General features: G+C 44.6%; 2 protein-coding genes across 5 annotated transcripts; both read right to left on the reverse strand.

Moving 5' to 3' along the window:
* Nucleotides 1–57,284: 57,284 nt before the first annotated feature.
* LOC147707857 (uncharacterized) lies at nucleotides 57,285–967,613 on the reverse strand. Its single transcript, XM_086925682.1, has 48 exons — nucleotides 967,508–967,613; nucleotides 932,735–932,894; nucleotides 921,590–921,662; nucleotides 878,011–878,121; nucleotides 851,714–851,827; nucleotides 815,645–815,839; nucleotides 797,340–797,517; nucleotides 770,028–770,185; nucleotides 767,616–767,768; nucleotides 762,777–762,878; nucleotides 749,964–750,107; nucleotides 737,963–738,063; nucleotides 720,211–720,346; nucleotides 702,442–702,648; nucleotides 697,952–698,144; nucleotides 657,352–657,482; nucleotides 654,588–654,788; nucleotides 645,990–646,111; nucleotides 644,011–644,239; nucleotides 642,603–642,805; nucleotides 628,711–628,866; nucleotides 627,467–627,560; nucleotides 601,266–601,406; nucleotides 591,959–592,104; nucleotides 585,487–585,598; nucleotides 560,313–560,362; nucleotides 509,602–509,778; nucleotides 492,469–492,586; nucleotides 473,692–473,854; nucleotides 465,204–465,342; nucleotides 449,039–449,192; nucleotides 444,492–444,587; nucleotides 403,887–404,051; nucleotides 377,529–377,767; nucleotides 365,783–365,921; nucleotides 338,456–338,576; nucleotides 327,524–327,633; nucleotides 316,823–316,972; nucleotides 311,343–311,396; nucleotides 296,081–296,248; nucleotides 251,305–251,457; nucleotides 241,838–241,972; nucleotides 218,787–218,939; nucleotides 171,102–171,311; nucleotides 119,985–120,105; nucleotides 81,651–81,716; nucleotides 79,218–79,360; nucleotides 57,285–58,259 (listed from the first exon to the last, which is right to left on the reverse strand). Exons 2-48 carry the CDS (start codon nucleotides 932,878–932,880, stop codon nucleotides 58,161–58,163), a joined length of 6,669 nt encoding a protein of 2,222 aa, XP_086781808.1. The 5' UTR covers nucleotides 932,881–932,894; nucleotides 967,508–967,613; the 3' UTR covers nucleotides 57,285–58,160.
* A 24,941-nt stretch (nucleotides 967,614–992,554) lies between these two features.
* CEP57L1 (centrosomal protein 57 like 1) lies at nucleotides 992,555–1,132,431 on the reverse strand. Of its 4 annotated transcripts, none has more exons than XM_086926676.1 (12): nucleotides 1,132,227–1,132,370; nucleotides 1,096,676–1,096,718; nucleotides 1,095,819–1,095,996; nucleotides 1,084,936–1,085,112; nucleotides 1,065,385–1,065,509; nucleotides 1,061,337–1,061,453; nucleotides 1,054,909–1,054,986; nucleotides 1,037,207–1,037,305; nucleotides 1,032,296–1,032,373; nucleotides 1,027,928–1,028,157; nucleotides 1,017,436–1,017,580; nucleotides 992,555–992,992 (listed from the first exon to the last, which is right to left on the reverse strand). In XM_086926676.1, the coding sequence occupies exons 3-12, from the start codon at nucleotides 1,095,994–1,095,996 to the stop codon at nucleotides 992,762–992,764; spliced, it is 1,458 nt and encodes a 485-aa protein (XP_086782802.1). In that variant the 5' UTR covers nucleotides 1,096,676–1,096,718; nucleotides 1,132,227–1,132,370; the 3' UTR covers nucleotides 992,555–992,761. The 4 variants fall into 4 exon arrangements, with proteins under 4 accessions (XP_086782802.1, XP_086782801.1, XP_086782803.1 ...); XM_086926675.1 differs by having other exon boundaries at nucleotides 1,096,676–1,096,721; nucleotides 1,132,231–1,132,315; XM_086926677.1 differs by lacking the exon at nucleotides 1,096,676–1,096,718 and having other exon boundaries at nucleotides 1,032,296–1,032,370; nucleotides 1,132,227–1,132,431.
* Between the last annotated feature and the right edge of the window lie 21,002 nt (nucleotides 1,132,432–1,153,433).

The following is a 1,153,433-nucleotide window of genomic DNA, read 5'->3' on the forward strand; positions in this document are numbered from 1 at the left end:
TCATGATTTTAAACTTTATATCATAATTTTTCTCATTATAATTTAACACAGGGTTAGCACATACCTACACAATTTTCTTTTTTTAAGTAGTCCCATGAGTCAGATGCATTATGGGTGTAGTTACCAAGTTGGCTAAATGAACCGCAGGTAATTAAACAGCGGAGCCACTTGGTGAGGGTTGGAAACTCATTATGAAATCCCGAGAGATTGTTTTCAGGTAGTTGGTTCAATTTTATGACATGAATATAAAACCTACGTATATATATTTTTTAAATGCCTGTTTTTGTTGCAAATCATATTAGTGCAGAACTTTTTGCTTCTGCTTCTGTACGAGTTATAATAATAGTTGAGAATACAAATCGAGATAACACAATTATTTTAAAAAAAAATTGTATATATAAAAGAGATTTTTCATAGTTGTGGTTTTAATCATTTGTATTTATGAATTTATAGTTGTATAATAATACATATATTTATGACGAAGGTTTATTTAAATGTTTATCTATTTTTATATATTCATATATTTATTTATTTATATATGTATATATATTTATATGGGTGTATTTAAACTTGTACTGTATATGACCCGGAGATATTATATACCCTAACACAACATTTTCACACGCAGGCTTTTAATTCTCATATATGAATTTCTAGCATATATTTTGCACAGATCTGTATTTGACAGAGAGTCTAAGCATTGATGCAGTTATAAAAACCTAGTTATTTTTCTATATCTATGACTCAGATGGGGAAGTACTTACTTGCACTTGCACTTTAAAAAGGTGGCGACCCCTCGCATATGTCATGTGATCAAGGCCCCACATGGGCTGAAACGCGTCGTGGCGGTGGTGTTGTTGGACATAACGTAAATAAAATGCACCATCCATCTGGGTTTGCCTCGTCTGTTTGTCCATCCCTGGAGCGTGGTTGGAGGACGACTTCTGATGATATATATATATATATATATTCACTGAAAAAACCATAGGTTATAGACCATATATAGTTAGGGATTAGCATTTACAAAACCTTATTTTACTCGCACAAAACCATTGAAATTCGCATATATAGTTAGTTGCACTAACTATATATCGCGCACCCGTATGGCTGAGATACCCGCCACCCCCTCTCAACACAATCCCCAAAGGAGGGAAACCGGAAACAGTTCTTGAAGTTTTTGGAAGAGGGAGGGAGTAACCCTCCCGGCCGTATTTATTAAAACAAAATTAAAACATTAAATCAACATTTTATATTATGTACAATTTCATTACCACATTGCGATGTTTGGCTAACCTTAACAGATTCTCTAATACAGAGGTTCTCCTAGCCGAACTAACATCCTACACACATTTACTTGAAATTATGAAATTGTACATCCTAACGTTTAAGGGCCAACGGCAAGGTCGTAACCGGTGTCAAGATCCCTAACCAGAAATACCCCCCCCACTTGTGAGGGGCGACAGCACTGAGGCGTACCTCAAGTGCAACTACCAATTTCCCTTTGACTTGACGGGGGCACCAATAAACTCGACGCCACTTAAAGGTCGTTCGAGGACTCGTGTGAGGTATCTAGAAGGTAGCGTAGACCCCCCCCCAAACCCCGCACAACTTACCACATCTGCCGTCGCAGACGTCACTGGCCCCGGGAAATTCCCCAGGAGGGGGCTGTAACCCCTCCTACACAGGAAGGGGCCTTGACCGCCTTTCCTTTTCTTTCGGCGACCCATCCTTAGAAGGGACCGCCTCCCCGTTGAGGGGCCAATGGCCACCTCTCCCGAGCGCTCCCATCCGTGTTGGGTGACGCCCACTCATAGGGATCTTCCAATTAGTGCTCACCGATCATGACCTTACCGCCCGACCAAAATAAATACGACAATGCTAACTAAATGACTAAACTAAAAATACAGTAGCAACTATACTTTCATTAAAAGCATGCTTACCAATGAACACTAAAGCAGAATTTCTTTATTTGCAAAACGTAACACAAATCGACATTCTTTATTACATACTCAAAATCATCACGATAATACCACAACCTGTAAACGAAAATCAGAGTTATCCATCAACTTTATTCAAAACCACTTGCTGTCATCAGGGGCTGGTGGGTGGGTCAAAATTGGCTCTTCGTTCCGTCTCGAGCTCACGTGCAGCGAGGAGGTGCAGCTTCAGAGCACAGGAACAAGAGGATGCCTTCCGGTCTTGCGTCCCCTTTTATCCGTCTTCAGGGCGGGCGTAAACCCGCCCCTGCCTGCCCCGAGGGCGTGGCCAGCCGCGTCAGTGTCTAGGCCAGCCCACTCTAGGGCGGGAAAAAGCGCGCCCCGGCTACGCCGCTTCGGGCATACCAGCCGAGACACGCCTCCCGCCCAAGATGGCTTCCCGGGGGGATCGTGGTACTCTGCCATACGTGCGGGGGGACCGAGTGGTCGCCCCTTTCCATATGGCTGAGATACCCGCCACCCCCTCTCAACACAATCCCCAAAGGAGGGAAACCGGAAACAGTTCTTGAAGTTTTTGGAAGAGGGAGGGAGTAACCCTCCCGGCCGTATTTATTAAAACAAAATTAAAACATTAAATCAACATTTTATATTATGTACAATTTCATTACCACATTGCGATGTTTGGCTACCCTTAACAGATTCTCTAATACAGAGGTTCTCCTAGCCGAACTAACATCCTACACACATTTACTTGAAATTATGAAATTGTACATCCTAACGTTTAAGGGCCAACGGCAAGGTCGTAACCGGTGTCAAGATCCCTAACCAGAAATACCCCCCCCACTTGTGAGGGGCGACAGCACTGAGGCGTACCTCAAGTGCAACTACCAATTTCCCTTTGACTTGACGGGGGCACCAATAAAACTCGACGCCACTTAAAGGTCGTTCGAGGACTCGTGTGAGGTATCTAGAAGGTAGCGTAGACCCCCCCCCAAACCCCGCACAACTTACCACATCTGCCGTCGCAGACGTCACTGGCCCCGGGAAATTCCCCAGGAGGGGGCTGTAACCCCTCCTACACAGGAAGGGGCCTTGACCGCCTTTCCTTTTCTTTCGGCGACCCATCCTTAGAAGGGACCGCCTCCCCGTTGAGGGGCCAATGGCCACCTCTCCCGAGCGCTCCCATCCGTGTTGGGTGACGCCCACTCATAGGGATCTTCCAATTAGTGCTCACCGATCATGACCTTACCGCCACAGGCCGGATAGTTGACCGGCTATCCGGACCCCCCACAAAGCTCCTACCTAAAGGTCATGTTTTAACGTTTTTAACCATGCTAAGAAGTCTCCTATGAGTAACTCATTCCCCACCCGAGACAAATGCACACCATCCCCCAAATACATACTGTCATCATTAATACAGCCATGCGAAATAGAATGCAATGTCCTGGAACGGAACAACCTACTCACTTTGTTATTAAGCTTCCTCACAGAGTGATTCAAAGCAGGAACAGAAATAGCCCCTCGCCAAACCTTTCGTGGGATCATATGGGACCACGCAATTGTGCACCCCGGAACTCTCCTCGCCAACCAACTTACAGTGGAAAGCATTGCCTCCAGGAGAAGTCGTCTACCGGTGGTGACCAAATCGTTGCCCCCTAGATGCACTATGATTATAGACGGCGGTGACCTCGTCCGCCCTAACAAACCCTCGAAAAATGCTTGAAACTGGTCAATACAGAGCCCGCCTCTTCTGTAGAAGGACACCCTGTACCCGTATTCCCCAGCTACGTGAATCATGTCACCTGCTTTGAATACGTCCGCGGCACGCCTCACGTATGAGTGGCCCACGACCCACACCTCCTTCTTCACAGCCGGTGATGTCTGACCGCTGGCCCGGTGTTGGGTCGACTGCATAGTCCGCCCCGCCTCGTAGGCTTGCGCAACTGAAAACCAAACAAAGACAAGAAGCGTGAGTACATCATTACAGCTTCACAACATGTGCAACCGCACATACCTCTTATAACACTTGGAGGACCAACGCCCCACTCGTTTCACTTGTTCAACATTAAGACCCCTGGCTGTAGCTTCCGTAGCAGCCCCTATCCGAAAGGAGTGGGTCCCAAACTCGCCCGGGTTCAAGCCCGCAGCGGCAATTGACATCGCAAGCACCCGCTGAAACTGAAATCCCGTCAGTGGGGTGGCGTCCGCGTGTCTCAACAAGGTCCCCCCCCATGATGCCACCCTTCGTGCTAGGTAGTTTTCTAAACACTTTACTGGACACATGGAGGACCCGGGAATCCTGGGTATGATTATGCAGTCACCCATCCCATCTTGATCGGTCTTGGACCTGACAAAGGAGACAGTCATTGTCTCTCCTCTGACCTGAACGTGTTCCCGGCACAAACCCCCTGTCACATCCCGTTTGTTCCTCGCCACCAGTTCGCTTACCCGCATCGCTCCATGAAATGCCAGCGTAAAAGCGGCTCGGAACAACACCGTCTCAAACTGAGATGAACATGTGGCAGGGAGTGTGGCCAACAATTGGGCCAACCTATCCAAACCTATCGGGCGCCTCTCATCTACTCTGCGACCCTCAAGGCGTTGCCACCCACGCAGCGCTTTCTGTACAACGAAAGACGCTGTCGGGTCCTGGATACCATGAGCCCTGGCAACAAAGGAAATGGCAGCACGATGCCTCTGGGCCGTAGCCACCGATTTCCCAGCCCTACGTAAGGACATCAAAAAATTCACTACCCATTCCTCGTGGCCCCAAAGCCCCTCTCCATCAGTCCCCAAAAAGGCTAAATAGGACCGAAACGCCCCTTCATATGCCTTCCTTGTCCTTGGTGCTAGGCTCTCTCCCACGAGGTGACGAAGTTCGGGGCACCGAGAGACCAGAGAGCTTCGGGAAAGGGTGCCGGCTCTGGGTCCGCTGTGGGAAGGAAACCCGAGAAAGCCTGCATATGAAAACGAGACAGTGCATCAGCTGCCTGATTCAGTACCCCCGGGACATGTTTAGCTCTGAATAGCACATTCAGTTGCATACACAGTAAAACAATTTCTTTGAGCAGTCTTAAAATCAGTTTACATCGTGCTGCCTGGCTATTGATGCACTCGACCACGGTCATATTGTCAGACCAAAATACCACAGAGTGATCTTTGAACCCTTCGGGCCAGGTTCTTAGGGCCACCAAAATGGGGAAAAGTTCCAAGAAAGCAATATTACTTGTCAGTCCATTGTCATGCCACCATGCCGGCCATCTTTGTGCCGACCACTTTGTGCCGAAGATGGCACCAAAACCTATGCTACCTGCCGAATCTGTCCATAGCCCCAGCTCTTCAGAGGACACGGCCGGTTTGTTCCAGACGACTCGACCATTAAAATCCGCCAGGAATGCTAACCAAATGCGCATGTCCTGGCGGACCTCAGCCGATAGTCTCGTGCGATGATGACCCTCCTTTAGGCCGACCATAGCTTGGGCAATTGAACGGGAAAAGGGGCGGGCCATCGGTATAACCCTCAGGGCAAAGTTCAACTGTCCCACCAACTGCTGTAACTGATGCAGCGTAACTTTAGATCCATTTATACACATTTGCAGGGCTGCCCTGAACTTCCCCACTTTGTCAGCTGGTAAACGAAAACAACCCTCACTGGAGTCTAACTCGATCCCCAGAAACTCGAGGCAAGTCGCAGGACCCACCGTCTTACCCGGTGCCAATGGCACACCAAACTGCTTCATTAATACACAAAATTCGGCCAAGGCCTGGCCACATTCGAGATCCCCGGCTGCCCCAAGGAACAGAAAGTCATCAAGGTAATGCATTACATGTTGGAAACCCGTCCTCTTTGTGAAGACCCATTGTAGAAAACTACTGAATTTCTCGAAATAGGCACAAGATATAGAGCACCCCATCGGCATACACCTATCCATGTAATAATGACCCTGAAACGTGAAACCTAGGAGACGCTGATCGTCTGGGTGTACCGGGAGCAACCGGAACGCTGACTCGATATCCGACTTCGCCATCAGCGCCCCGGGCCCCAGGCGATTCAAAATGGCTACGGCCTCATCGAAAGATGCGTACCGCACCGAACACAATTCTGGGTCTATTGCATCGTTTACAGAAAGACCACGTGGAGCTGATAAATTATGAATCAGTCGGAACTCACTAGGGTCCTTCTTGGGGACCACCCCTAAAGGAGAACAAACAAAACTCTGCACCGGGGTACACTAAACGGGCCGGCAACCCGACCTCGAGTAACCTCTTTCCGGATTTTCTCCTGTACCACGGTCGTATGCTGTAGGACCGAAAGTTGATTTTTACACTTCTCCACACCCTGAAAGTCCCCTACTGGGATGCGGAAACCATACGAGAACCCGTTCCGCAGCACCCCAGCAGAAGTACGATCCGGGTATTCACTGAGCCAGGGAATCATCGCCAAGGTATCAATCGGGGTAGGTAAAGGCGCCCCTCGGACTATGTTAGACCTGTTTGGCGCCTCCTCTACCCCCGTTATCACCCGTTTTGGCTCTGCACGTGGACTCAGGATGGGACGACCCGCACCCACTACATTCATGTCTAAATTTACACGATCCCTGGGGCCTAGTACATTTACCTCTGTTGAAATTCCAGCAGAACCCCCTTTTCCCTGTATTGCTGGCAGGTCTCGAGTGATCGTCGGTACCCGTACCTGATCGAAAGGGCGTCCCCGCATATTGCCGGGAGGATTCGCCAACATTACCCCCTACCAATGGCATTTTCAACATACCTGTCTCCTTCATTTTATCCCATGTCAAAGAATCGTAACAATCCCAGGTTAAGTTTTTATTATGCTCTTTAGCCTTTCTAAAAAGATTATCGTAGCAGAACCAATGGTTACCCTGGTGTGATGTCGAGTACCCCATGATTCGCGACTGATAGGTCGGCAACTCGGAAAGTAACTCGGGCCTACGTTCCCCTAAGATCGACGTAAAAATACCCCAAGCTTTGCCCCAATTGCCAATATTCTCATTCACTTTAAAGGCGGCCATTTTTGCGCGCCAAACACTCGGATGCATGAGGTCTTTCTGGCCCTTAACATGCTCCACCTCATAATGATCAACAAGCAACGAGAAGATGTTCACATATTCCCCCGCCCAAATCTTCTCTTTAATTGCCAAAGGCACATGTTGACCCAACCTTTCTCTACGAGAGGGTGCTGACTCATCCCTCGCAATCGGCAATGGCCGCTTACCTGCACCGGACGCTGCCTCTGCGGTCGTAATCGTCCCTTGTGGCTCGTCAACTACTGCAGCCGGCGCGGACACCTTGGCTGCCTCCCGTTTCTCACGCAGTTGCTTCATCAGCGCCTGCGCGTCGACAGCCATGGCGCCCTCACTACCTTCGCCCAACCACGCTGCAAGTTGTGCTGCCAGCTCGGGCGGCATATCCTCATTGGACACCGGGGTGACCACCACAGGAATCGGATTCCCCTCCACGGGTCCTGGGGTTGGCGCTTCAAGCGGGGTACGGGGAACCGGGACGTCTCCTCCAGCTGGTCCCCTCCTTGGCCTCTTGGCTCTCCCTCCTGGGGCTGCTCCAGCCGAAGGACGTTCCGGCCCCCCTTCCCCCTCTCTCTCCGCCACCCGCTTCTTCAGCTCGGTCATCTCCTTCATGAGGACCCGAAGCATCTGTTCAGTCGTCATTCTCTTTCCGCCTTTCTTGGGCATTTCTCCGACAGAGACAAAGACAAAAAGAAGGATTACAACGCTCAAAATTGGCTCTTCGTTCCGTCTCGAGCTCACGTGCAGCGAGGAGGTGCAGCTTCAGAGCACAGGAACAAGAGGATGCCTTCCGGTCTTGCGTCCCCTTTTATCCGTCTTCAGGGCGGGCGTAAACCCGCCCCTGCCTGCCCCGAGGGCGTGGCCAGCCGCGTCAGTGTCTAGGCCAGCCCACTCTAGGGCGGGAAAAAGCGCGCCCCGGCTACGCCGCTTCGGGCATACCAGCCGAGACACGCCTCCCGCCCAAGATGGCTTCCCGGGGGGATCGTGGTACTCTGCCATACGTGCGGGGGGACCGAGTGGTCGCCCCTTTCCACAATCCACTGCTGATGATGTCACATATTACATCATTCATGACATGGTCAGTGACATCACTGATGACATCACTGATGACATCTCAAATGACATCACTGATGACATCACTGATAACATCTCAAATGACATCACTGATGACATCTCATTTGACATTACTGATCACATCACTGATGATATCATTTATGTGATAATACGATGAACCTCTTCAGACTCTAATATAACCTTAGATACAATCAGTGTAAACAGACACTCACAGACTGTCACTCATCCGTGGAGTGACTCACACACCTAGTCAGTCATGCAAAGAATCAATCACACCTCCATTTCCTCAACTATACAGTTATACACACCTCACTTATTCAAACATATACTAACACATATTTACTCTCTTATACAATCCCTGATACAAGCTCACAATGATCCATACAGCCACTCACACATTCACTGGCTCTTATGCACAGTTATTTATATATGTCAACTCTCACATGTACTGTGTTTTACATATGTACTTACTTTGACATGTAGCACTGAGATATCCATTCACTCACCAATACACTCATGCACACAGTCAACTGTCCATACAGCTGTTTCCACCTGCACTTTTGAACCCATACATCTAGTGAATCAACTGCTCACACATCTATGCACAGAGTCATACACCTCCCAGCCACCCACACACATACTAAGTCTCCCATACAAATACTTGGGCAACCCATCAATAACCCATATAGTTACTCATATAGTTACTGATTTAAACATGTAGCAGTTTACAGAACAACAGACATAATGATGCACAAATTAAGACAGTTTAGTCACTAACCCATGCACTCAGTGAGACACATTTAATCATTCTCTCATACAGTCAGTCATGCACCTACTAAATTCTTATATATCCACTCATTCTTCAATATGTAAGACATAATTTAACTTTACAGAAACATACAGTCACTGGATGATGTCATCAGTGATGTCATCAGTAATGTCATTTGAGATGTCATCAGTGATGTCACTGACCATGTCATGAATGATGTAATATGTGACATCATCAGCAGTGGATTGCGGGTGCGCGATATATAGTTAGTGCAACTAACTATATATGCGAATTTCAATGGTTTTGTGCGAGTAAAATAAGGTTTGGTAAATGCTAATCCCTAACTATATATGGTCTATAACCTATGGTTTTTTCAGTGAATTTTCAAGGTTTTGTAAATGCTTATTCCTAACTATATATGGTCTATAACCTATGGTTTTTTCAGTGAATGTCAATGGTTTTTTAATAGCAAATATCAAAAGATGTAAAATTTATTCTTTTTTTTTTCTTCACCAAAGTACGCTCCCCGGTTAGCTTACCGGTGCGCGTACCGAGCGCTCCCCCCGCGAAATTTTGAAATTTTTTTTTTCTTAATTTTTGCATGTATCAGCATCCTAATCCTCCCTCCTAAAACCTAGAGGGTCACAAAGTGTCTACCGTGCCCCCTTCTACCCATTCCGTACATTGTTTGTTCTCCATCTTATGTCTCAATTCTACCAATACACAAAATGGAGGACTCCCGTAACGCTGCCGGTTCGCGTACCGGGGAGCGCACCGGTAAGCGCTCGATAAAAATAGGTGGGAAAGTAATTTACAGAAAAACCACTACAGACACTTTCATCAAATATAGAATAGCCCCTACTACATAGCAGTCCCTACCATTTCCCCAAATTTGATGGAATTTCATTGTGAAAATTATGCTGTAAGCCTGATTAAATATCCTGAGGTAAATTACCTAACCAAAACACTTATGAAGTGTTAGAATTGACAACCAATCAAAATGCTACTTTCAATATCTTCTATTATTTCATGACATTTGATTGGTTATGTACCTGAATATATATAAAGAAAGAGAGAGAAACACAGCCATTTTGACTACTACTTCTTGAAGTACATATCAAGTACATTTCAACTGATAACTTGAAGTTCTATTTGAAAGGTAAGATGTTATTTTAAAAACTGAAGTATGTTCTGTACTGTAAGCTAATTAGGAAAACATTTTCTGATAGTTATATACTATCCCTCTGTAATACTTATAGAATAAAATAGACTTCTCTGTTTTAGTTATGGATGGAGTTAGACTTGTCTTGTATAATTAAGAATTGACTTAGAGTTTATTTCATAAATTTTTTGATATTTCTACTTCCAGTTTGATACCATACACTGCCTAACGAAAAAAATCACTGTTTAAAAAACCAAACTACCTGTCTGTACTTAAACCCAACAGTGCCCTATCTGTACTGATATATTTTTTTAAAATTCATTTTACAGCATACAAAATGGAAGGAGAGCAGAAAAATAACATGGAAATTGCAGAATGCAACCAAGACAAAGAAAATGATTCAGAATTCTTTGATGAATCAATGGACATAGAACTTCTGCAATGTGTTGAAGCTGTGGATTTTTTAATTGAAAATGAGTCAAAATCTGACCAAGAGTTATTAGAAGTTCTTTTTAATTTTGAAAATAAATCAGAATAATAAATTTATATATAATAATTCAAAAATTGTTTGAGACATTATTCATTTTTATATGTATTTTTTAAACTAGTAGCAAATTAATTTTAATGTAAAATCAGACTTTAAATATACTGTGCAACTTTAAGTTTGCTCATAGTTACTTCCTTTCTTCCACTATATCATCTCCAATGTGTATTTAACATCTCTTTATCATCTCCTGCCTCCATGGTGTTTCTGCTTTCCTGACAGACTACACTATGAATTCCATATACCTCAATAACTTCTGAAACAACCTGCAAGATATCTACAAAGGAAACAATGTATTTTTATTTTTAGACTCTGCATTGGTACCTACATGTTGGTACTTAAATAAAATAAATAAAAAACACACAAAAATAACAATCAATAAACATACAATATTTGAACATTCTTTCATCCTATTTTCCCAATATTACGCTTCCGGGACAGCTTCCCGGTGCTCGTACCGAGCGCTCCCCCCGTAAAAAAAAGATATAAAAATTATTAATTTTTAACCCCGCGAGGCCCTTTTAAAGCCCCCTCATCAAACCTAGGGGGTCAGGGAGGATGTACTCTGCCCCCTTATGCTCATTTCCCACTTTGCTTTTCCCACCTCTTGTGTCTCGATCCTACCGACACACAAGATGGCGGCCGCTCTTGACTGTTTAGAATGTTTACAGACACCGGAAAGCCAATCAGCTTCGCTTCGCGAAGTTCCGTTACGCGTCAGGTACGCGAACCGGAGCGCTAACCGGAGCGCTGTCACAGATATATCTGTTTTTTAAAAAGTTAATTTCTCAAAATCCACTGGAGCACATATATTGAGACATAGCAAAGGCACGTCGGGCAAACCATATCTACAATTTTGCCAAGTTTCGTGTAAATCCATTCAGCCGTTCGAGCTAAAAGTGAGTCCAACCGCCCTATGGAAAACTCAATGTTAAAAACGCGTTTTGGGACCCCCCTTTTTTCTCGGCCCCCCCTTTACGAAACCCCCCCAAATTTTCAAGGGCTGCTCAGAAACAAAATGTGCCATTTTCCTGAAAATTTCAGCCAATTCCGTCCACAAACGCCAAAGTTATTCGACATAGAATTTTCAAAAATCCCATAGGACAAAAAATCCTAACTATATATACCTACTGGCGACTGCCAGTAGGTAATATATATATATATATATATATATATATAATTCTTAAACTTTATCGAAACACTCAGTCACTGGATGATGTCATCAGTGATGTCATTTGAGATTTTAAACATTCAAAACCACTGAACTTCACCAGTTATAGTTATCTTTGGTAATTATAACTCGTGCCCTAAGGTAACTATATATCATGCCCTTGCCATGCACTGCTAATCACCCCACATATTCACTCATAACATCTTCTATGAAATCATTATTAATATTACTGCAACATTTCACCAAACGACTTGGTAGTCCCCAGCAGACTGGGAATATCTACTGAAAGTGGTAAAAGAAGGCTTCAGGTACCTAGTGGTGTACATAATTCTAGATCCAGTTGAATTCATGTGACAAAACCTGGTAAGAATCCTTGAGGAATATAAAAGAGATGTGGGACACAGAAGAAAACTCCTGATTACTCTACTATGGAGAGCTGCCCTGAAAAAATAAAAATCACATTTGCTAAATTCTTATAGATGCTTCAAAATACTATGTATGTGGTTCCGGATAGTGTGACATGACTTTTACTGTGTGATGGTGGGATCTGCAGGATTGTAATGATGATCTTGAGAAGGGCCTTGTACAAGGGTGGAATCACTGTGCCGGACTTGAAACTATACTACTGGATGACCCGGCTATTGGTGGTGAATGGATGGACAAGGTGATACCCAAGGCCACTGTATGGCAGAAGATCAGGTTTGAAGGCCAGTGCGACAGCAACAGTGATTATGATATTACAGAGAGCCGAATAAAAGACAGGAGCAGGTGGAAAGTTAACCTTAGAAACATCCCTGTGGAACTTTAGCATACTCACCGACTAGAGTGAAATAGGGAAGCATCAAGAAATGGGAGGATTTGGGAATCTCCAAATGAGGGACTATATATAAAACACAGGGGTTCTTATCATTTGAGGAATTACATTAACAGTTTGAGTTGGTGGACAATCTCATACACAAGTACATGCATGTCAAACAGGCACTGATTAAATACAAATTCCAACTCCAGGATGTCCAGGACGATTTGCCACTGGAGTACAGATCCTTGAACGCACCCATATATAAACATGCTATCTTGCAAATACACAGCATACTTATAATATAACAGTCAAAACACTTTTAGAGGCCCTCAAAAACAAGTGGGAACAGGACAGAACTTTAGAAGAGGAAGACTGAGATTAGGGGTTAAAATATCCAAAAGAACTGCTAATTGGAGAGGGGTTTCACTCTTAAAATATTCCACCACTCATATTATAAAAGGACTTAATTCTCAAAAATAAGAAGGGGAGAAAAGTATAGATACCTTCTTCAGGATGTAATCAAGCATGCATGCTGGTTCACATACTGTGGGGCTGCCTGCAAATATGGCAGTTTTGTCAAGAGTCGGCTAACCGATCTTGAGTGTAAAAGGAGAGAAATTAGACCTAAACACACATAGTGCTCTAAAGGATATGGAGAGACCAAATACAACCAAGATATACTGAGTTGTAATGTAGTATAAGTGGTGGCAAGAAAGGACATTGAGAGACTTGGGAAGAACAGGTCTACCCTATCCCTTGAACAATGAGTCATGAACATAGACTTGGCACATAGGCTGAATAAAATGTGGAAAGTGTGGTAATTCCCCCAGAAATTTGCCAACATTTGGCCGCCATGTACTAGAGACACTCCAGAGCAGGAAGGGGGAAGGACACACCAGTGAATTTGATTATGATGAAATGGCAGCCCAACTTGATGTGGGGGTGGTGGTCAGACTGAGTGTGAGTTCACAAAGGGTATTGAAAATGTACTTCAATATCTGCCGCCAAAAGGCAATTGCAATATTTTAATAATCATACTTGTGTACCTTTGAGATGTTATGTTTTTTTATTTTGTTTAAAAGTTAACAAAAATGTTTTTAAAAAAAGAAAGGAATTTTCTAAACCCATGATATCTTACCTAACCCACAATGAGTAAAGAAAGCAGGAACAACTTCAGATATTTCAGGTTAACCTTTGTCAAGCGTGAGTAGTTAATGTAATCTTGTTTTCCCCAACAATTGTACTTTTAGTTCTCATTACTTATAAACACAGAATTGTAGGTATGAAAAAGCAAAGAATAAAACAAGAGTGATATTTTCTACTCTGTATCAGTTTTCTTTTCCCACTGGTTGCAATCAAATATCACCTGAAAGGTTCACACAACAAGCATGTAAATGTCACCCGTGGGCACATTTTAAACATAGAAATGTTACACATATGCATAATATTAACTTGCCAGCTATGCAGTTTCTGTGAAGTGACTCACCCAGATCAACTCTGGCTGGCTTGTCAATGGGGCAACTGTGGGATTCAAAATCCTGCAAAGACCTTAGATGGACGCTCTGTGCCTCACTCAAGATGCTGAGAAACAAGGAAGATGCTGGGAATGCCATCACCTTTAGAGTGCTCGGTTCTGGTGTTGGGGAGTTTTATTTTTTATCATTCTGTGCTGATTTATTTCCTGACTTGTAAGTGAGTCCGTCTCAAAGATGATAACTTGGTTGAGGAAGAGGGATTAAGAAGAGTGTAATATTGTGTTTTTGAGGCCACCCTTTGCCTGAGTGACAGTGTATAGGTTGCGCTGAGCCTAATGTAGGTTCAAACAGCACATATGTCTTTAGAATACTTGTTTGACATCTTTTTTGTAAGGCCTTTTTCATTATACTTTGCCTATACTTTCATTTAATTTGCAGTACACTTGTAATTTCCCTCCCTTGATTCCAAGAGCACCGTATTTATTATAATGCATCTGTTCATAGACGCTTTGGTACCTTGAGAATATTTGTTTGACAAAATAATCTAATCACAGAAAATGCAATAGAAATTTTTAATTGATTTACATGCAAAATAATATTTTCGCTGAAGTTAATTACGTGCTATTTGTTATTCTAATTTGATTTTTACTGTGAATTAAGAGGACTAATGGCACCACTGCTGGGAAGAGGCATGTTTCAGTGAGTTTTCTTCCTTATGCTTAAATATGTGCACAGCCTCTGAAGTTAGCGTGACGTCAGTTACATACATTAAATGGCTAGGCGCTATAGATACATACCAATTTACTGACTTTCATTAATTTAGTTTGTTAAAATGAAAAAGAAAATATCACAAATACAATTGTAGATCACGGAAGACCCGTAGGAACAAAATATATATATGGAACGCTACAGGTAGATTTTAGGGGCCGCACTTTTTGCATGACCTCACAAGCTAGAGTTGAAAACAAAAGTAAGGCAATCTGACTCGACGGAGTATCTACACACGGCAAGCTGCACCAGTTGAGTCTGGCAAACCAAGGGCGGCTCTAGGCTCATGGCGGCCCTGGGCAGGGAGCGTAAGTAGGGGGCCCTGGAAGAGTGGGTCCAGGCAGGGCGGAGTGGGAGGCCAGTGAAGAGGGGGGGTCAGGGTGTTTGGAAGTGGAACAGAGCCGAAGGCCGCCAAATCCCTGCCAGGGGCTGCCACGCAAATATGTAGCCATCCTCAGAGGATTAATATATTAAGGATATATATTGGCTTGGTGGCCCTGTGCAGGAGCACAGCTTGCACATGCCTAAGACCACCCCTGGGCAAACTGCTACTCCACTGACTCGCTCCTTTCCTTTATCCACTGAGACGTATTCACAATGTGTGAAACTCCGGGATGGCACAATCTTCTGTGGCACTGGGGCGTGCTCCCCTGGCACATAGGGGCACAGACTGGAAAAGATTGGAAATTTTGACTCACGCTCAATGTGAATCATCTTGCTTTTAATAGGACCATGCACCCTGTGCCCCTACGTTTTGTTTCTGTTTTTTCTTTCTTGTATTTGTGGAAATGTAGCAATGTTCGGAGGGTTGAACGTCTATTACGCCAAAGACTCTTTGCAGCATCAAAGCTGCACATATACTGCATGGCCGTGTCCTATTTGGAGACACGAACAAGCTTTCCTCTCCATGCAGCACAACATCATTTTGGGCCTCATTTATAGTTTTTTTCCCGTAGGACAGCCGTACGGCAAAGGAAAAGGGCAGGAATGCACCATATCTATTAGATTCAGCGCATTCCTGTCCTTTTACCCTACGCCGGCGCACAATCAGCTGCAGTGCATCAATGCAGGCACCTTTGCACCATGGTGCAAGGGTGCCTGCGTTGCGGGGCTGCCTTCCTGCACAAAAACCATCACAAGAGGCTTTTTCCGCTTTCTATGCGTGCCTCCCTTACGCCTCCCCTGGGGAGGCGTATGTTTTTGGCGCTGCCTCAGACTTACGATTTCTCGTAAATCTGGGGCAGTGTCAAAAAGCCATGGATATTGCAGGGAACGCCCCCAGCAACCTCCATGGAATTCCTCTTTTAAACAGTTTTCTGCATGAAAGGGGCACATATTTATAAGGCCATGAAATCCAAGTGTGGCTTTACTTGGCCTTATAAATATGCCAGTGGCACATTGCGCCACCGGAATGTAAAAAAAGTGACGTTCCAGTGGCGCAAAAGTCCCAGTAGGGCCTCATAAATAAGGCCGTGTATCTGGGAGGAATACATTTGTTGTGGAAGCAGAAAAAAGATGAATTCTGTTGCTCCGGATCAAACTGAACTCACTTAAAATGGGTTGAACATTAAGGGCCAGATGTAGGTCGGCAAATACCGGTCGGTAACGGACGATTTTGGCCGTTACCGACCGGTATTTACAAATGGAGATGTAGGGGCCTTAAAATGTACAGAATCTGTATATTTACCGAATCGGTAAAGTTACCGATTCAGTAAAATACCGATTCTGTAAATTTACCGAATCGGTAAATCAATATGTAGGTGGCACAGAAAACAGTGCCACAGGCCCTTACAGATTCGCTATTTACCATGTAATACTATTACATGGTAAATAACGAATTCCAGTGTACATGCACATCTGTGCATGTACACCTGTGCCATGTGGCACACAGACATGCCCTAAGGGCATGTATGTGTGTCACATGGCACACAAGCCAGTAACAGGGGGTCAAAGTGACACCCTATCCCCCCTGTAAAATCGGTAATTTTACCGATTCGGTAATTACCGAATCGGTATTTGCTATTGAATCCTATGGGCTTTAAGGCCCATAGGAATCAATGGCAAATTCCGAATCGGTAATTACCGAATCGGTAATTACCCAATCTTACCGATTCGGTATTTTTACCGAATTTTTTACCTACATAGTAATTACCGAATAGTAAATACCGAATCGGTAAAATTCGGTATTTACCATTTGGTAATTTGCTATTACCTACATCTAGGCCTAAGTGATGTACCTGTGCTCAGGCACCATTCAGAGTAGATGGGCCCAATTTATCAGGGACTAGCAAATTTCCATTACCTGGGCCCAGTTCGTTACCCAACAAGCCCCTTCACGCTGGGTGAGTGAAGTATCAAACTTACCAAATTTCAATTAGTATATCATCCTCACATATACTTTGTGGTGATGCGATCTTTATTTATGTAATCAGGGTTTGGCAAACTAATACCTGGAACTAGTAAAACTCATTATAAACTAAATTCAATAACTCTAATAAAGACAAACTCACTAGTATATTTATAATGCTTTTATCTAAATAATTTAATTGCTCATCGTATACAACACAGCTCGAACCATCGATTACCACACAAGAAACAATAAATGAAAATGACGGAAGTACATCTCAACATCAATGCAATGTATGAGTGGATAGGCGTAGAGAGAAAAGATTAAAGATAAAAGACCTTTGCAAAATGATTATGCAAATTCAGATATTATACTAACCCACAAAGAAAATTAGGGAAACTACTCTCTGGCCATGAGAGCAACAAGGCCCCTTCAAGAAGAGGTTGCAGGCAAAGACTAAGTCAGGATTCCGCAAACAGGAACAGCCAGCCAAAATAACAGCAATGCAGCTCTCTCCTCTCACAAATAAGGAAAACACGCAACCTCCTAACCCCTCCCACCGGGTACCTAATATTATACTCTAAAATCCAAAAAAGACCAACCCACAATGTATCATAAGACACAATTCCTCTTCATTCTATTGTTTAAGGAAGGCGGTGTACTGCCACACCACTCTTGTCATGATGCTTCTGTAAGACTGTCCATTGTCCTCTTCACGCATTTTATCAACTTCCAGCCCTGGAAATCCAAATTCGAGCTGCCGTCATAGTACACATTTCCTCTATCTCGGTCATGTAAAAACTTTTGTGCCTCGATTGTTCAATTGCGCTGCCCTCTAAGGAAGGGTTCCGCTTCGGAAGATTATTTTGTTTCTCCACACAAACTTGAGCAGGCACACAGGACCCGTGAAGGACGAACAGTTTTCCACCTTCCCTTTCTTTCTCAGATTAAACTTGCATCTATTTTCTAAAATGACTCTTGGGCCTTTTCTGCAAAGCAGAAAATAAGACTTCTACGAAAAACAAACACATTCATTATATAATGCTATACCATAGCGCAACACCCTATGTATTGCAAATACCCATGCTCATCCCAGTTTATTGTTATTTCCAACACATATTAGTATAGAACAATCAAGCTGCATTCTGCATAAGATTCTTGAGTCACACCTCAAAGGCCATCTTACTGCCTTCCTGGACTCATCTGGGTATCTTGACAGCTCCCAGCATGGGTTCCGAAAGGCGCATAGTACTGAGACAGCTCTGACTATGGTGGCAAATAACATCCGTAGGAAGGTGGACGCTGGCCAAACTACAGTGTTGGTGCTACTGGACCTCACAGCGGCGTTTGACACCCTGTCTCCCTCAACGCTTACATCTCGGTTGAGGGAGGCAGGGATCTCCGGCATGGCTCTGAACCTTCTGCACTCCTTTTTACAGCACAGGGAGCAAAGAGTCAAGCTTGGTGAATTCCATTCCCCTGCTATGTCCTTGCAATGTGGGGTGCCACAAGGGTCGGCTCTCAGCCCGACCCTATTTAACATTTATGTCGCCCCCCTTGCAAGGCTAGTAAAATCTCAGGGGATGGAATTGGTGTCATACGCCGATGACACTCAAATTATGGTATCACTTGCCCACTCAGTTTCAACATCTGCCACCAACTGCAGGATCTGTATGCAGACAGTCTCTGACTGGATGCTTCAGAATTCCCTGAAGTTGAATGGCGACAAAACTGAGATCCTGGTCTTTGGCAAAGACCAGGATATCTGGTCGGTTGAGTGGTGGCCAGCCTCACTGGGAACATGTCCATCTCCCTCCCAGTTTGCAAGAAATCTTGGGGTAATCTTTGACACCTCCTTATCCATGACTCTGCAGGTCAACCGTACTGTGGCTACCTGCTGGAGGGTGTTAAAGATTCTCAGGAGGATCCTTCACTATCTCTCTCCCTCAGCACGTAAGCAGGTGGCAGTGGCATTGATAAGTTCAAGGTTGGACTTTTGTAATGCGCTTTATGTAGACTCCAACAAGGGGCTCATTCAGCGATTACAGGTCATTCAAAATGCGGCTGCTCGTTTTGTCTTAGCACTTCCCAACGCCTCATCTGCTACGATGGCTAGAAAGAGCCTTCATTGGCTCCCTATTCATCTCAGGATCTCGTTTAAGATCCTATGTCTTGTCTATCGAGCTTTGGCAGAGGGTTTTTCTGATCCCCTTGGTGCCTTGCTGACCCGTTACCAGCCTTGTAGATCTTTGAGATCTTCAGAGATGAATTTGTTGGTTGTCCCACGTGCCAAAAGGGTACGCTAGGGAAACAGAGCTTTTTCCATTGCTGCCCCAACTATGGAACCTGTTACCTCTTGAGATTAAGATGCAACCCTCTCTGTCTTCTTTTAAAAAAGCGTTCAAGACCTGGTGTTTTGTCAGGGCATATCCGTAATTAGGACTATTCTCTGATAGCTGGTATTATTTGGTTATGCGCCTTGACGCCCACCTGGGCTTAGTTGCGCGATAAAAATTGTTTTTCATTTCATTTTCATTTCATTAGTCCTTTTATTCTCCATTAGTCATAAGCATTTGCGGCCTACTCCAGTATTTTAGTTTGCGCAGTTTTCATTATCCCTTTTCGCATGCAGTTTGCACATCACACGGTTAATAATTTAACACTATGGGAGTTCAATCCGACCAGGTTTTATTTTGTGAAAACCCTGCTCCATCAAAGGGTTAAATATCTATTACGCCAAAGACTCTTTGCAGCACCAAAGCTGCACAGATACTGCATGACCTATTTTGGGACACGAACAAGCTTTCCTCTCCATGCAGCACAAGAACATTGTGGGACTCATTTATGGGGTTTTTCTCTCCTTGGGGAAGTCCTACCTCAAAGAAAAAGGTCAGGAATGCGCCATATCTATTAGATACAGCGCATTGCTGTCCTTTTACCCTTCGCCTGTGCACAATGGGCTGCCGTGCACCAATGCAGGCACCTTTCCACCATGGTGCAAGGGTGCCTGCGTTGCAGGGATGACTCTTTTTGTGCAAGAAGGCAAACCTTCCTGCACAAAAACAATCACAAGAGGCTTTCTCCTCTTTCTATGTGTGCCTCCCTTACACCTCCACTGGGAGGCATATGTTTTTGGTGCTGCCTCAGACTTACGATTTCTCGTAAATCTGAGGCAATGTCAAAAAGTCATGGATGTTGAGGGGAACGCCCCCAGCAACACCCAAAGAATTCCCCTTTTTATACAGTTTTCTGCATGAAAGGGGCACATATCCAAGTAATGTGGCTTTACGTGGCCTTATAAATATGCCAGTGACACAATGTGCCACCGGAATGTCAAAAAAGTGACGTTCCGGCGGAGCAAAAGTGCCTGTAGGGCCTCATAAATAAGGCCCTGTATCTCGGAGGAATACATTTGTTGCTGAGACAGAGAAGAGATGAATCCTGTTGCCCCATATAAAACTGAACTTACTTTAAATGGGTAGAACATTGAGTGGTGTGTCTGTGCTCAGGCACTGTTCAGAGTAGATGGGCCCGATTTATCAAAGTGTTGTGTTGCCCTTCAATCAATCAATCAATATATTTGTATAGCGCGCTACTTACCCTGAAGGGTCTCAAGGCGCGGGGGAGAGGGGTCCGTTACTGCTCGAAAAGCCAGGTCTTGAGTTGCTTCCTGAAGGAGAGATGGTCCTGGGTTAGTCAAAGGTGTATGGGGAGGGAGTTCCATGTCTTGGCTGCCAGGTAGGAGAAGGATCTTCCTCCGGCGGTGGCTCTGCGGATGCGTGGAACGGCAGCGAGGGCGAGGCTGGTCGACCGTAGCTAGCGGGGGGCGTGTAGAAGGTCAGGCGGTTGTTGAGGTACTTGGGGCCTAAGTCATGGAGAGCCTTGTGTGCGTGGGTGAGGAGTCTGAACGTGATCCTCTTGCTGACGGGGAGCCAGTGCAGGTCTCTCAGGTGGCCGGAGATGTGGCTGTGTCGGGAATGTCCAGGATGAGTCGTGCGGAGGAGTTCTGGATGCGTTGGAGTCTTTTCTGAAGTTTGGCTGTGGTTCCGGCATAGAGGGTGTTTCCGTATTCCAGTCGGCTGGTGACGAGTGCCTGGGTGACCGTCTTCCTGGTTTCGGTGGGGATCCATTGGAAGATCTTTCGGAGCATGCACAGGGAGTTGAAGCACGATGATGAGACGGCGTTGACTTGTCTGGTCATCGAGAGGGAGGAGTCCAGGATGAAGCCAAGGTTACGTGAGTGGTCCGTTGGCTTGGGAGTGGTGCCCAGGGCAGGGGGCCACCAGGAGTCGTCCCAGGCAGAGGGCGATGATCCCAGGATGAGGACTTCCGTCTTGTCTGAGTTCAGTTTCAGGCGGCTGTTCTTCATCCACTCGGCGACGTCTTTCATCCCTTCGTGTAGGCTGGTTCTGGCGGTGGCTGGGTCGTTGGTGTGGGAGAGGATCAGCTGGGTGTCGTCGGCGTAGGAGATGATGTTGAGGTTGTGTTGGCGTGCGATGGCTGCGAGGGGACTCATGTAGACGTTGAAGAGGGTGGGGCTGAGCAATGATCCCTGTGGTACGCCGCAGATGACTTCGGTGGCCTTGGATCTGAACGGGGGGAGGCGGACTCTCTGGGTTCTTCCGGTGAGGAACGAGATGATCCACTCCAGTGCCTTCTCTTAGATTCCGGTGTTGCTGAGGCGCTGCACTAGGGTGCGGTGGCAGACAGTGTCGAATGCTGCGGAGAGGTCCAGGAGGATAAGGGCCGCTGTTTCCCCGTTGTCGAGCAGGGATCTGATGTCGTCAGTGGCTGCGATGAGGGCGGTCTCGGTGCTGTGGTTGGCTCGGAAGCCGGACTGCGAGTGGTCGAGGGAACCGTTCGTCTCAAGGAAGGCGGCAAGCTGTCTGTTGACGGTCTTCTAGATGACTTTGGCAGGAAAAGGGAGGAGCGAGATGGGGTGGAAGTTCTTGAGGTCTGAGGGGTCCGCTGTTGGTTTCTTCAGGAGGGCGCTGATATCAGCGTGCTTCCAGCTTTCCGGGAAGGTGGCGGTGTTGAGGGAGGCGTTGATGATGTCCCGGAGTTGGGGGGCGATGATGGAGTTGGCCTTGTTGAAGACGTGGTGGGGGCAGGGGTCGGTTGGGGATCCGGAATGGATGGTGTTCATCGTGCGGGTGGTGTCTTCGGTGCTGACCGGGGTCCAGGCGCAGAGGGTGGCGGTCGGGGGCGTTGGTTCGGTAGTTGGGTGCGAGGTTGGTGTGCAGAAGCTGTTGTGTATTTCGGCGATCTTGCGGTGGAAGAACGAGGCGAGTGAGTCGCAGAGGTCTTGCGAGGGAGTGATGTCATTGTTTCCGGCGCTTGGGTTGGAGAGCTCTTTGATGATGCTGAAGAGTTCCTTGCTGTTGTGGGCGTTGTTGTCCATTCGTTCTTTTAATGCTGTTTTCTTGGTGATGCGGATCAGCTGGTGATGTTTGTGGGTGGCGTGCTTGAGGGCAGTCATGTTGTCTGTGGTCTGTTCGTTGCGCCAGGCTTTCTCGGGGGTGCGGCAGTTCTTCTTGGAGTTCTTAAATTAGTCGGTGAACCAGGAGGCTTTCTTGCTGCCGTGTCTGCTGGGAGGGGTCTTCAGTGGTGCGAGGTCATCTGCGCAGTTGGTGATCCACTGTGTGAGGTTGCTGGCTGCTTCGTAGGGGTCCGTTGTGCTGGCGGGAGGGAGGTGGTGAGCTGGTCGGCGGTGATCTTGTTCCAGTTCCTGTGAGGGACCTGTTGCGGGTGGTGGTGGGTCGTGGTTCTTCTGAAGCTGAAGTGGACGCAGCTGTGGTCAGTCCAATGAAGTCCGTGGAGTGGCTGAAGGAGATGTATTTGCTGGAGGAGAAGACTGGGTGAAGCGTGTGGCCGGCGTAGTGGGTGGGGGTGTTCACCAGTTGCTTGAGTCCGAGGGTGGCGAGGTTGTCCTGCAGGGTGGTGGTGTTGCTGTCCTTGTTGTTCTCCAGGTGGAAGTTGAGGTCCCCTAGGAGGATGTAGTCAGCGGAGGGGAGGGCGTGCGGGCTGATGAAGTCTGTGATGTCTTCTCTGAATTGTGTGCGTGGTCCCGGGGGTCTGTACATGAGGGTGCCTCTGAGTGTGGTCTTGGGGTTGGTGTGTATCTGGAAGTGGAGGTGTTCGGCGGCGGTGAAGGTGTCTTTGGAGCTGGTCGTCGTGATGCGGATGGTCTTCTTGTGTATGATGGCGATGCCTCCACCGGTCTGGTTGACGAAGTCCCTCCGGGTGATCTTGTATCCGTCCGGGATGGCAATGATGATGTCGGGCGCTGAGGAGGCGTTCATTCAGGTTTCCATCAGGAAGGCGACGTCTGGTGATGTTGTGTCGAGCAGGTTCCAGAGTTCGACGGCGTGTCTGTGGACGGAGCGGGTGTTGAGCAGGATGCACTTGAGGTGGTTGCTGCTGGAGTTCGGCTTGGCGGGTGCGGTGCAGGTCCGTAGGCAGGTGAATTTGCAGGCTTGGCAGGTGAAGGGTCTGTGGGTGCGTTTCGGGGTGGCTTGGTAGCAGGTGGGGGTTCGGCCGGCGTTGAGGGTGGCGGTGTCGTAGGTCCGTTGTGTGGTCGGGCGTCGGCAGGGGCCAGGGGTCCTGGCACTGGGCGCGGTCAAGGCGCGGACGGGCGCGGACGGGCGCAGACAGGCTTGCCTTTGGCGCGCCCGCTGCGCGTACGCGCAGACTCCGCCATATGTGGTGCGGTGGGAGGGAGGAGCAGCTGGGAGGCGGGAGTGGGGTGGCGCAGGGATCGGGGTACAGAGGAAGAAGGGGGCGGGCCGCAGTAGCAGCGGCAGGGAGCGGGGAGGGGGTACTGGCGGGAAAGCGGTCACGAGAGGGCAAAGAGCACAGAACAGGGGCACAAGGAAGCAAAAAACGGCACAACAATCACAGGGAACAACAAATTAAGCAAAAATTCAGATCAAGGCACAGGGCAGAGAAAGACAAACCTATGCCACAGGGGCAGCAGCGATCGAGCTGGGCAGGCAGGGAGACTGGGCGCACTCAGGGGGAGCCGGGCGGCGGTGGAGCAACCTTCACAGACCAGGGTCAGGTCAGGTCACGCTCACCGTCGCGCGGGCTAGCCCTAAATAGCCGGTAGGAGGGAGGAGGGAGGAGCAGCTTGGAGGCTGGAGAGGGGTGGCGCGGGGATCGGGGTACAGAGGCAAGTCTCTTGCGCAAGGACAACTCAAAACTGAAGTCAGATTTATCAAGCCATGCAATGCAACCTTGCGACATCAGTTGTATGTGAATCTGATCCTTCTGCATAAAAAGCAAATAAATACTGGGAATAAAGATTCTGCATTCAATACAAGAACCATCGTCCACAGTATAGGTATATACCTGGTTCTGTATACTGATGCGCATATCCAAAATGATTATGGCACAGAACGCATCACAAATTTACTGTTACAGACTTGATGACTTCCTTCAGCCATGCTCAGTACGCTCACTTGATGGAGGGAACAACCGAGAGTCTGACACGTCTCAACAAACAGGATACTTTGCAACCCTTGGAAAGAAACTTTCGAGTAATTTTGATCAAATCTTGTGTTTTTAGCAAAAAGCTGGTCAGGTTTGCAGTGATCCGCACCTCACCTTGTGTTGTTTTATGGTTCTTCTCTGTGTGTTAATGTATGCTACCTAAATTTTATATTTTACAAACTAAATACTCTTTGTTGAAATATTAGTTTTATTTGTGTGGCTAACACCAGAAGGTGAAGGATGAAATGCTGTGGATGGATCGGTTGGTCGGCATCTTATTTTCAGTATTTGGCATGTCCGCTGTCACCTTCTGTCTTGGCCTAGATCGCTTGAACAACCAATAGAGTAAAGATGCAGAGATGCGTTACAGGTAGGAACAACTTGGGGTGCCAATTTTCATGGGTGTATGTGCCTGTCTTGCAAATTGTAGTTCATTTGGCAAGCTGACAAAGTTTATGTCTGCGGTAAGTTTTGACTCGCTTGTTATGTTTTCCTGACATTTCTGCTGTAGAATGCCTCATTTAGTCCCTTATTTTCAGAAATTTGCAATACATATATGCTGTTAAATCCACCATTAAAATTTATTTTTTTCCAAACTGTTCTTGCAGTGTGTGACCCCTCATTCGCTCATTATACTCAAGTCTAAAATTCACGCCTCACCACTTTTAAAATCCACCCGCCACCACTGGTATGTCCTTAGACACCCTCATGCTGACCTATTCTCTCAGAAAGCCTACAGTCAACTAAAAGGTGGCATAAGGTAGCAAAGCAACCACTCAAAAAGTGCAATTGCAAAATCTAATTCTAAAGCTCCTCATAAGTTGTTACTGCCTTTCCTTCATCCAGCCCTCTGGTAATCTTAAGAGCATCCACAACGTCCTCCCAGAGACAACTGGACGCATTGTTTGTGTCCCTGAATATACCAATATGAAGGAGATTCTCCTCAGTCACAGAATCTCCATCATATTGTTGTTTGAGCACCAGAGGTATCAAGTTTAAGTATGATATTGTTCCAATGAGCAAGAAGTCCCCCCCCCCAATACCTGCCTTCCTCCCCCCACCCAAGTTCCTCTTCTACTTGGTGACTAGAACATGCTACTTCACGGTCCATCTTGTGCCTGCTCTGATTGTGATCCAGTGCTGCTTTGCGTTCTTCGAAAGCCAGCTTCCTTTACTGTAAAGTGAGCCTCCTTTAATCTCTGATGGCTTCTCAGGTTATCTGCAGCTGAAAGTTGGTTAGCCTTCTTGTCCTCCAGGTCAAGATTTACCAGGTTCCAGCTCACTAGTTGGCATACGGAGTCCTGCAACACTGTTCCCAGCGCCATAAGGAGCAGGAGGACACGCTCCTTCCTCCTCTCCACGCTATTACGCCTGGTCTCCCTACACTGAAGTGATTTTGTCTTTATTGCATACTTCCATGCCCTGTGGGCTTTCATTAGCTCTGGACTGCTGGCACTCTTGCCCAGGGAAAGCTATCTTTCTCTATGCACAAGGGCCCAGATGTACTAAATTATCACACAATCCAGCAGCTGCAAATGCTGCACTGCGTGAAAAGGAGGGAGTAGGAGAGCTCCATATTTTCAGAAATGTGGCAATCTTCTCCCATATCCATTGCGGTGGTGCAGAAATGTGAATCTGTGCGCCACTCACACACCTTTGCATCAGAGTGCAAGGGTTTCTGTGTGAGTCTATCATAGGTTTTGTACTGGAAGGACACCCTTCCAGTAAAAGACACTGGGGCTTCTTTACAAGTCCCTTGCACCACTTTTGAGTCATTTTTAACATGGGGAAAGTGACGCAAAAGAGGAGCATGGGGCTTGTAAATCTGCCCCACTGTGCTTAGACTGTTCCCAACTTGTATGCGTGCTTGACAGTGCAGCACACATACAAAGTTGTAAAAGACAGGCGAAATAAAAGCATCTTTCCATGATAGTGCCTGGTTGAAGTGGGTGCTATTTTTTGAAGCAAAACCATGTCTACATTTTTTAGTAAATAGGGTCTTGTGTCAGAAACCTTGGGTTGTCGAATGGGAACCCCCCCTTGGTACTAAGTAATACAAAGGAGCGATATGTGCTGCTTTGCACTACTTTCAAGTGATTTTCCAGGACTGGGAAGCAGATTTGTAAAAAAAAGATTTTGCGTTGATTTGCATCACTTTTGTGATGCAAAAATAGCGCTAAATCTTAGTAAATAATAATAATAATAATCCACATTTGTAAAGCGCGAACCATCACCCGTTAGGGTCTCTAGGTGCTGGGGGCCATCGGGAAGATTAAGCAAGCTATTGCCCAGAGTCACATGGTGCTGGGCTAATCTGCAGCCGGCCCCTGGGATCGAACTGTGATCCCCAGGTACCCGAGTCAGTCACACTGGCCGCGGCACCACAAATATGCCCCACCGTCTTCATGCCTATCACAGGCATGTCTTTCAGGGAAAACAGCTCAGTCTCCATGACTTCTTCCCTCCCTCAACCACCCCACCCAAAAAAAAAGATAAACATTAATCAGAATTACAAAATTAAAAAATTATCTAATCAAGAATTAAAAATGTAACGAATTACAATGAAAACAATTCGTACCTAATATAGTATGAGAATTTACATTTTTATCTCCTAATGCTGTAAGGTGCTAGGCATTCAAGTCATATCCATCTTCTCACAGGGAAGCCTACCAAGGCAAGCTACAGATTCCTCTCAGAAATTTCGGGGCTTATTTACAAGCCCCAGGCGCTGCTGGCGCGTCACTTTTAATGTGGGAAGCTAGACCCCTGGTTTGACCGTTTAGGCACCTGACTGTTAAACTTTGTGGGAGCTCGGCCACGGCTCATATCAAGACTGAGGATTTTCGATCCTCGTTCAGTCCAGTTTCCTACATCTCATGATGCCCCTTACACCTAAGTTTTGTATGCACTCTCCGGCTGCATGCATTATTTTTCTGCCTGCCATCCCATACCTCTTACCTGCACAAGGAGGAATGGAGCTTGCTACCAATAACCCAGGTTCTCTCGCACCAGATTGCCCACCCATGTGACATCTGATGGCAGGAAAAACTGGCAAGATCACTGACGATTCTCAACACCGAGTGAAGTAGGTCACTTCATTTAAATGTGCTCCAAAGTTTTAGCATAGATTAGAATTTTCACAAGAGGAAGGTAAATCAATGTGGAAATAATATTTTGTTGTACCCATGCCCCTTGGATGTAGCCAAACAATGGTAAAAAATCCTCAGTTGAATCTGGGATTATGAGGGTTTAAGTGAAATGTCCATAGGATGCACTACATCTGTTATTCTTGCAAAGATTCACAGATTATATAATTGTTTTACCATAGATTTCAGAGAACCGTCTGCCAGCAAAGCCATAGAGTCTTCACCATCCACGGATAAGCAACCCATGTCTTCGACTGGAGAACATGTCAAGCTGACAGAGAGTCCTGGAGTTGAGTCTTCGATGAGCAGCACAGGCGCTACCACTGAGATCACTACTCATATTGAGCAATTTACAATTGATGGGCGGGCTACTGAAGAGAACGAACTCAATAGAGTGTTGGTGGAATTGGAACTTGTTGATCGACAAACAGAGCAGGCCAAAAGGCTCAAAGAACTGCAGAAGGAGGTCAGCCTCATCAACAACAATTTAAAGGGCGTGGTTCAACAAATGGAGGAGGAAAGCAGGTTGCTGAACATCCTGGCCCACGACCAGGCTACCCTACAACAGAAAATACATCGCCAAAACCGACACATAAGGAAAAGTCAAAAACGCATGAAAATGTACGGTAAACGTCTTGAGAACCTCATCAGTAAACAGCTCACAACAAAGGAAGAGACCTCAACGAAAACTATTTTGACGTCCTCTGTGGGAAGCGCGAGCGCCGCATCCAATGCAGATCAAGATGCAGAGACGACCATTGAGGAGCTTCTTCTGTGAAACAGCACTGTGGATAGTACTGAAGCTGCAAACACCAGAAAAGGAAATAAACTCATTTTAATATCAAATTTAAGTCCACGTAATGTTCATCGTTCTGTTTCCTTTGTAGTTCAAAAATGCGCCCTCCATACTTTATTCAACCATATTTTACTGTACATTTTGTTATGAAAGTGTACAAAAAGGTGCGTTGTCTTATTTTAAGAGTTTATCTGCATGGCTTTCTAAAGAAATGTTATTTAAAAATAGAATTTGATGGAGTGACAATGTTGCCAAACCGGGATCTACCTTTGAAAAACGAATAAAACTTTGAAAATAGATTTAAAAAAAGTACATTCAAACCACAGACCAAAATTAGTTGCGAAAATGGGAACACATATCCACCCCGCGAACTAAAATGACTGAACAAAGTTGCAAGTATTAACTGATTATCCTAATGTTAAAAAAAATATTTTGTGCATTGCGGCAGAGATGAAGGGGCATATTTATAAGCCCCTATTGTCACCACAATGTCACTTTTAGTGACGTTGTGGTGATGATAGGGGCTTCGCCTAATTTACAAGGCAGCGTTAAGCCGCACTGCCTTGTAAATAAGACACCCTTTTAAGGTGTACTTAGCGTGAAAGGGGAGAACAATGGGTGTTGTGGTGGGAATTCCACCGCAACACTCATTGATTTTAATGCTGTACCCTTTTTACAAGGGCGGCGTAAATAGGAGGCAGTACCAAAATTAAAACGAGGGAAAACCTGGTTTTAAACAGGAAAAACGAGGAGAAATGCTTTATTTCTCCTCGTTTTTGCTGTTTCCATGTGTGCTGGTTGTTCAGCACACATAGAAACAGCAAATTGCCATTGATTGTTAACGTGCAGGAAGGTGACCGGCCCTGCACATAAACAGTTAAAAAAGAAATGAATTTTTGCAACTGCGTTGGCGCTGGGCTGCTAAGTTTAGAGCCAGCGCCGGGGGAAATGCAGGGCTGCACCTTATTGTTTTAAATATGGTACAGCCCTGTGTTTCTGAAGTGGTGGAGTGCGGCATTAAGTCAAGAAGGCTAAAGCCACACTCTGTCACTTCGTTGTAAATATGCCCCAAAATGTCTTTTGCAATATGTGCCACAAGGCTGTAAGAAATGAGTCGAATTCCCGAATCAATGTGAGGCTGTGCTCAAGTAAGGGCACAGCCAGTGCCCTATCCCCTACTGGAGCAAGAGTTGAGACGAAGGACATGATATAGAGTTTGGGAGACTGGTTACTCCAGCACAACATGACGTTTAATCTGTCCCCCTTTTTAGGAGTGCATTAGGAAATCATATGTAGCACTTGTAATAGCGGTACTTCCTTAAAGTTTGGATGGAGTAACCAGTCTGCCAAACAATAATTCAGGGCATAAATCCGCAGACTATTGTTTCCCATTTGTGTACAAGTGTCATCAAATCATCATAGAAGCATCTAAAAAACACAAATACAAGTTCCTTCCAAACCTTTAAATAGCTATGCTCTAAATCTGCATGTCTTCTAAGTTCAGTTGCAACTTACAAGTGTCCCCCAAAACCGAGTGCATCATACAGCTATCCAACAAATCTGCATACAGGTGTTCTCCAAACAGCTGTCCTTGAAATTGCCTTGAATGTGCCCTCCTAAAATGCACACAGCTGTCGCTCTAGTCTGCATGCAAGTGCCTTCTAACTCTGCTCACAAGTGTCTTCATAATGAGCATAAACTACTCCTCCAAATCTGCATACAGGTGTCCTTCAAATTAGCATATAGCCATACTCTTATTGAACATAAATCTGCCCTCTAAATCAACATATATTTATCATTTCAATTAGTAGCTTTCCATCACCATCCTGAGACTGAAATTACATTACTAACAAGGGCTCAGGGTTCCAAATGTGCTGGAGCAAATAGTAACAGAGGGGCCTATTTACTAGGAATTGGCAGAGTGCAGCATTAGGCACCTTGGCTTAGCTCCACCACTTCCAAAACGTAGGGCTGCACCGTATTTATAAGGATACAGTGCAGCCTGGCATTTCATCCTGTGCTGGTGCTAATTTTAGCTGCCTAGCGCCAACGCAGACACCCTTGCGCCTTAGTGCAAGGGTGCCTGCGTTGAAGGGGTAGATTGTTTATGTGCAGGAAGGGGTTCTTTCCTGCACATAAACAAACTTTACATGGTGTATGTAACTTCTATGTGTGCTGTTTAATGCAGCTCACATAGAAGTTGCAAAACGTAATTTTTTTAAAATGTATTGTTTATTTGCAGAAAGGGTTACCTTCCTGCACCTAAACAATCCATGGCCTTGTGCTGTTTCTATGTGTGCTGCAGAATGCAGCGCACATAGAAACAGCAACAACGAGGAGAAATTAAACATTTCTCCTCATTGAACCTGTTTAAAACCAGGTTTTCCTTTGTCTTAATTTTGGTGCTACCCTTGTAAATATGGGGCACCTTAAACATCAATGGGTGTTGCAGTGGAATGCCCACCGCAACCCCCATTGCCCTCCCCTTTCACGCTAAGTATAGCATAAAAGGGGGCCTTATTTACATGGTAGCGTTAAGGCATGTTAAGTGGCTTAACGCTGCCTTGTAAATAAGAGGAAGCCCATATTACCACAGGAAGGTCAATAAAAGTGAAGTTCCTGTGGCAATAGGGTCTTGCAAATACTCCTCAGAGTCTGATGAACACACTAGAAAGATACTGGATGTACACTCTCGCCTCGTGGATGGATTAAGTGTTCTAGGATCCTTTCTGTTGTAATCTAATGCCAGGCAAGAATGCTATAGGAAAAGCTAGTTTTAAATATCTTGCTACAAATACATGATAGCCAGAATATCGACTACACAGAAATCAAAAGTGTATTTAGGTCAGTGTAGGTTTTCTTCACTTGACGACACATAGATGCCTCAATGACCTATATATCATTAAAGTATGTGAATGTGGGTGTGTGCCCCATGCAAATGATAGAATCCCTTTGCCTCTGCACCCACGCCGTATTACCGACAAGAGGCAAAGAAGCCCTCACGAGGCACACTGACATTGCCCCACCTAAACGGTGGAGCACTGTCAGTGCGCCTCCTAAGAGCAGCCCTCTGCAGGGGGTAAAGGGGTTCCCATAGAACCCCAGGCATCCCCTTCAAGGTGATCTCTATTCCCCTTTAAAAGTGCAAGCGGGTTGCCGCCAGCAGAGTGAAAGGCGGAGCGGCTGTATTTCACGTGAATGCATTGCCTCAAGAGCTGCACAAGTTCACTGCTGCCCTGTGGGCAGCGCATTCCCCTTAATGCGGCGCACTTTCCTTCATTGCGCCGGGTGCACCTTTTTAAAGGTGTGCCAGGAACAATGAAGGAAAGTGCGCTGCATGTGTACTACGGTCCCAGGTGCCCTAGGTGTATGGCATGATAAGGCTGCAATTGGCGCCCAGTCTTCAATCCTGAACTCTCTTCCGTCCTGGGTGGAGAATTATTTAATAGCTATATACTCCCTCTCTGGACCAGTCTCTTGTATATAGTCTAAGAGGGATTAAAGCTACATGAACCTTTCCTTTCCTTTCACGGTTTAGAGTTAGACCTTAGTGTCATTGGCTGGACCCAAAGACTAATGTCTACTTTAAACATAATCTGATCTGCTCAATCTCGTCTGTATATGAGTGACGAAACCTACATACGCCCATATCATTGGATTCATAGCCATCTTTGATGTATAACCTCATCTAGCTTTCAGTTGAACTCATGACCCTTTGAGACTAAGGACCACATGCATCAAGCATTTGTGGAGTCGCAAACGGTGCGATTCCTTAAAATCGGCCGTTTGCGATTCCAAAAATGCTTTTTGAGATGCATCAAGCAATTTTAGAAATCGCAACATTTTTGCGATTTCTAAAATTGCGATTGCTTTTAAGAAATCGCAAATTTGCGATTTCTTAAAAGCAATGCATGAATACTTTTTAAATTGCGAATTCGCAATTAGAGGGATAAATTTACCGAGTAGTTGAACTACTCGGTAAATTTGCAAAAAGTGAAAATAACGCTGAAAATGCATTTTTTTAACATTCATGTTACGGACACACATGTCCTTAGGACATGTGTGTGTGCAACATGATGCGAAAACAGCATTTCATGGGTGAAGGGGGGGGGGGTTCATTTGAACCCCCCTCACCACCCTTGAAATGCAATCAGGATTTGCGATTTTCAAATTGCGAATTCGCAATTCCCATTCATTCCTATGGGCCTTTTGGCTTTGGCCCATAGGAATGAATGGGAATTGCGAATTCGCAATTTGAAAATCGCACTTTTTATGCGATTCGGTAAAAATAGCGATTTCTACCGAATTGCATAAAAATTAAAAAAATAATCATGCATAGCCTTTTGCAATTTCTAAATTGCGAATCGCTATTTATCGCAATTTAGAAATCGCAAAAGACGACATTGATGCATGTGGGCCTATGTGTTAGACTAACTAGAGTATTAAGAGCTGCTCTTAGAAAAATGTAATTGATGGCCAGTGGATGTACATGTGATATGGTTTCTATATCCCTCATAATCTTCTAAGGCATAAGCGCAGCACCTATATACAAAGCTCGGCTGTTGCATGTGTGAGGTTACAAGAACTGGTCAACCACTTGCCACATTAGCCATTCAGTCTCAAATGCATATTTCACCTTGTAACCAGGCACAATGTGAGCATGAATGGACAGCACAGAAGTGGTAAATGTGCAGTATACAAAGTTCAAGCAACAATTGCATTTGTCATGTGTACTGCCTTTTATGTATAACAACAAAAGCTACCTAACCACTGTAATCAGCACTCTAAAAACTTGAAAGGTGTGTCAAAATGCAATACAGAAAACTCCAGGGGGCATGAAAGGTGAGTGTATACACTGGAGATTAATTAAGGTACAGCCATATTGGCCAGGTTTGCTCCCCTGAGGATTTTCATTGCCTTTAGCTGGCATTGACCAGGGTTGTGCTCCTGATAGCAGGCTTCATGAGTATGCTTCAAGTCTAACAGGAAAGCCAGCGACAACAACCTCAACTACGCAAACCTGGGGAACCTAAAAAAGGCGGACACCAAAGAGCTGGAAATAGACAGGAGCACAGTCCGACAACGGAAAAAATGTCAGAAAGTCAAAAGGACTCTTTGATGGCAGCGGCGGAGCTGACTGAGCATGACACGACCTCCATTGCCGAAACAGTGGACTCCTCTGAAGACCCTGACGCCTACTCGGACTCTGAAGGCAGCCAAGCACTGTTTCCGGTGGTGACCCCACAGACTGCAAATGATTTCTGAGGCTGGGCTATACGATCCTTGCACAAAAGACTTTTTGATGTACCAGATGAATATGATTGCCTTACATGTGCTATGGGAGAATTCTCCTGCCCCCAATATTGGTAAAGTAATGGGTTAGGCCGGTGCTTTCTGAAGGTTTTTTGTGGTGCATCCATAGATGTGCGGTGGGAGCAATGCGGTTACCACGCCCCTCAGTGGCGGCTGCACTATGTCATAGCTTATATAGTTTTTTTGTTGTACTCTTGTTCATTGTTTGGTCCTCTAATGTTCTGCGGGGAAACCTAGTATTTGGAGTTCTAATGGGTATTTAGACACGTACTCAGATGCAGACTCTTCTTTGTCAAAACAGCAGGGCAGGGCACTGACTCAAGAAATGTTACATTATGCAGCGAAGAATGACACAATCAAGTAAGTATGTATTCACATCCTGGAATGTGAGGGGATTGGGCTCCATCCATAAGAGACATAGAATTCTTGCACAACTCGATCGCAGGAAAGCACACATCGCTTTACTGCAGGAATCTCACCTAATGCATACATAAACCATTAAACTGCAAAAGAAATGGAGGGGACAGTTGTTTTATACATCTTACTCCGCATTCGCTATAGGGGCGGGGATATGGCTACGCAGCGGCTCCCCTTTCACACTATTAGATCAAAAAGAATATGTACACGGTAGGTATGTGTTCCTACTCGGTATGCTCGATGGGAAACACATTGTGATAGGGCCCGTTTATGCTCCAAATTCTGAGCAGGAAAAGTTTTTAGATGTAATCTCTACGGCACTGGTTGGCTGGGAGAACTACCCTTGGGTCATCGGGGGCGACCTTAATGCAGTGTTAGATATGGAACTTGATAGATCCCACTCACCGTTACAAAGCACGAGCTGCAAAAAACAGGCAGAGGCATGAAGGGTTGGGCAGCCGGCTGGAACATAGGTGATGCATGGTTTATGATCCAGCCTGATAGCAGAGAGTACTCCTTCTACTCACCACCACATGGATTACATACACGCATAGACAGGATCTTTTGCTCAATAGGGCTAGTTGCCAGCGTAATAGGCACCACATACTTGGGCAAAACCCTATCTGATCACAATCCTCTGGAAGCTACACTCATATGGGGAAAAACGCCCACATCGATCCAGTCATGGAAAATGCAGCCTTTATTACTGGAAGACTCAGTATTTCACAGCACCCTATCTACAGCAATTATCAATTACTTCACAGAAAATACAAATACTGCAAGCTCCCGTCAGGTGGAATGGGATGCTTTCAAGACTGTAGTGTGAGGGGTTGCTATTAGCACGAGAGTTGGGGCTCACGCAGCTTTAATTGAGAGTCTCACAGAAGCTGAGAACAAACTAGGGAGGCTGAAGAGGGAGGCAGTGTCCGGGGACACACATACTGAAGACTTACAAGAAGTACATATAAGACATGCAGAACTATTGGAAGAGCTTAGAGTGGCGGATTACCGTTTATACACACAGAAACAGCATACAGAGGTGATAGAGCAGGCCCACTCCTTGCCAGGATTATTAGAAATGTACAGGTGATGACCCGACCCTAGAAATTACCACCCCGGAGGGCACTACAGTTAATACCCTTTCAGAAATAAATATGGCCTCTAAAACATACAACGAGGCACTATATGCAGTGCCACCAGAACTTAGTGATACAAATTTTTAGGCATTTTTTGAGGAACTGCAGCTTCAACAATTACTGGGGAAGCATAAAGAGAAGCTAGAAAAACCAATAACGGAAGTAGAAATAAAAGCGATTAAGGCACTGCCCAGAAACAAACCACTTGGGAAGGACGGACTGCCAGTTGAATTTTATGCTACATATGCGTCATTACTGGCCCCTCATCTAAAAAAGATGCACCAGGCATCAATGGACTTTGGCTCCCTGCCACATACTACACTTCAGGCACTAGTGGTTTCACTGCCAAAACCAGGTACAGATAGCAAGGACTTGACGGGATATCGTCCCCTATCATTATTAAATACAGACATTTTAAGAAAACTCTTAGCAAACAGAATTCAGCAACTCATACCACAGTTAATACATATAGATCAATGTGGGTTTGTACCGGGTAGGACCACAGCTTAAACATTCTCAGGCTACACCAATTAATGACACAACCACATTCAAAGAAGTAAACACAGGGATGTATATCACTGGATCTGCACCAGGCCTCTTACTCCCTACAGTGGAGATATATGTTTCACACTCTTCCGAAATGTGAGATACCCGATAACTTTACGAAGTGGCTTGCCCTCCTCTACACTAATCCCACAGCACGAGCCCGCACAGGGATTTATGTTTCTGAACAGTGTAAGGTGGAACGAGGGACGAGGCAGGTATGTCCGCTCTCACCTTTAATATTTATCCTAGCCCTAGAGCTGCTCCTTGTCAAAATACACATCTTAGCGGAAATTCAGGGTATATGCATGGGAAAGGAGACGCATATTATATAAAAAGGGGATAAGGGAGAAGCTTAGGATCAGAATAACCTAGTCTACCTCCTCACTACCTGAGCTGATACCCTTATAGTCTTTACACCTTTTCGAGCATAAATCCAGTCTCTAACTGTGAGACAAACAAGCCCCCTCCCTAAAACAGTCAGAAGGAACCATCTCCGGCTATTCACTGCTGATTATAGACTAGAAAAATGTATTGCGCCTGATTACCTTGCTAACCAGGGTGTCTTGGAAAAAGGGTAAAACAGGAGACCATCTCTGTATATTAATGAATAACAAATCACTCCCATTATCTGATTTCTCATATTAGAAGAAGTGACAGCGGGAGTGGAGAGAGAGAGAAGGGCTCTTGCCTTACCTGTCCGTCGTTGCCTCGAAGCTTCCAACAGAGCTTGGAGGGAGGCAACGAGGGCAGGATTCTCGGTGTCAGTGAGAGTTACGAAGTGGGCCGGGCTTACCGCGAAGCAAGCGCTACCTGTTGCCCACGTTAGACTACAGTCTAAGAAGGTAAAACATATTAGTGGTCAATAATAACTTTGTTTGTACCTCACCTCGGAAGCGCGGATGCAGTTAGCACGTATCCGAACAGTGATCTCCGTCGGTTCCGGCTGAGCATGCTCTCTCGCGAGAGCGACACAAAGAACTACAAAAACGCGTCATTACGCAGCGAATGTAGTTCATGATCCATTCCTTAGTCCAGCGCCTAGACACGTCGAAAAAGAATACGAAAAGGTGAATGATAGACATGCTCAATCCCTTCATTCATGATAGACATTTTCTGTGTGGCCAATCTATAGTAATTTAACTTAGCACACGTCTTACTGTCGCAAGAAATGGCTCGTGTACTGATCGGACCAGGTGATCCCAGCAGAAGCGAACCTAAGGCGTTATTATTACGAGACATGAAAGGCTAGTTTCAAAAACTATCAACATCATGGCAAAGAGGCAGCCTCTGTACCGTGATGAGGCTGTAACTATAATGCTATATTAGACAACACAGACAGATCGGACTGTGATGGTGTATGTAACCTAATCCTTAGTTTCAAGTGCAGTCACACCTGTTAAAGGGCAGTGGGTATATAGACTACTTGATGCAATGTAATACACGATACATGGGCTATCTCGTGGAGTTGATGATGTCAGGTGCATAACTTTCTGTGTAACACTCTATGAGGCTGTGACTGTGAAACTATTTGAGCAACCCAGTCAGATTGGATGTGATGGTGTATGTAACTTTCTCCTTAGTTCAAAATACAGTCAAGCTTATTGAGGAGCAGTGGATATATAAACTGCTTAAAAAAGTGCAAACCACGATGCGTATGTGGGCTATCTCGTGGAGTTGAGGATATCAACTGCATACCTCTCGGTAGCCCTAAGGAGTAGGCATCCTGTCGCGTGCGGAGAAACAGAACAAGAAAATATTAACCCCTTAGCTCAAGGCTGTCCAGGGTATCTCATCATTCAATCCACTAACATCAGTGGTCAATATGTAGGCCCATTTCTGTTCTTTGAGGAAAAGAAATCTAGAAATGTCAGCAACATGTGGTGCAACATAAGGTTTCTCTAAAACTGTCCAGGTGAAATCAGTCTCTTGGTGATTACACTCTAAGAAATGTTTTGATAATTTGGATACAGTTTTTTTTACACCTAAACACACTTTTGTGCCCGAGTATTCTGGTGCGTACCTTCCTGGTGGTTATTTTTCACAATTTTTGATACGCAGTAGCAAACGTTAAGGACTGTGGCCCTGAAGAAAGCCATGGGATTTGATTCCCCTTAGGCTGAAACATGTTGGCCGAATATATTCAGTTATATGCTTAGACTGTATCTTTGCACTGTTCTTGTTTTTATTAAGGGAGTGATCAAGTTATATTAAAGTTTCGTATTGATCTACTATCCTTTTTCAACTTCACTACACTTTAATTTTCTTGCACTGCACCGGACTCCATCACAATCCCTCTGCTCACATGGTCTTCACTACATCTGGATATAAGACCCAGACAAACCTAGGTTATGGATCAGTCCCAATGATCATGGGACACACCATTCCTATTTGGATGACCAAATGAGAATATATGATCTACATCTGACGTTGATGGACATCCAACTTTTCTCTGTAAGGGTCTAGTCTATATTTGAAGTGAATCCCAATGCATAGGTCGCTGGTTGTGGCACCCCATGAGTAAACTTTATGTTGCATAGTATCGGCAAACGTTCACTGACTTGGTTAGCAGTGTGTATCTTTGTCGTTTTGTCGTCTGGAGCATACTAGGCCCAGCTTTAGACCCCCAGTGTGTGTTTTTTGTTTCTTACATTAACTGGTTGGGGGACTTCACCCTGGGTAGGTCTTTAAATATTTTCCCTCTGACCCTTCTTCCCTGTTGTGTTTAGCAGAGTACACCGTGCTTATCTTACCCCCCACAGACAAAGTGCTATGTTTCCAGACACAGCAGATACATGCAGACGGTGCCAAGAATCCGATGCTAATTCATTGCACATACTGTGGACCTGTCCGAGACTGATACCTTACTGGGCTACGATCCATACAATATTAAAGGCAATAGCCCCGGGGCACAGGGGAGTTTCACTAGAACACTATATATTGGGTCTCGGTCCTAAATCCAAAATTGGAAATCCCACATATAGATTTGTCAACCTGGCGTTGATATTAGCGAAACAAACAATAACCATGAGATGGAAAGCAAAAAAAGCACCTGCGGTGTTGGTCTGGTATACTGAGATGGTCAGATGGGGCAGGGCTGAAAGTACAGAGTTACAGAGAGAGGAACGCAGAGGTTTGCGTAAAAAACCCATATTGTTAGAATGGAATGTGATGCTGGAGGAATTTATAGCAACGGTGGTACCAACAGTATAATAAGGGTAACAATAACCTGTTACTGCCATTTGTCACTGCAACACAAGTTGTGCGGGAAGTCCAGGATGTGATAGTGTTATATCATGTCTTTGTTATTTACTGTTGGTGATGTGTTCATAATTGCCCTGGAGAAAGAAAGAAGAGATATCTGCTACAACCATTGTCCAGAAGTAGATCTGAGTACGTGAGGGAGTGGGAGGGGGGAGTTATGTCAGAATAGGGTCAGATTCACGGGCAGGACAGAGCCGTGAAATACAGTAAGACGATTATAGTAAGTTATTTATACAAACAGAGATGGCCCGGAAGTTATTGTAATGTTTTGGTTTGCATATGTAAATGTATACAAATGTGTAAATAAGGTTATATTCTCATAGTTATCTCTGTACATTAACCAGTGTCCTATATATGTGTCATACTACCAAAGGCGTATACATGTAACGATAAGCTCAGAGAAATTGTAATGACCAGAAAACCAATAAAATGTGTTTAAAAAAAAGAGTATGCTTCAAGTCAAGTAGTTGGCGAATACCACTGAGAGATTGCAGCGAAAAAACACAATAAGGTAGTTCATCTGCTGCTCTCCGACGGTCTCTCTGACCCTTACAAGGTGTCCTGTAGAACACTATTATTGTGGGTGCAGTCACTGAGTGTGCCCTTCCTCATTGAAACATTAAAGATTAAGCAAGGCAAGAACCTACAAAGCATAGAGCCTATCAAGCATCAAATTTGCCCATGCAAAAAAAAAATATATATATATATATCTATACTACTGTTATAAAGAGAGAAGTGTGTCCTTTGAGCCAGGTAAACTCGAAAACTACACCACCAATCCAAACACCCAATACATCTTTGAAAACGTCAGGGCAAGCAGATGGACATAGGCTATATTAAAAAAACAAATATACGGTATTTAAAAAATTTAATATAAAAAAAAAGTAGTCCCTTGGAAGAAGCGCCGGCCACGACATGCGTGCTGACATCAGGAGCGCGGGGAGGAGCGGCGTACAGGAGCAAGAGAAAGAGCGGGGGACGTGAGCGCGGGGAGGAGCGGTGAGGAGTGGCGGACAAGCGGGGAGGAGCGGTGACGACCGGCGAGGAGCGGAAGAGCGGGGAACTCAGGAGCAGGTAAGAAAGACTCCCACTGCTCATGCCTCTTTGCGGGTACTGCAGCAGTGAAAGCCTTGCATGCTATGTTGAGTACATCCGGCTACCGAGTGATGCAATTCAGTGGCCTGACTTCCACCCACATCCTGAGGATACGCTACACTTTCTGTTGCCAAAGCAGCTCAGGAGCCATGTCTAAGCTACCGACAGAGCACCAGGAGGAAGCGAGCACCCACGGGTGCGCAACGGGAGACACAATGACAACGTCGGGGCGGGCAGGGGCCCTGAAGCACCCTTAACGTCGGGGCGGGCGTGTTGGGCGGGCGGGGGACCTGAAGCAGCCTTAACGTCGGGGTGGGCGGGGGCACTGAAGCAGCCTTAACGGCAGGGCGGGCGGCGGCCCAGAAGCAGCCTTTTGCTCCCGGACAACGTCGGGTCCGGCTGCTAGTACATGTATATATATAAATATATATATATCTATACACATATATATATGCACACATATACATATATATATATATATATATATATATATATATATTTATGCAAAAACCTTTGTTTCCTTTGCGTTGCAACTCCACTGCCAGCCACGACCAGGAACCAAGCACGGACCCACAAATTCAGTACTTCAAATTATTATATTATATTATATTATTATATTATTATAGTCAAGAGCCTTGGTGTGTGGATTGAGAAGGACATGAGTTTTAAAACCCAGGCTAAAAGAACTGCAGGGACATGTTTCGGGCTACTCAGAGCCTGCAGGAAGATCTTCCCCCTACTTCCCGATACCGCAAGGAGGCTCCTCATTCAGGGTCTAATCCTGGCAAGATTAGACTACTGTAACGCCATATACTTGGGAGCCCCTGAAGCCACCCTGAACTCACTGCAGAAAGTCCAAAACGCCGCCGCCCGTCTACTCACGGGCACACCAGGAAGATCCTCAGCCAGGCCGGCCCTCAAATCTCTCCACTGGCTCCCAGTCAGAGAAAGGGTCGTTTTCAAGGCCCTCTGTCTGGCCCACAAAACCCTCAACAACAACGCCCCCCCCCTTTTGAAAGAACTTTTAATCCCATACAAAGCAGAGAGAGATCTCCGGTCTAATGTAGAAAATCTTATTGTAGTCCCTAGAGTCAGAAAAGCCAAGACCGGTGGCCGTCGCTTTTCGGTGCACACGGCCAAACGCTGGAATCATTTACCACGAAAACTCAGGACAGAACCGAACTACCTCCAGTTCAGAAAAATCTTAAAGACCTTCCTTTTCCCGCAGATATAATTTCATTAGTTGGCTGAAACCCTTGGAGAAGCAGGTCAGCGCTGGGATGCTCTTTGAGTTACTACGCGCTTTACAAAACCATTAAATAAATAAATAAATAAATATTTTATTGCTGTCGCCATATTAACGTTTCGGCTCGCTTGAGCCTTGATCACATGATCATATATATATAACGCCAATGTCTCCGTACTTCCGAATCAGCCAGTCAGCTTCACGGCGAACAGAAACACGAACCCAGCATTGAGAGGCAAGTTAATTTATTTCAGCCAAAACCTCAAACTTGATGCGTTTCGAGTACCATGTACCCTTGGTCACAAGTATATATACATATATATATATATATAAATATATATATACACACATCTCCAACAGGCCACTCCTCAAAGTAAACCACAAGGACACAGCGGGCAATACTTTGGAAGCTCTTTATTCACCGGTACAGCAGTGCACAATGCATTTCGCCTTCCTCAGGTGCTGCTAATACCCTGCAATCACCAAGCATACAATTTGCCTATGCAAACAAATGATTATATATATATATATATATATATATATATATATATATATATATATATATATAAACATACATATATATCTCACACAATGGTGGTCACAGCTTTGTAGTTATTTAGATGATTAGACATTCCATAAGAAAGACATTGCTTTTTTCTTTAATAACTTTGCCACTATTTGACGAACCTGCATGAATCTTTCCTCAAAGCAAATCACTCACTTTGGTTCGGTCATGGGAAGTTTCGCACTGATCCCTCAAGTGGGGCTAAGAAATAGGGGGTTGCAACAGTGTGATTTCCCACGTTACCTTCTACATGAGAGTTTGTGCTCCGATCCAGACAAAACAACTAAATGGAATTACATCCACTTTGGGAAAAAGTTAGAACTTTACTCAGAAAGCAAGCTTTTTGTTATTTGATGTGAATCTGTTTTGCCGTTTTTGAGACAGTAACAGCATTAAAAAGGTATTCAGGTGGACATGAAGGGTTTAATGCTGGTAAGAAGTTGAGATATATAAGGATTGGTGTCCAGATTCGCTGTCATTGGCTCATTCAAAGTGGATGGGCAGATCCTGATTGGCTGGCCCTAACATAAAGAATATATTGTGGTAGCAATTGTGAGTCTTGGAAATAAATTATGATAGGCCACATAAGGGGACCATGTGGACACTTCCTAAATCAAAATGTAAAAAACAAACATATTCGAGTCATGGGTACTGCAGTACTCAGAATAGCATCCCATTCTAGTACCACAATACTGGTATTGCAGTCCAATAAACATTTACAAAAACAATTAGTTGGTCGGGCCACAGACCAGACCCTGCGGACAACCACCATTATGCAGGTTGACTCGATTTAATATTCTACATTACACTTATATGTTCTCCGTAATCTTGCACAACATTATCCCGAATGCGAGGGGCCCTAAGGCCTTTCTTTCATGCCCTCTGTTATTGCTCCAATAACAGTTTTGGGGAAGTAGATGCAGACTATCTTAAACAGTACTGGTGTTTGGAACGCACTCTGATTCCAAAGGTGTGGTTATTGTTTGGGACTACATTGGCCTAGAGGGATAAAGAAAAAAGAAGGGCACACCCTTACAAGTACTTGGCTTCAAAATGTCGGCACACATTAACTCCTTTTTCAAAATTATTTTCTTCTATCTATGGCCTACTTCCACATTTTCACTTGTACCCTTTTCAGTTCCTTAAACTCTCAGGGTATTCCAAAGCAAGTACCTTCTTGCAGTGGATTCATGAAGACTTCTATCACTGAGCCGTACGCTAGGGTTTCATATCTTACACGTCCTCAACCATAATGGCTTCCTTCTCACTGCCTTGAGCATCTTAATAAATAACCACCTGGTCGTGTTGCCTATTCTTCTAGTGCCTGTATGTTCAAGTTCTCCCCCTTCTCTTAAACCAAAATTTCACCCATTCTGTCACAAACCGGATTGCGCTATCCTGATTCTCAAATGTGCAAATCAAGTTTCATTATAGTTCTATAAAGCACTGAATGGCTATGATTTTTCAAGCTTTGCGTTGGTGCAGTGTCACAAAAAGTGAGACAAACTGATGTGTAATGTATTCAGGCTTGAAATCATATGTACATGCCTGCAGCACCGTGTTCATAACGGAATATATGATTGCCACTTACTCTAGGGATTGAGTCGCACACGCTGTTGTATTTTTCTGAATTCCCCACCATTCGTGTTAATGCTTTGACTGTTAGAGCTATCCCCCAGCACTGGACAATCTTCTAATGCACTGTTCAGAATTTAACATTTCAACACTAAGAGTAGGTGCTATGCACTCTTGACAGCACTAAGAACTTTCTCCAAAGTGGCACTTTAGTACTGGTTAGCAGGGGTACACAGAGTTCTACAGCCAGCAAGAACAGGTAGGCAGGGCCGGACTGGGAACAGAAACCGGCCCTGGCACACTGCTCAGCCAGCCCCCCCTGGGGTGAGGGGGAGTGCAACAAATCAGTGTGCGAGGGCCGGTTTCGGCCGATTTTGTTACTGGGGGCCGATATTGCCGACCCCCGGTAACAAAAAAACGGCCCCCAGGGGTCCAAAATCGGCCCCCACCCTAGCGGCCCACCGGGGAAACGCCCGGTGCCCGCTATGGCCAGTCCGGCCCTGCAGGTAGGGCAACAATTTGGTGAAACAACACTCAAAAGACGGTAATTTCCTACTCTTTCGAAAAGGATCTTTGGGGGCATACTAAATGTGGGCCACCAACTTTGGGGGTGAAAGTTATTGTATCCCCTCCAGGGCCATACTGTCCTCTAACATAGCAGTCATACTCGGGAAAGCATCCCCTCATCCGCTTAGGGCCACGCTCCAATGCAAATGAAGAAAAAACTACTTAACTTACTCCACCAGTCTTACTACAAATGCAAAGGCTTCAAAATGCAACCTAAACATTGTTAAATTACATCTACATTCAGTGCTAAATTTACCCTTGCGTAACAGAAGGGGCTGCACAAATGTCTCCAGCCTATTCATCAGTACCTAAGTGCGCAGAAAGTCCTAAATACTGGTGCAAACGGCCACTGCGCTCACAGATCAATTATATAATATAACCCATTAGCTATTAAACATGCAGGCAATGTATGTTTTGTTCCAGAAGTCTCTGTGATAATCTGTTACATACTAGAATGAGAATAAAACAGAAGGGGTGCAAAGTGCAAGAAAATGGGGCACAATAGTTCAGTCCTCCCCATGTAATATCATGAAAACCTCAAAACCTTGGAATTACATCAGCAGCAGTGCTTGGAGTCCAAAGGTAATAGGTGCAAGGACCACCATGCCAAAGGGTCTGCTTCCCAATGGCAACTGCCATACAAGTGCTAATAATGAGCATTCAGAAATGCTGAATTGGGCCTCCATTGTGGTTGGCCCAATTACTTGCACTACATGTGGTAACACCTGCCACCACACATATTTGCATTACATTACATGCCATTACGCAATTACAAGAGTGTGATAAGCATCTCGCCCTCACTACCCTGTATTCTCCCCCGGTCATGGGTTCCAAAATTTACCAGTGAAAAAATTCCAGATAACTAACAAGACATGCAGATTTTGGTGTAGTAAGCAGCAAAGCCCACGTGTTTACATCCAGCACCCTTACAGCAGATACTCCTGCTGGTAACTTTAACTGACGTGCATTTAGAGCGATCGTCTCTATCTGGCTTAGAAAGTCAAGAATTTTTATTCAAGAAAGTAAGCAGTTTTTCGCATGTGAGGCCTCCTGAATAATGCGTTTTAAGATTATAAACAAAAGGAGATGGTCAACTAAAGCATGAGCAGTTGAATTCCTGGGTCTGCAAACAATTATTCTGAACCAATGAGATAGAACATCACCCACTCCCCAATGGGGTCTTCAGCACAGTTTTATCTAGCCAGGCCAAGCTGATGAATGTGTTGACCGAGTACCTTGGACCAGAGTTTGTGATAAGAGATAATACCACAGTCAAAAGAAATCAGAGAAGCAACAGTTAATTCATGATTTTCAATAACTTGAAATAAATGGACAACTAACAAATATGTGAATAGAATATCTCAGTTAAGCGTGACATTTTTTGTTCTGTGTTTAAAATGAACTAAGGGCCACTTATGATCGCCATCCTTTTGGAAGTTCCTAATTTTGACTTTTTGCGGCTCGCAATTAGGAAGTCTCAAAATGCGATGTACAACAGTGTGTTTGACACTGTTTGCAATTCCCAGTGAGCCGTAGATGGACCTGGCTCATCCATATTCATGAGGCAAGTCACAATTTGGGACCCATTGTAAATGGCCAAATTAACAGGGATGGTAGCATGCTGAAGTCAGCAGACCACCATGTCTGTGCCTCCTTTTTCAATAAAGCAATTTTCTTTTGGGAAATGAAGCCCGTTTTCTCTGAAGGAAAACAGGATGCATTTTAAAATAAAAAAAGAAACGATTTCTCTGGATTTTGTAAGAGCAGGCAGTGATCCCTGCTCTTAAAAAATGTTTGTGTCCACATTTCAAAGGGGAAGGGATCCCTAGGGGAGCCTTTCTCATTTACAATGGGGTTACTGCCAACTTGAAGTTGGTGGTAAACTGCAAATGTTTTGAGATCACATTCCGGTCGCAAAACATTAATACATCCCCATCTCTTTCCTAATATCGACTCACAAACCCTATTTTGCAATTCGGTAATAGGTTACTGACTCCCAAAATAGGCTATTTTGGGGTTGCAAATGGCCCGATTCTCCTTTTGTGACCGCTAAAACCTTTCGTACATGTGGCCGTTTATATGTTATTCTCAATTAATGATATGTTTACATTCACTTCAAGCCCAATGGCATAAGTGCACCAGAGAGCTTAAAAACTCACAAAGCTCCCAAGTGGATGCAAGACAGATAGCAGAAGCTCAACTCCATATCGAAACACTTCAAGCCCTCTTTTTGTGTTCTTTGATAATTCATCATTATCTCTATTTTGTTTACATAAACGTTATTGCATTTTGTTGAGATACGAGCAAAGCATACATGTTATGATAAGGTGTGCATCTTCGGGGTGAAAAGCTATACATTTGATAGAAATATTAGGCATTCTTTAGTGCTACATACACCCCAGAGTAGAGAAAGGTAAAAACTGTTTACCAACATGGTTAGAGTAACGACATGTAGAACAGTTGGAAGTATGGGAGTCTCCTGGAGCGGAGTATAGGACCATCTTATCACATGGATGACACGAAATCAAGCAAATGTAACATGAAACCCCCCACCCTCCCCAAACTGTCATCATAACACTATGCCTTGCAGGTGTTTGTGTAACTGAATAAAGACACTTCTGTCTGAGTGGAACATAAACTATCAAACAACACAAGGAGCATAGTTTGGATGCTGTGACGTTGTACAAAAATGCAACAAACCAAAGGCGAGTAAGAGAGTAAAGCAGAGAACATAATTTGATACTCGTGATTGCTAATGGGCGAGAACTACATAACAGCATTGTTGGAAATTGCCCTTTTTTCAGGGTTATCCCCAAACTTTTTGCTTCTTCCTCCTATTTTTTTCTGACCTGTGTTTGTTGGCTATAGGACTCTGGTCACTTTACCACTGTTGATCAGTGCTAAAGTGCATATGCTCTCTGTGTAAATTGTTATTGTGATTGGTTACGCAGGATTGGCACATTTGTTTTACCAGTAGGTCCCTAGTAAAGTGCACTGAGTGTGCCAGGGCTGGTAAATCAAATGGTACGAGTGGGCCTGCAGCACTGATTGTGCCACCCACATGAGCAGCCCTGAAAATATGTCTCAGGCCTGCCACCGCGGTACCTGCGTGCAAGTTTGTTTACTGCCATGTTGATTTGGCAAGTGCATCCACTTGCCAGGCCCTGACCTTCACTTTTCTTACAGATAGGGCCTATCATAGGCCCAAGGAACCCCCTGAGCAGGGTGCAGTGTATGTGAAAGGTAGGTCATGTACTGGTGTGTGGAACATGTCCTGATAGTGAAATACTGCAAATTTCGTTTTTCGCTATTGAAAGACTATCTTGCCCCGTAGGACAGAATGGGGAATACGTTGTAACATTTTACAAGCATATCTTCCCATAGGGATAAGAAAGGAAAATGGAGTTTGGTATCCCTGACCTCAGGATTTAATAACACATCTTTTAGTAAAGATGGTTTTTAAATTGTGTGTATGAAATACCACTTTTATAAAGTGGCTATTTTCTTTTTCACCCATCCTGTGCGCCTCTGCCTGTTTGTGGATTAACTGTCTGGCTTGGGAGTGACAGGGGTTGGGGAGGTGCAGTGGCTCAAGGTCTGGATGAGTCAGCACTAGGCTGAATAGGCCTGATTTGCATTAGGAGTGGTGGGAGGAGTAGCACCTGTACCTGAATAGGGCTGTGTCTGCCTGTGGAAGAGGTGTGGCCTAGCAGCAAGGGTTCCAGACTCCGGACCACAGGGTTCACGGTTCGATCCCTGTGGCAGGTTAGCCGAGCACCTTGTGACTCTGGGCAATAGCTCGCTTAATCTTCCCGATGGCCCCAGTGCTGGGACTCCTCTCCGGAGGTACCTCTGTGCTTTACAAATGCTGGTATTTCATTTCATTTTATTTCCACAATGCTGGCTCCGCCCCCTGTGGTGTGTCTGGAGCCAAGGCTCACACTAACTAGGGATGTTGTTGTGCACTTGCAGAGTGCCACCCAGAACTGGTTGGAACTGGGCTCAGAGCCCCTCGCACAAAGAGAACAAAGACATTTTGGGGTATAAGTATCAGACCCAAAGCCTCAGACTTTAGATCATTCCTGGAATTCAAGAGGAACCTTTGACAAGGAGAAGAGCTGGAGAGACTGAGGAGAAGTATTGCTCTTGCTGTGTGTCTGGGGTTGGTGGCAGTTGCTGTTTCTGCCAAGGAAAGGAGAAGGACTTTGTTGTGTGCTTTGTCCCCTGCTTGAAGGAGATCTCCAAGGGCCTGAAGTGTGCTGGCCTCCTGTTCTGAAGTCTCAGGGAAACAAAGACTTTACCCCCAGCTCCCCTGAACTCTGCTGCTGTTAGTTCTAGCCTGCCAAGTCATGCCTTTGCCAGTTTTGGGCCTCTGGAGGTTGTTGCTGCTGTGTGGGAGCTGGAAGAAACAAAAAACGTGAAGAATTGCTAAAATCAACGCATTGAGGGATCGCGGCTGAAGAGGACAGACCAGGGCCGGACTGGGAACCAAAACCGGCCCTGGCAAAGTGCTCGGCCTGTCCGCAGGGGGGTTGGAGGTGCAGCCGAGCAGTTTGCCAGGGCCGGTTTCGCACAATTTTGCTACAGGGGGCAATATTGCAGCTATGCTGCAAAAACGGCCCTGTAACAAAAACGGCCACCCAGGGGCCCATAACTGGACCCCGCCCTGGCAGCCCACCGGGGAAATTCCCGGTGCATGCTATGGCCATTTTGGTCCTGGGACCGACGCAGCGCCGCTCGATGCCGCTGCATTGATGGCCAACGCATCCTGGATTTCCACGCATCGTACCTTTGCTGCACGCTTTCCCAACGCATCACTTGCAAACCGGAACCGACACAAAGAATCGACGCATACTGCCCCATACATACCGGATTCTACACAACTTGTCCTGTCGCATTGTCTCCCCAAGGTCTCAGGAGTGTTGCATCTCTTTGTTTTCCGACTTTGCAGCTGTTTGGCTTTTGGAACTTTGACGCATCTACATGCACTTTGGTGAAAAGTCACGCATCCATTGTTTTCTATGGTACAAGTTCTTGAAACCTTTTTATTGTCATATTTGTAACTGTGTATGTTGGATATTTGTCATTTTGGTCATGTTTAGTTTAGATAAATATATTTTATTTTTCTAAACTGGTATGGTGTAAATTTGTGGTGTTATCACTGTTTTACTGTGAGTGTTGGTACAAATACTTTACACATTGCCTTTGGGATAAGCCTGTCTGCTCGTGCCAAGCTACCAAGGGGGTGAGCGGATTATCCAAAGTCTGTGTCCTGCTTACCCTAACTAGAAGCAAGGGTCCCTATTTGGACAAAGGTACCTAGCTCTGCCAACTAGAGACCCCCATTTCTAACAAGCACAAAGAAAGCAGTCCCAGGGCGTTGTGCAAGTAGAACAGGTTGATTAGCACTTGCAGTGAAATAGAGAGGAGTCTATCCAGCGCTCTACTCCTGAGACTTAAAGGTTTCAAGAATATCACCCCACACCATAGCATTGGGGCATTTACGCAGACCACAGTGTTCTTCCCTACGCAGGGCATAACTCTCTGCCATGCTCTGTTGCACCACATCCTCCCGCCATTGAAAGACACAGGGTGCCATGGGGAACTGCCACCGTTTCGTCAATAGGCGTTTGGCTAATAAAAGTGCTTGATCAACACAATGTGCCATAACCTTGGAGACTTTAGGCGAAGGGTATATACCCAGTAGACAGTGTTCAGTGGTGCCCCAGTGGTCAGACCCAGTGAGGTCCACTAAAGCACTTTGAATGCCTGCCCAGTATGAAGACAGTGTGTGACAGGCCCATAGCAAGTGTAATAAATCTACGTCTTGTGCTTGGCAACAGGGGCAATTTGAGTAGGCAGTTGGAAACATGGAATGGATTTTTTGTAGTGTGAGGTAAGCTCTATGTAGAATTGAGAATTGTATAAATTTAAAGCTGGAGTTGCGGGAAATCCAACTAGGGAATTTAATGATTAAGTTCCATTCTTTGTCATGTAAACTCACTTGGTGCACAGGGAGGACAGAGTGGTATCAAGATTGTATTTTATTGTATATAGTTCTTGTATAGCGTAACTGCCACCCTATGGGTATCCTGGCGCTTTTTGAGAGAACCTAATCAGATGGAGCTGGTCGATGGCAGGGCTGAATAGTGGGTACTGAAATCTCAGATTTTGGCAAATAGCCAGGTCTTTAGGCTCCTTCTAAAACCTATCAGGGAGTCGGCTTGCCTGATGTTCTGGGGCAGCTCATTCCACAGCCGGGACGCTGCTGTGCAAAAAGCCCTACCTCCCATCCTGGCTCTCTTGAATCTGGTAGTTGTTGCTAGACTCAGACTAGAGGAACGAAGAGGCCTAGTGGGCTTGGACCATGTAAATTTCTCCTGCATTGGTAGGGGGCCCGTACTGTGCAGTGCTCTATAGACAAAACACAGTGATTTAAATGTGACTCTGTCCCTCACGGGCAGCCAATGGAGGTCTCTCAGAGCCATTATGGTATTAAGTGCCAGCTTGGCCGCAAAGGTCTGGACTCTCTGCAGTCCCTGCAAGATATATGAGGGGGCACCTAAATATAGAGAATTGCAGTAATCCAGTCTGCATAAGATTATACTCCTTACCACCAGGGGCCTGGTCTCAACTGGGAGAAGAGGGAGAATCTGTCTAAGTGCTTTTAGCAGACCAAAGCAGACGCTGATAGTTTTGTTAGTTTGCGATACCATTTGAAGATCTTCATCAAACAGTACTCCCAGGTTACGCACTGTCTTAACTGGGACACATAAATCAGCCCCCGGAAGAGCCTAAGCTGACACTGTGGCTGCTGATTCAATTTCGCAGTCGAACAGTAGACTATCTCCGTTTTCCCCTCGTTAAATTGTAGGGAATTTGCATTGAGCCAACCAGAAACCCGACACATGCATTCCTGGAATGTGTCCATAGACACTGCATGTTTCCCTTCAAGGGAAAACAGCAATTGGGTGTCGTCAGCGTAATTGATCAGGTCGATGCCATAAGATTTTATAATGGGGATCAAAGGCCTCAAATATATGTTAAAAAGGATAGGGCTGATCGCCGTGCCCTGTGGCACTCCATGGTGAACCAGGGATTTAGGAGAAGCATACGGAGTCATGGTCACTACCTGTTGTCTACCTGACAGGTATGATTGTAGCCATGTCAGAGCTTTGCCCTTCACCCCAAGTTTCTCCAGTCTGCCTAGCAGGACTGCGTGGCTTACCGTGTCGAATGCGGCTGACATATCCAACAACACTAGTATTGATGAATTACCATTGTCGGCTCGCATTCACAGTGTGTCCAGCATGGTAGCCAACGCAGTCTCTGTCCCATGGCCTGGGCGGAACCCAATCTGATCCTTATCCTTGCTTGTTTCTTCACTCGATCATTGTTGCGCTTTCAAGACACATTGTCTCAGTCATTAATTAACCTCTGTGCCCCAGCCTGTCTCTAGTTTCGTTTTCGCTGCCATTTTAGTTGTTGTTGTGCCTCGGAGCCCGTCCTCTACAGCCCGCCCCGCCTCCCAGCTGACCCTCCCTCGCCCCTCCCCCTCCACTTTCCATATATGACAGATGCTTTTGCGCGCAGCGGTCGCGCCCTATACGCGCCGAAGGTGTGCCAAAGGTAAGCCCGTCTGCGCCCGTCAGCGCCTGGACCGTGCCAAGTGCCAGACCCCCTGGCACCCCGCAAAATCCAGCCCACCCGCATAACGTATTCCGCCGCTACTCTCCTTGCCCTTAACCCCGGTCGCACCCCACAATGCTGCGTAGCTACCCCAGGACACACCCACGGTCCTTTCTCCTGCCACTCCTGCAAGTTCGCCTGCATCAAGACCCATACCAAATCCTCCACCTCCAAACACAGCTCCGATCCTAACCAGCTGAAATGCATCCTGCTGAACAGCCGCTCAGTCCACAAACACGCCACTGAACTCTGGGACCTACTCGACACTACATCACCGGACGACGCCTTCCTTACAGAAACCTGGATGAACACCTCTTCAGCGCCCGACATCGCCATAGCCATCCCGGACTCCTACAAGATCATCCGAAAAGATCGCACAAACCAAACAGGAGGAGGCATCGCCATCGCCCATAAGAACACCATCCGAATCACGACCAGCTCTGACGACAACCTCGCGACCGCCGACACCTTCACTTCCAGATCCACACCGACCCCAGAACCACACTTAGAGGCACCCTCATCTACAGACCACCAGGATCCCGATCACAATTTAACGAAGACATCACTGACTTCATCAGCCCACATGCCCTCACCTCCGAGAACTACATTCTACTAGGAGACCTCAACTTCCACCTGGAAAAGAAAAATGACAGCAACACCACCACCCTTCTGGACAACCTGGCCAATCTCGGACTCAAACAACTTGTTGACACCCCAACCCACTTAGCCGGACACACGCTCGACCCCATCTTCACCTCCAGCAAACACATCTCCTTCGATCACACCACAGCCCTTCACTGGACGGACCACAGCTGCGTCCACTTCAGCTACAAAAAGACCACGACTCACATCCCACCAAAACCCATTTCTCGAAGAAACTGGAACAAAATCACCACTGACCATCTCTTCACATCGCTCAACCAAAACCCCCCCACCATACCTTCGGACCCAAACCAAGCTGCCACTAATCTCACACAATGGATCACCCACAGCGCTGATGAATTAGCACCCTTTAAAAACCACCAGATCAAACAAGGAAACAAAAAGGCCCCTTGGTTCAACGAGGACCTTATGAAATCCAAGAAGCTACGTCGTACCCTCGAGAAAACATGGAGAAAAAACCCAACCACTGACAACCTAGCCACCATCAAGGACGCCACCCGCAAACACCACCAATTGATCCAATCCACCAAGAAATCAGCTTTCAAGGATCGACTCGACAACAACACCCACAACAGCAAGGAACTATTCAACATCGTCAAAGAATTTACCAACCCCACCACCGGCACCAACGACATCACTCCCTCCCAGGACCTCTGCGACTCTCTATACTCCTTCTTCCACAACAAAATTGCCGACATTCATAACAGCTTGGTAAACCTGTCTGAAGAACAACCCACTCCACCCACCTCCGAACCAAAACAACACCCTCACAACCTTTGCGCCTGAAACCCAATCACGACTGAAGACACCATCCGCTTAATGAACTCCATCCACTCGGGATCGCCAACTGACCCTTGTCCCCACCACATTTTCAACAAAGCAGACTTCATCATCGCACCCCATCTCCGCGATGTCATCAACTGCTCCTTCATCTCCGCTACCTTCCCAGAAAGTTGGAAACATGCCGAACTCAGCGCCCTTCTGAAGAAACCCACAGCGGACCCCTCTGAACTTAAGAACTACCACCCCATCTCACTTCTCCCCTTCCCGGCCAAAGTCATCGAGAAAGCCGTCAATAGTCAGCTCGCCGCCTTCCTTGAATCCAACAACTCTCTTGACCCCTCACAGTCTGGCTTCCGAGCCAAACACAGCACCGAAACCGCCCTCATCGCCGCTACGGACGACATCCGAACGCTACTGGACAACGGAGAAACAGTTGCCCTCATCCTACTCGACCTCTCCGCCGCATTCGACACAGTCTGTCATAACACACTCATTAAACGCCTCAACAACGTCGGAGTACAAGGAAAAGCCTTGGACTGGATCATCTCGTTCCTCGCCGGAAGAACCCAGAAAGTCCGCCTCCCCCCTTTCAAATCAGAGGCCACCGAAGTCATCTGCGGAGTACCACAAGGATCCTCACTCAGTCCCACCCTCTTCAACGTATACATGAGTCCCCTCGCAGCCATCGCGCGACAACACAACCTCAACATCATCTCCTACGCTGACGACACCCAGCTGATCCTCTCCCTCACCAAAGACCCTAACACCGCCATAACCAACCTACACGAAGGAATGAAAGAAGTAGCCGAGTGGATGAAGAACAGCCGTTTAAAACGGAACTCGGACAAAACGGAAATCCTCATCTTAGGCTCATCCCCCTCTTCCTGGGATGACTCATGGTGGCCACTGGCCCTGGGAACCGCACCCATTCCTACGGACCATGCACGCAACCTGGGCTTCATCCTTGACTCCTCCCTATCGATGACCAGACAAGTCAACGCCGTCTCATCATCATGCTTCAACATCCTGCGCATCCTTAAAAAAATCTTCCGCTGGATCCCCACCGAAACAAGAAAGACAGTCACCCACGCACTAGTCACTAGCCGACTAGATTACGGAAACACCCTCTACGCCGGAACCACAGCCAAACTACAGGAAAAACTCCAACGCATCCAAAACGCCTCAGCCAGACTTATACTGGACATCCCCTGTCAAGAGCACATCTCCGGCCACCTGAAAGACCTCCACTGGCTCCCCGTCAACAAGAGAATAAAGTTTCGTCTCCTCACCCACGCACACAAGGCCCTCTACGACCTAGGACCCGAATGCCTCAACAAACGACTATCCTTCTACTCACCCACCCGCCAATTACGTTCATCCAATCAAGCCCTCGCCGCAATTCCACGCATTAATAGATCCACCATGGGAGGAAGATCCTTTTCCTACTTAGCGGCCAAGACCTGGAACTCTCTCCCCAATCACCTCTGCCTCACACAGAACCACCTCTCTTTCAGAAAGCAGCTAAAAACCTGGCTATTTGACAAATAACGCATCCACCCTTCCCCAAGCGCCTTGAGACCCTCCGGGTGAGTAGTGCGCTATACAAATTACTGAACTTGAACTTGAACTATCCAGTAGGCGGTTATCTTCAAGATAGCTCGACAAAGATCTACTAACAGCCTTTTCCAGGATTTGTATAGGGTAGGGCATAAGGGATATAGGCCTAAAATGAGCTGGGATAGCTGGGTCCAGTGAGGGTTTCTTAAGTAGGGGAGTTACTGTTGCCTGCTTCCATATCTCCGGCACTACTCCTTCCTTCAGTGACTGGCAACAGATCAGTCGCATCCAGGGAAATAGCTCTGGCCCATACTCCTTCCAGATCTTATGAGGAAAGGGGTCTAAGGGGGGCCAGAAGATACACTAAGAGCAAGGCTATTAAAAAGCTCTTCTGTGAAAACTCTCAATAGATGATACTGCCCATGGTTCCTCCTCGACAGTCAAAAGGAGAGTGTCTTGACTGCTGGCTTTATACTGAACAAGTCACCCCACGATTTTGGCAATCTTTTCTTCAAAGAAGATAGAGATTTCGTCACAGAGCTTTTGTGTTGAAACCACCCTGTTGCTATTGCAGTCCGGGTTGGAGAGGTCCCTTATAATATTAAAGAGAGTTTTTGTGCTGTTCGGTGATTGAAGTATAGAAGTGGCATAAAAAAGAGCTTTTGATTTGACGATGGCCCCATTATATTTATTCTGCGCTATCTTTAGCAGTCTCTTATCTGACTTTAGATAGAGCCTTCGCCACTTCCTTTCTGCCTGTCTACACTGATTACGTAGTTAAACCCTAGTCTAACTATTTAACTAGGCTCCGACCATGGCCCATAATATGTATTGCTTGTATAAGTTTGTGAGTAGCAGATCAGAACTGAGCGGCGCCCAGTGTTCCCACCAGCATGACCCTGGCCTGCTCCCAGAGCAATAATCTATTTGCTGTTAACGTACCTAGGGAGGTGGGTAGACCTCTGAGTGGGATACTCAGGTATAGTGTGGGAGTGAGTCAGTGTAACGTAGAGCATCCTTCCAATATGTAAGAGCTATGTCGCACAGAAGGGGTTGTGGAGAGGGTCACCTTATCTCTGGGAAGATCAAGCAGTGGGGTTTACCTACTGTAAGCATGTGTGGTGTATAGTCAATTTCAGTTAGGTTAAGGCCTGCTTGTCAATAGTACAGCAAGCTGCAGTTGCCCCACCAAGCAATAGGCATTGATGCCCAGGACGTTAGTACAACCATCACCAAGTGGTAACTGCTCCTTGGTTAGGCCAACTCTGTGCCTCCCGGAGCCCCACATCAGGTCAATTAGTAAGGAGTTAGTTGCTTGAAGACTGGTGTGGGAACAACCATAGGGAAACTGACAAAATGATACAACATGCAGGGCAACATGACCATTTTGACTAGAGTTAGCCATCCTGCGAATGATAGGGGCAGGTTGACCCAGAAGTCAATTTGAGAATTCTGCGAGGTGATAGTTTTCATGAGGTTACCGTCCGACAAATCCTTAGTGTCTCGATATATCTGTATGCCTAAGTAACAAAATGTTTGGTGGGCCAGCTGTATACTGTCAGGACCGAAGGGAAGAATGGTGTCTATGGTGGTATCTGTGATTTAAAAGGAATGGGACTTAACATAATTTACTTGGAGGCCAGACAAGTTGCCAAACGAATAATGCACCCTGGACACAGGTCCGTTTGAAGATTGTGGATGTATAAGATGGTGGGTCGCTGTGGGATCCCCCCTTCAGTACAGATCGTCTGGTGTGTTGTGCCAGGAGCTTCAATGCCAATACAAATAATAGTGGTGAGAGTGGGCAGCCCTGTCTGGTGCCATGGGACACTGGGTATGAAGAGGAAATATGCCTGTCTTGGCAAGAGCAGTGGGGGTAGTGTATAGCAGTTTAACTCAGTGTATGTAGATGGGGTGGATGTTGAACCTTGCGAGGGCAGTTAACTTAAAATCCCACCCTAGCTTGCCAAATGCTTGTTGTAGGTCCAGGGGGAGACAGCCGCCCGGCGGATACTGACCACAAGCGGCGTCCATGATCTGAAAGAAGCAGCATATGTTAAGTGAGCTGTTACCACATTTTATTAATCATGCATAATAAACGTACTTACGTACTTAAGTACTAACCTACTTATGGTCTGCATTTATTACTCGTTATCTCCGTTTTATCAACCTTTACCCATTGATGATAATGGCTGGAATGTTAGCAAGTGACATGCCCAGTTTGCAGGAGCTGAATTGACTGTCCTGTCTGCCTAGTCAAAACCTTGTTGTAAACATAATACAAGGAAATAAACTGCAAATCATGATAGGGCGTACAGTAAACAATAAAAAGACAGAGGCAGCCATCTGACATATTTAGAGTTTATTTGAGTGCTCAGTCAGTTTGCTTCCAGACTAAAACTTTAAATCCACCACCTGTGCTTGTGCTGGTTTTCTTCATCTTTCGAGAAGGAAATACACAGCGAACCCTTCCAAAACGCCATATCACCCAGCAGTGTATGACTGCCCCAAGAGGAATGTTTCTTCTTTTAATGATAATGGCTTCCTATCATAAAGTGCAAAGTACAGTAACCACACACAAAACAAGCATTTGTAATGCAATAGGCTTCGCATTTACGCGAGACCTATTGCATTGCATCGCAGACAATGGGAGGGGGGAGGCACAGACAATGGGAGTGCAGGCGGATGGGGGGTGAGAAGGCATGGAAAAATATAGTGCTCACGTGGTAACACTCGAAGTAAAGGGGCCAGTAGCCATGGGAGGGTACAGATGACGACATGGCCATAATAAGGAGGGACTAACAAGCCTCATAATCAATCAGAAGCCAGCATTTACGAAGGACAAACACCCAAGCCAATGGAAAATATGGGCGGGGTAGTGGGTGTGGCTGCTCGAGGCTTATCTCCTGTACTGAACTACAACAGATCAACCCCAGAGCAGCGATTGCGCGTTGACTCCGAGCTCGACCCAAAAACAAAACCACCAATCTAAGCAAACACTGGCAAGCAAAAGATACCAGCCTCGGGCGCTGCCTCATTTACTTATCTCAGGATTATTCTCAATGTAGTCCTTTTGCAATCTGTAAATACTGATTATTCCTACAAAGGCAGACAAAGATCGAAGCAGTTAACCCTTTCATTGATTGGTGTCTGAAACAGGGTCTGAGCAGATGAAGCTGCCATCTTCGACAGTAGGCCATTTTAGCTGAGCAAATCCTGAGTTTTATTTTATGTTCAGCCTGAGCTCTTGCAACTGTCGGAGGATCGAGTGATGAGCGGTTCCGGGTAGATCTCCCGCTCTGTTGCGGCATCTGCTGGGGACCTGTGGACAGAAGTCAAATCAGTTAATAGCAGCTCCAACAATACATCTTCACTACATGTCGTTTAACAAGATGGAAGTTCAATACCACCCGGGAAAATGCAACAGAACAGTGCGCAGAATGAGGGCAGGGCCCGACAGGACTGTTACTCCCCTGGGCAGGGCCCAACAGGACTGTTACTCCCCTGGGCAATTCGGCAGTGGGGTGGACACAATGGAATCCAGTTTTTAAGGCATGGGCCGCTCCTGGTGCCTATGCCACTTTCCCCGGCTCCCGAATGTTATTTGCAGCAGGCAGGTGAGCCTTCAAGTTAGACAAAGGAAAAAGGGAGGGATGAAGGGCGAAGGTAGAGAGAAAGTGATCAGTGAGGTAGATGAGAGAGAGAGAATGGATGGATTGAAAGAGCTATGGAGCGAGTAGATGAAGGGAGCTGTTAAAAATGGAGGTCTCTAGTTGGCAGTGGTATGCACCCTGTAAAAGTAGGGACCCTTCCGTCTAGTCAGGGTAAAAGAAGCGGTCCGGTTTTAGCATTTTTGCCAAAGCTGCTTTAGTTCCTCAGTCTGGCCGTGAACGTGGAGAAATCAGGCCCAAAACAAACATGCTAGGACAATTCTCTATCATAGCACGTGCTCGAAGAGGTAATCTATCTCACGTGCTATGTTTGGGTGTGATTTACAAAACACTTGGAAGTTCAAGCAGGTGTACGCATGCTATGGTCATGATCTGGGTAATTTTTTTTTTTTGTGATCAACTTGAAAGTTTGATCAGGTGCTCTGACACCAGAAAACTTGTAATGTAGTAGCCAGTCAAAAACTAAGGATCCTACCGATTCCCACCATGCAAATGCTCGAGGTTTTACTCCAGCAAAAGTTTGGAATAACTTCCCTTTAGAAGTGGAAGCATAGCAGATCATCCCTAAAGTTGGATGCAATGTATTGGAAGTACATCCTCCACTGGGAAAAATATTTCATGCATGGAGAAAAAAACTGGAAAAAAAACTGAATTCCAGGTTGGGCTGCGTACAGTGTGTAATTGTGCACTATTTACAATTATGCACCAGGGACATGGGAACTCGGGGAATATGTTACATGACAATTCCAATAGTACGATTGGAAAACTGTGTGTGGTGTAGTTATGCAGACATAAAATTGGGAATATGTGTGAATTACAAGTTCAAGGGTAGGTGTAAATCTTTGGGCGTACTTCTACACTTTTTTGGGGGGGAACAGGTCTTAACATTTTCATGGTTTCTCTGGCATATATCTATACCTGGGGATCATTCGTGTAATAAAGGATGAGTATATTTATAAGTGCAATTGCATATAGAGTTCTTACTTTCATGAGCCATGATCATTTCACGCAAACTGCATTAAAGGGGAGTGCGGTCGAAATTATGCATGCCTATAAACATGTAATAGAGTATGGCTAGACCACAGGGGCTACACTGCACGGCGCAACCACGCCTAGCAGGTAGTAGTAAACTCCTTGGAATGGGCATTTCACAAGCTACAGAAATCAATGGTGCTTCTTGACCTATGGCCCCTCCTAAAGGTGACGGGTGTAAACTACCACCTACCATCGCCTGTGAAGCAATGACATTTAGCGATAAAAAGGCTAATTGACTGGACAGGGCACAGTTCACCTGTTGTGAGAAGAGTATTTTTATTACCGAATTGTACATCGCATGATCACGTTTGACAAGAATGTTGACTGTTCTCACAGCATCTGATATTGAAGGTGAAGTTCCTAGTCTACTGCCTTAAAGCCATGCAGGCTGGTAAAAACACACTAAAAAATGTAATCTGGGACGTGATAAACAACCCACTGGCAAGCTGGCATAAGTACCTAAACCTCTCATGTACTGGAGGCCTGAGAGATTTGGTCACGCGGCCTCCCAGCGTCTCTAGTCTCAAAACTGTTGACCAAGCAAGCAAAACTAAATTTGAGGGAACAAGATACACAGACTTTGAAGAAACTGGCACACAGTACCTGTGTCACAACACTGTATGAACCAGGGGTCCTACACCTCTATCTTTCATCGTCTTCTGGCAAGGTCATGAAATAACAGTTGACCAGTCTTTGTTTTGGACTAATTCTTCTGAAAACCTACTGGAATGGCCAGGGGAACCTCGTTGATTTCAATGCAGTGTAAGTGCAAAAGGAGAAGAATCATTCTCTGCTTCTGCAAAAAAGCTGCTCCCATTACGAAAATTCTTGATAGTGGCCAATATGGTGCATCCATAACATCAGGATCTGCTCAGAGGCCATGCAAGTCTGCCTGAGATGCGAGTCATCTCAGCTAGCGGTTCAATTCGTGACATTTTTTTAAATGGAGCAAGCTCGTCTCGTCATTGTGCTAGACTCTGGGGGCCTAATTTATGAAAAGTGACGCATCGCTGCGTGAAAACAGAGATGCGTCACTTTTCATTGCACCCTACTTGCAACATGCTAGATGTGTCATATTTACAGTATAGCGCATCATGCTGTAAGGAGGTACAGATACGTCAGTAATTCTGACGTGTCTATAGGTGCAAAAATGACGCATTGCTGAAGTGTGCCACAAAATTGACGCAACTCCAGCAATGGGTCATTTCAGATGGGCAAGTCCCATTTCAAATGGGCCTGTGTCAGTCTTACGCCTGCTGTGAGGCAGGCGTAAGATATTGACGCATTTGCCTCCTAGAAGTGGTTGAGTGAAATCTAATAGATTTTACTGCGTCACTTCTATGAGGCTTACTTGCGTCGGAACGCCCACCCTGCATACATTATACCTGGCTCAGGTATAATGTGGCGCAGAGGTTTACAAAGTGCCCCATCTATCTAGATTCGTCACTTTGTAAATATGACACAACACTGCACATCTTTTACACTGCTGGTGCGTCACAAAAAGTGATGCACTGCCACCGCAAAAGTGGCGCAAGGGCTCATAAATAAGCCCCTGAATCTTTAACATGCTGCTAAAAACTAAAGACTGAAAGCATTGCACTTTATATGGGCCTCAAGAGATGACTTTGCACATTAGACAAGCTAGCACCTTGGGTTTTGGGGACACAGGCGAATTGAGTAACCCAGGCTCCTCAAGGTCCTCATGACCATGTGGCCTTTCTCATTGTAAGCTTTTATAGCCATTACACATAATAGTCGAGACGCCATTTCAAATTAGGGCCTCATAAAACTATGCACATTAATTAGGCCTGAGTCTTTGTCCTTCAACAAGGGGCAAATAGAACAATATAGCCCGTGGAGGTTAGAAACTACCATCCTCACAGCAGGCCCTTCTATTGAACAGGACGTCAACACTTAAACATTTTAAACATGTTACACTTTTCCCAGGCTTCCGCTTTGGAATTCACAATTTATATATAACAGAGGCATCCAGAGCATCCATCACCCCGGGAGGTCAGGAAACTCCATGCTTTGTTAGGTTCTCTAATTCTGCAAGCACTCAAAAAACACTGTATTTGCAAACACTTTTAGCACCTTAGGCATTAAAAGCACAGAAATGCAACGCACTTTAACCAAGGCCCCAGTATTGGAATGTGTACTGGCGGTAAAACCAGCATTTCAGGTGCTGAATGGAGAGGGCTTTTTTCTTTCAACTGTATTTTTTAACTGCCATTGTGATGATGTATGGCCTTTTAGCATTTACTTGTCAGCAGCCAAACTACACATTGTTTCTTCCATGAATATGGGGCCTCTATTGTAATGTTTTGAATTAATTGTACAATAAAGTATCCATCTATCTGTTTTTGGGGGAAACATCATGTAAACATAGCCACTGGCATAGATATTCCTAAAAAAGGAGGGTGCTTTCATAGACTTATTGCACCACTTGCATCTACTTGAAGAAACTTACAACCTTGTGTTTGATCCCCATATTTACGACACCAACTCGCAAGGCACCCAAGGGAGCCCTTTTCCCTGTAATTTGCGAATCTTAAAACTCGTATGTGTAATATATACATGAACAGATACACTGATTGTTATATTGTGAATCAGCATATGTTATTTGTTATTTCTGAGTGCACATGACAATTTTTGCTGATGTAGTTGTGCAATAATGTAGTTTTGTAATAAGGGAAGCACACGTTTTGTGATCTGGCCCATGTGTGGCTGGCAGAACACTACCAATATAACTATAGCAGGCCAGTAGCACTTTAGTATTGCATGGACCTGCGTAAAATCAGCACGCATACCATAGTGTGTATCATGACAGCCCTTGAACCCAACCCACCCTTTAAATTCAAATGGGGAATGGAATGAAAAGTGTGACCAAAACCAGAGGTCTTGTAGCCACCTCATCTAAAACATTTACAAATAACATTGCTATATTCTACCAGGCATTCCATCTACATTATTTCTAATATGTGTCAAAACAACTGTTTGGTGTGAAGTAAGACATTTTGAAGAAGAGACAGTACAAATCTCCTGTTAATTTTTTTTCTATTTTTTTTTTTATCATGATTATCCTGATACCCACACCAGATCATGAGGTATGCTTGCTTCATCTAGGCACGAATGCAAAGATAAAGTGTAATGTGATTTTGGCGTGTAAGCTCAGTTGTCTCATATGCCTCCCATGCAGGGAATGCAGGGAAAGTGGCAAAGTGTGGTGATGATGCATATGCAATGGGGTGTGCATGAGTGATGACTAGAATGTGTCGGCGGTTCTAAGAAGGCAGGATGATACTGGATTCCTCCAATTACAGGATTTTACTTATTGAAAAGCCTCATCATCTTCTTTTACCAGCTTCCTAAAGTGGCCAGTAAGAGCTAGTGTGGAGCGATTTGAGCAAATATTAGCCATCTATGTAGTTCAGTGGCTAGCTAGTATCAGCTCAAATTCCCACTTGGAAGAATAGCAATACCTTGACTGAGTGAGCCGTTGTATATCTTACTTAGTGGGTGTGTGGGGGATTTTGCACACATCTAAGCTTGAGCTTCTTCAGTGACTTGTTCTTCTTCAGTCACTTTTCAGCTGCAAGTGCATACAGTGGTGTGTTTCTGCCTGTGTTAGAGTTTCCTTATTCAACAGCATTTGCACTTGCTGAAATAGAAATTTGATCAGCTTTCCTGTGTATCAGAAACTGTTTGTCTTCAGTTGTAGGAACATGCATCAGACCTGTGACGTGTGTGGTCTGGACTTGCTAATGGTGAGCAGAGCCAGCAGGTGTGAGCATGAATGGTCACTTACCATAAACTCTGCCTGTGACCAGGATTTGCTGAGTATGTGACAGGAAGGGCTTCATATGTCAGCATAGGAATGTAGTTAAAGGGAAAAATGCTGAAGTGCTTTACCCTGGGAGGATTGCTTTTTTACATATGAAGTGTTAATTTACACATGGTTGTGGGAGATAATCAACATAACCAAGAATCCTTGTGATAATTCTAATCCTCAAATACGAGTTTCAACTTGCAGAAACGTGTTACTTATCTTTTCAAACAGTTGCCGAAATTCTTTGGAAGATGCATCTATGAATGTTTGTGCATACAGACTACAGTGACTACTGTCTATTTTAACTAATTGTTTTACAGTTCATGCTTTATCGTTTATTGCATTTATTTAAAATGTTTAGCTCCATCCGTCGTCACTATTTCTTTCAGAAAAAGGGAATCCGCCAGTAGAAGGGGAGCTACGGTTGGGCTTGGTCAAAGCCCATGTAGAGTTTTTGGAAGAAGAGGGGGAGTGTACGACACAGAGGCAGCACTCTTTAATAAAACATTGCTTGTGGGCATTTGGTTTTAAACAACAAACAAATGTGTACCTTTGGAAGACATAGAAAATTGGGATGTTTTTAAAATAGTCAAACTACAACCAACAAGAAAGTTAACACAGTACTGGAAAAATGTAGGTCTTGTTCCAGGACTCTGGAAGAAGGAAATATATTAGGCTTACATGATGCCATATTAACAGCAATAGTAGTAACTTGTGACTTTAAACACATAACTTACGAACAAGAGCTTCATGATCAAACATTAAAGGAAAACAAATGCAAGAACGTACAGAAAACGGTATGGTTTTTGAGCTGACTGAAAGTTTGAATTCATTTTTTCCGATTGTTACATTTGTGAAAAGTTCTGGTAAGCTCTGGCTTAGTGAGTATTGATTTACATAATTTGAATGAGACAATTGATATTGAAACATTTTATTTGTCTAATCTGCAAATATGCTTGCCACTCTGTCGAGGGCACCCATATTTTCGACCACAGTTTTAATCAGGGCATATCTCCAACTTGAATTTGCTGCTGAGTCTAACCATCTCATTGTATTTACTACTCCTGACTGGGTGTTTTTTGTACCGCTTTTGGCCGCCATAAGTGTGGCAGGGTATGCTCAGACGTGAGTCCCTTGCTCACTTTGCCACTGGATTCAAGCAAGCCGGGCTGAAGACGGCTGGAATGCCAGAAAACGGTCCTCGGAAGCTTGTTTCCGGTCCATGGAAGACATGGCTTGGCAGTTCGGGCTGGACTGTTCCCATGAGGCACAGGGTCAGACTGATTTGCATATAGCCATGTCTGAACTGGGGTGGCAGAGTGGGCTAAAGAACGGTGATGGATTAAACGCAGATCTTTTGACTGGGGGTGAGTGTTTGATTGATTCAGATGCTCTGTCCATCACCACCCCCTTTTGTACCGCTTGTGGGTGTTTTTTTGGACTTGGCCCTTTCTGCAGGGTCATCATAAAACTTTTTTGCCTTCACCCTCCTGTTTACTGAACCCGTTTGAGTTGGCCTTTAGGACTCTGTGCACTTTAACATTGTTAATCAGTGTTAACGTGCTTCTGCTATCTCCTTTAAACATGCTTACTCCCAATGAGCCTATTTAATTTGCTTGTAAGTCCATAGTAAAGTGACTGCCAGCAACATAGGATAGAAATGAGAAGGATTGTGTGGAGGAGCCAGAACAGGAAGTGGATACTAGCCCAGGGATGCAGTCATCAGGGGAGGAATATGACTCATCACTTGAGTTGGAACTCCCTGCCTGTGCAGAAAGCAGTGGACACCAAGGTAGAGAGGGAGTCTCAGTTAAAAATGGTCCAGCTCAAGATGGAGGAAAATAAGCTGGCATTGGAGGAGAAAGGAATGGCTCATGAGAGGAGCCTCAGAGAGCTGGACCTTAAACCCAAACAAGCAGAGTCCAGCAGCAATGGTGGCATACTTACAGTGTCAGGAGAAGACAAGAAGGTCAGCATCCCTGATGACCTGTTGCACAACTATGTGGTAAAGGATGACTTAGATAAGTAGTTTGCCGTATATGAGGTAGCTCTAAAGGTACAAAAGATTTCAGAGGAGTACTGGGGTGTAGCTTGTGGAAACATATGCCAACAGTTGGGAAGGACACCTTACTAGCACTGAAGGTAGAAAACCAGACAAGAATTGCCCTCACGAAAGCCATCCTAGTCACAAAATTTGGATTCACTCCAGTGAAATACTGCATCAGGTTCAGGGATAGTCAAAAGATGCAGGTGTAGATTTCTTGGATTACTCAAGGAAGGCACTGAATGTCTGGTAAAGGGTCAGCGGAGTTAATTATTATAATGGGCTGTACAATTTGATTCTAAGGGAGCACATGCTCTAGCTTTGTTTTACAGAGCTGTGTCAGCACCTATTAGACAGCAAGTTGACTGACCTCAGGAAGCTTGCTGAGGAGGCGGGCCTCTGGGTCAGTACTAGATTGTCCAAGAGAGTACTTTGAAGTGACCCCAAGAAGGGTGGTTCAGGCCACTCCCAGCAGAGTGAGGGGAAGGTTAAAGATGGCCCAGACAAGTCCCAGAGTAAGGTGAGGGAAAGGGTTCCAAGTCCCTCCTGAGCAACAGGGGGCGGTTTAGGTGAGCAGTGGCTCTAGGCACCCCATTTCCAACGCACTGCTTTGAGTGCACTCAGTTAGGAGACAAGCAGGGGGACTCAGTCTGTCCAAAGAAACCACCCACTAGTGGGACTTCTACAGAGGCGGAGCATGTGGCCCTAGGGAGAAGTAGCCCCCAGGGCCAGGTAGTAGACCATTCCATGATCTCTCTCAGCAGGAAGATAGAATCAGAGGGTAAGCTTGTGATCCTTGAGAGTGGAAGTCCTCACTTCCACCAGGTGATAGTGAAAAGGGATCTCTGTCACTGCTCTGAGCAACACATACACACGCGAACACACAGTAACACAATGAAAACACCACAAAAACACTCCACACAGGTTTAGAAAAATTTACAATAATTTTATAAATAAATCGAGACTAAAACGACAAAAACTCAATAAGTAGAAGTTGTATTATGAATTTTAAAGAATAAAAAGAGTTCTAGCACTTAGAAGTAATAAGTGCCTATGGCGGTTGTCTTACCATTCTGGACCGGGGCAAAGTAAATGTCTTTGTACTTGTATAGCGCACAGCTACCCGCAGTGGGTCTCCCGGCGCTTGTACGAATACCGCAAGGGAACCCTTCCTGGTTTTCCGTGTGAAGTGTCCACTCCTGGGCACCCCCATGGTGAAACCAGGCATCCCTGGCGCTGTGGGGGCCGTTGTGGAGACTAAGCAAGCTATTGCCCAGAGTTGCAGCGTGGGACCCATGATTAGAATAGGCACTGAGGTGAGAATATCCTGTCAGAGGAATTTATGAGCCCAAGACCTGCTGAGGCAGGAATCAAACCCTGGTCCCTGGCCGGAGCTCTGCATCAAGGTCTGCCTGCTCTAACCATTGAGCCACACTTCTCCTCATGGTCAACAGTTCAAGTTGACCATGATGGAGACAGGAGCCATGCTGGCCCAGTGAACAGAGTACCTTGATCCAGGTCACAACAGCGAGATGCAGGTTGCCGATGAGCGATACGTCGTGTCAAGTTTGCAGTTCAGGTGATGCATCGATTTTCTTCACACAGTAGTGCCGATGCATTGGGTCCATTGAGCAAAGCACCAGTTACAAGTGCAGCAGTTCCAAAGGCAATACACTGGGTTAATCAACGCTCTAGGGGCAAAGCATTAATCTCTTCCACGCAGTGGTGGTGATGTGTTGAGTCTGAAGTGGCTATTCCGGATCCAATGAAAGGGTTTATATGCCGATTCTACTCCTGCAACAGGGTTGATGTGCCGGTTCTGCTACACGTGGTTGTATGTCGGAACAATGCATTTCTTTACCATGTATGCTGTTACTCCGCAGTCTTTACAACAAATGTGTCTTTACCATGCATATCATTACAACAACATGAATTAGAGAAAACGCTAGACTTTGGAGCGGTATAATTTACTATTCCAACTTCAGTCTGCTCAAGAACTGGGAAAGAGTTGGACTTTAAAGTCCAACAACGCTTTCCCTAAGGCATGTAGTTTAATGACGTGTGGTACAGGAATGCATGGTAAAGACTTGTTTGTTGTAACAGCTTCATTGAAGCTGCAGCGTATGGTTCGGCCATTGTGGTAAAGGCTGTTTCCTGCTACACACTGATGTTGATTTCTCTGGTGCAATTATCTAAGTCCACGTCCAGTGAACCAGGCACAGGAGCAGGGCAGGGGTAGGGATAACCCTGAGTCTCAGCAACAGGAGGCAAGCCAACAACTGTTTGGGAATTAACCTATTTTTAAACTGAAAGAGTCTTTATCATAAGTTTATATAACATTTACTGCAGCATTTTTCAAACCATGGGACTAATTAATATATTGAAGGGTGGCCCATTAAATTACTCCATTGGCCTAACGGAGGTGGCGTCTGCCTAAGTTAGAAATGACCACCAAGATGGTTGTCATTTCAAAAGCACTGTCAATGCTGTTTACAGTCTGATGCATATTGACGGAGCTCTGCGCCAAACTGTTTACTTTTTTATATTAAAAAAGAAAAATCTCACAGTTGGATCTTGAAAATTAAAAAGAAAATGCTCCCCTCAACATGGGAGCCCTCTCCCACTGCCCTTTACTAACAGGGTTTCCTGGCGGTTATGGGCAGTGAAAACTAACCTCTAATTCCACCCATCTAAATTAAATGGGTGGAAATGTAAGTCTGCCTACTATGGCCCTCACTCTGCAAGGCTGTGGAGGGGTTTAATCTTTGTGGAGACAGATTAAATCTCCATTGTGAAGGAGTATACATACCACCAAGATATAAATCAGGCCCCAAATCTTTTGATGGGTCGGCTTCAGCATTTGCTTTTGGAGACAACTCATACCAATGATTTGGCTCTGGCTCATCACTCCCTTGGAATTTCCTGTCTTGCCCACCGCTTCCCTCCACCAAGATCACAGTTACATTGAGTTGGACAAGTGCAAAGGGTCTTTCATAGAATTACTGCAAAATAAAGAAAAAATGCACACCAACAGTGCATCAATGAAAGGTCAGGATCACTGTCAGTAGGCTCTTTCTGTTGGTAGGAGGTCCAGCTGAGCTCAGGGCTGCTGTGGTGGCCTGCTCCCTGCAAGGCTTACAGTACTTGGCCTTGCGCTCCTACCACTGTCAGGCGGAAACAGCAGCAACAGAACAATGGGTCCTTCTTACTGTCCTCACCACTGTTGTGGGATCCTCTTACTCTTTTACATCCGTGGCACAGACTGAACTCTATTGCAATTGGAGGCATGTTATTGCCCTGTGGGCACTTGGGAAAGGGGGAGGAACATCCCTTGACTTTGGTGGTGCGTGGAGCGCCCAAGGTCATCCAAGAGAATTCTGAGAAAACTATTCCTGGATTTCCAATGTCAGCATGCACCTACACATAGTCAACCAGGAGTGTGCCATGTTTTACACAGCAGGTTACAATATTCTGCGCTGTGAAACATACTGCCCCCACAGCTTGCTGTCTGCCCATAAGTCTCTTCACTTGAGTTGCTGACTGGACTTGGGGCCCATTGCTGGTGGTGTTACTGCAACCAAGGGTGGTGGCCACAAGCAGGGATCAGGATGACTGAAGATGGGGCTTTGGTCCTGCATGCTCCATCAGGGCCGGACTGGGAACCACAACCGGCCATGGCAAAGTGCTCGGCCCCCCTTCCCCACTCGGGGGGGGGGGGGGGTTGGAGGTGCCACAGAGCTCTGTGCCGTAGCCGGTTTTCGGCCGATTTTGGTACAGGCCCGATTTTGCAGTTATGCTGCAAAAATTGCCCTGTAACAAGAAAGGCCCCTAGGGGCCCAAAACCAGCCCCCACCCGTGCGACGCACCAGGGGATTGCCCGGTGTCCGCTATGGCCAGCCCGGACCTGTGCCCCATTCCCAAACGATGCTACTATCAGAGTGAACTGTAGTGAAGCAAAACATAAAACTAATGGTGGATGAAGCGTGTTTGTTAGTTGATTTCCCAACACTGGCGCCATATCAAACATTTATACCGATCTGTGACTCAGTATCTCCAGATTTCTTACACTTGAATTTCTGTCATAGACAGTGAGTTGTAGTGTTTTTACCGAACTTGAAATCCGTGTCGAGTGGGGGAGCGAAGCGGGTAGGGGGTGTAATGGAGGTCACATGTCCTGGCTAAAATTACCACCATCTAGGTCTGACAAAACAAATCGACACTGTGAGCTTTCTGGAAATAGACTACAATATTGAATGCATGCATTGTTCGCTTGCCCAGCAGTGAAGGCTATTTGCTCACAATATCATAAGACCTGCTGGACTGGCTTTCAGTTATATATCAACTGTCCTTAAATACAATCAATGTGCGCTAAAGGATTTGTATCTTTTTAAACTAAGTAATTTGTTGTAAATTGATGGTCTAAAAGATGAATAGGGGGTCGAGTCACCCCCTTTGTGAAAGTGGACTTGTGTTAAAAAACAAATATTTGATCATTTTTTAGCAATAGCATTTCCTCCAGTTTGTGGTCTGGTTGCTCTTTACTGGGTGGAGCATTTAGTCTTCCTAGTGGGTTAGCATGCATAAGTAAGCTTATAGGGGGTGTTCGACTTAACCAGAAAAAGTCAAATGAGAGGCATTTTCTTCAATCTGCCTGTCTTTCAGATGATCCAGAAGTGGATAAATATTAACTGGTCTAATCCGAATTAAAGTGAGTCATAGTTCTTACTGACTGTCTCTTGCTACATTAGACATTAGACAGATAGGAATTATGTTACTCCAGCAGACAAAATGAACAAGGCAGGACGGGTCTTTCTTCCACCAGGCATTTTCCCGGTGGGCCTGGATGCTACTTTTATGGCAGGGGATGCTCCTGGGGCGTCTGTCACCTTTCCCAGCTCCTCAGGAGGCTTCAAGAGAGAAAGAGTGAGGGGGAAGTTAGAGAGATAGCGGTCAAAGAGAGAGAGGAGAGAAGGCGAAAGGGAGAATGGACGGAAGAAAGGAGAGAGATGGTGGGAAGAGTTGAAATGAGCAGGGATGGTTTCAGCATTTTTTCCAGGGTGCTTTGATTCCAGACTCCAGCCCTGAAAGTGAAATCTCCTAGGAGGCATAATCTCAAAGGAATTCTGGAGTAGGTGAGTATAACTTTTGAAGCACTATTTTATGTACTCCTACAAGTCTTCCTGAATTGATCCCAAAATTACTAAAATGGGAATACTCAGGGAATATTCATGTATAATTAGTAAAAATAGAAGGACAGGGCCCTATCTGCAATTTTACTAGGAAAGTTGTGTGTTTCAGGGCCTATTCACTAATCCCGGGTGGGTACAGGGCCGTTTCTAGGTGTTTTACAGCCCTAGGTGAGAATTTAGAAATGCCACCCTCTCACTTTTACTACAATCACTCTCCCCCGTCATCCAGGCTACTTACACCCATTCAAAAACAACCACTACTAAATACCACAACAAGTAGAAAAATACCACAGAAAGTAGAAAAATACATGAGTTTCAATATCGTTAATTAACAATTATCATTTAGAATCACACACACACACACACATATATATATATATATATATATATATATATATATATATATATACATATCAACAACACATATACATATGCTAAATAGCGGTGAAAGCATATTCAAGTACCACTGAGTTGGCCTGTCCAAAGTCATGCTTCTACTATTTTTTGTCTCCAAGTCACCATGCCTTGGGTTAACAATATATAGGGACCACCAGGCGCAGAGTCACATACACCAGTGATCTGTCTGGTAGCACTGCAGAACTGTGCGTAACTCATGTGAAGGGAAGGGAAGGGGGGCTCTTCTTCTCCAAGGCACGAGGGCTGTGATGAAATGCTGAGTCGCTGCTACGCTTTTGACACAAGGCCCAGTTATGCACCAAAGGTCTGGAAGAGCTGCTGGACTGTGCGCAGCTCAAGTGAAGCCAGACTCCATCCTCAATTCAGCCTAAGTCTTATGGATATTTATGGGATATGGGAGTTTCAGTGGTGGCCTCCACCATATTCGGCTGGAGGGCCCCATTATTTTGACGTATGCCCTGTAAATTACCACCTGACCAAGTTTGTGGGGAGGCTGATGCAAAGTCACCCGCGTACATGCGGGCCAAGGATAGGTCCCTTGTGATGCAGGGACTTGTATAAATAAATTAGGGGCAGGGCTGCAAGGCAGTCACATGACTCACCCTGAGACATCCCTTTCATTCCTAGGCCCATGACCCCTTTATTAGTGCCCACTCTAACATAGGGCCAGCCCATAGGTGCTGGAAGTAGGGGTTCTGCAGCACGCCTAACCATTCTGGGGTTCAACATAAATGAGCAGCTAAGATGCCTATACATTTTTTTTTCTATCTCATCACAGGCTGTATACCAGTGGTCTGGCAGTGTGAGGCCCATTACAGGCCTGCAGTAGATAATGATTGAAGATCTGCTGACATGACACATTTAGTTTTCAGAATGAAATGCTTCAGGGAGAATCAGGCATTATCGGGAACCGAACGTCTCGAAAAACATTGCAGCCTGTTCCAGAAGCCTGGGAAATCAAATTAGCCATTATTTATACCAATGTTATGCGCTATTGCCAGGGACTCGACAGCCACCGAGCAATAGTACTTAAATCATATGGGCCTCAAAAGATTTTTACTGAAACCATAAAAGCAAAGAAAAGGCATTGCATGCGCCGTATCTCATGGACGTGTAATGGCTCACAGAGGTGAGGTGGCCTACTGTGAGAGCCTGCTGATATTCACAGCAAGCACCCCAAGAGTCCTGAGTCCTTAGTCGACCTCGTAAACATCTGTACGAAGCCAATGCGCTCTTGTGGGACACCAGAGGTGCCCAGCGCTGGGAGCGCAGATAAAAGGTACAACGGTGGCGCTGAGGAGAAACAAATCATTGGTGGAGTCTCTAGAAGTGACTTAGAGGGGGACCCAAAGTGGACCACAGATAAATCTGGTAGGGCTACCTGCAAAGCTTAATTGTAATGGGGGGGGGGGGGGGTGTGCCTGCAAATATATCTGAATGTTTGTATGTATATTTTCTTACACTGTTTTAATCCGACTTTGTAGGGATGTTTATATATCTTTAGCTCTATGTGAAGGCTTGTGCATTGCCTCGAACACTACTTTGCAGTGAAGGGTAGATGGACAAAAAATGTGTGTGTTTTTTTCTGTGTTGCTTTACAGTACATTCAACAGCTACGGGGGTACATTACCAGGGGTGGCTAGGACAAATATGGCTGGGGCACAGGCCACATTTGTTCACCCTCTAGCAGTGCCTCTGGCAAAACGCCACTCAGAATCACTCACCTTCCTACATCTCTTCTACTCAACATGCCTGGGGCAGTGCAGACTTATATTTTCCCTGCCTGGGGGAAGGGAAGGGCCCAGGGGGCCTCTTCTTCACCAGGGTACGGGGGCTGGCTGTGGTGAAATACTGCAGCGCTCTAGTTTTGACACCAGGCCCAGTTCCACGCACTGCTGGACTGCGCGCAGCTCTTCTTTAACCCCTTGCGTGCTGATGACAGAACGGTTCCGTCATCAGCATCGGTTGAGCTGTGCTGATGACGGAACCGTTCCGTCATGACTCCGCCCGCGCAAGGCGGAGTCAGCACAGGCGGAAAATACGCCCCGCACGCAAGGGGTTAAGGCACACACTCTCCGTGGCCTTCCTTGACCTCCTCTCTTGTGTTCTCCAGCCTCGCCTACATACACAGTGGGATTCCATCATTTCACCGGCAGGAGACCTGGACATGGGGCCCTGGCTGCCATCTTATGATCTTTAGACAGACAGGGCCTGCTGCAACAAACAAACCCGATATTTGATTTCTCTGGGAAGTGAGGGCCGGCAAGTTTACCCTTTAGTGCCCACTCTGTTGTGCGCACGTCTCTGGTGGCGTGAGGACGAGCTGGGAGACTCACAGGCCTCTTTTACAAGCAACATTACATCTGAAATATTTTACACACGTTCATAACATAGCTTCGCCCATTGTTGTCAGCCACTGCGGTGACTCACCTGTGCTCTGGTGAAAGCCACGTCCACGAGTCCACACGCTCCTCTATGTGGGATGCAGAACAGACCCCGGATCATGGATGGGCTGTTTGCAGACTCGTGCTGCCTGGCCTCAATCCGTCCCCTGCGCGCTTAGAGAGAGAGAGTGGTGCGCGTCACTGTCACTGGCTGCTGAAGCACCAATCAGGGATTGGCTAGAAATGAGTCCCAGGGCCTTCATTGGTAGCGCTATCCCTCCCTACAAGATTGACAGCCCTGTGGACCCACACATACACTGGTAGTGTGTACTGCCGGCCCGCTCCACACACCACTAGCTAGGATGCGCGCAGCATGTACAAGCAGGTGCGCTTGCACTTAACTCAGGTGCTGCTGCTTGCTTTTTTGCACGCTTATTTTTTGCCGCCCTCCCCCGTTTGCCGCCCTAGGCGGCTGCCTAGTCTTGCCTAGTGGCAGAAACGGCCCTGGGTGGGTAACTATGCTCCGCCAGTGGAGTTTACATAGTTTTGCCTACTCTGCGTTCGTTACGAACGCTGAGTTCAGGCAAAACTATGACTCTGTCGCAGAGCGTAGTTAGCCGGTCCCTCCACCCTCCCAAAGTAATTTAAAAGGCACTTACCTGCCCCATGGCTGCCTCATCCTCGACATGGCCGCTCTCCTGCCTCCTCCTTGGCATAACAGAAGACCTCAGATAGCACCTGGATTCAGGAGGCACTGCTGCGCTCATTCTGCTTGATTTGAGCGCAGCTTTCGACACAGTGTCTCATACTAACCTAGATGGCTGACTAGAGTCTGTAGGCCTCGAAAGTTCAGCCTTGAGGTGGCTTGTCTCTTTCCTAAAAGACCGCGACCTTCAGATCTTTTCGGCTAATGTGAGATCCAAGACTCTCGCACTGACTTCTGGTGTTTCACAGGGTTCCATTTTGATCCCCTTGCTTTTTAGCATCTATGTCTGCCCATTGGAGGATTTAATAGAGAATTGTGGGCTTACCCTTTTTTATTACGCCGATGACACACAGATTTTCTTCTCTTGGTCATCGGCTCAGAACCATGACCCGTCTTTGCTGAACCTGGGCCTGAGGAAAATTTCCTTGTGGGTTAATAAAAATGCACTCTGGCTTAATGGTGAGAAGACTGAGGTCATGGTCCGGGGTAAAACGCTTCAATTTGGGACCCGAGAAACTGGACGAAATTCATAGGGCCACTGCCCACCCCGGCTACTAATGTTAAAATTCTGGGCTTTATTATCGGCGTTAAACTCTCCTTGAAACCACTGTTGGCTAAGGTTACTGCCACCTGTTAAGTGGCTGAAAAAGATTATTTGGTCAATTCCCTTAGTGGCTCAAAATACTGTTATTCAGGCATTAGTCAGGATAATTTGTCCTCAGTCAGCAACCATTTTCAAATGAATCACTGCTGCATATTAAATATGCATGCACTGAAATTTCTACAAGAGCCTAACTGTTCAAACTAGAATTTCAAAATAAAATAATTGCTATGGTAGAAAGCATGTGCAGCCAATGGCTAACATCATATGTGCATGCCAAATGAGGTGCACACTGGTGAACAGTGTAAACAGTCTCCAGACTAAATGCAAATACATGAAGTATTATGTTCAGAAACAATGCCAGCATTATTTATTTGCACGTAGGATTAAATAAACCTTCCTACAAGTCATGCACCTGACTTCTGCCTAAGAAATTAAGATGGATATGGAATTCTATGAAAGACATCGTTGTACCTGTGGTCAGGCCGCAAGAAGAGCAGTGACTATATGGGACTTCCAGTATTTGCATTCAATGTGTGTGAGGCAGCCTCAGGCTTTATTCAGGTGATTTGATCCTTCGAGGCCCCATAAACTGGCCTATCACAGCACCCCCTGATCCTAAGGGAGGAAAGATCCAAGAGAGAGGAACTTGGGAAAGATGGAATTTGAATCTCTGCATGAAAAGAATCATTCCTTTGCGCACAACCAGATGCCACCTGAATTGTTTGAATGTTTATTGTTTAGGGTTTCAGCATGTTTCCAAAAGCAGTGTCCTAAAACACAGCACTCTACACAAAGGCTTCTCCAATTTGTATTCTTTCAGGGGAGAGGATCTCACTCTCTGGCATATCAGGATCACTTAGGCATTCAAAACAAATGTTTCTACCATACCCAAGAGATCTCGTCAACTTTGTAAAGGAACTCTCTCCTCTTCAACTTAATCAAAGATATGCATTTGCCAGGCATTGCGCACTTTCTCAGGGAATGTAACCCCCATTGCTTTTTTTGCATGACTAGTGAACACACTGAGAGGGACAACACACGTTTGGGCAATTTCTAAGGCTTATTTTCTTTCTATTTTTTTGTGGCACACCTACCCATCTGGAATGGTTTGGACTCTAGTACATTTGCCACTTGTCATAACAATCTGCATGGTTTGTTATGTTATGTTGATTTTTATAGCACCCTATCACTCATAAGAGTATCCTGGCACTATACGGGTCTGTGCAGCTTGTCTTGAGAGGCCTTACTGGAATAGCCAGGTCTTCCACTGCTTATGGAATTTGTGATGCAATATAGTGCAGGAGATTGTTCCATGCTTTAGGAACAATATATGAGAATGCACAGCCTGCTGATCTATTCTTAAGTATGTGTGGTACAAGCACCATTGAGAATCCGGCTAAGGTGAGGTGCTTTGAGGGTTACTGAAATGCACGCAGTCGTTCAGGTAGGCTGGGCCGCTGTTGTGTAGTGCTTTGTATGCAGTAGCGGCCCGTGGATGGAGAACTGCTGGGCTGCGTGGCGGTGGGGAGGGGCAGTGTGGGGTGTAGTAAACTCTGACTCACGGCGGACCGGAGTAATGTAAGTAAAAAAATAAATAAAAATGAATTTCATTACGCACGCTGAAATGCCAAATGCATTTCAGTGCGCGAAATGAAATTCGTTTCGGTTCGGCTGGATCCACAGAGGCTGGTAAAGCACCAGAAGCTCTACTCTAAGGGTCCAGGACTAGCGTGACACCACTTAGTAGGGTAAACTCACAGATGGCAGAGTCCATATGCAGATGCAAGATTTCTGGAAGACTGTTATGTCCCTGAGGCTTCATATCATGAGGCCAGCCATAAGCCCTTGGGGTCACTCTGGGATAACTGACAAAATATCGGAAACAAAACTATTGTGTAGACTGAATATCTCGTCAAAAATATTGAGTACCAAAACATCAAGAACGTAAGTGCAAATAGCTAAGTATACATTTATTATTCTGAACTCTACATCTACGTATCTTGGATATATATATATATATATATATATATCGATCGATCATCAAGGTACATATATGTAAAGCTATGTATAGTAAAACTTTGCTTACCTATAGAAACTTCACTTCATGACATTTTCGTGCTCAATATTCTAGACATAATATTTTGCCCCACAATATTTTTGTCTCCAATATTTTGTCTAAATACCGTCACTCTGGGTACAGGTTCCAGGGATGCAGGTCCAATCCTCTCACCCAGGCAAGAGGACAGCAGGTCAGCACAGCAAAGTGAAAGTCCAGCAGAGTGCAGTCCAGGAGAGAAGCAATCCTTCAGCAGCAACGCAGTCCTTCTTCAAGGCAGAGTATCAACATGTCCAGAAGTGCACTGAAGCGGTGATGTCAGTGGTCTGTCTTTTATACACAGTTGTGTGTTTAAAGTGTGGAGAAACTGAGGGAAGCATGCTTTGAAGTGCACAGATGCCCTGCCTCCCATATCCTGGCTCCACAATAACTGCACAGAGTATGCATCCCATTGTGTGGAGACAGGCCAAAGCCTATTCAGATGGAAGTGAGGCTGAACTCAGCTCCTCCCTCCTATCCTGCCGGTGATGGCTCATCCAGTCACACCTAAGCTCCCAATGTGTGTGGATGTCTAGGAGAAATACACAGAGCCCAACTGTCAACAAATCCCAGTCATTTGACCAGACACAAGCTGGGCGCACCAAATGGCTAATGTAAGAAAATGCCAACTTTCTGAAAAATGGCATTTTCAGAATTGTGATTTAAATCCCGACTTCACCATAACACCAAGAGACCAGAGACATCAAACATTAACCAGTTATCTCTTCCCATTTGGAAATTACATATAAAATGTAATAAGGCAACTCCAATACCAGGACATGTAAAACTTGAAAGTAAATGTCCAACTTTTTAAATACAGTGCAACAAGAGGCACAAACTCACATTATCCTGAAGAGACCAGGCCACATAAAAGAGACGAATAATACCTTCACTTTGAGCTGAGTGCCTTCATAATGGGGGAACTGCTGTTTAAGATCCAGACCATATTTCAGCAGGTCAAAAACGCTGGCACATCATATCCAGTATAAAAAGGTGCCCACTACGAACTCTTGACCTCACAACAGTACCCTTGAAATCAATAAGTTTTCTGCTGCGATGTTAGTTCATTTCTGCGATGTTAGTACAATGTGAATGTTGATCACTCTATGACAGCAATTGGACATTAAATACTGAAGTCACAACTGCCAGGAGGCTAGAAAATAGGCATGTGGCATAGGGTCCTTAAAAGACTCTAATGCCATGCTACCTCTTAGGCAGAACATTACCTTGTCATTGTTTGGTTTAGGAATGAGACTTTTACAATCATTGGGTGCCGTGGTTAATTTGTAAAAAGAATGAGTGCCAGTGCCAAAAGCTCTGCTCAGAAGCCTGTGGCTGGTGTGACTAAATATTATTGCACAGAATACCAAGGCAGCTAGTCTTAAATACACCTCAGGTCTCTTTGATCCACCACCAGACACTCCCTGCCCCATTATCACACTCTTGCAGGTTCCTGCGTTCTTCCTTTATAATAGTTTTTCAGTTTTTTTCTTCGCCGTCTTTTCATTTTGTGTGTTTTTCCCTCTCTTGAGCTCTATAATTGTCTGATGCAAAAAAAAAATATGCCGGTCCCCAAATTTGAATGCCGGTGGCCCCCACCGGCACAAATTAGGCACTGATTGCCTGCATGCTAAAACAAAATCCAACTTGGATACACAGATTAAAAACTATTATACTATATATGACACCCCCCTTTCTTTGCTTCCCCTGAGAGAGCTGGAGGTTAAATAAGAGAGCTCAATGCACAGGATACAATTCTGTCACTCATCATATGGTCTTGAGTTACAGACATCTGGGGCATGGCTTTTCTTCCCACACTTCAATGGTACTATTCAATGATACCCTGTGGTCGTTAGCCACCCATAATCTCCATGTCGTCATATCACTCCTTCCGTTGAAATAGTAGCAGATCATAGCTAAAAGGTTACTGAAAGCCCACAGTTGAATACACCCTGGCACAAATTATTCTCTCTTCAACCCTGCCCAGACTATGTCGAAAGATGGCATTTTAAAGTATCTTTACAATGGTCTGATGCCACACTCTTTCCTTGGTTAAAATCTCATCCCACATTCGAAATCAAAACATTCCCAATCCTTAATAATGTGCTTCACTGTGAGTACTTAGCGGCAGAAAGCAGAGTGAGGAATATTTTGGAGCAGCAGGTACTTCTTGTGTGATTATTTGTCTGCAAGGAGTATTGCTCACACTGAGAATGTCATGACTCAATCCCACTCCACACACACATAAACCCCACCTCTGCTCCACTTAATATCTTCTGTTTGACCGAAATGCTTATGTTTCTCACCGTTTTTGGCCTCTGAATCCTTCCTTCTGTCCCACCCTCTGTCAGTCCACTCCCTCTTAAGTCTATCGATGCGGAGTATTGTTGGTACTCTCTTAACACGCTTGGAGCTGAATAAGCCGACAGCGCAGCATACATAGCTGGACCTATGGCAAATAAAAGGAAGTTTAGTAGCAACAACGTTCAGGTCAACAACCACGTTTTACTGGCTGAACAATAAATATTAAACAGGCAGTTAATTTTTAACCTATTGAAATGCCTTCTATATTTTGCCATTGGCAGTATAGCTTTGCCATATACAGTGTCAGATACATATCAAATTCATCTTTTTTCTACAGCTTCACAGTCCATGCCACTCCTAACTGGTAGATATCTTACCTTTATCTCCCAAATTATGGAAAAAATAGAAGTCGTGTTGCTAGAATTCTTACTTCAGATACATCATAGCTTGAAACCTTCACAATCCTTACAATGCAAAGCTCAACCAGTTGAAGTGTGTCTATTATGCCCTCAGATTTAAAATTCTCCTGCTCTAGACACAGCTAAAACATTTTTAGAAACTAACAAGTTTGAATTCAGTATCTGAATCCTGGAAGCAACTGAAACAACAATGTATGAACCCTGAGATTTCCCCTTTATTTAAATTACTTGAGTGCAATTTCTCACATGGGGTCATGGGGGTACAATTGTCTGTTTTCCAAGGCACACCTTATTGCCTTTGAGAGCTATCTATCTGATTTCACATGCTCGGACACTTTGATCCACTCAAGATAAATTTACCCCAGTCAGTTCATTTAATATATTTACTGGCTGAAGTGTGTGAGGATAAAAGGAGTGACGTACTAGCAATCTACTTCATAATTTTACAAGATGTATTGTAGAGCTAGGCGCTGCACCTCTGTGACACATGGACCTCTTTTTACTTAGTAGCATTAAGGCTTTCTTACATCCAGTGACATTCTCATAACAAATCTAGTGCCAATTCGGTGAAGCATATGGGGAGCTGCTAAACCACGTGTCCGTGTGACCAATAGCATTAACATGTGGATAAGGGATCACATTTCTAAGTAGATTTTGCCCCATTATATTTTATGCATTTCATGAGGGTACAAATGAACTCTTCCCCTAAATCCACCCAAGGAATTTGAAGGAATAGCTCTGCTGTCTCAGACCTGACATTGTGAAATTTGTGTAACTTTTCATTTTCCAATCTTGCCCCTTCAAAGGAGATGGCTCAATTTTATTTCAGCATTTTTCCAGACAGCTGTCCCTCTTAGCCTCAAATCCACAGAGGGAGGTTCTCGGGTTAACTTGCTGTGTTTTGGGTGGAGTTTTATACACGCTAGTTTTTAAGTTTTCTACCTGCTTTTGGACTGTGAATGTGTTCATGGACAGACATAGTGCTGTAAGATTGTAAACTCGATGCAGCAAATATCAGAAAGGTTTTTCAGAGAAAAACCAGTGTTAAAATTAATGAGTTTCATTATATATATATATATATATATATATATATATATATATATGTATATATATATATATATATATATATATATAGAGAGAGAGAGAGAGAGAGAGAGATAGATAGATAGATCATAGTATAGTAGAGATAATGTATTTGATAAGGCTTTAATATTCTGGAACTTGACAACATCACACAAGTGTTCTGTCGTGACCAGCCACCGTGTGACCTTCAATGTATAAAACGATCCCTACTGTAAACTAATTGGTTATTATTTCCATGCATCTGTGCTGTGTTGTTCAAGAGTATAGGTGATCTGCTGTGTATTGGCAGGTGGAGGGTGGACAGACAGGCCCCTTTTCTCATAATGAATTTTTGATATGCTGTGTATATTAGTATTGTAAGTCTTGTATCTTGCCAATGTTATTGATTTATTTAACAGCATATCCATTGCAGAAATGTATCACTAATCAATTGTCGTTGCTGTCTGGTAAATGTCCATGGTAAGCTTTTGTGTCAAAGAAAAGTTAGATGCTTCAAAACAGAGGTACAGAGCTGGCATTATTGACAATCACTCCGCAACATCTTCTGTCTCATCCCCACTTGACAAACTAAGTAGATTTCCATGGGGATGAACTCCATCTTTATACATCAGGACTAAGGACCTTAGTTAAAGTTTGGCAGATGAGATACTCTGTCACAAACGTGGCAGCTGTCCCATTCGCCCCCCTGAAATCACATTATTGCCTGTACAGCGGACTGGATATCTGCCACCATTTTACCTAGTAACTAATCCGTCAAACTCTAAATCCCTGCAGGTGTGCAGTGGTATAGCAGCTTTCTGTTATCTTTCCAGAAATAGTATACTATTTAATAATGCCTCTCACCAGTGCTGTGATGCAGGGGTAGGTAGGACCATAGGGAGCAATACTTGAGAATTAGGTACTGGAGAGAATTGCTGCATTTAATATGCTTACCTGCAGAGTGAGTCCGGGAGGTCCCAGCGCTGTACGACAGCACTGAGGGTGACTTCCTTCTCATGCCTTCAAATGCAAACAGAAAAGGGAAGCCGGTAAGACAAAGTCAAATGTTAATGTTCTGCTAGCTGGCCTGTGCTGGCTTCAACAAACATTTAAACTCAAACCGCCTTTGAAGATTTGGGGACCTCAACCTTGACATTTGGGAAATGACTGAACCAAAAAAAACATTCTAAACAGACAAATCACATTTTAGTATATTGGGGATATATAGATATGTCGATCTGAACTGGGATGTTTTTTCACCAAAAGGTTCTGAGTGACAACAAATAGAACAAGCATTTGCAATGCATAAGGTCTCGCATTAGGAAAGTTTGAGCTATTGGTATTGTAAATGACACATTTTTTATTTATGTGTTGGTTTTGAAAATAGCAAAAATAATAGCTTTGTCATTTACAATGCCAATAGTTATAACTTGTGACACCTATAGCATTTGTAATGCAATATGTGTTGTATTCACGTGATTTAGATGTATTGATATTACAAATAATAATGGCTTTTATTTTTTTTAAGAATTAATACTTAAATAAAAGTTATTGTAATTTAAAATGGCAATAGCTTAATCTTTTGTAAATAACGTTTGTGAAGAATATGTTCAGTGTATTTTATTGTGACGAAAATCCAAGAACAGAAGTGAAAGACTAACCTCTTTTTGTGACATTTGTAATAAAGCTTGAAACATTGAGAGAACATATTTGACCCAGTTGTTGTTGAATGGTTGCACAGATTGATGCTGTGGTGGCGCTGAGTGATGTTGTGGTGGCGACTAGTGATGCTGTGGCATTCAATGATCCTGTGGTAGCGCATAGTGATGTTGTTGTGCCCCTTAGTGATGCTGCGGTGGTGCTGAGTGATGCTGTGGTGATGCGATAGATAGAGTGAGGGCGATAGATAGAGTGAGGGTGATAGATAGAGGGAGGGCGATAGATAGATAGAGTGAGGGCGATAGAGAGATAGATAGAAAGATAGAAAGATAGATAGAGTGAGAGCGATAGATAGCTAGACAGATAGAGTGATGGCGATCAGTATCTAGATAAATAGATAGAGTGATGGCGATCAGTATCTAGATAAATAGATAGAGTGATGGGGATCAGTATCTAGATAAATAGATAGAGTGATGGCAATCAGTATCTAGATAAATAGATAGAGTGATGGCGATCAGTATCTAGATAAATAGATAGAGTGAGGGCGATAGGTTGAGTGAGGCCGATAGGTTGAGTGAGGGCGATAGGTTGAGTGAGGGCGATAGGTTGAGTGAGGGCGATAGGTTAAGTGAGGGTGATAGGTTGAGTGAGGGCGATAGGTTGAGTGAGGGCGATAGGTTGAGTGAGGGCGATAGGTTGAGTGAGGGCGATAGGTTGAGTGAGGGTGATAGGTTGAGTGAGGGCGATAGGTTGAGTGAGGGCGATAGGTTGAGTGAAGGCAATAGGTTGAGTGAGGGCGATAGGTTGAGTGAGGGCGATAGATAGAGTGAGGGCAATAGATAGATAGATAGAGTGAGGGCAATAGGTAGATAGATAGATAGATAGATAGATAAATAGATAGATAGATAGATAGATAGATAGATAGATAGATAGATAGATAGATAGATAGATAGATAGATAGATAGATGGAGTGAGGGCGATTAGATAGATAGAGTGAGGGCGATAGATAGAGTGAGGGCGATAGATAGAGTGAAGGCGATAGATAGAGTGAAGGCGATAGAGTGAAGGCGATAGATAGATAGATGGAATAAGGGCGATTAGATAGATAGATAGAGTGAGGGCGATTAGATAGATAGAGTGAGGGCGACAGATAGAGTAAGGCCAATAAGAAGATAGAGTGAGGGCGATAGATAGATAGCGTGAGGGCAATAGATAGAGTGAGGGCGATAGAGAGAGGGCGATAGATAGATAGATAGATAGATAGATAGATAGATAGATAGATAGATAGATAGAGTGAGGGTGATAGACAGATAGTGAGGGCAATAGATAGATAGTGAGGTCGATAGCAAGATAGTGTGAGGGCGATAGATAGATAGAGTGAGGGCGATAGATAGAGTGAGGGCGATAGATAGATAGAGTGAGGGCGATAGATAGAGTGAGGGCAAAAGATAGATAGATTGATAGAGTGAGGGCAAAAGATAGATAGAGTGAGGGCGATAGATAGAGTGAAGGTGTTAGATAGATCGATAGATAGATAGATAGATAGATAGATAGATAGATAGATAGAGCGAGGGAGATAGATAGATAGAGTGAGGGCGATAGATAGATAGTGAGGGCAATAGATAGATAGATAGTTGTCTGTGTGGTTGTGTGTGGTTGTGGTTGTGTGTGCGTGGTTGTGTGTGAGTGGTTGTGTGTGCGTGTGTGGTTGTGTGTGTTATGCTTTGTTTTGCTATGCTATGTTTTGTTATGCTATGCTATGTTTTGTTGTGTTTGGTATGCTATGCTATGTTTTGCTAGGCTATGATATGTTTTGTTATGCTATCTTTTGTTGTGTTTTGTTAAGCTATGCTATGTTTTGTTGTGTTTTGCTATGTTTTGTTATGCTATGTGTTGTTGTGTTTTGTTATGCTATGTTTTGTTATGTTATGCTATGTTTTGTTATGCTATGCAATGTTTTGTTTTGCTATTCTATGCTTTGTTTTGTTATGCTATGCTATGTTTTTTTGCTATCTTATGCTTTGTTTTGTTATGCTTTGCAATGCTTTGTTAAGCTATGCTATGTTTTGTTGTGTTTTGCTATGTTTTGTTATGCTATGTGTTGTTGTGTTTTGTTTTGCTATGCTATGTTTTGTTATGTTATGCTATGTTTTGTTATGCTATGCAATGTTTTGTTATGCTTTATTTTATTATGCTATGCTATGTTTTGCTAGCCTATGCTTTGTTTTGTTATGCTATGCTATGTTTTGTTGTGTTTTGCTATGTTTTGTTATGCTATGTGTTGTTGTGTTTTGTTTTGCTATGCTATGTTTTGTTATGTTATGTTTTGTTATGTTATGTTATGTTTTGTTATGTTATGCTATGTTTTGTTATGCTATGCAATGTTTTGTTATGCTTTGTTTTATTATGCTATGCTATGTTTTGCTATCCTATGCTTTGTTTTGTTATGCTATGCTATGTTTTGTTGTGTTTGTTATGCTATGCTATGCTTTGTTTATGCTATGCTATGTTTTGTTGTGTTTTGCTATGCTATGCTATGTTTTGTTATGGTATGTTTTGTTATGCTATGCTATGTTTTGTTATGCTATGCTATGTTTTGTTATGCTATGCTATGCTTTGCTATGCTATGCTATGTTTTGCTATGCTATGCTTTGTTATGCTATGTTTTGATATGCTATGCTATATGTTGTGTTTCATTATGCTATGCTTTGTTAGGTTTTGTTATGCTATGCTTTATTATGTTTGATATGCTATGTTTTGCTATGCTATTATGTTTTGTTTTGTTGTGCTATGTTTTGTTTTGTTTTATTAAGCTATGCTATGTTTTGTTGTGTTTTGCTATGTTTTGTTATGCTATGTGTTGTTGTGTTTTGTTATGCTATGTTTTGTCATGGTATGCAATGTTTTGTTATGCTATGTTTTGTTTTGCTATCCTATGCTTTGTTTTGTTATGCCATGCTCTGTTTAGTTTTGCTATCCTATGTTGTGGTTTGTTATGCTATGCTGTTTTGTTGTGTTTTATTATGCTATGCTATGTTTTGTTGTGTTTTGATATGCTATGCTTTGTTATGCTATTTTTTGTTATGTTATGCTATGTTTTGTTGTGTTTTAATGTGCTATGCTTTGTTTTGCTATGCTGTTTTGTTATGCTATGCTTTGTTATGCTATGCTTTGTTATGCTATGTTTTGTTATGCTATGCTATTTTTTGTTGTGTTTTGTTATGCTATGCTAGGTTTTGCTATGCTTTGCAATGCGATGTTTTGTTATGTATGCTATGTTTTGTTGTGTGTTATGCTATGTTTTGTTGTGTTTTGCTGTTTTGTTATGCTATGCTTTGTTTTAAGTTATGTTAGGCTATGTTTTGTTCTGCTATGTGTTGTTGTGTTTTGTTATGCTATGTTTTGTTATCACCTTAGCTGCTTCGCAAATATCCCTCCCCAGTGCTGCGCTGTCCATTGGAACTAGTGCTGAATGGACGTCCAATGGTCGTGCGCAGCACTGGGGAGGTAGCGCTCGTGACGACCGTTGGCCATCAGCAGCGCTTAAGAGGTTAAGTTATGCTATGTTTTGTTATGCTATGCTATGTTTTGTTTTGCTATCCTATGCTTTGTTTTGTTATGTTATGCTATGCTATGTTTAGTTTTGCTATCCTATGCTATTTGTTATGCTATGATTTGTTGTGTTTTGCTATGATTTGTTATGCAATGTTTTGTTGTTTTATTATGCTATGCTATGTTTTGCTGTGCTATGTTTTGTTATGCTATGTTTTGTTATGCTTTGCTATGCTTTGTTATGCTATGCTTTGTTATACTATGTTTTGTTATGCTAAGCTTTGTTTTGTTGTGTTTTCTTATGCTATGCTATGTTTTGCTATGCTTTGCAATGCTGTGTTTTGTTATGTATGCTATGTTTTGTTGTGTTCAGTTATGCTATGCTATATTTTGTTGTGTTTTGCTATGTTTTGTTATGCTATGCTATGTTTTATGTTATGTTATGCTATGTTTTGTTATGTTCTGCTGTTTTGTTCTGCTGTTTTGTTGTTATGTTATGCTATGTTTTGTTTTACTATTCTTTGTTATGCTATGGTTTGTTTTGTTATGCTATGCTATGTTTTGCTGTGTTTTGCTATGTTTTGTTATGCTATGTTTTGTTATGCTATGCTTTGTTTTATGTTATGTTATGTTTTGTTCTGCTATGTTTTGTTCTGCTATGTTTTGTTGTTATGTTATGCTCTGCTATGTTTTGTTTTACTATGATATGTTTTGTTTTGCTATGCTTTATGTTATGCTTTGTTTTGTTATGCTATGTTTTGTTATGCTATGCTATGTTTTGTTGTGTTTTGTTATACTATGCTATGCTTTGTTGTGTTTTGCTATGCTATGTTTTGTTTTGTTATGCTATGTTTTGTTTTGCTATCCTATGCTTTGTTTTGTTATGCTGTGCTTTTGCTATCCTATGCTTTTGTTTGTTATGCTATGCTATGTTTCGTTATGCTATGTTTTGTTATGCTATGCTGGTGAGGGTATGTGAGGGTATGTGAGGGTGTGTGAGTGTGTGTGAGTGTGAGGGTGAGGGGGGTGAGGGTTTTTGAGGGTGATGGTGTGTGAGGGTGGGAGGGTGAGGGTGTGAGAGTGAGAGTGAGTGAGGGTGTGTGAGGGTGTGTGAGGGTGAGGGGGGTGAGGGTGTGTGAGAGTGAGGGGTGAGGGGGTGTGAGGGTGAGAGGGTGAGGGGGTGTGAGGGTGAGTGAGGGGGTGTGAGGGCGAGTGAGGGGGTGTGAGGGCGAGTGAGGGCATGTGAGGGGTGTGAGGGTGAGAGTGTGTGAGGGTGAGAGTGTGTGAGGGTGAGGGGGTGTGAGGGTGTGTGAGGGTGAGGGGGGGTGAGGGAGTGTGAGGGTGAGGGGGTGTGAGGGTGAGGGGATGTGAGGGTGGTTGAGGGGTAGTGAGGGGGTGAGGGGTGTGAGGGTGAGGGGTGTGAGGGTGTGAGGGTGAGGGTGTGAGGGTGTGAGGGGGTGTGAGGGTGAGGCGGTGTGAGGGTGAGGGGGTGTGAGGGTGAGGGGGTGTGAGGGTGAGGGGGTGAGAGGGTGAGGGTGTGTGAAGGTGAGGGGGTGAGAGGGTGTGTGTGGGTGGGAGGGTGAGTGAGGGTGAGGGTGTGTGAGAGTGAGGGGGTGTGTAAGGTGAGGAGGTGTGTGAGGGGTCAGGGGGTGTGAGGGGGTGAGGGGGGTGAGGGCATGAGGGTGGGTGAGGGGGTCTGAGGATGAGGGTGAGGGGGTGTGAGGGTGGTTGAGGGTTAGTGAGGGTGAGGGGTGTGAGGGTGAGGCGGTGTGAGGCGGTGAGAGGGTGAGTGAGGGTGTGGGGGTGTGAGGGTGAGGGGGTGTGAAGGTGAGGGGGTGAGAGGGTGTGTGAGGGTGAGGGGGTGTGAAGGTGAGGGGGTGAGAGGGTGTGTGAGGGTGAGAGGGTGAGTGAGGGTGTGTGAGAGTGAGGGGGTGTGAGGGTGAGGAGGGGTGTGAGGGGTCATGGGGTGTGAGGGGATGAGGGGGGTAAGGGCGTGAGGGTGAGTGTCTCCTATGAATGTCGCTGCTTTGCCTTCTTTGGAAATGTTTAGTGCTGCAAATAGAGCATGCCGCCCTAATTATCACAGCATGAGGCCCCAAAGTGATAATTATCACAGCATGCAGAGAGGCGCCCCATGCTGCTGGAGCACTCAACTGCACATTAATTATATTATAGTTGAGTGCTCCAGCAGCATGGGGCGCCTGTTAACATGCTGTGATAAGTGGGGTCTCATGCTGTGATAATTGTTACTTGCAGCGCACAAGCTGTTCCACTGTGAAGCGCGTCCACAGACCTGAATCGGCTTGTGCCCATAGTAGAATCGGCTCGTGCACAGGTCTGTAGCTAGCTCTGGCTCCCTTGGAGGCACAGACAGCAGCTATAAGACTCGTGGCGGCAGTGCTTCGCACTGCAACACCACGAGACCTAAAAAAGAAAAGTTCAAGATCCATATTATGTCACTAAAAATCCTGAGGTGAAAAAGTTCCCCGTTATTCACCTTTTTCCCTATCTATAATTTCATGGTATGTAAGGTGCCCCAAATCACTTGTTCCTGCTTTCAACTGCTACAAAGGGGTAGAAGAGTAATGGGAGAACCCCATGTAGCATTGCCTCTCTTCCAAATCCCAAATGTAAACAAAACTGCCCACCTGCCACTTAACCTCAACTAAAGCCATGCAAGAGCCAGCAATGCACTGATAGGCTCCCAGAAAGTTGTCAGAGCAGCCTGAAATTGGTTTATGAGTTAGCAACAGTGGGAAACAATGTGTGTGCCTTACTGTTGCTACGTCATTACAGTGAATCACCAGATTTAGAATCTGGAATTCAGGATAGAGACTTCCAAAAGGAACCATACATAAAAAAGTATCAAAATACTCATGGACTCTGATGTAGTTTAGATTTAATTATTGCAACACAGATGCTGACACCGAGAACATTACACTTCCAAACTCGCCCAATTGACCAATGCTTGATTTCTGAATAGAACAATAAAATGCACTCTTAAATAATCATAATTAAACATTCAGTGCTCTACAGGGGCTGCATTACGGAAAGTGCTCTGGGAGTGCAATGGACGTTTGAGCCCGCTTTGCGCACCCCCGGGGCACTTTGGTATTACAGAAGGGGCCACAGACACTTCTGTAATACATATAGCGCTGGCACATATGAAGTGCCAGCGCTATCTGCAGGGGGTGTTCCCTCATTTGCATGGGGCCATGCCCCATACCAATGACGCAATCACTTTGCCTCTGTGCCCGCGCCGTATTACAGACAAGGGCGCAGAGGCAAAAAGGTCCTCGGAAAGCGCCCTGACAGAGCGCCATCTAAAAGGTGGTGCACTTTCAGTGCGTCCCCTGATGGCAGCCCTCTGGAAGGGAGAAAGGGGGTCATGTGGACCTCTTAGGCATTCCCTTGACGGCGGGTGCAGTCACTGACTGCACCCACCAGCGAAGGGGATCTCTAATCCCCTTCAAAAGTGCAGGCGTGTTGCCGCCACCACTGTGAAAACACAGAATGGCTGCAAAGCAGTCGTTCCGTTTTTCACCTGAATGCATAGCCGTGGGGGCAGTGCAAGTTTGAGGCAGCCCTGGGGGCAGCGCATTCATCATAATAGGGCACACTTTTATTGTTTGCACCTTTTTAAAGGTGCGCCGGCACAAACAATGAAAATGCGCATATTGTGTAATGTGGCCCCAGAAGTCCATTAGATATTTGGCAAAGTCCAAAATATCTACCATGAAATCGCATGTATTGGCGAACAACCAAAAAATGACCTTCCTGTTATTTAATCTATCACTTTCATGAGGACTTCCCTTTCCACTTCGACTATTCTGGGAGATGGTATTGAAAGTAAGCTGTCAGGGTCTGCTCAGCACAGCTCCAACATTTGCTCACAGAAGGCATTTGCTGAGGAAGATCCCATCATATTTAATATTGTCAATATTTATTTAGGTATTAGAGCATTTCTACCCTCTTTTGAATATATTGATGTAATGATCATGTCTTCCAGTGCAGGGACCCCTTTTTGATTTCAGTCTGAAGACTTGTTATTAAACATCTAACAAGTGATGAAATGTGGTTTCATCAAAGGCAAGAATTTGCTTTAATTCTGTAAATGTAATGAATATCTCTGGAAGACATGAGCAATCAAAACGCATTCATGATAATTCAGTGACTATTTAGCTTAGAAATTATTCACGTAAAGTCATAAATCGTATGATTGTTTTTCTCATAATTCTATTATTTTATCTGTTTTAACCACTTTCTTCAGGCTTATTTCTTTTAGTTGTAGGTTCTTACACACATACAGGACAGGTTTCATTTTAGTTAGCCTGTGGAACTTGTTTATACCTCTGGTATACACACTACATCATCTCCTCATCTTTCTTATTACACCTAGAACCGAGAGAGTGTCAAGTCATTCAGATGACCTGCAACAACCAGTATGGGACAAGTGCTCACTTATCATAATGTCAAGACCATCAAAAGAACATCCATAGATAAATCATCAAAAGGGTGTAGTCTAAATTGACATCCCTTCATCTCCCATTTTATTAAATATGTGTCTAAAACACTTCTTCCAGTGTGTGTAATCTGTACACAACATACCTAAAACTATGTCAGAGGTTTTCATCCCTAAAAATAATGTTCCTACTTAGGTGGAGAGAAACGTCACCCAGGTCAATGACGCAGGTCCAGATGAGCACAGCACCACAGTCCATCTCGACAGAAGAAGCCTCCAGCAAGTCTCCCTGATGTTCTGTGAAGAATTCCATTCTGCCTTAATGGACTGGTGCCAAGATTGTGTTCTCGTACAGACGCAATCTCCTAGCTCTTGGCCATTTGCTTGAAATAGCTGAAAAGCTATTCCAAACAGACAACAACCCCTGATGTTCAAGTATCCATACCTCCTCTGAAACTCAGGCTTATTATTTATCCAGCTGCAAGAACTAGCATAGTGCTTAGAGATAGCACAGCAAGGGTGCAAGGGCTATAAATCATGATGTTACAATTTCGTCCCTGTTTTCACTGTTATTGAAAAGCTTAGCTAATTTTTTATTATCTTCTGTGATGTAACTAATATCATGTGCACTAGCTCTCGTCATTTTAAAAGAACTATTTTTAAATAAATTTGTCAAAATACATATTGCGTTTCTAGTTATCTTGAGTAAGTAAATCATTAATGAATGATGGTTTGGATTAACACTGCTCCTTGTTAGTAACCCAAAAGCATTGACTCCCCCTCAATCATGTACTGGGTGGGATTCTGCTGGGTTACAATAACCTGTTTATCACATTCAGTACTGGTGCACTGAACTAACAGCCTGATTCATGAAGCTAAATTGCGCTCGCAATAGCTGCGAAAATGCTATTGCGGGCGCAATTCCCATAATCGGAATTCACCATGAAAAATGCGAATTCGCAAACACAGAATTGCGAAATCGCTAAAAGATTCGCAGAATCCCGTCAGTAGACCATTTGCGAATCGGAAATAGCGAGAAATCACGGATTCTGCGAAAATAATAGCGAATTCGCAAATTCCTCGCAATCGGGATTCATGACAAATCGCAATTAGCGAAAAAACCCAAAATCACATTTTGCGAGGCGCAATTTAAGGACAACCCAAAGCAGGTGGTAACCATCAAACCCATAGTAAAAATTTTTTTGAAAAACCGTTGGCCTATCAGCAACTGGTGCTGGCCTGACCAAACACACTTAAGCAGAAGCTGCATCAGCATAAGGAGCGTCACAATGCCAGGAATGTACATGGTGGTCAGGCGGCGAAGGCTACAGCGAGCAGCACGGAGGAGACGCAGAATCCAGGCCAGGATCTTCCGCCAGCGGGTCACCCTGCTGGGCCAAACCAGAGAGCAAATTTACGCAAAGTACCGCCTGAATGGGGCAATGATCATCAAGCTAATTCAGGACCTTGACCCCCTGATGCAGCACCCAACAAGGCGCACCAATGCCGTGCCAACACATGTCCAGGTATTGTGTAGCCTGCACCTCCTGGCCTCCGGGAGCTTCCAGGGGATAGTTGCGGCTGCTGGGGGGATATCCCAGCCCACCATGTCCCGCTACCTAGGGAGTTTCCTTGACGCAATCCTGACCCAGCTACACCACCACATCAAATTTCCAACAAGCCAACAGGAATTGGATGAGACCAAGCTTCAATTCTACAATGTTGCGCATTTCCCACACGTGATAGGATGCATTGACTGTACCCACATCCACATCTGCCCACCAGCTGCAACGGAGTACATGACCGCAATCGCAAGTCCTACCACTCCCTCAACATCCAGATGGTCTGCAATGCAAAGACATACATCACGGACATAGTGGCACAGTACCCGGGGAGTACAACTGACTCATTCATATTACGGCACAGCGACCTCCACACACGACTGGCCAGGGGAGACTTTGGGGAAGGACACCTACTTGGTAAGTACACTTTGCCCACAATGTCACAGTGCGATGAAGTAGCTGCGCTGCACAGGCACTCACCCTCTGCTCCTCTCATTCAGGTGACAGTGGCTACGCCCTGCGTGAATACCTCCTCACCCCATACCTCAACCCTGCTACACCACAGCAACGGCGTTACAACGTAGCACACATACGCACAAGGAATTGCATAGAGAGAACTTTTGGGCTACTGAAGAGCAGATTCCGCATACTTCACAAGACAGGTGGGGCCATGTACTACAGTCCTGAAGTGTGCTGCCGCATTGTGGCTGTGTGTGCTATACTACACAATATTGCTACCAAGCGCCGGATACCTGTCGACATCTCTGGCAGTGAATCGGAAGGGGACGACCGGCCACCTGCACATGCGCGCCATGCACGCGGGGAGAACCCAGCTGAAGGCCACAGACGTCGCAACCACATCACAATGAACAGTTTCTAGTGCACCCTCTCCCCTCACCCAACAAATCACAATTGCATGAAAAATTTAAAAATGACACAACGCCAATGTGTGATGCTAAATTAAATATTATTGTTTGAATCACAATTATGGTTCCATTTGCCATCCTTCCATTGCAAACAGTATTTCAGCATACTGCTGCGTCCAATACACAGGGCAGGCTTATGTTCAGCCTGTGCCTGTACAAGTACTATTCAGTCAGGTGCGCCTCCGGCGCGAAGCACCCGATCGCCTCTCTAGCTCCTCCTCAGCCACCGCACGTGTCCCTGCAGTGGGCCTGGTGCTGCGTCTCAGCGCCCCTACGTGTGAGGCAAGAGTGGCTGCTCACACTTGATGTCCCCTCACTGGCATCATCACCCCCGACAGTGGCAGGTAGAGCAGGGTGAAGTGCCGTCACGGCAGTGGTCAGGTGCTCAAGTACCCTGGCCACATCCTCGCAGCACTGAATGAGCTGCTGCTGCTGCGCCAGGGACCGGCGCGATAGCTGCGAGGTGGCATTGCCAATAACATAATTTGACCGGGTGTAAGCCGTCAGCCGGGTCAGTAGCTGACGGTGGCGGCGGCGGGCTGTGTTGCGCTGCGAAATCATTGCAGCTGTGTTGGCCTCCATGGCTGCAGTCATGCGGGCCATCCCCTCCCCCACACCTGCCATGGCTGCCGTCATGCGGTCCATCCGGCCCCCCACACCTGCCACATTGCGGCCAATGTTATAAAGCTGAAGCTGTATGGCCCCTTGTCGGCGTGCCTGCAGCTGGTGAATCCGGAGCATGCGACGTTCCACACTCATGCTCGGCAGCCGCTGTCCATTCCCCCTCCTGGTGCTAGGAGCATTGGTCTGCAGGCGAGCCCTGCCACGCCTGCTCTGCTGGCCTGACACAGTGGGTGGCCGCTGTCGCGGGACCTGATGTTGATGCGCCAGCTGCTGGTGGAGTGAAGCTAGGCATTGCTGGAGGCACACTGGTAGTGGGCCGGGTTGCAGGGGTTGGCGCTGCGGCAGAGGCTGGAGGCACACTGGTAGTGGGCCGGGCTGCAGGGGTTGGCGCTGCGGCAGAGGCAAGAGGCTGTGTTTGTGACGGCACCTCCTCGTCATCCTGTGCTTCCTCATCTATGTGCAGCCTCTCGCTGTCGCTGCTGTCTGCGCCACCTGTGAGGGGAAGTGGACGTTCATTAGTTGCATGTATCTGTCACACGTGCAGTTGCTACATGCATGCTGGGTGACATTCCCTGACTGCCTATGGCATTGCGTACTTTTGAACCTGTCTGGCTGCATTGGGGTACTTCTACATTGTGGCCACACTACATGTCCCACAATGCTTTAGGGCATTACCTGATGTGCACCGATGGCATTACTTTGGAACATTATGGGAGGCTATAGGGTCATGGCCATTCATAGGGGACAGGGTCGCAGTCGCATGCCACTTACCTTGGCTCTCTTGGGTGGGGCGGGATGAGTCCAATTGGGTGACTCCGATGCATGCCTCAGCCTCCAGCGTGTCTTCAACTCGATCCTCCATGGGGGTGTTTGGAGGGACTGTAGGTCCTCCCCCTCCAGTGGAGAGGGACTCTCCAAGCCTCTCGGCTACCTTCTCCTTGGCACGACCTCGGAGGTCATACCACCGTTTCTTCAGTTCATCGAGTGACCTGTCGGCCACACCCACAGAGTTCACAGCCGCCGCTATCCCCACCCAGATCCTGCGCTTCTCCTGCTCGGGCACCCTCCTTGACTCCCTCCCGAACAGTTTGGAGTGGTTCTCCACCACCCCTTCAATTAAGTGCTCCAACTCCTGCTCGGAGAACTTTAATTTTCTCTTGCGCCCGGTGGTGTTGCTGGGCCCAGGTACTGCCTCCTCAGCCATAGCTGCAGTGTAGTTGGAAGTGGTAATCCAAGGTGTCCTTGCAGGAGCTGTCTCTGTGGCTGCCTCGAGGTCTGCCTCACTGTGGTGAATGGGGGTGGGAACTGGCTGCTTCCTGGTTGTGATGTCATCACTGTGCTCGAAATGCGACTTCCCGTTTTCCCGATCTCGCGATTTTGCGATCTCGCTTTTTGCAATATCGCTATTTGCGATATCGCAAATCCGACACGGATGTAGCCGGAAATTGCGATTTTTCTGCGATTTACGATAATCGCAAACGGTTTTTGCGGCCGCGTGCGATTCGCTTTATTTTCTCGCTAAACATCATGAATACCGTTCTGCGATTTCTCAATTGCGATTTGCAGTTAATCGCTAATTGAGAATCGTAGATTCCGGTTTTCATGAATCAGGCTGCAAGTACTCTTGTGTCACCAGTGGGTGGGAAAGCAAAGGTTGTAGAGCTGAGCCAAAGACAAAGTTTCAGCAACAATGTCTTTGCCATACCTTTCTGCAAATGGGTGACATGTACCTCACCACCGTTCCCTAATGCTGCTTCAGCTGAGCTATGGTGTTAAATTTACATTTAAAGATCACTTATTTGTTAGGGTTAAGACTTTTAGTTTTTTCCTCTGTTTTGAAGTTGGACTCTGTGTGGTATTGACAATGAGTAATACATTCTACTGCTTAAAACCATATTTCTAACAATGTAACATACAGCACAAATTAATGGAATAAAATGCATAGGCCAATATTTAGGTAGCCTAATACCGGTCGGTAACGGCCGAAAATCGATAAATTTCCCGTTACCGACCGGTATTTAGCTTTTTCTAATGTAGGTGGTTGGATTTATGGATTCGGTAATTCACTGAATGGGTAATTTAAGGAATCAGTAAATTACCGAATTCTTAAAATACTGAATCGGTAAATTACAGAATCCTTAAATCCTATGTAGGGAGCACTCAAGTGAGTTCATTTTTGATTTAAGGATTTGTTATTTACCACCAACTACAAGTTGGTGGTAAATATCGAATACCTTTAAAAAAGCAATTCTGTGCTTTTTTAAAAGTGCCATGTGGCAGACATACATGCCCTTAGGGCATGTATGTGCGCCACATGTGCACACATGCAATATTCAGGGGTGCAACAGGGTGTCAATGTGACACCATGCCACCCTTGAATATGCTCTCCCTATTACCGATTCGGTATTTACCGAATCGGTAATAGTTAATGGCTTCCCATTCATTCCTATGGGCCTCCAGGCTCATAGGAATGAATGGGAACTACAGAATCTGTTATTACCGAATCGGTAATACTGAATATTACCGAATCGGTAAAACTTACCGAATTTTTACCTGCATACTATTTACAGATTCTTAAATGCCGAATCGGTAAAATTCGGTAATTAAGAATCGGTAAATAGAAATTACCTACATATGGCCCTTAGTCTCCATCAGTCCAGAAGAGGGACTGGATCTGCCTAAATATAAACGAATACTATGGGGCCCATTACGATGTCGGCGGATTGCCTCCGCAAGGCTGGCGGTAGCCACTGCCCGCCTGGTGGAGGTAATCCGCCCGACATCCATTCCCGTTTCCCCCCCCCCCCGCCATATTAGTATGTCGGGGAGGACCGCGGTGGACGGAAAGACCGTCCGCCGCTTTCCCGCCCGGTCGCCTTGCGGCTGGGGCGGAAAATGTTTAATATGGTGGTGGTGTCTCATTGACACCGCCAGACATATTAGTATGGCCTGTCAGTCATGCCTTTCCGTGGCGGCAATGCCGCCACGTAAAGGCATGCAGTCTTCACTCTGGGGGCCCCCTTCAGGCCCCCAGAGTGAAGGAGGGGTGAGGGCTGCACACGGGGGGTACCTGTGGTACCCCCCACATTTGCATGAACAAAGTGGCAGGCACCGCGCGGTGCCTTCTGCTTTGTTTATGCAAATGCTGAAATGCATTTCTAGCATTGTGGCGGGCGGTGCTGAGAGCACCGCCTGCCACAATGCTAGAAATGCAGGATGTGCCCGCCAATGTGGCGGGCACATCCTAATGCCCCCCACGGGACCCCTGCCCTTATGGCGGGCGGTCCCAATCCCCGCTAGGATGGTGGGCGGACAAAGTCTGCCCGTCATCCTAATGGACCCCTATGTTCCTTAGGACTGTTGCTGAATAGAAGAGACATCACAAATAATTAGGGCAACAAAATATCCCTGTTGGAACTTGTTCACTCTGCCTGCGTTTGAGGTCCTGGGGATGACCGATGAAGGTACCCAAACCTGAGCACCACTTATAACCTTTTGTCACTTAACTCTCACGGTAGTGAGGTGAGCAGTCCAAGACGTACATATGCAGGATGTGTGGGTTAGAGACTAACGGCTAGAGTGCTCAACCTCGAAGCTGGGGAACTTGTTTCGAGTCTCGGCAGGGACGCTCAACATCCTGTGATTCTGGGAAAATCACCTAATGTCCACGTGCCTAACAAAAAACGAATGTGTCCGTCTGCAATGCAATTGGTGCTCATGTAAGGTTCTCTTATACCTTTAGGTTTAGTTTGCGCAATATAAAATAAAAATAAATACTTGTAATAAAATGGTTGTCCAGACAATACTCTATCTGGAATGAGAAAAAAGTACTTAACTCTTGATCTCCATGGCCAGATAGGGGCATTCAGGGACAAGCATGCAGAGAGCAAGAGCACAGGGGTGCACTACAGTTCCTTGAAGCACCAATCTCTCCCAGTGCCTTGTAGTGCAGGTGTAGCTTGTTGAAAGTCTCCCGACTATTCTCTGGTAAGATCCTCTTTTACTACGCAGCTGTGCTACACTCCCTCTTAGTCAGTCTCTTAATGCAGAAAACCTCCAGTCTTTTTCTCTCAGCATCAAGTGGAGGCTCCTCTTTTCAGGAGAGATCAGCAGCACTTCCAGCAGGACGCTGTCTATTAGATATCTTGTATCACAGACGTTTTCGAACACACTGTAAAGGTAGGGTGACCAGGCATCTCGGATTTGCCCGGACAGTCCAGGTTTCTCACCAGTTGTCCCTGCAGATTTCAGGAAATTAAGCTCATGACCCGGTTTTTAGAGAGGGTCGACTGAAAACGGTGGGAGTTATATTTTTTATGTTTTGCCAAGCAGAGATAGTCAGCAGATGTTATAAGAAAGCAATTTAATTAACAGGCAAGCTACTGGCTATAAAAATGGCATTTTATGTATGTTCTTACTGCCTGTTCTGTAATTTTCTGCTAAGAAGCACTGTCGTTCTGTGCGCTGGGTGGAAGAAAAATTGTAGTTCTTCCTCTATTTTTGGGAAATTTCCCGGTTTTTGGCTTTAAAATTCTGGTCACCCTATGTAAAGGTGATGCCTAGGCACGAGTCAGTGAGGAGGCCTAGCACAATTTATTTGGGCTTGAATCCCCATTTTATACTTAAATATGTTTCTAGACAGAGTATGTGGATTCTACAGCCAGATTTCTTGGAAGGGTTCCAGATGGTTCTGCTCCCTTTGCTGCTTAGTCTTTCCAGAGGGGCCAACCACAGACCTTGTCTTAGAGTCAGCAGATAAATGAAACATTTAAATAACATACCCACATATAACCAATCTATAAGTAAAGCACGATCACATAAAACAATAAAAGCCTTTCTTCTTCATTGGTTGTTGTCCATGCGAGCGATATAGCCCTAAATATTCTAGGAAATAGTTTTGGAACTTATTCAGAGAAATGCTTACCTGCCTGGGTAATTATTGATCTTGGTTATTGTTTCTTCCTGAACTTATCTGATAACTAATGCCTTTTTTTTAACTGTTCTTTATTGACATTTTTACATTTTTAAGGCACGTTTCCTGCATGTGGCGAGCATATGGGTTATATCTACTTCAGGCAGCACACATCTTGGACATTGCGTCCCCTTACCCGTGCTCCATTTGGCTATTCTTTTAGGTGTATAATATAGCTGAAAGAAGGTTTTATAGAATTGAGCTTGTAGTTTGGTTGATATTAATAGCGATTGGGAAAGTTCGAATGCCTTCTGGACTGAGGTTTCTGGTATTTCTAGTTGGTTCTGCCATTTAAGGATATGTTTGTCCAAATCATCGGGTAGACTAGGTATTAAATTATTATAGATTTCGCCAATCTTAACTCTTTTATTTTGAGCTATTGTTTCAATTATCTGGATTTTCTGGAAAGCAGCGTGCCGCCCCCCTTTTTCATTATAAAATCTCTAATTTGCAGGTTTTTAAAGAAATCTCGGTATTCTATACCAAATTTATTTTGTAAGATTTCAAATGAGCTAAAACCTGTTGAGTTGTAGAATGTACCAAATTTAGTGATACCCGACCTGACCCACCGCTTCATACATGTGTCCGTAAAGATCTCTGGGAGGTTGTTATTTCTATGGATGGTCGTATAATACGAGAACCTTCCAATCCCGAGAAGTTTGCGTTTATGGCTCCAAGCAGTATAGATTCCTTTAAGGGTTTTAAAGCGAATTTTTTTAAAATGACAATCGTAGGTCAATCGCCAAAGATGTTCTCCTGTTTCTTTACCGAGAATATGTTCCTGTGGGGTAGGGACCCCCCTCTCTTGGTCTGAATCCAAGTTTGGAGTTAAAAGTGCTCTGCTGTATTTGAGTATTGTAGCCAACCAGTAAATTTTAAAATTAGGTAAGGCAAGACCTCCTCTATCTTTTGGTAGAGTGCTGAATTTCATGGCTCTAAGTGATCTGCTATACGCCCAGATAAAGCGAGAAAAAACACTATCAATTTCTTTGAAGATCTGTTGGTCAAAGTTTAAGCAAATAGTTCGGAAAAAATATAAGAATTTAGGGAAAAATAACATCTTGATCAGATTACATCTTCCAATGATGGTTAAGTGTAGATTATGCAATCTCTTCAGTGTTTTTTCCGTTTTCAAGAGTGGTTTCAAATTAAGTTTAACCAAATTATTTAGATTTGAGCTGATGTTAACTCCTAAATATACAGCGCTTTCAACTACCCTACCTTCACAATAGCTGCTTTTGCTATTGGTTATGATCTGGGTTTTGTTTTGGTTTAATTTGTACCTGAGATTTCTCCAAAGTTATTTGCTTCTTCTTCCATTAGATTCACTGCTTCATTTGGGTTGGTTGTAACTATTGCGATGTCATCCGCATATGCCAGTGTTTTAATTTCTCCATTGGGGGTACTCATTGGTGTTATGGCTAGGTTGGTTTCTAGCCTACGAATGAACGGGCCTATGAAAATGGCGAATAGTAGAGGGGAGCAGGGACAGCCCTGCCTTGTCCCTCTCGTCACTTTGATGTTGTCTGATATCACCCCATTTATCATGACCACCGTTTCCGGGTTGACATACATCATGCGAACAGCTTTGATGAATTGTTCCCCGATCCCACTCTTTGACATAGCGGTCCATAGATACTGCCAGGAGACCCTATTGAATGCTTTTTCAGCATCTAGCAATATCAGTGCCATAGGGTCTCCTGTTACTTCGCTATGTCAAAGAGTGTTATAACCCTCTGAATGTGATCAGTGGTTGATCTGCCTGGGACAAATCCATGTTGCCTGACTGAGATGATTTTATGTATTACTGGAGCGAGTCTGCTAGCTAGCAATTTAGAGTAAATTTTGGAGTCATTATTTATTAACGTAATTGGGCGGTAGGCCCCTAGCTCAGTGGGGTCTTTATTCTTCTTGGGAAATACAATAATTTTCGCCCGAGCCCAGGATTCGGGTGGCCGCCCTCCCTGGAAAACTTGGGTTATCAACTTGTTTAAGATTTCTTTCAATTGTTTGCGAAATCTAGCATACAATTCCGACGGGATTCCATCTAGCCCGGCTGCCTTACCCGATGCAAGGCTATTTATTGAGAGAAGTATTTCGACCCATTGTGGTACCTCAGCCAGTCTGTCTTGGTCAATTTGAGGTAGCTGAGTCCCCGTAACTAAATCTAAATATTCCTCAATTTTGGATTGACTTTTGCATGTCTCAGTGTATAGATCCGCGTAGTATTTCTTGAATGCTTCCCTAATCTCTTTGGGATCCTGTGTAGGGCCATTGATGGGGTCTCTAATCTCTTTGATCATATTTTCCGTGTTCTCCTGTCTTGTTCAAACTGCTAATTGATGTCCTACCTGTTCGCCAAGTTCATAAATCTTTTCCTTATTCAGGGTGGCTTTACAGATGGCTTTTAAGGTGAAGGTTTCTACAATTATGTTTTTTGCGATAGCAACATCTCTTACAGCCCCTTCGATATTGGTGCCTCCCTGAATTGCGCTCACCAAATCTTCCTCCTTTCTTGCTAGTTTGTCTTGTAGGTTTTTTAAATTTAGTTTTGCCTCTTGGTTGCTTTTAATTGAGAATCTAAGAGTTTCTACCCTAATTCCCGTCTTAAGTGTGTCCCAAACTACTTCCAACGGGGCCCTACCGAGATTATGTTCTAAAAATTCTGGAATCCAGTTTTCTATAAGCTGGAAGTATTTTTAATTAAATAATAAAGCCCTTTTGAAAGTCCATCTGCTGTGATCAGATTGCATCTTCCCCGGTATCAATACTTATAATTAGGGGATTATGGTCAGACAGCACCCTCTGTAATCGATCTATGGTGCAATTGGTGATGATAGAATGTGAGGCAAATATATAATCCAGTCTAGCGAATTTATAATGTGGGTGGGAGAAAAAGGCATAGCCAGGATTATTTGGGAATTTCATCTGCCAGCAGTCAGAGATCCCGTGTGGTCTGCAGAGTTATTCAAGGTCTCTAAATACTTTCGGTTTCCTACCTTGGTAGGTGACATTGTTATGCCCGTCGACCAGTCTGATGGAAGATTTAGATTAAAGTCGCCACATACAATCATTGGTAATGACCAGTGTGCAAGTTCATTGAACAAAAATTTCAAGAGATCTGGATCATCAGTAACACACCCATACACCGAGCAGACAGTTAGTTTTTTCCCCATACCATATTGGCACTCGGTGATGGCCCATCGTCCCAATTTATCTGCAGCTGATTTCATGAATTGAAAACCCCCACCACTTCCTAAAATAGCCACACCCATGTTTTGTTTGCCTGAGTTGTAGCCGTGACCACTCTATATTCAAGAGTTTTTAGAATGTGTGTTTGGGACCCTTCCACATGGGTTTCTTGGAGACAAACGATTTCTGCCCCGATTGAGTTAAGACCTATTGCCGTTCTTTGCCTTTTTTTCGGGCCGTTAAGGTCACAAATATTGATGGTCAAAATGTTTAATTTAGCCATTCATGCAAATAAATTCTGCCTTGTCTACATTTAAACCTTTGCTCATTCCAATAAAACCCTTTGCTTTCCCCACCTTCCGAACTGGTTCCATGCCTGTATGCCCCCCTCCTCCCCCTTCCCCTTTTGCCCCTTTACGAGAACCCATCCCCCCACCCCAAGGACCCACCCGCACCCCTCTACCCTCCAGTGAGGCTTCCTGGTTCTGGGAGAACCAGGGTGTGGGCATCCGGGTAATCAGCGAGCTTCGAGCGGCTCCTAACAATGCCTTGTTTACCATGTGAATATCCATGCTGACTATTGCTTCTCTGTTGCCATACTTTTCGTTTCAACACATTCCGGGTTCAGTATAGCCTGTTACACTTATATAGCTATTGCATTGACCATTTGTTACAAGTTTATGTTACAGTGCATCGGAATTCATTTTGTTTATTAAAATACATAACACACATAGACTGACAGATAGACTTAACAAGTCTCCTCAGTTCCTGGTTCTTTTGGCCTATGGCATACTAAGATTTATGAGCACACGGTATGCGTTTATAGCTACTGTACGAATTCTATGTAATTATAGCAGTTTATAAACGCCTCTATAATTTGCGTAGTTATCTTCTCATAGTGACATATATTCACTTTATTAGAATAGTATCCCTATTGTTTATGTTCATCTCATCTAAAAAATTGCCACACGTCTTCTTGTGTAGTCCTTTATATATCTTATATTTATGTGTTTTGTTTTTCTCTTATTCCTCTTCCATAATTACATTTGATAATATACTAGAGCGTCGTTCTACTGGTAACATGGCCACTGCGCTTTGCCTATTCCTTCAGGCAGGTTTCGAGTATAGCTCTATGCTCCATGGTTTTAGGCATTTAAGCTCTGTCTGTCCTCCCGCATTTTCTGCTAAGAGTTGTGTGTGGCTACCAAGGCCTCCTTTTCTGGGGGAACATTCCAAATTGATGAGTATTCCTATTCTGTGTTATACCAGTTAAGGTTGTATATATTTTTGTGTTTATAAGAGAGGTTCTTTAATATTACTTCCTTTCTTAGATGCTTTAGATTGACACTATTGGCGCTTACTTACTACGGATCTGTATGAACCAGCATTACATTGACTTCTTTATACGTTTTTTTTAAGTTATGTCTTCACTCGAGAGTGATGTGCCTTGGCCACTTCTATTTGTAATATTTGCAACTCATCTATGGATTTATTCACTTTGGACTCACTGTTGCTGTCAGCACACTCTTCCTGTGGGATATACACCAGTGCTGCACTTTGGAGTGTGAGTTCACAGATGTGATTTATATTTTATTTGAGATGTTCTAGGCGTACACTTGTTTATATTCGTTTATTTAAAAAGTCGGCTTGGCAATTGCAATTTCATTTTGTATGACAACATATGGTCCTGAGGATGGTCTTTCTCATTCATTAGCTAAGAGACTGAAACATCAATGCAATCTCAAAATTACACATGTCAAAATCACAAAAATGCAGGTAAAATGGTGGCTAATTCGTAAGGACCGTACGACATGCAAGAATGGCTTAGCACAAATGAACTTTTCATACTGCATATTGAAACACTTCTTTAACATATTGACATATATGTGGTTTTGCTAGAACTGAACCCTTCAGACTGGAAGTATGACATATTCTTCATTTAATTCATTTATTTTTACCTGTACGCCTGTTATTATAATAATATGGTGAGATTGTTTCCATGTTTTTCCTAAAGGATTTATTCTAATTATTAGATCAAACAAAGTCTGTAAACGATCAACTCAGTAGCACCAGATTTTTTTGTTGTTGACCCTGTACAGTGCTCCCCTGTCTTTTTGGCTTGGCTCACTCTATACAAGTACCACCTACATACATAAAAGTATGAAAATTTCTCAAGTTGGACTGTGCAGTTTATAATTTTGATAAGGAAAGTTTTTGAGCTGTCTATTCATAAGCAGGTAACCAGGCTAGCAAATTAGTTGAAAGCATCGCACATTTGTATGTTGACTAATTAAATATAATTTGCTTCAAGTCAACCACCTCCACGTGTTTGCTGGTGAAAATACATTTCCGTCTAAACATCTGTGGTAATTTACTCCCTAACCACGTTAATTTGGTTTGGGAACAGTTTTCTCCAATCGCCTATATTTCGGTACGACTGGGGCATATTGTACAGAAACAGTAAAATACACATTTATATCAGTGATATTCATATTAAATGGTAGCCATACCTATTTGCCTAATTCTAAGAGACAGTAATGTACACAATGCATACATCAGTTTTGGACAGGGTTGGGATCATTGGTGAAAAATGTACTGTTTTGTCCCTTCATACAATTATTTTTTGTACACAAGGAACTAAACTTCTTCCCAAAATGAATTGCTTGATGCATTCCCCACATTTTATGAACCAATTATGGCCCATGCACTGAGGGAAGGGTAAATGCACAGATAAGTCTAGCATATTTGTAAAATGCCCCAAAAGTTACTACTCTCTTTTCTCTAGTCACCACTTTCTTTGACACTCAGCTATAAACATTACCAATCCTACTCAGTAGCAATTTAAATTTAGGTTTGCATAGGGTGCACACATACCACAACCTTAAACATAAAATAAATAAGATCCAAGATTTGTAAAGCGCAGCATATCACCTGTAAGGGTCTCCCAAGCGCTGAATTGTAGGCAGATAGGGAGATTAAGTGATTAAGATAAGGTGATTAAGTGATTTGCCCAGAATCACACGAAGTTTAAGCCAAGACTTGAATCTGGTTCCCACCTGCTCCGAAGTCGGAAGCTCAGGCCGTTATGCTACATCCTCTCCCCTGTAGATGAAACGTCCATTTACTCTATGATTTACAGTTCACCCATTTGTAGTTATCGCCTTTTATGAACCTACAATAACAGCTGATGTTATTATGGTTCAGTTAAGGGTTGACGTCAAGGTAGGAATCCGAACTCACGGACAGGCACATTGGTGGTGATGTTATACAGTTTTTTTTAATTTTTAAGAAAACACTTAATTCGACAAATTGCTCAGCATAATATGGGTGTACATCTTTATGCAACGGAAAGTGATTTAGAGAAATTCGAAAGAAGCGACCATGCAATAGCATACTACGTGGCAGCAGATGTTGAGTAGCTAAATGAGTGAACATGAAGAGGAATCAAGGGGCTTATAACCCTGCAAAACTATCACCAGGCACATGCACAGGACAGTGAAGGCATCTTCACAGTGGTTGTGCATTGCTGTTAAGTTGGGTTGGAATATTCTTTCTAAGACTCATCTGAAACTGACCCATATATGCCTCAAATTTCACAAGCGTGGCTTAGCGACAGCACTGTCGAGGCCTTTGAGACCATGAGATGGCTGGATCTCTTGCAAGCAACCATTCCTGTTCAATCATTATTACCGATTGTTTCTTTTTTGGTTGTATTTTTAATAAAGCCACTATAAGAGCAATTTATTTTGCCACGTTTGGGCAATATATTATTGGCAAAACTGAAAACAGCAAGGCACATTTTCTTTATATAAAAAAAACACTCTTGGTGATAACTCCCTGAGCAGCCAATAGTGGTAACAGATCTTTCTTCTTGGAACTCTCCGACCATAGGTTCCTGAAGTGCTGCAATTGTACGACACCCCTAAAGAAACTACACCTGCCTGTTCATTGGATGCCTTTAACACTTCAATTTATGATCAAAATGAATAAAACACATTGAAAGATCATTGCAAAAATGAAATATGTTATTACAGATTTGAGATCAGAGAATCAGCTGGTATTGGATGTTCATTAGCCAGCTCACTTTACTGCCCTGTGCTATTGAAGACCTTTTGACAAACGTGCATTAGGGCTCTGGTTCTGAGAGGCCAGCTGGTAAACTGGGCAACACAGTCAGAAAATGTGTCTTAATAACAGTGCCAACAGCAAAATGAGATACCTTTTTAATGTGAAAGGTGGGCAAGCAAGCGTACCCAACATGAACCCTGTCACTTTCCAAAAGAGGGTGGGAATCAAATTAACAAGCATCGGCACAGAAAATAGACCTTGCCTCAGCAAACTGGCGCGTTTGTTATTTTTAATTTGAAAGGATTTGTAATAGACATAAAATTACCAAAAACAGAAAGGATGCGTCCCTGCATAAACGTGACAGCCATTTGCTTGCAAAAGAACTTAAAAAAATATATATATGGGACTTTAAAAGAACATGTTGGGTGTTTTATAAGAGGCGGATGTACGTAGAGCAGGCATACAAACCCTTTGCAGTTTTATTCAAATCACAGAAAAATATGATTTTCATTTATGCAAAGAAAGGTTCATCATATAGGCTGTAAATAACTCTAACCCGAAGAGGCAGTTTAACCACAAACGGATCTCAAAAAATTAAAAATTCAAAGGATGGAAAGAAAAAGTCAGTGGCAGCGTTAAGTAATGCTTCACTCCCCCTTGTACAAAAGCACACTTCAATTTTGGGGGATATGGACATGTAAAAAGGGCAAAATGCCACCCTTCACATTGCAAGAAAGTTAATGGCTGAAATGGGCTGACCCTCTGAACCATGCTGTATAATGTTAGGGTGAAATAGAAATGAGAATGTCAGTTGATCAGACTAATGGGTGAAGAGGGCTGACCCAACCCCGTTCTATGTATTAATCTATCTATGTATTCTCTCTGTACTTGTTTCACTAGCCCACCCCTCTATCTGTTTTTCACTTTGCCTCTGTTTCTCTCTAACTCTCCTGTCTTTCTTCCTTAGCCTTCAGTGCACCCCAACCCTCTCCCCCTTTGGGTCCTTTTTTGTTTGTTCTTTCTTCTTTACTCCCAAACCTTAGTCTCTCTACATCTACATCTTACTCTTTCTATCTCTCTGTATCTTTCTGTTATATTTCATTACTTAGAGTCTCTCCCTATCTAACCTATTTATTTACATGTGCCTCCCTTCCCTCACTAATTTCGCCTTGTTTGCTATATCATTCTCTTTAACATTCTGTCCTTGTACTGTCCCCCACCTCCTCCATTTTCTCTTACTCAGCAGGGTTAGAGATCACGGTTTGGCCAACAAGCAAGTTTACACATAGACAGCAGGGATGAGGGCCTAGTCAGGGGTAGGAATTTAAGGTGAAAGTGATCAGATATCACCCAATTGAATGGTGAAAATCTTAAAACAGTGTTTGGATTATTACAGTTGCAGCGTGAATTTGAGTTGCAAAGGGGAGATTAATTTCTGATTACGAATATCCAGCAATTAAAGCTACGATTTCAAATGCTACATGCATATACATCTTAATGTAATATTATGTTAATATAATGCACTGTGGGAATCGCAGAAATTACCGTTAGCATAAGCTAAAGCCATTTTGTTTCTGGCAGCCATTTTAGTTAGCCATGTGCTCGCCATGTGCTTCTCCCCTCTTCACTGTTGCCTGCTTTTGTGTTCTGCTTGAGTCTTCAGTTACAGTTAACTCCTTCAGCACTGAGCTAGAGCAATGTATGATCAGAATGCATCTGTCTAAGTATATAACTGTCAGGCTATTCCAACTGATGTAAGGGTACCACCTCTTTTTGAAACTCCATGCTTACACTGCAACTATCACAGTATATAAGCACCATGGTTTCTGTACTCCTTGGACTACTTCACACAGTGGCCTGAGGGTACCGTATTGACGTAGTCTCCCTCATGAGAAGGTAATAAATGTATTCTCTTTAATATTACAGCTTCTGTGCCAATTTCTTCTTTGTTGGTTTAAGGACCGGTGCATCAGTGAGCCCCTAAAAAGGCTTTTTATTTCACAGCACTAGCAAATTATTATCACTGAGTCACTGATACCATGTCTTTCCTACAATCTGAAGATTGGGATAAGGTATAGTATTCAATTTTAAAACTCGATAAGACCCAAGGAGATTTAGCGCTCCACAGTTTACCAGGCAGCATTGCTGGATTTTTTAGCACAACTGATTGATTGCAAAGAGGTACTGGAAACTTTTTTGTTGATAAAGATTGCCCAGGAATCTGCATTAAATATCCCAGCTTTTATTGAAAAAAAGGCAAAATTACCTAAGAAAACTCGATATATGTCCATTCAGGAGGTAGGCTGTAGGATGGATCTCTTTTTTAGAACTCACCTGATGGCAGCGGGAAATAGCTTTCTTAAATTGCATGAGTGTAACTTTTTGGGGTTAAACCGATCTAGTTTGTAACAAGGGATACTATATTACATGGGAAGAGATCTTGCTGTGGTACAAGGGGCAGTGTAGCCAGCTTTTCTGGAGTTATGGAGAGATCATTCACTTTCTAAATACTAACCTACAATTAACAATTTTAGAAGAACATCCGGCCTGGTGTGCTTTACTCAGGAGTAAACTTAGTTGACAGGTAATTGGTTTAGGCTGTTCTGCAATCACCCAGCTCAGGAATTGATTGCTGATCTTAAGGGATTTCTTTTTTACAAAACGCAATGTAGGTTGTTGAAAGAGGATTGGCAGTTAATTGCTGAATTGGGGCATAAATCATTAAGAGCAGCAAACTATAAAAGGATGTCCTTTCTGTCCTTCTGGATGGCATATTACACGCCCCAAGCCCTGCATAAAATGTTTCATGGATCAGTGATTTTGTTGTCATCAGAAAGGGGGGTGGGAAGGGGGAATTGGCTTCATACATTTTAGGAGTGCCCAAACTGGCTAAATTTTGGGGGGAGTTAGTTACAGCTATAAATAGAAGTCGCAAGGCCAGGATTGAAATAGAGGCAAGTGTAGTACTATTTGGGACTTCTAAAGAGACGTGTGAGTTAAGTAAATACGGATAGCACTTTATCTCAATCTCATTCACAAAAGCTCGCTCCTTATTATTGCAAACTTGGAGAACACAGTTGGTTCCAACACTCCAGAGTTGGTGGACGGAAATGTTAAGGATTAAACAGTTTGAAAAAGCATATGCGTAGAGCAGGGAGTGTTAGGAGGTATACAGCTTTCTGGAAGCATTTTGGAACCCCTTGAACTAGGCTGTGGCGTAACATCGTTCAAGTGTATAGGGTTGTGCATACAAGGGTACAATGGATCATATGTTTATGAATGTATTTGCATTTATGAATCAGAGCTCAATTAAAAGCAACATTTTCTTTTAACAAGATGGTAGAATCAACCATTGGTTACAGTTGCACACATATCTGGGCCTAGGCGGCTGGAAACATACGCACCAGCGCTTTTTTGTAGAATTGTAGTATTTTAGGTATAAGTTTGATGTCTTATCGTTAACTAATTGTATTGTCAAGCACTAGCACTTTTTCGATTTTATTTCTATAGTATATTTATTCTAATCTGTGTTATGAATTACTCCTATGCATTATTATGCTGATTATACATGCACAATAAAAAATAAATAAAAAAAAGATTAGGCTAGTTTGACTTAGAAATTCACAAAAATATTGTTGTTGCAATCCAAAAATGTCCAAATCCGAGCACAAAAAAAATAAATGGCTTTACCAAAGCTTTTTCAAACTTTTTTTTACTACTTTATGTTTTGCCAATCCCAGGCGGTCTGAGCTTTTAGGATTTTTTATCTTGTCTCTTTTCTGAAAGAGTAACATATAACATTATTGTTTAGGATCACAAGTTAGCTCACAATGGGTAATAATTTCAAAGTTGTCCCAGACAGAGGACGCCAAAATATGCCTTGCCAATGGCCCATTAAATCCTTAAGCTGCACTTGCTCCTGGCTGGTTGACATACTCCCTTTACTCCATTATAATAAACCTTATTTCTGTTAAAACCATAACAGTACAAATAAAACCTATGAAATTTAAAAATGCCACACATAATACATTAGAAGCAGAAAAGAATTTGATGGTCAGGGTACACCTTGCAGCACATTATGAGACTTATTAAGATTACATAATGCACACAGAATGGGAGTACCAGGACCATAAAGTGCTTCAAAAGGGATTGAAATTTTCCCTAACTGGTTATCTTTCCGACAGCCCAAATACATTTGGATGCAGTCATAGAAATATCTATAGATGCAAAAAAATAAAATGTACCTCACACCGTGTCCTACAAAAACAATTGTATCCTTTGCTGGATTTAATCCAAGAGACCAGAAGACCTATATAGGTATATTTACAGGGTAGATCACAACACAAGTCAGCGCGGCGCAGTTGCTCATAGCCCGGGCAAAAGAAGAAGAAACGTGTAAGTGATTTTATCAGATTTAAGGCAGACTGGGCTTGCAATACTTAAATCAGTAGTATCCTTCCACGTTTTGCTGAAGCTCTTGACAGGAAGAGTGCCGTAGCAAAACGTAATATAAAGTCCATAAAGTCAGAGGTCTTCGAACTTCCAAATCCCAAGTATGTTCCCAATGGACTTCCCTCATATGTGCTCTGGTTAAGTGGATCGGTTGGGTTTCGGTGCCCCAGTACTCCTCAAGTCCCAGAGAGGCATTTAGGTTCGCTACCCACTTGATTTTCCTACCCTTGTCCAAATCTACAATTTCTTTAAATGCACAAAGTTTCCCAGTGCTGAAGTATTCCTTAGCCTCCACTAATGGGGTGCATCTTGACCTTACCCATAAATGGGTTCATGCATATATCTGACAGAAAAGGCAGCATGGGGGTACTCTGGGGTCTAAAGATCATACACATTTATTTTCAGAAGTTGCCAATGATGTTATCTCAGCATGGCCCCACAGCTCAGCTCCATATAAGGCACTTACTACTGCCTTCATCTGGTAAATATTAAGGGCCAAGGCTATATATCTTGTTTCTGAGGCATTAAACAACCATGACACACCAGATGCGTAATGGCACAGGTTTAGGCCACTCTATCTGATTTGGGGCAGGACATATTAGGGGTCAGCCTGATGCACAGATAATCAAAGTCATAAACCCTCTCCAAATAATGGGCACTAAGTTAGATGGATTCTCTAACTGTTTTATGTGGGTTTGTGCACATACATTTTTGTTTTCCCCAAAGTTTTTTCCAGACTTTGGGCAAAATTATCCATCAGGGTCTGAAGGCCTGACATAGTGTCTTGGACACCAGCAAGGAGTAATCCGCAATGAGGATCATCAGTATTTTGCAGCCTGCGATCATTTGAGCATCACCACTACACTGTTCCATCTGAGTCACTGCATCATTTAAGTACAGGAAACAGATGATAGGGGCTAGCACACACCCCTATCGCACCCCTCTCTCAACTCTAATGTGATCTTTGAGCTCGCTTTGCATGCCCCATCACACTTGTGCATATGTGTCAGAATGTCAAGAAATTAAACTATCAAGTAATGGAAAGATGATCCTCATCTGCCTTAGAGTCTCCTTAAGCTTACGACTTGGTACTAAGTCGAAAGCAGTTTTGAAGTCTACAAAAATTACATATAAATGGACTTTCCGGACTATAGTCCGAAGTCTGAACACCTGACCTATGGTGGTGACACTTTTTCTAAATCCAGACTGCAGGTCGAACAAAGCTGCTGCATCTAAGATCCAGGACTCAAGGGCACTCAGGATCTGCCTGCAAAATATATTTTGGGATACGTCTATTAGACTGTTCAGTCTGTAGTTCAGTGGTAAATCCTTAGGCCCTTTTTTGTGGATAGGCACCGTATCTGCTGCTTTCCAGGAAGGGGGAGGGGCTGAGACCCTCCTACTATTGCATTTGCAAGGTTATTGAAACATAACGTTCAGGTCACTATATCAACTTTACAAAGATCCCCTGGAACCCCATCGGCTCCTGCTGCTATGCCTTGCATGATACTATTAATAGTCCTCCTAGTAGCTTTGAGCTCTATGGATAGTTCAGGTTTGGTTGTAGAGCACCTTGTCTCAGACCAGTCATAAATAACTGAAGAATCCTCTCCTGCTGTGTCATACAAGTCAGAGAAGTGCTCCTACCATACCGGGGGGTAAATAAAGTTATTTAAAATTAAGCTTCTACACTGGCCCCCGTTGGCCACTAATTCCCAGACTTTGTTCCAGTCCTTAGACTTTGTGGCATCAAATATCTGATACCATAGTTTGGAATCCCAGGCTCATCAATCCTCCACCTGGATGTTTTTTTATATTGTGCTCTCTTGATCCTTATAAGATCACCTCTATTAGCTTTCAGTGTGTGTAGCAGTTCAGTTCCTGCAACCCTGCAGCCTTTACTGAACCAGGAGGAGCTTTGTTTAGAATGAGCGTGGGTCTTCCTGTCATCTTGGCGAAAACAATGGCCCACTTTATAATAAAGATCCCTTTGAATATCGGAGCTTACAAGGCTCCTGGCCTCTGTAGTGTCTAATCTGTCTATATCCTCTAGGGCAATGTTAAGCACCCTTTTTATAGAAGCCAGGGTCTCAGGCTTAATAGACACTCTAGCCCATTCCAAAGATCGCCCTGTTATTAGCTGGCCTTATATCCATAGATAGTGATTTCAGAGCATCCTCCAAGCTCATTATAAAGTCCTCCCTTATACAATGTAAGGCATTATGATCGCTATCTTGACTGTCAACCATAGTCAAATATTTTACAAACCTGAAAAGGGGCAGGAAAACAATGACATCATCAATTTTACTGGAGTGGTCTAGGCGGTTAAATGTATGCAGGGCTTGAGGGTCAGAGTTTGTGCACCCATTACAAGCCCGGAGGCCGTAAAGCAAAGCCAAAGACATCAGGTGATGAGCGGCGTCTGTACGTCGCTTCACTGGAGGGATCACTAAAGTGGGGATACCCCATCCGCGACCTCAGTAGGGGACTCGCCATTGATGTGTAATGGCTCAAACATTGTATTAAAATCCCCTGTAACAATCAGGAGGTCGGGCATATCAAAGTCCCCCCCGTATGACATACACTGCTTCAAAGTAGGAGTTTCCCTAGAGCCTGTAATCCCTCTATTGTAAATATTATACAAGTGGGTTGACTGGCCGTCCTTGTTCGTGAGGGGGATGCCCAAAATATCAACAAGCATTGCTAATCTGACCCATATGGTAAGGTGGCCAGAGTGCCAGCCAGTCCCTAAGTGGTATGCAGGGATGCAAATATTTAAGTTGCCTGACCTGTGAACGGGATCCAAGCACCATGTCTCCTGAAATAAACAGATGTCAAAATAATCTATAAACATACCCCTGTCCAGGTCACCGAACTTTTGTTTCAAGCCAGCAACTGTGATGCTGGAAATTGGCTAGGGAGGACACCACTGCTGCTGGTCCAGATGGGGCACAACCCTACCCCTTGATAAATTAGGGTAAGCCTTCTCTCCGGACTGTATAGCACAGGCCCTTCTAGGTGGATCATAGGAGGTTATGTCAATCGTCCATCAATGTCCCCAGTTCATCTCTAGGGAAGGGCTTTGCAGGGTGAAAATACAGAGCGTTAGGATTTAGACATGGAGGCTTCAGTTTAAACTGCATCTGAGAGTTTACAGGTTTTTTCCCGCAAACCAAGTCCTACCAGTCTCTCAGCCAGATATGTATGTCTTAATTTCAGTTCATTGTAATCCCCATTTGACCCTAATAGATCATGGAATCTATTTGCGAGGATAATATCCAAGCAAATTAGTGAATAGAAGTTATAAACAGGTGTGTGCATTTGTTTTTAAGTGACTCCTCAGACTTTCTTGCCCCAACACCTAATTTAGGCACATTTGTCAAATAGACACCGCCTATATGCCTTACTTCTTCACTTTACCTTTCTCGAATGGAAGTCCTATTTGCAGTCTGTGCGAGTTGCCTCAATGTGGGCTGTGTGACGGAGCCTATTGTGTATGTTGTGCTACTAAAAATGTGATCTTTCCCCCTGCAGGGTCATCCCTCATGACCCTAGTTGCTAAAGGTAAATACACCTGGATATTTGAGGCTAAAGGTGAGTGGGTGTAAGACATTCGTTCTCAGCCCAGGATCAACATGCCTCTCACAGCCTTGTGCTTATTGTGGTAATTAACTAAGGTGGTTGACGTGTTATTGGGGAAGTTGGTGAGAGCCCTGCCCCTCCCTGAGTTTTCAGAGGGGTTACATTGTTTTAATGTCTCAACTTCTCCCAACAATGCTACTACTTGCTATTTCAGATTAGAGATTTTGTTCTGAAAGCTCCTGAAAAGAGCCACTATGTGACCAGTTTCAGTCTTTCCCCTACCCCCACCTAAGTATGGGCGAATTTTGCGAATCTCGCGTTCGCGAATTTTGCGGATTTGCGAACTCGCACTCCGCAAAATCCGCGAATTCTCGCGAATTTGCGGATTTTTTTTTTATGTTCGCACGGGTTTCTGCAAGTTCGCGAGGGTTTTGTACAATTTCACAAATTGCGAAATTGTACAAAACGCGTGCGAACTTGCAGAAACCCGTGCGAACACAATGTGCCCAGTAGGGTATGTGCCTCTTGTGTGAATAAAAGGTCAGAGAAAGATCAGTTCAGCAGATGAAGAGAAAGAAGCTCCTGGTCACAGGAACAGCACGGGTATTGCGCTCGTGAAAGTCAAGGATGCAAAGCCTATCCAGCATCACAGCTGATTTTCCACGGTAGATTTGGGAAGAAGGCACACCTGTCCAGCCTCGACGACGCTCACGATTGTTTTTGGGCTAATGAATGAGTCACTGAATTTGAGCATCAACTAGTTCGAGCGACCATGTGTGTGTTACTATGCAATCGCCCCGAAGGGCGCAGGGGTCCCTTGAGTGAGCTGCAGACCTGTGCCCAGCCATGCAACTGTTTTACAATGGCGTCAGCAAGCTGCCAGCGCCGTTGTAAAATAGTTACAAAGTTAGCTTGCACAGGAAGCACTTAGATAAAATAAAGCAGCACCTGCTTCGTTTTATCTAGTGGTTCCTGTGCAAGCTAACTTTGTAACTATTTTACAACGCCGCTGGCAGCTTGCTGGCGCCATTGTAAAATAGTTGCATGAGTGGGGGTTCAACTTTTGAACCCGTTACGTTCGCGGATTTTTTTTTGCGGATTTTGTGGGAAATCCGCAAAATTCGCGGATTGCGGATTTCCCAAAAATCCGCAAAATCCGCGAGCGTAACGGATTTCCTGCTCACACTTACCCCCACCCCCAGCTCCACAGGATCACCTACAGGACAGTCTAAAGTCACTCCTAAGCCATTACTTGGCTGGGGATCAGCTAAAACTGAAAATCTATTAGAACATAATATCTCAGGTTCAAGTGGTATAGAAACACGTTCTTCAGACACAGCAGTTTCAGGGTTCGTTGCATTGTCCCCCAGAGGGGAGTCTAGCTCAGTTAGTTCGGTTTGGATCTGGCTGCATTGCTTTTTTGATTTGGCGCCATATATGGGAGCAATCCTATTTGCCACTTGCTTTATCTCCCTACAAATGAGACTCGATCTCCTCGAGCAGAGTGTCAATGTCGTCGAGTGTCATGTTACATTGGGTCACCCCCCACTAGATCTACATTTGTTATCTTGGACCTTTTTGTCTTTTAGTGGGCAAAGCTTTGGTAGCTTTTCTCTTGCTCATTGTGGTGCAGTCCTGTATAAGCCACAGAATTAATATTTAGAAAAAAGGGGACCCCCTATATACTACTGTTGCACCTGCTATACATAGGGAACAAACTGAGTTAAGGAAGGTCTATAGCCAAGTGACAAAAAATGAAAATATGTTTATGTGGAGATCATGGTTGATATAGCTTACATATGAGATTGAGAATGGAAAGTCCAACTATATATAGATAATGTCAAACAATGAAATATTCTCATTTGATTTTATTGGTATATATTATATATATTTATCAATTCTTTTAAGATTTACATATTTTATATTCTTTTTGTGTTTTTCTCTTCTGTTTTCTTTTCTTTTCTTATAGTTGTTTTTCAATATAACAAAAGTCAGTTAAAAGCATACTAGAAAAAATATACATAACCAATAGACATGAGACTGAACAAAATGTTGAAGGCAAAGCGAGGCTAGCCATTTGAAGAGCGATCTGTCCGTCATTGCTGGAGCAGATTCGTGGGCGTTCCCATGATTTTTACTCATCCTGCCCCTTTGCGATCGTCAGGCGGCAGTGGGCGGTGTTTTTTTTTTTTTTAAACCTTTGTTTTCGCCACACTTCCAAAATGTCGTTTTCAGGGGTGGGTTGCGCGATGTCCCGCTGTCCGTTCCCGCCCCCCCTCTGCTGTCCGTGTGCCCGTTCCTGCCCCCCCTCCCGCTGTCCGTGTGCCCGTTCCCGCCCCTCCTCCCGCTGTCCATTCCCGCCCCCCCTCCCGCTGTCCGTGTGCCCGTAGGTGCTTGTTCTTATTCTTATCCTGGCCTCTTCTCGTTTCCCTTTTGCATTTTCTAATACTCCTCCTCTCCTCGAGTGCAGTCCTGTGAATTATTTCTTCCTTTCCTCGCCCGCTACATTTTCAACTTGTAATTATTACTTTTTCCTCCGTGTTTTAAAAAAAATATTTTCTTTGTTTTTAATTCGCTGTATTTGTTTGCCTTAGAATAATGTTCCACCAGTCTACTATATATTTCTTTGTCGCTCATCCCCTGGTCTGTTATCTCCTTGGCTGTTCCTTGCCCCTTTCCCTGGTTTTGCTAACCGGTGTTGCTAACTCCCCCCCCCCCTAGTACCCCCCCTTTGTGTTTAGCACGTTTCTTTGACCATTGCTTAGTTTGTTTGTTGTGTCGCGCGTGCCAATCAAGAGCCCTCCTTCTTTCTGCCCCTCACCACCCTCCCCTTAGCCCCTCGACCCGGGGCCATTCACAAGCCGGCTGCCCCTGCGCAGCCTTATTGCATGAAGTCTGTCTGAGGAGGCAAGAGGCTGCTGGCGAGCTGCCCGGAGCGGCGGCGGAGAGCGAGCCTAGCTCATGTCTGTCGAGGGCCCGGCCCGGCATGCTCCCACACAGGCCTAGCACCGACTCTCTGACGCGGAGTTGAGGCCTGGTCCGGCAGCTGCGCACCGGGTGCCTGTGGGTTTAAAAGGGGACCGAGGGGTGCAAGCGGTAGAGCCTGGGGTGAGCCGCACAGGCATCGTGGCTCTCAGGCCGGCTCTCTGAGGCAGACTTGAGGCCTGCTCCGGTAGCTGCACCTCGGGCGTCTTCGGTTTAAAAAGTGTCAGGAAGGTGCAAGCGGTGGTGTCTGCTGGCCCGGGGTGTGAGAGGAGTTTGACCTGTCTTGAGACGTCAGGTTGCACTTGGTCCCCTCTCCTCAATCCGCTCCGCTTCCGGGCTTAGCTGTTGGTGGGAAGATTAGTTTGTGAGGATGTGATGAAGGTAGAATTAACAACCCTCCGCCGAGCGTCAGAGATCAGCTCTGACCTCGGAGCCGATGGTATCAGAAGACGAAGGGTTCTCTTGTGGGGTCTTCTCTCCAGAACGTGGAAGATTTGAGGGGTCAGATGGGGTCAGCAGTCGCACCCAAGATGAGCATTGGAATAGACACCTCGCTGTCTGTGTGCCCGTTAACCCGCCACCCTCCCGCTGTCCGTGTGCCTGTCCCCCTCCCGCTGTCCGTGTGCCCGTCCCCCCTCCCGTCAGCACCGTGTCCCGAGACAGACTGCGCAGCTTCCAGCACACCAAGCGGGTGGGCAGCTACCTCATCGGCCGCAAGCTGGGCGAGGGCTCCTTCGCCAAGGTGCGCGAGGGCCTGCACGTGGTCACCGGGGAGAAGGTAAGGGCCCGCGTTTGGTGGTAGCCGGGAGGGGTGGCGGGCAATGAGGGGTCTGTCGGTGCTGTCCAGATAAGTAGCATAGAGTTGTTGGGAGAGTGTAGTTGGGGGGGGTTGTCTCGCACCAAAATGCTTTATTTTGAGCCCCTGACTTAGTGTGAAATGGTGTGGAAAAGACGAGGACACGGTTTTTGGTCTCAGTCCTGAGTTTTGCCAAAAGGATAGCTTCTCGGGTTAGTGCCTGGGCGAAACTATGCAGACATTAGTTTAGTGATGAGGATAAGGGTGCCCAAAACGCTGCCCAAACCTTTTGTGCATGTTATTTTGACGGCCATGCAGGTTGAGCCACGTGCAAAAAGCTGCCCCATACTGTGCGCACTTTTGGATTGAACCGGTTGTTTAACATAAAACAGGAGATTGGACGACACAATGCAGATAGGAAGAATACAATACAGAGGATAAAAAAATAGTAATGGGGACATCTCCTCTGCCCATCGCGACGCCCAGAGGGTTGGGGCCTCTGCTGCTTCGAGGCGAGTCCAGGGAGCTGGTCAGCCAGAGGACATGCCGGGAGACTCACACTGCTCTCCCGCTGTTGTGCTGGGTGTCTGTAGGGCATGGCGGGGCGCTGCCAGTGTCACCGTGTTGACAGCAGCGCACAGACTGGTAACATGTTCACCAATGCTTCACCCAGTGAGAACAGCTGATTGCCTGCCTTCTAGGCGCCCTTTCTTCGTCTGTTCAGCAGACAGCATCCAGTAGAGGTGTTCTGCGAGCTGCAGGATATTGCACTGGTTTGTTAGATGAACTCACAGGAAGCAACTCGTGCCCTAGTGACAGATCACCTGGTCACCGTTTGCAAGCTTTTGAGTTACTGCGGCAGCAGCTGGTAACTGTTACCAGTCGCCAGTAGTATACTGTAACATTATGTTGTAGCTTAATGTACAGCAATGAATATAGGGCATTGCTGGCATGCACACAGCGCGAGCAGAAACACGTCCGTTATCTGTGTTCCGTCCGGCATCGTAATGTTATATTGTTGCATGCTGTGTAGCGCAGAGTTTTTTTTTTGCGATGCTTGCATGCTTGCATGCAGACAGCGCAAACAAACACATCCATTTTGCGTAATCAGTAGCATAGTTTGGCTTATTGGTACTGCTTTTATTGGTATGTTCCGATGCTGTAGTTTGTCTTCACGTATAGCGCCTTGGGTAGTTATGCAGGTGACGCTAGTACAGCCAATGCTCGTGCACTCTGGGGATCGCAGCCATGTTCAGAGCTGAAGTGCGTGAGCAAATGTCACTTTCAGACGTTGTAGAGCAAAGCTTTGAACGTGCATAGTAGTCTCACTGCAGAGGCAAACAACTACGCAGCACATGCAGAGTCCCTTGGCAGCGCTGCTGCAGAAAGCTACTGGCATTGTAAATGACAATGCCATTTATTTATCTGTTTTCAAAACCAACACATAAATAAAAAGTTTGTCATTTACAATGCCAATAGCTCTAACTTTTCCAAAGGCGAAACCATTGCATTGTAAATGCTTGTTTCTACTCGAGTGGCAGCAAACTCAAATTAAATGACCACCTGCTCTTGTGCACCGCATGGTGCTTTTCACGCTGATTTTTCAGCGCTGCTTGTGCTAAGGACACTAAATTGCAGTGAGAGCAGCGCAAAATGCATATTTTCCGCCTGTTAATGGAACTCCGTGGAGTCTCACAGAGTTTTTATGTAACTTTGTGAAATTCTGTGGAGTGAAGCTCTACACATTCCGCCCACCCCTAGTTCTCTAACGCATGTCTGAAACAAGCTCTGATGGCCTAATGGAGGCAACTGTGTAATTCTACGTATTCAAGACACTCATCTGAGCATCCGACCAGCAGCACCCTACACAGAGGGAACTCCACCGCCAAACACAATCAGCCCTAATCATGGACTTAGAAAATATTTCATTTCTTTCCACTTGGAGACTGCTTTGGGATTTTAGAAAGTGCCTGTTTTTTTCTGTTTCATCACTCAGATGGTGGGAAAAGTAAAAAGTTGGGGTCAATAGATATTATAAAACAAATACACAGCACCTTAACAGAGGGGCAAAAACATTAAGTAAATTGAAAAGCAGTTGATGGGTTATCATAAAAGAGCAATGAAAGTTCACAACAATATTCTTCTGACATCATAAACGCTGCACAATCTCAGATGGAAACATTTGAAAACAGAATTCAATTACAATGAAAGATAAATTGTGGCAAATAGATAGTTTAATTCACAAAAAACCCAATGAAGTTAGTTATATACTTAAAAACCTGGACATTCATGAACATAAATATTATTATCTTTATATTGAAATTTAGGTCCTACATTGTCAGCAATTGGGTACCTATGTTGCCTCGGTGAGAGGCGATGAGTTGCAAGCCACTGTAATGAAAACATTGAGACTCACCCTTTAGGTACCACTCTGGAACCCATCAACCCGTACTTACCTGCGGAAGAGTTCCTCTGAGATGTTGTTGTTTCTAAATCATACACCTGAGTCTGCAACTCATCCACACGATGGAAAGCATCCAGCTTCAAACTGCGCTCCTGAGACAGCTGGCTTCTTATCTAAGGAAAGAAACAAATCAGTTCACAGAAGACTTGATATTCAAATTATGTTTTTTCTGGGTTTAAGCAATCGACTAAAGCAATGACAACATGTATACGTATACAATAAGTGAAATACTACAATAAATGTAATTTTGGGGTCAGAGGCTCTTAATGAACATCAAATGCAAAAAGAACAAATGATGGACAGAATGCTGAACAATGTCAAACACTCACTCCCACTACAAACATTTGGCCTAAATACATTGTTTTGTTGCTCACCATGCCATTCCAGTTAGGACCCAGCCATATGAAAATCAGTTTTCATCCTGCTCCCTACAGGAACAGTCCAGACAGACCTGCCAGGACATGTCCCCCCTGGACTGGAAACAGGCATCCTAGGATCAGTTTCTGGGAATCATCCCTCATCAGCCAGGATAACTTGACTCCGTGGCATGGTGATAAATGCAGAAAGAACAAATGATGGACAGATTGCTGAACTACATCAAACACACAATACCCTACAGAGATTATGGCCTAATTCCATTAATTTCTTCTCACCACACCATTCCAGTTTGAACCAGTCATATGCAAATCAGTCTTGATCCCACTACCATGGGAACAGTCCAGCCCAAACTGCCAGGCCAGGTCCTCCCGGACCAGAAACAAGCATCCTAGGCCCGGGTTCAGAGTATCACCCCTCATCTACCAGGGTAGCTTGATTCCAGTGGCATGGTGAGAACAGGGCCCACTTCTGGGCATACCCGTCCCACTGAGGGTGACAAATGTAAAAAGAACAAATTATGTATGGAATGCTGAACAATTTCAAACACTCACCCCCAAAACAGAGATCTGGGCCTAAATCCATAATGTATTTGCTAACGATGCCATTTAAGTTTGGACACAACCATGTGCAAATCAGCCTTGACACTGCTCCCCATGGGAACATCAAAGCAAAGCCAGTCAATTCTAAAAAGTGTTAATGTAGTATCAATGTATCATCATCATCATTATTTAGAAACTCTTGAAAAAGTCAGATTATGGATACTTATGGTAGAAACTAATTTTAACATTCCATCATGCAGTAGTGATGACATCACACAAAACAAATAATTAGATCTCTACAATACTGTTAGTGGCCATTGACTTTCAATTTTCTGTGTATATTTAATATAAGATGAGGGCTTTTCAATTAAAGATAGACACAGAAAAAGTACTCAATTAATTTGACAACAGGTGCCAGTCTACAGCAGATGCACAAAATAATTTTACCATCGATGGAAGTCGATTGGGGCAGTAAAATACACTGCAGAGGCAATCCTTCAGTACAGATTTAATAGACTATGTTAAACCTCAAGGGGGTTGCAGCAGTGCTTAGTTTGTAAAAAAAAAATAAGTGCCAGGGCCCTCAGAAGGAGACCACTGCAGCTTGCACAACCCATTGCCCCTGCCAGCGCTGCTAATGACAGCACCATCCCAACAACTAACCACCACACTCCTACAAGTGTGAGAATTCGGAGTATTATCCTGGACCCCAAAGCTATAAGATTGATTGGGGGCAGGTATTAGTTCTTTTTTAATGTATATCGAATTAATAAACTACTGTTGTTGTGCTAATATCTACATTAGACAAACATGGGCACCCTGTTGCAGACTCCCATAATTGCCTGTGTCGACAATTAAGTGCTAGTGCCGAGCACTGGAAACCACGAGTTGAAATTAAGCCCTGAGGTGCAGACCACTGTTTGATGAACATCTGTAATCTATTTACTTACCTTGTGTTTTTTACCAAAACAAGGCTTCTGTCAGGCACACAGTGACATGTGAAAATAGTGGTTTAAGATACTTATTTTGTATGTTTCGTTAGCGCATAACTATTGAAGTTTGTTTAGCCTTGCACTAAGTTTCATTAATGTTTTTCTTGTTTGCAACTTTGCCCAAAAATACTCAAGAAATAATGTTGATAATTGACAAAGCATTGAATGTATCTGAAGTGCATGCACAGTAGAGGAAACAGGATATTTCACTGGATGAATACTGGTCACAGGTAGTTTTTTCTCATAAGTGGCCCCATGGGTACTCTGATTTTGGATCTCACACCGATTTGAACACAATAAAAAGAAAATGAGTGCATAGACTTTGGAGAGCTGATCTTAAGTGACCATTATATAGCTATTTGTATGAAATATTATAGCTTTCCTAAGGAGAAATACAAATCATTTAATACAAAGCCTAAAGTATATTTGTGTGCTAATATCCTATAAGATATTTTTCCAAATGGCAGGTTGTCAACGGATTTCTTGGATACCGCATGTCCTTGCCTCAGTGTTTTAATTTGAGCTGGGGGTTCCCTGTGCTTGGCACCGGCACTTAATGTCAACTCTGGCACTTATCACTGCCTGCCACATGGTGGGGCTGTTTGTCTAATTTAGAGATAACACAACAGTCATTTATCAATTCAATACAATATACATTAGAAATTACTATTACCTGCCGCCAATGCCTTTCTTAAAATTTTGGGGGCCTGGAATGGTCTGAACTGTCAAATTTGTAGGAGTGCGATGGTTAGTAGCTGTGTCGGTACTGTTCTTGGCAGTGCTGGCAGGGGGCAATCTGTGGTGCAAGCTACAATGGCCTTCTGACTTAAGCACTGCTTCGCCTGCTCATATTACTAGCGCAAAAGTCTACCTTGTTATTGGCATGAATCCTAGAACTGTGTGATAAGAATCCTAACTGGTTTAATACTATGCATCTGAGAAACACCAGTTTTATAACTCGAGGACTCTCATACATACCTGTCATCAGAAAATAGCCAAATAATTAAGGAATAATAGTAATAAAATCGAAGGTTTTCCTCGAGACCCAGTTTCAAGACTGGCTCTCAGTTTGCTTTAATGTTAATATCTACAAAGCAAAACTTTGGTTTCTAAATTATTCAGAGCAGTGATTTATCACCGCCACATCAAATAGCAATATCCACCAAGCACTGCATTGCATCATAGGCAAAATAAACCCTAACACTTCACCCCACAACAAGGTGGTAAACCTATAACTTTACACAGCATTAGCATGAAACAAAACCCAACACTGCACTGCAGCTAAAGGACACTAACCTGGCATGCTGCAACAACACTGCCTCCTATGGACACCACCACCCACCCTCACACTGTAAAGCACCCTAGGGACAGTAACCCACCGCTTGTGCATAAAACACATGGCAGAGAAAGAGGCAGGTTTCACAGATATACAGCACAGTCTGTCCTCCTTTGGGCATGCCTGTGTTTGTATCTGTTAGTACATTAAACGGAAATTACTGGTATTGCCATTTCTTGTTCTTAAATAACATGTGGGCGTCTCCATAAAGGTACTAAAAGGTTGTGCATACAACTCAGGAAAGTGTGCACACACACGTCACTGCAGCACAGAAATAAATCTAGTTAAAGGAAACTGCTAGGGACTGGCTTCAGTTCATCTCCCAACAGCTACTGTTGCTATGTACTGCTACTTTCTATAATAAAACATTTCTGTTTGAAACGTTGTATCGTTAAATAAATAAGTAGTGCTTTAAAAATACATAGCCTAATAAAATATGATGTACAGTTTCACCACAAATGCCACAGTATCTACTCAATCTTTCATTCTGTATGTAACATGCCCACATCCAACAACTGCTCCCACTTGAAGTTCTGCCTCAATAGGTACTTCAGCCCGGTTTCAAGTTGTCTTGAAAGGAGACAGTAAGAAATTGGGTTATTGATAGAGGGGGTTGGAAGCCCCACTCAGGCAGCAACCACAATTCTCACAATGAACCACAAATCTTACTAAATTAACTTGTGCTTAACCATCTGGTAGATTGGCACAAATGCAGTCAGGTTCAATTTAAAGTGAAAAACACAACACAAGTAAATTCCCAAACCAATTTAGAAAAATAGAGTACATTTTAATAAATAAAATGATACCGTAACAACAAAAATGTAATCAATAAAACCAGATCTATGCAATTTCAAGGTTAGGTAGACATAGCGCCTAAAAGCACAAAGTTCATCTTGAAGTCACCTGGGGGAAAGCACAGGTTCAGGCCCAATGCGATGGAGTGTGGATCAAATAAAGGGACCATGTTTGCCCCACTGAAAAAGTGACCTTCTCAAAGAGACCTGTTCACAGTGAAAGAAGCCACAAGGAGCAGGGAGAGCATTGAGGATGGTCATTGCTATAGTCAATCAATCAATCAAGGACATTTGTATAGCACGCTACTCACCCGGAAGGGTCTCAAGGCACTGGGGGGGGAGGGGTCCGCTACTACTCGAAGAGCCAGGTCTTGAGGAGCTTCCTGAAGGAGAGATGATCCTGGGTCAGCCGGAGGTGGATCGGGAGGGAGTTCCATGTCTTTGCTGCCAGGTAGGAGAAGGATCTTCCCCCGGCGATGGCTCTGCGGATGCGTGGTACGGCGGTGAGGGCGAGGCAGGTTGATCGTAGCTGGCGGGAGGGCGCGTAGAAGGTCAGGCGGTTGTTGAGGTACTTGGGGCCCCGGTCGTAGAGGGCCTTGTGTGCGTGGGTGAGGAGCCTGAACATGATCCCAGGATGAGGACTTCCGTCTTGTCTGAGTTCAGTTTCAGGTGGCTGTTCTTCATCCATTCGACGACGTCTTTCATCCCTTTGTGTAGGCTGGTTCTGGCGGTGGCGGGGTCATTGGTGAGGGAGAGGATTAGCTGGGTGTCGTCGGTGTGGGAGATGATGTTGAGGTTGTGTTTGCGTGCGATGGCTGCGAGAGGGCTCATGTAGACGTTGAACAGGGTTGGGCTGAGTGATGATACTTGTGGTACGCCGCAGATGACTTCGGTGGCCTCGGATCTGAAAGGGGGGAGGCGGACTCTCTGGGTTCTCCCGGCTAGGAACGAGATGATCCACTCCAGTGCCTTCTCTTGGATTCCGATGTTGCTGAGGCGCTGTACTAGGGTGTGGTGGCAGACAATGCCGAATGCTGCGGAGAGGTCCAGGAGGATGAGGGCTGCTGTTTCCCCGTTGTCGAGCAGGGATCTGATGTCGTCAGTGGCTGCGATGAGGGCGGTCTCGGTGCTGTGGTTGGCTCGGAAACCGGACTGCGAGAGGTCGAGGGATCCGTTCGTCTCGAGGAAGGCGGCGAGCTGTCTGTTGACAGTCTTCTCAATGACTTTGGCAGGAAAAGAGAGGAGCGAGATGGGGCGGTCGTTCTTGAGGTCGGTGGGGTCCGCTGTTGGTTTCTTCAGGAGGGCGCTGAGTTCGGCGTACTTTCAGATCTCCGGGAAGGTGGCGGTGTTGAAGGAGGTGTTGATGATGTCCTGGAGATGGGGTGCGATGATGGAGTCGGCATTGTTGAAGACGTGGTGGGGGCAGGGGTCGGTTGCCGATCCGGAGTGGATGGTGTTCATCGTGCGGGTGATGTCTTCGGTGCTGACTGGGGTCCAGGCGCAGAGGGTGGTGGTGGGGGGGGGTTGGTTCGGTGGTTGGGTGCGTGGTTGGTGCGCCGAAGCTGTTGTGTATATCGGCGATCTTGCGGTGGAAGAACGAGGCGAGTGAGTCGCAGAGGTCTTGCGAGGGAGTGATGTCGTTGTTTCCGGGGTTGGGGAAATCTTTGACGATGCTGAAGAGTTCCTTGCTGTTGTGGGTGTTGTTGTCCAGTCGTTCTTTGAATGCTGTCTTCTTGGTGGTGCGGATCAGCTGGTGGTGTTTGCGGGTGGCGTGCTTGAGGGCCGTCATGTTGTCCGTGGTCTGGTCGTGGCGCCAGGCTTTCTAGAGGGTGCGGCAGTTCTTCTTGGAGATCTTGAGTTCATCGGTGAACCAGGGGACTTTCTTGCTGCCGGGTCTGCTGGGAGGGTTCTTCAGTGGTGTGAGGTTAGTAGTGCAACGAGCAAGTCAAGAGGCGGGCTGTCATGCTGTAGCGTGACGAGCCAGTCAGGCGTTGTGGATGGTCGTTCCTGGAGCTTAATGTTGGCGGTCATGTCGGGCTGTCACACTGTAGCGTGGAATGCATATCTGTAGAGTGAAGAGTAGGGTTCACAGGAGCTTTGCATTGGCAATCGTTATAGATGGCAGTGTCTTGGCATGAAGGTGCCTGTTTGCAGTAGTGAAGAGCCCTAACTTTATGATTTCAACTTTTTTTTTTAGGAGGAGCTGAAACTGATACCAGCCAAGGGTCGAGGACCTGGGGAAGCACGTCTTGAGTACCAGGAACTCACTCCAGTAGAGGCCAGCAAGCTCAGACGCGTCCAGTTGCAGGTCGAGGCAGATCCAGTGCAGTAGGTGAGCTGGGAAGTTGCAGGAAGGCTTCTGGAGATTATTATATACCTGTAGCTCACACAAAAGGTCAGTCAAAGGACCGTTGGAGTAACTCAGGATAGCCTGGAATGAAGGTAAGCAGGCCCACTCAACCTTCTCACACAGCAACGCAGTCCTCAGCCGGAAGGAGTGCTCTGATGAGCGCCGTGACTCGCTCTTCGCTTCCGAGCTGAGTGGTCGCTCCCCTGTGGCTTCGGTATCGTTGTGCAGCGCATCTGATCTGATCTAGAATCTGATTAATATCTATTGCCTGCTGTGTGCTTTGATTGCCGCTGCGTGCTTTGATTGCCGCTTTGCTCATTTGCATTGTTAAATTGCCAGCGTGACTTTGTTGCAGAATTTGCGCTCAGATTGCCGCTTTGCTCATTTGCATTATTAAATTGCCAGCGTGACTTTGTTGCAGAATTTGCGCTCAGATTGCCGCTTTGCTCATTTGCATTTTTAATTTGCCAGCGTGACTTTGTTGCTGAATTTGCGTTTTCCCCCAAGCGCTCTTGCCGTTCTGACCCCTCCGCCTCCATTTTGTTGTTGTTGTCCTCCTCCTTAGCCCGCCCCGCCTCCCAGCTGAGCCGCCCTCGCCCCTCCCCCTCTACTATCCATATATGACAGTTGCTTCTGCGCGCAGCGTTCACGCGCAGCGATCGCGCCCCATTCGCGCCGAAGGTGCGCCAAAGGACCGCGCCCAGCGCCAGACCCCCTGGCCCCCACACTGCCCAACCATCCCGCATTACATACGATGCCACCACCCTCCTAGCCCTTAACCCCGGCCGCTCCCCCAACTGCGTCCAAGCCGCTCCTGGACACACCCATGGACCTTTCTCATGCTACTCCTGCAAATTCATCGGCACCGTCAATAACCCCGCTACGATCACACCTCTGATTCCCGACCCCAAACACCTACAATGCATCTTGCTCAACACCCGATCGGTCCACAGGCACGCCATCGACCTATGGAATCTACTAGATACCTTCTCTCCAGACATCGCCTTCCTCACAGAAACATGGATGAACGCCTCCTCCGCCCCTGACATCACCATTGCCATCCCAGAAGATTATAAGATCATACGCAAAGACCGTACCGGCCACACAGGAGGAGGAATCGCTATCGTCCATAAGAAATCTATCCACATCTCAACCAGCTCTGACATCAATCTCGCCAACTCTGAACACCTTCACTTCCAGATCCACATCGACCCCAAGACCACACTCAGAGGCACCCTCCTTTACAGACCACCAGGACCCCGCGCACAATTTAGTGAGGACATCACGGACTTCATCACTCCACACGCACTCCCTTCCAAAGATTACATCCTCTTGGGAGACCTCAACTTTCACCTTGAAAAGATCAACGACCGCAACTCCACCACCCTTCTGGACAACCTCGCCAACCTCGGACTTAGACAACTGGTCACTTCCCCCACCCACATCGCTGGTCACACTCTCGACCCTATCTTCACCTCCAGCAATCATGTCTCCTTCAGCCACACTACGGCTCTCCTCTGGACTGACCACAGCTGCGTTCACTTTACCTACAACAAGTCCAAACCCAACAACCACCCCCAACCAACTCTGCAAAGAAACTGGAACAAAATCACCATCGACCAGATCTCCTCATCGCTTCTTCGAAACCCCCCAGCCCACCCCTCAAACCCCGACCAAGCCGCCTCCAACCTCTCCCTTTGGCTATCCAACAGCGCCGACATCCTAGCACCACTGAAAAAGCGACAAAGCAAACTTGGCAGCAAGAAGGCCTCATGGTTCAACGATGATCTTAAGAAATCCAAGAAACTCTGCCGCTCCCTTGAGAAGGCTTGGAAAAAAGACCCAACCACCAGCACCAAGGACGCCTTCAAAAACGCCACCCGCATACACCACCAACTGATCCGAAAGGCCAAGAAAACCGCCTTCAAGGAACGACTAGATAACAACGCCCACAACAGCAAGGAACTTTTCAACATCGTCAAGGAATTTACCAATCCCTCGGCCAACTCTAACGACATCACCCCCTCTCAAGCACTCTGCGACTCACTAACCTCATTCTTCCACAACAAAATTGCAGACATCCACGACAGCTTCGACAACCAACTCGGAGAACAACCCTACCAACCATCTACCGGACCTGCACCCCCCTCGAACACCCTTAATGACTGGAACCCTATCTCCACTGAGGACACCATCCGCCTGATGAACTCCATCCACTCAGGATCCCCCACAGACCCTTGCCCTCACCACATCTTCAACAAAGCAGACTCCATCATAGCACCGCACCTCCGAGACGTCATCAACTGCTCCCTCAACTCCGCCACCTTCCCGGAAAGCTGGAAACACGCAGAACTTAGCGCCCTTCTGAAAAAACCCACAGCGGACCCCACCGAACTCAAAAACTACCGCCCCATCCAGCTTGCCGCCTTCCTCGAAGCCAACAAATCCCTCGACTCCTCACAGTCCGGCTTCCGAGCAAAACACAGCACTGAAACCGCCCTCATCGCAGCAACAGACGACATTCGAACTCTACTGGACAATGGAGACACAGTCGCCCTCATCCTCCTCGACCTCTCCGAAGCCTTCGACACAGTCTGCCATAGCACCCTTCTACATCGCCTCAGAAACATCGGAATCCAAGGAAAAGCACTGGAATTGATCACCTCGTTCCTCACCGGAAGGATTCAGAGGGTCCGCCTCCCACCATTCAAGTCAGAGGCCACTGAAGTCATCTGCGGCGTACCACAAGGATCCTCACTCAGCCCTACCCTCTTCAACGTATACATGAGCCCCCTCGCGACCATCGCACGCCAACACAACCTCAACATCATCTCCTACGCTGATGACACTCAACTGATCCTCTCACTCACCAAAGACCCGAACACCGCCAAAACCAACCTGCATGAAGGAATGAAAGAAGTAGCCGAATGGATGAAACACAGCCGTCTGAAACTGAACTCAGATAAAACAGAAGTCCTCATTTTAGGTACCTCCCCCTCCGCATGGGACGACTCTTGGTGGCCAGAAGCCCTTGGAAAAGCACCCATCCCGACAGACCACGCACGGAACCTGGGCGTCATCCTAGATTCCTCACTTTCGATGAACAGACAAGTCAACGCCGTCTCTTCATCTTGCTTCAACATTCTTCGCATGCTCAAAAAAACATTCCGTTGGATCCCCACCGAAACTAGGAAAACGGTCACCCACGCTCTGGTCACGAGCCGACTGGACTATGGAAACACCCTCTACGCCGGTACTACAGCTAAACTCCAGAAAAAACTCCAACGAATCCAAAACGCCTCAGCCAGGATCATATTAGACATCCCGCGTTAAGAACATATCTCCGATCACCTGAAAAACCTCCACTGGCTTCCCGTCAATAAGAGGATCACTTTCCGGCTCCTAACCCACGCACACAAAGCACTCTACGAAATCGGACCAGAATGCCTCAACACACGACTGTCCTTCTACACCCCCTCCCGCCAGCTACGATCAGCCAACCAGGCCCTTGCCACTGTACCCCGCATCAACAAAACCACCATGGGAGGTAGATCCTTCTCCTACCTGGCAGCTAAAACCTGGAATTCACTTCCCACTTACCTTCGCCTTACCCAGAACCACCTAGCATTCAGAAAGCAACTTAAAACGTGGATATTTGACAAGTAATTCCCCACCCCTCCTCAAGCGCCTTGAGACCCTCTGGGTATGTAGTGCGCTATATAAATTCTTTGACTTGACTTGACTTGACTATCAGAAGGTCCAATATTTATCATGTTGCCTGTCTTCGTGCTGGTGGAACACCCTATCCTACCCTCACATCTGGTTCTGGAAAGTTCTTCCCTTCCCCCGTCAAGGCTCCAAACTGCCTGGGGAGACAATAGGCTAGTGTCAGGGTCCATTGTGTGTGTTGGAGGCGACCCCTTTGAAGTGTAAGTGTGGCAGGGCAAGGCACAGCTCTGCCCCCAGCTACCCTAGCAGGATGGCCCATCCTGTTCACAACTAGCCCCTTTGTGTCACTGCCAGGAGGGAACACAAAAATCCAACAGCAGAGCAATTCACAGTAATGTGACCCAAGACACTGCCAAAAGGTACAAATGGTTAGGATAAGAAGATGCCAACTTTCTAAAAGTAGAAAAGCAAAACAAGAGCTGGGTTGCACTCTGAGTAAACAAAAGTATGATACAATATAAACTGAAAAAACGAAATAGTTTTCTAAAGTGTGCACCCTCTGGAGAGGCTCCGCACAGCCGCCCAATTCAAAGTGAAAGAAAAAAACTAACATTGATGTCCTAGACACAAGGTGCACTACTGTTATTCACTGAAATAGTGTAACCCATTTACATTGGATAAGCAAACGAATTTCAATACTATATATCCAAAAACTTAATCCAAGAGCAACAATCACAGTGTGAAAAAGGCCATCATCCAATCATCACTGAAGTGCTGAATGTAGCTCGTTGATTTTTATTGTGCAAACATAGGCACATCATAGGACAAAATTGTTTTGCATGGGCTAGATGGTGATTAAACAGTTCCCACGATGAATAAACAATTCTCAATGCATTTCCGCCATGAACAGTTGCCCTTCGTCAGGGGAATCTACAAACAAGTCATTGTTACAATGAATATTCAAAGTTCAATGCTTAAGAAAACAAAAATTCAAGAAAGGCCAATCAATTCCATGAGTTGGACATCGGAAGAGTAAACCAGAGAAAATAAAGACTTATCACTGGAAACAATTAAGTAAGAATTGCCGAAATGTTAGCCCTCAGTGAAAAACAAAATGTGAAAACAAATGTTTGTTTTTCACGGAGGGCTGACATTTCGGCAAGTCTGCCTTCATTGTTTCCAGTGATAAGTCTTTATTTTCTCTGGTTTAGTCTTCTGATGTCCACTTTACTGGGGACTTACATGTAAACTAAATGTGACAATTATGCATAGTCCAGTTGGATCATTTTTGAGGGAGAAAGCACAAGCTCTCAGCACTGTTTAGTAGGGGTAAAGTGAACAGCTTCCTAATGCCAACTAAAAAAACTCAGCGGATTCATAAATCCAACCAACCAATGAAATGTCACCACCTGAAAAATCTTGATTGATCGGCAACCTCAACAAACAATCTGTCATACTATTCTTAGATCTCTGAACAAATTGAACTCTGACGAACCATCCGTCCATTGGTTTATTCTGTGGGATACATTTTCCACTTCTCTGCAAGTGAATATCTGAGACAGTAGTCGATGGTAGGACCTATTTACAAATGGTATCCCACATAAGTAAAATTTAAAATGAAGAATAGTCCAGTACACAGCCAACGCTTTCCGTTCTATCACTGAGTACCTTTCCTCAGCAACTTTCAACAAGTGAGAAGCACTTGCCACCACATTCACCTCGCCATCCACCACGTGCGACAACACTGTACCCAATCCCTTGATGCTAGAATTGGTAGATACTGTTGTTCTCCTACAAGCATCGAAATAGCTTCCCAATATTTGACAATGTGTTCATATTAGCTTTCCCCTTTTTTTAAAATAAGAGTCAATCTGGTCGTGGAGATCCTTTCATCATCTATAATCTCCCCCTTATTCAGATGCATTTTGTATGGAGTCTGTGTGAGTCTGAATGTGTTTGATTGGTTTGTGTGAAACTGATGCATTTATGTGTTTTCCAGGGTTCTGTTTTGTCAAGTAATTTTATACATGTAAATATGTACTACAGAAGAAAGTGGGGGGGGAGCTACGTCAGCAAGCAAGATGGCTGCTTAAGCTCCCGGCTCCGCCGACCTCCGTAACCCGCCACGATATCCTGTACGCTATCCTGATTTTACGCCCAGTCTCTGTGTGTCTGAACTGATCCACACTCCGATGGTGAAATCCGGACATTTTTATCGGCTTGTTTGACAAATTTCCACCGAGTGGAAGTTTGCGGCCTACACCAGCGGTGAAGCCGGGGCCTGGAGTACTTTCACAGCCGGGCTGTAGTGCAACAACATCGGCCAGGAGGATTGGGCTGGGTCCGGTCAACCGGAGTGGAGGCCTTAATTCGGCCCGCAATTGACTGCAATCGTTTCCATCGCTCAGCATCGACCGAGGGGTGAGTCAGCTTGCTGCCGGCTGCGAGTGGGGGCCCCGTCCCGCGGCCCCGTCTCTTGGTCTTCGGGGCCCGGCGGTTCGGGGTCTCTGATCTGCGGCCTTCACCGGTGTGTACCACTGTCGCGGACAAAGACTGGTCACCCTTCGCACACTGCACTTTCGTGGTCTTGCCTGTTCCCCCGAAGATGCCAGATCCACCCGGGGAGGTAATTGCGTCAGATGTCGGGCATGAAACTATGAACCCGACGGTGCATGAACTATCAATGAGGTCGATATTAACTGAACTTTGGGCACTTCACTCACATGTGGACACTTTGGTGAGCAAATTGGATACGCGCCTATCCGCGATGCTCCGGACGGATCCGGGCCTGGCCCTATCGTTGGAACCGGACTCTACCGCCATTCATACCGCAGCCATTTTGATTCCCCTGAGAGCCCTGTGAGGAAACAGGCACTGGAACCATCAGATCATCCCATGGGAGATTGTGTTCTCGAGGATCTCAAGATCTTGCTCAACCCTCCGCCACCACCGGCTTTGGAGATGACATCGGGCGCGCCCCCCCCGGAGACTTTTGTTTGTGACTCTCTATCTTCTTTGTGGTCGTCTTCTCCTTTCCTGGCGACGCTGCGACTCCTGCGCAAGATACAATGGATCGGTTCAACTAGGAGGGAGAGTCCGTCTACGTCTACAGTCCCGCTGGACTCACTGCCTGTCGGTAGCCATGGACTGCTATCTGATGACTTTCTGTCTCTTTATTGCTTCTTTTTGGGACTTTGGGTCTTGTTGGGAGGGGCTCGCGTTCTGGTTCGGAGGGGCCAAGGTTGATACCGACTGGATCGGTAATGGTTGGCATGGCGTTTATACATGTTGGACTCGTAATTGTTTGCTCTAAGAGGCTGGGCGGTGTTACACGGTACCTTCTACTTTTATTTATATTGTCGTTTTACATCTGTCTTTATAATGATACGGGGTGGCTGTCTCAGGCGGGGGTCTAAAGGGGCCGGGAACCTGCACGGAAATGCCCACCTCTGTTTCTTCTCCTACCTTTGGGGTTTTAGTTATTAGGGGCGACAGGCACGCTGCTAGTGGGGTTAGGCTATAGCCATTTGCAGGGGTGCAGGGTGGGGGGTTGGATGGGGGGGTGTTTATTTTGCCTTTTTTAGGGCTCGCCTTTCCTATTCCGTAGGAATAGGAAAAGAGCCCTAATGCAGCCAACCCATACTTCAGGCCAAGCAAGGGCTCTCCAGAGGATTTTGGGAAGTGCACGCCTCGTGCACGAGCTTGCCTGAGCCTTCTGCCTATCAGCCTGCCAGTTCTCCTCCCCTAATTATTCACTTCACTGACTCTGGCTCTTCAAAGGCTCTGCTACCTGCCCCCCCCCCTACCCCCCACCCCTGCCTGCACTTCCCGGCCGCTTGCCTTCTGTCCCTTAATCTCCCCGTGACTCCCCCCTCACCTCTCCCACCCCATGACTCCCCCCTCACCTCTCCCACCCCACTGCTTCAGGCCCCCACCATTTGCTCAGGACATTGCTTGTTGTCAGTGACCTCTTACAATGCTATGCCATCCCTACGTGCCTATACTCCCCTCCCTCCGTGTTCCAGCCGCTGTGCCTCAACTCCCTGCTGGGGAGTGCCAGCAAACCCTACACTTGTTTGCAATTCGAGTTTGTTCCGATGCTTGGAGGGAGTTCTTGCTTTTAGAATAAATTGACGTGCATTTTGAAGTCGCCTTTCACGCGCGTCCTTCAGTTTGAAATTGGGGAGAAAAACTTTTTTATGTACTGGGCTTTTAAGGGGAAGCGTGATAGTCATTTCATTGATGTTAAAGAGTAATGACGTACTTTCAACTAGTTCTTTTTTCAATCTTCCAGTTAATGTTTACTTAACCGGAAAACTGTCAAGGGTCATCAAAAATAATGGAGTCTGACAGTAAATATACCTGAAAAACGAGCTAGAGTTTCCATGCCGCGGCACCAAACCGTAGCAAGTACCTAACTTCCCTTTTAAAACACCCGCAGACACCAGAGAAGATCACCTGACATTTTTCTCTCTAAAACTGTTCAAAACAAAAAGTCCATACAATGAGGACTTTGTTAAAGTGCCCATAAAAGTCCGGAAATGTATTCCCATTAAAATCAGCTGGGAAATGGCATTGTGGCGATTTAATATCCATCCACGCAGAGTGAGATTATTACAGGTCTTGAAAAAACATTTTTATAGACACCCTCCTTTGAGCGAGATGTTTATTATCCACACTGTTAAGTGTTTGTCTTACCTGAAATGGAGGTGTTTTACCATAGGCAGTTTACTAGAGTCAAACACTGTTCGGGTTCCTCTGTACAATGAGCCACGAGGAGCGCGGGAAGTGGATGGTGGGTGGCAATTGGACTCAAAGCGGCCGGTCGCTTTGATGTTCGGATAAGCATCAGATAAGGATCTGTCTGGCCTCGAACACCTTTAAGCAGCGGCAGCCTGCCCTTCACACGCCGGACTCCCAGCCAGCCTGTCTCCGAGTGCCAGCACCAAAGAGGGGGGTTTGAAGCCCTAAATGAGTATTCCTTAGAATTTTTATGGGCGCCCCTTGCAGCTCGCCTGAAGAGCAGAGTGTGTGCTGGGTGACTGGCAAGCGAGCAGCAAATCCAACAGGCTGCTGCAGTGAACTGAAGGGACGAAGGAATACGATAAATCATATTTATAATAACAAGACGACAAACTGTTTTATGACAGGTGGGGAAGACACCGGAGCTGTCGTGAAAGTTAAAAAAGAAACTTAAAGATAATCACACAACGCCGAGAGGAACATATCTTCAAATATTCGTGCCTCATTTAGACGATATTCAACAATTGTACCCAAGACAGGATTCCTCTTTCCATTTTTTATCTTGCAATATTATACTTTTTGGTAGAAGCCGGGTTGCTTCGAATCTGGAGCGGATTCACTTATTTTTCAGCTCGAAAAGTGCTGCGCATCAGGCACTTTAGTGTAAATTCTCTTTTCCAAACCCCACACAAATACAATTTTATGTATGTATGTGGATAGATTTGTATAATGCTCGCAGACAGTCGTACATTACAGATCGTGTCATTCCCACACCCCTTTGCCTCCAGAAACCCCAAATGCACCCTGCTCCTGCCAACATATTTTGATTTGTAGAAGGTATATCTGTTTTAGAGGTAACTCCAAATTCAGGTCTACAGCGTAAAGCACTGGCAAGGCAGAACAAGCAGACCGCCCACCACAAACCCCCACCTCCAGTGTCCATAGAAGGGCAGCAAAACCACAGCTGATTATTCGGCAATCACCAGTTCTTTTTTGCAATTCGAGTTTGTTCTGATGCTCGCACTCACTCTACCGCCCTCACTCTACCGCCCTCACTCTACCACTCTAACGCCCTCACGCTGTCACTCTGCCGCCATCACTCTACCACTCTACCGCCCTCACGTCCTCACTCTACTGCCCTCACTCTACCACTCTGCCACCCACACGCCCTCACTCTACTGCCCTCACTCTACCACTCTACTGCCCTCACGCCCTCACTCTACTGCCCTCACGCCCTCACTCTACCACCCTCACGCCTTCACTCTACCGCACTCACTCTACCACTCAACCGCCCTCACTCTACTGCCCTCACTCTACCGCACTCACTCTACCGCCCTCACTCTACCACTCTACCACCCTCACTCCCTCACTCTACCGCCCTCACCCTACCACTCTACCGCCCTCACTCTACTGTCCTCACGCCCTCGCTCTACCACCCTCACTCTACCGTCCTCACGCCTTCACTCTACCGCCCTCACTCTACCACTCTACCGCCCTCACTCTACCGCTCTACCACCATCACTCTAACACTCTACCGCCCTCACGCCCTCACTCTACCGCCCTCACGCCCTCACTCTACCGCCCTCACTTTACCACCCTCACTCTACCACTCTAACACCATCACGCCTTCACTCTACCGCCCTAACTCTACCACTCTACCATCCTCACGTCCTCACTTTACCGCCCTCAATCTACCACTCTACTGCTCTCACGCCCTCACTCTACCGCCCTCACTCTACCACTCTACCGCCCTCACTCTATCACTTTACTACCCTCGCTCTACTGTCCTCACTCTACCGCTCTACCGCCCTCACTCTACCGCCCTCACTCTACCACTCTATCGCCCTCACTCTACCACTCTACCACCCTCACTCTACTGCCTTCACTCTACTACTCTACCGCCCTCACTCTACCACTCTACCGCCCTCACTCTACCACCCTCACACCCTCACTCTACTGCCTTCACTCTACTACTCTACCGCCCTCATGCCCTCACTCTACCACCCTCACGCCCTCACTCTACCGCCTTCACTCTACCACTCTACTGCCCTCACGCCCTCACTCTACCACTCTACCGCACTCACTCTACCGCCCTCACTCTACCACTCTACTGCCCTCATTCTACCACTTTACCACCCTCCATCTGCTGCCCTCACTCTACCACTCTACCGCCCTCATGCCCTCACTCTACAGCGCTCACTCTACCGCCCTCACTCTACCGCCCTCTCTCTACCACTCTACTGCGCTCGCACCCTCACTCTACTGCCCTCACGCCCTCACTCTACCACCCTCACTCTACTGCCCTCACTCTACCGGCCTCACTCTACCACTCTTCCGCCTTCACTCTACCGCCCTCACTCACTCTATCACCCTCACTCACTCTATCGCCCTCACTCACTCTATCTGCTGCCCTCACTCTACCACTCTACCGCCCTCATGCCCTCACTCTACAGCGCTCACTCTACCACTCTACTGCCTTCACGCCCTCACTCTACCGCCCTCACTCTACCGCCCTCACTCTACCGTCCTCACTCTACCACTCTACTGCCCTCGCACCCTCACTCTACTGCCCTCACGCCCTCACTCTACCACCCTCACTCTACTGCCCTCACTCTACCGGACTCACTCTACCACTCTTCCGCCTTCACTCTACTGCCCTCACTCACTCTATCATCCTCACTCACTCTATCGCCCTCACTCACTCTATCGCCCTCACTCTATCTATCTATCGCCCTCCCTCACTCTATCTATCACCCTCCCTTTATCTATTGCCCTCCCTCTATCTATCTATCCCCCTCCCTCTGTCTATCTATCGCCCTCACTCTATCGCCCTCCCTCCCTCTATCTATTGCCCTCCCTCTCTTCCACCCACCTCCTTCTCTAACTCCCTGTTCTCTTCTCTTCTCCCATGCTGATCTGCTGCTCTCTTCCACCCTGCCTCCTTCTCTAACTCCCTATTCTCTTCTCTTCTCCTGTGCCGATCTGCTGTTCTCTTCCACCCCACCTCCTTCTTTAACTCCCTGTTCTCTTCTCATGTGCTGATCTGCTGCTCTCTTCCACCCCTCCTCCTTCTTTAACTCCCTGTTCTTTTCTCCCATGCTGATCTGCTGCTCTCTTCCACCTGCCCCCTTCTCCAACTCCCTGTTTTCTTCTCCCATGCTGATCTGCTGCTCTCTTCCACCCACCTCTTTCTATAACTCCCTGTTCTCTATCTATCTATCGCCCTCAATCTATCTATCTATCTATCTATCTATCTATCTATCTATCTATCTATCTATCTATCTATCTATTATCTATCACCCTCACTCTATCTATCGCCCTCACTCTATCTATTTATCGACCTCACTCTATCTATCTATCGCCCTCACTCTATCTATCTATTGCCCTCACTCTATCTAACTATCGTCCTCACTCTATCTATCTATCTATCTATCTATCTATCTATCTATCTATCTATCTATCTATCTATCTATCTATCTATCTATATATCTATCTATCTATCTTTCTATCGCCCTCACTCTATCTATCTATCTATCTATCTATCTATCTATCTATCTATCTATCTATCTATCTATCTATCGCCCTCACTCTATCTATCTATCTATCTATCGCCCTCACTCTATCTATCTATCTATCTATCTATCTATCTATCTATCTATCTATCTATCTATCTATCTATCTATCTATCTATCTATCGCCCTCACTCTATCTATCTATCTATCTATCTATCTATCTATCTATCTATCTATCTATCTATCTATCTCCCTCACTCTATCTATCTATCTATCTATCTATCTATCTATCTATCTATCTATCTATCTATCTATGTATCGCCCTCACTCTATCTATCTATCTATCTATCTATCTATCTATCTATCTATCTATCTATCTATCTATCGCCCTCACTCTATCTATCTATCTATCTATCTATCTATCTATCTATCTATCTATCTATCTATCTATCTATCTATCTATCTATCTATCTCCCTCACTCTATCTATCTATCTATCTATCTATCTATCTATCTATCTATCTATCTATCTATCTATCTATCTATCTATCTATCTATCTATCGCCCTCACTCTATCTATTGCACCACCACAGCATCACTCAGGGGCACCATAACATCACTCAGGGGCACCACAACATCACTCAGGGGCATCACAAAATCACTATGCGCTACTACAGCATCACTGAACGCCACAGCATCACTCGTTGCCACCACAACATCACTCAGAGCCACCACAGCATCAATCTGTGCAACTATTCAACAACAACTGGTTCAAATATGTTCTCAATGTGTCAAGCTTTATTACAAATGTCACAAAAATATGTTAATATTTCACTTCTGTTCTTGGATTTTCGCCACAATAAAATACACTGAACATAATCTTGACAAAAGTTATTTACTGAAGTTTAAGCTATTGCCATTATAAATTACAATAACTTTTATTTAAGTATTAATTATTTTTTTTTAAAAAGCATTTGTTATTTGTAATATCAATACATCAAAGTCACGTAAATACAAAACATGTTGCATTACAAATGCTATAGGTGTCACATTTGCAAAAGTTAAAAGTATTGGGATTGTAAATGACAAAGCTATTAATTTCCTTATTTTCAAAACCAACACATAAATAAAAAAATTGTCATTTACAAGACCAATAGCTCGAACTTTCCTAATGCAAGACCTATTGCATTGCAAATGCTTGTTATTTTCTATGGCCTTTCTTTCTTTTTTCCTTTCCCCCCTCTTTAAGGATCAGTATAGCTATGAATCATCTAGACTCTTACTGTGTGCTCGTATTTTGTGCTGACGTTTTATGATATCCTGACTTTTAGGTGGGGGGGCTTGGAGTGCCGGAGCAATATGGAATATGACTTTTGTTGCCTTTCGTACAGGTCTTGATGCTCTGGTGCCACCATTTATCGTAGTGTTTCTTTCATGCAAATCCTGTTTTTACCCTGTCCCCCGTATTCTGTTTGATTTTATAGCACCTGATCCTCCCATATAAAATGTAAAATGAAACCTTTATCTCATCCTGTAACCCGCCTGTGCGTTCTTAAATACAACTCTTATCCTGTATCGCTGCCGGACCCCGGGACTGTCGGCCGATGAGCCGTTTTGTACATTAATATTGGAAATTTTAAGTTTCTTAGCGGCCGGCCCCCGTGGTTGTAGGCCCGTACTTGTATTTTTATTGAATGCTACAATAAAGGTTTAAAAAAAAAAATATGTACTACATATATGTGATGTACTAACAGGAGTGATGTTGATTTCTGTTATGTATTCATTTTTGGAGAAAAAAAATGAAAAAAGAAAGGGAAAAATATTACATTTTATAAAGTATATGAAGAAATGAAATAATAAAAGAAATGAGAATTGAATTTCAATTGTTGAGTGTCAATGATATGATTTATTGTGTTATTGAGCCCATTGGTGATTAAATCCTTAATGGAATTAATGGATAGGCCATTAGGGAGTGCTTCTAGTACCTTTAGCTTCCCAATACTGTTCTTCATCTCAGTAAACGCTACCCAACATTCCTTCATACACTCAAATTATTGATTCTTTTTCAATAACAAATTCATGGTAGACCTGGATGGAGCTCATGGAGTGATTCGGCGGAGGTATCGAAAAACTCAGCCGAAATCCGCTGAGTTCTGTGAGTGGGCAGAGTAGAATTTGCTTTACTCTGCTTATGCCTGACAATCTGAACAGTGCCACAACTAGTTGCCCAAACCTCAAATACATGGTTAAATTAATGTTCAGATCAGAAGGGTCTGAGCAATACTCTCCTATCTGGTGACGTCTGCTGAGGAACTTCTCACCCCGTGACACCAGCAGTTCAGCCTCATGTTGACCCCCAGATGGAAAAGTGGGCTTGCTGCACCCGTGGACAGGAACTCGGCCGCAAAGAGAGATGACTGAATTGGAAAGGGGCTCATTGTGGGCTAACAACTAGCAGACAGGGAATATCACCCGATTTGGTATACACACAAACACTAAAAGGGGGCAGAGCACTTCTTGAGCGGGGCTAGTAAGATGAGGTGAGGGTCACAGAACGAACAGAAGGGAATAAAATAGGCTTACCTGATAGGTTATAAGGTCCTGGCTCCTGGTCCTGGGTGCACCAGACTCTGTCCTTGCTCGCCATAATTTATGAGGCAGGGAACTTGTACACTTCTCTGAGAAGATAGGATCTGGTGGGTCACCCGGCTATACCCCGACCGCCTGTCCAAGCCATACTGGTGTATTGGTTGACCAGAGGTGACTAAACCCCGCTCCTCAGCAGCTTCTGCTGCACCATTCGCCCCCAAGAACCACCCAGTCTGAACCATCATTCTCGCAACTTCTTCTACTTAGACCGGCCTCATAAAAAAATCGTGCCTTGTTGGTGGAGTGCTGTGGCACATATCCATGTCATGCCCCTAGACTCGTGCACAATTTGTTGGGTAAACCCAAGTGCATGTGCCGGTCTACGCATTAAAGAAGACTGGGCTTGGGTGACCAAATTTATATTATCTAGTATGCAAGATACAGTGTATGGAGACATTTAGAAGACATTTGTTTTTGGAGATTGGGGAGCAGTAAACTCCGCTATGCTGCGGTAGTGGAGTTTTTGCTGAAGTCTGCTCTCTAAGTCGAGCGCGGAGTGGGCAAAACTCTATGAGCTCCACCCGAGGAGAGAAGTTCACTGCCCACCCCTATTTCATAGGCTGTGAAAAGCTAGCAAAGTATGCTAACCCCATGAATGAACACACCTGATCCTTGCTCTCTGGTGTTGCTGCTACCACAATACTGTTAGCCAGTTTGGAACTCATCCCTTCTCCCAAAATAGTGTGACCTAAATAGGTTACCGAAGTTATCCATAATATACCCTTCTCTTTCTTAATGACCAGTCTAGCCTCTTGTAACCACTCTAACAATTGCCACAACTGCCTTTCATGCTCATTTTTATCTTCACCATAGACAAACATATTGTCTTGGAAAAATAACACCTTTTGAAGTCCCTCCAGGATTTTCTTCCTTACTCTTACAAATGATGTTAGGTGTTGAGAGAGCTCAAACTGAACAAATTGTATCAGTACATCAGAATTGCAAGTAGTACACACAAATCATAAGAGAAATGCTATGAGTGCTGAAAATATATTCACCTATACTTCGAAATGTGTAGTTAATCTAGAGATTTTATATAAAAGTGGAACTAATGCAGAAATGTGTGAAAATGTGTACCTTTATTATACGTGATTAATCATGATCCATGTTATGTAGCTGCTAATGGAAGAATGTCATGCTGCAAGGCATAGAAAGGAACGGGCCTTATGGCTAGGCCAGAGGGGTAGAAACGTATCCATCTTTGCATAGACATGGATTGCACTAATGTTATAATTATTTTGTTTATTCGTTAGATTTATATTCCATAGATGTGTTTATTATTTCTTTAATAATAAGATGCTAACATGTTATTTTAGTTGACCGTTGCGAGGATTGTTGTAGGCCTGAAGTGATAAAAGGGTTTTTGATTTGCACGTACTGGTACAGGCCGAGCTGTGTCAGGAAAATGTTGTCAACTTCTGTTAGAAGTCTATGGGAATGGAGATTCAGCTACGGATGTCTGTCTGCATATGTGAGGGGGATCCAATAATAATTGGATGAATAGAGTTCTGTTCAAGAGACTGGTGCAGACACGGAGGAGGGTTCAGGAATGTTTTAGGGGGTATTGGCGGGCTGGAGAAGAGTCTGAGAAGCAAGGTCAATGCTAACGCACGAGGCCCAGAGGAAGATCATCATGGAAAAAGCCAGAATCGACACCACGTGAGGGGCGTCTCACGAGGGGCGTCTCAAATGTTATTGTGTTTTTGTATTAGGGTCAGTACCCCGGGGTGGAGTTAGAGCAGTTGCCTGAGGACCCTTTAGAGAGCGGATGGGTAGGCAGAGAGGGGTCATGACTGGAGATCATAGGTTTTCACCTAGAGACTAAGAGTGGGTGATCTTCTTAGGAAGTCATTCACAGCTGACACCTTTTGGTAGGTTGGGACTCTGTTAAGTAGGGATACCATCTAGAGCAGGGTAGGGACAGCCTAACCTGAAACCTTCCCTCCTCTTATAAATGACGGAGAGATCACAATATGTGTCGATGCTTGCAGCCCTTTTAATTTTGGAATTAGTCCTAGTTGTGTTCTTTGCTCGCCTAAGGGCTTTCCGAGAGCACATGTATGTAGTGGTGCCTGTATACCTTTTGAATCTCATTTTGAGATGCCTGTACTTGCAGTTAACCTTGACATTATAATAAATCTTTAAAAGCTAGAAGTAGTTTGTGGTTTTTCTGAGTCGAGTCCATCATTAGCGAAGTTGACCTGGTATAGGATGCACTTTCTTTCCTCAACGACAGGCAATAAAGGTTCAGTTGACCAGAACGGGGTTTAGATCTAGAGTGATAAGAACGAGATCTACAATCTCGTCCTTGCAGTTGGTAGCTATAGAGGATGGTTGCCTTCTTGAGGAAGGTGATCTAGGCCAGTTAGATTACCCCAAGGCCCCTAGAGATCGATGACCGGAAGAACCGCCCGCCGAAGAAGGTCCGGATGACGTGAGACAGAAAAGCAGCAGTATCGGTCGAGAGTGAGTATAAAGGGTCATGCGTGTTAGATTGCGGTGTTTTTGTGTTGCATCTATGTTGTAATGTCTGGCGGAGTTGAATGCCTGTAGAGTGACTGCGGAACTGGTTGTGAGCGCGCGCAACCGGTGCAAATCTTAAGTTCAAGGAGAGCTTAAGTGGTTCGGGTGTATCGGACATCCAGAGTAACTGTCAACCAGTGTGAAGGGGGTCATGAGGTACCATTGATCGCCCGCAGGACTGAGATAGGGGGAACGTAAGTGTGAGTGCGTGAGTAACAGACGCTGGTCGGAAGTTACTGTGTGTAAGCAACCTATCAGAAAGACGGAAGACATTTCGTCAGTTGTGGTGACAATTACAGATAGACTGTGGACGTACAGTCAAGAGAAGTGACGGCTTGGTCGGAAGTAGTCATTTTTCGGTGCATGAATGGGACGCATGTGTGACCGGGAGACGAGCTGAGAAAGGAGGGGTGCTGCTGCGAAGCGGAGACGAGTGACGTCAGAAAGTGCCGCGCTGGGATTGGCCGGCCGGAGCAAGACCGCGCTGTGATAGGCCAGCTAGCAAAGCCGCGCTAGGATTGGTGGATTGCCATCAGGAAGTAAACAGAATAGCGAGGCTGGAAATTGTACGTTAATCATGAAATGTTTTAAATGGTTAAGAGCGGCGTTTAAAAGAGAGAGGCGGAGATCTTATGATGGGGAAGAAGCCCCGCCGGAGGGTACGCCGGCTTATTATATGGCGACAAATGTTGGGTTACACACTATAATGTGGATTTCAGAGTGGAGTAAGATTACAGAAGGAAATGAGGAACTGACGTTTCCAAAGTACGGGACGTTCAGATTAGAGGTGCTACACCGATTAAAAGCAGTCATGACCTCAATGAGACCTATGCCTAGACCGACCCAGTTTGAAGCTCTCAATGCATGGATTAGGGCAGCGCACGAGAGGAACCTGAATAGACGACAAGAAAGGGTGAAACTATCGGTAAGAGCAGTGCAGGATGCCAAATGGGATGCGGATGCTAAAAGATGGAGAGTGCATAACCTTGAAGTAAACAAACTGTACCCAGTATTAGAGGTGGCAGGAAACAAGAGCCCATTCGAAGAGGATGAAGAGAGCGAGACAGAAGATAGCCTGATAAATAGGTTACTAACAGATAGGCCACCCCCGTACAATAAAGAGACAGGAAATGTCGAGCCAAGCAGAGAAGGGGGGCCTGGCATAGGGGAGTATGGACCGCTTCCCACTACAGATTGGGATCCCACAGCAAGTAAAGAATTGTCTAAACCTAGTCCAGTGCAGAAGGTAGTCGGAAGGTTTGTGGTACAGAGGGTGCCAGAAACGGAGTGTGCCACTACCTACGCACTGCCAGATGCCCTGCAAGTACCTGTTACTATAGGTCCTATAGTATCGATTTATGACCCAGAGAGAGCAAGAGGGGAGGAACAGGTACGACTGGACAGGGAGAGAGCAGAAATGACAAGGAGGAATGATACAATCAATTCCCCAAGTCAGTTGACAAGACCGAGAGATTGGAGCACCCCAGTACATACAGCAGTAGATCCAATAGGAGATCCGGGGGGCCCTAGATGGCCGGAGGATCTGAGGGGATCAGGACGGAAATCCTTCCAGGAGCTAAGCGAATATATGAAGAAATGGGATGAGGCAGTAGAGGCTCACAAGAGCATCATAGCAGTGGAAGCTGGATGGGAAAGTCAGGATAGCAGGACCCGGACTCACTGTGGGGCTGACGAAAGCAGTCCGGAGTGGGACGGGAAGGGTCAGGACGGTAGCGGAGACACTCGTCCTACCCGGAGTGGAGGTAGACCAGACCTAGAAAACAGGAGCCCTGAATGTGGGGGGGTGTCTCGCCCAATTCACAGCAAAGGAGATAGGAGAACGCAGGAGTACAGGAACAGCTTTAAGTGCACCCACTATGCGTCTGGCAATAGCGGACAGAACAAGAGTTGCGAGAGGCCTCGCCATAACCCCTGTGACTACGGACATGAACGCAGTTCTGGGGAGATGGGGAGCTGAGAAGGAACTTACCGAATCCTGAGTGACACTAGACAACGAGAGGATAGCGACAGGAGGGAGAACAGCAGGGAATCATACCAGGGAGCGAGGGAGGACAGAAAGAGTGGACAAAATGAGATGGGGGGAAACAGGCCCGTGTTTCATCACCTTCCAAGGCAGGATGGCCGAGCATGGGACTTAGAAAGATGGGAACAAGGGAGGACTCTCCTTAACTCCCCCGAGCCCAAGCGTAGGACTCGGAGCTGGGACGGAAGGGAGACCGATGAGCACCCTAAGAAAGACATATTGAGAGCAGAGATAAAAGCCAAGAGACTTGATGTTGCCAGCTTAAATTCAGACCTAGATGACATAGTAGATGGTACCTTGCCCTTAGAGAGAATGGACATGTATGAGCAGGATGAGATACTGTTCATGGCAAAGGACATCACTCGGAAAGCGAGAGCGGCACATGAGAAATTAGTCAAACTGGCAGGAAAATATATGGTAGACCTGTCAAGGACCAAAGCATTACAGGGTAACCATAGGCTACATTATTCTGATCAGGACCTGGATGAGAGAAGAACAATAGGATTAAAAACACACATAAGGGAACTGATCACAGGAATAAGGACATGGAGAGCGCTGGATAAATGGGAAGAAAGGTGGTCCAAGAAAGGGACCGTTAGGAGAAGCATGCTTGGGATGACCCCCGAGGGAGGACTGCAGAGAGTAGAGGCATACCCTTTGCGTGAGGTTGCAAACGGGAACTATGTGCATGTGCCATGGAGTAGGGGGGACTTAGCAGCCTTTACCAACTCCTTCCCTAAATTGAGGGAGAACCCAGTTGAGTGGTACAAACAGGTGGAGAGGTTCGTAAAAATCTCCAAAGTACTATGGATAGATCTGAACACACTGTTTGACATTGTGGTACCAGGAGACTTGTGGACAGCATGTAAGGTTAGTGCTGAGTGGCCCACAACGGAACCAGAGAGAGATGCACGGACCAATGGACCGTCCGAGACAGTAATGGTAAAATACGAGAGGGTGATAACTTGGCTGAAAGACAAGGTGCCAATGCAGGACATAGATTGGGTCAAAATAGATCGAACTAGGCAGGAACCCAAAGAGACAGTTCATGAATATTATGAGAGACTGCTGAAGGCGTTTAAACAATATAGCGGGTTGGATGTAATGGACCCGAAAGACATAGGGCAGTTTGTGTCTAAGTTTGTTTTGGGGTTGAGACCGGATATTAGTTTAATGATTCAGCAACACTTGATTTGTTGGCAAAATAAACCTTTGGATGAAATTCTGAGATATGCTAGGTACTGCTGTGATGAGATAGACTCAAAGGCAAAGAAGCTAAAAGAAAAACTGATGGTGGTGCAGATGCAGTCAGCTGGTAAGGGTGGACAACAGCAACAGCAACAGGGAACAGGAACTGGGGGTAAGAAACAGTATAGTCAGAACAAGGGCAATGAGGAGAACTCCACCTTTAGACCTAGGGTGGACATTGCGGCATTGAAAAAGACGACCCGGTGCCACCAGTGTAACGAGGTGGGGCATTGGAAACGCGAGTGTCCCTGCAACGTTGAAATTGGAGAACAAGAAGTAGAGGAGGAAGAGGTTCAAAGCACTCCAGGAAGAGGGGTAACGCCGTACCAAGGAAAGGTGGTCAAAGGGGGGACCCCAGCTCCGCGAGCCCAGTTCCCTCAACCACCCAGAATAGGGACAACGGGAAAGACCTATAGACAGATGCCTCTGTTTGTAGGAGGAGAGGAGTGCTATTACGTTGATCCCTTAACAGGACAGAGAGTAGAGAGAGAAGACTGTACCCTCAGGGCAGCCTTAGATGTGGACCAAAGGGGACCCTACGTTGAGGCCGAAGTGGCAGGGTGCCCCACGACATTCTTAGTAGACACAGGAGCCACCCAATCCACGATAAGATCAGCCGCAGTTCCAGGCCTGCCCATGTCTGGAGAGACCATTCAAGTGGTGGGGGTCGCAAACAGGAGAATAACAAGCTCATTGACAGAACCGGTACAGGTGAAAATAGGGAAGTACAGCGATGAGCATCAGTTTGTGGTTTGCGACTCTAGTCCTGTATGTTTATTGGGAAGAACCTCTTGTGTAAATTAAATTGTACAATATATTGCACCCCGCAGGGAGTGGAGGTATTAACCAATGATGATGACGCTGACTTCAAAGTCGCAAACTCAAGAATATGTGTGGAGCTGTATCCCACTTTGACAGTGGATGAGCTCCCCTGGGATCTAAGGGAGACAGTGGCACCAGAAGTGTGGGATTTCACTGGGGAAGAGATTGGACTGGTCAAAGGAGTAGACGCAGTGAAAATAATAGTGAAACCGCATGCTGAGTTTCCAAGAACACCCCAAAATAAATTGACTCCAGAAACGATTGCAGGAATAAAGCCCGTGATCGAGTCCATGATTAAGCAGGGAATACTGAAAGAAATCGTGGGTAGTCCGTGTAACTCCCCGATTATGGGTTTGCAGAAGCCCAATGGGAAATTCAGGATAGTGCAGGATCTTCGAAAGATTAATAACATAGTTGTCTCATGTTGTCCAGTGGTACCGAATCCATCAGTGATATTGTTTCAGATACCGTTCCAAGCTGAATGGTTCACTGTGATAGATCTTTGCCAGGCTTTCTTTTCGATCCCTCTGGATGAGGAGAGCCATTTCCTTTTCGCTTTTAAGCTGGAAGGTCGCGTATTAACATGGTGTCGTATCCCCCAGGGGTATACAGAGAGCCCATCGATCTTTAACCAGCTGTTGAAGAAAAATCTTGAAAGTCTAGTGCTGCCCCAGAAGTCAGTTCTGGTCCAGTACATAGACGACCTCCTGGTGGCGTCAGAAACTGAAGAGGCTTGCAGGGAGGACTCCATTGCTTTGCTAAACCACTTAGCTGAAAATGGGCACAAGGTGTCCCCGGGAAAATTGCAGTACTGCCTGACAGAAGTGCAGTACTTGGGGCACAGAATAGAGAAGGGGAAACGGAAGGTGTCCCCAGACAGAATAGAGGCGATCATGAAGATGAATGCGCCCAAAACACAGAGAGAGGTCAGGATGTTTCTAGGGATGGTGGGGTATTGCCGACAGTGGATAGCGAACTTTTCACTGAAAGCAAAACCCTTGCAAAAACTGACGCACAAGGAGGTGAGTGATCCGGTACCATGGGACAAGGACTGTTTGATGGCGTTCCTGCAGCTGAGAGAGGACTTGTGTCGTGCTCCGGCTCTGGGAATGCCAGATTACGATAAACCATTCTTGCTTTATTGTTGTGAAAGAGAGGGTTGTGCTTTGTCTGTGTTGGTCCAAATCCATGGGAATGCCCGTAGACCAGTTGCTTACTTTTCGGCTACCTTAGACCCAGTAGCCGCAGCGTTGCCCGGGTGTCTCAAATCCGTTGCTGCAACAGGTGTCAGTATCGAACGTTGCGAAAACATCGTTATGGGGCACCCGTTAGAGGTGTATGTGCCGCATTCTGTTGAACTGTTAATGACCAGGACCAAAACACAGCATCTGACCAATAGCAGGCTCATGCGCTATGAGCAAGTCATTCTTGCTGCAGAGAACGTGACCCTCAAGAGATGCTCTGTTTTGAACCCTGCAACATTGATGCCACTCCCAGGTGACATTGACGATGATGTATGTACAGACCATGATTGCCTTGATGTGACTGAACTATGCACCAAACCGAGACCCGACATCGTGGATGAGCCACTGACTGACCCCGATGAAGTTTTCTTTGTCGATGGCTCATGTGTAAGAGACGAAGTTGGGCAGTTGAGAGCAGCTTATGCTGTTTGTACAATTACTGGAGTTGTGGAAGCAGGATGCCTGGAAGGAGTACACTCCGCTCAGGTAGCTGAAATTATTGCATTGACGCGTGCCTGCCTGGCAAGCAACCAAATTCGAGTCACCATATACACCGACAGCCAATATGGTTACGGGGTAGTTCATGATTACGGGCAATTATGGTCTCAAAGAGGTTATATGACTTCTTCAGGTTCACCCATTCGCAATGGAGAGTTCATACGTTTGCTGTTAGAAGCTTTGCAATGTCCAGCAGGTATTGCAGTTGTAAAATGTACCGCCCACACCAGGAATATGGACTTCGTGTCACAAGGCAATAGATATGCCGACGAAGTCGCGAGATATTGTGCAGAACAAGGGTACTCTTTCACGGAGGTGGAAGTGGGCGGAATAAATGTAAGAACTGAATTAGCCATGATATTGGAAACTGTAGACACGTGGGACGAGTTAAAAGGTATGCAAGAAAATGCACCCGATTGTGAAAAACAAACCTGGGAGACTGCAGGATGTGTGATAGGTGAAGCGCAGCTCTGGGTTTCAGCAGATGGAAGAGCAGTGTTGCCCAATGAGATGGTGAGCCCAATGGCCAGACAGATACACGGTCCAGTACATCTAGGGAGAGATGCTATGTTGAGAGTATTCAGACAAACCTGGTACAACCCTAAGTTCAGAATAGCAGCAGAAGCCGTGTGCCAGCGTTGTGTGACCTGTCAGCAGTTGAATGTAGGAAAAAGAACACCAGTTACATTGAGTCACATAGGGAGGTCTGGAGGTCCATTCGATAGGATGCAAATCGACTTTATTGAAATGCCAAGGTGCAACCGCCTTCGTTATGTCCTGGTGGTTGTTTGCATATTTTCCAGATGGGTCGAGGCATACCCTACACGCAGGTGTGACACCCTCACAGTAGCCAAATTACTGCTTAGGGAACTCATCCCGCGATTCGGGGTACCGGCCTCTTTGGAATCAGATAGGGGAACACATTTCAACAGCGAGCTTGTGAAGATGATTTGTGCGGCCCTGAACATAGACCAGAAATTGCATTGTAGTTATCGACCAGAAGCATCAGGAATTGTGGAGCAGATAAACAGCACCATCAAGTCCCGAATTGCCAAAATGTGTTCATCAACGTCCCTGAGTTGGCCCGATGCTTTGCCACTGGTCCTTATGAGTATCCGTAGTACCCCAGACAGGAAAACGGGACTATCACCGCACGAGGTGTTAATGGGGAGGGCAATGAGATTGCCATCAGTACCAACTGCTGCATTGTTAAACATCACAGATGATATGATCCTGGACTATTGTAAGGGGCTGTCTGACGCCATTCATTCTGTGTCCCTTCAGGTGCAGGCTGCCGAGGTTCCGTCGTGCCAGGACCTGTGCCATGACCTGTGCCCTGGCGACTGGGTGCTTGTGAAAAAGCACGTAAGAAGAAGCTGCCTAGATGTTCATTGGCGTGGGCCCTACCAGATCATTCTGATCACGAACACGGCTGTGAAGGTGGGAGGCCTGCCCAACTGGATCCACGCGTCTCATACGCGGAGGGTTCCAGCACCTCTGGAAGAAACAGCTCCTCTCTCGGACGGAAGTCCAGCAGCGGACCGAGAAGCCATAGAGGGGGCCAGCCAAGCTGTAGAGGTGCAAGAAGAAGCTGGGAACGTGTCTGACCAAGCTGAGGACGGTCAGTACAACAGCGAAACGGACAACGCTACAGAAGGAGGAAGCAGCTGGGAGTACGAATCAGACACCGACCAGTCTGAAAGAGAGCGCGAGCAGACCAGAAGGAGAAGGAGCAGAAGGGTAAGGCGTGGAGAAGCCAGTTGGCCGCAAAGAAGGAGTTCTAGCCTGAGGTCAACTGCAGAGAGAACCCTTGCTCCAATATCTGAAGACTCAGACCCGGAGGAAGGTGCTCAGGGCTCTGAAGCACCAGATCTAAGAAGGTCAAGAAGAGTACGTGTGCCTAGCAGAAGATACGCCACTCCTGAGTGGACATATCTGGCGACAAATGTCTTTGGAGCGAGAGACAGGGAGGATACGAGCGGTGCTGGTGACCAGCTCTGAACCCATCATCACTGTGGAAGTACAGCTGTTAGTGCCCGGAGTTGAAGCAGAAGGGTCACTAACGTTCACACTCCCCAACCCTCCCCGCCTAAGCAAGTTATAGCACATGTTTTTCACCGAGTTGCAATTCCCCGACTTTGGAACAAAGATAACAAGCCATGAAGAGCACATTCTTCGTCTGGAAATATTGAACTATGCTATCCAAGCCGCAGGCCCAAGCCTCGTGGTAGATGCTTAAAGACCTTGTAAATTAAGCAAGAAAAAGAAGATTACCTAGCGCCTAGGAAGCAGAGAATCTTAGGGACCTTCCTATAAGTTGACGGAGAAGGGCTAGGGTTGTCTGTGTTAAAACTTTAAAGGACTTTGCAAAAGGGATTGCCAGCTTCCAATTGTGTGGTTCTAAAGACTGAAAGATTAAAAGAAACTGTAAAGGAACAAAGAAGAAAAGAATTTTGAAGTTGAAATAGAAGGAAAGAACCATACTGTCTGAAGAAATGGAGGCTGGTAGCCCGAATCGTAGAGCTAAATGTATAATAGGCACACTAATAGTAGGAGTGATACTTCTAATAGCTTTAGTAGTTACTGTATCATATGTAAAGGGACATGAGAGTGAGGCAAGGGTTGTAGACGAGAAGTCTGTAGTGACACCGAAACCCACTGTTGCTGGTAAGAAAGGGGAAAACATACAGGAGAAAGCGTTATTAGCAGCAGAAGCCCGTAGGTTACACATGGATGAATCCCAAGGAGACTATAGGTCAAACGCTTATGCCAAACTTTTGTATGAATGCGTGGATGCCATGGATGTCAAAGATTGCTACGTCTGCATGCAACTGCCGGCGTCTGTAGATGAAGGCATTAGATACCATCACCTCCCGTTGACATATGGCATTACATGTAGCTTATTGCTTAGCATATTTTACGGAAGAGATAGTTTTGAGTATTATTTCTCTAACTATGATTCCGTGTTACCAGAAGTCCCAAATTATAAGCAGATGAATAAATGGGACTACTGGAAGAGTGAAGACAGATTGGCCAAGTTCTTCATTCCTTGGGATACCTTAGATACTTCACATGCCCGCAGAAATAACTTGACATGCAAGGTGTCAGAAGTCGAAAAGAAGTTTATAGGGCAGGTGGATGATCGATATAGAAGGCAAAGGATTTTGAAGAAATCAGGACAATGGAAAACAGATTGGACCGAGGAAGAGAAGGCACATAAGAGAAAGGGTAGTAGTGGTCCAATAGCTTTAGATAAGACGCAGAAAGGGAAGTTATGTCTTCACAGAAGCAAAACGTATTACGAAAATGTATTCGTAGGAGAAGTCAGTTGTGAACATGCTTTCAGATTAGAATATTACACAAAGGATTTCTTGAAAGGAATGCAAGTGATTCCAAATGTATATTTTGTATGTGGAAGAAATGCTTACGTGAGATTACCTGACAATTGGTATGGATCATGTTACTTGGCGATTGTTTTTCCCAAAATATACCATGCTCAAGATTTAGAGATCATCGAGGGCAAAGCCTCGCCAAGAGGGAGAAGAGATCTAGGAGATGCAGAATTAGTTGGAGATGTATTTGGAGCTGCATTTCCTCTCTTAGGACTGATCCTCAATGATGTCAAAATTAGGCGACTGGCAACAGTCGTAGACAGGTTGTCTGCCAGCACTGCTAGATCCTTAATGCTGGTGGAAGGAGAGATGCAATCGATAAGGGCCATGGTGCTTCAGAATCGTCTTGCATTAGATGTCCTGCTAGCAAAAGAAGGCGGAGTCTGTAAGGCTTTGAAGGTCCAGGAATGTTGCACTTACATTCCAGACAATTCAAAACCTCTCGAGAAGGTCATTATGAATATAACTAATATTCACAAAGAGATCGAAGACCTAACTAAAGTAAATGTTTGGGAAAAGGTGGGTCATGGAATGGGCGAAGTTGGAGGTTGGTTCGCCAACCTAGGGAAGAGTTTTGTATGGTATGTGCTGAAACCTATCATCATAATAGTGATCTGTGTGATCCTGTTGTGGGGATTGGTGAGGTCATACCAATGGTATAGATCAAATAGATTGGAGAGATCCAGGAAAGAGCAGTTACAGAGATTGGCTGCAATGCAAGACAATCAGTACCGGAGTCTGAGGGCTCTAGAAACACAGAAACGAGGGGCATTAGCAATTAGTTCAGTTTAAATGTTGGTGATGACCCCTAGAGGTCATCAAAGGGGGGAACTGAGAGAGCGCAAACTGAACAAATTGTATGAGTACATCAGAATTGCAAGTAGTACGCACAAATCATAAGAGAAATGCTATGAGTGCTGAAAATATATTCACCTATACTTCGAAATGTGTAGTTAATCTAGAGATTTTATATAGAAGTGGAACTAATGCAGAAATGTGTGAAAATGTGTACCTTTATTATACGTGATTAATCATGATCCATGTTATGTAGCTGCTAATGGAAGAATGTCATGCTGCAAGGCATAGAAAGGAACGGGCCTTATGGCTAGGCCAGAGGGGTAGAAACGTTTCCATCTTTGCAAAGACATGGATTGCACTAATGTTATAATTATTTTGTTTATTTGTTAGATTTATATTCCATAGATGTGTTTATTATTTCTTTAATAATAAGATGCTAACATGTTATTTTAGTTGACCGTTGCGAGGATTGTTGTAGGCCTGAAGTGATAAAAGGGTTTTTGATTTGCACGTACTGGTACAGGCCGAGCTGTGTCAGGAAAATGTTGCGAACTTCTGTTAGAAGTCTATGGGAATGGAGATTCAGCTACGGATGTCTGTCTGCATATGTGAGGGGGATCCAATTAATAATTGGATGAATAGAGTTCTGTTCAAGAGACTGGTGCAGACACGGAGGAGGGTTCAGGAATGTTTTAGGGGGTATCGGCGGGCCGGAGAAGAGTCTGAGAAGCAAGGTCAATGCTAACGCACGAGGCCCAGAGGAAGATCATCATGGAAAAAGCCAGAATCGACACCACGTGAGGGGCGTCTCACGAGGGGCGTCTCAAATGTTATTGTGTTTTTGTATTAGGGTCAGTACCCCGGGGTGGAGTTAGAGCAGTTGCCTGAGGAACCTTTAGAGAGCTGATGGGTAGGCAGAGAGGGGTCATGACTGGAGATCATAGGTTTTCACCTAGAGACTAAGAGTGGGTGATCTTCTTAGGAAGTCATTCACAGCTGACACCTTTTGGTAGGTTGGGACTCTGTTAAGTAGGGATACCATCTAGAGCAGGGTAGGGACAGCCTAACCTGAAACCTTCCCTCCTCTTGTAAATGACTGAGAGAGATCACAATATGTGTTGATGCTTGCAGCCCTTTTAATTTTGGAATTAGTCCTAGTTGTGTTCTTTGCTCGCCTAAGGGCTTTCCGAGAGCACATGTATGTAGTGGTGCCTGTATACCTTTTGAATCTCATTTTGAGATGCCTGTACTTGCAGTTAACCTTGACATTATAATAAATCTTTAAAAGCTAGAAGTAGTTTGTGGTTTTTCTGAGTCGAGTCCATCATTAGCAAAGTTGACCTGGTATTGGATGCACTTTCTTTCCTCAACGACAGGCAATAAAGGTTCAGTTGACCAGAACGGGGTTTAGATCTAGAGTGATAAGAACGAGATCTACAATCTCGTCCTTGCAGTGTTTTCACTCAGGATGGAGCATTATCTGGTGGTAAGCAGAGGACAAGTACATACCTCTAAAAATGGTGGTATCTTTTATCAGAGCTACTGTTTCTAAAATGTTGGGCAAGGGTTGCCTGTCCACTCATATATGTTTGTTCAGCCCTCACAAGTCCACCCACATCCTAATTTCTTTTCCTCTATCCCTTGGGGCCAAAACCACTGGGGCTAGCCATTCTGCACATTCTATCACCCCAACTCCAATATTTTTTTCAATTCATGCTCAAAGGAATTCATCATTAAAAGTGGGACTTTCTTCACTTTGCTCACAGAGGGTATAGCTCCATCTCTCAGAATAATTTCATGCTTAAATTTTCTCAACTGCCCCAAGTCACTACCAAAGACTTTGGGAAACTTATTACACACATCCTCAGGCAGCGCATCCATAGAGAGAGTCAACACTTTCTCTGGAGTATTGGGATTTAAAGTTATGTTACGAGTTTGATTGAGCGCGACAGCTGCCCCAGCAACGAGGCGTCCCGGCGCTAAGAAACCATAGAATAACCAACTGAGTGGAAGGGGAGGAAGAGACAGAAGGCTCAAGACATTGGGAACAGATGGGTTTTAATTGCCTTCCGGAAGGCGGACAGGTTGTCCAGGCAGCGAATGTTCGGTGGCAGGGAATTCCAGAGTTTCGCTCCCAAAACTCTGAAGGAGCGGCCCCCGACACGGCAGAATTTCGTTCGAGGAACAACTACCAGATGTTGACCTAGGGAACGCAGAATGCGTTGAGGAGTGTAGGGTACTAAAAGCGGGCGTAGGAGTTCCGGGCCTTCAGTTTGGAGAATTTTAAAAGCAGTGGTGAGGGTCTTGAATTGGATTCTAGATTCAACCGGGAGCCAGTGAAGTCTCTGTATGGTGGCTCTAGCGGAGCACCTCCTGGGAAGACCCACTATAGCCCTAGCCGCTGAATTCTGTACCCGTTGTAGCCTTGCCATCTCTGCTTTATTGGTGCCTAAAAGTAGGACGCTAGCGTAATCCAAACGAGAGAGGATAATGGATTGGATTATAAGCTGGCGTGTTTTGGGATCAAAGAAGCCAAGTATAGGGTTGAGGCTTCTCAGCAGGCCCACACAGGTAGCGGCCACTTTTTTTGTGTGGGTTTGTTAACTCAAAGAGGAGTCCAACCAAACGCCCAGGTTTTTTACCAAGGTTTTTGGTGATGGGATGGGGCCCAGCAAGGAAGGCCACCAGTGGTCGCTCCAACAACTGGAGTTTTTTCCGAGGAGCAGCACCTCCGTTTTCCCTGCGTTCAGCTGTAAGCAGTTGCCCGTCATCCACTGGGCAACTGCAGCCAGGCCATCCCTAAATCTCGTGGCTGAAATTGAGGGGCCCTCAGTGAGGGTGATGACCAGCTGAGTGTCGTCAGCATACAACACCAGCGTGAGGTCCCACTCTCTGGCCACAGCCGAGAGAGGCTGTACATAAAGGTTAAAGAGGGATGGACTGAGTGCAGACCCCTGAGGGACTCCTTGGTCCATGGAGTGGGACCGGGAAATAAACGGAGGAGCTGAGTCCCGGAAGGATCTGTCCATCAAGAAGGAGCGGAACCAGTCAAGGGCCAGGTCACTAATCCCTATAGCTTCTAGGCGTTTAAGCAGGATGGTATGGGAAACCGTGTCAAAGGCTGCGCTGAGATCAAGCAGAATCAGCGCAGCGCTCTGACCGGCATCCAGTATCTTCCGGAGATGTTCAGTGGTGGACAGAAGGGCAGACTCAGTGCTGTGACCTGGCCTGAACCCATTCTGAGATGGGTCCAAGATGTTGTTTTGGGCCATGTGGTGTGACAGGACATTATTTGCGTGAGCTTCTGCTAGCTTAGACACCCAGGGGAGCAACGAGATGGGCCTAAAGTTTTCCGACTTTGTGGGGTCTAAGGTCGGCTTTTTAATAATGGGGGTGACCCATGCTTGTTTCCAACAAGTTGGGACCACTGCCGAAGAGATAGAGAGATTGAGAAGCGTGGCCGGGGGGGAGGAAAAAGTCCAAAGACTCAATAAATTGAGCCGGTCTCATGGGATCTGACGGGGAGCCGGACTTAACCTTTCTACAGAGTTTAGCTAGATCACCATGGGAGATTTCGGGTAAGAGTGATAGCCTGGTACCTTTGATAGAAGGATTAGAGGAGTTAGTGAAATCGGAGGGGTCCTGTGGGAAGGCACTGTAGATTTTCCTCACCTTTTCTATAAAAAAAGTGGCGAGATCCTCGCATTGTTGTGAGGAGGTAATGCAGGAGGCAGGATTGCCGCAGTTTTGAAGTTTTTGCACCAGTTTAAAGATGGTTTTAGTAGGGTTGGAGCTGGAGTTGATTTCTTTAGCGTAGAAAGACGCGCGAGCCGCGCGTATGGCTTTGTGGTATAATTTTAATTTCGATAGGTAGCGAGCCTTGTCCCTGTCTTTATACTCCTTTCTCCAATTACGTTCGGCTACTTTACATTCCTTTCGCATGAGTTTCAGGTTTTCATTATACCATGGGTTAGAGGGGGAGCTACGTCCTCTAGTCCATTTAGCTGGTATGAGGGTGTCAAGTCCTTTAATGATCCAGTCCTGAAAAGCTGCATAGGACGTGTTGATATCATTAGTGGTTTCGTGATCGAATTCTCCTAGGGTTGTGAAGAGATCATCAGTTTGTAGTTTATGCCAAGGTCTCTTAAGACAAGAGGGAGGCATTTCTTTATTGGGTAGTTTATTCACCAAAATCGTGAATTTGATGAGAAAGTGGTCAGTCCAACCCATAGGTTTGGGTGGGTCAGCTCTGGCCTCCGGGATGTTGGTAAAAACGGGGTCAAGTAAATGACCCGCAGAGTGCGTAGTGGTATGAATAAGAGGAGTCAGCTGTAAAGCTGTGAGATCCGCCAGAAGGTTTCTGATGGTGGGGTCCGAAGTGGAGTCAAAGTGGAGGTTAAGATCTCCCAATATAGTGAAGTTGGCCGAGGTCACTACCAGGGCATGAGCTGCCTCTAGGAGTTCCTCAATAAACTTAGAGGCGGGACCCGGAGGTCGGTAAATATAAACGCCAGAAAGGGAGAAGTGGGGGCCTGTAGTGATTTTAAAGCGGGCACCTTCACACCCCTTAATGTCTTCCTTCAGAAAAGAACAGGAATATAGCGTTCGGTATATGACGGCTATGCCACCTCCCCTAGTGTCTCTATTAATAGATTTCATAGAGAAGCCCTCCGGCAGCGTGAGACTCGGAATGCTGGTCAACTCTTCCTGGAGCCAGGTTTCGCATAGGAATAGAGTATCTGGGTTCTCATCAGTTAAGAGAGTATTAACCTCAGGGTGGTGCTTTACCAGGGACCTGACATTAAGTTGGAGGACCGTGTGAGGGGTGTGTTTTGGCATACTGGCTTTATGTCCAGATAGGCAGGGTTTGGGTGTGACAAAGTTACAGGACTTACATTGTAGGCCAGTCTGTCCGAGGCAGCCAACTAGCTTGTGGCATCTCTGGCCCGAGTTGAGTGCGTGGAGACATTCTCTATCATAACTATAAACAATCTGTGAATTTTGAGCAGGGGGACAGGCGAGAGGCGATGTCTTGGCGATGACGGGCGTAGACGGGCTTGCCTTAGGCGCGCCTTCGGCGTGCAAACGGCGCGCCCGCTGCGCGTACGATGAATGGCCATAATATAAAGGGGGAAGGGAAGGCGGGGGGCGTGGCCTCCAAGGGGGCATGGCTTCGCGGCTCGCCGGCAATGGCGGCGTGATTTGTTGGTATTCGAAGTCCGCAGACAGCGTAGAATCAGCTGTGCGGTGAGCTCAGGAGCCGAGTCCTGTAGTGCCAGGGAAGGGTAAGTGCTATTAAAATCAGCAAAGTACAAGTGACACACAAGTTTTAAAAATAATACAAATGACTCCCGGCTTCCGCCTCAGGAGGATACGAGGTTCTGGCAGAGAACGCTAGTGATCAGCGTTTTATACCGAGCAGGGCGGGGGGCGGGGCCTTCAAGGGGGCGTGGCTTCGCGGCTCGCCGGCAATGGCGGCGTGATTTGTTTGGTATTCGAAGTCCGCAGACAGCATAGAATCAGCTGTGCGGTGAGCTCAGGAGCCGAGTCCTGTAGTGCCAGGGAAGGGTAAGTGCTATTAAAATCAGCAAAGTACAAGTGACACACAAGTTTTAAAAATAATACAAATGACTCCCGGCTTCCGCCTCAGGAGGATACGAGGTTCTGGCAGAGAACGCTAGTGATCAGTGTTTTATACCGAGCAGGGCGGGGGCGTGGCCTCCAAGGGGGCGTGGCTTCGCGGCTCGCCGGCAATGGCCCCATGTCGCTCTGTTGCCTCCACCCTAAAAGAGTGTTGCCCCTTCTGGCAACATACACCTTTTTAACAATTGAATTGCCATGACTGCATATACCAGGACATCAATTCTTACTCCATCGTATCTCACAGGGTTGATGTCAGACGGAAACAGCTTAATTTTATCCATAAAAAACACCACATCCCAGTTTTAGTCACCCACCATGGTGTGCGGTAACCCTGAATCAGCCAACATAGTCAATTTCTTTCCCTCCACTGTAATCTCACACTCCAGCATCTCCAACAGGTCTACCCAGTCATTCCTCACATTCAAAGCATACTTCTCTTCATCTTCTACCCAGTATACTCCTTGTGTCTTTTTTCCCAGACACGATCTAGCACAATGTCCCTTCTTCCTACATTTTGTGCATGTGACAAACCTTGCAAAACATCCAAGACTTGTACAGACATGTCCTTCACTGCAGCACCTGAAACACCTAATTTCACTACTATTCCTGTAGATATTCACATTATCTTTACTGGGATACTTCTTGGGTTTTTCCCTGCTGCTGACACTTTAAATCCTCATTCTTGCCCAACCCATTCTTCATCTCATGAGCAACATATTCTGCCACATGACCATTTACCTTTAGCATCCCTCATCTCACATACCCACACACTAGTATTTTACATCCTTTCCACCATAGCAATGGCCACTCTTAGGTCAGGATTCTTTGTTAGAAGATTCTCCTGTAGCTTAATATTCCCAACATCTTCAGGGATGCCACATAGTTACCAATCTTTTTTTGTTTTCCTTGTACACATATAACATATGCCTCTCAAGTACAATGTTGATTTGAAAACCAAAATAGTTCTCTAGCAGCAATACTGTTATGCCCTAAAGATTATCTGGTTCACCTTCTCCATCCTCAATAGTAATCTCATCCAAGCTCTCATAAACATTTCTGCCCTCAATGCCAAAACGATACAATAATATAGCCTGTTTCCTAACAGCAGAGCATTTCTTTCCACCCAGTGCAACTAAATAGGAATCAAAAAGTTATTTCCACCTCTTCCAAGGCAGAATTGGGTACCCCTTATCAGACAGAAACTGTGGTGGTGGGGACATATTCACAACAGCCATGAATACTGTTTAACGTTGTCCAAACGCAGACATAAAGAAAATAAACAGGTATACATGAGAAACGATATCTGAATCCAATACTATACATCACCTGAAAATAAAAATAGGTTAAGCAACTCTATGAATACTTGCTATAATGTTGTCTATTAAGATTTACTGTACTCCTGAAATGTTGATGTGCTAATACTCTCCACATATAATGCATTTTCTATAAATGCGATCCCACACAAAGAAAGCTGCACAGTTCCACACAATCCACAATCCTGTTGCGTTTTCCTGGGGTTGACTGTGCTTCTAGAATTGTGCACAACGCATAGGGTCACAATTTAGTGCCAATCAGAGAATGCGAGACATCTAAATCAGATGTGTCAACCATTTCATTAAAAAGAATTGGGTGCGTGAATGAAGCAAAAAGTGTTCCATAAACTGCACTTCGGTGTTCCTTATGCTGTTCAAAGATGCCCGCCAATAGTGTAAGGTATGACGTCACAACTATCAAATGCCAACTGTTCCAAAATAGCCATCAAAAGCTTAACGCTAAGTATGTAGCGTACAGCTGTCGAAATCCACACGCTCTTCTCGTGAAACACATACACTGATGCATATCACAGTATCGCATGGTGCAAACATTGCCTCACAGAATTCTGTCATAGAGGAAAATGACTATACCTCTTGGATGACATCACCATTCAGCCTTAAGTCTTGCCGCTGCTGATGCTCCTTTTACCCTCAATCCAGTAGTTACAGTGGTAAGTGACCTCCTTGACACTGTGGAGTAGTCCCCAATATGTCTGCACAATTCTTCAATAAATTCCATTATAAACAGTAAACTAATAATCCACATAGGTTCTTGGGGAAGCTGGTGGTCATATGCCTGTCTCCAGCAGGTGCTCGTCACCAATGTTAAGTTCTCTCTGTCCAAATAAATCCACGACTTTTCTGGTAACTTCTCAAGTAGTTTTATTCAGAGTACAAGACATTGACCACCAACCCATTAAGGCAGCTGGATCCAACTAACAACAATCAAACCCCTGCTTAGTGTTGGACTACAGATCATTGTGATGTCATCACTGACCTAAGCATGGTTCTAGTTTCCTAAGCTACGAGTGTAAAATTCTAAACACAGAATGCAGCAAAACATCAAGCCACAACAAGATCTTTTTGAAATACAAAATGGCCAGACAAAATATTAAAAGGAATAAAAGGTTATGGGACTCATTTAGAGTTTACGGTGCACTGAGAAGCCTCCAATTTGTGGAAGAATCTCTAAATACCGTGTAGAAATCATCAGCTGAATTTTCTATGAAGTAAGAAAGTTAGCCCATGTATTGTACTCCAATTCAGTTCCCCCCCTAGAAACTGGAGGAATTTTAGTTTCCTCCAGAATTTCTTTGAGTCCCTATTTTGTTTATGTTGTCATTAATTGGGAACCACTCAACACCCTTTACTGAGTTGTCCCTTATTATATATGTGTTGACAAAAGTAATTTGCGATGCTGTTTTTGTCTTCATGCATACATACTGTAAGGTTTTATTTCAAGGACAAACCCAGCACAGTGTGAGGTGTTGTTGTCAGACGTCTAACCTAATGATGCTATCAAATCCATTGTGTAATCAAATAAATGTTTTTTGAGTCCAACACATTTTATTGGTGTTTCAGTGTTTCAAGTGGATTCCACCAGTCGATAGGATCAATGAGATACTGTTTCATTTGAATTTATCTTATATTCGTATTTATTTCTCAGTTGAGGTAAATAATATTTTGTAAACATTAATACATAATACATGAATGAAAGGATTACAAAATATTTAATAATAAATCCCATCTTCTTGTTTAAGATAACTACCTATATTAGATCAATACTCTAATTGCTATCATTCCATGAGGTGCCCTAATTGTGTTTCGTACTCGTGTACCTCCAGCTTCGGATTTGCAAATACACGCCACACCAGTCAACCCAGTCACATTTACACTTAAAAACCTACTCCTACGGAACAACTAATATCCAATATAATATTAGACCATCCTGCATTCGTATCCTTTGCCCAATTAAAATAATAGCACACACGTGTAACGTTACACACATACTTTTATATGTATGTATTCTTGTAAAGCGCACTGCTGCCCTGAGGCGTCGTGGCGCTGTAGACCGCTGGGGAACCTGTCCTGGCTATCCCTGTGAGATGGTCCCTACTGGGTATCTCCAAGGTGAAACCAGGCATCCCCGGCGAATGTGGGGGGCCGTTGTAGAGATGAGGCAAGCTAATGCCCAGAGTTGCCGAGTGTGATCCCTGGTTAGAGTAGGCACCTAGGCGAGAATTATCAAGTCCGCTGACCCTGGTCCACGACCCTGCCGCGTCGGGAATTGAACCCTGGTCTCGGGCCGTTCTCTGCTTTCGGGTCTGCCACCTCTAACCAGTGAGCCACACCACTCCACTGGTTATGGAAAGGCATTGAGAATTGTTTGCGGACTCACTATTGTTCCATTTGCCAAAACATCATGCAACAACAACACACTGCATTTCAAAGAATTAGACATTCAGTGGAAGCTAGGCAGTCGCCCATTTGCCTTGTACCCCACTGTGCGGCATTAAAACCAAACATTTCCTCATACGCATGCCTGAAAAGAAACAAAATAAATACAAGTAAATAAATGCCATGCCAACCTAAAAGAATTTAAGGTCACTCTGGATGCTGATCCCCTTAAGGACTAAATAACTCTGAATCACGAGAGCCTGTTAGGCAGACCGCAAATACCAAATGGAATTGTGTGTTATGCTTCTAATGGCTACATTTATAAAGATAAGGACTTTTCAATTTGTGTATGCGATGTTTATCGAGTCTTCTGCCACAGAAATTCGGTATAGCTCACAACAAAAACAACACACACAACCTTTCAACAGAAAAAAGCAGACAGAACACAATAAGGCAAAGATCTGCCATGAAGTTTGGCATCGCCCCCAAGCCGCTTAGGCCACGCCCCCAAGCCGACCACTACAAAGGCGTCGATTTTGGGCGCCAGGCAGATTTCAGAGTTGTGCTCCTGAGGCGGAAAGCCGGGAGCGAGGCATCCTTTTTTAAAACTTTGAGTGTCACAGATTGAATTGTGTTTTAAACTTTAAACTGTCACAGAACACTTGTGTAGTTTTTAAAATTTCACTCACTTGTTGCTAGCAAGCAGTCACAGCGTAGCAGTGCTCCCTCGCCACGAGCGGACGCCACGCACCCTGCTTAGGCCACGCCCCCAAGCCGCTTAGGCCACGCCCCCAAGCCGACCACTACAAAGGCATCAATTTTGGGCGCCAGGCAGATTTCAGAGTTGTGCTCCTGAGGCGGAAAGCCGGGAGCGAGGCATCCTTTTTTAAAACTTTGAGTGTCACAGATTGAATTGTGTTTTAAACTTTAAACTGTCACAGAACACTTGTGTAGTTTTTTAAAATTTCACTCACTTGTTGCTAGCAAGCAGTCACAGCGTAGCAGCGCTCCCTCGCGCCCTCGCTACGAGCGGAGGCCACGCCCCCTGCTTAGGCCACGCCCCAAGCCGCTTAGGCCACGCCCCCAAGCCGACCCCTCCCCCACCTGCAACGGTACAAATTATGTGCATATCTCGGTCGCGCAGCGGGCGAGCGCAGCGGGCGCGCCTAAGGCAAGCCCGTCTGCGCCCGTCCGCGTCCAGAACGCGGCCAGGGCCGGACACGCTGATGGTAAGAGTGCTCAAATAGATAGAGTTGTCTGGTCGAGGGATAACCTATGGTCTCTCAATACTTTGGCGGAAACCTGTGCACACAGCATCGATCTTGGGTCCTCCACGCTCCCTTATACCTGTGGGACATGTGGGCTACAACTAGGCCTACCGGCCAGCACTAATGGTGGAGGATCTACTAAATCCAAGCCACCAATTAGTAAAAACCTTAGCGCAGGACTTGTGAACTGTAGATCCCTTGCAAAGCATGCAGATGATATATGGCTGCTGTTGGAAGGTCATCAATGGGACATATTGTTTCTAACAGAAACCTGGCTTAACGATGATAACATGACTGCCATTGCACTGGCTATCCCCTCTGGATATAAAATTTGTTTCTCCAATCGACTAGGTGATAAAAGAGGGGGGGGGAGTGGCAGTTATATTTAAAGAACAGCTCACACTCACCTCCTCCGCCCCCATATACACCCAGGGTCTAGAGGGACTACACTTCTGCTTCCAGGTGGGATCTCAGCTATCCCTAGCAGGACTAGCTATCTACAGGCCTCCAGGGGGGAAAGAATCCAACCTCACTACTCTGATGGATATGATCATACAAAGCTCCCTCCTTCACCCTCAGTTTCTTGTTGTCGGTGACTTCAACGTTCACATGGACAGGGCAGATTGTCCTTCAGCAAATTTATTGAGATCTACATTGATCTCAGCTAACCTCAGACTCGTTAATAAGGCCCCCACACACAGAGCGGGCCACACGCTTGACCTAATAATAACCAACATTCCAAACGTGTCGGCAAATATACCGCTACCTCTAATTTGGTCAGATCATTTTCTGATACCATTCCTAATCAAAGTAACAGTTGATAAACCGGCGCAAAGCAAGTGCTCTTTTATGAAAAGACAGTGGAGCAAACTAGTCCCCGATATCATGGGTCCAGTTCTTGCCCAGAACCCTCCGACCCTCACCTCTAATGTGGAGACGGATGCCCGACTACTCAATGACTGGATTGGCAATATGGTAACAGATATTGCCCCGGCGACGGCCGCTATATCTAAACGAGACTCTCCATCTGCTCCCTGGTTCTCTCAGGAGCTTAGACTACAAAAATCAGATTGCAAAAAACTGGAACGCTTATGGAGGAAAAACTACGAACCTCTACAGAAGACTTACTATAAGGAAGCATCCAAAAAATTGCATAGAGCTATTAGAAAAGCAAAAAAACTGTTCTATGCGAACTATATTCAGCAAGCTGAACACCCAAGTAGGGAAACTTTCAAAATAGTACAGTCTTTCTTTAAACCTATGAGTGTTGAGAGGGATGTCCTCCCATCGGTCTCATTCTGTAACAGCATCTCTGACTTCCTTGATTCTAAAATAAAGAAAGTCTATGAGTCCTTTGGCCCAGAGAAGATCACGGAAAAAAACGATCTAGCTGGCACTACATCGGACCGCGTTATCTTGACACAATTTGCTCCGATAGACCTGAGCACAGTTAAGCTGGAACTCAGCCGATGCAAATCGGGCTCGCCGGACGACCCATGCCCTCCCAAACTTTGGAGTCGCATAGCCAACTTCGTGGCCCCCACTATTCAGCATATATGGAATTCATCCATCTCTTCGGGGACATTCCCGAATATCTGGAAACATGCTACTTTACTCCCCCTAAAGAAGAAACCAAATGGGGACCCCAAGGACCTCAACAATCTCCGCCCGATCTCCCTCCTGGCAGCGCCAGGCAAAATGCTTGAGAAAGTTATCCAGCGCCAATTGAATCAATTTATTGAGCAAAACAATATATTACACGAGACACAATCAGGCTTTAGACCCGGTTTTAGCACTGAAACAGCACTAATTGAGGTGGCCGAGTCAGTGAGGTGGTCGATGGATTCGGGAGACTCAGCTATATTGGTGCTCCTGGATCTGTCGGCCGCCTTTGATACGGTCGACCACAATATTCTGCTGTTGCGACTGGCGAAGCTAGGCATCCAGAGCCAGGCTTTGGAGTGGATACAATCATACCTGACTCAAAGGACTCAGAAGGTGGCTCTAAAGAATGTCTCCTCTTCTCCAAAAGCCCTCAGCTGTGGTGTCCCCCAGGGTTCGGCCCTGAGCCCACTCCTATTTATTGTTTACCTTGCTCCACTCTTCACGCTAATTGCCAACTGGGGGATCAAGGCAATTTCATACGCCGATGACACCCAGCTGGTGTTTCCATATTCAGAGGTGTCAGAGACATCCTTTCTGAGTCTGAAGGGGTGCCTACAAGACGTGGCCTGCTGGATGAACACCAATAAACTAAAACTTAATGCCAGCAAGACAGAGGTGATCTTTTTCGGAAAAAGCCCCCCTCCACCATCTGAACTATGGTGGCCGGCAGAGATGGGACACGCCCCCTCTCCCAGCCACTCAGCAAGAAACCTTGGAGTCCGGTGGGACGACAAGCTGTCCTTTGCTTCACACATCCAGCAAGTGGCAGGTTGCTGCATGAGCAAATTGAGAAATCTTCGCAAGATTCTCCGACTTTTACCAACTAGCTGCCGAAAAACTGTAATCCATGCCACAGTTACTTCAAGGCTGGATTACGCCAATGGCTTGTATCTGGGCTTACCAAAGTATCTTATACGACAACTCCAAATGGTCCAAAATGCGGCTGCAAGACTTTTAATGAGGATTCCTTACAAACACTCTATCTCTCCGCATCTCCTTTCTCTTCACTGGTTACCAGTGGCAAGCAGAATAAAATGTAAAGCACTCACCCTGGCTTTTAGATCTCTGTTCGGCAACTGCCCAAATTACCTGAAAGCTAGACTACCAAGATACACCCAAGCCCGGTCCCTTAGATCAGTGTTCGCTTCAGCTGTAAAAATTGTAACTGGACGACCACTAATTATCCAGCCTCCATATCCACTCCCCTATCGCACACCAAGGCCACACCAACGCTCTTTAAAGGAGGTCTGATTAACGCACGCTCTATGTGCAAGCATAATCAAGACATCCACGACCTCATCTGCGACTCAGACCTGGACTGCCTACTGATAACCGAAACTTGGTTAACCGAAGATAGCAATCCTGACATCGCCGTTTCCCTACCTCAAGGCTACTCATTCTTTAGGCAGGACAGACCAAAAGGCAGAGGAGGAGGTGTCGCCATAATACTTAGGAACACCTTCCCATGCCACACCTTCAACCTAGAACCCCTAAAAAACACGGAAGGGCTAGGTTTCTCAATCAAATTGAACGAGCAAACCTCCTTCTCTGGTGGCCTCATTTACCGCCCACCCGGTAACGCCACCGAATTTCTTGATTCACTGTGCGACTCCCTGGGCCACTTTCTTCTCCGATATCCCCACTTCACCTTACTCGGGGATTTCAACCTACATCTCGATTCCAAATCTGATACCCAAGCCATCAATTTCCTCCAAACACTAGAAATGTTTAATCTCCAACAACTAATCTCACAGCCCACCCACCTGCTTGGTCATACCCTAGATGCTGTATGCACCAATCTCTCTTCCCTCATCACCCTACCCCCACTCCCTCAGATCTGGACTGACCACAGCTTGATCTTGTTTCATATCCACAGTGTGCGTTCCCCCTCTCGTAACAACACTAACTCACGCGCCCCCAATTCCATCAACTGGAAAAAAGTCCAAGAAAGCTTGACTCTTAAACCTATGGATCAATCCCATACCCCTACTCTGTCCGGAGATGTAGAAATCGACGCCGACCTCTTTTACAATTGGCTCACACAGGAAATGACAACAAGAAACCCCCCCAAACGTCAAGGCACTTCTCATAAAAAATTCAAAAGCAATGCCCCCTGGTTCACTCCCGAACTGGCCACCTCTCACCTACTCTGTAGGAAAGCAGAGCGGAAATGGCGTAAGTCCTATGACTTTGACGATCGTCTCTTATACACTCAAACAAGAAAATCTTATCTTTCGAGTATTAAATCAGCCAAGAAGTCCTACTATGTGAACGCCATCAAAGAATCCCACCAAAAACAAAAGACCCTGTTTTCCATAGTAAAGTCATTCACCCATCCCAAAACTCTGCAACCTGAAATACCTCCATCACAGGACTTATGCGATAAAATTTCCGACTATTTTGAAGAGAAAATTGTCTCCATTCAAAGCAATTTTTCTCCTTTCTGTACCTCCCCACTCCCCCCTCCCTCGGACTCCCTTCCCGGAAACTTGAGCAGTTTCTCCCCTGTAACTCTTGCGCAAACTAGAGAAGTCATCCTGGCCTGTAAATCAGGCTCCCCCTCCGATCCCTGTCCCCCCAAAATCCTTCACCAAATCATCGACGTGATCAACCCAGTAATTAACGACATAGTCAATTCGTCGCTTAACACAGGAATTGTCCCCCCCCGGTGGAAGAAAGGAATTGTCAAGCCTCTGATGAAAAAGGCTAATAAACCACCGTCTGACTTGACCAATCTTCGCCCGATTTCACTACTCCCAGCTTTAGGAAAAATAACCGAGCAATTGGTCTACAGAGAACTCAGACACTACCTGGAAGTAAATAATATACTCCATCCGCAGCAGTCTGGTTTCCGGCCCAAACATTCGACGGAAACAGCACTGATAGAACTATCAGACACGATCAAACTGCTACAAGATCAGCGAAAAAATTCAATCCTCATCCTTCTTGACCTGACCGCGGCGTTCGACACCATTTCCCATTCCATCCTCATCAGTAGACTGAGGAACATAGGGATCTCAGATCAGGCTCTAGCCTGGTTAAAATCATTCCTGGCTGACCGATCTCAGACTGTCGCTCTGGGCCCTTTTCACTCAAAAGAGAAAACGATTTTCTCAGGTGTCCCGCAGGGTTCGATCCTAAGTCCCCTCCTTTTCAACATCTACCTCATTCCCCTCCTGTCCCTGATTGAATCCTTTGGAATTCCTGTAACCTCCTACGCCGATGACACCCAGCTCATCGTGCCTCTGGATGGTAGTTCCACCAGCGCAGAACTCAACCTTAAGAACTGCCTAACGAAAGTCTTCCATTGGATGAATGCAAATCATTTGAAGTGTAACTCAAATAAAACGGAGATTCTCCCTATCGGCAAGAATACCCCCTTCCGCCCAGCCCTCTGGTGGCCTGACGACTCAATCGCCCCCCCCCAAACTGTAACCACAGCCAGGAATCTAGGCGTCATTTTCGACTCAGATCTCTCATTTGACCACCATGCTAAGACTGTAGCCGGCAAATGCTTCGGGACAATAAGATCCCTAAGAAAGTTCTTTAACTTCCTCCCTCTCGACGCCAGAAAGAGCGTAACAGTTGCCCTTATAATCTCCCGATTAGATTACTGCAACGGCTTACTGGCAGGGACAAAAAAGAGCACTCTCGCTAAACTCCAGAGCGTGCTAAATACAGCTGCTCGACTTGTACTCAAACTGCCCCGAAGAGCTTCCACCTCCGCAGCCCTTCTTTCCTTACACTGGCTACCTCTCCACAAGAGAATTCTATTTAAGATTCTAATCACCGCTTTCAGAGCTTTCAACAAATCCGGGCCAAAATACCTCCACAAACGTTTTCCCCACTACACCCCCAGACGATCTCTCCGTTCGTCACAGGACAACCTCATCCTGCCTGCAAAGTACAATCTGAAGACGAAAGGAGGTAAAACCTTAAGCCACCTAGCCACCAAGGCATGGAACAATTTGCCCAAACACCTCAGGCAAATAACACAAGAAAAACCATTTAGAAAGGCTCTGAAGACTTGGATCTTCAGCTTTCCCGATGATCTCACTAGAGCAGCCATCTAATCCTGCTCTGTTTCCCAGACCGGCCATCAAGAACACTTAGCGCCAAGATGCTCCTTCCGGAGCGAACGCCGCGCTTTACAAATACCCCCACAAATACAAATTCGCATTACAGCCCCTAGAGCAAAAAGAGCCAGGTTAGGTGGACGCACCTTCTCGGCCAATGTGGCGGTACTATGGAATTCGCTACCCCCTGCTCTCCAACAGGCTCCATCCGAAGCATGTTCTAAGCGATTACTGAAAACCTGGCTGTTTGCCCAACCACGCTAGGCACCACGTTAGACTCCAGCTCTTCGACCTAAACGGGCACAACACTGTTGCTATAGCGCCGGGACACCTCCTCGTGAGGTAGCTGTTCGCGCTTTATAAAACTCTGTACTATTATTATTATCATATGCTTAAAACAACTTTCCCAAAGTATAATGCCACTCACTAGCAGCACCCAAGATAATACACTGGGCAGAATAAAGAAACATACATACACCAGATATGCTACAAAGTTAGATATCAAGTTACCCAATAGCAATTACCCCCAAGAAACACCACACACATATCTACATCGGCATTGGGCATGCTTTTTGACTCAGAAGATATATTTTCAATTGGCAAATATCTTTACCCTTGACCCTTTAAAACCAAAATCTTGCGCTCTAAGTTCAGTTCAAGGAATAAAGTATAGCCACCTACAAATTGTTTCAGACTTTGTTTTGCAACAGTTACCAAGGAAAAGAAATTGAGAAAAGCCACCATATTGGCAAAAACATTACGAGGCAATATCAAAAGGAAAATGCATACTCTCTGAAGGTGTCAAAATACAGTGGAACATCAAGCTATCACAGCACTAATGAAAACTATACAGTAAAGCAGTGAAGTGGAGGAACCATGAGTAGATCATATACCTGGATCTATTACGAATGTTTGGAGCAGCAATTGGCACTCCAAAGCATCTTATCAAACATAATATGGGAAGAGGGAAAACATACTGCAACAATTCGAAAGTTGCAAAAACGATGCACGCCCATTCGCATGCATCCATGCACTATATTGATGTCATGAAAAAGAACCCAAAAGCCTGTGTAATGTTCCACATTCATAATGATGGAAAAAGGCTAGATTATACAATAAAGGAAGTGGTCAACGAGTAGAGTTCACTCTGGTACTAATATTATTTTAAATAAATTGATACATATATATGATTTAAAAAAACTGCCGAAGAAACAGACCTGCTTGATTTCCTTTTTTACTTTATTTTGCTGGAGATGGTTAAATTTGGAGGATTTCTCTGCCTCATCTGCCAGAGACTGCAGTCTCTGTTCCTTATCACCTATGTCTTCCAGGAGCTTCTCCATGCTGGCTGCCTTCATGTGGTCCAAGTGCTGTCGGCTCCGATGCTCCTGAGACAGCCTGTGTTCCGTCTCTGTCAGCAGCTGCTTCTGCAATACACCATTAATGGTTCAATCAGCAAACTCAAAAAAAGATTTTCCTATCTCAACCCAGTCTTCTTCTAACAAATAGCGAGACACTTTTACAGATCGTGTAACACCCAAAGATCCATCAAAGCAGAATTGGAGAAGCGTCTGTATTGATTACCGATGATTGATATTGCCTGGTTTAGTGGAACATGGAACATATTCAATTCATGTTCGCATCTTTAAGAAAAACATAAGTTTGTTAAGGATCAATTTATAAGACAGTAAATATATTGTCCCGCTGTTGCCATTGACTCCATTCCTACAGCAAAACGATCAAGGCACCAGGTGCTTGTTGCACTCCGGATGAGTACTTGAGTCAACTTTTCTCCACAGTCATCTCCTCTGCAGGTGATGGTCCAAAGAGAGTTAAGCATCCGGAGTTTGACCTTGACCAGTTAAGTAATGTCTGTACCTCCAAGGAATTTTGTACATAGTTGTGCCGATGTGTGTGTGTGTGTGTGTGTGCCTCCGCAGAGTATCTTGGGAACTGTGAGCAGAAGGTGGAAATCATGGGCAGGCAATAAATGTGTAGGTTGTTCAAATACTGCCTTGCTCTAACACCAACCACTTAACAAAAATACAATCACTGCTATAAAGTAGGCCTGGGCAGAGTTCGTGGGGTTACGCTATGTGGAACTCTGTGAAGTAACCAAAAAATGCTGCTGCACAGAGTTCCGCAAGCGGCGGAGTGTATTACATTGCGCCATTCACACTGATTTTTAGCATTGGGTGTTTGTCCCGCGCTGTAAAATCAGTGCACATGGCACCACGCCTAGTGTAACCGGCCGTTGCTTCTGTCTTCCACTCGAGTGGATGTTCTACATTCTACTCGAGTGGCAGCTTCCTCAAAGCGAACAAAAGGTTTCTCAACCCGAGCGCTAGCGACCATCCGCGACCGTCCACGTAGAGAAATCTCACTGAGAGGCAGCCTGGAGGAAAATGTGGGTAGCGTAACGTTGGTGAGTGTGAACGAGGAAAAAACTCAGCTCCGCTGAGTTTTTCAGAACTCAGTGCACTAAGAAGAGTGCAGAATTTCATGCCCAGGCCTACTATAAAAAAGCATTGGCACAGCCAATAGATCTCGCTTTTGGGACATTATCTGTTTATTTTTAAGTTTTGGCTATGTTGTAGAGTATTGTGGCTGATGTGTTATATGTGGTACTTAGTGGTAATATGTGGAGTTTATGTTGCATTTAGTAGTGTTTCATTCTGTGGTGTGATTATGTGATTTTGAGTGATGTTATGTGGAGTGTATTTATATTGTATTGCGTAAAGTGTAACTATGTGGTGTGTTATTATGTGACACTGATTGATATTATGTGGTTTGTATTTATGTTGTATTGAGTAGAGTGTAAGTATGTGGCATGTAATTATGTGGTATTGAGTGGTATTATGTGGGGTGTATGTGGCATTCAGTAGATTGTAATTATGTGGAGTAATTATGTGATTTTGAGTTTTGTTGTGTGGAGTGTATTTATATTGTATTGAGTAGAGTGTAATTATGTGGCTTGGTAATATGTGGCACTGAGTGATATTATGTGGATTGTATCGATGCTGTATTGAGTAGAGAAGGGTAGAGAATACTCACATAATTACACTCTATTCAATACAGCATCAATACAATCCACATAATATCACTCAGTGCCACAGGTGTGGATGTCTGGCTAAAATTAGACCAGGGAGCCCACGAACCCAACAGTCTGGAAACAATCATCGTGACAGACGAAGGACTTAAGAAGAGCTTCAAACATGCCTTAACAGGCCGCAGCTTCAAATAATTACTCGCCTTGGAAAAGCTTCCGATTGGCGTTAAAACATCCCCGTTTAAAACTTCTACCCAATCAAGATTATATTTGAAGTTGACATTATTTGTAGCAGTTGGCAGCTGCTACTGGATGCACATGAACCTTGGTAAACAAACTTTTTTTTTTAACTTAAATTAATTCTGCTTTGAGTCGGAGAACAGGGCTCCGGAGGCAGAGCAGCGCCTTCTCCCCACCAGCAGCTCAAGTCAAAACACATCTGCAAAATGTTTATGGGTGGTTGGAGGTCCCAAGGAAATCTATGAGAGGGAGAGACAGCAAGAGAGAGCAAGTGTTCGCAAAGGAGAGAGCCTGAAACAGAGCAAAGTAGAGAGAGAGAGTGAGAGAAAGGGGAATGTAAGAAAAAGAGGGAGAAAGAAAGAAGAGAGGGTGGAGGAAAAGAGAAAGTAGAGAGAGGGAAAAGAAGGTGACACAAGAGAAAGGAGAAGAAACGAAAATAGGGGAAGACAGAACAAGAAAGGGAACGGGAGAGAGGCAGCGAAAAAGAAATGGAAAAGGGAAGCAAAAGTAAAGTGCACAGCAAAACACTTTCAGGTTTCCATGGTGTTAGAGTGCTCTGAGAGTCTGAATACGCATGCCGACAATGAACACATCTCTGCGGAGTGTTCACATAATGGGCATGTTGCGGTACATTATTTCATGTTCTTTCAGAAATGTTGAGAATCCAGCGCATACTCCAGGCTGGAACTGAATAAATCTTGCCGCTTGCAGCTTTTCTGGTGTAATCATTATATTTTTTTAAAACAACTTGAATTGTACTCGAGCCCGCAAAGAAGGCGCAATGCAGAGAAGTAAGCTGCGGCAGGCTTTTTTTATATGTCAAAAATCTAAACAAGCATTTACAATGCAATAGGTCTCGCAGTTGTTAGAGTTTGAGCTATTGGCATTGTAAATGGCAATGTCTTTTATTTATGTGTTGGTTTTTAAAACATAAATAAAAGGCATTGTCATTTACAATGCCAATAGGTTAAACTCTCGCAAATGCGAGACCTATTGCATTGCAAATGCTTTTTTTTTATGTAGTTGTCTGTGAACTTCCACTTGCAAGTCATGGAGCACGCCCAGGTCAAGCAGAATCTGTGGTGTTTCTAGACAACTGAAACAGCCAATTGTTTTATGGCCATTTCTTGCAGGGGCTTCACAAAAAACAACCACGAGGACTGACAGGGGAGACCCCTCAGCAATCCTGCATATTAATGTTTTAGGAGAAAAGATAGTTGCAAAAAAATACTAGGTGTGACCGTCTGGACAAGATTGGACAAAACCAAAGAAAAACAGCAGTCTTTTCCACGTTTGGGGTGTCTTTAAAGCCCTAGCCTAGCAACATTTTAACTGCACTCTGCATCTGCACTCTAAATCTGCACTCTGCACTCTGAATCTTGAATCTGCACTCTGCACTCTGAATCTGCACTCTGCACTCTGAATCTTGAATCTGCACTCTGCACTCTGAATCTTGAATCTGCACTCTGAATCTGCACTCTGAATCTGCACTCTGAATCTGCACTCACAATCTGCACTCTGCACTCACAATCTGCACTCTGCACTCACAATCTGCACTCTGCACTCACAATCTGCACTCTGCACTTGCACTCTGCACTCGCAATCTGCAATCTGCACTCTGCAATCTGCACTCTGCAATCTGCAATCTGCACTCACAATCTGCACTCACAATCTGCACTCACAATCTGCACTCACAATCTGCACTCACAATCTGCACTCACAATCTGCACTCTGCACTCACAATCTGCACTCTGCACTCACAATCTGCACTTGCACTTGCACTCTGCACTCGCAATCTGCAATCTGCACTCTGCACTCTGCACTCACAATCTGCACTCACAATCTGCACTCACAATCTGCACTCTGAATCTGCACTCTGCACTCTGAATCTGCACTCTGTATCTGCACTCTGAATCTGCACTCTGCACACTGAATCTGCACACTGAATCTGCACTCTGCACACTGAATCTGCACTCTGCACTCACAATCTGCACTCCGCACTCACAATCTGCACTCTGCACTCGCAATCTGCACTCTGCACTCGCAATCTGCACTCACAATCTGCACTCGCAATCTGCACTCTGCACTCACAATCTGCACTCTGCACTCACAATCTGCACTCTGCACTTGCACTCTGCACTTGCAATCTGCAATCTGCACTCTGCACTCTGCACTCACAATCTGCACTCTGCACTTGCACTCTGCACTCACAATCTGCACTCTGCACTCTGAATCTGCACTCTGCATTCTGAATCTGCACTCTGCACTCTGAATCTGCACTCTGAATCTGCACTCTGAATCTGCACTCTGCACTCACAATCTGCACTCTGCACTCACAATCTGCACTCTGAATCTGCACTCTGCACTCCGAATCTGCACTCTGCATCTGCACTCTGCACCTGCACTCTGCACTCTGAATCTGTACTCACAATCTGCACTCTGTACTCACAATCTGCACTCTGCACTCACAATCTGCACTCACAATCTGCACTCAGCACTCTGAATCTGCACTCTGAATCTGCACTCTGCACTCTGAATCTGCACTCTGAATCTGCACTCTGAATCTGCACTCTGAATCTGCACTCTGTACTCACAATCTGCACTCTGTACTCACAATCTGCACTCTGCACTCACAATCTGCACTCACAATCTGCACTCACAATCTGCACTCACAATCTGCACTCACAATCTGCAGTCTGCACTCTGAATCTGCAGTCTGCACTCTGAATCTGCACTCTGAATCTGCACTCTGCACTCTGAATCAGCACTCTGCACTCTGAATCTGCACTCTGCACTCTGAATCTGCACTCTGCACTCACAATCTGCACTCTGCACTCACAATCTGCACTCTGCACTCACAATCTGCACTCTGAATCTGCACTCTGTACTCACAATCTGCACTCTGAATCTGCAACTGCAAAGCTGTGGGGCGTAGGGCAAGGCTGAGTGTGTTTTTTTGTGTTTTTACATTGGCACACAAACACTACTCTGTGTTTGGGAAACGTTGCTGCTATTGGTACAACCAAACCACATTCGTGATAAACCTGTACGTGTTTGCATTCCGGAGGAAGCCTGGACCACGCAATGAGCTTATGAATTGTTTGTGATTGGCATGCTGCATTCCTTATTCTGTAATATGAGCTCTTGGGCCACTCGTCCCCCTGAGTTTATGTGACCTTTGCGTTCTCTACGGGAAAAGGACTGAAATGATTACAATAGATCGCTTTGCGACAGCAGGCGCGACCTAAAAAGGAGTGAGATGTTAGGAAGCACTGTAGCAAAAACTAACAAGCAAAGAGCGCCCGAGGCCGTCAGTGTGGCAGAAGGTAAACTATTTTAAAGCGGGGGAAGTGTGCCTAAAGAAACTAACGAGCAAAAAAAACCAAAAAACAAGCATTGGAAATGCAATAGGGCTCGCATTAGGAAAGTTTGAGCTATTGGTCTTATAAATCAAAGATTTTTATGTATGTGTTATTCTTTAAAATAGCTAAATTAATAGCTTTGTCATTTGCTATGTTTTGTTATATATGCTATGTTTTGTTGGGTTTTGTTATGCTATACTATATTTTGTTTTGTTATGTTTTGTTTTGCTATGTTTTGTTTTGCTATGTTTTGGTTTGCTATGTTTTGTTTTGCTATGTTTTGTTATGCTATGTTTTGTTATGCTATGCTTTGTTATGCTATGTTTTGTTGTGTTTTGTTATGCTATGCTATGTTTTGTTGTGTTTTGGTATGCTATGCTATGTTGTGTTTTGCTTTGCTATGTTTTGTTTTGTTATGCTATGTTTTGCTATCCTATGCTTTGTTTTGTTATGCTATGGTATGTTTTGCTATCCTATGCTTTTTTTGTTATGCTATGCGGTGTTTTCTTATGCTATGCTATGTTGTGTTTTGTTATGCTATGCTATGTTTTGTTATGCTATGCTGGTGAGGGTAAGGGGTGTGAGGGTGAGAGGGTTGTGAGGGTGAGGGGGTGTGAGGGTGAGAGGGTTGTGAGGCTGAGGGGGTGTGAGGGTGAGGGTGAGTGAGGGGTGTGAGGGTGAGTGAGGGGGTGTGAGGGTGAGTGAGGGGGGTGAGGGGTGTGAGGGTGAGTGAGGGTGGGTGAGGGGGTGTGAGGGTGAGGGTGTGTGAGAGGGGGTGTGGTTGAGGGTGAGGGTGTGTGAGGGTGAGGGTGGGTGAGGGTGGGTGAGGGTGTGTGAGGGGATGTGTGAGGGTGAGGGTGTGTGAGGGAGCAGGGTTGAGGGTGAGTGTGAGTGAGGGTGTGTTAGGGTGAGGGTGTGTGAGGGTGAGTGAGGAGGTGTGAGGGTGAGAGGGTTGTGAGGGGATGTGCGGGTGAGAGGGTTGTGAGGGGGTGTGAGTGTGAGGGGGTTGTGATGGTGTGTGATGGTGAGTGAGGGGGTGTGAGGGTGAGTGGGATAGGCGAGACCTAAAAATCTATCCAACAGCCGTACTGAATGAGTAAAGTGAAGTGCAAAAACCAATCAAATGTCAGAAGTGATCCTTCTGGTGTTAATAATCTTTATGAATTCCATAGTTCTTGAACATGCTGGAGAGCACCTTCAAAGCACAAACAACGTTTTTAACAGCTTAATCGTTGTGATTGGGTGGGTTTTTGCTGGTCAAAAGGACAGCATTCAGGCTGGTTTTCTCAACATGCACAAAGGCATTAAAGGGCTTTACCTGCAGAGCGGTGTGAACTGCAGTGGTAGATCAGCTGCTGCAGGGGAGGAGGAGAGGTGGGCTGATCACCGTGGCCCCTGCGGCTATAGAGGTGATCCGGGAGAGGCTGACCCGGGGGGCCGATGACGAAGGGCACTCTACTTAACCTGGAAGTGGGGGTGGGAGGAGTGTAGATTTTGGTGTTAAGAGGGAGGGCACCAAACGGGGAGAAATGTTAAAGGTCAATGTGATTAAAAAACATGTAGGTAGTTAAGCTGCACATACGGACCAAAATGTCATATTAAGCTGAAAATAAAGTGCAGCTAAAGTATTCACACTGAATAAGGTCCGTGACCTGGAGCCCCCGCTCGGAGTAGTTTTTCCTAACTTGAAGGCGGGTGCCGGGCTGAAACAAAGCGCAGCGCCCATGCACTTGAAACTAGTTTCATCACATAATCGTGTTGCCACATGGAAGAGAAATGTACGCATTCCACCGCTCAGTGTTTAAACAGATTTACAGAGAAGGCCGCGCAGAGAGGCACAGGTTAACGCAGCTCGACGCTCCCATTCAGCCTCTTAAAGTAACTGCACAAATGAGTCTGGATCGAGCATTAAAGAGCAACAAGCAGTGTTGTGGGAGTGGCATCGAGGGTGGCACAGGGAGATTACGTGCCGCTCTGTGAAATGGGCGCCAACACTCAAGCCTGAAGCATACCTCAAAGAAACAAGTTAAACAAGTTTTTAAAAAAAGTACACTGGGGGGAGGAGAATCACCAAAATGTGCACTAACCCTCTATGAACTTCACGAGCCTGCATTCTGGCGTCATGATGTAACACGGCGTCCCTGCCAAAAGACCCCATATTCCGCTCCCCCCAAATGATTCTGCATTTGCTAATGTTTTGTGACATAAAACCGGGAGATTATTATTTTTTTCCCTGCCTTAATTGAAGGAAGCATTTAGTGGAGATTTATCCATTATTGGCGGCGCGCTCGCGCACTCTGGAGCAGGTTTGGACGAGCTTGTAGGATTTATGCGAATGGGCCTGTGGGGAGAGGCAATTTGTAGCCGAGACGGACAATTATAGATGGCCCATGAGTGCAAGAATGACTGCGCCAGGCGGCTAATGGGTAATAAGGCTGCGCCGGCAGCCATGAGCCGCACAGCGGTGTGACGGCGGCTCCAGAGAGCGCCGAGAAGGGGTGCTGCGAGGCACTGGCCGCAGCCAAAGAGAAGGCTCGCGGGGAACTTTAAAGTGGGAGAGGGGCTGGGGTAGAGAGAAGCCAGAGGGTGAGGAGAAAACAGGAGAGGGATACAAAAAGAGTGTGTGGGGAGTTAATTCAATAGATTAGAGTACAGGTGCGTGGGTGTGGGAAGGAAGTGAGAAGGCAAAAGAGCATTAGAGATTTTAAGAGACTGCGAAAAGAAAGTGAGAGTGGGAGAGACGATGGGGGACAGAGAGGCAGTGCTGTAGTGAGGAGAGTGAGAGATGAGTTTGTATGAGAGAAAGTGATAATGAGAACGAAGATAGGTGGGAGGAGAATTAGTTGGGGTGAAGGGTTAGCAGTAAGGATGAACTGGGAGAGGAAGGAGGAAAATTGGAGGGGAAAATGAAAAGAGGGAGGAAAACAATGAAATGTTGAGATAAGCGGAAAGGATGAAGAGAGGGAAATAAAATGGACAGGTATGAAAATGAGTGAGGGAACGAGAGTGACGACAAGAGAAGAATACGGGAACAGCGGAAGCCAGAGAGAAAGGTGGAGAGAAAGACTGAAAACCTGAAATAGAGGGAGGGGGAAGAATCACAGAGAAGAGAGAGACGGACTGAGGCTAGTGAAGTGATTTAGAGAGGCACCGAGAGAGGAGCACTGAAAAACAGGTCCAGGGCTCGAAAAGAGAGACATATATGGTCGAGGTGGGAAATGCAGAAGTCAGAGACAAACGAGCCAAAGTGAGGGAGGAAGATAGCGAGACGATGGGAGAGAAAGCTGGCCAGTGAGAGAGGCAGTAAGAAAGAGAAAATCAGAGAGAGAGAACATAGCATGTAACTGGGTAATGTGGCCCGATATTGCCATGAGGGGGTTCTAGTAATATCATGAACCACAAGGTGACGAGGCAGAGTGGTTTATAAATGTCACAGGAACCCTAAGATGGCAATGTAGGGCCATATTATGTACGCATGGTACCCATTGTGTATTTTAAATGGTATACATTAAGTTTGGGAAAGTTAGCTTGAAAAAGCAGTTTTCTAAAAAGTGAAGTTGGCACTGGGATTTGATTGGAATTATATATAATGTTTAGGCTTCTTTTAACTCTCCTTTAATAAATTGGTAATTGAAAAATGGTGAGGGTCATTGGATTTAGAAGATTCTGTGAATGCTGTGTTTACCGCACAATTATGGACTTACACTGACATTGAGAGAGAAAGCTGGACAGTGAGAGAGGCTGCAAGAAAAAGAAAAGCAGAGAGAGAGACAGAGAGAAAGAGGAGAACATAAAGGCACAGCGAAATGGAGAATCAGAGACAGAAAAAAGACGAAGAGAAAAGCATAAAAGGAGACACGGCCTGGCGGCCGTGAAACTGAAAGTACGGCCGACCGGCCGTGAATAATTAGGGGGTGAGAAATGCGCTCGGAGGGCTGCCTTTGATGTGGTAATCCCAGGCAGGCAGGCAGGCAGCTGGTGGCATTGTGCACACGCTTTTTAGGGCTTGCGCTTGCGCAATGACCTAAAAAGCACATGCACTGCATGGAATCGCCAGTGGAATCGCCAGTGGTGGTTAAACACTGGATAAGCCACAATAGAGCTTCGCCAGCTATGCGCAGAAGCGCATCAGCAGGCGAGCCCTAAAAAAGACCCAAAAAGAGTTTCCCTTGAGGGAGCGAGCAGAAAGTTAATTACAAACAGATGGTTTCAATCAATCAATCAATCAATCAGAGGACTTGTATAGCGCGCTACCTACCCGTGAGGGTCTCAAGGCGCTGGAGGGGGGTTGGCGCCGTTACTGCTTGAAAAGCCAGGTCTTGAGGCGTTTTCTGAAGGCGAGTAGGTCTTCAGTCTGACGTAGGTGGGTAGGTAGGGTGTTCCAGGTTTTGGCGGCGAGGTGGGAGAAGGATCTGCCACCGGAGTTAGTACGCTGGATGCGGGGGACGGTGGCGAGGGCGAGGCTGGCGGAGCTGGCGGGAGGGTGTGTGGAAGCTGAGTCTGCTGTTCAGGTAGGCTGGTCCGGCGTTGTGGAGTGCTTTGTGTGCGTGGGTGAGAAGTTTGAAGGTGATCCTCTTTTCGACGGAGAGCCAGTGGAGGTCTCGCAGGTGGGGGGTGATGTGGCAGCGGCGGGGTACGTTGACGATCAGTCGGGCGGAGGCGTTTTGGATGCGCAGGAGACGACGCAGGTGTTTGGCTGGGATTCCGGCATAGAGTGCATTGCCGTAGTCCAGCCTGCTGCTTACAAGGGCCAGCGTTACCGTTCTTCTTGTCTCGGTCGGGATCCATTTGTAGACTCTGCGGAGTGTGCAGAGGGTGTTGTAGCAGGAGGAGGATACGGCGTTTCAAAGCTCGCTCCCGCAAGGGAATCGCCATACGTGCACATGTTGCCATTGAAAGCAATGCAAAACGTGCACTTTTTTGCCCGAAAAAGTGAATCGATTCCTAACGGTCTCCTCCTATGCGTAGGCGAGAACTAACAAAAAATACAACTGTGGAACATGGCAACATGTTTCTTGGCACTTGGAAGGGTAGCTGGGTGTTCTTCGAGAACATAAAAATGAGTTGTGTGAGAGTCAATTAAAGCTATGCTTGCACTCTGCCCCCACTCCAACCCCTCCCCCCCTTTAAATTCCCTATTGTTTTCCGAGCATTTAGCTGCACGGTGTCCCTCAAGGCAGGAAATCCACGTGGTGAAACGGCCGACAGAAATATTCACTGATTAGCCTTGATTTTAGCATGCTATTGAATTTTCCAGTTCTTCAGGGCACTGCGTTTAATACATTTTGGATTTATTTTAAGAGCCTACTAGGGTGCTTAAGGCGCCTACTGCAGAAAGCCAAGTGCCTAAACTCAACAGGCTTCAATTCTAGTCTGAAAGCTCAAGAGGTTAACATGTCAGCTGTAAAGTTTATCTTAACATGTCACAGGCCCCAGTCCCATAAGGGGGTAAGTCACTTGGTTAAGGCGCATGCTGCGTAGCTGTGAGTGTTACCTGCACATAAACGGCCCAGTTGTGAATGGGTCCCCCGCTTTGCACCACACCACTCAGCTTCCACCTGGGGCGATAACAAAGAGGCATTGAGTGCTGAATTGAAGCAGGCTTGTGGTACCAGGCTGATGAGAACATATTATTTTCTAGTGCCTGTCGTGGCAGGATGATATCTGTGTAAAATGGTTTCAGCACTCAAGCTTATCGCGTGGTGTCCCTGGTGAGAACTGTAGGAGAGTAGGGTCTGCAATCCTATGATCACCCCAGATATTTGCTTTTTGCTTCACTGGTTTACGACTTCCCTGGCTGTGGGCCTGCTAATCAGACCCACAGCCTAGCTGTTCTCTCTCTAAATTGACTCACATGTACCTTAGGTGCATTTACCAATTGGTACTGGGCCACCTTATCAGTCCCTGTACAGTATACCTTAGGTATCCAGGGCATAGGTGTACCCAGGGCCTACCAGGGGCTGCAGCATGTATTATGCCAACCCTGGCTGGCCATCTAAATCTGACACAACTGGCTGCACGACAGCTGGGGCAAGGTGGTGTAATCACCCTTTGCTTTAGATATAGTATACCTATATCTAACCCTAAAATGGACACATGTATTCCTATCAGTCACTCCTATGGCTGGCCTTAACAATCCTGAAGGCAGAGTGCTTGGAATCATGTGAGATGGTGCTCTGGCATGAGCTGAGCCCGTTTGCAGCTTGCGGAACCAAGTCCTAATAGCTGTTCCATGATAACGCGTACCATATACTCTTAAGTGCATTATAATCCTCGCGGTTATTTGCCAACTCTGGTATCGCTTTATCAAAACATGTCAAGTAAGGTGTCATACGAATTGGAATACTAACCCCTCGCCAATTCTGGCGACGGGGTTAGCTTTCCACCCTTCTAGAGGGACACGACATGTATGTAACTGTGGAGAAGTGTGGCTCAATGGTTAGAGCGGCAGACCCTGATGCAGAGGTCTAGCCCGGGACCAGGGTTCAATTCCCCGCCTCGGCGGGTCTTGGGCTCAAAAATTCCACGGACCTGATAATTCTCACCTCGGTGCCTATTCCAATCATGGAGTCCCACTCTGCAACTCTGGGCAATAGCTTGCTTAATCTCCACAACGGCCCCCACAACGCTAAGGATGCCTGGCCTCCATCTTGGGGGTGCCCAGGAGTGGACGCCTCACAGGGAAAGCCAGGATGGGTTCCACAGCGGTATTCGTACAAGCGCCTTGAGACCCTTGTGGGTGAGTAGTGCGCTATACAAGTATCAATTCAATTCAACCCCGGTTAAAGTTAACTCGAGCCTCAGCATCACAAAATGGATGCTGCCACCACAGACACAAGTCTGACCTCCTGCTGCTGGGAGTCCTTCCAGCGAGGAGAGCTTGGACAAAGGGTTTCCTGTCAGGGGCGGTGCTAGCACCATCCCAGACAGGGTTTTGTGTATCCCAGGTAGGCAGGGCTTTGAGGAAGGTGACTGCAAGTGGCACCCGGGTGCTCACTGTGCATATGTCGGCTTGAACCAGTTCCAGGGGCACACCAGCCCCTGAGCTGGGGAAAGTCCGGACAGGGCAGAGGGGTGTAACCACCCCCCTTCCTGGTCCCACCCATGGGCAGGACCTAGTCGCGTGCCAGCCCCTTTCTTTAGTATAAAGGTAGGAGCGGGGCCCCTTCCCAAATTAGATAATTCTGAATCTTGACTACTTTCCACGAAAGAACTCTTGAACATTTCTGAAGACTCTCCCTTGTGGCTAAGGAGTAGCCACCCTGCACCAGCGGGCACCATCTAAGCGCATGCAGTTTGCTGCAAGTCCATCCTCCGGATCCAGACTGCCCAGCTCGACGAGACCCAGATTCCCTGGCACCTCTGACCTCTACCTACATCATCAGCCCAGCTGAGATTCGTGGGTGTGACGAGACCTGAAGGGACCGGCCATCTTCAAAACTGCACAACGCTTATCCAGCACGACCGCCGAGGGATCCTCGAGTGAGTGCTTTGGGGTTTGAGAAGCCCTAACCCTGAGCAGCTCCAGCACCGAAGTCCAGCCCCCCAGCCTCCACGAGATCTGCGTGGGGCCCTTCTGCTCTTTGCTGCTCACCGCGTTGTCCAGCCACTTGCCTGCTGGCTTGTAGCCCTCCTGACGACGAACCACGACACTTCCATCACTGGTCTGGTTGCTCCAGACTGGCCCTAGCTCCCCTCCAACAGAGGAGCACCCCGGACCCTCCTGGTCCACTCCAGACGCCATCTTGACTTCACCGCGTGGGCTTGCCTTTGCCAAGGCTTGTTGCCCCAATCCTGGTCTCAGCAGCGCCGACAGCAGGCACCTTCGTGGGACAGCTCGCACCTCCATCCTGGTCGCCGACAACGCCTCCTGGTCCGAGAGACTGCAGAGTCCAGCGTCGCCCACTCACCTGGTCGAGGTGACTTCATCCAGTGCCGTCCTGGTGCCCACCTAATCACTGGCTAGTGATTAAGAACTGAGTCCCCTCTGCTTTCAGGTCGTCTCCATCATCAATCTAGGCTTGGATCACATCGAACATCATCACTGGTCGCCTGCCAGCAAATTCTTCTTTCAGGCTCCATAGACTGTAACGAGGATTCCCGACGTCTTTTGAACCCTATGCAGCCGCAGCCCCTGTGCTAGGTAACCCGAGCATTTCGGTGCTCCAACGTAGGTTCACTATCTAAGTGTCCAGATCCTTTTTTGTTTTCAGCCTAACTAGTCGGATTCGTCCGATAACTGTAACTTTACGAGATACTAGTATCCATAGACTTTGTCCCGCATCCCGCGTGAGAGTGCACACTCTGCACCCGATCTCCCTAGGCCTCCTGCTCCTAACCTGAAGGTTCAGTAGTGTATTCCTAGCGACCCTGAAGCCTCTGGATCTAGTTACTTACCTGCTAGTATTTCGCATTCCACTTTTGTAGTATATGGTTTTTCGTGCCCCTCGAGCATTTGTGTAAATTGTGCAACTTAAAGTATTTTCTTAAGAGTTTTGTTATGTGCTTAGCTCCCTGACTTATAAAGAGATCAGGGTAGACTTGTTATAAATAAATATCCTTTTATTTTCATAACAACTTGTGTGGTGTCCTTTCACTTGGTGTTCAAGGGGTATATGTGATGGTATAACAGCTGGCTTAACACGCCCTCTAGAGTTTAGCCTAAAGACTGCTCTTGTCCATGCTACTAGGATAGCTGGTCTATAAGGTTGACTTACAACCAATCATCAATAAGGGTCGTTTGGAATGATACACAGTGATCACTAGAATAGTGAGCACTACATATCAGGCCAACTTCTCACATTGGTGAGCAGCGGTTGGGATTTGAGCTTGCTGTTGTTTTACCACACGTATCCTAAGAATATCATTTGAAAGATCACATAAGTACCAAGGTACATATAACTTAGCTTAGAATACTCTGAGTTCTACTGAACCAGCTGTTGTAGTTTAACAGGGCTTAGCACACCCTGACTACAACTCTTAGCAAGAGATCCGTAGGCAAACAAATAGTGTAGGTAAGTGCACCACTTACACCTCACTAGAAAAGCATGTCAGACAAAGGAGAGAACTCAGAGGCTCCCCTTATGTCAGTTGACCCTCCACAGGTCATATCAAGATATGCAGCTCTTAGCTTCCAGGAGATGAGACAAGTGTGTACCTCCAGGAAGCTAAAACAGGGTTCTAACCCTACCATCCCATTTCTGATAGGTCTCTTAGAGACTTATGATGCAAGGAGGGCTTCTAACACAGGCCCTTCTAATCCAGATGGGAACATGCCCCCCTTAGAGGGAACCCTTGGGGACCCTGACCTCAACCTCAATGGAACAGTTAGTGAAGGAGAGGAAGAGGATCAGGAGTTGTCAGGGGATGAGGCAGACAAGGGTCAGGTAGAAGTCAGTAGACTCACCAGGACCAACTTAAGCAGGCATGAGAATGGACTTGGGGGACCCCCAGGCCCACTCTCAGGCAGGCTTAACATTGGGAGTGGACGAGTTAGGTCTCATTCCAGAGGCTCTAACAGATCCATTCGAACCAATGGCTCTCAGGCCTCTTCTCACAGAGGGATGACATCCCCTCAGAGAAGAGAGCATGAAGCTAAGATGAGGGAAGTCAATCTGAGGATTGAAAGGGAAGAACTTGCCCTGGCCAAAGAGAGACTTGCCTTTGCTAGAGAGCAGAAATTGAGTGGGACAGACCCCACTGGTGGCAGCATTCTCCCAAGAGAAAAAGACAGGAGTTTAGACACTAGACACCTGAGTAAGATAGTGCCCCCCTTTAAGCAAGGGGATGACATCCACAAATGGATGACTGCTTTGGAGAGGGCCTGCACTGTCCAGTGCGTCACCCAGAGTCAGTGGGCAGCTATCTTGCGGCTCTCCTTTGAAGGCAAAGGTAGAGATAAGCTCCTCACTACTAGAGCTGAGGATGCTAACAATTACCAAGTCCTGAAGAATACACTGATTGATGGGTTTGGCTTAACAACTGAGCAGTACAGGTTGCTGTTCAGAGACACCCAGAAAATTCAGTCTCAGGATTGGTCTGACTTTGTGGATTGTGCCACTAAGGCTTTGGAAGGCTGGTTGCTGGGTAGTAAGGTTACTGATTACACAGGGTTGTAGAATCTGATCATGAGAGAACAGATTTTAAATAACTGTCAGAACCAGTTGTTGCATCAGCACCTTGTTGACTCGGATCTGACCTCTCCCCAAGAATTGGGAAAGAAGGCAGACAGATGGGTCAGAACAAGGGTCAAGCAGAACCAGGCTCAGAACCAGGGTGGTCAAAAGAAAGCAGACCAAAAGGGTAGTAATAAGAGTGAACAAAATGACCAGAAGTCTTCGACAGGTTCCCAACATACCAAAGAGGGTGGGGTCAGGCTTCACAGCAGAAAAAGAAGACTCAAGAAGGCCAGTCAAAAAGGTGGTGCCAATACTGTAAAAGTAAAACTCACTGGTTTAGTGAGTGCACCAAGAAAGGAGGGCAAACTCCTACCACTACAGCCCCTAAGGCAACTGCACCCCCTAGTACAGTCAGTAGTGGTAGTGCACCTCCCAAGGGATTAGTTGGGTTAACCTTGGGATCTGAGGGGTATGACAACCTTGTTGGCACACTCACTCAGGCTGTCCTTGTCTGTACAGGGGATGTGGATATATCCTCTGATGCAAGTCCCAATACTTTGGGCAAATACAGGCAGACACCTTTTATTAATGGAAAAATGGCTCAGGCCTACAGGGACACTTGTGCCAGGGTCACAATGGTGACACCTAACTTTGTGGACCCCGGACAGATCATGCTAGGTACAGACTACCTAGTGACCAATGCCAGCAATGTCACTACCCACCATAGTATGGCAATTGTTGATTTCTCCTGGGGAGGGGTAAGTGGCCAAAAGAAAGTTGTGGTTAGTTCAGACCTCCCAGTTGAATGTCTGTTGGGCAATGATTTGGAAACATCACTATGGTCAGAAGTGGAGCAGAGGACTCACATGGAAATGTTAGGCTTGCCAGCACATGTCCTTGCTGTGACTAGGTCACAGGCCAAAAGATGCCCCACTGAACAGGTGCTGTATCCTGGAACAATGGACCAGACACCTTCCAAGAGAAGGAGCAGTAGGGTTAAGGCATTGCCTTCCCCCTTGCCCACGGTTGTGGATCAAGTCTCAGAGGAGGCTGACCTCAAAGAACTGAGGGAAACTGAGCCTAAAGAACTTGAACCTGATCAGGTTGAGTTTCTGGGCTCAGGGGGACCCTCCAGGGAAGACCTGGGGAAGGCACAGTTAGACTGCCCTTCACTTGAACCCCTCAGACAGCAGGATGCTGCTGAGGCTGCAGGGAACGCCACAGGTGCCCACAGGGTATACTGGGATGATGGACTCCTGTACTCTGAGTCAAGAGACCCCAAGCCTGGTGCAACCAGGAGGCTGGCCATCCCCTTGTCTCAGAGAGGTTTCCTTCTTACCTTGGCCCATGAGATTCCCCTTGCAGGACACTTAGGCCAGAATAAGACTTGGGACAGACTTGTCTCACACTTTCACTGGCCTCACATGAATGAAGATACCAAGGAGTTTTGTCGCTCCTGTGTCACTTGCCAAGCCAGTGGTAAGTCAGGTGGCACAACAAAGGCCTCCCTTATACCACTACCTGTGGTGGGGGTACCCTTTGAAAGAGTGGGGATTGACATTGTTGGTCCAATGGAACCCCAGACAGGATCAGGGCACAAGTTTATACTGGTGGTGGTGGACCATGCCACCAGGTATCCTGAAGCTATTCCCCTTAGGACCACTACAGCACCTGTTGTGGCAAGAGCCCTAGTTGGAGTGTTCTCCAGAGTGGGCTTCCCTAAGGAGGTTGTCTCTGACAGAGGTGCAAACTTCATGTCAGAATATCTGACTGCAATGTGGAAGGAATGTGGTGTCAACTACAAGTTCACCACACCCTATCATCCACAGTGCAATGGGCTTGTTGAGAGATTCAACAGGACCCTCAAAGGGATGATTCATGGACTACCTGAAAAGCTCAGGCGTAGATGGGATGTCCTGATACCCTGCCTCTTGTTTGCTTACAGAGAGGTCCCACAGAAGGGGGTTGGCTACAGCCCTTTTGAGCTTCTGTATGGGCATCCTGTAAGAGGACCCCTTTGTTTGGTGAAGGAAGGATGGGAGAGACCTCTCAAAAAGCCTGCAACCAACATTGTGGACTATGTACTTGGTCTCCGCTCCAGGATGGCTGAGTACATGGAAAAGGCATCTAAAAACCTTGAGGCAAGCCAAGAACTCCAAAAAGCTTGGCATGACCAAAAGGCTGTCCTGACTGTGTACAAGCCTGGACAGAAGGTGTGGGTGTTGGAGCCAGTGGCCCCAGCAGCACTCAAAGACAAATGTTCTGGGCCCCACACAATCATTGAGCAAAAGGGAGAGGTCACCTACCTGGTGGACCTTGGAACTCCCAGGAGCCCCCTCAGGGTGCTCCATGTGAATAGGCTCAAGGCATATGTCGACAGGAAGGACATGAGCTTGCTCATGGCCACAGATGAGGGACAGGAGGAGGAGAGTGACCCTCTCCCAGACCTGCTTACTCAGAACCCTGATGATGGGTCAGTAGATGGTGTTGTCTTTTGTGGCAGCCTCTCTGAGCATCAGCAAACAAGTTCTTCAATCCTTTAGACATATGTTCTCTCTGACACCCAGTCAGACCAATTGGTGTACCCATGAGGTTGACAATGGGGACAGTCTGCAAGTTAAGAGTAAAATCTACAGACAGCCTGATCATGTCAGAGACTGCATCAAGACAGAGGTGCAGAAAATGTTGGAGCTGGGAGTCATTGAGCCCTCAGATAGCCCTTGGGCTAGTCCAGTAGTTCTAGTGCCAAAGCCTCACACCCAGGGTGGTAAGAAAGAGATGAGGTTTTGCGTAGACTACAGAGGCCTCAATGCAGTCACTAAGACTGATGCCCACCCAATACCAAGAGCAGATGAACTTATAGACAGATTGGCTTCTGCCAACTACTTAAGTACATTTGACCTGACAGCTGGGTATTGGCAAATCAGGTTAGCTGAGAAGGCCAAGCCCAAAACAGCATTTTCTACCCCTGGTGGGCATTATCAGTTTGTGGTAATGCCCTTTGGTTTGAAAAATGCACCTGCCACCTTCCAAAGGCTGGTGAATCAAGTTCTCACTGGGTTGGATGACTTCTGTGCAGCATATCTTGATGATATAGCTGTCTTTAGCTCCACCTGGGAGGATCACCTGGTCCACCTGAGGAAAGTGTTAGAGGCACTGCAGAAAGCAGGTCTCACTATCAAGGCCACTAAGTGCCAGATAGGGCAGACACAGGTTGTATACCTGGGCCACCTTGTAGGTGGAGGCCAGGTTCAGCCACTGGAGAGCAAGATACAGGCCATCAAGGACTGGGCTCCTCCAACCACCCAGAATCAGGTTCGATCTTTCTTGGGCCTGACTGGTTATTACAGGAAATTTGACAGAAATTATGGATCTATTGTGACTCCACTTAATGACCTGACAAGTAAAAAGATGCCAAAGAAAGTTCAGTGGACAGCAAGCTGTCAAAAAGCATTAGATGACCTAAAGCAGGCCAGGTGCACAGCACCTATCCTAAAGAGTCCAGACTACTCCAAAACATTCATTGTCCAAACAGATGCTTCTGAGTTGGGTGTGGGAGCTGTTCTATCTCAGCTGAATTTTGATGGTCATGACCAGCCCATTGCTTTTATTAGCAGAAGGCTGACCCCCAGAGAGAAAAATTGGTCAGCTATTGAGAGGGAGGCCTTTGCTGTGGTTTGGGCCCTGAAGAAATTGAGGCCATACTTGTTTGGCACTCATTTCAAGATTCAGACCGACCATAAGCCCCTCTTGTGGCTAAATCAGATGAAGGGTGAAAACCCCAAACTACCTAGGTGGTCCATTTCCCTACAGGGGATGGATTTTACAGTGGAGCATAGACCTGGCACTGATCATGGCAATGCCGATGGGCTCTCCAGGTATTTCCACTTAGAGCAAGAAGACTCACCTGGTCAAGGTTAGTTTATTGTCCCAAAGTTTGGGGGGGGGGTCCTATGATCACCCCAGATTTTTGCTTTTTGCTTCACTGGTTTACGACTTCCCTGGCTGTGGGCCTGCTAATCAGACCCACAGCCTAGCTGTTCTCTCTCTAAATTGACTCACATGTACCTTAGGTGCATTTAGCAATTGGTACTGGGCCACCTTATCAGTCCCTGTACAGTATACCTTAGGTATCCAGGGCATAGGTGTACCAAGGGCCTACCAGGGGCTGCAGCATGTATTATGCCACCCCTGGCTGGTCATCTAAATCTGACACAACTGGCTTCACGACAGCTGGGGCAAGGTGGTGTAATCACCCTTTGCTTTAGATATAGTATACCTATATCTAACCCTAAAATGGACACATGTATTCCTATCAGTCACTCCTATGGCTGGCCTTAACAATCCTGAAGGCAGAGTGCTTGGAATCATGTGAGATGGTGCTCTGGCATGAGCTGAGCCCGTTTGCAGCTTGCGGAACCAAGTCCTAATAGCTGTTCCATGGTAACGCGTACCATATACTCTTAAGTGCATTATAATCCTCGCAGTTATTTGCCAACTCTGGTATCGCTTTATCAAAACATGTCGAGTAAGGTGTCATACGAATTGGAATACTAACCCCTCGCCAATTCTGGCGACGGGGTTAGCATTCCACCCTTCTAGAGGGACACGACATGTATGTAACTGTGAACCCCGGTTAAAGTTAACTCAAGCCTCAGCATCACAAAATGGATGCTGCCACCACAGACACAAGTCTGACCTCCTGCTGCTGGGAGTCCTTCCAGCGAGGAGAGCTTGGACAAAGGGTTTCCTGTCAGGGGCGGTGCTAGCACCATCCCAGACAGGGTTTTGTGTATCCCAGGTAGGCAGGGCTAAGAGGAAGGTGACTGCAAGTGGCACCCCGGTGCTCACTGTGCATATGCCGGCTTGAACCAGTTCCAGGGGCACACCAGCCCCTGAGCTGGGGAAAGTCCGGACAGGGGAGAGGGGTGTAACCACCCCCCTTCCTGGTCCCACCCATGGGCAGGACCTAGTCGCGTGCCAGCCCCTTTCTTTAGTATAAAGGTAGGAGCGGGCCCCCTTCCCATATTAGATAATTCTGAATCTTGACTACTTTCCACGAAAGAACTCTTGAACATTTCTGAAGACTCTCCCTTGTGGCTAAGGAGTAGCCACCCTGCACCAGCGGGCACCATCTAAGCGCATGCGGTTTGCTGCAAGTCCATCCTCCGGATCCAGACTGCCCAGCTCGACGAGACCCGGATTCCCTGGCACCTCTGACCTCTACCTACATCATCAGCCCAGCTGAGATTCGTGGGTATGACGAGACCTGAAGGGACCAGCCATCTTCAAAACTGCACGACGCTTATCCAGCACGACCGCCGCGGGATCCTCGAGTGAGTGCTTTGGGGTTTGAGAAGCCCTAACCCTGAGCAGCTCCAGCACCGAAGTCCAGCCCCCCAGCCTCCATGAGATCTGCGTGGGGCCCTTCTGCTCTTTGCTGCTCACCGCGTTGTCCGGCCACTTGCCTGCTGGCTTGTAACCCTCCTGACGACGAACCACAACACTTCCATCGCTGGTCTGGTTGCTCCAGACTGGCCCTAGCTCCCCTCCAACAGAGGAGCACCCCGGACCTTCCTGATCCACTCCAGACGCCATCTTGACTTCACCGCGTGGGCTTGCCTTTGCCAAGGCTTGTTGCCCCAATCCTGGTCTCAGCAGCGCCGACAGCAGACACCTTCGTGGGACAGCTCGCACCTCCATCCTGGTCGCCGACAACGCCTCCGGGTCCGAGAGACTGCAGAGTCCAGCGTCGCCCCTCACCTGGTCGAGGTGACTTCATCCGGTGCCGTCCTGGTGCCCACCTAATCACTGGCTAGTGATTAAGAACTGAGTCCCCTCTGCTTTCAGGTCATCTCCATCATCGATCCAGGCTTGGATCACATCGAACATCATCACTGGTCGCCTGCCAGCAACTTCTTCTTTCAGGCTCCATAGACTGTAACGAGGATTCCCGACGTCTTTTGAACCCTATGCAGCCGCAGCCCCTGGGCTAGGTAACCCGAGCATTTCGGTGCTCCAACGTAGGTTCACTATCTAAGTGTCCAGATCCTTTTTAGTTTTCAGCCTAACTAGTCGGATTCGTCCGATAACTGTAACTTTGCGAGATACTAGTATCCATAGACTTTGTCCCGCATCCCGCGTGAGAGTGCACACTCTGCACCCGATCTCCCTAGGCCTCCTGCTCCTAACCTGAAAGTTCAGTAGTGTAGTCCTAGCGACCCTGAAGCCTCTGGATCTAGTTACTTACCTGCTAGTATTTCGCATTCCACTTTTGTAGTATATGGTTTTTCGTGCCCCTCTGGCATTTGTGTAAATTGTGCAACTTAAAGTATTTTCTTAAGAGTTTTGTTATGTGCTTAGCTCCCTGACTCATAAAGAGATCAGGGTAGACTTGTTATAAATGAATATCCTTTTATTTTCATAACAACTTGTGTGGTGTCCTTTCACTTGGTGTTCAAGGGGTATATGTGATGGTATAACAGCTGGCTTAACACGCCCTCTAGAGTTTAGCCTAAAGACTGCTCTTGTCCATGCTACTAGGATAGCTGGTCTATAAGGTTGACTTACAACCAATCATCAATAAGGGTCGTTTGGAATGATACACAGTGATCACTAGAATAGTGAGCACTACATATCAGGCCAACTTCTCACAAGAACATCATCCGAAAAAAAGCCTGTTATAACCCCGGGTTTAAGCGACCAAATTGTGTTCCCCCAAATGGTATGAAAGACCGTCTTTTCAAGAGTTTTTGTTGTCATGCAAAGATGTGCACGCCCTCCGCCGCTCTACCAGTGGCACGCACCCTCCCACTGCCCCTTGCTCCTCTGTCTCTACATGCAATCCGTCTGCCTCTGTCCCTTGCTGGAGCGAGCAGGGGTTCCATCTGTGCTGGCCTTAATATGGGCCTCAGGCACACCACAGAGCATACTTTGTGGCTTTTGAAGAAAAGTTTGCAAGTACACATGATCTATTGGAAGACTGTAAGAGGTGTCATGCAGGCAGCTCTCCATCCTCTTCACCACTCATTCCTGTTTTTTAGGCCAACAAGACAGAGTAACTGACACAACTGCTGAACAGATGAATACATTCAATAGAATGAAATGAAGGTTTACTGTAATCACCAAAAACTTAACATAACTCCATCACTAAGCACGGTGGCCCAACACAAGAGCACCATTCAGTAACTCATGAACAAATCGCTTGACAAATCGCTTAGCAATGGTCTTCCAAGGAAACACCATCACATAGTTCGATAGCGTGCTTCCTTGCCCTTAACGGAGCGCTTTCTAAATGCAGATGCAATGGAATACCTAGAATCTGGCTGTGAAGGGCCGGGGAGAGCGCAGGGCGTAATTGGAAACATCCCAAAGTAGATGCTCCCTGGTGACCTCTGAGCACATATTCTGTGACGCACGAGTCTCTTGGTTGTTTTGTTACTGTGCTTTCAGTTTCTGCATTGATAGATGATCTGAGGGTCTCTGGAGGGCATTGGTGCTGTAGAACACCTTCAATGTCTGATGGCTGCGAGACACACTAGCATTACTGCCGTCAATCAGCGTCTTTCAAGAAAGTTAATGGGCAGCTGTGTGCTCACTCTTTGAAAGTGTGTGTGTGCGCGGTTTTTGTAAACATGATACCCATGCACTAGCATTACTGCCGTCAATTGGCGTCTTTCAAGAAAGTTAAAGGGATTAATGTTAAGTAGCCATCTCAGGCAGACTTAGAGTACGACGCGACTTGCTGCAACATGGTGAGTGGGATGGGTGGGGGTAGTCCGTCCGAGAGCACTCACAGCATTTCCCTTGCGGGAGCGAGCAGGGGCACCATCTGTTTGAAAGTTAATTACAAACAGATGTTGCTAAAGCTTGCTCCCGTAAGGGAATCGCTAAATGTGCACACGTCGCCACTGAAAGCAATGCAAAGCATGCATGTTTTTGGGTGAAAAAGCAAATCGATTCCTAAAGGTCTCCTCCTATGTAGCGCATGCGTGCTGCGTAGGTGAGACCTAAAAATGATCCTGCAACTAAATACAGTGGCGCATCTGATGCAGCATTGGAGCAACCTCTTGAATGTTACTTGCCAGGAGTGCAGTATTGTCTTTAAAGAAACAGGCATGAGATGATTTGCCTGTTGTAGTTCAGACGTTTGGCCTGAATCCCATGTATTCTGCATCTTCAATCTTTTAGTTTTGATAACCATCTGGTAAGTTGACCTCTACCATGGCTGAAGATTGCAAAATTGACTGAGCTAAATGCTGAGTTTAAAAGATAGGCGTTTCCTTTAGCTAAATTGCACAACTATTCCTCTTGTTGATAGCCTTTGTTTTCCGAGGTGCCACGAGTCCAAATGGGCAATGAAGGAACAATTTATCTCACCTATTTTTAATTATAACAGGTAGTTTTATGCTGCATGTTTTCCTGGCATCTGTTGCTGCAGTTAATATAAACACCACTGCGATGTAAAATGTATGTGGCATTTAATGTGTAACTTTAATGATTGGAATATGAGAACGGAGACTGATTCACAGCGTAGAAGTAGCCCAGAGTGAAAAGATCAGTTAAATTGCAGATACCTTGTGTGTTCATAATACGTGGAAATATTCGGCCTGCACTAAGCTACAGTACTTTTAATTGAAACACTGTTTCTGGCTCACAGCACTTACATTTCACAGATCAACACTGCTCAGTTTTCCAGCAACTACTACAAAGGAGCTCTGACATTATAATGCAAAGAATGAGAGAAGCGACTCCTGAGGACTGCCTGTCAAGAGTCCATTTGCTACTGAATATGCTCTGTCAACACTTTTTCTTGTAGAGAAAAAGGCCAAGGAGACTTGCTGTGCTCTTTCACTGTGGGAGACCTAGGAAAGTTGTTGGATATGAGAGTGGTTTTCCTAGCGGTCGCCACCCTGCTGCCAGCGCATCAAAAGTAAAAAATAAAACGGTAACAAAATTAATTACCGTTTCATTTTTTCACTGCTCCCAGCCTGAGCCGTGTAAGTGGGCAGACTGCTGCTGACTGGCAAAAGGAGAGTGGCGCACACTCCACCAGTTTACAAGTCACTGTAATGATGTGTGCATTCTAGTAGCTGGGCGAGAGCGGAGCTAGGGGGTGAAAGGAAGAGGAGGAGCGAGGACAGCAAGGGGTTAGTTAGAGTAGGGACTGAGACAAAGCAACAAGCAGAGAATAAAGCTCCTTGATAAAGATATATAGTGTCTGTCATCATTCCTATCAAGACACTACAGCTGGCGACGAGGGAGGGATGGTGCAGTCTGCCACCCATAAAACCCCAAGAAGAAGCGTACCGTCCCGTGCAGCACAAAAGGATAAAACGCTGCTGTAACACATGTTTTGCATTGAGTCCGCCGCCTAGACCAAGAGGCCAGTGGTATTTGCCCCTGCTCCGTGATCGGCTGGTCGCGTAGAGTCTTGAGGGAGAAGAGTCATCGAGCGCTGAAAGCGTTTGAAGTGAAACGCCGGTGTGCGCCAAAATTGCTCACCCCCGATGCGTGTAAAATGGCACGCGCTCAGTGATAAGAAATCGGGAGCCTACCCCGATCCTGCCTGCTGCTCCGGTGACCGAGGAGCGTATGAGGCATGGCTAAAGCCTCGTGGAAGTGCCCCGAAGAAGAGCGCTGGTACGCGCCAAAAGTGAAAGCTCATCCCCGATGCGTGAGGAATAGCACGCGAACAAAGTAACAAAATCGGGGGCCTACCCCTATCTTACCTGGACGCTCCTCGGACCAAAGAGCGTGTGAGGTGTTGATGAAACACTGCTGCCTGCAAACGACCGGCTTCTGGTGAGTGCCGAGTGAATCCCTGTGAGCCTGCAGTTTGAATGAGGCTGAAATCTCGAGAGGAATGAGATTTCCAGGCGAGCGGCCATCTTTGAGTCAGGCAGCCTTGAGAGAGATCTCCTTTGTGACCCATGAGCGGCCATCTTGGAGTCAGGCAGAGTTAAATTCAACAAGCATTGATTGAGCCAAGAGGGTTAATGCAACAAGCACTGGCTAATACAAGTGGAGTCACAAACAAGCACAAGTAAATACAACGGTGAATCAGTAATCAAGCACAAGCAAACAAGAGTGAATTAACAAACCAGCACAAGCAAACTCAAGAGTGAAATAATAAACAAGCACGAGTGAATGCAGAGGGTGAACAAGAAAACAAGCAGTGATAAATGTAAGTGAACAGCAAGGACAAGCATTGGCAAATCTAAAGGAACAATCATTGGCAAGTGCACGGAACCAAGCACTAGCAAAGGCAAATGACCGAACATTGACAAACGTGAAGGAACCAAGCCTTGACAAATGCAAGAAGTAAATCAAACAAGCAAACAAGCACAAGCGAACACAAGAGTCAACACAGACAAGTACATGCAAATGCAAGTGATGCAAGAAAACAAGGACTGGCTGATGTAAGAAGTGTGATGAAAAGAGCATAAACAGAAGAGTGCAGTCCTGCAGAAGACCCCGAAGAGGGCAGAATCTCTGAAGACCCCGAAGAGGGCAGAAGTGCAGAAGACCCAGAAGAGGGCAGTCCTGCAGAAGACCCCGAAGAGGGCAGAATTGCGGAAGACCTCGAGAAGTGCAGAAGACCAGAAGAGGGCAGTCCTGCAGAAGACCCCGAAGCGGGCAGAATTGCTGAAGACCCCGAAGAGGGCAGAAGTGCAGAACTGCAGAAGACAGTACCAGAAGCCAAGAAAATAAATGATCCAGAAGCATAAGGAGATGAATGTCGAGGAAGCCTTCTCTCATCAACGAAGTGATTGGAGGACCCGTACTAGTCCAGAGGAGATGCATGAATGAACAAGATGTCAAATGTGTCAGGCATCATCGCTGAAGAGCCAAAACACCTGCAGCTTGCATGCGACTCTAAAGCAAGGGAGTCACTTGTCACGCACAGTGTAGCTGAGTGGTGGCCAGTCTGAACTCAAGAAATCCAAGTTTCAATCACTGGCGCATGTTGAGGTAGTTGCAAAGCTTACCAACCTCAAAGCAAACGACCAGACCGAGGATCTTGGCTGAAGAGAGTCAGCAAAGAAGACGGAAAGCAAAGTGAACAGTCCTGTGACTGTAACAGATCAGAATCTTCCTCTCTCATGGCGGTGGGAGAAGTAACACAACGGTCCAATCCCGGCAGTGAAGTGCCGCCCCCAGCGACACAGACCGACACTCAGAGTTTGGGTCCCAAACGGAACCGGTGGCTGGAATCACTGGATGATTTCCTGGAAGCAACCGGTGAGCAAAGAGATAGAAAAAGTCTGATACTACTCCTCCAGCTGGTGGGTCATGAGGGCCAACGCTTAATCAGAACATTTTCCGAAGAGGACACAGAGACCTATGAAAAACTCCAAGAGAAGCTACGTGCCCATTTCAACGCACAACCAGATGTGGATCATGATCGCATCGTTTTCAAAACAGCACAGCAGGAACCCGGTTGCAAAGTCTGGTACAATGCTGCCATTTCAACACATTTACAAATGAGGAAGCAGTTCGGCTCCGGATAATCGAAGGCTGTTCAAATTCTAACACGAAGCGCAAGATCCTTCGAGGGCATTGGTCGCTAAAGGAAATTATCAGGAAGGCTGAAGTTGGGATGCGGGTCAAAGCAAGAGACAGATCAAAGGAATCGCACCCGAATACAAAACACCAAGATACCCGGAAAGAGACATCACTCATGTCCTGGAATAAAGCTCAGGAAATAAACAAAACTAGAAAGACCAGAGATAAGACCAGATCAGAGATAAGACAGCGGGAGAGATAAAGTGACATGGAATACTCTGAGTCAGCAATACAAAAGACGAGCGCAAGGAGTTATTCACCCTCAAGGAGTCATTCAAAGTATGGCACAAATTATTCTGAAGAGGATGAAGTGTTAAGTGGGTCAGATCGCATCAATAGACCAGATGACAGCCTGCCCAACAAAGGTGTAAGAAAAGCAAACTATAGAAGAATGGGCCAGTCACGTCAACACTGGAACTCGGGACACAACCACACCGAGTACCTCCCTGCTTGTCACATTCTGGGGACGAGTCCGAGGAAGTATCAAGCAGGAGAACATATCACACCCGTAGCACAGATGTCAGTGCACCAAACAAGCGAGAAGAAGAAATAGATCGCATAAGACGGACTGATTCACTCAGACACCGAAAAAGGGAAGACAAACGCATCCATGACATCCGAGATAATGAGGAAATTGAGAGGAGGTCGTTACCATCATGCGAGAAAGGCAAAGATGAAATACCCTGGGATCAAACACGAGAAACAAGCACGTGGTTATCAAACAACCTCTCCAATGAAATGACACTGAAGACACTTCGAGAAAGGTACCCGGAGAAACGTCCCAAAGATAACTCCAACTTGAAGAACAATTCGTCACGGCCTACCTATTTCAGAACTCTACCATTCAAGACACTCTCAAAGGAACGTTCTCAACGGAAAACGCCAAAGGACTCCTCCGATTCTGAAAGCATGTCTATCCGATCCTGGAAGTTGACAAAAGACTCCTCTGATTCCGAAAACATGTCTGTCCAATCCTTTGAGTCGACTGAGTCGGGGTCCCGACAGTGGCCATGGCATCAACCACCCGAACACACCATAGAACCAAAGGACATTCGTCCCATCAAGAGCAACCTATCTCACACCAATGTCTCCGAAGACTCAATCACCCCACAAGACAATCTGTCATGCCAGTCGCAGGTATATCACGACATAAGGAATATACTGTCACCCCTGATGGGGTCAGCGAGGCTGACTCAAAGGACATACCAAATGAAAACAGATATAAGGGACATTACACACCAGATGAGAAAGGACTATCCGGTCACTCTGCACGGAAGGCAAGACGTGTTGACAGAGACGGATCATCATCGGATGAGAATAGAACATGCACCTGTCCAGATAGTCAAAGGGTTCATCAGTCTTAAACGCGAGTGGGAGTGGGTGAGACAGCCAGAGGCCGCAAATCAACCAGAGGCCGCAAATGAGTTCCCGAACCAAACGAGGATGACTATTTCAGACATTGACGTGCCGTCTGGCATGCATGACTTTGAACAGGAGGACAGTGTTACCCTTGACTGGACAAGACTTAGAGACGCCAAATCACACGTGGGTGCTCGGAAGAGAACCAGAACAATATCGACTCAAGAAAGAAATCGAGCGTCAATCGAACAAGAGCCACAAAGGAAGACAGACTGCCGCCATCACGCTGAGCCATTCACTGTCACCTCACAAGGAGCAATCATAATCGGCTCGGAGACTGAAGATCGGTGGATAACCCAGAAGCCTATTGGAAACCGCCATGAATCTGGGAACAAGAAGATCACACGAGACATTTCGCAAGTTCAAAGAGGCACTCCTGTAGTCACAGGGACTCTTGTCAAGGCAGGAGAAAGCAACATCACGGAACTGGATAGGCGTCTCCATAGCTTAAACGGGCGGTCTGCAGACCTGTGTTGTTGATTGAAGAACTCTGATCAAGTCAGTTGTTTCATTTGTTAACAAAGGGGGAGATGTAATGATGTGTGCATTCTAGTAGTTGGGCGTGGGCGGAGCTAGGGGGTGAGAGGAAGAGGAGGAGCGAGGACAGCAAGGGGTTAGTTAGAGTAAGGACTGGGACGAAGCAACAAGCAGAGAATAAAGCTCCTTGATAAAGATATATAGTGTCTGTCATCATTCCTATCAAGACACTACAGTCACTTTAGCCGGCTGTCTTGCGACGGCCAGCCTGACATGCTCAGTGTAAAACTCTCCACCCAGCTGTCTTAGACAGCTGGGTGGAGAGCAGGCACAGGCCTCCTGTGCCTGCTGGAGCACTGAGGCAGCACGCTCCAGCCAATCCTGGCGCTGCTATGCTGCTGCTTATCTGCAGAATGAGAGCAGCATCGAGATTTGTAGTAGGGAGTTGCCTGAGGCTCCACCAGGTGCCATCAGACTGAGAAAGAAGAAGAAAAAAGAAGAAAAAGGCAGTGGAGAGCGGGAAACGGGAAAGCATTTTTTTGATCCTTTTGGCACCCACTAGGTTTAACTCTTGGTCCCCTCAACCCCCCTTCAGCGTTGTGGGTCACTGCCCACCACTGGGGTTTCCTCTCTAGTTCAGGGGCCCGGACTGTGCAGGTAAAGGGAGTTTAGGGGGGGAAAAGGGCCCAGCACACAAAAAACATAGTGTTAATAGCTTGATTTTGAGTTACACATACCTCAGAAACATTTTGATTCCACAAAGCACATTGCTGGATCAGAAAGTGTAACATGTTATGAGAAAGGTAGGAGCGGGAAGTACAGTTGTTTTATTAGGTTTAGGTAGATAGATAACCACAAATTGTAAATAATTTAGACCTGTCTACCGAGAAGGCCTAAATCTTGAATGTTGAAGCAATGCACTCCAAGAAGGTTGGGTGTTGTGGAGTTGAGAGAGCCTGACTGCTGTTAGATGCTGCCTTGCACAGGAGAAGCCTGTCCTGAGGAGGTGTATGGAAAGGGAGATGAGAACAGGGGCGGCTGGTGACATTTGAAAGTGGTGGGCGTAAACTAATTTGCATATTGCACCGCAGCGAGCGAGCGCAGCAAACGAGCCCGAACCACCTTGCATCCATCCATACATCACTCATGCATCCACCCACCCACCCATCCTGCATCCATACATCATTCATTCAGGCATCCGCCCATCCATCCATCCATCCATCATGCATCATGCATGCATCCATCCATACATCATTCATGCATCCACCCATCCATCCACCCACCCATTCGGCATCCATACATCATTCATTCATGCATCCACCCATCCATCCATCCACCCACCCATCCAACCTGCATCCATCATTCATGCATCCATCCACCCCTCATGCATGCATCCATCCATGCACCCACTCTCCCTGTTCAATTTCCTTTGCTGCGGCTCTTAGAAACTGGCCAATCACGTTTAAGCTGGGTCCCCCAACTCCACCATCTAAAATATTCACATTCATTTTACCCTTACTGTAAACATCCGTGGTCTCTTTGGAGGAAAACTGACCTGACAGGAGTCTGCGAGAAACTGGCTATAAGTTTGTGATTTACATCCCCACTGAAGATGACCGGTTCAGTCGGTATACAATCCTTCCCGACTGAACCGGTCACCTTCTAGCTCCTACGCGATCAAAATATTTGACACGTGTCTCCAGCTCCCGATCCTGGGAAGCACGGTCATCTACCCCTTCCTCCAGCTCGCCTTGCCGAGCGTGCTAGGGTCCCCCCTAGGCAATAGAGGCTTATACCAATTAGGCATTAATTAATGTCCTGATGATGATCCCCATGATTACTTAGTGGGATCAAAACGCCGTTGACCTTTATGTGCGCCTTATACAGAACTTATACCATGTGTTATGTATGTGTAAAGGTGCCTTTTGAAATTTCTGTTTCATTGGAAATCACAGAATCCTGAAGCTTTTGCCTAAAAGCCCTGTTTTGTTCCTTGTTTCTTCACTGTACTAATTAGTATGTGTTAGGGTACAGGCTTGTGCCCCACTACGTTGAATTGTTGAAGGAATTCTTTTCTCCTATTCCTGATTAAGTAAACATTGAGACCGCTGTCCGGCTGGACATGTCATATTAATATAGAATCGACTGTGTCTATATTTATTGTGCTTGAAATTTTATTTTGCATGGGACCACTTCAGAAACATAAGGCTAAGAAAAAAGACACCAAGGAGCTTGAGTGGAAGAATCTGAAATGAACTCATTGGCAACAGGAGGAGAGAAGGATGGACAGATAGGAAGAGTGAGGGTAACAAGAGTAGGAAAGAGAGCAAAGGGAGAGGGAAAAAAGGCAGGGTGGGAAAAAGGGAAAGAAGGATAAGGATAGAGAAAGGCAAAAAAGGAAAAGGATAGGGAATTGAAGAGAGAGTGGATAGTGCTCGCAATAGAAAAGCACAGGATTGCTTCAGAAAGGTTTAGCACTGGGAAAGCTGATTCCACCTCAACATCCACAGAACTACCAGCCAAGGTTCCAAATGTGCTTGCAGACATGGATGTGTGAAGTTCTGATATTTTGGTTTGGTTTGTGAGTTATGAAGTTGATTGCAAAACTCTTGGATTGAATGAGAAGTTCAAAGTGAAGAATCCACTGAGCGGGCTTCCCAATGAGAGGGTTAAAGTCACTGGTAGATTGCCTGAGGATGAGAATCAGAATTATGAGTGATTAATAGAAGCATTGATCAGACAGTTTGGGCTGAAGCCAGCTAAGTACCTTAAGGGGTTTCCCGAGATAAAGAAAGCAGATAGTGTTCCATTTGAGAACTCCAAGGGTGAAAGGATGGAAGTGAAGCATTTTCAAACTATGAACCAGTTGAAGGTGGCTTAGCGACTCAGGAACGAGTACTCTGCCCAGTAAGGCAATACTTGTTTGATGCGACAGAGAGGAGTCGAGAGAAACTTGCAGTTTTGTTAAAGTGATGGCTTGATATGGTAAACATGAATCTGAACCAGCATGGATCCCAGTTCAAGGAGGAGATGAACTCCGACAAGAATGGTTCCACATTGGAAGAGAAGGGTTGGAGTGGTTCACAAGGGTCTAGGCAAGGAATGACACTTGAGGAAAAGAGGTTTCTTAATGAGAACCAGAAGGAGAAAGAAGGGAAGTATTTTCCTACTCACCCAAAGTGGTGACTGATTTGAACTACCACAAGGAGGAGTGTTGTACAATTAATGATCCTGTAGAATCTTTACACCTGAACAACAGTATGCCATCTACGGCAAATGGAATCAGAGAGGGCCCAGAATCAATCATCCTAGCAACAATTGATATCAGGGAGAGAGATGCACATGCCCTCAAGGAACATTCACAAAAACACCATGGGGTTTGCATTGGAGGCAGGTTTCAATGGCAGGAAGGTTCCTGAGCTGAAGGATACTGGCACTTACAGAAGAATGGCTGGCTAATGATTAAACGTTGATCTGCAGTGTTTTTTAAACATAGAAGGACAGCTCCCTCTTCCCACTCTATTTGGAAATCACTGCATTGCATATCCCTCAGCGTGGTTACATACTCTGCAGTAATAACTTCAGAGTATGTAAGAGTGTCGAGGGGTATGCACTGCTGTGCAGTGGTTTCCAAACAGGGCAGGAAAAGGGAGTGAGTAGCCCCTCAGTGTTTAATCTGCAATGGTTTTTAAACATAGAGGGACTGTTCCCTCTTCCGGCACTGTTTAGAAAGCAAACCACTGCAGATAAGTTCTGATGGTGGAGCAGCACAATTTCTCAGTAATTCTGCATTACAAGAGTAACGTATAATTACCAAATTCCTCCAATTCCACTGGGGGAATTAAATGTTTCACCCAGGTCTTGATGTGCTCTTAAACAGTTTTCGGAAGATTATCAGGTTATATTGCTTGCCAAGGTCCACAGGAAGTGTGCCCTAGGTGACCTGGGCAAGGCAGTAGAGAATTTGATTTCCTGCAGTGGATTTTGAGAAGCAGATGATGTGTGGAAATTCTGAAACGTGGCGCAATGGTTGGTTTGCGTAGGTGGAAAAATGTTTTAAGTATTGTGGTGCAGAGCCACTGACTCAACTGTATTTGGCATATAATAGAGAAGTGTTAAGAAACAGCTTGACTTCGGACAGTTGTTAGAAATGGGAATCCTGGTTGGCTGAAGTAGGAAACCAGGCCAGGCGGGAACCGCCACTCTAGGCAGAGTAAGCTAGATACACAATTAGATAACCTTTGCACATCCTCTGGTAGCTTGGAACAGAGCAGTCAGGCTCATCTACAAAGGCACTGTGTAAAGTATTTTTGCAACACACACACATAGCAACACAATGAATACACCACAAACAGACTTCACACAAGTTTACAAAAAAATATAGAGCATATTTATCTGAGCACAATGAGACCAAAATGATAAAAATCCAATCACTGGAAATCGAGATATGATTTTTCATCATGTTTAGGGGAGAATCACATGCACTTGAGCACATGTTATCAGTGGTAAGGTGCTGAAGGTATAAGGCCAACTCAAAAGATCAGCAAAACATGGAGACAAAATGCAAAACGTCCAAGGGATGAGCACCCTAAGGGTGTCTGGTCTAACAACAGTGTAAAATACAGCTGCACTACCTCTGCCCTTCATTATCCTTGTCCTGCAATTTTGATTTTTGGCAACAGTGTGGGAGCCCCTGAGTTTGCAGGATGCCTCAACCCCCAATCTACAGTGCCTCAGAGCCACTTTCAATGTGCCCTGAGATTGGTGAGCCCCTACATTGGTCAACCAGCACTGTAGTTTTGAAGGTAGCACCCTTTATCACCCACTGCACAGGCCTTTGCTTGGCATTTATAGGGTTTTGGGAGTCTTAGCTACTCCCAGGATAAATTTGCTACTGGTCTCTCTGTGTAAAAAATGCCAATGACCTGAGGTAGATGGGAACTCCTTTATGTGTACTGTTTTGCATGAATATTATGTAGACATGTTTAACAGTCATTGATCATGAGAAGTTAAATGTGGACACACGTGACATAATATGTGAGTACTAGTACATTCACCATTAGGATTTCCTTTAGCGAACTGTGAAGACCCTCATGTTTGGGAGAACAACATCTCCACTCTTGTTCCTTTGTCTCCAGGACTGGACTGGACGAAAACATAAGGTTCACAAGTAGATCTGGGCCCTGTAGGGTGTCCCTGGTCAGCAGCAAGCAGACAATTGCCACTGAAATTTATTTGTGGAAAATGCAAGGGGAACTTTCACATAAACCACTCTGGGGTGGAAATCTCTGCTCTCATTTGGTAGGGTGGATTTGAAAACTGTAAAGGAGGCACATACTCTAGTTGACAGTGGATTAATATCCAAGAACAGGACTTTAGATTGTATTAGAACATTGGTATGTTGGGAGCTCCATTGATGACAATGGAGTGCTCCATGCTTTTACGGGCCGGTAAAGGCCCCCAAACAACATTCCAATGTTGTTTTCAAAGGCCTCTTGGAGTCCGAGGGAATTTACAGTCCTCAAACTCCGAGAGGCCTTTGTTTTATTTGTTGGAAGATTCTGCCCTCTAGTGGCAGAATGTTCTAATAGCCTTATAGCCCTTTGTAGCTGGGCTATACCGGCTAATAAAGTTCAGCTCCCTTGTTAAAGTCCCTCGCCTTTGCCTTGGGCCTTTAACACTGGAGCGGGCCTTTAATAGCTGGTCTAGCCTCTACGACGGGCTGCAAGGCTACATTCAAGAACCCCATTGCAGCTAACTTAATGCCAGCTTGGACACAGGTGCTGTGGTCTTTCCAGAATCTTTGCTGAGTGCTGTCTGTTTGCTTTAGGCTGGGAATACGCTCTACAGTCCTGTTGACTGCCCTGCTGATTATCTTCTGTGTAGGGTTGTCCCTTAGCCCACGGATTCCAGAGTCAAGGACACAACACCAAGAATCTCTCTCCACTCCTCACCAGAGGTTGAAGCAGGGCTGCTTCAAGAACCAACTGTTACAAGCACAGGTGAACTGAATGCTGTCACTGTGTGGTGGCCACACTCTCTCTTTGTACCACCAGTTGTTGTTTCTGTCACTCTTCGAACTTTCTTAGTGTACAGAGGTCCACCACAGATGTTCTGCACAGATGCTGGATCTAGAAACACTTGAGTGAACTCTTGAGTGTGTCCACTGGTCTGGTGGGCTTACACTTTGGTGTCTTTGTGGGCAGACTATGACTCCCTCTTCAAGGCCAGTGTTGCTGGCCCTAATGGTGGAGCCAGAGCTTAGAGGCTCCAGGGCACCCTAGTTGACAGATATCCTCATTGTAAGGGACCAACACTACCAAAAACATTAGCAATGAGGCCCGACATATAAAAACAGAGCATCTTTTCGCCAGAGATCCTCATTGTAAGGGGCCAACATACCCAACACCAGTGGTGGTTGGTGTCCCTCGAAAATGGTGCGGCATACAGAGGATACATTTTTCCCTGGTATTTGCATAGCGCGATATCGATCTCTCACAGTATAGGAGTGCATAACATGAGCGAGCACTAGTTCTAACTAGTGCTCATGTTACGCGCTCCCATACTGTGAGAAATCGAGTTAGTGCTATGTAAATACTGGCGGAAAAACAATAAGTGTGTAGCAGCAACATGATGCTTCTAATGCCTTGTGACATCAAAATGGGACATGTTTGATATCACAAGGCCATTAGCAGCATGCGGCTGCTACACATGTCTATTGTTTCCCCTCTGTATTTACATAGCACAAACTCAACCCCTCACAGTATGGGAGCCTTATACTATTTCTGTTTTTAATAGCCATCTTTGTGGCGTTGGTTCTATCTGTTATAGTAATCATGGCAATATTGGTTCTGCCTATAGTGGGTGTCCTAGTGATCATGGCGCTGCCTTTAATGCCCTCCATTTTAGTATTGTTTCAGTCTGCAAAGGTTACTGGCCTGATATTACTTCTGCCTATCATAATTATCAGGGTAATAAGCGCTCTGTAAAGCAATCATTGCCGGACTTATGGTCTAACGTGTTCCTTGGCCTCTTTGCCTGAGAAGCGCCACACAACTGGCACATTCCTGGTCTAATGGTCCTCTGCCAAACTATCGCACGTAATGACATCTCGTTATCCCTCCTTGAGGCTTAACACAGAGAGGCCTGTTGGCAGCAGTAGGTTACATTTATGCTAGCATTTACTATGACCCAGTGGGAATTTGTCTGAGTAAAAGTTGCTTTATTTGTCCTCTGATCGCATGGAATACAACAAAATCCGCCTAGTGACAGAGCTGCAGGAGGATGGAGCCAGCCAATGAGACAATACTGGTCAGAGTACCATGGTGCGTAGGCAGTCACCCCTCCTTCCAGCTGTAGCTGCTAGAAGTCAATGGCGCAGAGTGTGAGCAAAGGCTGGGCAGACGTTAGGGCACAGTGCCGCTGTCAGGGGTGTAGGTAGGCTTAATACCAGTCTGCAAACAGGCCCGATAAGAACTATTAGGCAGGAATATGTATATATGAGGGGCAGCAAGAATGGAAAGATTAAGAAGAAAGACACTTCAAGGTTCAACAGTTGCTGTGGCCCCTTGTGTGTCTGCCATTTTTGTCAGGGCGCCACTCACTAGACTTTGAATCCTTCGCCCAACGAGCCTTTGTGGAACAACTCCTCAACAATGATTAATCAGCGCATACAGCTATGTTTTTCAATTTTGGCAGTGCAATGCAGCTCATTGGGGGATGAAACTTTAGCCTCGTTTTATTTTACACGTTTATATATTATTCCTTAATTCCTTAATATATTAACATGAGCACTAGTTACATTTACATTATGCAGGACACAAGGAAATCAACTTACCATATCTTCTTTACACACCATGGGCTGACTCTTTCCAATCCACCGCTGTTAGTCTGCTGCACTGAAGAGCTCTGCCTGCTGATGGGAAACTAGCACCACACACTTCAGCCAATGAAAGCAGTGCTCTTATGCTATTTGTAATAGTTAAAGCATCAAATAACTGCGAGGATTGGCTGAGATATACAAACACAGTGCTCCATCCGAGGCCGAAGGGGCTGTGTGTTTGGTTCCCCATGTCTCAGACACCAATGACTGGGAAAACCTGAACTGTGCATGTCAAGCCGGCCATGAGCAAAAGGCCGGCCAACCTTACCTGCAGTTCAGATACACAGCTACAGATGGTCACAGCAGTAAAACACGCCCCAGCAGTACGGGAAACATCCTTTACCACGCAACCATTACAATGCAGTATGGTTACATTGTGGTTTTGACAACGCAAGTCGTTACATCGACTTGCACTGGAGGGCGCTCTAGACTAAGGAATAGTGTGAATTACTATTTCAACACCTTCCCTACTGTATGTAGACTGGAGTTGGAATAGTAATTCACACTATTCCTAAGTCCAGCGCCCTCCGGCGCAAGTCGATGTAACAACTTGTGTTGTCAAGACCGTGATGTAAAGCGGTGTATCATCATACATTCCCCCTATAGAGAAACCGCGCCTGACCAAACACATTAGCAATGAGGATAGATGTAGGAGAACAGAATGTCAGCAACTTCCCATATCATTAACAAAGTAACTGTTAGATGGTTTATCTTTGATACAGTTTCTCTTTTGTTTAATCGATGTTCTGTACTAGAATGGTACACTGCAATGTTTGCAAATGTGCGACAAAAGTTGTGACGAAAATTTGGCATTTTTAGAACTTTTGCAGACTGAAGGCCCAGTGTCATGATTTGTATGAGGTCACAAGCCCCCTAACCTTGGATAAGCTTGGCTATGCATAAGACTGCAAGGATGGGGGAAAGTCTGCCAGTAATCAAAGATGGTAGCTGTAGGAGAGTAGGGTCTGCTATCCTATGGTCACCCCAAATTTTTTCTTCACTGGTTTTCGACTTACTGAGGCTGTGGGCCTGCTAATCAGACACCCAGCCTGCTGTTCTCTCTCTAAATTCACAGACATGTACTATAGGTACATAACCCAATTGGAAATGGACTCCTTGTCAGCCCCTGTACTATGCACTATAGGTGCTCAGGGCATAGGTGCCACCAAGGCCTACCAGGGGCTGAAGCATAGCTTTTGCCACCCATGGCTGGTTCTTAAATTGACACAACTGGCCGATCACTCAGCTGGGGCAAGTGGGTGTAATCACCCCTTGCTTAGATATAGTATACCTATATCTAAACCTATATCTGGACACATATAAACCTGTGAGCCACTCCTATGGAAGGCCTTATCAATCCTGGAGGCAGAGTGCGTGGTTTATTGTGAGATGGAGCTCTGGCATGAGCTGAGCCTGTCTGCAGCTGTCAGGAACAACTCCCTAAGCTGATCCGGGATAATGCCATACCATATACTATTAAGTGCATTATAATCCTCGCGGTTATATAGCATCTTTGGTTTGGCTTTATCAAAACATGTCGTGTAAGGTGTTATACGATTTGGAATACTATCCCCTCGACAGTTCTGTCGACGGGGATAGCATTCCACCCCTCTAGAGGGAGAAGACATGTTACTTTACTGAAACGCGGTTGATTTTTAAAAGAGCCTCAGATCCACAAAATGGATGCTTCTGCCACAGACACAAGTCTGACCTCCTGCTGCTGACCGAAACTCCGCAGAGGAGGCCTGGACAAAGGCTTTCCTGTCACAGGGAGATGTTACACTACCCCAGACAGGAGATAGTGGATTGTAGCAGGGAGGTTTGAAAGAAACCAGACACTGCCTGGGGAGCACAAGGCTGCCCCTTGCATAATCCGGTCAAACCGGTTCTGGGGCACACCAGCCCCTGTCCCAGCGCGGCCTGGATCAAAGGAAAGGGGTGTATCCACCCCCTTCCTGGGTCCCACCCATAGGAGGGGACCTAGCAGGTAATCCAGCCCCCTAGATTGGTATAAGAATGGGAGCAGTGCCAACGCACTCAGATTATCCTGATGAAACATAAGAAACGAAACTCTGGACCCTTCGACATCCTACTCGACGTAGAAGACTGAAGAAACTCCCTTGTGGTCAAGGAGTGACCACAATTAACAAGGAAGGGAGGTAGAGTACAAAAATAGGATTCCTACTCCACGGGCACTGATAAATTAACAAGAAGAATCCTACTACCAGTGTGTACCACAGGGAAGGGGAACACTCAGTGTTGTGTAAAATACCCCTCACACACCAACAGGCCCCTTGGTGTCATGCTTCATCATCGGGGTCTTCGCATCCCGCTAAGGGGATGCGGCACGCTGCGACCTGCGACTACGCGGGAGCGTTGACAAATTGGACTATGTGTGGTGTGTGTTGAGTGCAAGTGAAGGGATTAATGTGAGTGAAGGGTGTGGTGAAAAGTTAAAAAGTACCTGGCTAGTTGGTGATGTGAAAAAAACTTTATTTCGTACCCCTAGCTGGTGCTATTAAAAAGGTGTGCAAAAGAGCGAGGTTAATTGTCTTAATTAGGGACAGAACCTCTGGTGTGCGTCGACATGTTTCGGTACTGGTGTACCTTCTTCAGGACGGGGCACAACTTCCCAACCCTACTCACGTTTTTCTATGAAAAGTGTTATCTTAATTCTCTAAAAAGTGATAACAATTTAAAGAAGGCTACAGTGTGCCTACAGCGGTTCTTTTGGATCATGCAATTGCATGCCTCATGGTCTTTGTAGTATATTGGCTCATGAGCAAATCCTGGGCATCAAGGTAGGGTGGTGGAACCACAATGAAATGTATTTACAGCGGAGCAGCACAGGGTGGTAGAAGGAGGCCAATTTAGGCGGATTTCATTGTGGATCCACCTACCTACCTTGATGCCCAGGATTTGCTCATGAGGCAATATACTACAAAGACCATGAGGCATGCAATTGCATGATCCAAAAGAACCGCTGTAGGCACACTGTAGCCTTCTTTAAATTGTTATCACTTTTTAGAGAATTAAGATAACACTTTTCATAGAAAAACGTGAGTAGGGTTGGGAAGTTGTGCCCCGTCCTGAAGAAGGTACACCAGTACCGAAACATGTAGACGCACACCAGAGGTTCTGTCCCTAATTAAGACAATTAACCTCGCTCTTTTGCACACCTTTTTAATAGCACCAGCTAGGGGTACGAAATAAAGTTTTTTTCACATCACCCACTAGCCAGGTACTTTTTAACTTTTCACCACACCCTTCACTCACATTAATCCCTTCACTTGCACTCAACACACACCACACATAGTCCAATTTGTCAACGCTCCCGCGTAGTCGCAGGTCGCAGCGTGCCGCATCCCCTTAGCGGGATGCGAAGACCCTGATGATGAAGCATGACACCAAGGGGCCTGTTGGTGTGTGAGGGGTATTTTACACAACACTGAGTGTTCCCCTTCCCTGTGGTACACACTGGTAGTAGGATTCTTCTTGTTTATTTGTCAAGGAGTGACCACCCTGTGCAAACAGGCACCATCCAGCACCTCGACGTCTGCTTTGTTGCAGTCCCCGCCGGAACTCGAGCAACAGAGATCAACGAGATCAAGTTTGCCTGCCTTCTTACAGCCCGATCCACAGTCTCTGCAGAGCTGAGACCCGTGGAGGCGACCGGAAGCGTGGGGCACGCCATCTTGAAAAGACCAAGAGACGCTGACCGTGCAGCCCACAAGTGTTCCTCGAAGCTGTACACCGGGGTTTGAGAAGCCCCAACCCTGAGCCACTCTTGCACCGAAGCTCACCCCTCCACACTCGACGAGTGCTGCGTGGGGCCCTTCTGCTTTCTTTGGCTCGACGCGTTGGCCCGGTCACTTGCCAGCTGGTTTGTGGCCCCTGTGCCGGCAAAAACCTAAAACCGACTTGTGATTCTGGTTGCTCCAGACTTGCTCCAGCTCCTCTAAAAAGGAGCCCCCGCTCTGACCCTCCTGGACCGAGTGAGAAGCAATCTTCCAGTCCTGCGTGGATTGCTCTTGCCAAGTGTTGTTGACTCCTATCTTGAAGCCGACAGCGCCAACGGTGAGAGCCTGCGTGGGGCAGCTCGTGGTCCGCTCCTGGACGTCGCAGATGCCCCAGAGCCCAGGTGGCAGCGGAGAGAAGCTCCTCAACAACCACCTGATTGCGCCCGACATTGCCTGGTTCCGTCCTGGTTCCACCCTGTTCACTGCTGAGTTACCCAGACTCTGTCCCCTCTGCTTTCAGGTACTTTTCTACTCTGATCCACCCTTGGATCACACCGGACACTTCTCCTTCACATCGCCTGCAGCATCTTCAGCTTCAAGCACCAAGAACCTGCGTGACGAAACCCGACGCCACTTCGACCCTATGCACCCGCTTCCTGTGGGTGAGGTAACATTGCAACGCCGGTGTTCCCACACTGGTACACACCTCTAGGGCCTGTGTCTAAAGTTTTGTCCTTCTAGGTTCAGCGGAAGTGTCCTTAAACTCTATTTGTGTAACTTTTACGCACCATTGACTTAACATTGGTGCATGCGTGTGCTTTAAGCGCTGCACCCGAATTCCGCGGGCTTTTCCCGACTTCAGCATTGCTTGTCCCGACTGCTCCCAGCGATTCCCTAGGCCCTAGGCCTAACCACTGTTCGATTGGTATCTCTTATACCACTTTCTTAATATATGGTTTGAGTGGCCACCTGCCCTCATCCATAATTGTGCAACTTTGTATGTTATACTGTGCTTTTGATTTAACGCTTGTGCCCCTTTGCTCATAAAGAGTACTGGGGATTGTTTTTAGTAATAAACACATATATTTTTATAATATATACTTGTGTGGTGTCCTTTCATTTGATATTACAGGATTGTGATTGGTAAAACAGCTCGCTTAACACGACCTCTTGAGTTTAGCCTTTAAGGCTGCTTAGTCTATGCTACCATTAAGATAGCTTGTCTATAAGGTTGACTTACAACCAGACACCATAAGGGATTGTTTGGACTGATACAAGGTGGTTCCAGAATTGGAAACATCATATATCAGGACAACTTCTCACAGTAGCGAAAGTCTTCATTACAATACAGAAAATAAGAAAAGTGATCATTACAATACAGAACATAGGAAGCTGGGCACATAGTTAGAATGGGAGCCTACAGCACAGGTGATATCTTCAGAAAGTCCTGACATATTCAAAGAAGTGATTATATTACAGCTGGATCACATTGGTGTAATAGTGGGAAATATGTGTACTTTGAATACGAATGGTGGCTCAGTGGGCTAATGCGTCTACTGCAGGGGCCTGTGTTTGACCTCGTGGTCACAGGTTCAAATCCCGGTGGGCCCACTCAGCCTTTCATCCATCTGAGGTCGATAAATTTAGTACCATTGAGTTGGGTAACAATAAACATCTGTTATTCAGCGCCAAGAAACCTCTGTGTGAACGTGAGCTTTACAAATACATGTTATGTTAGGTTATGTCCTTCGCACCGAGGTCACTTAGAACATTAAGCAATGGACAAAATGAGGTTATGCTGAAAGACTGCAAGAAGGAAGCAGTGATGTTTTTCAACACACCACTGAAGGAACACTCACCACGTGGCAGCTGTAAAATTCACAAATGATTAAACACAAAGCAAGCAAAAAGCCGGATTCTAAATTAAACTATGACTCATGAGCTAACAATAAATTAACACTCTTCCTTGTGTAAAGATGCAACACAAGGACAAAAGGGAGCAGGCGAGGGAGCGCGCTCGGAATTTGTCAAACTGAAATGGAGAGGAAGAAAAGCATAGAAAATCTTATTAAAAATGAAGTAGATTACGTACTGGACCTTTGAGTTGCATTATGTTTTTTACTCCCTATGTTTTTTGGCCGTGGTGAGCATTCACCATCTGACCAATTGAAAGGGCTAGATCACATGTGAGCATGCATAGGTGATCAGTGTTTTATTCTGTCATACTCTTGGTCAGAAAATATAATACAGTAGTTCTTCACTTAAAGGGCTTATTAGTACGTGGCATATTGCTGTGATCTGTAATTGTAGGAGCAAAAAATTATTTATAAAAAACAATTCCACCAGTTGATCGCAATTTTTTCAGAGACTGTTTTTCTGATGGGGAGGGGGAGTGAATAGGAAGTGACATGCAAAATGCTTAACAGTCTAAGTTTATTAAATACAACTTAAATCTAGAAATATTAACTTCCTTATACATACAAACCTACTATGTTCTTCTGTATCTTTATATTTATTACTTCCCTCCAAATTCAGCATCTCCATTGCACTATCCCAAACCTCATTCTACTACTCTCTTCATTGCACTATCCTCTTTCTCACCCTATACATCTCTCATTATATCCTTTATCTCCACTCTCTGACTCATCCCAAACCCCATTTTACTACAATGTTCGTCAAAATAAACCTTTCTAGACTCTTCCCTCCTCTACTGCTCCTTTAATCATCTCAAACCTCTTTTACTATTCAGACCTCTCAAACAACCCTTTCTAAACCCTTACCTCGTGTATCATCCGTTACCTTATTTTTCTCCCTAACCCACTTCTACAGACTCTTCCCCCTCCATCTCTCCTTTACTGATCTCAAACCTCTTCCTAATTCTATACTCTTCAAATAAACTCTTTCTATACCCTTCCCTCATTTTTCCTTCCATTATCCTTTTCAATCCAACTAACAGACTCACATGTCCACCGTTCAAATTAATTTCATATTTTCCGATACTAATTCTCCACTAACCCTTTTTGGGTTGCGCACTTCGACACCTCGTCAGGGGAAGTAAATGCTACATGAATGCAATTACAATTGCAATAAACATTCTTTCCACCTGTTAAGTGTACCTTACTACAAGAGAAAGCCTTAGGGCTTAAAGGCGGGTGTGTGCTGCAAGTAGTCAGCACAGGCTCCAAATTAAGGAAGAAATTAAAACCGATTTTACAGGGCCCTATTTTCAGGTACTTAGCATTACAAGCAAAAAAGGAGATGTACTTCTCAACAATGTGTACATGAACCCTTATTAACCAGTCAGCAGATGCAGTCCCCATTACATTTCACGTTTTGCTTCATGTTACATGGTATAAGCGTCCCTTTTCCCCAAGAGTATTTCATTTTCCCAGATGTGCATCAGTCGTTTCTTTTTCATGTAACATATGCATAGTGCAAACCGAGTTGCCGCTCGGTGTTTGGGTGAGTTCAGGATTTAGACGGGGGTTCACGACAGGGCATGATAGAGAGCTCTGGAGTTGAGGCTGATATCAATATGGTTTTTTCCCTGTGCCTTTTACTGTGCCATACAGGTGCATGCTCATGCAATCCCTGGCCTCTCTGTTGAGTGCAAAGAGCAACAGTCACAGGGGTGCCACTGGTAATTACGACTCTATGGGAAGGTGTGTGAGGGGGTACACAGATATCAAATAATGACAGCGTCAAAGGTAAAGAAAATACAGGTAGAGAGAGACTGTGTGTACAAGATGAATGGAAGTTAATGCAGGCGGAAAGAGTGAAAACTAAGTGATGAGAGGAAGGAGATGAAGTGTAAGATAAACAAATGAAGGGACTAAAGAGTGATGTGGAGAAAAAGGGTATAAGCAACTAAATCAGAAAAGACTGCAGAGTAAAGTAATGTGGAGGGAAGAATGGAGGTTGTAAGTCATTAACTTAATACTGATTTAATACAAGCATTGGTAAAGTCAATGGGTCTTTACAGCATGCCCAAGGTGGTGCACCATTATTTAAATAAGAAAAATAAGCCTTTGATGTGGCCATTTGTTTTCGCTATATTTGCCAATTTGAGTTGGATCAGCAAATAAAAAAAAAGCAATGTGTGAAAGCTTTTTTATTTAATATGCGGGTGTCGTGAAAGTGAGCAACATGGAAGTTGCTTGTGGGAAAGAGCAAGATGGAGGGCATCGGTGGGGCAACAAGGAGGTTGCGAGTGGGGAAGTGGCATGGGGTGGGGAGAAAAAGCAACAGGCGACAGAGAAGGAGTGTGCAGGTGGGTAAAGCTATTGGCATGGCTCAACTGCTACCGGACAGAAATTGCAACTTTGCAGGTGCCGAACAGAGCATTGCTCTGTGAAATGGCCCGAACGCCTAAAACGATGTAGATGCCCCAGAAATGAAAAATAAAATGGTAATAAAGGTAATTTACTGCAATTTTATTTATCAGTACTCCAAATCGAGCCAAGTGTCAGGGTGGAGAGCAGCCCTTGCTGCTGATTGGCAGCAATACAAAATGGGGTGGTGATGGATGGAGCATCTGAATCAATCAAACACTCACACCCAGTCAAAAGATCTGTGTTTGATCCATCATCATTCTTTAGCCCACTCTGCCACCAGCAGATTGGCAGCAGCAGGGAGGAGAGGTGGGCTGAGCACTTAAGTTTAAACTGTGCATGTTACTTTGCCCGACTGCCTTGCGACTGCCATCCAGACATGCACACTTCAAACCTCTCCAGCCCAGCTGTGTAGAGAGCAAGCGCAGGCCTCCAGTGCCTTTGTGAGCGCAGAGAGAGCCCTCTCCATCCAATCCTGGTGTTTCTCTCATGCTGGGTGGCGCAGTTTGTCGAATTTTCACGATATTTCCCCCAAAAGTGTGTGGTGATTCCATTAAGTGGGGCCTATATAAAGGGGGAGTCAGAAAAAGTGTTTTTCCAATGTTAATTTCCATAGGGATTTTTAGACACAACTACAGCCAGAACAGCTGGATGGAATTACACCAGAAAGGTAGCTCTTGCTCCAGAAAAGAACCCTTTTTGTTATTTATTGTAAATCCAATGGATGGGGAGGTGGGACACATGACCCCCCCTTCTCGGGGTCGGTTTTGCCCCAGAGACCACATCCCCGGGCCCCAGCCTCCAAATCCTGGGTGCCCTGGAGCCCACCCAGAGCACCCAGTCACCAGCGTGGGGCACTAAGGGGGGAGCCTGTATGCCCCCATGGTCCTTGCTGGCTCTCTGCTTCCTGTGGGAGCTACCATTGCTCTTACACGCATGCAGCTCTGTTTCCTTGCACACAAGACAACAGGCAGGGAAACAGACAAAAAACTCCACTCTCAGCAAGCTGGAACAGTTTCACAGCTCTCGCTTGCTGGGAGTGGATTTTGTGTTTGCTCTGACTTGACGGGAGCTGTCAAAGCTTTCACCAAGTCAGAGCAATAAACTAAGTTTAGTCAGTTAGGAATGCTGCTCCTCTTTTATAATTAACCATCACTACCAAAAGAAACACAACATGAACACATTTCAAACAGATTTCAGATTTACTCAAAGACATAGCAAAACACATGATAGATTTCCGCAGACACTTTTCTTCAAAACATAGCAACAAAATCAAGCATGTAGTGATGCCAAATTGGTGAGATATCAGCATTCATCCATGGAACTTGGTAGAGTGCTGGAACACTTTGGCCCCCATTAGGATGGCGGGCGGACTTTGCCCGCCCGCCATCCTTGCGGAAAACAGGACCGCCCCCGAGGTGAGCGGAGGTCCCGCACTGGACAGTAGGATGCGCCCGCCACAGTGGCAGGCGCATCATGCATTCTTAACATTGTGGCAGGTGGTGCTCTCAGCACCGCACGCCACAATGCTAAGAATGCATGTATGCATTTGCATACGCAATTCGGCAGGCACCGCCCGTTGCCTTCCGCAATGCGTATGCAAATGCAGGGGGGGTACCCCAGGTACCCCCCATGTGCACCTCCCCTTCACCAAGGGGGCCCACATTGCCACCACGGAAAGGCATCAGATCGGGCCCATTGTAATATGGCTGGCGGTGTCAAACTGACACCGCCACCATATTGAACCTTTTCCGCCCCGGCCGCAAGGCGACCGGGGAGGAAAAACGGCGGGCGGTCTTTCCGTCCGCCGCGGTCCCCCCGCCATACTAATATGGCGGTGGGGGCATTGAGGAGAGGATGTCGGGCGGATTTCCCCCACCAGGCCGGCGGTGGCTACCGCCAGCTTGGCGAGGGCAATATGCCCGACATCCTAATGGGCCCCTTAATGTTGGACATGTCAACCCTTGCTCAAAATCGTTTAGGCGACTCAAACTGCCTTTAGAATTTCCGTCCTAACACATGACTGCCTTTCATTAGCAAAATAATGGACAAATGTGTTGCCCCTTTAATACTTTTTTCAGCATGTGATACAGGGGACAATAACATCTACTGCTATATCCTCAAAGAAAGGCTCATAATGAGTAAAGGAGTACTATGCTGGCAGAATTCCTGTCTGTATAACAGGTATAATTAAGTAGAAATTGGTGACACTCTCTCCAGTCCCTTCCCAGGAACCTGTTGTTTAACCCAAGGGTAAATATTGGTGTCTTTGCAATTCTTTATCTATGTTGAACTTCTTCAGACAAAAGTAGGAATTAAAAATTCAGTATCATCTCTATGCAGACAGACCCTGTTATATGTCAGAGTAGCTTCAAACTCTAACTAATCAATCATGTTCTCCTGCTTAAGCAACCTGAATAAACTTAAACTAAAATACTATTCATACTTAATCATGGCTTCCATATGAATGAAAATTGCTTACATGTGAACCCTTTTACTCCTTTTAAAAATAATTCCGCTGTTGATCTCTATTTGTGCTATAAAAACACAATGGATGGGTCTTCCTACTTAATACTACCTGATATTGGGCAGGCATGAACAGCCACTTGGTTATACATTCCAACTGCAATCAAGATAGCACTTCAGGGCAGACATTTTATCCAGAAGCATTTCTGACAAAGAAGTCTGACCACTTTAGCTTTCTTTAAGGAAATACCTGTTTGTCCAGCTGTTTCTTCACCTTCTCATTCTCAGCCTCTGACTTGACTAGAGCTTTTTGGACTGCTCGGAGCTGCTCGCGCAATAATGCCACCTCCTGTTCCACAACCATCTTCACCTTCAAACTGTCCTTCTTGTTCTGAATGGACTCCTGCAAATACAACTTAAAATTGCTGATATTGCTTCATCTTATCACCTAATCATAAAAGAATGATTATATTTTTAAGCATTATCATATTCATAAGATACCAGTCCTCAAAAAAGCCAAGTACTTTTTTGCTCTGTACTGTACATGAGAATTTATTTCAGACATTTATTCAGTGCATACCCAGCACAAAGGCTGTAGAGAATTTTACAATAACCTAACACAACAGGGTCTGGAGCCTACTAATAACTACAAAACCACAAATAACTATCTGCCTGGGTACGGGGAATGACACAATAAAGGAAGGAGGGGTGACGAAATAAGGGAACCCTACCTGTTTAAGGACAGGAGGCCAATCCCCCAAACCCCCCAACATTTTATTATGGGTAGTAGCTTGCATCTACTTCTACTCCACTGGAGTGGTACTAGGTGGGGCCTCATGATGAAGCAAGCCACCTATTGTATGAGTGAGGGGTTCTGTCCTTAAACAGGGAGGGTTCACTTATTTAGTTACCCCTCTTTCCAATGTTTGTGTCTTTCTGCATACACATGCAGATAGTTATTTTGTGGTTTTGAAGTTTTACAAGAAACCAGACGAGAAACATAACAATCAAGAGCATGGGTGCATAAATTAAAAGGGCAATGCCCCATTTGACAGTATTAGCTTCAAACATGGATATTAAAGAGGTGGGTTTTCAATTTTTTGCAAGGAGCATTGGGTCTCCTGTGATCCTTTCTTGAACTGAGTTTCAAAGTTTGTGTGCAAGGCAGAATGCACCATTAAAATGCTTCTCCTTTTTGCTTAGTAACATGTCTCCAGCCAATCTAGTGGCGTTCTTTGTGAAGCATGAATATTGTTAACATATTGGCAGCCTGTTTCTCATTAAAGAAACACACACATATTAAGGAAGAACTGGTTTATAGAAGTGTGCAAAGAGAAATTGAGTTAGGTGGGTTGAAAAATGTCTGCTTGAACCAAAAGTGCAAATAACTGCTAATTTTGGATTTCCTGATACAAGGGGAAAATCCTTTGTACAAACTATACTAATCTACCAATATTTGTGCCTAGAATTGGCAATAAATCTGACGCAAAATACACTTAGTTAACAATATAAAGACATTAGTTGATTTTGCACTCAAAATGTACTTCACAAAAACCTTTCGGCAATGAAACTGCGTACGACAACACCAATGAAAAAATGTGTTGCTTGATGCACGCATGTGGCAAGTGTAAAGACAGGAAGGGGGAATTACCTTTGTTTGTGATATCATTCAACTATTGCACATGCAATATCAGCACTTCTAACACTGCCGAAGAGGCTACAGATGTTATTCCCTTGGAGCTGTGCTTTGTGATCACATCCCTATGCAATGAACTAAGAAATTCATGCTGTACTATGCTGATTACAGGCGGTATCAAGCTCATTTTCATGTTTGCATGCTACAGCTATGGTATAGCACTTATTTAAACCTAAGAAGCTGCAGGGCACTCTATGGATAATATGTTTGAAGTAGCATTTGTAGATGATACTGTACATAGCATATATCATGGAACAATAGGTCACATTTGAAGAAAGGAAGTGCTTACATTAACCTTGCAAGACCTCAAGGCCACAGATATTAAGCTCAATTAACTTGAATATTGTTAACTGTAATCAAAACATGATTCATCTTATTTTACAGATCCCAGATACAACAGGGTATGCATTTCAATTTATATTGTGTTCTGGTTGTCTCCTTCCTAGAAGCATGTATGACCTCTAGAGCTAGATTTTCTTCAGTGATGTTAAAGAATGTGCCAGGTAGTTTTTCAGAAATACAATTTTGAGATTAAAGGTGTAGAGATCTGCCACCTACAACTGAACACCTGAGGGAGGATAAGTAAGATATTCTGCGACAGAAACAGAATGAACAAGCACCGAAATTGATGAGTCCTTGCTTGTGATATGAGAATCCAAGATACATTGCTTCTATCAATTTTCATCTATGCTCTATTCTGGATGATTGATGCGGGAGGAAAGGCATAAGTTGTCTTCACTGAGCAATCTATGTGGAAGACATTCTCTAGTGAGACTTGACATCTTCCTGTTTGGGAGGCCTGCACAGAAAACAAAAGCCCTGATTATGAGTGGATTGAACGAATGGTGAAATTTAATAGACCCAAAAGAATCTGACTACCCAGAGTTCGGAGTCTATCAGATGTGAGAAATTGTACTTATTCAGAGTTTTGGGGGAATAACATGCAGATTTTGCTATTTACGGCACCAAAATCTGCTTGTGGCAGTAAATACAGTACTCATTACTCCTTTAGAATTCCAGCGGGATTGACCTGCCAAAATTCAACAAAAGACTAAGGGGCAGATTTACAATAACTGGCACATCCCTGCATATCTGCAGGGATGCACCAGTTATTGTGCGCCATGCCTTCGCCACCATGGATGCGCCGCATTTACAATGCATAGGGAGAGCTGAGTAACCCAATAAACCCTTTTAGGCTTGGGAAGTTAATATTACAAAGTGAAAGTTTTCTACAAGGTATTTTATTTATAGTCAATAATAGAGTTATTTCTTGACTTGAATCACTGAATTTGTTGTATACGATCAAACTAGAAAGTGTCCATAGAACAACAACAATAAATATGAATTGCGAGTCAGAAGACAAGAAGAAGAAGCACAAGGAAAATCCTATTTATATGAAAATATATTCTATATTTTGTATATCACAAGTTGATTCAAGGGGATACAACAAGTACAATAGCATAGGCAAACAATGTCATGAAGAGATGTATAAATTAATTAAACAAATCAAATCACAACAGACATCAGCTCTAACATTTGAAAAAAGAGCAACTGAAACCAAAAGTTGACAAATGTCACTCTTAAGAACATACATTTCTTGGGAGATGATGTAGAGGTCGACGTTTCGGTCTTTGAAGCAGTAGTCTATAAGACCATCATCAGGACAAATTGATATTGCAGAGGAAGCGTCTTAGGTATCAAGATAGAAGCAGAGCTGCTAGGTTGATATGGATTAAAATAAAATGGCGTGACGGCAAAATCTGTCGGTGTCAACAGAGAAATTTGTACTCTGCAATATCCCAGGTGCGCCATGTTGTAAGTACCCTGCACCATGGCGCATCTTTTGTGCCGCCGATGCGTCACAAAAGTGTACAAGGGGCGCAAGGGGCTAGTAAATCTGCCCCAAGGGACTTTATCACTTCCTCTAATTTCCAGCTGCAGTACATTCCATAAAACTCAGAATTCCAATTTAGGCATAGGTGTTTGCAGAGGGGTCCAGAACCAACGCCTTTAAAGCCATTCTATGGCAGAAATGGGTTTAATTGGGGTATCACTACCTTTTATGAATGAGTTCCCATTTGTATGGACCAAGTTAAAACCTAATAAGCTTGTTGGTGTCTGCGTTTTTAACTCTCTGGACCGATTTAACAAAGGTTATATCAATCATAATGGAATAATCCCACAATCACACTAAAAGATGTTGGAGATGATGAAATTAGGTTCTTCCATGCCGTTGAGGGAGAATATGGCTGTGGTGCTATAAGGACATTTTTAAACCACTTTTTCTTTGTTGATTTATTTTTCCAATCTTCCCTCTCTTGTTACATCCAACCCTTACCCCATGACCTGGTCTTACCATTTGCTAGTTCCTTTGCGCTGAACCTCCTTGACTGGATCAGTTATTGATATAGGAATTTGGCACAAAATTTCGGACACTTATCTGACAAACATCCTATAGCCTACTGACTCCACGATGGGTTACCGTTAGGATGATGTCGTTGGTGCTTTCAACTTCTTTTCTATTGCAGGCTTAGACCACCTGGTGCCTATAAAAAGGGGTCCAGCAAAATGGAATTATCCCTCCGCAGCTTGCTTCCCACTGCACCAACAGGTGAAACAATGCCAATCTGAACACTTAGAACAGAAAGAGGAATATGTATGATTCTGAAGACAAGGCGACCTACAAACCAGCGCTTAGCGGTTTCTGGTAAAAGATCAGGAAGGCTCAAGCTGATGCCTACTCTGAGCAAATGGACAATGCAGATAATTCTGCTAAAGTGATCTTTCGGATAGTAAAGTAACTTCTTACCCCTGATGGGGGAAAACAAAATATAAAGGCTTTGTGTGATAATCTCTCTAATTATTCTTAGGACAAAATGGAGAGTATCTACTCCAATATGATCAAGGTCAAGGACAGTGCAGCATCTACCCTTTGTCCTAATGACCCCCCCACCAAAAAAAAGTGGGAGACAAACTAGCAGTTTTGAAGGAAATCTCTCTTGCCTATTCAGAAGCGAACAGAAGCTAGCTTAGGTTCACCGCTAGACCCCTGCCCACCTAGTATTCTTAAGTGCTATTTCACCCATAAACAATCAGATTAATTCCTCGTTTAATTGTTTTCTGAAATTAGGTACACATCCTTCCACTAGGAAAAAAACTCTAGTGCTCCCACTATTAAAAAAGCTCAACGCAGATCCTCGGTGTTTGAGTAACCTCAGACCCACCTCCTTTTTTCAGTCCTGGGGAAAATGTTGGAGCTGCTGGTATATAAACAGTTTGCCAAACTCATAGATAGGATTCTGCTTTACACCCAATATGTATATCAACAAGGTTTCAGTACTGACATTGCTCTTCTTCAGGTAGCTGACTAAATCAAAACGTACCTAGACTTTGGAAAAAAAGCAGTGGTCATTCTCCTGGATCTCTCAGGTGTTTTTCAATATGGCCTCCTATGAGATCTTATTGGAGCGGTTGATGAGGTAAGGACAGTAGGTACAGACAAGCTCTATTTTTAGTCTTTTCCATCCGAGAGGGAGCAGGCGGTATATATCCCTCCGTTCATATCAAGTTTCAAGGAACTGAGATATAGTGTCCCACAGGGCTCTGCTTTACCTCTGTATTTAACATCAAAATGGCTCCTCTGGCAAAGGAAGTGAAACAATGGGACTTGAATTTAGTCTCCTACATAGATGATACCCAATTGGTGGTGGCATTTTAGCGGATAGGAAACTTGGTTGTGGAACAATTCTGCAGCTGTCTGTTGTCGGTTGCAAATTGGATGTAACGTAGTTGTCTTAAACTTATTAAGACAAATCCAAAGTTCTGATTTTTGGTGACTCCATCTCCTTGGATAACAGAACATTGTGGATTAAAAACCTTGGAGAATCTCAGACTCCTAAATCTGAAGCAAGAATCCTAGATATCAAATTTGATATGGATCTTTCCTTTAAACTACAAGTATGAGAAATTACGTACATATTTTGCGCTTCTCAAGTAGCTAAAAAAGACACTGAAATTTCTACCCGGCCACACTAGGAAAGTTGTTGTGCATGCCTTGTAACCACTAGACTTGATTACACAAATATGCTCTATTTAGGGCCATTGGCAGGGCTTTTAAACAATTTACATTTTGTTCAGAACACTGCTGCTGGCCTGATCCTGAACTGCCCCAATAGGCAATCAACAATCAACTCAGGGTTATCTGAAGCAGTTGCATTGGCTTCCCATTAATCAAAGGATTTCATTTAATGATAGGTTAATCACTTTAGAGCACAGCACAAAAAGAGTAACTATATACTTGCAGAGAAGATTTAAGAAATACCCTCCAAGCAGTGAACTTGACTCTTCCATTCAACGTTGGTTATGTATCCCAAGAGATCGTTAGCAAAGATCTGGTGGCCGTTTTTTCCTACAAATCAGAATTAAAAACTTTTCTTTTTAGGGAGGTCTAACCATATCTGTTTGCCGGCTGCCTGCTGGCTTTTAGGGCCGGGACACTTTTTTTGGAAGCAGGCGCTGCACTTTATAAATGTTTTTTATTTATTGAGGGAGGAAAGAATTTTTGGCAAATTAAAAGTGACTGCAGTTCTTCGCAACTGATGACTGATAAGCAGCCCACTGTATTCATGAGCTCAGAATAAATACATGTGTCTTATTTGTAGTGGTTTCCTCATTTATACCAGATAAAATCTGTGGTAACAGAAAGCTGGGATGAGAGATTCTGTGAAAGTAAACCTGATAGTGCAATACTCTACTGAGTTCACCAAGATGGGGCTACTACATATCTGAGAATAGATGTCTAGTAAATTTCTGAGGAGAGAGGTTTATTATTTTTTGTATCAGATATTAAACCCAGTATTCAGGAAAGTAAAGCTGAAGTTTGAAAATCCTTAATGTAGCAAAGAGCGGTATTGGTACGGAGCTTTACAGATGACATCAAGTTGTACTTGTGTTGATTGCATTCAATTCGAATATCAGAATTTTGAAAAAAAAGCAGTTCAGTTGCTATAGTCAGTAGAACATTTGTAAATATTCTGTTTGAGTTCAGCCCAAAGGGAAGGCATATGTGAGGATAAGGGTGTTCACGTACAGGAAGATGGAGGCACTTCCTAAGACATATGCTTCTTGAATGTCAATGATGCAAATCCATTCTCATTTTTGAATTACCACCAGCATCTGATTTACAACATAGAAGCATTTCAGAATATGAGATTGGATCAAATCATAGAGGTACATAATATACCGAACCTTCGATATCTGTGAGGGACAGTGGCGTAGTAGAAATAAAATCCCCGACCCTCTGGTGTCCAGGAACAAACTCTGTTGATACTAATAGAAGATACATTTGAAGTTCTTTAGGTGTTTCTAGTCAACCCTTGTTAAAATGTGGTAGCAAGCTAGATGAAAGTGCTAGTACGGTTATGGCAAAGCTCTCCTTCCACGCTTTCAGAACGAACTAGTCTCAAGTGATAAGTCTCTACTGATTTTAAAACACTTTGCGCTGCAGCAGATTATTTGACTTTTTGTGTAGAGGAAAGAAGTGACTAGGGCTTGGTGTGAAATGCTCAATTTTTATCAAGAGACACATATTTTGACATGGTATTACATCTGACTCATACTGCCTCAATGGCTTGAAGTATCTGAAAACATGAAAGATGTAAAATAATCATATATACTGCTCTATGGACTTTGTAGCCTTTTGTGCAAGGCACTTTTCGCCCATATCATAAGATCCCAAGCCTCAGTATTGTATCTTACACCAATGAGACTCAACTTATCCTCTCCCTCACTGACATGAACAACACTACCAGGATCAATTTCACATCCTTCATGTCCAACATTGTCACCTGGATGCAGGACAACTGCCTTAGACTCAACACAGACATAACAGAGCTCCTGATTTTCAGTACACCCCCTGGTGGTTACCAGACTTAGTTTTCCCGCACACTCCTACAGACTATGCCAGAAAACTCTGCACCATGCTTCACCACAAATACATGCTGAACAAACAGGCCAATGCTGTGATTGCATCCTGTTGCCTCATCCTCAGAATTCTTCAGAAGATTTTCAGTGTGCACCTCACGCACACAAAATGCATGGCCACCCAGGCTCTCATATCCAGTAGGTTCAACTATGGCAAAGGACTCTACATCAGCATCTCCAACCAGCTCACACAAAGACTCCAGACCATACAAAATACTACCACCAGACTCATCCTAGATGTATCCGGAAGAGCTCACAGCACTCCTATCTCACTGAACTGCACTGACCACCCATCCAGAAAAGTTTCAAATTCAAATTGCTAATCCATGCCTACAAAACCCTCCACAACACTGGACCAGCAAACCTCAATGACCGACTTCAACTGTACCAACCTTTCAGACAGCTACGCTCCACCTCTCTCACAATCGCACAAGTCCACCACACCCTTAGAAGCAAGTTAGGAGGTCACGCCTTCTCCTTCATTGCCACCAAGAACCGGAACAAAGTTCCTGAACATATCATAACTGCTACTCCATTTATCAATCTTTGCAAGAAACTGAAGACCTGGCCTGTTCAATTAGGATCATCGCTGGGCCTACGTTCCTCCTCCAGTGCCCGGATACCCTCACATGTGATAAGTTGTGCCATACAAATCAACATAGCACAATGTAGTGACTGGCACCAATTTGTACTTCCGTATTACTTTACCTACAGAAAGTAAAAAAAGGTCTCATGTAGAGTTTGGCAGGGGGTTTGCAGAGTGCTTAGCTTTTGGCAGAGTACCCTGTCTACCAAATGCTACGTAAGCTCCAATGTCTTCGCTCTACAAGGGCCATGCTCTGATCCATGATTTAATGATAAATAAGAGGCCCTCAGGCAAGCAAGCATGCTAGAACAACAACACCCACAAGTGTCATGGTAAGTACAACTGTGTCAGTGGGTGTTATGCTAATCAGCAGTTGCTGTTTTGACATCTCTTTACCTTCCTTGCTCTAAATGGAAAAGACATCTGGCTATTTCCAGAGGAACATAGCCGAAAAACTCTAGTGCATCCCTGTGCAAGTGTGGTTTGTTGTGCTTTTCGACTCTTTGTGAGTTGCTTGCTTTTGTGTTTAGCTTGCATGTCTCTATCCATGCAGAGCTGTTGATGTTCCTTGTGCACTCCAGTTCAGAATAAAGGTTTAAAACAGACAAACCAGAGTTATAAAGATATTGATCAACTGAGGAAGAGCAAGTATCACAATCAAAACGACACTGTTAAACATGAAGAAAAAAAATAGTACTCTTTTCTATTTCATGATTTAAAGTCACAATAAATCACACTTTTATGTCTGTTTTGCAATCAACATGTTTATTGTCAACTCAGGGTCCTGTGCTTCATTTGAGCAGTTATACATGAAGAAAGAAAAATAGTACTCTTTTCTATTTCATGATGTAAATTCACAATAAATCACACTTTTATGTATGTTTTGCCATCAACATGTTTACTGTCAACTCAGGGTCCTGTGCTTAATTTGAGCCGGTGATTGTCAGCGCACGGTACTGGCACTTAATACACAACGCTGACATTAATGACTGTCCATGACATTGTGCAGTTTGTCTAATTTTGAGAGGAACACAGAAACAAAGTATTTGATGACACAATGTGCAATAAAGTTTAAAAATACCTGCTACACAGGCCATTCTTATAGCTATGGGTGGCTTGTAGTATTCTACATTGTCTCTCTTGTAGGAGTGTGATGGTTATAATTGTGCTGGTACTGGCATTGGCAGTACAAGCAGGGGCAATTGGTGGTGTAAGCTGCAGTGGCATCCTGAGTATTACTGTGCACTTACCATTTTACAAATTAAGCCCTGCCAGTATCCCCAGTAAAAGGATGATTATCATAGTTCCAGGTTGGAAAAAGTATTTGGGAGAGGGAGCATGATCTATTTATGTCACTATATTGCAAACAGTGCCACTGATTCAATGCTTCATAGACAATTTAAACAATATCATGGAATGCAAAATGAGAACAAGAAAGTTGACTTTGACATAAGGAACGGGCAATATCATGAAATACACAATTATATCCCAGAGATAAGGCAAATACCTAAAAAAGTTGTGGTATCTGCATACATAGGTCTAGCCCTATGCCCTCTAGACACAGCTACATGCTTAATTAAGCACAGCAGCAGGTGACAGGATAACAGCACCACTATGTTCATCATGCACACCAGGAGCACTGGCAAAACCTAAAGGTTTGGGGCTAAAGTGCTAACACACGCAGCTCTAGCACATAACAGAGAGACAGTGGAGAGAGCCAGAAGGTAGAAATATAGCTGTAAAGTAGCCCCCCCCATAGAGTAGAGGTGGAAAGATACACCCGTTAAGTCAATAACAATAGGTAAGAGATGAACACCCCCTGAGTCTGAGCAAGGATGCGATTGACAAATCCTCAACTAATACCTGAAAAACGTTGGTAAAAGAAAGCCAATGGTTGAAAGGAGTGACCTAAAGCCCACTGACATTGACTCTGGAGCAGTTGTCTTCTATCTCTGGATCTATTAGATTGGCTGCCCAATGGGCCAGATCCCTCCAAAATTCTGGAGCATGGCTACATCAGCTCCCCTACAGTCTCTGTTGGAGGTTTGTAATGGCTCCTTCACTAATTATAGGGTTCCCATTGAGTGGAAACAGTCACATAATGTTCCTTTGCTGAAGAAACAAAATACTGATCATGCTATTCTTTCAAACTATTGGAAAATACCTATTTTACCTTTTACAAATAAAATTCTAGAGATATAGGTTAACCATCTGCACTCCAGTTTTCGACTGGCCAACAGCACTAAAACTGCCCAGCTGTCGGTCCTGGACAATCTAAGAATGCAAGCCGACAAGGCAACTCCAGCTAACTTACTACATCTCAATTTGCCCGCTGCATCCAATACTGTATTTCATTCAATCCTATTAACCAGACTAGTGGAGGCTGGGATTGTGGGATCAGCACTTAAGTGGCATAAATCCCATCACAAGAAGCATCAAGCTGTGTGCCTCTCTCCATTTGTGTCAGCTTACAAGGCATTAGCATTAAGCCGCGGCACCACGCAGGTTTTTGCCCCTGTTTAAACTCCACATCTGTGCATTGACCTTATTGGTCAGATCCTTCGGTGTCACTTTTACATGAACTATGCTGATGACATCCCGCATGTCATAGGTTTAGATAAAAAAAGGCCATCCTCTATGGATAAATTCCATCCGTGTATAACCTCTGTTAATTCCTGGCTGAGACTTAATGCCTTGAAGATTAACTCTGACAAGACAGAGATACTTTGATTTTCTCATTCCACCCGGTCAGATCTTTTCCCTCTTTTTTCTGGCCTACATCCTGGGCTGACCCTCCATATCCTGTAAAGTCTGTAAAGAATATAGTGTTTTTTATGGAGAAAAATCTGTCCTTGGTAAAATAGGTTAACCATCTTAACTTCACTTTTTTCATTCTCTTAAGGGTGTTCAGAGAAACAATTCCACTTCTCCACTCTCAGTCCTGGCAGATTGACGTTCAATCTACAAATCTTAGTTGCCTTGACTTCTGTAATTTGTGTTATTGTAAGTTTCTAGGAGCTCCATCTAGCTTGCTAATGAAGCTTCAGCGGATCCAAAACACAGCGACTGAATTAGCCCTTGGTTTGCCTATATCCTCCTCCTCTTCCACTGCTCTTGATTTACTGCTTTGGCTTCCAGTGGTTAAAGAGATCTCTTTTAAAACCCTCTGCTTGGTCCACAAGGCTTTCCATCAAAATGAACAAAGTTACCTAAGAAACATATTTCATTTGTATGTCCCCACACCCATCTTCGTTCTCCGGATGCCTTCTTCTCTCTATCCCCAGATTTACCCAAGTGGAGTCCGGAGGCAAATTATGCAACTCACTGCCTTTATCCCAGTGTAGGATGTCTGTATTGGTACAGCTTAGTAAAGTCTTGAAGACTTGGCTATACACATGTTAATACTACTCTGACTTATCCTGGGTCCTTTTGTCTTATGCTGTTATTGTTCTTGCATTCACCGCTGCCTTAGGACAAATGGGTGTAATCTCTTAGCACCAGGACACCTTCCAGTATTTGTGCGCTCAACAAATTCCTAGACATGACATAAGATAACATGACAATATATTAATATTGTTAGCAATAGGCCTGTCTGACAGCTGCGTTATCAACTTCCAGACATAAAATAGTGCCACAAAGGTGACATTGCAAGTCATCATTCTTTTACCCAAGCACGCCGCAAAGTGTAGCCTGCTATCCACCTGCTACTGAGCTTTGGGCCTCATCCAGAGTATGAAATAGTGTATAAATGCAACTACAATATGAAACAGTAGATTGTACGTTCAAAAGACGAGGATCACAAAACTAGGTGTACGCGGGGAGTGAGTAAGAGTGAGCAGGGATATGTGATGCTAAATAACTCACTTCAAAAAGCTGGATACCTACAGAAATTTCAAAAACATGAAGGGAAACATGCCTCATACTTTTCTATGCACCTAACATACATTTACATTGATGAGGCATAAGTTGTGGTGAAAGTGTGGTATGAACCTTAGTCTGTTCTGGAGCTAGAGGAAGTATGCAACGGGGAGTCCCACTCATGGCAAAACTTAACCTTATACAGAAAACTTATTTATGTAAAAAAGTCTATACACAGCACTTTTTTTAGATTTTGTAAAATAGGTGTATGTTGCAAATGTGCATGAATACTATGTAAATATTTTTAGACAGTGAGAAATGCTGGAGTCTCAGCTGAAACACGTTGTCTTTGAGGTAGACTGGCACTTTGCAGTCCTTAATTTGTGGACGAGTGAGTGCTGGTGTCTAATTCTCTACTCAGAAGAATATGGCTAGTGTTATTAAATGTTGGCATGCCAAATGTGAAGTCTTGAATCCACCACATGCCTCTTTAATCCACTACGAGACATACCCTGCCCTTTTATGTCTCTCTTGAGGTTTCCTGCTTTCAACCTTTGTGTGAGAAATTGGGTTGCTGGTTAAGAAGGGGCGGTGGGGGGGGGGGGGGGGGCGTTAGCCCTTTTCAAGCAACAGGCCAAATCCTTGTCAGGGTGAACCACAAAAAGTCACTAAATTAAACCTGTGCTTAATACTCTGGTAGCTTTGCGCAAAAGCAGTAAGGCTTAACTAAGAGGTAATATTTTACATATAAATGCAGCACTCAGACAGCAATAACGTGAAAACACAACACAAGAAAAATTCCACACCAATTTAGAAAAACAGAGTACATTTTAATGAATTATGTGACACCCAAAATGTCAAAAACCTAATTAGTAGAATTGGTGTTATAAATGTTTAAACAACGGATATAGAATTGAGCGAGACCAGGGCAAAATTGAAAGATATGGCGAACGCAATGCAGTGCGATTTGGAGACAAAAAGTAGCCTATGTACACTTTCGGACCTTGAAGGCATTCTGAAGAAAAATAACTGAGAAGGCAAAACCCAGCGGAGCAAGACAGATGGCAGTGTCTGAGAGGGGGCATCATCAGCTGGGAGCTGCAGGACAAAGTTGTGGTAAAGATTTCTAAGTTCAGACTTAGCCTCTTTTATGGAAATCAAAAATCCTCAGCGAGACAAAGCTACAGGCTGTAACCGACAAGGGTTCCATGAAGTCAGAAGATACCCCTTCTGCTAGGAACTGATGAACAGGATGTTTGCTACTGCAGAGAAGAGCATAGCAGGAGCAACTGCAATGTCAGGCTGACCGACGATGCACCTTGGGCAGATCCGCAACCAGGTTGGCCCAGGTCTCCTCTTGGTTCTCAAAGCACTTTTTGGCTGAACTTTTGCCCAAGTTTTGTATTTAGTCTATCTGGTTACCACTTGGAGGGTCTGGACTCACTCAGCTGCGAGTCCAGATGTGGGTTCAAGAGAGTTGAAGCCTTTTCTGTCCCGGAAGCTTGGATCAGGAGGCCAGCCAATTCGCCCTTGGAGTCATTCTGGAAGTTCTGGGTTCATGCAGAAAAGCAGCAGGGCAGTCTTCTAAGGGACCAAGGCAGGCTTCAGGCAGCAGAGAAGTCCTCTTGATGCAGCAGGGTTGTCCACTGTAGGCCACTGACAGCAGGGCAGTCCTCAGTGAATCCTCTACAGGTTTTGAAGTGGATCTGAGTGTCTACCATTATTTATACGTGGTGTCAACTTTGTAATTGAAGAAACGTTTGGAGTTTCCCCCACAGAAGTGTCTTGAATTTCCTGTCTGTTACATCTGAGAGCATTAGGTTCGTCTTCCCTTCAAATGCTTTACTTGCTTGCCTCCAATGTTACTTCTGCTGGCCACAGGACTCTGCACACTTTACCACTGCTGAACAGTGCTTAAGTGGTTAAGCTCACTCCCCTTAATATGGTTTGATTGTCATACCCAGAATAGGCATGTTTAATTTATCTATAAGTCCCTGTAAATTAAATGTTAATAGTGGGCCTGCAGCACTGATTGTGCCAACTACATAAGTAGCCCACTAAACATGCTTTCAAGTCTGACATTGCAGAGCATGTGTGTGTAGTTTTAAACTGCCATACCGATATGGCAAGTTAAACCTCTTGCCAGGTTCAAACCTATTCTTTAATGCATATAAGTCGACTCTAGGGTAGGCCGTGGACAGCCCAGAGGGCAGGGTTAAATGTATTTAAAAAACAGGGCATGGTTTTCGAAGTCTTACATGTTCTAGTAGTAAGAAACTCTTAAATTCCTTTTTCATTACTGCAAGGCCTTTATCTACTGTAGGTTAACATTGGAATTACCTTATTACATTTTATAAGTGTAATTTCCAAATTGGAAGATATGACTAGATCATGTTTGGTGTTCCTGGAATCCGAAATTTAAAATCCTAATTTATGGGGAAATCAGATTTTAAATAACAATTCTGAAAATGCCATTTTTAGAAAGTTGGGATTTGGTGTCTGCAGCCTGTCTCTGGTCACATGAGTGGGTGTAGTTGGCAGTTGGGATTTGTGTATTTCACCAAGACAGCCACACACAATGGGAGCTTAGGTGTAACTGAGTGGGCTATCCTGACAGGATGGGAGGGAGAAGCTGGACCCAGCCTTACTTACACCTGAATAGGCTGTGCCCTGTCCCCACACAAAGGGCTCCTTAACCCCCTTTAGTTAGTCTGGAACCATGGCTGACAGTGCAGGACATCTGTTCACTTCTAAGGCTTGTCTTCAAAGTTTCCAAGACTTCAAAGGCACTACTGCATATAGTTACTGGACCTCAGACACCACCACTTGAGTACACTTCGGGACCTGTGGATACTCTGCTAGGAGGAAGGATTTCTGTGCTGCTGAAAGACTGCCACTCTGCTGGACTGCTGTTCTGGAAGAACTGTTGTTCTGCCGCGCTACAGTGCTTAACTGCTGCCTGCTGCCCTCCTTGCCTGTGTGAGAAGGGCTTCATCTGCATTTCTTGAACCCAGAGTGACTCCGAGGGCTAGTTGGCTGGCCTGCTGAACTGAAGCCTCAAGGACCTAGGGAGGACTCATCTGATTTCCGACCCAGGTCCACATCAACAGTAGCTCAATGACGGCGTCTGCATCGCAGCCTCGCAGCTCATTGAAACTGACGCATTGCCTCGGCTGCACACTGCATCCTTGACGCCAGCACTTCACATCACAAGACCCATTAGCTGGATTCTATATGACACCACAAGACCTCACAAAGCAGCTTCACCGTATCTTGGAACCAACACCTTGTTTTGGTTGCACAAATATTCTTAGCCTCAGATCCATGCAACGAGTTGCAACCAGGATTTAAGGTACTTTGTTCAGCAAGCCTAACCTGGTCCCTGTAACCAGACCGCACTCCATTGTGGTTGGCCTGAACTTGTGACTTTGCCCTGGTGTGCAACAAACATATATCCATGGTTGGCGCTTTGTGTTTTTGTGCTATTTTACCCTAGAAATTTAAAATGCATTATCCCCAGTGTCCCTTGTTAGATTTATGTTGTTTTGGTCTTGTTTTATTTATTAAAGTCTACTCTATTTTTCTACACCTGGTGTGGGATAATTTTGTGTGGTGCTTTCACTCTTTTACTGTTTGAAATGTTGCACAACCACTTTACACATTGCCTGAAAGTTTAGCCTGACTATTCTGTATCATGTTACCAGAGGGTGAGAACATTTTAATTTAGGGTTGCATGCCTCTTAGTGTAACTGCAACAAATGATTGACGGAATGCTGAATGATTCAAACATTCTACCCCAGTCAAGAGATCTGGGTTAAATCCATAGATCTTTTGCCCACTACACCACCACAGGTTGGACACAGCCATATGCAAATCATTCTTGACCCTATTCCTCATGGGTACAGTCCAGCCTAAACTGCCAAGCCAGGTCCTCCCTGGACCGGACACAAACATCATGGGACCGGTTTCGGGGCATGACACCCCTCATTACCCAGGCTAGCTTCAATCCAGTGGCACAGTGAGCAAGGGACCAACGTCTGAACATACCTATCCCACTTTGGGCAAAAAGTGTAACTGCAACAAATGATGGACGGAATGCTGAATGATTCAAACAGTCTCCCCCAGTCAAGAGATCTGTGTTAAATCCATTGTTTTTTTGCAACCCTTGACCCTGTTCCAGGCAGGTAGCTCCCCATGCCGCGCAGTTCCACCTGTCTGTGCCTGTGTCTGGAGACCAGCTGCTGCTGTGTGTTCGAGGCCCGCCTCCACCCGCAGGCTACCACCTGTGCCTCATCCCTGGGGCCAGTGGTAGGCCTTAGGTTTGCTTTTTGCCTGCTCTTTACTGTTGCTGCCGCTTTTGTAACTGTAATATTTTGTGTGTGTTTTCTCCTTCTCCCTTCATTTCCCCCTGCTTCTTGTGCCCGTTTTGCCTTCTGTCCCATCTCCGGTCCAGTTTTGCCGCTGCTGCTGCATTACCTGTGACCCCGCACACCCGCTCCCATTCGTCCACTCACCCCCTCCCAGCTGATCCTAAATCCCACCTCCCCTTCTTATGGCGGCCACTGGGCGGCCACGCCGGCGACGAGCCTAAGGCAAGCCCGTCTGCGCCCATCCACGCCTGGACCGCACCCAGCATCAGAACCCCTGCCCCCGCGAACACCATTACACACAACTCTGCTACGATGCCAACACCCTCCACGCACTCACACCGGACGAGCACACTCCTGCTTCCAGGCAGCCCCGAAATGCACCCATGGACTTTCTCCTGCCAGAACTGCAACTTCACCAGCAACAGACCCTCCAATCCTCCCACCAGGACAGGACACGACCACCTCAGATGCATACTCCTTAACACCCGCTCCGCACGCAAACACGCCGTCGAACTCTGGGACCTGCTCGACACGTCCTCCCCGGACGTCGCCTTCCTGACAGAGACCTGGATGAACAACTCCTCAGCACCCGACATAGCCATCCCGGAAGGCTACAAGATCACCTGCAGAAACCGCACCAACGGAGTAGGAGGTGGAATTGCCATCATCCACAAGTCCACCCTCAAGGTCTCAACCAACTCCTGGTGACACCCTAAACACCGCCGAACACTTTCACTTCCAGATCCTCACTGATCCCAACACCACCCTCCGAGGAATTCTAATCTACAGGCCCCCGGACCCCGGCCAGAGTTCAGCGACTCCATCGCCGACTTTGTCAGCACACACGCCCTCGTGTCCACGGACTACATCTTCCTCGGGGACCTGACCTTACACCTCGAGAAAAACAATACCACCAACTCCACCACCCTGCTCGCCAACCTCGGACTCAAACAGCTTGTCACGACTCCCACCCACTCCACCGGACACACGCTCGATCCCATCTTCTCCGCAAGCTCCCACATCTCCTTCAGCCACACCACCGAATGCCACTGGACTGACCATCTCTGCGTCCACTTCATCTTCAAGAAGCCCACCCCGCACCACTGCACCCAACAGATTCCCCGCCGCTGCTGGAGTAAAATCACTGAAGACCAACTATACACCGCCCTCGCCCAAAGCCCACCCACAGACCCCACCAATCTGCCGCCGCCACCCGCAACCTCAGACGCTGGATGGAAGACTGCGCCAACACCCTCGCCCCGATCAAGAATCCCTCCAACAGCCACACCAAGACTGCTGGCTGGTTCACCGCAGACCTCCGGACCTCCAGGCAAAACTGCCGAAAGCTGGAGAAGAAATGGCACCACAAACAGACACCAAAGAACCAAGCAGCCCACAAGAACGCCATGTGCCAACATCATCACCTCATCAGTGCCGCCAAAAAGACCTCCTTCAAGGACTGCCTCGACAACAACGCACACAACAGCAAAGAGCTCTTGAACATTGTTAAGGAACTCTCCAACCCCAGCGCCAGCACCAACGACATCCCACCCTCGCAAGACCTGTGCAACTCTCTGGCCTCCTTCTTCCACCGCAAAATCGCACTGACATCCACGACAGCTTCGACAACCAGGCCTCCACCACAGCCAACAACACCTCTGACCCCACGACCTCCACCCACGGCAACCCCCTTCTCACCTGGACCAACATCAACGATGAGGACACCATCAAAATCATGAGCACCATCCACTCCGGCCTCCATCAGACCCGTGCCCCCATCACACCCCACCTCCGCAGCCATCAACATCTCCATCTCCCTGCTCCCGTTGAAGATCATCGAAAAAACTGTCAACAAACAGCTAACCCGCTACCTAGAGGAAAACAACATCCTGTACCCGTTCCAGTCCAGTTTCCGCAGCAACCACAGCACTGAAGCGGCCCTTATCGCCGCCACCAATGACATCAGGGCCCTGCTGGACAACGGCGAGACCGTGGCCCTCATCCTCCTGGACCTGTCAGCCGCCTTTGACACTGTCTGCCACCGCACCCTATGCAACCGCCTCCACGACGCAGGAATCCGAGGCAAAGCACTGGACTGGACCACCTCCTTCCTCTCTGGCAGAACACAGAGCGTCCGCCTCCCTCCCTTCCGATCCAAAGCTACCAAGATCATCTGCGGCGTACCCCAAGGATCCTCCCTCAGCCCAATGTTTTTCAACATCTACATGACCCCACTCGCCCACGTTGCCAGACTGCAAGACCTCAACATCATCTCCTGCGCTGACGACACACAACTGATCCTCTCACTCACCAAGGACCATCTCACCGCCAAAACCAACCTCCACGAAGGTATGAAAGCCGTCGCCGAATGGATGAAGAACAGCCGTCTGAAGCTGAACTCGGACAAGACGGAGGTCCTCATCCTCAGCACCATGCCTTCGGCCTGGGACGACTCCTGGTGGCCGACCGCCCTAGGAGCAGCTCCAACACCCACCGACCATGCACACAACCTGGGATTCATCCTCGACTCTACACTCTCCATGGACAAGCAAGTCAACGCTATCTCATCCTCCTGTTTCAACACCCTCTGAATGCTCCGAAAGATCTACAAGTGGATCCCCACTGACACCAGAAGAATGGTCACCCAGGCCCTCGTCAGCAGCAGACTGGACTACGGAAACACCCTCTGAGCGGGAACCCCGGCCAAGCTGCTAAAACGACTGTAATGCATTCAGAACGCCTCCGCCAGCCAGATCCTCGACATCCCTCACCGCAACCACATCACACCCCACCTGAGAGACCTGCACTGACTTACCGTCAACAAGAGGATCACCTTCAAGCTCCTCACCCACACACACAAAGCTCTCCACAACACCGTACCAGCATACCTCAACAAACGGATCAGCTTCTACATTCCGAACCACCAGCTCTGCTCCGCCGACCTCGTCCTTGCCTCCGTCCCCCGAATCACGAGAGCGACCACCAGCGGCATATCAATCTCCTACCTCTCCGCCAAGTCCTGAAACACCCTCCCCATCCTCCTACGGCAAACCGAAGACCTACTAACCTTCAGGAGCCTACTCAAGACCTGGCTGTTGGAGCAGTAGCAGCACCCCCCGCCCCCTCCCCCCGCCCCCAGCACCTTGAGACCCTCACGGGTGAGTAGCGCGCCTTACAAATGTATTGATTGATTGATTGATTGATTTGCCCACGACGCCACCTAAGTTTGGACCCAGCCATACGCCAATCAATCTTGATCAAGCATCCTAGGACCAGTTTCGGGGTATGTCACCCCTCATCAGCCAGGCTAGGTTGAATCCATTGGTACAGTGAGCAAGGGGCCCCCGTCTCTACATACCCATCCCACTTAAGGTGAAAAGTGTAATTGTAACCAATGATAGAAAGAATGCTGAATGATTCAAACATTCTCCCCCTGTTAAGAGATCTGGGTTAAATCCATCGTTCTTTTGCGAGGGAGGACCTGGCCTGGCAGACGTGGGTCCAGTGCTCTCCAGGCCACTGGAGTCCAGCTAGCCTGGCTGATGACGGGTGAAACCCTGAAACCAGTCCCAGGATGCTTGTTTCCAGTCCAGGGAGGACCTGGCCCGGCAGTTTGGGCTTAACTGTTCCCATAGGAAGCATGGTCAAGACTGATTTGCATATGGCTGGGTTCAAACTGGATTGGCATGGGGAACAAAAAAACTATGGATTGAGGCCCAGATCTTTGTACTGGGGGGAATGTATGACATTGTTCTGCATTGTGTCCATCAATTGTTCTTTTTGTACTTGCATTCCTCTTACCCTGACTAGGATTGTGGTTGCTGCCTGATCAAGGCTCATATCCCAGTCAACCAGTAGCCCAATTTCTAACACTGTCTCTCTGTCCTGGTCCCAGCATGTCAGGGCCCACAAAAGACTAATGTGATGTTCTTTGCTTGTAGTCTGAGGTAGATGCTTTGAAGTGCAAATGGGGCTCTGCACAGCTCCATTCCCATCCTGCCAGGATGGCCCATTCTGCTAAAACTTTATTGTTTGGCTGTCTGTGACGAATACACAAAGGCCAACTGTTAACTATATGTAGTCACGTGACAGAGGAACATGTTGCAGACACCAAATAGTTAGGATGAAAAAAATGCCGACTTTCTAAAGCTTTTTGTGATGGGGAGTGATCCCATTGCGGTAATAGGGGCCGAGAATCAGACTTATGTATTAAAATATGTATACCCCTACATCATAAATTAATCTTCCTTTACGGTACAAGAGACCACGTTATTACTACGTGTCTCATTCATCCATGACGATTTCTTATTATTTCATGTACTTTTACCTGCTTACCCTCACACACCAGTAACATTAAACAATGAGTCATAACCATGCATGTTTAAGAAAAAAGGTATGTATATAACCCAAACACACAAATGTAATAGTTCCACGTGTCTCTTTCTAAGGGTATCTTTACTTCAGAACCCACCACAAATCAAATGTATAATGTGAGACAATACAAACAACGTACAGGAATACATTTACATAAACATCACATGAAGTACATGACATACATTCAATGCAACAGTACTACATGCTACAACATACTGACTTGTTTTTTAACATATACAAGTGTCAACATATATATTCACATGTAGTGGTCCTTTAGAAAGGGACCAACAGAAACCACTGGATGATAAGTTCATACTGATGGGGACCTCTTGTTACCCTCAGCGTTCAGGTCCTAAATTACCATATGGGCTTAGGTGTTCGGAGTTGAAATCTTTGATTTTTGGAGGTGCCAATACTTTCCAGGACCTGCCCATGTCTCTACTTGTCTTTGGGAATAAATCCCTCCCGGGCACTTATGTATATACACCAACGTGAACTTTTTAAGGAGGTCTTCCTCAGGGCAGGTTATGTACATATGCGGGACACATGCATGAGCTTCCTGGAATCTCCACCATAAGGGTTGTTGGGTGCGGAAAAGGATCATCTCTTTGAGGAATAATTATTGAATTTAATAAGGTAACCCAATGTGATCCTAAGAGAGCGATAGGCCTCACAGTGGTGAAAAACAAATGTGTTAATTTGTTACTACCAGGACCTAAAAAACATTATCGTACATGTCCATATTTTTGAATCCAGTGGACCCTACCCTAAAGGCTGTTTAGGGCCTACCTGAGAGGTGATTTATATGTATTAAAAAGGGAGTTATAGAAGTGGCAAAAAGTGTATTTTGCCAGGTCGAATTGACAGTTTAAAACTGGACACAGGCTGTAATTACAAGCCGGAGACATGTTTTAAGGGGCTACTTAAGTGGGTGGCACAATAAATGCTACAGGCCCACTAGCAGCATTGCATTTACCAGCCCTGGGTATATGGTATACTACACTACTAGGGACGTATAAGTAAATTAAATATACCAATCAGGTGTAAGCCAATTTTACCATGCTTTAGGGAGTGAGCACAAGCATTATAGCACTGGTTAACAGTGATACAGTGCAGAGAGTCCAGAGGGTTTAAAAAACAGGAGGGTTGAAGGCAAAATGTTTGGGGGTGACAATGAAGAGAAAGCCAAGTCCAAAACATTGTCACTGTTTTATGGCTTTCTCTTCTACTGTATTTCTTTTTATGCTCGTGTTCAAAGTTAATGTCTGATGATGAACAAAAAGTGCTTATACCCAAATATGAGTTCCTTCCAAGGAGTGCCACCAGCAACCACGGCCTCATATTAAGCACTGGTGCTCTGTATCAAAATATTTGTCATATGAACTCCTGGTGGGCTGACGTATTTGCTGCAAATGTATTAGTGAGGAGAACTTATTTTGGAAACGTTGGCTCGGCAGACCCATTCTACGAGCAGCAACAGTGCTTGGGTTGCACCTCGGAAAGCTGCCCTATGTACTTGAACTATATTGATATATATGTGTGTGTATCTGTGTGTGTATATATATATATATATATATATATTTTTTTTTTTTTACACACACACACACACGTGTTTCATGCTGTATGGATTATTCAGCACAAATGCTGACATATTAGGCTCATGCAAATTCATAACAGTGCAACTTAGAATACACTTCTATATTAATAATTTTCTGTATGTTCAACATAGACAGAGGTAAACGCTTGTGGCTTTGCACCTTGAAACTATGAGCAACTTTACACCCATTAGGTATCCTCAGTGGCGTAGAAAGGTCAGGTGGTACCTGGTGCGGAACATTTCTTGTCACCCCTGGCTTGACAAAATGGCAAAAAATATGTGTTTAAAACACATATATTTGCCATTTAGTCAAGCCAGGGGTGACAAGTGTGATCACTGAGGGGGTGACAAAATGGCAAAAATATGTGTTTAAAACACGTATTTGTGCCATTTTGTCACCCCCCTCAGTGATCACACTTTACACCCCTGGCTTGACAAAATGGCACCCGGGGCGGCCGACACCACCTGGACCCCCTTCCTACGCCCTTGGGTATCCTCAGACGGGTCTGAAAGTTCTTGTGCGCTGTCAACTCATACTGTTTAGTGAAACATATGCACTTCAGTCTCCTTTATACAGTACAACTACACGTATAAAAGGACACATGATGTATAAAATTATTAAAATTCAATAAAATATATGAAATTATTTTTCACATATTTGTTGCACAAGTGAGGACAAAAACGAGAGGACATTAAATGATCTTCAGGGGGTTCGCATAAGCTATGAACATAGAAGACTGCTGTATTTGGAGGTGGGTGAAAGAAGTGGTTTTAAAATGTATTTCTTTAGTTCACACCTGCGAATCTGTCTGTGAAAAAGAAATTAGATTCTGCTCACCGCTTCCACGTTCCTGAGCTGGGATCGGAGTTTCCCCTGCTTGATAGTTTCTCTCCAGGTTCCAAGTGCTTTCAGCTTGCAAAGCAGCTCCTCCAGCCTACAGTTCTCGTCTCGCAGGGTCTGGAGCTCTTTGTGCTAGCAAGAAGAGATGGGCGTCAGAACACAGATACATTCATAGTACAAAGGACAGAAAGACATCTTGGAAGTGTCCCTTCCTATTGACTCCTCTCCCATCTTCCTTCTCACACGTCATGTGATTGACGTCCTTATACAGATGGGAATTACTTACCTTAGCTCTAAATTGAACTTAAAAAAACAAATATATATACCCATTCCCTAACTTAGTTTCCACCACCTCACTGGGGGTCATAAAGAGAGACTCCTCCTAACGTACTTCCTGAAAAACCAAGCACTGCGGTGGCCCTGTGGTCAAAACCAACCGGATAGTAGGGGCAGGTATCTAGGACTGTGACGAGGAAGACTGGGACTTAGAGTAATGAAGATAACTGGTAAGTAATCGAGGCACTGCTTCTGTCAAGTTGTAATGTTTGTAATGCCAACACTTGCTCCTTGCCAGTTTAAGATCACCCCCCCTTGCCTGTCTGACTATGCTTAATACCATGACTAGAGATACTGCATTTAACACAATATCAGACCTTTAACAGGTGTGATGTCATTTGTGAGACATTTGAAAATTCTGCCATCCTCAGCTGGAATTTACTGAACGCTGCAGTGTCTGGGATCCAGTGTTAAGGAGCAGCAATTCTCCCAATTCAATACTCTAGTAAACATCCTCCTTATGAGGTGTATTCTCCATTTCTATTGTAGTTTTCCAGAACAACCTTAGCTAATATTTTATATCCCATTATTCAGTTAAGCCCCTAGTATTGAGCACAGACTCCCTAACACAAACTTCAGTTGTTGGTGATAAAGAGGTGTACCTTATAAACACCTGCAGGTCCAATATCTGTTTGGCTTGCCTGCTCGCTGGATGTCTGTGTGCGCCCTTCATCTAATTGGACTCACAGTGCCAACAAAAAAATAGTATTTGCTCATTTCTTCAATATGTTTAAAAGCAAAGGAAACATTTTGCATTTCTTAGATCAATATGACAGGAATATGCATTTGATAGCGATTCACTGTGGATTAAGCATAATGCTGCTCAGTGAGGCCACACCTATGTCAATAATTGCTATTCTATTTTGTACGAAGCATATTAATGGGAAAAAACTGTATACCAGCTAGAAAAGGCTTTCCTGCAAGGAATCTCATGCATATTACCCAGGAAATAAAACAATGGTGCCACCTCCTTAATAATGAACAATAAAAGAAAATGGATTTTCTAGGTTTAACAATTGTAAGAAGAAATACTAATAATCCAAGAATGGGCAAAGGATCATGATTGTATCTCACTGGACAAAGGGTATAGCTCAGGTCGCAACTGCACCAGCAAGTAGATTCCCTAGTTAAACCACTCTCAGAAAAGAGAATAATCACATGGTCAACTCCTACTTACCTCATCATCCCTTCGCATTCCAGCACCTTTGATACTGTAATGCAAGCTCCATCCCTTTTAGATAAGCATCCCATTATTCAAGCTTTTTCCCTTTTTATAGTATCCTACCAATTTTGCCTACTGAAAGGGTTCCTATGCACTTTTCACATCCTGTTCTTTTGGTGCTCTGGACTTTTTATTTTAGGTTTGTCCAATTCAAGCTGCGAGGGTGCGACTCGTTCAAGAGGAGTGTGAGAAGTTAGCCTGGCATATGCTGTCCACTATTCTAGTGGGCACCCTGCACCAGTCCAAATGACCCTTATTAATGGTAGGTTAAAAGACAACCTATATAGAAAGCTATCCTAGTGGTAGCTGTGGAGAGCAGCATTCAGGCTAAGTCTTGAAGGAATGTAAAGCAGCTTGTTTTACCAGTCTATAATCCCATGAATGACCAAATGAAAGGAGAACCACACCAGGTATATATATAAAATATATGTATTCATTCTAAACACATTCCTCTATTCTCTTTATGAGGATAGAAGCAAAAGTACATACAGTAAACTTATTTAGCACACAGTAAATTAGCACAATATATGGTTAGCCCTAGGGGCGTACCAAACCATATACTAAGAAAGTGGTATAAGAACCATGATAGACATAAAGACCATGCCTAGGGCCTGTAGAACCGCTGGGGCAACCAGGAACCACCCAAGGTAGTGACACAGGGAACCCACGGGGATGCATGCAGTGTCTAAACACAGCAGCGAATCACCATCGACTTCAATGGAGAAAGTTGCAATTCGAATTTTAAAGATTAGAGACACTTAGAAGTGGACTTGGAGCAAACCCCTTTTGAACTAGGCAGTTCTAGATTCTGTACCCACGGGAGCACCGGAGTACTCGAGTTACCTCACCCAGGGAAGCCGGGTGCACAAGTGTATTTTCGTGTCGGGTTTCATTGCCGTTTTATATAGCGAGCTGCTGAAAAATGCTGCAGTAGCAGACCTGTGGTGCCATTTTGGAAGGATTCCCAGGGGTGTCATAATACATGTTTCAGCCACTGGTAGGCCTCTGGGGTTACTATGCCCTAAGATACCATATACTAGGGACTCACAAGGGTAATCCAGTAACCAATCTGGAGTGTTCCCTAAAGTACATGCAATCAATTTTAGAGAGGAAAGATGATAGGCTGGGGCCCTCAATAGCAGGATAACAGCCAAACCAAGTCAAAAACCATCAAAACACCAAAAAAGTGGGGGCAACCATGTAGTCAGATTCCACCTTCCTACAAGGAGTATCACATAAGTATGTGGGGATTAAACTTGTTTTCTTTTACTTCTGTTTTTTTAGTCCCCGGTGTGTGGGCCATTAATAATGTGTACCACACAATTGTTATTAGTAACATTTGGTGTAAGGGCCGCGTATAGAGTTAATCTTTTAACCGTGCAGTGCATTATTTTAGTGGTGATGTGGCCTTTGAAGCAATTGTAAATATGACAAAAGATTTTTGTGGAACAAGGCCCGTATAATAGAATGTTTTAAAAGTGTGGAGAGATTGGCTTCAGTTCATGGCGACCACAAAAGAAGGCTTATTTTCTGTCTTATGCTGATATAAGATGGCTGGAGCATGGGGTTGTAATTAGGAACATAATTTCATTATCAGTCTTATTTTCCCTGAAAAAGTAGACAAAGGATGAACTTCTTTCTTATTAAAGACCTAAAGCACACTAGACAGCCATCGTTTTGGTGGTGGAATTTAGTAGAGCAGAGATTGGCTATGTTAGTAAATAAAAACATTGTACGTAGTTGGTAATAAATAAAAGGAAACTGTGTAAGGAATCTTTCCTTTGCTTTTTGAAAGTGTCAGTGTTTTTTAGAATGCTTACAAAGGACACAGAATAAGACAATAGGAAGGAAAGTTCCTTTATTTGTTTTCAGGTATATTTCTGGGACTCCTAATGAGGGACTTTATGAGGTATTTAGGGAGCTGGATCTCAAATGTTTTTGTCATTACTTGGGAAGCAACACACACAAGCAATAGTATACTTTGTCTCCTTATTCTAGAGAGGAGCAGAAACATGGAGAAATAAAACATGTTCCCAGAGGCAGGCAGTTACTACCTGTTTTCAGAGACACATTCAGGAGTTGGTCAAATCTATTTCTAATTCTTGGAATACTGAGTAGGTTCTCTTGCTTCTAACCATGACTCTCCAAGTTCCTCTTTGGATTCACCATTTTCAGTGTCTTCCACAGAGTTTAATTGTTGATCTATTCCTGGCAAACATAGTCAAAAAGCGGTAATTATTGAGGATGCATTGGCATCTAACCCAGCTGATATAAAAACTGATCTCTTTTAGAAGACCATATGCTATATTTAAACTTTTAATGAGGGCTGAGATATACCCTGTGTGTGCTTTTCTATCTTTAGTAAAAGATTTTTAGTCGATCCATGAGGGTGAAGATTGTTCTTCTTCCCTTCTGATAGAATGTTTGATGGTTTCAAGAGGTGTGATTCCAACAAAACATCATTTATGGTTGAGAGGCTTGCAGGAGGATATCAACATAATGCATGTTTGATGAGGATGCCTTTGACGTGGAACACATTTTTTGATGAGGAACTAGAAGCAGTTTTATATAGATCTTTTAAGAATCAAAAGGACACTCAACGCTTCTAGTATCATCCCAAATATTGTGATTTTGATGAAAACATATGAATGATCATGTCGCTAGCAATATGATCAAATGGCAAATCATATTTATTTTCAAGCTGGAAGAGGCCAGCTACCACAGTTAATGAGAAGTACAGATAGTTGTCTTAACTCTGCCGGGATTCTCTAGCAGTCAGATCCAGGAGGACGCAGCCTGTTTTTTTTTAAAGATATTTGTAGAAATTCAGTAATCTACAACTCAGTTATAGATGTAGTGTCAGAAGGGTATACAATACATTGTACATGAATAAGTCATGATTCAAGTGCTATTAGAATTTGAGGACTATGGGATAAGAGAAATTCTCTGACATTTTGAAAAAACAAAGTCACTGATTTGAATGAAATCCATAATTGCAGTACCCTATCAAGATTGAAGATCCGGACGGTCCCCAATAGTGTGTTTTTGCTCACCAAAAGTTCAGGAATGTTCATACTGTAAATAGACTTAACTGTTGTAAATCATTCAAATAATTGTGTGACTTAAATCCACTTCAAAATGAAAACCCTACTTCAAATTCTGCCATTGTTGTATCACACAGATCATTTTTAATGTCAACAGATCTTCAGGATGCAGATCTTCACATTCCATTCGCTGCAGGCGGGATGTGACTTTGGGTTAGCTGCCTCTACTTTGAAATTACACTCAACAGCAGTTTTAGATTCCTTTGAAATGATTTGTTATCAATAGAATACATAATCCTGTCTATTGAATGGAATTTCATTTTTGAAGCCAAAGGTAAAAGATCTTGCTCCAGCTTTTGATCTTCCAGTTGATGTTTGAGCCTCATTGTGGGTATTCTCATCAGGTGCAATAACAATTGCTTACATGTTTGAAAAATTAGGCTCCTTTAAATGACTTCACATTCCAATCAGAAGAATTATCAAACGTTCCTGAGGTTTTGTACAGGAGACAACATTGGTAGTTTCAGGTTCTCCCATTTGGTCTGTAAGCATCACTTTGAGCAGTCCCAAAGCCTATCTTACCAGCAGATGGAATTCAAGACCAGCTATACTTAGACAATATGCTGGTTCACTTGCCTTCTAGTGATCAGGCTCTCAAGGATTTTTAAAGGACGCTTCTACTTCTCCAGAATCATGTTTTTTGATCAACCAGAAAAAGTTCATATATAATCTACTCAGAATCTACATTAGATGGAGGTGTGGATTTAGATGGATGTTGGAATGGTGTTCATTCATCATGACAGGGCGTGCAGACTTCACCAGAGATTCTTCCAGCTGCTCCAAAACAAATTGGCTAAGGCCAAGGAATGACGTCAAGTACAGTAAGGTATTTTGAGCAATATTCTGGAGGTTCAAGTATTTCTTTATTTTATGCACAGAGGATATTACAACTATTTTAACTTGTTATATTTGTGTACTTTTCTTCTTTGTGGTAGGTTAGGCAGATCTGCTCTCTGGTAATGCATATCCTACGGTTTTGGGTTCCAGTATAAGAAAATCTTAACAAAAGGACTTCTGGTTACTCGGAAAATTAACTGTTTTCTGCTTCGGTGGTTGAGCATGAACAATATTGCAGAAGGGATTTCACTTTTATCTAAGGGTCCAGTGATAATGAGCACGGATGCCAGAGCAGGATAGAATGGGAGGACACACTACAGACAATCGCAACTGTAGGCATGTAATCATGTGCTTAGAGAAGACATTCCCCCAACTGGAGGGAAAAGAGAGCAGCCTGGGAAGCTATTTGGGCTTTATACCTTCGGATTCAGCAAGTCTATTTGGTTATACAAACAGACAATTATAACAACCAAGCCGTGTTTAAAGTTTCAGTTTAGGAAGGGATTCTGGTCCAGTTAATGTTTTAGACCCTGTAATGGAGTAAGCATCATCTACAATCTTTCAGAGCAGTTCATATCATGGAGATAGACAATTTAAAGGAAGGCAGCTTGAGTTGAGTGTTTCCTTTGTCTTAGAATTTCCTTCTGGTGTTCCCAGTATTCAGCAAAATGTGTCAAAAGGTTCATATTCCTAACAGTAGTACTGTTTGACAGTCATCACAACAATCCAATCCTTTGGTTTTTTCAAGGTTGCTAGAGCTACAGGTAATTGGGATGGATGCTCTACTGAGTCCATGATCAGAGAAACAACTGTATGTATTTCCCCGGATTCCTTTTGCTCCAAAAATGATGGCAAAGCTCTAGAAGGACAGGGCTCAAGTAGTAGCAGTCCTCTTTATTGCCCAAGGAGGGTGTGGTGTCGCTTTCTCCAGAGCTTGACAGCAGCAGAGGAATGGTTGATTCCAATGATCCCTTGCCCTCTACATCTGGAGGTGTTGGTATGTATGGTGAGAGGAGAGGGATTATGAATGTAGATTTACAATTAATCGGTACCACAAACGTCTATGACCATCTTTGGACCTTTTTCTGCAAATCGTACACACCAAGAGAACTAGTTGTCAGTCACTGTACTCTAGAGTTAATCTTACAATATTTGCAGGAGGGATTTTATTTTGGTTTAGATGGCTCTCCCTTGAAATTACAATTAACAGCAATATTAGATGCTCTTGAAATGATATAGCATCAATAGAATATAAAATCTAATTTAATTTCAATGTTATGGCCAAAGTAAAAGATCTTGTTCCAGCTTGGGATCTTTCACTTGACTTTCTTCATCTTTTAAGGTTTTAAAAAAAGTATCAGAAAAATATCTACCATCAAAGGTATTCTTTTTAGCAGTAATGAAGATTGCTCACCAGGAAGGAGAATTAGGCTCCTTTAACTTTCCTCCTTCTTACTTTAGAATCTTTGAAGACCGTTAGGTTTTGCAGTTGGGTGCCAGGAAAGTTAAATTCTCTTTTCAGAAGGGAACATGAAGTCATTCTCGAAACCTTGTGTCCAATCCAGGATTTGATCATGAAAAGCAATTAAAATCCCTAGATATAGCAAGAGCAGTAAAGATTTACTGGAACAGGTCTTTTGAATATGGACAAATGTACAATATTTTTGGTAATTTTGGCACACCAACAACAAGTCCTCAATTTCTACTTTGGGCCATAAAATGAAAACAGCAATTTCTTTGGCTTATGCTAAGGCTGGTTTGGAGTTTCTAGGTTCCATCCAGTTATGATCTGCTCTGAACTTAGCAGCATATTGAGAAGAATTGTGAGGTCCCACGATGTCAGAGATCTGCAAGACTGCCAAATGGGCTAACTCTGCCACCTTTATTACACATTATAGAATAGGTGAAGCCCAAAGTTCCGAGATGATTTTTGGTACTAGCATATTGACAGAAACCGAACATGTAGATCCATAACTATCCTTTGTCTTTTTTGTCATTGATTTTCTCAACAGTAGTAATGTAAAAGTAAAGATAAAAGGAGTTCTTTGCTTGTAATGTGTAGCGTGTCTTATATTGTCCTTGTTTAGTTTCAATGTTTTTTATTAGAATTATTTGAACATCAAAAATGTAGGTGGGCAAATCCACCAGACATATGTAGAAATAAGCAATCCCCCTCGCCTTCACACCTCCTTGAGTCATCTCCTGTTTTGCACTCTATTCAAGCCAATGGCATTTTACTCCTCCATATCTCATGATTCTAGTCTGGGTCCAATGGCGATTGACCTCGTCCAAAAGTCACAGGGCCTGTAGCATACATTCCAACATTTTAGAAGAAGAAAGTGGGAAATCTAAAAAAAAATATTGGGAGAATGTATTTCCTTCATTGACTTCTATCGAAGCAGAGACAGTTTCAGGCGGGAGACAGCCAAAATAAGGCCCCTTTTATACTTTAAAAATCCGGAGTCTCCTGCCTGAATCAGGTCAATTAGCACGTATACTGTAGCCTACTCGGTAATGTTAGGTCTCTACTACCATAATTGAAGAATGAAAGAACTGGTTCTACATTTTTAGTAAATATGATTGTTTCATTTTTAAGTCCTATGCTATTTTTTCATTAGCAAGCAATTGTCACAGTCTCTGAAGCCAAAGTTCCACAGTATGAATCATACCTTTGTCCCATAGTCCCAAGATTGTTTGTTTGGCTGCCAATAGTAAGTGAAAGGCTCATTTTCCCCTAGTTGAAGGAAGGGGATATGCACCCTCTATCGAGGATACCAGGATGACAGAATCTGTGCTCTTGTCAAGGTCCATGTTCTTTATTTCTGTTATGATGGGTAGTATTGACCGCCTGAAGCCTTCAAATTTGGGACATATAATATAGTGCCTGGGTCTCTGCATTGTCTCATTTTTTCCATAGTATTTAGACTTGTGGAAGTGTAGTTCCCTCTAATTTTATAAAGTGTTTCTCTAACCTGCATATGGTGTGTGAAATTATTAGTAGAGGTAAAAATAGCCTCCCATTGTTTCTGATCTAGTTGAGCAGCCAAATCTCTTTCCCAGCAGGTTCGATATGAAAGTGTTGAGTTAGGACTTTGAAGTAACTTCTCCAAAGTAGGGAGTAGGCATATTGCCGTCTCTCTAACTTATGGTTGGGAGACCCAGTGTCTCAGTTGTAGGAAATAATATCTTTATCTAGCACCCAGGTGGCGGTTTTAATTTCCTCAAATGGAAATATTATTATCTTGTGTTAGAGCCAAACAGCATTCCCTGGCTATCCAATCTTAGAGGTACTGCCTGTCAAGTCCCAGGGTGAAATCTGCTATGCTGACCACTAGGCTTATAAGTGAGTGGTGTGTGGTGTAAACCTTGTGTCAAGTTAAGCAGTCCCAGGTTTTTACAAGTGACTGTGTAGGTTACGGCATCTTTTTAGCTTTGAAATACATAGGATTTCCGCCAGAGGGCCTGAAGTAAGTCTATGCTCTAATATTTACCATACTTTATTTGTCTTTCCCTTGAGCCTATCTATTACATATTACATCTTAGCTGCTTCATAATAGCAACACAGGTTTGGTATGCCCAGGTCTCCCTGCTCTGGCTTAGCTCAACAGATGTACTTATGCAATCATGTTTTTATCCCTTCCCATCTAAAGCTGTTCCAGACCTCTTGTTTGTTGAGTGTAAGTGAAAGATTTTGGAATATATAAAGAATTTTGGGAGGATGTTAATTTTAAATAATACAATTCTGTCTAGCTATGAGAAAGATGCGTAATTACTAAAATTACTTCAGACATTTTTTGCCTAGTATTGATGTTTTATTGTGGTGAAATTCATCTGTGAACATAAGATTTTCATACATGTGTTGTGTACCTTTTATGCACATTGTACTGGTTGAACTACTTCTTATTTTGATCTCATTTGTCAAGGAACAACCACTATGCAGTTATTGAAAGTGGTAAATAACTTACAGTGGCCAAATTTTCTTTCAATGTGTTGTCATCTTTAGTGGCACCAAATTTCTTCTTTAAGTCAATAATGTTGTCCAAACTCTCTTTCCGCACATCACTGATGAGCTCACACACCTTCTTGTGCATGTCGATGTGGTATTCATCCAATCTTGACTGAAAAAAACAAAAATACCAAGGAATACTTAATACATGAGAACTACATTTATAATGGACAGTAGAGAAGATAGTTCAATTCATTTGATGACTACCACTGAATTCTGTCTTTTTGCAGTTATCCTAATTTTACATTTTGAATCTAAATAAACGGATTAATAACAAATAAAACCATTTATCAATATTTTCTCACCTGATTTAAGCAAGGATGTTATAGCGATCCCAGAGAGAAAGCCATGTTAGATATATATCTCATATAATTGTTATAAGAAATCACAATCATAGGTCACTGTGAACCCAGACCAGGCAACTCACCCGCTTCTGAAGCCAAACAACTGACATTTTAAGAAAGGATGCCCTTAGAAATGGAAGAGCTCTGCAGAGATTACAAAAAAACTCACATGTTGCCCTTAGACATGTTAAATAATAAAAGGGGGTGTGTAAGGGAAATATTTATTGACCTGGCATTGCTACAGTCCCTAGATATAGTGAAACAACAATTAGTGGCAATGGGTCAGGGATAACACAAGCTATCTGAAAAAAATGTACATTTATATTAGGATACAATCCAAGAATCCCAGGTATTCATGGTGAAAAATTGTGTTCCCATCAGATACCCATCCTGTCCGCCCTACATCATTTGGGATCCTTCACCCGAAGGAAGTGGAAACATGTCCACTATGGATTAGGTAGATTGTAGCCTAATCTTGTGGGAGGATACAGAGATGTGATGAAGGAAGAGTAGTATCAGGGGGTAAACTGACTAGCAGTGCAAAGAAATGTGCTATGTGCAAAAAAATATATGTGAATAAGTTAATATTGGGTTGCAGGAATAGAAAAAGAACTTTAATAGGATCCTACCCACACCCAAAGTTAAAAAACATGGCGAAGTAGTGTAACAAATAACTACTTAGGTGTTACCGAGGTCGACATGTTTCTGCAGTATAGTAGGGTCTAGGGATCCCTTTCTGCTTCTTCAGGACCTTTACAAAAAAATTGCTACTGCTGGTGTGCAAGACGTAGTGATTTATAGTATAAAATCATATCACCTAAAATCGCCCATGGAGATAATCCAGATGGTCAGGGTATCCTATTGGACAAACAAACACACAAAAAACATACAGTTAATGACGATAGCTTGTGAGGAAAAACGAATTTCTCGTGAGAAATTTATCATGCCAAATAATACTGGTCGATAGTTGCTAAATAATCAACTTAATCATTCAAATCAAAATGATGATGTGAAAAGGATAACACTGTACCCACTCGCCCATGATATGGGGAATGAACTCTCCACCTCACCCGGCTACAGCTCAGGTAGAAATGAAGCACCGCTCTATTGAAAAGAGAAAAGAAGAAACACTATAGAACGAGGAAGAGCTAAGGAGCTAATAGCTAGACACGCCCTGTCTCAGCAGGATCATTCATTTCTGTAAGGTATGCCATGATATTCTGCAGCAATCATCAGCGCCTACCCTGCGCTATTTAAAAATTAATAAGGAAGGTTGCATTTGTCGGCTATTTTGTAAAGTACCAACACGAAAATGCTATTAGCGTTACATGCACCTTCGTTATGCTGATATTCTGAAACATATGCATTTGAAGAGTTGGCCGTGAGAAAAGTTACCTATAAAACCCAGATTGTTTGTAGACCAAACAGAGCGTTGCCTGATTCAAAGGACATTGCATCCGCACAGACGCAATGCTGCCGCCGTGTCAATGCAAGTCGGTTAAGGCTGCAGTGCCTGCAGAATGAACGCTATGAGCACATCTGACTAGGGACGTGGTTGATATCCCGTCTCCTCTAAAAGCGCTTACCTGGCCGTCGGTACTCCTGACATCCGTCTAGGCTGTCAAGTGGGAGGTACCGAGACGGACAGGAAGCGTACTTTTAAACTCTATTGGCGAACAGCGGTATTGATCATGTGACCGCCGATTCTTCGTGCTAAAATACCGCTAAGTTGCTGGGAACTATAGTCTGTCTCTATACTCTAGTTCTCACAACAGAAATGGAAGAAACACTTCGATAATTCTGTCCGTGAGTCAACAATATTATTTATAGGAGAAAGACTAGCGCCAAAACTTAGTCTGGTTATGTAAAGAAAATTAAAGAGAAAGCATTAGTCTTTAAGGCTCAACAGCTAGCTGCAGTCCGATCGTGTAATTATACATATTTCGCGCTGCAATGCTGCTGGGAGAGGTAGTTTCTCTGTATGCTCAATACCACCATGTCTAGAGTAAACACTGGAGAATTTATATGCCAACCTTAGATCTTAGTCTATGGAGACGGGATTATTCGCAATAGCCAGCATGCTCTCTGGTTAAGAATTTTCCTTTAAAGAAACAACAATAATGCAAAGCATTTGAAAGTATGGAAGACACAGTGCCCTGCATTTAACACCAAGTGTGATGCAATCACAATGAGCTTCGCATTGCGATTTGTGTGGGACTACACAACGTGGTGGTTTTGTGTGTATGTTATTAACCCCACTGTGACTGAAATAGGAAGCCCTTAGGAAGGATGTTCTGCCCGCTAAGTATCTATTGTTATGACTAATACATTGTTGGGGACTAGAAAGAGCATACTCAGTACAAATGTATGGCCCAGACTGGACTACAGACTCCAACAGTCGCTTGCAGCTTTCCAGAGGTAATCTTAAATACTAGATCACGATATTTACTGTTGTGCACAGACTGGGGATACCCATTCAATGAACGAATTATAATGACATCCACGTTGTAGCAAGCAGGCTACGAGATTGACGAACCATTTCCTAGCAGCCCACCACTCTCCAACTGATCTACACTGGACTGTGTTAGAACAACCATTGATACCCAAACACATCTCTGACATCAGCACCTTTCTACACAATAGAGAACAGAAGTGGGTGTACAAATTACAAACCGACAAAACGGGTTTGAATGAAGACATCCTGTGGATGTCGTTATAATTCGTTCATTGAATGGGTATCCCCAGTCTGTGCACAACAGTAAATATCGTGATCTAGTATTTAAGATTACCTCTGGAAAGCTGCAAGCGACTGTTGGAGTCTGTAGTCCAGTCTGGGCCATACATTTGTACTGAGTATGCTCTTTCTAGTCCCCAACAATGTATTAGTCATAACAATAGATACTTAGCGGGCCAAACATCCTTCCTAAGGGCTTCCTATTTCAGTCACAGTGGCGTTAATAACATACACATAAAACCACCACGTTGTGTAGTCCCACACAAATCGCAATGCGAAGCTCCTGGTGATTGCATCACACTTGGTGTTAAATGCAGGGCACTGTGTCTTCCATACTTTCAAATGCTTTCCATTATTGTTGTTTCTTTAAAGGAAAATTCTTAACCAGAGAGCATGCTGGCTATTGCGAATAATCCCATCTCCATAGACTAAGATCTAAGGTTGGCATATAAATTCTCCAGTGTTTACTCTAGACATGGTGGTATTGAGCAAACAGAGAAACTACCTCTCCCAGCAGCATTGCAGCGCGAAATATGTATAATTACACGATCGGACTGCAGCTAGCTGTTGAGCCTTAAAGACTAATGCTTTCTCTTTAATTTTCTTTACATTACCAGACTAAGTTTTTGCGCTAGTCTTTCTCCTATAAATAATATTGTTGACTCACGGACAGAATTATCGAAGTGTTTCTTCCATTTCTGTTGTGAGAACTAGAGTATAGAGACAGACTATAGTTCCCAGCAACTTAGCGGTATTTTAGCGCGAAGAATCGGCGGTCACATGATCAATACCGCTGTTCGCCAATAGAGTTTAAAAGTACGCTTCCTGTCCGTCTTGGTACCTCCCACTTGACAGCCTAGACGGATGTCAGGAGTACCGACGGACAGGTAAGCGCTTTTAGAGGAGACGGGATATCAACCACGTCCCTAGTCAGATGTGCTCATAGCGCTCATTCTGCAGGCACTGCAGCCTTAACCGGCTTGATTTTACACGGCGGCAGCATTCCGTCTGTGCGGATGCAATGTCCTTTGAACCAGGCAACGCTCTGTTTGGTCTACAAACAATCTGGGTTTTATAGGTAACTTTTCTCATGGCCAACTCTTGAAATGCATATGTTTCAGAATATCAGCATAACGAAGGTGCATGTAACGCTAATAGCATTTTCGTGTTGGTACTTTACAAAATAGCTGACAAATGCAACCTTCCTTATTAATTTTTAAATAGTGCAGGGTAGGCGCTGATGATTGCTGCAGAATATCATGGCATACCTTACAGAAATGAATGATCCTGCTGAGACAGGGCATGTCTAGCTATTAGCTCCTTAGCTCTTCCTCGTTCTGTAGTGTTTCTTCTTCTCTCTTTTCAATAGAGCGGTGCTTCATTTCTACCTGAGCTGTAGCCGGGTGAGGTGGAGAGTTCATTCCCCATATCATGGGTGAGTGGGTACAGTGTTATCCTTTTCACATCATCATCTTGATTTGAATGATTAAGTTGATTATTTAGCAACTATCGACTAGTATTATTTGGCATGATAAATTTCTCACGAGAAATTCGTTTTTCCTCACAAGCTATCGTCATTAACTGTATGTTTTTTGTGTGTTTGTCCAATACGATACCCTGACCATCTGGATTATCTCCATGGGCGATTTCAGGTTATATGATTTTATACTATAAATCACTACGTCTTGCACACCAGCAGTAGCAATTTTTTTGTAAAGGTCCTGAAGAAGCAAAAAGGGATCCCTAGACCCTACTATACTGCAGAAACATGTCGCCCTCGGTAACACCTAAGTAGTTATTTGTTACACTACTTCGCACTGTTTTTTTAACTTTGGGTGTGGGTAGGATCCTATTAAAGTTCTTTTTCCATTCCTGCAACCCAATATTAACTTATTCACATATATTTTTTTGCACATAGCACATTTCTTTGCACTGCTAGTCAGTTTACCCCCTGATACTACTCTTCCTTCATCACATCTCTGTATCCTCCCACAAGATTAGGCTACAATCTACCTAATCCATAGTGGACATGTTTCCACTTCCTTCGGGTGAAGGATCCCAAATGATGTAGGGCGGCACAGGATGGGTATCTGATGGGAACACAATTTTTCACCATGAATACCTGGGATTCTTGGATTGTATCCTAATATAAATGTACGTTTTTTCCAGATAGCTTGTGTTATCCCTGACCCATTGCCCTTAGACATGACCAAATTCTGCAATTCTGATCCAGAATTTGAAAACAAAACAGGTCATGCATAGATGTACTCAAAATATGACTTGTTACCTTTGCCACACATTCTCATCTTGAGGTAAAGGAATATAACAGCATTTATGTTTCAGGATCTACAGTGCAAATGAAAGATTGGATGGGTGGGAAAGCCTGGGTTCAGGTTGCTCTTGTCCAATGAGTGAGATAATTATATGGATAACACAACAAAAGCAGGGCCCAGGCCAAGCAGGAAAAATTCAGAGAGTAGAATTTACACAGGACTTGCAGAAAGACTAAAGTATTTTCGCTCCTGCAGGCCGCAGTGCCAGCACAAGCCGATGAGTGAGCACAGAGTGGTCAGAATGAGGCCTGGAGAACCCTTCACCTTGGCACAATGCAGGATTCACAGAGTTACTTATTACAGAATCAATTTTCCTCAAACGGCCTTTAGTGAATAAGATGATAGATTTAGAGAACAACCGGCTGAAAAGAGAGAAACAGGAGTTAATTTATCTAAGCAAGAAGAAAGGGTACGTACCTTCAACCAGCTATTTCATGCCTAGTACCTGGACAGCTAGGAATTCAGCGCCTACAAAATTTAAGTGGCTACTCGTGCTGCAAACCTGGTCACATCCTCCTATCTCTTGGCGAAATATATTTCACATGTTACTAAGGACTTTTGTTCCCCTTTACGAAATGAACAGTTATAATGATCTCTATGCCGCACATGTATTAGAAGAGATATGTCAAATCTGTGATACCAAAATACACATAGTTCTTAGTTCCCTTCACTTTTTGGATATTTTACAAACTTTCGGTCAACATTTCGAGGCAGAGCAAGAGTGTGTAGACACATCAAAATGAAAGGGAGAAGGCACAGCTGCATTGCTATCTTTTAACACAGACTAGAAACACCACAGGAGCTGACTGAGGTACCCATTATTTTAACAGCAGCTCGGCTGATTGCAGGTTGGCTGTGCAGTGGACAGCTGCAAAGTAAGTCCTTGCATGGATGTTGCAGGGCGCTCAGCCACCAAGTGACTTATAGCCCCCTACTGCAAGCACCTTTGTGAGGTTTGGTACAATTGAGGGAAAGCTGTCTGAGAAAATAGGAACTATGGTATCCGACATGGAAAGGCTAATAATATATGTGCGGGGAAGACAAGTGTGACGGAAACAGAAACACTGACATTAGGAATTGCAAAGCTGAATTGAGAATGTGCCACGGTGGAGAGAGGAACAAAGAGGGGGCGGGGGTGGGGGGCGGGGTGTCAGAGGTGAGCCTACGCTTTTCAATAAAAAAGTTTTAAACATTCAAGAATGTTGAAAATAAACACAGAGTTCAGTTCAATTAACTTTTCTCAATATTATTTTAGGCACTGCTTCATCAGGACTATTAGTAGTCTTTGGTATGGTTGACTAGGCAAGAAATTGTTTTCATTTTAGGGGTGGATTTATTTTCAGTCTTCTTTGCCATACAACTGAGACTCAGTACTCATACATACATCCTACTGACAAGACTGTGAGCTACCAGGCAACTGAAGTCACTGCACATCCAGACAACCATATAATGAGGCAAAAGCTATACTGATATTGAATAGTTAGTTTATACAGCGCGCAAAAGTACAAGGGCTTCTTGGTAGTGGTATCAGCCAGAAACCATGGATATTGAAGCAGGAGCTTATATAAGAGGATATCGTTGGGAGAGAGAAAACAGCAAAGTCTTAAGAGAGTTCCTGAAACTGAACAGGTTAGCTTGAACTCTAAGATGTGCCAAAAGATTGTTCCAAAGGTGGCATTTGATATAGACAAAACGTTTGACATTTTCTTCATTTTTGGAACATTAATGGTTCTTGAGGTGACAGAGCGCAGGGTTCTCCTGTGAGTGTACCAGGAGAAGCTCCTCTTAAGATCATCAGCACCTCTGCCATGCAGAGTCTTGTGTGCTGAACAGAGTGCCCTGAAAGCGATTCTATTCTTGACAGGAAGCCAATGAAGCGCCACCATAACCTTTGAAACCGACTAAAACTTGGGGACCCCGTCCTAAGGAGACGAGCTGCAGCATTCTGCAGAGTTTGAGGTCAATGAACGCCTAAATATAAGGCATTACAGTAGTACAGCCTGGCCAGGACCAAAGCTGTAACCACTGATTTCTTTAATTCACATGGTAAGAAGTGGAGAACTTTCTTAAGGTGATTAGTAGGAAACAACATGATTAGGTGAGTGTATTTATCTGGGCATTAACCAGGCCCGGACTGGTGAGTCTGGGCACCGGGCAATCCCCCGGTAGACTGGAGGGGTTGGGGGCCGATTTTCGAAAAGGGAGCCGGATTTGTGGCTGGGGGCCAATTTTCAGTCCGACCGTCACAGCCTGTGACGGTCGGACGGAAAATCGGCCCCCCAGGCCCCAGCCACAACAACGTCACTCACTTAGTTTAGGGACGTCAACAGTCTGAGAGACTTCCAAGTTACGAGGCAGTTCCTAAGCTGAATGATGTTATGTTATGTATAGTGCAAGTGCAACCTAACCCCAACGACGGAGGAGGAGGTGCCTGTGCGCTCTGCGCGCCTCCAGGGTGCGGCCGGGGGGGGGGGGCTGTAATTCCCACATGCGCATTGCAATTACGGTGCGCGTGACTTGCCCGCATAACATAATTGTGTAGGCTAGCGCCGCCTAGCCCGACCCCTTCTGTGTCTGTAGTAGTCACTACTAGTCAGCAGGCCTGAGGTGAGTCCGTTTTTCCGCCCCCGACTCTGTAAGCAAGCAGCGCGGGACCGCAACGAGAAAGCTGTCAACAACCAGCTCGCCGCCTTCCTCGAAGCCAACAAATCCCTCGACTCCTCATAGTCCGGCTTCCGAGCCAAACACAGTACTGAGACCGCACTCATCGCAGCAACAGACGACATCCGAACTCTACTGGACAATGGAGACACAGTCGCCCTCATCCTCCTCGACCTCTCCGCAGCCTTCGACACAGTCTGTCATAACACCCTGTTACAACGACTTAGAAACATCGGAATCCAAGGAAAAGCACTGGAATGGATCACTTCTTTCCTTGCCGGAAGAACTCAGAGAGTACGCCTCCCACCATTCAAGTCAGAGGCCACTGAAGTCATCTGCGGCGTGCCACAAGGATCTTCACTCAGCCCCACCCTCTTCAACGTATACATGAGCCCCCTCGCGACCATCGCACGCCAACACAACCTCAACATCATCTCCTACGCTGATGACACTCAACTGATCCTCTCACTCACCAAAGACCCAAACATCGCCAAAACCAACATACATAAAGGAATGAAAGAGGTAGCCGAATGGATGAAGCATAGCCGTCTGAAACTGAATTCAGACAAAACAGAAGTCCTTATCTTAGGTACCTCCCCCTCCGCCTGGGACGACTCTTGGTGGCCAGAAGCCCTTGGAAAAGCACCCATCCCAACGGATCACGCACGGAACCTAGGCGTCATCCTGGATTCCTCACTCTCGATGACCAGACAAGTCAACGCCGTCTCCTCATCTTGCTTCAACATTCTTCGCATGCTCAAAAAAACATTTCGCTGGATCCACAGCGAAATTAGGAAAAAGGTCACCCACGCACTGATTACAAGCCGCCTTGACTACGGAAACACCCTTTACGCCGGTACCACCGCAAAACTTCAGAAAAAACTCCAACGCATCAGCCAGACTCATATTAGACATCCCGCGTAAAGAGCACATTTCTGGTCACCTGAAAAACCTCCACTGGCTCCCCGTCAATAAGAGAATAACTTTCCGCCTCCTCACCCACGCACACAAAGCTCTCTATGAACTTGGACCCGAATGCCTCAATTCACGTCTTTCCTTGTACACCCCCTCCCGCCAGCTGCGCTCTTCCAACCAAGCCCTCGCTACTGTTCCCCGCGTCAACAAAACCACCATGGGAGGAAGATCATTCTCCTACCTAGCGGCCAAAACCTGGAACTCACTTCCCATGCACCTTCGCCTCACTCAAAACCACCTAGCATTCAGAAAGCAGCTTAAAACCTGGATATTCGAGAAGTAATTCCCCACCCCTCCTCAAGCGCCTTGAGACCCTCTGGGTATGTAGCGCGCTATATAAATTTATTGACTTGACTTGACTTGACTGATAAGTTATAACCTGACCAGGCCTGGTTAAAAAGCTCCCGGCCCGAGAGGTTATAACTTATCATCAGGTATAGTCAGCTGAGCTGAATGATGTTATGTGCAAGTGCAACCTAACCCGTCCCCAACGACGGAGGAGGAGTAGCCCGACCCCCCCTGTGTCTAGTAGTCTCTACTAGTCAGCAGGCCCGCCTGAGAAGGTAGTCGTGCACAGTCAGTTACCGTAGCTCCAAGAAGATACGGGTGTGCATCTAACTGCACTTAGACATTAGGCAGCAGGAGGCGGTCCCTTGATGTGCTGCCCCTGGAGCTGGGGGAGACACCGAGCGAGGGCAGGGACCGGCTGTTTGTTGAATGGGGAAAACGGTTTGCGATGCTAGAGCGATTGCAGTCATGTTACTACAGGGCTTATATAGCAAGGGCTCACGTGGAGAGGGCTAAGTCGGGGAGCATGTTAGCCTGGCGTCTCCAGGACAAAACGAGGGGGCACACTGTTTTTCATATTGGTGATTCAGTTGGCCAGGACATGTTCACACAGGAGGAATTTAATATTACATTTATGCACTACTATTGTTGCCAGTTCTACTCTGTGGGCACTGAAGTTAGTGAGTTAAACGTACTGCGTTTCATCACATGTTCCTCCCTGTCGGTCCTAGATCCCTCTGTAGCAAAGCAACTGGGTGCTGATATTACTGTGCAGGACGTGTGATGAGTGTTTAAGGATATGTCTTGGGGCAAGGTCCCCGGTTTCGATGGGTTGCTCACAGGAATTCTACTCCACTTTCTCTGCTGCCGTTGTCCCTAAGCTTTTGTACTTTTTTAATGGAGCTCAGCAGCAAGGACTTCTGCCCTCTGTGTAAGATGCAAAAAAGAACAATTTATGGACAGAATGCAGAACAATGTCATACATTCACCCCAGTACAGAGATCTGGCCATAAATCCATTGTTTTTTTGCTCACCATGCCATTCCAGGTTGGACCCAGTAATATGCAAATCAGTCTTGACCCTGCGCCCAATGGGAACAGTCCAGCCCGAACTGCCAGGCAAGTTCAGTCCATCAGTTGTGTGTCTTTTGCACTCTGTGTAAGGCCACAATTGTGTCACTGCCCAAGAAGAGCAATGCCCTGGTGTTAATTGATTCCTACTGCCCCCTCTCTATGATTAACCTAGATTATAAAATCCTGAGTAAAAATCTGGCAAACATGGTTTTGACTCATATGAACAATTTGATTCACCCCAACCAGACAGGTTTCATACCTACCTGTAGTACCTTGCCTAATATCCACCAGCGGAGTCATATCTTGGGCATGCAGGAAGCCTCCCATCGGACTCACTAGCATTATCTGTTGATCTACGGAAAGCATTTGTCTCCCATCGCTGGGAGTTCTTGTATGCCACCCTTCTTGGGATGCAGGAGAGTCTCCCACCAGACTCGCTAGCATTATCTGTTGATATCCGTAAAGCATTTTATTCCCTTTGCTGGGAGTTCTTGTATGCCACCCTTCTCAGGATGATGTTTGGGGTAGCCTCCGTCAAATAGACCCAGGCGTTGTATACCAACTGGTGGCAAGGGTTAGGATTGGGTCTGTAATATCAGATGCATGCGAGGTGGGGTGGGGCCCCTTGTCCCCTCTATTGTTTGCTCTAGCTTAAGAGACCTTTGTCCTTACTATATGGCAGGGTGGGCACTATCGCGCACTGCAGTTATTGGGAGGCTGCCTATATATTTCTTTGTATGCGGACAACATGCTGCTGTATATGCGTGACAAGCCCTCTGACTTGGAGGGAGTGGTGGTGGCTTTGTCAGCTTTCAGGCAACTGCCTGGCCTGGAGGTTAACTGGCACAAGTCCTGCACCTACCTACTTCGACCTGCTCAGGGCCGTGTCGGCGCTGTGCTGGGAGTCAGTTACCATTCTCTACTTGGGGGTAGATGTCTATAAATCTGCAGAGCTGCTCTTTGAAGGTAAATTTGCCCGGGCCCTGTCTGCCATCAACAGTTGGTGTCCTTTTCAAGTACCTTGCCTATATCAGTCAGTGGTTGGATAGTAATTTCTAATATGATATTTATATTGCAGATTCCCTATCTGTATGCAGCTTTGCTGGTGGAACTAGCTAAAGCGTTCTACCAGAAACCGGATAGCATCCTTCTTACATTATATTAGGGTACCTCGAGGCGCAGGGTGGCTTTTCAGAAATTTCTATTAATGGTGGACGAGGATGGTGTGGCTGCTCTGAATATTGAGATTTATTATCTCATCGCCCAGTTATTGTGGGTGGCATGGTAGTGTTCGGTGCTTTGGGATACTGAGTCAGTTTTTCCGCCCCCCCTCCCCCGAGACTCTGTAAGAAGCAAGCAGCGGCAGCGCGGCCGCGACGTGACTATGTACCCCTGATAAGTTATAACCTGACTAGGCCTGGTTAAAAACCTCCCGGCTTGAGAGGTTATAACTTATCATCAGGTACATAGTCAGCGCTGCTTGCTTGCTTCTTTGAAATAGAACTGTGCAATTAGGTTCGCACTCGTCTCGCAACTCGCAAGCTGCCTATGTTTTAACCTGACCAGGCCTGGTTAAAAAACCTCCTGTCGGTTACACTGTGTCCTGCCGCGGCGTGACTATAGATTAGTCTCTAGGTCTAGGAGGATATATGCAAAAATGGGTTTCTGGTTATGGTAATTGCTGTGACAGAAGTTAAATGAAATGGACGTCAAAGTGTTGCTGTGTGGAGGTTCTGATGTGTTTTAAGAAGCTCGTGTTTGGTATAAACCATTTAAGTTGGATTGAATTAATGTAACTACTTTGTATGATGGTCATTATTATTGTGTGTTTCTTAAAAAATATCCTAAACAGTAAATGTAGGAACATTAGGTCTTAAGTACTGGAAATGGAACTGAGGTGGGGGTAGGGGGGAGGGGGTGGCAGCGACAGAGCGGGAAAGCCAGTCCTGAAAGGTGGATGCAGTCTCAGCCTATGGTGTCCCAGGACATATGGATTCTTTTTTTTTACAAACTCTGCCCTCATGTCAATTCACAAGGAGAAATGCTATGCTAGCGGTAAAGGTGTTCATGATTAGCTATATTGGTCACAAACAGACCACATTATCGGATGTCCTGGAGGGTTGAAGCACATGGACTGTATCTATGTGTATGCTGCAAGTTTGAGTGTATAATAGGATAGGTCAGATGGTTAATGCACTTATTGTGGCGATCGCTGTGCTAACTCCTCGCTCTGAATTAGAACCGATATAAATAGCTTAGAGAGTTTATATACCTACCTCGTACACCCTACAGGTCAAATGTTCAGATCCTAATTGTTTGCGGGTGCCAAACATGCAAGACACGGGTTAGAATCCAGGTAAAAACACTCAGTGTAAACAATCATTTCTTCTACGCTGATGAAATGTATACCTGTTATTAATTGCCAAGACCAACTAATATTATGGTATGCTGTATATATGATTATGTTAGTGTAATATCACACATGGCCTGCATGCTCTATGTGCCTACGTTACATACTACACGTAAGCAGATCCTTCTTTTGAAGTGGCATGCGGACAGTGCACCTATGTACCCTCTGATGGGCTGCTGAGCATGGAGGAAAGGTGTGCCAGTGCGTACTTTGAACCCTAACACCTCTCCAAGTGTTATTGTTTGTTACTATACTTTTTGGCTATGCACTCTCCTCAGATCATCACTCTGAATAGCTCCTATTTCTTTGCACTGTATTATTTAGCATTCTCCTTCAAGCTTCTCAATAAGGCCCGAACAGTGAATCTCCATGTTGGGATCTTAGTTCTGTCTTGTGCCCGATTTTACCATACCTGTGGTCTGGAATGTGACAGCAGGGAGTTTGGGCTAATATGCAGACTCTTCATATTTAAATAGCAAGTCCTTCGTAATAATGATGTATTCCAGGTAATTAGGAGTGCCATCTATTCACAAATATTAACAGGTTCTCCAGAAGTGTATCACACTTATTTTATCCATATTCTGCTACGAAGAACTCGCCACCCCTGGCTTAGCGCCGTCTCTTGGTGGAATCCAGGCCCTGTCCAGAACAAAACTTGTATTTGCCACCTACTCCAGTTTTGCTATATAAAACAGTATAATCTAGAATTGATTCCGATAAAGGCTAGCATCTACATTCAGCACATACAATTTAATGAGATATATTTCCTGACCTCCTAGCGTCCCAGTAGATATCTCCCCTTTGTGTCTACCTTACCCTCTCTCATCTGCAGCGAAACTAGGGCAGCCACAAGTAAGTACACCATATGCTTAACTAGAGACAGCCCCAACATGCACTAAATGTTCCCATTCTTTGCGCACTTTATCTATTTCTGCTAGATGTATGTTCTTCTCTTGTAACACTGGGATTACGATTCCTTTAGTTTTCTGGTAATAGTGCACCCTTGTGTCTGGAATGCATTTTGTCCCATAGGTGGCTGTAGCGGAGCCAGTCGGGGGTGTAGAGATGAAAGGTAGAAGAAAAGACATATGCGGACAGAAAAGGGAACCGTTTGAGATAAAAGAGGCCTGAGCTATTGAGCAACTACAGAAGCTAGCAACACCTTAGAAGGTGAAACATTGGATCATGGGAATTTTTTGGAACTTCTTCAATATCTCAAAAAATTTGATCCATTATTGAAAAGCCATCTTGAGGATGTCATTAAAAAGAGTAAAAAACATCATGAGATTGCAAAGAGTGGTAAAGGACGTGGCAGTTTGGTTACCCTGATTTCAAAAACAACTGTAAACTCTCTCATAGATATTATTTCCTCATTAATAAAACAGGGTATTGCTGAAGAAATAAGGGAAGCAGAAATGTTCTCAATACAGCTGGATACAACACAGGACATAAATGTTGTAGACTAGTGCTCTATTATAGTCAGATATGTCACCGATGTTGTCCACGAACGTCTTGTGGCTGTTGTTAATTGCACAACGACAACTGGAAAGGCATTGTGTCAGCTAGTTTGCACTGTACTTGAATCCATGAACATTAGCGTTGCAAATTGTGTTGGTAACTCAACAGATGGAGCCTCCAATATGCAAGGACAGTATAATGGGTTCACAGCATGGCTGAGTAAAGAAGCACCTGGTCAGATTCATGTGTGGTGCTACGCACATGTACTTAACCTTGTTATAACTGATGTCACTAAAACCTCAGTATCTGCAATTTCAGTGTTTAGGCTGTTAAATTCTTGTGCCGTATTTCTCAGAGATTCATACCACGAATGAATGTGTGGCGAGACAAAAGTATTGAAGCACGGTTTCGCTCCATCTCTATAATTAGAGAAACAAGATGGTGGGCAAAAGATGTACCACTCAAAAAAATCTTTGGTCTATACAATGACCCAAGCAAATCTATGTACATTGAGATTCTTCAAACTATGGAAGAGATATCCACATCAGATAACTTCAATGATGAGATACAAAGCCATTTCATTACTAAAGTCACTAGTTACATTTGATACCATTTTGACTGCACAGATGTATCTATTTATTTTTCATAACACCACTCCTTTATCGCTGTACTTGCAAACACAAGGTCTGGACGTACTGCAGGCATAACGAATGGTGACTAAAACAATTGACTCCCTACAGCAACATGGTCAGGATTTCAGCAGCATAATGGATGCTACAAATACATTCATCAATTGGGCAAAAGAAAAATTGGTTCAGTGTGATAGCGAAATTTTGATTCAAGTTGACTTCCCAGAGGTTCGAGTACGCCGGCAGAAGATGATGCCCGGCGAAACTGCGACTGATGAACCCATCAGGTCAGCTACTGATAAATACAGGATAGAAGTTTATAATGCTGCAATGGACAAAGTAGTTACCAGCCTGCAAAGTCGATTCACAACTCATGGACAGTTGTTTGCAGATTTGGCATGCCTGGACCCCAGAAACTTTAGAGACATCCTCCAGAACTTTCCACAAAATGCTCTTCAACGACTAAGTGGCTTGTTAACTAGATTTGATCCAGAAGCATCTGTTGAAAAACTGCAGCATGAGTTGCTTGATTTTGCATCTAAGTGGAGCAGACTAAAACTCAGTCTTGAAGAAGAGTACAGTATTATCCAAGAAGTTGAAGATGAGCAAGACTTAGACACACATTATCTCAACTTTGATGATGAGATAGTACAGTCCGCAAATGTTGGGCAAAAAAAGTATAAGTGTAAGACTTGCAGGGACTGTATTGCTTACTGCTATAGTTTATTATTGCGTTATAACCTGTACCTTAAAGCCTACCCTTCTCTCTTTAATGCCTATAAGTTGGCATTGACTCTTTCCTCCTCTCAGGTGGCTTGTGAAAGATCTTTTTCTAAGCTCAAGTACATCTTGAATAGGCTGCGTAATTCTCTCTCTCAGTCACGTTTGGAAGCCTGCTTATGTCGGTGGAAAAAGATGCTTTAATGCGAATAAGCAATGAGAAAATAATTGATCTTTTTGTTTCCAAAAGCAAATTGATGCAAGGGATGTTAACACTTTAAAATGTGAGCTCAAGTTACCACATTTCTAAGCTGAGCACTTCTAATAAAATATTTTCTTTGATGGTTGCACTCTTGACATGAAAAGCATTTGACTTTTGCACGTTACCGTCAATATTTTGAGGGCCATTTATAAATATCAAACAATACAGTGCAATAACAAGAGTTGACCTCCTTGCGTTGGCTCTCTTTGAGCCTGCTTTACACCACGCACACACCTTTGTACCATAGTGAAAGCCTGTGATGACCATTATGTCTACTGTCTAGCATAGGCTTTGCACTGAAACAACAAGTAATATCCATCCAATACAAAATCCTATGCTTAGGAACACTTTAAAATGTTTACTGAACTGTATTTATGCTGTACTTTACAGCATACATGCATTCTTAGAAAACCTCAAGAAGGCGTCAGCTTTTGTTTTAAATCCAGGTCTACCTTTGTTAGTAGGTAGGACTTTACATCAAAACCCATGGGTGGTTGCTTGGGGACTTGCTTCGACATCTCATCTGCGAAACACCCTCTTGACACAAATGAATGCAAAGTGCAATTGAATATAACACTTGTTTGAGAAGAAGTATGTTGTTATGTTTTATAGTATATAATATCATACTAAGGATGTGCTACTACAGGCAGGTCATGTTAGCTGTTTACAATTTCAATATACCTGGTCATAATGTGTGCACTGTTGCACTTTATATGAGATCCTTTATTTAAGCACTGTTTACAAAACTCAGGATATAAAAGTCATTTAATGTTTGCACATTGTCTTGTACACTTTTTACTCTGAACCTTTGCACACTTGTTTGAAGTTCAGTGTGTTTTTAAATGTCTTTATGCTATTTTATATAAAGAATAAATTGGTTATATTTAAATTCATGTTTCATGCTTGACATTTCATTTTTTAGTGTTCACTGTAGCAATGTCTGATTTATGATTGGGTATCCTGGTGCTCTATAAGGTAATCATTTACTGTGCTTTAAAAGTTAATACAATCTAATATGTAATGAAAAATGTGTTAAACAATGCTTTGTTTTGGCCTTTCTGTCTCCCAAATTTTCTTGGGGGTAGAAGTTCAACCCCCAAACTCCCCCTAGTCGTTGCTCACAGCGCTTGCTCGCTACACACCATGTGGGGGTTGGTCTCACTTTTACTTTGTTCTCTCTGATTCACTACTTGTGTCTATTTTTGGTGCTCTCTGAAAGAATGCCTATGAATACATATGACTGGGTGGGTAACCTGATGTTCTTTAAGGTCATCATCTACTGTTTACTGTGCTTTGAAAGTTGATACAATTTGAATATGTAATGAAAAATGTGCTGTAAAATTCACCATTTTGGTCTGTCGCTTTTCAAAATTTTCTTGGGGGGAGAACCCTCCCACACTCCCCTATTGGCCGTCGGGCTCGCTCGCTCGCTACTCACTGGACGGGGACTGGTTCGCTACGCGACGGACGGGGGCTGGTCTGGAAAAATTTGCCAGGGCTGCTTTCAGTTCCCAGTCCGGCCCTGGCATTAACCCCTTCGATGCTTGTGACGGAACCATTCCGTCATCAGTCACGGTGGAGCTGTGCTGATGACGGAATGGTTCCGTCACAACCACACCCAGTTAAGGAATGTCCAGCATGGGAGGGAAATCGGGGCAGCATCCATGTGGTTAAAAGAAAGTTTAGAATAAAAAATCATCCCCAAATTCCTAACTGAGGATATTTGAGTAGGAGGGGAGCCCAAAGTATGAGGCCAACACGATTGGCCCCAGAAGGTGGCATCCCTGCCAAAAAGAAGTACTGAACTTGAGCTTGTTTTTATTCATTCACTCAAACACTGCGCCCATGCAGCTGTTAAAGCTGTGTGCAGTGCCAGTTACATTGCTAGAGATTGACACTACAATTTGAGTGTTATCCATGTATGCAACTGCTGAAATGGCAAATGTACAGATTAGTCTGGTCAGGGGGAGGGGGCACATATATAGTAAAAAGCGTGGGGCTGAGTGACGAACCCTGAGGGATGGCACACGGCAATGTGAAAGGTTTAGACCCAAAATTCTCCAGGGAAACTGATTGCTCTCTGTCGGAGAGAAAGGAGCATAGAAGGGTTAAAGCTGAGCCTCTGATTTTAATCTCAGCAAGGCATTCAAGTAGGACAGAGAGGCTCAATGAGTAAAGGCTGCAGATAGGTACAGCACAATCATTGTAGCCTTTCCCCCGTTATCCAGGATGCTCCTCAGCTCTTCAGCTGCCACTACCAGAGCCAGCTCAGTCCTATGGTATGGCCTAAAGCCAAATTGTGCAACATTCATTACCTCATTTGCCTCCAAAAAGTCAGAAAGTACAGTGTTCATGTGTTTCTCAAGTATTTTGCAGAAAAAGGGAGGGGAGATATGGGCCAGTGGTTCTTTACCTCACTTGGGACCAGAGCAGGCTTTTTCAAAAACGAAGAGATTGAGGCCTTTTTCCATTCAAGAGGAAAGTGGCCTGAATTAATATGGGTATTCAGAAGTATAGTTAAAGGAGGACCTACCGTCTCAGCTATGCTCTGTACAATTTTAGGGGGGCAAGGGAAGCTCCAGATTTGGTTTGTCTAATGAGATCTGCTACTCCTTCTGTGGTGAGAGAGGAGAAATTGCCAAAAATGACTCTATAGGGAACTCTCCCACTAGCTTTCAAGGCCTGACTTGTGGGTGGGATACTGGAGCTCAGTTTTCGGAGTATTTCCTCAAATTTGTTTCTAAAGAAATCTGCTACATTATCACAGAGTTCGGGCCAGGAGCCAGAGTGGGGAGGGACTGCAGGGGAAAACAATGGGTGGATGAGGGGCCTAGCTGACAGGCATTTTACCAACCCTGGGTCAATACCCAGCTGCCGCTAGCGCAGTGGATCAAAAAGAAAGGAAGATCTTCTCTCATATGTATTGAATTGCTTTGAATAATAGACTTACCTGAAACAATAACAAAGCACTAAGAACTGCCATTAACAAGCTTGAAAGCTTTGAGCAAGCCCTGTTTTAGATGACCATGTAAAGGCGAAACACGTGTCGGCTGCTGAAATGTTTAAAATTGAATCCTGAAACACCTTGGAAAAATCATGAAAACTCCAAACCAAGGAATAAAAGCGAAATCAATTTTTTTTCATTTACTAATATCTAACAAGGAGAAGGATGCACTCAAACATTCTCAACTATTTGCAATTGAGGCATAACTAGGTCCAAAACCTCAAGATACTATCATCCCAACAAAAGAAAAACGGCAACACTACCCGGGAAGAGAACCTTTGGACCTTTTTTCTCAAATAGATCATTATCACAGCGTGATTGACTAGAGGGTAGTATTCAGCTGATAGTTGGATTAGAGAGGAACAGAACAATTTTAAACTGTTCTCTCGCAGAATTACAGGTGGAGTGAATTTTCTCTGAGAAAAACTTAGTTTTTTTTTATTTATAATCATTTTTTTTTATTCCTGGATATATTTATTATATCTAATCTTTTCTTCAGTGAGATAGTTCATTCTCCATTTTTTCTCCTTTCTTCGACATTTCTGTTTTAATTCCCGAAGTTCAGACGAGAACCATGGAGCTGAAGGACTACTTCTGTGAATGTTAACGGTTTTAGGGGGAGCTATCTTAACAACTGCCACCATGATCCATTCAGCGTAATTATCAGCTGCTTTAGCTATGTTATTAGTAGCTTATACAGCTAAATAGCTAAAATGCTAATGATATGCAAACATGATATACTGTTTTGTGAAGCCAATGATAGATAACGGTTATTTAGAGTGGTTGGAATTAAAGGGCAATTGTAGTGGCCTCTTGTATGGTACATATTGTAGATAATAAACTAAATTAAAATATGAGTTAGCAATGGCTTTGTGAGTGATGGCATGTTGATGGAGCGGTTGTTTCAGTATCCCAAGGGAGCCACTATTGTTAGTAATGTATCGGAATTTTCCATTAAGTAAGCTTAGGCCTGTTGGCTTTTTGTGTATAAACGCGCATGGATGGTAAAGCAAAAAATCAAACATCAGACATGAGAGTAAATATAATTGAGATATATTTTAATCAAACAAAGGGGTGTTTGGGAAGTGTGGAAAAACTGTTTGATAAATCAATGAGCCTTCATCAACCCTTCCCAGAATAGATAAATCTGTCTTTGCTGATTACACTCCTCAGGTAGTGTCAGGCCTATCCTGGATGTATTGACCAGATAAAGAAACTTAAACAACTAGAGGGCTTGTTAAAATTTTGGGGGCACATCTGATGGCCCACCAGGACAGGGAAGGGATTTACTCCACTACCCTTGAGGAAAACTGACCACCATAGAGGTCTCTGAAAGGCAGGAGCACTTTCCACTTTCAGAGCTGCCACCATCACAACTCCTCTGATGGTTTTCGTTACTCAAAATAGAATGAATGAACTCGTAGTTTGGTGGGAAGGGTTCTCTGTCACAATTCTGCGGTGAACTCTGTCTATCAAACTCTGAAAAAGCCATATATTCTGTTTGGGGTGTTTTAAAATATGATTCTCATTAGGTTTGCTCCTGAAGGAGTTCTTTCACAGCAGCTGAAAATTGTGCCATCATTTTTTTCTAGAAAATAGACTCCATTTAGGGCTCCTATTTTAATAAGTCCTGGTTCATTCTTTCCTGTGTGTTTCACATGGCTTTGGGACTTAAACCATTGTGAATGTTAGTATAATAATATTTTGAGCAGTCAATAGCGGGTGGGCTCATCTTCACATCATCCCATTAGGGACATTTTCTTTTTTTATAATATTCCTAAACAACAGTTGAGGGGTGACAGTTTAAGATTGATGGTTTACTTAAAAGCCACTGACCTCAGGGGATTACCAAATCCAAGCTCATTATTTGCATCTGTGGCATTTTTAGAAGTCATGGGTTTATGGAGAGAAAATAAAACAAGTATCAACATTTTAAGTTGGAACTGTGGGTTTTCAACTGAGTTGGCTGAGCTGGCTCCCAGTGTTTAGTTTTTAGACTGTGGGTAGTGGAGTTTGTCTGAGCAGTCTGCTTTGAGAGACTTGCTTGTTAATTTTGAAGATTCTGTCAGCTCTTGATACAATGACCTTGCTAAATCGTTTGTACAAGTGCTTGGGACTGTGCCGCCCATATTCTGAGTGAATTGCCCTTTTTTCCTATGATGCTAGGTGTGTCTGGTGTAAAGGAAACAATACCTGATCTCCTTAAAGATCTTCTTCCTTTATTTCTACTTTTTTTGAGAGGCAGTTCAGCCCGTTTGTTTGCTCTTTCCAGGACAGAAGTAAAGAAGACGACTGAAGAAGGTTGGGATAAGAAAAAAGAGCAGTGAATGGAAAAAATAGCTCCTGTTTTGATGGGATTTATGAGATTCATCGCAGGGAGGGATATGACACCCAAGGCTGGATAGAAGAGAGAGCACAAGAAATGTTGTCACTGATGGATGAGTTGTAAGCTGGAACAAAGACATTTCTCCATTTCAAATACTCTTTCATTTAAATGCTGATAAGTCTTAGGACTATGCAACAGCAGCAAAGTTGTGTAGAGAGATAAAAGAAGAGGCCAAAAGAAAGAAACCTTCATCAATAAGAGAAGAGATGAATAATTAGACTGTTGGCAATGCCAGGATGCAGGAGAAGAGCATCCAGAAAAAAGGAGAACACCAGCAGAGTGTTGAGCCAAAATACCAAAAGTGCAGGGAATAGAAACAATTATCAGGTGACCCACCCTGGCAAAGCTGAAGAAAGAGTTAGAAAACTTAGGAGAAAAAATAGCCTAGCAAGATGGATAGAAGTTGGGCAGTTGATCACAGACCAAAGGGCTGTTGTTGGCTGGGTATGCTGCACTGAGCCTGTAGTAGAGATGGGGAAAAAAATTATGATCAAGCTAGTGTGTAAGATGGTTAATGATAGACTTGAAAGAAAAATCAGACATAAAACAGAGGCTGAATTAAAATAATTCCTTTTAAAAATAAGTAGGGTGGTAAATAGAACATGACACTGGACTCAGAGTCATTGCAAGAAAGATGTGAGGAATGGATTGAGAGGGAGGAACAGAGGAGAGAATCAGGCTTTGGGCAACAAAAGAAGGAAGCAAAGTCAGAAGCAGTTAGAGTTGAAAGTGATACCAGATCAGGAGAACCAGTGAGAGAGAAGCTTGTCTAGAAGTTAGAGAAGTGAGGGAGGATGTGGAGAGAGAGAGATGATGAGATTTTTTGGTATTTCTGTTTGGCCTAATTAAGACTATTATCAGAGGTAGAACGGAGACATGGAATAGTTTCAAGATCCGTCAGTAAATGAGTGAACTTGCATCTGTATTTTGACTTGCTCTAGGAAAATTAGTAAAGGTAGCAGAGGTGGCTGAGTCCAAAGATTAATGTGTAAGGTGATGGTGTAATCCAGAGGAGTGTGAAGCATCAATTTGAGTTAAACAGCTAGGTGACAAAATACAAAAAAGGATGATGAAGTATGAGTGGTCTGAAGGTGGAGGTTAAAGTGCCTAAGAAGTAAGTAAAGGGATTTCTTTTGTCTCAAAAGGGTTGCCCATGTCACTTCCACACTAAAAGAGGTACACTGGTTTTTAAGCATACTTTATGATATATCATATCTTTTAAAAGCAGGGTCCCTATTTTAGAAAGTGAAATGTATAAAACACTCTGCCCAGGGATATCAATGCTCATCTTCCAAACTGCTCTTGAAGATCCCAAAATTAAATAAAGCAATCTGAATTAGGGGTATTTTAAAGTCAGCTAGCAAAATTAGGGAACAATCTCTCTTAACCATTAACATATGAACTGAGTGAATTCAACTTTCACAAAGGTCTTAAAACCTAGTTTTATTCGAAAGAACCATGTTTGAAAGGTGACTAGGCGCACTTTAATTGTATAGACTCTTTAATCCATCCTTATTTGCATCACCGAGTGTCCCTTTTCATGGATTTGTTCTGTGCCTGAAAAGCAGCCATAACTAATGACAGATACAGAGCTTGGGGCCAGATGTAGGAGCCCTAATACCGGTCGGAAATGGCCGATTTCGGCCATTTCCGACCGGTATTAGGGTTTTCCGATGTAGGGGCATGTTATTTTAAGAATCGATAATTTTACTGATTCAGTAAATATACCGATTCTGTAAAATACCGAATCGGTATATTTACCGAATCGGTAAATCCACATGTAGGTGGCGTGCCACAGGCCCTTAAGAGTCGGTATTTTACCACACAATCCTATTGTGTGGTAAAATACCGAATTCAGGTGTGCATGCACATCTGTGCATGCACACCTGTGCCATGTGACACACAGACATGCCCTTAGGGCATGTATGTGTGCCACATGGCACACATGCCTGTATTTGGGGTGCTAGAGGGTGTCAAAGTGACACCCCCTGCACCCTTGCTGGATTCGGTATTTACCGAATCGGTAAATACCGATTCGGTAATGCCCATTGATTCCTATGGGCTTCAATGCCCATATGAACCAATGGGCATTACCGAATCGGTATTTACAGAATTGGTAAATACCGAATCTCAACGATTCAGAATTTACCGATTCTGTAATACCTACATCCCCCCCTCTATTTTACCACTTCTTAAATACCGAATCGGTAAAATTCGGTATTTAAGAAGTGGTAAAATAAAATTACCTACATCTATGCCTAAGTGAGGACAACGAGTCAGGATCATTGCACAAGGAGTGAAGCCGCCCTGGTTGATAATAGATATTCAGAAAGGAAAGAGTAATTGTTTCAGAAAAGAAGATAAAGCGAAACTGAAAGGAAGTGTAGTTTGGGAGAGGAGGCATGACAGGGAATCAGAGTGATATTGAAGACCAGTGCTTCCACTAGTACTAGCATGGTCAGGAGCATGAGAAAAGTATAAGAGAGATGGAGCAGGAGAGGCTGTTTTGGTAGGACTGAATAGTGGAATCTGGGAGCCAGTAAAGCTTTAAGGAAGAGTTTAAGGAAGTTTTGAAGTATCAGATAATGAGTGGGTGCTCCAAGGAGGAAATGAGACAGGAAGGAGGATGGTGGCAGAAGGGAATAGGTGAAATCCTGGGCATTTCATGTTCAGTAATGTAGGTCGGAAATATGCTAAATAAAGTGAAATAAAATTAAAATCTGAGTGTACTCATCATGCTTCAGGCAGGACAGTTTTGGAATAGTGGAACAGTGAGCAAAAAGATTGATGGATAGGAATGATGTTGAGAATATTTACTAGAGGTTTAGATTATTTCAACCATTCCACCCATCACCTCTTTGTTTTTTTCAGTCTGGACGAATGTGAAAGGTGGCTACACCTGGCATGATCCAAGATCAAGACAGGGCTATACAGGTGATGTTTTTAACTCACATACACATGCCATGGAGTATGAAGAAGATATTGTCCTGCCCTCTCCGCATGTATGTGCGGATGGTTGGGGCACTAGGGTCAATGATGCAAGTCGAGCACTGCAAGATTCACGAAAGGATGAACAGTCATGAAGGTCAATAGGCCAAACGGCATATATGTTAATTCAGGTACACTTCATAGCCCCTCATAAAAATACTAAATGAGCAGTTAGCACAATGAACCACACTTCCCCTTTGTCTCACAGTAATTTCCAAAGAAGCGTTGTGAACTCAATGTAACCACCTGCTGCTCAAGGATGCAACCTGAGGCCACAATATAGAAAAGTACTTATAGTGGTGCACCAACAGTACATAATAATGTGAAAGAGTCCAAATCAAAATGTAGAATGTTCCAGATCTTCTTTATTGTGCTTGTACTGTAGACATATAGATACAAGTGTTACAGCAAAACAACACCCAATGTGTTTCGTTCACCACTTTAACCTTCTTCATGGTGTTTTGCTTTTGTACAGCCAATTCACCATGATGTGCGTCTTGTGAAACTGTAGTTCCCCCATATGAAAACGTAGCATATAGCCGCGGGGTCCCGTTTGATTACACACCCTAGTAAGAGGTGTTTTATTTTTCCACTTACGCTGTGCGAATTGCACTTTGCCCACTATCCTAGAACTGGACTAAGTGTCAAGTACGGGGAGGCCTGGCCTGATATTATGAGGATCCAGGGTGTGTAATCTAATGGGACGCCATACTTGTATGGTATAGTTCCATGTAGTAAAAGTGAAGAGAATCTTGCAGGAAAAATGTACTTCAGCTTTAGTGTCCTGCTAGGCAATGGTCGCACAAATGTAGGTTTGTCACAAGTTCTGATATGGAGGCAGATTTTGGGTCTGACAGTGCATATTAATAGAATACAATTCATTATGAGCTAAAAGTTGCCCCTACAAATGGACATCTTTGCCTTGGTAGAGTAGAAAATTAGTTTAAGTTTCAGAATGCGAAGGAGAATACGTCTTCATATGAGTTGACTCCAAGATTAACAGACCCAACCACAGGTAAATCAGTTCTACTGAGATAATGTCTTTAAAGTGGTTAAAGAGAGCATTAAGTGTGGCAAATGGTTCATTTTTTAGTGGTGCCCATGTGAGTGTACTTGAAGAAAAAGACGCACATACACAAGTAGTATTTGATGAAATATAACAAGCTAAGTCATGAACTAGGAGAAAGGGGAAAATACATGCTGTTTTGATCAAAAGTCCTGACTTTTTAAATATTTTTAGACCTCATGGGATGGCATTCTTAGAGGGGAAAGGAGCTGTAGGGGTTATAAGTAGGAGTTTGTTAGACCTGGCATCCTTGGCGTGGTTTTCCCTGACTTTTTGCCTCTACCTCCTATGTTTTAGATGCTGTGCTGGATTTCGTTTTTGTTGGCTTAGATGCTTTGAGAACTTTGCCACTGCTGATCAGTGTCAAAGTGCAAGTGCTCCCTGTGTAAATGTATACTGTGATTAGTTCTCCCTGATTGGCATATTAGTTTTACCAGTAGGTCCCTAGTAAAGTACACTTAGTGTGCCAGGGTTGGTAAATTAAATGCTACTAGTCGGCTTGCAGCGCTTATTGTGCCACCCACATGAGTAGCTCGGTAAAAAGGTCTCAGGCCTGCCAACGCGGTGCCTGTGCGCAGTTTGATAACTGCCATGTCGACTTGGCAAGTGCACCCACTTACCAGGCCCTACCCTTCCCTTTTTTTACACATAGAATACCCCTATGGTAGGACCAAGGTACCCCCCTGGGCCGGGTGCAGTGAATGTACTGGTGTGTGTACAAAATGTCCTGATAGTGAAATACTGCCAATTTTGTTTTTCACTATTGAAGGGCTATCTTGCCCACAGGACAGAATGGGGAATGCTTTGTAACGTTTTACAAGCAAATCTTCCCATAGGTATAAGATGGAAAAATGGAATTTAGTATCCCTGAACTCAGGATTTAATAACACATCTGTTAGTAAAGGGGATTTTTAAATTTTGTGTTTGATAATACCACTTTTTGAAAGTGGCTATTTTCTTGTTCAACCATCCTGTGTGCCTCTGCCTGGTTGTGGATTGACTATCTGGCTTTTGAGTGACAGGGGCTGGGAAGGTGCAGTGGCTCCAGGAGTCTGGATAAGTTAGCACTAGGCTTAATAGGCCTGATCTGCATTTGGAGTGGTGGGAGGAGTAGCACCTGTACCTGAATAGGGCAGAGCCTGGCTTCCACAATGCTGGCTCCGGCCCCTGGGGTGTGTCTGGACCCAAGGCTCACACTGACAATGGATGTTGCTGTCCACTTGCAGAGTGCCACCAGAACTGGTTTGAACTAGGCTTAGAGCCCCTTGCACAAAGAGAACAAAGATATTTTGGAATAAAAGTATCACACCCAAAACCCCAAACTTTAGATCATTCCTGCAAATCAAGAGGAGCCTTTGCCAAGGAGGAGAGCTGGAGAGACCAATGAGGAATACTGCCCTTGCTGTGTGGCTGGGGTTAGCTGCCAAGGAAAGGAGAAGGACGTTACTGTGTGCTGTGTCCCTTGCTTGAAGGAGATCTCCAAGGGCCTGAATTGAGCTGGCCTCCTGTTCAGAAGTCTCCGGGACACAAAGAGTTCATCCCACCAGATCCTCTGAACTCTGCTGCTGTGAGTTATAGCCTGCCAAGAAGTGCCTGTACCAGTTTTGGGCCTCCGGAGGTTGTTGCTGCTGTTTCGGAGCTGTAAGAAAGAAGAAACATGAAGAACTGCTCAAATTAAAGCATTGTTCTTCTTGCAACTGTTTTCTCGATGCATCTCCACGGCACATGAAGAAATTCCACGCATCGCTGTGCCGCTGCGAAAACCCTCGCAGCATCTGTCGCCGCTGCAAGAATTGACTCATCGAGGAATTGCGGCTGAAGAGGACCAACGCACCACCGCTCGAAGTGGCGGCATCAATTGCCGCTGTATACCTGAGTTCCACGCATCATATCTGTGCGGCTCACTTTCCTGACATACCACCTGCGAACCGAAACCATCACGAAGAAACGACGCATCACTTCCCATACAGACTGGATTCGACGCAACTCATCCTCTGCATGTTGCAGGACTGTTGCATCGCCTCCACGAGGTCTCAGGAGTGTTGCATCTCTTTGTTTTCCGATTCTGCGGCTATTTAGCTTTTGGAACTTGGACGTATTTACAGGTACGTTGGTGAAAAGTCACGCATCCATAATTTTCATTGGTACAAATTCTTGAAACCTTTTGAAAGTCATGTTGGATTTTTGTCATTTTGGTCTTGTTTAGTTTAGCTACAGATACTTTTTTAACTGGTGTGCTGTCCATTTGTGGTGTTTTCACTGTGTTACTGTGAGTGTTGGTACAAATACTTTACACATTGCCTTTGGGATAAGCCTGTCTGCTCGTGCCAAGCTACTGAGGGGGTGATCAGGACTTATCTAAAGAGTGTATCCCCCTTACCCGGACTAGAAGCAAGGGTCAATATTTGAACAAAGGTACCTTCCTCTGCCAACTAGAGACCCCCATTTATAGCATTGGTGGTCACTGGTGGGGATTTTAACCTGTATTTGTACTTGACCCATAGTGATTGGTGTACATCACTAGTTTAGAACAGACCACAATGCAACCACATACTGTGTTTTGTTTTTCGCTCTATTTTTGAGTGACCATTAAGGTAACCATGCACATTGTCTCAGAAGAGTAAACCAGCAAGTGAGAGGGCCGAATTGGAGTTTGATATTGAGGTTTTGCATACCTACAGAATAGATCAGCTCAAGCAATTTTGCAAAGATTGTGGATGTCTTATGAAGAGCAGCTCCAGAAATGAGGAGCTACAGAAGGGCACAAGGGCCTGGTGGGAGGCCAAAGAGGCTGGGGAGACAGGTGATGCAGAGGTGGATGAGGATGCACATGGGAATGGTTTCAGGTCACAGGTTCAGCCTCTGTCAAGACCAGCCTCCAGGGCTGGCAGCCACCATTCGGCTAGGAGCTTTTCCCCAGAGGAACTGGAAGAACACCAAAGGCTCAGAGATCATGAAGCTCTTAAGTTTAAAGATGAAGCAATTAGAAATGGAGAACCAAAAGGCTGCCATAGAGAGAGAGAGAAGATGGCAGAGGAGAAAAAAAATGCTCTCACTTTGGAGGAAAAGAAATTGCTTTTGGCTAATGAGTTGAGCATGAGAGAACTGGACATTAAGGCCAAACAAGTGGAGTCCAGTTCAAATGGTGGCAGCGTACAACCAGTGCAAGGGGGTAAGGTTTACTTACCCAAGGATCTAGTGCAGAATTACCAGATGGGTGATGATATTTATGCATGGTTTATGGCATATGAGATAGCCTTGAGAATGAATGAGATTTCTGAAAAGAATTGGGGGGTGGGCCTGTGAAAACATTTTGAGGCCTCTGGTAGGGACACCCTACCACCTTTAGAGCAGACGGGTACCCTGCCCTATGCCCATGTGAAGGAGGCTTTATGCCTCAGGTATGGGCTCACCCCAGGGAGAAGTTCAGGAACTTTAAGAAGCTTGAGATACATTCTTGGGTTGAATGTGTGAACATGTATAACTGTGCACTGGAAGGTTGGATTAATGGCAGCAAGGTAATTGATTGCCAGGGGTTGTGTAACTTAATTAGTTGGGAGCACTTGAGTAGTCTGTGTGTTCCAGAGCTGCACCAGCATCTATTGGATAGTAAGCTAACTGATTCCAGGGAGCTTGCTAAGGAGGCGGAACGCTGGACTAGCACCAGGGTCCACAAGGGGAATGTGGGTAACCCAGCCAAGGGTGGGCAAGGTCCCCCAGCAGAAGAGTGTGGGGGACAAGGGTAACCAAATGGAGTTTTCTAATGGTCCAAAACCGTTCCCAGGGTAAGGAGTCCCAGTCCCCTAAGCCTATAGTGTCCTAGCCCCCTAAAGGCAAGCATAACAACCGGAGTTACCCCTAGGTGTTATTCATGTAATCAGGTGGGCCACATTGCAAGAGATCCCAAGTGCCCCAACCCACCCCCAGCAACCATGGGTGCACTGTCACCGGGATTAGTGAGTGTAGGGCTGGGGGAGTAATTTGTTCCTAGTGAAGGGGGAGAACAAGCAGTTATGACCCTTGTCTCATTAGGAGACAGGGAGATGGTCCAGGGATCCTATCTGCCTGAGAACACTAAGAAATACAGGCAGTGGGTGACAATCAATGGGAGGAGGCTCTGAGAGACACAGGAGCCAGTGTGACATCTGTCAGTTTTCAATGGGTGTCTGAAGAGCAGGTTATTCCCAATGTACTTCACCCTGTAGTTGCAGCAGACAACTCTGAGCGCTTATTTAAGTTGGTGCTGGTTCCCTTTGAGTGGGCGGTCTCAGTTTCCTTGAAGGTCGTTGTTAGTCCATCCATACCTGTAGACTGTCTTCTTGGAAATGACCTGGAGAGTTCCCCATGGAAGGAGGTGGAACGCCAGGCTCATTTGGAGATGTTTGGTCTGCATGAGTGGGTTTGTGTGACCACTCAGTCAATGGCTGCCAGTAGGAGTAATCAAGAGGATCTGGAGCCTGAAACAGTGGCCCAGGTGCCTGCCAGGAAGAGGAGGGGTAGGGGCATGGGAAACCAGCACCACGAGTTCCCACGGTCCAGGAAGAAGCAGATCCTGAGGGGGATGCCCTCGAGCCCACAGGGGAGCAGGTAGCCAAACTGGGAGACCAACTGGAGCTGACCCATCGGCAGCAGGAAGGGGGTCTCTCCAGGGAGGAGTTCAATTTGAATAACTTTATTTGGTTATTTATTTAAAACCAACAACATATACAAATACAAGTCCAAGCAAGACTTAAGTTTTAAGACAATTAAACAAGATAAAAAGTCATCAGACATATCTAAAATAGATTAAAACAAGCATTGGCATAGCCAATAGGTCTCGCCTTTGGGACCTTAAAGTGTTTAGCCATGCAACAGTTTATGTTGTTGCACCAAGGATATTGTGCTGGATAACTAAACACTTATAAGATCCCATAGGTCAGACCTATTGGCTATTGGTACAAATTCTTGAAACCTTTTGAAAGTCATGTTGGATTTTTGTCATTTTGGTCTTGTTTAGTTTAGCTACAGATACTTTTTTAACTGGTGTGCTGTCCATTTGTGGTGTTTTCACTGTGTTACTGTGAGTGTTGGTACAAATACTTTACACATTGCCTTTGGGATAAGCCTGTCTGCTCGTGCCAAGCTACTGAGGGGGTGATCAGGACTTCTCTAAAGAGTGTATCCCCCTTACCCGGACTAGAAGCAAGGGTCAATATTTGAACAAAGGTACCTTCCTCTGCCAACTAGAGACCCCCATTTATAGCATTGGTGGTCACTGGTGGGGATTTTAACCTGTATGTGTACTTGACCCATAGTGATTGGTGTACATCACTAGTTTAGAACAGACCACAATGCAACTACATACTGTGTTTTGTTTTTCGCTCTATTTTTGAGTGACCATTAAGGTAACCATGCACATTGTCTCAGAAGAGTAAACCAGCAAGTGAGATGGCCGAATTGGAGTTTGATATTGAGGTTTTGCATACCTACAGAATAGATCAGCTCAAGCAATTTTGCAAAGATTGTGGATGTCTTATGAAGAGCAGCTCCAGAAATGAGGAGCTACAGAAGGGCACAAGGGCCTGGTGGGAGGCCAAAGAGGCTGGGGAGACAGGTGATGCAGAGGTGGATGAGGATGCACATGGGAATGGTTTCAGGTCACAGGTTCAGCCTCTGTCAAGACCAGCCTCCAGGGCTGGCAGCCACCATTCAGCTAGGAGCTTTTCCCCAGAGGAACTGGAAGAACACCAAAGGCTCAGAGATCATGAAGCTCTTAAGTTTAAAGATGAAGCAATTAGAAATGGAGAACCAAAAGGCTGCCATATAGAGAGAGAGAAGATGGCAGAGGAGAAAAAAAATGCTCTCGCTTTGGAGGAAAAGAAATTGCTTTTGGCTCATGAGTTGAGCATGAGGGAACTGGACATTAATGCCAAACAAGTGGAGTCCAGTTCAAATGGTGGCAGCGTACAACCAGTGCAAGGGGGTACGGTTTACTTACCCAAGGATCTAGTGCAGAATTACCAGATGGGTGATGATATTTATGCATGGTTTATGGCATATGAGATAGCCTTGAGAATGAATGAGATTTCTGAAAAGAATTGGGGGGTGGGCCTGTGAAAACATTTTGAGGCCTCTGGTAGGGACACCCTACCACCTTTAGAGCAGACGGGTACCCTGCCCTATGCCCATGTGAAGGAGGCTTTATGCCTCAGGTATGGGCTCACCCCAGGGAGAAGTTCAAGAACTTTAAGAAGCTTGAGATACATTCTTGGGTTGAATGTGTGAACATGTATAACTGTGCACTGGAAGGTTGGATTAATGGCAGCAAGGTAATTGATTGCCAGGGGTTGTGTAACTTAATTAGTTCGGAGCACTTGAGTAGTCTGTGTGTTCCAGAGCTGCACCAGCATCTATTGGATAGTAAGCTAACTGATTCTAGGGAGCTTGCTAAGGAGGCGGAACGCTGGACTAGCACCAGGGTCCACAAGGGGAATGTGGGTAACCCAGCCAAGGGTGGGCAAGGTCCCCCAGCAGAAGAGTGTGGGGGACAAGGGTAACCAAATGGAGTTTTCTAATGGTCCAAAACAGTTCCCAGGGTAAGGAGTCCCAGTCCCCTAAGCCTATAGTGTCCTAGCTCCCTAAAGGCAAGCATAACAACCGGAGTTCCCCCTAGGTGTTATTCATGTAATCAGGTGGGCCACATTGCAAGAGATCCCAAGTGCCCCAACCCACCCCCAGCAACCATGGGTGCACTGTCACCGGGATTAGTGAGTGTAGGGCTGGGGGAGTAATTCGTTCCTAGTGAAGGGGGAGAACAAGCAGTTATGACCCTTGTCTCATTAGGAGACAGGGAGATGGTCCAGGGTTCCTATCTGCCTGAGAACACTAAGAAATACAGGCAGTGGGTGACAATCAATGGGAGGAGGCTCTGAGAGACACAGGAGCCAGTGTGACATCTGTCAGTTTTCAATGGGTGTCTGAAGAGCAGGTTATTCCCAATGTACTTCACCCTGTAGTTGCAGCAGACAACTCTGAGCGCTTATTTAAGTTGGTGCTGGTTCCCTTTGAGTGGGCGGTCTCAGTTTCCTTGAAGGTCGTTGTTAGTCTATCCATACCTGTAGACTGTCTTCTTGGAAATGACCTGGAGAGTACCCCATGGAAGGAGGTGGAACGCCAGGCTCATTTGGAGATGTTTGGTCTGCATGAGTGGGTTTGTGTGACCACTCAGTCAATGGCTGCCAGTAGGAGTAATCAAGAGGATCTGGAGCCTGAAACAGTGGCCCAGGTGCCTGCCAGGAAGAGGAGGGGTAGGGGCATGGGAAACCAGCACCAGGAGTTCCCACGGTCCAGGAAGAAGCAGATCCTGAGGGGGATGCCCTCGAGCCCACAGGGGAGCAGGTAGCAAAACTGGGAGACCAACTGGAGCTGACCCATCAGCAGCAGGAAGGGGGTCTCTCCAGGGAGGAGTTCAATTTGAATAACTTTATTTGGTTATTTATTTAAAACCAACAACATATACAAATACAAGTCCAAGCAAGACTTAAGTTTTAAGACAATTAAACAAGATAAAAAGTCATCAGACATATCTAAAATAGATTAAAACAAGCATTGGCATAGCCAATAGGTCTCGCCTTTGGGACCTTAAAAGTGTTTAGCCATGCAACAGTTTATGTTGTTGCACCAAGGATATTGTGCTGGATAACTAAACACTTATAAGATCCCATAGGTCAGACCTATTGGTTATGCAAATTCTTGTTGGCTAATGCCCTCATCACAAATGGCCCATTCACTCCGCGGAGGCCAGTAAACACTGTTACCGGGGCCTGAACCACGCATATGCCGGAGCCCTGCACATGATTGGTTAAGGCAGACACAGGATGGGTGGGGAGAGGAACAGGATATCGGGAGTGGAAGGAGCGGGATGTGGCTTGGTAGGTAGGTCTGGGGGTAGTTTTCAGTGTAGAGTAGTTTTCATGGGGCAAGGGGGTAGCTTTAAGGCTCAGGGCAGTGGGAGAGGCAGTTTTCAGGGATGAGGGCCATTTTAGGACTCTCATGGATTGGGGTAGTTTTTTGGCCTGGGGCTATTTTAGGGCTCATAGTGGGGGTCGAGGGTTGGAGTTGTTTCTTTGACTGGGGTGGGGTGCTTTGCAAGGCTAGGGTTTGGTTTTAGGGTTCAAGGGCGGGGGTCAGGGTAGTGTTTAGGGATGGGGGATTGTAGTTCTTTGGGCCTGTTTTTAGGGCTCAGGGCAGGATGGCTGTGGTGTGATCTTTACCACGTATGCCTTTACCAATCAAGCCATTACAATGAAATTCGTTGTAAAGGCATGCGTGGTAAAGACATGGGGTAGAGATCGTGGTTGAAACGTGTTGTTGAAGCATACGTTGTTCCATCCTACAACCTACTGCAGCAGCTAACTTAGTGGAGCCATCAAAGACCCAGTGTGGCCATTAGGATGTGCTGCGTACTGTGTACTGTTGCATTGAGTTTATCTCCCTATGCACAGCTTTGGACAGTAAACTCCTCTGGAAAAGAGGGCATTACAAATAAGCCTCCTATAACATTTTGTGATTCAAAACAGCAAGCACTGAAGTTGCTCAGTTTCACTGTAAAGGACAAGTGGAGTTTCAAGATTTAAACCAGGTTCATGCAGCTCCTGTCCTTGTCCAAGCATCAGAAGATTAGACACAGAGTGTGCTGAGAGTTTTTCAAGACACTCATGGCCTTTGCCCCACAGTAAACAGGATGCTGGGTCTGTTTGCTTCTGTTGTGGCCAGGATCAAGCTTTGCAGCACATTTCACGTTCATTTTGCAAAACTCAGAATCAAGAAAAGCTGAAGGGTCTGATTTGGAAGAAGAATACTTGAAATTCAATGCCTCCATTTTGGAACTTTTGGAAATCTAATAATATTATAGTGGCATTGATATAGGCTTCATATGAATGCACACATGTAGCTTCACCACAGAGGTATAACTACCTGCAGTGTGGTTTATGTGGGCGGGGCCTGGTGCGTGTGTCAGTGCCCAGGAGGGTGCTCTCACCTGGGCTGGTCTGTGGTCTCAGCACTGAAGCGTGTAACGGCAGTAACACGCTTGAGGGAACTCTTGCAGTTTACGTTCATTGACTGATGCTAATGATTTCCAGGAACTCTCTAAGGTCCGCCCAGGAGCGACAGAAGCAGAGCTCACAAGCGCACTAGGCACAGGCTAATGGGGGATGCTTTCTATAGTCTCTGGGAGCTGCAGGTGAGTGCCCTACATGCTGGCACTGGGTACAGCCAGCCAGGGTGAACTATCTCAAGAGCGTTCAGGCCTACAAACTTAGGAGTAAATGACTTGTATGACAGAGTGGAACAAAGGAGTGAAAGGAGGAGCAGCAGGAAAGAGGAACAGGGACAGCCTTTTTTCTTCCCCTGAAGTGTCATTACATTCTTCATTGTACAGCCAGTATTCAGAGGCACATTGGCAGGGCTTTAAATGCGATGAAATGGGGAGGGGTGCGCAAAGGGGGTGTGGTCTACATAATTAAGGGCATGGCTTAAACATATAAACTAAAATCCCCCATAGAGTGCCATCCTACCCACACTTTTGTATACAATCGCACTGTCTTTAAACACAACTCAATCGTGCCCGTTATAAACACCTGATGGGACTTATTTCAAAGTAGGCCTACACTACAATAAAAAATGTATACAGAAACACTGCCTAAATCACACGATGGCGGAGAAAACGAGCTGAAAACCACTATAGAGAGTCGATTTTAGCTAGTTTGCGGAGGCTGTCAGCAGTCTATGTCCATCCACGAAGGGGTGTGAAAACACCCCAGGATATCTGCGAGCCTCATGACCCCTTGTGCAGCCGCGGTGGGTAGTGGGAGTACCTGCCGGGTGGTAACGTGGGGAGAGGGAGGGGCAGGGTGGGGGTTAGTAATCTATGGATTACGGTGCTTCACAGGTAAGTAAACATATAAATAAACAAAACACATTTTGTTGCGCGCACTGCATCGCATTTGGGGATGCAGTGCGCGCAACAAAATTTATTTGATTTATTTATAGATTTACTTACCTGTAAAGCTCCGTAATCCATAGATTACTACCCCCCACCCTGCCCATCCCTCTCCCCACGTCACCACCCGGCAGGTACTCAGACTACCGACTGCGGCTGCTGTTCTTGTGTTTGGTGAGGGGCAGAGTGCCTCTTAGAAGCTCTCACACCTATCACCGCCTCTTCCCCACACAGTGAAGTGATTTTGTGAGTTTGCAGGTATGGTAAAGAGTCAGTACATAAGGCGAAAGCACAGAAAGGGTGGTAAGGTATTTTAAAGTATGATTCAGAGACATTAGTAACTGCATAGTTAAGCACGTCATAAACCTGAAGCGCCTATGTGCTTTCGGTGTACGAGCAGCGCCGTATTCCCTCGGAATGGATTGTCAACGTAAACTGGGTTGAACGATGACTTTGATTTTCTACCCAGGCGGAGAAAAAAAAAAGCCCTTCGGGGGCCTCCTTGGCCAGGGACTGCATGCAACGACTATTGAAAATGTTCGTGTAGTTGCGTCCTATATCACTGCCTTAAAAGTATGGAAATCAAGTAGAGCAAAGGTGAGCGGATGTGGTTTGACGGATAGTGCAGGCGACTTTGAAGCGGGGGAGCTAGATTCGAGTCTGCAGAGATTCAAACGCCCTGTGATTCGGCGCAAATCACTTAATTACCCGGTGCTTACATGAATGTGTCCGTCTGTAATGCAACGGGCGCTCACGTAAAGCGCGCTGATACCTTCGGGTCGAGTTTGTGCTACATAAACTGCGAAACAAAAAGTGCTCGCTGCATCGCGCAAACCTGACAACAAAACGTAGAATGCAAACTTGCTCAAATAACATGCTGTGATAAAGCAGCGAGACACCGTTTAAAGAGCAACGTCTACAATCAACCCCGGCCCCTCCCTGTTACTTTCTTTCTCGGGGCGTTGAATGTGGACGAGCCTTAGTAAAAGAAAAGTTACAACTAACAAGTGTCAACTGGCCCCATGTCATAAGAGAACGTGCAGTCAATTTGTGTTTCTTTAAGAAAAGGCACTACAGTGCATGTTGGTATTTGTAGTCCCAAACTATTACTGTGACAGTTAAACGTCAAGCCTCGGCGTGCTCGGACGGTATTGTTGGCTGAAAACACATTATTCCAATGAGTTTGGTGTGGCGTACGTATGAAGAGATGCTCACATGCCTGCTGGTCAGACCTCATATTTACAGGGGCACTGTCTGCTGGAGAAGACAATTAGATAACCATCATGTGCATTAAAACCAGGTGGTTTGCTATTTTAAATAAATAATACTTTCAGAAGAAGGTTCAATATAAAAGGCAGTAATCATTGCCGGGGAGAGCATTCTATGGGAAATTTTGTGAGAGGCGAGTGTGATGGTACATTGACCATCATTACCCCTGGTTGTTGTGAAGGAAGGTCTACTAGTAACTAGATTCTAGTTTAAAGCACCTTCACAGGGTATGTTCTATACTTCTTTTAAAAGGCAATAGTGCCCCCAAGCGGTCATGTAGAATATGGCGCCAACAATACTAACATGCGTGCGACCCTAAGAAAGTGTCGGCAAAAGTGAAAGCGTTTTCCTTGCGGGAGCGAGCCAGGGGCACCATGTGTTTGTAAGTTAATTACAAACATATGGTATTGAGCTCGCTCTCGCAAGGGAATCGCCAAACGTGCACGCATTGCCATTGAGGGCAATGGAAGGCGTGCACATTTTTAAGACAAAAACCGAAGCGATTACTAAAGGTCTTTTGCCTTGCAGCGCATGCGCCCTGCTAGGCGAGACCTAAAAAGGGCATAGCTAAATTTCTAAAAACAGTTGCCATCTAATAACATGTAAATCATGTAAATCAACATCCATTTAAAAAGCAGAACCCTAAGGTAACAATGATAAACAGTTTCAATTAATTTATGCTAATAAATCAATTTTCAGAATCACAAGTGTTTAATTTTGATATTAACGATTGGCTCCAGTTATGTGCAGAAGCTTTTCTCATTTGATCCAGAATGAGAATAGGAAACAAATGAACACATAAACTATTAGTCCTGCGGTATCAGTTTTCAGGATTGCCTGCCTCCAATGTTAAAGCAGGCCGGTAGTAACCATCTCCTACGGATCTTTTGATATTTTATGCAGAAGAGGATGTGCTCTTCTGTCTCCAAAGTTTTGGTACATGTGGGACAGAGTAAGATAGTCCTGCGGTCCGGTTGCTGGGAAACCGTAATAGGAGGTTACCATACCTAGATCTAACATATAAACATTTTGCAAGTGGGTGGTGTGATTTGGTCCAGGAAGGGATCAAAGGAAGGGCATGGCTTAGCACAAAAACATTTTTAAGTTCATTGGCCATTTGCTGACCGAGTGGCATAACGTTCTTCCACGGCCGCCCAATACCTAATCTTCAACTTTGATCAATCTTCTTTATTTGCCTTCTCTGGGTGTTCCAATGATTCTGTCATACCGAGAGTTGTAAACCAACTCGCAACATGCTTATACCAAGGGAGGCTTTTAGCACCACTCATCTGCAAGACCTCCTTTAGGGAGTTGCAATAATCAGAAAGTTGCAGTGTTGTCCACATGTGCAGCCAGTACAGTAAAGGTTTCAGTGACACCATATCGCTGATTCTTTTCGTCCTAAGGTCGAAAAACAGTGGAATTAGGGGAGTGGTAATAGGTACTGAGATGAGTGATCTAGCAAAGATATTTTCAGATATCTTCAGTTTGTTTGTGTTGCTATACCCCCATATCTCTGCTCCATACAGAGCACCACTCTGAGCTTTTGCTTGATACACTTCAACAGCTGGAGTCAGTGTTCGAGTATAAGACTGCCTATAGTGTCTCAGTATGGAGTTTGACCTATAAACGAGAGTTAAATGGTATTTTTCCAGTTGTTGCTGTAAGCCTAATATTTCGCTCAATCTTATCCTCAAATAGTCAAAGCTTTTCACCCGCTCTAAAGGTTCCAGTGCGAATCTAACATCTCTTGATTTTTCCCTTGGTTTTCCCGAATACCATAAATTTGGTTTTGGCAACATTTAGTTCCAAACTCCAGCTCCTGCAGAAGTCTAAAAACGTATCCACTAGGATTTGCAAGCCCATTGGGGTTGTGGAAATAAGTAAGGAATCATTTGCAAAGAGCAGGATTGGGATGTAGTGCCATTCATGACAGGGGAGTCGTTCCAGCAGTCCAGTAAGATACTGGCCACATCATTAATAAACAAGGAAAATAGTGTAGGAGCAAGCATGCATCCCTGGCGCACCCCAGGCTGTCTGGGTATTTTATCACTTAATTTGCCTCATGTTCCCCATCTGACCTTTGCATACTTATTCTCGTGGAGTCTGGCTATCAATGTCACCAGGTCAATTGGGGTCCCTATGTCAAGCATTACTTTCCACAACAGTTTGCGTGGCACTAAGTCGAATACAGCTCTTAAGTTGACAAATACAATGAAAAACTTTTGTCTTCTCAATAGCACATACTTCCTGGTCAGCAGAGTAAATCTTAAAGCCGGGTCACAGGTGCCAATTTTGGAGCGGAAGCCCGTTTGGTAGGAGGACAGCAACATCTTCTCCTCCATCCCGCTCTGGAGTTTATTCAGAACTTGGCGGGTGAAGATTTTTTGCAAATTATCTATTAAACTTATTGGCCTATAGTTGGGACAGAAGTGTCAGCCTTCTTATGTATGGTGATTATGTTGGAGGAATAGTCCCACCAGCCGATATGCAGTTTGTTAAGGTGTTTATGTAGGTGGCCATACCATAGGCTCTGATGTATAAAGGTCGCCCGGTATTTGGTCAGGGCCAGAGGTCTTTCCTGCCTTAAGTCTATTTATTGCTAGCACAGTCTCATCCAAACTAAAAACTAGTACTGTGTTGGTTGTGGGCATAGTGGGGAGAATGTTCAAAATAGTTTGTTCAGTGCTTGTGCTGTGTATGCAATCAGCTTCTGGATTCTTTGAATATAATGTGGTAAAGTGCTCGACCCAAACATTCATCTGAATGTGGTAACTAGAAGTGTTTGAGATATCCGTATTACCCCTTGCAAGGATATGCCAGAACAGGTGGGTATCTTTACAATTGGCTGCTAGTACCAAGTCCTGCCAGTTTCTATCCACAAATTCTCGTTTTGCTTTTGTTATTACAGTTTTGTAATTATTACGTGCCTGGACAACCCCTGGCTGGTTGTGATCCTTAATAGCTACCTGAAGGGCCCTCTTAGCTGCTTTATATTCAAGTTGAACCAACTATTAATTATTTTGCTAGCAGATCTACCACCTGAGCTTCCTTTTGTAAACACTGCTTGCAATGCTTAAAAAAAATCATTGTGTACGCGGAGCATCGAGGCTAGTCCACCTAGATGTTCACAGTCCAGGCTACTGGAGAAACCAGATATAAAATGTACAAATAGTTCATAGATCCTGGTGTATAAAAGTGGGTCAGCGAGTACGTTAGGCCAAGTAACTCTTCTGCTATTATTGGTTACAAGAGGTTCATCCACCCCGGACAGAAAGCCAGATGGCTGTCTGTCCAGTGCGGAGCCCCTCATTTTTAACAGCAAGGGATTGTGGTCGCTGTCTGACCCTGGGGAAATCAGCATATCCTCAACTAGTGACCAAATTCTAAAATCAACAAGGATCTAATCAATGACACTTGTGCTGGTGCCACGTTTGAAGGTGGTTTTCATGCTCCTGTCAGATAGGGTCCTTCCATTACAATCCCTCAGACTCCTGCCTGCAACCAGTGATGCAATCTGCAGGGACACAGCCGTTGCTCTATAGCAATTTTTAACCGGTGCTAAACTCGCTGTGCCCCATATCTCATTCTCCTCCTCCAATAGAATACTCAATATGGGGGAGGGTTCAAAGGTGGTATTAAAGTCCCCTGCAACTATGATCTTAGAGTTGAGTTGGTATACCCCCAGAAGCTCATCTAGCTGTGATAATATGGCAGATTCATTATTATAAGTTTCAGACCTAGCATAGATATTAAGTATAGTTAGGTTAAGATTTGTTGGAAAAGTGAGCTGAATCCTTAGTATATCTTGAGATTGTATTATCACCTGTTTATATTTACACGCTATAGTATTCTTCACGAATATTATCAGTCCCCCACTCGCTCTGCCCATTTGTTTGGGTGGTTTTGCTTCCACACTGTAGATCGTATGGCCATTTATGTGCAACTTAGCCACTGCCCAAGTTTCCTGGAAAATGCAAATGTCATTAGATCCAACAAACAGGTTCCATTCTGGGTCTTGCAAATTAGAATGTATTCCCACCAGATTCCAGGATATTATATTTAAGCCTTTGTTGGCCTCATTTTTAGATATAGTTGGTCCGCTGCAGGATTCTATGCTTGGTGAAATGCCCATTGTCAATGGTTGGATTAGGCAAACCAATGGAAGAGGAATTTAGTAAAGGGTACGCAACCTCAGTTACACCAGAAATACTAAAGGAGGATACATCATTACTTGCCCAGGATGTAGAATTGCTACGGGAGACTCCCTATTATTATCAGCCTCTGAGAGTATTGTGCATGAGGGTACATATGTAAGGCAGGTAAGATTATTGGTGTTACTGAGGTAATCTACATCTCGTACTGGAGATGGAAGCCCTACCCTAGATGTATGACCCTGCCTTAAATCGTATCCCATTCTGCAATACTTGAATTTGATGTGGGAATTGTTTAAAGGATCTGTCCTAAAGTGTAGTGCCACTAAATCAACCACCATCCTAGCTTCTTTTAAACCTTTAGAGATACTTCAATCAAATCAAACATAGTATTCATGGTGGAAGACCTGTGGGTGTGGAGAATATCTTCTCTAATGATCGAGCGGCACCCTCTGGTATGTCTTATCCAGTAAATGGTCTTATTTATAAGACAGTCTTCGGGTTCGAACTTCACAGGTGAAGGTAGTTTTGGTACATTTATCATAATTACTTTATTTCTCTGAGTAAAGGGCCTATTTCTGATGTAGGAACGAGTTTTCGGGTTCAGTCCTCCATTAGGGGTAACTGGGGTAAAGGAGGGTTGTAGGTGATGAAGGTTAGGCATTCTGGAATTATTTAAGTAACATTGGTTATACTGAGTATTCAAAGGGTACTGGGGTTTGGGCTTGATAGGCAGAGCTCTCCTTGTCTGTGTTCCCTATCTTTTTTGGGCTCAGGGCCCCCTGTTGGTCATGAGCAAAAGGTTGGGATACAGATTAATGCGTACTTAACTGTTGAATAGACTGGGCAGGTTGGGTGGTCTGTGTGCACCGGCTGTTCAGTGTAATAGAAGTATCAATGTTATTTACACACTTTAACTTATTTATAATGAGGACCAAATTAGATATGGCAGTTTTTAATCCCTCCACTTCAATCCTTAATTCATTAACTAGAATTGTACATTCCCAGCTTATTTCTAATTCGGGATCAGATGGTACAGTCCCCTGAGAGGGTTTGGGAGAGTACGATACAGGGGAAGCAGGGGTTGCTATACCCTCTACAGTCCCATCTATAGACCCATCGGGCAAGTCCAGCAATGGCAAAAATCAGTTCTTACAGTGGACAACTACTGCTGGTATTGATGGATGAGATAATCCCGATGCCTCCGGACTAGAAGAATTCCCCATCATTACCATCTTGTCCAAAGGCTATTTAGCTGCCTTTCGAAACATATTAGGTATGCGAGGTTGTAAGATAGATTTGGAAGTGCCCACTTGAGTGGGGTCCGGGATGGTTATAGTGTTCTGAAGTGCCAGTGGTTCAGATTGTAACTGGTACTCGCATTTGGTGATTACATTATCAATGCGATCAATTACACAGTTCCCACCTGAAGATTTAACTGTTCTTTTTTTGTTTAGTGGGAACTATAAGCCCATCGGTAGCCTTCGTCTTTCACATTATGGATGTGGTGGTCGATAATACAGGAAAAGGGAAGAAGAGCACGGTGCAAAGTGGCAGTTGAGTATACTTGAAACAGGGCAAAGTGGCAGTTGAGTATACTTGAAACAATGGCAACATGCAAGGTGTATACACGCCTATTGGTGCAACCCAACCCCTAGGACTATATTCGTCAGAGAGTCGAAGGTAGGCTCCATGAGGAGAGGGCCCGGTATCAATAATAGAAACAGTGAGTGTTAACGATACAAAAGAACAAAGTCTTATTTCCAAGCTTCCTGGATCAAAGACGTTATGAGGGTCGCCCAGCCCAGCCTTCTACGGGCAAGCCTGAACATGTCCCGAGCTGCGGGAGCCCACGGTCAGCTTAGAGGTGCCTCCAGGCGCTGGCAAAATTACGTTAGCGGCGACAACCACATAGGGGGCTGGGACCAGTAGTCCTGGTCCTCCTCTCCCCCAAGGCTGCAGGCGACGGTGGCAAAACGGGCTTCCTGCGCTGCTGGAGCCCTCGGTCAGCTTTGAGGCGCCCCCAGGTGCAGGCACAATGAGGTTGGCAGTGACGGCTGAGTAGGAGGCTGAGACCGGTAGTCCTGGTCCTCCTCTCCCCCAAGACTGAAGGCGACGGAGGCCAAATGGGATTCCTGAGCTGCAGGAGCCCGCAGGCAGCTTTGAGACGCCACCAGGCGCAGGCAAAAAGACGTTGGCTGCGACGGCTGCGTAGGGGGCTGGGACCAGTAGTCCTGTTCCTCCTCTCCCCAAGGCTGCATGCGACAGTGGCAAACAGGCCAGGGAGGAGTTCTGCAGAGCGCAGATGGCGTGCCCTACTCATGTTGGTTTGCGGCACCATGCTACAAACCAGGCAGCCGGTGAACAGTTTGGATCCCATCTGATTTACTGGGAGGATGGATTGTTCTATAGTGAGCCTAAGGTCGCTGAGCCCGGTGCAGCCCATGTGCTGGTAGTACTCGAGCGCTTTAGGGCCTTCCTATTGGGTCTGCCTCATGACGTGCCTCTAGCCAGACATTTGGGATGTGACAAGACCTTTCAGAAACTTGTAACCCACTTTTTCTGGCCCCAAATCAGAAGGCACGTTGGCACAGACTGTAGATCTTGCCCAACCTGCCAGGCAAGTGGCAAGAGTGGAGGAAAGTGTAAGGCTCCCCTCCAGCCCTTTCCTGTGTTGAGCACCCCTTTTGAGAGGGTGGGAATTGACATTGTAGGGCTACTGGAACCCAAGACAGCTTTAGGCAACAAGTTTATCTTTGTCTTCATGGACCATGCCACCTGGTACCCAGAAGCTGTCCCTCTCCGGACAATCACAGCCCCTTGGTATGCCGTGCATTGATGGGGCTCTTTTCCCATGTGGCGTTCCCTAGACAGGTAGCCTCTAACCACGGTACAAAATTTCATTTTGAAATACATGACATCTTTGTGGGAGGAGTGCGGTGTGGCATACAAGTTCACCACTCCTTATCATCCTCAAGGGAATGGGTTGGTTGAGAGATTCAACCGAACCCTGAGGGGCATGATCAAGGGTCTAAAGAGTGTATCCCCCTTACCCTGTTTAGAAGCAAGGGTCCCTATTTGGAAAGGTACCTACCTCTGCCAACTAGAGACCCCCATTTCTAACAGAGATCAACGTAGTTATTCATTTAGTTGTGATGAACTAGGGGAAAATTTGAAGCACAGATGTGATTGTTGTAGTTAGGACAAAAAAGAAGATGAAATAAGTAGAAAAATACCGATTCAGACGCTTAGAAGAAACTAAATAAATTACTTACCTAATACTGCAGTTATCCCGCGTTAGTGTCTTCCATGCTTTCTTGGGTCATTTTTTACATTTAGTAAAGGGGACCAGTTTGTAGAGGTTATGTTGTTTAATAAATGCAGGGCCAATGGAATTTTGTGATTTTGCGGCTGGGGCATTTTTCACATAATTATGGATTTGCCACATAATCCATCTTCAACTGCATAAGCTACAGATTTTAACAAAAACATATAGCTCAAACCGATAAAAACTTACTAAAAGCACAGTGCCACCTGCTGTAGAACAGTAAAAGGCCCTTTGCAAAGGTTGTCTGGCCCCCTTTCTGTTGCTTATTGTTGCATATAGGCGATACAATTAGTAATAATGAGGTGAAGACTTTGACCAGTGTTACATTGTTAGCTTCTGTGGTGCAGAAGGGGGACAGGCTGTAATGATGCTCTGATCCTCTGATCCTGCAGCAGCAAAGAAATGTCCTTGACTTCAGGCCCAAAATATTTAGGTCAGGAGTTTGTGGACCCGCAGGTTCAATACCACAACTTGTGATACGGCAATAAAAGTTTAAATGCTATCTGCAGCTGTCCTCGCATCACTTTTTATACCTTCAACTATGGTGTATATTTTTATCTCAGCAATGACGGTGCTACTTTATTTTTCCATACTTTGAGTAAATTGAAAGGGACCCCAAAGAATTCATGAATTTTAATAACACATTTAAATGTTACCAGATTTACACTTACTTTCAGATTTATGCAAATCCCAAACAGTGTCCTCACTAATGTTTCATATTCGTCTTGCACTTCTTTCTTCACCCTTTCTTTGAGGTGGAGATGTTCTTCCTCCACATCAGAAAGCTTGGTGCGCAAGGCTGTGACTTCCAGGACCAGTTCGTGGCTAAGTTCTGCAGTCTACCCCAAGAAGCGGAAAAACACAAAGTAGATCACATGAAAACACCATCAAGGGACAGCAGCACCACATGACCATGATAAACAACACTTGATCACCAAGAGGAACACAACATAAGTACAAGTGGGCACTGTAAACCAAACAAGCCTACAAAGCCTAGTCTTGACGAGCACGCACAAATACTCTCAGGCACCAATATGGACGCAGGTCTCAAAGGGCGCGATATTGCCCTTGTCCAGAATACAATTCTGGTCAGATGTGCCAAGAGGCCCAGCACTAATGGACTATACCCAGTCCTAGATTGAAAAGAAGATGATCAAGGAGTTCCAGGACTAGACTACATCTTTTGAACAAGTCTCCAGTCCTGCCTCCCAACCAGCTCGATTTGTATATCATACAGCATATCTTGCCTCCCATCAGAGATAAGATATAGGCAAACCTTGATATCTAGACTGCCTTAGTAAATTACTTAGAGGACTGTATTTGTGTTTTGTGACTGGCTTTTTCGTTGCATAGTGTATTAATTAACAAGCCCACACCTTCAAAACCACTGCCCTACGTCATGCTGATGAATACAATTGATGAGCCTTGTATTTTGTTTATGTATTGCAGTGGTCCAAAGAGTAGCGGCTGCCAACTTCGGTGAGTGGAGGGGTGGGCAATTGGCTAGTGGGTGGGTGGTTTCATAAAATAAAAACATTTACGTAGATAAAATAATATTCTTACCGTGGTTGCTGCTGCATCCTCACTCCGGTCTTTTTCCTTGTGACTCTAGGGCCCCAGCTAACTCTCTTAACTAATCCTGGCACTGTCCTCACAGCATTAGAGCAGCGCTAGGATTGGTGGTAGCGCCCTGTATCAGCACTCACAAGAGCACTGGAGGCTTTTGCTTTCAAGACAGATGGGTTAGAGAGGTTTAAAGTGAGCGTGTGTGGCTGGCCGTCACAAGACAGCTGATCAAAGAGACATGTACTTTAAATAAGTGCAAAAGCAGACCAACCTTCTCCCTGCTGCTACCATTCAGCAGGCCCCGCCCTGTCCTGACACTCCATTTGGAATGAGATGACAAAAAAATGGTAATGAATTAACTTTATTACCATTTTATTTTTCATCTCTGGGGGCATTTCAGTGCGGCAACGCTCCTCGCCTATAACTGAGGAGCCTCCCCTGGTCCCAGCTGTTGTTGCGCACATTGCCCTAGTCCATCCAAGGGCCAGTGAGTAGTGTCCCATAAATGGAAAATGCAGCACATTGTCAATATACAGATTATCAGTGCCCTGTCCATTATTCAGATTCCTGTGTTCCAGTCATGACCTTGTGATCTTTAGAAATAGCTGCATTCTGCACACCATGGAGACTCTTCACCTGGTAGGACATGACTGCTTGCTCAGTATACCTCTGCATATTAAAATTACCATTATTAAAGAAAATTATTTTGCTAATTATCATGCAATGCAAGCCTTTTAGGAAAAGCACCGCTGAAAATTTCACAAAGATGTAATGAACATCTTAGAATGATGTGGGTGAAATATCTGCATCCATGTCTCATGGACTGAGCTGAGGGCTGCCCCCACATATGACATCACAAGTGGGTAAGCACTGCCATTATCAATGTTTACATGCACCATGTATGTGAGCATCCTCTGTAGGCAGCTTCGGATACCCTTTGATGTCATGTTTCAGGACAGACCTCTCTAAAAGCACCAGAAAATAATGAGGAGCGTGCGCATAACATGGCACATAACACAACATGCAACTTGGCACACTATGTTTGAGGTGTTGAAGGCCTCTTTCAGATGTCTGTTGGTGGGGGAGCTCTAATGTTAAAACCAAATAAAGTGTGTTTCATAACACTTATGTGTTTCTTGGAACAGAACATTGCAGTTGGGCCATGTGCACGGAAGCCTTAAGATAAACCAAGATAAGGAGGATGATGATGATGATGAACCCGAACGGCGCATACTCTATATCGTCAAGATGCTAAAGCCACGGTCACACCACTATATGGCAAATTATTTCCTAACTTTCTTCTATAGCAATAATACAACTTACTTGAAAGTAAAACATTACGAAATGATCTTGATTTCAAATTTAAATCTAAAACATTGAACAATTAACCTGTGGCCTGGTAGTACCATCTGACTTTCACCCTAACTTCAACTGGTCCACCCTCAGGGTGTGTAAGCAATCTTCAACTTTAACCCAGCTCCTTCTGTGACTGACAGTTCCATTCTACACTCATCATTATTCCAACTGACCCATTTCACTGCTGCACAGAACTATACCGAACCCCAGCTCTCCGTGTAGTTCCAATGGATTGTATTGTAATCATTAATCAGTTTTGGGTGCTTAATCGTGAACAGATTAATGACCGGTTCCTATATTCACCTCTGTTAGAAAAATCTTGTACTTTGGGAAATCCTATGTTAATCCCAGATTGCACTATTTTTTTTCCTTTTCATTACGGGGAGATGCCCAGTTTTTCCACTTTCGCCCCCTTCACTACAGTACTCCACTTTTACCTCAATATATATATATCTTATTTCTAAACTCCTGCAACACTGCCAGCATCATCTACTTCTCTTACTACTTATCAGTACCATGTTTTATTTACCGTTCCCTTTATGTTATTTTCTTATTCTGATATTTGAGATACGTTCATTTCATTCTCTGAGATTCTTGCATCTTCAATTAATTAAATTGGGGTAAACACTATGCCTGGGGTGAAATTCCATTCCGCTTCCCGCTTCCCGCTCCCCACTCTGCCTAGAGTGTGGAGTTCCAAAAACTATGCATAGCAGCACGGAGTGGAGATTTTCCACTACCGTAGCTCGTCAATGGTAAAATGGCAAGCGCAAGCGAGGAATATCGTACTCCAGACCACCTCCCTGCAAGATTTCTCAATGCTGAAACATTCAGCTCAAGTTCAAGAAGCTGCCGCTCGCGTCGAACCTGAACTCGAGCGGCAGAAAGAAGCAGCGCCATCTTGCGATGTGCGTATTTCCATGTGTGCTGATTTTGCAGCACAAGACAAACCCTGGCACCAAAAATCAGCGCAAGCAGAGTGACATATCACACTCTGCCGCTTACGGAACTCCAGGTAGCGCTGTGGAGTTTTTTGGTCACTTCGCTTAGCAGAGTTCTGCATATCGGAACGCTGCGAACTCTGCCCAGGTCTAGTAAACACATCACCTTCCTTCCCCAACACCAAGGCAACACTACCCTATGCCCTCTCTAATCTCTACTGGCCCACTTACTTGATAAACAATCTACCACCACTCGATACCTAATTTAAAAAAACAGTAATAACCACATTCCATTCGGAGCCATGCCACAGCACACAATTATAATTGCTAGGTTGGTGGTCTGCCTTGTGTGCTTAGGAGTTGGGCACCATGTGCTGATCACCTCCTCAGTCGGATTGACAATATCTGGGAATGACAGTGAGGAAAAGATGCAGGATACAGGGGATGGTGTTATGCGGTCTCTTTTAAAGAACCCTGGTCATCTCCGCCTCTCCAGCAGCATTGTCTGACACTCGAAATCTGCATCTCTTCAATTTGCCGGTTGGTGATCAAAATAGTAGCTGTGGGGCTGATAATACAGAGAATAGTGCTTATTTTTCTTGTACATTCGTTCAAATATGTGGTGCTGAGTAAGCATGGCCTTTTCTCTGGGAATCTCTCAGATATATTTCTGCATGGTGGCAGTGTTGTTGGCAATTTCTGTGGTAATGGCAGCGTTGGAGTCAAAAGATGCATGTTGCAAAGTGACCCCTTTTTGGGGCTCAACAGCTGGGAAGTTTGAACTTTAACACAGGGATACTGCTATCCAGTGCCCAGTGTATGTGGTGTGATTCCTAAAACAAAGTAAAATTGACTTACAACCCATTTGGCACATTACATTTTACCATAAGGCCTTTGTATATGGTGTAAAAAACTGCATTTATGCCATGTAGAATTAAAAGGCACATGTGGACTCTAGCGCTGCATTGTGCCTTCAATTTTGTGAGTCTTAAAACTTGACACAGGTTTATACTGGGGTCTGGTCCGCCTTCTGCTCCAAGCTCATATGGTTCTAGATTCTAGAGGTGGTTAAACAACGCCGCGACATGGATCCCAGTAAACAAAGATTAGAGGCAGAATTCTTTTGGATTAAGAAGCTTAACTCCCTCCAACCAGTTGGGATGAATGACAGGATTGAATATACCTGCTTCTTATAAAACTATGGATTATGTATGGCATTGGCAGATGGACTGCTCTTTACCCAGGGTCCCTTATTGAGCATGATGATAATGTGACTTGTTGATTTTATTCACTGCAATGTGAATTGTGCAACTTAAAATTGTTTGCGATGTGCACAAATTTTGGGCAACATATTGATGGTATACTTGATCTTGCAATGTTTTTGACAACGAGTGTTCGTGATGAAAATGTATAATCTTGGTATTCTCCGCTTTATTCATTTTATTTATGTCATTATTTTGATGTTGGTTTCACTGTGATTACGACACATTTCGCGCTGTTTGCATGCATATGTTTATTCATTCTCTATTTGGTATGATGTTGTTATGGCAGCCGTACTTTGAACTTTATTCAAACCCAAGTTGTTCACACTCCGGCTAGTTTGATTTCCGTGAAGCCGATGTACTCATGTCATGTGACCAGCGTCACATGCAAGTTCCTGGTACGCTATTGGTTAAATGTTCAGTGAGTTAGTTTGACATGGCTCCAGAGGCGTTCACGGAGACGCTGTGTTCCCAGTCTTTAAGTAAGTTTAAAAGTATGCTTTTAGGCTGCGGCATGTTTTCGAGTGCATTTCATTTCTAACTGGTATTTTCTGTTGCGTCATACTGATGTCTGGTGTTTGCACGGAGTAGTGCGGTGAACTCACAGTGTATTTTGGTGATTACTGACTCTATCACAGCCACTTTATATCCCGATTTTCATGCTGTCAGACAATCATAAGCTTTCTTTTGGTGGTTTAATGGTCTTACACTGAGGATGTAACTGTCAATGTTCATACTTGTACTCTTCCTACACTGAGGGTATAACTTTCACCTTTCATACTGTTACTTTCCTGTTGCAGAGAAATCACAATTTTTTTGCATGACATCACTTAGTTCATACATGTTATTGTGAACATGCAAGTTATACCGCAGGTAACTAACCTGGTCCTGTATGATTTCCTTATAGACCCCTGAGGAAGGGTCCTTTTGGTTAGACCCGAAATGCATTGGGTTTTCGGAAGATTGGGAAAATGATGAAAACATCATAAGATGAATATTTTGAATGTTTGGAATATGAAAATAAACATTTGAAGTACTACAAAAAGTGGATTATTGTTGGGATTATAACCAGTTTTGAAACTTAAAGGAACGATCGGTTCCACACGTCATTGAGCGCACATCTTCGTGAGGGGAGCTTCTTCTCACTCTACGTTACCCAAGCTCATATGGTGGCAGACAGGCGTGCAAAAATAAACTATTATAGGCCTAAAATCCTCTTCTAAGAGTAAAATAGGTCACCCCTAAAATTACCGTATTATCATAAGGTAGGGTGCATAGTGCCTAGACGTGGTACATGACAATATTAATATTAGCATTTGTCTACAGTCAATAAACCCCCAAAAGATATTGTACTGTATTGGGTTTAGCTCTTCTTTTGTTGGTAGAGTTAAATGATTTCTAACAAGGTAGGAAATATAACTATTGGAACATATATATTTACTTGCCTGAGCCACTGTAGGCTAATTAGCCTTGTGGCCTGACAGACGTAGTATAGATTGCACTCCTTCAGGGCAAATGAGTAAAATACTCTATTCCCTGTCAGAGTACCTGCCAACCAAATTTAGACTTGTGAAAGTTTACCGAGCAGATTGAACATGCTGCACTTGACATCTTTGAACCCGAGAAGGTTGGACCCTCTTCACATTAAATCCAAGGACAGAAAGTTCTCCAAGTATCATAAGGCTGATCCCCTGGGTGGCACCAGGAACCTAACAGGCTGAAGAAGACATATCTGTGAGGAGCCACAGTGGACCAGTGGCAACTGCACTGGGGCAGACTTTGCTGTTGTCGTCTGCCTGACACACATGAGAGGGTCCATGCGCCTTCATCTGAAGTCCTTGTGATGTTAAAAGTGTCCTCCTGTGCTTTGTTAGGCACCATTGGGTATAGGTTTTACGGACTATGGAACCTCTACAGTATACCACTTTTCATACTGCTTTTGCTACAGATATTCATGCAGGCGAAACCTAGAGGTATATGCTTTGGCAAAACCACTGGTAGAGATGCAAGTTGTACATCTCTTGGTATATGAATTTCTCCAGGAACCTTAAGTGGGCTCAATTTCAACATCACCATGAAATTCACAATGAGGCCAGCCATTATCGTGTGACATCTACAGTATGAGATAATCATGCAAATGGAAAACACACATTATTTACTGCAGCTGCTGGCCCTAGACGTCATGTTACTTTGAAGAGTCAAGAGAGTTGCAGTGTGAACATGACACTATCATCAGCACCCCACTGCTTCACCGCAAAGCCTCCGTGAGAACACCTCCCATATAATGACTTTTCTAGTCATTGGTGGGTGATGGCGTTCCCAGGGCGATGCCTATAAAATAGCCATGGCAAGGGGATCGTCAAAAACAGTTCTAACACGACATGGACTGAAAAGTTCATGCCGTGCTGGAATTGCTGTGAATGCACACAGGCGGGCACATACTGTGCCCCTCTGTGTCTATCCACAGGGCGTGAACAACAAGGGGGCCCTGTAGGGCCTCCTTTGTTTCCTATCTGCCAGAGTTTTCATGGAGGAGGAACCGCCATGAAAACCCTGGCGGGGAGGAAGTTCCTAATATGCATGGCTGGAACACGACGGTCCCGCCAAGCATATAGATGCCTCTGGACTGCCCCGCTACCACCAGGGAATGTCGGTTCCCTGGCAGTGTCGGCAGGCCCAGGGCGGTGACTGCCACCACCGCCCACCACAAGTCTGGCAGTAACCGCCAGACTCGTAATCGGCCCCTAAATGGGAAGGGTTTAGAGTAAAGTTTGGGTTTGTTAAGGGAGTGATTAGGAGGGGCTTATGGAGGGACACGCACCTACCCACAAAAGAGTAAGCTCATTCATATTCATAAACTGCACTTCGAAACTTACTACAGCCCAAAAGGACCCAAAACAGTAGTAGCTTAGACCTGGAGTAAGTCCAGCACCACACCTGGACAACACTTAATGAGAAATAATGTTAAACTAAGGTAATTTATTTAAACTTCTTAAAAAATATGCAAAAATGTAATTAAGTGTGTGTGTGTGTATGTATGTGCGTGTGTGTATATATATATATATATATATATATATATATATATATATATATATATGTCTGTGTGTGTGTTTAGAAATATAGAAAATATTATAACACATTTTAATACCTTTTTCATTTAAAATTACATTTAACTTATATTTATTTAAACAAATTATGAAAGGAAATTATTTCTATATTTAATTATCAGTAACCTTTATTGCATAATAAATATCAACATTTTACTTTACTTCATTTTCAATATATATTAAAAAAAATGAATTTAGTTTTATATCAGTAAATTAATTAAATATTTATTTCAAAAGTAAGTTAATAGTTCAGTATGTTTTTTTAATTTTGGTCTAAATTTTAAATAAATATATATAAATCATTCACATGAATTCGAAACATAAAAATATTTTAGTAATTCGTTTTTTTAAGTTTAATAAACTTTTTGTACTTTTCCCTATGCTTTACGATAGGGAGATCTCCGCCCTGGTGGTGAAGATCTGTGCCAACATGTGAAAATCTACTATTATTAACTTAAACCTGAATTCAGGGGTGGAGAGGTAACTCTACACAAAGTGAAAGAGTACATTTACACATGTGTAAGTTTACCTTTATGAACAGGCCCGATGTTATTTTCATATGCAGTAAAAGCAAACATAATTGTTGCTTGCACTAATACACACCAGTATGATATGACGTTTCCATGCAATGTCATGTTTCACGTGGTATTACTGAGAGAGCGCAAATTTGAATAGAAATTATGTATAGGCCGTATTTACAAGCACATTGTATAAACGTAGGAATGAAACGTATATCGTAATGTGAAGTGACACTTATAGCATATAGAAAACTGAGATAATCCAAAGTAATATAGGAAATGTAACTGTATTCACTTTAGAACATGTATTAGATTTAGAAGGCCCGTATACGTAGTGGGCTGATGTAGAGATGATATGTAGAAATGCTTACGAAATGTAGAACGTGCAAAGTAGAATTCATGTACGTGTGAAAACGTTAAATGAAGAAGCGGCGAGAAATGTAACGTGGAGAAGTGCGCAGAAAGTATACATACGACGATGTAACGAATAAGCATATAACCTCGTACTCTATGTAGTTATATTCTATGTAAAATGTATTCGAGTATAATCAAGACTTTAGCTAAATACGAATATATAAATGTGTGTTAAAGGTTGTACTGTGTAGAAGGTTTTTTTTTGTAGAAATGTTAGAAAGGTTTAGGTCATTTGTGATTCTAACCTGACTGACCAAGGGTTAGCAGGAACACAGTCCGATGTATGTAATTTAGCGGACTTACAGGAGTCGTAAATAGCTTGATGTGGACGTGAGAGCCAAGAAGTCTAGCACTTGTTAGATTTAAGGTGACAACGCTGGACAAGGTTTATGGCCTGAACGTGATGAGAAGCGCTAAGAATTTGGAACTTGTTTTTGAATGACCATTCACAGGACCTAGAAGGTCAAAGAATAGCAGTTGTAAGTTAAAGTCTTGTTTAAGTTCATATGACTTCTGATCTGAAAGTGTCAATTGAAATTGCCAATAAGAAGATGAAGATGACATCTAAAGAAGAAAGGTCAACTTAACGGACGACGAAAGAGATGAAGCAATGGAAGAAGCCAGAAGCTGACATCATCGGGGAAAGTCCGTGGTGGGCGTCAAGGGGCGTTCCACCCACACTGTGATTGTGTATTTTAGGGACAGCACCCCGGGAAGAAGATAGCGATTAGCCATAGCGAATAGCCCAGCAGGGAGCTCAGGGAGAGAGAGAAGGGCGAAGCATAGATGACTTGAGCAGATGTGCTGAGAGAGATCAGAGCGCAAGAGAGCAGTAGGCCGAGGACCCTTAAGAAGAGCGGATGGGTAGGCAGAAAGGGTACTGCTTCTTAAACTTAAGTTACCTTTAGAGGCTAAGAGAGTTTGAACTTCTTTGGGAGTCAAACTGCTGACACCTTTTTAGGTTAGGAACTTGCGAAGTAGGGATGTCACATAGCATAGAGTAGGGACAGATTTAACGTGATATTTTTTCTCTTTCTGCAGACGACGCCAAGGAACCACTTCACATCGAAGCTTTAAATTGCTGAATGTGGAATTGATTTTGTATTCTTTTGTATACTTTGATCCCGAGAGGATTGTATTTGCATTTAACTTTGACTTTATATAAAACTTTTAAACTTTATCAGTTGTAAGTGGTTCTTCAGAGTGGCGTCCGTTAATGGGGTTTGTCTAAACCTATACAGGGGTTGTCTTTTACTCAATGACAGATACTAGCGGTCCAAAATAGATGAATGAGATACGTTATTAAATTAATCATAAATTGATATCAAAATCTCATTCCCCGCAGTTGGTAGCAGAGAAATGATGGTTATCTTCTTGAGGAAGACGACCTAGGCCAGGTTTAGTTTACCCCAAGGTCCCTAGTCATCGACGACCAGAAGAAGAATTGCAGCCGAAGACGGTGCTGACGGTGTGTTGAGGGAAAAGCAGCAGAGTCGGTCGAGAGTGAGTATAAGGGTCATGCGTTGTAAGATTGCGGTGTTTTATGTTGTTCCAGTGTTGTAATGTCAAGCGGAGTTGAATGCCTGTAGTGTGATTGGGGGAAGGTTGTGAGCGCGCGCAACCGGATGAAATCTTATGTCCAGAGGACTTAAGTGGTTCGGGTGTATCGAACACCCAGAGTAATTTGTCTACCATTGAAAGGGGGTCATGAGGTACCATTGATTTCCCGACAGACCGATGATAGGGGGAGCGTATGAGTGAGCGAATGAGTAACGGACGCTGGTCGTACGTTTACTGTGTGTAAGTAACCTATCAGTGAGGCGATCGTCTGACCGTAAGAGGGAAGACGTTTCGTCAGTTGAGGTGACAATTACAGTTAGACTGTGGCCGTACAGTCAGAGAAAAGTGATCGCTTGGACGGAAGTAGTCATTTTTCAATGTATGAATGAAAACGCATGAGAAATCGTGAGACAAATTGAGAAAGAAGGAGAATTGCTGCAAGAAGAAACGAGTGACGTCAGCATAGAACCGCGCTGAGATTGGTTAGTTTGTCAGACGTCAGCGAAGAGTCGCACTGAGATAGGCCGATTAGCGAGAGCCGCGTAGGGATTGGTTGTTGGTTGTCATCGGGACGTAAACAAGGAAGAATAAGGGGAAAAGTTGTAAGGTATCGAAAATGAAGTGTTTTAAGAGTTTAAGAGCACTCTTTAGGAGGAATAGAAGAAATTTATATGCCGGAGAGGAAGCTCCACCAGAAGGCACACCAGCTTATTATATGGCAGTAAATGTAGGCTTACACTCGATACTATGGATCTCCGAGTGGAATAAGCTAACTGAAGGGAACAAGGAACTGGCGTTTCCGAGATTTGGAACATTTAAGCTAGATGTGTTGAACGAACTAAAAGCGGTAATGCTCGCAACAAGACCTCTACCGAGGCCAACACAGTTTGAAGCACTTAGTGTATGGTTTAGAACAGCACACGAAAAGAGCGTAAAGAGGCGCCAAGAAAGAGTGAGAAGATCGGTAAAGGCAGTACAGGATGCCAAATGGGATGAGGAAGCTAAGAAATGGAGAGTACAAAAGATAGAAGCAGATAAACTGTACCCGATGCTAGAAGTTACGGGAGAGAGGAAACCTCTAGAAGAAGAAGAGGAAAGCGAGACAGAAGAGGAACTGATAGAGAGGCTATTGACAGATAGACCACCTCCGTACAGCGGAGGGGCCGCAAGTCCTATATTACCACAAGAGGACGGAGCTAGATGGGGAGAATATAAATCGATCCCAGTATCAGAGTGGGATGCCAAGAAAGAGGAGGAGGTACCTCAATCTAGTTCCGAACAGAGAGTAGTGGGAAGATTTGTGGTCCAGAAAATGCCAGAAACACAACATGCAAGGTCTTACCAAATGCCAGATGCTCTACAAGTACCGGTTACCATAGGCCCTATTGTGTCAATCTACAACCCAGAAGGGGTCCAGCAGGAGGAACAGGCACGATGGGACAGGGACAGGGCAGAGATGGACAATAGGGATCAGAGGCAGATATTAGCACCGATGAGTCGGAGTACCCCATTAGATGCGGCAACAGGTCCTTGGGTAGAACAAGGGCGTCAAAGAGGGCCAATGGACTTAATGGGACCAAAACCGAAGACCTTTAAGGAATTAAGGGAATACCTGAAGGATTGGGATACTGCCGAGGAGATTAGGAATAAAAGTGTAGAAACAGGAGCTGAATGGAGAGACCAAGATAACCGGGTTCTCTCTCATTGTGGAGCTGGCGAAAGCAGCCCGGAGTGGGAGAGAGGGAGTCAAGAAAGCAGAGGAATTAATTGTCCTACTATCAGCGGCAATAGGCAAATGTGCGATGACAGGAGCACAGGGTGTGGCGAAGTGCCTCGCGTCACCTTTAGTGAAGGAGAACAAAGGACGCAGGAGTACCGTAATACTTTCAGATGCACACACCATGCCCCGGGTGAAACAGTGCAACATTGGAATCACGGAAACATGGAGAGTCGCGAAGCGTCTCGACATGCATCCGGCGATAGTAGACAAATTCATGACAACGTAGGGAGTCGCGAAACGTCCCGCCATACTTCTGGTGATCAGGATCGAGATCGCGGGAGCATGGGGAGCCATGAAGGACCTTATCGTTTATTGAGCGACACCAGACAGCAAGCGAGTTACAGTGATGTTGAACAAAACGGTGGATCCTATCTCGTATCTGGAGAAACCGAGCCGAAACGACGCAGTGTAGGGATGGGGGATGGAGTAATGTTCCACCACACCCCACGGGAAGATGGAAAGGCTTGGGATCTAGAGAGGTGGGAACAAAGAGATGGAAGGAAAACTCCTCATAACTCACCTGTGTTCAGGCGTAGGGCGCATAGTGGAGGTGAGAGAGGTATGAACGAACCACCTAGGACTGACATACTGAGAGCTGAAATAAAAGCAAAACGGCTCGATGTAATGAGTTTAAAGTCAGACCTAGATGAAATAATTGACGGCCCAGTGAAAATAGAGAGATTAGAATTGTACGCACCAGATGAAATATTGTTTTTATCCAAGGATGTTACTCGGAGAGCGAGGTCAGCTCATGAAAATTTATCGAATTTAGCAAATAGATATATGATAGACCTATCACGAACTAAAGCTTTACAGGGTAACCATAGGCTAACTTGCTCGGATCAGGATCTGGATGAGCGTAGAACGATCGCGCTGAAGGTACACATAAGGGAATTGATTCAGAGTATTAGAATATGGAGAGATCTGGATAGATGGGAGGAAAGATGGTCTAAGAAGGGATCCGTAAGAAGGAGTTCACTTACAAGGTCCCCGGATACAGACCTAATGCGAATGGAAGCATTTCCTTTGCGAGAAATCGCGAACGGAAATTACGTTCATGTACCCTGGAGTAGGGGGGATTGCTAGCAAAAGAAGGCGGAGTTTGTAAGGCTTTGAAGGTCCAGGAATGTTGTACTTATATTCCTGACAATTCAAAACCACTTGAGAAAGTCATACGGAACATTACACAGATTCATCAAGAGATCGAAGATTTATCAAAAACAAATGTTTGGGAAAAAGTTGGTCATGGAGTAGGAAAGGTTGGGAGTTGGTTTGCCAACCTTGGGAAAAGCATAGTATGGTACATAATAAAGCCTATATTGATAGTATTAATTTGTATAATCACATTGTTAGGTTTAGTAAAGTTCTATAAATGGTATAGATCGAACCGGTTACAACGAACAATGAGAGAGCAAGAAAGGAGATTAGCTGCTTTACAAGATCAACAGTACAAAAGCTTAAGAGCTCTCGAGACGATGAAGAGAGGGAATATTGTAACTAGTTCTGTTTAGAGATGTTATTCAAATTGCATTTAGTGATGACTCCTAGAAGTCATCAAAGGGGGGACTGAGAGAGCGCAAATTTGAATAGAAATTATGTATAGGCCGTATTTACAAGCACATTGTATAAACGTAGGAATGAAACGTATATCGTAATGTGAAGTGACACTTATAGCATATAGAAAACTGAGATAATCCAAAGTAATATAGGAAATGTAACTGTATTCACTTTAGAACATGTATTAGATTTAGAAGGCCCGTATACGTAGTGGGCTGATGTAGAGATGATATGTAGAAATGCTTACGAAATGTAGAACGTGCAAAGTAGAATTCATGTACGTGTGAAAACGTTAAATGAAGAAGCGGCGAGAAATGTAACGTGGAGAAGTGCGCAGAAAGTATACATACGACGATGTAACGAATAAGCATATAACCTCGTACTCTATGTAGTTATATTCTATGTAAAATGTATTCGAGTATAATCAAGACTTTAGCTAAATACGAATATATAAATGTGTGTTAAAGGTTGTACTGTGTAGAAGGTTTTTTTTTGTAGAAATGTTAGAAAGGTTTAGGTCATTTGTGATTCTAACCTGACTGACCAAGGGTTAGCAGGAACACAGTCCGATGTATGTAATTTAGCGGACTTACAGGAGTCGTAAATAGCTTGATGTGGACGTGAGAGCCAAGAAGTCTAGCACTTGTTAGATTTAAGGTGACAACGCTGGACAAGGTTTATGGCCTGAACGTGATGAGAAGCGCTAAGAATTTGGAACTTGTTTTTGAATGACCATTCACAGGACCTAGAAGGTCAAAGAATAGCAGTTGTAAGTTAAAGTCTTGTTTAAGTTCATATGACTTCTGATCTGAAAGTGTCAATTGAAATTGCCAATAAGAAGATGAAGATGACATCTAAAGAAGAAAGGTCAACTTAACGGACGACGAAAGAGATGAAGCAATGGAAGAAGCCAGAAGCTGACATCATCGGGGAAAGTCCGTGGTGGGCGTCAAGGGGCGTTCCACCCACACTGTGATTGTGTATTTTAGGGACAGCACCCCGGGAAGAAGATAGCGATTAGCCATAGCGAATAGCCCAGCAGGGAGCTCAGGGAGAGAGAGAAGGGCGAAGCATAGATGACTTGAGCAGATGTGCTGAGAGAGATCAGAGCGCAAGAGAGCAGTAGGCCGAGGACCCTTAAGAAGAGCGGATGGGTAGGCAGAAAGGGTACTGCTTCTTAAACTTAAGTTACCTTTAGAGGCTAAGAGAGTTTGAACTTCTTTGGGAGTCAAACTGCTGACACCTTTTTAGGTTAGGAACTTGCGAAGTAGGGATGTCACATAGCATAGAGTAGGGACAGATTTAACGTGATATTTTTTCTCTTTCTGCAGACGACGCCAAGGAACCACTTCACATCGAAGCTTTAAATTGCTGAATGTGGAATTGATTTTGTATTCTTTTGTATACTTTGATCCCGAGAGGATTGTATTTGCATTTAACTTTGACTTTATATAAAACTTTTAAACTTTATCAGTTGTAAGTGGTTCTTCAGAGTGGCGTCCGTTAATGGGGTTTGTCTAAACCTATACAGGGGTTGTCTTTTACTCAATGACAGATACTAGCGGTCCAAAATAGATGAATGAGATACGTTATTAAATTAATCATAAATTGATATCAAAATCTCATTCCCCGCATTACCAAAAGGTATAGCTATTTATGGTTGCAGTAGTTTTAAATGGTTTTATCATTCATCTTGGAGTGATGTTGCAATGTATTATCTAGTAGTATTTTGTGCTATCAAATGTTAAAAAGACATTGAGAGCAGTTGTATGTGGCGTCAACTGGAAGACAATGTGTAGTTTAAAATCAGTAAATGCCAGCACAACTAAAGCACAGGCGATTAAAAAACAAAGATCATTTTCAAAAACAAACCTGAATAGTGCTTGAATCAACCTGCTCCTGACCACTTTCAAATGCTTGTAGTTCCTACAATCAAAAGTGCATTATCAGAAAATTGTAGTTGAAAATTTCTCAGTTGATATTTATTGCAAAAGCAGTACATAAAAAGACACATTTAAAAAAACGATGGTTGGCGGCTGTCAGAATACATAATATTTGGTATCTGGAACATTTAATCTTGCACAGTTCCTTGTAATTTTAATTCAATTGTTAGATCCCTTAAACATGTAACTTATACCCATGTTTGCTCTGCAGCTCTTTTTATGAATCTCTTATTGTTATCATTTAGGGAAGCATTTTTTAACTGTGTTCCTTAACCTACTCTAGCTGCTTATCCTTAAACTTGGGGCGTATTTTAACAGCCTCCTAGAATTGGTGGTTGCCCAGAATACATAAACAGTTTAGCCCACGGAAATCATGCACTTAGTGCCCAAATCAGAACAAAACAATCTACAAAACCAAGAATAACGCACAGGCAATCTGCAGCAGTGGAAACACAAGTGGGCACATCCAGTCGGCCAGCTTAAGAGCAACTCAAGAGCAAATGGTTCATCTCTGTTGTATGCGGTCATTGCCATAGCTTGATATGAATGGGGTCTTCTGCTCCAAGGAAGTCCCCTTTCATCCAAGCTAGGAAGGATGTGTGTTATATTTCCAAACCAAAGATTGAAGATAGTGCTTGTAGGGAAGTATTTTTTTTTAAATTGGTCACTGTGCTTGTTCCTGATTGGATGAATTGGCGTATTTGACTCTGAACACCAGCAGGTTGCCAAACATCGTGTAGTGGATATGCTCTGTTCTAAAATAAGGATAACAGCAGTTAAATCGAATTGTCATATCTGATTCTTTGGTAAAGTCACAGTAACATGGATCAACTTGGAGCAGTTGGATAAAAGTCAGGTGTGAAACGTTGGCTGTGTTGTCTTACACCAGATGATGGGTGACTCTAAAAGCATGGCTTCTGAACTGCCATTGGTGGCCTCAATTGCTGTCATCAAATTCTGCAGCCAACACATGTCAAAGTAAACTATTTTGTACTTGTAGAAAAAGCCTACATTTACATTAGCTAAGCTACCTATCAATAAATGCTTGGCGTCTACAAGGCCTGGGTGCATAATATGCAAAAGGGATTCATGCTAAATATGGAATTAACATGTTTCTACAGTGACAGGGTTCAACCTTGTATCTCACTGTATAGACTGCAGTAGCCCTTTCTCATTGGCTACGTAGTGATAAAAGTCATATCCTCCATAAGTCAGCACTGTAAGTTTAAAAGAACAACATGTGCACAATTAAATATTTACCCCAATTTTTTTTTATTAGTGAAGAAGGATTGTTACTAAATATGCTACAAATGTAGTTTAGGGGAAAGTTGTTCATCTCTGTCTAAACCCTGCATTGGCACCTAAGCTGTACTGGCAGGTCCCATCCCATGGATTGACTGTAATTAAATACCCCTGCCCCTTTGAATAGGTGAAAAATGACAATAAATGCTATACCCCGAATACTATACATCAGGTCATAAACAGTTTGGTTGGTAACAGATAGATGATAGTGCGCAAAATGCATATTGAATGTAGGCTTAGAGACACTATTCACTACTACCATACTTACAGTAGACATGTTAAACAGTTAACATTCATAATTGCATTGTAGGGAATAAGAGGAAGCGAGTCCATTGATGAGAATTATTTGTGTTCACTTTCAAGCATATGCAGATGAGACTTTAGTGCAATTCTGAAAGCATGAAGAGAGGAGATACAGCAAAGAGTGGATTCTAGAGGTAGAGACAAATGAGCTTGAAAGAGCAGAGTCATGAAGCTGCTGTAAAGGTTTGGCCAAGATGAGAAGGTTTGAGTTGGATGGACTATGGTAGGGGTACAACAAGTATCTAGTAAGCATTTAAGATAATCAGGTAGGAGATGGACCATTGATGGCTTTAAAGATCAGGATCAGCCGCTTGAAAATTGCCCTTTGTTTTGTTGATAACCAGTCAATTTGATGATGATAGTTGGAAGTAAGCATGAGTTTATAAAGCTCATCAAGGGTTTTATAGAAAGATTTAGGACTATTTCTTGTGGAAGGGTTGAAGCATCAACACTTGCAGAGATACTATGGACATATTTAATTTGCTATATTTAATCTGCTTACTGTCTGAGTGCCCCGGTTGGAGCCCTGCTGCACAAAGCAATTATTGATGTCCTGTACTTTACTGTATAAACAATTGTATGTTGTTTTCACTTGCACACCTCTTTGTGGCCATTTGGAGCACTGAATACTTACTGCGTTTAATAGCTATACAAAACTATATTGGTTAGATATTCTGCACCAAGATTAACTATTTATTTACTACTACCATACTACACAAAGTGATTTTGTTAGGATAACAGAAACAACTTTGTCCAACTATCTTGATATTTCTTGATAGTACACATTGGACTAATATACTATAGTTTACGATTTTTAAACATAATTAACTTGAAATGACACAGTCAGGATCCAGTGTCCTGTATGAAGCGAGTCACCCAAATTACCACAACGTTATTTTGGGTAGCCCTAGCTGTTAATATAAGATTTTATACAAGGTCTGTCCTGTATGAACTGTTCACATATGACCGTCCTGGTGCCTTTAGCCATGTTGAATTCCTAGAGATCTTTCCCATATACCAGAATAATGTCTTGATGGTTCCTCATAAGGGTTAGATGTTGTTTTGCAGATTTAAAAATATTCTCAATTGTAACCAGCAGATTCAATTTAGGTTTCTTTCTTTTCAGTTCGGTATTTGTAGTCTAAAAGAGAGTATAAAAAGGGAAAGAAAAACCTGAGCTGGAAGAGTTAGTCACACATGGATCCGGGAAACTTGGCAGGGCTGTCTCCTGACTGATGGGGGTCACCACTTGGGAACGTAAAGTGTGGGTGAATGAAACAAAATGGCATATTCAGAAATACTGGAAGAGAGAAAATGGAATTGACATTATGGAATGCAGGTGGCAGTGTGCAGGAGATAGAAGTATACACTTGGATACAGACTAGAATACTCTAGGATTGGAATTGTAAATCAAATGAGCTGGGAGGTTAAAGGGAAGTAGGAGTTAGAGTAAAATAGGAAGGTGTATACATGTACAAATGTTACACCAGGTACAGTAGTTATTGAAGTTGGAGAGTGACACTGTGGACCCATTATTTAGATATTTGCAAGGTCAAATCCTGCCTGCTAAAAGCATAATCCTTCCATGGATGTATGACGGTACGACACGGGCTATTACCACGCGTACCGTTACAACGCGTGTTTTACAACGCAAGTCGTTACCACGACTTGCGCTGTAGGGTGCGGACTTAGGAATAGTTTAATTTACTATTCCAACACCAGTCCCCGTGGATAGTAGGGAAGGTGTTGGAATAGTAAATTAACTATTCCTTATCCTTGAGCGCCCTCCAGCGCAAGTCGTGGTTGCGACTTGCGTTGTAAGAGACGCGTCGTAATGGTAGCGCAGGGTAACATTCGTGTCGTAAAGGATGTTCGCCTCCTTCCATAAACTGTGCCCTTGTAGCATGTGGTGGAGTGGTGGATTTTAGTGGAAGGGGAAGTTAACCTTCTATACTTAATGTCAAGAAACTGTACCATCAATTAACTCCGATGTTTTTCAGTGTGTCCACAGTGTGCTACATTTGTGCATGAGGTGTGGATTTATTTTATTCAGAAATGGTGGAGCTTCAAGGACAGGATTACACTTCAGTTTCAAAATGAATGAACTTCTAGTAGTGGTATATGATGCTGCAACGGCCTTCATAGTTTCTTGTTTCATTATCAGTCAAGGCACAAGTATAATAAAGCACTTGCATCCCACAAAAATATTTTATTAATCTTCTTCCTACCCAACATTATCTTTGAAACCAGGTGGTATCCTCTTCTAAGGGACTGTTAATTAGGGATTTCCTTTCACCCATAAAGGCAATGCTCAGCAGTTAATTCAACACATTTTCAAACTTAGGGGCCGATTATGATGGCGGACGGACCTGAGTCCGTCCGCCACCATAGAGTAGGAGGGACCGTCCGCAGGGGCTGTGGAGGTCCCTCCGTGCAGATTAGGATGTGACCGCCAGGGTGGCGGTCACATCCTCAATCTTTAACATTGCGGCGGGTGCAGCTTCAAGCTGCACGCGCCGCAATGTTAAAAAAGCATGCACGGCATTTGCATGCACAAAGCAGCAGGAACTGCGCGGTGCCCGCCGCTTTGTCCACGCAAATGCAGGGGGTTACCATAGGTACCCCCCATGTGCACCCCCCACCCCCGTCACCAAGGGGGCCCGCAACGGGCCCCCGAAGGCAATCTCCGTATGCTTTTCCACAGCGGAAAAGCCGCAGTGGAAAACCATATGTTTTCTGCTATCCTAATATGGCTGGTGGTGTCTGACAGACACCGCCAGCCATGTTAGAGCTTTTCCGCCACGGTCGGAAGGCGACAGCGGCGGAAAAGCAGCGGACGGATTTTGAGACCCACCGCCATCCTAATTTGGCGATGGGACTTCTGTGCCTCCGCAGCGGTTTTCCCGCATCCTCCGGGCCGGCGGTGGTTTCCGCCGGCCCGGAGGATGCGGGAAAACCGCAATCCTAATCAGGCCCTAAGTTTTAAAGCTACACATATGAAAAGACAATTCACTCATTTTTTTACTTTCCTTTTGTTTCATGCTCCCCATAAAAGTTATTTAATTTGCAAAGACATGGAATCATCTTCTTATCACCACAATTTAGAGACGACAGAATAAACACAGCAAGGTTTCTCACACTGGCCAGCAATGTGCATTACTCTTCCTGGAAAGGACTAGAGAGTAAACTGTTATCCATTCACTTGTAAATGTAAATTGATACTTGTATAGCGCACTACTCACCCGCAAAGGGTCTCAAGGCGCTTGTACGAATACCACTGTGGAACCCATCCTGGCTTTCCCTGTGAGGTGTCCACTCCTGGGCACCCCCAAGGTGGAGGCCAGGCATCCTTAGCGTTGTGGGGGCCGTTGTGGAGATTAAGCAAGCTATTGCCCAGAGTTGCAGAGTGGGACTACATGATTGGAATAGGCACCGAGGCGAGAATGATCAGGTCCGTGGAATTTTGAGCCCAAGACCCGCCGAGGCGGGGAATTTAACCCTGGTCCCGGGCCAGACTTCTGCATCAGGGTCTGCCGCTCTAACCATTGAGCCACACTTCTCCACACTTCACATTCTGACAGAGGTGACTGAGACAACGGTCTTTTGGGAAATTGGGCAATCACTATTCTATTTCATAAGAGCCAAAGCACAAGCTACTAGATTATGGATGGGGAGGTGTGAGGGAAGTCTAGTCAGTACTTGCCTTAACACATTTGATCATAACGTTAGAAGCTTAAGAATCTGTACGTGCTTAGTATTCATTCCCTTCCGGTCTATTGCCTTCAGTGAAGATGGCACAATTACCTGCTCCTTCTGATACAGCAGCTGATGTTCTTGCTGCAGCACATTCTCATAAAACATGGAGTATGTTTCAAAATTGCTACGCTCTCTTGCCATTATGTCACAGCCAAGGGTGGTGAGGCACCTCTGCAAATGATCTTTGCCAAAAGTAACCTGTGAAAAAACAAAATAGTTAACTTTTAGCACAAAGCAGTGAAGTGATTGACAGGTAAAATACTCATAAGGGACAGAAGCTGTGTTGCTGGGTTGGAGACAGCAGGTACAGGCCACCAGTCTCCCTTGGAGCGCAAATCCTCAGTGCTCAGGCCAATCCTGACACTGCTCTCATGACATGAAAGCAGCATCTGGATTGGCCACAGCGGAGTCTTGGAGCCTGTGCCTGCAAGAAGGGGAGCAGAAGAGTGCAACATGGCAGGCTGCAGGTAAGTTTTTTTATTTTTTATTGATTTTATTTATTGTGTTCTCCTCCACCTTGCCCGCCACTCTTCCACAGCACCAACCACTACTAAACAGGACCAATTGTTTTTCAATTAATGGGTGTGTCTTCATCCAGACCTACGTGTGGCTTTCTCATGTATTTCCATAATTAGACACATTTGATAAGTTGCAAGCTTCCTACCATTCAGAGTATGATATTAATTTGGCGACCCTAAGAAATCTGTGTTACAGTGTGCTCCCAGAAGAAGGCAGCATGAGCACCCCGTACTAGGGACATGCTATCCGTGAACGTTTATGGGTGTGCATGCTTAACATCACATAGAGGAATGGGCTAGCTGGAGCTATCACAGTCATGACAAACAGTTATCCGTGTTATCATTTTTTATTAATGATATACATTTTATGCCATGCTGTTGAATGTTGAATGTATAGCAGGTGAAGCTACTTGAGTTGAAGGAGCCCAAACAACTCTTTTTAAAAATTATTTGAAGAAAGAAGCTGTATTGGTTAGTTGGGAATGTCCTAATGCATTTTCTGAACTTATTGATTTAGTACTATTAATTGAACAGACATTACAAAAAAGACAATAAGAAAGAAGGTGGCTGTGGGAAGATGCTGATTAACAGAACAGACTGGAGCAGTGCAGTTAAAGTGAAGTAACATTTCTTTATTACAGCAAAGGAGCCAACGTCCTGCAGATTCTTCTTCTAGTAGTTCTCAACTTCAACTGATGAAGCTGGAGTTGGAAACCATGGAGAAAGAACTCGGAACCATGGACCCAGTACCAACACAAACATGTTACGGGCTGTCATTTGGTACACTGGAACCATATATTTGTCATCACTATCATGGCATGATTTTTGATATGCTTCGGAAAGTTACTGGTCAACAAGTTATGATATGAAGGCCTACAAATCTAATTTAAATGTAGCTAATCTGTTTTTCAATGCTATAGCAGCATCGTGCTTTCTCTCCAGTTTTTGCCACGTCCAAGATCTGCTCAGTTTCTCCTCCTAAGGAATATGACTGCACCATACCAAGTGAAGTTGGCACTATTGTTCCTTTTGAGTGTAGTTAATCCTTATTTGAAAAAAAGAGAAGGAGCTTCTAAAGACTTATTTGCAGAGAAATTCGCAAAATATTGCACCTACTTATCTACATGCTGAGGACTTTTGTTGTTTTATATTAAAGATTACACATTTAAATCAAATTATGATTAAGGATTGACATCCTTTGCCTCTTGCAAAGAATACTTTGGAGTCAGTTCAAGGAGCACAAGCTTTCGCCAAACTAGTCTTGAGAGGTGCTCATACAGCTAGATTCATCAAGCATTTCTGCGAGCGCAAACGGTGCGAATCGCTAAATTCGGCCGCTTGCGCCCGCAAAAATGGCATTTGGAATTCATCAATAGGTCATGAACTCTCAATTTGAAAAATCGCAAATAATTGCGATTTTTCAAATTGCAATCACATTTAAGGAATCTCAATTTGAGATTCCTTAAATGCTATTGATGAACCTTAGAAAAATTGCGAATTCGCTATTTTTTGCCGCTATTTACCGCGAAGTCTGACTTCGTGGTAAATAGCGAAAACGGAGAAAAAATCACTTTTGTGCATTTTTCTAAGTTGTATGTTACACACACACATGTCCTTTGGACATGTGTGTGCGCAACATCAGTCTACATTTTCATTTCAGGGGTGCTACAGGGTGTCCTTTGGACACCCCTGGCACCCTTGAAATCACATCCTTATTTGCGATTAGCAAATTGCTAATCGCAAATAAGGAATAACTCCCCATTCATTCCTATGGGCCTAAAGGCCCGTAGGAATGAATGGGGAGTTATTCCTTATTTGCGATTAGCAATTTGCTAATTGCAAATAAGGAAGCTGTAGGAATCGCTATTTATTTCGCGATTCCTACATGAATCCCGTTTTGCAAGTCCTTAATGGCGATTCCTTAATAATCGCTATTAAGGACTCACAAAACGGGACAATGATAAATCTGGCTGATAATCTTTATAATGGAGGTCAACCAAGTGGAAAATGGTTTTCCGCACACCATGCAGATTTCAAATATCTTGTAATGTCTCTTGGGTAGTGCAATGTCCTTGACATTTTTCTGTGTCTCATGGATTCACTACTTTCTGATTTTTTTGAATCAGTTTATATTGCCCTGTTTAGATGATATCCCGATGTTTTCTATGACTTTAATGGAACATCAAGAACATGTGAGTTTGTTTACAGGGCTGCAGCAACCTCATGTGTCTTACAAACCAGTAAAGTGTGATTTAGAGAAGATGTTGAGTATCTTGGATGCAGTTGAATGCGGCAGGCCTTTCTATGAATCAAAGAAGGTCTCAGCTAACCAGGAATGCCATTTACAGACTAGTATTAAAGAGGCGCAAAGTGTCCTTGTATTATCAAATTGATATTCTTAGTTGATTAAGAATTGTGTTGAAATAACCAATGACATCACCTGCGCTTTGAAAAACGAAAATATGAAAGGGTTTTTCGCTGAGATGACCAAACTGAAAGAGCGTTTAAGGCACTCCTTGAGATGTTCATTCAAGCATCACTTCTGTGTGATCCTCATACTTTTAAGAAGTTGACTGCAGCAACAGATGCATCGGAAAGAGCGATTGGGGAAGTGTAATTGTGTTACAAAGTCAAGAGGGTGAAGGACAAGAACATCCTGACTTTCATTTACCTCATGTCTTATCAGAGTCTGAGAAACTGAAAGAGGATATTTAGCTTTGAATTTGACTTGTACTAAATGGAAACATCTTTTGATGGGCACTAGAGAATAATTTGAGATTGTAACTAATCATAAAAATGAGCAATGCAAGCATAGTTAACTAGCTGGGTGGGTAGTGTTCCAATTACATCATTCTTTACATTCTCAGCTACTTAGAGAGAGGAATAGTTAAAAGTTAGGAAAGAAGTGTTTGGTGGCAACATCAACACCATTATTCAGGCAAGGGCAAGGACAGGAGATAGTTTGAAAGAAACTACATCCCTGTTTAAGTACAGTGATTTTCTATGTGGGTATTGTCATACTGAAAGACTGTGGAACACCAATGATGAGTTAAATAAGGGGGGCCGTAAATTTTAAAATGGGTCGTTGGTGATTCTGAGAGGCTTTCTCAGTCTATGCTTCCCTTTTTTCTTCCTTCTTCCTCTTTCTCTTCCTCGTGTGTACTTCTGAATGAAAGCAATTGGTGCTTACAGTCAATATTCACATATTTGTTATCACCTGGTAAAGAGAAGTAACTGTTTTACCGATAAGAGTCTCCTATAAAAAAAATTCTGTGCACTTCTTTTGTTGATGGATTACATGGGTAACCATTAGACCCACAGTGATTATCACCAAACAGAACACATGATGAGGAAAATAATACAATCACTTATCACAAAAGATGAGCCATTACAATGACAGAAAACTACCAACATCAGCTAGGACGCACATGAAAAGGCCAGAGTTATTCTCAAAGTAGATCAGAATATAGCCCAATGCTTCACAGAGAGATCCATGGAATAGCTTAAGATCAAAGAGCTATACTTAGTAATGTATCATCTATATATATATAAAAACAAAAGTATGTCTGTTTGTCCTTTATGCATTACTACACCATTCATCCGATCGCCATGAAACTTTGGGAAGTTGTTGAGTACACTACCGCAAAGGTTTCTGGCAAAACAAAATGTTTTTAAATGTTAAAAGTTGTTGAGTACACTCCCACGAATGTTTCTGGCAAAAAAAAATAACAATTTGTTAAATATCGGCCCCCCGGCCCCCCAGGGCCCTCATAATCTTTCCAATACTGAACATTTACAGTTTACGGTGCGACTCGCTTTTGCAATGACAATCAACAAAGCACAAGGACAATCGCTGCAAGTGTGTGGACTAGATTTGGAGAATCCGTGCTTCTCACATGGACAACTGTATGTGGCCAGCTCACGCGTCGGAAAACCTTCTGATTTATTTGTGTACGCACCAGACGGAAAAACAAAAAATACTGTGTATCCACAAGCACTCGAATAAATAAACAGAATTAAAACAACACTTTAAAATGTTTTCCATATTAAAATGAATAAGTTTCAATAAAAATGACACAATGTAAATTGTCAGGACTCTTAGCCACTCTGTCAGTTGCATGACTTTAAAACGACCAATAGACTGTTTAGTTTAATTGTGAAAACTCCTACATTTTGGGTGAGGGATAAAAATATTAGTATTTGTGCGTCTGGGAATTAACTACGGTATGAAGGAAGGTTTATTGGTGCTGTAACGAATGAGCATGATGTGGATATCTGTACAGCTGTGCTGTTATATTACAACAAACATTATTGTATCCATTAAATAATGGCCAGATACTTAAGAATGTAAGCTAAACTTTGTGACTTTAAGGGAAAAACATGCTACACTGCCCACTGTAGCCTAGAATGTTTTTCTGTGCATTATGTCTTTTTTGAAACCTAGTGATATATAAATAGTTCTGCCCTTGGCTTGTTGTTTGTCTTCGTTCTTTTCAGAGAAAGAAGTTCCTGAAGTGGCTCTGCTACTGCAGACCTACTTTGGAGGAGTAAGTGATATTACATTTGACGATGAACTACACTTAAGAGCCAGTAAAACAAACGACTGGTAGACCCACTGCAGAGGGAAGAAAGCAGAATGTTTGATAGATCGGAAGGGATGTATTTTGTGACCAATGGTTTGAATGTCACTGTCACATGGTTAATCATGCTGTTCCTCTGTAGTACCAAATTATATTTGCCTATTGTGCAAACCTAATCATGTATTTCTAATTGAGAAATACACATTTATTGTAAAGCATTTTGGTATTGTCACTTTTTCATATATTGCCAAGAATGTATTGATATTTTATAATCAAATATAGATTATATATTGCATTGGTTTAAAACACCCAGTAGCTCCGAGTATAATTAAAGGAGGCCCAGAAGCCATGTTATTCAAGGGTATGTATTTGCACATTTCCAACAAGCAGAATCACAACCTTGCTTTCCAATCTGGCAAATGGAAGCAGGATTCCAATTCTAAATTAGTAGTTTCTTCAGCACAGGACTCTGCGCAAGTGATCAAACTCATAGGGAGTCATTTAGGAACACAGCCTATTAGGCAGAATGCTAAGATCTATATATTAACAGGTGTCAGTCCACATGGTGAGCACACCACATTTCCGAGGATTCCCAGTAAACCGAGCAAAAAGGTTGTCAGTGCTTCCGCTGAACTATTTGGGGCAATTGGGGAGGGAGGGGCAATTGCGTTCAGTTTGCTACAATATGTAAAAAAAAATTATCAAAGTTAGGGTCCCCACAGTTGATTGTTCATATCATTCATGTTGGATTGATGCAGTGACATCTGTAGTTAAATTGCATTTGTGTTCTGAGCAGATCCAAGCAATGGGACGTAAGAAACCCACTATTCCGAACGATGCTATGGCCACCCACATCTTGCCTAGGACTTTGCAGACAAGGGGTAAGTTACATCAGGATCAGAAGGGGGTGCTGGATTATTAATATTTACCGATTTCTACAAAAGTGGCAGTATCGAGCGGTCCATTAATGGTGTGGTGAAGTGGGCACTCATTCATCTGTAGGCCAGTATAAAGACTCCTCAGTCCAAAATAGAGGAACGCAGTACATTCTCTGGGCTTTGCACACCACTGATTGGGTTTTGGTTGGTTGGTTCTTTGGAAACAACACCACTTCGTGGAACAACACCTAGAGGCCACCCGAACTCAGTCACACACCCACACCCACACTTATTTTTTATTTTATTTAATGCGATTTTATATAGCGCGAACTTTACCCGAAGGTGTCAGAGCGCTTTACATAAGAACCAGTTGAAAAACATAAGGATTTAGGATTACATGCGTTACATAAAAGATACACACAGAAAAAATTGCAAAAGTACAAGATGTAAAGTCACACAAGGAGGAGATACAAATAGAAAGAAAAATTGTAAATGTACAATTAGTAAAGTCACTCAAGGAAGAGATACAAATGGATATACTCTAAGAGTCACATAGGAATGGTAGAAAGTACAAAGGTCTACTGCATATACTAGTGATTAGAGTTATCTCTAAATACATAGGGCAGGGATATGACTGGATATACTCTAAGAATCACATAGGAATGGTAGATAGTACAAAGGTCTACTGCATATACTAGTGATTAGAGTTATCTCTATATACATAGGGCAGGGATATGACTGGATATACTCTAAGAGTCACATAGGAATGGTACATAGTACACAGGTCTACTGCATATACTAGTGAGTTATCTCTATAAACATAAAGGGATACCAATGGATATACTCTAAGAGTCACATAAGAATGGTAGAGTACAAAGGTCTACTGCATATACCAGTGATTAGAGTTATCCCTATATACATATACACATAGTAGATTTTCTCAGGTCAAGACCAGGAAAAAAAAAAAAGCAGGAGAGCAGAGTTCCATTAAGTGGGGTCGGGAGATCGTCAAGGGGGAAACGAGGGAAAGGGGTAAAGGACGAGGGAATGGACAAGATGGCGGGTCAGAGTTCAGAAAATAGTGGCCAAGAGCAGCAGCAAAATGGCGGCCAGGCAAAAGAAAAAGTAAAGAGGTCCATGAGAGTCCTTGCCGGTTTGTTGACTGTCAGTCACTGACGCTTTTCGTTAGGCCGCTTTAAAAATCAAGAGTTGGATGTCCCGCGGTTCCCCTGCCTCGAGCTGCAGCTTGAAGGAGGCTTTCCCACTGTTGCCACGCCGCACTCTCTACCATGGCTGGAGAGCTCACCGGTCCGTCCAGCCATGAACCGCACACACTCCCTGCTTGCCCGGGAGCCCCCGTTACCTGCAGAACGTTGGGGTGCCTCAGCCGCTGCAGCAGTACCATCTCCCTGACGATCTTGTAGGAGGCCAGCCGGCAGTAGTCCCGGGCCGACCCGTACTGCCGCATGCAGCTTTCCATGTCGTGCCCGCCCAGGTCCACAGTCTTGAGCGCCGCTGTCATTTCGCCCTCGGATCCGGGGACGTTAGCCATGTCGGTGCAGGCAGTGCGTCTGGCAGGTCCACGAGCAGCAGCTCTGAGTCGCTGAAGTCGGAGTAGCCTCCTTTGCTCTCCTCAGTGTCGGCCAGCTCCTTCGTGTCCGCCATTGCATGACCACACTTACTCCAGCAGAGCAGCGGGACGGACATTCGCTGGCTTGTTTAACATGCGCATCTCCTGAGTCTGAGTGCCTTCAGTAAGTTAGTCAGCTGCTTCTGAGACCCACCAGCACCCCCGTATGTCACATGCGTTTCTCTCGGTAGTCCCAAGCCTCGCTGCCTGACATGTATGGCTCGCCCAGTCCCTTCGGCCTGGGCGCACTCCCAGCAACAGCCGTAGCGGTCCCGCACCCTGCCAGCCGGGCACGAGGGGGGCAAGGCAGGGCAACATTTAAAGTTGGGGAAAAGCGCGGGCAACAGGGCCAGGGGTCTCGGAGCTGGGCACTTGGACGGGGCACCAGGGTGACAGTGCCCTGCAGCTGGGCACAAAGATGGGACAAGTCCCTTCAAGTGTGGCCGCAGAGGGGGAACCAGGGAGGAAGGCCCTGCACCTGGGCGCACAGAGAGGGCCCTGCAACTTGAGTTATCGAGGGGTATCAGGGGGCCGTGGAGCAGGTCACAAGGCTGAGGGGACCCTGCAGCTGGAGTCGGAGAGGAGCCACACGTGGCAGGGGGCCTTTGAGCGGGTCACAAGGCTGAGAAGACCCCCACAGCTGCAGGAGCGGAGGTTCTGGATCAGGGGGGAGCTAAGCCCTACCTCAGTAAAGGGGAGCTGGCGCACATATACCCGAGGCCTCCCAGACCATGCCTGCAATCTCAGTATCTTCCTGGAGAGCAAACTCACTATGAAAGGCCACATCAACACTGTCGTATTTGACTGCTTCCACACCCATTGCAATCTCCGAAAAATCTTCAGATTGATTCCCTTCTACTCCGGGAAAACAATCACTGAAGCCTTAGTCACCAGCTGACTTGACTACGGTAATGCGCTCTACGCAGGAATCACCTCCCAACTCCTGAAGAGACTCCAGACCATACAGAATTCAGCCGCCAGATTCATTCTCAACCTCCCCAAATGGAACCACATCAACCCCACGTCAAGAACCTCCCCAGGCTCCCCGTCCATAAGAGATGCCAATTCAAGCTGGTGATACACGCCTACAAGGCCCTCCATGACCTAGGACCACCATACATCAACCACTGCCTGAACTACCATTAACCCTCCAGACACCTCCCTAGGCTTGGCTCACATGCTCCGTATCTGCTGAAGCTACTGCAGAGAACACTACTTCTTCTAATTGCCGCCAAGTCCTGAAACAACCTTCTCCTCCACCTCTGAACAGCATCCTCACACACGGACTTCAGAAATGTCTTTTGGTTTGATCGCAGCAGAATCCTAGCACCAAAAGTACCCTCAGTGGTGATTAGCTGCACTATACAAATCCGAGTGATTGATTAAATGATTGATTGTAGCATCACACTCTTTGCAACTCACCTACAATGTGAGACTGCAACAAAAGCAGCATCTATGCAAAATGGCTTTTTCATTCTCAATGACTTGAAAACTAAAATAATAACGTGCTGCATCTTGAAAACTAAACAGTTATTACCACAGTCAGCTCTGGTACATCTGGTGCTAGTATGTACAGGTGTGGTGGATATGTGGTTTATTTTACCCTCCCAATACCACATCAATTGCACGCAAGTCGCATCATCTTTTTAAGCTGCCCAAACCATGCAAACTGCCTGAAAATCACTGTTCTGCTCCAATCCCCATTCTGGTGGATGTTCAAGGAAGCATGGGTGGAGGAGGCTGTTGTGACATTTCTAACTAAAATCAAAATGGACGAATGTCCAGTGTCAAATCTGGGGACGTTTCCTCTCTGAATGATCTCTCGGACACCTGAGGCTCTCACTACAATGGACATCTGTTGCCACTACTAAGAAGATATTCTTCATTTATTACAGTTGATTAATAGAGACAATAGGTTTGGGAAATTGATATAACAATCATATTATAGTATAGGTCAAATTGAAAAAGATTTGGGGTATGTCATATGAATTGCGATAGGTTTCTAAATTTTACAGTGTTCTTGCTGAGTACAGGTTTAATTACGTCCGTAGTACTGCTACCATGCAAGTGTTGCCATTTCATGCCACATTTTCAGGGACTCATTTTAGGGATTGTCTTTAGTTTTCAATACTTCCCTACGTTTATCCAAAACTCACTACTTAAAGGGACACTGCTGCTTCGGCACGTTTGATATCCAATTACCTTCCCCACAATGTAGTCTCTTTTAATGCACTCTGAAAGAATCTCTAACATGGCTATTGTCAGACTGTCACAGCCTCTTCTACTAACCCTTCTCTAAAAACCGTGGCCGACAGGTGGGTAGGTAATGGTATCACCACCCAAATTCTAAATAAAACCATATATACCAGCGGTACCTAGATAACATCACAAATGCTATTCCCTCTCTCTATATCCGCCCTTACCCCCACATCCCCAGCCCATTCGTTACTTTCTCTTCTTGCCCACACCACTCTTAAATTGAACTTTCATTCTTCTTCAGCAGACACGGGTTAGACAATCCTCGAGAGACCTTCCTACCATCTATGATGAAATACAGAAAACGTGCTTTGTATACAGGGCCGGGGATCCGAATGATAAGATATTAGCCAGGAAGTCGTTGTGATATCGTAGTCAGTGACAGTTATTAATGTTATGTTATGTTATGTTAATAAAGCTTCTAGAGCGCAACTATTACCTAAGGGTGTCCTGGCGGTGAGCACTGCATAAAATGGTTGCCATGATGACGTAGTTATTCAGAGAAAAAATGTCACCGCGTTGCTTGATATTTTTCATGGGAATAGACGTTTCTCGTTCACAGCTAAATTTGCCAGGTACAGTCAACTTGCTGCTTTGATTTGAACTGTATTGGGGTGTCATCCCATTTCCTGATAAAGAAGTGCTTCAAAAAATAGAATTGGAAGTGAGAAACTGTTCCCGCGAGGTGTCCCAGTGTGATTCCATGTACAACTGACAACGTGCTGACAGAGAGCAGATTTCATGCGTCATGCTGTATGCATATTAGACAAACGGCCATGTTTGTTATTCAGCTTCGCATATGGTGCTGGCTTCCGAAAAGCAAATGAAAGGAGATTAAGCTAAGTAAACATAGTCAAGCTCTGTGGTGAAATGAATGGCGCGCTTACCTCAGCGCCTGTGGCCTGGCAGCTCTCCATCAGCCTCTGAACGAATTCCTCCAGAATGTGCGGCCTTGTGGCTGAGAAGTTCTCTTTCATGACGGGATGTTTCCAGAGCTCTGCGACAACAAAAGAAAGCATAACAGTACAACTTAAACCTCAAACGGTCCAGGGGTTATCAAATATTATCTTTAGTTTACAAGTGTACTGAGAATGTCATGCTGACCGTACCCGATTTGCACACTGTAAACGTAAGTAAATATAATCATGGTTACTGGAGATTTACAGAAATACAGGAAGCACAATTACACCGATGGTTCTCTGTATTGTAGTTTGTCAATGGACTGTGGATGTATGTGTGTACAGCGGGTGTTCTCCACCAATGAAGCTTTTAGAAACATATCTGCCCAAACAGTGCAAATTGAAGCACAGTTATTCAATATATTAGCAACCACCTTGCAGTCCAATGGGAAAATCTCAAAGTTCTCAAGTAGCCAGTCCAGCACTACACTTTGGACAGGTTATTTTAAGAGCTAATTAAGTGAAAATAAGATTAAATATTTGATCTTTCCCTCTTAAAAGTCTTTCTGTCTCAAAAATGAAATACAGTCACCATCAACTTTTCCAGTGGAGCAAATGGGCTATATTTTCTCCACTGGAGTTCCTGCTTTATATATGGGGGTGTTTGCTAGACAGTTGCGCACCATGGGCTTTGGAAGTGGTACAGCAATACACAGTGATGTTCCACAGGATTGCAGCCCTTTCAGACAGATCACCATGCCATTTGAAAATGATTTGCACCTTTCCAAACCTTTGATGTTTACCAAAGGTAGGATTGTGTCATTTTGGCATGTGGAGGTGGACCTGTCTGTGACTGCCCTTAATCCACACATGCGCTAGCCCTAACAGCGTGGTATGTGAATGACCAGGGCCCTCATTTTGTACTTTAAACAATGTTTAGTGGAGACCTAGGCCCTTTAACGAGAACCTACTTGTTTGCAGCCATGTCTATGTACGGGAGGATGTGACAGAGGTTTACTATTAGTACACATAAAACTAGCACAAAAACATTCTCTTACTCACAAAATATGATACAATTTCCATTACAAGATTTCCATTATAGAAGCAAAATATGTTACATGAGGCAAATGGAAATATGAAAGCGCTCTGCAAGGAAATTAGTAACTACAGAGGGTTGTATACGCATGCTACTCCACATACCGTTGTGAACCTGCATGGACAATACGCCTTTACAGAGCTAGCTCATTGCAGCTTGACTAGCATTAAGAGGCAGATCTATAGTTTCCAATGCATAACATATATTTAGAGCAGGGTTTCAGTCAGCCCCATTCTAATGCTTTATTAGATTTGTTGTCTAACTCAACAGAATGCTTTTGATTCAATAGCTTTCTTCCATGCTGCTGCTCGCTCCCGCCAGGGAAACACTGTGTGTGTCTGGTCCCTGTAAGCAAACCTTATATAAGCGCTTTTCTTTCCCTGTGCTGGACTCTCCCCTATACCGCCTCCCAACACCATCTTCTCCGTAGACACTCCGACCCAAGCCAACCTACTATTTTATTTTATTTTATTTGTTCTTTGTAAGAGGAGCAGAAGGGCTCAGGCGGGGTGCAGGCCGTGTTAGTAGGTGTTAGCGCCCTGTTAGTCCGGTCTAGTTCAGTCCAAATACTCTGAGCGTCAGTTAATATGCCGAGGAAGGTCACATCTCCTTCAAGAGGACCCGTGGGCGCAATGATGAGATGGGTTAATCTTCTCCATTTGAGCCTAGAGAAATCTCCTCCAGAACGAATACATGCCTGCGTCGCTTCCTCCTCAGCCTGAATTAATACAGACATCCTGTGGCTGATTAGCGCTTAATATGAAGCGTGTTAAATCGTGTGCTCTCCCTCCTTACCTTTCAACTGGTACACCAATATTCGAGAAGCATTAAAGAGTGAGGGTTGCACAAGGCAGCAAGGTTTGCCAAACTATATGGCAGTGACTATCTGACTTCTATCCCACAGATCTTTGGATCCAAGATTGAAAGGGCCATGGGTCTATGGGGCTGAGGTATGGAAACTCCACCAACCAGGTCAACAATAAGGTAGGGTGCCAAGAAATCAAGAAAATTCTGGAAATCCCTACCTCAACTCTCCCTTGTGACAATGCTGTCACAAATGAAAAAACATAGAAAGTAAATCTACAGGAGCAAGAACTACATACTTGCAAAGAAAAAGCTTGGAAAAGACAAAACACAAACAACCGCATATAACCGAATTCTTGAACAATGAATAGAATTTGCAGCAAGGGAGGTTACAACATCCTAGACCTACAAGTTTGACGAAGCTGCTAGGTGCAAGGGAAACCAAAAGTATGTGGATGCAGGTGTGGGAAAGAAGAGACCCTTTACCTAATTTTCTACTTCTGCAAAGGTATAAGACGCTATGAAAAATGAATCTTTAGAAAGTTACAAGGACACAGGCATCAAGAGCAACAAGAGATGAACCTACCAAGGAATTTTTCAACTAAAACCTCGACCAGAGTGGGGTTCCTCATAAACTACATGATGAAAGAGAGAAAAAAAGTATCTGACATCAATAAATACAAGCAACCTAAAGGAGCTACAGTGCAAGAAGACAGGGACAATCAGAAACACCTACAATGAACTTTTGAAGAGCAAAGAATGATTGTGCACAAAGGCCATGGAAATCTTTACCAACACCCCCAATAGAACTTACGGGGCCCAAGAATTCTGCCCTGCCTAAAATCTAGGGAACCCATGGGAAAGCTATGTCTAGACACTACATGCTTACCCCGCCTTGACTTACCGTCACGCGGCACACATTTTTGCTTTTGCCACACTCTTAGTTCTTTCTCCTGTTTTATGACATCTCCTTTCCCACCTTTGCTAAGTAATTCGCTTTGCTCTACATCTGAATGGTTTCTAACCATTGTACGCAATGGCTCTATAACTCTATAATGACCAAATGCTATAAATAAATGCATATGAATAAAATTAATTTGTGAACAAGGTTTTAACTGCCCTTCTGAAGCTCAATAACAAGTATTTATTTTTCTCCTTTTTAGAGGTAAATCAGTCCACATTTTGGGACCAAGCACTCAAAATAAACACTATCTTTGTCATCGTTGCAGTGTTTGAAGTGCTGTCAATAGCCCAAGATTTGCTGATGTATGGCTCAAATGGAGTGGTACCTCTTCAGTTTTTCCTTTAACTATATATGTGCTATTCTACTTAGGGACTTGCAGAGCATGCATTTTACTTTGAAAGTTACCAGGTGTGTCCACAATATATGTATTTTTTGCCAGAGAGGTACTTTCAGTTCTTTTACTCCTCTGGAGCAATGAAACTCGTAGTAATTGGGCCTCCAAACCTTTGTTTTTTTCCCCGGGTTAGGCCCATGTAGCGAAGCAGCTTATTTCTTACATGGTCCTCACAATAACATTTCAGTGGTGAACATATGCATATATTTGCGTGTGTTACATTGTTGGATTAGTTTCCCTTAAACTAAACTTGTTTACAGATCTAGCTTCGCACAACATTATCATATTGACCTGAACAACATGTACAAAGTCTCTTTTCACACTACGTACAAATGTCATCTCTATCTTCCTCCACCGGGCGACAGAGCTATCTACATATCCATAACATCACTAATCTATACGCACATCGCAAGGCTGCTTTCTATTATATAAGATAAGCTTCCCAATAGATTGGTAGGGGAGGCACTTCAGCTGACACAGGGAGTCCCTGTATGCTGAGACTTCACCATACAGTGGTCTGACATCTCCTGAGGAGTGTCCAGTTCATGACCAAGACGGCGTCCTTCATTATCTTCCATCAGGAAATGGGACTGGATCGTCCTTTGGGGGGATTCTTGGCTCCACACCTACACACACTCCAGGGGAAACATGGTTTACAACGAATGCGCTACAACGCATTCCATCACAATGTGGTTGTTACAACGACTGCATGGTTACATCGCAACCCATCACAACGCAAGTCATTACAACGACTTGCTGTAGGGGGCAGAAGGTGTTGGATTTAAAATCCAAAACCTTCCCTACTGTTGCACTGACTGGAGTTCCCTATTGTTGCACAGCCAGCGCACCCTACAGTAAGTCGGTTTAACAACTTGCATTGTAATGGTTTGCGATGTAAGAACACGGTCGTTGTAAAGCCCGCGTTGAAATGAAATACGTTTATAGCGCATTTGTTGTAACATCGTATATTCACTCCAGGTACACTAAGAGTAGGAGTTGCATAGTAGGAGTATGCCAGGTTACTGCCTTGGTATGTGCCTGCATATATACACTGTTTTCGCACCATGGTAGAATTATATCTCCTATTTACACTTTTGGTGCTCGTAATTACTTTAATCCACTTCTATCTATTAATCATTGCAGTACATGTATTTTATACAAGAATAACATTGGTTCAATAAACCTATTGAAAACGCCCGAAACCATATCAGGGAGCAAATGGTTTCCGGCAAACCATTTGCTCCCTGATAAGGTTAGGGGGGCTTACGGTAGCAATGTGAGCTCGCTGGTCTATAGGCCAACAAACCCTGTGGGGGTGTCCAGAATCAGTCTATGCACCAAGCCTCTAGTTTATATTGTCGAACAAATGCACAGATCCTACAGATTAGTAGGAACTACACAACACCTTCCCACAACACTAGTCTGTTACCATCTGCATATTCTTCCCACACAACCACCCCGTATCTTCTAGCATTCTCCTATCTGAAACCAATCATGCTAAAATGTTATAATGTAAATGTCTTAACTATGTCAATCTTTTTCTAAACTAAGTGCTTCTCAAATTTCTATAAAGAAATTTATTTTTTCAAACTTAAATAATTGTTTTTTAAATATTTAATTAAAACGTATGACATTACAATGAGTTGAACATTTGCAAAGCCTGCATGTAAAATGAACACTGCCTGTTCTGAGAGCCTATGCTTATGAATATAAACTTTGCATAATTAGCATGATAATAGTTCATTGTAAAAATATAAACAAATATTCCATCAGATGATCATTAGCATGATACTTTCAATTATCCCAGTGCTTTGCTACCAAAGGGCTATGGGAATCATGGCAGTATGAGCCAATCTTTTGTTTGTTTGTTTGTTTCACTCTCGCTCTGTCTCTCTCTCGGGCACACATTCACAACAGTTGGAAAAGGAAGGAAACATGGAGGCATCGATGATTTTTGCAAAAATTGCTAAAAGCAGTCTGTTTTCAAAATGGATTACGAAAAAAGCACTATATTACATTGATTGTACATGTAACCTGTATAAACCTGGGCACAATTGTGCCCGCGAAAGAAATGAACAGTCAAAGTGACAATTGAACACAGTGAGAGGCGGCGCAAGAAAGCAGTGATGTCAATATTTACAATAGAACATTCTTGGTGGTTCATCGCTCTTCAACATCCAACGTTGAGCGACTTTCCCCGAGCCAGCACAGATTCACACTGTTGCTAAGGAGGCTCACAGAGGATCCAGCCGCCCTGGCGGTCCTCATTTGCTTACAATTGATATCTGATTGACCGTTCCCTAAGACACCACCACGTTGCTTGAGCTCCTATGCATCACTGACAGCACTACTATCCTTTAGCGTCCTGACTGACCCAGTGACTGCTGTGTCGCAATGGCGCACATGGTATGTCGGCTGAATAACTATTTCTGTGCACCGCGGGAAACAGATGGCACAGTGAAAAGACCACTTCTCTTACATTTCAGAGGTGAGAGATTTATCAGCTCTTTGAAACCCTGGATGGAAGAGGGGCTAATCAGGACTATGACACAGCAGTTCTGGCCCTATACACATAGTTTGACCCCCGCTAACTCCTGATTTTGAGAGGTTCAAACTGTGTTATGCCCAACTGCCGGAGGACAAAAAAAATCAACGTTTTTCACACCTTGCTGCACACTTCATCAGCATGTGAGACGACGAGGATCAGGCCAAGGGTTGCATGTCCTTGTCCCTTGAGCACCCAATCCTTCACCGATCTCCAATGACTCCAAATGCAATCCTCATATTGGTTCACTCTCACACACCTTTGAACAGCTGAGCAGGAGAAATGGAGCTAGCAATCACCAGAACTCGAGACTGGCAGTGTCAGGCAACACAAGATCCACTTGGATCAAGAAAGAGAGAGTAGACACTGTCTACAGATGATCAGTGCAGGAACTGTGGCCTGGAACCTACCCAAGGGGACACCTGCCCAGCCAAAAGCAAATGTGCCCTCAGTGTGGAAAAAGGAACTATTTTGCTTGTGTCTGTTCAAGTGTGGAATAAAGGGACACAAACCAAGCCAGGATCGCATGTCTCGCTGAAATGTCTGGAAGAGAACACCTCAGAAAACAGGAGATCAAGAAAAAGCATCCCAAACAGTGAAGAAGATGACATCTTCACCATTTTATGTGACACAGCCAGCGGACATGAAAAGGTAGGTGTTTCCAATGATACAAGAGGTGCCCATCCGAGCCCTGATAGACACAGGGGTCTCTGTGAATGTTATGGGTATTCGTCAATCTGAAAGACTGCAACACTGTCCCCGACTGGAAACCACAAAGGCCAAGATATTGGCATATTGGAAGGTGTCAGCTGTCATTGTTGAGGGTCCTTGAACAAGTAGTAGCGAACAGCAACCGGAGGGTGTATACACACTTCATTGTCTCATTAGAAGGGAAACACACTCATCTCTTCTTCCACACAGTTGAGGACCTGCGGCTTGTGCTCTTTGCTCAGCACATCCACAACACATGACAAATAAATGTAAATGTAAATGTATTTGAGCTTATATAGCACACAGCTACCCGCAGTGGGTTTCCCAGCGCTTGCTTAGGGAACCCGTCCTGGTATTCCCCTGTGAGATAACCCCGGCAGGGTATCCACAAGGTGAAAGCCAGGCATCCCGCCGCGAGGGGCCTTTGTGGAGATTAAGCAAGCTATTGCCCAGAGTCGCAGAGTGTGAACCCGTGAGTCAAGAAGGCACCGGAGCGAGAATTATCGAGTCCGTGGAATTTTTAGCCCAAGACCCGCCAAGGCGGGGAATTGAACCCTGGTCCAGGGCCGATCTCAGCTTCCGGGTCTGCCGTCTCTAACCCCTGAGCCACACTTCTCCACTCAATAAGCAGGCACCACTCTAAAGAACTTTCTGGGGCTATTCCACGGCCCTTGCTGCCAAAATGGCACACAGGTAAAGCTTCATATCCACCAGAAAGTACGTTCAGTAGCCTTACGCCACCAAAGAGTTCCCTTCCTTGTGCAGCACCTAGTTGAGGAGAAATTTCAAAAGCTGGAGCCACTAGATGTAATAGAGAAGGTGTCTGGGCCAAGTCCGTGGATGTCCCCATTGGTAGCAGCACTCAAGCCAAGACAGCAGGAGCTGTCCGCCGCTATGTGGACATGTGCCTTCTGAACTCTGCAATCCACTGAAAACTTCATATCACGCCCACCACGGATGACATCATATCGGATCTGAATGGTGCACAGTGGTTCTCGAAGCTGGACTTCAATGAGTAATAACACTGACTAAAGCTGGATCCCACCTCCCGCTACATAAAAACCCTTTCCACTTACCATGGTCTGAGGCAGTACAAGTGCCTCAAATTTAATATTTCCTCATCAGCCAAGGTCTTTTAGAACACAATCAGAGAAATATTGACTAGCCTAGATGGGGTCCTTAACATCAGCTACAATATATTGATATACTCCCGCACTCTGGAGGAACACCACAGACGACTCAGTGCAACATTGGCTCGTCACACATAAAATGGCTTAACATTGCATCATGAGAAATGATCTTTTTTTGAGTAGTCCAAAGAGTTTTTGGCTATATCTTCTCCAAAGATGGCCTACAGGTGGACCCGTAGAAGCCAGAAGCCATCAGAAATGAATTGGTGCAGAGGATCATGGCAGAGGTGTGTACTTTCCTGGGAATGGATATGTACTGTGGGTGGCTGATCCAAAACCTGGGTATCTTGTGAAAGCCTCGGTGGGCCCTCACAAAGGTAGATGCCATGTGGTATTGGGATGCCAAGGCAGAAGAAGCATTCCTGAAAGTGAAGGAAGCACTACCGAGTGAAGAAACAATTATGTACTATGACCTCAACTGCAACAAAGAACTGGTGGTAGATGTCAGTCCTTTTGGACTTGGAGCCGTTTTGCTGAAGGAGAAGAGCAATAACATGGGTCCCTGTCACATGAGCCAGTAGGGCTCTTATAGGTATAGAGCCAAGATAAGCTCAAATCGAAAGGGAGGGCCTGGCAATTTGATAGGGCTGCCTCCAATTTCACCTCTACATATGCGGAAGACGGTTTATGGTTGTTACGGACAACAGGCCACTAGTCCCGCTTTTCATGCGCATCTCCAGGAACCCACCACAAAGGAGAGAGGTAGACTTTCCAACTGCAGATATTCGAATTTGAAGTCACCTACCTGCCAGATCACTGGAGAAATGAGAGCGCCAGCGCCCGTCGTAAAAGAAGAGTTCCATCCCTAGCTGTGGTTCAATCTGAGCATGGACTTTGGCAGCTTCCCCAATGGAAAGTCCACTGTTGCCATTATTGATGACCACTCTAAATACCAAGTGTTTGAGGTGGTACACTCCACAGCATTGCCACCATTGATGGAAAAGATGTTCGCCCTCTTCAGATTGCTGGAGGAAGTCAAGACTGACAACGGACCCACATTCCAGGGTTGGGAACTATCTCAAAATTATATGGGTGCCACAAAGAAAGATTGTGCCACAATGGCCCCAAGCAAATGGGGAGGCAGAGCCATTCATAAGTACCCTCAACAAAGTACTGAGAATTGGGGTCAACAATGGAGAAGACCTTGAGGAAAGTCTCCATCGATTCTGGATCACACACCAGCAAACACCCAATAGCACAACTGGTTGTGCTGCCCCCGTAGACCTCCTGCTGAAGGTGCTCATCAGGGACAGCATCGCAGCCAGGCGTCGATGGCAGCATAATGCCTTGGACGCAGAGGTCATGCAAGAAAAGTGAAGAACTACCAACAACAGGGCCAGTAGAAACCAACGGCCCATGGCCCTACGCTTTGAGTGGGTAACGTAGTCTTCATCAGGGACCAACAACCCGCAGCAAATTCTGGACTCTATTCAAGAGAGAGCCCTGGTGGGTCAATGAGATCGAAGTGACCCAGGGCACTGCAGCCTCCACATGAGAAACCAAGACCCCCAATGTACCCTGGTCCAAGGGGCCGAGAGACACATGGAACTTGAACTGCCAAACCCGCCAGAACAGCAAGTAGGGCATGAGGTGATAACTGCTTCAATGCCCTGCCACAAGTGGAGGGTAAAGATAGAGACAACCAGGAGAGAGAGAGAGTAATGTGCCAAGTGGTTTAGGACACACCCCAACCAAGCCCGGAACCCAGCCGAGTCCTAAGAGACTATGTATGGTATCTGGGGGATACCAGTGCATCCACTCGGAGGAGGGCAATCTGATTTGGGAAGGGATGGAGTGTGCCACCCGGCCTGTACATCCCTCCACGCACCCCAGAGGCAGGGCTCGGACCGCTTGTGGTCACACCCAAGTAGTATACATCTGAGTCATGTATGTTGATGTTTCGCAGGGTTCTAGGCAGTAACCAAGTGGCCTGCACACAATTCCATGACTGTTACATGTTGGCTCTAAATTAGCATGGTTTTTACAGACGCAGCACTCAACCAATAAATACAGTGGCTCACACAAACGCACTCTTTATATATAATTTATGCAAACATTGTAAGCTATAATGAATCCATGCATACAAGGCTCTCGCACTGACCTGTGCTCCATTCTACAGCCAGAATGTTCCTTAAAATTCACGTTTTCTACTGCGACTAACCTTAGCAGGTTTTATTTCTTTAATGTACTGTAATTAAAAATCATGCCTTGGTCTTGCCTTGCCTCGTTTGCAACCAATAAGAATAAAAAGACAGACTGTAACTGAGAACGTGGTGCCTGCCAACAGGGAGCAATCCAACAACTGCGTTGGAATTGCAACTGTTAACAGAAAGTACAACTTGTTCTTTGTCATAGCCTCTACATGCAGCTATCACCAAACGCAGACTCAATATTGGCAAATTTGCAACCTTTGTTCCAGTTCCACAGAATCTGAGAGGGCAGTGAGCCACAGGGGCGTACAGAAGATCCCAAATGTACACATAGGAACTTGGGATCCTGGCTGTGGAGGGTAGGGGCTCACGGTGACCAGGCATCTTTGCATGAATATCTGTCTGGGGAGGGGGCCCTTCTCAGGTTTCATAACGCTACTGCTGAACCACTGTACATAGTTATAGATTAAGAGTATAATTAAATAGCTGTGACCTGCCAAGCATACTAGATGTCATAGGTCTACACTGATAATAATAGAGGGAAATTAAACTACAAATCCTAGAATGCCTGGTGATATTGTCAGTGAAATCAAGATTGGCAAAAAGTAACATGACATGGGGACGATTAACAACTTCTGTTGAACTATTTCTCCAAGTATGGTGGTTATGTAATGTGATCAGGGTGGAGTGTCATTAATCCACTATGTTTGAGTTGTCAGCGGGATGCTAGAATAGTAGGGGCGCACCAACATAAGATTCATCAAACGTGGCCACTTGCACAGTGGGATATCAGTCTGATGCCATGATCTGAATGCTAATGAAACAGCGCTAGAAAATAAAATAAAAGTAAGGCAGTCATATCATAATAATGCAGCAAATTCTATTGAAACAAATTCCACCTCACGAAGAGTTTGAGAAGCCCAAAAGACAGTTGAAGACTGTGGCATCCTAAATGCAACCTTTACAGTGTTAAAGTACAACCATGGGTAGAAAGCACTTGCCTGCCCAGTAAGAATGATAAGATTAGCACCTTTCTGTGAAATGCATCACGGCTATGGGGTCCTACCTGTAGGCAGACCTCGGTCTTCTCTTGCTCTTTCGGATATAACCATAGTTATTTCTTTGTTAATTTTCTTTTGGACTTCGTGGATCATGTGGATTTCAAGGCCTTCAAGAATTCTTTGAAGCTACAGTCAAAAGAGAGAAGGTGGGTATCAGTGCAGCACTTTCTCCTGCTTGTAGATTAATACAGCTTAAACTATTGCTTCCGGTAACAGACGAGTTGTAATTAGTATAATGTGACATCATAAGAAATTGCAGCACATGAACTTTGACATGATATGAAATCACATGTTATGGCAGCAAGTGAAGTGTAACCCTGTGGAAAGCTGGTGGAAGAGGGAGAAATAAAAGGTAAGTCAAACTTTACAACCTACAATTTACACAGCATTTATAGGGACTTGCAAGGCTCCATGTTGTCTCCCACTAATGTTTATAAAAATAATTGTTTGCATTAGTATGAATACACCATTAATGTTCTCAATAAACATGATTTGCCTCACAAAGAATTGAATATCAATACATTTATAGTTATTTGTAGCACTTTAATGCAAAGGGATTGCAATTGTAAAGTTTAAGAGAACCCTTGAAATGTTGCCTCTTCTGTGTGAGTTAAATGCAGGGTCTTTCTCCTGCATTAGTGATCAGTAATAAAACAATGATTTTGCTAAATTTATAACCAATTGGCAATAATGGACATGGAAAAGTGGCACACATCTAACCAGTTGCACTCACATTGTTAATTGCTGCTGCACTGGCCTCCCCATGTACTCCATGTGAAGACGTTGGCCTGTGCAGGCTAAGAAGGTATGAAAAAGTCACTCACTACTGTTAAAATAATGTAGCAGGCAGTTGTGTATCCAGCAAAGTAGAAGTAGGGTGAGTAGGAATAGTCCTAGAGCTCCGGGGTCTGTCTCTTGGAAATTTTATAGGCAGAGAGCATCTGTGGGTCATGAAGGCACACATAAGAATCATGCACTGCCTTACCTGCATCTGGCTGACACATATACCCAACTTTCAGGAACCAAATATAGGTAGATTTTGTCAGGTTTCAAAGTTAGCAATTAGCATATTAATGACATCAAAGGCAACATCTTGAAGATTTAGGAATCAGTGCTAACCCCAGATTTACATAGATGGTACAGCCAGAACGCAAGAGGCGATGATACACCCTGGCATCTTACAGCCTTCAGTTTTAGACCACAAAGTTACCCAGAAAATTAGAAAGATTTTAAAAGTTCAGACCACCAGCAGCAGAGCTGTGACCTTCTCTCCCCTTATCTTGTTTCATACTGCAATCCCTCAGGTTGCTGAGTGCTAAAGTGCTAATAGGCTCAGTCAGCAGGACTATTTCCCAGTTTACAAACTGTATAGACTCAGATTTCAGACAAAAGACCGTGCCAGGAGCCATGCAGACCGTATAGGCTTACAGTCATGCTTACAGTCATGCTGGCCTTAGGGATAGGCTTCTCTGGGCACTTTGGTGTGCAATGTATCATCCTCATTGATGTTCCGTTAATTTATCTGTAAATTAATACATGTTAACCAATTAATCCTATACCCATAGAACTTTCCAAATTCCAAGAACAATCCAGCAAATTTGAATCATGACAAATGGATCTGCTGCATATGAAAAATACCATCTGCATAAAGCATGACTTTGTACTCAGTATCTTTCCTGAGCTCAAACCCACAACCCTCTGGTATGCTTTTCGGAGGGTTATGGCAGACCGGTCAAGCCCAGCGTTGTTTTTGAAGTCAGCCTTGCTCTTAGTCCAAGAGGACAGTAGCCACTTTCTGATCCCTAAGCACCCATGCGATAAGGCATCACTTTGTCCTTACTTGTTTAGTCTGTGCTATGACTGTCAGCAGGAGGGGGCAGAGCCAAATATAATCCTTGCCAAGTATTCTAATGAAGATGTGGGGAATTACAGTGTTTGGGACAAAGAATTCATCTAGTCTGAATAGTGACCTGTGTACTCCCGAAAAGTAGGACTAGCATGTTTTAGTCTACATAAATCTGAGAGTACTATAGCTTGTGGGAATTGTGTGGTGATATCTGTGACACGTGAATCTGTCCATATCTTTCAACATAACATCTTTGAGGGTTTCTCCTAATATGTGTATGCACAGTGGTGCTTAAGGGGCATATCTCCTCTACTGTAATTTTCAGGAGAGTGGTTTAGTATATGCATTGAATATGGTACATGTTTTCTGCCCCATATCTCAAAGACCCTAGCATAGCTGCCTCTGGATCTAGCCAGGTACTGAATACTGTGAATGGAGGGATATTTTTCACTAGTTTAGCCACATCATTTCTAAACTTAGCATGCGCGAGGGTAATATGTTTTTCTTGCTCCAAAAATCTAAACTCTGAGCTCACAAGGTGTGCTTCTTGTAAAAGAATCAAACCTGGATTTTGCCTCCAGAAGTATTGTAACATGATTCCTCTTTTGTTCTTATCTCCGAGACTCTTGGCATAGCAAGTCAGGATGTTTAGACACATGCCCTCCTACACTTGCCAGTTTCACATTTGTCTTGTTTCCTACTTATCTACAACATCATTTTCCCTGGTGCTCTGAGTCTATGTTGGGGAGAAATATGTACGGTCAATCGTACCTCCTATGCCTGTTAGCCATTGCCACACCTTGTATTGTATGGCTCTGACATCAAACCAAATAACGAAACAGAAAGCGCTAAATAAGCTTGAACATTCCAACACTGCCACTCTTTTATACTTTTGATTTTCAACTACCCACCTACTTACTTTATAAAAGTTTGGCTGCCCTCCCCCATTATTAACTAGTAATGCTCCACCACTCGCTCTATAGTTACCTAGGAGGATTTAAATTTAACAAAGCTAAAATGTCGAAGTATCGTTTGTAGTGACCTGGGGCAAGGCACTAGGATCCTGTAGTGGACCGTGGGGACACCCCGGGAACCAGACACCACATCCGGTCAAGGGTGTGGGAGGGGGATTGCAAGGGGACGAGGAAACGTGGGTAGACGTGAGTGTGGGCAGCACAGCACATATTATAATAATAAAGAATCAGAGATCCTTACCTGTCTCCCGTGTATCTTGGGGCTGAGGACACGACAACTGGCGAACGAAGGTGGGATCATCCATCACCCACAGAAGAGTAGAAGTGGATCGGACCGTTGTGCCCCGAAAACAGCGACAGAACCAGGAGCCCACCCTGGTCCACTGGCCAACAGAAGGAACATCGCGGCGATCGGCGTGACGTTGGGGGAGAAGAAACGGAGCCAGGAACCCACCCTGGTTGGAGTCGAGCAGCCAAAGAAGCAGCGACGCGGTACCCTACCCCGGCCGCCGAGGAAGAGGTAAGAGTACTGAGGCTAGCTGAGGATACCGCAAAAGAAAAGGAAAATAAGGCATCTGCCGGCGAGGTGAAGAGCAGGCAAGCGTCAGCACCTGAGAGGGCCCGCAGAGATTTAAAGAATAAAGACGTGCATAGTTCAAATGAACTATCGCGAGAGCAGCGGCCATTTTGAGGGCAGGCAGATCGGGCCTATCAGGAGCAAGAAACAAGCGGCGGCCATCTTAAGAGGTCATGCAAAACTCGAGGGATAAAGAAACCTTGCAAGACTACGGCGGACATTTTGAAGTCAGGCAGCCATTGAAACAGATAGGAAAACAGAGAAATAGAGTGAAAAGACACCATAAGAAGAGGAAAACAGTGGAAATAAAGAGCCATTGAAACAGATAGGAAAACAGAGAAATAGAGTGAAAAGACACCAAAAGAAGAGGAAAACTGTGGAAATAAAACAAGATACAGAGGAAACAAAGGGACAAATAAAGAACTAAAGAAAGAAAAAGGAAAAAGGGTAGGAGAGTGTCAAAGAAGGAAAATGAGCGACAATGATGAGAAGCAGAGCACGCAAGCAGTGTTCCGCAGGCCTTTACCATTTAGCCTATCGGAGCCGCAAGCAGGCATCAGGTGGGAAAGACGGATCAGAAAATTTGAGCGCTACATGAGTGACACGGACGTCCCGAATAGCAAACAACTGCACCTGCTTCTGAATCTCGCAGGAGATGAAGTAGAAGATCTGCTTTTAACATTCCCCGCTGATCAAACAGCAGATTACAAGGGAGATATACAGTGTCTCACACAGAAATTTGACCCTCAACGAAACGTCGACTTTGAGAGGTACACATTCAACACTGCATGTCAGCATAGAGAAGAGAGCCTAGATGATTTTCCAAGACTGAGAAAACTTGTCACATACTGCAAGTTTGACATATTTGACAATGAGCAAGCAATAAGACTGCGAATTATTGAAGGTTGTCAATCAGTGGAGTTCCAAGCATGCATTCTGAAGGAACCAACGACGCTGGAAAAGATATTGACGATGGCTCGCACGGAAGCAGGGGCCACAGCGCATGCTGAGCAGATGGAGATGGGAAAAGAGAAGAAAGTGGTGCTAGCACATCGCGTCACTGGGAATTAAAAAAAAAAAAGAATTCCAGACGCCGGTCTTACCAAAGAAGAGCGAACAAACATGCTACCGATGATGTCCTCGAATTCACACACGTCGGTGCCTGCCCAGCAATGTGCAGGTGGTGCAACAGGGACAATCACTTTTCAAGCACGTGCATGACCAGACAATTCAGAAGTGAGAGAGGCAGAACAATGAAACCAAGGATGACCAGCAACAGGTACGCACAACACATGAAAATGGCAAATCGCAGCTCCTCCGACAAGTCAGAAGAAACGGCAACACCTGTGAGGGAGGCGAGACTATATCTAATATCAGACACGCCCAAATAAGCTAAAAGGACAGAGCATGTTCACCTTGTGGAGAAGCAGCAAATAAAGAAAACCACCACCATGGACATCGGAGCAGGGAGCCACCAAGCTAAATTTGTGCTTGACAGTGGAGCCACATGCAACATCATTTGCATGTTAGAATACAAGAAAATGAGAGTGAAACCACAGCTATCACCGTTGACTGTGGATGTGTTCACGTGGGGCTCCAAAAGCCCAGTAGAAAATATGGGAACATTTACGGAGACTTTAAAATACAAAGGCAGGTCCTACCAAGAAGAAATACATGTGCTCAGGGGTGACATCCCAGCACCACGCCTGCTAAGCAATGTGACGGCACAGGTGATGGGGCTACTAGCAATGACATACCATATGTCAGAAACGGAGAACATTCTACAAGAATACCCAGCTATACTGAAAGGTCTTGGTAAGCTGAAAGGAAAACAGATAACATTACATATCAATGAAGCAATCAAGCTGGTGGCCCAACATCATAGACGAGTACCAATCCACCTACAACCACAAGTTGAAGAGGAAATAACTAGCTTACTGGCACAAGATATAATTGAACCTGCTGAAGTGCCAACGCTTTGGGTGCCTCCGATTGTGGCAGTTCCAAAGAAGAACACCTCAAAGAAACCGCATCTGCGTAGACATGAGGATCCCAAATACCGCAATCGCAAGGGAACGTCACCCGAGGCCACACCTAAACGACATGATCAGCTGTCTCACTGGCCTTCCGATTCTTGAAGCTAGACTTGTGCAATGGATACCATCAATTAGAACTGGATCACCAGTCCAGGTACATCATGACATTCTCCACACACCTGGGTCTGTTTAGATACAAGCGAATAAGCTTCGGAATCTCATCGGCAGCGGAGATATTCCAGGGGACAATAAGGCAGGTGAATAGGCAGGTACAGAACAGCCTAATCTATAGTGATGACATTTGGTATTTTGGAAAACAGATAAAGAACATGACACAGCTTTGCGTCAAGTGTGCACACAACTGGAGCAAGCGGGCCTAACATTGAATGGAGAGCTCCTAGTTATTTTTGCCAACGGACTCTGCTTGCATTACCTGGGACCCATTAGCCGCCGCTACCACTCTGTCAGTGTCCCCGTGGTTGCTGCAAGGTCACGAGGAGCGCGAGCAAACATCTAGCAGTTATCTGCCGGTCACCCCAGCCGCCTCTGCACTCTGACATCCGTGCGCGGTCGCCGAGGGGATAGACCACAATCCCCAGCACTCCCCGCGGCTGACCCCGCCCACTAAAGGATTTTGCGCCAGGCGGCGCATCAAAAGGAGGACAGAGTTGCTGTGGAGCGGGTGCTCCTTGTTATTTTTACCAACGGCCTCTGCTGACATTACCTGGGACCCTTTAGCCGCAGCTACGACTCTGTCAGTGCCCCCGTGGTTGCTGCAAGGTCACGAGGGGCGCGAGCAAACATCTAGCAGTTATCTGCCGGTCTCCCCCGCCGCCGCTGCACTCTGACATCCGTCCGCGGCCGCCGAGGGGGGAGACCACAATCCCCAGCGCTCCCCGTGGCTGACCCCGCCCACTAAAGGATTTCACGCCAGGCGGCGCATCAAAAGGAGGACAGAGTTCCCGTGTCGCGGGATGCGCGCAGGTGCTGCCCGGGCAAAGGGCGGGCCCTCTGTGGCCCTTCGAGGCCAAAGGAGGTCGGGTTGGTCCAGGTCCTTTGATTCTACCGTTCAGAACTGTCTGGAAACGGACTTCTTGTCTACAACCCCTGGTAACTTTCATCTAGACTTTGTTTGCTGATCCTGGCCACATGTTCAGTCCGCCCTTTATTTTTATTATTAAATAACAATTGTTCTCAGGGCTGTTTTATCTGTCCTGTCCTGCTCGATCTGTTCTACCCATCTTTGAGGGGGTTTATCTTTGGCCTTCTACATTCATTTTTCACTTAATTTATTTCTGGCTTGTTACTGCTGATTATGATGGACTTTACCCAGCCTTGATTGTAACCTTTGGAGGGCCACCTAGTTTTAAACGAGGTGGTGAACTCTCTGACTTATCTGGGTTAAGCGGATCTCCCTCTTGGTTCAATCCATGTTTTTCCGTTTTTCTCCGTTAATCCACATATCTGTTTCCTAGCTGTAATTGGTGTCTGGTGCTTGTTAGCTTTATCCAACTCATTGTAGTTAATCTTGTTTTGTTATCATGGAGAAAAGGAAGCACACAAGCCCTAAACCACCTAAGGTTAAGGGAGTTATTACTAACTCCCAACAGACCCTATTGAATTATTTAACAGGGGCGGTGGGAGTACTGGATAAACAGATTCTCTCGGTTGAGGAGTCAATCGAGGGAACAACCTCACGACTAACCCAGGATTCCTCCACCCCATCTAGATAGGGACGATTCAGAACTAAGGAATATATATTAGATCAACCCCATAATACTGGCTGCATACAATCTTGTCCGGATGAAATCATTTCTCTAGTAAATGATTCTCCGTCACAACCCCCTAAAAAACGTTAAAAAAACCCTAGTGAATCTAAAGGTACCACCATTGAGCCTGGCAATAATACAATTCTAGCTATTGTACATTCCCATTCCGACCATAAAATAGCCGGTAAACTCACACTAAAAATGAAAAAGCGAACAGGCCAGAGAAAAATTCAACCGACCAGAAAGCTCTTACATAGAAAAAATGATAGTTCGCAAATGGAAATGAAAAGCCTGGTCAATCTGGTTGAACGTTTGGATCTCTTTATAAAGGTTAGGCTAGATCAATTAACATCAAGGATAGCTAACATCGAGGAACTCCTTACCAAAAAGCCAATCGAATCTCTTAAGGCCGCTGATAATCTGAAGGGTAATTCTATTCCCACGCTCTCTAAGGCTTCTAGTATAGAAACCCCACAATCCCTTTCAAAGAAAAATCTATTCACTCGGGATGCCACAATTAAGAGCAGTTGCCCCAACAGAAAGAGCCCAAGAAAAATTTCTCACAATCGGGCGTATCAACAGCCCGAACCCCAAGTAAATGTCTCTGATAGTAGACTACCAGGTACTCAGGTTGGTCCGTCCCAAAAGAATATAATTGCTCCAGGCCAAGACCGTCCTTTTTCTCAGCGTATTTTTCCAACATCTAGACAGGCCTCCAGAAACTACTCCTTACATCATAGTATTGGCCAATGCCCCCCAATCATCTAGCCCACAAGATGAAAGCTGGACTGCGCTAAAAAATAAATCTTTATATTGGCTATGCACAAGGGTAGGATTGACTAAGCATTTATTTAAGGAAGTTAAGATGGTCAGGAGAGTCATGTGAGTTGGCTCCACGGAGAAAATGCTTAGAGGTGATTGCATAGTCATGACTTTTGCTTCTTCTCTCCTAGTCAATGAGATCTTGAGAGTAGGTACAAACCTCTCCCTAGACCCGCTTGGGATCAATATCCTGCCACTAGGTTTCTTCTATCCCCCACCTATGAAAAGTCTGAATATTTTTCACTGGAGAAATCAACTTGGTGCCCCAAACCAGACCCAACTGAATTTTACCCAGAATAGATTCAATGCATTATCAGGGTTAGACGAAAATGAATGACTACAAGCTACGGATATTCGGTCAGGGTGTTCTCTCTATTCCTCCAGTAGTAAGGTTATTACCCAGTTCCAAATGGTAATTCCAGATAAAACTACTCGCAACACTAATCTACCCACGAACTCTCAAACTCTAATACCAGACGGATCCCCAGCTGACGGTGGCTCTCCTCCATCCTTGGCAGAGCTGCCTATATCCGTATCTAACCCCAACCCTGATTTAAACTTTAGTGCATCCCATGACAATCCAAAACTAGAATCTCCAAAAGATCTTAATCTTTATCTCACAATGATATTTTGGAATGTAGCAGGGCTCCGCTCAAAAATGGATATCAATCCTTGGGTAAAACTGATTAGGAAACACAATATAGTCTGCCTTCAAGAGACATGGTCAACTTCCCCCATCCACTTACAGGGATATAAGTCTTACAATGCATATGCTCAACCATCTATTTCAGGAAGGGCCAAAGGAGGTCTGACAATATATATTGCAAATGAGTTCGTAGTTAAAGAAATAGTTGAGATGAAACAGGAAGCTAATTATCAAATTCTTAAAATAGTGGTGAACAAATCGTCCACCTATTTTTCGGTAAATGTTTATAACAATTTGCCTTATCAGGATGCAATTCACGTTTTAAACAATATTTCTTATTTCCTAATGGAAATGCGGAATAAATATATGAATAGAACATTTAATTTGATTTGGGGCAGAGATTTTAATTTGACACTCTATAAAGATAATAACACCAACAAATGCGGTCTCCAGGATGATAGTGGGAGCAACTTAACCCATTTCCCACACACCAAGATTGGGAATCGCCTCAATGAGCTTATGTTCACCCTAGAGCTGGGTTTTGTGAATGAATTGGCAGACCCCGCTGTCGACTGTTCCCCCACTTTTAATGGAAGGGGTTTTTCTAGTCTAATTGACTTTATATTCATATCTCAAAATTTCAAAGTTCACTTATGCAATTTTATCACAGGAGATAATTCCAGTAGTGATCATTTTCCAAATAGCATCACCCAGTCAGTGCCAAATGCTTTCAAAAAGTCTAGCCCTTCTAGCTTATTAAACCAGCAAGCACTGACCCTGGACAGGTTAAATGGGTATACCATAAAGTGGGCAAAAGTAGATGCTGCTAAGACTACTACCAAAGTGGTGAGCCGAGCACTCCCCTTATTGGAAACTTGCCTTAATCTAGAATCCCCGCATGAGCTGATCCTATCCAGCTTTCTGGATATTACCAAAATTATAACGGAAGAGCTATTTCGTAAACAGAAAGCTAACAATAGACAAAAAAAGGGTTGGTTTAATTCAGAATGCACGAAGGCCTACTCACGATTAAAAGCTGCTCTACGCAAGACCACAAGAGAGAAAGATGAAATAAGTAAATTAAGAAAGGACTACAATTTGGCGATAAAAAAGCCCAAGATGGAAATAAAAAACGGTTTATGGGAACAACTTAATATAAGCTGCCGCATGAACGATAGTTCTACCTTCTGGCGAGTAGTAAAAACTCCCTTCCTTTCAGTTTCTAACTCTGCCCCAAGAATAGAAGTAGCGGTGGACGCAAACGCCTGGGTTAACCATTTTTCAACCAACAAATTTATACAATGCAACTAGTGTTTGACCATGATGAAGGGATCAATGCCTTGACAGCATCTAAAGCGGGGAAAGCTCCGGGCCCTGATGGGGTACCGGTGGATATTTTTACCCATAACTTGGAATTATGGTCACCAATTCTTACCCGAGTACTTGAAGCTGCGACAATGATAGGCTTAGTTAATTCATGGTCTACTTCAACACTGCTCCCCATTTTTAAAAAGGGTGACCGAAATAACCCAGCTTGCTACAGGCCCATTTCCCTCTTGGATTCCCTTGGTAAAGTGGCTGGCCGAATAGTTCTTGAACTAATACAGGACTGGGCCAATGACAACCAAATAATATCAGACTTACAATATGGGTTCCGGGAGGGACTGGGAACTGTAGAGCAAGCATTAAATCTCTCCTTTTTAATGGGCAAATATGTTGGTGCAAAGAGTGGTCATTTACATCTGGCCTATGTAGACTTGACTGCAGCATTTGACTGTGTCACCAACTCAAAGCTGTGGTCAATACTTTCGAAAATGGGTGTGGACCCCCGTTGGTCGTCTTTCTACGAGAACTCTACTCTGGGGCATCAGCCAGAGTCAGATATGGCCTTGGTGGGGAACTCACCGACTCGTTTTCCGTGACAAAGGGGGTCAGACAGGGCTGTGTCCTGGCCCCCTTTCTCTTTAATCTTTATACAAATGGTTTGGAACTTGCAATGCTGGAAGGGAGCCAGGACCTTATTGCAATTGATCATCGCTCAAAACCCAGGCTATTATACGTGGACAACGCGGTGAATATGGCATGGACATCACTGCAATTACAATACCTTCTTGATAGATATTGTAAATTTATGGCATCCCTAGACCTTATGGCAAACATAATGAAAAATTTTGTAATGCACGCAGGTAACAGCATAAAAAAGCAAAAGGCCATTTTTATTGACAACTCCAAATTGGAATGTACAAAGGTTTATCCATGTTTGGGTATTTTAATTGATAATAAGTCTCATTGGCAACAGGCCATTACTGCAAGAAAGCTACTATTCCTTAGAGCTACGAGTGCATTGGTAGCATTCGCACAAAAGCTAGGGAAGCGGTCCCCCCAAGAAATGATCAAAATATACCAGGCAAAATGCCTCAGTGTAGCAACATATGGTGCTAGGGTGTGGGGTCACGTTGTTGTAGATCCCCTAAAGAAGGTAGAGAATGGTTTTATTAGATATTTGTTGGCAGTCCCGCAGAGCTCTCCGACCTACGGTTGCCATATTGAATTAGGTTCGGATTTTATAACAGATAACATCAGAATCCAGCCAATCCTCCTATGGCACCGTGTTTGGACAACGGATCATTGTACATTGATGCGTTCCCTTATCACTGACTGTCTTAGGTTGGCAAACTGGAAGAAGATCTCTTGGTTGGCCTATGTATGTAACTTTTTTAAAGATTTAAATTTAGCAACTTACTTTTCCCAACCACAAACTATTTCACAAACATCAAGTAAAAATCTAAAAGCTATATGCCTATCCCACCTACGGGAGCTACGACTAACCCAGGAAATCAGTAAAATCTCCATTCGCCATATCCTAACCATCCAGATCGCTCCCGGGGTGCAACCGTATCTATTGTATAACTTGAATAACTACGAGGAATATCTATTGACACGGTTCCGCTTTAACATCTATCACCGCCTCATAACCTTTCCGAAGAAGAATGATTGGTCAAAAACCCTTATAGTGTGTCCGTGCGATGGAATCTCAGCGCAATCTACAATCCATACAGTTTTATTTTGCAGATACTATTAGTTTCCACGCAAGAGGTGGATTAATCCTGTACTGAGACACCTGGGCCTGCGATGTTGTCGCCCTGCTTTTCTTGCACTACAATTCTTAGATATAGAACCCCGTACTAAATCTATTGCTTGCTTTTTGAAGGCCTGTATTAAATATCGTCATAATTATGAATAATTCCTGATGCACAAGCACTTTTATCAGATCTGTGTTTTCGAAATCCCACTACTGTTATAATGATTGTATGTATAAATAATTCCACTCTCATTTTATACATGTTTTTAAATATTATCTATATTACGGAATGTTTTATTTATGTACTTTTATGGTTTTCTAAAAAACTACGGCAACCGAATAAAGAATATTTTGAATTTGAATTTGAATGGAGACAAATGCAAGCTGGGGAGAGGGGAACTGGTGTTCTTCGGACACATTTTCTCCAAACAAGGGATGAGGCCAGACCCCAGCAAAGTTGAAACACTGAAGAACGCAAATCCCCCAACGGATGTCGCAGAAGTAAGATCATTTCTAGGCCTTGCCAGCTACTGTGCTCGATACATACAGGATTTCGCCACAGTGAGCACACCACTAAGAGAACAGACCAAACAAGTACAGAAGTTCATCTGGTCTCAGGAATGCACCAAGGCATTTGAGGAAATAAGACAATCAGTGGAACATCTAGCCTACTTTGACCCCCTGCTCTGCACTGAACTGACTGTCGATGCCAGCCCAGTAGGACAAGGGGCAATACTAGCGCAGCCTCTGCCAGGGAGATATTCACAAAGGAAAATTGTCGCATATGCAAGTAAGAGCTTAACAGACATTGAAAGAGCATACTCGCAACCAGAAAAGGTGAGCCTAGCAGCGGTATGGGCGTGTGAACACTATCACATGTTCATCTACGGGAATTCATTCACCATCATAACTGACCACCAGGCGCTGGTGACGATCTATGGCAGTCCGTCAGCCAAAATGCCACCAAGGATTGAACGCTGGGGCATAAGGCTGATAGAATATGACTTCATGATTGTGCACAAGCCAAGGAAAGAACACAACCCAACAGACTACATTTTCTCTTTATTTGCAGAGTTTTATATAGCGCTGACCTGACCGGTGGGTATCAGAGCGTTTTACATCAATTACAGGGCATGTTAAACATAAATATAATGATGCAGACAATCCCGAAATACAAAAACTGAGAAGACACAGTGCCAGAGAACAGGATAGATGGCTAGCTGGCGTAGAGTCAAGGCAGAGTGAGGTGTCGATTTTCAGCACTTGAACAGCTCCTATCGGTTCACTAGGGATCGATCGAGGAACAGGATTTTGAGCTGGCTTTTGAAATTCATAAAGGAGGGATTCGTTCTGATGTGGGTAGCAATAGAGTTCCATATTTTGGGCGCATTTCCTACAAATGATATGGCCGCTGTTTTTTGTTTACGAGCTTTCAGTGGAATGAGTAGAAGGGTGTTTGAGCTTCAGAGGATGCTGTTCTGTCCTCCTTTTTTGGGTTCGGCCGCCAGGTATTCGGGTTTGCCGGTGTGTAAGGCTTTGTGAGTAAGACAAGCTGTTCTGAAATTAGCCCTTATTTCGACTGGGAGCCATTTGAGTTCTCTGAGTGCCGGTGAGATGTGCTTGTATTTCTTGAATCCAGTGACCATTCTGGCAGCCGCGTTGAGGGTGGTTTTGAGGGGAGCAAGATGTGCTTTTGGAATTCCTGTGAGGGCTGCATTACCGTAGTCTAGTCTTGACAGCACCAATGATTGAGTGGCATGTTTGAGATCTTTGGGTGGGATGAAAGGTTTAATTTTGTTCAATAACTTTAGGTTGAGGAAGGCGCTCTTAGCTGAGTTCTTTATATGTTTGGTCATGTCCAGTTTCGGGTCTAGCGTGATGCCTAGTGATTTAACAGAGTCTGCCAGGGTGAGGTTTCCATTGAGCGCATCAATAGTTTTTAGCCAATCTACCATTTGGGGGGTTTCTGCTTTGTTTGATAGGAGGAGTAATTCAGTTTTGTCAGGATTCAGTTTTAGGTGATTGCTTGTCAACCAGAGTTGAACTTTCTTCAGTATGCTGTTGAGTCTTTGAAGGTCCTTCGCAGATGAGATTTCCAAGTAGATCTGCGAATCGTCGGCATACAGATGGAAGGGTATGTTGGCTTTTTTGAGTAGGGTGGTGAGGGGTTGCATGTAGATGTTGAATAGTTGAGGGGAGAGCACTGACCCTTGAGGAACTCCCCTGTTGATTGGGTGCAGGTCCGATTCAAAGTTATTGATTTTGATTCTCTGGGAGCGGTTGTGTAGGAAGGAGGAGAACCATTTGAGGACTATCTCATCAAGCCCCGCCCTTTCATGCAGAGCTTTGATGAGAAGTTTGTGATCTACCGTATAAAATGCAGCCGATAGGTCGAGGAGAATGAGGAGGCAGCATTGATCTGAGTCCAGGGATTTGTTGATGTCATCGATGATGTTGAGGATCGCGGTTTCTGTGCTGCAGCCTTTTCTGAAGCCACATTGAGGGGAGTCAAGAAAGTTGATACTCTCCATGTGTTGCGTTAGTTGTTGTAGTACACATCTTTCTAAGATTTTGGATAGAAGAGGGAGGTTGGAGATGGGTCTGAAGTTGTTCAGATCTGACGTATCTAGGCCAGGTTTTTTCAGCAGTGGGGTGACTTGACCCACTTTGAGGCAGTCTGGGACAATTCCGCTTTTTAGGGAACTGTTTATAATCGTGCACCAAAGTGGGGCTAGGGCGCATTTCAGTTTTTTGGTCATTTGCGTAGGTAAAGGGTCTTAGACGTGTGTGGAGGGCTTGGAGTTGGAGATCAAGTTGATTATCTCGGCTTCAGGAATGTGGTGGAAGAGTAACCAGGGTTTGGTGTGGGGTGAGAGAATGGTGCCCTGTGATCCAGACGTGCAGCTATTGCGAAGGGAGGGCTGTTATGGACCAGAGAGAGCTCGATCTTGGAGATCCTATCATTGAAGAAGTTGGCGAAGTTATAGCAAAGATCTTTGGATGCCTGAACAGTGGACGTGGCTGGTTTGGATGTTTGTTGTCTGATGATTTTGAAGAGCTCCTTGGGTCTATTCTTTGCATTGTCCAGTGCGGAGCGGAAGAACGTGGAATTTTTTCTCTTGAGGTGGTTGTTGTACTTCTTCCCGACTAATCTGAGTTGATCGCAATTGATATTAGTAGGATTATTCCTACAGCGTCTTTCAGAGGCTCCTAATTGACTCCTTTCTTTGTTTATGTCTGAGTCAAACCATGATCTGGAAGGGATGGCTCTGCTTTTTTTTTTCTTCAAGGGAGCTAGTTGATCCAGCAGGCCCCCCATGTTCGAATTGTAGAGCGAGGTGAGATCTGTTGTAGAGAGAAGCTCATTGCCACTGGGGAGTAGCGTACTTAGCCTCTCTTCCATGTCCTCCAGAGGAATCTTGGAGAGATTTCTAGACCATTTGGGTGGGTCTTGTGTGGGAGGCTGGAATAGCACTTTTTGGTTGATGTGGAATAGGATCATGTGGTGGTCCGACCAGTCCACAGGAAGAATGTAGTCCATCATGATTGCATCGCGATGATGGCATCCAAGGTAGCTCCTTTGTTGTGAGTTTCCTTTGTACAATGTTGGAATAGATTATTGTCACATGAAAGATTGCTTAAGGTTTGAATGAGCTTGTTGCTTGATTAGTTTCCATCGTAGGTTCAGATCACCCAGGATTAGGTTGTTGGCGTCTCCGACTGCGCAATGCGAAATCAGGTCGGAGAAATGTTCCCCGAATGTGGGAGTGTTACCTGGAGGGTGGTAGAGAAGGTGACAGATTATTGGATTGTTGGCCTTAGTTTTGATGTTAACAGTAAGGCATTCAAAGGAGTTGTATTTACATACGTCCATTTCCATGATGTCAATGTGGTCCTTGTGAATGATGGCTACACCTCCACTACATGTCGAGACACCCATTACCGCAGGCTCAAGAGACGACATCGATGGCAGAAGAATACCTCAATTTCGTAGTAAAGCAAAACACCCCAGCACCGATAACACTAGCGGAGCTAGCAAGGGAGACTAAGGAAGATGCCACGCTGCAAATGGCCATGGAGACAACGAGAAGGCAGAGATGGAGACACATCAACAATAACTGCACCTGGGGAGCAGGAGTATGCAAGGAAGAAGTGCTAGCTCTAAAGAAGATACATGAAGAACTGTCCGAGACAGACACGGGAATAATGATGAGAGGGACAAGAATAGTGATACCAAGTTCACTCAGGAGGCAATTGGTCAATCTGGCTCATGAGTCACACCGAGGCGTAGTAGCAACGAAGACACTGCTAAGAGAGAAAGTATGGTTCCCTGGCCTAGACTGCATGGTAGAAGACACCATAACGACATGCCACCTCTGTCAAGTGACAGGATCACCAGCTAGGCATGAACCACTACAAATGTCAGAACTCCCAAGAGCGGTGTGGACATCTTTAGCAGCTGATTTCTTTGGGCCACTGGACATAGGCATCTATCTGCTTGTGGTCATCGATGAATACTCGCGATTTCCAATAGTATGACATGTCCCATCGACATCAGCAACAGCAACCTTACTGATATTAGATTACATATTTGCAGCATGGGACTCACCAAAAACGCTAAAAACAGACAATGGTCCTCCATTCTCAGGAAAAGTCTTCCGCAGATTCATGGACTATCTAGGGATAAACCACAGGAAGATAACTCCGCTGTGGCCTCAAGCGAATGGAATGGTGGAGAGGTTCATGGGGAACATAAAAAGGCAGTTCAAAGGGTAAAGCTGGCGCAGATATCACTTGGCCAAGCTCTGTGCCAGGTACTACGTGACTACAGAAGCACACCCCACAACTCCACTGTGAGGTGCCCAGCAGAGCTAGTACTGGAAGGAACAAGTAGGATCAGGCTACCGCAAATAGAAGTAACTATGGCACCAGATCATAGCAGCATTGCAGCATAAGACAGAGAGGTGAAAGAAAAAATGAAAAGATACGCAGATGCCAAGCGACACGCCACCTCGGCAGACCTCAAGGAAGGAAACACAGTGGTAGTGCATCAAAGACAACAAAGGAAATCTGACAGCATGTTCTCCAAAGACCCGCTAACAGTAACAAAAGTGAAGGGCCCAATGATCAGAGCAGAGTCAGAACACCAGAAGATAACACGGAACAGCTCACACTTCAAAGAACTGATGGAGAAGAAAGGGGAAGACCAAGACAAGGAAACAGCAGAACAAGAAGAGCAGGAGCACAACAGGTAGGAAACGGAAAATGGTGAGGGACCAGCAGAAGAGAAACAGACGGAGGCCAGCCCGAGAAGAACATGAAGACGGCCCAAAAGACTAATAGTAGAAATGTAATGATGGGAAGCACACCGACCTGTGCTCTAGCAGACTTTCATCTATCTCTATCTACACATCACTGTGTTTCACTCTTCTCGTCATTTCTTTTTTGACAAAAGAGGGAGATGTAATGACCTGGGGCAGGGCACTAGGACCCTGCAGTGGACCATGGGGACACCCAGGGAACCGGACACCACATCCGGTCAAGGGTGTGGGAAAGGGATTGGGGAAGGGGACGAGGAAACGTGGGTAGACGCGAGTGTGGGAAGCACAGCACATATGTAATAATAAAGAATCAGAGACCATTACCTGTCTCCCTTGCATCTGTGGGGCTGAGGACAAAACATTGCTGTTTCATTGTGAAAGTTTAATCATTATTTTGGTGGGAACGCTGACAGTTCCATACCTCATAGATATTCATCAGTATATCATAGAAATACGTTGAGATCATGTATGCCATGAGCCTCTGTTTCTGGGGTGAAGGGCACAATATCATACAAACGAACTCAATGTATGTATCTGATGCACTGGTGATATTTTACATAGCTCACCTTCCCACCAAAATATATATTCTTATTGCGTGTTGAAAATATTGAAATGTATGACAACGATGACACAAACCAAAAGCAAATACAGAACGAGGCAAATAATTATCACTATTAAACCAAGTGAAAAATAAATTTATACCACATGTTATCTGGGATAAAATGAGATAAAGAAAATTAAAGTAATGAAAGAAAATACAACTGTGCTACCACTGTATTAAATTAACTGCAACAACAGAAGTCATCTGTCAGACTAATGTATACATAAATTTATATAACATTTTACCTCATAGTCTATAGAAGAGTAGCTACATAAGCATCAACAAGTGTCCAAGCCAATTGACGAGCAAGCAGTGGCTCGTAGCTGCAGAGGAGTCAAGACTGCTGACTTGTGCCCTTTGGAGCTGAATCGCAGGGAAACTTTAACCGGAGCCTTCCCGGGCGGACGCTGTCTGAGGCTTGGGTCATTTTGTGGAGCTGCTGCCTTGCTATGGGAGCGGGACTGCGAGGACCAGGTGCCTGAGCGGCAGGACATCGCCCGCACCTGGGTCCTCTTCCCGCCCCCTTCCTCTGACCACTTCCTATAAGACCACGCCCCAATACGCGCATCGCGGGACGCGCGCGGGACAAAGCCCGGGGCGAAGCCCGGGCAAAGGGCGGGCCGTTTGAGGCCGTTAGAGAACGGTAGAGACCGGACCGGGCTACCCCGCTAACGCCCTAACACCCGATTCTCTGGTTTACTTACAGACCCGTCTGGCTGCTGAGATACTTGGAGCTAGTAAAATGGCCACTAGTGAAACAAGAAGTAAGGCCAATATCATGGCCTCAGGTACTCTGGATAACTTTCTAGCTAAGGCAAACAAAGTCGTCAACAAGGGTCTTACTGTGTTGGAGAAGCAAATTGCGGAAGGTTTAGAGCATTCACATTTGGCTCCACCGGGGTCATCATCTAATGTTAGGTCATCAATATCACTTGACGCCACGCATTTATCACTCATGGACAGCATTGACCAAACCATAGTGTCTGTCCTACAACAGCTAAGGACACCATCTAACTCCCATAGGGATAGAGATTCACTACGTAGCACTGAAGAGGTGGAATCTTCGCCTATTGCGGAGTTAATACCATCTAGGGCTCAGGGGGATGGTCTCACATCAACTGAACACATGGGTAATAGAGAAGACGCAGCCCCGAAAAGAAAAAGATCTAGAAAGTCCAAAGGCGCTAAAAGGGCCAAATTTGATCCCCTAGTGAACACTGTTGAGGACAGCCTGGTTATCCCTGGAACATCTGCAACGGGGAACGATCTGGAAACGGCAAGCACCCCTCCCCCCACACTTATTCCCACTCACACTGGCCCTTTTGTTTTTGGTGGAGTAGCTCCCAATACCTCAGAGCACATTATAGGCTCACTCACTGGCATCTTTAAAAGTCTCCTAGATCCTCTTTTCCCTAAATTAGACTCTATAGAGGCTAGACTTCTAGCTATAGAAAGACTAGGTGGTAGTGGTGGTGACCAGATAGGGCCAAGAGTAAGCTCACATGAAGGACATGTGGATAATGCTGGGACTTCTCATTCCCCTATTGTTACAACTATTATGGTCCCTATTCCATCAATAGCTCCCACTGGGGAAAACATGAGTACAGCCCCGGTGCCACAGTCTGTCCCTGTACCCATTCCTAGGCAACTGCCTCCGCTACCAACTGTAAGGAGGTCGAAGCTACCTGCTTCGGCCAGCTCACTTGGCCAGGAGAGATCAACAAATGAAACAGCTAGCTGCCCAATTCAGTCAGCTAGTTCCAATAACCGGCGTAAAGCAGTTAACCTGCCACCAGAGGCGGCAGCCTACACTGTGATTCTGATGGGGGTACCAGAACTTCCCAGTGACGCAGTAGAATCTTATGATTCTCTACGCATTAAGGTTATCAGCTGGTTAAATATCCAAAGGCCCTTACTACCTAATCTCAGAGGAGAGGTTCTTATGGTTAGAAGGGTCCCGTGGGTTGGGTACACCGCCAAGAAAAGTGTGGGGGACTGTATAATTGTAAGCTTCAAGAGTCCCCAGGTTGCTACCTATATCTGTAATTGGCTAGGGGGTTCAGGAAATACCTCTATAGAATTGGTCCCACTGTCATACTTTTACCCGAATGTACGTGATATGACCGTGAGGAGGAACGATGGTTGGACAAGGGTCGGCTTTGCTGTTGATGGGTCAAGATACAGGCATGCCCATAATGCCATTTCTGCCCATGGCACCTATGTACACCCGAATAGATTCAGCTGCCTTGATCAGGTGGATTGACTCCGAAAGGATGCACCCTAAGATGTACCCGAAATATCGCCAGTGTATCTGTAGGCGATACAGATGTCATCATTCGAGAAATTGACCTAACCCCTGAGGCAAACTTAACTCCTTCCTGCTCCCCGGGCCGAGCAAGCAACCTACCATGTAATCCACCTGGACATAGCCGATCATCTGTAGTTCCGTCTGGTCCTAACCTAACACCTGCTGCCTCATCCCTCTTAGAAACAACATTGCAAGGGCCCGCAGTTCCTTTACTAGATATCGAACCAGAGAAAACTGGGGGGCTGGGAATAAAACCTACAACCGAAACCCTAAAGGTCCTCTCCTGGAATGTGGCGGGTATTGTTAACAAATTACACACAAATGACTGGGATTCTTTAGTTGGCGGTAGTGATATTTGTCTTTTCCAAGAGACATGGGCCAGGGAACCCCTGTGTAGAGTAGGGTACGCAGTCTTTGAAATTAAAGCCAGATGGAGTGGCAAAGGGAGGCCCTCGGGTGGTTTGGCGATTTGGGTAGCTAGTCACATTGGGTGTAATGCGGAGAATGTACCGACATCTTCGCAAGACATACAGTGTGTTCTACTTAGGTGGCCTAATGTGCTAAATCTGGCAATCATTAATGTTTACTCTCGCCCAGTCAGTGTGACCGCGGAGTCACCAACTTTAGAAGAACTATCGTCATTCCTGGGCCAACTTCCCACTGATTGTAAGATAGTGATGGGCGGCGATTTTAACTGCCACTTTGAACCACTGGAAGGTCTAAGGGAGGGTGCTCTTACTGCTGAAGATGACTTCTGGGGTGTACCGCCATGTCAATCCCCTTACCCCAAATCTTGGTCCCCTCTTGCAGTGCAACTCATGTCCCTAACATTAAATTTTGCACTAAGGGCTTGTAATGGACGTACCCCGTCTGACATCCCTTCATTGTGTACCTTCAATAGGAAGGACCATGAATCGAGGCTGGACTATATCTTTGTGGATATTGGTCTGTGGTCTAAGGTTCAAGATTTTAAGGTAATCGTAAGAATAGACAGCGACCATAACGCACTTCTATTAGATATGGTGCATCCTATACCTGCTGGTGTATTACTACCCGAAAATCCCAGTGACGATCCAGGGAATCTGATTCTTAGCTCTAATAGGCGTAGGGTAAAATGGGGGAAATTGGTTAATTCAGAAGAGAGTATAACTAAAATCTATGAATTAGCACTCCCTAAGTTAAATGATCTGGACGCATTAATTAATCAGCCCAGACCACCAAACTATAATGAGAAATTAGCCCAAATTCATGTAGATCTAGTGGGAGATCTTGGTGAGGTTTTTTATCCAGTGGTAGTCCCACGGAAGAAAAAGACCCGAACTTCAAACTGGTACAATTCTTCCTGTAGAAAAATTAAGACAGAGCTAATAGCCACAATAAAAGTAGGCTCTGATAAGGGTAAGGTCGCTGAGCTTAGGCGGAATTATAGGGTAGCCATGGCAGAGGCAAGGTCGGATTGGGATTGGAACAGATGACAGGATCTCTCCCTAGCGCTAGAAGCGAGGGTCTCTAGAAAATTCTGGTCTCTAGTTAACACAGGCACAGGAGAACCAAAGGCTGCAGTGGAGCCGAACATTGCATCTTCCGTTTGGGAAGACCACTTTGGCAAATTGTACCAAGATGCCACTGAATTTGCCAATGATGTGGACCCGGATGTTATATCCAATCCTGTAGCTGGACTAGAATTTACCCTCTGCGAGGTGGTTAGTGCAATAGAGAGATTTGCGAAGGGGAAGGCCCCGGGACTAGACAGATTGCCTGGTGACCTTTTTAGACATCATCCAGAGATATGGGGCCCGTACTTCTTCATTTTGTTTAATTCCATCGCGGGAGGTATGGAGATCCCTAGTACTTGGCTGGGGGCGGAGATAGTGCCCATCTTCAAAAAGGGCTCTCCTCTTCTCCCAGCCAACTACAGGCCGATCAGCCTCATAGATGTCCCCCAAAAATTATTTTCCCGCCTTCTCCTGGACCAGCTTCTGGACTGGATAGAGGAAAATGATATTCTGAGTCGCCTCCAGGCTGGCTTCAGGAAAAACACGTCCACCATGGATCAGATTTTCCGGCTCGTTCTCCTCTACTGGAAAACTGTAAGGATCGAGGGGGGGAGGCTGTACATGGTGTTCATGGACCTGAGGTTAGCCTTTGACCTGGTCCCCCGCAAGAAATTGTGGGAGGTCCTAAAGGAGCTGGGTGTTCCCACCCATTTACTACACGCTATAGTCAGGCTACACACTAATAATTTTGCACAGGTCAGGTGTGGGAGGGGTGGAGCGCTGTCATCCAGGTTCCCAGTCTTTAGAGGGGTAAGACAGGGTTGCGTTTTGGCGCCGACCCTGTTCTGCCTCTACGTTAACAGTGTCATATCCCACCTCGACAGTGTTAGAGACAATGACGCTCCCTCTTTGGCAGGCAGGAGGGTACCGGCTATCATGTTTGCCGATGATACCCTCCTGCTTTCCAAATCACCGATGGGGATCCAGCGGATCCTAGATGGTTTTGGTCTTTTCTGTAGACAATATGGTCTAGAGATCAATACAGAGAAGACCAAATTCATGATATTTAATCCCTACTATAAACCAGACCTAATCCATCCCTGGGCTCAGCGAAACTGGAAAGGGTAAAAACCTTCCAGTATTTGGGTGTAACCCTACATGAGAACCTATCCTGGGAGCCACAAATAGCAAGATCCCGGCTCAAGCTTAGTCAATTGTCCGGTGCAATTTTGAAGGTTGCAAATACTTCTACTTATAAATCCATTAGCCCGGCAATAGAAATGTACAAAACTCAAGTCAAAGCGGCCGCTTCTTATGGTAGTGAGTTATGGGGGCACAAAGCTGGGGCAGAACTTCTCGGTGTAGAAAAAAATTCCTTAGACGCCTCCTAGCCCTCCCCCATGGCACACCCCTGCTTCCCTTGAGATTTAATGTGGGTCTTCCCTCTATAGCTGAGGATCTCGAATTAAAGCCTTTAAGATTCTGGCACAGGCTCTGGACCACTAGCGAGCTTGCTCACTACAGGCAAGACCTCATACATGTAATGAATTTGAATAAGCGAGACAGAATTCCTTGGTTGGTTTTTATTAAGAAAGAACTGTATCGCCTGAGATTCCAGGAGTTATGGGATGTCCCTGAACAAGGCTGCCAAAGGGTCTCTCGCAAAAGACTGGTGGAAATACATAAGGAAAAAAGTTTATCTACTCAGGTATCTGCACCCAATAACGGCACCTTAACAGATCGATTTTTGGATTCCAAAAATTCTTATAATATTGAAGGTTTTATGGACATTATTTTCCCCATTTTAGCATGGAAACTGTTCATTCAATGGAGGTTAAGCACCCTTCCTATCAAAACTTTTACCTGTAAATGGACAAAGAGTGATGGTAAAATCTGTCCGGGGTGCCCTAATCACGATGAGGAGGAAATTCATGTTCTGTTCTTCTGCCCAGCCTACAATAGACCTAGAAAATATTGGCTTGTGCCACTATGTAGGAACTTGGGCATTAGGAACCATTTGCATTCTTACAGAATACTGAAAACCAGCACTCTGCCCCACATAGTCTTTGCAGTTGCCAAATACATACTGGCCATGTGGCAGATAAGAATGAAACTCCTAAAAGACTGATCACAGATATGAACTGTAATGTACTCCCTCCCATGAACAGATTTCCAAGGAATTTAATTTTCATGTAATGTTTTTTATACAAGGGAACGTTCTTTTTAATGCCGAATGTTTTAAATGTTGAAAGTTTTAATTGTATCTTTTATGGTCTAAATGACCGAAATAAAGAATTTTTGGATTGGATTGGATTGGTTTAGAAAGTTTACATATTGAAACTGTATCATTTTATCTTGTGAAAGTACTCCAGGTCCACAAACTATGGATAGACAGTAACCTGGCATCTTTCCAATTAGAAGTAATCTATTTCACCATATATAAAAATTTGAAAATCAAATATTCTATTTGAGGAAACTGAAAGCGAGCAAGAAAGTGCACTAGATTTACAAATCAAGGGGCAGATTTACGAGAAAGTGACTCAGTGCTTTCCGCAAGCCATTTGGCTGCGTCGCACTGAGTCACTTTCAGACCACAGGAATGTGACATATTTACAATGATATGTTGTATTCCTGTGTTCTCCCCTGCACAGACTCACAAACAGCTGCCATGCGCCGGCACAGGCACCCTTGCACCATGGTGCAAGGATGCCTGCGTCATGGGTAGAGTGTGTTTGTGCAGGGAGGGGCACCTTCCTGCACGAAAACAATCACTACAGGCATTTTCCTCTTTCAATGCGTGCTGTAGAATGCAGCACACATTGAAAGAGTAAAAAAAGCATTGGCATAGCCAATAGGTCTCGCCTTTGGAACCTTGTAAATGTTTAGTTATCCAGCACAATATCCTTGGTGCAACATCAACTGTTGAATGGCTAAACACTTACAAGGTCCCAAAGGCGAGACCTATTGGCTATGCCAATGCTTGTTTAAAGGGGGCCTCGAAACTGGTCTCTATCGGGCTCTGTTTTGGGCTCTGAAACAGGTGGTCTGTTGTTTTCGGGACTTCAGTGAAAGCAGGCACATTGATGTGTGCATACTCCTACTGTTCACTTCTCACTAGAGTTCGCGTGCTCACACTGCTCACGTCTCACTAGTGGAGAAGTTACGTCATGACGTCATGCCAGGTGAGCGTTGTAGGGGAAGGGAAATCCTTTAAAGAGAGTCATTTTCTCTCTGGATTTCCCTTCTCTTTTTGAAACTCAGGAGCAGCAACATTGTTGTGGTGTCACCAGGGCTTTAAGTGGAAGCATTTTCAAAATTATATACATGACATAGTTGCTGCTCATTTCTCTTATGCATCTAACAACCATTGACAAAGCCAATAGTCCTGACTTGTTGTACATACAATGTTCCTTGTATCATATCTGGATGCAAAGACAGAAACAGCAAAATACCGCTGGGGTGGTACACTATGATAAACTCAGATTTTTAGCTTGCATGCTTTAAGCCACGCCCTCAATTACATTGGCCACGCCCTTTTGAGAGACCCCCCAGTTTTTTCATCCCACTAAAAGACTTGATTGGAAGGGGATCTTTGCCAATAAATATCTCAATTTTACAATTATAAACAAAATGCATATTGATCTAAGGCTGTGAGGCACTCTACTGTTGTAGCGAATCAGAGAGTCTTAAACACCATTTAGGTTACACTGTTCTTTTTGGTGATTTGTTAAGCGCGACACTACGAATACGGCTCCATTTCTACGGCGACATAGGGAGATAGAAAAGTCTGAGATAGTTTATCTACTTGGTGAACATATAATGCGCGTTCTGAAAATGAGAAACACATGAAATACTTCAAAACACTGCCAGGGAAATGCACTTAAACGCACTGTTCTTCTAAGCGCCAAGAACAGGTTTGAGAAATGCTACATTTGATGAGTGTGTACATAGTAGCGGTAATGTAATGCCTTAAACAATCTAAAAGAGGGGTGTTGATTGATAGGATAAAGTCAAATAAAAGCAGTAAAAGGGAGAGAAGGTGCCTGCAGGCCACAAGTACTATGGACCCGGTGGGGCCGCAGCAGGAGTTAAACATTTCTGTTTCATTAAGATGTTTGATGATCAATGGATCGGCCCCTCAGGGAAAGCCAATTGGGTGCGGGACTCGCATACCATTTATTACACCATAAAATATTCATCTAACAGGGCTTCGGCATAAAAAGCGCGCGCTGTATGTTCACGCGCAGCATATTCACGCGCAGCGCAACCCGCCCCTGCAACGCGATCTGTAGCCACGAGCCCGTTCCGAAGGAGCACACGCCGCGGAGAAGAAACTGCACGAACTTAAAGGCTACAAGGGACTAACGGGGAGACTGTGTGTGACAGATGGGGAAGAGGGCAGAAGTGTGCACTTCTTCACGTGCATCCTAGCCACCAGAGGCCTGGGCTAGATGATGAGTTACTCGCTTACAAGTTCTAACAGAATACTGGAAAAGCTGGGAATCTTAGAAGCAAGACTAATAAAACAACAAGTGGGAGGGGTGAGGGGAATGCACAGAATGGAAGAGATGCCTTGGGAATGCCTCCGAACATGCGCACGTGTGAAATAAACAAGTGTGCTTAATGACTGTGAATAACTAATGCTGAAACAAGCAGCAGCTGTTTTCAAGTACACTTGTGCTTGTGGCAGCATCCGCCATGCGAGAGCGAGCAGTGGCCAATTAGAACGCGTGCCGCTGCTCGCTCCCGCAAGGTGGATGCCGCCACATGCACGAGTGTGCTTCAAAAGGAGTAGACCGATGGCTAAAGGCCCTCCTAGAGCAGCGCATGCATGCTGCATATGCGAGACCTAACAAGCCCGGGAGTGGTGGGTGCCTGCGCGCACAGTCTTCACTTTTCAAGCACTGCACTCGTGCTTGAGGCGCGCCGCTGCTCATTCCCACAAGGTGGATGTCGCAACAAGCATAAGTGCAGTGCCTGAAAAGTGAAGACCGATGGCTAAAGGCCCTCCTAGAGCAACGCATGCGCGCTGCCTAGGCAAGACGTAAAAATGAGGACAAATGAAAGCATTTCTCTTTGTTGCGCCTCCCTACACACTTATGCATTTCCAGGTTTTAGAATCCTCGTAAATCTGGAAATGTGTCTGTTCCAGGGGATTTGCGTGGGAACACCCACAGCAACTCCTATGGAATGCCCCTTTCTCGCAAAGTGCTGCGAGTAAAGGGGTTCTATTCAAAAGGACAGGAAAAGCCACGCAGGGTGGCTTTTCCTGTCCTTGTAAATATGAAGCAGTGAAATACGCCAACAGTACATCACAAAAAGTGACTTACTAGTGGTGCAGGGGGCTTCTAAATCTGCCCCAATGAGTTTATATGAAATATAGCTTTGTATATTAAGAAGGAAAGATTATTGGACATTCATATAACAGATGTTTCATCGTATCAAACTCAGTAACACAATGCCAACATATCTAAAATTTTCAACTTTCAAATGAACAGACCTTCCAACTCACATCGGGTTGGCCCATGCCACATAAGGCTCACCTGATGACTAAGTGTATTCACACAGTGAAAAGTAAGGTGCACTGGAGTCACTTGCAGATAGTCATGTTTCCAGTTTGTTTGTAGAGAGTCTGGACTACCAGAGCCCATGTCGTCTATTACCCGGTAAAAGTGCCCCCAAGTTGTTTTGCTGCAGATGGTTATGTGTCCTTCCTATGCCATGCAGCTGCTCTCTCTTCAGAAAACCATTCTCTCTCTAAGGTTACGCCCTCTGAACAGCACTTGTCCTCCACGGACATATTAGATAGTGGAAATAGTTCCTAGGTTGGCAGACCTACAGAAACTCTCCTTACCTGGCGGGTTCTTATAGCAACTTCCGAGGCTCCTTTCGGCGGATGTATTGTCTGTGTGCTGGTCAACAGTGCTTCAAACTCATCTTCTTTTCCCATCTGCCTGGCTAGGGCTTTGAGGCTAGGGTACAGAATATCAACTCTAAAGATGGACATAGAGAGCAGAAAGAACAGGGATTATTAAAATAGTATACACAGAAATAATCTCTTCTCCACAGTTAGCTTGCAATTCTATAATATATATAATCTGTCATTGGTGTGGTGGAGGTGTGGTGTAGGTGGTTGTGTATGTGCTTGAGATATATATATTACCTACTGGCAGTCGCCAGTAGGTAGTTATAGTTAGGACCTATTATGCATAGGAAATCCGCAACATTCTATTGACAATAACTTTGGCGCCGATTGATGAATCTGCGCAAAATTTCCCAAACTTTTGGCCAGTTCCTCTCCTTCCCTGAAAGTTTGGGGTTGATTGGTCAAGCGGGGGCCGAGAAAAAAGGGGGTTCCCAAAATGTGTTTTTCCTATGCACTTTCCCATAGGACCTTTAGCCACTGCTACAGCCCGAACGGCAGAACGGAATTACACCAAATTTGGCAAAGAGGTAGTCCTCAGTTCAGACTCGTGCCTTTTGCTTATTTGGTGTAAATCTGATCAGTAGTTTCTGAGAAAATGACATTTAAAAGTACATATATATCTATGGGCTCGAAGGGTCCACGCACCCTATGCGGAGCCTGTACGCACCCTCCCGTGCACGAGCTGCTTTTTAATTGGCTGTCAACACTCCAAATCAGGAAGTTTTGGCAGCCATTTTGTGCCTCTATAAAACTGAGGCACAAGAAACCAAACAAAAAACACAAAAAACGCGAAAAGGGGGCAGGGTAGACACACCCTGACCCCCTAGGCCTGCTCAGGGGGTCCCACAAGGACCAAAAATAGGGTGGGGGGGTCCCAATCACCCCCACACTGTCCCGGGGACCACCACCCTCCGGGGCTCTAACTTAATATATGCGGGGGCTCACGGGCCCCATCGCAGCCTGGGGACCACCACCACCCTGGGCTTCTTCAAAATGGGTGGGGGGGCTCGCAGGCCCACCAGCACCAGGGACCGCCACCCCCGGGGCTCGATTTTAATGTTTGCGGGGGGCTCACCGGGCCCCCCGCAGTCCAGGGGACCGCCACCCCCGAGGCTATTTTTAAATGGGTGGGGCTCTCAGGCCCCCCCAGCCCTGGGGACCGCCACCCCCGGGGCTTCAAACAAATGGGTGGGGGGGCTCTGAGGCCACCACAGCCCGGGGACCGCCACCCCCTGGGGCTTCTCAAAAATGTGGGAGGGGGCCCCTCCTGGAGCCCTCGATGGCCCTGGGGACCTCCACCCCCAGGGCCGGCTCCTGCAGTGTCCCGGGGTGCCCACTCACGGGACACTGCTGTTAGCAATGGCAGGGAGGGAGCCTTGTGGCTCCCACCCTGCCATTGCAAACTGCTTTCCTATTTGGAAGAGAGAGCAGATTGCTTTTCCATATGGGCAGCAGCATGTTAGCTGCTCCCCATATGGAAAAGCAATGCCGGCTCCCCAGGATGCGGGGAGCCGGCGGGGACCGTGGGGGGATTGGGGAACCCCCGCGCTCCACAACGGAGTGGGCCAGCCCCGGGGGATGGGGTCCCTGGGGCTATTAGTGGCCCGGGAGGGGGGGCCACACTATCCCCCTCCCCCCAAATTAAAAAATAAATAAAATAAAAATAAAAAAGGGCCGGCCCCGGGGGATGGGGTCCCCGGGGCCAAAAGTGGCCACCGGAGGGGGGCAAGGCAGCCCCCCTCCTAATAATTTTGTTTTTTTAAAAAGGCCCATGCCCCGGGGGATGGGGTCTCCTGGGCAGACTATGGCCGCAGGAGGTGGGCCAAATAGTTTAATTAAAAAGAAAAAAAATTGGGGGCAGGCACTGTGGGATAGGGTCCCCAGGGCCAAAAAAATTTGAAAAAGAAGGGGGGCTACACAGCCCCCCTTCTTAAAAAAAAATATTTTTAAAAAAAGGGATCCCGGCCAGAGGCCATGCCCCCTTATTGCACCCGTCTGCAAATGCTCCCCCTGGCGTGTTTGCAGAGGGGGGAACAAATTCCCCTTGAATACTGGGAGTCCCTGGGGGCCAACTAGCCCACCAGGTACCTCCAGTATGTGCCAGCGGGCTGAGTTGCAGAGAGGTGTTCTGAGGCCACGCCCCTTTTTACACCTCTCTGCAACGCAGCTCTGTGGCGCTTACTGGAGGTAGGTGGTGGGCTAGTTGCACCCCAGGGACCCTCAAGATTCAAGGGGAGTTAATCCACTTTAAAACGCGCCACGGGGCACGTTTGCACAGTGGTGAAGGGAGGGGGTGGGGCCTGAGTTCACATGTGTGCAAACACGTCAATAGCCTACCAGCTATCTCCAGTAAGCGCCATTGGAGCTGCGTTGCATAGTGTTGTAAAAAGGGGCATGGCCTCAGAACACCTCTCTACCACGCAGCCCCCTAGCGCATACTAGAGGAACCTGGTGGGCTAGTTAGTGCCCAGGGGACCTCAGTATTCAAGGGCACTTAATCCTTCAACTTAAAACGTGCCACAGGGCGTGTTTGCACACATGTCACCTCAGGCCCCGCCCCCTTCCTTCACCATTGTACAAATATTCCTGTAAATCAGCCTAACTACGAATTCCGAGTAACTCACCTGTTATCAGGAGAGAACCCAGTGCGGCATTATTTAGCCCAGCACTGACCCTGAAAAGTAATTCTAAGCGTACTTACAGTAACTTGTATTTCCTTCCATAGGAATCCATTGTGCGGTTTTCAGCAGAAAAGTTCCAAAGTGTTGATTGATTTTGGAAACGTACAAATATTCCTGTAAAATCAGCCGAACTACGAATTCCGATTTACTCACCTGTCATCAGGAGAGAACCCAGTGCGGCATCTTTTAGCACAGCACCTACCCTGAAAAGTAATTCTAAGCGTACTTACCAGTAACTTGTATTTCCTTCCATTGGAATCCATTGTGTGGTTTTCAGCAGAAAAGTTTCTAAGGGTTGATTTTTGAAACATACAAATATTCCTCTAAAATCAGCTTAACTACAAATTCAGTTTACTCATCTGTTATCAGGAGAGAACCCAGTGCGGCATCTTTTAGCCCAGCACTGACCCTGAAAAGTATTTCTAAGTGTATTTACAGTAACTTGTATTTCCTTCCATAGGAATCCATTGTCTGGTTTTCAGCAGAAAAGTTTCAAAGTGTTGGTTGATTTTTGAAACGTACAAATATTCCTCTAAAATCAGCCAAACTACGAATTCCGATTTACTCACCTGTTATCGGAAGGGAACCCAGTGCGGCATCCTTTAGCCCAGCACTGACCCTGAAAAGTAATTCTAAGCGTACTTACCAGTAACTTGTATTTCCTTCCATAGGAATCCATTGTGTGGTTTTCAGCAGAAAAGTTTCTAAGTGTTGATTTTTAAAACGTACAAATATTCCTGTAAAATCAGCCAAACAACGAATTCCGATTTATTCACCTGTTATCAGGAGAGAACCCACTGCTGCATCTTTTAGCCCAGCAATGATCATGAAAAGTAATTCTAACCGTACTTACCCGTTACTTGAATTTCCTTCCATAGGCGAACATTGACTGGTTTCACTTGGAAATTCTTCTGTGTGGAGTTTTTTAACTATAACTTGTATTTCCTTCCATAGGAATCCATTGTATGGTTTTCAGCAGAAAAGTTTTTAAGTGTTGATTTTTGAAATGTACAAATATTCCTGTAAAATCAGAAGAACTACGAATTCCGATTTACTCACCTGTTATCAGGTGTGACCTCAGTGCTGCTTCTTTGAGCCCAGTACTGATCCTTAAAAGTAATTCTAACCATACTTACCAGTAACTTGTATTTCCTTCCATAAGAATCCATTGTGTGCTTTTCATCAGAAAAGTTTCAGTCTATTTTCACAAACTAAAAATATTCCTTAAAAATTGCCTGTATGACTTAAACGCATTCATTCGATTGTTTACAGAATATTGTACGTTTCAAAAATCAACACTTCGAAACTTTACAGGAGATGCACCCGTGCTGGAACCAGGATCCACCACTGAGTAAGAAAAAGTAACGTTAACACTACTTACCTGATAAGTGAACTTCCTCCCATAGGATAACATTGGTGATTCTATGTGAAAAAGTTTTTAAGTGTGATCTTTTAAAATACAATAAAATTCCTTAAAAATTACTACTGTAACCAAAACACTTTTACTCAACTGTTTACAGGCGATGTCTCAGGACTGAATTTAGGATCCAGTCCTGTGGTTAGAAAAGTAATCCAAAAAAGTAATTAATTACATGTAACTAGAAATTCACATTGACCTGAATGTTGCATTGTGTTTGAAATTGAGTTGCCCATTGCAACAACTGTAACTATTGTACTTAAAAGTCTATTGCCTATTTGCAAAGTATTTAAACTAAAGTAATTCATTCTGAGAAAGTATACTTTGTAATGTACAATGTAATTTAAAAAATAAACTATCTAAAAATAAACTGTTTAAAAAAATGTAGAAAATCAGTATAAAAAAAATAAAAATAATAATAAATACATTTAAAAATTGTCATTTACAAAACCTTTGAAATTCACTGCAAAAACCATAGGTTTCAGACATGTTATAGTTAGGAATTAGCATTTAAAAAACCTTAGAAATTCACTGAAAAAAAACATAGGTTTGAGGCCTGTTATACTTAGGAATTAGCATTTAAAAAACGTTTGAAATTCACTGAAAAAAACCATAGGTTTCAAACATGTTATAGTTAGGAATTAGCATTTAAAAAACCTTAGAAATTCACTGAAAAAAACCATAGGTTTTAGGGGTGTATAACGCGCGCGCCCGCAATCCACTGCTGATGATGTCACATATTACATCATTCATGACATGGTCAGTGACATCACTGATGACATCTCAAATGACATCACTGATGGCATCACTGATAACATCATCCACGTGACAATCTGATACATCTTATCATACACTAGTATAACCTTTCAGCACTCATTATAAAATATGGAGTACCATATTTGAAACCATTGACACACCAATACAAGTTTCTAAAAACCCACTCAGTTGTTCCCAAACTGTTTCGACCTGCGGCTCCCTTGACCCAATGGTCATTGCTTGTGGCTCCCCACTGTTATTTTTTGGGAGGGTGGGGGGATGTAAGTCCGGCCTCGGGAGTACTTGCGTTTTTCTCCCTGAAAATAATTGGGATGAAGCAGATGAAGGTATTATAATCATATATGCAGGGTGTTTCATATAACTGAGGCAGGGCGCATCTAATAAAATATTCCTTACTTTTGTATTATTTTGTATTATGCCAATACTTTTTTTAGAGTACCCTCTCAAACTTTTGTTATCCCACTTACAGTGCTAGAGGGCACCCCTATGCATGTAGGCCCCATTGCCAAAGTGTTTCTGAACTTGAAGAATATTTGCATGCACTTCCATTTCTACTCATGTCATACGTGCCAACACACCTGTCTCAGCACGGTGACTCATGATTTTGTAAAACACATACAACTCTATGTTTGCTGTCTGCTCCCTACAATTGCCTCCAAATCAATGCAAGTAAAATAAATTCCTCAGATTTTTTTTATACGTCCCTCTTACTTGCTTCCAAATGTTGGCATTATGCCATATATGGTGTTTTACTTCTCTGTGCTCAAGGAGAGAGCAAGCCTGTCTCGAAATGTGTGTGAACTGAAAGAAATGTGTACTGGAAGTACCTATGATTCAAGTACAAATTTCAATACTTAATAATACTTAGTGTGTTTAATAGACAGGACAACTGTACTTTCCTGATAACTTGCATTGGTGTAAAATGCATTTGGGAAAAAAACTATTAACAAGTCTAACAAAACAAATCAGGCATCTTCCGTTTACTTTGGGAGTGTTGGAACGTGGGGATCCAGTGAAATATGGAGGTCATCTCCCTCGACCTGCCATCAACTAAGCACTAAGTTAACCGCTTTAGGCATGTCACTTACAAATCATCAACATCATGAGTTTAAGTCTAATTAGTTTAACTGAAGCCAATAGACCCTTCAACACTAAATGTGTTCAAGTGCTTCGTGAGCGTCTCCCCTGGCTAGGTTTGGTGGCTCCCCAGCTAGCCACGGCGCACAGTTTGGGAACCACTGCACTCAGTGATTCCTACATCTACACACACATCTAAACACTTACCTATAGATTCACTCATACATGCTAACAAAGATAAGCAGAACACTTTTAAATATACTTAAACACCTACATCGACATTACATACTAGCACACATCCTATTCACTTATGCAGTCATCCTACTCACTTATGCAAACAATTGATCATACTTACATTTACTAAGCTACACACTTACACAAACACCATTTTATTTATTCACTATTTAGTAACTCATACTTAGTGTGTTATAAAATCATTATTACAAGTATACAGTTATCCATACGTCACTCATACAATCACTGAGTCTTATGTATACTTATTTATATTAAGTATGGGCGAATTTTGCGGATTTAGGGGCCGCAAATTTGTGCAAAATTGCAAACAAATCTGCGAGTTCTCAAAAAAATTAGCAAACTCGCGGATTTGCACAAATAGACTGTTTCCCACTGTCTACTGGCTAATCAGTAAGTACCACCTCATTGAGTAAATGTATAGTATGTATGTATTTGTATTTGATATTTGTTAGGCGCATGTATCACCCTCTCCAACCCCAACGCCGGAAACAACGACATCACCCCTTCGCAAGACCTCTGCAACTCCCTCGCCTCCCACTTCCACAACAAGATCGCGGACATACACAACAGCTTCAGCACTCAACCGACGCACGCCACGACCGAACCACCGCCCCCCACCACCACCCTCCACGCCTGGACTCCGATCAGCACCGAAGACACCGTCCACACGATGAACTCCATCCACTCCGGATCTCCAACCGACCCCTGCCCTCACCACGTCTTCAACAAGGCCGACGCTATCATCGCACCCCACCTGCGGGACATCATCAACACCTCCTTCGACACCGCTACCTTCCCGGAGAGCTGGAAGCACGCCGAACTCAGCGCTCTACTCAAGAAGCCATCGGCTGACCCCACCGACCTCAAGAACTACCGCCCCATCTCGCTGCTCCCGTTTCCTGCAAAAGTCATCGAAAAGACCGTCAACAAGCAGCTGGCCGCCTTCCTCGAGACGAACGGCTCCCTCGACCCCTCGCAGTCTGGCTTCCGGGCCAACCACAGCACCGAGACCGCCCTGATCGCAGTCACCGATGACATCCGAGCGCTGCTCGACAACGGAGAAACAGCGGCCCTCATCCTCCTGGACCTCTCCGCGGCCTTCGACACTGTCTGCCATCGTACCCTAGTACAACGCCTCAGCAACGTCGGAGTCCAGGAGAAGGCACTGGAGTGGATCATCTCCTTCCTCGCCGGTAGGACACAGAGAGTCCGCCTCCCCCGTTCAGATCTGAAGCCATCAAAGTCATCTGCGGCGTCCCTCAAGGCTCCTTGCTCAGTCCAACCCTCTTCAACATCTACATGAGCCCCCTCGCAGACATCGCACGCCAGCACAACCTCAACATCATCTCCTACGCCGACGACACCCAGCTGATCCTCTCCCTTACCAACGACCCCGCCACCGCCAGAGCCAAACTTCACGAAGGGATGAAAGAGGTAGCCGAATGGATGAAGAACAGCCGCCTGAAACTGAACTCGGACAAGACAGAAGTCCTCATCCTGGGATCCTCACCCTCCGCCTGGGACGACTCCTGGTGGCCCCCGCCCTAGGCAGCGCACCCAAACCAACAGACCACGCACGCAACCTGGGCTTCATCCTGGACTCCTCCCTCTCCATGACCAGACAAGTCAACGCCGTCTCCTCGTCGTGCTTCAATATCCTGCGCATGCTACGTAAGATCTTCCGGTGGATCCCCACCGAGACCAGGAAGACGGTCACCCAGGCCCTCGTCACCAGCCGTCTGGACTACGGCAACACCCTCTACGCCGGAACCACCGCCAAACTCCAGAAGAGACTCCAGCGGATCCAGAACGCCTCAGCACGACTCATCCTGGACATCCCCCGTCGCAGCCACATCTCCGGACACCTGAGAGATCTGCATTGGCTCCCGGTCAACAAGAGAATCACCTTCCGTCTCCTCACCCACGCACACAAAGCCCTACACAGCCAAGGCCCAGGATACCTCAACAGCCGCCTCAACTTCTACGCGCCCAAACGCCAGCTTCGCTCGACCAGCCATGCCCTCGCCGCCGTCCCCCGCATCCGCAGAGCCACCACAGGGGGAGGGTCCTTCTCCTACCTCGCCGCCAAGACATGGAACTCCCTCCCCACCCACCTCCGCCTGACCCAGGACCACCTCGCCTTCAGGAAGCAACTCAAGACCTGGCTGTTCGAGCAGTAGCGGATCCCCCCCCCCCAGCGCCTTGAGACCCTCTGGGTAAGTAGTGCGCTATATAAATACGATGATTGATTGATTGATTGATTGATTGATTGGTAGGTCTCACAGCGCCATCAGGTGTAAGAGAGGGATTCACAGTAGAGGACTCACTCGTTTCGGAAAAGCCACATCTTCAGGAGTTTGCGAAAGCTTTTGTGATTAGTTACATCACGTAGCTGGATTGGAAGGGAGTTCCATGTTTTAGGGCCAAGTTTGGAGAATGCTCCCCTGTTCTGACAGTTCGCACTTTGGGTACAGTTAAAGATGCTTACTGGATGAGCGGAGAGATCGAGCTGGTGCGTATCGTCTCAGCTTGTTTGCTAGGTACATAGGGCCTTTGCCATTAAGAGTTTTGTGAATTATGCAGCAAGTTTTAAAGATGATCCTTTTTTTCACGGGCAGCCAGTGTAGGGCCTTCAAGGCGGGGATCGAATGAGAGCGAGGGGGGAGATTAAGGACCACTCTTGCTGCCGTGTTCTGCAATACCTGAAGTTTGTCTAGGTGTTCCTCATTGCTGCCTGTGAGTAGTGCATTGCGGTAATCTAAACAGCTAATGATAAGGCCTTGGACAAGAGGCATCCGAGAAGAAAGCGGAATCCACTTGAAGATTTTTTTTTAGGGATGCCGAAGCTGGTGCGTACAGTGGTGTTTATGTGCTCGGCCATAGACAGCTTTTCATCGATGAGGAATCCTAAGTTACGTGCTGACTTTTTTTTTTTTTTTTTTAGTTAGTTAACAATGGTCCTTTAGCTTGAAAAAATAGAACAAGAATAACCACAGGCTAAAAATGAAGACTGTGTGCTTTCTTCAGTGTCCAGCCGGACATAGAAGCATTTATTTTGAAGAATTAGAAAATTCTCACATTTGAGGTGAAACAAGTCACACAGAAATAACTGGGCACAAGCCTGTACCAAGTCAAGAAAGGACTATACATGGGGGAGAAAGTAACAGGCAAACAAACAGGAGAAATGACTGCTTACAATGCAATAAATTTATAAGTAAGCTCTATCCCACAGTTACTGCAACATAAATCATAAATCGAAAAAAGCAGCAGTACTATGTTTAAACAGTCGACGAACGTTTCGATCCCTATCTCCTGGGGTTATACTGGGATCATCATCAGGACTAAATTAAATGAGCTTTGCCCGATTAGTTGTGTTTAGTAGGCCTGTGGGGTTAAACAGGGGGAAAAAAGGGGGAAAAACTTTTTGGGGGGGGACATGGATCTAGGACCGATGGCCACCAGTCGTTGGTCCAAACTCTATGCGCATTGCCGAAGAGCAGGATCTCCGATTTGCTGGCATTCAGTAACAGGTGGTTGTTAGTCATCCAATCATTAACTGAGGCCATACAGTTGGAGAATCTGATTTTGGTGTCACCAGGGTCTGTTCCGATCTTGATTACCAATTGTATGTCGTCAGCGTACATCACTGTGTCAAACTCATAGTTTCGGATGATTTTTGCTAAGGGGGACACGTAAATATTAAAAAGCACCAGGCTCAATATAGACCTCTGGGAGACACCTTTGTCAATATTCTGTTTTTTGGAGGTGAAAGGTCCAATTTGGACCTTGGAATACCTCTCAGACAGGTAGCTCCTGATCCACCCCAGGGCCGGGCCTCCGACACCAATCTCCGACAATAAAATAAGGAATAAATAAAATATCTGTCACTTCCAACCCACATTTCATTAATTTTCTATGACAGCATTTAAGACGCGAGGTTTCATCATAAACATATTCTGAGGCTAGGGTGCAAAGGGTACATTGATATACCTTTCCGCCAGGGGGAGAAAATGATTAGAGATACTTGGAGGAGAACCAGAACAGCTATATTTACCAGATTCCAAATGCATTCTTTGATTGTTAAATGTATCCTGGATGTGTTACTCCATTTGAGATGTAAGAATCTGCTAAACAATTTAAATGATTGGAGTTCTCCTGGAGGGCTGATTTATTACATGTGTGTAATGCACAGGAACTTGGAACAATCTCTCCAGGAATATATAACTGACTTAATTCTTCTTAAGTTTATCCCACCCCATTACCTTTAATGGTATAATGAGAAGCACACTACAACCAGCTTTAGATCATAACTTGGAGTGTTATACAATGTGTATTGTGCATGCCATTGACCCACTCAATACACTCCTACATATATATTAGCCAAAATGTAGATAAATTCAATTTATTGAATGATCTCATCTGAACTGTACATTCCAAGAATATTGCATGTCACTAAGGAGTTATAGGACCATATGCAGTCATTATACAGTCTGCCTGGTACCTCTATAAAGTCATGTAACTCCTTGGTTAATATTATGCCACTACTCACCTGTAGTAAATAAAGAAGTAAATATAGATAGATAATATAGATACATATGAAATAAAAGTGAAAATTAAGTGGGTCCCAACCCATTCACTTGAGATATGGTCTGCCTGTTTGCCAGGTGTACTTTTTATGATGATAAAAATAGTGGTACTTTCACTGTTTTGAAGTGCTGTAAACAGCAGGTGTTTTCCTATATAACCCTTTCGTTGCTGCCGTCGGCCAATGGCCGACGGCAGCACTACCTCCCCGGCCACCCGCGCACGGAAACGCCCGGTTAACGGGTTAACAGAGGTCAATTTACTGAAATTATAAGTAGGTCTTGCCAAAATACACAATCATGGCCTGCAGATCTTCTCGTATTCCTTTCAAGCTCATTTTACATCCCGAGCCATCGTGCTGACTTACAGCAGGGAGAAACAACTAGGCATGTTTCTATGAGCATGACAAGGCTGCTTTATTTTTCCATGGGGTGGTGCCCTATTACACTGACTCTCCTATTTCACCTTTCCTCTCTGTAAAAGGCTGTGCGTGGAGGCAAAGGAGTCCAGTATGCTTAGCCCCTCCCAATGTCAGCACTTCTCCTATCACTGAAAGCCTGAAGGTGGTGTGGCTTACGCTGCACTGTGTGCAATCAACACTTTTCAAAGAGAAAAGGATGTACATGGCTTTCAACTCCCACAAATGAGTTCAGACAAGAGGGGAAGGGGAACAGTTAAATCAGCAGTGAGTCATGACTGTGCCTGGAATTCACTTCTTGCTTGTAGTACGTTGTTAACATTTATTTATAATGTATTTAAATATACTGAAAAACAAAAAGTTTAGAACAAAGTGAGGGAGGGCCTTATTTAAATACTATAGACATGACAAGCATAAGAGTTTTTTCTCCCTTTATATCGCACATGTATTCTCAGTTGAACTTACCTATAGAGCTCAGAAAACTGCTTGTAAAGAGGTACACTGTTGATCTCCTCTACTCTGAGCTTCAGCCGCCCCCACATATCCTTAAATAATTCAAGTTGCTTCCATAGTTTTAGGAAGGATCTCAGCAAAGAATAGGCGTTGATGGGATTATGAAGATCTAGAAGTTCTTCGGCTGTCTTCCAAACAGTCTGGAGCTGGTTGGCATTCAGTTGATTTGTCTCTGCTGTTACTTGTTGAATCTGAAAAAGAAAAGTTTGTTTTTGAAACACAATAAAGAGTAGAGCTATCTAGGTACTGGAGCATTGTTAGACAATTCATATGGTCCAAGTAAAGTGCCTTGGATAGCAGTATTCTGAGACCAAAAAAGGTGAAAACAGATGGTTGAATGGAAAAACAATATCATAAAATATGTATGTGTCTTTGACTTGCAATGTATTAATTTATGTAACGGGTCAAGAATTGGAACATGTTGCTTAAAGGTAAGTTGCTAACTGTGTCCGATTAATAAGCTGACCAGCTCAAATATCGTCAATACACGAAAGTCAAAGAATATGGAAACATAAACATGAACGATATGGTACTGGCCACCATCCTGAAATATGATTTTGGCCAAAAATGGATGCAATATTAGGACCTTGGGCACTTATTGTGAGACCCATACTGTCAAAAGCTGCAATGTAGCCTTGGATATGTAGATTAGATAACATTTTCTGGACCATATGAAAGGTTTTAGGTGTTAGAGGGGTAAGAGAAGTCTCAGATATTATCATAAACACTTCCACAATAGACAGAATGAAGGATCACAGACAGTTTACAAAAATAACAGATGTCTGAAATAGATTTTTTGTACAATATTTGGCAGTACTTTAGTCAGTATGTAAGTATGATACTCAAAATGCCCCATCTCTGTTCCTCAACGTCCTGAGATCTCCTTCTGTCTCATGCCTTTTTTTTTTTTTAAAATCTTTATTAACATGAAGGCATATGATGCATATATTATAATACAATCAAGCTTTTAGTCTTGTTTTTGTATATCCACATATCTGTAGGCCACAACATGTATTACGTATTCTTAATTTGTGACTTAATCTACCCCAACTATAACTTATGTATTCGTTCCCATATGTCCATATAGCAGTCACTGGAGTATATCAAATTTTCTTTCGCTGTGTGCTGTCTAGCTTTGATCCCCCATCATATAAATTCTAAGAAAAAAAACAAACATGAGTCATCACTCTCAAGTAAGTTTTCCACACTTAATTCTCCCCATCAGCAATTCTCCATGCCCCTAAGTTACCGTTCAGTAAAGTTGTCGCAGAACGTCACTCCACTTGGTCCGTTGAGGTAGCCACCCTCCGCCCATATCCTTACTCATCCTCCCCCTCGGAGTCCAGGTCTTCTCCTTCCGGCAAAGGTTCACATATTTCTCCATTCCATGCCGCCCACACGTTGTTCCATTTGCGGGGGCAGGCCCGAAGTACATACACCGCCCTTTCCGTAACCATCAGTATGTCCATGTTTTTAGCCCATCTGTTCGCTGTGGGCAGTTCTGGAGCTCCCCACTTCTGCGCAATATCTCGCTTAGCCACTGTCATGGCCAGTGTAGCCCAAATTAGTCCATATCTATCTAAGTCGTTGGGGTCCCAGATGTTCAAGAGGCATTTGCGTGGCTCTGGCAAAATGGAGATCTTAAGCGTTTGTGAGATTGTACGCATTATTTGCCTCCAGAATTCCTGTACCTGTGGGCAGTCCCATAGTGTATGAAACAATGTTCCCTCCATCCCGCAACCCCTCAAGCAAAAGGGATGTGGTGCCCTATGTATTTTGTGAAGCAGTGTCCTAGTGTAGTAGATGCGGTGTAGAATTTTGAGTTGCACTAGTCTGAACTTTGCCGAAATGCCCACCTCTCTCGGGGAGGCTAGTGCCTCATTCCATTCCGATTCATCTGCCTCACCTATCTCACCCATCCATTTTTCTTTGAGTTTCAGTGTAGGGTCCTCCAAGTTGTTGACCAGTTTTTTGTATGTGAGGGAAGTCGCGCTTTGTTGCATAAAGTCTGTCAGTAGTCTATCCTCCAGTGGTGAGGATTCTGGTATGTCAGTGCCCGCTGGAATCGCCCGGAGCAGTGCGTGTCTAATTTAGACGTATCTAAACGTTTCAGTAGGTCTGAGGCCATATTGCTGCTGGAGCTGTGGAAACGCTATTACCGTGTCCTTGTCCCACAGGTCTCCCACTGTGGAGATTCCTATGCAGTCCCATTGCGTAAAACCTTTACATGATCTAAGGTTCCCCAGTGACCTTGTGTCCCACAGTGGCGTCATTTTGGTGATTCTACCTTTCCAGCCCAGTCGTGCCTGCGCTATGTGCCACAAGGCTGCCTTGTGTTGTGTTGGACCGATCAAATTTTTAAGTTGCGATTTATTATATAGTACTGAGAGCATGCAGTCCGTCCCCAACTGTGACCAGTCTGCCCGATATGCTGGATCGTCTCTCGGGGTATGGATCCATTGGTTAATTATTTTAAGTTGAGCTGCCCAGTAATACAGCTGAACGTTGGGCAGCGCAATCCCTCCCTCATACCAACTTTTTACCAGTTTGTCGTAGGCTATACGTGCCGGGCCATTATTCCAGAGTAGGTTGGAAACTAACGCAGCAATTTGTTTGAAATATCGCGGTGGGACAAGATGCGGGGTGTTTTCCAGTACATATAGGAACCTGGGAAGTGCCATCATTTTATATAGAGCCGCCCTCCCGAGGAGGGTCAGGGGCAAGGTTGCCCAGTGCTTAACGTCTGCACGTAGGCGATCCATAGGCGGCTTTAAGTTATTGGCAAAGAAGTCCGCTTCATTATTTGTGACGACGATGCCCAGGTATTTAAAGGAGGTCGTCGGCGATGCCAGAGGGCAATCTTCCTGTAGCCTCGATTCCGGTCCCTTCAGTGTGTATATTACCGACTTTGACCAGTTCAGGGTATAGCCTGATGACTTCCCGTGCGTGTTGCAGAGATTCAGCAAGGCTGGGATCCCGTGGTCAGGTTCAACCATGTAAATGAGCATGTCGTCCGCGTACAGGGAGATTTTATCCTCCCATCCTTCCTCCCATTTAATACCCTTGAATAAGGGCATTGTCCTAATCAGGATTGCTAAGGGTTCTAGCACTAAGGCAAAAAGTAAGGGTGACAAGGGGCACCCCTGCCTAGTCCCCCTGCCCAGCGGGAACGTCGGCGAGATGTGGCCGTTGGCTACCACCTGCGCAACCGGTTTCGTGTGGAGTAGTCGTATCCAAGCTATATATTTCGGCCCAAAGCCCATACGTGCAAGCACCACAAAAAGATATTCCCACTCCACTAGATCAAAAGCCATTTTGGCGTCAAGGGAGAGAATCACAGCCTTCTCCGAGAGGAGGTGCGAACGAGCCAGCACCCCATGAACCCTCCGGAGATTCAGTGCTGTACTTCTGTGGGGGATAAAGCCTGACTGGTCAGGGTGGATCAGGGTGTGTAGGTGTGGCATCAAACGGTTGGCCAGAAGTTTAGCCAGCACCTTGGCCTCTACATTAAGCAGGGATATTGGGCGATATGAGGTACATTCAGTTGGAGGTTTTCCCGGCTTTGGTATTGCTACAATCGTGGCTGTACGCTGATCAAGCGGCAATTCCGCCCTCTCCAGGCTCTGCATATACATGTCTAGTAGAGGTCTACTGAGCTCTGAGGCCATCGATTTATACCATTCCACGGGCAGTCCATTGGGACCCAGCGCTTTGCCTGACTGTAGTGCCTGAATCGCCAACTGAATTTCATCCTCTGTCGGGTCCACCTCTAGGTCTCGCATAGTATCTTGTGTTATACTGGGAATGGCAATGTCTTCAAGCGAGGCCGATGCTGTCTGTGTAGTGACGACATGTTCTGGGGTGTATATCTCCTGAAAATGGTCTGCCAGGGTGCGCACAATCTCCTCTGGATGTGTCAGTAACTGGCCGTCTTTGGAGTGGAGCCTCTGAATACCCCTCGCACCTCCCCCTCTCCTATCCAGCCACGCCAGCATTCTCCCCGCTTTGTCGCCCACATCATAAATTCTATGTGCAATGTTTGCGATGTAGCCCTGTACTGTCGTTTTGAGGTGGGCCTGGTATTGTTGCTGCCGCAACTGCAGTGTGTGTGCTGTGTCTGGGGTGGGATCCGCCATATGGGCAGTGTTCGCGTCGTTGAGTGCCAGTTCTAGCTCTGTGAGGTCTCACCGGGAATCCCGTTTGTGTCCCGCTATTGCTGCTATTGCTGCTCCCCGGAGGACCGTTTTATACGCTTCCCACAGGACTGATGGCGAGGCCACCGTTCCAGCGTTTTCATCAAAGTAATGTGTTGTTGCTAGTTTAAGCTTCTTCCTGATCTTAGGGACCTTTAAATAATTCGGGTATATTGGGTAGATCCTAGCGCATTTCTTTTCTCTGGTGGTAAGAGATAGAGAAATTGGTGAATGGTCAGATATGCCTCTAGGCAGGATGTCTATTTTGTCCACAGATCCCAGCCCAATCCCTAGGAATAAAAAGTAGTCTATGCGCGATAGGCTATTGTGTGCGGCGGAGTAAAAAGTGTATTGAGTTGCCGCGGGGTGTAGGTGTCGCCACACGTCTGTATTGCCCAGTGCTTCTAGAAAGTCAGGAAGTGATGCAGTTCCCCTTGACCGGTCTCTGGTGGGGAAGGTATCCAGCGTAGGGTCTATTATCGCATTCAGGTCCCCCCCTATGATCGTGTCACCTTCAGGGAGGTCTCGGCGGAACTTACCCAGGGCAGGTAGTGCTACGGAGTGGAGTGCCGGGGGGATGTATACGGAGACTACATTGAGTGGCCTTCCCTCCCACTGGCCATGTATGGCTGCGAAACGACCCTGGTCGTCCGTCCTGGGGTGTGTTACTATAAAGGGCGATGTCTTTTTTATTAGGATCCCTGTCCCCATGGAGCCTGTAGTGAATTCCACATGTATCGCCATCGTATAGCCGCGCCTATCAAGCGCGTTACACGTTGTCCCTGCAAGGTGTGTCTCTTGGAGCAGTACTAAATCTGGGCTCTGGCGTTTAATGGCTTGTAGAACCAAGCCCCTTTTTATTTTATCCCCTAATCCTCTGACGTTCCAGGTTAGCAGGCGCAGTGGAGGCACTTCTATAGTCGTAGGGGTTCCCTCAGTGGGTGTAGCATGAAGTGGTCGGGCCATTGAGTCGTTGGGACATTACCATGTGTAACGTGTCGCTGGTCTCAATGCAGACGTTGTGTTTCGTGACGGTGCATAGGAGTATGCTGGTATTTGGAGTGTCAGTATATTGTGTGGTTTGAGTGATGACTACGAACAGAAATGTGAACAATAAAACTTTCCCCCATCCCCCCTCCCTGCTCCCCTGCTCCACGGACAAACCCCCACCCGTTTCCCCAACATTACAGAGTGCTTTAGTCCTTCCCCAACTATCTTACTTGCTCGTGGGGTTGGTGAGTCCCCTACAGGCACCGGCTTTTCCCACCCTACTCAGCTGCACCAGGCCCAAGGTCCATCGTGTCGCACTCAATCCTTCCCATATGTAATCGATCTTCAGACCGGGGCTGGCTGTCCGGAGTCGATCAGATCTTGCGCTACGTCAGACTCTGTTTCTTCCATGCCGTCTTGATGTGCCGAATGGCCGGTCTGTCTGTCCATTTGCTTGCCGTTACGATGATTAGGTCGATCCCTGTGTGGACGGTGAGGTTGCCCCACTTGCCACCAACCATCAAGCCAGTCTTGTGCCACTTCCGGCTTGTCGAAGAACCATGCCTTTCCATCGGCAACAATCCGTAATTTGGCAGGAAACAGCATAGAGTATGGCAATTCTCTGTCCCGTAGTGCCTTTTTCACCTCCGTAAAGGATTTCCGGCGTCTGGCCACCTCCGCTGTGTAGTCCGGGAAGAAAGCCAGGGTTGAGTTTTGAATCTTAACAGGGGGTGAGACTCTTGCTGCTTGTAGGATTGCATCCCTGTCTCTAAAATTGAAGAGTCTGGCCAACACAGGCCGTGGCGTGGCTCCTGGTTTGGGTGTTCCGCCAGGGACCCTGTGCGCCCTTTCTACTGAAAAGAAGTGAGACAGACCTTTGGGTTGCAGTTTGTTTTTTATGAGATCTTCGACGTAGAGGTCCATTGCTCCCTTCCCCTCTGTCTCCGGAAGTCCAAGGATGCGTACATTATTTCTTCGAGAACGCCCTTCTTGGTCGTCCAGCTTATCTTGTAGAAGCCTGGTGACTTTTTCCATACGCTCCATGGCTATTTGCAGTTCCGATGTGTCTTCTACAAGAGATTTCGTGACCACCTCTACCTGGGATACTCTTTCAGTCATTTTTTGGAAGTCCGCTCGTAGCAGAGTAACTTCAGAAGAGATTGAGCCTACTGTAGTTTTGACTTCTGAGAGGGTTCTCATAATGTCCTCTAGTGTTACTTTCTTGGTCCCTTCCGTTTCTTGGGCAGTGCCCGTGGAGTTTCGCCCATTGCTTTGCGATTGTCCGTGCTGGCTGTAGGCAAACTTATCTAGCTTGGCCTGTGTTGATCCACTCCTAGTTCCTTTGCCCGCCATGGCTCGGGGTGTGCGGAGACTGGTTCTGTTCCTATCCGCACCGCGGTCAGTGTTTTGCGACGACCTTTGTCCCGTGTGCGTGGGCCAGGGAATAGCGGACCGACGTGGGCCCCGTGACCTTGTGGGCCTGGAAGAGCTGTCCTCTCCGGGTATTGTATCTTTTGGTGGCAGGGGCGTCCAGCACGTCTTGGACAATCCGGATATTTAATAGCCTTCCGTTGCGCACCTGTCGATGTACCACAGATCTCTCTCCAGTCTCGCCAATCACCTGTGGTATGTATCCTCCGGGCTGCTTCTGTCTGGTAGGTCGCTAAACTGGTTGTAGTGACTGCGGTTCTGCACGCCGCTATTCTCTGTGTCTAGTGCGCAGCGTCGCAACCCGTCTTTAATTGCGCCCCGAGCAGGGACGGCTTCGGTAACCCTTTTGCTGGGCTGTCTGGGCTGGGTCAAGTCAGTTGCTGCATAGCCAGGCGGAGTGCCGTGCAGGGTATTAGTAGCACCGCTGGCGGGTTACACACGGTTCCAGTGCCACTGGCCCGGCTGGAGTCTCCCCAGGGTTTCTCCCACTTGGCGTCCCCCCTGCTGCTCCCCTCCTGGGTCAGGACTGCCGTTGCCACCGGGTCAGGACGAGCGTTCCTAGCTCCTCCGGTGCTTAGCCTTGTGCGATCACTGTGACCTGCGGGACCCCGGGGGCATCTGCACTCACCGCTGCAGACCAGCTCCACGTGTGGTCGGCCGTGCCGCTGTAGAGGGCGAATGGGGCTCTCCTCTCCCGTCGTGGCCGCGCTCTTTCAGCCGCAGCTACTCCGATCAGATCGCATCCTCACCGGGGCGCCGTACAGTCGTGTGGAGTGCCGCCGGCCGCTCGGTCTCCCGCCTGTATCTGCAAGCGCCGTCTCCCTTTGGTAGCGGTCTTCAGGTGGCGGTAGGCGTACCAGTTGGTTTACTCCTCGTCAGTGTCCCAGAAGGACCCCCTAGTGTTTCCGTCTCCTGGGCGAATGTTTCTGTGCTCCGGTCAGGGCGTAGGGGAGCGTCACCAAAATCAAGCCGGCCCGGCCTCACTTCCGCCGGGGCTGGAGAATCACGCAAGGCAGATGCTCTCTTCCGGTCACAGGCCCAAGTACGCCAGTGCGTGGTTAGGCAGTTCCCAGCCTCCGTTTCTCGCCAGGGTTGGGTCGGATGATGCCGCTTCGGACCCGGACCCGGTTACTGCCGCTTCGGGTGAGTAGTTTCACGGATTAGTGTGCTGGATTATTGATTAGGCCGCAGTGCCCTCGGGAGCTCTCACACTATGCTGCCGCCATGCTTGGCTGCTAGCCACGCCCCCCTGTCTCATGCCTTTTTGCGTATGATCACATGCATAACTTAATCTTTTATCATTCCATTTTTCCCTGAAAAGGTGAGAAAATTGTCCCATTGGACCCCACAGCAGGACAGAAAATGACAAACCTGCATTCCTTAAGTGGTGTTGTACATTTAGCCCTGGACCCCTGTGCCTGCGTTTGAGGGAGGCAGGAGCAGCTCCCTGCCCCACTGTCCCTGCCTCTGCCGGCCTTCCAAAAGCTGCATATGCCAGGTCCCTCGTACAGGGGGCAAAGGCATCCAGCATGAGAAAGCAAATGCATTGTGAGGTCGCTAGGAACTGAACAGGCACTGTCTTAGTCCGCAACAACGCTCCTCAATTAGTATTCACACTGCTAGGCATAGGAGTGCCCTATCAAGGCCTGCACAAATCTGAATATTGGCTTTTGTGCTGCCCCAAGAGGAGGCAGGGGCTTCACCAACAATGTTAAATGCCATTTGGGGGCTGCAGAATGTGCAGCAGCCACAATTTTAGGAATTGGGTTTCTGGTTGGCATAGGTATGCACCGGGTCCAAGAAAGAACCACAATCCTAGTCAGGGTAAGTCACAAACACACCCAAATTTGTCCTGTGCTCACCCTCTGATAGCTTGGCACAGAGCAGTCAAGCTTAACTTAAGAGGCGATGTGTAAAGTATTTGTGCAACACTTTAAACAGTAACACAGTGAAAACACCACAAAAAGACTCCACACCAGGTTAGGAAAATGGAGCTTAATTATTTAACTAAAACAAGACCGAAACAACAAAAATCAAATAAGTATAACTTGAGAAATGAATTTTGAAAGAATAAACTTTTAAAAAGTGCTTGAAAGCAGTAAGCGCTTAAATGGGATAACTGGTCTCACGCATCAACAGTTCTGGCAGACCATGATGGACTATGGGTGGGACAGAGTGCGGCTCACAAACAAAAACACTGTGCACCGGGTTGTGTCAACGATGATACGGATTGCAGCAGATCGATGCTTCGGTGTTCCCCACGCATTTGGGATGGTGCGTTGACTTTCTCCACGCAACGGCGGCAATGCATTGGTTCGGAAGGTGATGCACAAGTTCCGAGATGCAGCACTTCTGAATGCAATGCGCCGGGTTCCTCCAGACAGTAGTGGTGATGTGTCGATCTTTTCCAGACAGTGGTGGCGATGCGGTGGTTCTGATGCGGTGGTTCTGAAAATGCGCTGGTTCCGAGTGCAATGCATCAATTCTGTTCCCGAATCAGCTATGAAGCGTCAATTCTGCTCTTGATGCTGTGTTTCCATTGGAGCAAACATCGTAGGCCCACTTCCAAGGGTCCAGGACTGGAGTGGCACCACTTAGTAGGGCAGACTCACAGTTTGTAGTCCAATTGTTGGAGCAGGCTGGTTGGAAGTCTTTTACGTCCCTCAGACTTCAGATCAGGAGGCAAGTCAGCTATCCCTTGGAGTCACTCTGGGTTCAAGTAATGCAGGTCCAGTCATTCTCACCCAGGTCAGAGACAGCAGCAGGGCAACACAGCAAGGCAGGAGTCCAGCAAAGTGGCAGTACTTTAACACCACAGTAGTTCTTCTTCCCGACAGGGGTCACAGGTCCAGACATGTACTGAAATCATGGTGTCAGAGGTCCAGTACTTATACCCAGTTGTTCCTTTGAAATGGGGGGGAGCCTTCAAATGATGGTCTTTGAAGTGCACAGTGGTTGGCACTTTCTGTCTGGGCTCCTAACTCACTACAGTGTGAGCCCTTTGTGTCTGGACAGGATACAGACTATTCAGGTGTAAGTGTGAGGCTGTTCCCAGCTCCTCCCTCCCATCTCCCAGGATAGCCCATCAAGTCAAATCTAAGCTCCCTTTGTGTGTGAATGGCTAGACAGAATACACAAAGCCCAGCTGTCACCCAATCCGGGAAGAGACAGGTAGCAGGTACCATATGGCTAAAGTAAGAAAATGCCAGCTTTCTAAAAGTTCAGAACACAAAACTTTCATCGAACTATACTCCAAAATAGAGCTAACTGATCAAGACCCCTCAGCTATGTTATCTAGTTTTAATCGAGTCTTAACGGAAACGCTGGACAATGAGATCCCACAAAAAAAGGCAAACATGTCATTAAGGGGACCTTCTGCTCCCTGGTACTCAGACACATTAAAATCTTTAAAAGCCACATGCAAAGTACTGGAAAGGAAATGGAGGAAACAAAAATCACCTGAAGATAGGAAAACATATAAAGTAGCACTATCTCATTATCATCATGAAATAAAAAACGCTTGTTGCTCCTATCTACAAACTCAAATTGAAAAGGCGAAAAACTCCATGAAAGCTTTGTTTGACATCGTTAAAGACTTCTCCTCCCCCTCAGTATGCAAACTAACACCACCAGAATCCCAGGAATTATGCGATTCTATAGGACAATTCTTCCATGACAATATTGCTAAAATTTATGCGAATTTTCCAGTCACGGATATCAACAAGACCCATACAAATATTAAGCTGGAATATCTCCTCTCGCCTACCATGGGAGCACTTAATCAGTTCAAGCACATTTCACTTGCCGACACAAGTAAACTACTACAAGCAGCTAAATCCGGGTCTCCACAGGACTTATGTCCACCCAGTACGATGGCCCTTGTGTCGGTAACATGTGCCCCCATGGTCCAACGCATTTTTAATGCTTCGCTTGCGACTGGTCTCATTCTGAGTGCTTGGAAAGAGGCCTCTGTGCGACCTATCCTAAAAAAGCCATCTGCAGACCCCCAGGAGCTAAGTAAATATAGGCCTATATCCCTACTGGGGAAAATGCTAGAATCCAAAGTAAATACCCAACTTAGTCAGTATCTTGAAGCTAATGACCTACTTGACCCCTCCCAGTCGGGTTTCCGACTTGGGTTCAGCACAGAAACAGCAACGCTCACGGTCACTGACTCGTTGAGACGTACCCTCGATGCCGGAGGCTCCTCGATCCTGATCCTCTTAGATCTCTCCCCTGCTTTTGACATGATATCTCATCGGCGGCTAGCGGAGAGACTGAGTGAGTGCTGCATCGGGGGTTCAGCTCTGCAGTGGCTAAGAAATTTCTTAAGAGACAGATGGCAAACTACCTCACTTGGACCATATGTCTCAAAAAACAAATTTCTACTGGACAAAGGGGTGCCACAGGACCCTTGTCTCAAACCTACCCTCTTTAATATATACCTGGCCCCTCTGGCTAAGTTAATTCAATCTTTCGGCTTTGAGATTATTTTGTATGCCGACGATAAGCAGCTACCGTTCCCAATAGGTAACAACATCTCTGATGAGAAACAATGTTTCATGAGCGGTATGCTGGCGATCGCAAATTGGATGAGGGTGCAGTGTTTACAACTCAACCCAGGAAAAACTGAGCTAATGCTCTTGGGGAAGTCTGCTCACCTTTGGACTTCGGACTGGTGACCCCCCCAATTGGGTGAGGCACCAAAGCCATCAGCCTCAGTAAAAAGCTTGGGAATCCAATTGGATGTCAAGCTTAACATGAAGGACAATGTGAAAAGCATCGCAGGATCATGCTACCATAACCTGCGTCTACTGCGTAGGATTATTCCTTACCTACCGCTGGAGCATCGCAGAACCGTAGTACAGGCAATGGTAGGGAGTAGGCTAGACTATGGCAACTCCTTGTTGGCTGAGGTAGGAGTCACCACTCTGGCAAAGTTGCAGGTGATACAGAACACCGCGGCCAGAATGGTCTTGAACTGCCCTCCTGGAACTCCATCCCTCCCTTTGCTTAGACACCTACATTGGTTGCCGATACAAAAACGGTCCCTGTTCAAAATATGCTGCCTGTCCATCAAAGCTATTAGAGGAGAAGGCCCATCTTATCTCCAGAACAAACTCTCCAAACATTTGAGCAAATGTAATCTAAGATCTAATGCTTTAGCACTCCTAAATATTCCCCTTATACGGCTAACTCGCACGGGGGGTAGAGCATTTTCGTTCATAACCCCCAAATACTGGAATTCACTTCCAGCAACACTGCGAAAATCCAACACCTATCTGTCCTTTAGGAAACAACTAAAAACTTGGCTGTTTTGAGAGAGTCAGCATAACTACACTCTGTTCTTGTCTTCCGATCTCTGTATCCCTCTGGTAAGCGCTGAGATGCCCCTGGGTGAGTCACGCGCTATACAAAAGCCCCTAACATAACATAATATAGCATAACATAACAAAACAATAACGAAAGGAATTTTTATTAGACCATTCCGGTTTCTTTAAAAGTTAATCAGAACAATTTTTTGGGGACTGAAAAAGAAACACATACTTATCAAATTCACACATGAACTTACACATATGTGGTTCATAACATTGGCTATTTTCATGTTTGTTACTAAATTTTGTATATGATGTAAATTTTTCTAAAAACGTGTTTTGCATCAGATTAATGTATGAATTCATATGCTGATTTTGTCATGTTGCAAGCTATTGCTAATAATTTTTTCACAGTGTCTAAGTCAATCTTTTGTCTTTAAGTGTATGCTATTGTGAATTGTATATACGTGTAAGTTAATGTGTGAATTTGATAAGTATGTGTTTCTTTATCAGTCCCCAAAAAATTGTTTTTTGATTAACTTTTAAAGAAACAGAATTGGTCTTATAAAAACTCCATTCGGACAGATAAAAGAGTTGACTGTTCGTTACTCCATGAGTAGTAGGAGTGTATGGTAGTACAGAGCCAGGTTCATTGTTTTGTGTTCTGAATTTTGAATAGCCCTACCGGTCCTTTGGGCTTAACCCCTACAGGTTCTTTCTAAAAGTGGCATTTTCAGAATTGCAATTTAAAATCTGACTTCACCATAAGTTGTGGTTTAAAATTGAAATTCCAGAGACACCAGACTTGGGGGTCTTATCTCATCTCAATTTGAGATTACAATTATAAATTACAATTATTATATGTGCTAAGGTAATCCCAATGTTATCCTATCAGAGAGACAGACCTTGCAGTAGTGAAAAACGACTCTGGGAGTTTTTCACTACCAAGGCAAGTAAAACTTAAAAGCCTTTTAAATATATTACACCCTGGCTGTGGGTTTTACAGGGCCCACCTTAGGGATGACTTATATGTATATAAAAGGATGGTCTAGGCCTGGCAAATGTGTTGTTTTGCCAGGTTGACATGGCAATATAAACTTCACACACAGTCTCTGCAGTGGTAGGCCTAAGATATGGTTCAAGGGCTACTTAAATGGTAGGTACAATCAGTGCTGCAAGTCCACTATGTAGCATTTAATTTACAGGCCCTGGGTACAAGGTGTAGCACTTCACTAGGGATTTATAAGTAAATTGAATATGCCAGTTGAGGATGAACCTATACTACCATGTTTAGGGGAGCGAGCACAAGCATTTTAGCACTGGTTAGCAGTGGTAAAGTGCACAGTCCTAAGACCTTCAAAAACGAGATCAGAAAGGGGAAGCGGTAGGCAAAAAGTTGAGCGGAAGACCGCCCTAAGGCTATCAGGTCCAACATGTGTCCTCCCCAGCTGAAAGCATCTGGGGAGACCATTAGCATTGGTGTGGTCTGTCTGCGGGCGGTTTTCCATCGTAAAGTCCATTCCCTGTAGGGAGACAGCGATCTCAACAATTTGGGATATGCACCTCTGATCTGCATGAGCCATCTGAGGGGCCTGTGGTCTGTCTAAACCAGGAAGTGAATCCCAAACAGGTATTGTCTTAACTTCTGCAGTGCCCAGACCACAGCAAATGCTTCTCTTTCAATTGCACTCCGCCGCTGATCCAGTGGGAGTAACCTACTGATAATGAAGGCTACCAGTTGGTCTAGGCCCTCCTCATTCAGCTATGCTTACTAACTCTGAAGCCATGCTCTGAAGCATCCATTTGTGCTACAAATTTCTTGGTGATGAACACATGGCTTCCTTGAAAGAATCAAAGGCTTTCTGACCCGCCTCTGTCTAGTTCAATAATCTGAACTGCTTTTTAGAAGTCCGCTGAGTTGAGGGGGCAACAATGGTGCCATAACCCTTAACAAATCTTCAGTAGTTGCCTAGGAGGCCCAAGAAGGCTCTCACTTCTGTTTGGGTTTTAGGTGTTTGCCATGCCATGATGTTTCAATCTTTGCCTGGACAGCAGCACCTTGCCTCTAGTTACCAGGTCTACCAGATACACCATGGAACACTGCCCAATCTGGTACTTACTGGCCTTGATGGTTATGCCTGCCTGTTGCAGGGCCTGAAGCAACTTGTGAAGGTGATTCAGCTGTTCCTTCCAGCTGGAACCGAATAAAGCAATGCTGTCTAAGTAGGCAGCATATAAAGCCTCCTTAACAGCCAGGATCCTGTTAACCAACCATTGGAAGGTAGCAGGAGCATTTTTCAAGCCAAAGGTCATCATCCAAAATTGGTATTGGTCCTCTGGGTTGCAAAATCTAGACCTCTCTTTAGCCCCCTCAGTCAGAGCGATTTTCCAGTACCCTGACCTCAAAACGGAGTTACTGAGGAATTTGGCAGCACCCAGGTTGTCAATTAGCTCATCAACTCTGGGGATGGGGTGTGCATCAGTCCTGGTTAGTGAGTTGAGTCCTCGGTAGTCCATGCAGAACCTGAGTTCTAGTGTGGTGCCCAGTGGGGCAGCTTTGGTACCACCACCATAGGGCTGGACCAGGGACTATTAGAGGGCTCAATCATCCCTAATGCCAACATTTTAGAGACTTCCTCCTTGATGCTGGCTCTCACCTTGACTGACAATCTGTACACTTTGATCATAACAGATGGATTGTCTCCAGTGTTAACATCATGGACGCACAGATGTGTGAGTCCAGGGATGAGTGTGGATACTGAGGCAAACAGTCCAGCAACTGGCAACAGTCACGGTGCCGTTTTGGGGTCAGGGTGGAAGAGAGGTTGACACTCTTCACCGACCCATTGTATTCCTGTGTAAAGCAGAGGCCAGGTAGAGGATCACTTTCCTCTTTCACCCTCTCATCTGTCACGAGCAGCATGCTCTCTTCAGAACTCTCAAAGTGAGGCTTAAGTCAGTTTACATGGAGCACAATTAGAGAATTTTTTTCGGATCTGGAGGTCCACCAGGTAGGTGGCCTTCCCCTTGCACTCCTCGATTTCGTATGGGCCATCCCAGCGATCCTGAAAAGCCCTGGGTTCTACTGGCTCCATGACCCACACTTTCTGGCTAGCTGAAACTTCACCAGAAAGGCCTTCTGGTCATACCAGAGTTTCAGGACTTCTTAACTGGCCTCTAGATTGTTCTTCGAATTCTTCCAGAAGCAGTGCATATGGTTGGAGAGGGCAAAACATGTAGCTGACTACATCCTGGTGGGGTTTCTTGGGAGCTTGCTCCCACTCCTCCTTTACAAGGCTCAGAGGTCCTCTAACAGGCTGGCCATGGAGGAGTCCAAAGGAGCTGAACCCTACTCCTTTCTGTGGCACCTCCCTGCAGGCAAAGAGAAGGCATGGCAAGAGGACGTCCCACTTACGCCTCATGGGCTCAGGAAGGCCAATAATCATGCCTTCAAGGTCTAGTTGAATCTTTCTACAAGACCATTGCTCTGGGGGTGATCGGCTGTGGTGAACTTGGCCCCCTTCCCCCACAAAGCAGGCGAGGAACCTGGGAATTTTGCTTGACATTAAATTATCGCTTGAAGACTATGTGGAGGCACTCTCGAGCACTTGTTTCGGGACTCTGCAAATGCTAAGAAAGGTCTTTCCTTGGATGCCCCTGGACGTAAGAAAAACCCTTATCCAGGCACTTTTTGTGAGTAGGCTAGATTACGGCAATGCCCCACTTGTAGGAGCCAGAGAAGATCTTTCCTCCAGGCTTCAGGTGCTGCAAAATACTGCAGCAAGGATGGCACTAAACAAGCCAAGACGTTCCCCGTCTCGACCCCTACTGCAAACCTTACACTGGCTACCCATCAGAAAGAGAGCTGTGTTTAAACTCTTGACACTTGTGTTCAAGGCAAGGCAAGGTTTGGGGCCAGTATACTTAAGGAAGAAGGTAATTCCATATGTCCCGGGTCGCCAGCTTAGATCAAGCAATCAGAATCTACTATTCCTGTGCAAGATTAATAAATCAAGAATGGGAGGGCTTGTATTCTCCTATCTTGCACCCTTTCATTGGAACAGGTTACCGGAAGAGATCCGATGCTGCACCTCCTTAGAGCATTTTAAAAAATGTCTAAAAACCTGGATGTTTTAGAGGGTATGAGTGGGTGAGGGTCCTGCAATGTGCTGCCAAGCGCCAAGAGATCCCCCTGGGGATGATTCGATGCGCCATATAAGTGTCCATGAATGAATGAATGAATGAACTTGTAAGTTATACCACACTCATTCCAGATTAATTTCATGTACGCAGACATGAAATAAGTGCTTCTATCAGACACTACTTCCTTGGGGTACCCACAATGGGTAAGGATCCCCATCAGAGCTCTATTCACCATGGTTGCAGTCTATGACTTCAAACGGAAGGCCTCTAGTTAGCAGGTGGCATGGCCCACCAAGACAAGGACAAGCCTGTTGCCTAAGGCTGCCTTGGGTCCTGAAGGTCCAATTACGTTTATGCCCACCTTTTCAAAGGGGGTGCCAATGACTGATAATGGGATCAGGGGACCTTTGTGCTTTTTATCTGATTTCCCACTGGCCTAGCAGGTGGGACAGGACCTGCAGAATACATCTGAGGTGGTCTTCTTTCTGGGCCAATAGAAGTGGGAGACAAGCCTGGGGAAGGTCTTGTATTGCTCTAAATGTCCCGCCAGAGACATGTCACAAGCAAACCCAGTAGAAAGGTCCTGTAACACTGGAAGGTCCTATAACACCGGGGGACCACCAGCACAACAGCTGCCCCAGCACCAGGAGCCTTAGGCTCACTATAAAGGAGATTGTTCTCCCAATAGATCATGTGATCCTCAGAGGCTTTACATGCTGCATGGGCTGAGGCCTGGCACCTCAAGCCCTCAAGAGTGGGACACTCTTTCTGTGTTTGGTAGAATTCTTCCCTGGTGGGCCCACCATCAACCTGGCAGCTGGCAAGCTCCGTTAGGTCACCTAGAGGGGCAATATCTTTTCCTTGGTTGGCTCTGGGACCTCTTCCTCAGGGACCTGCCAACCTCCACTGTGGGGGGAAATTCAGGGGCTGGCTTCCCAAGCCACTTGCCCCTCTCATTGCCAGCTGTCAGGCCCATTGTTACAGGATCCAGACACCCTTGACTGCCTTTCTGGGCAGTCATGGACCGTGTGTTCATACAGACCTACTCAGGCAATTGCATCATCTCCAAGTGAGACCTGAGCTCTACCTCCCTCCAGGCAGTGTGCTTCAGGTTGCTGCCTAGCAAACAATCAACAGGCATTGCAGGGCTCACAGCAATTATTAGAGAACCTGAGACCCCCCTACTCAGAGGGAACCAGAGACACTGGTTGATGGCTCCCTCGGTTGTTGGCAACTATGACTTGATGGAATGTGTTAAATAGGACCTGCTCTGCAGACACCAGCTGACCCTTGACAGTAGCCATGCTGGCTCCTGCGTCTCGCAGAACTTCCACCCGTTGCCTATTAATGGTGACCCACTGCTTATACTTTGAAGTATTTAAACGCATGTGGGCTTTAGGCACCATTTCCTAATCTCCAAGGGAAACTAAGGTCACCTCTATCTGTTCCCCCAAAACTAACTGGGACTACCTCCTCCCCGAGTGCTACAGTCACCAAACCTGGTGTCTGTCTACTGGGGACTTTTGGAGTCTCCCTTGTTGTGCTAATAGTTTTAGCACTCTGTAAATTGGGGTACAACCCCCCCTGTCTTTTGATCAAAGAACCCCTTCCTTTAAGATCAGACAATGACTGGTTACCACTACTCCCTTGTTAATGATTTTGGAGGCCTTTTGAGAACTCCGATCTTTTAAGTTTTTCTCCCCCTTCTTTGTTTTCTTGAGAACCCTGCCCATCATTGTGCGAGTCCCCCCAGATACCCAGATCTCTTCTTGGACACAGAGCTGCTAGCCCGGAGAACCATGCGTCCTGGGGTCAGTTAGCTTGCTGGTGACTAGGCGCTGGTGCAACTCAGGAAAACAGATATTGAGCATATGCTCTCTCACGATTAAATGGTACAACCTATTAAAATCACTAACCTTGCTGCCCCCCACCCAGCCATTTAGTGCCTTATTGGAGTAATCTACACAACCTACCCAGGATTGGTTGGGGAGTTTCTGGTGTCCCTGAATCTTTTTGATACTTTTAGGGAGTCACCCAAAATCTGGCCATTAAAATGCCTTTCATAGGGGTATACTTTGTTTGGTTCCCAAACTTTAATGTTATAAGTATGTCCCTCCCAAGTGTTGCCATGTCTTCCGCAGACCACCCACATTATTCCTCAGTGTTTGTCTGCTTCTTACCATGACTTGGATTGGCTAGGCTATCTAAGTTGTGATTCTGACTTTGGTAGATACCGTACAATTTTTGTCGCCATCTGAATATTGGCATTTTGCAGTCAATTGTATGCATAATGCAATGTCCCCAAGCCAGTGATGCCTGGCTCATGATTTAATCTTCCCCAGTCTCCTTGAACGTTTGAACTAACAATATATATATTCTGAACAATTTCTCCAAGATTTGCATTATACAAGGGAAGACTCAGCCGTGTGGTATGAATACCGTGTACTACATCAGTGACAAACATCCTAAAGGTGTTTACATCGTTGGAGTAAAGGGGATGTACTGGAGACCTCTTACTACATGCCAAATAGATAGACTGGGCAATTCTGGTCTGCTCTACTTCAGGTCTGATTTAAAGTTTGCTGGTACAAATAAAATTCATTTAAGGAGGAAGCACTAAATCTGGAGGAAAATACACTGCTGTAATTTCTCGTATTGTGGGGAAAGTATGAATCAGAACTCCCACTGGTGGATGCTGGTGGATAATGACCACAATTTAGAACTTAATCTAGGATTTGTGTGCCCACCCAACTCTAAATTAGGCCCGACTTTGGCTTAGAAGATAGTATCTCTACATATGGCGTAAATTGATTAAGATACTTACACAGCTACTGTTTAGTGATTGTACACAACATATATTTTGGAAAAAAGGTTTTTATTCCGTTTCATTTCCCCCTCGCCGACGAGGACGTAGACGACATCACAGAGGCACGACTCCGCTCGGGACCCCGCTGACATCGCTGCATCCATAATAGAGCCTCGTCAGCATGATGGCGTCAGTTCCACCCTTATTTCCGTGCCCCTGAAGCACACAGACGGACCGACATAAATACATACAGTATACACAGTACACAGTATTCAAACTAACACACAGAGTGTGAAATCAATTTAAAAACAATCAAACATTTCTATAGAAAGACACAATCATAAAATAATCACTTAATAGGTATAGAAGAGTGGACAATGGGGAGGCGGGTAGGCCAGTGAGGAATCCACAGGCAGATACTGTGACCACCAAAAAAAGCGTTACCGAAGGTAAGTAACTTGTTCTTCTGATGGATACATCTGCCAGTGGATTCCTCACCTTGTGAATAGAATCCCACAGCAGTCCCCACTCCCGGAGAAGGGTGTCCACTCCTCTATACCAAGAAATCCTGAAGGACAGAATGTGCAAAATGGCCATCCCTCCTCACTTTGGAATCCAAACAGTAATGCTTCGCGAAAGTGTGGAGGGAGGCCCAAGTTGCCGCTCTACAAATGTCCTTGACAGGAACACCTCAAGATAAGGCAGATGTAGAAGACTTTGCCCTAGTAGAATGAGCTCTTAAAACCTCTGGAGGTTCCTTACAAGCCAAAGAGTAACGCATTTTGATGCACAAGACAATCCATCTGGAAAGTGTGCACTTGTGCACCGCTCTGCCTTTTCTGCAGCCAGTAAAGCCCACAAAGAGCTGCTCATCCGCACGATAGTCCTTAGTTCTGTCAAGGTAGAAGCTCACCGCCCTCTTTGGGTCCAAGCGGTGAAGCCGCTCCTCCTCCTTGGAAGGGTGAGGGGGACAAAAGAAGGAAGGAAGGGTAATGGATTGCCCCAGATGGAAGGGAGTTACCACCTTAGGCAGAAAAGCAGCCCTGGTCCGGAGTACCATTCTTCCAGCATGAATGGTCAAAAATGGGGGTTTGGAACTCAGAGCTTGAAGCTCACTTACCCTCCATGCCGAGGTAATAGCAACTAGAAAGACCGTTTTAAAAGACAACAGTCTCAAGGGACACTTGTGCAAGGGCTCAAAGGGAGAACCCATCAAGTAGGTTAAGTAGAGATTTAAGACCCATCAAGTACGTTAAGACAAGATTTAAGTCCCATTATGGCACAATAAATGGAGTGGGCGGAAATTTGTTGGTAAGGCCCTTAATAAAACGTAACACAATAGGAGATTTAAATAATGATGGTTGATCCGGGAAACAAAGGAATGCCGACAAAGCCGACAAATAGCCCTTCACAGTAGCCACTGCAAAGTCCTGCTGGGCTAAAGAAAGAGCAAACTGAAGGATGTTGGATAAACGGGCCCTTAAGGGCTCAATAGACTTCTCTCCACACCATGAAACTAATTTGGACCACCTATAGGAATAAATCGACTTGGTGGAATGCCATCTGGCCGAAAGAATAACATCCACCACATCAGGCGGGAGAGAGAAAGAATTCAAATTGCCCCGTTCATGACACCATAAAGACCTTATATATGGGCCATGGTTAAGCTTGAGCCGTCTTCTTCACCAGTGACAATTGATTAACCCTTCATCTATGTTTAAACTATACACACAGCGTTTTCCTTACCTGACCCCTATTTTTGCTGTATTTTCCTTCCCCCTTCCATAGGCAATTGAGGCTACCCTTAGGCATAAATATTATGTCTTGATGATGAGCCGCGCACCCCGAAAAGCGTATCGAAATACCGTTGACACCCTGCATACACCTTATACCAATTAATATGTTTACCAAATGTGTAAAGGTGTTGTGGTTTATTTTTGTTGTACTTTGATATTATCCAAATTATAAGTGCAACTAACCCTAAGCTTTTGCCTAAAAAGCCCTGTTTTTTTCCCCATGTATGTATGTCATTGTGTGTTGAGTGGGGTACAGGCTTGTGTCCTACCTTGTGTATTATTGTGAAATATTTTTTGCTATTTGATTTAAAAGTAAATATCAGACTTCTGTCCGACTGGACAGGTCGAAACAAATATAGCTACAATTCTGTCTATATTTTATTACTCCTCAAATCTCTCCATTCCAAAGGACCACTGTTGTTTATAAATAGCCGTTCAATCTCCAGGCATGAAGGTGTAAGCTCTGGAGGTGAGGGTGTAGAACCTGCCCCTGCGACTGTGAGAGGAGATCTGCCCTGAAAGGGAGATGGAGTGGAGGGCAAGAGGAGGGGTGGAGAAGATCTGTGTACCACACCCTTCTTGGCCAATCCGGGGTGATCAATATGACTTGGGCCCGGTCTTAACGAATCTTCCTCAGAACCGGAGGAATCAAGGGTATGGGAGGAAATGCATAAAGGAGTTGAGAGCCCCAACTCAACTGAAACGCGTCCCCCAGCGCTCCCTGCATCGGATACTGAAGACTGCAGAATGACGGGCAGTGAGCATTCGTGTGAGTGGCAAACAGGTCCACACGTCCGGAATACGTGACGAACCACCTCCGGATGAAGCCTCTACTCGTAGTCGGCTGAGAACTGCCGACTGAGACTGTCTGCACATACGTTTAGAACTCCAGCCAGATGATTTGCCATCAGACAAATCTGATAATCCCGAAACCAGGCCAAGAGGCCTAGAGCCTCTCTGCAGAGACAATACAACCCTCCTCCCCCCTGTTTGTTGACATACCACATCGCGTAGTGTTGTCCGTTAGGACTTGAACCGACTGACCTCGTAGGGAAGGGAGAAAGGCCTTGAGCGTCAAACGTATTGCCCGTAATTCCAGAAGGTTGATGTGAAGCAACCTTTCCTCTGGAGATCAAAGACATTTGATCTCCAGATCCCCCAGATGAGCACCCCACCCTAGAGTGGATGCATCCGTTATCACTGTGGCCACATATGGAGTGAGATGGAAGGACTTTCCCTGAGTCAAATTGCCCTCCACGCTCCACCAAGACAGATCCGCTGCAGCTTCTCTGGAGATCCTCACAGACTCCCTGAGATCTCCTTTGTGCTGATACCACTGCCTGCGGAGGCAGCTCTGGAGCGCCCTCATATGCCTGCATGCATGGTTGACCAACAGAATGCAGGAAGCAAACAGACCGAGCAGACGAAGGACCTTCAGGACTTTAACGACCGCTCCATTGTAAAACAAGGGAATCATTTTCTGAATGTCGAGAATCCTTTGAGGAGGAGGGAATGCTCGACAGACAATAGTGTGCAGTACCGCCCCTATAAACAGGTTGCACTGTGAGGGCACCAGGTGAGACTTGGGTACGTTTATCGAAAAACCTAATTTGTACAACAGCTGGGTTGACACTTGCAGATGATGACACTTCTCTGGTGATTCTGCTTTGATCAACCAGTCGCCCAGGTAGGTGAAAACTGAAATCCCCGATCTCCTGAGATGGGCTGCCACCACCGCCATCACCTTGGTGAAGACTCGAGGGGCAGTAGTAAGTCCAAACGGGGGAACCCCAAAATGATAATGTTGCGACCTCACCGTGAAACAGAGATACTTCCTGTGCGACTTCAGGATCGAAATATGAAAATATGTATCCTGCAAGTCGATCGAAACAATCCAGTCCTCTTGCTGCAGCGCTTGAAGAACCTGTGCTAGGGTGAGCATCATGAACTTTTCTTGCTTCAGAAAAAGATTCAAGGCCCTGAGATTCAGGATTGGACGTAACCTGCCATCCTTCTTGGGTATCAGGAAATACCGGGAGTAGCATCCTTGACTCCTTTCCTGCTCTGGAACCACCTCTATCACACCTTTTTTTTAGTAAGGTTAGAACTTCCTCCTGCAGGAGAAGAAGATGGTCTTCGGAGCAAGCTCCTTGGCAAGGAGGGTAATTTGAAGGGAATTCCCGAAAGGGAAGAGCATACCCATTTTCTACAAGATTGAGAACCCAACGGTCTGTAGTGTCCAATTCCCAATCTTGTAGACAATGAGTAAGCCGACCCCCCACAGGACCAACATGATCCAGAATACATTATCTAGGTCTGCTTTGCTGTGGTAAGAGGGGGAGAGGTAGAGGAAGAGGAAGATGAGGAGGAGGGCTGTCGAGCTCGTGGGCAACCTCTGTTCCTGCCCCTATATGACTTATATAGGGTGTTCTGCTGCTGCTGCTGAGGTTGTCTGTATGTCCGAAAGGACGACCTTCCAAAGCCCCTGAACTTCCTATAAGAAGACCCCCTGGGCTGTGTCTGCAGATCCAGGGACTTGGCTGTAGTCTTGCTTTCTTTAAACCTTTCCAAATCTGCATCTGCCTTTTTCCCAAAAAGTCCAGAACCATCAAATGGGAGGTCCAAAAGAGTTGCCAGGACATCCTGAGAAAATTCTGAGGACTTAAGCCAGGCACTCCTCCTAGATGCAACCAACGACCCCATTATCCTGGCTACAGAGTCCGCTGTATCAAGGCCACTCTGGATCACCTGTTTTGCAGCTGCCTGAGTGTCAGACAAGACCTCATCAAAGTTCTTTCTGTCCTCCTCCGATAACTTTGAGGCAGTTGTTTAGCAGAATCCATTAAAGCATGGATATACCTGCCCAAAAGGCAAGTGGCATTGGTGGACTTAAGAGCCAAAGAAGCTGATGAAAACACCTTTTTAGCAGCCTGATCCAGCCTCTTAGACTCTCTGTTACCTGGAGTCTGTGGAAAAACTCCAGCCGGTTTCTTTCTCAGGTGCAGGATGTGAAGATAAAAATCCCAGATCTCTTGAAGCCGTCCTATATCTTTTTGCAACTGACCTCAAAACTGCAGGAGCCAAAAAGTGTTTTTGACAAACTTCCATAATTGGCTCAGTGATAGCTTAGTTAAATGGAAGTAAAGGTTCAATTACTGTAGAAGGAGAATGAAGCACATCTGTCAGAATATTACATTTAAATTCCATTGTCGGGAGTTGCAAATCCAAAAGATCAGCAGCCTTACCAATCACAGTGTGGTAAGGAACCACATCTTTGGAGGGAACCTCTGAATGAGGAGAGAGTTGCCACTCTCTGGTGATAGTTCCAAACCACTTGCCTCTCTTAGGTCTTCAAAAAAGTCCTCTGACTCTTCAAGTTCTCCTTCCTCCATCTCATCCTCTCTATAATGCTGCTCCTCCAGCAATCTTTGTGCCTCCCATCTGGAACTTATCTTCGGGGCCAACGGAGTCACACACTGATCCAACTGAGTCGGAACTGGCGTCGAACTCGGATCCAGGGGCACATTCGAAGTCGACCGAGGCCGAGCTGACGCGCCAGAGATGGAGGAATGGACGTCGGCGTCGACGTCCTCGGTGCCGGGAAATGCCAAGATAGAGCCGCAGGCAGAAGTGGCATGAAGGGAGCTGGAGCATATGCTTGAGGTACTCCCAAATTCAATGCCATAGGACCCGAAGGTGCACCAGAGGGGTACATTGCCCTCACAAAGACACCCTACATCACATTAAGCGAATGCGCCAGGTCTTGCCCTGGACCAGGAAAAGGAGGGTACTCGCCTGGAATGCGCTCAGGCATAGGCATCACGGGACTCGGGCCTGTCGACGGTGGATCCACCGGAGGTGATGACCTTTGAGGTACTGGTACCTCTTCTTCCGGAGCCGGAGAGTTCCCCTGAAGATGGAGAAGGATTACACGCCGGTGACTGCGCCGGTGAAGCAACAGGAGAAGAAACTCTCACCAGGGAAGGAGAAGGAGATGCATAGTCCTTTCTATGTCGATGTGCTTTCGACTGAGCCTCCTCTTTATCCGAACGGCGACGAGAGCCATGCCTCTTCCTTTTCTTATTCTTCTTAGATTTTGAAGCATGACCCGACATCGACTTTGAGCCCGATCTCGACCTGGAACTGGTCTTCGATCTCCTCCAACCTCTCTTTTATTTACGCATCTTCGCCATAAACAGCTTGGTTTCCCTTTCTTTCAGAGCCTTCAGGTTCATTTTCCTGCAGGAAGGACAATCCTCAACATCATGGTCCGATGATAAACACCATACGCAAACGTCGTGAGGATCTGTTATGGACATGTGTCCACCGCACTGCCTGCATGGCTTAAATCCTGATTTTCTCGACGACATTCTTGAAAAGAGTGAAAGAGAGAACAGGATACAAACTGGAAAACACGAAGTACCAAGCTACGGAGAGTCCCAAAAACTGTTGGCGCGACGCCGCGGAAAAAAGGGAACTGACGTCATCCCGCCAACGAGGCTCTATTATGGATCCAGTGACGTCAGCGAGGTCGCGAGCGGAGTCGTGCCTCTGTGGCGTCGTCTACGTTCTCGTCAGCGTGGAGAGCTACAAATGTTTCCGAATGTTGCTGGCGCAGGGGATAATGACAAGGTGAGGAATCCACTGGCAGATGTATCGATCAGAAACCAAAATTCTCCTCTGGCATTAGAGCCACTGAGTTGCAGAGCTTCTGCTGCCACAGCAAAAGTAATGAAGGAGGACACCTGAGCAATAAGTGGATACTTTATCAAGACAACCACAAAGCATAGCAAACTTGTGAACATGCAGGGGATTAGTAGTAGCTCCTACTTTTGGGCTCCCTGGGGATGAGTAAAGGTACCAAAGCAGAAGGATGCCAACCCTTTGCTTTGGTCAGTCGCAATGAAGACCACATTATAACAAAGTGTAGCTATCCTGGCAGGCGTTAGGGACAGTGAAGTACAGTTGCCGGCAGGTTCAGCAGGCCCCAATACTTGGCTCATGTCATTCTGTACCTTGCTCCTAGATCTAATGGCTGGAGTTGAATTCAGAAGAATAGCAGGCCAGTTTGTTCATCACTGCAGTGGTTGGGAAAATCCATTTTTCACCCTAACCTCTATATATAAATGCAAGCCACAATGATGTATATGTATGTGTCAAACATGTGAGTTGAAAGCTTACGTGTGAGTGTGGAGGAATGGTTACCCTTTTGTTTGCCCATATTCATCTGGAATAGTTACAGAGGATACTTCAACCAAGACTCAAATCATTCGGACCACATGTTCTGGTATTCTGAATACTTTTCGATTATCATAGCATATAAACAAATCTTGGTTTAATGTTTATTGACTAGGTACTTATGGACAGCGGATATGCACTGAGTGCCCATTAATGTGATGGAAAGACATACCTAACCGTTCAGGTACATTCTGTTAGTTTGAAATTGTTTCCTCTCCTGCTTCCCCCTATCCTTGCACCCCAACAGCAATAAGGTAAGGAGGCATTTGCCTTTCCTGGAAACACAGGAAGTACAGACGTAGGAAAAATCAGAGGCAATTTTTTTTATTTCATTACAACGTTTACATGTGTCTAACAGCAGCTGTAGAAATACTGTTCAATATGAAAAAAAAGACTACCTGCTTCTCATTGAGATCAGGAGCTTCCTTTTCTTCTGACACTTCTGAGTTCAATTTGGTGGATTCATAGTTAGTCTGAAGGACATCTTCCATAAGCAGCTGTGCTCCCACCATTTCTCCATGAGCCACAGTTCGGTCTTTGTCACTTAAGCCACACAGACATAACTACAGGGACACACAAATTAGCAAGGTTTAGTTCTGGTTTGTTGATGGATGTTTGCCAATACCTCCAACTCATCCTACTTTGAGTGACCAGTAACTTCACCCTGTCCTTACCTGGTCAGCTTAATTGTGAATTCTAACAAATGAGCCCTTTACTCAAAGAGTAAACCTAATGAATGCAATAACCATTGAAGCAAGATTCCATTACAACTGCAAAGAGTATTCTCATAGTTACCTTTCTGGGGGGACTTTGCTGGGCTCCTACTGAAATGCGGATAAAGATGAATTGAGCTGGGTAGGAGTTGGGGGGCTAAGGGGGGTAGTATTTGCAGTGGGTAGCACACGTAATATTGTCCCTCACTGCAGATGGCAATGTTCATCTATACGCTGTAAACTTTAATAGAAATATACTGAAACGAAATGTGGATCTCGTTTGACACTTGGGCTATGTGGATCTCATTTGAAACTTTATAGAAAAATACTATGGGTTTGGGCAATTTGAATGGCCAATCAGGCCAAATAATGCTCATCAAGGTTGCGATGCTAGAGGTAATGGGGATGTACCATGGTGAGAAATTGGAAACCTGTGCAAATACTGTGAAGAGTACAGAACGCAGCTCATTGTCAGGTGTAACCTAAGGCCAAATCCACAAATAAAGTTACCTATCCTGTCTCTAGGTGATACAATTCAACTAAAAGAGAGAATGGTGGGTCTCTTGCATTGCTGCACCCTGGAGCCGCTGCACTATTGAGATCTATGCCCATGCATAAGCATCCTACAAATAAATAAAAGATACTGTTTTCTTATTCACATATTCCTCTTACCAAGAGCACATACTTCAACCTAGAGCTGGCATGCAAAAAAAAAAAAACAGTCTTGCACCAATGAATCAAATCGAGACATTTGTCTTCTGGAACAGTGAAATTTTTTGAAGCATCTTTTCAAGTCGTTCCCCCATGCCTCCCATCCCGATTTCAATCCTGCTTCTACTGTGTTCATTTTGAATTTAATACAGGCAGCTGCCAAGTGCTGATGTGTAACTCACACCCCATTCACACTTAGCTCTTTCTTTATATATTTTATTTACTGTTGTACCATGGCCATCTGCCTTGTTAGAATAGTAATTTAAACTAAGTGCTATTTGTCACGAGGCAGGCATGCACACGAGTCATGGTGTACATGTGCATCATGACAAGTGCAAGCATCATGACAGCAATCTTGGAATGAGTTTCCTTTAACTAGTAACCCATTGCGGGAGTGTGGCCCATGTAAACACATGTCAATCAATCAGTCAATCAGGGGGTTTATAAAGCGCGCTACTCACCCGTGAGGGTCTCAAGGTGCTGGGGGGAGGGGGGTGCAGCTCCGGATCAGTCGAAGAGCCAGGTCTTGAGGTCCTTCCTGAAGGTGTGTCTCAAATCTTGCATTTGCATGCCAGTAGCAACAAGCATTAGCAAAGCCATTGAGCCAATAGCTCAGCCATTTAAAGCTGAGACCTATTGGCTTTGCCAACAGTTGTTTTTTTCTCTTTTATACACACAGACCCCATTCCATCCCTTGCCATCTAGGGTATCCTTTCCATCGTGCAAAACCTTTAACCTTATTGCTCTGCTCAACAAAGAGGATTAGTATGGTGGGAGACATGGACGTCATTTAGGGGTCACAGGTGTGACCCCTGGCTTGCCCCTTGTGACCTCTGGCACAACCTTTGCGACCCCTGGCCTCAGAGGTCACAAAATCAGTGCAGCTCTGAATTCCTTACTTTCTGTCACTGTCAGTTTTTCATTCTGCTAATAATGAATAACATTATGTAATACAATACAAATTGAGCATACTTAACTGGTACGAGCCCTTTGGTAATAGCTTTTATAAGTAAAATGGTTTGAAATATTGCTGGAAATGGCTCTTTTTGTGAGGTAATTACAAACATTTTGCCTTCCTACTCCTCTCTTTCTAACCTTGCTTTTGTTGGCTTTAGGACCAGAGCATTTTATCACTGCTAACCAGTGCTAATGTAGATGTGTTCCTTCCTTAAACATGCTGGTAATTGGTGACACCTGATTGACATATTAAATTTACTTGTAAGTCCCTTGTAAAGTGGTATACTATATACCCAGGGCCTGTAAGTTAAATGTTACTAGGGGGCTGCAGCACTAATTGTGCCGCTCACAGAAGTAGCCTTTCAAACCTGTCTGAGGCCTGCCACTGCAGTGCCTGTGTGTGCAGTTTACTGTCACTTCTACTTGCCATTTAAAACTAGTTGCCAAACCTTAAACTCCCCTTTCATTACATGTAAGTTACCCAAAGGTAGGCCACAGGTAGCACTAATGGCAGGGTGCTATGCGAGTAAAAGGTAGGACATGTACTTTTAGGTTTTGCATGTTCTGGTAGTGACAAACAGCCTATTTCATTTTTCACTACTGAGAGCCCTACTCCTCTCATAGGTTAACATTTGGAATTCCTTGGTACACTTTTAACTTGTAATTCCTGATTAGAAAGGAGTGACTTTTTAATGTTTCATATGTTTGCAACAGTTTTGAGAAATCCTCCTTACTAGCGAAGTTGGATTTAACGTTACTGTTTTTGAAATGCCACTTTTATAAAGTGGACATTTCTCTGTACTCACTGCTCTGTGTGCCTTGCAACCTGTCTGCAATGCACTTCTGGGCGACAGCTACACTTTGTGCATTCCCTTCTGACAGCCACATACACAGGCAAGCTAGGTCTGTCTGAGTACCCATCTACATACATCTGTGCTTTGATGGTCCTACCTGGGCAGGATGGAAGGGAGGGGCTAACACTTCAGTTACATAGGCAGTGCCCTGTCCCCACACAAATGGCTGATTCAGCTCCCCCCCAAGATAGCCTGGCAGATTGGACTGGGCTGAAAGGGGATATTGTGCACCTCAGAGAGCTGCTTTGAAGTCTACCCCCCCCGCCCCCCACAGCAAAACACTTTTGGATCTACAACTGAAGCTTTGCCAGAGGAACTGCTGTGCTGTTTGAAGGACTCAACTGGACTGCTGATCTGAAAGGCCTACTTTTCTGTGTGTTGTCCTGCTGCTCCCTGAACCTTCTGAATGAGAAATGGGTGTTCTCCAAGGGCTGGCTTTCTGAAGTCTCAGATTTCCCTGTAATATGTTCTTCCCAAAATTCACAAAAGTGAAACTCACCCACCTGACCGAACTATTGGGTCCGGCTGTGGATCAATATTGGAGCCTATATCCAAATATGTTGATTTCTTTCTAAAGCCCTTCCACGAAAAGGTGCCTTCTTACCTTCAGGAAACCACTGATTTCATAAACAAAATGGAAACTCAAGATTTTTCATACAGTAATCAACTTATGGTTACTCTTTACGTGGTGTCCTTATACACCCTGATACCCCAAGAAGACAGACTAAGTGCAATTGAAACTTTCCTGGAGCAAACACCAAGACCAGTTAGGGTCCTCAGTGAATTTATAAAGCAATTGGCTAGCTTTACACTTAAAAATAAGTATTTCAAGTTTGACAATGATTACTATCTACAGATCAAATGGACCACCATGGGCTGTCCCTTTGCGCCGGAATTGGCCGTGTTATACATGGCAAAATTTGAGGAGAGAGCAACCCGGTTTCTGTCCAAATTTTAAACTGGGTACATTACATCGAAGATGTCTTCTTAATATGGGATAGGGCGGCAACTGACCTAATGGCATTTCACGCTTAGTTAAACGAACGCACAATAGACATCAAATTCAGTTTAAATTACAGTTCCAGCAGGATGACATTTTTGTATGTGGAGATTTACGCTTCCAATGGCAAGCTCATCACAACATTTCATAAAAAACAGATGGATAGAAACAAGCTCTTCATTATACAAGTCATCACCCACACAGTTTGCATGATAACCACCCCTTTGGACAGTTCCTCAGGGTCAAGCGCAATTGCACATTAAAAACGGAATATATGCACCACGCAAATAATTTGTTGGAGGAACTAAAGATGCGAGGATACCCTAAGAAACTTTTAAAACATGCAATGAAACGTGCATGGTGGACGCCAAGAGAAGCTTTTTTACAGAGAAAAGAAAAAAATAACACAGAACGCCTTGTATGTGTGACGACCTTTTGCTCGCGCACAAATTTCCTAAAGAAGGTGATTAACCAAAATGGCCATTTGGTCCAAAAGGTACATACATATTCCAGCAGACCTTTGTTTGCCCTTAAAAAGGACAAAAGCGTAGGCAACCAAATCATTTGTGCAGCTGTACCAATACCATTGAACAGGAGCACATTATCGTCATAACGTCGCCTACCACCAATTATTGGACATCATAAATGCGGCACCTGTGTGTGCTGCCCTCAAAAAATTGAAGGAGCACTTTTTTCCTTTAAAAATATCAAATGGAAACATGATGTTTTCACTAATTGTTAAACAAAGAACATAGTCTATGGTATTTTGTGCCCATGTCCAAAACATTACACTGGTAAAACAAACCAGGAAGCCATCAGTGAATAATGCAACACATGTCTAGGATTTGTAAAAAAAACAGCAAACACACCTTTGGTTAGCCCTCAGATACTCAACAAGCATACTGTACATGAGTTGAAATGGACTGCCTTATCAGAAATTGAGAAGGACCAACCAGGCGGACCTTTCTCATACGAGGATGTTTTATTCGCTCTAGAAAAACGCAACAATACAAACAATAAGGCCTCTGACCTCCGACTCTGTTGTATACACAAGAGGCGTCCCCCGGGACAGAAACCGTCCTTCATAGGTACGGTGATACTACCTTTTACGCCAGTAATCAAAATCTAATTGGCTCAGGACAGGCCATTCATGACCCTTTTCTCCTTGATTCCTTTCTCTTCCATTCCCTTAAGACAATCATCTTAAAAGCGCCATCTCTACCAGTAAAAACATGACATTAAAGTTGTTGTGATGCGAGCCACTGCCCCGCATCTTGAATTACAGCAATCAATCAATCAATCAGGGAATTTCTAAAGCATGCTACTCACCCGTTAGGGTCTCAAGGCGCTGGGGGAGGGGTCGCTACTGCTCGAACAGCCAGGTCTTGAGTTGTTTCCTGAAGGCGAGGTGGTCCTGGGTCAGCCAGAGGTGGGTGGGGAGGGAGTTCCAAGTCTTGGCTGCCAGGTAGGAGAAGGATCTTCCTCCGGCGGTGGCTTTGCGAATTCGTGGGACGGTGGCGAGGGCGAGGCTGGCGGAGCGGAGCTGGCGGGTTGGTGTGTAGAATGAGAGGCGGGTGTTGAGGTACGTGGGGCCCGCATTGTGGAGAGCCTTGTGTGCGTGGGTGAGGAGTCGGAATGTGATTATCTTGCTGACGGGGAGCCAGTGCAGATTCTTTGGATGGGCAGAGATGTGGCAGTGGCGGGGGATGTCCAGGATGAGTCTTTCAGAGGCGTTCTGTATGCGCTGTAGTCTTTTCTGGAGCTTGGCTGTGGTTCCGGTGTAGAGGGTGTTTCCGTAGTCCAGGCGGCTGGTGTCAAGGGCCTGGGTGACCGTCTTCCTGGTAGCGGTGGGGATCCATCGGAAGATTTTTCGGAGCATGCGCAGGGTGTTGAAACAGGATGATGAGACATCATTGACTTGCTTGGTCATCGTGAGGGTGGAGTCCAGGATGAAGCCCAGGTTGCGTGCGTGGTTTGTGGGTTCGGGGCGGTGCCCAGGGCAGGTGGCCACCAGGAGTCGTTCCAGGCCGAGGGGGAAGGTCCCAGGATGAGGACTTCCGTCTTGTCTGAGTTCAGTTTCAGACGGCTGAGCTTCATCCATTCCGCAACGTCCTTCATTCCTTCCTGGAGGCTAGCTCTGGCGGTGTCCGGGTCGTTGGTGAGGGAGAGGATCAGCTGCGTGTCGTCGGCGTAGGAGATGATGTTGAGGTTGTGTTTGCGTGCGATGGCTGCAAGGGGGCTCATGTAGACATTGAAGAGGGTGGGGCTGAGCGAGGATCCTTGTGGGACACCGCAGATGACTTCGGTAGCCGCAGACCGGAACGGGGGGAGGCGGACTCTCTGGGTTCTACCGGCGAGGAAAGAGACGATCCACTCCAAGGCCTTTCCTTGGATTCCGATGTTGCTGAGGCGCTGTATCAGGGTGTGGTGACATACCGTGTCGAAGGCTGCTGAAAGATCCAGGAGGATGAGTGCGGTTCTTTCCCCGTTGTCGAGCATAGACCTGATGTCGTCGGTAGCTGCGATGAGGGCGGTCTCTGTGCTGTGGTTTGCTCGGAAACCAGACTGTGACGGGTCGAGGGATCCGTTTGTCTCGAGGAAGGCGGAGAGTTGTTGGTTGACCGTCTTCTCAATGACTTTGGCAGGAAACGGGAGGAGCGAGATGGGTCGGAAGTTCTTGAGGACCGTGGGGTCCGCTGTGGGTTTTTTCAGGAGGGGGCGGAGTTCGGCGTGCTTCCTGTTCTCCAGGAAGGTGGCTGATGCGGAGGAGCTGTTGATGACGTCCCGGAGATGGGGTGCGATGATGGAGTCGGTTTTGTTAAAGATGTGGTGAGGGCATGGGTCGGTGGGGGAGCCGGAGTGGATGGTGCTCATAGTTCGGGCGGTGTCTTCGGTGCTGATCGGGCTCCAGGTGCAGAGGGTGGCGGTTGAGTGCGCTGGTTGGGTGGTTGGTCTGTGCGTCAAAGCTGTCGTGTATGTCGGCTATCTTGCGGTGAAAGAACGAGGCGAGTGAGTTGCAGAGGTCTTGCGAGGGTGTAATGTCGTTGTGGCCGGCGCTTGGGTTGGAGAGCTCTTTAATGATGCTGAAGAGTTCCTTGCTGTTGTGGGTGTTGTTGTCCAAACGTTGTTTGTAGGTAGTTCTCTTGGTGGTGCGGATCAGTTGGTGGTGCTTGCGGGTGGCGTTCTTGAGGGCTGTCATGTTCTCGGTTGTCTGGTCCTGGCGCCAGGTTTTCTCCAGGGAGCGGCAGGTTTTCTTCGAGTTTATGTGGCCGTCCGTGAACCATAAGGCTTTCTTGCCGTGGGGTCTGCTGGGAGGTTTCTTCAGCGGTGCGAGTTCGTCGGCGTAGTTGGTGAGCCATTGTGCGAGGTTGTTCGCTGCTTCGTTGGGGTCCGTCGTGATGGTGGTAGGGTTCTGGCTGAGGGAGGTGGTGAGCTGGTCAGCGGTGATCTTACTCCAGCTTCTGCAGGGGTCCTGTTGCGGGTGGTGGTGGGTCGTGGTTTTCTTGAAGGAGAAGTGGACGCAGCTGTGGTCTGTCCAGGGGAGTCCGGTGGAGTTGCTGAAGGAGATGTGCTTGCTGGAGAAGACGGGGTCAAGCGTGTGGCCGGCGTAGTGGGTGGGGGTGTTCACTAGTTGCTTGAGTCCGAGGTTGGCGAGGTTGTCCAGCAGGGTGGTGGTGTTGCTGTCATTGTTGTTCTCCAGGTGGAAGTTGAGGTCTCCCAGGAGGATGTAGTCTGGGGAGTTGAGGGCGTGCGGGCTTACGAAGTCTGCGATGGCTTCGCTGAATTGAGTGCGTGGTCCCGGGGGTCTGTAGATTAGGGTGCCTCTGATGGTAGTCCTGGGGTCGGTGTGTATCTGGAAGTGCAGGTATTCAGCGGCTGTGAGGGTGTCTTCCGAGTTGGTCGTTATGCGGACGGTGTTTCTGTGGACGATGGCGATGCCTACTCCGGTTTGGTTGGCGCAGTCCCTCTGGGTGATCTTGTAGCTGTCCGGGATGGCTATGGAGATGTCGGGAGCCGAGGAGGTGTTCATCCAGGTTTCTGTGAGGAAGGCGACGTCTGGTGCTGTTGTGTCTAGGAGGTTCCAGAGTTCAACTGCGTGTCTGTGGACGGAGCGGGTGTTGAGCAGAATGCACTTGAGGTGATTCTTGCTGGTGGTAGGCTTGGTGGGTGCTGGCTCGGTATGGGTGCCGGTGAATTTGCACTCTTGGCAGGTGAAGGGTCCGTGGGTGCACTTCGGGGTGGCCAGGTAGCAGGCGGGGTTCATGCCGGTGTTGAGTGCACGGAGGGTGGCGGCATCGTATGTTCGCCGGGTGCGTTGGCACCGTCGAGATCCAGGGTTCCTGGCGTTGGGCGTGGTCCAGGCGTGGACGGGCTTGCCTTTGGCACGCCTATGGCGTGCAATCGGCGAGCCCGCTGCACGTGACCGCTGCGCGTACGCGTGGACTCCGCCATAAGTGGCGAAGTGGGAGGCGGGAGCAGGGTGGCGAATGGGAAGGGGAGAGGGTTACCGAAGCGAGAAGGGGGCGGGGCCGCAGGGGAGCAGCGGCAGGGAGCGGGGTTAGGACAGTGGGGAAAGCAAGGCAGCAGAGTGAGCAAAAACAGGGGCACAACACAGTAAAGATGTGGCAAGGACTGGCACAAGGGAACAATCAGAAGTGGAGAAAAAGGAGCCTCAGCCTCGAGGGCAGCGGTGAGCAGGCAGAGTCAGCGAGGGAGACCGGCACACTCGGGGGGAGCCGCGAGGCAGGTGGAGTGACCGTCTCTGGCCAAAGTAAGTGTTTTAAACCACCTAACAATATTCTCCACCTTCCCTTTTATGAGAACATTTATATCATTGACAGCATCCTCCCCCTCCCTTTCTTTTATTCACATGTACAGCTCTATCTATTACAGTCATCTGAAGTGGCACAGACAGTGCAGTGAAAAGAAAGTTTACACAAGGTAAATCAGAAATGGAGGAGTTTAAGGTTTGGAGTGCTTGGTGAATTGATTGGATAAGTGGTAACACGAGCACCTCTTCTTTTTGTTTCTTTTAGCTCTTTTGCATTCCAGGTCCTGAGGAGAACCCTGCCTAAGGTTCATCAGAGGTTTGAAACGCGTAAACCTTTTTTCTGTTTGACCAAACAAGTGAACCTTCAAACTGGGTATCGGGTTAACCTTCGCTTAATGAATTGCTTGACTAAATCGTAAAATACATAAGTATATGTTTATATTTGGTTACCTGAATACTACACAGTTTGGCAAGTGTCCCTAACTGTGTTGTTCTTTAAAAATCTGAAGACTGTTTTTTCTAAACAATTTCTCAACCTTCCCCTGGGGTCTTTTCTTCTTTTTTCTTTCTATTCATTTGTGCTATTTTTTCATGTGTCTTGAAAATTTGGAACCTGAGCTTGTTCATGTATTAGGCATTTTTGTCAAATGTGATGTTTAATGTTGCGTCATATATGTGACAAAGGATTAATGTTATATATGTGTGAATTGTTCATTGAAAAAACAACATGAACATTTAAAGTTTTGATGAAATTGAATCTTTAAAAAATCTTTTAAGAAATAAAAAAAATTCTTTATTCAGTCACTATGAATGTCACGTGTGATTGGGTAAAGGAATCAGTATAGGAAGCATCAGTATTGGCAATTGTGTTGTTTTTAGAACTTTTAGAAAGTGGACATTTCTCTGTACTTACTGCTCTGTGTGACCTGCAGCCAGTCTGCAATGCATGTCTGGGTGACAGCTACACTTTGTGCATTCCCTTCAGGCAGTCACAAACACAGGAAAGCTAGGTCTGTCTGAGTACCGATCTACATACATCTGTCTCTGATGATCTAGAAGGGAGGGGCTAATACTTCAGTTACATAGGTAGTGCCCTGTCCCCACACAAATGGCTGATTCCCTCCCAATAGACTGCCTGGCAGACTGGACTGGGCTGAAAGGGGAGCTGCTTTGAAGTCGACCCCCCTGCCCCCCCCCCCAGCAAAAACACTTTTGGATCTACACTGAAGCTCTGCCAGCTGGACTTCTGATCTGGAAGACATACTTTTCTGTTTGTTGGCCTGCTGCTTCCTGGACCTGCTGAAGGAGAAATGGACTCTGCCTTCTCCTGAGTGTTCTCCAAGGGGTTGCTTGTTTGCCTTCTGTTTTTCTGAAGTCTCAGGTATACAAAAGATTTCCAACTCATCACCTACAGATCCTGGGCCTTCTTCAACTCGCTCATGATCCCCAAGAGGCACCTCTGCAGTCCTGGGCCCTTGGAAGTTGTTTTTGGGCCCCTGAAATCAAGCTGTTGGCCTATTTGTGACTCACTCAAAGGATCAGTGCAAGCCACTTTAAGATCATCTTATCGCACAGCAAGCATCTCCGCCCATGACCAAGAGGCCCGTCTGTCACCCGTGACGCTTCGCTGACTTTGGGCCTGCAGGACTATAACTAGCAGCGCTCTATGTGCTCCTGGCGAGTGTCTCCCCCGCGAACACTGCTCTTGGCTCAACTTGAGAAGGTAAAACTTCAGTGGGACCTGTTTAGAACTGTATACAAAACGCGCTCCATCATGAACGGCCCAAACTTTGGATTTGCTCCAATCTAGCACGACCGCAAGTAACCTTTTAGAGCTATGACTTCTAAGCACTTTTTTGGTTTATTCTGTAAGAAGTCATAACTCCGGTTCTACCTATTGGATTTTTGACATTTTGGTCTTATTTTATTCATAAAAATATTTGGTCTAGGGTACATTTCTGACACTCTCCTTATGGCCCCAATTTTGTTATGGATAAGGACCTGGACCAACACCAATCTAGGCCTGAACCATAACATTTTGGTGGACTCTCTAAAATTGGACAATTTCAATAAAATAGTTTGGCTTTCTTATATTCAGAAGTGTTCTTTGGTCCTTGGACGTCCCGATATTTTTTCGGCCCCTCAAGGCCTAAGGAAATCTGATTTGGATTGGGTTAAGCTCAACTTTATTCAAATTAAAAATATGGAGAGGGAGGAACGTCAACTGACCAAAACCACGGTCAGAGCTCATTATCTGACCATCACTTCCCTCTCTATACAACCATACCTTACCATTGTCAACATCCCCTTTCACAGGTGGCTTCTGGTTAAACTCCGGTTTAATCAGATCTATATGGTGCTCTGTGATAGTCAATGCTGGTATAGGGAGGAGGACGCCCCTGTTTGTAACTGTGATAACTTTTCAGTACAAGATAATATGCACTTTATGTTGTTTTGTCATTTCTTTACTGTGCCCAGGCAGAAATACCTGGTTCCATTATTGAAGGATAAAACCTTCCAACAGGCAAAACCAGCCCTCCTGTATCTTCAACTTTTGGATTCTGCTTTGGCTATGTTTAGCGTGGCCAATTACCTTGTTGCTGCAGTTAGGATCAGGAGGAAAAGACTTAAAATTTAATACATGGGTTTTTGCATGGAAGGCTAAATTGGATAATGTTTTGTGTATTTGTAATTTTTTAAAAGCGTAATATGTACTCCTACTTTTAGCTGTATTTTTTTTAAGTATGAATCATATGATTTTTACTGATGCTCTTTAACTTTTTAATAGTGTGATTCTGTAAATAGTACTGACTAAATGAATTTGTATTTTCTCAAGTTGTTATACTGTCACCTCTATATGAATGTAGAATGCTTTTATGATTTTTAACTAAATCGAATAAAGTGGTTTTGACTTGACTTGACTTGACTCATAAAAATATAAACTATATTTTTAACCCTTTGTGTAATACTTTTGTGGTGTATTCACTATGTTACTGAGTGTGTGTGCTGCACAAATACTTTATACATTGCCTCTTTAGGTAAGCCTGACTGCTCTGTGAAAAGCTACCAGAGGGTGAGCATAGGCTATCTTTTAGTGTGTACTTACCAAGACTACAGTGGCAGTTCCTGCCTGGCCTGGGTGCATACCTCAGCCAAGCAGGAGTCCTATTTCTAAAATTGGTGATCAGCAGTGAGGATAAGGCTTGTGTTTGTACAATACTATATAGTAACTCATTGTTCACTAAAACTCTGCAAAAGCATTTCGTTTTTCAATTTTCCCTGTTTTGGCCTTTAAAATTTTGTGCTCAAATATGTTTGACTCTGGGGAAGTAGTCACGGTACCTGCACTTACAGTAAGTAGCCAATTTTATTTGTGCATAGTTAATTAAAACAAGTGCAATACAACCAACTTAAAAAAATAGCATAAAGTACAGCAAATACATGAAACCACACAATAAATAAAACGTATTGAGCAGCAGTTACATTGCAAGTGTGTTGATTTGTCCGTGTTCTGACTTTTCATTGCATCATGGAAGGTGCAAAAGTGTGGTGCATTTATAAGAACAAGTTAAAGATTTCCCTTTGTCCTGCCCTTTGAGGGATTTAAATTTAGAGGTTGGTCCGAGCCCAGATGTAGATTGTAGATAATTTTTATATTTTTTAAAATGTTTTTATTGAGTTCTTGGCAAAGATTAAACAACATAAAGTTTGGAAAATATCCCAAAAATTCATAATCCCACAACTGAGTCTGAACATGATCAACAACGATGTACTTGAATCCCCCAAATAGGTACATAAAACAGAGAATTAAATTTCAACATAAACCTTATATTCCAAATATCCAGCTCCGACCAATATCTCAGTTAAAATAATCTTTCCAGATTTTAGTAAATTTACGCAATGCTCCCATCCTTTTTACATACAAATATTCGCTGCTCCTAACTCTCTTAATTTTTTGAAAGCACTCATCTACCGTTGGAATTATTTCTGTTTTCCAGTATTTAAGAATCAAAGATCTGGCAATTGCAACAATAATATACAAGAGCTTCACTAAGGAATCGTCCAAATTAAGCTCTGGATCAACCCCAAGTATAATTATATTATTATAACTAACAATCGTAAAATGTAAATATTGAGACAGTATAGAAAACATATTTTCCCAGAATACCTTAATTTTAGGGCAAGAGGCAATGATATGGGACCAGTTAGCCACATCCGGTTGAGTGCATCTAAAGCAAGTAGGCGACGTATAGCTATACATTTTTGACATGACTGCAGGCGTGTAATACAAAAGCCACTTGCTAAAGAAAAGCATACGTCTCCAATTGGCGCCTCTAAGAACCGTGAAATTCAATTTATTTAGCGTTTTCCAGGATGTATCCTTTAAATTAAAGCTTTCATGCTTTTGCCACTTTTTAATCGCTTTGGCACTTATATCCTCCTCCCTACTTTGCGCCAAACTTTTCCTCCATACTCCCGCCCTCTTAAATACTGGGGACCAAAAAAGATCATTCGTTAAATTAGAGATTTGACTTATTTGTGTTATGTCTATATAACCCAATAACCTGTAAAGTGCCACGTATGAGCCCATAAGAAGAAAATTTCCACGTATTAACGTAGACATCTCATCGAGAGTCAACCAAACTCCATCTTTAATAAAATTAGATAAATTAGTGAACCCAAATCTAGCCCAATTGCGTATAGTATCTGATTCTATTCTGGTTCCCATTCCAAAGGCAGCCTCTCTTAATGGAGTTGCTAAGGTCAGGAGAGATAGTGAGTACCTTTTCAGCATAACATCTCGCTTTTTGAGAAGCCAGCTCAAAGTCTTGTATCTGACTAATTTGGGTGATTTAAAGATCGAGAGTGGAGAAGGAATCTTTGTTTCTTTACAAATTAAATCAAAGAAATTAATAAATAATACATCTCTGGGTGCTGGATATTTAAATCTGGAGAGATACTGTGCAAAATATGCATAGTAATAATTTTCAAATTTGGTAAACCCAGTCCCCCTTGTTCCTTATCTGCATACAGGGTTTCTATAGCTATTCGTGGGGTCTTTTTAGCCCAAACAAAGGCTGAAAAAAGGGATTCAACTCTTGAGAAAAAATAGCTAGGAAGGGAGCAAGAGATGGTGGAGAACAAAAAATTGAATAAAGGGAGTACTGACATTTTGATTAATGCCACTCGGCCTAGAATGGATAAAGGCAGTGCTTCCCATCTTAAAAACATACCGCGCACTTTCCGAATTAAGGGCTCAAAATTCAACATATATAATTCACGTACCGAGGATGTAAAATATGCCCCCAGATATCTTTTGGGTCTATTGTTAATACATCTCTGAATATCTGGATGCAGAACCGGGTTTGAATTACCGCAGACTATAATCTCGGTTTTCCTTTTATTAATACAGTACCCCAAGGCCTCAAATTGTGTGAAAATAGAAAAAACTTGTACTTGCCACTGCATCTCAGGTTTCAATATTAGCATGATATCATCCGCGTACAGTTTGATCTTGTCCATACCATCTATGGGCGGAGATATATCTTTACTTTTTCTTATCGCAGCTGCTAGAGGCTCAATAAAAAAAGCAAAAAGGGTGGGGGAAAGTGGGCAACCTTGCCTCGTCCCTCTTTGAACTGGGATCAACCCTACCATCGATTTATTGATAAGAATATGAGCTTTTGCTCCCTGATACAGATTTTTAATTAAAGTAATAACTTGAGAAGGAATGCTAAAACGGTATAAAATGAAAAAAAGAGTGTCCCAGACTACTAAATCAAAAGCTTTTTCTGCGTCTAAAAGAAGGACTAAAGCCGACACCTTACGTGTTTCAAAAAAATTGAATGCCTCTACTAAATAATGCGTGTTGGTGAGTAATTGACGGCCTGTGATAAACCCATTCTGGTCTGCATGAATTAAATGTGGCGCGACATCATTAAAGCGAATAGAAAGCAATTTTGTAGTCCGAATTCAATAATGTTATAGGCCTATAAGAATTTGGATCTTTTGCTTCTTTTCCTTTTTTCAAAAAACTGACCACTGTTCCATCATAGAAGGAGGTCGGAATCGCACCCCCCTCAAGCATCGAATTTACTAATAAGAGAAGTGCTTCAGAAAGACAACTAAAAAATGGGATAAAAAATTCGTCCGGAAGTCCATCTGGACCACAGGCCTTACCACGTGGCAGATTTTTCACTACCAGCTCCAATTCGCTAATAGAGAAAAATGAAGCCCTTACTTCATGATCAGTATTGGAAAGGAAGGGAAGGGAATATTTGTCTAGAAACTCATTTAAACTGACTTGATCCATAATATGAGAGGAAGAATAAATGTTCTCATAATGGGACAACATGATTGCCCCTATTTCAGCCTCATCTGAAGTATCTACTCCATTAATTGGGGATTTTAAAGATCGAATCACATTAGCTGCGGCTTGTTCTTTTACTTGCCATGCCAAGAATTTGCCAGTGAAGTTACTGTGTTCATATGTTTTTGTGCTTGCCTGCAAAAGATTTCCTCACTTCTTATAAAGTAGTGTGCACTCAGTTCACGTTTTGTGGCACTTAATAGATTCTGTATCTCAGCAGATGGATTGTGATATTTTTGTTGAACTAAAGCCTGTATTTTTTGCTGTAGTTGATTTTTTGTATCTCGAAATATAGCTGCTTCCCTAGCATCCCTACTTATGGCGATGCCCCGAATAAACGCTTTTAGAGAGTCCCATATAATATGGACGGGGGCTGTCCCCATATTTCGTTCTAAAAACTCCTTGATCCCAACCTGAACAGACGTAACCCATGGTTCTTCATACAAATAGGACTTGTTAAAAACCCATCGTTTCACAACATTGATCTTTTCATTCAGCACAACTTCAAAGACAAGCATCGCATGATCGGAGAAGCCATTGTGTAAAAAACGATGGTACCGACTTTTAAGTATTGAGGAAATGAGAAAGAAATCTATACGAGAAAATGACTTGTGCCTCCCCGACCAGCACGTGTATTCCCTTTTGTGAGGATTTATTAAACACCAACACTCTGCTAGATCAAAAGTCTGAATATTGTTCAATATTGTCCGAAAAGATTTGGGTTTAGACTGCTTTTTCCCACCCAGGGTTGAATCAAGGTGTGGCTTCATCAAGTTATTGAAGTCCCCTCCAATAACCAGATCTCCGTTAACCATAAGAAGAGACTGAAACATTTCATCATAAACTGCAGGGCTATCATTAATAGGAGCATAAAAACTCACAAAGGTAATAGGTGATAGTCTGTTCTTAATTTTACATTTAGCCCAGCACCAACGACCCAGATTATCTGCTTCAGTTTCAATTATTTCCGCCTCAAGTTTTTTACTGAAAAAGAGTGCGACCCCCCCGCTGCGACTCAGAAAAGAAGGAGAACCCTCGATAGGCAGCCCATCCTTTAAACATAGAAAATTTATCAGCTTTAATGTAAATGTAAATGTGGCGTATTTGTATAGCGCGAACAGTGACCCGGAGGCATCCCGGCGCTTGTACTCCTACCACAAGGGAACCCCTCCTGGCTTTTCCTTGTGGAGTGTCCACTCCTGGGCATCCCATGGTGAAACCAGGCATCCCTTGTGTATCAGGGGGCCTTTGTGGAGACTAAGCAAGCTATTGCCCAGAGTTGCAGCGTGGGACCCATGCTTAGAATCGGCACTGAGGCGAGAATATCCGGTCAGAGGAATTTAAGCCCGAAACCCACCGAGGCAGGAATCGAACCCTGGTCCCTGGCCAGCGTTCTGCATCAAGGTCTGCCGCTCTAAGCATTGAGCCACACTTCTCCACTTTAGAGATTGCGATATGAGTTTCTTGTATCATAATAATTGCAGGATTCTCCGTCAAAATCCATGACTCTATTGCCCACATTTTCTTCTTGTTATTAAGGCCATTGACATTAAAAGAAATAATTTTCAAACCAAACTTAGACATAATTCAAACATATAATTGGAACCAATGACATAATTTTCTTCCCTTATTTCCCCAAACTTCTCAGAACTATCTGCTCCCTTATCGAAAAGCATATTAATCCTCAGCCAGAAACAGAATAATAAAAAGGTCTTCGCCAGGAACACATTTTTGATTTTACCCTCCCCCCTACCTGTGGCACCCTACTGACTCTATCCTCTCCCCACACGCTTGTCACAGCAACCCTTCCCTTAACCTTGGGGTGTAGTGGTGAAACACCCCCTAACCACCAGGACCGTGCTACTCCCTCACCCCCCGAAACCACAAACAGTATCAGTGACGGCGCTAAGAAAAGCTCATATGTGAATACTGCAAATTATTACAGGAATAAATAGCCCAGTCTATCACCATTTATACATTTTGTATTTCTTGAAGCAGTTCCTGTGCTTCCTCAATGTCGGATAGCAGATAGAATTTTCCTTTAATCAAAACTCTAAGTTTAGACTGTTGTGCTATCATCGCCTGAGTACCTTGGGCCTTAGATAACTGAAGCATCTTTACAAACTCTTTCCTACGTCTAGCCGCAGTAGCAGACATATCTGAGAATATTCGGCATTTCACCATAGCATTCACGGGGAATTGCCTTTGTTGGATTGCCCAAGACAATATTTGTTCCTTTACCCTTACGTCTGCAAAATTTAGCACAATAGTACGCGGAAGGGTAGAGTTCGGAAATGGTCTGGCAGGAACCCGATGAGCTCTTGTAAGATTGAGGTCTCCTTTATGTTCCGGTATGACCCCCTGTTGGGGAAAAGAGGTCACCCATGCCAACGTATCTGATCCCTCAATTCCCTCAGGAACTCCTATGATACGTAAATTGGACCTCCTATTCTAGTTCTCCAACTCATCTAACTTTAACTCTAGAGCCTTTGTAGTTTTAGTAGTAACTTTGGAATCTTTTTTAACTTCGACCAATTGGTCCTCCAAGGTAGAGATCCGCTCTTCTGCTTCCACTAAGCGAACTGGAAAGGTAGACACTAATTCCTCAATTTTGTCCATTTGATCTAGTCTCTGGTGGATTGCCATAAGTTCCGCATTTTGCGACCTCCTTATTTCTCTGACTTCGCCCAGAATCAGGTTGAACATGTCTTTCACGGACATCCTCATCTCTCCCTCTGTTTCCGTGCTCATCTCTAACAGGGGCCCAAGGGGGTCTGCCACTCCCCCACCTGACCCCCCCGTCGGTGACTTCAGGTGGCACCACTGCCGCACTTATTAAATCTTTCTTTTTGGTATCTAAAGTGTCCGATGTCTGCTTTAAGTCACATATGGAGCTAGTGAGTTGTACCGAGCTCGAAGGAATAATAACAACTGTGCTCGAATCATTTGTGCCAATTGTGCCATTCAATTGATTCTGAGCCAATCCCAGGTTCAGAGGATTCTTTGAGGGAACAAGATTAGGCGAGAGAGGCAATACTTTTTTTGCAAACAGGGGGAAATGAGGTGACTCAAGAGTATGGGATAAATCTTCGAGGCGTGATTCATTCAAATTATCTCCCATCTGCAGCTGAACCAAATTATCTGCCGGCAAGTCCTCAGCCTCGGAATTTTCAGATGAGTGTGCGGAGTCATCATCCTTCAAGGAGCCTTCCTCTGTTAATTTAACTGCAGCCTCCTTTGCCTGCTGCCGCCGCTGTTTGGCTTTAAGACGGGCATTGAGTAGTTTCCCCATTGTGCCCAGACTAGTGGCTTTCTATGATGTTATGTAACCGAGTCTTTAGTTAGTTAGTTGGATTATTTATAGAGGATGAGAAAGATAGGGTGCAAAAAACCCTGAATCCCCAATCAACTCAACACTGCACTGCAAGTTCGTATCCTTCACTGCCAGTAGCCACAATGTAACACTGACCAAAAAAAAAAAAAAAGAGAAAAACCCAAGCTTACTATTTTGTGTGTCCAAACTCGGCTGAATCATGGAGTAGGAGTGGCTCAATTCTTACCACCTCCGAGCATGTAGTAAAATACGGGTGCGTTTTCCTACTAAAGCGGCAAATACACTGGTCTCCTCTTGCTTGCTTACAGGCAAAACCACGGACCAAGTCAAAGGGTCAAAGGGTGAATCAAAGTCCAGCTAGTAATTAGTAGCAGAGAGCAGCCGCCAGCCACTTCTTCAGCAAGGTCTCAGAAATCTCGGCAAGAGTGAGCATTCAGCAGAGCGCGAAAAGATGTACAAGACAGTGAGCCCACACTGGCACTAAGCGAGGGTAGAAAAGCAATCTGAGTGACAGCACGGCACCCGGTGGAGCGTTCAAAACGCTCGAAGCAGAAAGTTACACCAGCAGCTGCACTCCATCTAGCGCCATTCTTGCCAATCTTTTCCAGCCGATTTTCAAGTCGCAGTAGCAAGGAACGACTTCAGCGCAAACATGAAAGTGAGCGGGGGATACAAACGCCGGTCAGAAAAAACTCAGAGCAGCAAACTCCTTGCGTCCGCCGCCATCGTCAGCCTCGTGGGGGGGAGGGGCAACAGCACGGCTCTCAGGTGCTACGTGGAGGCATGGAACTCCACCGTAGCGCAGCCCTCCCTGTCCCGCAGCCGTAGATTGTAGATTAGAGGTCACTTGCTTCTGTCGCTGCTGCCCCCGCTGCTGGTGAAGTGTATTTGCTTGCTCTTGGCAATTTCTTTTCTATCAGCGCAAGGAATTTTACCAGCCTGCAGTTGAGCTGTGGATCCTCTGTGTTGAAGCGGACCAACACCGCCTGTCTCCAAGTGGGGATCCATCTTGAGTTGAACTGAGTTTTGAGCCGTGAGATCCATTCATCCTTCATTTCACTACAGATGCAGAGCAGGTGCGGGAGGTCTTTCATGGCTAAGCCGCTTAGTTAAATGCAGTTAGAAAACTGAACCCTTTGCCATGGTGGGAGATGCAGAGTTGAAGGGAGTATGCCCAAAAGACATTTTAAGAACTTTTTTTACATTTCTTGGGTAGCCTAGACTGAAGTATTTTTGAGGGGTAAGTGATTTATAGCTGTTGATTGTCATCCAGGCATGGCTGCGGCCTGATAATGTGGCCTTGTCTTCTACCAGTAAGAGACTTTTTATTGATTTCCAAACAAGTTTTTGGAAGACAGCATGACTGGTTGGAATGTCCCAGGCTTGAGACAGCCCACTATTTGAGAGGGATTCTTGAAGAAAGTTCTTGGCAGGCGATGAACTTCGATGCTGCATCTTGTTGCCATAAGAAGTGATTCAGGGTGTTGGCAGCTGCATTCCTGATCTTGTGCCAGCAAACAATGAATGCACCTTGCCAAGGACTGTTTCATTTAGGTCAAACTTTATCCGAATCTGTGCCGCCAAAGAGTAGTTTGGAATGCTGAATAGGAGTATGTAAGCCTTAACTAGTAAATTGTCTAGAGTCTAAGCATTCTCTGCTTCTTAGGACTTCACTTCCATAGGTAGAATTTCTGATCAAGCTACCTGGAGGAGAGGTGTCAGCAACGGGCCTGTCAGCTTCAATTTGCGGTTCCTCAGCGTCACTGCCTGTGCCATCTCTTTTCTTTTGATCACCTCCTTCTGCATGGTGAACTGGCATCCTCTCTCAATTTCAAGTGTACAAGAAAGGCATCAAGAGAAAGGTGGAGCTTAAGAAGGCTTTGACAGCATTGATAGAGGACCAGGTTGCAGGAGATTGGGCCTTAAGAGGAGGAGGAGCCCAACATTTCTGAGGAGGACCGTGACCTTATTCTGGAGTCTAAAATGGCTCTAGAAATGCCTGTAGGGGGACCCACGACTTGCCAGGAGCAGAAGGGGTTCCCAGAGCAGGGAGCAGTGTGTCCTCCATGAACCTGTCACCAGAAGATTTGGCAGACAGGAGGGAGGAAAGAAAGTGAAAACTGGAGTTTGCAGAGTTAAAATTGGAGTAACAGCAAGCTCAAGAGAAATGGAGGATGGCTCTGAAAGAGAGGAAGCCTATCCATGAACTCAGCCTTGGAGAACTGGATCTTAAAGCCCTACAAGTGGGGTCCAGAAAAAGTACTGGTGGCAGCATACCTGGAGTGTCTTTAAAAGAGTCAAGCTTCAGAGTACCTAAGAATTTGGTACCTAGTTATGAGGTGGGGGATGATGTGGACAAGTGGTTTGCTGCCTGGGAAGTGGCTCTAAGAGTGCACACGGTCCCCGAGGAGTACTAGGGTGGTAATCTATGGCGGTACATGCCTACAATGGGGAGGGACACTCTTCTTACACTAGAGGTGGAGGACCAGACATGTTACACTGTTATGAAGATGATCTTGATGAGTAAGGGGCTCATTACAATGTCGGGCAGATCACCCCCAATAGGCCGTTGGTGGCGGTCCACCCGGCATTCAGGGATTTGGATTTGGTCCGGCTTTTGGTCCAGCATTTGGAACAGAAACTGTGTGGGGAAAGACCACCACCTCCGGCAAGATGTACGATCCAGATGGGGCAGCGGTCATAATCATATTCCCTTAATGGCAGAGGTGCCAAGCAGGAACCGCAATTGGGATTTTGATTACTATTTTCCACAGCCTTTTCATGGCGGTCCCACTGCCATGGAAAAGCTGTCGGAAATGGCAATTGGGGGCCCCAAACAGGGGCCCCTTCATTGTGGGCTAGGGGGCACATGTAGTGCCCCCACACACATCCATGCGCTGTGTGGATGTGCACATATTGCCTTTTTTCATTGCGAATTGTGCTGCAGCCCTTTACCTGGGACGCAGCACAAGCCGCAAAGGAAAAGGACAGAATCTGACTGCCACACCGGCGGTCCTATCATATTTTGGTTGTCGTAATGACCACCTGCATGTCGGCCAGTCTTAAGACTGCCGTGACCTCCGCCCAGCATCGTAATCAGGACCTAAATTTGCCTTCACCACTCTTGTTTTGCTGTATTCGTTTTTGTTGGCTTTACAACTCTGCACACTTCACCAGTGCTAAAGTGCTTGTGCTCTCTCTTCTACACATGGTAAAACTAGCTTACACCCAATTGGCCTATTAAATTCACTTGGAAGACCCTAGAAAGTGGTACTCCAGGTACCCAGGGCCTGTAAATTAAATGGTATGAGTAGGCTGCAGCACTTATTTTTCCAGCCACTTAACTAGCCTTATTAAACATGTATCGGGCCTGCCACTGCAGCCTGTGTGATAAGCGATCAGAAGCCTAAGACAACTCTCATATATTTATATTAACCAAGGTTCAAAAATACAGTCATAACAAACGTAAAACGGCAACAAGAAATATAAGAAAAACAATGTTATTTATGCTAATGTCAATGAGAAATATGATATTGAAATCCAAAGCAACAGGATACAATCTCATAGTTTCACATCACATCCACAATTACACTAATTTCATCCAACATCTAAAAGCAAGGCACACACAATGACATAATTATTTATAGGTTGCACCGTAAAATCTGGTAACTAAAAAATGTGTTATCTTCGGATTGAAGATAACTAATTGTTAATACAGATGTGATTTTCCTCCAAGGAATGTTATTGTACCTAATGCTCAGAAGTACCAGATTTTATGGAGCAACCTTTAAATAATTATGTTTTTTTGTGTACCTTGCTTTTAAATGTTTGATTAAATTAGTGAGATTGTGGCCGCAAATGTAGTGTGGATGTGAAACTATGAGATTATATTCAGTTTTTTTAAATTTCATTATCATATTTTTCCAAAACATCATTGTTTTTTGGTAATATTTCTTTTGTTGCCCTGTCACGATTGTTATAACTGTATTTTTGAATCATGGTGAATATATATATGAGAATTGCCTTAGGTTTCTGTTCGCTTATTGGATTTCCCTGCCTAGAGGAACTCACACCCAGTTGCAGGGGGGCCTTTTCTTAACATTGCAGTCTTTGTGTGCATTTTTAAACTGCCATGCCAACCTGGCAAATAAAATCTTTTGCCAGGCCTAAACCTCCTTTTTTATTACATATAGGTGCAGGCCATAAACATCCCACAGGGCTGGGTGTGTTTTATTTAAAAAGTTGGACATGTATTTTTCAGTTTTACATGTCCTGGTAGTGAAAAACTCTCAAATTAGTTTTTCACTATTGCAAGGCCACCTCTCCATAGGATAAGAGAGGGTTACAAGGTGAACGTAGTCCTAGAACGGCACAAGTTTTTTACTCGGGTTCAGGGCAAACAGGAGTCGGTCACTAATTATATCGCTGCACTCCGAGGCCTAACTCGTTTATGTGAGTTTGGCGAGTTAAATGACTCACTCATCAGGGATCAATTGGTAAGATGTACTCACAACCCCGATATAAAAGAGAAAGTTCTATCTAAAAACCCCTCATTAAGGGAAGCCATCAGTATGGTCCAGTCTATTGAACACACTGCTAAGTGCATTTTGGAGATGAATCCACCTAAAGAACCAGTCTGTAGTGTAAACAATGCTAAAGGTACCTTTGAGGATAACAGTGTCACTTAAGTTCTTAAGATGAGGTCGAAAGAAATTAAGGGGGAAAATCCAGTTAGCGTCACTGAAGGGTTAAAATGTTTTAGGTGTGGTAGTAGCAACCACCTTGCGAACAGTCGAATATGATGTGATTATAATCATCTCAGATTTTTAAATAAAATCACGTCACAGAAGATTTTAGCTAGAAACAATGATATACCTTAATGGGTTTTAAAATAATTGATACGAGTATATTGACAATAATATAACTGTTATTGAATTTCTATTCTGAATACTAGTGAATCAATTTAAAAACGATGTTTATTTAACGTTTCCCTTCAATTATTTTTCCCCCGTCTTGATAATCTCCCGGTATCAACTAACAAGGCCACCACAGATATGAAAATAGTGGGCGAGTACCCTTTCAGGATTTATATTTATAAGGGAAATTAATTACTCTATGTGAGTGAGCTGATTGTATCTATTTCATTATTCCCTGGCCAGTTAGGATAAAGATCTAGCCTGAGGTAAGACTGCTTTATGAATTAGATGGAGACACGAAGTACTAGAGACTTGACGTTTTTCTTTTTCTTTGAACTTCATAAAATATTACTCTTTTTTATGCAGACCGTCTAAAAATTACTGAAATATTCCATTATCTGCAGAATTGTGAGATATGCCATAATAAAAGGTGATGACCTGGTAGGTTGATTCACGGGGAAAATTCAAGCAGGCGTTTAGACGTTATATTGTGAGAATATTACTGATTTAGATCTTTTGCTGCATGTTTCCGTTACCATGTGTGCAGCTAGGAGCAGAATATAATCCATAATTCATATTACCGTTGGTGCATTGATTAATGAGAAGAGACAAATATATAAAAAAACTTTGGTGAGTTAAGATAATTAACATCTTTAACGTGGATAATAAAGTTGGGTATTGCAGTTCAGCTAGAAGAATTATTGATTATATTTATTTTAATTTAGAGGACATGATGACCGTTTTAAAAGTCTAGAAGATGAGATGAATCTTCTGTGACGCGATTTTATTGAAAAATCTGAGGTGATTATAATCACATCATATTCGAGTCTTGGATAATACGATGTGCACAAGGGTGACCCTATGACCTTGGAAGCGTTATATACTTTCTTTTACATTCCTCTCAATACACTGGTACTCATTAGGTGGATGCTTACTATCCCTACATACTTTCGGTTAGTATGCTAAAAATGATAGTACATTGATGTATATTTATTTGATTTCCATAATACAGCCCTGATGAAGTCATTGGCCGTAGTATCGGGCCAGACGAAACACGTGTTGGCTGTACTCACTGTATTGGATTTTGATACACCAAGCAACAAAATTTAAGAATAAAGAAGAACATCACGACCAAACATACAATTATGGACATTAACTTCATATTTTGATATTGGATACGTTGAAGTGTCAGACCAGGATTGGAGGAATGATTACTGCTCGCTCTTGACCAGCTAATTATGGTCATAACGAAATTGTGATATAATTGTGATTGATTAGAATTTCACGTTTGAAACTTCATTTGTCAATTTGAACCCATACTTGGTTTACTAAATTTAGATATTTGGGAGCGCAGGAGAGATCCCCCATTGTAGCAGTTTTAACTCCACACTAGATGTGGTTCTTGAGGGTAGTCTGGTAACCACCCTCCTTTTCGCCTAGCAGCACCACTGAATATTCACACATTACTAATCCCTGGTGATATAGAGAGCGCCCCCTTACCAGCAAGGTTACCAGCTGTATATTTTCTTACCTTGCGAACAGTGTTCATTGTACAGCCCGTAATTCTACTTGCATGAAGTGTAATAAAAAGGGCCATTTTGCAAGAGTGTGCAGAGAAGGGGAGATGAATCAAGTTAAAATGATATGCCGTGAAGAAGAGCAGTCTCCTAAGTACATATTTTAAGGAAAAGGTATGGGGAAATTCTTCTTCGATTTATCCTTTACAACATGAGTATATGGAATTTTCTATTTCTTCATACATAGAGATTTAACCTGCCTTAACAGAATGTATTTAGGTATTGGTCTTCTATGGGAGTATATATAATATGCATCCTTTATTAAGTGTATCCACTCTGTTATCACGGGTAATATTGTGATGATTACTTCTATTGAAACATCAGAGTTCATAGGAAATTTTCCATCCTACTTGAAGGAACCTGCATTGTGTGCCTCCTTATCCAATTATATGTTATCACCTAGTATGTTCAAACTTTCTATTGTTATTCATATACCTTGACAGCAAACTGTTGTGGAAGTCATAGAGATGGTTTCGGGTCCTTCCCTCATCTCTTATTGAATAGTGAATATCTCCTGGGAGAGGGAGTCTATTATTCGTCTCCCACCCATTTCCCTCAATGTTACTTTCGGGCAGTTTCCCGTGGCACTTTTGGGTTGCATTGTCACTGTTAGCTTTAAGATGGTATTAACATGTTGCATACTGTCCTAAATCCTCGCTTGTATTGTAAACTGGGAATGTCTTCTCCAACTTCTTGTTCTTCCTTCCTCCTCTTTCCTCTTCTCTTTCTATTTCCCATGGCTTTTCTCCTTTGTTGGCAGAGGGGAGATGTGTTGTATTTTGTCCTTCTTTCCTTCCTCTTTCCTTTTGGTACGTTCTGCCACCTTTCCTCCCCCCTCCCTGTTGGTACGTTTTGCCAGAGCTTGCCTTGGAATGTTGGCATCCCTCTGGCAGTCTCGGAGAGTGGGTGACAGAATAAAGACTACTCCTACCTTCACTTGCATCAGCGTGTTCTTTTTTACAACAGTTACCTTATCACATTTAATAAGTGATGACCTTTGTGTGGCAGGGGGTAGGAATATCATGTTTGGTGTATAATGAATTATAAGTGAAAGTTCGCTTGAATGATAAAGTTGCATTTTACGTCAGGATTCTGAAAATACCAATTTTATAAAGTTGGCATTTTGTTTTGCTAACCATTTTGTGCCTGCAGCATGTTCCTAGGTCACATGACTAATTGTACTTGGCTTTTGTGTATTCTTCCCACATATTATCACAATGGAGGGCCTTGAAGTTGTTAGGACGGCCATCTATCACACTTGCACTTCAAAGGCACTGGCCCAACTCACACACTAAGGACTTCACAGTAGCCTATTGTTCCCCCAGACAGACTGGGATCAGGGTAAGGAGGCTGGACATTTCAGACACTTCTACAGAGGAAAAACACCAGATTTTGTTTCCACTTCAAAGTAGGCATCAGGTATAACAAGCATTTGCCATGCAATAGGTCTCACATTTACGCAAGTTTAAGCTATTGGCATTCTAAATGACCATGCCTTTTATTTATGTTTTAAAAATGAAAAAAAGAAATAAAAGGCATTATTATTTGCAATGTCAGGAGCTCAAACTCGCGTATTTGCGAGACATCTTACATTGCAAATGCTTGTTAACCGAAGTATATCGGAATTGTGACACTGGATCTATGAAATAAAAACAGATGGGAAATATTGAAGGGTAAAACTAAAAATAATGTTTCCTGTTCAGTTCAACCTGTTAAGATCTGTCTACAGATATGTGAGGACCATTGGCGTGTGATTGTGGGAAACTCTCCTGAAGGGGTGAACTCACAAATGGGCAGGACACCAGCTTCTAAATATGTTACACTTCTGAGAATCTAGCAGTGTCGGCTGGCAACTGTTACTCAATCAACACACAGAATACCAAGCTTTGCCAGATGCTGGAACATGACCAACAGCGACAAAACTGAAATCCATCTCTGGGTGTACATTTTATGTTTATTGAAAACCCCTCCCGTCACAAGAGGATAGTGGTCAAAATAAACGAGATTAAGAAAAAGCAAGGGCTTGGTTTGTATCATTATGATCGCTACACTCAGCATACAAGAGCCCCGACCTCTGGTGCCTTGCCACCTGAAATAGCACTGACTGTCATGCAATCGGGATTCATTCATTCCACAGCAGCCTGGATGCGACATGCCTTTCTGGTGGAAGTCAGACAGACTGGGCGACACATCCACACTTGTAGCCACTCCCTAGATAGGGTTCCGCTAGCTTATGTAAACCCTACCAGAGTGCTACTTGGTTATCCATTGGCCAACGGGACCCCAGAAAATCCCATTAACTTCAATCCAGGCCAGGGCTGCATTAGTAGGTGGCGCCTGGCTGCAGCCTCTTTTTTCACCTTGAAAATGCAGCACTCATATTTCCTTTGCAACTTAGCTGTGTTAGGGATCTGTCATTCAAATCTGCATAGACCAGATTCTCTCTTACCCCCATTTTAAACCAAGTATCTGAAACCTGTCAAATCTGGCTTAATGCTCTTCAAGTCCCAATAAAAACACAGAAATCACAACAGCAGAAACCCAATGCTTGGAGTGCCAGTGCGTCGTCCAGCTGTGCTTGTTTCCATGGAGTCCCTGTGATCGGTGTGCAACGCTCGGGTGCCAGTATGCGCAGCAAGGCTGGGGGTGTAAGGGAGATGGATGTGGCTTGCTTACCGCCATGCTGACTGTCTGTGGGGCGCTGGAGCTGCCGCTACGCTCTGGTCTGCCTCCCTCGATATGCTCGGCTTGGCTCCGGCTCCAGCTCTGTCACCGACAGGCCTCCCGGCCGCCAGGTGCCGTGCGCTGCTACCCTGCAGGAAGGGGCACATCCCAGGAGCAGGTGGGTTACAAGAGCAGATGGTGCTTCCTCCAAAGCACTGCTTCCAGTTCCTGCGTTTGGGAGAGCTGGAGTCTTGGTAACAGTGCAAGCTGGTGCTCCCAGCCTATTTAGGGGAGGTGCGGAGCGTGGACAGAAAGACTGAGCCACAGCTAGTGGGGTCGGGGCTGACGGGGGTCTGCAACGGTGCCCAGTTAACAACAAGCATTTGCAATGCAATAGGACTCGCATTTACGCGAGACCTATTGCATTGCAAACGGGAGTGCAGGCAGGCGAGAAGCACGAAGAGCGGGAGTGCGAGAAGGCATGGACTGCGGGAGGGGGGAAGTATGGGAAGAAAGTAGTGCTCACAATCTAAAAAACATACTATGCAACACTCGAAGTAAGGGGGCCAGTAACTATGGAAGGAAACAAATGACGACATTAGCAATCATAAGGAGGGTTTAACAAGCCTAAAACCAATTGGAAGGCAGCCTTTAAGACACAAGCCAATGAAAAAGATGGGCGGAGAGTGGGCTGGGCTTCCACTGAGCTTCCACTCCATACTGAATACTGCATGCCTCCCCTATTTAGGGGAGGTGCGGAGTGTGGACAGAAAGACTGAGCCGCAGCTAGTGGGGGTCGGGGCTGACGGGGGTCTGCAACGGTGCCCAGCTAACAACAAGCATTTGCAATCCAATAGGACTCGCATTTACGCGAGACCTATTGCATTGCAAACGGGAGTGCAGGCAGGCGAGAAGCACGAAGAGCGGGATTGCGAGAAGGCATGGACTGCGGGAGGGGGGAGGTATGGGAAGAAAGTAGCGCTCACAATCTAAAAAACATACTATGCAACACTCGAAGTAAGGGGGCCAGTAACTATGGAAGGATACAAATGACGACATTAGCAATCATAAGGAGGGTTTAACAAGCCTAAAACCAATTGGAAGGCAGCATTTAAGACACAAGCCAATGAAAAAGATGGGCGGAGAGTGGGCGGAGCTTCCACTGAGCTTCCACTCCATACTGAATACTGCATGCCTCCCAAAGTGAGCAGCGCATGCGCGCTGCCGCTTTAGGCTCGACCTAAAAAAGGGAAACTCGGACACACTCTTCAGTATACTCTTGTACCTGTGGATACTAAATAACAAGGACTGCCCGGCTGCCAGAGTTCTACCCTGTTGCTTGAGGCCTGTCATGCTGCCTGAGGAGGAAAACTGGGCCTGCACCCTTCATCCCAGGCTGAAGTGACTACAAGGGTCTGCTGACTGACCTCCTGTTATGAGCTACAGGGACACAGCAGGTTTGAGTGGCCTCTCTGCAGCTGACCTGCTTGAGCCTTACTGGCCTCTGCTTGAATGAGGTCCTAATTCTGAGATGTCGCCTTAGGTCCCGGATACTTGATGTGATGTGGCATCATTTGAGCTCTACTACAAGAAAAGTAGAAATCCCGAGGTTTTGGGCTCTTCACGACCATGAACTGGCATGCTCCCATCAAGATCTTGCAAGCTACACGGCCTGCCAACGTGAAGCTCTGGGGACCCCGACTCTTCAAGCAACAGTGACGACCGGCAACATGAGAACTGTGCTTTGCGCCACACATTGACCAACAAAGTGAAGCTCCAGCAGGGACCATCCACAACCCCCAACAGGATCTTTGCGCTACAGCGACAACTGCCCACGACACCCGTCTGCTCTTCGCACTACAGCGACGGTCATCCCTGATGCTCTTCCTGCTCCACACAGCCTCCTCCACTGCAATCAAAACTTTTTGCTCTCAACTTAAGAAGGTAACGTTTTCTACTGGACTAACCTGTATCTGGCCTGAACTTCATTGCGATCAGCATGAACATGTGACTTTCACCTGGTCCAGCACAACCAGATAACTTTGAGTGCTACTTTGAGCTTTTAAGCGCTATATTTACCTTAAATCTATTAACTGCATATCTCCGGTTCTTCTGATTGGATTTTTGGAGTCAAATAATTTATTAAAATGTACTCTAATTTTTTGATTGGTGTGGGATTTTTCTTGTGTTGTGTTTTCACCTTATTCTTATTTGAGAGCTCCATAAATACTTAACACATTGCCTCTAAATTAATCCTGACTATTTTAGTGGCAAGCTACCAATGGGTTATGCACAGCTAAATTTGATGACGTTTTGTGGCTCATCCTGACAAGGATTATGGCTGTTGCTTAAGAAGGGCTCACACACCCTCAAGAAACAACACAATTTCTTAAAGTGATCATTTAAAAATTTAAATTCAACACTTTCCAGCCAAGCCAAGTGCTGGAGTAACTCCCCTTCCAGGATGGGATGGGGAACTGATTACTACCAAATTTGGAGCAGGTGTATGGGAAGTGTTAAAGGTGTATGGAAAGGGATTTCTCAATGGAGATTTATCTTTTTCCAGCAGATTAAAAAACAATGAAAGAAATATGCATTTGCCCCTTGGGCTTCATTTCTTGTATGCACTTGTAGACTGTGTACACTATGTACAATTATAAGCAAGGCAAATGGGAGCCCGGTGAATATGTTACATTACTTGCTCAGTAGCATGTTCCAAAACCAACCATAATGCTGAAAATGTTTTGTGAATTTCAAAAAGTAGTAAATCTGCACTTGTTCGTAGGAGTGCTTTTATAGGCAAATGTTTACTACTTGTGAACTGGATCCAATGTATTTTAAGAACATTTCTTTGGGTGGAGTGCTGCAAAACGCACTGTTTAGCACCATTTTCATACTTTTTTCTAAGTATGCCAGAATTTTATTTTTACTATTTGATGAGTTCCCTCTTCAGATATACTTGCCAAGAATTTCTGAAGAAGTAACTCATCAAATAGTCAAAATAAAATTCTGGCATACTTAGAAAAAAGTATGAAAATGGAGCTAAACAGTGCGTTTAGTCAAAGTCTTTGAAAACCTTTTCTCTAACACAGACTATCTTACCACATTTTCTCTGAAATTTTCAGGGGGCAAAACTTATACTTATACTTAAACTTATAAATAAAATTCTGGCATACTTAGAAAAAAGTATGAAAATGGAGCTAAACAGTGCGTTTAGTCAAAGTCTTTGAAAACCTTTTCTCTAAAACAGACTATCTTACCACATTTTCTCTGAAATTTTCAGGGGGCAAAACTTATACTTATACTTAAACTTATAAATAAAATTCTGGAATACTTAGAAAAAAGTATGAAAATGGAGCTAAACAGTGCGTTTAGTCAAGGTCTTTGAAAATCTTTTCTCTAAAACACTCTATCTTACCACATTTCCTCAGAAATTTTCAGGGGCAAAACTTTCCCCAAACCTTCTTTAATGGACCAAGGCTTGTTCACTTTTTGGGATTACGAATGTTATCCAGGCAGCAGGTTAGAAAAACTCACTAGTTGTCACAGAACCAACACCAGGAAAACAATGCAGGTTCTGATTTTGCACACTTAATGGAATTTAATGAAGGATGACACACTAAGGACCTTATTAAGAGTGCGGCCATCCATAGGACCATTGTACTCGTGGTGGTGATCCAACCACCGACCACTGCAGTCGAACTGACACAGGACCGCTGAGTTTGCCGGGGATCCAGGATCCTGCAGCAGTCGTGCAGCAGTCAGGTAGCTGCAATATGTTGGCAGTGCCGCTGAGGCACCGCCGAGCATATTACAAGTTGGTTGTCCACAGCCCTTTTCATGGCAGAGAGGCAAGAAAGGGGCCCCTAATAGGGCCCCCTACCACTCCTGGGCCTTGGGCTACATACGGGGGGCACATGTAGTGCCCCCCTGGATTTGCACCACCAGTTCCTGCACAGAGTGGCATGTATGCCACACCATGCAGGAAGGTGCAGCCGGTGCTCTGACAGCGGCAGTCTGCATGTTAGACTCTTCTATGAGCCTAACAGACTGCTGCCGTCAGATTGCAGCAGCACCGCCCTACAGACCAGGAATGCGCTCCTAATCTGGTGTGCGAGTGCACCACAACTTTGGAGATCCTACAATGGATGGCGCTGCCGCGTTAGGCCCGCCGAAGTCATAATAAGGCCCTCAGTCTCTTCTCAGAAATGTCTTCAGTTTACTGACATTAAAGAGCTAAACGCTTACCATGCACTAGTCGAAACTCAGGCCATCTGTGCAGCTGTAAACTTCAACATCAATAAATCATTAGATTTGTAGAGAACTTCTTGTCACCCGTGAGGTATCCATGCCCCGGTGCTCTAAGTTACATATCTCAGCTAGGTTATTAGAAATATCCTTTAACTCTAACTTCTAGTCCGCCCATTCCATCAGACAGACCAGTCAGTGCTACCAATGCAGGTTACTTACTAGAGTGTTTCATCCTGTGATTGTAGGACAGGCGGAACACAGGATTTGGACTAAAAGGATTGAACAGTGTTACTGATTACTTGAGTTATTCTGGTTTTCCTTTCTAAATAGCTGAGTGGAGACATCATAATCTGCATCTCAAGTCACTGCAACACCACCAGGTTTCAGAGAGATGAGTGGTATGGTTTATGCCATAAGCATATAAAGTAAACATACACCATTATAAAACCAGCAGCAAAACTTGTGTTTGGGCCTAATATAGAGTTTGGTGGACGGGTAGTCTGTCACAAAAGATGGCAAAGATCCCATATGCTTTTTTACACGGGCCCTAGGGTATGCACTTGTTAATACGGTGGATGGGCTACCTGTCTCGTTTGTGATTGAGTAATCTGTCCACCAAATTTTAAATTAGGTCTTTTGTTTAAAGTTGACACATATATATATATATATATATATATATATATATTCACTGAAAAACCATAGGTTTCAGGCCTTATATAGTTAGGAATTAGAATTTAAAAAACCTTTAAAATTCACTGAAAAAACTATATGTTTTAGGGGTGTTCTAGTTAGCTGGGCATTTCACTCATTCAAAACCATTGAAATTGCTCCTATATAGTTAGTTGTACTAACTATATTTCGCGCACCCGCAATCCACTGCTGATGATGTCACATATTACATCATTCATGACATGGTCAGTGACATCACTGATGACATCTCCAATGACATCACTGATGACATCATTCACGTGACAATCACATACACCTTTTCATACACTAGTAAAATCTTTCATCACTCTTTGTAAAATACAGAGTATCATATTTGAATCCATTGTCACAGCAATACAAGTATCTAAAAACCCACTCAGTGATTCATAGATGTATACACACATCTAATCACTTACCTGTAGATTCACTCATACATGCTGTCAATGAACAATAGAACACTATCAAAAATACTTATACACCTATATCGACATTACCCACCAGCACACATCCTATTCACATATGAAATCATCCTACTCACTTATGCAAACAATGGATCATACTTACATATTTACTTAGCTACACACTTATACAAACACAACTTCATCTATTCATTTAGATAGTAAGTCATGCTTAGTGAATTATAAAATCATTATTACAAGTATACAGTTATCCATACAGTCACTCACACAATCATCTTATGTATACTTCAATCAATCAATCATAACACTTGTATAGCGCGCTACTCACCCGGAAGGGTCTCAAGGCGCTTGGGGAAGGGGGGCCGCTACTGCTCGAACAACCAGGTCTTGAGTTGTCTCCTGAAGGCGAGGTGGTCCTGGGTCAGCCGAAGGTGGATGGGGAGGGAGTTCCATGTCTTGGCCGCCAGGTAGGAGAAGGATCTGCCTCAGGTTTTTTAAATGCTAATTCCTAACTATACAAGGCCTGAAACCTATGGTTTTTTCAGTGAATTTCAAAGGTTTTTTAAATGCTAATTCCTAACTATATAAGGCCTGAAACCTATGGTTTTTTCAGTGAATTTGCAAGGTTTTTTTAATGCTAATTCCTAACTATATAAGACCTGAAAGCCCACCAGGAATCACCAGTAAACGCCAGGGGACTGCATTGCAGAGAGGTGTAATGAAGCCACGCCCCTTTTTACACCTCTCTGCAACGCAGCCCCCGGGCGTGTTTGCAGAGGGGGAACTAATTCCCCTTGCATACTGTGGGTCCCTGGGGGCCAACTAGCCCACCTTGAACCTGCAGTATGCACCAGAAGGCTGCATTGCAGAGGTGTAATAAGGCCACAACCTTTTTTACACCTCTCTGCAACGCAGCCCCAGTTCATGTTTGAAGAGGGGGAACTAATTCCCCTTGCATACTGGGGGCCCCTGGGGGCCAACTAGCCCACCTGGAACCTCCAGTATGCGCCAGGGGGCTGCATTGCACAGAGGTGTAATGAGGCTATGCCCCATGTTACACCTCTCTGCAACGCAGCCCCCTGGCACGTTTGCAGAGAGGGAACTAATTCCCCTTGCATACTGGGGGTCCCTGGGGGCCAACTAGCCCACCAGGAGACTCAAGTATGCGCCAGGGGGCTGTGTTGCTTTGCCTTGGAGGGCGGCAGTCCCCGGGGTAGTGTGGGGGGGATTGGGCACCCCCACACTTCTTTATCACTATGCCCCCGCGATTTGGTCCCCCTGGGGGTAATTTTTAAAAAAAAATACTGGGTTAAAAAAAATAAAAAATTGCCTTGGGGGTCCTTGTTGGACCACCTTAACAGGCCTAGGGGGTCAGGGTGTTTCTACCCTGCCCCCTTTTTGTGTTCTGCATGTTTGTTTTTCTGCTTTCTTGTGCCTCAGTCTAATGAGCACAAGATGGCTGCCAACACTTCCTGGTTTGGAGTGATGACAGCCAATAAGCATGCAGCTTTCTCGGAAAGGTACGCGCACCGTCCGCGTAACGTACGCATACGTACGCGGACCCGTGCACGCACGGTACGCGCACCCCGTGATTTTTAAAAAAATATATATTTTTTTGCCTTGGGGGGTCCTAGTAGGACCCCCTGAGCAGGCCTAGGGGGTCAAGGTGCTTCTACTCTGCCCCCTTTTTGAGTTCTACACGTTTGTTTTTCTGCTTTCTTGTGCCTCAGTCTACCGAGGCACAAGTTGGCTGCCAACAATTTCTGTTTTGGAGTGTTGACAGACAATGGCAGCCAATCAGCATGCAGCTCGCGCACGCGAAGGTCCGCGCACGTATATATAAATATATATATATTATAGTTAGCTGGACATTTTACTCATACAAAACCATTGAACTTCCCCTGGTATAGTTAGTTGTACTCACTATAACTTGTGCGCCCGCAATCCACTGCTGATGATGTCACATATTAAATCATTCATGACATGATCAGTGACATCACTGATGGCATCATCCAGTGAATGTGGTTTGCTTTGATATTTAAATATGTATTATAAATACACTACTTTGCATTGAAGAATGAGTGGATATATAAATATAAATGCGTGGATGGTGGTTTTAGTAACAGTGTCATTGATTGTTTCCTTGACTAATTTGTAGAGTCTCATTATATATAATGTGTAGTTACCAAACTGTGTGAAAGTCTTTATTGTTTTGTCTTAATTGCTATGTGAAAGACTATATTTGTTATTGGTTTCTTAACTGAGTATTTGTATGGGTAAATGAATGTTTATGTGGTTTGGTGGGGGGTGTGTGATTGCCAAAAAATGTGTGAATAGTTCATTCAGTAGGTATATGAGGTTAAGACTACATTTTATAACAGTTGTTTCAGTGAGTGTATATGTTTATGGGTGTGGTGGTGATGAAATATTTCTCTCAATGGTACATCTCCATTAAACTTGAAAAAAAAGGCAGTGTATGTGACAGTTATATCTAATTAATTGTGCCTAAGACTTAGTGATTGTATGAGTCACTATATGGATAACTGTATACTTGTAATAGTGATTTTATAACACACTAAGCGTGAGTTACTATCTATATAAATAGATGAAGTGGTGTTTGTAAAAGTGTGTAGGTGAGTAAATGTAACTATAATCAATTGTTTGCATAAGTCAGAAGGATGTCTTTATAAGTGAATACAATGGGTGCTGGTGTGTAATGTTGAAATAGGCATATAAGTATATTTGATAGTGTTCTGTTGATTATTCACTGCATATAACACTGAATCTATAGGTAAGTGATTAGATGTGTGTATAGTTCTATGAATAACTGAGTGGGTGTTTAGAAATTTATATTGGTGTGTCAATGGTTTCAAATGTGGCACTTTCTATTTTACAGTGAGTGATGAAAGATTATACTAGTGTGTGATGCGGTGTATTTGATTGTCACATGGATGATGTCATCAGTGATGTAATTTGAGATGTCATCAGTGATGTCATCAGTGATGTCACTGACCATGTCATGAATGATGCACTTTTTGTGACGTTCCGGTGGCACAGAAGACTGAGTGATATTTATCAGGCAGGACTAAGCCACTTTTTGTGGCATAATCCTGCCTGATAAATATCAGTCCCTTTAACGCAGTGTCCTGCGTTAAAGGGACGTGCAATGGGTGTTGCTGGGGGCGTTCCCAGCAGCATCCATGGACTTGAGTAATTTATAGCATCCTCAAAGTCAGTCTTTCAAAAATTCCAAAGTATAGGACATGATAATCCAAATCCAAATGTTTCTCAAGAAAAGTCATAAACCATGTCCTTGGGTCATATCTGCCCAAACGCCGATATTCCGAACGATTGAAAATGACTTTTTTTGAGAAACATTTGGATTTGGATTTGGATTATCATGTCCTATACTTTGGAATTTCTGAAAGACTGACTTTGAGGATGCTATAAATTACTCAAGTCTGCCCGAATTGTGTGGGTCAAATTGATACCTAGTCACTTTGAATAAGAATGTACTTACGTCTCGTCTAACATTTGGAAGAAATATCTAGTTATATGACAACAGGATACCAACATAACTTGAAGGAAATAAGAACGCCCTGAAGAAGTTCTGTTGTACAGAACGAAACGCATCGGCTGGATGTGGTACATAAACTTAAGGAAAATAAAAGCATTTGAATATACGCCAAGATTCAGCGCTTCAATAAGGACTCTAAGTGATATGATTTGATTGGACATGCTGTTGTGCAAGTGGTGCTGTGCCAAACTTTGGAATATTCTCCACTACTCTCTACTACTCACTCTCTACTACTCCACTACTCTCTAATACTCACTCTCTACTACTCATTCTCTACTACTCTACTACTCTCTACTACTCTCTCTCTCTACTACTCACTCCCTACTACTCACTATCTACTACTCTCTACTACTCACTCTCTACTACTCTCTACTACTCTCTCTCTACTACTCTCTACTACTCACTCTCTACTACTCACTCTCTACTACACTCTACTACTCACTCTCTACTACTCTCTACTACTCACTCTCTACTACTCACTCTCTACTACTCACTCCCTACTACTCACTCTCTACTACTCACTCTCTACTACTCACTCTACTACTCACTCTACTACTCACTCTCTACTACTCACTCTCTACTACTCTCTACTACTCACTCTCTACTACTCTCTACTTTTCTCTCTCTCTGCTACTCACTCTCTACTACTCACTCTCTACTACTCTCTACTACTCACTGTCTACTACTCACTCTCTACTACTCTCTACTACTCACTCTTTACTACTCTCGTCTACTCATTCTCTACTGCTCTCTACTACTCACTCTACTACTTACTATCTACTTCTCTCTACTACTCACTCTCTACTACTTACTTTAATACTCTCTACTACTCACTCTCTGCTACTCTCTCTACTGCTCTCTACTACTCACTCTCTACTCTCTATTACTCACTCTCTACTCTCTACCTCTCTCTATTAGTCTCTACCTCTCTCTACACGCACACATATACACGTATATATATATGCATTTATATATATGTATGTGTGTATATATATATATATATATAGATACATATATAAACATATATAATCTGCATATCTATATAAATACAAATATAAATGCATGCATACATATACATATATGCATAGATATGCATGTTATTTACATGAAAGTTTGAAAAACACGAATAAAAGCAAAGCTAAAAAGCCACCTAATTACAAACAGAATGGCTTTAACTTAAACGAGGGCGAGATCTATTGCATTTTCAATGCTTGTTTACTTTGGTTCCATCAAGAAGGCATTCAGATGTGTCACACATTTGCCATAAATTCTGAATGTTAGCACTCTAGTTGCTCATTAGATCACTGTAGAAAAGCTACTGCTCACCAGGGAAGTCTGCTGCTGGTATTCAAAGTGCATGTTTCAGTCTGCATGTCAGAATTTCTTTAACCCCTTCGATGTTCATGACAAGCTCAGCTCGTCATGAGGCACAGTGGAGCTGTGCTCATGACGAGCTGAGCTCGTCATGATCATCGGGATTTCCAACAAGACCAGCACCGGAGGAAAATACCATCAGCATCGATGGTGTTAATGAAATAGAAGAGGATTTGAGAAGTCACTCAAAATGTGCCCTAATTTTTCTTTCTGAAGCACTAATCATACTTTCTATGGCAAAATGAACCCCCTCGTTTTTGTTCCTTTTTACATTAAATGTTTTCAGACTTACCACTTCATTCCAATCAAGATGGCTTCTGGTGTGCCATACTTTTGTCATGAGTAAAACTGTTAGCGCTCTAGTTGTTCTTTAAAACACTCTGGGACATTCTGTCATTGGGCTATACTTGGGCTACATCTGGGTGATATTTGGGCTACACTTGGGCTCTTTTGTCTCTGGTGGCCATCTTGGGAGACTGCATGTCAGAATTTTTTAATGAAATAGAAGAGGATTTGAGAAGTCACTCAAAATGTGCCCTAATTTTTCTTTCTGCAGCACTAATCATACTTTCTATGGCAAAGTATACCCCCTCATTTTGTTCCTTTTTAAATTAAATGTTTTCAGACTTACCACTTCATTCCAATCAAGATGGCTTCAGGTGTGCCATACCTTTGTAATAAGTAGGACTGTTAGCGCTCCAGTTGTTCTTTAGAACACTCTAGGAGGCTGCAGTAGAACACAAAGGAATCAACTTGACTATGGCAACATCATTTACAATGGCGCCCCAGCCTACGCCATTCACCGTCTGCAGCTAGTGCAGAACCAGGCCGCCCGCCTGATTCACGGCCTGCCCAAATTCCACCGAGCTACTCCCTTACTGCAGGCACTGCAATGGCTGCCGGTGAAAGAGCGAGCCCTGTTCAAGCTTGGCTGTACCACCTTTCAGGCCAAAATGGGCACCGCCCCGGAGTTCATCTGCTCCGTCATCAAGCCCTACACGCCGGGTAGAGAGCTTCGATCCACCCATCAGGCCCTGCTAACTACCCCCCGTTTCAGAAAGAAAAAGGCGGGCGGAACAAAATTTGCAGTTCTCGCTCCTGCGTTCTGGAACTCCCTTCCGACCGAACTCCGCATGACATCCTCTTACATCGAGTTCCGGAAAGGTCTTAAAACTCTGCTCTTCTCCCGATCCTATAAGGTCTAGATTCCCTCCGCTCCTGTTGTCTCCTCGCAATCCGAAAGCGCCAAGAAACCGCGTGGTAGAAGCGCGCTATACAAATGTTTTTTAAATTCAACTGACAGTCTCTGTCCTTGTTGGATGTACATGTTTTACTGAGAATGTCAGACTTCATTCTCACATGACTGAGAAAGATAATGTGAATTTACTGAAAATATGCTTTCAGTTTAGCTTATAGATCCCCTTCCAAACCACCTTGGGAAAAGCATGAGATAATAGTTTTCTTTCAAACATGATTCATGATATCCCAGCAGAAGGCTTTTTCACATGGTAAAATCACCTCAGAACACACCACAATTCCTAAAATGAGTATGGTACCATCAACAAATGATTTATAATGTAACTAAAGTCCTAAAACCTTCTATTAACTGCAATGCTTTTTAATGAGGTGCTATCATGTATATTGGTCCCAAAATGGCTGCCAACACTTCTTGGATGAAGTGCTGACAGCGAATCAGATCTCACGATGAGATGTGCGGTTAGGCTCCGCCCAGATATATATATTTTTTTCCTTTTGATTTTCTCAGGAACTACTGGAGGGATTTACACCATTTAAGCAAAAGGCCGATCTGCGAACCAAACTCTACCTCTCTGCCAAATTTGGTGTAATTCCGTTCAGCCGTTCGGGCTGTAGCCGTGTCTAATCATCCTATGGAAAATATCATGGGGAAAACACGTTTTGGGACCCCCCTTTTTTCTCAGCCCCCACTTTACGAATCCCCCCAAAACTTTCAGGGAAGGAGCGGAGCGGGCCATCTTCTTTGAGAAATTCGCGAAGATTCATCAACCAGCGCCAAAGTTATTCCGAATAGAATGTTGCGGATTTCCTATGGAAACTAGGTCCTAACTATATATACCTACTGGCGACCGCCAGTAGGTAATATATATATATATAAATATGTTTTTGTAGACATATCTATACAGCCTTCATTCTGACATAAGAATGCGGTCGCAGCTCCATCAGATTTTGGTAACCTATCATCCTGATTTTGAGGATTCCAATGCTGACGAGAGACTGGGTGGGTTTAGGTACTGTAGCATCAGCAGTGGATTTGTGGGTCTGTTGTTTAAAATGAGTGTGCTAGAACAATTACCATATGCGCAGCCGATCGAGTTCATTGGGCGTCGCTGAAGCCTTGGCAAAGGCATTCAGTTGTTGTCTGGGTGAAGTGGCAGTGGTATTGTTCGGCATGTTGATATGTGGGTGCATTAACTGTACTTAGTTGGAGTATTTCAAGTGTTATGTAGTTCTATTGAACATGTTCTGTTAATTGTGGATCATGATGTATTTGTTCTACCGGTTTAGGACATATTTCGGTATACTAATAATTTCCTTTTACTTTTACATTTACAAAGTAGAGCACATGCAGCACACCTTTGTGTCTCCCCAAATGGATGCAGTGGTGATTTTAAGTAAACCAGTTCCAAAGACCAAACAGCATTAGGTAGAGTCCAGAGTAAACTAAGTAAAATGCACAGTAAAGGAGGCAACCGATTCAATTAATATCACACTAAGTAAGTGTCAACATCAAATAAATCCAGAATAAAAGTTGTCGTCTCTCCACGTACCTGCATATTATACTCTGTGTTGCAAGGGTTGCTAATTAAAACGGGGAACAGTCCCCCGTCTGATAGAAATGTTCTCCAGGGAAACATCATAAATGTCTGAAAAAGATAGAGAAACGTAAAAAAGTCAAAATTACAAAAGTAAATGTACTCTGTAATATCAAACAGTTTGATGACATGTCTACTATTCATTGTTCTCTAGATAGGTAATGTGTGGTATGCACAGGCAGTACACCTGTCTCTTTGGATGTTAACAGATCAGTCAAACAGGGGACATGTAAGAAAGGGACGTCATGTATTTCAAAAACAAATATATTGAAATAGTTCCTCTAGGAAAATGGATTGTCTCTTGAGCAACGTAACAGACTGCAGCGGGCACTGAACAGCTATAACTCTCAGTGAAGAGAACTGATATCCGAGCATCACTCCCTGGGTGCAGGACCTACACGCAACAATAGCTGCCTGCAGGAGCTCACGTGAGGCTCTTAAATATAAAGGGGGCATTTTTGAGTAACCCTATTCATCCATTGGTTGCTTTGGGTCTGCACCCTTCAGTAACTGCTTGATGATATTATCATTGATATATTGGGCCCATCAACAGGAGCATTTTCTCTTTAACAATGTGATATTTGGTAGTTGGTGTATTTGCCTGCCTATAAGTGCCCTCCCCAAGAATGTTCTAAACAAACTCCTGATTATCCAACATATGGCTGTGAGAGTCATGCTATACTTACCACAGAAGATTTCTGTTGCCCATCATCTCGACCATCTACACTAGCTGCCAGTCGAGAAGAGCTCAAAGTACTTACTACTTACCACAAAGCTATCTATGGACCGTGTTTGGAATTTGTTAAGGACAAGATCGTTATCAATACACCAGCTCACACGTTTGCTTTCTCTTCTGTCCAAGTATCTTCTAACTAGGCAAGAAGGACGTTCCTTTCATATGTGACACATCTTGGTTATAGAATGCAGTTCCTTCACACTTACACATCAGGAATCACTTAGCTTTTAGAGAATCAATCAAAATGCACCTCTACAAATTAACTAACCAAAAAGAAGGCATACCCAGCGACAGTATACCTGGTTTAGTAGTTATGCACACACCAAAAAAAGCACAAAGAGCTAAAGTTCCAGATCTTTGTCCTAACACTTTGAATCTGCGATCTTCGTTCCACTGGAGTTGAGATTTGAGTATATATTGGAGTCTTTTCTCCAGGAGATCAACTGGAGTGGTACTACTAATGCAATTACTAACTTTTCACACAATTTTAAATGCCATGCTCTTAAGCCAATGGCTATCAGCGGAGAAGATTTAAGGCTGGTGAAAGCCAATTGTTTTCCCTAAATTAAGTCTCAATCTTGGCTCCAGGATTTTATTAGTGGGGTTGTTGTGCAGTTTGGCACTTCGGGAGACCATCCAACAATGCATTTGCATAATACAATTTGCATTGTGTTAAAGATGCCGCTCATCATTTGTGGAGCTTCTTATCAATGTACAGAGGTGTTTGCGCCACTGACCTAATGTGTGCCTCAACAATGAGACCGACATTTCGGATGATGCTGAGTATTCTTGCAAAAGGTGATGGAATCCAAAGAGTTTGGAAGGATGACTAAGCCCATCACTTGCTTGGAATTTCTGAATGGAGTTTATAATGGGCACCTCATTTTTCTGTTCTATTTAGATTCATTTTGTATCTGTCCAGAAGGTGACTTCTTCCAAACCTCTTTTGAGTTCAGGGAAGTCATCTTGCTGGTCCCTGACACACAGAGAAATGTATGCATCATCTGGGAAAAAAGAGGAAAAAGCATAACAGTGGGCTGATGATGAAAATAATGGCTTAATGAAGATATTAATAGTGATGATAGATGTGAACATTTGCTTCTAGTTTATGGTCCCAGATGAAGGGCGATTCAGCCCGAAATGCATTGGACTGAAAATCATGTTGTTTTGATTGAATATCACTAATCATGGAAATGAACAGTTTGGAATAAATATGAACTTATGATTAAAAAAATAAGACTATTCCAACATAAAGACTTTCATGAACTTATGTTTAAAAATAACTGATCTGGACTATTCCAGTCACACAAGAGTGGAGCGCCAGGGGATGCTTCCAACATCTGTTGGGATCACTTTCTTGATATTTTAATTGACGTCCACGACAAGAGACACCACCCGGGCAGCACCCTCAAAAATGGAAGACATTGGTGAATCATTCCTATAAAACTTCTAGCACACTAGAGCTGTGCAACTCTCCAACACTTTGGTCTAACATTTGGTGCCTCTCATATTCCACACTAGATTCTGCAAACAGAAAGGGACTCAGGCCACCACACTTGTTTGACCCGTTACAAATAATTAAACCATTTTAAAGCTGTCTTTGGCATACAGCTGTCCAATCTGAGCCAATGAATTAAAGGCTGAAATTCAAAGTCTTGAATGCATTAGACAAATTAAGAAGGATTAACACTGACAATTCACCTTTGGCAGCTTTAGTTAAAACATAACGTAGTGGGGCAATCACTGTCTCAGTACCATGGTGTGTCCAGAAGGCACACTGGTAGACCAGCAGTTGATGGTCTAGGAATTCCTGAAACTGAGAAGCAGTGACCCTCTCCGCGTTTTTGACACTGTGAACACCAGCAATTGGGTAGACATTTTGAAACACACTGGGATCTAAATATCTTTTTAATTAGCAGATCTACTGCTTATTTTTCTATTGCAGGTCACGCCTGTCTTGAATGATTTATTCACCAGTTTGGTAACTCATGGGGCAGTAATCAGAGGCACGTAACTGGATGCCAGTCCACCCAGCCCATCATCTTCATAAAATGTTGACTTGATTTTTCTCTGGAGTCCTTCAGTTTTTTGGATCGTCAACTCGTAAAAACGAAAAAAGAGAAGATTTTACATCCTCAACCGAACCTCCTTCATTTACTACAACCTCTTCTAAAATAGTATATGTATCGACCTTTGGCCAGTTCTAGTAAATTCATTTGAACAAAACGGGACATATTAGATTATTTTACAGTTCCTCTACATGTTGGTGAGTGAAGAGGTAGACATCTTGGATTCATGACTTACTGTACTCATTTTGTCCAGAGTTGAGAGGTGTTGATAGTTCGACTTGTGTGTGTGAGAACAGAGAAGCACGATTCACGGCCCATGGTTCCCCAGGTTTTTCTTTTAAGAAAAAGAAACAGGACTGGTCTTTAGGAGTCCTTGAAGTCAGGAAAATTTGGAATCCATGAAAGTTGGAACTCATGCCTAGATTTACATCTTTCGAAAGGATTGTTTTTGAATCAGTTCAAAGTAGCCAGACATATATGCACATAACCAGGGGTGACTGGCTCTTTTTTTCAGAGCAGGAACTGCAACTGGTTCGTTATTATAAAAGTGATCCAATAAGCACTTACAATGAGGAGTAGTGAGAAATACCTGCGAGTTGGATATCATGCCTAGCTTTGAACATCCCAAAAAGACTGATCTTGAATCAGATCCTCAACTGTATTTTCTTCTAACTAGATCTTCACACGCCCCTTCCATGCACGTTTACCCACACCCATACATCCTATCTCCCTCTAAGCATCCACCACCAACCCACACCCAAGTACCCAAGTATATATCTATCCACCCACAACCAAGCATTCGTCCATCCACCTACCCTTGCGGCCATCCAGCTACCCAACCACATCAATCAATTTTCTGTGTGCTCTCACAGTCATCCAACCATCTAGTCATTGCTGTACACAATGCAACAGTCATCAATCCATCCATGCAAACAATCAAATGAACATGTGTGTTCTTATCAGGGTCCTGCCTGTGTGCTATATGTGCCTATATGTTTGATGTTTGTGCATCCAACCATATCATACCCTAACCTCCAGCCAGTAAAACAGAACTACTAGCAATGGTAGACCTTGTTTTGATAAGGCAATCATCATTACTAGGCTCCGGTGTAGAGCTTCTTGAGCATATATTTACGATTTGGACATAGAATTAATGTAATGAACATTGCTAGTGAGTAATAGAGTCATGCACCACCACTGTATGATGGTGGGTCATGGATTTGGGGTGTGGCTATTATCATATCCTGTATGTCCTGATTCAAAGGAAATTTACAGAGCAGACACTAATGGCTTACTGATCTATTCTTTTTTATTCAAACCCTCTTTGGCATTGTGTTTTCTGCTTCTGGGGGAGGGTGTCTATGCTGTCCTTGCTGTCTTCTAACCTAGAATACCCTCCTCCTTTACGTCTTGCCCCAATCCCGTCCCAGGGCAGGAAAAGTTGTCCATTGTAGTGGCTCTGTCCTGCAGGGCCTAATGTCATCACAACACAACAGCTATATACATAGTTGTCGATCAACGTTTGCCCTTTAAGACTAATGCATGCTGTTGGGCGTCCTAAATTATGCATCTTAGAAGCAAAACTGCGAACAGAATAGCATGTCCAGGATGTGCTCTTGCCTTACATTTCTGACATACTGTGTATTGATATACCATAGACATCAGTATTTGTTTATTATTAAGGTACCTCTACTCACCCTGTGCTTCCGAGGATCCAGCGGCTGAGGCAGAGGTAGTTGTGAAGCAAAGGCACTCTTGACTACAGAGTTACTCAGTGGAGGCAGTCCATGGAACATGTTTTCTGTAGTAGCAGAGTGGGCCGAAAGATTCCCGACAGAAAGAAATGCCTCTCTAAAAGGATATAGTAATAAAATTGAGGTTATAAGAACAACAAACACATCCTGTAGCTGTCCTGATATTCTATATTTGAGCATCACTGCACATGTCATAACAGTTGCCCTTGCTCTGAGGTGATGAGCATGACTAAAAAGTGGCAATCACAACATGTTTAAAACATACAAGAGCTTATAGGCTCTGCCAGGTCCTACAGCGTCATTGTCTCTTACTCTTCTCTCACAGCTGCCCTTCAAAGCATTTACAGTGAGCACTCTCAGGTGGCGATATAGTCAGAATAAGTAATGCAATAGAAGTGGATGGTTTTATCAATTAAAGGTATGGCTCTGTTTAGCATGTCCCAATCTGTTTCCACTAATATATAGCTTAGTTCCTTTCCCTAGCAGGCTAGAGTGTGTGTTAGACCTGGCATCTTTTGGTGTGATTTCCCCTGACATTTTGCCTTCTGACTCCTGTTTTGACTGTGTGCTGAACTTAATTTTTGCTGGCCTTAGGACTCTGGACACTCTTTCACTGCTAACTAGTGCTAAAGTGCATGTGCCCTGTGTCTAAAATGTAATGGCATTTGGTTTCTCCATGGTTGGCATATTTGATTTACTGATAAATCCCTAGTACAGTGCACTATATGTGCACATGAGCTGTAAATATAATGCTACTAGTGGGCCTGCAGCACCGATAGTGCCACCCAGATGAGTAGTCCTTTAAACACGTCCCAGGCCTGCCACTGCAGAGCCTGTGTATGCAGGTTTAAACTGCCATTTCGACCTGGCAAGTTCACCTACTTGCCAGGCCCACACCTTCCCTCTTCGTACGACGCACCCCCCTCTGACTTCCCTAAATCCAAAATCCAAGTGATCACAGACCTCCGGAAAGGCCTTCCCTGCACAAAACTCCCGAGACTGCCCATCCTTACCACCATACCTAGGGTGCCCAAAGAAAGGACCGCCAGCAACAAAGAGCTTTTCGCCAACTGCTTACTGATCAACTGCAGATCGGCCTCACTACACGCAACTGTACTAGCAGAGACTATCCTCTCGCATGACATTGACATTGCGTTCCTCACAGAGACGTTGCTCAATGAGATATCCCCACAATGCTTAGACATGTTTGTACCCTCAGGCTTCTCCCTCATCAACAAAGACAGGATAGACAAGCGAGGAGGAGGGGTTGCTATTATCCATAAGGACAACATGGTCATCACGGAAAATAACTCTTTTGATTACAATACATTTGAATGTCTCTCATTCAACATCAAGACCAAAGATGGTGGTTCTTTACTTTGTCACCTGCTCTATCACCCCCCAGGTAAAAACGCTGCATTCAGAGAACAACTATCCGACCTGATAGCACAGGGTGCACTCGGTGATACCAATAATCTAATTCTTGGTGACCTGAACCTACGGTGGAACGAGACCAATAACCCTCTAATCCAATCTCTATCCAGTCTCCTCTGTGATAACAATTTAATCCAGTACTGCACAGAGGAGACACACTACAAAGGAGCCACACTGGATGCCATCATTGCGCAAAGAAACACAATCACTATCAACTATATCCAGTTGACTGGTCAGACAACCACATGATCCTATTTCATATCAATCACACCACTCTCTCCCAATCACCTCCACAAGATCCCCCCAAATGGCTGAAAAACTTCTCTCAAGTTCCCTTGGGAATCCTGGAAGATCAGATAAGCTCACTTCTCCCCAACACCAATGACTACCTCTCCACTAATGACCTCACCAATTGTTACAATGCTAAGCTAGTGTCCTTACTTGACAAAATAGCTCCTTTAAAGCTCAAAAAGGGCAGAGCCATCCCATCCAGATCATGGTTCAACTCTGACCTCAACTCCGAAAGGAGGAATTTAGGAGCCAAAGGTGACCTGAACCTACGGTGGAACGAGACCAATAACCCTCTAATCCAATCTCTATCCAGTCTCCTCTGTGATAACAATTTAATCCAGTACTGCACAGAGGAGACACACTACAAAGGAGCCACACTGGATGCCATCATTGCGCAAAGAAACACAATCACTATCAACTACATCCTGTTGACTGGTCAGACCACCACATGATCCTATTTCATATCAATCACCCCACTCTCTCCCAATCACCTCCACAAGATCCCCCCAAATGGCTGAACAACTTCTCTCAAGTTCCCTTGGGAATCCTGGAAGATCAGATAAGCTCACTTCTCCCCAACACCAATGACTACCTCTCCACTAATGACCTCACCAATTGTTACAATGCTAAGCTAGTGTCCTTACTTGACAAAATAGCTCCTTTAAAGCTCAAAAAGGGCAGAGCCATCCCATCCAGATCATGGTTCAACTCTGACCTCAACTCCGAAAGGAGGAATTTAAGAGCCAAAGAAAGAAAGAAAGTGGAGAAACAACCCGACCTCCATACTCTGTGATCAACTCAAATCAGCCCGTAGGAAGTACAGCAACCACACCAAAAACAAGAAATTCAGCTTTTTCCGCGCGGCATTGGATAGTGCCACAAACAGACCTAAGGAGCTCTATAGCATCAATAGACAACAAACCTCCAAGCCAGTGTCCTCATCTGTACAGGTGTCCAAAGAACTCTGTGACAACTTTGCCCATTTCTTCAACGACAAGATCTCAAAAATCGAACTATCATTGGACATCAACAACTTGCACCTCATGAAGAGCATCACAGCTGTGCCACACGATCTCTCTACTGGCTCCTCTCCCAATTCCTGGCTCAGCTTCCGTCCCGTTTCAGAAAATGAGATAATCACGATGATCTCCACCTCCAAACCCTCAGCTCACGTCCTAGACCCCATGCCTCCCCTACTGATCAAAAACATGAAGCACGCCTTTGCACCGCTCTGGAGCACAATCATAAATAGCTCCCTAAAAAACGGAGTGGTTCCTGATTTTCTTAAAATGGGGCAAGTCACCCCCCTGTTGAAAAAACCCGGCCTAGATCTGACAGATCTGAACAATTTTAGACCTGTGCCAAACCTTCCCTTGCTCTCAAAAACACTAGAAATATGCGTACTACATCAACTAACACAGCACCTGGACAACATCAACCTCTTGGACCCCCACCAGTCTGGCTTCAGAAGAGGCTGCAACACAGAAACCGCGATTCTCAACATCATGGACGATATTCATGGATTACTAGACTCTGACCAATGCTGCCTCCTCATTCTCGTTGACCTTTCGGCAGCATTTGATACTGTTGATCACAAACTCCTCATAAGGGCTCTCCAAGAATGAGCTGGTCTTGGTGAGGTAGTCCTCAAATGGTTCTCCTCCTTTATCCACAATCGCAGGCAAAAAATAAAAGTCTAATACTTCACCTCCGAACTTCAGCAACTCAACAAGGGCGTCCCTCAAGGCTTGGTGCTCTCACCACAACTCTTTAACATCTACATGGAACTTTTCTCCAAACTACTCAGAAAAGCCAAAATCCACTTCCACCTCTATGCTGATGATACGCAGATCTATCTGGAAACTACCTCTCTCAGGACATTCAAAGACTAAATGATGTCCTGAAAGATGTACAACACTGGCTGACAAGTAACCACTTGAAACTAAATTCTGACAAGACTGAGACACTCCTCATCTCGAACAAGGATGATAACCTCCAAATCACCGAATGGTTAAAGGCTATGGATGCGCTCAAGGGGAATCTCACTCTAGCAGATTCTGTCAAATCTCTAGGCATCACCTTAGACCCAAAACTGAACATGATGAGACACATTAAGAACTTGGCCAAAAGTGCGTTCCTTAACCTCAGACTACTGAACAAAATCAAACCCTACATTCCAACCAATGATCTCAAACAGGCCACCCAATCTCTGGTACTGTCAAGACTGGACTATGGGAACGCAGTCCTAACAGGAATCCCTAAATCGCACTTGGCCCCCATTAAAACAACGTGCAGCTGCCAGAATGATCACTGGCATCAAGAAATTTGATCATATCTCTCCTGCACTCAATGAACTCAAATGGCTTCCAGTAGAAATGCGAAGTAGCTTCAAAACAGTCTGCCTAACCCATGAAGCCCTTCACACCGGCAAACCCGAGTACCTGGCGAAAAAACTCACAAAAGCCAGCCAATCCTGGAATCTGAGAAGCTCAAACTCCCTCCTACTCATCCCACCTAAAACCAGAAGAAAGCGCCCCCAAAATTTGGAATTCCATTCCCCCGCACATTAGAACCATTCCCTCCTCGGGGGCAAGATGGCCGCGGGTCTGACTCAGGAGTAGGTCGCTTCTACCTCCCTCTCCCGCTGTATGAAGAAAGGAAGAAACACATCGGGAGAAGTATGAGAAGAATGAGAAACAAAGAATGACGAGCAAAGGATGGCTTAAGAACACCCTACAAAGTGTGCTGCCATTTATGCGGACAAAGGCACTCAGCAACATTTTATATATTACGCTTGTCGAGCTTAAGGACAGTGTGATACGTCCAATAGCTGAGACCCTGAGGCTGAATTGGAGCTTCAGGATGCCACTACGAGTTAAAACTAAAGACTCTAAGAATTGCGCAAGTGAGGTGGACACCGGTATTCCGACGGACACTCATGCCATTACGAGAATGCAGGCAGCAAAAATGAGCAGTGCCTATTCTACTACAGCCCACCAGATTAACAAACCAAAAGAAAAGACAAAAGACAAGGCTCGGGACGCTGAGCTGAAAGCGGAACTTAGAGCTGAAAGGGCGGAGAGAAAAGCGGCGGAGTGCGCCTTGAAAGTAAAACAGACGAAAGTAACCCCAAAAGCTGGAGAGAACAAAACTCCTAAAGCGGGTAACATGCGGCAACCTACCCTACAGGAAGTCTTCACGGGATCCACAGCATCTGCAGCGGGTAAAGGAATGGGAACCAGAACCGGGGCCGGAGATCTTGTGGTCCATGGCGGCGATGCGCAAATGTTGTACAGCGTAACTACGGAGTCATCTCTACCTGCATCTCCCCCCGAAGCAGAGGTGCGCGCGCAGGGAGTACTGCGCAGACCTCTCACGGACGTGTCGACCTCAGAGCAAGACGAGCAGGGCACAGAGAAACTACCGATTCCTGGAGATGGGAGAGAAGCAGTGAGTACGGCTGGAGAGACTGGTAAAGTGCCAGGAGAGTCGGGAGAGCCAAAAGATACAGAGCTTAAAGATGCAGAGCCATTAGAGTCATCGGAGGTAAGCTACGCAAGGGGCATGGTGCAAACAATGGGGACACCAAAAACATTGTTAGATGCACAAAATAATCAGTTGACTGAAACATTATTGGAGGGGGATAGTACTGGCAAACGCAGGCAGCGGCGCTATCAGTATAGACTCCCCAGGGCCCGCCTTGATTGGGGATACTGAGGAAGGAGATCAAGCTGATCCGGTAGTCCACATAGTGCCAGCAAATGCAGAGGGGGGGCAGCAGGCCCCTGGATCCCCAAATGAGGTCTGCTTCTTCTCAGTAAACGACGAGACAGGTGCTTCAGAAACTTCAGAAGGGGCTTTAACAGGAAGTGAGACAGGGAGTGAGTCTGCTGAAAGCTCAGAAGTAAGCCGAGCTGTAAGAAGGGATACAGAACTGGAGACATCGGATTCAGGGTAGGAGGAATCAATCCAGCAGATTTCCATAACGCAAAAAAAGAAACAGCAGCAGCAGCAGAGGAGTCGAGGACGCCCTAAGAGGCAGGTGCCCGTTAGCCCAACACAAACTGAGGTGACAAAGAAGCTAGTATGGGACTGTTCGGCCACCTCGAGCCTTTACCAAGAAGATGACCTAGCTCAGGGGAGCTCTAGAGACCAGCATAGTAATCAGCATAGCGACACCCCCACTTTGAATTTGCTATACTCTACCCTAAAGCAGATGCAGGGAGAAGCGAGGGCGGAAAGTTAAAGGACAAAGCAAGTGAATAAGAAAATTCAAAGCTCGCTCAGTAAAATGAACAAGCTATATGCTGAGATGGCAGGAAGTATCACAGAGGTGGAGAAAAGAACTGGGAAATTGGAGGATGAGATTTCTAGCTGGCAGGAGTTCAAGGAGGCGCAAGTAAAGGCTACTGAGGATATGAACTGGAAGCTTGAGGATTTTGAAAACAGGCAGAGGAGAAATAACATCAGACTTTTGGGAATTCCAGAGGGGGCAGAAAAGCAAGACCCCAGATTCTTTGTAATTATGCTTCTCAAGGGGGCGTTCCCTGAGATGGATAGATGGAACTGGGATACAGAGGTGCAGAAGGCACACATGTTCCCTTTAACGCAAAAGAAAACATATAGCGGCTCTCAGAAAGACAAACCAAGAGCCATGCTAGTGTTTATGGGGAATTTCTTGGCCAGGCAAGAGATTATGGACAGAGCAAAACCTCAGGATCGCTGCACGTTTAATGGAATAACCTTTTTCACACACCCTGACTTTTGTCATGTCACTGTCGAAAGAAGATGGCGGTTACGTCAGATGATTGACCCATTCCAGAAACTAGGATGTGAGGCTTATCTGCTATTTCCGGCAAGACTCGAAATAATATTAGACGGACAGACAAGGATGCTCTTCTCCGAGATTAAGGCACAGGCCTTTCTGGAGGAACTGAAGGAGAAAAAGAGACACAGAGATATTTGAACTTGGACAATAAGTTGGACATAAAGGGGCACAAAATGTGTTTGATCAGTTGGGGTGAGGGTGGTTCTCTTTGCCGATTTTGGGATTTATTGGATGATAGAAAAAACATACTTTAAAAATGCGGTAAGGCTTTGTAAACGGGAGGGGGGATGTGACACCCTGAGGGTCTGGGAAGCAGCCATGCATAGGTCAGGACTGACCTATTTGCCTGTAAGGGAGGGAGGGTGGGATCAGGGGAGCACAGGACGAGGGACAATGGTAGATTTAATCAGGGGTAAGTGGACACATTTGATTGCCATGGGGAATTTTAATAGAGCTGTTAATAGAGTAAGTCAGTAGCAGGAAGGAAAGGTAAGACCGGTGTGATTGTATCTAGCTGGAATGTGCGCTAACACTAACACTAATGTCAATATTAAGACACTGACACTCAATGTCTGTGGCCTTAATGATAAGGACAAAAGGCAGAAAGTTGCACTGATGCTTAAGGATAGGCGGGCAGATTACATTTTTTTGCAGGAGACTCATATAGAGGGGAATAAGCCGTTTCTGCTAGAACAACTAGGGTTCCGACTGTTAGCCTACTCCAAGCAGGGCGCTTAGAATATGGGGGCGGCCATTTTAACTAAGAGGTTTGACACAATGACAAGGAAAAAGCTAGAAGACCAATGGGGGAGATGGGCCCTGATAGAATGCTGGATCGGAGAGGAGTGGGTTACACTAGGCTCAATATATGGATCTACACAGGATGATCCAGAAGTAATAGACTTTCTGGACATAGAGTTAGCAACTTGGGCGCCAAAAATAATTTTAGCTGGCGACTTCAACATAAACGGAGCTATGGGGCTAGGACTGGATATGAACGGACAGTACATGGGCAGGAAAAGAAGAGTCTGTCGGGCAATTCAGAGGATGGCCAGTAATAGCTCCTTAAGCAATGCATGGTGGAAGTTAAAGCCAGCGGAATCTGGATATAACTATTATTCTGCACCACACAAGATCGGTGTTAGGTTAGATTACTATTTTACATCTGGTTTCCCTTTTTCTAAACTACACATAGAGAGACTTCCACGTATAGTATCAGACCACAACCCACTTATCCTCACAATTAGCGGAGAAGGATCTAGGAGACAGGAAAGGAGCTCTTGGTAGATCCAAGTTATGTTAATCACATGAACAAATGGATAAAAGAATTTTGGGACAATAATAGGGGTAGTACCACGCATGGAAATGCCTGGGACGCTTTTAAGGCAGGGGTCCAAGGCGAGATGCTGAGCTATAGCCTGGCTAAGCAGAAAAAGGAAAGGGATATAGCGGAGCAGTTGAAGAGAGCAGTGGTGGAGGCAGAGCGGGAGCTGGAGCAGGCTATTATAGATAGACTGGACATAGAGCAACAGGTTCTAAGGGTGATGGTAGTAAAGATGGCGGCAGAAGAAAGAATAGCAAAAAAGGCAGCTAAAATCTTTGATATGAGACGGGAGAACTGCTATGAGTATAATGAAAAAGTGGGCCATACTCTCGCAGTAAGAACTAGACAGAGAGTAGCTAAGGGAGTAATTAGGGAAAAACGGGATACAGGAGGAAATATTGTTTCGGATGAGCAGGAGATTCTGGAGGTCTTTAGACAGTTTTATCAGAAACTATATACAGCGGACCAGGACATACTACCAGAGGGGATAAATAGATATCTACAGGATATATTAATCAAAGAAATAGTGGAGGAAGATAGGGATGAGATGGGGGCACCGCTGAGCGAAGACGAAGTTCAGGAGGCCATGCTGAGTCTGCCTTCTGGTAAAGCTTCAGGGCCAGATATGATACCAGGGGAATTCTACAAAGTGTTCTTTAAGACAATGAAATCTGAATGAATGAATACAATACATGAGGCACAGAAAGGAGCATCAACCTCGGCTAGTTGGGCGGGGGCTGATATAATAGTAATCCTTAAGAAAGGTAAGCCACAGACTGATCCGGCTTCATATCGACCAATCACCCTAATAAATGCAGATGTTAAAATATTCTCTAAATCCTTAGCAACTAGACTCTCTGGGGTAATTGAAGGATTGGTCAGTCAGATTCAACACGGATTTATTCCAAATAGGGATACTACACAACATATCAGAAAAGTAATCACTCTATTTGATGCCCAGGGGATTGCACAGGGGGTGCGGGGGTCCCATGCCAGTTCTTCTTTTAGACGCCGAAAAGGCTTTCGACCGTGTGGCTTGGGAGTTCTTATGGGCAGTAATGAGAGAATCAGGGTGCGGGGAAAGTTTTGTGAAAGCAGTACAATCACTATACAGGGCTCCAACGGCACGCATAAGGGTGAACGCGGGACGCTCAAGCCCAATTGAAATCTCGTGTGGCACAAGGCAGGGCTGCCCGTGTTCACCCGTATTGTTTGCAATGTATATAGATCCACTAATTGCTAAATTAGAACAAAATGAGTGCATACGGCCAATAATAACAAAGATGGGCCCAAGCAAAGTCTTAGCGTACGCTGACGACGTGGCAGTTATTACACCTACACCCACTGAGGCTATAAGAGAAATAGAAGCAGACCACTTTGGCCAGGTGGCAGGGTATGCTCTGAATAAAGCCAAAACACAAATCATACACAATGCACATACAGAATGCACAGATTCACGGGTGGTGGCAGATGGGGTATATCTGGGAGTCTCTATCACTGCAGACCTGGATAAATTGGTGGAACTAAACATAAAGCCAATAATAACCAAGTCTAAACGAGACTTAGACAGGGTACATAATATCCATATGTCTATAGTGGGACGAGTGAATTTTGTGAAAATGAATCTTCTTCCAAAGTTTTTATACTTATTCAGATCAATCCCCTTACTTTTTAATGCTGGCTGGTTTAATATAATAGAACAAATATTTAATCGCTTTATCTGGTCCCAAGGTAAAACTAGAAGAGCTCTTAGATTCATGTCGTTACCACGGGAACGGGGGGGCTGTGCCATGCCCGATTTAAAACTATATTATTGGGCAGCAATGCTGCAACAAATGTCAGGCCTCTTGGGGGGGGGGGCAGAAATGGAGGAAGAACATCACACGGGCTCCATGGAAATCTATGGACTGGTTTTAGGAGTGGAAGCAGCGAATGTGCTTTTGAGACATACTAAAGCAAGCTTCTTTAATAAAACCAAATCTAAAACAGTCGAGGCAGCCTATAAGATCTGGAGGGCCTTCAAGAAGTGCTTCGGCCTGAATAGATTTAATGCTCATACTAGATTGTCTAACAACCCTACAATACTGCTGGATATCTTCGGGGATGTAATTTTTGGGGAATGGGAAAGATTGGGGGTTAAGAAGGTGGGGGATCTCATAGGTCCAGAGGGTATACGCCAATTCTCTGTAATTCAAGAGGAATTTGGAATTAATTCAAGAAGCTTTTTTAAATATCTACAGGCAAGAAGTTTTTTGTCGGGCAAGATAGGGGGTGCACGTGGATTTGAAATTAACACGATACTGCAGGTCATTGAAGAGGGGCAAGGCTGCACAATTAGAATGTTGTACGCAGATCTAATTAAGAACAGAGAAGATGATTTAGAAAAGGCTGAATTGAAATGGATGAACAGATTAGATATACCATGGGGGATATTCGGTAGGTCACTACAGCTGGGGCATGATATCCTCTGCTCATCAGCCTTGCAAGCACAACATTATAAAACCTTGTATACACTGTATTATACACCGGCTAAAATAGCTCAATGGGGGGAACACAGGGGATATTATGCCCTAGATGTGACAGCACGGAGGGTGATACAACCCATATGTTTGCTAGTTGCCCAGCTTTGCTGCCCCTTCTAGAATCTATGGAGGTATTTATGGACAGAGCGTTTAATGTGAAAATTAAGCTAACGGCAGAGCTGATTATGCTGGGGGTCTCAAGTGAGATTTCTTGCCGCAATCAGGAATATTTTTTATTTGTAGCGATGGCAGTACTTCGTCTGTGTATTGCTACAGCCTGGAAGGATAGAACACCCCCTACACTGCAACAATGGTTAGCCAGGTTGCTACACAGCTGTAATTTAGAAAACTCAATTTATGCCAGGAGAGGAAAAAAAGGCAGAGTAAAGGGGCAGCAAATCTGGTCTCCAATAAATAAATGGCGGGAAGGGGTGGGGTAGTGTCTGTAATACATATATATATTTTTTATCGTTTCTTGACCCTTTTTATCCGGTTCATCAACGACATAATACGCCTATCTTTTTTTTTCTTCTCTCCATTACTTCTAGACATCTTACATCTATTTTTATAGTAATTGACTTTGCTAAATGCAGTGGGATTGTAATGAATTTTTTTTTTTTTTTGCTTACTTCTGACACGAGGTTTAATGGATTTGTCCTGTGGGGGAGGGGGTGGGGAGGGTTAAAAAATTGTTGTAAAAACTTCAATAAAAATATATTTTTTTAAAACGAACCATTCCCTCCTTTGTAGAATTCAAAAGACAACTCAAAACCCTATTCCTCAACCGCTCCCTAGGAAGTGGATAGCTTGGGACAGACAGCAATCATCGAGCTCTGCTCCAAACCCAAGAATCCGAAGACTCTCGAAGCCAAAAATGTCCTGCACTACAATATGCTGCTCTTTACTTTGACACTCGTCGGTTGTTATGTCGCTCCTATGTCTTGTATCTGATGATTATATGCTATGCACCTACTGTAAAGAGCTCCGATACCCCTGGGTCTGGACAGCGCTATTGAAAACTGCTTAAATAAATAAATAAATAAAATTAATACATATAAGTCACCCCTCTAGTAGGCCCTTGGTAGCTCCATGGGCAAGGTGCAGTGTATTTAGAAGGCAGGACATGTATTTAGGCGTTTTACATGTTCTGGTAGTGAAAGACTGCTAGATTCGTTTTTCACTACAGGAGGGCGTATCTCTCCCATAGGTTAGCATTGGAGCTGGTTTGTAACACTTTACAAGTGTAACTTCCAATTAGGAAATGAATAGAAGAATGAGTTTGGTGTCTCTGGACTCACAATTTTATAACACATCTTTTAGTGAAGTTGTTTTTTAATTAGCCTGTCTGAAAATGCCACATTTAGAAAGTTATCATTTTCTTAATGTAACTATTCTACACCTTTGCTAGCCTCTAGAATACATGTCTGGGCTAGGTGACAGCTGTATTTGTGCATTCCTTTAGACAGGCACACTCAAAGGGAGTTAAGGGAGCCCTGCAAATCCTGATGGCCCATCGCCAGGCTGATGGGTCTTCCTGAGCTAGAGTGAAAGAGAGTAGCGGACACTTGCACCTGAATAGGGTTGTGCCTGTCCCCAGTCAAAGAGTTGCATACTCTCCTGTAGTGTGTCTGGAGCCAGGGCAAGGAAGGGCAGGGTCATGTGCACTACAAAGACCTTTCTTTGCAGTCTCTCTATTTCAAAGGCTAAAATGGGTATACGTACTGGATTTCTGATAACATATAATCAGAGCACTTCTGGAACTGAGGACATTCTACCAGGATGAAGAGCTGTTGTGCTGCCAGGAAGGACTGCCACTTTGCTGCATGCTGGTTATGGGTCCCCTACGCCCCTGAAGGCTGACTGTGATATAGGGTGGTGGAGGGTGCCTTACGGAGAAGAACCTCTCCTTTCTCCACAGACAGGACCAAATACCCGAGCTGCGCTCCTTTCCACCAATCCACTTTTCAAGGACAATACTCCTTTAACAAGGAGCCGAGACCCGAGGACCACACCCCCGGGTGCCACGCCATAGAGCTGAAGGAGACTAACTCAATGCCGATCCTACAACAGCGGACTCCGGAAAATGTGAGGGAAGTGCCAGAGCAGCATGCATTCTGGAGACGCTGACTCCCGTGGAAGAAGCACCGCTACTGACAAGGACCGGGCTAGAGGCCAGGACACCTGCAGAGCCAGGATGCCAACGTTCCCGTGCTATGCCCAGCCACTCTCCTGGAGGAGCGTGGTTCAGCCAGGTATATGAGCGCTTCAGCTGGTGGGCTGGGAGGAGGGAGAAAACCGGGGAGTAGTAGGCCGACTCTTGTGTCTCCTACCTCGCAAACTTCCCCTCCCTCACATTTTCCGTTTGGACTCACCTGAGTGTTCCTTCACTCCCTTTTCCCTACGTGACCAACAAGAGCAACACATTTATAATTCCCCTTCAGCAACACATCCCCTCCCTTTTTTCAATGCATTGACCCGAGCTTCGATGTATCCATAGTACTGTCAACGGGTCTGTGTGACTCCTGTATCTGGCCTGTGCTCCATTGCGGTCATACTGAACATTTGGATTTGCCCCGGTCAAGCTCGATCAGGTAGCTCCATTTGGAGCTATTGATTTCCAAGCACTGCATTTCGATGTAATCTTGCAAAATTCAGAACTTGACTTTTCTATGTTGTATTTTGTCGTTTTGGTCTTGTTTTGCTCATATAAATATTGGCCATTTTTCTAAACTGGTGAGGAGTACGTTTGTGCTGTTACCACTGTGTTAGTGTGTGTGCGCACACAAATACTTTACACATTGCCAATTTAGTTTAGCCTGACTGCTCTATGCCAAGCTACTAGAGGGTTGGCAGAAGGTAAACTTTTAGTGTGTACTACACTTACCCTGAATAGGATTGGGGTTCCTGCTTGGAGAGGGGGCATACCTCCACCAACCAGAAACCCAAAGTCTAACAGTGTGCCATTCCTTGAGGCAGGAAATCGCTGGAGACAACTCAATGTAGATAGTCAAAGATGCTAGCATAATTGAGATATATATCAAACCTATTTCAAAAGAGAACAAGAACTATGGAGGTGTAAGTTTTAACCTATGATTTAGATACAACTAACTGTGTGAAAGAAAAATCCAGGAAGAAGATTCAGGGGGGCGCTTCTGCCACGATTTGTGTGACCTGCAGAAACTAAGTCTGAATACTGGCAAGACTACCTCATGGAGTCATTTAGAATGTTAGTAATTTATCGCTCTGCTGTATTGCAACATGGCAGATAATACCACAAGACCAAATTGTAGTTATAGGCAGCCGTCTTCATTGCTTTACTCCTGCCTGGGCAAAGCACTATTTTTCTACGCTCCCACCGAGCAAGAACAAAGCTGTGTTCTTTGTCCAGGAGAGTGCGGGCAGGGAATTACATTTTTATGCTGTGCCCGCCCTCTCCTGGGCAGGGAACAGCAGTGTATTGGGGATGGGGTCCCTGGGACACTACTTTGTTCATTCAGACTCTGGGGCCGGTCTATGGCTCGGGGAGGAGGGGACATGACACCCTTCTCTCCAAAAAAGAAAACAATGGCCCTAAGGGATGGTGTCCCCTGGACCTCTCAGAGGCGCAGAAAGGATAGATGTACACGCCTGCTGCCTCTAAAAAATTAATAGATAATTTGGCCCCAGAGGATGCGATTCATGGGGAATCAAAGAGGCTCGGGGCCCACACACTGGTCTTCCCCTTAGAAAAGACTGCCAGTGCCCGGGCCCACCCTCAGGACTTTTTTTCTTAAAAGGCAGGAGCCTCCTATTTTTTTTTTAACTGCGTTGTGGATCCACAGTACTGTTAAAAAAAATATGTGTTTGGCCCATGTGTGTGGGGAGGGGGATCCCTCAGTGCCCCCACCAGGTCTATGGAGTCAGGGAATCCCTTCCTGCCACATGTTTTTATACTTGTTGTAGGACAGGTGACTGAGTCCAAGAGCCAATAAATGGCTGCCACCTCATCTTTGTTGATGGGGTGGCAGCCAATCAAATCTGATCTTTCGATTTCTTGGATTCACGGATGCTCTGCATCTCTACAGATACATAAATTGTAAACCTTAATTTCTCAAAAACCGTCAAATGGATTGAAACCAAATCACTAAATACTCGCTTTCTGGACTACGATCTAGCTTTCTGCCAAATTTGGTGTTATTCTGCTCAGATGATTTGGCTGTACCTGTGCCTAATTTTCCTATGGAGAATTGTATGTGGACAAAAATGCTTTGAGGCATCCCTCTCTTTTTTCTCAGTCTTTGAAAACTGTTGTAAAGATTTGTCAAACTGTGCATTATTGGCAACTCAGATATTATTTTCCTATGAAACGTGGTCCTAACTATTGCTATCAAGTGCCGATCACTACTGAGATGTGTATGTATGTATATGCATGTATATTAGTAGCTAACTACTTTGGAAATGGATCACAGAAATTGCATTACCATAATATTTCATCCTTCTGAAGTCAATGAATAGGGAACTGTTATACATCAAAGGGTCACTTCATGTGTTTCTTAGTTGCTTTTGAAAATAAAGCTGGCTTCATTTTTACAGTTACATGTTCATCAAATGTAGGTGAGTCTAGTAGACTCACACCTTCAGTTGGTCCGTATTGTGGTACTCATATATAACTGGCTTGGGTATTACCTCACTACATCTGTCAAAAATACATCATGAGCCACTGCGTTACTCGGCCCCGCGTCTAACACTCCACGGGCTGCATTATTTAAAGGCAACACTACTGCTGGTCACCCGTATGGCGCAAACAGGAACAGTGCACCCTATTACAGAAAATGTGCTGCCTCTGGGCATAGGTGGACTCACAGCTGACCTGGGGTCCGCGAATAATTGAAAGGCAGAACAGTTGTATGAAACAGCCACTCAGTCTTTCACAGTGCATGCGGCACCTGACCCGCACTGCAAAGGGGGCTGTCTGCGAGCAGTGCACTAACAGTGTATCTCCTCTTTTTGCTGCCTAGTTAGTGTGCCTACTAATGGTCTCTTTGCCTCCATATCAACATCCATTATATGGCACAGGCGCAGTGGCAAAGGGTTCCTCACATTTGTATTGGGCCAGAGTCCCATGCCAATGAGGAAATGCCCCCTGAGAATCATGCTGGTGCTATCTGTGCGCTGCACAATCTGTGTGAGCAGAATGAGAAGCGTTAGCATCTGCGGCCCCTTCTATAATACCAAAGTGCCCCCGGTCACATAAGGAGAGCGTACATGCTCATCATGCCTTTGGTTCACTTTACGTAAGATGGCCCCTTGGACCATATCATGGTCGCATTGGCCATATCATGATAGAGTTTTCTCTGCTGCACCATCGCAGGCGTCGTCTGTATGCCTCTTTTTGGATTCTCCAGTGCATACATTCAACTCATTGCTGATCTATTGCACGTTTATGTCAGAAAAGCTCGAAAACACAGTTGCATTTACCATCCTATGATTTCGAGCTCTGCTGTCAACAGAATATACACTGGCTCGGAGATGCTTTGAGTTGATGTAGGTGTTCCAATGCCAAATATAAGTGCACAGACACCTTCTGCGCCAGGGCAGAGCAGCCAAGAAAACATCATGATACGGTTCCCTGGTCTTTGACCAATAAAGGGATAAGCCCTCAGCAAACACAAGGCTCAGTGACTGATCCGCTGATGTGCTCAACCCGCTCTCCGCCACTACCTCTCTCACCGGATTAAATGCCTCACAGCCGCATCGAACTGCATGTACATAACATCTCTTCGAACAGTTAACAACTGAGCCACAGCTTTTGGATCCTGCGGGCTTGGGAGGCTGTCAATCAATCTCTGCAGCTCCTGAAGCTCACTGCCTGCATGAAATAAAACAGGGAAGGATGAAAACGTTACCATAAGTAAGGCAACACAACATTTCCTATGCAGGTCAACAATATCTTGTATGAGCTGCGGCAAGTGTTTAATGATGGACCGCTTTTAATAGACCTGGCGCTGAGGCTGAAGGCAGTGCCAGTTTCTCACAGTTCATGTCAGTGGGTTGCCCTCTCATCAGAGCACACAGAGCAATAGTCACTTCTTCCTGTTGCAATTGAAATTCTATGTGAATGTGTGTGTGTGGTACACAGTTGTCAGGTGACAAGGAGAAAGTAAAAGAAAATAAAGTGCTAACATGTGAGTGAGTGCATTGTACATTTGGAGTGAAAAGAGGGTGCTGAAGAGAAAAGCGATGAAGTTTAAGATACGCAGATGAACAAGATGTGGACAGAAAAAGGACATACATGTCTAACATAAATTGAACATAACTGAAGAACAATACTCCTTTTCCACAAGCTTTAATAATATTTAATTCACAGTCTCACAATTTCAGAATTCAAACATTTTCAATTTTAAATATTTACAGCAAAATCATTGTTGTTACTGATTTATCTGTAACAGCTAACAACCATTGACAGAGCCAATACTCCTGGCAGGTTTTAGGTATATGCCTGTTGTGGTGTTACATATCTGGATACAGCACAATAAATATCTGAGATAAACCAAAATACCAGTAGGGTGGCACATAATGGGAATCACAGAAGTTTAGTTTACATGTTTAAGCCACGCCCCTTTTAGAACCCCCACTTTTTTCATCCTAATTGTCTGCACATATTTCCATATGACTCATTGCAGCCACCCACTGTGGGTGCTTCTTCAAGCCTGGTTGGTGTATGTTCTTCCAAAGTCAATGATGCATGCAGAACAAGACACTGGGCAAGCATACAATTTATAGAGCCTGAAGTTGTCGCACTGTACTATTTGCACACCACTGTAACTTTTGAACATATTAATGCAGTAAGAAAGTTATGGGCAGCTTTTAATGTATTTAAATATTTCAAGACTACATATTCACAATCAGGGCCGGCTCTAGGGCAGTGCGATCGGTGCCACCACACTGGGTGCTGACTTGGGGTGGGGGCGTTATTTTTGCGAGGATATTAACATTTTAAAAGCACCTGCTGCTGCGTTCCTGGCCTCCAGCAATTTTCAGGCATCAACTAAAATGTCAAGATAAAGCCGATGATTAATCGTCTTCCTGGAAAGAGACCGGAGGTTTGCCTAGTAGAAGTTTTGACTCCTGGAAAGGCAGCGCAGAGGGTTAAAATGCCTGCTGGTAAGAACGTGTACTGTGCAGATTACAAAGTTCATATAATATAAATAGGTCAGTGGGTTACTGCTTCTGTAAAAGAGCTCTTTTTGTGAGTTGTAGTTTATAAGTCAAAATCCTAAAATAACATTGAGCTATTAACTGTCATCAAGGAGTTGCATGCAAACTGCAAGGTATATTTATTTATTTTATTTTAGGAGTTTTATATAGCGCTCACCTGACCCGAGGGTATCGGAGCGCCTTACAACAGTGAGACTTAAGAAATTACAATAGAAGAAGAGTCTTGAACATAGAGATTTCGGATTCGGCGAGTGTTGAGGGTTCCCGAGGTAGTAGATGGGTCGTGAGGTAGCTTTGTTGAGTGCATTCTTGAGGTAGTGCGAGAGATTAGCAGCAGCCTCGCCTTCCAGACCTATTTGTGTGTTAGTGTGGATCCTTATGATGCAGAGACTGAAATCTACAGGATCATGGTTGGCGCGGAGGTGGCAGCTATCCATTTGGAAGGGCGCGGTTGAGGAGGAGGGCTTTTAGGAGCTTTTTTTAAATTTTGTGAAGGACCGGGTGGTTCTGATATCTACTGGGATGGAGTTCCAGATTTTGGGCGCGTTTCCGGCGAATGATCTGGTTGCGGTTTTTTGTTTGCGTGCTTTAATGGGGAGGAGAAGGAGGGAGTTGGAGCTCTTTAGTTTGGCGGGCAGGTAGTCCTGTTTTCCTGTGTGTAGGGCTTTGTGCGTGAGGCAGGCAGTTTTGAAATTGGCCCGCTGTTCCACCGGGATCCATTTTAGTTCTCTTAGGGCTGGTGAGATGTGATCATACTTCCTGATTCCGGTGACCATTCTGGCTGCCGAATTTAGGGTTGTTTTGAGGGGGGCTAGTTGGACTTTACCAGTGCCGGTTAAGGTTGTGTTACCATAGAGAATGAGTAGGCAGCAGTGATCGGTATCCAGTGACTTGTGGATGTCATCTGTGATGCTGAGGATCGCCGTTTCAGTGCTGTAGCCTTTTCTGAAACCTGATTGGTGAGGGTCAAGAAGTCTGATATTGTCCATTTGCTGAGTCAGTTGAGAGAGTGTGCATTTTTCGAGGATTTTGGATAGGAGGGGAATATTGGAGACGGTCTGAAGTTGTTTAGGTCTGTGCAGTCAAGGCCTGGTTTCTTAGTTATTGGTGTTACTTGGCCAACTTTAAGGCAGTCAGGTATGCTTCCAGTTCTCAGGGAGCTGTTGATGATTCTGTACCAGAACTGGGCTATGGAGAGTTTGAGTTCTTTGGTCAGTAGGTAGGGTGTAGGGTCGAGGGTGTGGGAGGCAGGATTGGTGGTGGAGATTAGCTTGATAATCTCGGTTTCTGAGATGGGATTGAAGGATTTCCACGCCTTAGTGTGTAGCCAGCCACTGTTATCTATTGCGACAGGGGGCGAGCGTGTGGGAGGCAGGATTGGTGGTGGAGATTAGCTTGATAATCTCGGTTTCTGAGATGGGATTGAAGGATTTCCACGCCTTAGTGTGTAGCCAGCCACTGTTATCTATTGCGACTGGGGGCGAGCTGACGGATGCTGAGTTGGCGTAGGAGTCTGTGTCTAGTGAGAGCTCAATCGTGGACATTCTTTCTTCAAAGAAGGTGGTGAAATTTTCACACAGTTCTTTGTAGGGCTGGGTGGAGGATGCGAGGGGTTTGCAGGTTTGCTGCTTGATGATTTTGAACAGTTTGTTGGGCCTGTTTTTAGCATTGTCCAGGGCACAGCAGAAGTTGGACTTAGTGCTATGAATGTGTTTTTTTATTTTTTTCTAGCTGCTTTGGGTTGTTCAAATAGGCACCTGGAGGTTTTTTTCTCCTGAGTCTTTCTGTGGCTCTAAGTTGTCTCCTCTCATTGTTGATGTCCGTGTTGAACCAGGATCTGGATGGGATGTTTCTGGGTTTTTTTAGTTTCAGGGGGCCATCTGATCTAGAATGGCTGTCATGGATGTGTTGTAGTGATCCGTGAGTTCTGTCGTGGTTAGACCATCCGTGGGGATGCTGAGTTGTGCATTGACTTTACCCTTCAAGTCAGTCATGTTGACCTGGGTGAGGTTTCTGGTCCACTTTGACTGTTCGCAGGTGGGTGGTTGTAGGGTAACTGGTTGGGTGAGGTGGAAGAGGATTAAGTGGTGGTCAGACCAGTCCACGGGCAAGGTGTGAGTTATCGACACTGAGTCTCGTTTGGCTATGATGGCATCAAGGGTTTATCCTTTGTTATGGGTCTCTTCTGTGCAGTGTTGCGAGAGGTTGTTGTTGAGAAGTAGGTCATTCAGGTTGTGTACTGGCGGATTGTTACCGTCATTCCAGTGAAGGTTGAAGTCACCTAGAATTAGGTTGTTCGTTTCTTGAAGTGAACAATGGGCAATCAGGTCAGACAGGTGGTCAGTGAAGGCAGCTGAGTTGCCTGGGGGTGGCAGGTTAATGAATCTTTGTTGCTTGTACCAGTGGTGGCAGATTCTTTGTTGCTTGTACCAATGGTGACAGTTAGGCATTCAAAGGTGTTATAGTTGAAGGAGTCTGTTTCCAACATGGAGATATTGTCTCTGTGGATGATTGCTATGCCTCCTCCTCTTTGGTCTTTACGATCTTTGCGAGTGACCGAGAAGCCTGGGGGGGCGAGAGTGTCCAGGAGAGGTAGGGAGGAGTCCTTGAGCCAGGTTTCCGTGATGAAAGCTATCTCAATGTCATGGGTGAGGATGGATTCTGCAAGTTCGGTGGCATGTTTGATGGCTGATCTGCAGTTAATGAGCAAGCAGCTTGTGGGAGTCGTCTCTGTTATGGGAGTCATTTTAAGGGGAGCACTAGGGATGACCATGCGGGTGGTTGGCGGTCTAGGTGATTTTGGCGAGTCTTGCTCTCTTCCTAGTCCGGTGATCACCTGTATTTTGGATTGTGGGGTGATAGTTCTGAGCTTGTCGTTCGGGTAGGCAAGGACCACTGCCTCACTCTCGGACAGAGGCTCACTAGTTCTTTTGGGCCTCTGAGACATCCTGGGGAGGGGGATTGTGACCACTTTCTGAGGGGAGACTATATGCGCTCTCTGTTGTGAGCTGGTGGTGTAGGCGTGGGTGCGTTGCTGTTGTTTGTTAGCCGTGAGGTTGGCTATTATTTCTCTTAAACCCCGGGTTATGGTTGCTATCTGGGTTTCCAGGAGGGAGAGTCTCTGTTCTGTTTCATATTCTTTGGTCCTATGTGATTGGTCCTGAGGGGATGAGTTGGCCCTGGGGGGGGGGGGGTGTTTCTCGGGGTGTTGGGTAGCATAGTGGTGGCTGTGTTTCCCGAGTAGGGTCTTGGGGGAAAAGAGCCTCGGAGAGTTGGGGGACCTGTACTTTCTGGGGGTGTAGTCACCTGACGGGGGGTCAGTGGGGGGTGAAGTGGCGGATGGTAAGTGGGGGTGTAGTTACGAGGCGGGGGTAATTGGGGTTGTTCGAGCGTGTCGGCCCGTTGTGTGTCTGGAGGTGGGGAAAGCTAGCGGTGGGATGAGGGGGGGTCCTATTCTCCTTGGTGGATGTGGGGAGGGTGTCACATGGAGGTGTGCGTTTGCGGTAGTTGGGGAGTACCGCTGAGGTAGTAGTCAGTGGGGTGTGGGTGCCGGGTAAGGAACGTGGAGAGGCCGTGCTCTTCCAGAGGGCGTTGTGCGGGGTGTCACGTAGCTAGAGGATTGCGTGGTGTCCAGAGGGTACTAGGGCGATATGTGAGTTCAGGGGGCAGGAGTGGTTCTTCTGGCGAGGGTGAAAGGTAGGGAGGGGAAGCATGGGAGGGAGCATTCCGGAGAGTGGGGAAGAGGGTGTGAAAGGACTCTAGATTGTCATTGTTGGCTTGTATTAGGACAGTGCCATTGTAGTATATGGTCACCGTGGTGTTGCTTGTACGCCCTGCGCGGTCTGGGAGTGAAATTGACAGTTTGCAGCTATGTGAGGTGTTAGTGGTTTTGAAGATGTTGAGTTGCGATCGTAAGATGGATTTCCATGCTTCATGTCCATCAGTGTAGAAGATAAAGTCCATTTTTATCTTTCCTTTGGTGGAACAGTGATAGATGTCTGCGAAAAGGGATTCTGGATGTTGCCTGATCCCTTTTTGTTTGAAATTCTTCTTCGCTTTGGGAGAAAGGCCAGGGGGAAGTTAATCGAGAAGGAGCTCAGGCCGTGAGGGATTACATGGTTCGAAGAGAGGGGGGCGATATGGGTTGCCAAGGCGGGGGGCATATTGTGAGAGGGGACGGGTCTGTTTTTTTGGGAGTGGGAGGGATGCTCCCGGAGGGCGTTCAGTGAGTAATGGGCGGGTGGTGTGGAGATTCGGGTTTCTCGGATTAGTGGGTCGGACGATTGCTTCAGAGGAGGAGGATTCGGGTGCGGACGGAGAAGAGCTGGGGGTCGCCGCTATCTGGAGTTTCTTTCCTGTGCACTGCTCTGGGGGATTGGGTGTGGATTGGTGACGCTGGTGTGTCGTTTCTTTTAGGCCTCTACTTGTTCCGGGGGGAGGGGTTCTCATTCGTGTTGAAGGTGGCAGAGCTCTGTCCGTGGCAGAGTTATTGCTTCACGATGGGCTGAAGTTACAGAGTGAGGAAAGATATAGACAGGGTCAAGCCCTGTACAGCGTGTCGCTTGCACAGTCTTTCTTTATCCTAATTTTCCCAAAACGGATAGAAAACAGTTCTTATTATTAAAGAGAACCCCTAACAATGGTGTTACCTTTTCAATTCTGAATTTGCGCTTCTCCAGAATAAGGATTCTTAAACTATATTGTCTACCAGTGCAATGTCACTCCCACACTACACCTTGTAGTCCTGTCTGGTGTAACGTTTCCCGTACACTGATTTACACACATGATTGTCTGTGTAATGTGTGTGTGATGTAAAGCGCTCTGACACCTTACACTGGTATGTGGCGCAATAAAACTAAATGAACCTGAGAGACAACGGTTATAGAGACTTGAGGGGCACTGTTAAAGGGTGCTAGTGAGGAGTCCGTGGCAGAGGTGGCCATTGGGGGGGTGCCAACAAACATTGTCGCACAGGGCGCCATGAGACCCTACGGGTATGTAGCGCGCTCTATAAGTGTCACTGATTGATTGATTGATTGATTGACAGCTGGCCCGGTTCACAATTACTTCATAAAACGTCTTGCTTTCTCACTAAATTCTTTATTAAAATTAGCTTGAAAATGCACCCTCCGAAACCCACTTTCGCTCGCGTCGCTGGAATTCATACCCAGCTTTTACTCCTCATCACTTTCAAATGCCACAAACTGCCACTGCATGTTGCAACATAGCATGGGCATATTGGAAACTTCCACGGACAGAATATATTTTGAAAGCAGTATACGTATCTATTTTCCAACCCTTTCCAACCATTTTCCAATACTGTCTTAAGACTTTTGTGTTAAGACAATATATTCCAAAGCAAATGTTAAAGTGTCATTGTTTGTACACTTTGGGCGTTGCTCTTTGCAAATTCAAATAAACTCACCTCTTCTGACTAGGCATCGTTCCCAATACGACCGTGCCACCCTGATTCTGGGTGCTATAAAACGTTTTAATTTTTGTATAAATATTGTGATTTTTGTTATACCTGGTTTGCATTAAGTACATTGTTATTAGAGTTAGGTATATGGAAGCTGTGTTAAAAGTTTATAAAAGTAAATGCATTTCTATAGCCTCATATGGTGCAGCATTGTGGGGTTATACCAACCTGGACAGTATGCAGAGGGTAGAGAATAAGCTTATTAGAAGAATCTTGTCGGTTCCAAACTCCACACCTACCTACTCCATACATGAAGAAGTTGGCCTACCCTATATTATAGACGGATTGAAATTGGCCCCTTTACTTTTTTGGGCCAATACCTGGTTAAATACTGAGTTATCCTTAAACCACACAATTCTTAAAGATGTGACTGCAAGGGAGGGGGCAATGAATATACCCTGGTTGAGATACATAAAGTCATCATTCACTGCCCTCAGGAGACCTGACCTTTATACAACACCGTCAATAATTAGGAAAGCAGATATTGCATGGATCAAGAAGGAATTCCAGGGGAGGACACGCTTAGAGAGAGAGGAGTCTGAAGTTAACAAACCACTAGTAAGAGCACACTTGGTTTTGTCCTCTTCCCCCTCGATGGAACCATACCTGCAATATGTTTCTAAACCCTTGCACAGATTTTTGCTAACCAGATTTAGAATGAATCTGATCCACTATTCACTAGGCACCTTCCCTATGTGGGGTAAACCGGAGCATGCACCACCCTGTGAGTGTGACCAGTTTTCTAATCAGGACACTCTCCATTTTCTGTTTTTTTGTGCATTTCATAACACAGAGAGGAGAAAATATCTAATTCCCCTCCTGAAAATTCTTGGCTTCATACAAGTGAGACCAGCCTTGCTTTATCTTCAAAGATTACCGGATGCACACGTCACTTTTTGTGTAGCAAGTTTTTTAACAGCTGCATACAGAGGAAGAAACAAAAGAATCCCTAGAACTGTACTGTTTTAAACTAAAAACCAATATATTAATTGTAACTTCATTTTATATATCATGGTGATTAATTAAGTGACTCTTTTACGGACACTGTGTAAAAACAAAATGATTTGTGGGTATTTTTAAAATGTTTTTAATGTATGTATTTCCCTTGTCTTTCATGATTTTAACAAAAATCGAATAAAGTGTATTTTGACTGACTTGAGTTAGGTATATTTGTAATAACTTCCTTCACAGCTGGTGTACTTCTATTTTTCCTTGTTATTAAAACACTTCCTTTCTCCTTGGCATGGAAAAAGACCTGAGATCAAAACATTGTGGATAATAACCTTATGTGCCCATACAGCTTCGAGCGCAGGAAGTAGGAAAAAATGAAGAAGGAGAAGAAGTCACCCCTGGGGTGTAGACATATCCAAGACTTTGCCAAAATATGCTTAGTCTGAAAAATCTTCCACATATACACTGCTGTCAGGGCATTTCCAAGGCAATCATTCACAGGCTCCATCAAAGAACTGCAAAAGGGTAGGAATAATTTGTCTGACAAAATAATGGGTGTCTGTATCTCACCTATTCCTTCCAGTCCACCCCAATCCGCCATCAGAGATTGCGCCTTTTGAGAACTGGAGCTGCCAGGGGGGTTTCCAAGTTGGGCGAAACTGAGAATGTAGGATACAATATCATGAAGAGCTGCAACAATCTGCAACATCTGGGAGAGGGCTTTAAATGCAGCCTGCAAGCAACAAAAGAATGGAGGACATGAAAGAAAAACATATATGGTCATGGAATTACCTTGTTCTTAAACTTGCATTACCCTACTAAAATGGTTTAATCGAACGCACCTTAATAGTCTCTCATACTGACATAATTTAAGATTCAATGAGTTGACAGATATTCAGTGTATTTATTTTAAACACCATGGCCAAGTGGAAAATAAAGGCACTTTACCGTTCAACTTAATATTTGAAAACTGGATACAACTATTATCATAGCCTTAGAGCCCGCCGCAGTGGGCTCTAACGGCCATTAAAGGCCCGCTCCAGCATTAAAAGCCAGAGCCAAAGTCCTTTAATGGCCGGTAGAGCCAGCTGCAGAGGGCCTTAGGGCTATTAGAACATTCCGCCCCTAGAGGGCAGAATATTCTAATTTAAAAAAACAAAGGCCCCAAGGAGCCAATGGGGTTAAAATCCCCACGGACTCCTAGGCCTTTGTTCACTGTGAACAAACATTGGAATGTTGATGCTCTGGGCTTCTACCAGCCATTGGAAGCCTGGAGTATTGTTTTCAATAGAGCGCTTAACATTCCAATGTTCTAGTTAGCCAAAACGTTACTTGCTTGGCTTACACTCATCACTTTTATATAAATCTGTGTAACCCCCATTTTGGCATATTTGTGATCGAACAATGTACAGTATGGGAATGTAGAAAATGTGTCCAGCATATTCTGGAAATAAGAATTCCCAAGCACGATGTGCGCCATATTTGACCTTGCACACTCTCAAAGGGAAATAACCCATGCGAGGCAAACACTTTTCACTAAAGATAAATGTTGCCCCCATTTAGTAGCGTAGCCTCAGCCGAAAGACAATCTTCAGAGAAAATGAGTGAGGTGCTAGAAGTATGAAACCAGACAAACAATAAGTCACTATTGATAATTTTCAATCACATTGGGTAAAAATATAAATATGTTGCTGATAAGAATTTATATAAAAACCTGCGGGCATGGTAAAGGAAGATTAAGCACACTGATACACTAAATTCTGATACTGTCTGATATTTTCAGGGCAAGTATTGATTGTAGGTCATACTTGCCACTTAAGAACCCTTCCTGATTTCATCATGATATTGATCCTTTATGCATTAAACAGGTTCATCCATTGGGAAGATTTTTTTTTACCCACCTAAAGTTCAATGTAAGGCTGTCAAGTGAAGCTTCCAGGCATTTAAAATATTGACTTGGGCCATAAAATATAATGTTTTGGAACCGATATAAGGGTTATGTACCACATTCATTTTTACTGCATTAATTCTGCTGATTATTGTTAAAGTGGGTTTCTTATTCCAGCACAGTCCTCTTTCAAACTTTTTCAATACTTTCAGGTGATTTGCTTCAAAATTCCTGTGATATACTAAATTCTAAGTATTTAAAATATTTTTCAAGCTTGTTGATTTTCTATATAAATACATGTGTCTTCTCTTGATTACATTGGTATATATAAAGAATAAAAATCGCCAGTGACACCTTACTTGCATCCTTTTGCATCTATCATAGTAGAAGCATTTGTATGAAAATCACCAGCATTTAAAAATAACTATTTGTTACGTCATACTCAAAGATACAGCCTTTCACTTTTAAGATGTCCCCTGATTAGATTCTAATCGTTCCAAATATAGACCACAAATGAAAGGGCTAGATTAGTCACCTTGCCTTATGCCACAAGCAATTGGGAAAACGAAACTGCGGTGTACCTTTATGGCTGACTGTGAATTACTTTATCAACTTTTATCATTGCTATAAACATTGTACTTAAAACAAACAGTGCAACTGTTTGCTATCAACATGGCAAGTTGTACAGAGCAAACACGTGTTCTTCAGCATCTTTCATGGTATTCCTTTTCATTTATGTTGTGTTTCACCAGCTGTGGCCCAAGCACACGATATTTATATCTACCTATTGAATACACTGAAATAGACACTTGTGCGGAAATCACTTTAGAAAACATCTTTCAATCACAGCATTGGCGTGAGATCAGTTTATTTACACCATTTGCCTCCTTGGAAAATGTAATGATGCTGCCACGGGATAATTTTTGCCATGTATTTTTGCCTGAAAAACAAATGTGCGATAAGATCTTTTCCACAAATTCCATAATTACCATAAGCAGAAGCTACCCAAATCAGAAGCCTTTAAGTTTTTCGTATCTTTCAATTCTCAGTCAACCCCTCCCCCCAGTTATAGAAAATCCTGTGCCCATTATGACAGATGAGGTTGTTTTTGAGTTTCCATAAAATCAAATAGATGCCAGTGATCTGTAGCAGAAGTATCCAAACAGGGTTCACATCAGTATCTGATAAGGACGGTGCTGGTTCCTCCTTTAGGGCGGAGGAGCGTCGCCCCGCTTGCTGCGAGCGCAGCAGCTGCAGCAAACGTAAAATTGATAAAATGGTCAACGGACAAGAGCATTTTACAAGTGCTCTGCCTATCATCTCATGAATGTGGCCAATCCTCCTGCTGATTGGCAACAGGAATGACTTGCCTAAAGAGCGCATTTAGGATTGGCTGGGTGTCTTGTGATGGCCAGCCCGACATGAACACTTCAGCCCGCACTAATCCTAACTGTTTAACAGCAGGGGGTACTGCAGGTGCAGGCTCCTAGTCTGAAAAGGAGCTCTGTGTTAGCCTGCTCCAACCAATCATGGCGTTACTGTCATGTTGAAAACAGCATGAGAGAAGATCCAGGATTGGTTAGGTTCGCTGGCATTTCACTTCACTGTCTGCCCTGTGAGGGAAGAGCTCAGGAGAGGGCCTGCAGTCCCTGAAGGTTAAAGCCCTACAATATAGGTGAGTTAGGGCCCTGTTCTACTACCGAAAAGTAGAAGCTCGAAACTTTGCTAGTGAATTCTCTGTTGCGAATTTCCAATTTAATAAACTAAATATGGTGTCAGCACCGCTCCCTTAGCTCAATGCCCGTTTTTTTGCTATGTTGGTGCTTTGATTATATTTAATTATTGCTGCGTAATACACTGGGGCCTGATGATTCCACTCGAAAGGGCGCTGTTTGCTCGCTATCCTTAAGATCACAGCGGATGGGCTCAGGGTGTTTACATGCCTCGGCCAACAGGAGTGAAGAGAACAGGTAATTGTCACTGACACTAATCGTTATGCGTGATGGTGCCACTATGCTTGAGATGTGACTACCGCAGGCCAGGGAACGAGAGGGGCTAGGCAAGTGAAGAATGTCCCCATGCATGCTGTGCTCTCCCCAGGTAAGCTCACTTTATGTATTAAGGTCAGATCATATAAGGATTTACGCCACTTAGCAAAGAAAGTCGTGAAATGTTTAGATTTAAGTGAAACAGCCAGCGACCTGGTGTGACATTAGTCTTTGAAAGACCTTTAAAAAGGGAAACCCCCTTTATGCATGTGCAGATCAGTGTTCAGCAGTGCTTGGTGGGTGAATGCACCAGTAGCTCTCTGCTCCTGATAAGTGCCAAAGTGCCCCCATTAAGAGAAATGGCTAGTGACATTTGAAAGTGGTAATTGCACTGATTTGAGAGGGGTACAGGGCTATTATTAGGCTATTCCCATTAGCCATCTGGGAGCCCCCATACCTGCTGCTCTTGATCCGCCTCACCACTTTCAAATGTCACTAGCCGCTCCCTGATAAGGATTTCAGTCATTTCATCCCAGGTGGGCACTGTCCTTCCAGTGGCTATAGCCTAGACATTGAAAATCATATTTCTTAATATACATATTTTGTGGTCGCTTACCTTGGCAAGCTTCTGCTACTAGGCACCTAGGACTTCCGGAATCTCGGGATGTCATGCTGCTTAGGTGCCAAGGTTCCAAAAGGGACAGTTGGAATAGAAGCTGCCGGAACAATGGTTGGTGGTCTGTGCACCTTTACCCCTTCTGTTAAATGAAGCTCACCAAGGTGCTGTCAAGATCTCTCTGGTGATCCTTGGAAGCGGCTTTAAAACTGGAGACAAGTGTGCTTTTTGGGGACAAGTGACGACCACCAACTCTCCCATTTTTTAGTGGCATCGAACCCACGATCATTTGACGTCTGTAGCCATTAAATTAAAATGTCACCTCTTTGAGGGGAAGGTAGGTGCCTTCATCGACACAAAAGTAGTAGGAAAGGAGCTATGAAGTTATCCATGTTAATTTTAGTGACTGGGACATCGCACCACCAGAGCTGCCTCCGGCATGTGTATCTGTTCTTCAATCTCACATGTGCACTCTCCACACATTCATCTCTGATCAGCATAAAGCTGTGTCAGTTACTCCAGACATCTCGTTTCAATGCAGTCTTGAATTGAGACAGTGCAGTGTAGGCACACAGAGGTGCATTTGCTCTTTAAAAGAACTATAAGATAATTAGTGCCACCATTTTCAGAAAGACAAGCGAGAGAAGGCCAGTGCTGTTAATGTCCATGGAAATGTCCTAATTTTACAAATTCTAACTTAGGGCCTTTCTCTCATTTGGCGTCTTGCATCTAGAACCAGGAGATACACATTTACATTACCTAACTTGTGTTCTCCCGTAGCATATATCCTTAATTTAAAGAACACTTTGGTGCTTCTCTATTATGTTTCCAACACTATTTTAAACAATGGCAGGTACAAATATGTCACAACCACTTATTTTTCTTATCGGAGAAAGGAGGCTCTTTTTCTCTCAAAACAACTAAAAAAAGCTTTTGATTCTTATCTCAAAGCTATAAGAGGGGAGACATTCTCCCAAGCATGGAAGCAATGCTTTCTGTATCAGTTCAGTTCAAGAAGTCTTTATTCGATTAGTTCATCATAAAAGACATAAAATACAGTTTATACATATAAAAGCAGTTAAAACAAGTATTAAATCATTGACAAGCTAATCAGCTTCCTGTACATATTTACAAAAATTTACAGTGACGCTCGAATGCAACCATGATACAGCAGAATGCAGGCCTAGATGTAGAACAATCACATATTTTAAGTCCCCGTTAGATTACTTTTAATGAGCCTGCTTCTAAGCAACCAGGCCCACCCCAAAAATGTTGCAACCCCCACAACAATTAAAGGGTCCAAATTGGTCTTTAACATTCTACTTGCTTCCCCAGCCGAACTGGTACCTAGATTTCTACATACCGGCCTAAGCCATTTGGCTCTTGGGGCAGAGTATAGTGGACACACATACAAAAAGTGATTCAAGCTTTCCCCAATACCTTGGCACTTGGGACAGTGCCCCGTCCGATCAGCTCCCCACTTTTTGGTAAAATCCCCAAGAGGAAGTGAGCCGCATCTGAATTGAAAAAATAATTTGCGGTCCATGGGTTTTGTTATAATATCCCAATACCTTTCCAACTTGGGCGTATCCTTATATACAATGAACAGACCAGTAAGGCTACTCGAGCTCATTTTTGAATACCTGTTATGTGTCACCCATTCCCAATAACATTGTTTGAAAACCTTTTTAGAAGGGAAATTGGCTGACTCGGGGGAGGACCACAGGTCTCCATACCCCAGAGCTAATAGGGTGGCCTTAAGGTCTCTGAACCAGCCAATGTTTGTGGCACCAAAGCTGTTTCTAACCTCCAAACAGGCTTTTGCATAGTGATGGAGTTCCGGCGTTGTCCATAGACGACGCCAGAATGTTAGAGGACGAAGTCTTGCTTGGTCCTCCACCGGTTGGCACCCTAAATCATAAAGAAGGGGAATTAGTGGGGTTGACTGAGGCAGACCTGTTGCCATTCTTAAGAATTTATTTTGGGCATATCTTAGCGGGTCCAAATTGCTACCACCCCAGAGTTCTGCTCCATAAAGGACTGCTGATAAAACCTTACCACCATATATCTTAATAAGCGGGGACATTGGCCTTGTAAATGAACCTTTATGTTCCTTAATCAGTGCCCCACCCAACTGCTGATGCTTCATGGTCATGAGCTCGACCTGATGGGACCAGCTCAAGGTCTCACTAAAGGTAACTCCCAGGTAGGTGAAATGCTTTGTTTGCTCCAGGGGGATGTCCCCCATGGAGACCCTGGCATTTATTTGTTTATGCCCTCTTAAAACCATGAATTTGGTTTTGGACACGTTCACCTCTAGCTCATGTTCGCTGCAGAATCTCTCGAACCTCGACAGGGCTTTCTGCAAACCCTGTCTGGTTCGTGAGATCAAGAGAGTATCGTCAGCGAACATGAGCAAGGGGATTTTAATTCCAGCCAAACTTGGGGCATCCGTGGAAAAATTGTCATAATACTTGGTAACTCTATTAATATATAGAGAGAACAAGGTGGGTACCAGCACACAACCTTGCCTGACACCTTTGGCCACAGGAAAATTCTTTGTCACCTCACCCGGTTTACCCCATCTCACAAAAGCAAAGGTATGTGCATGAAGGTTCACTATGAGTCGTACCAAGATAGGGGGCATGCCCATATCTAATAGGCATTTCCATAACCCGGCCCTCGGGACAAGGTCAAATGCTGACCTTAAATCCACGAAGGCCGCGTATAGGTTGCCTTTGCCCAAGGTGACCGTCTTCCAATGCAAAAGCATGAAACGGAACGCCTGATCCAGGGTACTCACGTGGGGTCTAAACCCAGCTTGAAGGGGAGTAAGGATGTCATGCTCCTCTATCCATGCCTGAATCCTGGAGAGAACAAGACGGGTTATGATCTTCTGTACCGCGTCAATTAGACTGATCGGCCGGTAGTTGGATGGAACCGACCGATCACCCTTCTTAAAAATAGGCAATATTTCTGCACCAGCCCAGGAATCAGGTACCCTAGCACCCATGGCCAGTGCATTTACCAATCGCACTAGGTATGGTACCCATAGATCAAGGTCCTGTTGGAATAAGTCCGCTGGTATACATTCGGGACCAGGGGCTTTTCCCCTAGGGATAGCTTTCAGGACTGTTTCGACTTCTCTAGCCGAAAACACAAGTGTATCTAGCGATAGTGGCCAACTAATGGAATCTTGCGCATTACTGCGGCATCTAAATTGTTCCTCAAAGTGGGACACCCATTTCTGTTGTTCAACAGATGCGGGGCTTGGGCGATCATCCTGTGACTGACCCCATCTGAGAAGGTGCCAAAACTGCTGTAGGTTCCTAAAGCCACAGGCCTCAGCTAGTGATGTCCAACGCTCGTCATCCCAAGCGGCTTTGGCAGAGCGTTTAGCATCGTTGAAAGCCTTCCTACTTGCTTTGATTAGGGCTGAGTTCTTTGATTTTAAGGCTTTAAACAGATCTGCATGGGTCTGTCGGCAAACGTCGTTATACCAATTAGCGGGTTTCCTAACCTTCCCTCTACCCTTATTGGCAACATACTTAATAAACAGTGGTTTTAAAGACAGAAACAAGCTAGCATGAATGTCTGTGATATTTGTGATGATCATTTCCTGATTTTCACACTGATCAATTTCTATCAGTGAGTTGGAAACCAGGGCTCTGATCTTTTTACGTGCTTCCACATCCACAGAAACCTTTGGCCAACGAACCCTCCTCATGTCATTTGTAAGTACGACAGCCTCCTGTACAGGATTAGGCTGTCGTTCAACCGGCCCTGCAAAACTAAAATCCTTCAGTTCCGCTATCAGAGGTTCGTGGTCACTTTCTGGACGTGGCTTAACTACCATATCCGATACCACAGGCCACATTTTGATATCTACTAGGATGTAGTCAATACGACTGCTATGTCTACCATTAAAAAATGTGTGATTACCCATCCTGTCCGAGCTTACTCGTCCGTTAAGGGCACGTAACCCCCAGTTCAGACAGAGACCTTTAATATATGTGGCTGCTTGAGACCATTTATTGATCGGGGGTATATCAAGTTGGGGGACCCCCCAAATCAGATCCTCTGCTTCAGTTAATAAACCATCATCTTTGCTTAGAGGTTCAAAACAAGTATTTAGGTCACCCATAACAACCACATGACCAACTTTTGAGGTAGAACTTAGGAAGTCATCCAAACAGAGAAGGGTGGTTGAAACTCTGCCACCCGTGATTCCTCTAGCATATACATTGATCAGCAGTATATCCATCCCACTTTTTGTTTTAATACTAACAATCAATATATCTGGACAGTCAATAAATATTTCCTTAACAGACACACCTTCAAATTGGCGAACCCAGATTGTGAGGCCACCCATAGCCCGACCTCTATGACCTCTAATGGCTGGTTTGTTAAAGTTCAAGAAACCTGAAAGAAACACTGGTGTGGTTGCCCAGGTCTCCTGAAAAGACCAAACATCGCCTTGACAAATGAAATCAACCCAATCAGGAATGCATATACGAGATTCAATTCCCGCAACGTTCCAACATCCCAAAATAGTACCCTTTATACATACTCGATCACACGATTTAGTTACGTCTAGAGGGTGGGATTCGTTGGACTGGGGGAGGGGGTTCTTCATGCACGGGGGCAACTGTATTCGTACCTTCCATTAGCATACATATTGACCCAACCTGGGTGGTTGGCTCAGGATTAGCGCCCACAGAGGTGACGTCCATGGGAGACAATGAGGTGGGTACCATAGCCAATATATCAGGCTTTCCTGAGTAAACCATACACCCTTCCACACAGTAATGAGGTTGGTCTTCAAAACTTTTAACAGTGCTTAATGAGTTACTCAGGACAGTTCCAACATCCATACAATCAGAATTAGACTCATCATCCCTTGTTGAAAATGCTGGTCAGTCGTTAGTCGACAGCCCTGATAGTGGGTCATAGAGGTTTCTCAACGGGATATTCCAATACTCATTGGGCTGAGTGGACCTATTTGGATAATGATGTGCTGGGTAAAAACTTAGGGGCTGTTGAATCTGTGGGAAAACAGGGGTGGGGGGAACCAAAGGGTACAGAGACTTATTATGGATTGGGAAGTCAAATAAGGCTGGGGGACCAAGAGGCTGGGGCTTAACCTTAGCCCAACCCGGTGTTTGTAGGGAACAATTGTAGCTAGATTGTGTGTAGGAGCGGTATCGTGCCTCAGGATTAAATTGGGGTCCATAAAAACTAGGTGTAAAGTTGGACCATTTGAGGGAACTTTTAGTGTTTTTAGCAGGAGGTTGATCTGTTGGATTAATCAGGGTCTCAGGATAAAAATAGCTGAGGTTCCTCGTGGAGATCCCTCCCTCATTTCTTCCCACATACCAATCTGAGAGATGGGATACTACTCTGTGGTCCCTAAAGTTGATGATCACTATATCCCCCTCTATATCCTTGGGGCGTACCCCCACCCACTGACATCTTCTGACCGAAACAATATCCCCATTAAGATGAACAGGAAGGGGTCTATTTAATTTCAGCCAGAAGATGACTTTGGTTTTTAGGCTTTCGTTATTTTCCCGATCCCCCTCCGAAACTGGTGGCACACCCGTCATTACAATAACATAGTTCATAGAATCCGGGGGCAAGTCTACATTGTTCCTCCGTGGTAGGGATTTGTGGTATTTAATGTTAGTGTTTGCGGATTTGCCCACCCCATTCTTTACCTGAGGCACTACTCCCTTGGTAGGTGGTTTGTTAGCGACCACCCCGGGATTCGCTTTGGCAGTGCTAGCTGCTCTGGAGGATTTAACATCCAAAGCCGATGCTTTATTTGAGATAGTGCCTACATTAGTTGTACTTTTAGGTTGTTGGCTAGAGATAGTATTTGTATTGCCAGCAACATAGGTTATACCATGTGGTTTAATGGATGGTCTCGAGTCCTTATCAGAGCTAGAGGGATGTGTTAGCTCAATGGTCGCCAGTAGGCGATCCATTTTGTCGCCCATTGTCCTAACACGCTCCAGCAAGGGTAACATGTATGATTTGATAAGCTTCTCTATGATGGCATAGGACACCTTATTAAACCCTTCGATAGCTGTCTCAGGGGTAACCAAATCGTGTAGGTCAGGCAACGGTAACTCAGCATTGAGTGGGATCGGTAACTCAGAGTTTGGTTTGGGTAGAGACGGGGGAGGTGATTGACAACTTTGGCCTTTCCTTTTTACCCCGCCCTTTCTCATTTTTTTCCTAGGTGGGGAACGCACAACCCTCTTAGCCTTGTCAGGCTTGGTTCCAGCGTCACACACACTCTTTGGAAACAGATTCTCGCCAGGATCTATGCAAACCAATGGCTGATTGGACAACATAGGACGAGATTCGGATTCCGTAATCTGGATATCAGGGATGTTTAAATCAATGAGGCTAGAATGGTCAATCGGGGGACAATCTAAATGACCTCCGCTGGTAGCACTAGCACACGGTGGGGAAATAATTGGAAACCTAAATATACTGGGGATTTGATTAATATCAGTAACATCATCTTCAATGGAACTCAACCCATGGGCAGCCGTTTCTTGGGTGAAGTTTGGGTCTGATAGGGTGGGCAGCGGAATTTTCTTTAGTTGCTCAATTGAGCGTCGGCGCTCAGCTCTTCTCTCGGCAAGGAGTAGGTCCATATCTACTTCCTTGGTAGATTTCTTAAAAAATTTATCGAGTGGGCCGAGAACAGAAACACCCACACCTGGGGGTGCTGAATGGCTCATATCCAGACAGTGCACACTATACTATCTGGCCCAAATTACACACTTAGTACACTACTGACAAACTGTAGAACAGTGGACATAAAAAGAAAATACAAATAACAATAACCTGGCCCAGCCCGGCCTCCTACGGCCCCGGACGGCCACAGACGGTCCCGCCCTTGTCCCGGGCTTCTCCCGGGACGCTCCCGCTTAGCGGGTAATGGCCTCACCTTAAGTAGGTAGACCGTTAGTTTGTAGGCGGGCGTGGTGGACAGGGAGAGCGGCCAGGTGACGATAGGCGCGGTGTGCAGAGGCTTCTGGTCTTGGAAGTCCTGCTCCGCACGCTCGCAGCCCTGGTCCAACCCACGCAGCACAGTCAGGCTTCCCAGTGACACAGGAGCGCAGCGGGACCCGCGAAGCGGGTTCCGCAAGTTGTAATGCAAATTAAGGGTCCAGGAAAGCCCTCGATCATCAGCAGCAGACAGTCAGGTTTCAATGGCTTTCTGTATCATACTCTGGTGCTGGCTGGAGAAACATTTATGAGAGCTATTGGCAGTGCAGAAGGTTAACCCGGCAATGTGTATGCCTTGTCTGTGTTGATGCCAGAAAAGACACTTTGAAACTCAGATTAATGTAGTCTTGATACGAAATACAGTTTTTGCTAGAACTCAAGCCAAGGCTGAGAAAGTGGATGGTTATGTAGTATGCCTAAAGACTTTAGCACAAACATGTGACTTTGGGACTCCCTGGTAAGAGAACAACTGGTGGGATGCAGCAAGAGCCAGACAGAATGGTCAATCGGGGGACAATCTAAATGACCTCCGCTGGTAGCACTAGCACACGGTGGGGAAATAATTGGAAACCTAAATATACTGGGGATTTGGTTAATATCAGTAACATCATCTTCGATGGAACTCAACCCATGGGCAGCCGTTTCTTGGGTGAAGTTTGGGTCTGATAGGGTGGGCAGCGGAATTTTCTTTAGTTGCTCAATTGAGCGTAGGCGCTCAGCTCTTCTCTCGGCAAGGAGTAGGTCCATATCTACTTCCTTGGTAGATTTCTTAAAAAATTTATCGAGTGGGCCGAGAACAGAAACACCCACACCTGGGGGTGCTGAATGGCTCATATCCAGACAGTGCACACTATACTATCTGGCCCAAATTACACACTTAGTACACTACTGACAAACTGTAGAACAGTGGACATAAAAAGAAAATACAAATAACAATAACCTGGCCCAGCCCGGCCTCCTACGGCCCCGGACGGCCACAGACGGTCCCGCCCTTGTCCCGGGCTTCTCCCGGGACGCTCCCGCTTAGCGGGTAATGGCCTCACCTTAAGTAGGTAGACCGTTAGTTTGTAGGCGGGCGTGGTGGACAGGGAGAGCGGCCAGGTGACGATAGGCGTGGTGTGCAGAGGCTTCTGGTCTTGGAAGTCCTGCTCCGCACGCTCGCAGCCCTGGTCCAACCCACGCAGCACAGTCAGGCTTCCCAGTGACACAGGAGCGCAGCGGGACCCGCGAAGCGGGTTCCGCAAGTTGTAATGCAAATTAAGGGTCCAGGAAAGCCCTCGATCATCAGCAGCAGACAGTCAGGTTTCAATGGCTTTCTGTATCATACTCTGGTGCTGGCTGGAGAAACATTTATGAGAGCTATTGGCAGTGCAGAAGGTTAACCCGGCAATGTGTATGCCTTGTCTGTGTTGATGCCAGAAAAGACACTTTGAAACTCAGATTAATGTAGTCTTGATACGAAATACAGTTTTTGCTAGAACTCAAGCCAAGGCTGAGAAAGTGGATGGTTATGTAGTATGCCTGAAGACTTTAGCACAAACATGTGACTTTGGGACTCCCTGGTAAGAGAACAACTGGTGGGATGCAGCAAGAGCCAGACAGACCAGGAAAAACTTTTAATTAAGAAATCACCTGTCAAGAAGTATTCGCAATTGTAGAGGGGATGGAAAACACAAATAATCGGATTCATGAAATGAGAGATAATCAGAGTGATAAAGTGAGGTTGTCAGTGGATGAGATTAAAGAGTGTGCTTGTCAAGTTGGTTGTGTGGATGTGGTACAGAGGTTTGGTTCCAACAATGCAAGCTCTCCCTTTTGGAAGGAACTTCGAGAGACACCGAATTGTTTTTACCGGTGTGGCAGTCAACGACACATGTCAGACTGTCCAGATTGTTTTGCAAAAAAATCTACGTGGAGCCTTTGTTGTAAAAAGCCTCTAACTCCCGAAGCAAATTTTTTACAATTGCGAAATCCCTCCTTATGCCTCCTGCGGCCCCTTTGCCATCTTTTAACACCTTAGGACATTGTAATAATTTGGTAAACTTCTTTTATAAGAAAATTGAAGACATCTACCCTACCTTTGCCCCTCCATCAGTTCCCGTAAATACCCTCCCTGCAGATGACCAACCTCGATTATTAGATCCTCTCATTGAGCCAATCCCCCCGATGGATATGACATTTTTAAAAATATACCTCGACTGTCTCAAATCCGGCTCCCCAAGTGATGTTGTACCTCCCACCACTCTAAACCAGGTTTTCAATTCTGTTGCTCCAGTTATTCTGGACCTCATCAACATCTCATTTTCTTCTGGGCTCGTTCCCTCCCCATGGAAACGGGCCATGGTCATAGCTCTTCTAAAGAAACCCACCCTAGACCCTGAAGTTTTTGCCAACTATCAGCTGATCTTGCTCCTGCCTGGGATTGCGAAAATAAGTGGAAATTCAACTCCGTTCTCTCTGCTTTTTTGGGGGAGAATAAACGCCACCACCCTACTCAAACTGGTTTTAGACCTCAACAAGGCATGGAGACAGCCATATTACTGGTGGTTGAAGAAGCTAGAAAAATTCTGGATGTTGGTGGGTCCACGGCTATTGTATAGCTTGACCTTAGCGCGGCCTTCGGCACAGTCAATCACCAACTATTGATTGCAAGACTCAGAGAGATAGGAGTCACAGGAACTCTACGTAAATGGCTGGAGTCTTTCCAGGTAGATAGGTAATTTCAGGCTTTTGAGGACAATTTCATCTCTGAAAGGATGCCTTTGAGATGTGGGGTGCCTCAGGGCTCCTCACTGAGCCCCACGCTCTTCCATGTTGATCTGCACCAGCTGGCGGAGGTGGTTAAGCCCTTTGGTTTTCGTATCGTCTCATACGCTGATGACACTCAGCTGATTGTGTCTCTAAATCATTTGGACAACACTAGGAGCAATCTGGCCAATTGCTTGGAAAGGGTCTCCACATGGATGGATGGCTCTTTCCTAAAGCTGCAATGCAGCCAAAACCAGGATGATGTTTTTGGGTAAGACCACCAACATTAATATCAGCGTTCTCTGTCCAAATTGTCTGGGTGTTATGCCCCCACCCAAAGATCAAATAAAAAGTCTCGAGGTGTGGCTGGATCACAATCCTGAAAATTATTAGGAAAATTCTACCCCTTCTGCCCTTTAATGCTAGGAAATTATTGATGCAAGCCCTGACTCTCTCTCGGCTCGACTATGCCAATGTGCTTTACTTAGGCTCTCCTTGTTCTAACATTAAAAAATAAATTACAAAAGGTCCAAAATTGTGCTGCACGACTCCTTATGCAAGCTCATAATTGGGAATCTGCTAAACCTCATATCATCTCTCTTCAATGGCTTCCGGTCGCCGAAAGAATTCAGTTTAAGGCTTTGTGCACTGCACATAAGTCGCTCTCTGCTAAGGCCCCACCGATTCTTCTATCAATCATTTCCCCCTACCTCCCAAAAAGATCACTGCCCTCCGAGAAGAAACATCTAGCAGCCGTCCCCAGAGTAAACCGTGTTTGGAGTGGTGGATGTCTGATCTCCTTCATTACGGCAAAATGCTGGAATCAGCTGCCAGACCATATTCGGTTTGAGGCCAATTATCTTTCCTTCCGCAAGCTCCTGAAGACTCTGCTGTTCCACTTAATCTTCGGCTCCATCTCGATTGAGGACTCTGTCTCTAGCGCTGGGAGGCCTTTGGTAGCCATGCACTCTATAAGTGTAAATTCATTCATTCATCCATTCATTGCGAGAAGTTCATGGTGTTGGCAGACTCAGGATCAACACAGCATGGTAGGAGACAAAAATTTTGTTGAAACCAAGCTAGATCTATCACCACCGAATGTGAACCCAATAGGTTATGGAGGAACAAAAGTAGATGCTCTGGGACACATTGTCACACAGCGACAGTTAGCAACGTTTACGTGGCCAGGAAAGGGGGGGGGGGATGTTTTTGGGATGGAGACACCAAGGTGACTTTGGCATTCACTTTGAATCCCAATGACCCTGAACTGGTAGTTCTAGTGGTGTAGCTATTTTTGCTAAATTTCCAGAGATTTTTTTAAGAAAGAGGTAGTGTTATTAAAGTATTTTGAGCACAAAATTGTGCTTAAGGGTGTGCCTGTTCTAACTGTGCATAAGGTAAGGAAGCGTCAAGATATGTGTTCTGAAATCTAAACAAATTAAGGTGGACCATCAAAAACTATTGAACGTTTTAGAGTATTTGGCTGTGCTTGATGGTGCAAAATATTCAGTCTGATGGACCTAACATCAGTGTACCATCAAGTCATGCTGCATAAATGTTCCTGTTTTCTTACTTCCTGTGTCACTCCATTGGGAGCCTTTCGGTTTGTTTGCATGTCATTTGGTTTAACACACACTTCCAGAGAGTGATGTCGGTCATGCTTTGAAGGTATTGTTCTTTCAGGAATACTTTTTTTTCCATGCAGGGATAGGAAAGATCATGACAGTGTACTTGGTAAGGTATCGAAGACATTAGCAGATGCATGTCTTCCTTTGAAAAGGAAGGTTTCGGGTAAATGCAGTAACATACTTAGGTCGTACTATTTCGGGAAAGGGTACAAGTCAAAATGGGTTGGCAGAGAACATTTTGAAGGCCCCGGTCAGTGAAGACATTGATCTAGTAAGATCTTTTCTAGGCCTCCCTGTGTTTTATTCAACATTAATTTAAATGTTGCTAGTGTAGAAAAACTACTGAGATTTTTACTTAAAAAAAACGCTTATCTTGTGGGCTCACAAGAGTGTCAGGAGACATGCAATCTTGTAAGAGCAAATAGCAGGCAAAAGCCTCTCCTTGGACACTTCGATGTCAGTAAAATACATTGCTGACCAGTGATGCGAGTCTTCGCAGTTTGGAGGCTGCTGGTCACAGAACCCTGAATGGGAAGAGATGTCTGTATCGTACTCACTCAAGGGTGCTGAGCGTCATTAATCATTCATTGAAAGAGGGCATCTGCTTATTCTTGGGCTATGCAGCATTTACATTTTTTCCAGTGGGGTCTTACTTTTACTGTTAGGTCTGATCATAGACCTGAGGTACAGATTATTTCATGTAAAGAAGTGAAAAGCTCACTCGTAGAAATCATGCAATGGATGGAGGGTCTGTGTGAGTATAATTTTCAAATGGGCTATTCGCTGGGAATTAACAATTGTGTAGCAGACTGTTTGTTTCACATTCACACTGACGATGTAGAAAGTGACAGTCCAGTAATGCCATTTACTGGGTATAAGGAGATGCTATTGGAGAAGATGAATGATAGGATGCTAAGGGAAAAGAGAAGTTTCATTCGGTCAAGAAATATATATTGTAAGAGGTTGGCCAGAAGGTACATAACTACCTGAATAGCTGAGAAATGTTTGGAACGTACAATGTAAGTTAAGTTTAGTGGATGGAAACTTATTCAGAGAGTCCAAGGTAGTACCACTTGTATACGTGAAAGGGACGATTGTTAATCTAGAGTACAAAGTCCACATGGGAGGAATTTGACCAATGCTAGATTTAGAGAATTATAATGGTGGTAAGGTGTGGATCGTGTGGTTGAACAGGGGGCCAAGGGATGTATTTTTGTGCAGAGATTGATACAAAATGGGGTGCTTTGCTCCTATTTTCCCGGTGGAGATGTCAGATGAATCCTGGGCTAAGCTGTGGTTGGATATTATGGAAACATTTGAATTGTTGTGGCCCAGGTGAGCGCTATATGTTGTTGCTGGCTGATTACACCTCAAAGGGGGTGGTAACCAAGTGTGTCAGATTTGTGAATAGTTGACCTGTAATTAAGTTCTTAAAAGAGAAGTTTGGTCAAGAAATGGTACTTTGGCACATTATAACAGACAATGGAGTTCATTTTGTGTGAATTGTTTAAGGGCCTGTCTATAAGTTACCAAAGCAGGGATCTTTATTCTTCCCAAATCAACGGGTTGGAGGAACGCATGAATAGAGTTGTCAAGACATGAATGCAAAGGACAATGTATTCAAGATATTCACTACTCAAGTCAAGTGCTTCAAGAAAACTGGTGAGCACATCATAACACTCCTAACTGTATTACACATAAGTGGCTTTTTTCCTGCCTGAAAGGGAAAATTGTTCACACTAAACTCAATCATGCTCTGGTTAGGAAATAATAGTTGCCTGTAAGCATGCCAGGAAAGCAATAAAAAAGTTATTTTAACAAAATGGAGAAAAGAAATCTGAAGAATTACAAGTCCTGTTGTGGTAGTAGGAATTGTTAAAAGATTGCCATGAAAGGTGGGAGACTCTGTATTGGTGAGGAAATCTGGAATTGTCATAAAGGGAATGTATATGTTTATGAGGCTTTTCATTATTAAAAAAAAATGAAAAGGCATGTGGCAGTGTTTGATTGTGGAAATGTATAGAGTATGTCAAATGCTACAAACTCCTCACCTTTCACAAAAATTCCGATGACAACGTTCCTGCAACAGAGACCGTAGATGTAACAAGGAGATTCAACATGCTGCCTTCTGTGGAGCTTGGGGTATTGCCACAGAGCTGTGTTGAAACCTGTGTGATGGGGGGACTATGTGATAGACTGATTTTGGTTCAATCTGTTGTGTGTGTAGACCTTTGATGTGTTTTCTGTGTCATTTGCATGCCTATTCCCATTATATAACACTGTGTAGTTGCTTCTCTGGTTTAAGATTATTATGAACATTATTCTATTGATGTACGATTAGTAATGGAAGGGGATATGTTATGGTCACTTGCCATAGCAACCTCCTGCTACTGTGCACCAAATGAAGTCACACTGCTAATGTGCCTATGTTTTAAGAGGGATAGTTGGACTGGGAGCTTCCTGATGAACAATCGATGGTTTGTGTACCTCTACTCTTTTTATAAATAAGTCTCACCTTGGTTCACTCAAGATCTTTGTGGTGATCCTTCTTTTGATAATCAAGTTAGCTTTTTTTTCTTTCCCCCCCAAATCATATATGTCGGCTGTACTTATGATAAAGATTAGTTGTGTAGTTGGCAATATGTACATGATTTAGCTTATGTTGTACTACTCTTTTATTTCAAATTTTTTTATAATTTATCACTGATGCTAATATCGATGTGTCAGTGTATTCCAGGCAGTTTATCTCAACCCTACACTATTAAAGGAGGTGAATATGGATAAATACTGAGGTTTTGCGAAAAATAAGGGCTGAGGTCACAGGTGCATAATCATTAATGAAAGGTCTAATAACAATCTAGTATTGATTCGAAGTGATCAAAGTTGATTCATAAATGTGATGACGATAAGGAAAGGTTATGAGGGGCAAGATGACAATGAGGGCAATGTAAAAAGGACATTGATCAATATGTTAGTCTTTTAGGTTTATCCCTCAGGAGTAGGTGCTTGGTGCCTTTGAGTTTAAGCCAAGAATGATGATTGTCTATAGGTTTCAGCAACCACCTCGGCAACATCAAGAGTCTTTCCAGTTCTCACCCGCTTTAAAAACAAATATTCAATTTGCATAACAGACAATCTTTAGTCGCTGTGAATGAGCTTTGTTCATGCTTATCACTATTATATACCAGTTTCAAACACTTGGAAGGAAGCATTCACTAATTCTTCTAAGTGAATCATTTTTTGCTTTTGAACTGTCTCCGAATATTTGAGTAGACAGTCTCTGTATTCAATTAAATCTACTAATTTGATCAATCTTTGAGGATGACGACCTGAGTCAGAATTCTTTAGATTTTCAACTATATGTTTCACTGCATCGGTGCACACCAATGAGCTATGTTGAGGTGTACTCCAAGAACAGAAAAAAAATATTCTTTTGAGGTGGAAAATACATACCCTTTCAGGCAGTGTTTTAAACATGATCAACACCTCTGAAGGGTGAGGGATGAACCACACGTTGAGAACAGCTCGCCCATCAGTCGATATTAAGCAACGTGGGCGCTCCTGAAATATCCTGTATGACGAAAAAGTGAAATATTATTAGTTATTTTGCATAAAAGATGTTTACAGGTACTAACCTAAACAGGTGGCATAACATTAACAAAACAGAAATCATAATAAAAAAAGGTGAGCAATTGCTTGACAAAGATTAACCTATCAATAAAAGGTTGGGCTGGCAAGATGACTTGCTCATGCAATATTATTCTCAGCCATTTATGCAGTGCAAAATTCAAATTGAATTGTGGAGAACAAGTGTTACCATTACCCAATGTAATGATAGTCATGTTGTCAAACTCACTATAGAGGTGTGGTGGCGGACAGGGACTGCCGCACCAGTGGTCCGACTGCCGTATTAGGAGTACGTAGGTCGGACCTCCAGAAAATTGCCGCAAGCAGCAGGAATCCATGATCCCTGGCAGTGGCGCGGCAGTCTTGAGAGTGCAGCATGCTTGGTGGTGCAGCTGCAGCACTGCCAAGCATATTACGAGTTTCCTCACCGCCAGCGGTCTCATGGCCATTCTCACAACATGAAACTGCTGTCAATGAGGAAACATTGCCCCTGTGCATGGGGTTGCATGCAGGTGGGCACACATTGTGACCCACTGTATATATGAACCCATGCTCCTGCACGGCATGGACTGCAAGCCGTGCAGGAACATGGATTGGCAGTCCCGGGCGGGGCAGTTCTAAGGCTTATATATGACCAGGTTAGTCATAATCGGGCGGGCGGGCGGGCGGGTGGCCGTCCTGTTTGGCGGTGTGAGAGCGGGGCGGTGGCACCCGTGCACACCGCCAAACTCATAATCAGGCCCTGAGTCTTCCCACTAAATCTACTCCTCCTTCTGTCCTTCACCTAGACCACATTTATTTTCTGAATATAGAACGTTCCATCAGAGTCAGAATGCCTATGGAATTTACTCCCACCTGCGATAACAAGTGTTTCAGTGAAATATTTCACGGCATTGGTGTGATGGCTTTGCAAATAATACAGACCATTTTGCAAGATAACTCTTGCTTCAATAAGGAAATGGTTGAGCCACATGAAGCATTCTACTCCAAATAACAATCTATCTGAAGGATGAAGACCTTCATTAAAAGGTCAAGATGGATCTTCGGTGTACCTGTGAGTGCAACATTTCCATAGTACAATCATGACAGGATCAGAGTGTGGAAATTATCATCTTCTGTGTGGTATTCAAACAGATTTTTACATTCATTACCCAATTTTCTGCTGAACCTGTTTTTGTTGGAATTAGGACTCTGTGCACTTTAGTTCTGCTGACCGGTAGTAAAGTGTTTATGCTCTGCGTTCCAAACATGGTACAATTGGTGTACCTTAATTGACATATTTAATGTATTAACAAATCTCTAGTATATGGTACTTCATGTAACTAGGGTCTGTAAATTGAATTCTACAAGTGAGCTGCAGCACTCTTTGTGCCTCCCACTAAAGTAGCCCCTAAAAACCCCTGCCCCAGGCATGCCACTGCAGCCTGTAGTGCAGTTTTAAACTACTATTTTTCGACCTGGCAAAATAAATATTTTGCTAGGCCTAAGGTATCATTTTCAATACCTAGGAGGGAGGCACAATATTCAAAAAGTAGGTCCTGGGTAGTTAAGTCCTAAAGTTGTTTTTCACTGTATCAAGGCTAACTCTCCCAATGACTAACACTGGGTTATCTTATTGCACCTAATAGATGATAATATCAGTTTGGAAGGAAATAGTTAAATCCATCTTTACTCATTTGAACTGTAATTTAAAATCCTTTACATTTCAATTCACAAAACACTGTGAGCAAAACATGTATAAAATTAAAGAGCGACATTCAAAAAATGTAAACAAAGAACAAAACGTTAACACAAATTACACCAGCAGAATATTCAAACAGTTGATCGTACAGTGCAATTCCTAAACAGCCCTATAACTTGACCTGTGTTAGGGAACTGCTGCCAGTGAGGGGAAAGGTTTTGTGTCGATCCACCGTTTGTTTCAATCAACAATTACTTTATTTACAAGGCGCTGATACTGCGTTAATGAATTAAATGAGCGACCGTAGGCACTGATACCACGATCTAGCGTTTCTCAAAGAAGCGGGCCATCGATTTGGTGCTGTCCTGTCACCTGTGTGTGAAAACTCTGTGTGAGAAATTCCAACCGCCGCCTGAGTCCAACCGCCGCCATAGTGTTTTGTGAATTGAAATGTAGTTCACTCAGACATGATTGAAAATGTCATTGCAAATGTTCTATAAATGTTTAAAAGAATGTGATTATGGACATTCAGATCTTAAGAAATGTTTAGTCTTAGCTCGGGTCCGGATTAATAAACAGCGGCACACAAACTGACAGCCAGGTTGCTTCTGTTTTTTCTCATCTTTTAGAAAGTTGACATTTTTCTGCCTAAACCAAATGTGCCTTTTAGCCATTGTCCTGGGTCACATAATTGTTAATGGCTCGCCTGAGGTGAGTGAGGTCTGTTCCTTCCACACAAGGGACAAACGATCTTAGGTGTGGGAAAGAGTATTTCGCTCCTGAGCAGGATAGGCTGGGGGTTTTACTCAGCCCTTCCTGAGCTTCAAAGGGTAGCCCAAGTGCTGTGCCTTCCCCTTCCCAACTTCTGAAGCTGCCCGCTCTGTAACTGGCAAATGCAGCACACACCTGGACCTGCCTCCCCTTTACTACCCTAAACAGATTGAAGCCAGATCTAGGGCAAGGGAAGGAACTGACCAGAACCAGTTGGAGTTAGACTTTGGGGGTATAAAAGCAGCACTCTCAGAGCCTTTCATCAGAACACTTCTGGACTCCAGGTGAAAATATAGAGATTGTGTGCTCTTTTCATCAGAAACTCCCACCGGCATCTCCTGCCAATGCAAAGTTCCAATGGAGACCTGCTCTTTGGGTCAGCAAGGACTGCCTGTGTCTCCCACCAATGTAAAGATCTGATGGCAACTTGCAATTCCATCAACAACAATCTCTTTGCGGCCCTCACCAACGTGAAGCCCTGACTGAGGTTCCTTGCGTGGAACTGGACTGACTGAGTAGTAAACTCTCCAGCGGAACAAACCTGGTCACTGTATCTGACCCTCAGTCCATTGTGATCGACCTGAACTTGTGAAATTACTCTGGTCCAGCGCAACCAGATAACCTCAATTGGTGCTTTTTGGTGCTATATTTACTTGAAACTTTAAAAATTCATAGCTTTGGTTCTATGTATTGAATTTTTATTTTTTGGTGCCATTTTACCTATTAAAATGTACTCTATTGTCCTAAATTGGTTTTGAATTTTTCTTCAGTTGTATTTTCACTTCATTACTGATTGAGAGCTGCAGAAATACTATACGCATTGTCTCTATGTTGTGTCATTCTACCAGAGGCTTAAGAACAAATCTTTCTAGTGACTTTTGTGGTACACCCTGACAAAAAAATGTATTTATTATTTGAGTGGGGCTCTCAACCCGATCAACTAGTAACTCAATTTCTTACATAGAGACTGTACCATCATTTAAAAAAAAAAAAACTAAAAAACAATCCAAGGATGCAGGGTTACACCCTCAAAAAACACTGTGTTGATATTGGACACCCTTGGTTAAGGACTTTTTGTAAGCATGTGAACTTAGATTTCTATCTAGTGTGAAGTCCAACAATATCATGCATCCAATAAGGGAAGGTTAATATTCTAATAATATCATATTAATGAATTCAGTTAATAAGGGGTTGAGTTTTAGGTCGCCGCAGATGTAATAACCTCATGATCTCTCTTACCAACATCGCCTGTGCTTTAAAGGAGTATGAAAAGAACAACATGTGGCCTAAATGTTCAATGTAATGACAATTATTCGAACAAAACCAGAGTTTCAAAGACTTACGTTTTCCTACATTTGCATTTATGAAAGTAAAAAGAAGTAAGTTTACTGGAATGGGGAGAAAATCTTAGGGATGCTTTCTAATGGCAATTGCATTTACAAGTAGAGAAGGCTTACAGTTTCCCACAAGCACTAAAAACTGATGGGAGCGTCAATCTCTGTGAGCCATTATGATGTCTCCTTTGTTCTGGTGTTTCAGTTCTATTACCTTTCTCTTCAACATCTGATTGGAAGAGCACAATATTCAAGTACTGTACTAAGTTTGGATATCCAGAGGAGAGCCTGTGAGCAGCACTCTTTTAGACTCTGATTGTGTTTAAATGGTTTGAAGTGTTGCTTTTACACAAATTATTGTATCTGTGTAACAAGTTTCCTATCTATAGCTGTAGATTGGTTGAATGGCTGCCAAATGCCATGTTCCAACATTACATCAGCATGGGCTTAAAAGGAACATTATCTTTTTGTAGAGTATCAACATTAACCCCACTTTCACAACTAGAATAAAATAATCAATACTGCTCATAGCTTTCAAAAGCATGGTGTTTTGCTTTCGTTCTGCAGATGTCCACATCATAAAAGTCCTTCATCCACCAATGTCCACATCTTGATTAATGCCTATAATCCAAAGTCAGAATTGAGGAACAGAAGCTTGTTGACGTATCTTCCCAAAAATTCTCATCTAAAGCTCAGACATTGTAAGCTCTAATGTAGTATTAGACTATTACATATGTAGAAATGTATTCTACTCACGTTTTGTCAATATGGTGCATTCCTTTTTCCCAGGAAAATACAAATGTTGTCTGGAATGTTATCCTCTATTGTTCAGCATATCATAATTACAGCAAATGCACCTGCTCTACATGGTCACCCTAAATTTTTCTGAACTCTGTTTTCGCTTGCTTTAGAACTCCGCACATTTTACCTGAGAAGTGCCTTTTTACCCTCTTAAACCTTTTATGTACATTGGACCTACCTATTTGGCATAATCGATTTCCCTTGAACTACATTGTGAATGGTACCTAAAGGGCATCTATTTAATGGTATGTTAAGTGTCGTAAAGGGCTGTAGTGTCACCACCCACATATCTGACAAGTATATATGTCTGCCAGGAACACCAATGTTTTCCAGCTAGGGTTCAGTTTAAATTCTCTGCAGTGACACGTCAGATAAAAATGCCTTTGCTATATAGAAAGAACCTATTTTTAAATGGTCATGAGTCATCCATAAAATGTCTTTTCTAAGGCCGTAGGCTAGTGTGCTAATATATAAAAATAGAGTGAACAGTATATAGAGAGCAGTGTGGCGTCACAATGAAATAAAAGCCAAAAGCTATTTTGTAGACTTTCCCTAAATATATTTATATGTGATTAATATATATAATATTAATAATAATAATAATAATAATAATAATAATAATAATAATGTTCTCTCTCCACTTAGGATGAGGTTACAAAAATGTGCTAAAATTATATTCTGCTTATGACTTAAGCAGAAAAATTAATGTATAAGAATGTACCTTAGGTTCCTTGACCAGACTGTCTTCAGAGCTGGGATACACATCTTTGACTGGGAGAGTAAGCAACCCTAGCTAATAGGACAATGGAACCCAGGAAGGAGAAATGAATAGAAGATGCTGGCAAATTAGCAGAGATAAGCTCTGTGGGAGGGGCCAGGACATTGAAACTGGTCTGATTAAATTTAATAAAGCGCTCTTGGAGGCAGTGGACTCATTAGCACCTTTGAAACTTTCTAAACAACATCCTAAATCAAAACAGGAAGTATGGTATACGGAAGATCTGAGAATAGAAAAGCGGCAATGTAGAAAACTGGAAAAAGTATGGAGAAAAGCACATACACCCTGCAGTAAAAAAAGTTTATTTGGAGGCCTTATCCAAGTATCACAAAAATATAAAACTGGCTAGGAGAAATATTCTAGTGCTACAAATAACGGAAGCAGGTAATCCCACTAGAGAACTCTATAAAATTCTCAAACTATTTACCAAACCTACTGCCTGGGAAAGCCCTGATGACTTTACTCAAACCTTATGCGACGATATTTCCGCATTCTTTGAGAGCAAGATTGAATTAATCTATGAGAAAATCACCAGGGCATCACATACTAAGAGTAGTATAGCTGATCTTCCTCTCCCTCGGATCTCTAAGAGTGAAAGTTGCTGTTTCACTACGATTCCAGAAATTAGTTTATCCAAAGTCACCGTCCTTTACAATCAAATTAAATCAGGATCACCTACAGACCTTCTGCCTGCAAAATTGATGGCTTCTTTGGGTAGCTTGCTGGCCCCAAGTTTTCATACTCTGATTAACCTTTCCTTTAAGGAAGGGCTGGTACCTAGTGTCTGGAAAAGGGCAGTTGTGAACCCTATTCGCAAAAACACGGCGTTACCATGGTCAGACCTTAACAACCTCCGTCCGATTTCTCTTTTGCCCCATCTGAGTAAGACCTGGGATCCCGGCTCCGTGCTCCTCCCCCCCACGAGGCTGATGGCGGCGGAAGGTAGTTGGCGTCTTGCTGCCTGAGCTCTGCTCCTCTGACCTACGAAAACCGACGGAACAACAGCGATTTTCTTCCAGCGATATTTTTCTGCAGGTCACAGCACAGCACAGCCCTGGAGTGCTTTTGAATATAAATTTTCCAACATAATTCAGGATTTTCACTCACTGCATTGGCTCTCTTGTATGTAGCCGAGGATCTAGTGCTTAGGAGTCGGAGTTAGTCTGACAGGCACTTGTATAGAACCCTGCACTGAGCCCACGGACTCCGGAGTTTCTTTTGATTTCTTTTCAGCAGCAGCGGCTGGGACGGTGCTCGGTGAGTTTTTTGCTTTGTGGCCAGCACTGTGTACAGACTGTGCAGACGCTCTGAGGGTCTTGCGAGGAGGCGGGATGTAAAAATACAAACAGTACAGCACGCCTTTCCCTGCACCATTCAGGCTCAACAACCAGGGGGACTTGATCTTTTCAAAAACTAAAAGGGCTACGGTTGTTACCAAATCTCTTATTTGTGGCGCAAGTGAACTTCTATTTACAATAAGAACTGCCTTAAGAACCGCCGTAGTTGTTTTTGCTGACATCTGTTCGCTAAGCACTTCAAAAATTTGGAAGTCCCAGTTTCTTAATATAGAGGAAAGCTCTCCGCCTGCAAGCAAGAGAGGCAAAAAAACGCCGGAGTACCGGGAACATACCTGGGGCGAATTCGGAGCAGTAGAAGGTGCTGCTGGTCCTGCATGAAATACACCAAAGGCTACTGACAACTCACGGGTGTTTGGCATCCCCCCTCCCGCCGCCGCAGCCAAGACCTTCGCGGCCGCAGTGCGGAGGAGGGGACTACACCCCCCACAACCCTCAGCGCCGGCAGCGGAAGCCGCGCACAGCCATCGGCGCCCGGAGGCGCATAAAGCCCCACCTCCGCGTCGCGGGCCGCGCGCGGGCGTCGCCAGGCTGAGCCCGGGCAGAGGGCGGGCCGTCTGTGGCCGTCCGTGGACGACTGGGAACGGGACGGGCCACAAATTCATGGCTTTCTTGAAAAAACAAGCTCAGGTACTGACAAAGCGATTAACAGAGGGCGGAAAAACAGCAAGCGGTTAGTGAAACACCGATCAGACCATTGTAACAGAAAGGCGCATACAATAGCAACAGAATCCACCATGGCTACAAAGCCCAAAACCCGTTCCACTAAAAACAAACTAGGCACACCTGCGAGACCCAAGAAGGTAGGGGTGGAAAATGCTACCGCGGCACCCCTCAAGGGTACCCCAACTGTAATAGACTTAATGCTAAAAAAGGTGGCGGGGGAGATAGAGCGAACGGAAAGACGCATATCCATGTCATTAATAACAGTGCCGCTCTCACCCACGCAGTCGAGGGATGGGAACTACAGCCAGATTTCTAATAGGGACACACAAAATGATCCAAGTGACGAGATCCCATGTGCCCAGTTACCCAGGGAGGACGTATCACTGCAAAGCACAGGGGAAATCTTATCAACAAGGAAGGATGCTAGAAAAGGGGGGACGAGAAAAAGATACAAAGTCGATGCTGGAAGCTCCCTGCCAGGAGCAGCAAAGTAAGAGTTAGGGAGGATGTGCCCTCTACTCCAGAACCTAGTGCCCACTTTGTTCCACCAGGCTGGATGAACGATATAGTTCTAGATTTGCAAAAGCACCTAGAAACCTTCATAGTTAATCAAATCAAACCTTTGATTAGTAGACTGGATAAAATAACACATGAAATCCAGAAGCAGGGAAAGGCTAAGGACACACAAACCGCTAATCAACCAGTCAATTTCAGATTAGACTCCACTGCCCCACCACAACAATCCCGACAGATAAATAATTGCGTGGGCAATGCCCAATGCAGCATCGCACAGGTACATACTGAACCGAATACATCACCAAATGGGGGTCAAAAGGAAGCAAGGAAAGTGCAGGATACTGGGGGTAATGACATAACACCAAGCCAGGGAAACCCTGTGTCTAGGCCACAAGGACCCCTCCCTACAGTAAACCATGACTTTGAACACTACGATAGACAACAAGCCCATCTTCCATATGTCAACTTCCCGCCGGAAGCTAGCCCGTTTGCAGTTATATTCACAGGGGTCCCTGAACTCAGGATAGGGCAAAGAGAATCCCAGATGGAACTGAAGGGGACAATTGCTAATTGGTTAAACTTCCATAGACCATTGCAGGCTGAAGAGGAGGGGGAAATCCTACATGTCAGAAGGGTAAGCTGGGTGGGCAGTAGACGAAAAGATAGAGAAGGCAACTGCGTTATTGCAAATTTTAAGAATCCAAACCTAGTACAGTATATACTGGAGAATCACAATAGAAACACCACGAGTACAATCAGGACAATGCCATTAGGTTTTTTCTACCCTAGAAAACTGGTTGCCTATCCCCCTAACCCCAAACAGGGGACTAGAGGAAGGATTGTGGACGACCACTGGGTAAGGCATAGAGATAGCAGTGCACAGTACCTCTCACACCCAGTAGGCCCCCAGTGGACCAATAGATTTACCCCCCTTTACACGCTAGATGGAAATGAATGACTAGGGCTGACATGCAGGGCTGAAGTGGGCATAGACAATAGGGGGAGGACCAAGGACCTGGCACTTATGGAGCCAAGAAATGCCCTAAGAATGCAAGTTTCAGTGGGCTCTGAACCTAATACTAGAAGGGAGGGGATTGGGTCACAGGCTAGTCCACCGCACCAGGGTCCAATTGAAAGTGATGCTCGGGATGGCAATATAAGAGTTATTTCTTGGAATATAGCAGGGATAGCGGGTACATTTGAAGACCCAGATTGGAGAAAAGAACTTCAGGGCTATAGTATATTAGCCTTCCAAGAGACCTGGGCAGTGGACCCGGAACTGTACCAACTAGAAGGTTTCAAGTGCTTTGCTATCCCAGCACAGGAAAGCAGAGCAGGGAGAGCGAGAGGAGGGTTATCCATTTATGTTGACATAACTCTAGAAGGTAAATGGACAGTCACATCATGGACGTCGCATACCCTGCAGGCACTCAGTTACAAAAGTAGAGGGCAGAAAATACAGTTGTTCAACTTTTACAACCCAGGGCCCTCACAAGGGGAACACATAGCACTACTGGAATTAAGCAATAGATTAAGGGAAGAGACGGAACAGAGAAGTAAGGGGGGAGTTCAATCATTGTATTATTGGGTGACTTTAATTGTCACCTTTGTCCAAACATCTCCACTACACAAGTGGATTGGGATGCTTGACCTCTACGAAAGGGGTCGCATTTTGAGCACACACAGGAGGGCACGTTACTATCCACTATGCTAGATACCTACTCACTAGCCCACACTCTGGACATAGTAGCCCAGGAGAGGGAGGATTTATATGTTCCTACATTCAAAGGTAGAGGTTGCTCCTCAACGATTGACTACATAATCATCTCTTCTTTTGCTCTGTCCAAAGTCAAGAAGGTAATAACAAAATGGAGCCCCTTTAGTGACCACAACCCACTAACCATAGATCTAAACCACGGGGGCCGTAGAACTAATAGCAACAAAAGGGAGGGCAGGTTGCACCCTGTAGCCCAAGGAAGGCGCCTTAAGTGGACAAAAATAAAACCGCAGGAATTCTATAAAACACTAATAGTGGAAGGCGGGAAATATGCGGAGGAGTGTTTAGCTCTCCAAGTAAAAGGCTCAGACCTATTAGCCTCTTTTGAATCCCTAACAAAACTAGCGGATAAATTGCTGGAAACAAAAGGCCCCATTAAGAAATCAACTCACCCACGTTGGTTCGATACAAGTTGTTCCAAAGCACTAAGGAACCTAAAAAAAGCCCTCAAATGCAAACCAAGGGACACGGTACTAGTGGCCAATTGTAGTCAGATTTACAAAGCCAAAACAAAGGAGAGGACACTGGTACTACAGGCAGAGGTATGGGCAGACCTGAGAGAGGCAGGTGAAAACAGGGATTATTCTGAATTCTGGAGAATTGTGAATAGGCCCTGTTTTCAGGATAACACTACCCCAGTTATTAGTGCTAATATCCTCCCTGACCAGTGGGTTAGACACTTTGAGGGCCTGTATAATAACACCAAGGGGCCCACACAAGAGGGATTGTGGGAAGGTGACAGGAGTGTAGACCTAGCCTTTACACTTGAAGAACTCAAACTAGCGATACAAGGGCTCACACCCAATAAAGCACCAGGCCCCGATGGAACACCACCGGATCTGTATAGAAGCAACATAGACCTATGGGCACCTATCCTAACAAGGGTCCTAAATGCGGCGGTTAGGTCTGGCCTCCCACGCTCCTGGTCTACCGCACTGATAGTACCCATTTTTAAGAAAGGGAGCCGAGAAGATCCTAAATGCTACAGGCCGATTTCTCTAATCGATGTTTCAGCAAAAATTCTAGGGAGGGTGATATTAAATCGGCTAACAGAGTGGACCGAGGAACACCACACCCTAGTGGACACTCAGTATGGCTTTAGATGTGGTAGATCAACTAGCGACCAGTGTTTAAACCTATATCTGCTAACTGCTAAATATACCAAAGCCAGCAAGGGCACTGTTTATATGGGGTTTATGGACCTGGCAGCCGCATTCGACAATGTCAACAGAAGTAAACTATGGGCGATGATGGTCACGATGGGCATGGAAGTGGAGCTCATCAACATCCTAAAAGAGCTCCATTGGAACACTACGGCTAAAGTGAGATTTAGCCCAGAGGGGGGACGCACGGAAGCTTTCCCTTGCTTAGGAGGAGTAAGGCAAGGTTGCATCCTTGCTCCGTTTCTTTTTTCGTTATATATCAATGGACTAGAAAGCTCCCTCATCTCCCTTGCCCAGGATTGCCCAAGAGTAGGATCGCGGCAAATCCCAGTACTTTTGTACGCGGACGACGCGGTGTTGCTGGCCCGCACACCGAGGAGTCTACAACACCTGGTAAACGGCTTCGTGGAGTTTATGGCAAACCTGGACCTTGCAGTGAATCTAAAAAAGTCTTTTGTCATGGTGGCCGGCAAAAAACCAGCCAAGAAACCAGTGTTCAAGATAGGGACACATACTCTTGAAACGGTTAACACCTTTCCCTATTTGGGCCTTTTGTTGGATAGTGACATGCACTTTAAAGCGCTAGTGGAAGAACATTGCTCAAAGCTTATATCCTCCAATGGGGCAATTTTAAGTTTTGCGAATAGACTTGACCGGTGGTGTCCTGAACAAATAATGACCCTCTATGGTTCGATCACCACGTCAAAAGCAGTATATGGAGCTGAGTTGTGGGGATTCAAGGACCCGACAAAACTACAAATTGAAGAAGACAAGTTCTTCCGTAGAATCCTCAAAATTCCACAATCTACCCCCTCAGTCATTGTACACCAAGAATTGGGGATGGGATACATCTCGGACGAGGTGAAGATTAGGCCTATCACTGCTTGGATTAGAATATGGACCAACCCAGAGGCTGAATTAACCAGGGAAATTGCAAAAGACTGTCTGCTAAGGGACAATGCACTCCAAATCCCCTGGTTGAAATATGTTAATGTTACTCTGACAACTATTCACCAGCCTCATTTGTTTCTTGATCACGCGCTGATTACAAACAATTGTAAACTGACAGTGAAGAAACTGTTATTAGAAAGCTTTGCAGCTGCCAGACTAAAAGCGGGGATACTTAAGAGATCAGTAACAGCGCATAGCCTAGTAGACAACGGGGTGGGCATGGAACCCTATCTGTTTTTAATGTATAATCAACAGGACAGATTTTTAATATGTCGTTTTAGGCTCAATCTTTTACCTAATATTTTAGCCTATCCTTCGGGGTTTACTGTAACGATTGAGCAGAAGGGTGCCTGCGGCTGCGACAATAGGTCTCCGCAGGACACCCTTCATTTTGTACTTTTATGTCCATTTTATCAATTGCCTAGGCGTCGATTTCTGGTCCACATACTTAAAAGCCAGAAAATACGACATGCGAAAGCAGCCCTGTTGTTTCTACAAAAAGCAAATGATACGTATACCCTGTGCGCCATTTCAAGTTTTCTAAAAATAGCTGTTAGATTAAGAAACACAAGAAATTACCTTAGCACAAACTTTGCTGTTGAATCATGATCCATGTACAATGTGCCCAGTCAATGTTTTAATCTTTCTCAAATACGCGTAATGTTCAGAAATGTAATTTAATTTAATAACATTTTATGCACTGTTTACCATGTATTTTTATGATGATTTTTAATTATCGAAATAAAAAACGAACTGAACTGAACTGAGTAAGATGGCTGAGAAATATGTCAACACCTGTGTATCTAAATTCATCGAGGCAGCGGATGGTCTGGACCCTTCTCAATCTGGGTTCAGGCCTAATCACAGCACCGAATCAGCTCTCCTCTCCGTGACCGATACCATCCGGATGACACAGGATAGAGGAGGCTCTATGATTCTGGTGCTGTTAGATTTATCCGCTGCCTTTGACACGGTGTCACATGACATTCTGATCAGTCGCCTGAAGAGGGCAGGGATAGGCGGAATGGCTCTGGCATGGTTAAAGAGTTTTATTACTGGCCGCTCACAGAGTGTTCGACTGGGCTCCCACATGTCCATCTCTAGGGAGCTCACCAAGGGGGTTCCACAGGGCTCATGCCTAAGCCCCACAATGTTTAATGTGTATGTGGCCCCTTTGGCTGAAATTGTGAGGGAATATAGGTTCACACCTATATCCTATGCTGATGACACCCAGCTCCTTTTACCTTTCCAAACCATGACGCCGGCAGTAAAAAGATCTTTTGCTGCAGGAATGAAAGCCATATCCAACTGGATGACCTCCAATTGCCTACTGTGTAATGTGGGCAAGACGGAGGTCATGCTTTTCGGAGATGCCCCGCTCCTTTGGTCACCTGAGTGGTGGCCTCCGGATTTAGGCTCTGCTCCCTGCCCCAAGGAGACAGTGAAAAACCTGGGGGTCAAGCTAGATCGATCTTTGATACTCAAGGACCATGCCACCCAGGTAACAGGTTCCTGTATGAAAGTCATCGGACTATTGAGGAGAGTGTTCCCATACCTAGCGGATAGTCACAGGAAAACCTTAGTGCAGGCATTAGTGATTAGCAGGTTGGATTACTGTAATGGGCTCCTAATCTCTGCTAATGAAGAACAGTTAAGTAGGCTACAAGTAGCCCAGAACACAGCAGCGAGACTAATTCTGAATGTACCAGCCAGGTCTTCATCTCGTCCTCTGTTGAGCAAGTTGCATTGGTTGCCTGTTCGTCAGAGGGTGAAGTTCAAGATCTGTTGTATTATTCATAAATGCTTGTTTGGTGTCGGTCCTAAATACCTATCTGAAATATTCAGACCGTATGAACCAGGCCGCTCCTTACGCTCTAAAGATCAAGCCCTACTCCAGATACCTAGGATCAAAAAAGAGAGACAGGGAGGTCGAGCCTTGTCATATAAAGGCCCCGCTCTCTGGAATTCCCTGCCCCTTGCCCTCAGGTTAATTCCCAATCTGACTGCATTTAGGAAAAGCCTAAAAACCCATCTGTTTCTGACCTGGTAATGTCCCACCATTCCTGCCTGAGCTGTCTTTATGCCTATCAGTCTTTTTGTAAGAACATAAGCGCGGAGATACCCCTTCGGGGGTCGAATTCCTGCGCTATACAAGACCATAAATAAATAAAAGTTGGCAGACCAAAGGGCAATTTTAGCACTAACTCTTTTGACTTGGAGATGCCAAGGAAGGTTTTTCTATTCTTTTTCAGGGTCCTCCCAGACAGCCAGACTTCAGTCATAGTAGGAGGGAATATCAGACCTGACCCTGCCAGGTAGAAGAAGAGTTCATCTGAATAGAGTAGTGGCTGATGGCAGCTACGTTTTGACATCTTGTAACAGAGGCTCCTGGGTATTTTGCAGTAAGCAAAGATGAAGTGCTGGAAAAGTAAGTGGGGGTACTGCAAGAAAATAGGATTGGAGGTATAATTTCAGCAATCATTAACTAGTGCACAGGATAAATCTGGCACCTCTACCATCACCTCCTTAGAACATTCCCCAAACTGGGAAGATTCCACCTGAAATCGAAAGCCTTTCCGGAAGACGACTCCTGACTCTTGATGGAAAAAGAGAACTCACAAAAGGACGCAAGGACTCCTAACAACCAGAGACTGAAACTGGCCCCAAATGGTAACCACCAGTTTTCCTTCTTCAGGGACACAAACAGTGGAATGAAGACAGATACCAAGAAGGCCCAGCAGACTACTGAAACTGGATCCTGCAGAGGAAGTGGCCGGAGGGAGACCTGGTATCAAGAAGCCTACCCTGAGGAGCTGGGGAGTAGGGTTGACCAGGATGAATTTTTTCACAACTATGAAAAAGATGGGAATTAGTAATTTTTTCAATCTTTGGAAGACCGGGGCAACTTGCTGAAGTGTGCCGAGGAAGGTTACACCCAAGGCGGCAGCACATCCAGGATTGTCCTGCTTGGAGTTTTCTGCTGCTCTGAAAACTGTTTCAGAGGGACCTCATATTGAAGGTACATAACCTCATGGAGCCCATCACACATAAAACTTCCAGGCTTGCCGTGAGGATTTTGACCTCGCAGACGATGAAATCCAGGTTTGTCCTAATAGAGCTTTTGGTGCCTAAATCAACCATTTCAGTGGGAGCTTGATGACAATGTATTTGACTTTAAGGGACCCACGCCGACCTCAACTTTAGACCTTACTACACTGGAAGATTTCAACTTCCATAAAAAAGACTAAGTTAGATGGTAAAAACTTTGAAAGGGATAATCCCGCTTGGTGTATCCAACCTCCGCTTGTTCCTGGTCAACCTAAAATTGCTCCTAGAGCCCAGTCATTTGTGAATAGCATATCTGCTTCCCTTATCATGTTAATAAGATCTTTACATCTTTTACTCACTAATAGTTTTTCCATGTTTCAAAATGAGTTTGGACATTTTAGTGTGTTGAGTTCTTGATTTTAGAATTGTTAGTATGGCTTAGGCTTGGCTAACACTTCTCTGGTAATTGCCTTCTGCTTGTGCGATAGCCATCAGGGGTTGAGCAGATATTCTTTCAGAACTGTGTTTCAACATAACCAGAGGACATTTATTGAATTGGTACGGTTACCCCTTCCCAAATTAATAACCCCATTTCTGACATTTTCTTCAGTGGCTGAGCCTTGTTATGGCCGCTCCTTTACTATTTTCATCTGATATCTTAGAAAAGGATGACTCTGATCTGAAGCACTTTTCTAGCAAGCACTGCAAAAGGTGCAATGCTAAAAAGTGTTCTCAGATAGGAGTTAAACAGCTGGACACAAATTCCAAGTATGTAATAAAACATCCAGAAAACATTTAACTAAGGTTTGCAGTCACACAAAAAAGTACAATCAGAACTGACAACTGTATTGCTGAAGCACGACGATTTTAGTAGTAAAAAAGGGATAAAAGTGACAAGGACAAAAATGCTAAGCAAGAGTAGGAATGAAGCATCGCAACACTATATCCTTACAACACAGATGCAATATAGTGGAGGAAATGTAAGGTGAAATGCGACCCAGGAAACGTAGGTCACCCATCTTGAAATGGTATAACAGGAATTATAAACAATACCATAGTGGTTAGGGAAATACAAAATTTGCTGCATATGTAAGTAGTCAACAAATTCTCTCCTACATAATTTCATAAATTTTCATCACTGTACTGCCTTCCCAAGAGAGACTGAATCTGCTGCTGCTTCCCACCACCACCTACAGGCCCCACCTCCGACAGAGGGAACACAAACAGCCAGGATTTGGGACTGTCCCAGCTCCACCTCTCATGGGCTGACATGAAAACACCCAGCAATCACACGAAGCAGCTCCACGACTCCCAACACTACATATATGTGCTCACCAACAAAACACCAGGAACTGCCTTGGGGGCAGTTGTGGTGAAAATCAGGCTGCAACAATATTCCATGATCCCCACTCTCTGTGTTGTAGGGTATTGATATATCTAATTGCCTGTTTTATTGAAACAATTTCTTAGTTGATGGTATACAAGGCCCTTCACAACACCGAACTCACATACCTGAACAGCACCTCTCCTTCCACGCACCTAAGACACACCTCCGATCAGCCCAGCCTTCTCTGGCCACCATCCCACGCATCATCAAGACCAGAACAGGAGGAAAGCCCTTCTCCCACCTCGCAGCAAAATCCTGGAACACCCTCCCCCTCTACCTCCGGAAATCTCCCACATTACCCCAGTTCAGAAAGGACCTCAAGACCTTGCTCTTCGGATGACCCCAGCACTCAAATGAGCTCCCCCACCAAGCACCTTGAGACCCTCACGGGTGAGTATTTCTGCTTTACCAACCATGATTATTTGAGCAGCTAAAACACTGTATGGCTAGACATGAAAAGTATCCTCCCTCTCATGTTTAACAAATGGCTTTTCAAAGCAGAAAACAGAGGCACTTTGATTGAAAATTGTGAGGAAATCTGCATTGTCATTACCCATGATGTACATGTTCTGTTGTTAAATGTCAGTATCCAGATGCCAGCTGTCTAAACAGGTCGTCTTTCACAAGCATATGATACAATTCACACGCATTCCTTTGATGTGAATGTAGCGGGCTTTGCTGCCCTATACGTCTTATACCTCTTGATTAAGAAGTCATTTCTGAACACCCACCTGGGATTTGCCTGGAGCCCTTCTTTGGATTCAATTTCTCCTCTCTTCTCTTGGGGCTGCCCAATCATGAAATTGGTGTTTCTGATAGTGGGGAAGTCCTCCAGCAGAGCCTTCAAGCTATTGCAGTATGCAATAATTTGCCCTCTTGTGGCGTAGTGGGACATACGATGGCTAAAACTACACAGAAAAAGACATGTGGTCATATACAATGGAAATGTGTTCCACATTATCACACTTAGAGTTGCTCATTGGTTCCCAGAGTTTGCCTGAAAGGATTATCTGCTTTGCTTTTCAGATTGTGGCCTACTGTTGGCTGAAGGAAAGAAAACATGTTGTGCAAAATCTCACTTAAAAAGACACAAGTCTACTTAGTTCACACTGATCAAAGGGAAATTAAATCAATACCTTGTTTTTATAGCACTTCATTCAGTAGTTTTTGCAGTATCCGAGCAGTATGAATAAAAAATGTTCATGAATTTCCAATTTAACAGTATCAAAATACACTTTGCGGAAGATCTCAGTAACAGAGACTTGCAGACAAGAATTTTCACCTGAGAGTAACAAAGACATGTCCAACACAAACAAAAATCATAATGAAACAAGCTTAAATAACGTGCCAAAGCTTTTATTTCTAAACAATCTAAATTTGACTGAACAGATTATTTTTAGTGGGAGGAGGATTAGATAAAAATATCAAAAACATAAATCCTAAAATAAAGTAAGGCAATCTTAAAATGAAGCCCTCGGAATAGATCTTGATAGTACAAACCTCCCTTAAGTAAACAATTAAGAAGAAGGTGCTCCTGGGGTACTTCTTTGTGTATTATCAACAGGAGGATATTGGTGTATGGCTGATAAGGCTTCCTTTTACAACACTGTCTGGCTGCCTATGTCCAGTGGTTCAGCTTTACTAAAGGAAGGTTTCAGTTTAGATTCCTAATCTGACGGGGGAACTAGAACTTCCACAAACCCAAAACATGCCTATTGGGGCTCATGCCAAGACAAATAAATCTTATGACAAGGTCATAGATTTGGAAAATGGTCTTTGCGAAAATTGTAATAGCCATCAAATGAAATCCATGCCTGCCCAGGATATGCATCAGAATGGAAGTTCGAACTCTAAAAGTGGGAGCAGGCCAAAGAAGAAACAAGCTGGCTACTCACATAGAACACACAAAGAGTTGCCCTGAAATCCGAGGAAAACTCACTCTAGAAGCAAACCTTGATGAACTATATTCGTGCGACTAGAAGCGGCACAGCAATTGCGGCCTCCTAGCATGAGTCTGTGTCTGGTGGGCAAAAGCTCTGCAAGTGTGCAATCAATATTATGATATTTCAAAATCTGAGTTCACTACCTCCCTAAGTTTGTTTTTCTACTTGGTAAATTAATTTGTATTTTTAGAACCTTAATGTTGCACACAAGACCATGTACAGCTTGTTGCAAATGTCCTCTATGACATATGTGCACTGTATAGTGACAAAAAAAACACAACAAAATATTTTAAAGAAACGTTCTACATTACTCTATGTTATTAATATCACTTGGTGTTTCTATCGTTATACATAGACTGCCAAATAATCTCTATCTAGAGTACACGAAAATGTACACCAGTGTCCTGCCCGAGCAGATACATTTCACAAACTGTTAATAAGTGGAGGCTTATGATGTGCATGGATTCCATAAAAGAAAGAACATTCAAACATTAATTTTTGGAATCCCTTCTTGGACCTCCCAATCATATGAAATAACTTTCAGAAGATGCACAGGTGTTCATGTACAAAATCGGTGCTGTTTGGTCTTCGAAAATTTCTACTTTTGCAATCACAGAAATATCATATTTCTCTTCTTAAATAAATATTTGGACAAAAGATACTCGGTCTGTCAAATCTTGGTTGATAAGGTTAAAAATATTGCCTCTTTTACAAGTCAGTTCTCTTCTGTGCCATGTCTTAAAGAACAAACATTTGCAATTCCCATGGATTTCGATTGCTTTTCGTTTAGAAGGTAGACCTATTGGCTTTGTCAAAGCTGGTCGGCAAACTGAAATTGTACTTCAGTAGCCACTCGGTGGCAAGAGTAGGGTGCTGCCAGGCGCTCTGAACGGATACAGCAGCACTGCAGCTGAAATAGTAGGGACGCTAAAGTTGTGTTTCTCTAACGGAAACCATTCATAGTCAAATGAATCTTACAAGCTCTGAAAATGTGGCTGCCCATTTGCAAGGAGATGCTGTCTCTCGCACACATCCAGTCGTATTTTCATGAATCTAACCCATTATGCCCAAATTGAAAAAAGAGAAAAAAAAGTGTATAGGTAGATGCGCCTGTGCAGTTGCAAACTTTTGCTAATTCACATATATTCCAGGGCAATTCATGTGTAATGTACACATTTTGGAAATTAGTTGCTGGGCCGCATGGTACTGGCGTACATTTATGACCTATGCCTATTTTCTGTGATTTACACTATGCTTAAAATACACATGTTAGGTTTATGGTACAACATTAATGTCTCTGCTTACTTTCCACATTTCCCTTACAAATGACTATTGTCTACACACATTTTTTAATACTGGATCAATTGGTGCATTTCACGATACTTCATAACCTATAACACCTCAATGTAGGCCTTAGGTAGGTGAGTGACACAGAAAGATATTGCGAGGGTATTCCACAAACTTTTGTGGATACTCAAAAATTCAGTAACACCTACTTGACATAAGTCTTTGTAAACAAAGAACTGGGTTGGGCTCTAGTGCTCCTGGGTAATTTCTTCAATGGATAATTTCTTATCGTTAGGGGAGGGTGGAGGCCTTTGCTCATCAACATTAAGTAATTTATCAAAAAGGAGAATCGATAAATGGCATTTGCAAGGGCATTAGATGTGGTACTTTTCAGTGATGCCAGATTTGCTGTTCACAGGGCTCCCATGGACAGTCATCTCCAATACAATATGGAAGAAGGCCACAGTGAATCATTTCCTCACTGCGAAAGCACCCATTCTTACTTTGTACTATTGTTTGCAGGTGCCCAACACTTTTTTTTCAGCTTTAGCCCTGGTCAACCCCAATTGGAAGAGAACAGGTACACATCTTACCGCTTGTTGTTGCAACCTGGGCTGCTCTACCTAGCAGAGCTTGACTGTTGTTTCCCTTGACTTCTATGAGGGAGGCTGACAGGGGAGTAGGGGATAGGCAATCTGAATCCTCACCTTCCTTCCAATGACACAAAATTTTCAAACATTTGTAAACAGTTTTGGCTCTACTGCTGGGATACAAATGCTAGAAGCGTTGCCCGTCCTAGACCTGATCAACCTGCCCCCTTCCAAAAGAAGAGGTACCATGGGGTTGGCCTTCCTTACTTAAATGATGCAAGAATGATCAGGCAGATGTGCAAGCACACTATCCTTCCTTCCCTGCTTTGAAGGAAGTCAGTGACCCTAAGCATTAGGCAGTCTGGCACACATCAGTGCAGTTCATTAGGAGCAGACTGAGGAATCTGGACCCCTCAGTCAGTTAGGCATGTCTCACGGTGGAGGCTCAAGGGCAGGGTCTGCTGTGGTTGTTTCAAATGGAAGCAACTTGCTGATAGGAATGCCCTTCCAAACCAGAATAGATGTTCCATAGAGCATCAGAGGGTGAGGGACAGAAGGTGGAGTGGCAGCACACAGGTAGGAGTCTTCGTTCCTAGAGGACAGTCTGCTGGATGAATATATGCCCCAAAAAGCCACACACCTGACATATGAAAAATATGTCAACCTGATGCCCTTTTGCTTTTAACCCCTTAAGTGCTGCTGACGGCCAATGGTCGTCAGCAGCGCTACCTCCCCAGTGCTGCTCACGACCATTGGACGTCCATTCAGCACTGGTTCCAATGGACAGCGCAGCACTGGGGAGGAATGTTTACACGCAGCTAAGGTGTTAAGGAAGCAGTGGGCCCAGGACTTAGACAGCCAAGAAATCAACAAGAGGACAGAGGTCCTGTTCCACTTAGTTTAGCTTAAGGTACTTCAACGATCCTATTATGCTCAAAACACAATGTTCAAGATGGGTACGTCGATCAATGAGTGTTGTAGGCATGGCTGTGGGCAAATCCGCACATTCTATCATATTGTGTGGAAACCTGAATCTACTAAACAAAAAAAATGTCATAAAGCCTGGCCAACCACAGAGGATTGGACGGCCTGGCCCTGCAGGCAACTTCCCCTGTGCCAGCACTGAAGGTGTTGGCCACCCGTCACAGAATTTAGCATGGCCTTTCTGAAGGCCAAGACCTGAGGTGACCCCTTACACACAATAGGGACCTTAGACCAACCCCACTGTGCACTGCCAAAGGCCTTGCACAGAGGGGGTTGGCAAGCCCTGGCTGGTTGAGCAAAGTGCCTTGTTGTTCACCATGTCCCGCAGCCAACCCCTTTGGCCCAACGGGGTAGGATGTACTTTCATACCAGTCAGATGTAAGATACAACAACAAAAAAACTACAAATTCACTGAAAAACAAAAGGTTGAAGGGAAATGATAGTTACGTTTGGTTGTAACAGCTAAAGGTGTATTTATTTAATAGTTTTGTGCAAAAATTATGAATCAATAAGAGCACCCTTCCCTTGGAAAAGAACGTACATTTTATTTTCATCTGCCCTTGAGTAGAATTCCTGAAAGGAAAGCCTTTCAAGATGCCAGCAAAAAGGCTACAGCCCCAAAGGTTTAAACGGGTTTCCTAACCGTAGCCATATTTAAGATTGACCAGCAACCTGGTATAAGACAACAGAGCTCAGCAGAAAAAGCCATGAGCATTTTAAACGAATTAAAAAAAGAAGCACAAATCTTCCATGAGATTTGGTTATCTCTCTGAAAACAACATAAGGAGTCTGGACTGTCTAATAAGATATTGCATTACTGCGTATTTCTTATTAGGCATCTCGAAAATCGAATTCAGTGTTATTAATAATGCTAACTTCGTTAAATTAAACAGGAAAACATATTTCGTTTTTTTCAATATCACTTATTGCTTTTGGCTCTACTGGGGGATGGAAGGGATCTCCGATTTCCTAGGGAGTTATTTGCACTTCCAGTCCAGAACGTCTCGCCTTTTTACCGACCTTAAGAGCACGTAATTCATTATGAACTTTTGAATACTTTCGCTGTTGCAGGTAACATGTAAGGCTATACTGTTTATAGTGTGTCGTCACCAGCGCAGAGGCACCAAAGTCCTTTCTGAACTGGGCTCGTATTCTGTTCTCGGTAATGCACGTGACCCCATCAAACACAGAGTCAAAAGACAACGATAAAGGTCAAATACGCAGGATCTTGGAGACTAAGGCGTACTGCAGCTACGTTCTGCGGACGGACATCAGAAACAGCATCGGCTGGTGAAAAAAAAAACAATGCCTGCTTGTTGCCCACCATGTAGCCTACTCTTCTGAACCTTATCGGAATATGCGTGCTCTCGTTGTGGTGTAGGTGTGACACATCATAGGCACCAAGGCTTAAACACAAACATTGGCATTCAGTGAATATCAGCCCTAAAATGGTAAACACAACTCATGCCACATTTACAAATGGCAAGCACTAAAGGAGGCCTGGAAACTATTCGGCAACTTTTGTAGGGACTGTAGAGTTTAGGGAAACGCCAGCCACCGCATGCAGGTCATAGGAGGCTAGCACTGCACAGGTGTATAAAGCACACAGACGCTTGGCTTGCTGGTCTGGACCGGAAGTCTCGAGCGACCCGGCCCCTTTATTTATGCTCTGTCGCCACGCCTGGCCAGAGAGTGCTACATTGTGTGTGGGTGCATCTGGGGATTCACCCCGGTAGAGTGAATGACTAGACCGCTACATCCCATCCCAAGTTAGTCTTTCAAACAGAGCATTAGAAAATGTCTCTAAAATGCAATATCAGCTAGTCTCCAGCTAGGCCGTGGATTCGGCCTGAGATTGTACGGATGCCGGCGGTTCTCCTGCTCCCGTCGCGGACTCCCAAGCTCTCTGTCGCTAGTAATGCTCCCGTGACAGAGAATCCCAGATGGTAATGGCCTCGAGGGACTTTGAGGTGGAATTTCACCAGGACTATCTTCAACTGATTCCGATTGTAATCCTGCAGTTCCCGACTTCTCGGTGTTTTGCTGTGTTCTGACTGGTGATGGGACTTTCTTGAACCATGAGATGTTCCTTGTTATCACTTCTCCGTCCCGTTCTCCAGTGACAGCTGTTCTGTTGGTTGACTTTACAGTCCACAGCCCTGGCTCATAGGGATTTTTGAACTTTCCTTCGCTGCACCGATTTCATATCAACACAGAGCACCCAGGCGTTACCATGCAGACTCGCGCCCTTCGTCGACAACTTGCCTTGTCGTTGGTTTGCTGTCTCCGCGCTTGGGTGCCCATTGGGTCATATGGTTCTTGCTTCCAGTTGTCGGTCATGGGTAGCATGTCCCACCGAGGTCCTGTCAGCATGAGCGACCATGGAGACCGTTGTGTTGTACAGTGGGGCGTGCTGCGGTATTCTCTCAGGAACTGTTGCAGAGCAACTTCCGGGTCAGTGATTTCGGCCATTGCTATGCACAAGATTTTGTTGATGGTGTGCATAAATCTTTCGACTTAACCATTGGCTTGTGGCCACTGAGGTGCAATTCAGTGATGTCTAACTCCTAGTCGTGTCAGGAATTCTTTGAACTCACTGCCTTGGAATGGGGGCCCATTGTCTGTCTTGATGGTGTGTGGCAGATCAAATAGGGCAAACGACTTCTTTAAGACAGGTTGCAGATTGGAAAATGCTGTCGACGGCAGGACTTCAACGATTGGATACTTAGTGTAGCTGTCGATCAGAACGGCTGTGACTCTCCCGTCAGGGAAACTTCCAAAGTGAAGGCTCACCCACGACCATGGCGATGGGGCCGGATTTTGGTGATCACAGGTGCCGGGGTTTCAGAGTTACTCATTAGTTGACAGGTTCTGCAGTTGCAAACAATGGTGTCCACACTGTCTTCTAGATCCGGGAACCAAACCTTTTCCCTCATCCTCGACTTCATTCTTCCGACGCGTTGATGACCTTCATGTGCGAGTAGTGTCGCTCTTTTTTGCAGGCTTTGTGGTATGACGATGCGTGAACCCCTAAGTATGATTCCGTTCTCCACGGAGTTCATTTTGAACTTTCCAAAATTTCCCCAGGCGGGTCCTATCGGGCTCACTCCACCCCTGGATGTTTTTGAGGAATCCTTCCCATGAGCCATCCTTCAGCGCATCAGCCACTTGATTGATGATCATGTCTGTGCCCATGTGTGTCTTTATCTCTTCTATTGAGAGAGCTCGCGGACACGACCACTGTGAGACCATTTTGACAAACTCTTCTGTCTTCGTCTCTTGATCATCCACTGTCTCCGCTGTGGAAAGGGGGTTACATGATAAGAAGTTGGCGGGGTTTTTGGCACCCGGTCGATATGTTAGCTCCATCTGGTAGTGGTGCAGTTGGATCGCCCACCTTTCGATCCTAGGAGGTGGGTGAGGTGCAGTTCCTTTGAAGAGCGGGAGAAGAGGTTGGGGGTCGGTTACTGCCCTGAATGGGTGATCACTTACATATAAATGAAAATGATTGCACGCCCATTTAATGGCTAACGCTTCCCATTCTATTTGTGAGTATCGGGCTTTCGTTGCTGTTAGTGCTTTACTCGCGAAAGCTAAAGAGACCCAGGCTCCTGGTTCAGTCTTTTGGGTGAGTAAGGCTCCTAGGCCTACCGGGCTGGCATCTACCAGCAGTTCTGTTGGGCGAGTTGTGACGAAGAATGCCATAGTTGTGCTATCTAATAAGGCTGACTTCACTTGTTTGAATGCTTTGTCTTCTTCTTCAGTCCACCGCAAGGGGTTTCTTTCTTTGTTAGGTGTCGCAATGGCTCTGCAATAGTGGCAAGGTTTGGAATAAATCGTCCGCAATATGTTGCCATCCCCAGAAAACTTCCCACTTCGGAGGCGTTTGTTGGTGCGGTGGCGAGTTGGATTGCCTGTAATTTTCTGGGGTCTACCTTGACACCCTCTGAGCTGAAGACATACCCGAAGAAGTCGATTGTCTTGCGGAAGAACTGGCATTTCTCCTTGTGAAGTGTCACGCGGTGCTTTGTCAATTGCTGAAGAGTGGCTCGGAGTCGACGGTGGTGTTCCTCAATTGTCGCTGAGTGGATGAGGATGTTGTCGCTTACATTGAGTACGCCCTGAAGCCCTGATAGAACCTCTCTCACGGTATTTTGGAATCCCAAAATTCAGTCTTTTGTATCGATGAAGTCCAAGGTGAGTCAAAAATGTGGTAATATGCCTGCTTTCCTCCGCAAGTTTCAGCTGTTGATAGCCATTTAGGTCTAATTTTGAGAACCATTGTGAGCCATTAAGGTCAGCTAATATGTCGTCGACCGTTGATGTAAGGTGTCTTTCTCTTTTTATGGCTTAGTTAGGCATTCTCATATCAATGCAGATTCGGATCTTCCCTGGCTGCTTTGGCTTCTCCGCGATTACCATGGGGGATACCCAGGGGGTTGGCCCTGTAACTTTCTCGATCACCCCTTGTTGGTCTAGTTTTTTTAGTTCTTGTTCCACCAATGGTCAAAGATGGAAAGGTGAGTCTTAGCGTAAGAAGGTTGTACTGTTTTATCGATATGCAGCTTTATTGGAGGTCTCTTTATGTTTCCTAGACCTTTGAACAGTTGAGGAAAAAGGTCCAGGATGTCGTCGGTTTGGAGAAGCTTCACTGCGTTTGCGAAAGCGATCAAGTTTAAGTCTTCGGCAGTGTGACTCCCGACTAGTATATCAGCCTCTCTGTCAACTACGTGAAATGTTGTTGTGACTTCTTGAGTTTCTGACTTAACGTCGACCAACATTTTTCCTTTCAGGGGAAGTGGCTTCTGGCTTCCATAAGTGGGAATTCTGATCTTGGATGGGGTAAGTGGCAGTCTTGGATTCAATCTCTTGTAGTGTTGTGACCCCATAACATTGACTGTTGCTCCTGTGTCAATCAGGCCGGTTACTGGTGACCCATCGATCTCAATATTGCATTTGGGTTGTGGACGATGTCTCCGCTTGAGATCGCTTGCGAACAATACGAAGTAGCATTCTTCATCTTCTTCTGTGGAGGAATCTTCCAGGCATTGTTTGTGACAAGTGGTTACTCCTGCTGATCTCGAGGTGGTAGGTTCTTCCAGTGTGAGATGTCTCACGGCTCTCGTTGGTGGGCTCCTCCCCTGGTTTCCTCAGCCTCGTGTGCCTCCTCTGCATACACTTGCAAAATGGTTGGGATGCCGCATTTGGTGCAGGTTTTTCCTCTCGCTGGGCAATTATATGGCGGGTGTTCCTCTTTCCCGCAGTACCCACACTGTGTTTGTCGCATTGTCCTGGTGGGCCATCTACCTCGCTCGCTACGGGACGATGTGCGGGTGGCGTCGGCTCGCTCAGACTTGACATTGGCTGTTTGTTCTGTTTGTTGGTTGAGAGCAGCTTCCATTGCTGTTGCTCTGATGTCAGACAGTTCATGTGAGCGAGCTAGGATTAATATATCTTCTAACAAGATGCAGGGTTGTTGGAGGAGTGTTCTCAACGTTTGTTTGCGGCAGCCTTGGATGAGTTGTGCTCTCACTTCTTTGGTATGATCATCCCCAGTACACGTGCTTGCTAGCTCTCCAAGGCGGGCATGGTACGTGTCCATGGATTCTCCTTCTCTTTGCCGGGCCTGTCTGAGTTGGAAACGTTCATAATCTTGGTTGAGCTGAGGGTCAAAGTGGGCGTTTAGGGCTGCAGCATCGTAGTCGGTGGGTGCTCCAGTGTTTGGCAGGTGAGCAAAGAGTTTGTATATTTTGTCTCCCGCGAAGTGTAAGAGCAGTATATCTCTTGACGGCTGCGTCGGTCTCACTCGTTGCTATGAAGTAGTTGTCAAGGCGGCCAATCCACACCTTCCATCTTGGTGACGTGGTGGCAGGGTCAATTAGTTCACTTAACGGAGGGAGTGCGGTAATTTGGGAGTGTACTGGATGTAGTGGCGCAGGTGGGGCCACGGGCTGTTGAACGGCTGGTGCTGCTGGGGCTGACATGGTGTACTCTTGTTCAGCAGCAGTACATGCGTTTTGTCATGTGCCCGTGATTTTCCTAGTGTTAAGTGGCTGTGTCCCTATGTATCTCGTGGAAGGTTTTGTTGGTTTTAACAATGCTTGTTATTACTCCTTCGTCTTGGGGAAATGTGTTCCTGCTGCCGTGTGTTTTGTGCAACAATTGCTTTGTCTTTGCCAAGGTTTGTTATACTCTTTATATCGTTTTGTGCAAAATTTGTGTTGCTCCTATCAATGCTTGTTGTGTGATCCTCTTTGGATGTGGCCAGTATTGTTGCTAGGTGCCTGGTTGTTCGCGTGGTATTCACTGCCCCCTCAATGAACTTCTCAGTGTATCAACAGCTGTTGTGTAGCTCCGTGCGTCTTCCTTCGCGCTTGATCGGCCTTAGCGGGCTGCAGTTGCTTTTGCGCATGCGCACGCTGTGTCTTGACGAGATGGAGCTCCCAGGCAGCGTTGTGACGCTCCCGGGTGATGCGTGCGGGTCTTCCTTCTTTTTTTTTTAATTGGGGCACTAGTGAGCGCTGGCTGCCAGGCGCTTTGCTCACTGCAGGGTCTTTCAATCTCGTCAATCCTCTTCCTCAGGCTCTTCCGCTGCTTGCCTCGGTTGGGATCTGCATTTGCCGGCGCCACTTCCGATCACAAGGTGGGTTTTCCTCCTTCGGCGTGGATGTTGTGCGTGTCTTCTCATGATCTTGTTATCCCATCCTCGTCACCAGTGTGGGGTTTAGGGAAACGCCAGCCACCGCAAGCAGGCCATAGGAGGCTAGCACTGCGCAGGTGAATAAAGCACACAGATGCTTGGCTTGCTGGTCTGGACCGGAAGTCTCGAGCAACCCCGCCCCCTTTATTTATGCTCTCTCGCCACGCCTGGCCAGAGAGTGCTACATTGTGTGTGGGTGCTTCCGGGGATTCCCCCCGGTAGGGTGAATGACTAGACCGCTACATCGACAACACTACAGGCACACACTGCAAGAAGAGGGGAAACATTTCAATTACAATATGAGGGCTGGGTTTCCCCTAAAGCACCGCTTCCACTTTTTGATGGGTCACTCATGGGGGTATTTTGGCCTGGATGCAAGGATGGCTTACTGAGTTAAAAGTTTCCAGTTGACTTATGCATTCACCTATAACTCACAAGTTCGAATCTTGGCAAGGCCCGCTGTCGTTCCAATGAAAATAAACTGAGGGCCTAATTTGTGAGGCCCCTTGCGCCTCCGTAACACTTTTTCTTTTGCCGAATGGCAGCGCAGCATGAAGGCCTTCGGCAGTGCCCTAAGGCAAAACCTCATAAATGAAGCCCCCAAGTATCAATACATTGGGTAATATTAACACCTGTTATGAATAGAAATTACAAACTGTGATGAATTGCTAATAGTAATCAAGTTCTTGGAGTGGATATGCACCCCCAACTTCCAAAGGTGTGCGATCTTTGCTTCATTCTACTCACAGTCAGGTTGCTTCAGCTATATGAATGTGGATCTTTTTAGACACTGGATAGAAAAGGAGTAAAACTAAATCCTTGATGTTTTAATATTTGCTGGCACAATTCTGCCAGCTTCCAGGTTATGGAGGTGCTGGAATGGAATTGTTATATGCATAGTACAAGGGAGCCTTTAACCGCTTTATAAAAACACGCTGCTAATTTCTTATTACAGTCGAGTTGTGATTTCTCTACTTAACTATAATAACGAAATGACCTATCCTTTCAACTGTAATACGTTTGTACATGTAAGCTTTATCGTCATACTGCTTGCTTCTAGCACCCAATGTGAAACACTGGTCACTGAGAGTAACTAAAGCTGCAGTGTAAACAAAGTACTGGCTTTTCCATCTTCTATTCTTCTAAAATGAGCTGTGATCAGCAAAAAGGAGAGCATTATGGTGCCAGGTTTATTCTTGGAATACTATAGGTCATTATAGGAAAGTAAATCTCTCTGCATGTTTCTGCATATTCTGAGCTACAGCATTGTTTTCATACTTACTTTAAATTGATACAAATATTTTTACAACAAATTGTTAAATGCTTTTTGGTGTGTTTAATTTCAAACTACAGATTCTACTTTTATTGTTCATATCGGCAACCATACGATCTCTTCATCATGAAAGAGCAAGTCAGCAAGGATTTAAACGGTTTGTGAAAAGGATGATGCTGTGAGCATGTATTATAAGGAATACAATCCTCTATGCAAAATGTTAAAAGAAGGTTGAAAATCACCTCTGAGTTCGATGCCCTAATAAAAGAACTAAGTCTTCGGCCTTGTTCCTCTATCTGGTTACATAACTCCTCAAGGGCTGCCAATGTCCTTATAATGTACAGCAGGAGGAATTGTTATCTCGTACATAATAGAGTGCTATAATTATTTAGGTTCATGAATGTTTAGAAGGGTTTTAACTTGAAGGTGTGATATTAGATGCTTGATAAGAGGACTTTGTTCAGCGTTTCAAATCGTGTCTCACAAGTTGTCAAATTATAGTTACCATGTGGATTGCGATTGCAGAAGAATCAATATCTCATCTAAAATGTAATCACCCTAAGTGTATGTGCCATGTATTCCAGAAGCAGTGTCCCTTAAGGTTTACAATGAGCATAAACTCAAATCTGCGCAGACACACACGGCAATCTGTGGGAAAAGTGGGACTAATCTTTAGGAATTCTGAATAATTGTCTAGCAGTATTATTAAATGTATTTATTTATTAGTTTTAATAACCGGTGAAGTGTCATTGTGCTGTACATTAGAAAAACAAGACTTACCAATGAAGGCAACAGACTGTAAGATAACAATGGTTCAGACACAGTGTCAGCGAAGTGCATAGAGGGACGAAACCTGATTTAAAAGAACCTAGCAGAATATAAAATGCATATAGAGGAAGAGGGAAACAGCAGGCGCTGATGGAGGATAATCGGAGAAGAGAGAATTTGTTTGAGCCAATTAGCTTGTGTAAAGATTGATGGTAGAGACAAGACAAGGGGAAGGGGGAGGGGGGCATAAATGGGGAACTAGAGAGAGTTTATAAACTTTGGTTGAAAGTCCTCAGTAGAAATTTACCAAGAGTTTACATGGAGAAAATGAGCTAAAATAGAGTACAACTGCAAGACGGAAATACACAGAAGAAGGTAATGGAGGACCGTGGAAACATTGAACTCAGAGAAATACGGGCTAGGCCGGAGAAATGCAGTTATTTTCAGGCTAGCATTTGAGTCACTTTCAGAGGGCTTGTTGCGCGGCTGGATACTGCATATTGCTAGCTATTGATATTAAACTGCTAATAACGCTTCTAACTTTGAATACAAGGTTGCTAATTATGGTCTTTTAAACTTCTCAGTGCACTTTATTATTATTTTTTTTTTAATTTTTTAAAACCTTTATTTAGAAAAGTGCACACAGCTATTCAGCCTAAAATCCCGGAGGCAAGGCAGCATAAAAGGACAGGAGAGCAATAGTGCAAGATTAATGGCACAGTACAATGAAGGTTGATTTTATTATTTTGTTGCATAAGGAACATATAGAAAGAAAAGAGGAAGACGCCAGAAAGGCGCATAAAGAGTGGCAATGGAATAGAGGAAACCAGTGAAGCGTTGGCAGTGAGGCAGGGGGAGCAGCAGGGAACACAAGCACAATTACCGGAGGATAGAACAGGGTAGAAGGGGGGGAGAAGAGGAAACAGGATACAACAGTACAGCGTGTCACAGTTGGTGTCACAGGTTATGGTGACAGATGTTCCTCCAAAGAGACAGGTTCCGGGGGCACACAAATATCTCCCCTGTAAGCATTCCAGGCCCCCCACATTTTCAACCACTTTTTGGGCTTACCCCTGGCAACATAGACCGTCTTTTCCCTGAACATACACCAATCCATGTTGGCTTTCCATTGTACCACCATGGGAGCCGCCGAAGCTCCCCACTTCTGCGCGATATCGCGTTTGGCCACCATGTTGCCGAGGGTCACCCACTGCGTCTGAGCCACATTGTGATCTGTTGGACCCCAAATGTTGAGGAGGCACCTCCTTGCTTCCGCCGTCGCCACCACCCCAGTCACTTCATCCATAATTCGATGCACACGTCTCCAGTAGGAGGCTATGGCGGGGCACTCCCATAGAATGTGCATGAAAGTGGCAAGAGCGCCGCAGCCGCGGCGGCAAAGCCCATCGGTCGAGTAGCCCATATGCACAAGCCGGGGGCCAGTTACGTACACCCTGTGGAGGATTTTGAGCTGCACCAGCCGGAGACGAGAGGAAATGGCCACTTCCTTAGGGGAAGAAACTGCACTCTGCCAATCCTCATCATCAATCTCCAAACCGTCACGCACCCACTGATCCCGCACACCCAGGAGGAGGTCAGTGCGAACATTGATAAGTTTCTTATAAGACAGCGAGATGGCACTGTCAGGCATATGGCCATCCAGCACCCTATCCTCCAACGGGGAGCTTTCGGGAATCGCCCCCTCAGCTGGTTTAGCAGAGAGCAGTGCATGTCGCAACTGGGCATATCGGAAGGACTCTGAGTTACCCAGCTGGTATTCAGCCTGCAGCTGGGAGAAGGTCTTGATCTCACCCTTCGATATCATATCATCCACCCTGGAGATACCTATGAGGTCCCATTTATCAAATCCCTTGGTGTGCCATAACTTGCCCAAAATATCTGAATCGTACAATGGGGTGAACCTAGTCAACCTGCCCTGCCAACCTTGTGCCTTGGTGATTGACCTCCAAATATGGACCGCAGTTTTCGTTGGGCCCGACATCCGCCTGTCCAGAGACCTCGAATACAGTGCCCTGTAGTAATTGCCGCCACTCAAGAGCCACTTATCCATCGCATATCCAGGGTTATTTTCCGGACCATAGAGACCATGATTGATAGCCGCCAGTTGGGAGGCCCAATAGTATCTGCGTACATCCGGCAATGCTATACCCCCGTCGTACCACGGAAGCATGAGCTTCGTGATAGCGACGCGGGGTCGGCCGTCCCAGAGTAGGGCACGTTGAAGGCCTTCAATCACTCGAAAGTATCGGGCGGGGACCGGATCTTGGGTGTTCTGCAAGGCGTACAGAAACCTGGGCAAAGACATCATCTTAAATAATGCCGCGCGCCCGAGTAAAGAAAGCGGAAGTTTGCGCCAACCCTCCACGTCACGCCGGAGGCGCTGAAGAGGGGGAAGCAAATTGTGCTCATAGCGCGCCTTCACATTACCAGAGATATAAATCCCCAAGTATCTAGATCCCTGGCTGGCCACCTGGATGTTGCAGCCTCTGGGGAGGCGCGGTGTGTCCCCTTTCAGGACGTATAGGGAAGACTTAGCCCAGTTGATAACAAGGCCAGAATACCGGCCAAAAAGTCTAAGTACGTCACATGCCACAATAAGTGACTTGCAGGGGGAAGTGAGGTAAAGCAGAATGTCATCTGCATAAAGAGAGACTCTGTCCTCAAAGCCAGGGGCCCAGCTTATACCATGCAGATCCGGGTGTGTACGTAACAGGGCCGCAAGCGGCTCAAGAGCGAGCGCAAACAAAAGTGGTGACAGGGGGCAACCCTGCCTGGTGCCTCTATGAAGGGCCAAAGTCGCCGAGGTGCGGCCATTGACGGCAACGTTAGCCAGTGGGTCAGCATACAAAAGCTTCACCCATCCCACAAACACCGGGCCAAAACCAAGCTTTGCCAACACCGCCCATAGGTAGCTCCACTCGAGAGAGTCAAAAGCCATCGTGGCGTCCAAGGATGCAAGGACTGCCGGCTCCTCCAGGGTGTGGGCCCTGGCCAGGGCGCCATGGAGTCTACGCAAGTTAAGGGCAATGTTACGGTGTGGAATAAAGCCTGACTGGTCCGGATGCACTAAGTCGCCGATAACTCCAATCAATCGATTAGCGATTATCTTGGCGAGAATCTTAGGCTCAGCATTCAGGAGAGAAATGGGACGGTAGGAACGGCACAAGTCTCTCGGCTTCCCTGCCTTGTGGATGACCACAATTGTGGCCAACCTCTGGTCCAGGGGAAGTAGGCCAGTTTCCCGCGCTTCTAGAAACATGCTACGCAGGTGGGGGGAAACCACATCCGGCCTGATCTTATATAGTTCAACCGGGATACCATTGGGACCAGGTGCCTTGCCTGATCGCAGTGAGCGGATCGCAAGGGCGACCTCATCCACCGAAAGGTCTCTATCCAGGTCGTCGCGCTCCTCGTCCGAAAGGCACGGGAGATCGACAACTGAAAGAAACTCTGTCGACTCGGTCTCAGACCGGTCTGAAGCAGAGGTATAGACGCCTCGAAAGTAGTCAGCGAAGGACTCAGCAATGACGCTCGGATCAGTGACGGCAACTCCGTCCTCCCCCATTATCTCAGGCACAACCCGGTTAGCCATCTCTCTTCTGTCCAGCCAAGCCAGCAACTTCCCGGCTTTGTCGCCGACGTCGTATATTCGACCTTGCTGTTCTTTAGCTAAAGCAAGGGCGGCGTTTGTGGCAAGGTCGCGATATTCCGACTGTTTGAGGGAGAGGTCGTGCAGAAGAGCGGGATCGGGCCCTGTCTCCAACTGGGAGTCAAGCTCCATGATCTCCTCCTCGATGCGTACTAGATCAGAATCTCTGTCTCTACGGGCCTCCGCTATAAGGGCGAAAGCCTCACCCCTCAGAACCGTCTTAAACACCTCCCATAGAGTCGCGGCCGACGCAACCGAACCCTCATTTTCAGCAAAATAGAGGTCGATGGCCTTGGCTAGGAGATTACGAGTCTTGGGATTACGGAAGTACCACGGGTTAACAACCGCCGGTCGGTCCGACACGGCGATGTCGAAGTCAAAGGAGACCCACAGCGGGGAGTGGTCAGAAATACCCCGTGCCAAAAAACGGGCCTCCGAAACAGCAGGCGCATGTGCAGCCAACGTAAGAACATAGTCGATCCTAGAAAGACTACCATGGGCGCCTGAGTGGACGGAATAATGACAGAGCGTAGGATGCAAAAGCCGCCAGCTATCTATCAGTCCCATGGTCTCGAGGAAAGATGGCAACCACAATTGGGAGCTACGGAGGTCTCTAGGCGGATGGCGGTCCAAGGAGCCAGAGCAAACCGAGTTGAAATCACCCCCCACTATCAGCAATCCCGCAGGCAAATTCAAAATGGCACCCCCAAGGTCCTGGAAGGTGCTAGATTGCAGACCCGGGGGAACGTAAACTGAAAGTAATGTCAGGGCACGCCCCTCCCATCGACCCGCCACAGCGGCGTACCGCCCCTTATCATCGATCACAGTGACATCGACCTCAAGCGGAAGGGACGTACGAACAGGAACTCCCGCCCCCCGAGATCCCGAGGAGAACCCCGAGTGAGCCACCATTTTGTACCCTTTACGGTTAAGCGCTTTGCACGTGTTTCCAACCAGATGCGTCTCCTGAAGGAGGACGACGTCAGGCATATGACGTTTAATCAGTTGAATCACAACCCCTCTCTTGATACGGTCACCCAACCCGTTAACATTCCAACTGAGGACTCGTAGTTTCCTACCCCCCATCATCATGTCCCCGGCCCGCCCAACCCCAACAAGCCTCAACAACAAATGAAACTGAGCAGTATATACATCCCATTGCCTAAGGAATAGAAAGAGAGAAAAGAGAATAATCAAACAAACTTCCCCACCACCACCCCCCACCCTGCACCCCTGCAGCAGACTAAAAAGCCCCCCCAACCAGCAGTGTGCCTGTCGCCCCATAAACTAATCTACAAAAAGTCCCTAGAGGAGTAAGGAATCTCTGCAAACCCCTCCCGCCACCCTCCATGTACAAACAGGAAAACCATCAAAATCGGAATAGCATTGGTTTAGGCAGTCACAGACAATAGGGACACCAACCGCCATAATCAGCACAGCAAAACCAAGTCCTAGAGATCAGAACCGCCAGTTGCTCCACCGGAATGTTCGTCGTGTTCCTCTCGGCGTTGTGGCAAAGTGTCCAGCCAATCGCTCGCATTCTCCGGCACATCGAAGAACATAGCTCGGCCCTCGTACTCAATCCGCAGTTTAGCCGGGAATAGCATAGAGTATTTAAAACCCATGTCTCTCAGGCGTCGTTTCACCCCTGCAAAACTCTGACGTTGCCTCTGAACGGCCCTGGTGAAGTCCGGGTAAAAGTGCACCTCAGAGTTCTGAAACTTGAGCGGCCCATGTCTCCTGGAGGCTTGAAGGATTACATCCCGGTCTCTAAAGTTGAAGAGCCGGGCAATGATGGGTCTAGGCGCAACACCCGACTTCGGAGGGCCGCCAGGTATCCGATGGGCACGCTCCACAGAGAAAAAGTTGCTCAGGCCAGAAGGTGCGAGATGCGTCTGTACCAAGTCCTCCACAAAAAGGTCCACTGCCGCCTCCTCCGCTCCCTCCGGAATACCAATATTGCGGACGTTCTGCCGCCTTGCACGCCCTTCAAAATCCTCCAACCTTCTGGAAAATTGATCGTTGACTGATCTTAAGGTCCGGACCTCCGCCTGAAGGTCCGAAACGTCAGTAGTTAGGCTGGAGGTCTTGAGATCAAGGGATTTCACCCGATCATTGGTCTAACCCAGGTCGGCCCTGATCAGGTTGAGATCCACGGCCAAAGTGTCCATCTTGTGAGTCAGGACCTCGTGTTGCTTCTGCATTTCAGACCGAATGCCCGCGATGGCCCCCATAATGTCACTCAGGGTGGGCTCGGAACCTTCGGGCGAGCCCGAACATTGCATGTCTTTAGAGGAGGCCACCACCGTGGGCGAGGTCCGCTGCTGAGCGTAGCGATCAATCTTATTGAGCTGCGTGTGAGTCGTCCTACGGACACCTCTGTTCGACGTCTTGTCGGGGTCCCCTCTGCCGGCCATGATGGACCCACGGCGCCCGGGCAAAGAAGCAGATGTGTAGGACAGAGTCGAAATCAGCAAACAAGCCAGGCCGGTAGCAGGCGACTCCGCAGCTACGCTCCCTCCGCCAGCAGGGACCAAAATTGTCCACTTCGCATTCCAATCATGCGGAGCGTCGGTACAATCAACAGCCACCCATGAGACAATGGCGCATCACTGGCACGAAGCTCAGTTCGATGTAACTTCGCCATGGAACTACGGATTTAAAGGCGGAAAGCAGTTCCCGCATCTGCGACCTCTCACCAAGCAGAATCCACTAACATGGATCAGGATTTTCAGCAGGATATTTGCGGAGGGTCGGAGGGTCCGCGGAGCTCCGAGCTTACGCGGCCATCTTGGTCGCCCGCGAAGCTCCTCCTCCCTCAGTGCACTTTATTAATTGTTTGCATTATTTTACTGTTATCACTGGTTATTTTACTTTTCAATTAATTAGATATCATTGAAACACATGCTCACACTTATTATAAAAAAGAGTTCCGTTTACTCCCGTTTAGCAACTCGTTTTTATTATAAATGAATACAAACATTTTATTAGTACCCTTTTCGTATTGTTTATGTTAAAACAGTTAGTTGTTATATATTTTACACTCACTATACTTTGTTGGTTCCTTTTTAGATTTCCACTTTACTGGCAGCTTATGTTATACAATAAATGTTATATTTTGCTATTTGTTTATGTGTTCGTTACCATTTTCTCATATTTTGTCAACCTTTCAATTGTCATCACTGGCCAATGTTTATGATGCACTTCAATTTGCATTGTGGAACATAACCAGGCTAAATTCCAGCAGGTCACTGAATATGCCTTCTGATGCCTTCGCATAGGACTTAGGAGAATAAAAAAAACAATCCGAAGGATAGAGAATCATTGCAGAGTTCGCTGAACTGGATACATAGAGAACTCAAGGTTGTATTCAGAAGTCCCGTCCATGCGTCTCATACAAGCTACGGAGAATACGAAAAGGAATGCTTTAATGTCTTCGAATGGGGATCTCCATGTTTTAGATCACACACTAGTTGACTTAACCATGAAGTTTGCCAAAGGCAGTGAGATGTTATTATATGGAAACTGAATACATCTATACTAAGTTACATATAAATTAATAGAGAAAGTTAATTCAGGAAAATATTATTTCTTTTATCAACCAATGCCTATTTAATTGATTACTGTGTTGTTTTCTATGCCAGGGTAAACAATTTACCTAAGAGGGTTCTGCACTGGGGATGCCACTAAAAGAAAAGGGAAAAAAACTGGCTGTACAAGAGAAACACCCATTGACTCGAAGAGAATCAAATGCAGTCTATTGTAGGAAGCCATCTTCACAACCTAAGAAAATTGAGGCACCAACAGACTGGCAAGAACTTGACGGGGACCATTTGAAAGTGGACTTTCCATACTGAGCAGGCTGGACATCGTTTTTTTGACAAGGGTGGTCCTGGCATGTCCACATCTCATCTGACCGATTCTCAGGCTCAAACAGACACATTAGAATTGACAACATACAAACTCTAGTCAAAACCAAACCTTATTGAGAAAACGAAATTGAGACCTCCCTTACAGAAAGTAACTAGGTCAGACAGGTCAGGTATATAGGGCAAGTTGGACAGAGCGGTCCACATGCAGCAGAGCATACTAGATGCATCAATATTACATGTATGCCCAAATAAAAACTGCTCATCCTATAACAGGTGAATATATGCATTTGAAATATTATTTCTCGTTCTAGGACATAAATTAAGAAGACTCCCTGAAAGAATCACCCTTGTTCTTGGGCAAAACATTAAGAAGACTCTCCGGGTATATGCAATGATCTTGAATTTTTCCAGAAGGATGGCACAAAATGCTAAAGCAATGGAGAGTCAAGGGCATACTGATGGCCATAAATGTCTCCGGAAACTGGAAGTTAGTTTCAATATGAGAGCAGAAAACTGCCTGTCTAGAACGTTCGGGCTATAATGCTGGAACAAATTACCTTCTATCTTAAGGGCCAACAGGGGATTTGTTTTTATTCTGAAGTCAATGTTGAAAATGAACGTTTACAATGCTTGTTTACTGTAAGTTGAATATTCTGAAAAGTCTTTTGTTACACTCTTTACCTTTGATTTTTTCTCCCATCTTGGTGTATTCCTTGTTTTATCCATGGATAATGGCATATTTATTGAGTTTGTTGGATTTTATCACTTTTCTCTGAAGGGCTATGCATTTATTTATACAATAAAAAACAACCAACTAATATGAATAAACAAGCATCAACAAAGCCAAAAGGCCTGTTTTTTAAGGTATATCTGTTAGAATTCACTCCACTTACAGAAAACATGCACATAGACACCCAAGCCAAATACAGACAATACCAAGAGGCTCGTGTACATGAATAACATACTGTCTGACAACACACAGACATGCCTACTCATACCGACCTATGTGTTGGATGGATGATTGATTGGTGGGCATATTTGGGGATGAATACATGGTTTGGTGGCTGAGGGGGCATACAGTGTGGTATGAGTTGGTAGAGAGAAGTGTTTGGTTGCATAGATGAGTAGAGTAAAGGTGACTGCTTAGAAGAATACTTAGATCTGGATATTTCCCATAGCTCCACCAGACCAATGGTGACAGTGGAAGTTCCTTTCATACCACCTTGTCTCCGTATATCACAGGTTGGGGTGGAGTCAGATTTGCATCCTACATCTAAGTCAGAGGTAAGATGAGAAAGGCTGGAGTTAGACACTTTTGCAACTCCACCCGTCCTCATCTTAGCAAAGTCTGTAAGAGGGACCGTGGCAATGTGACCTCACTCAAGCCTGTGATATAGAAGAAAGGTTTGAGTAAAAGGCAGGTTTGAACTATGGTCCCTCATCCCAGACCTGAAAGTGCTGGTAAACCCTGCTCATGGTGGATTCAAAATGATGTGATTATGGGTTGCTTGCACTGGTTCTTTTCACAGGGGATCAGAGGGCTGAAAAAGCTTCATCCCTAGCTTTGTCCACCCATATGCAATGGCGCTGGACTAACAGCACTGAGTGAGTTTCCATAGACAGTGTAGCAGTTCATTCAGGGCTATACAATGTTCAAACGTTTAATAAATAAAATTATACCAGAACAACAAAAATCCAAGCAGTAGAACCGGAGATATTAAATGTTAAAGTTTTAAGTGAAAATAGCAAGTCATATTCACGCTAAAGCACCATTGTGGCGCAATGCAGCCATCACGGTCAGTGGGAAGAAATTCATTGGCCTATCTTGATTACTCGACTGCCTTCAACACTGTCTCCCACCGCACACTCACCGGCAGACTCCACAACGCCGGCATTCAGGGAACTGCCCTAGACTGGATCCGCTCATTTCACACAGGCCGAACCCAAACAATCAGGCTCACACCCTACCTCCCTGAACCCACAGAGATCACCTGCGGAGTATCCCAAGGATCATTGCTCAGCCCCACGCTCTTCAGCATCTACATGGCCCCCCTCACCACCATCATCCGAAAGCATGGACTCAACATAGTATCCTACACCAATGACACCCAACTCATCCCCTCCCTCACCAAGGAACCCGACACCACCAGTCACAGCTTCCAAAAAGGAGTGTAAGTCGTTGCTTCCTGGGTGAGCAGCAGCTGCCGAAACCCAACTTGGAGAAAACAGAAGTCCTCGTCCTCGGATCCACCTCCTCTGCAAGGGATAACACCTGGTGGTCCAACTCACTTAGCAAACCCCCCACACCCACGGACAACGCCCGCAACCTCGCCATCATATTCAACTCCTCCCTCAACATGACCTGACAGATCAACACCATCTCCCCAACGTGCTTCAACACGTTCTGCAAGACCTTCGAATGGATCCTCCCCAAATCCAGAAAGACCGTCACCCACGCCACCCACGCACTCATAACCAGCAGACTGGACTACGAAAATGCCCTCTACGACGGGATCAAAAATCCCTACTCCACAAACTCCAGACCATCCCGAACACCGCCGCCAGACTCGTCCTCAGCATCCCACGTCAAGACCACATCACCCAGCACCTACGAGACCTCCATTGTCTCCCCAAAGAAAAGAGCTGATGGTGATGCTGTGTCTTTGGAAGTCGACTCTAATGCCCACACTACATACCTGGTTGGACAAGGTGTATGATATGGCTTGCTTTGAGTACCTTATTTATAAGTTGAATGACAAATTGCAGATATTTGATGAGAACTATTCATTTAAGGTGTCTACATTGAACACGTTTTGCTTCATATTTCATACCGATCCCTATACATTGCTCCTTGGCCCCTTCCTCTTGAGGTTTTCCAGTCTTTGACGCCTATTGTCAGATATGTTGTTTTTTAATTAGAAGAAAATGTGGATAGACTGCCATCTTATTTTATTTCTTCCCATATTGGTGTTAACCAATATCATCTGTCCTCTTTACTGAGAGTGTGTGTTTCCTTTTCCTTCTCCTTTTCTTCTTTGCAGGTTGTGTTCTTGTTTTATCCTCATTTCATTTGATATCAGTTCTCAATTATTAATTGTTTTAAAATAGATATGGTCTATAATTGGACTTTGGATTAGCATTTAACTCTCTTGATTTTCCCACCCTGGTGGTTATTGTTTAGAGATTTTTTATTGTACAACTCTTGTTACAGTAATGAGAAAAAGTCAATGAAGAATTGAAATATCGAAAAAGCGCCTAAAAATACAAAGCACGACTCACAGTCATCTGGTTGCGCTAGACTGTGGGAAAGACAAGTTTGGGCCAACAGCGATGGAGTCCTGGCCGGATATAGGTATCAGGCTAGTCCCACTGAAAGGCAACCTGTGAAGCCCCGTGTGAAGAGTTCTGCTTGCGTTGGAGAAGTCAGCGAGGAGGAGGCTAAGCATTATGGACAGTTGTCGCACTAGCGCGAAGAACAGGTCGGGTGTCGTAGATGGTCGTCGCTGTTGCATGAAGAGCCGGTTGCGCGTTGCAAACGGTTGTTTCTGTAGCTTTGTGTCGGCAGTCATTGCGGGCTGCCATTGCTGTAGTTTGAAGTGCAGGTCTCACGTCACAGGTCGCTGTGGACAGTTTTCATCGGATTTCACTGGTGTTTTGTGTTGCAGTTCGTGATTGGCAGACTTTGGTGGTCACGAGGAGCCCAAACTTCAGGATTTTCACCTTCAGTTTACGAGGAATACAGTCTGGGGAGCACCTCCTGGGGATCTGTACTCACTCCAGTAGAGGCCATCAGCAAGGCGCAGGCAGGCCTAGTTGCAGCAGGTCAGCTGGGCAGGTGCAGGGAGGTCTTTGAAGATTGATGTGTGTCCATGATGGTCTCCCAGGAGGTCAGCCACATCACCCTTTGAGTCAATCTGGGTAGCCTGGGATGAAGGCAAGTAGGTCCAAGGTTGCTTCTCAGATAGCAGGTTAGTTCTCTGGCAGCGGGATAGACCTTCTTCTGTAACTTCCACAGGCCCAGGAGTATTCTAATGAGTAGCTCTATAGATCCAATATTTATATCTGGTGCCAACCTATGTGTGTGTGTGGGGCTCCCTGTCCTTCCCCCACTTTTGGTTCTGAAAGTTCTTCCCCTTCCTCTCTCCAGGCTTGAAACTGTCTGAGGGTGACAGCAAAAGACCAGGCAGGCCTGGTGTCAGATTCCTTTGTTTGTTCAGAAGGCAAAGCCCTGTGCAATGTAAGCAGGGCTGGGCACAGCCCTTCCCCAGTAATCCTGTCAGGAGGGCTGATTCTCTCCAGACCAAAGTCCGGTTTGTTTCACTGTCTGGAATGAATACAAAAACCCAATAACAGAGCCATTCACAGTCATGTGATCCAGGCAGAAGGTACATATGATTGCCTTCCGACTTTCTGCATGGGGCATTTTCAGAATTGTAACCCAAATTCCAAGTTTACCATTCAAGAGGATTTTAGATTACAATTTATTCAGTGTAAACAGCATATTTTTCTCCACCCAAAATCCAAAGTTAGCACTTATTAAATTGGTAACCCAGTGTTGCTCGATGGAAAAAATCATCCTTACAACAGTGAACAAGCATTGGCCAAGCCAATAGGTCTCGCCTTTGGGACCTTATAAGTCTTTAGCCATGAAACACTTGATGTTGTTGACCAAGGATATTGTGCTGGATAACTAAACACTTATAAGATCCCAAAGGCAAGACCTAATGGCTATGCCAATGCTTGTTTTTATACCTGCGCCTGAATGCAAATAATTCTAATTCATAGCCTTCATCACTGGATAGTAATCCCTTCTAGCAAGCAACATCTGGCTCCGATTTTGAGAGAGCTTCCCACTTGCCACATGGCCTGTTCCTATAAATTCGGAGGATTGATATTTCAACAAGGGAGATTCCGGACAATGCAGTGTGTGCATGTATCTTGGCATTTGTATAGCACAAAACCTAGCTAGAAAGCAACAATTGCGTGCGCATAGCAATAGGTTAAATAAACGTAGGAATGACTACCAGCATTTGTAACATACTCACTCACCACTTTAAAAAGGTCTCTGGGACGTGGGGAGCGTTGAGAGAACCATTTTTTAGTGTCCCCTAAGTGTAAAAGTCTGCCTCCAGGCTCCGACGCGTTTGCCTCCGTTCCCTCGAGGTACAAATACAAAAATAAAACTGACATTTTTATACGCAGAAGGAATTCCAAGCCTGCGAGGCTGGGCAGTTGTACAGTCGTGGATCGACGAGCTTCTATATTGAAATAATAAAGCACATTAATAAAGCCAGCCAATGGCGGAACGGAAAGCCACTTATCATCTATTAGCTTTGATGTTGCTCACCATATCACTGTCGCGCTCCGAGGCACAATCGTAACGCTAGAGTGGCAAGGGCGTGTGGCCTGCGTGTGAAGCGGGAAAGAGATTAGCAAGGGATCGCGAAAGCTGCTCGGGCTCACCTGTTGATGTAGCATTCGTTCCAGATGTCCGTCCGCGGCCCGTGGAGGGAGTTCGGTGGGGCAGGGAGGCGGTGCGGGTGAGGGGCAGGGTGGCGGGTGGTAAACAATGGAATATGTATAATTTGAGGTACGTAAACAATTTAATAAATAAAACTAATTTCGTAGCGGACCCTGCATCGCAAAATGCGATGCAGCTCGTGCTACGAAATTCGTTTTATTTATCAAATTGTTTACTTACCTCCAATTATCCATATTCCGTTGTTTACCACCCCCTACCATGCCCCTCCCCCACACCGCCTCCCTGCCCCACCAAACTCCCTCCACGGGCCGCGGCTGCAGTTGTCCACACATCAATTGTTGCGCATGTTGTTGCAATTCAGTCCAGGTGGCCATGCGGGCGTAAAAAAAGTAATACAGCGCAGCAATAAAAAACAAGCACCGGCGTTGCCAATAGGTTTCGCATTTGGAAAGTTGGAGCTATTGGTTTTGTAAATGACATTTTATATTTATATATTGTTATTGACAATGCCAATAACAATATATAAATATAAAATGTCATTTACAAAACCAATAGCTCCAACTTTCCAAATGTGAAACCTATTGGCAACGGCAGTGCTTGTTTTGCTTAAGGCCTTTTTGGATTCCCACAGAAATCTAAGTGGCCCAGAGACTGGCGTAATAGCACATCTCAGTATAGAACGGTGTGGTAAGTATTTCTGTTGACTAGAAATGCCCTCTCCCTCCCCAGCCCAGAGCGTTTTATCTGCATTATTTTTGGTGGGTACGTACAGTTTTGGTGGAGTGCATCGGGTTGTGTTGATTAGGCATCAGGCTTCGCCCTCCTTGGAAGACGAGGTGGAAGGGGGCATGGCTCAAGGGAAAACAAACAGGGTGGCTGCCATGTTTTGCAACAAACACTACGACTGCCAAGACGCTGGTTGCGACCGAAGCCTGTTCTAAAAAGCGCATGCAAGCCCTGAAACAAACCACCCGAGCAGCTGCTATTTACGATTTTTAATGTCCTATTTTTGCTTAGCAGTCACTTTTAGTTTAGACTCGTCTACATACCTGGTGCGACATGTCCCTTTCTAGGGCGCTGAGCGCGTGGAGCATGATTTGTTGGCGTTCGAAAACCGGATCAGAAGTGTTTGCTGAATGTCAGCCTGTTCGTCAAGGCGCTCGCAGCGGTTAGAAGCCCCGTTTGTTACAAACCAGACGCTGTTAATCTGATTTTAACCGATGCTCCGCCGGTGCTTGCCAGGGTCGTGTCTGTTCTTCCCGTCCAGCTTGTATGGCTTGAGTGGTAGTTACTGATCTTGCATTGCCTCTGGTTCTTGAGGCAGAACAGTGTTTTGCGCAGGATTACACGTTTTGCACATGGGGAGGCTAGGATTCAGTGCATCGGCGTAATAGCACATCTCAGTATAGAATGGTGTGGTAAGTATTTCTGTTGACTAGAAATGCCCTCTCCCTCCCCAGCCCAGAGCGTTTTATCTGCATTATTTTTGGTGGGTACGTACAGTTTTGGTGGAGTGCATCGGGTTGTGTTGATTAGGCATCAGGCTTCGCCCTCCTTGGAAGACATTGCATTGGCCCAACCACCACCCCTGCATAGGACACCATATGCAGCATGCTGCTTGGGGGCGGGTCTCCTTGACAGGTGTTGACCAAGTTCGGTCTTTAATCTGCAGTGCGCCCCCCCACACACATGGATGCCCCCTACCCACAGAGGTGTGTGATGTTTGCCTCGAACACAGAATGTACTGGCACTCGCTGGCTGCCTTAGCACCCGGGGGGATGGGGGGAGAATCCATTGGCATGGCAACCAGGGAGGTGGAAGGGGGCATGACTCAAGGGAAAACAAACAGGGTGGCTGCCAAGTTTTGCAACAAACACTATGACTGCCAAGACGCTGGTTGCGACCGAAGCCTGTTCTAAAAAGCGCATGCAAGCCCTGAAACAAACCACCCGAGCAGCTGCTATTTACGATTTTTAATGTCCTATTTTTGCTTAGCAGTCACTTTTAGTTTAGACTCGTCTACATACCTGGTGCGACATGTCCCTTTCTAGGGCGCTGCGCGCGTGGAGCATGATTTGTTGGGGTCCGAAAACCGGATCAGAAGTGTTTGCTGAATGTCAGCCTGTTCGTCAAGGCGCTCGCAGCGGTTAGAAGCCCCGTTTGTTACAAACCAGACGCTGTTAATCTGATTTTAACCGATGCTCCGCCGGTGCTTGCCAGGGTCGTGTCTGTTCTTCCCGTCCAGCTTGTATTGCTTGAGTGGTAGTTACTGATCTTGCATTGCCTCTGGTTCTTGAGGCAGAACAGTGTTTTGTGCAGGATTACACGTTTTGCACATGGGGAGGCTGGGATTCAGTGCATCGGTGTAATAGCACATCTCAGTATAGAACGGTGTGGTAAGTATTTCTGTTGACTAGAAATGCCCTCTCCCTCCCCAGCCCAGAGCGTTTTATCTGCATTATTTTTGGTGGGTACGTACAGTTTTGGTGGAGTGCATCGGGTTGTGTTGATTAGGCATCAGGCTTCGCCCTCCTTGGAAGACATTGCATTGGCCCAACCACCACCCCTGCATAGGACACCATATGCAGCATGCTGCGTGGGGGCAGGTCTCCTTGACAGGTGTTGACCAAGTTCGGTCTTTAATCTGCAGTGTGCCCCCCCCACACACACGGATGCCCCCTACCCACAGAGGTGTGTGATGTTTGCCTCGAACACAGAATGTACTGGCACTCGCTGGCTGCCTTAGCACCCGGGGGGATGGGGGGAGAATCCATTGGCATGGCAACCAGGGAGGTGGAAGGGGGCATGACTCAAGGGAAAACAAACAGGGTGGCTGCCATGTTTTGCAACAAACACTACGACTGCCAAGACGCTGGTTGCGACCGAAGCCTGTTCTAAAAAGTGCATGCAAGCCCTGAAACAAACCACCCGAGCAGCTGCTATTTACGATTTTTAATGTCCTATTATTGCTTAGCAGTCACTTTTAGTTGAGACTCGTCTACATACCTGGTGTGACATGTCCCTTTCTAGGGCGCTGCACGCGTGGAGCATGATTTGTTGGGGTCCGAAAACCGGATCAGAAGTGTTTGCTGAATGTCAGCCTGTTAGTCAAGGCGCTTGCGGCGGTTAGAAGCCCCGTTTGTTACAAACCAGACGCTGTTAATCTGATTTTAACCGATGCTCCGCCGGTGCTTGCCAGGGTTGTGTCTGTTCTTTTGTTGCAAGAGCTGAAGAGCATCTTAAAACTGTTCGGTTACTGAGTTCTGTCGTTCACAGTGAGAACATCTCTGAAATTGTGTTTCCGTAACTCTGCAAGAAGTGAACTTTGTTTGCCAAGAGAAAATCGAAAAGTGCCGAAAACCGGATCAGAAGTGTTTGCTGAATGTCAGCCTGTTCGTCAAGACGCTCGCAGTGGTTAGAAGCCCCGTTTGTTACAAACCAGACACTGTTAATATGATTTTAACCGATGCTCTGCCGGTGCTTGCCAGGGTTGTGTCTGTTCTTTTGTTGCAAGAGCTGAAGAGCATCTTAAAACTATTCGGTTACTGAGTTCTGTCGGTCACAGTGAGAACATCTCTGAAATTGTGTTTCCGTAACTATGCAAGAAGTGAACTTTGTTTGCCGAGAGAAAATCGAAAAGTGCCATGGAGTAGCAACTATGGACGGCGAGCCTAAACTAACAAGGAGGCCTTGCGCCGAAAGAAACTTGAAATTTATGGAGGGAAGCGCCGAAAGACACTTGGAATTTACGGAGGGAAGCCGGATGGGGGCGGGAGAGCCTGGTGGGGGGCAGGAATGCGAGCGAGGGGAGGAGAAGTGTGGCAGTCGGATTAGGGAGATGCGTGTGCTTGTGTGGTCACGTGACCCGCTTTTTTGGTCACGTGACTCACATGCACTGTAAGAAAACCGCAGTGGTTTCACTAGTCAATTGAGCACTTGAATTTTCGCCAATTACATTCGCAAGCGAATGATAATAGGCGAAACCTAAAAACGTGCGTGGTGCGCACGCGTTCGCGATGGGAAAAAGTGCTGTGAACGTCGCGCGCGCCTCTGCGCGTTCTAGCAAGCTAGTGGCCGGCCTGGTGCAGTTTTCAAAGCAGCTACAAAATTTCTTGCAAAAGCAGCGCATGAGAGCTGACTCTAGCAAGACCTAAAAATGACTTTAGGAGCTTTCACTACTAGGGCATATACAACCTAAGTACACATGTCCTACTTTTTAAAAATCAATGTGCCCTGCCTTATTAGCCTTTAGGGCCTACCTCAGGGGTGACTTATAAGTACTGAAACGGAAAGTTTAGGCCTGACAAAAGGTTTATTTTGCCAAGTCGAAATGGCAGTTTAACCTGCACTACAGGCTGCAGTGGCAGCTATGGGACAAGTTTTTAAAGTGTTACTTTAGTGGGTGGCACAAGGGGTGCTGCAGGTTCACTAGTGGTATTTATTTTACAGGCCCTTTGTGCTGGTAGAAGATTTATTAGGGATGTACAAGTACATTAAAAGTACCTTTTAGATGTGGTCCAATTTTCCATGTTTGAAGGAGAGAGCACATTCACTTTAGCACTAGTTAGCAGTTGTAAAGAGTCCTAAAGCCAACAAAAACGAAGTAAGCAAAACAGGAGGGAACAAAGCAAAATGTTCCAGGGAATACCACCCCAAGGGAGTCAGGGTTAACATGTGCCCCCACCCACCAGCTGAAAGCAGGGAAAACTACCCACCTTCATTGGACTTCTCATTGTTTAGACGGAAAAAGCTGTAAAGACTATCAGCATTAGCGTGGTCAGTCCCAGGGCGATGTTCTACTGTAAAGCCCAATCCCTGTAGGGAGATGGACCACATTAACAGTTTGGGATTTCCACTCTCATCTAGTTTTTAATGTTTAAAGAAATTATGCTATAGATAACATAAACAATTGAATACAATTTGTTGCAATTTCTGATGAGTTTGTAGAATAATGGTGGATGTATTGGCATGTTAGAACCTATTCAGGGCACATGAAAATTAATACAGGTCGGAACAGAGGTATATTGCACTAGGGAGCAGACAACATGGTTGGACCAAGGGCTGTTGGCAGTGTTCAATCACTATTAACCCCAGCATTTTGGATACTTGATCCTTAATACTGGCCCTCACTTTGTCAGACAGCCTGTAAATTTTGTTGGTGTCAATAATTGGGTGCACTAAGTGGTGAGCCGTGGGGTAAGTGACAATAGTGAGGCGAACTGTCTCAGTAAATGGTGACATTCCTCTGTTGCTCAGGAGTTATGGTAGAAGAGAGGCCAGCTCCGTCTACTGACCCATCTTGCTCCTGGGCATATAGGTGGTCGGGAGAGGTTCATTCCCCTCTTCCACCCCATCATCTCTCACCAGGAGCATTTTTACTTTAGACCTCTCGAAGTAGGGCTTGAGGTGGTTTACATGCAGGGCCCTTAAGGGGTTCATTATTGTCTTAAGGCTAACCAAGCAGGTGACCACACCCTTCTGCTCCTTGACCTCACAGGGTCAGGTCCACCAGTCCATTTAGGCTCGAGCCTCCACAGACTCCAGAACCCACATCTTTTGGCCGGGTTGGTACTCCACCAGATCCTTCTGGTTGTACTAGTACTTGATCACTTCCTAGCTGACTTCCAGGTTCTCAGTGACTTCCTTCCAGAAGTGCTTCATCCAGGACCTCAGTGCCAACATGTAGCTTGCTACATCTTGAGGGGTTTCTTGGGAGCTTGCTCCCACCCTTTCTTGACAGGACTCAGGGTGACCAAACAGAAGTTCAAAGGGACTGAAACCCACCCCCATTTTGGGAACTTCCCTGTAAGCCAAAAAGAAGGCACAGAAAGAGGATGTCCCGCTTGGGTTCTGTTTGGCCCATAACCATGCTCTTCAGGGTCTTGTTGAACCTTTCAACAAGCCCATTTGTCTAGGGGTTATATAGTGTGGAGAACCTGGAGGTTACCCCACAATCATTCCTCATGGTCTTCATATAGGCAGGTATGAATCTGGTACCTCGGTATGAAACAACCTCCTTGGGGAAGCTCATTCCGGTAAATATATCCCCATCAGCGCACTTGCCACCCTCTTCAGATAAATGGAATCTGGGTACCATGTGGCAACGTCATTCTCCCAATACATCAGGTGATTGCCAGAGGTGTCACCAGCTGCCTGTTCCTCAGCCAGTCATCATAGGCCCTCAGAGCAGGGCATTTTCTATGTGCATTGCAGGCCTCTGCCTCGGGTAGAACCCTTCAGATTACCAGTCGGCTAACTTGGGTAGGTCCCTTAGGACAGCCTTGTCCTCCCCTGTAGGGTTTGGGGCGTCACACTAGTAATCAGTCTCCTCCTGGACCATGGGAGTCTCAAGGGCGACTTACCCAGGTCCCACACATCTGCCCTTTTTCTTTTTGGTAGACTCCTGGGCCATTTTCCCAGGCTCAAGGCCTTTTTGACTTCCCTCTGGGACAGCCATGGACTGTGTGGTCAGGCACATCTCCAGGTGGGACCGGAGCTCTACCTCTTTACAGATTATGTGCTCCATATCATTACAAAGCAGACAATCCAAAGGCATTGCTAGACTCACAGTTAGTCTAAAGGAGCTGGAGACCCCCACCACTTCTTAAAGGGAAACAGAGCCACAGGATAGTCACTCTTGTGAATGTCAGCTACCACAACTTGGTAGAATGTGTTTGGGATTACCTGCTCTAAAGGTTTAAGTGAAAGTAGCACCTAAAAGTACAAAGTGCTACTCACGGTCATCAGGTCATACTAGACCAGGGGAAAGTCACAGGTTCAGGCCGACTGCTATGTAGTGTGGGCCGAATACACGGACCGGGTTGGTCCCGCTGAAACATTACCTTCTAAGTCCGATACAAAGAATTCCGTTCACATTGAAGGAGGCTGCGAGAGGAGACTAAGCATCGTGAATGGTCGTTACTGTAGCATGAAGAGTAGGTCAGACATCACGTCGGAGGTTGTGGCAGAGTGTCATTGCTGTAGAGCGAAGTGCAGGTCTCCCTTTGCCAGTCACCACGTACAGTCATCACTTGAAGAGCAGGTTTCCCCAGAGCTGTGCATTGGCAGTTGTCACATGTGGCACAGTTCCTGCACGAACGGGCCCATTCAAAGCTGCGAGGAGACCAAACTTCAGGATTTTCACCTTCACTTCAGGAGGAATACATGCTGATGCTAGACAAGGATACAGAACCTGCGAGCCACTTTTTAGGAATCAAGTCTCACTCCAGCAGAGTTCAGCAGAACTACTTAAGCAGGTCTAGTTGCAGGTCCAGTCAAGTTCAGTTGCAGCTGGTCAGTTGAAAGGAGGCCTCTGAAGCTTGCTGTGTCCCTGTAGCTCACAAAGGCGGTTAGCCAACTGACATTTGGATCCCTCTGGGTTTCCTAGGATGAATGCGAGCAGGGTTGATCTTTCTCAGACACCAAGGCAGCCATTCAAGCAGCAGGGCAGTCCCTTTGACAGCAGGATAGTCCTTCTTCTGTAACTTCCACAAGTTCAGGACTTTTCTGATGGGTGGCTCTGGAAGTCTAATATTTATACCTGATGCCGGCCAGTGCATGGGGGGACTCCCTTTTCTACCCACGCATCTGGTTTTGGAAAGTTCTTCCCCTGTCAAGGATTGAAACTGTATGGGGTGGAAAAAGGCAGGGCAGGCCTGGTGTCAGGTTCCTTTGTGTGTGCGGGGGCAAAGGACTTTGAAGTGTAAGTGGGGTTTGTTACAGCATTTGCCCAATCATCCTATCAGATTAGCCCATCGTTGGACACGAGAGCATGCGAAAACCAAATGGCCGCCTCCCAGTGAGTTCTGTGACAGAGGGAGCATTTTTATCTCCGTACTTCGCATTTCCAGTCAGAATCTACTGGAAATTAATGTGGCAGCCTTATGAAGCCTTACCTTTTGCTGTGGTGCTGTTGGTTTGGGGTTTGAGACGTCGGAAAGTCGTTTTTTTTCCCTCCTGCTCCAGACTCGAGCTCTACATTAAGGTACTGCCCAGATTTCCTGTCAGGGGGCGGAGCTTCTACTCAGGAAAGGGCCTGGCTTTGTCTAACCACCCCCACAGTCTGTTTTAGCTGCTGCCCCTGCATTTTCAGTCAAGCAATTTCTGCACCTATCTTTTTTATTTGTACATTATACTTAATTACTCCTATTCACATTTATTATATGAAAATGGAGAATAAAAAAGTACAAAATCCCAAAAATAAGAGGAGTGAGACATTCTTGGTTTAAATTCTTGACGAGCTTCATGCATTGCGTGCAAATACTGACACCATTGCGTCAGAGATTAAAAACTAACGCAAGGTTATGGCCAGCATGTCGGTGAAAATCTCAGATAATTCAATTAAAATACAAGACAATAAAGTGAAGATTGACGCTTTTACACCCCTTGTGGCAAAGATTTTCCCGATGTCTACTCTTCTTCTGGATATCGAACATCATAACAGAAAATACAATTTGCGTATTTTTAATTTACCAGAGGAGGTTGTAGGCTCTAAATGCAGATTATACTTGGAAAACTTGGCCTTTTAAACATCAAATTTCAGTTGAAATGTGAAATTGATAATGTGCATAGGATTCCATCCCATCGCAATCCTCAGCCTGCTAAGCCAAGGCAAATGATTTTTAAGGTACTGGGTCACCATCATTTGGTCATGATAAGGAAAGCAGCAAGGGAAATTACATCTTTAACAGTTAATAGCAACAGAATCTTTATTCACCAAGATTTTGCCAAGGAGACTGTCAAGATTCGTAAAGAATTTACTGATTGTCGCTCTCAATTGAGAAGCGTTAGTTTTAAATATGGCCTAGTTGATCCTTCAACAATGCTTATTTGGAAAGATAATTTTTCAAATTCCTTCCAACGTCCGGAGGATTTAACATTATTCCTGGAACAACATGCACAGCTCTCACAACATTCTATGGATACACATGACTGTGCTACTTGAATACTGTCTTAACATGTATTTCTGACTTATTTTCTAGCTGTTTCCATGCTGGGCTCTAACGGGTTGGTCATGCTTGTAAAGCGCATGCGCATCTCAAAATTCTAAATAATGTTTATGTATGGTCGTCTTTTTTATGGTTGTCTGTTTTTTTTCTTTTTTCCCCCCTGTTCCTTCTACATTTCTTTAGAACTGCTACTCCCTATAGTTTTCTTCAACGTTTTCTCCTCTTTTTAAACATTATTTCCTCTTCCTCTCTATTTCACTACGGCTAATATTCATAATGTTAAAATAATTCTTTAAATGTTAAGGGTTTAAGACATCCAGTAAAATGTACAAAGATTTTGGACTATTTAGGAAGCTGTAAAGCAGATATTTGTTTTATTCAGGAAACGCATATTGAAGACAAAATATTGGATTATATGAAAAAAAAGTGGGTGGATACTATCGTCTCTTCTCCTGCCAAAGGGAGAAAAAATTGTGTTGCTATTCTTTTTGCTAAAGAACTACATTGTCAAATTTTAAGTAAATCATCAGATTTAGAAGGTAGATATGTCATAGTTAAAGTTAAAATGTATGATTCTGTTATAATTTTAATTAATGTTTATGGTCCAACTGCTGATGATCCTTAGTTTTGGTCTAATTTAACTACTGAAGTACTAAAGTTAGGTAATGTTCCGCTTATAGTTGGAGGAGACTTTAACCTTATTCCTGATCCTTTATTAGATAGATCATCCTTCACTAAATTTAGACCTCCAAAAGCTTTTCTAACTTTTAAATCTTCCTTAAAGTTACGAAATTAATTGATATTTGGCGATTGCATTTCCCTACGGAAAAAAAGTGTTTACCTTGTTCTCTAACCCTCATAATTCACATTCTAGACTTAATTATCAATTAATTACCAGGCAACTCCTTAATTCTGTGGTTTCTCCTAACATTGGTAATATTGATTATATCGGATCATGCTCTAATATCTTTTGTTTTACAATTTAATACAAATTTTAAAACACCATCTAGATGGCGAATGAATACTGATATTGTTCTTTAATGAACAAAACAAAATGCTATACAGGATTACTTTCAGCTTAACCCAAAAGGTTCTACTTCCCTGGTGAATAGATGGGACGCCTTTAAACTTATATTAGAGGTGGTTCTATCTCTCTCATGTTATATGAAAATAAAACCTTTAATGTAAGAATTAAAGAATTGTATAAGCAAATTGCAAAATTCAAGAGGCTTTTTATTACTTCTAATGATCCTCAATATAAATTCAAATTACAAAAACTCAGATATGAATTTAATTCCATTCTTAGTATCCAACTTTCAAAATCCAAAGCAAAATTTTGTTTTAATGCTAACAGATCCGGACAGCTTTTAGCTAATTATCTATGTATCAAAAAAGATAAAGCCCAAATAAATTCAATTCATGGTACCAATGGGAAAATTACCATATCACAGAATGATATTGTTAATGAATTTGTAAATTATTACACTAATTTATATAATCAACCTAGTTCTATTGATTCTTCTTTAATTGATTCTTTTTTATCTACATGTGGATTACCCGAAATGTCTCATTTAGCTAAAAATAAATTAGAACTGCCTATTACTGAAGATGAAATTCGATTAGCTATCAAATCTTTTAAGCAAAAAAAATCCCCTTGACCTGATGGCATCCCAGCTGAATTTTATAAAGAATTTCAAACACATCTTACTTCTCATTGATTTAAATTATTTACCTCTTTTAGCGCTACAGGGACTATTACAAGTTCTTTTACTGAAGCGTTAATTGTTGTATTGCCTAAGCCCAATAAAGATCCTACACTAGTTTCAAATGATCGCCCTATTTCTTTATTAAATCAAGATTGTAAGCTATATGCCAAAATACTTGCTACCAGATTAACCTCTGTTTTAGATTCTATTATTCATCCAGATCAATCTGGGTTTATGAAAAATAGATATTCAGCCATTAATACAAGAACAATATTACATGTTATAGAATAAGGATTTAATTTATCTATATCTATACCAGCAGGAGTGTTAGCACTGGATGCTGAAAAAGTCTTTGATAAAGTTCATTGGCAGTTTTTATTCCGTACTTTATTTGCATTTATTTTGGTGATATATTTATTTGTATGATATCTGCTCTGTATTCTACTCCTACAACCCGATTATTTATTAATGGCCAAATTTTTAACAAATTTTCTCTTTTCAGAGGTACCAGACAAGGTTGCCTCCTCTCCCCGCTTCTATTTCTTCTTGTGATTGAACCTCTGCTTGTGTCAACTAGGAAATGTAATGATATTAATGGTATTAATATTAAGCAGGTCAATGTTAAAATGCTAGCAAACACAGATCATGTACTTTTATTTATTAGTAATTCTATCTCTTCACTCCCTCCTTTATTTGAGATAATCTCATCCTATTCCATACTTTCTGGTTATAAGCTAAACACTAATAAAACTGTTTTTTTCCTATAAATATTCATTGCAGCACTGATATGTTACCCATGAAAGATATAATTTGGCAAAGAGAAAATTTTAAATACTTAGGTATTCCATTCTCATCTACTATAAAATCTACGATTTCATTAAATTGTGAGTCTATTCTAAGTTATATTTAGGAAAAAATATCTAAATTGTCTCCACTTCATCTTTCGTGGTGGGGGAGAATGGATTCCATAAAAATGACTATAGCACCAAAACTTTCCTATTCACTATCCATGATTCCTACCCAATTTCCTATGAAGTTTTATAAAGATATAGATCGACTTCTCATTAAATTTGTTTGGTGCAAACAGGCACCTTGTATTAGTTATACAATTTTTAAATTGCCTAAATGTAATGGAGGTTTTGGGATACACAATTTTTTTGTTATCATAAAGCTTTTATTTTAAAGCAAGGTTCTCTTTGGTTCAATCATTCTCAATTAATTAACCCCCTTACATGGCTTTCGATAGAAAGGAGTTTAATAGATCGGTTTCCCTTACCTTCTTTATTAACTATGTCCAATAGGTCAATATTTTTTAATAGATCTGTTATTCTGAAATCTACTTGTTAATATTACATGATTTTGATTTAATTTTTCAATCACCCACGCCAATTACTGAAGACATGTCGTCATGGTATAATTCAAACATAAAACTTACTAAAAATGTTACATTTTGGCACTCATGGATTAAGAGTGGTATTTTTTACCTCAAAGATATTTAGTATAATAATACTTTTATAACTTTTGATGTTCTAATGGAGAACTGTAATTTACCTTTCTCTGATTTACTCAAGTATGAATATTTATGCAATTCAATTTTAGATTAATTTCCTCATTCTATACCTCTTAGCACTAAATCCCATTTATTGGTTTATATTCAAACCCTTTTCACCTTGCCGCATGATGTTTCTAGTCTGTATAAAAAGATGATTACATTTAAAGGTGACAATATTAACAAACTCATATATTTTATATAATTGTCTATAGTCTCCATTAAGATTGTTTAAGGCTAAACTCATCCCGTCTTCTAAATGTTGGCATTGTAATTTACATACTGGTTTGTTAAAACATATGCTTTTTGAATTTCCTCTTATATTCAAATTTTGAACTGAAGTCTGGGATGTTATAAAAAAGATACTTAATATTCAAGACGATTTAACATTTAATTCGTTCAGTTGTAAATCTGCTGTTCTTTCTCATAAACTAATTGACTTACAACGTAAACTTTTTGATTTTCTATTATCAGCTGCCTTAAAATCTATTTCCTCATGCTGGAAAGACATTTCATCACTATCTGTTCATGCTTGGTGATCTTGGGTTATTTTAACAAGAAGGGGAGCACATTTAAACTTGAATGATGTTATTCATAATTGTAAATCTTTTAATTTATTCTGAAAACCTATTGATAATTATTTATCTTCTTAAAATGTTTTCTTTATAAGTTCAGTATTTATCAATATTCTTGCATATTTTTATCTGGTAGTAGTTCAATTTTATGATTATCAATTACTTATGTAAATTGTTATGTTCTCCCCTCCTCCCCTTTTTAATTTACTAAAATAATACATTATATTATATTGTACCTGTTATAACGTTATTAAGGCTGTTAATTGTCACATATTCATATTAGGTAATTGTATTGTACTATTTTTTGTATTGTCTTTTTCTTAACTTAAAATTCAATAAAATATTTTGAACACAAGAATAGCCCATCCTTTCCACTCCTAGTCACCTTTAAGTTACTGTCTGGAAGTAAGGCACAAACCCCAACTGCAGAGCCATTCACAGTCAATGGCAGAAGGCACAGATGGTTGGTACAAGACAATGCTCGTTTTCTAAAAGTGGCACTTTCAGAATTATGACCTAAAATCCGACTTAACCTTTAAAGAGGATTTTAAATTACAAATTCATTTGAGTGTAAACAGCCTATCTCTTATGGCTCTCAATTCAAAGTTAGAACGTATTAAATGCAATAAGGTAAACAAGTGTTAGTAAATGGGAGAGATAGGCCTTACAACAATAAAAAACAACTTTAGAGTTGTTCACTGTTTTTCACTGCTAGAGCACATATAACGTAAGTACACATATCCTATTTTTTTAATACAATGCACCCTGTCCTATGAGCTTTAGGACTTGCCTTAGGGGAGACTTATAGGCCTTAAAAAGGAAGATGTAATCCTGGCAAAAGGATTATTTTGCCGGGTCGAAATGGCAGTTTAAAAATGTGCTACAGGCTGCAGCGGCAGGCCTGAGACATGTTTTAACGTCATATTTTAGTGTGTGGCACAAGAAGTGCTGCAGACCCACTATTGGTATTAAATTATTGGTACCTATTAGGTGTAGTACTATTTTACAATGTTTGAAGGAAAGAGCACAAATACATAGCACTGATTTGCATTGATAAAGTGAACAGTGTCCTAAAGCTAATAAAAGCAAATTCTGATAAAACAGGAGTGAAGGCAAAACGTTTCGGAGCATATCACGCCATGTAAGTCAGTTCTAAGAAAGCCTCTGCACTGTGTAATGATAATATATGACGGAGGATATGTGGGTGTAGCCCAAATCTCACCGATATCCTCAAAAATGATAACCTCTAGGAGCAGAAACAGTTCAAAGTCGCGCAAGAGGGGAATTTTGCAGAAACATCTAATCCAGTACTGTATGAGGCTGTATACATATTTATAAATAGGTGTGCCTTGCTTTAAAAGATTGTATCTCAAAATGCATCCATATTCATGTATATTCTGATAAAGATCAATGGGGCATTTGCATTCACAAAAAGTAACACAGTTGGTGGTAGCAAATTTGAAGATGGTGACTTGTTAAATGAAGTTGGCAATAATACCAAATAGGAATCAATTAAATAAACTTCCAATAATAGGTCACATAAAGCTCCATAGGGTCTGAGTTGGCACTATGAGATTTTTGGGGAATCATGAGGCAAGGTTGCATCTTTTGGATTGAGAGGGCAACTTTAGCTTAGGTTCAGTTTTTTACTCAGAATTCAAGCGCTATTGATGTTTGCAATTTTCTGAAGTGAACTAATGAAGGATATCTTGAAATGCTGCATTGATGTATAAAAAAACCTTCATAAAATTGCAGTCTACATATGAAGGAGTTTTAATTTCACCAGTGAAAAGCCTGAGTTTGTCCACTTTTGGACATCAGGATTTTGAACCTCTTCTGTGACATCGGACCTCTGAATGGAGTCTCAGCCACTGTAATGCTCTGTTTATAATGGTTTCAAACTACAATCTCCACTGCCCCTCTTTTAAAATAAGATAAGCTATTGAAAAACTGGGATAAGAGGCTCTGAGCACACTGCGCTACATGTGTCACAAACATGTACACACAACCTACAGTGTTGGTTTAACCACGACTGTACTGTGGTTTATCAGGATTTAAGATTGGGCCATGCAAAGACACCCAGAGACTGATTGCCCTGCGGAAAAAATACAAAGCAATGACTTCCAAACGCTGGCAGGAGGTGATATCTTAACAGTGGGAGTTATTAGCGCAGGTAGCTTTTCAGAAACATAGTAAGCGCTTCTGGATAACTGTTTTGGATATGAATCGCAAGAATCAGCCCATTTCCTCAATTTCTCGTCACATTACTAGAGAGGTATGGGAGGCACATTTTGGGAAAGTCTCCGCTACCCCTTCATCTGCGTGTGATTTTGTAATAAACCCCAGTTTGTTGAAGTCCATTAAGATAATTCTGTTTGAATTGAAATTGGCTATCAATCAAAGTATCAGGGAAAAGGCTTCAGGGCTCGATGGCGTTCCAATTGATTTAATAAAACACAATACAGCTTTTTGCCCCCCCCGCCCCCTTTGACCAATGAATTTAATAACCTTGCATATTCTGAATTGCCTGCTTCATGGTGTACATCGATTATTGTCCCTATATTTAGTGGTAATCGTACAGACCACAGTTATATACCCATACCATTGATCGATACCACAGTCAAAATCATGTCATGTAGTTTATTACAGAGTCAAGGTGTGGGTTAAAGCAGAGTCTGTATTATACCCATCACAATATGGGTTTAGAATAAGGTAGAGGCAATTGAGCAATGCCTAAACTTCAACTTGGTGCTTGGTAAATGTACTGTTGCTAAGCAGACACCTGTTTACCTGGCTTTTATGAATTTGTCTGCCACATTTGATTGTGTCAGTCGTTCCAAACTTTTATCATGCTACGGTTATCATGCTATGCAAATCCTGCCACACATTTGCTTACATATCGATTTGCCACTGTACTGCTGACTGGTGAATACAGACTCTTTTCCGATGCTGCTCAATAGATAAGAAGTTCTCATGCCCGTTAATTTGGAGCCCTGAGAAATCCTGTGCATTACACCTAAAGGAAGGTGTATTGTATTGTTACACAGAGCACATGACCAATATTTAATATTATGAGATACCCTTCTGTATATACCACACATTGAGGCTTACCTAATGCCCTATGTGATTGGATTTTCGTAACATACACACCCCAATGGGTATTTTCCCAATAGAACAGATAGGAGCCCTGACAAAGTTCCCTCTGGCAAAGAATCAGGAACGAAACGCGTTGGCTGTGTGCCAGTTTAAAAAAATCTATTGAATAAAGGGAAACAATCAATGTTCCCTCTAATGTTTTACCTCTGTGAGCGGCAGTGTAAGGTCTATGTGCGCTGCAACCAAGGCTATGTGCGTCAGTAACCAGGCAGACGTGTGGGTGCAGCGCCAAATATCACTCCAAACTTTTGCTTAAAAAAGTGAAAAGATGGTGCATTTTCTCACATACAGATCCATGTGAACGGTGTTAAGGCAGGTTTGAAACCATCCCACAGAGCTTTTTGAAACCTTAGCAGCTATGTTGTTGCATTTCTTTTCTTGATAGAGCTGGGCTGCGTGGTGATTGTGTGCATTTGTTCAAGTTGTCATGCTAATTTCAGCTCATGATGGGAGCTGCGATTAAATGAAAACTCTAACAAATGCTATCTTTGAGCAGGAAAAATAAAATTATAATAACGTTATTAACATTTTACTTTTCGCAGTTTCAGGGCTGGGTTAAGGTAGGGCTGCATCAGGCTTTCGACTAACACATTTAAATGCTAGTGTCTGCATTAAAATGCATTAGTCACGTATCCTAACACCTCTCTGACAATACTGCAATTGAGGCACACTGTCAATAAGGCAGCATCACATGCTAAAATTGTCTAACATATGAGAGCATGCAACTGTGCCTTCAAATTTTAAATGCTATGCGTCAGAGATAGAATATTCATGAACACCGCTGAGCAGGCAGGCCAGAATTTAACAGATCAATTAGCCGTGCCACAAACAGCCTTCCTAGAGTCTACTCTGGGGGTACCAGCCAACATGAGGGTGATCCACGGAGCGGGTCTTGCCTGCTGTTTGAGCCCGTGTTGTTTGTCACAAAAAAGTGTCAGTTCCGCAGTTGCCAATAGTCACAATATTGAAACAGGTGCGGCCTCCTTGATTAGGGCTAAGATCGGTGGTTCTGAAAGGGCAGTCTGCCTGGATGTGTCCCGATCCACTTTTTTGTGACGAACAACACGGGCTCAACAGAACTGGCTCGCACCACGCGCATCACAGGACACAGCTGTAGGCAGGCCCGGACTGGCCGTTGCGGGCACCGGGCAATGCCCCGGTCGGCCGCAAGGGTGGGGGCCGTTTTTGCTACAGGGCCGTTTTAAGCAGCATAGCTGCAAAAACGGCCCTGTAACAGAATCGACGGAAAACCGGCCCTGGCAAAGAGCACGGTCGCACCCCAATCCCCCCCCCTGGGGGGGAAGGGGAGGCCGGCCGAGCACTTTGCCAGGGCCGGTTTCGGTTCCCAGTCCGGCCCTGGCTGTAGGACGAACCACTCTCCTCTCCATCCCATTAACCACGATCGCCCTGAAGAAGTTCATTGCTAAATGAACAAAATGCATTGGCTGGAACTTTGTATTGTCGGATGACATTGAAAAATAAAGGATGATTTTGATACAACCCAAACAAGTGAACATATGTATTGACCTGACCACCTGGGTAGTGCACCACTCCAAATTTTGGTGTAGCAGGAAGGATTGTTTTAGAATGCTTGCAAACATGGGCTGAAGATAATAATATTTTAAGTGATGTACAATACGGTTTTAGAGTGGGCCTAGGTGTAAATGAGCAAGTCCTAAACCTCAGTATCTTAATAGGAAAACATACTCAGGCTAAACCAGGAACGTTTTACCTGCCATTTGTCGACCTCATACTGCTTTCAACTGTGTGGTCTATAGTAAATTATGGAACATTTTAGCCAATCTAAAGGTAGACACAGTCCTGGTTCAGTTCCTACGACAATTATATACTGGGGCAACTGCAAAGGGTCGATATGGAACCAAAGGAGAATGCTCATCATCATTTAACTTAGAGAGGGGGGTGAGACAGGGATGTGCCTTAGCCCCATTCCTGTTCCTTCTGTACACCAATGCACTGGAGCAGAGAGCCACTTAGTTTTTTAAAATTTATTTATAAAGTTTTATATAGCGCAAACTTGATCCCGAAGGATATCAGAGCGCTTTACAATTTGAGGCAAAGGTAACAAATCAGAACATTAGTCTAACATTGGGAATCTAATGGGCATTGCCTAGGCTCGACCTAAAAAGTAGTGCCTGAAAAGGGAGCAGTGGAAGGACACAACCAATGGCTCACTGCTCCAGAGGAGGGACAAACAACACAAGAGGTAAGGATAGCATACGGAATCTGACAAGTTGGAACCAAGCAAATGTGAGTGACAACCAAACCAACCAATGGCAAGAAATGGGGAGCCTCCAATCCCACTATAGGCCCACCACATGTCTCAGAACAGACAGCGCATGCGCTTTTAGGCAAGACCTAATAATCTGTAAGGCCAGAGGTGTTTTCACTCCACCCATTTATAGATCTTCTTTACAGTCATTCGATATGTTGTGCTCTCTCTCCCTCTTCTTCCTGTGTGCTTCGACCCGGCACGCTTCCGTTGCTCTCTTGCCCATTTACTTCCACCCTGCTCCACATTGCTCTCTATCACCTTTTATTTGATTCCCTCCTTGAACACTATGTGTTGATTCCCTCACCCAAACCCCCAAATGTCGATTCCGCCTAACCCTCTATGTTGCTCCCTCTGTGTAGCTTTCATCCCATCGAGCTCCACAGCCTCAGCCCCAGAGCTCTCAATCATGCTCCATTATAAACATCCTCCCACAACCAGAACTCACCCAGAAACCTACATGCAACTATTCTCACATGTAACGTACAAGCATTAGAAACCCCAATAATTCATCTTTATTGGAGCCAAGACGTCTTGACTTTGCCTATACTTGGAAAAGTCAACACCAATTACAATATAAAATTGCACTAAAACAAAGAGAGTTTATAAATGTTAGCAAATACAAGTCAGATTTAAAATTCACCCAATCACACAACACAAACAATACACATAGGGCCCGATTTAGAGTTTGGTAGACACCATACTCCGTTGAAAATGCATCTGAGTAGTGTCTGTTTTTTTGAACATTTAAAAATAAATATAGAGAAACAGGTGTTTCTTGTATTTATCTGGACTGTATCTGTATATGTAAGAATTGTATATGGTGTAAGGTAGGCCAAATATTTTGAATATTTTTTTTCTAAATTTTGCTAAGAGTTAAAAGCAACAGCAGGCCTCAGGTCCCTAACATATGTGTGGCATTTGCCATTTTATGTTATATTACCTTCTGTCAGTACAATGCTTACTCATTACATTGTGTCCACCGCAAAAGCCAGCATTCCATCACTGAGGGAACCCCACTCTTCAGTCTTTCTTATAATTTAATTTATTTAATAAACTCTCTTTTAATCTATTAATTGATTAAGCCATATCCTCAGCTCTCTCACCCGGAACTATTTAATGCCTTAGGATGCATAGGAGAGGTTATAGTGGTCAGTTGTAGTGTGGGCAATGTGTTGGAGATATACCGCGTGCAGACATGTAATTTTCTGATTTTTAGTCATGCTCAGGTGGCAACTATCGCAGCACTGCTGTAGTATAGCAGGTGTTATCACTACAGGCACTGTTCACAATTCCAAGTCATACCTGCAGAGGGAAACTACGCTGCTTCATGCACGGAGCAACTACGCGATTCGCTCTGCTGGTTGGCGCGGGCCAGCAACCCAACCCGTGGTTATGGGGAGGAGGTAGAACCACACAGTAATGGGATGCTCACCTAAAAGGGACTCTGACGGGTGCAGAGCGAGTAAGGAAAGACAAGGGAGGTGTGCAACACATGTGACAACTTAATCGCAATGACAGAGACAGTAAGGGGCCAAAGACAGAGGGAGAAAATATAAAGTGAGACAACAGAAAAAGGCTGTGCAAAAAAAAGTGAAGGCGTTAGGTGAGCAAAAGAAGAGTGAATTAAGGGCCTGGCTAAGAGAATAAAATGGAGCGAGAAGAACTTAGGGGGAAAAAAAGTAGGTGAAGTATTGAAGAGAAGTTTAAAAGTCCAAGGGGAGGAAAATCTGAGAGTAAAATGGTAAATGTATTAACACCGGTACATATAAATTACGACAAGCAAGAAATCATTACCTGCTGTCACTCCTCTTGTTGGCTAATTGTTAGTCTGTAAAATGTACATGTAGTTGAGAGGGTTAGATAGGAAAGACTTGAGGTGCAGTAATATGAAACCAACTAATTGATAAGGTGACACAAAGGCCATATGCGGATTGGTTGTTACTGTCCTCGGAATAGAAAACTACATTGGGCAATTAGTTAGTTTATGATTGTTGTGCAATTATATTAATAGCTCAGTCAATATCTTTGTAGAAATTCTAAGTGGCTGTCTGCCGAAATGTAAATCAGGACCCTCGTATTCCATCTGATCAAAGTGGCCTGTCCCTGTGCCTTCATGGTTCAGACACACGACTTCTCGGGCTGGCTTCAGCATAGATCTCTGGCCCGTTCACACTTAGCAGCATTTGAGTCTTGGCAGCTGTGAAAAGCCCCTGCCAATAGCTCTCGATGGCCACGCAGTGTGACTGTTTAGGTTTGCAGGAAACGTCCAATTAAAGTTGAAAGCAGTAATGAAATATTTGCACCATATTCCTTTAGCGAAAGGTATTTCTAGTCTTCTTATAGCTAGAATCTCAGCAGCTTGCTGGTGAGGTTTTAACTTTAAACGTGGGACTAATAGCTGCCCATAGGGATGTTTTGACGCCTACTGTTTCCAATCCCCCCCACCTCTGCCTCTTTTTGTTGTAGCCCCGACAAAGTTCATTTACATGCAAATGGTCTTTTAAAGACCCGTGAAGTCCTCGGTGCTGCTGTTGTGTGCCGGGAAGCTGTCTCAGCCGGGCTGACACACGACGGGGGTGTGGGAGGCTGAAGCAGAGGCTCTTTCAGCACAATGGGCTTTGCACGCCTGCAGGCACCATGTCCCTCCTCTGCCTCACGCCTAGATTTTGTGCCGCTCGCGTTTAAAAAGCAGAGGTGCGAACGGTCTTGTAGGGATGTCTCACAGTGTGCGCGCTAAATCCAGGACACTGCGTGCTCCGTGTGACCATGGTGCGTGCGCGCGCAGGTTAGTGGGAACAGTGAAAACAATCATGGAATAATTCATTACGTTGCCTGTATTGACTTCGGAACGAGTGCACCTTCCAACTTTCTTTTTGAACTTACATTTGACTTGGGCATACAGCCAGATGTAATGCCGCAATTAATTTGATACCTTAAAGTATGCATCTCAGTAGTCCCATTCAGGATTTTGTCGAACTGTGTGGTCAGCTAATAACTCAGTGTTAGCCAATGGGGCTACTGACTCTCCCACAGCAAAACAACAATTTGGAAGTGTTGCTGCCAAGACCTGTATATAAAATATATGTCCTACTTAATCATATACAGCACCCTGCCTTAGGGCTCGATAGGAATTCCTTAGGGGAGAATTACATATATTGTCTAAGGAAGTGGGGGCTTTGCCATTGGTTTCAATGACAAAATCGAGCTAGCAGTGCTACAACTGCCCTTCCAGTCTACAGTGGCAGGGTGGGAGCAATTTTTTATTTTGTCACACAAAGGGTTGCACAATCAGTGCTGCAGTCCTGGGTGGACACTCTGGCTACAAGCCCTGGGTACCATACACTAGGGAAATATAAGTATTGCAGTCTCTGGTAACTGGGGATATTCAGTTCGACATACACTTTGTAAGGGGTTAACACACTGCCACTGAAGTCTGATGAGCAGCCTCGGTGCATTCTCAGAGTTGAAATGCCACCTGCATCAGTCCAAAAATGGAGGGGGGGGGGGGGGGGGTGAACATGCAAAAATACACATTTCCTCACAACTAGCCCTCAAAGAAATTCACTCCTTGAACTGCTTGGTGGAGAAATTGTATTTCTGTGCTCAACCAACTGCCAGAACAAAGGCTCCAGCAGGCAAAAGGGTAATTTGAGGGAGGTTAAAGATCTCTGCTTGAGGACGGAAAGTTGATACGAACTGCCTGTAAATGAAACAAGAGAAAGCTGTTGGAGGGACAGATGCCATTTTGAATTCTTACTAGAATGTTGTATGGGTGCTGGGGCCTTGGGGCTTAGACAGCAAAGGCACATCAACGGAAATTGGAGAGCTTTGACTCAATCCATACTCATAACTGTCCAAAAACGTGTACACTCTATGAGTGATTTCTCTCTGTGAAATATACAGGATAAGAACTTTAATATTAGATACCCCATTGAAATTCTGGGTAATACGGGATTCCTTTCTTAGAACAACAATGAGGACAAGGGGCAAATGAATGTAGGTCAAAAAGATGGTGGAGTGCGGGCAATGACGTATTACTATGTCCAGGTGGGGAGGCTGGTGTGCAGTCTGTGGTCTGTCCTGCCCAGGTAGGCTACAACTCTCAGCGGATGTACTCATTGTGATCATCTTGAAATCATTTGTTTACAATTCAATAAACAAAGTTGACTTAACCCATGCGCAGCAGGCTATCCCGTGTTTTTACCTGCTTATAGTGGTAAAACGGGGCAAGCAGTGCTTTTTATTTTTCAATGAAAGCCTAGACAATGTGACCTTGATGTGGTAGCTCTTTGTTGACTCAGCCAGCCTCAATGGACATTTGATATCTGTATTAATGACTATTACACATTGTGATATAATAAACTACTTTATCACAAGAACCTGCTATAAAGATTGGTGGTCACAAGATGTAAACACAAGTGGCCATCGAATTATCAATTAAAAAACTAAGGGTCAAGTTCCATGAGTAGATGTTAAGTTGGAGTCAAATTCAGGTAGTATTAACTAAAGTCGTTAAAAAAACGTGCTCTTAAGGACCCTTGAGAATTTTTTTTTTCTGAATTAGCTAAGCTGGGATAGTGTGGCCTAAAGGGAGAGCCTTTCTAATTGTCACCCCTTATTGCCACTAATGCAGCTGTAATTCACAGGGCAAAAAGCCACAAACCTGAATAATAAAGTGCAAAATAGCCAGGACGGGTTTGATTGATCCAGAAAAGCAATACAATTCTGCTCATTATGCTGAGAGGGATTCACTATCAGTTCAGAAAAAGCATTATGGCTCTCTTATTATCCTGACTGGACTACTGCTTCATAGCCTATGCATGAGTACTGAGCATACAGATATAGAAGTTCCAGAAATGCCATAATCAAGCAGTTAGATCCACTTCTGAGCCTTGGTTCTCTCAAAAACGTAGACTTCAAAAACAATTTTGCAGTAGACAAGAATGTAGGTGGAGGATAATTATGATATCACAGAAAAAGAGAACTATAAATGCACTATCACCACGTAGAAAGAATTGATATATAAGGAAAGAAACTCTATTTTACCCATAAAATTGAGGAATCTAAAAACTCCTTAAAGAGCTAATTGCTACAGTAAAACAATTGGCCAACCTCCTTGAAAAAAGAACATAGCCAACTAATCCTCCTGTAATTCACTAGCCTCTTTTTTCCAAGTCAAGGTAAAAGATGTGTATGATATATTTTCTGCCAATAATAGGCAACCATCTATTATTCTGGATGTAGTCGTCCCTCCCAGTGTCCCTGACCCAACTGATCCTTTCTGGTGTCCTTACAATGGCTCCACGAGTTTTAAAAGTTCAATGATACTATCATCTTTTTCCCGAATAACATTTGATCAGCTCCAGAGCGTACTTAATATCATCAAATCTGTCTTCCTACAGAATCCATGTCCTACATGACACTGGTCCTGACTATCTTAAATGCAGGTTCCAGTGGTTTGCCCCTTCAAGATCCCTACACTCATCCATGGCCAACCATGAGTACTCCCCAGATTTAGATGAGTAAACAGGGTTGGCAGAAGTTTCGCTACCTGCACATCTAAACTCTGGAACACACTTCCTCCTCACCTAAAGAATTAGACAGGCCACCTTGCTTTTAGAAAAGCACTTAAAACATGGCTTATATCCCACACATAAGCTCAGGTTTCTCTTTGTTTCTTTTTCTTTGCCACCTCCTTCAGTAGGTTTTTAATGCCTATATTAGCACGCTTTACAAATGTAATTTTCATTTAATTGTCATTTAATTTCATTAGACCCGCCCCTGGTAAAATTGCTCAAATCAGCCCGCTTCCTTCATCCTCTCACGCAATCTCTCTCTTTCCATACATTCTCTGTCTCTCCTTCTCTCATCTCCCTCTTCTCCATCTCTATTTTCCGGCTCCCTCCCCATCTTTCTCTCAAAGCCTACTTGTGCTTGCTGCAATTAATCTTGGGAGCTGGGGAGCTTGACAGAAGCACCAAGAGCAGCCCTGGATTTTTAAAACTGGCCTCCAAGAGCTCTAGCTCACTGGAGAAATCCCAAGGTGTGCCCTTGGCCTGTAGTCTAAAGATGTTAGACAATTTTCCTCCATGTCTGAAACCACTGCACTGACTCTCAGAATCTACAAAGCTTTAGAGGAAGCTGTTCATTATGCCCCTTACTTTTTATGGGTTTTCCTCTCTGTTTCTTGATGTTGAAATTTGATTGGATCAAGGTGATGCCCCTTATTGGGATACTCAGCACCTGAATCAACTACCCGGATTGTGGGCCCCAAAGACATCCACAAATACTACTCATTTCATGAATGACATTTACATCCAATCTATCATCACTCGGAACCCAGCCTCTGTTGCCTCCTAAAGAAGCTATCTGTCTCCAACAGCTGAAATAGGAACTGACAAAACTCATGTAAGTCTAGACCAGATGCGGCACACCTCCATGAAAGTGATCCACAGGAGGCCAACTACTGAGATGAAGTGACTGTCTCTTATGTTCCATGAGGATGACATACGCTAACATGTAGATGCTTTACAAAACTAACAAATGAAGAAAAAAAACAATATGCAAGTTAATAACCAACATAAAATAGCTCAATTCACTCACTTCTGAAAGTTCATGTATCCAAATTTGGATGTGCAAGACTCACCTCTGGCAGTAATCAATGACAAGCTTCCTTTTGACCTTTTCAACTTCATCCTTTAAAAGCCAACAGAGTCATGGATTAATACTTGTGAACATCTTGTTTAATAAATGAGAATGATCGTGTCAGCTTTTTGATTTTGAATTATTATGGCCACCATTTTTGGTTTTTAAGCATGCCTTGTTGGTATATTTCTACGAGTAACTACACTGTCAAGGAATTGTAACATGACCATTAGAAGTCTGAATCAATATGGCCAAAATGTCCCCCAACTTTATGTGCAATTACTATAATTAATTGATGGTGTAATTAGTTTAATGAAAGCATCTGGTAAAATGAATCCCACGACATAAATATTTGCAATTGCCTATGAATGCTGGAAAATACTTTGTCTCTCTGTGCCATTGTACCTTCTATGAGCTGAAGTATTGTCTACCAAAAATGTCAAAAATTACAACTGAGTAAACAAAATAAGAAGTTCGAGAATACATTATAGAAACAGCAGAAAAGAAGAGTTCATAAGGAAGTGTGAAGAAGGCCCAGAGAATTGTAATTTAAATTAGCCCACCATCCACAAAGTATGACCATATTAAGGGTATTCACAAAAAATTTGCACGAATAAATATTCACAAACATATTTGGCACATAAAATACACTCAGCGTGCAGCACCGGAATGTGTATTAATATGCCAGTTTTTACGAAATGTGTGCACGGGAGAGATCTATGCGTAGTAAAAAAAAAAAATTAGCAAACAAAAATAAAATACATGAACACGTTCGAAAAGATAACTTTATCAACTTTTTTATTCCATTATGCAGCTGTAGCTCTAAGAAAAACTGGAAAATTTAAAGTATGCGAGTAGCATACCTTCTTGAGACTAACTTTTGGAATGTTTTTTAAAACCACTCATTTTAAAATTTTCCTTATTATATTTCGATTCATACTTTGGATCACTGTTCAACAACATCCTATTACACATCACTATTTGCATAAGTTTAAGTTGTTCTTTAGAGTTGTCATACCCTTTAAAACGTCAGAACCATCCTATAAACTTTGGTGTCTCAGAGTGGCGGATGCTACCTGATCTTCAACTCGGTAGGAGTCTGCTCTAGTTGTACCTTTCACCAGGAGGAGGGGGAAGAGGGAAATGACGCAGCCTCAACAACTTTGGTTGCCAAAGTGTTCGCCATTTCTATGTCAAGTATGCTGAATTCTCCATGGCGGCTCATGTGTTTTCTGAGAGTTCTACCATCAGTGTGTCCTATCTTACCACACCCACTGCCTTTCAAGGACCCCTTGCCCTTTGTGAATTTTTGATTCAGAAAAGGGGGTGGTGATGGACAGAGTTTCTGAATTAAGCAGAATACTCCTACCCAGTCAACAGATCAGGGCTTGATCCATCACCGCCCCCTTTTCTGAATCGTTTTTGGCCACTATAGGTGTGGCAGGGTATACTCAGACATGAGTCCCTTGCTCACTGCACCATCAGGATTCAAGCAAGCCGGGCCGACGACGGCTGAAATGCCAGAAACCGGTCCCGGGAAGCTTGTCTCCTTTCTGGTGAAGAATTGGCTTGGTAGTTTGGTCTGCCCTGTTCCCATGATGCACTGGGCCAGGGACAGACTAATTTGCATATAGCCAGGTTCTGAGCTGGGATGGTGCAGTGAGCTAAATAACGGTGATGGACCAAGCCCTGATCTTTGGACTGGGTAAGAGTGGTCTGCTTAATTCAGACACTCTGTTCATCACCACCCCCTTTTCTGAATCGTTTTTGGCCACTATAGGTGTGGCAGGGTATACTCAGACATGAGTCCCTTGCTCACTGCACCATCAGGATTCAAGCAAGCCGGGCCGACGACGGCTGAAATGCCAGAAACCGGTCCCCGGAAGCTTGTCTCCTTTCTGGTGAAGAATTGGCTTGGTAGTTTGGTCTGCCCTGTTCCCATGATGCACTGGGCCAGGGACAGACTAATTTGCATATAGCCAGGTTCTGAGCTGGGATGGTGCAGTGAGCTAAATAACGGTGATGGATCAAGCCCTGATCTTTGGACTGGGTAAGAGTGGTCTGCTTAATTCAGACACTCTGTTCATCACCACCCCCTTTTCTGAATCGTTTTTGGCCACTATAGGTGTGGCAGGGTATACTCAGACATGAGTCCCTTGCTCACTGCACCATCAGGATTCAAGCAAGCCGGGCCGATGACGGCTGAAATGCCAGAAACCGGTCCCCGGAAGCTTGTCTCCTTTCTGGTGAAGAATTGGCTTGGTAGTTTGGCCTGCCCTGTTCCCATGATGCACTGGGCCAGGGACAGACTAATTTGCATATAGCCAGGTTCTGAGCTGGGATGGTGCAGTGAGCTAAATAACGGTGATGGATCAAGACCTGATCTTTGGACTGGGTAAGAATGGTCTGCGTAATTCAGACACTCTGTTCATCACCACCCCCTTTTCTGAATCGTTTTTGGCCACTATAGGTGTGGCAGGGTATACTCAGACATGAGTCCCTTGCTCACTGCACCATCAGGATTCAAGCAAGCCGGGCCGACGACGGCTGAAATGCCAGAAACCGGTCCCCGGAAGCTTGCCTCCTTTCTGGTGAAGAATTGGCTTGGTGGTTTGGTCTGCCCTGTTTCCATGATGCACTGGGCCAGGGACAGACTAATTTGCATATAGCCAGGTTCTGAGCTGGGATGGTGCAGTGAGCTAAATAACGGTGATAGATCAAGCCCTGATCTTTGGACTGGGTAAGAGTGGTCTGCTTAATTCAGACACTCTGTTCATCACCACCCCCTTTTCTGAATACTTTGTGAATTTTTGGCCAAACATTTTTTAAGAGTAGGCAATGGTCCTATGGACCACTGCCTACTCTTAAAAACTGAAACTTACACTTTTCATTTTTTTTAACACATCCTGTTACCCTTACAGGAAAATGGAATGCATTTTTAAAAAAATGCTTTATTTAAAAGCCATCACAGACATGGTGATCTGCTGATCTCAGCAGGCCACCATCCATGTGATGGCTGTCATTCCTAATGGGTAGCAAAATATGACTTAACTAATTAATATCCGTGAGGTAGATTGATGTACTACACACTTGGAATCGCTAATTAAAACATGCAATTTTAATTCATTAGGAATAGCGATTAAGAAAAAGTCACTACTTGGAAATCGCTATTCTTAACGTCTGTACATCTGGGGGCACATGCATCAAGCTTTTTACTGGTATCAAACGGGCTGATTCACAGAATCAGCCCATTTGCAACCAGTAAAAAGCCATTTCCGATGCATCAACCCAAAATGCATTCGCAAAATAGGTAATCGCAATATTCATTTCATTTCAAGAAGCATTTTCGAAATGCAACTTAGCAATTAAGGAATCACAAATAACATCAACTTTAAATTGATGGTAATTTGCAAATCATTAGAAAAATGCACAAAATTGCATTTTTCTACGTGCCACGTGGCGCATACACATGTGCACACTTACCTTTTTTGGTGGTGCATCAGGGTTAACTTGTATGGGTGGGTATTATGGGCGCATATTCTGAAGGACCGGGGTTCTTTTATTCCCTCCTGCAGTTGGTGGTCGTCCACAGCATTGCCAAGCCCGTTAAATGTTTCCTGGACCGGCCTGAGTAGCCGTCTGCACTTCCAAGCCCTTGGAAGCCGTGGATTCTTGCAACGCTTTGTCTAGTCCATGGGTCAGGTGACATCAGTGATAACGTCACTTAAAATCTGGGGATGGTCTGTTGCCATCCATGCTGTCTGACTGACTGCTTACTGTTTACCCACTGACGTATGTGGTATTGGGATAGACTTCACCCACACATTCTATGCTATTGACAGTGGAGCAAAAGCCATCTCAGCCGAGTCCAGCATCTGCCTTGCATTTCTCACTGCTGGCCCGTTGACTAGGGTCTGCCATCAGTGGTCTTCCAGCGAGCTGGTTGAGTCTTCTAAGCAAGAGAGGAAAGCCCTGCCTCTCCTGTCACAGCAACTCAAGCCTTTAATAGGTCAGAGCCGCTCACATACAGGAGTGAGGTAGACACTTATAAGGTCCCAAAGGCGAGACCTATTGGCTATGCCAATGCTTGTTTAAATAAGCTGGAAGCAGAATCTAACATTAAGCCAGCTATGGTCAACAATATTAGCTATAAATCACTGGCATATTCCGATGATATTGCGATCTTCACAAGTAATCTAAGGTTAGCTTGTCTAGTAGTGGAAGATCTGGCGAAACAGTATGGTGCAGTATCCGGCTACAAATTAAACGTGGACAAGACTCACTGCTTACATTCAGACATCTCCCCTCCGGCAGACATTCCAATTGTATCAAATGCTACCTATTTGGGAGTCAGATTAACAGCAGCAGTGGAACGTATCCCGGAACTTAATATCTTACCGGTGATTCATACAGTTAGCAAGTCTTTAGAGAGACTAGATCACTTACATTTAACACTACATGGCGGCTGCAATGTTATCAAAATATCTATTTTTCCAAAATCTCTTATATTTTTTTCGGACAATTCCATTGGCACTCCCAACACTCTGTATTACAAAAATTGAAAGGGACTATTTCAGGTTTCTATGGGGTTATCAGCTGCCCAGAAGGGCAATTAAGTGGATGACTCTTCCGAGATTAAGGGGTGGATGGGGGATGCCAAATTCTCTATGATATCAGTGAGCAGCACTATTGCAGCATATGGAAATACTAGTGAATGGAAACATGGCTAGGTCAGAGGCTACCATATAGGAGTTGCTTTTAGGAGACGAAGCTCGTCAAAGGTTAGTTAAAATTCTGGAACCAAGTTACTATAAGAAGACAAAATTCAAAATAGTACAATCAGCTTATTCGGGCTGGAGGAAGATTCGACGTAGATTTATGATACCCAACATTAATGCATATACCCCCCTTTTCAGCGAGTGGTCTTCTACCAACTATATTTTAGGATAGAATTACATTCAGCAGAGGCAATGTAGGAATTACTGTCCTAGGGGACCTATGTCATGAAGGACAATTAGCCTCATTTAGGTTTTTACAAGAGAAGTTCAGTCTCTCCAGAGGGGACGTTTTCAAGTTTTTACAGATTCAGAGTTTCCTAGGCTCTCGCTTGCAAGGGGCAAAGGGTAACTTGGCACCATTGGTCTAATAGAACTGCTGCGTAAACAGTCACGGATTGGGGTAATTTATCAGGCGTTATTGCCAGAGTTCCCTGATGATCTAATATCCCAAAATGCTAGCTGGGAGAGGAGGCTAAGAAAAACAGGGATAAATATGGAGACATTGTTGGAACTTGCTAATTGTGTGCTTATATCTGGAAGCCTAAAAAGTCAGCATTTTATGTCTGCTTTCGATTTATACTATACCCCTGCAAAGACTTCTAAGTGGGCTAGCTCTCGGGGAAGTTCATGTAGTAGATGCGGGCTTTGGGGAGCAGACACTCTACACATGTTTTCTACTTGTCCTGGGCTGGCACTTTTCTTGAAGGATATAAATCACTTTTTTGATTTGATTCTTTACTTCCGAATTGATAATCCTGGGGGTAGAAAGGGAAGAGGTGGGAAATTCCTGAGACTTGCTTCCTTTTCATTGCTATGGCCCTCCTAAGACTATGCATAACATCTCAGTGGATTAGTCCAGATGCTCCGACATTCATCAACTGGAGATCTAGGATGCTAGCGCTATACAATATGGAATCCTCTGATTATAAAATGCGGGGGCTAAGGAGAAGAGTATGGGGGCTAAAAATCTTGTCTCCTATCACTAGCTGGTTAGAGAAGACTGTTTAGCTTGCAAAGGCATACTTTATTATTTATCTATTGCCTCCGCTTTCTCTGGCAAAAAATTTATTTTGTTTTTTTTCTCTTTTCTTTTTGATTACTGCCAAATAATGATTTGTAAATTATTATTTTTACTAAAGTCTAATGTATATTGCAGATATGTTAATGAAGCTGTATTCACTGTGACAATCTATTTTTGAAAAATTAAATAATAAAAAAAATGATCCTTTTATCATACTCTAGCCACAGGTCTTTTGGCAGTGAGGGAACCACCCTACAATAATGAACGCCATATTCCTGAATGTAAATAGCCTGTTGTCGATGTTCCTCTCCTTTCTCACCCTCATCCTTCTTGTCACACATGGCTAGGTCCAATCCCTCTGCTTGTGTCTCTAATAGGGTGAAAACTGTAATACATTATTTGCGCCAAATGTGCTCATTCACTGCCAATGGTATTAAGGTCACCAAGCCAGTGGCCCTGGTAAGCATATATATCCTAGCTTGCCCCTTATGAATGCCTCCAGTGCCAGACCTACTAAGGCTTGGTTCCCGGATCTCTATCACACAGAGCCACACCCCACACTTCCGTGGGTACTGGTGTCATCTTGGCCACTGCCGGTTTCTCTGCACCATTCATCACAGTTGGACTGCCACTTCTGGTGCCTACGATGGAGGTGAGAATGAGCTGCTGCCATGGGCCCCCGGGTTAGAAACCCGCCCCCCCCAAATCCACAGCCTCTCTTCCTCCTGTCTTGCCTGCCCTACCTTTGTTGTCAAACAGTATAGGCACAAATTACTTTTAGCAGTCTTGTACTATCATGCTGAGTTGGTCACCATTCGTAGCCTTGGCTTGTTTGCTGGGGGTCCCAGCTGTTGCTGCTGGCTTCTTGCTGTCCTTCTGATCCCCTTTCTTGCTGCTTCTGCTGGCATTGCGTTGGCGCTTCCTGGATTCTTCCCTCGCATCGCCCTTTTCACTGGCCACCGCATTGTCCCTGTTGTCAATGGGCATGTGGGGAGCTGGCTGCCTCCCTGATTCTTATCCTTTCAGCTTTCTCAGAAGCCACTCCTTGCCATGTGTGGCCACCGCTTCCTTTGCAGCTCTCAGTATTTCGTCCAAGACACATTGCTGTCTGGTCTTCTGTGCTGTTCAATGTCAATGCTTTACTGACCCATGTCTGCCTGGTGATCCTTTGTTGGGGGGCAGGGGGGACTCCCCTCCTTGTGGCACCTTGCACCAGTGTCACCTGTTCTTGAGCACCCTTCTGCTTTTCACATGCACCTGTGCAGCTGGGTTGCTTCACCCCTTTGGGCCGTCCCCAACTGATCTCTTGACTGCTTTTGATATGTCCTGCAGCTGGGTCACATCGCCCTTGTGGGCTGTCCCTGACCTCTTTCTTTGCTTGCTTTGCAGCCGGGTCATGTTGCCATTTGGGTTGTTCCTTGCTCCCTCTTACTTGCTTACGTCCTTCTTGATTCAATCCTGGTTGTTGGGGCACCCTTGCTTGTGTGGTAGCCTGACCCAGTTTATCTTGGTTCCCTTGTCCTTGGTTTGTGTTGCCAGAAGATTTTTAAACTGTTCTTGTTTGCCTCCGTTGTTATATTTACCTTGGGGGCTGTAGGTTATGGCAAAGCAGCGCTCACACACTCTCCTGCCTGTCCCCTGTCCTGCTTCTTCTGGCATTTACTTGCAGTAGTTACTGAACTCTTTCTCCCCATTTGTAAAGTGTTGCTCAGTCTCAGCCTTATTTCGTGTACCCCCCCCTCACTGACTGTCTACCCTGCCATAAGGCATCCCAAGGTAAACAGCCTGGTCTGCCATGTCAGGTGTAGGCTATCTATCATCTATATGCTTATCTCCTTTGACAGCCCCGCCTTCACTGCGACATAAGCCTTTGAATGCCTTGAATTCATAATTGACACATAGGTTTTAATGTTTTTATTATCTATGAGCTGTATTTTTAGGATTTGCTTTACAGGATCTAGTGCATCCAAATTTGTAGCAGTTAACGATGATTACTGTAGCAAGCAAGTTTTGTGGATATTTTATAGGGCACATTTTGTAACAATTTTTGTTAATTGATACAATAAAATATATTCATTCATAAGCTGCTTTCTTGCTAGCTAGTTAGGTGTGGGTGGGTGGGTCTTTAATGTTCTACCCAGTCGCCATGCTGCATAGATCGGGGCTTAGCCACAGCAGTTTCCTTTGAACCCTTTGTCACCCTAGCCTCCCATTTGCCGTTTGAGTCTTGCACCATTTATCTGCAGCGCCGTTGCACCTCCCCCTCGGCTGGGGGTGCCACTTCCAGTCTTCTTTACTCTTGTGCGCTTTCAGGGCCGGGATCCTTTGAACCTTTGTGGGGTTGCTGCTCCGGCCCCTTCATGCCCCCTGTGGCCCTTTGCTTTTTTAACCCTTTCCGTACTAAGGAAGGAACAGTTCGATCCTCAGCTACAGTAGACATGTGCTGAGGATGTAACAGTTCCATCCTCGCACACACCCACGGAGGAAGCACTGGTGCCCCCGTGGGCTGCCCTTCTAAACCTCGCTACCAGGCATGGCAGCGGAAGTGCTTACGCTGCCACCTCCATGGCATCTGATGACATAGGCGCACACAACATGCATCAACTTCATCAAAACAGTTTGGACGCACTGGAAGCTATTCCAGCAGGTTGGAGAGAAACAGGTTTCTCCTCAGGGGAGGGCAGAGAGGTACCAGGCAAAAGGAAAGAGTTTTTCCTAACCCCCGGTGTCTCTCTGCAGTGCATTCCTGCTGCACGGACATGAGTAGGGCCCCGATCTCGCAGCAGGAATTCACCCATAAGGAATATATCTGGAGCATTTTTCAATGTAGTTTGCACAAGGGAGCAGCCACTTGGGCAAGGATCGCTCCCAATAAGTTAGACATTGTTATGGCTTTTTTCTGCCCCTCTCCCCCAGGGAAGATTGGCCATATTTTTAGGCCGATCTGCACCCAAGGGGGCCAGAAAGTCACTAGACACCAGGGATAATACGTTTTCTGGCATGTCAGGGAGTGTCCCCTTAGGCAAGGGTCACTCCCTTTCTATTCTGGCACACATTTTGGCAGTTTTTGCCGAATTAGGGGCAGATAAGCCATATTTTTAGACTGATCTGCCCCCAAGGGGGCAGCTACCCACTGGACATGAGGGATAATTGTCTGCGCAATACGAGGAGCGGCCCATTTGGCAAGGGTTACTCCTCTTTTATTTGGCCACACATTTTGCCAGTTTCAGCCACCTTTGGGGGCGGAGTGGGCATATTTTAAGGTTGATCAGCGTACAGGGGGGCAGCATCCCACAAGACAACAGGGATCATTGTTTTCACAATTCGGGGAGCCTCCCCGTTGGCAAGTGTTGTTCCCCTTTAATTTTGCAATGTTTTGGCAGAGTGTCCAAGTTTTTAGGCCCATCTGCCGCCAAGGGGGACAGAAAGCCACTAGATACCAGGGAGTTTTATATTGCTATGTCAAGGAGTGGCCTCTTGAGCAAGGGTAGCTCCCCTTTATTGGGGTAATATTTTGGCTGTATTATGCCCCCTGGGGGTGGATTAGACCTATTTATAGGCCCATCCACTCCCAAAGGGGACAAAAACCACTAGATTCCAGGGAAAGTGTTTGTGTGGGGGAACTGGAGTTCAGCTGATGGTCTACATGTACTGATGTTTAGCTGATGGTGTGTGTAGACTGGTGCTTGGCTGGCGGTGCAGGTGGACTAGACCTTGGATAGCGGTCCGTGTGAATTGCCATTTGGCTGGTGGTGTGTGTGGACTGGTGCTTGGCTGGAGGTGCTTGTGGACTGGCGTCTGGCTGGAGGAGCATGTGGACTGGTGCTTTTCTGGAGGTGCGTGTGGACTGGCACAAGTCTGGTGGTGCGTATGGACTACCACTTGGCTGGTGGTGCTTGTACACCTCTGTCTGGCTGGTGTTGCATGTAGACTGTCCCTTGGCTGGCAGGAAGTTGTGGACTGGTGTTTGCCTGGCGGTGAAAGTGGACTAGCGCTTGGCTAGCGGTGCGCATGGACTTGCGTTTGGCTGGCGGTGCATGAATGAATGAATGAATGATTTGTAAAGCGCATGGCTGCCCTTAGGCTTTCCAGCGCTGCGCAACCAGATACTGAAATTAGACAGTAGACCCTATGGGTATTGCATGAACAGCCATGTTTTTACCTTTTTGCTGAATTGTAGCTCCCCCTCTATTAGTCTCAATTCCAGTGGGAGGGAGTTTCATAGTTTAGGGGCCAAATGGGAAAAGGTTCTTCCTCCCCATTTGCCCTACATACCCTGGTTTGAACTAACCTCTCTTCTGCGCTAGAGCGCAGTTGTCTCTGTGGGATGTAGGACGAAATCAGATTTCGTATTTGTTTGGGGCCTTTCCTATGTCGTGCTCTGTGGACAATGACTAAGGTTTTAAACTTTATTCTAACTTCTACTGGAAGCCAGTGAAGTTTCCTCAGATGCTTTTCGCTGATTCCCACAACGGGAATTTGCACAGCAGTCTTGCAGCTGCATTTTGGGCTATCTGCAGCTTCTGGAAGACATATTTGGGTGCCCCTAGAAAGAGTGAGTTTCCGTAATCCAGTTGTGAGGTGAACAGCGAGTGGATCACTGTCTTCCTTAGTTGAGTGGGTATTCTGTCTAGAATTTTTCGTAGGCTTCTAAGAAGCCCGAAACAAATTGCACAACTTTTTTGGCTGGTGTGGTCATGGAAAGGTTTGTATCTAGCCAGAATCCCACATTTTTCACTGTATCTGCTGGGATGGGTGGTTTGCCCAGACAGGCTGGTCAGTTTATTATTGATCTTGGTATTGCCTTATTTCCGATAAGTAGCAGCTCTGTTTTTTCACCATTTAACTTTAGACAGCTTGCTGTCATCCATTCCTTGACTTTAGTCAGGCATGAGGACAGCCTCTCCCCATCCCTACTGTTTTTTGGATCCAGGGAAATGACCAGCTGCGTGTTGTCAGCATACGAGGTCATGGAGATATTGAATTCCTGTTCAATCTTGGCAAGTGGCTCCACATAAACATTAAAAAGTGTAGGGCTCAGGGATGAGCCCTGAGGAACTCCACACTTAAGTGACATAGTTTTGGAGCAGATATTATTTTCCTGTACGTGGAATGAGCGTCCGTTCAGGAATGAGGATAGCCACTTAAGTGCTACACCTTTTACTCCCTTATGACAGCCTTCTACACAATATGCGGTGATTCTCCGTGTTGAAGGCTGCGCTTAAGTTTAATATTAGCAGTGCCGCCGGTTTTCCTGTGTCTAGTGACTGTTTTAGCCCTTCAACCACTAACAACAGTGTGAATTCGGTGCTGTGTTGTATCCTGAAACCCATCTGTGAGGGGTGGAGGCAGTGGTTGGTCTCCAGGAAATCTGTCAAGTTCTTGTTGACATGTTTTTCCAGTAACTTGCCCGCATATGGTAGTAAGGAGATAGGACGGTAATTTTCTGGTAGTGATTGGTCCGCATTGGCTTTTTTTAGTAAGGGTTTTATCACAGCGTGTTTCCACACCCTTGGGACTATACCAGTGTCAAGAGATTGATTCATAATCTTTCTAAGAGTGGGTGCCACAATTGGTGATACAGTTTTTAGGATATGGGGTGGTGCTGGGTCCAAAGGTGAACCCGACTTCACTATGTCTAGTTGGGATTCAAGGCCCTTTTGTTCCAAGTTGGGAAAGTTAGTAATGACCTGTTGTGAAGGTACCCCTTCACGTTTTTCCTCCTTCTGTAATCGGTGGTCATTGTCTGATTCAAAACCACTGTAGATATCTGTCACCTTCGAGAGGAAGTATGAGGCTAGGGTATTACACCTGTCCTCTGATGATTCGGGAGGGCCACTGTCGTGGGATGGATTGGTCAAGGACTTAATTATTGCAAACAGTTCTCTAGTAGAGTTCTGTGCCTCCCTGATTTTCTCTTCAAAAAACTTTGGCTTGTTCGTCTTAATGTTGTCATGATACTTCCTAATGGCTACTTTATATTTTGTTTTGAGTTTGGAATCATAAAACTTTCTCCACTCTCTTTCGATCTTTTTACATTCCTTTTTTTGTTCCAATAGTTGGGAGTTAAACCATCCTTCTACTCTATGTCTGATTCTATGTTTGTGAATGGTCTTGGGTGCTACTATATCTAGTGATTGTGTGATCCAGGATTCCCATTGAGAGTAGACTTCTTCGACTGACCCTGGTGTTTCTAATTGTGGCTTTACTGCCTCTGTCAGAATATCCCCCCAATTGCCTGTGTTAATCCTATCCCAGCGTCTTTTCAGCACCTCATTATTCCGTGTAATATTTCTGTGTTCGTTTCCAGTCTTTTGTAGCCTAAAAGGTACAAAATAGTGGTCTGACCAAGGCACTGGAACGGGGGAGGCAACTGTTAAATCAGAGACAATGGAGATTACTACGTCCAAGATGTGATCTTTAATGTGTGTAGCTGTTTCTATCAGTTGAGCCAAGTGTAAGCTCTCTAGATCTGATAATAGTCATGTCATGTAGACAGTCACTTGGCTGGTGGTGCGTGTAGACTGGCGGAGTATGTAGAATGGCAATTAGCTGGTGGTGCTTTTGGACTGGCGCTTGGCTTTGGGTGTGCATGGAGTAGCACTTGCCAGGCAGTGTGTGTGGACTGGCATTTGGCTGGTGATATACATAGACTGGTGCTTAGTTGGTGGTGTGTGTACACTCACACTTGGCTGGCTGTGTGCGTGGACTGGTGGTGTGTTGATGGCTGGTAGCCGGTGTGTGTATTGACTTACTTGAGGTGTGTATGTCAGTTGTCTGATGTTTGGGTGCTTTTTGGTGTGATTGGTGTGTTAGTCCTGTTGGCAAATTAAAGTGATGGGCCCTTTAATGATGCTGTTTGTAAATGTAAGTGTTGTATTGTGCTGGGCCTGCAGCTGGCAATGTGAATGGTTTTCGGTGTCTGATGCGTGAAAGGCGTGTGAATGAACTATAAAGAGTTTGGTGCCTTGACGTGGCTTTACAGCTCACCAGCTGTAAGTCAGTTGTTCTTTGATGTAATGTTAATATTATTAATAATGACTTTTGTGGATTTTATTTTGTATAGTCATTGGTAAATAAAGTTTTCTTTATGAATCATTAACCTAGCCTTGTGCCAAATCCAACCAGTATGCCTGTGATTGACTGGTGGATGGGTATGCAATTGTGTTTTTTTGTTTTTTTACATCAATGCATACCCTCTTTGAAGTGAACATCTTCTGCCCTCACATCTTTTTGGAAACTGGTCACTGAGGGAATAATATGTAGTATGTTTTATGTGGATCCCTCAAGGTTTACTTAGCTAGAAGCCCTTGTAAAATTTGTCTCATAGATAAAAACATTGTTTCCTCGTATTTCTGTGCAGGAAAGTTGGGGGATCACCAAGCTCGGACAAATTTTCCAACACCCAGCATTTCCCCAAGTCTTTTGATAAAAATAGTACCTCACTTGTGTGGGTACGCCTTATTGTCCATGGCAGGGAAGGGTCCAAAATGTATTGTAGAGCTATCAAAATGATCCCTCACAAAACGACCTGGTTTTGCAAGGGGGGCACCTGTGTTTTTGGTCCTGGGCTCTGCGGCCATCTAGGGAAACCTAGCAAACCCAGACATTTCTTAAAAACTAGACACACAGGGGAGTCCACGGAGGTTTGGTAGCATGTTTCCCCAAAGTTTTTGTACACAGAATCCACTGCAAACCTTAAATTTAGCTGCAAAAATCCAATTTTCCTCATATTTCTCTAAGGGAAAGTTGGGAGATTACCGGGCCGGAACAAATTCCCTACCACCTAGCATTCTTCCAGGTCTTCTGATAATAATGGTACCTCACTTGTGGGAAAGTTGTGGGATCATTGGGCTGGTGGAAGGAAGTTTAGGACTCCCTCAAATGTCAGCTCTTTTCATCACAGAAATGTGAGGAAAATGCTTTTTTAGACAAATGTTGATGCTTGCAAGGGATTATAACCTGGTGGGAGCCACACAAGTCAACACATCCTGGATTCCCCTGGGTGTCTAGTTTTAAAAAAGGTACAGGTTTGCTAGGTTCCCTAGGTGCTGGCTGTGCTAGGGTTTGAAATCCACACCTAGGCACATTGCAAAAAAAGGATCAGTTTTCAGTGGAAAAATATCATGTGTCCATGTTGCATTTTGGGCCATTTCCTGTCGCGGACAATAGGCCTACTGACACAAGTGAGGGACCATTTTTATCAGAAAACTTGGGAAATGCTGGGTGGAAGGACGCTTGTGGCTCCCCTCAGAATCCAGAACTTTCCATTACGGAAATATGAGAAAAATGTGTTTTTTAGACAAATGTTGAGGTTTGCATGGGATTCTGGGTAACAGAACCTGGTGAGAGCTACAAAAGTCACCCTATCCTGGATTCACCTGGGTGTCTAGTTTTGAAAAATGTACACGTTTGCTAGGTGTCCTAGGTGCTGCTGAGTGAGGGCCCAAAATCCACAGCTAGGCACATAGCCAAAAATGGTCTATTTTCAGTTGAAAATGTGATGTGTCCACATTGCGTTTTAGGCAGTTTGCTGTTGTAGGTACTATTATTATTATTATTATTATTCTGAGTTTTGTATAGCGCCTGGTTACCCGTAGGCATCCCAGCGCTCACCAGAAAATAACACTACCAAAAGAATGCAGAGATTAAGCAGAAAACAGAAAAGTTTTTAAAAGTTTGCGGAACCGAAGAAGACTGGCTTCCGAGCGCAGTTGTAGGGGCAGTGAGTTCCACAAGGTGGCCACATTTATCGAAAACCTTCTGCCGCCCGTTCTGGCCTTCTTCACCCTCCCGACCTGAAGAAGATGTTGATGGTCAGAGCGAAGAGAGCGTGGGGCTTTGTAGGGCTGGACCATCTCCCCCAGAATAGGTGGACCTACCCCATGCAGAACTTTGTGGGCAATACAGAGTGACTTGAATTTCACCCTGTCCCTAACAGGGAGCCAGTGCAATGCCCTCAACGCCGGGCGAGCAGATTGACGCCTGGGGAGACCTGTCAGGAGCCTGGCGGCCGTGTTCTGCACTTGCTGCAGTTTGTTCAGGGTGGATTCGGTTGCGCCCAAGAATAACGCGTTGCTGAAATCCAGCCGCGAGATGATAAGTCCCTGGATAAGAAGCCTCCTAGTGGCCGCTGGGAGCAGAGGAAGAATCTTCCGGGCTGAACGGAGCAGGCCAAAACACACGCCAGCGGTCTTTTTAGCATGAGTTTTAAACGAAAGGCCCTGCTCCAGCCACAACCCCAGGCTCTTGATCTCCTGCTTGGGGGTGGGAACCGGTCCCAGACAGTCAGGCCAGCTGCTGTGGGGCAAGGATGGAACAGAGTTCCCCAGCAGCATCAGTTCCGTCTTGGAGCCGTTTAGCTTTAGTGCTGAGCTGCACATCCACGTGTAGATCTTCTCAAGACACGTGTGCAGCCGGTCGGGATGGTGCGCCGACTGGGAAAGGCCTACCACCAGCTGAGTATCATCAGCATAACTGATGATTTTAATACCCAGCGGCAGTACCACACTCTCCAGGGGGGCCATATAAACGTTGAATAAGGTAGGGCTCAATGAAGAGCCCTGAGGCACACCGCACTGGAGAGGGATTGAAGATGATTTTTCATGGCCTTCCCACACCTCAAATGTACGACCTTCCAAGAAGGAAGCAAACCATTTGAGAGCCAGACCAGTGACCCCCACCCCTGACAGCCGTTGGAGAAGCACCTGATGGTCCACGGTGTCAAAAGCAGCACTGAGGTCCAGGAGGATCACTGCCACTGATCCCCCCGAATCCAGAATGCTCCTCGCATTCTCCACGACCGCCAGCAGGGCTGTGTCAGTCCCCTGACCGGGACGAAAACCCGTTTGGGAGTCGCCCAGGAGGGAGTTAGCTTCCAAGAAGTCCGAGAGGCGACTGTTCACCAGCTTCTCAGCCACCTTACTAATACCCGGCAGCAGGGAGATGGGCCGAAAGTTGGCGAGGTCAGCGGGATCCAGGTTAGGCTTTTTCAAAAGAGCCTTAACCACCGCCCCTTTCCACCTAGGGGGAACTACCCCTTGAGTGAGGGACAAGTTTATAAGGTCCGTCACTGGGCCGCCAATGGTAGAGGCCACCTGTTTGAGATATTTAATAGGTGCTGGGTCTTTCGGGGAGCCACTCTTCATGGACCTCAAAACCGAAAGAGCTTCCTCCCTAGTGACCGGACCAAGAGAGGCCAGCTCCACCAGTTGCATCTTAAGTTGAGAGCTGGAATTATCATCCAAGGAAGAGGCCTCACCTTGCCGGGGAAGGGAAGCCAGTATGTTGTCGATTTTAGTTTTGAAAAAAGAGGCCAAATCTGTACATTTTTTGCGAGGCCTACCCACGCAAGTGAGGTACCATTTTCATTGTGCAAGTTAAGGGAACACAGAAGAGGAGAACAAGTGTTGATACCAATTGTCTTTCTCTGCATTTGCGCCTTGCAAATGTAAGAAGGTGCGTAAGAAAGCAGACATTTTGAGAAATGCCCTCTAATTCACATGCTAGTATGGGTGCCCATAAATTCAGAGATGTGCAAATAACCTCTGCTTCTAAACTCAATATCTTGTTCATATTTTGGAAAAACATAGGTTTCCTTAATACCTATTTTTCATTCTTTATATTTTACCAAATGAATTGTTGTATACCCGTTAAACAATGACAAACCATTTCAAGGTGCAGCTCAGTTATTGGCTCTGGGCACCTCGTGTTTTTAATAACCTAAAATCCATATATATCGGACATAATGGTATATTACTTTTGAAAATCTGTCATAGTTGGAAGAAGTTAAAGATGAAAATGTAGATACAAATAGCTGTTTTTTAACTCAATATCAATCATTTTTACTGTTGCATTTTATAGGAAAACCTTGAAAGATCTACACAAATGACCCCTTGCTGAATTCCGAATTGTGTCTACTTTTCAGAATTGTATAGCTTTCTGGGATCCACCTTGGGTTGCATACTCATTTCCACCACTAACTGGAAAAAGGTTGAAAGCACAAAAAAAGGGAAATTGTACTATTTCCCAGTGAAATAACAAAACTGTGTTAAAAAATGTGATTTTCTGATTCAAATACGCCTGTTATTGAAAGGTGGGAAGATCGTGATTTTAGCACTGCAACCCCTTCATTAATGTCATTTGAAGGGGAAAAAAACCAGATACTTTTTCCCCATTTCCCTCCCAAAAAACTAAATGTAGCTGTATTTTGGCAGATTTCTCAGTCCTCTCCTGGGGAATCCATAAGCCCTGGGTACCTTTAGAATCTCCAGGATGCTAAATAAAAAGGTCACAAATCCAGTGTGGATATCTTATGTGGAAAAATGTTATGGGGGCCAAAGCTTACCCCAAATAGCCTTAGCCTAGCAGAAAAGGGGTTAAGATGCTCCAGTGGACAGTACCTGCAATGATTGATGCTTTAAAGCCCAGCTAAAATTATATATATCTATATATATGATTCTGTTTGAACAATAAAAGTTTCTTATTTTAAGGTCAACTTTATCAAGAAAAACAGAGGACAGCCATGGGCACGTGCTTCGCCCCCAGTTATGCAAATGTATTTGTGGGATGGAGGTAGAAGTACAAGGCCTGGGCAGAAGGACAAGAACACTGTTTGGATAGTGTGGCCCTTCGGGCCCTCTGCATAGATGATTTTTCCATCATGTGGCAGGGTACACAAACAGCAAACAAAGAATATATTGCTGCTTTGAATCAAATTGATTTGAATATAGGATTTACCAGTAACATTAGTACTACTAGTGTCTTCTATCTAGATTTAGAGGTATATAAAGAAGATAAAAAGCTATTAACCAGACAATACCGCAAACAGACTGCTGGCAAATCGGTACTGCATGCAGGAAGCCATCACTCAAGAAGTCTAATAAAAATATCCCATTGGGGGAACTTCTATGTATTAACCATAACTGTTCCAAAGATACAGATTATGAAAAAGAAAAAAGAATTGCTTTAGAGAGATACAAGAAAAGAGGCTACACAAGAGGCATCCTCCATGTGGCAGAGAGGAAGACAAATCAGACAGGAAGGCAACAATTGCTTATCACTAAGAACACATAGAAAAATAAAAGGGATACGAGGATGGACAAATTAGAATGACCACTGAATATACCACAAGTTCCCCCGAAAGCTGTTCAGATTTTTCCTAAAAATTGGCATATTTCAAAAATGGATAACATCATAGGAGGAGAACTTACATCTTGCCCCCAGATAACATATAGGAAAGGCCACTCACTGAATGACCATTTGGTGCACAGTCACTATAAACAAGTAACAGAAAGAAAATATCTAGAAGTGGGTTTTTCCCTTGCCCTAAATATAAGGCCTGTAAATATAGTTGGAGATTCCTTGACGACAGGATTGAAGGACAGAACAAATGTAAAAAAATCTAGAAATGACTGAATTGTAATTTAGAATTTAAGATTTACTGTCTGGTATGCCCCTGAGGCAAATATTACATAGGGAGCGCAATACATCCCGTCAAAAAGAGGGTGCTTGAAGACACATGAGTGATTATAAATAGAGCCCAAAGCTATCCCGTAGCACATCATTTTGAACTAAAACATAACAGCAATCGTGATCTTCTTAGTTTTTTTGTTTAAGATTAGGTTAAAAAAATGAAAGGGGGATAGGGTGAAGAAGCTCTACATTCTTGAGTCCCGTTGCATATTAGAACAACAAACTAAGACCCTCAAGGGAGTAAACAACGAGGAAGAGCTAAGGGTTCATCTGGGTTAAAATATGCGTGTCACTCACTGCAGGACAGACATACTGAATGATCTCGTTTAGGGAATTCTCCTGTTTGGTACAACTTAAGGAAGTTTGCATAGGCAACATTCTACATAAAGCAGAAATGTAGTTTTCTCTGGAAGATGTTCTTGACTGATGCCCAGAGAAACATATTGACAATCATGAATAGGTTGATGTATATATGTTTTGAAAAAAGATTATATATTTTTTCCTCTTGATTTACTTTAGAGATTATAACTTTGTTTATGCACCGATTGACAATGTAACCAAATGATGGAGTGGAAATGTGCTTCCTCACTTTAATGCACATTGATGTAGTATATATGAAATTGTTTTTTATTGCAATATAAAATGATGACACAGGGAAGGCCCATTCAGGGCAGTATAATGAGCTAGATAACAATGGAAATTGTACACAGGGAGTGTGTTAAACCATTGATTAGCGTAAGCCCATTTAGGGCATTTTTAGGAAAAGCAATAGAGACCTATTGAGCTAATAATGAATTAAAGTTTAATTAAATTGTAAATTATTTTTTTGTGCTCCCTTGCAAATACTTCCCTGATGATGAACCATATATAAGATTATTATTCTTTGTATATACATTTGCCAGTGTCAAGATGGTCTGCAACTATGAGATAATGGTGCAATTGAAAAGCATTCCTTTTATTTATTTCTATGCACATTACTGCAGAATGAATGAATTCCCTTTGTCTTTAAATATGAAATGGTATTCGGACGTGCTGACACTGAGAGAGGCGTTGTGCCGAAACGCATCTGTCAGTGCTGCTGTGTGGCTTTTTGAATAAACTTTAAAATCATTAAGTTCCTGTGTGTGTGCTTCATTGGGCAATGGCGAAAAGGTCGCAGATAGCGATATATATATATATATATATATATATATATATATATATATATATATATATATATATATATATATATATAAACAACTCACATCCACCATCTGCCGCTCCGCTTTACCCCGGGTGCCTCCTTAACGCACGGTGGAGTGCGTAACACATCTCCAAACCCACAGCTCAATTCGTGAACTGTTCCACAAATAAGGACACTCCAGCCAAATTTCTTAGTCTCTGCGCTTGATTTATTTCAGCACGAACACTCAGTCAACAAACAAACGCGTTTCGGCGTTGCCGCCTTCGTCAGTGCGTTTGTTTGTTGACTGAGTGTTCGCGCTGAAATAAATCAAGCGCAGAGACTAAGAAATTTGGCTGGAGTGTCCTTATTTGTGGAACAGTTCACGAATTGAGCTGTGGGTTTGGAGATATATATATATTGGATTTTGGGAGAGTCGAGCGTAATATATATATATATATATATATATATATATTTAGAGTTAAAGAAAATTCATGCTGTGAGTAGCTGATCACGATTGCCTCTGAAGAAATGCGCTATGCGCATGAAACGCGTCAGGCTCTGTTATTTTGGTGAATGCCTCTTCACAGCGTTTTGTAGCTCTCTTCCATTAAACACATATTGAACCTTCCTGATGTGGCTTCTCTGAATGGGGGCAATACAGTTTTGGATGTACTAACGGCCGGTCCCGGTCGTAGGGAAGCCCCACCATGGTTGCATGGACCCGTGCAGCGTCAGGTGATGCAGCACAGCAAAGGGCAGGAAGATCGTGTTGGAGAAAAGCATTATGATACAAACCACTGCTTTTTGAAATCATCCCAACCCACTGTGGCTTTATTTGGATCCATTTCGCTACCACGAGCAACTCACTGGAGTTAAAGAACAAAGAACGACTGTTACCAGAATGCCTGGGGGCGCGCCCACGCCCTTTAAGACACGAGGTCAGAGTTAAAGACAATTCATGCTGTGAGTAGCTGTTCACGATTGCCTCTGAAGAAATGCGCTATGCGCATGAAACGCGTCAGGCTCTGTTATTTTGGTGAATGCCTCTTCACAACGTTTTGTAGCTCTCTTCGATTAAACACATATACAATATATATATTTTGCTCCACTGCCAAATAAATGACCGGACCAGCACTCACGTTAGTTTAAACCCCACTTGGGTTTATTGCGCAAACAATATAAACAGACGCGTTTCAGCCTTTGCCTTCGTCATATATATATATATATACATATATATATATATATATATATATATATATACAAAAAAGAAGGAGAGAACTCTGGGCAGTTCTCAAGTTAAGGTGGAAAGCAGCCCCTGTTAGAGCACTCTCAACACCAGCGACACTCTAGATCTGCTCACCTCAAATGTCTGTTTTTCTATCAAAGTTTTTAAGCATAGGATTAGCACAGTGCTATCCAAGCCGAGATAGAAAATGACAAAGTCTTTTGCAATGTATACAGCAAAGTCTTTAAGCATAGGACTAGTACAGTGCTGTCCTTGCCAAGCCGTAAAATTACAAAAGCCATTTATCACTCTAGGCACAATATTATAACTTTGAATTAGTGAAATACCAACTCAAGCCAACCTGAAATGAGTAAAAGCAACACCTGACAGTGTTTCGCTCTAATTAGAGCTCTTCAGAGAGGTATACTCAGTGCTTAATTTGTAAAATATGAAGTGCAGGTGCTCAATTTTTTTTAGTAGGCCACACCCACTTCCCCGGCTCCGCCCACAACCTACAGTGTCTTACGACGGACAGCCTGACATGCACACTTTGCAACTCTCAACTCAGCTGTATTAGACATCTCGGTGGAGAGCAAGCATAGGCCTCCAGGCCCTGAAGCAGTGTTGGTGCAACCCACTCCATCCAATCCTAACGCTTCTCTCATGCTGGTTAATAGCATGAGAGCAGCATGTCGATAGGTTAGTGAAGCTCAAGACCTGGCTGTTCAAAAAAGCCTCCGGAATCTGCAAGCGCCTGGATACCCCATCGGATGATTAGCCACGCTTTATAAATCCTGATGGATCATTGAATCTGAACACAGCCATTTCATTGATGCGGCAGTCAGATTAGTCCACAAAGAGAGGGGCATTAATTTTGTTTCTGTTTTGAGTTCTATTGCAATGTACGTGGGATGAAATATTCTATTGCTATAGGCGCAAGATAGTCACAAACATTATGCAAATGGCCTCAAACTTAAAGTTGTAGCCAGAGCATTGACTGGCACACGGGGTGAAGCTGGAGCTCTCAAGCTGCCCCATGGTAGGTGTGAGTAGCTCATCCAGTCGTGGTGCTCACTTTCACACATGTGAAACTAGTTTTGCAGATTTTAAAATGAGGAAAAGGTTCAGAGGAAAAAACGGGACTTCAGACAAATGCAGAGGTAAAAGGTGACCGGAGGAAGACACTGAAGCAGGCTCACTTCTTCCAAGGAACTATTAAGGTGCAGCAGCCCCATGAATTGGAAAGTGTCCGCGCCACTGCAACACCATCGCTACCACATTGTAGAGGGTTTTTAACCCTCACTGCTTTAAGGATTTCTGACGTTTGGCCGGGCAGAACTGGGCCCATATTACAGATCTGATGCACTATCCCTTATCCCTGCCCGAGCTGCACCCCACCTTAGCTACATCTTTCTGGTGCAAGACAGGGACAGCCCACATGATTACAGAAGAAAATATGCTCTCCCCAGCGCAAGGTGTTCTGTTATTTGCATGGAACCACACCTTTGAGATTGTGCCATCCCCTTTTTTGCACTGTTCGGCCACAACTGCACAACAAATAGCCACTGTGACTGCCCATGCATGCCCACTGCAGTGCACCCACTACTTCCAACAAAACATGATCGTGATTATCAAACCAGGGGATCAAAAACAACCTCATGATCAGAGTGACGTAACCATCAACATAAAAAATTAAACCAGTAGGCCTCACCTGCGCAGATTTATTTTTTAATGCATGATTTGGCCGCCGGCATACGCCGCCTATCCCAGGCCATCATGATCAAACAACCAGTCACCAATCAACAATTATGATAAAGAAAAACATTAATCCTGCGCCTGCGGCCTGCCAGGCCCTGCCCTGCCCTCCCTCACCTGCACAGCTTGATTTATTTAAATCATGATGATTAGGGCGCTGGCCTACCCGTCCCCAGGCCATCGTGACCAGACGCTGGTAGACCAATCTAGATAATAATGATTTTAAAAAAACCTGACCAGTAATCACCGTCACGGCGCCTGCAGCCTGCCAGGCCCTGCATCGCTCGCCCTCACCTGCTGAGCAGTCCAGAGCTATAATGCACCGCAGTCTGCAGCAGTAGCCAACCTCAACCGACGTCCCCAAGCAGCTCCCGACTCCCGTTACTTTGAAAGGCGGCGTGCGTTGGTTGAGTAGTTACACCACCACTGGGTACTCGGTGGCTGGTGAGGAGAGGTGCGGGTATGCTTGGGCGGGCAGCGAAAATGCACGTGCATTCATTTTGCATAATCTGCGCACGCATCGCTGCCTCTGCCATGCACAGCCCCAATGGTCCACCCCCACAGAAGAAGACCAACCCAGGGCAGCAAAGCCCTGCCCAAGTGCCCAACAACAACTACTACTACAGTGTGCAGTGTCCCGCCCACCGGGCCTGATCCGCGGCCGGAACTAAGTCTTGAAGAGAGTGAGGAAGAGGAAAGTCACGTCACGTCACCGACCGTTGGTGTTTACAATTTACTGCATGCATCGAGATTCGAGTCAACAACATCCAGTACGACACGTCAGTAACTTTCTTAAACTAAGTGACAGGAAGCATCACAGCACTTACGGCACCACAGCAGTAGCACAGCACACGCTCTCTGTGTGTGCCAGTGCCACGCACAACAATTACTGACGGCAGGAAGGGTGCACCTAATGCAGCGTGACTCACTGGGTAAGACCCGGCCCTCATAATTAGGTGCCGGTGCTAAGCACCGGCAAGCTCCGGCTCAAATTAAGCCCTGGGTATACTTTGTCCAGACACAAGGGAGCACCCAGTAGTAAGTCAAAACAAAACCCTTTCAGGCATAGAGTGACACATAAATTATGCAAAAAAGAAGGAGAGAACTCTGGGTAGTATATATATATATGTGTGTGTGTATACATATATTCACAGAAAAAAACAAGGGTTAAAGGGGATGTTATAGTTAGGCTCAGTTTTTACACATACAAAACCATAGAAATTCAGCAATTATAGTTACCTCAGCTAACTATAACTTACACCCCTTCAATGTACTGTTTATAGCCTCACATATTACATCACTCATGACATGATCAGTGACGACTTCATCCACAGAACCACTCACATACCAATTCACAACCCCCATACAACCAATCATACACACACTCAAACATCCACACAACCACTCACATACCAATTCGCAGACCCATACAACAGCTCACACACCCACTCACTCATCCATAGAGCCACTCATATACTACTTAGTCATTAATGCAGCCATTCATATAACCGCTCACTCGCCCATACAGCTACTCACACAACCAATCACTCAACCATATACTCACTCACATAGCTACTCACTCACTCATACAGCCACTCACACATCAATTCACTTACCAATATAGCAACTCACACAACCAGTCACCCACCCATACAGCTACTCATAGAACCAGTCACTCAACCATGCAGCCACTTTAACAGCCACACACTTGCCCATACAGCTGCTCACACAACCACTTGTTCACCCATAAAGTCTCTCACACATCCACTCACTCACCCATACAACCACTGACATACTCACATACCCATTCACACATCCATATAACCAGTCACACAACTCACTTAACTAAACACCCACTGAAATAGCCACTCACTCACCCATACAACCATTTACACATCCAGTCACTCACTCATACAGCCACTCACACAGCCACACAGGCACCCATATAACCACTCACACACCCACTCATATAAAAATACAGCCACTCACCCAGTCACTCACCCATACAGCCACTCACACATCAACTCACTCACAATACAGCCACTCATTCACCCATATAGCTACTTACACACCCCCCCACATAAACATGCAGCCACTCAGACACCCACTCACACATGGATACACAGCCAACAGCCACTTACATAATATATATTGGAAGTAGTATCACTCCTTAATAGTACACAAAGCATAATAATTTAACTTTATCACTCATAAACCTTTAGAAAACACAATCACTGCATGATGTCATCGGAGATGCCATTTGAGATGTCATCGGTGATGTCACTGACCATGTCATGAGTGATCTAATATGTGAGGTCATAAGCAGTGCATCGCGGGAGACTCAAGACCGCTGCAGTTCCTGCTGGCTCCCCACCTCCAGCAGGAGTCAGCATTGCTTTGACAGAGAAGGAGCTAACATACAGCTCTCTCTCTCTGTCAAAGCAATTGTGCTAGCTTTCAACAAACTTCTATTTAGTAGCTTTAAGTGAAACATCAGCAATAAAAGTTACTGACCCCATTGTTAAACAAAACAGTTTCAGGAGAGAGAGTCCTCTAAATTCCCCTTGAGGAAGGTTAGCTCACTTGATCTATGAAATCTTGCTTTGGTCACTGTCAATACAGGCAGGATGTGGTACCAGTAGAGATGCCAGTGATGGACGTGGATGCACTAGTGGGGTAATAGCCCTGCAGTATTCACAGAAAAACTTTGGATACCTGTACTTTATTTTTAATAAATTAAGCACAGGGTATACTTACAGCATTTTTCATGACTGTTCCCATTGCCTGCTTATTTTGGATGAATGTGCTCAGCATCTTGTCCCTCAGCCCCACTTTCTCCAATTGCATTGACACAAAACATTCTGGAATTCTAAAATATGAAGGGATATACCAAAACTAAATTACAAAGAAGCAACAAATTGTATTTATCAAGAGATCATTTATTTATATAACAATAGCAATGGTACCAGACTTCATAGGCTCAATGGAGATTGTGAATTTTGTACTGCATATTTTTTATATTCATTAAAATGCAGGGGGTGTTTGTTCTGAGATTCCCGAAAAATCTACACTTCAAATGGGAGAACAGCATTACATGGCACAAGCTTTTACTTAACAACCATTGTTCAACACTGGTTTAACCACAGTTGCATTATATACGCCATTGGTAGCACTCCTGTTTGGGTCTAATCAACATTAACTTGTGCCAGAATGGGTTCTCATCCTGGTCCCAGTGTGTGACAAGTACTATGACGACAACAATGATGACGTGATCCAATATCATATGTGAACATCTATAGTGATTTCATCCTGACGAGTGGATATAATACATACAATTATATTTGTAACAGTTGTGAAGGAAACACATACACAGTTGGCTGCATGACACACTCTAAAGCTGTATTTTAAATAAGCCCCTGGTACAGCATAGCAAAACAATTTTTCACAACCACAAATGTCCAGAAACCTGGGTGCAACCATTACGTAATCACTCATGTTGTATACCTCAAACTAAAGCTGGGTGCCTCTCTTTGTCCTTCATGTAGTACACATCCTTCTATCCTTCACCAAGGAAGAGGCATGTTCTTCCTTCCTTATTCTGTATGCCTACCTCTTGCGCAGTAGCACAATAAATGTTGAGGTAGTTACTACATACTGTGACCAAATGTCAGGTAAGTTTTCCCCAACGTCCTATTGGGTCCACCTATGTGTCAGACTATGCCTGAGATTCCTATTTGAAAAGTGTGAGCTTAGAGCAATTGTTGTGTGCTAAAGCCTTTGGAACAGTCCTTCCCCATTTTTTGTGGGGAACTAAGAACCCAACCAATGCCCCAAACTCACCCATTGATATCACAGCCCTTAGTGGTGACTTGCTGTGAGTTAAACCCTTATTGCCTACACAAAAATAATTAATGGGTCTAAAAACTCCTTCCCACCCTTTTGTGGCTTAGTGTGTCTTGCAAGAATGGGCTTATAACCCAGAGAGTCTCAGACATTTGCCCACAGGTGGCACAATGAGGCCTAGTGCATGGTTTGAAACATCCTCTAGTTGTAAGCCCAAGAGCGGTCAGTGTCTCCCCGCAAGGTGTGAAAGCTGACCTATGCCAGGGATGAAGGCTTGTTAGGCTGCTGCCCTATGCAATGTTCACAGGCACCACTGGTGTATCCACTGTGTCCACATCTCCACTACAACTTGGAGAATTCCATTCAAAACAAATGTTTTGAAACATATACACAGCCCAATCAGACAAAGGCAGGCTCTATCAGTCATCTGGAATCAGTTACATTACCACTGCTAGCATCATCCCTTTTTTCTGAAGGAAAAACTAAATCTGATTTCTCCAAGGCACCCCAATACATGGCTTGACTTGTACTCAGTTGGAACTGCACCTCTAACAGCCACATAACTCAACTCCCTAAATGTACACTTCGACGAGAATAGTGGAAAGTGGCCCTAAACTTGAATATAGTCCTGAATTTAATAACATAATTTCACATTCTTACTGGAACATGCCTAGCAGGTGTGGCCTCACTGCACACAGTGAGAAGACAGAGCTAAATATGTTACTAATGCAAGAAAGATATTTTTGAATTACTCTTTATAGAGACTATCCGAAACCTTCTGTGCTGGCATTGAACTGGCTACTGATCTGTTAGCACAGCGACCTTAAGATCATATCACCAGGGAGCAGAGCCATAAACTATTACCATCAGGTTTGTTGCATGCAATCATCAACTGAAAATCATTAGGTATGACAACTGTCTCTGATCAGAATCTTCAAAACCATGTTGGCAATAAAGCAATATATATATATATTTGGGGCCAATGCACAAGCTACAAATAATTCTACAAACTAAACTACCTGGCACAAAAGAAACTACGACATCCCACAACTCTGATTAATTAACCCATATGGAGGTGGTGGGGGCACAGAATGTTTTTTCCTAAAGAAAAGACCAAGGCCCTCATTCACTGAAGTGCCATACTTCATCATCAGGCTCTTCGTCACTGTAGTGGCAGAGTTACAGACAGTGGGCTCCATCAGGACTGGTTGAATCGGAGTAGTGGTTAGAATGCCTAACTTCGATGCACCGTCCTAGAGGGTGGAGAAGTCAGGTTAAAAATGTGTAGAGTGGTGACCTACACACCTTTATTAATCACTACCTGTCACATGAGTTAATAAAATCCGTCTGGGAAGATGTTTCATGAATGATCCACTAAAATGATTGTGTCCCCTTTCATAGGTTCTTAACGGATCGAGGCATTTGCCAGGGCAAATAGGTCTCCTAATACCCTACCATGCACCCTAACTGAAATATACACTGTCTTATGTCTGTCAGTCATGAAGGTATATGGCAACACCTTGTGCATTTGGTGCAACCTGAATCAGTTCTTGTGACCGGTTGTAGCCTAGATAGGGGCCTCCTGGCTCAGAACTGTAGTGCTGCGGCCCTTTGCTAGTAACCAATTCAGAGTAGGGTTCCAAAAGTATATCAGTACAATCTACTAACATCCTATCATACTTTATCCTGGAAAGCCCTAAAACAAAGAATTCAAAGCAAGAAATGTATTTACTTGTTACACCCTGAGAATATCTTCATCCTGATGCCATAAGACTGACCCTACTGTCTTCCAAAGATTACTAAAAAGCAGATTAATAAATCCCATGCTGCTCAGCACACTTCTATCTCTGAGTAACATAACATACATAATCTTAATCAAAGCTCATAAGATGATAGTTGATTGTTTCTTATACTGATTGAAACCAAAGGGGTGTAAAGGGAGTGCTCTAATGTTTGAGATCGTTGGTTTCAGACCAAGGCACATAATAGCCAGATTGTAAGTGGTGTACAACAGCCAGATTATTTTGGGTACATCAAGACCATGTTAAGACATCTCATGAGGTAGTCTGAACTTTATAAGTACATCTTCGTTGCCTTTTTAAAGACTGTTAGTGACTGGGGATGTAGATATTCAAGACAGTAAATTCCTTTCTTGAACTCCTGGAATGGACATAAAGCCTTACTCCCCTAGTAGGTAGAGTTTATGCTGGACACACAGAAGCACATGGTGAATGCTCCTAATGGTTATTGCCAGACTATAGATGCATTTGTACACAAGACAACCTAATTTGTATTAAATAGATTCTTTGATGAGCACTAGGAACAAGGATCTTCTGGATGGAGAAATATGACCTATTTTTTAATTTCTACAGCAAACAAGTGGCCACATTTTGCACTCGCTGAAGCCTGCTGATCTATAAAGGCAGGCTGTCATATAGCAAGTTACTGTGGTCAAAATAGAATTGAAGGGTGTCCTCAACTCTTGTGGCCATTATCTTACTGAGAGCAGTGAAAAAATGTGCCTGTTTGTTCAGTTGGTGAAAACGGCTGCTCATAACTGCACTTACCTAGGTATTCAATGCCTAAAAATGTGATACAGACTAGCAGGCAGCATGTCCCATTGTTGTTTCATTGAATTGAAAAAGAAAAATATCTGCCTCAAACATGGTCACGATGGAAAGCAGCCACCAGCAAGAAAGAAAGGCACAATGGATGCTACAGAGGGATTTGAAATTAATGGGTTTGGATATTTGGAGTGCATTGATCCCTACAGGATTGTGGATATTGAAATACCGTTGATCCCACAGAAAATAAACCAGGCTGCAGAATTCTGCACAATCTAGCATTTGGAAAGTACGTTTTCTGGGACAGAGCTAGAGACAGAAGGTCTGTAATGAAACTGAGAAGAAACAGCTGCTTGAATAATAATTTTTGGTAAGAAAGGAAAGAAGCAAGATTATTTTCTGTAAAGTCTTTTGAAAGGAAAAAGCATTTGGAGGCAACTTAGTTGGTCTGTGAGACTAATGACAGCAAATTAAATCCCTGAATTCGGAACTTAGCTAGGGGTAAGAGCGGTACCAATGGAAGAGAGCTACCTTCAAGTACCAAGATCTTAGTCTCATCAGAATTCAGCTTAAACCTATTATCATATATCTAGGTGTCAATGGAGACTATGCAGGCTTCGATGTGTGTGGGCTTCTTGGTCAGTTTGCTATTAAGATCAGCGATAGTCTGAGTGTTATCAGTAGAGGACAAGAAGAACAACTTGATGAGGGTATGAGAACTATGAGAGGAGGCATGCAGATGTTGGAAAGCGGTGACTAACAAAGAATCTTTGATGAACACTGCAAGAAAGGGCCTGGACAGGGGAATGAAAGTAAGCTAATTTAACTAGTTGAAAAACAATTGTTTTGATCGATCTGGAGCAAAGAATTATATAGTCCTTCTGTCCAATCGTTTGGACTACGGACTCCAGGAAACAATAGTTGACAATGTCAAAATGGCCAACATATCAAGCATGGAGCAGAAACACACTACTACCCAAATCTAGATCTCCATGAATGTCATCCATGATTTTAACAGACATGGATTTGGAACACTGGACAGTATGGAAGCCCACCTCTTCAGGGAATAAAGCATGTGAATTCTTAATATATTATGAGTTCAATGTTGGCTGCCTTTTCCATAATTGCAAAAATGACATAATGAGAAAAGACCGATAAGTCCACTGAAGGTCTTAATAGTAAAGAATTAATGATGCCTGTATAAAGCTCAAAGGAAAAGAGGATAACAAGAGAGAATGATTAAAAATGTGAGACAGAGCTAGGGTAACCATAGACATTGCCTTGTTAATTTGTGGTACAGGATAGGAATCTAGAGGGGTGTCACTAACCACCATGTCCACGGCACAGATGCTCTTAAGGACTGAGGCCTAATGAAATTGGTTTTGTTGAACAACTATTTGAACAGTGGATCACTTAACAGAAGTGAGGAGTGTTTGTTCTTTGATTGATTGGGCAGGACGAATAGCCGATGGAGAAAGACATGCGGAGTGACCTCATAGCAGATTGTCCCACTCATTAATTTATCCTAAAGTAACCCTGCTAATCAAATCAAATCCACACTGCATGCACCTTTGACTGATATAAAGATAACTAATTGTATTCAGCAATCACATTCTTTTCATAATGTTGAATCATTACATAGATGAAATTAATATATACGAGGCACAAGCTGTTCACACATTTTTTGTAACTTTACATAAGGGTTTCAATTATTTTTAAGCTCAGGATTAGAACTTTTGTGCCGCAGACACACAGCTATCTTACAAGAAGATGTAGGTCAGCTAACTCCATATAGAACCAAGGAACAAAGAACAAGGATATTTCAGAGCCGAGGATTTCAGTGGTGCAAATTTATCAAATGCCGTTAACATGCAGTCACTAAACGGCTCACAGCGTGTTGAAAGATCAGGCACTATATATAACAGTATAATATTAATTAGCAGAGCCTGATTGAAACTTTCAGCCATGAGTTTGAACCATGATCTAAAAGCAAGAGTCAGAAGTGAGAGGATAAAATGATCAGAAGTGAAAGGGGACAGCTTTGAAGGATAGAAAGTCACTGGGTTATAAAACTAGCAGAGGATTTCATTTCTCATTCGAATGTCTCAAAGCATTATTTGAGGAACTTCAAAGGAAAGGCTTCTACTGTGTTTGTACTTGGATTTCTGTCCCATTGGAGCCTGGTCACAGTGAGATACATTCTAGATTCATATAGTTTAAATGATACATTGGTTTATTTTGTATTTTCACAGTGCTAAACAAACATCATACATACAAGAGCAGTACAAAACGCCTAAGAAACAAAAACACAGCTTACACAATTAATTTAATGAGTTGAACATGGGCCTCCTAGAAAGCCAGGATAGATGTTTCCTGTTACTTTAAAGGGTCCCAGGTCTGCAGTAGTAGATTCTTTACAGGAGTTTGAATAAATACATTTCCTATGGACGTTTAGCTGCCAGAGCCATCAGTTTCATTTCATTCCATTGCAACTCTGAATGGGTGTTCAGATTATTCCCCACAGCCACATCATACCAAGAGTGAACAACAATATGTTAAGCACGCTCTAATAGCCATGTTGCCCATAGAGAAGGGGTTAATAAAGACTGAGAATGCAAAGGTATGTAAATCTTGCATGCTCTGGTTGTCCATATCAGAAAGGGACCTTATAGATTAAGCATGCATGTTGCGTAGGCTCTCACACTCTTGATGTTGCTATAAGTGGGGTCAACAGAAAGTGAGCATGACCTTTGGAAGTATCTAATTCTCTTAAATTTTCAGTCAGATGGGTCATTGTACTGCATTGCTGTTAAGATGAGTACCTTTTCTTGAGCTCATAGGCAGGTTGAACAGCTACATGATGAGGGGAAGGCTTTGCTAGTAATGTATTGTCCATGTTGTTCCCTGGCCAGAGAGAAATTTCACTTCTGGCACTTTCCTGTTGATTCCTTGCACTCTGCTGATTATCCTAAAAAATGACAATAGATGACTTTAATAAATGTTGGAAAATTTGTCATTTGACTTATTAAATTAAGACAGTAGTATTCCCCAAATGCATAACATATATCCCATGGCTTGAAATAAGGAACCTGTTTGTAGGAGCAGCTGGGGAGAGTACAAAGGGGTAGCATGTCACATTGTCATTATTATACAAGTATCTCAGTTTCAAAGTGATAGAATACATCCTTTTTATAAACAGACTCCACATGAAATGTTGCAGATCAAATAATTATGAATGCACCTATATTACAAAATGGGTCTTTTTATTCTGTTTCCCAAATGTAACAAATGTATAATTATTCTGTGAATTACAGGTTTTACATCACAAGAATATTTAACATAAAACAAAAAATAAAATCATGTAATAAATATAATGTCTCTGTATTAATGTTGACCCATCAATCCATAGAAATGCAAATGTTGCTTCCTCATTAAGTTTGACCCCCTTTTATCAACCTACATAAAGCCTAGGAAAAGAATACATAGAGGGATGTCTTATAGATGTGTTGCAGATCAGTCAAATTGTTGAAAACTTACAAGCAGGGTCCCAAATTATTTTTTCACTCACCTGTAAAATGGGATTTCCCATAGGAAAGATCTGTGTGTACATAACTCTGACTACCAGTGCCTCCAACACTCAGTCTCCCTGCCAAACACTAAATGGCCTCCCATTATCTCAAACCATATGTGAAACGTATTCGCCATCCCCAGCCAAATCGCACCTTATCCTCTAACCTGATCCATATCACTACCCTTCTTCTTGGGCTAACTGAAAACAAACCAGGCAATTCCCAAGTTACTTGCATGATGCACAACTGCCTGTCTCCAGTAAAACACTGCCTTGAGATCTCAGACACGAACACCAAACACAACATTGACATCCTGGACCTCACTGAAACCTGGCTGTACGATACAACAAACAGCATTCTTCCACACTACTGCACTCCTTACTCCACCCTGAGAAGCACCAAGGAAGCCAAACAAGGTGGAGACTTAGCAGTCATACAGAGAAACTTTCTGAGCAGCAGACTTTTTCCCAACACTTGAATTCAATCGTTCAAGTGTGAATTCATCTCACAAGCATCCTCTAACCTCAAGTTGAATGTGATCTACCAAACCAACACTTTCATTGAAGAGTTCAGGGAATTCTTCACAGCACAGTTAATCACCTCTGACAGCGTTATCTTTCTTAGTGACTTTAACCACCATTGGTTTTCCGAAAGAAATAAACCACTGAACCACTTTGCAACTTTTGTAGAAAACAATGACCTCAACTAACACTACCAGAAACTCTCTCAATACAAAGGCGCCACTCTCAACCTGATGATCTCCAGATCAGCTGCGGTCCATGCAGGTAAAAGTGGTGGGGCCAGGAAAGGGGGGATTTCGAAGGACAATGCTGAGGGAAAGTTAATTATTTATTTAATTTTCCCTCAACATTGTCCCTCAAAATTTCCCCTTACCTAGCCCCACCGCCCCACCACTGTTACCTGCGTGGACTGCGGCTGCTCTAGATCACCTCTACTTTCGACCAGTGACCCCTTCCAGTTTGATTGGTCTGATAACCTGCAGCTTCCCTTCATAGTGTCTCTCTCAAACAAGAAAACCCTTGGCCAAGCTAGCCCTATTAAATCTTCCCTGGATAGTGCCTCAAATTGACATCAACAAGGCCACAGAGAAGTTCAACGCTTTCATGTACTTCCCATTCAGGCAATTTGAGAGCAAATACAGTAGACCCAAACCCTATCTCCCTTGGTACTCCAAAGCCCTTTAAAAAGAAAGGAAAAACATCAGATTATTGGAGAAAGACTGGCGGCGAGCACCTTCACCATTAAATCTAACAAATCATTTGTACTGTGAGACTAAAGTGTAAAGGCAACATCTCCATAGCCAGGGTATCACATGTAAGATCCCTCCTTGATACGGCCAAGAATACAACAAGACAACTATTTGGAATAATTAATCAAGCCAAAAACCATTCCTCCAAATGCCTATTTAAGGCACCAGAGAACCTTGGCAATATCTTTGCAGAGTTCTTTTACAAAAGTATCAGTCACATTAACATCTCTCTTCCTTCCAAAGTCGACACCATAATTGAAGGTGTACTGCCTTGTAAGGCACTACAGACATGGTCCTCTTTCTCTCCCAATCTCAGACGCAGATTTACTATGAACTCTTTCAAGATGAAACCCTCTAACAATCTTTGTGATGCCATACCAACCCCATCAGTAAATTCCTAACCAAACCATTTCTCCCCATCTGGACAATCCTGGTTTAGTTATCAATGGATAAGGGCTTGTTCCCAGACTGTCTAAAAAGGGGGTAACATTTCTTCACTCCTAAACAACAGTCTCTGGACCCTGACTTTCACCCAGTATCTACCTTGCCCCTCCTACTCAAAGTGATTGTAAGTTGCATAGCCTCCCAACCGATATCCCATAATCAGGATAACAACCTCTTTGGCTATCTACAATTCGGATTCTGTTGAAGCCACAGCACTCAGACTGCAAATCTGCAGACTGTGGATAAAGGCCTTCGCATTGTAGACAGGGGCAATTCATGCATACTTGTGCTCCCCGACTTCTCAGCTGAGTTTGATACAGTCAACCACAGGCACTGTTAGACACCCTAAAGCATTAAATGGCTAGTGATGATGTCATCCTTAAATGGTTCAACAAAGGTTCAATTCACTCTTCAGGTTTTTTTAACCTCTACCTTAAACCCAGCAGGAGTCCTCTTTCATCTGTACGCTGATGATGCCCAAATCTACTTAAAGGTCTCATGCCTGTACGACTGCACCACTTATCCAACTCCCTGAACAGAATTCAAACTTGGATGGCTAACAAACACTTCAAACTAAAACCAGCAAAAAACATAACTTCTTCTCAATTCTTCAGAGGAAGCTAACTTGCGGATCCAAGATTGGATGGATCTCCTCCGGGACATGGACGGCCACCCTTCCATTATTCAGAATGCCAAATCTCTGTGACAGATGTCTGAACTTCCAGAACCATATCTCCTCTGTGGCTAAGAGGGCTCGTCTCCAGCTTAGTCTTGATTGGGGAAATTCGAGCACACAACCTTAAATCTGTTGTCCAGGCACTTGTGTTCTCCAGACTCAACTACGAAATTGCACTCCTTTCCAGCATTCCAAAGTTCACCTATGTCCTCTCAGAGCCGTTTTACATTTGAAAGCCCAGTTCGTGGCAGGACAGATGAAATTCAGCCATATCTCCTCGATTCTACGCTCCCTTCAGTGGCTGCCCATAGAAGTGAGTGCTCAATTTAAACCTGCCTGCATCAGTCCCAAAACTATGCACTCCTCTTTACCCTCGTACCTCTCAGAGAAACTGATAATCTCAGGCACCGGCTGAGACTCAAGAAATGTTAAATTGCTCAACCTCGACCTTCAAGCACAAGAGATACATAAAACAATTCTTCTCTAGGAGTTGGTCTGGGGACCTAAGCCACTGCAGTTGTTTGGAGGGAGCCTAGGACCAAAACACAGCTGTAACACTCTGCATAGTGCTTAAAGGTGAGATGAGGACAAAAAAAACAAAAAAAGCAATTCTTCTCTGGAAGCACCACCAGATTATGGAACTCTTTCCCACTGAGGCTCTGCCTGACCATGTCACCTTCAAAAAAGACCTCAAAGCTCTTCTCTTTGAACGACACCTCGCTTAACCCACTCCGACCTCCTTACGCTCCCGCCAAGTTCAGACTAACTGCAACCAGCATAAATGATTGTTGTCCATCTGGTGGTACTGTATCATCTGCTTGTCACCGCTATGTTTTACAATAAATATGCGCTAAGTGCTCTACCTCACGGGGAGGGTAACCTGGTGTTCTTCCCCACCTATAATGGTACATATATATTTTCTATTCAGTATTGATATGTTCTGCTTTATCGTAAAGCACTCTGATACCTAAGGGCTATCTCCAAGCTATATAAAATTACAAAAATAAATAAATAAACTGACGGATGGAAACCCAAATGTTATGGCAGGGCAGGCTTTCGGTCATTCAGTGCCTTTCTTGCTTTGCTGAAAATCTGTTCAGCTATTCTGGATATGTAAAGTAAAATGTGAATGTTAAGTGTACATGTCAAACTAAGTATATTTTTCAAAAGGTTTGTGAACACCTGCTTGGGCATATGCCGAGAAAAGCACCGCACCCAGCCCAAGTTTGAGGGGGGATATTGTACTTTACACCCCAACATTACCAAGAGGTAGCATTTTCCCATGAATCAGGGGAGTGTGTGATGTGTTAGCACAGCCATTTTCCAGGACCTGCAGCGATGTGCGGATCACATCAGAGGATTCCACTCCTGTGCCCTGTCCCAAACAGTGAGCAGGAACAGGCTCAGATGCCAGAAATGGTACAATGTGGCCTGCTACTCCACAACCTACAAAATTCTCCAGTTCACAAGGAGCGGATCAGCAGTCCCTTACTCCTGTGCCATTGTGAACAATTAAGAACAGGTTGTAGGAGCAGGTGCCAGTTGACTTGCCCTTCCTTTAACTGCACACTGCTGAGTGTCATGGAAGAATAGGTCTGTTGTCTTTTCATCCTGGCCCCTTGTGGTGTGTTACAGAAACACTCCATTGATCCATGGTATGAATGTCAGGCATTTGGATTTGTATGGGAGCCTAAGGGTCAGATGTATGTAAGCATTATACCGGTCGTAAATGGCCCATCGAGTCATTTGCGACTAGTCAAATTTATTTTCAAAACTACCAACCCTAGTTTGCAAGTCTGTAACCTATTACTGATTCGCAAAATAAGGTTTGCGAGTTGCTATTACGAAGGGGCATGCCAAGGGTGTCCCTTCCTAATAGTGAGTCGCACTAGTATGTAGGAAGGTTTTGCAACCGTGAATGCAGTTGCAAAACAATCAGAGTTTACCATGAATTTAAAATTGGTGGTAAGCCATTCGCAAACGGGAAGGGGTCCCCAAGGGACCTTTTCCCCTTTGTGAATGGGAGTGTCAAAATATTTTCAGAGCAGGCAGTAGTCCCAAGAAAACTTTTTATTTTTTTTATTTTTTAAAAGCATCCTGACAGGCTGCATTTTTTTTAAACTGCTATATTTCAAAAGCAGTAACACACATGATGGCTGATGACCCAAGCAGGCCACCATCCCTGTGAGTGCCAGCCATTCCAATGGGTCGCAAACTGTGACCTGCCTCATGAATATTAATGACAGGTTCCTTGCAACCCTTTTGGGAATCGCAAACAATGTCTACCACACTGTTATGCATCAGGTTTAGGGACTCACAAAAAAGCAATTTGCTTTTCACAAACCCTGATGGTCATACATCTGGCCCCTGATGTACTAAACAGACCCTCCAGTATTTCGCGATTTGCAAAATAATTGCGAAATCGGTTGAAGTGCGCGATTACCGCAATATTGACCTTTTTGGCCGCGAAAAAGGTCTCCGGCAGGCTGCAAAAATAATGGTGACATCTTTTTGGCTGTACGCACACACGTCACTACGTGGTGCTGTACAGCCATAATAGCTGCCTGTTTACTCCTGCTGCACTGCATTAAGGGATGTGTCCGTGCGCTTTGGAAGAAGAAGAAGCCAGGCAGTGTGAGCGCAGGGCTCGGTACGCGTTGACTTTCAAATGGGCAGAACATTATTTCTGTGAAATGACAAATCTTCCTCCCCCAGGAGGCTGAAATACTTAAAAGTTCTGTGGAGGTGCGGCGGCTTCACCCACCCCCCTGCACTTTCCTCTCCCCTCGTCCAATCTTGCTGAAGGAACACTGTGACTTCAGCAAGCGGTTCTTACCTTCTCTTTCCTCTCCTTCATTCGTTCCCATATTAAATGGATTAGAAACAGGAAAGGAACATTTTGTTGAAAAGATCTTTCTCTGGCATTTTCTGTTCCAACGGCAGCCTCGTGACGGAATGCGGAGGGTGGAGGGGGGTCAGCCCCATGTGCTCCCTCATCCAAGCTTGCTGAAGGAAAACCGTGACTTCAGCAAGCGGTTCTTGCCTCTCTTTCATTTGATCCCATGTGAAATGGATCCAAAAAAATAAAGATTTTTTTTTCGCAGAGGCCAGCCCCCATCGGGGGCATCAGAGGCCGGCGCCATAACGGACGCCGAGCCCCCAACACCTACAGCCGGAACTGGTTTCGGCACAAAAAGCGTGAGGGAAGGAATGCCCCCCACCACCCGGTAGCCACGGCGGCGCCTACCCCCCCGGCCAATGTGCCCCTGCAACATTCAAATGGGCCAATGGGGGGGTAGGGCGCGAACCACGGCCACCTTCGTTGGGGGGGATAAAAGCTGTCTTCCCCCAGGACGACTCCTATCTTAGGAGCGGGGGGAGCAGCACGAGGAGAAAAATCATTGACCCACCCACACCTAACAGGAAACTATGTCGCAGGGCTGTTGGAAGGGGCAGGGCGAGAAACAACGGGGACAATGGTTGGCACAGAAGCACACCGGAGGGCGGTGTGCTGAGACAGGACCACTTGCCTTGGGATGCCTCATGGCTGGGCGAGGGGACTGAAGGACTGCGGGTAGGACCATTCACCTTACGATGCCTCATGGCTGGGTGAGTCAGCCTACCAAGAGGGGTAGCAAACGGAGACGGCGCTCGCAGCTCACCCCCGCCGGTTGGCAGGGCACAACAGGAGTCCAACCGGTAGCAAGTTGGGCCTAACTCCGGGACAACGGCTACACCACCCCTCCTGCAAGCGGATATCAAAGCAAACCCAGCCAAATCACCTGTCGAGAATATAATATTTACAAATATGCAATGCCACAATGCCATCGACAGCTGAATAAAGGTGGTACTGAGTACCCAGAATTGATAGGTAACCCTAATAAAAACTGCGGCCAACAAATGACCACCACAAGAAACGTGTATGAGTGTATGTTGGCTTATTTGCAAAATAAGGGGCATGGATCAGAGGGATCACAAAGGGGAGAGAGTGGGGCTGGTGCAGGGGTTATGTTGGAAATGTTGTCTTTCTCTCGCATTTTATGTTCGAGCTGCAGCCTCAGAACGGAAGGGGTAAATAAATAAAAAAAACATTATATGGAAAGTAACTACATGCAACTAGACATAGTGGTGGCAAAGTGACCAGAGTGTTTTCTGTCACACGCAAACACATTAGCGCCACTTTACAGAGTTGGCCAGTTAATAGTGCTTTCAACTCTTTCCTTGAACAGCATTGTTGTTGGAAGTGAGGGTGAGGAGATGAGGTCTCAATGACCAGGGGTGTCTCCGGTGTCTCCGACATCTCCATGGTCTGGGGTGTCTGATGTCTTCATGGTCAGTGGGGTCTCTGACGTCTCCAGGGTCAGGAGTGTCTCTGGAGTCTCATTGTGCTTGGCTGAACCTATGCTCCAGAATGTTACCGCAAAGGAGGATACAGCAAAAAGAAACTCTCTTAGACAGTTTATGTCTATTTCAATGTTAAATACTCTACTAAGTCAGTTTACAATGATTTAAGGCTGAAAAGGAATGATTAGGAGTAAAATAAAGTGCCGCAAAAATGCTGCATAATTTCCATTATTTGTGCCACAAAATTTCCATATTTGTGCCGCTAAATTTGCTTATCAATGCCGCTATATCCTGGGGGGTCTGAAGCCATCACTCTTATAGGCCCACCATCTTCCAAGCTTTAATACTTTCTGCAATGAAGGTTGCTGTTTTAGATCTCAATCAAAAAAATGTATGACTTTGCCAAGATCGTGGTCATGTGAAAGGGCTTCTTCAGGAGGTTTCTAAAAGTCTCAGGGTTGCTGCTGCTTTAGTTGCTTCGGGTGCGGTTCTTGGCACAAAAGGATGCTGTGCAGCTGAAACTTTGTCTGTAGGACTGTTTATTCTGCGGGATGGCTAAAGTGGTAGTTTTGTCATTCACTTGGATCAAAATAATCCCTTGTCATAGATAATTATGGTGTATTTTGTGGTTCCTCTTTGCAGCTCTCAGGAAATTCCCACAGCTCGTTGCTTTCTTCCAAATTGAATTTGTGTGGGGTACATTTCCACACAACTCTAAATCAAGGGACGTATTGTGATCTTACTCTTTATGCTGCACAGACGCAAAAGGTGTTTGTGTGTTTCTTTTTTCTACCAATAGTGCATACATTAACTCAAATAAAAAAATCTGTGAGCCTAGGTAGTGCATGTGCTGTTGACAGTGATTACTGCTCTGTGGTTCTGTACTTTGCTGTCTGCAGCACTGGCACTAACATGGAGATTTTTAGAGTTAATGTGGGCACTGTAGAAGGAAAAAAGCATTGGCACTGACCAATGAATGGGATCCTGATACCGCCCTTGGCCAGATTTTCATTCTGGTGCTAATGACAAATGATTGGATTTCTGGAGGAAATACTGAATTCAGTGGCGCCCTGCCAGTGGAATTTCCTGCTGTAGAGGCCAGGGGTGATGGGGGAAAGTCCACCCGTAGATTCTCTTCTGATTTTATTTTCCATTACCACCCAACTCAAATGAAGTCTCTAAAAGTTTCAATAAAGCCCCCTACAACCATACATAAACATGGTTAGAACAAACCTAGTTCACGGCCCTGCACACTCACTGACACTGTGTCCGTTTATCCTTCTGGCCCATACATTCAGCCAAAAAAACTTTTTCGTTGTCTCTCTGTGTCTCAATGATCTCATGTATGATTATATCAGTATATTAATATTCAAGAATAATGACTTTTGTTAACACTATTTGTTTTGTTGGATATTACATCATCACTGCCACTTCTCTTCTACATATGCACGTTTTTTATGGTTTCAGTCCTGAAGAAGGGATAGTGTCTTCCGCAAAACACGTGTTTGCAACTTCATTGTCTGTACGATGCTATATGGACTATATCAATACAATCTTGTTATATGCAAACTACTATGATTGTAACCATACTGAATCTATGCATTTGTTAATATTTTCTAATACAACCTCGATATATCAAAATCTTTCATGTAGTATGGTAAATTTATAATAAACTTCTGACTTCCCACTACTTTTTGCGGTTTTTGATACATAAACATGCATTTAGAATCTAGAGGACAGCATTAGACATGGGCAGACGTGTAATGGACAACGCGTAACTACGTATAAATGGCTCACACATTTAAAAGGAAAGAATAGATGCTCACCTTCATTTCATTTCCCTGTGATGACTGCTGGACTGGGCGGCAGAGGGAGGCCTGTTGAACAGCAACAAGCAAAGCATTTTTTTGAGTAACTTGACAAGCGAGGGCTACTTGGAGATTCTCTACTCCAGCCTTGGTCAAAAGCTAAAAGAAGAAAAATACATGTTTGTTGTTAATGATTGCCTCGTGGCCATATGGGTTCAGGACTGTGCTTTACATTCAGGGAGAGTATCTCTCGCTTTTCAAAGAACAATGCTTTTCTCTCGCTAAAACATATAATGCGTGTTCTGATAAAATATGCTTGGTTGCTTTAAAAATAAGGGTGGATGCAACATTGCTAAAAGGCTAAAATGTGGAACTGCAATACAATGTTGTGACTGTGCAGTGTTGTCCTGGTACTTAAGACATCCCAAAATTCCAAGCGGGGTGTACAAATGTGGAGCGGCCATGTGCAAACAATCATATTTGACTTATCTCATTAATATTTATGATGTGAATTATCGATATATGCTTCAATGTACAGAGTGCAAATGCACGGGCAAGGCTTGTACAGACCATAAGATTTACTTTTCTGGAATTGTGTTACACTACAATTTCCAGTGGAAGGTCTGTCCTTTTTAATTTGTTATGGTCTCCGCCATGACCTGTAAATATGTACAGGGTCTTTAGTGGTGTGGTAACTTACCCAACATGTTCCAAAGTTTATTTGATTTTATTTAATCAGAATGAATGATATCACTGCCTAATTTAATTAACTGACCAGATGCTAAGAGTCAATTTTCCATATTAAGCTGAGCCTTAGCTGAGTGAACTTAGTGAGTGATGCATGCAAGTTTAGTGTAAGACCTCTGCAATAACTGGAATGAAATTTGAATTCATGATGCGAAGTTAAGGTGAGAAATAGACTCTTCTTCAGCACTAGCTATTGCATGTCATTGGTCACTAACACGCTGTCTTGCTTCGCCTTTCAGATAAAACAGCTCCCACACGGTGGCTCAACCCAACGAAGCAGGAGACATTAACACAAAACAAACAACACCTTTAAAATAAGAGTTTTATTTTACAAAAGGCAAAGACTCTCTATTCAGAATAAGGCTTGGGGTTATATTTTACACAATGCTCTCTAACAGAAATGCTTTCCCAGATGCCAAATGCACAAAATGTAAATACACAAAGATATATATGTGTATATGCAAGCAAAAATATCACACTTGGTGAATGCAACAGTTAAATGCAACCGTAATACCATGAATAAACAAGCAGCAAATAATATGAGATAAGACTCAAGCAAATATAATATAGGACGTCCTGCAAGAGATAAGAAAGATATATGTACTAAATACATCAAATGATTACTTTGGAAGTGCACCTCAACTCACTCACACATCACAAAGAAAAAACTTCAAAAGAACAAAGCCACTGGCCAAACATTGCAATGGCAATAATAAAAGCTCAAACACCTCAAATGACCAAAGCCAATGGGCAAACATCACAATGGCAATAATCAAAACTCAACACTTCACCTGGTGCAAACACTGCATCTTAGCCCACTACTGACTGGGAGAATTAAACAGCCGGGGATAAGAGCCTCAGCAACCAGGGTCCCAAAGTAGACGCGTCCGTCCCCGTTCGGATTCCAAAATCCTGGTTTCTAAGTCAACAACCCTCAGCTTTATAATCTCAAAACACACTAGAAGGATCGGGACCCCCCCCCTCTTATCCCCCGAGCCAATGAAATCTTACCAGAACTGACCAGCTTCTAAGCAAGCATTCCAATGACAGGAAGGAGTTCTCACGTTCTATCTCCAATCTCGCATGTTCCAGACTATATCTTGACGAAGCTCACAAAGCACTGCTGTGCACGCAGAACAGCAGAAGCCAAGCAGAGTCAGAAAACAGGATGACATGAGGCCATGTGAAAGCCGATAGTAAGAACTTCATAATACTCGTCAATGTACAATGCAATGCACATTTGTGCACTACTGCTTATAGATTCACATACTTCATCTCTCAATGTACAACACCGACCACATTTGTGCATCACTGCTCACAACACTGCATTTCGAGACCAAAAAGTACACTCCACTAAGGGTGGGCGAATTTTGCGAATCTGGCGTTTGCGAATTTTGCGAATTTGCGAATTTGCAATCCGCAAAATCCGCGAATTCTCGCGAATTAGCGGATTTTTTTTTTGTGTGTTCGCAAGGTTTTCTTCCAGTTCCCGAGGGTTTGGTACCAGTTCGCAATTGCGAACTTACTTGTCGGCTCGCAACAGTCGTGACTATGTTGTTTCTACGTCTGGTTCATCATCACAGGTTCCCAGCACCCTCTGTTTCACCACTGCCACCCTCTGTTTCACCCATGTCACCCTCTGTTACATCAATGCCACCCTCTGGTTCATCATCACTGTAGATTATGGGGGGGGAAAGCAAGCACACCTGCCCTGCTTCAACTGACATGAATTAATTTGGGGTTAGTTTATTAATGTGTCACTGTTTTAAAATTCCAGGTCTGGCACCTGCTTCCTTATCAATAATTTGCTTCCTGTTGCAGTGCAATTTTTTTTTCCAGGACCTTTGTGGCCTACTTGTAGCTATTCTATGAGCCTGCTGTGAGGGTCAGAGCAGGGTCATACAATTGTTGCAACTAGCAACTGAACTCTGGAGGGGCCCCAGTCAGGAAGCACTACAGGGAATGGTTACTAATGATGAGTTTGAACTCTTGCACCTGCTGAGTGCTTTCAGTTTTGCAAAACTCGTTTTTCAGCAATTTCGCGGGATTCGCAGGGCGCGAACAGGCGCGAGATCGGATTCGGAAGCCGCGAATTCGTGCAAATATGCAATTTGTTTTTTTGCGGCGTGTTAGTTCGCAAGGTTTTGTGCGTTTTCGCGAGCTGCTTGTAGCGCAAGGCGCGAAGTTACCCTCGCGGTCGTTCAAGGGCGTGGCCATCTTGTTTGCATGACGTATTTCCGTTTCCGGGCACGAAGTGTAATCTCGCAAAGTGTGCGGCTCGCCAGTACAATTTCGCGGGTGTTCGCGAGGAAAATCTCGCACGAACTTACCCGCGCGGTCGTGAACGGGCGCGGCCATCTTGTTTCTCATTCATTGCTATGGTTCTGGGCATGCTTTTGGTATCCTCTCTGTATCTCTGCCATCCTTTGCTTGTTTGAAGTTTTTTTTTATCTATTTTACTTATTATCTATCTCTCTATTTTTCTTGCTCTATATTTTTGTGTTTTCTGCTACTTTTGGTTAATTTTAAACTACTTTTTTCAACTCTTTACTTTTCTTCTCTTCCCTATTCTATTTTCTTTATTATTTAGCTTCCTTTCTGCCCAGACCATGGTGAAGGGAGCCGGGAAGCATCCCGAGAAGGGGAAGGGTCCCGCACCCCGTGCCCGGCTCCCGTGCGGGCGTTTGAGGGGGGAGCAGGTCGTACCCCAGGAGATCTTTAGCCCGGAGGAGGTGGCCGCACTAATTTTTTATGTTCAGCGCCGCCTCCTCAGGACCATCATGGCAGGCGGCAGGATCGGTGTCGGGTACGGGATCCGGGAGCGCCGGAAGCAGTGGGAGAAGGTGTGCTGGGCCATGTACCACCACTCTCGGGTCCGGCGCACCTACAACCAGGCCACCCACCGCTGGACGGATGTCCTGGACCAAGAACGAGATCTGCTCGACCTGCTTGGCCTTGAGATCCCCGGGCTTGGTGAGTAGTAGTAGCTATTTCTTTACTACTCTGTTTTCTCCTGCTCTGTGTGTTATTATATTGCAAATTTTTGTTTTTTACCAAGAGCAATAATGCTGCTCATTAAATTGTAGGTAAATTATATTTTAAAATCTTCTGTGCATTTCAGGTGCACTGCTCTCCTTCTCAGTAGTGTTGCTACTATGCTTATTTGTTTTCGATTTTGTGTTCATTTCATTGGCCTGTGAAATTATGCATGAGTGTAGTTTAAAGAACTGTGTAATGCTAGACACTAAGGTTCAGATTTTTAATTACCGGCGCATCCCTGCAAAGTAGCAGGGACGCACCAGTAATTGTGCGCCACGCCACCACCACCCATGGTGCGCCGTACTTACAATGCGGCGCACCATGGGCCCAAAACGTCACCAAAGCGTTACGCATCTGTGCCGTAAAGGCGGCGCATTGCTGGAGTTGCGTCGCAACGATGGCGCAGCTCCATCAATGCTCTGGGGTGCCCTATCTCCCCAATGCTGCGTCAAGCCGTACGTCTGCTTCAAGCAGGTGCAGGGTTTGAGTCACGCATCATTGTTGTTAAAGTGAGTGATTGAAATCTTGTAGATTTCCCTCAGCCACTTTTAGGATGCGTTCCTGCGCCGGAACGCCCCCTGATGGCGCAGTGCTTTACAACGTGATGCATCTCCCATATGCGTCACGTTGTTAATATACGCCGCACCATTGCGCCTCTTTTGTTCTGCCGCTGCGTCACAAAAGTCACGCAACAATGGAGCAAAAGAGCTGCAAGGGGCTTCTAAATCAGCCCCTACAGACTCAAGTCCAGTCCTTCCTTTGTACACATGGCGATAAGAAGAAATAGTGGTGGTGGATTGATAGTTTGAGTATTTTAATGACTGGTTAATGTAGTAGGAAACTTTAGTGTTGTCGCTGATCTGCAATCACAATGGACTTTGTCTGTCACTTCGCGTGCTGCGGACTGCTGCCTGCCAATCCTAGGCAAACCTTTTTAGTACTTTGTTTAGTGAGTTACATAAGAAGTTTCCAATTCGACGGTCCGCAAATCAAGCAATACTAATAACGTAGTACACCACATGAGATCGGTCAATAATATATCCCGTGGAATAGTTGTCTATTTGCTATTTCGCCAAAATATTTTGTTATTGTTCTTTTGAAATGTTTGATTTGGTTGACAAATATCATCCATGTTTTCTGGTCTTTCTTTCTTTCATGTTGTACATCAGCTCCCCCCAGGGGCAAGAGGACACAGGAGGAGGAGGAGGGTGCTGTTCAGGATGCAGGCCAGGATCGGGCAGGCGAGGGCTCCTTTGCTGGCCCCAGTAAGTTTTAATTTTAATATAGAGTACTTATTTTTTCCTAGCGTTCCTCATTCGATTTTTTCTAAATCGTATTTGATCTTCTTGTAGACTGGATCTAAATTCTTATCCTGCCTCGACTATGACTCCCTGTGGTATTACTAGATTATTCTTATTAGTCTGTCTGTGTAGCTAACTAAGATTGCACATTTGGCAATTCCATTGGACTCCCATTCTAGTCAGCAATAGCTCTATGCACTGAGTGCAGTCCTCTGGGATTGTCCATAATGTCTTTTCAAGTATTCTAAATATTTATGCTTTGACAATTGCCAACAATAAAAAGGTGAATGACCACCAAGAAAGAATAAGATACTACTTTACTTTTGGTTTGGATAGTAGGACAATCCATTCTACTACTGTTGCAGGGACAAATCTGCACAAACAGAACTATGGACACTAAATAATGCATTGCTTAGCTTATCAATTATAATAGGTGCTGTTAGACTTTCCACATACCTCAGTGATAACAGACTTTGTAGTTGAACCCCCAATCTCCTTACTGACTAGATAGTGTGGCAGAGTCATTTAGCTCCCAAAGTCACCGATGATTGATCCCCAATGATGTCAGAGGCACGGACTCAATCTTGCAAAAATTCCAAAACCTTTAGCTCATCCACTCTAGTCCGGAGGACCAAAAACCACAGAGTCTATTTAAGTTTAAAAGCTTTAATAAAAGTAAACACATTTATTAAAATCAAGTTTGTCATAAAAGTAAACGTTTAACTGAAAATGGAAAAGTGCTTAGTGCTGACGATTAATTGGACACATTTCTTGTGGTTGAGCCGAGCTCTCACCTGGTTTGAACTCGATCCTGCTCGTGTTCTTAGAAGTCAAGCTTCTGTCTGTTAGGAGAAAAAGTGGTGCGTGTTAAAAATAAAAAGCAAGCATTCATCAGTTGTGCCAAAAAGTGCAGCAAGGCAACAGCCTTCCCTGGAAAAAGGGACATTTTTACTTTAGAGTAGACAGTCACAAATTATTACATTGTATTCCGTTTTTTTCACATATCTTTCTTCCTCCTAGACCAAATATTATATAGTAGTGAGTGGTGTATTCTAACATTATTAAATGTACTTTGTAGGTGGAACATCTGGCGGCGGGGCCAGCGCGGAGGTGGTGGCATTGGACGAGGGGAACAACTCTGGGGAGGAGGCAGTGCAAGTGCCGGACAATTCTGTGAGGGATAACACGGTGGTGGCGGGCAGAGGTAAGCTATATATTCCTTACTTATTGAGATTGAAGACTGCAGAGTGTGCTTTCTGCAGGGGTGTATTATAAATCAACCAGGTAGTAGCCTCCTCCAAATGTACTTCGACTTAGCTGTGAAGTTTTTGGCGAGAAGAATGCCAATCAGATCTGAGATGAACTTGATGGATGGGATGAACGAAAAGCGAAGGAAGGGTATAAGTAAGTGTGGAAGGACGAGAAATGTAATGATGACTGGCAAAGAAGAATGATATGTGTTTGCTTGGTCCCCGAGGTGGCTGGGAAGGAAAGAATATGGTATGGTGCATGGTTGGGTGAATGATGAAGCAAGGATGGGTGGAAGGAGAACAGCCTGGGTGGGTGAAACAGAAACTGTATGTGTGCATATACTTTGAATGGATGGATGCCTGGATCTTGGTACTATCTGACTCTTAGATAGCATATGTGTATCTAGAGAGAGTAGACGGTCACTGGATGAACTAAGTGTTACTTTGAAGAGCATGTAACACCGCACCCGCACGTCCGTTCCAGTGTAGGAAAGGCAAGGAAAAGAAGTTGTAATTTTGTCCAAATACTACCATGAATAGTAGCAGTAGTTTGTATTGCAACTGCAAGCACAGCATATATCCGGTTATTACGGTGGACACTCCCTACCTCTCTTAATAACTTTAGTTTAGTAGTAGTACGTCATTCATGTGTGGGTGTATCACTGTTCACTCAATAATAAGCAAAGCACCTAAAGTCATCCCATATGTCATCAAATACACCCCATGTGAAGTGATAGATAATCAGATTATTTAGCTTCTTCATTTTCCTTTTCTAATACTCATTTGCACTATAGGGTGAAAGCTAAATTAATTAAGCAGTAGCCCTTTTAACAGAGTATTCTCAGTGCCACCCGTAATAGAAAAGTAAGAGCTTCACCACCTGCATGTACTGGACCGGTACAGTAACGCAAGTCTGTCTCACTCATCATGGTGTGCGTCTGTTTTTCTCGGGTGCAAGTTCACTGCGCTGGCATTATGCCGGCTTGCATAAGATAACGTACCAATTTTCCTAAACAAGAGAGAAGAAGAAGAAGAAGACTGGTGTACTGTCATAGTCGACTGTAATGGAAGTCCATAGTGCTCGTAGAATTTGTTCCTTAAACTCCCACTAATGTTAGAGCAAGTATGAAGAAGTCGGAGGTTACATAGATACTGTCCTCAATAGTTATGTACTGTGCTTTCTATTTGCTACTTGTACTGTGACACAACTTTCTGCTCAATCATTTTGTGTTAATCTTAAGGAGCATTGGTTACAGACTATGTCTTTCTTTCTTCATATAGTTGCTCCTTCCAAATCAAAGAGACCATCAAGGAGGAGGGAGCTGGCTCGAATGGCCCGGCAACGGAGGCTGGATGCCACTGTCGCCGAATATCGGCGGCTGGTGGCCCTGGAGGAGGAGGAGACGCAGTCTACTGGTACAACAACAACATCCACTAGGACAGCTGCATCCTCCTCCGTGCCCCCACGGGCTGCCAGCCAGCGCAGTGCTCCAGCGGTATGGAGCCGGGCTACCAAAGCCAACCGCCACCGCCGAGCAGCAAAGACAGCAGCTGCCCCCCACAGGATTTGCAAGGCACGCCAGCGCCGCTTATGCCTCAGAGTGTCCTACCTGGAGCAGGAGGTCCTAAGCTATAAGAACTTGGTGGAGGGCCTCCGCTTCGACCATGCCACCCTCGGCAAGGAGCATGATGCCCTGGCCGCTAAAGTCAACAGCACCCTGCCGTAGTGTCCCTTGCCCCTTTTTTAGAGACTTTTGGGGGGTGGGAATTGGGAGTTGTTTTTTTTTGGGACTTTTGAAGGACAATCGTTGGGGTTAGGGAGGGTCTTGCGGGAGATTATTTTGTTAGGGCTATAAAAATATACTTTTTGAAACTTTATCTGACCATACCTGTTTTTTACTGCTTTTGAGTCTGGTGGGTGGGTGCTTAACAGTAAGTTTGTTTTCCTGAATAGTCCTAGGACTTTAGTAGTACTACCGTCAATCTCTCGTCTCTCCTAATACTCCATTATACTACCTCTAGCCAAACGCTTATTTTACCTGTAATTTGTGTTTGAAAGTAGGGCTAGGCCCAGGGCTGGCTCCACGGGAAATGGCGATTAAGGTTGGCAATCCAGGGCGGATAAAATGTCCTCCTCATTGCGGTGGTACTAGTGGTGTGACACAGTGGCAGTTGCATGCCTATGGAATGAAAGAAAATGAAACCTGGTTTGTCCTTACTGTAGCATTACAACAGTACGATAGAGAATATAGCAGGTGACAGTACACTAGAACAGTGCCACAATGTAGCCTAACAAATGGTAAAGTATTGATAGTATAACTTGTACTTGTGTTGGATTTCTTTGACATTGGCTACTACTACAAGAAATAGTACTGAAGCTGAGTAAGTCTAGAATATATCCTCGGATTCCTTCACCAGCCTGTTGCTATGACCTTATCCTCCCCAGCAAGTGTGTGGAATTATTGATGTCATTTAGTCACACATCAAGCAAAACCACACAGCCCGGGGGAAGAGGGTTAGGGTTTGTAAAATGGATGGGAATGGGGGTTTCTTTTTGGGTAGGTTTTGTTGAGAGAAAAAAAACAAAAGCACAGCATGGACAAACAATAATTGAACATAAAGACATTTTTGGGTACAAAGCTAACCATAAATCTTTTACGTGACATAAAGGAAGTGCATGAACTACTGAATGCATTGTTACTGAAAAGTAAGTAGTACTTTCGACAACCGTGAATGACAGAATGCGACAGTACAGGGCTACATTAAATTAGGTTTAAAAAATAGCCGAAGTAAAACCTATAGAATGGCTGTAGGGATCAATTTAGAAGCAGAGAGAGATCCAAGAAATGCAGTCACACTCATAGAAGAAAACAATGGATACTGTATCTGTATGTTGTTGTAGTTGTCCTGTTGAATTTGGTAAGTAAGTTGCATGCAGCAAACAATTCCTCTTATTAGCGGCACTCCTCCATCCCAGCTGACGCTTCGTCCATCAATGTTGGTGACCAGAAGACACCCTGTCCACTGCCTGCCTGGCGGATGCTGAATTGCGGCTCGCTAATGTGAAGCCTGACTCCATCCTTTTTTCCCCATTGCACAGACTGAAACCCGGCCTGTAATTATTGAACGAAAAACAGGAAGTGATATATTACAACACCACTGACAAATAAATATAAGGTATGAACGCTGTGTAGTGCAAAAAGTCACACTTTGATTTTCCTAATAGACAGTACAATATTTTTGAAAGTGCGTACTCTGTCTGAGTCACCTTTTGAAGGATAAATAAGTATGGGCAAATTAATTTAGCGGATCTTTCCCCTCAAGCTAGGTGTACTGTAAACTGTGTTTTAGAACAAAATTAGACCTTCCCAGCAGTGCTTCCACCCAGACCCTTACTAAAGCCAGTCGCAAAAATGTAGAAGACCCCCAATCAGATCTGAAAAAACGAGGCCTAGCAGAAAACTGGTGACAAAACGTACTTTGAAAGTAAAAGTAGGCCCAAATACCCCCTTACCCACCGTGGATTGTATTCAAACCACTTGCAAGCAAGCAAAAGTATCCATAGCCAGCATCGCTCCAAGACTCGAAAACCCCCCCACCCAAACACATGCAATAGAAATACTGCTAACCCTAACGAGCCCTACGTTAAGAATAGTGGCAAAGGCTTTCTTTAACTATGCCAAATCCCCCCTTTCCCACCATGGATTTTCTTCAAATGACTTGCAACCAAAATTACACATTCTCATGAGTGCTCTAAGACCCCAGAACTCAGTTGCAAAAATCTAGAACACCCCGAAACACATGCAATCCTGCTGCTAGGGCTAACCCTAACGAACCCTAAGTTACAAAAAGTGGCAAAAGGCTTTTCCTTATGGATTTTGTCCCAACCACTTCTATCCGGTATTAGACCTTCCCAGGAATGCCCCAAGACCCGCCAACCCACCCGCCAAAAAGCACAACACCCCCAAACAGCCAAAAAGGAAAATCTCATACTTACAATATTTCTCGGCCTTCGATCCAGACGCGCTGTGCAGCTAGGCCATAACTCCCGTTTTCCACCACGGATTTCCTGAAAAGCAAATGCAATCAAGGTTAGACTGTCCCAGCAGTGCTCCCAGACCCCAAAACTCACCCACAAACACCCGGAACCCCCCCCAAAGAGCACCTCAAAGGCAAGCAAGTCAGCAAAAACACAAAAAAATGTCTGCCTCCGATTTGGTCCAAACCACTTTTATCCGGTATTAGAGCTTCCCAGCAATGGCCCCAGAGCCGTCAACCCAGGAGAAAACTAGTAGAAGACCCCCAAACAGCCAAAAAGCAAAAGTACAAAAATGGGGACTTAGTCATTTTCTTGGCAATTTCCCAAATCACTCCGCGCACGCTCTGCAGCTAGGCCCTAACTCCCCTCTGCCACCATGGATTTGCTTCAAACCTCTTGCAAACTAAAGTATCCATAGCCAGCAGTGCTCCCAGACCCCGAAACCCACCCACAAACACCAGGAAGCCCCCCAAACAGGCCCCCGAAAACGCTACATTGAGCAAAATGTCAGAAATAGCAACAAAAAAAATTCAGCATGGGTTTTGTCCCAACCACTTCTATCCGGTATTAGACCTTCCCAGGAATGCCCCAAGACCCGCCAACCCACCCGCCAAAAAGCACAACACCCCCAAACAGCCAAAAAGGAAAATCTCATACTTACAATATTTCTCGGCCTTCGGTCCAAACACGCTGTGCAGCTAGGCCATAACTCCCGTTTTCCACCACGGATTTCCTGAAAAGTAAATGCAATCAAGATTAGACTGTCCCAGCAGTGCTCCCAGACCCCAAAACTCACCCACAAACACCCGGAACCCCCCCAAAGAGCACCTCAAAGGCAAGCAAGTCAGCAAAAACACAAAAAAAATTCCGCCTCCGATTTGGTCCAAACCACTTTTATCCGGTATTAGAGCTTTCCAGCAATGGCCCCAGAGCCGTCAACTCACCCGCAAAGAAGTAGAACACCCCCACAAGTGCTGAGTCTTTCTTCATTGGGCGTAATCCAGCCCTCTGCTTTGATGGAAATAAGAGTCTGGAGGAGGAGGATAGAGGAGCATGTTCTTCTGAACTTGTGAACCTGAGGAATGCAGACTGCGGCACCTTCAAATCAATAAGCAAACAAGTGAAGACAGTTCTGCTGATGGGCTTGTTTTGTGATTAGGTGATTAAAGTTTGAATTATATTAACTGTGCACAACAAAGAAAGACAGACACACAGGAATAAAAGTGAATAAGGACGAAAAAGAAAGTTATTGATTCATTGTCTAATTTTCAGGGCTCGGTGTCAGGGTCCAGGAATAAGAATAAGGCTTTGTCATCATACTCTGCGAATTCAGGCAGGGTGAGCTCAGTGTCACCTAACAGAGAAGAAATTCCCTCATCTACGTTGCTGTCCACCTCGTCTTCATCCGGCGTGCTTTCTCGTACTTTGTAATCTGGTGGTATGAGGTGCTGATTCATCTTGATCATTGTTAACCTCTCCACATTTTTGGGCGAGAGGCGGCTCCGTTTGGGAGTTACAATGCCACCAGCAGCACTGAAAACACGTTCAGAAGACACGCTTGCGAGTGGGCAAGACAAGTAGTTTAAAGCCAGGTTGGAGAGCTGTGGCCACAATTCTTTTTTCCCATGCCAATACGCCAATGGGTCAGCATTAACATAGACCTCTGTTGAGTCATTCATAGTCCTGCACCATCGACTCAAGGTCCTCCTCCAAGGTTCCTCCACTTTGCTTAGCTGTTGCTGTGACCTTTTGAGAACCAAACCCAAGCAGAGTTAGCCAATCCTCTTCAGCATCCAATGTTACTGTTGTGTCTGGTGCAGATGATCCGGTTGCCGGTGTCTTTAACGGCTGAGAGGTCACTTGTGCCACAGCCACAGGTGCAGAAGTGGATTGTTTTGACTGGGGATGGCCTGCTGATGCTGATGTACTGCCTTTTCCTTCAATGAGCTGCCATTCTCTTTCAAACCTCTTGGCTGACAAGGTTAGCCAACGTTTGTACTTTGTAACATCTTCATCAGCAAAAGGAAAGAATGCTCGGCCTGCCAGCGCCTTTTTGTAGCGTGGATCCAGAATAGTAGCACAAATGTAATGCTGGTTTGAGTGGATCATTTTAAGACGTTCATCACCTTGTAGGCGCTCTAATAATTTCTCCGCCAAAACAAAAGGGTCGTGGTTTTTTTCATTTTTTTGAAACACAGAAGACACCGCCTTCAGTTGGTGCTCCAGCATGTACAACAATGGGATAGCTTTTCCCAAATTACAGTCCTCCTTGCTGACTGCACGCGTGAAGAACTCAAAAGGACGAAGCATGTCTGTCAGACTTTTAACTAGCTCCCATTGCGCCGCATCCATCCTCAGGTCCTTGTGAGCTGTACCCTGTTTTAAGAAATAGTGATCGAGTACCGTATACTGCTCATACAGACGCTCAAGCATGTAGAAGGTTGAGTTCCAACGTGTTGCCACCTCCTGGATGAGTGCTTTCACTGGCATTCGACGTTCATGTAGCAGGCTCCTCAAATGCTTCCGGGCCTTAAAAGAATGGCTGAAATGGTTGCACATTTTTCGGCAGGTGTCCACTACCTCGTACGCTGGACTGTCTTTATCACTCAAGAATTTTTTAACAACCAGGTTTATACAGTGCGCCAAACACGGCACTCTGAAATAGTGACCCAGCTCCATGGCCTTAACTACATTGGCGCCATTATCCGTGGAAACATAACCAATCTGGTGTTTTTTTCGGGACAGCCAGTGAAGGACCTTTGTATTAAACTCATCCAAAATGTTTTGTGCTGTGTGACGTTTCTCCAAGCCAAACATGGCTAGTGTTGCATGTTTCCGAGCAGCTTTAAAAACTTTGTCCGGGTCAACACCTGCGTTTAGCTTTGCTTTAACCCCTGAAAAAGAGACCCAGTGTGCAGTGATGCACATGTAATCAGCGCCTGCGCCACTGGTCCACATGTCTGTTGTCAGATGTATAGTGTGAACAGCACTCTTCTGCAAAGCTGCCCCAATCACCTCCAGCACATCTTCATGTAGTGCTGGAACCGCAACTCTGGCAAAATAGAACCGGCTAGGAACCTTCCATTTAGGGCAGAGCGCTGCCACTAATTCTAGAAAACCAACCCCTTCTACAAAAGAAAAAGGGAGAAGGTCCAGAGCTAGCATTTTAGCCAGCTTAGTGTTATACAGACGCGTCAGTGGGTGGTTGCGTTCATATTGCGCTTCTGTAAACAACATCTTTTTAATGTTGCCCTGGACCAAGCATTTACGGGATGATGATGATGATTTCTTCGACCCAGTTATGCTCGCTGATGAACTTTTTCGCATTGGTGTCTCACTCTCTCCCACACTCTTAGTGTGGCTCACATGGGGTGTGCTGCTGACAGGGGTAATGGGTGTAAGTGAAGTGTTTGACACGTCTTCTTCCTCCTCGTCATCATCAGATGAAACATCAACGTTTTCATTACGTGCAATTCGGGCTTCCTTGATCGCCTGTAGGTGCGCAAACCATTTGACAGCGTGCTTTCTTTCAAGATGACCTCTCTGGCCTCCGGTACCATAGTTGGAACCAAACTTACGACGACTAACTGCCAACTTACAAATTCTACAAATGGCGAGGTTTTCCTTTTTTGGGCAAACACTAAAGAAGTCCCAAACTGCGGACTTGAAATGTCTTTGGGGGCCGGAGGAGGCGGCGATACTGGTGGTGGTGGTCCTGCTGCTAATGCCAGATGAAGTGGAGGATGTGGATTGCCGAACTTCAGTACGTTTTGCACTTTCACCACCACTAATTGAGGTCGAGGTGGATGGAGGTCCCTTCTGGCGACTAAGAAATATAGAAGCGGTAGGTGTTGGTGTACTAGTTAACTCCAATGATTGTGGTGTTTCTTCCATTGCCTCCTCGTCGACAACATCATCACACTCAGCAGCTTCTTGGGCTAGGGTCAAAATGTCTTTTTGAGCGGAACGGATTTTCTGCCCATGCTTACACTCCACACCTCTCTATCCCTCTCATGCGTTCAAATGTTCTTGGCAAGGCTGTTCTACTCTGCGACTGCTCCCCTGAAAGACAGCAAGATTACAAGTAATAAACCAGTAAGAGAAGCAAGGCATATGCAGGACCATCGTACATTCAGGCTAGGATAAAATAACACACGAAAGTCAAATAAAATAATGGTAGTCAAAGGTCATCACAGGGTGTCAGACCACAAGAGTGCCTATAGCACTACACACGCCCATATCCACTCAAGCAGAATCACTGGGTAAGACTTTCTTCCCGAATAGGAGCCTTTGTAAAATTCTATGTCAAAGTCCAGGTATACGTCCTCCCCACCCAAGCCTACATCCTGATGCCCACTGTAACATTGAAAGCAGTTTTAAAAATTACTTTTTCCATGATGCCCTGAGCAATCAATGGTGAATGGGCAGTATGCCCGGTTGGCACAGCCCTTTACATAGGTATCCTAGGTACTACTTGCTATATATTGCTTTCACTGTTCTCTGCGTCCTTGCACCACTCAATATGATGCTGCATGGAATGTATCTATGTCACTTGGAGTGTTCGTCTGGCATCAATAACTGTTGAGACCAGAGGTTAAACAGGAAAGTCCCATGTACCTGGCGGAATATCTTTTACTTATATACTTGTAACCTTAACTCAACTGAAAATGATGTACTTAAGTTTATCCTGATCTAGAAAATAAAGAAGCTACCTGTTTATATGTCAGAGTCCAGGCTGATTACTGCGCACAAGGGACTTTCCAACACTTCTCTACTCAAATTAGATTACAAGATTACTCCCTTTGGAGACACTATGCTCCAACAGTTGTGTGACATAGAGTCACAGTCCAGTCCCATGTACAAATGTAGAGTGTCAGTCAGGTATGAAATGTATCTGATTTCGGTTGTACAGCTGGAGTCTACCAATAGCAGCTGAATACATGAAAGACTACTGGGATGACAGAAGGGGCCTGTCCCCATTATAGTAAAAAATGAGCGGCCAGAACAGTTCACAAGAGGAGGTGCAGCTGACAGGCCAGGAAAGAGGTATAGTAGAGGTTCGGGACCTAGCAGTGACAAAGAGCTCAGAAATCAGGACACAAGATAGAAGCAAAGGGGACACTTCCAGCAGGGGTCTGAGACTGAACATGACCTCAACAGTCTGGGTGTGCGAGTAAAGTCTGTGCAGGAACAAGTGCTCTTTAAATCTCCAAAGGCAGAGCATGAATATATTTGGGGTATCTCAAATGGACTGCCAATAGCCATAGGTGAGGGTTCACTGTTGTATGATGCCTCACTGGCTGTGGGCGTGGGGGGCGAAGTGGTGGTGAGTTGGGTGCAGACCAGAATTACAAGTCCATCAAGTCATCCCAGCAGGCTTCTGCCGACATTTTGCAGAGTCGGAGAATGTAGATGGCACATAATTGAATGGTGAATGAGTGGTCCCTTGCACTGAAAGAAATGAGCCATTGAGGGGATCTGGGCAGCTGCTTGTTGAAAGGCCAAACTGTGCTGGCAGAACAGCTCTTCACTTAAGGTGTACCAGCAGGAGCCAGATAACCCATTGCTAAAACGTTCTCAGATACCATTCTTTACTGAATATGAGTCTACACATGATAGCTAAAGTTCTTACTCCCATCCAGACAATTATGATGTGGTCTTCAGAAAGGCTGACAAAAGGGGTGGTAAGATATTCATTTGTTCCAGAAGAATTCCATGAGGGAATGATACTGCCCATTGTAGCAAATTAGTATCTGAAAAACATCAGTAAAATGCTCAAAATGGCCAAAAGACTTACTATGAAGGGACTATTAGGAATGTTTTGGGATATCCTGTGTAAATTCTCTAGTTAGTGTTTTCAATTAATGGTGCACTGCAAGCTTGAAAGTGACTCACTGTAGCATTCAACATGTAATTATGCTCAAGACTGAAGTAGATATGTCCTGTTTGAAATATTTTAGTTGCTGGCAATAGCTCACTGTTGTGCTATATGCACTCATATGAATTAGGACCACGTGAGGAACTTTGACTACAAATGTTAAAATTCACTCTCTGTGTTTTAACTTACTTTATGTTAAATGTACAACATTATTCTTTGTGCACTTGCATTTTGACTTGTGATTTCATTTCATGTCTGCTTAAAGATACAGAGTAGGAGTGTTTTAAAACATCCTTGCCTGAAACAGAACGTGTGGGATGGGAATTTGAAAGCATGAGAGAGAGAAATGTGTGGAAAGTGTTTCTCTGTCTCAGAGTGTAGTGCTGCATAACGGTGCCTTATGTTGTACATTGGGAAGTGAAGTTTTAACGTGCCCTAACTCCATCTTGAATTCTGACTCTGTCTAGCTTCAGTTCTGCACACACATCGGGCCCCCAGGTTACTCACGGTTATTTAGGTTATTCACGTTCAAGATTGTTTTCCCTCTTTGAGGGTGTTTATGTTTTCTTTGAGAGGTTTTCTACTTTCACAAACTTTAATTTGCGTGTATTCGCGTGCTGCATCCCGCTTTGTGCCTTAGTTGCCGCGCTATCATTTTAAATCGACCTGTTTAATTATATCTGTTCTATTTTAGTTGTCTTCTCCCCTGCTTTTATTGGGACTCATTGCACCCCCCTTACTTGCACTGTAATCGGTTTCCCACCGCTGTTAAGCGGGTCCGGTTCCTGGGGTGGGATTTTCTTTGGGCGCCATCTTGGAGTGGTGTGCACTCTCAGTGGGTGACATTGACGAGCGGTCTAGCGCTCCGGCTGAGTGGAGGGACGCCTATTTAAGGCGACTTGCCCTGTGGACCGCCTGAGAAGGTATTCGCGTGCTGCATCGCGCTTTGCGCCTTAGTTGCCGCGCTATCATTTTAAATCGACCTGTTTAATTATATCTGTTCTATTTTAGTTGCATTCTCCCCTGCTTTTATTGGGACTCATTGCACCCCCCTTACTTGCACTGTAATCGGTTTCCCACCGCTGTTCAGCGGGTCCGGTTCCTGGGGTGGGATTTTCTTTGGGCGCCATCTTGGAGTGGTGTGCACTCTCAGTGGGTGACATTGACGAGCGGTCTAGCGCTCCGGCTGAGTGGAGGGACGCCTATTTATGGCAACTTGCCCTGTGGACCGCCTGAGAAGGTATTAGCGCGCTGCATCGCGCTTTGCGCCTTAGTTGCTGCGCTATCATTTTAAATCGACCTGCTTAATTATATCTGTTCTATTTTAGTTGCATTCTCCCCTGCTTTTATTGGGACTCATTGCACCCCCCTTACTTGCACTGTAATCGGTTTCCCACCGCTGTTCAGCGGGTCCGGTTCCTGGGGTGGGATTTTCTTTGGGCGCCATCTTGGAGTGGTGTGCACTCTCAGTGGGTGACATTGACGAGCGGTCTAGCTCTCCGGCTGAGTGGAGGGACGCCTATTTAAGGCGACTTGCCCTGTGGACCGCCTGAGAAGGTATTCACGTGCTGCATCGCGCTTTGCGCCTTAGTTGCCGCGCTATCATTTTAAATCAACCTGTTTAATTATATCTGTTCTATTTTAGTTGCATTCTCCCCTGCTTTTATTGGGACTCATTGCACCCCCCTTACTTGCACTGTAATCGGTTTCCCACCGCTGTTCAGCGGGTCCGGTTCCTGGGGTGGGATTTTCTTTGGGCGCCATCTTGGAGTGGTGTGCACTCTCAGTGGGTGACATTGACGAGCGGTCTAGCGCTCCGGCTGAGTGGAGGGACGCCTATTTAAGGCGACTTGCCCTGTGGACCGCCTGAGGAGGTATTCGCGTGCTGCATCGCGCTTTGCGCCTTAGTTGCCGCGCTATCATTTTAAATCGACCTGTTTAATTATATCTGTTCTATTTTAGTTGCATTCTCCCCTGCTTTTATTGGGACTCATTGCACCCCCTTACTTGCACTGTAATCGGTTTCCCACCGCTGTTCAGCGGGTCCGGTTCCTGGGGTGGGATTTTCTTTGGGCGCCATCTTGGAGTGGTGTGCACTCTCAGTGGGTGACATTGACGAGCGGTCTAGCGCTCCAGCTGAGTGGAGGGATGCCTATTTAAAGCTCCCTTCGACGCGCAGGTCACTGGTAAAGCACCACCTGGAGATATTTGATCTTCTTAAAAATGAGTCCCCTGATGTGCTATTTTTGACCGAAACCTGGTTGCAGGACTCAGATTTTTCCATACTTAACTTGGCCTTCCCCCCTGACTATGCTATCTTTACTCTCAACTGCGGTACTAGAGAGGGGTGGAATTGCGATGGCCGTTAAGTTGTGCTATCCTAGTGAATGGAAGGCCCTAAAACTCCCAGGGTGTGAATGTGCCTGTTTTAAAATTTCGTTTAACCATCACTTTGCCTTCTCTGGCCTTTTAATATACCGCCCTCTGGGTGCGATGCTGCCTTTAGGGCTGCGATGCTGCCTTTAGGGCTGCTCTCCCGGACTTCATTAGTACAGAAGCACTAGGATGTGCAAATTTTAATGTCCTTGGTGACCTCAACCTCCATCTTGACTGTCTGTCCCTGCCCTCTATCCGGAGCTTCTTGGCTGATTTAGAAGCCTTGCAGTTCTCCCAGCTGGTGACCTACCCCACTCATCGAGATGGGCACATACTCGACCCGTGTTTTACAAACTTAGAGGGAATTAGAGCACTCTGTCCTATCCAGATGATTTGGACTGACCATATGCTGGTGAAAATGATTCTTCCCATGTCTGAAGCTCTTTTTATATCTCAGGATAAAACTATTTTTAAACGACATTGGAATAAATTAAAATTGGAGGATTTTTACTATTTGTTGGAAAAAGCACCCCTGGGCCCTATCACCAATGTTGATTGCGGATATGACTCCTTCTGTGAGTGGATCTCCCGTGCTCTCGATTCCTTGATTCCTTTGGTTTGGTCTAAACAGCGCTCAAAAGAGCACAGTCCTTGGTACGACAGCACCTTAGCGTCCCTTAAGAGAGCCTGTAGGCAGGCTGAAAGGCTATGGAGAAAAACGTTTGATCCTGTGCTCAAGGCTTGTTATTCTGCTAAAACGAAGATCTATCATAGAGCGGTATGCAGAACTCGCGCAGCCTATTATGCTCAAGAGTTTCTGAATAGCCCAAACCCCTCTAAACTGATATTCAAGGTATTAAAAGACCTCATGGCTAAAAGGACAACGGCAGCAGAAATATGCTCGGACTCCCACTGTGAGAGTCTGGCCTCTTTTTTCCTCGAGAAGGTGCATGCGATCATCGCACCTTCCCGACTGGCTCGTTGAATCCAGAGCGAGCCAGTTGTATCATGGGAGATAGCGAGTGTCTTGACACTCTGCCTTCCTTGACAATGGAGGCCTTTGGTTCCTTGAGCCTAAAAATTCAGTCGGGTTCTCCTGCGGATCCGCTTAAACCGGTTCAGCTTAGGAATATGCTGCCACTATGCCGTACTCCGGTGTTGTCTCTAATTAACCTGTCACTATCCTCAGGTATAGTGCCTATGAAGTGGAAGCAGGCCGTAGTTACTCCTATCCTGAAGAAGGCTACCCTGGATCCTCTCAAACCTGAGAACTACCGCCCTATCTCCTTGCTTCCCTGGGCCACAAAAGTTGCTGAGGCCCATGTGAACAGTATCCTGGCAGACCATCTTACCAGAGCCAACATTCTTGACCCCACTCAAAATGGGTTCCGCGTGGGCCACAGCACGGAGACGGCCCTACTTTCTATGGTCAAACACCTGCGTTCTGTGCTTGATGCGGGTCGAACTGCGGCACTTCTGCTATTAGATCTGAGTGCCGCGTTCGACACGGTCTCGCACAGGATTTTACTTCAGCGACTCGAGGAAGTAGGTGTTAAGGGCTCTGCCCTATGCTGGTTTCGGTCTTTTCTTACGGATAGGTCGTTCCAGGTTGCGATTCCACCCGGCAAATCCAAATATTACCCGTTGGCCCTGGGGGTCCCACAGGGATCATCGTTGAGTCCCACTCTATTTAATCTTTACGTTAGACCGCTGGCTGCGGTCGTCAAGCAATGGGGCCTGACGATGGTCTCATATGCCGATGACACGCAGCTGGCGGTCACGTTGAGTGGGGACTCTGATGTGGAGGCTCTCAGGTTCCGTGACGGTGTACGGGCAGTGGCCAATTGGATGAACTCTAACTGTCTCCAGTTGAATACTAAGAAGACAGAGGTCATGGTGGTCAGCAAGCAAGTGGGGCTGTGGAGTGACAACTGGTGGCCTCCTGAACTGGGTATGACCCCCTCTCCAGTATCGGAGATAAAAAATCTTGGGGTCTGGCTTGATCCAACACTCAGTTTTACTTGCCACACCAAGAGGGTGGCGGCTTCCTGCTATGGCACTATTAGAGGACTTAGGCCTGTACTTAAATTTTTCGATGCCCCCACCAGACAGCTGGTGGTTCAGGCATCAGTGTTGTCCCGGCTGGACTATGCCAGCTCGCTCTTGGCGGGGATAAACCAGGCTGAACTCACTCGGTTGCAGCGAGTGCAAAATGCTGCAGCCAGAGTAGTGGTAGGTCTGCCCAGGCGGTGCTCGGTTTCAAAAACGTTGCATTCGCTTCATTGGCTTCCCGTAAATCAGAGGATTAAATTCAAGGTCCTCTGCCTTGCATTCAAAATCCTCAAGGGTACGTCCCCTCAAATACTGGCGAATCTTTTAACACCGTATGTTCCTCTGCGATCCTTGAGATCTTTGGGTCAGAACCTGGCGGTGGTTCCGCGCTTCAGGTTGAGTAGAACTGGTGGCCGCTCCTTTCGAGTGTTAGCCGTGAAGTGGTGGAACTTCCTTCCTTCTGAGATTCGGGCAATTGATGATCTTCTTCTGTTTAGGCGTGCCATCAAAACTTTCTTGTTTGGTTCATTTTAGGCTATTTCCTGTCCCCTCTTTTTATCGGTGTTGTGTTGTGTTTACCTTCTCATAGCGCCAGATAAGGTCTGGAACATGTAGTGTGGGAGTGCAAGGAAAGAAGTCTTTTGTCTTAGAATGCTTGCAGGAGATTGGCCTGCAACAGTAACTTTCCTTGTTGTCGCGTGCATTGGCTCGAAAACAAATTTCTCCTGAGAGATGGATGCACCTGCTCAGTGCTGCATTTCCCGGTATGAGGAGTCTCTTGAAACCAGAACCGTAATTTGGAATCCCCCAGTCTTGTGTGGGCTAAGATGAAGATATTGCAGTGTTTTTGGTCTGTGTGCATATTCCGTGTATACCTTTGAGTCTTTCATTTGACAGTGTTTATTTCTTGTATTTGATTGCTTGCATTTAACAGTGCTTATTTCTTGTATTGGACGTCCATCATTATTATTTGGCTTGTGAGTGTTCCATTATTATCTGCTTGTGTTCTATTTCCTTGCACTTTGCTAGTGAATGTTTCATTATTATCTGACTTTTGTTTATTATCTGCATGTGTTTTACCATAATTATCTGCTTGTGTTTTATATTATTTGCTTGCATGCACACATACATATACATATATATCACCAAAATGCCACTTAAACATCGCCGGACTCTTTAAATAGGTGCCTCTGTCGAGCTAGTGGGGGCACATAGTTACATTTTCACCAACATCCCTGAAGGAAAACTGAGCACTCTCGGGTCAGTTAAAATCCATTTATTACCACGTAGACGCGTTTCAGTAAGAATTGCTTTTTCAATGAAGGTACTTCATTTTTGGATCACAGTATCACAATTTAAACCGTCTGAAGCCACTCCCATTAATTAAGTGCTATTGCCTTTAGAGTAGTCTACATAATTCTTTCATATGGCGGCCATTGCACAGTGTGTTTTTTCTTCCTTGTAACTATCACCACCAATGTTTCATGCAGATGTTATTGCTCTTGTAGCACTATTCTCGTAGTGACATTCAGCCGCATGAGACATTTATGTCTAAACTGTACTCATAGTTCTTCTGAGCGGTTTTGTTCACAGTGAACATATCAACCCTTTGGTGTCGTATATGCTGATACTCTATGAGGAAGCCTGAAGGGGCCGGTTATCGTAGCCATCCCCTAGACATTATAGTAATGTCCCTTTTTAAAGCAGGCATATCCTTCCTGTTTGGCCTCAGTGGTTCTGGCAGTGTTATTTCATATCTTCACCAAAATGCCACTTAAACATCACCGGACTCTGAACGGGTGCCTCCGTCGTGCTTGTGGCAGCACATAGTTAAATTTTCACCAACATCCCAAAGGAAAACGGAGCACTTTCGGGTCAGTAAAACTTGTGTTTTATATTATTTGCTTGCACACGCACACACACATATCTATCTATCTATCTATCTATCTATCTATCTATCTATCTATCTATCTATCTATCTATCTATATATATATATAGATAGATATATCCAAACAAACCCCTTCCAAAAGAAGAAGCGGAGGCCTGAGGGCAACAGGTAGGAAAGTCTTTAATTACTTAACACAGCTCCAGTGGCGGCGAATGCATTTCGGCTTTCGCCTTCTTCAGCGCCCAACACCAGAGTGGAAAAATTGCTGTGATCTTTCCCTGCTTCCTCTGTGAAATCTGTTGTGGGTCCGCTCCTCCCCCTGTCTAATGCAGTTCACCTGTTGTAGTTCGTTCATAGTCCTGCGAACTACAACTCCCAGGATGCCATGTAATGTCAGCAGCTCGGGTCGGTGGAAGAATGCGGGGAGCATTGGTGTTTTACAAATGATGTTTTGCGGAACCCATGGAGCAGGAAATGAAGAAGCACCAAACTGTCCCAAGCTCTTGCAGTCTCTCCTCCGGTCCCCTCGTACCGCCACAGCCACCAAGAACGAAAGTTCAATATGCAGGGGCTAACATGCAGATGCAGGCTGCCCACGAGAGAGGTGCGATACCTCCACTGCTCACGTCCTCCCGTATAGGCGGCGGGTGCCAGACGATTCCATTCCTGAAGCGTCCAAAATGCCGTGAGGCAAGCCAGTTCAAGTCCGGACCCAAAACGTGGCGGGGCCATCCGAAATGCGCCGCTGGCTGGCGCATGAATTGTATCCAAACAAACCCCTTCCAAAAGAAGAAGCGGAGGCCTGAGGGCAACAGGTAGGAAAGTCTTTAATTACTTAACACAGCTCCAGTGGCGGCGAATGCATTTCGGCTTTCGCCTTCTTCAGCGCCCAACACCAGAGTGGAAAAATTGCTGTGATCTTTCCCTGCTTCCTCTGTGAAATCTGTTGTGGGTCCGCTCCTCCCCCTGTCTAATGCAGTTCACCTGTTGTAGTTCGTTCATAGTCCTGCGAACTACAACTCCCAGGATGCCATGTAATGTCAGCAGCTCGGGTCGGTGGAAGAATGCGGGGAGCATTGGTGTTTTACAAATGATGTTTTGCGGAACCCATGGAGCAGGAAATGAAGAAGCACCAAACTGTCCCAAGCTCTTGCAGTCTCTCCTCCGGTCCCCTCGTACCGCCACAGCCACCAAGAACGAAAGTTCAATATGCAGGGGCTAACATGCAGATGCAGGCTGCCCACGAGAGAGGTGCGATACCTCCACTGCTCACGTCCTCCCGTATAGGCGGCGGGTGCCAGACGATTCCATTCCTGAAGCGTCCAAAATGCCGTGAGGCAAGCCAGTTCAAGTCCGGACCCAAAACGTGGCGGGGCCATCCGAAATGCGCCGCTGGCTGGCGCATGAATTGTATCCAAACAAACCCCTTCCAAAAGAAGAAGCGGAGGTCTGAGGGGAACAGGTAGGAAAGTCTTTAATTACTTAACACATATATATATATATATATAGATATATTATAAATAGATATGGGTATATTTACATTTGCATGTTGTTTTCATTTGACATCTGGGAAAGCCCTGTCTGTTAGAGAGGGTTGCACTAATACAACCCGACGCATCATTCTGAAAACTGTCTCTTGATGTGCCTCATTTGGTGAGGGTGGAGCCCCTTTCCAATTGTTTTCTTGCTTTACTGAATGCCTCTGCTGGGGAGTTCTTAATTTCTTTTATTTGGGAGTGTAAAGCAAGACACTCAGCGAGCTGCATTTTTCCAAATATGGAGAAATGAAGTATTTAAGCAAAGCAGCAAATGTAATATAGTGTTCTCGGAAAGTGGGGAAGAAAAGAAAACATTCATGATGTTTCAGTTAAATTGATGGGTACCCAAATATCTTTGGGCTGGTCTGCATGTATTAAAAGTAAAGGCTGTGTTTTTGTGGTGTGGTGTGATCACCATGGTGTAACAACTGTATTTCGCCCTATTGTGTCAAGGCCCCCTCACTGAGACTATTGTCATTAAGATGCTAGTCTATAGAAGGAGTGGAAAGCATTGTATAGTATGCTTTCATACAAACAGCGACAGATAATTCAGTTATTACGTATAGGATCTATGAGGTGTATGTTTTAGAATTAGGCAAATTCACATTGGGCCTCAACAGACGGACTCAAATTCTGCATCCCCTGGTTTCCAACTCTGCTAGAAGTAAAATTAAATTCTCCTTCGGTCAATTTTGGTCACTTCAATGACTATCCAGAAAATGTTTTCCATGCAAGGTCCTAGACGACACATTGTCGCAAAATGGCACATAAAAAACATCATTAAAAAGATCCACAATGGATGCATTTCTCAAAGTTTTACCTAAATTGCGAACATGTTTGTCTCAATTTTTTTGTGATTTTGGTTCACTTATAGTAAATCGTTGGGGCATTTAGGACATTACTCGATTACAACTGAAGAACAGTGATCCTTCTACAGATTGCAACGGAATATCTTCTGTAGTGTCTGTTAATTCCGGATGCAGTTGTTTGCATTCTGTGTCTCTGTTGCAAAGATAACATTGAAATATTTTGCTCTGCATTCAGAACAATACATTGGTTTCTGAGAACATAATACACAAACCTGTAACTCCACCCTGTCTCATGTGAACGGACCTTCAGAAAAGGAGATACACGTCAAAAGCAAGCATTTGAGTACTCATGCTGATTGCTGAAGTATTTTATTTGACTTTTAAACACATGTAGTGTGCATATTAGAGGAATATGTAACTTAACAATAACATTAAAAACTCAATGGAATAATCATAATAGGAAAGAAACAAACAGCGCAACAGCTGTCTAATAAACCGCAGTTTGCCAGACAGTTGTTTCTCATGCTCATCGGGAGAAGCTTTGCTGTATTCACCTACATTTCAATCAATAAAACCAATGATATGTTGGTACTGTTAATCTGATGTGCCTTCATAAATCTTTGCAAGCGACCTCGGCCCTTCTGTACCATGAAAATGCTAATAAAATTTGTAGTGAAAAAAAAACAATGATATGAAATGTGCCTTCCTATGTGCAACTATTATGCCCAGTCATGGGCCCTGTGCTCACTGTGCAATAGGACTCAAGCTACACCTGACTGATGAGGCCCAACGAAGTCCTAACCATTCTTGGGTTGCTTGTGTTCCTGTTCCGAGAGGGTCTGTCTTGGCAGTTGGGGCTGGACTGTTCCTACTGGAGCAGGATCAAGACTGATTTGCAAATGGCTGCCTTCTGTCGGAGTTGGCAAGGCAGGCAAAATAACGATGGACTGGAATGCGGCCCACAGTTATGACCAGTGGCTGAGATTAATACAAGCTTTCCATCTATCACTTATTGTGTACAATAGTGAAATATGAATAAAACCCTGTAACATTAGAGCACTGTAACTAACACAGAGAGGCCAGCTAAACAAGTATTGACATAGAAATGCTTTCCATCTTTATTTTACTCAAAGTCATTAACTATTATTTTGTAACAAATATGCTTTCCTCACTAGCTATGTCAGCTGGCACAATATCAGTGATCAATATATCTGAATGGGGACTCTTAGTTTGTAAGCAGGACATTTTCTGAAGCCTCAGTAATATAGGATTTGCTTCCTTCATATTTTATTTACATTTACCTGAATAACACCATCCCGCGTGTGAAAACTAAACTTTCCGACTTGACTTTCCTCCACCTCATGTATGCCCAACAACAATGTAGAAGGAATGTACCTAAAAGGAAAAAATAACAAATATAGGTGGTTGTGACTATCAATACAAACTACGTGAAAAACACAAATGAGTGGGTAGGATTGCCAATTCAAACAATGTAGAAAACACAAAAATGATTGGACATGACTAACATTCCAAGCACTGCTGACTCCCACAGGCACTTCCAGCTACAGATTTTGGACAACGCGAAGATATTTTTGGACAATTTCCCTATGCCACATACCTTGTATTAAATAAAACAACCAATGTAGGGTCGTGGCCCCTATTTTCTTAGTGGCTATTAAAGACATGCAATTGTTTCTTATTTATAATTGCATATTTCTGTTCTAAGATAGTTTCATTTTCATCAATTTATGCTGTTCCTGGAATTTCCTTCGTCCGGCAAGTATGTTTTTTAGCACTTAAGGTAGTTTACTTTCTATATTTTGCTTTCTTGATTTGTTCATCACTTCTTGAAGGTTTACACCAGGGGTTTACAACCTTTTCTATTGCAGGCGCATCTTATGTTCAATTAAAATCATCTTGGACTTCTAATATTATTGGTGTTGTAACAGTGACCACCTCAGACATGATTGTGCTAGTGCCCCCATATGCAAGATGGACAGCACTAGCAGGGGTTATCAACCAGTGCATCGGGAAGAGTTGCCAGCGGTAATGTAAACATGGCTTTGAAAGTTTTTAATGCCTCTACAGGGATCATACATAGTAGCCTTAGCTGCAATGCCCCTGGCACCAAGATAATAGTAGAAGTAATAAATCAACACAGCACCTCGATTTCTCACTTAAATACCATCTTTAAATATATTTTGGAAATGTAGCACTTGTTTTCCAAACATCAGCATAGGAGTCCTGAAAATACACACATTTGCGTCACAAAAAGACACTCGCAAATTTGATATACATACATTAATTCAAGCAAGCTTCTAAGTTAGTGGTCTGGGCTGCACACAGGAGAGCTACTTACGAGTAGCTGAAGAGCTACCAGTAGCTCTCGAGTTACTCACTAGAGAAGCCTCGGTTAAGTTTTGACAGTGGCAAGTTATCACAGAGGCCCAAAGGTCCCTTAGAGAAGCTTTGGCTGATCTGTCGGTCAATAAAGAAGTCTATGGAAGCCCCGGTGCAAATCATTCTTGGTCGCCCACTGCCTTACCTGTCCACCGAGCTGGCGTCTTCCAGTACAGCTGTAATGAATGTAGGTGGTAGGTTGTCCACTTGTCCTTTGTTTGTGGCAAACTCAAACTGCACAGGCCTCAGGTACAGATGGAACTCTTCGAAACCCATTTCTGAAGAATACATCCTGTACAACCTGAAACAACAGATGTGATGCTCAGTGATTTCTGTAAGGGCGAACAATCAATGTATTCAAGAGAAAACAGGATCTGTAACGTTGCCGCTTGTAAGGAGGAAAGTCACAGCTATGCAGCAAGTAAGGAAGGGATTGAACTGGTATTCCTTTTCATCATTATATGATAATAAAGTAATAATAAACAACTGCGATATTCATGATCTCTTTCACACACATCAATCCTACCTAAATAAGCAGGCATATCCGATTTGTATCAGATCAAATATTTTCTTGGGACATATGAGGTGTATTCGTACATGTCAAAAGCACTCTGTCATTTGGTGACTCAATTTACCATTCATTTATCAAATTCAGATTTTTTTAGTTATGAATGTGAGTAAATGAATCCCAATACATCACGCTGAATCGCAATCACTTTTTATAAAGCAATTCAACTCAGGTACCACCTCACTGCTGTGGAACCGACTACCTGCAGAGTATAACACGCCCTGATATCTTTCAGCAAACACCTAAACTCACATCTCACCAGACTGTATCTGTCAAACTAAGAAGCAATGCCTCTTGTCTACTTATTCCACTATAGCTTCTCTACAACAACTTCTGTCTCATCTCCTCTCATAGACACTCATCATTGTGCCTTTTTATTACTGTCCCCAGGTGATGTTCATTGTAAACTGCATGCCTTGTTTGTTCTATGTAAAGCTATCTAATATTTTTGTGGTCTGTGCCATATAAAACTGAGCAAAACAAATATTTAAATACAATTACCTATGGGGTCATTATGAGTCTTGTTCTAAACCTGAGTGGGGCGGATTAGGGATACAAATTTGTAGGAAAATCAAAACTTCTGCCAATTTCCCTCTATACATGATTTAACCAGGGGAAGAAAAAGTGAATGGGGAAAAGTCTCAAAACCGCATAAATCGATGCCAAACACCTATTCCCACAGGTATCCCTCATTCATGCCCAGATAAAACACCCTGCAGGGTTCAAATTACTGGTCACGTGTTTCTGGCCCAATTACCACAATACATGTAATGAGAATCTTATTAGCTGATGTATATGGGAACTAAATTCCATTAGTGAATTATTCCCTTGATTTACCGCTTTGGAAGTTGTATGTTTCCACCAACCTCTAAACCAGTCCCTTTGCTGATAGGCAAGTATGCCGGTGGCAGAGCGGGATTTTAATCAGAAGGCAGGATGGATACCATTTTGTAAATGTAAATGTACAGGAATTTATATAGCGCAAATCACCAAGCGGTTTCTAAGCGCTTGCTTAGGGAACCCGTCCTGGTATTCCCCTGTGAGATAACCCCGGTAGGGTATCCGCAAGGTGAAAGCCAGGCATCCCGCCGCGAGGGGCCGTTGTGGAGATTAAGCAAGCTATTGCCCAGAGTCGCAGAGTGTGAACCCGTGAATCGAGTAGGCACCAGAGCGAGAAATGTCGAGTCCATGGACATTTTAGGACTCAAGACCCTGCCGAGCCAGGAATTGAACCCTGGTCCCGGGCTGACCTCTGCTTCCAGGTCTGCCTCCTCTAACCAGTGAGCCACACTTCTCAATGGTTTTATTCCTGTTTGTATCTAAGGTTATGGAAATAATCCATTGCATAGAAGATAGCACAGTTTGGACTTGAATAAGGCAGGTCTGTTACCATTCAACATTGGTTGTTCCCACCCCTTAGACATGTACCTTCATTCTGCATGGATAACTGGGTCTGATCGAGCATGGTAAATGCCCCCTGGTGGAACTGTTATCTTTAAACGTTGAAGGAGTTGAATTATTTACAGTCTCTTGGCTTACATCAGAAGATGTATTTACTATTTGAATACTGTTGCTCTATTTGCAAATCTCCTTCTCATTGGAGATGAAGTTGTATGCTTCAACTGCTACCAACACTGCCGGTTTTGATACCTTTACAGCAGCCATTACCCTCCACAGAGTGTGTTTGATCTGAGCTTGATTTAAGTAAGAGTCCTGGCAAAAGTGATGTATATACCGACCCTGTTTTCCTTCTCATTCAAAATGTAGAAAAACATGTAAGCATAGCACAGAGGTATGAGGTTCTACACTAGCCCTATAGACACCTCTCTGCGGTTAAATTCACTGCTTTCCTGCTTTTAAACGCGCCCACACTAAGGGCTTCTGGTTCAAGCATCACACCTGTGATGACAAACATCTGCAGAAGCAGCTCCATGAAACTTTTAAGGTATGTCATCTTCGATGAAAACAACATGGTACCTTCACCTGGCTAAATGATTTTATTCTAACAGTTGAATAAAGTTTCCTTTTGTAAAGGTCCCACCTGCCATATGATCGTGGTCCGGTGAATGAATTGAGTAGCTCACCAAAAGGATCAACAATATTTAAATGATGCATGATCTGTGAAGTGGAGATCGACTCAAACAGAGAGGACTCTGTTAGCTCATTAGGGTTGGAGGTTGCGCCAACTAACACAAAGAGCTAGTGGTGAGAGTGGAGATGTGAAATAGTAGTCTGTCAATAAAATTCAAGTTCGACATATTCTGCAGCTGAAGGGTTTGGGGAAGAGGTGTGTGCATCAGATCATGGGAGGTCTGCAGGGAACCTGATGTTTGTGGGAGCCTGATGTTTATGGAAGAGTGAGAAATTGTATTAATGGTTGAGGGAAGTTGAAATCCTACTCAAGCAGCAACCACATTCCTTGTCATGGTGTGGCACAAGCAAACTCAAATTAACCTGCGTTCAACTCTCTAGTAGGCTGGCACAGAGCAGTCAGTCTTAACTTAGAGGCAATGTGTAAAGTATTTATGCAACACTTCAAACAGTAATAAAGTGAAAAAACAGAAGAACGATCCCACACAAATTTAGAAAAATAGAGAAAAATGTTATAAAACAATCAAGATGAAACTGACAAAGGTCCAATCAGTAGAACTGGAGTTATGATTTTTAAAGATTTAAATGTAAAATAGCACCAAAAATTACAAAATGCCAACCGCTGCTATCTGGTTGTGCGAGACGGGGAAGTCACAAGGCTTACTGCAATGGAGCATGGGCTGGATAAAGGGATCAGGTTAGTCCCACTAAAAAGTTACTGTTTCAGTCCAGTGCAAAGAGTCCTATTCACGGTGGAGGCAGCCGTGAGGAACAGAGAAGAGACATGGACGATCATAGATGTAACTCAAAGTGCAGGTTGGGCGTCGTGGATGGTCCTCGTGGGAACACAAAGATCCTGTTGTCATTACCAGCGGTCGGCCGGAGTTTCACACTGGCGTACCCCGTGAACGATCAAAGCTGTAGCGCGAAGTGTTGGGCTGACAGAACTTCACGTAGCCTGGCTCTGTGAATGACAAGGATTCAGCACCAATGGACCTTTCCGTGGTTACGAAGAGCCTAAAAACTTCAAATAAGCCTCTCTAAGGCCACATCAAGGTTCCAGGACCTGAGAGGCACCACTTGGGGGTCAGGGACTTGCTAGAGATGAATCTGAGTGCTGGTACAGGTGGTTGGGAGTTTGTAATTTCCCTGTTGCTCACAACAAGAGGCGTGCAGACTAGCCCTTGGAGTCACTCTGGGAGATCTGGGTTCAGGTGCAAGTTCAAATCCCTCTGTCTCACGGAGGAGGACAGCAGGGTAGTAATCCAGCAAGGCAGTAGTCCAGCAGGACAGCAGTCGTGAAACGTATCGGTCCTTTCAGCAGCACAGCAGACCTTCTTCCTAGCAGAGTTTCCACAGGTCCAGAAGTGTACTGATGAGTTGGTGTCTGAGGTCCAGTATTTATAGCTGGGTCTTCAATTGAAGTTGGAAAACCATCTAGAGGTTTCCCTTTAAGTGTTTCCTGCCTTCTCTGCCCGTGATTGAGCCTACATACAGGGGGTATGCATCCTTTTGTATGGAGGAAGGACACAGCCTTTTCAAGTGTAAGTAGGGCTGGGCCAAGCTCCACCCTCCCATGCTGCCAGTAATGGCGCGTCCAGGCACACCTTAACTCCTTATTGTGTGTGACTGTCTAGGAGGAATACACAAAGGCCAACTGCCCGCTTCACCCAGTCATGTGATCCAGTGTCAGGCTGCAGGCACTAAATGGCTTAGGCAGGAAAATGCCAACTTTCTAAAAGGACATCAAGAAAAAAGGGCAAAAGCATGGTTATGAACTACGGAAAAAGGCCTTAAAAGCCAGCAAGGGGAATCATTTATAGAATATTATTTAGGAATGACTTCCTTGAATTATCTGTCCAAATAGTGACAGTGGGAACTGAATCAAAGTAAAACTGGCAACATAGAGTATAGGAGAATTATTCCTAATAAACAGGCGAACTGAATCAATCAATTTCAAAGTCAGAGGGGCTCCACTGGCAATCAGTGATAGCGTCTATACTAGTGAGACTACCTGAGTGCTAATTTATTCACTGGAGCTTTATTCAGAATTTGTCCGCCTAATTATTTCATGGTGTATCTTCAACTTTCTTTCACATAGTGTCCTTCTCCCGCTATCTGTTCCTCTCCACTCTTTTTCGGCATCGCTCTATGTTCCTCTGTCTATCTCCATGTCCCTTTCTGCTGGTGTCTCCCTCCTGTTTCTTGGTTAGTTATCAAACTTCTCACTTTCTTGCTCACTCACTGCATTTCTGACCAACCCTCTGCCTTACCGTATCCGTATTAATCCCACTACTAGTAATCCTTTCTCACTCCCTCTCTCCTCTCTTTGCCCAAGTCTTTCTCTTTTACTTTTTGTCTCCATCATTCTGTCTTTCTCTCTTTCACAAATTTGCTCACCCTTCTTCTCACGCAAACGACTACTCTTTCTCCACTTCTCTCAACCCTTTTCTTGATTTTCCACCTCATTTTTTTCCGTATTTCCCATTCTTCCTTCTTTATTCTCTTATTCTCCCCTCCACCTCTGCCCTCATCTTTCTATGTTTACAAGTCATCTACTCCTCTATCATTTCTTTTCTCTCGCCTTCTTTGATAGACCACTTCTTTTTCTTTCTTTTCCCTAACTGCTCCATTTGGCTTGCACAATCGTCTTTTGAGTGTGTGTACGTACGTATAACCAGATATAAATATATATATATACACTCGCACATATTTCTCAATATTGCTTCTTTATTGTGCACAGTAAAAACAACAGAATGACATTTCTGTAAATGTGACTGATGGCGAGATAAAGCATCCTTTATTTATTACACGTTACTCAAAGTGTTACCAGGCCTGCCCCAAAATGAACCTGGAGAGTAACAAGGCCTCTCTATCTGAAGAGAACAATGCTCACTTGTTAGAAAATATGTGGTATCTCAAGATGGTGAGGGGAGATTGCACACAGAGTTGGAAATGTGTGTAGAATCATATTTTGTATCAGGGAACAGCTCGATTTGCTTTTCTTTTTTAGAGCTGTGAATCTCTAATGTGCCCCACTATAAGCCCCAAGGGAGAGGAGACTTCTTTTCACCCAGCATTTAACTTCCTTTCTTCCTTACGTACTTATTATTTTTAAGCTTAAACTTTAAACGTTTCCTTTGAGGCTGAACTCCACAGCGGTGTGATCCAGTGATTTCACGCTTTAAGGGCACAGCTGGGCTGGGTCTCATGCGACGGGGTATACAATGGAATTGCCAGCAAAAGGCACTCATGCTTCGAGGTGACAGATATCAGGCAACACATATTGCCATAAAAATCGACAGCCTTACTGCTGCTGCTGGGCAGTGGTCGCTTCTCTGCAGTTCAGAGTAACTGGTAGAATATATAATGGGGCAGGCAGGGATTATACATGTGCACTTATGTTTATGTGTGTGTCTGTGTGTTGTGCGTGCATGCACACAGAATACTTATTAAATAAAGTCATGTGCAACCATACACAAATATGATGCAATGTATGGAAACATAGGTGTACATAGACATTGAAGAAAAGCACCAATCATCATTCTGTGATCAAATAGGACAAATTCAGGTCCCACGTTTTATTAGTATGAACTCATCTATCTAAATGTCTTTATAACATCAACCAAACGTGTAAGATGACTTCTATTACCTTGCAACTCTTTACCTTTGGAACTTTGGATTTTGTGTTTGTGTGTGTGTCTCTTTATGTGTTTAACTAACTGTCACTCGAAAGTGTTTTTTTCAACTTTATTTAGCTCGTCCTCTCCCTCACCAAGGAGCCCAAAATCACCAGGCACAACTTCCGAGAAGGGATGAAAGCCATTGCGACCTGGATGAGGAACAGCTGCCTGAAGTTCAACTAGGAAAAAACCAAAGTCCTCATCCTAGGCTCCACCCTCTCTGCATGGGACAACACCTGGTGGCTACCCGCCCTCAGAAACACCCACCCCAACAGACCATGCACGCAATATCAGCATCATACTGAAACCAATCACTCACCAGTAATTGCCATATTAACGCCATATCCTGTGCATGCTTAAACACCCTCTGCATACTTTGCAAGACGTTCAAGTGGATCCCTTCTCCCCCATGAATCCAGGAAAACCGTCACTCAAGCCCTCATCAACAGCACACTGGTCTATGGCAACACCATCTATGATGGAATCAACAAAAAACTCCCCCGCAAACTCCAGACCATGCAGAACGCTGTACCCAGACTTATCCTTGATATCCCATGGCACAACCACATCACCCAACTCCTTCGCAACCACCACTCGCTCCCCGTCGAAAGAAGAATAACCTTCAAGCTGCTCACTTATGCCTACAAAGCCCTCCATAACATCGGATCCCAATACCTCAATGAAAATCTCCTTCCATGCCCCCAAGAGAAACCTCCGCTCAGCCGACCTCGTCCTACCCACTGTCCTACGTTTTTACAGGTCCAGAGCAGGTCCTTCTCCAACCTCGCAGCCAAGACCTGGAACAAACTCCCCCTTCACCCCTGATGGAGCCTGACACTGCAACATCTCAAGAGGGACCTCAAGACTTGGCTCTTCGAATGACCCCAATGGAGCTGCTCACACCCTTCCCCAACTCCTTGAGACCCACACGGGTGGGTAGTGCACTTTATAAAACCCAGATTGATTGATTGATTTATTTTCTCAGGGTAATGAAGCAGAGCAGTTGTGGTAAATAAAATATTACCCTGTCGGAATTTCTATACATTAACAAGGATCATGCATAAAATGAGAGGCAGAGTCTGTGGTGTCCGATTCATAAGGGCTTTAATTCAGTAACTCGAGTTAAGGGAGAATCGGGTTCCATCTCCACTAAGGATCAGGAAGGATCGTCATCTGAACTTTATTCACAGAGTACATTATTTATACTTTAAACGTACATTACATTGCATAGAGAAGGCGGGGCGCTCCAGGCGGAGCAGGCGAAAGAGAGAGATAAGAGCACATGGGCGTGAAAAGGGCGTGTAAGAAGGCGTACACGTGGGTATTCCCTTGAGGTGTCATAGGTGTGTCATAGGTGGGTGGATACATGGAGGGGGTCTGCATGGTCAGCAGGAACCTTTACCCTACTTGTGTGCGCTATTTGGTCATGACGTGGAATTGACGTGTAACTGGGGGAAGCTGGGGGGAGCTGACTTTCGTGCTAGTAGAGAAACCTTGAATGTCAGGACGACCTGTACTTCTGGTATTATCCGATATCTTGAGTTTGGAGGATGTATTATCTGAATTAAAGGTCGCTCGAGCAAAGGCTGCTCATCGCTAAGAGCCAGTGTGTGCATATATTTCGTCGTGCATTGCGTGGGGCCATGGGCCTTCTATGGATGCAAGTTCTGTAAATCACTTGAATAGAGACAGAAAGGCTAGGCCCTATCATCTGCAGACGGGTTATGTTCTTCATTAAGTAGGAATGTGTTTCCGTGGAGCGGAGCAGATAACTGTAAGCAAAATACTGTCTTGGCAGGCCAGGCTGGGCACCTCTCGGCTGAGCAGGAAGTATGCGAGAGGTCAGGGATACATAACTAAACTGCAGCTTTCAGAGTGTCAGGAGGCATGGAGCCTGAATTCGGGTCCTGGCTCGGCTGAGCCACAAAAACGGGTTCATCTCGACTTTTAAACGTGCACCATGCAAATACATTGGCAACATAGGCCTCAGTGCAGAATTAACGTTTCTTTCATGGAGGGCTTGATTACTGACATGCTAACATTGAACGGAAATGCAGAGGCATTATTATTACAGGCATGAAAGGGGAAATGCATGGTGCCATGGACATACATAGGATACATGTACATATATAGGGTGCATGTAGGGGACACATTGGCCACATAAAATTTCTATTTCCTCACAGTCCAAAGCCTTCTATGGGGAGGTGGCATGGGTTAGTGCTCCAGCCCTCTGGAATGCAACAAACACTCAATAAATCATTGTCATGTCACTGCTATTTCTTAAAAAAATGGAAAGTACTTTTCTACAAACACATTACTAAATACTACACACACAGCTTTTAGTAGGAGGAAAAAACTGGAGGGTCTCTCAAAGGGGTATGGCCTATGTATTTAGGGGTGTGGTCTATGTAATTAAGTGTGTGGCTTAAGAATGTAAGCTAAAATACTGTGCTTAACCTTGTATTCCGCCCAACTGGTATTTTGCTGCCTCTTTCTATGAATGTATCCAGATGTATAATAGAGCTACTGACATTACACCTAAAAAAAAAACAAGCTAGGACTATTGGCTTTGACAATGGTTGTTATCTGCATGAGGTTAATGAGCAGCAACAATGACTTTTCGTAAATAATATTGAAAATGCTTCAATTATGAAATTACTACAGCACTCTATTAGGAAGTCAAATCGAACTTTTTGAAAAATATTTACATTTACTTCAGTAGCGGGCAGAAACATAAAATTATGGTGCGGCTCGATTCCCAAAAAACTCACCATATGTATGTTGCTGGCCACACCCTCCGGTCACCGTCTCTCATTTCGGTGCTCTCGCTGGACTCGGGCAAAAGGGAGGGACTTCCTCCCTTGTGCCATGCAAATCCAACCAATCCTGGAGCTGTAGCGCAACTATTATTTCATAAAGAATATTCATGCACTTAACGACTTCTTCCAATACAATGGTAGAGCAGCTCCAGGATTGGTTGGAGCAGACCAAGCCAGTGCTCATTTTGAGGCTGGGGGCCTGCAGCTGCAATCCCTCTACTGGTTTTTCAGCCCTGGGATTGCAGGCTTTGAAGTGCGCATGACAGATTGGTAGGCTGTAGACAGCTGGTCAATCTTTTATGCGCACTGGCAGGGGGCTGACGTATGTGCAATTGCACTAATCAGCCCTGCCCCCTGCCCTAGCACTGAAGCAGCATGAGCCTGCCACACATAATACAATGTATTAATTACCATTTTATGAATGTGTGTGCCTGCTGCGCTGGCAGCAGGTGAGGCAACGCTCCTCCGCCATAACGGAGGAGCCGCTGCTGTTTCATTTATTGTGGGCTTGAAAAATGTCTGCTAATACTTGGTAGCAGCCGCCCAAGCAGCAGATTTATCTCCGTGGATCTGGTACATTTAGAGCTTGAGCTCTGCTCTTTATTCCTCCTGCCACTCTGCGGATTCCATGACGTGCACTTTCACATCACTCTCACGTCATATTTTTCTATTAGCTACTGATCGTGACAGCATACATACGAAGGAGTCTTTTTGAAGTTACATTGAAGGCAGAGGAAGAGTGGTGATGCTGCAAAGTTAAGATTTCTTTTTCACACTGAGGGTGAGGGCAAAAATGGCGAGCCTAAAAGGGGCCCATCTCAACACCTGCCGGTGCTGTGCAGAAATAGGATCTGGCCCACTTAGAGGCCCATGCAATAATTTACAAATATTTACAAATAGGTAGATGGAAATATTTTTGGTGACCTACTCAGAACAGTTCACACACCCAGAGAGCCCTGAACCTCTGCCCTGTCGTTTCAGAAGGCAGGACTACTGGCTTTGTCAGTGTGTCACCACATTAATTAAAAGCAGAAATAGACCAGGCAAAATTACTGTAATACCATTGAAATCACTATGGATGGTACCATCCTAATATAACCTTCATTAAAATATGCAATGATAGACTGCTAACTCAGTCAGTCAATAAAACCCTTCATGACTTTGATGATACCAAATAGCATTTCTTTTCTCATTGACAAAAAAACATTACCAATTCAATTGAAAGTGTACATGAGACTTCCTTCTACTTTTAACATGCAGCCATTGCAGCTTTAGGACCAACTAACAGGTGTTCCCCACACTCCAGAGCGTGTGTGCACAACTACTTGCTCTAGGAGTGCATACAAGTTAAACACATTTTTCCTGTGTGCATTGATATAACCCCCTGGGAGACTTAGGGAGACACATGCAGAGTTCTTCTGGGGGTTTGCTGCCCTTCTGGTAGTCCCACTCCCCCTCAACCATTGGCCACAGCACTGGCAGTGCCCCTGCTCTCTATGGGGCACCACAAAAGCCAATATGCTCATTTTTGTACACTGGCAAGAGATTATGGTGTGCTCATCAGCCCCAGTCAATGCATAACTAATGAGAGGGTTTGCTTCTTTCCAAGGTGTTTATTTCCCTTTACAAAATGCTGCTTTGTGCCATGATTAAAAAATGTTCATGTGCCACGTGAACCTGACACTCTAAAAGAGTATCTGGTGTACTCTTACTTCTGGGGCAGTGCAGGGAGTAGCTCCCTACTGCCCGGCTGACACCGAGCCTAGTCAACACTACTCTTCTGCTAGCATGGAAGCTGACATCTCATTTCTCCCAACCACATCCTTGCGGGCAGGTCGGTGGCATGTTCACCTCTCCCCAAGACACAGTCACAGGGAGCAGAGGAGGAGACACACTGCAGTGAAATGGAGTGCGGGACCACTCTTTTGTTTGGTTGCTGTCCTAGGGAAATGGAGGGCCCTGGGGACAGATTTCCTTTTTTGTCTGTACCCAAGGACCAGCTCAGTTGCGCCGACTCCCAGGGGCTTGGCCGTCCCAAGGGGAAGTATTAACAAAGAGCTATGGAATACTACATTTTCCTGCTGGGTCATCAGGGGGACTAAGCTTCTTTGGCTGTTTTGTCTGTCCCCGTAGGCCTGATTCACAAACATTTGGTGGTGTTGCACTTCTGGTGGTGAGCTCTAGCCATCGGGAGGGTATTCTACAGGTCACCTGCCCTCTAAACATTATTTTCCTTCATGGAGCTTGGTTTAATTGCTCCTGTTGCTGGACCTCTCCTCTGTAAGGGCTCCTGGCACCTGCCTTCATCTGGGAACTGCTTAAGCAGCCCCATGGTAGCTGCCAGCAGAGTAAACTCCCTGCTGCACTCCCCAAGTCCCATGGCTTTGGCTATCTTGCAGGGCCACCTGTGTGTGAGCATTGCAGTCAACATCCCCCGCCTCATAATAGAGCCCACCATCTTTAGCGCTAGTCCTTAGAAGATCCAGGGGAACCCTCCAGAGCACCCTCAAGCAGGACCACCCCTCTACTGTTCCCTCAGAAGGTTTGAGGGGGGCAGCACCACTGACCCTGGCGAAACACTCCAGGCCCATGGCTGCTAGCTGGAGTCAAACGTCTATCCTTTCAGAGGAGTCAGGTGGCATCTTCCAGTATTCCACTGGTGCCTTCAACAGTCTCTCTCGGATGCAGGGGAAATAAGTTCTAGAAGGGAGGCACCTCTAACCAATTGTAGGGTGCCACGTAATCACTACAGTCTTGCTACAACCCTCTTGCACAGTATTTAGGGGCATTTCCACATGGCATCTTGAAGTGGTCTATGGAAAGAGCTTCCCTGATAGCCCCCAAATGACAAAGCTGCCTGATCCCTTTCCACATAACTTCAAATGAAAGTCCCTTCTGTGTTTGGCTCCAGAGGTATGGCGACCCTTCTTCATTTCTGTGGGAGGGAGCCTTCTCAGGCTAGGAATAGTGTGAAAAGTAATTAGCACATGCAGATTACACCACCACCACTTCCTTTCTTAGGAATGAGCCAAGCACTGTCAAAAGCCCCTCTAGTGTCACGGAATGGCTTTGATCCTCCTGCTAGCCAGCAGAGTAAATAACATTGCCCAATAGTAAACATGACAATTATCCAAGATGCATAAGCTGTACAGATATCACAAAACTGACTTTGGATCTCCGCTTGAGGTAAAAACTGTACTTTGGAACAGATTTTTCCCATAAATTATAATTCAGTAAAGCACCTACTCTTTTCAAGTAAGCACTACAGACCTATCCTATGAATGCCTATTCACATTATCAGGCCCACACCAGGTCAGCACCAATCCCTAAGGCATTTGGTCTGCAACAGGCTACCTGTGTACAGAAACGGGACTGAGCTAGATGGTAGTCCCACACAGTCAGCCCACACATGGATGTGCTCACATGTAACTAGCCCAGAACGTTTTACTGTGCAGCAGTGGGCCTCATCCTAAAAGGTGGCACTCTTGGGTAGCACGATTAGTCAATTTTCACAGAATTTACAGTGCGTGAGACTCAGCTGGTTAGCAACGAATCCAAGGGAATTAAATGGGTGACACCCATTAGCTACATTGAGTACCACCAAATCACTATTAGGGATTCCTTATTTAGAAATAGCAAATAATCAGAAGTCAGTATTTCAAAACAGTTACTCTTCAGATATACTATTTTGCAATTTATAAGTAGCAATACCTTTAAAAATCACTGTTTTCAAATCGCAAAAATCCAATTTTGTAATCAGGGCCCAAGTATCCAACTCCTTCTTTAGAGAACCCATTTTAAATTTCGCCAGCATGTGTAAGCATTTCCCGCTGGTGAGGTACCTTAAGCATTTATAGATCTCCAGTGCTTTAAAAAACTGGCTAAAAAATCGCCACGCATCATTTCAGTGATCGAAGATAAGAAAGACCTAGCAAACAGAGCGCACGGATGGGCAACCCTGGGGGATTATGGCAAAATACAGCCACAACCATATCTCAATATTGGGATGAAAATTCAAGTCAAAGAAAAATTCCAAAAATTACGCCTTGGCGTAATCCCGATACTGCCGCACCTGCCACCTTGGGATAGAACACCGGCCTCGCAACTGTGTCATCTGTGCAAATCTGGCAAAGAGGACATTGTTTACGTGATCTGTATATGCCCTGAACTGAGGGACTTGAGGTGCAACTTATTGCTTCCATCCTTCAAGTCATATGCAGTTCGGACCTGCCGGCAGGCAGTCAGACTATGCTTCAACTCTAGCGACACAAAATTCACCTGCCAGGTCGCGAAGTTTTTTGACTTAACAAGAAAAAGACTTGACACCAATTAAAGCTCTCTTATTAGTACCCGAGTACAACCTTGATCTGACCATTGTGAACTTTGATCTTTTTAATCTTAACCACTTTGTGGTTTAAATGTTTTTATCTGTGTTTTACATTTTTTGTAAAGATTTTAATTAATCGTGTACAAATAAATATATTACCTTACCTTACCTTAAGAATTTATGGAACCAACAAAGTGTAATGTTCATTTAACTGGATAATTTCTGGATCTTTGAGATCTGCCAAATACTGTTCAGTTTATACTTTCATTTTAGTAATAAGACCATATTTCAAACAGAACAGACAATAAAACAGAACGCCAATTCTGACCAAAAAAACCCTGAACGTCAGCCATATTGCAGACCCCTACCAACTAGTTGCGCACCAGCAAAATGTCATACTAGGGTGTTTACAATTTGATGCAGGACAGATAGGTGTGAGTATCTGTAAATACTGTTGTAAGGTGTATAGATGACAGCACAGATGCACTTCCAGCTACCAGTGCCATCTGGCAACAGTAAAGAGTTGGAAGTGGTGTTGTAGTCACTGACCTGCTGAGCTGAGCTGTCTCCAGAGCACTTTCCATTAGGCGGTGGCGAAGAGTGATAAGCTCCAGGATCTTTGAGAAGGTCTGCGTTATAAAGGCTTGCTTCCCTTTGCCCTGGCTCTGTTCATCATCTGCTGTTGACTCCACCACGTAAAGACCAATATCTCTTAACATGAGTGGATCTTCCATCATGACATCTGTAAACAGCTAACGTGAAAAAGACAAAATAGACTTCAGCCAGAATTTTGTAGAGTTTGGAAAAAATGGCTTTGGGGCAACCTACACTTGGAATATTAAGATATAAAAAGCCAAACAAAGTTATAGATACATCACTGATGATAGTTACAATATATATTTCAATCCACTGGCAAGAATACAGACCTGTAGCATTTGTAAATGAATAAAGGATATTTTGAAATGGGATGGAGCTGAGGTTGCAGCAGTAGAGGCACAGGAGAGATGGATGGGCAAAGGTGTTTCGCCTAATGAACCGGATGCTCTTTTAATAGTACTCACTGCTAAATCAGAACACAATAAACTATATAGATCACATGAACAGGAACTAGAACAATGATTGAGAGGTGACTACCCAAAAAGGTGCTCACTACATTGGGTAGAATTCATATTGCAGGAACAATATATTTTTGGAAATTCTGGGTTCAGGAATATGGCACTACTTAACTGAAGAGTGCACCAGGAGAGGGTACTCTCTCAAAAACAATGCAGCTGGACAAATACAACCTGGAGATGGGGTGTAGCATTTGATGCTAGAAGTTGTTGTTAACTTATAATTTTATAGGTGTATTGAAATATAATCTGCAGAGTTTCTGTTTGTATATGAATGTTGCTATATACTATGGCTGTAACCATGTACTACATTACATATAATTGTGAAACATAAATATTTACTGCACAGTGGAGGACTGTCTGCCACTCCACACCCTAACAGGTAACATCAATGTTTTTTAGTTGCTGTGGGCTCCTCATAGTGACACACCAAATGTAACGATGAGCCTGCTTGCCAATGAAGAGCAGCACTCCACATAGTATCTCTAGCCAACAAGGTACACACACAGACACATCGAAATCAGAGCTAAACACCCCAGCGTGGGGTCTCAAAGCTGACTACACATGTACTGACATGCAGCAATGCCTTCATCTCCACTGAGAGTGAATCGTCTAGTTCCTGAGGTTCCTGCTTCAAATTTGAATCAAGCAAACAAACTGATTGGTTCAAGCAGAAAGAAATAATTATTTTAATGCACTATGATAACATAGGCATGGCCCTGCTACTATTACCTAAAATAACATTAAAATCTAATTGAGATAAAATCTAATGTTACCAGAGAAAATGGCCCTTTGCCATTTAAAAAAAACAGCAGATAAAATATCTGCATAGCAAAGAAACATACATCTCTCTGAACTTGTGCGTTGAAGGCTGCCCCTGGAGGCTTCATGTTGAGCCATTCATCCAGTGCTAGTTGAAGGACTTGCTTCTCCAGGTTGGTCACCTGGCTTGCTGTCTGTGGTCTGCAGAGGTGCTGGAATTCCTGACAGACATGTTCAAGAGTTTTGGGAATGAGACAAGCTAGACCCAAGGAAGGGTGAAACTCCAACAAGTAAATGTTCTTCAGAGCAGGGCTACAGACAAGAACAAAAGGAAACCAAATAAGGTTTTTTTTTTACAATTTTAGCATTGTTAACAATGAGAAAATACTTTGGACTGAATGTAATATGCTGCAATTAATGTAATATGTTGTAATGGACCTTGCCAGGCAAAGTATAATTTTCATAACAGTAATCAATGGAGAATCAACCAGTGCATAGCAAATTCATGCTTGGTTTTAAAGGCCTTTAGAAATTCAAGATAAGGATGAAAGGCTTAGAGTTGATGGAAATCAGTTCCAGAGCTTGTAAGTTGTAAGAAAAAGGGTATGCAAGGATTAATGTTATGTCTCCTTACATTGATTCTTTAGCTGGAAGGATCATAAACAGTAAGATATTTAATAAGAAATCAATGTAACAATAGACAACAATTATTTACTATTCATTTTAAAATGTTTAACATAAAATCCAAAACATCACACTTAGCCAATGTCTACATGCCTTTCAAACTAACACAAAAATGTAAAAAGATTGAGAAAGTTATGTGCTTAAGATGATGACTAGGCATGTTAAATTAAAGTTGTATATGAACCTAGTGGTAAAAGTACTGAGACACTTTTTTTGGGGGGGAGTGGGGGTGAACTTAGGAGCACATGTAGGCTTAGATTTCTTCATAGCATTATGTGAAAATAAGTACATCCTAAAAAAGACATTTCATTAACACAAATCCAAACTGACGAAAGATGGGAATTGCTTTCTTTATGGCATAATGAATAAAAAAATATATTGAAACATTTGTAGATTTTTTCAAAACAGCAATAAATCATTTATTAAAAAGGAGAAGGGATTGACATTAGGGTTCATAGAAAGAGTATACATAGGGTTATGTTCATAGTTAAAAGTAGGATTGAGGTTAGAGAAAATCTAGGGTTAGGATAAATGCTAGACATTGGATTATTGTTAGTGTTAGGGAAGGCTATGAATGTCTTTTCGGCGTAACAGAGAGCCTTTAATTGTATTCATTGTTGAATGGATTAAACCTATTAATTAAATTGTCTATACAATAATGGTAACCCCTTTGGGAGGCATTATGTGTGGAATTTTATGAGACCGGCCTCTAAACATTTAAAATTAAAAAAATAAAAAGGATCCACTTCTAACGCAAGGAAACAAGAACTTAATCAACCTACTGATGGTTATCTCAATTTTTTTCACAGGACATATTCTAGGTAGATGAATACACATGCAAAGCATCAGCCATTTTTATTTCCTTTAAAGTGCTGAATCTAGGATGAGTGAAACCTGCAAGCCCTAAACAGAGGACAGTCTGAAAGTAATGAAAGACTATCTACATCTATGAACGTAGTGATTCATTGTTTACTCTTCAACACTATTTGTCTTGTGAAACAGGATGGGTAACAAACATATTGAAGTCCTTAATGTCAGAACTTCAGAATGGCACAGGAACTAAATTCCGTTATGCTCATGTCATGAGTAAAAATGTTAAAGATAACATTAAGGACAACACTACGCTCTGAAAATTAAGTAGAATTAAGAAGATAATCTACTGATTTCCTGATTGGCCAGTGATAAAATTAACTACAAAAACATATCATCACATAACAACTATTCAGTACAAGAAGGTGCCTCATTGACTGCAGATTATTTACCACTTTCTGTTTCAAATTGATCTTTTAAATAAGTTATCAGCATGGCATAAAGGTACTAAATATAACAAATATAACATGTTAACAAATAACCCTATTTAGTTGGCAAACATACTCACCAGCTATTGTTAGTTGAGATGAGTTGCTTGGAAATTATGTTTAGTGGAAGCCCAAATTCATAGACGCCCCCATTCCTCTCTTCTTGCCAAATCCTCTGGACATATTCTCGCTGAGAATCTATCTGGGGACACGGATCATGTTTTATTCACCACATATCCTCGAGATGTAGGACCATAAGAATTCTGCATGACTGGGAAACAAGCCATGACTGAATGGACTTGGGTATTGTTGGTTATAGCACATACATGTTCCTTCCCTCTTTTGAGAGGCAGTCTATTTCTAGAACAAAAATTTGCAATTCTTCAAATTCCTTGATCTCCCTCTCCTCAAATGCAAGTCAATTGAAACAAAAAGATTGACTTTATGAGCAGCAACATTTCCTTATTTTGTTTTTGAAATAGTGGTGACTATGACAACACTGTAAATAAACATAAACATAACAAGAAATGCATGTCAATTTATTTTTCGGCAGGAGTTGTGAAAGTGAAAATGCACTCTGCATGATTTCCTATGGAAAAACTACAGTATTCACTGAAAATCCTTCATATGAGAATCCCACCTTGCTGGAACCATTGGCAAGTGGGCCTTATTCCTCTCTCTATATGTGAAATAAATCTTAATACCCCGACCCAATAAAATGAAATGTTCTAAGGGCAGCCATGTATTCCTCCATGCTTATTTATTTATATATTTATTGATAATGAACTCGACCCAAGAGGGTAAAAGAGCGCTTCACATATAGGATTGTTGCGTTAAAAATTACATCAGATACAAGAGCATAGTAAGGTACATTACACATAAACAATGTTTCAAGAATTCGTAGGAGGGAGGGGAGGAAGGTGTAATAGCGGGGAGATGAGGAGGAACTGTGCCCAATGTCCGGCTGGGTAGGTGACAGACAAGAGGGAAACCAGGGCCAATCTCCTCACTAGCTGTCTAGCAGCTCCACCGGTCATCAGCTATGTTGCTCAGGTCTCAACGTTCAGGAAAACCAGTTTTTAATTTATTTGATTTGAGAAGCTTATATAGCGCTGTCTAGACCAGAGGTATCAGAGCGCTTAACCAGGGGATTGTTGGATTACAAGGTACATCAAGAAGGATTATGTGGCACTGGCTGGACCCGGAAGTATCAGAGCGCTATGACAGAGGAGCATTGTATTACAAATTACATCAGTTACAATAACGTAATAAGGTACAGTAAACAAACAGCAATGTTGAGAGAATTTGTAGGAAAGGAGGGGACGAAGGAGCCATAGCAGGGAGACGAGGAAGAACTGTGTCCAATGTCCGGCTGGGTAGGTGACGGTCGAGGGGGAAAACCAGGGCCAATCTCCTCATTAGTTGTTTAGCAACTCCACCGGGCATCAGCCATATTGCTCAGGTCTCAACGTTCGTGAAAAACAGTTTTGAATAGATACATAGGCTACGAGGATAGAGGTAAAAGAAGGAGGCGGGGGAGGGAGTAAAAAAACTAGCCAGGAGGAGGAGCTGGGGCTACCATATAGGCTGATTGGGGATGTGATCAAGGTCTTTTCAGAGTCCGGTGGTAGGGAAAACTGGCAGCCATGTTTTTAGACATTTACTCATGAACTTCTACGAGTACAAATTGCCTACTCTCATAAAAAACATTTTGTGATGCACAAAGATTTTCTTCTCTGAGTAAACATGTTTTAATACTGGAAATACATGAGTAAGTAACACCCAAGGCTGAATTAGGACACACCTACTCCAAAAAATGCTTTGTGACACAGATCTAGATAGCTAGTGATATGCCTGAGTGGATGGTGCTTTTTTGTATTGGAACGGCACCAGTGGGTACTGCAGACTTTGGAACTTGGCTCACTCCCGTGCTGGCTGAGGAATAGATGCTAAGAGTGGGCGCAAATCAAAAGTTAACATCTTCCTTCTCTTGACCCTTATGTTTAGGCATCTTTCAGTTTGTGGATTCAGTGTAAGTAAAGGTTATTGTCCCTTTTAATTAACAGCAAGCAGATCCATCTCTGTTTCAAGTACCTTCATGCTTTTTTGTTTCATGTGGGGCAATCAATCGAGTTAAACCATTAGTACCTAATATTTTTCCTTTCTTGACTGTGCTGACTATATAAGATGTTTTGATATAGAAGTAGCAAACAGAGTGGTTGATCGGTCTTGTTTTTGTCCTGAACACTTCTTATGTGACAACTAATTGGACCCAACAGGGACCTTGATTGACCCAATTTATTTCTACAACTGTCAATTTCTGGGAAATTGAAGGTAGAGTCATTGCTCTATACTTCAAACTTCTTTTGTCTCTGCATGATTATAATGGAGGTGTTTTTAACTTTCTTGATCAATTAACATGGGTTTCTAGGTTCTTGGACTTTACTATATTTCTGTGTGAATGTTTGGGTTTTGAACCAGAGAAACAACAATTTTGTGGTTCTTTCACTCTTCTTATCTTTGCCGATATAGACAGGTTCAAGTGGGCAGGCAGCTCTCTTTCACCTCTAAAAACACCAGTGTATGTTGCACTGGCCTGAAGAACTGAATCCCTAGGTCTAGCTACTGAAAGCTTTCACTCATAGGAAGGCTTCATGTCATCAATGCTTCAAAAAACTACATATAGAATAAGCAGAGAGAGGAGGGTTGGCTTTGGGTCAGACACATTTAGTCCCTGACTTTCATGTGTTTTTCAGGGTTTGCCATTACTTGCATTGGTTGTCCCTCAAGGCAATGACATTTTGTAGATGTTAAACTGTCTCATTTGTAATCTAATTAGATTTGCATGATGGGGCATCAAATAGTTATTTTGTTAGATAGCAGATGTGACATGACTTATACCTTGTAATTTAATCCAGTGTGTGTTCTGTGACGTATTTACTTTGCAGACAGGATGACATTTTATTTGCTTATTTATGGACATTTTATTTGGGAAGTGGGTGCTGTTTAGATGCATTAGTCTGTCATAAAGGTATAGTGATAATCACTAATTGCTCTTTTGCATTCATTTGTGTTACTTTGCTGTATGATAAGATCATGTCATGTTAGAATTACAGTTTATTTGTGTTCCCAAAGTTAAGATGGGTGGGCAAATAGGCTTTCTTAAAAAATTCTCTACTTCAATTCCAAGGAAGAAATACCATTAATAAAAAACAATTACTATCCTGTTACAACTAACACCCTTACTCTGTTATTTCGTTAACAACATCGTTTCCTATTTTAAGAGTTTACTTTGGTCAGGAGTGACTTCTGATTAGTAATCTTGATATTCCCTTCTTAAAAGGCTGCCAGTATCTACAGATGCATGATGTTGTAGTGGCTGCTCAGTACAGAAGAGGTTGCATTCATTCCTGGTTGTATATTTTATGGGGTTAGAAGTGTTTGGTTTTTTCCCTTGGGAAAAATTATTAAAGATTCACCTGAACTCCTAACCAGCTTTTTTGCCAATTTCTTTGCCATGATTTGTAACTTGTTTTTAAAAGGGGTTTCGCTTTTGTATCCTTGTTTAATTGATATACTGTCTTCTCCGGTGTATACTATGCAAAGGATTTACATCTCATCGTTGGTTTATGTGCTAGAAGAGTTTTTGATGGTTTTCCAAAAGAGTGGCTTAATTTCCTACACTGGGTGTTAGTCCCTTTTTTGCTGTCAATTGAAGGCTAGCATATTTAACATTCAAGAATTGAAGCTATGTTCAGTTTTATTTGGCTGGATTATTATCTAAGTTGCAGTCTTCATAATTCTATTGCATGTTATATCAAAACTTTAGATCCTGCTGTGGTAAAACTGTCTTACGTTACTACCATGCTGTCTCGACAGGAGTTATGTATTATTGCATATGCTATTTTCGCTGCTGTATATTCAGTTTATGACAATTGTTCATCTCTGTCACACTATTATTTCACTTGGATTATTTAGTTCATGCTATTTACTTCCAATATACTTTAAAAAAGCATAATATAAATCTTCGGTCTGCCCATACAATGCTGATTTTCCTAACTGTCTTGTTGTTAAGGTTTGGTTTTATGAAAAACACAAATGAGAATATTATTCTCCCATTTAATTTAGAGTCTTTAACCCGCCTGGAAGTTTTTTTCTAAACAGGCAGCCTGTCACATTAGAGAAGACTGGTCTAATGAAATGTGTGACTCTAGGAGTTTGGGCCTCATGCTTGGATATGATGCAAAAGGAACAGCCTGCGAACTATGTCATGGCAAGTTCCCTTCCCTTCTTCACTGGTGACATAGGCATTGTAGTTATTGTTGTCTGGGTTTAGCCCTCGTTATTGGAAACAGTGAACAGAGGCCCGGCTAGCTATAAATGGTTTTCCTTTTGGCTCTCGTAGGAAGCCTTTAGATGTAATAGGGCTTGTTATGATTGGATCTGAACATTTTCCTATAGGATCACAAGAAATGTAGTTGCTGCTGTTGGTAAAGAACAGAGGGGAAAGCATAATTTGTGCCTCTGTATCTTTAATAAAGTTAAAATTGACTTCATAATGGGTAGGAATATTTGCAGGTACTTGTAATAAATAAAGGAACAACAAATGAGACGTTCTTTGGTAAAAGGGTAAACTCTTCCCATATTTACAACTAAGCACTTGGCAAGTCAAATCCTCTGAATTGCCTTACTGTGCATGCACATATGAGCAATAATATCCTTGTTCCTATGCTTTGTTTGGAATGGTATACCATCAGATAGGATGGCCTCTTAGAGATGTTCCCCTGGATTTTTTTATATGTTGGTGACATAATTAGAAAATGTTCTGAAAAATGGCTAATAGATACAAGGCCAAACGGGGAAGGTAGGTAATGGTTTATCAAATGACCCCCATACCTGTAATCCATCTTGACTTGGGAACCTCTCTGTAACACTGATCTCTGTGATAGCTTGCATCTAGTTGCTATAAAATCTACAAGGCTGGAGATTAGTAATGCTACACGTAGGAGAAACTGGTTTGCTATGTAACCCAGTAACTGGACAAACAGGTATACCTACATCTTGGAAAGTGGGAAAAAGTTGGTCGATCTTGGTCAGTTTGAAAACACAGACATTCATGCTAATTAAAGACCTATATATGGAAGGAGGATTGAGACTGAACTTTATGACTGCATCTTTAGAACCACCACTACGGCCCCTCGCGGCGGGATGCCTGACTTTCACCTTGTGGATACCCGGCCGGGGTATCTCACAGGGGAATACCAGGACGGGTTCCCTAAGCAAGCGCCTTGAGACCCCTGGGTAATAGTGCGCTATATAAATCGAAATACATTTACATTTACATTTACATTCACTACAGTGGTTAAAATGGAAACATAAAGGTACAGGGACGTACTTTCTCAGAGTACCTTTTTGCTACTGAGCAGTGCAAATACACTTCCATTAAAGGATTGCACCCTTGCTGTGAGGTACTGGTACTATCCCTTTTAAATGGAAGAAATGCAAGTATTGAGTACCTGAAATTATCTGCTCAATTTAAGCACTGGGTTACTAAATGCATTAAGTTAAGAAAACCTAGCTCACTAACAGGGTCAGACGTATCAACAATGTTTTTGGTCACAAACACTCCGAATGGGTGTCTACAAAACATTGTGAATGGGTACAAATTCGTTATTTGGAAGGGGCGTAATTTAGGCATCCCTTACAAATACCAAATCTGAATGTGACGTATCAATGTTTTGCGACTACAATTCAGACACAAAACAATGAAACATTTGCGACTTCCAAGTTAGAGTGATAACCTATTTACAAAAGGGAAGGGGTCCCTATCTTTGTGAATTTAAAAAAGTTTGGTGGGGAATAGGCAATGGTCCTGGAAACCACTACCAACTCTCAAACAAACTTTTGAAAAAAGGAAACTTTTTTTATTACAGCCCCATTTCCTTAAAGGAAAACGGACTGAATTTAAAAGAAATGTTTACTTTATTAAAAAGTGATCACAGACACTGTGGCTCTGCTCAACCCTAGCAGGCCACCAAAGTAGCGACTGGTCTGTGGGCGAAGTAGCGGGGCGGGGATTGACGCCGGACAACAGTGAGTTGGGGGGAAACGACAACAAATAAAAATAAAAATTTTAAATAAGGAAAAAAGGAGTTACCTGCTGCCCTGCACTCTTCTGTTCCATCCTTGTTCTCACTGCAGCACACAGGCTCCCAGTGTACCCTGCAGCCAATCCTGACACTGATTTCATGCTTGAAAGCAGCATCACAATAGGTCTGAGTGCCGCAAATTTGCGCGCCTAGAGAGACTGGGAGCTTGTGCTTGCTGTCTGCAACCCAGCAACACAGATGGGTTGGAGAGAGCTCAATGCACATGTCGGTTTGGCCATCTTGAGATGGCCGGCCAAACTGACATGTGCATACACTGAGTGCAGTGCCCAACACTCCCTCTCGTGACTGCACTGTCCCCGCAATTTCCCCGCCCCCAAGAATCACCGGCTCTGAGAATCTAAAAAATCAAATGATAATAAACATGTTTTTGTATTGTTTTATTTGACAGTTTTGAGTTTGGCGGGAGGGCGACACAGCTCCGACATAGCGGAGGAGCTGCCACTGCACCATTATAGTGATAACGCCAATCAAAGTGAGTTGCAATTTGGGACTTATTTATTTTCACATTTGTAAAATGTAATGGAATAGTCAAATGTTCCATAGTTTGTAGGAACAATGGTATTTGCTGGTTGGAGGTGCAAGGGGCATTTTGTAAAAGAAGGTAAACACTATTTACCTCATAATTTAAATACTCCAAATTCAAAGCTGATGTAAAGAAATGGGGTTCTCCCTGGATAAAAATATCATTACCATGGAGGAAATACAATCATGCTGTGTGCTGATGAACATTTGTGTTTCATTTACACATGTGGAATTTCAAATGCATACAATTAAAAAATTAGAGTACTTCAAAAAAATGCAAATGTCAGATATTCTGGAGTAATCTTAGTTTCCTTTGTGTCTCACTAAAAGTGGAAAATGTGCTCCCAACAGAGTATTAAGCGCATCAGAGCAGATTTCTGGCTTTCACACTTGACCCTTTGTGACTCAACCCTTGTATGTTTGTACATACCCTTCCTAAGATATTTAATCATAAACATAAACTACGGAAATTACTTTGATATTATCTTACTGATGGTTCTAATGGTTTCAATGATCTAGACCTAATATTATAGATTTGTGATTACCCCTCTCGTTTCTACGTGTGCAACAGCGTATAAAGTGTTAGCCTGGCTGCCCTTTTCGTAAGTTCTCAAGTTCGGGAAAATCGCACTGTATGTTTTAGGGTAGAGGAAATAAAGCACATAGTTTATTCAGGTGTCTTATTTATGAATCGCAATCTTCATCACTGTAATATTAACGTGCAATGATATGTCCTGTAGAAAAACTCAACTCACACACAGACCTGTAAATGAATATTATTATGCTTCTTTAGCATTTACTAAACTTCTGTTATTATAGATGAGTGAAATATTAAAGGAATTCGATAATGATATTAATCTGACTGATGCTTCTAGATCCCTAATTTAAAAAGGGGCATGTACTTGGTAAGGTCTTCATTCACCAACACTTTGACTTACTATTACTCAACTACCATGATTTTGTGCTTCTTTAGTTTATCTCTTTATTATCAAATTCAGGCTTTAGCACCTCAGCTTATCTTTTCTACGTTTCTCTTCAGTGCTTAATTTGAGCTGGTGGATGCAGGCGAGGCAAACTGGCACTCACTTTTGGGGACCAGCACTTACTTTTTCTCATTAGACTTCAAGCCAGAGCAAGAGAGGAATACATACAAGTGGTAAAGACAGAGTAAGAGAAAGACGTAAAAAAGTGACAAAGAAGGAACTTGAAAGAGTCAGATAAAAGGATAGGATGTGATTGGGGTGGATGAAAGAGGCAAGAGGAGGAATCAACACTATATATCCTTTCTATTTGGCACGCTAACATTCAATAGCAATGGCCGCGGTCTCCTGAGCAAAACTTTGGTAACCGGCACCCATTCTTTTACAAATTAAGTACTGTTATCATCTTTCCTGTCTATTTTTTGAAGAATGAACATGACCCAATTTCTTTTTCAATTCTCCCTTTGCTTCTATCTGCTACAACGGTGAGTGCTTCCTATATCCATCGTAATTGGCTCACCATTCCCCCCCACTTCTTTTACACCATATCCACCTGAAAATCCTGCGCCTTCATGTGCACTATTACCTATGTAAAAAGAAAGTATTTACTCGCTGGATAGCCAGTACAGCTTGATCTCTCCTTTGAACATCTGAATGTGGCTTACGAAAAACATCAAAAACCCTATGCTTATGACGGTACTCTGTAAAACAGTGCATGCTCATTTAGGGAAAAAATAAAATGTAGCTTTACAGAACAAGACACCTTCTTGTATTTTGCCTTCTTAACACACTGAAAAACTTGCATTATCTGAAAGATTGAAAAAAATCAGATATCTCAGGATCCAGTATGAGGTCCAGTTGCATTAACTTTGCGGGCCGAGTAATAGTAGTGGTAAAGTAATGTCTTATTTTGTGTTGGAAGGAATAGTGGTGGGGAGAACATGCAACTGTGTGCCTTTTGTGAGATCAGTAAGCATAGACGACTCAGAACAGTCATTCTACATACCTGTTTGTTCAATATTTCTTTTACCAGCTGCAGGTGAAGCCTTAAGCAGACAAACTCATCTTTGTAGGCCTGCACAAAATATCTGTGGCTGAAGTCAAACCGTGGGCGGCGGTAGATTATGTCACTTATAACTTGGGACAATGCAACCCTTTCTTCAGGATCAAGAGCGTGTTGATAAGCTTCATAATAACAGTCAAGTAGCTAGTGAGAAAAGGAAAGAAAAGACGTTATGCATGTTCTCACAGACGTGCACTAATTTTTAGCCACACCACATCATAGAACAATGCTCACCCATCATTTTGTCAGGAGACAAAAAAGTAATAAACCCAAAGTTGAAGATACCATAGTTGGTCCGGGGACATCTGCACCCTCATGTGCAATACTAGAGAATCCACTCCGTTCTAGACCACTCAAAGACAATACAGACTATATGAAGTTGCTGAAAACTGGCTCAGGAACCCTAAACCTTATAGAGTGGCATCTCTGAGCAATATGGTCTTCTAGGTGTGATCTTCAGGGAACTACCATCTTTGATTGTTGGGTTTTTGTTGGTCAGGTGTGCTCTACAATATGGAATCTGGGTGGACACTTGACTGTCTTGCAAGTGATCAGCAGCAGCAGAGTGGACTACCGTAACACTCTCTATGGCAGAATTGCCAATCAACTCCTACACAGACTCTAGACCATCCAGAATGCCGACCCAAGACTCCTACTTGACCTCCCATGCCATGCCACACCCACAATACACAGCACCTAAGGTAGCTTCACTGGCTCCCCATTCACAAGCGTAGCCAATTCAAACTTCTTATGCTCACATCCAAAGCCATACACAACACAGGAGCAGAATACAGCCGCAGTTACTTTCACAAGTCTACCAGACACATAAGCTCTGTTTCACTCAAACACACTCCCTGCATGCCCAAAAGCAAAACAGGAGGTCGCTCATTCTCTTACATCACACCCACGACATGGAACGACCTCCCTCAACACATCAGAGCCTCCTGCTAACTTCTCGAGTTCCACAAGAAATTGAAGACTTGGCTCTTTGTCTAACCACTTTGGGGACCACATACTCACACAAGAGAGTGGATACCCTCTCGGATGATGAGTGCACTATACAAATCGACATAACATACCAAAACCGAGCAGTTTTGTGTAGTTCAGACAAGGCATGAGAATGTCAGAAAGCTTTGCCTAGATCAGCAACAGTAAATCAGATTAAAACAGCAAGTTAGCCAAATAGACAATGCGAAAACAGGAAAAAATATCAACATCAAGTCATGTTGACTAGCAAGATGAAAGCAGAATGAAGAATAAGGGGAACAAATAAATGATTATTAAAGGTATACATCATCCATTAGCATAAAATAAATAAACCTGGTCATAAAAAGATAACCAGGGCATCTGTATGGTAACTCAAAAGGAACTAACATTCTAAAAACAAAATGTATATAGAAAATAGAACTAGGAGGTGCAATACTAATATATAGAATTGAAAAATCAAATCAGTCCAGCATACAGACAGAAGATCGCGTATGCCCAAGAGTCTAACTCATCTGCTAGTTCACAGTTACTCTCAGTCAGTGCACTGAAGAACCCAAGGAGACACCTCATTCAATTAGTGGTGGGCGAGCTAAAAAGAAACAGAGCTTAGCCAAGGGTCTGCCTTTGCTCTAAGAACCCATGCACGAGCCGAACCTAAAAAATATTTGACATATAATTCATGCAACAAATAAGAGAAACTTTTTTCAAAATTCAAAAAAGGGTATTTCTTTCACCTTATTTTATCAGATTATACCTGCATCGAAAGGTACTTATTAAAAGCTTTAAAACATACACTTAGAAACATTAGTGTCCATCCCCTCCCTCTGTCCTGTCCACAATATCATTGCTGAACTAAGAGGCAAGTCAGCTGTCATGTGAACTGTATATACAACCTAGATTCTTATTATATATGGAGCAATATATTAGTTTATTAAATAGAACACAAGAGGGTTTTTGTACAACACACATACTGAGCTCACATATTTTAAGTATCTCTCATATGAGATAATGTAGAAAAAGGAAGCTCCATGGAATAAACTATTTGCCTAGGATCGGATCAAACAATTTGGTTAAGTGGGGAAGCCAAGATTGATTCCAGGTTTAATGGTTTCACTTTGTGGAATTCAGCCACTAAATGGATATCTCTTGTCTTGTCTTTGTTTTTTACATCAAATATTACTGGATTGTCTTTACATCTTGGCGCATGAGGTTAGAGTGTGGATGGCAGACAGAAGCCACATGGAAGCTTGGCTCACTCAGGGCTCGAGGTTCCAAGATGCCCTCAAGCAGAGCTACAGTCGGGTATCTATCTGGCTGAAGCCTGGCTCGGGCTTTCAGTGGCTCGCCCACTTCTTCAGTGAGTTGATCAAAAATAATGAGGATACTCTCTTGACAATCTAAGACCGAAAGATCAATCCTAAAACAGTGGTGAAAAGGAAAGGATTATGATAAAGTGTAATACAAAGACTGACTTCCTGGCATACACAGGAAGTTAAGAGCAGTGGTGACTGAAAAGCAATAGCTTCAGCTTCTTTCTTCAGAAGAGGTAGTAGGGAATGCATAAAACAATTAATAAACTTTTAACATTAACGTTCAATGGATCCGAAAACATTAATACCTGCAATGGAATCCACCTTAGGTATGAGACCAGAATCTGAGATTGTGAACTAATTGTAACGACGTAGCTTAGCTTCCAGGAAACACATTGAATTATCATTACCTGCTGTTTATTTTCTAAGAGAGTGACCTCACATGTCCACAAGTCAAGCAACACAGCAAACCGGTCCACATTAGCATGTGCCCAAACTGAGATGTCCATGTCACCGGAAACACTTCTGCCTGCACTGAGGTCTGTTAAAAAGACAGCAGAAAGTTTGAGTATTATGAACCAAGAAAAATCGTACGTATAAACAATAGTTTAATTCTATTATCTTCTCTGAAATTATTCCTCACAAATTGGCATAGTGCACCAGATTGGCTACTACGGCAATGTAATGGACTTGCCTTGCGCTAACATGCATGAGGACTTAGGATGAATTTTCTATTAGGTGGAGGCCCTGCAGAAGTACACATGTGGGGTGTTTTCAGTAGAAACTATGATGGTAAAGAATAATGGCCTTCAGCAACATTGCCTCTGAAGACACAACAATTCAGCTTCCATCTATATAAAGTCGCCATAACACCAATAACAAATACAGCCATAGATTCTGACAAAGCAACCAAATACCTGCCTAAGACAGCAGACAATGGTGTTAAGTCCTCAAGTGCTCCTAGCTCACATTGCAACCTGTGTGGATAAGAGTGTCAAATTGAAGAATCATGAGAGCAGAAAGTTGGCTGGAGGAAAACAATAGTAACTGGAATGGGGGTTTATAGCAGTTAAATGCATACTAAGGATCCACTTGGTCATCACAAATAAGAGTGCCGAAGAAAGTATCATTAACACATACAGGTGGTGATGTAATGATGTGTCCTACAGAACTAGGCAGTCAGAAAACAATTTTTTGTAAATGTCTTAAGGGTATATATATATATATATATATATATATATATATATATATATATTCACAGAAAAAACCCTAGGTTATAGACCATATATAGTTAGGAATTTGCATTTACAAAACCTTGAAAATTCACTGAAAAAACCATAGGTTATAGACCATATATAGTTAGGGATTAGCATTTAAAAAACCTTATTTTATTTGCACAAAACCATTGAAATTCCATATATAGTTAGTTGCACTAACTATATATCGCGGACCCGCAATCCACTGCTAATGATGTCACATATTACATCATTCATGACATGGTCAGTGACATCACTGATGACATCACTGATGACATCTCAAATGACATCACTGATGACATCACTGATGACAACACCCAGTGACTGTATGTTTCTGTAAAGTTAAAATATGTCTTACATATTGAAGAATGAGTGGATGTATAAGTGTCTGGATGAAGGATTTAGTAGGTGCATGACTGACTGTATGAGAGAATGATTAAATGTGTCTCACTGAGTGCATGGGTTAGTGATTAAAGTGTCTTAATTTGGCAATCATTACTTATGTTCTTCTGTAAACTGCTGCATGTTTAAATCAGTAGCTATATCAGTAACTATATGGGTTATTGAATGGTTGCCCAAGTATTTGTATGGGAGACTGAGTATGTGTGTGGGTGGCTGGAAGGTGTATAACTCTGTGCATAGATGTGTGAGCAGTTGGTTCCCTAGGTGTATGGCTTCAAAAGTGCATGTAGAAACAGCTGTATGGACAGTTGACTGTGTGCATGAGTATATTGGTGAGTGAATGGATATCTCAGTTCTACATGTCAAAGTAAGTACATATGTAAAACACACTCCATGTGAGAGTTGACATATATAAATAAGTGAACATAAGAGCCAGTGAATGTGAAAGTGGCTGTATGAATCATTGTGAACTTGTATCAGTGATTGTATAAGAGAGTAAATATGTGTTAGTATATGTTTGAATAAGTAAGGTGTGTATAACTGTATAGTTGAGGAAATGGAGGTGTGATTGATTCTTTGCATGACTGACTAGGTGTGTGAGTAACTCCATGGATGAGTGACAGTCTGTGAGTGCCTGTTTACACTGAGTGTATCTAAGGTTATATTAGAGTCTGAAGATGTATTATCACATAAATGATATCATCAGTGATGTAATCAGTAATGTCAAATGAGATGTCAGTGATGTCATCAGTGATGTCATTTGAGATCTCATCAGTGATGTCATCAGTGATGTCATTTGAGATGTCATCAGTGATGTCATCAGTGATGTCACTGACCATGTCATGAATGATGTAATATGTGACATCATTAGCAGTGGATTGCGGGTCCGCGATATATAGTTAGTGCAACTAACTATATATGGAATTTCAATGGTTTTGTGCAAATAAAATAAGGTTTTTTAAATGCTAATCCCTAACTATATATGGTCTATAACCTATGGTTTTTTCAGTGAATTTTCAAGGTTTTGTAAATGCAAATTCCTAACTATATATGGTCTATAACCTATGGTTTTTTCTGTGAATTTCATTGGTTTTTTAAAAGCTAATATCTATAGCTGTAAAATATATTCTTTATTAAGTGACGTATCACGTAGCCCGTGAGACGCCTCATGATGCATCCCATAACCGTGACGTATCGTCTCTGCAGCGCAAACCAAACCCAAAACGTAAGCGCGCCAAAACACGCTTAAAGATATATATATTTTTTTAACCTTAATTAGACAAAATCCACACGTGCACATATCACAAACGTTCAAAAAACACAATATGTCGGACTCCCGTTACGCTGCCGGTTAGCTGCCCGGTTAACGTACCAGGAAGCACCTTTACCGCGAAAAATCGCATTTTTTTTTTCACCCTCCAGGGAACTTTAATAGCCCCCTCATCAATCCTAGGGGTTCAGGAGGGGTCTGCCTTACCCCTTTCATTCATTTACACCTTTTTTCCACCTCTTGTCTCTTGATCCCACAGAGAGACAAGATGGCGGCCGCTCCAGACTGTTTACAAAGATAACAGCCAATCAGCTTCTCCTCAGACTCCCGTTACACTGCCGGTTAGCTGCCCGGTTCGCGTACCAAGACGCGTCTCTACGGCGAAAAAATCGGATTTTTTTTTTTTTTTTGGGCCCAGCGTGGCTCTATAATATCCCCTCATCAATCCTAGGGGGTCAGAAGGGGTCTACCTTGCCCCCTTTCCTTCATTTCCTCCTTTGTTTTGGCCTCCTCTTGTCTCTCGATCCTACCGAGAGACAAGATGGCGGCCGCACCGGACTGTTTAGAATGTTGACAGACACCGGAGAGCCAATCAGCTTCGCTTCGCAAAGTTCCGATAAGCGAAAAGTACGCGAACCGGATCGCTGCCCGGAGCGCTGTTACAGATATATATCTTGATTTAAACGTTAATTTCTCAAAATCCACTGAAGCACATATATTGAGACCTAGCAAAGGCACATCGGGCTAACAGTCCCTACAATTTTGCCAAGTTTCGTGCAAATCCATTCAGCCGTTCGAGCTAAAAGTGAGTCCAACCGCCCTATGGAAAACTCAATGTTAAAAACGTGTTTTGGGACCCCCCTTTTTTCTCAGCCCCCCCTTGACGAAACCCCCCCAAATTTCCAGGAGCTGCTCAGAAACAAAATGTGCCATTTTCCTGAAAATTTCAGCCGATTCCGTCCACAAACGCCAAAGTTATTAGACATAGAATTTTCAGAAATCCCATAGAGAAAAAATCCTAACTATATATACCTACTGGCGACCGCCAGTAGGTTATATATATATATATATATATATATATATATATATATATATATATATATATATATATATATATATATATCTATCTATATATATATCTATATCTATATCTATATCTATCTATCTATCTTTATATATATATATATTTTTTTTTTTTATATATATATATATTTCGCCAATCCTGGTTTCACAGATATAAATCAGGCACCGACTCCGTGGGGTAAAGATCAAAGAGAATATTTATTCCAAATGACCAGACGCGTTTCGACGGACAAGTCCGCCTTGTTCACTACATCTTTATTCAATTCAATTCAATTCAAACTTTATTTCGTTTTTTTTCTAAACCATAAAAGTGCATAATAAAAGTACATCACATTAGAATTTAAAATCATCGTCACAGCCAAAGATTTTTAATAACTGACTAGGCCCTATGTCATGGATGGGGGAAAGATTTACACAATTCATCAGAAATTTCTAAAATCGCTAAAATGGAATAAAAGGTATAAAATATTTACATCAGGAAAAATTAGATAAGCGGGGGTACACTAAATTTTTGGTTCATACATTCCATTTGTAAAAAACTATTACTATTCAGACAAGATAAAACAATTGAAAAATTGCTATTCGACAACCAATCATTGTTGCTACACACAAATTATATGTTAAAAACCTGTTAAAAAACCTGTGTTCAGTACAGTGATCCGCCATTATCTCATGTTACATTTTGCACTTGTGACACACGTAGGAGCTGGGTGAGTTGCCATGACAACGTGTGGGGGAGTGAAGGACATAGGAAAGTTTGAGACTGAAATGCAAGTCATGTTTTAAACTTTACATTCTAATTTCAAAAAAATATTTAAACAATATTGTTTGTGTGCGTTTTGACATAAGACTGTCTGACTAGGCGTTTAGTGCCTATCGCTTAGAATTTTGTTGGACTGCGCCCTTTGCATCCTCGTGTTTATATTATATTTATGCATCTGTTTCTCAATGCGGATGCCTTATGTGATTATGTGTCCTGGGACAATGTAGACGGATGTTAGGGTTTGTATTGGAACGCTGCGCGTGTATAGCCCTAGTGGGCCTGAGTATTGGTGTTTTTTGCTGAGTTTCTCTGTATTAACGAAGACAAATTCTTGTCTCTATCGCTATGTAAGCTGTACTAAGTAATAACGTGAGTTCAGGAGAGCCAAAGATTTTAACTAAATTAAGATTAAAAAACACACAAAAAAGCATGAGTTAGTGAAAATATCGTGTGTATCCCACTTCGTGCAAAGTGAAAAAATATATATACATATGTACAAAGAGACGGTGAATCAGATGTTCTAGGGATTGGGTTTACTTGGGGTGTATGCGGCGATGCAAGTGTGGCTGGCTCAGTATTTGAGTGTCTTAGTACTATGAGATGTACACTCATGGCTTCATCCGCATTCAAACCATTAGGGATTTTGCAGACTAGCAGGATTATGTACTCGGATTCGAGACGTCTCAAGGTCAACTGTCTGTTGCCCCCTCTAATGTTCCTTTTTACGCTATCAATAGCAAAATATGTCAGGTCTTCTGCTCTGCCACTATGTTGTGTGTTAATGTGGCGTGCTACAGGGTATGTGGGGTCATCGTTTGCAATCGCCCTGAGGTGTTGTAATATCCTCACATGTACTGGATGGATGGTACTTCCCACATATACGTACACTGCAAAATCTGTTTTGCAAGTGTAGTGTTCCCTTATTTCAAGCAGGGTTTTTCTGAGTGGGGTCTTGACTGTTTTCGTGTTGGTTCCATTTTTTTTTTTTTACTTTATTTTTGTTGCAGAGCTAGACATTGTACATCTATTCATTCTGGTTTACTCACCAGCGTATATCGCGACATGCTCATTTACAGTACAACATAAGTATGACACAGCCATTTAGCCCACAACCCGGGGGCCGGGCGGCGTTCATTATTAATGTCGCGAACAGTACCGCGTGGCAAACCGTAATCACTTTGTGTCAGAGATGTCTAGCAACTGCTTTTTTAGTTCCCTACTCTTCGATTCCTCCATATAACTTAACCCATGCACTTAGTGGTATGTATTACTCAAGTACTATTCTCGAGGTGTCTCGTCCTGGTGGTATTATTATGTCTATCTGTAGTGATCTACTGGTAGCGCTCTATTCCCATCCCACTATTACGGGGTCATCAGCTAAGTCCTCCTACTTATAATTTTAGAACATACCATCCGTTGAGTGCTAACTGGACCTATCATACTAAATAGACCGAATGTTTCAAACTCCCCCTCTAAAAAAAACCCTCCCCCTCTCCCCGAACTGCTGATGGTGTGGGCTACAACAATTCTTTCCAACAATTTAAATGGAGGAGACCTATTGAGTTCCATCTATGCTTCTGTATCTCACAAGGAACACCTCTCTCAACTTTTCCCGGTCTATTCGTCCTCCGGAGACAGGGTATCATTCAACACACTCACTAGTTCGGACAATGTGCGCGCTGCTTCCAGACTTTTCTCATTAGCCGTACGGGCTGCCTGGCGCAACCTGACCATGCTCTCACTATGGGCCCATTTATGGAGTTCGTCCGCCCATCGCCTACTGGATGGGCCCTCCCTTGACTTCCAGTGCCAAGTGATTTCCCTCTGGGCCAAAATTAGCCCCAGATCGATGAATTTGCTAGTTATCTTGGTCTTCATGGTGTGAGGAAACCCCAGCAACAGACACGTCGCCATAGTATATTCCACTTGCCTCTCCGTAACCTCATTAAGAAGCTTACCCACCTCAGTCCAGTATGTCCCCAATTTCGGACAGTCCCACATCATAAGTTCTAACTCTACATCAGGTGCTAGGCATCTGGGACATGCTGCGTCCTGCACATGGAAATACTTCCTGATCTTTCCCGGTGTTAGGTACGCCCTGTGGATCATGAAGAAATGTACCTGCTGAAATCGTGCATTCCTACATCCCTTCCAGGTCCGCAACATGATGCGACCCCAAGTTGCATCTGGTATTGACTTCCCTATGCTCACTTCCCACTTCTGTTTGAGACCTGTCAGAGGTACCAGACCTTCATTTAGCATACGTGTGTGCAGGCAAGTGACCGCTTTGACCGTTCCCGCCGCCATCACCACATACTGGCAAGCCATTGTGGTCTGCGGTTCTGATTGCCCGGTCTTCCAATGCTTCATCATCGCAGTGGTGACTGCCATGTGCAATAGAAAACCTCCATCTGGAAGTCCGAATTGTTCTTGTAACGCCTCATAAGGCAACAATTCGCCAACGGCATACAGGTCGCCCACCATTTGCAACCCCAACTCCTCCCATTCCAGTAGTTGGGAAAAGTCCCCTCCATGTGGAAATGCAGTCAACATGCCTAGAGGGATCTCGGGCGCGTACGGGTGCATCACTTTTGCTCTCTTTTGACTCCTATTCCAGCACATCCTCAGGGTCTTCTCTTCTATGGTTAAATCCCGGATTACTAGGCGCTGTTGCATAACTATATAGGATAGGACATGCCTCGGTATCCCTGAACCGCACGCTTCTTCTGGGCCCCTAAACTCCCGTGCTATATTTTGTGTTAGGATCTGCAGCTGTGCCGCCAGATAATATAGTTCAAAATTAGGGACCGCTAGTCCTCCCTCCTGTTTTGGTCGCAACAGCGTATCCATTGCTACTCTTCTCCGTCCTGCTCCCCATAGAAAATCGATGGTAAGTGTCCTCAACTCCCGGAAGTACCGAGGAGGCACCCATATCAGAAGTGTGTGGAAGTAATATAGTAGGCGTCGCAAGGCCCCCATCTTAAGTATTGCAACTTTCCCCAACACCGAGAGGGGCAATGTTGCCTAAAATGCCATGTTGCCCCTAAGTGCCCTTATGCAACGCCCTACATTCCCTTCCAACATATCTTCTACTGTATGAAATATTCATACCCCTAGATAAGTGAAGCATGAGCGCTCCCATACCAATTCAACATCTAGTTGCGGCTGGGGTGTATCCGCCCTCAGTGGGAATACACACGTTTTGTTCCAATTTACCCGGAGTCCCGCTATTCTCCCAAAGTTCCTCAACATGCTCACTGCCCCCTTCAGGGAATCCGTCGTGTTCGCTAAGAACAGGAGCAAATCATCTGCATATAATGATATAAAATGCGGAAATCCCTCGCAGACCAAACCGCTATACTCTGTCCCTGATCTGTCATAGACCGCCAACGGTTCTATTCCTAATGCAAATAGCAGTGGCGATAGTGAACACCCCTGTCTCGTCCCTCTCCTTACCGGATATTCTGGTGATGTGGTCGCGCCCAGGCGCACCCTAGCTGCTGCCGAGGAATATAAGACCTTCGTCCAACATCTGAAATTCTCGCCCAGTCCAAATTGCTCTAGAACCCTGTCCAGATATTCCTATTCAAGGCTATCGAAAGCCTTTTTTATATCCACTGATAATACTGCTGGAGTCGCCTCCGCCCCAAGGTCAGTACTTAATACTCCTACCAAGCGCCGGACACTATGTGAGGTGTTCCTAGTTGGTATAAACCCCGCCTGATCAGCATGAACCAAGGCTGTCATGTGAGGTAGTAACCTTGAGGCCAGGATGCGACTCAGTATTTTGTAGTCCACTGTCAGCATGGACAGTGGTCTATAGGAGGTCACGTCCTCACTCTCCCTTCTCGGTTTCAGCAAGGGGACGACCAGCGCCACCCTCATTGATTCAGGTAACGTAACCAATTCAAAAGCTTCATTATAAACCTCCTGCAACTGGGGCGCTAGAGAATTGATGTATGTTGCATAAAATTCTATCGGGAGGCCATCCACTCCCGGGTTCTTGTTTCTAGCCGTATGTTTGATTGCCCCTCTGATCTCAGCTATTGTGATAGCCTGGCCAAGTACCTTAACGTCCTCCTCTTCTAGCTGCGGAAGCGCGAGCCCTGCTAAATAATCCTCCTGAGAGGTGTGGCGCCGCGGCCAGGGTGCCTGACTCCGGAATCTGGGGATCACGGTTCGATCCCCAGGGCCGGCGGCAGATTAGCCCAGCACCATGTGACTCTGGGCAATAGCTTGCTTAATCTTCCCGACGGCCCCCAGCGCCTAGAGACCCTTACGGGTGATTGTGCGCTTTACAAATGTGGATTATTATTATTATTATTATTATCAATGTCAGACGTTTCCGCCTCTAGATGACTCTGATATAGAGTAGTATAGTACCTGAAGAAGCGCAAAATGACTTCAGTCTGAGAATAGACCACCTCCCCGGATTCTGATCGGATATTAAGGACCAGGGATCCCCCCTCTCTTGGGTTCGCCATTCTTGCCAGGAGCGTGCCTACTTTATCCCCCTCCACATGTACCTTTGCTCTATACTTCTCGACTTCCCTCAGTTCCACCTCCGCTTTCTGAACATCATTCAACGCCACAGTCCTTTCTCCCCTGTATTTACCCATACAGAGCCCTGTCACTACCACTTTAAAAGCATTCCACTCTATTCCTCTAGCAAATGTTGATTCCTTATTAATAGTGAAATATTGTTCAATACCCCTCTGGATATCGTCCCTAAAGGCTTGATCTTCCAGTGTGTCTGGTCTAAGTCGCCATGTGGGAATCTCCGCCCTCACCTGCTGCCATTTAAAGGACACCAACTGTGGATTATGATCAGAGATAGTCCTCGCTAGATAGAGTGTGTTGCCAATGGTGCTAGTGATTGGGTGCACAGCACTGCATCAATTCTAACATGTAGCTCACGAAGAGCTGCCACTCTGCCACTCCGCTCTCTTCTTTGCTATCTTTCGAACCTGGGATTCCCCTAACGGGGGTGTGACCTATCCAGTTCCACATCTGTAGTTGTGTTAAAGTCTCCACCGAATATTACCTGACCAGCCAGGAAATACGCTAATTTCCCAGATATGGTGTCAAAGAATCGGGGCTGGTCTACCTTTGGAGCGTATACACTACATAGTGCTATCTCTCTACCATATAGCCTCCCCGCTACCGCCACATATCTGCTTTCAGGATCTACCACTGTGTGTGTGGCCTGAAACGGGATTCCCGCCCTCACCCACACCAATGCTCCCCTGGCAAATGCTGAGTAAGTTGTACCAAACACCTGGCCCCTCCATCTTTTCTGTAGTGTGACACATTCCTGTTTGGTGAGATGCGTCTCTTGCAACAACGCTATTTGTATCCCCCTTCTCACTAAATATGCATGTATCTTGTGACGTCTTGACATAGTATGTAATTCACGCATGTGCCATGCGATGCATTTTAACTCGGGTAACGTTCCCATTGCAACCCCTCCAGTCCTCCTTCCCCTTTACGTTTCGTGCGCCCACACCAGCGCTGCTAAACCCCAAACACAAAAAAACCCTCAAAACTTTCCTAACCCTCCTCCCCAGAACAGGTCCCAATAACACATCATTAGTCCTCGTCCAAACTACCATCTCAACCATCCTTGCTGGCAGCTGGTGGCCCCGCCGCCGCGACCGGAACTACACGTGGCCGCCGAGCGGGGGGACCACAACCCCCACAAACCTTTGCTTCCTTTGCTCCGCCCCCTCCCGCCCACTGACGCGTCCGGAAGGCGCAGAAAAAGACAGAGCCCCTTCCGCGTCGCGGGACGCGCGCGGGTGACGCCGGGCTAAGCCCGGGCAAAGGGCGGGCCCTCTGTGGCCCTCAGAGGCCCGAGGAGGACGGGACGGGGCCACCCCCTTGGCTCATCATCATGAAGAGGTAAAGAAAGACATTTGCTTCCTTTGGTTCTCCGCTTATTGACTTTGCCCTTCTCCAATTACATTCTCCCTTCCGAAGCGTAAGATTCGCCGATAACTATTCTGATACACCCAAATCACACTATGACTCGCAAGGGGGATAATATAGACTGCTCAACTTTGCCCATTGCTAGAGAAGTTGATAAAGGCGTATCTCCCCAGCCCACACAAACAGCAGACAGAGTACGCTTTTGCATGTTTAGATGACTTAAACACCCTGTGTAAAACCAAACATGTCTTAGTGGAATCGCCGCTTCCTGCTGGAAGCTCCTGTGTATTACTTGATACAGTTAGCCCCCTGCAACCCATCCCTTCATCCAAAAAAGCCAACACAGAAAACACCCAAAGGATAGTATCCCCCCAATTCCCATCTGTTAAAAGGAAACATAGTGGGGTTAATTACATCGGGAATCAATCAAAATTCCCAAAATTGTGCTCTAGCCCCACAGCTCCAGTCAGCAATTCTTCCATGACTCCTGAGGCTGCCGAGAAATTAGTCGTTCCAGCTTCTCCTCCTCAGCTTGATTTACTATCCCTTATTGAACAACTGGTCAGCTCTATTATATTACCACTAATAGAAAAAATAAACATACTAGGGGACAGGCTGACTGGAATGGAGGAAACCATCAAATCTAACTTGATAGCCAATAAATGCAATAAATGCTTTATAACATCTAATTGTTCCCACCCATCTACTACTCCCAATGACCCCAAGGCAATTATGCAAGATAAAAGGGCTCCAACCCAATCAATAGTACCTAACGCACCAGCCTCATTAGCCCATAAAACTTTTTTAAAACCTCTTTTGCCGCAGATTACTGCTCCTAGAGCACAGTATAAAAAAGCTACCCCTATCCAACTCCCTCCGGATGCAGCTCCTTTTGTATGTGTCCTCGCAGGAGTTCCATTACTTACACCGGGGAAAACCGAGAGACAACATGATTTGCTGAATAAGGTTAAATTTTGGTTGGCAAAAAGCAGACCCCTGCCACCTAACCTCGAGGGTACAATACTGAGTGTCAGAAGGGTGGGTTGGCTGGGTGCCCTCCCAAAAGACATTGATGGTGACCTAGTACTCGTTAGATTTAGGCAGAGAGACATTGTCCCAAACCTGCGTACCTGTGCACCCCAAGTGGGTAAGGGCCCAATCTCCGTCTGGGATCTGCATGATTTTTACCCTAGAATGCCGTGCATCCCCACATCCAGCCTAAAGGTAGGCTGCAACATGATAATGGGCAGAGGACTCCATGTACCGAGCGGGCGTAGCTTTACCACCTATACCAGACAGGAATCATTGTTTTATAGTCCCAAGTATTGGAACCCCTACTAATTACTGTTTGATTTAAGCTTAACCTGTGAAAAGTACGCTATAATTAAGATATTTATCCCCACAGGCTGGGTAAAAACTTTTTAACTTCATATATTATGTGTTATTGTATGTATGTTTTTACTTGTAACTGATTTTGAACTGTACACTTATGATTTTAAACCAAAATCGAATAAACCTATACTGACTGACAACTACCATATCAAAACACGTACTACTATCCTGCAGTAGCCACTACAGGCTGCCTTAAGGGCAGTGGGGTTGTGGTCCGATTCCGACAGGCGGCAGCTCCCGCGCCAGCCCCCCGCCCCCATCACCCCGCAATATTAAGGCACAATGATAAAGTTTACAGTTGTTACCAGGCCTCCCAGTGTCAGTAGTACAGTTTGTCTTCCTTGACCTCGGTCAGCTAGAAGCCACCTACAGATCATCAGCCGATCTGGGCGTCACCTCCGGGCCCTTGGTACTTTCGTCATCCGACGGTTCTGATGCAGATCGTCTCTTATCTCCTTCGGAGTCAGTCCCCTTTGTTGAATCCTCCTGCTGTGAACCAGTGATCGCGGCTGTAGCCTCCAATGCTCCTTGCTTATCTGCTGCCATCCGCGCACGTTGTATTTCTTTTTGTAGTTTATTTTTCTTGCGAAGACGCTGTGATTGGCGCATTCGTGGTGGTTTGGGCAGTCCACTCTCTCCCATAGTCCTCCGGTCCGTGCCTGCCCTGTACTTTTCAAGCCACGACCAAGCTTCCTCCGGTGTTTCGAAGAACTGTGTCGACCCATTGATTATCACCCTCAGTTTAGCGGGGAACAACAAAGAGTACTGTATACCTTCTTCCCTAAGCTCCTTCTTAACAGATTGGTATGATGCCCTACGCCTTTGTATCTCCTGGGTGTAATCCGGAAATATGGTTACAGCACTATTGTCCACTTGAAAAGGACCAACCGAGCGTGCATTTTGGATGAGGAGATCTCTATCCTTATAATGGAGGACTCTAGCCACCACCGGGCGAGGAGGGCTGCCCGGCGCAGGCGGCTTGGCCGGGACCCTATGTACTCTCTCGAGTGTAAAGAAGTGTGATAGACCCGTTGGGGCCACTGTAGTCCTTAACCAGTTCTCTAGATACGCAACCATGTCCGCTCCGGCAGTCCCACCACTCGGACGTTGTTGCGCCGATTGCGACTTTCCGCGTCCTCGGCCCTCTTTTCCAGGGTCTCCAGTCGCCGTAGCGCATCATCCAGTTTATGTTCTACTGTGACCACCGCTGGTTTGAAGTCTTGAAGAAGTAGTTCGGATTCTTTGACCCTATCCGCCAGTTTCGAATGATCCGCTCGTAATAACCCCAGTCCCGTCGCCACCTGAGATATGTCCTGATGGAGGGCCTCTCTTGTTGCTCTTATGGCCTCCAGGATCTGATCAAAGCGGATGTTCAGTCTCTGCTCCGATGTTGACGTTTCATCAACATCTCCCCCTCCATGAGCCCTCGCAGGGTCGGCATCTTCCTCCTTCCTTTTTGGGCTTCATGTCTCAGCCGTAAGTAACCCCTGTCTTCGGCTCTCCAAACTTGGAATCAGCTCGTGCTGCCAACCGTATTTAGCGTCCGCCGTGGGCGCCCATCGCCGGTCGACCCTCCGTAGCCCCCGGCTGCACAGCGCCGTGAGCCTGCTCCTGCCCCCACCACTGCAGCGTTAAGAACAGGCCCGCCACACCGCACTCACCGACCAGTAAGGGAGCCTCGAGCACCTCAACTCCAACTGCACTGCTCCAGAGCACTCCTGCCTCTGCTTCCTCGTCCCAGGCCTCTGTCGTTGTGCCCTCGGAGGTACACCGCAATTCCAATGACTTCAAAGCTGTGGCACCGAATCCCCGTGATGATTCTTGATCCACCACTGCCACGTGCAGCGTGTCGGGACCGCTCGTGCCTTATAATCAGCCTGCTCCCGGCTGCGCTGTACATTCAGCGCTGGGCCCTGTACTTGATGCCGTCATCTCCACGACCACCCTTTTGGTTGCTTCGTTCACTCCGTGACTCTTCCTCCGGCTGAGTCCCAGTCCGCCTCAATTTGTGTCCGCTTCAGAATTCATGCGAGGCCGCAGTGGGTCAACCGCCCCTCCGCTGCTGTTCGTGCCCAGAGTCGCGCCTCTGCACCTTGATCCGACGTGGTCTTGAGCTAGCTCCCTCGATCGGGTCCAGCCGCCATCTTGCGTCCGCTCACACCGATTCAGCTCTTGACTTTAACACGCTGCCAAGGGCTCCCGGAGGCGCCAATTCACTACCTGGTAGGCACGAAAGCTTCCGACCACCTTCCTACGTCCTTTTCTTTCTCTATCACCGTTATCAGGGCAGTTTTTCAGGATAATCGGCGGGTTCAGGGACGGAGCTCGCCACTCACGCCGCCTCCGCCATCAGCGCCCAGACCCGTGTTGGTTCCATGCTTGCACGCCTTGCATTTGGCGCATCTAAAGAAGCCTCTCTGTGCTTTGAGCCAAATGTTGCCTCTGTCCTGTGTCGGTGCATTGGTAACTAACTCTTGCCTCATTGATTATTATATATATATATTCACTGAAAAAAACATAGGTTTTACAGATGTTTTAGTTCGGAATTAGCATTTAAAAAAACGTTAGAAATTCACTAAAAAAACATAGGATTCAAGGACCTTATAGTTAGTTGAACATTTGACTCATGTAAAACCATAGAAATTCACGTGTTATAGTTAGTTGAGCTAACCATAACTTGTGCGCCTGCAATGCACTGCTGATGATGTCACATATTACATCACTCATGACATGGTCAGTGACATCACTGATGACATCTCAAATGACATCACTGATGACATCTCAAATGACATCATCCGCGTGATAATCTGATGCACATACTGATGCTCTAATATAAACTTTGATACACCCGTTCTAAAATATAGACTACTCTTTTTTTTAAACTGCACACACAAGAATGCCATATACTACGTGACACTCACTATTTCCTAGGTCTACACACACACATTCAGTCACTTATACTTGTAGTTACTCTTCAATACAGGACTATAATATGCACTCATACGTCTATACATGCAGTTGAACTCCTCTACTCATCCATAGAGTTACTCACATACCTAGTCAGTAAAGCAAAGAATTAATCACATACCCATTTACTCATGTATACAGTTATACACACCAACTTCGTTGTTTTTAGACATACCACATCACTTATTTATACAGATACTAACACGTATTTACTGTCTTATAAATCACTGATACATTAATGTAAATTGCTCATTCTGCGACATCAAAACCACAAAAGAAACACACATAAGTACACTTCCTGGCCAGGCAGGAACTGAACAACACCAAGGTCCACGGAATAATTATTCACACCCCTACGCTGGCCTGGCGTATGCAAGCCCAGCCCACTTTGCGTACGTATAATTAGGATAACGACGACGCCACATGTCCCACTTCTTCCACACTGCCTCAGGTGAAATGGCTGCATCCACCTCACATATCACAATGCGCAATAAAAAAAAGGGATTCATGAAGTGTACACCATCCTGGCAATCAACACTGGCTCTAAATTTTGAGCTCTACTGCCCGTGATCTTCGAAATGGATCCATGAGGTGTACACTATCCTGCAATCAACACTCAATCTGAATTGTGAGCACTGCTGCTCATAGTGTTTGCTCACACAACAATGACAGCAGGTGAGCAGAGCGGCCTGGGTGTACAGGGGCTCCAACTGAGCGCGGTGCGGCAGCAGGGGTGGGGTGCATCACCCTGGCTGGGCAGATGCGAACAGGCGATGTTGCTGTGCGTAATTATGTGATCTCTGACCTCATTCAGTCTCATCTCTGTCTCATTTTAAAGACCTGCTGCACCGTACTGTAGGCCTGAGCCAGTGGGCAGCTCTGCCCTACAAACACGTTTCGAGCTTGGTGCTGCAGGAGGGGTGGGGTGCATCAGCCTGACTGGGCACGTGCTAATAAGCGATGTTGCCATGCGTAATGATGTGATCTCTGACCCCATTCAGTCACAACTCTGTCTCATTTTAAGGACCTGCTGGACTGTACTGTAGGCCTGAGCAACCGGGCAGCTCTGCCCTACAGACACGTGTTGACCGCGGTGCGGCGGGAGGGGATTGGTGCATCACCCTGAGTGCGCACGCGCGAATAAGCGATATTACCGTGCGTAATGATGTGATCTCTGACCTCATTCAGTCACATCTCTGTCTCATTTTAAGGACCTAGTGGACCGTACTGTAGGCCCTGGGTGCACAGGTTCAGGCAAGCGATATTCCTGTACCTAACAATGTAATCTCTGCCCTCATTCATATGTTTCATTTTAAGGATTTGCTGGACCACGCTCTTTCTCGTGGACCCCAGCGTGATGAAAAGGTAAACACTGAGGGCTAGGTACAGTAGGCTGACGCTCTGTCTCCTCCTTCCTCTGTTCTTTTGACTCTCCCTCCCCTTGTCCCTTCCACTCACTCCCTCTCCCTCCCATTCTCAGTATCGTCCTTTCATTCAGACTACCTTTCTTTACCTCTTCCACATGGCACACATACTTATGTTTAATTTTTGTCTTGCAGGTTTTGAACGCTGCTGCCACAGGAGTCCAACCCACATATTTTATTTTATACTGTTTGTTTTAATAAACTGACTTTTCCATTTATTTCTGTTTTTATAAAGGTTATTTTTTTCCAATAAACTGAGTGTATAGATCTTCCTTTTCTGACAGTTCACTGTGAAAACCGTCTGTTTATAAAAGATTATGAGGGCAAACATTTTTAACTTAGCAGTGCACCTACAAAACATAATCCAACTGACTATTACACAAATGAAGCCTGGGTAATTCTACAACTGCAAGGGTTCTATGAGTGTATCACTATATAACACCATGAGTACTGCCCGCGTCATTACAGAACCAATAAGGCACTGCCTAGGACCACTGAGGCTTCAGGGACTGCCAAGGCCAACCCTGCATATTTAAATAAAGCCCGGGAGGGCGGCGATCCCCGGAATTCAGTTGGCTTCGAACCCCCCGATCAACTAGTAAACAATGCCCGGGAAGGGGACGGGCCCATAGGCTGCGAAACGTCTCTGTGCCCTCCCGTGCCTAATTTACATGTGACATTAAGATCCCCAGTCCTACAGAGACCCCGCAATATAATAATAGGATTGGCCACGAAACTTTACCCACCAGGAGCCTCATTTAAATGAACGCGTGAGACTCCGCTTTTTTTTTTCCTTCTCTCCCATTTTTACCATCGGATCCGCTCTATTAAAGCGATACAAGGTTTTCCTCCTCTCGCTTCAACTAGTCAAAAAGGATTTACTATCACAGGGTGGAAGCCATGCACCCGCCCTCCTTTAGCAAACACACAGGTCTCGCAGATGCACACCCCGGGACATTGTATGAGCTGCGCCTGGGAGTTCTCGCTTTCTAGTACAATGATGCATTAGTTACTGCATAACTACAGAATTAGTATAAACGCATACTAACCCTACATACACACGTGTAGTACAGCGGCCAGAGTGTAGTGAAGAGGCAGAGGAAGCGCAAAATCTAAAAATATAATTCCTACCAGAGGTCGGATGACATAGTTCAATGAGCCGACAAGCCTGGGATGAATAGAAACAGCTACACAAAGAAAACAGGTTTTCAGCACAAGGCAAGCAATTTTGAAATAATGGCGAGTGCTGCCTTTTTTTTCCTGCTCCCGCTCATCGCCAAATTTACGTTGTGAAGAGGCAGACAGCAGTAGTATTATTGCAGGAAAACAAGACACCTCAAACAGCCACCAACACGAGCAGACAGCAAAGCAACCGTCTTCTCCAGCACCGTGTACAAACTCCCCAAGGTTCCCTTCATGACAACCCTTCATTCTAACATTACATACATTACATTCTAGTAGAATTACATACTAACATTCTACTATGATTTACATTAGAATACTACACAGAGCACATGAATTTACAGCAATGAGCTCATGGTTTCATCCACGAGTCTTGAGACCGGTAGGGGTGAGTAGTTCGCTTCCAACTCCCTGTATTGTATAAATGCAAACTAACACTACTTCCACAGGTATGCTGCAGCGCCCAGAGTACATCACTTTACAGCAATTAGTTCACGATTTAGACTCACAGTTTAATCCCAGAGTCTTCAGACCAGTAGGGGTGACTACTTTGCTTCCCACTCCCTATATACTATAAACAAATACTAACACTACTTACACAGTTATACTACAGCTGCTAGTATCCTACAGTGCCCAGAGCCCAACACTTTACAACAATCAGCTTGGTTTCATCCCCGACTCTTCACACCTGTAGGCGTGAGTACTTCGCTTCCCACACACATATACTACAGCGCCCAGAGCCCATCCCTTTACAGCAATCACCTCGGTTTCATCCCCAAGTCTTCACACCGGTAGGCATGAGTACTTCGCTTCCCACTTCCGGTGTAGTATAAACGCACAATAGCAGTCAGTAGTTCGCTCCCCACTCCCTGTATGGTATGAACGCCTACTAACACTACTTGCACACATATGCTACAAAGACCAGACCACATCATTTTACAGTAATGCGCTCACGGTTTAGGCTCTCGGTTTCATACCCGAGTGTAACACCATATCATATCATCACCATGTCACTCTGAGCAACACCGCACTTTCAGACAGGTAAGAGTGACTACTTCGCTTTGCACTCCCCCACAGATGTTACAGTGCTCCTACCCTCCTCTTTCCCACTTTTTCCGCCCTTTTTTCCCCTTACTCGCTTCTACGGAATCATAAAATGGCGGCCAACACTTCCTAGTTGCAAGCGCTCGCAGCCAATCAGCAGCAAACTCGTAACGCCTCAGCCAATCAGATGGCAGAATTCCCAAATATCAATATCTGTACATTTCGATATTTCTCAAAAACTAGTGAACAGATTTACACCAAATAAACAAAAGCGTGCTTTCTAGACCAATACCATTCTCCCTGCCAAATTTGGGGTAATTCCGTTCACCCGTTCGACCTGTAGCCTTGTCTAAAGTTTCCTATGGAAATTAACATGGAGAAAACCCGTTTGGGACCCCCATTTTTTCTCGGCCCCCCTTAACGAATCACTCCCAAACTTTCAACATAGGAGCTGATATGAACAAAGAATTAGTTTTGAAAATTTCATGAAGATTCATCAAACGACAGCAAAGTTATAAGCTTTCGTAAACAGTGGAAGAGGAAGAATTCTATCAACTGTACCTTCTCTGCCCCTTGGAATAGCATTCAGGAGTCTCATGATATTGAATACACTTCATGTGAGTGTGGGGATTGGAGAAAATATATTAAGGGAATCAACAACTGGCGACTGGCTAAGTCAATAAAGCCAAAACGTCTAAATGGAAGCAAGAGCAACAAAACGAGCTGAAGTGGCTCAGAATATGTTTTAAAAAAGCAGCAATCCAACCTGCAATATGGGTGGGACATCAGATACAGGACGCCCTGTGGCAACTACAATAAAACAACTGTTTATACAACTGGGGAGATTACTGCGCAAAGAGATCTCCTGCAGTTGGGAAATTATAACGCTGGAAAAATATGTTGAATGTGGAAGGGGGCCCAGAGGATTGCATATCTTTACATTGTAAGAGTGGGGGCGTAACAATATGGATTGCTCCAAAACAATGATGCTGATAATCATCAAATATGCAAAAGTTGATGTAAATGAACTTCATAAAAAAATTGCTGAAATTGAATCACAAATCCACACATCAAATCAGTCGGAAGATGTACTTCAGAAATTTCAAATGGATATGGATCGCAATCTTGACAAACATGAGGAAGAAGTACAACTGCGCAAGCAAAGAAAGTTTCAGAGAGACGAATTTGAGTATGAAAATGGTACAATTTTCACATTTGCAAAAAGGTTTGATACGATTAAGCAACAATGTGATACTAAAAAACAAGCAGCACAAGAATCCTCCAGTGCAACACAGAGCGAATCCGAGTCTGGTGAATTAAGTTCAACAACAACTCACCACTTATCTTTTTAGACGAGATGAAGATACTCTATCAGGACCAGCAACATCCCAAAAACAGAGGAAGGGCCAGGGAACTGGCAGAACAAGATCAAGAGGCAGAGGAAGAGGGGCCTTCTCATCCAGGGAAGAAAACGCAAGACAAGACGAAGTGTCGAAAGAGGAAGAGGCTATCATCTACGGAATCGCACAGTGATGAAAAACTAAAGAAGATCAAAGGAGAGAAAAAACAAGATCTAATAGTCAATCTATCGAAATACCAACTCTCTGATGCTGAACCTACGCTCATGAATAAGGGCTTGTCTTTTTGCCCTGAAAGGCATCATGATTTAGTAGAAACTAAAATTGATGTGCATAAATACATCAGAAAAATAAAATTTAAAAAATACTTCACAAGGTCACCTGAAAGACTAAATGTGGACAACTTAACATCGGCGACATCTGACCCTGACCCTGAAACATCATATACAGTAGGAGATATACCAGCATTAAGAACAGCATATGAACTAGCCAATGATGTGGAAGACACTGAATTATCGGGCAGTCAGATGCTGAATGAAATGGGGATCATGACAACTCAACAAAAGAGAACCAAATTCAAAAGCAAATCCAAATTTTGCCCTGCACTATATCCATGTAAATAAGGTGGATACCTTTTATGACCTGGTAGTGGCAGAATTTGATAATTTGGATAATGTCAAGAACAACAAGCAAAAGGAAAATTTATCGGTTAAAGAACGAGAAGCATTGAATTCTCTAAAAAACAACGCCCTAATTGAAATTAAACTGGCGGACAAGGGTGGCAACCTGGTAATAAGGGATAAACAAGACTACGTTAAGGAAGCAATGTGGCAAATCAACAATATTACCAACTATGAAGTCCTAAAAACCAATCCAATGAATAACCTAATCATTGACCTAAACAAAAGAGTAAATAACTGGTTTGAACAAGATCTAATCAACGAGGACGAAAATACATTTCTTTTGGTAGAGACTCCTGTGGTTCCTACCACATTCTTCCTATCAAAAATCCATAAAACTTTGAAAAAACCTCCAGGACGCCCTATAATATCTAGCTGTGGCAGTCTTTATGAAAACGTTCCTCTATATGTGGATCATTTTCTTGCAACGATAGTACCGACCCTCAGTCCTTACATCAAAGGTACTGGAGACTTTTTGAGAATCCTTATGGAAACCATCTGGCAGCCAGACTATCTATTAGTCACCATTGATGTTGTGTGATTGTACACATCTATTGGACATGATGTTGGAATAAAGGCTACCTCTTATTTTCTCAACAGAGACCTATTGGTGAACAAAAACACTCAGTTATGCTGATAGAAATGATGGAACTTTGTCTTAAGAACAATATTTTCCTCTTTAATAAAAACCTGTATTCCCAGAAGTGTGGTACTGCTATGGGAATTTCTTTCTCTCCAAGCTATGCAAATCTCATGATAGGGTGGTGGGAGAAGTGCATAGCTTGGGGAGAGGAAAATGACGAGCATACAGCGAGGGTAGCCTTATGGCTTCGTTTTATAGACTATCTTTTCCTTCTGTGGAGAGGAACTGAAAACCAATTCCTGGAGTATCTGACAATTCTGAATAATAATGAAGTTGGGCTGAAATGTACCCACAACATTCACCCTAACCAAATAGAATTTCTGGACACGAGGGTGTACATCAAAGTCAATAAAATCCACACCTCGGTATTCAAGAAGGCGACCGCTACAAACAGTCTGCTACATGGGTCCAGCTTCCATCCACAGTCTCTCATAAGGAGCATCCCTCATGGGGAATTCATTAGTATGAAGCGTAATTGCTCAGAACGCAGTGAAATGGTAAAAAATTGAAAGAAACAACAGCACGCTTCCTGCACAGAGGATATAAAAACAAGCTAGGCAGAAAAGCAGAGCAGAGACTCTAATGGAAAATAAATTGAAAGATGACAAAGACGAAAGACCACACCTAATTTTGACTTACAGTAAAGAGAGCTATCAAATTCAAAAAATATTGAAAGAATACTGGAATCTGTTAACAAAAGATCCGGACATTGGAAAAGATCTTGGAAATTGCCCACGATCACATATAGGAAAGCACCATCCCTATCGGATACCATAGTAAGAAGTCACTTTGAAAGTCCCAAAAAAACAACATGGTTAGGGGCAAGGTTTCAGAAGATGCAAAACATGCAAAGCATGCAAAATTGTGAGAAACTTAAATTCCATCAAAGATCCAAGAGAAAGAGTTTTTGAAGTCAAGGATAACATCAATTGTGAAACAAGTCACGTTGTGTACATGCTGGAGTGCTTCTGTGGCAAAAGATATATTGGGAGCACGATATGTCGGTTAAAAAAGTGAGTGTTGGAACTCATAACAGCAGTGAAAAATGATGACACTACTTATGCGATGGCAAACATATGAGAACACATCCCGATTGCAATTGGATGGATATTAAATATTCTGGACTAGCTACTATACCGGTACACGAAAGAGGAGGCAATCATGTCTTGGAGCTGAGCCATTTGGAATCCAAACTAAATATACGGTTCCGAACAAAGGTTCCGATTGGGCTCATTGGGGACAAGGAAATGTATATACACTTATAAACACTCTGTAAATACCTTGTAAATATCCCCCAATTTGAATTAAGTGCCCCTGAGAACTGTGACAGACTTTATACGATTTTACCATTGCCCCAACTGAGAAAAACCTTCAATAAGAAACACTTCAAAAATGAGCCCCCACCCTCCATGATAGAATATGTTATGTTTTTTGATCACAAGAATAGCATAGTCATTTTGTTTTTTGTTACTGTTGACAAATCCCTAAATTGAGTATAGATCGTTAGGTGTAGATTAATTATCTAGCAAATATAAAAAATATTTTGTCAGACACTTAGTCATAAATCATATGGTCATATAATTTTTGATATGAGAAACATATATCATTTTGATTTAAAAGTAAATATCATGGATTAATGTATTAATTTGGGTACATGATATAAACAAAACAACTTAAATCTAAATAATCAATATGTAAAAGTGGATACAAAAGCAACAGAACTCTGATGGCTATTATGTGATGTATTTGAAATGAAATAATCAACTACAGTTCCCACAATACCTCATTATGGGTAACGTGGAGAACTACTATTGGGACTCTCGAAAACTACTGTGATCAAGAACCTGTGTTTGAAACGCATAGGTGGAGAGAAGGAGATCTAAATAAAGAATCTTAAACTACTGCTGAGAAGTGTGCCGTAAATTGAATGTTTGCTGAACAATATTGCAGTGGGAGTTGGCCCCCTCCCGCCATGAGCACCAGCTGTGAAAGTGCCCCCCCCCCCACTTATGGACCGTTTTGTTGTGATATATATATATATATATATATATATATATATATTTAGGAACAGTCCACTCCAATTCGGCTAGACAAACAACCAGCACACGATACCATAGGTTTATGAGTTTTTAATTAAAGCCCCTACCCCCACAACAGACGCGTTTCGCCAAAAGGCTTCGTCAGTGTTCACCTGTTAAGTACTATACAGCGCCATTTAAAGCCACCTCATCATATACATAAATGACGGTTTACATTTTCAGCAAAAGAATCGCAGCGGCCATCTTTTAGTGTGCAAATTTCGCAAAAACATACATATAGTCATCATGGCGTTGTAATATCATAAAGTGCTCAGTGCAATTTAAAAACATTCAGGTAAGCATTACTCTTTTTTATCAAAAGTGCATGCATGCTGAGATTTTGTGTCAAACATTATTCTACTCTGCCTGCTACGATGTTTATAATCATATTTCATTCGGACCAATGCCTTTATTTTTGCATCGTATCCAGGACTTTTTGACCTCTTAAACCTGCGCCCTGGATGGGCCTAGGTGGAACTATTGGATATGCACGTTTTATTAAGCCCTGAATGGGCAAAGTCAAGTAGAATTTTCAATATGACTCAGAGAATGTGGCTCTTGCAAGAACCTGCTTGTGGGAGAAGGTACTGTCAGATGTTATTCCGTACCCAGTTGTTTTTACAGATGTACCCACATTTCCTCATTATTGTTGAGTCCCCAGGGAACCGTTGTTTTTAGCCCAATGATATATTTAGACTCAAGAGTACGGAGTACTTTCTCTCTGTCACCACCCCTTTCGGTACGTTCCACTTGGTCAATACAGTAAAAGCTAAGCTGGTCCCTGTCGCTTTTGTGGAATTCCGCGAAATGTCGTGCCACAGGGTACGACTTGTCTCTATTCACAATTGCCCGCATATGTTCGAGAATTCGCATTTTAGTAGGCTTGATTGTACTGCCTATATAGCTTTTCCCACACGGACATAGGAGGCAGTAGATGGTGTACTCCGAATTACAGTTGAGTAATTTTTTTATGTTTCTCTCGGGCTCATTTCCATCAGTTTTACCTGGGTATGTTCTTATTGTTTTACTATTTTTACAGGCCTTGCAGGCTCGACATGGAAAATATCCTTTGGATTTAGAGATTTGTACAGACTTCTTCTTGTTGGACACATAGTGACTATGGACAAGATGGTCCGCCAGAGACTGACTACGTTTGTATGTTATTATAGCTCTGTCTGGAAGGACTTTTCTCATTACATGGTCAGTATTGAGGATATGCCAGTTCTTTTGAAATATGTGCATTATCCTTGCTGACTTCGAGTTGAATGTGGTTATCATTCTGGGACTCTCCTCTTGTTTTGACACCTGTTTTGCTACCAAAAGTTGGTCTCTTGGGATTTTCTTGGATTTCTCATCCGCACTTCACAGTACGTTATGAGAATATCCTCTGATCTGGAATCTCGTTTTAGCTTCCTCCTTTGCCTGAACGTACTCCTCCTCGTCCGAGCAGTTTCTTTTCAGGCGAAGGAATTCGCCATACGGAATGCTCCCGATTAGGCATTTGGGGTGCTGGCTAGCTGCATGTAAAACAGCATTCCCTGCCGTAGGTTTTCTATAGAACCGGGTTTGTATTTTCCCCTTATGTACATAGACCTCCAGATCAAGGTAATAGACACTGGTGTCACTGATTGTACTTGTAAATTTGAGGTTCCAGTTGTTGTTGTTAAGTGCGGCAATATATTCCTCAGCCGAGGTTCTACTACCGCGCCAAACCACAAACAGGTCGTCTATGTATCTTGTCCATAGAAGAATGTTGTCTGTCCACTGGTCTTTGGCCTCCCCCCAGGACTCGTGCTTCTCCCACCAGCCGACGAATAAATTTGCGTAGCTGGGAGAGAAGCATGATCCCATAGATGTTCCTCTAACCTGTCTATACAGCTGACCTGCGAACAAAAATATGTTGTTATTTAGGCAGAATGTCATCAATTGTATCAGCATTTCATTGTGGTCCCGGTATTGGTCATGTTTCTTATCCAGGAACCACTTTGCTGCAGCAATACCGTTCTCATGGGCAATACAGGTATAGAGGTTAACAACGTCAAGAGTTATTAATAGGAAACCTGGTTCCCAGGCAATATTGTCAATCAATCGAAGAAAGTCCTGTGTGTCCCTCACATAAGAGGGAAGTTCCTTTACAATTGGTGCAATGTAACCATCAATGAACCTGGATGCGTTTTCCAGTAAACTACCAATTGCCGAGACAATTGGTCGTCCGGGAGGTCTCTTTGGATTTTTATGGACTTTTGGCAAGTGATAGAATGTGGGGAGAATGGGCGATTCACATCGTAGATATAACAGTTCGTCCATGTTGAGCATTCCTTGATCTTTCCAGCCTCCCAATAGTTTTGTGGAAGTCCGTAATGCTCTTGTTATATTCTGCCCTGTTGATTGTTTTATAACAGTCTGTATCCCTTAGTTGTCTCAGGGCCTCCTCCTGATAGTTCTCTTTGGTGAAAATGACAATGTTTCCACCCTTATCAGAGGGTTTGATCTCAATGGTTTCATCACTGCGTAAAGATTTTATCGCTTCCCATTCTTTCTGAGTTATATTTGAGTTTTTCACATCTAGTTTTTCTTTTGCCAATTTTTCAAAGTCCATAAGAACTGCATCACTGAAGACCTCAATCGCATCATACTGTGTTTTGGGAAGTTTCTTCGATTTCTTTTTCATATTGCTAGGGTCTCTGAAAAAAAAAAAAAAAAATAAAAAAAAAAAATATATATATTTATATATATATATATATATATATCATCATCCAAGTGCCTGGAGCATTAGGAAAGCACACAACAGTGTTCCGTCATCCGGCTTTGCGCTTGTATGCCTGCCCCCAAACTCCACTTTCAGTAAAATTGCCAACGCGTTTCAAGGTACGAGACCTCTTCTTCCAGGGCTGCAGCAAATCACTCGAAAAACGTAAGCTCTGTTTTCGGCTCTTTTTATTTCAAGCCCCCCAGTGGTCATTTGTTGGTTGTAATGCCACTAGCATGATTGCTGGGACTTGAAGTCTGTGTTACGTTTTTAAATGCTTTTTCTTTGAGCAAGTTTGAGTTGATTTACTAAATTATACTCCATTCTTTTCCTTGAGTAGGATCGTGTTTGCATGAGGGCAGGCTTCATTTGAAGCGCACACAGTGCCAAGGGAGTCTTGTAAAAGTTCACGACTCCAGCCTCGCCCAGCTGGAGAGAAACATTCCTTTTCCAGTAAGCGATGGTGCCTTTCCCCACGGCCAGGCTGCCGTGCAAGTAGTTCATCATCCAAGTGCCTGAAGCATTAGGAAAGCACACAACAGTGTTCCGCCATCCGGCTTTGCGCTTGTATGCCTGCCCCCAAACTCCACTTTCAGTAAAATTGCCGACGCGTTTCAAGGTACGAGACCTCTTCTACGGCGCTGAATATGCTAATTAAGTCTGCCTGAATGAAAAACAGCCTACGAAGGTAATAATATGATTTAAAAGGTGAAAAAACATTGAATTACCATCTGACTCTCGCACTGAGAACTAAATGTCCCATCATGCACCATAATGCCTTGAACTGTGCCATATATCATTGGAGGGAGGTGCAAGAATTAAATAAAACCGGAAATGGTATGCGAGGCTCACAGATTTTTTCATTCACAGCCCCAGAAGAAGAGGTTTCTACCTTGAAACGCGTTGGGCAAAAACAAAAAATTATGTGAAGTAAGGAGGGAGGCTGCATCACACATGAGCGCCGTCGAGTGATCTCCCAAGTTGCAAGGCCATTGCTTGACAATATATAAATATATATATATATTTCACTGCATTCGACTCTCGGCAGGCAGGACTTTTCGCTGGAAGGGGTAACGAAAAGCGGGGATCCAGGGAGGCTTCAAGACTTCATGTCGCCTGCTATCACGCGCCTTGCCCTGCAGGACACCACCACTTGGTTGAACATTTTACCTCCCCACTTACCACCAGCCCAGGGATGTTGTATTCTGGGAATTGCAGTACCTACCGTGTTGCCTCAGGTGGAAGATCACATGGTTGGGGGAGGTGCCTGCTCTTTATCACGAGAGCACTGCAGGAGCATTCAGAGCGGAGGCGAGTTCGTGATGTTGGTGAGCAGCAGGCATCCGATGAAGGCGTCACAGCCGAAATGCATTATGCCCTAACTGCTGTCTAATAAAGCCCTTCCCTGGATTCCTCGTGTGTGGCTGCTTCCTTCTGCTTTGTGGAGGGGTTCCTGGCATATTTCCACGTCGGTCAGAGGAGTGTCAAGCAGTCCCGTTACTAAAGTTGGCTGACAGTTCTGGCGTCTGCAGCAGCAGTTCTCCTTTCTCCATGGTAATGGAATCAAGTCAGTCCACCTGAAAGCATCAGTTTTGCAGAGGCCGCTGCCTTGGCAGTTCGTGACTTCATGACGGAGTGCGTTTCACTGCATTCGACTCTCGGCAGGCAGGACTTTTCGCTGGAAGGGGTAACGAAAAGCGGGGACCCAGGGAGGCTTCAAGACTTCATGTCGCCTGCTATCACGCGCCTTGCCCTGCAGGACACCACCACTTGGTTGAACATTTTACCTCCCCACTTACCACCAGCCCAGGGATGTTGTATTCTGGGAATTGCAGTACCTACCGTGTTGCCTCAGGTGGAAGATCACATGGTTGGGGGAGGTGCCTGCTCTTTATCACGAGAGCACTGCAGGAACATTCAGAGCGGAGGCGAGTTCGTGATGTTGGTGAGCAACAAGCATCCGATGAAGGCGTCACAGCCGAAATGCATTATGCCCTACCTGCCGTCTAATAAAGCCCTTCCCTGGATTCCTTGTGTGTGGCTGCTTCCTTCTGCTTTGTGGAGGGGTTCCTGGCATATTTCCACGTCGGTCAGAGGCGTGTCAAGCAGTCCCGTTACTAAAGTTGGCTGACAGTTCTGGCGTCTGCAGCAGCAGTTCTCCTTTCTCCATGGTAATGGAATCAAGTCAGTCCACCTGAAAGCATCAGTTTTGCAGAGGCCGCTGCCTTGGCAGTTCGTGACTTCACGACGGAGTGCGTTTCACTGCATTCGACTCTCGGCAGGCAGGACTTTTCGCTGGAAGGGGTAACGAAAAGCGGGGACCCAGGGAGGCTTCAAGACTTCATGTCGCCTGCTATCACGCGCCTTGCCCTGCAGGACACCACCACTTGGTTGAACATTTTACCTCCCCACTTACCACCAGCCCAGGGATGTTGTATTCTGGGAATTGCAGTACCTACCGTGTTGCCTCAGGTGGAAGATCACATGGTTGGGGGAGGTGCCTGCTCTTTATCATGAGAGCACTGCAGGAACATTCAGAGCGGAGGCGAGTTCGTGATGTTGGTGAGCAGCAGGCATCCGATGAAGGCGTCACAGCCGAAATGCATTATGCCCTAACTGCTGTCTAATAAAGCCCTTCCCTGGATTCCTCTTGTGTAGCTGCTTCCTTCTGCTTTGTGGAGGGGTTCCTGGCATATTTCCACGTCGGTCAGAGGCGTGTCAAGCAGTCCCGTTACTAAAGTTGGCTGACAGTTCTGGCGTCTGCAGCAGCAGTTCTCCTTTCTCCATGGTAATGGAATCAAGTCAGTCCACCTGAAAGCATCAGTTTTGCAGAGGCCGCTGCCTTGGCAGTTCATGACTTCACGGCGGAGTGCGTTTCACTGCATTCGACTCTCGGCAGGCAGGACTTTTCGCTGGAAGGGGTAACGAAAAGCGGGGACCCAGGGAGGCTTCAAGACTTCATGTCGCCTGCTATCACGCGCCTTGCCCTGCAGGACACCACCACTTGGTTGAACATTTTACCTCCCCACTTACCACCAGCCCAGGGATGTTGTATTCTGGGAATTGCAGTACCTACCGTGTTGCCTCAGGTGGAAGATCACATGGTTGGGGGAGGTGCCTGCTCTTTATCACGAGAGCACTGCAGGAACATTCAGAGCGGAGGCGAGTTCGTGATGTTGGTGAGCAGCAGGCATCCGATGAAGGCGTCACAGCCGAAATGCATTATGCCCTAACTGCCGTCTAATAAAGCCCTTCCCTGGATTCCTCGTGTGTGGCTGCTTCCTTCTGCTTTGTGGAGGGGTTCCTGGCATATTTCCACGTCGGTCAGAGGCGTGTCAAGCAGTCCCGTTACTAAAGTTGGCTGACAGTTCTGGCGTCTGCAGCAGCAGTTCTCCTTTCTCCATGGTAATGGAATCAAGTCAGTCCACCTGAAAGCATCAGTTTTGCAGAGGCCGCTGCCTTGGCAGTTCGTGACTTCACGACGGAGTGCGTTTCACTGCATTCGACTCTCGGCAGGCAGGACTTTTCGCTGGAAGGGTTAACGAAAAGCGGGGACCCAGGGAGGCTTCAAGACTTCATGTCGCCTGCTATCACGCGCCTTGCCCTGCAGGACACCACCACTTGGTTGAACATTTTACCTCCCCACTTACCACCAGCCCAGGGATGTTGTATTCTGGGAATTGCAGTACCTACCGTGTTGCCTCAGGTGGGATCACATGGTTGGGGGAGGTGCCTGCTCTTTATCACGAGAGCACTGCAGGAACATTCAGAGCGGAGGCGAGTTCGTGATGTTGGTGAGCAGCAGGCATCCGATGAAGGCGTCACAGCCGAAATGCATTATGCCCTAACTGCCGTCTAATAAAGCCCTTCCCTGGATTCCTCTTGTGTAGCTGCTTCCTTCTGCTTTGTGGAGGGGTTCCTGGCATATTTCCACGTCGGTCAGAGGCGTGTCAAGCAGTCCCGTTACTAAAGTTGGCTGACAGTTCTGGCGTCTGCAGCAGCAGTTCTCCTTTCTCCATGGTAATGGAATCAAGTCAGTCCACCTGAAAGCATCAGTTTTGCAGAGGCCGCTGCCTTGGCAGTTCGTGACTTCACGACGGAGTGCGTTTCACTGCATTCGACTCTCGGCAGGCAGGACTTTTCGCTGGAAGGGGTAACGAAAAGCGGGGACCCAGGGAGGCTTCAAGACTTCATGTCGCCTGCTATCACGCGCCTTGCCCTGCAGGACACCACCACTTGGTTGAACATTGTACCTCCCCACTTACCACCAGCCCAGGGATGTTGTATTCTGGGAATTGCAGTACCTACCGTGTTGCCTCAGGTGGAAGATCACATGGTTGGGGGAGGTGCCTGCTCTTTATCACGAGAGCACTGCAGGAACATTCAGAGCGGAGGCGAGTTCGTGATGTTGGTGAGCAGCAGGCATCCGATGAAGGCGTCACAGCCGAAATGCATTATGCCCTAACTGCCGTCTAATAAAGCCCTTCCCTGGATTCTTCGTGTGTGGCTGCTTCCTTCTGCTTTGTGGAGGGGTTCTTGGCATATATATATATATATATATATATATATATATATATATATATATATATATATATATATATATATATATATATATATATATATATATATATATATATATATATATATATATATATATATATATATATATATATATATATATATATATATATATATATATATATATATATATATATATATATATATATATATATATATATATATATATATATTATATAATGAATCTGCAGAACAGAAATGCCATACGCTACTTAGAGAAATACTCATATAATGATTCAACTGAGATTGTGAGTTCAGTACTTATACACATGATTGAGGTAAGAGATTCACCTTGCAATGTATATCAATTAGAAGGATATTAGTAAAAGATTGATTACATGTTTACTAAAAAATCAATTGTACTTAGTGGTGCCAACAGGAAACATAATTTATATCCTAATGGTGTGCATGGAAGATGACAGTGAAGAAAAGAAGAAGGCCTAAATGCCTAAACTTAGTTGGGTTGAGTTTCTGATCCTAGGGAGAAGACTCTTCTCCAGGAGACCCACTGTGAAGAAGAACAGACGTATTAGTAAACGAGAAACAGGACCAATCCCAACAGCCTCAAGAGTGTTCAGCATCAGCATGCCAATAATGGCTTGCATAACATTCGCATACGAGCAGTACCCTACCCAAATAGAAAAAAATGAAATACTCATACTCATGAATATGGGTCAAGGATCTCATTCAGAGAGACAGTATCCAGAAATGATAAGGTCCAGAAATAGACATCACATAAAAAATGAATACCTCAATGACACGCAATGAGTTGGTATTTGCCCATTAAAGGACTGATCCATTAAGGAGAGACTCAAATCTACCATTATGGTTATTTTTTAATATACCAGTGTTTATCCTCTATCATTATTGTCGCGAAAAAGTGAGAAAAGAGAAAGACCGACAAAAAGCTGGAAAAGAATGTTAAAAATTGCCATTACCTTGACAAAGAATCAATTATGCTTTTCACTACTTTGTGTCCTTGGGTAATCCTTGGAAGTATGATTACCAGTTTACATGTACAACAATTCGAAATTTACTTTTTGAGGCTGCCGTACATTAAGCCCTATTCATAAAGAAAGTCATAAACTTACATCCACTGGTTTATTACGTCACATGGGTCCAAAATTGTGACTTTTTGGAATTCACAGAAATACATAGGAAAACTGCAACAGTTGCAGGTTTCCAGTTAAACTTCTGGAAACAAAGTAAATTTCCTTCTATCTCTTGTGAGAGCACTTAAAACAAAAGGCACTTTTCCAATGGAAAGTTTGACCAAACTATAACTACAGAGTGGTGGTCGCCACAGTGTAATGCATGTATATATATATATATATATATATATATATATATATATATATATATATATATATACATACATACACATATATATATATATATATATATATATATACTCTTCATACTAATCTTCATGTTTAAATAGTCTTTCGCATCCCACTCATTTTGTTATTAGCAGTAAGCTTACAATTAGCATCTCACACCCTTAAAAATATAGACACCCTTAATTGTCAGTTATAAAGCAGGTTAACAATATAACTGAACATGGAAGAAATAGTATTGATGTGGTCTAAATAAATCTGGCATACTCAGGGGCGTAGGAGACACAACATTTCTAGGGGGACATGGACAACTTTGAGGAGAAGCTCACATGCATCATTGGCGAATGCCGAGGTTGTTGAAAACCAAGGCTGTCTACTCTTGATTTAAGCTCATGGCTCTTTCATTCATCAGCAAACTTTCCCTCCATCTTATCTCACTCTGGCACGTTCTTTCTCATCTTTGCTTTCTCACTTTTCACTGTTTTCCATATTTCCCTTCCTCCTTCTGCCCACTCCCATTGATACCTTTCTCCTTCCTGTTCCGTTTTACAGTCTGATGGTTTAAAACATGTACCACTCTACAAAAGAATGCATTTGGGCCCCACCTGCAGCCATCAGCTTGCAGCCCATAAGGGAAATGCCAGACTGGCTAGTCTGGCCCTTTTGACATTTTATCTCCTGCCCTGAAGAGCAAATACATCCTTTTCTGTCCTACTGCAAGATGCAATGACCCCAGCCTTCTCCCTTCCCCATGGCGTAGCACAGAAACATTACAAATGACCAGAAATAAGGGCCACAGGGTCAACCTCATCTCATAGATCCTGCCCACTTTCTACCCAAAACAGTCTCCCAAGTTAACTGTGCTTACTCAGCACAACTGACTCTGGCATTAACCCGAGTCCATTTATATATTCTCCTATCCTTGTTACTTCTGCTGGAGAACTTACATTACTATGCTTCAGAGGATCAACAGCTACCAGTCTCTTGTCAGTAATTGTCAGAGGGTTCCACTACTAAAGAACGCTTGTCAACTGCACTGTGTACAGCTCTGCTGTTTCTCCATCATGCCTCTTCACACATAGCCTCCCCTGGACTATGCAAGAATAGGGAGCCTCCACAGGCAGGCCTTGTCGCTTGAACCCTGTGCCCTCACAGTCACATTGACTGTATTTGTAGCGTGCACACGTAGTTCAAAGGCAGCGGAGTGCTATACAGAACCAAAGGCAGAGCTCCAACCAGAAAGTGTATCTGGGTGGGAGATCCTAGGTTCTGCGATTGGAGATGGACTCTTTACTGTGTTGTGATGTAGTGTTCTTTAAAAACATGATCTTCATCTCCTTCCTAACTTAGAGCATCCTTGAGGCGGGCATGATGCATACAGGGATGTCGGTACAGATCCTGAGTGTGTGGATGGGGAAGGCCTGTTTCCTCGTTGTTATATTGATTCTTGCACGTCTTTGTACCCCTGAATGAAGGTGTCTGAATATGTCCCTGACTGGCCCATTGATAATTTCGCATTGTGTTTTTTTAGAAGTGACCTGCATGACTGGGCCCAATACTGCAGGTGAGGCCTCACCAGTGTGTAAAGAACTTACACGTGAGTTTGCACCCTAGCATGTAATCCAGAAGTATTCATTCTGGCCTCATGTTGTTCACAAGTGAATTCCATAGGCTGCATTCTTGTACTTTACAAGCCTGGATTTCAAAGTCAATGTCTATAGTAAAAATCTTAAAACTACAAGTACCAGAATACAAGGGGCTGACGGCGAAAGAGCCAGGACTGGCTGATGAACTCATCTATGATCCTTGTCCACTTGAAGCTTTAAAAATTAAAGTCACTCTGCTGAAAATCTAATTTGTACACCTCTATAAAAGCATCGTTTTTCCTTGAAAGCCCACCTGAGTGTCCCTAATTTAACAAGACCCACGCTGAGGTTCAAACCAATGATGTCCATATTTCAAAGCATTAGCTTAGCCCACTACTTATTCTTATCATTTGATAGCCTTCTTTCCTTTATTGGGTGACCTTTCTGTGAACAATATGACCTTCCTGAAGTCGCTATATAAGACTTCAACTCTCTGTTACTGTGCATTATCTGGTTGTGCAACACAACAAAGAAGGCATTTGCATCACAGACAATTGGCATCTCTACAAAGGGCAATAATGCTGTAACACAGCTATAAACTTGCCACGTCATGAGGGCGGCTTTAAACTAACAGAACCACGTTTGACCTTTTCCATCATCTTAGTTCTGTAGGAGAATACACAGTACTGGCTGAAAGTTGCCACTGTGACATAAGGACTAGTATAGAATGTGTAAAAGGACTGCAGAATAGTGGAACTATATCAACCTTTGTGAAGTTGTAAGCCTGTTTGCATAGGGTAGCCATATTACAGCCCTATTTACAAAAAGCCTGAACATGGAAGTAATGCTGCAGTCTGACCTGCAAGCTGCAACATGGCGAACTTAAGGGTTCTATGCCTGCAGTAGTTGTGCTGCAGTCAAAACCAGGTAAGCTGCAGCAAGTAGCAGCTGCCTAGGAATGGGGGTGGTGGACATTCAAGGGGGAAAAATAAAATAAACTTACCTGGAAATGCCGCTGCCTCTCCTCCGTCCTCTTTTCTCGGCAGTGCACTGGCAGAACGGAAGCACCCAGGCTCCCAGATTCTCCCATCCAATCACGAAGCTGCTTTACAGCAGCTTTGTGATTGGTCTGAGCAACATGGTTCAACACTCAGAGTGGTACTGGAAGCCTGTGTATGTTCCTCACCAGGCTGTGCATTACAGCCTGGTGGGGAACATGCAAAGTGCTTAGAGAGTGCAAACCACTCCTCCCCCTGCTCTGGCCAGCCCGCCCGCCCTAACCTGGCTCCGAGTTGGCAGTGGAAAATAAAATTATAATAACACATTATTATTATCATTTTCTATCTTTTTCCACTGCTCAATGAGCAGTGGGCCGATGCTCCTCAGCCTTAGCAGAAGATCTGCCACTGGCTACAGCAGTATGTACTTGTAACGCTGGGCGATCTGCGGGCCGGAAAAGCAGGCGAGGAGGCCGTATGTAGTGTGCTATTCTGTAGGTTTATTATACAAGGAGGCAGAATCAATGTCAAAACAAAAGGAATGCAAGGAGGGTTCTGGGTCCGCAATCCGCTCCGGGTCTTGGGTGTAGTCCAGGGTCTGGGATTCTCCGACGACAGCTCCGGTGTAGGGGAGTTCCACGGAGGGCAGTAAGAGGAAGAAACAAAGGACCGTTAGTCTTATCCTTATGATCCGATGCTATACCGAACACCGTCACCCGGGTCGTGAGGGGGCGGGAAGAGAAAAGAGACCGTGAGGAAAGGAGGGTGTAGGGAGGCCGGAACACAAGGGGGTTTTTAGAAAGGGTGTCGGGAAGGGGTGTGTGGGAACGGGGACACGGGGGCCACTTCAAACAGTGCGAGTGCTATACAAGTATACTACAGTGCGGGGTACGTGATGCTAAAGAGAAGGGTTTATTTACAGGGCGCTAATAGGACTCCTAATGAGTAGGGGTAAGGAAGGCTTAAGACACTCACCCGGTCCGCCGTAACTCTCCAAGTGAGTTACGGCCGCTCTTCAGCCACCTCCTGTGGGCTCCACCACTCTTCGGTCCACACCTCTCCGTCACACGTCTGCTCTCCTTCTTCAGCTCCAGTCCGAATCTCCTGCCACAAAACTCCGACGGGGTGTTCAACTCGGATCCCGCTTTTATCCTGTGCTGACTCTGCCGCTAAGGCGGGACTTCCGGGGTCGGAGGGATATACTTCCTCCGGGCTCGTGGTTCTGGTTGGTCCCTGGGGAAGAGAGAAGGGCGGAGCCTCGCGGGTTATGGCCGGAATGCCGAGTTCTGTCTTTACCATAGGATATGGTGTGTGCTTTTGTAGTCCCGGTGGTGGAAAAGACCGAGGTAGGTGAGGGGTAGAACAGCCCTCCTGGGGGGCCCGCGGGGGCGCCACCTCACAGTACTCATGAGACATTATGCACAGGGCAGTTGTGTTGACAACTGAAGTAGAAAGCTGCAGCCTTATGAACTGACATCACATATTCACAGACCAATGGTAGAGGTGGACAAGCCTCTAAAGACTCAAGTGAGAAACCCAGTTCTGGCTCAGCTCGAGATCCTCTTGGACTACTAAATACAAAGCAATAACCTTTCATGTAAAAAAAAAGATAGCCATTTTGTGCCTCTATTGCACAATCTAAAATCAGAATACCTTGAATCAATTCTGGCTTTCTCCCCTGAACAATAGTGAATGGATAGGGGAGGAACACAAAAGGAGCACAAAGCGTGGACCAAGATAAAAGTGAGAAACTTGCTGTGTGGTTTGTGATTAGTGGCTAACTGATGCGGGACTCCATGTGGATAAGGTGAACGTGGGGCCATGGGCAGCTGCCCACGCTGCCAATGACTAGCGCCGGCCCTGTCTGTGACTGGAGGCAGGTCACAGATCAAGTGCAGTGCCATCATAGGTTGCACTTTCTTGCAGCCTAATCACTCTGGCAATGACAGAAGGGAGAGGGGAAATTATTTTGTCACGTTGCCCCCCCAACCTCGTCCACTGTGTCCTCCCACTCAAAAATCTGGGGGGGTTATCCCCTGCGTCCTCCACACTTCATATGCCCATAGGCATACTCACACATTTATCTATCAGCCCGCTCCCCTCTGCACTTTTGACCACAGGCAAGGTCCAAAAGTCCGGAGTCTATCTACTGTATGATCCATGTTAGTTGTAAAAAAATGAGACTGGGCCTGAATGCCAAGGAACATCATTCCAATAGCTTTGCAGTGTCCAGAATGACACCAGGCAAATCCCTACAAAACCAGGAGTGCCAGGCAGAGTACTGGAGCCCAGTAGTGGCTGACATGTCCCGAAGGTGGTGCAGCGAGGGGGAACATAATAATTTTTTTTTTAAAGTACCTTTTCTCGAGCGCAATGTCCACCTCAATCCTTTTCTCCTCAAGGCAGGCAACAGGCAAGCTCCTGACTCCCAAGCCAATTCTGGTGCTGCTCTCATGCAGCATGAGAACAGCGCTAGGATCGGTGGGAACGGCCTATGCTTTGCTTTCTCTAACCCAATTGTCTTAGGACAACTAGTATAGAGAGGTTTAAAATGCACAAGCCTGACTGGCCATCACAAGACGGCTGGCCAAAGAGATATCCACATATTAAACTCAAGAGTACAAAGCTCCCTGCTGTCACTCCGCAGCAATGGCCCAAACTCGTCCTGACGCTCAGTTCGGGACGGGACGTTGCTAAAAAAATTAAATGGTAATAAATAAACTTTATTGCCATTTTATTTTTCAGCTCTGGCCTGGGGCTTTTGTTTGTGGGGCAATGCTCCTCCGCTCAAACCAAGGAGACATCCCTGCTGAAGCCAGGGTCGATGTCATCGAAAACAAGAGGAGAATGGATAGAACCTACTCTTGCTGCAGCAGCAGAGTCTATTCTGATGGCTGATAGTAGGCTGTTGGGTTGCATTGAGATAAGAGACCCTAGATAGTGTCAGGCAGCCGAAGCCATTGAGCAAAACCAGTTGTCTCCATCCAAACCTGATTGAACACGGACAGGTAAGAACGCAACGTTGTTCCAGTCTGGAATCTGGTGGCCATTGGCAAGTAAAGGTATAGAGACAGGGGCATCCACTAGCACAAATGGTATTGTTCTTCAAGACTGATTTTATTAATGTGGAAGTGTTACCAAGTCTGAACGAATGCAGACCTCTTTTAAAAAGAGGGCTACATAAAATGAAAAAATGTCTGCTTTCATACATTACATTGTGACACATAATGTCCAAAGATATGCCACATTTAAAGACTTGAGTAGGTTTGATTCAAAGAGCTAAAAAGGGGTGTGGGCGGTGTAACTGCTTATTCATTAAGGGTCCATTTCACAAAGCATCTTATCCCAATTATGTGAGATTTACACCAGGAGGTTTAAGAGCAACAAAAACCTGTTAGTACTTTCAAATTTAATACACAGCAGTCCAGCAGAGAAGTGCAGTATCTGTCCCTTTATAGGCACGGCTGTCTTCAAGATAAGTGCTGGTATTATCCCTCTGAAAGTGTGTTCACTCATGTAGGGGAATGCTGATACTGTCAAGTCTGCTGAGAAGTACTGCTATTGTCGCAACTGTGCAGAGAAATATGGCTCTGTGTGCCCATTATTTCTGCATCAGTCCTTTTGAGATGCTTTGGTACTATTAAATTAAAGCGTATGGTATGCGTGTTGAGATGTGTCAGGGTTAATGGAGTGGTGGCATGATGGGTTCCTGAAGGCCAATTCACTCAGCCAGTTTATTGGTTGCCTCTCCACATGATCTATTTCCAACGAACAGCTTTGAGATAGCCCCTATCTTTTTTTGATAGTACGAGTTTATAGTAAGATTTTTTCTATTTCAGGAACTGGTACTATGAATTGTCTTTGAGTCAAGTCTACCAGACAGCCCAAACAGTCTAGTTGCAAAAGGGATATTTTCGGCTTACCATTGATTTTTTTTAGTGTCACTCTTATTTGCTCACTTTCTACTGGATGCCTTTCCTTGTTTCAGCTTGTCCATCTTGTGTTTATCCCGCCCTTGCAGCATAGCATCTTTACCATGTCTTTGATTAGCTAGCTTATTTGCTTCCTCTGCTCCCTTTTTATGGACTTACTTTTTTCTTTAAGCACTCCAGTAAGGTGCATGTATTTTCCAGCTGCCTCCCTTGTGTGCCTTTCTCCCCACTTTATGTTAGTCTCTCATGCCTTTATTGCTTCTCCCTCTATTCGCCCCCACCCCTCCCCAACCCACTCCTGCAACTTGCTCCATTGTTTTATTTTTTATTTTCTAAAAAAAGGCACTGTTGTGCTACTTTATTTTAATTTACCGTTCCACCCGGACCAGTAAATAAAAATAAAAAATCCTGTGCCCTTTTGAAGGTGTACCCATGTGTTTAAACAAAATGAGGCCGCTGCTGCATCATCATGTTTTTTTGTGCAACCATGCTGCAATGCTGCACAGCATGGCAAAAAAACATTGGCACAGCCAAAAGATGTCACAGGCAAGAACTATTGGCTTTGCCAATGCTTGCTTATCCAATGTGATTTCTATGGTCACTCATACAGTTCAATCTTGTGCTCCCTTCAGCACAGTTGTGAGTCAGGTTTCATCATGCTCTGTCCCAACACATATTTTGATTAGAGTCCTCCTTGCCATTTTCTATGCTTGGCTAGGTCTGCAGAAGTCATTTGCGACTGCAGACTGAAAACAAGAAAGCGCCATTACAGAGGGGCCGTGCTGCACCCGCAAGAACAAGGGACCTACTAGCAGTTGAACAGCGGCGCTGGTGTTGTGTGCAGCAGGTCCGGGCTCCAGTCACTGCCTCCTGCACAGTAGCCGCGACGGCGGCCCCTGTGCAGCTAGGCCCCTCCCTTCAAGTCACGGGCCTTCCGGGCGCTGCACTTTTGCAGTTTGCTTCTGCGGCTTTTTTTTAAGTTGTCGTTACTAATGGATAGGGAACAAGCATTTGCAATGCAATAAGACTCGCATTCACATGAGACCTATTGCATTGCAATCGGGCGGGGCTAGGGAGGTGAGAAGGCACGGACAGCGGGAGTGGGGGACGGGGGTGCGAGAAGACAAGGTAGTGCTTCATACGGTACAGTGTAACACTCGGAGTAAAGGGGCCAGTAGCCTCGAAAGGATTCAAATGACGAAATGGCATAATAAGGCAGAACTAACAAGCCTCATTATCAATCAGAAGACAGAATTTAGGAAGGACAAACACAGAAGCCAATGAAAAATATGGGCGGAGAGTGAGGGAAGCTTGTCTGCCCATACTGAACTACTACATGCCTTGCAGAGCGAGCAGCGCATGCGCTGCAATGCTAGGCTCAACCTAAAAATGAAAAACTCCCTCCACATGCCTCAGAAGAAGCAACATTTCAGGAAGGAGAGCTGTTTTAAGTAATTACGATTTGTCCTGTTGAAAAATTAGACGTGACTCTACCAAACACAGGTCAAGAGAAAAATACAGAATACAGCCCTCCCAGAGAGGCCTCCTACATCAATACATTCAGCATGATGAAAGAAAGAAGTATTTAAGTGATTTGCCCAATTAAGACTTGGTGGGAGACTTACGAAAAATTCATGCAGCACAGCTGCCCAAATGCTGCGCTACGTTTCGTGACAGGGATAGAGCAGGAGAGCACCATATTTTCAAAGATATGGCTCTCTCCTCACCTTTTCCTTGCGCCGGCGCTGATTACAGCTGCTGTGTGCCACCCACACACCTTAGAGCCATAGCGTTAGGGTGTGTGTGTGTTTGTGAGTCCAGCTTAGGTTTTGTACGGGAAGGGTACCCTTTCTGTACAACATTCTATGCCTAGACACGAGGGAAAGTTTTTCACACTTTGTATGTGTGCTGCACAGTGCAGCTCGCATGCAAAGTCGGAAAAAGAAGGAGAAATGAAAGCGTTTCTCCTTCCTTGCACCTAGTTTAAAATGGTGCAGTTTTCTCACACTAAACTCAATCTACTGTGAATAGTAAATTGGGTTTAGCGTGAGAAACCTTGGGTGGTTGCATGGGAATGCCCATGCACCACCCTTGGTACGCCCCCATGGCGCAAAGTAATGCGAAGCAGTGCTATGCGCTGCTTCACATTACTTTTACATTGTTTCCAGCGCTAAACAATTTTAGAGTTGGAAAGTAAATTAGAAAAAAATTATTTTGCAACGTTTTGTGTCACTTTTTTGATGCAAACACGGCACAAAAGCTTAGTAAATCTCCCCCTGGGTGTCTAGTGTGAGTGTGTGCACCGAGAGGCATCTAAAGCACACCATTCCAACAAAGGTTTTATTTCATGCATCCCTTACTTTTATCCTTCTCAATGAACTGGCTGGCCACAAGCAACACCTGCTTCTCAAGCGCCTTCAGATCTTTCAAGGCAACGTCATACATGATGTAGGCCCCTCGCTGGTCCTGAGAGTGCAAGCAGCCATCTTGAAGGGTGTAGAAGTCATCATGGTTCTCAATCTCCGAGAGCTCCATGAACTGGGCACTGTGCACCTGTAAAATGGTATGTTATGCACACAAAACGTCAAAATACAGAAAATGTTCAGTTGACAAAATGAGTTTAGCGATGGCGCAGCAAATATTTAGTAGGATGTGATCTCCCATTAGGATGATCTTAACATCCAATACAGAAACCACCCTCACTCAACAAGTTTACACTTTTCTGTACACTGTACAGGAGCATATGCAGTCACATCAACAAAGCTACCATTCTATGCCTAAAGAAAATACATGCCCTGAGGTAAATAAACATATGTGTAAAAAGTACCTGTATTGCTTGTGGGTAAAGCAAGTTTGGACACTTTTCTGCAAACAAACTACACAGCTTCAAAAAGAAGGCATAACTACAAATTTGAAACACTAGTTTTGCTGCTTAACGCCTAGTGGATGAATACAGAAAAGGTTTGAAAATCAATCCAGTTTTTATCGATATCCCGTCGATAACCCTTGTGCTGTCAAATGGGGCTTCCACCCACTAGAGGCCAGTCAAAATATGCCATCTTCAAATGTCTTTTTCGGACACTGTGATTGGGCAAGCAATCATAGTCGAAGAGAACTAAGGATCCAAAGTTACTTTCATGGTCATATGCAGATTTGATAAGCTTTTCCTTTTTGATAATTATGTGTCCATTTCCTGGCTATCTTAAAGACTAGTGAAGGCAAACACCCCATTCGAATAATGCCCAGGTTAGCATCATCAGCAACCAATCACTGATCGCATATCTTTCAAAGCACCTAATTTAAATCATTGTATGTGTATTTAACCTAAATCCACTTGTAAATTATATAAAACGTAAAACATCAAAACATGATTAGGGTTTCGGTTTAGGAGTAGGAAAATGGTTGGGCTTAAGGTGAAAACTGAGGACTAGAATTAGGTTTAGGGTAATGGAGAGAGTTAAGGTTACATTTAGGGTCAGCGTTAAAGTATAGGATGGAGGGTGCATGGTAAAGGTTGGAATAAGTAATATGGATGGAATTAGTTTCATCACCTTTATGTATATTTTAAAGCAACTGGTGGATTGTACCCACAATTCTTATGATGAGGGAAATTACACCAGCAGATTCCCCTCTGTGTTTAGGGTTTAATTCAGAAACTGAGGAAATTGTATTAGCATACATCTCTAAATATATCAGACTGTAAACTCATTTGAGGAAGAGTTTTTAGAGAAAAAAAAGTAAGGCAGTGTGAACTATCCACGCCTCTAATGAAACACTGTCAGCAGATTCTGAGCAGATGCAGGCGCAGGAGTGAGAGGACCATGTCAGGGGCAGGAAAACTTGGACTCAAGCGAGACTCTTGCAGGAAATGGACTACAGATATCCAGTTCCTTATTTATGAGCAGGAGCCTTTGGAATATAATGCCCAAATGGAGTAAAACTATGGAGAAGTTGACCTCCATTGTGGAACACACTATTCACGCCTTTGAGAAAACCTAGGGTCTGTGTCTGAAATTCAGTCAGTCGGTCAAAATACACTTTATTCGATTTTTGTTAAAATCATAAAAGGCAAGATACAATACAGAACAATTTTTAAAAAACATCAGTGAATTTGATTACCAATTATGACAATAAATTATTAATCTCATTGTTTCCTAATGTTTACAAATGATTAAAATTGGTTACTGATAAAACCACATTTAAAATAAGATTAAAATAAAACACTCCTGGGAATTCTTTTGTTCCTTAATCTGAAGGCAGCTGTGTCTGAAATTGTTTGTCAACACTTTCCGAGAACTCTCAAGCTCGAGATACCTACAGGTACTCTGCCTTACTATGGGCACGCCGGATACAGTGTCATCTCTTTGCGATCTAAAGAAGCTATTGGAGGCGACCTTCCATATTACTGACTACACACATCCATTCTTCTATTTTCATTCCCTCTCCTTTCCTGCTACCTTTCTCCCACTCTCCCTTTATTTTCTTAATCCCTTGGATTAATATTCTCCCATTCGACATTTACACCCATTTGTTGCTCGTCGGCCGGTGAATGTAGGCTAGTGGTATTGTTATTTGTTTCTTGAAAATCTAAAACAATTGATTTAATCCTAAATGGAGTAAAAACTATACACATGTTGAACTTCACCAAGCCCCGTTGACCAGAATCAATATGATTTTTTTTTTTGAGTAAACAATGGTTTAAGTCAAAGTGTACCAGTCACATGACTCACACTAGGCTTTTAAACACTCATTGTCCCAACCGCACATCATATTGTTCACATCTTATGCTTTATAAAAAATAGGCATGTGAGTACACCATAAAGCACTCAAAAGAGAGAAAAAATAAAACAAATTAAAAATAAGGCAAATTTCTCGATGGTGGAGCCAGAACAGCAAGGAATATCATCCAAGAGGTCGATTTGTTACTAAAAATATTGTAAAACTATTAAACTTAGGCTTGTTAGTCCGCCACCACATTCAACTGCACCTCCTTCATGCATTAATGCTATGTAAACCATGGCAGTCTTGCATAGAACTGCAGAGAGTTGTCCGCTGCATTCTGAAACACAACCGTAAACAGAGCATGGACAGTTGTGATAGTAAGAAGAATCCCAGTTTTATCAATAAATTTCCAGTACTTGTGTGTAGTGGTGGTAATTCTGTCATGCCGCACAGGTGTTAAAGAGATGGGACCCAGGCAGTTTCTGCCATGGCAGCTGGACTCATCCGCAGGTAAAGACATCCGCTGCCATGGTTGGAATTTCTGAATACCGCAGACCTTCCTCCACCGGTGTGACAGAGGAGGTTTCCTCACCACAAGGACAAACTGAACCTCTGTCATAGAGACTCATAACCAGTCCATTAATATTTTATGTAGCTGGGACTCTTCAACAAATAAAGACAGACTGATACACATAACCCTACAGACCAATATCCCGGAATGATGGTTTTTCACCATAATAAATATCCCTGCATATTAAAATGAGGCAACATAAAATACAGTCAACTAATAGCAAAAATAAACACCAGACATCTAAATAAACAGCTAGTCTAGTAAAACGGTAATATCCTTTTGTTTTCTTTATCAATTGACAAGAGGTAGAGAAAGAACAAACTACTGGGGGAAAAACTCAGACCATTCCACAGACTGATTTTAGGATCATCACCCACATACCCCATTATAGCGCATACAGAACACACTTAGTTGTTTCCTTAAAGAATTTCCTAAGACCATTATTATTAATCACATATGTTATATTGTGAGAACACGCATCTTTGCACCTTGACTTCCAGTTCCCTTCATTAAGTAATCCTAATGTTTCAGTTGTTTTGGAATATTTATTTCAATATGTTCATAAAAGCATAATGCAAAATGCCAATCCATGACCCTATAATAAATAGCAAACCCAACCATTCTTGAACAATGTACATATTTTAATTCACTCTGGGTGTTTACTTTTAGAGTAGAGTGCTAATGATTTAACATTCCGATATGATTTAAGAAAGCATGCTAATGGGTTAACAAGAGGGACTTCTCGGGAGAGGAGTAAACTGTCTGAATGACTGAGTCTAGGACCCCTAACAACCAAAATGTTTAGAACTTGTATCACCATAAATTTTAAGCTATTCCACCGAGTGCTGTAGTAATAGTGCATTTGTGCTGATTTTTACTGATAAATATAGACAGATCACAGTATGTTTTCTGACTGTATTTATTTTAAAAAAAAATGGAAAAATGAAGAAACATGGAGTTCTTTTGAATGAATTTCCATTGTGCCTTTGATCAATTCCAGATCAACAGCTGAGCAGAAAAATGGCATGTGGAGTTAAACAAAACAGGATAAGATTTCCTTAAATACCGATATATGTCAGCATCTATTTGTAGTATAATGCAAATATTTACCTGTGGGTGTATTGTCATGTAATATTTGGCTGCTTAATTTGCTAAAACACAACTGTCGTCAAAGTATGAGTGCACATTTATTAGTTACATAAATGTGTAAATATACCATTTTACAACTTAATTTATTGACATAACACAAAATAAATTTGGATAGATACTGATAAGATGGGCAAAAAATAAATTTGGATATATACAGATGGAAATGTAAAAAAAATACCATAAAACAGGGAGTCGGAGTTGTGAACCTTGATTTAGCATTGTCCTCTATGCTTTGGCTTTAGTAAAATTACTGGTGTCATATTTACGTCTCTGCTGATCCATTCAAATTCATGCATTAACACACTACAGAGCACACTAATATCCTTGGGAAGTGGCATGAGGAATCAAATACAACTAAGAAACCCAATAACATTAAAACAACTAAAAAATAAGTAATATTAAAATTACTTGGTAGTCAGCAGGTGTGTGGTGCATGTAGTGGTGAGATCCAAGTCCCTTAGAAGTACCAGAGCCCCCACGCGCTGCATTCACCCAGCAGGGCTCTTCTCCGATGGTGGACTCGAGGTGTCCAGCATTTAAGGTGAGTCCAGAGATACTAATAGTCAGAGTTCGCTCAATAGATCGAAAATAGTTCAGAATCCCCAAGCACACACGCTACAAAAAAATTAAGTGACAGCAAAATTAGTGTGCAATATTTCAAAACCAAATTATAGTTTATTTACAGTTAAACCACACAGTACATAGGTGTAAAATATATTTCTAAAACATTTAAAGACACAACCATTTTATACAAGTCCCTTTACAACTGGAATTTACAAATAATTGTCTTACCACTGTCTTACCACTATTGATGGAAGAGTTAAACTGATGGTATTGTCTTTTTGAAAAACTTAATTCCAGTCAGGAGGTGGGACAAGAAGTGTTGCTTACTTACAGGTCAGGTTTTTGTGAGAGGAAGTATTACCTTGAGAGCATCTAGCAGAGGACCATCCAGCAATGAAAGATTTGTGGTCAAGACAGTGGCAGTGAACTTGGTACTCCCAGTAGGCCATAGTTTCTCGCTTGTCTAGAAAAATGAAATCCACCTCTGATCTTCAGGTATAACGTCACTCCTGGTGAGTGGGGTCCTTGCTAGCAAAATTGTGATACATTGTTGCTGCAGCCAGATAACGCTACATGGATGTTAGTTTTCAAGAACCAAGGCCTCTAGTTCCTCAAAAATTAGAGTATGGGCATTTGGCTTATGGAAACATCATGTATGATCTGAATTACAACTTTGAACTATTTTGCACATTTGTTTGAACGTGGTATATATTCTGCTAAGGTTCTTGTGATGGAACAAGACTGAATTGAATTGAAAATATATTTTCATATGTATATAAATGTTAATGCATAAGTGGGTAATATTGTAATTCCAATATGTGTATATGTTTAAAGTGAAGGGAATCACAAATAAACATTAGTCAAGTAACAACTATTTTCATCTTCCACAAGAACGAATACATTGACACAGCTTTAGGTAGTAATTCTAAGATAGTGAATGATGTTTTAGCAATTGAATGGATGGATGGACTTAAAAATATTTGTGATGTTTTATCTTTAGTTTTCAGCAACTTCCAATAACCTGTCAAAGCAAAGATAGTTGCTTACGAATAGATATTACCGAAGTATATATTTCAAATTTACAGTTGTGTTCAGTGTTCAAATATTTATTTACTTAAGGTGTCTCTTTGACTTGTAGCGATCCACTACATCCTGCAGCCTACCATGACAAGGCAGTATTGGAATCCTGTGTCCATTTTCTCTCTCATCTCACTTCTGCCACTGGCTCTCATGTTCTAGTATATGGAGCTACTAGTGGGGGGACGTTGAGAGACAGAAAAGAATATTGCTTCCGATGGATGTTGTGCATATGGTTAGTGCAAAATCTGACAAATCCTCACTTCCAATAAATTCAGATCCCCTTCTTACACCTTTCTCATTTAGGGTCAGCATTTTGGTTACAAATTTTCTATTTCTCAAAGCTCAGAAGTTCCAGTAAGTATTTAGGAAATTAACCACATCTGGAGAACTCAAGGTCAATGCTGACTAGATTTCTAGATCACAGGTGGACTAGGAAGAAAAAGCAGCCTTGTCAATACATTCAAATTAGCCCCCGTTCTTAACAACTCATCTCTTTCCATCTATCTAGTTTCTGGTTCTCTCCTTTTCCAATCCCTCTCTCTCTCTCTTTCGCTTTATCCTCTTTCTTCCTGCATTCTTCCCTTGACCTTTGCCTCTCTTTCCATCTTTTGACACCCCCCATTGTGCCTGCTGCAATAAAGTGACAGAGGCAACAGCAGCAGCCATTACAGTTCACAAACCGCCTCCCAAAGGCTTCAGCCCACCAGAGGAATCACCAATGGCACAAATGGTCAGTCCGACCTTGATCAAGATAGGCCTTTATCAGGTACACCAATGTTAAGTGGCATATCTTTTGATTGTAGTGCGTTATTACGTTCACCTCTTCAAGGCTTCCATTCCTTTCCCCTTCTACCTGATCACCCAATTCAACATGTCATCTAGCGCTGCGTGGAGGTAACAGCGAACCAGTTTGAACCAATGACTCTCCATTTTCCATGACTTTTTAATCCACTCTTACCTGATTATACAATGATTCTACAATGATCATTTAAGGATTATTCAAGGATACAACCATTAGGTGCAGTGTAGAGTTGAAACTTGTTCTCACAGCTATTTATGAGAGAATAATTTTATCTCGGAAAGTACTTCGTCTTAACCTGAAATTTACACGTGAAATAATATTTGCCCAAGAAAACATCACCTAGAGGCCTCCTCAAGGAGATTAATCTGAGAGGCTTATGGCAGATGGGCCCATTCTTATTTATTATTTTTGTATAGTCATGATGTTTTCAAAAATGATGTGTTTAACTTTTGAATATTAATGGTAATCATCAAAATCTTTGTGCATATTAAATGCCTCTTTAACATTACAGGTGCTTCTGCACTTAGGTTACCCTCGCTCTGTGCATGCTACTTAACATCTTCAAGTGGCCACCTCTACACATGAGACACACCATGACACAAGCCCTCATCATCAGCCGACTGGACTTTGGCAATGTCCTCTAAGTAGGGAATTAGCGCACACCTTCTACAGAGACTTTAGACCATACAGAATTCTACAGCCAGTCTTATCCCTGACCTTCCCAGTAGTACCCACATCACACCCCAACTTAGGAAATTCGACTGGCCCCCCCATACAAAAGAGATGCCAATTCAAGCTGCTGACCCATGCACACAAGGCTCTACACAACCAAGGATCTGCCTACATTAACCAATGCCGGAACTTCCACCAACCATTGAGAAGAGTACGCTCCGCCTCCCTTTCACTTGCCCATAATCTCTGCATCTACCAATGCAAAAGTGGAGGACGCGGCTTCTCCCAAATTGCAGCAACGACCCACCTCTCTGCACTCATTACTCACATCACTTCAGGAATTCCGAATGGCCCTCAAGACCTTGCTGTTCGAATAAGCCTCCAGAACCTGCAAGTGCCTGGTTACCCTATCGGTTGATTTGCTGCACTTCATAAATACTGATTGACTAATTGATTGATAAGCCAAGAGTCTCCAACAGGTCGATTGTGAGCTAACAGTAACTCACAAACTGTCCTTGAGTAGTGCACTGCAGTAAATCCAGCTCTGGAGTATGCAGCTGTCTAGCTAAGAAAGGTGACCCTGCGGGAGCAACATGCAGCCCAACTTCTTCATAAATAAAAAATATTGCCCTGCTGCTTTATGAGGAGCCTAAAATAAACAATAGATAAATGCCTCGCATCAGAGCACACTATTTGAAACCTTCACCCAGGAAAAAATATTGCATCCATTGTGTTGAGTCTTAGTCAGACGTTTATTTCCTTAAAGTCAATGGCAGTAAAACAATTTTTAGTTTTGTGTTTCTTTATCTTCTGTTGCCCCATTTCTTGAATTTTCTCTCATTTTCATTCCTTTTCTGTCATATTTCTTTCTTTTTCTTTCTTCTTGGTTTTTTCTTTTGCTCTTTCATGCTTTCTCCCTCATTTCATTCTATGGTTTGTCTCTCACTCCCTTGTTTGTTCTTGCTTTCATACTCTTCTCTATTTATTCCTGTCTTGCTCAAACCTGCTCTTTTTCTTCCTACACTTCTTTCACTTACTCTTTATTTTTCTCCTTTCCTTGTTTATCCCTCTTTTTTTAACTTTCTTTAATTTCTCTTCTTTGGTCGTTCTTTCCTTTCCGATTTGTCTACATTGTTCCTTCATTATTTTTCTTAATTCCTTTGTTCCTCTTTTCTCTTTCTTCTCTTTGTTTCATCCCTTTGTGCCTTGTTTCCTTTATTTTTCTCCTCTTCCTTTCCTTCCTTTTCTTCATTCCTTCCTTTTTTCTTAATTTCTCCTGAACCCTCCATATGTTCTTCTCTCTCCCTTTCTCCCACTTTACTTTTCATCTCACCTCTGTTCCTTCCTCATTCTCTCTCTAATCTTCAATTTTCTTTCCTTTTATACCTTTTCTCCTTCACATTTATTTTCTTCCCTTCTTATCCTTTATTTTCTCTTTCTTGCTTTTTTTCTCTCTCTTCTTTCCTTTGCTTCCTTCTTTCTTTATGAGCATTTAACTTCCATAAGCTATTTCGCCATTCATTTATTGGTGTTTCATCTTTGCCTCAGAAGTATAGTCAGAGGTATTTTTATGGGTATGGGTATGGGTATGGGTATGGCTACAAAGATTTGCTTACTTCTAGAGTGCTTTTAAGCCTCCTGATCTCTATTCTTAATCAATACCCGTTTAGGCAGGACCAGATTCTATAAATATACGAATGAACTTTATAGCAATAACCAGAACATGAAAGACCTTCAGGCACTATTTCCTATTATGAGAGCAGTGTTATCCCATGTGTAGCATAACAAAAAGAACACAAACCCCAGTGAGGCTCTCAAACCTCACATGTGGTCCGTAAAGAAGAGTAAGGGACAACAGTGGGCATTGGAGACCACACAGTTATATCTTTTCAATACTGGACTGCCATTAATGGCTAACTGCAGCAGGGCCTGCCTTTTTTGCTGCTATCCCATTCATATATTAGGCAGTAGTTTGAGATGCTTTACCTCAGGTGTCTTCATTGTGGGTGAAGCCTTCAGAGTAGCTTCTAGGCATGAGTCCATTTTAAGAACTGCAATAAATGTTTCAGTTGTCATGTTAAAGTTAAGAAAAGGATTGGTTTATTTTACATTATTGGGCTGCAGATAGCAGAACCTGATAATGAGCAGTGCTCCACTCAGAGTGTAGTGTGGCATAAGGCCTGCTTTGCACTCATGTTATGTTAGCATGGCTTATTAGAAGTTTAAACACCATTTTGACCTTTTACACACAAAACTGCATGTAGCTGTTTTTGTATGTTAGGCTTCGTGAAGGTCTACACATGAGAAAAGGTTTGTTTTTGACATCTCTAGACTTACATCGTGCCGCTAGTCTGCATAGTGAGTGCTGAAGCCGTCAAGGTTATCATAACAAGATAGCTCTTGTTCGATGTGATCGAGTAACGCTTTTCAGACACAACAATTTGGCAGCTGTGAGCCAACTGAGATTTTGGCGCCTTTATTATGGCACAGTTGCCATGATTTCACAAACTTGGAAGATTTTCCGTTTCCAGGGATGCAGGGAGATTAGGCTGATCCTGATGTGATTTACTCTTACTGAGCGGAAAGGTAATGGGGTCCCCCAAACAAGCCTAAGAGACCTTCTTTAGTTTATAAGCATATTTCTATATAGGGAGGGTGTTAAAACTAGGTGCTATAAGACCTGTTTTCACCATCATTATATTATGATGTCTCCTTTTGTATTTTATGGAATTGTAACAATGCTGACCATATTATTTCTAATCATATGTCTGCTTATGTTGGCTAAGATACTGCACCCTAGATCACGTTGTTAAATAAATATTTAAACCTTACCCGTGTCTCTTATTTACTCCTGTTGTGGACTGGTATGAGAGTATAACGAAAAGGTGTTCTAACTTCCCACCATTCCTGAGTTTGTCCTAAGTCGCATGTTCTAGGTTGTCTAATCATTGGTTACTTTGCTATAAGACGAAGAGCTAATGTGACACTGATGCTAGCTGGTTGGGATTTTTCTAGGTACTGAGGTGAGTTTCTGGTACATCACAATTCACTGATGTCCTGGGTCTCTGTGTACAGTTCTGTGTATGAGCAGGATCCTTGCAACATGGCGCACCTAACGTAGTGGTCTTATTGTGAGACTCTCGAGTAGTTCTTATATCAGTCCACAACCCCCTCACTATTGTTTCTGGTTGACAGTGGTGACTGATAAACCTACCTATAGTTACATAGGTCTTTTCAAGCTTGATAATATAAAACAGTTTTGTATAGAATTACTACCCAGTTATGCTTTTCACTTGCATTGTACTTCTCTTTCACTGTGTCGATATGGCCCCGGTGGATATCCCAGTTCACAGTGGTTTGGCTGTGCGCAATCATTTGCAGGATTTCCAAGTCTCTTTGGAGGGCCAGGCAGTGGTTTTTGTTGTATCTGCTGATGCAGCGTACCCGTTTGAGTTGTTTTACTCATGGGTTACGTTTCCTGCGGTCGATGCTAATACTGGTGTTTTTCACACTTACACTCCAGCTGCCGTACCTGTAGAGTACGCTCAGTATCAGACACAGGAAGTTCTAATTTCTGTTTGGCAACATGCTGTTTGTTTTAATGGCACCCTTCCCCACAGTTTGAAGGTGGTCAGAATGGGACCGTTGTCAATTGCAGGCGCTTCCTGGCCTGTTTTAGCGGGTTACACACCACACCCTAATGCGGCGCGGTGTACAGCTGTTAAATTAAAGCTTCTTTATATCTCTGCGGTGGCAGTGATAAGGGGTCTAATTCATTATATTTCCTGCAACTTCCCGGGTGGGGCCCCGGGGGGTGCGGCGCATCCAGTTGGGCCGCTTAGTCCCGTTATGGTTAATGCGGTTATGGGCAAGCGTCCCCAGGATAAGGATGAGATGCCTTTCTGGCTTGCCGAACAATTTGACCAACTGGAGGCTGTATTCCCGAATACTACTCCTGTGGAGAAACACAGGATCCTTACTATTAGTTTGCAGAAAGACTTAGTGCCGGACGTAAAATGACTGTACCACTTGGAGTGTGATTTTTGCGGCAGTCTATACTAGGTGCTTCGTTACCCCGTCAATGGCTTCCGTGCCCTCCATCATTAAGCGTGTTCATGATGAACATGGACCGGAGGCGGCTGTGGAATTGGGGATGCGACTCGTGGGGGCGTTTGACATGGTTCGCCATCTCGTCCTTGCATATGTTAAGGGGGATGCAGTGAGTTTCCAGGTGTTTAATGCTTTGCGCGATATTCCAGAGGCCGAGAAACCCCATCAGTTACCGAGAATTATTACGGAGGGTTTTAAGACCATTGGCCGTAATAGTTTAGCTGTTAAGCCTTTTGCTAAAAAACAAACACAGCAGCAAACTCTGCAAGCGTCGTCTGATAAAGATGACCGCCAGAAAGTTCTGAAACAAAATGCAATAAGAACAAGAAACAGGGGAAACAGCAACAGAAACAGGGGTCCCGTCCTACTTCACCTACACCGGCTTCTACTCAGCGTACATATGAGTTGCGCGATCGCACTACAATTAAGTCACCTGATAGATTTCAGGTTCCTGAACATCGTTAACCTCGCTCTTTGCAGGAAACATCAGCCTCACCCACCTGTGGAGGAGGCGGCGGAAGAGGACAAGGTGCCCAACAGAGCTGTGAGCAGCCTCGTAAGGCTGACGGAAAAGGCAAGCAGGACAAGTCACTGCGTCAAAGGCCCCAGTTTCAGAAGAAAAAAGTTGCTGCAGGAACAGCGAGATATGCCAGAGATAGTGAGAATGCAGCTTCAGAATCTGACATGGGCTCTGACACTGTTGGACAGCGCGGCGGAGATTACCATAATTCGAGAGGTGTTGCGTCCACTACTGAAGGTGACAGCGTCTGACACTTTCGTTGTAGTTGAGACAGCTGACACTAGAGTGGCTCCCCCTGAAAGACTTTATGAAATTGTCTTCATAATTGAAAGTGACATAGAACATATCATAAAAGGGGTGTTTTGGGAAAATCTAACTACTACCTATGATATTTTGTTGGCCGAGGTCGACTGGCCCCCATACCTTGTCTTAGCTGCTCCCCAGGGGGAGGAGGTAATCCTCCCTAATTTCGCGCACACGGTGCCGAAAGAGCAAGCGCTGCATTTTGCAGAAGATTAAGCTAAGGCGCTAGCGCAGCTTTGTACCGTACTCATTGTGGGTGGAACAAATTTTCCCCTCGACATGAGATTCCTTTGCGGTCAATGCCACAGCCTCAACCCCAATATCCCATGCAGCGTGAAGCGATAGCTTACACTGCAGAAATCCTTGAACAGTTGGAATATCAAGGTGTAATAGAAACGTCTGTGTCTCCAATCAATAACCCTCTTTTTACTGTGACCAAGCCGGGTGGCTTGTACCATTTGGTATTGGATTACCGCCACTTAAACTCCCATTGTCATATGTGTGCGGTACAGAACACTCACTGTTCAGCTCTTGTGGATAGTCTTGTGCGTAAGAGGTTCAAAACCACACTTGACATATGCAATGTTTTTTTTGCCCACAATCTGTCCCCTCTTAGTAGTCAATGAACAGCTTTTACCAGTGGTGGCAAACAACGCCAATTTTGCCGTTTGGCCATGGGCTATAAGAATAGTCCAGGCGTCTTTGCCGCTCGCCTTGTCTCGCTCTTGGAGGGGATCGACACAGATGCATGTTCGTATGTGGATGACATCTATCTCACAGACGACTAATTATGGCCACATCTGTGCCGTGTAGACCGCATAATTTGCTGTTTTGCGGATTTTGGCCATAAATTCAACTTTGCAAAAAGTCACATTGCGGAGTACATAGTGTTGTTCCTGGACTACGAGCTCAACAATGAAGGTCGAGGTTTAGCTCCTCACTTCCTGGAGAAATGTGCACTTTTGCGAGCTCCCACAACATTGAAAAAACTACAGTCTTTACTGGGCTTTTTGAATTTCTGGCGTACTTATATTCCCGAATATGCCCAGCGTATCAAGCCTCTTTACGCTTTGATACAACCAACTTTCTCCAAATTGTGCTGGCTGCCTGAACATTCAGCCATCTTGCAATCTTTGCAGGCTGATCTTCTAGAATCTAAATTCTTAAGGAACGTGCACTGCCGCAGGGAAAGCGCATTTTGATAGTTACACCGTATCCTGCCTTGGAGGCAGTGACAAAAGCCAGTGTACCCAACTCTAAGGCTTTGCACCCACGGTGGATACAATGGGCCATGTCCTTGACATCCCCGGATGTCATAATAATTTTTGATTCCTCTTTGCAGACTCAGAAGTTCTTGCAGTATGAATTCGTACATCCTGCTCCTCTAACCATGCGCCTACTTGAGGATTTCCGTTGTATCATTTACACTGACGGAAGCGCGCAAGCAACTATGGGTTCAAAGCACGCATATTCCTCAGCATGCGCAATTGTGGTAGGTACTATGGTGGATGGTGAATTCAAGTCCGATATCGTGCATACGCAGACATTAGGGGACTGTACCGCCCAGTTGGCAGAACTTTTTGCTCTGAAGCTTGCCTTGGAGTACGCCGATCCCAGTGTGACTACTCTTATTGTAAGTGACTATTACTACTGTGTTCAATCATACAATGACAATCTACCCTTTTGGACTCAAAATGATTATCATGACTCCAAGGGTCGCACAATAAAACATAAAATGATCTGGGTTCGAGTGGCTGAGCTTAAAGAACGGCCACTTGTCTTTGTAATTCATACTCTGGGTCACCAGCGTATTGGAGTTCACGCTGTTGGCAATTGTCTCGTGGATGAAGCCGCTAAGACAGCAGTTGCAACATATGCAGTAGCAGCAGTTACACGTTCCAAAAGTAAGATTGATGATGACATCTTGGCAGCTATTGACGCAACAGAGAAGGGAGATAATTACCCTAGAGTTTTCCCTTCTAAATACTCTTATTATTTAAGTCCTAATAGAGTTCCCTATGTGAGAATTAACGACGTTGGTGACAGGTTGATACCCAACACAGACCAGCCCACGCTGGGATGGCCTCATCACATGTCAGCTACTGTATCTCTTCTCCAGCAATGATATTGGTGGCGGGGTTTGTACAAACAGACGCGTGATTATGTCCTTCAATGTGGCATTTGTCAGCAAATTAAACGTTTTGCTGCTTCATGCCCACCCCAAACTCAGTTGTACATATCTAAAAACCCGCTTGCGTGTGTTTATTTAGATCACTGCGGTCCTTTCTCATCTGATACTGCTTATAAGTACATCTTAGTTGCAGTTGATTCATTCACATGCTTTGTGTGGTTATGGCCTCAACTCAGTGCTGACTCCAGATCTGTCGTGAGGGATTTGCGTGTCTTTTTGGGAATTTTTGCATGTGGTACCTTCCATTCGGACCAGGGTCCAGCATTTACCTCTAAGGCATACAAGGATGCCATGAGTTCTTTGGAGGTCCAGGTCAAATTTTCGTCTCCATACCGGCTGAGGGCAATAGTGTTGTGCAGCGGATAAACTGACTTTAAGCAATCCTTGACAGCTAAGATATTAGGTACTGGCAAAGACTGGCTGACCCACCTCAATAGCATGCAGCGTTCACTAAATAATCTCCCTAGAAGGTCTCTGGGTGGGCGGACCCCATACGAAATGCTCTTTGGCATCAAAATGTTTGTTCTGGACCGTGAGGTTCTAGACATGGCGGCGGTTGACGCATCCTTTGACGTAGATGAACATTCTGCTGTTTTACAGAACCTACAAAAGACCAGAGACAGTCTTGCAAAGGAAAATTTGCCCTCCCTATCAAATGCTGCATTGCAGATTCCGGTAGTCGGCCGCGCTACCCCAAGTTGGAGAACTGCTCTGAGAGAAGATCGAAAACCAGAAGGAATTCGGTCACTCCTATCGAGCTCCAGTTCCTGTACTTGGAGTGCAGGGTACAACAACAGTCATTTTACAGGTACATCTCCAGTGACAATGTCAAACTACACAGGGTGGCCGATTCTTCTTAGTATGTCACCTGTGGTCTCGTGTCCAGAAATGGTGCAACACTCTGTTTTGGCCCCGGATCCTGACATCGGGCCTGATGTTGCTATTGAGATGAATCCGTTATTGAATTCACCTGCTGGTGATACTCTTAATGATACTGAATATACTTACCCTGTTGACTTGTCCATGCCTGATTTGGAGACCCGTGTGGCTAATCAATCACATTTGCTATTTGACACTGGCTCAACAACATCAAAAACCCCTTCAAAAGTTTTGATCTTTGCTACCTGGTTTAAAAAACATTTTTGATTCCCCCTTGGACTTACATTTGGCTGGTGCTTTTTTCAGGTTTTTTTTATTCATGTCCTTGGATTTGTGGTGTATTTTTTTTGTTTTGTGAATGGACAAGACGTTCAAGAAAGAACTTCAATTAGATTAATTGATGGAACTTTGGCCCCCTACTCCTCTTCACACATCATGAAGAGGGATCAGACATTTATGAATATATAAGATTGGCCCGTTTTAGATGGGATTGTATGGAATGCTGTAAAGTTCCAGATTCATGGGCCCACAAAGATTATTAATGTTCCCAATGTACTCAGTGTTCCTATGGGGGATGTGGTTAAGCAAAATATTCGCTCTGATGATTGGGACGACCAGGCCGTAGAGGCGCTATTTTCCGATTTGAAATATTATGCTGCCTTTAATGCTGAAGATTTATATCTAGATAAAAGTGTGGATTCCTGCCAGCACTGTTTTCTGGGTCTAACCCCTGGCTATACAGAGGTTAGAGTAGATCCTCGTTTTCAGAGTCAACATTCGGTCACCACCTATTCTGTTGGCAAATTGTGTCAGAGTTGGCTCAAACACTCCACCTTAGCGTCAGTTAAGTTGAATTTGTCTAAATTGACTGACGCCGTTGCTTTTAATGATTTTGTAAAAGGTCCTGCTGCAGGCAGATCGAAAAGATGGATATATGCTGTTTATAACGAAGTTTGGAAACTATCCCAAATTGAAGCTGCTTCTAGGCTCAGAGCTATAGATCAGGCCAATTTAGAAAAAGTGCTTGCCATTGTGGATAATAGCATTAACACGCTTTCTTCCCGTATTTACACATTAGATAATATTGTTTCATCTGTTGTTGATATTGTGCAAGACGATGTTCCAGTTCTATACCATGGACCAAATCAATTGCGTTTTGTTATGCAGTTTGCTATGACTCTTCAAACGTTGAAATCTGGGAAGGTGCCTTGGGATTACATGAACACAACAACATTATTTTTGCCTTTTAATTTGACTGTTAAACACCAATTTATGTCAATGAAAGATGCCACGTTTTCACTGCTGCATATTGAAAAACTGGAACAGTTGTCATTTTTGGTGGCCGAGTCGAATTCGGCTGTTTGGCTCATCCATGGGTTGATAACTCTGCCCTTTCCCCTGTTTACATTTGAATTATGTATGAAACACTATGCCAAAGGCAGGTTTGAATCTTTAGGTAGCGCTTTTCTCCATGAAGTTTGCAATCTCCCATTTACGTGTAGGTGCTTGAGGGACGGAAAAGAGGTTTATTTAAAAGGTGAAGACTGCACTTCCACACCAGATCACTCTTTGGTCTGTAGAAATCTGCTATTGCACGGATCTTGTAATGTTACAGCACCTAATCTTGAATGTGTTTTGAAATGCACTCCCGCCCTGGCTATTACACCAACTTTTACGTTGCTTGCAAATGGTAGTTATTTGTTATTAAATCATGAAGATTGCTGTGGTATGCTCGCTGGTATTCCGTATATCGTTACAGTTTCACAGCGTGTAGTTTGCTGTAAGAATGTCCTGTTTCCTCCTCCACATGAGAGGCTCGATGTTTCCATCTGGCCTTCTATCCCGTCCTTGAAAGCAGTGTTCAACAAGATCAGTCGAATAAGAGCTCTTTTGTCCCAGAAGGAAGTCACCCTTACATCTGCATGTGAACCATTCGTCCTTCACGTTGCAAACACTCGTACTGAGGTACATGCCTTATTAAATACAGATCTGCCCCTGCATTTCGGTGATTTGATTCACACTATTTTTAATGCCTCGTCAACCACAGGCCTGGCACACTTTTTAAAGTAGTAAGTTCTGGCCTTGTGACCTCATTCCAAGCTATATTTGGTGTGATCCCAGCATTTTTTCATTAGATTTTTTCGAGTGTCTTCGGCGTTTCCTGTTAATTCTCGCTTTGGGAGCAGGCGTACTGCTGTTAATTTGTAAGTTGTAGAGCGCTGCTTATCACCTTATGAGGGCATCCAGGTGCTAGGGGAAGCTGCTGCTGGGAGTTATCAGTCAAACATCCAGGTTTTTAGGCCATTGCAGGGTGGGTGCAGTCCAGAGGTGGAGTAACAGGCCATTCCAGTTCTTGGCGGCCAGGTTAGAGAAAGTGTGCCCACCGCTTCTGCTTTTGTGGAAGGAGGGCATGTGGGCAAGAGAGAGTGTAGTTGTCTGCCAGGTTGATGCAAGTTCAGTCTGTGGTTGAGGTAGGCTGGTCCTTTGTTGTGCAAGGCCTTGTAGGCGTTGTCAGCAGTTTGAACTGGCACCTTTTTTGGATGTGGAGCCAGTGGAGCGCTCTGAGGTGGGGGGTGATATGGGCTCTTCTTGGGAGGTTGAGCATGAGCTTTGGTGTAATGTTTTGGAGGGTTTGCAGTCTGCTCAATAGTTGTGAGGTGATGCCCACATAGAGGGAGTTCCTGTAATCCAGGCAGCTAGTGATGAGGGATTGGGTGATGATGCGTCTGGAGTTGATGGGGAGCCATTTGAATACCGGAGGGTGAGGAAGCAGGCTGAGGAGACAGCATTTATCTGCTTCTTCATGGTGAGACCATGCACTCACAGACGCACATGACAGTCCTATCACAGTATTTTGTTCAAACTATATTTTCGGGCCCTAATGGACATTAGGTTTAAAGTCAATGAAGCTGGGCAAGGGGGTGTCTGGTAACAATGCATGGGTTAATTGGCCTTCAGTAGCTCAAGACGGTTTTCCCTGATCAGAAGTAGCTCTCATTACAGAAATGTTTGGAGACCCCTGCTTTAAGTAGGTCAGAATTAGCTCTTGTAATTGAAAACATTTAAGACCTCTGACCTAAGCTGATTGCAAACATGTATTTTTGTATGAATGTCAGCTGCAAGATGAAGAATGGTTGCAAACCACAGATAACTGATCTATCCATCGCTTCTTCCTCTGCTCTTCTTTGGTTTTCTCGGCTGTCTTGGATGAATACACAAGGTTTCCCACCAGACCAGGTACCTGAATGTTGCACATGGCCATTTGCATGTATGTAGTGATACTGCAATGCATTCTGGGGGATGATCTTCCCAGAGACACTATCAAGCTGGAAAATGCACTAACAGTGATTTGCAATAGGACTTCACCAGCTACCTGAATTTGTTAATATAAGCCGGAGCTGTCCTCCAACTTATTGAATGCCTTTTAAATATCAGCCTGCATACACCCTGCGTTCCCCATAATAAGAGTGCTGAGCTGATTGCTTACAGCCTACGTCCTCTGAGCTTTTTACAGCTCTTGGTAAAGGGCAGACCACCTCACTTACAGAAAAATAGGTTTTTGGAGTTTAAGGATCGAATGATGATCAAGGTGTACGTGGAAGTTTAAATGTGCTAAGCACTTTATCAAACTATTCAAGTGATAAAGGTGAGAACATTTCAAGCAAAGATACTAAAGAGGGGTAAACCATTGTTTTCTATGTTACGTACTTTCTATAACACCACTTATCATTTATATGTTCTTAAATTATTATTAAAGGGTGTTTTAACCACAGCTCTGAATAGACATTGATTAGTCCATTACAGTTGCTACAAATGTCTTGTACTGTAACTAGATTTGCACTACACATCTTCCTCCACCCTCAGAGTGAAAAAGGTTTACTGGGGCTAACTTTTCCTTGCGAGCTTCATACCTGGAAAGCTAGTAGCTAGGAACTACTGAGCATTCTCGTTTTGAGTGCTTTATGGCCGCTATAGCTTCAAACCTTAGAGAAAAAGCCTAACATTTTTAACTGAAGTTTCCACCCTTAGCCCACCCTTTATACCAATCACAAGCATAACTAGCACCAACTAGTGAATGTGCAAGCTGCTTTTAGTGATATATCTGGTTATGTGAGTCTAGCTTGACCATTGTTGGGGTTCATATTTCCCCAAATTCATCGAGACCTTTCACATTGCTCTCTGATTCATTTGCCATTTGAGTCCTCCCAGATATATTTTTCCTTATTTGGGGATAATAGAATTTTTCCTCATTGACATTATACACCCACCAGGAGAAAGTTTAAAAAAGCAGGTCTTATTGGATTAAGAATATGACTTCCAAAAAAGTATTTGAGCAGATGCCTAATAAGCATAGCCTTCATTCGCCATCTGGACAAGCGTTAAATGTCTTTCCTTCGACAAGTATACTTGGACAGAATCCAATGAGTCTTTCCAACCGATGGCAGAGCATCTATGCGTTTGGATCAGTCAGCATACCTAAGGCCTACGTCAATTAGCCAAATAGTAAAGCACTTGACACACTGCCATCATCCCACTGAAGACGGCCGGAATGCCAGAAACCGGTCCTCGAAAGCTTGTTTCCGGTCCAGGGAAGACATGGCTTGGTAGTTCGGGCTGGACTGTTCCCATGAGGCACAGGGTCAGACTGATTTGCATATAGCCATGTCTGAACTGGGGTGGCAGAGTGGGCTAAATTACGGTGATGGATTAAACCCAGATCTTTTGACTGGGTGTGAGTGTTTGATTGATTCAGATGCTCCGTCCATCACCACCCCCTTTTGTACCACTTTTGGCCGCCATAAGTGTGGCAGGGTATGCTCAGACGTGAGTCCCTTGCTCACTTTGCCACTGGATTCAAGCAAGCCGGGCTGAAGACGGCTGGAATGCCAGAAACCGGTCCTCGGAAGCTTGTTTCCTGTCCAGGGAAGACATGGCTTGGCAGTTCGGGCTGGACTGTTCCCATGAGGCACAGGGTCAGACTGATTTGCATATAGCCATGTCTGAACTTGGGTGGCAGAGTGGGCTAAAGAACGGTGATGGATTAAACCCAGATCTTTTGACTGGGTGTGAGTGTTTGATTGATTCAGATGCTCCGTCCATCACCACCCCCTTTTGTACCGCTTTTGGCCACCATAAGTGTGGCAGGGTATGCTCAGACGTGAGTCCCTTGCTCACTTTGCGACTGGATTCAAGCAAACCGGGCTGAAGACGGCTGGAATGCCAGAAACCAGTCCTCGGAAGCTTGTTTCCGGTCCAGGGAAGACATGGCTTGGCAGTTCGGGTTGGACTGTTCCCATGAGGCACAGGGTCAGACTGATTTGCATATAGCCATGTCTGAACTGGGGTGGCAGAGTGGGCTAAAGAAGGGTGATGGATTAAACCCAGATCTTTTGACTGGGTGTGAGTGTTTGATTGATTCAGATGCTCCGTCCATCACCACCCCCTTTTGTACCGCTTTTGGCCGCCATAAGTGTGGCAGGGTATGCTCAGTCGTGAGTCCCTTGCTCACTTTGCCACTGGATTAAAGCAAGCCGGGCTGAAGACGGCTGGAATGCCAGAAACCGGTCCTCGGAAGCTTGTTTCCGGTCCAGGGAAGACATGGCTTTGCAGTTCGGGCTAGATTGTTCCCATGAGGCACAGGGTCAGACTGATTTGCATATAGCCATATCTGAACTGGGGTGGCAGAGTGGGCTAAAGAACGGTGATGGATTAAACCCAGATCTTTTGACTGGGTGTGAGTGTTTGATTGATTCAGATGCTCCATCCATCACCACCCCCTTTTGTACCGCTTTTGGTCGCCATAAGTGTGGCAGGGTATGCTCAGACGTGAGTCCCTTGCTCACTTTGCCACTGGATTCAAGCAAGCCGGGCTGAAGACGGCTGGAATGCCAGAAACCGGTCCTCGGAAGCTTGTTTCCGGTCCAGGGAAGACATGGCTTGGCAGTTCGGGCTGGACTGTTACCATGAGGCACAGGGTCATACTGATTTGCATATAGCCATGTCTGAACTGGGGTGGCAGAGTGGGCTAAAGAACGGTGATGGATTAAACCCAGATCTTTTGACTGGGTGTGAGTGTTTGATTGATTCAGATGCTCCGTCCATCACCACCCCATTTTTTACCACCACCTTTTGTACCGCTTTTGGCCGCCATAAGTGTGGCAGGGTATGCTCAGACATGAGTCCCTTGCTCACTTTGCCACTGGATTCAAGCAAGCCGGGCTGAAGACGGCTGGAATGCCAGAAACCGGTCCTCGGAAGCTTGTTTCCGGTCCAGGGAAGACATGGCTTGGCAGTTCGGGCTGGACTGTTCCCATGAGGCACAGGGTAACAGGGTCAGACTGATTTGCATATATCCATGTCTGTACTGGGGTGGCAGAGTGGGCTAAAGAACGGTGATGGATTAAACCCAGATCTTTTGACTGCGTGTGAGTGTTTGATTGATTCAGATGCTCCGTCCATCACCACCCCCTTTTGTACCGCTTTTGGCCGCCATAAGTGTGGCAGGGTATGCTCAGACGTGAATCCCTTGCTCACTTTGCCTCTGGATTCAAGCAAGCCGGGCTGAAGACGGCTGGAATGCCAGAAACCGGTCCTCGGAAGCTTGTTTCTGGTCCAGGGAAGACATGGCTTGGCAGTTCGGGCTGGACTGTTCCCATGAGGCACTGAGTCAGACTGATTTGCATATAGCCATGTCTGAACTGGGGTGGCAGAGTGGGATAAAGAACGGTGATGGATTAAACCCAGATCTTTTGGCTGGGTGTGAGTGTTTGATTGATTCAGATGCTCCATCCATCACCACCCCCTTTTGTATCATCCCACTGGTGGGCAGCATCAGTGTAGCTCTGTTTTGGTATGGAGTCCTGTTTTAGCAGTCTCTGGAATGAACACAAATCCAGAATGTGAAACTCTTTGCCCCACTGTTCAAGGCCTCATCGTATCTCACTTCACCTACCAAACTATCAGCATAGAAGGCAGTGACACAGATATACATTTTGCAATATAATACAACTGAGAAACAAAGTAATATCCAGTGTGGGTAACACTTGGTTAAATTACCTGAAGCTCCCTGATCCGCAGGTGGCGTAACAAGAGAAAGGACAGGTAAGCCCCTCTCATCATCACAGGATCTTTACTGCTATCATCTGCTGGCTCTTCTAAACCCAGCAGTGTCATAGTCGTTTGGTAGCTATACCTTTAAAGAGAAACATATTGGTCACAGCATGTCTGCCTCAACTAAAACACTAGCAACTTTCTGCCTTTCAGTGACATCATTCTGTGATATAACTTTTTTTTCTTTTTACAAAGAAAGGTTAACAATGTAGGAGAAGCACAAGTGACAAATTACATGATCTAAGGTCCCAAATTTCCCTGGGTGTACTCTTTATCTTGAGGAGAGGCCTGTTTCAAGGATCTGGGAGAGTCAGAGGTATAGGACATTAGCAGTGGCAAGCATTAAGAGCTATCGCTGGATCTCATGGCCTGAGTTATACTGTGCAGGCCACTTACGTATCAATAATATTGCTTTGAGGATTTGACTCGCAGGGGGTAGCACGCAGCCAAGGCTTACACAGGGAGATAACGTACATTAAGCAGCTCAAGTACAATTAACATATTTAATAACTCACAATAATTTGACCAATCACTCATACTACAGTTTAAGAAACGAAAATAGGACTTTATTTACGTGAGGTTCAATATTAAAGGGAAATTCAGTAGCATGTGGGTGTCTTTTACATGAGAGGATATACCATAGGGCAGAAACAAATTGGGAAATATCACTATGCCAATGGTGGAATTTCTTCCAGTATACATAAGCACTAGGAATATATCCCCTAAGAGGGGCTACATTGTCATTTTTCAGATTAGAGGCCTCCACAACATGCTGTAATGACCCTTACACCCTTTAAATATACATACTGAATCAAAATAATGTGCCTTTTCATGCTCAGCTCAAATCATACTGAACAAACATTCCTAAACTGGCATCAATCAAACAGCTACACACTGATTTCTTCTTACAGCATTCAGCCTCTATAAAAATCTCATCACATGCTGGTGATCCATTTCAAGCGTACCTTATACAATCCTGTGCCCAGGATATAGACCCCCCAAATTCACACTCTCACCTAAACAAATTAAAAAATACAAAATAAAATTGGCTTTTGATAGTAGTGACTTACAAAATCTAAGATCTGTATTAAAAGTTGTGTTGCTTTGAAAGATTATAAAAAAAGACTTTCTGCTTCCAATTTATTTTTTGCCATTCTGTCAATAAACTGCTAGATTATTTCCAGTGTGGATGCTGTAATTAATGCTAAGGGAAATGGCAAATATATCTGTACTCAATACACATTTTTGCAGTATTCAACTGAACTGCCCACAGAACTCTATTTAATGTCATCTCTTCCAGAATGGGTATGAAAGGTCAGTCAGTCAGTCAGTCAATTATCTTTATTCGATTATTGAAAATCATAAAAGAACGAGCAAAATTACATATCACGATTTCATCAGAGCACAAATTTTAACAAATTTGAAAACATACAATCATTATATTAGAAACACTGGATCTACAATAAGACATACATAAATATTTAAAAAGAGATAAAAGGAAGGACTTATTAAAACACAACTCATTCAGATAAATGAGAAAAGAGGAAATTCATTTTTCAGAGATAAAGTGCCTGTGCCTTATACGATGCTTATTTAAACGTGCTCCTGCGACTAGAAAACTAGCGACAGAGAAAGCTACTTTAACATTAGGGAGAAGTTGCAAAAACAACAGGGCTGGTTTTACCTGGATAAAGCCCTGGTTACGTAAAATAGGGAGCAGATATCTTTTCCTGATCTCAATGTAATGTCCGCAAAACATGATAAAGTGCATCGTGTCCTGTGTTGAAAAATGGTCACAGTCGCATGGTTCAGCATCATCAGGTCTAGACCAAATTCTAAAGTTGCCCAGTATGAAATGAATTAGATCAAAGCGAAATCTCGTTAAGAGAAAACGATGATAAGAATTTGTTACCAAAAGGAGATAAGGTTCCATTCCTGGAACAGAGGAGAGCATACAGTGTTTCCTTACCATAGGTTTTTTTAGCTCTGCATCTTCCCTCTCCATAACATATAAATTTGTCAAAGTGTTTTTGACTGATTTTAGATCTTCATAAGTTATTCCATCTGGAGAAGAGAAGAGCTCCGGGCGACCGGCTAAAGTGAGCTGCTTTTTCACATATCTTACCCATGGAATGTTAAGGGCTCTATCCAGGGCTAAACAGTCTTTTAAAATAACGTGGTTTAGAGTAAGCTCCTGGTTAAGCCATGTTTTTATCCAACCAATCACTGGGGCTAATTATAAAATGTCCGAAATATAGCCCAAGCCTAACTCTGTATGCAATGCAAAGGTCGGGGTTGATTGGGGAACAGAAAGCAGAGATCTCAAAAATTTATTTTCTACGTTCTGTATTTTAGCGGAACTAGTATGTCCCCAGATAACAGAACCATACTGGGCAACTGCCAAACATTTTGCTTTATAAACTTTGATGATACTTTCCATGGGGCGGGCGCCCAGTTTTTTAGCGAAACCTAGCAGCTCTGCAGCCGCTCTAGCGACAGCGCTGCTTTTGGCCAAAATCTGGGGGCCCCAAGTGCCCCTTTCGTCAAAAGTCACTCCTAAATATGGAAAAGAAGGGACTCTCTTGACCTCCTTCCCCGCGCAGTAAAATGTTAACGACTTTCTTTTCCTGCCTGCGGCTCCAGCAATCATTACATGTGATTTATCTGTATTAATTTTCATGTCCAGTGATGACATAAAAGCTCCAAAAGATGTGAGAAGTTTATTTAACGCAACTCCGGAGCGTGCCAAAAGGACGGCATCGTCCGCGTACAGGAGGACAGGTATCTTTGTCTCACCTGCACGCGGAATGTCACTATGGGACGTTATCATTACTGCCTCAAGGTCATTAATGTATAAAGTAAAGAGGAGGGGGGCAAGTATACACCCTTGCCTAAACCCCCTCTCTGACTTAAAGTGACAAGTGCATCTTCCTTCCCTAGTGACTCTGACTGAGGTCATAAGATCCTTGTGTAGCTCAGCCAGGTATCCAACCAAAGGGGGGTCAAGGCCCATGGCCAGGAGGATCCTCCACAGCTTTGCCCTGTTGACCAGGTCAAAAGCTGATGAGAGGTCCATGAAGGCCATGTACAAAGACCCCTCCTTGGCGATCACGTATTTATTTAAAATTAATTCTAGGCTAAGGCACTGATCTAGAGTTCCTCTTTTGGCTCTAAAGCCATATTGTGCATTGGATAAAATGCCCTTGCTTTCTAAAATCAGGGTCAGTCTACCTAAGAGGACTCTCCCCAAAATTTTTACACTCGAGTCAATAAGGGAAATTGGCCTATAACAGGCCGGATCTGTCCTCTGTCCTTTCTTAAAGATTGGCACTATGGTCGAGTTTGCCCAGCTAGAGGGAAAAGTAAATTCCCTTGTAGCATTAAAAATGTTAGTTAAAATCTTTGAGCTAAAATCAGGAGCGCTCTTAAAAAAGTCTGCGGGGACCCCATCTGGTCCCGGTGCCTTTTTGCAGAGTGTGTCGTTAATTGCTTTTTTCACCTCCTCCTGGGTGAAAGGAGAGATGTGATTTGACGATTGTGAAAGAGGTAATTCACATTCTGTAGTTGTATGAGTGTGACTATAAATATTACTAAAATGTGTCACCCACTGTTCATCTGGGATAATGCAGTCAGCTCTTTGATTATCTAGTCCCACAAAATATGGGTGATTTATTACTGCCCAAAATTTAGCACTGTCTTTCTGTGTCTCAGGCAGTAACAAATTATTCCAAGCTTCGTCTTTTATCTCAGATTTCCTCTTCCTGATAGCTAGGTTGTATTGTTTCCTTAGTGACGCTATCAGCACTCTGTCTCTAGGTTTGTTCTTTAAGGCCTTAAGGAGAGTTGAATGGGCCTTGGAGCAGTTTGTATCAAACCATTTGGGACCCTTTGGCTTATAGGACTTTGCCTTTACAGTCAAGTCTGTTTTGACTTGATGACAGATAACACTAAAGGCCTCAACCATAGTAGCGCTAGGGTTTTTATTATCTAAACAAATGGCAACTTCTCCTTCGACCGTGGCCAGTGTTTCTTGTAAAAATGTTATTGGAGTAACTTGGTCCCATTTGAGCCTCCGATTTTGATCTCTCAACGCAAGATCTGTTGCACACAATGTGTCATACTTACTATTTCCCAGGACACCCTGAGCTAAAACCTCTAAAATCACAGGATTGTGATCGCTAAAAACAGAAGTTTCTACTTTATAGACAAAAACTTCGAGCAAAACTCTAAAAGATACGAAAATATAATCTATAATTGTGCCTGAATCATTGCCCTCGTATGTCGGCAACCTGGGATCATTAGAACAGGTACATGATTCATGAAGGTTGAAGGTAGCCAAGAGCAATTCCAGAGCTTCACCGCTAGGTGTGTGTTCAAAGTGCGACGTGGGGGAATATGAAAAAAATTCCTCTGGTTCCCTTTGACAACCCGCCTGGCATGGATGAATGTTAAAATCTCCCATGAGGATCACCTCATACCCATGGGAACTGTTCTCAGTGTAAGTGGATAAGAGATCCTCTAAGGATACCAAATGCTCGGTAGGAAATTGACTGGCTGGAGAATTATAGAAGTTTACAAGTAAAATAGGATGGGAGTTTGGTGAGGTCAATTCAACCACTAAACAATTTTTAGATTTAAGCTTAATGTGCCTAGGTTTTCCTTGGACATCAAGTGAAATATATACAGCCAACCCTCCCCTTGCTCTTCCTGCTTTGCTGGGGTCTGCAGGTACATAAAAATGAGAATAGCCATCTAAGGCCAAACAATCTGACGTTTCCCAAGTTTCCTGAAAGGCAAGAATATTGTAGTTCCTGATTATGTCCAACCAGTTCTTGTCTTTAAGTTTAGCTCTAAGCCCGGCGATGTTCCAGCTCATAATTCTGCAGACCCTGGTGCCTGCAGGAGAGTGAGCTAACGGACCAGGTGCAGGCTGTGGTCCCTCCACATCATTGTCTCGGCCGGGCAAAAGTCAGTCGTTTTGGTCCATAAAAGATAGTGGCGCAAAGCGGTTAAATAGTTCTAATGGCTGTGTAACAGGGTTAAACATTAGAGGTTGATGACGATGAACTGATGCGTTGTTCCTTAAATCTTGACCCCATCTGAAGTGAGGATCCCAGTTGGTATCCCACCCTGGGGCAGGGGTCCTTGGGAAGGATACGTTCTGCTGTTCCCCGTAAAAGAATTTCAAGGTAAGGGGGACCACAGTGCCTCTTCTTCGTTGGGGAGGAAAGATATTTGCAAGGATATTGGGAAGAACGTCTGGATTTGAAAAGCTCACCGCCACAGAGTACCCTTTTAGTTTTTTAGGCCGATTTCCCAGCCAAGGAACCCTGGTTGCTGATTTAATTACACTTGCTAGGTGATGCTTTCCCCCTGGTGCTAGCCGCATATTACTAGTTAACCAATGTAGGGCTTTGCTGCAGAGTGAGTTAGAACTTTCCGCTATGCCCCCTTCCAGCGGGGGGACATTTGCGAGGACCAAGACCACGGGTGTGGCTTCAACAATGAATTGCAGGGGGTCCGTAGAAAAAGTTTGAGCTTGTGCTTGTGTTTGTGCTGGGGGAATGTTAACCAAGGAAATTGGGTCTGTTGAAGAACGTGCTAGTATGGGACCCTCATTTATAACAGTTAAGATTGGTGGCGGTGGGTTCTCCCCAAGCAGTTCTATTCCATCTCCAACACCCATATCGCCTCCTGCTTCAGCTCCTCTAGAATTATTACCCAGATGAGTAACTAGCGTGGTTATATTTTCAATGCCACTTGCAACTGTGTTTTGGAGGGCACCCAGCTTCTTAACCTCTGCTTGCAGTTTATCAATCTTGGATATGAGAGGTTTGACAATAGTATTGATTTTAATCTCAATGAGATCAGCAATTTTATCAAATAGAGCTTCCTCGAAAGAGCAGATAGGATGATCCTCAACATGGATCACTTGTTTACATTTTGGGGTGGTTGCCCTCTTCCGTTTTGTCCCTGAGCGTAACCCACCCCGCTTTGGAGGATTCTTTGTACATTGTCGTTTATGTCTGGCAGCATGCCCTATAGGAGATTGATCTAGGGCAGAGACCTGAGACTGTGTATCTTGCTCAAAATCGTTATCATTGTCGTTATCTGTATTGCCCTCAACGGGCAAGCCCTCAGAAGCCGGGGTTGCATCATCCGGTGTTCCAGGTATAACTTGGGAAATAATGTCAACAATAGTGACTGCACTATGAGCATCTTGCATGATGATTTCGTCAGACAAAGTAGAAACAGATGTAGATGGGGACGGGCAAAGCAAATCAGGAGATAGGCTCAGCCCCAATGACTCCCTCCTTTGCATATTGATCTTCTGAACAGTCTGAACAAGGTAATTATTAATCTTGTTTTGCTGAACTCCAACAAGTTTTTTAGACATAGTTTAGACTGTTAATAGTATTTAAATGACACACAAATAGAACTGTGAATAGGGCCTTGTGCAAGCAAGACTTACTTGAAGGTTGATCTCAGAAGAGGATCCTGCAGCGTTTCTGGCCCTGCCACTGCCTCCTCCTGCCGATGAGGGCCGTAGAGGGCCCGCCCTTTGCCCGGGCTTAGCCCCGGGCGTCCCGCTCACGTCCCGCGACGCGGGGGTTCTCGTTGCTTTATGCCTCTGTTGGCGCTCTCAGGGCGCGACCCGCGTCACTCTGCACGCGCCGCCGCGAGGCCTGCCGGGAGTTGTAGTCTCCCGGAGCGGCGGTGCGGAGTCCGATGCCCTTTGACTCTTGGCGGTGGCGGCGGTGATGCCTGTGGCCTTCTCTGCCCTTGTGTGACTCTCGGCGGTGGCGGCGTAAGTCTGAGTGTCTCCCCCGCTCTGCCGGGGTTCTCGTTGCTTTATGCCTCTGTTGGCGCTCTCAGGGCGCGACCCGCGTCACTCTGCACGCGCCGCCGCGAGGCCTGCCGGGAGTTGTAGTCTCCCGGAGCGGTGGCGCGGAGTCCGATGCCCTTTGACTCTTGGTGGTGGCGGCGGTGATTCCTGTGGCCTTCTCTGCCCTCGTGTGACTCTCGGCGGTGGCGGCGTAAGTCTGAGTGTCTCCCCCGCTCTGCCGGGGTTCTCGTTGCTTTATGCCCTTGTTGGTGCTCTCAGGGCGCGACCCGCGTCACTCTGCACGCGCCGCCGCGAGGCCTGCCGGGAGTTGTAGTCTCCCGGAGCGGCGGCGCGGAGTCCGATGCCCTTTGACTCTTGGCGGTGGCGGCGGTGATTCCTGTGGCCTTCTCTGCCCTCGTGTGACTCTCGGCGGTGGCGGCGTAAGTTTGAGTGTCAAGGTCAAGTTCAAGGTCAAGTTCTGAAAATAAAACTTTATAGACATTCTCTATAGCACAAGGTACAGCCCTACCCTCTATCTATTTAATCACAGCATGTAACCAGTCAAAACTGCAAGAAAAGGGATCATCGTACACCGGTATAAGGAGGTCCCTGGTCTGATCCTGTGCACCTTTCCGCTGTGTGAGTTGTTTAGACTGACAATGCTATGCAATTAGGTAAGTCAATGTAATGGGTTTGAATTAGGTGCAGGAAGAATTGGCGCTCTAGCATGTACTTTCATAAGTCAAAGAACACAGTTTGTAAAACCACGGTACAGACAGATCAGGGGAAACAAACCAAGAGGAGAAAACAACCCCTGCAGAGTGTGGGTCAAGACCCATACAACAAGTAATGCTCAAAGTCCTGTGCACACATATATAGTGTAATGAGGGTTAATTGTCAAACCAAACGTATTAATCACTGTTCGTATTAGAAATTACGGAGGTTGACATCCTTTGTTTCAAGTGAGAAGCGATATATTTCAACTTGATCAGTACAACATAAGATTTAAATCAGCCATTACCCGGAAAACGAGACGCCAGACACACACACCGCTACGGGAGCCCAGATCTTAGCTTTTGGACTTACCCGTCCTTTTGGCCACATTCATTGCTTTACCTGTTTTCCACACCAGACCGCGACCCTGTTGGAATTATCACCGGTCTTGCGAACTACCCAATTCCTTCTCCATAATAACAGCAATTATTTCATATCAGAACTGGTTTGTTTTATATTTACCTGGCTACAATTATGATACAACTCTGAACTTGTTTAGACTGCGTAGAACCCGCATTCCTGAAGGGTTACATCTTGACATGGTGTGACGAAACAAGTGTCAGCTGATTTAAATCTTATGTTGTACTGATCGAGTTAAAATATATTGCTTCTCACATGAAACAATGGATGTCGACCTCCGTCATTTCTAATACGAACAGTGATTAATACGTTTGGTTTGACAATTAACTCTCATTACACTATATACGTGTGCACAGGACTTTGGGCATTAAATGCTATGCAATTTACTGGTGGCAACATGCGTCCCTTTCCCATTTGGAACTCTGTGGCCCTTTGTTTAGACCACGGTTTAAACTTCAGAGACTGAAATTATCCCAGTGACAATAAAATACTTATCCCTGTCTGCTTACCTCTGCAGACTCATGAGCTGCCTCATTTCAAGAAATTACCATGGAGTAACTGGTGTGAAAGTATGAGCACAGGCAGCTTCGATTTCACATAAGCTCTCCTTTGTGGGGTCGGGTAGGCGCCATTGACCTCCATAGAAAATTCGCTAGGGAGGATTGATTCCCTTGCATCTAGTTTGACCTGGTGTTAAGTTTGACACAACAATCTTACCCCCCCATTTTTAAACTTTACACACAAGTATAGCTGTATTTAGATACACCTAATATTGTTACCTCATAAATCAGTGTGTGACTAAAAAGGACACCACCCCCTTTGAGACCAGGAATCCAGTATCTCCTAAAGTATAGGGTAAGTAATAGTTTGCCGAAATATTGATTGGCTGTTTTAAATAAAAAGGCAAATACACACCTAATTTTTCCATGTGCTCTCGTGATGATTGCCATGCCATGTCACTTTCACACTTTATTGTTTATAGTGGTGTGCAGTGATGTTGCATTTGTATGCCCACATTTGTAATTCTATATATACTGTGAGACCAAGTCTCTTCCATTTGCTTGTGTTCTCTGTTTGAAATGTAACAATCACTTATTTCTATTAATGTTTCCGATGTAGGAGCCTATTGAACAGTAAAACCAGAATCAGGTAGGAATCACGTGGGATAAAGGTAGTTTACACCAATATTCTCTTTATTTTAGCGATTGTTAGAAGTCACAGATACATTCGAAGGGATCCAACAGCCCCAAAGAATGCCCCAGACCATTTTGGCTATTAACAATAGGTAGAAATAATATTGGGTCAGAGGGGCGGGTGGCCCCGATTAATCCGTGGTATCTCCGTAACCCCAAGACCCGTTCGGAATTAGTCAAATCACTTGACCACTATTTTGTAGAGAATTTGGGATCGGTCGCCTCTGCAGTATCGCTCTGGGAGGCCTTTAAGATGGTCATCCGAGGTCAGGCGCTATCATTGATTGCTGGATCGAAAAAGAGTAGCCGCGAGGAGGTGGTTAGGCTTGAGGCGGAGATCGCCGAACTGGAGTGCGGATTGGAATTGGGAGTCACCCGTGAGAAGATACATGTTATGCGTCTCAAGCAACTTGACTATAGGGCGCTGGTTACAGATGCCGCAAAAGTTATGGGCAGGGAACAGCAAGGTCTTATTGTACGATGTCGGAGATAAAGCTGGCAAGCTGATAGCATGGTTAGATAAAAAAGAGAGGGCCAGTCGTGTGGTTCCTGTGATAGAGAAACTAAATGGTACGTTTGTGACTGAACCTGAGGAAATTGTCCAGACTCCCATTTATTGCTACGCGACATTGCATTGGCCAGCTTATCTGACTCTGATAGGGAGTTGCTGGATTCCGCAATAACGGCGTATGAGGTGGCTCTTGCTATTCGTTCTATTTGTTCAGGTAAAGCGGTGGGACCTAATGGTCTCCCCATTGAACTTTATAAGTTGCGCCCCAATAAGATCGCGCCATATCTTCGTGACATGTTCCTGGAATCGCGAGATGGTGGCTCCCTTCCTCGTGATCAGCGTCTTGCGACCATCGTGGTGATACATAAGGAAGGGAAACCAAGGGACCGCTGTGCCTCCTATAGGCCTATATCACTCCTTAATGCAGAACCCAAGATCCTTGCTAAGATACTGGTTAACTGAGTGATAAAGGTAATTGGTGACTTGATCCACCTGGACCAGTCCCGGTTCATTCCGCATAGGAATACGGCCCTGAACCTGTGACGTTTACATGGTGTTCTCACGAGGACTTCGTTATTGCATGAGCCGGCCATCTTGGCCTCCCTGGATGCCACAGTGGCTTTTGATACGGTGGAGTGGCCATATTTGTGGGCTGTACTTGCTAAGTTTGGGTTTGGTCCTGGCTTTATAGGCTGGGTCAAGCTCCTATATGAGGAACCGTTGGTGCAAGTGGTTGTGAATGGTAGGGTTTCAGAGCCCTTCGTCCTTGGTAGGGGTATGAGACAGGGTTGTCCGTTATCCCCGCTCCTATTTGCTCTTGCTCTCGAGCCCCTTGCTGTGTGTATTAGATGGGAACCATCGATGAAGGGTATCCGATGGGCCCCTGACCTCGAGGATCGTATTTCGCTTTACGTGGACAACATATTGTTGTACCTGAATTCGCCCCGGAAGTCGTTAATCGTTTTGTTTGATGTCCTCGCCTCCTTCGGTAAGAACTCGGGTCTGGTCATTAATTGGACTAAGTTTTATATATATGTCCTATCAGGAGATGTTCCTCTTCTGCCGCGTGATTGCCCCATCCAGGTCACTCAGACAGGTTTTAAGTATCTCGGGGTGTATGTTTCGTTAAACCCGGCTGCCCGATATGAACAGAATTTGCTCCAACCGTTAACCCGACTGAAATCGGATGTAGTGCGCTGGCGTAAGCTACCGCTCTTGCCGCTCGGCCGTGCTGCACTTTTTAAGATGATGTCGCTACCGAGATTTTTGTATGCCCTCCAGAACACTTTTGATGTAATTCCTGCGAGTTATTTTCGTACCATCGAGAGTCTTCAGAGAAAGTTGGTCTGGGACGGGCGTTCGCGTATCGCCCTCGCCAAGTTGACGCTTCCATTGTACGGCGGTGGCATCGCTCTCCCTGATATCAAATGGTATTATTGGGCGTCGCAGCTGGGGGCCATTAACCATGGTATGCATAGCCCTGGAATAAACCCAGCGTTTGCCTTGGATAAGTGGGAGTTACCGGCGGGGTGATTACTATAGAGCGCTTTATTCTCGTTCTGGTAGAGGGAAACTTTCCGGGCCCACAAAGATTGCCGTTCGGGCCCGGCATAGTGCTAATGATGCGATAGGATGGAGGGATCGACTGACCCGTGCGACCCCGCTTTTCGCCTCCGAGAAACTAGGGAACCTGTGGAAAACGAAAGGATTTGAAAAGTGGGATATGATCGGTATTAGTACTCTGGGTAACCTCTGGGTGAAAGGCAAGTTTAAGACTTTTGATGAATTGAAGGCTGAGTACGACCTGAATGACAGGGAATATTTTTGATATGCCCAGGTTCATCATGCCTTGACTTCGGTTTTCCCTGATAGTGCCGGTATTCCGGAGTCTTCTCCACTTTAGGATAGAATATTAGATGGTCATGTGCCAGATAGTACTATTTCCCTGATTTATAAGAAGCTAATTAATGATAGGACTGACCTGTTGGTGTCCCTTCGGGATGTATGGACCCGTGACGGTCTTGAATTGGACGACGAGGATTGGCAATCAGCTACCTCTTCTCCCAAAGAGGTCGCGATTCCGGCCCGTTTCAGTTTCGTACAATTGAAGATTCTGCATAGAGTCTATGTGACTGGCCCACGCTTAGTTAAAATGGGTTACTCAAACGATGGTCTCTGTAAACGTGGCTGTGGGCTGCTTGGGACGTTTCTACATATATAATTTGGGAATGTCCAGTAGTAGCTGCTCTTTGGATGGGAACACACAATAAGATGAGAGAGGCTACTGGTGTTGATTTGTTGCCCGAGGCCAGACGTTGTCTCCATAATGTTTGGGAACCAAATGATTATAATGACCCACAGACACAGTGGGCAACCCTTGGGAACATGGTAGCAAAGAGGGATATAGCGCAGTTGTGGGGCTCCCCCAGATCACCCACGGTTGAGGCTTGGATGGAAAACATGGACTGGTGCATGTTCAGGGAGAAAACGGTCTATGTATCACGGGGAAAACCCAGGAAATGGGGTAAGGTGTGGGGCCACTGGAATACTTACCGTGGAGACATTTGCACTCCTCCTCTTGTAGAAGTCCCTGAAGTTCCAGTCTCCCCCTGACCTGTCATTCCTTGTGGAGTACGTGAAGTAACTGACTCTGTGTTTGTCTCTCCCCAGACCCCATCCCCTAATATGACTTGAACATCTTATTGTATGGTATTTTATTCCTTCCTCTCTTCTGGACTGATATCCGATTGTACTGTATACTTGCCTTGTTTGTTTTATATCATTTCAATAAAAAGAGTTACAAAAAAAACAATAGGTAGAAATATGCTGGCAGATGAGAAACAGGTTTAAGCCCTTGTCCTCATTATACTTGTTCAAGATTATTTTCAGAGATACCGGCGTATCATTATGACTCTATTATGTTTGGGAGGCTTCCCCTCCTATAAAGGATGCCTTTCCCTACAAACACAGCATAAGTCCAAAACGTCTTTGGTTTCCTGCCTGTTCCTACAATTGTTAGGCAACTCAATGGAGAGAATAACGTCTCTCTCACACGCTCATTGATGCTACCGAACCTGTTTATGTAGTAGGTTTCAGTCTCTAGAGAGACATACAGTGGCTTTTCCTCCTCTCTCTTTGTGTGGTTTGCCTTGACAATGTATTCTGAAGGATTGCCCAGACTTATTCCGTTTTTTGCAATGATATGCTGGACAGAGCAGTGAATAATAAGTGAAGACATCAGAAGTCTATTTTGGCCTGTGCCTGTCTTGGAGAGACAGGAATATACATTTTAGTTCCTGGTAAACATCAGACTGCAACTTTGACTTGTTCATGGACAGAGCTGGTTGAATCTGGTTCTTGTGACATGATCCTGCAGAGGAAATACGGCTTTGAAAATTTTAGGTTAGACTAAATATCACTGAATAAGAGGCAGTGCCCAGTGTACATTGGAGGAAATAAAGTACTTACATGTAACTCCACTTCTCCAGCGTTGGTATCTTTCTTTAGATTCACAAGCTTAAATCATTCCAAGTTGTCAGACTGAGATTCCCAACCTAATGACAAGGAATGGTTCCAGTCTGTGAAACAAGATCTAGTACCGGAAAAGAAATTGATCCATAGCTATACCTCATTTCTCTAGCAGTGGTAGCTTTCACAGATTTATATGCTTGAATGATTCCCCGCTGTTTGGCTGGGAAACTCAGTATGACGACAGGGAATGATTCAGGCATGTGAGTTTATGGAAGATCTAATGATGGTGACAGCTGCAGCTCTTCAATTTTCTACAGGAAAAATCCTGAATCAAATCAGAATATATAAGCTCGTTCACGGACATGAAGTGATTCTCCCATGCCTATTATTTCTATTGCATTTTAATAAATTCATACTTTTGGAAACTCTTTAAAATTTGAATGTTGTGTACATTTATTCTAGCAGTTTCAATAATAGAGTTTGTGGTCTCAAACCATTTTTCTTCCAAATCTTCCATCTCTATTTCTTCAGTGATTTCTTGGACCACCTCATTTATTTTCACTGTGGGTGCGTTTGCCTTGTTTCTTTCTTGTCATATGTTTTGATTATGTATGACTGCATAAAATCTACAGATACGTTTAGTGTGCACAAGTTTCAAAATCTGCTATGGTGGCGTTGTATATTTAATATCTAAAATTGGTGTTTGCCCAGGTTAATGGCTTGCCATTGAGCTTGACCCTGTAGTGTAGTTCCTATTTTCCCTATAGGCCCTGCGCATTGGAATAACATAAACAGCAGTGTAGACGTAGGAGTACGGTCTCCTCGGTCTCTACTGACTATGTTAGACTTAATTGGGTTTGTACCAGCTAGCTCAGAGGTCACTGGAAACTTTCTTGACCGAATAGGAAGTGATCAGCTTCCCTGGCTCAGACAAGAAGGGATTCAGTTTTCCAACAACCGCATTAACATGACAACTTTGCTCCTCAGAATAAGAGTCAATCTCTAGAGTCGTGTGAAACAATAGACAGCTATTTCAGTCAGTCAGTTGTGCAGAATTACTTTCACCAGTTGTGCAGAGAATAGAGAGACGGGCGTTTTCAATAAAAGGTATTATTTATTGAACAGTCTTTCTTCTCATGCAAGAGAAATGAATTGCCACAATTGCAAGACTTGTTATTATAAAAAGTGGGTATAGTAAAAGGGGCATTGCGAAATAATACTGTAAAAGTATTGATATGGTTTCTTAGCCATAAGATGGTTAAAAATGAATAAAATATATACATTCATATATACATTTGGCTAACGTACTCAACTGGTGCTTCTAACTATGCCTACCCCAGTGTACCTGACCTAAGCCTAATACATGGGAGGGAGTACGTAAGTAGCAGTTTAAGTTAAGTTGGTTTTGCCAAGGGTTTGCTTCAAGAATTCTCTCTAAGGGTTTAGTCAGCACCGTACCTTTGGAATAGAATGTTGGAGGTCTGGTATCTCCTCTCAGGACTCGATATTCCAGTTACCGGCAAGGGTAGGCTGGAAACGCCGGAGCTGGATTTTTTCTGCAAGGGAAAAGACAGCGTCTTTCTCAGCGCGTCAAGGAGGAGGGGCAGCGTCCTTGGGCTTCTCGCATCTGCTGGGCTCTCTGCAAGGGACAGCTGTTCTGCTCCAGTATTCACCACCACTGTCGTGTTTGCTTAAAACGTTGGTATTATTTATACCTGAAAGGTGCCGAGTTTGACGTACGTTTTTAGACATAAGACGTCAATAAAGATGTCACTAAGAACTGGTCGTTCTTACAGTGCACGTTAGGAGTTCTATTACAAATCAAAACAAAGCAAGCGGGGCTTTCCCAGGTTGCTGGGGGGTTTGAGATGTCGAAAGAACTCGGTGTGTTATCTAGGAATCTAAGGAAGTGGCTTCTACTGTGTCATGTACTGTAATGAGCTGCAGAGACGAGTTACTGAAATATGGCTCTGATCGGTCATGCCATTATAGGGATATCAATTGATTATAGCCGTATAGGGGCATGAGGTCACAATATTGATCGGGGTCCTAGATAGAACACAACAACGCAAGTGGTGATGTTAGAGCTAGGGCAAGTGATACTAGGCTTTCTACCTTTTGGGCCATATAATTTTGTGTATGTTTACTATTCTTTCAGTATTCACAGCCTAGGATTTAATTAGTGGGCGGTGAGCTCTGCTCTGCTGGGGGAGTTCACAGAGTTTTGCCCTTTCCGCACTCCGCTAGGAACACGGAATTCATCAAAACTCCGCCCACCAACGGCCGAGCGGAGTTTACCAGCATGCACTGCCTGCACTCACAGGAATGGCAGGATACAGTGTCCCTTTTGGGGACACAGAAGGGTTGGCTGATGTGTGTTCGCCATGGAGGCGCTGGCCACGCCTCCAGGCTGCAATGGGCTACTGGCTTCTTTCGACCTTTGCTTTGTGCCCTTTGCCCCGATCGCTTCCTGCTCCTCCCCGTGGGTGTGGCCTGGACGAGGCAGCACTGTAGTAGACTCCGTAGCCTGTAGACATCCATGTGAAGGTGAAGAAACAATCCGGCCCGTCACCAGTGCTCTATTCTGCTTTGGCCTGCCCTGGCTGCTAGGCTGGCTGAGCATCTCCTATGTACTCTGGGGTCATAGGACTTGTGAGCAGCGGCAGTAGAAACAACAAGGTAAGTAAGGAAGCTTGCTTTTGGATGGGTAAAACAGTGACCCTAGATGCTGGATACATCACTTGGGGCCTGTCCAACATCCTATAAAGGGCACCCCATTACAAGTATATTTTTATGTCTGCGACATTCACCACAAAACATTTTTAAATTGGCATCTAGCCAGCCTCCTGTCTGTTGTGGGGGGTGGTCAGTGTCAGCAGTCTGTGGGGGTCCAATGCTCCGCAGGTGGTTATTGGGGAGGGAGGTGTCAGAGTCTCTTCTCTGCTTGTCGAGGTTTTAGGGTGTGGTGCATGCTCTGTGTGCATTGGGGAGGGGCTGGATATGCAAGCCCATCTTTTGGGGTGTTCTGGGCACTATCGCCAGAGATGTGTTGTGGGGCTAAGGCTTCACTGGCTCATTTTTCAGGGAGTTCTGATATCGTAATTGCCCGTGTATCCCGTTGAAGTCTGGGGGATCAGACGAGCCTCTGGCTCATGTTTAGGGGGGCTCTAAAATTGCCATGTGTATCACTCCGAGGTATGGGGTCTGACTGAGCCACTGGCTCATTTTTTAGGGGGCTACGGTATTTTGAAGTGTATCACTCCGAGGTTTTGTGGTCCAACAGGCTGCTGGCTCATGTTTCGGGGGCATCGGATGGCCTCCAGTCTTTATTCTGAGGTTGGGTTGGACTGAAGGGAACTCCACTGAGTTTTTATGCAACTCAGTGAAATTCAGCTATAATGCAACTCTGCGAGCTTCGGCCATTCCTAGATTTAATAGTAACTTTACAACCGTAGAGACTCCACAGTCGGGGAGGAGAACTCCGTACTATCTTTATATTAGCGGAGTTCTCAGCCCTGACTGCAGAGTCTACAATCAGGACTGGCTTAAACACCTCAATGCATTCAACGTCCAACCCATCATTGTAGACTCAGCAAAATCTTTAGGTATAGCCCTGGACTCCAATCTCAATATGCAACGACATATCAGCAATGCAACGAAGGGAGCTAATTTCCAAATCAAAACCTTGAGGAAGTTGAAACCCTTCCTCCCAGCCAACGACTTCCGAACTGCGGTCCAAGCGCTAGTTATCCCTCGGATCGATTATGGAAGCACCACACTCTGCGGCCTCCCCCTATCTACAACCGCACCACTAAGAGCTTCTATCAATGCTGCAGCAAGACTCATCACTGGATCAAAAAAACGCTCACACATCTCCCCCGACTTAAAATCTCTGAACTGGTTACCCTATAAAGCCAGAATACACCTGAAAATTGCGTGCATGACTCATAAGGCCTTACACCACAATTCGCCTAGCATTCATCGCACAGAAACTGACAATCTCAGGAGGCTCAAGAACAACAAGAAGCGCACAAACTCTCCTCCTGAACCCACAAAAATTCCACAAGACAAAAACTTACAAACGATCCTTTTCAGGGATGGCCCCCAGGATTTGGAATGCCCTCCCTCCAGAAATAAGACTTATCTCATCCACTGCATCCTTCAAAAAGGAAGTCAAATCGATCCTCCTGGCTAAACTCATTTGATCTTAAACTGTGTAAATATTATTTAACTGTTTTTCTTTCCCCTGTATTACATTGTTTCTGTCTTTTCATTCTATGTAAAGCGCTCTGATATCTGTAAGGATCTTGTTCGCGCTATATAAAACCTTGAAAATAAATAAATAAAATAAACCATAGTTTGTGAATAGCGAAAAAATAGAAATTTACACAAAAGTGTAAGTTTACCTCTGGGAATCAGGCCCAAAAGTTTAAAGCCCTAATTTCACTTGCCCAAACTCATCAAAGACTCATTGTCAGTTTAAAAATATTTATTTCCGTTCTGCTTTTTACAACACAAATTCTAGTTACTTTTTTTGACCTGAAAAACATTTCTGTATCTTACCCAGTTTCTTTTTTCTTCCTTGAAGACAAAGGACGTTTGCAGAAGTCAGTACTATCTGTGCCCTTGAAACCTTGCAGTATTGAAATACTCTCATCTTGCCTCTGAAACAAAAGATGAATACGAGAGACATATTTAGCAACCATATATCTAAAAAGATCAACTCATTTCTGAATTTGAAAGTTATAAGTCTGAATGTCACAAAAATATTGCTCAGAGAGATATGTAAGCGAGGCCGATACAGGTATCAGACTATGTACCGAAAGATATCAAATAAATCAGTCAACATATGTTGTACACAGTTACAAATGGAAATAGCTACCAAGATTTTAGAAAATACAGACCAATGCACTAAAGGTAGACATTTGATTGCATGATTTATTGATAGATCAAGTCTATCTGCATGAGCAATGTTGAAATTCAATTTCCATAAGGGGTAGAGCCATGACTCCTGGTTAAAGAAGAGAATAGGTTACTCGCTCCGCGGAGCACAGAGGAACTATTGTATTGTTAGGTCTGAACCCCTCCATTGACAATATGAAGAAAACATAACGTTGTGACTATGAGTCGATACTTCGAGCACTGTGTGCTTCATGATTGTACTCATTCACTAAAGGGCCTATCAAGCCATACCAGAAACTGTACCAAAATGAAATTAATCTTGAGGTTGAATACTCATTAAAAAAGTCTCCCTTAAACACCTAACTATACCACAGTGGTGTGTTCATTGTGTGCCCCACTTCTCAGATCCTATACACTTGATCACCAGTGCAATGACACCTGGGACGGAGCGGACTATGAAGAACTGGTAACGTTGCGATATATAATTCAGAGCATACCCTCCTATGTCTCAACCAGCAACAATACTAAGAGAGACTCAAAGCCAGCAAGGTATTAAATGTCAATCCACCTTTCTGGTGGCTCGTGTCACAGTGACAAAAAGGAAAAACTGCCATTATTCCAGCACTTTCATCTGGCACTATATATTGGAAAGCCACGTTTTACAAGATGATTATATTGAAAAGACACATGCGACCGAACAATGATTTTCATTAAAGACCACAGTCCAAAGGTAATACATTCTGGGGACATCAGAAATCAAAAACATACTAAAGGATCATGCACACCTTTTAAAAACATTTGCACTACAACCCCAATGCATAACTACAGACTTGTTCAGCTACACTAGACGCTCAAGTAACTTTAACACATACCATGAAATAGGTAGGAGGCTCAGTCATTCTACAACCAGGTTAAGACCCATTCCTGACTCCCTCCTTATCAGTGACATCAAAACCTTTAGAAAGATCCTAGTGGCAGATTGTTTTACATCTGGTCCTCTCTGGCACACCCAAAACAGTCAAGAATATTTTGCAAATGATAAGCAGACAATACTAACAAGGTCTTATTTTTCTAATGTCAATCACACAAAGAACAAAACAATAATAGGCCCTGACAATGATCCACGTGAGAATGTACCCCTTATTTTCCTATTTAGAGCTTGGGCCCATTTGGATGGGCAAAGATTAAAATGAACAGATGACTTTCGCAATCAATCTATTTTTGAATGGAAACAAGATAAGTGTCCACAATCATATTTGTTATTTCAGCTTCACATTGAACTCCTAGGCCAGACAATGAAGGTGTGTATGTTGGTCAAGACAATGTTTTTTTTTTTATAAATCTTTTTATTAAACAGTTGTCGACGTACATGCTAGTACATAAAATGAGTTCAATATCATTCAAGGCATGACAAAGCGAGACAACTATCATGCATGCTACACACAAAGACATATCAGGGAGGGAGCAGGTCATCAAGTTCAATACTCTGCGGGGAGTGCAGATATCACCAAGATATGAGTTCCATGGCGCCCAAATTCGAGACCACTTTTTGGGACAGCCACGGGTGACATATACAGTCTTTTCTCTGAACATACACCAATACATACTCTTTTCCCAGTCCCCTAAAGTGGGGGGATCTGCCACTCCCCAGGCTTGGGTGATGTTCCTTTTTGCCAACGTGAACCCCAGAGTGGCCCACTGTGTTTGTTGGGTAGTCAAGTCAGTTGGCTGCCATATGTTCAATAAGCATCTACGTACTTCGGGGTGAATAACGAAGCCTAGGACTGTTGCCATGGTTGTGTGTATCTCCCTCAAGTATGTTGGAATCTATGTGCATTCCCATATAATGTGCATAAAGGTACTTATTTGTCCACATTTTCTGCGACAGTCTCCAGTTTCGGCTCTTCCCATTAGAAGTAGCCTGGGGCGGGTCATATATATCCTGTGCAGGATTTTGAGTTGAACCAGTCTTAGTTGAGCGGGGATAGCTACTACTCGAGGAGATGACGCTGCTTCTCTCTAGTCCTTATCGTCCATCTCTACCCCATCTTTGGATCAATTTATTATAAATTAAGGATATGGTCTTATTTGGAAGATGCCCATCTAGAATCCTGTCCTCTAACGTAGACGATTCGGGAAGGGAGGAACCCGTTGGGAGACGTGAATACAGTGCATGGCTAACCTGTGCATAGCGATAAAGCTTAGTGTTAGTCAGCTCATTTTGAGTTTAGAGAGTGGCGAATGCTTTGACTTCACTGTTTTCCCATAGATCTTTAATTTGCGAGATACCAGTCATTTCCGAGTTATCAAACCCTTTCGATGTCCACAGGTTGCCAAGTTGTGCGGAGTCCCATAGGGGAGTGGCCAACGTCAGTCGACGTTCCCATCCGAGGGATCCAGTCACGGTGTGCCAAATCTTGACCGAGTGGCAGTGGGGCCTGTTAGTCGTATATAGCTGGGTTTTGAGTAGAGCGATCTATTATAGTCCCCCCCGGGAGAAGCCACCTATCCATGCGATAGCCCGGGTCATCTGGGTTACCGTAGGTGCCATGGCTGATAGCTGCCAAATGCGCAGCCCAATAATATTTCCTTATATCTGGAAGACTGATGCCTCCATCATACCATTTCAAAATAAGTTTGTTTAGGGCTATTCGTGGTGTCCCAGTCCATAACAAGTCGCTTTGTAGGTGCTCAATTTCTTTAAAGTAATTCGATGGATCCGGATCAAGTGAATTTTGAAGAGCATAAAGAAAACGGGGGAGGGACATCATTTCAAAAAGTGCTGCTTTGCCCAAAAAAGAGAGGGGAAGAGATTTCCAGCTGGCTATGTCTCGCTTTCAGCGTAGCAGAGGTGGGTGGAGGTTATTTTCATATCTAATTTTGGGGCTAAGGGAGAGAGAAAATCCCTAAATATTTGAATCCCGCGGACGCAATCTGAATGGGACAGTTACGGGGCAGGTCCGCAGGATCTCGCCGCAGAATATAGAGATGGGACTTGGTCCAGTTAATCGTAAATCCAGAAAATCTGCCAAAAACCACCAATGTATCCAGGACTACAGTCAGAGATCGTTTGGGATAGGTCAAATATAACAGTGCGTCATCTGCGTAAAGCAAGATGCGGTCCTCCCACCCAAGTGCCCAACGCATACCACGAATAGCTGGATCTCGCCTGATCCACGATGCCACAGGTTCCAATGCCAAAGCAAACAGGAGGGGGAAAGTGGGCACCCCCTGATGGGTTGCCAGACTCAAATTGAAGGTATCTGATTTTTAGAGTATAGAAGGCAAATCCATTGTATGCATTCCTTACCAAATCCCAATTTTTGAAGGACAGCCATGAGATAGGGCCACTCAATGGTGTTGAATGCCTAAGTGGCATCTAAGGAGACAAGGATAGCCGGTTCTAGAATCATGTGTGTGCCCTACCGAGGACCCCATGAACTCTGCGTAAATTTAACACTATGTTTCAGTGTAGTATAAAACCAGATTGGTCTGGGTGCACCAGGTCCGAAATAATTTTAATTAGCCGGTTGGCTAATACTTTGGCCAGTATCTTGGGGTCCGCATTTAGGAGGGAGATTGGCCTATACGAGGTACAGTCTGTTTTGGGTTTACCTTCCTTATGAATAGTCACTATGTTTGCAATTCGTTGATCAGCGGGTAGTTCCCCCTTGTCCCTGCTCTCCTCAAACATAGTTTTAAGATAGGGGGCCAATTTGTTTGGGTTGAGTTTATACAACTCAATGGGAATGCCATTAGGGCCAATGGCCTTCCCTGATTTCAGCGATCTGATCTCCTGCGCTATTTCGTCTGCTGTCAAAGGGATGTCCATTAATTGCTGATCTGATAAGGAGAGGGTTGGGAGCATTATATCTCTCAATAAGTCTGCTGAGTCTACCTCACCATGTGTCGCTGTAGCAGTGTATACCGCAGCGAAGTGGCTGGCGAGGTAATTTGCAATGTCCTGGGGGTCGGTCATGTAGGTGTCATTAGTCCCTCTCAGCACCGGGGCCAGTCTGCTCGCCCAGTCCAGCCTGTTTAGCCATGCTATCTATTTTCCCGCTTTGTCACCCAGGTCATAAATCCTGCCAAGTTTCTCCCATCCCAACACCTTAGCCTTCTCCGTGACCAGCGCCCTATACTCATACTGTTTGAGGCATAACTAGTGGAGCGAAGTTGGTGTGCTGCCCTCTCTACGTCCCTTTCTAGGTTCTAGATCTCATCCTCTATAGTAGTCACTTCCCTTTGATGTTCCTTTTTTTGCCTAGAAATAAACGAGAGGGCTTCTCCCCTAATTACTGTTTTGAAAGCTTCCCAGAGTACCTGCGGGGAATTTACTGTGCTGGTGTTGTAATTGAAATAGGTGTCTATGGTCGGGAGCAGGCCTTTGCGGATTTTAGGGTTGCGCAAATGCCAGGGGTTAATGGGGATAATTCTACCCACCTTATTCTGATCTAGCAGTATGTGTACCCAGAGCGGTGAGTGGTCAGATGTGCCTCTTGATAAGTGTTTGACCTCATGAATAAGGTCAAGACAATGTTAATCTTATGATGTATGCTGAAAACATCAAAGTTACATTGGCGAGCCATGCAACACCTCTCTCAGCACCACTGCGTGATCTAGAAATAGATCACATTATTATAGCTGTCCATATCCTTCACTTTCCACCAGAATAGTGATGCAATTAACCTAGGAATATCTATAGCACCAATGATTCAGAACTTCTTAGGTGCGTCTACCCAATTCTTGATCATCCCATTCAGAAAGACCTACTAAAATGCACATTATGTCTCAATCATGCATATGGAAAATTGCAGCAAACAATTTGCCAAAGATTTATATTGTTTCCTGACGCCCCCCCAGAAGTAAAATCTGACTTCCAAAATACATTCAATGCATTCTTACAAGCTACATCCAGGTGGAAACCAATCAACTTGTAGTGTAGTTCCTATATTCCCAATAGGCTCTGCGCATTGGAATAACATAAACGGTAGTTTAGATGTAGGACTGAGGTCGACTAGGTCTCTACTGAATATGTTAGACTTAATTAGGTATGCCAGCTAGCTCAGAGGTCACTAGAAACTTTCTTGAATGAACAGGAAGGAGTTAAACTTTCCTGATTAGACAAGAAGGGATTAGTTTCTGACAACCGCATAAACATGACAACTTTGCTCCCTCCAGAATAAGGAGTATATCTCCAGAGTTGTGTGAAAACAATAGATAGCTATTTCACTCAGTCAAACGTGCATGCTTAGTTTCACCAGAGTGCAGAGAAATAGAGAGACAGGCGTTTTCAATAAAAGTTATTTATTGAGCAGTCTTCTTTCTCATGCAAGAGAATTGAATTGCCACAATTGCAATACTTATAAAGTAAAGTGAGTACATTAAAAGGAGTATTATGAAATAATACTGTAAAAGCATTTATATGGTTTCTGAGCCATATGATACTTAAAACGGATAAAATATAAACAATACATACAATGATAAAAGTTGACTAAACGTACTCAACTGGTGCTTCTAAAATACGCCTACCCCAGTGTACCTAACCTAAACCTAGTACGTGGGAAGGAGTAAGTGAGCTGCAGTTAAAGTTAAGTTAGTTTTGCCAAGAATCTGAATCAAGAATTCTCTAAGGATCTAATCAGCTCCGTACCTTGGTTATAGAATGAAGGAGGTCTTGTATCTCTTTCTCAGGACTCGATCTCCAGGCAACCCGCAAGGGTGACTGGAAACACTGGAGCTGGATTTCTCGACAGGAGAAAAGACAGCGTCTCTCTCAGTGCGTCAAATGGGAGGGTTGGCTTCCTTCGGCACTCGCATCAGCTGGGCTTTGGGTAAGTAGATAGCCGCTCTGCTCCAAACCACTGTGCGTTTGCTTAAGGCAAATGCTGGTATATTTATACCTGGAAGGTGCCGTGTTTGACGTAAGGTTGGACATAAGACGTCACTAAGAACTGTCACTAAGAACTGGCAGTTCTTTCAGGACTCTCAGGACTCTCAGGAGTTCTAGGACAAATCAAAACAGAAGAAGGGGGAATTCCCGGGCTGCTGGAGGTTTGGCTTGTTTAAAGAATGCGTTGTACTTTCTAGGAGTCTAGGGAAGTAGCCTTGCTGTATTTGGACTGCATTGGCTATGACTAAATATGGATATGATTCTTATGCCTTTATAAGGATATGATTTGTTATAACCACATGAGGGCATAAATCGGAAATATTTAATTAGGGTCCTAGATACGTTCACAACAAACTTTCCAATTGAAAGAAGGAAGATTGGAAATTCGAAATCACATCAAGTACTACCACACAGCTAAACTTGGTTACCTCTTTAAGTACTATTTACAGCTCAAATGAGCAAATACCCTCTTAACAAAGGTGAGAGGGCTTTCTTCAAAGGACAATGTACTAACCTGCTTGCATGGAAGCTCACAGTATAATGGCCTTTATTTGATGCTGGCATTCAAGCCCTTCACATTGCTGGAGTCCTCACTGAGAAAACATATTTAATTTCAAACAAATCCATTGGTCTACATTATCTACTCTTTTTTAAATATTCACCATCTACCAGAATCCCATCCTAATAACACCCTTCACTCGTATCCACATTTCCCCACTGAGGGAATCAACCACTGCTATCACTCTTCCTCTAAAAAAAAAAAAAACATAATTCTGGCAAAGCTTTCCTGCAGTAAATACCAGTACCAGAATATGAACACAAGACAATCACCTAGCACATAAATGGAGACAACCGCCCTCTCTTCAGTCTCCCTTACACCACACTAGCTCACCTGAAAGGAATCCTATATGCAGCAGCACATCCTCATCAAAGGGCCAAAGAATTTCAAGCATTATCACTCGTACCTGATGGAACTAAATTGGCTTCCATCCAAGCCTGGACCATTTTCAAGATAAGCTACATCATTTGCAAAGCGTCCAGAACTGGCACTCTTCCATACGTGCAGGAGAAATCATCTACCTCAGGTGGACAGCACCATTCCACCAAAGTGGACGTCAGGACTTCACAAGACTAGAAACAAAAGTCTGCAAAATCAGAAACCCAGAAGAAATACCTTCTTCATGTATGCCCCAGGATCTGGACCAACATTAACATCAAGATCAGATTTTCCCCAACCAATGAACGTCTCTGAAAAGAGGCCCACATCTTCAGAAAATATTACATCTCTTCACAATAGAATTCCCACTCACAAGCGTCCTGCTCGTGGTAAACTATCCTGAATCATAACTTAGGGCTCATGCTCAGGTTCTCTTAAGTCCCCGTGTTTATCTGAAGTTAGGCTTGTGCGCTACAAATACCTATACATATTTACCTCTCATGAAGCTTAGGGAGAAAATCAATAGAAATTCATTTAATCAAGAGAAAAAGAATATTCCCGTACATCAAAGAAAGAGCCCTTTTGTAAACTTGATCGCCAGACTTCAAACAATTAATCGACATTGGAGAGTCTTTTCAGTGTAATCAATTCACAGCACTTGAGTCACAATATAACAAACCATGTGTGGGCACTATGGATGACTTTTAACCTAGCTGGCTCCTAAAAGTAAATCGTATTACTCCAGATTTGAAGACGTTCCATACACTGCCCCATGATCCACTATCCTTCCTTGCAAAACCATAACAAACAGATAAACAACATTCCTTGCTTTGACCACTGCATCAGATTGGCTATGGAAAACAGATGCTCTCATCAAGAAAAACGTAACACCTTGACAAGAATTGCTCTTCGGTGAGCCGCACTGCGTTGTGGTTGACAAGATAATTGATGTTAACATTGCACTATACTAGAAAAACCCCAAATACTTCAATCACACTTAGGATATCTGTGTCCTTCCGTTACGTTGCTTTCTTTAATTGTCAATATTTGCATTTTGGACCTTCGCTGCCAGGTGATCTGTAACATTGCAGAAAGTGATGGCATGACTATTAATGAGTTTCTCTATTTCAGCTAGTTGACTCTGTAATTCCTCAATCCTGATTAATACGAGTCGTATATTAATAAAGAATTAACTCTTTCAGCTATTGGTTGATGTATGATAGTCTTAAAGTTAGCATACGTAGGTATGTTATAGGTCAGAGGGCAAATGAGTCTTCAAAAGGCTTTTTAGAGGGGAGCACTGTGCGAGTGAGGCAGTCAAGGGAAGTGATGAAGCATCCATTTCATTATGTTGGTCCCAGTCCCTCTGGTTCATACATTCACCACTCTTTGAGCAATAGCCCCCATGGTAACCGTTATACCAAAATATCAGGGGGGAGGCATATAAACCAGATCTGAGAACTGAACTGAAAGTGACAGTTAAACCTATTCATTTTATGGAGATGGTGAACAGCCTGGAGAAAATTAGGAGTCACTTCCATTTTTAGAGCCGGCAAACAATGAGATGAAATGCTGAATCAACCAATCAATCAGGATTTATAAAGCATGTCTGATCACCTGAAAGGGTATCCAGGTGATTGCAGTCCCCGGGGGAACATTCAAACTGGTCTTGAGGGCCATTCGAAATTTCAGAAGTGCGGTGATGGTACGGAGTTGCGTGGGGAGGCCGTTTCAGGTCTTTGCGGCGGTGTGGGAGAAAGAGCGTCCTCCACTTCTTCGCTAGATGCGGGGAGTGTGGGTATGTGAGATGGCAGCTGAGCATAGTTTTCTTGATGAATGGTGGAAGTTCAGGTGGTATTTATTGTGAGCGGAAACTTGGTTGTGCATGGGTCTGCAGCTGGAATTTGGCATCTCTTCTGCCAGCGGAGTTATCTGGGGTGGGGTGGGGTGTGATGTGGGTTCGTCGGGGAAGGCCCAGGATGAGCCTGGCTGTGGCATTCTGTATGATCTGAAGTTTCTGTAGGAGGTGTGCCGCAATCTCTACCTACAGGGACTTGTCGTAACCCAGTTGGAAGGTGATGAGGGTCCAGTCCCAGAATAGACCTGGTTTGGCAGTTTGGGCTGGACTGTTGCCATGAGGCACAAGGTCAAGACTGATTTGCATATAGCTGGGTCGGAACTGAGGTGGCGAAGTGAGCTAAAGAACAATGATGAATTCAACCCAGATCTGGAACTGGGGTGGAGTGTCTGAAAAGTTTCAGTGCTCCGTCCATCATTCCCTTGTGTTTGGCTTGTTTGTCCTAAGTTGGCAGGGATGCCCAGACGTGGGTCCCTTGCTCACTTTGCCACTGGATTCAAGCTAGCCTGGCTGATGTTGGGTGTTACCCTTGTTATTGAAGTCCTGGTGAGAATTCTACATTTGTCGGGGAACGCTGTGGCAATATGTTTGGCAGATGTGGGGTAGAGCCAGGTCTCAGTGAGGAAGATGATGTCCGGTGCAAGGGTGTCGATGAGATTTCATCATTCAGTCAAATACTTGCATAGTGATTGTTTGTTGGGAAGGGTGCATGTGAATTGGTGTTTTTGTTCTAGTGGTGTCTGTGATGCGTTCGGGGTAGGGCTTGTGGGTGGGGTGGTGTGGGTGCTTTGACCGTTGAGGTGCAGTGGATGCAGGTGAAATGTCCTTCCGTAGAGCTTGCGTCAGCGCGGTGGCACTGTTTGTTGCAGCATCCGGGGTCAAGGGTGCAGAGCTCAGTGATTATGTATTTTAAGGGCGGGAGGGCCAAGGGTTGTGGCACTGGGCCCGGTCCAGGTGCAGACGAGTGCAGATGAGCTTACCTTTGGCACGCCTTCTGCCAGTGGACTGCAGTGTCCAAGAAATCTGGAGTAGAAGTCACAGACAGCACTAGTTATTGACGGCTAGGGCCTAGGGGTCAGGACCTTCAGGTGCATAAGCCAGAACTTCTAAAATATGTTTATTTCGAGATATCAAGTTCCCGGAAAAATTATTTTGGTTAACCCTCTCCCTAGATTGCTTATTCTATAGGAGTACAAGCTGTAGGTCTGGCAGACCTGAGTGAAAAACTAATAGCCTTTGACTCCTCAGGGTTAGGGGGGCTAATTTTACTGAAACTCAAATAGTATAGTAAGCTTAAAGTTTTATCCCCTTCTAGCCTATTTTCCCCACACACCTCATCCCATGTTCTTCTGAGCATAGGACCTTGAGATTGCATTGCTTGTGAGGGTGCAAAGCAAGCAGATTCAAATGATTGAGCTAAAGTGTCATTCCTATGAGAAGGCTGAAGACTAAAGGCTAGTAAGTGTCAATTCCCATAATGAGATACGCCAAGTTCCACTATTCACAGTCAGTTAGTTGGGATCCAGAAGTCGCTCCCAGCAGAGCAAGATAACTATGCTGAACATTCACATACCATCCATACTACGTCAGTAACTCTCTTTGAGCTTATTGGAATCGCATAAATTGATTAGTTACTTATTTGCGCAGACAACATCTTATAGTACAGACTATGCCACTACATTCCTTTCACAGCTTGCCAGTTTTGCTAAATCATGGGAACGCTACCCCCTTCTCCTGCCACATGACTTTCAATATGTCATGTGAGTTCCAACAGCAGATGGGAGGGAGGCTTTACAGTTTTTTGCTCAAAGGTGCTCCTGTATCAACTTATGCAACCCACTCTCCAAGGGAACCATCTCAGTGCTGCAGGGGATTCCAGGATATAAGAATGTGAACTGCAGACGAAGGAGGACTGTGGTATGCAAACTCAGATTCCCAACAAGGCAAGCAGAGCTATGTTATCAACACCCATAATTTCCCCTATCCGTGTCTTTAGGTCGTTTTGGAGTTTGTGTGCTCCACCTCTCAGGTCTAACATTTTTATGATGTTACTAGAGGTGAGAACATTGAAATTAGCATTTAGTTGGCTAGGTCCTGTTCAGCCACAGTTTTTTTCAGGCATGGGGTTGACTTGCATCCCATTCAAGCGTTAGGAGACAACCCCCTTGGCTCAGCACAGTATTAGGAAAGTAAATTAAATGCATTTGGGTAGCACTCCGCTGGTAGGTCTAAGGCTTTGAATTTGACTGCAATCTTTTTAACCTCTTCTCTATTAGTAACGGAGGAAAGCAAGGGGGAAACTGTAACGTCCAAAGCGAAAGGAGCTCTTCAGGAGTAGGATTATTCTAATGGGTTATTTGTTACGCCCTCTTGAATTTCCATTATTTTCCCTTCAAAGAATGGTAAAATATCCTGCGCATTGTTCTTCAATCATACACTTTTCATAGCATCTGGGATGGTTGGTTTGCGAATCAAGCTGAATATTTTCCTAAAACTAGCGGCCCCTTTGTCTTTATGGGTGGCTTAATAAGGTTATTTTGCCCTCTTCAGTGCTCGCTACTATTTGCTTAGGTACTTCTTGACCAAATCGAATTCAAGATGTTGTGGGAACTTTGCAAATCTGTACAAAGTTCCTCCCTTTCTCTTTCTGGCGGGTAACATTTCATTGTACCATTTTTAGACTTAGGCTCTTGTTTGAAATTTTGTTTTTTGTTTTTTAGAGGAGGGTGCATCGTATTTTGCATCTGCAATATGTTGCAGTAAGAGATTTCTAGTCAACAGCATAGTTTGACCCATCTCGCCTGCTTTGAACGTTGTTATATTTTCTGAAAGCAGGTTGTATTTTCCGTAATGAGTTACCTGATTCATGCAGGTGGGGTAGTTATTGAATGCAGAAGTTGGAGTTGTGTTTCCAATCTGACAGAAAGTAATTAGAGAATAGTTAGACCTCAGGATGCTACTAAGTTAAATGTACCTTTGAATCTGCATCTGAGCTGTCATAAATCTGTGCCCAGAGATGGTGGCTTGGACGGCTTGAGACGCTTTGCACAGGAACAGGTTCCAGAACAGATGCAGCATGGTCCTGGAGGGCCTCCAACACTCGATCTGCATTTGAAGCCTAATATAAATCATAGAACAGGATTATTTTCACCATGAAGACACAATTACATCAAAAAAGATGACTTAAATGCAACAGAGAATATCAAAATATTACAGCGTGTATGATACTCGTGATAGGATAAAACTATACCAAAATACCTTCAGGCCTGTTCACAAACTGCATTTTGTAGTATGTGAAGCAGTACCTCATTAGTACTATGACATACTCCAAAATACTATTCACTAACCTACATGCGGAGAACTCGGTCTCTCCAACAATGTCTGTGCAGATGTCTCAGCCACATGTGCCGAGATCTCCACACACACACTTCCACATTGTTTTAGTAAATGTGGGAAGGACAGGGAACAGTGGCTGAAAAATGAGAACTATGTACAAATAACGGGGCGGGATTTAGGAAGGGGCAAGGAGAGCGAGACATGCAAATTTAAACCTCAATGGACAAATGAATAAGCCCATTGCTATTCACAATCTACACTCCTAAAGTTACTATACCCAAAAAGGTAAAACAACAGTAGTAAATATACTCCAGCGCAGCCAGCCTCAGAGCACCACACATGACCACTCACAGGAGGGCTTTAAATGGGCCGGGTCTCACCGGTGCTGTGCACCAGTAGTTTTTTAGCAGATGCCTCGAAACGGGTTCCTATCGGGCTCTGTTTTGTGCCCTGGCACAGGCGGTCCGATTTTTCCGGACTGCAGTGACAGCAGTCACATCGATGTGCGTGTGCTCACACTGCTCACTCCTCACTATTGGAGAATTTATGGCATGACGTCATGCCAGGTGAGCATTGTAGGGGAAGGGAAATCCTTCAAAGAGAGTCACTTTCTCTTTGGATTTCCCTTCTCTTTTTGAAACTCAGGAGCAGCAACATTGTTGTGGTGTTACCAGGGCTTTAAGGGGAAGCTTTTTCAATAATAAATACAAGACATAGTTGCTGCTTATTTATCTTATGCAACTAACAACCATGGACAAAGCCAATAGTCCTAACTTGTTGTAGGTATGATGTTACTTGTTGAATTATATATCTGGATGCAATGACAGAAACAGCAAAATACAAGTCGGGCGGCACACTATGCTAAGCACAGATTTTTAGCTTATGTGTTTTTAAGCCACGCCCTTATTTACATTGCCCATGCGCCTTTGAGAGACCCTCCAGTTTTTTAATCCCACTTAAAGCCCTGACTCACAGGTACTGGAACTCACACCCATAGAAAACAATGGCAGCAGGGAATTAAAATAACACCCAATAGGAAATAATGTTAAAATTATTCAGACTATTAAAACAATATTTATACTTTGTTTAATGTTAAAATATATATAATAAATACATAAAGTTGCTGTACTATTTAATAATAACTTATTTTAAATTGAAAATTAAATTAAACTTTTGTTAATTTTTTTTAAAACTATTTCAATTATTTCCATACTTAATCTTTTTTTGATAGATATCACATCAAAATAACAGTTCTACTGTAGGGTAGGTGGGATTTATTTTTATTTTGGTAAATATATTATTAATAAATTATTGAAATATAGTAATTTATGGACAATTAATTTAATGCGTGGTAACATTTGATCAGTTCTAGGTTTCAAAAAGTATTTAAATTATTTTTCGTTAATATTTTTCATTAAACTATTGTTAACATTTTCTTAAAATATTTAATAAACATTTTGCATTTCCTCTATGGGAGAGCCCTGCAATGCTGGCAGAGGTCTCTGCCTACTTGTGAAAAACTACGAATGAAACCTTACACTTGTAAATTCTGGCCTAGGAGACTCCTCGAGAGGATAGAGACAAGTATATACCACAGAGTAACTTTACAGTCACAATGGTGAATAGCAAAATAGTGTAAATTTAATCCGAGTTTTAGTAGTAAATATAAATGTGACGAAATCTACACATGTAGGTTTACCTTTGTGAATAGGGGCCTTAGAGACAGAGAATTAGTGATATGTACTCATATATAATCGTTTTTATTGTGTTTCCTCCTGAATGAAACGTCTACTATAGGGCTTTAGTGGCACTGCTTAAAGTGATGCCTTCCGTCACATTATAAAAGGCTTTTTAACCATCCACACAGCATTTCATAATAGCTTCAAGACACAAGGACAGAGCAATAAATATATTACCACATGCCAGCTACTTCTAAAGCACAGCACAATTTATCGATGCCATGACTTGTGGCACATCGTCTAGTCACACAATTATTATGGAGCACAGCAAAATATTGAAATCAATTCTCCGTTTATATGTTACCAGATCAAGTGGAAAGGGAATGAGGAAAATATGAGCCCAGATTATTTAACGGATCTTCACCTTTAATGTGCTGGATAGGAGAGTCTGGTTTGAATCAGAGGCTCCAGCAGTGATATTGGGACCATTGATGTTGTGGTTCCCATGTATGTATGTACTGGTGGGTGTAAGTGGTACTGGGTGTTTGACCAACCAGTATTTTCTGGTAGACACACAGGTCTCGCTATTATCAAATTCATCAGATAAAAAACCTCACTGCAGAGGGTGCGGTCTTTGATTTCTGGGTGTCTAACTCTAGAATTTACCTTTACAGATGCGATAAATAACAAATTGTATGATTTTGATTGATTGATTTATAGGCTTTATTTCGGTAAAAAAAAATACCATAAAAGCTTGTACAGCAATGCAAGTTACAATAATTATCAAATACAATCTAGTTACACACAAAAATTAAAACAGAGAAAGAGATGTTTAAAACGATTAAAACCAGATTAAATTGACAAAGAAAGCCTTCTTGTACGAATCAACCAGGCCCATTTAAAAAATTTAGACACAGCACAAACAATCACAGAGGATGTGTCAGTCATTAGAATATGCATTGCCACTGAGCACTGACGGGTCCCTAAGAGTCTGCATAAAGGTTTTAGCCACCTGGTCCTCGGTGCACGATAGTCCGGACATTCAAAGAAAATGTGAGCTACAGACTCTACTCGAGTGGGACAGGACGCACAAAGAGGGGAAAGTTGGTAAGACCGTTTCCAGCGGGCGACTACCTCGCCTACTGGTAGAATCCCCACTCGAAACTTGAAATACAAGGTACGGTCAAAAGGAATGGAGATAATGTCTAAGTAGGGTTCATAGGCCACCACATCCTTGATCCTCACAAAAGCTACAGTAGAGTTGCAATGACGTGAATCTAGATGTAATTTTGCAGAGACCCAGTTCCAGTTCAACTTTTTGATCGTAGCTTTAGGTGGGGCAGTTTTCGAAGTGAAATGAAATGAAATTTGATTTGTAGAGCGCATGGCTGCCCGAAAGCGTCCCAGCGCTTGCTTAGGGAACCCGTCCTGGTATTCCCCTGCGAGATAACCCATTACTGGGCATCCCCAAGGTGAAAGCCAGGCATCCCGCTGCGAGGGGCCGTTGTGGAGATTAAGCAAGCTATTGCCCAGAGTTACAGAGTGGGACTCCATGATTGGAATAGGCACCGACGCGGGAATTGTCAGGTCCGGGGAAATTTGAGCCCAAGACCCGCCAAGGCGGGGAATTGAACCCTGGTCCGGGCCAGACCTCTGCATCAGGGTCTGCCGCTCCAACCACTTGAGCCACACTTCTCCTCTGCCGCTCCAACCACTTGAGCCACACTTCTCCCTTGCAGTCCATGCATCAGATAACCCTATCTCCACCAATAATCGTTTGACGTCCCTCAACCATTTGATCCTGGACCAACCTGCCATAGCCATAACCTCAGATAATGCTTCCGCGTAAGAAGATAGTTCGGGCACCCGCCATAACCGTGCCCAAAGGAGCAGGGGGCGAAGTTGCGCTTGGTCCCTAATAGATCTGCAACCTAAATCTAGTAGTACTGGTACTGTTGGTGTGCTCCAGGGGAGAGCCATCAGATCTTTCAAGAGTTTGCTCTCTGATTTAGCTAGTACATCCAGGTTGCAGGTGCCTCACAGCTCTGCCCCATATAGTGCGGCACTGACCCCTCTGCCTTTGTATATTTCCACAACTGGGGCTAAAGGTTTGCTAGATGAGGAGCGTTGTTCCTTAAGCAAAGTGCCTCCCACTCTTTTGTGGCCCAGTAGCATTTTGTGGATGTGCGGGTTCCAGGAAAGGGAATCGTTAAGGCGAATACCTAGGTAATCAAACTCGGAGACCCTCTCCAATGGCTCGGAGTTCAGAGCCGGAGGTCGGCCAAGTTTCTTCGGGGGATTCATAACCAGAAACTTGGTTTTATCGGTGTAACAAATTGTATGATTTTAGGAAAGCTCTTATAACTTACTTATACTTTCTAATCTCCTGGCGTATAACCGATTCTGCTCCTTCCCATTACTATTACAGTTGGACCAGAAGGCGTAGCCGACCCTTGAGTGACATCAGCTAACCTCCTCTGTGTGTGACCCCATTGTGCACAGCAGCAAGAAAAAGGCGCAGTGAAAGCGTACCGGATAATGTGCGAGGAGGTCCAAGCAAGCCGTCTTTTAAAAACCTTCAATCGGAGAAGTGGGGGCGTAGTCACAAATGTCGACAAAGAAGTGGTGGTGACCAAGGCAGCGGTCAGGATTGTAGATTTTATGCTTGACCAGTAAAACTGATCCCACCTACCCACACCAAATGACGCGGGCATCACAGCCGCTAACAGTCGGTGGGTAGCTCCAAGATTTAACAATGGCATAAAAGGACAGTTGCCCAAACAAGGCACTTGGGATGCCTCATGGCAGGGACACTTGAGGGCAGACATGAGAAACATAAAAGGACAATTGTCTGAACAAGGTCCTTGGGATGCGTCACAGCAGGGATGCTTGAGGGAAAGCAAAAGGGATAATAAATGGTCAGCACTGGGCAGAGACGGCACTTGCAGCCCAGGCATGGCCACGGGCCACGAACGCCAGACACCTAGTAGCAAGGGAAGCCTTTAAGCCGCGTTCCCACTGTATGAAAGTAATCGACAGAATGAGAGCTGTCACAGCAGTTGACAAACAGTGATTTATGATACCAGTTTAAGACTTTATGATTTACAGGATGATGCATTGCATATTATGCAAGCTATATTTTATGGTTTTAATATGCAATAAAGATAAGATCACAATGTGGACCAGTGATGAGCTGTATGCTTTGCCTAAAAAATGTGTTAAAAGCAACAAGCTGAACATGTTAATGATTCATGTAAGCATGATAAAATATGTACTAGTTTTTGTACATCTGAATAAACTGCGGCTGGTCAAATACCACAAAAGTCTTGGTGTATCTAATTGAAAGGAAAGTGAATGACGGGAGGGCCCATGGGATGCTCGCACGCTGGTGGGGGTGGGGGGGGGGAGGGGGAGTATTTTTAACACCTAGAAACGTTTTATGGTGAATTTAGCATTTCTGGTGAATTTAGAAAAGCAAATTAGATCAATTTGAATTTAAGATCCAATGCTCAAAGTGACCAGATGAGATTTGGTTTCATGTTAGTCTACAACCTGTAGCTCATGAGTGATAATGTATAAACACAATGTGGCCTTGCTCATCAACATCCACAAAACCGCGGGGGCGCTAGGTGGCGCACCAGCTGAATGGCCGTGAATCTATGAGGCTCCCGCTGTCTGGTTGTTAATTCTACATTTATCCTTAAACTACGTTCCTCTACAGCGCCACCGCACATAGCCAGTGAAGGCTTGGATGATGGTGGTTCCTGCGGAGGAAGCGTTCTGACTATATTGCGGCTATGGCAGTCTCTGTGAAGGCTGGCAGTCTGACCGCGACGCGACGTCGGAGCCTGTGTGGAGTGCGGAGCTGGGAATAGCAGGTACGTGAGAGCCGCGGTCCCCACGTGGTGGGAGGGCCGCACGGAGGTGTGCGGCGATTCACTCACGTGGCAGCGGCTGTGGTGCAGAGATGGCACAGCAGTGAAGATCCCCTGGCTCCCATCAGCTGTGTCGCGGGGCCGCTGCCTCAAGATCACCAGTGCTGTGGAGAGTATTGAGCATACTGATGTGGACGGACATTGCGGTGTACTGGCGGCGGTCATTTCGGAGACTCCTGTGGTTGTGCTGAGGACTAGGTGATACGAGGGGACAGTACACAATTTTGCGGGCGGAGAGCTGGAGACAGGACTGCGGAGACATCGCCTCAAATCCTGCAATGTGAGAGGGTCCTTCGGCGGGCAGCAGCATGTTGGCAAAGCGTCAGTGAGAAAGAGGCGACATTGAGGCGGTAGGCGGCCGATACGCAAGCAGCGCGGCTCCAAAGCGGCGCCCAGGCCGCGTGATTATGTGTGGAGGCTGCGACTCATTTGGGACCTGGAAGGGGCAGAAGTAGGTGCTAATTGCTACGAACTGCTGGGCGCTATATTCACAACTGGAAGTGGGAATTCGGTGACGGCTCTTTGAGAGGCTGAGGCATTGATAAGAGGCTATCTATAGAAGCGGCCAAGGTGAAGGCTTGATTTGGCAGCAGGGCACGATATATGCAGCGTGGACTACAAGGTTGATAGTGTCTGAGCCGCGGTGGCTGCGCCCCGGTCTAGTGGTACAGAGCGCGTGGTCGAGGAGGTCAGTGTGCATTGTCCTAGGTTGCGGATTGATTCCTGGTGGCATATTGGGATGGGCAGGACTTGCTGGCTTCCAACGCGGGCCCATGTTAACGAGGCCTTACAAGTCTGCTGCCTGCTGGTGTGGGGCTCCACGATGCATGATATGGCCAGACTCTGACGGAGCTCTGGGGATGATACAACTCCTGGACACGGTAAAGAGAGAGCACATGTGTAAACTGGGATAACTGTGAGTGCTACATCCAACAGGAATGCAAGTAAAGTTGTAGAACTGCCATATATTTGCTGTGGCAGCTGGGCGACTTGCTATTGGTGATTGGAGTGCTATACACAAATAAGGTTGCGAGAGCCTGCTGCACTACATAATTAAGACTCCATACTGTGAAACATCTGGACAATGGACTAGCCTGGGTTGGGAGGTGCATCATGGGCCGACTAGACTCCCGCCAGCTGCGCCTCACCTTTGAAGCAAAAAGAAACCCTAAAAAGGCACCAACAGAAGATGGGAGTGATGTGTAGGAGGCGACGACTGGTGGGAACCCCGGATCTGGCAGTGACATGCACACTATACTCACTGAAATGAGGCAAGGCTTTGCGACGATTGCGGAGAAGGTGGATACACTTACGACCCGCATGGATAACATCGCGCGCAAGCTGGACAATCATGAAACACGGCTCAAAGAAGCAGAGCAGCGGATATCAGATTCAGAGGATGTCACAGACCAATTGAAAACAACGGTGACCCAAATGGACAAGCTCATGCGAATCATTGATGCCAAGAATGAGGACATTAAAGATCGTAGCCGCCGCAATAACGTTCGCATTTTGGGAGTACCCGAGAGTACCAATACGGGGCGGCTGGAGCAATATGTAAAAAAAATGCTGATGGTGGTCACTGAAGTGGGAGCGCTCCCTGCCCAATTTATAGTGGAGAGGGCGCATAGGTCGCTTGGCACACGACCACCTCCTGGTTCACTTCCTCGTCCAATCATCGCACGTCTTCTAAATTATCGTGACCGGGATGTGGTCCTAAGGGTGACGAGAGAAAATAAACAACTTAACTATGACGGAGGGCCCTTCACCATATTCCCCGACTTCACGGTATGGGTGCAGGAGGAGAGGAGAAAGTTTAATGGAGTGAAGCAGAAGCTGCGACAGGAACAGGTGGACTATACTTTACTTTACCCTGGGCGACTACGAATCACCCACCAGGGGAAACAAACCATACACACGACACCACAATCGGTGGAGAAATTCTTGAAGACGATGAAACGGCGAAAGACTACCTCTGCAGACCAGGACGAGCTGGAAGAGGCGCCACTATCGGAGGTCGAATGAACATATGCTGTGCTGCTGTGGCGCAATCTACGGAGGCGTGGAATATTGGACAGATGATGAGAGATGCACGAGGGTGTTTCCGAACCACAGCATACTGTTATGTATAATAATAATTGATGCATTGGGTTGATATTACATGTTACTGATATAAGACCCACGAGTGTTGGTGTGGAGAGGACGTAGTATGATTAGTGACTTTAACCGGACACCCTTGCTGGTCCTGGGGATTAATAAGAGCTGACGAACCCCAGACTAGAAGCAAGGTTAAGGTGTGTCACCTGGTGAGATTACCCCAATGGGAGTACCCCTTTTGATTCACGGTTTGGGAATGTTTGGGGGGGAGTGGGGAGGGGCGGATTTGGCTGGCATGATTGGGATGCTTCAGTGGGTAGGGGGGTGGGGAAGTTCAATGCATGCTGAGGGATACAAAAATGGTACACTGCAAGTTGCAGGTTTACACACTAATTCTGAAGGGCAGGAATGTATTTGATTATGTTGCAGGAATATGTTGTGATGATTTTGACCAAAAATGGGCGGGAATGGGAGTGACGTGTCCTTAACGATATTGTCTTGGAACATAAGGGGGCTGAACGATGCAAGGAAAGGCAGAAATATTTTGGCGTACCTAGATCGTCATCAGGTGCATATAGCACTGTTGCAGGAGATGCATTTGCATCCACATTCACATAACAGTTATGCGAGCAGATGGGCGAAGGTACGGCTTTTTTCCTCTTTCTCCTCCTATGCTAGGGGCACGGCCATATTGATAAAGAAATCCATACAATTCACGGTGTTAGGGGAAGTAATAGATACATCGGGGAGGTATGTCATTGTGTGGGGCAGATTGGCATCTGACACTATCACCATTGTGAACTGCTATGCCCCTAATGTCAATACACCGGAATTTTTCACGGCATTGTGGGGGCGGGTAGTAAATGTTGGGTCAATGCACGTTATATGTGGGGGTATTTTAATGTTGCTATGGTGCCTGGGCAGGATAGAGCAAAGGACACGCAAAATACAACAGGCGATCTAGAGAAGTCCTGCAGGGTATTATGGAAGAGGGAGGTTTGCTTGATAGCTGGCGTTTCGTTCACCCTCTGAAAAGAGAAGGGACACACTTCACATCATACACTGGCACATGGGCCCGCCTTGACTATTGTCTAATATCTCGAGGGTTTAGTACAGATATCACAAAGGTCGTGCACCTGGCCAGAACGTATTCTGATCATTGCCCCGTTCTGCTACAGGTGCGGATGCCCGGATACGTTAGACCAAAGCCGACATGGCGACTGCAACCCACAGCCTTGTTGGATGAGGTGTTCAAGATGGAACTGGGAGAGGAGATTGCAGCTTTTTTTCCCCGCAACAGGGATTCAGTGAACAGTGTTGAGGTAGTGTGGGAGGCATTTAAAGGTACGGTTCGAGGGTACTGCATTTCCAAAAGCTTCGGGATCTTGCACAACATACAGAGAACGATCCAAACCCTAGAATTAGAACTAAAGCAGTTGGAGGCACTTATGGTGCAGGGAGGGGATGGGAAAGTGCACAAAGATTTCAAGGTTAAGCTGTCGGAGTATGAGGAGGAGGCTGCGAGGGAGACTAAATTTCGGGGGCGGCACAGGGTGGCGCGAAGGTATTGCGAGGGGGAAAGGCCGGGGAAGGCATTAGCGAAAATTACTAGAAACCCACGATTTAGTCCTAATATTTTGGAAATGAATAGGCCGGAAGGTGGGTCATGTCAGGACAATGAGGGAATTTTGGAAATGTTTACGATGCATTATGAGCAACTGTACACCACTAGAATTAGATGAGATTAGGGAGGCGATAATGTCGCTTAAAAATAGTAAGGTGCCAGGATTAGATGGGCTGCCTGCAGAATTCTATAAATGCTACATAGACATCATGGCCCTGGTGCTGCAGGAGTTGTTTGAGGAATCGTTGAAGGTGGGGATGCTCCCTTGTTCGATGTGTGAAGTGGTAATTACTTCTCTCTTAAAACTAGGGAAAGATGCCACGGTATGCGACTCTTACCGCCCACAGTCACTTATCAACTGTGACGCAAAAAGTTTAGCTAAAGTTTTAGCTATTCACCTGTCTCTCCTGATGACGAGGATTATACTTCCGGATCAGGCCGGATTTGTTCCTGGTAGATCCACTACTCACAATTTGCGCACGCTTTTTTCCTTAATTCAGACTGTTGCCTCTGAATTCCCAGTTGCCGCGGTATTTTTAGATGCTATAAAAGCATTTGATTCGGTCGAATGGAACTACTTATTTGCAATTCTGCAGAGAATGGGGTTTCCTAAATGATTTATTTCCTGGATACAGCCACTCTATACCCGACCTACTGGCCGAGTTCTTATAAATGGTCGTCTTTCCGCCCCACTCTCTATCACACGGGGTACCAGGCAGGGGTGCCCGCTCTCCCCCCTCCTTTTTGCTATTGCGATAGAGCCACTAGCGTGTCGGATACGACAACTTCATAGGTATAGCAGTTTAAGTGCTTTCAGCGTCAAATTGGGATATCGCTCTACGCGGATGATTTGACGCTCTATGTTACAGATCCTCAACAAAATCTAAATCCCCTGTTGCTGGAATTTCTGGTGTTTGGCAGACTGTCGGGCGCACAAATTAACTGGGGTAAGTCGCAATTCTTCCCACTCACAACTGCAGTGGCGGAGTTCCCTTTGGATTACCCCCTGCAATGGTGTCATTCGGATCTCCGCTATTTGGGGATCCAAATATCTAGAGACAGGGAGGCGAGGCTCAGACTTAATTATGGTTGTGCTATTACTAAATTGTCCTCCAATGTTACACGCTGGATTTCCCTACCCTTGTCCATGGCGGGTAGAGCCTCACTCATTAAGATGGTGTTATTGCCACGCTTCTTATATCTATCCCTGAACATTCCTTACTACCCGGGCGCTTACTTCTTTACAACATTGAGGACGGAATTGATTCGCTTGTTCTGGGGGGTAAACAACTACGGCTTAAATGGTCAGTGCTAGCACAGCCCTACGATAAAGGAGGATTTGATATCCCGATTTTGAAGTATATTACATGAGTGCGCAGGCTCATTATGCCTACCATTGGATGGCACCGACACCATGCATGCCGCAGATAGAGGTGGAGGATTGGGTGGCACACCCCCTAGCCTTGAAGGGCCTTATACAAGGTCCTGTTGGGGCCCTAGAGATGCCGCCCACAACAGTGTCATGCATGATCGATGCTTGGAGACGTGTTGCGAAACGACTACAACTTATATTATTATACTCGGCACGACTGCCGGTGACTTATCATCCCAAATTGGTGCTGTTACAGGAAAAAGGATTCCAAACATTGTGTCAGCGCCTTAAGATAGCTTCTTGGGGCGATTTATTCCTAGAGGGGCAATTTCGGTCCATGGACCTTTTTTTTTTTTAGATATACGACCCACGCCATTGGAGATTTTTTTTAATGTGCGATTGAGGCAGGGCCTGCGGGAGGTGTTACCGGACTATCCCAGGGAACCGAAGAACCTGATGCCATTGCATGGCATGCTGGGGTCAGCGGACGGGTGGAATCTGGTTTCTAGTATTTATTGTAGTATCAGGACACAGCACCAGGGGATAGAGGGTGCAGCTCGCACAAATTGGAGTGAGGATATAGGTAAGGAAGTCACTGACGCACAATGGAGTTATTGTTGTGGTATTACAGCAAATATATCAGCTAGTTGCAGGCTCAAGATTATTCACTATAGGTTCTTGCAGAGGCTCTATTACACGCCGGCTAAAAACATACAGATTTCACTTGTCGAATAACGATAGGTGTGACAGATGCCGGGCAGGAGGAGCTGGATTTATACATTTGGCATGGGAATGTCCTGGTATATGAGAATATTGGACTCAGGTGCACACAGCCCTTCAGGCTATGTTGAGGATTACGCTGGACAGGGACCCACTAATTATGCTTTTGGGATACACCATGCAGCTGCCCAAACAGTGCAGGAAGTTTCTCGATGTTACTCTACTACTGGCGAAACGTTGTTTGGCATGCGGTTGGGGAAGAGGAAGAGCCCCAAAGTTTAAGGACTGGCTAAATGATGTCCTTTATTGTCAAGAACAAAATGCTTTTTATGCTGAAATGCAACCTCTGGCGTGTAGGCCTGGGGACATATGGGGGCCACTACAAACATACCTCCTAACTACTGCGAAATCGTCTGAGGGGGCCTTGGAGGACAGAGCTGGGGATGGCACAACCACAATATTGTAGTCCGGTATTATACACTTCTGTTGCGATATTTATGGGAATGTTATGTGCGAAAGCATGGTGAGTATGGTACTGTTCTAGTAGACGGGGGAGGGTTCCACACGTCTGATGTAATGCTATATGTTGTAGTGCACTGTCACCTCTGATCAGTATTCTGCCTATATTAAGAACGTATTACGTATCCTTGCATAGAACTTACCCTTGCTGGATGACACTCTCTGAACTTATGAAATGCAGATAATGGCTGTAAGATGTATTATGTTTTTGATGTACCTGCTGATATTTCTGCCCAGGTTGTTGCACATGATGGAACACGTTAGAGTGTACCTATGTATATCTTGCAAAATGGTATAAATAAAGTTTAAAAAAAAAATCCACAAAACCGCTCAATGCCACAAAAGTGTCTTAGTGTATCACAATTATCTGATACACAGCACTTTTTGGGAGCCTGCGTACTATCCAGCTTTGTTTTGGGGAGGATTGGTGAAAATTAACTCTTTTGCTGATTTAACACATTTAAGTGCAATTAAAACATTTCAATTAAAAACGTTTTTGTTTCACCTTGACAGCCTCTGATTTGATCCGTAATAATTCGTCTACTTTTTTGTACTGCTTCAGTTTAGTCATCAGTTTCTGTTGCCAGGGATCTCGTTTAGGTTTAACCTGTGAGGCAAAATGTAAACACATTTGTGAGAATGAAGAAGCAAAGCTATGTTTTTGTGCATGCATTTAACATAAAAAATCATATGTTGTGTGAATGTATGTGTATTGCGAATATCAAGAACAGTGCATCACATAATACTCGCACACAAAACCATGTTTAGAAGGAATGACATATGGGCTGCCATCTTATTTAGTCGACCCTCCATTTTGTTACAGTTCATGGAATCAATGAATCCCAATGCCTTGAAAGCACTTTTGAGTTCCAAGCCTCTAGTATGCTAAATGGATTAGGTGAAATGCAACAGCAAGGGCAGTAGACCAGCACTGGTAAAACCAAAAAGTGATATGTATTGGCTTTGCCATTGCTTGTGGTATATATATGAAAGACGCAATGCGGGTATAGAGAGTGAGTAAACCTAATGGAAATTGTATCTCATCCAGAAGTATTCTTGGCAGATACATATAAACCAAGAGAGAATACCACTTAAATCGGCTCCTGGTTAAAATATAAATCAAATTAGTTTCTAAAAAGAAGAATATTTTGATAAATATTGGCCTTTTGGCCTTGACTTCTACATGAGCTTCACTGAAGGGACACTGTTTTTAGTCTAAATGTACATTTTCTTCCTTAAAAAAAGCAGTTACAATCATAAACCTTTTTTAACTGCCACAAAATATTCCTAAAGGACAGGAATTCTGTGAACTCTGCACCATAATACAGACTAGTGTCATAAAGAATAGGAGATCACACTAAGGTACGATATAAATATTGCTGAATGAGTCATCAACTGTCACCTACACACAGTGTTAGTCCTGCACACAAACATTTATTTAGTGCTCAATACCTCTACACTCCTATGACCCATTAGGCGCATAAACATTTTGTAAACACTTACCCCCCCTAAGCAGCAAAGAGTTAGCCCACGCGCTCCTCAACGGGAAGCCAACCCCAGACATGCACGGCCTTTGGCTATGCGAAATGTGGTTGGCAGCAAGCCCTGCTGCCAACCCCCGCTTAGATAGCCGGCTCCAAGGCTATCCTGTTTGACTTTTGTTGTTGTGATTTAGCCTCCTGGTAATTACGGAGGCGATTAAGGAGGATTGTTGGCCGTGACTTTGGCTTTCGGATTTTGAAATAATTATATTTGGTAATTCAACCTCCTGATGAATACGGAGGACCAGGGTGAATTTCATTTCCTATTTGTATCTGCTTGAAAGCCTGTGGTACTTTCACATCTTGCTTATGAATTAAGCCCTGACGAAGTTCCAATCGGAACGAAACGCGTTGGCTGATCTCTCCATTTTAAAATGAAAAAATAATAAAGGATATACTTTTGGAATATATTGGAAGCTCATTGACTTCATTCTGGTGCACCATCCTTCTCCCTATGAATTGTTGTATCTGGCTCTCACTGGAGCAAAAGTGCGGCGAACTCTGGATGTTTTTGCACAGACAATGCACTAATCTATACACTTTGAAACAGAGGTGCTGAACCTTGGTCAGCCGCATTGTGCTTTTTCTAAATTGTACAATACATACTGTAGCCTCCCTGCCATAGGTACCAGGGGTACCATTTATGAGGGAGTTACAGGGTGTGCTAAAGGTATTGCTAATTGAAGGAGCAATTTTGCAGTTTTAGAGAAAGAGATCTGACTCTGGGTCCTGGATAGCAAAAACACAGTGCAGTCAGAGATTATCTTATTTGGCTCTAGCCCTTGTGAAGCATGGCACAACTGGTGACTGCAAGATACGTCTCCCCCCCTCAGCACCAGTTACCACGGTAAAAAATCTAGGGGTCAAATTGGATGCTACCCTCTCGATGAAGGCACAGATTCAATCCGTGGCTGGAAACAGTTTTGGGGTTCTGAGAATGCTGCTAAACTTTCTCCCCCTGCTCCCAGTCTCTCACAGAAAGATGGTTGTTCAGGCTCTGGTGGTCTCGAGACTGGACTACGTAAACTCCATGTACTTGGGACTTCCGGTGTACCTGCTTAGCAGTCTGCAGATGGTTCCAAACTCAGCGGCCAAAGCCATTTTTTTTGGCAGGACTTAGGACACACACAACACATCTGCTATCTTCCTTACACTGGCTTATGGTTCGGAAGCGAATCCATTTTAAGGCATTGCTTTTGGTCTTCAAAGCATTTCACAAGATTGGGCCCCCTACCTTCAGGGAAAGATTACAACACTATACACCTCAACGCACCTTGAGGTCATCTGTTCAGCTTCTGACTTCTACGCCTAAGGTCTTGCTGTCCCAGATCGGGGGAAGATCCTTTCAAGCTGTAGCCTCTCGCTTATAGAACACTCTACCTCTTTCTCTTAGACAGGTATAGGACCTCCTCACCTTTAGGAGGAAATTAAAGACCTGGCTTTTCAAACTGTAGGTTCCGGCCAGCCATCTGCTTTGGGGTGTTTCTCTCTGTTAGCTGTTATGTGGTCTTTTGCTTCAGCGCCGGGACACTCCAGGGGAGTAGCTGCACGCTTTATAAATTACATATAACATAACTTCTGTCAAAAGTGTATCAATTACCAGGCAAAAAGTGGAGATGACCATGTCAAAAAGGGTCACTTTCCTACACCCAGAGATTCCATCCCCCAGTTTCAACCACTAATAATAGGGAGGGGGGGGGTTGTACACCCCCTCCTAGATCCTTATTTGGCTCTGGCGACCCCATCCCCTGGGGCGAAATGTCCTAAAAAGGGAAGGAGGGCATGCAACGCACCTCCACAAGCTTTAACTGGCCCCAGGAATCCCAGCCTCCAGGGTCAAATGCAATTAAAAAGGGGTTGAGGGGCACATCCCCACTCCCAAGCCTTATTAGGCCCCTGGGTCCGCTTCCTCTGGGGCCAAATGCTATTAAAAAGAAAAAATGGGCTGTGCAGTCCCTGAGCATTATTAGACCCTGGAGACCCCATCCCCAAGGACCAAATGCTATTAAAATGGAGAGGAGGTGTGTGGCCCCCCTCCAGAAACCTTCTTCAGCCCCGGGTACTTTATCCCCGGCCAGAGATGGGTGTCTGGGTGCCTACCCACGAGACCTACAAACCAAACATTAGGGGTAGTGGGGAGAAGCTGGGGGAGCCCAAACCCCTGTGGCCCCAGCTGCCTACCTGCATAATGTGGGCTCAGACATTGTTCCTGACCAGAGGAAACAGCTGTTTGTGCTTGCTCCTTCCGGGTGGGAGCAATGTTTGTTTCCCTGCTCACCTGGAGGGAGCATGCTTAAATCTCCCACTGGGTGGGAGCAACACGGTCTTCCCTGCCCGTGCTGCTGTAGGCAGGTAAGGCATGTCTGGTCCCGCCTCGCTGGAGATTTAAAAATGCTCCTGCGAGGCGGGAGCTAACATATGCACCAGCCAGGGCAGGGAAACGACTGTGCCTTGGTGGTGGGCTCTCCGGGACACAGTAACTGAGCCGGCCCCAGGGCAATGGGGTCTCTGGGGCCTTTAGAGGCTCAGGCCTGCGTGCTCCACCCTAATTAAGAATTTGGCCTCAAGGGGTGGGGTCCCCCGGGCATTTTTAGGCCCAGGAAGGGGGGCTGTATGCACCCTCCACTTTTAAAAAAATTTGGCCCAGGGGGTGGAGTTCTTGAAGCTTAATAAGACTTGGGGAGAGGGCCCATGAACTCCTTCCCCATTATTAAGATACCTTGCCCAAAGGGATGGGGTCCCCAGGGCCCAAAATGGGCTCAAGTAGAGGGCCCCTACTTATGCCCACTCCCCATATATTTATACAAAAATGGCGGACTGCTATTTTCTTATTTTTTTTGCTCTGATCCCACATTAATCCTGCAAGTTCACATTAAAAACACCTGATTCTTTCATTTTTGGCTGTAGGAGGGGGTCCGGCTGCCACCCTCCCACTTGGACAAGGAAGGCAGGGTTTCCCTACCCTGCCCCCATTATATATATTTTTGTTAAATAATTGCAGGACAGGAGAGTAAGGACCTGATTTAGAACTCGGTGGACTATGGCATTTAGATTTTGGCAGAAAAGATATTTGTCACCGTTGTGATGGAGTAACCCATTTGCAGAGTTCTGAATCAGGTCCTAAGTGTCCGAGTCCTGTAACGGCTACCAGCAACTTTTTTCTCATGTTGCGGCTAGCCAATTACAGCGCTTGCTCCCGCAGGAGTCTGAATCCAACGGGAGGGAATTAGCCAAAGGGAAAAAAGCTCACTGGACCAATCAGAATGCTCTATTTTTTTTATCGGGTTTTAGAGACTCTCGCAAGAGTCGCTTGAACCCAACATGCCGGATTTACAATTATTATTGGAGCTAAATATCTCCCAAACTACAGAAGGGATTACACCAAATGCACGCTTTCTGTACCCAGATCTAGCTTCCTGCAAAATTTGGTGTAATTCAGTTTTTACGGTAGTGCTTCTTAAAAAAGTCTATGGAAAATGCATTGGGATTTTGTGTTTTGGGTCCCCTTTTATTCTGTGCCCCCACTTGACCGACCACCCTGAAACTTTCCATGCACAAACTAGGCAACCAAGGGAAAACCTTTTGGAAAGTTTTGTGGAGATTAGTCAAATAGCGCCAAAGTCATTAGCGAAACAAAAAAAGGCATTTCCTCTGGAAACACTGACTTGACTACAATTAACCAGTGGCAACACTAGGTGGCAGAGAGTCCTACATCCTGCAGATTTCCAACTGCTGTTGCAGAGATTGCAAGTTCCCCTAAAAGGGCAAATGTTAAATCCACCAACCAATCTCACACTACGTACCTTCACAAAAGGGATCCAGTTGGCTTTCTTTTTCAAGGCCATGGTGTTACCACTGAAGCCCCACTTGTCTGAAACTGCTGCCCCAGTATCATATACAGGAAATGTTCTCATTGTCTGCTGTTTCAGGAAGACACTTCGAAATTTAGAGGCAACCTGCAGGAAAAGAGAAGAAATATTATCAAAATACCTTACATTTTTTTGAATATCCTGTTGTGTCATGGAGGCCACACCTCAACGTATGGCTATCATACTAACATTTTCTAGAAGTTTTAAATAAAGAGGTTAAGATAATCAAAAGCAAAAGTGACCAACTGAAGGGCTGTGAAACATCATATGGAGGAGAAGAGCTCACGTACAGTGGGTAATTCCCTATGAGAGAGAATCCTTCAGTTGTTTGCATTTGCTTTTGTTTTTTGTTGTGCCGAAGCAGGGAGGATGCAAATGTTGATAGCCCACTTTCCTCTTATTCCCCTGGACCATCTTCAACATCTTGGAAATCAGGTCCATTTCTTTGTGCAGATTAAGATGTTACAAATCCTAGTGGTATCCTCCCAGAACAAGAATTGTCATAGGCCTGGCTTTAATTTAACAAATGGAAACTAAATTTGTGCATGCACGTTTTTGCATGTGTTAGCTCTTTAAAGACAGAGGTATTCGATTTGGCAGAGCTTTCTTTGGATCATCTTTTGGATGATGTAAACCAAATATTCACAAAGTGCACTAATTACAGACTAGGTTTATGAAAAGATCTCTGTTTGTATACAAAAGGGATATATGAAACCTCTGGTGCTGTATTCATGTCTGCTAATTCAATTTATAAAGAAAATAGAGTAGGTTCTAAAGCACACCCTTTGCAAACTTCTCCATTAATAGAAATACAAAGAATTATCTAAGACAGCAGGTAGTAGACTATTTTAAGTACAAAATAGACACAGGAGAGTCCCCGAAGCACTAAAAAAGGTTCTTCATGGGCGGATTAACTCATACCAGAATGAAGCTTAAAAAAAGGAATAAGAATTGACAGAATCCCCAAAGAAGGCATCACTAAGACAACTTGAAAAACAATAATGCTCAGACATTGGTATCTTTTGCATAAAGCAGCTCTAGCCCAGACAGCAATGTAATATAGGATGAATGAAAATGGGTTCAAAGCGGGTAAGCTCCTCTATTAGCTGGCCAATAGAGACTTGGAACTCTGATTAGTATCAAACATCAGTAATAGGAAGGATTAGAGCCTAACACTTCATGCATTTTTTTATCTATCCCTATACACATCCTTGTCACCCCCCACCAGCCGAATTTGACAACCCAATTGTCGAACAACTAGTTATTCCCATGCTGCCATCTCCAACTTGAGGCACTTTTAAGTGAAGAGGAGATCCTTGAGGTATTAAACTCACTTCTAACTTAAAAGACCCCTTGCCCCTATGATTTCCTGCCAAGGGTCTTAACAAAATAGGTTTACCTTGTCACACCAACACTACTTGACAGGTGTGAGGAGCCATATGAATATGTAAACCTCCAGTATGACTTGTTAGGTGCAAAACTTACAGTAAGCCTGGAAACCCCGTGTGAATGTGTTACGTACCAACTTATTTCCCTAATTAACTTTGAAACAAAAATACTTGCTAAGATATTAGCTTATAGACTTGTGGCAGTGAACCGTACTCTGGTTCACTAAGACCAGAATGGCTTTATGCCTCGTTGTAACATGTGCCACTGTGTTAGATGCTTCCAAGATGCCTTAGAATGTTCAGATAATACTGGAGAATGCAGGACCTGAGCTTAACCGACTTTGAGAAGGACGTTTATTCAGTTTGATGGCTTTGTATGATTGATTGTTGAAAAAGACAAATATTGCCCCCCCCCTATTTTGAAGATACATCCAGGTGCTGTACAACACACCCTGGATAAGGGTCCGGTGATCTGTGACCTTTCCTCTCCCTATCTCAGTGAACAGAACACAGAGAGGTTTTCCCATGTTGCCCCTTCTTTTTGTCCTCACAGTTGAACTACTGCTGGGTGGGTCAAGAATCGAGTTCATGTTTAAGGCTTTAGATGGGCGATGATGAGGGAAGACAGGATATCCTTATATGCTGGTGATATCCTGCTTTTTACGCCAGTGAACCAGAGTCCTCTATTCCTAGGCTGATGCAGATGCTTTAAATTTACGACAAGGTGTCAGGTCTCATGTTCAATTTGACCAAACTACAGAATGTGGCACTTTCTGGATGTCATGAAGACCTCCACCTGCAAACTGAACTTAGACGGGACACTGACCCTTTCAAATACATTGGCATGTATATAGCACACTTGCACCAAAGGGCCAGGGACTTGAACATTGTGCCCCTGTTTTCCCAGATCCACTGAGACATGGAGACATGGCAATCCATGCGTTCCCTTTGAACTTACCATTGTGTAGAGCTCCATCTCACTGGCAGTGTTCCTGAGATCCTCCACTTCATAAGCAATCTTAAAATGAGAAAGAAGTTCCTGCAGCTGGGGTTTTAGTTCATCCGTTTCAGTCATGTGCTGGGGCAGCATAGAGTCCAAGTCACCCTGAAAAATTCCTGTTCAATGAAAAGAAAACCCTGTAATATATTGTACCACACAGCTACCAAGCTCTTCTGACAGAAGCCTTTACATTTTGTAATGTATTGTAGGCTACTAGTAAAAGGAGTATGTTTGGCAAGGTTATCTATGTGCCAGCTTATTATTTATTTTATAGTATGGATATTTTCAATCAGATACAGACTTTAGACAACTTACTCTGTCTTACTGGGATAGTACGTCAGCCTTTTAAGATTGTACATAGCCATGCATGACAAAGGGAGTCTAAGGGAATGCATATCTAGATAACAAGGCCCCTGTTAGAATTTATTGCAAAAGGTTAATGAAAATCATAATCTAGAAAATACAAAATTACATCATTGGCAACAAATAAAAACAAGTAAGAATGAATTTACAGACAATAGTGATAACAAGACTTAGTTATGAAGCGTGCCATACCTTCTGACAGCATTACAGATGAAGAACTCTTCACTGAGGGAGTAAAGTGTGGCCCGGTAGAAAGTGAAGGCTTTGATGGAAGATTACCTAAACAAAATCATGTATCAATTTAGAAGAAAGCTGCTCCTCAAACGTCTTTCTTGCTCACGAGTACCACCGTCTCTCATTTTGTTTACTACACCTTAAACTGCAAGGACATTGTGGAAACACACACTTTTGACATGTATGGTAAGCCTACAATCATGTTGTTCAGCAGAGACCAACTCTTGTAGCTGTTCCAGATCTTTTCCATTTTGACATCTCTATCTGACCAGCCATACCTGCTCTTCAAAATCATCTTGGCATTCTGCATTCAATCCCAAGACCACACTTCACCCAACTAACACCTATTCATAGACAATATTCGGTCTACAGTCTACTTCCTCCAAGAATGACTGCCCTGAACTGTGTGGATGTTCAATGTTATGCACTGTTACTGGTAAAGTTCAAGTTAGTTAGTTCAAAGTTAAGTTTATTATGATTTGGCTCTCGTTGAGGGCCACATAAAAAAATACATACGTATTAACATAGCAATAATACATAAAAGCTACATACGACAACAGGAATAACCACTAATTATCTGCCAGTAATGCAATCATCAGCATCTCCCGGAAGCACATTAATATATATCTAAAAATTCTTTAAAATATTTAAAAATTCTAGAACAGAACATTTCGTTTGGGGGGCAATAAAGTGCATGGAAGAACAGTTTTACATTCACAATTCCCAATTGTAAACAAATTGGTTTTATCCATTTTTGGCGCATAAGGCGCAATACCGGACAAATAAACAATACATGGTTAAGATCTTGAACAGCATTATTACATAAATTGCATAGAGGAGAAACTCCATACCATTTTGCTAAGAGTATATTAAGTGGAAGCAAATTATGACGTAAAAGGAACCATAATCTACGGACACCATGAGGAATATTCCAAATTAAATATTGTTGGGCTACTTTTGGTGTATAGGTAACAACCAGGGCTTCCCTTTCTTTATACTTCTGTTGGGCAAGTATATCCAACTTGTAGCAAAGTTCCAAGGACAAACTTTTTAACTTCAACTTTAACTCTAATGGAGAAAGCAAGAATAACGTGCTTTCATCCAGTTCAAGCAGCGAAACCGCTTTTCTAAAATTCTTTACCAGCTGCGAGAACTCATTAAAGTTGCCCAATAATTCCTTTTTTAAGATTTCTCGTAAGGTGCCCGGTTTACCTCTAGCCAAGCAGGCTACCCATCTTACGAGGGCTGCCAACCCCTGGGCCCAACAACTTCGGAGTCCGAATTCCAGCCTGCATGAAGATGTAGAGCAGGCTGAATTAAGTGAGGAGATTTTCCTTAGTATATTTCCTTCCATAGTTTGCATGAAACCCCATTGTTTCAGATCCACTAATTCCATTCCATAAAGAAGGGTTGCAGGAATTTTCGCTCGGAATACGTCCAAGCATAAAGAGAAGTGCCTCTTCCCTGTCGCTTTATACAAAGAACATAATCCCCTACCATGGGCCATTGCTTTTCGAGAACTATGTTCGATGTGAGGCTTCTCACTAAGATTAGCAGATATTATTTTGCCTAGAAACATGTAGGATTTAACTACCTCAAGTTTTTCTCCGCTAATTGTCCAATTGTAACTACTAGATCTGCAATTCTTCTTTCCAAAGATGCACATGATTTTACTTTTAGAGCTATTAATTTTCATATAATGTGCATCAGCAAATTGATTCAATGCAAAAAGACGATTAGCAAGACCTTTCGGGGTCAGATCTAAAACAAGTATGTCGTCCGCATACATTAGAATTGATATAGCTGTCCCTCCAATTTTCGGGGCTAATCCCTCACAAGCTGCAACAGTGGTTGGTAAGTCGGCCATATACAGGGAAAACAATATGGGTGCCAATATACACCCTTGTTTTAATCCGTTCCGGGAGGGGATAGATTGAGAAAGACCCCTTTCACCGCCTTGTAACACCTTACACCATGTGTTCAAGTGTAGAGACTTAACTAAGTCCAATAGGTGTCCCGGCATACCCAATGCCAACAACTTTCTCCACAACGTCGGACGGTCCACCCTGTCGAACGCTGCGGAGAAATCTATAAATGCTACGTATACGCCACCACCACGGACACGAGCATATTTATCCATAATTACCTGTAGCAATGTTAAATTATCTAAAGTTCCATGCTCTTTTCGAAATCCTGTCTGTTCCTTAGGTATAATATTATTTAAATTTGCCCAATCTGTTATTGACACTAATAAAAGTTTAGCAAAAATTTTCCCTATCGCGTCTAATAAAGCTATTAGACGATAATTAGAGGGGTTATCGCGATCTCCTTTTTTAAAAATTGGAATCAGGATACTTCCCCGCCAAGAGTCGGGGACTGTTTGAGTTTTAAAACACGCCAGAAATACTGGAAGAAGAATCCTGCTCCAAGTGGTTACATCTTGCTGGATTATAGACATGGGCAATTCGTCAGGTCCCATAGCCCCGGAAGATCGCATGCTCTTTATTGCGGTAGCTATGGAGTGCTCAGTAGGGAGTACCATTTTAAAATCACTATTAAGCCCTGGGACCCATGAGTCACCCCCTGGTCCATTAGGCGCATATAAGGTGGTCACAAATTGGGTCCAGACATCTTCAGTAATAGCTATAGGAGTGGGCGTTTTTACAGATCCACATCCTTGCCTTATTATGGACCAGAAATCTCTAGAATTTTTACAAGCTGATGCCTCTCTTAACTTGATCCATAAGCTATCTTCTTTGTCTCTTTTTAACTTGGATCTCAATCTTGCCCTCCTTCTTTTTAATAGAGCTAACTGAGTCTCATTCTCCCCTGATCTATTAAGGTATTGCTTCCTAACAAGTTTATTAATCTCATTATTTAACCTTAATAAAGGACTAGGAGAAAAATATTTCTTTTTGTGATTTCCTGTACTCCTAGCCATTGCGGTGACTTTTTTAATGAGGTTTTCGAGAAGCAGGAATTCCCTACCTTGCCAGTAGTCAAGCTCAGTTAGTAGTTGGGTAAGGATGTTTTGTACATCCTTGCTCTTAATAAATCCCCAATAACATCTATCTGTTTGACAATTAATAGAAAAACCTCTATTCTTTAGAGACCAGAGGTTAGCTTCAGGGGGTGTTAATGAGACAGTTAAGTTAATAGTTTTATGGTCACTCAGGGGGGTATGAGAGATCACTAAATCTTTAAGAAAAGAGAACGTGTCAAAGTCTGTTATTACGTAATCCAAAATAGATTCTCCCCTAATTGAACCATGTGTATAATTAGCCGGGGTATCTGAAGGCATCCTGCCATTTATAATGATTCCCTCCAGGGAACTGAGTTCCCCGAGAAGGATCTTGCCTCTTTTATTAGTTTTTATTGTATTGGGCAGGAGGGCTTGGGGTATATTATATACTTCTTCCTTTACTTTATTTCTAAACATGTCTAAAGAAGTATTAGACACTTTACAATTTAAGTCCCCCACCAATAGTAAGTATGGGGGTTAATCCACCTCTATTAGTTGTTTTACATAGGAAAACATACGTTTTAAAACTATCGTAAAATTATCTTCTGGAGGAATATAGGCATTTAGTATTATAAGAGAGGACCGTTGAGCAACGGGGTCCAAGTTAGAAATGGTTATGGATTGGAATAGGTTACTCTCGTCCTTGTAATGAGAGAATTGCCATTGTAATGCATTTGATAACAAACAGGCAATTCCGCCTTTAGCATGGCCTTTTTTAGATGGAGTCGCAGCGGCCTCTAGGACGAAGTAATCATTCCCTCCATATGGAAGAGTTTTACACCATGTTTCCTGGATACATACCACATCCGCATTCAAGGAGAGAAGAAAATCAAATTTCTCAGGGCAATTAGACAAGCCAGCGGCATTCCAAGAGACAATTTTTAAACAGGTGTTAAAGATGCGAAAATGGTTGTGGGTTTCTCGAGGTGGTATTTGAGAGAACTCCAGGTAACCAGTTCCACATCGAAGTGTCTTCAGTTAGAGGATTATCTGTGCTACCAGGTAATGAAAGTACCTGGGAAACCATTCGTATACCTCTGGAGAGCCAAATTTTTAAGTCATTATTACACATAGGAAAAACATCCTGTCCAGAGGGCAACTTTGTATTTTTTTCGGTAAAAGAAAGACCCAAATTATTATTAACAAAAGGCAGCACGTCAATTCCTCTACATTGAAAGGCTTCGGCTTGTTGAAGAACTAAATTAGCAATTATTTTAGAGTAAAACTTTACCCTTATTCGTTGCCCATTTATAGATCTTATTGGGAGAACTAAATCAATGTCATTTGTTAAAACCAACTTTAAGCTTTCTATCTCATTAAAGCAATTGAGTAGCCAGGATCTATTCATTTTTAGATCAGAATCAAATAATGGGAGAAAATCCAATGAAAAAGTATCCACATGTAAAATAGGGCTTTTTGCTGATTGGGGTATTGCATTCCCAACTACCTCCGTCTGAGGCCGAAAGATAGGCGCAGTTGGGTTAAATACTCTTGTTACTATCGGCAAATGTATATTATCATCGGTACTTATAGATCGGGGAGCAGGAGCATTGACTAGAGGACATGAAACCACCCTCTTCATAGTTGCCTCAACCGGGGTACTCCCACTGGCATCATTTATGATACCTTCCGCTTCCACCTTAGCAGGGATATCTGAAGGAGGGCTATACCCTCTTTCTATAGGAGCGGGCGTTTCAGATATTGTATGTTTTTGAAAAATAATTTGCCTGGGTCTTTTCTTTTTATATTTACGTATCAGTTTCCTATTTTTCCCTCTTGATTTTACTTTAGCAGCTCTGGGAGTCCCCGAGGGACCTTCTGGCTCCTTTTTATCTTGTACAAAAATAGGAAAAAGATCATGCCCCCCCGTTTGTAGCTCTTCAATCACATTTTCTTCCTGCTCAACCATCACTGGTTCTATTCTCAGAAGCAAGGGAGATGGGGCGGATTGATTAGGGGACTTATGGATATCCGCCTCTATGGTTAATCCCAAAGGGGCATTTCCCTTCACCTCCGTAGTGTTTTCAACCTCTTTTTGGACAACAAGTACAGGGTTAGCAGAAGTAATGAGTGGATTAATCACATTTTCAGCATTTTTCACATTTTGTGCCAGCAGTGCCTGCAATATCTCAGTAACCGAAGACAAAATACAATCAGAGTTTACCGCAAATTTACCCATTAAAAGTAATATGGAGGACAGAATTTGCTCAAGGGCTATGAGTGACTCAGAAATAGGTTTATCATTTTTTGGGTAACTAGATGATGTAAGGGGGCAAATCCCCGATAAATTAAAGTGCGGAGATTGTACAGCACTCTGCGGAGAAAGATTATCTGTAGATTTAATGGAGGGCGTACTGCTATATAATAGTAGGCCAGATGGGGTTTCTCCACTAGGAGTTTTATTAGCCACTAGATGGGATAGAGATATCTTATCTACATATCGACCGCAGAGTTCCAAGTCAATGCTGGTAGCTATTGAAACATCACCCTTATCTTCTTTTAAATTATCATTTCCCTTAAGAATATTATGGTCCAAGGATTGCGATGATATTAACAAAGGATCAGCGTATACTGGACATATAGGGAGGTTTACCACACTTGAATGACTCAATGACCTTTTTGTTTCCACCATAGGGTCCAACTGGCAGTCTTCCTCCGCATTAAGACAAAGTTCTGACTGTGGTAATTGATCAGTATCAGGTTTCCTAGGAACTTCTAGGGATTTATTCAAGCTTTTCTCCCAGATTTGAATTAGTTGCATCTGACCTTTCATACTGACACTATTAGCTTGCTTTTTCCTCAAATGAATCGGAGCGGGTATTGTACCAGGATTCTCCATTACAACTTTCCCGGAACGTAGTGTCTTTGCCTCCATAGTGCCGTGAAAGAATCTACTCCTACAGCAGGATTCCAAGTCTTAAAAATAAAGAACACAATTTTAAAATAATATAAATTCACAGGGGGTAAGAACGAGAGGAAAAAACTAGCAGATAAAGTACTTTGTGGCTATAATCCTATCGGCGTAATAGCATAACCTTGTAATGTAGTAAAACAGGCAACAATCCGTAAACGTGAAAATGAATTCAATATACCGGGCCCAGCCCGGCCTACCTCGGCCACTGAGGGCCACAGAGGGCCCGCCCTTTGCCCGGGCTTAGCCCAGCGTCACCCGGCGCGTCCCGCGATGCGCGTTACCTTAGCGCAATTTGTTCCAGCTGAGGGGGGCGTGGCAGGGAGGTTCTCTGAGCCCAACTGGCTTGTGGGCGTTGATGTTCACTGGCCTCCGGGACGGCCAGCAAGCCCTTAACAGCGAGTGTTTCCCGCGAAGCGGGAAACGCGCGCGGTAATTCACAAGCGCTGCCTGATAGCGCTACAAATGTCAATGAAGCACTCGCACTTCCAAATAGCGCTACAGAGATCACAGGAGCCTTGCGAGTTCAACGAGGGCCACACAGCAAAGAATCGAGTTTTCCAGAGGCTTAGCAGCCGACTTCTGCAGCAAACAGGCAAGAGAATTCCAATCTTCAGCGCTGCCTCAGCGCAATTTGTTCCAGCTGAGGGGGGCGTGGCAGGGAGGTTCTCTGAGCCCAACTGGCTTGTGGGCGTTGATGTTCACTGGCCTCCGGGACGGCCAGCAAGCCCTTAACAGCGAGTGTTTCCCGCGAAGCGGGAAACGCGAGCGGTAATTCACAAGCGCTGCCTGATAGCGCTACAAATGTCAATGAAGCACTCGCACTTCCAAATAGCGCTACAGAGATCACAGGAGCCTTGCGAGTTCAACGAGGGCCACACAGCAAAGAATCAAGTTTTCCAGAGGCTTAGCAGCCGACTTCTGCAGCAAACAGGCAAGAGAATTCCAATCTTCAGCGCTGCCTCAGCGCAATTTGTTCCAGCTGAGGGGGGCGTGGCAGGGAGGTTCTCTGAGCCCAACTGGCTTGTGGGCGTTGATGTTCACTGGCCTCCGGGACGGCCAGCAAGCCCTTAACAGCGAGTGTTTCCCGCGAAGCGGGAAACGCGAGCGGTAATTCACAAGCGCTGCCTGATAGCGCTACAAATGTCAATGAAGCACTCGCACTTCCAAATAGCGCTACAGAGATCACAGGAGCCTTGCGAGTTCAACGAGGGCCACACAGCAAAGAATCGAGTTTTCCAGAGGCTTAGCAGCCGACTTCTGCAGCAAACAGGCAAGAGAATTCCAATCTTCAGCGCTGCCTCAGAGCAATTTGTTCCAGCTGAGGGGGGCGTGGCAGGGAGGTTCTCTGAGCCCAACTGGCTTGTGGGCGTTGATGTTCACTGGCCTCCGGGACGGCCAGCAAGCCCTTAACAGCGAGTGTTTCCCGCGAAGCGGGAAACGCGAGCGGTAATTCACAAGCGCTGCCTGATAGCGCTACAAATGTCAATGAAGCACTCGCACTTCCAAATAGCGCTACAGAGATCACAGGAGCCTTGCGAGTTCAACGAGGGCCACACAGCAAAGAATCGAGTTTTCCAGAGGCTTAGCAGCCGACTTCTGCAGCAAACAGGCAAGAGAATTCCAATCTTCAGCGCTGCCTCAGCGCAATTTGTTCCAGCTGAGGGGGGGGTGGCAGGGAGGTTCTCTGAGCCCAACTGGCTTGTGGGCGTTGATGTTCACTGGCCTCCGGGACGGCCAGCAAGCCCTTAACAGCGAGTGTTTCCCGCAAAGCGGGAAACGCGAGCGGTAATTCACAAGCGCTGCCTGATAGCGCTACAAATGTCAATGAAGCACTCGCACTTCCAAATAGCGCTACAGAGATCACAGAAGCCTTGCGAGTTCAACGAGGGCCACACAGCAAAGAATCGAGTTTTCCAGAGGCTTAGCAGCCGACTTCTGCAGCAAACAGGCAAGAGAATTCCAAAAGAATGCACTAATAAAAATAAAAAAAATCCCCTGGTTTCGGAAAGGTTTCTGCTGCGAATGGAGAACAATTGATAACATACTTGCCCTAGCAATTCTGGTTGAAGCCCAAACCACCCTTGGCAGGGCTCAAGTTATAAGCATGTTTTGTAGATTTTCGAACTGCCTTCGATAGCATAAATAGATATTTGTGACTGAGTAAGCTGCATCGATGGGGCTCTCCTGCTTTACTATTCAGGGCTATACAGCGATTATATCTTGACACCTGGGTCTGTGTCAAACTAGGTCTGTGTCAAACTAGGGGGGGCAATTATATTTCAGACCCAATAAAAAAAATAGTGGCTTAAGGAAAGTCTGTACATTAGCTCCTTTGCTTTTTAACTTTTATATTGCAGATCTCGGTGCTGCTCTCAGGAGGATTGGTCATGCCTTGGACGACAATGGCGATAACTACTTGATGAAGAATGCTCTAAAATCGTAAATATATTAGTATTTAGTAAAAAGGTCAAAAAGTACAGCTCCTGGACATATATTATCCAATTATCAGCGTTTTGGTTTATAAAAATGTCAGCATATGGCATCATGAAAGAGGTGGCCATCACTTTCATTTATCTACATTGAAAGCAAAATCAGAGCCACCCAAAGCTGCATTATTCTGTATTTCCAGTGAGTTACAGGCCCCTCTCTCAACCCAATCTTGTAAATATTAAGGGAAAAAATTCTTACAATCTAAGTTATGCAAAAAGGTTATTCATGGCAGACTATTTTCCTGTTTAGATCCCACCTAGTGCAAGTTGTGAATATCAGACACTACAACGCATGTCTTCACTATTCATGTAATACAATGCGTTGACCTTTACAACGTGTTGCGTTACATTGTGACGTTTAAAAAGCATTTTAGAGGTTATATATGTTTATCACTGGAAAAAAGACAATGATCAAAGAGACATTATAGTTAGGTGAACTAACTTCAACAAAAAAAACACTCAAATTCACCAGTGACAGTTACCTGAAGCAAAGCATAGTGTTATTATGAATGATGACATTTCAGATATCAACCATGCTATTAAATATGGCATAAAACATGTTATTAGTGATGTACTATGTGATGTGATGTGATGGCGTAAGCAGTGCACGAGTTATAGTTACTTCAGTTTACTAGAACTAGTGAAATTTAGTGTTTATTTCAAGTTTGAAAAATTATGTTTTAAGTGACATTTTCACCTAACCAAAACATCACTTTAAGGTTTGAATTTTTCACTGAATTTCTGAAGATATTTTTACCAGACATAACTAGAATTTTTTTTTTTTTTTACGTAAACTAACAAGAGATATAATAAGGCAGATCTACTGGCTTTGTCAAAGGTTCAAAACAACAAAATATAAAAGGTTCACCTATTGGCTGTAGCAAGGGGATCAGAACATCAACCTATGCAAAGAAGACCTAGGTCAAAAAGACATAGTCAGCAGACTGGTGTCAAAAATGTTACCACAATAATTGTTCAGTAACAATATTTGAAAGCAATCCCTATAAATACACACAACAATGCATAATAGTGTTAAAAAAAGATTTAAAAGAAAACATTTTTATTCCTAAAAACCATAAATGTGTGTGTTTTAATATTTGTTTTTATTTTACAATAAACTACAATCGGTACATGGTTATATAACGACAGGTAGTAGTTATCAGCACCCCACATAGGTATACAGTTTCGCTTTTTTTCATATACTTCCATACTATTTGCTTGTATATACGTAAGGTATATCATTATGCTGGCTTGTCTTTTGACACATACCCCCAGATTCATCAAAGCCACATTCTGCGAATTCCAAATTGCGAAAATTACCGAATCGCAATTTAGAATTCACAGAATGGGATTCATGAAGAAATGCGATCAAAAAAAGCGAATCGCAATCGGCCGCAATTGCCGTTTGCGATTTTGCCAAAATCGCATAAACGCAGAATTGCCCTTTTTCCATGTTGAAATTGCGATCTCACAATTACCGAAATCGCAAATTGCGATCTCGCTAATTGCGAGATCGCAAAAACGGGAAGTCGCATTTCGAGCACAATGATGACAGCACAACCAGGAAGTAGGCAGTTCCCTCCCTCATTCTGCTCACTGAGCCTGAAAGTGGAAGCAGCACTGGCCAGAGCTCCACTACAGACCACCTGCAGCAGCAAACCTGGAGACAAACAACCCCAGAAAATGTCCCAGGAAGCAGCAGGGAGCAGTGCCCCTGGAAGAAAAAGGAAAATTAAATTTTCCGAGCAGGAACTTGAATATTTAATTGAGGGAGTCACAAAGGACCATGACCGGCTTTTCTGTAAGGATTCACGGAGGGTGCCTGAGGCGGACAAGAGGCGCATTTGGCTGCGCATCCGCGCTAAGGTCAATGCAGTGGGAGTGACCCAGAGCTCCATTGACAAACTTAAAAAGAGGTGGTATGACCTCAGAGGGCGTGCAAAAGAACGAATTGCAGAGAGGTTGGGGGAGCGACTTTCAACCGGAGGAGGAGAGCCCACTGTACCACCAAACACCCCACTGGAGGACCTTTTGGAGGACACCCTGAATCCCAAAGCATGCGTGGGGGTCACCCGGCTGGACTCCTCCCGACCCACCCAACAATCCCAAGGTAAGTGCCATGCGACTGCGACCCTGTCCCCTGACAATGGCCATTACACCAGAGCTACCCATTAGAAAACCCCAGTTATGCAGGCCATGCACACCAGAAATGCCCAATTGCATTGTCGGACTTGTAGTGTGACCACAATTTCCAGATAGCCCCATATACAGCCAGACCTGTCAAGTGAGAGTCATTCCTAAAGCCAGTCAGGGAATGCTAGCCTGCATGCATGTAGCAACCTCCCATGTGCAAGAAACAGGTCATTAATCACGGTCCCATTTACATCACAGGTGGCACAGAACAACCCAGCACCGACAGTGAGGCCCTACACATCGACGACAACCCCGAGGACACCGAGGGAGAGGGCCATCCTCCCCTTCAACCAGGACCATCACAGGCAGCACCAGCAGCAGTAGTAGTACCACCACCTGCCCCTGTGGACAGTGCCACCCCTGCAGCCACAGGTGCGCCACAACCAACCCGTGTAACACCCATGGCAGTGGCACAGGCCACAACAGTTGCAGCCAGGAAGCAGACAAGGCGCACAGCCCCTGTGCGATCACAGTCCAGCAGACTGGTGAGGGAGCAGCGTGACAACACCACGCGCTGGCAGGGGGGTAAATGTCCGGGATCCTGGCCTGTCCATTGAACGTCGGATGCTCCGAGTCCATCAGAAGCAGGCATGTCACTTGGCAGCCATCCACCTGCAGCTGCACAAGACTGCACGTAATGTGGGACAGCTCACTGACAGCATGCAAATCATGACCGCTGCTGTCCGTGAAAACAGCCAGGTCCTGTTGTCCCAGCAGGATGTAAACCGCCACCGCCACCGCCACCGCCACCGCCAGCTGCTGACCCGCCTGTCAGCTTACACACGCTCCAATCATATTATCGGGAATGCCACCTCCCAACTATCACGTCGCTCCCTAGCGATGCAGATTCAAATGGTGCAGAGCTGCCAGGACGTCGCTAGGGCACTGGAGGAAGTCACCACAGCTGTGCAGGATATGCAGGCGACTGGCCATGGCCAAGCTAGTGGGGGGGATGATGCCAGTGAGGGCAATTCCAGCCACAGCAGCCTGTCGTTGCCACTGGTGACGGTACCCCGCCGCAGCACCAGGCCCACTGCAGCCTCACGGGCTAATGCTGATGTGGAGGAAGTCGAAAGGCGACTGGGAGTGTCCGCCCGGAGGCGCCACTGACTCTTTGTAATGTACCTGCAGGGCCATGCTGATGATACAAGCATGCCCTCTTCACAGACATGGGGATGTATGAGTTAATACAGCTCTCATGCAATATAAAAAAACGTATATGCACATTATTGTGAAAAGAAAATAAGATTTGATATGCACAGGTTAATCTGACTCATGTCATTATTTCATTTGTCATGCATGAGTGAAATGTTGGGTGAGGGGAGTGGGTGCACTAGAAACAGTTCATTGTGATTTGGTTGCGGCGCCTGTGTCCTTCAGCAGGATTCTCCCCTCGTGCATGAGGCACATGTGCAGGTGGGCGGTTGTCCCCTTCCGACTCACTGCCAGAGATCTCTACAGGTATTCTCCGCTTGGCAGCAATGTTGTGGAGTATTGCACACACGGCCACGATGCGGCAGAAGACCTCAGGCTGGTATTTGAGAGCCCCACCAGTCTTGTGTAGTATGCGGAATCGGCTCTTCAAAAGCCCAAATGTTCGCTCAATGCAATTTCTTGTGCGGATGTGTGCAGCATTGTAACGCCGTTGCTGTGTTGTGGCAGGGTTGAGGTATGGGGTGAGGAGGTACTCACGGAGACCGTAGGCGCTGTCACCTGAATGAAAGGAGCAGAGGGTGAGTGCCTGTTATGCGCAGCTACATGGTTGCGATGTACTGTTTGTTGGCATGTGTACTTACCTAGAAGGTGTCCTTCGCCAAAGTCTCCCCTGGCCAGTCGTGTGTGCATGCTGCTGTGCCGGAATATGAAGGAGTCATGTGTGCTCCCGGGTATTGTGCCACTATGTCCGTGATGATTGTCTTAGCGCTGCACACCATCTGGATATTCAGTGAGTGGTAGGACTTGCGGTTCCGGTACATGTATTCCGTTTGTGCAGGTGGGCGGATGTGGGTACAGTCAATGCATCCAATTACATGGGGGAATTTGGCAATGTTGTAAAAATCAAGCTTGGTTTGATTCAAGTCCTGTTGGGTGGTCAGGAATGTGATGTAATGGTGTAGCCGGGTCAGCATGGCCTCCAGGAAACTCCTTAGGCAGCGGGACATGGTGCTCTGGGAGATCCCCCCTGCAACGGCAACTATCCCCTGGAAGCTTCCCGAGGCCAGGAGGTGCACGCAGCACAAGACCTGGACATGGGAGGGCCCGGCATTGGTCCTCCTTGTTGGGTGCTGCATCAGGGGGTTAAGGTCCCGGATGAGCTTTGTAATCATTGCCCCATTCATCCTGCGTCTGTTCCTTTCTGCAGCCTGGAGCCTTCGCCGCCTAACCACCATGTAGAGTCCTGGCATTGTGAATATCCTCATGCTCCTACTGTGTCTCCTTAAGTGTGTTTGGTCAGGGCCGCACCTGTGGCTAGTTTGGGATTTTTTTTTTTTATTGACTTCATGGTTACCACCTGGTTTGGGTTCTCCTTAAATTGCGCCTCGTAAATAGCGAATATGTGGTTTTTCGCAATTTGCGATTTTTGATGAATTTGGTTTGCGATTATTTAGAAAATTCTCAAATTAAATCGCAGTATCATTGGAATCTTGCAAATTCCGATTCGCTAAGGGGGTTCCACCTAGATTCTGTGATTTTATTTGCAATTTCGCTAAATCAATTTTGCGATTTCGCAAATTGGTCATTTTTCTTATCATGAATTGCAGATCATTGAATTGCGATCGCAATAGCTAATTCGCAGCTATTGCGATCGCAATTTTTGGTTGATGAATCTGGCTGATAGTCTTTTCATTCTAGTCTCAATTAGTCACTAACATCAGATAGTGTGTCCTCTGGTGGGCGTTCGTAATGTATTACCACAGAAGGTGTTCCATTTTCCCCACACCCGGGCTCATTTTTGGAGCATCCCCTATGCACATAAAGTGCTTTTTCTGTTACCATAGCATTGTCCATGTCTTGACACCAATTTCGCTGGATAGGAGTCTGCCTCGATCCCCAGTTATGGGCTATATTTCGCTTTGCCAGAGCTATACCAAGTGTTACCAGGTCCTGATCTGTGTGGTTGAGGTCTGTTGGTTCCCATATATTGAGCAGACAAATGTTTACTTCCGGCGGGACCTCCACCCCCGTGATTTGTGACACTGTGTTCATGACCGCCTCACAGTATAACATACATTTGGGGCATTCCCAGATGGTGTGTAGGAATGTACCAGGTAGGCCACACTGTCTCAGGCAAAGCGACGTGTCAGTATCGCCCAGTTTATGATGAAGCGTACGTGAATAATATGTTCGGTGTAGGACTTTTAATGGTAGCAGTCTCAGTTTTGAGGGGATTGCTATCGCCCTGGGAGATGCCAACGCTTCTTGCCAATCTGCCTCGTCAAATGGTCCCAATTCTCTTTCCCACAGTTCCTTAAGGGCTACTGGGGTCTGGCTGGTTGTTTATTATTTTGCGATATAGTAGGGAGATAGTTTTCTTGCTCAAAAGGTCTGTGAGGAGTCTATCTTCCAGTGGTGTGGATTCTAGTAGCTGTGTGCCCTGCTGGATTGCGCTTTGGAGCACATGTCTAACCTGCATGTATCTAAAGGTCTCTGTCAGTGCCAACCCGTATGTTTTCTGTAGTTGGTTAAATGAGATGACCTCTCCTTTCTTCCAGATATTCCCGACCTTCGTAATGCCTATCAGGTCCCACTGTCGGAATCCCTTTGTATTTTGTATACTTTTTAACATCTATATGAAACCCTTATTAGCGGTCATCAAACAATATAAGATCGAAATTATTAACTACGCTGATGACACACAGTTGATTCTTTCCTTGGAGGGAAATGAATCTTTCTCTTTGGAGGAATTTCACAAATGCCTGCGAGACACAGTGGAATGGTTGAAAGCCAACTCTTTCCAATTTAACACAGGAAAGACCGAGGTGTTATATTGCCCAAGGCCCAGGGTACAATCTCTTCTACCCAGCAACTTCTGGCCAATGAATTTTTCCCCACTGGTCCAGCCTGTGAAGGTAGTACGGAATCTGGGTGTGATGTTCAATAGTGACCTCACCCTGAAGGCGCAGGTTTCAAAGGTGGCAGCTGGCTGCTTGACCATCATTCGCCTCCTGAGAAAAATCCTGCCCTTGTTACCGCCCCTTGCTCGGATAGAGGTGGTGCGCTGTACCATGCTCAGTAGGTTAGACTACTGCAACGCCTTGCTGGTGGAGTCCCCTAGCTATCTCATGGACAGACTCCAGAGACTCCAGTCTGCAGCTGCAAAATTAGCCCTGGGGTGGCCAACTAGATCTTTCTCCTCAGGGGCTTTGGCTCAGCTGCATTGGCTCCCAGTGAGGCAGAGGGTGACATTTAAGTCCCACTGACCTTTAAAGCCTTTCACGGGTTAGGCCCTGCCTGCTTACAAAGGAAGTTTTCATGGCATGTGCCGGCCCGCAGTCTACGCTCCTCCTCGGCCAGGTTGGTGACCGTTCCGAGGTTTAGGAGATCCAGAGCAGGAGGTAGATCATTCAGTGTGGCCGCAGCCAAGCTCTGGAACTCTCTTCCCACTGAACTCAGGCAGGTCACCGGCCTTCTTGCTTTTAGAAGGCACTTGAAAACCAGGCTTTTCCCTAATCCTTAGCCTGGTATCAGCTGCCGCTTCCTTTTTTCTTTTGAGTCTGGCAGCGCCAGGATGCCTCTCGAGATGATAGCGCGCTTTATAAGTGAAATAAATAAATATATGAATAAATATTTCTCCGTTTACCTAGTCGCCGGGTGTCCCATAGAGGCGTAGCCTGTGTGATTACATCCTCCCACCCCATCATGCACTGTGCCTCAAACCATATTTTAATCGTATTACACATAGGGCCCGTAAGTGTCAGTCGCTGTGTTTTATTGTATAGTGTCCCCAGAATTCCTTCTTTGACAAGGAGATGTCTGAGCATGCAGAATGCTGGCACGTCCTGCGGCACACGAAGCCACTGATTTATAACCATGAGTCGGGAAACCCAGTAGTATTGTTTTATATTAGGGTGGGTAATTCCTCCATCGTACCACCCTCGCATGGGTTTGTGGATGGCTATCTGACTCATTCTACCATCCCATAGCAGCTTGGTTACTTTTGCGTTGATCGCTGAGAAATAAGTGGGAGCAACCGGGAATGGCATATTTTGAAGGGCCTATAGAAACCACCATCATCTTAACCCCTTCGATGCTCATGACGAGCTCAGCTCGTCATGAGGCACAGTGGAGCTGTGCTGATGACGAGCTGAGCTCGTCATGAATAAAGGAGCTTTCAAAAAAGTCAGCACCGGAGGGGAAAACCCTTAGCAGCCAAGGTGTTAAAAAGGGCTGCTCTTCCGAGCAGTGTTAACGGCAATGAGCACTAATGTTTGAGATCGTTTTGAAGTCGTGTCAGTGGCCGTGTGAGATTTTCTGCGATGTAGTGTGTGGCTATGTGTAATGTATATACCTACGGTCATAATTTGTATATCGCAGTGCCGCGGGAGCCCCAGCGCAGGCCCGTGTATCCAGAGGCTCTTCCATACGCCGCACAGATATCTAGTAGGCTGTTTATGGAGCGTGCAGGGAACGCCAGATAGAGGAGTATGTTGTCTGCATAGAGCGAGATACGGTCTTCCCACCCCATCGCCCACTTCAGTCCACAAATGACTATAACTTGCCGGACCCATGCCGCCAGAGGCTCCAGTACCAGTGCAAAGAGTAGCAGAGATAGGGGGCAACCCTGCTTCGTCCCTCTTCCCAGTGAGAAATCCACCGAAATGCGGCCATTTACTACTATTTGTGCTAGAGGTTTCGTGTATAAGAGTTCTATCCACGCGCAAAAGTTTGGACCAAAGCCCATGTGTCGAAGCACCACAAAGAGGAACGGCCACTCCACCAAGTCGAATGCCATACGTGCATCTAACGACAAGATAACCGCATCTTCCTCGATCGTATCTTTGCGTGCCATAACACCATGTAACCTTCGCAGGTTGATCGCTGTGTTATGATTCGTCGTGAATCCTGACTGATGCGGGTGGATTAAGGTCAGGAGGAGCGTCTGGAGTTGTGTGGCTAATGCTTTGGCTAGTATTTTCGCCTCCACATTTATTAGGGAAATCGGTCTATATGACATGCATTCTTCTGGAGCTTTGCCTGGTTTATGTATGGCGACTAAAAATTGCTATTTCATAAACAGATTAGAATCCACTTAAGACAGTGGGGGTGGTGGTCCCTACTATGGTGGGGGAGCACACAGTGTTGTCTAAATACCCCTCACACACCAACAGGCCCCTTGGTGTCATGCTTCATCATCGGGGTCTTCGCAACCCTCTACGGGATGCGGCGTGCTATGACCGACGACTACGTGGGAGCACTATCTGTGGACTATGTGTGAATGTGAGTGGGGTAATGAATGTGAGTGGTGGAGTGGTGAGAGTTAAAAAATACCTGGCTTGTGGAGTGAAAAATAAACTTTTATTAAGCCCCCGGCTGGTACCATTGAAAGGGGTGCAGTGGGAGGTTGCTAGTGTATAATTATGTACATCAACCTCGTTAGTGCGTCTACATGGACATGTTTCGGAGTCAAAAACTCCTTCTTCAGGACGGGAATTGCACAGAGTTCCTCACCTTACTCGCATGAATGTAAATGTTAAAGTGTATTATACAAAAAAGGACGTGAACTATAGGTGTTATGTACCTAGTCAGTAGTTCAATAATGTAGTCTTATTCGCTCATTTGGTGTCTATTTAAGACCTGGAGGGAGAGGAAAGCATAATAAATATTTTCTCACATGGTTGTTCAGCTGTCATAGAGGTAACAGTGACTTAAAGACATAAAGTGTGAAGGGTTGCCGATTTCCTCCAGTGATCGTGCACCCTGTACATAAAGTGAAAAAAAGGTAGGACAAACACACATAACAAACATAACACACACATTGGATTTATGTTGATTCCTTATGATCCTGTAGTATGAGGATAAAAAAAGCATAGAAAAAGTCTTACTTCATGATATTGATCAAAATGCCTCATGAGCCTTATGCGTGTTGTTGGGTTTTTTTCTCATGCTACGTTCAGCGATCTAGAAACACGAGGAAATCTGGTTTAGGTTCATCTACTTACAGAGTTCTCCTGTAGTCCTTCCTCTTGTGTGGACATTTTGATAACTCACGATTTTGCAGGATGCGATGTGCCCTCTTCCCCTCAACTGGCTCCGCTGGTTGTGCTGGTGTCAGGAGTGGTTGGCCCTTTTATACTCACGTTTTCTTACTTAATTGTTAATTAGTGAGTAAATTCGAGACGGATATATGCCCAAACATGGGCTAATCGTCTTGTCATTTACCGGTAGTTTGCGAGTGATCATGGTGCCGGTCCTGCGCATGCTTACTTGCTATGGTAACAGCGGAGGTGTTAGCGCGCATGCGCCGAGGTCGGACACTCGTCCTCACGCATGCGCGATAGGAACAAGGCATGTGGATTCGTTCCGAGTGGTTTCGGGAGACGGGGATGTCCTGTCTTTGACATTATGAGAGAATTTGAGCAGGTGTATAACCAAATGTATTTATCATTATTAAGTGCTCACTAATGGAAGCTTTTCCCATAACAATGAGAGTGCTAAAAAATGATGCTAATTATATTTTGGTGGGATCGCTGCCAAATGGTCACAGAAATATGGCTTATATACAAGATGGTACAGGTTTGGCTCAAAAAAGATGGTTAGTTACCCATTGTGCATCAAGATAGCACATTCATACAGTATTGGGGGTGTTTTGATAGGATCATTTATCTGACATACTTTCCATCAAAATGAAGCGGGGATCTAGGTGGAGCCCCTACGGTACTGAACAATTGGTGGTGCCCTCATATAGGGGATAATGGGTCTAATGCAGGTTGTGTTTCATCGCAGTTGGCCCCATGGTATTGCATCGTTGAGACCTTCTGTGTTCGTGCCCAAACGAAAGACCCATCTTTGTTCCTTTTCAAAAAGGCCTGCTTCAGAGGGTAGCTGTTCGATGATGGTCCAATGTAGGTCATTGACACAGTGTTGTTCCTCTAGATAGTGGGCTGCCATCTTTGTGGTGGATTTTTTACATCTGATATTGCTTTTGTGTTCGCTCATCCTTATTTTAACAGCCCTTGTGGTCATGCCCACATATTCCAAATTGCAAGGACAAGTGATCAGGTACACTACGTTCCTACTGTTGCAATTTGTGAATTTGCGTTGTTCCCATTGGCTTCCATTCCTGAAAGTGAGGTTGCAGCTCTTTTTTGTGAGGTGGCAACTGCTGCAGTTGCCACAGGGATGATGTCCTTGTATCCCCTGTAGCCTGGGCTGTTGATTAGGTACAGTCTGTGGTCTAGTGTGCACTAGAATGTCCTTCAAATTCTTACCTCGCTTATGGGCAAAAAGTGTTTTTTCTAGGTCGAGAGCTCCGCTGGTGAGTATCCTCCAATGTTTATTAATCATTTTAGATATTTGATTAGAATGTGAGCTGTACGTGGTGACACACACGGGTCATGCTTGAGTGTTGTCTCTTGGTGCCCTATCTTCCAAAAAGGCCTCCTGATTGTTGTTTTGTGCCCTCTTCATTGCTGAGTTTATTACCCTATCTGGGTATTGTCTCTGTCTCAATTGTTCTTTGAGATCTTGGGCTTGTGCTTTGTATTTGTCTATGTCGCTGCAGTTGCGGCGTAGACGCAAGAACTGCCTGTACGGCAGATTCTCTCTGAGATGGCGGGGATGGAAACTGTCAAAGCGTAGCAGACAATTCCTTACTGTTGGTTTGAAGTGTGTCTCCGTTTTGAGGAAACCTGAGTCATGGTAGATGTTGAGATCCAAGAAAACCATGGACTCATTGGACATGGAATGGGTGATTTTTAGGTAGGCATTTTGATTGTTTAGCCACGTGAGAAAATCTGTAACTGACTGGCTGTCCCCCTTCCAGATGACCAAAACCTCATCTATATACCGTTTCCATGTCTGGATTCTGTTCTTGAAGGGGTTATCTTGATGGAGAATCTTAGTGCACTCAAGATGGTGTACTAAGATTCTCCATATAATCCCGCCAAACTCGGCGCAAAAGGGCTGCCCATGCTGGTACCGTGGCATTGTAGGTACAGAGTGCCCTCGTATTCAAAAACGTTTTTGGTTAGTGCAGTGGAGATACATTCCATAACTACCCCTCGTGGAGTCTGATATTTCCAGGTACTGGAATGCAGTACTTCCTCTATGATGAGGAGAGTCTAATCGTGGGGCAGGCTGGTGTAAAGACTCTCCACATCTAAACTTAGCAACATCTGGGAGTCTGGGTCAAATGGTTGGTCCCTCAGTAACTGAAGGACAGCTTTAGTGTCCTTCACAGAGGTGTCCGTTGCCTGGACCAGTGGCAACTTTATGTCTTTAGGTCACTGTTACCTCTATGATAGCCTAACAACCATGTGAGAAAATATTTATTATGCTTTTCTCTCCCTCCAGGTCTTAAATAGACGCCAAATGAGCGAATAAGACTACATTACTGAACTACTGACTAGGTACATAACACCTATAGTTCACGTCCTTTTTTGTGTAATACATTTTAACATTTACATTCATGCGAGTAAGGTGAGGAACTTTGTGCAATTCCCGTCCTGAAGGAGTTTTTGACTCCGAAACATGTCCATGTAGACGCACTAACGAGGTTGATGTACATAATTATACACTAGCAACCTCCCACTGCACCCCTTTTAATGGTACCAGCCGGGGGGCTTAATAAAAGTTTATTTATTCACCCCACGAGCCAGGTATTTTTTAACTCTCACCACTCCACCACTCACATTCATTAACCCACTCACATTCACACATAGTCCACAGATAGTGCTCCCACGTAGTCGTCGGTCGTAGCACGCCGCATCCTGTAGAGGGGTGCGAAGACCCCGATGATGAAGCATGACACCAAGGGGCCTGTTGGTGTGTGAGGGGTATTTAAACAACACTGTGAGCTCTCCACCATAGTAGGGACCACCACCCCCACTGTCTTAAGTGGATTCTAATCTGTTTATGAAATATATCCGGGGAGACTGAAACCACGTTTTCTCTCCCTCCCTCCTTTGTTATTTATTTGACTATCATTGCTAGGCATTGATCCCTGGGCAGTTCCCCTTTTTGCAGACTAGTGGTAAACATATTGAGCATGTGTGGCATAAGTTGTGTTTCAGCTTTTTTGTAAAGTTCCACAGGTAGCCCGTTGGGACCCAGTGATTTCCCAGTGTATAACGCTCCAACAGCTTGTTGAAGTTAGTCTTCCTATTCCAATGTTGGCATCTGTACGTCTTTAAGGAAGTCTAAATTTTCAGCTACACTGGCTGTTGCCTGGGGGGTGTATATCTGCAGAAAATGTGCAGCTAGTGTCTCAACTATTTGTTGCGGGTCCGTTGTGAGGTCGCCTGTCCCTATCCGGAGCTATGACACCCAACTGCTCGCTTTCTCTTTTTTATCCAGCCATGCTAGCAGCTTTCCCGCTTTATCCCCCATCTCGTAGACAATATTTTGGGTGCTTGAAATCTTAGATTTTGCCTCCTCCCACGCATATGCTCTGTGTTCTTGTTGAGCTACTTGCAGCCTATGCTTCATGGTTTCGCTAGTGTCTGTTGTGTGCTCTGTGTTCGCCCTGGATACTTCTTGCTCCAGAGCCTCGACGTGTTGCCGTTTATCTTGTTTGTGCTCTGTCACTAGGGATATGACATGTCCTCTTATCACCATGTTATACGCTTCCCATAGGGTCGTCAGGGATGCTACTGTGTGTTCGTTTTCAGCTAAATATTGTTCCGTTGCTTTGATCAGCCCCTTCCCAATTTTTCAGTTTTTGAGACATCCTGGGTATAGTGGGAATATGCTTTGTCGTCCCGGGGTGTGTGAAATCTAGGTGATTAGCACCGGTGAGTGGTCAGATATGCCCCGGGGCAGGTGTGTGATCTCCCCTATCTTTTTTGGCCAATTCCTCCTCGCAAGAGCAGAAAATGAATGTGCTGTTTATTTCACAAATTACTTGTTCACAGTACTTTTCCCAAATTCCATCTAGATGGATGTTGGTGATTGTTTTCTTGCAGCAACTTAAAAAGGATGCGAAGGTCTTGGTTGTTTTATTCTGAAAATCAATGTGAAGAAAACTTCACAAATTAGAATTAATAATTGTAGTACTTGCGTGAATTTCATGAAGTTCAGGAGAAAAGGACTTAACAACTTCACACTTCTCTACATCAGAGCAGGCCATGTAGTGTCCATCAGTTGTTCTAGAGACTTGAGAAGTAAATTTTGGCCCAACGCACTACTTGCTGCAAATAAATCCAACAATATCAATGCGGAAGAGCAGCACTCACACCAAAGAGAAAACAGTTTTTCTCCAAGATGAAACAGATATATATATTTCTTTCTCCCCAGAGAGGTGATAAGCTTAGATAAAATTCTACCAGCAGCTTTGCTACTTCAGAGAAGACTGTCCTGCCTGAACCCGTCTCACAACACCACCTTCCCACACGAAAGGTCAACTAAAAATTACATGTTAGTTGTACAGGTTGGAGGAAGTTGCATTAGAGTTTACCAACAATGGAGTCACAACTGCTTCCAAAGATGTTTTTAGCAACGGATAACAGCTCTATACTAGGAAGAGCATCCGGGGAGTGTCAGTTCTCATCAAATCTGTCTTAAATGCTTAGGTTGTCCAAATAACTAAAAATATGCATTTTGGTGTTCTTGTGGCTTTTAACCATGTGGGATAGGACATGAATACCTTTTTAAAGAATGTGTACTTCAAGTCAAGACAATTCATTTATTTACTGCTTCAAGAGTTGGAAGTTTTTGAACTCGACTTTGATCAAATTCAAATTAAGAATGTTAACACTGCTATTTGCTTCGCGAGCTATTTTAATTCCAGAATCCTAGACACCCCACCCTCTGTACACTAAGGTTCATCTAGTTACAACAAGTGCTTATGAGTCCAGTTGCTGTTATAATTAGTTAAAAGAAAATTGCAAGAGGCGATGACAGGTTGTCTATTGGTTCGATAAGGTTGGCATTTGCCCTTAGAATGATCAATTTGAAGATGACCAATCATCTCATTGAACTTATATGAATGCTACCTTCAATGTTCCTTTAGACTACATCGCCATAGATTGTGGGCACTTCACTCCTGTAAAATGTTTTCCGAACTCTATAGGAGGATCAGGAATCATTTTCCATCAAGCTTATGGTTGGATTAGACCATCCGCTTCCCCAGAGCTCAACCTTTATAGGTGACCAGGCTATGGCGCAGAAGCTCCTCACATACAGACGGGAAGAGGTTGTACAGTGGAAGACGACAAATATGAAAATTAATGTGGCTTCTAATTTGGCCTTGCAAGATTATCTTACTTTGTTTGAAAACCAAACAAAGATAATATTTGATTCTATTTCCATAGAGCAGGTTTATTGAGTCAAGATGTTTGGCAAACCTGAGTATGACCTTGAATGTTATTCAGTGCATAGGTCCCTTCGTAGTGAGCGCAGACATTTTATTTGAATAACTCACTGACAGTCTGGAATGATCAGTAGTGCTGAAGGCTTGCTAAATAACCGAGAATGCAATTGCCAGAGGGAATTCTACTCTTTTGGTTCTTGGTATACAGAAAGGAATAAATGCTACCAATGACACCCTAATCCCTAACATAGCAGAGCTGGCAGGGACACATTTATTAGTGATTTGTATAGAGTACAGTAGTTACTGGCCCATACATTCCAGTGCAACAAACCAGATGATAATTTAGTATCAAAAATGACGAGCAGCACTTTGTACCAAAAATTAAATCTTTGAAGTCTAGGAGATCTGGAACCCCAACCTTGCCCCTAATATAGTGACTAATAGGGCTCCAGAATTTTAGTATCACATTTCTTTACATCAGACATGTATTGTTTTAATAGAAAAAATGCCCTCCTCATGGGTGGGCTCATATATTAAAGCAATGTATAACAAAGACAATATTGACAATCCAGGATCGTGCAGGCATCTCTCTCTACTGGATTTCACTGCCAATGTCTTTCTAAGGCTTGCGGCTTGGAGTCTGGAGAAGACAGTGGAAGTGTATAGGAATCTGTTGGACCAAGCCAGCTTCTGTTCCAGTCTTAGCATCCTGTACCCAGGTCATGGAGTTTAGAAGGAAACAAACTCAATTTGGTTGGATATTGGGTAGAACCAGACTGGAGTGGTCAAGCAGTAAAAGTAGTTGGTAGGGCTATTTACTAACAAATTAAGATGGACTCCACCTTTGGATGAAACAGATAAATTAGGCTTGCAGTTCTGGCCGAGGAGATTTACCTTAAGTTATGAAGGATATTCTTGTATTACATTTTTCATGGTATACAAGAAAATAAATTGTACTTATCACTCAAATTGAATCTCTTACTATAATCCTCGATTCTTCCCCTGATGTTGACACATTCAAAGGGAAATATTTCAAGAAAGCTTGATGGCTGTAACTGATGTCAGTATTTGGGTTTTAAAACTTCAACTAGAGCAGAAGGATCTTTGATATGAGAAACTCAGGGTTTGAAGTTTATTTTATGCTTATTAAGAAAGGATAGAAGGCTCATCTGCAAACTGCCAGTGATAAATAACCCATTCATTAACCAAATGTCACCATTTCCAGCATAGACAAAAGACTCAAGACTTACTGCTGAATTTCAACCGTTGACTAGTGATATGATATACGTTGAGAGAAAATCCCGTTTGTAATGGCTTACGCTTAGCAATACAAACATTAATATGAGTTGTATTTAAATTCCCTAGCAGACAGGACATGTTGATGCTTGATTCTTTGGCCAGATTAGGCCTTGTTCCTGACATCTAAGCACATCTGCAAATGTTGTTTTATATGTAGAAAATTGTAGCCGCTCTTTTCAAACTCACAATAGGCTGCACCCCTTCATGTCTTGACCTAGTTTTATAATGCCATTCCTTCTCAGATGTACTGCTGAGATATGTGCAAATATAATATCGGAGTCATTATTAACGTCTGTATTTGAAACAGCAATAGAGATAGATGTTTATTTAAAAAGTGTTGTTTTAATTGTTGTATAGCAACTAATTGGATGCTTTAACGTGGTATATACTTTTATTATGTTTGTATAGATATTATATTGTCTTTTAAACCAGTTATTAAATAAATAAATAATCTACATTATAACTTGAGTCAAGACATGTTTTACAGAAACCGAAGGACAAATGTCTGGCAGATATAACATTTCCCCATTTTAGCATTTTTTAGCCAAATAATCTCATAAATCTTTTATAATTGATTTAGACCACATCCAGATATTCTACAGGTGGCCTTCTAAGCCTGAATTTGAGCCAATGAGTTTCTGACTTTGCACGATTAGTCCTCAAAATAGGACAAAATGTTTCACATTGCTCTTGAGATGGTTAAGGCCTGATATCATATGACTAACAAAAATAAGAGCGTGAGAAGGGTACGCGCCCGTCTTCCCTATCATAGTATGTACCAAACAGTAAGAACAAGCATGCTACCACAGTAAGCTACATTTTGAGAAGTCCCTTGCTCAAAAAGATGAAGGGGAACCCAAAGGTTTTTTTAAAGAACCCTCGCCTACCAACACTAGTCGGTGGCATGCTTCATCAAAGGGTTCCCACCCAGGATGCCAAATGCATGGAAACTCGAGTGAAATAGGCGATTTTAAATTGTCTGAAGATCATCAGCCTGTTAAGGTGTTTTAATAATGGAAACCTTGGGCAAGTTTTAAAAACAGTGGTGAATGTTTATGAGAAGTTAGTGGTCTTGCACATCCTTAATCGTGATCTACTTGTTTCAGCTATTTTCAATACATGCCCAGTGGGACAATATAGTTTTCATCAGGACCAGTGCGGCATGCGCGCTAAGAAATGTGTTTTTCTTTTAGTAGATCATAACTTACGATAAAATGAATCACTTCTTGTGAATGTTTTGTTGTGCAGGAGGTCTTCACAACCTGGTAGCTCCAAGGGGGCGGATCCTGTAGTCATACTTTCGTCAAGGTGTCTCACCTCATGTAAACGTGGATTCTTTCTTCATGAGCTCCACATCTTCATAAAACCTTTTGGGTTCCCCTTCATCTTTCTGAGCAAGAGACTCCTCAAAATGTAGCTCACTGCGCTAGCTTGCTCGTTTTTAATGTCAGACCTGATGCCACTCATCTTTAAGAATGTTGTTTCAGAGGAAGCAACTGAGCTAATCTGTGATATTATGCTTTGCTTGCAGGATCATGATTTTATAAGCCCTCCTGTGGAATCAACACTCTGGTGTACCCTCTAAGCTTGTACAACACTCTAAAGCATGCTTTTCTCAGATTCCTCATGTTTCTTCAACAGCTCTATGACGGAGAGTGTTCGTACACATTTGTAATGGACAGATCACGTCTAGGGCACTGTTCATTTTCAATTCAATTAATCTAAACAGCCTGAGGCATGAATTAAATCAGTGCATCAATATACCAGTGACTATAGGCTCAAGCAGTAGCACTGGCTGAATTAACAGAAATGCACATTGCTCTTATCCATAATCAAAGGTACACCACCTGAACGGAGAATAACACTGAAGCATGGCTTGACCAGGACCAAGGCACAGTATGTAGGGTCTTGGTGGTTAAATTAAAATCAAGAGGCCCATCAGTCACCCATGCAGGATGTACCATCTGACCTCAGAGTAAAACCTAATGCATCCAATATTACCCAAATGCATTATCATCATTGCGTTGCTCTCATAATTATCCATGTTAACCTACTTTTCAATACCTGCTAACATGACCATACTGTCTTTCTATGAATTTCCCCTCTCACAACTATAATTCCGACCACAAAAATGCGCCATCAACTTAGGCCATACTTCATTCTAGTTGGCATCCCTCTCTCATCAAGAAACCACACATTCCTCGGCCAAACCTTATAACATTTCTTGTGCACTCCATCTCCTCACCAGACCATTTCAACCCACTAAATGCCAATTGTCCTTTCTTACCTGCTGATCCTGAAACACCTGAGAATGTGGTCTTCTGGCGGGGTAAGAAGAACATTTCGGAGGCAGAGGATTCAGATCTGGCAGTATGACTGACTGTGTCTTTATTGCCCTGAGCTACTTTATTCTGTTTTTCTATTGCCAGCTCTGCTTTCTCTGAGATAGGCAAGTATTGGAGAATCTAAAATGTGAAAAGCAAAAAACAATGTTAAAACATTCATGCAAAACTGAGATCATCACTCACCATTTGTGCATCAAAAACAATGCAGGGAATTTGCCACTCAGTATTGAACTGGGTGGCCGAATCTGACAACAAAATCGACCTTTCTATATTCTCATTGGAGGACTGGATGCTGTCATGAAAAGGTGTGACCAATGCTTGTTATGATAGTAGCTTTTAAGCTCAAGCGTAGGACCCTGAAAAGGGTGATTTCTAGATCAGGTTACTGTCATAGGTTGCTTTGGGTTGAACCATATATTTGACAAACATAGATATAAATGATTATCAAACCCAATGTGCATGGTGTTCCCGCACAAAAACCATGTGCAATAGGCTGCCAAAATTGACCTCTCTGAACAGTGTGATTCAACCAGTGCTGAAGTGCAAATGTAGGCCCTAACACACACACACACACACACATATATATTCCACATGTTTCATTTTAATTGCCCAAACATGCCCTATAACCAGAGCCACTGGAATAATGATGGAATGGAGGACAAAATTATAAAACAGCAATGTTCTAGATTATGTGTCACGAAAGGTAAATTACACGTCGTAATGTGGCACATAACGTGAGCAGGTTATTTCATTATTCTTATTTTAACACAAATTAATATTGTGTGGGCAAAACTGTAAACACATTAGCAATCAGTTTAATATATGTCTACAACAATCAGCAAATAAGTATTAAAAGAAGGATTATTTATGGTAAATCCATAATAAGGAAATCACCCCAGTTCCTGTGGCCCTGCACAAACCAAACTGCAGCAATTTGTCGTTTTTATGTAGTCACCTAGATTTTTCCTCTTTTCCTAGACCCTATGTTTTTCCTAGTATTAGGACTCTGTGCCGTGTGATGCTGCCAAACAGTGCCACAGTGCATATGCCATGGACCAAAAATCGCAACGGCACAATTGGTTTCACCCAATTGGTTTATTAAATTGTCCAGTAAGGCCATTGTAGATGGCACAAAAAATGCACCTACAGCGTGGACAATACATTCCATACATGGGCTGCAATATGTATTTACACTATCCACATATATGGCAAAAATGATTTAAGGATACTTCACCGTGGGAAAAACACCAATGCACTTTAGGCACAGGTGTTTTCCCTGTGGTGATTTTGCCGCACTCCCTCTTCCTCTAACCAGCATTAGTTGTTTTTTTATTTTTGGGGTGCTCCCCCGAACTCCTGTATCCTTTGTATTTACTGGGGGTGTTCCTTCAGTACTCCTCCTTACCATTGTCTCCTGCTGTAGCATTTTGCCACCTCCTGCGTTGTTTAATTAGGTGGTGCAGTGCAGGTGGAAAAATATCCAACTGCACCAAGCACATGAGTGAAAGCGGCATATCAACAAAAATATATGCCTGTCAGGAGCACCACTACACTCAGGCTGGTCTGCAGTTTAAATGCACTCCAACAATATGGCTTTGCCATGTATGAAAAGCCTAATTTTATATATTCATAAAATACCTATAAAGTGAGCCTTGCACACGCACAGGGTAAGGTGCAAATCAATAAAACTAGGGCACACTATAAATTGGCTTTATAGTGCTCTCACATCGAAATGCAAGCCAAAAGCCATTTCACTGTGTAGGCCTCTCTAGACTATTCCATGAACAGGCTTAGATGGGATTAAAATCGTTATTTCCTACCTCTGCATGGGGGAATGCTAGAAAAGTGCACAAAAAAATTATTCCCTACTTAATTTGGAAACCTGGTTTAATGGTGAAACGTAAGTGGAAAAGCAAATTTGTAAAAATGTATTTTAGACTGTCTGAGACAGCACTGGTTGAATACCAGTTTTACCACTCAAATGGACACCCTTAGCATGAAGAGTTAATGACCCTGGCTCAGATGACAATAGCTTACTACCAAGCCCAGGAAGAGGAAATGGGTCTTAAATGTGGACCATTTGATTGGAACAGTTGACAGAAAAACGGAAGTTTTAGCACCATCTCCTTTGACTTGCAGATGACAAGAAGAGCTTCTCCTATTTATTCCAATGACCCTCTCGGATAGCCTGCCTCCATTCTCAGTAGGAGAGAAACCCAGTTGTTTATGCTGTCAAATGGGGAGCGAGAGAGATCTCATCTGAATAGGTGAGTGGCTACGTTTTGGAGGAAGGCCTTCCTGGTAGCATATGGGCTCCATTATTTAGGGGACCCTTGGAATTTTGGTAATGAGACAAAGAGGAAGTGCACTAAACAGACGTGGAAGGGAACTGCAAGAAAATAGTTAGGATTGGGTGGTAGAATTTCTCCAGTGCCCAGAATAAATCTACCCTCCGCCTCCGAACATTCCTGGAACTACAAAGACACCATCCGAAGAAGGAGGTGGAAGAAGAGGGTTTATTCAGGGACTCAAAGACTTAAGAATTCCTGACTCCTGCAAGCTCCCAGAAACTGGAACTTATTTCCAAGTGGCAAGTGGTTGGCCTTCTCTGTGCTTTCTTCTGTGATGCAAAAATGTAGAGGGATTCCAAGAGAGCCCCGCTGAACACATAGGACTGGACCCTGCTAGAGAGAGACCTTCTGTCTAGAATCTTTCCCTGTGGAGTTTGGGCTGCAGGACTGACCAGGAGAAACTTTTCCAGCACTTTCAAAAAGATGGAGCTTCACAATTGTGTCCATCTTTGAAGGACTGGGACAAGGTGCTGAGGCTTGCCCAGTGAGGGCGCACCCAAGGAGGGCAAGAAAACAAGGTTTGTCCCTTTCACTGTAAATTGGTTCAGGGGGCCTCAAAGTGAAGGTACCTGGCCTCGTGGAACCCCATACGTCAATGGCTTCCAGCCTTGTCCTAATGTAGCATTTTGACTTCTGAAAAAGTGACTAATTTCGCAGGTAAATCCTTGTACTGAAACGAGGCAGCTAAAAAATTCATGTTTATCCCTTTCAGAGCTTTTGATATCAAACTAACGGCTTCAGTAGGAGCTACACGATAATGCATTTGAAATTGAGGCACCCATACCAGTCATAACTTTGGGCCGGGCCTTGTAGCAAGATTTTGACTGTCATTATAGAGACCAATTTAAAAGCTTTTACTAGGATGACCCGTTTTCTGTATCTGGCACCCACTCCACCGCAGTTGGCCTGAAATCGCATGTAAACCCCGGTCAAGAGTCGGCCATATTTCCGATTGGAACTTTGCTATTCCTATGAGCTTTTTGTCCTAAAACTTTAAACATTCATAGCCCTGGTTTACCTTATCCTGTTTTAACAATCTTGGTGTCACTTCACTCATTGAATTTTCACCTCTTTTTCTAAATTGGTTTGCGAACTTTATTATGTTTACTATTGCCACTTCTTCGACTTAACACGCACTTCTCTAAGGATTGACTGCTGTGTGTGCCATATCTACCAGGAGCTAAACAGAGTGATTCTCTCAGAACAGTTTTTTCATATAACCGTGATGGGTTTATTGGGTCAGTAGGTGTACCCCAACCCCTTCCAGATTAATTACCTCATAGCAGACACAGATGATAAAAAGATTGGTTGAGTAGACAATGGGATGAAACATGTTAGCCACATTCTAAAACTGCAGCTTCCTAATGTAGTACTACGGTACGTAATGTTGTGCTGCAATACACAGATGTGTATTACCACAAAAGAAGTCATCCATCTGTGATGGAGATGTTTCTTTAGGGTAAGGTGGGGACCGCTGCATTTTTACTCCCACAATTTAAGAAGTGATAAACTGTGGTGAAACACTTCTTCACAGACGATGAAGATCTCCAGCGTTACGACTTATCTGAAGCGAACAACCTTGATAAGCCACTGTTGGCTATTTGCTTGTGAATTTTCACCAGTATCTCAGTTGCATTTGGGGTTTGATGTAGCATCCTCCATACATGAGTTATGGGCATATGCAAACTTATTAGCTCTTCCCATATCCAGGATTTCCAGGACATATTAAGTTCCTAGAGATAACTCAATGGAGTTTCATCAAATGGCACCCTCGTATAATCGTTACTCTGCTTTCAGTGTACAGATGTGGTAGATCATGTGTGCGAATGATGTGCTGCAAATGTGCATAAAATGTGTTAATTATTTCTTCAGTGTTTAGCCTTCCATAAGTAAAATCCCTCCACATTGGTGCACACCAAGGTTTTGGAATATGAGGTCAGTGCCATTGTAACTGTTTCTAGTCATCAGAATTTCCTGTCTTCCTTGAGATGTGAAAATCACATATGATTCCTCTCCAACTCAGCCTTATAGCAGTGACTGCTTGACAGCAGATTTTCTTTTGTAGGTTCCAAAAACATTCTCAACTTTTTCCATCAAGAGGGTACCTCATGAAAATTAAAGGAAGTCATTTACTTCTCCCCCTGTGTCCACATCAGAAATCGGATCATTGGCACTTGGCTTTCACCCATTTCCACCGTTTATCACAATCTCCTTTCTCCTTTCACGGAGAGCATATGCGATCGTGGTCACTAATCACCAGTACCCCTGTTGGAGATCTCTTGTAGGTGTAGTCGTGAGCAGAAGTGTGAGTACATAAACCAGACACATACACGTTTTATTATGAGTCTCAGTGATCCGCCACTTTATGTATTACTTGGCCACATTTATGTATTACTTGGCCAGATTTATTACTTGACCACATTCAAGCCGTGCAAGCACACACAGCTGTGACCTGCTGAATGTGCCTACAATTTCATAAAGGGCTGCCATCCTTTCATTTTACAATTAGAGATGAGGGATATGTTTAGTTTAAAAGCAGATAATGCAAGAGACACTCTTTTCCGGGATCTCATAAAGAAAGGATTTTGTTTCTTGAAAATTGACAGCATCTGCTCCAGATATGTAATTAAATAAAGGGGTACATTTGAGTTTATCTACACACATTTTCCCTGGACTACAAAACTGTGTAGGTGGGTGCAAACAGCCTAAAGTCTTTCAGGCTGGCTGCTTAACAGTCATTCATAATAGGGTAAACAGGGTGTCCTATTTCAATTGGTTGATAGGGGTTATTTAGAATTGCTAAAACAGCAAGTTAGGTATTACTGATTAGTAACTATGCTACCACTCAAAAGGTGGAATATTTTTTATGTTGTGACCATATCAGTAAGTTGTCAGAATAAGTGATATTACACATTATTTCAAGGATTAACTTAGGTCCAAAGGAAGAGGTTCCCAGAAAAGGGCGATTCACCCAGACACCATGGACACAAAAAGTTATTTCTATCCCCCCACCCCCAATCACAACACTCCACTTCTGAACTTTAACTCCACAACGTTTCTTGGTCAACATCATCAAAGCGATCTATATGAAGGTGGAATGTTTATTTTTTAGCTCTTGATCTTGAGTTAATCGTTCTTCACAATTTCAATATGTGTTTTTCCTAAGTCTTATATAAACAAGTTTACATTTGTTTGCTTGACATTCTTGCACCTTGGCAGCTGTAAGACAACAGCACAATATCTCTGCCTTTACTCACTGCCAAATGTTTATTACTTAGGGATTGTAAATTTTTGTGCTCACATGGCCATAACAGTTCAGACTTTGCCCGATACCAACTGCTGGCATTAGAGCTTCAAGAAGCTGCAGGAAAGCTTTGGATAACCTAGGATTTAAGATGTGGCAATCTCCACACTCCAAAGATACACAGAGTTTTAAATCAGAGACACTGCAGCCCTTGACCAATTAAGTGGACAAAGCGGCACTTCAGTTTCCCTGAAATAACCTGGTGAACATAGTCTGAAGTCCTGATGGTGTGTTGCCCTTGGAAACCTCTAGCTTCTACAATGTGTTTTCTCAATGCACTTGCTGGCAAAGTGGAGAGAACTACTTGACATTTAATCTATTGAGGAAAAGTCAGCTGTCTTCAGTACTTGACCAAACTATATTTCTACAGGGAAGGAGAAACCTGAATGTCGCAAATTTTGTCCATCATTGTCTAATGATTTTCTCTTCTCATTTCCTACCACCTTCTAATGCAGTTGCATCGCAATGTGTGAGTTTTATTGGTCTCAACCTATTGATAGCTCTACAGTAACAAATAAAACAATTTTGATTTTCTTGAGAGATACTTAGAGGCTCATACGAACTGGGACCAAGAAGCAAGTGAGTACAACATTGGTTTTGGCCACATTTTCTCAATGGGAGTGGTTGCAGTAGGTGACTACAGGAGGTATATGACTCAGATTCAAATTTAGATAGGGCCTCTGAGGTGCATGGGGGCATGGTAGGAGTTTCCACATCAAGGCGACTGCACTTCTCGGGCTTAAGGAAAGGCATATTTTGATGCTGTCATCCCTGTTCTCATAGTGCAAATGGACCCTCTGGCTGTTTTTTTATTTGTAAATTACAGCAAAAATCTGGATTTGGTGAGGCCCTGAAGCATGTGGGCACCGGTGTCGTTGCACCTGCAGCACCAATGGAAGCTAAGCCTGTCAATGCAATTGTTGTGGTGAACTCCCTTGCCTGCTTCCTATTGCCTGAAAATGATACTTGCTTACAGATGGGCACTTGGGCAGTGAGGATCTGGTCATTTCTCTTTGTAATATGTCACAAATGCAGATCCGCTGTAAAAATGATGCCTTCTTTAGCAATACAGTAAAAGGACATATGACCAGCATATTACTAGCCACTGTTTCCGTAAATCTCATTATCACTTTCGCGTCAACCACACGTGCATTGCAGAAACAAAGTACAATCAATCAATCAAATTGTCTTTATTCGATCTTACAAAGATAGATCATAAAAGATGCACACAATAATACAAAAGGAAACAGCAGCCACATGAATTTAAAATAAAGACACAATAGGTTAGTGTATATCAATTATCAAGACTAAAAACAAATCAAGTAGCAAATAAAGTGACAGTGCAACATTACTAAATCTGGAAGAAATAGCAAAGATCTAGATTGATATCAAATATAAACCTTGAATGCTCTGTAAAAAATAATTTCAAAAGTTTACGATCAGCAAGGTGCATTTAAAAATACATTACAAAGACATTTTAAAAGGGGATAATTAATACAATTTCATACAGTGCTTTTTTTTCAGAACATCATACTCTGTCTCTTGGATAGGGTACATTTTAAGAAGCCTGCGACTGCAAAGCAAACATTACAATCAATAAGTTGCTGAAGAAAATACAAGGCTGCTTTGCACTTAAAGAATGTATGACTCCGCAATAGCAGAAGTAAAAACTTCCTAGTATAGAGGGGATAAAATTTACAAAAAAAGGCAAAGTGCAAAATAGTTTGACTTGATTGTTCATCACAAGGGAATATTACAATTTTTTCTTGGGTGTACTGGCCTAAGGGGAAGCAAATCACCCAACGAAACGACTCCTGCCTAAACCTCGTCAGCAGGTTTCTTTCATAGACATTGGTCACGTATAAAAAATATGGAGCAGTCGATGGGGTTGTTTGGATAATACAGTATTCTCTCACTGAGGGCATGATCACTTCAGAGAGTTCCCAAGCTATGCTTGCAAAAGCTGTCCTTGACCCACTTTCTATCTCCTTTTCCTATTAACTCTGGGCGCTCAAAGAAGGACATGCAGTCTAATTGCAGAAAGCAAGTTTTAATGTAATTGAGCCAAGGAATGGACAAAGCGTGAGCGCAACCTAAACAGTCTGTAATAACAGCCAGATTAAAATCGGCTTCTTTATTAGACCAAATAGAACACCAGAGTGCCAAAGGGGCAGCATTCATTGTGTCTTGAACATAGTCCAAACCAGGCTCCAAATGGAGAGTAAAATGTAGAAATGAAGGAGGAACCCCTAGGACTCGGCAGCAAAATCTGTTTTCCTCTAGCTGCAGTGCATAGGCGTCCCCATATTCCCAGATACCCATACCATATGTTAAAATTGGCAGACATTTTCGGTTATAAATTTCTAGTATAGAAGCAATGGGCTTTCTTCCAATAGACATTGCAAGCGACAATGATGTACCAACAGCTTGGGTGTATCGAGTTACTCTACTTTTTACACTGGAAACCGCTGATATCTTTCATCAAACTCCAAACCTAAGTATGGAAATGGGCTGACCCTTACCAGAGATTTACCCTCAATGTTTAAACTAGGAGTTTGGGTGTTTCTGAGACCACATATAATTGTGAATCTTTTCCTATAATTTGACTCCAAACCCAAATCCTTCATAAAGCTGGCAAAGCTGAAGATTAGTTTTTTAAGACCATGCGCAGTCCTTGCCAAAAGGACTGCGTCGTCAGCATATATCAAAGCGGGCCTGCCTTATTCTCCACACATGGGACATCAGCCCAGATGGAAACTAGAGTCTTCTCCAGGTCATTTGTGTAGAGAAGGAAGAGGATTGGGGTAAGGAAACAGCCCTGACGCACCCCACGTTCAATTCTCAATGACTCTGTACTTTCACCAGCACCACCATACCGGACAGAGGCGGAAATGTCATGATGTAAGTGCCGTAAAAATGTAACCAAACCTGCATCACTACCCATTTTGTCATTATGTCCCACAGCTTTCAGCAAGGAAAATAATCAAAAGCGCTAGTCAAGTCCATAAAGGCCAGGTGAATGGGAGTGCCCTTTGCATATTTGTATTTTGCCATAATGAGGTGGAGATTCAAACACTGTTCTATTGTTCCAAGCCCCTACTTAAACCCATATTGAGTAGGGGCAAGGATGCTGTTGGCATTGATCCAATCCAATAAACGATCCAAGACGACTCTACCTATGATTTTAACAGAAGAATCCAAAAGGGATATTGGCCAATAACACTTTACATCCTGCAGATTTCCTTTTTTTAAAATAGGCACTATTACAGATGAACGCCACCTCTTTGGCACCCCCTCACTGCAAACAGAATTAAAAACTGAGGTGAGGACCGAGGTCCAGAACACAGGGTTATCCTTAAATAAATCAAGTGGGATGCCATCCGGCCCTGGGGCCTTTTTGCCTTTACTGTTAGCAACTTCTTTGAATACCTCCTCTTCATTAAACACCAGAATAGAACTCCATGTGGCCATCTGTGCTGGGGAATCAATAGCCCTACAATCTGAGGAGTACAGCCCAACGTAATGTGCCAGCCATGCCTCTGCCAAAATATGAACAGTTACATTGTCAGTTGGCAAATCAGGGGATAAGACTGACCGAACCGCTTTCCAAAAAGCATGCGGGTCTTTAGAGTGACAAGCAACTACAATAGTCTCCCATTTCTCTTCCTTCATTACCAACCTCCTTCTTTTAATAGCCGGCTGATATGACTTTCTGAATTCTTTAATCACTTGCTGGTCTTTGGGAAGGTGTTTTTAAAGCCCTACGTAAAGAGTTGCTGGCTGCTCTGCAAGCGTTATCAACCCATGATTTAACATGGCAAGGCCGGTGGGCAATGGGTCTAGAGAGCAGCATTTTAATGTGGTCCATGATGCTTGAGAAGTCAATTAAAATAAGGGCTTGATCATGTGGCGTGCAATTGCTACTGTGCACCAAGCCAGAACTATTACTTATCACCTGAGACATTATGTTATTCATATTCCCAGTTCGCCATACCACCTGCGCCCTGCATCCTTAGTAGATAAGGCCTGAGAAGGTACAGGCTTAGGCGCAGATTTCCTGATTGGTAGAATTATTGTGGCAGTAATAGGGTTATGATCACTGTAGATCAGAGAATGGACCTCACAGTTTGTAATGGATGGGAACATACACCAGGAGGCAAAAATATAATCAATTGTACTCCCTATACCCTGCCCTATAAAAGTTGGAATATATTTATTGGTGGGGTTAGGGACCTTATTAACCAGACCCTGTTCCGCCAGATAGTAGGATAGAACCTGCCCCCTAGCATCCATCACAGAATGATCAGGATCTCTAGAGAGAGGATCTGTTGGACTTGGCCCTTTTGCCCTGAATTTTTTTGCTTTTGTGGGAATCAACATGTCATGTGGATGTATTTCAAATGCAAATGTTAAATGCTGTGCAATGGTGTATGCACCTATATCTCCCCCATGGTAGATGAATATATAGGCCAAGTGTGGTGCGAGATGCAGAGATACATGCTGCGCAATGGCGTGCGCAGAGTCATTTTCACCATTGTAGAAATGCACCTTTGTAAAATGTCACTTTTAAAATGGACGCCATTTCTGTCTGCTTGTGCAGCCTGACTGAGGTGGGTTAGCGGTCTAGTGTTTGAAGTGACAAGGTGCTCTATACTCCCCACAGTGACAGTTGAGGCTGGAACTGCCAGGGACCTTCTAGAAGCTTCCAGCCTTTCTGGTATTTGTAGAGCAGTAGAGATGCCATGTGCTCAGTCAGAGAGTGGACTTGAGAGTGAGGGGACCTGCTGCCAGGGGGTGCCGCCGCACGGGTCTGTGTGCTTGCCCCTGAGCTATCTGCACCCCTCCCCTCTCCACAGGGCCAGTGAGAGCCCGCTGCTGAAGTTCTGGCTGCTGTACCAGGAGGAGTGCAACGTTACAGAGGATGATGATTGCGAGGAGCTGCTGTCCTGTACTGATGAGTACCCACTGACCGCTGACCTGGCCTAGCACTGCCTGCCTGCTCTCCTGCCCTAGCGCCTCGTAAGTGCTACACCTGGGCCCTGACTGCTCCCTAGCACCTGGAAAAGGAGAGCACTTTGACTGACTGCCAAGGAGCACCTGAAGGAGTTGAGGAGCGCGACCTGTTGTCCCTGAGTCTGCTGGTGGGACCTAGTGCCTCGTGAGCCGTCCATGTGGACTGCCTGTACCCTCCCCCTGCCTGCACTCTAGCGCTGTACTTCCCAAGCACTATATGGAGATGGCCAGTGAGGAGAGAGGAACGTGGGGCCCTATGTCTTTAGGTATGTGAACAGTACTCTATCCCAGCACATGGTCAAAAACATCATTCTGGACCCATCTCAAAACGGGTTCAGACCAGGCCATAGTACTGAGTCTGCTCTCCTGGCCACCACAGAGCACCTCCGAACGATTTTAGACGCCGGTCAAAGTGCTGCGCTGATTCTTCTGGACCTCAGCGCGGCCTTTGATACGGTATCCCATTACATTCTTCTCAATCGTTTGGAGACTTTTGGAGTATCTGGCCATGCTTTGGATTGGCTCCGATCATTTCTCGAAAACAGATCCTTTCGAGTTTCTGCCCCTCCCTTTTTATCCAAACCCCATCCCATTGCACAGGGAGTTCCACAGGGCTCTGCGTTGAGCCCATCCCTTTTTAACCTCTATGTCCAGCCTCTGGCGGCAGTGGCCAAAGAGTGGGGCCTGACATTAGTGTCGTACGCCGACGACACACAGCTGGCCATCGCTCTTTCAGAAGGTCCTTCCAACACTTCCTCTAGCTTCAAAAACGGCCTCTCCGCGGTTGCCCAATGGATGACAATGAACTGTCTACAACTCAATGCTGGTAAAACAGAGGTGCTACTCCTTGGCAAAAACACCAGCCTCTGGAACGAGCACTGGTGGCCGTCCTCCCTAGGCACCATCCCCTCTCCCAAATCCCTAGTGAAAAATCTAGGCGTTTGGATGGATGCCTCACTCAACTTTCAGGCCCACACCAAAAAAGTGTCTGGCATCTGTATTGGCCTGCTGAGGAGCCTTAGCCACATACTTGGCTTTTTCAACGCCAAAACCCGACAACTTATTATTCAAGCCACCATCCTCTCGCGTCTTGACTACGCCAATGTACTCCTTCTTGGTGCCAACAAAAGTGAGGTTGCACGACTCCAACGAGTGCAAAACTCTGCGGCCAGAACTCTGGTGGGCCTCCCCCGCAGGTGCTCAGCCAGAGCGACCATCAAAAAACTACACTGGCTACCCGTTGATTCCAGAATCAAATTCAAGACCCTCATCATGACTTTCAAAATCCTCAAACTCGATACCCCCCCTCTGCTTCGACCACTTCTCACCCCCTATGCGCCGTCACGGAATCTAAGATCTTCTAACCAAAATCTTTTATGCGTCCCGCGCATAAAACTTTGCCGCATGGGCGGCCGCTCCTTCAGGTTTCTTGGAGCCAAACTTTGGAATGATCTGCCGCAACACATTCGCTCCATAGAAAGCCTACCGGCGTTCCGGAAAGCAGTAAAAACTTATCTATTCCCTCTCCCGTAATCGTCCCTCTCATCCTTTCCGCTCAGGCCAGGATCTTGGTTCTTAGCGCCGGGACGCCTCATTGCTGGGGCAGCTGTCTGCGCTCTACCAAAACTATAGAATAGAATAGAATAGGTGGAACCCTTAATCTGTGGCAGCTACCTAGCGCCTCGTGAGAGCTATATTCGCATTGCTGGTGAGGAGCACTACCTGTCGTCCCTGAAGCCCCTGGTGGGACTGAGCACATCGTAAGCGCTACATTCAGGGTGCCAGGGGAAGAGGAGCTGAGACCTCAAGCGCTGTGCTGTCAAAGCGCTAAATTTCAATTCCCCTGCAGGTGTGCTGCACTATAGTGCTAAAAGAACAATTTCCTATGCACACACAAGATAAATTCAAAAACAGGGTAATGTTGGTCTTAATCTGGTCAGTGCAATCATACAAATAAAATGTCCACTTCTTGTATGAGCAAAAAAAATGTTTTGTTTTTTATTGCTCAAGCAGTATCACGCCAGCCGACACGTGTTTCGTCAGAGTGCAGATCGCTCTGACTCTTCAGGGCTGGAAATAAAACAAAATATATACAGTACTGAATATTCTGTCTTGAATGTCCAGTATATAATGATCGTGACAAACTTTGAAAAATACATTGTATTATTACACTTTGAGGTGATGCATTTTTCCCAAAAATCCAAAAGGGGAAGAGGGTTTCAAAGCACTCAAACAATCTAGGACCGTCAATATCCTTATAAATATACATTGTACATTCCACTCGTGTAAGTGACATGCACATGCATTGGAGAAGGTGAGTAAGTGATAGTATCGCGACGAAAGCGGACACATATGAGTTAAAGTTAAGTAAAACACGTTTTGATCCTGCATGTAATATAGTTAACCACTGAATCGCTTAAAATCAAACATGCCCCAGTTTACAGTATTTTGGCGTGCAGAAATAATGTGCTTCAAGGTGAAAATAGTGAACATGGTGTAAAACTTTTGACCCAAGTTTTGACTTAGCTCCTTGGAAGAGGCATGGCCCGATCTAGCTTCAGAGGTAGATGCTGCTGCTAAAATCTTCTGAGATGACTGTGACTCAGAAGGACCTTGGTTGAGAGGTAGCGGGCATTGTCATCGGTGGTAAGGGAGATCGGCGTTCCACCAAACGTATTTTGTTAGTGCACAGCCCAAGTTTGAAAAATACATTGTATTATTACACTTTGAGGTGATGCATTTTTCCCAAAAATCCAAAAGGGGAAGAGGGTTTCAAAGCACTCAAACAATCTAGGACCGTCAATATCCTTATAAATATACATTGTACATTCCACTCGTGTAAGTGACATGCACATGCATTGGAGAAGGTGAGTAAGTGATAGTATCGCGACGAAAGCGGACACATATGAGTTAAAGTTAAGTAAAACACGTTTTGATCCTGCATGTAATATAGTTAACCACTGAATCGCTTAAAATCAAACATGCCCCAGTTTACAGTATTTTGGCGTGCAGAAATAATGTGCTTCAAGGTGAAAATAGTGAACATGGTGTAAAACTTTTGACCCAAGTTTTGACTTAGCTCCTTGGAAGAGGCATGGCCCGATCTAGCTTCAGAGGTAGATGCTGCTGCTAAAATCTTCTGAGATGACTGTGACTCAGAAGGACCTTGGTTGAGAGGTAGCGGGCATTGTCATCGGTGGTAAGGGAGATCGGCGTTCCACCAAACGTATTTTGTTAGTGCACAGCCCAAGTTAAGTAATTATCAATGGTTGACCGAGTGCTAGGTGGAGGTAACACACCTGTAACGCTAATACCACCCTTCCTCTTGCCCATATCTGAGAGTAAATAAAATAGGCGTTGAAGCGATGTAAATGGGAAACAAATATGCAAAGTAGATTGAAACAGAGTGAATTAAGAAGGCTGCAAACTCTGTGAGATATGTGGAAAGTTCATGAAAGGGGGCAAAGAGTTGAAAACGAAGTACCTTGGATACACTGGCAGCTCGTGATTTGAGAAAATATAGGCAAGTCCTTGAAGATCCTCCAGAAGTATTAAGAGGGGGGGCCCAGCCCAGCCCAGCCCAGCCCAGCCTTCTCCAGACTTTGACGGGCAAGGACAGGGCCGTCCTTGGCCCGGGCTTTGCCAGGGCGCGTCCCGCCTTGCTGGGGTTTCCTGGCGCTTTTCAAGCGCGACGACAGGCACGCTCCTCCCACCAGAGAGCAGAGAAACCTGGAGCTTGAAGTCCCCCAAGTCAGGTCAGTTACGGCGGTAGTAGGGTCCCGTGCTGCTGGGGTTTCCAGGTGCTTATCAAGCACGATGATAGGCACACTCCTCCCTCCAGGGAGAGCAGAGAAACCTGGAGCTTGAAGCCCCTCAAGTCAGGTCAGTTACAGCGGTAGCAGTGTCCCGTGCTGCTGGGGTTTCCTGGCAATTTTCAAGCGCGACAACAGGCACACTCCTCCCTCTAGGGAGAGCAGAGAAACCTGGAGCTCGAAGTCCCCTAAGTCAGGTCAGTTACAGCAGTAGCAGCGTCCCATGCTGCTGGGGTTTCCTGGCGCTTTTCAAGTGCGACGACAGACCCGCTCCTCCCTCCAAGGAAAGCAGAGAAACCTGGAGTTTGAAGTACCCCAAGTCAGGTCAGTTATGGTGGTACATACTACTGCCTACCTGTATGGTTAAATCCAAGGGACTTATACTTCAGGACTGATGTATTGAAGTGTGTTGCTATGCATTTTGTTATATTGTAGAGATTGTCCTCTTGTATAGCACCTAGCTGCCCTTCATTGTCCATACTATAGAATCTTGCATATAAAAGGTCTCTCCCACATATTGATACCATGGGTGGACCTGCAAAATACAAATAATGAGGATCCAAAATGGGTCCTCTATTGCATTCTATATTCATGGCAGGACCAGACATTTATCCCACCAGGTATTTCCCCTGTGGGCTGAAGCCATTGGATGATAGTTTCAGACGGGCCGGAGCTGGTGCCTCTCACTTTCACCAGCTTTCCGATGTTAATTACAATAGGTACAGGGTTTTGAGAGAGATTAAGAATCAGAAAAAGAAAAAGACTGAGATCAGAGAAGGATAAGTGAGAGAAGAGAATGTGAGAGACAAGGAATCGATGGATGAAAAAAGGAAAATAGAGGGAGGGGCGAAATAGAAAGGAGCTAGTCTGAAATATTTTGCCTGGGCTTCTTTTAATTCCCAGTCTAGCCCTGCAAACTAATTTATAATTTATTCAGCCTCCTCTCAAGAGCAGTGGCTAACACTGTAGGGTGACCGACAGCTGAAACCCTTAAGGGCCTAAGCCGAATCCCACTCTTGATTGTCCTCTTTGTGCCAGAACTGAAAAGCCATTTTTTCTGAAGAGAATGTTGAATCTGTTGCAGATGACCACATCGGCCCAAAGTGTAAACAACAGTGGACACTAATCAATGGCTGAATCACAGCGCTGGCCATACAACCTCGCCCTTTCCATGTGTGTTGATAAGCAATAGTGTTTTGTTGTAGGTCCGGTGCCAATTGCAACCAAACAGCTATATTTCTGCAGGATTAAAATTCTTTTAGGAAAAAGGTATGTAATTACTAGTCAAGGTGGAGCCTTCTGTCTCAATGGCAGTGATATGAAATCCTACCCTGTATCTCTCACTGAAGGCCCTGGCCTATTAAGAAATATGGGCCTTATTTACAAAAAGTGTCACATCCCTAAGTGAAAACAGCGATGCAACACTTTTCAGTGCGACCTCCTTGTGAAACCATGGGTGCGCCGTATCTACTGTATGGCACTCCGTGTCGCAAGGATTTACAGATACGTCAGTATTCCTGACGTATCTGTAGGTGCAAAAGTGGTGCATTGCTGGGGTGTATCTGAAAACAGACGCAACTCCAGCAGTATTTCCTTTCACATTGGGCAAGCCCCAAGTGAAAGTGCCAGCGTCAGTCTTACGCCTGCTGTGAGCAAGACGTAAGGATTTGACGCAGTGGCATCCTAGATATGTTGCAGTGAAATCTTATAGATTTCACTCCAACACTTCTACAAGCCTTTTTTTGGGGGGGGGGACGCCCACCATGCATACATTATACCTGACACAAGTATAATGTAGTGCAGGGTTTACAAAGTGACGAATCTGCTTAGATGCATCACTTTTTAAATATGTCGCAGTGTGGTGCATATTTTAAGCCGCTGGTGACACACTGGTGGCGCAAGAGGCTCATAAATAAGCCCTTATGCTGCAACAGCCTCAACAATTCTTGGAAGAGGGTGGTGGCCAGTACAATGTTACATTGGTGCTTCTCATTACAGTTGATCAGGAAAGAGCAACTACTAAAATTCAATCATAGTTTTGACACCTTAAAAGTCTCAGTGACATTAGGGAATATAGCCCGCTGGTCGTTGGCTATTTTATTATTTATTTATTTTTTAAATTTATAAGGCGCAACAGCTACCCAAACAGGGTTTCTCGGCGCCGAGACACAGCATAATGATGGCAGGGAATTACTGGTTATTCTAGTTATTGTTCGAATAGCCAAGTCTTAACGTGCCTTCTAAACCTAGCATGGTTTTCCTCCTTTCGAATGAAGAGAGGGAGTGCGTTCCAGAGGGATGGTCCAAGGTGGGCAAAAGATCTGCCCCCCATTTTTGCCAGTTTGAATCTTGGTACGCAGAAGTTGGCAGCTGATTGTGAGCGAAGGTTTCGCTTGGGAGTGTAAGGATGAGCCAACGCTAGAAGGTATTTGGGTGCAATACCAGCTTTGATTCTGAACATGTAGTTCAGGGCTTTGAAACGGATTCTACTTTCTACCCTGAGCCAGTGGAGTTCACGGCGGTAGCTCGAGACTCCGGAATTTTTGGGGATTCTGCACAGTAGTCGAACAGCTGCGTTTTGGACAAGCTGTAGTCCACTGACTACCGCTTTGTTGGAGCCAAGGTACAGAATATTGCCGTAGTCAAGCCGTGATGTTATGAGGGCATTGACTACGGTTTTTTGAGTGGAGGAGGGCAGCATCCAAAGGATTTTCCTCAGCCATTTGATAATGGTAAGGCATAGGCCGACAACTTTGCTGGCCTGTTGGTTCATGGAGAGGGAGCTATCCATGATGACTCCCAAGTTACGTACTTGAGTAACTGGGGTGGGAAGATTTCCCATTTCGTTGGGCCAGTGTGAGGGATTCCAAAGATCTTGTTGTTTCCCTAAGAGAAGTATCTCTGTTTTGTCTCCGTTAAGCTTTAATTGATTTCTTGTCATCCAATTAAGGATGTTTTGAAGCCCTAATTTGAGGAGAGACGGAGATGATGGGCAAGATTCTGATAGGTAAAAAATAATTTGGGAATCGTCGGCGTAGGTCATGAGGGTAAGTCCGGATCTTTCCACTAGGTCGGCCAGGGGTCTGAGGTAAAGATAAAAAAACAGAGGGCTCAAAATAGATCCCTGTGGTGCTCCGTGAGGGGCTTTAAAGGTGTCGGAGCAGGCCAAGGAGGATGTAATTTGGAATGTCCGTTGAGCCAAGAAGGACCGGATCCATTTGAGCGCTTTTCCACGGACACCGTTTCTGTATAACGCCTTGATGAGTGTTTCGTGGGATATGGTGTCAAAGGCCGCGCTCAGGTCTAAGAGCACGAGCGCGACCGTTTGACCGTTATCAAGGAGGTTCCGGATGTGTTCTGTAACTCCTAGAAGGGCTACACCAGTCGTTAAAGGTCTTCTACTCAAGTTATATCACAATGGAGAGGGCCTTATATAACTGTATGGCCTGAGGCAGAAAGGGTTAAATGCTGTTAGAACATTCCACTCATCTAGGAACGGAATGTTCTTATGTGAACTGGGAGGATCAGAACACCATCAGAATTTCAGAACTAAAGGTTCATAACATACCATAACAATATAACAGAGGGCATATAATGGCTATCCTAGTTTTCCACTTTCCTTACTCTCCTATACTCCTACTTGGCTAGGAGGTCATCATTTCACAATTACAACACCCTCCCCCCCCTTACCCTCCCTTGTCTTCGTTGGAGCTACCAGCATGCCAATGTTCTAATGAAACATAACATAATAAATCATAAATACATACCTTGAGATAGTTGTGAATATTCCTGATGGAGTGCAGGTGGCACACTAACCATTGCAAATAGATAATCAAATCTTCCAGGGTCACCAGATTAACTGAATGTTTCTGGCCTGTCAGTAGATTTTCTCGTGCAGCAGAAAGCCTTTTAGACCTCTGAAGAGCATCATTGTACTCCTGCATTACATGGCCTACTTGTTTCTATGGAAAACAAAGAAAGGCAACAAATTGCACAGTTACATCATCAATGGGTTGTCAGCAAGTTACCCTATGGTACAGATTACTGAATGGCTAAATTCTTTTGAACAAATTACAACAGATCTTTTGAGGAAGCAGGCATCTCTGGAATAATGGTGGGTGCTTATCCATACAAATGATTAGCTGGGTTTTACCCTCAACACAATACAAATAGTGAACAGATAGAATAAAGAACAAACTGGGTTACTTACTGAGCAAGATTTTATCATACAATTCTCACATTTGTATGCGGACGATGTAAGAAGGTGGGTAATCAGTTGGTTAATAGGAGGGTCCTTCTTAAGTAATAAGTCTACAACCTTTCATCACTGGGAACTAAGAAGGTTATTGTAACATGTGACTCTCTAAAGCCAGCGAAGTAGAACCTCCAAAGCCAACTAAGAGGAGGTGATGTGGTCTAGTACCCCAGTCTGCAATCACACAACAAACACCACCTAATAAATCATTGTCCAGTCGGTATCTTTACCTATTAAAAGCAAAAGTACTTTATTATGCAATCACTACTCAATACTACACATTGATTTAGAAATATTAATATAGTTGAAATTCTTTTGGCAACACCTTGCCCTAATAATTCATACCCCTAGCAAGCCCTTAACCTGAAAAGCACAATAAACTTGACATATGCTAAATATAATATAAACTGGTGTAATTATCAACAAGCAGACCTGCTTTCTTTATTGTGTATCACCATAATAATAAAAGAAGAAATATGTTACCATAAACCAATGCAACACCATTAAAATTAATGAGGATGGTGCCGCCTTAAGATGACCCTCACTAGGTCATGTAATGATTCACTATTAACTTTCTAACTCTCAATAAATAACTTCAAAGCCTTTCAATAAAACATTTAATCAATATAGGTTTTAATTTTCAATAAACTGTGTGCATGAGGCTTTTTTTTACTTTTATACGTGCTGTCAAGCAGTCTTAGGACCCAAATCCTTTGAGTAAAAGGCATTGCTCCATCAGCGCTAGGAAGAGTCAGAAATCTTCTTCTGGGGTAATTAATTCTATTCCCTAAAAGACTTACAGCAAATTTTGAAATTGTATGTGGGGCTCCTTCAGTTGCACACCGGGCAGCCCCTACTACATTTAAGATCATGTTGGTGGTGTCCTGGCCCTCTCTAGGGCACCATGTGCAAAATATGCAACTATTTATATGCCCTCACAATGGCTAATGGAGCACTCCTTAGCCCCAGTTGAATGGGCCACAGTGGGTTATGGGCCAACCCCCCTCCGTGGTTGTGTTCTTTTGCCCTTTTCTTTTTTTGTTTTTATTCTTTTGCAGCCTCGCACTGCAGTTTACTCCTTTTTCAGAACCAGGTGCCCCTGTTACTAGTAAGGCACCCACTGGACTCTTTCACGTCGGGGGCCACAAGGGAGTCCCACAACTCCTGTGGCACTAGTTGGATGCCAGCGCACAACATGGAGTGGTTTCTTCAGGTCTCTCAGCCTCCAAATTTGTATGCTACTCTGACAGCTTTATTTCTCCTGTACTTTGGCCCCATATTCATGAACTGTCTTCTGCCTAGGGACTGGGGTTCTCCTCAGCTTGGAGTCACCTCCAGCAGCATCCCTAAGCTCTCATGGTAGAATACCTCCATGCCTGCACTGTTCAGGTCCCATATACTTCATGGCCACTTGCAGGGCACCAATGTGATAGCAGAAGAGAGGGGGAAGTCCTTTGATGATTTGTTTCCCTCTGCAGACCCAGTCCTCAGAAGTTCCAGAGTACTTCCTGCAGGTCCATCCCTCTACTGTCCCTCAGAGGATGTAAGGGGGTCAGTAACAGAGGCCTGGAGAGTTGTATCCTCAGAGTCCAATCCATGTTACATCCAATGCCCTCAACATATTAGACAAGGGTCTGGTCTTCTCCAGGATCCTGTGAAGTGCACCATTTCTCTCTCTCTGTGCACAGGTTTTTTTTGGGTGGGGGCAGAAAATCCAGAAAGTCGTCACCTCTTTCCAATCCTGTGATGGCACATCATTACTCCAAACGTGTCCCAACCCTCCTGCAGAGCACTTTGGAACATTTCAAGGTCTTTTGAAAGAGCTTCCTCAAGAGCCTCATCCCTGCCCGGAACTGTCACATGAATTTACTTGCCTAGAATGATATTACTGCGGAACCCTTGCAGGAGACTGCAAGGAGAACACAAAACCAGGCTCAAAGGATTTCGACAAATGAAATATTTCAGGCCTCTGAACGTTTATGTTGAGTTATGTTGGCACAGCAATCATGCCAACGTGACTCGCTAATGGAAAACGTCGGTCTGAACACCTCAAATCCGATGACTCTCAAATCCGCTGTACGGCATTTAAGCGGCTCTGCACAGCCTGAAAACCACATTTTTATTTTCAATTCAAAACTATATCGGGACTCATAAAAATCCACTGCAATCCACGTTCTGGTCAGAAAATTTCAGTCAGCGCGCTTTAAAATGTACCAAAATGTCTTCAACCTTTAACACCTAGCTGGAAAAGACAAGCACTGAAACTTACTTTCAAAGCATTACCAGCTCTCCCCAAACACAGTCCTAGCCATGACAGCAGAATCTCATTAAACAGTCACATCTGCAGGCATAGCGTCAAACCAAATGATTTGAAGATAACACTGTCATTGTGAGGCGCGAGATTTCAAAAACCTCTCTCTTAGCACACTAAATTTAAATTCTTCCTCAATGGAGTCATATCTCCCCTAAGGAGGATTTAAACCCACAGTCCGCTAGCTCATTCTCCTTTTAACTCTGGAGCCAACTGTGGGCTTTGCAGGTTAATGTGGTGAACTTTGAATTTGACAGAGAATACCTCTTTTAGGAGGTTAAAGAGCTTTATCCTCCTCCCCCAAAGAAGTTTGAAAAAAACAAAACACGAAGGGGCCGATTTTGATCTCGGTCAGAAAGTACTCCGACCGAGCCGGATCCGGGGTGTTTTCCGACCGATCCGGACTCCAGCAGTCCAACCAAGCGAGTACGATGATGCTGCCATATGCTGTCGGACTAGGTACGGTCAGACTCCCGTAGACGTTAATGGGAGCCGGTCGTACGAAGTGTACATGGGCTCCCATTGACTGAATGGGAACGTCACAGACAAGTGCGCCCCTACAGTGGGTATGCATCGGTGCCATCCGCACCGTACATACCTGTATTGGGAAGACCCACGGGTCTCCCCCTGTGTCCGAGTCGTAAGGCTGCCGGTGACGGGGGGTCCGACGCAGACCCCCGAAGTTTAACTCCGGGAGCTACTGCGAGCCGGACGCTCCGACTCGATCCAGCTGTCCGGATCGAGCATCGTACTAGCTCGGTCGTGAAAAGTCTCCATTGCGCGCCACGGTTTGCTTGTAACTGAGTCGTACGGAGCGGTTTGGACCCGGAAACAATGTGGAAGGAGATTTCGCACTTGTTCGCATCGTACTTCGACGGCCGGTCCCGTGTACGACTCAGATGGAAATTCAGCCTCTGAATTGGATCCGCTAATGCCAAACCCGATCCGGTGCCCTTCCGATCGGAATCGGCCTCTAAATTTTTAATTTTAGAGCACAATTCTGAGATTTAGAAAGAAAATTAATGAAGTATAGCTTCCACTCAGACATCGGCACTCATCCTTCCAAGCACTTTTTGTAAAAATAGATGCTAACCAATGGACTTTTTAACATAAAGCTCTCTAAATGTTGTATTACAAGCATTTAAGAAAAAACTGCGTATGCAGCGTCACCCTGATAATAATTTTTCAGAATGTATAGAGAACCTTACTTCATTTAGTTATTTGCAAAATGAGATATTGTCTGCATGCAGTCTCTAATATTGATAACATTTCTGTCACTCCCAAAGCTTGGTTTGAAATCTCTCATGAATCAAGCGACCCTGATTGCAAAATATCATCACACATTCCTAAGTTCCCGTGATGAACTCTCTACTTTTATTCATTCAAAAATAGAAACATTTGCAAATCTTTCCCTTTGGCTTCTGTTAGCTCATCTACTCTGTAAACAGAAAGTTCACACGTCTTCATATGGTTCGTAGTAATTTTCTTTATTAAGATACCAGCTTCAGAAACCCCAGCAATAGAGACATCCAACTACCAACTGCATAATAATCTCCTTGTCATTCGGTTCCATGTTAGCAATCACACACATTCTAGAACATAACATCATTGATTAGATACGAAGCACCACACCACTGAATTATGGTCCCTTGGAAGATGGAGTTGGAGCCTTTCAATTCATATTTTCTCTCTTATCACATATGTGGTAGAGCCAGATAACTCAGTGACAATAACAAAGCGAGAAAAGGTACAATTACTGGCATGACTTCAAGTCCAGCTTCAGGTGGTTTTCCATAGCTCTGTGCCAAAATTTCGGTCCTGTCCCCGCAAACTTTCTTTGGGGATAGGAGAGATACACAGGTCTGTGCTCTACCAGCCCACCACACATGTGCAGTGAGCAGCTTGTATCTGGATCTGAGGAAAAGCAAACGGAAATGACAGGCAGCAAAGACAGAAAGCCCATCAGTGTTCATTACATAGCCACAGCTAACCTCCCAGTAAATTATCTCAAGCAATATTGGACCCATTCATTCTAGGTCACACATCGTATTCCATGTTACTGGCCAGACAACTCATGGTGACTGGTACCTTGGAATAATATACCACCCAGAAACAGTAACTCTGGAGCTGGGGTCTTTTCCAGTACCTATTGGTCATCTCAGAATCAGCCCAGTATGGTGTAAAAATAATTTCTGTTTAATCCTAGCTAAACTCGGGGCTGAGAGAAAGAAACACAAACAAGTAATGTTTGAGTCCAAGTATTTCTGATTTCAAATTAACAAGCAAAGAAATAACACTGAAAAGAAATGTTTGTATAGTGGAATTTTACCTCTCCCCTTTACAAGCGAACACTGACTACTCCACAGGAAAATGTGGCAAGTTGTCTAATTTCTTTAAAGATTGAGCTATAAGGCCCTTTCTAAAGTGTCAATGTACAGACAATTAAAGTCTCTTCTTCCAGAGTAGTGATTCAATCAGGGATATGCAATACTACTGCCAGAAAGAGATCCTTACCAAAATGTCCTGAACGCATTCCCTCAATACTACTCAAAGAGATAAGCTTTGCAGTTACACTCTTCAAAACTAACCATATTATTAAAATGTTATTGTTGCAAGATTCACTCCCAACTTGCCTAATATTTGGCAGCCTTATGGGGAAAAAAATCCAGTGCATAACAATGATGTGAAAAAAAGGTGCCCGATTTCTAATTTTCCCATCCTTGAATGCCCTAGAAAGCTGCATCGAAGCTCAGCTAAAAGTGATCATAGCCAAATATGATGTTCTTGATAATCATTATTCTGGCTTTAGACCTAGATACAGCTCAGAAACAGCAATTCTAAAAATAGTTCGACAATAGTTCCTCCTGATGAATGCCCCAGATAAGTAGGATTCTTACGGGAGATGAATTTCAACCTACACACAAATTCCTTAGCTAAAGGGATACAATATCATACTAGGCTCCTTGAAGCATTAAATCATTCATTGCAGAGATTTTAAGCAGGTGATTCAGGCTTTGATGCAATCAAGGCTAGCTTGTGACATCTCCTAATTAACAAGAATTCTCAAATGTCACCTAGTTCCTCTCAAAGCAGCATTACACATTTCAGCCTGGATGACCACTAGAAGCTAACCTGCATCACCCACATGGCTTAGAATTCTGGAGCCTTATCCTACTTGCCCATCTTGGGTAGCCTACATCAACTTCGGAGATCACTCTGACTAATTCTAACTTTCAAAATGAGAAAGACACTAAAACAATCCCTGTCTCAGATTCTGCCCGAGGTCTGAATTCTACCACTCGAAACATTAGGGCATGATCTAACTATGAGACCTTTTAAGAAGGACTAAAAAACATTTTGTTTGAGCACCTCATCAAAACCTGAACCGCACTCAGCAGTGTTGATTGCTTTTGTTTCTGAAAGTCGGCACTTTGTAATTTTGAATGATTTTTACTGACACCATTATATTCTGTTGTTAGATTGGGCATAACCAGGACACTATATTTTTGTCTTGTATGTCTAGACTTTGCACTGCACCATATCATAGGGCATGTAACTTGCTCTCTTATGTAATATAATATTTGTCCATATTTTGCCTCTAATTATTCCCATGTTATGTATATTGTTTCCATTGTAACCTGTTATCAGTATTTTGGCACCATAAAACTGTAACTTGAGGGCTTGTAAAGTGCCTTGTAACCTTCTGGCTCTAGTCATGCTACAGAACAATGCTAATACATTAATACAACACATGGAGAATTTATTGAATGTTTTTCAAATGCCAGCCAATAGGGTGCAGCCTCAGCTGCCCCTGAAAATGGAGGAGCACCTGCACGGTCACCAGCAGATGGGGCACACAGATGTAACTTGCGAACTAACGCTGTGGTGCAAGTGACTGACAATAGACCCCCAGGCAGAAGCGCGCAGATAGTTAAACAAGACTCAGACTCCATTACTGTGGACAGCACTAGACAGAGAGTGTGTGCCTACCCAACTCGGCAGAGAGATCCCTGCAAGTCAGCCTCAATATTATCTTAGATAGTCTCAGAAGTACGGCAGACCGACTGGCTAGGAAACACTATTTCCAGAGAGAGGGTGGAAGCTTACCATCACTCAAACAACTCAGACCCTACCCTGCTCATTCTTGACATCCTTCTTCCGTAATAGGACCCTGCTCCTGGGAGTAGCCCTTCATGTCTCGTGGACTCCTTCTTACGTAATGAGCATGAAAAAACTGTTCCCCAACATCATAGAAAACCCTACCCTGTTCCATGAGGAGTGGCTGAGTAGGTTTAAGGCGCATAGACTGAAATGGGCTGATGTAATTCAACTGTTGCATTTAGTGGCACCTCATGAAGTGAGGAGCGATTGGTTGAAAAGTCCGCTTGTCCGAGACAGGCCCCGGGGAACGATGGTGCCCCAAGTGCAGCAACAGATGTGTTGTTGAATACAGTGGCAGATAAGCATCCAGTGAAAACTGTTTGGACCAAGATTTGAAACAGCAAACAAAATAAGGGTTAATTGGCAGCAGCTTATCTAGAGTCTCAAGGATGTGTTTGAAAAGTATTCAGGTATTGCCAGTCCAAGCGAAAAGGCTCAAGAAACTCTAGGTGCTGCCTTTGTGTAGAAATTATTACCAAACATTGGGAAGTCAATTGATGACAAAATATATTGGATAGCAAACTGAGAAACTAGCTGGGCTAGGAACTTGCTAATCACTGCGTGCTTTGCAAGAGAGAAAAAGAATAGTGATTCGCAACTAACACCTTTTACAGAATATGCATCAGAGCCTAATGGGAAGATGGTGAGGGGTCCCAATAGGGTAAACAAAGAGGGGAAAGAAGAAAGGAAGATCAGAGAGGAGCAACGAGAGGTACAGAGGAGCAGAGTAGCAGCCCAGGTTCCGGGAGAGTCCTGTTTTATCCGTGGTCAGTTTGGAAGGTGCTGTCTGTGCCCTGAATACCATTTTACTGTAGATCAGAAAGGTCCCTATGTCACTTGCATGATAAATGGTAAAAGCACCAAAAATGCACAAAAACTCATAGTGAGCTCCTGAAGGCACTTAATAAGAATCCTAGAGACAAGCACGAAGTATCCCTGCTAAGGAAAAAATATAAAACCATCCTGCAAACACATAAAAACGAAGTTAAAAAAGAGGCATGGGACTAGTTATATGAGAAAGCCACCTTGAGGAATAGTTCTAAATTCTGGTCAATCATTAACTCCTGTTTGTTTAACGGTAAGGAGAATGCCCCTTTAGAAGTTAACATTACAGAAAGGGATTGGCTAAACCATTTTGAAAACATAAATGGGAGTAACCTAGAGCCTGTTATCTACGTGCCACATAATATTGAGTCATTGGAGTCTCCCCCGAGATTCACTATAAAGGAAGTGCAGAAAGCAATAGCAGATACGGCTGGACATAAAGCACCCGGCCTGTAGTGTAGTTCCTATTTTCCCTATAGGCCCTGCCATTGAAATAACAAACAGCAGTTTGGACATAGGACTGAGGTCTTCTAGGTCTCTACTGACTATGTTAGACTTAATTTAGGTTTGCGCCAGCTAGCTCAGAGGTCACTGGAAACTTTCTTGACTGAATAGGAAGTGATCAGCTTCCCTGGCTCAGACAAGAAGGGATTCAGCTTCCGACAACCGCATAAACATGACAACTTTGCTCCCTCAGAATAAGAGTCAATCTCTAGAGTTGTGTGAAACAATAGACAGCTATTTCACTCAGTCAGTTGTGCATATTTAATTTCACCAGGGTGCAGAGATTAGAGAGACGGGCGTTTTCAATAAAAGGTATTATTTATTGAGCAGTCTTCCTTCTCATGCAAGAGAAATGAATTGCCACAATTGCAATACTTATTGTGAAGTAAAGTACGTACAGTAAAAGGAGTATTATGAAATAATACTGTAAAAGCATTGATATGGTTTCTTAGCCATAAGACACTTTGAAATGGATAAAACATATATATATATATATATATATATATATATATATATATATATATATATACATAGGCTAACGTGCTCAACTGGTGCTTCTAAAATATGCCTACCCCGGTGTACCTGGCCTAAGCCTAATACGTGGGAAGGAGTAAGTAAGTAGCAGTTTAAGTTAAGTAGGTTTGTTGCCAAGGATCTGTTCAAGAATTCTCTCTAAGGGTTTAGTCAGCACTGTACCTTGGGAATAGAATGTAGGAGGTATTTTATCTCCCTCTCAGGACCCGATATCCCAGTCACCCGCAAGGGTAGGCTGGAAACGCAGGAGCTGGATTTTCTCGGCAGGAGAAAAGACAGCGTCTTTCTCAGCGCGTCAAAGAGGAGGGGCAGCGTCCGTGGGCTTCTCGCTTCTGCTGGGCTCTTGGAAAGTAGATTAGCTGCTCTGCTCCAGAATCACCACTGTGTGTTTGCTTAAGGCAACGCTGGTATATTTATACCTGAAAGGTGCCGAGTTTGACGTAAGGTTTGGACATAAGACGTCAATAAAGATGTCACTAAGAACTGGCCGTTCTTACAGTGCTCGCAGGAGTTCTATTACAAATCAAAACAAAGCAAGCTGGGCTTTCCCAGGTTGCTGGAGGTTTGGTGTGTCAAAAGAACTCGGTGTGCTCTCTACGAATCCAAGGAAGTAGCTTTTGCCGAGCCTTGGACTGCAAGGGCGATTTACTGAAATATGGATCTGATTATTATGCCATTATAGGGATATTATTGATTATAGCCGTATAGGGGCATAAAGTCACAATATTGAATCGGGTTCCTAGATAAAACACATCACCCACTCCACTGTTTTATGTCCATCAATTACTAAAAACTAAGCAATAAAGATGCATGTTTATTCCAACCCACCCCAAAAATACATTTTGCATTCGAAATGGTGTATGCGAAATACAAGGAACGTTATAGGTTCTGTACGTTTTTTAAGCAGTGTAATCATCCCAAAAAAAATTGCATATATCTTTAATTGAACGATTTGCGAAAATTACACATGAAATGTCTCTTAATTACAGAAAAAAAAGTCGAGACTATTTCATCACATATAAATGAAATTGCTTGTGAGAGTGCTAGAGGCTGCGGTAATATATTGTCTCTAGATTTGCTAAAAATAGAAGCTCTGTTCTTTATGAATAGTTCCACTGTAAGCAGAGTACGTGTGCCAAAAAAAAAAAGGGAAATATTTTGAAATTTTGGAAAAAAAAATAATTTCGTTTCAGGGGAAAATATAGTTCCAAATGTTTTCAGTAGCTTTTGTTTTTCAAAGCTGAAGGCCGAATTCAATCAATCAATCAATCAATCATAACATTTGTATAGCGCACTACTCACCCGGCAGGGTTCTCAAGGCGCTTGGGGAAGGGGTCCGCTATTGCTCGAACAGCCAGGTCTTGAGTTGTCTCCTGAAGGCGAGATGGTCCTGGGTCAGCCGAAGATGGATAGGGAGGGAGTTCCAAATCTTGGCCGCCAGGTAGGAGAAGGATCTACCACCGGCGATGGCTCTTCGGATGCGTGGTACGGCGGCGAGGGCGAGGCTTGTGGAATGTAGCTGGCGGCTGGGCGTGTAGAAGGTCAGGCGGTCGTTGAGGGACTTGGGGCCCAGGTCGTGGAGAGACTTGTGTGCGTGGGTGAGGAGGGGTCAGAGTTCAGGGGAACGCTGTGTGCCGGTTGGCTTAAAAGTTATTCTTTTGGCTCAGGGGAGAACATGACTTCAGAAAGATGTGCAAAAAAACAGTCTACCGCTTCAGGTGAAAGTTCGACCATGGTTGAAAAGGCTGTTACCGGGCACTCTTGAGAATGATTGCGGTCATCGATTTCAGTATCAGCAATGCTCACAGAAGGTCGTACCTGGGTGATGTTGCTCTCATTTCTTGCTTCACTGCCACCACCTAATCGTAGTGCAGAAGTCTCAATGAATGCCGTCATCAGGATTGGTAACCGCTGGGGACAACACGATGCATGAGCCCTTACTGGACTTAGCAAAGTGTCGACATCCATTGGCACTGCTGATTGTAGTGTAAGACAGGTGTCTAACACGCATTCTTCTCTGCATAGCATACATCGAAGCACAGGTAAGATGCAGTTCTGCCATATAGGTCTGAATGAAAGAAACCAGGTCATATTCAGATCTCTTAACCGGGCTAATCCAAGGACTTTAGTTATGCGGTCCTGGTAGCGTATTGCTAGGATCGTTTCTTCCATCGTTGCCGGAGTCATGTCTGCGTTTTGGCTTGCCATATCGGAGCAGAAGAGTCAAAAATAAGATTCCTGCTACGAGTCCCAAAAGTAGTGGTAGGCCACCAAAAACCGAATGGACAAAATTGGGAAAGATGCCCAGGACTGCTTCTAAGGGTGTTAACAGTCCCCAAAAAATTGTCTTAAATACATTTGAGATACCACTGGCATCTGACATATTTAGGATTTGGCTTAGCATTTCTACGAAATGCACGGGGCAATTAGTTGATAAAAGTGTATGTATCTCTGCCGTTGTCCTTGCAACTTGAAGATTATACGTTTCTTTTGATGACGTGATGGGCACTGTTGTCTGTAAAAGCACAGACTTCATTCTGCTTAAAGTATCGATTCGTATAGAAGAGATATTCAACGGAGGCCAAATCGTCGCCTCTGAGTCTCCAGGGCCGTTTAGATACAATGCTTGCATACAGCAAGTGACCATGGAACTAACGCTTACGAGATATGCTTTCCCTGGCACCATGCCACAACAGCTGTGGTCCGTTATTAGAACGTAACTCCCTTTAGAAGTTGTCTAAAGAATGGCTCTATCTGTGTTGGAGGTGTGCCGTGTTGGTGGCATGAAAGGTTATTTGAAGTCCCCTCACAGGCCCCATGTAAATTAATACCTTGGCACAGAAGTATACCGCATAGTGATTGTTTACAATTATTACCACTAAGAAATACATTCTGGTTTTTGTCACTATAACATGTGTGTGTGTATAAGGTAATTTCCATGATGACTTAACGTACCCTTTACCCAAATTTTCATACTGGCCTGCTGGTATATACTCTTGGCATTTTTTAAATTGGAAAGTTGTTATCGGTATTGTGATAATCCCGTGTATTATCCATTCAATGACAGGTCTTTCTGACATTGTCAATGGTAATCTCTCAAGTTTTTCAATGCTCAGAATCGTATAGTCTGCTCCTTCTGTGCCAAACTGATTTGTTTATCAGTAAGGTTAAAGATAGAGAACAATGACGTTGTGTTGATTAAACGCCAAGGCACATAGCCTGAACGCAGGTTTTGCAACGTCCAGCCTAGTTGTACAATAGAACGTAATTGGGACTGACCATGTTGTAACATTAGCAAGTCCTGATCTATTATATCTATAGCAGATGATACAATACTGTCCAGTGAATATATTCTGGAGGACAGAGTCATTAACCCGTTGTCCACAACAGAAAGTGATTTTTCCAAATTAATACGATCAATTTCTCGTATTTTCTCTGCTGTCTCAATTTGAGTCACTTTCCATGCCTCGTTGTAAGCAGCGTATATACTGGCCGCTATGAAACGTTTTTGACGCTGTTTGCGTGGTCCCATTATGAAATCGCGCAAGTCAGCACCATCTTTAAGTAAAGATAAGTGTTGCTTAATTTCTGCCAGTGTGGATGTTTGTAGCCATTCAAGGCATAATTTCCCTACACTGTATGTTGTTACTATCCCTGGATGTTGTCTCTGGGAGTATCTAGGGTCTGGTCTGGTCATTTTTAACCCCTGTATTTTGTTCAGGAAGCTATCTTGACAGTTATTTGTGTCTGTAGGCCAGATTAACCACTTTTTCCAATCAGGATGTGTTCTGTTTTCATTTAAAATTTGGGATACGTCTATCTCAATATCTGTCGTTGTGTTATCAGGTATTGGCTTTGGAATAGACGGTTTGTTTAAGTCTTTGATTTTGGCTAGGCCAAAACAGGTAGTTTGTTGAATGGTGTCATTCAAGAACATTATTTGTTCTAGTATCATGCAGGCTCGAAATAATGCTTCTAGGCCTTGTACCTGCCATTCTTTTGTACCCCAGATGGTTTTTGTTTCAATGTTGTTTTTCCAGAAATCAAAACCAAATGTAATAATTTTTTCATAAAATGTTTCCGAATAGATCAATTTAGTATTTGTCAGCATGGTTTTTTGTCCCTGTTTTATCTAACAGTTTATAATAAAATGTTTCTGCATCACTTGTGTTAAACCCTGAGAAGTATTGGAATTTCTCATAGAATGTTTTTGAACTACTTTTAGGTGGAGTTGCACAATGTTCCCATTGATTATATTTAAAAACATTTCTAGGTTGAGCAGATTTATGCAAATAGTGGTCAGCATAGTGGGTATAGCAATACATCTGTTCATAATTCGATGAACCTTGCAAATAATCCTGTTCTGTAAATTTTGCTGATAATACTAAATCTGACATCATATTATTTATGCTTTCAAAATCTCAATCATCAGAGAATGTACTTGGTTTTACAAAGTCACTTAATGAAACCTTAAACTGATGAGGATATTTCAAGAGTTCGACCGGTCCATATCTTTCGTAATCTGTTTTGTCCCAAACTACCCCGCCGGGTATTGGAATTGCTGTGACATTCACTGATGAGTTCTCTTTTCTCGATGTGAGATGACTTGTGTGGCTTCAGAACTAAGTTGATGTTCTGACTTGCTGTGCCCATTGTACTGTAATAAATGTTCCTAAAATTAAAACTAAATTAGGCAGAGTATGAGTACCCCTGATACAATCCAATATTCAATCAACGATGCATTTAGATATTCTTCTTTGAGTTGATGAAAGAGTACTATTGCTTTGTCTTTAAAAGTCTTTGTTGCTGGTGTTACTTCATACTCGCTTTGATCTTCAGAAAAGTTATCGAAATTGATGAAGTAGCCAGATGCAGTTCTGTCAATTGTTGGAATTGTTTTTTCAATTTGCCTTTCATTAGCACATTCTGATGCTACATCATTGTAGACTGGTGTTTCTTGACGAACTGTTTCAATTTGGGTTTCAAGAGGCACAAGTTCCATGGCATTTCTGCATAGTCCTTTTTTATTCACTGCAGGTTTATCAAATGTGATTAGTCTCTCAGTTTGAACCTCTTGGATTGTAGCAAATTTTGGTATTCTGCTATTTCTTGGGAGTCCACTTGGCCTACTACTTATTATTGGCCAAATGATTGTGGTTCTACCAGGTCGATGGATACAACTCGGTTCTCCTTTTTACCAGCAAGGGGCGGTAGTACAACTGATCTTGTTCCGTTGATTGCTAAGACAGGTACTGCTTTTCTGTAAGAAGGCCCAAATTCCTTCTTCACTGCTCTTTTCTCTCTGACCAGATCCCCAATCTTTGGAATCCAGGCAGGTCTTGCTGGGACAGGTGGTGTGTCTTCAGTGGTTGTTGGCTGCGGTTTAACTTTATGTTGCTCAGGGCTTTTCTTGTTTCATTTAAGTCCTGTAAAACAGCCAAACGATCTTTGATGTCAAAGCATTTTTTCTTATCTTCTACCACTGAAGCATGAATATCTAAGTCCTGAACATACATTCTAGTTCCGAACAATAGTTCGTACGGGCTGAAACCTTTTAGAGAATTTCTTGGCAGATTATTAAGACTACGTTGGACACTTGTTAAATGCTGGATCCACCCATCACCCGAACCTAATACCTTTGCCGTTATAGATTGCTTTATGTCTAGTTTTTTTCTTTCCACAACCCCGTTTCCCTCAGGATGGAAGGGGCAAGAGTACCGCAATCCAATGCCCATGCTGGTCATGGCCTTCTTATAAGCTCGAGAGCTAAAAGCAGGACCCTGGTCAGAATGAACCATGGCAATTGCGTATGTGCCGATAAAGACTCGCAAATCTTTTATAACAGTTCTGGCGTCAGCCGAGCGCTGGGGCTACATTCTTAAGTGATTTTAGTCTTAAAAGGAATTAATAGGACGCTGGATTTTATGTATAGATAGCTTTATGCTAACTACAGAAATGGCCATGGCAATACTCCGGTTGGCTCGTTACTGCGGTCTCTGTTGCAGTCTGGACAGCTCTTTGCAAATTTATAATGCTGCAGGCTCATCCCCGGCCACCAGTATTCTGATTGTAATTCTGTCAGAGATTCCTTCATCTGTTTGTGCCTTGGACCTTCACCCATGTGTGCGTCAGCTATTAATAAGACTCTCCGGTTCATGTTTGGAATTACCCTATCCCCCACTCCAGGGATTCGAGCAAAAGGAACAGAGTTTGCGTCAATTATGTATGTATAATTGAGTGGATAGTTCACGGGTAGTGCTGCACAGTTGCCTTTTGAAGACGTTTTTACCGCCAGCATCGTTTCCCCGTCTATGTATTTTTCTGAACGCTTTTTTGTGGCTACGGAAGCCCGTTGAGGTGCTTCCGCTGTGGCTGTATTAGCCAATGAATTCCCTGCAACGTGAACGCCATCACGTTGATGACTCAGAATGTGTATCACGTGAGTCTTTTGTAGTTCTTTCTGTAAAAGAACTACTTGTTCCCAAAGCATTTTATGCTTGATTGTGGCACCTGTGTCATCTTTGTAATCATTTTGAACCCAGTTCTGCAAATCATTATTGTAAGATTTGACGCAGAAATGCGAATCGCACACTATTAGTGTCGGGAATTCACGTTCCGCATTTTCAAGCGCCATCTTTAAAGATCTGATTTCAGCTCGCAGAGCCGAACAGTTTCTCAGAGATTCAGTTTTTGTTATTTTCGGTCTGAATTTATCGCAGAGCCAGCGACCTTTAACAATTGCGCAGGCTGCATTGTAGGATTTATCATTTACATTGTAATGCTGTACAAATCTGTCTGTATAGATTATACAAGAGTATTGTTGGAGAGGCAGAATTTCGATTGGCAGAGGATATTCTTCTTCATATTTTAAATCATTCAGTTTTTTCATGTTCGGGACAAAATAGTATGTCACGTCTTCTGCAGCAAGAGAATTTTCCCACTGTATCCATTTCGGATCTAGTGCCACTGTTTTTAGATTTACTGGGCTGAATAGTGCCTCGAAGGCTGATTCTGCTGTGAAAACAGTTATTCTTTTGCCTTGGGCTAGGGCTCGTTCTCTTGCTACAGCAGTTTGAACTGCCTTTACAGTATTTTCTGTGAGACTGAATATTTTTTCTGCTTGTGTGTACAAATGTGATTTGTAAGCTATTGGTACAGTTTCTCCCTCATTAGAGGTCAGGTACGTGAATCTGCATCTTCCTGGGATGACTCGGATTACAAGGTTGCGTGTATTGTCACGTGTTTCTAATTTTGTTTTAGCTAACATGTCTGTTTGCAGTAATCTCAAAATTTCGGTGTGTTTTTGAGTCCAGTTGATTGGTTTAAAATAAGATTTTATTAATTCGTAGAGAGGTTTAACTCTCTCTGCATAATTTAGAATGTAAGTTCTTCCGAAATTCAGGAAGCCTAGAATCGATTGTAAGTTCTTCAGCATTTTTGGTGCTTGGAGTACAGCGCACTTCTCTAAGAAGTTGTCTGCTAGGCTTTTGCCTTCACTTGATAATTCGTATCCTAAAAATAGGACAGTTAGATGGGCAATTCGTGACTTTTTAAAATTGAATTTGTAACCCTCTGCTGCGAACCCAAGTATTATGGTGTTCACTCTTTTCAAGTGAGTATCCAAGTCGTCGTCTGTGAGATAGATGTCATCGACATAAGATAATGCCTCATCATCATACATTTGTAGTAACTCTGTTACTCTGCTGAGAATAATCCTGGGCTGTTCTTGAATCCCTGTGGGAGTCTACAGAAATTTTTCTGTGACCCCATTATTGAGAAAGCGGTCAAGTATCTGCTTTCCGGTGCAATATTTTGACAAAAGAACCCATTAGAGATGTCTAATGTTGTTTTGTATTTTTTGTGAAATATGTTATTCATTAGGGCCGCACTGTGGGAATTTTGTACCGCAAATGTTTTGCAACATGAGTTAAGGTGTCTGTAGTCCAAGACTAGACGATACAAATCGTCTGGTTTGGAGACAGGAAACAAAGGATTGTTCATTTGAGAGGTGCATGTTTCAATCACCCCTTGGTATTCAAGTTGATCTAAAATCTCCCTGACTTGTTTTTTAGCTTCTTGCTTAATCGGGTACTGCCTTTGTGCAGTAGGTTGACATTTTAACTGGATATTGTGAGGAGGAGAGTCCTCATCTAATCGGACATGATTCTTATATAATGCAGGTGCTTGAGCTACTGCCCATTTTCTTGCATATATATATTTTCTGTGAATTGGAATATGATTTGAGAAGGCAGGCATAATCATTTCTTCGCCATGAGGGCACTCCCTGACAAACTCTGTGGGCCAATCTTTCTCAGCTAACAGGATGTCATAGCCTTTTGAGAGGTTATCCCAAAACAGACCCCTTATTTTCCTAGTCTTATCTCCCTCTATACGCAATGTTATTTTGTATATTTTATGAGGTTCGCTAACTCTGGTATCTGCAGTTTCCACTTGAATGTATTCATTCGTGTCCACTGTCTCCAGATGATTCATCAGGATCTTGTGAGCTATGGTGATTTCTGCTGCGCTGTCTAGCATTGTCTGTGCCCATTCTCCGTTTTTCAGCTGTGTCCTCAGTATCCTCGGCATGTTTGATTATTTTAATACTGGCTACCTTATTTTTTTGAAATTGTAATTTTTTACTTTGAGCAGGTTCCTTGTCTTTGGACTTGGCGTGCTCTTCCCTGTGTTCTGACCGTCCTCTTCTTTCCGATTTCTGCGAAAAAGATCGAGAGGGACGTGTATCAATATCTTGATATCTATCAGGCTTTTTCAAATTATCCCTATTTCTAAGGTTGTATCTTTTTTCAGAGGGCTCCCTTTGGGGAGACTGGTGTTCTCGATTCGGAGTTTTTTTCTCTCCGCCGAGGAGACCTTCCTCTGGACTGGAAACCTTTTTCTTTGGGAGTGGATTGTTTATTTCCATCCCAGCTCTTTTTAGGAGTGTTTAGATTATTTTTAATAAATATCTTTTCAGGATTTTCAAGTAGTTGGAGTTTTACCGGTTTCCCACCCAAACTATCTCTACCTAGTTCTTCATAGCATTTTTCTTTGATTCTGGCAAGCTCAATTGGTTGATCTGTTATATCTGTTTCTTTCAATTTTTGGCGGATCGCCACAGATGCTGCTTCTCCTTTTATGTTGGCTAATAATATAGCCGAGACCTGCTTGAAGTCTTTCAGTAATTTCATACCAAGAGTTAAAGCAGGTTCTGGACCGTATTCATTCTGAATTTGTTTTAGCACATCCGGTATTACCGCCAGAGACGGAACACCATGTGTTTTTGTGTAAATGGAAGCAAAGACTGTGCCCCAAGTGTCACAGTCCTCCACATGTGGTGCGACCTCCATTGGAAGGCAGATAGTCAGAATCCTGTGTTTCTCAATAGGGGTAGTATTCGGGAATACTGCCTCTTTTTGAGTTATTTTCTGTGCTAGCCAGAATGGAATTTGTTCCCGTTTTGCTGGTGTTTTTCCCAGACATGATTGTATGTTCTGTGGTGTAATTTTATTTGTGTTCCCCTGATGAGGGGTCAGCTGTGGAATATTAACAGCTGGTTGGACTGTTGCAGTCCGCATTACATATTGGACTAACTGTCTGTGAATTTTAATTAGTAATTTTAGCTGTGCTAAAAGTTCTCCTCTTGACATTTTTTCAATGTCTGGATGTGGTGTGTAGCTGGCTAGAACAGAACACGTTGCTCCTGGTCTACCTAGTGGACCGAGCCTGGTGATGTGATCATTATGTTTTAGGGCGCCTTTAAACCAGAGCAGGTGCTCTTGGTAATTTAGTGGTATTTCAATATCCTCGAAAGGTGTATATTCTTCCGGTGGTTCCTCTATTCTGTAATAGTGGAATTTGTGTGTTGTAGCGTTTGACGCTGGAAAGTTTATCCATGAATAGAATACCTCTGTCTGCCGATATTCTTGTGCCTCTATCACGAAAATGACTGTACCACCTCGTGATGTCAGTCCGTTTTCTATATGTTTTAAAGTTATAGTTTTTCTTATGTTGACCGGAATGAGGATAGCATTCCGGTCATTCTGTAGGAGACTCGTGTCATCCTCCATTAGTTGGGCTGCTATTCTAGCTGCCTCCCTTTCGTCTTCACTGCCTGGCATTTTTACTGTCAGAAAGGTTTTTGTTGCAGATCCGGTTTCAAGGAAACAAAAGATTAGGTGCACAATATTTTGGAACACTGTATCCTTCAACGTTGACTAAACCAGAAACTCTACATAGGAACCTCTTCCTACTAAGTTTCGGCAGATTTTAACCTTTCACCCACTCCAGACGTCTATTGGAGTATTTACGGGAGAAAGGGTCTGTGCGAAAAAGCACGACTGAGTTACTCTAACGTCTTGCGTTAGTTTTATCGCCTTACCAAACGTTGGGCGCCATGCAGTGTAGTTCCTATTTTCCCTATAGGCCCTGCGCATTGGAATAACAAACAGCAGTTTGGACGTAGGACTGTGGTCTTCTAGGGCTCTACTGACTATGTTAGACTTAATTTAGGTTTGCGCCAGCTAGCTCAGAGGTCACTGGAAACTTTCTTGATTGAATAGGAAGTGATCAGCTTCCCTGGCTCAGACAAGAAGGGATTCAGCTTCAGACAACCGCATAAACATGACAACTTTGCTCCCTCAGAATAAGAGTCAATCTCTAGAGTTGTGTGAAACAATAGACAGCTATTTCACTCAGTCAGTTGTGCATATTTAATTTCACCAGGGTGCAGAGATTAGAGAGACGGGCGTTTTCAATAAAAGGTATTATTTATTGAGCAGTCTTCCTTCTCATGCAAGAGAAATGAATTGCCACAATTGCAATACTTATTGTGAAGTAAAGTACGTACAGTAAAAGGAGTATTATGAAATAATACTGTAAAAGCATTGATATGGTTTCTTAGCCATAAGACACTTTGAAATGGATAAAACATATATATATATATATATATATATATATATATATATATATATATATATATATATACATAGGCTAACGTGCTCAACTGGTGCTTCTAAAATATGCCTACCCCGGTGTACCTGACCTAAGCCTAATACGTGGGAAGGAGTAAGTAAGTAGCAGTTTAAGTTAAGTAGGTTTGTTGCCAAGGATCTGTTCAAGAATTCTCTCTAAGGGTTTAGTCAGCACTGTACCTTGGGAATAGAATGTAGGAGGTCTGGTATCTCCCTCTCAGGACCCGATATCCCAGTCACCCGCAAGGGTAGGCTGGAAACGCCGGAGTTGGATTTTCTCGGCAGGAGAAAAGACAGCGTCTTTCTCAGCGCGTCAAAGAGGAGGGGAAGCGTCCGTGGGCTTCTCGCTTCTGCTGGGCTCTCGGAAAGTAGATTAGCTGCTCTGCTCCAGAATCACCACCGTGTGTTTGCTTAAGGCAACGTTGGTATATTTATACCTGAAAGGTGCCGAGTTTGACGTAAGGTTTGGACATAAGACGTCAATAAAGATGTCACTAAGAACTGGCCGTTCTTACAGTGCTCGCAGGACTTCTATTACAAATCAAAACAAAGCAAGCAGGGCTTTCCCAGGTTGCGGGAGGTTTGGTGTGTCGAAAGAACTCGGTGTGCTCTCTAGGAATCCAAGGAAGTAGCTTTTGACGAGCCTTGGACTGCAAGGGCGATTTACTGAAATATGAATCTGATTATTATGCCATTATAGGGATATTATTGATTATAGCAGTATAGGGGCATAAAGTCACAATATTGAATCGGGTTCCTAGATAAAACACATCAGGCCCAAATGGGGTGCCACCTGACATGTATAAAGCTAACCCTTACTTTTGGTCAGTAATTCTTACAAATGTTTTTAATATAGCAGCCTGCTTTACCCCTGTCACCTTCCCCGCCTCCTGGTCCCGCTCCATTATAATCCCCGTATTTAAAAAGGGTCAAAGGGGGGACCCAAGATGCTACAGGCCAATTTCTTTAATTGATTCCTCAATTTAAAATATTAGGGAAAGTAATTTTAGCCAGGATAACAGCCTGGGCCACTGAAAATGCCATCTTAAGTAACGCACAATACAGCTTTAGAGCCGGGAGAGGCACCGAAGACCAGGGCCTAAACTTACATCTTATAATTAATAAATATACGGTTGCGGCTAAGGGATCAATCTTTCTGGCATTTATGGACTTATCCACAGCTTTTGACCTAGTCAACAGGTCAAAGCTGTGGATAATGCTCCTGGAGCTAGGACTTGACCAGGCCCTGGTGAATTTTTTGGCTGAATTGCATAGAGACCTGACTGCATCTATTAGGATGACCCAGGAGGGAAGATGTACGGCTGGGTTTAAATCTGGTAGGGGGGTGCGCCAAGGGTGCATTTTGGCCCCAATGCTATTTACATTATATATAAACTCCCTGGAAGATGTTTTGGTAACTGCAAAAGCTGATATTCCGTGTATGGGAGGAACGCCCATCCCTGTACTCCTTTACGCGGATGACACTGTGCTATTGGCAAGGACCCCCATCGCCTTACAACGTCTCCTTAAATCCTTTGGGGAATTTATGAAAACAATTGACCTAGTTATTAACATTGAGAAATCGCATGTCATGTCACTAGGGAATAGGAGGAAGTGCTATAAAACCGCCTCTTGTAATGACTCAGTAATATCTAGAGTAAAAGTCTTCACGTACCTAGGGGTTGTGTTCGATGATGTAGGCTCATGGGCCCCCCAAGTTTTGAATAAAGTAGCCGCCGTAAGAAGATCCTCGGCTGCTATTTTAGGATTTGCTAAGAGACTGGGTGGCAAACCAGGAGAGGCAATATTGTCCATCTACAAAGCCAAAACTATGGCCATTGCAAGGTATGGGGCAGCAATATGGGGCTATAATGATACAGCTCTCATTCAGAGAGAAGAAAATAAATTCCTGCGAGACCTATTAGGTCTCCCCCAATCAACTGCTACATATGCAGTACACTTGGAGCTTGGGATGGGAAATATCTCTGACATATTAAACATGGCCCCCATCCTACTATGGATCAGAACCTGGCTGAACCTCAATCTCACACTGAACCATAAGATCATCAGGGACTGTATGCTACTTGATAAAGTGACGGAAATACAATGGCTGTCCTTCATTAAATCTACATCTAATTATTTGGGACGCCCAGAGATTTACACCAACCCAGAAGGTCTAACTAAAGCTGACATCAGCTGGGTAAAAACAAACTTTTTAAGGTCCATAGAACTGGATCGTGAAGTCACAGAAACAAGTAAACCAACTGTGAGGGCCCATTATATGCTGATATTGTCTATATCCATTCAACCGTACTTGAAAATTGTCACTAAACCCTTTCATCGATGGCTGATTATTAAATTTCGTTTTAATCAGTCGCACTTGTTATTGGGAATTTTTAGCGGCTGGTGCAAACCAGAGGATGCCGCTCCTTGCAAGTGTGATGACCATTCATATCAGGACACGATGCATTTTGTGTTTTTCTGCCCATTTTATATAGGAGGCAGGAAAAAGTTCATTATCCCACTACTAAAAGATAGGGGGTTCTTGCAGGTAAAACCTGCATTACTTTATCTCCAATTAATGGAATCCCCCGCTGTCATGTTTGGGGAAGCAAACTTCCTGGTAGCATCCATCCGCAACAAGAAGTACAGATCATTGGGGCAAACATTCTCGGATTATGTATTATCTCAAACTGCAATTGATACCACCAACTAATTGAGAATGCACATGAAGTTAATTCTGTTGTTTCTAAATCTGTATTGATTTGCCGACTATCATGTGCAACCTGTAAGCTACTATGAAAAATTATCAATTCGACACCACTGTGTATTTTGTATATATGAAATGTACATTTTGTGTAAATTAATTTTATTTTTTTATATTTCTGATATTATCCTGTGATTGAATAGCATACTTTTATGATTTTAAAATAATCGAATAAAGTGGATTTGATGATGATGATGCATGATAATGGTAAAAGCACCAACTGCCTTATTCACACAGGCCCAAGCCGCTCTACCCTGAAAATTTCTCAATTACCATTATTACTTCTCTTGGACTTGCCACAGGTGCAGTCTGTACTTCTGGACAACCTATTCTTCACCAAATTTCTGACCCGTATCTATTACCCTTGCTTCAATGATAAGCAGACTTTCCTACTAAGTCCTACTTCACCAGCCAATTTTTTGGGTCAGCGGTACAAAAGGGGGTGGTGATGGAAGGAGCATCTGAATCAATCAAACACTCACACCCAGTCAAAAGATCTGGGTTTAATCCATCACAGTTCTTTAGCCCACTCTGCCACCCCAGTTCAGACATGGCTATATGCAAATCAGTCTGACCCTGTGCCTCATGGGAACAGTCCAGCCCGAACTGCCAAGCCATGTCTTCCCTGGACCGGAAACAAGCTTCCGAGGACCGGTTTCTGGCATTCCAGCAGTCTTCAGCCCGGCTTGCTTGAATCCAGTGGCAAAGTGAGCAAGGTACTCCCGTCTGAGCATACCCTGCCACACTTATGGCGGCCAAAAGCGGTACAAAAGGGGGTGGTGATGGGCGGAGCATCTGAATCAATCAAACATTCACACCCAGTCAAAAGATCTGGGTTTAATCCATCACTGTTCTTTAGCCCACTCTGCCACCCCAGTTCAGACATGGCTATATGCAAATCAGTCTAACCCTGTGCCTCATGGGAAAAGTCCAGCCCGAACTGCCAAGCCATGTTTTCCCTGGACCAGAAACAAGCTTCCGAGGACCGGTTTCTGGGATTCCAGCCGTCTTCAGCCCAGCTTGCTTGAATCCAGTGGCAAAGTGAACAAGGGACTCACGTCTGAGCATACCCTGCCACACTTATGGCGGCCAAAAGCGGTACAAAAGGGGGTGGTGATGGACGGAGCATCTGAATCAATCAAACACTCACACCCAGTCAAAAAATCTGAGTTTAATCCATCACCGTTCTTTAGCCCACTCTGCCACCCCAGTTCAGACATGGCTATAAGCAAATCAGTCTGACCCTGTGCCTAATGGGAACAGTCCAGCCCGAACTGCCAAGCCATGTCTTCCCTGGACCGGAAACAAGCTTCAGAGGACCTGTTTCTGGCATTCCAGCCGTCTTCAGCCCGGCTTGCTTGAATCCAGTGGCAAAGTGAGCAAGGGACTCACGTCTGAGCATACCCTGCCACACTTATGGTGGCCAAAAGCGGTACAAAAGGGGGTGGTGATGGACGGAGCATCTGAATCAATCAAACACTCACACCCAGTCAAAAGATCTGGGTTTAATCCATCACAGTTCTTTAGCCCACTCTGCCACCCCAGTTCAGACATGGCTATATGCAAATCAGTCTGACCCTGTGCCTCATGGGAACAGTCCAGCCCGAACTGCCAAGCCATGTCTTCCCTGGACCGGAAACAAGCTTCCGAGGACCGGTTTCTGGCATTCCAGCCGTCTTCAGCCCGGCTTGTTTGAATCCAGTGGCAAAGTGAGCAAGGGACTCACATCTGAGCATACCCTGCCATACTTATGGCGGCCAAAAGCAGTAAAAATGGGGATGGTGATGGACGTCAGAACATCTTGTGAAAGAAAGCTCAACTGCACTGTGTTCTATACATCTGATGAAGTCTACCTCAATATACCCCAACACGTCAAAAATAAGGAGTTGGAACTGCTTTGTGAAAACAGAAATTGTCAACCTGTTATAAATAGCTCATGGCTTAGTAAAAACCTAAGCAATTTGCTTTCTCAGGTGCTGTCTACATTGTGGTCTATTGGGTCCAATAATGTGAGGTTTATCTCTTCTATAAAAACAGGGAAAATAAATACCAACGCAATAAAAAACGAACTCGGATTTCTCAGCACCCTCTAAAACCAGCAGCTGAGGCAGGAATTTGTATGGTCATTGCAGATTTAATAACAAATGGGTTTTGGTTAGTAGATGTAATACCCAGATCCCCACATTAAAAAAGTTGGGAAAGACCAATGTGTATAATTTTGTCCAAGATCTGCACACCATCAGTACTGTGGTTATCCCCAGTGGTGCCCAATCCAACTACCATAATTTCTCGAATGTGTGTTCCACCTTTTTCTCATTCCTGATACATGAAAACAGTCACTTACTCTTCACGTTCTCATTCAGAAGATCTCAATTTTCATGTGTCTGTCTTTTCCCAAACTTTGAAGTACGATTTGGACACTCTGGTCTTTCCTGTGGGCTCTACATTGGTGCAGTACATTGATGATTTATTGTTGCCACCTGTCACTTTAAATTACTGCAAGGTCGACATCATCCATCTCCTCACTAAATGGGCTAAGAAGGGTCCTAAGGCTTCAAAGGAAAGACTATTGTTTTTACTTCCCCAAGTACAATATATTGGATATGAAATTTCAGCCAAAGAGTGTCCCTAGTTTCCTGAATGAAATGAACCCATTTACAACTTTCCTCATCTAGTGACTGTCTCCCAGGTATACACTTTTGTGGGTACGGCTGGGTACTGTAGACAATGTACCCTGCATTATGCCACAATGCAAAGATGCAGGATTAGGGCAGAAATTATACCCCAGAGCACCTACGGTTGTCTACAGAAGTCGAAAATGAATTTGCACAGATAAAGCAAGCCCTGACCTCTGCATCTGCTTTGGGGCTTCCTGACTATGCCAAACTCTACTCTGTACGGTTTATTGTCATGAACACAATGGTTTTTACCTTGAGGTATTGGTCCAAGATTGTGAGGAACAGAAATAGCCTGCAAACTATTATCCTTACACATTGTACCTAGTTGTGGCTCAGCTCCCTCTATGTCTCCAATATGTCTCTTTGAAGTGTCTGAAAATATTGTATGGAATACTGCTTTGATTCTTGCTGTGCCCAATGTGGTTGTTACTCTTCTCCCCATGACAAAAATACAACACCTTCCTACCACCAAGTGTTCCCGATATGAAATCTTGATGTCAGCCTCTTATATTACCTTTGGCCATTGCCAAACTCTGAACCTGGAATCTTTGATACCCACCAACAATGACCTCATTATTGTCTTGAAGTTACTAAACATGTAACTAAGTCCAGCATTGAACCTACGGATGCCCCATATCAATTTACAATTCATAAACTTTATTCGACAATTAAGTCATAAAAGCACATAAAATCCACAGCTTTCCAATATGAAATCCATTAAAAGCAATACAATAAATATTAAGAAAGGATTAAACTACTATAGACTGTTGCCGAATATCATTTTCCATAATTTGATAAAATCTTAAAAAAAGAAAATCCATCAATTTTCATACAGTCCAGGGTAATATTGCACAAAACTCATATAGATGAAGCAACCCCCATATTTTAAACTAAATGAGAGTGATAGGTACTTAATAATCAGGTCTCAGCCGCAATTAATGTTGTGCGAATTACCCATGCCCATTTCAAAAATGTGGCCAGAGCAATAGTAATTAAAGGGCTAGAGTCTGAACATGGGATTCTTAAAGCCTCTGCATATCTGCGCGTGCCAAGCAATTTACAAATTGGCTTAACCCACATTACTCTAGGGGCAGTATACAAGGGGCAGAAAAAAAGGAAATGACCTTTCGTCTCTTGTTACTCCCCACACTTAGGTCATTTATCATTACCGTTTTCTCCTGCCCATTTAGCTGTCAATGACCTTAGTGGAAGGGAGCCTACTCTAAGTTGAAAATAGAGTTTGCGGTCCTGCTGTTTCTCTATGGCATCCCAATATATTTCCAGCTTTGGCTGGGCCTTAAACTCCAGAAAACGTCCCGTTAAGTGTGAGGAGAGGCCCTTTGTACAAACTTCTGCATTCACCATCTCCCAATACTTTTCTTTCAGAATTTTCTTGGAGGGGAATGCAGCATTTACCGGGTCATCCCATAATTCCCTCATTCCCAATCTAGATAATAGGGTCCGAATGGCCTTCAGCCAGTGTATTTTTTGACAAACATCCTTAGCCATTATCTCCCTCAGGCCCTGTGCATAATGCTGCAACTCATCTGTGGTCCATAAGCGGCGCCAGTACAGCAAAGGCCGCAGAAAGGCAAAATCTTGGACCGCTTTTTTCCCAAGGTCCCACATAAGTGTTGTTAACAGGGTACTTATAGAAACGCTAGCTGCTTTTCGCAGAAATTCATTTTCTGCTAGTGTCAAGTTTCTCAAATTCTGAAAACCCCAAAGTTCGGCACCATAAAGGGCCAAACTTAACACCTTCACCCCATATACTTCCAGGAATGGGCTAATGGGCTTCGTTGTTGAAGAATTAAACCTTTTCAGAAGAATGCCAGCCTGCTGGCGATGCTTTAACACTGCTATGTCTAGTAGGCTGGTCCAACCCAGATCTCTCTGGAGGGTAACCCCCAGGTAGGTAAAGGCATCAATCCACTCCAACGGGGAACCATTCATATATATCATACCTCTGAAAGGTCTAGCAGGCCTAGAAGATATACGGCCAGTAATAACCATAAACTTTGTTTTTGCCGTGTTTATTTCAAGGCCTCTCCCCCATCAAAAGTCTTCAAAATGCTTTAAGGCACGCTGGAGCCCACTTGGCGTTTTTGAAATATTCAGGGTGTCGTCCGCAAACATGAGGATCTGGACCCACTCACCACACATCGCAGGGGCATCGGTCAGGACCAGGGAGAGGAACTCCGCCACCCTGTTCTCAAAGTGCGAGAACAAGGTAGGCGCCATGACGCAACCTTGCCTCACTCCCGGCTCAACAGGGAAGGTTTCCGTAACCTCTCCCTGGCGACTCCACCGAACCCGAGCGAACGTATCCTCATGTACGCGGACGATTAGGCTCAACAGCTCAGGTGCCATCCCTAGCCCTACAAGAACTTGCCACAGGATATTACGTGGAACAAGGTCAAAAGCCGCCCTTAGGTCGACAAAGACGGCATACAAGGTGCCTTTCTCCAGGACCACGGTACGCCAGTATAACATAATAAACCGGAAGACCTGATCTATGGTGCTTGTTTTTGGGCGAAAGCCAGCCTGGAGGTGACTCCGAATGTTATCATCATCCATCCAGGACTGGATTTTACCCAAAACAAGCCGCCCCACAATTTTTTGGATAGCGTCGATCAGACTTATTGGCCTGTAGTTACCTGCTGTCGACTTGTCCCCTTTTTAATACACCAGCACTATTTCAGCATCTTTCCACGATTTAGGTACTTCCATCCCTTGGGCTATGGCAATCGCCACATGCAGAATGTAAATCCGCCAACGGCCTCTATTGTTTAGAAATAGGTCAGCGGGGACACAGTCCATGCCTGTAGCATGTCCCTCGTTGACTAAGTCTAGCGCCCTATCCACTTCTCCTACAGTGAAGGCGGCTTCATTGTAAAAAGTATGGACAAACGCCCCCTCACTATTGCCAGCTACGCTGCTGGCATATTGGGGACTAAAATAATCAACCCATGAGTTTCGGTCAACATTAATATGAGGGCTCTCACGGTGCCCTCCCCTGTCCCATTTAAAAATATCCCAAAAGAGTTTGGGGTTTTTAGTCTTGCACGCCATTTTAAGGTACTGCCACCTACTCTCTTCCCAATCCTTTTTTGCTATATGTTGTTTATGCCTATAGTTTGCACGGGCCAGCTTTATTTTGCTAAAATCTTTAGTCTTTAGTGCATGGCCCAACACTCCCCTAGCTTGGTGGCAGGAGCCATCATACCAGCTCTCCGCTTTTCTGATTAGGGTTCTATTACCCAAGCTAGGTTTACAAAAATATATTTTCAGTTTGGCAAAAAGTCTATTGTGAGCCTCCATCAAAAGTTTATGGGAAGCTCCATACAAGGTGGCCTCCATAGCTGCTAATGCCCCTTCCAGATCTACCTCGATGTCAGAAAAGATTTTCTGATGCCCCACAACTTGGCACCACTTAAGATGGCACTCGTGGTTTGACAATACCAAATCAGGGAGGATAATTCCCCCAGTGGCCTCATCCACTTTATGTAGCCCTAGATTAAACACCGCGGTCAGGGGATTATGGTCTCTCTCAATGTGAGCTATTACCTCCATATCAAGAAGAGTAGGCCACAACTTAAGTGGGACAAGTAAATAGTCAATATTACATGTCCTTACATGATTATCGAAAGTTTCCTTTCCCAGCTTATCTGACAATGTGCACCCATTGGCAGCCCTCAACTGATTCCCCACACAGAGGCCCTTCATCTGTATTGCGGCCTCTGTCCATTTTTTTATAGGTTTTTATAGGTTTGATACCAAGTTGAGGAACTCCCCACCTACCATCCTCCTCCTCCGTTAGGTGCGTATCGTCCAGACCAAGGGGTTCGAACCTGGTGTTAAAATCCCCTGCGATCAATGGCAATATATTGGGAGGAGTTGCCTGCAGTAATATATCCAGCTCTGTTACAACATCAGATTTCTTGCCACCTGGAAGCCCCCTTGCATAAACATTATATATATCAATTTTTAAATTTTCTGGGAAGGTGAGCCTAACGGCAAGTATATCACTACTCGTCACAGGGAGCATCTGGGTATGGCATTTAAGACTCTGCCTGGCCCATATCACCAGGACATAGGACGCCCCTGACGTTTTTTAACAGCCGGTACAAAAAAATTCAAATAGCTCACTTTAAACACGGGTTCAACCGCCCAAACCTCCTGAAAACAGCCAAACAGACGAGTTAAGTTTGGTCCCCACTCCCCCCACGTTCCATGAAATAGGAGATGTCTGACATACTGGCCCATTAAAAATTTAAATCGGATCTCCTTGTACAAGAGAATCCCTAGGGCCTTGGTATGCAGAAATCTGACTCTCCAATGGCCGAAATTCTTTGCCCACCTCTCCGTTTACGACACAAATAGCATTCTGGCCACCATTGTCCTCCCCTACATACCTGCAGCCCTGAGCGGACACTAGCCCTAACCTCAAATCTACCACCTCCTTATTGACCCCAGCTCTGCTGCACGAAACAGACCTTAGGTTTGCATGATGTAATTCGCAATCCCCCAGCCCCGACAGAGCCTGAAATCTATTAAACAACCTTACGTTCCCCAATGGGCAAGGGTTTGGTGCAGTACCCTGTGCAAAAATGTCCTTCTCAAAGGAAGCTGGAGGGCCATAAAAGTAAGCCAGGGAGAGTGCTTGAATCCCAAGGAACTGATCATTTTGCGGCCAATTACAAATGTGATTGACACACCTCTGGTCTCTAAAATTAATAATGATACAATCCCCTGCCACGGTCTTACATCCCGCTCCTATCCAGTTGACTCTGCTAACACCCAGGATCTCTGCTCGGATATTAGTTAGCAATGGGTGAGATTTATTAAGCCAGAAGATACACTTATGCTTAAGATCTAAATATGATTCCCGCTTCCCCTGGACTACTGGTGGAACCCAAACCAAAACTACCACATAGGGGGCTGATTGGGGAGGTAGATCAATATAGGGAAAGGGGGTATCATTATGTACAATAGGCAAAGGAGGCAAGTTTTGCTGTCTAACTACCATACTGCTGCCATCGCCCTTATTTAGCCTATTGCTCACTGTTGCTGTCCCAGCCCCTGTCTGGTTTTGAACCGGGGGAAAGCATTGGGTACCAAGATAGCCTGGGTAGTTCTATTAGTCGGTGCTATAATCCCATCCCCCCTCCCGAAGTAGGAGGCCGAGGGATAACAGAGGTCACACCTTTGCCAGACTGGGCAGAATTATCCCCCCCCGCCATCACCGCGCCAATACTAGAATCAGTTATGCTATGTGCTAAAGGTGTTTTCGGCCGACCAATTGTGGCACTGTTCCTTAGTTGTGCCTGTTTCTGGGCTTGTACAAGCGTGAGTTTAAGACACACCAACCTATTTTCTATAGAGTCCAGCCGCTCATGTATTGGGTGACATATTTTCTTAAAGGCACCCTCCAGTCTTTTCCAAAACAGACGGCCCAAATCCAGGTATGCTTCCTCCCCCACAGTTTCCGGGTGGTTACCATGCCCATCTTTGCCAAATAATCCAGGTTGTCTGGAGCTAGTTGTTGGAGTTACCACTGAATCCTCTGCGGGAATAGTGTTTTTTGCACTTTTTGCTTTTCTCCCCCCAGCATGTGTTTGGGCCCCAGGACGCTTTCTTTTTGCTGCCCCCCCCCCCCATTCTGCTGAGCCAATCCTTGCTTTGCTTGGCATGCCGACCGAGTTCTCATATTAGGGGATGGGGCTCTTATCTGCATCACTGTCAAGACCCCTACTCCTGGGAGAAATTTCACATGTATCCAGAATGATCACTCTCTTCCACTCCCGACGGAGGAAGCGTTCCCTTGGCTTATCGGCAATCTAGCCCTTGCCAGGGGGCCTATGTAAGATCTTTTATCAAAAGCTGTATCCAAGGATAGTCTTTTCTCTATAAGTTCTATATCCTTTGCCAGGGCTGATGATACCCTAATGAGGAAATTATCTAAAGTGCCCATTAGTGAACCTCCAGTAGATTTCCTGCCAGCTATTCCATCTTCCGGCAAGGCAGCCATACTTGCAGGAAACAGAGTATCACTCTAATATATTGGCATACAGTATATATCACACCTGGGTCTATTATAGAGCACTAACCTTATGCTGATACATCAATTGTTAGAGGGGTGGCCCGTCCCGTCCTTGTCAGGTCTTGAACGGGCTTAAACGGGCCCACCCTTGGCCCGGCTCATCCTGCGACGTGGGTCTGGACACTGGTTAAATGCGCCTCCTGGCACTGGTGGGAGGTGTGCAGAGCGCACCGCCACTGAGGCTGCCGGGAGATGTAGTCCCGGGGCGGCGGCGCAAGTTGTGGCATCTTATGACTCCTGGCGGTGGCGGCGTAGCGACCTGGGCTCTTCGCTGCTCCAGTAGGTATCCCCCGCTCCTGCCGGTCTGGACGCTGGTTTAATGCGCCTCCTGGCGCTGGTGGGACGTGTGCAGAGCGCGCCGCCGCTGAGGCTGCCGGGAGATGTAGTCCCAGGGCGCGGCGCAAGTTGTGGCGTCTTATGACTCCTGGCAGTGGCGGCGTAGTGATCTGGGTTCTTCGCTGCTCCGGTAGGTAACCCCCCCATATCAACCAGTCAGTTGTAATTTTGTTGATGGTTCATGCATCAGAAATGAGTGTACTGAATGCATGTTATGCTGTATGCACTCTCTATCCGGGCTTTGAAAGCTGCTGCTTTCGCAATGTAAATTCCGCCCAATATGATGAACTTATTGTATTGCACTCACTCAAGCCGGTATCAAGGTTGTAACTGTGTTCCTGGACTCAAAATATGCATATAGAGTCACACATGGTTCTGGGCTCCTCTGGATGAAGAAGGGATCTGTAACATGTGCATGTGAATCCCTATTAAGAACTGCTTGTGGGTAAAAAAACTTTGCTAGACACTATTGTTCCCACTAAAAGTCTCTGTACTGAAATGTGCTACCCACCAATATCCACATGATTAAGTGTCCGGAGAGAATGCCACCACTGTTTGAGCTACTAGGCTGGCCGCTTTATCACAAACCTATGATGCTGCTATGCGTGTTGTATATACAGATTTGTTTCCTGTGCCCTCCCTAAAAGTTTTGTTTCTACTGCAGGATAGAGCCTCTAAACAGTATAAGATCTAGCAGAACTATACATGGGACCTGGAAGGAGTGTAGAAATACAGTCCAGGGATATGTTGGCACCAGATTTCTACTCCAACCTTGCATGGCTGTACCATGGAGCTGTCCATGTCGGTAGGGATGACATAATATGTGTAACAGAATCCAGTGTTATGTGCCTTTCTTTGCCGCTATGGACCACAATTATTGGCATTCCAGTGTTACCTGCCAGTCCCAAGATGTTGAAAAAGGGATTAAGGCCATCCCTCCTACTCACCCTCCTCTTTGGTTGTCCATTTCTACACCTTCAGATGGATTTTATTCATATGCTCAGATGTGTCTCATATTCTTATGTGCTAGTGATTGTCTGTATGTTTTCATGATGGGTGGAATTGTATCCATACGCAAGACTACAAACATTGCAACAGGTTTTAATATAACCTAAAATGTAAAGTAGTTAATTACACACTATATGATAATGTCATAATACATCATAGAACATTAGACCTCACCATAAAAGAAAACATGAAAAAACAGAGTAGGACAATTAGGCAAGTGACATTTCGCAGGACTGTGCCTTCTGTGAGGTTAAGGAACAAAGGGGGTTTGGGCTCCGATCAGTAAGGCTGAGCCCTATTCAAATCGAAAACAACAAAGAGCCAGTACTGATACACAATTCTCACATTTATAGCGGCGCATTGAATTGAAACAATGTCACCAAAAACCTCTTTTTCCGTATGAGTTAATCAATATTTATTCAAATACTCACATATATGCAACAAATAAACAAAATGTACACCATTTAAAAAAAATTGACGAACACCTCATTACCCACTCCCACAAAGACCATTTCTAATTCATCCTTCAAAAATACCATCTTCTCTTTCATACCCAAAGCTCTCAATCACTCTCAATCAATTTTATTTGATCTTTTCTAAACTGTCAATTGTTTCTTGTTTGGCTTTTGTTATTGTTTTTGTTGATATGTAAAAATTAAATGTGGGTAGGGGTTGGTGGTGCTGGAATGTGTGTGATGTGGAATTGATGGGTGTCTGAGAATTATGATTCAGAGTGATTGAGATGTTTGAGTATGAAAGAGAAGATGTTATTGTTGAAGGATGCATTAGAAATGGTCTTTGTGGGAGTGGGTGATGCAGTGCTCGTCAACGTTTTTTAAATGGTTTACATTTTGTTTGTTTGTTTCATATATGTGAGGTTTTGAATAAATATTGATTAACTCAGAGAGAAAATTAGGATTTTGGTGACGTTTCAATTCAATGAGCCGCTATAAATGTGACAATTGTGTATCAGTTCGGGCTCTTTGTTGTTTTCGATTCTGTGAGGTTAGGTAACACTTGTGCATCTTTATGAAATGTTTCCAATAGCTTTATGGTTAATATAGAACAAGCATTTCCAACTCATTGCTGCTTGAAAGCATAGTCTTCATTTGAGAGATCGTCTGACACAGTGTTTGACTTTTTTAAGCTTCCCCCAGAGGAACTCTGCAGTACTAGAAGGTGCTAAGCCAATTTCAATGCATTTGAACAGTATGAATGGTAAATACCAGCCAACTACCCCGTGTGAAGCCATCAAGCATCGGAAACCTATGGATGTAGGAATCCTGGCCACTCTCCTACACATCATCCTCTAACTTTAATAATTCAGGATGAGTTAAAGTTTCGTTGCCACCACAACTTTCGAATGTCCTTATAACTAACATTTAAGGGAGAGGGACATCTTAAGAGATTCAAAGTCTGACTGTTAAGTACATTGAAATTTGCAAAGTTTGGCAGTAACTGTTAATCCAGAAAGCTATTAAAGTGTTTCTGAATTTAAATGAAGTATATTGAAAGCCATCAAGAGAATGAGAGAGTGAGACATTCAAAGAACTAGGGCCCAGGTGTACTGAGATACTGATAGCACAAAAACTGTTGCAAATTGCGCCTCAACTTTTTGCGACCAATATTTCATACAGCGAAGTAACCGATGTACTAAAAGGTCACTTTGTAAAAAAAAGACTTGTGTGAGGACCCACAGAATGACCTATCTAGTTAATATTCATTAGGCAGATTGCAGTTTACCATCTCCTGTAATTGACTGCAATAACAGGGATGGTGTCCTGCAATGGGGAGCAGACACCACCCCTGTCATTTCATTAGAACATGGATTTTTGTTTTTTCCAACGAGCTTCTTTAAAAAGAAAAGGTTTCCATTTCTAAAAACCTCAATGAGAGTTGGAAGTGCCCCCCTGAATCACTATCTTCTTAACACCCCCTGGCCCCCGCCAGCCTCCCGACCGAGGTTGCCACCCTGATACCCGAATGAGAACGGGTTTAAAAGGGAGCCCCCTCCCCTCTGCGAATCCGTTACTATCCTCAACTTGGGAGCTGGTAACTAATGAATGGTTTGATACTTGAATTATAATTGCAAAACACTGATGCATATGTTTCAGATTTTTTGTTTGGAAAGAAAACACTCAAAACATGCCAATCTAAATTGGAAATCAGTATTTATTTCCAGACACAAATGGTCTTGAAACATAAGAAAAAGTGATTTAGCAGACGCAAATCCTTTAATTTGCAACTCGCAGGGTTTGTGACTGCTAAATCACTTAGTACATCTGGCCCTAGTTTTTTAGAGAGAAGGACACAAAAAAATATATAGAAAGATGAAGAGTGAGAGAACAAAAAAAAGTTGGAAAGCAAGAAACAAAGTGAGAAGGAGGAAAAAGGATGCAGGTGCAATAATGAGAGAGCATGTCTTTCCAATCACCTTCTGCATGCACAGTAAAACAAAAAAAAACAAAAAAGAAGCGTTTTATTTTCTAAACATTAATGCTAAAAAGTATTTTTTACTAAGCAGAATATGATGTTCTTTCTAGTACTAGGCATATCTTTAGGTGTCCAAGTGCACCATAATACCAGTAAACACAACTTTAACATACAACAATGGTCAAATTACGCAAAAATAACACTGCCATAATGCAGTTTTGTAACATCATTTGCACTCACGAATGCAAAAATGTGAGCAAGGGGCAGTCTCTACAAATATCGTTTTTAGGCTTTTCCTGCACAGTGCTTGTGAAATTTTGTGTTTTTATTATAAACTTGAAAAGGGCTTACATCCCGCCCCCTCTCTTACTTGGCTTTTTATTGGTTCCTGTGCTTGCCACTTACTTTTCCCCCATTTGTATTGGCTATTTTCCTGGATTTACCAATGCTTGTTCCTCGTGTGCTTCTCTTATCAGTTTCCCGTAGCTGAAATACTGTTAACATCTGCTTTGTTGGAACTAGTTTTACATACTTTTTTACCTCTTTCTGCTTTTTCATCTTCCAGCATATTTATATAGCGCAACTTATCACTGGAAGAGATGAAGTGACTTGCCCAGAATCACAGGATGTTGCGCAAATGAGACTCGCACCGGGATACCCAGCCCTCGAGTCAGCAGTTCTGGCTGCTATAAAACATCCTCTCCAGTCCCATGATACTTGTAAGAGACCTCTTTACTTCGTCCCGGACGGTGATTGATAAAAAACGCTTATTACTCATTTTATAGGCGAAACAAATGCATTACCGATGCTTGTTCAAATACTCAGGTGTCATGTTTTTGCTCTAGTCGGTAAATTTAAATGAGTGAACTTTTGCACTGAAAAGTTTGTATAATCTGACCCATAATGAGCATTAATTCAAAAATACAAATTTTCCTGACAGTCTCTTACCTGATACAAGGGATAGAGTTGTTCAATTGTACTGCTGTGCTGACAAAACCTTTTCCACCTCAGCATGTGTAAATATTTGCTCCGCACCAGCTGCTGAATTCTGTCAGTGTAAAACTGAGATAAACATAAAGAAATGTCATAATTTGTGTTTCGACAACATTCTCAATTTTGTGAGAATCAACTGTAGCATGCAAAAGTGGAGTCTTGTCTCCGTCACATGAAATTGTGGCCCTAATTTCAAATATTTTTACTTGGGGAGAATTTATATAGAAAACAGTTTTACGCTAAAATGAAATCCTGATTCTTTATCACAAATAAAAATGTAAAATTTATACTTAAAGGGCATTTACCCAACTTATTTGCATAATCATGCTGTGACATTATTTTTGACAAAATTCGTTTTTTGCTGCAATTTGTTTCACAAATATAAAAGATTTACTTGAATAGGTCTCAGCAACAACATTTATTTTTCTAACAAAGTTGCTGGTCTTCGATTCATTCACACAAAAAGCAATATGTTTTGAGTTTTATTATAACATAAATATTCCATTTGTTGTGGTGCTCATCAAAATTAGTATTTATTGGAGGTTAGAAGGAGGTAGAGAAGCACCAGCATAAATCTAATCTGAACATTTCTTAGCGAAATCTGTGAGATATCCTCAGCATAATGCAAATTTGAGACTTCTCTGCCAATAAACATTATCTTTCTTATATATATGCAGAACTTGGAATAATTTTTATTAAATTCATCACATGCGGAGTCTCTTTTTTCTTTTAGCATAAAAGTTTCACTTGGAACCATTGTCAGCTAAATCGATATTCTCGAGTTTTATCTAGCACAAATTTTGTATTTGGAATATCTTTAACCCCATGCACTCTGCGTGAATTTTCATGTCGGATGGCCGTGGGCCGTCCACAGCCCGCAAGGGGTTAAACGCAAAACAATTTTTGAAGTTTTTTGCATGCATCAAAACTGTGTAATTGAGAGCGTGTATGTGTGTACATGTATATATATATATATATATATATATATATATATATATATATATATATATATATATATGTGTGTGTGTATATATATATATGCGTGTGTGTGTGTATATATATATATATATATATATATATACATATATACATATAGATATATATATATATATATATTCACTGAAAAAACCATAGGTTTCACACCAGTTATAGTTAGGTGGAAATTTTACTCGCATAAAACCATTGAAATTCCCACGTTATAGTTAGTTGGACTCACTATAACCTGCGCGTGCAATGCACTGCTGATGATGTCACATATTACATCACTCATGACATGGTCAGTGACATCACTCATGACATCACTGATGACATCTCAAATGACATCCCTGATGACAACATCCTTGTGACAAAGTGGCAGACCTCCTATCAGCATAAAATAACCTTTGACACGCACATTCAAAAATAGAATCTAACATTTTCTTAAAAAAGGAGAAACCAATACCAATTACAACAACTTATTAGGTAATTCCAACATCTACATGCACATCCACTCATTCACCAACAGTTCTATATAGTCACTCATGCATGTACTTACTCATCATATGTACTCATACACCTATACATCCTGTTACACACTAATACTCATCCATATAGTTACTCACACACAAATTCACACATGCAAATAAACTATCAAAAAAACATTTACTTGATTATACTGCTATATACACACCACTACACATACTTCTACAGAAACGGAAACATATTTACTCTCTTAAACAATCAATTATAAAAACACATACTCACTAACCCACCCATACACACAATCATCCACCCATACAGTCTTGCACACATGCTGTCTTCAAAATACATACAAATAGTGAGTCACTCATTCATACATCTGTGCTCTAAGTAATATCCCCCACCGAACCATACAGACACTGATACTGATACTCAAAAAAACAACTAATAACCCATATACACACTCATGTAGCTACTCACCAACCCATGCAGCCACTTATACACAAAGTGAGACACAGATACAGATATTTAAATATTTAAACATTACTCGATAATATATGTATTCACTAAGATACATTTAATAAGTCAGTTAACCAATCAATTTTACACAAAAAACATCCATTTAGACATTTATTTACCCATTTATTCTTCCATCAACCTTTAGATATACATATATAAAATATATTTATTTTTCAGAAAGATACACATTCACTGGATGATGTCATCAGTGATGTAATTTGAGATGTCATGAGTGATGTCATGAGTGATGTCACTGACCATGTCATGAGTGATGTAATATGTGACGTCATCAGGAGTGCATTGCACGCGCAAGTTATAGTGATTCCAACTAACTATAACGTGGGAATTTGGTTTTATGCGAGTAAAATTTCCACCTAACTATAACTGGTGTGAAACCTATGGTTTTTTCAGTGAATTTATTAGGTTTATTTAAATGCTAATTCCTAACTATAACTGGTGTGAAACCTATGGTTTTTTCAGTGTATATATATATATATATATATATATATATATATATATATATATATATATATATATGTATGTATGTATGTATGTATGTATGTATGTATGTATGTATATATATATATATATATATATATATATATATATATATATATATATATATATATATAATTTCTATGGCAAAATGAAACCCCTCATTTTGTTCCTTTTCAAATTAAATGTATTAAGTGTTACCATTTTATTCCAATCAAGATGACTTCAGGTGTGCCATACTTTTGTCATAAGTAAGACTGTTAGCGTTCTAGTTCTTCTTGAGAACACTCTGGGACATTCTGTCATTGGGCTATAGTTGGGCTACATCTGGCTGATATTTGGGCTCTTTTGTCTCTGGTGGCCATCTTGGGAGACGGCATATCAGAATTTTTTTTAATGAAATATAAGAGGATTTGAGAAGTGCCCTAATTTTTCTTTCTTCAGCACTAATCATAATTTCTGTGGCAAAATGAACCCCCTCATTTTGTTCCTTTGCAAATTAAATGTTTTAAGTGTTAACACTTTATTCCAATCAAGATGACTTCAGGTGTGCCATACCTTTGTCATAAGTAAGACTGTTAGCGCTCTAGTTGTTCTTTAGAACACTCTGGGACATTCTGTCATTGGGCTATAGTTGGGCTACATCTGGCTGATATTTGGGCTACATTTGTTTTTTTTGTCTCTGGTGGCCATCTTTGGGCTACATTAGGCTACATTTGGGCTCTAACATATATATAGCCCAATGTAGCCCAATATATATTTTTTTGAACCTAAATTACTCAAAATCCACTGGAGCACATATCTTGAGACATAGCAAAGGCACATCGGGCTACCAGTCCCTACAATTTTGCCAAGTTTGGTGGAAATCCATTCAGCCGTTCGGGCTAAAAGTGAGTTTGACCACCCTATGGAAATTAACATGGGGAAAACAAGTTTTGGGACCCCCCTTTTATCTCGGCCCCCGCTTGACGAATCCCCCCCAGACTTTCAGGGTAGGACCGGAGCTCCGCAGGGCGAATTTGAGGAAATTTTCAGCCAGATTCGTCAACCGGCACCAAAGTTATTCACAATAGAATTTTGAGATTTTGCATTGAAAAAAATCCTAACTATAACTACCTACTGGCGACCGCCAGTAGGTAATATATATATATATATATATATATATATATATATATATATATATATATATATATATATATATACACTTCAAAGCTTTTAAGCTTTGAAACATAGGATTAGTACAGTGCCATCCATGCCGAGATAGAAAAGGACAAAGTCTTTTGCCATATCTACAGCAAATAGATAGAAAATTGATAGAAAAACAGACATTTAAGGTGAGCAAATTCAGTGTCACTGGTGGTGTAAGGTGCGCTATACAGCAGCTGCTCTAAACCTAAACTTAGGAACTACCCAGAGATCTATGCTTTCTTTTTTGCATATATAAATGATCAAGGACACACAGCTCCCTGAAACACGTTGGGAAGACTTTTTTCTGTGTTTTGCTTTTTCCAAATAAAACCGTAATGTAAGCATTAATCTGAGGAGACTTCAGGATTATTTTCGGGAGCTCAGCAGAGCACCCAACTCATGTCATGATGTTTTTTTGCCTTCACACGCCGAACCACAGGCCACTGAACTAAGTGGCCGAGGTATTGTGTGTGAAAAATTGCGATTGGATTTGGATATGGATATAAATATATATTTCTTTTTAGATTTTATATAAATATATATATATTTGTATATATAATACATACTTACCTACTGGCGGTTGCCAGTATGTAGTTATATTTAAGACCATGTTTCCATAGGAAAAGCATTTTTTGTTTTTCTAATAACTTGAGTGCCGCTTGACAATTCTTCACAACATTTTCAAACCTTGTCCCTTTCCTGGTTCAGCTGATGTGTTGAAAGTTTCGGGGTGATCCGTCAAGTGGGGGCTGAGAAATAAGGGGGGTCCCAAAGCACACTTTGAACACGTCTACAGCCCAAACCGCTGAACGGAATTACATCAAATTTGGCAGAAAGGTAGATGTCAAGAAAGTGTACTTTTTGTGATTTGGTGTAAATCAGCTCAGTAGTTTTAAAGATATCTAAGTTTAAAAAATATAGATATCTGGGGGCACAGATCACTGCAATGGACTTGCGGATCCTAATGAAATTTGAATAGCTGCCAATACTTCAACCAGAAGTGTTTGCAGCCGTCTTGGGACTCGGCATGCAGCACAGTCCCACAAAAAATTTAAAAAATAAAGAAAAGGAGGTAGGGTAGGAATACCCTGACCACCCAGATAAGATGGTGGTGTCCTACAGGGACCCCACTGAGTATTATAAAGAGATCTTTGTATTCAACTTAGCCGCAAAATCACAGGTGGTCCGCAGATTTGCAAAAAAATTGAAAACAAAAATAACAGCGAGGGCTCCTGCACTTCTTTTGTTTTTTTAGTGAAAAATAAATATATATATATTTATATTTATATTGCTCCAAAAACACCTGAGCAGGGCACTCAAAGGCTGGTGCTTGCCAATGTGGGGGTGCACCCACAAGTCAATTACCGCTCCAATATCCGTAACTTTGGACTTCCATCATACGGAAAAAAGCCGTAGGATGGAAGTCCAAAGTTACGGATATTGGAGCGGATATATATTTTTAAATCACTCCAAGCTTGAACAGTATGTTCTTCAGCTGGAATGCAGAGACCCTTGTGGTAAGACTCAAATAAAAAAAATTGTAAGTCATTAATAGAAATATTTTATGACAATAACTTTTATTGAACATTGCAATGTATTAATATACAAAATATACATTTGATTAAAGCTATTGGTGACATTTTGACAAAAACAATATTTCTACTTTATTTATGTTGATGTCATGATCTCTTGATAAAGCTTATAGGCCAGTTTTTTACATTTACATGTACTCTGACCCTGTGACAAAGTCAGTAGGCCTGCCTTACTTAAAATGTAATTCTTTATATAGTTACATCATATATTCACCTGCCCGCGCCTGCAGGTGAGTTGGGTGTAACCCCAAGCTGCACACAGTAATGGACATATTACTTTACTTATTATTACTTTACATTATATACAAAATCATAGAAATTCACTGAAAAAACCCAAGGTTAAATTGATGTTATTGTTAGGAATTGTAATAATATCATACTTTAAACTAAAAAAACCTTAGCAATTCACTGGAAAAACAAAGGTTAAAGGGACATTAAAGTTAGGTGAGTCATGAGGGTTCCTGGGGGCCAACTAGCCCACCAGCTGCCTCCAGTAAGCGCCACAGAGCTGCGTTGCAGAGAGGTGTAAAAAGGGGCATGGCCTCGGACCACCTCTCTGCACTGCAGCTCTGTGGCGCTTATTGGAGGTACCTGGTGGGCTAGTTGACCCCCAGGGACCGTCGGGATTTAAGGGGAGGCGCGTTTGCACAGTGGTGAAGGAAGGGGGCGGGCCTGATGTGACATGTGTGTACTTATGCAATCACTCGGCCAAAACCCAAGCACTTATATATTCACCATGCACTCTCCTTGCAGCACTCTAATCATCCAGTCACTTCCCATGCACTCATTTAATGGCCCATGCACTAACTACTCATGCACTGCTACAATACCCTGAGCAGTACCCATGCAGTCCAGCCATCGCCCTGTCACTGCCCATGCACTCCTCCAATCACCCAGGAAGCACCATGTACTTATCCAATCACTCCACCAAAACCCAAGCACTTATAAATTCACCATGCACTCTCCTTGCAGTACTCTAATCTTCCAGTCAGTGCCCATGTACTCATGGAATGACCCAGGCACTAACAAATGCACTGCTACAATTCCCTGTGCACTACCCATGCAGATCTCTAACCACCTACACAGTACTGATTCACTCCTCCAATTACCCAGGTTGTACCCATGCACTTTAGAAATCCCTCTGTCGCTACCCATGCACTCCTCAAATCACCCATCCAGCATCATATACTTATCCAATCACTCCGCCAAAACCCAAGCACTTATAAATTCACCATGCACTGTCCTTGCAGCACTCTAACCATCCAATCACAACCCATGTACTCATGCAATGACCCAGGCACTAACACATGCACTACTACATTCCCCTAAGCACTACTGATGCAGTCCAGCCATCTCCTTGTCACTACCCATACACTCCTCCAATCAACCAGCCAGTACCATGTACTTATCCAATCACTCTGCCAAAACCTAAGCACTTATAAATTCACCATGCACTCTCCTTGCAGTACTCTAATCATCCACTCAGTACCCATGTACTCATTCAATGACCCAGGTACTAACTCATGGCAAATACAGAGGAGGTCATGCTAATCACAGGGGTACCCCAATGCATAGTGTTCCCTAGGGTATGTAGGTGTTTTCACTGTATTCTAAGTGTCTTTTAGCATAGCACAGGCTCCGGTCCTGGTTAGTCAGAGTCAGTTACCACCAGTACCCGTCATTAAAAAGTTGGGGGCACATGAGGACTTTCTGCTCCTCTGTTGGTTCTTTCTGCACATCTCTTGATTCTTCCTGCACTTTTCTTCGTCTTCCTGGACTTCTGTTGCCTCTTTCTGTATTTGTCTTGGTTCTTTCTACGCTTTTCTTCCTGTTTCCGCACATGTTCTAACTTTGTAGGCATGATTAGAAATTAGCATTTAAAAAACCATTGAAAATTATTGAAAAAACCATAGGTTTCAGGCATGTTATAGTTAGAAATTGGCATTTAAAAAAACATTGAAATTCACTGGAAAAAACATAAGTTTTAAAGCACATTATAGTTAGAAATAAGCCTTTCAAAAACCTAAAAATTTAACTGAAAAAAACACAGGTTTCAGGGACGTTACAGTTAGTTGGACATTTCATTCATACAAAACCATAGGAAATCCCAGTTATAGTTAGTTCAGCTAACTATAACTCGTGCCCCCACAATGCACTGCTGATGATGTAACATATTACATCATTCATGACATGGTCAGTGACATCACTGATGACATATTAAATGACATTACTGATGGCATCATCCACGTCAAAATCTGATGAACCTCCTCACACTCTAACATAACCTTTGATACACCCACTGTAAAATACAGACTTCCATTTTCGAAACCATCTACACACCAATACCAGTTACTACATACGCACTCACTGATTCCTAGGTCTACACACATCCACTCATTCACCCATACAATCAGTCATACATACAGTCACTCATCAATACAATACTATCATATGCACCCATACACCTATACAGACACTCACACAAACCGACACTCTTCCATAGAGTCACTCACACACCTAGTCAGTCAATCAAAGAATCAATCGCACTCCTTTTTCCTCAGCTATAAAGTTATACACACACCACCTCACTTATTCAAACATATACTACCACATACTTACTCTCTTATACAATCACTGAGACAAGTACACATTCATCCATACAGCTACTCTCACAATCAATGACTCTCACGCTCATTTATATACTCCAACTCTCACATACACTGCCTTTTACAAATGTAGTTACTTGGACATGTACCACTGAGACACCCAATCTCTCACCAATATACCCATATACACACTCACCCGCCCATACAGCTGTTTCCACTTGCAATCTTGAATCCATACACCAAGTGAATCAACAACTCTCACATCTATGCACAGAGTCACACGCCTCCCACCCACCCACACACACATTCAGTCTCCCATACAAATACTCAGGCAACCAATCAATAACCCATACAGACACTCATGTAGCTACTGACCAACACATGCAGCAGCTTACACAACAATAAACATAGTGATACACACATTCAGACAGTTTAGTCACCCATGCATTCAGTAAGACACATTTAATCACTCACTTAAACAGTCAGTCACACACCTACTAAATCCTTCATCCAGACGTTTATACACCCACTCATTCTTCAATACACCTTGGCATATATATAAAACATATTTAAACTTTACAGAAACACAAAGTCACTGGATGATGTCATTAGTGATGTTGATGGAGCAGATTTAATCTGCAGTCAGGTATTGTTTTTTTTGTGCTTCAGACAGACTGCATTTAAATTGCCACACACATTTTGGTGCAAGTTAAAAACATGGCACATAAAAAATATGAAAGTGAGGCCTAAGTCAGTCTGAAATGCTTGTGCTGAATTAACATGTGTTTTTGTAGAGTAGAGGCCTTTTTAGCTTTGAAGATTAATAGAATGTGTTTCTCTCTTCCCAGCTCATCCTTGTAATCTAAATTCACAATTCCTGTCTTAAAAGACTTTGGCTTGTTGCATATTTAGAAAAACATTTTCAGTTAATAACCCCTCTTTTTATAATGTGTGTGAATTAATAATGCACCAAACACTACACATGGGGCTAAATGCTTTTTGCATGAAAAGCTATCTAAAACACTAAAGCATGTTGCTGTGTGCGCTGTATTAACTGTGTGTGCTTTTAAATTTTACACTAAAGCATAAAAATGCTATGTTGCACATTGCACATTTATTTTGCATGTTGTCATAAATAATAGAAAAGCTGCTTGAAACTAATAGCTTGGCTAGGTAAACATTTATAAGGGGTATTAGTATGAGGGAGGGAAACATAATGGGCTGATGTACATGAAATTAATATTCTCTTTGTGTTTGTTTTATTTTTGGGGCCTAAGAAAAAATGGCTGCCTGTGAATCCAGCAAGGCTATGACTTGCATGAAAGAAGAGTGCATGCGCAGATCTGTTTGACTCACAAAGAAGTCAAGGCCTCTTTGTACTTTGAAACATTCTTGTGATTGTGCCAATGTACCAGTTAGATAAAGTATCCGTCCTTCTGCGCTGTGACAGGAAGGAAGGAAAACAATAGAAAAAATGTTCCTAGTAAAAGTTGCAAACATATAAAATGTATTAAATCATTTGCGCTTCTTTTGTTAAAACTGGTATGCTCTAGAATTTTCAATGAGTCAGTAAGGTTAGACCTCATGCCATTGTGGCTGACCAATCACGTACAAGTTTTCTTGAAGATGAAACATTTTTGTGTAGTCTGCCAAGAATTAGAGTATAAATAATGACCTCTATGGAGGCGTGGTTGGCTTCTTTAGTTCAGCTGGCTACTAGGCCCATTAGGCTTTAGGGGGGCCTGTGAGCTCTTGAGAGAAAGAACAGATTAGACCAGACATTCTATGGGTTAGGTAGAAGATCGTCACGGGTGCAGCCTTGGGCGTCCGAGGAGAGTCAGGTGGGGGGTTCCCTGGTGATTTTTTTCTAAAGTCCTGGCACGTCATATTTTGGCACTGCAGGCCACATTCCTTTGAGGTCTTGTGAAGGGCGGGCTGTTTTGCACTTTAGACACAGACTTTAAGTTTGTGTTTTGACTAATTAATTATGTCTGAAAAGATTTATTTGTCTAATGCAATTATTTTTTTTAATGAGAGATTTTTGCAAACTATTTAATTATTAATTAGCTTTGCAAGTCTATTTTTTCTTAGAAACTTTTTAAGAGTTTTGATTGACATTTTGTGCCACATTTTCTTTCCTACATGTAATGCTTATATGCAGACTGTAATATGTTCTGTATTAATTATATTTTTCCTGTTTTCCAAATTCTGTAACCTGATTGAGAATTTACTAATGAATAAAGGGTCAGAGAAAAACTTAACTTTTGACTAGAAAATAAAACCCTTTAAAATACTCAACAACTCTCTTTATTGGCTATAATAATAATTGCATTTTTGTTTGTTCAGATTTATTTAAATCTCCTGAAGGTAATACATGGTGTGAAGGGCCCAACACCTTTTTCAGCTGTAAAATAGAGGTAGCATGAGGGTTTTGCATTGAGAAATTACCAGAAGAAATTAGCGCCCTCTATCAATGTCATCAGTGATCTCATTTGAGATGTCATCAGTGATGTCACTGACCATGTCATGAATGATGCAATATGTGACGTCATCAGCAGTGCATTGCGGGGGCGCAATTTATAGTTAGCTGAACTAACTATAACAGGGGGATTTCTATGGTTTTGTACTAGTGAAATGTCCAACTAACTATAACGGCCCTGAAACCTATGGTTTGTTTCAGTGAAAATATATATATACACTGAAAAAACCCACAGGTTTCAGGGATGTTATAGTTAGAAATTAGCATTTAAAAAACCTTAGTAATTCACTGAAAAAACCATAGCTTTCAGGGACGTTATAGTTAGCTTTTCATTTCACTCGTACAAAGCCATTGAAATTCCACTGTTATAATAGTATGTTGTTTTCCCAATATAATTTCCACAGCCTACTGAACCCCCCTCCCAACATAAGTGAAGACTTGGGACTGCGGGGGCCCCAGCGAGCCCCCGCTATTATTTTTTTAAGAAATACCCCTGTGATTTTAAATGCTTTTTTGGCCCTGGGGGTCCTTCTGTGACCCCCTAAGCAGGCCTAGGGGGTCAGGGTGTTTCTACCCTGTCCCCTTCTCTTGTTTTATATCTTTGTTTCTCAGGATTCTGGTGACTCGCTTCTACTGAGTCACAAGATGGCTGTAAACACTTCCTGGTTTGGAGTGTTGGCAGCCAATCACAGTGAAGCTTGTGCTAGCGACTTAGGCCCTGCCCAGATATCGAAACTTTTATTTTTCAATTTTCTCAGCAAATACTGAACAGATTTACACCATTTAAAAGAAAGGTCACTTTCTGAACCAAGCTCTACCTTTTTGCCAAATTTGAGGTAATTCTGTTCAGCAGTTCGGGCTGTAGCTCGTCGCAAAATTTCCTATGGAAATTAACATGGAGAAAATGAGTTTTAGGATCCCCCTTTTTTCTCAGCCCCCGATTGACGAATCCCCCCCCCCCAAACATTCAGGATGGGAGCTTACCTGGATAGACTTTTGTTTTGGAGAATTTCAAGAAGATTCATCAAACGACGACAAAGTTATTAGCAAACTTAACTACTTTCTAACGACTGCCAGTAGGTAAGAGTGGCTTCTACACTCTTTTTTGCGAAGGAGTTCACTTTGTTCATTTCTTCACCGTTGTTTGCCTGTGACACAGTACCAGAAGCCCCCACATCACAAGTTGCTCCGGTTTTCATCGGCAAAGGCGGCCTCGGCTGTTTGTTCCTTGTTTCTGATGCAGCGGAAGTGACCGGAGCCCACCTTGCCATTCCGGGAGGAGAATACGCAATGTTGAGGTAATCCTGCCTCACGCTGGGTCTGGTGCACTGCCATTCAGGCCCTCGCTGACATTATTCCTGAAACAAGAGGTTGATGCGGTGTTGGGGACTCGAGGGAGTGCTTTGGTTCTACAAACACAGTGGGATTTCGTCATTTTCCTTTCCCTGTCTTACCTGCCAGAAAATATTCATCTTTGGTTTTTTCCTGCCCCATGGATCCTTTTCACCGGAACATTGCATTCTGGGGCTTGAAGTCCGTTGAACTTTCGCGGACACCTTGTTGGGCATTCCACTCTAACGAGAGTAGGAGGGAGCGGGTTTCGACCTATAAGAACTGAGCAGGACATACATAGCAGAACAGGGATGGGGCACGCCTACTGTATTGCTACTGGGCACTAAAGAAGGCCTCACGGCCGAAATACATTTGCCAGATGTACTTTTGTGAATAAAAGCGGCTCCCTGGAAACTCCCCCGTTGTGGCTTCTACACTCTTTTTTGCGAAGGAGTTCACTTTGCTCATTTCTTCACCGTGTTTGCCTGTGACACAGTACCAGAAGCCCCCGCATCACAAGTGGTTCTGGTTTTCATTGGCAAAGGCGGCCTCAGCTGTTTGTTCATTGTTTCTGATGCAGCGGAAATGACCGGAGCCCACCTTGCCATTCAGGGAGGAGAATACGCGATGTTGAGGTAAATCTGCCTCACGCTGGGTCTGGTGCACTGCCATTCAGGCCCTTGCTGACATTATTCCTGGAACAAGAGGTTGATGCGGTGTTGGGGACTCTAGGGAGTGCTTTGGTTCTACAAACACAGTGGGATTTCGTCATTTTCCTTTCCCTGTCTTACCTGCCAGAAAATATTCATCTTTGGTTTTTTCCTGCCCCATGGATCCCTTTCACCGGAACATTGCATTCTGGGGCTTGAAATCCGTTGAACTTTCGCAGACACCTTGTTGGGCATTACACTCTAACGAGAGTGGGAGGGAGCGGGTTTCAACCTATAAGAACTGAGCAGGACATACATAGCAGAACAGGGATGGGGCACGCCTATTGGTACTGAGCACTGAAGAAGGCCTCACGGCCGAAATGCATTTGCCAGATGTACTTTTGTGAATAAAAGCGGCTCCCTGGAAACTCCCCCGTTGTGGCTTCTACACTCTTTTTTGCGAAGGAGTTCACTTTCTTCAGGCAGTATATGGGAGTGTTGGGGTATATAAGTGACTATAAGTAAGAGTGAGTGATTGTGAGAGTGGCTGTATGGATGAGTGTGTGCTAGTGTCAGTGATTATAAAAGAGAGTTAGGATGTGTTATGAATAAGTGAGATGGTGTATGTATAACTGTATGATGAGTACATCGCAGTGTGATTGATTCTTTGGGTGACTGATTAGGTGAGTGAGTAACTCTATGGGTGGGTGGTGGTATGTGAGTATTTGTATTGGTGTATGACTGCATTTATCAGTGGCTGTATTGATGAGTGACTGCATGTATGAGTAACTGTTTGGGTGAGTGGATGTGTGTGTAGGCATATGAATCAGTCAGTGGGTATATACTAACTGGTATTGGTGTGTCTATGGTTCGAGAATGGTAGTCTGTATTTTAGATTCTATCATCAATCAGGGTTTTGAACAGGGTTTCCTTGGAAAAAAGGAATTAGAGTATTTACAGAACAAACATCTGCGTATTCCCTTGTTTTACGCATTAACAAAAATCCATCAGGATGAGAAACAACCACCTGGTAGACCAATAGTGTCTGGCTGCGATTCCCTTTTTGAACCTGTTTCAAAGTTCATTGATTTTTTCTTAAAACCTTTCAGGACTAAGGTCAAGTCCTTCCTGCAGGACACAACTGACTTTATTAACAAATTGACTGACTTATCTTTCGAAGAGAACAAAGACTACTTAGTAAGTATGGACATTACATCTCTATACACCCAGATCCCCCAAGAAGAGGGGCTGGAAGTATTAAGACTGGTTTTGAATACAAGAGAAAGACCTATGAAGGTGCCAACTGAATTTATCATGGATTTGGCAAGATTGGCTCTTAAACGGAATTTCTTTAAATTCAAAGATGATTTCTTCTTCCAAACCCGTGGTGTAGCAATGGGGTTTCCATTTGCCCCAGAACTGGCAGTGCTGTTTATGAGTCAATTCGAAGAAAAGTTCATCTATGAGAATAACCCTTACTTCCAATGGATCGGAGGGTGGCTCCGAATCATAGATGATATTTTTTTCACATGGTCAGGGACTGAGGAACAACTATTGTCTTTTCACCAGTGGCTAAATAATCGAACCGAACACATACAATTCTGCATACAACATTCAAAGCATAGATTACCATTCCTTGATTTAGAAGTTTATTGTACGGATTAAAATTTGGTCACTACTTTGTATAAAAAGGAGACAGATCGCAACAAAGCTTTACATTTTTCAAGCTATCATCCTAGAAGCCTTCGAGAGAATTTACTAATGGGCCAATTTCTACGCATTCGGAGAAATTGTACATTCAAAGATGAATATATGCTTCATGCCGAAGCCCTAAAACAGCGACTACTACTTCGTGGATACCCAAGTAAACTTTTGAAGCATGCGTTAAAAAGAGCTTGGTGGACACCAAGAGACATCCTCCTCACAAAAAAGACAGGAAATGACCAAAACAGAATAGTTTGTGTTTCAACTTTCTGCCCCACGTCAAATTGGCTGAAAAAACAGATCTGCCAAAATTGGCACCTGGTTAATGATTTGGACGAACATCTTAAGGAAACGCCATTGTTCGCATTCAAAAAAGATAAGAGTGTGGCTAACCACATAGTCAAAGCAGCAATGCCAACGAAAAAGCCCCCATCACTCAGGGAATACATGAATTTACCGCCTATCACGGGCCACCATCAATGTGGAACATGTGTATGTTGTCCGCTGACAATGGAGGGAGACTTGTTCCGAAATAATGGCATTTCATGGAGGCACTCAAAATTTACAAACTGCAAAACTAAGTTTGTTATTTACGGCATTGTATGCCCTTGTAACAGACTTTACATAGGAAAAACAAGTCAAGAGGTGAGACAGCGAATAAATCAGCATAAATTGCGAATAAAAAAAAGAATATTCTCACTGCACCACTCGTCCAACACTGGACAGAATACTCACACTCAGAAAAAGATCTGAAATGGACTGTAATCTCCAAGGGGGAACCCGACGCGAGAGGGGGTGACCTAGAAGCAAAATTGTCTTCACGAGAAGCGATTCTAATTTTAAAATATAACTCAGCAGTCACAGGGCTAAATGAGATGTCAGAATTATACCATCTCTAATACACCTTTTTACACTAAGCTGGATGACTCAAAGGACAGATATAAGAAAAAACTTAAACTTCATGGTCAAAATATATCAACTCTAACGCACCACCACATCTATGGTCTACCAAGTCTGGCAGGACATCCAATCATATACACTAAACTACAATTCCCAGGATTCGATTAGATTCAGGCCACAAAAACATTTATTCTTCTATTGGGGAATCAAGATGAAGTTATTCTTTTTAAAAAATCGGAGGATAACCTTCCTTGAAAAGTGTTTGAATTGAATGAAAACTGCAGCTTTTTTTGAGAATTGACCGTACTGTCTATGGACAAAACTACATCCCCCACAATGCCTGGCGCTAGATGAACGTCATCTAACAGCGCCGGGAAAGGAACAGACCGAGAGTGCAGTAGAGGACTAAGAAACGCTGTGTCGGTCGATAGGAGAGATATTCCATGAAACAAGGTATTTTACTAAAAGGATAACCACCATTTGATAGGAACGTATGCGGCGACACTCTGAATCGCACAAATTTTTAAACTGCCGCGGCTTGAGGTAGTGTTAGACACAGCGGCGCTCCAAGAGGGATATCCTTTAATTGCACAAAGACTCACCCCAAATATTTGGCATCAGGTCTCCATTGCTACAAGATAAGAACGGATGTCTATCTCGCTTAAGGACTAACTGTAGCTGATTAAATGTTTGATGGTTTTCCCCATAAAATCGACTCCACAATAAATATATTTGTTTACATCTCACACAGGAATTGAGCCACTGAAATTAACACTGGTCGAGTCAGCACCTTTCTCACTCCAGGAAGATTCCCCTTCTTTGGGAAGGTAATTACATGCGAATTGTGAGCCATATGTTGTTTCTCTTATTGTGTATATTGCAAAATATCACATAGTGGTCTGCTTTTGTCCCGTAGACGACGACGGCAACTTTTTACATTGATTGTGCGTGGTGGATTTGTTCATCAACTCCATTCGAAACTTTTGAAAAGTGTTGTGTATTGGAACTAGGAGTCACACAGGATTGTGTAGAAGACAAGGTAATTCGGCTGAGGACGCTTGTCTGCTTTAAAGTTGAAGGTTTCTCTCATGGGTTAGTGTAGTAAGAACTGTTGTTTCATTCTTTTGCAGGATTGATTCCTCAAGGTCCTGAAGAGAACCCCCATGATTCAGGGGTTTCGAAACGCGTCAACCTTCTTTCTTTTCTCAGGCTAATCTTGGGATAATAACATTGTAAAATATCAAGATTGTAAAAAGTACTGATGGCCTGATATGTTATTGTTAGAAATATAAATGTAATGATTAAAATAGCACCCCACCGCATTGAGTAATAAGTGGTTCTTCTGAACCCTGGTGAGGTTATTCACGTTTTTTTCCCTTTCTTTTCTCCTTTCCATTTTTCTGAAACACACTTCTTTTGATTGTGAATGAATGCATAGGATGGTTGTTTTGACTCAATGATAGATGATGAATGGGATGTGTGACTGTAGCCCCAACACTTCTAAATCTAATTCTTTTCTTCAGGTGTCTCAAAAACACCCACATCTATACACCCAAATAAACCACAGATTTTAAATATTTCCTCTCCTTTACGAAATTTCATTAGTATTTTTGAAATAAAACTGTTTTGGAATAATTGAAAATCTTGAGAAAATAAAAAGATTAATACAGTCACAATTAGTTGTGTGGTAATGCTACAATTGTTTAAATCATTGTGCATCTAATTTTGCTAAATCAGTGAGCAGTACTGGCATCTTGTTTTGTTGAGAATCATATACGGCGCGGCCTTACTGCGCTCTAGCCAAACTCTTGTTGTTTCATGCTTTTGACACCATGGCACCCTTGAAATTGCATTCTCAATATGCAATTTTCTAATTGCTAATCGCAAATTTAGAATGCCTGGCCCATAGGAATGAATGGGAAGGTATTCCTTATTTGCGAATCTCAATTTGCGATTCGCAAATAAGGAATATGTGAGTTTCTCAAAATTATTAGCAAATCTCATATATATTGCATGTTGCGATTCTAAAATTGTGATTCGCTCAAAATCGCAATTTGAGAATCGCAAAACTATATTTTCAGACATATGGCCCCAGGTTTCCTGTCCTGCTTAAACTATATATATATATAAAAGGGCAGGGAAATGATACCCTGCCCCCCCCCCCCCCTGCCCAGGGCCAAAATAAACAAAATTGTGTTTTTTTGTCGCGATCACACGATATTCCTGCTGGAGCACTGCAAAAAAAAAAGCATGCCATTTTTGTCTACATTAATATGAGCCCCAGGGCAGATATATATATATATATATTCACTTAAAAAAACCATAGGTTTCAGGCCTTATATAGTTAGGAATTAGCATTTAAAAAACCATTGAAATTGCTCCTATATAGTTAGTTGTACTAACTATATTTCGCGCACCCGCAATCCACTGCTGATGATGTCACATATTACATCATTCATGACATGGTCAGTGACATCACTGATGACATCCCTGATGACATCTCAAATGACATCACTGATGACATCTCATTTGACATCACTGATGACATCATCCAGTGACTGTGTGTTTCTGTAAAGTTTAAATATGTTTTACATATTGAAGAATGAGTGGATGTATAAGTGTCTGGATGAAGGATTTAGTAGGTGCGTGACAGACTGTATGAGTGAGTGATTAAATGTGTCTTACTAAATGCATGGGTTAGTGACTAAACTGTCTGATTGTGTGCATCAGTATGTCTGTTGTTGTGTAAGCTGCTGCATGTGTTGATCAGTAGCTATATGAGTGGCTATATGGGTTATTGATTGGTTGCCCAAGTATTTGAATGGGAGACTGAGTGTGTGTGGGGGTGGCTGGGAGGTGTGTGACTCTGTGCATAGATGTGTGAGCAGTTGATTCACTAGGTGTATGAGTTCAAGAGTGCATGTGGAAACAGCTATATGGGTGGTTGACTGTGTGCATGGGTGTGTTGGTGAGTGAATGGATATCTCAGTGCTACATGTCCAAGTAAGTACATATGTAAAACACAGTGCATGTGAGAGTTGGCATATATAAATGACTATGCATGAGAGCCAGTGAATGTGCGAGTGGCTGTATGGATCATTGTGAACTTGTATCAGTGATTGTATAAGAGAGTAAGTATGTGTTAGTATATATTTGAATAAGTAAGGTGTTGTGTGTATAACTGTATAGTTGAGGAAATGGAAGTGTGATTGATTCTTTGCATGACTGACTAGGTGTGTGAGTAACTCCATGAATGAGTGGCAGTGTGTGAGTGTCTGTATGGCTGTATGAGTGCATATTATAGTGTTGTATTGATGAGTGACTGTATGTATGAGTGATTCTATGGGTGAATGAGTGAATGTGTATGTAGACCTAGGAATCAGTGAGTGCGTATGTAGTGACTGGTATTGGTGTGTAAAGGGTTTCAAGAATGGTAGTCTGTATTTAACACTGGGTGTATCAAAGGTTATATTAAAGTGTGAGGAGGTGCATCGTATTATCACATGAATGATATCATCAGTGATGTGATCAGTGATGTCAAATGAGATGTCATCAGTGATGTCATTTGAGATATCATCAGTGATGTCATCAGTGATGTCACTGACCATGTCATGAATGATGTAATATGTGACATCATCAGCAGTGGATTGTGGGTGCGCGAAATATAGTTAGTACAACTAACTATATAGGAGCAATTTCAATGTTTTTTTAAATGCTAATTCCTAACTATATAAGGCCTGAAACCTATGTTTTTTTAAGTGAATTTGCAAGGTTTTTAAAATGCTAATTCCTAACTATATAAGGCCTGAAACCTATGGTTTTTTAAGTGAATTTGCAAGGTTTTTTAAATGCTAATTCCTAACTATATAAGGCTTGAAACCTATGTTTTTTTCAGTGAATTTGCAAGGTTTTTTAAATGCTAATTCCTAACTATATCAGACGTGTAACCTATTTTTTTTTTCAATAAATTTCAAAGGTTTTGTAAATGCTAATTCTATTAGCGGATAACATTTATATATGTAATTATCCTTATGGGACCACCTGAGCAGCCATCTTGTTTCTCAGGAGAAGTGAGGCACAAGAGAGCACAAAACAAGAGTGGAAAACGCGAAAAGGGGGCAGGGTTGAGACCCCCTGACCCCCTAGCCCTTCTCAGGGGGTCCCAGAAGGACCACCAAGTGCAAAAAAAATTTAATTTATTTTTTAAATCGCGGGGTACGCGCACGGTACGCGTACTGTACGCGTACCCCACGATTTTTTTGAATTTTTTTGAATTTTTTTTTTTTGCCCTTAGGGGTCCTTTTGGGACCCCCTGAGAAGGGCTAGAGGGTTGGGGGGTCTCTACCCTGCCCCCTTTATGTGTTTTCCACTCTTGTTTTGGGCTCTCTTGTGCCTCGATTCTCCTGAAAAACAAAATGGTGGCCAACACTTCCTGGTTTGGACAGTTTGGAATGCTGACAGTCGATTGCCAGCCAATCAGAAACTCGCTCGCGCACGTAAGGGTACGCACACGTACGCGTACGGTAGGCGTACCGTACACTCACGGTGCACGTACGGTGAGCGCATATAGATATATAATTTGCTCAAATTCAATTTTCTCAACAACTACTGGAGGGATTTTCACCAAATATAGAAAAGGCACTACTGCATACCTGTCCCTACCATTTTGCCAAGTTTGGTGTAATTCCGTTCAGCCGTTTGGGCTGTAGCCGTGTCTAAAGGTCCCATAGAAAATGCCATTTGAAAATTTTCAAATTCAATTTTCTCAAGAACTACTGGAGGGATTTTCACCAAACATAGCAAAGGCACATCTGCATACCAGGCCCTACCATTTTGCCAAGTTTGGTTTAATTCCATTCAGCCGTTCGGGCTGTAGCCGTGTCTAAAGGTCCCTATGGAAATTAGCATGGGGAAAACACGTTTTGAGACCCCCCCTTTTTTAATCGGCCCCCGCTTGACGAATGCCCCCGAAACTTTCAGGGAAGGAGCGAAGCAATTTTAAGGAAAATTACACGCAGATTCCTCAATCGGCGCCAAAGTTATTCCCAATAGAATGTTGGGGATTTCCTATGGTAACTAGGTCCTAAATATATATATATATATATATATATATCCTGGAAACTCGAACCACTTCCTGATTCCACACACTCCGGCAGGCAGGGAAAGAGACACAGACCTCCGTAGTTTATCTTTGGGCAAAGATGTTATTTATTTAAGAGAGACCCAACACAACGTGTTTCAAGCCCGTAAGCCCTTGTTCACGTGTCATATATATATAGCAGCTCCATTCCTCACGCAAATTTCATAAGCATAAAGAGAAGCACTCTCGGGGGCGAGTCCAATACTTTATTGTAGACTCACAGTGACCAGAAGCGTTTTGGCAGTCGCCTTTCTCGATGGTGATGCGGCGTGCACGAAACGGCCCTCTTTTATGTCTATTGCATACATTGACATGGAAGTAAACATTCACAACCGAAATGGCAGACATATTGGAATGTGCAAACTGAAAGTTGCCATACATACAACCATAAATCAACATGCATTGTATAATAACAAATTGTATTTTCCGAAACCTATGATCTATATATGATCAATTTAAGACTTTTGCTAGTCATTAAAGCAACGGCGGTCGCGTCGATGTATAGAGAACTACAGTTCCCAGAACATTCGCGCGCCACCGAGCGTGAAAATTACAATTCCACATCCAGCCCTCCAATGGGCCATTCGGCATGTAAACTTATCGTGCCCTGTATGGGCCTATTTCTTCAACAATGCTACAATGCACATATCCATATTTAATGCTTACTCACATCCAACCTTTAAGCCAATTTTTACCAATTTAAAATATGAGATTAAATATGTAATTAATACATAGACAATTTTGATCATAAATCTGAGAAAAGAATGTATACATAAATAGAGATAATAAAGATAGAAAATATCAAACGGCTATCGTTTTCTTAATCCTTACAATCATTTCATCAGTTTGAAACATACCTATACACACAGTATACTTTTGATTTGCACCTACAGCATTGAATTATGTATTATGTACCATATGCAGTTTATTCGCCCAAATGTGCTGCTCGTTCCTCATGGGAATTGAGACCCCCCCCCGGATTTTTTGTCTGCAGGTCGATGATGCACCTCGATTCTAGTCTCCTCAGACTAATCAATCTATCTCCACCTCGTGGATTCAACGGTACATGGTCTAAAATTTAGAACCTCAGCTGAGTTCTGTCCCCTTTGTGTTCAGATTTAAAATGGCGGCAACCGGGTACGTCATATCACCATTCATGATTGCTCTTGAGTGTTACAACACCCGTACCATGGCCTGGTGAATCGTACTCCCAATGTATTTGAGCCCGCATGGACAGACGAGACAAACTGCAAATGGGGTACTACAAGTTAAGAACTTGGTGATAATTTTCTGCTTTTTTACCCCTGGTACTTGATATGCTAGGACCTTTTTGCTCCCCATGCAACAGCGGTCGCGTCAATGTATAGAGAACTACAGTTCCCAGAACATCCCCGCGCCACCGAGCGTGAAAATTACAATTCCACATCCAGCCCTCCGATGGGCCATTCGCGTGAGGAATGGAGCTGCAATAGATGCGGGCGCACCAACCGCGGAGAGCACCCACATGTGAGTTCACGGACAAGGTGAAACCCCCGGAGCAGTGAGATATATATATATATATATATATATATATATATATATATATATATATATATATATATATATATATATATATATATATTCTTGCAACACGAAGGGTCCTTCTGGGATCCTTTCACCCCAGTCAAGTGGCGCATGGGTTCGGCGGACCTTTCACAGCCGAAAATTATATTCAAGATAAGATATCCACTTCACTTATGAGGAAATCATCCGGCACTCGCACACGGGTATCGTCAATTTCAGGCTTCCTTTATTTAAATTAAATCCATCAACGCGTTTCGGGAGTCAAGCTATATATAGATATATACATTTTATTTGGGGAGGAGGGCATGTGTGAGTCCTGGATCCAATTTTGGCCTTGGGGAACCAATACCACGTGGCCCACCATTCAATACAAAGGGGAGTGGGTGTGTGGCCCCTTCCTGAGCCTCTAGAGTCCCCTTGAATTATAATAAAAGGGGAGGGGGCATGCAGAACCCTTTCTTGAGTCTATTAAGGTCACAGGGACCCATCCCCTGGGGCACAATACTTTAAAATATTCCAGTTGCACTTACATTCCCAGCCCGGGGGAGTGTGGCCATACCCTGCCTGTACTTTACTTAGGCTGGGAACACAACTTTGCACCCACCCAGTGAGTGCAGTAAATAAATGCTGCACCTGCCCAGACTGGAACAAAGAAAAAGGTAGAATGGTGCTGGCTGGGGGGCTGACTGGGGCTGCAGAGTTCCTTGGGCTCCCCCCAACTGGTCAGCATTTTGAGCGCCATGGGTGGACATCGAGGCACCCACCTACAATTAATCCCTCCTGTGCTCATGACGAGGTCAGCTCGTCATGAGCCACGGCGCTCCGGTGCTCATGACGAGCTGAGGTCGTCATGACCGCGCCTATTAAAGGGAAAGCTCGCATGCTGGGTTGATTCCCCTGCTGTGCTGAGCATTCCATTGGAACGGGCATGGTCATGACTAGCTCACCTCGTCGTGAGCACCGGAGCGCCGTGGCTCATGATGAGCTGACCTCGCCATGAGCACCAGGGCGCTGTGCGCACCCCCGCCCCCCAGCACAGCAGGGGGAAACTGGCCCACAGTAAAGGGGTTAAAAGAAAAAGGCTGCCAGGGGGGTCAGCTAGGGCAGCAGGTCCCTGGGGCTCACCCTATGGCCCCCAACAGAAAGGGAACTGTGGGTGCACCAGAGGGGCATCAGGGCACATATGCAATAAAAACATGCCCGCTTCTGCTGGCACAGATGTTTGTTGGCAGCTGGGGCCGCAGGAGCCCTGGGACACCCACCACATCCCCCAATCAAAATCGTGTGCATGCCAGAAGGCATTGTACTGTGGGAGGTAGGGAGCTTGTAGGGGGGATGCAGGACCTTGTTGTGTGTGGCATGATGTTGCTTGCCTGCAAGGAGTTGGATGCAGGGCCTGGCCACAGACCTGGACCTGCGGCTAACCGCACATAGCCAAAGGCCATGCGTAGTGTGAGGTTGCCCCGACAAGTTGGACTAAGTATGGGCGGAAAATCCGTTCCGCTCGCGGATTTTGCGGATTTTCGGTAAATTCGCAATCCGCGAGATTCGCGAATTTCCCGCAAAATCCGCAAATCCGCGAGCAGATGATTTTATGGCTTGCTCGCACTGTTCGCGTGAGTTCACGGCTTCCCAGTTCAACTTCGCGCCCCGCGAATAAGCGCTAAATTGCAGAAATACGATCTTAGCAAAACTGAAACTACTTACCAGGTTCAAAAGTTCAAGCTCATCATTAGTAGCCATTTCCTGTAGTGCTTCCTGAGGGGCCCCTCCAGAGTTCAGTTGCCTACTTGCAACTATTATGTGACCCTGCTCTGACCCTCAGAATAGTTACACATATGCCACAAAGGTCCTGAATTACAGCTAAGGGAGACAAGCAGGAGCCAGGCTGGAAGTTCAAATCCAGTGACACATTAATCAGCCCCTAATTCATTATTGTCAGTTGGGGCAGGGCAGGTGTTGTAACTAATTTTGCAACAATGAAAGCACTTAGCAAGTGCAAAAGATCACTAATCAGGAAGCACTAAGGAAGCAGGTGCCAGCTAAAAAAATATTCTGTGACACATTAATCAGCCCCAAATTGCGTTTGCGAAATTGTACAAAACCCTCGCGAACTGGCAGAAACCGGCGCGAACACAAAAAAAAAAAATCCGCAAATTCGCGAGAATTCGCGGATTTTGCGGATTGCGAGTTCGCAAATCCGCAAAATTCGCGAACACGAGATTCGCAAAATTCGCCCATGCTTAAGTTGGACACTGCGTTCGGCAAGCCACCAGTCCATGCGTCCAACCCCATGAAATGCACGGCCAAAGATTGGTGTTACATATGGTAGTAAGATATTACTTTACGTTAAAAAATCCTAAAAAATTAATTGGAAAAAAAAAAGTTTAAGTGACATTATAGTTCAGTTTGCCAATAATATCTTGCTCTGCAAAAAAGCAATGTAGGAATTCCCTGAAAAAAATCAAAGGTTGAAGAGCTGTTATATTTATGCACATGTCAGTTAGAACATACCATTAATAACTACCAAAACCACAGCAATTCACCAGTTATAGTTATTTCAAGTAATTATAACTCCCACCTTTGCTATGCACTGCTAATTACCCCACAAATTACATCACTCATGTGATCTATGACATCACTGATAACATCACTGCAGCATTTGAACAGGCATCAATGATGACCACACTGTTGATGGTGGGGGCTCGAAGAAATCCAGAAATCTTTTAATTCTACATAGATTGGTCTGATTTCATCAGAAGCTCCTCCATAATGGCATAGGAGCGTCGCCCCACTGCCCGGCTAAGAGACAGCAAATGAAAAATAAAACAATGTAATCGTTTTGTTTTTTGTTTGCAGGCTCTGAGCCAGCTTGCGCAGGGAGGGACAGGGCAGGGGAGGAGGAATGCTATGTGCAATCCCTAAGTGCGCATATGTGTTTTTGCCAGCCGCCTCAGGAATAACCAAAACCCACATGCGCACTTAAGTTTCTCCAGCCCCGCTGATTTGAACAGCAAGGCTTGAGAAACCTCCACAGACTCCCTGGTCTGAGCGGAGTGTTTTTCCAGCCTGCACAGAGCAATCCTTGTGCTGCTCTCACATAAGAGCTAAACAAAGAAATGGCCAACCCAATAGACCCTTGGCGGCTTGGGAAATCTAAACAATCAGGTAATGATGCCTTCAACTGATTCTTTTTGGAGTCAATATTAATACAGAATGTAACAAAATAAATTACCCTTAAGCCCCAATTGATGGCTTAATACAAACAAATGTTTAGAAATTAATTAGTTCAAAATGACGAATCAATCATGAAACTGAAACACATTCAGTCAAGAAATCAATAATACAAGGGTGTACTCTTCAAAAAGATAGACTTTATATAGAAAGTTACATTATATAAAAGGGTACATACTACAATTCACAAAGAGGCCAAAATAACTGAAATGAACATTTCTCAATTGTTTGCCATAACCCATTTCACATATTGTATTGGAACAACATCATTGACTATACACTGAACTTTTCCTAAGACACTAATGACAAAGTAATGGTCAGACTGTCAACATTTCGGTCTTTATAGTGAAGACATCTGTAAGACCATCTTCAGGACATGAGTTCTTTTGATTACTGATGACACTGATAAATTGGAAGGTATAATTAAAAAAAAAAAGACAAATTAATTTGCCGCCTCGCCACTCTGTCCCACGTCGTCTCTCCTCCACTGAACAGGAAGCAGCCAGGCAAGGCAGTGTTGTGATTGGCTCCCCTAAACGTATCACAATGCTGCAAAGCAAACTGTGTTTGGTCTGAGGACCATGGTTCAGTGATCAGACAGATACTGGGGGCCTGGGCATGTTCTCCATGCAGGCTATAATGGAGAACATGCTAAAGTGTGCATAACTGTTTGGCCGGCCTGAGAGGGCCGATCAAAGCATCATGCGCACTTTAGTGTGCCCACCAATCCTCCCCTGCACTGTCAGCAGAGCAACCCCGCAATCATGCTCCAGCAGCAGGGAAGAATAAAATTATAATAACATCGTATTATTATCATTTTATTTTTCCTTTCTTTTACTGCTTCACATCAACAGTGGGGCGACTCTCCTCCGCCTTAGTGGAGGAGCAAAACCTGAACTGTACACTTGCACAAACCAAGGAGTTTCAGAGAATACTATTGCAAACTCATAGCCATGAAAAGCAAGAAGTGTTGAAGAAAACATGGACAAAACAGCAACCTCAAAAGCTGTCCAGGAACATCCAAAAACGGTTAAATTCAAACATGTGAATACACACAATTTCGGTGTAAGGCTAACAATTTTTATAGCTGAAAATAAAGCTTTATTGTATCTTTCTTTCACTTAAAATATCTTCCAATTCAATGCATGTAGACAGGGAAATAAATTCTACCCTGATTCTATCGCAACATTTTACTTTTTGTAATATTGGCATAAAAGTAAGACCGACTTTTTTTTTTTAAACTTAGATTTAAGAGGTCTATCCTTAAGGCCTTTTACAGTTGTATGCACATAGAAAAGTAATAACAGTGAGGAGAATATCTTTAATAAAGTAATTTTATATGATGAAGCTCAGGACAAGAATTTTTTAGCAAAGGAACATGTGTGAACATACCTGGTGCAGTAAAAGTGGCACATTTTCCACTGCATACTCTCTTCTCAGACAGCTTTCTAGCTCTCGCTGCATAACATCTGCCTGAACAATAAGAGACTTTGCCTCTGCCACCTGTAAACAAAGAGAGCATTAAGCAAAAACTGGGACTTCCAACACCCTGGCAACAAGCTCCATTGCCCCTTTATTTATAACAAAAAACCACAGAGACCCTTAGATGTTAATGATTCTGACGATGAATGAGAGTTTGCATTAGGGCGCAATTATCTGGCTAAAATAATGATACCCCAACTTATCCCACATCACAACAACCGTGTAACCCACTACACAGCCCTGATCAGTGCCTCTAGAGGGCCTAGACTATCGTCTGATGACATCCATTCAAGGAGGAAAAGCTTTCATTGTTCGCAGCCCCTATTTTGCATTCACTAACATATCCGGACTTGAAATGATCCTGGGGTAGTGTAGGAAGCTGGCCTTTCATATAAGATATCAAAAGGAGATATATTGTGTAAAGAGTCCAGGGGTTCCCTCATGAGTGGACAGGGGCTTGCTATGGCAATCCCAAAGTGCTCTGCCCGGGGGTAGTGTGATCAAGCAGCCTTAGGCTTAACAAAGAGGAGTGCAAGACATCTGAAAATGCATATAATGGTCAACAAATGAGACACATGACTTGAGAAGGAGATCCATACCAAATTATAAATATAGCAAGTATCTTGGGGCGTGGCTACGGCGCGAAGTGGAATGGTTGCCTGCTGAGGGAGCTCCACATGCCGGGCTGCATTATACGACGAATCCCACAGTTTATCCCCCCTTGTGCGGCCTGAAGTTATTTGTGGCAGTGGGGAAGCATTTTTTTGCACGTCTGGTGCTACTGAAGGAGTTCCTTGAGCCCTGGATTTCATGCTTACCAGAGCAAAGAACTTGGACGGGCACCCGTGAAGGTGGTGGCCGCCCGCTTCGGAGCATCGCGAAGGCGGGGCCGCGAGACGGTGTGTGCGTAGGGAGACCCTGGGGCGCTGATCGGCCGAGGATGTGTCTGTTTGGATACCCCCCCTCTGAGGATTACACCTGCTGCATACCCGGCTACGGGTAGCGAGACCGGAGGATTCGTGGGAGATGCGGAAAGCTGTGGTGCGGAGACCGCGGCTGCCTGGACGCCGGTAGCTATTGCGGCGCGGCCCTTGGAGACGGCGCAAAGAGACACTGACAGGAGGAGTGTGGGATACCTGGAAGCCCAGAGAGGTGTGGTAGGTGGAGCTGAGCCTTAAGCGGCGTTGTGCTCGGGTTGGGGGGGCGGCTGAGCCTGGACGTCCCTGTGCACTGGTGCTGGCAGGGTCGGTCGGGCGGGATGCTGGTTGGGAGTCCTGTCCGCTGCCACGTTGTGAGGCACTTGTCATGCCGGTAGTCTGTGGGTGTAGAAGTGCTTAGGCGGCTGTCGCTGCGGTAGTCTGGGCTGCCTGGTGGCTGGACCCATCTGTGGCGCTGCTGGTGCTCAGGGCCTGTGGGCTGCGGGCTGGCCTGGGCTTTGAATGGGGGCTGTGGTGCTGCTCGTCCGTAGGGAAGACACTCTTGCTGGATTACACGGTCTCTAAGGAAAGGGTCATCTGAAAGTGAAAGAGCTGATGCACTCCATGGGCCTTGACCATATTGGGTGTATATTGCGGTGGCTAGTCTGAAGCTACCTGAGGAAGACTGGTGACATGCAGTGCTGGTACAGGAGCTACATCTGCTGCTGACAACCCTGCCGGATTTCTGGTTGTGGCGCATTGGCGTTTTGATCTGGGTACACCTGGTGACTGATAACCGCGCTGTCATACCTGCTGGCTGCGTGCTGTGGCTCTATCTCACTTTGCTGCTTGCGACCTTTGGGCCCTGATAGAGTGAGGGGAGGCATCATCTTACCATTTGTATACCACTGGTGCTGCACTGTTGGACGTGGTAATACTAGGTTGTTTGATCTGCAGTGCCTTCTGATCCATGCATTGGTAGTGCACTCTTTCATTATGGGCAAGCCTGACACTCAACAACCAAAAGTGCAGTTTGAGTCAAAGCGTAGCACTCATGCGGCCGAGGCCATGGGAGATCAGACACCGGCGCAAAGCGCTCCGGACACTGTGGAATCTCAGAAGGACGATACCAGATCCATCCTTCTAGGTGCATGTATTGGCAAATCCATCACTGGAATCAGTATAGGTTTACCAATAAAAGATGTTTGATACCAGACATCCCTATCTTCAGTGAATCCACCATGTAGCTGGGGAACTCATTTTCACCAGTGTCCTGCACATGTTTTAAAATGGTTTTCCTGGTCACTTGTAATGGCAGTAATAGGACTGACCAGCACAGGGCCATATCTGCTCATACAGGTATGCTCTCACGTGCAATATTCAGCACTCTGCCTTAGAGCCATCAGGCCTATTGAAGGAGTGACTTGCAAATAATATATGCAGCGTAGGGGGCCATGGCACACAGGGATGTGTGACATGTCATATTTTTACTTTTGCTTACACCAAGATACACAGCCTGCAATGGCAGCCTTTCATGTGCTTGGTGAGGGGCACCTTAGGGTGGCACAGTTCATGCTGCTGCCCTTAGGATCCTTCATAGATCATAATTAAGGCTCCCAGTTTTTATGGATTTTTACAGAAACATACAGACAATGTGTTTTCCGTCTGCATTTATTTTTAAAAGTGAATAAATACAGAAAATGGTGCTTCTTTTAAGTAATTCTCCGTGCAGTCTTTCATGAATTATAGGCCAACAGCTGAGCAGATGGACAGCAAGGAAAATTAAAAAACAGAAAACATTTCTTTAAATAACAGAATATGTCACATACATGTATGGTATAATGCTAGTATTTACCATTGGATGTACTGTTTTGTAATATTTGGCAGCTTAAATAGCTAAAAAACTACAGACATCATAGTATGAGTGCGCATCTATCAGTTAAATAGATACGGAAATGTACAGTTTTACAACTTCTTATATACGAAAAACACAACATAAATATGGATAAATACAGATAAAAATGGCCAAAAAATAAATATGGATAAATACAGACGGAAATGTCCCAAATATAAATACCATAAAACCAGGAGCCCTAATCATAATGGAGGTAGGCACTAAAAATAAAACCTCAAGGAAAATAATATTACATGAAATTATTTAAAATAGTTAAAAAATAAAGAAACAGAATTAATGTTAAAAAATGAAATAGAAAGTGGGCATATTTGTTATTTAATCCTAAATTATTTCAATAACCTTTAAATTTTTTGAAAAAAGTAACATTTTATATAAAAATATAATTACATTATTTTTAAATACTTCAATACAACACTTAATTATTATTAATGCATAATAAAAAAAAATCTTTTTTGTACTTTAGGTGGAAATTAATTTTTTTATCTACACTTCAAAATAAGATTATTTGCTTTAGTGTATCTAAATTAACATTTCATTCAAAATTAAGTTAGTAGTGCTGTAACTTTTTTGCATATATACATATATATGTAATTATACAAATTTATATATTCATTATTTGATATTAGTATTTAACAAAATTATTTATTATAAAGTTTGAAAAACTTGTTAATGTTCCCTATGCTTACGACAGGGAGATCTCCACCATGACTTTGGAGTCTCTCTATTGTAAAGGATGGAAAAAAGTAAAAAAGTTTATTTTACTCACAAAAAAAATAGTACTCCTCCATAAGCCCCTCACATTAAGTAGTAAGTATGCCCATTCACCCAGCCACTCCTCCTAACATTTCCTACTAAGTAGTAAATGCACATGTGTGAGAATCTCCCCATAGAAAGGATGAGAGTTGAAAGCGGAGATTTGCACTCGTAGGTCACAATTTAGTAGCACTTTAGTACTAATAAATGTAATACAAAATGTAGTTTGAGAAGAGCCCCCCCCCAAATCTTTAAATAATTTGTGACACTTTCTATGCACTAACAAGAGCCTCTGGGTCCAGTGTAAGATGGGCAAGATGTACAAAGAAGATTCTGTTGGGACAATGCCAGAGGTCTTATGCCTGTACCAAAGAGGAGCATAAGACTCAGAGTGAGGCACACAATTTGCCGTAAGGATACATTTTGATAGTCGCAGACAGTGTCCTCAAAGATATGAGACCCTCTGGTGTTTAAAAAGCATTATAGGTGACAGCTGATATGGTAATAAGGAGAGTTAGCATATCCCAGAGCAGGCCAGCAAAGGAAAGTGCACAGAAGGAAACAATTAACAGCATAGAAACTGAGGAAGACGTTGGGGTTGCAATACTGCAAGCAAGATCGGAACTCTGGGAAACATAGTAGCAGTTCAATAGCGTCAGAAAAGCCCATGGTTGAAAGAGCACTGCAGCCTAGAGGTGTTAACAGGAGACTATGATCTGCAGGAGACAATCCTTACTCTAATAGCTATGGAACTTTAGAGGACCTTCAACGTAAGATTGGCTACAGATTTTAACTTCAATCAAGGTCTGCAAGGATATGCGAGCAAAATAGGTTTGTTAGATGAGCATGTTTAGAGTCAAGTCAAGTCAAAAACCACTTTATTCGATTTAGTTAAAAATCATAAAAGCATACTACAGTCAATAAAAAAGGGCAATTTGATATCATAGAAGTTACATACAAAAATATCATTTATATACACAATTTAAAAACAGCTAAAAAAGAGAAGGTAATTGTTAGCCAAAATTACAGATACAAAGAACACATTTCCAAAGAGTACCCCCATATTATATTTTCAATCGCCTCCTCCTAATCCTAACCGCAGCAACAAGATAGTTTGCCACGCTGAACATGACCAGAGGTGAGTCCAACAGTTGGAGATACAACAGAGCTGGTTTTGCCTGAAGAAAAGCTTTATCCTTTAAATAGGGTACCAAATACTTCTGTCTGGGCATGTTATAAAAATAGCAAAACAGCATTAGGTGCATGTTATCCTGCAGTGAAAAATTATCACAATTGCACACAGGTGCATCCTCCTGCTTATACCAACCCTGGCTATCACTCAGAACCATATAGATCTGGTTGAACCGGAATTTTACTAGAAGCCATCTATGAAAAGGGATATTCACTGTAGCAAGGTACGGCTGAATATCTAAGCAAGTAATAGTCATGTAATGGGCTCTAACCGTAGGCTTAATAAGTTGCTCATCCTCTCTCTCCAGGGTCTTCAATTTGGGGAAATTGAGCTTGACCCAATCTAAGTCAGATTTCTTCAGACCCAAGGGGGCAGTAAATATCTCAGGGCGTCCTAATTCCAGAGAGCACCTATGGATATATGACAGCCAAGCAATGTTTTTGGATTTTTCCAGTTTTAAGCAGTCCAACAGTATTTTATGGTTTAGACCTAAGTTATTATTGGTCCAAGTCCTAATCCATAGGAGAATAGGTGCCATTAAAAGGATATCGGTGATATACCCTAAACCTAACTCCTGGTGAACTGAGAATGTGGCTGTCGATTGGGGGAGTCCTAGTATGGCCCGAAGGAACTTATTTTCCTCGCTTTGGATCATTTCTGTATTCACATAGCCCCACAGACCTGAACCATACCTGGCTATTGCCAGAGTTTTTGCCCTATACAAGCTTAGTAAAGCACCGCTCGGCTTCCCTCCAAGTCTCCTAGAAAAACTTAAAATAGCATTTGTCGAGCTCCTCACCGCTTTAATCTTGGCTGTAATTTGAGGTAACCAACTGCCCTTTATATCAAAAATCACACCAAGATAAGTAAAAATTTTGACATTAGTGATCACTTCACCATTACAATAAAACGATTTGGTATTGTTTTTAGCAGCCCCAAAAGCCATAACATGGGATTTAGAATGGTTTACCACTAAGTCAAGTGAGGACATAAACTCGCTAAATGCGTTTAAAAGTCTCTGCAAGCCCAAATGTGTCCGAGCGATTAATGCAGCATCGTCTGCGTACAGGAGAACGGGAATGCGAGTATCCCCTGCACGCGGTGTATCCAAGGTAGCAGTTAAGATGTTTTTCTCCAATGAGTTTATGTAAAGAGTGAACAGCATGGGGGCAAGGATGCAGCCCTGCCGTACACCCCTGCTTGATTTAAACCAGCCTGTGCGGTTACCTTCTTGGTCCATTCTAATCGATGCCTTTAAATCTTTATGAAGTTCAGCCAAAAAGCGCACAAGAGGAGGATCAAGACCCAATTTCAGCAGCATGGTCCACAGCCGAGCTCTGTTGACTAAATCAAAGGCCGTGGACAGGTCCATAAATGCGACAAAAATTGACCCCTTTGATACCGTTGAATATTTAGAAATTATCAGATGAAGAGCATGTTTAGAGAAAAAGGATTTGTGAACAACATTGCTAAAGGAGCATGTGGGGAGACAGAAACTGCAATGTGGTATCTGAGTCTGGTGAAACATAATTTAAGAAGAGTATGCAGTAAACCTGATCATACCGGATTATATAATATATAAATGCTTGTTTAGGGAGGATGAAGGAATTTGTAGTGCTAGCTAGACCGCTCACCACGCGGAAAACTGGATTTCTAGACACATGAGGGGTAACTGCACAGGGTATAAAAAGAGTGATTCTATCAAAAAAGTTATTTAGATGGAAAATATAGCTGGATACTGATTAGTGTAGAGTACATCCAAGTAAAATTCTTTCAAAATGCACTGCCCTCATTTTTTAAATGTGCATATGGGAAGGTCGCAGGTGGTTGGTGCTACCGTCGAAACTTGATAGTAGCACAAGAGTTTTCCACTCCTATTGTTCTTTTGAGTGATAGCCCTAGAAATGGTTACATGACTCTTGTTTAATAGATACAGAAATTACATCTGAAATTGCCTCCACAAGACTTTGTACACTCTGCCCAACTCTGCACTAGTCCAAACGACCCTTATGGTGATTGGTTGTAAGTCAACCTTATAGACCAGCTACCCTAGGGGTAGCATGGACAAAAGCAGTCTTAGGCTAAACTCAAGAGGGCATGTGAAGCCAGCTGTTTTACCATATGCAATCATTTTAACATCAAATGAAAGGACACCACACAAGTTATATATTATAAAATATATGTATTTATTACTAGAATAATCCCCTGAACTCTTTATGAGGACAGAAGCACAAGCGTTAAACAAAGAACTTCATATGACATACAAAAGTTGCACAATTATGGATAGGCGGGGTGGCCCGTCAAACCATATATTAAAATAGTGGTATAAGAACCACGTCATGAACAATGGTAAGGCCTAGGGCCTTGAGAATAGCTGGGGCTACACTGGACTAACGAAGGTTAGGTCGGGGGAGGCCCACAGGATACGGTTGCAGTGTTTATAGGCAACCGTGTGCACCAATAGAAGTCAATGGTGCTTAAAAGTTAGAAAGTTACTGATTTAGAAGTCTTCCGACTGGACTAGAACTTAACCACTTAAAACTAGGACACTAGAGGTGTACACCACTACAGGCGCACTGGAGTACTCTCGTTACCTCACCCACAGGAAGCGGGTGCATAGGTGTCAAAGTGCGTCAGGTTTCGTCGTGGAGTTCTATGGAGCCTGGAGGAAAAGATGCTGCAGGCGACCAGGAGAGAAGAGTCCAGTTGGATCCAAGGGAGGATCGAAGATGTAGAGTACTTGAAAGCAGAGGGGACAGAGTCTGGGTCACTAGCCAGTGAATAGGTTGGAACCAAGAAGGAACCAGGCGATGTTGGGTTGCGATCAGGTGATGTTGTGAAGCTTGTCTCCGCTGCCACGTGGACCAGGAAGGATCGATGATGACCAGGAGGTGGACACGGACTGTCCCATGAAGGCTCTCGCTGTCGGCGGTGTCGGTTCTCAAATCGGAGTCAACAGGCCTAGGCAAATGCAACCCACGCAGGAATCGAAGATGGCTTCTGGATCAGACCGGCAAGGTCTGATGGGCTGCTCCTTTTCAGGGGAGCAAGGACCAGTCTGGAGCAACCAGAACAGCAGTGTATCACAGTGGATCACAGAACCATCCTCCTGAGAGGGCTGATCCTCAACCTGGGGCAAGGGGGAAGGCACTGCCTTAACCCTCTTGCTCTTTTTCTTGGGTTGTGTCTGGTCTATAGTTTCCAAATCCAGCACAGGTGCAGGTAAGCACTTTTTGGCCTGTGACCTGGTCACAGCAAGGACATGTGCTGAAATACCTTGCATCTCTGCATGAGTCCTGTACTCCACGTCTGACCATACTGAGTCCTCTAGATCATTGCCCAAAAGACATTCAACTGGGAAGTCTGCACTTACCACAACTCTTTTGAGGCCAGTTACACGTCCCCAGGAGAAATTAACAATTGCCACACTATGGAGAGTAGTGACATTGCTAGCATTGGTCACTAGGCAATTATCACCCAGTACACTTTTTCCAGGGTCCACAAAGTTAGGTGTCACCATAGTGACACTGGCACATGTGTCCCTGTAGGCCTGAGCCACTTTATCATTAATCAAAGGTGTCTGCCTGTACTTGCCCAAATTATTGGGACTCATAGTAGTGGACATAGCCATGTCCACATCACAGATCAAGACTGCCTGAGTAGGAATTCTGACTAAGCCAGACTCCATCTCAGTACCCATGGTTAACCCCACTATAGCTTCAGTTTGGGGCTGCCACTGCTGACTGTACTAAGTGATGCAGTTGCCTTAGGGGCTGCAGTGGCAGGGGCTGTACCTTTCTCAGTGCACTCACTAAACCAGTGAATACTGACTAACAGTAATTACACCAAGGTTTCTTTGGGCCATCATTCTTCTTCTTTTTCTTTCCAGTTTGGGACCCCCCCCCCTCATTAGTAGTATTTTGGGGGCCTGAAGAAGACTTCTGGTCTTTTTTTGTTCCTGGTCTCCACCCTTCTGGTCTGCCTTTTTCTAATCACCTCCATGGTTCTGGGGTTTCTGCTTAACCCTGGTTCTGACCCATTTGTCCGCCTTCTTTCCCAATTCTTGGGGAGAGGTCAGATCTGAGTCAATCAGGTGTTGGTGCAACAACTGGTTCTGACAATTATTAAGGATTTGCTCTCTCATGATAAAATTATACAATCCTGTACAGTCCTTAACTTTACTACCAAGCAACCAACCTTCCAAAGCCTTAGTGGCACAATCAACAAAATCAGTCCAGTCCTGAGTCTGAGCTTTTTGGGTATCTCTGAACAACAACCTGTATTGCTCACTGCTTAGGCCAAACCCCTCAATAAGAGCACTCTTCAGGACAGTGTAGTTTTTAGCATCCTCAGGTCTAACAGTGAGGAGCTTGTCTCTTCCTTTCTCTGAGAAGGAGAGCCACAAGATTGCTGCCCACTGATCTTAAGGAACCTGCTGTACCATGCAGGCTCTCTCCAGAGCAGTCATCCATTTGTGGATGTCATCCCCATCTCTGTAGGGGGGGCACAATCTTACCCAGGTTTCTATGATCATAGGACCTGTCTTTATCCTTAGGGATACTACTGCCACCAGTGGAATCTAATCCACTTAATCTTTGTTCCCTTCCTAAAGCAAGTTTAGCTTGGGCCAGGGCTGTTTCCTCTTTCTCTATCTGTAGTTGGACAGCTCTCATCCTAGCCTCATGCTCTTTTCTCTGGGGGGGGGGGGGAAGGGTGAAAGTCATTCCCCTTTGAGAACCCCTTGAGGCATTAGAGTGGTTAGATTCCCTGGTAGGAGATCTGTTCCTTTCTATTGCCTGGGTGAAGCCTACTATTAGGTCTGGATGGGTGAAACCCTTCTCCATTCCCACCAATAGAAGTCAATGGTGCTTAAAAGTTAGAAAGTTACTGATTTAGAAGTCTTCCGACTGGACTAGAACTTAACCACTTAAAACTAGGACACTAGAGGTGTACACCACTACAGGCGCACTGGAGTACTCTCGTTACCTCACCCACAGGAAGCGGGTGCATAGGTGTCAAAGTGCGTCAGGTTTCGTCGTGGAGTTCTATGGAGCCTGGAGGAAAAGATGCTGCAGGCGACCAGGAGAGAAGAGTCTGGTTGGATCCAAGGGAGGATCGAAGATGTAGAGTACTTGAAAGCAGAGGGGACAGAGTCTGGGTCACTAGCCAGTGAATAGGTTGGAACCAAGAAGGAACCAGGCGATGTTGGGTTGCGATCAGGTGATGTTGTGAAGCTTGTCTCCGCTGCCACGTGGACCAGGAAGGATCGATGATGACCAGGAGGTGGACACGGACTGTCCCATGAAGGCTCTCGCTGTCGGCGGTGTCGGTTCTCGAATCGGAGTCACCAGGCTTTGGCAAATGCAACCCAGGAATCAAAGATGGCTTTTGGATCAGACCGGCAAGGTCTGATGGGCTGCTCCTTTTCAGGGGCGCAAGGGCCAGTCTGGAGCAACAAGACCAGCAGTGTAAATTTGAAGGATTGTCATCACAGAGGCCACTAGCCAACGGGCAAGTGACCGGACAACGCATCGAGCAGGAAAAATGCAAAAAGGCCCCACGCAGCACTCCATGAGTGTGGAGAGGTGATCTTTGGTGCAAAAACTGCTCGGGCTGGGGCTTCTCAATCCCCAATGCACAGCTTCGAGGGTGCCTCGGTAGGTGCAGAGGAAGCACTTCGTTGGCTTTCCAAGATGGCCGGTCCCGTGTCTCACGTCACCTCCACGGGTCTCAGCTTTGCTGGGACTGTGGATCGGGCTGCTGGAAGTCTGGGAGTCCAGGTCTTGTCGGTCTCTGTCGTTCGAGCTCCGGCGGGAGAAACAACAAAGAAAACCTTTGAGCGCTGATGGTATCTGCTTGTGCATGGTGGTCACTCCTTGACCACAAGGGAGATTCTTCAGCCTTCTACGTTGAGTAGGATGTCGAAGGGTCCAGAGTTTTGTGTCAAAGTTTCAGTCAGGATGATCTAATGTCTATGGGCACAGCTCCTACCTTAATTCCAAATCAAGGGGCTGGATCTCCTGCTAGGTCCCTCCTATGGGTGGGACCCAGGAAGGAGGTGGTTACACCCCTTTCCCTTTGTCCAGTTTCGCACCAGAGCTGGGGCTGGAGTTCCCCAGCACCGGTTTGAACTGGACTTTGCATGGGACACCTTGTGTGCCCCAGGCAGTGTCTAGTTTCATTCAGGCCTCCCTGCCCCAATCCACTATCTCCTGTCTGGGTGATACTAGCACCTCCCTGTGACAGGAAACCTTTTGTCCAGGCCTCCCCTGCCGGAGTTTCGGTCAGCAGCAGGAGGCCAGATTTGTGTCTGAGGCAGCAGCATCCATTTTGTGATGCTGAGGCTCTGGTTAGATTTAACTGTGTTTAAGGAAAGTAACATGTCTTCTCCCTCTAGAAGGGTGGAATGCTACCCCCGTCGCCAGGACTGGCGAGGGGGTAGTATTCCAAAGCGTATTACACCTTACACGACATGTTTTGATAAAGCCAAACCATAGATAGCATTTAACTGCGAGGTTCATAATGCACTTAAGAGTATATGGTATGGCAATATCCCGGAACAGCTTTAAGGGCATGGTTCCAAAAGCTGCAGACAGACTCAGCTCATGCTAGAGCACCATCTCACATAAAACCAAGCACTCTGCCTCCAGGATTGTTAAGGCCTGCAATAGGAGTGACTTATAGGTGCATATGTGTCCAGATATAGGTTTAGACATAGGTATACTATATTTAAGCAAGGGGTGATTACACCACCTTGCCCCAGCTGAGTGATCAGCCAGTTGTGTCAGTTTGGATGGCCAGCCAGGGGTGGAAAAAGTTATACTGCAGCTCCTGGTAGGCCTTGGATGCACCTATTCCCTGGATACCTCTAGTACACTGTGCATGGGCTGATAAGGTGACCCAATACCCAATTGGAAATGTACCTAAAGTACATGGTTGTGAATTTAGAGAGAGAACAGCCGGGCTGTGGGTCTGATTAGCAGGCCCCCAGCCACATTAAGTCGAAAACCAGTGAAGCAAAAAGCAAAAAGTGGGGTGACCATAGGATAGCAGACCCTACTCTCCTACACCAGAAGCAGCAATCTGTCTGGCACGTAGGAATACTCTATTACACAGATTTGCACACTTGTTAGGAAGCACAAAACAATGCTCATCTGGTCAGTGTCTCCTGCTCTTGAGGGCAGTCGAGGTCTGTGCAGGTACACGCAGTGGAGTGGTAGGGAGTGGAGGGGTGGGGTGGGCGGGGAGAAGTCGACAGGACACAAAATAGCATGTATTTATTTAATTTCCCCTATTCCGTCATCCGTTGACTTCCACTGCCCCGCCCCACAGTGCTTACCTGCACCGGCCGCAGCTGCATGAGTGTACAGAGCAGTGGCCATATATGTTTTACTGGACAGGGCAGAAATCTGGGGCTTGGGGGACACTTCGCAGTCAACCATTACGGAAAATGTATTTGTAAGATCTATCCTGACTGTCCCAGTGAGTACACCACTTAAACCCCTAAAACGGGACCTGAACCATAATTGGATTGACCATACTGCCCCTCATAAAATCTTGACTTATTGGATCAGAATCTAGACAACCCGGGAGTTACCCCCCTATAAACTTGTGCTTCAGGAGTTAATATCTCTAGACAAGTGCTGCAGCACACCATGGCTGGAAGCTGTGAAAACCTTATGCAGCACGCTAAAGCTGGCGGGCGTGTGGGTAGATCCCAGCAAGATGAGAAGTAAATCAGCCAAGAGGAATTTACTGGGATTATGTCCTCAGGATGGTATGGTGCAAGGTGAGGCTTGATGGGTTTATGGATAAAGATCTAACTCACAAATGCACCTTGCGCTTTGAACCATTCCTTAATTGAATCATCCCTTCCGTTGCAAAGTCCTTGTATATTCGCTTTCCAGTAGGTACTTTACCACTCAGGGCTTTTAACTCGAAGTGGTGCAAGGTGGGGGTGGGGGGGGTGGTAGGGGACTGCCCTTTCTGTCCTAACTGAAGCACATTTCCTATTATTCTGTCAGAAGTAGAAAACACCAGTTCTAGGTGGATCCTTCCATTATGCCGTGATATATATAGGTGAAAAGCAGTGCATGCTAGCTTTGCGTATATTAACAAGTCGAAACGTTAGAGCCCATTGTGTTTCCTCTTTCAAGATTTCATAAGTGGACTTGGTCTGTCAAAGCAGCGGTGTTGCAGGTCTGTGCTAGAGATATTATAACTATAATTCTTCCCTGCCAGGGCACCCGCAGGCTTGATTAGAAATGGTGCCATCGCTCCTAACCTGCACAACCTATACTATGGGCACTAAATTCCCTTTATTTAATGATTTTTTAAATCTATTTATTGTCAATTAGGCTTTCGCCTGGGGCACTGCTCTAATAGTAACTGTATCTGCTGCTAGGTATCATTCAAACTGAGAATTTTCCTTGCTATTTCTCAAAAGATAATGTCTGTTATCTGTTTTACACATTTTTTTGCCATGGGGTTTTAATTGCTAGAAATTGCTTTAGCTTTTATACAAATGTTTTAAATCTAGGCACGCTGCTATTACTCAACTATTAGCACTTTCTAATGAGAACTGTCACTGATTTTAGGATCTCCATTATCTTCATATTTTTAACTTGTGTTATTGATTTTAAGAGCTGTTCCAAATGTGATGTGTTTGTAATTTCTAAGGTTGTTCTGCATCTGAAATAAATTAATTAGGATGTGGCTATTTGAATAATTGTTAAAATGATGGAACTGATACTCCTTTGCTGTTTGTAGACATTCACTTTGAATTAAAAGCGTGCTATTACCTTTGTTTACTATGGTAACAAGTGAGCATTTCATTTTTCATAACACATTTGCTCAATCTTGAATTCATCTTGCATAATCACCTTCTATTTTTTCGGCAAGCTTCATCTAATTCAAATACAAGCATGTGGTTTGGTCCTTTATTTTTATCAAAGCTCAGAGAACTTGGTTTGTTTTTCATGCTCCATTGTTATTACATTGTATTGTATTGTATTGTATTGCCGCGTTCATATAGCTCTTACTACCCCTTTGTTAGGCACGGAAACACTTCCCTGCATGAGTAACACACTACAGCATGTAGGGTGTGTGGCTGGAAGGATGTTGTTTTTGTTTTGATTGTTCATTGGAAGTGTTTCCATGTAGTGCGTGATGACAACCGAGGTGTGGTTATCATGTCATGTGACTCAGCGAGTGTGCACTTGAGTTCCCCAAAAAAGTGTCCCATAACTATCGTTTTAAAAACATACAACTGCACATCCTACACCGCCCCTACATGACCCCCGAGAAGCTCCAATATTACTATCCAGACCCACACTTTACATGCTCAAGATGCCCAGAACGAAATGCATCCTTCTTTCATATGTTTTGGGACTGCCCTGGGCTCCGGGTATACTAGACCAAATTCCACACCACCCTTCTAACAGTCAAAGGGCTTACTGATATTAACACGTGGGATGGCTGCACATTAGGCATCACCAGACGTATTAAGCACCAAAAGGTAGAGTTACGATTCGCGTCCCTGGTGCTACTACTTTATTATTATTAATTATTATTATTATTATTATTAAATTAAATTTATAAGGCACACAGCTACCCAAAGGTTTCCCAGTTGCTACTGGCTAGAAGATGCATAGCAATGGACTAGAGGACACCCGAGGGACCGCCGGTAGCGGTCTGGATGGGGGCGGTCAACAAATGGGGCACCTCGGAGGAAGAGGTACTTTGATCGGAAGAAATAAAGGGTCACCGCAAACACCCTATCTCCATGCAGTGGGCCATCCTACTGCACTCCTTTAAGCAGGATACAGAGGCGCCATTATCACAAACCCCTGGCACCCCCATAGCTGAGGGGATACAAGGTGGAGACCTCATAACAGTAGAAGTACAGAGATTTAAGGCTTAAAACTACAGAAAGGCAGCATTTATAACACCCCCGGATTGACATCCCCGTCCCCTCACCCCCAACCACAAACGCAGTCTCCAGCCTAGTTAGAACGCTCAGCTTTCCTGTCCCTCTTAAATGACAGTGTCCTGGTTACAGTGTACCCCAGTTAAAGTCATCCCCAGTTGAAGAGTTCCATTTGTTATGACGAACACAACTAGATCTTGATCACAGTACTAGCGCCTGGCGTTTAGTTCACAGTACATACTATAGGCAATCACCTGCAGGCGTAATTCTCGCACCAGTAGGCTTTCCCATGTCACCTGTGATAATAAGTAATTGAGGAAAGTGTCAAAAACTGAAGTATGAATTGCAAAACGACTTGTATTACTATGTGTGAGATGACTAATCCTGAAGTAAATACACTTTATGTACTGTTTGGAAAATTAAGAAATACCAATAAAAATGATTTTGTAAAAAGAAAATGAAACTCAGCGAGTACCAGTGTGTTGGATGATGAAGTGTAAGAGACAGAATCACATTTTTATGATTTTCAGCATGTTGGTATCTTTGAACAACTCTGCAGGTCCCGTTATGGTACTTCATATGATATCTTGAGTTTAGCAGGTTACTCCACTGGATTATCCAATCTGAGATTTTGTGTATGGTTGTGGTCCTGAGCTGGCATAGTTGGATGGGAGAAGTGGAGAGATCTGTTGGGATGGACATTTTTATTACCATTCCATGTCTCACTGTATATGTGAGATGTAAAGAAGTGGTCAGATCATATATAAATGTTAGACCTGCTGTGAATGGACTATATTAATGTCCTCTGAAATTGTCCAGTACTGTGTGACAGATCGCTTCAGTTAATCTATGCCTGTTCATTTGGTGATGGCTGTTTTTTTTGGCTGTACAGTGTGGGTCATGAACAGCCCGCATAGCTGTTATATCTTATATCAATTTAAAAGGCATATGTTATAAATTATTGAGGACTGCTGAGTATTACGGTTTTAGCGTTATTGTGGGCCATAATTGTTCTATAAGGAAGTATATAACTATATAATGTCACAGCAAACAATACTTCAGCCTTTTTTTGCTTTCTTGAATAACAACAGCAGTTTGCTGGCTAAGTTGTTTGTAAATTGTTGGTCATAAGCTGCGAATTACGCTTGAGGTTGCGACTGCGTTCTGGGCTCTCTTGCTGGGATGAAGGTAGTGCATTTATCTAGGAAATGCCCATGTTTTTAACTGTTTTCCGAAATTAATGTGCTCTAGGATGCTTCTAATGCTGGCTGGTAGTACAATCCAGAGATTGGCGGCTTGTACTGAGAAAGCTCTGCCTCCTACAGATTTTCTATTGTGAGGTGATATGATAAGTGGCGCAAGCCTGGAGCGCAGTGTTCTGCTTGGTTTGTATTGCATGAATTTAACTTATAGGTATAGCAGTCCTTTTCCTTGGGAGACTCTACGGACAGTGATAAGTGCCTTGAACATTGGCCTTCTAGGTACAGGTAGTCGGTGGACCGACTGAAGGACTGGAGTCATGCGTTTTCTTGGGTGACTGAGCCTTGCAGCAGCATTTTGAATGATTTGCATTTGTGGATGACTGATGTAGGTGAACCAAGGTATATGATGCAAGGATGGATTGCTATTTATGTTGGTAAGCAAGGTCTGGGAAGATCCAACATAATGTTTTCATTGTGTTGAAGGCACTCTTGGTGATATTGTTAAAATGCGGTATAAGAAGAGGTCTGAATCCATGGTTACACCTAGGTTTCTCTTCATATTATCAGAGCGGTTTCAAGTTCTTTAGACCATATGGAGGTAATCTAGTAGGTATGCCATTGTCCTCATGCCATATTCTCTGTCTTTGACGTATTGACGGATTATTCATCATACATATGTTTACAGCACAAAGGCAGTCGCCAAGTTTTGAATTGTAGAGGTCTTCAGTCCTATCCATAGCTGTAACAGGTGAGTTTGTATGACTTAATACGATTTGGTAAGGGTGTTAGGAAAATGTTGAGAGATATTGTGGACCCTGAGGAATGCCACATTGTTGTGTATGAGGAGGTGATGTGAAAGGGGGTGGATAGAATCAATCTATTTTAAAGCATTTTCTTGCATTCCAAAATAGTGACGTCTTTGCAGTAGTATTTGGTGGTGGACAGTGTTCACCGCAACTAATAAATCCAGGCCCTCGACAGCAGCAGACTCGACTACTGAAACGCCCTCAACCTGGGAGCCCCGGTCAAGCTCAAATGACTACAACACATCCAAAACACCTCGGCACGGCTGATCCTCGACGTACCCTGCCACAGCCACATCACCCCCCACCTGAGAAACCTGCACTGGCTCCCCGTCAAGAAGAGGATATCCTTCAAGCTCCTCACCCACGCAGACAAGGCACTCCACAAGAGCGGCCCAGCCTACCTCAACAGACGGCTCTCCTTCTACATTCCCAACCGCCAGCTATGCTCCCCTGACCTCTCACTCGCCACCGTCCCGAAGAACAACCACCGGTGGAAGATCCTTCTCCCACCTCGCCGCCAAGACATGAAACACCCTTCCACTGAGTCTACGACAGACCCCAGACCTGCTGACCTTCAGGAGGATACTCAAGACCTGAATGTTCGATCAGTAGCGCCCCCCCCCCCCATGCGCCTTGCGACCCTCGCGGGTATGTAGTGCACTTTACAAATGATTGATTGAGTGATTGATTGAGAAGCAATAAGGCAGCTACTCCATTTTTGACCACTGTGAGTTTTAGATAATCCCAGACAGATTTGATGGCTTAGTCTGTGCCTCTGCTTGATCTGAAAAGGGACTACTGGTCTGACAGTAAGCCATTATCTTTGGTAAAGTTAGAGAGTTGAGTAAACACCGCTTTCTCAAAAATGTTTCCTAAGAATGGTCCATTTGATATGGGCTTGTAGATTGCTGAATCAGATGGGTCTAGGTGGTTAATAGTATAAACTGCTTTATTCCTCACTGCACCAAAGGCTTGTTGTAGCTATACTAATCGCTCTATCAGAAGTCAGAATAGAGCAGAGGGTCAACCTCCCTACCTCCCTGTTCTATGCTGCCTTTTGCCAAATAGACTCCTATTCCTAGACATGCTGCACTGCACAGAGCATGTACCGCATGTCTATGGCTTTTGCAAATGTGTGAGAGGGCTTATAATGAAAGACACCACATACATTAGCAATCCATGGAGTCCTGCAGATGCCTCTCACCTGTGCTGCTGACATGCACTTGTTGCAATGTTGCTAGCACAAGTCAAAGAAATGAAAACTAACAACCATACAGATCTGACAGGTCATTTTTTTACATTTTAGGAGCACCAGCAGCCTCTCCCTCATTCTCTGTGTGCGCTGGAGATGGCGGGGCGCACTCCAGTGCCCCCCTATGCATCAGCTGCCACCGCTGATATGACTCTATCCCTCCTCCAGACACAACACACAGACGAACATAGGCACCACCCATGAGAGGACATCAATTCCTCTTTTACCGTGACCTCTAGGGCTGCTCCGGAGGTTCACTTCTACAGTTTTCATTTATTTTCTTGTCAAGCGATCCTACACAAGGGCTGTCTCTCCCAAATAATGGAGCTTAGGAGTTTACAGCAAGCAGATGTATGCCTGAACATGCCACAGGGGGGGATTTGCCCCCAAGTTTGAATTCTCAATGATGCCAAATTTGACACCTGACAGAGTTGGCAAATCAAGGCTTGATCTGGTTCTCTAACATAGCTGCAGCCTACCTACCATGATTACCACCCACACAAAGGGGATTTTTCACTGAATGTGCTTCCAGCAACACAGCAGGAGAACATACAGAGAAACTGTGCAAAGCCAACTGTCTCACCGTGCCTTGGTGGTATGATGAACTGGCCAATATTTATTTTGTATTTAAAATACTATTCCGAAAGTTGTTTTTTTTGTTTTTGAAGCAGCACAAAATCAATCTCTCTGAAACACTGGTAGTTTTTCCGGAGTGTTGGCAGGTTTTTTCCAAAGAGTTTGGAAACCTTGATCGCATGTGGACCCCAGAAGAAAACAATATAGCAGAGATATTGTCAGACGCTGCTTCCTTAATATGGCGTGGATTCCAACAGAAGCAAAGGCTCACCAATCAGAAACAACAATTCCCCCACCTCTTAATGTGACAGGTGACTAGAGTGTAAAGTAGATGGTATTTGCCGATTTTTTACACATACCCCATTACCAGCCAACTCTAAATGAAGCCCTAAGTAGGACGCGTATACAGCATAATATAAATATAGGGGTCTCTAGGCGCTAGGGTGCTTGTCGTTATTAGGCAAAGAGAAATCATTCCGGGAACAAGATTGCCTTGAACATATTGTGCAACTATTGGTAAAGAAGGCTGAGATCGTCCCCTGAAGATGGTTGCTAAATGTAAATGTAAATGTAAATGTAAATCTAAATCTAAAAGACCCTTCTCGCTCTAGAATAGCAGGACTTCCATTTTGGAACCATTGTAACAAGTTGAGATGCATTCAGGTATCTATCACTGATCGGTAGAATAATAAGGGCCTTAGTTTGGTGAATGAGCTACTATATCACAAACGTGGCATATGTCCTGTCTGCCATAATACAAGTGCATTATAGCATCTAGATCATGTAAAATATAGGATGCGATATCGGCCATGAGTATCCCACCCACATAATTCTAAATAAGGCCCTAAATTCTCTTATTGGTTAGAAGACATATCCACACTAATCAGGCAATGGGCATGTAGGATTTTTACCTCAGTGTTTATAGAGGGCAGACATAGATGTTAAACATGACGGATGTAGGGAGATGTGTGTTGCCTATTAATGTGAATACCTGAGTGTGACATTGATTATATGTCGCCCTCGGGCCTTTTACAAATAATGTTCTATGGGTAGGGTGTGAGAGTAGTGTTGGTTTATGCAGCACTCGTGTTGTTATCATATAATGCATGTTTGCAAACTGTAATATCAAATGACTCTTCCTTGTAAAACGGTACGTCGCACTTATCGTTGCCATGTTATTGTTAAAGGGAGCGGAAGCATAGGATGGAATGCAGGGAGGAGATAAAAGAGTGTGGGGAAGGTTTGTTGAGATTCATAGACTGGATCGGGATTGTACATGAAGGACTTTTTTTGCAGATAAAAATTCCTTTGCACCAGAAGTTCCTTGGCACCAGAAGTTCCTTGGCTCCAATGAATCATTTAGTTCAGTGACATTATCAGCTTATCCTATAATCCTTTTAACACAATCCTTTCAACTGTGGAAGATGAAGAGTAGTAAAACACGACATGAACACTGTTTGACAATAATGTTAACAAGCATTGCCATAGCCAATAGGTCTCGCCTTTGGGACCTTGTAAGTGTTTAGCCGTGCAGCACATTATAGAGACAATAAAAAAAGACTGGCCATGCCTTAAAGGGTATTTACAAGGAATTTGTATTTATGTAGCACTGACACCCCCAGACGAGGCGTTGAGACGCTTTAGCATGCTGATCCAGAACCCGAAATAACTGGGTAGTAATGGTTATTCTTGTGCTGTCAAGGAAGCTGCTCCTTGCTCTTACTCCAGTTACTTGGTTGTAACATTAATGATTTCGGTATGATAATTGTTGGGGTATGTGGGAAGCAAATCGTGGATGGAGTGACTAAACATATTGTTAGGATGTAGGGATTTATTTTCAGAACGAGAGATTAAGGCATGCGGTGTACCGTGTACTCCGGGAGCATGCATACGGTGAAGGAGAGGGTTGTTGAAAAAAATAAGGAGGGTTTAAGTCAAGGTCAGATTTTCACGCAGTGTGTACATACATTGTGGACTGTGGTTATTGAGACAGTATGTAATCTGTGGACGTATAAACAGAGTCCGATGTTTCCAACGTCCAGGTCACAGGGGCCTCTTTCAGAATAAGGCGGGGGAGGGAAAAAGCAAAAGTCAGCAAAAAAAAGTTATCCGGTTCCAGCTGCACGTGATCACGCTGTGAAGAATTTCCAGCCTTGCCAGGAAATTGATTTAGCTAAATTTGTCTGAGATTTCATGGCAGAAAAACACTTTCTTTCTGTACAGCTGTGTTGTGCAGACAGACATCGCTTCCAGTGACGTAAAATGGCTTGTTGTGAAATGTCCTGGGTTTTGGCTTTAAAATACCGGGCACCCCACATACAGGATTCTCAATGAATAACACTTATGAACTCCGTGGTTATCATGAAAACCTGGCATGAATATTGTCCTCCTGGAACTAATCTGGACACAGACGCTAAGCTTGAAATTGCCAACCCAAAAAACGTATCTCTCAAAGACCTTCAACAATCACAGTAGTGGTTCGCCCCTCCCCTACCCTCCTTGTTTTCTTTAATTACTAGCTGGATGGCCATTATTATCATTTACAGACGGCTATGAATGCTCCTCCCCTCTGCTGTATAGCATTTTAGGACCCTAGTGTAATTTTCCTGATTCATGCCCTTATATAGGTATAAATCACCTTGTCCTTCTATGGGCATTGAAATCATAACCATATTTAGACATAGTCCATGCAGTCCAAATACAGGCATGGATACTTCCACTAGTTCCAAAAATCCACAACGATTTCTAGGAAAACTTGGCTTCAGCAGTCCGGGACTTCTCCTTGCTTGAATATTGATTTGTCCTAGAACCCATGGAGGTTTCAAAGAACTTCGACTCTTTGATGACGGGATTATGTCCAACTGTACGTCAAATTTAGCACCTTCGAGGTATAAATATGCCCACACTTGCCCTAGCAAACACACGGTGGTTTGGAGCAGTTCGACTATCTACTTGCCCGACGCATCTCGCTACAGCAAGTGCCGAAGGAAGCTGACCCTCCAACAGACACACTGAGAGAGACGCTGTCTTTTCTCTTGCCGAGAATTCCAGCTCCATTGTTTCCAAGCTCCCCTTGTGGGGTGTTGGGAAATCCGAGTACGGAGACAGAGAGATACCAGACCTCCTTCATTCTAAACCAAGATACGGAGCTGATTAGCCCCTAAGAGAAATCTTGGATAGATTCTTGGCAAAAGAATACTAAACTTATGCTACACCACACTTACTTCTTCTCTCATACTAAACTTAGGTTAGGTACATAAGGGTAGGCGTTTTTTAGAAGCGCCAGTTGAGTACTTTTAGTCTTAATTTATTCATGTATGTATTTTATGGCTTAGAAACCATACCATGCATTTACAGTATTATTTTATAATACTCTTCTTGCTGTACACATTATACTTTACAGCCAGTATTACGATTGTAGCTGTCCATTTCTTCTGCATGAGAAAGAAGACTGTTCAATAAATACTTTTATTGAAAACGCCCGTCTCTCTATTTCTCTGCACCTCTGATGAAACGAAGCATGCACGATTGATTGAGTAAAATATCTATCTACGACTCTGAAGATACGTTTTATCTTGGGGAAACAAGTTGTCATGTTTATGCAGTTGTCAGAAACAAATCCCTTCTTGTTCATTCGAGAAAGTTTCTAGTGACCTCTAAGCTAGCTGGCATTAACAATTAAGTCTAATATATTCGATAGAGACCTAGTAGACATAAGTCCTACGTCAAATCTATAGGATATATTATTCCAATGCGCAGAGCCTATTGGGAATATAGGAACTACACTACATGGCGCCCAGCGTTTGGTTGGGCACTAATTTAACTCTAGATACTAGAGTAACTCAGTCGTGCTTTTCACAGAAACCCCTTTTTCCCGTAAAATCCTCCAATAGACGTCTGGAGTAGGTTAAAGGATAAAATATCTGCCATAACAAAGTAGTACGAAAAATCATATGTATTAGTTTTTGGTTTTGTTCAACGTTGAAGGATACAGTGTTCCAAAATATTGTGCACCTTATCTTTGTTTCCTTGAAACTTGCTCTGCAAACTTTCAGTCAACAAAATGTTGACTATTGACGAAGAAAACGGTGGAGATGCAGTAAATGCAAACCAACCGGGTTTAAACCTTACAGGTTTCCAAGAAACTGATGCAGATGCTATAATCATCCCAGAAAACGTACGAAAAAACATAGCTATAAAGCTTATACAAAATGGCCTATCATCAAGAGGTGGTAGGGTAATTTTTGTCATAGAGGCACATGAATATCGACAGACAGAGGTATTCTATTCATGGATTATCTTCCCTGAAGCAAATCCAAGAACACGTGTTCCACTTCTACAAGATAGAGGAACCTCCAGCGGAATACGTTCCTTTAGAGGACATTGAAATTCCACTAACTTACCAAGAGCATCAGCTTTGGTTTAAATGCGCCCTACAACATCAAAATCACATTACCAGACTCGGTCCACTAGGTAGACTAGGAGCAACATGGCCGGTACTATCCAGCTATACACCACATCCTGACATTTAAAGAATGACAGGTCCAGAACTGTTAGCTCAGCTAAAACAATTAATAAAAATACATAGACAATTGGTACAATATGTAATGCGGACTCTAACAGTCCAACCTTGTTGGACTTGGCCTTTTCCCCCCAAAATTTTTCGCTTTTGACCCCCTTATCTGGATTGTCTCCCCCATGGGATTAAACCTGTATAGGCCATGAGTGGTGTGAGACCCCTTTTGAAACATGTAATTACCTGACATAATGTGAGCACTTGTAAATATCCCCCATTTTGAAAACGCACCTGACTGAAATGTATTGCTTTTAAAATGGATGCCATGGCCATGGGTTTTGCCACTGGACTGACATAGGTCAGCGGTCTAGATAACATTACCCAGCAACCCCTAGCTTTTGGAGGGAAAGCCTGGCACCCAGGGTGCTCACCCCCTCCCCTAGAACCAGTTTAGGCTAGATGTGCCAACATTCTAGAAGGTCCTGGCATTGCCTGGGAGGAGGGTATAAATAGGGGGCAGTGTCACCAGAGAGTCAGTCAGCGCTGGGACAAAGAAGAGAGGGGACCTGCTGTGAGGTGCTACCGCCACATGGGCCTGTGAGCTGGGCCCTGCACCCCTATAAACCCCCCCCCCTCTGTTGTCCCCATGGGCCCCTGACAAGGGAGGGCCCCTATCCAGGTCACTGACGCTATTTGACCGGGTACCACGCCAGCGCTGTGTGAAGAAGCGCCCAGGAGGTGAGGAGTATGCCCCTGAGGAGGACTGTGGGACTGTTCACCCCCCCCCCTGTGAGGTGTGCTGCCAGATGCTGTGCTGCATTAGCGCTGTTTTGGGGAGGTTGATGCCCCCAAGGAAGCTGGGACCCTTTGGAAGCGCTGGGCTGTGAGGTGCCTATGGTGAAGGGCTGTGGACAGCTGTCTGGCGTAAACTGCAGTATCGCCCCCTAAGCGCTGGGTGTCTAAAGACTGTTGCTGCCTGTGGAGCTGCCTGGGGAGGATTGTGCCCCCAAGGGACTGTGCCCTGTGATTGGTGTGGCCCCCGAAGTGCTGTTGGCCCTGAGGAATTGCTGTGGGACTGTCTGCCCCTTTGAAGCACCATGGGGAAGATTGTGCCCCAAAAGAAATGCTGCTGGCTGAGGTGCTGTGAGGCCCTGTGAAGGCGCTGGGCCCTGGGACTGTTGTGGCCCCCTAGTGCTGTAAAGCCTGCCTGTCAGGCGCGATAATTGCGAAGCGCTGAGGAAGTGCTAGATTTCTGCCCCCTCTGCGTGGTCTGAGGAAGGAGCTGAGGTTGTGGGCAGAGGGAGGAGCAGTGCGCTGTGAATAGCGCCGTCTTCTGAGGAGCAGTGCGCTGTGAATAGCGCAGTTTTCACTGTCATGAGGAGGGGGCATCGAGGCATGGGTTCGGTGCCTGCCCCAGTCCCTGCCTCAGAAGCCCGGTGAAGCGATGCTGCTGGCGGGGCTCTCCTGAGCTGTAGAGAGCCCCACGCACCCAAGTTGGCCGCATTGAATCCCCTGGGCCCCCGTGAGGAGGAGAGGTCCGGGTGATGCAGAGAGAAGGGGGAGGCCTCGAGGCACATTGCGGTGCCTGGCCCCTCCTCTGGAAAGGAGTCCTTCGACTCGAGGCACATTGTCGGTGCCTGGTGACCCCCCCCCCTGCAGAGGAGACCCCAAAGAACGCCTGCAGGACCTACTGAGCCCCGCAAGAGCCATCGAGGAGAGTCCGGTGAGTGGGGCCTGTCTTAAGCTGGTGGAGGGGGGGCAACGGGGTACATTGCCGGTGCCCGCCCCCTGGGACTGTGTTACCCTGTCAGGCGGCCCGTATGGCAGAGGACATCTGTGACTTGGGCTCCAGATTTATTGAACTGCCCTGACTTTCCTGCAACTAACTGCCCTACTAGACAACTCTGGAGCAAGCTGGTTGCCTTTATTGCATATTTTGGGGTAGAGAGTCTTATCCCCCCCCATTGCAAATTTAGGTCCCTACTGTCTGGGTTGCCCTGAGATCCCCAGTTATTAAGGAAGCCTGAGGGAGGAACGGTCTAAGGGAGTCTAGAAGTAAAGAGGGTTGACTCCTGTGTACACCCTGATGTTTGATACCCCTAGTTTGATGGTAGAGGGAGCCTAGTTGATTCCTGACAGGTGTTCCTGTATGTTGGGATTTACTGTGATGCCCTGAAGTTTCCTTTACAGGGGTTGGGTTGGCGTTGTCACGCATGAGGTGTAATTATGCTAATATGCAATTTACAATTTCAGCCAACCTCCCAAGGATGAAGGCCTGAGTAGGCCCTGCCTGATGCGTATTTCCCTAGAGGGAGGGGGGAAGAAACCTGATGTTTTATTACAGGTACTCCTGTCTAATATTAAAGGTTCTGTGATGTTCTGTTTTCCCTTACAGAGGTGGGGTTTGGCGTAATAACGCATAAAGTGTATTAATGCATAATATTAGAGTTTGCAATTACAGCCTACCCCTAAGGATGAGACCCTGAGTTGGCCCCGCCAGATTGGCCCCAGGTCTAATGTTCATTTAACCAACCATTTTTATTACAGCATGGACTTTGGACTCAACCCTTTTTGTCCCATGTAAATAATTCCCCAGGATGTACTTGGCTCTGGCGCCAGTTGGCGCCTTGTTGTGATTACCAGTGTATTTTTCCATTTTGCCTTGCAGGTTGGAGATACTAAACTGCTTAATTTTCCAACTCAAATTGGTGTCCTGCCTCTTTTGTAGTGTGCCTGGTGTGTTGACTGAGGGTACTGCGTGAATGCTTCACATGTCCTCCAAGTTTGGCCTGCCCGCTTGATGCCATGCTACCCCCTTTGAGACTTGGGCAACCCCCAATTCCAACAAACCTGCTATAAGAATTCCACAGCACACCCCTCTTCAGGGGAACACTAACAAAATTACACCACAGACTATACAATCGGTCATTGGTAAATTACCCACAAAAAGGGAACAAATTCCATTCTGGTTAGCTCAAAAAATTACTCAAATCGAGGCATAATTTCCCGATAGTACACCTCATGAGAAACACAGGATTCTAACAATCTGTTTACCAAAGGGGATCGCAGCACACCTGGAGGACTGTGACACTTGGGGTAGAGTCTTTGTTGCAATCTACACTAAAACATATGGTGTTCCATCCATTGCGGTAATACAAGACGTCCTGAAAAAGATTCAAAATGAATACGGGGCAGAGCCTGCTTTAAATCTCGGTATGAAGTTACTGAAGGATTTCACACAGGTCTCAGCTATAATATTATCTAATATTAAAGGTGAAGCAGCATCTGTGGCAATCTGCCAAAAACTAAAATAACTTGATGTAACTGAGCAACCATATGAACTGGCCAGAATAATAGAAAAATCCTATGAAGAACTAGGTAGAGATAGTTTGGGTGGGAAACAAGTAAAGCCCGAACTAACAGGAAATCCTGAAAAAGTTTTTATTAAAAGCAATCTCACTACTTCTAAAAAGAAGTGGGAAAACACTACACAGGCATTTCCTAAAGAGAAGCGTTCTCAATCCAGAGGTAGGTCTCCTAAAAAAGGAGCCCTCTGAAAAGAGGTATAACCTCAAAAACAGGGATAATTTAAGAAAACCTGATTGATATCAAGATACTGATGCACGTTCCTCTCGTACCTTTCAGACTTCCTCGCAGAAATCCAAAAGAAGAGGACGATCAGAACACAAGGAAGAACGTGTGAAGTCCAAAGACGATCAACACGTTCAAAAAATAAGAAAACTCAATTCACCAAAAAGAAGGTAGCAAGTCTAAAAATCAGACATGCCACGGTTCTTGAGGACACAACTCAAGAACGGGGAGTGGGCCCAGACAATTCTGGACAGCGCAGTAGAAGTTACCATAGCTCGCAAGATACTGAAAGATCATCTGGAGACAGTGAACTTGAATGAGTATATTCAAGTTGAAACTGCCGACACCAGGGTTAGCGTACCCCATAAGTTATATGAAGTAACACTACGGATTGAGGGGGACATAACTAGAAACATAAGAGCACTCTTTTGGGAAAAACTATCTAAGGGTTATGAAATCCTTCTGGCTGAAAAAGACTGGCCACCTGAATTTGTCAGGGAGTGCCCACATGGCGAAGAGATCATTATGCCAGCCTTCTCAAACCATATTCCTATTCATAAGAAATACACCTATGCCAGAAAATGGCCTGAGGCCCAAGCTCCAGCATTATATAAAAATCATGTGGGATGGGATGAGAACTCTTCTCACCATACGATCCAGTTAAAAAATCAACCTACTGCTCAGAGGCAGTATACAGTTAAGCAAGAAGCTAAAAAACAGGTCAGGGAGATCCTAGATCAACTTGAATACCAAGGGGTGATTGAAACATGCACCTCGCCAATGAACAATCCTTTATTTCCTGTCTCCAAACCAGGCAATACATATCGTCTAGTTTTGGACTACAGACATTTAAACTCCTGATGCAAAACCTTTGCAGTACAAAATGCACACAGTGCGGCACAGATGAATAACATTGTGCGCAAAAAGTTTAAAACCACATTAGATATTTCTAACGGTTTCTTCTGTCAAAACATTGCACCTGTAGGCAGGTATTTGACCGTTTTCTCAATCATGGGGACACAGCGTCATTTCTGTCGTCTCCCCCAGGGATTCAAGAATAGTACAGGGTTGTTTTCAGCCAGAGTAACAGAGTTACTACAAACGTATGATGATGAGGCATTATCTTATGTCGATGACATCTATCTTACAGATGATGACTTGGACAGGGACTTGAACAGATTTAACACCATAATACTTGGTTTTGCATCTAAAGGGTACACATTCAACTTTAAAAAATCAAAAATTGCCCATCTCAACATCCTATTCTTAGGTTACAAACTTTTAAGTGAAGGCAAAAGCCTGGCAGCAAACTTTTTAGAAAAATGTGCGCTGCTCCAACCTCCAAAAATGCTGAAAAACGTACAGTCAATTCTAGGATTCCTGAATTTTGGAAGAACTTACATTCTAAACTACGCAGAAATGGTTAAACCTCTCTACGAATTAATCAAACCTGATTTCAAACCTGTTAATTGGAATCAACACACAGAAAGTTTGCGTTCAGTGCAAACAGACATGTTAGCAACAACCCATTTACAGGCATGTGTAAATGTACGCAACCTTGTAATCCAAATCATCCCAGGGAGATGGGGAATCACATACCTATCCTTTAATGAAGGTGAAAAGGTACCAATAGCATATAAATCACACTTGTACACACAAGCTGAAATTAAATGCACTTCAACAGAAAAAATTCTGACAGCGGTTTAAACTGCAGTAGCAAAAGAGAGCTCTCGCACAGGGAAAACGCATAAAGGTCGTTACTCCTATACCTGCCTTAGAGGCAGTGACAAAAGCGAGCATTCCGAATGCAAAAGCTTTACATCCAAGATGGATTCAATGGGTTAATTCTCTTGCTGCAACAGACGTTGAATACGTTTTTGCCCCCTACTTGAAAACTCAAGAATTTCTACAATACGAATAAGAATGTCTTCTGCCCTCTGAGATTCTGCGGCTAGAACATTACAGATGTATAATTTATACAGACGGATCAGCACAGCCCGCAATTGGGGGAAAACAAGCTTATAGTGCTGCTTGCTCGATTGTTAAAGGTCGCTGGCGCAATGGTAAATTCCGACCTATGGTCACAAAAACTCAATCTCTAGGAGACTGTACAGCTCAGGAAGCTGAACTACAGGCATTTAAGATGGCACTGGAAAATACCGATCACGAATTCCCCACACTCATAGTGTGCGATTTGTATTACTGCGTCCAGTCTTACAATGAATACTTGCAGAACTGGGTTCAAAACGGTTTGAATGACGCAAAAGGTGGCACAATCAAGCATAAATTGCTTTGGGAACAAGTAGTTCTATTACAGAAAGAACTACAAAAGACGCACGTGATCCAGACACTGAGTCATCAGCGTGATGGCGTTCACGTTGCAGAGAATTCATTGGCTGATGAGGCCGCGAAGGCAGCTGTGCAAACGGCTTCTGTAGCTGCAATCACTCGTTCGAAAACAAAAATAGACGGCAAAACAATACTAGCTGTCAATGCCACAAGCAAAGGCAGCAGTGTAGCATTACCTCTAAACCAGAGGTCTGCAAACTGTGGGGCCCGACCCCCAGGGGGGTCCTGGAGTCCTAGGAAGGGGGTCGCAGATTCCCCAGTTTCACTTGTCCCTGTAAAAAGACAGCCGTCTGCTGTTTTGGGATGGCTAATTGAGATCGTTATCAGCTGTTTGCCTGAATGTAAAGCAAATGTGCTGGTAATCTGCCAGTGTAAAGGATGCTTGGGAGCAGTTCTGGCTCTTTGTGAAGACAAAGATGTGTGTTGTTTTGAGTTGAAGTGCAAAGAGTTAACTACTGGGCTGGAAAGTTCTTTCTTTTAATTTTGACTGAATTTACACTGCCCTTTGTGCCCCTAAAGAGGTGTTGAAGGGACAGTTATGTAAAAAAAAAATAACTGCATTACATATGGTCTGGTATTATTAAAACCTACATTTTGAAAGCACCATTTTATTGTAAAACTATTCACACATTTTGCAGCATTGTATCTTACCCTGTGTGTAATGCAAGTATAAAAAATTGACTTGCATATTCACAGTGCTTTCTGTCACAGGCTGTGACTTTGTAGCACTAAAAATATACATCACTATTCTCCACTGCATCAATCAAGATTTAATTATGTGGGTCTCTGGTTACACACAGACCTCTGCAGTGCTTTAACTAATAGATGTTTCCTAATGTACTACAGTGCATTTCCCACTGAGCAATAACTTATTTTATTTATTTTTCATTTACACTGCCCATTTGTTATTTGTAGATACCTGAAGGTGAAATACCTAAAAAATGTAAGAATATTTTAGGCTTATTCATGAGAGGTTTGCATCGCCAGAGCATCACTTTTTTTGATGTTCTGGTGGCGCAACCATCTCAACCATACCTATGAGGCAGTGCAAAGTCACCCTGCATAGCTTTGCATTGCCTCATATGGAGTAATCAGTTAGACATAGCAGCGCAAGTCACTGCGTTGCTTTACTCTGCATCAAGGAGGTATTCCATGGGCTTTGTGTGGGGTTCCCACGCAAAGCCTATGGATTTTGATGCTGCCCCATATTTACAAAATCATGTAAACCTGGGGCAGCTCCAAAAACTGACACCTCTCCAGTAGAGGCGTAACAAGGAGAAATAGGAAAACACCCCATAGTATTGTTTTCGTGAAGGAAGGTGTCTCTTCCCGTACAAAAACAATTCTGCCTACGGTAGTGCTAGACAGCAATTTGTAAAGGGAAAAGAACTGGAATGCAACGTATTTCATAATGACAGTTTATTCTTACCCTTTCACATTGGAATTGGGCAGCCCCGCAAGAAGTCTTGCAGCGCTGTCCTTCGCCAATTCCTCATAAATAAGGTCCTTTGTTTTTAGCTACACCTTTGGCTACACCCCTACACTCAATGACCTTTGGTTTGGATATGCTCATATAATGTTCTAAGTAAACTCCCATTCTATCCTATGGGACAGATTGCCTTTCCATAGTGAAAAATGAAACACACTGTAATTCACTACCAGAAAATGTCACACACACCAGTACATATCTTACCTATAACAAACACAACACCCTGCCCACAGGGGTACCTTGGGCCTACCTTATGGGTGACTTACGTGTAAGAAAAGTGAAGATTAGGGCTTGGCAAGTGGGTGCACTTGCCAGGTCGGCATGGCAGTTACAAACTTCACGCAGACACTGCAGTGGCAGATCTGATAACCCTTTTAAGGGCTGCTTGGGTGAGTGGCACAACCAGTACTGCAGGACCACCAACACCATTTGATTTACAGGTTCTGGCACCCTCAGTGCACTTTACTAGGGACTTACCAGTAAGTCAAACATGAAATCATGGAAACACCAGTCCATAATACAATTTATAATAGGAGCACTTGCACTTTAATACTGAATAGCAAAAAGGAAGTGTGCAGAGACACTGAACCAGCAAAGACAGAGTCAAAACTAGGTCAGAAAGGAAAAAAACAAGTGAAATATGCCAAAAGATGGCAGGTATAACAGGGGCATTTATAGTTATCGATATATGTTGATGACGAGAAGAATCAGTTTCTAGAAAATTTTGTCAGAAGGGGGTCCTTACGTCTAAAAAGGTTTGACAAGGAGGTCTCGACATCAAAAGGTTTGAAGACCACTGCTCTAAACTATCCACTTGAATATGCATACATAATTGATGCTAACGCCATTCCTTTTGCTTGAATCCCTGGAGTGGGGGATAGGGTAATTCCAAACAGGGAACGTAGAGGTGCTAGAAGAAGCACATATGGGAGAGGGGCTGATACATCAAGGGATCTCAAAATCTCTACTAGAATTAAAAGAGACGTACTGGTGGCCCGGGATGAATGCCCACATTTACAATTTTTTTGAAGTAATTTCGATCACTGCTACAGAGATCATAGCTTAAAAAGCCGCCAGATACCTGACTACAGTGTAGCCAGCCCAGTACAGACACCCTTGTTAGACAGCATTAGACTTTCTACACGCAGTTGTCACCATGGACGAATGCGGTCCCACAACCATTAGGACAAGATTCATTTGGATGTGGCCTCAGCGCTGGGCTGACGCTCGAACTGTTATAAAAGATTTGCAAGTCTTTATCAGCACATACACAAATCGGCACGCTACATTCTGACCAGGGTCCTGCGTTTAGCTCTCGAGCTTACAAAGAGGCCATGGCCAATCTGGGCATTGCATTGTAGTACTAAAGTCCATTCCCATCCTGAGGGAAATTCGGCAGTGGAAAGAAAAAAACGGGACATAAAGCAATCTATAACAGATAGGGTATTAGGCTCGGGTGACGGGTGGGTCAAACATGTAATAAGTGTCCAACATAGTCTTAACAATCTGCCAAGAAATTCTCTGGGTGGAATCACTCCATATGAAATCCTTTTTGGTACTAGAATGTTTGTCGAAGACCTCGATTGTCATACTTCAGAGGTAGAACAAAAACCCTTTGATATCAAAGACAATTTGGCTGTTTTGCAGGACTTAAATGAAGCACGAAGACGTCTAAGCAAAACATTACAGAAGCTAACGACAACTGAAGAAAAACCACCTGTCCCAGCAAGACCTGTCTGGATTCCAAAGATTGGGGATCTGGTCAGAGAAAAAATAGCAGATAAGAAAGAATTTGGGCCTTCTTACAGAAAACTAGTCTTCGCTATCCATGGATCAAGAACAGTGTTACTGCCGCCCCTTGCTGGAAGAAAGGAGAACCGGTTCGTGTCCATCGACCTGGTAAAACCACATCATGTGGCTGATAATAAGTAGTAGGCCCAGTGGACTCCAAAGATGTAGCAGAAGACCAAATCTTGCTACTATCCAAGAGTTTCAAACTGAGAGACTCATCATTTTTGAAGAATCTGCAGTAAGAAAAGAAGGACTATGCAACAAAGCTATTGAACTTGTGCCTCTTGAAACCCAAAGAACAGTTTGTCAAGAAACTCTCGTCTACAATGATGTAGCATCTGACTATACTAATATGTCAAGGGACCAAGCAGCGCCAGCGATTACAAATAATCCAGATGCAATACCAACAATTGACAGAACTGCCTCTGGCTATTTCGTCAATTTTGATACATTTTCTGAGGATCCCAGTGAGCCCGAAACAACGCCAGCAAGTAAAACTCTAAAGGAAAAAGGAACAGAACTTTGTCACCAGCTTGCAAATACATATCTGGTTTCACCATGGGTTGAATTTTGGATTGTGTTAGGTGTACTTTTTCTCCTACTATGGCTCATTCTCGTTTTAAATTTGAGAAAGCTGATAGATGGAAAATATAGTAAAATGGACACAGCAAGTAAGAACATCAACTTGCTCCTGAAGCAACACAAATCATCTCATTGTGAACAAAGAGACCTGTCATCAGTGAACATCACAGCCTTTCTCCTACCTGGTGGTATAGCATGGGATAGAACTGATTATGACATTTATGGTCCTAAAGAGCTGTTGAAGATTCCACACCAATTTAAGGTTTCCTTGAGTGACTTTGTTTCACCCAGCACATTTTCTGATGATTGGGACTTTGAGAGTGTTAATAACATGATGGCAGACTTAGAAATGTCTAAACAGTTGTGTTCTGAGCACTCCTTATTTTTTGCAAACTTTAGTTAGGTTAAACCTACTCTATTGATCCGTGTGCTGCAACTAATAGAGTATACCCAAATACCCTAAGAGTGAACATAGAAATATGGCTGGTCAACACACTGTTAACACAGACTTAGCTGCGCACAACTTAAATAAAATTTATCGATCAGACTTTGTTTTGTACTTTCTATACATGAACTATTTATTCATATTCATATTGACAATCAGTCAATCTCTTCAAAAAACATTGTATAATGATTTACATAAACACGGTTTCATCCATAGAAAAAGCAACTTCAAACAATTTATACAAAAAAGAAAGAAAAAACATTAGATTCTCTTGTGTGTGTTGTTATTCGCCCAATGCATTTCGGGACTAAAGTAAGGTCACTTATTCAGGGGCAGCACTGCAAAATAAAATATAATATACAGGCGCATAAGTTGAATTATTCTTATTGCTAACATGTTTCAATGAGTATTAATAAAACGAACCTCCACCAGCAAGTAGCACCCAAAAATGTGTGATGGTGACAAAGCAGAAAAAACAAAATGAACACACTCACACTAGAACACGAAAATCCTTTCCTCTGGCTCTCATGAGCTTCTTAAAGTTCAAACCAACTCCTATAGAGACGAGTAACAAAAATAATAATAACTAACTCAATTCAAAATCTGCCAGTATATCCATTAAACATTAAGACTAGAATGCATACCTGCTACTCCACCAACAACTTGTACAGCGCGTAGATAACCGGCTCGAAGGCACTTCGTTATTGAGATCCTGTTCACATAAAGAGCAGTCTAATCATTATAGAGCAAACCTTCATAATCAACTAAGATCTAAGAAATAGACCTACAACAGAAATTCTTACCAATTCTCAACGGGCGCAGCTCGTAGCAAAAACCACACGGTGTTCCCTTTTCATCAGAAATCACTCGCACTTATGGGAACTACACAATTTCCTGGTATAACAAGCCTAACGGCTCTTCCTATTGGACAATCACACGGTGTCTCCGCCAATCCGTGTTGTTTTTACAAGCGCCGTCCACTACGTCAGATATCAAATGCGGAAGAAACTACCTCACTCGTTCTACCATGCGAACTGACAGTCTCCTAATAAAGTACCATGTTTTACAGCTAAAAAAACTTTAACAAAAAGGTGTTCTCTTCTCATCAGAAGTCATTCGCGCTTATGGGAACTACACAATTTCCTGGTATAACAAGCCGAACGGCTCTTACTATTGGACAATCACGCGTGTTTCTACCAATCCCGATCGTTTTAACTATCGCCGTCCACTACGTCAGATATCAAATGCGCAAGAAACTACCTCAATCGTTCTACCATGCGAGCTGACAGTATCCTAATAAAGTACCACGTTTTTTAACAAAATAAAAACTTTAACAACAAGACGAATGAGAAAATAGTGACAGAATAAAAATAAAAATAAAAAAGTGTATAAACAAGAAAGGAACAGACTCATAAACAATGATAATGAAATTCTGTGGTTAAACCATTTTTCAGCAGTAGAATATTCATGAAGAAACATAGATAGGAATAAAACAGTGTGTTACCAATATGAACAGGAAACTGGATTGTCATAATTACAAAAACGTTTATGATGACATTTACAAGTAACTACTCAGTTCAATATGATCATTTAGACCCCCGGGAGTCAGAGTGCTAAGCATTTTGATCCAGTATGATTCTCTCTGCAATAATTTTTTATTTTTGTCAATCCCCTCTGCTAATGACACTACTTCTAGAATGGTAAATCTCAATTGAGCTATCGAATGCTTTTTTTCTAACCAATGTGTTGCTAAAGGTGATGTCATGGACTTATTTCTTATTCTGCTCTTATGTTCTGAAATCCGGGTTTTTAGTTTACGTTCAGTCTTTCCTACATATAAAAGTCTGCATGGACATTTGATCGTGTATATGACTTGGTTATTGTTACAGTCACCTTCGAACTTCAGTTTGATTGTTCTTCCAGGATGTTGATGGGTAATTTCATTACCAACAATTACATTGTTGCAATGCACACAATTTGCACATCTCCTCATTCCTTTGTAGTCTTTCTTTTTCGAAGTTACTGGTTGTTTCAACAATTCTTTCAAGTTCTTAGAACGGGTATAAGCAAAAAGGGGTTTATCCTTGAAACTGTTCTGAAAGTCATTTTCCTGCTGGAGAAGTTCCCATCTCTGGTGGATGATGTTCTTGATCTTTTGCGAGTTGATTGAAAATTTAGAAACAAACACATTGCGTCTCTGGACATCTTTTTGTGATTTTAAGAGTAAATCTGTACGATTTTTCTCCAGTGCTTTGGTTTGTGCTGTCTCTAGTACTTCTGTGGGATAGCCTCTCTTTTTGTAGTTTTCCTTGTATTCATTAATATAGTCAATGCATTCATCCTGTTTCGTCACTATTCTCCTAATCCTCAGGAATTGGGAATATGGAAGGTTCTTCAACAGATTCTGAGGGTGAAAACTTTGAAAATGTAACATGCTGTTTTTATCAGTAGGTTTCCGATAAAGTGAAGTGTTGATACTTTCTCCCTCTAGCTCAATTTTCACATCCAAGTATGCAATCGTAGATCTGCTTATAGTGTGAGTGACTTGAATACGTGGATTCCTTGAATTTAATGTTAATATGTTCTGATTTAATTGTGCTTCTGTGCCAGACCATATTAAAAAGATGTCGTCAATAAAGCAACAAAAAAATTCAAGATTATCTGTCCATTCACCATGGGTTGAATTTTGGATTGTGTTAGGTGTACTTTTTCTCCTACTATGGCTCATTCTCGTTTTAAGTTTGAGAAAGCTGATAGATGGAAAATATAGTAAAATGGACACAGCAAGTAAGAACATCAACTTGCTCCTGAAGCAACACAAATCATCTCATTGTGAACAAAGAGACCTGTCATCAGTGAACATCACAGCCTTTCTCCTACCTGGTGGTATAGCATGGGATAGAACTGATTATGACATTTATGGTCCTATAGAGCTGTTGAAGATTCCACACCAATTTAAGGTTTCCTTGAGTGACTTTGTTTCACCCAGCACATTTTCTGATGATTGGGACTTTGAGAGTGTTAATAACATGATGGCAGACTTAGAAATGTCAGCAAAATTGACAAAACATGAATACTTAGAAGGTTCATCAGATTATGAACAAATGTATTGTTTTAATCATTATGGTCATCATTATTTGCGCAAATCTGCAAACCCTAGAAACGTTTTTTCTTTTAATCAATGGGAACATTGTCCAACGCCACCAAAGGGTAGCTCAAAATTATTTCATGAAAAATGTTCTTACTTCTCAGGTTTTAATGTCACGAATCCAGAAATATTTTACTTTGAAAATGTTAATTAGACAGGAATGAAAAGTATGTTGACTAACACTAAGCAAATTTATTCTGCGGCCTTTTATGCTCAATTGTCCACAATAGGTTTTGATTTTGTAAAGACAACATTGAGGCAAAAACTGTCTGGGGCACAAAAGACTGGCAGGTGCAAGGTTTAGAAGCCTTATTCAGAGCCTGCATCATCCCAGAACAAATAATGTTTTTAAATTAAACTATTCAACAGACATCTTGTCTTGGCCTTGCTAAGATAAAAGATTTAAACAAACCGTCCATACCTAAACCCACACCTGATAGCTATAGAACTACAGATGAGGAGGTAGACGTAAAATATATTTTACAGCAGAACAGAACTAATCCTGATTGGAAAAAATTGTTAAACTGGCCCACAGACACGAATAACTGTCGAGATAGATTCCTGAACAAGACACAAGGGTTTACAGTAACTAGGCCAGATCCAAGATATGTCCAGAGACAACATCCAGGATTATAATAACAACTTAGAGTGTAGGAAAACTGTGCCTTGAGTGGCTATAAAAATCCGCACTCCCAGATATAAAACAACACTTACATTTACTTAAAGATGGCGTTGATTTAAGAGACTTCTTACTAGGACCTCGTAAACCACGTCATAAACATTTCATATATGCCGGTATTTACGCTGCTTATAATGAATCCTGGAAAGTACGCAAATGGAAACTGCAGACCAAATACGAGAAATTGATCGTATTCATTTAGAGAAAGCTCTCTCTGTAGTTGACAATGGGTTAACGACGCTGTCATCCAGAATTTATTCTTTGGACAGCATTGTATCCTCTGCCATAAACATAATAGAACAAGACTTGCTCATGTTACAACATGGACAGTCTCAATTGCGTTCTATAATGCTGCTAGGCTGGACGCTACAAAATCTTCGTTCAGGCTACGTGCCTTGGCGTCTAATCAACACCACGTCATTGTTTACTGGATTTAACCTTACAGATAAACAAATCTCTTTGGCACAAAGGGAAGCAGGCTATATGGTGCTGAGCATAGAAAAACTGGAAAGATTACCATTAACTGTTTCTGAGAAATCAGCTGTGGAATGGATAATACATGGCACCATCACAATACCAGTGACGATTTTCCAGTTTCAGTATTGCTTGAAACACATACCATCAGGCCTGTATGAAAGGTTGGGTAAAGATTACATAAAGTCGACCTGGGATTTACCATACACACACAAATGTTGGAGTGGGGGAAAGGAGGTATTTCTTAGTGGTGAAAATTGCAAAAAAAGACACTAAGTGGTACACTTTTATGTCAGGGTATTAATTTACACTGAGCCTGCGATGGTTCTTCGACCAACTTATCCTGCCACCTGTAAGGTTCTCCGACAGCAGTGATAGATCCAAATTTTAGGCAGCGTTCAAATGGAAGCTACATAATGTTGAATGATCACAGCTGTTGTGGAATGATGCCAGGAATAGCCTATCTCGTTAGTGTGTCAGCCAGGGTCATTTGTTGTATGCAAGTATTGTTTCCTAAAACTAAGACAGACGGGGAGTCGCCGCTACGGCCTTCACTGAACATCTCTTCTATACGAATTGATACTTTAAGCAGAATGAAAGCCATTGTTTTACAGAAAACTGTGCCACTAACCTCGTCCAGAGAGACATATGATCTGCAAGTTGCAAGGTCCTCTGCAGAGATACATGCCCTATTATCAACAAACTGTTCAATACATTTTGCAGAAATGTTAGGTCGTATCTTAAACATGTCTAATACCAGTGGTATTGTACATGTATTTAAGCCGATTTTTTTCGGGACTGTTAGCATCCTTTGAAGCAGTCCTAGGCATTTTTCCAAACTTCGTGCAGTCTGTGTTCGGCAGCCTGCCTCTCATTTTGGGACTCGTAGCAGGGATACTATTTTTGTTCATTCTGCTTCGATATGGTAAGTCCAGTCACCAGCGATACCCAGATTACCATGGATAACACTCTTCTGGCATTGCAGTATCGTGAGTGCATAATACAGATTCTTGGCTTGGCTCGTTTGAGAGATCTGAATACCACATGGTTCCTATCATTCAGACCAATCTGGCAAGATTGCATCTTACCTGTTCTACGATGCCTGCTTTGTGGAGAGGAATGCGTGTTGGTTATCTGTCTAACACATCCATCAGCAATGCCAACGGATGTTGACACTTTGCTTGGTTCAATAACTGCTCATGCATTGTGTTGTCCCCAGCGGCTACCAATCCTGATGACGGCATTCATTGAGGTCTCGCCAGCAATTCCGGCTGAGGGTGAGATACGTGTACCAACAGGCACACAGGTACCATCTACTGCGAACATCGCTAATGCGAGTGACGCTGACGGCGATGCTTCTCATCTGTGTACGATTGATCTACTTAATGAAGTGGTTCAACTTTCACCTACTGTGGTAGACTATTTCTTTGCCAGCTTAGAAGATTTAATGTTTTCTCCTGACACCAAGAATAACTTTTGAAATGAGCACAAAGCGTTCTATGAACTCTGAATTTGACATTTTCAAAACAAAACTTCTACTTTGGAACTCTATTTTTCTACGATTTGATTTGACTTTTTCCAAAATTGAGCTTTTTTTCTCTTTTTGGCACAAAGTAATCTGCTTAAAGTAGAACTATTCTTAGAGAACAAGAATTCTTTGAATACTTCCAAGAAACAATATTGACCCAGTCAACAAACCAAACAGTTATATATTCTGCTATGGGATGGTCTCAACCTTTTTTCTTCTGTATTTAAGAGCCATTTCATAAATGTCATTTTCATGATTCATTCAGTTAGCATTACCAATATCATACTATATGCTTAAAATGAAATCATTGCTTTCAAATGCGTACAGTACAAATGTTCATTTTTGTGTGCAACCATTTCAAATGCATTTTTATGTATTTTATGGTGGGATTGTAAACACATGCTTTAGATATGTTTTAGTGCTTGAATTTAGTAATGTCGAACATAATAAAGTGGAGTGGGTGCTGTATAGCATTTTAGGACCCTAGTGTAATTTTCCTGATTCATGCCCTTATATAGGTATAAACCACCTTGTCCTTATATAGGCATAGAAATCATATACATATTTAGACATAGCCCATGCAGTCCAAATACAGGCATGGATACTTCCACTAGTTCCGAAAACCCACAACAACTTCTTGGAAAACTCGGCTTCAGCAGTCAGGGACTTCCCCTTGCTTGAATATTGATTTGTCCAAGAACTCATGGAGTTTTCAAAGAACTTCGAGTCTTGGATGACGTTATTATGTCCAACTGTATGTCAAACTCGGCACCTACAAGGTATAAATATCCTCACACTTGCCCCAGCAAACACACGGTGGTTTGGAGCAGTTCAACTATCTACTTGCCCGACACATCTCACTACAGCAAGTGCCTAAGGAAGCCGACCCTCCAGCAGACGCACTGAGAGAGACGCTGTCTTTTCTCTTGCCGAGAAATCTAGCTCCAGTGTTTCCAAGCTCCCCTTGCGGGGTGTTGGGAAATCGAGGCCGGAGACAGAGAGATACCAGACATCCTTCATTCTAAACCAGGGTACGGATCTGGTTAGACCCTAAGAGAAATCTTGGATAGATTCTTGGCAAAAGAATACTAAACTTATGCTACACCACACTTACTTCTTCCCTCGCACTAGACTTAGGTTAGGTACATCGGGGTAGGCGTATTTTAAAAGCACCAGTTGAATACTTTGAGTCTTTATTTATTCAAGTATGTGTTTTATGGCTTAGAAACCATACCATGTTTTTACAGTATTATTTTATATTACTCTTCTTGCTGTACGCATTATACTTTACAGCCAGTAAGTATTAAGATTATGGCAGTTCATTTCTTCCGCATGAGAAAGAAGACTGTTCAATAAATATTTTTATTGAAAACGCCCTTCTCTCTATTTCTCTGCACCTCTGATGAAATGAAGCATGCACGATTGACTGAGTAAAATACCTATCTATTGTTTCCACGACTCTGAAAATACGTTTTATCTTGAGGAAACAAAGTTGTCATGTTTATGCGGTTGTCAGAAACGAATCCCTTCTTGTTTAATTCAAGAAAGTTTCTAGTGACCTCTGAGCTAGCTGGCACTCACAATTAAGTCTAATATATTCGATAGAGACCTAGTAGACATAAGTCCTACGTCAAATCTATAGGATATATTATTTCAATGCACAGAGCCTATTGGGAATATAGGAACTACACTACACCTCCCTGAGCTCGGGGTGATGACAACAGTGGTCTGGTCTCAGTTTCAAGTTTTCAGAGGGAGAAATGGAATAAAAACTCCATTTGATTATTTCCAGGTGAGAATTCACAATCCAGAATGCACTGTCCCCTTGAGCAACTCAGTGTTTAGTGTACACAGTCTCCCTGACTAACCACACATTCCGCAGATGCTGCCTTTGCATTTGGCAGGATGCCGACGAATTAATTGCTCGACGCTGATATCTGTCCCGTTGTCTGTGCAATATGTTTCGTGCCTTCTTCTGGGACCATTCCAAGTGACCGGAAGAGACAAGAGAAACACATTGATGTCACCACAAAAATGCAGTGCACATCATAATCCTGTATGAGCGTGCAGACAGCACTGCACAAAAGAATGCACTGTGGTAGGCAGGCAGCACGCACTGACAAAATCAGACTGGGGCTCAATGAGTGCCACCTGCTTGCCGCTATCGGTGAGAGCCTAAATCAGGGCCACTGGAATTATATGACTGTGTGGCAGTGGTGTTTTCGCACTGCTAAGTCAAGAAGGTATGATGGGACGTCACCAGCAGACGCCCCCCACCGCATGATGCCACTGTATATTATATGATGCAGTTAACATGGATCCGCACCATCAAGGAGTCTGTATACTTGATCTCAGAGAGTCTTTTAAGATCTGATGGCACAACTACTTGTGGAATTCAAACAAGTCTTGCTCTTTAGCAGCACTAAAGAAAGGGAGGGAAGGCGCTATACTTTCTCTACTAATGTCACAAGCACTTGCCCTGCACATGATCAAGACTTTCAACGACTGTAGTTGATTCACGCCTTGCTACAAATAGGCTTTACAAATGAAAACAAGGCAATTAAAAATATATATATATTTATCGCGTCTGTGGCTTATAATACACAACAAACAGAGCTGTGCCAACAACCTCACAAAGCAACTGGAGGACAGACAGTCACTTAGCAGTAATAATATTAAACAAGCGCGCGGAATGCAGCTGCAGTGTCCCGCGAGTGGTGCATGCGAGCTAGTGTGAAATCTGACACTTAACAGATGGCATACTCCGTGCCGCTGCTCATAACCGCTAGCCGTAAGCCGTGGGCAGATACATTTCCTCGGAAAGGTGGGACATGCACCCGCCTTTGTTTAATTGCGTGCTGTCTTTTTAGAAAGTTGCATGCAAAGCCCAATACTAAAAATGCTTTACAAAAAACACACAAACAAGCTTGTTTAGCGTGATTCCAAGAGGTCGTTTTCCTAGAGCAGCGCATGCGCGGGGAGCCAGGCTCAACCAAAAAATGACTCAAATCAGGATAGTTTGAGACCTGTACCAAGACAACAGCTGAAATCTCCTCTGCATCAGACCAAAGTTCATGTTGTTCAATCCATAAATCAAATTAATTTATAAAGTGCTTTAAAACATACAACAAGGCGCTATGGAATTCTAACAAAATATCCAGACTTAGCCGCACACATGGATGCTTGTGCCAGCAATCTTGTTGTTTTTATTCATATTATCAAGGAATGTGATTCCCATCCCAACAGCGAGACTGAAATCCCTGTTTGATGTTTCCAATGTGTCAATGTGATCTAGATGGAGCAAAGTGGTCATAACAACTGTCTCAGGATGCAAGCTATGGGCCTTTAACTTCTTGTGTCTTCTGTATTGAGGTTTGTAAGCAGCAAGGTCATAACTGCCTGCTTTACTGAGTCTGAGACTGCCTCGTGTTGCAAGGATCTTGTCTTGCAAACACACAGAGAAATAATGTGGAACCAGCACCCTACTGGTGTAGAATCAGAGCGTAAGTTAGTAGGTTTAATGTCCATATGTATCATCCTTCTTTCATAGAAAATTGCGGCAAAGGTGAAAGCAGAAGTGTAAAATTATTTCACTGACAAGTAAGTGAAGACTTTTCTAAATTCGTACAACACATTTGAAAATTTACTAGAGCTGGCAGGCAACTGCATGGTGTTTCTACTGACCTTTATTGATAAGGTAAATGCATGCGCTGACCTTTGCACAGGGTTTGAGGTGGTGATGGAGGCCTAGACTTCTAGACATCAGACTGGTTGGTTAGGTTGTAACTTTGGTGGGCCTGGGCCCCCTAGGCTCCTGGCCTTGGCATGTGACTGGGTGAATGGTCTTCTGCTTTGGCAGCACACATACCTTGTAGTTGGCATTGAAGTGGGCAGTTGCAGAAGCCAGGTCCTTCAGCAGAGGCCTCTCCAGTCAGTCAGAGAGCTTTGTTTCATTGCAGCCAATACAGAGTGAATAGCCTCTGAGACGCTGAAATGGATTCCTTCCACATGAATGTTGGGGCAGCTGGTGACTTCCTGCTTACAACACCTCACTAGCAGAGAGTACAGCTGCTAGGACAGACCTATTACCATGCAGAACTGTAACCTACTGGAGCAGGAGACAGTAAAGGTATGATGTACACACTGCTGGACTTAGCAGGGGGATGTGCCCTTATAAGTTGCCCCTAAGAACTAAAGCGACTCTAATGCAAGGGTCACGCCTTACACCAATGCTTTCCAGAAAATGTTACCAAGGTACACTGTACTGCAACTACTGTCCTAAGAGAAATTTTCACCTGAGATATGTTTCCAATGAAATGGCACATTAGTAGAAATTAAAAAGGTGTGCTTGTTTACCTGCAGCCCCTTATTTAGGATCATCTCGCGCTCAATCCGGAAGTAAGAAAGGTCCTTGGGTATTGCAATCGAGCTGCAGGAAAAATAAAAATAAAGATGTATATACCTGAAAGATAAGCAGCACTAAGTCATTAGCTGGCAGCAAAAACATAAAAAGTTTAGTGTAGAGTCCCTGGTCACCTACAGTCCCCTGGGTTAAAACTATTTTCCAGGTAGAATGAAAGCAGAGTAGGTGCAATGGTGTTTTGCTTCCCAAAGCGAAGTGATACTTTGCAACTCAAGGCACAAGAGCAACTGACTCCCGAGCACAATTGTATTATATGATTTGTCTAGGTGGGAAGGTCTGTTGTCCTACTAGATATTGCGACCCCTTAATTTCTCTTCTGGATATAAGTGCACAGTTGACATATGTAGGCATCCGGTTTAGGATACAGAATGATCTTGTGAGTAGGTAACACTTTGTACAATGTGAGAGTGTCAGGTTCAAACATGCCACAGAAACACCGCTCAGACATTTACCAAAGCAGAGCGAAAAACCACAGCACCTATAATTATATAATAAATACCGTGAGGTAGGATTTTGGACTTCCAGGTCTTTTGATAATGTAGTAGAATGTGGGTGCAGACATTGACATTTCCCAATCCACCTGCTGGAATGGAGTGTGCAACAAGGGTTAATTTTGTGTTAAGAAATTGGAAATAATAGGTTTATTATGATCCCCTTAACCAGGTATGACGCCAATATGATAACCTGTAAGTTGAGGTGGTAGCTGTGGGTGGAGATCCCAGTGAAGCCTGCAGATCACAGGTTCTAATCTCTGCAGATTGCAGCTAGCCTGGCTTTTAATTCTTCAGGGGATTCAAAATGTGCACCATTGAACTGAGCAATAGGAAGAGCAATTAGTTGTAGCACTACAAAGCCTCCGGCTCGTAACGTCGCAAGGCGTTCTTACAAATGAAAACAATCACTGAAAAAGCAAATAGGTTTGGTCTCTGCATAGTGACTCCAACAAACAAATGACTCACTATACATGCAAACAGAACATGCATACGTTCACATACGTCCATTACAAATAAATTGAATAAATATACTCGCTACACCACAATGCATTCAAACAGAGTGCACAAATTCACGTATGCCCAAGAACACACCTAAAGATATTTATTAACCGAAATCAATAGACGTTTTCGCCCTTTCAAACAGACCTAGAAGCCTTCAGCTTTATAAATCTACAGACAAATGTGCAGTACTCCTATGCAAACAGGCCAACAGGTATACCGGCACCAATGTACACAAACCAACAATCTTTCATAACCCACTGCAGCTCAAACCACAGGATGATGGGCATCAGGGGACCACCGGGTGCTGTGTAATGGGGGTGAGGTGCAACAAAGGGTGGTCGTGAGGAGCACCGGGTGAAAAGTAGCAAGAAATCACCCATTGCTGTCTACTGGGAGAATAAAGTTGTACTAAGCACCTAGACAGCATAGAATGAGGTGACAAAAAGGCAACTGACTCTATGCACAAAAAAGCACAGGCTGAAGTGTAGTTCAATGGAACTGGGCGCTGTACAGTACGAGAAGCTGTGCGATGAGGTGTTGAGGACAGCACTTATTTTCAAGGTTCCTTCTTTCAAAGGGATTACAGGCTTCCAATTGGCATTTTGCTATACGCTGAAAAGCTAATTTATTACATTAGATTTTCTCTCCTAAATACTCAAAATTGCTTATTAACTTGTGCTTACATTTGAGGCAAGATATGAAGAGACTAAAAAATTAATCAAGTTAGTGGGAGATTCATGAAGATTAGAAGGACTTACTGAACATCCCTGAAATTGATATTGCTTTACATTCAGATAGTGCACTACTACTTTACACACACAGGCTCTTACAGCAAACGCCTGCTCGAAAATGCCTCCTATGAAGACAGGAGTTCTTTTCAACTGTGGCACCAATGAAAAAGCCTTCCATTGCACAGGGTCCCTGGTTTCCGTTTTTACTAATTTTTACAGATAAATATTCATAGAAAACAATGTGTTTCCGGTCTGAATTTATTTGTAAAAGTGAAAAAATACAGACAGTTCTGCTTCTTTTGAGTGACTCTCCATGCTGAGATTAATTAATTTCAGGCCAGTAGTTTTACATATTAGCAGCATGGGGAGTTACAAAATTGAATGAGATTTTTTAAATTACTGCATATCTCAACATGTATTTTGCTTTTATGCTATTTTTTCATGCGGATTTCCGGCATCAAAGTATGAGTGCACGTTTATCTGTTAAATAAATGCATAAATAAAAGAGTTATCACCTTTTCTGTTCACAAAACGCAACATAAATATGGGTAAATACAGACGGAATTGTTCAAAAAGTAAATAGAGCCCTACACATAACGCACCCTACATCCTTATTCTTATATGTACAAGCAGTTTGTCATGAGTGAAGTAATGAGCATTCATTCAGTCAAGCTAAAGAAGTGATGAAATATGGGGTGGGATAGTTATCTTACGATGTATGCCTACCACCTACTACCATTTGTTAAGGAACACTTTCAGGATCTGTGAGGCTTTTAGAGTTCTATGCTACTCACTTACAAGAATCAAACTGGCCTCCAACAGAAACATTAAACATACCTCTAGAGGAAAGGATGGGGCAAAGTGAACCGCTGACATAAGGCTCATGGATAGGAACTCAAGGGAAAGACTGCTGAGGTGGGCGTATTTAGATGAATAGTTTAGATTCAGTTTACTGAATCCAAATAAACACGGAAAATGTTTGATGTCATAATTGTATTTTCACATATTTAATAAATATGTTACAAAAATGCTTTCACACAACTTTCAACCTAAACACAAATAATCATTTAAATTACGTAAATCGGGGGACGTGGCCAAGATGGCGACGAGAGCAGACGTGTGAGTCTACTGCTCCCGCCGACGGCCGATTTACAGCACCGGTTCTGGCGTACCGGGGCCCGCGACACGGGGCCCGGGATCTGTCGGAACCGCAGACTTAGCAGAACGGAACCGGAGAACCTGCCAGGAACGACGCAGAAGTGAGGCATCGCGAGTGACGGGCTGCCTGGGGCTCGGAGCCCGCAAAGCGCCCATCCCCCACTGCACTAAGATCGCGGCCTGGCCCGCGCGAGGAGCTGAAGCCGGCCTGAGACCTGTAGAGCCCTGGATCGGCGGGCGCTTGGGCCGAGAATATCCCGTCCCTCGATCGATCACAGGTGAGCCGCGCTGACATCCACAGCGGCGTCCGGAGAGGGACGTAGGGAGGCCTGTGGGCCTGGAAACCCGGGGGAGCTGCGGAGCCGCTGAGCGGCATTGACTGATTCCAGGGCCGGCCCAGGCGAGCTGCGAAGCAGCGGGGGCGGCTTGGTGAGTCACCTGTCAGCGGGGGCCCGGGAGGTTTACGGAGGGCCGGTGGCTGTGAGGCCCGGCCTGGAGTGACGGAGCTGGAACGTGGCCCGCAACCCAAGTAGGATCCGCGAGGCAGTCTGTGGGTGCAGAGGGGCCGCCGGAAGCGCTCGTCCCGGAGGTGTGAGAGACTGCTTCAAGAGACTGCTTCAGAGACTGTGTTGGCGGTTACTGCCTGGAAGTGTCCGGGATCGGGCGGCTCGAGGCGGCGCAGTAGAGAAGAAAGCACAGCGGAGGTTGACTGCAGTGGTGACAGGCTGCTCTCGGGAGTGAGTGGAAGTGTTCGGATGCCCAGGTGATTGCACGGTCTGGCGTGGAAGTCGAACCCTGAGGGCGGGCGTGAGGAAGAGAATCGACCACGCCTGACCAGGTGAACTGTGGATACAAACATGGCGGCGGACCTGCGTCGCCCTGCAGGTGCGCTAGGGAGAAAGTCCTAGCCTACAGTTTAGGGGCGCTGACTCGCTGATAAGAACACCTACAGAGGCCAAAGAATGTCGGCTGGCAGGGGCTCCCGCAGAAAAACGGTGAAGGTCCTCTTTGCGAAAGTGCAGACTCCCCCACTGAAAGACACAGCTGTGCCTGGCCCAAAGAAAATGGAGCAGAACACGGATGACGGATCTGCGCCCATCACAAAGGCGTTTCTGGAATCCCTCTTCACATCCCTAAGCTATGACATCCAGTCCTTCAAGACGGAATTTACCAGCGAAATTAGAGAAGTTCGGCGCGAGATGGATGGCATAGGAGAACGGGTGGCAGATCTTGAGGCCAAAAGTGACAATAAAGATACTGAACTGGCGGCTCTGCAGCAGGAAATCATCCGCTTGCATGACCAACAGGTGGATCTTCAGCTCCACATGGAGGACCTGGAAAATCGCTCAAGGCGCCACAACATCGGTATTCGCAATGTTGCCACGTCAGAAGCGACTCAAGCGGCGAAGGAACTTTTCAACCACGTGCTGGGGCGGCCATTGGACTCAGCCCTCCGACTTGGCAGGGCACACAGGACGGGGCCACCCGGGCGCCGACAGCACCCCCACCGGACATACTGGTGTGTGTCCAGGACTACCGCACTAAGGAGGAGATATTGCAGAAAGCGAGACAGAAGCACCCGATCTCATTTCAAGGTACGTCGCCGCTGCTATTCCAGGATCTGGCGGCCCTCACGCTGCACAAGCGCAGTTTCTTCAAACCAGTCACGTCCCATCTTCAGGAGAAGAACATTCCATATAGCTGGGGACACCCCTTCTGTCTGGTCTTCAGGCTGGAGAACACGCAGTACCAGCTCCGGTCGTTCTCGGAGGCTTGCTGACTGCTGGGAATCGAACAACCCAAGGAAGAGGACGAAACCCAGAGGAAAGCGACAGAGGGGGAAGAACACAGGCCCCAATGGCGCCAGCAACAACGACGGAAGCGAGTGAGGAAACCCCCGGCCACGGATATCGAAGCAGGTCAGCGTGCAGCAGTAGAAGCAGTGGCCACAGAAGGGAATGCTGACCTTACGGGCTGAGGGTTCCACTGAGTCCTGGTGGCTTGAGTATTCGTTCTCACCACACGGCTGCTGGCGGGAGAGTGCTCCCGGAAAAACTACTAAGACTACCCCGTGTTGGTTTGAATTTTTCCTTTTCATCTCTAGATGAAGGACTACCAAAGTTTGCACTTTGAACTTTTGGGGGGGATGGGGGTTGTAAGGGTTTTTTTTCATGGTAAGGGTGGGGGTGGGGGTTTTGTTGATACGGGGGGAGGATTCCGGATCCGAGAATGGCTGGGAATTGCTGAGAGTGCTAGGCTGAGAGAGGGTCGTGAGCGGCGGAGACTAGGGGGTCCTAGGTGGTCGGGGCAATTTCGATACAGACTATGGCTGATGTGTAGGCCACTGACAGGTGTCTTAGAGTACGTGTGGGGGCTGAATCCCTATGCCTGCAACTGAGTTGTGTATCCTCACGTTGAATGTGCGCTGGCTTAATAATCCCATTAAAAGGCGGGCGGTACTGTCCCTGCTGGAAAACTCCAAAGCAGATATCTGCCTCCTCCTGGAGACGCACTTGCTAGCTAAAGATTGCCACAGGCTCAAGTCCCGTCACTTTCCAACGCAAATTTTCTCCTCCGCATCCACAAAAACTGCAGGTGTGGCGATTCTGGTGTCGCAGCGATTTAAGGGGAAGATGCTGCACCGGGGGGACCGAGCTTAAGGGGCGCCTCTTGTCCTGCAGATTTTCAATGGGAACGGACACCTTCACAGTAATTTCGGTTTATGCACCAAATGAGGGGCAAGAGAGGTTTTTCCACCAAGTGCTTAATGAGGCAGCGGCAGCACCTGATAGACACGTTCTGGTGGGTGGGGACCTTAATTTAGTTTTTGACAACCTCCTTGACAGATCAGCGCAGCGGGCCACGCAAGCAGGTAGCCTATCAGAAGGGGTAGGAACAGACTGGCAGAGCTGGGCATGACAGACTTGTGGCGCTCTTTACACCCGGGAGACAGGGACTACACATACTACTCCAACGCCCACAAAACCCATGCCCGCCTGGACTACTTTCTAACCTCTGCCTCGCTTCGAGCGCTAGCGTCTAGTGTAGAGATAGGGGCAGCAGCGCTTTCTGATCATGCACCTCTCTCGTGGCGGTGTTCACCTTCCCACCTGCTGGGCGCAGCACGCGTTGCTGGAGATTGCGCGATACTTTATTGCATAGACAGGAGGTAGTGGCCAAAATCAAGGGAGCTATAACTGAATATCTGGTGCACAACCATCCAACGGACACTTCCCATGCGACTCACTGGGCGGCGCTCAAATCGGTCCTCCGGGGCAAATTCATAGCAATCGCTGCGGCAGAAAATGCAGAGAGGGCCCGTAATAGGGAAGAGCTCTCTTCCCGTACGAAAGAACTGGAACAGATACATCAAAGGACGGGGGCGCCCCGGGTGTGGAGACAGCTGCACGTAGCACGTCAGCAGCTGGCAGCCTTGGACCAAGATAGGGCAGAATACGCGGCACTGCGGGTGAGACATGCATACTACACAGGGGGTGACAGGTGTGGGAGGCTGCTGGGTCGCGCTCTCCGTGAGCGGCAACAGCGGCACGCGGTGCAGGCGATCCGCACGCAGAGAGGGGATATAGTGACCGAGGATGGAGCCATAGCGAAAGTCTTTAGTGATTTTTATACTACATTATACTAGGGGGCTCAACTCGATCCTGCGGATAGTGCAGCCTTCCTGGACTCAGTATCCCTTCCGGCTTTATCGACGGAGCAGTCGGAGTTTCTTGAGAGAGCGATCCAACCCGAGGAGGTTATTGCGGCGATTGCGCGCCTCAAACTAGCTAAAGCACCAGGACCAGATGGCTTCACCGCCACCTTTTACAAAACTTTTTGCCCCCAGGTTGCCCCGCTACTGACTGCCCTTTTTAACTCCTTCTCCGATCCTGGTACCATCCCGAGACACCTGATGGGTGCCATGATATCGGTTATCCCCAAAACAGGGAAGGACCGCGCACAATGCGGTGCCTATCGCCCTATATCATTGCTTAATGTGGATCTTAAGCTCTACACCAGCATACTGGCGACACGGTTAAGCCCACTTATGCAGGGCCTGATTGATCCGGACCAAGCCGGCTTTATCCCGGAGCGACAAATGGTCGATAATACAAAAAGGGCGCTCCACCTGGTGGAGCGGGCCTCTAGGCTGCCGGGCGAGTTCATGATGTTGCCGATCGATGCAGAGAAGGCCTTCGATCGTGTCCACTGGCCGTACCTGGAGCAGGTGCTCATCAAGGCAGGGTTAGGGGCAAAATTCCGCACGTGGTTTCTAAATTGTTATACCTTCCCCACAGCGTCGGTACGGGTAAACGGCTGCTCTTCGCCCACGTTCCCCATCGAACGCGGAACTCGGCAAGGGTGTCCGCTTTCACCCCTGCTTTTCGCGCTGTATATGGAACCCTTGGCGCAGGCCATGCGTACGGATCCCATTGTTAGCGGAATTAAATTCGGGGCATATATCCACACGATTAGTTTATTGGCCGATGACGTCCTTCTCTCCTTTGCCTCCCCCGTGACTTCCTTGCCGGCCGGCGTGGCGATCCTGGATGCGTTTGCAAAGGATTCCGGGTTTAAAGTTAACATGGCAAAATCGGTGGCCCTCGATCTCTCCCGGGAGGCACAGACACGAGCATCGCTGGAAGCGCAGTTCCCCTTCCGATGGGTGGACGGTGCAGTCCCCTACCTGGGCATACAACTGGAGGCCGCGCTGCCGGACACGGTACGCATCAATTACGCCAACCTTAGTCGCACTATCCGTACGGAAGTCGGGAGGTGGCGTCACCTCACGGTCTCCTGGCTGGGTCGAGTGGCGGCGGTAGAGATGACGATTCTCCCCCAGATTTTGTACGTTTTTCGGGCTATCCCGCTTCGCCCCCCTGAGGGGTGGATCCGGCGCACACAATCGGAGTTGGCGCAGTTCGTCTGGAACGGGAAGCGGCCTAGGCTTAAGCTGAGGTTGGTGATGCCTTCTCCAGAGAGGGGTGGTCTGGGCTTGCCGGATTTACAACTCTACTACCAGGCGACCCAACTCCGGACCCTTGTGGAATGGAGTAAATGGGAATCGGAACGACATTGGCTGTTCCAGGATCAGGCGGTGGCAGGACGTCCGTTACAAGAGGTGCCCTTCTTGCGTCGCCAGCATCGGCCCCCAAATTTATACGCCTCATTTATTACAAGAGTCCCGCTCGAGGCCTGGGATCGAACTTGAATCCTGCACGACTTGACGACCTTTCCGTCCCCCCTTACGCCTTTGTTGGAGAATCCCGACTTTGGCCCGGGCAGGGATGTGCAGGCATTTACACGGTGGCGCCCCGCGGGATGCCGGTGCCTCTTTCATGTGTACTCGGGTGAGGGAGTGATGCCTTTTGAAGAATTCAGGAAGACCTACGGCCTACCGGAAGCCGAACATCTTAGGTACCTTCAGGTCCAACACTGGGCGCTTCACCCTCTGACCCATGGGGGCGCAGCGCGCAAGCTTAGCAAATAGGAATACTGGCTTCTTACGCGCACTACAGACATATACCGGCTCCTCCTGGACAGATATTCGCGCGTTTATAATGCAGGACGGGCAAGGTGGGAAAGGGAACTAGGGCGGACACTGAGCAACAAAGAATGGGAAGACATCTATTATCGAGCTCGACACTCGGCCTACCACATGGGGTTGACGGACGGACACATTTACAAAATTAGTAACCTACTGGTATTATACACCGGAACGCTTGCAGGAGATGGGCCAAGTTGGGGATGCTTCCTGCTGGGGGGGCTGCGGGGAGAGAGGCACATTGACACACCTTTTGTGGGACTGTAGACACATACAGGGCTACTGGAAGTCGATTCTGGATGAGGTGGACAGCCATTTTGAGACAGAGATCCCACGTTTTCCGGCTTATGTCCTGTTGGGGCTCCTTAATGCTCTAACCTTCCCATTAAGAGCTTGTAGGGGTAGATTGATGGCAATAGTGCTGGGCTCCGCTGTTCAGGCCTTGTTGGCCTTCTGGCGATCCTCACAGGTCCCCACCTTTCAGGGCTGGTTGTGGCAGCTCTGGTCTGTCCTTGGTATGGAGAAACTCTCCTTGGTGAAAGCAGGGGAGGGGGCGAGATATGCGGAGCTATGGCAACCTTTCCTGTCCCTGCTGGCCACCGAATTCCGAGAAGTGACTTGTCCTAGGTATTTGAGGTTGCTAAGATTGTCAAATGTGAATGACTGAACTGTATAGAGGTGCGAGGTGCTATGCATGGTGTGGGATATTGGATCCGGATTGAGGGAGATGGGGGGTGGGTTGGGGAATGGTTCGGGGGGGGGGGGGGTTGTAGCTGAGTTCTTTTCTAATTGTGGCTCTAGGGGCGCTGGGCAGTCCCTGTCGGTTGGACTAGCAGCTCCTGAGGTCTGTTGGACAAAATGACTATCATGAAGTGGAGCTCTCCTTGTATTGCTGTAACACTGAGCAAATTATCATCTGCAATGTACCTCGATTTTTCAGCTTTGTGTAAGAGCCTCCCTTTCTTTTTTTTGCAATAAAAAGATTTAATACTAAATTACGTAAATCCATTTCAAATCTATGTATGATCAAACAAGACTATGTATTGCCACATATGTCCTTCAGTTTGAAGCAGAGACGCCATACGTTGATAAGTGATTCAATCTCACCCAAATTACAAAGCTGAGTTTTCTCCATTCCTTCGTTATCTTACACCAAGCACAAGTAATATTGTGCTTTAATATACATCCAAAGTATTGTCATGGAAACTTTTGGAACCACTAAAACTTAGCTATTCAAGAAAAATGGAAATTACTTCAGTCTGCCTAATTTCGGCTGGCTGACCTACTACTGACAAATTGCAGATAATGTACCATTCACTGCAGGTGCAAGAGTGGAACCAGCGCAGAACAATTTTCAGAGCTACGCGCTATTCAAAATTATTCCATGATTCCAAGTGGATCAATTCAAGAGGAGTAAACGGGCACAATTCTAAGAGTTTTTGTAGTGGTGGGGTCTGAACAGCACAAATGGCTGTACAAAGATACTGGAACCACACTTGAGTGCCTTATAAGACCATGAAAATCACCTTGGCATTATAAGCCCTTATCAACATTTGAATGGTATGTCGCCCATACTTAATATTAGAACGTTAGCTAAAATATATGTTGCAATCAACTTTAACTCGTCACATTGTTATCATCTCAACTTCTTATACATAGATTCCAATATATATGTAACACCATCAGTGTGTGATCATGAGTGCACTTCTGTTTACATTAAGATTGGCCAGGAAGGAGTCTGCTTAAGGTTCATAGCAAGGCAATCCTATTTTCATGATCAGATAATAGATTAAGAGACTGCTATTATTCAACTGGAGGATAAATGGGTGTTTATAGATACTAACCTTTCCCTTTCAATGTTATAAAGAGGGTTTTCATGATTAAGATACACAGTTTATAGTTGTTGAAACAATTGGTGTGAGGAGTAGGGTCATTATTTTATTTTCGATAGAAAGTTGGAGATAGAGCACATACTGAGAGTGGTGTGCTTTTTTGTTGTGGAATGGGGAAGGGGAAAGTCCAGAAAAATCACAAATTATCCTCTAATACAGAACCTGTTCATAGGAATATACTTATTTCAGAGTCATCCAACATTGCTCAAAAGGGTAAACACTTTGTGCATTCAGAAGCCAATTCAGAGTGTGCGAGGGGCAAATTAAGGTAGATTAAATGATAACTGAAGAAGGGAGAGGTGGAATATATTTACTGAAATCCAGAGTGCTGTTTGAGAATAAAGGCAAGACAACAAAAAACGGCCTCAAAAGCAGCGTGAAATTGAGATCCATGAACATCTGTAGGCATTTACCTTTGGCTGGATCACTGAGAAAGCTGAGCCTTTAAGGATCTCCTCAAAACAAAAAGGAAACATTTCCAAAATGGTAACATGGTTTCCTTCCTAAATTGTTATACTCCGTAGACTCTTACCTGCTTTTTAATTTCATGGCCCTACTAAATACTGCTACACAGACGACATGAGAGAATATGTATCCCAGAGTCCAGAGAAATAAAGGGGAGCTTTTGTCCTCAGAGCGAAGATGGAGGACCAGTCATTTCCCAGAGAGGTGATAACACAAGTGATGAATGAACGTTAATGTTATGGTCAACAGGCCATAAACCACAGTGTTGGTCATCACCTGCAATGCACCTTACCTGTAACCTCGGTTGGGTGTTCCCTGAAGAATCCCATTGTTCTCGATCTCAGTTTTCAGCTCGGCCAGTTGTACAGCCAGCTCCTCCTCCAGCTGCTGGATCCGCTCCACAGAGGAGACCTTGTACACATCACTCATATCCTGCATCCTGGAATTTAGCACTGTCCACAAAGACAACACAAATTAGGTTTCAGAAAGCAAACATTTTAGACGGTTGAACAAGTCAAAGAAAAGTTGGGTTCCCATTTGAAAGGGATCCTGGAAAAAGTCAGAACTTATGCAGTATGTAAGGTACACCAATATCAACAAGTGAAATATGATTAATAGCCAACTAACTGGCAGGTCCATGTGCATGCCTTTTATTTGCATATTTCATTGTATACAATAATGATTACAACTTAGTTAAACTCGTGTTATCATCCATGTACACTCCATATAAGAACGTTCACAAATCTCCTACCTAATTTACAAAAGTTTCAGTAGTAGTCAATACCGCCACCAAAATTCCAGTACCGGAGAGTATACCCGTAAGATTGCTTAGAGCAGAGAATAAACGTTAGAATCTCACTGGCAGTGAAAGTGACCATCATGGTCGTTGCCAGTAAATAGGCCATTGTTAATTCCCTAGCCATGGTCTATGCCCCTCTTAAGCCATGAGCCATTGAATAAATATGTGTGTCGCTCTAAGTTGGATGGATGTGCCCAGAAGTCGGTCATATGAACACTGTCACTTAAACTGATATACCTAGCTGATGAACTAGGGCCAACCCTGTCCTGGGTTGCTTGTGTTCCGGCTCAGGGAGGATCTGACCCGGCAGTTCTATTCAACTGCCATTCATTTTTTGCCTTTGCCCACCACAGCACACAGAATGTGCAGGAGCTTAGCTTAGGGTGGTGTGATAAACTCCAAATAAATGCATTCTTGGCTTTGCAGTTGGGTCTAGGGTCGCTGAGTCAGGCCTGTTATCTCGGTCTTTTTTTCTGGTTGTGAGACAAGACTGAAAGACAAAACAGAGACCTCTGATGTGAATGGGAGAGAAAAAGAGGCCAAGATACGCATCTTGGTGGCAGAGTTTTGAAATGTAAAACCAGATAACCTGGAATCAATACAGACTTCCCTGCTTGTCCAAATTGTGTGATCCTAGGCACGTATTTGATTCACACAGATCCTCCTTTTCCCTTATTATTGCATATGAGCATACTCAAATACTTGTGTTCAGAATAAGTGCTGTACAAACTTCTCTTACATTTGTTTTAATAGACTGAAATGTTGCTCGATCCATGATAAGAATATAGGCCAGGTTTAGGATTTACATGAGTACTGACTAAATCTCTTCCTTTGCAGTGATATAATCGGACTTACTAAGGTGAAACGCTTCCACAAATTAAAGAAACACTTTTTGGAACACTGAAGAGATTGTATCATATTTTTACATTATGTTTGTTGCACAACATACATGACAAACGTTTTCATGGCTCAGATCATGCACAAACTCTTAGAGCTAAGCCAGACTTGAGGCTTGACTCACCCTATTCATTTTCCAGCAAGCCCTCCTCTATTTGTGACTCGGGCTTAGTACATGGGGCCATCAGTCACTTGAAAAAATGATTCGTAAAGGAGAGTACTAGAAACATGGAGCCCTGCCCCCACTATTCAATAACTCTACTATTAATGATTCTTGTAGTAAAGATGAAGAGGAATGCGTGCAGCAAAAATACTTTTAAAATAAGTGTTCTCAGAGCAGGGACTCCATGCTATTGAGTTGAATGTGACTGCAGCCATGAGTTTCCAGGGAGAACTATCAGGCCCAGGTGGGACAAGGAGGGGTATAGCTTCTACAGGTGTTTGTAGCGCGACACCCCGCTTTTAGTTGGATCTGGGGGTCCTGACTGGGGTCTGCTTGCCTCTGTTGGTATTTTTCACTTCAATAGGAGGTTTTAACTTGTTCATTTTTTTGGATAGGGATTATATATATATATATATATATATATATATATATATATATATTTTTTTTTTTTTTACTGAAAAAAACCAAAGGTTTCAGGCACGTTATAGTTAGAAATTATGTAGCTATTCACAAAACCATGTAGCCGGTTACAAACCAAAAGACAGATGGATACAGATATTCACACAGTTTTGTCATTAACCCATGCATTCAGTAAGATACTTTTAATCACTCACTTATAGTCAGTCACGCACCTACTAAATCATTCATTCAGACACTTATACACCCACTCATTCTTCAATATGCCTTTCCCTATATATATTAAACATATTTAAACTTTACAGAAACACACAGTCACTGGATGATGTCATCAGTGATGTCATTTAGTGATGTCACTGACCATGTCATGCGTGATGCAATATGTCATCAGCAGTGCATTGCGGGGGCGCAAGTTAATGTCTAGCTAACTATAACACCCCTGAAACCTATGTTTTTTTCAGTGATTTTCTAAGGTTTTTTAAATGCTAATTTCTAACTATACCGTGCCTGAAACCTATGTTTTTTTTAAGTGAATTTCAAAGGTTTTTAAATGCTAATTTCTAACTATAACGTGCCTGAAACCTGTGGATTTTTCAGTGAATTTCAAAGGTTTTTCAAATGCTAGTTTCTAACTATGCCTACAGAGGTAGGACATGTGAAGAAAGAAGAAAAAAAGCACATAAAGAAGCAAAAGAAATGCAGAAAGAAGCAACATTAGTCCACAAAGACAAAGAAAAGTGCAGGAAGCATGCAGAAAAAACTAACAGGGGAGCAGAAAGAGGCCTTGTTCCAAAATCATCCTGTGCCCACAACTTTTTCAGACGGGTACTGGTGGTAACTGACTCTGACTAACCAGGCCTAGAGCCAGTGCTATGCTAAAAGACACTTAGAATACAGTGAAAACACCTACATACACTAGGGAACACTATGCGTTGGGGTACCCCGTGATTAGCGTGACCTCCTCTGTAAGGCCCTGGTACATAATAGTGCAGGGGGATTAAAACTACCTCTTAAAATGTGCTACGGGGCGCGTTTGCACAGTGGTGAAGGGAGAGGGGGGCCCGAGGTGACATGTGTGCAAACACGCCCTGTGACCGTTTTAAGTTTTAACATGGAGAAAACACATTTTGGGACCCCCCTTTTTTCTCGCCCCGCTTGCTGAATCACCCCAAAACTTTCAAGATAGGAGCTGACCGGAGCGCCCCACTAGTTTTTGAATTTCGCGAAGATTCGTCAACCGGCGCCAAAGTTATTGGCAAAAGAAAAAACACGCTTTTTGAATAGAAACAAGATCCTAATAACTAACTACCAACTGGCGACCGCCAGTAGGCAATGTATATGTATATGAATATATATATATATATATATATATATATATATATATATATATATATATATATATATATATTCACTAAAAAAACCATAGGTTTCACACTCGTCATAGTTGGGAATTAGCATTTAAAAAACCTTTGAAATTCAATGAAAAAACCATAGGTTTCACACCAGTTATAGTTAGCTGAACATTTTACTCATACAAAACCAATGAAATTCCCACGTTATAGTTAGTTGGACTCACTATAACTCGCGCGCCCGCAATCCACTGCTGATGATGTCACATATTACATCATTCATGACATGTTCAGTAACCAATCAAAATGTTACTTACGTTTTGAATTTGAATGTGATTAAGTATGATTGGTTATGTATGTATCTTAAATGAGAGGAAAACACGGCCATTTTGAGATACTCCTGTCTGAGGTACTTTTGAGAAGAATTTTGGGTGCTCAATTTCTGGAGTTTGAATTACACAGAACTAACTCTTCTCCTACTTACAAAAAGGTGAGTTGTTAATTTGTAAGAACTATGTTGTACACTTTAAGATAATCTGGAAAATGTTTTCTGTTCGCTATTTACAGTCATTCTATTATAATTATGGATTAAGATAGACTTCATCACATGCAGTGCTTTATATTTCTAGTTCCTGCCTGATACTATTCAGTACCAATTAATTTTAAAGAACTAAATACTTGAATAAGCTACTTTTATATTATGTATTTATAAAAAAGAAAAATGAAAGTGATTACTTTTTTCTGCAATTTACAGCAAAAAATTTGAAATTAAAATGAATCAGAATGAGGAGACCAAGGAAATTTCTTTTAAAATTACAACTACATTACTTGAAATTCAAAATGTCACGGATATTGGCAGCACCATTTTATCACAAGCAGGAGATGACATTAATGATTTTCTTGATGAATCGCTAGACGAAGAATTTACTGAATGTTTGGATACAATAGTGTTAGACCTAGGGTTTTCCTAGCCAACACGTGGGTAGTATGGCACCGGGCTAAGGCTTGCTCCAAGGAATGTGCGTGTACAGCTTGCGTAACCTTTCAGGAACTCAGAGCCCATCCATTCAAAAATGACACCACACCTTTCCTTTAGGGAAATAAGGTTGTACTTTATAAAAATATAGGCTTTGTTCTCTTTGGTATGATAGTTCACTTTTTCACATTAGTACATCACCTCTTAAATTACTTCAGTTTCAGTAAGAAATACAATTTTGTTATCACTTCTTCTTCTCCCCCTCTGTAAGAAAAGTTTACATAATACCCAACATTCTTCGCCGTTAGACAGTATACAGATATCTCATTGAAAAGAACCACCTCCCTTCTTCACTTTGTCTTGTACAGGGTTAAAATGGTACCTGAATCCCCCAACTTGCAGGCTTAACACTGGTGGTAAACAGCAGTTCCTCAATCCCCCTTCAGTTGTCAATATTGTCTGGTCTCTAATTCACAGCTGGCTATGCAAAGAAACAGACAAGTTCAATACCATTGTAACAACACATGACCCTCTGTTATTCCTAGAACTAGTTAAGTAAACAGAGCAGATAGTGCAGATGTTTCAGGAGACAGGACTCCCTTTGGTATGAGTGTGTCTTGTCCCAGGCAGTTGCGCTTCTAAAGAATGGGGGGGGGGTTTATTTATGGATATCCCCTGGAGGCCACTAATTCACTGCCCCAAAGTTAGATGGTTTTGGTTTCCCTGATTACGGTACGCTGTCCCAGCAATTGAATGGAAGTTCTTTTCGAGCACTGTCTGAGGCGTTTCAGAGGAGCGGAGGTTTCCCTGGGCGTGTGCTTGTCTGGGGAGCGTCTACACACACCGTCCCCCCACCAGAAAGGTTGACCCGGCTTACTTTATTTGCTGACGCTCCTAAGCGGGAGGAAGGAAATCGAGGTAGGCAGCTCCGGCGGCGGCTCCTCAGTCGCGGGGCTCTCCCATTCGATGCTCCTGCGGCGGGGCTCCCGCCGTGTGATGGGTTGTTCCTCGCCTGCTTCCGACGCCCAGCGCTTCCTTCCCGCAGCCGACTCCGCCCGTCGATGGGTCCGACCCTTCCTTCCGGACCTCTGCAGCTGGGGCACACGAACTCCTGTTGACGGAGAGGTTCCGGGTCGGGTTCGCCACCTCAGCAACACCGCTTCTCCTCTTCACTCGCCGTTTAGACTCCGGACCCGGCACAGGAAGGCTCCTCACGCCGTCGGCACCTCAGCTGGCACCCTCGGTCTCCCTCACACGGTGAGTGCCACGCAGCAGGGTAATAAACGCTTCTCTGGCAGTTCTGCCAATAGGCTCACGTTCCCGGCTCTGACAGCAGCTTGAATTAGCGGAGCACTTGCTGCTAGTCAGTGTCCAGTTGTTTTTGCGGTGCACGTATTCCAAAGGTGAGGAAACGTGAAATCTTCACCACAGCCTTGGGTACAGGGTTTGGTCGGTACAACAAGGGGAAATGTCCATTCAGGTGATTGCGGCTTCTTAGTCGATAGTCCCCTAATACAGCACTGTCCTCCTTATTTGATCGCCTCTCTCCTGTCCTGATGTACCTTTTGCCTCTGGCTCAAAGGACTACACAAAATGGCCACCTCTGACCTGTCCTTTTATAGGCTAGGTCCAGTCGGTTGGGAAGTTCTGGTGGGTTCTAGAACCTTCCTCATGTAAGTTCATGGGACAGTTCCCTGGCGGTGACAGTTATGTCGGTTGGTGGCCACCATCTTAGGTCCCAGGTGTTTGTCTAAATTTTGATGAGGGTAACTAGGCCTCAGTGAGGTAAGGGAAACATCTTACCCAAGGAACACCTAGCCCCTCAGACAATGCTGTCAACAAAAACTCCAGGTGGCATAAAAGAAAAAGGTTAAAATACTGGGAGGCTAAAGGGGACAAAATAAATCATCCTTGTGAGGGGACCCTCAGAATCAGACAGGTCTCACACGCGTCCCCCCAGCTGAAAGTGGGGAGAACTACCTAATCCCTTGGGAGTTCTCATCACTAAGGCGGAAATACCTAGAGAGACCGTCTGCATTGGCATGGTCCACTCCAGGCCGATGTTCCACACGGAAGTCCATCCCCTGTAGGGAAATGGACCACCTCAACAACTTGGGATTCTCCCCCTTCATTTGCATCAGCCAACGAAGGGGCCGGTGGTCAGTCTGAACCAGGAAGTGCGAGCCAAATAAGTATGGTCGCAGCTTCTTCAGAGCCCAAACCACCGCAAAGGCTTCTCGCTCTATAGTACTCCACCTCTGTTCCCTGGGGAGTAGTCTCCGGGATAGGAAGACCACGGGTTGATCCAAGCCCTCGTCATTCAGTTGCGATAACACTGCCCCAATGCCATGTTCTGATGCATCTGTTTGGACAATGAACTCTCTTGAAAAATCAGGGGCCCTGAGGATTGGAGCAGTACACAATGCTTGTTTTAATGTCATGAAGGCTTGCTGGCAAGCCTCCGTCCAGACTACCCTTCGAGGTTGTTTCTTGGAAGTAAGTTCCGTGAGGGGAGCTACAATAGTGCCATACCCCTTCACGAAACGGCGGTAATATCCTGTGAGGCCCAGGAAGGCTCGGACCTCTGTTTGGGTCTTGGGGGGCTCCCAGGCCATGATGGCCTCAATCTTCGCCTGGAGGGGCTGCACCGTCCCTCTGCCCACCAAGTGGCCCAGGTACACTACTGACCCCTGCCCGATCTGACACTTACTGGCCTTGATGGTCAAGCCAGCTTGTTGCAGGGCCTGGAGAACAGCTTGCAAATGTTGCAAATGATCCTCCCAGCTGCTACTGAAGACAGCTATGTCATCCAGATAAGCAGCGGAAAAAGCTTCCATACCAGAGAGGACCTGGTTCACCAGCCGCTGAAACGTTGCAGGGGCGTTCTTGAGCCCAAAGGGCATCACGCAGAACTGGTAGTGACCCTGTGGCGTGGAGAAGGCTGACCTTTCCTTTGCTCCTTCAGTAAGGGAGATCTGCCAGTACCCGGAAGTAAGGTCAAAGGTACTTAAGTATTGGGCAGCTCCCAGCCGGTCAATAAGTTCATCCGCCCTGGGGATCGGATGAGCATCAGTCTTTGTTACTGAGTTCAGCCCTCGGTAATCCACACAGAACCTTAGTTCAGGTGTGGCGCCCGGTGGGGCAGCTTTCGGTACCAGAACCACCGGACTTGACCAAGGGCTATTGGAAGGTTCAATTACTCCCAGCTCCAGCATCTTGGCTACTTCACCATGGATGCTGGCCTTCACCTTGTCTGACAGCCGGTAGATCTTAGACTTTACAGGTGGGCTGTCTCCTGTGTCCACATCATGGGTACACAGGTGGGTCCTTCCCGGGACAAGGGAGAACAGGGAGGAAAATTGCTCCAGGATCTGGCGGCAATCTCTTCGCTGTTCAGGAGTCAGGGATGGTGAGAGAATCACTCCCTCCACCGACCCATCCTTTTCTTGAGACGAGAAAAGATCAGGGAGAGGTTCACTTTCCTCTTCCTCTGCTCCATCGGTCACCATCATCAAGACGACCTCGGGCCTCTCATGGTGTGGCTTGAGGCTATTGGCATGAAGCACCCGGTGGGGCTGTCTGGGGGTCTTGAGGTCCACCAAGTATGTGGCCTTCCCCTTTTTCTCCAATACCTCAAAGGGGCCTGTCCAACGATCCTGTAGAGCGTTTAGCTCTCCAGGTTCCATCACCCACACTTTCTGTCCAGGCTCCAGTTCCACAGGGTGAGCATTGTGGTCATACCACTCCTTCATTACTGCTTGGCTGGCTTCCAAGTTGTCCGAAGCTTGCTTCCACAACTTGGCCATTTGGCTCCGGAAGGCCAGCATGTAGCTCACCATGTCCTGGGGAAGCTTCCTGGGAGTCTTTTCCCAGCTGTCCTTCACCAGGCTGAGAGGACCCCGTACAGGGTGCCCATACAGAAGTTCGAAGGGGCTGAAGCCCACTCCCTTCTGTGGCACTTCCCTGTAGGAAAACAAGAGACAGGGTAGGAGGACGTCCCATTTCCGCCGCAGGCTCTCAGGCAGACTTCTTATCATGCCTTTCAAGGTCTTGTTAAACCTTTCCACGAGACCATTGGTCTGTGGGTGGTAAGGAGTGGTAAACCGGTAGGTAACACCACACTCCTTCCACATAGCCCGCATGTAAGCTGACAGAAAGTTGGTCCCCCTATCGGACACAACCTCCTTGCGGAAACCCACTCGGGTGAAGATCCCCATCAGGGCCTTTGCCACTGCAGGTGCAGTGATGGTCCTCAGAGGAATTGCCTCTGGGTACCTTGTGGCATGATCCACTAGAACCAGGATAAACTTGTGACCAGCTGAAGTTGGTGGATCTAATGGCCCTACAATGTCGATGCCCACCCTTTCAAAGGGGGTGCTAACGACTGGAAGTGGTTCCAGGGGAGCTTTCAGCTTCACCCCTGTTTTCCCACTGGCTTGGCAAGTCACACACGTCCGACAGTAGGTATCAGACGCCACTCTCATCCGAGGCCAGTACAAGTGGGGGACAAGCCGGGCAAAGGTCTTGTCCTGCCCTAGGTGTCCTGCCAAGGGTATCTCGTGAGCCAGTTCCAGAAGGAAGGCTCTAAAACATTGGGGGACCACCAAGGCTCTGGCTGTACCAGGTCCAGGTGCCTTTGATTCACTGTAGAGGAGCCCATCCTCCCAGTAAATCTGGTAGTTCCCTACAACGTTCCCTGCTGCCTGAGCTTTGGCCTGTTGCCGCAGCCCTTCAAGAGTAGGACACTCCTCCTGAGCTTTGCAGAATTCCTCCCTGGAAGGACCTCCCTTCATATGCCATTCAGCGGGGATGGGTAGGTTCTCCAGGGAAGCAACATTCTCCTCCGTGGACTCCAGATCCACCTCCGCAGGTGGCCTATCTATCTCACGAGGTAGAGATGTCGAGGCAGGTCCTTCCTGCCTTCTGTCCTCTTCTCTGGCAGCGGGCTGGGCCATTGTTTCAGGCTCCAGCGTAAGCGAACTCCCCCTCCGGGTAGTCGCGGACCTTGTGCTGACACAGGCCCAGTCAGGTGTACCCAGCATCTCAGAATGAGTCTGGTATTCCACCCCCCTCCAAACATTGTGCTCCATATCATTTCCTAACAGGCAATCAACAGGCACGGCAGGGCTTACGGCAACTCGAAGTGAGCCTGCAACCCCTCCCCACTCAAAGGGTACCTCGGCCACGGGATAGTGGCCCAATCTGCCGTCAGCCATCACAGCGGGATGGAGTACATTTGGGATGACCTGCTCTGATGACACCAGCTGACTCCTCACCATAGTCATACTGGCTCCTGTGTCTCTCAGAGCCTCCCCTCTACGGCCGTTGATGGTGACCCACTGCTCATACTTGGTAGTATTGGAAGGCAATTGGGTCTTTGGCACCATCTCCTTATCACCCAGGGACATTAAAGTGACACCCGCCCGCTCCCCTCCGTTACCCAAAGGCATCTCCTCCCCGAGCACTACACTAGTTATTCCCGAGGCTTTTCCTCCAGTGGGAGGGGGTGGTCTTTTTGGGCATCTCACGTCTCCTTTATAATGTCCCACACCACCACACTCGAAGCAATGAACAACCCTTGGCTGCTGACTTTGGCCAGGATTAGGGTTGCGGGGGGGTTAACCTTAGGGATGAATCCTCTGCCCCTTCCTTGTGAAGTATTTTGTGGACCTTTTGAGAACTCCCTCTTATTATCTCCCCCCTCTTTCTTCTGGGGGTTGCCCTGTCCAGACTTCTGGGAATCCCCCCCAGTCCCCTTCGAGGACACCCGGGTACTAGCCCAGATGTCAGCCTCCTCAGCAAGCTTCCTGGGGCTGGTCAGCTTGCTGTCCACCAGGTGTTGACGCAGCTCGGGAAAACATTTCTCGAGTAGGTGTTCCTTGAGTATGAGGTCATATAAACCTTCATAGTCCCCTACCTCGCTGCCTTTCACCCAACCCTCCAAGGCTTTCCTGGCGTAATCAAGAAAATCCACCCAATTCTGTGTGCCTAGTTTGTGGCTATTCCTGAATTTCTGCCTGTACTTCTCAGGAGTTAGTCCAAACTTCCTTATCAGCACCACTTTCATTGTAGGGTAGTGGGTTTGCTCATCCCGCTCCAGGGCCAACAAGGTATCCCTGCCAGCAGGTGGCATGTACTTATACAGCCCTCCCCCCCAGTGGGTTTCCAAGATCCCATGGGCCCTTAAGGAGACCTCATAGGCGGCTAGCCACTTGGAAATATCTCACCTGGAGTGTAGCTAGCAATGACATCCTTGGGTAAGTAGGGTCTGGGTTCTCTGGTGATCTCTTTGTTTTCGCTGCCACCATTACTTGGATTGGAGGTTCTTAAGGTTAAGGCTTGAAGGTCTAACTCTTTTATTGTTCGCTCGTGGGCCAACCTTCTGTCCTCCCTCTCCATGTCCATTCTAGCTAAATCCAATTTTAGTCTCCTCTCTTCCCTCCTGTCTTCTAGCTCGGCGTCAGTAAGGCTCCTCACTGAGACACTGCTGCCCTCCCTTGAAAGTGATCTGGGACCTGTCAGTAGATTCCCCCTTCAGTTTGGTACAGCAGCCCTGCCCCAAGGACAGTGTCTTGATCACTCTCTTCTGTGTCCTGTTCCTCCTCTATATGAGCTTCCACCCATGCCCTCAAGCTTGTCTGTAACTCACTTTTCTTGGCACCTTTCTTGTTGAACACCCCCTGTCTTTGACACCACTCTTTAAGTTGGGCCACAGTGTAGGTCTCTATCTCCTCAAGGTTCAATTCCATTTTACAAATATGGTATCAAATGGGCACTCAGGAGAGAACTAAGAAGCGTAATCTGAGGATAACCTCCACCCACCACCAGGAGTAAATTTGGAAAATCAAAATATAAATTTGGGAGACCGCTTGGAGAAAACTCCAGGTGTAGGTTTATGGTGCACCCTGAATTACTGCAAGGTATACGCAAGCACAAGTAGTATCCCACCGCTGAAACACCAATATGTTAGACCTAGGGTTTTCCTAGCCAACACGTGGGTAGTATGGCACCGGGCTAAGGCTTGCTCCAAGGAATGTGCGTGTACAGCTTGCGTAACCTTTCAGGAACTCAGAGCCCATCCATTCAAAAATGACACCACACCTTTCCTTTAGGAAAATAAGGTTGTACTTTATAAAAATATAGGCTTTGTTCTCTTTGGTATGATAGTTCACTTTTTCACATTAGTACATCACCTCTTAAATTACTTCAGTTTCAGTAAGAAATACAATTTTGTTATCACTTCTTCTTCTCCCCCTCTGTAAGAAAAGTTTACATAATACCCAACATTCTTCGCCGTTAGACATTATACAGATATCTCATTGAAAAGAACCACCTCCCTTCTTCACTTTGTCTTGTACAGGGTTAAAATGGTACCTGAATTCCCCAACTTGCAGGCTTAACATTGGTGGTAAACAGCAGTTCCTCAATCCCCCTTCAGTTGTCAATATTGTCTGGTCTCTAATTCACAGCTGGCTATGCAAAGAAACAGACAAGTTCAATACCATTGTAACAACACATGACCCTCTGTTATTCCTAGAACTAGTTAAGTAAACAGAGCAGATAGTGCAGATGTTTCAGGAGACAGGACTCCCTTTCGGTATGAGCGTGTCTTGTCCCAGGCAGTTGCGCTTCTAAAGAATGGGGGGGTGAGGGGGTTTATTTATGGATATCCCCTGGAGGCCACTCATTCACTGCCCCAAAGTTAGATGGTTTGGTTTCCCTGATTACGGTACGCTGTCCCAGCAATTTAATGGAAGTTCTTTTCGAGCACTGTCTGAGGTGTTTCAGAGGAGCGGAGGTTTCCCTGGGCGTGTGCTTGTCTGGGGAGCGTCTACACACACCGTCCCCCCACCAGAAAGGTTGACCCGGCTTACTTTATTTGCTGACGCTCCTAAGCGGGAGGAAGGAAATCGAGGTAGGCCGCTCCGGCGGCGGCTCCTCAGTCGCGGGGCTCTCCCATTCGATGCTCCCGCCGTGTGATGGGTTGTTCCTCGCCTGCTTCCGACGCCCAGCACTTCCTTCCCGCAGCCGACTCCGCCCGTCGATGGGTCCGCCCCTTCCTTCCGGACCTCTGTGGCTGGGGCACACGAACTCCTGTTGACGGAGAGGTTCCGGGTCGGGTTCGCCACCTCAGCAACGCCGCTTCTCCTCTTCACTCGCCGTTTGGACTCCGGACCCGGCACAGGAAGGCTCCTCACGCCGTCGGCACCTCAGCTGCCACCCTCGGTCTCCCTCACACGGTGAGTGCCACGCAGCAGGGTAATAAACGCTTCTCTGGCAGTTCTGCCAATAGGCTCACGTTCCCGGCTCTGACAGCAGCTTGAATTAGCGGAGCACTTGCTGCTAGTCAGTGTCCAGTTGTTTTTGCGGTGCACGTATTCCAAAGGTGAGGAAACGTGAAATCTTCACCACAGCCTTGGGTACAGGGTTTGGTCGGTACAACAAGGGGAAATGTCCATTCAGGTGATTGCCGACTTCTTAGTCGATAGTCCCCTAATACAGCACTGTCCTCCTTATTTGATCGCCTCTCTCCTGTCCCGATGTACCTTTTGCCTCTGGCTCAAAGGACTACACAAAATGGCCACCTCTGACCTGTCCTTTTATAGGCTAGGTCCAGTCGGTTGGGAAGTTCTGGTGGGTTCTAGAACCTTCCTCATGTAAGTTCATGGGACAGTTCCCTGGCGGTGGCAGTTATGTCGGTTGGTGGCCACCATCTTAGGTCCCAGGTGTTTGTCTAAATTTTGATGAGGGTAACTAGGCCTCAGTGAGGTAAGGGAAACATCTTACCCAAGGAACACCTAGCCCCTCAGACAATGCTGTCAACAAAAACTCCAGGTGGCATAAAAGAAAAAGGTTAAAATACTGGGAGGCTAAAGTGGACAAAATAAATCATCCTTGTGAGGGGACCCTCAGAATCAGACAGGTCTCACAAATAGAATACCAACAATCATTGAACACTTTTCATGAGAAGATTGATCATATGATTGAAGAGGAGATTACAGATGAGGACATACTACAAGCTCTATTAAATTATGAAAATTCTGAACAATAAATTATTTACAAATTAAAAATTAGTTGACATTCATTTTTATTTCTAATTTATGAGGTAGTAGCGAAGTGACTGTAGTATAATGTGATATTTATAGTATAGAGTACAAAATTTGTATGTAACATAGTAAGTTTACTCATATTTACTTCCCTTCTCCCACTGTACTTTTTCCAATGTATATTTGACATCTCTTCTTCATCTCCTGCTCACTTTCTCTCACTATCTGTCTCTGATGCACCCTATCGCCGCCATTTTGTGGAGAAGAGAGTGAAATATAATACTTCAAAACATGAAAAGGGAGCAGTATAGAGTGCCCCTCACCCCCTAGACATTCTCAGGGGTCCCAAAAGGATCTGTTTCTGCTTTCCTGAGAGACTATGGTATGAGTTCAATAACTTGCATTACAACATGCAAGATATCTACAGATGAGACGATGTACATTTCTCAGATGAGGAGAACAGAGTCTTTCTCTTGAATTTTTGATTCTGCATCGGTACCTACTTGTAGGTACTTAAATCACCCACATTACACAACAGCTCTTTTTCGAGCTACCCTACCTCTAAGCAATCCAAATTCTTATTTAAAACTATTTTCTTTCACTGTTTTACCCTGTAGTGCGCTCAGGGTGCGCGTACCGGTGAGCATACATGGGAAGGCACCCAGCGCTTACCCCGCAAAAATTGCAAAAAATAAAAAAAGGTTTTTTGTCCTTCAGGGTCCTTCTAGGCCCCCCTCGGAAAACCTAGGGGGTCAGGGGGTGTGTACCCTGCCCCCTTTTAAACATTTCCCCCTTTTTATTTTCACCTCTTGTGTCTCGATTCTACCGAGACACAAGATGGCGGACTCTCCGGACTGTTTAGAATGTTGACAGACATCCGACAGCCAATCAGCTTTCCGCTCGCATGCTCCCGTACCCACACAATCCAACCAATTAGGTAGAAAAGAAACGGCAGCACTCCGATGTAAAGAAGTTTCAAAGTCTATTTATTTTCCAAACCCCCTTCACCCCCGACAGACGCGTTTCGCAAAAAAGCTTTGTCAGTGATAGTTTGTGCAAACATACGATCGCCATTTTAAACCCACCGCACTTTTTCATTTCATCAACATAGAAGATGGTAAATTCCATGGAAATGGCGGCCATCTTGTAGTGTAGTATTACAAAGATTCCAAATTGGTTAAAATAGCAAAAATAAAGTGCTCTAGTGCTATATTAAAATCGGTCAACAACAAACATTACATTATTGTTATGCACACTCTGTACATGTATGTATTTCATAATGCTGTATCAATTCATATATGTATATTTTGAGATTATGTACATTTGGATTCACATAACTCGTTATGTAGGGGTGTATCCCCTAGCTTTAGATAGAGTTTATCTACACACAAGTTTCACAGTTCATGTTCATTTTCGTTGTGGAGCCCTGTATGGGCTTGAATCCAGAATGTGTATGATGCAGATATTTACATATTTACAAGGCTTTACCTGGGGGTCATGCAAGTATAGAAAAATGTATCTCTACCTAAACAGTAAGTGTACTCAGAGTTGTTCCCAGTCAGGTTTCATAGGTGTACCCACATTTCTGCATCATTATTAAGGCCCCACGGTGTCATTGTCTTGAGGTCCATAATATACCTAGACTCTGTGATGCAGAGAGCTTTTTCCCTGTCCCCACCACGTTCTGATTTTGTAATTGGGTCTATGCAGTAATAGCTGAGTAAGTCCCTGTTGCTTTTATGGAATTCAGCAAAATGACGGGCTACCGGATAGGTCTTGTCATTGTCCGCGATAGCCCTCATATGTTCCAGGATTCTCAGCTTAGTGGGTTTGATGGTACTGCCTATGTAACGGTTTTTACACGGGCACTCCAAACAATATACTGTAAATTCTGAGTTCCAGTTCAGATGTTTTGTGATCACCCTGTTTGGTTTATTCTCTCCAGATCTTCCTGGGTATTCTTTTACTTTCTTACTATACTTGCAAGCTTTGCAGCGCAAGCACGGGAAGAAACCTGTGATCCTATTGGTAGCCGAGGTTCCAGTTGCGGGGGAGAAGTGACTATGGATCAGGTGGTCTGATAATGACTGGCATCTCCGATAGGTGATCATGGGTCTATCAGAGAGATGTTTTTTCAAGATGTCTGTTTTTAATATGTGCCAGTTTTTCTTGAAGGCATGGACAAGATCACCTGATTTGATGTTAAATGTGGTGATCATTCTGACCTGATCATTCACATTCTGTGCCTCCTTCACCATCAGGAGATCCCTCCTGTTGATGGTTTCTGCCTTCATGTTTGCCTGATTTAATACACTCTTTGAGTAGCCCCTGGCCTGGAATCTATTGCTGGCATCTTTTTGGGCATCTCTGAAATCTGTTTCCGCTGAGCAGTTCCTTTTGAGGCGCAGATATTCACCGTAAGGTACGTTCCTGATTAGACTCCTAGGGTGGTGGCTAGCTGCGTGTAACACGGCATTACCTGCTGTGGGCTTCCTATATAGTCTGGTGTGGAGATTATTATTATCCACAAATACTTCTAAATCAAGATAACATACGCTACTATCACTAATTGTGCTGGTGAATTTCAGGTTCAGATTATTATTGTTAAGCGCAGAGATATAGTCCTCAGCCGAGGTTCTATCTCCGCGCCAAACAATAAAGAGATAGTCGATGTAGCTTGTCCACATCAAAATTCTCTCATTCCACACTTCATTGTTGCCTCCCCAAGCTTCGTGCTTCTCCCACCAGCCCACGAATAAATTCGCGTAGCTGGGAGAGAAGCACAAGCCCATTTAAGTACCCCTGATTTGCTTGTACAGATGGCCGAGGAAAAGGAAAAAGTTATTGTACAGACAAAATCGCATCATACACAAAAGCATTTCACTATGTGCCCAAAATTTTTCTTGTTTCCTGTCCAGGAACCACTTTGTGGCACTTAATCCTTTTTCATGATCAATTCATGTGTATAAATTAACAACATCAAGTGTTATTAGTAGCATATCATTTTCCCAAGTGACGCTGTCCATGATGCGAAGGAAATCCTGCGTGTCCCTCACATAAGAGGGTAAGCCCTTCACAATCGGGGCCAAGTATGTATCAATGAAGCGAGAAGTGTTCTCAAGTAGGCTGCCTATTGCCGAGACAATAGGCCTCCCTGGTGGTCTTTTGGGATTTTTTATGGATTTTTGGCAGGTGGTATAAAGTGGGAAGTATTCCTCTTAACTAATCATGCCATCACTCTTCCATTGATTCAATAGTGTGCTGTATTCTATGGTGCTCTTTACATATTGTTCTCTCTTTACCATAACATAGCACTCTATGTCTCTCAATTGTCTTAGTGCCTCATGTTCGTAATTCTCCTTACTGAAGATAACAATGTTCCCACCCTTATCCGAGGGCTTAATCCTAATCGATTTATCATTCCGTAGAGATTTAATTGCTTCCCATTCCTTCCTTGTGATATTAGATGTTCTCATATCCATTTTGTTGCTAGCCATTCTTTCCAGATCTGCCATTATTGCTTCACTGAAAACATCAATCGCATCGTGGGATGCATTCGGCAGTTTCTTTTCGACCTAATTGGTTGGACTGTGTGGCTATATATATATATATATATATATATATATATATATATATATATATATATATATATATATTCCTCGCAATTGTTCCCGTCGCAGAGGGAACGCTTTTTTGCTGGTGCCCGCGTTCGAGACCGGGAACGTGTCTCCTTTTCAATTCAGAAACAAAAGCTTACGCGGCACACTTCTTGGCAGTAGATATTTTCTTTTATTTCAGGTCAAATCGCAAAAACTCCTACGCGTTTCGAACAAACGTTCTTGGTCACGGCAGTGTTCTACGTTAGTCCCTTTTCAATTTCCACATTTTATACTCTATCTCATTACATTTGTGAACAATGCATTGTGGGTCATGTAGTTATTATCTGTTTTACATGCCATTACATTTCATTTTACATTTATCATTTTTCAGGGTGATAGTGGGGTCGCAGATCATTGAGTGGTGCACTGTTACACGTTAATTCTTAAGTAGAATATAATACGTGTTATACTGAATAACAAGATTTATTCGTGGGTTTTAACATTCTGGTGCCTTCCACTAAACGATGTCACTTTTGTTCCTCGGGGTGAGTGCCCTTTACCCCACTTTTTTACCCTCAAGTTATGATGTGTAATAGACCTTGTTCTAATCTTTACTGCAACTGTTGCTAGGATTGCTTTCTGAACCAAACTATACATAATACACTATACAATATTCATAAAGTTTTTCATTGTCGTTTTTACAAATGGACATGCATTTCCTCATCTGCATTCAGTCCCAAAGGATGTTTTGTTTTGAACTTAGTTAAAAGTTTGGACTCCAGTCTTCTCAGTTTGAGTAGTCTATCTCCCCCTTGTTCTTGTTTGGGGATTGTTGCAAGGCCTAGATACTTTATATCTTGCCAAGTTTTTCCAGCATGAGTTCTAATATGTTTAGCCATGGCGTACGCATTGTCTAGATTTTGAATCGCCCGGATATGTTCTAGTATCCTCTTTTTTAATGGACACTTTGTGCTGCCAATGTATTCCTTCCCGCAGTAACATTTCAACATATAGACTACAAATGTTGTCTCACATGTTATTTTGGTCTTGATCACAAAGTCCTTGCCTGAGGGATCTTTCAAGGTAGTTGTATTTCGTCCAATTTTACATGCTTTGCATGTCATGCATTTGGTGAATATATGACTTCTTTTTTGAAGCCAATCTGCAGATTTCTTTGTTATTGAGAAATGACTTCGTACCAAATGGTCTGAGAGGTTTGGCGCTCTTCGATATGAGATTAATGGTCCAGTTTCAATTTCACTTCCTATATCTGGGTCTTTTTTAAGTATATGCCAGTACTTTGATAATATTTTCTGAATTTTGCAACTTTCTTTTGAGTCGGTTACGATCATTCTTGGTTGTTCTTTTCCATGCTTGATTTGCATGTTCATTTCATTATCTGTTGTACTGTCATCTTGGATTTCATTACTCAATGTTTCTATTCTTGATTTCAATCTTGCTCTTTGTTCCCCCTGAATGATGTCAACCTGTTTATATCCACGTTCTGTGAAACGATCTTTTGTATCTCTGAATTTCTTTTCCCTTTCTTCATTTGTTGAGCAGTTTCTTCTCATGTGGAGGAATTCTCCGTATGGTATGCTCTTTTTTAGTTTATGGGGATGAAAGCTTGATCCATGGAGGATACTGTTTGTTGCGGTCGGTTTCCTATGTGTGGTTGTCTCTATTTTATTGTTCTGTATAAAGACCTTTATGTCTAAAAATTTGATTTATTTGGGACTGATGTTATATGTAAATTGTAATCCATCTTCATTGTTGTTAAGGATATTGAAGAAGGTCTCGAATTCTGCTGATGTTCCTTTCCATAGAAGAAACAAATAGTCTATAAAGCGCACCCATAGTGCTACCTTGGCCATATGTTGGTCGTTTTCTTCTCTCCAAACTATGCTCCTCTCCCACCACCCCATCATGAGGTTAGCATAGCTTGGAGAGAAGGAAACTCCCATGGCAGTTCCACACTTTTGCTGGTACATTTTCTGATTGAAAAGAAACACATTGTTGTAGAGACACATCCTGATCATATCAATTATCATTTTTGAATGTTCTCTTTCTGTGATTGACCTTTGTTTAAGGAAGAATTCAATAGCGTTAATTCCCTTTTCATGGCTTATAGAGGTGTAGAGAGACACCACATCTATTGTTACTAAGAGATAGGATGGATGCCAGTCTGTGTTCATTAGCAGTGTTCGAAACGCGTAGGAGTTTTTGAGATTTGACCTGAAATAAAAGAAAATATCTACTGCCAAGAAGTGTGCCGCGTAAGCTTTTGATTCTGAATATATACATATATATATATATATATATATATAAACAATCAATTTGCCGATAAGGGATCGAGAGCCGGCGTTGCAGGAAACAGCATTCATTTGGCGGAGTCAAACGGAATACGTGCAGGCATAGTACCACCGGACGGTAAGCCCTCTTTTGTTTCTTGCTTCTGGTGTAATCGGACAGACTGGCACAGGAGTGTGCTGGCCTTTCTGGGAGCAGCAGAGACTTACGGGGAGTGTACGGCACCGAGGGGCAGACGGAGGAAGAAATAACCGTAATATTGTACAGGGAAAAGACAAGGAGTGATTTCCCTTTAAGTGGCATATGCAACACGCACATTCCGGACTCTTAAGCACACGGCATCAGGAACTGCCAAGGAAGGGGAGTATGGAAAACAAAGTGACCAGCAGGCACTGTGATAAAAAAAATTCTTACGAAATGCGAATGGTGAAGGTTCCTTAGTTGTACCGAGCTGTGTAAAGAAAATTAGTCACACGAGTATTACAGCACAGAAGAAACATCTTTATTCGACTCACTCCTCAATAACATGGATGAGGATGTGGAGAGACAAGAGCCCCAGGCAAGGGAGGCACCATCACCCTCATAAAAGACAAACCTGAAAGTGACTCATTGAACTTATTGTTGCGTAAATATGAGAAATTGAAAAAAACAAGAAAGCGCTAAATGGTGGGAGGCTACATCCCTCCAGAATTATGTCGAAAAAAATATGGTACCAAGAGGCTTAAGAATTTATATCACACCTTCCCATGAATCCCCTAATGCAAAAATTTTGGAGGAATGGTCAATGAATTCAAGTTCTACAAATATGCTGTGCATATTGATCAAACATGCGCGGGAGGATCGAGAAAGCATCCTCAAACAATTGAATGATTTGGAAGAAGAATTTCTGAAAAGTACAGAACAAGAGACCAAAAAAAAATTCAAAGAAGACCTTAAAAATAGACTTAAAAAGCATGAGGAGGATATCAAGTATCGAAAGCAAAGAAAATTACATAGCGACTGTGGTGACTATGACAGCGGGCGAATTCTAACCTACTGCCCGAAATATGACTATTTATACAACCAAGTGAATGCACCAACCAAAACAGCTGAAACAGTAAGCACTGTCATAGAAACATCCATGGCCACAGTAACAAGTGATTCAGATACCGATGCCTCACGACGTACTAGAAGTACCACATCGGAAGTAGAAATAATAACAAAACAGGCCACTTTTTTGGACGAGTTCCGGGATCTATGGACAAGACGCAAGAAAGCAGCAGAATCAGCACAACCTCCACCATTCAAGAAAAACACAACACATGGACGACCAAGGGGAAGAGGAAGAGGCAGGGGAGATCGCAACAGAGATGACTCAAGCTCAAGCAGAGGAGCAGAAAAAACCAACACAAAACCAGTGGGAAACAAACGAGGTGGTTACAAGAAGAAGAGACAATGATGGATGAACAAACGTAAATTAAACAATTATTAATCTGTCATCCAGAACATTGACTATAAAAGAAAAACAAACTCTCTGCCTGGGACTTACGCTTTGTCCTACTGAACTCTTTGACTATGCTAACACTAGGGTGGATATTTTTTAATTTATACGTACATTAAAATTATCTAAATGGCATGCACTTAGCACAAGAAAATGATATCCACCACTGACAGTAAAGAAGCTGTACCAGAACTTACTATAGAAGATGTAGACATGCTTCAAACTGTGTATTCTTTAGGAGACATTTTACCTGACAGGGAACATGAACAAAGAAACAAGAACTGACAGGGCGGCAGGCACAGCATTTAGACCTAAATCAGTCTTCTACCCTACTCTACCCCATGACTCGATAGACACTTTCCGCGAGGTGGTCACAAGGGAGCTTACTAAACTTAAACATACACGCCCCATATTTAGAAAAGGTGAGATTAATTTGACAAAAGAACAGAATGAGTTTATCTTTTCATTAGCTAAAGACAAAAGTATTGTTCTCCGTCCCTAAGACAAAGGCGGTAACATTGTCTTATGGGGGAGGGACATGTATGTAAAAGAAGCTCTTTTTCAATTAGAAGGGGGTAGATTCTATGCCAAAAGTACCATGAATGAATATAACACCAGCATTTTGGAAACTTGGGAAAAACTGAGTGAATGGCATACTGAAGGTTTACATTCTTGGCATGAATTTCGTTTTCTGAAAAGGGATTACCCCAAACTTCCCAATTTCTACCTTCTCCCGAAGGTTCACAAAAACCATAGTGAACCTCCAGGTAGACCAATAGTGTCATCAATTGGTAGTATCAATGAAAATATGTCGAAAGACATAGACCACTTTCTGAGAGATTATGTATGTCAATTGCCTTCGTACACTAAAGACACCACAGATTTCCTTAATAAAATACAGAACATCCAATGGACAGAGGGCTCTCTGTTAATTACTATGGATGTTAGTGCCTTGTACACTATAATTGACCATGTACAAGGCTTGGAAGCTAGCTACCATTTTTTGAAGAGAAGGGAAATAGGCTATCTGGAGCATACTCGGATGGTAGTGGAAATGATGAAACTATGTCTGAAAAACAATATTTTTATGTTCAATGGGACCATATACAGACAAATACGTGGCGCAGCCATGGGTTCATCATTTGCGCCGTGTTTTGCGAACCTTTCCTTAGGTAAATGGGAGGAGGAGATCAGAAGCGATGAGAATCTTGAGGAAGATTTCGCCAAAGTTAGTTGCTGGAGGAGATATATTGACAATCTCTTTTTGATATGGAGTGGAACGAAAGATGAGGCAGAAAGCTTAATTAGGAAGTTGAACAACAACACATATAACATACAGCTCACCCACATCATAAGCAATCAGAAGATTGAATTCTTAGATACCATCATAGAGATTAACAAAGGAACCCTGATTTCTAAATTACATAGATAAGAGACGGCCGGTAATAGCCTACTACATGCCCTGAGCGCTCACCCAGAACCACTGAAGTGGAGTATCCCCTATGGGAAACTATTAAGGGCAAAAAGGATTTGCAGCAACACTGAAGGTTTTATCCAAGAACAAAACAACATGCTAATAAGATTTAGAGAGAGAGGCTATCCAGAATGGGTACTCGAAAAAGCTATTAAGAAGGTTTCAGAAGTAGAGAGACCAGAAACCTTACAAGCCAAATTCATTGATGTAAGTGAAGAAGAAAATCCTACTAGAATCATTACTACTTTCAACCAGAAGTACAATCAAGTCCGTAAAATTCTGGCGGACAACTGGAAAATTTTACAGACTGATCATGTAATAGGTACCCGGTTGGAAGGAAGGCCCCAAATCACTTATAGGAGAGGCAAAAGTCTTGGAGATCTCTTAGTGAGAGGTGATATTTCTGATACCAAACAACACCTCCAAGGCCTCAAGGGTTTCTACTCTGCGGCCATTGTAGACCTTGTAAAACAAGCTTTATGGTAAAGGAGATAGAAATTCCAGGACGCCATAAAAAACAGGAGATCAAACAGTTCCTTACCTGCAATTCCAACTTTGTTGTCTACATACTGGAATGTCCGTGTAGACTTAAGTACGTAGGCAGTACAAGATGCATGGTTAAAAAATGCATCCAGGAACTTTTAAGAGCAGTGACACATTCAGATATTCGCTACCCTGTTGTGGGACATTTTCAAGAACTTCACCAATCTGATAATTCTCTGCTGAGATTTTTTGCGTTGGAGCAGGTCCATATGGGCAGAAGAGGGGGCAACCGGGATCTAGCACTTAGAAAGAAGGAGTCCAAATGGATTATGGAATTGGAAACTAGATTCCCTGAAGGACACAACTTCGATGAGGAATTAGCAACTCATCTCTATGAGGAATAACCAAGAGGAGGGGCCCTATATGCACTATATAGTACCGAATTAAGCAGGTTAATGGTGTCTAGAATCCTCTGTGGTGTACTATGTAGCTACCTTAAGTTGTATAATGTACTGTAATAGACTAGTTTAGAATCTGATATCCTGTTGGTTGTATGATATTTTAATTACATAGAAAACACTTTTTAATAGTATGTCTATATGTTTCTTTCAGGAGAAAAAGAAAGGGAGAACTCACTTCTCTTTGCACTTCACTCTTCCCTACCTTTTTCCGCAACGATTCAAAAGAAGATCATTGCACTACTTAGAGATAAGACTTTCACTTTTTTGCACTTTTTGACATTTTTTGGCTTCAAATTTTACTTTTAGTTTTGAACTAAGTAGACCGGTTTGTACAGGCCATCTGTGGCTTATGTACAGTGGTCGACCCATGGATTTGGATAATCTGATATAAACCATGAGTAGAGACAGTATATTGCTCTAAGGCACTAGACCGAAAGAAATTATTAATGAGTTATTTTATTTGATACACTGTGTTATTTATATGATGTTTTGGATTAACACAAACAAGTACCAAGTAAACTGGTGACTTAAAATAACCTCCCTAATATATATAGGAGGTCTTATTTAATTGGATGTTGGTGTATCTCCATATCTTGGGATTACACACAGTTTTGATATTTTGTTTCGCGGTGACACTTGCCTTTACTTCGATTCTTACTGTCAGTCAAATCATGCAGAACATCATGCCAGTTTTTGTTCTTTTCATGTTTCATATATATATTCATGGTAACAAGTATACTTCCAAATGAATTGGAAGTATACTATGTTTTTCTATGTGTAAGTCCACACTACAAAATGGCCGACAAATTTACCATCAGAATGTACCTGGTTTAGCAAATGTGCGCGTAACGTTTGCTAAGGAATAAAATATTGCATCCATACTCCTGAGTGCGCGCAGTGCTTATTGGCAAATTGATTGTTTGTGGACATTATACTCGGCGGTGGGGTCTGCCGAACAACGCGCCACCTGACGACGATCCCGGAAGGACCCTTGTTGCTAGGTGCACTGAAACGCGTAGATCGTATTGTTTTCATGCTGAACTTGAAGAGATTTCAATAAATCTGATTGTGGAACTGAGAGGGAGTGCGCCCATTACTTTCGTCTTAATTGCGGAAGAGTGTTAAATAATTAACGGCGAGGTTCTGCCGTAGGGTACGCACCTGGAACCGGCGTGTGAAGATATATATACTAGCTGTACCCGGCCACACGTTACTGTGGCTCAGTCTGGTTAAATGGAAGAAAAAGAAAAAAGAGTAAGGGCACGTTTCTAATATGTTTAATTTCACAATGCTTGTGGATATACAATATGTTTTTGTCCATCCTAATATATTTAGATTATTGTCTAAATGTGTCCGTTGTATTTGTTGCGCAGCAACCAAATCAAAAGGGTCTGTTCGGCCTTTCGATTAAAAACACGCGCGTATTGGACAGGCACGTATTCGAAACCAAGGTTGTGTATATATAATCACACGCTAATGTTGCAAAGTGAACCAACTCTTCCCCCCTCCCTCCAGCCACTTCCCGGTCTGCCATCCGGACACCAACCGTCCATCCTAATATATGTAGTCTATTGTCTCCATTAGTCTATTGTAGTTATTGCGCAGCAAACCAATCGATAGGGTCTGTACGTCCTTTAGATTAAAAACATGCACGTATTTGAACAGGTTCAAATTTTCTTCTTTTTGGAATTCACAAACATTTGCAGTAGTTGGCTTGATAAACTGCACCAATCTCAAGTTTTCAGCATGCACTAGCAATGAAACACCCAAAAAGGTGAACGAATGCTTGCAAATAGTCTAACCAGCGCCAATCGCTTGGAATAGCATTCCAACCCACTGTTTTTCACCCACTGTGCCTCTCTAGAAGGAGGCCTGCCTAATGCAAATCAGTACTGATCCTATTCCTCATGGAAACAGTACATACCGAACCTTGGTCATCTCACCCATCCTGCCTGCTGCTCACTACTTTTTAAGTTGGGAAATTTCAATCAATCAATCAATCAGTACATTTGTAGAGTGCGCTACTCACCCGCGAGGGTCTCAAGGCGCTGAAGAAAAGGGGGGGGGGTGCCGCTACTGCTCGAATAACCAGGTCTTGAGGTGTTTCCTGAAGGTGAGATGGTCCTGGGTCAGTCATAAGTGTGCGGGGAAGGAGTTCCATGTTTTCGTAGGTAGGGGAACGATCTTCCTCCGGTGGTTGTTCTTCGAATCCGTGGGACGGTGGTGAGGGCGAGACTGGAGGAGCGGAGCTGACGGGTGGGGGTGTGGAACGAGATGCGGTTGTTGAGGTACTCGGGCCCATATTGTGGAGCGCTTTGTGTGCGTGGGTGAGCAGCCTGAACGTGATCCTCTTGTTGACGGTGAGTCCGTGCAGGTTTTTAAGGTGGGCGGATATGTGGCTGTGGATGTCGAGGATGAGTCTTGCAGAGGCGTTCTGTATGCGCTGAAGGCGTTTCTGAAGTTTGGCTGTGGTTCCTGCGTATAGGGCGTTCCAGTAGTCCAGTCGGCTGGTGACGAGGGCCTGGGTGACCGTCTTTCTGGTTTCGGTGGGGATCGACCGGAAGATCTTTCGGAGCATGCGCAGGGTGTTGAAACACGAGGACGAGACTGCGTTGACTTGCTTGGTCATTGTGAGAGAGGAGTCCAGGATGAATCCCAGGTGCCGTGCGTGGTCAGTGGGTGTCGGTGCGGTGCCCAGTGACGTGGGCCACCAGGAGTCGTCCCAGGAGGAAGGAGATTGTCCAAGTAGGAGGACCTCCGTCTTGTCCGAGTTGAGCTTCAGACGGCTGTGCCTCATCCATTCTGCGACCTCTTTCATTCCGTCCTGGAAGTTGGCTTTGGCAGTGAGAGGGTCTTTGGTGAGAGAGAGTATAAGTTGGGTGTCGTCGGCGTAGGAGATGATGTTGATGTTGTGTTTGCGGGCGATGGTGGCGAGGAGGCTCATGTACATATTGAAGAGAGTTGGGCTGAGTGAGGAGCCCTGGGGTACGCCGCAGATGATCTTGGTGGCATTGGAGCGGAAGGGAGGGAGGCGGACTCTCTGGGTTCTGTCGTAGAGGAACGATATGATCCCGTCCAGGGCCTTTCCTTGGATCCCAGTGTTGTAGAGGCGGGTTATTAGGGTGCGGTGGCAGACGGTCTCGAAGGCTGCCGAGAGGTCCAAGAGGATGAGAGCGGCTGTCTCTCTGTTGTCCAACAGGGTCCTGATGTCATCGGTGGCTGCGATGAGGGTGGTCTCGGTGCTGTGGCTGGCTCGAAATCCGGACTGGGATGGGTCGAGCGAGCTGTTTTTTTCGAGGAATGCATTCAGCTGTTTGTTGACTGTCTTCTTGATGACTTTGGCCGGGAAGGGGAGCAGAGAGATGGGGCAGAAGTTCTTGAGGACTTTGGGGTCCGCTGTTGGTTTCTTCAGAAGAGCGTTGATTTCTGCGTGTTTCCAGCTTCCAGGGAAGGTGGCTGACGTGAAGGAGCTGTTAATGACGTTCCGGAGGTGGGGTGCGATGATGGTGTCGGCGTTGTTGAAGATATGATGAGGGCATGGGTCGGAGGTGTAGCCGGAGTGGATGGTGTTCATGACGCAGGTGTTGTCTTCAGTGCTGATGTGGGTCCATGCGCTGAGGGTAGTGGTGGGGGGTCGTTGGTTTGGTGGCTGGGGGCGGGGTCCAAAGCTGTCGTGTATATCTGCGATCTTGTGGTGGAAGAATGTGGCGAGGGAGTTGCAGAGGTCTTGCGACGGTGTGATGTCGTTGTTGCTGGCGCTGGGATTGGAGAGCTCTTTGACGATGCTGAAGAGTTCCTTGCTGTTGTGGGAGCTGTTGTCCAGCCGCTCTTTGAACGATGTCATTTTGGTGGTGCAGAACTTCTGGTGGTATTCGCGGGTGGCGCTCTTGAGGGCTGTCATGTTTCCTGATGTCCGCTTGTGGCGCCAGGCTTTTTCGAGGGTTCGGCACGATTTCTTAGCGATTTTTAGGGCGTCTGTGAACAATGAGGATTTTCTGTTGCTAGTCTTGCCTGGGGGTTTCTTCAGGGGAGCGAGGTCGTCGGCGCAGTTGGTGATCCACTGTGCGAGATTGTCTGCTGCGTTGTTGGTGTCAGGGGTGTCGGCAGGTGGGTTCTGGCTCCGTGATGTGGTCAGCTGGTCTGTGGCGATTTTGCTCCACATCTGTGGGGGATCTGTAGCGTGTGGTGGTGGGATGTGGTCTTCTTGAAGGTGAAGTGGATGCAGTTGTGGTCGGTCCAGTGTAGTCCGGTGGAGTGGCTGAAGGCAACGTGGCTGCTGGCCGAGAAGATGGGGTCAAGCGTGTGGCCGGAGTAGTGGGTGGGGGTGTCCACCAGTTGCTTGAAACCGAGGTTGTAGAGGTTGTCGAGCAGGGTGGTGGTGGTGGTGTTGTCGTCGTTTTTCTCCAGGTGGAAGTTCAGGTCCCCTAGGAGGATGTACTCTGGTGAGGTTAGGGCGTGCGGGCTGATGAGGTCGGTGATGGTTTCGCAGAATTGTGTCCGTGGGCCCGGGGGTCTGTAGATGAGCTTTCCTCGGAGGGTGGTCTGGGGGTCGGTGTGGATTTGGAAGTGTAGGTGTTCGGCGGCGGTGAGTGTGTCTTCGGCGTTGGTTGTAACGCTGATGGTGTTCTTGTAGATGATGGCGATGCCTCCTCCAGTTTTGTTGACACGGTCCTTCCGGGTGAATTTGTAGCCGTCAGGGATGGCTATGGCGATGTCGGGGGCCGAGGAGGCGACGTCTGGTGCTGTTGAATCAAGGAGTTCCCAGAGTTCTACGGCGTGTTTGTGGACGGAGCGGGTGTTGAGGATGCACTTGAGTTGGCTGTTGTTGCTGCGTTCGGTGGGCGGGGTGCAGGTTCGGAGGCAGGAGAATTTGCATGCTTGACAGGTGGAGGGTCCGTGAGTGCGCCTCGGGGTGGCTTGGTGGCAGGCGGCGGGTCGTCCTGTGTTGAGTGCGATGAGGGTGGCGGTGTCGTACCTCAGTCGGGTGCCCTGGCTGGGGCCAGGGGTTCTGGCACTGGGCGAGCTCCAGGCACCTTCGGCGCGGCCACCATTAAATGGGAGGTGAGGAGGAGGGGTCAGCTGGGAGGCGGGAGTGCAGGCCAGCGAATGGGCACGGGGGCGGGCCGCATGGGAGTCAGCAGCGGGAAACGGGGGAGCAGCGGAGAGTGAAAAGGACCAAGAGTACAAAGAGAGAGAAAAGGGGCGACTGGCACACGGGGGTACAAAAAGAAAATTGGGCAGCAGGCACTGGCACACGGGGGCACAAAATGAAGAAGGGCAGTAGACACTGGCACACAGGGAAGGTCTTCCAAGAGGGGACCAGGAGCGGAGCAAGGCGGGAAAAAGTTGGCGCAGGACAGCCGAGGAGCGAGGCAGCAGAGCAGGCGGCTGGCAGGAGGAGGTCACTGGCACAGGTGGCGCTGCAGCGGTGGGGAAGCGACCTACCCAGAGGTTTATTTATTTTTATTTATTTATTTATGCATTTTTATATAGCGCGGACTTTACCCGAGGGCGTCAGAGCGCTTCACATTAGGAACAGAAATGAAACATAATGAGAAACATTACAAAAGAGCAGATTACAAAAGCATACGTTGCGTTACATAAGGTAATAGTGACAATTGTGAGCAAACAGAAATATGAGGTAGTAAAAATTGTGAGCAACCAAAAATACATGCGGTAGTAAGGGTAATAGTGACAATCGTGAGCAAACAAAATACTTGAGGTAATAAAAATTGTGAGCAACCAAAAATACATGAGGTAGTAAAGGTAATAGTGACAATTGTGAGCAAACAAAATACTTGAGGTAGTAAAAATTGTGAACAACAAAAAAATACATGAGGTAGTCAAAAGTGCACAAGAGGAAAAGTGACAAGTGTGCAGTTAAAAGAGAAAACAGAGTATAATTTGAGGTATAATACTGCAATAAGTGCTAGGCACAAGAACAGGCGTTACGTAGGCAAGGTGGCACTTGTGCAAGTATCAAAGGTAAAAACATGTGAGAGGTAGCAACCGTGTGTTATAAGGGCAAAGTGTTATGTGCACGTTACAAAAGGGCACCGAACACAAGTACATGGAGAATACTGCAAAAAGGCAGACACTCCCACCACAGGAAAACACTGGGAAGGCACTCCCATGGTCATGGAAAGTAGAAAATATCAGTAGTGGGAAGTCTTCCTCCGAATAGCAAGAGGACGTGCATTACTTTTGGAGGTGTCTCTGGAGGAGGAGAACTTTGAGGTCCCTTTTGAAGGCCTGGGAGGAGGCGGTGGTCCGGAGCTCAGGCGGAAACGAGTTCCAGATTCTCACTGCGTTGCCTGAAAAGGATTGGGCCATTGTTCTTTCCTTCTTGAAAGTGGGAGGTTCAAGCAGTAGATTCTCTTCATTGCGTGAAGGTCTAGAGCCTCCAGAGAGTTTCAGTTTATTCACCAGGTAGCGGGGAGAGGAGGAGTGCAGGGCTTTGTGGGTGATACAAGCGGTCTTGTAGATAGCTCTAGCCTCAAAGGGAAGCCAGCGGAGGGTGGATAACAACGGTGTGATGTGATCGCTTCTTTTGGCCCCATAGATGAAACGAGCTGCTGAATGGAAGACAGACTTAAGTGGGGACAGGTGAGATTTGGGGAGGCCAGTAAGAAGAGAATTGCAGTAGTCTAGTCTGGAGAGGACCAGCGATTGCACCAGGGTTATAAGGTCCTGCTCCGGGAAGAAGCGACGGATTCCCCAAAGAAGGCGCAGTTGGTAGCGAGCAGATTCTGCAATAGAATTGATGTGGGGAGTTAGATTGAGTTTTTTGTCTAGAATGACACCAAGAGATTTTGCGCTGTCGACAATGATGGGTTTGTTGTTTAGTAGATTCATCTGATCCATCCATGATTGAACCGGGGGAGGAGAGAGTGAGGAGGAGAAGAGGAGGAATTCAGTTTTGGAGGGATTCAGAATTAATTGATGAGATGACATCCAGTTTTGAATGGAGTCAAGAGTAGATCTTAGGATGGAGAGATCATGAGTGGAGGCAACCTTGAGGTAGAGTTGAGTGTCATCTGCATAGAGATGATAGTGAATCCTGGATTTGCTTAGGAGGTTTCCCAGTGGTTCTAAGTAGAGATTAAACAGTGTGGGTGCAAGTATAGAGCCTTGGGGAACACCTTGACCCACCGCCACAGGAGAAGAAAGACTGTTCGCTATTTTGATCATTTGAGATCTGTCAGAGAGGAAGGATGCAAACCATTTAAGCACAGTGCCCTCCATGCCCATTCTCTGTTGAAGAATATTGAGGAGGGTGTTGTGATTAACAGTGTCGAAGGCTGCGGAGAGGTCAAGGAGAATTAGCAGACAGGACCCCCCTGAGTCGAGTATCCTCAGCGCATCATCAACCACTTGCAGTAGGGCTGTTTCAGTGCTGCAGTTTTGGATGAAGCCGGACTGACAATTGTCAAGAAGATCATTGTCCTTGATATGACGAGAGAGTTGTTTGGCTACACATCTTTCCGTTATCTTTGCAAGAAAGGGAAGGTTAGTGATGGGGCGGAAGTTGTTGAGGTAATTTGCATCAGCAGTGGGCTTTTTCAGCAGAGGGGTGACATGCCCAGTTTTGAAGGGGACAGGAAGGGAGCCTTGCCAGAGGGAGAGGTTGATCAGAGTGGTCCAATAGGAGAGGGAATGGGTATAGAAGTCAAAGGCAATGGCACTGGGGATAGGGTCAAGCGAATGGTTGGAGGGCTTTGTTTCGCGTATGCATTTGAGAAGGGCATCTTCAGATATGGGGTCAAAGCTCTGCCAAATGGCTAAGGATTTGCGCTCCTCTGGAGGTGTAGGATGAGCAACCTGACCTACAAGTGATTTCACCTTTCCATCGAAGAAAGTAGCGAAATCCGCTGCTCTCTTTGTAGAATCCTCCACCTTGGAGGTTGGGGGAGAGCAGCTCGGAGTCTTGATGAGATCGAATAGTTTTTTGGGTCTATTTTTGGCGGAATCAAGGAGGGTTTTGAAGTGCGTCGCTTTCTCAAGGAAGATGTGCTTGTGGTATTTGGATCTTGCTGTGCGAAGCAAGGCTAAATTGTCAGTGGAAGGCAATTGCCTCCATTGCTTCTCCAGGAATCTTAGCTGCTTCCTTTCCCTATAAAGGGATTTGTTGAACCAAGGTGCTGAGGGAGTGGGCCTTATCCTTTTGCTTTTGAGTGGAGCAACGTTATTAATTTCAGCTTCAAGGACTGTGAGGCATTGGGAGGTGAGATCGTCAACAGCTATGTTCGGGTCTAGCCTTGGAAGTGAAAGCAAAGCTGATTCACAGAGGGGACCGACATCAATGTTTTTGGCATCACGGAACCAGGAGATGGCCCTCTTGGGTTGGCCAAGAGTTATAGAGTGTGAAAGTTGAAGAGAGAATGGGATGAGGTGGTGGTCAGACCAGTCTACATGAATAGGGGTAGTAGTAGAAAGCATGCCTGCTTTAGAAATAACAAGGTTCAGGATTGCGCCCTTAGAGTGGGTTGGTTCAGTGCAGTGGTGGATAAGATCATTTGCCGAGAGGAAGGTGGCCAGTGAGGTCGCAGAGGAGTCTTGCGGTGCGCCCCAGTGGAGATTGAGGTCACCTACGATGGTCTGATTGTCACTTTGAGAGTATTGGTCGCTGATGAAGTCTTTGAGATCTTCTATAAACGAAGAGCTACTGCTACGAGGCGGGCGGTAAATGATATGGAATCTGAGCGGTGAACGGTGCTGCAATTGAAGCTCAAGAGAAAGGCATTCAAAGGTGTGGGAGGAGCTGCTAGGAGACGCCTTAAGTTGGAGGGCGTTTCTGAAGATGACTGCAACACCTCCCCCCGTGTTTTCAGTTCTGTCATTCCTAAATATGGAATAACCTGTGGGTAATAGGAGATCAAATATAGAGTGCGAGGTATCTTTGAACCAGGTCTCTGTGAGGAAGAGCATGTCAAGTTTGTGAAAGCTGATGGTGTCGGAGATTTCAAGTTTGTGTTTTACTGCAGATCTGCAGTTGTGAAGCATACAGCGCAGCTCTGTCAAGACTGTTTTGGTGACGGGGGCACTTGGGCTCTGAAGGGTGATCGGGATATTGAACATTTGCGGAGGTGCTCGGGAGGGTTTAGGTGGACGCTTTGTTCTGACAGAGGTGATTGTCGGAATAGTGTAGATAGTGGGGTTGCTAGGGTATGCCTGTTGAAGAAGGGTGGCGCTCAAAGGCTTGTGTGAGTTAACGACGCTTGCAGACGAAGGGTTGAGCTTGGCTGTTTTGGGGTGAGGGGGCGAGATGCATCTCTGGGGAAGTTGGGGGGGGTAGAGGTGCATGGAGGGGTGGGGATCTTAGAGCATAAAAGTGAAATGGCAGCTGTCAGCTGAGAGATGGAGGTGATCAGAGAGCCTAACGTATTTTCCAGTGAGAAAGAGGCAGAGCACGGAAGGTTGGGTGGCTCGATTGAAATAAGGTGGGGTGGAATTGGTGGTGGACGGCAGGGAGAGGTGAGGGGACAGGGGGTGTGTTGGGGGGTGGGGTTCACAGGTGGGGAAAGGTGGAGGTTGGGAGCGGGGGTAAATGAATTGGGGGTTAAGGGAGAGTTGTCATTGTTGGTGTTGCAGGAGGGAGAGGAATTAGGGACAAATTTAGAGGGAGAAATGTGCGGAACACGTCGGCATGGAAGTAGGAGGGGGGAGGCCTGTGTGGCGTCATGGGAGTGTAGGAGGTTTGGGCGGAAAAGAGGTGCATTAGTTGCGGAGGTCCTGTCAGTTAGGAGAGGTAGCAGCGAGGGAACGGTCATCTGGCAGAGTGAGGGGGGTTGAGAGAAAGGGAAGTTGAGGAGGGGAAGTGGTTCTGCTGGGCCCGAGGGAGGGAGAAGGAAGGTGTTCCTAGGAGGGGAAAGGGGGTAGTGCGGCAGTACTGGAGGAGTAGGAGGGAGGAGCGAGATGCAGTGGGAATGTGGCAAACACGGGGTGAATGACGAGGGAAAGAAGGAGTGGAGAGGAGGGACGGAAGGAGGGCTAAGGGGAGCATAGAGACAGTTAATTGGGGAAGAGTGTTGGAGGAGAGGTGGACTAAAGAAGGGGGTGATGGGAAGAAGTATGGGGGAGGAGAATAGATTGGAGTATCGTGATAGTGCAGATGGGACGAGGAGCGTGTTAGCTAGTGGTAAGGCTGAAGTAATGCGGGAGGGGACATACTGTGGGGGGGGAGGAATAGGAGATGAGGTAAGTTGGGGGGGGAAGGGAAAGGGGCCGACCTGCGCTTCTCGAGAGTGCAGCCAATTGGAGTGGGGTGGGGTCGGCGGGGGAGAAAGGGAGTAATGGGTGGAGCTGGAAGGAGAGTCAGGGGGAAACCCGGTTGCAGAGACGGGGAGTAAGGTGGGGAAGAGGTGGTCAAAGAGCGAGAGGCAGGAGTCTTTGCCTTGGATCATGACAGTACCGTTGTTATAGAGTGAGATAGTGAGGTAGCCATTGAAGCACCCAGAGGGGGAAATTTTTAGTTGTTTCCCATAAGGGATGGAGGAGGAGACGACGTTCAGGGAATTGTAAAAACTGTTGGACCAAGAGGGGATGTCGCGAGTGAAGAAGATGAGATCGTTTTTGAGCCTCCCAAGACGACCATTGAAAAATTGATCCACAAAAAGGGAGTCCGGGAAACGTTCAATAGTGTTATGCTTCAGTCGTTTTATTGTAGCTTTAGTCTGGTCGGGAGGATAAATGATTTTGTAGCAATTGGCTCCAGACTTAACTCGAGAGGTGGCCATGTTGGGAAGCTGAGGCGAAGGAGGGTGGGGGAGAGATGAGAGGGGTGTTGCTGGGAGAGCGGTAGTGAGGAGAAAAAAGGTTATGAAATTTGAGATTCACATCACTGAATCTCACTAAGCCACGCCCAATAGAATGGTGCAATGGGTCAGACTACTTCAGCTTTTGCCTCTTGTGTACTCTGAGTGAGGGAATTTTTCCTGATCACATGCACACATCTGCATAAAAAGAAGCTAACTTCTGTGCCAAGGTTAGTGGGTCGATGCTTTACTGTGCCAATGCTTTATTCTTTCCATCCTTTTGTTTTGTTAACAAGTCATCTTTATGTATTTAAACTGTCTTCGGGTTACAGTAACAAACAAATAGAACCTTGTCTTTGTGCAAAAATATATATTTTCCTGTGCTGTGTATTAAAGCTAAAAATAATGGATATGCCTGTTATGTTAGGAAGTATCTTCACTCCCCGTTTAAAAGTATATATTTTAAATAACATTTTTATTGCAAATGCACGCCTACCACATTTAGGCGGCAGCATTGTTTTCCTCATTCGAATGGAAGGTGCTTGCAATTAAAACAATGTAATAAATTGAATCGTTACACCAGCTTGCCAGGCAGGGCTATTGGCTTTGCCGTGCTTTAGTTTGTTTGAATGGTATAGTGCCTGAAGTCCTCAGGGAGGCACAACACTTTGATGAGAATACCGAAACTTCACAGGAGCAAACGGAGAGACCACGCGCACCTGTGTTTATATATTCCCATTTGACGGACTCACATAGCTGGGACCATAAGTAGCGCTGGTTTGGTTGTGGAAGCGGCTCTCGCGGCTCTGCTGGGCACACACAGACCGTACCGAGGTGGTCTGTAGGACGCACGTACCTGCTGCGCTGACAGTCCAGTCTCCTCTGCCCTTTGCTCTCACGGGTCCAAACGGGCGGGGGTCCGGGGCGGGTGGGTTCCACGCCCGTGCTGCTGAGCTCCTCGGGTTGTGTGTTTGAATCCAGCGGTACCGGGCAGTGCTTGCCACCGCCTCCGCCGCCGGGGCCCCTCGGCTGCAGCAGAGCGTGGAAGCGCCTGGCTGTAACCCAGAGCAACCTCTGCGTACACGGAAACCGGCCGCGCTGCGTGCAGCAGCCGTGACATGCAGCACCTCGCGGGCACCAGTGTGCGACCGGGGAGAGGCACGCGGTGACCCCCTTTATAGACTTTCCTTTTATGAGGATGTTGGGAATGTTTCTACTCCTTGTTTATGCGCCGCGCACCTGCTTGACCAACAGATAAGAATGTTCCGGCTGTAACCACGAAGCGAGAGTCCCGATACTGACGTGACAATGGGCAACCTTCGAGTAACATGCTCTTGTGGAATTGTCTTAATTACGTCAAATTTGTTATTTGTTACGTGTATGTGTTAGTATTGGTTTGAGAGCTCCCTTTAGCAATGACTAGGGCAATGACGCCAGAAGCCTCAACACACATCAAACGGATAGATATGTACATAGGCTATTTTTCTATAGTGCAAATCTAGCTACAAGGTAAAGTAGTGCTGCACAAGCGCACAACTTAATTTGTATTGAAAATAAAATGCAAGTGCAGACGGCCAACATTTTTTTCGGAGGCACGTGTGGTAAAGGAGGATAAACAGTCCAGCTGTATAGTTAATAATCCTTTATGGTAGATTCCTTCTAGGATAGATGAGTAGGAGAAGATTTGTATTTGTATTTGTATGTCGATTTGTAGAGCGCGATTGCTGCCCGGGGGCGTCCAAGCGCTAAGAAACCAACAGAACAAGAGGAGGTAGCCCAGTGTTATTGGGCAGCAATGAAGAGGAATGTTTTTAGCTGTTTCCTGAATGAGGTGAGATTGGGATTTTTCCTTAGGTGGAGGGGTAGGGTGTTCCATAGCTTGGAAGCGTTGTAGGTGAAAGTCCTACCGCCAGTTCTGGACTTTTTTATTTTGGGAATTGTGGCCGTGAAGGTCTGGTTGGATCGCAGATTCCTAGTGGGAAGGTAGTGTGACACTAGGTTGCGAGTGATGAGGGCCCGTTTTCCAGAACGCCTGGTGCGCAATGCATAAGGCTTTGAATTGTATTCTTTGGGGAATGGGTAGCCAATGCAGTTTTTTCAGTCCATTTTTGACTGATTGACGTCGAGGGATCTGAAGCAAAGTGCGCGCGGCACAGTTCTGCACCGTCTGTAATCTCCGTATCGTGTACTCAGGGGCGGCGAGGTAAAGGGCGTTGTTATAATCCAGTCGTGACTGGATAAGGCCCTGAATGGCTACTTGTTTTGCCTCCATCGGTAGAAGATGGAGTACCTTCCTTAGCACTCTGAGGAGGCCGAAGCAGGTGGCTGCCAGTTTGGTAGATTGGGTGCCGAAGGACAGAGATCTGTCTAGCCACACCCCAAGGCTCTTGATGCTGTCCTTTGGGGCCGGAGGGGTGCCCAGGCAGGGTGGCCATAGACTGCTGAGGGAGTTAGGGTTGGCAGGGCCCAGGAGCATAAGCTCTGTCTTGTCTCCATTCATTTTTAATGAGGAGGAGGACATCCAGTCCTTGACTTTGGATAACAGGTTAACCCTGAAATCTCAGATCCTGGGGGTGTCGGGCATGTGCTTTGGCATCCTTAGGATGCTGCGGAGGTTCCTTCCTTTGCTATCCGTGGAACATAGGACGCTGACAATTCAGGCTCTGATTGGGTCCAGGTTGGATTATTCCAACATTCTCTACCTGGGCCTTCCAGAGTACTTGCTGCAGCGCCTTCAAGTGGTGCAAAACGCCGCGGCCAGGGCAATCTTCGGCCTTAGTAGGCGCTCCAGTGCCTCGGGCTTGCTGGTAACGTTACATTGGTTGCCCATCCGCAAGAGGATCGCCTTTAAGGCTCTGACCTTGGTCTATAAAGCTCTTCACAAGGGGGGAGCTAAGTACCTCCAAAAGAGACTGGTCTTTTATCATCTGACCAGGTCTCTGAGGTCGGAATCCCTGCACCTTGCTGTTGTCCCTCGGGTAAAGAAAGCGCGCCTTGGCGGGCGCTCTTTTGGATTGCTGGCATCTCAGCTATGGAACTCTTTGCCGCTGGCCCTGCGGGGAGCCACTAGCTTGCTGGTTTTTAGGAAAGGCCTTAAAACGTGGCTTTTTACTCAGTAGCCGTTCTCTCTTGAATTCCTGGCTCACTGCTCTTTTAGTCTTTCATTTGGTGTTATGTTATTATGTTGCAGCTTTTTTGCCTTCTCCAAATAAAAGCGCCGGGACACTCTTTTTGAGTAGCCGTGCGCTATAAAAATGAACTAATAACAGAACATAACATAACATAACATAACTTCCTCTAGGCATTTCCTCAGCCCTCCTTTTGAGGTCTGGTTAACTTCCTGTGCCAGTGAGACCACTAGCTGAGTGTCGTCAGCATATGAAATGATCTTAATTCCATACTGACGAACAACTTCAGCCAGTGGCCTCATATATATGTTGAAGAGCACCGGGCTCAGTGAGGAGCCCTGCGGGACTCCACATTTTAATGGTCTACTGGTAGAGGAAGATGTTCCATCAAATACCCGAAAGGATCTGTCCTGTAAGAAGGATTCAAACCAAGACAAAGCTTTGTCCTTTATGCCGATGTTTGCCATGCGGTCCAGCAGAGTGTCATGGCTGACCGTGTCGAAAGCCGCGCTTAAGTCAAGGAGGATCACTGCCACTGATCCTCCCTGGTCCAGGATGTTTCTGAATTCCTCGGTGACCATGAGGAGCGCGGTTTCGGTGCCATGTCTTGGTCTGAAGCCCGTTTGAGTAGGATCAAGAAGCTGGTGGTTTTCGAGATATTTGATCAACTGGCTGTTGATGTGTCTCTCTAGGATTTTACCAAGCCAGGGAAGGAGAGAGATTGGCCGGTAGTTACTAAGGTTCGAGGGATCCAGATTGGGCTTCTTTAATAGTGCTCGGACCATGGCTTGTTTCCATTGTGGCGGGACTACGCCAGTAATAATGGAGGAGTTAAGGAGGTCCATGATGACGGGCAGGGTGATAGCCGAGGCTGACAGAATGATGTCTGGCGGGGCTGGGTCCCCCGGAGACCCGGATTTGACGTTTTTTGCCAAGGACTCAAGAGTCGAGAGGTTAAAAAGAGCAAAGTGGTCCAAAGTGGGGGAGGAGTTCAGGTCAGAATGGCTTGCGATAGAGGGGGTGCTGGGAGGAGCAGGGAATGATTCATAAATGGTAGTAATTTTTTGCAGGAAAAAATCTGCCATGTTGTTGCAGTGTTCTGCGGTCTTAGTCTCATCTAGACTGGGTGGTAATTTGGTGAGGCTTTTCACGATGCGGAAAATTTCCCTGGGTTTAGATTTCGCCAGGATAATTTCGTTGGCGAAATAGGCTGTTTTGCTGGCCTTGATTTGTTCTTTATATATTTTGAGTAGTTTTTGGTATTGGATTTTGTTTTCTGGCAGAGAGTCCAGGCGCCATTTCCTTTCTGCTTGTCTACACTGACGTTTTGTAGTTCTGAGGGATTCAGAGTACCATGGAGCTGATTTGTGACAGCGTTTTGTGGTGGTTTTCCGTTTAGGTAGGGAAAGGTCGAGTGACTTGGTAATCCATTCCTCATAAGAAAGGTTTGCGAAGCATGGGTCCTCATTAAGCGGGGGTGTGTTACTGGACAGTTTTTTGGTCCATGTCTCGATAGGGAGGCGGGACCACGGTCTAGCTATTCTTATAGTGGGTTTGGTGGCTGGGGGTCTGGTGGTGTGCCATAGAAAAGGGACCAGTAGATGGTCAGTCCAGGGGAGAGGGAGGGGTAGACTAGTTGTCAAATTAGTACAATTACTGAAAACTGGGTCAAGCAGGTGTCCTTGATCGTGGGTAGGGGAGCTGACCAGTTGGTGTAATTGTAACGCGGCAAGGTCGGCGGTAAGAAGAGCTGCTGTGTGATCTGGTTTGGAATCGAAGTGAAAGTTAAGGTCACCCAACAATGTGAAATTGGCGGAACTGCTGACACGATCTGCCACAATCCGTGCTAGTTGGATGTGGAATTGTTTTGGGGGGCCGGGAGGTCTGTATATGAGGGTGCCTGAGAAGCAGTTGTTCGGCGAGAGCTCCAGACTAAACGCTAGGCTTTCGCAGTCTGGGATGCTTTCTGCAATGATTCGGCAGAGGAACTGCTCTTTGTGAACAATTGCTAATCCTCCTCCTCTGCCTTTTGGGCGGTCTTGGCGGGAGATTTGAAGCCAGGGGGAATGGCTGTAACCAAGGCTGGGTCCGAGTCTAAGGTGAGCCAGGTTTCCGTTAGGAAAACAATGTCGGGCTAGATGGGAAGTATAGGTAAAAACCCCACCAGGAGCAAGCTCTAAGCAGCTCAGCATGAGTTGATCAACTGACACTGTGAGCCAGAGAGAGGCACTGTGAACCAGAGAGTCACCCAGACATTCTAAGATGTCATGAACATTCCATTTAGGGAAGAACAGCAGAGAAGTAGTTTACTACACATCCTCTTTCCTTAAGGAATGACAGAAGAATAGAAAGAAAGAGACAAGATACCTCAAATATGACATTTGTATGAAAGTACAAAATGAAGTACACAAAAGAGATAATGCACGACATGTACAGCATGAGGTATCATTAGCATGAGCAGAAATACAATAAGATGCTAAATTTTACATGGACAGAAAAGACAACTAAATATTTCTACTATATGCCTCATCCCCTTCCCTTAGGGTAACAGCATGGTTTAGATGAATGAAGACCAAAGTAGCAAAGAAAGGTGGTCACGCTCACAAGCTCCCCACAGAGTAAACACCCTGGAAAACAAAGACGAGCGTAGACACAGACCCTTGAGAGAGATACAACAGGGTAACATTCACTCTAGACAACTGGAAGAGTGTAAACCCCATGACAAAAATTCACCAGAGAAAAATTCCCCTGATAAAAGTATGTTGACACTGAAAAATATGATAAAGCTCCTCACTCAAAGTCCTACCAACATGAAACCCTTGGCCACTAATTCCAAGCAGGTAGACTTCGACAGAAGCAGGGTGTCAAAATGAAACTATGTTTAAACAATCTCCGTAAAAAATAGGGAACAACGCAGGGTACTAACCCTGTAAAATTACAACCTCCCCTAAGTAGGGTACACCACAGGATAGTCATCCTGGAAACTAAAATGGGCATTGACTACCCACAAATACACAACCTCCCCTAAATAGGGTACACCACAGGATAGTCAACCTGGGAACTGAAATGGGGCATTGACTACCCACAAATACACAACCTCCCCTAAATAGGGTACACCACAGGATAGTCAACCTGGGAACTGAAATGGGGCATTGACTACCCACAAATACACAACCTCCCCTAAGTAGGGTACACCAGAGAATAATCAACCTGGGAACTGAAATGGGGCATTGACTACCCACAAATACACAACCTCCCCTAAGTAGGAGACACCACAGGATAATCAACCTGGGAACTGAAATGGGGCACTGACTACCCACAAATACACCACCTCCCCTAAATAGGGTGCACCGCAGGATAATCAACCTGGAAACTGAAATGGGGCATTGACTACCCACAAACACTACAGCGTCACCAAATAAGAGTACACAACACAACAGGATACATTACACACCATTGAACCCAAAACTACAACATCCCCTACATAGGGTACACCATAGATACAACATGACCCTAGAGAACAAAATAGTGCATTGACTGGCACCACAACCTCCCCAATGAAGGGTACACTGTAGGGTTAAAAGATGTTGCCCTAGGAAAGAAACTGCCCTTGGTAGGGTATAACACAAAGTATTAAACACCCTAGAGAGAGAGTTCCATGTAAACTTTTCCATTAGAGTACCGCACATTTCCAAATAAAGAAAAAACACACAACTTTCAAAACTGAAATGAAGCTCTCCTCAAGCACACACAACAGGGTGAATTCCCCGACCCAAAAAATGTAACACCAAGAAGACACTATGCCAACCAAGCGCACATTCGACCATGAAAAAGGAAGCTAACTGCTACAAATATAAATAAATAAATTGAGCAGGCACGCACTCAAAACATGAACAGGGATGTCATATACAACAAAAATAAATAAATAACTTGTGCTCCGTTGAGGGATCTCTCACACAAGCCCTTCTCTGAGACAGTCCGTCAGTTCCAAGAAAAAGACATGTTGTGGCGAGAGAAAATGAAAGTGATGGACCTGGAATCCTCTCCGAAATAAACTGAAGGCTCTGATGATGACAGGAAAGCTGTACTCAAAGGCTTCGCCGAAAGCTGGAAGACAGTACACAGTATTGACACCTGCGCCAGTGAGTGAAAATCCAAGACTTGCGTGAAGAAACACCTCCACACGACGACTCCAAATTGAGACTGCTCAAAATCTCAAACTTTATTGAAAACGACATTGTGGTTGGCAGGGCTTGCGTGCTATAATTGAAGGGCTGACTTCTCGCTAACTTGGAGGGACCCGACAATCCCAAGATGGAGGCGCGTTCAAGTAACGTAAACCGAGTGGCTCTAGGCGCGCATTTCCCCCAAAAACGTCCAAAGTCAGCAAAGCAGGCAATCATCAAGACAGACGTCAGAGGTTTGCACGGGAGGCGCTTTGAAAGAGGTAAGAGGTGCGTGCACCGCATGGCGTTTTGAAAGGCTGCTTGACGGTTTAACAGTGAAGCTGTAAAAGTCACTTACACACGACAGCAAGGCCCATGCAACGTTAAAGTACGCCATAACACAGGAAAAGAATGGTGTAGACAAACGCAGCAACACAGTCCCCGTGTACATACCACTGCAAAACATAACGTTATCTGAAAAGCCCCTCCACCTCACTGCAGTTGCCAGTGGCTCCACAGAATACTAGCTTGGATGAGCACCCACACAGTGCTCACTGCAGCGCTATCCTCCTTAAGTGCAGGTTGTCACAATCAGTCCATTAACTCCAGACTTAATAGGAAAGACACTGTGGAAAATTCAGGCAGACTCTGCTGAATGCTGATGTAGATCCAGATACAACAGTAATTCACAGAGGAAGTAAGGAAAACCAACAGCTATACCATGACGCTTCCCATTTAGAATGGAGGCCAGATGAAATAGATAAATCCCACAGGCCTCAAGGAAGAGCGTTGCTGGAGAGACTTTTTCCAGACAGCAGCAGGATGACTGCAGGTTCTTGAGTAACAGACGCCCAGGTTACAGGCTGTCCAGGTGGAGCAGGACACTGGTGGGGTTAGCTGGGGTGTTACCTTTGGACTTCAATTGACGTGTTGAAAGTCCTTAATGTCTTTGATTCTTTGTCTTTGGTTCCTTAGTTGGCCTTTCTCCTTAGTGCACGTTTAGGTTTATCCAGTTAAAATCGTCGCCAAATTGTGGTAAAGGAGGATACACAGTCCAGCTGTATAGTTAGATAATTCTTTATTGTAGATTCCTTCTAGGATAGATGAGTAGGAGAAGATAGGAAGTATAGGAAGAACCCCACCAGGAGCAAGCTCTAAGCAGCTCAGCCTGAGTTGATCAACTGACTCTGAGCCAGAGAGAGGCACTGTGAACCAGAGATTCACCCAGGCATTCTATGATGTCATGAACATTCTATTTAGTGAAGAACAGCAGAGAAGTAGTATGCTACAGCACGCAGCCCAGTTCCACCACTGGCATGGGATGTCAACATGATTCAGGCCAAAATATTACTGATCAATTGCTATTATAATATTTTTGATCAAAATAGCTGTGATATTATCGACATTCTCAAGAAAGAAATTAATAAGATAGCGGGGAAGTGGCAGCCCCTGTGTATTTTTTGGGTGGGGGATTTTAATTGTACTTTTTATCGGTATAGCTCACACCGAATTCGTGGGCTACTGGACACTGGGGGTCAACCGCAGTCGCATTTTATTCATGCATCGCAGGGTGAAGCCTTAAAAGCCATTATTGTTGCAAATGATCTGTGCTTGCTTGATACCTTGGTCAGTAGCCCCCCAATACAGCACCCCACTTATACGGGTGAAGGAAGGGAAAGTGTTATTGACTTTATTTTAATATCGAGTAAATTTGATTTTCATGTGGATAGCTTCAAGGTGGAGCCTAATAACGCAAGTGACCATAACCCCCTCACTGGCTCCCTACGTGCAACAGCCCAGGAGGAGAAAGGTGATGGCCGCCCCCTCCAGTATAACCCCAACTAAGGGGAAAGATTGAAATGGAGCAAAATAGATCCCCTCCAATTCAAGGAGAATATTGTCAAAGCTAATTTAAGTTCCATTCTGAAATGCCTACCCCCAAGACTCTCCCCCAGATATGGTTATGCAGGGCTTCCAACTAATCTGTAGGGATGTATCTAAAAGCTTGATAAAGTCAGTAGGAAGAAGGGAAGCCCAGGAGACAAAATGGTTCAAACTCGTGTTCAAGGGATTAAAAGGACCTCAAGAAGGCACTGCATGCAATCCCTCGTGATAAAACCCTAATTAAAAATGCGAGACAGGCTTAAAAAAGCACACTGACCAGAGGAAAGATGAGTTGAGAAGGTTAGCCTGGGAAGATTTAGGGAAAGCCAGTGCGCTTAAAGACACCAAGAGTTTTTGGGAGGTCATAAATCGTCCCCTATTCTCGAAATGGTATTAGGGTTTAGGGTTAGGGTTATTAGGGTTTAGGGAAGATAGGATTTTGGCCATAGAGTTTAAAGTCAGTCCAGTGAGCATTGTTTTTGGGGGAAGCTTGTGGGGGTGATGTGGCTGGAGGAGGCGGGTTGAGAGGTGTTTGGGGGTATGTGATGGAGTTGACTTCATTTCCAGGGGCTGAGATTTTGTCAGCGAAGAAGGAGAATTCCTCTGAGGATATAAGAGACTTTGGGATTTCTTTTGAAGTTTGGGCCAATTTGTTATATTGGTGTTTGACCAGTTCGAAGAGCTTGTGGGGTGTGTTCTTGGCCTTCTCTAGTGCGGTTCTGAAGAAGTTTTTTTTGGACTGGAGTATGTTCCTGTAGTAGGCATTTCTGGCTTGGCGGAGGAGTTTTAGATGAGCGGCAGAGGGGTGCTGTCTCCAGGATCTTTCAGCTTGTTGTCGGACTCTCCTCTCGTTGTTAAGGGATCCCTTGAACCAGGGTTTTCGGTCTTTGATTTGGGTTCTTTTCAGCTTTAGTGGGGCTAGATCATCCAGGCTGTTTGAAATAGATGCAGAATAGTGATCGTTGAGGCCGCTGACTGTTGTGATATGCGATTGGGGGAGGGAAGGTGGGGGGAGGGGTCAGATTTGCAGCAAGCCTCGAGGTCCCGGTGGTCCGGGTTCTTAGTGTCTCTGATCCAGCATTTTAGGAATCCCCGGTTACGGTGCCCTTGTCTTGTGGGTGCCAGGTAGGAGAAAGGTGATGGCGTGGAGGTCAGACCAGTTGCATGGGTCTATAGAGATGAGCTTGACCGTTGATTCTTTGGAGATAATCCAGTCAAGGGTGGCCCCTTTTGAGTGAGTTGGTAGTGATCAGGCTTGGGTCAGGGCTTGATCAGCCAGGAGGTCCTTGACGGCGTTGACAAGTGAATCCTTTGGATCGTTCCAGTGCAAGTTAAAGTGACCAAGGAACATATCATTGGCAATATTGAAACTCTTAGCTGTGATGATTTCCATGAGGTGGTCGGTGAAGGAGTCGTTCATGCCTGGGGGGTGGTAAAAGATGTGCAGGTTACACAGTAGTGTGGTGTTGCTGTGAATAGTGAGGGCGAGGTAGTCGCAGGATTCAGTGGTGTCCGCCAGAAGTTTCGTGACCAGAAGGTTAGAGCTGTAGATGCACGCAATGCCTCCTTCTTTCTTGTCAGATTGTCTGTCTAGCCTTGCGATGTTGTAGTTAGGAGGGATTAGGAGATCCAGGTATGGAGATGAGGATTCATTGAGCCATGATTCAGTAAGGATCGCTAAGTCGAGATTTTTGAAGAGGATGAGATCAGCAATATCCACGGCGTGCTTAGCTGGCGAGCGGCAATTAATTAAAAGACCAGATAGAGAGGATTTGGAAGGAGGTTCGGGAGTCTGGGTGGACAGGTGAACAGACGCTAGATTACTCTTGACCACAATTTTGTTGCGGATGGTAGCTGGTCTGTTGGGGTCGATAGTGACCGTGCAGATGGCGTGTTCGGCCTTTGCGTCTAAAGGAAGAGGGATAGCTGGGGTAGAGTTGGAGTCTTGGAGGGTGGCAGGGATTTCCATTTCAGTGAGATTTAGTGGACTTGGAGTGGCAAAGGTGGAGTTGTAGGATAGGACAAGAGCACATGTTTCTTTCTCAGAGGTGGCATGGGTGCTTGCGGGTGAAGAGGTCTCAAGGCTAGCGGAAGAGGTTGTTTAGGGAACACTGTCAATGTGGGGGGGTGGCATTTGGCAGGGGCAGGAGGTTGGCGAGGGAGAGTTTAGCGAGGTGGAGTAGGCTCCTTAGCTCCAGGATGGAAATATGAATGCTCTGGGTAAGTTTGGCAGCTCTGGCGTGCAGAGAATCGATGTCCCTATAAGAAGAAGGTGCTAGAGCGCAGGGGGGCAATGGTTCGGGAGCAGTTCTGACAGCATTAATAGGTGATGGGGGAAGGACTAGTATGGCCTGTGTTGCAAGCCATAGGATCTATGTTGGAGCCTCTTTGCAGGGTGGATTGAGGGCAGGAAGGGCAAGCAGGACTTGTATCGCAGGTCTCAGGGGTCGTAAAGGTGACAGTCTACTTGGGGAGCTATTTGATAGGGGACCAAAGGTCTTGGGGTGATTCTGTTGGCGAGGCCGGGTGACGTGCTGGAGTGGTTCGGGTGGCCTGTGATGGGAGACCTAAGGGGGGTTAGTGGGTGGCTGGCAATGCTGGAAGGGCTGGCTGAGGACTCAACGGTGCGGGAAAGGTAAGTGCGACCTGTATCGTAGTTCAGTAAGGGCATACTGGTGACATGGTCTACTTGGGGAGCTAGTAGGGAGGGGACCAAAGGTCTAGAAGTGATTCTGTCGACTAGACCGTGAGACTTGCTGGAGAGGTTAGGGTGGCCAGTGTTGGAAGATCTTAGAGAGGTTTGTGGGTGGCTAGCCACGTTGGATGGGCTGGATGAGGGCTCATCAGGGCGGGAGTTAATTACCCTGCCAAAGTCGTGCACATGGTTTCTGAGGAGGGTAAAAAGGTCTGCAAATTTATTCAAGTTTTTGGTCGAGGCTTGGATCAAAACAATGCGTTTTTATTTATAGAGCTCTAGCTTTACGCCACCGCAGGGTCACATCAGTGACAACGGTGGCGCAAAAGTGGCACACTGGGCTTGTAAATCTGCCCCTTTGCAGTTTATGCTGTTCTGCACACTTTACAAATAACCAAGGGCACGATTCCTTACCCCAATCCTAATAGAAATTCGCCCTTGTATCCATCAGGAGGGTTTAATTTTTTTACGTTGTCTACTGTTGGTATTTGCACTGCTGTACTGAATTATATTAGAACTGCATTCTCACTAAGGAAACAGTATGAATTGTAAAAAATAAAATGGTGTTTTAAGCAGGTTTAAACATTTTACATTCTGAGCTTTTAAGTGCCTTGAGCCACATTATTGTATAAAATGGACATGATATATTTAAAGCATTATGTATGGATGCTAAACTTTTATGGTCCAGTTGAACCGAATACAGTTATTTTGAACAGATAGGTGCCAGGGCTTTAACGGGGCCAGGTCCAGCAGTGAGGCACCAGCAGTTCTAAAAATCAAGTGCCTAAGACGGGTCCCTATCGGGCTCTTCATTTTTGCCCTCATCCTCAAAGTGGATATATTGTTTTAACTCTGCAGCAGTACCGCTATTCACTGCCTTTGATGTAAGGTCAAAAAAGACTTGTTATAGTTCTTTCATGGTTTCATAATTTTACTACTGAACATTTCAATATTATATATAAGGAAGCCATTTTTCTTGCTTATTTAGCATATGCCACTAACAACGATCAACTAAGTCTATAGTCCTGGTTTATTGTAGGTGTAATGTTACTTGTTGTATTATATAACTGGGTGCACTGGCAAAAGCAGCAAAATAGCAGTCAGGCGGCACACTATGCCAAGCACAGATTTTTAGCTTATGTCTTTTTAAGCCACACCCTTAATTATATCGCCCACGCCCCCTAGAGAGACCCCTCAATGTTTTCATCCCACTTAAAGCCCTGATAGGTGCTTCCATATATTGTGACTAAAGCTGTACTTAGATTATAGTTGACTACAGGACACTTAATACATTCAGTCACTTAAAACAACCAGCCTTGTTGCCATTTCCGTGAGAATATTTGAAGTTTCCTTTGAATGGTGAATGCTTAGTGCCATGCAGCCCTAGCAACCTTTGGTGTTTGCCACATGAGCTTCTTCTGAGTATTTGAGGCACGTGTTGGCATTTTTATTCAGACCCTGGAGGGACAGGATCTGCCTGTGAGCCTCTCTCATAAGGTGGGGCCAGACTCCAAGCACATTTTTTAATCTCTTCCTGGACTGTCACAGGCGAGGGGGCTGCATTCTTTTTTCATTCCAGGTAAATGGATAAATGCCTCCCACACAAGCTGCCGTAGGGGACGTGGGGGACAATTGGGGGTTGGCTCAGATACCACTCGCTTGCTTTATCACTCAGCCTCCTTATTTGGTTTTAAATCAGGGAATTCAGCACATCACCTATTTATATTGAAAAACAGGCAGGCAGGACACCCGATACCAGAATACTCACTTGGACTGACTGGGGTTATCCAGAGAGCCACAAAGCATGGAACTGAGCAATTGTTTACATACCAACCCCGCAGAATTAAGATTTTTTTCTTCACTCTGAGGATGAGGGAAAAATAGGGAGCCATCTCAGCACTTGCTTTTTAGAACTGCTGCGTCGGATCTCATTTCCTGCACTGCAGCAGTCTTCTTCTGTCATCTTCTTGTGCCCAACGAAAATGTAGTCAGGTGGCCAGGGTGCCACCTAAATGCTGAATTTAGGGGTGTTTTTAGGGGAGAACAGGTAGTAGGCAATGGGCTGCTTACACGTAGGGTGCCTACACCCTCTTTACGGGCACTCCACGTTGGGGAAGGGCATTTCCTGGTTTCTAATAGGCTACTATCTTCTTCCTTAGGATGGCAGATTGTGAAAGCAGTGGTTGCCTCGCCTGCCCCACCTGAGGTGCGATACAGGGTGAAGGTAGACCCACCTCGTACTTTACCTAATTTTACCACTAATCCTCCTGCCAAAAGGTGGGAGGACCGGGCGGAGGTCAACATCTACTTCTAACAGCAGCAGTAGTGGGCAGGATTAAAAGGCAGCATGGCCTTTAAAGATTCTGTAAGGGGATGGGAGGGCAGGTGTGAACAACTTCACCGAGTGCAGGCTTGCTCTTTGGATCCGGAGAGCACTGGCCCTTTACCCAGGGGTCCAAAAATATGGCACTGGCAATCAAGCTAAAACCAGACACGAACCACACCAGTGGTAGGTAAGGTTTCAGAGGACCCTCTAAAAGGGTCTTTTGTGTGAATGTATTCATAAATCCGACACTGGCATCAGCAAGGATTTACTAAGACAAGATGTTTGATACCAAACATCTTAGAAATCAGTGAAGCAATCATGGGCTAGGAAACTCGTAATGACAATGTGTTCTTTATGGCTTCTCTGATAACTTACAATATCTCAGAATAGAGTGGACATTTTAGGGGCATATCTGTTCATGCGGATATGTCCATACAAAGGATATAGTGCACCCTGCCTTAGGGCTCAAGATGTTCCGTAGGGGTGGCTTACCTATATCTTATGCAGTGTAAAGGTGGCATGGCGCAGAGGCTATGTGCCATGTCGACTCATCGGTTTGTCCTGCACCTGGACACGTAGTCTGTTATAGCGGCACCATTGGGTCCAGGTGAGGGGTCCTTAGGGGGGCTCCTCCGTCCCCATGCCCCGGGTACTGGAGGTACCATCTACTGGGGGCTTACAGGGGAAACAGAAGTTGTGCCAATCATGGTACAGTTTTAGGAGAAGGCGATCTGGCACTGGGATCAGTGCACTTACAGTTCGAAATTATATCAGACATCAGGCAAAAAGAGGGGGCTAACCAGGTCAAAGAAGGGACTTTCCTACATACTGCATGATCTCGATGGTGGCAACTACATCTAGCCGGAGGTCTGCTCACTGATCACATAAAGCACGTGCCACCTCAGGATACAGTACAAAAGGGGGTGGTGATAGACGGAGCATCTGAATCAATCAAACACTCACACCCAGTCAAAAGATCTGGGTTTAATCCATCACCGTTCTTTAGGCCACTCCGCCACCCCAGTTCAGACATGGCTATATGCAAATCAGTCCGACCCTGTGCCTCATGGGAACAGTCCAGCCCGAACTGTCAAGCCATGTCTTCCCTGGACCGGAAACAAGCTTCTGAGGACCGGTTTCTGGCATTCCAGCCGTCTTCAGCCAGGCTTGCTTGAATCCAGTGGCAAAGTGAGCAAGGGACTCACGTCTGAGCATACCCTGCCACACTTTTGGCGGCCAAAAGCGGTACAAAAGGGGGTGGTGATGGACGGAGCATCTGAATCAATCAAACACTCACACCCAGTTCGGGCTGGACTGTTCCCATGAGGCACAGGGTCAGACTGATTTGCATATAGCCATGTCTGAACTGGGGTGGCAGAGTGGGCTAAAGAACGGTGATGGATTAAACCCAGATCTTTTGACTGGGTGTGAGTGTTTGATTAATTCAGATGCTCCGTCCATCACCACCCCCTTTTGTACCACCTCAGGATACAGACACCACTTGTGATCTGCTAGATGGCATCTGCTCAATTTGTCTGCTCTGTTATTCAGGGACCCTAACTAACTATTGGCTACTAGAAAGGTCTGCTGCAGCCACCCCCAGAGACACAAATCCTTTTGGCCCAGGACCCAGTCCCCATTCCACACCTCTTGTTGCAGTAACATGTGGCTGTGGGGTGGTCTAGGAGAACCTACACCTGCCTCTCCTGGTAGACAAAAAGTGGTTCTGTCGGGTTTATCGATTATTGGGACTGGGATTAGTTGACATGTGGCGGGAGGAAACCCCCATGGACAGGCAATATCCCTAAGCAGCACGCTCGGCTAGGTCCATGTCCTGTACACAGTACTTGTTCACACTGGGACAGCAGAGAGCTGTTTGGGGCCAAATACTAGCTGGCGCAAGTCATCTCTAACCATTCCCCCATTGTGACACAACTGTTAGGATCGAGCCAGCAGGCCCGCAGGGTTGGAGACTTGACTCCTGGGATTTCAGCAACTGGCACATCAAGGAGTCCCCGAGGATGGCAACAAACCAATATTTCTTGGAAAACACCCATCCAATGCAATCCAATATCAGCGTTTGAGAAGCCTATAGGGCTGTGATCAGAGGGCATCTCATTGATCACATCACAGGGGAAAAGAAGGAACAGCACAGGGAAGTCAAGGCACTAGAGGAAAACCTGTGTCAGTAGGATAACATGAGCATCCCTTACCCAGAACTCATGTATAAAATTACCCTTGCCAGGGAGGAATATAAATGGTTGATAGAACAAAAGGCAAAGGTGCAACGTAAGACTAAGCAAAATACGCTCTACAAAGAGGGAAACACGATAAGCAAACTGTTGGCCTGGCTGACACACAGGGAGGGGGGCAACCAATGGAAACCCCAGGTAGAAAATGAGGCCGGAGAAAAGGTAGCAAAGCCGAGAACATCTCTGTATGAGTCCAGGGCAGGGACAGAGTGAAGACACTGCCAAGAATTTGTCATGGGCCTCCCGGCCCCTGCCCTTGAGGTCAAAGACAGAAAGATGCTAGATGGTAGCATAGCAGTCAGGGAGCTTAGGGAAGCGATCAGCCAGCTTAAGGCTCTATGCCCAAACTGGTTTCCGTCCGAGATTTACAAAAGCCTAGAGAGTAAGTTGACAGCCCCCTCAGGGAAATGTTCTAGGAGGTGAAGGAGGGATCTTTTCCACAGAAGCTTTGTACTGCGACAATTGTTCGGTGTTGGTAAACCGATTGTCCAAGGTCATCCACAAAAAGTATTACATCTGTACCAGTCGGGCTTTATGCTCAACAGGTCCACAAGACCACCTGCCACGGCTGTTTGGGTGTCTGGAACAGAGGGGGGTGGGGGGGCCTGGCGGACCAGTAGTCTTGCTTTAACTCTATACCAAGAAGGCTTTTGACTCAATAGAATGGGGAAGCTTGCTAACGGTGTTGAGGAAGATAGAGTGCATCTTCTATACAACAAACTGCAGGCACAAGTCCGGATTAAGGATCAATGTCTCAGGAGTTTGTCTTTTGCAAAGGGACTGGGAAGGGGTGCCTCCTCTCACTGCCGCTGTTTGCATTGGCGGTGGAGCCCGTGGTCAACTGGGTGAGGGTAGACACCCAAATTAGAGGTTTCAGGTGGACCTGGGGAGAAGCCCCTACCTAGCGGACCCGGTACAGTCTATACCCCTTATTTTAGACATATTGAATGTATTTAGGGGTAGTCAGGGGTGAACATAAATTGGAAACAAGTCAGTGGCATTATCAGTTGCTCCATGGCAACTGCTGAAGGCCTGGGAGTGGCAGCTATGCTGGTCTCTGCAGGTTTCAGATACCTGGGAATCTATGTAATGCTGGATTGGGCGGGCTTTCACAAACAACTTGGGGAGAGGCACTTCAGGACTATAAAGTGGACGTGGGACACTGGTTTTCGCTTTTACTGATGGGGAAAGCTGCCCTATACAAAATTATCACTCTACCTAAACTTGTGTACATGCTCCAGAACACACCATGTGAGGTACCAGAGACATTCTTCTAAGAGGTGGACGCGACAACTAGACTACTTCTTTGGTATGGACGGGCACCATTGCCCCATTGATGCTCACCATGGGTCCATGTGAGGGAGGAATCACCCTCTAGGACATAAAACTACTATTGAGCGACTCAACTACTGGTGTTTAATCATGTGGGCATTTGAATACCAACAATAACCGTCCTGCAGGTGGACAGACACTATATAAGACCTGTACAACGCCAGACACCCCCCTCCCCTCCAAGCGGCTACCCAACACAAGTGGTAATTAGAATCTAGAAGAAGGCTACCCAGTGGTTGGGATGGGCAGGAAAGCAAATGGAGATGCCCCTCGGGAATCAGGAATGCTTACAGACATGCAACAGCTAGAGTGATTGAACCAAGGGGACAGGATAGGGATCCCTAAACTGGGGGCTGTGTGGACAGGGAGTGAGGCACTACAGTTGTTTGAGGAATGCCAGAACCAATATGAACTGGCCAACACCCAACAATACAGAAACCTACAACTGAAACATGCTGTATCAGGGTATAAGGAGAAAACCTGTGAGGTGGCAGACAAGACCCCCTGGAGTATCTAATACTAGCAGCCCTGGTATGTAGACACGTGGTATCCCAAATCTACAAAACCCTGCTGAACAGCTGCTCCCTCCTCACATCACTGAAAGAACGGTAGGAAAGAGACGTAGGCACACTAGAGAATGAGGATTAGGGTGCAGTATGTCAACATCCAAGGGAAATAGCAATCCGAGAGGTTCTGCCTGGTACAGTTAAAAATCCTCCACAGGGCATACTACACAAGAACCAGGTTGCACTGCATGGGAAAGACACAGAAAAATGCCTGAGGGGCTGTGGACAGTCAGGAATGCTATTGCATACACTGTGGGGCTGACAAACAGTTAGGCACTACTGGGACCGGTTGGGCGGCTGGCTCTTGGAGGTCACAGGGGGTTAATGACTGTGGGCCTGATGCACAAGTTACTACTTATCTAACAACATATCTGTAAGAGACATTAGGTAGTGACCTTTCCTTAGAAAATCCCCAGGTGTCAGACTGGATCCAGAAAGCTTTTGTAAGCAGTACCCCTGCGTGTTGACAGGCGTTGTCATACGGCTCCGCGTGCGTCGTTGGCATCGTATTCGCCGAGATGATGTCACTGGAGCTACTTAGACGCAACCATGCGCGCTGATGTCAGTTCTGAACACAACTTTCCGCGACAAGAACGCAGAGCTATGTAAAATACTGACCACTGGTGCATAGAAACAAGGGGCCGAAAGGATGACCTCAACCCCAGTATTCAGTTTGCAGAAGGAGGAGGATGGGTGGGGCGGTAAGGAATCTATCACTAACTAATGTCTCTTACAGATATATCGTTACACAAGTAGTAACTTGTGTATCTGAAGAGACACGTTAGTGATATAATCAGTTAAGATTACACCAGAAAGTCACGGAGAACAGAACGGCCAAAGAAGCCGTCCCTCCGGACCGGACTATCAAGGCAATAATACTTTGTGAAGGTGTGCAGTGAAGCCTACGTGGCAGCCTGACAGATGTCTTGCAGGGGGACCCCATGTCCCAATGCCATAGTGGATGCGGGTGCCCTGGTAGAATGGGCGTGCAGCCTCACCGGAGGTTCCTTTTTAGCCATAGAATAACAGGCCTCGATACACAAGATGACCCAGTGGGAGATAGTCCTCTTGTGAACAGCCTGGCCTTTCTTGGTGCCGGCGTAGCCAACAAAGAGCTGGTCATCCACCCGGAATGCTTGTGTGCGATTCAGGTAAAATGAGAGCGCACGTTTTGGGTCCAGACGGTGGAGTCTCGCTTCCTCTCTGGAAGGATGAGGAGGCAGAAAGAAAGTGGGCAAGGTGATAGTCTGCCCGATGTGGAAGGCAGTGACAACCTTTGGCAAGAAGGAAGGACGAGTACAAAGCACAACCTTGTCCGGATGAACTGACAGAAAAGGAAACTTACAAGAAAGAGCCTGAAGCTCACTCACTCTCCTGGCAGAGGTGATAGCTACCTGGAAGGCAGTTTTCAAAGTCAGAAGATGTAAGGGAAAATTGTGAAGCGGCACAAAGGGAGCGCATATGAGATAGGTCAAAACAAGATTCAAGTCCCACTGAGGCATTATGAAAGGCACAGGAGGGAATATATGCGTAATGCCTTTTAAGAATCTCTGTACAACAGGGGACTTGAAAAGAGAAGGCTAATCTCAAAGCCTCAGAAAGGCTGAAATGGCCGAAAGGTAGCCCTTGATAGTGCCCAGAGCAGAGCTCTGCCAGGCCAGAGAAAGAAGGAACAAAAGGGCCTCAGAAGGAGGGACAGAAAGGGGATCCACAGTTTTGGCTGTGCACTATGCCACAAATTTGTTCCACCTGCAGGCGTATACCAATTTAGTGGAGAGATGCCCGGCTGCCAGAATGGCATCACAGACTTCGGGAGGCAAGTCAAATGGAATCAACTGTCACCGCTCAATCTCCACGCATGTAGGTGGAGACTGGGCAGTTTCGGGTGGAGAACCGTCCACTGCTGCTGCAACAGAAGATCCTCCCGCAGAGGCAGTCAGATCGGGGGATCCAGGCTCATACTGAGGAGCTTTGGATACCAAACTCTTCTAGCCCAGTCCGGAGCCACAAGGATGACTTGGGCCCAGTCGCGTCTGATCTTCTGCTCAGAGTTCTGATGAAGTGGTATAGGCGGAAAGACATACAACAGACCACAACTCCACTTGTGACAAAAAGTGTCACCGGGAGAGTGCCGCCTTGGAAATTCCAACACGCAAAACTGACGATATTGCACATTTTCTTTGGTGGTGAATCGATCTAACTAAGGCTCTCTCCACTGTTGAAAGAGACCTTGGGTCACCTCTGAGTGAAGACGCCATTCGTGATACATCAGACACCGGAGGCTGCGTTCGTCCGCCCTGGCGTTAAAAGAACCTGCCAGGTGTTGAAACGTCAAGGAAATGCTGTGACGTTTCAGCCATGTCCAGAGTCGCAGAGCCTCCTGACATGGGGTCCAGCACCCCACCCCGCTCGGTTTGTTGCAATACCACATGGCGGTGGTGTTGTCCGTGAACACCTGCACTACCTTCCCCCTGACAGAGGGGAAGAATGCCTTCAGAGCAAGAAGAATCACCCGAAGCTCCAGAAGGTTGATATGGAGCCGGGACTCCGCCGGAGACCAGAGGCCTCTGATCTCTGCCTCTCCCATGTGGCCGCCTCCTCCCTTGAGGGACGCATCCGTCACCATTGTGTGCTCCGGTTGGGAAAGGGAGAGGGATCTGCCGCCGACCCAATGCTGATTTGTGAGTCACCACTGCAATTGTAGTGCATCACCCTCCGAGATCTGGACGCAATCGGACAGGCTTCCCTGATGCTGTGCCCACTAGAACTTCAGGCCCCACTGCAGAGCCCGCATATGCCACCTGGCATGGGTGGTCAGCAGGATGCAGGAGGCCATGAGTCCCAGCAGCCTCAAGGTCTTCCTGCCCGAAACCCAGGACTAGGGTTGAAAGATCGGAATCATAGCCCAAATGTCCTGGACTCGCTGTTCGGGAGGATAAACCCAAAACGGTGCTGTGTCCTGAACCGCTCCGATGAAGAGAAGCTTCTGAAAGGGAATTAGGTGCGGCTTCGGCACGTTGATGGAAACCCCAGCAATACCAGGAGGTCGGCCGTAGTGGGAGGTGGGAGACAACTGTCTGAGGCGAGCCCGCCTTGAACAACCAGTCGTCGAGATAGGGGAAGACTGAAACCCCTTGATCTGCGCCGATGAGCTGTGACCACCGCCATCACTTCCGTGAACACCCGTGGGGCGCTGGTAAGGCCAAAGGGGAGCACGGTGAACTGAAAATGCTCCTGGCCCACCGTGAATCATAGGTAACGCTGATGGGCCAGCAGGAAGGGAACATGAAACTAAGCATCCTGCAGGTCCAGCGCCACCATCCAGTTTTGTGATTCGAGAGCAGACAAGACCTAAGCCAGAGTGAAAATTTTGAACTTCTCCTTCCGGAGGAAGCGATTGACGTTCCGAAGGTCTAAGATGGGACATAGACCCTTGTCCTTCATTGGAACCAAGAAGCAGTGGGATTAAAAACTACGACCTACCTCTGGCATCGGAACGCGCTCAATGGCCCCCTTGGCCAAGAGGGCTGCAACTTCCTGCTTGAGAAGTGCCAAATGATCCCCCCCGACATGCGGTGGAACTGCAGTGGCATGGCTGGGGGGGGTAGACTTGAAGGGGAGGAGTAGCCCCTTTCGAACAATCTCCGACCCCACCTGTCTGATGTAATGGTGCGCCAGTGGGAAAGGTGATGACAAATCCTGCCCCCCACTGGCGTCTCGTGGGCCTGAAACACCGGACTAGGAAGGTGTGGAGGCACTGGCAGCAGGGGTATTGGTGGACTTACCCGCACGCTGGCCCCGTGACCAGCCTCTGCGAGGCCTACATCCGCGGCTGCTCTGGGACTGTTGCTGCACAGGCTTGTTCTGAAAGGAAGGCGTTTGCACACCTCCTCCGGAGCTTCAAAAGGAACAAAAGTTGGAAGTGGAAGGACTACGTGCGGCCGAAAGGCCCAAGTACTTGGCCGTGGCCTGAGAGTCCTTAAAAACGCTCCAATGTGGAATCCGCCTTCTCACCAAAGAGGCGGGTGCCATCGAAGGGCATATCCATCAAAGTATTATGGACATCTGCAGAAAAGCCAATCGTCCTAAACCAGGCATGACGACGTAACGCCACCGTAGTGGAAATCACCCTACCCTGCGAATCAGTATCAGTAAGACATAACGTATAGTGAACTTGGCCGCATCTCTCCCCTCAACAAGAGCTCGGGAGAGAACTGTCTGAACCTCCTTTGGACACTGAGGTAGCACCTGCTCAACCGCATCCCATACAGAATGGGAATAGCGGCCAAAGAGACAGGCAGTGTTCACAGATCGTAGTCCAGAACTTGTGGAAGAATAAATCTTCTTGACAAACTGCTCCAATTTCTTGGATTCCTTGTCTGGTGGAGTAGAAGGAAACGCACTCAGGGACATGGAGGCCTGAACCACCAAACTTTCAGGTGTGGGGTGCTAGGTAAGTAAGGCAGGGTCGCCCGGAGCCGGGCGATTACGTCGACCCACACCCTTATCCTCAGGAGCCCCTGTGTTGGGCCGGGACCAAGCGCCCAAAAGCACATCAGAAAGTGCCTCCTTAAACAGAAACAGCAGTTCTGTAGGAGAAGAAGCTGTTCGAAGCACTACAGTCAGTAGGTTGGTCCTGACATCCACTGTAGGGAGCTCGAGGTCAAGAGCCTCGGCCGCCCTAAGTAGCACCGTGGAAAAGGAACCACACACCTCCATAGTAGCTGAAGGGGATGGTGAACCAGGCGTCTGGGCCACCGGCCTCCGCATCATCATCCCAGTCGGGGACGGACTCGCACTGTGCTGCGAGAGGGTCTTCACACCCTTCCCAATCCTCCCCTTCCTGCACGAGCGGATGAGGATGTGGGGGGGATGAGGACGTGGGTGAATAAATAGGTGAAAGTCCCCCATTAGCGTTGGGATCAGTGCCGGAAGACATCCCTCCGACACCGTCCCGACGTCAGAAAAGTCTATGCCGGTGTCGGGCGCCGCTGGCATAGACGTCGTCTAGGTCAGTGGGGGCCGTACAGGGTCCACCGGCAAGAACGGGGAGCCCCGGCCAGAGCCATGGAGGCCTCTGGCGTCAACGTCGGGGCGGGCAACGTCGAGGAACGTGGAAAAGTGGGGCCCGCAGGTGATCTGACGGGACCGCACGGGCCGAAGATACGTGCCATTGCAGACACGAACTCTTGCAATTCGGCTGTAGTCGCCAATGGTGTGTAAGCCAACGGTAACTGCTCAGGCTCCATCGGAGCCACAGGGGCTGGGCCACATGCCCCCTCAGCCGCGACCGGCGACCTGGAACGACGTAGGGCCAACTCCCGGACCTCCAGCCACTTTTGGGACCGCTCCCCAAAAGTTTTTGGGGCCATGGCTCGGCAGAAGAGACACTCACAGTGCGGGTCAGTCAGCGACATTGTGCGCGGGCAGGCCTCGCAAAGCTTGAAACTGGGCATCCCTGTGCACCAGGAGTAAGTTTTACTTACAATTCAATCAAACAAACACTTAAGTCAACTAGTTGACGGCGTACCGCTCTGTCCAGATCAGCGCTTGCTGGCACGGAAAAAGAAAGAACGGACGTCAGCGCGCATGGGCGCCTCTAAGTAGCTCCAGTGACGTAATTTCAGCGAATACAACGCCAACGACACACGCGGAGCCGTACGACGGTGCCTATCGACGCGCTGGGGTACTGCTGACGAAAGCTTTCCGGATCCAGTCTGACGCCTGGGGATATTCTAAAGTCAGGAATCTATCACTAACGGGTCTCTTTCAGATGCTGGCAACTCTAGAGATACAGGGAGATCAGACACTGCCCAAGTACACTCAGTTGTTGTGCAACACCAGCCTCATGGTGGATAGAAGGGACATAGTGCAGCTATGGGGCAGCAGAAAGACCCAACTGTGGAACAATGGGCAGCCAACATTGACTGGTGTATGCTGGCAGAGAAATCAGTCAACAAAACCTGTGGTTGCCAAAGTAAATTTGAGAAAGTATGGGGCCCATGGCAAGAACACAGAGACCTTTCCCTATTTTTGTGAGAAAAGGAAGGCCTAGGAAAATACAATGTAAACCAACCCTGTAACAGTGAGGGGACTGGGCATTGGTCTGTGTATTCATCAAGGGGAGAGGAGTGGTGCGAAGTAGCTCCAAGACGCGTCACATTGTGTATTGTAATTTTTGTGAAATGTAAACGATCAAAAAATAAAATAAAAATGAATAAGACATGCCAGAAGTCTTTCGCAAATAACGGATATATAAGATCCTGCACAATCACCAAAATAAATCACGGTAGGGGAACACAAAGGTATGCAGCCATAAGATGGTGGCTAAACGAGGTAACTAGAGGCACTGGATGCTGTGCCGAAACAAAACTGATGTAATCAACAAGGTTGTAAGGAGGTACATGGTAATTAATTGAGGTAGTATTTTCACGTACACAGAGCTGAATATTTTGAGTTGGACCTGTATCAGATAAAAATAACAAGATCCTTATTATATAACAATAAGTCGAAACCATATGCTTAGCTTATGTTCTTAATTCGATTTATGCAGAAAGGCCTACTCTGTGATTGGTTCCCACCATATTTTTCTTTGCAAGCACAGTGAAGTCGAAGTGTTTCTTTCAATTAAATCTAAAGTAGGTAACAAGGAAACCTGAGGTAATAAACAAGCGTGATGCAACAAGTAAGAATCGTCTTGAGATTCTTACGGTTGTGCACTCACTGCAAGTAGCATAAACAAAAAAGGTACTTATGTACTTAAAAGGATATTAAAAAAAAAAAAAAGCACACGGTAAACCCAACAGCACATTTGAATACTGGACTGTTGGTCCTTATGGACCAATGCAAATTTATACAAGATCAAATACCTACCGATGAATCAACACATTGCCGAAAACAATATAATATCTATAAATCGATTAAAATAGGCACATCTTCATGGCAAAAATCATACTTCAGACAGTAAGCAGTGCCTAAAACAGAGTATTCAGATTTCCATGATCTCACAGGTGTTCCTAAAGAGCAATTATTTGCACAAACCAGGGCAAGACCCACAGCAAAGCTACCGTAATGTACAGCAAAGACAACTTAATCCACAGAAAATCTCCTTTTATGGATTCTTGATGAGCTACCAGGCAGTTAGCTCCAGGACAACAATCCACTCAACAAACAAACACCCTTCCATTTGAAGGGTTGCGTTACCAAGTCTTGTAAGCCGCCTACTGCAAAACAAAAGCCCTAGAGTGAACTTCAACACAGCCGAAAATATTTCACACATCTGTCAGATAGAATAACAGCCAGTAAATCCAGACAGACTAAAAAGAAGAATTAAAGAAGCTGCTTTAGCAACTGCTGCCATGGGGATAATGTTCTAAACACCGACCTCCTTGTACTCTGCAACAATACACTCATTAAGCATTGTCTGAAATGGGACTTATTTTTTGAACAAGGATTATCTTCTGTTTACTAAATGATTTAACGCGGTTCTTTTCAAATGCAGATTAGCTCAATTTGCAACAAAATAAAGTAAATACACAGATATACAGAAAAATCTCTTTAGCAATAAAATTTTTATTGAAAATAGTTTTTAAAAAATCGAAATTGTTCTTTGCAAATAAAAAAATATATAAAAGTGAAACAGATCTGAGGTACATTTAAATACCCTGATTTTAAATATAAAATGACAAATAAAGCAAGGACAATTCAAATAAAATTATATTTAAATAATAAAAGTGCATAGCAGATGCGGGTTTCAAACTCTTATTTCTCCCACATGACGTCCTCTTTCTTCAAGGTCATTTGCAGTTTTTTGACATTTTTCAACAGCTGGAGGGAGCTTGGACTTTCCACTGCAGATCTGCCTTTGCTGGGCGCTGCTCTTCCTCTTGGACTGACGAGCAGCTCCTTATTTCCACTTGGTCGCTCAGCTTTGTGTTTCAAGACAGTTGAGCTCTTCTTAGCTTTTTGAGCTCTCAGTTTTAATTTCTTGACCTAAAAGCAAGAACAGTAAAGAAGTTACTATAGACAGTACTATTCGCAGCTGACAGATGACAGCCACCTGCCCTCGCTACTTTATTTACTTTTCTGGCATGTGTAAAGCTCCGTAAGCTGGAATTCATCTACCTTTTCACATTGGTGAATATGAGCCCTTGCATATGACATGGATTTAGTAAGGGACACAAACTGAGGAAAACACCATGCTTAGCTCGGGTTGGGCAATAAAGTGATCTACGCAGCCAATACTGCAGTTTGAATATTGTCAATACTTACAAACAAGGATTCCACAACATACAGTTAATACTTCTCAATGCGTTGTAGCTCACATACCTAGCGGTAGGACACGGAACCATTCAATGGCCCTTTGATAAACTTATTCTCACATGCAGTCAAATATTGGCTAGAACAGGACATTAAACAACCTATGTCTATACTTTCCTAGATGCTAATTAATACTAGTATATAAAACAAGATGTACTAAGAGCACGGTAAATTAACATCTCAAATTCAGGACCATTTTATAAGAAGCTCATCAACCGGATTATCCTGCCATAGAAATTCAGTCATAGTAAATTCGAACAGGATGAAAACCATACTAGAACATTGGAATGTTGGGAGCTCCATTGAAAACAATGGAGTGCTCTGGGCTTATAATGGCTGGTATAAGCCTGGAGCTCCAACATTCCAATGTTTCTTTGTTCACAGCTCTGGCTGTGAACCAAGGCTTCAGGGAACCTGAGGGGATTTCAATCCCCTTGCGCTCCCTGAAGGCTTTGTTAGAACATTCTGCCCTCTAGCCTTCGGCTCGGGCCTTTAACGCTGGAGAGAGCCTTTAATAGCTGGTGTAGACTGCTACGGCAGGCTATATTAGAACAATGGAATGTTGGGAGCTCCATTGAAAACAATGGAGTGCTCTGGGCTTATAATGGCTCGTATAAGCCTGGAGCTCCAACATTCCAATGTTTCTTTGTTCACAGCTCTGTGTGTGAACAAAGGCTTCAGGGGGCCTGGGGGGATTTCAATCCCCTTGTGCTCCCTGAAGGCTTTGTTTTATTTGTTAGAACATTCTGCCATTTGGTAGCAGAATGTTTTAATAGCCTTATAGCCCTTCGTAGCTGGGCTATACCGGCTATTAAAGTCCCTCCTCCTTGACAAAGGCCCTCGCCTGGAGAGGGCTTTTAATAGTCAGTATAGCCCGCTACGGCGGGCTATAAGGCTATATTAGAACATTGGAATGTTGGGAGCTCCATTGTAGACAATGGAGTGCTCCCTGTTTTACAGGCCGGTAAAGGCCTGCAGAGCAACATTCCAATGTTTTACAAAGGCCTCTCGGAGCTCGAGGGGATTTAAATCCTGTCGAGCTTTGAGAAACCTTTGTTTTATTTGTTAGAACATTCTGCCCTCTAGTGGCAGAATGTTATAATAGCCTTTTAGCCCTTTGTAGCAGGGCTATACCGGCGCTAAAGTCCCGTCCCTTGTTAAAGACACTTGCCTTCGGCTCGGGCCTTTAACGCAGAAGAGGGCCTTGAATAGCCGGTAGAGCCTGCTACAAGGGGCTATAAGGCTATATTAAATTCAAAAGTCAAACTGGAAATTAAATAATAACTAAGCAGTGTAATACTAATATTGGCAACTTAGAAGGAAAAAGCCAAAAGAGTGCTCAGATGTTTGATAAAATCTCACCCATAACCACATCATTGCTGCTGTATATTCCCGTGCTATGCTGCAATCTTCAAAATCCCATTGTTTGTGACAAGGTCAACTCGTCAAACGCACAGCGCAGGTAACACCCATGACGAGTTGACCTTGTCACAAGCATCGAAGGGGTTAAGAGTAAACAAAGCCCAAACTACAAATCCCTAAAAACCAGCAAAAAAAGGTGAAAAAAGTGGATACCTTGGGATATAAAAAAAACAACAAAGTTACTAACAAAGCAGCCTTTCTTCTCCTTAATACTGGTTCTAAAAATCATCAGCTTTGGAACAGAGGAGCCATATGACAAAAGGTATGAAAGAATCCTGTTCACATCCTTCTAAGAACAAGTCTCAATGTCATATTGGTGGTAATGAACAGAGCTTCATCCTTTCTCTAGCTGGGCAGTCTAATGTAATGAATAAATTGGTTCCTTGCATGGTACAGTCAAATGTACTGGACTGTGTCTTTACCAACAAATGTAATACTCGCAAATGGTTTACAAATGAAAGTGTGTGTGCAGTCACCTACAACTGCTTGAGACAGTGAGATTGCATTACATTAAGTACACCAGGAGTATGGAGTAATAAAATATATGTATACTGCGTGATGGCACATGCTGTATGTGCCAATACTGCCCTCACTCACACAAATGTGAGACATGCTTCATCATTGGGCTGCTTACAATACACCCCGGCGTAGCCACGCAATAGGGTGGGGGAGACAATACAACACAAAAAGAAAAAGTAATTTTAGCACCCCTCCTTCATTGCCAGGTGGTTAACATGTTTCGGCCGTAAGTGTATGCCCCACGTGTAGGGTCACGCCAGCCTTCCTCAGGACTCTACCTAGCAAGTTGTATTCTACACGGCGGATGGAGGTGAGCATCGTCGGCGGAGCACCAGCCTTGGAGTAAGTGTGACTGTGGGGGGGGCTCTCCTTGCCCGCAGGCAGTTCTATTCCGAAATAGGGGTAAACTCTTATTACCACAACTTGCTAGAGGAAATTCCTCGACACGGAAGGAACTGGTTTTAAGGTACCCTCTTATCTCAATCGGAGGTAAGAGCACGAGCACACTGGGATAGGTAGAGTCCTGAGGAAGGCAAGCGTGACATGTTGACCACCTGGACGTAAAGGAGGGGTGCTAGGAGCAGATAGTATCTGCCAACAACCTCCATCCTTCACATTTTTTATCCTGGCCGGAAGGCCCAAGAGTTAAGTCTTAGGCAGAGCGATACTTCAGAGCTAGTTTTAACTCACACTACACTGCTGTTCCCAGTCACTGTAAAATTACTTTGTTTTCTTTTTGTGTTGTATTGTCTCCCCCCACCCCATTGCTCCACCCCGTGCACGGCTACACCAGGGTGTATTGTAAGCAGCCCAATGATGAAGCATGTCACACATTTGTGTGAGTGAGAGCAGCATTAGCACATACAGCACGTGCCATCACGCAATATAAATATATTTTATTACTCCCTACCCCTACTGGTGAACTAAGTATTGACAGGGTGTTCGGGGTAGGGGAGTCCGTACCCTCACCCCTTCTTTTGTGTGTACTATTGCTTTACATTAGACATATAGAAGTAACCTTGTTGCCATACGGAAGAACTGTTTCACAGATGAAAACATGACGCCCAAGTCCTTGTCCAGAGAAGGCGCTCTAAAACAGTGGGGTTGAAATGGGTCAACCCTTCCATGCCAGTGAACGAGTGATTTCATTGAGCTTAGACTTCATTTGGGCAACAGATCGTCTATTTCTGGACTATTGACGTAACATGTTAATGACATGGGGTTAACAATGATGTAAAAAAAATCTGACTAATTAACCCCATCATGTGTACTTAAAATCTCAGGCATGGGTATAACCGCTTTTACTTATGTTTTCACCTCACCATGAAATTGAATAATCATAATTTGCATATGTGAACACATAGTTTTACGGATTGATCACATGTGACTTCTGTTTCTTCCACATTCCGTGAATGTAAATGAATCAGTATAATGTGTACTTTATAATACCTTCATGCTTGATCACTGGAATTGATAAAAAAAATTACTACAATTTTTGTTATGATTTATTCACCTTTAGTTTACTGATGCATCGAAGGTCACCGTCTCAAACTGTTTACAAAAGAGAGCATTTGTGATAATTATTGTTAGTATTTGTGTTGGTGGTCCTACCAATATGCTACTATAAGGACCAAACACTAGAATATGTACAATGAACATGCCCAAGCACTGTCCATTGGCATTGGGCGACACCATTAGCACTTAAAAAACAAAGTGATCTGTTTCCTGGATGAGGATACGGAAGAATTGCATTCACAGTAGAAAGGAAGACAGTTCCACTTCAATATCAACTATACTTCAAAACTAACTGAGCCACAAAGTGTCTATGCTTCTTACACACCCTTTTCAAAAGCATAGTGGCAGGACCACAAACACAAATACAAGCAATAATTATCACACATGCTTTCCTTTTTATTTTGTGAACAAATACAAAAGATGGCTAGACTAAAGTTTAAAGAGACTTTCAAAGAGAGTGCAGCAAAACCACCTTTTCTGCAAGTTCACTCCAGATGGTTTACCTTTTTCTGGACTCTATTATTGCTGGCTGTAGGACTCTGTGCACTTTGTTACTGCTATACCATAGTAAAGCACTTGTGCTTCTCCCTATTTGGCTTATATAACCCTCCTAGAAGTCCATTGTATATGATGCCTAAATGAACCTATGCAAAAAGAACAACTGATGGACAGAATGCAGAAGCATGTTTCCAGGCCAGGGAGGACCTGGCCTGGCAGTTTGGGCTAGACTGTTCCCATTGGGCGCAGGGTCAAGACTGATTTGCATATGGTTGGGTCCAAACTGGAATGGCATGGTGAGCAATAAAAACGATGGATTTAGGCCCAGATCTCTGTACTGGGGTGAATGTATGACATTGTTCTGCATTCTGTCCATCAATTGTTCATTTTAAAGTGAACCTATGGCAAGTTATTGGGCATATGTTGTCTGATATATATACATCCAAATGCAGTTTTGAGGAAAATGATGCCTCAGCCTCACGAGTCAGGACTTGGAAGCAGAATCACTGCCAAATGAAAACTCACGCGTTGATTGCCACGTGAGAAGCAAGACCTCCAGTCGGGAGTCAGTAAAAACAGGACCTTTATTGCCGCAGGTATATCGCACGTATGGCACGGCATTACGCGTATGATTAAGACCCAGCTGGGTCGAAACGCGTAATGCCATGCCATACTTGTGATGTACCTGCTACAAGGAAGGATCTGTTTTTACTGACTACTGACTGGAGGGCTAGCTTCTCATGTGGCAATCAACAAGTGAGTTTCCTTTTGAGATATATCTCAAATGGAAACTCACTTGTCTACTTTTATATATTCATAGGTTTGCTGAAAAGTGTGCCTTTTAAGCACTCAGACCTGGGTGCCAATACGTAAAATAAATTTTAAAAAAATTAAAAAGGGGAGCACAACATATTGCTGTTAGTGAGCTCTCACAGTGAAGTAAAACCCAAAAACTGTTGCACTATATTGTCCTTGCTGGACTTTTCCCTAATAGGCCTATGTGGGATTGAAATCTTTATTTTCTACCTATGCTTAGGAAATGTCTAGAAAAATGCTTCAAAGATATTTACAGCTCAGTTTAACATTTGACTCCATGGTGAAATCATATTTGAGAACTTCAGCATTAAACAACAAGTTACTTTCCTTCTTCCACTTAAAGAGACGAAGGGCATCCTGGCAGAGGGTCCACAACCCCACTCTGCCCAGTTTGTTGCAATACCACATGATGGTGGTGTTGTCCATGAACACCTGCACTACTCTCCCTTTGACATAAGGAAGGAATGCCTTCAGTGCCAGACAAATCGCCTGCAGCTCCAGAAGGTTGATGTGGAGCCCGGACTCCACCGGAGACCAGAGGCTCTGATCTCTGCCTCACCCATGTAGCCGCCCCACCCCAGAAGTGATGCATCTGTCACCACTGTGAACTCTGGTTGGGGAAGGGAGAGGGATCTGCCATTGACCCAATACTGGTTTGTTAGCCACCACTGCAAAAGGTGTACAGTGCCCTTTGAAATCTGGATGCAATCAGAAAGATTCCCCTGATGCTGTGCCCACTGGAACTTCAGGTCCCACTGCATAGCCCGTATATGCCATCTGGCATGATCCACTAGCAGGATGCAGGAGACAATGAGACCCAGCAGCCTCATGGTCATTCTGACCGAAACCCGGGATAGAGACTGAAAGATCGGAATCATAGCCCGAATATCCCGGACTCCCTGTTCGGGAGGGTAAGCCCGAAACTGCCCTGTATCAAGAACTGCCCGATGAAAAGGAGCTTTTGAGAGGGAATCAGGTGTGACACCGGCACGTTGATAGTGAACCCCAGTGAATGCTGGAGGTCCGCCGTAGTCTGGAGGTGGGAGACAGACTGCCTGGGGTAAACTCGTCTTCAACAGCCAGTCGTTGAGATAGGGGAAGGCTGGAACCCCTGATCTGTGACCACCGCCATGAACTGCAAATGCTCGTGGCCCTCTGTGAACCATAGGTAACGCCGGTGGGCAGGCAGGACGGGGATGTGAAAATAGGCGTAGGAGAAGACTGGAACCCATGATCTGCGCAGATGAGCTGCGACCACCGCCATAAACTGCAAATGCGCGTGGCCCACAATGAACCGTAGGTAACGCCGGTAGGCAGGACGGGGATGTGAAAATAGGCGTCCTGTAAGTCCAATGCTACCATCCTGTCTCCAGGGTCGACAGGACCTGAGCCAATGTCAACATTTTTAACTTCTCCTTCCGAAGGAAGCAGTTGACATCCCTGAGGTCCAAGATAGGACGCAAGCCTTTGTCCTTCTTGGGTAACAGGAAGAAGTGGGAATAACAACCACGACGTACTTCTGGCACAGGGACTCGCTCAATAGCTCCCTTGGCCAAGAGAGCGTAACTTCCTGAGGGAGAAGAGCCAAATGATCCTCCGACATGCGATTGAGCGTGGGTGGCATGGAGGAAGGAGTAGTCTTGAAGGGGAGGGTGTAGCCCCTTCGGGCTATCTGCAAAACCCACCCGTCAGACGTGATGTGCCAGTGAGTGAGGTGCTGGCGAATTCTGTCACCCACTGGCAGCTGGCGGTCCTGAAAATTTGGACTAGGAAGGTTTGGAGGCTACTGCAGAGGGGGCGCTGGTGGACTGGCCCGCCCGCTGGCCCCCAGAGCCACGACAGTGTCCCAAGTCCCCGGCAGCCCAGAGGCTGGGCAGCTTGCGCAGACCAGTGGCTCTTGGTGGAATGTGGTGGGACACCACTTCCGTAGCCACGAAAGGGGCAAAAAGCAGACTGTGCGGAGCAAGAGGTGGTAGCGAGGCACAAGGATCTGGCCATAGCCCTAGAATCCTTAAAGCGCTCGAGCGTGTTGTCCCCTTTGTCACCAAACAATCGAAGGCCATCAAAAGGCATGTCCAAAAGATTTGATTGGACATCGCCCGAAAAGCCAGTGGCTGACATTGAAATCGTCCTGCCTAGCGAGTCAGCGGTGTCCAGCCCACATCGTATGATGAACTTCGCGGCATCTCTATCATCAGTAACTGCACAGGAGAGAATGACATGGGCCTCCTACGGGCACTGTGGCAGCACCTGCGCGACCGTGTCCCACACAGAGTGGGTGTAACGGCCCAAGAGCCAAGCAGTGTTAAACGACTGAAGTCCTAAGCTGTCGGAGGAAAACTTCTTCCCAAAATGATCCAGCTCTTGGATTCCCTACCTGGGGGAGCAGTAGGGAACACACCTTTGGACAACGAGGCTTGGACCACCAAGCTCTCAGGGGTAGGGTGTTGGGAGAGGAAAGTAAGGTCACTCGGGGCGGGCGGTGGCGTCGGGCAATCATACTATCAACAAGAGCCCCTTCTCTGGGCTTGGAACAGGTGCCCAGAAGGATGTCTGTGAGGGCCTCATTGAACGGCAGCAGGGGCTCCGAAGAGGCTGCTGCTGATTTAAGCACCTCAGTCAGGCGGTTAGGCCTGACCGCCTCCGTAGGTAGCTCAAGACGCAAGGCCTCAGCCCCCCTACGCAACACCACAGCATAGGAGGCGCCCTCCTCCATAGCCACAGTAGGGGGTGAAAGCATGCCAAGGTCTGGAAATGATATAGACCACTGGCCTCACCCAGTTCCTCTCTCCAGTCTGGCTCTTCCAACCGGTCTGCTAGAGGGTCAATAGACCACTCCCAATTCCCCCCCCCCCCTCTTTTCTGGTTGCCACTCATGGTGATAAGCAAACCCAGGAAAGAGCAGAGGTACAAAAGTACCGGTCGGCACCGGTACTGGCATCAGTCTGGCTCCGTGTCCATGTTGAGGCGGAGGCCGGGGTCGATGCCGGCTGGGGAGACAACCGGTGTCGGAAGGGGTGGAGGTGTTGCCAATGGATTCAATGGAGGAGGTGTCGTAAGGTCAACCAGCGCAGATCCGGATCCAGGCCTGGATCCTTGCAGCGCCGGACCCGAAGTCGCCGGCCTCGAAGGCCTAGAACCCCCCAGCCGAGTCCTCGGGGCCCAACGGCGTGCCGACTTGGTAAAAGCTACAAATCGGGACAGGGTCACCCCGGGTCCCAGGAAGGGAGGGAAGCTCGGAGCCGACCTAACAGGCTCCACAGGTGGAGCCGGATGACTACCTTCCACATCCAGCGTTGTGTCAGCTGACAGATGGGGAGAAGGCGAAGAGTGTTGGTGCTTCTTCGCCTTCTTCATAGGAGTGATGATGGTCGCTCCCCAACCGATCCCAAGACCTCCTTCTTGACAGGCATGGGGCTGACTGCCGGGCCTCAAGAAGCTTTAGAAACCGCTCCCGCAAAGACTTTGGGTTTGTGGTCGCACTCCAAGCACCACAGGAGTCATAAGGTTTGAAGCTGGTCCGTCGATTTGACATCCCTTGCACCAGGAGTCGAACAATTCGAAAAAAGAAAATGACAAAAATGCGAAAAAACTCTTGTCAAATAAGACTAAGGGTACCACGGTCTCCGGATCTGCGCTGGCTGGCGCGGAAAAAGAAAGAACCGATGTCAGCGTGCAGGACTGTCGTCTAAATAGATAATGCAACGTCATTCCGGCGATCACGACGCCAACAACGAGTCGACCGATGCAACTTACCGACACGCAGCCTTACTGCTGAAGAAAAATTCTCCGGATCCAATCTGACACCCGGGGGTAATTCTAAGGTAAGGAATCCATAAGGAATATGCTACTTACCAGTATGCATCTGTTCTTGGCGTGTAGGGCTGCTGGCATTCATATCTGTGCATAGATCGCCGCCTAGTGTTGGGTCCGGATGATTGCACATTGTTGTCCTGGAAGAGTCTTCGAAGTATCACGCGATAGGTGGCTCCTCCCCTGGACTACAGTGCGCATGGGCTTCCTCTCCATCCTCAGATTGTTTTTCCCCATTGTGGCAGAGATGGAGTGTAATACTGAAAGGGATGACCATGCCTGAAAATGATTCTGAGTGCTACAGCTGTGACAGGCACCGGGGAGGAGGGTGGGCGATATGAATGTCAGCAGCCCTACACGCCAAGAACAGATGCATACTGGTAAGTAGCATATTCCGTTCGAGGCATGTGGGCTGCTGAATTCATATCTGTCATAGAATAAATAGCAGTTACCTCCTTAGCGGCGGTTGCCCGTGCCAGCTGGAGCAGTCTGAAAGAGTTCTGAGAACAGCCTGTCCTACAGCAGCTTGCTGTTTGGAGTGTACATCTACGCAGTAGTGTTTGGTAAATGTATGTATGGTGGTCCATGTGGCTGCTCTACATATATCCTCTAAAGGAATGTTACCCAGGAAAGCCATGGATGCCCCTAACTTGCGTGTGGAATGCGCTTTTGGGGGAACTGTTAAAGTGCGTTTAGCCTTTTGATAACAGATTTGTATGCATTTAACAATCCATCTGGCTATACCTGATTTGGAAACAGGGTTGCCTTTGTGTTGTGGAGAGAAGGCAACAAACAGTTGTTTAGTCTTTCTAAAGTCTTTTGTCCTGTCGATGTAGTACAGGAGAGCTCTTTTAACATCTAAGGTGTGCAGTGCTCTGTCTGCCACTGAATCTGGGTTTGGAAAGAAAACTGGCAGTTCTATGTTTTGATTAATGTGGAACTGCAAGATCACCTTTGGCATGAACTTGGGGTTGGTGCGCAGCACAACCCTATTAGCATGAATTTGTAGGTAGGGCTCTTGAATTGTCAGGGCTTGAAGCTCACTGACTCTTCGTAGCGATGTGATGGCTATCAGAAAAGCCACTTTCCATGTAAGAAACTGTATCTCACAAGAATGAAGAGGCTCAAAGGGGGGCCCCATGAGTCTGGTGAGAACGATGTTTAGATTCCAGACAGGCGAAGGAGGGTGTCTGGGAGGGATTACTCTTTTAAGGCCTTCCAAGAAGGCTTTAATGGCAGGCACCCTGAAGAGGGAAAGGTGCTGCCTGTTTTGAAGATAAGCGGCCATGGCAGCCAAATGTATCCTAATGGAACTATACGCTAGATTGCATTGATATAGATGCAGCAAGTAACATATGATGTTTTGCGTGGACGCATCTAGCGGATTAATGTCATTGTTGGAACAGTATATGACAAAACGTTTCCATTTGGCAGCATAGCACGCCCTAGTTTTAGGTCGCCTTGCCTCTTTGATGATGTTCATACACTCGGGGGGCAAGTTGAGGTAGCCAAACTATGACCTCAGAAGCCAAATCGCTAGGCTCAACTGTTGCGGATCTGGGTGCTGAATGTCTCCATGGCTTTGAGTGAGGAGGCTGGGAGTGAGGCGCAGCCGTTGGTGAGGCACCACCGAAAGTTCCAGGAACGTGGTGTACCAAGCTTGCCGTGCCCACGTTGGAGCAACCAGGATGAGCGTCATGGAGTGCTTCCGCAGTTTGCGCGCCACCAGCGGTATGAGTGGGGCTGGGGGAAAAGCGTACGCAAATCTGCCTGACCAGTTCATCCATATCGCATTGCCCTGAGACTGCGGGTGTGGGAACCTGGCGGCGAAGCTTTGGCATTTTGCGTTCTCTTTTGTGGCGAAGAGGTCGATCTCTGGATGACCCCACTGCTGGAAGTATGGTTGGAGCACCGAGGGGTGAATCTCCCACTCGTGCATCTGATGACTGTGCCTGCTGAGCAGGTCCGCCATCTGGTTGTCTACGCCCGGGAGATGTTCCGCCATGAGGATGATGTTCCTCTGAATGGCCCACTTCCACATGCTCTGGGCTAGGTGAGATAGCTGCGGGGAGTGTGTGCCTCCCTGTTTCTGGATGTAATACATGGCAGTCATGTTGTCCGTCCGGATCAACACGACCTTGTTGCACAAGTGCAACTTGAACGCTTTTAGTGCCATGAAGATCGCCATCAGCTCCAAAAGATTGATATGCATCTTTTGTTGCTGTGCCGTCCATAGTCCCTGCACAGTGTAATGGAGAACATGCGCTCCCCAACCCTGGAGAGATGTGTCCGTCGTTAGCACTATCTGTGGGACAGGCTCTTGGAACGGTCGTCCCTTGCAAAGGTTTTGTGGATACCACCAATGCACAGAGTTGTATGCACGACCGGTCACCAACACTAGGTCTTTTAGATGCCCATGGGCCTGGTTCCACTGTCGTGCTAAGCATTCTTGAAGGGGACGCATGAGCAGCCTCGCGTGCGGGACTATGAATATGAACGAGGCCATCATACCGATCAGCTGCATGAACACTTGCGCTGTGAGTGATTGTTGAGGCCTGAACCTCCGAAGGAGCAGCTGCATGCTGTTGACTCTGGCAGAATTTGGCTGCGCTGTTGCTGTCAGAGTCTTCAACGTTGCCCCTAGGTACTGTTGCACATGGGCGGGCTGCAGGTGCGACTTTGCGTAGTTGAGTGAGAACCCTAGACTGTGAAGGAGGTGAATTGTGCGTGACATGTGGCTGGCACACTGCTGGGCTGACTTTGCTTGAACAAGCCAGTCGTCCAGGTAGGGATAGACATGAATGTGTTGTCTGCGAAGGTGCGCAGCCACAGTCGCTAAGCACTTGGTGAACACTCTGGGGGCAGTGGTGACCCCAAAAGGCAGGACCTTGAATTGGTAATGCAGATTGTTGATGGTGAACCCGAGATATTTCTTGTGACTTGGGTGAATGGGAATGTGGAAATATGCATCCTTGAGGTCCAGGGTCGCTAGGAAGTCGCCCTGACTGAGCAACGGCAGGACCTGCTGTAAGGTTAACATATGAAAGTGTTCTGAAAGTATGTATTGGTTGAGGGGTCTGAGGTCTAGAATGGGCCGCAGGAAACCGTCCTTTTTTGGGATTAAGAAGTACAGAGAGTACACTCCTGTACCTCGTTCTTCTGCAGGCACAAGCTCTATTGCCCCTTTTTGCAGCATGGAGAGTACTTCTTGCTGCAATAAGTGCATGTGCTCTGCGGACATAGGACGGTGCCTTGGGGGTAGGTGGGGGGCGGGGGGGTGGAGGTTAGTTCCAGACAATAGCCGTATTGGATAAGTTGTCTGACCCACCTGTCAGTGGTAATGCCTTCCCAGACTGGCAGGAACTGCTGGAGTCTTCCCCCGACAGGTGTTAGATGGTCGGGGGGCAGTGACAAGGCATCACTGTTTGTTGGGAGCGGAGGATCTGGCATTGTTATTGCCCCGACCTCTGCCCTTGGCGCTGTTTCCACGGTATCCACCCCTGGTATTCTTTGTGTAGGTGGATTGCGTGTTCCCTTTGCTGTACTGGGCTTGCTGTAAAGCCTGTCCTCTAGAGGCTCCCCTATTACCGGAGCGATGAAAGGAACTGCCCCGAAACTGCTGTGACTGCAGAGCTCCCATGGATTTCGCTGTCTTAGTGTCCTTTTTAATTTTTTCGAGGGTTGTATCTACCTCGGGACCAAAAAGGAAGTCTGGGTTAACCGGCTGGTTGAGCAAATTTGTCTGAATCTCGGGTTTAAACCCAGAGATGCGGAGCCATGCGTGACGTCTTAACATTACACTAGTGTTAATGGCCCTAGCTGCCGTGTCTGCCGCATCCAGTGCGCATTTGATGGATGCATTAGAAATTAACTTTCCCTCCTGTATGATCATTTCTGCTCCCTCTTTGTAAACATCAGGCAGGTGTTGCAACAACTGTTCTAGTGTGTCGTAGTGAGCCCTATCGTATCTAGCCAATAGGGCCTGTGTATTTGAAATCCTCCAAATATTAGCAGCCTGTGCTGCCAATCACTTTCCTGACGCCTCCAAGATCTTTGATTCTTTGTCTGGAGGAGGAGCGCCACCACTTGTTTGCGAGTTTGCCCTCTTACGAGCATTGGCCACTACGAGGGAGTCCAATGGGAGCTGGCCTTTGATATAGGTGGGGTCCACTGGAGCAGGCCTATATTTTTTTTCAATCCTTGGGTTGATAACCCTTGCTTTCGTGGGCTCTTTGAAAATGTCCGCAGCATGCTTGAGGACCCCCTTTAGCATAGGCAAAGTCTTAGTCGATCTTTCAGAGGTGGAGAAAGTATCAAATAAGAAATCTTCTTCCACAAGTTCTGCGCGCATTTCCACGTCATGGTTGAGGGCAGCCCTTTCAATCAAAGCATTAAACGCCGCCGTGTCTTCAGTAGGCGAAGTTTTGACGTTGTAGGACTGAGCGTCCGGTGCAGCTTGTGGATCATCAGGATCTACAGTTTGATCTACAACATCAGACCATTGCCGAGGTTCCTCCTGATCAGTGTCAGCGTGATAAGTGAAGGCCTCCTGACCATATTCATCACCAATGTCCTCCTCGCTTTGTGCTGGAGAATATGCCATCTGCTGTGAATAGCTGTCAACGTGTTCATAGAGAACTTGTGAGGTGGCCGAGTCCTTCTTCCATTTAAGAGGGATTTTATAAGCCTTCAAGGGATGTTTAGGTACAATCTTCCTTTTATGGATGGTGAGCCTGCCAGATTCCGAGTCGATGAAGAGTTTCGACTGGTTGTCGTACGAGGGTTCTAGGAACACAACCCCTTCAGGGGTGGGCTTTAAAGGCGCGGACAACGTTTTGGATGGGTCTGTGCCTTTGTGGTGTTCGACATGCTTGGCTCGAGCCGTTGGTAGCAGACCGAATTTAATTGGAGGGTGGCCGACCTTTTTGGAGCTTGCCGTAGTGGTCGATCCGATCTGCTTCGGCGACTCAGTAGCATGTTTGCTTGATTGCGTCGACTCGATCTCCCGGTGCGTAGCATGCACGGCCTTGGGCGTCGATGCCACTTGCTGTTTCGGGTCGGCTTTGGTCTTCGACTCGAGTTGTTTGCTTAGTAGCGGTTTGAGCGCTGAAATCTTCGGCTCAACAGCCTTCTTGGTCTGGAGGCCTTTGGTCTTGTCGCCATGTTTGGGCGCCGACGTCGACGCCGACTGCGTCGAGGTTACGTGCTTGACGGTAGAGCTTGGCTTCGACGCCCCAGTCTTCGAGGCGACTGCCCTTTTCGACGCCGAAGGGTCGCCGATAGTCTTTGACTTGACTGGCGTCAACGTCGATCCGACGACCACTTTAAGTAGTTTCGGTTTCGATTTTGGCTCTGTAGGTTTCGGTTTTGATTTTGAAAGATCGACCGATGGCTCCTTCGAAGTATTCTTAGCCTGGCTTGGACGCGGGGCTATAGAATGTGGATGAAGATCTTGGCTAAGGCCTTTCGGCGATGCTTCGACCTGAGCCGTAGGGAGCGTATTGTCAGTAGTAGGCCCCGCTACTGCGGTTGGGCCTGGCTCATCACTGGAGTCGTCATCGACGGCCCCGATGGCCTCATAGTCGTCCCCTACCTCGACGACGTCTTCTTCGTGGACGTATTCTTCATCTTGCTCGTCCACCTCGAAGTTGGAGTCATGCTCCGACGCTGGGTCCGATTGCTCGTCAGGATCTTCTTCTTCTTAGTCGGCGCCTTCTTCATCACCGGCCTCGAAGATGTTGACCGGCTCGGGCACCGACTTCTGCGCTGACTGTCTTGCTGCGCGTCGAACTCGAAGCGTCTTCTTGGAGCGGAACTTCGAGCAGGCCATACAGCTGGCCTCGTAGTGCTCTGGGGATAAACATTTATTGCACACTGGGTGCACATCAATGTGGGGGTATTTTGAATTGCAGACGGGGCATCGTTTGAACGGGCTCCGATCCATCGTCGTCGTAGTTTGGGCCTTTGGTGTCGAAAGTGAAAAACCACTTTCGACGTCCGGTTCGAAGAACTGGAGAAGAAATAGGCACCAAACGAGACAATACCGACGCCCCGAAGGCCTTTTGGCCTTAGTAAAGAGTTAATACAAAGTTTCCGAACTGGAGTCGAGAAAGTACATCCGAACCCAATGGCGGAAAAAAACAATCTGAGGATGGAGAGGATGCCCATGCACACTGTAGTCCAGGGGAGGAGCCACCTATCTTGTGATACTTCGAAGACTCTTCCAGGACAACAATGTGCAATCATACGGACCCAACACTAGGCGGCGATCTATGCACAGATATGAATTCAGCAGCCCACATGCCTCGAACCTAATAGTTTCTTTCAGATATGGCAGGCACAACGTGTGGGGCCAGAATGCATGTATCAGCCCTCGGGAGCTTGCAACAGGACAAGGGAAGGGTCCAAATGAAGCACACCAGATGGAAAGGATAAAACAAACTGTGGGGAACAAAGGTAAGGGGAGATGTGGAAGTGTCAAAATTTAGCAGTGGCCCTGCCAGAGACTTCACAAACTTAATTCACCATTAGCATATGGGCCTACTGCCAAGTCAGGACAGGAAGTCGCGAATGGAGAAGCAAGATGAGAACGAAAAGAGAAAGGGAAATACCCACATGTTGCATAACGACGATCTGAGAAGGACGAAAAAAATGGCACACTAACTAAGGAAAATGCAACCAAGTACAATTATTTATGAAGAACATATGACATGGATTTTAGTAGTAAATGGAATAGGAAAACCCAGCACATCATTATGGTCATCTCAAAGCAGGGGGTCTAAGAAAGGGTGAGAGTCCAAAGCATAAATGAGACACCCTGGCAGGGGAGGTCAGAGTGTGGGTAAAGCCCTAGACAACCACTGGTTCTGCACCCAGGACAATCAATGGCTATTTAAGGATCTGAAAAAGAAAAATAACTTCAATAATGGTTTTCAAAAAATTACTTAAAAAGAAGCCAATTGTTGATGACTTATTGTACATGGAATTGGTGTATAAACATTTTCTCATGGATTTTCCTAAGGCTTGCTGCTCAACTATGCTCTGCACATGTTGAGTGAGTGCAGACTCACTCAAAATACGCCAGGGAGTGGAGCTTAAATATATGCACAACTTGGAATATTGTAGTGGGGAAAACAAGCATGACATAAATAGAGAAAATTATCATCCTGGTAATTCTGTTATATAACCAAGTAGAGAGCAGAAATGGACTATCAATAGGGTTAGTGATGCCTTCTCCTCCAGGAGTGCACAAAAAGAAGGCGAGTTCTGACCGAAGAAATAGTGAGTAGGGGACTGCTGCCAACAAGTCAGCTTACAGACTAGAAGTAACTGTGTATTTGTGACAGTATCTGTAACCTACCTCCCGTCTCTCTGATCTTTAACCCATGGGCAGATTCCACATAAAAGAATAGGAAATAGAAAGTAGGACAAAGGCAGCATTTAAAAGTGTATGGTTAGTGGAAGGCGATATGGTTTGAGACAAAGCTAAGGTGTAGATTCTACCTACAGAGGAATAGCACTGGCAGTAATTCACAAGTGATGAATTGCCACTGATACCTAGCAGACAGTTAACAAGCATTTGCCAATGCAATAGGTCTCGCATTAGGAAAGTTTGAGCTATTGGTCTTGAAAATGACAATTTTTTTTATTTATGTGTTGGTTTTGAAAATAGCTAAATTAATAGCTTTGTCATTTACAATGCCAATAGTTATAACTTTAGCAAATGTGACACCTATAACCTGGGGTTGCGCTGAGCGATGCTGTGGTGGTGCTGTGGTGGTGCTGAGGTGGTGCTGAGGTGGTGCTGAGGTGGTGCTGAGGTGGTGCTGAGGTGGCGCCGAGTGATGCTGGGGTGGCGCCGAGTGATGCTGGGGTGGCGCCGAGTGATGCTGGGGTGGCGCCGAGTGATGCTGGGGTGGCGCCGAGTGATGCTGGGGTGGCGCCGAGTGATGCTGGGGTGGCGCCGAGTGATGATGTGGTGATGTAGAGGGCAGAAAGGCACAAAAACCGAGTCTAACAGAGGGCAGAAGGGCAGAAAAACAAGGGAAAAACGAGTCTAACAGAGGGCAGAAGGGCACAACAAGCAAGGCACTTTTTTATAGCATTAGAAAGCATCTATGTAGCTTCTTAGTGGGCATGCTGAAACCATCGGCAGACCGGAATTTTTTAAGCAGTGGAGTAACAAAGGCCCCGCAGTCCCAGTGGTGTGAGGGCCCAAAGCTTCGAGAAGCCACCTTAGCACAATACTCTGGCTGTAGAGCTTCTGATTGAGTCCAGAGTGGGCCCCTTCACGTACCTTGCAAGGGGGGGGGGGCTCAAGCTTTATTGCACCAGAGTGTTTATGTTGGCCGAACAGTTTACCAAGTGTGAAAGGCAAAGGGTAAAAAAGGATGTCCATGACTTTAATAAATGTGAATAGAAAGGAGAAAGAACTTTAAAAGCTAATCTTACAAGAATATGCAGTTTAAAAAAAACTGCTGCCACAGAGCCCTACCTGGCCTTAGTTTAAAACTACTGGGAAAGAGAACTGTTGACCAGATTTGGCTTGGGTAGCATAAGACTCTTTATTGACCTGCCCTTGTGATGAACTTCTGTTATGACCTTGATCCACTTTGCTTTCTTTTGTAAATGTTATCAATTTCTTAAGCAACACTATGTATTACCAGTACTTAAAGTACACATATTCTATAATTGCTAACCTGCTTTTTACTTTAATTGGATATTGGGTAATCCCACTGTCTGCTATTTTGTGTGGAGCTTTTTAAAATGATTCCAAGGCAATTACATTTTTCGCAACTCTTTGGACCTGGTGGCTTCCTGAATGGCTATAGCTCAGTCATCTCACATGAGAATTGCTCGATGAGGGGGGGCTAACAAAAACTATTTTATAATAGCACAGATTCCTGAGAGAATAATTAACAGAAGGTGATATTGCCAACTAATTGGTATTCACTTATTCAAGCTCAGGAGGAACGGGAGATGCACTAGACTTGGTAGTGACACATTCCTATATCAGGTACATTAACCCAGTAAACTCAATATTTTCAGGCAAGTGTGTGCGCAGCCTCAGACAAACATTTGTACCATTCTCCCGATGAGCAGACTGCACAACATACTTTTGATCAATAGGCAGGCGATTCTTTCTGTAAATGGAATTACAAATATTTCATGAGCTCTTTGCCAATTAATTACCTGAATTTTGGGAGAATCGTCAAAAAAGGCCGAAGGCTTCAACTAACTGTGAAAACTGGTTCTGGACTTATTTTTTATTGAAATCTGTAGAAGCTACCTTTTAGTTGTCAAATCACCCATTTCCCTTGTTAAAGACTTCTGTCAGTATACTATAAACATTTTCAAAATGTACATTTTATTGCTCTGTTTTCTTATATTGCATCTATGGATTGCTCTGCCCAATTGTTTGAAGTGTTAGCCCTGCCTCCTTGAATTGGAATATTAGCTCCCTGAACAGCCCCCAAACCGGCCCCTCTCCCCAAGTTTAAGTCTAGTTGCACGCAACTCATTATGAATGTGACAAGGAGGAGACATAGACTAAGAGTAATTATATTATCGGTAAGTGACAGAGTCATTCCTTTCTCACCTCAATACAAAAGAAACCATGTAAACTAGACAGCTGTAAATGTGGCCTGGTATAACAAGCTTAACGTGCTTAAAATCATGTGCGAGTATGCTTTGTGAGATTTGAAACAAGGTTCATATGTGGAGGTACTTATAACGAAACAGAAGCCTTGGCTGTGTCACGGATTTTGTGCTTAAAAAAATAGCGTCACACTTATTGTGCACAGTGCAAGTACGCAAGTCATTTTACATGTCCAGATCACGACCCTTTGAAAAAGCCCCAGTACTGCTCTAGTGTTGTTCGGACAAGCTACATCACTTTCACTTCCTTCTCATAGACAGTTTAAAAATGCCGCCTTTGCGGAAGTATTCAGTGTGCAAAACGCACTTCCCTCTCCTCACCTCTAAGGTCTCGCTGATACTCCTCCAAGGAGTGCTCCGTGTCTGAATCCCTGGACTCCATCAAGATTGTTTTCTTATGTTATGCTTAACGGTCAACTGTAAATCCTTCAAATCTACAGCTTTGCTATCACTCTCTTTCCAAGCTACACATAGTAAGGCATGGCAGGTGTTGTAGTCTCTGCTCCCGTTTCATTTCGGAGCAAGTGACGCCACGTTGCTAATCCTTAGACTAACATTCCCAGTAGCCACTGGGCCCGAGTAGCGCCCATGGAACGCAGACAAATGTTGCTGAAGTTGCCAGGTCTGCTTGCCCAAACAAGCGCAACCAATTCGAAAATAAGCCCAAAACAAGCTCAACCTCTTTCAAAGGAAGCCCGAGAACATAGAAATTCACGAACACAGACTAATGTCGCAGTCTCCCACAAGTTATGTAAAACGAAACAACGGACTTAAAGTGTTACAATTTGCAGATATCATTTTTGATTGACATGGCACAAGAAGGACGTGTGTGTGCGGGCCCGGGCTGATGTGTGCTGGACTGCGCTGGAGATGGACAGTGCAGTGCAGTGCAGTGCTTTTAATGGAAAACAAGTATTGGGCAGGCTGGTGGCCTGAGAAGTGTCCGTGAAGAAGGGGGCGAGGAGCCGAACCCTTTGATGTAGCTCACGGCCTAGCGGCTGTGAAAAAAAGCAATTAGGGGGAAGGAGAAGTGAGGCCAGTGCGCACTGCGAACGCTGGGGAAGCTTGTGGGAGGGAGGCTGATTGCTTTGATGTGGGGAAATGCACGTGCTTGTGTCAACGTGACCCACGTGAACGGTCTTAAATCCTCCGATGGTTTGAGAACCTATTTTTGCCACTAGAATTCGACCCTATCCATTCCTTGTGGAATGGGATAGGCTCGACCTAAAAAAGCAGGCGCAACATGTAACTGCTTGGACTGGTTTGTAATATCAGAATGTGTGGGTTATGCTGTGTGGGAAGCAGAAATTCCATGGCAGTACATATTCACTGAATTAATCCTACTTCCCTAAAATGTGCGTGCAGCAAGGCTTGGAATTGTCCAAAACAGAAGGTTTTAGAAGTAAATGCTTGTGGACAATGTACCACTGTAAGAATATCCTGCAAACTACTGCTCGGGAAAAATACTTTTGAGGTCACAGCACCCGACAGAGTAAGAACTACATCTAGAGGTGGTAACAGTCAATTTCAAATAGTCTACAATGAGCAGACTGCACTGCCAGAAGGCAAAATTCCACATCATCAGGCAAGGCAATAAAAAAAAAAAAACCTGAAGGGGGGTTTAAGTAGGTCTTGAAGGGAAAAAAACTGGTGTTTTTAGCTCTTAAGAATATACATCAGAAACACTCTAGTAGGAGACAAGAGTGTAAGAGAATTATCAGTTTATAAAACAGCTTCTTCAAGTCCATGTTATCTTGAAAGTCCTGCTGGCAAAGAGTGCAAAGAGTATCCAGTTTTGTTTCCATGAACCAATGAACTGAGTTTGCTCAAGAAAAACGGCAGCCACGAAGCTTTCCTGAAGCTCAGGCATCTCAGGAGCTCCACAGCTAAACCTGAAAGCCAATCTTAAATCAGGAAGTCCAGAAATCTACCTCACCAACATCTTTAGGTGTCGCTACAGGAACAGATTGTAGACGGGTTAGGAAGTAAAGGAAGTGGGTGGGTATGTCTATATCATGTTTTAGTATCCTGGCAACCAAGCCAGACTTCCATAAAAGGAGTCAGTTCATTTTAGGAAACAGGTGTGGAATAATGGGTTGGGGAAACTGATGTGCTTTAAGTGAATTTGACTTCCACATGAGCAGCTCTTCTCCATCCCACCAGTTCATGTCCATATGTCTGTCATATTGGCACAATCTTTCATTAAACAGTGAGGAGATGAAGCAAACTGTTGGGGATGCTCTCCATTTCTTATTTCCTTCACTTTAATTCTCCATTGCTGAGCTATTTGTCTAATTCCATTCAGCAGTGATGCATTTACCCAACATTACAACTAATATGCTCAGTAAATATTTTTCTAAGGGCTAATGTCTGCCCATGTTAGGTTGCTCAAGAAGGATTATGTTACTTTCCCTGTATACATCTATTTGTGGCATGTAGAGCTGTAGATCCACATGCTCTGCCATCTAGTGTTCGGTCCAGATGTGTGCAAGTTGTTTCTTTTTTAAGTAGTCTTTCTAGTCATCAGTTCGAGTGAGTCCTCCTCCTAGAGATAAAGCGCATGGGGTATCTACTCCATTGTTAGATTGTTTTCCCGCAGGTAGTGGAGAATGGAGTGTAAAGTAAGTGTAAGTAAAGAGATGTCTGTGCATATGAAAAGGTAAAGGAGAAACTGCAATAGCCACAGATGTCCGGGGAGGAGCGTGGGTGCAAGTGAATGTACAGCACTACATGCCACAAACAGATGCTTACAGGGTAAGTAACACAATCCGTTCGAGGCAAGTGTGGCTGTAGATACATATGCTTTGCATAGACTAAAGCAGTGCCCCATAAAAGCAGTGGCTAACCTGTTGGTGTTGCAGTTGTTTGAAAGAGTATGTAGCACTGTCTAACCTACATTAACTTGTAGGCATGCTGAAACATCTGCACAATAATGTTTAGTGAAGGTGTGTGGAGTAGAGCATGTAGTGCTCTTTTGACGACTACTGTATGAAGAGCCATTTCCGCAACAGAGTCAGGTTTCAGGGAAAAATTGGCAACTCGATTGATTGAGGTGAAAGTGGTAGATAACCTTTGCAAGGAATTTGGGGTTGGTGCGAAGAACCACACTGTACCTGTGGAGTTGGACGAAAGGTTCTTCCAAAGTTAATGCTTGGAGCTGACTAACATGAAGTGAGGAAATGGCAATTAAAAATGGCACTTTCCAAGAAATAAATTGAAGGGGGCAAGTATGTAGGGGTTTGAAAGGAGAACCCATCAGTCCTTTGAGAACCATGTTAAGATTCCAAGAAGTTGCAGATGGAACCCACAGTGGAATCACTCTGAAGTCCTTCCATGAATGCTTCAATGACTGGTATTTTGAATAAAGAGAGGTGTTGTCTATTCTGCAGATAGGCAGCTATTACAGCAAGATGCAATCCTATGGAAGTGAATGCGAGCCCAGAGGCCTGTAAATGCAGCAGGTAACAAACAATGTTTTGTACTGTGGCAATGAATGGATTAATTGGTTTAGTATGACAATAGCAAACAAATATTTTCCATTTCGCTGTGTAGCATGCTCTACTGGTAGGCCTACGGGCTTCTTTGAGACTGGTCATGCATTCAGGCAGGAAATGAAGGAAATCAAATTCAATGGCCTTCAGAAGACAGATTGCCAGGTGGAGGGCCTTGGGATCTGGGTGCCCAATTTCTCCATAGTTCTGTGTGAGAAGGTCCGGCCTGATAAGAAGCTTTTTTTTTTAAATTAAAACTTTATTAACATTTTCTTAAAGAACAAGAAGACAATCACATTTGGTACATTTGGCAGCCTAGGCATTAAACAAGCACAGAAAAACAATATCACGGTCTGGCAAACTCGGTTAAGTCCTGCAATGTTCATTTACCATAGGAGCAACAAATTTTCACTTCATAATGTAGTCTTCAGTTTTACATTGCTTACAGCTCTTATCATAGCATACTGCTGCCTTTCTCCTCCTCTACTCACTCTCTCAACAGTAACTAAATCAGCAATCCATCTAACCTTGATATTACCAACAAGTAACATATCACTACCCTGTAGCCACAGAACCCTCATCCACTTGTGCAGAAACGTCAACGCTCTCAGTCTCCTTAGTCGCTAAGTATGTTGTGTACAATGCCCAGAAATTTTGGGGGCGACTGCACGGGCGAGAAGTTCGCTATAGCACTCAGTCTGTGTGCTGCAGTACATCATGTCCCTAGACCATTCAGGAATGGTGGGTATCGGGCCCTTTGACCTGCATATTGCAACTCTGCACCTAGCTATCAGCAGACCCCCGTCTACCAGTCTCCTGACCGCTTTCGGCAAAGACCTGGAAACCCCCAATAAAGCTAACATGGGAGTAGGTGTGAGTGTTGTTTCTGTAATGTTACCTAGTTCTTTAAAGACCAATACCCAGAAAATGTGGGCATATCCAGGCTAAGTGCAAAAAATCTGCTATGCGTTCACCGCAGTGTTCACACACTGCCGTGTCCCGCAAACCATATCTGCATAGCCGTTCGGGCATATAGTAAACCCTGTTCAGAAACTTAAAGTGAATCAGGCTGTGTCTACCATTTAGGGAAATACGCCTTGTGCTCTCACAACAGTATCTCCACGTAGCATCATCTAGTTGCATGCCCAAGTCAGTCTGCCATGCTAGCCAAGCTTTAGTGTGGAAGTTTTCCCGGTATTTCATTGACAGTTTGTATATATTAGATACAATATGGGTCGGGGGACCTGATGATAAGCTTTTCTTGGAGAACTAATGAGGTCTAGCAGGATTGTGAACCATGGCCGACCGGTCCATGTGGGAGCCACTAGTATGAGTGTGAGATGTTGGCCGGAGATTCTGAACTGGAAATGAAAGGAGAGGGAAAGACTGAAAAGCGTAGGAAAATATCCCTGACCAGTTCATCCACAGAACATTGCCCTTGGATAGTGGGTGAAGGAACCTGGAGGCGAAGTCTGGGCGTTTGGCAAGGTCTGAGGTTGAAAACAGATCTATTTGAGGGAACTCCCACGTGTGGAACTAAGGGACGAGGGCTTGGGGGTGGTGTTCCCACTTGTGGGCTTATTGCCACATCCTGCAGGTCGACAATATTGTTGTCTGCTCCTGGGAGGAGTTCCGCTACCAGATTAATGTTGTGATATAGAGCCCAGCGCTAAATGGTCTGAGATAGGTGCGATAACTGCAGATAATGTTCCCCTCATCTTGTTTTTGTAGAGAATACATGGCTGTCATGGTCCGTCTGGACTAGGACCACCTTGCATATCAGGTATTTAGTGCCGGGAAACCCTTTTGGGTAGCTGTCGCGCTCTATAAGCTCAATAAATAAATAAAATCAGGTGATGTACGAATGCTTTCAATGCATGGTGAACATATTGATGTTCTAGGTTGTTGTTGTGGAGATTCTGGAGTTTGGCATCCCAAAGACATTGTACTGTGAGATCCTGCAAGTGTTCAGTCCAGTCTGAGGTATGTGCCCGTTGTCAGAGTGATGTGGGGAACAGGGTTGAGAAAAGGCCACCCTTGTAACATGTTGTTGGTGCTCCCCCAATGCAAAGAGTGATAACCACAGTGGTCTATCAACTTTAGATCTTCAAAATGACTGACTGAGACCACTTGGGCAATGGAAAACCCAATATTCTACAAGTGAAACTTTAGAAGAATACTGGAGAAAATATGGTATGCTGCTTCTTAGATTATTCACTGTAGGAAATGAATCTGGGAACATACTCTAAAGCAAAGAATTTCTGATAGAAAACGTACTACAGGATTTCACACTGTAATAACGAGGTGACGTGGGAACTAAATTGCAGTTTGGAATTACATTCATTACATTAACTGAATCAACGGATCAAGAAATGTTGTTCTTACGTTGGCTTGATGCTTTTTCAATTTCATAATTTGCTCTCCTTTGGTCTCCATTTGCTTTGTAAGGCAGTCCAGTTCACGCTCAAGGTCTTCACGAACATCATTATTTGGAGTATCTTGAATTTGCTTCAGAAGATCTTGATGTTCACTAATTTAAAAACAATAAAAGCGCAACTCAGCAAATCAAACTACGACTAGGTTGGGGAAAATGTGAGTTTTCATGAACTTCACAGCATCAGGTTTCTGACCCAAGGTAACTAAATGCAAGCATTGACTAAGCCAAGAGATCTACCTTTGGTAGAGGTAATGCACAACACTACAGCCACAAAAATCGTATACATACATGCAGATATTACAGAAGGCACAGTGAATATACAGGCTGGGAGACATGCTCATCCAGACAACAGGACAGGCACAAACACACACAGATAAAAGCTAAACACATTAAAGGAAACCAAAGCAAACTAAATATGGAACAGGTCATCCATCCAATATATCCAACAAAACAGAAGGATTCTTAGAACATGTATACAGGACATTTATTCATGGGCTCAGTTCCTGCATATCCACGATAATCATGCAGCAGCTGCAGCACGAATTAAGAAAGGTGCTGTTCGCACACAAACTCTACTGTTTGAAAGAAGCTTAAATACAGCATCACAGACAGTTCTTGTCTAACACAGCAAAGGACCTTCTCTGAAACACTGAAAAGCAGAGGCAATAGAAGCTGTATATTTATGTCATGTTCAACATTTCACGTATCCTTTCCAGACTGAACGTTGAAAGGCACCTTCCTATCGTAAGGTCTCTGTGGGCAACCAGATTACCACCCAACATCCAGGAAATGCGATCTGGGAGGTGTGCTGAAAGCCAATATTCAGCCAGCTTCAGTATTTTGAGATGTGCAATTTCAGTCTTGAAATCACATTGAGACATTTAAAAAAAGAAAAAAGGTGTCTCAACCCATGGCAACATTCTGTACTTTGGATTAAGAGACCACTGAACAGCGGAAAAAGGTAGAGTTACCAGCCTGAGTTTTGTCGCCACACCTGTATTACTGGTCACTACAGTGAAATTACTGATGGTGCTGGGAGTAATTGTTTGAGTAGCTGGTGGTACAGCTTACTACAAGAACCCCCATATGATGCGCAGCAGTGTGAGAAGTTGGCGATTAGCTACACACAGAGTGGAGTAGGAGTATGAAGGGGCTTACCAACAGTTGTCTGGCTTGGGCGTTTTTTACCTCCAAGATGTGCATACTTACCCCAAGCAGACTCAACTGACTGTTGCACAAAACAGATTCCTGAGCAATGGGAAAAGTCCATACATCAAGATCGGCAGTAATAATCAACTAGTGGCTGATCGAGGGCAAAGCAATACAAGGAAAGACACTTGCAACAGCTAATTGTAGAGGAGGACAGCAATTTGCCCCTCTGCATAGACTACATTATCTCTACAAGACAGCTAAAGCGGCCTCTTGCCAGATGTAAAAGAAAGTCAATAAGCATATTCAACTCTGAAGGATCAATGAAAATAGGGTATGGGAGTTTTGAATGTATGAACTCAAGTAAATAACATCAAATATAAAGAACAGACAAGAAAGGATTTAATAAAAGAACAAGGAGAAAAAAAGACTGTCGCAGGGTCTACACTAAAAGTAGTCTAAACATATTTATAATAATAGAATAGTCATTAAGCAAGTAAAAAAACTTACACACGAAATCATGTAGACACTTGGCCCCCCAGCGACGTGCTACTGAAAGTCAGACAAGAAACACTTTTCACACTACTCACATCACAACCAATCAGAATTCATTTGAAACCTACACAAATTAGAGGCTACGCTCAAAGCTCTGAACACATTATACAATATACAGAAAATAAACAACTCGGAGCCAATCGAAGGAAAAATGGCAACAAAGTAACAATCAAATATTATCAAAGGAAAGGTCGATAGACAGAGAAAGACAACTAGTACGGAAAGTCTAAAGAGCTCAAACCCTGGCTGGATCAATCTGTCCATCATCCCCTTTGGTATTGCTTTGTTCGCCCTGAGTTGGCTGGATCAATCTGTCCATCATCCCCTTTGGTATTGCTTTGTTCGCCCTGAGTTGGCAGGGTATGTCCAGACGTGGGTCCCTTGCTCACTTTGCCACTGGATTCAATATAGCCTGGCTGATGAGGATTATGAATCCGAAACCGGTCCCAGGATGCTTGTTTCCGGTCCAGGGAAGACATAGCTTGGCAGTTCGGGCAGGACTGTTCCCATGAGGCACAGGGTTAGACTAATTTGCAAATGGCCATGTCTGAACTGGGGTGGTGGAGTGAGCTAAAGAATGATGACGGATTAAACCCATATCAGTTGACTGGGGGTGAGTGTTTGATTTGCTCAAACACTTCGTCCATCATCCCCTTTGGTATCGCTTGGATCAATCTGCCATCAGTCGAAAGTGTACCACAAACATTAAATAACTGATGGAATATGTTAAAATTTAAATTATAGGGATAACTGGGATCAAATCTCCCATTCTGACATTCATTCCATATGACACCGGTGCTATTTCGCATCCAACTTTCTTTCCAAATTCTTCCATCACTTTCGTTGTAAAGAAGATCCTGCAGTACAATTTAGACAGAGCCCAAGGACAAACTGCTCTTTATCATTCACACAACTATTTGCCCAGGTTCGACTTCCTCAAAACTGTCAATAACTAGGTTTATAGTGTTCAACTCCATATACTCGAGAGGCCCTTGAGTGAAACCAGAGTTCACTCTTCCAGAGGGAAAGGAACTCCTACAATGCCCATTGCAGACACTTGCACAGCCACCAGCTGCAGATCAATATATTCATTCGCTTAGCATTACACCATAGACTCGTCTTCCAGAACAGCCTCCTCGTGCACTATTATCTAGCTGCTATGCAGCGCACATCCAGTTTCACAGGCCAGAATAACCTTGCTCTTCTATTCCACTATTTATCATTTTCAGATATTTAAATAATGGAAATGGAAGGGTTCCTCTCCATCGGGTATATTCACCCTGGACTCATAAATCCACCTTCCACTTACCGGTGGAGCATGATCACTACTTTGAACGTGGTCATGTGTAATCTTCTGTCGAACTGACCTACAAGAACACACTGCCGAGCTGACATTCATGGATGACGGCATAAGGCTGCGTCCAAATCCCTGAAAGTGGTTTTGTCAGCTTTCCACTCATGCACAATGTGTCCACAGACGCACCAAACCCCATGTTATTTTACTAGGACCATTGATTTTGACAAAAGAAACAGAAAGAGTTGCCTTATGTGTACACGTTTTTAGGTTTGAATGATTTTCACATTTGAAAACATCCATATTAAGAAGCGTGTTCCGTGATCCTGAACATGCAGACAAATGTACTAGTTTAGGAGGATCAGAAACTCACGGTGAGAATGTATTCGACATATTCAAACTCTCGAGTGGCAGGCGAAAAAATGGCTTGGGAGTAAAGCATTTTTTAAATATATTATAAAAAAGCATTGGCAAAACCTGTGGGTTTGGCATTGGCTGCGGCCAACCTTTTTGTTTTGCCAATGCTGGTTTGATTTTGCCTTTTTTTTCCCCAAAACGTTCATACTGAGGAAGCTGCCAGGCCCTCAACACGTGTAAGAGGGTATAAGAAAAATATGAATGACACAAACAGACCGATGGATTAAGAGGGGTGGTAAATTATACATACAATTTTAGTAGAATCAAAAGTGTCTTGTTATGTATGACAGACCTAAAAACACTACCATTGCGAGGAAAACAGTTCCTAGGCTGCCCACAAGGTGGCAGGACTGACTAGAGCTTGCTCGCATGGCACGTCGCAATCCTTAAACTTATACAAATGTTACCAATACAAACATCCTCAAACATTTTCAAAAGATCAATCACTGCCACAGAAACAGGATATGAATTTCACTTGACGTTTTACCCGAATTATTTACTAGTTATAATTAGGGCTCCCGGTTTTATGGTATTTTTTTTTTTTTTACATTTCCGTCTGTATTTATCCATATTTATTTTTGGGTAATTTTTTCTGTATTTATCCACATTTATTTTTGTGGCAAGCAAAAAAAATACGCTGCAGCTAGTATTTTTCCATATTTATTTAAATATGCACTGCACACTTGCACTCAGATGTTATGGTTTAGATATATTTATATATACAAATTAAGTAAACACAATACATTCATCTGAAAAGTTGGCAAAATAATTTAAAGAGAACATGGGCCTAAACAGACCCTGAGTAACTTGCATGAGGAAACCTTTACTGTGGAGCTGTATACCCTAGGGTTGTGCATTCAAAGACAGATGTCAAATGTCAAGCTGTATCTTTGAGGGAGCAACCCATTATTTTTTCTCATTGCAGAACAACTTCGCTGTGATTATTTAGACCAACATAGGAATTATTATGACAGATTTTTATTCCATTTTTTTAAACGGAGGAGATCATTTTCTAACGTATACTGTGATAAATAGCTATTTATAACTTGCTAAAACGCAAGGTGAGTGTACATATTTTTGAGGGGAGGAGGGTGCGAAATGCTTTGTTTCAACATCAGAAACATTCTTCACCCAGAGCCAACACAAAGTACAATGGAACTGGGCCCAGAGCTATTGGAGATATTTACCCGAGCGCCAGTTCAATTTTATCTCTTCGTATGCTTTGGCACCTTCTTCCTGAGGCATCTTTGGTGCCATGTAACCAGAGAGCCCCTTCCGTCTTTTCAGCCCCGAAAGTAGCCAGTGCAGGGTATAGTGATCTTCAATATGCATGGCCACTGCATTCCTGGAGCTGAGGGGCACTCTCCCTTATGAACATGGGAAGAGGCAGGTAAAAAGGGTAGGGATTCTTCCTGAACATTGCGAATGACGAGAAGGGCGTGACTTTGCATAAATATGTAACAAAAAATGATGAGGCCCTCCAGGAACCTAGTTGGGAATATCTTTCACTTAGGAGAATATAAGGTGCCCCCCCCCCCACTCCTCCCCAAAACCTTTAATTTTGCATTATGCTTCATATTAAACCAATTATCTCTTTTCTCTCCCCACCAGGCGTATTACTATCAGGAAAGTAGCGTTTGCAGGGGCACTAATGGATGCGAACAACCCGTTCAACCGCTGATAGTACCAAACATGTTTTTTGGAGCTGGGGCATTTTCCTTGTTTCCATAAGGTCAATGCAGCATGCCACACCGCTGCTCGCCACTCTCCTGGTTCTGTTCAGCAGTGCTGTAATGAAGATTCCCGTGTTGTATTGAAGATTACAATAAGCAGTTGAGTTGTTTCTTTGTTGTTCTCGTATTCAAGGCCACCTATTTCACCTTCCTAGTAGTCCAAGTTTACAAACTGGAAGCGGAGTAGTTCCTGTAGACAAGAGGCCACTGAAAGAGCGGACCCAAGTAAAGGAATGCACATTACAAAAGGGGAAGGCACCCGGAGGCAGAAGCAACAGTTATCAACACTGTCCAAGCTCACCGTAATAAAGCGGAGCACTATCAGTCAATTAAACGCTTCACACACCCATAAGAGATACGGGGAGAGCATGCTGGATGTTTCATGACTACCCCACGCCCCCCACGGGGCCTGATGAGTGATGAATGACCTGTGAAGGGAGAGTGCCAAATGCGGCACGAAGAGTCCGCCCTGTTAGCAGGGTGCCTTTCATGTGCAGAGAGCAGCCTGCATTCCTCTATGCATCAGATAAGGCAACCCTGAGCTGAAGCACTTTGTCTGGTTTGTCAGTATTTTTCCGTTTAAATTTATAAATACAGACGAAGGAAACAAGCACTGGCGTTGCCAATAGGTCTCGCAGTAGGAAAGTTGGAGCAATTACAATTGCAAATAACAATGCCTTTTATTTTTGTTTTCATTTTAAAAACATAAAGGGCTTTGTCATTTACAAAACCAATAGCTCCAACTTTCCTACTGCGAACAGGTCTTGCCTTTAAGTTAAAGCCATTTGCTTTGCTAATGGTATTGTATTATAGCTATGTATTACTGAGTGTATGTATGTGATATGTTGTTATTTTATGTTGTCAGAATTGTATGTGTTACCTATGTGTTTTGATTTGCAGTGGCCTTTGGGACCTTATACGTGTTTAGCAATGCACTTTCCAGCAGAAGTAACTAAATAAATACATACAAAAGATACGCAGGATCTGACCTTGTGTAATGTAATAGGTGCTTATGCAAAACACTCCAATGCGTTTAGCCACATTTGCTGTTGAGGACACTGCATAAATAAGAAATATGGCAAAAGAAAGATGCTGCAATAGAGGAACACATCCAAAGGGCAGCTTAGCATAAAGCCCCACTACTTCCAGACCACAAAATTAACAACAGACTGCGAAAGGGCGTAGACAGTGATAGACATATCGGGGAAAAAAATAGTCAAGGCTGGATGCTTGTTTAATGGGCATTGATAAGTGAAATCCTACAGCCACAGGTGTTTTTATTTTACTGCCCTTTTAGCCATTGTAAGATTACCTAAACACGGGATGCAGAAACATCCTATCTTTAAAAGTTGAACTGTTGCATACAGCCATGCATTATAGATGTACAATCGAGAGTGCTGCTTGTTGCAACCTACACTTGGCTCTGGAGTCACTACAATTTAGATTACTATAAATTCAGAGGCTCAACATAAAGGCAGTTACTTATAAAGTTGCAGTCAACGATCTCCCTTAAACCGGTTCAACAATCTTAACACTGAAGAGCCGATGATGGTAGGGCTTAGTTCTTATGTAGGTTTTAAAATAACTTGGTCTCTGTGGCTACAAAATACCAAACAAGATCAACCAAGAGGGTGAGAGGGTCGAAATCAAGTGGGGCATAGGGCTTTAGAAAACATACAACCCACAGTGTTTACGAATGACCATATTTTGCAGTGAGGCCCCTCATTTTGTGTAACTCACTGCACTTCCACATTATTACAGCATTACAACAAAGCCATTGAGCTAGTAATAATTTGGTGCACAAACCTGTACAAAAATTACACTTTCAATTTATCAGAAGGCACCCTGCTCATCTACTTAACTCTGGAAAATGTAACAATTAAGGGACTTCAACCCAAGATGATCCTGAATGAAATTGATAGCCCAAGCGATTGGCAACTGTTTTAGTTGCCCCTGTGCCAGACGTACACCCTTCGGTTATAAGCAGAACAGCGGCCTGCGTGCTGGGCTCGCTCTGGAACACCGGAGGAATTGTGACTGAATGAGCAGCCTCTGACAATCTGCCTCAGTGTAAAAGGGGCTAAACTTGAAAACAAATGCAATTCAATGTTTCACTCATTATGCTTAATTTCAGCTTTTGTAAAATAAAAGCCAGCATGAACCAGTCATCACATCGTCCGTGGACGATATACGCTACTAAAGAGGCAGTGCCGCTCAGTGGAGGCACTGGTGGTAACAGCCCGCTGGGGCATCTCTCCCCCGCCTCACTCGCCTGTTAAAGGCATGGGCTGAAGACGGAGCTCTGTGTGTTTAAGAGATCAAGTGAGTGCCGGTAGAGGGAGGCTGAAAGAGAGAGAGAGGGAGAGAAAAGAGCAGGAGAGAGAGAGAGGGAAGAGCTAAAATGAAAGAAGAGCGAGAATGAAAGCGAGAAAAGCGAGAATGAAAGCGAGAAAAGCGAGAATGAAAGAGAAGAGCGAGAATGAAAGAGAAGAGCAAGAATAAAAAAGAGCGAGAATAAAAAAGAGCGAGAATAAAAGTGAGAAAAGTGAGAATGAAAGAGAGGAGAGCAAGAGAGGGAACAGCAAGAGAGAGAGAACAAGCGAGAGAGAGACAAAACGGCAAGACTGGAAGAGAGACTGAAAGAAGCGAGAAAGAGAGGAGGGAGCAAGACTTAAGGAGACGGATATTAAACAGAACCACGAGAGAGAGAGAGCAGGAAAGAGACACGAGAGCGAAGCGGACTGCGCTTGTGCAACTAAGTCATTAAATAAATAAACAAGCACTGTCGAAGCGGACCACGCTTGTGCAACTAAGTAAATAAATAAACAAGGTGGCCCAAGCGGACCTCCCTCGTGCGAGCTGGCTCAATATCCTGTGGCTCAAATGTGTGCTTACACGAGATGAATGCGTCCTTCTGTAAACCGATGAAATATCTTCCACCTGCAACCATACTCAAGCAGACCGCCAGTACATGTACACACATGGGGCATGAAAAAGAAGACGAAAACAACAAGCATTGAATAAAAAAAATTAATAAAAACAAGCGTTGGCAAAGCAGGCAAGTCTTCCGTGCTGAAAGTGAAACCAGCCCTCGGCATTGCTGTGGTGGGGGAGGGGGGGCGGGGGAGAGGCAAGCAGGGAAAAAGTTAAACGAGGTCTGGCAGGGAACAGATGGCCTGGGCGTGAAGCAGGGGGCGGGACAGCGCTGGGAAAGCCTGTGGGAGGGTGATTGATGACTTTGATGTGGGGAGGGAGGAGAGCCTTTTGCGAGCCTGGAGGAGAAATGCTGCTGATGCGCGTGCATGTTTAATCACGTGGTTCACGTGAACTGCATGAAAACCGCGGGGCTGAAAGCCCGTGGTTTGAAGAAGATTTTCGCCACTTAAATTCTCGCTCCGCTCGATGCGCTTATCGATAGGTCGCGAGACCTAAAAACGTTTTCCGTCTGCATTTATATGTAAAATTCTGTTTAAACGGAAAACCGGGAGTCTTAGTTATAATCTGCAAAATTAAAATGATTACCGAAGCTTTAGGGAGTATTTTAACTAAGTGAGGTAGATAGAAAATAAGCTTTACGTTTAAGGTGGGAGGGGTGGGGGTGCATATAGAGATGATGGTGGGTGTTCAGTGGTAAGCAACATACTTACAGCCAGCGGAGCATATGCAGTAAAGAATTAAGAAAACAAGTAATTACTGATAACATCATCTTTTTATATTCAGGTTGGGGAGAACAGGAAGGTTTCATGGCAATTTGGCTGTTTGTAGACAATATGGGAGTCACTGTCTGTTATTGTGGGTCCGAAACACCTAGGCGGAGTGCTTTTTAATTTCTAGAAGGAGGGGGGCTCTGCATTGCAGAGGTGGGGTCCGAGTAGCTTAAAGGGTGCACAAGATGGTAAAGGAACAGCTAAGACATTTATAATTGGTCAGAGCATAGAAAGTGAGTTTGCATACAAACAGTTGGGAAAGATGCAATAAGTTTAGCGTTTCTAGCTTTGAGGACTCAGATGAATAGTTTGGTCCTTTATCCTGTATTTGGCTGACAGCCATACATCGTAGTGCCAAAGAAACACAATAGATAGACTGAATGCAGAAAAAAAAAAAACGTTCACCCCCAGTCATGAGCTCTGGGTTAAATCCATCATTCTTTTGATCACCATGCCACCCCAGTTTAGACCTGGCCATAAGCAAATCAGTCTTGACGCTGTGCCTCATTGGAACAATCCAGCCCGAACTGCCAAGCCAGGTCCTCCCTGGACTGGAAACAAGCATCTTCGGACCGGTTTTGGGGTTCCACCCCTCATCAGCCAGGATAGCTTGAATCCAGTGGCACAGTGAAAACGGGACCCACGTCTGGGCATACCAGGCGCACTTCGGACGAGAAAGCAAAAGACACAATTGAAGGACAGAACAAATCAAAACATTCATCCCCAGATCTGGGTTAAGTCCAACATTCTTTTGCTCACCATGCCACCCCAGTTTACACCTGGCCATATGCAAACCAGTCTTGACTGTGCCTCACGGGAACAGTCCAACCCGAACTTCCAAGCCAAGTCCTCCCTGGACCAGAAACAAGCATCCTAGGTCCGGTTTCTGGGTTCACCCCTCATCAGCCAGATAGCTTGATTCCAGTAGCACATTGAGCCCGGGACCCACGTATGATGATGGATTCAACCCAAATCTCTGACTGGGGGTGAGTTTCAGCGTTGCGTCCATCATCTCCTTGTGTTTGCTTTGTTCGTCCTAAGTTGGCAGGGTATGCCCAGACATGGGCCCCTTGCTCACTTTGCCACTGGATTCAAGCTAGCCAGTCTGAAGAAGGGTGTTACCCAGAAATCGGTCCCAGGATGGTTGTTTCCGGTTCAGGGAAGATCTGGCCTGACAGTTTGGCTGGACTGTTCCCATGAGCCACAGGGTCAAGACGGATTTGCATATAGCTGGGCCTGAACTGAGGTGGCGAAGTGAGGTAAAGAATGAGGGATTCAACCCAGATCTGTGACTGGGGGTGATTGTCTGAAAAGTTTTAGCACTCAGTCCATCATCTCCTTGTGTTCACTTCATACATCGTAGTGCCAGCATGGTGTTGCGGCAAGTGCCTAGAACGTAATGTTTTTCTGGCAAAGAACGAATGTTAGTCCCGATTAAGCATGGTATTCCGGAGCTATTTTTGTGTGCCTTCCAAATAGAGGAATTGCTGACCAGATTCAAAGCGTGCTAACCTGAAAATAAAACTATGCAAGAAAATATTTAATGGTCATTCATCACAAAGTATTAATCTAAAATCGTACTCACAAACTCATTTGGCCCAGTTCATCCTGCAGCGACAACAGGACATCAGCTAACCCTTCACCGGTGGATGAAGATGTGGACGACGAGGAGATGGGCCTCCCTGCAGAGGCGGCTCGGAAAGGTCTACGCCCAGGTGCACCGGGAGGCGGCTGGCTGACCCGCGGACTCTGGTGCTTGATCATGTGAAGTACAGTCTGCACATTCGCGCTCAGAGAGTGGCTTGAACTGAGGGACTATATAGAGAGTTAAAAATAAACATTTTCTCAATTATTCAGGAAAATAATGTGAAAATATCAAGGTCCTGCTAGTAAGTGGCTCCTAGTTTTACCAGCTTTAGCACTAGAGGTAAAAAAAAACTATACTCTTTTCAGGGTCACCATAGGTATGAGTAAGGCAAAATACATCCGATAACCTGATTAAGATTCAAGGCAGAAGTGAGGATGAGTGCATTTCGTCGCAATCCATAATGTTGTGCTGTTTTACGACACAAACATACAACCTAAAAATAATCTCATTCTCTTGCCCTCGGGCTCATCAAGACAGCAGTGGCAAGCATACATCTGATCCATGTTACTTCATCCCATTCACCAAAGACAGAAACGCAGTTATGCAGGGCAGTTTTTTCAAATACTCTACCAATGCCATGCTCCTCTAACTTTTGAAGCAGTTCGCACTATAGAAATACCACATACATAAAGATGACCGAATAATTTAACAAAACGCCATTTGCTTACATAAAAAAAACATTTCTGCATGCAAAGCCGTAACCCCTACAGAAAAAAGTATATTAATTTTAAAAAAATCATTGTACCGCCATTTGGAGCTGCATAAACACGTTGTACCCACCAGACACCTTCTTACACAATGTGGACAGATAGCAGATCTAAAACGAGTGTAGTGAAGACAGGGCTCTGCTTGCACACATTGCTATGTTAGCATAAGCGTATTAGAAGTTTAAACGCCATTTTGCCACTTCACAGCTTTTGCATACAACACTACATGTAACTGTTGTTGTAAGTACACTGCTTGATTTTCCTCGCATGAGAATGGTCTGTTTTTCACATCCCTAGACTTACACCTCAACCTTAGTCTGTACACTGCGTGCAGAAGTCTTCAAGGTCATAAAAACAATGCATGCTGTGATACAGGCACACAGCTGCAACCAACTGAAATTCTAGTGCCTTTAATATTGCACTGCATGCATGATTTGAGCACTTGGAGAAAAAACCTTTCCAGAGAAAGAGAGCTTTGCTGATCCTGAGATGTGATTCACCTCTGCTGATCTTGGAGGTATGGGGTTCCCCATTTAAGCCTAAGAGAACTTCTAATATTATAAAACCTAGTAACTAGCAGGGGAGGGTGGTTCACAAGGTGCTATACGACCTGTTTCTACTATCATTGTAGCATGATTTTTCCCTTTGTGTTTTATGGAATTGTAACAATGCGGATTGTATTATTTCTAATCATATGCCTGCTTATGTTAGCCAAAATACTGCATCTTAGAGCACGTAGTTAAAAATAAAAATGTTAAACTTTTCCGTGTCTCTGATTAGTCACGTTGTGGACTGTACGAGAATAAAAACGAAAGAGTTTTCTTGATTCCCACCATTCCTGAGAGTACCCCAAGTCGCTTGTTCTGGGTTGTCTAATCATTGGTAGCTTCGCTGTAGTACGGAGAGCTAATGAGACATTGATGCTAGTCTGATAAGGGTTCTGGGTACTGAGGTGAGTTTTTTGGTACACCACATTTCACTGAGGTCCTGGTTTCCTGCGCATAGTTCTGTGCATGAGCAGAATCCCTGCAACACAAGATTATCACCAGCAGCAACAAACTCTTCCGAAATTGAATCCATTAGTGAACTTAGAGTGTAGTAGACTAAAGAAAAGCTTTTTTTCACCATTTACAGTTAATTTGTTTCGAATTAAAAAACCAATACTTTGAGTGCAGCAATCATTTGAAAATTGCTAGTCGCAGTTTTTTTTAACTACAGACAGAAGTAGCTAAAGAGTCACACTACCGTATGTTAGTGGGTTATTTGGAAGACAAAGAATTTGCAGTACCACTTGTAAATATTTCAATAACAGAACTATTATTGCAGTGGGGATAATTACACCTCACAGTAAATCTGTGCTGTCAGTCAGAAAAATAAATCCCAAAAGCATCAGTTACAAACTGCTATGCTAGCAGATTCGACAGTAGGCTGTGGGACAAGAAAGTACATTCTTCAAGGTGACATGGCCGCATGAGCGACAGTGAGGACATCTCTCGCTGGGCTGCCATCCATTGCATTCACTGGGCCCAGGTTTTCCCCATTCCAGGATTGTGTTGTGGGATCTCAGGAAGGCTTCAGGGAAGAGCTCCTCCTACCGCCATGAGTGAAACCCAAGATGGCAGCTGGCTGTGCCACCTTTTAAAGGAAACTGCCCAGCCGAAGCAAAAACAGTAGACAGAAAAATGCACGTGTTCGGAGGAGTGCTCAGCAGAGTGGCACTCCCAGTGTCGCATTCATTTCTCTTACAGTTTCCAAATCAATATGTACCTGAATGTGATAGTTGTCAGCAGTTTGATCACTTTTTTTCTAGTTGACTAGGATGAGGAAGAAGTGGGGAATAAGATCTAGAACCAAGGAAGTACCACTGACCCTGCAAGACAAATCATGCCCATACATCCTGTGGTGTGCCTCAAGACGACAGAAGTTCTACGCATGGGTTGTAGGGTCCTTTTTCCCCATATGTTCTTTCCAGCAGCGATGACGAATAGAGGATCCCTACAATGTCTGAGGAAAAACAAACTCAGGCACGGGCAAGTGTTCTCTTTCCTGCCACACTATGAATGGGGTAAAGATCTCAGTGTTTTCCACATGAATTTATTCACTTAAAGGATACACTTTAGGCATCTATGGAGTGCAGTTAGATTTGAAATGTGGTGTTAAAGACTATCCTGTATAAAACCCAGGACCATTCTGACACCAGCACCCCACCGGTTATGCAGTATCTCTGTATAGATTTACATAAAAAGCTTTTGTTCTTTGATTTTCGTTTAGAAGGCAATCTCGTAGAAAATGACTGTAGGAGGAGGCTGTGCTATTTTCCATTATCAAATTCGAAAATAAAGGCCCACACTTTTTTTGTGGTTCCTCCTTAAAATCATTTGCTCGTCCTACAGGCCTTGCAGCTTCATACGCACGAGAGCCAGGGAGAGAACCAGATCTCATTATTTAGCTACAGGCCTTAATTCAGCAATTTTCTAGACCACGAGCCTTAATTAATCCAGTATTCCAGATTACATTTTCCTCTGCTTTTCCTAAAGCACAAGAGTGTTTCCGGAGTTTCTTCCTTATACAGAGTCTAAAAAGCACTTGTGGCATGTGTTTGGTGCCCACAAGTCGATTTTGCTTTACAATGAAAAATTGTTCGAGCACCTAAAAAGGTTATCAGCTTTGTGACATCTGGTGAAAGTAGAAGTACTAACAGTTTCTTTTAACTATCACTGTTGCCTTACGGTACCTTGAACACGTCCTTTCACCTTAGATATTCAAGGCAGATGCACCAGTAAGTGCAACCTCATCCGAGTACTAGTTCAGGGCGTTCCTATGATTGAGATCTATAGAGCAGAAACCTGGGCCTCTCCAAGCAATCTTTTAGTATAATCACACACAGGTGAAAGACACAAGAGCATTGTGTTTCGAGGACGACATATTAAAATCAGTGCCCTTATTATTAAACACATTTTTTACATTCTGGGGGTGCAGCCAATGCTCCTCTTTCAGCACCAAACAGGTACGGGCAAGTGTAATATAAGTATTTTAAACCTAAATTCTTGATTCTGAGGTAGAATTTGCCTCAGTATACAGTTTGAAGTAGGAGGAGAAAGAATAGTACTTCTAGGTAGGCTGGGCACATCCCCATACACATTCTCTCTCTCGCTCTTCATTTCCCACACATCCTCACAGTGAGCAAAGCCCAGTGCGGCCTTGGCCTAGATGCACTCCATAAGCATAGGGTGACCAGAATTTTAAAGCCAAAAACCGGGACATTTCACAAAAATAGAAGAAGGACTACAATTTTTATTCAAGCGATGAGAGCGCTCCTCAGCAGAGAATTACAGAACAGGCAGTAAGAACATACATAAAATGCTATTTTAAGCCCAGTAGCTTGCCTGTTAATTAAATTGCTTTCTTGAAACAACTGCTAACTATCCCTGCTTTGTAAAACATAAAAAAACACCTCCCACCGTTTTCAGTCGACCCTCTCAAAAAACGGGGACATGACCTCAATTTCTTGAAATTTCCTGCGACAGCTGGTTAAAAACAGGGACCGTCCTGGTAAAACGGGGACGCCTGGTCACCCTACAGAAGCCTACAAGCCTACCTTTCCTGCTACAAAGGGAAGTTCTCCGGCCTTTGGGTACACCTGCTGCCGCGGAGCCTCCCTCAAGTCAGCATTCTTCTGGAAGAGACCGGAATAGGTTTCATAAGTCCTTTTGCACACCATAGCGCTTGCAGTAGAAGCAGACCGACTGCAATTATCACCAGAGAACTACTCTGGGGGGATAACGGGGGAAAGGAGGTTAACAGTAACAAGGACTTCAGAAAACAGATACCCGGACGCCAATGTTTAAAGATCAGGCTACAATTGCCTGCCATTTTGGTGAAATGCCTTATCAGCAATGGTAATGAAGAGAAACATTTCCCTCCTCCCCACCCCAAACATTCCCTCATCCCTGCTGCCGCTTCTAACAGAGCTAATCAACTTCTTGCCTCTATTTCAATGGTACTCCACCGGTGACAAGAGAAAGATAAAATGAGCTTTATGGCAACTCACTCTCACTCTGTAGACTCTGCCACTAGCAGTCGGTGAGCACAGTATCACTCAGTAGCAAATGTCAACTGCTTAACAGCCAGCCGAGAATTTGCATTACAGTGTCACGCAAGGATGCACGGGTCATAGGTAATCTTTATCCACCCACGCACATATTTGCACACGCACTAGTTCCCTTCCCAACCGCAGTCCCCCCCCCCCTAAAATAAAACGCAATCTGTAGGATTTTGTTTTTTGAAGACTGGCTGAGGTGTTCGACGAACAGCTTATAAAAAGAAAGTCGAAAAATTAGCAGTAATGAATTAGTGTAAAAGGTAACTTCATCCTACACTCATATTGTGACTTTTTCAATAGCTAAACGTTGACAAATTCCAAAGAAACTGAGAACGAGAAAGGAAAGAAGATGGCTGGAAGGGTCACCTTGGCTGAGACAAAACCATTTCTTAGAGCTTCCTTTAACTGCCGCAGGGAGAGCATAAGGAACGTGCACACTGGATGGAAGTTGCACAGTGGATGGAAATTACACTCCATGAATGGCGTCAGAATGAGTGATTCATGGCATAATTTTACTGGAAACGGTAGCCTGTGCATCGCATTCAGCTCATATGATGGTCTCAAAAACTTACAAGAAGGTACCAGAAATCAGATGTCTATTAGGAGTGCATGGTGTGTTTAACTCCCAGTTGGTGGTAAAGGAAAATAAACATCAGGATAACAATGACAGATTAAACTCCAACAGCACTTTCATGAAAAAAGAGGGAAAAGTCTTAGAAAAAATCCGGTCCCCATGGAAAGGTTCTGAGGCACAAACGGTTTGCAGCTCACTATTGCATGTGGCTTTATGACATGACAACCAAGAAGGAACTCTTCCATGCCAGAAGCTTTACATCACTGCAAACCACTGTCTCTCCCTTCTGAGTCCTTTGACACTAGAAAAACCAAACATCCCCAACTGACCGAGTCAAAGTTTTACGCTGATTATACCAGTAAGGTGTGTAAAAAAGTGCAAATGTCCTAGTCTAAATTTAATTTCACACTTATGTACCTTTGAAGATATACATTGTCAAGGCACATGGGAGTAAAGAATAGTAAATCCTTTTAGGACAATACAACGGAAGTCGATATTTTGCGCTCAATATTATTTCAGGTCAATATTCTTAGCTTAATATTGTGGTACAAGAGGAGGAAGTGAGACCCACACTAGATGAGGATAAGGTAGAGTCAGTGGGATAACTGAGCACCCTGAGCTTCCGCTCACTTCTCTAAGAATTGGAGGAATCCAAGAGAAGTCATACAAAACACCCACATTCCAATCCAACATCAGCCACCTTCTATTATTCTGTAAGCCCCCACCATCCAAAAGCGCAGTGATCTCACTTTGTGATTGGGTGAATGATATGTCTATGGGCCAATGTACTCTGGTCTTGAAAATGTGTTTAAGGGTTTAACCGAGAACGTCTGCTCTGGTGTTTTTAATCTCACAGTGTTAGAAGCTAGTAAGAACTTGCCCAGTTGCCAGGCCCATTTCCACCATGCCACTGCAAGTCGGAACAGCACAGGTCCGAAAGTGATACCTTGTTACCTCAAAAAGAAGAGTTCCGAGGTACAATCTGTGTGATTCACCACCACTTTCAATTTCTGCACTGATAGAATAGTTTCTTGCATTATGAAAATAGCGTCCATCAAAAATATGTGCAAGCATGTATGACAAGACAGCGATGCAAAGGTACCTACAACCACACACTTAAAAGAGTTAGTGGAGACCACCAACAGTGATCATGGTAGGGAGAAGAGACATCCTACTGATTATTTTGGATCACATGCTAACAATCACAAGGCTGAAACTAGAGATGGTCATCCTGGGATGTGCTCCAACTGGTCACAATGTTCCAGCACATGGAGCTGCACAACCTACCATTGGAATGTTCTAGTGAGTACCCACTATCATTGAAGATGCCTGCAACACTTGAAGCCTCAGGAATCACCAGATTGTCACTGTTCGATATGTTTACAAGTGATCCCCAGTTTGTACAAGCTAATACTTTCCTTAGAGGAGTTAATTATTTCACCAGATGAGACTATAATTGTTCTAATGAACTGGTTCCATTTGGGTGGTACCAAGTAGGACTAGGCAGGAAGTTTGCTAAGAACCCAACACTGTACAGTGTTGCGAGTACTGGAGAAAGACCAGACTCTACTTCCTCTTGACACCGTGCAAATGTGGCAACTGTTTAGGTGCAGAAACTCCACCACGAAGGCCAAGACCCTGCCAAAGACAGAAGAGGAAGCAAGAACCAGAATAGCAGGGGCCTGTATTGATCATGTTGGCTCGCCCTCAAGGTTGAGCATAGCCTGTTCTGGACAGCTGCCAGCACAATCATCAAACTCAGCATCTTGAACATTTAGAGCAAGCTTAACTGGTTTAGGTCCAAAACCTCTGAGATACAACAGAGTCCTACTCCTTTTATCCTTTCAGGGCAATAATTGAAGGAATTCTCCTGCCCCATATATGCAATGAAATGAGTTACCCAAGAGTGTCCAAATGAGGGTTACCGATCCCTGGATATGTAATAGGCCCTTCTCAGCATTTCTGAAGTGAGGGATCAGGTCTACTTTTCCGTCTGAAGTGCTTCGAAAGGCTGATAGTTTCATGAGGAAAAGGAGGCCCATGACAGAGTTTTTGAAAGAAATTTCTTCCAGCTTGAAAGACTAAATGGCCTCGGCTGGTGGAATTAGAGAGAGGAATAAGCAGTACATCGTAGGTGGCATGCCACAATATATCTGTGACTGTGCTGTCGATGGACATCATCAGCAGAGGGACTGGGCAGACCCATCCCTTTACATGTGAGGTTGATGAATTTCCCGTGGACAGCAGCTATACTGGGTGCGATAGTGAAATAACAAATAGTGCTAAGAAATAATTCAACATTACAAACGCTATGAAAAAAAATCTTACTTTAATATCCTGCTAACAAATGAGACAATTTATAATAAACTATCAAGGAAAATTCCAGGCAACAAATGATTGTCATAAAAATGGATAACCCAGAATAGCAAGGAAACAACAGAGGAGCGTAATACCAATAGAGACTAGAAAAAGAGCAAGCATGTAGCGACACTCACGGTAAGAGTAACCTGTGAGAAAAACCACATTATGTTGTTCAGAAAGCCCTCACTCACTAACCTAGTTGGTGACATGCTTCATATTCGGGCCCCACCAGGAGAGGTTGAATGCCACCCCAGTGTGCTGCAACGCCAGGTTACTGCGGAGCTCGTTTTTGTGATACGTGAAGTGTGAATTAAGTGAGTTAAGAGAGTTAAAAATGTCCAAATTGTGTCAAAAAGGTAATTTATTCGTTTTGCCAATTGGACATAAATAAAAACAGAGGTGTAGGATAAAGGACCAAAATTCAAAGTCCAGGTTTATCCCTGCTGTGTGGTCAACATGTTTCTGCCTATGTGTGAGTAGTTAATCAGGCATTCGTCAGGACCAATTGAATAAAGTGTAGTGATGAACCTCTGTGGTATGGGAGCACTAAGGCCCACCCTAGCCTGGGGTTACTAGTGTTAAAAAAGACTTAAGAAAACACTGCATGTGGATTCCGTCACTTTGGAGTGGAACAGAGTTTACTAGAAGGTGCAAACGATCAAAGCACCATGGGTCTCTGGAGGGGGGTGGTAGCGAAATGGCACACAACACTCTGTACGCTAGGCACCCGCTTGGAACCTGCGTGAGCCCTCACGTATCACAAAAACCAGCTCCACAGCAACCTGGCATTGCAGCACACTAGGGTGGCATTCGGCCACTCCTGGTGGTGTCCGAAGATGAAGCATGTCAGCAACTAGATTTGTGAGTGAGGGCTTTCTGAATTACCTAATGTGGTTTTTCTCACAGGTTACTCTTACCGTGAGGGTCGCTGCATGTTCGCGCTCTTTTTCTAGTCTCTATTGGCATTACGCTCGTCTGTTTCCTTGATTTCTCTCGAGGGGAGTAGGAGCGTGTGTTCCGTTCCCTTCCTCTCTTGTTGTTACAAGTAACCCATAATAGCACCTATCACAATTTGAAATGTCACAAACCAGAACAATTGCAACTACAAGGTGATGGATGGAATGCTTGAATTAATCTCAGCCACCGAGAATCGCTCGGCCGCATTCCAGTCCATTGTGTTTTGCCCACCATGCCAATCTAGATAAAACCTACCTTACGAAAGTCAGTAGCGGCCCTGCTCCTCATGGGAGGAGTCCATTCCACACTGCCCAACGAGGCCCCTCAACAGAAGGGACCACAAGCAATCCAAAACTGGTTTTACCCTGCTCGGGGCCTCTCGGTAGGGTGTGGCTTGAGTCTTATGGAACAGGGAGCAAACATGGTACCAACATCTGAACCTACTTATCGGATTTAGGGCAAAACACCAATGAGAACAGCAGCACAACGTTATCTTTCATTTCAAATGCGGGTACCTTCGCAGGACACTTCTTCTTGGCTTTTTTCTTTGGTCCACTCTTAGAGGAAACTGGTGTCGGTATCAAGAGCCTGTTGATTTCAAGTCCGGTCTCGAGCTGATATTAACAGAAATACTACTGAGTTTCACAATTTACCATTCAATTGTAACATTTAAATAACACATCCAATTTAGATATAACCAAAACATGAACAAGGACGCATAACTTATTAGCCAATAATTACAATATTAAACCCAAATGGACTCGTGCGTTCATCCTGTCAATAAAAAGACACTGAAAAGTCATGAAGTAGTCTGGTGCTTCCAGGTGGAGAAAACATGCTGGGTAAGTAGCACTTTTGAATGACTTTCACGGATACAGTAATCTAAATCTGCTCTAGCACACTGAGTATAAGCACAGGTTATTCAGTCAGATATAATTACTGTCCATTCCGGGGGGAATTGGGGGTGGGGGGGGTTAAAACAACGTAAGTCCCAACGATCTGAATGTAGATTGTAAGAGCCCAGGTGCATGAGGGAAAACCAAAGTTCAGACTAAAGTAATGACAGAGGATTATAAAACAGCTGGTCTAGCCAACCAAGCCATCCCAAGTATGTTTTACTACTAGGCAACAAAATTAGTCATATAGCATCTAGTTTTGCCAATATGATGAAACCACCACCAATGTTCTCTTCTCCCTGAACAAGGAGAGTGGAGTGTTTCTGGTGGCCGATACCTTCGTCATGATGACGAGGATTAGTATTCTTGGGAGGGGGGGGGGGGAGCACGGTGATGCAGCTAGACATGCCTGGAGAGAACTCTTGGGCCACGTGCTTCTTCCCACTAATTTTACCCCTCTAGGACCCTGTCCTCCGAGCACACAGAGTGAAGGTGCAGCCTGGGGACCTCTTTTGCAGCGGATGTGTGCACTTGACTATGACAAGAGCTGCTTGCTCTTTCTCAAGATTGCGGAAAGCTCACTCCTTTACGAGTGGAGACTAATGCACACCTACTCCCAGGCATGCCATTCATCTTTGTAACCTACTCTGGATCCGATCCTAGTGCTGCGCCCGTCTGATGTTGCTAGCTGAGACCTAGGCCATAACCAGGCTACACGAGTATCACAGTCGCAGGAAACTCTGCCAGCCAGGCCTTTAACTTCTGAGGCGACTGTGCAGTGATCTCACCATGCCAGCTGTTTCTTGTGGTACCAAGAAGGCGAATCCTCCATCCGGAGCCCTGCTCACCTGTTACCCGAGGTCTGTGCCCATCCGAGTGGCTGGTGCTGCATCCCTTCTAGACAGCTGACGCAGCCAACACTGTGGTGATGTACGAGCCAATACCACATTGTGGCACTGCTTACGGTTTACAGTGTGCTCTACCAGGTGAGAGCAGTTATCAGTGCTCAGCTTGTTGTCGGTCACACAATCCTGACTAAAGCCCCACTGTCAGAAAACCAGCCTCGGCTACACTCCTCCCTTAGCTCCTCTAATGCTGCGACCGAGAGGCTGCCACACGAGCTCCGCTTCCTCAGGCCTCAAAGCATTTGTGGACCTAGGCTCTTCCCTCCACCCATGTGCTCTGGCACACCTGGGATGATCAGTTTTTATATTTTTAAACATCCCTGCCTTGCTTCGATTGTGCTGTGACCTACACCTGCAAGTACGCACAGCTCCCTACGAGACATCTCCAGTACACGCTTTGTTTACGAGACATGCTTCACTTTTCAGTCCGGGGATTTGGAGGACTAGTGGACCAGCACCACGCTAGCACTTGTCCAGGTGTCCCTCCCTCCTTGTTGGGATTAGTGATTCTTGCAATCCTACAAGTAGAAGTGACTTAGGCCCTGCTGATACAAGCAGTACGGCCTCCTAGGCCATGTTACATGATCGCTGTTGCACAACAGCTGCAACTGCAAATGGCTCATGAGCACGTCTTTTGTGGTTGTCTTGCACAATAAACCACTGTTAACCTTTAAAGTCCCAGAGACCAGGAAAACTTGAATTGTTTCCTCCCAAATTGTGGGACCCAAGTTTTTCCATAATTAACAATTAAGTGATTCTGTACCAGATATTTACTTAATTGGTCCAGTTTTCTCTGAAAGTCTATGGGAGCTTGATGATCACCACAAGAACTGCTGCATACAGTACAAGAAGGTAAAAATCTCAAATTTGGGGTGGGGGTGGGTTATGGGGGGAGGGGAAAGGGGGTGGTCTTAAAGCGGCTTAGCTATTGTGAATGAGCATTTAACTTCCCTGCTAGATTTTCTGTCAGTCTATAGACACGATTGTACTTCCTTTCCAGAGATGGTTATCCTGGGTGATTTTAATATCCACCCCTGTGAGGGGGATTGTTACAATTATAGATATGGAGGATCACCGGTCGAGGGCATCCCCCACTTTGAACACACAAAGGAGGGTGAGGGGCTCGAGACCTTTCTTGCCAATTTAAACCTATTTGAACTAGGCCAAGGAAATAACGAGTATAGAGCGCCCACATTTATTGGGAGAGAGGCAAACACTGTCATTGACTACATCTTCGTATCAGCAGGGGTCTTAGTGAAGGCACTGGAGTACAGGGTCGTGACTGCCATCTTTAGCGACCATAACCCCGTCCTCCTAACGCTGGACCTAGATTGTTTCGCAAATGGCAGCGAGACAGGCGCGGCAGCTCCGAGAGATCTGTTAACGAAGGACCAGGGTAGGCGGATAAAGTGGGAGAAGATTGTCCCCGAAAATTTCTTCCAAACATTAGCACAGGAAACTGAGGCAAACATGGCAGTCTGCTTAGATCCCACTTCCTTGGGTCCCGATGTTGTGGCCGCCTATGTGGATATATGCACAAGGATCTCTAAGAACCTGGAGTTAAGGAATGGTGCACAAGGTATTAAGAACATCCACAAATGGTTCAATAAGGAATGCTCGCACACGCATAGTGCCCTGTTGAAAGCACTAAAACAGAGACCCAGAGATAGGACATTAGTGGCAAACCTTAAAAAGGAATACAAATCTGCACTTACCAAGCGTAAGACTCAAATTAAGGAGGAAGCTTGGGACAGTTTATTAGCCACAGATGTATTGAGAGACAGCAAAAAATTTTGGGCCATTGTCAATCAGCCTTTCTTTACTGAGGATGGGAAAACCGATATGGACTGTGTGATTGAAGATGATAGATGGCTTCACCACTTCAAACAGATCTATGAAACCACGGCTCCAAATTCCCCAGTTAGTGCCCTTGTTCCAAACAACATGAACATGGAATTTAACATCACTGAGGTGGAAAGGGCGATTAAAAATACAAGCAAACGTAAGGCTCCTGGACCTGATGGGGTCCCTGCCGATCTTTATATTCAGTATCCGCAATTTTGGTCAAAAATACTAACAAATGTCTTCAATGCGATACCTTCGGCTGGTTTTCCTTCTTCATGGGCTACCTCTATTATTGTTCCTATTTTCAAGAAGGGGAACAGGGGGGACCCCGCCTGCTACAGGCCAATCTCCTTGTTGGACTCTGCAGTTAAAATCTTGGGCAGAGTCATTCTATAAAGACTCTGGGATTGGCTAGAAGAGAGTGGGGTTCTCTCCGATTTGCAGTATGGTTTTAGAGCACATAGGGGGACCATGGACCAATGCTTAAACCTTCACCTTATCATTAGTAAATACACTGTGGTGAAGGAGGGGCTTTTATATTTAGGTTTCATGGACTTATCCTCCGCCTTTGATTTGGATAATCGCTCTAAACTATGGCTTATTTTGCGGGACTTGGGTTTGGACACTACTTTGGTTAATTTCTTGCACGATCTCCACCAGAACTTGTTTGCTTCAGTCAGGGTAACAAGGGAAGGTTGGTGTACCGAGAAATTTAGATCTGGGAGAGGGGTCAGACAAGGTTGTATCCTGGCCCCTCTCCTATTTACACTCTACATTAATTCCCTGGGCAAATCCCTGAAATTAGCTACCCTGGACGTGCCTATTCCGGTCCTCCTATACGCGGACGATGCCGTCCTCATAGCCCGCACAGGTACGGGCCTACAAAGACTGTTAGATCATTTTGGATCGTTTATGGAAGCCTTGGATCTAAAGATCAATACAGCAAAATCCCATGTCATGGTTACTGGTTCTCGTAAGAAAAACATGAAGCTTAAAACCTTTAGCTGTAACGAAACATCCATATCGAGGGTACCTTTCTTTTGTTACTTAGGCGTCACCTTTGACGAAAGATGAACTTGGGGTACCCAGTTGAAACTGAAGGAAAATGGAGTTACTAGATCTACTACAGCTCTCATGCACTTTTCTAAAAGACTTGGTTCGAGACCTATGGAGGCCATGATTCGTATCTATAAATCCAAATGTGTAGCAATTGCATCCTACGGGGCAGATATTTGGGGTTATGTCTCATCCCCAGGTATCCAAATTATCGAAAATAACTTCATACGAGCTCTGTTGTCACTCCCAAAGTCATCTCCTACATATTCAATCCACAATGAAGTGGGCTTGGGTTACATCACTGATCTCCTAAAAATGTCCCCGCTGTTATGCTGGGTTAAAACTTGGACAAATGAGGAGATTACGTTGAATCACCGCATACTCAAAGACTGTATGGCCCTGGATAAAGCGGACAGCATACCCTGGTTGGCGTATGTTAGAGCGGCATGCGCGAGGCTGGGGCGTCCGGACTTGTACTCTTTACCACAGGGCCTTAAGAAAGAGGATGTAGGGTGGGTCAAGTTGCACTTCCGAAACGTGTTAGAGACAGAGAGGGAAGAGGCTGAGCTCAGTAAACCAATGGTGAGGACAATATATCAACTCTCTACCTCCCTAGCTATAGAACCTTATCTAAAGTATGTAACTAAACCATACCATTGTTTTCTCTTAGTAAGGTTTAGGTTCAACCTCATACATCTCGTGCTTGGATCCTATACAAAGTGGGGGACCCCGGAAAATATCCCACCTTGTACCTGTGATAGCTTTTCTACACAGGACACGCTTCATTTAGTGATGCTCTGCGAACGCTATTTGTGGGCTCGTAAAAAATTCTTGTTTCCAATCTTAAAAGACTTAAACTTTGTTCAGGTGAGGCCCGCCCTCCTACACCTGCAAATGCTTAACTCTGTCCAGGTCACATATGGTGTAGCTAGCTTTTTGGTTGCAGCAGCCCGATTAAATAAAATAAGACTTTCCCAGACAAATAATCATTAAGGCAGACATTCTGTTATATACGTTCAGGGGAAATGTGCCAAACATACTGGGATTTGGCGCCATAAGTGACTCTAGGCTGCTTAGTATCTACTCTCTCTATCTAATCTTTTTAAATTGTTATTTAAAAAAACATTTCTTTTTAATGAACTTACATAGGAACTACAATCATGTGTATATTTGTTTAATTGTAATCTTATTTCTGTTTGTTGTGCAGATCTTTTAAATTATGAATTGTGTATTGCTTTTATGGTTTTAATCAACCGAAATAAAGATATTTGACTGACTGACTGGCTTAGCTATTGATATCAATATAATCAATAGGCCCATCGGACTAGCTTCTGTTAACTGAGCTAAGAACCCCTCAAGAAAAGGAAAACGCAAATTCAGGGAGGATGTAAACTAGTAACATTAACAAGACAAGATCATTTTGGCCTTGCACACATTTAGCCGGAGGCAGATTTACCTGGACACCAGGCAAATCCATTAATAGAAACGGTAAATTTAGGGTGATGCAAATATTTTTTGTCTCATTGGTCCTCTTTTGGTCAATTACATTTCCTTTCATCCTTTTTGCTTCTACTGCCTTTTGAACAACCACCCTCAGAGGTTATCTGCTAAACGTTTAAGGAGTCCAACACACCCAGCACTCTCATTGGTTCCCATGAATTCATTGGTTTCTCTTGGACCAACAGCTTAATTGCTTTAGTTTAAATAGGCTTCACTAATCATGTTTTATGCTTTGAATTTCTAGCTTGAATCCGCACTTCACTTAACGCACAAGTTACTACTTGTGTAACAATATATCTGTAAGAGACATTAGTTAGTGATAGATTCCTTACCTTAGAATATCCCCAGGCGTCAGACTGGATCCGGAAACTTTTGCGTAGCAATACCCCTGCGCGCCGGTAGGCGTCGTCTGCGGCTCCGCGTCCGTCGTCGGCGTCGTGAGCGCCGGGATGACGTCGGAGTACTTAGACGGCGCCCATGCGCGCTGACGTCAGTTCTGACACACAGCTTTTCCGCGCCAGATACGCAGAGCCATGATAGAACTAACACTGGTGCCATGAAACTAGGGCCCTGAAAGGGGATGACCTTAACCCTAGATATCGGTTCGCAGAACGGGGAGGATGGGTGGGTCGGTAAGGAATCTATCACTAACTAATGTCTCTTACAGATATATCGTTACACAAGTAGTAACTTGTGCATCTGAAAGAGACACGTTAGTGATAGATTCCTTACCTTAGAATAGATACCCCAGCAATACCAACCCCGGTGGTGGGTCTGCGAACCAATATCACACCAGAAAGTCCTGGAGGACGGAACGGCCAAAGAAGCCATCCCTCCGGACTTGACTGTCCAGGCAGTAGTGTCTTGCGAACGTGTGCAGCGAGGCCCACGTAGCTGCCTGGCAAATGTCCTGCAGGGGGACACCGCGGCCCAGGGCAGTTGTCGTTGCCGTGGCCCGAGTGGAGTGAGCCCGCAATCCAGCCGGGGGCTCCTTCCTCGCCATGGAGTAACATGCTTGGATACACAAGATGATCCACCGAGAGATGGTCCTCTTGTGCACAGCCTTACCCTTCTTTGCGCCCACATAACCAACAAAGAGTTGGTCATCCACCCGGAATTGGCGTGTGCGATCTAGGTAGTAGGAGAGCGCACGTTTTGGATCCAGACGGTGGAGCCTCTCTTCCTCCTTCGAGGGATGCGGAGGCGGAAAGAAAGTGGGCAAGGTAATGGACTGCCCGATGTGGAAGGCCGTAACAACCTTGGGCAGAAAGGAAGGTCGTGTACGTAACACCACCTTGTCAGGATGAACAGACAGGAAAGGTGGAGAAGAAGAAAGAGCCTGGAGCTCACTCACTCTCCTGGCAGAGGGGATGGCAACCAGGAAGGCAGTCTTTAGAGTAAGGAGACGAAGAGGACAGTTATGCAGTGGCTCAAAGGGAGCACACATCAGATAAGTGAGAACAAGATTCAAGTCCCACTGGGGCATCACGAAGGGAACAGGAGGGAACATGTGCGTGATGCCCTTCAGAAATCTACTCACAATAGGGGACTTGAATAAAGAAGGCTGATCTGGTAGCCTCAAGAAGGCTGATAGAGCAGAAAGGTACCCTTTAAGAGTGCCCAGAGCAGAGCCCTGCTGGGCAAGGGAAAGAAGAAAGAGCAGCACTTCCGAAAGGGGTGCCGAGAGAGGATCCACAGCCTTTGCTGTGCACCATGCCACAAACCTGTTCCACCGGCAGGCGTATACCGACTTTGTGGAGGGACGCCTGGCTGCCAGAATGATATCACAGACTTCAGGAGGCAAGTCAAATGGCCTCAACTGCCGCCGCTCAATCTCCAAGCTTGTAGGTGGAGACTGGACAGGTTCGGGTACAGGACCGTCCCCTGCTGCTGCGACAGAAGGTCCTCCCGAAGAGGCAGACGAATCGGGGGATCGACTGACATGCTGAGTAGCTCGGGATACCAGTATCTTCGTGCCCAGTCCGGAGCCACAAGGATGACCTGGGCCCGATCGCGCCTGATCTTCTTCAGCACTCTGGGCAGAAGTGGTATAGGCGGAAAGGCGTACAACAGACCGCAGCTCCACTCGCGACGAAAAGCGTCTCCGAGCGAGTGCCGCCTTGGAAATTCCAACGCGCAGAACCGATGACATTGCGCGTTCTCTTCTGTGGCGAATAGATCTAACCAAGGCTCTCCCCACTGCTGAAAGAGACCTTGCGCCACGTCCGAGTTCAGACGCCATTCGTGATCCATCATGCACCGGCGGCTGAGTTCGTCCGCCCTGGCATTCAGAGAGCCTGCCAGGTGTTGAACCACCAGGGTCACGCCCTGATGTTCCAGCCACTGCCAGAGGCGCAGAGCCTCCTGGCAGAGGGTCCACGACCCCACCCCGCCTTGCTTGTTGCAGTACCACATGGCGGTGGTGTTGTCGGTGAACACTTGCACCACGCTCCCCCGGACAGAGGGGAGGAATGCCTTCAGTGCTAGACGAATCGCCCGCAGCTCCAGAAGGTTGATATGGAGCCGGGACTACGCCGGAGACCAGAGGCCTCTGATCTCCGCCTCTCCCATGTGGCCTCCCCAGCCCTGGAGGGACGCGTCCGTCACAACTACGTGCTCCGGTTGGGGTAGGGAGAGGGGTCTGCCACTGACCCAGTCGTGGTCCGTGAGCCACCACTGCAGTTGTCTCGCAGTGCCCTCCGAGATCAGGACATGATCGGACAGGTTGCCCTGATGCTGGGCCCACTGAAACTTCAGGTCCCACTGCAGAGCCCGCATCCGCCACCTGGCGTGACGCACCAGAAGGATGCAGGAGGCCATCAGTCCCAGAAGCCGCAGCGTCAACCTGACCGAGACCCGGGATAACGGCTGGAAGATGGGAACCAGAGCCTGAATATCCCGAACCCGCTGCTCGGGTGGGTAAACCCGAAACTGTGCCGAGTCGAGAACCGCTCCGATGAAGAGGAGCTTCTGAGAGGGACACAGGTGTGACTTTGGCACATTGATGGAGAACCCCAGCAAGTGCAGGAGGTCGGCCGTAGTCTGGAGGTGGCTGACGACTGTCTGGGGCGAGCCCGCCTTCAACAACCAGTCGTCGAGGTAGGGGAAGACTGATACCCCCTGCCTGCGCAGATGGGCTGCGACCACCGCCATCACCTTCGTGAACACCCGTGGGGCGCTGGTAAGGCCGAAGGGGAGCACGGTAAACTGAAAGTGCTCTTGGCCTACCGTGAACCGCAGGTAACGCCGGTGGGCCGGCAGGACGGGGATGTGGAAATAGGCGTCCTGCAAGTCCAACGCTACCATCCAGTCTCCTGGGTCCAGGGCAGCCAGGACCTGAGCCAAAGTGAGCATCTTGAACTTCTCCGTCCGGAGGAAGCCGTTGACGTTCCGCAGATCCAAGATAGGGCGTAGGCCCCCTTTGCCCTTCTTGGGTACCAGAAAGTAGTGGGAGTAACAACCACGTCCTACTTCTGGCCCAGGAACGCGCTCGATGGCCCTCTTGGCCAAGAGGGCCGAAACCTCCTCTCGCAGAAGTTGCAAGTGATCCCCCGACACACGGTGGCATTGAGGTGGCATGGATGGAGGGGATGACTCGAAGGGGAGGGAGAAGCCCCTTCGGACAATTTGCAGCACCCACCTGTCCTAAGTGACTGTATGCCAGTGGGAGAGGTGATGGCGAACCCTGCCTCCCACAGGCGTCACATGGGCCTGAAAACTCGGACTAGGAAGGTTTTGAGGCAGGGGCTGCTGAGGGAGGTGTGGACTGGCCTCGTCGCTGTCCCCGACCACCGCCACGGCGGTTCCCACGTCCGCCACCGCGTTGCTGTACATTCTGCGGCGCGTGGCTGACGGTACGTGGTGGGGCGCCCCTTCCGTGGCCACGAAAGGAGCGAAAGGCACCCGATTGCTGGCGTGGGGCCGTAAGGCCCAAGGACTTGGCCGTGGCCCTGGAGTCCTTGAAACGTTCCAGCGCATGGTCTGCCTTGTCGCCGAAGAGGCGACGGCCATCAAACGGCATGTCCAGGAGGGTGGCCTGGACATCGGCCGAGAAATTGGCGGACCTCAACCAGGCGTGGCGTCGAACCGCCACCGTCGTTGTCCGTAGTATCCAGCCCACACCGGATAGAAAAGCGTGCTGCATCTCGGCCGTCCGCCAGGGCTTGGCTGAGTTTAGCCTGGACCTCCTCCAGGCATCTAGGCAGCACCTCCGCAACCGTGTCCCACAGGGTGTGGGTGTAGCGGCCCAAGAGACAGGCGGTGTTCACAGACCGCAGCCCTAAGCTCACAGACGAGAAAACCTTCTTCCCGAACTGTTCATATCTCTTGGATTCCCTGTCGGGCGGGGCCGACGGGAATGCGGTTTGGGAGTTTGAGGCCTGGATGACCAGACTCTCGGGGGTGGGATGGGTGGACAAAAAGCATGGGTCGCCCGGTGCCGGGCGGTAGCGTCTGGCCACGTTCCTGTCCACAGGGGGGCCTGTGGCGGGCTTGGACCAAGTGCCCAGAAGAACGTCACACAAGGCCTCATTGAACGGCAGGAGGGGCTCCGCGGAGCCTGACTGCTGTTTGAGGACCTCGGTGAGGAGATTAGTCCTCACGGCCGCGACGGGGAGCTGAAGGTTTAAGGCCTTAGCTGCCTTCGTCAACACTACGCTGTAAGCAGAACCCGCCTCCGTAGCCACAGTCGGGGGCGACGTAAATCCAGTGTTTGGCGAGGTGTCAATACCACTGGCCTCCCCAAGCTCATATGTTCAGTCCTGCTGCGACTGGCAATCACGTGCCAGAGGGTCCTCGGACCCCTCCCATTGCTCCTCGTCACCTGGCTCCTGGAGACCAGGATCAACAGCCAGGGCCTGCTCGTGGAGATAAAAGTCTCCAAAGGCCGACGGAATCGGCGCCCAGCGGCGCCCTTCCGACTCCTGAGTAGGACCGTAGGAAACATTGGGGGCGGCAACCACATCGGCTGCCGGGGACGACACCTGAAGGGACGGCGCCGGCGAGGTCGTAAGGTCGACCGGCGAGGCCCCGGATCCGGAGCCGGATCCAGCGAGGTCGTGCGGCGCCGGGACCGAAGTCGCCAGCGGCGCCGGGGCCGAAGCACCCGACGTCGTCGGGGCCGAAGCGCCCGACCCGGAAGGACCTCCAGACGGAACCGATCGGCCCGAAGGCGCCACGGGAACCGACTGAGGAGGGAGGGCCCTCATGGCCATGAGGTACCTCTCTACCTCCTCCTGCGACGCGCCGTGCCCGGGGACCCGAAGGTGTGGGGCAGGCGGCGACGCTTGCGACTCCCGCGGAGCCGCGTGGGCGGTGTCGCCCGAGTCCCCGGCCGCATCGTGCGAGCGTCGGGGCGGGTCGGAGGATCGATGGTGTCGCTCCGACCTCTCATGCCTCTTAACTGAGGACTTGGAACCAGACGATCGGTGTCCACTCCCGGAACGTCGATGACTCCGACCTCGCGACCTGTCCCTCGACCTCCCGTGGGACCGGGACCGGGACCTGGAGCGGCGCGGGCCGACTGCCTCAGCTCGAGACGCTTGCGGGACCGCTCCCGCCTAGCCTTCGACGTCAGGGCCCGGCAGTCGGAGCAGGATCGATCGTCGTGGTCGAGGCCTAAGCACTTCAGGCACCGGCGATGGGGGTCCGTGACCGACATGAGTCGGCCGCACTTCGAACAAGGCTTGAACCCGGGCATCCCTGGCACCGATAGTCGAGACAGTCGACTAAAGAGAAGATCAAAAAGGATCAAAATTTTCAGTCAAAAAGTGACTGGGGGTAGAGCTTCTTCCGGATCTGCGCTAGCTGGCGCGGAAAAAAGAAGAACTGACGTCAGCGCGCATGGGCGCCGTCTAAGTACTCCGACGACGTCATCCCGGCGCTCACGACGCCGACGACGGACGCGGAGCCGCAGACGACGCCTACCGGCGCGCAGGGGTATTGCTACGCAAAAGTTTCCGGATCCAGTCTGACGCCTGGGGATATTCTAAGGTAAGGAATCTATCACTAACGTGTCTCTTTCAGATCTGTGGTCCACATTATGTTTCTGATTAATTATTAGATAAAACGCCTGTGAGATAAAAGCTGTGTGCTCACTAGGGATAGAGGAGGCTGTTTCTGGAATTTCTTGAACAGCAGAATCTGTCCTACTCAAAAACGTTTGGATTAATTTGACGTTAAAGTTGTGTTTATCACATATGTTCTTCAAAGGAGCAAATAACAGTATCAAGATTTTCCTGTAGGGTACTTTCATAAAGGAAAAATATAAAAAATAGGGAACATTTGCATGCCTCAGGAGTACGGTTACTAGCTATGCTTGCCCCAATTGCATTATAAGATAGTCCAGGTTTGCATCCACTAATCTGAATCCAAGGATGAAGTTGAAAACTCATTAAATGAAGATTTGTTAGGAGGGGCGTATTGAAGGTAAAAGGCTAAGCTGGAGGGTTAAAAAAAATTCTTCCCAGCGTTGGGGTGGGGAGTTTGGGGTGGGGCTGTGCGTTTGTGGCAGTAGCCACTCTGTTGTTATAGTTAGGGATAACAGAGACGGCAATTCCTCAGATTTTTCACCATTAATAACTTTGCACCCGTTTGACAAAACTCCACAAAGCTTTGCAGACATATTCTTCCTTCATCACTGGCAGGGGTTGCAAAGTTTAACTGAATGGTCAACGGGGTGCAAGGATTAAGAGGGGGGGGGAGCACAAAACGAGTTTTGCTATCAACACATTTTCCGTAGACGTTTGTATTGTACATACCGTGCAAATAGCTAAACTGACTATTTTGGGTACTCCAGGCAAGTATTATTTCAGTTATAAAGTATTTTAACGTAGTCACATTGGTTCTCAAGGGATGGTCATGAAATTTTGCTGTATTTCGCCAAAGTACTGCAGTACATAACGATGAGAAGTGATTCGGTGATTGGCCAATGACTGCCTTTGCAAAAGTTAAAGGCAGCCATATTGTTTTTAGGTACAGTTTGGCTGTGTTCTGCGTTACGCCATACAGATCTAGCTAAGTATTAGATTTGGTATTTTACCATACATATAGTAACAGGAAGTGAACAATTTGATCCGATACTTACCTACATCAAAGACCTTAACTTAGAACAAAGAACCCAGCAAAAATGTGATAAAAAAGTACATTGCTGCCTCTTACTTTTGCTAAACATAACCATTAGGCACTCACATACTGACTTCTCATCTGCATGTACCACAAACCTATTGCAGCACAGTAAATGAATGAATGAATGAATGAATAAATAACTTTATTGTGTGGTTACTTAAAACCATTACATTAAGACCAAGGTATAAAATTACAAAAGTTAAAACCACAAAATTTCTGTAGACAAGCGTTTGTGAGAAGTTCCCATAGTTCATAAGGGCGCACGCGGTCGGGGACCTGTGAGAGCCACCAGGTGTCCCGCGACGAAGTCTCTATTCCTGCGTGGCCTTGGCAGCTATCAGCTCGAGCTGAGTCTGTTGTATAAATTTTCCGAATGAGGCCATCTGTTTTACTATGCTCAAGGTGTATAGATGATGGATTGCTTCCTTAGCTGTGCGTGTCCCGGCGTCCCTAAGAATGGGCCTAAGGTAGTGGGTGCGGGGTGCACGTAGGGCAGGGCAGCAAAATAGTAAGTGGGCCAATGACTCTCGTTTATAATTACAGAGTCTGCAATCCCGAGCTCCTATGCCTGCATTTTCCGGATGATATAGTTCTTTCAGCGGCAGGGGGTGCAGTCTGTAGGCAAGAATCTTGTGGAGAGCTGGGAGGCCCACGGCCTGTGTGAGATGGTTTTGAGGATTGTGCACGGTATGTGGCAGGCATAGGGACTCATGGAAGGCTCTTTTCGTGAGGGACTCCATGTCCATGTCCCGAGAGCATGCGCGCACTTGCTTTTTTAATCGCGTGTTTGATGGTCGTGTAGTTGACAAGGTCTGGGTTCCATGACTCAATCGCCAGATTCAATTGCGTCATGGCTGCTTCGATGATAGCTGACCAGGGGTTCCCAGGTTCGATGAAAATGTGTTTCAGGACGGCCTTCAGTGTGTTGTCGCGTGCCGCTGTTGTGAGATAATATTTACTTAGGGCTGCCATCTCTTCCAGAGTTTGTTGATTAAGGGAGAATTCCCTGCGGATTAGAGTGTTTCTTGTACATTTCGGTAGATGGTACAGTCTCTTATATGCCCCACAATGAATTTTTTCCAGCTCCTTATTCAGTTTGCCTGGGTACGCCTGTTGTGCGTAATTAAGGGCCGGCATTAACTTGGCCTTGAGGACTCTTTGGATGGCCGTTGCTGATGGGCTGTGTATGAAGGCTTGTAGTTTACATAGGGCAAAGGTGATGGACTTACCTGTACCCTGTATTTTCTTTAAGTGGGTACCGCACAACCCCGATTCATGGAAGGAGACCCCTAAGTATATGTATTTCTGGGTACTGTCCAAAGTTAAATTGCCGAAGCTCCATTTTGCTCTTTTTTTTTTTGGGGTAGTGCCCAAAAATGACTATTTTTGATTTAGTCGGATTTGCTACCAGCCTGTTTTTGTTGTTAAATATTGCCAGGGCGGTGAGTGTCTTTTGGAGTCCTATTTTTGTATGATCCAAAATTACGAGATCATCCGCGTACTGCATGAAATATATTTTGGTTGCCCCGATCTTTGGCGTTGCTAGGGCAGCCCCCAGCAGGGCTGTCTCCATATCTGCTGTATATAAATTGAACAGTAGGGACGCCAACACGCACCCTTGTTTTAAGCCGCGATTTGTATCTATCTTGTCAGTTGCAGAATCGTTTGAAAGTTTGATTCTTACCCAGGTGTTTTGGTACAGAGATTGTATCGCTCTTAACAGGGAGGGATCGATGTTCCAATGGACCAGCTTTCTCCATAAGATGGTGCGGTCTACTCCATCGAACGCAGCAGAATAGTCGAAGCAGGCGAACAAAGGGAGGCTTTTGCGCAGCCGTGCTCGATTGACTAGGTAAGAGAGTGCTGTGATGTTGTCTATAGTCGAGGACCCAGGTCTGAAGCCGGTTTGACAGAATGGCAGGAGGTTTTCTTCGCTTGCCCAGTCCGTAAGGTCTTTCAAGATTGCGCTTGCGTAGGCTTTGCCCTCGATGTCGAACAGGGCGATCATGCTGTAGTTTGTTGGGTCTGATTTGGTCCCTTTCTTATGAATTGGATGCAGGAGCGAGCCTCGCCATGAGTCAGGCACAGCCCCCGACAGCCATCAGTCAGAGAATAGGTAGGTCAAGTTTTCAGACCAGAATTCAATGTTTGATTTAAACAAGTGGCCTGGTAGGCCATTAGGGCCCGGAGCACCTTTTGCTCTGATTTTTTTTAGTATTTTGAACACTAGAGCTTTTCCGGGAGGGGGTGTTGTATTAGTAATTAAGGCCGGGGTCACTTTTTGTGGGGTCGTATTATGTGGCTGGATAGTTAATCCTTCTTCCTTGTAAAGCGCTTTTAGATGACAGACCCGGACAGATGCCTCAAGGGAGTTTTCTCTATGGTTTATGCCTCGACCAAGGCGACTAATGTAACTCCAGAACTCTTGTGATTTCCCAGGGCTCAACAGATCGAACATTTTCAGCCACTGAGCCTCGCAGTGATTACGCTTTGCAGCCCAAACTTTTATGGAGTGGCTCTTAGCGACCTCTTGCAGTTGAATTTTGTTTTTGGTTGTACGGTGTTTACTGTAGGCTTTTCGTTTTTTGTTTAAATCCTTTGCACTGGTTTTGATTTCTGCGTTGAAACCGAAGGCCGTCGGCGGGTGCCAGTGGATTGCCCTTGGTTTGTCCCCACCTCCCCTAAGTTCTGCCGCTAGGGTCGAGGTGATTCCATCCCATGTAGCTATTATCTCGTGGTTGTGTTTGCGCGGGGGCCAGCCTGCCCACGTGTTTGCCCAGTTGTTAAAGGTTTCTGTGGCTACCTGTCCCCATTTTATTCTTCTGGGCAGCTTTATTAATTCTTGGCCGTCCGATGCCCCCACGCATGTGGGCTTGTATCGTGATTGTACTAGTAAGTTCATGGTAATTGTTAGGGCTGCGTGATCACTGTCATTGCGTTGGTGAACCGTGAAGTTTATCATTTTGTCTTGCAGTTTATCGCTTAAGATGATGTAATCGATCGTCGTTTGGTTGTTGTACGTGTGACCGATCAAGGCTCCCGGGGTCTTCTTTAAGAGCAATGTGTGGGCCGTCGCCAGTTTGTAAGATTTTAAGAAATCATTCAGTGCTTCGGTCCCCCCCGCAATGTTGATTTTGCTCGGTAGAAACCCCTACGTTATGGATGTTAAAGTCACCGAGGATAATGCAGTCTAATGATGGATGGCCTAGCAGTAAAGTTTCTAATTGATTTGCGAGTGTGAGCGAGTTGGATGTGTTCTCCTGCGAGTTATGGTAAATGTTGATTAGTAATATTGGTGGAATTCCGTTGATGGAGTGAGGGAATTTCAGAATGCCCGCCTGTAGGGTGTCTGGTTGATTGTGTAATTCCTTGAATTCTATGTTCAGGGCGTGTTTTATGTAAACGCAATTCCCCCCTGAAGGTCTTCCGAATATATTGGTCTTTTTAGCCGCTTTACTGTATTCTGCATATCCTCTTAGCGAGAGTGGTTGGGTCAGCCAAGTTTCCTGTGTGCATATAATGTCTGCTTCCTCCAAGAATTTCACCGCAGCTGGGCTTAGTAGCAGCTTTTTGAGGCCTGAGACGTTCCACGTTAATATTTTTAGACTCGCTGTGAATTTTTCTTTTTTCTTTAGAGTTTTTTCTCGCTCCCTGACAGTGTGTAGAGGTGTTCGGGCTAAGTTTGCGTGGCGAACTGTGTTAGGAGCTGGGATTTAGTGCTTACAACTTTAACACCACTTCCACTGTACACACACACTACCAAAAATTACCATTTACATCTCATAATGTATATTACTGCCAAACTACATCCACATCCGTTCACACACTTCACGCTACGTTGCTTTAAAGTAACACTCCACGTCACTCCTCACTATTACACTTTGACATTCCACTATACACCACCAATCCATTGTACGTCTGTCCAAACCACTCTATGCAAATTGTACTCTACTTTATTCTATGACACTCCAGTCTATGCCACTCCACTGTGCTTTACAGCTACACAACATTGCCATGTGCATGGGGCTATCCCAAAGAACAAACGGAAGATGATTCAAGTGAGGAAGAAGGTCCCCCACCTCTGTAATACATCTAGTCTTGACTTTGTATGTTCCGCTAAGGGAAGTGAATGAAAAACAGAAAAAAATAGGAATTACTTTTGATTTAAAATACTTGCTTGTTCTTATGAATAGAAATAAAGAAACTATGTTTGTATCAGAACAAAACAAATCTGTCAGGTATTCGTCTTTATATTTGAAATAATGAGCATCAATGTCTGAGAATGCATGAAACGTGATTTCAGAAAAAAATATCAAAGTGTTGTTATTTTGACAAGTTAAGTGCCTGTATATTTAAAGAAAATCTACACATGATAGCTTTACTTGCACCTAAAAGCTCTACAAAGCCAAATGCCTTAAGACAACTGTCCGGGTGACGTGGTCTTCGCCTATGTGCTTTCCCTTCTGCTGACATTCAATGTAATGTTTCCATAGCATCAAATTCAAAGCCATTCTGGATTTTTTCAGAACTCCCCACTATTCGGGTTAGTTCACTAATAGGCTGCTGTGCCTTGCCCATTTGAGAATAAGCACCCGAGATGGGCCTTATGGAGGCAGTGACTTAGGGGCAGGAAGGACTGTGTGTCAGGGGAGAGGATTGGGGGGGGGGGGGGGTGGATGGGAATACAGAAGGATAAAATAAATTAGATGACATAGGCTATTCACACTACACAAGGTAATTATTAATGAAAGATGTCAGTACCAGTAGATGGACCTATCAAAATATTGGCATGCTTTTGGAAAGATCAGCCAAAACGAAACGATCAGAAACCCATGGAGGCAATTACTTTGAGCTGCTACCAAGTGATTTAGTAAAAAGAACGGGACCTACCTGCTCCGCTTTCTGTTGCAGTAGTTTTCGATGATGTTCTTCTTCGTGAAGCTTTTCCTGTAACTGACTAATCTTGCTCTGTAAAAGAAAGCAAGCCCCTTGAATCAGCCTCTATAGGAGAGCGCTTGTATGCCTGGTTGGAGAGCCATAGAAGCGCAGTGGTCAGCCACTGAAGAGCAGATGGCAGCCAGAAAACCGCGTTATTCTAGCACCCAAGACCGGCATAAACTATGAAATCAAGGCCTGGCCTTTCTTTGGTGTATTTCAAGGGCAAGGATCTGACAGTGAAGTCTGATAAGAAGAACCCTAGAGGAAGGCAAGTAACATTTTGTAATGCTTGGACAGTGCCTTTAAGTTGTGAACAGAACTTGACACCTTGCCTTGTGGCGGTGTTCGTGAGGAATCCCAGCTAGAGCGGCCTTTTAAAATTTAAAATAGATAAATAAATTTTAAAAAAGTAGGTGCAGTTCTGCACACATCATCACTTAACTTGCCAAACTACTGGTTTCCTTTACGTTAAAAGAACAAAACATTCTTTATTTAAAAGTCCGATTTTAAATCTGTAATCTTTGCAGCCCAAGGGATGACTTTGATTAAATATGATAGTCTCCACTGCTGTGAGATGAGATCTATAGATAACAAGGAGGTGATCACGCCTAAAGACAATAGAATGGGTTAGTTAGTCCCTGGCTCGTGGGTGAGACCCTACAGATACACATCTTCTCCTCTAGCATATCCATTTACCAAAATAATTTGCACGAAACTCAAACTAATGACCAGACTTTAGGTCCTATTAATACTGTATCACAAATAAACTGAAGTAAATTGACGGATTTATTTCTTTGAGAGCTTGAAGGCTAATCCAATAACCAACAATCAATAACCACTGGATTAACGACGGACTATGGGTTCTGGAGTAATACGCTACCCGTAGTAAAGCATGTAATGACTCCTCAGGCATGATAAGTGCTATACAATTGCAGTTAAAATACAACAATGACAAGGCGTTGACGCCCTTTTTGCCAGGAAGCACCCTGCTCTAGGAACCAAGATCAGTGGTTACTGGGATTAAACTTGTGCTTTTACAGAGAGCATTCCATTTATTTACCCCAGTTTCTTTATGGAGGATTACATTAATTCTGTTATTCTGTTCTTAACGGAAACATGGTTCTCTGAGGCATCTCTCCCTGACATTCTAGCCATCCTCCCCGATTCTTATTATGCCCTCCGGGCAAGACCGGGGGGGGGGGGGTGTTGCGATGATTGCTCGAACCACTCTTCAATCCCAGCTTCTTTCCCAACCTTCTATAGCTGGGGTGGATTTTTTGGTCGCCCGCTCCACTAATCTTTCCGCGCCTCTTACTGTCGTCCTTGTCTATCGCCCCCCCCATGAGTATGCCTCTGTTTGTGGCCTCCCTGCAGGAACTCCTCGCTACGCTCGTAGTTAACAACTCTTCTGTTCTCCTGCTAGGCGACTTTAATTACTGGCCTGGTGACCCCAGGGAGGACTTAGCGTCCAAGGACTTCACGGCCACTCTCTTATGTCTCAACCTCAAGTCCCATGTATTGACCCCTACTCACAATCTTGGACATATTTTGGACCAAGTCTGGTCTTCCCAGGACATAGTTTCCCCCCCCCAGCATCCTCCCTTGTACCTGGTCCGACCATTCTCTCATTTTCTTCACTATCAATATTGGTTCCCCTCACAAACCTCCTTGTCCCAAGAATGTTTTTACACGTAGCTGGAATCGCGCTGATCTGCTCTCCCTCTCTCATTCCCTTGATTCTTCCCCTCCCGATCTCAATGGCATTTCCCTCGACTTACAGGCCGCTGCAGTTGGCAACTGGTTATCTTCCGCCTGCGATCTAGTAGCCCCTCTCAAGCTAGTTAAGTCCATTCGTCCTCACGAGGCTCACCGTTGGTTTAACTCTGAGCTTAAGGCCCTCAAACTGGAACTTAGACGCTCTGAGCGCCTTTGGCGCCGTAGCTACTGCCCTGACCTCAAGGCCAAACACAAATCTCTTCTTAAAGAGTATAAGAAAGCCATTGTTGTGACCAAGACCAAGTACTTCTCCGAACAAGTAATCCTCTCTGCTAACAAATCTAAAGAGATCTTCTCCTTGGTTAACAACTTGGCCACCTCTGATCGTGCTTGCCCCAATTTTATTCCCTCCCAAGCCCTCTGCTCTTCTTTAAACGACTTCTTCATCGAGAAGATCGTTAAAATTAAATCCAACATTTCTATCACTCCTTTTACTCCACTTCATTCTCCCCCCTCTGTGTTTAATTCTTCCTTTTCCTCTTTCCCGCCCCTTTCCCTGGATTCCTTCTTAGCTCTGCTCACAAAAATCAAGTCTGGCTCTCCTACCGATTGTGCCCCTGCTCGTATCCTTAAAACTCTCTTTTCTTCTTGCCCTGCTACCCCTCTTTCCCTCCTTAATGCTTCTATTTCCACTGGATTGGTCCCCTCTTCATTTAAGTCTCCCATTGTTTCCCCCATTCTTAAAAAACCTGGTCTTGACTCCTCCCTCCCTTCTAACTTCAGGCCCATCTCTCTCCTACCCTATCTTGCCAAAATTCTGGAATCCTACGTCACTTCCTGTCTTTCTACTTATATCGAGCAGAACCATCTTCTTGCTTCTCACCAAGCAGGTTTCTGCTCGGGTCATTCGACCGAATCTGTGGTGCTCGCCGTTCTCGACGAGCTGAAAGCCAAGGCTGATACCAACTCCCCCCAAGCTTTGGTTCTTCTCGACCTGTCCGCTGCGTTTGACACAGTCGACCATAACATTCTTTTGGACCGTGTCAGCGCAGCGGGCATTCGAGGCCCTGCCCTCTCCTGGATCACGTCCTTTCTAACAGGACGCTCACAAGCTGTCCACCTCCCTGGCTTTTCTGCTCTTCCCCTCCCGGTGCCCTGTGGGGTCCCCCAAGGTTCCTCCCTCTCTCCTCTTCTTTTCAACCTTTACATTCACCCACTTATTTCTTCTCTCCTTGAGCTGGGGGTCTCTGTGTATAACTACGCAGACGACCTCCAGCTCGTCTTTGATCTTTCTTCTTATTCTCACTCCCTATCTTTTTTTCGCTCCACCATGGTTTTTATTTCTGGGTGGATGAGCGCCAATCACCTCAAGCTCAATCCAGATAAGACTGAGCTTGTCCTGACCGGCGGCTCATCCAGCCCTGGGTCCTCCGCTTTTTGGCCCCCTATTCTTGGCCCCCCTCCCACCCCGGTTTCCTCCGTTAAAACACTGGGCATTAAGGTTAGCCAGGACCTGTCCATGCATGGCCAGGTCAGTGCTGTAGTGTCTTCCTGCTTCCTCTCCACTCGGTTGATCCGAAAAATTTCCCGTTTCTTTTCCCTTGACTCTTAAAATCATCATTTCTGCCCTCATCACTTCCCGCCTTGATTATGGAAATAGCTTGTTCGTGGGTATCCCTGCCTACGAAACTCGCCGCCTTCAAGCAATCCAAAATCAGGCTGCCCGTCTCATCTTTCACTTGCCCAAAACTCACCACATCACTCCTGTCCTCAAATCCCTTCACTGGTTACCCATCCTGAAGAGATCCTTGTTCAAACTAGGGTACCTTGTCTATCGGGCTCTTGATCGCTCAGCACCGGCGTTCATCAACTCTCGGATTTCCTCCCACACCCCTGTCCGCACTCTCCGATCATCTTCCTCTGCCCTCCTCACTGTTCCCCGTTTCCGCAAAACTCGCACTGGTGGAACTAGATTTTCTGTTCTTGCACCCCGGTTTTGGAATTCCCTTCCTCTCTCTATGCGTTCTATCCCTATCTTTTCACACTTCCGTAAAGCGCTCAAAACATTCCTGTTTGCCCAGGCCTACCCCCGCTAACCTCCTTGGCCCTGTTTGTTCTGTTCCCTAGAGCTCTCAGCGCCAGGAAGCCGTTTGGCCATCGTGCGCTCTATAAATAATTTCTTTCATTCATTCATTCATTCATTCATTCATTCATTCATTCATTAATAGGGCTGTGAGTGAGGGTGGAGAGGCATGCGAGTTCATGTAGATGGCTGGTAGGATTAATAAATGGGCAAGAGGAGTTTCGATATATATTTCATAAAATGCAATACAACATTTGTCAAGGGTGTTCCTAATGCAGACGTATCAACGGGAGTTGGATGTATTTCTGGTAGGCGATCACTAGAGGGTAGCACAAGACAACAATGCGTGGGAAACCAAGGAGAAAATAACTGCCCACATTTCCATCATATCGATCTTTTTAGACACAGCAAGATTAACTCGGTTGACCTGTATTTTGTTTTATTACAGGGTGCAACATCAGCTAGCAGCTACCAAAGTCATACTCTTGGAGCAAGCCGCAGACAGCAATAATGAGGACACAAAAAGCTGCATCAATATAGATAATTAAATTGTAATATAGCATTATGCAATAATGTTGCCCTTTCATAACAGCTGAGCAATGGCTTAATGTTATCACTTTCTGGCCTTAAATACTAGTTTTACATCTTGATAAACAATATGGTTTCTGCTCTAACCTCAGCTTTACCAACACGAAAAAGCAAGCATTACAAAGAAAAAAAACCAAGAATGACATTCACTGGAGAGTCATGGAATCCCTCTCAATGACAAGGAGAGGTGCACGTGTGACCACCTTTTTGACTATGGGGGAATGCAGTTGGTTAGAATTAGTTAGTTTTCGATCTAATGGCTACATAAGTCCAATAGGCTTGGAGTGCAGGAGAGCCACTGCCAGAACCAGTTTTGACATGGCTCAAAATGACAGCCTCGCTCTGAAGGCTGACTCAAGTGAAGCCCAGCTTGAGTCTGCCAGCGAATCCCAGATGCCTGGCATGTTATGGTGGCGAAACATGCATTATGGTGTCGCAGTCCTTATTGCGGATGAAAGGCAACAGTGGTTCGCATGGATTCCTCCTACAAAGTTATTTAGTAGTGCATAGAATACTCGCTTATATGTCTATTCCAGAGGTGTTCACAATTTATACACCAGTAATTGTACATTTAGCAGCTTCAAACAATGCATTAAGCTGTCTCATTGTACTAGCTCATTTGTATAAACTGTCCCAGGCTGGACAGGGTCTCCCAAATTTCATTTAGGAAACACCTTAGCAGTGGAAACCCCCCTAAACTTAGTATAGTTTATCTTCTCAGGTCTACACGTGGAAAGATTGTGACAAAAGGCCTTGTGGAGCCGAAGATGTTAAAACCCGGCACGGAGGCAAACCAGCAAGCTCAACTTTCAGAAAACATAAAAATTGGAATCAGACAGAGCCATCAGCTTTGCTATTCCATCGTTTTGGGGTTTTATTCTGGGAGTTGATAGTGCAGGCTTTAGAAGAACCCTTTAGTTTTCTGTAGAGTCAGTGCCAAGTGGATTAAGAGAGGCCCTTCAGGAGAGCTGTGGCTGAGCAGCACCCCTACCCTGTTCCAGATCACGTTGTAACCATTTTTATTGTCATATCATTCACTTGTTCCCCGCATGATGCACCTGGATCTAAAGAATGCCTGGCCGGAAGGGAACTTGTATTGCATTCCTTCAAGCACAGATACGGGTTGAGCTGTACCGGAGTCTTTGGGTTCTACAAGCGCAACTCTTGCGTGGACAATCTTAATACATCTACACTTTGGAATACACAGGTCCCATGTAACCAGGTAAATCTCAAACATTTCCACAGGACGTAGAGCATATTATTGAAGGCAGAATTGCACATAGAAAAGGGAGAGGCACCAACCAAAAGAGGTGGTTGTTATACTTTTATTGATCTTGTGAAAGTCAATGGATAAAACATAAAATTGTGGTGGGAGGCAACTCCCAGTTGGGAGCTCCGTATGAAGAAACAAAATGTGTAAAACTCGTTCATTCAGACAAGGGGGTAAAACAAAAAATCCCACCGATCATCTGATTTGACACACCACCCTCTACCTAAATTGGACTCACTTTCCCAAGTTGTGGCCAAGAGGAGCTGAATAGTATTACTAAATTTCATTTGGTTACCATAACGGCAGCACTTAAAAAGTCCAGCTTTTGAGGTCTGTGAGACTGGTGGATTCCATTTGGACAATCATAATGGGGGTGGAAGTCCAATACACTAAGAACAATGTAAACTTAAATTTGCGAATCAAGAGCCTAAGAGGTTTTACTCAATGAAGGAATGAACAAACTGACGTCAAAATTTAGCAATTAATCAGTGCTACCAAAGGAATTTGATTGTTTCAAAAGTTGTGGTTTATTGAGAGCGCCTTACCAGTTAATAGAACGGCACATGTAGCGGTCGAGTCAGACTGCTCTGAAGCCCCTTCAGAAGAATCCATAGAAATCTTTAAAAAAAGGATACTATCTTGCGCAGACTGATGCAGTATGTGGACATTATCTTAAAGGGGCAATCAAGACCAGAGAGGTAGCTCACATGTGGGTGGTGTTACCTGGGCAGTCCTCTGAGTGGCAGTCAGCCTCAGGCATTCCTTTTCCAAGACATCAAGTCTTTCAAGCTTTGAATGCAGGTCTTCTTGATTCAGATCGTTCTCTCGACGAAGACTAGCCTAGGGAGGAAAACAGAGCAAAATAAGGTCGAAGACTATGCCGCACTGAAAATGTTAAAAGTTTACAAATACTTGGACATAAAATGAAACATGTAAATTTGAGGTCTATTACATTACCAGACAGTTTACTGCCTTCATTTCCAAATCGATCACCCTCACGGAAGATATCCACCCAAATAAGACGATCTGATGAATATAACTGAAATGTGTGACAGTGTAATCTGTATGGCCATACTACTTTCATTATAAACAACTGAAAAGAGAAACATTTTAAATTACCTATTGCTGAATTTAGAAATTAAATCAAAACTGGCAGCTTTTTAAAACTTTCGCATGCCAAAAAAAAGTGAAACATGGAAATTGAAGTTCAAAGACAAGTGTAGTCCTCCAGCTTGACGCCTCGTAATTTCAAACTGTGTGCCTTAAGTTCCCCATACAGGTTGCCTGACAAACCTCTTGCATTACATATGCGATAGAACTAACGAAAGTTGAAGACGGGTAGTGTTATAATCAGGTTGCACCTTAACGTAGCCGGTGAGTGTAGTTACCAAAGCCTTGGCCGCTGCGTATCGTGCATAAGAAAGTAGATGTGCAGGGTAACAAGGTATCTAAACCTCACAGCTCAACACCAACAGAGAATAGCAAAGTAGTAAATATGCGTCTCTCACTCCCTGCAGCCTCCCCTCACTTTCCTCTGCAGCCCGACATACTTTGCTCTTCCTCTGGAAGCCTTGGCCCCAATCATCAGTTAGGCTGTAAGCACAACACATAATGGTACTTAGTGGAATATGTTTTTCACACACCCCTCCTTTAGGGCACAGAACCTTTTACCCCTACCATGAAGCATAGTGTGTTCACCATTCACCACCATCTCACAAGCGCAGATGACCCCATATCCTTAAATTCAAATAAAAAAAAATCCATGCCTTGGTCCAAAGAAAAGGGCAATGTTTTCATCGTCACGAGAAGCAGCCCTCCTAAGGCAGACAGGCAGATAACAGTGGAAAAACTATTAAGCGGAAAATGTATTTCAAAATCTGTATACGGTGTGGTAAAAGTGTTTTCACATGTAACTTTTGCTGCATTGTCGTAACGAACGTAAGTACTGTCATAATACACGTATGTGTGAATGCGTTTTTATTACAACTAATCCTCTAAATAATGTGAGTTATCGGGGCACATTTATTTTCGCTGCCATAGCATTAATATAAATAGATGAGTTATGATCTAGGACAAAATCTATAAATATTAAATCCAAAGTGAAATCTTCCTCTACTTCCATGCATGAAACATTACGACAGACTACAAAAAGGACTCTTGTTTGGACAGAATGTCCTCTTTTTGGCGGTAGTGAGCAGTGTGCCTTGCTCAATGTCTTTTCCGATTATCTTCTAATTTCCCAAACAACCCTGTGTCAACTTAGTGGGTATTCCAGTATATTGACAAGCTAGCACCTCAATCGGCTAGAGCAGCCAAAGGCCTGTTGGACTCAAGCAAACTGTGGCCAATCCACCGAGCACCAAACGTGGTTGATGCACCTCTTCAGGATACAGTTTTTGCTTGCGAGGTGTGGGAAGTTTTTTCTTTGGTAGGAGACAGTTCAGATGGTTTCATTACAGGTGCATTAAAACCAAGTACCAGTGACTAAACCTAAAGTTACAGTAGTGCAACAAACTCCTACATTCTTTGAAGTGCTGCAACTTTTAACTTATGTACTTTCGAGTACTGAACGAGAAACTGGGATTTAATGCTACTGTTTTCTAATCCTTGTACAAGGATCATTACCCAAAATGTTCTAAAGTCACAAGCTTGGGCTTTGTAAATGACCGCTATTGAATAATATAAACCACTGGTAAATGCTACTTTATTGCTTAGTGCTACAGAGTTTGCTAGTAAGGCAGGGACAGAACATTTTTGCTTCTCATTCTTATCAGTGACCTGGATTTGTAGCAATTTTTTTCTTAAGTGAATTAAAGTATTTTCCTTTAGCAAAGTAAACCAAGTGGTGGACTATTAGTGGTTAAGTCGCATTAGTGTGTCATACTCTTCAGAGTACCTAAACCTTGAGTAAGCCAGGAAATCTCTCTCGCTACCGGATGTTCTGGAAGGGAGGTCATGGGCATTCAATCTGGGTCCTACTGTATTTTGGACACTAGCTGTAAAGGACTGTTACAGTTTGAGTCAATAACTTGTGACTGTCCATGGACCCTAGAGACAAAGCCTGAAGACCTGGCTTTATGGGACAAATTCACTCCCACCATCCTTAGCAAAGAAACTGCTCATGTTAAACAATCCAATTGCTTTGCTGATTCCATTCATCTATTGCCAAGGAACATAAAGTGGACCTCATCGCGCACTGACTCCACGTAAATAACTTCTCCCTGGTTCATGTATCTGTCCCAGACCACTTTAAGACTGGTCATGTTCACCAGCTGATAAGAGCAGAAGGTGGCTCTTGATCAAGGAGAAAATTACAAGCTTTTCAAACAGCTCTCGTTCTTGCCAAATATACTCAAGAGATATTGTAAATCAACTACCACAATACACAATGAAGGATCATCTCGTGTAAGATCCAAGATTTCTCCTTTTGACATAGCAGTAATATCACTTTCTTCAGGATTGCTGATGACAACTTGCACAAATGTATCCAAGTGTACTCCTGCATGTTAGTTAGTTGACCAGGACCCCTTTCTACTCATTCTCAACAAAAGACTATGAATTGTAAATATGTCCTTGCTGGTTCAATTCTTACCACACAACCCGATTTTAAAAAGTAAAGATCTGAACAATCTCTCTGAACCTTCTATACCTCTATGCAGTATTCCTGAAGGCTTTTTTACTTTTCAATGTGTTGACCAGACGTAGGCTTCTCTTCTGCGAATATGCTTTGGATACTCAGCTGTATTAGAGAACCCACTGTGCTAAAGATTCTCACTCTTTCAAACTGCTTAACCAAAATCTAGACCTGGAAGGCACAGGTACATTTATGCACCGATGACCAGAGTTCCTGTTTTATCAAGAACGGCGGTAAATAAAGGTTTTAAAGGGCTTCTGACACAAGGAAGGAACAAGATGCATGATAATACTGGAACCAATTACCTGAATGTCACAGGACAGACATCTGAAGCAGTGGTATGCACCTCAAACTATGGAAATGGAAACCCAAACAAGAAACATAGTTTGGACTAAGGAACCTTACACGTGCCGGTGAGAAGGATCTGAATGTCACAGCACTGCAGTCATTGACTAACGCACCATAGACTGGGGGCACGGTACAGTTTTAAATACTATTTAGACGCTAAGTAATGTGTGTCAATCTACCCATGTAAAAAAAGATAAAGGAGAGACGTAGTGTGGGTTGGTGAGCTGGCCTTGGTCTGGCATATACACCATGCCTACCCTGACCAAAGCCAGCACAATGGTTTAGTATAAAGAAAGGGTGGCTCAGGCACAAGTTTAATACCTTGCATCCTATGCTCAATTTTACACTGTCTGCCACATCTACCTTCAGTAGAATGGTCTTGGCCAATACAATATTTCTATGCCCTCTTTCCTACAAGGGGAATTTTCATCAATCAGGATACAGTCATTTCTCACAGCCACAGGGAAACAGGAAATGTAGAAAAATCATTGTGGTGACAATAGGAGGTCTGGGAGAAGTGGGTGGAGGGACAGGAGTCCGAGTGGATGAAGGTCAATCGGCGGTATCCTGTTATATTCTAGGTTGATAAGGCAAAGTGCCAAAGACCAGGATAGCAACATGGAAAATGTAGACTTAATAATGGAACCAGGAGGACTGTCTTAAGTCAAAGAAAGCTAGCCTATGCGGTTGTATAGCAAAGGTTGCTTGCACATCTGCTCTTTAAATAGCATATGCTTTTTACTGCTGTAAGATTAAGTTTGAGAAAGACATTTAACAAAAAATGCTTACCTGTTGCTCTACAACCGCATTCTTCTCCTTTTCTGCATTCTGCACCATTTTCCTCATATAGTCTAGTTGTTTTTCCAGCAGAGAGCACCGGCTCTGTGCTTTGCTCAGCTGAGAAATTACTTCTTCTGGAAAGAGGAAGAAAAAGCCCATTTGCTCAACAAAGAAACAAAAAACACAAAAAAAGTGCTCAGGAATCCTCACCATCATCTGCACATTCTTCACAAAAATGATATAGTCATGTGTCAAATGTTAAAACTACCCAGATTGCCTCTCCTGATGTTAATCTCATGACCACATCACAATCTTTCCTTCTGACACAGATGTTCTGGTCTCTTTTGACCATAGACAAGAAAAGTTCAAGGACATGTGAACAGTTATGCAATACGAGCAACAAATAGGACAAAGAAGCACACTTCTACATGGGGTTTCCCCATTGCAACAAGCGAATGACCATGACAGATGGATAAACTGATAGGTCTCTGCTTTAACCACGTCGATGCTGATGACTAGCTCAGCTCGTCATCAGGCTTACCTGCCGTATGCTGATGACGAGCTGAGCTCGTCATGTAACGCGGTATTTCGAAAAATGCCGCACAGAGCGGGAAAAGCCGCCGCATCGATGCGGTTAAAACGCCAAGCTATTGACTCGGTCCTGAATTGCATGGGCAAAAGAGGTATTATTCCAACATGGAAGGAGGCAATTTTGGTCCCGATTTACAAGGGGAACAGGAATGATCCTGCCTGCTATCGGCCCATCTCCTTGTTCGATGGCTTCATGAAGATGGCGGGCAGGGTCATTCTTGCTCGCATTCAGGACTGGTTAGAGGGACAGGAAGTGCTATCACCATTCCAGCATGGGTTTAGGGGAGGGCGGGGGACAATTGAGCAGGGGCTAAATCTCTCCCTAACCATCTCCAAATATATACACGCAAGGAAAACTAACCTATACGGGACATTTGTGGACCTCAATTCTGCATTTGATTGCGTTTTGCACGACAATCTCTGGCAGACTCTGAGGGACATTGGGTTGGACAATAAAATAGATTACATCAGAGAACTCCATGCTGAGGCGGGTGCAAGAGTAAGATACGGCCAGAGGGGGAAATGCACTGAGCTCTTTAAGATTAATAGAGGGGTAAGGCAGGCCTCCATATTGCCCCCCCTGCTATTTAACCTCTATATTAATGGAGTGGGTTCTTGCTTAACACAACAGGGCGCATTACTCGCAGTCCTCACTTAGAGGTCGCAAACAGCCTACCCTCCATAAACAGCAAAAAAAAACAATGAGCTTAGGCCGCATCACAGTCCGCCGGGACGGAACAATGCAAGCTTCAGATTCGGAGGTGGTCCCAGACTCTGTAGAAACAATGCCAGATCTTGAACAAGTAGACGGAGGGCCAGGCAGTGGACATGAATAACCTTTCTGAGATGAACACGGACAGCTGAACTGTACATGAAAGTTGGCCCTGTGTAATTGATAAGTGGGCCTGAGAAATTAGATTGAATTCTATTTTTGAGATACCTGGGAGACTTCTACTCCGGAATGTGGGGGTGACTCCTTAACCTTCTAGCCTCTCCTTAATTTGATCTACATATATAGGATGAGAGCCATCCCGATGTATAATGTTTTGGGAAATGTGCAGCCGCCGGATCGGCAATGACCCCACTAGGGACCAGGTCTGCCGGGGTAGTTTGAGAGCAGTCTCACGTCCAGACGATACCAGCTCTCTTGCACAGCGTTTATTTAGATAAAATTACTGACATTTTGGATATGGCTAAATCCGGTCACGACCCTAGAGCTGTTGTGCAAACATTGAGGTACTGGTGGGAAAGGTGGGGTTTGGAGTGGTGTGTACTGTTTCTTATAGGGATCACTGGATACATATATATATATATATATATATATATATATATATATATCTTTACTATTGCCTGGGGGGTGGAGAGGGGGGATAGAAATGTTTGGTTTCTAAAGTTGGTTTGTTTGTTGGGGGATTTTTGGGGCCAAGAAGCATTATGCCATGATGCACACATTCTGGACCACACGAGAGGGAGGTACTATTGGGGGTGCAACATACATCAGATACTGAACACAACATCAACATGACAGCGCAGACATTAAGGTTTCTTAGCTGGACCATCCGAGGGTTGGAAACCCTTGATAAGCGTCTAGAATACATGCCTTCCTGAAGACATTTGCAATAGCAGGGCTACAAGAAATGCACCTATTGGGGAACACAATAGTGAGTCTAAGTAAAAGGTGGAGGGGACAGATTTACGCTACATCATATTCTGGTTTTGCACGTGGAGCACTGGTGTGGGTAGCACCAGGTGTATCTTTCCAACAAATTCAACATGTTCTGGACCCAGAGGGACGTTATGTTATTTTGTTTGGAAGATGAGAAGGAAGGGAGATCTGCATTATTAACGTCTATGCCCCCAATCTGGATTTTCCGATTTCTAACCATCTGTCTTGAAGGCGGCGACTCCCTACATAGGCGCGTAGATCCTCCTTTTTGGAGATTTCAATTGTGTACTTGATGAAAAAGTAGATAGAAGCCCCCTAAAGAGCCCACTTAACCCCATATGGTGTACTCCTTCACAGGGGTATGCAGTTGAGAGATGAATGGAGAGCGCGCAACCCCAATAAAAGAGAGTTCTCTTGCTTCACTCCAGCGACTAACACCTTTTCTCGAATTGACTATTGTTGCCTTTCGGCAGGACTTGCTGCCACGACGGACGCCATTTTCTATTTACCGTGCTATATGTCTGACCATGCCCCGCTGTTACTGACAGTATCCAGTGGACCGGGCGGCAGTCTATTCCGCTTTAGAGGCTCTGAGCTGAGGCCCTTACGGAGCCTTCATACGTACAAACGGTGGCAAAGGATCTTTGACATTATTTTGCTGAAAATTGGGGATCCACATTCACTAGAGCCACTGAATGGAGGTAATGAAAGTCGTGATCAGAGGGGTCTGAAAGAGGACCACTTACGCCAACTCAATGCTGATATTAATACCTTGGAAGCACGATTAAAAACCTTAGAGAGCACACTATACAAGACTCCGTCCGATATGACGGAGTGGACGCCGGTTAAAGGGGGAATTACTGGAGGCTTGGTCACGATTAGAGAAGCACTAATACACCACTCACAGGCACAGATTATATATGGAGGGAGACAGGTCAGGAGCGCTTCTGGCCAGACTGATTCGTATGGAAACAGAACATGTACCGGTACTTCAACTTCGTAATGATAAGAGGAACATGATGCACCCACAAGCTGCGATACTTCAAGAATTTGCAAATCACTTACAAGAGGCGTGCACGGCGGCCGCCCTGGTCCGATCACAAGCATTACCAGACTATCTAGATGCAATACTAGATGCAATAACACTGCCTACCCTTGAGGAGACAGAAACCAAGGCCTTAGGGGAACCACTTACTAGGGAGGAAGTGTTAACGGTATTTAATGTCCTGGCAGTGATGGCCTCCCAACTGACTTCTACAAATCGTTTGCACCTCAGCTGGTAGATCATCTCATTGAGGTGTTCAATGAGGCTCTCGGTAGGAGGGCACTCCCTAATACCATGATGGAGGCTCTGGTATCCATGGTTCCTAAGTCAGGCAGAGATCCCTTGTCCCCGGCATCCTATAGGCCCATACCTCTTTTGAATGTCGACAAGAAAATACGTAGTAGACTGCTGGCGGCACGAATCCAACTATATATGACCCCACTGGATCTCCCTGACCAAGCTGGATTTATCTCTGGTCGAAACACCGCACATAATTTACGACGAATTGCGCATGTTTGGCAGGCGCCGAACTTACAAGACTCGGACTGGGCCTTGTCTCTTTTAGACATTCGACAGGCCTTTGACACAGTCGAATGGGATTTATATATGGGTGGTGCTAGCTAAAATAGGATTGGGGGAAAAATATTTGAGCTGGTTGAAACTGCTTTATATTAGACCGACAGCTCGGGTCCGTCTTTGCAATCAAGTCTCTGATAGTTTAGAGCTCCAGAGAAGTACTCAACAAGGTTGCTCACTATCGCTGCTCCTTTTTGCTCCTGCGATGGAGCTTTTGGCGATTACACTGCGAAGAAGGATGATGATGCGTCGGGGTGTTCCGGTAGGTCCAACGATGCATGTAGTATCAATGTACGCCGATGACACACTGGTGTACCTTCGTCAACCCAGGGAGGCGATCCCGGAGCTCCTTCGGGAGTTCACTGCTTTTGGTGCGATATCAGGCCTTTGTCTTACTCCGGGGAAGTCTAAGTTCTTCCCTATGGGAAGCCTGAGGGATAAAGAAGAAGGGGAACTACCCATTGTGAGGATGAGTTGGATCACAGACTTGTGCGATATCTCGTGGTCCGGCCGATACACACGCAAGAGGATTATTTGGAACATAATATGGAAAGATGTGTGCATGGTATCAGTGGAGTTCTGGCGTGACCTGCCCTTATCCTTAATTGGACGTGTGGCCCTAGTAAAAATGGAGGTGCTTCCGCGGTGCTTATATAGAATGCTGAACTCTCTCTACTGTATACCACGGGCATACTTCCTCCAGTTAGACTGCGTTAGTCGACCTATTGTGCGGGGAACAAATGGAAAGGGATGAAGGTGAATACATGCAGAGATCGGGGAGGGCTGGAGGTTCCTAGGTTTAATTTCTATTATATGGTGACACAGCTCTAACATGCTGTACAGTGGCTTGATGAGAATGACAACTGGGAAAAACAGTTATTGATGGGCACTCACCAGGGGATTCCTCTCCCAGATCTCCTCATGTTGGGTTCGCGGGTGCCCGAACAGCTCCCATATATTGTAGACATGTGGCCTCCACCTGGGAATCTGCAGTTAAGATAGCAATGGGTAGAGCGCCCTACGCCCCTGAAGCATCATTGTGGGCAGTAGTCCCATTCAGGCAAATAAGCCAAACTATGTCAATCACTAGATGGGTGGAGGGAGGCTGTCGGATGATGGGCGTTCTGTATTTGGGACAGCGGATTTTAACCAGAGAAGAGGCAGAAGCCGCATTTGACTTAGCCAGAGGTCAGTACCTTCAGTCTGGAAAGATCTTGGCAGTGGCACGGGGGATATGGCAGATGTTCCCGGAGGAGCCGCCCATAACTGCAACCCTTCACCTTAGCCGGAGGCCATAGACTGGTATCTCATATTTATAGGGCACTAAGAGGAGATCTCGATGCATGCCTGCTACCGGTCCAGGCCAAGTGGGATGCAGCATTAAAGGAACCCTCAACATATCTCGAATGGAAAAGAGTACACAAAGGGGTTAAACAGATCAGCTCCAATACCAGATTAAAACTTCTCAATTTAATATTGTTCATCAAACCTATTTGACGCCGCGGGTGCTCCATAAAATATATCCAGATCGTTCTGCCTGCTGCCCCAGATGCAGATATAATGAAGCCCCATTCTTACATATGTTATGGGAATGCCATCAGCGGCGACTCTTTTCGGACTCAATACTAAAGCGCTTACGACAAGTGATGGGATGGACGCTGCCCGGTCCATTAGGGAGATACTTTTGGGCCTTCTCCCCAGCACCAAGGGACAGAAACTTACTTGTAGATTTTTCCAACTGGGGCTAGTGTTGGCCAAGAGAAGGCTAGCAATTAACTGGATGAGCTCCCAGCCTGGAAAATTGGGCCAAAGAGCTAATGGAATGGGCGGCAGCGGAATTAATTCAATTGAACAGAGTCAGGAGAGATGAAAAGTTAGAAATGGATGCCAGAGCCTGGTATATTTTGATTTTGGAGGTCCCCATGGGGGAGGCAGTCACCATGCAGGGGTCGGGGGAACAGAAACTGACCACATTGGATCTGGAGTAAAGGGGCAGCAATAGGACAATCTCGGATTGAGAACAGGGTAGCGGACCTGATGGAGGTGGTCAGATGAAGTGGTACATGACAGATATAGAGAATATACAAGTATGACTCTGAAGAGGGGAGTGGGATGATAAGTCTGCAGAGTTTTATTGTTATGGTTTGATTAATGTTTGATGTTTGGGGGTTTTTATATAGCGCACGAACAATCCAGGGAGCATCTTGGCGCTGCGACTTCATTGCTAATAGATTATCAGATGTTTTTAACTGAACTTTAGATGTTGTAAGCAGTTTAGACAAGGGTTTTACACGTTGATTCGGCCAATCCATAAATCCAGGTTTTTAAGGATTTTTTAAAGATTTGTTCTGATGCAGTTGCTCGGAGGTGAGCTGGAAGTGTGTTCCAGGCTTTGGCTCCTAGAACTGCCATTGATTTTCCGCCTTGGTGGCCAGTCTGAACTTGGGGACAGACATTAAGTTGGCTGTGGCTGACCTGAGTTCTCTGTTTGGGTGGTATCTGTGAAATTTATTGGACAGATATTTTGGGCCGCGCTTATGATAGCCTCTAAATGTAATCACAAGGATTTTGAATAATATACGTTTCTGGATGGGAAGCCAGTGCAGCGTGTCCAAGGCGGCTGACGCGGATGATCTTCTGGGCCATTTCAAAACCAGCCGGGCCGCCGCATTTTGAACCATCTGTAGTTTATGCAGGGTAGATTTTGCCACCCCTGCATACAGACTATTGCAGTAGTCAATTCTAGATGTAATTAGAGCAATTGCTACTGTGCGGCGGGCAGGCAGAGGCAGGTAGTCAAAGCATTTGCGTAGGCCTTTGATGATGTTAAAACAAACGGCAGCTACTTCCTTAGTTTGTTGTTTGAAGGATAGCATGTCGTCGAATTTTATGCCCAGGTTTCGAGTTGCACTGATGGTGTTTGGGGGAGCTTCCGCATCCGAGGGCCAACAAGTGTGTGGAGAAAAGAGATTGTTTTTCCGAATGGTAGGATCTCTGTTTTAGCAGAGTTGCATTTAAGATGGTTATCATGCATCCAGTTGAAAGTCGCAGTCAGACACTCTTTCAGGACCTGTTCGTCCCTATCTGTATCATCATCCAGAACTAGGACCAGTTGAGTGTCGTCTGCGTATGCAACTGTGCTCACATTATAGGAAGCAATTAGATTGATCAGGGGTGCCATGTAAAGATTGAATAAAGTGGGGCTCAGACTAGAGCCCTGAGGCACCCCTGAACCAATCTCCTTCTCCTCCGAGTGGAACTGTCCTAATCTGATTATCTGTTTTCTGTGTAACAAAGTTTTTAAACCAGTTCAACACGGTGCCCCCTATGCCAGCTTCAACCAAGCGATGTAATAAAATGGCATGGGACACCGTGTCGAATGCTGCAGATAGATCAAGGAGGATTAGAACTGCCTTCCTCCCTTGATCTAGTGCAGCTCTCATGGTTTCTGTTGTTGACAATAGTGCTGATTCTGTAGAGTGGTTAGCTCTGAAACCTGCCTGATTTGGATGTAGGATGTTATTTTCCTCTAAGAATATTGAGAGTTGTTTATTGACCAGGGTTTCAGCACATTTACATAGAGCGGGGAGTTGTGAAATGGGTCTCAGATTAGTTAGGACAGATGGATCATGTAGGATCTTTTTTTGCAATGGTTTTACAATCGCAGTTTTCCATGTACTGGGGACTTCTCCCGATTGGAGTGATGCATAACAATGGCGTTAATCATGGGATTCACCTCATCCTTGATTGCATGAACCAGTATGGGGGGACAGGGGTCGAGTGGCGAGCCGGATTTAATTTTTGACATAGTTTGCGAGGTGTCTGCCAGATCAATTGTAGTGAAAGTATTCCATCTAGTTATCCCGGAATTATTCTCTAGATCTATGTTTTCATTATTTAAAGGGATTTCTCGTAATGTTGACAATTTTTAGTTCAAAATAATCTGCAATCTCATTGCAGAAAGTCTGTGACGGGGGTATTTCCGGAGATAAAAATTTTGGATCTCGAAAACTCTTAACAACGCGAAATATTTCCTTTTGATTGTTCTGAGAGGCTTCTATTTTATTTGTAAAGTAATTTATTTTGGTGCGTTTAATTTGTGCATGGTAATTCCGTCTTGCTGTTTTAAAATTGTCCTGGTCGTCCTTATTGTAGTGCTTACGCCATTTACGTTCCAGTTTGCGTACTGTACGTAATATGTCTTTTAATTCATTAGTGTACCAAGGGGCTGAACTTTTCCCTTGTTTAAATTTAGATTTGTTAGCTCCTCCAGAGGTCAATTTCTCCCTATGGATCTCATCCATTTTTTTATAGCTAAGGTTGTCACTAGCCGCATTACCAGTTATCAATAGTTTGTTCTCTTTAACCCAGTTTGGTAAGTCCGGGTGCTCAATGATTTTAGTCCAACAAGGAGTTGGTTTCTCATTTCTGATTCTGTTTAATTTTGTATTATTAGTTTCTTCCGTTTTGAGATGAAATGCGATAAAATTATGGTCGGTCCAGGTCTGGGGCAGGGGAGTGGATACTTAATGAAAATCTTCTATCCAAACTAAATGTACTCTAATGAGTATAAGTACAGATATCCGCTGAAAATATATAATTTTCTAGACAGGAAGATATTGTTTCTTACACAATTATTTTTCAAATAAGATTGTTTGATATATATGGAACTGTTGAGACTACATTGTATTGTCGTTCTGCATAAAAGTACTGTATTTGGATTCTGTTATATCTGTACTGTTTTTATGATTCTGGGTAATTTAAACTCTCCATAAAAATGTATATAAAAGAAGGGGGACTGAAGTAAAGAATATCACAAACAGATTCATTTTCTACATTATAACAGGTTACTTAAGTCTACAGAAAAGGGATTTTAGGCAGATGGAGAAAACATAAATTGATATAATTATGGAAGGGTATTAAAATATGTAAATCCTTCCAAAATATTTTGGAAACACAAATGAAATAATAGCAAGAAGGTTTATACATCCAATCGAAAGCCAATTTAAGAGAGCCATTACATCTTGAATTAGTAATTTCAAGCAAAAAGAAAATTACTATGTAGTAAATAAATAGGATGAGGAAATCTTTATATGACCAATATTTCATATGTATTCAAAATGGGACACTTTTCAAGATTTCAAAAAAAGCAAATACGCAGTTTGATTGATCGACTCTAGATCTACCCATCAAGTCAATTAGGTATTGGAGAGATTCTGAAAATTATTTGCATGTTTCACCTTTCTTGCATATTGTCACTGCTTGGAAAGATGAAGATACCAGTCTATAGAAACTATGAATGAGTCAAAAGTAAGATTGATAAAATGTTTCCAGGTATGCTAAGGAAAATCCAAAAGATAAAATATAGTCATGCTATCTACAAATACAACGTTTAAAAAATACAATTTGCATTACGATTAAGAGAACAACAATACAATTGGGTGATGCTTAGTTCTTTATTGGTGTAATTTGAACCCCATATTTCATTTTATTAATTTATGTACAACATGGACAGCAGGCCATTCGGTGTAGAAATGCGCAATATTACCAATTAAGTACTTATTAGTTGGAAAACTGGAGTCTAAAAGGGCAGTAAACTGCATTTTGCCCACCAATCTTTGTCAGGCAAATGTTAACTATCAATGCACACAGGGGGTGGGGCCTGCTGTGCAGCAGAATGGCCTCTTCTTAAGCACGCTTCGCCGGTCGGGACATTATTCTGAAATTATCCTTGCTATAGGAGTGCCCTCGCGCTGCCCAGACCCCATGATAAGATAGTGGGGCATGTGGGGAACCACTCTGCAAAATCCTGTGTCCCCTGTGTCAAGTGGCGCTGAGAGAGGGCGAGACGAAAATTGAGCCAGGAAGCCGAGAGAACCTTTGGAGACCTGCAGATGGACGGACCAGCTACTCGAGCCCGCGGCTTCAGAGGCCGTCGCCTGCTGCGGGGGAGGAGCCCGACCCGGTCTCTGCCGCGGAACTGCCGATCCTATGCTGAGGGGCTGCGATGAACAGACGTGGTGCCGTGGATGTATGGACAGTGACGCCGGGGGCAAGTACGGCATGAGGCAGTAAAGCAACCGCGGCCCGGACCTGGGTAACGTCCTGCGCAGGCCGCCGCTGCTGAGTCACAGGGACTGGCAATGTGGTGACACAGACACTTGCATACGCCTACCGTTGGTGGTCAGGGTGCCTTGCTGTGAGGAGGAAGGGGCTATTGAGGTCGCGCGCCGGCGCTGGTTGTGTGGGGCTGAAGCCAGGCCCGGACTCTGCAGTCGACTGAGAGGTGCGGCGGCCGCCATTTTGTGGGACTGCATCTGCGGCATCAAGTGAGGAGAAGTGGGGGGCCTGGTGCTCGCTCCCGAAGGTATTTGTGCTAGGCAAGCTGGTAGAAATCTGCATTTGGCCCCTGGGTGCGCCCTGGACACTTGTGCCTGCTGTGGTGCCCATAAGATATCGCCCATCCTATTACTACCACGGCATAAGACACCATACACTGGGAGGTTAGTCTGGAAGTTGTGTGGACTAGGTGTCGGAGTTTGCCCACACAGAGGAGATGTTTTGGATGCCCTCTGGCCTAAGCTCCTAGTGCTAGAGGTGAAGAAGTGGGCAGGAATGGAACGCAAGTGAGTTGGAAAAGTTGGGCGGCGCTGAAAATCCTGCTGCTTGAGCCGTGATTTCGGAGGCTGGTGCCTAGTGGGTCAGTGGCGCTTGCTTTATTGCAGCAGAGAACTGACAACGGCAGCCATTTTTTTTATCTTGCTCTCCTTTCCTCGCATGGGGCAGTGTTAATATTGACCAACGCCGGGTGTAAGATCTGCTGGCGTCAATCTTCATCACCCTAGGCTTAACTTGTGGCCAGTCACAGGATCCTCCCTGGCTTGTCCTCCCAAGTAACAGTCATCATGGGGAGGAAGGACGCCAAGCAACCCAAGCTTACCTTTGAAAACAAACGTGCTACTAAACAGGGAGAGGATGAGTCGGACACACAGGCGGAAAACTCGAAAGACCAGGCTACAGACGATCAGGGTCCAGATCTTAGGACACTAATGCTAGACATGCGGTCTAGTCTTCGGAACATAGATGCCAAGCTCAACACCTTAACATCTCAACTGGACGCTGATACAGGCAGCGCAGCGGACAGGCGCAGCGGGGGCGCCGGCGGGGCGCCGAAGGCGCGCCAAAGGCAAGCCCGTCTGCGCCCGTCCGCGACCGGTCGGGACCAGGGGCCATGACCCTTGGCTCAGCGCCGTGTTACTCCAAGGAAAACCTGATTGCGCTTAATAGCACTACTTACTCCATTAGCCAACATACACAGCAGATTCTGAGGCGGGAGAACTTACTGAAGCCCGCAGCTGAACCAGCCCAACTCGCTCAAAGAAGGAAAGCAACGGTAACGTCATTGAGCGTCAGTTTGCTGAACACTTGTTAGCTTCAAAAAAACAATCTGGAGGTATTCTCCCTGCTCCAGGAGGGAAACACAGATATACTAGGAGTCACGGAGACATGGCTGGATGACTGTTCTACGCCCGACCTAGTGGCCGCCCTCCCACCCAACTTTGGTGCTATCTCTCATAACAGAAAAGATGGCAGAAAAGGGGGTGGAGTAGCGCTGCTATATAAAAATGTCTTTAAAGCAGAAACTATCTGTGCTGAATGCATTGAGGGAGCAGACATCCTAGGCGTCAAACTCTGCTCTCCCACCAATTGCCTCACGATAATCATCGTATATCGCCCGCCTAAAACTCCCCCAACATTTCTTGAACCTTTCTTGGGTCTGGTCCATGACCTCCGTACGAGATATGAGGGTCTCGTGGTGATGGGCGATTTTAACCTCCACTGGGAGGAGCCCATCAGAGACATTATGTCCAAACGGCTCGAAGACGCTATGACCGCACTAGAATTAACCCAGATAGTGACAGGCCCAACACACATGAAGGGCCATACTTTGGACCTGATATGGACCTCTGTTCCTGCCCTGTGCCCAGTCACTTCATTGCCCTGCATTTGGTCGGATCACTACCTTTTACAGGGTAGCTTAGCCTTTCCGAGACAAGAAAGCATCTCATCCGACAAATGGCGGGTAGTGAGAAGATGGAACTCCATTAATCCGGATACTTTGCTATTAACTTTACAGCAACCTTCTCACCTAAACAGACTACCTGAAGATGACCTAGAGAGGGCCAGTCAAAAGCTATCGCAAAAATTGGAATCTGCGATAGAGGTGGTGGCCCCAGCACGTAAGATAAAAATCAGGGAAAAAGGCAAAGGCGCCCCTTGGTTCAATGACGATCTGAGACTCCTAAAACGGGCCCTGCGACAGTGCGAGAGAGCCTGGCGAAAGGGGTATGATCTTAACTGCCAAACCTTATATAAGGAAAAACTCGCCTTGTATAAACAAGCCATTAGAACTAGGAAAAGTGAGTTCTACGAGAGCAGAATTGCCACAGCACCTAACCCCCAGAAGGAAATTTTCCAAGTGCTTACTGAACTGAGGAAAAAGAAGGAACAACCGCCTTCTTTTACGCAAGAAGACTGCCATAAATTTAAATCCTTTTTTACTTCAAAGATATCTGACCTCCTGATAGAAATCGAAAGCACCCCTAGATTTGACTGCCCAGTAACTCCGCCAATTCTCCCCCCCACAATCACTGAGCCATTAACCTCCCTACCCCTACTTACCAAGGACTCCTTGAAAAAAGTGATGAACCAAGTTAAATCAGGTTCTCCGGCGGACCCTTGCCCCCCTCAGATATTTAAACAAGCATGGCCAGGTCTGGAGGAGGACATTTTATCGCTCCTAAATGGCTCCCTTACCTCGGGACTAGTCCCCTCCATTCTTAAGGAGGCGAGACTGATCCCCCTGCTAAAAAAGGACGGTGCTGACACCAAGATTCAAAAAAATTACAGGCCCATATCGCAACTGCCTTTTTTAGCTAAAATACTGGAACATCATGTGCTGTCCGCCCTCTCGCACCACCTCGAGAGTAACGCACTACTCGAACCCAACCAAGCTGGGTTTAGAGCCCACAACAGCACGGAATTAGTCATGCTATCCGTGCTAGATGACCTGACTCTTAAAACAGATAATAAAGATCCCTGTGCCCTGGTGCTACTCGACCTCTCCGCGGCATTTGACACGGTCAATCATGACCTCCTTCTGTCGCGGTTGGGGGAGTTTGGCATCAAGGGCACGGCCCACGCCTGGCTGACCTCGTTCCTCGGTGGACGGGTCCAGAAAGTACAACTGGATGACCTGGTGTCAGAGGCTGCTAAAATTACATGCGGCGTCCCTCAGGGCTCTGCCCTGTCCCCCTTGATGTTCAACACGTATCTGCAGCCCCTCATTTCATCTTTGAATCAGATGGACTGTAATATATACAATTATGCTGACGACACCCAGATCATAATTCAGATAGGCAATTCCCCTATGGCTGATCAAAAATTGAAGAATATCCTAAAATTTACCGTCAATTGGATGACGGCAAACTCCCTAAAGATCAACCCGGACAAGACTGAGGTCCTTGCCATCACAACTTCATCCAGCCCCTGGTGCGACCTCCTTTGGCCCTCAGAACTAGGCAACCCCCCAGGTCCGGCAACAGCAGTAAAAAGCCTTGGCATAATCATCGACACAAATCTTACTATATCAGCCCAGGTCTCGGCGGTGGTGGGCACCTGTGTAGGTCTCCTGAGACAACTGCGCAAACTAGCTCCCATCCTAAAGGCAGACACCCTCAGAAGAGCAGTGTCAGCTTTAATTCTGGCCCGACTGGATTATGGTAACGCCATGTATTTCGGTATTCCGAAAAAACTCACCAAAAGACTTCAGATCGTCATGAATGACGCGGCCAGACTTATATACAATAAACCAAGAAGGACACCGGCCACCCCCCTCCTCCGGGAGCTACACTGGCTGCCAGTGAATCAACGAGCCAAGTTCAAAGGCCTATGCATCACGCAGAAAGCCTTATATGGGCAAGCCCCGAAATACATCAAAAAACGCCTTGTCCCATATGCCCCCAACAGGAACTTACGCTCAGCCAACGCCGCCCTATTGATCTGTCCTAGGATCAAACGATCCACTATCGGTGGTCGGACATTTTCCCACACAATGCCCAAAGCCTGGAACCAACTGCCCGAAAATCTGCGCAAAGAAACCAGACTCCTGCCTTTTAGGAAAAAGCTAAAAACCGTGCTTTTCCAAGAGGCATGGGGTAATATCTAGTCTGCTTTCTTCCTGCCAGTATTCACTCGCCTGTTAAGCGCTTAGAGACCCCGGGGTGATAAGGCGCTCTACAAGTCTAAAATACAAATACAAATACAAATACAAATCGCAGGTAACGTCGCATGAGACACGCCTAGACATGCTTGAAAACCGTCATGTAGAATGTCACGAATTCCAAGTAGAGACTAAGGAGCAACTGCTTCAAATGGACAAGCTGCTAGGAATCATACAAGCCAAGAATGAGGACTTGGAGGCAAGATCAAGACGCTACAACCTACGCGTTACAGGAATACCAGAGACGACAGCCATCAGTAAGATGGAAACAAATATCACTGATCTGCTGCACGAGCTGCTTGACCCGCATCTCTACGCGGTGTTTGCGGTGGAAAGAGCACACAGATCACTGGGACTGAGGCCTTCTGTGAGAACGGCACCCAGGCCAGTCATTGCAAAAGTATTGAATTATCAGGACAGAGATCTCATCCTGCAACTGGCCAGGGAAAAGGGCCAAATCACACATAAGGGAAATACGTTATCGTTTTACCCAGATTTTACACCAGTGGTGCAGGCGGCGAGGCGGGAATTCCTCCCCGCTAAAGGTCTCCTGCTACAGGCCCAGATCCTCTATTCTCTACTTTACCCTGCCAAACTGAAGGTCTCTGTGGATGGGAGGCCTCACTTCTTCACAGATGCAAAATCATGTGGGGGGAAAGCAGTCCAAGAAAAAACAGGCGGAGGTGACAGGAGGCAACCTGAGTGACATGACTGATCTGGGTATCGTATATAAAGTGTGTGTTCCATGCCTTGACTTTTACTCAGGGTAACAAGATTGGTTGACTGCTCTGATGAGAGTGGTCTCACATCTAATTCCTACACAGTTTCTTATTGCTTTCTAAATTGTTATAGTCTGGGGCGCGGGATGTCTCCGTAGACCTCCCGGCCACCTTGTATGATGTAAGGGAGTACGCCGGTATAGCTACGCCTCCAAGGGAAGGATCCCAACTTTGATGTCTAATCGTTTATGGGTTGAATGTGGGGAGGGTAATCCACAACCTAATTGTGGGGTTGGAGTGGGTGGGGGAAGGACGAGCGGGGAAGTGTGGTTATTTTAAATGTCAGTCACTTTACAAATGGATACATAGCCGCTGTTTTATTATGTAGGTGTTATGTAATGCCCTGGGTGGATGCCGATAGATTTTGTGCTGTAGTTGTTCGCACACACTGATAAGACGCTACATTTTCTCACTTGGAATGTGTGAGGCCTTAATGATAGCAGGAAAGCGAGATTGGTACATGCCTATTTGACCCGCCACAATGTTGATATATGCCTTTGCAAGAAACGCAAATTGAATAGTACTCCAGCTCCTAAACTTCGCCACACTAGATGGGGGACATGTCCATTCAGCCATATATGCCAACTACGCCAGAGGGGTTGCTGTGCTACTGAGAAGGGGCCTGGATTGTAGGGAGGGGTTTGTACAGGAGGATCCGGAGGGGCGGTATGTCCTGGTACAGGGACTCCTATGTGGTCAATCCATCCTCATCGTGGCAGTATATGGCCCAAACACGGACTCTCCAGACTACTTTATCAATCTATGGTCCAGAACTCGAACGGTGGGATGTGACACGATCATATGGGGGGTGACTTTACGCCGTACTTGATGACGTGGTAGACAGGAAAGGTACAGCCAGGTCCCTTCACCCGGCTGCTAGCGCGGCCCTGAAGGAGATGATCGTTGAGGGAGACCTGGTAGATGTCTGGAGGAGTAGACTAAGATTATTGAGGGAGGGTACTTGTATCTCAGATCACCACAATGCATGGTCCCGATTAGACTTTTGGCTCCTGTCCAGAAACATGGCCGCCTGTACCATAGCGTCGAGCACCTGCCGGGATCTGTCAGATCATGCCCTATGCCTGCTGCAAATATCACCCCCAAACATGCCGAGACGCGCTTTTTCATGGCGACTTCCTCTGCATGCCCTACTAGATGAAGCCTTCAAAGAGGAGATCAGACACGATATTGAAGATTATTTCAACATAAATACGGGGTCCGTAGACATGGAAGGCACCCTGTGGGAAGCCTTTAAAGTAGTAATCTGTGGTAAATGCATAGCTCGGCAAGCGGGTGTGCTAAAGGCTATTCGAGGGACGCTGGCGTCCCTGGAATCCAACATCAAAAACCTTGAGACACAGGTCTATGCTGGGGGAAGCCGTGAAACTGCGGGTTTGCTTAAAGCTAAATTGTTAGAGTACGCCGAAGAGGCGCAATGCGAGGTTAAATTCCTCGGCAAATATGCAGAAGCTAGAAGATATGGGGAGGGAGACAGACCGGGCCGGACACTAGCGGCTATGACTAGGCCCTCCAGAACCGCGACGTACATACATGAGATACACGACATGGCTGGTACTGCAGTCAGAGGCCAGAGGGAGATTTTACAGGCCTTCTCTGGCTTTTATTCTAACCTATATACTGCCACCCAGAGTGCATGCCCGGAGGGGATGGAGTCCTTTCTCGATTCCATTGGCCAAGCCTGGTTAACAACACGTACAGGAAATATATGGACCTCCCGATCTCCGCTGAAGATGTTACCCAAGTTATCAAAAGTCTACCCTTAGACAAAGCTCCTGGTCCGGACGGCCTCACCACAGCCTTCTACAAGACTTGTGGAAGAGCTGGCTCCCAGGTTGCTGGCGGTGTACGAGGAAGCATTGGAGGTGGGGAAATTACCCGACACTATGAGAGAAGCCATGATAGTTACACTGCTAAAGCCAGGTAAATGAGAAGACGAGTTGGACTCCTACAGGCCCCTCCCATTGATTAATGTAGACGTCAAAATAATGTTCAAATTAATTGCTAACCGACTGCAACCTCTTTTGCCCCTGATAGCTCTCCCCGATCAGTCGGGGTTCATTCCAGGATGCTCAACATCACACAACCTGCGCACAATTTTTTCAACATTGCATTACCTACACCCCAGTGTCCACGCTGCTGTGGTATTTTTGGATGCCACGAAGGCATTCGACATCTTAGAGTGGCCTTATTTATTTGCCATATTAGCTAGAATGGGGTTCAGTCCGCTCTTTATTAGCAGGATTAAACTGTTATACACAGCTCCGAGTGCCCGGATTAAGGTAAATGGCCTGATCTCTGACCCCTTTTCTATTTCACGGGGCATGAGGCAGGGATGCCCCTTATCCCCGCTGCGCTTTGCTTTAGCAATGGAGCCACTAGCGGCTCGCGTCCGACAAAACCACACTGCGCGTGGAATAGGGTTCAGCTCCAGGAGCCTGTTGATCACCCTATATGCAGACGACGTGACTGTTTACCTCATTAACCCTGAACAAAATTTAGACCCAGTCCTACGCAAATTCATCCTTTTTGGCGGCCTGCTGGCGTCTGTATAAATTGGTCCAAGTCGGTTGTATTCCCGTTGACAGACAGTACGCCACAGGTTCATTCTGAGTTCCCCTTGAAGTGGCAGGCAGAGGAGGTTAAAAACTTGGGTATTTGGATTAGTAGATCCCCCCAAGATATCTGGAATCTGAACTATGGTCGGGCTATGACATGGCTGGAGGGCAAAGTGAAGATGTGGGCACGGCTGCCTCTGTCGCTTACGGGGCGGATTGCCTTGGCAAAAATTATCATATTGCCTAAGTTCCTTTACCTTTTTGTAAATGTCCCGATCCCACTCACGTCACATTTTTTTGCCACGCTGAAATCACAACTCGTAACACTGGCATGGGCGGGCGAGCGGGCACGAATCTCCTGGGACATACTACCATTGCCCTTAAAGAAGGGAGGACTGGGGGCCCCAGACATGCACCTCTATGCACTCAGGCCCAATTCCTAAATTTTTGGGTATACCCCATCCCGTTCCAACTACATGTCGCCGTGGAGAGTAATGCTGTCGCGCCGGTCCCGCTGTAGGTGGCTATATGTGTAAAGGCGAAGCGCCCTGAGGAGATGTGGACGCGGCTGAAACACTACGCTGGGTATGGGATGAATTGTGGAAGAGGGCAGGAGTCCCACTGATGTACGGTCCCTCGTTATTCTTGGTCCAGAACCCTCTGCTGCCGTGCATTGCAGGGGGCAGTGGCGGGTACGGATAGACAGGAAATATCCTTCTCGAAGTCATTCTTATATCACAAATTAAAATCAGCTTGCCGTGAACGGTGTAGTGAGTTCCCACTTGCTCTACAGACCTTCCTTGCACTTGAGAATTTGGTAGGCTCTTCGTCTTCTAAGAAACTGGTAACTAGGCTATATAAGCAGATGCAGCAGGATGCACCAGTGGTCCAACCAATGGCATTGCAACGATGGAATGATGAGTTGCCTGCCCCAATCACAGAGGAGCAGTGGGCCTTCTGCTGCGGTCAACTCACTGAACTTTCTCCCAGTTACAGACTACGCCTAATTCATTTTAAATACTTACACAAGATATATAGGACACCAATAAGTCTCCACAGAATGGGGCTCCGGGAGGGAGATGGATGCTGGAGATGCAGATACTCTCCTGCAACATTCCTACATATGGCATGGTCATGCCCTAGTTTGGAAGACTATTGGTCCTCAATTTTTGTGGCTGTAAATCAAATTGTGGGACGCACTGATGTCCAGTCCCCTGAACTAGGTGTTTTTTGGATATGTTAAGGACATCCCACCCAAGTTCAGGAAATTGCAAGCACTGTTACTATTATATGCTAAGAGACGAATGGCAATGCACTGGGGGAGACGCAAGGTGCCATCGATGAAGGGATGGCTTTTGGATGTTACCTATGGACCCACGCAATTAGGGATTTTTTGGGAATTAATGCCACCCACCTCCAGACCGCGAGACATTTGGGAACCATTTAAGCAAAGGGTGTGTGAACAACAGAATGAAGAAGGGGGAAGAGAGGAAGAGTAATATCTATGTTGGCCACTGGCCAGTTTGCTACTCTATTCAATGAGCTTATTGAAGTGCGCCAATTTTGTCATTTGCCTATTGTATGAGCGGGGGAGGCCTGGAGCTGGTATTGTGTTGAGGCGGGGGGTATCAAAGGGTGCTTGTGACAGCATCTGTTCGGATTAGTAGACTGATGGATTGAGGTCTTTGTACAACTGCAACTATCCAAATGTATGTAACTCTTTCGACAATGGGGCATGTGACTACCTATTATTTCTTCTTTGTTGAATGTACCACAGATTTGAGACGGACTCCGATTTATGAAACATGTAGTGGCTGGCATTTGTTGTTTAATGCAATGTTTTCTTTGCATATTGTTTGAAAATGCTAATAAACAGAATTTAAAAAAATATATATCAATGCACACAGATCCCAAGATCACACATATTTAAAATAACATTTTTAATAAGGATTTTCTGAATGGGTACCATGCAATTGGCACCTCTAGAAACAGGTGGCCAAGGTGCAGTAGGAGCAACACTGATGGAATCTAAAAGAACGCATTACCATGTCTCTCTTCAGGGATGATACGACCAGATAAATCTTTTTGATTTTCACAATCCAGCACTTTTTTATACTCTGCAGCCTCTTTAGAAAGACTCTGCAGGTTATCCTCAGCTTGCGTCCTCTCCAACTCTAATCGACGGATCTTTACGTGAAGTGTCTGTAGTGCAGACATAAGCTCTGTAAAATAAAGTTATTAAACCTTAAAGTTAATCACAGTTTACACAAAATATTTGAATTTATACAGTTAGAAACCCCATCCAAATATGTCCAACTGTAAAACATGGTTGATTATCCATAATTTTTCAGAATTCTAACTTCCAGTAATTTATCGCAGAATGCCTTATGTAGAAAATTTAAATTAAAAAACAAAAAAAACACAAACAAAAAAAACCACACTTCTTGTGCTTTCTCCGCTTTGGACAAGTCTCCTATCAGGTACAACTCAAGCAACCATTTTCACTCCAAACAGCTGGAGAAGATCTGGTGTTTATGTTAGAAGTCCCTTCTCTCTCTCATGCATGCAAAACAAAGTTTTAAAATGGTGCTCCTACTCAAAGCCTATTTTAACCCCTTTGGTGCTGATGACTGCTCCCAGTCGTCATGAGTTACGGTGCTCGTGTGCGGATGTCGGCTGGGAGCCGTCATGACCACACCCGCGATCGGAATGTTCAGCACTGGCGCGGAATTCCAGCCGCAGCCAAGGCGTTAACATGACTTCAGGCACATTTGTGAACCAGGGTGTTTTTTTGATGTGTGGGCAGAACCACTTCAGGTCATATCTTAATTGACATTTATGCAGCATTGTACATTGCATCAATGTGCATTGGGAATCTCCTTCTTAAGGTAGCCCATGCTTCCACTGTACACAGCAGACACTGTGCAAACATTTGGGAGAAAAATGTAAACAGCCTCCCTCCCCCAAATCTTCAATTGTTTTGTTCTAACAAGAGGTGCCAAGTGCCACTAAGCAATACTGGGAAATTGTAAAGGCGGTACAAAACAATTAGCTATATTTTACATGTGTATCTAATGGAAAAAAGCACATTATAGCAATACATTTTAACTGTGAGAAGCAAACTGCAGCCAAACATTTCCATAGCAAAATGTGATTAAGGTAAAAGGGCAAACATTTCTACAGTGTTGACAGACCAAGCCATTGATTTTTAGGTCACACTACAGACAGTCCGCATAGCTTATGCCAACAATTTAATAAAGGGCTAGTCTTTTGTGGTTGTGTCAATCCCATTTTCATCAACCTACATCACAGACATCGTTTTTGTAGCGGTCAGTTATGTCTTTGGGGATATGGAATCCCATAGGATCCATATAGTAATATATTGGCTGCATGCATGAAAAGAGGAAAAACGCACTATGACATGACTCTTAATTACAACAAATGATGTAAAGTACATTGAGGTAAATGGGATTGACACAACAAAAGGGTAAGGGGGCTGACCAGTTACCCTCTAATAATTGTTGGAATAAGCTCGGTGAAACGGTCTCGAGCCAGACATACAACAAATGGCCATGGAACCACACATGATCTATTTGCTAAGTTAATGGTTGCATGCTTGAAAACAGGAAAAACTCCACATCATGGCTCGCAGTTACAATGGCTGTAAAGTAGGTTCATGAAACTAGGATGGACACACCAAAGGCTAAGCGGGCAACCTATCAGCCCGCTATTATATAATACACTTCACTTGTGCCAATGCCAGAACTTAGCATCAGGTTCATGGTCAACTCTGGCACCACATCATGCCGACTTCCGATCTGTTGCCATCCCACAGCCAGTAGCTTCCGTACCAAGCATTCATCACATCCAATACACAAAATCACTTATGAAGCTCTGAAGACCAAAAAGCATCCAAGTTATGTACAAGAATGAAAAAAACACCCAGATTCCTGAGCAGATAAAAAGTTTTACCCAGCTGAAGTAACACCATATGGTTTGTGCTTAACTTGTGCTCATGAAAAGTGCTGGTGTTGATAATTACCGTATTTTCCGGCGTATAAGACGACTCGGCGCATAAGACGACCCCCTACTTTTCATGATAAAATGTAGGTTTCATGCTATATTCGCCGTATAAGACTACCCCCACTTCCAACGCAGTCCTGCATAGCGATTTTGGTCATTCACGGAGCCATTTGTTCTATTTGCCTATTACTTTTTATTTGCTATCGATACTTGCACAGTGCTTCCACAGTGCCACCATCACCTACGTAACATTAGTTCTTGTGTTTGAGTGCCCTCCATTTATTTCAATATTATACCGTACCTCTACTTGCACACATGTCACTTTTTCCTCCTGTAATGCACCATTTTCTATTGAGAAGCGGTCTGACACCTTCGGGGGAAGTCCGCACTATGTAAAACGCATGAACACATACCGTAAAGTTTGGTACCCGGCGTATAAGACGACCCCCAACTTTCCAGAACATTTTAAGGGGTTAAAAAGTCATCTTATACGCCGGAAAGTACGGTAAGTGCCGGTGCTGAGCACCGGAAACCACCGGCTCAAATTAAGCAGTTGCAAAATACCAGCCTCAGAAGGATGAAAGGCCTTGCCATGGTTCCAACTAGTGATCACTATGTTTCAACAGTACGTGTTCAACTCAATGAGCCATCTGGTTAGAATGATTCGAGATCGTTCCCAAAGACTGGGCATAATGAATGAAAAAGCTCAGACTGCCCAGTTTTGAGCACTGGCGGAACTTGGAAGTGTAAGTGCTGTCTTCTTCTGAGTCTATATACAGATCCAAGGATGAAGAAAGTAGGGACCGAACCATACACTGCACAAAAAGTAATAGATTCTTGGCACCTAGACCGGTGGCCAGGTCACAAAGCATGCCACTGGATTAGATGAAGTTCCCACAATAAACCCTTTGGGATACTTTAGGCACAAGGTGACACAGTAATTTAATTTTAGCTACTTGACTCTGGGGAAAATAATGGACAAAACCACCATACATCAACCGTTTTGACTTTGGGCAAAGGATGATGTCGAAATCAAACCTGAAGCTTAGCTAGTGGATATGTGGACATGTCTTTCAGCACATGGTCAGTCAGAGGGATACATCAGCATCTATGTCTTGGCATCACTCAATTTGAGTTTGGGTAGGTATCAGGGACCCCCTGTTAGGATCTACTCCTGGGTCAGGGAAACAATAATTTTTGAAACAGTATATACCCAGGCAGACTTAGGCTACAAGGAACTGGCTAATTCGTAACACATTTTCAGGACAACATATGATAAACACACAAATGGTAAAAAACAATTAGTACAACAGACTATTATGATGTCAAAAATATATTTTTAATCTTGATATCTTTTTTTAAAAAATAGCATAATAAGTGGTTTAGAAAATGTTACTGTGTATACATGATGAATATAGTACATTGATTATGAAATGACAATTCTGATACATTGTTAAAATCAAAATATAAAAAGAAATACAATAAAAATTAATTTCAAGATTATTCCTTCAGATTTTGTTAGACTTGGGCTGTGTCAACGCGTTTCGACAATCTTTTGTCTTCATCAGGACTTTAGAATATGCAGCCACTTTTTTCTAAATAGAATAGAACAGATTTTAGATAAATGTAAGGTCAACACTTTCTAAGTTACATACAGCAACTTTTGTTTTTAACTGACCAAAGCTGACCAACAATTCATAACAATTTATAACAGTCTGTCGACAATTTTTTTTAAAAATATTTCTAATAAACACATGTCAGGCATTAGCTCAAAAAGGAACGATAAAATAGAATAACATTTCTTAGCCAGGCTTGTATGATGCATATGAGTGATAATACAGAATCGTAGAGACTACAGAGTACAGAGCACATTTGTATTAACTATTTATAGTTTGGCCAGGACAGAAAGGTAAGTATTCTTTTGTCCAATAAGAATAAGCTTTTATAATGCTTTGCCAATAAGAATTCACCTCCTTCTCTTACTATTCCCGAAAGAATACTTACCTTTCTGTCCTGGCCAAACTATAAATAGTTAATACAAATGTGCTCTGTACTCTGTAGTCTCTACGATTCTGTATTATCACTCATATGCATCATACAAGCCTGGCTAAGAAATTTTATTCTATTTTATCGTTCCTTTTTGAGCTAATGCCTGACATGTGTTTATTAGAAATATTTTTTAAAAAAATTGTCGACAGACTGTTATAAATTGTTATGAATTGTTGGTCAGCTTTGGTCAGTTAAAAACAAAAGTTGCTGTATGTAACTTAGAAAGTGTTGACCTTACATTTATCTAAAATCTGTTCTATTCTATTTAGAAAAAAGTGGCTGCATATTCTAAAGTCCTGATGAAGACAAAAGATTGTCGAAACGCGTTGACACAGCCCAAGTCTAACAAAATCTGAAGGAATAATCTTGAAATTAATTTTTATTGTATTTCTTTTTATATTTTGATTTTAACAATGTATCAGAATTGTCATTTCATAATCAATGTACTATATTCATCATGTATACACAGTAACATTTTCTAAACCACTTATTATGCTATTTTTTAAAAAAAGATATCGAGATTAAAAATATATTTTTGACATCATAATAGTCTGTTGTACTAATTGTTTTTTACCATTTGTGTGTTTATCATATGTTGTCCTGAAAATGTGTTACGAATTAGCCAGTTCCTTGTAGCCTAAGTCTGCCTGGGTATATACTGTTTCAAAAATCACTCAATTTGAGCCAACTTGGTTTCATCCAGTGTAGCTTGTACAAAAGAAACAAGTAAGAATAAAATATAGAATAGCTTTTGATATACTGCTAACCAAAGATCCTTAAAATCATTCAATAACAGCATAAAATTTAGGACAAATGGCAGACATTCGAACTAAAATGCCACAGTAAAAGGAAATATGGTGAGGCAACTATTGACGGGAAAAAAATCCCACACCTTTTTTTCCCCAATTTGGTCACACCGAAGTCGGAAGCAACACTTCAGATCCTTAAGCATCATTAGAAACCTTGTTATTTACCAGCATGGTAGTCAACTCAAAGAAATGGAGAATTTACACTGTCGAAAACATGCTGTTAGTTACCGATCTCCAGTGTTCTATACAGCAGAGCTGTACACTCACTCACCTGCTCGGTAAGGCATGGTCACCGATACATGCACATAAATATTTTTGGATTCTAAATATTTTCTAAGGGACACGCCTACCCTGACACCGTGCAGCATCACAATGGCGGGACAGCAGACATCTGCTACTTCATGCGAATGAGTAAAAGGGTGGTTGGAAGATAGATACCAAAGTGTGCATTGATTAATTCATGCATGAATACATATATGGATGTAAGTGGAGTGAGTTCCTAGAGGGCCAGGAAGTTGCTCTTCCCTCCCACTACTGCTGCTGCTCACTCACCCATCCACTCATCCATTCATCAGCCCATATACTCACTTACCCATCTACTCATCTACACATGGACTCAAGACTAGATCACCCACTCACACAAATCGGCAATCAATGCCCTCTACTTTCCGCCCTCAACCTTAGCTCCCAACCCTGCTATCTATCTACCATTCCCAAACTCGGCATGAATGGTAATCTCTAACCTGGGCGGGTGAGTTACCGAATAAGTAAAGTGGATGTTTTAGGACTTGTAAGACGTGTATCCCGTTGTTTATTGTGTTTTGGATTCATGGCGAAGTAGTTTTGGGAGATGTACACCTCTGCAACAGCACGCGCATAAGCTCTATTTAAAAGAAAACACACTGCATGCTGCAATGTTCTGCTCGCGCTCTGAGCGAAGGTTCCTGCTGACGGCTCCCACTGTGGGCATGTTGAAAACTAGTTGTGTCATAGTAGGCAGGCACGTAATTACGTCATTACGTCCACACACAAAGGAAGCGGTTAACCTACACTTCCTTTATCCTGCTTTTCAATAACTAGGGCGCCAAATGAAGCTTGCATGAATTCGAGTGAAATACATTTAAACGACACCTGAACAGTCGTTTTTCAGCGTGTAGAGATTCTGACCATCTATTTCAAGGTATTTTTATGTGGCCGTTGAGACAATTTATGTTTATTTAGTATCATTTTTTTTGTTTATCTTCATTTTTTGTGATCTCTTGTTTCAATTATCGATTGACTTTGCTTTGTGAATAAGTTTTGAAGGCGCCAATTCTTCCACTTTTCGAACTGAGCAAGTTATGTTAGTCTCGCAACAAGGTTGAGACTTAGATATTTTTAAGAAATTTCAGTCTGTTTTTAGTCTAAATTTAGGCCTGCTAAAAGGTTTTAAAGATAAAATAATATTAAAGTCTAAGGCACAACCTGTAGTTCATAAAGTGAGAAAGGTGGCAAATTTGATGATTACCAAATTACAAGAGGAACTCAACAGATTACTTGATTCTGGTATTGTAGAAGAGATAGAGTCCTCTGAATGGTTGGCCTCAATTGTTTTGGCGCCCAAGGATAATGGTAAACAAATTAGAATGTGTGTTGATTTGAGAAGTCTTCATAATTGCATATGGGTAGATGGACAACAGTTACCTAATCTCAATGAAGCCTTGGCCAAATTAAATAGTGCTACTATTTCAGTGTGATGGACTTCCCATCACCAGGTTCAGTTACATGAGGACTCCAAGAGCTTTAACCTCTTTCGTCACTCCTTTGGGAGCTTTCAGGTTCATTAGAATGCCTTTTGGGCTAGCTTGGGCTGCCACATGTTTTCAGAGAGTGATGAAAGAGGTTTTAGTGGGTATCGAATCGGTCTTGTTTTTCCAAGACGACATACTTGTTTTTGGAAAAGACAAGTCTGAGAACAATGTGACACTGGACAGGGTTCTCTAAAGACTTGGAGTGCGGTTTGAATCTAAAAAAAAGAAAAAAAGTGTAAATTCTGCATAGGTTCAGTGTCATACTATCTCTAGTGAAGGTATTAGCCCAAAAATGTATCTAGCGGAAGTCAATTCGTTGTGGAAATATGGCATCACTGTTGAATATTTACCTGGTTTGAGGAATGTTCCTGATGATTTTCCCTCAAAGATGCCTCTTGACAAACTTGGCCCTAACAATGAGGGGAATTCGGTGTTGGGGGTCAAACAGCTCTCAACAAGTCGAAGAGAGAGTTGAGCATTGCTGAAGACAAATCAAGGAAATTTGCTATGGATTTTGTGGTGAACGGTTGGCCTGCTTTAACTCCGGTTTCCCCAATGTGCTAAAGGTTTCTGGAGTGTTCAGAACGAACTGTGCATTTTTTAGAAGAATCTCTAAAGAGGTGATAGGCTGGAAGGTGATACTAATCTATGTCAAAAATTCTCAATCTTGCACACAAAGGCCATCTAGGTCACAGTTTAACCAAGTCTAGAGTCAGAGAGTCTTATTAGTGGACTGATCTTGATCGACAAGTAGAGGATGTGGTTAGGGACTGCATTTCCTGGGCCAATAATAACAAATCAAAAAAGACAAGAGCAACCCCTTTCATCAGTTGAGCTTCCTGAACAGCCTTGGACAAAACTTGCTATGGACATTGTGGGTCCTTTTGATATTTTGGCACCTAACAAAATGTTTGTGGTAGTTCTTGTGGATTACACATCCAAGTGGGTTTCTGCCTGTTGTATGTGTTTGGTTGTCACCAAGATCATTGAGTTTTTAAAATGTTTTTGTCTGTGAGGGTATTCCGGTTGTGTGCCAGTGTCTCTGGTGGTTGCCATTAAAGGACTTCCTCCAGTTACCTGAAGTGGTCGATCTCTTTATTTTAATAGACACCATAGCACATAATCCATTAGGGGACACAATAGGGGGAGAGGATGTGGCCTAAAGGGCTAGGGCGGTGGATATCAAATCTGGGGAACCGGGTTAAAGTCTCGGCAGTAACGCTCAACATTCTGTGATAAATCACCTAACCTTCCTGTGCCTAACAACAATTAATGTGTACTGGTGTAACTGGTGCTTCTGTAGAACGTTCTGATTCCGGATACCTTCGGGTCAAGTTCCCGCTATATAAAACTCTAAAAAGAAAAGAAAAATTGGTAGAAATTTAAGTCAACAAGCTCTGGGTGCCGGGACTGGTCTTTGGCAACAAACAGCCATGGCAAACAAAGGTGTGCTAAGTGCAGTCACAGGGTCTCGCATTCCAGAAATCTCTACATTGCAGAGGCCAGAGAAGATTTTCATGGAGTATGGCTTGGCATGTGACCAGGCCCTGGAATCTGCAGTCTTACACCTGAATCACAATGAACATGGCTTTTAGGGCTCCAACTCGATGCCCTGGTTGCAGGCACCACTTTTAGTGAGACCCTCCACTTAGAATGGTTACTGCCCAACGCTCCATTGCAGTTGGACTGAACTTGTGATTTTGTCCAGGTCCATGCAACCAGAGAACCACAGTTGGTGTGTGCGCTTCTAGGCCCTATTTTCAGTTAAATCTTTAAAATTGCATATATTTGGTTCTACTGATTGCATTTTAGTTGTTTTGGCCTCAATTCATTACATTTTACTCAAGTTTTCTAAATTCATGTGGGATTTTTCATGTGTTGTTTTTTTACTTCATTACTGCTCTAAGTGAAGCATAAATACTTTACACATTGCGTCTAAATTAAACCGGATTGCTTGTGTCAAGCTACCAGCGGGTTAAGCACAGGTTAATTTGGGGTTTGCTTGTGTTTCACTAGAACAGAGTTTATGCTTGCTGTTAGAGTACAGGTTCACTCTCCCCTCAACCAGTAGCCCAATTTCTATCAGCTATCCATGCAAGATTACCAGCCGTGATCACATTAGTGCAGGATTGCCAACACTAATGTAAAATGGCTTTGTCAATTTGGAATGCCATTAGAAGGGTAATTCATAGCGGGCAGAGCCGCTATACCCCCTGGCACCAATTATTAGTAATAAGTCTCCAAATCCTGCATGATCTAGAAAATTATGGATTGTGAAAACACACATTTTCATATCAAATACACACTTCTTAATTTTGATATACATTTATTAATTCAACCAATTAAAAACTTCTAATTTGGCAAGTTTGGCTGCACATAGGAAAGATACTCACAGGTAGCTGGAGAGCTACCAGTAGCTCACAAGCGACTCGTTTTAGAAGCCTGCTCTATGGGGTGCTGGGGGAGGGGGGGGGAGGTAAAATGATGAGGAGGATATCACCATGACAATTTCACAGAATTGCACTTATAATGGTGAAAACAAAGAAAATATTTGCACATAGAATAAAATAATGCAAGCATTGTGAGAGGGGAAATGCAACACAATCAACAGAGATGATGTGACCAAGTTAGGATGTACGGGAACAAGTAGGACATAATGTTCTAAAACATGGCACTAGGCAAGTGGCAATTTCCAAGACTCTCCCTACACAGGATTTTGATAGAAGGGCCACTTGAGAAAATATCGTGAAATGTAAATGACCTGTATAATAAAAACAAAAGGGAGAACAACATCTGGATTCATATAAGGTTTATTTATAGAAGCCAAAGCCAAATTGCTCCCAAAATAAATAAATAAGCAACTCAGAGAAATAAGCTAGAAAATGGATCAAAACAGGATGGGTTAAAAGAAAGTGCCTTCAAGAAGTTCCTCCATGCTAGAGAAGTGGTACTTATTGTGGTTAATAGCAACAATCTGCAGATTGCCAGGTCACAAGAAGATGGGGGTGATTGTACCAATTAGGTCAGAAAGGAAGGAACTCACAGTAGAAACAGCACATGGGCCCAACAAATGTAGCTGGAGGCCATCAGCGGTTTTCCTCTATACTGAAACATAAGGCCGGGGCAAGAAAAAAAATAAATTCTGAACTGCCCCAATTCGGCTCCAATTTCGTAAACAGTTGAAGACGCACCTCATGAACTAACACTGCATCATGACGCAGTAACAATCTACTAGTGTTCCTATTACCCAGCAAGGTCTCAAATCACTTGTTGACGGTGTCTCTGTCACTGTACTGAGCTCTTCTGCATTTAGGTACAAACAACAAATACATGTACATCAAATTTGGGAAGGAAAGACACAGGTGCACTATGTATAATCCAATAATCCTAGAGAGATTTTGCAGATTTATTCAAATATAGACTTTTCAATTGATGCCAGATAAACTTCTCCAAAGCATCTAGGATAAATGTAAAGCTGTCACAAGAGTGTGGATAAAGGCATACGGAATAAATGGATACAGGCGACAAGCTTTGATAAAGCCAATAGGTCAGGCATTTATAACTAGCAGTGCTTCTCAACTTACCGGAATGTTCTTGTGTGCGAGGATGTGCGAGAAGAATGTGACAGATACAGAGGGTGATCGAGGAGGGAGTTTATGAATGAATAACAGATTGATGATATAGAAGAATCACTCATGTACTCACTCAACCGTCCCTCAATCCGTGGGCCTTCAAACGATACAATGCCATGGTCATCTATTCATGCAGCCCTGCACCTGTGACCTTACTAGCCCAATCATCCATGTGCTGAATCAGCTATTTACTTGGCCCTCCACTCCAAACCAATGTGTGTGAATCCAGTATGCAAGTCTTAATATCTTTAACTGTTCAGCATGGTTGTGTATATTCCCATTTAGAAGAAATGTTGAACATGCATTGATCATATACATATCCCTGAGCTCAGTATGACTGGGGACAACAGTCTCGACAACATGTCCTTGCATATTACCAAAACCTGGAACTCCCAGTTGCACTGCATCAAGTGTGCAAGTAATTTAAGTCTACTTTAAAGATATACTTCTTCCAGCATATCTTACCATAAACAATGCTTCATAAATATTTTACTTTTCTGTCAATAAAACACCTAACAGCACCTGGATGCCGTATTATTTGAGAGTGGTCATATTCACAGTGCTTCTTACATCAAGAAGAGACACAAAATGTAATTCTAGAGTTTCTGCTGTAGTTTTGTCTTACCTTTACTATTTGGGGCAGGATCAACATCGAACGTGGCAGATACTGGCTTTTTGGAAAGGAGAACATCTGTCTTCTTATTGTAGGCATTGATCTTTCCATAAGAAGTGGGCTGTGATGGTATTTTATTTGGTGGTTGATAGAAGCTTCCTAGGTAGCTATCCTTTATAGTAGAATCCATCTTCAAGAAGTTAATCAGAAAAACAAAAAAAAAATGAAGCATTATTTCTCGTTGGCAACTAACAAAATAAAGAAGATAAAAACGAAAAACCTCTCTGATCAGCATCAGTTTCAACAAAATCTTTGAGAAGATAGGATATGCCAGTCAGAGTAGAGAAATACACAAGGCAAAGGAAGTAGCCAATGACGTGTCTAAGGAAGGAGGTGCAACAGAGAAAGTTGCTGAAGTAAAAACAGAAGAACTGGCCTCCAATTTGAAAGTAGACAAACCCATTTTGTCAATGTCCCGCCATACTATATTGGACAGCTGCCCATTCACCTATGCTAGTGTTTATTTTTGATTTGGTAAAGTGTGGCTACCGCTCCAGAGCAGGCTCTTGGCGCTAAAAAGTAGAGAGCAACTTCAATAGGAATCACATTGATCGCCCACAAGGCTGTCCACGCCCCTACCCTTGCGGATTAAGTAGGCTTGGCAAGCTGAAAATCAGCACATTTGCAGCAAACTGCTGTTCATGCCTTCAACCACCAAACCAGGGCCACTCTTTAGTCTTCCATCCTTCTACAAATCCTAGCCAAAAGGAACTTTTTTAAACTAGATTTATCAATGTGCTCCGAGTCCTTTTTTTAGTAACTGATGCCTCCTGCAAACCCATGTGATCCATTTCATGTCGCAAACCCACCTTTCTAAGTCTGGCACAAAGACAGCTTTAGTTTCTCACCGGCCTGGAAAAAAAATATAGATAAAAGATTCACATACAGGAAGAGGGTCTTTGGGTCAATCGTCTTCGTTCATTGGTGTCAGTTATTTATATTTTGCTTCCACCCACCACAACATACACATACATCATGGCTAAAGGAGATAGACCAGCGGTTCTTAAGCTTTTGACATTTGTGAACTCAGACTGACTCACTATTGGAAGCCTAGGGTCCTCGGCCTAAGCAAATACTCCTTTGTGAACCTCATAAAAATACACAAAAATAAAAGGAAGAGGCACACATCAATCAACAATACAAATGAAGAAATATTTTCTTTTATTCACAACCACAAAAAAACAAAATGCAAAAATACACATTTTAATGGGCGGTTGGAGCCTTTAGCTCTTTTTTCTAAAATACAAAGTGATATGCTGGATTCTAACATATCATTCCTGTTTGCTCCTGATGCACCCTCTATTGTTCATGGTGCACATCCATGCTTCAACTGAGGCCACCAATCATCCATACTATTGATTGCTGAACTCGTGCTACTTCCAATCATGCTTATGATCCCAAACTTAATTTTTAGGGCCTCATTTTGAACTCCTTTAAATTTGGAGATGATTCAGAATTTTCAGTTTAAAATTTTGCTTCACAAGTAGGCTTTGTGGACCCCCAGGGATGACAAGTTAAGAGTCACAGGGCTCAACCATTTCAGCCACTGGATTACTTTCACTGTGAGGGACAGCGTTTTTCTTCATCGCGTGTGCCAATTAACTTTATTTAATTTATTTTTAAAGTGTACTTGTGTGTCAGTGGTTGTTGACCCAAACATTACTTTACCGATGCTTTTTTCGTTCCATTCTGTATGCTTTTTATTTTTCTGGTCATTCCTAAATGTTTAAACCACATATTCACTTTACAGTAATTGCACTTACTTTTCTTTTTGTAAAAAAAAAATCATCTTCCATTGCAGTATACTAGAACTGTATGGTAATGCCTCAGTGCTAAGTTCACCTGCTTGCTACGAGGTCCCCCCATGTTGTTCCATTACAATTGTCAATAAAGAATTTTTCTTTAAAAATAAAATTTAAGATGATCGCTGCCATGGTTAGACAGCGTCATTTTTTCTCCCCCCCCCCCCTTTTTTTTTTTAGTGGCATGTACCTGCAATACTTTTTAACAATCATTGTACCTATTTACCAAGGCTAGAACAATTGGTTTTGCCAAGGCTTGTTTAGGGATTAATGTCCCTTTAACCAAAATGCACTACTCACGATATTTAGGCTATCCTGGTTTAGGTTTAAGCCTATAATAACTGATAAAACCCTACAGAAAGGGAAACAGCCATCACAATTGTAAACACATAAAATAAACACTGATAAAAACCTGCACAATCACAAACTAAAATGCCATTCAAAGAAAGGTGAAAGAGAATAAGTTGTTCTAATTTCTTTCTGAAGGGGTCAACACAACGTAACTTATTTTATTCAAGTTAACAGCAAGAAAAACTTGTCTAAGCGTATTCTGCTTGCTTTAGTTGTTTAGGGATGTCACTAAAAATTGTTAGCTCTGACTTTTGTTTCCTCCCGCTTTGTGTGCTTGGATTAGAAGCATACTTTGGGTCTGATCTAATTATTTTATAGACTGCAGAGAATCTGCAAATATTGAGTTTGAGTTTAAATCATTTCTTAAGTGCACGTACACCTGACTGTTTCATGGCGCTGTGGTTCACTGAACCTCAATTAGCGGAGGGGACCAGGGGGCAGAAAGAGGAATTATTGAGGGAAAGCCTGTAAGAAAAGAAAGTTTTTTAATGCCTTTCGGAACAGAGAATATTGGGTGAGGGATCTGAGGTGGGGCGGAAGCGAATTCCAAAAGGTGGGGGCGAGTGTGGAGAATTTAGAGCCTCCCCATTTTTTTCGCCGAAACCGGGGAACAGTCAACAGGTGTTGAGAAGAGGATCGCAGTTCCCCTGCGGGGGGATAGGTTTTAATCTCAGATGAGATAAAGGCAGGGGCAGATCCTGACTGAGCCTGAAAAGTAATGCAACCCATTTTGAACTGGGAGCGTTCGCGAATAGGGAGCCAGTGCAAGGATTTCAGAAGCGGGGTGACATGATGGGATTTTGCCAAATTATAGACTAGACGAGCAGCCTGGTTCTGCACCACCTGTAGCCGTCGAACATTGTAAGCGGGTATACCACAGTATAGAGCGTTGCCGTAGTCTAATCGAGAAATGACCATAGCCAGTACAATACGTTTTAGGGCAGGGAAAGAGAAAAAGCGGGATACCTTGCGAATGGTGCGGAGAGAGAGGAAGGAAGAGGACACCACTGAGCTCACCTGGGAGTGCAGAGTGAGTAGATCATTGATTTTGAAACCAAGCGTTTTAACGGAGGGAGAGGGGGATGGCGGGGGACCAAGGGAGGGGGTCCAAAAGAGAGGAGACCAGGGACTGGCACAACCACCTGTCAAAACCAGTTCGGTTTTGTCTGGGTTAATTTCAGGTGATTGTGGTTCATCCAGTCCCTGATAAAGATCATAGTGGTTTGGAAGTTGGACATAGAATCAGGGGATGAGGATAGGGAAAACATGAGCTGGAGTTCATCCGCTTAATTAAATACGGAGACCTCCATTTGTTGAAGGGCAAAGATGAGGGGGCAATATACAGATTAAAGAGTAGTGGGGAAAGGGAGGAACCCTGGGGGACCCCGCAAGGCACCTTACAGCATAGGTCTTCAATCTATGGGGCGCGACCCCCAGGGGGGGCGTGGAGTCATTGGAAGGGGGTCGCGCATTCACCGGCCTCGCTGCTGCCTCGAATCCAAAACGTTTACCTTTCGTTTTGGATTCGAAATAATTACATCTCAGAAACCTCTCTGATAGGAGGACAGGGCAAAATAAGCCAATCATAATGTGGCTACGTCTTTAATGCCTGTCCTCCAATCAAAGACTGCAGCATGCACACCAGGAAATGCCCGAGAACTTTGTCCATAAAGATGGACTAGCACGTTCGACAATGCAGGCTGTATTTCCACGGAGTTCTGCGCAGTCACTGCTGGCTTTCACTGGACCCAGCTGTCTTTCTTGACCCTGGCTGCTTTTACCTCGTATCCCTTTTTCCAACACTTCTTCGTGACTGCCTCTGCATTAGGATCTCCTTCCCGGCTGGTTCCCAATGCAACCCGAAGCTTCCAGGAATAATTAGGTAAGCCCCCTCCTCCTCCGCCCACGCAAAGACACACAGAGATTATTATCTGTTTCTTAGATCGAGCAATGTGGGTGGGATGAGGTGGGAGGGGGACAGGAAAAAGGCTCCAGTTAAATTTTATGACTGTGGAATTGTGTTTGTTTTCGGTGTACATTCTGGTTTTTTTTTATTTTTTTAAAAAATTATTTATCCTCATTTGCCGTCTTACCGCCCATATCTTTGTTACTTTCCCACCTCTGGGCTGTTATTGTCTCTTGAGCTGGTCTAGAGTAATGGGGCGTGAACCGCACATATTTTTGAGTCTGGTCCCCTCTCAAGACTCCTTCTTGACCACCTGACCCAAGATGTGTATTCTCCACCATCTCTATTCCTTGCTATCGATTCCGAATACCAGCGAGACAGGCACGGGCTTAATCATTGGACTTTCAACATAAATATAACTTTAACCAAAATTTAGCAGGAAGGGTATCCAAAAACCTCTATTTCTTTTAGAGGTATCTAACATATCTAACTTTGCTGTATATCTCATGGCTAATATCCAGTCCAATAAAGTTGGACTGAGTGGTGAGACCCATAATTTACATAACTCCCGACGTGCTAATAACATAGCATAAAAGATGAGTCTTACATTGTTACCCAAAACTCTATTTTGCAAATCATATCTCCCAGAAATAATTAATTCGGGGCTTACCTCAATGGGTTGATTCAATGATTTGGAGAGGGAGTTACTCATGTCAATCCAAAATTTTTTGATATTCGGGCATGATACAAACATATGGAGGTCATCAACATTTGGGGCTTTGCATTTTGGACATTCCACCAATCCTCCATCTTTAAATTTGGAAAGCCTGTAGGGGGACCAGTATGCCCTGTGGATAGTAAATAAAACATTTCGCCTTAGATTGGCAGGTTTAACAATTCTATATAGCATGCTCATAGTTACTTGCCATTGGTCTTCTGTAGCAATCCTTGGCAAGCTATTCTTCCACAGGGTCTCTGGTAGATCAAATATCCCATCCTCCATCTCCAATATTTGCCAGTACCAGCAGGCAACTTCCTTCTTAAAGTCCTCTCGTTCCAGTTTTAGTTCAAATTCATTTTCCTGTCCAATCTCTGATACTGCGTGGTTTGCCCAACTTTGAATTTGTACATACTTGTATCTTGAGAAAACTAAGCCCCAATTTTGCTGACATAAACTCCATGAAATTAGTCTTCCATCTTGAAATAGATCTCTCCATCTTTGTAGATCTGGCTCCTTTGTCAAGTTTGAAGCTAACGCATCTCTTGTCCAGGTCGGCGCTCCCGGTGATTCCCATATTGGAGCCATGTAACTAAGATAAGGAATCTTAGTAATTTTTCTTATTTTGTACCAAGTCTCGGCCAGATCTTTCAGAGTCTTGAGTTTCACTTTTTTTAAAAACTTAGGGTCTCCAAACTTATATAAGTAACCAAACTCATGATAACCCGATACTTTCAGCATTATCTTAAACATTTCACCTATCTGTGAATAAACGAGAGAACCCAATAACATCCTGCAGTTTTTCAAACAAAAAGCCCATGCATATATTTGTAGATCAGGAGCCGCCAATCCTCCTTTATTTACGCTTCTTCGAATTTTCCTCCATGAAATTCGAGAGGATTTAGATGCCCAAATAAATGAAATTATCATACTTTGTATTTGCGCCAACCATTCCTTTTTAAAACATAATGGAATAGCTTCATACAAAAAGGTAATTTTTGGAATAATCATCATCTTTACTAGATTAGATCTCCCATATATTGACAGAGGTATATTCATCCAGCCCTTCAGCAAATCTCCAACCTCTTTTTTTACTCTGTCAAGATTAGTTTTAGCCAAGTCCTCGATCTTCTGCGTAATCCTAACACCAAGATATCTCATTTCTACTGTTGTTTTTACAGTTCTTGTGTTAAGATTCCAAGTCATTATCTCAGTCTTTTCTTGGTTTAGCTGGTAACCAGAGATCCTACCAAAATCTTTTGTTATTTTTACTAGATTTTCCAATGAACTAACTAAATTAGTAGAATAAACAATAATGTCGTCCGCATATAAACCCAGTTTCTTTGACCAGTCCATTACTGCAAAAGGGGGTATCTCTTCTGATTCTCTAATTTTACAAGCTAAGGGTTCTATATATATTGAAGAGTAAAGGTGATAAGGGGCATCCTTGCCGGGTGCCCCGCATTACCCTTATGGGAGATGTAAGAGTGCCATTTATAAGTACACGTGAAGTCGGAGCACTGTATAGTGAGAAAATGGAGTGGGTAAATTTATCTCCTAGATTGAGATATTGCAGAAGGGTTTTCAAATAAACAAAATTAACACGATCGAAAGCCTTGGCAGCGTCTAATGCTATCGCTGCCAAGGGATAATCATACTTAGAGGCTAAATCTATCATGCCTATCAAAGAATAGGTAAGATCTTTTAAATACCTCTTCTTAATAAAGCCTCTTTGATCTTCATGTATTAATTTATGGATTATTTTACTGAGCCGGTCAGCCAAAATTTTTGTATAGAATTTATAGTCGCAATTTAAAAGCGAAATAGGCCTATACGCATCCATATTTTTGGGGGATTTTCCTGGCTTCAGAATTAGAATAATATTTGCCTCATTCCAAGAGTTTGGGATTTTCACTTCCCCCCGAAATATTTTATTATATAAGTGACAAAGCGTAGGGACCAATGTAGTATCAAGAGCTTTATAGGCTTCTGCCGGTAGACCATCTGGTCCAGGGGCTTTCCCTCTCTTGCTATCTTTAATAACTTTCATCAACTCCTCCTGAGTGATTTCCTTATTAAGCCCCCTCATATCCTCATCTGATAATGGTTTCATTAAAGACAGCCAGGGCTCAATCTCCCCGGTATCTGGACACAAATCTTCTGCATAAACATTCGTGAAATGCTCCTGAAATGCTTTTACCATCAATTTATTTTCCGATATAATTTGATCTGTGCCTGGTTTTTTGATTTCTTTAATATGATTGCGTACGACATCTTTCTTAGCTTTCCAGGCTAGTAGCTTGCCACATCCCTCCCCATATGAAAAATGTGCCAACCGACTAGCTTCCCATCTTTCTTTGACTCGTTGTGCAAGTATCGCAGTTAGCTGAACTTTTAGGTCTAAAAGTTTTTTATCACAAGGACCATCTAAAGTAGAGTCATCCTGGGGAATCCAGTTCATTTCGCACTCTCGAATCTCTTCTTCTAACTTAGATACCTGGCAATAATACAATCTTCTTCTCTTTGCGCCCTGAACTCCCATTCTGCCTCTCATAAATGCCTTGCATGCTTCCCATACTATGTCGTCCCTAGCTGAACTCACATTTACTTCTAGGAAAACTTGTATCTCTTCTTTAAGAATCTCTAAGATTTCTGTATCTGCTAAAATTGTCCGGTCTAATCTCCAAACTGAAGTGATTTTCTCTTCTTCCAAACTCAGATTTAGACTTACCCCTGAGTGATCTGATAGATGCGCCCCTAAATGAGCTACATCCGTAACCCTCTCTCTCAATCTACTATCAACCAAAAAAAAATCTATCCTTGAGTTGTGTTTATATTTTTTGTTATAGAAGGTAAACCCTGACTGTTGTGGAAATTTACATCTCCAAATGTCACAAAGCCCAAGTTGCCCCATCATTGACCTAAGTTTGGCAGTCATTTTGATATTTGTTATTGCTCTAGAATTACCTGCCCTATCCATCTTCCCATCTAGTACCGTATTAAAACCCCCTGCCATGATTACTTTACCAGGAAAATCCAATACCTCCAATTCAACTTTCTCTAAGACTGCGGGATCATCTATATTCGGACCGTAATAACCCACTACTATTAACGTTTCACCCGAGAGTCGCAGACTGCAAATCACCCATCTTCCTCTACTATCTACTACACTGTTTTCGACTACTATGTCGGATCCTTTCCTTATCAGAATGGCTACCCCCTTTGTGACCAAGTCTTGGGATGTATAAATAGCGTTTGCTATCCATTTTTGGGTGCTAAAAATATCCTTACTTTCCCTTTGTGTTAAATGTGTTTCTTGCAAGATGATGATCTGTGCGGATGAATCCTCCAAATATTTCAGAATCAGCTGTCTTCTAAATTTAACTCGGAGCCCATTAACATTCCAGCTAAGGAACCTTAACTCCTTATCTCTGGCCCTGGTCATTATAGTTATCATACTTGCCATATGCTGCCCATTTCTTCTTCCTGTTTAAGTCACAGCAAGACTGCTCATGAGGAATATTTTTTCTAGTTTTCTCCCTTTCCCTTATCCCACCCCTCTCCCTACTCTCACTTCCCACCCCGGAAAACCCAACCATTACTCCCATGGCCTAGGCCTGTGGATGTCTGAGTGGTGGTGCCCCTTAAATTTACGAATTGTTATGGTCGAAAGCCTTATCCCCTTGCAACATCCAAAAAAGCATCTACCTCATCCACCGTTCGAAAGTTATACATTTTGTTGTGCCACATAACTTTAAGAAAGGCTGGAAATTTTAATTGAGCCGTGGCTCCTAGCTCCCTTAATGGTGCCAACCGCTTTCCCATCTCCCACTGCCTATTTGCTGTAGCTGGTGACAGGTCTGACCTTATATCCACCGATATTCCATCTATTAAAATAGATTTTTTTTTCAGAGCAAATGACAAAATTTTTTCTTTTAATGAATAGGTCGCGAAATTAATCAAAATTTTTCTTGGTTTAGCCCGGTCAGGATTCAACCTAAAAGGATCTCGATGTATTCGTTGTATGTCCCGAGCCAGACTTTCCTCATCTTCTTCTAGTGCTAGCTCTTTCTTCAGTAGCTGCACTACAAACGCCTTTAAGTCTGTCCCTTCTTTTCCTTCTGGCAGTTTAAGAATTTTTAGGTTGTTGCGCCTTTGCATGTTTTCCAACCGTTCTAGCCTTTCATCCATATGCCTATCTTGGGAATATAGAGTCTCTATCTCCTTTCGATTGTCCTGGACTCTTCCCTGCATAGTTTTCATTGCAGATTCCATCTCTCCCGCCCGAGTCGTTAGTTTATCTATCTTATCCTCTAACAACACGCATGTAGCACTAATACGCTCTTGGTTTTTTCTAGAGGCTTCAAACCCTAAATGTATGTCGCGCTCTAATTTTTTTAGGAGTTCCATGACGGTCCCATCTGTGGAGGCATAACTCTCTTGCTGTCTTAAAGTTAATTCAGTATTAGAGAGCCCCGACCTTTCATTCCTAGGGGATTCTTCTTTCCTTGTGAATATATCATCTTCCACCTTATTTTCCATGACATCAGTAGGTGGACTTTCATTTAATTCACTTAATGTGGCTGGTATGCTAGGTTGAAATATCTGCTCCATCGGTGCCTTAGCCTCACCGCTACTGCCCTTATCCGCATCCATCTCTATATCTAAAACCTGAAATGGGTTAGGTGTAGAAAGAGTTGACCAATCCTGTTCGTGTTCTTCCCTATATTCAGATAAAAATTCCCTTTTTTCTTCAAATTCTACCACTTTGCCAACCCTATTTTGACGCTGAGAAACAGACTCAGGTTTCAACACCAACACCTTTGGGACTGGCTTAAAATAGAGGTTCAATGAGGGAGCTATAGGGTTCTTAAACAACGCCCTTTCTTTTTTCTGTCTTTTTTTTCTCTCTTTCTTAGACGGTGAAGCCTTAGATTTATGCACTATAGATTTAGAGAAAGCACTTTCCTCTGACTCCTCGTTATTTATTTTTTCTGCTTGTGTGTTTTCACTTCCACTTGGTCCCACAAACGTTTCCTTGTTTAGTTTCTTGCTCCTCAACTGATAACCTGAGAACTTATCCCCCTCCTTCCCCTTCTTGCTTACTTGTTCTGTGGTATTCCGCTGTGAAACACTTTCCAACTCCGGCTTGCTTGTAGCAGCTTCCAGCCCTTGACCCCTTCCTCCGCTTGCTGGAGTGCCGATTTTTGCGAGGACTCGGCGGCCTCTGCAGACACCCTGTGCTGCTCGCTCCCAGCTCCCGGCCGGCAGGTAACGTGACTCCGCCCCCACAGTTTCGATCTCGGCGGGTTGTTGCGCTGTGTCCTCCGCCATCCGCTGCCGATTCTGCTGGTCTCCTGTGTCTAGCCGGCAAACGGCTTCCAGTATCCTGCGGTAACTCGCCGTGGCTCACAACAAGTAAGTGCTGATAAAAAGAAAAACAAAACTCCAGTAATCGACGATCGGCACTCGACCTCGCATTAGCCTGACACCATCACTCTCCTGACATCCGCGACCCGCTAGTTAGCCGGCCGCCATGTTTTCCTGCATCCGTGTACATTCTGTTTTTGTTGCAGCAGTTTCATATTCAGTTTTGCGACATTGAAATGTTTATTTTCCATGTTCTTTCAGTTTTTATTTTTGACACAGGAGATTAATATGATGGCTTTGTCCCACTACAGTTGACACACTCGAAACAAAAATGATGGTTATTTGTTAATGTGTAAAGCATCCACGATTGCACCTTACTTGATGTGGTGGTTTCTGTAGTACAAAAAACTTTACAACGTGGAGGAATCATTTAGCACCGGTCTGGGAAGAGTTCATCTGAGGACATCATTTTTTGTCAAAAAGTTCTAAATAGATTGATGAATATGAGCTCATAGAAACCTAAATAGCCTTCTGAATTTCAGCTGTGGTTAGAAACAGATAATTATGTCCTGCAAAGAAAGATATTGGTGCTATACACATTAGAAAAATTATGATATTTGTAATTACAAAATTATGTGTATTCGTGTGTTTTGCAAAGAAACAAGATTCCAAGACAGAGTATTTAAAATTGTGTAGTTCAAATGTATTAAGACCGCTTCTATAAATGACGAGCAATAGAAGTACTATTTGCGGTAATACAGCAAAACATAAGAATATGCCAGAACATTTAGTCAGGCATTTAGATACAACTTCAGTTTTAATGCATAAGTATCTTCTCATGAGTAAAACCATAGCATTAGTCAACAAACGTGGCCAAGCACTAACTCTAGAAATGTCCATTTAGTTAGTTCTTAACTTTTTCATACCTCTTTTACTATTCTGATCCCCCCCCCAAAACAAGTCTTTCTAAACTTTTCCCCCTCCGTCTCCCTTTTACTCATCCCAAGCCTCCTACTACTGCTGTGAGCTCCAAAACATCCCTCCACTATCCTTCTCAATCCAAATAACATAATACCATATCACCACTCAAATTACTTGCCTTTTTCACTATACTAATTTACCACTAATGCTTTTATGGGTTCTGGAGAAGCCTGCTACTTGCTGAAAAAGCCCTCTGACACTTAGTCAGGGGTAATAAGCGCTATATAAATGCAATTACAAGAAAATACAATATCTTTGACACACTGCAGCAGTGAATGCTCTGTGGGTCTTCAGTTCATATAGAACACATCCCGCCATTTTGTTTTCAATGAGATTTTGTGTCCTAAACTAAGCACATGTGACTCAACGCTGAATGGTGCCTCCGCATATATGGTGTTGTCATTGTGCTATTGAATACCAATGTGTGCCAAAACTGTTCTCTCGTGGCATCATTTTCCATGACTGGTCTATAAGTTTGTCAGCAATAAATTGTCATAAATCACCCAGATACCGGGGAGGGGAGAAGGAGGCCACAAGGGTGTGCGGTAAACAGCTGTCTGTCTCATGTCAAGGACAGGCTCTCATGGAATTGCTGTGTGTGCTAATTTGGAGGCTACTCCGCTCCTCACAGACTGCCTGTGTGATCTTGAATGATCTAGTTTACCTGTCTGTTAGATTACCGGCCTCTGGGTACAATGAACTTCACCCACAAAAAAGAAACAGCTGGTGTCTTTTGGCTTCCATCTCTAGAAGGAGTGTGTTTTGCTACCTTTCACAACCTCTCTTCTGACCCTCACCCTGCAAAGGCCTTTCCAAGACGAAGGCTCAGTTGAGCCATTTTGACAGTGCAACATGTTGTCCTCCACCTGCACCAAATGCATGGGAACACGTGTTTACAATGGGTGCCATTCTCCTTCCAGACACTAAGCCTCCCACTGTACTGAATATCTGGCCTGCATAGCAAGGCACTTCTGGGGGGGAACTCACATGAACAAGGTCATAGGTCACCTGCTAGGGACAGGAGATACACCGTGAGCATAGATAGTCTACTTAAAGATGACCTTTGTGTACAGCCCAAGCACACACATCACAAGGGCATACCCCATGATTGTTCTTTCACCTCATGAACATAATTATAGCCCAGTTTACTGGACACCAGGGCAGCCAGCCTTTTAGCATTTTCTCGTGGCCTTCAGAAGTTACAGTTCACTTGGTCAAAATGATTCCAAAAACTGAAACAAATAACAAACCCCCAAAAAATATCAGGTGAATTAGCAGGACCCTGTGCCCCCAGCTAAATAAATCTGAAGCATCCTTCTCTGCACATAAACACATAAGGGCAGTAATAATTGGGGGCGCTTTTGGTTGTCTATGATGATGAGTACCAAGTTCTACACATTTTTGTCGGAGGGGGTCCTCCCGCCTAACATTTTTTGACAGGGGGTCTCGGCATCAAAAAGTTTGAAGACCTCTGCCTTACAGGGTTCAGCCGAAAAGTCGCCCAGTCGCACCGCTTGGGTGCGGTCCCTTAGGAAGGAGGACAGCCAGACCAGGGCCGCACCACAGACCCCGGCCGCCCCGACACAGGAAAGTAAGATGGAGTGGTCCACCGTGTCGAAGGCGGTGGAGAGGTCGAGGAGGACCAGGGCCTGAGGAAGGTTAGTGTCCATACCTTTTCTAAGGTTGTCAAGGACGGATAACGCCACCGACTCGGTGGAGCGAGCGGGGCGAAATCCGGCCTGACAGGGGGCTAGTACTTGGCTTGGTATTAAAATCACATGTGTTCTTTTGGCAGTGCATAATTCTGTCACTAATTGGTGAAATCACTGGCTCATAAGAATCTTGGCCAATATGTACTATAACATTTACTCACGTAGAATGGTCTAACGCTTTGCTATTTCATCCCCATTTTCTAACAAGTTAGCATTGATAGCAGGTCACACGCCAAAAACCCAAACTTTAAAATTTTATTTAAAGGTGTAGTGAAAGGTACCAATGAAAAGAGTGCTGTCACCATGCACATGGGATAATGGAGGAAACAATGCACAAGACTTTCAATATACCAATACAATCCATAGCTGCAAGCTGACCCATTGTCATATATTATACCATCAGCTAACCCACACCTTTTACCCAACTGCAATTTAACTGCTGAGATTTTTAAGTCTGTGGTTACAATGTTAACAGCAAACTGTTAAGTCCCAGAATACGATGTGATGCCTATTAAAAGATCTACGTGGTACAAAAGGGGGTGGTAATGGACGGAGCATCTGAACCAATCAAACACTCACACCCAGTCAAAAGATCTGGATTTAATCCATCACCGTTCTTTAGCCCACTCTGCCACCCCAGTTCAGACATGGCTATATGCAAATCAGTCTGACCCTGTGCCTCATGGGAACAGTCCAGCCCGAACTGCCAAGCCATGCCTTCCCTGGACCGGAAACAAGCTTCCGAGGACCGGTTTCTGGCATTCCAGCCGTCTTCAGCCCAGCTTGCTTGAATCCAGTGGCAAAGTGAGCAAGGGACTCACGTCTGAGCATACCCTGCCACACTTATGGCGGCCAAAAGCGGTACAAAAGGGGGTGATGGACAGAGCATCTGAACCAATCAAACACTCACACCCAGTCAAAAGATCTGGGTTTAATCCATCACCGTTCTTTAGCCCACTCTGCCACCCCAGTTCAGACATGGCTATATGCAAATCAGTCTGACCCTGTGCCTCTTGGGAACAGTCCAGCCCTGTCTGACCTAGGGTGGTGTGGAGTGCAAAAAAACGATGGATTTAGGCCCAGATCTTTGTACTGGGGTGAATGTAAGACAATGTTCTACATTCTGTCCATCAACTGCGTTTTTTGCAATTTTCACCCCGAGTGGGCTGGGTATGCTCAGACGTGAGTCCCAGGCTCTCCACATCACTGGAGTCAAGCTATCCAGGCTGAAGAAGGCTGATAGCCAGAAACCGGTCCTTGGATGCTTGATTCCGGTCTAGGAAAGACATGGCTTGGTAGTTCGGGCTGGACTGTTCCCATGAGGCACAGGGTCAAGGCTGATATGCATATAGCCATTGTCTGACCTAGGGTGGTGTGGAGTGCAAAAAAACGATGGATTTAGGCCCAGATCTTTGTACTGGGGTGAATGTAAGACATTGTTCTACATTCTGTCCATCAACTGTGTTTTTTGCTATTAAAAGATCTAGGCTGACTGAAAATGAGACATTTGCACTGGAGATGTTTGGCAACTAGAAATGTCAAAACAAAAGCAGCACCACCTTAATTTCGTCTGCCAGAGAGGAGCAGAAAAGCAGGAGCAAGCATGCTTAAAGTATCCCGTTTCAGGTGCCTTAGAATTCAGGGTTATAAATTACTCTGGTGTAAATCAAAATTTTAAAAGGTTTCACAAGGTACTAAGCTGTTGGTAGGTTGGCCACTCAATGTCATAATATTCTTAATGAGTAGGTGAGGGACCCCAAACTCTGCTCAGGAATTGGTTTATTAAAACATTGGAATATAGCACTCTTGCATTTTAATTCATTAATAGTCCTGTAAACAAGACAATCCTGACAGAGTGAGTGTGAGAGGTAATGAGATGTGAGTGGCCAAGCACTACAAAGACTTCATATTCTTAAAACAGTCCAATTTAAGTTCATTGGACACACCAACAATGGGAAGTCACTACATACCTTGCATTACTTCTTTAAATTCAATAAGTGCTTTATAACAGTGAATGCAAAAAGCAACAGGTTATGTAAATACTCAGAAAATCGATTTTTTTGTTGGGGCTATACAGCTGTCGAAACACTGGTTTGAAAAGGTTTGAAAAACAGTGAGAAAACACCATTGAAATGTACAAAAAAAAATGAATGAAAACAAGGCAGCCCAAACAAGTTGTAACACTAATCGCTCTTTCTGAATTGATTGTGGCACTTCATTCTGTTATTTACATGTATAAAGCGCAAAAGAAACCACCCCAGAGAGGGTCTCGCGACGCTATTGCACGCTAAAACAGGTAGAAAAAAAAAAAAAAAAAACAGGTGTTAGAAGAGCCAGGTTTTGAGAATTTCTTTTGAATAGGGCTTTGTCACGACAGGATTGTATATCATGGGGTAGCCTGTTCCAATGAAGGGAGGACCAGATATGGAAATCATCTACCCCCATATTTCACCGTACACATGCGGCGAGTGCACAGTAAAGATTACCCACTAAACGTAAGGTTGTGTATTGGCACATAATTCTGTCACTTGTTCCTCAAATAGAAGGGGAAGTTTCCACAAAGGGACTTGTGTACTAGGCAGATGAGTGAAGCGGAAAGCCTTTTCATCAGTAGCCAAAACAAAGATTTGAGTGTGAGATGGTGTTGAATGCTGCAGATAGATCTAGTAGTATCAACATAGCTGGGTGTCCTTTGTCCATAGACTCTAATAGTGTCCAGAACATCCACCAGTGTGGTTTCTCTGCTGTAGAACGCCCAATAACCTAACTGGGAGAGGTCTAGTAGGGAGTTCAATCCATATACTCTCCGCGGAAAAGTCCCTGCACTTGTGGCCCTATTATTGACAAACTGAGTGTCTTGTCCACACTATTGGAATACATTTTTAGTATCAATAAATACTTCACTGGAATCAACAATGACACACATATACAGCTTATAAACAAGCATTTGCAATGCAATAGGTCTCGCATTTGCGAGAGTTTAAGCTATTGGCATTGTAAATGACAATGCCTCTTATTTAGGTTTTAAAAACCAACATGTATAAATAAAAGGCATTGCCAAATACCTCAAACTCAACTACGAGACCTATTGCAATGCAAATGCTTGTTTGAATCTATTTGCAAATATGGGCCACTTTTCTTACTATTTGATTAACTGATGGGGCCCGCTTTTATTTTGGTGCAGGGGGCTATTTCCTGCCCCCAAGGGTGGCTGAGAGTTACCCTGACCTGCACGGACAGGAGATCGCTCTGCTGGTGAGGCATTCACACCTGACGTGTGCAGCAGGGGGGTCCAGGGTGTCTAGCGGGCTTGGCTGTACATGCGAGGCGGGCATAAAGCTTTCAGGACGGAGGAAAAGAGGAAACCAGGAACAACTTTCAGTAGCTACGGGAGTAGAAGACAGGTTGTAGTAGGTGAGTGGGGCGAAAAATGAGTGGGGGAAAGAAGGGGAAGAATGTAGAAGAAAAAAAAGTATGAAGAGAAGAGTGTTGATAGAAAACAAACAGAAAGAAAAAAGTCTTGGTGGAGGGGGCATACCTGGAATAAGAGGGTGAGATTTAGGGAGATAGTGAGGTTACCTCGTGCCACGACAGAATACACCAATTTGAACTGGGTTGGGGGTGGGGGATGTGGTAAATCCGGAGTGGCATCTGATGGAAGAGGACCAAAAGCGGAGGACAGCTATCCCTGTGGTGGAGGTCCGAAGACACCTGGCCTGAGAGAGGGAACAGTCCCGGTTTCAGGGAGTTCATAAAACAGACTGAAGGAGTAGGGAGAGACTGCGAGGAGACCTGTACGGGGCAGCAGTTCAGTGTAAACAGAGGTCCCCCTGCTGAGGGCAGGACATCGGCACTCTAAGCTGGGTACCTGCGGGTGGGAAGAACAGTCTAGAGATTGGAAAAGTGCTGCCAGGAGACACCCCGCCTTCCGTCAGCCCAGATCTGGGCCTTAGATGGTGATTATTTTTTATTTTAGCATCTCCGTGTTATGTATGCGTCTGTAAGTCCCCGCATGCAACGAATGAGCAGTTGACTGGGAATCCGATATTTGCTGAAGAAGTCAGAGCTGACAAGATGTTGAGCAGCTCCAAATCTTGGCGTCGGCTCATCCTGCGATTTTTAGAAGATCACTTATTCTCCCTGTGCCTTCAAACAATCAACGCGTCCACATGTGATGTACCTGGTGCACATCATGTAAAGCTCTCCAGTACCTTCGGGTCGCGTTCGCGCTATATAACACTGCATTTTTTTAAAATGGCCTAGTATGTCCGCTAACTTTTTGCCCCAAGGCAAAGTAGGGTGGCTGTGCTTAAGACTTTGATCCCAGCACTGCACACGCGCATCAGACGTTTTAAGCCTCATGCAGTTTCAATTTCTCAATGTGCCCACACAGTTTTCTGTAGAATTTACATACGTACGAGACTTCTACCACTGCGCACGCGTGATAACTGAAAGTTACATGCTTTTATCCAGCCAGTGACCAGCTGGAGCAGTTGGGTGAGACCGGCAGGTGAGTGATTCTGTGTACCCGTGCCGGGCAGATGTAAAGATCGGCCGAGCATGGTAATGGTGGTTGGCTGGTTAGTATGGGGGTGGGGGTCCTGTTCTAATGAACAAAACACACTCTGGGGAAGCTGGACGGTGATAAAGGGCCAGGGGTCAATGTGGTAGTGAAGACGGCGAAGGAAGGATTTGGCATTTGAGCCCATTAGATGGGGTGCATTAAGATTGGTGACGTGGTTGAGACTGTGATTTGAGGCCATTTGAATGGTTGTTGAGCGGTAGTGTCTGGACCGCTACAATGGCGTGATCATGTTAAAGCAAACCAAATGCAGCATCCCGCGAGTGGTGCGAGCGTGTCCGTGAGGTGTCGGGCTGTGTAGGTGAGCGCGGTGGGAGCTTGCATTGGCAGAGAACAGACGGCGTGAGCGTGCACATGGACTGTCCGTGGGAAAGTGAACATCTCCTGTCTGGTGCACAGGCGAGCGCGGTGAGAGCGCTCATCGGCAGAAAACAGACGGCATGAGCATGCACGAGGGCTGTCCGGCGGGAAAAGTGCACATCTCCTGTCCCCCTTCCGAGCCTAAGTCGGTAACAGTAGATCTCGCCTAGGTGTGCGGCGCATGGCGCTGAGTCGCTAGACGTGACCTAAAAAGGATGAAGCTCTATAGGCGGAAACACTGAAGGTCAATAGAGGAAATCTTAAGACATCGAACCAATCTAGAAGACAAAAAAGCGTGAAAGGAAAGCTAGCACAAAACTTTGCAACTGGCAAAACACCAGGCACTAAAAGTGTACCTATTTTCACTTCAATTTGTGACCGTAAAGCCAAGGGCAGCCTAACCAAACCATCTACAACAGCAGACTTCCTCCAGAATACCAGTCTAAAAGGGCTCCAGCAAGTGACAACCTAGGCAAGTCAATTCCAAGCAAGTTAAACACCAATCCCACAATTACTGACAACACGGTCCCTCAGGCGAAAACTGAAATACTGAAGATATACAGCCCAGTGAGACTAACAGAAAAGGAAGCAAGGACAAGAACATTGGGGGCAGAAAACAACAAAGAGAAGAGTTCAATAACATCAAACCAACAAATTCAGGCAAGCTTTGGAAGGAAGGAATCTTTACTGACAAACTCCTAAAGCTATCACTCTCTGTGACTCGAAAATGAAAGTTAAAATACCATTTGGAAAGAGCTGACTCAACGCTGCAAATTCTATAACAGGCTGAACTCCAAGTAGCTCAATTGGGGAATACTATCCAGCAGGTACAGCATAAAAAAATAAAAGTTATACGAGTAATAAGATTGACACACTGTGCATGAACCCGCATAAAACCGACACTGGTAGCGGTCCATAACAGTCAGAGTCATCCACCAAATATACCTTGCCATAAAATGTAAGAGATGGTAGCCTGTCCCCACAAGGAAATATCAGATTTTACATACAAAACCAGAACAAGTTTACATCAGAGGAAGACAAGCATCCTGATACACTAGGGAAAAAAAGGGAAAAACGACTCACACAACTAATTTGATTAACCCCAGAATACGAATCCCAAGGGTGGCAAGATACCTTGAACAGAGGAAATATACTAAGACTATTGGGTGAAATTCAAGTATTAAAAACACATACAATCTGTTAACCTCTTGGCTGTGCAATTTCTCCCAGTTGGAAAACAACCAAAAAACGAACAAACATTAACTATGTGTCAGTCAGAAGAATTAGTACAGTTAATCTTAAATTGCTCAGAACAATTTGAAGCCTGGGGCATAAAATTATCTATACCGGCCGCTTCACGCTATCCTTGTCCTCTTACTGAAAATTGACTGAATAAAACCAAATCAAGAGACAAAACAAACAATAGAGTCAACACAGGTCTATTCAGTTCTGCAGAATGCTAAAGGAAGAAGCTGTATAGTATCAATAAGGTGTATCAAAGGCCAGAAGGTAAACTGAGGAGCAGGCCAAAATCAATGGAGCTGGCTCCCAGGTATTCTTAACATTAAGAAAGGCGACTGACCCACAGAAAGCAAAGCAGGTAATTTCCAGAATGGCGTTATCCATGTGCTATCATGGAACATAGCCGGAGCAAAAAACTGCTTGAAGAAGGCACACCTCTTAATGACTGGGTCATATGTGACATAATAGTCCTTCAAGAGACTTGGGGATTAGAAGATCTTCCCCTAGCTGGCTTTATCAATTACACAGTAGCAGCAGAAAAATCTAAGCACTACTGTCGCGCCAAAGGACGTCTGGTAGTCTGTGTGTCCATAGCACTAAACACTACACCAGACCAGTTAGTCTCTCTGGATCCCAGTATCCTATTAAATCAAACTCACTGACCAGCACTCAGATAAATTGAGGACAGTGCTACTGATCAATTACTACACTCAACCAACAGCATGTAAAAAACAAAAAGCTAACAATGCACTTTTAATGAAAACCATTTATGAAATATGATTTGCCCAACCTTCCTGGTACATAGTGTTGATGGGGGATTTTAACTCCAATTTAATCTACACTCCAGATGAAGACGAAATATTAGCAGCAGACAACATTTTCTGGAATGTTTAGCCCCAACATCAAACTAGGAGGAATCGTCCAGACTGCATAGGCCAACAGCTAGTAAAGGCACTGGAATATCAGAGTATGCGCATGATAAACGTCAGATCAGCAGAGCGTAAACCGCCAAAAAGCACCCATCATGGATCAAGGGTGAGATCAGAACTTGATTTCACGGTTGTCTACCTGCCCCTAATGGCGTCTCTTCTACAATTCTATATAGAATATACTACTTTCAGCGATCATTCATACCAAAATATTTTCTTTTATCTCAATTTAACAAAATTTCAATCCACTACATTAACAGAAGGAAATATTAACTAGATATTTCAAACGTCTCAAGTGGTCAAATGAAACCAATCCGGAGCTGCATATAACAACTAAAGAATTACTGATGGCATCGGTCAAAGTTAGCGCCAGCACAATACAAGCTTAGACTAACTTTCTGTTCAAATTGACAACACTGGGAAAGTAGGTTCCAAGAAACAAAACTCGCAAAGCAATAACAAGCAAAGTGTAAAAATTGAACCGCAACCTAAAAAGAAAAAAAAAAAAAAAAGACAAACATCAATTAGGAAACGTCAATCAATGGATCACGATGAAACCGCATGGGAAGCATTTTGACAACAGAGGAAATTATACAAAAAGAAACAAAAGAATGAATAAAGAGAGATTTTGGTCCAACTTATTATACATCGTGCAGCATCTTAATTCGAGCAAGTTCTAGCAAACAATCCATCAGAACATCTGGATAGATGGTAAACCCTTGGAGGAAGTAACCTGTTACAAATACCTGGGATTTTATATTGACAACAAACTAAGCCATCAAGAGCAGACAAACTATATGGCCAGGCGAGCGAGCGCACTAACCTTTGCAAATAGGTCACTGGCAAGAAAAACTGGAGGGTCCATTATTCAGACCATTACTCTCTGTAATAGCAGCAAAAACACTTCCAACTATAACTTACACTAGTACCGCCTTATACGGCAAAGATTGGGCCCTTTCCTAATAAATTGATAATGAGCACTTATGAAAAGGTTTTTCAACTTCCCCAGGCAGCATTGGCTGTGCAAGTGTGTCTTGAATTCGGGCTTGTGAATGAAACAATAGGTAGAATGTACACATCTATAAAGGTGTGGTATTGAATAAAACAAAACACAGAGTTCCACACAAGCATTATGGTTAGAACTTGAGAATGACAAGACAAAAAGAAATTCAGTGTATAATCAATTTATTTATAGCGCGCTTAGAACAACTTGCACCATCGACTTATGGAATAAAAATCTGCCAAATGTCATTCTTTGATACTTGACAAAAGCACCTTTAGCCTTAGATCCCTCGCCTGGATGGTGATCAACAATTTAATTGTAAAGTCCTTAAGCCAGCAGCCTATCTAGATCATACATTTTCGGTCTACCTAAAAAACATTTGATTTCACTTTGTTTCGGAGAGCTTCCCTCATTAGCAAACTATCCAAGCTGGAAAAACATAGGGTCCATTTTGTACTACACAGTCAAATATGCATTGCCTGAATTATGTATTATAATATGGAATTTGATATTGTAATTTATTCCTGTTATTTTTATATTTGTATCCGAGATTCGAGGGAAAATTGTTATGGTTTTAATTAACTAAACAATAAAATTACTTACTATATTGGGTCTAGTAGAGAGTGGCTTTCCAGGAAAGACGAGTGGTTTGCTAAATAAAGTCTCCATTATTTTCCCAAGAAAAGGGAGCAACGATATTGGTCCATAGTTTGCAAGTTCTAGAGGCTCTGACACGGGTTTCTTTAGAATGGATTTAATTTAAGCTACTATTTTAAAGGAAGGATTTCTGTGCTCAGAGACAGGTTGTACAGGCCTGTGTTCGTGGAGAGAAGTGCTGGGGCCAGGATGGCCTTGATATAGGGAGGAGAAGGACCCTCTGGTGAGCCAGAATTGATCTTATTTATCAAGACCCAGACTTGCTCGGAATGATTGGATCAAAAGTTTCCAAAAGAGTGAGGTGATTAGTAGCTGAGTGGGCAAGTGAGGTCAGACCTTCCGGTATAGGACCATTTGACTGCGAGTGGTCAATTTTAAAGATTTTTTCTTCAAAACGGTTGAATGTGAGCAGCACAAGCCGAGGGGTTAGTAAATTCCCTCTGAATCTTCTATAATTCTTTTGTTGCCTTCCAGTGTTGTTGATTCTGCCCACAATGTGGGTCTTTCTTGCTTCCTTAGTGTTTTTATGGTAGGTGCCTAAAGCCTCTTTGTAAGCAAGTTTGTCAGCAAGGAGTTTTAGTGGTTCTCAATTTAAGTTCCAACTTTGTACATGCTGCTTTTTCTACTTTAACTAGTTCCATGCTCAGGATGGCTCCCGGCCGTCATGAGTCACGGTAGTCATGTGCTCATGACGGCTGGGAGCCGTTCGAACGTTGCCGCTCCACCCACGCGTGATTTCTTCCCCGCCTGTGCGGGCGAAGAAATCAGTGGGCGGAGTTCAGACTACTCCCAGCTGTCATGAGCACAAGTCTACTGTGACTCACAACGGCCGGGAGCCGTCCTGAGCACCGCGCCACACGACCCCCCTTGCAAAGAGAGGCTCATTGACCTTGGTTTGATCTCTTCCTGTCACGGACACTCAGACCAGACAGACAAGTGAGATGCCATTATTAAAATCAGAAGACTTGGGGGAATGTAGGTGGTAGAAAAAGTGTTGCTTCCTGCAGATTCCAGAACTTTCCATCACACCAAAGTGAACAAAATGTGTGTTTTTAGCCAAACTTTGAGGTTTGCAAGGGATTCTGTGTAGAAAACCCTTGTGGGAGCCACAAATGTCACCCCCACCCTGGATTCCCCTGGGTATCTAGTTTTAAAAAATGTACAGGTTTTCTAGATTTCCCTAGGAGCCAGCTGAGCTAGAGGGCAAAACCCACAGCTAGTCAGATTGCAAAAAGGGTCTGTTTTCAGTGGAAAAATGTGATGAGTCATCCTGTCTTTTGGCACCTTTCCCGTCACAGCCAATAGCCCTGCCCACACAAGTAATGTACCATATTTATCGGGAGATTTGGAGGAATGGTAAGTGGTAGGAAATGTGTTGCTCCTTGCAGATTCCAGAACTTTCCATCAAAGAAATGTGAGGAAAAGCTATTTTTTTAGTCAAAGGGCTTCTGAGGAAGAAAACCTGGTGAGAGCCACGCATGTCAGCACACTCTGGATACCCCCGGGTGTCTTCTAAAAAATGTGCAGGTTTGCCTAGGTGCCGGATGAATGACGGACAAAAATCCACAGCTAGCCACATTGCAAAAAGAAGGATCTTTTTTCAGTGGAAAAATGGGATGTGTCTTGGTTTGTGTTTTGGGGCTTTTCCTGTTGCGGGTCCAAGCCCTAAGCACACAAGTGAGGTACCATTTTGATTGGCAGACTTGGGGGAAATGCTGGGAAATGTGAGGAAAATGTGTGTTTTTTGTCGGACGTAGAGATTTGCAGAGGCGTCTGGGTGGGCAACCCTGGTAGGAGTCACAAATCAACCCACCCTGGAATCCCCTAGATGTTTAGTTTAAAAAAATGTACAGGTTTGATCGGTTTCCCTAAGCGCTGGCTCTGCTAGGGACCAAAATCCACAGCTAGCCACATTGCAAAAAAAAGGGGCGGTTTTCATTTAAAAACAGAGTTGTGTCCACGATGTTATTTAGATCTTTCCCTCTCAAGAGCAGTAGGCCTACCCGCACAAGTGAGGTACCTTTTTTTTTTTAATGGGCAGACATGTTGGAATACGGAATATTAGGACATTTGCTATTTCCAATTGTATTTCTCTGCATTTGTGCCTTCCAAATGTAAGCCAGTGTGTGAAAAAGGACACATTTTGAAAAAATGCCCTCTGAATCACATGCTAGTATGGGTACACACAAATTCTGAGATGCACAAATAACCACTGCTCCTAAACTATGTATCTGGTTTCTATTTCAGAAATACATAGGTTTCCTTGATACCCCTATTTCAGTCTTCATATGTTACCGTATAAATTGCTGTGATCCTGGTAAACAATGAAAACCCATTGTAAAGTGAAGTTCGGTTATTGGCTCTGGGTACCTGTTTCTTGGAAACCCTACAAACCCTATCTATATAAGTCTGCAACCAGAAGGGTCAGGCAGACAGAATGGAATATTGCTTTTGAAAATAGGCTATCATGACAAGAAGTTATAAATAAAAAAGTTGTCACAAATTGATGTTTTATCTTACTCATTTTCAATATTTTCTTTTTATCTCAACAGTTAGATTCTTTGTGAAAACCTTAAGGGAGTTACACAAATTACCCCTTGCTGGACTCTGAATTATGTCTACTTTTCATTAATCTTCAGCTTTCCGTGATTATTTATTGGTTTCACCCCGATTTCCAACATAAACTGGAAATAGGTCGAAAGCACAATAACCTACCTCTGGAAAATGACAAAACTATGGTACAAAATAGGATTTTTTGATTCAGCTCTGCATGTTCCCGCAAGTCGGGAAGATGGTGACTTTAGCACAGCAAACCTTTTGTTGAAGCCATTTTTAGGGGGGGGTGGGAAGACACTTTTGTGTGGAGCACTTATTCCTATTACCCTATCTCCTCCCCAAATGTTACCATATTTTGCCTATTTTCTCAGTCCCCTCCAGGGGAATCCACAAACCTTGGGTACCTTTGGAATCCCATGGATGTTGGAAAAAAATTCGCAATTTAGCATGGATACCTTACGTGGAAAAAAAGCTATGGAGGCTGAAGCGCGAACTACCCCAAATAGCCAAAAAAGGCCTTACCCTTCTAGGGGGAAAGGCTTAGCAGCCAGCATGTTAAAAATTAGCTTTAACGTCAACACACCTCTCCCTCTAGGCCAACCTTAAGAAGAAATGTGGTTGTGTGTCACGAAAATCATTGACCGCCAGAACCTGGACACTCATCACCTCTCATAAGACAACACCAACACAATGAACATTCATCCCTGCTTTTTCACCACCAAACCAAGCTGGCAAACATGGGGTGGCACTTCTAGGTTTTAAAGGGAAAATCCCCAAAATTAAGTGCTGCAGTACTCAGACGTCAATATAGGTACAAAACCCCTTTTCAGGCTCAGCAGCAGAAACGGTGAAACTGCGGAACACCATTCAGCCAAAGTACCATAAGATAGCACTACAAAAGAAGCCAGCACAAGTCCAAAACAGCCTTATTCACCATCCCCTCCCCCCTCAAAAGGGAAAAGACACAGGAAATGATTTTGTGATCTTGAAACAATCGTGTACAACTCCATCCTGTTGTTCTTATTCTGTAGTCAAGAAAAATTACTATTGCTCATTTCAATGATGCCAAGTGCTTTTTATATATAAAGTGGTCAAATGATTTATACAACATATTGTCATATGGGCCATATATTCTCTATTCCCAACTGTGGGATTTTTTTGTAGGAGTTTCTTATTTGGATAACTGTGGAATCTCGTTATTACTGGAGACAGATGGAAACAAACTCATCAGTAACCCTTCTCTGAACCCTCTGTCATTTCCTTGACTAAAGGTATTGAGCAGATTATATAGGCAACATCTAAATTGACTTGGGACTCTAAGTTTCATATTTCTCCCAGTGGCTCCGACAGGTGGATATGGAAATTTGCCCACCAGCAGTGTTGTTGCACAAGCACTTTACTGCACAAAGCAAATGTTTTTTCAACTTTGTACTGTAATAATGTATTTTTTTAAATGAAAATGAACTGTTATTACTCCTATTATGACAGGCAGACACGTTTAAGGCGAGCATGCCGGGCTAAATCTTAAATTCTAGTTGATGCTAACACTGGCAGGGAGGGCGTGGCTTGGACGCCGATCGGGATGGCGGCGTGAGCTCGTAGCTCCGCGCGGATTCCCGCTAATTCTCCTGTTTTTCGGGACCCCAGGCGACCCGGAGAAGACGTTCCTGCCCTCTGAAGTGTAGGGGGACAGCTGGACATAATCGGTTAATTGCTGGGGGACTGCTGGCCCCGAGGAGATCGAGGAAGAGGCGGCCGAGGTGTAGACCAGGGTGTGAAGAAAATGGCGGCGAGGAGATCGGATGGTCCCGAACTACAGCCCTGAGACCGGCTGTCGCCAAGCAGAGAGGGACCCTGCACCCGACTGCCCGACGCACTGGGATTGGCGGCGCGAAGCCTTGAGACCGGGGGACGCTGCCGGATTCACCCAGGGGACCCGGGGCCCTCGTCGGCCGCCGTCCCGTGACTCATCCTCCCCCCACCGGACTAGTGGGGGAGACGGACCGGAGCTCATCCGCCTGGTCATTGCTCCTGAGACCATTGGCGGTGACATTGTGCTGCCTGGTGCCCGGTGCTCGGCACGGGCCCAGGAGAGCGCCCCACAGACAGGGTGGCCGGACTTGTGACGCAGCGCCCTGACATGGCGGCGATCGGAGGGCCGACACCCGGGAGCCGCGAAGGGGACTCGGCGATATCGACCCGGTTGAGTGAGAGTCCCTCCCCGGAGCTTGACCAAGAACAGCGGCTGAACCGGCGCTTGGATGCCATCCTTGAGGCGATCACCTCCACCAAGGAGGCGTTACATAACGACATTGCCCAAGTGGCCACGGGCCTGGGGCTGCTACGTGCGGATCACGCGAAGCTGGCGGATCGGGTCAAGGATCATGACCAACTGTTGCTGGACCTGAAGCCCTCGGTGGTGACCGCGGAGCACAGGATTACAGACATTTTGGCCCGGCTGGACACCTTGGAACGGAGGGCGGAGGATGCCGAAGGCCGCAATAGGCGGAACAATGTGCGGGTCGTAGGCCTGCCGGAACGGATTGAGGGGGAGGATGCGGTGGCCTACATGGAGAACTGGTTCCGCACTGTGGTGGCGCCGGAGGGGCTTACTCCATTTTTCACTCTGGAGCGAGCCCACCGGGTGCCCGCTCGCCCGCCGGGGCTTGGCCGCCCCCCCCGTCCAATGGTGGTGCGGCTCCTCCATTACAAAGACCGAGACCTTCTCATCCAGCGGGCCAGGATGTCGGGCCCTTATGGGGTGGAGAACAGCAAGGTGACGATATTTCCGGACTACACGCAGGCGGTCCAGAAGGACAGGGCATCGTTCCTTGCTGTGAAGAAGGAGCTCAGGGAGGAAGGCATTCAGTACTCCTTGCTCTACCCGGCCAAGCTGCGGATTATCTTGGATGGCACCACACACTTTTTCCAAACTCCGGACGAAGTTTGGCACTGGCTTGAGTTGTACAGAGCGGGGACGGACAGGACACACCAAAGTAGGCGAGACCAGCCCAAGCAGCCCCGGGTGCGGCAGTCACAACGTATCAGGTCCCGCAACAGGCGCCAGCGGGAGAAGCGGGAGGCCCAAATGGCGGCGGAGAAGAGGGACGCACTCGCGGCGACGGCGGCCATTACAGGGTCGCAACAGAATAGTGAACGAGCCGAAACGGACTCGGGAGGAGAGGGCAGCAGAACAGGAGAGGAACTTTCGGAGGCAGAGAGCCAGAAGGGGCCGACAGTGACCCCACAGACTTCGGATAATATTATCTGCGGCTAAGACGGACTTTGGTCTTGATCGGGACTTCATGGTAGGGTGATATCCTGTTGCCGGGTGGGGGTACGGAGTGTATCTGAGGGGATGAAGGGCGGACGCGGGCTCCGCTGGCTGGGGTCGGCGGCGACTCACCCCCCCTAGGCCCTTAAGGCCGACTGTGGTGGAGACCACAGGGTAAGTGTGCGAGCAGTTGGTTCAAGGTTTGGATGGGGGCGGCCATTGGGTTCGTATGCTCTGTCCTGGGGAGTGGGGGTTGGGGAATGTTTCAGTTTTGGGGTTGTTGGGGGGGGGGGCAACTGCATTGGGGGGGTCATGGACCGTTGGAGTGTGAATTGGACTGTACGGACTTGGAATGGGGACATTACCTAATTTGAAATGCCTAACGTGGAATGTCCGGGGGCTGCGGACTATGGTGAAACGTCACAAAGTGCATGCATACCTGGTACGCAGGGGGGTTCAGATAGCTATGCTCCAGGAGACTCACCTCACTAAAAAAGAGTGCGCTGCCTTGCAGAAAAGATGGCGGGGCCAGGTTTTTGGCACCACTTATTCAGCGTATGCCAGGGGGGTCTTGATCTGGGTGAGGGCGGGGATCCCCTTCCAGGTCCTGAATCAGGTAATAGATCCGGATGGCAGGTTTGTAGCGGTGGAGGGGAGACTGTATGGACGGGATGTGGTTTTATGTTGTGTTTATGCACCTAACACTGACCAAGGCCGATACTTTGATGGCCTCTCGGGGTCCTTGGCCTCTTTCCTGGCGGGTCCGATAGTATTAGGGGGGGACTTCAATTCAATTACGGATGTGGCTCTGGATAGGTCCCATCCCCCCCTAGTAGACTCTCCTGTGCGCAGGCTGGCCGCGCACAGGAAGGACTGGCAAGAACGGTGGGGGTTGCTGGATGTCTGGAGGGAGAGGCACAGGGGAACCAGGGATTACTCCTTTTATTCTGCCTTACATGATTTACATGTTAGGATTGATTCGGTGCTTTGTGGGGGCTCCCTAGCACCATTGATCACCCATGCTGAGTACCTTGCTAGGACGATATCTGATCATAACCCCCTGTTGGTGCATATTCAATGGCAGAGGGAGCGCTCAGTAATTCCAACATGGCGGCTTCGGCCGGAGACGCTAGAGGATTCTGTGTTCGACGATGCGGTCCGGCAGGGCATTGATAGTTATTTCGGTGTGAACGACGGAACGGCGACGAGCAGGTCTGTTGAATGGGATGCAATGAAAGTGGTGGTGAGAGGGGTGTGCCTGGGTAGGTTCTCGAATGCTCGAACGACTGTGCTGAATGACCTAATGAAAGCGGAGGAGACTTTGAGGGACCTGGAACGCCGCAGGCCAACTAGGCCAGATTTACAGGCCCAGTTACTGGACGCGAAGGAAGTGGTAGCCGCGGAGACGGAACGCTTGAGATGCTATGATTACAGGCAGTACATGATTAGGGCGCACGCAGAAAGGGACAAGGTGGGTACCCTCTTGGCCAGATTAGCTAGCCCGGAACTTAGGGGTTGCCCGATCCTCAGCATTATTGACGCACGGGGAGAGATGGTGTACTCTCAGGCAGCTGTAGTGGACCGCTTTCGGGGTTACTATGAGGAATTGTACCGGAGTCAGCTGGGAGTGGGGGTGCAGGACATCGTGGAGTACCTGGGGGAGAGGCCGCTTTCGGTCTTGGACGAGGGCGACGCGAAGGACCTGGGTAGCCCGATCACGCTAACGGAAATTCGAGTGGCTATCAAACATATGGCCCGTAACAAGACACCAGGGGTGGACGGACTCCCAATCGAGTTCTATCAGCACTATGTAGACGCTCTGGCGCCCAGGCTGCTGGTGGTATATACGGAGGCCTTCGAGAAGGGGGTGTTGCCTGCCTCCATGCGGGAGGCCTTGATAGTACCACTCCTCAAGCCTGGCCGGGATGCCGCGGACGTGAGGTCTTATCGCCCACTGTCCATGCTGACGGTGGATTACAAGATCCTGAGTCGCGTCCTAGCCACTAGACTGGCCCCGCACATGACGGGCCTGGTGCACAGGGACCAGGCCGGGTTTATACCCACGAGGAGCACGGCGATGAATATCCGCCGCCTAGTGGGAATAATGGACGCCATCTTGGAAGGGGAGGGGTCGCCAGCGGTACTGTCCGTGGATATTGAGAAGGCCTTCGATAGTTTGGAATGGCCTTTCCTGGATGGAGTGCTGGAGCGGTTTGGCATGGGCGATGGGTTTAGGAGGTGGACGAGGGTCTTGTATAACTCGGCGACGGCGAGGGTACGATTGGGCGGCCTGGTATCCGCCGCGTATCCGGTGGGCAGGGGAACACGACAGGGATGCTCTCTCTCCCCTCTATTGTTTGCCCTGGCGATGGAACCCTTGGCGGTCCATGCGAGGTCCGGCGACCGTTACGCGGGAGTAGTGGGGGATGGGCAATGGCATTATATATCGCTTTATGCGGATGACCTGCTCCTGTACCTAGCAGACACCTCGGGGGCATTGGTCGGAGCGATGGCTCTGCTGTCCGAGTTCGGCCGATTGTCGGGCCTTAAGGTCAATTGGGCAAAGACCTGCGTGTTTCCGCTGAGAGCGGGATCGCCAGCCCCTAGCAGCGACCTGGGTGTGACGTGGGAGCCCTCTTGCATCGTCTACTTGGGTGTCCGCATCTACCACTCGGCCGCCGACCTCCTGGAGGGCAACATTGGCCGTTGTGTCCGGTCACTGCGGGGTAGCTTGTCTTTCTGGTCGACCCTACCGCTGACAGTCCTGGGCAGGATAGCATTATTGAAAATGGTGGCGCTCCCGCGCTTCCTTTATTATTTCCGAACGCTACCGGTTTGGATTCCCCAGGGGGTGTTTAGGGACCTGCGGTCAATGATTATTGGCTTTCTGTGGGGGCATGGTCGTCGCAGGGTAGCCTTGAGCACGCTCCTTCACCCCAAGCTGGAGGGGGGCATGGCTGTACCCGATCTTGAGCTATATTATTTAGCGGCGCAGTTGCAGGTCCTAACGCAGAATGTAGCCAGGGTGTTCCGGGGGCCGGAGGAAGACCGGGGTCGGGGGATACAGCGCCACGTGCTGTCGTACATCATTATGCAGCAACGGCTCGAATTACGGGCCCTCACCATGGAGGAGCGGACGCTCCGGCTGTGCTGGCAGAGGAGCCTTCGGAGAGCGAGAGCATCGCGGCCTTATGCCCCGGAGATCCCGATCGGGATGTTGACAGCTTTGCTGCACGGAGGGGACTGGTCCCCGCTGATGGATTGGGAGGACGCGGGGTTGCAGGTGGTGGGTGACTTGTATATAGATGGGGCGTTGGCACCGTTCGACGTGCTCCGGGACCAGTTCGGACTGCCTGAAGGGGGCTTCCTACTGCACGCGGCTATAGTGGCTGCCGTGCAAAAGCACTGGAAGGAGGGGCTCCTGGAACCCGCGACGACTATGGCATGCCAATATGTGGTGATGGCGGCTGGTACATTCAAAGCTGTGACGTGCCTCCATAACAGGATGCTGAACGATGGGCTAGAACCACTCCATGGGCTCAAGGCTAAGTGGGAGGAGAGCGTTGGCCGGCCCATACCGGATACGGCATGGGGCCATATCCTGCGACGCACGTGGAAGGGCACTAGGAATGCGCGCTTTCAGCAGGTCCATTTTTATGTGCTCCATAGGGCCTACCTGACTCCAGAAAAACTACAGCGGCACTTTAGGGTGCCGGATGCCTGTTGCCCCCGGTGCTCGTCCCTAGGGGCGGACATGGACCACTTGTTTTGGGGGTGTCCGCAACTGGGAACTTATTGGGCGGAGGTAGGGGACCTCCTGAATGAAGTGACTGACAGGGAGGTAGACTTCGACATGGCGACGTGTCTATTGCTCTGGTTCCCACATACTAAGCACACCAAGGTGACCAGTAAATTTATAGATCTGGGTCTGATATTGGCTCAAAGGGAAATATCGTGGCACTGGAAGGCCAGGGGGGGTCCCTCACTGCGTAGGTGGAAGAATGAGTTGCTGCGATGGTCTGACTGCGAGAGCGTGCTCCGGATGAAGCAAGCAGTGAAGCTGGGGAATGAGAAGGCTCTGGATGCAGCGCGTGCGTGGGAGTTAGTGGTACAGGCTCTGCGGGATGCTTTGGTTGAGGATGAAGACGGCGAGGACTAAGCCGCTGGACACCGCGGGGCGAACACAGGAGTATGACATCACGCACTGTAGTGGAACCATCCAGTTCAGTAGAGCGAAACATGCACCTTAGCAGTTGCCAGGGGGGGGGGGGCGTTGGGGGGGTTAGTTGTAGGGGGGGTTGGGGAGGGCCGGAAGCCGTTGGAGGGTTGCTGGTGGAGGCCTGGATCTACTGGGACTGGGGGTATTGAGTGGCGGGCGGATTGAGTGGTTGGAACGGCCTGGCACGAAGGCCCGAATAGCCTAGAGCAGGCCCCGATGGGGGCGATTACGTTGATACCTCGGAGTTGGCTGACGGGACTGTTGTTGCGGGTGGGGGGGTAAAAGCAGATACTTAAAACGACCTTTCGCCAGGGTCCCAATGGGACGTACACTGTGTTGTGCTCCTCCGGAGCGATCTGATATGCCGCCCGGCCTCCGGGATGCGGGCTGAATGGCTGTGTACAATTGTGAACTGTTACTAGTGGGAGGGGCCCACAAATGTACTGGCTGATTACTTTTTCCTGCTGTTTATAACTCTGCAATAAAAATATATTTAAAAAAAAAAAAAAAAAAAAAAAAATGCTAACACTGGCAGTGAGTGTCTCATGTGGATACTGGACGATGAATTGTTGTCTGATAACCACTCAACTGCTTGAACACCATAAAGCCACTGTCTCTGTATGAAGATAAACTTGTGTGTATTTTATGGCATGCTTTTTACGATATCATATTATATGTCTGCTCTGCTTATTCTCTTTTATGACAGGAGCTGTTGAAATAAAACTTATACATACAGACAGGGAAAGTTGTTCCTTGGAGCACGCTCAGACAGCTTACGGGCACAATTCTGCAGAAAGAGTGCTGTAGGCACAGCCCATTAAACTATTCGGTCTGCTCTTCTGTTTCATGGTAAATTCTCCTTACATGGCAGCCTGCCATGATCATGTTTCTAAGTAAGCAGTCCCTGCCCCCCCCCCCCCCATTTAGTTATGTGCACAGGTTTAGGTTGCATGCCACCACCAGCCTAGCACGAAAGCTGGCAGACTTGGGACCAACCAGGCTCTCCGTAATGGGCGGAGTACAAGTAAGCTCTGAGGCAGTGGACATTTGTGAGGCCCTAAATTGTTCACTGGGGTTTCAAATCCAGGAAAGAAAGAAAAGTGAAGTGTCTGATGTGGCCCGAAAACGTCTTGAAGTGGGCTTTGGAGAAAGGGTTTGTGAACATCACGCTGGGACCTACAAAAATATGAGAAAGGGTTATCCCGTAGGGGCATGGGGATATTCAAGAAGCAATGAGAGGGAGGTTCTATCGGGAGTATCAGGGACACACTGTGAAAGACTCTAAATCAGATTTTAGACCAAGCGCACTATGGAATCTGTGCACTAATGCAAATTCCCGATGACCTACATACACATCATGAAAGATGATGGCTCTGGTCTGCCAATTCTCCTCAATATTATGGCATATTTCACACTATAGGTCTTCCTATCACCTCGAAACCAGGACCCGAAATGGCTGGTTCATGCCAACGTTTGTTTCTCACTGAACTGAGGGGCACTATAATTTTCATTCAACATTAGCACAAGGTTTTTGAAATGTCAATGATAACTCTGAGCACCTTCTACCATCTCTCTGACAAGGACATGCATCTATTACAGTATCTGGGTAAAATCCTCCTCACCAAATCATGGGTGCTGCAATACCATTATAAACTGAAGTTTGACTGCCTTACGCGCCCCTCCCCCTCACCCCCAGTGGCCTTAAGGATTTTTATAAAATGTGCCACCAGTAACGAATCTTTCAGTCTTCTGTTTAACACCATCAGTGCTGCAGCAATTCCCCCTCTGTGCTACTTCTGATTTATTCCCATTGTTCATGACGAGCTGAGCACACGAGCAGTGTACTGCATGACGAGCTGAGCTCGTCATGAGCATCGAAGGGGTTAATGAGACGATTCTGTCTTCTCATCTCTTGGAAACACTAGGGTAATGACATATTGACCAGCGTTCCCAAAGTAAAAGTCAATCCCTCAACATACTCTCCAGGCATTATCTGATCTAAGGATCCTGCAAATGTAATCACATGGATCCAGTCTCGAATGGCTCCCTGTGGAGGTTGCCAAATCTACAAAACAGGCCTGCTTTGCAGTAAAAGATATTCTGCCAGAGTTCAGCCAAATACGGAGGTAAACGTTCCATAAGATGCAAAGAAATCTGAGGACTTTTAGTTGCATGCTTTATAAAGTAGGCTACCCATGTCAGTTCAATTTCGGCAATAGACATGGAATCTGCAAGAAATTACCTACAGACCTAATGCTTGAAAAATACAGGACGAATTACGCCTGCAGTTGCCCCCTTGTTTACATTAATCATCAGAAAGTTCACTTCTGTTCTTTGGGTGTACTGGCAATCATCCAAATCTTACAAGTCACAGGTAAAGAGGAGGATTGGGTATATCATTCACCTAAGGGTTGCCTACAGTGTAGAGAAGCAACCTATGTAATATTTTAATGAGGTTTGGGTGCTGTTAAGTGATTTGTTTCCAACCCCAAATAGGGGACTATAATTATCTATCTTTAAAGCGATGCATACACTCAGGGACATCTCGGTGCCAGGGCAAGCAGGGTAATAGAAAAAAAGGATAGGAAAATATAAACAAACACAGGAGACAGAAAAATAAGGCAGGCTATTAGGAATAGAGATAGGTTCAAACCTTTTTCTGAAACAGTGAATGATGAGTTGTTTTCTGAAGTTGAAAAGCTACCCAGCTTTGTAATTTAATGTCCGCAATACTGGAAGAACACCATCCAGTTCGGGTACACAAAACTGAGGGACTTGCAAGAGTAACTTACCACAAGGTGTAAGCAACCACCACCACCATCGCACCCGAACTACAACGCACCATCAACACCACCTTTGTGACCGGCACCTACCCCGACGACTGGAAACGTGCAGAAGTCAGGCCCCTGCTCAAGAAGCCCTCAGCAGACCAGAGACCTAAAGAACTACCAGCCTATCTCGCTCCTCCCTTATGTGGCGAAAGTCGCGAAGAAGACAGTTAACACAGAATTAACAAGGTTCATCGAAGACAGCGCCATTCTCGACCCTCCCCAGTCCGGATTCCGCAGTACCGATACCTCCCTACTGGCCGCCACAGACGACATCCGCACCCTCCAAGACCAAGGCCACACCGTAGCCCTGATTCTACTTGACCTATCAGCGGCAATCAACACTGTTTCCCATCGCACTCTCACAGCCAGACTACACAACGTCGGAATACAAGAAGCCGCCCTCAACTGGATCCGGTCATTCCTCACTATCAGAAGGCAAAGGATCATACTGCCACCATTCCTATCCAAACCCACGGAAATCAACTGGGGAGTCCCACAAGGATCATCGCTCAGCCCAACCCTCTTCAACATCTACATGGCCCCCCTCGCCGCCATCATCTGTCAGCATGGCCTCAACATTATTTCCTACGCGGACGACACCCAGCTCATCCTCTCCCTCACCAAGGACCCCGCCAACACCAGACTCAACTTCCAGGCACGAATGCAGAACATCGCAGCCTGGATGAGCAACAGCTGCCTAAAGCTCAACTCGGAGAAGACCGAAGTCCTCATCCTCGGAACCACCCCATCAGCATGGAACACCACCTGGTGGCCCACCCCACTACCCCCATGGGCCATGCTAGAAAGCTCAGCATCATACTCCACTCCTCCCTCTCCATGAAACGTCAGGTCAACATCATCGCCTCCAGCTGCTTCAAAACCCTCTGTCTCCTCCGAAAGACCTTCAAGTGGATTCCCCTAGAGTCCAGAAAGACAGTGAAACACGCACTCATCACCAGCAGGCTCGACTACGGAAACGGCCTATGCGCCGGCATAAACAAGTCTCTACTCTGCGAGCTGCAGACGATTCATAACACCGCTGCCAGACAGGTCCTCAGTATCCCTCGACATGGGCACATCAGCAAACACCTAGGAAAGCTCCATTGGCTCCCCGTCGAGAAGAGTCACCTTCAAGTTACTTATTCATGTCTACAAATGCCCTGCTGTAAACTTCTACTGAGTAATGTCAGATTAGTGACGCAAGAAAATTAACAGTTATCCGTGTCTAAGGATTTGAACGGAGTTGAAGGCTTGGGACTATAGGTCTACCAGAAAACGCAAGATACATCTGAGTTTTATCGGAACGCATTATAACCAGCTCTCGACTTCTACCTTTATGGCAATGAGAGAGAGAAACAAAAAACAAAAAACAAAAAAAGGGAATGAACAGTCAAAAAGTGGTAGAGTATTCGCAGGGGAGGCAGGTGAAAGAACGTCAGATTCAGTTAAAGGAAGAGGGGAGATTAGATGAAGGTCGTTGATGAGCTGAGACCCAAAGACAGCGCGGAGGGGTGGGGGGGGGGGGCATAGGGCAGAGACATTCACTGTGGACATGGAAACAAGGGGACGTAGTAGATTAGGGCGAAAACGAGAAACAGGGAGACGGTGCGGGGGATTAGAGGCAGTTGAGGGCAGGGGTGCACCAGGGAGGCGGGTGGGGGGTAAAGAAAGATAGATAGATACAGACACTGATGCATACTAACCATGATGCAGTGATGAGGCTCTGGGGCGAAAGAGACACACAGGTGTTTGGAAGGTTAAAACAAAGAGGAGACTGTACAAACGCAGGTTACGCCGGGGCAGGGCGACGGAGAAATACGAGCGTCGTTTATAACCTGCAGGTGAACAGGAAGCATTGTGTTCTTACCCTACAGTCTCTGTTGCAGCTGGGACTTAGGTTGTTCCTGTGCTCTCTGCCAGCCTACGCTTGCGCTTAAGAGTACCTTTAAATCTGCCGCCCACCCTCCCGCCTTTGCAGCAGCTTGAGCTCAGCCTCACTCTGTCTTCTGGCTCCCCCTGCCGGCCGAGCTCGGGCTTGGTAGCCGTCAGATTGGCCGGCAGGGGGTGCTGTCGCCCAGGCGGTAACAAGGAATGAACCTGTTAAAAAAAATTGAACAGCGCCCTCCCAGTTAGAATAATGAGAATACATTAAGTTTAGGAAGAGCAGTAACACAGGCGCTAAGGCGAGCCACCTACGTTAATGGAGCGGCCATCTTGGAAAGATGCACATATATGTAAATCCGGAGATTATGACAATACAACATCCCTTATCGTTATCAATTAGGACCTACAAGGTGCCTATTTTAAATACATAAATTACAGAACATTGAATGTATTTTAGGAATGTTTTCTATCAATAAAAGTTTAGGGTTTGAGAAGTAGTTAAAAAAACAGTTTTCGTTCTTAGAATAGCTATCGTGTGGCATGATTTGGCATGTGACGATGAAATGGCCGCTGTCACGACCATCTCGACGACAGTTCAAGTGAAAGAGTCATTCAATTTACCGGAAATACTTGATTACCAACCAGCATTGCAAACGTTGCAGGCATGCATAATACGCTCGCGAGAGTCGCCCCGTTTAACGTTGAGCGATAGCATACATGTCAACTTGTGGGCTCTCGAGGGAGGATGTGACGGGATACTTAAAAGGGTGATCATATATATAGAAATAATTTGGGTAACCCTACAAATGCGGGTGAGTCGACCCGGAAGAGATGGACTTGTTTTAACAAAAAGAAAAAAAAAGGTTCTAAAACTATTAGCGAATTAAACATTTCCTAGTTAGCAAGAAGGAAAGTTTCAATTCTATTAAGGAAGCAGAGGTGGAAAGGATGCATTCCGTTCTTCATTCTTTATTAACAGCACATTCAAAGATAAAGTAAATAACACATCACAAAACTACAACTCCCATGAACACGAGGAGTAACAATGGCCACTAATAGTCCAATCAAGGAACATCATCCTCTTTATTCACTGAAAGAAGGTAAGGACGCTGGACCTCATCCGTCTTAGAATTCTATTGCAGGACAGGAGGCTCCGATTATGCTAGTCTCATTTCTTTATTTAGAAATGCCCAGCAGCCATGTAAAACTACAATACCCAGAAAGACTTGGGTAACAACCATAGAGTCTGTAATATAAATAGCCATGAAGACAATCCCACTTCCTCTTTCTTTGCTGCTCCGCAGCCAGATAAGTGCTTTCCTTCTTATTGTCATTAATATTTGACTGTATTTCTGCTGTTTTACTTAGCGCTGTGCTCGCGCTTGCTGCCGCGTTGGGTTTGCGCTTGGTTCGCGCTTTTGTTTCGCTTCGACGCATTCACCATTTAATTGCCGCTTCGTTTCCGGGTTTGCGGCGCTCGCGGCAGGGAGCTTGTGTCACCTCCCGGGTTGGGCGCGTGTCGCCTAGGTTCCCGCTGTTTGTGGAGAGGAGCTGAGGGGTAGAGCAGCCTCGCGCGCGTCCAGCGCGAGCTGCTCATTGTCTGTGGGGCTTGCCGGCTACCGCGCATGCGCGGTGCACATTTCGATCATTCATCGCATTCCTCAGGGGACGGAGCCGGCTGATAGTTCGTCTTTCAGACAGCAAAGTCCACGGCCTCACAGCTGTACCCTATTGACGCCGGAGCTTGAGGAAAAGGCCCCGGTTGTGACTTGTGCATAGGCTTTGCCTAGAGTGAGGTTTTTTGTTGTCAGCAAGCCCTCCCTCCACCCTCTAACATTGTTTTTGGTGCAGATTGACTGCTTTGTATTGCTTGCTGCAGGGTTTTTTTCACTCCCCCAGAACCAGATTTTTTCAGTCACCTAGTGAGCATTGATATCTACACTACCTGCGTACCATGAGTAAATCATGAGGAGGAAGGGTCAGAATTCCTAGAGCAGGACTTGGTGGAAGCCCTAGACAAAGGGGTTCAGCATTCAATGAATAAGGCGCTTGTTCGCGCCATTACCCCCCTTAAACGCCATTTAACCAAATATGCGCAACAGCAAGGTTGGGTGCCTGCGTCAAAAAAATCTATGACTTCTCCAGGCAACCCACATGCCTCTGACTTTCGCAGGTTAGCTCAAACCTTATCCTCTTCAAAATCCAAAACTTTCTCAGATGAGGTGGACAGTGATGACCAACACTCTTCTTCATCCTCGGAGATTATTCCTCCTCCACCTAAAAACAGAAAATGCAAGGAGCATTTCATGGATGCCCCTACTCATCCTCCTGTACTAACTTTTGAGCCAGCTGATATTGTACATCCGCATTCCACTGCGTGGCTCCCTTCCCCTGCTGTGGCGGAGTATGTGCAACAGCATATCCATCAGCCCTTTGATAAGGAGGTTCGTGCACGTCTGCGTTCAGAGTGTCGGAGACCTGACTTGGCAGATAATCTGGCGGACACACCAGAGGTGGATCCCACCATGGGACATATTTGAAAAAATTTGCAAAAGACCCTAAGAAGGGTTTGGATCCGTCCTGGCGTGCTTGCCAGGACAAGGTTTTGGATCTCCTTGGACCTCTTACCAAAATTTTAGATCTCGGCTTCGTGGCCAAGGAATCCTCTATCATGGTAGACCCCGATGAGTTAATTGAATGGGCACAGCGGGTGATTTGCCAATTAGGAAACGCCAACTGCGCTCTCTCTAGTGAGAGACGTAGGTCCATCCTCCTCAAGCTGGACCCTAAACTGGCAGAGCTTTCCGCATCGGAGTCGGGAGCTGCAGCGCCGGGCTTACTTTTCGGGCAGCCTTTTTTGAAGGAGCTGACGCACTTTGTGAGCACTTTTAGTAGCATTGATAAAGCCCAAGCCTCACTAAAACGGGCCATGCGCCCGGTTTTCAACAGGGCCGGACGAAACAGGGGACGCTCGTTCGGCCGTGGTCAACAACCACCCACCCAGAGGGGGTATCAGTCCCATAGAGGAGGTCAGCAGGATTCCGGCTACGCCCAGCGCTCCAATTTCTATCCTTCCAGAAAGGGCCGTTCCCAATGCAAGAAAGGACGCTCCGGTGGCACCTCCGGCGGATATCAAGATTCCGCCACTTCAGGTGAGATTAATTCCTGCATGCAGTGTTGTTCTCGGGGGCTGGATACGCCATTTCCTAGACAATTGGCGCTTGATCTCCAGCGATGCATGGGTGCTGGAGACGGTTCAGGGGTACAAAATCAAGTTTTATCAACCCCAAAGTCAGTCCCATCCTCCCTTTCCTCTTTGTTTTTCAAAACGACATCAAGAGTTCATCACAGAGGAACTCAATTCACTTGTCTTGAAAGGGGCATTTGTGCCGACCGTACGTCATCCAAAGGGGTTCGTCAGCACAATCTTCCTTGTGGAAAAGAAGGGAGGAGGATCGAGGTTAGTACTCAATTTGAAGGAGTTCAACGGGGGAGTGGTCTATCGCCACTTCAAGATGGAGGGAATCCATCTGTTGAGGGACCTTCTACGAGAACGGGATTGGATGGTTCGTCTAGATCTCAAAGATGCTTACCTGTCTGTTCCAATTTTCCGTCCGCATCGCCGGTTCCTTCAGTTTCAGTGGCTGGGGACTTGGTACCAGTATCGGGTTCTGCCCTTCGGTCTTTCGTCAGCACCTTGGTGCTTCACGAAACTGTTGAAGCCGATTGTGGAATCGCTTCGCAGTTGAGGAGTTCGCTTGATCATTTATTTGGACGACATCCTCCTTCTGGCGGATTGTCCAGTCAAGCTGATGTCTCATCTGGAGTGGACCATCGAGCTTCTCCAGTCCCTCGGATTTCTAGTGAATGCTCCCAAATCGGTGCTACACCCCACTCAGGTGATCGATTTCTTGGGGTTCAGGGTCAACTCCCTCACATGTCAACTTCTTTTGCCCAATCAGAAGATTCGGTACATCAAACGGGAATTGACTTCCGTTATCTCGAGTCAGACTGTGTCATTGAGATCGTTAGCACGAGTTGTCAGTCTCTTAGCTTCTTCTCTGCAGGCGATCTTCCCAGCTCCGCTACATTACAGAGCGTTGCAGCGTCTGAAGATTCGTCATCTTCAAAACGGTCTCCGTTATTCAGATCAGGTTCCTCTCTCGGAGGAAGTGAGATCGGAGATGCAATGGTGGTTGGATCATATGGAGGCTTGGAACGGACGAGCCCTATTCGGATCCACGCCGGAAATAGTGATTGAATCGGATGCCAGTCGTTGGGGCTGGGGAGCCCGCTGCGGTCCGATCTCGACGGGAGGCCGTTGGTCTCCCCAGGAACTCTCGCTCCACATCAACTGTTTGGAGCTGCTGGCGCGTTCCTTCGCGATCCGGTGCCTTTCACCTCTTCAGTCCAACTGCTGCATACTTCTCCGGATGGACAATGTATCAGCAGTCCGGTACATCAACAAACAGGGGGGGACTCGGTCGAAGTTACTGGCGGAGATTGCCAAAGAGTTTTGGCATTATTGTCTGCAACACAGGATCACGGTTATTGCGGAGTACCTTCCTGGATGCCACCATCTAGTTGCGGATTGGAACTCGAGGTACCTGAAAGACTTCAGCGACTGGAGGCTCCATCCTCGTGTGTTCCGCCAACTCCTTCGGGCTTGGGGCCCTTGTCAGATCGACCTCTTTGCGTCCCGCCTCAACACCCAACTCCCGCAGTTCTTCAGTTGGAGGCCGGATCCGGAGGCTCTTGCCACGGATGCTTTTCTTCAACCGTGGCCGAGGTCCCTGTGTTATGTGTTTCCTCCATTTATGATGATTCCCAGGATTCTGGCTTACACAAAACACTACCAGACGGAGTTGATTCTGATTGCTCCTCTGTGGAGGGCTCAGACGTGGTTCCCAGTTCTCCTGGAGATGGCTTGTGCACTTCCATTCATTCTTCCTCAGAAGTGGAATCTCCTGTTAGATCCGCTTCAAAATCCGCATCCCCTGATTCAGTCAGGCTCTCTCCTTCTTCTGGCGTGGCGGATTTCGGGGAACGCTGGACGGTCCCAGGCCTTTCTGCAGACGCCAAATTCATCAGCAACGCCTGGGCCCCTGGTACTCACAAGCGTTACAGAGGCTCTTGGAAGCGTTGGAGGGATTGGTGTGCTCAACGGCAAGTTGATCCAACATCAGCTGATGTCTCTTTAATGGTCAATTTTTTGGCATCTTTGTCTTCTTATGGTTTGGCGTATCGCACGGTGAACAATTTCCGTTCTGCTATTTCTGCGGGTCACCTTCCAGTGGACGGTAAACCGGTCGGGGAGCATCCTTTAGTGGCTAAGGTACTCAAGGGTATTCGCCTTGCAACCCCGCCACGTCCCAAATATGTTTCATTGTGGGACGTGTCTATTGTTTTGCGTTTTTTGGAGGCTTGGCCGCTCAATTCTTTATTATCCCGAAAACAACTGTCGGCCAAGCTTACTATGTTGTTGTGTTTGGTTTCATGCAAACGGGTGTCAGAAGTCTGGGCTCTGGATCTGGCCGGGCGTAGTTTTACCCCTGAGGGCGTCACGTTTCGTCTCTCCAGGCGTACCAAAACTAATACCACGGTTATTTTTTACCCGTCTTTTCCTGCGCATCCAAAACTTTGTGTTGTTCAGTGCCTTAAAGATTATGAGGTAAGTACATCTCTCTTTCGCTCTGATATGCAAGGCCAAACATTGATTGCGTTGAGAAGCCCTTTCGCCCCGTTACCCCGGCTACGTTGGCTTAGATGGGTACGGTGGCTCATGGCGGAAGCTGGCATTGATGTGTCTGTGTTTGGGGCTCATTCTGCACGAGGAGCCATGGCCTCTAAAGACTGGTCATCTGATTCTGTTTTCAAGACTTTTTACTTTAAGCCTATTGATAATGTTGCTTCTGTGGTGGTGAATAAGCTTTAAACAAGCATGATCGGAGCCTCCTGTCCTGCAATAGAATTCAAAATTTGCAAACATTCGTGACAAGAATTTTCAATTCTATCAAGGACAAGGAGGCGAGGATTGTATTTACATTATTGTTACTGATAACTGTTCAAGCATTGATTCATGTTCAATTGTTACCATTGATTGTTTTTCTACCCACCCTTCTTTGACATGTTCCTGTGTTTACTGGATGTGTATTACGGCTCTGTGTCTCTTTTCAGGATCTGATCCCAAGTGACGTCTCTACAGTGCGGCATGGATATTCCTGCCTTCTTCTTTAAGGATTGTGTTTCCTGTTTTTTCCTTCGGCCATTGCAGTGCTGAACTTTCCTTTGTTGCCCTGGACTGGGGTTTGCTGTTTTTTACCTTGACTTTTCATGTACTATTTTCTGGTATCCTGGAATAACTTCTCACCAAAGAAAGAGGAAGTGGGATTGTCTTCATGGCTATTTATATTACAGACTCTATGGTTGTTACCCAAGTGTTTCTGGGTAGTGTAGTTTTACTTGGCTGCTGGGCATTTCTAAATAAAGAAATGAGACTAGCATAATCCTCGCCTCCTTGTCCTTAATAGAATTGAAAATTCTTGTCACGAATGTTTGCAAATTTTGAATCCCGACCTAAGAGGATATGGAAAAAACATTCTTCTACCATTGAAATTAAACATTACGGAAAAGTTATCAAATACTATGATTGAGATTATGGTAAAGGACAATCATAATACTGGTCCTACAGTTGGTCCATTATCCACATTAGATATTAAAATACACTACACATCTGTCTGTCAGGAAGAAAAACAGTGTTCAGAATAAACAACAATGCAGAACAATACACAGTCATCAGGTATAATCCAGGTACTTCCCTGATAATCACGGAACCCCGTTCTCCAATTCCAAGAATCAATGTAGAACACTTCCTAACCCCCCTCCCTCCCCCGGAGGGAGGGGGTTAGGAAGGGTTATCCCCCTTGGAACGCCAAGGGGGATAACCCTCGCCTCCGCCGCCTCAATAGAATGGAAACTTTCCTTCATGTTTACGAGGAAATTTCTCATTCTATGTCAGGACCAGAGGCGAGGATTATGTATTTTTAAAGCTTAATTACCACCAGAGCGGCTGCGTCTTGGATTGATTTAAAATAAAACTTCTTAAAAGTGAAATCAGAGGACCAATCCCCCGCAATCATGATATCTTCCAACCTAACCCCTACATGGACAGGCTTGGAAGCCATAGCCCCCCTAGTGGATTGAGCCCCAAACTCACTGGTATCAATGCTAGCCTCTGTCATGATCCAACTCACCCACCTAGAAATTGCCGTTCCCCTGGAGGCCGAACCTCCAATGTCAAGTCTTCGTAGGCCTGCAGGCATCTGACCACACACAATCTAGGAGCAACACGAAAAGATGGATATGATACCGACCTGGTACTAGTCTTTCCTTCTTGAGATGTTGAATGTAATCACTTCCGGGGTTGAGATTCTATCCCATAGGTCTAATGCCCTCACATCGGATAATCTCTGGCACAAGATGAGGCAGAGCAGTATTGCCAACTTCGCAGAGATTTCCTTCCTGGAAAGATATTGCTTGTCCTGCCAGGATGACAGCAAGCGCAGGACCAAATTGACATCCCAAAGACCTACGTAGCGGAGTTCGGGGTGCCAAAAAATCCTGATACCCTTGAGAAGTTTCTTACCTAGGGATGTTCCCCTACCGCAACATTATTCACCGGAATATGACCCGCTGAAATGGCTGACCCGAAGAAGTTGATGGTACAATAAGTCAATCCTTCTTGAACAGCTCCGCCAAAAAGTTTACTATGTCAGTAACGCTGGGACCCACAGGGTCCTAGTGTCTCTCTACACACAAATGTATCCATCTCCTCCTAGCCGATCTATACCTCTTGGTGGTCCCAGGGACCCATGCCTGTTGGATATGGAAATCAGCTCAGTGCGAATGTCTGATGTCTTGCCAGCGTCTCCTGAAGTCCTCCATGCCATGAGATGAAGATGTCCCTGGAGAACTAGTAGATGATGCTAACCCAGTGGGTCCAACAGGATCTCTGCGGATGATGGTAGTCACACTGAGTTGGCCCATGTCAGCTCCAGAAGAGGAGGGAACCATGCTTGAGATCTTCATATCAGAGTGACCAGGATCAGCGAGGCCTTCTGGCGTCGGACTTGTGCTGCTACCTGCTGGATCAAGAGAAAAGGAGGGAAGGCGTAGGCCTGTTCCGTCGACCAATCCTGAAGGAAGGCAGCTACTGCCTCCGCCCGGTTCCAGTCTTCAGCTAAAGTAGCGAGGCAGTTGAGTGTTCCATCTGGAGGAGAACAGATCCACTTGGCAAGGACCCCAAAGTGCAATCAGGTGCCAGAAATACCTTTGGGTCGAGTCTCCAGTCGCTGGCATCCCTGAGATATCTGTAGTTTCAGTCCGCTACAGAGTTTTGCGCCCCCAGAAGATACTCCACTATTACAGAAATCTGTCGTTGGAGGCAGTAATGCCAGAAGTCCTTGGCTAGTTCCGCTAGGGCTCGAGATTGGGTGCCCGGCAGCCGGTTAATATATTACACCACTGTCATGTTGTCCATCCTCAGAAGAACACAGCACAATACTCTGTCCCTCATAAGGGATCAGCAAACGAGCCCGCTAGGAGTTCTAGAGAGTTGATGTGGAGAACTAGTTCCTCCTCCTTCCATCTGCCTTCCGTGGAGGTCAATCCACATCTGGCACCCCAGCCCAGATGACTGGTGTCCGATTCTATCACCAGGTCCGGGGGTGAGCTGAAAATTGCGCGACCATTCCATGCCTCCATGGGGTCGATCCACCATTGGAGTACCATCCTGGCCACTGGCGTCAGTGTCACTAGTTCGGAATACGTGAGTCCCCTCCGAACGTGGGACGCCTTCAGACTCTGCAGGGCTCTGTAGTGGAGCGGTCCCGGGAAGATGGCCTGTATTGAGGACAATAACAAACTAACAATCCTGGCTAGTTGACTCAAAGAGATTCTGTCCCGGCTGAGAACCTTCCTCAGTTATTTCTTGTTCTTGGAAATATTTTATTCTGGTAGATTCAGGGTCGCTACCTCGGAGTCTATGTGGAAACTCAAGAATACCAGGCACTTGCGTGGAACCAGGTCTGACTTCTTCTGGTTGATAATGAGCCCCAAACTCTGGAGTAGGGACATGGTTGGTATTCAGGTGAGCCACCAGACAGTCTTGTGACTGGTCCATCAGAAAAATATCATCCAAGCAAATGATCAACCTGATGCCCAGTGTCCGGAGATGTTCCACTACTGGCTTGAGAACTTTGGTAAAGCACCAGGGTGCTGAGTACAGGTCAAATGGGAAAGTCCAGAATTCAAAATTTGCTTCCCCAATTCGAATTGGAGAAACCTGCAATGATGGGGAAATATGGGGACCGAAAGGTAGGCATCTTTGAGATCGAGACGCACTAATCAGTCGTCCTGGAGAACTAGATCCCTGAGGAGGTGGATCCCCACCATCTTGAAGTGGCTTTAAACCAACCACTTGTTGAAGGACCTGAGGTTGATGACAGGGTGGAATCCCTTTTCCTTTTTCTCCACCAGAAACAGGTTGCTCAGGAAGCCCCTGGGGTGATGCTCGGAAGAGCATATCATGCCTTGGTCAGGAGGTCCCGAACTTCCAGATCTATCTCAACCAGGGGCTGGGGTTTTATTGCTTGGACAGGTGTCCCATAGAATTCTATGTGGTACTCTTGCACAGTCTCCAGAACCTAAGTGTCTGCCATATTATCAGCCCATCTGTGAGAAAACATCTGCAGTCTCCCCCCAAACGAAGAGGCAATCACAGAATGGTGCTTACTATTGTATCCACTGTTGTTATTGTGGGCCCCTCCATGGGCGCGGCTCTGCCGCGGAAGGGGAAGAAGGTTCCTTGAAGGCCACCCTACCAGCCATTGTTCCTTCTTGCCTGGGCTCTGTTAGGGCCTTGATAGAGTTGGCGGCCAAAAGAGTGACCCATGCCTCTTCCAGTGTCACGCCTACCAAACCGCTACACATAAATAAAGATGGCCGCGCCGCTGTGCGCATGAGCGAGAGGGTCAGGCATTAGTCAAAAGCCGGTCTTCCTTGAATTCTGACGCTTCGCGCTCTAGTGTTTGTGCACCTTTGCGTCACGTCACTTCCGCTCACAGCCTATCTCGCGTTCAGTTCCTGTTGATCGTGTATTCCGCGCCGGTACTCCTTTCTTCCTATTATGACACCGGCGATTCTGATGACCTGAGCCCTTTGATGTTCCTAAAGGTATCACTGGGGCTTCGTTTCTGGCAATCTTGTTATTGCACCGCTAGCGTTTCCGCTCTGGAGATTAAGAGTGGTGCTAGCATTTTTTCCTTATTCTTTTTTTTCCCTCGGCACTGACTTGGTTTTCTACTTTGCCTCCTGTATCGGACTCCCGCTTGTTGCTCCCGGTTCCGCCCGCCAGCCAGACCTGGTTCCCGTTGGCCGGCCGGACTTGGGTAGAGCGGGCGTGGGGTCTTATTTGAGGCATTGTGGGACTTGTAGTCTGCCTGAGTTACCCTGCATTTAATCCTCCTAAAATCTTTACTTATTGTTTGCGGCATCTACGGACCAGTCTTTGGTGTGTCGGAATTGGCAGGGTTGCAGCTGAAGAGGCACAGAAGATCTGGTACAGGCGCCTGGCGCTATTTATGAATGCTTACACTAGTGTTATTGTTCACCTGTGTTTACAAAGAATCTTTTTGTGATACAGAGACCATCCTCAGCCCAACACCTCTTTTCAGCTTCAACCATCTATCTTGCCATTACACCTCACATTAGGGTAAGTCCTGTAGTAATAGATAGTTTCCCCTAGATTAGGTACATACACCCTTTTCTTATTATCTTTGTCTTTTCTCCATTTAGAGTTACCCACAGCAACGAAGAATGAGAGAGTAGCTGTGGCAATGTTCGAAAAGGAATCTTGTCTAATATCTATAGGTAAAGTGACAGGGGAGTTGAGGAATTGGGAAACAGAACTAGGTGTTTTTTTTTACCTTGTACATTGTTCATTGTCCCTTTTTTCCTTACAGTGCCAGTATCCATTGTACAGAGACTTCCGGTCCAAGGTGTCTTCTCCCCTCCTTCCCTTGTTTTGTTCCCTCCTTTCCCTCTTTTCACCCCCACGTGCTACGGTCTGGTGGACGTGTCGGTGTTGAGGGGGAGGGGCTGGGCTTATCATCAGTTCCTGGCACTCCTGTGGAAATAGCTGGTGGATCCTTACATCCAGCCCCTCCAAAAACCTTCCCAGGGAAAAACTTTTTCATGGACGCCTGGGTCTTATCAAAGGTTGAGAAAGTTGACACAAACTTCCCTAACTCTTTTACAAAAGGGTCACTGAGGAGAGTGCCCTGGACTATAGGGCCTGCCTCTGAAGACAAAAGCTCCCCCAGCTTGGGATCTATTTTCAACAGAAGAGAACAGCAACGTTCTGCAGAGAGGGCACAGTATTTGGCATTGCCAAGGAGGCATACTGCCCTCTGCACCCACCCAGCTACATCGTCCGTGGAGAGAGGTTGCCCTGAGTGCTTTGCCTGTTCTGCCAGCTTGATCATTTTTGTTAGGGGTCCCACCATGTCCAGATGCTTGTCCTGGCATGCCCTCCAGGATCCCTCATTTTTGGGATCCCTCATATACTTGCCGAAAAAGGTGCAGAGCTTGGTGTCTATCTCGGTGGTTGCTGTGACCTTGTCAGTTAGTGACAGTCTGAGACTCACTGCTCAGAGACAGGCCCTCGCTTCCCTACTCAGATACTGGTTGATCTTACTTCCTACGTACTCCACCACCTTCCTTTAAGCGACACACTCCGCGGAGCGCGGTCGATATATATCCTATGGGTCGAACATATCTGGAGGGGTAGTGTCCCCCTCGTACGAGTTAGAGTTTAGGTCAAATGAGGGTGCCAAAACCTGCCTGGCACCTGGATACCGCCTGATCATCCATGTCACCCTCCCCCAGGTCAGGGAATCCCTCCTTGGGGGTCAAAGTCTATTGTGACAACGTTGCCCATTATTCTGGATATGTTTTCCTCCTGGTAGGGATGCTTTCTTGAGGTGCGCCCACTCTTATGGAAGACTTCAGTCAGTAGGTGAAAGCCCTCCACTTGCCACATTTCGCGCTTGCCAGCCTTGCATGCAGGGACCGAGGTTACCCCACTAGGCCCATCCCACCCACCCCCAGGATCCCCGTGCCCTTGAAGTCCTGGGCATACAGTTTATCAACGCTGTCCTGCAGGGGGGCAAGCACCTGAGCAATGGCACTGGAGATGAGCTTGTCCAGCCCTGCAGGAAGTCGCTGCTGGGGGGGCATTCCTCAGAGGCAAGTGAGGGCGCATAATCATGGTCCCGCTGGGACTGCATTATATGGAAGGTGGGAGCACTATTACACCTTGTAAAAGTTAGCAAGGGCAGCCCCCTCGCCGTGGTCTGATATATCTTGCTAGTGCAGGAAAAATTTCTAATGAGTCTCAGGCTAAAACCATGAAGAAGATACAGAACAAATATATAATTGGGCTAAGCCCTTCCGTTGCTACCACAGCACGGTGTCAGGCCAGGCGTTGGGAGGGAAGCAGGCACTGAGCGGCGATCTGCTCAGATTCCCCCAGCGCGATGCGACCACAGGAGCGCTGACAAGCGGCTCTGTGGTGCGATGAATGCGCTTGAAAGCATGAAAGGGCGCAACCTAGCACACCCGTAGTAGTAGAAAACACACTAGGGCAACGAAGCTTACAGCGCTGAGAAAGTTGTGCCAGACGAGTGGCATTGCAGCAAACGCGCTCTCAGAGCCCACCACAATAACAAATAACAATATCTATACTAAATCAATCAGGAAGAAGGAATTTACGCGAGTTAACAGACAAGTCAGCAGTGATGAAACTAGCACCAGCAATGACAAAGAGTGGATGCAGAAATACAAAATGGCTCTCTCCCCCACGAAAACATTCAAAAACATTGGACAATAATTAGTCATGAGAGAAAACCCTGAACACCCTGATGACCAGAGCATAACACAAGGAATTGGGGCTAGTAAGGCCACAAGGCAGTTACACACGGTCTTTAGTTACAATAGTGAATTAGTCTTTCATTCCATCTTTTCTTACTTTCATGGTATAGATTGGATAACTATTTGTATCTAAGGTATAGGACAACTCCCAAGGATATTTATAGGGCCCGATTCACAGAACTAACTTAAGACAAATCCTAAACTTACTACTTTTGGTATTCACAGAAGGCATTTAGTAGTAGTAAAGTTAGGATTTTGACTTAAGACAGACTTAAGACAGACTTAAGAAAAACTTAAGACAGCCATAAAACAAACTTAAGACAAACTTAAGACAGACTTAAGTTAGGATTGTGTCTTAAGTCTGTCTTAAGTTTGTCTTAAGTTTGTTTTAAGTCTGTCTTATGTCTGTCTTAAGTTTGTCTTAAGTCAAACTTAAGACAAAATCCTAACTTGTTTAAATGTGGTAAAACTGGGCACTTCTATATGGTATGTAGGTGTCAATACTGTATAAATGTGGTGTCTGAGAACAAAATGGAGAACCCACAAGAATCTGTGGAGAAAGAAACCAAGATTTTGATGATTGAAAGTAGTGATAAATGGGGACGTGGCTAGAGAGGCCAGCATGGTGGACGCTCTGTAGCGAAGCTCAACACTGAAACCCCTTAATCCAATATTTATCCGTTATGCTTCCAGCCCTGGACCAATTACATTGAGTCTCTGAATTAGCCCTGATAAGAGGAGTCACCCCGAGAGGAAACTGCAGGGGCATCGAGAATATCCACAGGCAATTGACCAGTAGAACACCACTATGGCATAGTGCTGGGTTAAAAGAGGTGTCCTCGCTTCAAGGTTTTTCAGGTTGGGAGACCACAGGTGTGGAGAGACTGGGATACGTATGGAGGGAAGAGGCCCTACTTCGTTTAAAGATCTCCAGCGGGAGTTTTTGGCTGGTAGAGGCCCAGAGGTTCCATCATCTGAGACTCAGGCATGCACTGTTGACACAGCTGAGGGGCAACACCTCCCTTCCTGACTATTCCCCACTGGAGGACAGGCTTCTGATCGACCCTATCCGCGAGAAAGCAATTTCCACAATCTACCATAAACATATGAACAATCTGCCTGACCACTTGGCAGCCCTGGGACAGGCTGAACGGACGACCTAGGCAACATAGATGATGAGGAGTGGCAGGAGGCCCTCCAAGGCTTGCGCGAGATAGCAATACGAATGCGCTTTTGCCTGATCCAGCTCTGGATTTTGCATCGCTCCTACTACCCCTTGATGCTGTTGCACAAGATTGGCAGGGCACCATCACCGCAGTGCATCCGAGGTTGCCAGAATGAGGGCACATTCCTCCATATCTTGTGGGAATGTCCTAAGATAGCGCAATTTTGGCGAAGGGTCACGGCGATAATGGTCTGCTGATAATCAAGGGGGGAGTGGTCTGGCCCAAATATGTCACCATATGGCTTGTGCAGGCAGCGGGACTCGAGAAACGCAATATTGCTAGGGGTTGGAGGGCACCGCGTCCGGGTTGGGGGGCACCGCGTCCCCCTTCAGTGACAGACTGGGAGAGGGACATTGACTGGTGCCAGAGAGCAGAAGAAATGGTATATAAGATCAGGGGTTGTGTTAAGAAATGGGAGAAGGTGTGGGCCCCATGGTGTGCTTACAGGAGAGTGCTGGAGAGCCAGGTGGACACGAGAGTGGCCCCAGACGTCTGGAGAATAGTACTACTTTAATGATGTTCCTTATATATTGCCAAGTTAAGTTTTATCCCATCCCGTCATGTGTCCGCCAAACTCTTATAAGAATTTCCCCAATGTGCATGCTGTGGAAAATGTTAATATGTTGTCTACTGAGCGTGTTCAATAAAAAGAGTGAAAAAAAAGAGAATATCCGCAGGCGAACTGCAGACCGGGCAGGCCGCGTGGCCCGAGAGAGAGACGTCATCAGGCAGCGGCCATCTTGGACCTGTGGGGCTTTGTAAGGACCTGAGGGGAGGGCAGTGCAGTGTGAGCAGTCTGTGTGACTCGCCTGCCTCGACTGCCATACATCACGCTTCACGCTGGGGTGGGGTCCGGGCTCCCCTCGCCGTGATTGCTGTGAAGACCGTCAGCTTTGCGCACTGTACCTGATATGTGGTGAGGCCTGCCGGCGCTGGCTTTCTCTCTAACTCTGGAGTCGCTGATGCCTTGTGCCCACAACATGAGAGGAGGGGGCCTATACTGCAACTGCATGAGTGCCACAGGACATCTGGTCACCCCCCAAGGAATTCACAGAGTAATGGGAGCAGCCTGGGTGTGGCCTGGGATCCTGAACCGAGGGTTGGGACGTGGAAAGATGCGAAGACGAGTTAGCCCTCTTTCCTTGTGAACCAGTTCTGCATCGGGGCAGACCTGGATGAGGAGGCCCCCCCTTCCTCAGCTACACATCGCGGTGAAGCGGTGTCCACATCTGGTGTCCCAATTGGTGAGGCCAATCTCCCAGGGACTTGCTTTGGGGTGGAGCGGACCACTGTTTGGTCTTCTGGGCCTGGTCTGTCTCATGCCTGGATCTCTCTGGCTCCGGCAAGCAGTGCTTGGACCCCGACCAGTGGAGAGGGCCTATTGAGGTTCCTGTGAACACTCCGTTAGTTGGCGCGACTACGGGTGTCACATCTGTGTGCCTTCTCTTTCCTCCTCGACTGTGGATACAGGGATATTGAGATCCGCATGGTGCTGTGGGTGGACATTGAATATAAATCTGGACATTGAAGTGCAACTGGGCCATGAACATCTATTACAACCACAGCCAATACAGAAGTTGCAGCCAACACCCACCACTATCTACTGTTTGAAGTGAAGGAACACTGCTCTGCCCTACTGCCTGGGGCTGCTCGTGCTGCGCTTCACCCTAGAGACGATCAGTGAGTGCAGGTAGGCCCCTTTACCTGTGAACTACACACTAGAGCTGTCCTACAGACTTTGACTAGGACCGTTTAATTAGAACATGTGCCCACACCATACTAGATATCATTTGGCCTCAGAAACATTGCAGGCACCGTAGGTCCTGTCGGATCACCTACCAAGGCCTGTTGGCATTGTAGCCCTTGCTGCTTGAATACCCTCTTTGCATCAAAGGGGGGGAACTCTCCAGCTTCTGGTGCCTTTGGATTTATGGGGGGTCGCTTGAACTGCATGGCATGGGAGGGTCAAAATAGTCCTTGCTGTTTTCTGGCCGCTAGCTAGAGGTAGATGTTAGAGAACACAGAGCAAGCGGAAAGGCGGCTATCATACACAAGGTTGATGTGAGAGGCCATTATCACTGGAAATAAAATTGACACCAGATTCCTCTCGAGTAGTGTCTTCCGGACGAGTAAAAATGGCTTAAGATAAGAATCCCAAACCTCATAGACAAGGCAAGCTGGACCTATATGCAAAATTGGTGAACCCCCTGATGGATTCAGAGCAGAAAGCCCCAGCCATACCGAACAACTCAGCCTACTATTATAAATCCAATCCTCGTGGGAGGCACTTGAGGGATGCATCGGGGAAGTCCAGTCTGAGGTGTCTCTCCTACAACAGGATCTGTGAAATGTATCTGAGAGGGTCACCATGGTGGAGGCAAGAATTTTAGAGGTTGAAGGCATAACCCATGGTCTACAGAAGGAAGTCTCAGAATTTGGAGCAGTGGAAAAAGACCTCAGCTGAAAAGTGGTTGATGCAGAAAACCGTGCAAGAAGGAACAACCTCCGTTTTGTGGGCTTCCTGGATGAGGAATGTGAATGTTCTTGGTAACAAGGTCAAGAGAGGGCTGGTAGCCAGCTATATTAAGAGACACAAACCAAATGTAGTCCTCCTACAGGAGACCCATCTATGAGGCACTCATTGCAGTTTCCTAGGGAGAGCAGGCCTACACGACATTGACGGATCAGGTTTCACTTCGGGATCCTGTGGAGTGGCCATTCTAATCCGAAAAACTTCCCCTTTTTACATAGAGGAAACATGGGCTGATTCAAGTGGGGCTAATGTGGCAGTGAAGGGGTTTTGGGGTCAAAGAGTTGTTAATTTGATCAGTGTTTATGCCCCTCCAAGACTTCAAAATGTGACACTAGAAGTGGTGGCAGGGATATTGTTGGAAGCAGGTTCCTCTTTACATATTGTTGGGCGCGACTTTAATGATGTAATCGACCCAAACCTAGATCGCACTAGCCATATAAAGGGCCCACAGAAAGGGACGGTACTGACGAACTTTGCGGCTACCATAGGCCTCTCAGGCCTTTGGTGTAGACACCACCCCATTGATCGTAAGTACTCGTACTACTCTGGAGCCCACTGGTGTTTTCCAGATTAGATTACATTTTTGCACCAGCAGGTGAAGTAAGAGGGTTGGAACGAGTTGAGTACCTGGCCAGGGGTCTGTCAGACCATCCCCGCTTTGGCTGACGCTTGGTACGCCGAAGAATAGAAGGACGATGACTTGGAGATTAAATGTCTGGGAACTCAGGAACGCTGAGGTAGCCAAGGAAATTAGAGTGGACACAGAACTTTACTTCATTGAGAATAAGGATTCTGTATCATCCTCTATGATCCTCTGGGAGGCTTATAAGACAGTACTTAGAGATAGGGCACAAAATATAGCTGATAAAATGAAAAAAAAGGTACATGAAATGGAGGAAGTGAAAGAAACTTTTGTGGAATTAAAGGGGAGGCTCATTCAGATCTCACTGTTCTGAGTAAGATTGCAACACCTCATAGAGAATACCAGTCATTGGCGCAGCAGGAAACTGGGACCATGATCCTGTCCCAACAATACCATCTTTACAGCTCTGGAGACAAAGTGGGGTGGCTGTTGGCCTGGTTGGGTAGGAAGGCAGTTGAGGCTAGATGGGTGACTGAGATCATAGGAGAGGATGGAGACTCCTTTACCACACCCCAAGCTATTGCAACCGAGTTCTCAATATACTATGAGGATTTCTAAAAGGCACGGCCCTTAGCGGATGCCACCCAAGTAGAGAAATACCTGTAGGAAATCATGGTCCAAGCTTTGTCAGGCGATGAACGTCAGACCCTAACTGGAGAGGTGAGATTTTCAGAAGTCTTACCCGCCATTGCTCAATAAAGACTGGGACAACCCCGGCCCGAATGACTTACCAGAAAAACATTTGAAAAAGAACACCAGAGTCCTTGGTCCACACCTACATAAGATGTGCAGCTAAAGAAACAGGAACTCTCCCTTTGGATCTCTGCTGTGTCGCTATTGTAGTGATTCACAAACCAGGTAGGCCAGCAACACAATGCAGCTCTTACCGTCCGATATCCCTCCTTAACACCAAGACCAAAATACTAGCCACCATCTTGGCTAACAGACTGATAACAGTGATCAGTGATTTAATACATCTGGATCAATCAGGTTTTATGCCAAAAAGATGGACCAGATTCATTCACCGCAGACTAGACTACTGGCTTGAGGTATTCCGAAATAGAAAAGATCCCCACATAATCATGTCACTAGATGCTGAAAAGGCATTTGATGCTGTGCATTGGCCCTTCTGAAACAGGTATTGGTAAAGTTTGGGTATAGTCCCAACTATATTGCCTGGATTGACCTATTCCATAACAACCCATTTGCTAGAGTCAGAGTGAATAGTGAGATGTCAGCTAAATTTCCCATAGAGAGGGGCACTAGACAGTGGTGCCCCCTATCACTCCTTCTATTTGCCCTGGTGTTAGAGCCCTTTGCAATTATAGTCAGGTCCCACTCGAGTGTAGTGGGATTCAGAAAACTGGAGGGAGACTTAAGTGATGAACGAATATCGTTATATGCCGTTGATATCCTTCTCTATGCATCTAGACCAACGGTGTCACTCCCTGCCATATTACAGATATTTGACAGATATGGGTTGCATGCAGGTTATCAAATTAATTGGGTCAAGTCCAGTCGCTACCCTGTGGGTGGCCCCCTTAATAGGCAGAGCTGTCCAGGAAAGCTGCGTATTGACAGGCGGCAATTTCAATATTTGGGTATCTATGTGACCTCTAACATTGAAAATAGTTTGGATCGCGATATTTAGAGATTAATTCAAGATTTCCATGAGGGGGTAGAAAGATGGAGAATGCTACCGTTGACGATAATGGGACGAGTGGCTATGTACAAGATGATGTCACTCCCAAAGTTCCTATATATCCTTCAAAATACCTACCTTAAGATCCCAGAAGACGTGTTTACTAGGATTGACAGTGAAACCTGAAGGTTGTTGTGGAATGAGAGCCATCCCAGAGTGGCACTGGGGACACTGCAGAGAAAACAATATAACAGGGGTATTTCCCTGCCCAACATCCGGGCCTATTTTTGGGTAGCACACTTAATTGTGGTCATTGACTGGGGATACCAGCCCAGAATCACCCAACCTATGTGCTAGAGAGGACCCAATTTCAGGCTCACTCATACCTACACTAAATATGCGGGATAAGGGGGCCATATAGCTTGTTGACCGCAACTCAGGTGACCATTGCCGCATGAAAAGGGGTAGGAAGGTTAACAAAATGGGACAAGAGATTGTCATGGGAGACTCTCCTGTGGTTAGGAACATCCTTAAAAGAATTTGGAAAGTTGAAGGGCCTTAGGAAGTGGGACATAATTGGCATCTCCAAACAGGGAGATCTTATTGAAGAGTGTATACTGCTCTCCTTTAGCTCCCTACAGTGGGAAACCATCTACACAACACCCAATATTATAAATAACTGCAACATGCCTGGAAGGCAGAAAAGATAGTAGTAGGGGACCCTTAGAAATATGCTCCACTAGAGGTGAGGCCCCTCCAAGGGGAAATAGATGAGAAGGTGATATCGAGGACATATAAGACTATCCTAAATAACATTCCTGATACCCCGATGAAACTGAAAGCAACCTGGGACAAACAAAGTGGGTGAACTTGACTTCATAGACTAGGAGGCGTCCTTGATGCACCCAAAAAGGTAGCAATTAAATTCTGCCTGCAACTTGTCAATTTAAAGTCCTCGACAGAGTGTATTATGCTAGGGCCCACCTTCATAGATTTGGTAGGGCTGCAACACCCAACTGTCTGCGATCTGGGGACGTGGCAGGGTCCTTTATGCTCACTATATGGTCTTGCCCAGAGGTCATCTTATATTGGAACAATATAGTGGAGGAACTAAACAAGTTTTTGGGAGTCATCCTACCAATGGACCTTAAATTCGTCCTATTGGGGATACCCAAAAAAGTAAACGTGCCCAGGAGTAAACTCATTGTTAGCAACCTGGGAATGGTGGTAGCGAATCAAGACATGGCACAATACCGGGGAGCTCCTGAGCACCTACCCTCAGAGAATGGAATTTGGGAGTGGACCTCTATATGGGAGCTGAAAGTGTTATATATAAGACCACAGGGTGCCCCAGAAAGTTCCACAAAGTGTTGGGTCCCTGGCTGAATTATTACAATATAGATATGAGTGGAGGGGGTGAAGAGCCATCAGTCGCACAATGTCCCTGAAGGATACAAACGTGGACTTAAGAGCCTTAGATCCACAGGAGCTGTGTTATAGAGAATATGCCAATACTGAACTGTAACATTGTTCTACCAAATAATCTGTATGTTCTACCACACGTAGGTTTGTTTATGGGTGTGCTGTATTGTAACATGCCATGTTTAAAGAGAAAATTCAATACAAATATTTTTTTTTAAAAGAAAGCGGTCATAAGCATATAAGTGATATTGATGTTCTGCTTACTGCAGTGGATGCGGACCCATGTAAAACTGACGTGTGAAATTGCCTTCGATGGAGTCAAGTCACTGTTGTTGATTGATTAGGAATCACCTTTTTCATTTCAGAATCATTTTTCAGCGAGCATTTGAAGAACAGAGTTCTTGAGAAACATGACATGAAAGCATATGGTTATAGAAAATCTAATATCGATATCATTGGTTATTTTGTTTCTTTTATTTCAATGATATTTCATACAAGTTTAGGAAAAATGTGTGTCATCAAGAATGGCCAACATGAACTAGGATGGAGGCACCAAGGAAGTCCTGGACTTTGTCTTGATCCTTCTGCTTATATGGCTATTAATTGTGTGTCAATTCAGCTACCAATTATTTAATGTCTTGTTACAAAGATATATTTTGGAAAGAGATGGATATGGTAGAAGGTTTTACGCATGAAATCAAATTGAAAGGTGGAGCACATCAGCTTCAGGACGT

This window comes from Lissotriton vulgaris, chromosome 6 (assembly GCF_964263255.1).
Source record: "Lissotriton vulgaris chromosome 6, aLisVul1.2, whole genome shotgun sequence".
NCBI classification, from domain to species: Eukaryota; Metazoa; Chordata; class Amphibia; order Caudata; family Salamandridae; genus Lissotriton; species Lissotriton vulgaris.

Bases quoted from the DNA above. Each gene is read 5' to 3' on its own strand.
- LOC147707857 (XM_086925682.1), bottom strand. From the start codon at position 932,880: ATGCAGGATATGAGTGATGTGTACAAGGTCTCCTCTGTGGAGCGGATC. The intron at 601,407-627,466 runs GTAAATGTAAAT...TTCTTCTTTTAG, and splicing joins CGCGGGATGGTGTTATTCAG to CTTTTGACCAAGGCTGGAGT. The intron at 81,717-119,984 runs GTAAGTACGGGT...TTGCATTTGAAG, and splicing joins TCAGAGGAACTCTTCCGCAG to GCATGAGAAGGAAGTCACCC.
- CEP57L1 (XM_086926674.1), bottom strand. From the start codon at position 1,095,996: ATGGATTCTACTATAAAGGATAGCTACCTAGGAAGCTTCTATCAACCA. The intron at 1,032,374-1,037,206 runs GTACCCGCATTT...GGTCTCTTCCAG, and splicing joins AGAAGAAGTGTCCTGCGAAG to AAGAATGCTGACTTGAGGGA. The intron at 1,028,158-1,032,295 runs GTAGGCTTGTAG...CTCTCTATATAG, and splicing joins TTCCCTTTGTAGCAGGAAAG to TCCCTCAGTTCAAGCCACTC.